Source organism: Triturus cristatus, chromosome 8, assembly GCF_964204655.1.
Source record: "Triturus cristatus chromosome 8, aTriCri1.1, whole genome shotgun sequence".
Classification (NCBI taxonomy): domain Eukaryota; kingdom Metazoa; phylum Chordata; class Amphibia; order Caudata; family Salamandridae; genus Triturus; species Triturus cristatus.
The window spans coordinates 918,865,587-920,019,019 of NC_140591.1; the positions used below are offsets into that span (position 1 = coordinate 918,865,587).

General features: G+C 44.6%; 1 protein-coding gene across 1 annotated transcript; it reads right to left on the bottom strand.

Annotated features, from left to right (window-relative positions):
- Positions 1 to 432,307: 432,307 nt before the first annotated feature.
- Positions 432,308 to 948,966, bottom strand: LOC146805263 (zona pellucida-like domain-containing protein 1). Its single transcript, XM_085622433.1, has 11 exons — positions 948,847 to 948,966; positions 939,648 to 939,759; positions 884,796 to 885,013; positions 854,031 to 854,215; positions 736,276 to 736,348; positions 653,194 to 653,291; positions 644,120 to 644,203; positions 605,739 to 605,907; positions 566,117 to 566,246; positions 480,571 to 480,594; positions 432,308 to 432,669 (listed from the first exon to the last, which is right to left on the bottom strand). The coding sequence occupies exons 1-11, from the start codon at positions 948,847 to 948,849 to the stop codon at positions 432,506 to 432,508; spliced, it is 1,260 nt and encodes a 419-aa protein (XP_085478559.1). The 5' UTR covers positions 948,850 to 948,966; the 3' UTR covers positions 432,308 to 432,505.
- Positions 948,967 to 1,153,433: the final 204,467 nt, after the last annotated feature.

Consider the following 1,153,433-nt stretch of genomic DNA (forward strand, 5'->3'; position numbering starts at 1 on the left):
TAGATCCAGGCTTGGATCTCTTTGGACACTTCTCCTCTTCACGGCAGCAGCAGTTCTTTGCAGGCTTCCATTGAAATCGACGACGCAACCCAACACCAAAAGACACCTATGCACCCCGCTTCCCTGGGTGAGGTAACTTGAGTACTCCAGTACTCTCGTGGGTGCTAGCCCTAGAACTACCTAAGTCCAAGAGGGTTTGGTCCTGACTCGATTAGAAGTGTCCCTAATCTTTAAAATTCCAACCGCGACATTCCCCATAGAAAGTAATAGGAACCCGCGGTTGTGTTTCCACACTGCATACAGTTCCCGTGGGTCCCCTGTGTCACTACCTTGGGTGGTTCCTTGGGGTCTCAGCGATTCTAGAGGCAGTAGGCCTAGTGCCTATTACAGTTGTGGTTCTTATACCACTTTTTTAGTATATGGTTTGGTACACCCCTAGGGCTCAAACGTGTATTTGTGCTTTTACTGATGCTTAATCACTTGTAACTTTAGTACTTCGAACTCCAGTCTCATAAAGAGACTAGAGGGGTGTGTTTAACCTTAAATACATATATTTTGAATATATACCTGGTGTGGTTGTCTTTTCATTTGATCATTCTTGAGATTATAGACTGGTAAAACAAGCTGCGTTACATTTTTTTGAAGACTTAGCCTGAAGGTTGCTCTCCATAGCTACCACTAGGTTTCACGTAAGGTTGCCTTTAACCATTCACCATAAGGGGTTGTTTGGACTGATACAAGGTGCCCACTAAAACTAGTGGACAGCATTTATCAGGCCACCTTCTCACATTGGTGTGCAGCGTGTGGGATTCCAGCTTGCTATTGTTTTACCAGATAATCTCAATTGAATTGATCAACTGAAAACCACTAAAGGTACCTGAGGTACATATAATATCCAGTTTAGCTAAAGTAAGTTCTACTGAACTTAGAGTTGTGTGTTAAGGGATAGCACACCCTTTCTACAATTAAAGAGAGTTTAGTAGGCCACACTAGTGTAGGTAGTGCAATACACCACGCCACATTAGTAATGTCTAACGAGCCAGGAACCACTGAGTCCCTACCTGGAACCAGTGATCTCCTTCCCTATAAGTATGAGGATCTCACCTTTGTTCAGCTTAGGTCCCTGTGTACAATTAGGCAGCTGAAGACAGGCAAAGCCCATCCACCCAGCATCTCATAAAGATACTCAAACTGGATGATATCACAAGTCCTAGTGGGCCTGTAGATGGAGACAGTGTGGGTGGGGCAGCACCTGGGGGTGGGTCCAGGGGTGGAAACTCCCCTGACCCTAACTCTAGTGCTGACCGGACTGGTAACAATGACCAGACTCTGGACACAGACCATCAGAGAATGAGGATGATGACAATAATGTCACTTCCTTCAGTCCTCCTGGTAGGCCTGAACACAGGGCTAGAAGGGATAGATCTCTGTCAATGGGATCTATCCAGTCTAACTCCTCTATTGGAACCATTGTTTCTTCTCACTGAGGGGGGGACACCTCCCAGGAGAGGAGAGAGGGACTGCTGCAGTATGAGCAAGACAAGTTCAACCTCAGAAAGCAGCATATGGCCTTAGATAGGGAAGCCCTGGAGCTCTACAGAGCTAGTAAAAAGGAGGGACTAGAGTCCCTTGGTGGCAGCAATTTCCCTAGAGATAGGGAGAGGTCTTATGACCATAGAAACCTAAGCAAGATTGTCCCTCTCTACCAGAGTGGGGATGACATCCACAAGTGGATAACTGCCTTGGAGAGGGCCTGTAAAGTACAGAAGGTCCCTCAAGGTCAGTGGGCAGCAACCTTATGGCTCTCCTTTGCAGACAAAGGTAGAGACAAGCTCCTCACTGTAAGAGAAGAGGATGCTGATGATTACAAAGTCTTGAAAAGTGCTCTGATTAATGGGTTTGGCCTAACCACTGAACAAGTACTCTGCCTGCTATCGAGGGACGTGCCGCTATCTACTGAGGGAAAACTTTACCGCTAGGGCAAGACCCTTATTGAGGTTACATCAAACCTGCTTGCTAACCGATACCCATATGAGATATGCTCGCCATTTTAATATAGTGACAAAAATTGATCGCTGGACAAGTTCCTTACATCCAAGTGAGATTGGATCATCACCCATAATCATCCACTCTAATAATGTGAGGAAGAAGTTCTACTTTTTATCTGATCAATCTACAACCAATACATCCTGGTTTGATTGATACATAATTAGCAAGGTTATCGTCCCCTTGAAGACATTTTAAATCCACTGAACTACTTTGAAACACAGGAATTGTGGCTCTTTCCTGACGAAGGTGTTCACTACGCTGAAACGCGAGTCGATCAACAAACAGCTTTGCCACAGAATTGTCTGCTTTTTTCATACAAAAATTAATTTTCATGACTGTAGTTATTTTACTATGTATTTGTACTTAGAACAATAATTGTGTTTTAATTGTTTGTTATTCACATTCAATATATGAATAAATGTATATTAAAAAAAAGCATAAATGTTTCTTCACTGTTTATATTCCATTTATTGTTAGTTTTAGTTAATTTTAACTCAGAGACACATATTTTATCAATGTTATCACTCCTCGATTGCCTAGGTTGTTACTTTTCAATGTATATTACCCTGTCCTTGGAACTGGAATTACCAGGGGGTCCTTGTTAATTTCGAATATCTAACCAGTGAACAATACAGGTTAAAGTTCAGAGATACCCAAAAGGCACAGAATCACGACTGGGTTGACTTTGTTGACTGTGCTGCTAAGGCTCTGGAAGGTTGGTTATTGGGCAGTAAAGTGTGTGACTTCATAGGATTGTACAATCTGATAATGAGGGAGCAGATTCTTAATAACTGTCAAAATCAGCTGTTGCACCAGTACCCCGTAGACTCTGATCTGACCTCTCCCCAAGAATTGGGAAAGAAGGCAGACACATGGGTCAGAACCAGGGTGAGGCAGAAAGTACAGAACCAAGGTGGTGACCCTAAGAAGCAAGATTCTAAAAACTCTGATAAGGGTGGGGACAAGGGTAAAGACCATAAGTCTTTCCAAGGGCCCCAAAAATCTTCATCACGTGGGGATTCCCAGTCAGGAAAGGGAAAAGGCCAAAAGAAGCCCCGGTGCAAAATTTGTAAGCAAAAAACTCACTGGACTAGTGACTGCACCAAGGCTAAAGAAAATACTCCAACCACCACCAATACCCCTAAGGCACCTGTTCCCCCTAGTACAGTTATAATTGGTGGTGGAAATACACAGAAAAAGGGTGTAGTAAGGTTGACCCTGGTTTCTGAGATGGACTCTGGCCTAGTCAGAGTACCAACTCAGGCTGTGCTTGTCAGTGATGGGGGCATGGATATATCCCCCTTTGTGAGCCCCAGTAACCTGGGCAAATACAGACAGCAGCCTTTATTTAATGGAGTAGAAGCTTGGGCATTCAGGGACAGAGGAGCAAGTGTCACAATGGTGACAAAAGATCTGTGAATCCTGGGCAGATTATACTTGGTGAAATGTACCAAGTGACCAATGCTAGCAATGCCAGAATAGACCATTCTCTGGCAGTTGTTAACTTTTCCTGGGGAGGGGTAACTGGCCTTAAGAAGGCTGTGGTAAGTACGGACCTACCAGTACAATGCTTGCTTGTTAATGATCTGGAAACTTCAGCTTGGGCTGAAGTGGAGCTCAGGATACATGCAGAAATGTTAGGGATCCCTGCACATGTCTTTGCTGTGACTAGGTCACAGGCTAAAATGTAAAAAGCTGGACAGGCCCTTGATTCTGGAATAATGGACCAGGTGCCTCACAAGAGGAGGAGCAGTAGGGTTAAGGCAGAGCCTTCCCACCTGTCTCAGGAAACTGATCAGTCTCCTCAGGGAGATGATCTTGAGCCTGCAGAAGGAACTGTCCCAGAGGAGCTTGAACCTGATCAGGTTGAGTTCTTGGGGACAGGGGGCCCTTCCAGGTCTGATCTGAGCCAGGGGCAGAAAACCTGCCCCTCTCTTGAAACCCGCAGACAGCAAGCTGCTGATGAGGCTGCTGGGAATGCTAGTGGCAGCCATAAAGTTTATTGGGATGATGGACTACTTTTCTCAGAGAGTAGAGACCTCAAGACTGGTGCATCCAGGAGGTTGGTCATACCTCTGAAGTTTGGGGGTTTGCTATAGACACTAGTCCATGATATTCCTCTAGCAGGACACTTAGGCCAGAACAAGACTTGGGACAGAATTGTTCCTCACTTTCACTGGCCACACATGTCTGAAGAGACAAAGGAGTTTTGTCGCTCCTGTGTAACCTGCTGTAGGAGAGTAGGATCTGCACTTATGTTGCCCCCACTTTTTTTCTGATGTTAACACTGGTTTCTGGCTATAGTCTGGCTGGGTGCCTGCTAATCAGGGCCCAAGTCTCTCTGTTCTCTCTAAACAAATTGGAGTGCATATTAGATGCACTAGTGATTGGATACTGTGGTACCTTATGAGCCCCTAGTATATGGTACCTTAGGTACCAAGGGCATAGGTACTTCACAGGCCTACCAGGGGCTGAAGCATGTATTATGGCACCCCTGGGAAGCAGACTAAATCTGACATCACAGGCCTGCTACTGCAGCCTGGGTGAGGTAGTGTTAGCACTCCTCACTGAGGTATAGGTTTCCTATATCTCACCTTAAACATACATATAAACCTATCAGTCACCCCTCAGGCAGGCCCTATCAATCCTGAGGGCAGGGTGCTTGGTTTTCCATGTGAGGGGGTGCCTCTGCCTGAGCAGGGCCCCTCTGCAGCCCTCAGAGTCTATTCTCTGTGGCTGTTTGTGGATGCGGTTAAACCATATACTCTTAAGTGCATTATAACCTAGCGGTAAATGCTAACTTTGGGATGGCTGCATCAAAACATGTTGTGTTTGGTGTCAAACGCATTGGAATCATACCTCCACACCAGTAACTGGTGTGGGAGTATGATCCCACCCTTCTAGAGGGATAGACATGTACCTACTGTGGAAACACGGTAGAAATCTGAAAGAGCCCTGGCATCACAAAATGGATGCCACCAGCACAGACACTGGGCTGCCCTCCTGCTGCTGACTGAAACTCGCAGTGGAGGAGGCCCAACAATAGGCATCCTGTCACAGGGAGGTGTCTCCACCTTCCAGACAGGATTTAGTGTATTGGGGCTGGGTGGGTGCACTCTTAGAGTGCTTTGAAGTCCTGCACTGGGGGAGCAGTAGGCTCCTCTGTGCATATCACAGCTCAAACCGGTTCAGGGGCTACCTGCCCCTGCTCTGGCATGAAACTGGACAAAGGGAAGTGGGTGTAACCACCCACTCCCCTGACCCTCCCAGAGGAGTGGTCATAGAGCTAGTCCCTCCCTTTTGTTTAGTATAAGATAGGGAACCCTTGCCATTGCAAACTAGATATCCCTGGACGACGCTCTACAAGAAGAATCCTGGACCTTCGATGTTCCACTACCTTTGGAAGACTGAAGAATCTCCCTTGGAGTCAAGGAGTGACTCCACTGCTTGGCAGGCACCAAAACTTTGTATTAACGGTCGCAAACTTTCCCGCTCGCGCTGGAGTCTGAAGTCCCTGCAGCACCAGAAGTGGATTTCCTGACTTCTTCACGGCCATTGTGAGTCCCCAGCAAACCTGAGGCGAGTGGACCCCACGAGTGACGAGGAACAGCAATACCCAAGTACAGTGCACTATTGTCAAGTGCAACCTCTTCAGGACATTCTACGAACTTGTGCATTGGACCACGTGTGGTCCAAGCCTCCAGCAGGATTTCCGTTGAAAATCAGAGGCCTACCTCGTCCCGAGTGACCATGGGCTCCTGTGAAGTGAATCCTCACGAGGCATCTTTGCGATCCCTTGCTGGTTGGCTTGTGGGTCCCCTGAAGACTTTTTCATCAAACCAAAGGGCTCCCCTGGTTGCTCCACATCTGTCCTGACTTACCCTTGCTGGGTGAGTCCCTCAGACCTTGCTGGTCTGCACGTCTGACTTTCTTCACATTCCATGAGACTTGCTGTTGCCAAGGCGTGTTGGCTCCAATCCAGTTGCTGACACCTCAGTAAGCTGCAGACTTTGTGGCCCACTCTGAATCCAGCTTCTGGTCATCGTCGACGCCTCCTGAACCTCTTGACTGAAGAGTCAAAACACCCATGAATCACCTGAAATCACCGACTTCCGTGGGCATCCATCTTCGTGGCCCCGGGTCACTGGCAAGTGACTGTGAACACTGTCCCTTCTGCTTTCAGGTCTTCCTTCTTCTGAATCCAGCCTTGGATTCCACCGGACACTTCTCCAGTCTTCACAAGCAGCAAATCTTCTTCGGCTTCCATTGAAAATGACGCCGCGACCCGACACCTAAAGACACCTATGCACCCGGCTTCCCTGGGTGAGGTAACTCATGCACTCCAGTACTCCTGTGGGTGTTGGCCCTCGAAGTACTTACCTTCTAAGTGGCTTGCTTGTAGACTCTTGCGAAGTACCCTATAACTTTAAAAATCCAAACGCGACTTGCTCCATTGAAATCAATAGGGAACCTTTGGCTGTGTTCTCACACTGCACGCGTCTCCCGTGGGTCCTTTACTTACCTGCCTTGGGTGGATTAGTGAGGCCCCAGCGATTCTAAAGGCCCTAGGCCTTGTCCCCTTGCAAGTCGATATTTCTTAACCTCTTTTTTAGTATATGGTCTGGTACGCCCCTAGAGCCCCAGCCATATAAGTGCTTAATTTGTTGTGAAAGATTGATTTGTGCATATGTTCCTGACTTCTAATCTCATAAAGAGATTAGTAGAGTGTGTCTAGAAATAAACACATATATATTTTATATATATACCTGTGTGGTGTTCTTTCATTTAGTAATTCAAGAGATTATAAGGTAAAACAAGTTGCTTTACATTCCTCTGAGACTTAGCCTGAAGGCTGCTTTCCACAGCTACCACTAGGATAGCTTTCTTTAAAAGGTTATCTTAAACCTATCTACCATAAGAGTCGATTTGGACTGGTGCAAGGTGGCCACTATAACTAGTGACCAGCATATGTAAGGCCAACTTCTCACACCTGCCAAGCCAGTGAGAAAGCAGGTGGCACTACAAATGCCCCCCTGATACCACTACCTGTGGTGTGGGTTCCCTTTGCGAGGGTTGGGATTGACATTGTTGGTCCCATGGATCCTCAAACAGCATCTGGGCACAGGTTTAGGTGGTAGTGGTTCATGCCACCAGGTATCCAGAAGCAATTCCCCTACGGACCACTACAGCACCTGTAGTGGCAAGAGCTCTCTTGAGTGTGTTCTCAAGAGTAGGCTTTCCTAAGGAGATGCAAACTTTGTCAAGTTACTTAACTGCTATGTGGAAGGAGTGTGGAGTGAATTACAAATTCACCACACCCTATCACCCACAATGCAATGGTTTAGTTGAAAGGTTCAACAAAACCTTAAAGGGCATGATCAAAGGCCTCCCAGAGAAGCTTAGGCGAAAATGGGACCTTCTCTTGCCCTGCCTTTTATTTGCATACAGGGAGGTGCCTCAGAAGGGGGTTGGCTACAGCCCATTTGAACTTCTGTTTTGTCACCCTGTCAGGGGTCCATTGTGTTTGGTGGAGGAAGGATGGGAGTTACCTCTCAAGCCCCCAAAGCAAGACATAGTGGACTATGTACTTGGTCTCTGCTCCCGGATGGCTGAGTACTTAAAAAAGGCAAACAAAAACCTTGAGGCTAGCCAGGCACTGCAAAAAGCCTAGCATGACCAAAAGGCTGTACTGACTGTTTATCAGCCAGGACAGAAAGTGTGGGTGTTGGAGCCTGTGGCTCCAGCAGCTCTCCAGGACAAGTGGAGTGGACCGCACGCTATTGTTGAACAGAAAGGGGAGGTTACCTACTTGGTAGACCTTGGAACCCCTAGGAGTCCCCATAGGGTTCTCCATGTCAACAGGCTGAAGCCATATGTGGACAGGGCTGACATGGGCTTGCTCATGGCAACTGATGAGGGACAGGAGAAAGAGAGTGACCCACCCCCTGACCTCCTCTCACAGAACCCTGATGATGGGTCAGTTGATGGTGTAGCCTTGGCAGGCAGCCTCACTGCCCAGCAGCAAACTGATTGCAGACAGGTTCTCAATCAGTAGAGACACATGTTTTCACTGACTCAAAGTCAGACTACCTGATGCACTCATGAAGTGGACACTGGGGACAGTCTGCCTATTAAAAATAAGATTTATAGGCAATCTGACCATGTCAGGACAGAAGTCCAGAAAATGTTGGATCTGGGTGTGATTGAGCCCTCAGATAGCCCTTGGGCTAGTCCAGTGGTCCTTGTGCCAAAACCTCACACCAGTGGTGGAAAAAGAGAGATTAGGTTTTTTGTGGACTACAGAGGCCTCAATGCAGTCACTAGGACTGATGCCCATCCAATACTCAGGGCAGATGAGCTTATAGATACTTTGGCCTCAGCCAAGTACCTTAGCACATTTGACTTGACAGCTGGATACTGGCAGATCAGACTAGCTGATGATGCAAAGCCAAAACAGCATTTTCTATCCCTAGTGGGCACTATCAATTTGTGGTAATGACCTTTGGTTTGAAGAATGCACCTGCCACCTTGTAGGTGGAGGCCAGGTTCAACCATTGCAGAGCAAAATCCAGACCATAATGGAATGGACTGCTCCAACTACCCAGACTCAGGTGAGATCCTTCTTAGGCCTGACTGGGTACAATAGGAGATTTGTCAAAGGGTATGGATCAATAGTGACACCCTTGAATGACTTAACTTCCAAGAAAATGCCCAAACAGGTTCAGTGGACAGCTAGCTGTCAAAAGGCATTTGATGACCTGAAGCAGGCCATGTGTACCTCTCCCATTCTGCAGAGTCCTGACTATTCCAAAAAGTTCATTGTTCAAACTGATGCATCTGAATTGGGGGTTGGGGCTGTACTGTCACAATTGAATGAAGGTCAGGATCAGCCAGTAGCTTTCATAAGCAGAAGGCCGACCCCTAGAGAGAAATGTTGGTCAGCTATTGAGAGGGAGGCCTTTGCTGTGGTTTGGACTCTGAAGAAGTGGAGGCCATACTTGTTTGGTACTCCCTTCCTTGTTCAGACAGACCATAAGCCCCTCTTATGGCTAAAACAAATGAAGGGTGAAATCCCCAAACTGCTTAGGTGGTCCATTTCCCTACAGGGGATGGACTTTACAGTGGAACATCGACCTGGGAGTAACCATGCCAATGCAGATGGACTCTCTAGGTGTTTCCACGTAGAACATGAAGACTCAACTGGTCAAGGTTAGTTTAATGGCCCTACGTTTGGGGGGGGGGTTGTGTAGGAGAGTAGGATCTGCTTCACATGGGTACCCCCACTTTTTGCTGGTGTTTCACTCTTTTTCGACCTTAGTTTGGCTGTGGCTATCACGATGGAAGAGTCTTGACTCACCGGTCAGCCGGGTACAGCAGGAACGATGCTAATAGACCCTCTCCCCACAGGGGTGACACCCCTGCGTGCTCATGAAACACCACATGTATGTCACACCTCTAGGGGGAAGGGTAAAAAGGGAGAAAAGAACCAAAACGAAAATAAACTACTGCTGGCAGGCTCAGGCACAGGAGGTCCTTGCTAGATACTCAATCTCTGGTAAGGTCCACCCCAAGAGGCCCTGCAGGTGGGACAGAAGCACATAACACATCGACGCGCGCTCTGCACCTATCTCCCCTTCTCTGAGCTCCCCTCCCCGCTTATACACTTACTTTGGCCAGTCCTTGCTTTTCTCATAGATCGGCAGGTTAAGAAACACACCTCATAGTTCAGTACTATACGGTAGGAATGTTAATAGCACTTATCTGCGGGAGTTCCTGATGCCGGGAGGGAAGACGGCATCCTTCCTAGGTTACTTCACCAGGAGATGTGGATAACGCGTCTCGGCATGCGCAACTACCGGCTTATCCCGGGTGTCCTTGGGGAGTCGGCTCGGTAGGGAAGTGCGTCCAAGAGAGATTGGGGAAGGGAACAGAGAGCAGCGCTCTCGCGGTATGTTGGGGGCTTGCGGTCGTCACCGCGATGCAAGGGGGAGTAGCTGTTTGTAGTCCGGCAGAGAAGCGCGTGAAACCTTGCAATGCGTAGTGCGCGTCTCCACCAGATAGGCGAGTGCGTACCACGCACCAGCCCTTCACTCAGGGAATGGGAGCAGCGCTCACCACGGATGGTCTCGGGGATTATCAGCTCCTTGCCGCGCTCTGGGAGAGCGGCAGCCGTGAACACGTGCCGGACGCCCGAAAAGTGTCCTGGAAATGGAGAGGTTCGTTCCGGTGCCGAACTCCTCGCTTCGTTAGAGGTAGGCAAGTCAAAGGGATCTCCGTCTGAGACCCGGAAGTACATAAAGTGACAAGCCCCGTGTTACAGGTAGGCGGAGCTTATGTAGGCCACGCGCGACTCACACGAGGAGTCTGGGAATTGTAGTTCTTGCCTCCGTGACCTGGGAGGTGTAGTTCTAGTCTTCTTGTTGGTCCTATGCCTACGCTGCGCCTCAGCTATCTCCTCCGTCCCTGAGTCCTGACAGTACCCCCTCCCCAGGTCCGGCGTCTCGACGGCCTGCCGGGTTTCAGAGGGTGACGGGAATGAAACTGCCGTAACAAAAAGGGGCAGTGGAGATTGGACTTGGGTTCCCATGACCGCTCCTCTGGGCCGTACCCCTTCCAGTCCACTAAGTAGTATACCCGTCCCCTGATGACTTTAGAATCTAGGATACACTGCACTTCGTACTCCTCTTCCCCTTCTACCTCTATGACTGAAGGGCGGACCGGGACCCGTGTGTCTGGGTGACAGGGTTTGAGTAAGGAGACGTGGAACACTGGGTGGATTCGCCACTGCGGTGGCAGTGTGAGTTTCATGGCGACAGGATTAATGATTTTGGCAATCAGATATGGGCCTAGGTATTTGGGCTGTAAGTGGGTGTTGCCCTTGAGTCTTAAATGTTTGGTACTAAGCCATACCCGATCCCCTACTTGATATTCTGGTTCAGGATTTCTCTTTTTATCCGCCTGTTTCTTGTTTCGCTCTTGAGCCTCTTTTAACTGTTTTTTGGCTGCGTCTAAGGTCTGTTTGAGGTGTGCATGGTGTTCTTGTATAGAAGGGTGCGAGGAGGTTCCGGGCTGAGCGAAAGGCAACATGTTGGGATGAAACCCTTGGAGACAGTAAAACGGGGAACATCCTAAGGAGGAATGGGCAGTGTTATTGTATGCAAACTCGGCGGACCACAGTAAGCTGCTCCATTCATCCTGATGTTGAAGGGTGAAGCACCGAAGGTATTGCTCTAGTGTCTGGTTAAGCCTCTCCGTTTTCCCATCAGTCTGGGGATGATAGCTGGAAGAGAGACGGGCATCGATCTTCATGCTGTCACACAGGTGTCTCCAAAATTTAGACGTAAATTGGGTTCCCCTGTCGGTGATGAGGACTGATGGTACTCCGTGCAATTTAACAATGTTCTGTAGGAAGACCATGGCTGTGGTGCTGGAATTCGGTAATTTGGTAAGAGCCAAGAAGTGCCCCATCTTGGTTAAATGGTCGATCACCACCAGAATGGTGTCATACCCCTGACTGAGTGGCATCTCTACTATAAAATCCATTGACACGGTGTGCCACGGTGTTGGAGGAGTGGGTATAGGTCGCAGTAATCCACTGGGTCTTTGGTGTTGTGCCTTAGCTTGTGAACAAATGGAGCATCGGGCCACATATGCGGCTACATCCTTCTGTAGTGATGCCCACCAAAAATATCTGGCTAGTGTCAGTCCCGTTTTCTGTGTTCCAGGATGTCCCCCCAAGGGGGAGTCGTGGATCCACTGTAACGCCTGTTGTTGGAGATTCTTGGTAGGCAACAGGATTTTGTTTTCATGGAACAGGTATCCCTCCTTCATATGTCGTTGGTGGGGGGCTTCTTGGATCCAGGTATTGGGATCGACTGAGGCGGAGTGTTCCTTTAGTTCGGTACAGAAGTCGTGAGACGACAGTATTGCCACTGTCTCTGGTGGAAAGGACGCCCTTTGCATGATCACGGGAGGTTCTTCTTCTTGGGGGGCCAGGGGTTCTGCCGCCGGGGGTCGTGACAAGGCGTCTGCCTTTCCGTTCTGGAGGCCGGGCCGGTACTTAATAATGAAATCAAAGTCCGCAAAAAATAGCGACCATCGGAGTTGTCGAGGTGTCAGGGCTCGGGCACTTTTCAGAAAGAGAAGGTTTCGATGGTCCGTGTATATTTCCACGGTATGTCTGGCTCCCAACAGATGATGACGCCATTCTTCGCAGAATCTTTTCATGGCCAACAGCTCTTTGTCCGAAATAGTATAGTTGATTTCGCACGGAGTCAGCTTCTTTGAATAGAATGCGACTGGATGGAGTTGTCCGGTTGTTGGGTGACGTTGTGACAAAACACCTCCAACGGCGTAATACGAGGCATCCGTTTCGAGAATGAATGGTAGCGCGGCGTCTGGATGTCGCAAAACCGGGGCGCTGACAAAGCGTTGTTTGAGCTCTTGAAAGGCCTTTTCTGCTAAAGGAGACCAATGGAACGCCGCCCCTTTTTTCAAAAGAAGAGTCATGGGCTGAATGATTTTCGAGAAGTCTTGAATAAAGCGCCGGTAAAAGTTGGCAAACCCCAAGAAGCTTTGCAGGGCCTTTACACAAGACGGCGACACCCATTGCCGAATGGCCAAGGTCTTCTTAGTATCCATACAGAGTCCCTTAGGGCCTATGACATACCCCAGAAACTCCACTTCTGGGGAATGAAACAGGCATTTTTCTAGCTTCGCATAGAGAGAATTTTGTTGGAGTCTTTCCAATACCGCAGAAACATGAGTAGCGTGGTCCGTCAAGGCGGTGGAATACACTAAAATATCGTCAATGTAGACGATGCAGAAAACATCCAATATGCCTCTCAACACCTCATCCATGAAATACTGGAAGGCGGCGGGGGCGTTACAGAGACCAAATGGCATCACCTGATATTCATATAGGCCAAATTTGGTTCTGAAGGCCGTCTTCCATTCATCCCCCCGCCGCACTCGTACCAAATGATACGCTCCCCGGAGGTCCAATTTAGTGAACACCGTAGCCCCTTTCAATTGATCTAATAGGACCGGGATCAAGGGGAGAGGATATCTGTTCTTCTTTGTGATGCGGTTGAGGGCTCTATAATCGATACACGCTCTCAAACCTGCCTCACGCTTTGGTATAAAGAAAAGAGGAGATGACGCTGGGGAGGTAGAATGTCTTATAAATCCACTGGCCATGAGGGTTTTGAGATATTGCTGCAGATATTCCGTTTCGGCTTCGGTGAGGGCGTATATGCGACTACAGGGAATGCTGGCTCCCGGTTCAATGTCAATGACACAATCATATTCCCGATGAGGCGGGAGAGTGTTCGCCTCTTGTTCACTGAACACATTTTGGTATTTGAGGTATACGTTGGGTAGAGTTGTCGTACAATTCACGCTGGCGGGTACCTCACTGTTGGCCAGGAACCCCGCGGGGTTGATTGTGAGTGGCGGTGATGGTCCCGTTACTAGGGTGCAATGCTCCTTACAATAGGGAGAGTTCAAAGTAACCGTCCGTGCAGTCGACTGCACTAAGGGGTCGTGGAGCGTGAGCCAAGGCATGCCTAATATCAGGGTAAACTGGGGTGCGTCAATAAAATCAAAGCGGATGGCTTCTTGGTGGTGGGCTCCGATTCTCATCTGAATTGCAGGAGTATGAAATCGTATGGGCCCTGATGTTAGCTCAGACCCGTCCACCGCCTTGACCATCTCTGGTATTTTCTTTTTTACACCTTGTAGACCTATGGCTCTTGCATACGTTTGGTCGATAACGTTGCCTGTTGCTCCGGAGTCCAGCAACGCATGCACCGATCTCAGGCCGATATCAGGAACGTCCAAGGTAACGTAGATGTTGATATGGGCAACAGCGTTCTGGACGGTGTTGACTGCCGCATAGCAGACCTCCTTCTATTGGGGCCTCAAACAAGGGGTCTGAATCGTGTTTGGGCATTCTAGTTTTCCGGTAAATCGGGGGAGTAGGCCATCGCAGGCACTCTCTGTTCTCCCTTGCTGTCTCGGGACGGAAGTCGTGCTCTTGCTTTACATTCTTTTATGAAATGACCAGACTTCCCACAATATAGACAGAGCCGTTGTTTCCTTCTCTTCTCTCTTTCGTCTGGGGTAAGGGGTCCTCTGATCCCGCCTATTTGCATGGGTTCGCTTCCGTCTGTGCCAGAGGTAGTACTCTCGTTGGGAATGCGGGAGCGGGGCGTTGGGAATCGAACCTCTGGGCGCTGCTTATCTCCCATCCCTTGTTGAGTGGGTGGTGGTAGCGTCCACGGTTTGATGTATTGGGACCCCCGCTTGTCGCTAACCCCCTGACGAGATATCCCTGCGACCTCTCTCCTCATTGTGCTCATCTCATTACGGAGTTCTATATTCTCTCCGCGAAAGGCGTCTACTTCCAGCCTTAAAGCTGTTAACGTTTCTAACACCGAACTCAGTACGGTGTTAGTATCCATCGTTCGGGCTGTACGTAAACGTAGGCTTGTCACTCTATCACGATGGAAGAGTCTTGACTCACCGGTCAGCCGGGTACAGCAGGAACGATGCTAATAGACCCTCTCCCCACAGGGGTGACACCCCTGCGTGCTCATGAAACACCACATGTATGTCACACCTCTAGGGGGAAGGGTAAAAAGGGAGAAAAGAACCAAAACGAAAATAAACTACTGCTGGCAGGCTCAGGCACAGGAGGTCCTTGCTAGATACTCAATCTCTGGTAAGGTCCACCCCAAGAGGCCCTGCAGGTGGGACAGAAGCACATAACACATCAGACGCGCACTCTGCACCTATCTCCCCTTCTCTGAGCTCCCCTCCCCGCTTATACACTTACTTTGGCCAGTCCTTGCTTTTCTCATAGATCGGCAGGTTAAGAAACACACCTCATAGTTCAGTACTATACGGTAGGAATGTTAATAGCACTTATCTGCGGGAGTTCCTGATGCCGGGAGGGAAGACGGCATCCTTCCTAGGTTACTTCACCAGGAGATGTGGATAACGTGTCTCGGCATGCGCAACTACCGGCTTATCCCGGGTGTCCTTGGGGAGTCGGCTCGGTAGGGAAGTGCGTCCAAGAGAGATTGGGGAAGGGAACAGAGAGCAGCGCTCTCGCGGTATGTTGGGGGCTTGCGGTCGTCACCGCGATGCAAGGGGGAGTAGCTGTTTGTAGTCCGGTAGAGAAGCGCGTGAAACCTTGCAATGCGTAGTGCGCGTCTCCACCAGATAGGCGAGTGCGTACCACGCACCAGCCCTTCACTCAGGGAATGGGAGCAGCGCTCACCACGGATGGTCTCGGGGATTATCAGCTCCTTGCCGCGCTCTGGGAGAGCGGCAGCCGTGAACACGGGCCGGACGCCCGCGAAGTATCCTGGAAATGGAGAGGTTCGTTCCGGTGCCGAACTCCTCGCTTCGTTAGAGGTAGGCAAGTCAAAGGGATCTCCGTCTGAGACCCGGAAGTACATAAAGTGACAAGCCCCGTGTTACAGGTAGGCGGAGCTTATGTAGGCCACGCGCGACTCACACGAGGAGTCTGGGAATTGTAGTTCTTGCCTCCGTGACCTGGGAGGTGTAGTTCTAGTCTTCTTGTCGGTCCTATGCCTACGCTGCGCCTCAGCTATCTCCTCCGTCCCTGAGTCCTGACAGTGGCCCTGCTAATCAGGACCACAGCCTAGCTGCTTCCTCTCTAAAATGGTTTCCATGTACATTAGGTACATAACTAATTGGATTCTGGAGTGCCTTATAATCCCCTAGTATATGGTGTACTATGTACCTAGGGCATAGGTACCTCAGAGGCCTACCAGGGGCTGCAGCATGTATTATGCCACCCCTGGGAAGCACTCCAAAATGACACCACAGGTCTGCTACTGCAACCTGGGTAAGGGTGTGCTTGCACCCCTTACTGTGGTATAGGCTACCTATATCACAACCTCATACAGACCCATATAAACCTATAAGCCACTCCTATGGCGGGCCTTGACAATCCTGAAGGCAGAGTGCTTGCTTTTATGTGAGAGGGTGCCCAAGCATGAGCAGAGCCCCCCTGCAGCTTTCGGAAATACTTCCTTATGGCTGTCCTGTGATGCAGCCATACCATATACTCTTAAGAGCATTATAACCTCGCGGTAAATGCTAACTTTGGAATGGCTGCATCAAAACATGTTGTGTTTGGTGTCAAACGCTCTGGAATGCTACCCCCCCACCAGTCCTGGCGGCGGGGGTAGCATTCCACCCTTCTAGAGGGAGAGACATGTTCACACTGGCTAAACCCGGTTAAATCTTTCCAAAGCCCTGGCATCACAAAATGGATCGCACAGACACGGGTCTGGCCTCCTGCTGCTGGGGGAAACTCCGGCAGGGGAGGCCTGGACAATAGGTTTCCTGTCTCATGGAGGTGTAACCACCTCCCCAGACAGGCAGATGTGTATTGGGGCAGGGTGGGTGCATTCAGAGAATGCTTTTGAGACACTGCCTGGGGCACACAAGGTGTCCCTGTGCATAGCCCAGTTCAAACCGGTTGCAGGGGCACTCAGCTCCTGCTCTGGTGCGAAACTGGACAAAGGGGAAGGGGTGTAACCAACCCCACCCCAGGTCCACCCATAGGTGGAGCCTTAGAGTTAGTCCATCCCCTAAACTTAGTACAAGTATAGGAATCCAGTCCCTAGGACTTTAGATTACCCTGGATGAACCTCTGAAACATATATCCTGAACCTTCAACTTTCTATCACGACTAGAAGACGGAAGAAATCTCCCTTGGGGTCAAGGAGTGACTCCCCTGCTTGGCAGGCACCAAAGAAGCAACTGACCGGTCTGCAATTCTGAAGTTCCCACCAGACGCCGAAGTCTCTGCATCCCCAGAGATCGATTTTCAGACTTCCCCGAGGCTTCCCTGATTCCACAGCAAAGCTGAGGCCTGTGGATAACGTGGAACCATGACCCCTGGACACCGTGAACTTTTGCAGCAACACTATCTTCCTGGTCATCCTCGAAGTTGTGCTTTGGGCTCCGAGTAGCCCCAACCTTGAGCACCTCCTGCACTGAAGATTGTTGGGCTCCACTCCACGAGTGACCTGTGGGCCAGCTTCCAGTGCGACTGCTCGAGGCTCCTTCACGATCACTAGCCCATTGGCTAGCAGGTCCCCACGAAGGCAACTCCACTTCTGCTGAGGCTTTTCAGGTTGCTCCAGACTTGCCCTTACTTACCCTTGCTGGGTGTGTCCATCAGACCTTATGGTCTGCACCGCAGTCCTTTCTCTGATTTCCTGTGACTTGCCATTGCCAAGGTTTGTTGGGTCCTTCCTGGTCGCCGACACCGCAGCACTCGACAGACTTCATGGGACAGCTCGAATCCGGCTCATGGACTTCGTTGACACCTCCTGGATCTCGTGGCTGAAGAGTCAAGACACCCATCAACTCACCTGAAGCACCCGACATCTGTGTGCATTGGTCCATCCTGCCCTAGGTCACTGGCAAGTGACCCAGACTCTGTCCCCTCTGCTTTCAGGCTTCTTACATCCTAGATCCAGGCTTGGATCTCTTTGGACACTTCTCCTATTCACGGCAGCAGCAGTTCTTTGCAGGCTTCCATTGAAATCGATGACGCGACCCGACACCAAAAGACACCTATGCACCCGGCTTCCCTGGGTGAGGTAACTCGAGTACTCCAGTACTCTCATGGGTGCTAGACCTAGAACTACCTAAGTCCAAGAGGGGTTGGTCCTGACTCGATTCTAAGTGCCCCTAATCCTTAAAATTCCAACTGCGACATTGCCCATAGAAAGTAATAGGAACCCGCGGTTGTGTTTCCACACTGCATACAGTTCCTGTGGGTCCCCTGTGTCACTGCCTTGGGTGGTTCCTTGGGGTCCCAGCGATTCTAGAGGCAATAGGCCTAGTGCCTATTACAGTCGTGGTTCTTATACCATTTCTTTAGTATATGGTTTGGTACGCCCCTAGCTAGGGCTCAAACATGTATTTGTGCTTTTACTGATGCTTAATCACTTGTAACTTTAGTACTTCGAACTCCAGTCTCAAAAAGAGACTAGAGGGGTGTGTTTAACCTTAAATACATATATTTTGAATATATACCTGGTGTGGTTGTCTTTTCATTTGATCATTCAAGAGATTATAGACTGGTAAAACAAGCTGCTTTACATTCCTTCAAGACTTAGCCTGAAGACTGCTCTCCATAGCTACCACTAGGATAGCTTTCACATAAGGTTGTCTTTAATCATTCACCATAAGGGGTTGTTTGAACTGATACAAGGTGCCCACTATAACTAGTGGACAGCATATATCGGGCCAACTTCTCACAGTGAGGTACAGAAAGAGGATAGAGAGGTGCAGATATAAGAGAATAAGGAACAGAAAGTGGCAAGAGTGGTACAGAAAGAGGAGAGTGAGCTGCGTAACGAGGTTAGAGTGGTACAGAAAGAGGCAAGAGAAGTGCAGAAAGAGGCAAGGGAATTTCAGAAATACGAGAGTGATGTGAAGAAAGAGGCAAGAGAGAAGCAGAAAGAATAGAGTGATGTGCAGAAAGACGAGAGTGACGTGCAGAAAGAGGCATAAAAGGTGCAGAAAGAGATAAGAGATGTACAGAAAGTAGAGAGTGGTGTGCAGAAAGAAGTAAGTAAGTTGCAGAAAGAAGAGTGAGGTGCAGTAAGAGGCTAGAGAGGTGTAGAAAGAAGAGAGTTAGGTGCAAATAGAGGCAAGAGAGGTGCAGAAAGAAGAGTGAGGTGCAGAAAGACAATAGAGGTGCAGAAATAGGCAAGCGAGGTGCAGAAAGACGAGAGTGAGTTGCAGAAAGACGAGAGTGAGGTGCAGAAAAGAGTGAGTTGCAGAAAGACGAGAGTGAGGTGCAGAAAGAGGCAAGAGAGGTGCAGATATAAGAGAATAAGGAACAGAAAGTGGCAAGAGTGGTACAGAAGGAGGCAAGGGAATTTCAGAAATACGAGAGTGATGTGAAGAAAGAGGCAAGAGAGAAGCAGAAAGAATAGAGTGATGTGCAGAAAGACGAGAGTGAGGTGCAGAAAGGATAGAGAGGTGCAGAAAGAGATGAGAGATGCGGAAAGCATAGAGTGAGGTGCAGAAAGAGGCATAAAAGGTGCAGAAAGATAAGAGATGTACAGAAAGTAGAGTGGTGTGCAGAAAGAAGTAAGTAAGGTGCAGAAAGAAGAGTGAGGTGCAGTAAGAGGCTAGAGAGGTGTAGAAAGAAGAGAGTTAGGTGCAAATAGAGGCAAGAGAGGTACAGAAAGAAGAGTGAGGTGCAGAAAGACAATAGAGGTGCAGAAATAGGCAAGCGAGGTGCAGAAAGACGAGAGTGAGTTGCAGAAAGACGAGAGTGAGGTGCAGAAAAGAGTGAGTTGCAGAAAGACGAGAGTGAGGTGCAGAAAGAGGCAAGAGAGGTGCAGATATAAGAGAATAAGGAACAGAAAGTGGCAAGAGTGGTACAGAAGGAGGCAAGGGAATTTCAGAAATACGAGAGTGATGTGAAGAAAGAGGCAAGAGAGAAGCAGAAAGAATAGAGTGATGTGCAGAAAGACGAGAGTGAGGTGCAGAAAGGATAGAGAGGTGCAGAAAGAGATGAGAGATGCGGAAAGCATAGAGTGAGGTGCAGAAAGAGGCATAAAAGGTGCAGAAAGATAAGAGATGTACAGAAAGTAGAGTGGTGTGCAGAAAGAAGTAAGTAAGGTGCAGAAAGAAGAGTGAGGTGCAGTAAGAGGCTAGAGAGGTGTAGAAAGAAGAGTTAGGTGCAAATAGAGGCAAGAGAGGTACAGAAAGACAATAGAGGTGCATAAATAGGCAAGCGAGGTGCAGAAAGACGCGAGTGAGTTGCAGAAAGAGGCAAGAGAAGTGCAGATATAAGAGAATAAGGAACAGAAAATGGCAAGAGTGGTACAGAAGGAAGCAAGGGAATTTCAGAAATACGAGAGTGATGTAAAGAAAGAGGCAAGAGAGAAGCAGAATGAAGAGAGCGAGTTGCAGAATGAAGAGAGTGAGGTGCAGAAAGAGGAAAGAGAGGTGCAGAAAGAGCAAAGAGGTGTAGAAGGAAGAGAGTAAGGTGCACAAAGAGGCAAGAGAGGTACAGAAAGAAGATAGTAAGGGGCAGAAAGAGGCAAGAGAGATGCACAAAGAAGAGAGTGAGGTGCAGAAAGAGGCAAGTGAGGTGCAGAAAGAGGCAAGTGAGATGCAAAAAGAAGTGAGTGAGGTACAGAAAGAAGTGAGTGAGGTACAGAAAGAAGTGAGAGAGGTACAGAAAGAAGTGAGTGAGGTACAGAAAGAAGTGAGTGAGGTACAGAAAAGTGAGTGAGGTGCAGAAAGCAGTGAGTGAGGTGCAGAAAGAAGTGAGTGAGGTGCAGAAAGAGGCAAGAGAGGTGCAGAAAGAGGCAAGAGAGGTGCAGAAAGAGGCAAGAGAGGTGCAGAAAGAGGCAATAGAGGTGCAGAAAGAAGACAGTGATGTGCAGAAAGAAGACAGTGAGGTGCAGAAAGAAAAGAGTGAGTTGCAGAAAGGCAAGAGTGATGTACAGAAAGGCAAGAGAGGTGCAGATAGAAGAGAGTAAGGAAAAGGTGCATAAAGAGAAAATAGAGGTGCAGAGAATGGCATGCGAGGTGCAGGATGAAGAGTGTGAGGTGCAGAAAGCAGGGAGTGAGATGCAGAAAGTTAAGAGATGTACAGAAAGTAGAGAGTGGTGTGCAGAAAGAAGTAAGTAAGTTGCAGAAAGAAGAGTGAGGTGCAGTAAGAGGCTAGAGAGGTGTAGAAAGAAGAGAGTTAGGTGCAAATAGAGGCAAGAGAGGTGCAGAAAGAAGAGTGAGGTGCAGAAAGACAATAGAGGTGCAGAAATAGGCAAGCGAGGTGCAGAAAGACGAGAGTGAGTTGCAGAAAGACGAGAGTGAGGTGCAGAAAAGAGTGAGTTGCAGAAAGACGAGAGTGAGGTGCAGAAAGAGGCAAGAGAGGTGCAGATATAAGAGAATAAGGAACAGAAAGTGGCAAGAGTGGTACAGAAGGAGGCAAGGGAATTTCAGAAATACGAGAGTGATGTGAAGAAAGAGGCAAGAGAGAAGCAGAAAGAATAGAGTGATGTGCAGAAAGACGAGAGTGAGGTGCAGAAAGGATAGAGAGGTGCAGAAAGAGATGAGAGATGCGGAAAGCATAGAGTGAGGTGCAGAAAGAGGCATAAAAGGTGCAGAAAGATAAGAGATGTACAGAAAGTAGAGTGGTGTGCAGAAAGAAGTAAGTAAGGTGCAGAAAGAAGAGTGAGGTGCAGTAAGAGGCTAGAGAGGTGTAGAAAGAAGAGTTAGGTGCAAATAGAGGCAAGAGAGGTGCAGAAAGACAATAGAGGTGCAGAAATAGGCAAGCGAGGTGCAGAAAGACGCGGGTGAGTTGCAGAAAGAGGAAAGAGAAGTGCAGATATAAGAGAATAAGGAACAGAAAATGGCAAGAGTGGTACAGAAGGAAGCAAGAGAATTTCAGAAATACGAGAGTGATGTAAAGAAAGAGGCAAGAGAGAAGCAGAATGAAGAGAGCGAGTTGCAGAATGAAGAGAGTGAGGTGCAGAAAGAGGAAAGAGAGGTGCAGAAAGAGCAAAGAGGTGTAGAAGGAAGAGAGTAAGGTGCACAAAGAGGCAAGAGAGGTACAGAAAGAAGATAGTAAGGGGCAGAAAGAGGCAAGAGAGATGCACAAAGAAGAGAGTGAGGTGCAGAAAGAGGCAAGTGAGGTGCAGAAAGAGGCAAGTGAGATGCAGAAAGAAGTGAGTGAGGTACAGAAAGAAGTGAGTGAGGTACAGAAAGAAGTGAGAGAGGTACAGAAAGAAGTGAGTGAGGTACAGAAAAGTGAGTGAGGTGCAGAAAGCAGTGAGTGAGGTGCAGAAAGAAGTGAGTGAGGTGCAGAAAGAGGCAAGAGAGGTGCAGAAAGAGGCAAGAGAGGTGCAGAAAGAGGCAATAGAGGTGCAGAAAGAAGACAGTGATGTGCAGAAAGAAGACAGTGAGGTGCAGAAAGAAAAGAGTGAGTTGCAGAAAGGCAAGAGTGATGTACAGAAAGGCAAGAGAGGTGCAGATAGAAGAGAGTAAGGAAAAGAAAGTGGCAAAAGTGGTGCAGAAAGAAGAGTGAGGTGCAGAATGAGGCAAGAGGTGCATAAAGAGAAAATAGAGGTGCAGAGAATGGCATGCGAGGTGCAGGATGAAGAGTGTGAGGTGCAGAAAGCAGGGAGTGAGATGCAGAAAGTTAAGAGAGGTACAGAAAGTAGAGTGGTGTGCAGAAAGAAGAGAGTAAGGTGCAGAAAGAAGAGTGAGGTGCAGTAAGAGGCTAGAGGAGTAGAAAGAAGAGAGTGAAGTGCAGAAGAGGCAAGAGAGGTGCAGAAAGAAGAAAGTGAGGTGACAAAAGAGGCAATGGATGTGCCAAAATAGGCAAGCAAGGTGCAGAAAGAAGACAGTGAGGTGCAGAAAGAAGACAGTGAGGTACAGAAAGAAGACAGTGAGGTGCAGAAAGAAGACAGTGAGTTGCAGAAAGACGAGAGTGAGGTACAGAAAGAGGCAACAGAGGTGGAGACAGAATAGAGTAAGGAATAGAAAGTGACAAGAGTGGTGCTGAAAGAGGCAAGTGAGTTACAGAACGAATAGAGTGAGGGGCAGAAAGAGGCAAGAGAAGTGCAGAAAGAAGTGAGTAAGGTGCAGAAAGAAAAGAGGTGCAGAAAATGCAGGAGATGTGCAGAAAGAAGACAGGAAGGTGGATAAAGAGGCAAGATAAATGCAGAAAGAGGCAAGCGAGGTACAGAAATTAGAGAGTGAGGTACACAAAGAGGACAGGGAGGTGCTGGAAGAAGATAGTCAGTTTCAGACAGAGGCTTGAGAGGTGCAGAAAGAGGCAATTGAGGTAAAGAAAGAGGCAAGAGAGGTGCAGAAAGAAGAGACTGAGTTGCAGAAAGAAGAGACTGAGTTGCAGAAAGAAGAGAGAGGTGCAGAAATAGAAACGATAGGTGTAGAAAAAAGAGTAAGGTGCACAAAGAGGCAAGAGAGATGCAGAAAGAAGAGAGTAAGATGCAAAAAGAGGTAAGAGATGCAGAAAGAGAGTGAGGTACAGAAAGAGGCAAGTGAGGCACAGAAAGAAGTAAGTGAGGTGCATAAAGAGGCAAGAGAGATACAGAAAGAGGCAATAGAGTTGTACAACGAGGCAAGAGAGGTGTAGAAAGAAGCAACAGCGGTGTAAAAAGAAACAAGAGTGAAACAGAAAAAAGACAGTGAGTTGCAGAAAGAGGCTAGAGAGTTGCAGAAAGAGCGTGAAGTGCAGAAAGAGGCTAGAGAGGTGCTGACTGAAGAGAGTAAGGTGCAGAAAGAGGTAAGATAGATGCAGAAAGAAGAGAGTGACGTGCATAAAGAGGCAAGAGAGGCACAGAAAGAAGATGGTGAGGTGCAGAAAGAGGCTAGAGAGTTGCAGAAAGGAGATTTTTAGGTGCGGAAAGAGGCTAGAGTGGTGCAGAAAGAAGAGACTGATGTGCAGAAAGAAGATAGAGATGTGTAGAAAGAGGCAAGTGAGGGGCAGAAAAAGGCAAGAGATGTGCAGAAAGAAGAGAGTAGAGTATAGAAAAAAGAGACTGAGGTGCAGAAAGAAGATCGAAGGGCAGAAAGATACAAGAGAGGTGCAGAAAGAAGTGAGTAGGGTGCAGAATAAAGATAGGTAGGTTCAGAATGAAGAGAGTATGGTGCAGAAAGGTGGCAAGAGATGACCAGAAAGAAGAGAGTGGGGTGCAGAAAGAAGAGAGTGGGGTGCAGAAAGAAGAGAGTGGGGTACAGTAAGAAGAGTGGGGTGCAGAAAGAAGAGTGGGGTGCAGAAAGAGGCAAGAGAGGTGCAGAAAGAGGCAAGAGGGGTACAGAAAGAGGCAAGAGAGGGGTTGTTTGAACTGATACAAGTTGCCCACTATAACTAGTGGACAGCATATATCAGGCCAACTTCTCACAGTGAGGTACAGAAAGAGGATAGAGAGGTGCAGATATAAGAGAATAAGGAACAGAAAGTGGCAAGAGTGGTACAGAAAGAGGCAAGAGAGGTGCAGAAAGAGGCAAGAGGGGTGCAGAAAGAGGCAAGAGAGGTGCAGAAAGAGGCAAGAGAGGTGCAGAAAGAAGAGAAAAAGGTGCAGAAAGAAGAGAGTTGCAGAAATCAGCAAGCAAGGTGTATAAAGAAGTGAGATGCAGAAAAAAGAGTGAGTTGCAGAAAAAAGAGTGAGTTGCAGAAAAAAGAGTGAGTTTCAGAAATAGGTAAGCGAGATGCAGAAAAAAGAGTGAGGTGCAAAAAGAAGAGAATGAGCTGCTGAAAGAAGAGAGTAAGGTTCAGAAAGAGGCAAGAGATGCAGAAAGAAGAGAGTGAGGTGCAGACAGAGGCAAGAGAGGTGCAGATAGAACGGAGTAAGGAACAGAAAGTGGCAAGAGTGGTGCAGAAAGAGGCAAGGGACTTTCAGAAAGAAGAGTGAGGTGCAGAAAGAGGCAAGAGAGGTGCCGATGAGGCAATAGAAGTGTATAAAGATGCATGGAGGTGCAGATAGAGGCAATAGAGTTATAGAAAGAGGCAAGAAAAGTGCAGAATGAAGAGAGTGAGGTGCAGAAAGAGCCAAGAGAGGTGCAGAATGAACAGAGTGAGGTTTAAAAAGAGGCAAGAGAGGTGCAGAAAGAAGAGAGTATGGAACAGAATGTGGCAAGAGTGGTGCAGAAAGAAGAGAGTGAGGTACAGAAAGAGGCTAGAGAGGTGTAGAAAGAAGAGATTAAGGTACAGAAAGAGGCAAGAGAGGTACAGATCGAAGAGAGTAAGGAACAGAAAGTGGCAAAAGTGGTGCATAAAGAAGAGAGTGAGGTGCAGAATGAGGCAAGAGTGGTGCAGAAAGAGGCAAGAGGTGCAGAAAGGAGAGTGTGAAGTTTAGAAATAGGCAACATAATTGCAGAAAGAGAGTGAGGTACAGAAAGAGGCAAAAGAGGTTCAGAAAGAAGAGAATGACATGCAGAAAGAAGTTAGAGGGGTGAAGAAAGAAGAGGGGTAGGAGCAGAAAGAAGAGAGTGAGGTGCAGAAAGAGGCAATAGAGGAGTAGAAATTGGGCAAGAGAAGTGCAAAAAGAACAGTGAGGTGCAGAAAGAGGCTAGAGAGGTGCAAAAAGGAGAGTGTGAGGTGCAGAGATAGGCAAGAGAGGTGCGTAAAGAAGAGAGTAAATTGTATGAATAGACAAGAGAGGTTCATAAAGAGGCACAAGAGGTGCAAAAATATTCAAGCGAGGTGCAGAAAGAAAGCAGTGAGATACAGAAAGAAGAGAATGATTTGCAGAAAGAAGAGTGGGGTGCAAAAAGAATAGATGGAGGTGAAGAAAGAAGTGAGATGCAGAAATGGGCAAGCAATGTGCAGAAAGAAGAGAGTGAGGTGCAGAAAGAATAGATTGAGGTGGAGATGAAGAGAGTGAGGTGCAGAAAAATGCAACAGAGGTGCATTAAAGATTACAGTAAAATGTATAAAGAGACGAGGGGTGCAGAAAGAGGCAAGCAAGGAACAGGCATAAGAGTGTGAGGTTTAGAAAGAGGGAAGAGGTGCAGAACGGTGAGAGTGAGGTGCATAAAGAGGTTTGAGAGGTTCAGAAAGAAGAGTGATGTGCATAAAGATACTGGAGAGTTTAAGAGAGAGGCAATAGAGTTGTAGAAAGAGGCAAGAAAGTTGCAGAAAGAAGCAATAATGGTGTAAAAAGAGACAAGCGAGGAGCAGAAAGAAGAGAGTGAGGTGCAGACAGAGAAGAGAGAGGTGCAGAAAGAGGTAAGAGAGGTGCAGAAAGAAGAGAGTAGGGTGAAGAAATAGGCAAGAAATATACAGAAAGGTGCAAGACAGGTGCAGAAAGAGGCAAGCGAGGTACAGAAAGAAGACAGTGAGGTGCAGAAAGAAGAGTGAGTTGCAGAAAGAAGAGGGTGAGGTGCAGAAAGAGGCTAGACAGGTGCAGAAAGAAGAGTTTGAGGTGCAGAAAGAGGCAAGAGAGGTGCATATTGAAGAGAGTAAGAAATAGAAGGTGGCAAGAGTGGTGCAGACAGAAGAAAGTGAGGTGCAGAAAGAAGAGAGTGAGGTGCAGTAAGAAGCTAGAGAGGTGTAGAAACAAGAGAGTGAGGTGCAGAAAGAGACATGAGAGGTGCAGAAAGAAGAGAGTGAGGTGCATAAAGAGGCAATAGAGGTGCAGATAGAAGAGAGTAAGGAACAGAAAGTGGCAAGAGACGTGCAGAAGGAAGACAGTGAGGTGCAAAAAGAAGAGAGTGAGTTGTAGAAAGATGAGAGTGAGGTGCAGTAAGAAGAAAGGAAGGTACAGATAGAAGAGAGTGTTATATGGGTTAGCCACTCCCTATTTACAACACTAAGTTAGCATAACCGAGTCAACTGTTAGAAAGCCAGCTTGCCGTTTCTGCTGCTTTGCACGCGACACTGTTGTTATATGTTATTCATTTTAGAAATGCTTACTCGACTTTGCCTTACAGGATAACAGTTTATTATTACACATTCTTAACAGTGTGCTGCGACCTTCGTCTGTCCATCATGTAAAGAACAAGGCTAGGATACTAGACGGTGCAGAGTGTTGTGTTCAGATTGATCGTACCACTTTTTTGACATATCATACATGCAGCTGCCAATATCTGAAGGACAAGTGCCTTTAATATTACAGTACAGAATGTTTTAGAATTCATTCGAACAGAAGAGCTGATGCATGAGAGAGCAAGCTGATCCTTTGATGTGATTCAACTAAGCTGATCTATACGGTATGGGGTCCCCCCTGTTAGCCTATGAGACCTTCTATTAGTCTAATAATAATTTATTAGTTGCTAGAGAAAGGAGTGTGGCTGAAAACCACTTTCATTATTATTATGATTGCTCCTTTTATTCTGTATGGTATTGTAACAATGCCGATGGTTTTGATCTTAACCATTTGTCTGCTAGTGTTAGCCAAAGTACTGCATCTTAGGACGCGAGGTTTATAAAATAAACTCTTTAAACTTTACCGTGTCTGTATTATTCTGTTGTGGACTGATAAATAAGTACAAACTGGTATTTCGGATGCACACCACTCCTGAGAAATATCTAAGTCGCATGTTCTGGTTTGTCTATACATTGGGACCGCCTAGCTAGATCTAGGCTAACGAATGGGAAGCTAGTCGGATATGGGGTTCTTGGTTCTGAGGGGAGTTTCTGGTACACCACAATTCTCTGAGGTCCTGGTTTCCTGCGCATAGTTCTGTGCAAACACAGAATCACTGCAACATGGCGCCCAACGTGGTTAAGTTCTGATACGCCTTAGTAGTGCTTTTATTAGTCCACAACGCCCTCACTCTAGTTTCCGGATAACGGGAGTGACGGCTTAATCTACCTGAGTTTCGACTAGAGGTTCGTTCAAGCTTGACAATTAAAAAGATTAGTTTTTGCTGAACCCAAGTGCTACTGTGAGACTTGTCGTTATTCTTTAGTGTGTCCTAATGGCGGTCAATATAGCCGCATATAGTAGGGTTCCTCTACGTCAGCACTTGCGGACGTATGGGGTGCCTGATGACGGGCTGGCTGTGGTCTTTGTGGTAGCTGCTGACGCAGCACACCCTTATGAGTTGTTTTACTCTTGGGTGACTTTTCCAGAAGTAGATGAAGATGATACGTTCCACGAATATACTGCCACACAAGTACCAGCAGCTTATGCTCCGTATAGGACACTAGAAATACCTATTTCTGCCTGGCAGCATACAATTTGGTTTAATGGCGCCCTTCCCCATACGGTAGCACCGCCAAGACTTGGCCCTTTGTCAATCGCAGGGGGTGATTGGCCGGTGCTGGCTGGTTTTACACCCCATCCAAACTACATGACGGTTGGGGTGGCAGACTTACGAGTACTGCACACTGCCCTGATTACGGTCCATAGAGCTTTAGTGCAGTACGTGTCTCGCAACGTACAGGTGGGGGCACCTGCTGTTGCGGGTCACACGACTGACCACCGAGCTGTGGTCATTAGTCCCGTGATGGTTAATGCGGTTGTAGGCAAGCGCCCCCAAAATAAGGATGAATTTCCTTACTGGCTTGCTGAAAAGTTTGATCAACTGGAAGCCGTGTTTCCCAACACTTCTCCTGTGGATAAACACAGGATACTCACCATTACTTTACCGAAAGATCTGGTACCTGATATTGTCGATTGTAACAATTGGGGCACGGTCTTTGCTGCGACCTATTCGAAGTGCTATGGCACTCCGTCTATGTCTGTACTACCCTCTGTCATCAAGAAAGTTCAGGAAAATCGTGGTGCAGAGGCGGCCATTGAATTGGGAATGTGGCTTGTCGACAGCTTCGATGTGGTTTCTTCCATGGTGATGGGGAACCTAAAAGGAGATGCTGTGCAGTTCCAAGTAGGCAATATGCTGGAACTAGTGGCTCCTGCCGACAAGCCCAGGGAATTTGCAAAAATTATTGCAAAAGCCTACAGAATGGTGGGACGTAGCGCCTTAGGCATGAAACCCACCGTTAAGATTCCTGATGTAGTACAGCAGACTAAGGTGAGTTCGTCTACAAAATACGAAAAGCCCAAGTTTCCGAAGGAAAGTTGGCGTGCCAAAAAACAGGGAAAACAGCAACAGAAGCGTAGGTCACGTTCTGCCTCGCCAGTTCAGTCGACTACTGAACGCAAATATGATTTGCGCGTTCGGGTAAACAGCCAAAATATCGAAAAAAAAATATCGAGTGGACAGAATATCGAGTTTTAAATATAGAATGGACAGAATATCGACATACCAAAATGTAGTGGTGAAGAATATCGAAAATCAGGTAAGAAATATCGATTTGCATAATATCGAAGTAAGTAATATCGACAGTCATAATATAGTTGTTAAAAATATCGATTTTTTTTTTAGTGTTTTAAGTGTTCGTATATGTGTTAAAAGTATGTATTAATTTTGGAATGTACGTTTGAATATTTTTAAAGTAATGAATTTTTTTGTAATTTAATTCCGTAGCGGGTTGTGGGTTTATAGGGGATTAGGGTGGGAAGTAATTTAATTATAGTACAATAAATAATATTTTTTAGGAATTATTAATTATTTGTAATTTAAGTTTGCGTTTTACTTCTGTAGCGGGTTGTGGGTTTATAGGGGAATAGGGTGGGAAGTAATTTAATTATTATTAATTAATTATTAATTGGTAATAACTAATTTATTGTAATTAATTATTAATTGGTAATTAATTTGTAATAATTGGTAATTATTTTGTATTAATGTGTAATTAATTTGTATTAATTGGTTAATTGATAATTATGTTAATTGTACTAATTTATTATTCGGTGCGGGTTGTGGGTTTATAGGGTAATAGGGTGGGAAGTAATTTAATTATAATTAAGTAATTATTGAATATATTTTTGTGTATTAATAATTAATTTACTGTTAATTATTAATTGGTATTTTTTATTATTTATCAGTTTTTGGTATAGAAAATGAATTGGTTGTTGATTAATTATTAATTGGTAATTAATGTGTATTATTTGGTAATTAATTTTTATTAATTGTTTAATTGATAATTATGTTAATTGTATTAATTTATTATTTGTAGTGGGTTGTGGGTTTATAGGGGAATATGGTGGGAAGTTATTTAATTGTAAAGAAATAATTTGTTGAAATTATTTTTGTATATTGATAATTAATTTATTATGAATTAATTATTAATTTGTATTTGTATTTATAATTTTTTTTATTGAACATTAATTGGTTGTTAAATAATTATTAATAGGTAATTAATTAAAAAAAATATTTATTGGTATTTATAAATAATTATTTATTAAAGGTTGTGTGATTGGTAAATAATGTTAATACATTTTTTATTAGTATTAATAATTAGTTTATTTTTAATAAAATATTAAATTATTATTTTTCCTACTATTGCACTATTGAATTGGTTATAATGTTCATAGAATCACTATGCTATCTAGTGCTTTCCCAACTGTTTTACTATCTGGAGTGGGAATATTAATTTTTACCCCTACGCTATCCAGCGCTTTCCCTACTGTTGCACTCTCTGGAGTGGGAATAGTAATTGTTACCCCTACGCTATCCAACGCTTTCCCTACTATTGCACTTACTGGAGTGGGAATAGTAATTTTTACCCCTACGCTATCCAACGCTTTCTCTACTGTTGCACTCTTTGGAGTGGGAATAGTAATTTGTACCGCTATGCTATCCAATGCTTTCCCTACTGTTGCACTCACTGGAGTGGGAATAGTAAATTTTACCCTCCCGCTATCCAATGCTTTTCCTACTGTTGCACTCTCTGGAGTGGGAATAGTAAGTTTTTACCCCTACGCTATCCAACGCTTTCCCTATTCTTGCACTCTTTGTAGTGGGAATAGTAATTTTTACCCCTACGATATCCAACGCTTTCCCTACTGTTGCACTCACTGGAGTGGGAATAGTAAATTTTGCCCTCCCGCTATCCAACGCTTTCCCTACTGTTGCACTCTCTGGAGTGGGAATAGTAAGTTTTTACCCCTACGCTATCCAACGCTTTCCCTATTCTTGCACTCTTTGTAGTGGGAATAGTAATTTTTACCCCTTCGCTATCCAACGCTTTCTCTACTGTCGCACTCTCTGTAGTGGGAATAGTAATTTTTACCCCTACTCTATCCAACGCTTTCCCTACTGTTGCACTCTTTGGAGTGGGAATAGTAATTTTTACCCCTACGCTATCCAATGTTTTCCCTACTGTTGTACTCTCTGGAGTGGGAATAGTAATGTTTACCCTCCCGCTATCCAGCGCTTTCCCTACTGTTGCACTCTCTGGAGTGGGAATAGTAAGTTTTACCATCTCGCTATCCAATGCTTTCCCTACTGTTGGAGTTACTGGAGTGGTAATAGTAAATTTGACCCGCCCGCTATCCAACGCTTTCCCTACTGTTGCACTCTCTGGAGTGGGAATAGTAATTTTTACCCATATGCTATCCAACGATTTCCCTACTGTTGCACTCTGTGGAGTGGGAATAGTAATTTTTACCTCTACGCTATCCAATGTTTTCCCTACTGTTGCACTCTCTGGAGTGGGAATAGTAATTTTTACCCTCCCGCTATCCAGAGATTTCCCTGCTGTTGCACTCACTGGAGTGGGAATAGTAATTTTTACCCCTACGCTATCCAACGCTTTCCCTATTGTTGCACTCTTTGGAGTAGGAATAGTCATTTTTACCCCTACGCTATCCAATGTTTTCCCTACTGTTGCACTCTGTGGAGTGGGAATAGTAATTTTTACCCTTGCGCTATCCAGCGCTTTCCCTACTGTTGCACTCTCTGGAGTGGGAATAGTAATTTTTACCATCCCGCTATCCAATGCTTTCCCTACTGTTGGACTTACTGGAGTGGTAATAGTAAATTTGACCCCCCCGCTATCCTACGCTAAAAATATAGAATATTTTTTATTAATATTACGTTAATATATATAGGTATTACATTTTTTTTTTTTTAAACTTACATTAATTATTTATGAATTTTAAAGTTATTTAAGTATTTGTAAGTATGTTTTAGTTAAATATATTTATTATTTCATTAATTTTACATTACTTTTAATATATTTATAAAATTCGATATTTTGACTAACTATATTTTTTACAACGATATTTTGGAATCGATATTTTAGTACTTACCTGTTTGTAGATAGGCAGTCGATATTTTGGCATTCTATATTTTTTCCTCGATATTTTTGTAGGTCGATATTCTTGTCATCGATATTCTGTCAGTGATCCGCGCGTTCGTTCTAATATTCAGGTGCCGATTACGATCCGGTAAAAAAATTCCCCGTGCGACTCGTATCCGGTCTTTTTACCGTACGAATCGTACAAGTGCCGTACGAACTGGCAATCACGATTCGCATGGTAAAAAGTCCATACGAACCGCATTGGGAATATTTCCCCACACGTCCTCGGGTCGGAAAATGTGTCCGACACGTCCTCGTACGATTTACCGTACAAATGTGAAAGGTGAAGTCCGACCGAGGAATCACGATCCATCCCGTGCGTCCGAGGCTACAACCGTATGGAAAAAACACCGTCCGCACCGAACTCCCATAGCAACCATGGAGACATGTGCCCGCATATGCGCCCAACACTCCCCCCAGCCCCCGTACGTCCGACACGTACCCCCCGTGTATGTACACCCCCACCCGTGTATGTACACCCCTGTACGTTCGAGTCGTACCCTCACCCCTGTACGTGTCATACCACCGTCCATGTACACCCCCCACCCCTGTACGTGTCGTACCACCGTCTATGTACACCCCCCCACCCCTGTACATGTCGTACCACCGTGTACCCACACCCCAGTAAGTTCGAGTCGTACCCCCACCCCTGTACGTGTCGTACCACCGTGTACCCACACCCCAGTACGTTCGAGTCGTACCCCCACCCCTGTACGTGTCATACCACCGTGTACGTACACCCCTGTACGTTCGAGTCGTACCCCCACCACTGTACGTGTCGTACCACCGTCAATGTACACCCCAGTACGTTCGAGTCGTACCCCCACCCCTGTACGTGTCGTACCACCGTGTACCCACACCCCAGTACGTTCGAGTCGTACCCCCACCCCTGTACGTGTCGTACCACCGTCAATGTACACCCCAGTACGTTCGAGTCGTACCCCCACCCCTGTACGTGTCGTACCACCGTGTACCCACACCCCAGTACGTTCCAGTCGTACCCCCACCCCTGTACGTGTCGTACCACCGTGTACCCACACCCCAGTACGTTCGAGTCGTACCCCCACCCCTGTACGTGTCGTACCACCGTCAATGTACACCCCAGTACGTTCGAGTCGTACCCCCACCCCTGTACGTGTCGCACCACCGTGTACCCACACCCCAGTACGTTCCAGTCGTACCCCCACCCCTGTACGTGTCGTACCACCGTGTACCCACACCCCAGTACGTTCCAGTCGTACCCCCAGCCCTGTACGTGTCGTACCACCGTGTACCCACACCCCAGTACGTTCCAGTCGTACCCCCACCCCTGTACGTGTCGTACCACCGTGTACCCACACCCCAGTGCGTTCCAGTCGTACCCCCACCCCTGTACGTGTCGTACCACCGTGTACCCACACCCCAGTACGTTCCAGTCGTACCCCCACCCCTGTACGTGTCGTACCACCGTGTACCCACACCCCAGTACGTTCGAGTCGTACCCCCACCCCTGTACGTGTCGTACCACCGTCAATGTACACCCCAGTACGTTCCAGTCGTACCCCCACCCCTGTACGTGTCGTACCACCGTGTACCCACACTCCAGTACGTTCGAGTCATACCCCCACCCCTGTACGTGTCGTACCACGTGTACCCACACCCCAGTACGTTCGAGTCGTACCCCCACCCCTGTACGTGTCGTACCACCATGTACCCACACCCCAGTACTTTCCAGTCGTACCCCCACCCCTGTACGTGTCGTACCACCGTGTACCCACACCCCAGTACGTTCGAGTCGTACCCCCACCCCTGTACGTGTCGTACCACCGTGTACCCACACCCCAGTACGTTCCAGTCGTACCCCCCGTTCAATGTACACCCCCCCCCTGGATGTACACCCGTGTACGTGTCGAACCCCCACCCGTGTATGTGTCGTTCCACCGTCAATGTACACCCCAGTACGTTCCGGTCCTACCCCCAACACAACCTCCTAAGTACGGAGCGCACCCTAGGCCCCAACATCACAACCGCATGTACGAGTCGTACCAACCCACACACAAGGACAGCACCGTACAACCAAATGGCCCATGTACACACCGTACACACGCTCAAAACGCACGTACACAACCAGGACAAAACAAAACCACACAATAATACACTATACGAATGGCACAAAGCCACTAAACATGGCCAACAAACACTACAAAAACACCTTCACTGACCTGCAACTGCCAAAGACAAACAGAGGCCCAAAACACCACCACTACTTATAACACACCCACCCAAACTTCAAACACAGCCACACCCACCCATGGACCAATAAAAAGGGCCCACACACACAAACCATGAGCCTTTGCAACAGACACACTGCTGCCAGACACCACAGCACCATACTACAAGCTTCATCACACCTTACACTTGCACACCTTCACACAACCACCTTCACAAACACACCCTCATCACATTCACACCCACACACCCACAACCATCCACACACACCCCCCAACATCCACACACCCCCCCCACCATCCACACCCACACCCCTCACCATGCCCACCACCAAGAATCCAAAGTTCAGTAACCGAGAGTTGGAGGTCCTTGTTGATGAAATCCTCAGAGTCGAGCCACAGATCTTTGGAACATTGGTCAGAAACACCAGCATGGCAGCAAAAACAGCCATGTGGCAGACCATCGTCGATGCTGTGAATGCTGTTGCGAACACCAGAAGGACCAGGCAGGAATGCCAGAACAGGTGGTACGATCTGCGGAGGAGGGTCCGAGCGAAGAGGCAGGAGGAACACGACCAGGCCAACGCCACTGGAGGAGGGCCCTCCCGCAGACCCGTACACTACCAGCCCTGAGAGGAGAGGGTGATGGCCATACAGCCGGTGGAGGACTCCGAGACCCGGGTGAGTACACAAACAACGCACCTCACATGGGGGGAACGTCATCCACAATCAAAACCACTAACAGGCACGCAACCACCACAAGCCATCGCATGACTCAACCACACTCCATGAGCACGCACATGCCACTGCTGCCACCATGCCCCATGCACCCAGCTGGACAATGTCAAGTCACAGGCCACAGAAGACACCAACACATGACACGGTAACCCGGATGGCGGGAGGCTGGGCCACAAAAATCACTAAGTGCAACTCAGAAGCAGACAACAATGCCCTCTGCCCATATGGCCTAGGTCACAGCCAGACAAACAGTGTGTCCCAACACAGGAATGACTTGCCAGCAAATGGCGGACGCCTTGCATCAACACATGGGGGTGAAGGCACTGTTTTGCACATGACAGCAGCTGATGAACAGCCAACATTGTAAAAGAGTTGCAGCACACACCACCACAGCAGCAGCGCACAGACACACATCACACCCAACGGGTGCCTGCAGATCAGAAACAAACTCACATCAACAAGCCAAGGGCCACTCAAAGATCTGCTAACAGTGTGTGCCCAGGAAGCTGGGCTGAGGTGACAGAGGGTGACACACAGAGGGAGGGAGAGGGAGGGAGAGAGGGAGGGAGACGGACAGAGGGAGGAGGCTGACACACGGAGGGAGGGAGAGGGGGACACAGAGGGAGGGAGAGGGGGACACAGAGGGAGGGAGAGGGGGACAGAGAGGGAGGGAGAGGGGGACAGAGAGGGAGGGAGACGGACAGAGGGAGGAGGCTGACACACGGAGGGAGGGAGAGGGGGACACAGAGGGAGGGAGAGGGGGACACAGAGGGAGGGAGAGGGGGACAGAGAGGGAGGGAGACGGACAGAGGGAGGAGGCTGACACACGGAGGGAGGGAGAGGGGGACATAGAGGGAGGGAGAGGGGGACACAGAGGGAGGGAGAGGGGGACAGAGAGGGAGGGAGACGGACAGAGGGACGAGGCTGACACACGGAGGGAGGGAGAGGGGGACACAGAGGGAGGGAGAGGGGGACACAGAGGGAGGGAGAGGGGGACAGAGAGGGAGGGAGACGGACAGAGGGAGGAGGCTGACACACGGAGGGAGGGAGAGGGGGACACAGAGGGAGGGAGAGGGGGACATAGAGGGAGGGAGAGGGGGACAGAGAGGGAGGGAGACGGACAGAGGGAGGAGGCTGACACACGGAGGGAGGGAGAGGGGGACACAGAGGGAGCGAGACACAGGGAGAGCAAATCAGCCGTGTGGCGTGTGCGAATGTCTGCTCGTCAGCAGGTAGACTGCGTGCATGTAGACAAGGGTGGCCAGTCCCAGAACCCCCCCTCTTCACCATGGCAAAACACAGGGCCATGTCACAACCTGTTCACGAGCACAACGACAGCTACCTGGATCATATAAGTGTGTGGATCCACTCCATGTGCACATGTACAGTGCTACACGGAAGGCGCCAATGCATGGCTCGCCACACCTGCCCACTCCACTGCTGACTGCAGTCACACTTGACGCAGCAAGTAAGACCGTGCCACACATAGTGAAAAGGGCAAAAGTGGTGCACAAGGGACACACCCATGCACAAGTGCACTGTGAGTGGAATGCAAGACAGATCCCAATTCCAAGAGGAAAAGTGCCAACTTTGACACTGATGAAACATGGATGTTGCATGGACCAAAATTAACATTGTCTCTCTCACACACAGGTCAACGTCGTGGTTCACCCCCCAACACTGGGGGGGAAGCCTCACAGGACCCGGATCTGCAGGAGCCCGATCCCACCGGCAGCGACCACTCTCACCACTCTGTGGACGACCCCGACCGACCTGGCCCCTCTGGTGTCCAACCACCTGCAGCACCTGCGTCAGGTACAACTGTGCCAACCACCACCCCCACTCCTGCCACATCCCAGGAGACACCCAGGATCCCTGCCCCAACACCACAATGCAGCCAGGCTCGCCAGGAGGGACACGGTGTCCCGGGCACCCAGGAGGAGGCAGGCGACAACGCCAATGCCACCCCTCAGGGGTCCCGGAGACCCGATGTGCCCACAAGGGCAGGCCAGGTGCAAGTGGGCAGGGGTTTTGGGAGTGGAGGACGGCGGAGGCGCGAGCCTGACCAGTTGGCTGGGGATCCGGTATTTTCCCATGTACGTAACATCCTGGACTCATACCGGCAGGACACCACGGGCATGGCCCAGGTTGTGTCCGTACTCGAGGGGATCAAGGCCCAGCAGGCCCAGCAACATGCGGAGCTACATGCCTGTCTACTGCAACACCAACGGAGGATGGAGGACAGACAGGCTGAGCAAGTGACGGCATTCCAGGGGATTCACGCTACACTCCGTCGGATGACCGACAACATGGCCGACCCTCCCTGTGCCAGAAGGCGGAGAACATCACCACCCACAGGGAGGGATCAGGAGGAGGAGGAGGAGGAGGAAACATCCGACGGAGCATCCCAGATGTCGTCACGGCCTGCTGCTGAGGGTCCCCGCAGGAGGCCGGGTCGTCCACGGAAAGGACCGTGAGGGTCGGCGCAACATCACCATCTCCCAGGACACCTGGCCTGGCACCTGGCCCACTGGAGCAACAGCATCACAGCATCAAGAGACATTCTCTGCCACATGGCCCTGCTGGTCACTGGCTGACCAATGTTGACAAAGACTGTGGCATGGACTATGAGGATTTCCAATGGCAAGGACACCAACTCCCCTACTGAACTTTGGATTCCAAAATCCCGGAAAGCCCCTCACTTTGTCCCCCCCCCCCAATAATAAATCACACTATGAAGAGTAGATGCCTGCTGGTAGCATTTTTACCTAACATGTGTCTTGTAAAGTCTAAACATGCCTGAGTCATCTTTTGTCTTCAACCATCCACACCCTGGGGCCTGAGTCTGGCACAGGACACATGGGTCACAGTGTATTAGGCAAGACAGAAATGGAGCACCATACACACCCGTGATGGGCCCAACCAGCTGAGGGGGTTGCCGAACAACCGTGCTGACAGACACATTGAGTACAGCAACAGTCATGCGCAGAGGTCAGGGATCCAGTCCAGTGTCCTGGGGGGCACCCAGGTATGTGTAGACAGGTGGCAGAACCATGTCCTGCAAGCTTGAGTCCGGTGGATGCAGAGAATGGGGGCCTGGCCAAAGTTGGATGCATGGGGATGGCACATGTCACAATACCCACACAGTCATGGACATCATGCCCAATACACAGTCTCAGCCCACACACAGCTTGCATCTTGCTACTCGACACATTGACACATAGCCACAATCAGGGAATACCATGCCAGACATGCTGGATGCACCGTGGCAACACACCAGCATTGACTGAGAAGAGGCACCTTGGAGGCATAGGGACACCTTTATTAGTCATGTATTCGGGATTGCAGAGGCAACTCGAAGTACACATGGAGACGTCATGTGGAGTAACATGTGGGTCCAACACTGGCACCCCCCTTCTGCAGCACAAATGCGTGTTCGCCATGGAACTGGCACACAAGCGTCGGCTAACAGCTAAATACCCACAGCTGCACACGGAGAGCCTGCCATACACCATAGATCCGCTGATGTCGAAGTCCCACACCATGTCAAGCCAATGCTAACCGTATGTGGCCGAGGGCAGTGTCACACACATTGATGCCATCATCACAATCCCCTATCCCATCACTGATGACGGTCAACCAGGCAGACCATCTATTCAGGTGTACCCAGCTGCATGTCGTGTCCCATGGGGATGCGACATGGCTGCAGAGGAACCAAACATCGACAGGGGCAGTGTGCATACATCGTGAACAACTGCCACACCCAATACACCCCAGATGCATCCCTTACCCCATGGAGACATCCAAACGTGTCCGTGCCTGTAACGCTGAGTCAGCCCACGGTGTCATGTCCATGAGGAATAGCAGTGCCACAACAATGCAAGCAGCAGACGGCATGCGCAAGTACCTGGGGAAGAGAGACACACAAGAAGTCAGCCACAAAAAGCACAGCCACTTGCATGTGCATTTACTCGACACATGTATGGATGACAACATGCTAGGTCACAATTATGACTGGGGAAGTACAACCATCACTGCCACCATCACTCCAGTGACACACCCACACACACCTCTGACTCACGTGCCATACATGCAGGTGGACACACACATCACAACACATGCCACACGGGGACCAATGCGTGCACACTCAGACACTGGTACTCACCACTAAGCAAAGAAGTCGCGTATGAGCCGAGTCCGGATGTCCTCTTGCGGCTCCACATCCTCCACATCACTAGCCCCATTGCCAAGCCCTTCGTCCTCCACGGGTGGATGGTCCTCGTCATGTTGATTCAGGATGAGTGGCACAGCTCTTTCAACTGCCATGTTGTGCAGCATGCAGCAGACCATGAAGATCTTGCAGACCTTCGCCGGGGCATATGGGAGTGCGCCGCCGGTCTTGTGGAAGAAAGAGCAACAATTCTCAACAGGTATTATTACGCTAGACAATTAAAATTGTATGTCCAAGACATTAGACCGAGGGGAAAAAAGGAAGACTCTTTGAAGAATTTTTGAAGAATGTATTTAAATCAAAACATCATTTGAGCGTCATTCGTGGGAACACGAGAAAGTAATTTTTACAGTTGTATCAGCACTGTAGAAATACATTTTTGAGAAAATAATAAATAGTAACAACCCAAATTGTACTTGGTGCCGGATGTGAAAGTGAAAGTGGCGACACAAGTGACAATTGTGAAAAACAGCGACGGCGGCGCAAGAGAAGTGACAAATAATGTACAGTGAGAACAATTTCATATAAAATATACTGTGGTCGAGGAAATAAATTGATTATTTATGGTAATTCAAGACAATCGTTTTGAAACGAGAAAACCATAAGAGAAATGTTGCGCGATTAATGGCGCTGAACGGTCGACGGCGTTTCGATCCTTCAGGTTAGGATCATCTTCAGGACCGGGTTGTTTGATTTACAAACGGTGCTGTACAGGGGGTAAGAACAGAAGGGCGTAAGGACAGAGAGGGGGAAGGTATGAGGAGAGGGAAAGGACCACAGTGGGCCCGAGTGCAAGGCGAGTTGTATTTGAAAAAGGCAAGGAAAAGGGGAGAAAAAGGGAGAAAGGACGTGGTGGAGTAAGGAAGAAATGAATTAACCTGAGGGTTCGTCGGACAGTCACGAAGGAGGGTCCGCGTCTGAAGGAGAGCGTTGTGTGCTGCAGTAAGGGGGGGGAACAGAGGACAAGGTTTAGGGTGAGAGAAGGACGGAGGGGGGACGAGGTTTCAGGCGAACCGGAGTGCGGGTTACCTGGTGATGTTCGTCAAATTAATCTAGAGACGCGGGGCGCGTCTGAGGTAGAACGTCGCCGGGCGGTGAAAGGATCTTCGGGGCTTAGCCAGGTCCCGTCAGAGGTACTCCTAAATACAAAGGCCAATGAGAAGCGATCCAGGGACATGAAGTGGTGAACTAAATAGGAGGCCATCCACAAGTAGTGAGGTACTTACTGGGAGTGCGGAATGAATCCGGAGCAGATCGGGGGTGCAGCTTGACTTCGTGTGGCAATTCGAGTGGGGAGGCCTTGGCGGGGAAGTGTTGAAGTCAAAGCCGATGGGATCACGTGAGCGCGACTAGGGGGCGGGGCTAGCTGGCTAATTGGGCCCGGGGAAAGACTAGAAAGCGGAAAAGGGAAGAGGTGCGCGCGGGAAGAAGGGTACAACTCAGAGAAGACAGACTAAGGTAGAAAGATAGGTCATGTGTGAAAAGCATTAGAAGATGATAATACATTTGGAGACAACGATTTATAACACAATGCACTACAATAATGAGAGTGATTATACATTGTGATTGGTACAGGGAGGGGACAAAGGAAAAAGGGAGGGAAGAGGGGAAGAAAAAGGGGAATAAGGGGGGGAGGGGGGAATAAAGGCGAAAACACAACAATGAACACATTATCTCAGTTATGGAAGTAAGTCACAAGGGTGCGAAGGGTCAGGACAAGGTTCAGAGTAGAATGGTGCTATTCCATTCATCAAGTGTGTTCAGGCCCGCATGGACTGAGTTACAAGTGGAAATCCATTTACATTCGCATTTATTGAGGAGTGCTTTGATGTCGCCCCCTCTCAGCGGTAGTGTAGGTTGCTCTATTACTTGCCAAATCATATCAGTCTCGCAGTGGTTTTTGAGAATGTAATGAGAAACCAGGGGCGCAGTAAGGACCTTGCAGTGGATTCTACTTTTGTGTTGGATAATCCTTTGCTTGACCATTTGGGTGGTTTGTCCGATATAAATGAGGTTGCAAGGGCAGCGGACAGCATAAATCACATTTTGAGATTTGCAGTTGGTGAATGTTTTGAGTTTGTAGGTAAGATTGTCGGTTTTAAATTCTTTAGTATTGACTGTAAGGTCGCAGACACTGCAAGACGAACATTTATAGTGTCCGATGGCAGGAGGTAGGCCCCACATGGACGTGATAGTGTTTATTTTGGGGTCTGTGGTGGGCCATGTAATGGCATGTACCAGATGGGTAGCCAAATTACTCCCTCGTTGGTATGAAAACAGTGGAGGTTGGTCGAAGGTTTCAAAGGGTTGAAGTAACTTCCAGTTACGCTTGATGATTTTGTTGACTTCGTTGCTGCAGGGACTGAACTTAGAGACAAAAGGAATCCTTGTCATAGATTTTTTGGGTTGTGGCATGAGTAAATGTTCACGGTGGCAGTACCAGGCTCTCTTGCGGGCTCTGGTAACTAGGCGTTTAGGGTAGCCCCTATCAAGAAGTTTCTGGATGAGAATGTCTGATTCTCTGAAGTAATCTTTGCGCCACTTACAGTTCCGGCGGATCCGTAGAAATTGCCCATATGGGAGGCCATCTCGGAGACTGCGTGGATGATAGCTGGAATATTGAAGTAAAGTATTTCTTTCAGTCGGTTTCCTGTATAAACTTGTGCCAATTTTGTCATCTTCCGCGTGTATTAGGACATCCAGGAAGGGCAGGTCATTGGATTTGGACTCATGGGTAAATGTGAGATGGGCCTGAGAATGATTCAGCCATTGAACAAAGTTCTCTAGAGTCTGTGTTGAACCTTTCCAGAGGAGGAGGACATCATCAATGTAGCGACGCCATAGGGTAATTTGGGTGATAAATGGGTTTTTTGTGTTGAGAATGAGGGTCATTTCCAGATTGTGGACGAACAGGATGGCAAAATTGGGAGCAAAGCAAGCGCCCATAGAAACTCCCTTAATTTGGAGGTAGAATGTATCGCGATACAGAAAATAGTTGTTTTCTAACGCCACTTGAAGTAGATCCATGATGAATTCCGTGGGAATTAAGGTGGGTCTCGGTCTGGATTCGAGTAAAGTTTTGATGACCTGTAGTCCCTCTTTGTGGGGAATGTTAGTATAGAGAGATTCAATGTCTAATCCCACCATCAGATCAGTTTTGGTGTCAAAAGGCCGGTCCTCTATAGTACAAATGAGGTCCATGGTGTCTTTAATGTATGTTTCAGTGGATGGAACAAATTCTTTTATAATGGCGTCAATGTATTTACCCAAGGGTTCGAGAATGGAGCCACACCCTGAGACGATGGGACGGCCTGGTGGGTTGATATTGTCTTTATGGATCTTGGGAAGGATGTACAGGACTGGCGTCCTGGGGTTGGGATTGTTGAGAAACAGGTACTCTTTCTGGGAGATAATGTTCTGTGATTTGGCTTGTTCCGTGAGGACATTGATTTTGTTGCGCAGGTCCGGTAAGGGGTCCTTGGTGAGGGGTCGGTAATGAAGGGTATTTGAAAGTTGTCTTTTGATTTCAGTGTCATATTTTTCAGTGTTCATGACAACGATACCTCCACCTTTGTCTGCTGGTTTGATTATAAGGTCGGTTTGTTTCTTTAAGTTGAGAAGAGCTTGTTTTTCTGCCAATGGTAGGTTGTAGGGAACAAATTCGAAGCTACGTTGGAGGGTCATGATTTCACGTAGAACAGCTCGTTCAAATGTCAGGATTTCCGGAGGCATGCAGGAGGAAGGGGGATTGAAGGAGGAAGGAGGGTGAAAGCGGGGTGCGGTGGGAGTAGGAGTTTGTGGTTTATCAGAGAAAAATTGTTTGAGTCTGATTCTTCTGAAGAATAGTAATAGACTGGATTGTAGATCCAAGAAATTGGTGCGTTCGGTAGGCACGAAACTCAGGCCGCGACTTAGAAGGGTGGTCTCTTCATGCGACAGGATGTGATTAGAGAGATTGAAGATGGGTATGGATGTGGGGTCCAAGGAGGCCTGGGCAGGTGTTTGTACAGTAACTTGGTTGTTCACCATTGGTAGTATCTGTTGCGTGTTTGTCTTTCTCCTGAGAATGGAGGTTGGTATCGACGGTTGCCCCGTGGTCGGGAAGGAGGGCGACCCTGACTGCGGCCGCGTCCTAAAAAACCTTGTGGTAAAAGTGGTGGGGGTCTGTTGGTAGTTGTTGAAGAACTGGTGCCCTCACCCGGGTCTGGTTCTTCTAGTGAACTATTGGAGGAGTTAGAAAAGGTAATCTGTTGGTTATTACGGTATCGACCCCAATTGCGAGTCCTGGGAGGGATGTAAGGAGTGTTGAAGAATTCGTCGCGTAGATATGGGTATGTTTTATCAACGTTGTAGAATTTTATATCTTTCTCAATCTTAGTAACTTTTTTGTTGAGTTCAAAGGTGTTGAAAGTCGCGATAGTAAGGTTGATTTTTTCTAGGAGACTTTTTGCATCTGTGAGAGATGAGTCAGCTAGTATTAATTGTTCCAATTCTGCAATTTCTTCTAATTCTTTGCGGCTATGTTCAATGGCGGTATCGATGCCTAGCACCATCCAGTGGCGTGAGCAGGTGGTAGCTAGATGGCTGAAGCCAGTACGGAATTTTGGGTCATTTACAAATATGGCTGGGATATTTCTGATTTGCAGACCAACTGGGATCACACCTGTTTTAAGGTATTCCGTGAGCATACGGGCGTGAAGATCAGTTCTGATTTGTTTTTTCTTAAGTTTTTCAAGTTTGTCTAGCAGGATACGGGAGGAATTGGGAGGGGTGGTTGTGGCTGAGGTAGTGTTCACTGGAGGGCCAGAGAGGAGAGAGGGGCCCCCAAGTAGACGCTCGATGTAGTCTTCTGTGTATGTCAGAGTCTCCCTTGACATTCTAGATGCCAAAAAATTGGCAGAAGAGAAAAGACAAAATGAATTTGTCCGAAAGTAAGATCCAAGTAGGAATCAACTCTCGCAGCTATGCAGCTGCTCACAATCTTGTATATAACAACAGGAGTATAACCCATATACCACGTTGAGAGGTGGGTAGGTATGTAAGAAAGAGCAACAATTCTCAACAGGTATTATTACGCTAGACAATTAAAATTGTATGTCCAAGACATTAGACCGAGGGGAAAAAAGGAAGACTCTTTGAAGAATTTTTGAAGAATGTATTTAAATCAAAACATCATTTGAGCGTCATTCGTGGGAACACGAGAAAGTAATTTTTACAGTTGTATCAGCACTGTAGAAATACATTTTTGAGAAAATAATAAATAGTAACAACCCAAATTGTACTTGGTGCCGGATGTGAAAGTGAAAGTGGCGACACAAGTGACAATTGTGAAAAACAGCGACGGCGGCGCAAGAGAAGTGACAAATAATGTACAGTGAGAACAATTTCATATAAAATATACTGTGGTCGAGGAAATAAATTGATTATTTATGGTAATTCAAGACAATCGTTTTGAAACGAGAAAACCATAAGAGAAATGTTGCGCGATTAATGGCGCTGAACGGTCGACGGCGTTTCGATCCTTCAGGTTAGGATCATCTTCAGGACCGGGTTGTTTGATTTACAAACGGTGCTGTACAGGGGGTAAGAACAGAAGGGCGTAAGGACAGAGAGGGGGAAGGTATGAGGAGAGGGAAAGGACCACAGTGGGCCCGAGTGCAAGGCGAGTTGTATTTGAAAAAGGCAAGGAAAAGGGGAGAAAAAGGGAGAAAGGACGTGGTGGAGTAAGGAAGAAATGAATTAACCTGAGGGTTCGTCGGACAGTCACGAAGGAGGGTCCGCGTCTGAAGGAGAGCGTTGTGTGCTGCAGTAAGGGGGGGGAACAGAGGACAAGGTTTAGGGTGAGAGAAGGACGGAGGGGGGACGAGGTTTCAGGCGAACCGGAGTGCGGGTTACCTGGTGATGTTCGTCAAATTAATCTAGAGACGCGGGGCGCGTCTGAGGTAGAACGTCGCCGGGCGGTGAAAGGATCTTCGGGGCTTAGCCAGGTCCCGTCAGAGGTACTCCTAAATACAAAGGCCAATGAGAAGCGATCCAGGGACATGAAGTGGTGAACTAAATAGGAGGCCATCCACAAGTAGTGAGGTACTTACTGGGAGTGCGGAATGAATCCGGAGCAGATCGGGGGTGCAGCTTGACTTCGTGTGGCAATTCGAGTGGGGAGGCCTTGGCGGGGAAGTGTTGAAGTCAAAGCCGATGGGATCACGTGAGCGCGACTAGGGGGCGGGGCTAGCTGGCTAATTGGGCCCGGGGAAAGACTAGAAAGCGGAAAAGGGAAGAGGTGCGCGCGGGAAGAAGGGTACAACTCAGAGAAGACAGACTAAGGTAGAAAGATAGGTCATGTGTGAAAAGCATTAGAAGATGATAATACATTTGGAGACAACGATTTATAACACAATGCACTACAATAATGAGAGTGATTATACATTGTGATTGGTACAGGGAGGGGACAAAGGAAAAAGGGAGGGAAGAGGGGAAGAAAAAGGGGAATAAGGGGGGGAGGGGGGAATAAAGGCGAAAACACAACAATGAACACATTATCTCAGTTATGGAAGTAAGTCACAAGGGTGCGAAGGGTCAGGACAAGGTTCAGAGTAGAATGGTGCTATTCCATTCATCAAGTGTGTTCAGGCCCGCATGGACTGAGTTACAAGTGGAAATCCATTTACATTCGCATTTATTGAGGAGTGCTTTGATGTCGCCCCCTCTCAGCGGTAGTGTAGGTTGCTCTATTACTTGCCAAATCATATCAGTCTCGCAGTGGTTTTTGAGAATGTAATGAGAAACCAGGGGCGCAGTAAGGACCTTGCAGTGGATTCTACTTTTGTGTTGGATAATCCTTTGCTTGACCATTTGGGTGGTTTGTCCGATATAAATGAGGTTGCAAGGGCAGCGGACAGCATAAATCACATTTTGAGATTTGCAGTTGGTGAATGTTTTGAGTTTGTAGGTAAGATTGTCGGTTTTAAATTCTTTAGTATTGACTGTAAGGTCGCAGACACTGCAAGACGAACATTTATAGTGTCCGATGGCAGGAGGTAGGCCCCACATGGACGTGATAGTGTTTATTTTGGGGTCTGTGGTGGGCCATGTAATGGCATGTACCAGATGGGTAGCCAAATTACTCCCTCGTTGGTATGAAAACAGTGGAGGTTGGTCGAAGGTTTCAAAGGGTTGAAGTAACTTCCAGTTACGCTTGATGATTTTGTTGACTTCGTTGCTGCAGGGACTGAACTTAGAGACAAAAGGAATCCTTGTCATAGATTTTTTGGGTTGTGGCATGAGTAAATGTTCACGGTGGCAGTACCAGGCTCTCTTGCGGGCTCTGGTAACTAGGCGTTTAGGGTAGCCCCTATCAAGAAGTTTCTGGATGAGAATGTCTGATTCTCTGAAGTAATCTTTGCGCCACTTACAGTTCCGGCGGATCCGTAGAAATTGCCCATATGGGAGGCCATCTCGGAGACTGCGTGGATGATAGCTGGAATATTGAAGTAAAGTATTTCTTTCAGTCGGTTTCCTGTATAAACTTGTGCCAATTTTGTCATCTTCCGCGTGTATTAGGACATCCAGGAAGGGCAGGTCATTGGATTTGGACTCATGGGTAAATGTGAGATGGGCCTGAGAATGATTCAGCCATTGAACAAAGTTCTCTAGAGTCTGTGTTGAACCTTTCCAGAGGAGGAGGACATCATCAATGTAGCGACGCCATAGGGTAATTTGGGTGATAAATGGGTTTTTTGTGTTGAGAATGAGGGTCATTTCCAGATTGTGGACGAACAGGATGGCAAAATTGGGAGCAAAGCAAGCGCCCATAGAAACTCCCTTAATTTGGAGGTAGAATGTATCGCGATACAGAAAATAGTTGTTTTCTAACGCCACTTGAAGTAGATCCATGATGAATTCCGTGGGAATTAAGGTGGGTCTCGGTCTGGATTCGAGTAAAGTTTTGATGACCTGTAGTCCCTCTTTGTGGGGAATGTTAGTATAGAGAGATTCAATGTCTAATCCCACCATCAGATCAGTTTTGGTGTCAAAAGGCCGGTCCTCTATAGTACAAATGAGGTCCATGGTGTCTTTAATGTATGTTTCAGTGGATGGAACAAATTCTTTTATAATGGCGTCAATGTATTTACCCAAGGGTTCGAGAATGGAGCCACACCCTGAGACGATGGGACGGCCTGGTGGGTTGATATTGTCTTTATGGATCTTGGGAAGGATGTACAGGACTGGCGTCCTGGGGTTGGGATTGTTGAGAAACAGGTACTCTTTCTGGGAGATAATGTTCTGTGATTTGGCTTGTTCCGTGAGGACATTGATTTTGTTGCGCAGGTCCGGTAAGGGGTCCTTGGTGAGGGGTCGGTAATGAAGGGTATTTGAAAGTTGTCTTTTGATTTCAGTGTCATATTTTTCAGTGTTCATGACAACGATACCTCCACCTTTGTCTGCTGGTTTGATTATAAGGTCGGTTTGTTTCTTTAAGTTGAGAAGAGCTTGTTTTTCTGCCAATGGTAGGTTGTAGGGAACAAATTCGAAGCTACGTTGGAGGGTCATGATTCTGACGCCCGTATGCTCACGGAATACCTTAAAACAGGTGTGATCCCAGTTGGTCTGCAAATCAGAAATATCCCAGCCATATTTGTAAATGACCCAAAATTCCGTACTGGCTTCAGCCATCTAGCTACCACCTGCTCACGCCACTGGATGGTGCTAGGCATCGATACCGCCATTGAACATAGCCGCAAAGAATTAGAAGAAATTGCAGAATTGGAACAATTAATACTAGCTGACTCATCTCTCACAGATGCAAAAAGTCTCCTAGAAAAAATCAACCTTACTATCGCGACTTTCAACACCTTTGAACTCAACAAAAAAGTTACTAAGATTGAGAAAGATATAAAATTCTACAACGTTGATAAAACATACCCATATCTACGCGACGAATTCTTCAACACTCCTTACATCCCTCCCAGGACTCGCAATTGGGGTCGATACCGTAATAACCAACAGATTACCTTTTCTAACTCCTCCAATAGTTCACTAGAAGAACCAGACCCGGGTGAGGGCACCAGTTCTTCAACAACTACCAACAGACCCCCACCACTTTTACCACAAGGTTTTTTAGGACGCGGCCGCAGTCAGGGTCGCCCTCCTTCCCGACCACGGGGCAACCGTCGATACCAACCTCCATTCTCAGGAGAAAGACAAACACGCAACAGATACTACCAATGGTGAACAACCAAGTTACTGTACAAACACCTGCCCAGGCCTCCTTGGACCCCACATCCATACCCATCTTCAATCTCTCTAATCACATCCTGTCGCATGAAGAGACCACCCTTCTAAGTCGCGGCCTGAGTTTCGTGCCTACCGAACGCACCAATTTCTTGGATCTACAATCCAGTCTATTACTATTCTTCAGAAGAATCAGACTCAAACAATTTTTCTCTGATAAACCACAAACTCCTACTCCCACCGCACCCCGCTTTCACCCTCCTTCCTCCTTCAATCCCCCTTCCTCCTGCATGCCTCCGGAAATCCTGACATTTGAACGAGCTGTTCTACGTGAAATCATGACCCTCCAACGTAGCTTCGAATTTGTTCCCTACAACCTACCATTGGCAGAAAAACAAGCTCTTCTCAACTTAAAGAAACAAACCGACCTTATAATCAAACCAGCAGACAAAGGTGGAGGTATCGTTGTCATGAACACTGAAAAATATGACACTGAAATCAAAAGACAACTTTCAAATACCCTTCATTACCGACCCCTCACCAAGGACCCCTTACCGGACCTGCGCAACAAAATCAATGTCCTCACGGAACAAGCCAAATCACAGAACATTATCTCCCAGAAAGAGTACCTGTTTCTCAACAATCCCAACCCCAGGACGCCAGTCCTGTACATCCTTCCCAAGATCCATAAAGACAATATCAACCCACCAGGCCGTCCCATCGTCTCAGGGTGTGGCTCCATTCTCGAACCCTTGGGTAAATACATTGACGCCGTTATAAAAGAATTTGTTCCATCCACTGAAACATACATTAAAGACACCATGGACCTCATTTGTACTATAGAGGACCGGCCTTTTGACACCAAAACTGATCTGATGGTGGGATTAGACATTGAATCTCTCTATACTAACATTCCCCACAAAGAGGGACTACAGGTCATCAAAACTTTACTCGAATCCAGACCGAGACCCACCTTAATTCCCACGGAATTCATCATGGATCTACTTCAAGTGGCGTTAGAAAACAACTATTTTCTGTATCGCGATACATTCTACCTCCAAATTAAGGGAGTTTCTATGGGCGCTTGCTTTGCTCCCAATTTTGCCATCCTGTTCGTCCACAATCTGGAAATGACCCTCATTCTCAACACAAAAAACCCATTTATCACCCAAATTACCCTATGGCGTCGCTACATTGATGATGTCCTCCTCCTCTGGAAAGGTTCAACACAGACTCTAGAGAACTTTGTTCAATGGCTGAATCATTCTCAGGCCCATCTCACATTTACCCATGAGTCCAAATCCAATGACCTGCCCTTCCTGGATGTCCTAATACACGCGGAAGATGACAAAATTGGCACAAGTTTATACAGGAAACCGACTGAAAGAAATACTTTACTTCAATATTCCAGCTATCATCCACGCAGTCTCCGAGATGGCCTCCCATATGGGCAATTTCTACGGATCCGCCGGAACTGTAAGTGGCGCAAAGATTACTTCAGAGAATCAGACATTCTCATCCAGAAACTTCTTGATAGGGGCTACCCTAAACGCCTAGTTACCAGAGCCCGCAAGAGAGCCTGGTACTGCCACCGTGAACATTTACTCATGCCACAACCCAAAAAATCTATGACAAGGATTCCTTTTGTCTCTAAGTTCAGTCCCTGCAGCAACGAAGTCAACAAAATCATCAAGCGTAACTGGAAGTTACTTCAACCCTTTGAAACCTTCGACCAACCTCCACTGTTTTCATACCAACGAGGGAGTAATTTGGCTACCCATCTGGTACATGCCATTACATGGCCCACCACAGACCCCAAAATAAACACTATCACGTCCATGTGGGGCCTACCTCCTGCCATCGGACACTATAAATGTTCGTCTTGCAGTGTCTGCGACCTTACAGTCAATACTAAAGAATTTAAAACCGACAATCTTACCTACAAACTCAAAACATTCACCAACTGCAAATCTCAAAATGTGATTTATGCTGTCCGCTGCCCTTGCAACCTCATTTATATCGGACAAACCACCCAAATGGTCAAGCAAAGGATTATCCAACACAAAAGTAGAATCCACTGCAAGGTCCTTACTGCGCCCCTGGTTTCTCATTACATTCTCAAAAACCACTGCGAGACTGATATGATTTGGCAAGTAATAGAGCAACCTACACTACCGCTGAGAGGGGGCGACATCAAAGCACTCCTCAATAAATGCGAATGTAAATGGATTTCCACTTGTAACTCAGTCCATGCGGGCCTGAACACACTTGATGAATGGAATAGCACCATTCTACTCTGAACCTTGTCCTGACCCTTCGCACCCTTGTGACTTACTTCCATAACTGAGATAATGTGTTCATTGTTGTGTTTTCGCCTTTATTCCCCCCTCCCCCCCTTATTCCCCTTTTTCTTCCCCTCTTCCCTCCCTTTTTCCTTTGTCCCCTCCCTGTACCAATCACAATGTATAATCACTCTCATTATTGTAGTGCATTGTGTTATAAATCGTTGTCTCCAAATGTATTATCATCTTCTAATGCTTTTCACACATGACCTATCTTTCTACCTTAGTCTGTCTTCTCTGAGTTGTACCCTTCTTCCCGCGCGCACCTCTTCCCTTTTCCGCTTTCTAGTCTTTCCCCGGGCCCAATTAGCCAGCTAGCCCCGCCCCCTAGTCGCGCTCACGTGATCCCATCGGCTTTGACTTCAACACTTCCCCGCCAAGGCCTCCCCACTCGAATTGCCACACGAAGTCAAGCTGCACCCCCGATCTGCTCCGGATTCATTCCGCACTCCCAGTAAGTACCTCACTACTTGTGGATGGCCTCCTATTTAGTTCACCACTTCATGTCCCTGGATCGCTTCTCATTGGCCTTTGTATTTAGGAGTACCTCTGACGGGACCTGGCTAAGCCCCGAAGATCCTTTCACCGCCCGGCGACGTTCTACCTCAGACGCGCCCCGCGTCTCTAGATTAATTTGACGAACATCACCAGGTAACCCGCACTCCGGTTCGCCTGAAACCTCGTCCCCCCTCCGTCCTTCTCTCACCCTAAACCTTGTCCTCTGTTCCCCCCCCTTACTGCAGCACACAACGCTCTCCTTCAGACGCGGACCCTCCTTCGTGACTGTCCGACGAACCCTCAGGTTAATTCATTTCTTCCTTACTCCACCACGTCCTTTCTCCCTTTTTCTCCCCTTTTCCTTGCCTTTTTCAAATACAACTCGCCTTGCACTCGGGCCCACTGTGGTCCTTTCCCTCTCCTCATACCTTCCCCCTCTCTGTCCTTACGCCCTTCTGTTCTTACCCCCTGTACAGCACCGTTTGTAAATCAAACAACCCGGTCCTGAAGATGATCCTAACCTGAAGGATCGAAACGCCGTCGACCGTTCAGCGCCATTAATCGCGCAACATTTCTCTTATGGTTTTCTCGTTTCAAAACGATTGTCTTGAATTACCATAAATAATCAATTTATTTCCTCGACCACAGTATATTTTATATGAAATTGTTCTCACTGTACATTATTTGTCACTTCTCTTGCGCCGCCGTCGCTGTTTTTCACAATTGTCACTTGTGTCGCCACTTTCACTTTCACATCCGGCACCAAGTACAATTTGGGTTGTTACTATTTATTATTTTCTCAAAAATGTATTTCTACAGTGCTGATACAACTGTAAAAATTACTTTCTCGTGTTCCCACGAATGACGCTCAAATGATGTTTTGATTTAAATACATTCTTCAAAAATTCTTCAAAGAGTCTTCCTTTTTTCCCCTCGGTCTAATGTCTTGGACATACAATTTTAATTGTCTAGCGTAATAATACCTGTTGAGAATTGTTGCTCTTTCTTACATACCTACCCACCTCTCAACGTGGTATATGGGTTATACTCCTGTTGTTATATACAAGCCGGTCTTGTGGAGGCACCTGAATCGGCTCTTCAGCAGGCCAAACGTCCTCTCGATCACTCGCCTTGTCCGGCCATGGGCGGTGTTGTAGCGGAGCTGGGCCGGCGTGATGTGGTTGCGGAGAGGTGTGAGCAGCCAAGGCATGTTGGGATAGCCAGCGTCCCCTACATGGGAAGCACATGGACATCGTTAGAAGTGGTGAAGCGGTCGTGCTGGTAGGTTATGCAAAATACAGGACAGACAGACTGTACCCACCAACAACACATGCCCGTTCGTTGCGCAGCTGCATCATCATTTCAGGCATCCTGCTACGCCTCATGATGTAGGCATCGTGTGCTGATCCTGGAAAACGAGCACAGACATGTGAAATCACCATGTTCGACAGACACACCACAAGGGCATTAATGGAGTGGTAGTGCTTTCGATTGCGGTACGCCACCTCCCGTGCGTGTGGTGGTACCAAAGCTACATGTGTCCCATCTATGGACCCAATGACATGGGGCATCCCTCCCAGGGCATAGAATCCACGCTTGACCTCAGTCATCTGTTCAGGGGTTGGGAACTTGATGAAGTCATCCAGGTGAATCAACATGGCCTCTAAGAAATCATGCAGCACACGGCAGAACATGCTCTGGGACATGCCACCAACATGAGCTATGGTATTTTGAAAGGTACCCGTGGCAAGAAAATGTAGGGCAGCCATTACCTTCAGCTGGGGTGTCAGTGCCGTAGGATACCTGTGCTGCGGTTGCAGGTGTGGTGCCAGTCTCGCCGTCAACTCCAGAATCAACGGTTGGGTGAAGCGGTAGAGCCGGATGCTGTCATTCTCCTGCATGGCATCCAAGTCCGGAATTGGTCGGGCAAGAGGCGGCGCTCTGCAGTAATTTGGAAGTGACAAGGAAGAGTGAGTGCAGTACGCCAACAAATCATGTGTACTGAGCACATGTTAATCTGTCAATACACACATGCTACATAGGGAGTCAGGTATGTGCTACATGGCCAGGACACGTATGGATGCAAGGTGACACTCCTACCAAGACCCAGCTACACACAGAGATTGAGAACCTCCCCATGCCACGCCATGGGAATAGCTGTGTCCCAGTGCAAGTGAACAGCCAGACGCAAGACAGGAGTGACATACGCCCACACATCAGCAGCCGTAGGATGCCAATTGCAGAGACTGGTAGCGGAACACTGGAGCCACAGGTCACATGACATTACACTAGGACAGCCCACACACCTTGCCATGAAGGTGCACATGTCATGACTCACCACACATTCCTTGTGAGGATGCTGACATGTCCTTGTCACGCTACTCCGTGTCCCATGCATACATGTGCACCTCACATCCGATACCACATGTGGCATGGTGTGCGGAACAGTGTGCACTGACAATCTACACACAGACACATGTTGGTTGCTGCAACGGCTGCAGCTTTTGAGGGTGCTCCAACATCAACCTGATGGGAAGCCCCCACACATACATGACATAGTCACATTGTGCACCGTGGGTAGTGACAAGTCAGGTGTCATGACCCCTGTACCGGGCATCAGGGGACACTTCCGTGTGTTGGTGTCCGTGCCATGCCAGTGCCGCTCACCCCAAGTGTGCAGTACGACATGCACACATGTCAAAGGAGTCAAGGGCATGCCTGGCACACATAGCACCATCACACAGTACATCTGTAGACATCTCATCATACATCTGGTGCCTTCTCGACTCAGGAGTAATGTTCCACATCACAGGCCGTCACACCTGTGCCCCACACATGTAGTGATGCACAGACGATGCCTTGATGTCAATTAATGGACAAGTATGTCCATTCATGGACAAGTATGTCCATCCATGGACAAGTATGTCCGCCCTATCCCTACCTGTGTGCCGCCTGTCACCACTGTGATGTGTGAAAACCGCTGTACTGCTGCGAAGAGGGCCTGTGTACGTTCCCATATCACTATGGGAGTGCTGCCGTATGTGTACCCATCGTGATGGCGAGCGTACAGGCATGTGTACGGCCCGTACCACGAGTACGCATACGTGAGGACACCCATAGTGATAGGGAGCGTACAGGCGTGTGTACGGCCCGTACCACTATGGGTGTCCTCGCGTATGCGTACTCGTAGTGGTACGGGCCGTACACACGCCTGTACGCTCCCTATCACTACGAGTACGCATACGTGAGGACACCCATAGTGGTACGGGCCGTACACACGCCTGTACGCTCCCTATCACTACGAGTACGCATACGTGAGGACACCCATAGTGATTGGGAGCGTACAGGCGTGTGTACGGCCCGTACCACTATGGGTGTCCTCGCGTATGCGTACTCGTCATGATAGGGAGCGTACAGGCGTGTGTAGGGCCCGTACCACTACGAGTACGCATACGCGAGGACACCCATAGTGGTACGGGCCGTACACACGCCTGTACGCTCCCTATCACTACGAGTACGCATACGCGAGGACACCCATAGTGGTACGGGCCGTACACACGCCTGTACGCTCCCTATCACTACGAGTACGCATACGCGAGGACACCCATAGTGATAGTGAACGTAGGCACGCGTGTACGGGCCGTTGCAATGCATTTGGGGTGCCCTAGGGCCCCGGAACGCACCGTACCTGTGTGTGAAGCTCCAAATTACATAGGGGACACATGAGGGACAAGTATTAAGGCCTACATGCATGCTGGTTGTCATGGAGACCAAGTTCAAAAATCGAATTTCTTCTGGAAGGTGCACAGCAGAAGTCAGTTGGAATTAATCTACTTTGTTGCAATGTGTTTGTGGAGCTGACATCATGCAGGAGAATGAAACCGATAGAGTACACACAGACTGCTAGGTTTGAAGGGATTGGTGGAAACATAGGATGCAAATGTGAGTGACCAATCACTCTGTACTCCTGTGCATGAGACAGGGCAGAAAGGCACATATAAGGCAGCCAGGTCCCATGAGGGAGTACTTGCCTGCACATCTTTGAATTCGTCGACCCAGCTGCTGCTACTGATTCCCTGGAACCATGTCAAGGGCTGTGGAGAGGTCACAGCCATTCACCCTGGAGGAGAACATGGCATTGCTGGATGTGATCCTCCCACAGTACCCCATGCTGTATGGGCGACCAGGGTATCAGGTGAGTGCATAGGCCACTGGCACAGACTGTCCCTATGTTGTGACTGTGACTTCTGCCATTGTGTCCTGGTGTGACACACATGCCATGTACTGTAGGGGGGGTGCCAGGGGGGGGATGCCTGATGTCTCCCAGCCAGAGCATGCTGTGGTGCATGTCTGCTCTCCTCACTTGCATTGTGTTTACTGTGACATTCACTGCATGTGGCATTACACATTGTGCCTGTCTAATCCTCCAGGGAATGGGGCTACTACAGTCCTCCTGTGATTCTGTGGTTACCCCAGTGTGACAGTTGACTGTGCCTACAGATGTGTGTTTGTCCACCGTACCTATGCTGAGGGTGTCCACATGATGTGTTTGTCCCCTGGACATCTGTGTGTGTAAGTCCAATGTCATTTGTGTGGGTGCATATGTGTAGTGGACCACCCCAGATGCATGAGGCCTGGATATGCCCTGCACATCTCATGTGAGCAGGGAGCAGTGCTGTGTGTCTGACGTGCAGAGACAGCCCCACACCTGTGAGCCCCCCCGATCTAGTGGCACATGTGCAGTGAGGTTTGTATCTGCATTTGGCAATGGCAGGTGAATGTCCTGTGCCTGTGTGTGTCTGTGTACTCTGCTGAGGTGGCGTCAGTGGCCTGTGGCATGTGACTGCTTTGAGGTGCTGGCCAGACACAGGAGGTGTGTGTGCAGAGTCCTCCCAGCAGTGCCATGAGACAGGAGGGGTGTGTGCCTATCACTACCAGCAGTGCCCTGAGACAGGAGGGGTGGGTGCCTATCACTACCAGCAGTGCCCTGAGACAGGAGGGGTGGGTGCCTATCACTACCAGCAGTGCCCTGAGACAGGAGGGGTGGATGCAGAGTCCTCACAGCAGTGCCCTGAGACAGGAGGGGTGGGTGCCTATCACTACCAGCAGTGCCCTGAGACAGGAGGGGTGGGTGCGGAGTCCTCCCAGCAGTGCCCTGAGACAGGAGGGGTGGGTGTGGAGTCCTCCCAGCAGTGCCCTGAGACAGGAGGTGTGGGTGCAGAGTCCTCCCAGCAGTACCCTGAGACAGGAGGGGTGGGTGTGGAGTCCTCCCAGCAGTGCCCTGAGACAGGAGGGGTGGGTGCCTATCACTACCAGCAGTGCCCTGAGACAGGAGGGGTGGATGCAGAGTCCTCCCAGCAGTGCCCTGAGACAGGAGGGGTGGGTGTGATGCACAGTGTGAGCCTTGATCATTGATTGTGAAATTGCCATCATTCCACCTGTGTACCCACAATGGCACGTACTGCTTTTTCCCTCACCAGAGGATCATGTCCCTATGACAAAGGTGCAATGCGTTGGCTGCATGACATGCCTTGTTGTAACCAGCTAATTTGTTCTCATATGTCTCTCTGTGACATGTGGCTGGTGTATTGATGTGGTGTAACTTGTTGTTCCTCACAGGTAGGCGCCACTGCCAAGGAGCAGATCTGGCTTACCGCCGTCAGTGCCGTGAGGGGTGTGGATGGTCGGAGGCGGAGCCTGTCCCAGGTGAGGAAACGCTGGCAGGATATCCGGTGCTGGACGCGGAGGATTGCACGGGTCCTGCTGGGGGACTCACCTGAGAGCCGCAAGAACCGCGGGCGCCGCCGTCTGAGCCACCTCCACAGGCATGTGCTGCCGGTGGTCTTTCCAGACTTGGAGAGGCGCTTACAGGAGATGCAGCAGTCGGAAGGGGGTAGGTACATGTGTGTTTGTTGTGTGTCACCGGCATTTGTAAGGGCACAGTAGCATGAATTCACTGCCAGGGTTTAAAGGTGCTGTGCAGATCCAGTTTGCCCCAGTATAGCGCTGCGCTCCTGCCACCCTTCCCCTCCTTGCAATGTGTTCCCTGGTCTGTGTGTAGTCACTCCTTCACAAGGTAATGTAGGCTGGCGCTTTGTCCACGAGAACTATGCCTGTGGCATCATGTGTGGGGGTGGTGTGTAACAGGTTTTGGGACCTTGGCTGTGCCCTGTCCAGTTCACTGCATGTGGGTTCCATGTCAGTTGGCACTGATGCTGAGTCCAGACATGGGAGTTAGTCTCTCAAGTGTCATGCCTGACAGCGCGCATGTCCTATGTAGTGGCCTGTGACATGATGTGCTTGAGTGTGCGATACGCCTAGTGCAGGGATGGTGGTGTGTGTTGCAGTCATTACCATTCAGGAGCATGGAGTTGCGTGGCCACTACTGTCCCCTGGGGCACCTTTTCCTCAGTGTTGTATGTGTCATCACAAAACGTGGACACTCTCAGGGCCCGATTCACAGAACTAACTTAAGACAAAATCCTAAACTTACTACTTTTGGTATTCACAGAAGTTAGGATTTTGTCTTAAGTTTGTCTTAAGACAAACTTAAGACTGACTTAAGACAGTCTTAAGACAGACTTAAGACAGTCTTAAGACAGACTTAAGACAGACTTAAGATAGACTTAAGACAGACTTAAGACAGACTTAAGACAGACTTAAGACAGACTTAAGACAGACTTAAGACAAACTTAAGACAAAATACTAACTTAAGTCTGTTTTAACGCTGTCTTAAGTCTGTCTTAAGACTGTCTTAAGTCTGTCTTAAGTCTGTCTTAAGACTGTCTTAAGTCTGTCTTAAGACTGTCTTAAGTCTGTCTTAAGTTTGTCTTAAGACAAACTTAAGACAAAATCCTAACTTCTGTGAATACCAAAAGTAGTAAGTTTAGGATTTTGTCTTAAGTTAATTCTGTGAATCGGGCCCTCAGTGTCTACAGCGTAGGTTGTGCTCTGTGCCATTGTCCCCTGGCACCATGTATATTGACGTGCAATTTTGTACAGGTGTCCACTGTGCAGCCTGACCTGAATGTCCTTCTTCATACTCACAGTTGCCAGTGCCTGTGTGTCTTGTTATACTCATCTGAGGATGGGCACTGGTACCTCATTATTTGTACAGGCGCACCTTGGGTGTTTGGCGTCCAATCTTGCATTTTGCCTGCCCCTGTGTTTATCACCCAGACTATGAGATGTTGGTGCCACCTGTGTCTCAACAATTTGCCTCGTGTAGGGGGTGGTTGGTGCGGGCAAAGCCTATATGTCAAATCCTGATTTCTACTTGCTGGGTCTGGGCAGTGTGTGATGTTTGTCTGGACACACACGCAAGGTGCAGTGACCCAGTCATGTTGGGCATGTTTTCAGCATTACCTATGCAGCATGTGTCTCAAGTTCATGGATATGGTCCCTGGTCATCCCTATTTTCGCCAACGCTGTGTGGTGCAGATGCAGTGCTGGATTGTCCCCAGGGCCTGGGTGCTATGTCAGACTCCGTTTCCTGTATTTTGCTATTGTCTCATGCTCTCCATGGTATTTCAGTGGCATGGTGGCTCAACCAACTGTGTGTTTCATGCCCTACATCGGTACCTTGTTTAGTAGATGTTAGGGATCTTCCTTTTCAGGCTATGCATTGTAACCTATGTAGATTGGACTCATATGACAGATGTGTACAGGTGTCTGATTAATTTCTGTCTCTCCACCCTGCCCACAGCATCGTCGGGGGACACAGAGGGAGACATGGACACAGACCAGGCGGAGGGACCGAGCACCAGTGCCAGCCGTGACATCGGGGCTGGCACATCGAGTGGGACAGAGGCGGAGGAGAGTGCGGCCGAGGACCTGTCGACTGGCACGTCAGAATACGAAGCTGACAGGTCCGAGGAGGATGTCTCCGAGTGGGCGGAGGCTGCACCAGCAGCTGACAGCGGAACAACACCTCGCACCGCCCCCTCAGTTCCCATCAGCCGCCTCCCACTTGCTCGTGTCCCTTCCCAGCGTGCCCGGTCACCGCATGTCTCCTTCATGCCAGGCACCGCACCCCCTGCCCCTGTCTCCACTGCTGCCGCCAATGCCGAGTCAGTGGACATCCAGCGGCAGCTGCAGGTTGGTCAGGCTGCGATCCTTAATGTCCTCCATGCCCACGGCCAAACCCTCACCAACATCGAGGCATACTTGGAGGGCATTCATTCATCGCAGGCTGACCAACGCAACTTGCTGAGGTCCATAGACTCCACACTGACTGCAGCAGTGGGTCTCCTGCAGCGCGACCTCCCCCCACCTACCCCTGCCCCATCCACACTTCCCACTCCCATGCCTGTCCCACGTACACCCAGACGTCGGCATGCACCCACATCAACAGACACAGGCACCACACCAGCAGGGAAGGTCCACCGCACTCCTCCTGACACGCACACACAGGGTGAGGTAGGCACACCCACTGGGTTGGGGGCAAACGTGTGACACGCAGCCATAGTGGGAGTCCACATTCCACCCAGTCCACTCCCTCCAAATCCCCTCCCCTCAGCTCTCCTGGCCACATCTCCCCCAAGGACTCCTTCATGGCCGCTCTGTCCCTGAGCCCCACAGTGACACCACCACGCAAGCGGTCAAGGAAGTCCTCGGTCAGGGTGGTTGATTCTCCCCCCCTGTCTACACCCTCCCCCGGTGGCGCTGCGACCCATCCCTCTGACCCCCCCCCCTCCTTGGGGCCTGTGGATCCTTCGGGTGCAGGGGAATCCCTGGAGGACCTTGCAAAGGTGTGTAGTGCCATCCTGGCCTCCGCCTTTGGCCCTGCCCCACCCCCTGTGGTGGAGTCCTCCATCCCTGCACCCACAACGCCTCCCCTTTGCCCTGATGTCCCTGCAGTGCCTGGTGCTTCTCCCCCCCATGATGCCCTCACCCCTGTGGAAGACGAAGGCATGTAACAGTGCAGGCAAGGTAGGGGACACGCATCCCACTGTGTCCCCCATCCAGCTGAGACTCATTGACTGCCCTATGGGCTTTGTGAATATTGCACTACCTGCGATCCACGGACATTGTGCTCATGCTGAATAAAGCTTCATTATTTTTTTCATTATAACACTACTGCTATGCTGGTATTGGTGTTGGTGGGGCTGCTACATGGTTTTGGGTGGTGTTTATGTGTTGGGTGTGTGGGATATGTAGTAGTGTGCTGCTCATTGGGGGGACCCTGGGATCTGTGTGCCATCACAAGGTGTTAGCTAACTTTCTTTGTTCATGTAAGCAGTTACTGCATGGTGCAATTGTCCCAGGGTGTATTCCTTCCTCTGTGTACCCTGATATCTTCCCTGCAGGGTGTTCCCAATATTTAGCGCAGAGCTGTGTCTACATGAGCTGTGTGTGTGACAGTGCCCTTCTACTTTGGCCATGCATGCAGGGCCATGTCTCCACCTGCAACATTCGTGGCATCCTTGGTGATCACTGTACTTGTGTATGGAGTCTGTTGACATGAGTTCATGGGGACATGTTCCCTTGTAGGCAGTATGCATGTGTGTACTTCCAGCCTCACACACATGTGTTACACCCCTCCTGTCTCAGGGCACTGCTGGGGGGACTCCACACCCACCCCTCCTGTCTCAGGGCACTGCTGGGAGTGATAGGCACACACCCCTCCTGTCTCAGGGCACTGCTGGGAGGACTCCACACCCACCCCTCCTGTCTCAGGGCACTGCTGGGAGTGATAGGCACCCACCCCTCCTGTCTAAGGGCACTGCTGGGAGGACTCTGCACCCACCCCTCCTGTCTCAGGGCACTGCTGGGAGGACTCTGCACACACCCCTCCTGTCTCAGGGCACTGCTGGTAGTGATAGGCACCCACCCCTCCTGTCTCAGGGCACTGCTGGGAGGACTCCACACCCACCCCTCCTGTCTCAGGGCACTGCTGGGAGTGATAGGCACCCACCCCTCCTGTCTCAGGGCACTGCTGGGAGGACTCTGCACCCACCTGTCCAATTTCACAATATGTACGCTCATGACATACACGGATGTGGGTACGCTCCATGCATTCGAGGTGGGGGTACGTGTCATACTTACACTGTTGGGGTGGGGCTACGCTCCATGCATTCGAGGTGAGGGTACGTGTCTTACTTACACTGTTGGGGTGGGGCTACGCTCCATGCATTCGAGGTGGGGGTACGTGTCGTACTTACACTGTTGGGGTGGGGGTACGCTCCATACGTACGCGGGTGGGTACGGGTCGTACTTACACTGTTGGGGTGGGGGTACGCTCCATACGTACGCGGGTGTGGGTACGGGTCGTACTTACACTGTTGGGGTGGGGGTACGCTCCATACGTACGCGGGTGGGTACGGGTCGTACTTACACTGTTGGGGTGGGGGTACGCTCCATACGTACGCGGGTGTGGGTATGGGTCGTACTTACACTGTTGGGGTGGGGGTACGCTCCATACGTATGCGGGTGGGTACGGGTCGTACTTACACTGTTGGGGTGGGGGTACGCTCCATGCATACGGGGTGAGGGTACGAGTCGTACTTACACTGTTGGGGTGGGGGTACGCTCCATGCATACGCGGGTGAGGGTACGAGTCGTACATACACTGGTGGGGTGGGGGTAGGCTCCATGCATACGCGGGTGAAGGTACGAGTCGTACTTACACTGGTGGGGTGGGGGTACGGTCCGTACGTGCGCGGGTGAGGGTACGAGTCGTACTTACACTGTTGGGGTGGGGGTATGCTCCATGCATACGCGGGTGAGGGTACGAGTCGTACATACACTGGTGGGGTGGGGGTAGGCTCCATGCATACGCGGGTGAGGGTACGAGTCGTACTTACACTGGTGGGATGGGGTACGGTCCGTACGTGCACGGGTGAGGGTACGAGTCGTACTTACACTGTTGGGGTGGGGGTACGCTCCATACGTACGCGGGTGGGTACGGGTCGTACTTACACTGTTGGGGTGGGGGTACGCTCCATACGTACGCGGGTGTGGGTACGGGTCGTACTTACACTGTTGGGGTGGGGGTACGCTCCATACGTATGCGGGTGGGTACGGGTCGTACTTACACTGTTGGGGTGGGGGTACGCTCCATGCATACGGGGTGAGGGTACGAGTCGTACTTACACTGTTGGGGTGGGGGTACGCTCCATGCATACGCGGGTGAGGGTACGAGTCGTACATACACTGGTGGGGTGGGGGTACGCTCCATGCATACGCGGGTGAGGGTACGAGTCGTACTTACACTGTTGGGGTGGGGGTACGCTCCATACGTACGCGGGTGGGTACGGGTCGTACTTACACTGTTGGGGTGGGGGTACGCTCCATGCATACGGGGGTGGGGGTACGTGTCGTACTTACACTGGTGGGGGTGGGGGTACGCTCCATACGTACGCGGGTGGGGGTAGGGTCCGTACATATCCGTCCCCACGCTATGTGATGCTTGTGCGGGCCGTACCCAGGCCTTTGCCACGTGGGTACGATCCGTCCCGCCATTGTTGGGGTGACGTGGGTGTGGGCGTGGTACGTCTCGTACCCACGCTCTTCAGGCGTGGGTACGGGACGTACCGGTCTGGTTGTGTTGCCGGTTCGCGTGGTGACGGACTTCCGTTGTGGCGGTCGCTGGCTTAGCTGGACACGTCCCCACCCCCTCGTAGTGACCAGGGCATGGGTGTCAGGTATGTCCTGGGCATGTGTGGTGTGTGACTTTGGTGGGGGTTTTGTGGCCTGCCCTGGTCCTGCCACCCCCACCCCACCCCACTTTCCCCCCTCCCTTAGTTATTCTGACCTTCTGCGGCGTCTGCGTCGGAACCTGTAGAGGAGGTCGACTGCTATGAGGGCCGGGATGACACGTAGGTTCGGGTCCATGTCTGTCCGTCGCGTACGGGTCCTCCTTGTTTGCGTCGTCCTGTGTGTCCGTCGCGTACTGGTCCTCCTTGATCGCGTCGTCCTGTCTGTCCGTCGCGTACTGGTCCTCCTTGTTCGCATCGTCCTGTCGCGTACTGGTCCTCCTTGTTCGCGTCGTCCTGTCTGTCCGTCGCGTACTGGTGGTCCTTGTTCGCGTCGTCCTGCTTTCCCGGCAGTTTTTGGCAGCCGGAAAATATTCACCGTGCGGGATGACGTCGGTGCGAATCGTAATTCCTGGGTCGTGAATGGCTGGCTGCGAGCGTCCCGACGTCAGGTCGGCGCTTTCCCGGATCGCATTTGTAGGTTTATTTTATTCGGTCGGGCTTTTTTACGAATCGTACGGAAATGGTGTTCCCGTGCGATTCGTAATTCCTTGTTTGTAAATTTTGACGACCGGGTACGCGTCGGACGGAGAATATGCTCCGTCCGACGGTTCGTGCCCGGTTTTTACAGGATCGTAATCGGCACCTCAGTCACCTGACAGATTTCAGGTTTCTGAACGCTCTCCTCATTCTTCACAGGAAACATCGGCTTCACAATCCGGTGGCGGAGATCGAGGAAGGGGTGCTCAAGGTCGTGAGCAACCCCGTCAGACTGACGTAAAAGGCAAGCAGGACGACACTGCGCGTCAAGGACCTCCATTTCAGAAAAAGAATGTTGCTGCTCTAACCGCGAGATATGCCTCAGATGGTACGGAAACTGCTTCAGAACCGGACATGGGCTCTTACGGTGTTAGACAGCGCGGCGGAAGTTACAGTAGTGCGGCAAGCACTGCGTTCATATCTGGAGGTGACAACAACTGAGACATATGTGAGTGTTGAAACTGCTGATACTCGCGAAAAACCCCCTGAAAGGATGTTTGACATAATCCTTAAAATAGAGGGTGACATACATCGTAGAATTAGAGTCGTTTTTTGGGATAATTTGTCCTCCACTTATGACATTCTGTTAGCGGAAGAGGATTGGCCTCCGGTTTTCATTTTAGATGCTCCTAGAGGGGAGGTGGTGATCCTCCCCTCCTTTGGGCACACAGTGCCTATGGAACATACTAACAGGCTGGCTGGGGAGTGGGCGCAGGTGCAAGCACCTGCGTTGTATCGCAATCAAGTGGGCTGGGATAAAATTTCTCCAGACCATACGATTCCGTTGCGGTCCGATCCCCAGCCTCAACCCCAATATCCCATGCGTCGCGAGGCTAGATCTCACGTCGCGACTATCCTTGAACAATTGGAATATCAGGGAGTAATTGAGACTTGTGTGTCACCTATGAATAACCCTTTATTCACTGTGTCGAAGCCTGACGGTTCGTACCGCCTAGTTTTGGATTACCGGCACCTAAACTCTCACTGCCGGACGTGCGCGGTACAGAATACTCACAGTTCGGCTCTCCTCGATAGTCTTGTGAGAAAAAGGTTTAAAACCACACTTGACATTTCCAATGGCTTATACAGCCATAACCTGTCCCCTCAGAGTAGTGAGTGGACGGCTTTTACCTCGGGCGGTAAACAAAGAAAGTTCAAAAGGCTACCTATGGGCTATAAGAACAGCCCTGGGGTCTTTGCTGCTCGAGTGGTCTCGCTCCTAGAGTATATTGACCCGGATGCATACTCGTATGTCGATGACATCTATCTAACAGACGACGAGTTGCTCCCACACCTTGCTCGCGTGGATGGCATAATTACTGCGTTTGCTGACTTTGGATACAAATTCAATTTTGCGAAATGCCACATTGCCGAGTTGACAGTGTTGTTCTTGGGGTACGAACTCAATAGTGAGGGTCGCGGCTTGGCTCCGCATTTCCTTGAGAAGTGCGCACGCCTTTGTACTCCTACAACACTGAAAAAATTACAATCATTGCTGGGTTTTCTGAATTTCGGTCGTACCTACATTCCTGATTATGCCCAGCGTATCAAGACGCTTTATGCCTTGGTACAACCTACTTTTACCAAATCATGCTGGCTGCCAGAGCATACAGCTGCATTACAAACTTTGCAGTCTGATCTTCTTGCTTCTAAATACTTAAAAACTCGTGATAACCACACTAACCTGGTCCTTAGAATTGTACCAGGCGCGGTGGGTTTCACGTACTTAACGTTCAATGAGGGCGATACCGTTCCCATTGCTTACAAATCTCATCTGTACACATCAGCTGAGCTGCGCTTTTCCGCTGTCGAGAAAGTACTGACAGCAGTTCAGATGGCGATCTTGAAAGAACGAGCGCTATCACAAGGAAAGCACATGCTGGTGGTAACACCGTACCCTGCCCTCGAGGCAGTTACTAAAGCTAGTGTACCAAATTCTAAGGCTTTGCATCCAAGGTGGATACAATGGGCAACTTCCTTGGCTTCGCATGACGTCACATATATCTTTGACGCGGCGTTGCAGTCTCAGGAGTTCTTGGATTATGAATTCGTTCATCCGACTCCTTCGACATTGCGCCCACTTGAGGAGTACCGTTGTGTCATTTACACTGATGGGTCTGCGCAACCCGCTACTGGATCAAAGCACGCCTAGTCAGCTGCCTGCGCAATTGTTGTGGGTACCTTCGTGAATGGAGAGTTCCAATCTGAAGCTGTGCATACACAGACATTGGGTGATTGTACGGCGCAGTTGGCTGAAGTACGTGCTCTGGTGCTTGCACTGGAGTACGCTGATCTTCGAATCCCTACTCTTGTGGTGTGTGATTCGTTCTATTGTGTTCAATCTTACAATGACAATCTACATTTTTGGATTCAGAATGATTTTCATGATTCCAAAGGTAGCACAATAAAGCATAAAACGCTTTGGGTTCGAGTGGCAGCACTTAAAGAAACTCTACCACTCGTGAATGTAATTCACACTCTTGGTCACCAACGAGTTGGGGTCCATGCTGTCGGTAACAGCTTGGCGGACGAGGCAGCAAACACAGCAGTGGCAACATATCTAGTAGCAGCAGTTACAAGATCCAAAAGTAAGATCGATGATGACATCTTGGCAGCTATTGCTGCTTCCGAGAAAGGGACGACTTTTCCGAAAGGCTTCCCTTCTCGATACCATTATCGCTTAAGTCCTGATAACGTCCCGTTAGTGAGGATTAACAACGTTGGTGACAGGGTGATTCCCAACGCGGACCGTAGATGGGCTTTGATATCAGCAGCTCACGAAGGTGTTGCGTCTGCGCATGCCGGAGTGTCGGCTACTATATCTCTGTTGCAGCAACGTTACTGGTGGTACCGGTTATACAAACAAGCGCGGGCATATGTTCTTACTTGTGACATTTGCCAGCAGATTAAACCTTCCTCTGCAGCGCGTCCGCCACAAACACAGTTGCATATATCTAATCAACCACTAGCGTGCGTTTATTTAGATCACTGCGGTCCTTTTACCTCTGATACTGCATACAAATACATCTTGGTTGCAGCCGATTCGTGCACACGTTTCCTGTGGGTATGGCCACAAAGGAGTGCTGATGCCAGAACTGTCATCAAGGATTTGCGTGTCTTTGTAGGGAGTTTTGCATGTGGTACCCTACATTCTGATCAGGGTCCTGCGTTCGCCTCACGGGCGTACAAGGAGGCCATGAGAGATTTGGGGGTCCAAGTCAAATTTTCGTCTCCATACCGGCCTGAGGGCAACAGTGTTGTGGAGCGGATGAACCATGACCTAAAGCAATCTTTGACAGCGAGGGTATTAGGTACAGGCCGGAACTGTCTCTCCCACTTGTATGACGTACAACGTGCACTTAATAATCTCCCTAGAAGGTCTCTGGGTGGGAGGACCCCGTACATGATGCTCTTTGGAGTAAGAATGTTTGTTCCGGACCTTGATGGTCTAGACATGGCAGCAGCAGCCGCCCCTTTTGACCTAGATGACCACTGTGCTGTATTGCAGAATCTACAAGAAGCCAGAGACACTCTAGCGAAAGGACACGTACCCTCTACATCAGAAGCTGCGCTCCAGATTCCGGTAGTCGGCTGGCTACCTCGAGTTGGTGACCTGGTCCGTGAGAAAGTGGAGAACAAGAAGGAGTTCGGCCCCTCTTATCGTGCACCGGTCCCGGTGCTTGGAGTCCTGGGTACGCGTACAGTTGTTTTACCTCCACTTCCTGGTCGCAAGGATGACAGGTACATCTCGATTGACAATGTCAAGCTACAGCGGGTGGCCGATTCTCCATAGTATGACACCTTCAGTTTCTTGCCCTTCAATGCTGAGAAACTCTGTTGTGGTGCCACCCTCTAACATCTTGCCTGAAGTTTCCATTGAGCTTGCAGATACTGGTCCTTCTGTGCCATCAAATGCTGGTGGTCTACCTGATGATCCTGAGTATGCTTATCCAACAGAAGTACCTTTGCCTCTATTACATTCAACAACAATTGCCCAGTCACATTCTTCCTTTGAAACTGAATCATTGACTTCCACTGCCCCTTCCAAAATTTCTACATTTTTTGCCTGGTTCAAGAGACATTTTTTGGTTGCACCTTGGACTTACATCTGGCTGGTGCTATTAAGTATTTTTTTGTTCATGTTCATTGGCTTTGTGGTAGTGTTTTTTAAATTGATAAATGGACACTACCTGAATGAACGATCTACAATTCGCTTAATTGATGGAACTTTAGCCCCCCATTCCTCATCACACATCATGAAAAGGGACCAGACTTTTGTGAACATCACCGCCTGGCCTGTACGTGATGGAATTGCGTGGGATGCTGTGAACTTTCAAATTCATGGTCCTACCAAAGTGATTAATGTGCCAACTGTTTTTCGTGTTTCTATGGGTGATGTAGTTAAACAGAACATCCGATCAGATGATTGGGATGTGCAAGCGATAGAAACACTATTTTCTGATTTGAAATATTATGCTGCATTTGATGCTGAGGATTTGTATTTAAATACTGCAAATTACGATGAACAATTTTGCTATCAACATTATGGCACACATTTCCTACACAGGGCAAATACCTTTCGGAATTTTGTTAATTTCACTCAGTGGGAACATTGTCCTGTCCCTATGAGTGGCAGTTCTGCCACTTTAGTGAAAAAATTCACTTACTTTTCGGATTTTAGTGTGTCTGACCCTAATTCTTTTTATTTCAAAGTAGTGGTAGAAACAGCTTCTAAGGTTAGACTGACACACACCAAATTATTATATTCCAAATCCTTTATGGATGAATTGGCTATTGGAGGTTATGACCTCTGCAAAGCTACTGTCGATCTTAAATCGGTTTGGGGAACTAAACCGTGGCAGGTACAAGGAACAGAAGCTTTACATCGTGCCTGTCTTATCCCGAATCATATGTTATTTTTAAATTCAACTATTTTTCAAACCACCTGTTTTGGATTGGCCATGTCTAAAAAATTGAATTTCCCCACAATCCCGGATCTGGGTGCTTATCCTAATTGGACGAATCGCACAGATCTGTCCCTTACTATGTTGCAGTCCCTCGTCTCCAACACTACCTTCAATATTTCAGCAATTGATCCTGAGGGATGGTTGGTGTGGCAGACGGGTTCAGATTCCTGTCAACGTCGGTTTCTGAATTTGACACCAGGGTATACACAATTGAGAGTAGACCCTCGTTTTCAATCAACACACACGGTAATTACCTACTCGGTAGGTAAGTTATGCCAGTCATGGTTGCAACATTCCACATTAGCTTCAGTTAAGCTTCATTTATCACGATTAAATGACAAAATAGATTTGAATTATTTTGTTAAGGGTCCTGCGATTGGCAGGTCCAAGAGATGGGTTTATGCTGTTTACAATGAAGTTTGGAAGTTGTCGCAAATTGAAGCTGCTTCCAGGTTACGTGCTATTGACCAGGCCAATATGGAGAAAGTATTGGCTGTTATTGATAATAGTATTAACACCTTGTCTTCTAGAATTTATACATTAGATAATATTGTTTCATCTGTCGTAGACATTGTGCAAGATGAAGTATCTGTGTTGTATCATGGACAAAATCAGTTGCGTTCAATTATGCAGTTTGCATGGACTTTGCAAACGTTAAAAGCAGGGAAAGTTCCTTGGGATTACATGAATACGTCATCGTTATTCCTTCCTTTTAATTTGACCGATAAACAGCAGTTTATGTCCATGAAAGACGCAATTTACGCATTGTTGCACATTGAAAAATTAAAACCATTGCCTTTTTCTGTTGCTGAGTTGAATTCGGCTGTGTGGCTCGTACACGGATTGATCACGTTGCCTTTCAGTAGGTTTAAGTTCAGTTCGTGCATGAAGCATTATGCCATAGGCAGATATGAACAGCTTGGAAATGCCTTCCTGCACGAAGTTTGGTCACTTCCTTTCACATATAGATGCGTGAGAAATGGCAAGGAAGTGTACTTGAAAGGTGAAGAATGTACTTCAGCTCCTTATCATTCTGTGGTTTGTAGACATATACAATTACATGGCGCTTGCAATATATACGCTCCTAATTTAGCTTGCGTCCTGAAAGGCATTCAGGTGCCAGTTATAACGTCTTCTTTTAAGCTGCTTGCAAACGGTAGTTATTTGCTTTTAAATAGTGAAGCTTGCTGTGGGATGCTCGTGGGTATTCCGTACATAGTCACTGTTTCACAAAGGGTGGTTTGCTGTAATAACGTCCTTTTCCCACCCCCGCATGGCAGGCTCGATATATCCATCTGGCCGGCGATTCCAACCTTGAACGCAGAGTTCAACAGGATGAGTAGAATAAGAGCTCTTTTGTCTCAAAGAGAAGTTTCTTTGACTTCGTCCCGTGAAACATTTCTTCTTCACATAGCAAACACACGCACTGAAGTACAAGCTCTTTTAAATACTGACCTCCCCCTACATTTTGGAACATTGATACAGACAATCTTTAATGCTTCGCCTACAACTGGCCTTGTTAATTTTTTTAAAATTGTCGGCTCTGGCCTCGTGACTTCTTTCCAAACTATTTTTGGTGTGATCCCCGCGTTTTTACATTCTATTTTTTCGAGTATCTTCGGAGGGTTTCCCTTGCTACTGGCTCTTGGGGCCGGGATCCTCTTGTTGATCTGCGCTTTTCGTTATGGCTGCACGCCTGGGGTTACAAGACAAAATGCTCCGCATGCTACATCTTCGTAGCCAGATGCTGGATTACTATGGCACTTTACCACTGGCGACCTTAAGCGTCAAGCATGGATTGTCATTCCGGTTTGCTTATTTTACCTGTGTGCAGCCTGTCTTTCATTGCCTAGATTGTCCCTTCCAATGGGCTCTGGACTTGTGTCTGTCAAACTTGATGTCACCTGACCCGGATTTTGATGAACTGATGTGTCCGTTACTGGATCATGAGTTTGCTTGTTCTGGAATTGGGTTCATGGCTTTGGGTGCTACACAAGGAGTCCTTGGTAACTGGGATATCGGAGAGGCTGCTATTGAATTCCTTGAACGAAGTTATCTCGAGGATGCTGACAGTTGTTCTGTTATGGTGCTGGATGCTCCGATAATTGAGGAACACGTGTGTTCTTTTCCACTACTAAATTGGATGGCAGATACTTTTGCGGAACGCTCCAATGATTTCCTCTTGGAAGCTGTTGCAACTTATGGTGCATATACCTTGCTGGATTGACTGTTTCACATAGTCACGAAAGGATGCATCCATAGATGTCAATTTTTTTGTTATCGAAAAAAGAAAATGTGATGTTTTTTTCTATAGTACATCGTTTCTATTTTTAACACGATTTTTTCTTTTTTTCTCGAACTTTACACTTACCTTATATGGACTTATAGTTCATGCTCTTGGTTCTGTTCTATATCACTTGAACTCTGCGTTCTTGCTAAGTGCGCCCCTAGTGGTTAGTGATTCGATCAAGGGGGGGTGTTATATGGGTTAGCCACTCCCTATTTACAACACTAAGTTAGCATAACCGAGTCAGCTGTTAGAAAGCCAGCTTGCCGTTTCTGCTGCTTTGCACGCGACACTGTTGTTATATGTTATTCATTTTAGAAATGCTTACTCGACTTTGCCTTACAGGATAACAGTTTATTATTACACATTCTTAACAGTGTGCTGCGACCTTCGTCTGTACATCATGTAAAGAACAAGGCTAGGACACTAGACGGTGCAGAGTGTTGTGTTCAGATTGATCGTACCACTTTTTAGACATATCATACATGCAGCTGCCAATATCTGAAGGACAAGTGCCTTTAATATTACAGTACAGAATGTTTTAGAATTCATTCGAACAGAAGAGCTGATGCATGAGAGAGCAAGCTGATCCTTTGATGTGATTCAACTAAGCTGATCTATACGGTATGGGGTCCCCCCTGTTACCCTATGAGACCTTCTATTAGTCTAATAATAATTTATTAGTTGCTAGAGAAAGGAGTGTGGCTGAAAACCACTGTCATTATTATTATGATTGCTCCTTTTATTCTGTATGGTATTGTAACAATGCTGATGGTTTTGATCTTAACCATTTGTCTGCTAGTGTTAGCCAAAGTACTGCATCTTAGGAGGTTTATAAAATAAACTCTTTAAACTTTACCGTGTCTGTATTATTCTGTTGTGGACTGATAAATAAGTACAAACTGGTATTTCGGATGCACACCACTCCTGAGAAATATCTAAGTCGCATGTTCTGGTTTGTCTATACATTGGGACCGCCTGTCGCGATCGTCGGCCCACGGCCGCAGTATCGCACTACAATACCCAGAAGCCCCAACACCCCTTCCTACCGGAAACAGGAACACGTCCCAGCCCTCCGGAACTACAAAGGGTCGCCGCGCCCGCAGGAGGGGGCTTGTCAATTACGAAGCTCCGGATCGGAGAGCTGTTCCTTGGAAGCCGCAACTGGTGAGAGCGGCGCTTCTTCAGCCTTCTTTGCGGATTTCCCCCTCGACGAGCCTTTTGGAGAGTAGACATTCCCCTGCGAGACTCGGTCGGCAGAAGGTGTTGTCCCCGCGGGACGACCGAGTCTCAATCACGCCACGAACTCCTGATCCTGGGAAGCGGTTGCAGACGCGTTCCCTCCCTCCTCTGCAGACATCGCGTTCCTTCGGTGAACCAACCGGAAGGAATCGGAATCCCACTCAGCTCGACGGGCAAGCCACGGTCAGGTATCAAAGCAGTCCTGAACCTCCTGGGGCTTGCTCTTTGTTGTCAGCTGATCCTTGCTGATTTTGAGTTAGTTGCTTGTTGTTTTGTTTTGTTTTCAAGTATTCACGGGCCACTGCCACGTGGGTTACTTCTGGCGCCTGCGCTTTGCCTATTGCTGATTTTGAGAGTGTTGACTTCCACATCTTGCCAGTTCATGACTTGGGTACATTACCCGTCCCCGGCGTTACCCTCCCACGACCCCCTGATTGCAGTAGGAATACGGGTCCATTCTCCTAGCACCTGCTCCAGTCCTCGTACACCTTGATAGTCTCGCAGTTTCCCTCGTTGGCCTGGCCGGACTATCAGGAGACCTAGAAGACAGGAGAGACGTGGTGGTGTTTATTGTTAATCCCCCTTATTTCCGTTTCTTCCCGAGAGGGCAGTTCCCATAGAGGAGTTTATTATTATATCCCTGTGTGGTGCTGCGCCCTGGGGAATTTGGGGGTTTGTTCTTCAATCCTCGTTCCCGCTGATGATCTACCGAGGTTAGTGGCTATCCTAGGTTGCAAGCTGCTAGCGCCGTGACACCGCCTAGCTAGATCTAGGCTAACGAATGGGACACTAAGCTAGTCGGATATGGGGTTCTTGGTTCTGAGGGGAGTTTCTGATACACCACAATTCTCCGAGGTCCTGGTTTCCTGCGCATAGTTCTGTGCAAACACAGAATCCCTGCAACAAGAGTGAGGAACAGAAAGTGGTGAGAGTGGTACAGAAAGAGGAGAGTGAGGTGCAGAACAAGGTAAGAGTGGTACAGAAAGAGGCAAGAGAGGTACAGACATAGGCAAAGGAGTTCCAGAAGTAGAGAGTGAGGTTCAGAAAGAGGCAAGAGTTGCAGAAATAGAAACGGCGGTGTAGAAAGAAGAGTGTGAGGTGCAGAGAGAGGCAACACAAAAAGATGATTGACATAGCCATATGCAAATCAGTCTTGACCCTGTGCCTCATGGGAACAGTCCAGACCGAACTGCCAGGCCATGTCTTCCCTGGACAGGAATCGATCATCCTAGGACTGGTTTCGGGCTTTCAGCCCTCATCAGCCAGGATAGCTTGACTCCAGTGGCGTAGTGAGCACGGGACCCACGTCTGGGCATACCCTTCCCACTTAGGCTGAAAATGCAACACAAAAAGATGATGGACGGAATGTTGAACATTGTCAAACACTCACCCCCAGTCACAAATCTGGGTTTAATCCATCGTTATTTTGCTCAGCACGCCACCCCAGTTCTGACCTAGCCATATGTAAATCAGTCTTGACCCTGTGTCTCATGAGAACAGTCCAGACCGAACTGCCAGGCAGAGACAGGCAACAGAGGTAGAGAAAGAGGAAGTAGTTGTGTAGAAAGAGGCAATGGAGGTGCATATAGAGGCAATAAAGGTATAGATGAGGAAAGAAAAGTGAAGAAAAAAGAGTGAGGTACAGATAGAGGCAAGAGAGGTGCAGAAAGAAGAGTGAGGTTTAGAAAGAGGCAAGAGAGGTGCAGAAAGAAGAGTGAAATGGACAAAGAGGAAAGTTAGGTGCAGAAAGAGGCAAGAGAGGTACAGAAAGAAGAGAGTGAGTTGCAGAAAGAGGCAAGAGAGGTGCAGAAAGAAGAGATTGAGGTGCAGAAAGAAGCAAGAGAGCTGCAGATCGAAGAGAGTAGGAAACAGAAAGTGGCAAGAGTGGTGCAGAAAGAAGAGTGAGGAGTAGAACGAGGCAACAGTGGTGCAGAAAGAGGCAAGAGAGGTGCAGACAGAGGCAAGGGAGTTCCAGGAAGTAGAGAGTTTGGTGCAGAAAGAGGCAAGAGAGGTGCAGAAAGAGGCAATAGAGTTGTAGAGATAGGCAACAGAGGTGCAGGCAGAAGAGTGAGATGCAGAAAGAGGAAAGTGAGGTGCATAAAGAAGAGAGTGGTGAAGAAAGAGGCAAGAGAGGTGCAGAAAGAGGCAATAGAGTTGTAGAAAAAAACAAAGGTTCAGAAAGAAGAGCGTGAGGTGCAGAAAGAAGCAAGAGAGGTGCAGAAAGAGGCAATAGATGTGCAGATAGAGGCAAAAGAGGTACATAAAGAGGCAAGAAAAGTGCAGAAAGAAGAGAGTGAGGTTTAGAAAGAGGCAAGTGAGGTGCAGAAAGAAAAGTGAGTTGGACAAAGAGGCAAGTTAGGTGCAGAAAGAGGCAAGAGAGGTACAGAAAGAGGCAAGAGCGGTGCAAAAATAGGCAAGCGAGGTGCAGAAAGAAGAGAGTGAGGTACAAAAAGAAGAGAATGATTTGCATAAGGAAGACAGTGAGGTGCAGAAAGAAGAGATAGATGTGAAAAAAGAAGAGAGTGAGATGCAGAGAGAAGAGAGTGAGGTGCAGAAATGGGCAAGCAAGGTGCAGAAAGAAGAGAGTAAGGTGCAGAAAGGAGAGAGTGAGGTGGAGATGAAGAGAGTAAGGTGCAGAAAGAAGAGTGAGGTGCAGAAAGGGGCAAGAGAGGTGCAGAAATAGGCAACCAAGTCACAGAAACAAGAGAGTGATGTCTGAAAGAGACAAGAGAGGTGCGGAAAGAAGAGAGTGAGGTGCAGAAAAATGCAACAGAGGTGAATAAAGAAGACAGTAAGTTGTATAAAGAGGCAAGAGAGGTGCAGAAAGAGGCAAGAGAGGAACAGACAGAAGATAGTGAGGTTTAGAAAGAGGCAAGAGAGGTGAAGAAAGTGAGGTGCGTAAAGAGGTTAGTGATGTTCAGAAAGAAGAGAGTGATGTGCATAAAGAGGCAGGAGAGGTTCAGAAAGAGGCAATAGAGTTGTAGAAAGAGGCAAGAGGTGCAGAACAAAACAATAGAGGTGTATAAAGAGGCAAGCGAGGTGCAGAAAGAGAGAGTGAGGTGCAGAATGAAGCTAGAGAGGTGCAGAAAGAAGAGAGTGAGGTGCAAAACGAGGCAAGAGGTGCTGAAAGAACAGAGTGAGGTTTAGAAAGAGACAAGTGAGGTGCAGAAAGAAAAGAGTGAGTTGGACAAAGAGGCAAGTTAGGTGCAGAAAGAGGCAAGAGAGGTACAGAAAGAAGAGTGAGGTGCAAAAAGTAGAGAATGAAGCGTCGAAAGAGGCAAAAGAGGTGCAGAAAGACACAAGAGAGGTGCAGAAAGAAGAGCAAGAGGTGCAGAAAGAGGCAAGTGAGGTACAGAAAGAGGCAATAGAGGTGTAGATAGAGGAAATAGAGGTGCAGAAAGAGGCAATAGAGGTATAGAAATATTAGAGTGAGGTTCAAAAAGAGGCAAGAGATGTGCATAAAGAACAGAGTGAGGTTTAGAAAGAAGCAAGAGATGTGCATAAAGAACAGAGTGAGGTTTAGAAAGAAGCAAGAGAGGTGCAGAAAGAAGAGAATGAGTTGGACAAAGAGGCAAGTTAGGTCCAGAAAGAGGCAAGAGAGGTACAGAAAGAAGAGAGCGAGGTACAGAAAGAAAAGAGTGTGGTGCATAAAGAAGAGAGTGAAGTGCAGAAAGAGGCAAGAGAGGTTCGGAAAGAGGCACAAGAGGTGCAAATATAGACAAGTGAGATACAGAAAGAAGAGAATGATTTGCAGAAAGAAGAGACTGGGGTGCAAAAAGAAGAGAGTGAGGTGCATAAATTGGTAAGCAAGGTACGGAAAGAAGAGAGTGAGGTGTGGAAAGAAGAGTGAGGTGGAGATGAAGAGAGTAAGGTGCAGAAAGAATAGAGTTGGGTGCAGAAAGAGGCAAGAGAGGTGCAGAAAGAAGAGAGTGAGTTAGACAAAGAGGTAAGTTAGGTTCAGAAAGAGGCAAGAGAGGTACAGAAAGAAGAGAGCGAGGTACAGAAATAAGAGTGAGGTGCATAAAGAAGAAAGTGAAATGCAGAAAGAGGCAAGAGGTTCATAAAGAGGCACAAGAGGTGCAAAAATATACAAGCGAGGTGCAGAAAGAAAATAGTGAGATACAGAAAGAAGAGAATGATTTGAAGAAAGAAGAGAGTGAGGTGCAGATATGCCTCAGATGGTACGGAAACTGCTTCAGAACCGGACATGGGCTCTAACGGTGTTAGACAGCGCAGCGGAAGTTACAGTAGTGCGGCAAGCACTGCGTCCATATCTGGAGGTGACAGCAACTGATACATATGTGAGTGTTGAAACTGCTGATACTCGCGAAAAAACCCCTGAAAGGATGTTTGACATAATCCTTAAAATAGAGGGTGACATACATCGTAGAATTAGAGTAGTTTTTTGGGATAATTTGTCCTCCACTTATGACATTCTGTTAGCGGAAGAGGATTGGCCTCCGGTTTTCATTTTAGATGCTCCTAGAGGGGAGGTGGTGATCCTCCCCTCCTTTGGGCACACAGTGCCTATGGAACATACTAACAGGCTGGCTGGGGAGTGGGCGCAGGTGCAAGCGCCTGCGTTGTATCGCAATCAAGTGGGCTGGGATAAAATTTCTCCCGACCATACGATTCCGTTGCGTCCGATCCCCAGCCTCAACCCCAATATCCCATGCGTCGCGAGGCTAGATCTCACGTCGCGACTATCCTTGAACAATTGGAATATCAGGGAGTAATTGAGACTTGTGTGTCACCTATGAATAACCCTTTATTCACTGTGACGAAGCCTGACGGTTCGTACCGCCTAGTTTTGGATTACCGGCACCTAAACTCTCCCTGCCGGACGTGCGCGGTACAGAATACTCACAGTTCGGCTCTCGTCGATAGTCTTGTGAGAAAACGGTTTAAAACCACACTTGACATTTCCAATGGCTTTTACAGCCATAACCTGTCCCCTCAGAGTAGTGAGTGGGCGGCTTTTACCTCGGGCGGTAAACAAAGAAAGTTCAAAAGGCTACCTATGGGATATAAGAACAGCCCTGGGGTCTTTGCTGCTCGAGTGGTCTCGCTCCTAGAGTATATTGACCCGGATGCATACTCGTATGTCGATGACATCTATCTAACAGACGACGAGTTGCTCCCACACCTTGCTCGCGTGGATGGCATAATTACTGCGTTTGCTGACTTTGGATACAAATTCAATTTTGCGAAATGCCACATTGCCGAGTTGACAGTGTTGTTCTTGGGGTACGAACTCAATAGTGAGGGTCGCGGCTTGGCTCCGCATTTCCTTGAGAAGTGCGCACGCCTTTGTACTCCTACAACGCTGAAAAAATTACAATCATTGCTGGGTTTTCTGAATTTCGGTCGTACCTACATTCCTGATTATGCCCAGCGTATCAAGACGCTTTATGCCTTGGTACAACCTACTTTTACCAAATCATGCTGGCTGCCAGAGCATACAGCTGCATTACAAACTTTGCAGTCTGATCTTCTTGCTTCTAAATACTTAAAAACTCGTGATAACCACACTAACCTGGTCATTAGAATTGTACCAGGCGCGGTGGGTTTCACGTACTTAACGTTCAATGAGAGTGATACCGTTCCCATTGCTTACAAATCTCATCTGTACACATCAGCTGAGCTGCGCTTTTCCGCTGTCGAGGAAGTACTGACAGCAGTTCAGATGGCGATCTTGAAAGAACGAGCGCTATCACAAGGAAAGCACATGCTGGTGGTAACACCGTACCCTGCCCTCGAGGCAGTTACTAAAGCTAGTGTACCAAATTCTAAGGCTTTGCATCCAAGGTGGATACAATTGGCAACTTCCTTGGCTTCGCATGACGTCACATATATCTTTGACGCGGCGTTGCAGTCTCAAGAGTTCTTGGATTATGAATTCGTTCATCCGTACCGTTGTGTCATTTACACTGATGGGTCTGCGCAATCCGCTACTGGATCAAAGCACGCCTATTCAGCTGCCTGTGCAATTGTTGTGGGTACCTTCGTGAATGGAGAGTTCCAATCTGAAGCTGTGCATACACAGACATTGGGTGATTGTACCGCGCAGTTGGCTGAAGTACGTGCTCTGGTGCTTGCACTGGAGTACGCTGATCTTCGAATCCCTACTCTTGTGGTGTGTGATTCGTTCTATTGTGTTCAATCTTACAATGACAATCTACATTTTTGGATTCAGAATGATTTTCATGATTCCAAAGGTAGCACAATAAAGCATAAAATGCTTTGGGTTCGAGTGGCAGCACTTAAAGAAACTCTACCACTCGTGAATGTAATTCACACTCTTGGTCACCAACGAGTTGGGGTCCATGCTGTCGGTAACAGCTTGGCTGACGAGGCAGCAAAAACAGCAGTGGCAACATATCTAGTAGCAGCAGTTACAAGATCCAAAAGTAAGATCGATGATGACATCTTGGCAGCTATTGCTGCTTCCGAGAAAGGGACGTCTTTTCCGAAAGGCTTCCCTTCTCGATACCATTATCGCTTAAGTCCTGATAACGTCCCGTTAGTGAGGATTAACAACGTTGGTGACAGGGTGATTCCCAACGCGGACCGTAGATGGGCTTTGATATCAGCAGCTCACGAAGGTGTTGCGTCTGCGCATGCCGGAGTATCGGCTACTATATCTCTGTTGCAGCAACGTTACTGGTGGTACCGGTTATACAAACAAGCGCGGGCATATGTTCTTACTTGTGACATTTGCCAGCAGATTAAACCTTCCTCTGCAGCGCGTCCGCCACAAACACAGTTGCATATATCTAATCAACCACTAGCGTGCGTTTATTTAGATCACTGCGGTCCTTTTACCTCTGATGCTGCGTACAAATACATCTTGGTTGCAGTTGATTCGTGCACACGTTTCCTGTGGGTATGGCCACAAAGGAGTGCTGATGCCAGAACTGTCATCAAGGATTTGCGTGTCTTTGTAGGGAGTTTTGCATGTGGTACCCTACATTCTGATCAGGGTCCTGCGTTCGCCTCACGGGCGTACAAGGAGGCCATGAGAGATTTGGGGGTCCAAGTCAAATTTTCGTCTCCATACCGGCCTGAGGGCAACAGTGTTGTGGAGCGGATGAACCGTGACCTAAAGCAATCTTTGACAGCGAGGGTATTAGGTACAGGCCGGAACTGTCTCTCCCACTTGTATGACGTACAACGTGCACTTAATAATCTCCCTAGAAGGTCTCTGGGTGGGAGGACCCCGTACATGATGCTCTTTGGAGTAAGAATGTTTGTTCCGGACCTTGATGGTCTAGACATGGCGGCAGCAGCCGCCCCTTTTGACCTAGATGACCACTGTGCTGTATTGCAGAATCTACAAGAAGCCAGAGACACTCTAGCGAAAGGACACGTACCCTCTACATCAGAAGCTGCGCTCCAGATTCCGGTAGTCGGCTGGCTACCTCGAGTTGGTGACCTGGTCCGTGAGAAAGTGGAGAACAAGAAGGAGTTCGGCCCCTCTTATCGTGCACCGGTCCCGGTGCTTGGAGTCCTGGGTACGCGTACAGTTGTTTTACCTCCACTTCCTGGTCGCAAGGATGACAGGTACATCTCGATTGACAATGTCAAGCTACAGCGGGTGGCCGATTCTCCATAGTATGACACCTTCAGTTTCTTGCCCTTCAATGCTGAGAAACTCTGTTGTGGTGCCACCCTCTAACATCTTGCCTGAAGTTTCCATTGAGCTTGCAGATACTGGTCCTTCTGTGCCATCAAATGCTGGTGGTCTACCTGATGATCCTGAGTATGCTTATCCAACAGAAGTACCTTTGCCTCTATTACATTCAACAACAATTGCCCAGTCACATTCTTCCTTTGAAACTGAATCATTGACTTCCACTGCCCCTTCCAAAATTTCTACATTTTTTGCCTGGTTCAAGAGACATTTTTTGGTTGCACCTTGGACTTACATCTGGCTGGTGCTATTAAGTATTTTTTTGTTCATGTTCATTGGCTTTGTGGTAGTGTTTTTTAAATTGATAAATGGACACTACCTGAATGAACGATCTACAATTCGCTTAATTGATGGAACTTTAGCCCCCCATTCCTCATCACACATCATGAAAAGGGACCAGACTTTTGTGAACATCACCGCCTGGCCTGTACGTGATGGAATTGCGTGGGATGCTGTGAACTTTCAAATTCATGGTCCTACCAAAGTGATTAATGTGCCAACTGTTTTTCGTGTTTCTATGGGTGATGTAGTTAAACAGAACATCCGATCAGATGATTGGGATGTGCAAGCGATAGAAACACTATTTTCTGATTTGAAATATTATGCTGCATTTGATGCTGAGGATTTGTATTTAAATACTGCAAATTACGATGAACAATTTTGCTATCAACATTATGGCACACATTTCCTACACAGGGCAAATACCTTTCGGAATTTTGTTAATTTCACTCAGTGGGAACATTGTCCTGTCCCTATGAGTGGCAGTTCTGCCACTTTAGTGAAAAAATTCACTTACTTTTCGGATTTTAGTGTGTCTGACCCTAATTCTTTTTATTTCAAAGTAGTGGTAGAAACAGCTTCTAAGGTTAGACTGACACACACCAAATTATTATATTCCAAATCCTTTATGGATGAATTGGCTATTGGAGGTTATGACCTCTGGAAAGCTACTGTCGATCTTAAATCGGTTTGGGGAACTAAACCGTGGCAGGTACAAGGAACAGAAGCTTTACATCGTGCCTGTCTTATCCCGAATCATATGTTATTTTTAAATTCAACTATTTTTCAAACCACCTGTTTTGGATTGGCCATGTCTAAAAAATTGAATTTCCCCACAATCCTGGATCTGGGTGCTTATCCTAATTGGACGAATCACACAGATCTGTCCCTTACTATGTTGCAGTCCCTCGTCTCCAACACTACCTTCAATATTTCAGCAATTGATCCTGAGGGATGGTTGGTGTGGCAGACGGGTTCAGATTCCTGTCAACGTCGGTTTCTGAATTTGACACTAGGGTATACACAATTGAGAGTAGACCCTCGTTTTCAATCAACACACACGGTAACTACCTACTCGGTAGGTAAGTTATGCCAGTCATGGTTGCAACATTCCACATTAGCTTCAGTTAAGCTTCATTTATCACGATTAAATGACAAAATAGATTTGAATGTTTTTGTTAAGGGTCCTGCGAGTGGCAGGTCCAAGAGATGGGTTTATGCTGTTTACAATGAAGTTTGGCAGTTGTCGCAAATTGAAGCTGCTTCCAGGTTACATGCTATTGACCAGGCCAATATGGAGAAAGTATTGGCTGTTATTGATAATAGTATTAACACCTTGTCTTCTAGAATTTATACATTAGATAATATTGTTTCATCTGTCGTAGACATTGTGCAAGATGAAGTATCTGTGTTGTATCATGGTCAAAATCAGTTGCGTTCAATTATGCAGTTTGCATGGACTTTGCAAACGTTAAAAGCAGGGAAAGTTCCTTGGGATTACATGAATACGTCATCGTTATTCCTTCCTTTTAATTTGACCGATAAACAGCAGTTTATGTCCATGAAAGACGCAATTTACGCATTGTTGCACTTTGAAAAATTAAAACCATTGCCTTTTTCTGTTGCTGAGTTGAATTCGGCTGTGTGGCTCGTACACGGATTGATCACGTTGCCTTTCAGTAGGTTTAAGTTCAGTTCGTGCATGAAGCATTATGCCATAGGCAGATATGAACAGCTTGGAAATGCCTTCCTGCACGAAGTTTGGTCACTTCCTTTCACATATAGATGCGTGAGAGATGGCAAGGAAGTGTACTTGAAAGGTGAAGAATGTACTTCAGCTCCTGATCATTCTGTGGTTTGTAGACATATACAATTACATGGCGCTTGCAATATATACGCTCCGAATTTAGCTTGCGTCCTGAAAGGCATTCAGGTGCCAGTTATAACGTCTTCTTTTAAGCTGCTTGCAAACGGTAGTTATTTGCTTTTAAATAGTGAAGCTTGCTGTGGGATGCTCGTGGGTATTCCGTACATAGTCACTGTTTCACAAAGGGTGGTTTGCTGTAATAACGTCCTTTTCCCACCCCCGCATGGCAGGCTCGATATATCCATCTGGCCGGCGATTCCAACCTTGAACGCAGAGTTCAACAGGATGAGTAGAATAAGAGCTCTTTTGTCTCAAAGAGAAGTTTCTTTGACTTCGTCCCGTGAAACATTTCTTCTTCACATAGCAAACACACGCACTGAAGTACAAGCTCTTTTAAATACTGACCTCCCCCTACATTTTGGAACATTGATACAGACAATCTTTAATGCTTCGTCTACAACTGGCCTTGTTCATTTTTTAAAAATTGTCGGCTCTGGCCTCGTGACTTCTTTCCAAACTATTTTTGGTGTGATCCCCGCATTTTTACATTCTATTTTTTCGAGTATCTTCGGAGGGTTTCCCTTGCTACTGGCTCTTGGGGCCGGGATCCTCTTGTTGATCTGCGCTTTTCGTTATGGCTGCACGCCTGGGGTTACAAGACAAAATGCTCCGCATGCTACATCTTCGTAGCCAGATGCTGGATTACTATGGCACTTTACCACTGGCGACCTTAAGCGTCAAGTATGGATTGTCATTCCGGTTTGCTTATTTTACCTGTGTGCAGCCTGTCTTTCATTGCCTAGATTGTCCCTTCCAATGGGCTCTGGACTTGTGTCTGTCAAACTTGGTGTCACCTGACCCGGATTTTGATGAACTGATGTGTCCGTTACTGGATCATGAGTTTGCTTGTTCTGGAATTGGGTTCATGGCTTTGGGTGCTACACAAGGAGTCCTTGGTAACTGGGAAATTGGAGAGGCCGCTATTGAATTCCTTGAACGAAGTTATCTCGAGGATGCTGACAGTTGTCCTGTTATGGTGCTGGATGCTCCGATAATTGAGGAACACGTGTGTTCTTTTCCACTACTAAATTGGATGGCAGATACTTTTGCGGAACGCTCCAATGATTTCCTCTTGGAAGCTGTTGCAACTTATGGTGCATATACCTTGCTGGATTGACAGTTTCACATAGTCACGAAAGGATGCATCCATAGATGTCAATTTTTTTGTTATCGAAAAAAAAAAATTGATGTTTTTTTCTATAGTACATCGTTTTTATTTTTAACACGATTTTTTCTTTTTTTCTCGAACTTTACACTTACCTTATATGGACTTATAGTTCATGCTCTTGGTTCTGTTCTATATCACTTGAACTCTGCGTTCTTGCTAAGTGCGCCCCTAGTGGTTAGTGATTCGATCAAGGGGGGGTGTTATATGGGTTAGCCACTCCCTATTTACAACACTAAGTTAGCATAACCGAGTCAACTGTTAGAAAGCCAGCTTGCCGTTTCTGCTGCTTTGCACGCGACACTGTTGTTATATGTTATTCATTTTAGAAATGCTTACTCGACTTTGCCTTACAGGATAACAGTTTATTATTACACATTCTTAACAGTGTGCTGCGACCTTCGTCTGTACATCATGTAAAGAACAAGGCTAGGACACTAGACGGTGCAGAGTGTTGTGTTCAGATTGATCGTACCACTTTTTAGACATATCATACATGCAGCTGCCAATATCTGAAGGACAAGTGCCTTTAATATTACAGTACAGAATGTTTTAGAATTCATTCGAACAGAAGAGCTGATGCATGAGAGAGCAAGCTGATCCTTTGATGTGATTTAACTAAGCTGATCTATACGGTATGGGGTCCCCCCTGTTACCCTATGAGACCTTCTATTAGTCTAATAATAATTTATTAGTTGCTAGAGAAAGGAGTGTGGCTGAAAACCACTGTCATTATTATTATGATTGCTCCTTTTATTCTGTATGGTATTGTAACAATGCTGATGGTTTTGATCTTAACCATTTGTCTGCTAGTGTTAGCCAAAGTACTGCATCTTAGGAGGTTTATAAAATAAACTCTTTAAACTTTACCGTGTCTGTATTATTCTGTTGTGGACTGATAAATAAGTACAAACTGGTATTTCGGATGCACACCACTCCTGAGAAATATCTAAGTCGCATGTTCTGGTTTGTCTATACATTGGGACCGCCTAGCTAGATCTAGGCTAACGAATGGGACACTAAGCTAGTCGGATATGGGGTTCTTGGTTCTGAGGGGAGTTTCTGGTACACCACAATTCTCCGAGGTCCTGGTTTCCTGCGCATAGTTCTGTGCAAACACAGAATCCCTGCAACAAGAGTGAGGAACAGAAAGTGGTGAGAGTGGTACAGAAAGAGGAGAGTGAGGTGCAGAACAAGGTAAGAGTGGTACAGAAAGAGGCAAGAGAGGTACAGACATAGGCAAAGGAGTTCCAGAAGTAGAGAGTGAGGTTCAGAAAGAGGCAAGAGTTGCAGAAATAGAAACGGCGGTGTAGAAAGAAGAGTGTGAGGTGCAGAGAGAGGCAACACAAAAAGATGATTGACATAGCCATATGCAAATCAGTCTTGACCCTGTGCCTCATGGGAACAGTCCAGACCGAACTGCCAGGCCATGTCTTCCCTGGACAGGAATCGATCATCCTAGGACTGGTTTCGGGCTTTCAGCCCTCATCAGCCAGGATAGCTTGACTCCAGTGGCGTAGTGAGCACGGGACCCACATCTGGGCATACCCTTCCCACTTAGGCTGAAAATGCAGCACAAAAAGATGATGGACGGAATGTTGAACATTGTCAAACACTCACCCCCAGTCACAAATCTGGGTTTAATCCATCGTTATTTTGCTCGGCACGCCACCCCAGTTCTGACCTAGCCATATGTAAATCAGTCTTGACCCTGTGCCTCATGAGAGCAGTCCAGACCGAACTGCCAGGCAGAGACAGGCAACAGAGGTAGAGAAAGAGGAAATAGTTGTGTAGAAAGAGGCAATGGAGGTGCATATAGAGGCAATAAAGGTATAGATGAGGAAAGAAAAGTGAAGAAAAAAGAGTGAGGTACAGATAGAGGCAAGAGAGGTGCAGAAAGAAGAGTGAGGTTTAGAAAGAGGCAAGAGAGGTGCAGAAAGAAGAGTGAAATGGACAAAGAGGAAAGTTAGGTGCAGAAAGAGGCAAGAGAGGTACAGAAAGAAGAGAGTGAGTTGCAGAAAGAGGCAAGAGAGGTACAGAAAGAAGAGATTGAGGTGCAGAAAGAAGCAAGAGAGCTGCAGATCGAAGAGAGTAGGAAACAGAAAGTGGCAAGAGTGGTGCAGAAAGAAGAGTGAGGAGTAGAACGAGGCAACAGTGGTGCAGAAAGAGGCAAGAGAGGTGCAGACAGAGGCAAGGGAGTTCCAGGAAGTAGAGAGTTTGGTGCAGAAAGAGGCAAGAGAGGTGCAGAAAGAGGCAATAGAGTTGTAGAGATAGGCAACAGAGGTGCAGGCAGAAGAGTGAGATGCAGAAAGAGGAAAGTGAGGTGCATAAAGAAGAGAGTGGTGAAGAAAGAGGCAAGAGAGGTGCAGAAAGAGGCAATAGAGTTGTAGAAAAAAACAAAGGTTCAGAAAGAAGAGCGTGAGGTGCAGAAAGAAGCAAGAGAGGTGCAGAAAGAGGCAATAGATGTGCAGATAGAGGCAAAAGAGGTACATAAAGAGGCAAGAAAAGTGCAGAAAGAAGAGAGTGAGGTTTAGAAAGAGGCAAGTGAGGTGCAGAAAGAAAAGTGAGTTGGACAAAGAGGCAAGTTAGGTGCAGAAAGAGGCAAGAGAGGTACAGAAAGAGGCAAGAGCGGTGCAAAAATAGGCAAGCGAGGTGCAGAAAGAAGAGAGTGAGGTACAGAAAGAAGAGAATGATTTGCATAAGGAAGACAGTGAGGTGCAGAAAGAAGAGATAGATGTGAAAAAAGAAGAGAGTGAGATGCAGAAAGAAGAGAGTGAGGTGCAGAAATGGGCAAGCAAGGTGCAGAAAGAAGAGAGTAAGGTGCAGAAAGGAGAGAGTGAGGTGGAGATGAAGAGAGTAAGGTGCAGAAAGAAGAGTGAGGTGCAGAAAGGGGCAAGAGAGGTGCAGAAATAGGCAAGCAAGTCACAGAATCAAGAGAGTGATGTCTGAAAGAGACAAGAGAGGTGCGGAAAGAAGAGAGTGAGGTGCAGAAAAATGCAACAGAGGTGAATAAAGAAGACAGTAAGTTGTATAAAGAGGCAAGAGAGGTGCAGAAAGAGGCAAGAGAGGAACAGACAGAAGATAGTGAGGTTTAGAAAGAGGCAAGAGAGGTGAAGAAAGTGAGGTGCGTAAAGAGGTTAGTGATGGTCAGAAAGAAGAGAGTGATGTGCATAAAGAGGCAGGAGAGGTTCAGAAAGAGGCAATAGAGTTGTAGAAAGAGGCAAGAGGTGCAGAAAAAAACAATAGAGGTGTATAAAGAGGCAAGCGAGGTGCAGAAAGAGAGAGTGAGGTGCAGAATGAAGCTAGAGAGGTGCAGAAAGAAGAGAGTGAGGTGCAAAACGAGGCAAGAGGTGCTGAAAGAACAGAGTGAGGTTTAGAAAGAGACAAGTGAGGTGCAGAAAGAAAAGAGTGAGTTGGACAAAGAGGCAAGTTAGGTGCAGAAAGAGGCAAGAGAGGTACAGAAAGAAGAGTGAGGTGCAAAAAGTAGAGAATGAAGTGTAGAAAGAGGCAAAAGAGGTGCAGAAAGACACAAGAGAGGTGCAGAAAGAAGAGCGTGAGGTGCAGAAAGAGGCAAGTGAGTTGTAGAAATAGGCAAAAGAGGTGCAGAAAGAAGAGCAAGAGGTGCAGAAAGAGGCAAGTGAGGTACAGAAAGAGGCTATAGAGGTGTAGATAGAGGAAATAGAGGTGCAGAAAGAGGCAATAGAGGTATAGAAAGATTAGAGTGAGGTTCAAAAAGAGGCAAGAGAGGTGCATAAAGAACAGAGTGAGGTTTAGAAAGAAGCAAGAGAGGTGCAGAAAGAAGAGAATGAGTTGGACAAAGAGGCAAGTTAGGTCCAGAAAGAGGCAAGAGAGGTACAGAAAGAAGAGATCGATGTTAAATGGTAGCGGCAGTTGCAGTCGATAACCTTTTGAGTATTGCCCGGCGGTAATCGCCTCTTATACCATTCGATAATTAACCAACAAAGAGGCAGGCGCCGGAGACTGGAAGGCAGGAAACAAAGTTTTATTCTCTCCGGAGGAGAACACATCAGATCAGACAGCAAGGTATCGTCACGAGGTGCTCTAACTGCATCTCTGAGGCCTGGCCTCTTATACACAGGTTTATTGTTTTATTATCGGTTTACAGCACATGGCACATTCTTGAGATTGTTTTGGTACATGAAAGAGCATCCTCGGAATCCCCGGCTTAGATCCGCTCCCACACATAACTACAGTGAAAGTCCCCACCCCACCCACAGTAGGAGATGGCTATCACACAGCTGGGCATTCCATCTATTCCCGGGGGGTGAGTGCGACTGGTCAGGTCACAGGGGTCAGGGGCCTTGATCTACTGCGATCCCTTAGATGTGAGGTGTTTCCTTTACAGTAGGGGCAATAAACTGTGTCCGCAGGGCTAGGTGATGGCCTGGGATTAGTTCGGACGATGAGGCATGGAGGAAGGGGTTACCGAAAGGATGTATGACCATGTATGGGATGAGAAAAAGGGGGGTGTTGGTCAGGCGCGGGAGGTGGTTCCATGGCAGGGTCGCGCAGAAGGAGAGGGTTTATGGCCCATGTATGAGAGAGCGGGGGTGGCCGACGCGCGGGGGGGGTGTTTGCAGCGCCTAGGGAACGCGCTGGTGATCGGCGAGAGGCAGAGGGGCCATGGCGCTTTCAAAAATGGCTACTGCTTGAGGGAGCATGCGGGTCTGAGAGGGGACAAGATGGCGCCGATTATGTTGACATCGCAAATCAGATTTTAACAGTCCTCCCTTTTCAACATATCTAGCCAGCTTGTCTGGCCGACATTCACCTTCGTTAACCTTTTAGCCATAATATCGTAAATGTTTTCATGCGTTCCTGTTTTAAAAGTACAGAGTCTTAGGACGGGCAGGAGCAATCTGACACAATTGTACATAGTTACATGTGGTTGACGTGGCAGTCGAGGAGGTAGCGTATACAGAATTACATCAGCTGCGTCATATATCAGACACGGAGATAGGTGGAGGGAAACTTGCTTGAACACAAACTCGATACTTGAAAAAGGTTCGGTAAAACAAGGGATAATTACTCTCATTACTTAAGGCCTAGACTTCGCGTGGATCAAGCTAAACAGCATAGTCATGTGTACGGTTGATGCTATACAATTGTCATTTATAATAAGCTAATGTTTCCTCATTTATTTAGTGTGCAGTTGGAAGCGACCGATAAAAGATCTTGGAAACTTGATTGGGAGATAGTCCTTCCAGTACACCGTTGATCCCTCTTAGGCTTGATCTTGGGTTGGTCCCCATAGAGGAGATCATCAGTGCAAAACCTATCCTTTATTGGAAAAGGCTTTGGTCTGTGCCTGAATTGACCTCATTTAAATTAGAGTTTGTTGAGATCTGGCCTGCACTTAAATCAAAAAAGATCCCTTGGCTTTTGTATATTAATAAAGTTTGTACTTCATTAGGACTTCTGGAAATGTGGGAGAATCCGGAGGAAAGTTGCCCTGTGATTTCAAAGAAAGAAATTCTTTCTTTGGTGTCCATGGAAAACTCTTCTTCACACCAGAGCTCTTCAACTACGGGCAGGCTGACCTTGGAATTCCTCTTGGTTAAACAAGACTCTAAACTCGAGGAATTCATGGACCAAATAGAACCCCCACTTGCACGCAAATTGTACATCCAGCTAAGGTATGGTACCTTACCGGTTAGGTCTTTTACCTCTAAGTGGCAGGCACAAAACTTGGAAAGCTGTCCTGCTTGTAACCATAAATCTGAGTCTGTTTTACACGTTCTGTTATTTTGCCCCGCGTATCACTTAATCAGGAAAAGTTGGCTGATCCCTATTTGTAGGAACCTGGGTTTTCGCCATTTTAAGCAGGCCTACAGGATTTTAGTCTATGACACCGACCCAAAAATTGTTTTCGCTGTATCCCGCTATCTCTACAGCATGTGGCGAAGGAGACTAACGTTCTTAACTTAACTTCTTTCATATTGATGACTTCAAGTTTAATCTCTTTTTAAAAAAAGGAAAAATTAGGATTTTTAACTTTGAAATGTTATTTATTGTTTTATTGTGTATATGTATTTGAGGATGTATGTTTGTACGCTTTTATGGTCTTCTGACCGAAATAAAGTTATCAAATGAAATGAAATTAAAAAGTGGTTGGGAGAGGAATACAACTCAACATGAGTTACGGTCAGGGGGGGGGGGGTTTCTTCTTTCCAGTGTCTTATTGCAGTGAGCCATCACTGGTAAGCTCTCTCTTCTTCTTTCGTTGGCACTGTTGAGCACCGGCGGTGGAGCTAAGGTCCAGCTCAAATCCAGATTTTTCGCGTTGCAGGGTGTGATCATCCTTTGCTCTTGGATCACAGTCCAGTTCTGTCCTGTCCCTTGACTGGTCTTATCATAGGTACCTTGAGACGGGGTACCCGCTTCTCATTTTTCTTTTGTAAAGTCAATGTCAAAAATAGGGGTGCTTTGGGAGGCCGAGGGAAGAGGGGGTGGAGTGGGATCGGATCAAAAAGTGGACCAAGGAGAGCAGAATCTTTCAGCACTGGGCCCACCAATTGGGCCCGACGGGTTGGGACTTCAGGCACGAGCTGATCAGCGAGCAGGGGGCTTCGGGATAGCCCTTTGTTCTATTGCTTTCTATGCTGAGAATGGTGCCTCGTCCCGCATCCTTTTGCTTCGTGGCTCCCCCTTGGTCGATGCTATAGATGTTCCATGGTCCGCAGCCAGGCTGTGCGTCACGTCCGACCCCTCTCTTCCGATGACCGCATGTTATCTTTGAATGAGCACAAGAGAAACAAAATCTTAGAGAGTTGGTAGAGAAGACATTTACACACTTCGTTCTCTCTCCCAACCACCGAGTAGTCGGGGAAATGCTTTTATCGGTCGCTGTATGATTGATGTCTATTAACTCTTATGTCGGTGTGTGTTACTAATTTATTAATCATTGCTGTGGTGCAGGTTTCTGTGGGTGTTCCTGTGAATTTCCATCGTCTGGCCTGCTAGGTGTCGATTCCTGTACCCTATAATCGTGGCAGGAAGCCTGACATCTGTCAACTTTCTGGTCTATCAAAATTCGAACTGGCTTCTCCGGTAGAGACTCGTTCTTCTTAACACAAGTTCTGTTAATACACATTTTCCTCCGAGGACTGCTAAGTTTATGAAAAAGTGCGAGGTGCTACTGTCATGGATTCACAGATATCTATTTCGGGGAGGGACACAAGCTAAACATTTTTCTTGCTGGAGACAATAGGTAACCCTCATCAGCTTAGGCGATGTACCTTTAGAAAATAAAGTCATCAGCTGTTTTGTTCGAAATACTCTGGGACGGTTAGTACAGAGCTGGGGTGATTCTGGGAGGACGGGGTGCTTAGACATTCTAGTTCGGAGCAATTGGGCGGGGGCAATTCTGGGCGGTGGAGATGATGTCGTTAGAGCTTTAAAAACGAAAACCACTGACATATAGTCCCCGCGGTGAGGGCCAGATTGGGAGACATCAGTCGTCTTACCTGTCCTTTCTTTCTCAGCCAATTAAGTTCAACATTTTGCAGAAAGGAGAGGTAGTAACGTGGTAAAGTATGATCGTTTTTGTTTCTGTTAATTTGTTCGAACACCGCCGTGTTTTAGGCCAATTATACACATTCTGAGGAGGTATAGGGTCGTTAATTTATTCAAAAAGAGGGCAAGAGAGCCTTCAGCGAGGGGGGAGAGAGAGAGAGAGAGAGAGAGTGAGAGAGAGAGAGAGAGAGAGAGAGAGAGAGAGAGAGAGAGAGAGAGAGAGTGCATCAAGTAGGCTATTTGGTATACGTACGACATAAAACGAGAGAGAGACGTGTACGATAATAGGCTACTTGGTGTACACACAACATGGAGTAGCATGGGTCAGTTCTTCATAAGAAAACACAAGCGGGGAAAAACATTAATTCAGCGTTCACGTACACACAAATACCGGATAGGGCGTAACAGTACATGCAACAAGCGCAGAAACTTAAGACGGAGACACAGGGCTACGTTGAGTAAGGGGACCTCTCCTTTCCTGTCCTCTTTCCTATGCATGCTGCGTATTTTTAGTATTTTCCGTAATTCATTTTGGGGGGGGTGTCGGACTTTTTACTCCCCTCCCTTTGATCAATAGACAAGTACTTCAGTCATACGATGACGTTCTCTTCCAGTGACCCAAGCATGTGTAATGCATACACATTCATACCGTACAATCAGGGCACATACACACAGTCATACCATACAGTTTTTCACGTTCCCAGTGGTGGTCTGTGCTTCACGCACCATCCCACAACGTTTGTCTATGTTTTTCCCTACATTGAGCACGGTGCGGTCCATGTTCACTCCATTCTCCAGTCGGAATTCCGATGTGACCTATAGGGAAGAGAAGAAGGGGGGGGGTGCGCAGCATTCAAAGTACATTAGCGCGCGTAGACACGGAAAAGTTCTACTTACCACCTACCAGGCTAGCCGCAGGAGTGGGTAATACCACAGACCTATTATTCTTCCTTTCGACTATACAAAGATGCTCCATTTCATTCATCTCCTAAATTCGGGTTCCCTGGTCGTGCATTTATTTCTCAATCGGTCGTATATTATGGTGCAAGATACCGTACCTTGCATTCGGCATATACCTTAAGCTACAGTCGACCATTTTCTGACAACTCTTGGAAAAAGACAGGCGTGACGGGTACAAATTCCGTCAATCAAAAAATTCAGGCAAAAAGGGTCTGCATTATCTGCTTTCTATTGCTTGGGAGTAACAATCATTTATTCAAAACCTTTACCAACCTAGATGATCAGTTATGACGCTAATTCCGTAATTCCTTCAAAAACCCCTTTATTGAAAACAATGTCAGTATACAAATACGGGCCTACAACCGTACAGGCCGGCCACAGTGTGAGAGGCGTCGAGTATCATGAGCAACACTACCTTAACACGAAAAAAATAAAAATGATAATAAAAGTGGGAAGGCCAGCATCAATAAAGTTGTTTGTATGCCCGATCAGTACCCTCCCCGTCCCTCCGCCCGTCATGTGCGAAAACATTGCATTGATATCCTTTTAACATAAATGTCAAGTAACCGAGACGCCATAAGGAGTTGCAGGCCTTTCCTACATCGGCGCCATTTTGGGGCGAGGTCGGGCCAGTGTACAGTCTAAGTCTTTCCATGAATTAGCTGTCAGACCAGAATCCCTTTCGGCAGTTCGAGAACTGTCGTTGGCATCAATGGAAAAGAACAGACCGCATAAATCGTGATTCGGGGATGGGGAGGCACAGTTTTTGTTCCTACCGGGTCATGTTGAGGTTCCACCGGAACCGATGCGAGCGGAGAGGCTACAGTGTCTTCTGATAATTCAAACAGGAGCTTGCGTCAGCATGACGTCACCGCGGTCTCGCAGCGATGCCGTGATCCGTCCTCAGGGCGGGACAGCAGGCGGGTCTCGCTGCCGACGTCTTGAATCAGTCTCTTTCATTGCATCAGGCGGAGGCAAGGTGGCTGTCGCCCGGGGCAAAGACAAGTTAATGTGGAATAATTGAACAATAGCGGCGGTTTGCCCACGCCCGAGCAGGCAAGCTTCCGAGGTTCAAAGTAGCCCAGAGCCGTCTTTTTAGTGGGCCAGGCCTGAATCTGAAGTGCCAACCGCCATTTTGAGAGTCCAGTGGCAGCAGCAGCAGCAGCTCTTCGTTACAGCCACCGGGGTGGGTCCCCCGATCACTCGGCTGCGGGGGCCCACTTCTTGCGTCAAACGCTAATGGCAATCTTGGTGAACACGCGCCTGAGTGGTTGTCCGGCAGGCAAGACGTAAATGGCGGTCCTGCTGCAGCTGGCCGGTGAGTGAAACAGCAGGGGTGCCCTCTCAGCTGGCAAGCCTCCACCTGGGGAGGCGGGGGAGGCCCGTCCGCGTCGCCTCCCCCCGCCAGGGCACCCTTCGCTGTCGATCGAAGCAGAGAATGGGAAGACCAGTACAACGTGGTGGACTCCACCTCGGCGCTGCCAAGGCCTCGGCGCTGCGTGCAGCCTCCGGCCCACTCGCACAATCGTCCGCCACTGATGCCGCCTCACAGGCCGATGGACCCTGCAGGTCTTTTATAGCCCAAAGCCAACCAAAAGGACCGCCCAAAACAGGCCAATGTTGCTATTTCGAAGAAGGAGGGGCGATGACTGTCATGTAAATAGTTGTTTAAAAACGTGTTTTAATGTGTTTACCCTGTTGGCGTGTTGTTATACCTATAAGTTATTAAAATGTTATAATTATACTACTTTGTTGGAGTGTTGTACATATTTGCAATCTGGCAACGAGCACGAGGATGTTACTGCGTAACCGGAAAATGATATAGCCCAATTGTGCGCGATCTAGCCCAGTTCGGTGACGTCGATGGTGGGTATCAGCAGGCTTCCGTTTGTGCAGGATTTTGTCGTGTTTACTGGGCGGGGTGGGCAGTAGGGCAGACATGTTTAGACAGTGAGAGCGACGGAGCCGAGCTACCTCGTGGCTACCTCGGCCGGGAGCTTGGCTCCTTCCCCTGGTTTCATATTCCTCGCAAAAGGGCTATTTCCTAACGTTTCTTATTTTTGCAGGGTCAAAAGGATCCCGTCATCGGTCTACTGGTCTCGCTTGATTATTCTTGTTTCTATATAGCGATCTTTATGCCCTAATTTGCTGTAAGCTACGGCGACTAATCCATATTTAGAAAATGTGTCCTTATTAGGGGTGTCTTCCAGTGGAGCCGGATGGTTCACCTCTAATAAGCGGTCCGGGCAGAACCAACTACCAATCAATGGGCAGAAGATAGGCATGACGGGTTACAACGGGGACAAAAGTCAGCACTACCTATCTTTTCACTGCTTGCAAAGACTAGATAGAATATCTCTATTCCACGCTATTTGTAAGCAGAGAATACCTCCAAAGAACCAATATCGAACAACTAGTGTTCGGACAATCAATCAATCAATGGTGAGAAAGAGATAAGCACGACGGGTTACAATGGGGGACAAAAGTCCGCGTTACTTATCCTTCACTGTTCTGCAAAGGAAGAGAGAGTATTTCTACTCCTCCCCGTTTGTAGACAGCGAATATCTCAAAGAGAACAATCAATAAGCAATACTAGTATTTTCAATCAATCAATCAATTATTTAGCGATGTGTCGTATTTCACGACCTTACCCGGACCGCGTGGACAGTTTCTCGTCTTACGCCTCCAGCGCCCGATCGTCCTCTACTCTCCGTTATTGCCGCGGCACTCCTGATGGTTCCCAGTCAGGACCGTAGATCACTCGAGAGAGGTCTGCTCGGAACCAGTGAAGTTCGGATGATCGGCTGCCAGACGAGGGTCTATCGGGCAGGAGCTCTCCCGATCGTTGCAGTCGTTCACTCTGTCATCGGGACCTCTCTCACTGGATCCACGTGTCGCTGATGGGCCCCACGTTTGGGACGCCAATTGTTAAATGGTAGCGGCAGTTGCAGTCGATAACCTTTTGAGTATTGCCCGGCGGTAATCGCCTCTTATACCATTCGATAATTAACCAACAAAGAGGCAGGCGCCGGAGACTGGAAGGCAGGAAACAAAGTTTTATTCTCTCCGGAGGAGAACACATCAGATCAGACAGCAAGGTATCGTCACGAGGTGCTCTAACTGCATCTCTGAGGCCTGGCCTCTTATACACAGGTTTATTGTTTTATTATCGGTTTACAGCACATGGCACATTCTTGAGATTGTTTTGGTACATGAAAGAGCATCCTCGGAATCCCCGGCTTAGATCCGCTCCCACACATAACTACAGTGAAAGTCCCCACCCCACCCACAGTAGGAGATGGCTATCACACAGCTGGGCATTCCATCTATTCCCGGGGGGTGAGTGCGACTGGTCAGGTCACAAGGGTTAGGGGCCTTGATCTACTGCGATCCCTTAGATGTGAGGTGTTTCCTTTACAGTAGGGGCAATAAACTGTGTCCGCAGGGCTAGGTGATGGCCTGGGATTAGTTCGGACGATGAGGCATGGAGGAAGGGGTTACCGAAAGGATGTATGACCATGTATGGGATGAGAAAAAGGGGGGTGTTGGTCAGGCGCGGGAGGTGGTTCCATGGCAGGGTCGCGCAGAAGGAGAGGGTTTATGGCCCATGTATGAGAGAGCGGGGGTGGCCGGCGCGCAGGGGGGTGTTTGCAGCGCCTAGGGAACGCGCTGGTGATCGGAGAGGGGCAGAGGGGCCATGGCGCTTTCAAAAATGGCTACTGCTTGAGGGAGCATGCGGGTCTGAGAGGGGACAAGATGGCGCCGATTATGTTGACATCGCAAATCAGATTTTAACAAGCGAGGTACAGAAAGAAAAGAGTGTGGTGCATAAAGAAGAGAGTGAAGTGCAGAAAGAGGCAAGAGAGGTTCGGAAAGAGGCACAAGAGGTGCAAATATAGACAAGTGAGATACAGAAAGAAGAGAATGATTTGCAGAAAGAAGAGACTGGGGTGCAAAAAGAAGAGAGTGAGGTACATAAATTGGCAAGCAAGGTGCGGAAAGAAGAGAGTGAGGTGTGGAAAGAAGAGTGAGGTGGAGATGAAGAGAGTAAGGTGCAGAAAGAATAGAGTTGGGTGCTGAAAGAGGCAAGAGAGGTGCAGAAAGAAGAGAGTGAGTTAGACAAAGAGGTAAGTTAGGTTCAGAAAGAGGCAAGAGAGGTACAGAAAGAAGAGAGTGAGGTACAGAAATAAGAGTGAGGTGCATAAAGAAGAAAGTGGAATGCAGAAAGAGGCAAGAGGTTCATAAAGAGGCACAAGAGGTGCAAAAATATACAAGCGAGGTGCAGAAAGAAAATAGTGAGATACAGAAAGAAGAGAATGATTTGAAGAAAGAAGAGATTGAGGTGCAGAAAGAGGTTAGGGAGGTATAGAAAGAGCAAAGTAAGGTGCATAAAGAGGCAAGAGAGGTACAGAAAGGGACAAGTGAGGTGTAGAAAGAGGCAAGAGAAGTGCAAAAGGAAGAGAGTGAGATGCAGAAAGAGGCAAGAGAGGTGCAGAAGAAAGGTGAGGTGCAGAAAAAAGAGAGTAAGGTGCAGACTGAAGAGAGTAAGGTGAAGAAAAACGCAAGAGAGGTGCAGAAAGAGGCAAGGGAGATGCAGACACAGGCAGGAGAGGTCCAGAAAGAAGTGAGTGAGGTACAGAAAGAGGCAAGAGGTGAAGAAAAAGGCAAAAGAGGTGCAGAAAGAAGAGAGTGAGGTGCAGAAAGAGGTAAGAGGTACATAAAGAGGCAAGAGCAGTGAAAGAGGAGAGAGTTGCAGAAAGAAGAAAGTGATGTGCAGAAAGAAGAGAGTAAGCAACAGAAAGAGGCAAGAGAGGTGCAGATAGTTGAAATAGAGGTGCAGAAATAGGCCAGGGAGCTGCACAAAGAAGAGAGTGAGGAGCAAAAAGAAGAGAGTGAGGTGCAGAAAAAAGAGAGGTGCAGAAAAATGCAAAAGAGGTGCAGAAAGAAGACAGTATTGTGACAAAAGAGGCAAGAGAAGTGCAGAAAGAGGCAAGAGAGGTACAGAAATAAGAGAGTGAGGTGCAGAAAGAGGCAAGAGAGCTGCAGAAAGATGAGTGTGAGTTGTAGAAAGAGACTTGAGAGGTGCAGAAATAGGCAAGAGACTTCCAGATAGAGGCAAGAGAGCTTGTAGAAAGAGGCATGAGTATTGCAGAAAGAGGACAGAGAGGTGTAAAAAGAAGAGAGTGAGGTACAGAAAGAGGAAAGAGGTGTAGAAAGAAGAGTATACAGTGCAAAAAGAGGCAAGAGAGGTGCAGAAGGAAGAGAGAGATGCAGAAAGAGGCAAGAGGTGTAGAAATGTGTTTTGTGAGGTGCAGAAAAAAGAAAGTAAGGTGCAGACTGAAGAGAGTAAGGTGAAGAAAAAGGCAAAAGAGGTGCAGAAAGAAGAGTGAGGTGCAGAAAGAAGAGTGAGGTGCAGAAAGAAGAGTGAGGTGCGGTAAGAGGTGCATAAAGAAGCAAGAGCGGTGAAGAGAGAGGAAAGAGAGGTGTAAAAAGAAGAGTGTTTTGCAGAAAGAAGAGTGACGTGCAGAAAGAAGAGAGTAAGGTGCGGAAAAAGGCAAGAGTTGCAGAAAGTTAAAATAAAGGTGCAGAAATAGGCCAGCAAGCTGCACAAAGAAGAGTGAGGTGCAGAAAGAAGAGAGTGAGGTGCAGAAAGAAGAGAGTGAGGTGCAGAAAGAAGAGAGTGAGATGCAGAAAAATGCAAAAGAGGTGCAGAAAAACGCAAAAGAGGTGCAGAAAGAAGACACTAATGTGACAAGAGGCAAGAGAAGTGCAAAAAGAGGCAAGAGAGTTACAGTAAGAAGAGAGTGAGGTACAGAAAGAGGCAAGAGAGTGTAAGAGATTAGGATATGCTTCACATGGTTGCCCCCTTTTTTTTCTGGTGTTTCACTGTTTTCCAACTTTAATCTAGCTGGGACCCTGCTATTCATGGCCTCAGCCAAGCTGTTTCCTCACTAAATTGATTCCATGTACACTAGGTACACCACAGATTGAATTCTGAGGTGCCCTTATAAGTCCCTAGTATATGGTATACTATGTACCTAGGGCACAGGTAACCCAGAGGCCTACCAGGGGCTGAAACATGTATTATGCCACCTCTGGAAAACCCTCCAAAATGACACCACAGGTCTGCTACTGCAGCCTGGGTAAGGTGGTGCATTGAGATATAGGTTCACCATATCTCACTTAATACTGCACATAGAAACCTATCAGTCACCCCTATGGCAGGCCTTATCAATCCTGAAGGCAGGGTGCTTGGTTATATGTGAGAGGGTGCCCAAGCATGAGCTGAGCCCCCTGCAGCCTTCGGAATCTCTTCTCCGGGGTTGTCAGCAGTGCAGGCTGACCATATACTCTTAAGTGCATTATATCTAAAACGGTTATTGCTAACTTTGGACTGGCTGCACGGAAACAAGTCGTGTTTGATGTCAAACACCTTGGAATCATACCCCCCACATAAAATCCTGATGTGAGAATATGATCCCACCCTTCTAGAGGGAGAGACATGGCAGTACTGGTATACCCGGTAGAAACTTAACAGACCCTGGCATCAGAAAATGGTTGCTGTAGCCACAGACACGGGTCTGGCCTCCTGCTGCTGACCGAAACTCCGGCAGGGGAGGCCTGAACAATAGGTTTCCTGTCGCAGGGAGGTGTAACCACCTCCCCAGACAGGCAGATGTGTATTGGGGCTGGGAGGGAGCACTCTCTGGTGCTTTGAAGTCCTGCACTTGGGGAACACTTGGTGTCCCTGTGCATAGTCCAGTTCAAACCGGTTGCAGGGGCTACCAGCCCCTGCTCTGGCGCGAAACTGGACAAAGGAAATGGGTGTAACCACCCCTCTTTACAAACACTCCCATAGGTGGGTCCCTAGAGTATGTCCAACCCCCAAACTTAGTATAAGTATGGGAACCCAGTCCTTGCGACTTTAGATTGCCGTGGACGAAACTCTGCAACATATATCCTAGACGTTCAACTTTCTATTTCTACTAGAAGATGGAAGAAATCTCCCTTGGGGTCAAGGAGTGACTCCTGCTTGGCAGGCACCAAATAAGCAACTGTCCGGTCTGCAATTCCGAAACTCCCGTTGGACACTGAAGTCTTTGCATCACCAGAATTGGATGTCCTAACTTCCCCGAGGCTAACCTGAGTCCATAGCAAAGCTGAGGCCCGTGGCTATCGTGGGTGATGAGGAACCGTGACCCCTGGGCACTGCGTACTATTGCTGGTAGATCAACTTCGTGTTTATCCTTGAAGTTCTGCTTTGGGCTCCGAGTAGCCCCAGCCTTGAGCACTGACTGCACCGAAGATCTCCGGCCTCCACTCCACGAGTGACCCGTGGGCCAGGTTCCAGTGCGACCGCTCGAGGCTCCTTCGCGATCGCCAGCCCGTTGGCTAGTGGGTCCCCACGAAGGCAACTCCTCTAATGCTTGGGCTTCCCTGGTTGCTCCAGACGTGGCCTGACTTACCCACAGACTTTGTGGTACAGCTCGAATCCGGCTCGTGGATTTTGTCAACGCCTCCTGGACCTCGTGGCTGAAGAGTCAAGACACCCGTCAACTCACCTGAAGTACCCGACATCTGTGGGCATTGATCCATCCTGCCCTCGGTCACTGGCAAGTGACCCAGACTCTGTCCCCTCTGCTTTCAGGTTCCTTCCATCCTAGATCCAGGCTTGGATCTCTTCAGACACGTCTCCTTTTCACGGCAGCAGCAGTTCTTCACCAGCTTCCATTGTAATCGACGACGCGACCCGACACCAAAAGACACCTATTGTAGGAGAGTAGGATCTGCCTCTTATGTTGCCCCCACTTTTTATCTGATGTTTACTCTGGTTTCTGGCTATAGTCTGTCTGGGACCCTGCTAATCAGGGCCCCAGCCTCTCTGTTCTCTATAAACAACATGGAGTGCATATTAGGTGCACTAGTGATTGGATACTGTGGTGCCTTATGAGTCCCTAGTATATGGTAACTTAGGTACCAAGGGCATAGGTACTTCACAGGCCTACCAGGTGCTGAAGCATGTATTATGCCACCCCTGGGAAGCACAGTAAATCTGACACCACAGGCCTGCTACTGCAGCCTGGGTGAAGTGGTGCTAGCACTCCTCACTGAGATATAGGTTCCCTATATCTCCCCTGCACACACATTTAAACCTATCAGTCACCCCTAAGGCAGGCCCTATCAATCCTGAGGGCAGGGTGCTTGGTTTCCATGTGAGGGGGTGCCTCTGCCTGAGCAGGGCCCCTCTGCAGCTGGCAGAGTCCATTCTCTGGGGCTGTTTGTGAATGCAGGCAAACCATACACTCTTAAGTGCATTATAACCGCGCGGTAAATGCTAACTTTGGAATGGCTTCATCAAAACATGTCATGTTTGGTGTCAAACGCTTTGGAATCATACCCCCACACCAGTTACTGGTGTGGGAGCATGATCCCACCCTTCTAGAGGGATAGACTTGTACCTACTGTGGAAACTCGGTAGAATCCTGCAGAGCCCTGGCATCACAAAATGGATGCCACCAGTCACAGACACTGGGCTGCCCGCCTGCTGATTACTGACACTCACAGTGGAGGAGGCCCAACAATAGGTATACTGTCACAGGGAGGTGTGACCACCTTCCAGACAGGGTTTAGTGTATTGGGGCTGGGTGGGTGCACTCCTAGAGTGCTTTGAAGTCCTGCACTGGGGGAGCAGTAGGCTCCTCTGTGCATACAAGAATTCAAACTGACTCACGGGATACCTGCCCCTGCTCTGGCGTGAAACTGGACAAAGGGAAGTGGGTGCTGCCACCCACTCCCCTGACCCTCCCATAGGTGGGGTCATAGAGCTAGTCCCTCCCTTCCTTCCAGTATAAGTTAGGCAACCCTTGCCATTGCAAACTAGATACCCCTGGATGACGCGCTGAAGAAGAATCCTGGTCCTTCGACGTTCTGCTACCTCTGGAAGACTGAAGAATTTCCCTTGGAGTCGAGTGACTCCCCTCCTTGGCAGGCACCAAAATCTACAAACTATGGTTGCAAACTCCACTGCTCCCGCCGGAGCCCGAAGTCCCTGCAGCCCAAGAAGAGGATTTCCTGACTTCTTCAAGGCCATTGTGAGTCCCCAACGACGCTGAGGCAAGTGGACCCCACGAGTGACGAGGAACCGCAGTCCCTGTGTACCGTGCACTATTTTCTAGTGCAACCCCTTTCATGACGTTCTACGAACCTGTGCATTGGGCCACATGTGGTCCAATCCTCTAACAGGGATCCCTCCAGAGATCAGAGGCCTACCCCATCCTGAGTGACTGTGGTCCCCTGTTGAGTGGATCCTCCTGAAGCATCTTCTCGATCCCTTGTCGGCTGGCTTGTGGGTCCCCTGAAGACTTTCCTACAAATGCAAAGGGCTCCCCTGGTTGCTCAAGGCCTGCCCTGTCCTCCAGACCTTGCTGGTCTGCACCGCTGACTTTTTGTCCTTTCCACGAGACTTGCTGTTACCAAGGCTTGTTGGCTCCAATCTGGTCACCGACACCGCAGTAAGCTGCAGACTTTGTGGGACACGCCGAATCCAGCTCCTGGTCATAGTCAATGCCTCCTTGCCCTCATGGCTGAAGAGTCAAGACACCCATGAACTACCTGAAAACACCCGATGACTGTGGGCATCAAGCTTCCTTGCCCCGGGTCACTGCCAAGTGACTTTGAACATTGTCCCCTCTGCTTTCAGGTCTTCCTTCTTCTGAATCCAGGCTTGGATTCCACCGGACACTTCTTTCTTCACAAGCAGTAAGTCTTCATTGGCTCCTATTGAAAACGACGCTGCGACCTGACGCCAAAAGACACCTATGCACCGGCCTCCCTGGGTGAGGTAACTCCAGCACTACGATGCTCTTGTGGGTGTTGGCTCTAGAACTACTTACCCTGTAAGTGACTTGCTTATAGTCTCCTTCGAAGTGCCCTTAAACTCTGAATTTTCAATCTCGACTTGCACCATTGAAGTCAACGGGGATTCGCGGCTGGGTTAACACACTGCATGCGTCCCCCGTGGGTCCTTTACTTACCTGCCTTGGGTGGTTTCGTGAGGCCCCAACACTTCTGAAGGCCCTAGGCCTTGTCCCATTGCAAGTCGTTATCTCTAAGTCTCTTTTTTAGTATATGGTCTGGTACGCCCCTAGGGCCCCAGCCATATTTTTGCTTAATTTGTTGGGAAACGTTGATTTGTGCGTATGTTCCTGACTTCTAATCTCATAAAGATATTAGTAGAAAGTTGTCTATTAATAAATACATATATATTTGATATATATACCTGTGTGGTGTCCTTTCATTTGGTAATTCAAGAGATTATGTGGTAAAACAAGCTGCTTTACATTCCTCTAAAGACTTAGCCTGAAGGCTGCTCTCCACAGCTACCACTAGGATAGCTTTCTGTAAAGGTTGTCTTAAACCTACTACCATAAGAGTCGAATTGGACTGGTGCAAGGTGGCCACTTTAACTAGTGAACAGCATATACCAGGCCAACTTCTCACATTGGTGGCAGCGTGTGGGATTCCAGCTTGCTATTGTTTTACCTGAAAATCTCTATTTGAATTGCTAACTGAAAACCACTATAGGTACTCAAGGTACATATAAAGTCAATCTTAGTCTCAATAAGTTCTGCTGAACTTAGAGCTGTGTGTCAAGGGATAGCACACCCTTTCTACAGCTCAAGCTAGGATCAGTAGGCCACAAACTAGTGTAGGTAGTACAACACTGCACAACACTAGAATGTCCTTAAGGGTCGGAACCAGTGGGTCCACCCAGCCTCAGTATAAGGACATGACTTTCTCTGACTTGAAAGCCATGTGTGCTGCAAGGCACCTGAAGCTAGGACAGAGTCCCTCAACACTACACCTGATAGATCTGCTGACAGCAGATGATCTGTCTTAGATTAGCTCTATGAGCTAATGGGTCTGAATCAGGGGGTGGGTCAATTACAGTGTCTGGGTCAGATGATGAACATCAAGATGAGCAAGACTCTGTGGTTGAAGGGCCGGATCCCCAAGGGTCTGAAAAGTACAGAGGAATTCTCCCTAAGAGAACTGACAGAGTGGAGGAAAGGCCTAGGTCCCTTTCTAGGGAGTCTGACCACTACTATCAGTCTGGCAGAGAATCTGTCCACCAGAGGAGCTCCTACTTCCCTAGAAGGGAGACCTCCTCTGACAGAATGTACAAACTGCTGCAGTATGAGGAAGCAAGATATGCCCTCAAAACCAAGCAGTTGGCATTAGATAGAGAAGCCTTTGAGCTCCAGAGAGCTTCTAGAAGAGAGGGGTTAGAACCCCCTGGTGGCAGCAAGTGTCCCTAGAGGCAGAAAAATATTCCAGACTATAGGAACCTGAGCAAGGTTGTTCCTTTCTACCAGAGTGGGGATGATATCCACACGTGGATAACTGCTGTGGAAAGGGCCTTTAGAGTACAACAGGTCCCCCAAAAGCAGTGGGCAGCAATCTTGTGGCTCTCTTTTTCAGATAAAGGTAGAGACATGCTCCTCACTGTTAGAGAAGAGGATGCTGATGACTATGAAGTCCTGATGAGTACACAGATAGATGGGTTTGGCTTAACCAATGAGCAGTACAGGTTGAAGTTCAGAGACACCCAAAAGGCACAGACTCGGGACTGGACTGACTTTGTAGATTGTGCAACCAAGGCTCTGAAGGGTTGGCTGGTTGGCAGTAGGGTTACTGTTTTCAAGGGATTGTATAATCTAATGATGAGAGAACAGATCCTTAATAATTGCCAGAACCAGTTGTTGCATCAATACCTGGTGGACTCAGATCTGACCTCTCCCCAAGAATTGGGAAAGAAGGCAGACAAGTGGGTTAGAAACAGGGTGAGGCAGAAAACCCAGATCCAAGGGGGTGACACAAAGAAGCAGGATTCTAAGGGCTCTGAGAAAGGTGGGGATAAGTCAAAAGGCCAGAAGTCTTCACAAGGGACCAGAAATCTGCATCTGGTGGGGAGTCACAATCCAACAAGGGAAGAGGCCAAGAGAAGCCCTGGTGCTAATTCTGTAAACAGAAAGGGCACAGGACTTCTGATTGTAAGAAGTCCAAAGACCAAACCACCACCACTCCTGTCCCTAAGGCAACTGTTCCCCCTAGTTCAGCTCCTGGTGGAGGTGGTACACAAAATAAGGGTTTAGTAGGGTTGACCCTGGGTTCTGAAGTGGACTCTGGCCTAATCAGAGTACCCACTCAGTCATTGCTGGTTTGTGATGGAGACATTGATATGTCCTTCCTAGTGCGCACCAGTAACCTGGGCAAATACAAAACAGCTGCCTGTAATAAATTGCAAACAGGCTTTGGCATTTAGGGACACAGGTAATAGTGTCACCATGGTGGCAGAGGATCTTGTGGACCCTGGACAGATCATCCTGGGCAAAATGTACCAGGTGACCAATGCAAGCAATGTCAGGACCGACCATAGTCTAGCAGTTGTGAATTTCTCCTGGGGAGGGGTAACTGGCCTCAAGAAGGTTGTAGTCAGTGCAGACCTCCCTGTAGAATGTCTATTGGGCAATGATCTTGAGACTTCAGTGTGGGCTGAAGTAGAGTTATGGACTCTTGCTGAGACGTTGGGCATCCCTGCAGAGGTATTTGCTGTGACCAGGTCACAAGCCAAAATGCATAACACTGAACCAGCTCTGGATCCTGAAACAGTGGACCAGATGCTTCCCAAGAAGAGGAGCAGTAGGGTTAAGGCAGTGCCTTCCCCTCTGTCTCAGATCACAGATTCACCTCTTGAGGATGGAGAAGCAGATCCTGAAAAAGGAACTGCCCCAGAGGGACTGGAGCCTGATCAGGTAGAGTTCTTGGGGGCAGGGGGACCTTCTAGGGAAGATCTGAGTAAGGAGCAACAGTGCTGTCCCTCTCTTGAACCCCTGAGACAGCAGGCTGCTGCTGAGGCTGCTGGGAGTGCTAGTGGGTACCATAAAGTTTATTGGGATGAGGGACTCCTATATGCTGAGGGGAGAGATCCAACCCCTGGAGCCACCAGGAGGTTGGTAATACCTCAGATGTTTAGGGGGTTCCTCTTGACCCTAGCACATGATATTCATTTGGCAGGTCACTTGGGCCAAAACAAGACCTGTAACAGGCTTGTTCCACATTTTCATTGGCCTCATATGTCAGAAGACACAAAGGAGTTTTGTCGCTCCTGTGTCACCTGTCAAGCCAGTGGCAAAGCAGGTTGCACAACAAAGACCCCCTGATACCACTATCTGTGGTGGGGGTACCCTTTGAAAGAGTAGGGATTGACATTGTTGATCGCCTTGACCCTCAAACTGCATCTGGGCATAGATTTATCCTGGTGGTAGTGGATCATGCCACCAGGTACCCAGAAGCAATTCCCCCGATGTCCACCACAGCCACTGTGGTGGCAAGAGCCCTCATTGGAGTTTTTTCCATAGTGGGTTTACAAAAGGAGGTAATCTCTGACAGAGCTACCAACTTCATGTCAGGATATTTGAAAGCAATGTGGAAGGAGTGTGGTGTAACTCATAAATTCACACCCTCTATCGCCCACAATGCAATGGATTGATTGAGCGTTTCAACAAAACCCTTAAGGGAATGATTAAAGGACTCTCAGAGAAGCTTAGGCGAAAATGGGACCTTCTTCTTCCCTGCCTTTTGTTTGCATACAGAGAGGTTCCACAGAAGGGGGTTGGCTACAGCCCATTTGAGCTTCTGTTTGGACATCCTGTAAGAGGTCCATTATGTTTGGTAAACGAGGGCTGGGAGTTACCCCTCAAACCCCCCAAACAGGATGTGATGGACTATGTACTTGGTCTCTGCTCCAGGATGGCCGAATACATGAAGAAGGCAACCAAAAACCTGGAGGCCAGCCAAGAATTACAAAAAGCTTGGCATGACCAAAAGGCTGTGCTGACTGTGTACCAGCCAGGACAGAAAGTGTGGTTGTGGGTGCCTGTGGCCCCAGCAGCCCTCCAGGACAAATGGAGTGGCCCCCACACAGTAGTTGAGCAAAAGGGAGAAGTCACTTATCTGGTGAAGCTTGGAACTCACAGGAGCCCCCTGAGGGTGCTCCATGTCAACAGATTGAAACCATATGTTGACAGGGCTGACATGGGCTTGCTCATGGCAACTGATGAGGAACAGGAGGAGGAGAGTGACCCTCTCCCTGACCTGCTCTCACAGAACCCTGATGATGGGTCAGTAGATGGTGTTGCTTTGGCCAGCAGCCTCACTGACCATCAACAAACTGAGTGCAGACAAGTTCTGCAACAGTACAGACATATGTTAGGCTGACCCCTATTCAGACTACCTGGTGCACCCATAAGATGGACACTGAGGACAGTCTGCCTGTCAAGAGTAAAATCTACAGGCAACCTGACCATGTCAGGGACTGTATCAGGACTGAAGTCCAGAAAATGTTGGAGTTAGGTGTGATTGAGCCTTCAGATAGCCCATGGGCTAGCCCAGTAGTCCTAGTACCCAAGCCTTATACCCAGGGTGGTAAGAAAGAAATGAGGTTTTGTGTAGACTACAGAGGCCTTAATGCAGTCACCAGGACTGATGCCTATCCTATACCAAGGGCAGATGAGCTGATTGATACTTTGGCCTCAGCCAAGTATCTGAGTACATTTGACCTAACAGCTGGCTACTGGCAGATCAGGTTAGCTGATGATGCAAAAGCTAAAACAGCATTTCTGACCCCTAGTGGGCACTACCACTTTGTGGTGATGCCTTTTTGACTGAAAAATGCACCTGCCACTTTTCAGAGGTTGGTGAACAAAGTTCTGGCAGGAATGGAAACTTATTGCTCAGAGTATCTAGATGATATTGCTGTCTTTAGTTCCTCCTGGCTGGATCAACTGGTCCACCTCAGAAATGTTTTGGAGGCTCTGCAGAAAGAAGGTCTCACTATTAAGGCCACTAAGTGCCAGATAGGGCACAGTCAGGTTGTGTACCTGGGCCACCTTGTAGGTGGGGGCCAGGTTCAGCCTTTACAGAGCAAACTCCAAACCATCATGGAATGGGTTGCTCCAACCACCCAGACACAGGTGAGAACCTTTTTAGGCCTGACTGGGTACTATAGGAGGTTTGTTAAGGAATATGGATCTATAGTGACCCCCTTGAATGATCTTACCTCAAAGAAATTGACAAAAAAGGTTCAGTGGACAGCTAGCTGTCAAAGGCATTTAAAGACCTAAAGCAGGCCATGTGCACTGCCCCCATCTTACAGAGTCCAGACTACACCAAAAAGTTCATTGTCCAAACAGATGCTTCTGAGCTGGGTGTGGGAGCTGTACTGTCTCAACTGAATGATGGTCAAGACCAGCCAGTAGCTTTTATTAGCAGAAGGCTGACCCCTAGAGAGAAACGATGGTCAGCTAAAGAGAGGGAGGCCTTTGCTGTGGTGTGGGCCCTGAAGAAGCTGAGGCCATACTTGTCTGGCACTCACTTCATAGTTCAGACTGACCACGAGCCCCTCCTATGGCTTAAACAGATGAAAGGTGAAAACCCAAAACTTTTAAGGTGGTCCATTTCCCTACAGGGGATGGACTATACAGTGGAACATAGACCTGGGACCCAACATGCCAATGCAGATGGACTCTCAAGGTATTTCACCTTAGAACACGAAGACTCAACTGGTCAAGGTTAGTTTAGTGTCCCTGCATTTGGGGGGGGGTTTGTGTAGGAGAGTAGGATCTGCCTTTTATGTTGCCCCCCTTTTTTATGATGTGTACACTAGTTTCTGGCTATAGTCTTGCTGGGACCCTGCTGCTAATCAGGGCCCCAGCCTCTCTATTCTCTCTAAACAACATTGAGTGCATTTTAGGTGCACTACTGATTCGCTACTGCGGTGCCTTATGAGTCCCTAGTATATGGTACCTTGGGTACCAAGGGCATATGTACTTCACAGGCCTACCAGGGGCTGAAGCATGTATTATGCCACCCCTGGGAAGCGGACTTAATCTGACACCACAGGCCTGCTACTGCAGCCTGGGTGAGGTGGTGCTAGCACTCCTCACTGAGATATAGGTTCCTTATATCTCCCCTGCACACACATTTAAACCTATCAGTCACCCCTAAGGCAGGCCCTATCAATTCTGAGGGCAGGGTGCTTGGTTTCCATGTGAGGGGGTGCCTCTGCCTGAGCAGGGCCCCTCTGCAGCTCTCAGAGTCCATTCTCTGGGGCTGTTTGTGAATGTGGTCAAGCCATATACTCTTAAGTGCATTATAACCTTGCGGTAAATGCTAACTTTGGAATGGCTGCATCAAAACATGCCTTGTTTGGTGTCAAACGCTTTGGAGTCATACCCCCACACCAGTAACTGGTGTGGGAGTATGATACCACCCTTCTAGAGGGATAGACATGTACCTATTGTGGAAATGCGGTAGAATCCTGCAGAGCCCTGGCATCACAAAATGGATGTATAACACACGAAACACAGGGGGTCTAACAGCCAAATTTGAGAGGCTACACTGTCGATACTGAGTCAACAAGATCTCAAAATATCTTTATCGCACACACATAACGTATTAATAAAGATAAAGAAGGAAAAAAGGCTAACACTACATGCATAGAGGAGACCGGTACATCATCGATTATTCGTAAAATGGCTGATTAATCCACAACAGATTGTAAAGGGTTTCCATCAAATTAGACTCAATGATCAGTCCTATCATTTGGCCAAACCCATGTGCAAATGAGGCTGGTCCCCTGATCAGTGGGACACTCAGCTCCGCACCTTATTATTGTATCAGGATTTGGTCCACCAAATACACAAACCGTCCATGATGACTGATCTTTTGATGGTAAAGTAAGAAGAAATAGTGCAACGAACAAGAAAGTGATTTAAAATAGGATGGAATGTCCTCCTTCTAAATACTTTATTCTACGGACTGGACACGCCTCCTAATTAAAAAATAGAACAGTGCAAAAGAAGACAGTGACAATTATCTGTCTACATAAGGGCCAACATGTTTCTGCCTAACGGGTATTTAATCCCTTGGCATTCGTCAGGGCCTCTGCTCGTATAATAGTTGCACTCCTAATAGTGAAATATAGAATTCACCACCATCACCAAAAACAAATTATAGTAAAACTGGTTAGAAACGGTACAACCTGTAACAACCATGGACATTAACCCTCCGATTCACAATGATTACTGTGAATTCTGTGAAGGAAAACGTTATATCATTAGTACTGTATTCGATGCATCAGTCTCATGTGCATAGTGTGTCACCAAACCAACCAATAATGTGTGTCAGAAAATTAATTTTTATGCTTACCCTTTGTGGTAGGGCAATAGACCTCACCTCACCTGGACACTGCTCAGGTACTAAGAGGCCCCGCACTACAAAGATATAGGGAAAACAAAAGAATGTGGCAAAGTACTGTAAAGAATTTTTTTTGCTTTATACCCTGCCTATGATCATTCCCATAACCAAATGCCCTGTATCTAGAGGCAAAACATGTGAGGTAGATAAACACCCCAAACTCAGTGTACTAAGCCTCAAAATGACCCAGAGACTCGACTAAGACACCAAACTTTAAGGAAGATTAAAACTCCCTTGTATGCTCATTCAGGAATTTTACAACATACTGATCTACAAAACCTGTGATTTGCTAAAGTTTACAACATAGTATAGCTAAAAATATTCTAAAAATATTCTGTGGTAGCTGCTCACCTTTCCGTCAGTACCTCAAGCTCCCATCTGAGACTTGGGGGAGGCACCGATCTGTAGGAGATGCTAGTATAAGTAGTCTAGTGAGGGTTTGTTAGTGAAGTATCCCTCCACCTTTAGGATGTATACTAGATAGTGGCGATCTTATCATGTGTCCCTTCAATTGGTATATATTAGTGGCAAGGACACTATTATCAGACATTTATTGTGAAGTAAGCCTTATTGTCTTTATTTTCAAAAGAAAACTAAGGGCACTACTTTACGCTCGAAATCTCGCGAGATCTCGCGAGAGGAAGTGCTCAGAACTACCATATGATGTCATATCGGCCATCTTTGTAGTTCCTAACACTATGATCTGGTAATCATTAAACAGTCATTATTTCTCACGTGCATATGATGTTAGAATGCCCCCAGTGTTGTGAGTCACTGCCTATTTTTCACCATAATAAGCCTGCTTGAGCTTGTTTTCTTAGGAACAAGAGCGCACTACTTAGCGCTCGAAATCACGCGGGAAGATGCGCTCAGAACTACCCGATGACAACACATCGGCCATCTTTGTAGTTCTGAAGGCTCCAACCTGTATATCATAGAATCACGATTGACCATATGTTGTTTTTGAAAAAGTACCAGTCATTGGGCAATGACAGCTGCCCAATGATGTCATTTCGGACATCTTTGTAGTGCAATGACTGCAACCTATTGGTCCGTGATATTCCAATGTTGTTTTTGGGAACACAAATGCTCTAGGTAGTAAGCCAAGAGTGGCCTCAGAGTGTATTCAATGGGCATAACTATGCAGATGCTCCAAAATCTTAAAATGTGGGAACCATCCTAATGGTTGTGCATAGCTATATGTCACCCTCCAGTGTATGTCAGAAAACTCCCATAATCAAACCTATTTGTGATATTATGAGAAGAGTGTGAGCAAAGTAATTCAGGCATGAATAAATATGTACAACATGTTTATATAGACCCACCCTATTACAGTCAGTATATCCCAGTTATTACTCACTAGTGCCAAGGCTACAGGGAGGTCCAAGGAATATCATCATTTAATCCTTCTGTATCTGTCCGAAGTTTATAAATCCATTTTTGCTCTTTTCTAAAAAGGTAACCCGACACATCACTTATGTGACTGGGTATATATGGCTTCTCCAGGACAGTCCATTGGAAGTCCGTTTCTAGATGTGCACGCTCCAGGAAATGTCTCGTAAGTTTAGTGTTGTTTTTCTTGCAACGAAAAGAACTCTTGTGTTCCAACATCCTGGTGCGGACTTTGCGGGTTGTCATACCCACATATCGTGTGGAGCAAGGACATGTCAGCATATAAATCAGATTGGTACTATTGCAATTGCTATAGTTACTCTGCAACCAAGGTCTCGTAGTGCCTATATCTATCTCCTTCGTATGTTTGGTCTGAGGGCAGACTGAGCAAATGCCGCAAGGGTGATGCCCGACAGCTGGTGGAAAGTTCCACAGTGTTCCACCAAGTTTCCTAGGGAGCTCTTTTGGGCGTGTGTGAACAAGTCGATCCCGAATGCTGCTTGCCCTTTTGAACGCAAACAAGGGTTGCGCAATTTTCTCTCTCCCATGGTTCAGAAGGCGCCAGTGTCTTTTGACAATCTTCTGGATGGCATTGCTTCTAGTATTGAAGGTGCTCACGAAAGTGAGTCTAGTCAGAGGTGGGTTAGGGATTGGAGCTTCCAGGAGGGCCTCCCTATTGTTGTTAACCGCTCTCTTTTTTGATCTTTTTATGAGTGAATTTGGATAGTGTCTGTCCCGTAATTGTCCACAGAGATTCCTAGCATGCACCTCAAAGTCCTCTCTATTGGAGCAGTTCCTGCGAACCCGTAGGAACTGGCCATATGGTAGATTCTGGCGCAGGGACTTCGGGTGATAGCTCTCGTAAAGGAGAAGTGAGTTCCGCGCCATAGGTTTCTTGTACAGTTCACTCTGCAATCCTGCAGTAGTGACATAGATCGACAGATCTAGGAATGCAATTCTTTCCTTATTTGTTTCCATGGTGAATTTAAGAAACTGGTTTCTACTGTTTAGCCATTGGTGGAATTCATTGGCGGAATCCACCGTGCCTCTCCACACCACCAACACGTCGTCAATATAACGCTTCCACCACCTAATAGAGGTGTGGAAGGGGTTGGTGGGTGTCAGTACGTGTTGTTGTTCGAACTGGTGCACGTATAAATTCGCCAGACTCGGCGCGAAAACGCTGCCCATACTCGTACCCGAGATCTGGAGAAACAGCTTGTCCTCATACTTGAAGAAATTCATTTTCATGGCTATAGTTGCCAAAGCCATTATAAATGGTACAGGGGTGATAGTTTCACATATACTATCCCTCAGGATGGATGTTACGACTTTCAAAGTCTCATCCTGAGGGATAGAAGTATACAGTGATTCTACATCGAAAGAGACCAGGAGGTCTCTTTCAATATCATAATCAATTTCTGGAAGGACACGCAAGACATCTTTAGTGTCCTGCAGATATGTAGGCATTTTCTGTACAATTGGCCGCAGAAAATAATCGACAAAAGTTGACAACGGCTCCAGGAGAGACCCTATTCCTGAAATAATAGGCCTACCAGGCGGTGGCCTCTGTGGTTTGTGTACCTTTGGTAAAAGGTAGAAATAAGGAGTGGTTGGGTGTTTAGCAACCAAATAAGTCGCCTCACTTTGAGTGATCCACCCCTCAGATAAAGCTTCTTCAACCATATCCTGTATCTGTTTAGTCACCTCTTCTGTAGGATCTGTAGACAAGGGAGAGTATGCCTGTCTATTGTTTAGTTGTCTGTAGCATTCAGTCTGGTAATCCGTGGTATTTAAAATAACTATAGAGCCGCCCTTATCTGCAGGCTTTATAGTTATTAAATGATCCTCTGAAAGTGATTTCAGTGTCATTTGTTCTGATTTGGTAAGGTTGTTAAATGACCTGACTGTTGTGCTCCACAGTGAAGCAATATCACCCGCAACAGCTTGCTCAAAGGCTAAGACCTGTGGAGGAACCGTGTGAATAGGTGGCTGGAATTTAGATTTTGGTCTCAGACCGGTGTTTGTGTCGCAATCCGCATTAATCTGATCCTTGAAGAGATAGTGTAATCTAAGTTTCCTGAAAAACTGACTCAATTCGCATTGGAAAGTGAATGGGTCCCCATGATTCGTCATGACGAAACCCAAGCCTTTATTCAGTACTTGTTCTTCAAGTGGAGTTAGTATCTTGTTAGATAAGTTGACTACGAGGGATTGTTCGATGGGCCTGCTTTCTGGTTCTTGGCAGTTTGGCTCCGTGTACCTGCATGTGGGCCTGTCTGGTCTTCCCATTGTACAACTGTGTTTTGTGCTGCTCGCCTTTTGCCTCTTGGTCGGCGTGGGCCAAACCCTAAAAAATGTTGAGAATTGTAGGCATTTGGAAACCCTTGGAAATTCGGCGGAGGTGGAGGTACAGGGTAAGGCTGTTGGTTCGGTGGAAAACCCCAAGGGTTGGGTGGCCACCATTGCTGGTATGGATCAATATGTTGATTGCCATATGAGTAGGGTCTGTTCCCCCTACCTCTCCCACGTTGTGGAAAGCTAGGAGCACCCGTGTTGGTGTTGTCTGGATCACTACTGTCAGACCCTGAACTAGAGTAGTTAGACCCATAACGTTTTCCATTGTTTCTGTATACAGGTGGTGTGTACGTATCGCTCGTATAGGGGTACACACGTTCATGCTTCCATTTACTCAAATCTTTTTTGAATTTATCTAATTTTGTTTGCAGAATAGTCTCCTTGAATTCACCTGAGTTTTTGTTTGATTCGTCCTCCTGTTTTTTAAACAGAATCGGTGTTACTGTTGTTCTTATTGCTGCTTCTAAAACCTGTATTTCAACCAAGATGGTATCGGCTATTCTTTTTGCTGTGCTAATAATCAATATTAGCCAGTCTCTAGTACATCTCCATGCTATAAGCGACCAATCCTTCAGGAAGATCTTATCTTGTAAGAATAGTCGAGGAGCATTGGAGACCACTAGACCAGGCGGGGCGCAACTAGCCCTCAGATATTCTGCCATGGTTATTCCATGGACCAAGGTTTGGGCATGTGTCTTTTTTAAAACCATAACTTTGGCCCAATCATCTCCTGTACTAGGAATGGCTGTTAAAGGTATGTTCAAGACGCTGGGCATACTATCCAATATAGAATGATATATGGCATCATCATACGCAATACCACTAATTTCTGCCATTTTAGTGTTGGTAAAACTAGTTTGTGAAAAAACTAGTTTGTGAAAAGGGTGTCAAAGGCGAACAACTGAGAAATCGAGTCTCAATCACCACTAAGGTCGGGGGTGGACCGACTCTCAATGATATGTAACAGTTCTACAGCTGGTAACTGTCAAAGAACCATCTAATCGTATGGTTATATATAGTCGGACCCGCAGCCAGACAGCTGCTCCAGAACAGATTAAACAAAACCATTTAAAATAGGGTCCAAGGGATGTATATTTTAAAGACCCACACCTGATATTATCCCCAGCACCAACTGAATGTATAACACACGAAACACAGGGGGTCTAACAGCCAAATTTGAGAGGCTACACTGTCGATACTGAGTCAACAAGATCTCAAAATATCTTTATCGCACACACATAACGTATTAATAAAGATAAAGAAGGAGAAAAGGCTAACACTACATGCATAGAGGAGACCGGTACATCATCGATTATTCGTAAAATGGCTGATTAATCCACAACAGATTGTAAAGGGTTTCCATCAAATTAGACTCAATGATCAGTCCTATCATTTGGCCAAACCCATGTGCAAATGAGGCTGGTCCCCTGATCAGTGGGACACTCACCTTATTGTTGTATCAGGATTTGGTCCACCAAATACACAAACCGTCCATGATGACTGATCTTTTGATGGTAAAGTAAGAAGAAATAGTGCAACGAACAAGAAAGTGATTTAAAATAGGATGGAATGTCCTCCTTCTAAATACTTTATTCTACGGACTGGACACGCCTCCTAATTAAAAAATAGAACAGTGCAAAAGAAGACAGTGACAATTATCTGTCTACATAAGGGCCAACATGTTTCTACCTAACGGGTATTTAATCCCTTGGCATTCGTCAGGGCCTCTGCTCGTATAATAGTTGCACTCCTAATAGTGAAATATAGAATTCACCACCATCACCAAAAACAAATTATAGTAAAACTGGTTAGAAACGGTACAACCTGTAACAACCATGGACATTAACCCTCCGATTCACAATGATTACTGTGAATTCTGTGAAGGAAAACGTTATATCATTAGTACTGTATTCGATGCATCAGTCTCATGTGCATAGTGTGTCACCAAACCAACCTGTGTTTCGTGTGTTATACATTCAGTTGGTGCTGGGGATAAAATCAGGTGTGGGTCTTTAAAATATACATCCCTTGGACCCTATTTTAAATGGTTTTGTTTAATCGGTTCTGGAGCAGCTGTCTGGCTGCGGGTCCGACTATATATAACCATACGATTAGATGGTTCTTTGACAGTTACCAGCTGTAGAACTGTTACATATCATTGAGAGTCGGTCGACCCCCGACCTTAGTGGTGATTGAGACTCGATTTCTCAGTTGTTCGCCTTTGACACCCTTTTCACAAACTAGTTTTTTCACAAACTAGTTTTACCAACACTAAAATGGCAGAAATTAGTGGTATTGCGTATGATGATGCCATATATCATTCTATATTGGATAGTATGCCCAGCGTCTTGAACATACCTTTAACAGCCATTCCTAGTACAGGAGATGATTGGGCCAAAGTTATGGTTTTAAAAAAGACACATGCCCGAACCTTGGTCCATGGAATAACCATGGCAGAATATCTGAGGGCTAGTTGCGCCCCGCCTGGTCTAGTGGTCTCCAATGCTCCTCGACTATTCTTACAAGATAAGATCTTCCTGAAGGATTGGTCGCTTATAGCATGGAGATGTACTAGAGACTGGCTAATATTGATTATTAGCACAGCAAAAAGAATAGCCGATACCATCTTGGTTGAAATACAGGTTTTAGAAGCAGCAATAAGAACAACAGTAACACCGATTCTGTTTAAAAAACAGCAGGACGAATCGAACAAAAACTCAGGTGAATTCAAGGAGACTATTCTGCAAACAAAATTTGATAAATTCAAAAAAGATTTGAGTAAATGGAAGCATGAACGTGTGTACCCCTATACGAGCGATACGTACACACCACCTGTATACAGAAACAATGGAAAAGGTTATGGGTCTAACTACTCTAGTTCAGGGTCTGACAGTAGTGATCCAGACAACACCAACACGGGCGCTCCTAGCTTTCCACAACGTGGGAGAGGTAGGGGGAACAGACCCTACTCATATGGCAATCAACATATTGATCCATACCAGCAATGGTGGCCACCCACCCCTTGGGGTTTTCCACCGAACCAACAGCCTTACCCTGTACCTCCACCTCCGCCGAATTTCCAAGGGTTTCCAAATGCCTACAATTCTCAACATTTTTTAGGGTTTGGCCCACGCCGACCAAGAGGCAAAAGGCGAGCAGCACAAAACACAGTTGTACAATGGGAAGACCAGACAGGCCCACATACAGGTACACGGAGCCAAACTGCCAAGAACCAGAAAGCAGGCCCATCGAACAATCCCTCGTAGTCAACTTATCTAACAAGATACTAACTCCACTTGAAGAACAAGTACTGAATAAAGGCTTGGGTTTCGTCATGACGAATCATGGGGACCCATTCACTTTCCAATGCGAATTGAGTCAGTTTTTCAGGAAACTTAGATTACACTATCTCTTCAAGGATCAGATTAATGCGGATTGCGACACAAACACCGGTCTTAGACCAAAATCTAAATTCCAGCCACCTATTCACACGGTTCCTCCACAGGTCTTAGCCTTTGAGCAAGCTGTTGCGGGTGATATTGCTTCACTGTGGAGCACAACAGTCAGGTCATTTAACAACCTTACCAAATCAGAACAAATGACACTGAAATCACTTTCAGAGGATCATTTAATAACTATAAAGCCTGCAGATAAGGGCGGCTCTATAGTTATTTTAAATACCACGGATTACCAGACTGAATGCTACAGACAACTAAACAATAGACAGGCATACTCTCCCTTGTCTACAGATCCTACAGAAGAGGTGACTAAACAGATACAGGATATGGTTGAAGAAGCTTTATCTGAGGGGTGGATCACTCAAAGTGAGGCGACTTATTTGGTTGCTAAACACCCAACCACTCCTTATTTCTACCTTTTACCAAAGGTACACAAACCACAGAGGCCACCGCCTGGTAGGCCTATTATTTCAGGAATAGGGTCTCTCCTGGAGCCGTTGTCAACTTTTGTCGATTATTTTCTGCGGCCAATTGTACAGAAAATGCCTACATATCTGCAGGACACTAAAGATGTCTTGCGTGTCCTTCCAGAAATTGATTATGATATTGAAAGAGACCTCCTGGTCTCTTTCGATGTAGAATCACTGTATACTTCTATCCCTCAGGATGAGACTTTGAAAGTCGTAACATCCATCCTGAGGGATAGTATATGTGAAACTATCACCCCTGTACCATTTATAATGGCTTTGGCAACTATAGCCATGAAAATGAATTTCTTCAAGTATGAGGACAAGCTGTTTCTCCAGATCTCGGGTACGAGTATGGGCAGCGTTTTCGCGCCGAGTCTGGCGAATTTATACGTGCACCAGTTCGAACAACAACACGTACTGACACCCACCAACCCCTTCCACACCTCTATTAGGTGGTGGAAGCGTTATATTGACGACGTGTTGGTGGTGTGGAGAGGCACGGTGGATTCCGTCAATGAATTCCACCAATGGCTAAACAGTAGAAACCAGTTTCTTAAATTCACCATGGAAACAAATAAGGAAAGAATTGCATTCCTAGATCTGTTGATCTATGTCACTACTGCAGGATTGCAGAGTGAACTGTACAAGAAACCTATGGCGCGGAACTCACTTCTCCTTTACGAGAGCTATCACCCGAAGTCCCTGCGCCAGAATCTACCATATGGCCAGTTCCTACGGGTTCGCAGGAACTGCTCCAATAGAGAGGACTTTGAGGTGCATGCTAGGAATCTCTGTGGACAATTACGGGACAGACACTATCCAAATACACTCATAAAAAGATAAAAAAAAGAGAGCGGTTAACAACAATAGGGAGGCCCTCCTGGAAGCTCCAATCCCTAAACCACCTCTGACTAGACTCACTTTCGTGAGCACCTTCAATACTAGAAGCAATGCCATCCAGAAGATTGTCAAAAGACACTGGCGCCTTCTGAACCATGGGAGAGAGAAAATTGCGCAACCCTTGTTTGCGTTCAAAAGGGCAAGCAGCATTCGGGATCGACTTGTTCACACACGCCCAAAAGAGCTCCCTAGGAAACTTGGTGGAACACTGTGGAACTTTCCACCAGCTGTCGGGCATCACCCTTGCGGCATTTGCTCAGTCTGCCCTCAGACCAAACATACGAAGGAGATAGATATAGGCACCACGAGACCTTGGTTGCAGAGTAACTATAGCAATTGCAATAGTACCAATCTGATTTATATTCTGACATGTCCTTGCTCCACACGATATGTGGGTATGACGACCCGCAAAGTCCGCACCAGGATGTTGGAACACAAGAGTTCTTTTCGTTGCAAGAAAAACAACACTAAACTTACGAGACATTTCCTGGAGCGTGCACATCTAGAAACGGACTTCCAATGGACTGTCCTGGAGAAGCCATATATACCCAGTCACATAAGTGATGTGTCGGGTTACCTTTTTAGAAAAGAGCAAAAATGGATTTATAAACTTCGGACAGATACAGAAGGATTAAATGATGATATTCCTTGGACCTCCCTGTAGCCTTGGCACTAGTGAGTAATAACTGGGATATACTGACTGTAATAGGGTGGGTCTATATAAACATGTTGTACATATTTATTCATGCCTGAATTACTTTGCTCACACTCTTCTCATAATATCACAAATAGGTTTGATTATGGGAGTTTTCTGACATACACTGGAGGGTGACATATAGCTATGCACAACCATTAGGATGGTTCCCACATTTTAAGATTTTGGAGCATCTGCATAGTTATGCCCATTGAATACACTCTGAGGCCACTCTTGGCTTACTACCTAGAGCATTTGTGTTCCCAAAAACAACATTGGAATATTACGGACCAATAGGTTGCAGTCATTGCACTACAAAGATGTCCGAAATGACATCATTGGGCAGCTGTCATTGCCCAATGACTGGTACTTTTTCAAAAACAACATATGGTCAATCGTGATTCTATGATATACAGGTTGGAGCCTTCAGAACTACAAAGATGGCCGATGTGTTGTCATCGGGTAGTTCTGAGCGCATCTTCCCGCGTGATTTCGAGCGCTAAGTAGTGCGCTCTTGTGCCTAAGAAAACAAGCTCAAGCAGGCTTATTATGGAGAAAAATAGGCAGTGACTCACAACACTGGGGGCATTCTAACATCATATGCACGTGAGAAATAATGACTGTTTAATGATTACCAGATCATAGTGTTAGGAACTACAAAGATGGCCGATATGACATCATATGGTAGTTCTGAGCACTTCCTCTCGCGAGATCTCGCGAGATTTCGAGCGTAAAGTAGTGCCCTTAGTTTTCTTTTGAAAATAAAGACCAATAAGGCTTACTTCACAATAAATGTCTGATAATAGTGTCCTTGCCACTAATATATACCAATTGAAGGGACACATGATAAGATCGCCACTATCTAGTATACATCCTAAAGGTGGAGGGATACTTCACTAACAAACCCTCACTAGACTACTTATACTAGCATCTCCTACAGATCGGTGCCTCCCCCAAGTCTAAGATGGGAGCTTGAGGTACCGACGGAAAGGTGAGCAGCTACCACAGAATATTTTTAGAATATTTTTAGCTATACTATGTTGTAAACTTTAGCAAATCACAGGTTTTGTAGATCAGTATGTTGTAAAATTCCTGAATGAGCATACAAGGGAGTTTTAATCTTCCTTAAAGTTTGGTGTCTTAGTCGAGTCTCTGGGTCATTTTGAGGCTTAGTACACTGAGTTTGGGGTGTTTATCTACCTCACATGTTTTGCCTCTAGATACAGGGCATTTGGTTATGGGAATGATCATAGGCAGGGTATAAAGCAAAAATATTTCTTTACATTACTTTGCCACATTCTTTTGTTTTCCCTATATCTTTGTAGTGCGGGGCCTCTTAGTACCTGTGCAGTGTCCAGGTGAGGTGAGGTCTATTGCCCTACCACAAAGGGTAAGCATAAAAATTAATTTTCTGACACACATTATTGGTTGGTTTGGTGACACACTATGCACATGAGACTGATGCATCGAATACAGTACTAATGATATAACGTTTTCCTTCACAGAATTCACAGTAATCATTGTGAATCGGAGGGTTAATGTCCATGGTTGTTACAGGTTGTACCGTTTCTAACCAGTTTTACTATAATTTGTTTTTGGTGATGGTGGTGAATTCTATATTTCACAATTAGGAGTGCAACTATTATACGAGCAGAGGCCCTGACGAATGCCAAGGGATTAAATACCCGTTAGGCAGAAACATGTTGGCCCTTATGTAGACAGATAATTGTCACTGTCTTCTTTTGCACTGTTCTATTTTTTAATTAGGAGGCGTGTCCAGTCCGCAGAATAAAGTATTTAGAAGGAGGACATTCCATCCTATTTTAAATCACTTTCTTGTTTGTTGCACTATTTCTTCTTACTTTACCATCAAAAGATCAGTCATCATGGACGGTTTGTGTATTTGGTGGACCAAATCCTGATACAACAATAAGGTGCGGAGCTGAGTGTCCCACTGATCAGGGGACCAGCCTCATTTGCACATGGGTTTGGCCAAATGATAGGACTGATCATTGAGTCTAATTTGATGGAAACCCTTTACAATCTGTTGTGGATTAATCAGCCATTTTACGAATAATCGATGATGTACCGGTCTCCTCTATGCATGTAGTGTTAGCCTTTTTTCCTTCTTTATCTTTATTAATACGTTATGTGTGTGCGATAAAGATATTTTGAGATCTTGTTGACTCAGTATCGACAGTGTAGCCTCTCAAATTTGGCTGTTAGACCCCCTGTGTTTCGTGTGTTATACATTCAGTTGGTGCTGGGGATAAAATCAGATGTGGGTCTTTAAAATATACATCCCTTGGACCCTATTTTAAATGGTTTTGTTTAATCTATCACAAAATGGATGCCACCAGTCACAGATACTGGGCTGCCTTCCTGTTGATGACCGAAACTCGCAGTGGAGAAGGCCCAACAATAGGGATCCTGTCACAGGGAGGTGTGACCACCTCCCAGACAGGGTTTAGTGTATTGGGGCTGGGTGGGTGCACTCCTAGAGTGCTTTTAAGTCCTGCACTGGGGAGCAGTACGCTCCTCTGTGCATACACCAGTTTAAACTGGCTCAGGGACTTCCTGCCCCTGCTCTGGTGCGAAACTAGACAAATGGAAGTGGGTGTAGCCACCCACTCCCCTGACCCTCCCATAGGTGGGGTCATAGAGCTAGTCCCTCCCTTCCTTCCAGGATAAGTTAGGGAACCCTTGCCATTGCAAACTAGATACCCCTGGACGACGCTCTGGAGAAGAATCCCACACCTTAGACGTTCCACTACCTCTGGAAGACTGAAGAATCTCCCTTGGAGTCAAGGTGTGACTCCCCTGCTTGGCAGGTATCAAAAATTACAAACTACGGTCACAAACTCCACTGCTCCCGCCGGAGCTCGAAGTCCCTGCAGCCCAGGAAGAGGATTTCCTGACTTCTCCAAGGCCATCGTGAGTCCCCAGCAACGCTGAGGCAAGTGGACCCCACGAGTGATGAGGAACCGCAATCCCTGAGAACCGTGCACCATTTTCGAGTGCAGCCCCTTCATGATGTTCTACGAACCTGTGCATTGGGCCAAATGCGGTCCAAGCCTCTAGCAGGGATCCCTACAGAGATCAGAGGCCTACCCCTTCCCAAGTGACCGTGGGCCCCTGTTGAGTGGATCCTCCTGATGCGTCTTTGCGATCCCTTGCTGGCTGGCTTGTGGGTCCCCTGAAGACTTTCCTACAAATCCAAAGGGCTCCCCTGGTTGCTCCAGGCCTGCCCTGACTTACCCTTGCTGGGTGAGTCCACCAGACCTTGCTGGTCTGCTCCGCTGACTTCTTGTCCTTTCCACAAGACTTGCTGTTACCAAGGCTTGTTGGCTCCAATCTGGTCACCGACACTGCAATAAGCTGCAGACTTTGTGGGTCACGCCGAATCCAGCTCCTGGTCATCGTCTACGCCTCCTGGAACTCACGGCTGAAGAGTCAAGACACCCATGAACTACCTGAAAACACCCGACGACTGTGGGCATCCAGCGTCCTTGCCCCGGGTCACTGCCAAGTGACTTTAAATATTGTCCCCTCTGCTTTCAGGTCTTCCTTCTTCTGAATCCAGGCTTGGATTCCACCGGACACTTCTTCTTTCTTCACAAGCAGCAAGTCTTCATTGGCTCCCATTTACAACTACGCCGCGACCCGACACCAAAAGACACCTATGCACCCGGCTTCCCTGGGTGAGGTAACTCCGGCACTACGGTGCTCCTGTGGGTGTTGGCTCTAGAACTACTTACCCTGTAAGTGACTTGTTTGTAGTCTCCTTCGAAGTGCCCATAAACTCTGAATTTCTAATCGCGACTTGCACCATTGAAGTCAACGGGGATTTGCGGCTGGGTTAACACACGGCATGCGTCCCCTGTGGGTCCTTTACTTACGTGCCTTGGGTGGTTTCATGAGGCCCCAACACTTCTGAAGGCCCTAGACCTTGTCCCATTGCAAGTCGTTATCTCTAAGTCTCTTTTTTAGTATACGGGCCTGGTACACCCCTAGGGCCCCAGCCATATTTGTGCATAATTTATTGTGAAACGTTGATTTGTGCGTATGTTCCTGACTTCTAATCTCAGAAAGAGATTAGTAGAGGGTTGTCTAGTAATAAATACATATATATTTGATATATATACCTGTGTGGTATCCTTTCATTTGGTAATTCAAGAAATTATGTGGTAAAACAAGCTGCTTTACATTCCTCTAAAGACTTAGCCTGAAGGCTGCTCTCCACAGCTACCACTAGGATAGCTTTCTTTAAAGGTTGTTTTAAACCTACTACCATAAGAGTCGAATTGGACTGGTGCAAGGTGTCCACTTTAACTAGTGAACAGCATATACCAGGCTAATTTCTCACACCTATGCACCCGGCTTCCCTGGGTGAGGTAACTCGAGTACTCCGGTGCTCCTGTGGGTGCTAGCCCTAGAACTTCTTAAGTCCAAAAGGGTTTGCTCCTGACTCTATTCTAAGTGTCCCTAATCTTTAAATTTCCAACCGCGACATTGCCCATAGAAGCTAACGGGAACCCGGGGTTGTGTTTATTCACTACACACAGTCCCCGTGGGTCCCCTGTGTCACTACCTTGGGTGGTTCCTTGGGGTCCGAGTGATTCTACAGGCTCTAGGCCTTGTGTCTAGTTCAGTCGTGGTTCTTATACCACTTTTTTGGTATATGGTTTGGTACGCCCCTAGGGCCCAAATGTGTATTTATGCTATTACTGTTGATTGCTAACTTGTAAATTAAGTACTTCAAACTCCAGTCTCATAAAGAGACTAGAGGGGTGTGTACATACATATATTTTGAATATATACCTGGTGTGGTTGTCCTTTCATTTGATCATTCAAGAGATTATAGACTGGTAAAACAAGCTGCTTTACATTCTTTCAAGACTTAGCCTGAAGGCTGCTCTCCATAGCTGATAGAGCTAATGTAAAACAACAGCGTGGGAAAAACCAGACGGATTTTATAGAAGAACCCTCACTCACCAACCTGGTTGGTGACATGCTTCATCATCGGGTTCCCACCAAGGAGGCCGAGTGCCTCCCTGGTGTGCTGCGACTCCTGAGTTACAGCGGAGCTGGTTTTTGATAAATAGGTGGTGATGAACGTGAATTTAAAAGGTGGATGGTTTTAACCGATAATTTTTTTTCAAGGTAAACCAAAGACCGTTAAAAATCAAGTGGGATGGACAAAAACTGGATTGGTTAGGATAACCACAGGTTGTCCGGTTTTGGGTCAGTGAAAAGAAATGGTCGACATGTTTCTGCTTGTAATGCCAATTTGGCTAAGCATTCTTCAGGAACAGTAGAACATTCGGGCCGAGCAGGACAAAGACAGGTCCATCGCGGGAGTGTGCGAGCAGGGAAATACTATAGCTCACTACCCCCCTCTCGGACCCATGATGTTTTTCGTACATTGTATATGAAATTTAGTAGCTCAGGAATAACGAGGAGGCAAATCGGTAGAACCGTAATTTTACCACTACCAAAATTCCACAGGTTAGGATGCGCCTTAGCGTGCGCATACCGCCGTGGAATTTCTACTGGTCCTGAAGAATGCTTAGCCAAATTGGCATTACAAGCAGAAACATGTCGACCATTTCTTTTCACTGACCCAAAACCGGACAACCTGTGGTTATCCTAACCAATCCAGTTTTTGTCCGTCCCACTTGATTTTTAACGGTCTTTGGTTTACCTTGAATAAAAATTGTTATCGGTTAAAACCATCCACCTTTTAAATTCACGTTCATCACCACCTATTCATCAAAAACCAGCTCTGCTGTAACTCAGGCGTTGCAGCACACCAGGGAGGCACTCGGCCTCCTTGGTGGGAACCCGATGATGAAGCATGTCACCAACCTGGTTGGTGAGTGAGGGTTCTTCTATAAAATACGTTTGGTTTTTCCCACGCTGTTGTTTTACATTAGCTCTATCAGTCCTAATTCACTCTTTCGTTGTTTATACAAGTATACTAGGGGGAACAAGAGTGATCCTCTCCCTCTCTTTGTTGTTGTGTTGTGCTCTCCATAGCTACCACTAGGATAGCTTTCAATAAAGGTTGTATTTAACCAATTCACCATAAGGGGTTGTTTGGACTGATACAAGGTGCCCACTAGATCTAGTGGGCAGCATATATCAGGCCACCTTCTCACAAAACTCTCCTATAGGTGGGTCCTTAGAGTTAGTCCAACCCCTTCCTTAGGCATAATTAAGGAACCTCTGTAACCAGACCTTTAGATATCCCTGGATGAAACTCTGAAGCTGAATCCTGGAACGTTGATGCTCTACTAAAGACTAGAGGACTGAAGAAATCTCCCTTGGGTTCAAGGAGTGACTCCCCTGCATGGCAGGCACCAATGAAGCATTTTGCCGGTCTGCATCTCCGAAGCTCCTGCCGGACTCCAAAGTAGTTGCAGCCCAGGAAGAGGATTTCCAGACAACTCAGAGGCCAATCCGAGTCCCCAGCAAAGATGAGACCCGCAGCCCTCGTGAGTAGCGTAGAACTGAAACTCCTGGTCACCGTGCATTTTTGCAAGTGCATTAACTTCTCGACGTCTCTTGAAGTCGTGCTTGGGGTTACTTGTAGCCTCCACCTCGAGCAGAGAATCCACCAAAGGATTTTGGCCTAGTCACCCCGAGTGACCCGTTGGCCACCATTTTGTGTTTCCTCTTGAGGTCCCTTCAGGATACCTGGTCCATCGACTGGTTGGTCCCTGTGAAGGCAACTTTGAATTTTCTTGGGCTTCCCTGGCTGCTGCAGATGAGCCCTGACTCCCTACCAAGTGGTGAGTCCCTCAGACCTTGCTGGTCTGCACCGAAGCATCTTTCTCCTTTCTGCGTGGGTTGCTGTTGCCAAGGCTTGCTGTGTCCAATCTGGGCACCGATGCTGCAGCACTCAACATCCATTGTGGGACAGCTCGAATACAGCTCCTAGTTGTCCTTGACAGCTCCTTGTCCTCGTAGCTGAAGAGTCAAGCTTCACCTTCTTCACCTGAAACCATCCAACATCGGTGGGCATCCGCCTATCATCCTCCTGGTCACTGGCTAGTGTCCCAGACTCTTTCCCCTCTGCTTTCAGGTTCTTCTCGACTTCGATCCAGGTTTGGATCTCTTCAGACACTTCACATCTTCCCGGTAGCAGCACTTCTTTGCCAGCTCCCATTGAAATCGACGACGCGACCTGACACCATTTGACACCTATGCACCCGGCTTCCATGGGTGAGGTAACTCGAGTACTCTGGTGCTCCCGTGGGTGTTGATCCTAGAACTCCCTAAGACTCAAAGGGTTTGGTCCTGACTCATTTCTAAGTGTCCCTTATCTTTAAAAATCTAACTGCGACTTTCCCCATAAAAGCTAACAAGAGCTCGCAGCTGTGTTCTCACACTGCACACGGCCCCCGTGGGTCCCCTGTGTCACTACCTTGGGTGGTTCCTTGGGGTCCCATTGATTCTACAGGCTCTAGTCCTTGTGTCTAGTTGTCGTGGTTCTTATACCACTATTTTAGTATATGGTTTGGCTCGCCCCTAGGGCCTGATGTGTATTTGTGCTTATTACTGTGACATTTGAAGTGTAACTTTTGTGTTTAGACCTCTAGCCTCATAAAGAGACTAGTAGGATGTATTTAGAAATAAAAACATATATTTTAAATATATACCTGGTGTGGTTGTCCTTTCATTTGGTCATTCAAGAGATTATAGACTGGTAAAACAAGCTGCTTTACATTCCTTTAAGACTTAGCCTGAAGGCTGCTCTCCATAGCTACCACTAGTATAGCTTTCAATAAAGGTTGTCTTTAACCTATCATCAATAAGGGGTTGTTTCGACTGGTACAGGGTGCCCACTATAGCTAGTGGACAGTATATATCAGGCCACCTTCTCATATTGGTGTTCAGCGTGTTGGATTCCAGCTTGCTATTGTTTTACCAGATAATCTCAATTGAAGTGACTAACTGAAAACCACTAAAGGTACCCAAGGTACTTATAATACAAGCTTTAGAATACAGTAAGTTCTACTGAACTTAGAGTTGTATGTTAAGGGCTTAGCACACCCTTTCTACAACTCAAGAGAGTTTAGTAGGCCACACTAGAGTAGGTATAGCAGTATACCACACCTCACTAGTAATGTCTTCAAGGCCAGGAACCAGTGGGTCCCTGCCAGTAGCCAATGGACTTCTCATCTCCAAGCATGATAACCTCCCATTCTTGGAATTGAGAGCATTATGCAGTACTAGGAGACTGAGGAGAGGCAAAAGTCCAACCACCCAGAATCTCATAGAGGGACTCATGCTGGATGATCTCAGAAGACCTATAGGGTCTGAAGGGGTAGGCAGAGTGGGTGGTGCAGCAAATGAGGAAGGGCCCAGGGGTGAAATTCCCTACGACCTGACCTCTGATGCTGACCAGGAAGATGACCATGATCTTGACCTGGGAAATCAAGCTCCCCAGGAAGATGGGGGCGAGGGCCACAATGGTCCCCTCTTTGTCCCTCCTGGAAGAGTTGATGGTAGGCAAAGAAGGTCCAGATCTCCCTCAGTGGAGTCTAACCATTCTGGTTCATCTATAGGGACCTCAATGTCTGCTCATAGGGGGGAAACCTCCCAGGAAAGGAGAGAGAGACTGCTGAAATATGAGGAAGCTCAGCTTCACATCAGAAAGCAGCAGATAGCCTTAGAAAAGGAAGCCCTAGCGCTCTACAGAGCTAGAAAAAAGATGGGGCTAGAGTCACATGGTGGCAGCAACATCCCTAGAGATAGGGAGAGGTCTCATGACCATAGAAACCTAAATAAGATAGTCCCTCCCTACCAGAGTGGGGATGACATCCACAAATGGATAACTGCACTGGAAAGGGCCTGCAAAGTTCAAAGGGTCCCCCAGGAGCAGTGGGCAGCAATCTTATGGCTCTCCTTTGCAGACAAAGGTAGAGATAAGCTCCTCACTGTTAGAGAGGAGGAGGCAGATGATTATACCAGTCTAAAAAGTGCATTGATTGAAGGATTTGGCCTAACCATTGAACAAAACAGGTTAAAGTTTAAGATACCCAAAAGGCACAGAATCAAGACTGGGTGGACTTTGTAGATTGTGCTACTAAGGCTCTGGAGGGTTGGTTACTTGGCAGCAAAGTGCATGACTTTCAACGATTGTACAATTTAATTATGAGGGAGCAGATCCTTAATAATTGTCAAAATCAGCTGTTGCCCCAGTACCTAGTGGACTCAGATCTGACCTCTCCCCAAGAATTGGGAAAAAAGGCAGACAAATGGGTCAGAACCGGGTGAGGCAGAAGGTTTAGAACCAAGGTGGTGACCAGAAGAAGCAAGATCCTAAAAACTCTCACAAGGGTGGGGAGAAGGGTAAAGAACAGAAGTCTTCACAGGATCCCCAACAATCTTCTTCAGGTGGGGATTCACAGTCTAACAAGGGAAAAGGCCAAAAGAAACTATGGTGCAAAGTCTCTAAGCAGAAGACTCGACTCACTGGACAAGGGATTGCACCAAGTTCAAAGACTCAACTCCAGCCACCATTGACCCTAAGGCAACTGTTCCCCCTAGTACAGCTACAATTGGTGGTTGTAATTGTAGGAAGGTGGAATCTGACTGCATGGTTACCCCCACATTTTTTCCTGGTGTTATGATGGTTTTTGAGTAGTCTGGCTGGGATCCTGCTATCCAGGACCCCAGTCTATCTGCTTACTCCCTTAAATGACATGGTGTGCATTTTAGGTGCACTAGTGATTGGATACTGTGGTACCTTATGAGCCCCTAGTATATGGTACCTTAGGTACCAAGGGCATAGGTACTTCACAGGCCTACCAGGGGCTGAAGCATGTATTATGCCACCCATGGGAAGCAGACTAAATCTGACACCACAGGCCTGCTACTGCAGCCTGGGTGAGGTAGTGTTAGCACTCCTCACTGAGATATAGGTTCCCTATATCTCACCTTACACACACATATAAACCTATCAGTCACCCCTAAGGCAGGTTCTATCAATCCTGAGGGCAGGGTGCTTGGTTTCCATGTGAGGGGGTGCCTCTGCCTGAGCAGGGCCCCTCTGCAGCTTTGAGTCCATTCTCTGTACCTGTTTGTGGATGCGGTTAAACCATATACTCTTAAGTGCATTATAACATCGCGGTAAATGCTAACTCTGGGATGGCTGCATCAGAACATGTCGTGTTTGGTGTCAAATGTTTTGGAATCATACCCCCACACCAGTAACTGGTGTGGGAGTATGATCCCACCCTTCTAGAGGGGTAGACATGTACCTACTATGGAAACACGGTAGAATCCTGAAAGAGCCCTGGCATCACAAAATGGATGCCACCAGCACAGACACTGGGCTTCCCTCCTGCTGCTGACCAAAACTGACAGTGGAGAAGGCGCAACAATAGGCATCCTGTCACAGGAAGGTGTCGCCACCTTCCAGACAGGATTTAGTGTATTGGAGCTGGGTGGGTGCACTCCTAGAGTGCTTTGAAGTCCTGCACTGGGGGAGCAATAGGCTCCTCTGTGCATATGCCAGCTCAAACCGGTTCAGGATCTACCTGCCCCTGCTCTGGTGTGAAACTGGACAAAGGGAAGTAAGTGTAGCCACCCACTCCCCTGACCCTCCCATTTGAGGGGTCATAGAGCTAGTCCCTCCCTTCCTTCTAGTATAAGTTAGGGAACCCTTGCAAACTAGATATCCCTGGACGATGCTCTGAAGAAGAATCCTGGACCTTCGCTGTTCCACTACCTCTGGAAGACTGAAGAATCTCCCTTGGAGTCAAGGAGTGACTGCCCTGCTTGGCAGGCACCAAAACTTTGAATCAATGGTCGCAAACATTCCTGCTCCCGCCGGAGTCCGAAGTCCGAAGTCCCTATAACCCCAGATGTAGATTTCCTGACTTCCCCAAGGCCATCGTGAGTCCCGAGCAGAGCTGAGGCAAGTGGACCCCACGAGTGATGAGAAACAGCAATACCCGGGAACCATGTACTATTATCGAGTGCAATCCCTTCACGATGATCTACGAACTTGTGCATTAGACCACATGTGGTCCAAGCTTCCAGCAGGATTTCCACCGAAGACCAGAGGCCTACCTCATCCCGAGTGACCGTGGGCTCCTGTGAAGGGGAATCCTCCCAAGGCATCTTTGCGATTCCTTGCCAGCTGGCTTGTGGGACCCCTGAAGACTTTTCTACAGAACCAAAGGGCTCGTCTGGTTGCTCCAGGCCTGCCCTGACATACCCCTGCTGGGTGAGTCCCTCAGACCTTGCTGGTCTGCACCGCTGACTTTTTATACTTTCCACAACACTTGCTGTTACCAAGGCTTGTTGGCTCCAATCTGAGTGCCGACACAGCAGTAAGCTCCAGACTTTGTGGGCACGCCGAATCCAGCTTCTGGTTGTTGTGGACGCCTCTTGGACCTCGTGGCTCAAGAGTCAAGACACCCATGATCACCTGAAATCACCCGAAGACTGTGGGCATCCATCTTCCTAAGCCCGGGTCACTGGCAAGTGACTTTGAACACTGTCTCCTCTGCTTTCAGGTCTTCTTTCTTCTGAATCCAGCCTTGGATTCCACCGGACACTTCTCCTGTCTTCACAAGCAGCAATTCTTCTTTGGCTCCCATTGAAAACGACGCCGCGACCCGACACCAAAAGACACCAATGCACCCGGCTTCCCTGGGTGAGGTAACTCCTGCTCTACAGTGCTCCTGTGTGTGTTGGCTCTAGAACTACTTACCCTGTAAGTGACTTGCTTTTAGACGCTCCCGAAGTATCCTAAAACTTTAAAATTCCAACTGCGACTTGCTCCATTGAAGTCTATTGGGATCCATGGCTGTGTTCTCACACTGCATACGTCTCCTGTGGGTCCTTTACTTACCTGCCTTCTGTGTATTAGTGAGGCCCCAGCGCTTCTGAAGGCTCTAGGCCTTGTCCCTTCTCAAGTCGTTCTTCTTATACCTCTTTTTTAGTATATGGTCTGGTACGCCCCTAGGGCCCCAGCCATATAAGTGCTTAATTTGTTGTGAAACGTTTATTTGTGCATATGCTCCTGACTTCTAATCTCATAAAGAGATTAGTAGAGTGTGTTAGAAATAAATACGTATATATTTTATATATATATACCTGTGTGGTGTCCTTTCATTTAGTGATTCAAGAGATTATTTTTTTTTTTTAGTTCAAAATGTTTTATTAGATTTTCCATAAGAATGAACAAATACAGACAATACAGAAAAAATTTATCACAAGCGAAAATACCTATATAAAATAAAACATTTCTAAAAGCAATTCTAAATACAATAGTTAAAGATGTATATATAATCAATTAGAAGGAGGGAAGATAAACTAAAAAGAAGGGCAGGGAGGGAGCCATGAAGAATTGCATTGTCAACTTATTAGAAAAAAGGAGCTACATTCATCATATAAGGCGTTAAATAGAATGACTGTAAAACGGTGAATCAAGTATAAATATACAATTATAAAGATAAGTATACATCTATGGGTAACCAAAACGAGTGAAACAAACTAGAATTGTGATTGATCCCTTTCAGGGATAATTGAGCACCTCTTCTTGTAAAAATGACCCATGACCACCAAGCATGAACCGATAAAGACGAAATATCCTTCCAGCAAAATGTAATGGACTTTAAAGCAGCTGATATTAGGAAGTTAAACAGTTTACCTTCTAATTCAGTTAAGTTATGCGTAAGATCAACAGCTTTACATATTAATATTTTGTAAGAAATAACATCATGAATATGAAATATTTGTTGAATAATATCCCAAACATCAGACCAAAATTTAAAAATTAATGGACATTCAAAAAGCATATGTCGTAGTGAACCAGGGAGTAATTTACAATGCCAACAAATGTCGTCTTGCATCAGCTTAGCACGAAATAAACGCACTGGGGTCCATAAACAATTAAATAAAATATAAGAATTGGTTTGGTAAAGTGAAACAGGCAGCCATCCTGAAATACTATTAAGCCAAACAGTCGTCCATGTATCGTTGGACAAAGAAAGGGAAAGCTCATCATTCCAAAATGTTGAAATAATATTTAGATTGTTTCCTATAGAATTAGATAATTTTTTATATAAAATAGAGACAGTATGTGATGACGTAGAGATAGTTCGAATATATAGTGCTAAATCTGCTTTAACATTAAATGGGATACCATGAGGGAAGGAGTCTAAAATTGAATTACATAACGATTCATATTTAATAAAATCAGATTGAGGTCAATTAAATTTCATTTGTAAAGCTTCAAAAGAAATAAAAACATTGTCAAAATAGATATCTTTAAGATAAAAGATACCAGCTTTAATCCAAGCATTCCAAAAAGTAACATTTCTATTCAATTTAATCACATTACTATGCCACAATGACATATCTTCAGTATGAGTCATAGGGATCAAAAAGATTGAATCTAGGTCATTAAAAATGAGTTTAGTGGATTTAATAATAACCGATTTATGCACATATATTGACCTATTGGACATTGTTAGCAAGGTGGTCAATGGAAAAGGATCCACAAGAGACTGCTCTATATGAAACCATGTAGGTTGGTTCTTTAAAGAGGAAGGAGAAAACCATATGGAACTTTGTTTCAGTATAAATGCTTTGTGATATAGAAAAAAGTCAGGCAAGCCAAATCCAGCATTGCATTTAGGTACTTTTAATTTTTTATAACCAATACGAGTTGATTTATTATTCCAGAGAAATTTGGAGAGAAGTCTATCAATGTTTTTATAGAATTGTAAAGGAAATTGAATAGGAATCATAGCAAGTGTATAAAAAATTTTAGGAGCAATAGTCATTTTAATGGAGTCCATTCTACCCCACCAAGAGAGGTGAAGTGAAGACCATTTAGACGTTTTATCTTTAATATAATTCAGAATAAAATTACTATTTAATGTTAATGTTGCTTTTACGGAGGACGCAAATAGAATCCCAAGATATTTTAATTTATCTTTTTGCCACACAATATCAGCCATGGGTAACATATCAGGAGTACAAAAAATGTTTAAAGGGAAGAATTCAGTTTTATTAATATTAAGTTTATAACCAGAAACCATGGAATATTTTGTAATAATTTCTAATAGGGCAGGCATTGAGGATAGAGGTTCACTAATAAATAACAGCACATCATCAGCATAGGCTAAAGTTTTGATATTAATCTCCTTAATCTGAATACCTTTGATATTAACACAATTTCTTATATGAGTAAGGAAAGGTTCAATTCCAATGAGAAATAAAAGTGGAGAGAGGGGACAACCTTGTCTTGTGCCTCTAAAAAGAGAAAACTGACTAGATACTTGACCATTAATAAATAAACGAGCAGTAGGGGCATAATACAGAGCAGAAATCATGCGTATAAACGAAGCACCAAAATTAAATGATAATAAGGTTTGAAATAAAAATTGCCAATGGATTTTGTCGAAAGCTTTCTCTGCATCTAAAGCCAAAATTCCTGCGGGGGAACTTAAAGTGGAACTCTGTTCAATAATGTGTAATAAGGTTCTTGTGTTATTTGTAGAATATCTATTCTTCATAAAACCAGATTGATCAAGATGTATAATAGAATCCAATATAGGGGACAGTCTAGAAGCAAGTATTTTAGCATACAATTTACAATCTTGATTAATTAGGGAAATAGGGCGATAATTTGAAACAAGAGTGGGGTCTTTATCTGGTTTAGGAAGTACAATAATTAAAGCATCAGTAAAGGAACCTGAGATCGTTCCTGAAGAACCAAAAAAAGTAAAAAGTTGAAATAAATAAGGCAAAAGTTGGGACTGGAACTCTTTATAAAACTCTGCTGGGATACCATCTGGGCCAGGGGATTTTTTTTTTTTTATGAATTTAATAGCAGCTAAAATTTCCTCAGTAGTAATGGGTAAATCTAGCCTAAGCCTGTCCGAGTGTGAGATTTTGGGCAAATCACATGTATCTAAAAAAGAGTCCAGTATGGAAGGATCATGAGGATCAGGCTTATTATATAAAGTAGAGTAAAAATCCAAAAATTCCTTAACAATATCATTATGAGATATTGCAATGTTACCATTAGGACCATGAATTGAGGTAATTTGCGTTCTATCTTTTTTTATACGTAAATAATTAGCTAAAAGCTTCCCAGATCTGTTGGCATTAAAACGGAACTTAGCCTTAGAATTAGAAATTTGGATGCCCGCTCTAGTACTAAGGATTGAGTTAAATTCATATCGAAGCTTTTGTAGCTTGACTTTAAATTGAGGATCATTTGATGAAATAAAAAGCCTTTCAAATTTCGCAATTTGTTTTTCCAAACACCTGATACGTGCGTTGAATGTTTTATTTTCATAGGCCATAATTGAAATAGTTACACCCCTAATGTAAGCTTTAAAGGCGTCCCATCTATTGACCATGGAAGTGGAACCTTCAGGATTGAGTAAAAAATAGTCCTGAATAGCATTTAAGATTTTAGGCTTATTATGTTCATTAAGAACAATTCCAGTATTCATACGCCATCTAGTTTGGTTTGCAAAAGTTGAAGTTAAATTCAGAACAAAAGAAATCAAGGCATGATCTGAGATATCAATATTACCAATCTTAGGAGTCTTAACAGATTGGACTAATTGTGTGGAGACTAAAAAATAATCAATTCTAGAATGCGAATTATGTGGATTAGAGAAAAATGTAAAACACTTTTCTGTGGGAAAGTGCAAACGCCAAATGTCAACTAATTTGGTGTTATGAATAAATGACTTAAAAGCATGAAAAACCTTAGGAGGGCGAAATTTAGTACTAGATATTCTATCCAATAATGGGTCAGCAATAACATTAAAGTCACCTCCAACAATTAAAGGAACTTTACCCAACTTTAGAACCTCGGTGGTAATATTAGACCAAAAAAGAGGGTCATCCGCAGTAGGACCATAAACATTGAGCAAAAATATGACTGAATCATGAATTTTAATTTTAGCTATAATAAATCTTCCATCTGCATCCGAAATTTTGCTTAAGACTTGGCAATGCAATTTTTTCGCAACAAAAATAGCCACCCCATTTTTTTTACCAATTGCAGGTGATGAAACAATAGTATCTACCCATTTCTTTTTCATATAATTTAAAATGTTGTCATCTATATGAGTCTCTTGAAGAAAACAAATATCTGCCTTACAACTACCTAAATAATCTAAGATTTTTGTACGCTTAACTGGATGACGTAAACCTTTAACATTTAGTGAAACAACTTTAATATTGTGGATATTAGCCATAATGAAGAGAGAAAGAAGAAAAAATCAAGAAGAGGAGAAAAAGAAAAGAAGGAGAACGATAATGAGAGAAAATAGTAGCTCCAGAACAAGTAAAAGGAGGTGAAAAAATTAAAAAAAGGAGAAAATGACAAACAGGGTACAAAAATATCAAAGATGAGACGCACATACGCTCAACAAGCATGACCTAACCGTTGGAGCCCAATGTAGTAATGGTTCATTAACCTGTCAGAAAACAAAAAGGAAATTAGCTATAATCAGGTATTAGAGTCATGAGTATCCATGGATTGCTGTGAACGTTGATCCAAAAACTGACGCAAGTCCTCAGGACGTTGAAAAGATTTTGACAGATTGTCTTTCCAGATACGCATTGTTGAAGGGTCAAAAAGACCATATTTGAATCCAAGACTTCGCAGTTGAGGCCGAAGAGTAGAAAATTCCTTGCGGATTGAGACTGTTTCCTTGGCAAAGTCTTGATGAATAAAAATTTTATTCCCATTGACCATTAAGGAAGGAATCTCTCGTGCTGCCTTTCGAATCAAAACCAAATGATGATGTCTGAGGACTTTGAAAATCATTTGACGAGGTTTGGTATGTTGAGGATTGCGATGTGAAGGGATTCTATGGGCCTTGTCAATCTCAAATTTTTCTGGAAATTTAATTTGTAGAAGCCCAGGAATCAAATTTTCCAAATACAACCTACAGTTGCCACTCTCCACATCCTCTGGTAAATTAAAAATGCGTAAATTGTATTGTCTGTTACGATTTTCCATCTCTAGGAGCCGGGTAGACAAAGGAGATATTTTAGCTACAAGAGGAGTGAAAGTCTCAAGCTTAGCCTTATTATCGTGTATTTTAATTGCATTATCAGATATTTTCATTGACATACTCGCCATTTCCTTTCGAACATTTTTAATCTCTGAGGCAATAGCATCTGTGTTAACACGAAGCGCTTGAATTTCCTCCAAAATTAAGGATAATGAAGGTTCTGTTGACTCTACCGCCTTTGATTTAATTGGCGGAGGTGAAACCTGCTGCTTTCTTTTAGGATGAATATTTTTATTATCCATGTTGATTTGGTAGCAAAAGTAGGATAATAATAATAACAATAAAATAAAATATCAAAATTGCAAAAATAACAGCAACAACGCAGAAAAAATGAAGGAAAAGAATACTGCAGCAGTAAGAATATCCTTATTAAAGCTGGTGCAGCAGCTATAACAGGCTATGGGAGTAGCTAGGCCCAAGCCAGGCCCTTTCCTGAATGCTTGCTCCGCCCCCTGACAGACAAAGCTGGGAATACCTGAAGGGAGAGCTGGAGGCAGAGGCTGGACACTGGAAAACGCCTCAGACAGCGCCCAAATTCCAAGAAAAACTCAGCAATCGACAGGTAAGATGCTCAGCATCCAAGCGACCTCATTTGCGGTAAAAAACTGACAGGAATCGTCGTTTTTAACGAAAAACGGGCGAAAAAACGCCGGAGCTCTCTACACGGCGGCCATCTTGTTTCGCGCGCTCGCGCGTCTCCCGATTCAAGAGATTATAAGGTAAAACAAGCTGCTTTACATTCCGCTAAAGACTGAGCCTGAAGGCTGCTCTCCACAGCTACCACTAGGATAGCTTTCTTTAAAAGGTTGTCTTAAACCTATCTACCATAAGAGTCGAATTGGACTGGTGCAAGGTGGCCACTTTAACTAGTGACCAGCATATGCCAGGCCAACTTCTCACAGAGGATGAATATTACAGAAAGAAGCAAGAGAGGTGGAGAAAGAAGAAAGAGAGGTGCAGAAATAAGAGATTGGGGTACAGAAAGAGGCAAGTGAGGTACAGAAAAAAGCAGGAGAGAGAGAAGGAAGAGGCAAGAGGGGCACAGAAACAGGCAAGAGAGGTGCAAAAAGAGGAAGAAAGGAGCAGAAAGAGACAAGAGAGGTGTAGAAAGAGGAAGAAATGTGAAGAAAGAAGCAAGAGAATTGCAGAAAAAAGAGAAGTACAGAAAGAAGGAAGAGGTGCAGCAAGAGGCAAGAGAGTTGCAAAAAGAGGCAAGAGAAATGCAGAAAGAGTCAAGAGATTTAAAGAAAGAGGCAAGAGAAGTGTAGAAAGATGCAAGAGTAGTGCAGAAATAGGCAAAAGAGGTCAACAAAGAGGCAAAAGAAATACAGAAAGAGGCAAGAGAGGTGCAGAAAGAGGAAGAAAGGTGAAAAAAGAGGCTAGAGAGGTAAAAAAAACAGCAGGAAAATGCAGAAAGACAAGAGGTGCAGAAAGAGGGAAACAATATGCAGAAAGAGACAAGAGGTATAGAAACAGGAAGAAAGGTACAGAAAGAAGCAAGAACATTACAGAAAAAAGAAAATAAGTGCAGAAAGAGGCAAGAGAGTTGCAGCAAGAGTCAAGAGAGTCTCACAAGGAGAAAAGAGAAATGAAGAAAGTGTCAAGAGATTTAAAGAAAGAGGCAAGCAAAGTGTTAAAGAGGCAAGAGTAGTGCAGAAAGAGGCAAAAGAGGTGCAAAAGGTGCCAAGAGAGGTGCAGCAAGAGGCAAAAAGGTCCACAAAGAGGCAAAAGGAATACAGAAAGGGGCAAGAGAGGTGCAGAAAGAGGAATAAACTTAAAGAAAGAGGCAAGAGAGGTACAAAAAAGGCAAGATAGATGCAGTAATAGGCAAGAGAGATGCCAAAAGAGGTTAGAGAGGTATAGAAAGAGCAATAAATGTGCAAAAAGAGGCAAGAGCGGTGCAGAAAGGAAGAAAGGTACAAAAAGAGGCAAAAGAGGTAACGAAAGAAGCAAGGTAGGTGGAGAAAGTGACAAGAGAGGTCCACAAAGAGGCAAAAGAAATACAGAAAGAGGCAAGGGAGGTACAGAAAGAGGAACAAAGGCATAGAAAGATGCAAGAGAATTGCAGAAAGAGGCTAGAGAGGTGCAGAAAGAAGCAAGATAATTGCAGAAAGAGGAAAGAGTTGTGCAAAAAGTGGTAAAAAGGTGCAGAAAGAGGCAAGAGAGCCACAGAAAGAGAAGGAAATGTGCACAAAGAGGAAAAAGGTACAGAACCAAGCAAGGGAGGTGCAGAAAGTGGCAAGAGATGTGCAAAAAGAGGCAAGAGAGTTGCACAAAGAGGCAAGAGAAATGCAAAAAGATGCAAGAGCAGTGCAGAAAGAGACAAGAAAGGTGTAGACCGAAGAGAGTTGCAGAAAGAGGCCAGAAAGATGCAGAAATAGGCAAGAGAGGTGCAGAAAGAGGAAGAAATGTTCAGAAAGAAGCAAGAGAAGTTCAGAAAGAGTCAAGAGTGGTGCAGAAAGAGGAATAAAGGCATAGAAAGAAGCATTAGAATTTCAGATAGAGGCAAGGGAGGTATAGAATGAGGCAAGAGAGGTAGTTAAAGAAGGGATTGAGGTTCAGAAAGAGGAATTAAGGCACAGAAAGAGGAAGAAAGATACAGAAAAAAGCAAGAGCAGTTTAGAAAAAATGAACAAACATGCAGCAAGTAGTAAGATAGGTGGAGAAAGAAGCAAGAGAGGTGCAGAAAGAAGAGAGGGAGGTACAGAAAGAGACAAGTGAGGTACAGAAAGAAGTAAAAAGTATAGAAAGAGGCAAGAGCGGTGCAGAAAGAGGCAAGAGGTGCAGAAAGAGAAAAAAGGTGCAGAAAGAGGCATGAGAGGTATAGAAAGAGGCAAGATAGGTGCAGAAAGAAGCAAGAGAGGTGAAGAAAGGTGCATAAAGAGGCAAGAGAAGTACAGAAAGAAGCAAGAGGTGCAGAAAGAGGCAAGACAGGTGCAGAAAGAGGCAGGAGAGGTGGTAAATGAAGAAGATAGGTGCCAAAATAGGCAACAGGCAAGTGGAAAGAGGAAGAAAGGTACAACAAGAAGCAAGAGAAGTGCAGAAAGAGGCAAGGGAGGTGCAGACAGAGGCAAGAGGGGTGCAGCAAGAGACTTGCACAAAGAGTCAAGAAAAAGGCAGAAAGAGTCAAGAAAGGAAAAGGAAGATACAACAGAAGTGTAGAATGAGGCAAGAGTAGTGCAGAAAGAGGCAAAATGGGTGCCGAAAGAGGCAAGAGAGGTGCATCAAGAGGCAAGAGAAGTCCACAAAGAGGCAATAGAGGTACAGAAAGAGGAATAAAGGCATAGAAAGAAACAAGAGAAGTGCAGAAAGAATCAAGCGAGGTGAAGAAAGAGGCAAGAGAGGTGCAGAAAGAGGTAAGAGAGGTCCAGAAAGAGGCACGAAAGGTGAAAAGAGGCAAGAGAGGTGCAGAAAGAGGAATAATTGCATAGAAAGAAGCAAGAGAATTGCAGAAAGAGGAAAGAGTGGTACCAAAAGAAGAAAAAAGGTACAGAAAGAGGCAAGAGAGCCACAAAAAGAGGAGGAAACGTGCAGAAAGAGGACAAAAGGTACAGAAAAAAGCAAGAGGCACAGAAAGAGGAATGAGAGGTGCCGAAAAAGGAAAGAAGTTGCAGAAAGTGGCAAGAGAGATGCAGAAAGTGGCAAGAGAGGTACAGAAAGGGGCAAGAGAGGAACAGAATAAGCAACAGGGGTGCTGAAAGGCAATAGAAATGCAGAAATGCAAGAGTTGCAGAAGAAGAGAGAGGGTTGTAGAAAGGGGAAAGAATGCACAGAAAGAGGAAGAAAGGTTAAAAAAAAAGCAATAGAAGAGCAGAAAGAAGCAAGCAATGTGCAGAAAGTAGCAAGAGTGGTACAGTAAGAAGAAAGAGAGGTGCAGAAAGAAGCAAGAGAGGTGCTAAAAGAGGCAAAACAGGTGCAGAAAGAGGCAAGAGGTGCAGAAAGAGAAAAAAGGTGCAGAAAGAGGCATGAGAGGTATAGAAAGAGGCAAGATAGGTGCAGAAAGAAGCAAGAGAGGTGAAGAAAGGTGCATAAAGAGGCAAGAGAAGTACAGAAAGAAGCAAGAGGTGCAGAAAGAGGCAAGACAGGTGCAGAAAGAGGCAGGAGAGGTGGTAAATGAAGAAGATAGGTGCCAAAATAGGCAACAGGCAAGTGGAAAGAGGAAGAAAGGTACAACAAGAAGCAAGAGAAGTGCAGAAAGAGGCAAGGGAGGTGCAGACAGAGGCAAGAGGGGTGCAGCAAGAGACTTGCACAAAGAGTCAAGAAAAAGGCAGAAAGAGTCAAGAAAGGAAAAGGAAGATACAACAGAAGTGTAGAATGAGGCAAGAGTAGTGCAGAAAGAGGCAAAATGGGTGCCGAAAGAGGCAAGAGAGGTGCATCAAGAGGCAAGAGAAGTCCACAAAGAGGCAATAGAGGTACAGAAAGAGGAATAAAGGCATAGAAAGAAACAAGAGAAGTGCAGAAAGAATCAAGCGAGGTGAAGAAAGAGGCAAGAGAGGTGCAGAAAGAGGTAAGAGAGGTCCAGAAAGAGGCACGAAAGGTGAAAAGAGGCAAGAGAGGTGCAGAAAGAGGAATAATTGCATAGAAAGAAGCAAGAGAATTGCAGAAAGAGGAAAGAGTGGTACCAAAAGAAGAAAAAAGGTACAGAAAGAGGCAAGAGAGCCACAAAAAGAGGAGGAAACGTGCAGAAAGAGGACAAAAGGTACAGAAAAAAGCAAGAGGCACAGAAAGAGGAATGAGAGGTGCCGAAAAAGGAAAGAAGTTGCAGAAAGTGGCAAGAGAGATGCAGAAAGTGGCAAGAGAGGTACAGAAAGGGGCAAGAGAGGAACAGAATAAGCAACAGGGGTGCTGAAAGGCAATAGAAATGCAGAAATGCAAGAGTTGCAGAAGAAGAGAGAGGGTTGTAGAAAGGGGAAAGAATGCACAGAAAGAGGAAGAAAGGTTAAAAAAAAGCAATAGAAGAGCAGAAAGAAGCAAGCAATGTGCAGAAAGTAGCAAGAGTGGTACAGTAAGAAGAAAGAGAGGTGCAGAAAGAAGCAAGAGAGGTGCTAAAAGAGGCAAAACAGGTGCAGAAAGAGGCTACAGAGGTGCAGAAAGAAGCAATAAATGTGTGGATAGATGCAAGAGATGTGCACAAAGAGACAAGAGAAGTACAGAAAGTGTGAGAAGTTGGCCTGGCATATGCTGGTCACTAGTTATGGTGGCCACCTTGCACCAGTCCAATTCGACTCTTATGGTAGATAGGTTTAAGACAATCTTTTAAAGAAAGCTATCCTAGTGGTAGCTGTGGAGAGCAGCCTTCAGGCTAAGTCTCTGAGGAATGTAAAGCAGCTTGTTTTACCTTATAATCTCTTGAATTACCAAATGGAAGGACACCACACAGGTATATATATAAAATATATATGTATTTATTTCTAGACACACTCTACTAATCTCTTTATGAGATTAGAAGTCAAGAACATATGCACAAATCAATGTTTCACCACAAAATAAGCACTTATATGGCTGGGGCCCTAGGGGCGTACCAGACCATATACTAAAAAAGAGGTATAAGAAGGACGACTTGAGAAGGGAGAAGGCCTATGGTCTTCAGAAGCACTGGGGCCTCACTAATCCACCCAAGACAGATAAGTAAAGGACCCACGGGAGATGCATGCAGTGTGAGAACACAGCCGCGGATACCAATTGACTTCAATGGAGCAAGTCGCGGTTGGAATTTTAGAGTTTTAGGATACTTCGGGAGAGTCTACAAGCAAGTCACTTACAGGGTAAGTTCTAGAGCCAACACACACAGGAGCACCGGAGTGCACGAGTTACCTCACCCAGGGAAGCCGGGTGCATAGGTGTCTTTTGGTGTTGGGTCGCAGCGTCATTTTCCATGGGAGCCAAAGAAGACTTGCTGATTGAGAAGATAGGAGAAGTGTCCGGTGGAATCCAAAGCTGGATTCAGAAGAAGGAAGACCTGAAAGCAGAGGGGACAGTGTTCAAGGTCACTTGGCAGTGACCCTGAGCAAGGAAGATGGATGCCCACAGTCGTCGGGTGATTTCAGGTCATCACGGGTGTCTTGACTTCAGCCGCGAGGTCCAGGAGGTGTCGACGACAACCAGGAGCTGGATTTGGCGTGTCCCACAAAGTCTACAGCGCACTGCGGTGTCGGTGACCAGATTGGAGCCAACAAGCTTTGGTAACAGCAAGTCTCGTGGAAAGGACAAAGTCAGCGGTGTAGACCAGCAAGGTCTGAGTGACTCACCCAGCAAGGGTAAGTCAGGGCAGGCCTGGGGTAACCAGGGGAGCCCTTTGGAACTGTAGAAAAGTCTTCAGGGGACCCACAAGCCAGCCAGCAAGGGATTGCGAAGACGCCTCAGGAGGATTCACTCGACAGGGGCCCACGGTCACTCGGGACAGGGTAGGCCTCTGATCTTTGGTGGAAATCCTGCTGGAGGCTTGGGCCACACGTGGTCCAATGCACAAGTTCATAGAATGTTGTGAAGGGGTTGCACTCAAAAATAGTGTATGGTACCCAGGGATTGCGGTTCCTCCTCACTCGTGGTGTCCATTTGCCTCAGCGTCGCTGGGGACTCACGATGGCCTTTGAGAAGTCAGGAAATCCTCTTTCTGGGCTGCAGGGACTTCGGACTCCGGCGGGAGCGGGAAAGTTTGCGACCGTTGGTTACAAGTTTTGGTGCCTGCCAAGCAGGGAAGTCACTCCTTGACTCCAAGGGAGATTCTGCTGTCTTCCAGAGGTAATGGAACGTCAAAGGTCCAGGATTCTTCTTCAGAGCGTCGTCCAGGGATATCTAGTTTGCAATGGCAAGGGTTCCCTAACTTATACTGAAAGGAAGGGAGTAACTAGCTCTGTGACCTCACCTATGGGAGGGTCAGGGGAGTGGGTGGTTACACCCACTTCCCTTTGTCCACTTTCACACCAGAGCAGTGGCAGGTAGCCCCTGAGCCGGTTTGAACTGGCATATGCATAGAGGAGCCTACTGCTCCCCCAGTGCAGGACTTCAAAGCACTTCTAGGAGTGCACCCACCCAGCCCCAATACACTAAATCCTGTCTGGATACCTATTGTTGGACCTCCTCCACTGTGAGTTTCGGTCATCAGCAGGAGGGCAGCCCAGTGTCTGTGACTGGAGGCATCCATTTTTTGATGCCAGTGCTCTTCAGGATTCTACCGCATTTCCACAGTAGGTACATGTCTATCCCTCTAGAAGGGTGGGATCATACTCCCACACCAGTTACTGGTGTGTGGGTATGATTCCAAAGCGTTTGACACCAAACACAACATGTTTTGATGCAGCAATTCCAAAGTTAGCATTAACTGCGAGGTTATAATGCACTTAAGAGTATATGGTTTGACCGCATTCACAAACAGCCCCAGAGAATAGACTCTGAGGGCTGCAGAGGGGCCCTTCTCATGCATAGGCACCCCCTCACATGGAAACCAAGCACCCTGTTCTCGGGATTGATAAGGCCTGCCTTAGGGGTGACTGATAGGTTTAAATGTGTGTGCAGGGAGAGTTATAGTGAACCTATATCTCAGTTAGGAGTGCTAGCACTACCTCACTCAGACTGCAGTAGCAGGCCTTTGGTTTCAGATTTAGTCTGCTTCCCAGGGGTGGCATAATACATGCTTCAGGCCCTGGAAGTCCTGTGAAGTACCTATGCCCTTGGTACCTAAGGTACCATATACTAGGGGCTCATAAGGTACCACAGTATCCAATCACTAGTGCACCTAATATGCACCCCAAGTTGTTTAGAGAGAACAGAGAGGCTGGGGCCCTGATTAGCAGGGCCCCAGCCAGACTATAGCCAGAAACCAGTGTAAACATCAGAAAAAAAGTGGTGTCAACATAAGGTGCAGATCCTACTCCCCAACACAACCCCCCCAAACGCAGGGACACTAAACTAACCTTGACCAGTTGAGTCTTCGTGTTCTAAGTGGAAATACCGTGAAAGTCCATCTGCATTGGCATGTTGGGTCCCAGGTCTATGTCCCACTGTATAGTCCATCCCCTGTAGGGAAATAGACCACCTTACCAGTTTTGGGTTTTCACCTTTCATCTGTTTAAGCCATACAAGGGGCTTGTGGTCAGTCTGAACTATGAAGTGAGTGCCAAATAAGTATGGCCTCAGCTTCTTCAGGGCCCACACCACAGCAAAGGCCTCCCTCTCTATAGCTGACCAACATTTCTCTCTAGGGGTCAGCTTTCTGCTAATAAAAGCCACTGGCTGGTCTTGACCTTCATCATTCAGTTGAAACAGTACAGCTCCCACACCCAGCTCAGAAGCATCTATTTCAGAGGTCTTCAAACTTTTGGATGCCGAGACCCCCCTGTCAACATTTTGAGGCGTAAGGACCCCCTCTTGACAAAAATGTCTAAACCTGTTGACTAAATTGCGTGGGATGAAAATGTAAATAAGGTTATGTGATGCCGCGTATTTTGGGATAGCATTGCTTCATTATTTTGATATTTGTTACACACAGTAACGCTGAGGAAAGATTTCACCCAATCAGTACCCATTTATAACCAAAATACAGCAATTATCATCAGAAAGATTTCAAGTCAACCTTTGTGAAGGGCCTTCCACTCTGCAGCAATACGTGCTGCCACATTAGAAGCTCACCTGGCCCTGACCGGAAGAAGCAGGGGTCCCTTAAAACCCTGGCGGTTTTGTGTAGAGTTAAGCCTTTTACCCATGCAGCTTTCCTCTCACCCCCTCCCTTCCATCCCTCTCTCCTCTCCTAACCCTGGATCCCTCTCTCACTTTGCAGGTCATTTTCTTTCACCCCTTTTTACAACTTCTGAACTCTCCCCATTCAACCTCTCACTTCACCTTTAATCACCTCTTGCCATTCTGTCCTTTCACTGCCCTCATCTCTAACAGTCTCTCACATTTATCTCATGGCCTCTCTGGCCCTGTCACCTCCCGTGCCCCTCAGCACTTCTCATTCACCTCGTCTCTTCATTCAAATTTTTGTCTATTTGTATCTTACACCTCTCCAGTCCCCCCATTCCTCTTTCACATCTCCCCCTTTGTTCTAACAGAAGCCCTCACCTTTGGCTCACACTCACTTCTTGCGTGTCCACACTTCTCTTTGGCAATTCACATTTCTCCTCATCCCTGACCTCTTCAATCAAATTCTCTCACTCCCTTGCTGTCCTCTCTCATTTTGGGTGCGGATGCAAGTTCAGAATGGGATGAATGAATGTATGATTACTGATGGGCTTGTTTGAGTGAGTTGCATATTGAGTAGTGAGGGGGACAGGTGAGTGAAGTGTCACATGAGTGCAGGATGAGTAGTGTACTCGTGTGACTGCAGGTTGAGGTATAGTGTGAGCAGGACAAGTGCATTTTGAGAGCAGAGTGATCACTGAGTGCAGGGTGAGCGGGTGAATGGTGCAAGTGCATGGTGATCAGTGTGAGTGCATTGTGATCACTGTGAGTGCAGGGTGAGCGGGTGAATGGTGCAAGTGCATGGTGATCAGTGTGAGTGCATTGTGATCGCTGTGAGTGCAAGGTGAGCGGGTGAATGGTGCAAGTGCATGGTGATCAGTGTGAGTGCATTGTGATCACTGTGAGTGCAGGGTGAGCGGGTGAATGGTGCAAGTGCATGGTGATCAGTGTGAGTGCATTGTGATCGCTGTGAGTGCAAGGTGAGCGGGTGAATGGTGCAAGTGCATGGTGATCAGTGTGAGTGCATTGTGATCACTGTGAGTGCAGGGTGAGCGTGACAATGAAGGGCGAGAATGAGGAATGAGTTGTCTGAATGCAGGGTGCATTCCCAGATCCATGAAGTAACTCAGCATGTTATTGACGGGGCGTAGACTTTAAGATCTAAGTTAAACTATTGCGGCATTAATCGGGGAACGAGGGTGAAGGAAATAAATAATGTGCTGATCCTGCAACAAACTTCCAGTCCTATGGTTAGGGTTGCCAGCAGATTATTTTGGTGGCCCAGTCGGTACAAAAACAACCAGTCACCTAAAGCGGTATTTTCAGCGCTTATCTGTGCATACTTCCCAGGGCCGGCTTTAGTGCTGGTGGTGCCCTGTGCGACCATGTTTGTTGGTGCCCCCCACAATGACCACCCCCACCACGGATTCTCTCACTAGCACCCTTTAACAGTGACCAAGTCTCCATAACCCCACACTCTCAGATGCATTGAATTAGTTATATAGTGCCACTCATACCAGTGTAGGGTGTCCGAGCACTTTGCATCACACACACATTACACAGAGACAATCAATCATAAGTGTGTAAATCAGTGTATAGGAAATGATACATAAACCAAAGGACTGAAAGTATATGAGTCACATGTCATCCATACTGGTAGGCAGTATAGTTCAAGAGTGCTTGGTGTGGAGAAGCACAAACTCAGAGTCGAAAAAGAAACAGCATAGTTGGGAGTTTCCTTTAATAATAAGAATTGATTTCTAGCCAAATTAACCCTTTTTGCAACATTAATCAATGGTCTAATAATGTATTCTTTGTAGTGTGCATGCTGTTCTAGGATGAAAGTTAATAGCTCACTATTCTATATTAGGACTTTCGGTTATAAATTGCAAGTAACAAAAGGATGTCTCTTTTCAAATCAGTAACCTGCTGATCTCTTCACATCATACGCACTCTTGGTACACGTTCTTTGCAGCAGGCATATTAACCCTCTGCACTAACATCACCCAAGTCAAAACCTCAACTATACAACATTCTGATCTCTCTTCAGGAAGATAATTAATCACACAAGTTATCTTGACATTTATGTGAGGCCTGGTAATTGCCGGGGAAAGAAACGCTGCAGCAGGTGCTTCAAAAGCACAATAAACTTTCACACACGGCGCCCCCAGGAAGCCAACTTTGTATTCCTTTCCATGAAATGCATTCTCACACTACGGCAGTGAATGTAAAATCCAAATGTAAGGAATAGGCACAGTGGGGACCCAGGGGGTACTGGAACCAGCAAAAAAACCTAAGCCTCTGTAAGCAGTTTACAAAGGCATGTTAAATGGTCTTTAAAGACCTGTGAAAAAACACGGGGGTGCCGGAGATAGGAATCCAGACACTGCCCAGCTGAGCCCCCAGCAGCTCAAGTTTCACTGCAGCAGCCCGGGCTGAGACACAGGACGGGGGAAGGGGGGGGGGGCTGAAGCCCTTGGGCCTGGGCAGAAGTGTGACTGGGAAGGCGCGACCCCCTTTGCATCACTCCACGGCCCCCCTGGGGGTCGCGCCCCACAGTTTGAAGACCCCTGATCTATTTGGACAATGAACTTTTTGGTGTAGTCTGGACTCTGTAAGATGGGGGCAGTGCACATGGCCTGCTTTAGGTCTTCAAATGCCTTCTGACAGCTAGCTGTCCATTGAACCTTTTTTGGCGTTTTCTTTGAGGTAAGATCATTCAAGAGGGTCACTATAGATCCATATCCCTTTACAATCCTCCCATAGTACCCAGTCAGGCCTAAGAAGGCTCTCACCTGTGTCTGGGTGGCCTTGATAGTGAGGACTGCTTTCTGCAGTGCCTCCAAAACATTTCTGTGGTGGACCAGGTGATCCTGCCAGGTGGAACTAAAGACAGCAATATCATCTAGATAATCTGAGCAATAAGTTTCTATCCCTGCCAGAACTTTGTTCACCAACCTGTGAAAAGTGGCCGATGCATTTTTCAATCCAAATGGCATCACCACAAAGTGGTAGTGCCCACCAGGGGTTGAAAATGCTGTTTTGGCTTTTGCATCATCAGCTAATCTGATCTGCCAGTAGCCAACTGTTAGGTCAAATGTACTCAGATACTTGGCCGAGGACAAAGTATCAATCAGCTCATCTGCCCTTGGAATTGGATAGGCATCAGTCCTGGTGACTGCATTGAGGCCTCTGTAGTCTACACAAAACCTAATTTCTTTCTTACCGCCCTGGGTATGAGGCTTGGGCACAAGGACTACAGGGCTAGCCCAAGGGTTATCTGAAGCTCAATCACACCTAACTCCAACATTTTCTAGACTTCAGTCCTCATACAGTCCCTGACATGGTCAGGTTGCCTGTAGATTTTACTCTTGACAGGCAGACTGTCTCCAGTGTCTACCTCATGGGTGCACCAGGTAGTCTGACTAGGGGTCAGTCTAAACATATGTCTGTACTGCTGCAGAACTTGTCTGCACTCAGTTTGCTGATGGTCAGTGAGGCTGCTTGCCAAAGCAACACCATCTACTGACCCATCATCAGGGTTCTGTGAGAGCAGGTCAGGGAGAGGGTCACTCTATGCCTCCTGTTCCTCATCAGTTGCCATGAGCAAGCCCATGTCAGCCCTGTCAACATATGGTTCCAATCTGTTGACATGAAGCTCCCTCAGGGGGCTCCTGGGAGTTCCAAGATTCACCAGATAGGTGACTTCTTCCTTTTGCTCAACAATTGTATGGGGGCCACTCCATTTGTTTTGGAGAGCTGCTGGGGCCACAGGCTCCAACACCCACACTTTCTGTCCTGGCTGGCACACAGTCAGCACAGCCTTTTGGTCATGCCAAGTTTTTTGTAGTTCTTGGCTGCCTTCTTCATGTATTCGGCCATCCTGGAGCAGAGACCAAGTACATAGTCCATCACATCCTGTTTGGGGGGTTTCAAAGGTAACTCCCAGCCCTCCTTCACCAAACATAATGGACCTCTTACAGGATGCCCAAACAGAAGTTCAAATTGGCTGTAGCCAACCCCCTTCTGTGGAACCTCTCTGTGTGCAAGCAGAAGTCAGGGAAGAAGGAGGTCCCATTTTCGCCTAAGCTTTTCTGGGAGTCCTTTAATCATTCCCTTAAGGGTTTTGTTGAAATGTTCAACCAACTCATTGCATTGTGGGTGATAGGGGGTGCTGTATTTGTAAGTTACACCACACTCCTTCCACATTGCTTTCAGATATCCTGACATGAAGTTGGTATCTCTGTCAGATTTGACTTCCTTTGGGAAACCCACTCTGGAGAAAACTCCAATGAGGGCTCTTGCCACCACAGGTGCTGTGGTGGTCCTCAGGGGAATGGCCTCTGGGTACCTGGTGGCATGATCCACTACCACCAGTATAAATCTGTGCCCAGATGCAGTTCGAGGGTCGAGGGGACCAACAATGTCAATCCCTACCTTTTCAAAGGGTACCCGCACCACAGGTAGTGGTATCAGGGGGGCCTTTGTTGTGCCACCTGACTTGCCACTGGCTTGGCAAGTGACACAGGAGCGTAAACACTCCTTGGTATCTTCTGACATATGTGGCCAATGGAAATGTGGAACAAGCCTATCCCAGGTCTTGTTTTGGCCCAAGTGACCTGCCAAAGGGCTGTCATGTGCTAGGGTCAAGAGGAACTCCCTAAACGTCTGAGGTATTACCATCCTCCTGGTGGCTCCCGGGGTTGGATCTCTCCCCTCAGAATATAGGAGTCCCTCATCTCAATAAACTTTATGGGACCCACTAGCACTCCCAGCAGCCTCAGCAGCAGCCTGCTGTCTGAGGGGATCAAGAGAGGGGCAGCACTGTTGCTCCTTACTCAGATCTTCCCTAGAAGGTCCCCCTGCCCCCAAGAACTCAACCTGATCAGGTTCAAGTCCCTCTGGGGTAGTTCCTTCTCCAGGATCTGCTTCTCCTCCCTCAAGAGGTGAGTCTGTGATCTGAGACAGAGGGGAAGGCAGTGCCTTAACCCTACTGCTCCTCTTCTTGGGAAGCATCTGCTACATCGTTTCAGGATCCTGAAGTTGTTCAGTTTGATGCATTTTGGCCTGTGCCCTGGTCACAGCAAATACCTCTACAGGGATGCCCAACATCTCAGCATGAGTCCATAACTCTACTTTAGACCAGGCTGAAGTCTCTAGATCATTGCCCAATAGACATTCTACAGGGAGGTCTACACTGACTACTACCTTCTTGAGGCCAGTTACCCCTCCCCAGGAGAAATTCACAACTGCTAGACTATGGTTGGTCCTGACATTGCTTGCATTGGTCACCTGGTACATTTCACCCAGGATGATCTGCCCAGGGTCCACAAGATCCTCTGCCACCATGGTGACACTAGCCCCTGTGTCCCTGAATGCCAAAGCCTGTTTGCCATTTATTACAGGCTGCTATTTTATTTGCCCAGATTACTGGGGCTCACTAGGAAGGGCATATCAATGTCTCCATCACAAATCAGCAATGCCTGAGTGGGTATTCTGACTAGGCCAGGGTCTACTTCAGAACCCAGGGTCAACCCTACTACACCCTTATTCTGTGTACCACCTCCACCAGTAGCTGAACTAGGGGGAACCATTGCCTTAGGGGCAGGAGTGGTAGTGGTTTGGTCTTTGGACTTTTTACAGTCAGAAGTCCAGTGCACTTTCTGTTTACAGAATTTGCACCAGGGCTTCTTTTGGCCTTTTCCATTGTTGGATTGTGAATCCCCACCAGATGCAGATTTTTGGGGCCCTTGCGAAGACTTCTGGTCTTTTGACTTATCCCCACCTTTCCCAGAGCCCTTAGAATCATGCTTCTTGGTGTCACCCCCTTGGTTCTGGGTTTTCTGCCTCACCCTGGTTCTGACCCATTTGTCTGCCTTCTTTCCCAATTCTTGGGGAGAGGTCAGATCAGAGTCCACCAGGTATTGATGCAACATCTGGTTCTGGCAATTAAGGATCAGTTCTCTCATCATCAGATTATACAATCCCTTGAAATCAGTAACCCTACTGCCAACCAGCCAACCCTCCAGAGCCTTGGTTGCACAATCTACAAAGTCAATCCAGTCTGTGCCTTCTGGGTGTCTCTGAACTTCAACCTGTACTGCTCAGTGGTTAAGCCAAACCCATCAATCAGTGCACTCTTCAGGACTTCATAGTCATCAGCATCCTCTTCTCTAACAGTGAGGAGCTTGTCTCTACCTTTATCTGAAAAGGAGAGCCACAAGATTGCTGCCCACTGTTTTTGGGGCTGTTGTACTCTAAACGCCCTTTCTATAGCAGCTATCTACTTGTGAATATCATCCCCACTCTGGTAGGAACAACCTTGCTCAGGTTCCTATGGTCTGGAATATATTCTCTACCTCTAGGGACACTGATGCTGCCACCAGGGGGTTCTAACCCCTCTCTTCTAGAAGCTCTCTTGAGCTCAAAGGCTTCACTATCTAATGCCAACTGCTTGGTTTTGAGGGCAAATCTTGCTTCCTCATACTGCAGCAGTTTGAACATTCTGTCAGAGGAGGTCTCCCTTCTAGGGAAGTAGGAGTTCCTCTGTTGGACAGATTCTCTGCCAGAGTAATAGGAGTGGCCAGACTCAATAGAAAGGGACCTAGGCCTTTCCACCACTCTGTCAGTTCTCTTAGGGAGAATTCCTCTGTCCTTTTCAGATCCTTGTGGATCTGGCCCTTCAACCACAGAGTCCTGGTCATCTTGGCTTTTATTCATCATCTGACCCAGACACTGTAATTAACCCACCCCCTGATTCAGACCCATTACCTCCTAGAGCTAATCTAAGATCATCTGCTGTCAGCAGATCTATCAGATGTAGTGCGGAGGGACTCTGTCCTAGCTCCAGGTACCTTGCAGCACACATGGCTTTCAAGTCAAAGAAAATCATGTCCTTATACTGAGGCTGGGTGTATCCACTGGTTCCATCCTCTGAGGACATTCTAATGTGCAGTGTTGTACTACCTACACTAGGCCCACTGATCCTAGCTTGAGCTGTAGAAAGGGTGTGCTATCCCTTGACACACAGCTCTAAGTTCAGTAGAACTTATTGATACTAAGCTTGACTTTATATGTACCTTGAGTACCTATAGTGGTTTTCAGTTAGTAATTCAAATAGAGATTTTCTGGTAAAACAATGGCAAGCTGGAATCCCACCGCTGCCACCAATGTGAGAAGTTGGCCTGGCATATGCTGGTCACTAGTTATAGTGGCCACCTTGCACCAGTCCAATTTGACTCTTATGGTAGATAGGTTTAAGACAACCTTTTAAAGAAAGCTATTCTAGTGGTAGCTGTGGAGAGCAGCCTTCAGGCTAAGTCTCTGAGGAATGCAAAGCAGCTTGTTTTACCTTATCTCTTGAATTACCAAATGAAAGGACACCACACAGGTATATATATAAAATATATATGTATTTATTACTAACAACTCTCTTCTAATCTCTTTATGAGATTAGAAGTCAAGGACGTATGCACAAATCAACATTTCACAACAAGTTAAGTACAAATATGGCTGAGGCCCTAGGAGCGTACCAGACCACATAGTAAAAAAGAGACTTAGAGATAACGACTTGCGAGGGGTCAAGGCCTAGAGCCTTCAGAAGCGCTGGGGCCTTACTAATCCACCCAAGGCAGGTAAGTAAAGGACCCATGGGAGACGCATGCAGTGTGAGAACACAGCCGCGGATCCCAATTGACTTCAATGGAGTAAGTCGCGGTTGGAATTTTAGAGTTCTAGGATACTACGGGAGAGTCTGCAAGCAAGTCACTTACAGGGTAAGTAGTTCTAGAGCCAACACACACCGGATCACCGTAGTGCTGGAGTTACCTCACCCAGATAAGCCGGGTGCATTGGTGTCTTATGGTGTCGGGTCGCGGCGTTGTTTTCAATGGGAGCCAAAGAAGACTTGCTGCTTGTGAAGACAGGAGAAGCGTCTGGCGGAATCCAAGGCTGGATTCAGAAGAAGGAAGACCTGAAATCAGAGGGGACAGTGTTCAAAGTCATTTGGCAGTGACCCGGGGCAAGAAAGATGGATGTCCACAGTCGTCAGGTGATTTCAGGTGATCACGGGTGTCTTGACTCTTCAGCCACGAGGTCCAGGAGGTGTCGACGACAACCAGGAGCTGGATTATGCATGTCCCACAAAGTCTGCAGCTTACTGCGGTGTCGGTGACCAGACTGGAGCCAACCAGCCTTGGTAACAGCAAGTTTTGTGGAAAGGACAAAAAGTCAGCGGTGCAGACCAGCAAGGTCTGAGGGACTCACCCAGCAAGGGTAAGTCAGGGCAGGCCTGGAGCAACCAGGGGAGTCCTTTGGAACTGTAGAAAAGTCTTCGGGGGACCCACAAGCCAACTGGCAAGGGATTGCAAAGATGCCTCGGAGGATTCACCCAACAGGGGCCCACGGTCATTTGGGATGGAGTAGGCCTCTGATCTTTGGTGGAAATCCTGCTGGAGGCTTGGGCCACACGTGGTCCAATGCACAAGTTTATAGAATGTCATGAAGGGGTTGCACTTGAAAAGAGTGTACGGTACCCAAGGATTGCGGTTCCTCGTCACTCGTGGGGTCCACTTGCCTCAGCGTCGCACTCACAATGGCCTTCAAGAAGTCAGGAAATCCTCTTCCTGGGCTGCAGGGACTTCGGACTCCGGCGGGGGCGGGAGCAGGAAAGTTTGCGACTGTTGGTTACAAGTTTTGGTGCCTGCCAAGCAGGGGAGTCACTCCTTGACTCGAAGGGAGATTCTTCCATCTTCCAGAGGTAATGGCATGTCGAAGGTCCAGAATTCTTCTTCAGAGCGTCGTCCAGGGATATCTAGTTTGCAATGGTTCCCTAACTTATACTGAAAGGAAGGGAGGGACTAGCTCTATGACCCCACCTATGGGAGGGTCAGGGGAGTGGGTGGTTACACCCTCTTCCCTTTGTCCAGTTTCATGCCAGAGCAGGGGCAGGTAGCCCCTGAGCCGGTTTGAACTGGAATATGCTGCTCCCCCAGTGCAGGACTTCAAAGCACTCTAGGAGTGCACCCACCCAGGCCCAATACACTAAACCCAGTCTGGGAAGTGGTCACACCTCCCTGTGACAGGATACCTATTGTTGGGCCTCCTCCACTGCGAGTTTCAGTCATCAGCAGGAGGGCAGCCCAGTGTCTGTGACTGGTGGCATCCATTTTGTGATGCCAGGGCTCTTCAGGATTCTACCGTGTTTCCACAGTAGGTACATGTCTATCCCTCTAGAAGGGTGGGATCATACTCCCACACCAGTTACTGGTGTGAGGGTATGATTCCAAAGCGTTTGACACCAAACATGACATGTTTTGATGCAGCCATTCCAAAGTTAGCATCAACCGCGAGGTTATAATGCACTTAAGAATATATGGTTTGACCGCATTCACAAACAGCCCCAGAGAATAGACTGAGGGCTGCAGAGCTGCCCTGCTCAGGCAGAGGCACCCCCTCACATGGAAACCAAGCACCCTACCCTCAGGATTGATATGCCCTGCCTTAGGGGTGACTGATAGGTTTAAATGTGTGTGCAGGGAGAGGTATAGTGAACCTATAGCTCAGTGAGGAGTGCTAGCACTACCTCACTCAGGCTGCAGTAGCACGTCTGAGGTGTCAGATTTAGTCTGCTTCCCAGGGGTGGCATAATACATGCTTCAGCCCCTGGTAGGCCTGTGAAGTACCTATGCCCTTGGTACCTAAGGTACCATATACTAGGGGCTCATAAGGCACCACAGTATCCAATCACTAGTGCACCTAATATGCACTCCAAGTTGTTTAGAGAGAACAGAGAGGCTGGGGCCCTGGTTAGCAGGGTACCAGCCAGACTATAGCCAGAAACCAGCGTAAACATCAGAAAAAAAGTGGGGGCAACATAAGGTGCAGATCCTACTCTCCTCAGGGATGTGGAATTCCTATAGCCCGACGCCCGGGACATATTGTTTGGGGTTAAGGGCAACAAGTTTTTCATGTGTATTTTGTCCTTGGGACAAGTAGGCCCAACCACCTACAGGACAACCCCTTTGGCTGCCTGTTTACAGTACCACATTCTGTGTCTGGAAAGGGCAATGTCTGTAGTTAAGGTAATATTTGTGTATATGTGTTAATGCTGTTCAAGCTTGTATTTATAGTTTCATTAATGTAAAGCCTTTATAATTAGGGTGAGCACTAAAAGTAAATGTTGTAAGATCGGCCTGCACAACTGACAGTGGTTCCAGTATAAATGTGTACACACGTTTTCAAAGTTTAGTAATATGAGGCTATGTATAATGCTCCCAGAATGCTCTCTGATTATATGCAAATATTTGCAGAAGCCTGAAAGCAAGAGTGATGATTCTTTGCTTGCAAAATAAAATGTTCACAAAAAAAAATGCAAGTAGGAAAAAAAACATTTTGCTAAACTACTGTAAGATTTTAGGTTCCATATCTTTGCAGCATCATTTAGGAACATGTTGATGAATGCTTGTATTTCCCAAAAATATTCATAATGGATAATCAGTGCAGCCAGTTTAAATACGATTATGGGAAACACAAATAAACAACCATTGGCAAAGCCAGTGGGTCTGAAATTGGTGGTCAGCCTTTTGGTTTTGTCAACGCGTGACTTGCTTAGGCATGGTTTTTGTAAAACCATCGGTGTGGGAGTTGCTGGGCCCTCACCAAATTAACAAGCATTGGTAAAAGCAAAAATAATGGTCTCAAAAAGCAAACATTGCCACAGCAGTTCCGGGCACTGAACAAAACTACATTGTGTGCCAATATGCTCCTTGTAAAAGAGCAGAATACTGTCACTTATGGTGAGGCCAGCTGATAGACCAAGACAAATAGAGAGAGAGAGAGAGAGAGAGAGATTGAGATTGAGATTGAGATTAAACACAAAAGGTCATGGTTAACGCCAGGCCTTTTTAGAGGCCCAGTTATTAAAGAAAGTCTCAAGTGCATCCATGGTATATATCCTTGAATTAAGTGCACATATACAGTTTACGTGAATTTACAAGAATTTACATAAGTCGGCCAAAAAATAGTACTCCTAGAAAATATTTGTGGATTGCATTTTACTATGAGCAAATGTACATGTGTAGATTACCTCATGTGAAAATCTGACTGTTTCAAGTTCACTTTTCCGCCAACCCCTTTTTTCCCAACCCTGGAAGAAGTTTTACGTCTGCCACTATCAGGAGTACATTTCCCAAACTTTTTCAGTATTGGAAAAGATTAGAAAAGGGTTGGTGAAAACCCTTAAAACACATGCAAGTTAGTAGGTTTGCACAGACTCAAAAGGGGATTCCAACCCTTGAACTATTGCTTACCACTACCTTCAGCCCCAGTATGTAGACCTGCAGAAAAGTAGCAACATAAGGGAATTGCTAGTATTCAAACCCTACTATGGTACGAGCCCTGACATAATTAGAGAGGCTATATCAGAACTCTTATATAAGATTGCTGCCGTAATTTGTCGCCGCATTTCATGGCACAAAAGGGACAAGTGGATTTTGTTACAGGACAAGTAGATTTATGAAGCAACTTGCCCCATGGACAAGTAGATATTTTATTAAATTCCACACCCCTGAGTCTCCTACATGCAGCAAAAGGCAAGAGAGTTGCACAAAGAGGCAAGAGAATTGCAGAAAGAGGCAAGAATAGTGCAGAAAGAGGCAAAAGATGTTCACAAATAAGCAAGAGAGGTGCATAAATAGCAATAAAGGCACAGAAAAAGCAAGAGAAGTGCAGAAAGATGCAAGAGAGATGCAGAAAGAGGCAAAAGGGGTACCAAAAGAGCCAAGACAGGTACAGAAAGAGGCAAGAGAGTGCTGGAAGAGGCAAGAAATGTGAAGAAAGAGGCAAGAGAGGTGCAGAAAGAAGGGATGGAGGTTCAGAAAAGAGGAATTGGGCACAGAAAGAGGAACAGAAAAAAGCCAGAGAAAGAATGGTGCAGCAAGAAGCAAGAAAGATGGAGAAAGAAGCAAGAGGTGCAGAAAAAAGAGTGAGGTACATAGACAAGTGATGTACAGAAAGAGAAGAAAGGTGCAGATAGAGGCAACTGAGGTGCAGAAAGAGGCATGAGAGGTATAGAAAGAGGCAAGAGTAGTGTAGAAAGAAGCAAGAGAGGTGCAGCAAGAGGAAGAAAGGTGCATAAAGAGGCAAGAGAGGTACAGAAAGAAGCAAGAGAAGTGCAGAAAAAGGCTAGACAGGTGCAGAAAGAGGCAGGAGAGGTGGAAAAAGAAGATGGGTGCCAAAAGAGGCAAGAGGATGAAAGGTGCAGAAAGAAGCAAAAGAAGTACAGACAGAGGCAAGAGAGGTGCAGAAAGAAGAATACATGCAAAGAAAAAGCAAGAGAAGAGAAGTGCAGAAGGAGGCAAGAGTGGTGCCAAAAGAGGCAAGACAGGTGCAGAAAATGGCAAGAGAGGTGCAGAAAGATGCAAGAAAGGTATAGAAAGAGGCGGGAAAAGTGCAAAAAGAGGCAAGAAAGAGGCATAAATAGGCAAGAGAGGTGCAGAAAGAGGAAGAAATGTGCAGAAAGAAGCAAGAGTAGTTCAGAAAGAGGCAATAGAGGTTCAGAATGAGGAATAAAGGCATATAAAGAAGCATTAGAATTTCAGATAGAGGCAAGAGAGGTGTAGAATGCAGCAAGAGGGGTACAGAAAGAATGGATTGAGGTTCAGAAAGAGGAATTAAGGCACAGAAAGAGGAACAGGAAAAAGCAAGAGCTGTCTAGAAATAATTAAAATTGGTGCAGAAAGAAGCGAAATATATGGAAAAGAAGCAAGAGAGGTGCAGAAAGAGGAAGAATTGTGCATAAAGAGGCTAGAGAGGTACAGAAAGAAGCAAGAGAGGTGCAGAAAGAGGCAAGACAGGTGCAGAGAGAGGCAGGAGAGGTGGAAAAAGAAGATAGGTACAAAAAGAGGCAAGAGGCAAGTGGAAAGAGCAAGAAAGGTGCAGAAAGAAGCAAGAGAGGTGCAGAAAGAAGCAAGAGAGTTACACAAAGAGGGAAGAGAAATGCAGAAAGATTCAAGAGAGGGAAAGAAAGAGGCAAGAGGAGTGTAAAAAGAGTCAGGACTAGTGCAGAAAGAGGCAAAATAGGTGCAGAATGAGGCAGAGATGCATCAAGAGGCAAGAGAAGGGCAGAAAGAGGCAATAGAGGTACAGAAAGAGGAATAAAGGCATATAAAGAAACAAGAGAAGTGCAGAAAGAGGCCAGAGAGGTGCAGAAACAAGCAAGACAGGTGCAGAAAGAGGTAAGAGGTGCAGAAAGTGGCAAAAAAGATGATAAAAGAGGCAAGAGAGGTGCAGAAAGAGGAAGAAAGGTATAGAAACAAACAAGAGAAGTTAGAGGCAAGAGAGATACATAAAGAGGAATACATGCATAGAAAGAAGCAAGAGAATTGTAGAAAGAGGCAAGAGGTGCAGAAAAAGGCAAGAAAAGTGCAGAAAGAGGAAAGAGTGGTGCAAAAAGAGGAAAAAAGGTGCAGAAAGAGGCAAGAGAGGTGCAGAAAAGGCAAGAGAGGTGCAGAATAAGCAAGAGGGGTGCATAAAGAGGCAATAGAAGTGCAGAAAGACGCAAGAGAGGTGCAGATGAATAGAGTGGGTTATAGAAAGGGAAATAATGCACAGAAAGAGGAAGAAAGGTGCAAAAAAGCAATAGAAGAGCAGAAAGAAGCAAGAAATGTGCAGAAAGTAGCAGGAGGGGTACAGTAAGAAGAAAGAGAGATACCGAAAGAAGCAAGAGAGGTGCAGAAAGAAGCAAGAGAAGTGCAGAAAAAAGCAAGAGAGTTGCCAAAAGAAACAAGAGAGGTGTCGAAAGAATAAAGTGAGGTGTAGAAAGAAGAAGAAAGGTACAGAAAGTGGCAAGAGGTGCAGACAGAGGCAAGAGGGGTGCAGAAAGAGGATCAAATGTTTAGAAAGAAACAAGAAAAGTGCAGAAAGAAGCAAGAGAGGTATAGAAAGACAAGAGAGGTGCAACAAGAAGCAAGAACGGTGCGGAAAGAGGCAAGAGTTGTGCAGAAAGAGGAAAAAACACAGAAAGAAGCAAGAGAAGTTCAGAAAGAGGAATAAAGGCATAGAAAGAAGCAAGAAAATTGCATATAGAGGCATGAGAGGTACAGAAAGAGGCAAGATAAGTGCAGAAAGAGGCAATAGAAGCATAGCGTGGCAAGAGATTCAGAAAGAGGCAAGAGAGGTGCAGAATGAGGAAATAAGGTACAGAATGAGGCTAGAGATATTCTGAAAGAAGGAGAAGAGGTGCCGAAAGAGGAACAACTGTACAGAAAGAAGCAAGAGAAGTGCTGAAAGAAGCAAGAGAGGGATAGAAAGAGACAAGAGAGGTGCAGCAAGAGGCAAGAAAGGTGTAGAAAGACGCAAGAGGTGGACAAAGAGGCAGAAAAAAGCCACATAAGCAAGAGAAGTTTAGATAGAGGCAAGAGGGGTGCAGAAAGACGAATAAAGGCATAGAAAGAAGCAAGAACACTGCAGATAGAGGCAAGAGAGGTACAGAAAGAGGCAAGAGAAGTGCAGAAAGACAATAGAGGTATCAAAAAGGCAAGAGAGATGCAGAAAGAGGTGCAGAAAGAGGAAACAAGGTACAGAAAGAGGCAAGAGAGATGCAGAAAGTGGCAAGAGTCACAGAAAGAAAAAGAAAGGTACCGAATGAAGCAAGGGAAGTGCAGAAAGAAGCAAGAGGGTTTCTAAAAGAAGCAAGAAAGGTGCATAAAGAAAAGCGTGAGATACAGAAAGAAGCAAGTGAGGTGCAGAAAGAGGCAAGAGAGGTGCAAAAAAAGCAAGAGATATGCAGGAAGATATAATAGAGGAGCATAAATAGGCAAGAGGGGTCCAGAAAGAGGCAATAGAGGTGCAGAAAGAGAGTGAGGTGCAGAAAGAGAGTGAGGTGCAGAAAGAGAGTGAGGTGCAGAAAGAGAGTGAAAGGTGCAGAAAGAAACAAGAGAAGTGCAGAAAGTGGAGAGAGGTGCATAAAAAACAAGAGAAGTACAGAAAGAAGAGAGTGGGTTGCAGAAAGAGGCAAGTGAGGTGTAAAAAGAAGCAAGAGGGGTACAGAAAGAAGACAGTGAGGTACCTCCAGTAAGTTCCATACAGCATGATTGCTAAGTTCTGTTAGCAGGCCATGCCCCCTTTTCCCACCACTCTGCAAATGTGCTCCCTAGCATGATCTTGGATGGGGATTGAAGTCCCCTTCACTGCCGGGGTATTTAAGGGCCAACTTGCCTACCTGTTACCTTCAGTAATTCCCACACAGTGGATTGCTGAGAGGTGGATGCAGGCCATGCCCCCTTTCTCCACCACTCTGCAAATGTACCTCTTGGCACCCTCTTGGTTGGGATATGAAGTCCTTGCTTCCTGGGGGTCCCTGGAGGCCAACTGCCCTTCTGTAACCATGTCACAATCCCACCCACCTGAAAACCAGGAATCACACAAACGGAGAAAGTCCCCCCTCTCACCTCCAGATCAACCCTCCACACTGACTACAGCAGGCCGGGCAATTGATCCCAAGGGGAAAGGGAAGTGAATAACCCCACAGGTTGTGGGGGGAAATTATGAATGGATGGGTGTCCAGGAGTTCTCTGTTGGGGATGGAGGGGACAGGCGTATGTCTTGTGGGAGTCTTGGGGTTGCGAAAGAGGGCCACTGGCTGGAAGACACAAAAGAAGCAGATTAGAGAAGGAAACAAGGAGGTATACACACAATAGGTAGAAAGAACCCACTCTACTGTTATTAGAAGACCCAGAGAAAATGGTATGCACTCACTAAAACTAAATGAGATGTGAAGATCCTTAGTTAGAAACTTCCATGAGCTGGGTGCATTCCAAGAAAGGAGAAGGGTTCTCAATAGAATTATAGGACAGTGCACTGAAGACCACTTGAAAAGTGTCCAGAAAATAATCACTTCTATGGTTTATATGGAAAAGTCGCTCATCAGTGCCGGAGTGACAATACTTAAGTGAACCAAAAACAAAGAGGAACCGCTCCAGCGGTATCTACTTTAAAACGTTTGTGGTGTTCCCCACAATGACCTGGTGAGAAGTGGAAAAATGCTTGTAATGAAATCTGGGACCCGTGTAGGTAACATAAAAAGGAACCGCTCCTGCGGTCCTTTTTGCCAGAGTTGCGGTGCTCACAAATATGACCGGGCACGGTGTGGGAGAATTAGTAAGGAACTGCTCCTGCAGTCCTTGATGGGTTTTGGGTGGTTAGCGGCGACTGTTGCACATCGGGGAGGGAAACAATGAGAAAGAACCGCTTCTGTGGTTTACCTGTGATCCCACGTTCTAATGCTCACAGCGGCGGCCTTGTACATACAAGTAAGGGAAAAAGGAAATGAACCGCTCCCGCGGTATTTTGATGTTCGGTGCTTGTGGCAGCGGCTGTACACCCAGGAAGCCAGTGAAATTAAAGGAACCGCTCCTGCGGTATCTCGGTGTGTGGTGCTCACGGCGGCAGCCATGCACCCAGGAAACCAGCGAGAGAAAAAGAACCACTCCTGCGGTATCCCAATGTGTGGTGCCCACGGCGGCGGCCATGCACCCAGGAATCCAGGGGAAAGAAAGGAGGTGAGAACAGTGTTCTCACGCAGGAAGGATTCAAGAAAAGAAGTTCAAATAAAGCCAAGCAACTCAAGGAAACTTCAGGTGTCCCATATGTAGTTACTCCCCTTTACACATGGTTTGTCCTGATCCAATGGGGAAGGGGCATGTGCCTTAAAAGGAAAGTAAGAAATGAAGGAGTGAGAGTGTGTTTACACCAACTAGTGAGGGGGACACAGATACGAGTGGTAACAACCTCTAGTAGGCCCCATACAGTTGGATTGATGAGACTGGTCAGAGGCTACTCCCCCTTTTTACACCACTCTGCAAACACGCCTCCTGGCGCACTGTTGCTTGGGGGATGAAATCCACTTTAGTCCTGTAGTCCTCAGAACACAAGGGGACCACATGGCCCATCAGCAGTGTACCAAGAGGGTAATTTCAGACCCGGGAACCCCATCCCCAGGTCCCGGCCTTTTAAATAAAAAAATAGAAAAAGGCCGGAACCTGGCACTGGTGACCCCATTACCCGGGGCCTACCCTCTGTTTATTTTTAAAGTTTGAAGGGGGCTGTGTGGCCCCACTCCTGAGGCCAATATAGAACTGGGGCATGGTCAATCTTTTATTGTTTTTTTTTATGGGTAAGGGGGCCTGCATGGCTCTCCTACCCGGAACATTATGGTCCCTGGGGACCTCATCCCCCTGGGCTTGGCCTCTGGTTGGGGACCATGGAGGGAGCTCCAATGCCCCCGCAGTCCCTTCCAGCTCCCCACCTCCTGCGGGAGCCGGCATTGCTTTGGACAAAGGGAGCTGCTAACATGACTCCTCGGGCCTGAGCCATTTTTTCTCTTTTTTTATTTTAACTCTATTTATGCCATAAAAATAAGACTGAGAGTAAAACAGTTTATACACAACCACTTCAAGTATAATAATTTAGTAACAAAATTACCAAATAAATTGATTAAAATCCAACTACATAAAACAATTAACATCCCAATTGCTAAAATATATTTTCTCAATGACAATTGGATACAACTGTGTCCCCCCCCTAGCAAAACACTGTTGGAGGAACTACAACATAGCTACTACATAATCAAGATAGCCCTTTAAAGATGCACTCTTTCCCTAATCCTCCACATGGCTATCAAAAGTCGTGTTACAACATAGCTCAGACATTGTCTAGCATCACTCTTTTAAATGCAAAGGGCAGTTCTATGTTCCCGAACCCCTAAGATTCTACAAATAGGAATTATCCCCTTTTTCCTACTCTTAACATACACCAGGCAAAAAAATAGGACATGCTCCTCTGTCTCCCTATCTGCTCCGCAAATAACACAGGCGTATCTAGCAGAATCCTGCTTACTTGCCCATTTGCCAATAAAAGAGGCAATCTGTAGTATACTATATATAATCTGCAAGGACAGTTTCCTGGCCAGAGAGGGCTCAATTTCATCTAAGAATTATTCCAAAAAGCATGCATCTTTGAACTGCAGAAAGATGTTAGTCAAAGTGCCATGGTAAGGCAGTACCAGTGCTTGTCCCATTTTGTACTGCCAATATTCCTTTTTAACAATGTTTTGCTAATTACAGGGGCAACCCACGGCTCAGTCCACAGGGTACCACACCCCACCCTTAGTAAAATATCTTTTTTTTAAATCTTTATTTATTTGATTTTGTATTAAGCAAACAGACATAGGAACAAATAATCCTTACAGGATTTCATATGCAGTGTCGACAGAGTTATACACTGTGAGGCTGGGTGTGCAGCGGGCCGGAAAAGCAAGCGAGGAGGCCGTATGTAGTGTGCTATAGTAGGGATTTATTGAAGAGTCACAAAGGTAGAACACAAGGTAAACAAGGAGGAGGTCCGGGGGCTGGATCCACTCGAGGCCGGCGATGCTGGTTGCGGTCTTCGGCGGCTCCAAGGGAGGTTTCGGCGACGTGGAGGATCCACGGAGGGCAGGGAGCAAAAGGAGAAACAAAAGGGACCGTTAGTCCTATCCTTTTCGGAGGATCTTTGCTCCCGTCACCGTCACCCGGGTGCGTGGGGAAGGGGCGGAAAAACGAGACAGTGAGGAAAGGAAGGGACCGGGGCAAGGAATACGGGGCGGGAAGAAGAAAGGGTGTTCGGTCGGGACGTGAAGGAGGAGGCAGGGCACACAGTGCAGTGCTATACAATTATAATACAGTGCAGGGAACGTAATGCTAAAGAGAAGGGGAATGTATACAAGGACTATACAGGGGACTCCTAGTGAGTAAACTAGTGAGGTTAAAGGCACTCACGCGGTCCGCCGTAACTCTCCCGTTGAGTTACGGCCGCTCTACAGCCACCTCCTGTGGACTCCACCACTCTTCGGTCCACACGTCTGTTTCAGTCGTCTGCTCTCCGTCTCTTGCCTCTTCTCCTTCGCGTCCTCCAGTCCGAGGTTCCTGCCACAAATCTCCGACCCTTCGCACTTCCGGGTTCTCCTTTTTATCCGGTGCTGTCGCTGCCATAGGGGCGGAGCTTCCGGAGTCCGCGATATTTGAGGCTGTCTGACCCGATGTTCTGGTTGGTCTCTGTGGGGAAAGGAAGGGTGTGATTTTCCGGTGTTTTGCTGGCGTCTCAGGTCGAGTCCTTATGGGGGCATTATGAAGCCGGGGATACAGCCCCGGGGCTGGCGAAGGAGGTAAGTTCGGGGAAAGACGGTGTTCTGGTCGGGGTTGTCGGGACGCCGTTTCACATCCCCTTCCCCTAGCTGTCCTTCCTGTAGGGGCGGGAGACGTAGGGTATCTCGAAAGGAAATCTGCGTTGCCCTGTTCGGACCCCTTCCTATGTTTGGTGGTGAAGCGGAAGGGCTGTAAGGAGAGAAACCATCGGAGGACTCTGTCGTTCTGGCCTTTGTTCCGGGCCATCCACTCCAGAGGGGCGTGATCTGTGTAGAGGACAAAGTCTCTGCCCTCCAGATAATAGCGGAGATGGTCCACTGCCCACTTGATGGCCAGGGCTTCCTTCTCCACCACGGCGTAGTGTTTTTCACGGGGGAACAATTTGCGGCTGACATACAAAATAGGCCTTTCATTATCTAGGGAATCCTTCTGGGATAGCACCGCCCCTAACCCATGATCAGAGGCGTCTGTTTGTAGGATAAAAGGCCGGCAGAAGTCGGGGGGTACCAAGACAGGACTGGAGGTCAAGGCTTCCTTCAAGTCCGTAAAGGCTTGCCAGGCTTCAGGAGAGGGGTTCCGTAGCTTCTCCTCGGATCGGTTTGATTTTGTTAGCAGGTCCGTCAGGGCTGCTGCTCTTTGGGAAAAGTTTGGTACAAAGCGTCGATAATATCCGAGAAGTCCTAGGAAGGCTCGGAGGTCCTTTTTTGTGTGGGGGAAGGGAAGGGATCGAATAGCGGCTGTTTTGTTTTCTTGGGGTCTTATTAAGCCATCCCCCAGAAGGTACCCCAGGTATTTAACGGTTCTCGCCGCCAGGGTTGTTTTGGCGGGGTTGATGGCGAACCCAAAAGACCCTAGAGAGGAGACGACGTCAAAAAGATGTTTCAAATGTTGGGGCCAGCTGTCACTGAAGATGATGATGTCATCCAAATAGGCCCCAGCATACTGTGCGTGGGGTCTTAAAACCTGATTCATAGCGCGCTGAAAGGTGGCGGGGGCGCCATGTAGACCAAAGGGCATAACCAAAAACTGGTACAACCCCTCAGGGGTGGAAAAGGCGGTCTTCTTTTTATCCTGTTCCCTGAGGGGGATTTGCCAATACCCTTTGCATAGGTCCAAGGTCGATATGTACTTTGCTTTGCCTATCCTTTCAATCATTTCATCCACCCGGGGTAAGGGGTAGCTGTCGAAGGTAGAGACCTTGTTGACCTCTCTAAAGTCAATACAAAAACGGACCGATCCATCTGGTTTTGGCACAAGGACGATTGGAGAATTCCAGTCACTCACTGAGGGTTCTATGATTCCCATTTTCTGCATGTCTGCTATCTCTTGTCGTATGACCTCTCGGCGTGCTTCGGGAAGTCTATAGGGCCTTAAGCGGACTATTTTTCCTGGCATGGTCTCTATCGCATGTTCGGTGATGTTGGTTCGACCAGGAGAGGAGGAGAAGACCGCTTTCAGGGGTGCCAGACACTCCCGTAATTCCTGGGTCTGTACCGGAGCCAGTTCCGGATCTACACAGGAGTCAAAAGAGAGAAGTCGGGGATCGGGGTTTCCGTATAGAACGGGACGGGGTCCTTCCCATTTTTTTAGCAGGTTTACATGGTATATTTGGGAGGTACCACGGGTAGGGTCTATCTCTACCTCATAGGTAACCGGGGTCACCTGTCGGAGGATGGTGTACGGCCCTTGCCACTGTCCAAGAAGTTTTTGGTCTGATGAGGGCATCATGAGGAGTACCAAGTCGTTGACAGCGAAGACGCGGGACCTGGTACCCTTATCATACTGCTTCTTTTGGTTATCTTGAGCGTTCTCGAGGTTCTGTCTCACTATGTCCCGGACCATAGAGAGGTGGGTTTTCAAGTTCTCAAGGTATTCGGGAAGGGGACGGGTGCGATCCGGTTCAGCCTCCCAGGCCTCCTGTGCCATGTCTAGCAGGGTACGCGGGGGACGCCCGTACAGTAACTCATACGGTGAGTAGCCGGTGCTGCTCTGGGGCTTGCAGCGGATGGCGAAGAGGGCCAAGGGCAGCATGTCCTCCCACCTTTTGGCTTCTAGGCCCAAGAGCTTCTTGAGGGTCTGTTTGAGGGTGGCGTTGTAACGCTCCACCAATCCGTCCGTCTGCGGATGATAAGCAGACGTACGGATCTGTTTAATTCCCAGTTCAGCGCACACTCGCTTCATCAAGGCAGAAACGAAAGGTGTGCCCTGATCGGTTAGGATTTCCCGGGGAAACCCTACCCGGGAAAACAGGGAGATCAGGGCTTTGGCTATCGTTTGGGTAGTGGGTTGTCTCAGGGGTATGGCTTCAGGAAAGCGGGTGGCGTAGTCCACTACGACCAGGGCATAGCGACACCCGCTACGGGAGGGCAAGAGTGGTCCTATAATGTCCATCCCTATTCGGCTAAAGGGGACGTCTATGAGAGGGAGGGGTTGCAGTGGCACCCTGGGGGGTCTATGTCGGCTGTTTTTCTGGCATATGATGCATTCCTGACAATAGTTTTTGGTCCTTTGGTACACCCCGGGCCAATAGAATTTCTCTAAAATGGTTTGACTGGTTTTGACGTCGCCAAAATGACCCCCCAGAAGGTGGCTGTGGGCAAGGAAAAGGACTTTGTCCTGGAAGGGACCCGGGATAAGCAACTGGGCGTTCTGTTGGGGCCCACCTTTTCTGTACAGCAGCCCGTTTTTTTTAAAGAAATAGGGACCTACTTGCAAGGGGTCTTCGTGGTCGAGGGCCCTTCCCCAGGCTTCCTGAAGAAGGGGATCCTCCTGTTGGGCTGCTCGGAATTCCCTGTCCGTCTGCCACGGGTGGTCATCAGTAAAGGCGGGATACGCGCTGACGTATTCTTTCCTCTCTTTTCTTTTCTGGCTTCTGGTTTTGTGGGTTTTCGGAACCGTTGCAGGGTAGGTCTGGCCTGGATAAGGAGCGTCCTTCCACCACTGGGACAGGGAGTCGGAGGTGTCCTGGAGAAGCGTAGGCAGTCCTGGATAGTCACTCCCCAGAATGGCTTGTTCGGGGAGAGCGGGGACCAGACCAATAGTGAGGGAGCTCCCGGGGTCGTACCGGTGCTGGATCCGCACCTGGGTAGTGGGGTACTGTTTAGTGTCCCCATGGACACACTGAATGGCAACCACCCCCGTAGGACTGACGGGATGTCCCAGATCTTGAGGTCTCAGGACGCTCTGACGGCAGCCGCTATCGGCAAGGGCCATGACTTGTTGACCATCGATAGAGACCGGACAATGGAAGACTGGTGGTGTGGTGTCCGGATGGGTGCAGAGATAGTTCCGGACAAGCCCGACCTCCATAGGTTCTTCCTTCTGCGGGCACATCCGGGCAATGTGACCGAAACCGCCACAGGCATAGCACTGAGGTCCTGGATTAGGGGGACGGAACACAACCGGGGAGGGATACAGGGGGGTTGGTTCTGGTCTTCGGAGGAGAAGGGGCCGGAGAGGCCGTGATGGTCCAGCGTTCGGGGTACGGTGCGGATGCTCCTCTTTGCCCCGCTGGAGTTCCTGTGCCCGGTTGAAGGCCGAGGCTATCTCAACGGCGGTTTCTAGGGTGAGTCTGGAATGTTGTCTCACCCACCGCTGGGTGGCAGGATGTAAAGAGTTCAGGAACTGTTCCAAATAGATTTTCTCCAGTATCTCGTCTTTTGTAGAGTTTTCCGACCGGAGCCATCGGTTTGCAAGATCCCTAATTCGGAATGAGAGGGCCCTGGGATTCTCTTGTGGCCTCTCTTTCGCCTGGCGTAGCTTTACTCTATACGTGTCATCGTCGATCCCAAGTCGTTCCAACACACACCTTTTAATATCTGCATACGGGGTGGTGCCCTGTATGTTGGCCTGTTGGTATGCGGCTTGTAGATCGCCTGTGAGAAGGGGTCCCAGATATTGCCCCCAACGGTCCGTTGGCCAGTTGGCTGCTTGGGCAAGACGTTCAAAGTTAGTAAAGAAGTAGTCCGGGTCTTCCCCCGGGACATACTTCTGCAGTACCACCGAAGGGAGGGAGGCTAGTGGTCTCTGCAGACCCAGGACCGTTGTTAGCTTCTCCAGGGTCTCTCCGTGGGTGGTCCCTTGACCCTTCAAGACATCGTGAAGTTGGCCCCTGTCGTCTTCAGCCGTTTTTAGGAACTGCTCCATCAGTTTGGCAAATTGTTCCTGAGACTCCGCCATCTTCTTGACAACGGCCTCCATGCTTCCGGCTGATCCCACTTCTGACACCAAATGTGAGGCTGGGTGTGCAGCGGGCCGGAAAAGCAAGCGAGGAGGCCGTATGTAGTGTGCTATAGTAGGGATTTATTGAAGAGTCACAAAGGTAGAACACAAGGTAAACAAGGAGGAGGTCCGGGGGCTGGATCCACTCGAGGCCGGCGATGCTGGTTGCGGTCTTCGGCGGCTCCAAGGGAGGTTTCGGCGACGTGGAGGATCCACGGAGGGCAGGGAGCAAAAGGAGAAACAAAAGGGACCGTTAGTCCTATCCTTTTCGGAGGATCTTTGCTCCCGTCACCGTCACCCGGGTGCGTGGGGAAGGGGCGGAAAAACGAGACAGTGAGGAAAGGAAGGGACCGGGGCAAGGAATACGGGGCGGGAAGAAGAAAGGGTGTTCGGTCGGGACGTGAAGGAGGAGGCAGGGCACACAGTGCAGTGCTATACAATTATAATACAGTGCAGGGAACGTAATGCTAAAGAGAAGGGGAATGTATACAAGGACTATACAGGGGACTCCTAGTGAGTAAACTAGTGAGGTTAAAGGCACTCACGCGGTCCGCCGTAACTCTCCCGTTGAGTTACGGCCGCTCTACAGCCACCTCCTGTGGACTCCACCACTCTTCGGTCCACACGTCTGTTTCAGTCGTCTGCTCTCCGTCTCTTGCCTCTTCTCCTTCGCGTCCTCCAGTCCGAGGTTCCTGCCACAAATCTCCGACCCTTCGCACTTCCGGGTTCTCCTTTTTATCCGGTGCTGTCGCTGCCATAGGGGCGGAGCTTCCGGAGTCCGCGATATTTGAGGCTGTCTGACCCGATGTTCTGGTTGGTCTCTGTGGGGAAAGGAAGGGTGTGATTTTCCGGTGTTTTGCTGGCGTCTCAGGTCGAGTCCTTATGGGGGCATTATGAAGCCGGGGATACAGCCCCGGGGCTGGCGAAGGAGGTAAGTTCGGGGAAAGACGGTGTTCTGGTCGGGGTTGTCGGGACGCCGTTTCACATACACATATCATAAAGGTAGGACCATTGACATTTACTAGGCTGTTACATTATCACCGTTCATTTGCAAGAGGTACATGGAAAGACAATTAACATTACAATTGAGTAAATCTCCTTAAGTAGTCGTGGGATCACACTCCAACATTACATAACTCTACATCGGGTAGGCACATCACCGCGGTCTACTCTCAGGCTGCGGACAATAGGCCATTCGCTTCTTTGGGACCTTGTGTGGTATGTTGCATATTTATCACTCCAGAAAGTGCGCAGCTTTGTGTGACCGTGTCGTCAGTGTCATTCTTGCGAATTCCCAGTTGTGATGTCCTGTGGGTGGGCAAGAAGATATGCTTTCAAAGGGTCCCAGATATCTTTGGGGAGAGATTTCAGGGGAAATAACTCTGTATAGTTAAGCATCTGATCCTGCCAGTATCAAGTCCCTGAACCACTCCTTAAACTTGGAAGCTCTAGCCCACCCCCATCTGCATGCGATATGGTGCTTGGCCATCAACAGTGCTAGCGGAACATATCTACAGGAGGGTTTTTTCACTAGTGCAGTAAGGCTTGAAGTGGGGAAGATTCTAGTCTCAGAGACATCATCTGCTCCAGTGCCTGGAAGACCTGGTGCCAGAAGTCTTCTACACCCGGGCAAGACCACACCAAGTGAAGTAAATCAGCGTTTATTATGTCACATCTGTTGCACCTATCATTATCTCGCAACTTGAACTTATACATTTTGGCGGGTGTATAATACAGGTAGTATAAAAATTTTAAATGAATAATCCTTAATCTACTGCTAGCTGACACCTGCTCTATTTGTAGACAACAATAAGTTCATTGTTCATCCGAAATGGTACTTTCCAACTCCTTTTCCCAGTGCGCACGAGTGGGGCATTGTCCCCACTGCTGTTGAGTGTGTATTGCATGATATAGTGTTGAGACAGCATGCTCGGGGAATGTGGGCTGTAGTAACGTATGAAGTGGGGTGAGTGTGGGAGGTTCTGATGGGTATGCTGGAGTAATGTCTTTGACACCCTGCCGAACCCGCACATAGAGGAACACGTCTAACGGCGTGCTCGCAATATGCCCAAGCAGCTGTTCCAGTGTGCGAAATTTACCATTGTGGTATAATTCTCCCCAGCACTTTATTTTGGCTTTCGTGACGGTTTTTCTGAATCCAGCTTCCTGTAACAATTGCATTTGTGGATGATACAGTAGCGGGAGCAGTGGAGAGTAAAGCATAGGGGCTTGTAAAATTTTAGTGATTCGGCTCCATGCAGCTGCTGTACATGATACTGTCGTGTCTCCTGCCTCGCGAGACTGGGGTGGGCTAAATAACATACCTGCCAATGGTATCGGGTCTGTCAGCCACTGTTCTACTGCTTCTTGTGCCATGTAACTGGGCGGGTGAAACCAGTAGTAGGCATAATGAGCCTGGGCGCATATGTAATATAGTTCCAAATTTGGGACATCGAACCCCCCTTTACTATACGGCCTTGTAATTATATCCCACTGCAGTCTTGGACGCTTACCTCCCCATGTCAGCCTGATCAGTTTAGACCGTAAGGTGGTGAAGAAATGTCGACCTGGATGATATGGTATATTCATAAACAAATACAATAGCTGTGGAGGATTACCATTTTAATAAGAGAGGTCAACCCCCCCCCCCCATTGATAGAGGCAGAGAGACCCAGCGTGTTATACAGCTAGTGATGTTGTCCAGTGCCCTGCCATAGTTAAGGCACATGAGCTCATCCCTATCCTTGGTAAAGCGTATACCTAGATATTTTACCTCCGAGTTGCACCACTCAATGGGAAAATCAAGCAGAAATTGTGTGACTGCTGAGGTAAGCGGGCATACTTGTGACTTCCCCCACTTGATGTGAATCCCTGAAAGCCTGCCAAAAACAATAAGTTCTCGAAGGACAGGGTTTAGGGTTTAGGGTTTGTTGTGGGTCTCTGATGTATAGTGTGATGTCATCTCCATAAAAGTGAGATAAGTATCTGTCGCAGGGGGCAGTGTAATGCTTTATCTTGGTGGTGTTGACATAACTTTGCCGCAAGCGGTTCCACTGCTAATGAGAACAGTAAAGGGGATAGCGGGCACCCCTGGTGATTGGAAAGGCCTGTGATATCTGCCCATTTATCAGGACCTTGGCTGTCGGGAATTGATAGAGGAGGTGTATCCAGGACAAGAACCATACCGGCATTCCCATGCATTGCAATATTTCCAGCAAGTAATCCCATTCAATGGAATGGAACGCTTTTGTGGCGGCTACAAAGACCACCACCAATGCAAGGCTAGAGTCCACGTTTTGCAATATGGAGAATGTACGTAGATTGTGGGAAGTGGTTCACCCAGGTATAAAGCCAATTTGGGATTGCCAATGTGTCCATCAACAGGGTCAGCCTATTGGACAATACTTTAGCCAGAATTTTAGCGTCGCTGTAGATGAGGGAGAGTGGTCTGTAAGAGTCGCACTGATCCGCAGCCTTTCCCGGCTTGAGCAGAGAAGCAATGAGTGCTTCTCTCATGGAGAATGGAAGGGTACCACTTTCTTGGGCTTCTTCGTACACTTCCTTGAGGATAGGAGCAAGTTGGTCTATGTATGCCTTATAGAAGTCGCTAGGAAGCCTGTCTAGGCCTGGGGCTTTCCCTGATGTAATGTGCATGATTGTAGGAGAATAGGATCTGCACTTATGTTGCCCCCACTTTTTTCTGATGTATACACGGGTTTCTGGCTATAGTCTGGCTGGGACCCTGCTAATCAGGGCCCCAGCTTCTCTGTTCTCTCTAAACTTGGAGTGCATATTAGATGCACTAGTGATTGGATACTGTGGCACCTTATGAGCCCCTAGTATATGGTACCTTAGGTACCAAGGGCATAGGTACTTCACAGGCCTACCAGGTGTTGAAGCATGTATTATGCCACCCCTGAGAAGCAGACTAAATCTGACACCACAGTCCTGCTACTGCAGCCTGGGTGAGGTAGTGTTAGCATTCCTCACTGAGATACAGGTTCCCTATATCTCACCTTACACACACATATAAACCTATCAGTCACCCCCAAGGCAGGCCCTATCAATCCTGAGGGCAGAGTGCTTGGTTTCCATGTGAGGGGGTGCCTCTGCCTGAGCAGGGCCCCTCTGCAGCTCTCAGAGTCTATTCTCTGTAGTTGTTTGTGGATGCGGTTAAACCATATACTATTAAGTGCATTATAACCTCGCGGTAAATGCTAACTCTGGGATGGCTGCATTAAAACATGTCATGTTTGGTGCCAAACGCTTTGGAATCATACCCCCACATCAGTAACTGGTGTGGAAGTATGATCCCACCCTTCTAGAGGAATAGACATGTACCTACTGTGGAAACACGGTAGAATCCTGAAGAGCCCAGGCATCACAAAATGGATGCCACCAGCACAGACACTGGGCTGCCCTCCTGCCGCTGAACGAAACTCGCAGTGGAGGAGGCCCAACAATAGGCATCCTGTCACAGGGAGGTGTCACCACCTTCCAAACAGAATTTACTGTATTTGTTACTGGTTGGGTGCACTCCTAGAGTGCTTTGAAGTCCTGCACTGGGGGAGCAGTAGGCTTCTCTGTGCATATGCCAGCTCATACCGGTTCAGGGGCTACCTGCCCCTGCTCTGGCACGAAACTGGACAAAGGGAAGTGGGTGTAATCACCCACTCTCCTGACACTCCCATAGGAGTAGTCATAGAGCTAGTCCCTCCCTTCCTTTTAGTATAAGTTAGGGAACCCTTGCCATTGCAAACTAGATAACCCTGGATGATGCTCTGAAGAAGAATCCTGGACCTTTGGAAGACTGAAGAATCTCCCTTGGAGTCAAGGAGTGACTCCCCTGCTTGGCAGGCACCAAAACTTTGAACCAACGGTCGCAAACTTCCCACTCCCTCCTGAGTCCGAAGTCCCTGCAGCCCTGGAAGTGGATTTCCTGACTTCTCGACGGCCATTGTGAGTCCCCAGCAAAGCTTAGGCGAGTGGACCCCACAAGTGACGAGGAACAGCAATACCCAGGTACCGTCCACTATTTTCGAGTGCAATCCTTACACGATGTTCTATGAACTTGTGCATTGGACCACGTGTGGTCCAAACCTCCAGTAGGATTTCCACTGTAGATCAGAGGCCTACCTTGTCCCAAGTGACCGTGGGCTCCTGTGAAGTGATCCATTGCCAGTTGGCTTGTGGGTCCTCTGAAGACTTTTCTACAGAACCAAACGGCTTCCCTGATTGCTCCAGGCCTGCCCTGACTTACCCTTGTTGGGTGAGTCCCTCAGACCTTGCTGGTCTGCACCGCTGACTTTTTTCACTTTCTAAGAGACTTGCTGTTGCCAAGGCTTGTTGGCTCCAATCCGGTTGCCAACACCTCAGTAAGCTGCAGACTTTGTGGGGCACACAGAATCCAGCTCCTGGTTGTCGTCGACACCTCCTGGACCTCGTGGCTGAAGAGTCAAGACACCCGTGATCATCTGAAATCCCCTGACGACTGTGGGCAACCATCTTCCTGGGCCCGGGTCACTGGCAAGTGACTTTGAACACTGTATCCTCTGCTTTCAGGTCTTCCTTCTTCTGAATCCATCCTTGGATTCCACCGGACACTTCTTCTGTCTTCACAAGCAGCAAGTCTTCTTTGGCTCCCATTGAAAACGATGCCGCGACCCGACACCAATGCACCCGGCTTCCCTGGGTGAGGTAACTCGTGCTCCTGTGTGTGTTGACTCTAGAACTACTTACCCTGTAAGTGACTTGCTTGTAGACTCTCCCGAAGTATCCCAAAACTTTAAAATTCCAACCGCGACTTGCTCCATTGAAGTCAAATGGTATCCGCGACTGTGTTCTCACACTGCATGCGTCTCCCGTGTGTCCTTTACTTACCTGCCTTGGGTGGATTAGTGAGGCCCCAGCGCTTCTGAAGGCTCTAGGCCTTCTCCCTTCTCAAGCCCTTCTTATACCTCTTTTTAAGTATATGGTCTGGTACGCCCCTAGGGCCCCAGCCATATAAGTGCTTAATTTGTTGTGAAACATTGATTTTTGCATATGTTCCTGACTTCTAATCTCATAAAGAGATTAGTAGAGTGTGTCTAGAAATAAATACATATATATTTTATATATATACCTGTGTGGTGTCCTTTCATTTGGTAATTCAAGAGATTATAAGGTAAAACAAGCTGCTTTACATTCCTCTGAGACTTAGCCTGAAGGCTGCTCTCCACAGCTACCACTAGGATAGCTTTTGTTAAAAGGTTGTCTTAAACCTATCTACCATAAGAGTTGAATTGGACTGGTGCAAGGTGGCCACTATAACTAGTGACCAGCATATGCCAGGCCAACTTCTCACAGGTCGCGTCGTCTATTTCAATGGCAGCTGGCAAAGAAGTGCTGCTGCCGTGAAGAGGAGAAGTGTCCGAAGAGATCCAAGCCTGGATCTAGGATGGAAGGAACCTGAAAGCAGAGGGGACAGAGTCTGGGTCACTTGCCAGTAACCAGGTGCACGATGGACCAATGCCCACAGATGTCGGGTGCTTCAGGTGAGTTGACGGGTATCTTGACTCTTCAGCCATGAGTTCTAGGAGGTGCCGATGACAACCAGGAGCTGGATTCAAGCTGTCCCACAAAATCTGTCGAGTGCTGCGGTGTTGGCAACCAGATTGGACCCAACAAGCCTTGGCAACGGCAAGTCTCTTGGAATCAGAGAAAGGACTGCGGTGCAGACCAGCAAGGTCTGAGGAACTCACCCAACAAGGGTAAGTTGGGGCACATCTGGAGCAAACAGGAAAGCCCAATCAGAAGAGGAGTTACCTTCGTGGGACCTACTAGCCAACAGGCTAGCGATTGCGAAGTAGCCTCAAGCGGTCACACTTGAAACTGGCCCACGGGTCACTCATGGAGTGGAGGCCAGCAATCTTCAGTGCAGGAGGTGCTGAAGGCTGGGGCTACTCAGGGCTCAAAGCACAACTTCGAGGAAGACTAGGAAGATGCTGTTGCTGCAAAAGCTCACGGTGTCCAGGGGTCACTGTTCCACGTCACCCATGATAGCCACGGGCCTCAGCTTTGCTGTGGACTCAGGGTAGCCTTGGGGAAGTCTGGAAATCCACCTCTGGTGATGCAAAGACTTTGGCGTCCAGTGGGAGCTTCAGCGATGCAGACCAGTCAGTTGCTTCTTTGGCGCCTGCCTAGCAGGGGAGTCACTCCTTGACCCCAAGGGAGATTTCTTCAGTCTTCTAAGCAAAGTAGAACATCGAAGGTCCAGGATATATGTTGCAGAGTTTCGTCCAGGGTAATTTAAAGTCGCAAGGACTGGGTCCCCATACTTATACAAAGTTTGCGGGTTGGACGTACTCTCGGGAACCACCTATGGGAGGGTTTGGAAAGAGGGGTGGTTACACCCATTTCCTTTGTCCAGTTTCATGCCAGAGCAGGGGCAGGTAGCCCCTGCAACCGGTTTGAACTGGACTATGTACAGTGACACCAAGTGTGCCCCCAGTGCAGGACTTCAAAGCACCAGAGAGTGCTCCCGCCCAGCCCCAATACACATCTGCCTGTCTGGGGAGGTGGTTACACCTTCCTGGGACAGGAAACCTGTTGTCCAGGCCTCCCCTGCCGGAGTGTCAGTCAGCAGCAGGAGGCCAGACCCGTGTCTGTGGCAGAGGCATCCATTTTGTGATGCCAGGGCTTTAGAAAGTCCTACCGGGTTAGACCAGTGTGAACATGTCTCTCCCTCTATAAGGGTGGAATGCTACCCCCGCCACCAGAACTGGTGGGGGGGTAGTCTTCCAAAGCATTTGACACCAAACACAACATGTTTCCGTGCAGCCATCCCAAAATTAGCATTTACTGCAAGGTTATAACGCGCTTAAGAGTATATGGTCAGGCTGCACCACAAACCGCATCGGAGGAGATACTCCGAACGCTGCAGAGGGGCTCTGCTCATGCGGGGCACCCTCTCACATAATAACCAAGCACTCTGCCTTCAGGATTGTTAAGACCTGCCATAGGAGTGACTTATAGGTTTTATGTGTGTGCAGTGGTAGTGATATAGGTAGCCTATACTACCGTAAGGGGTGAAAGCACACCCTTACCCAGGCTGCAGTAGCAGACATGTGGTGCCATTTTGGAGTGCTTCCCAGGGGTGGCATAATACATGCTTCAGCCCCTGGTAGGCCTCTGAGGTACCTATGCCCTAGGTACATAGTATACCATATACTAGGGGCTTATAAGGCAATTAGGAATGCACCTAATGTACATGGAAACCGTTTTAGAGTGGAAGCAGCTAGGCTGGGGTCCTGATTAGCAGGGCCACAGCCAGACCAAGGTCGAAAAACAGTGAAACACCAGCAAAAAGTGGGGGTACCCATGTGAGGCAGATCCTACTCTCCTACAACCCTGATTGGAAGAAATGGTTGATTTGGCCCACAGACACCAATAGTTGTCAGGCGAAATTCATGGGTAAAACCGAAGAGTTCAGTATCCATAGGCCAGATCCACGTTATGTACAGAGAGAACATCCAGGGGTAGTGACATCCTACAGTGTTGGGAAGTTGTGCCTTGATTGGCTAAAAACCTCTACACTTACAAAGGTGAAACACTTATCCTTACTGTCACAGGATGTGGATCTCAGGGATTCTTTACTAGGTCCCAGGAAATCACGTTAGAAATGTTTAATTTATGTTGTCTACAATGAAATATGGAAAATATCTCAATAAGAGGACGCAGAGAGATTACGTGAAATAGACCATTTAAATCTAGAAAAATCTGTAGCTGTGGTAGACAATGGGTTAACTACATTGACCTCCAGGATACATTCCTTAGGCAATATTGTATCTTCTGCGATAGACACACTAGAACAAGATTTGGTCATATTAAAACACGGGCAATCTCAATTACGTTCTATTATGTAGTTAAGCTGGATGCTGCAATCCTTGCGTGCAGGCTATGTTTCTTGGAGTTATATTAACAGCATGTCTCTGTTCTCTGAACACAATATAACAGATAAATAGAAATGGCACAAAGAGGAGCAAAATATACAATGCTGTGTATCGAAAAACTGGATAGATTAGCATTTACAGAGGCAGAATTACCATTCACTGAATGGCCAATCCGTGGCCACATAACTCCACCTGTCGCTACCTTTCAGTTTCAGTATTGCCTTGAACAAAAGCAGGCAGGTAGATATGAAGAAATGGGTAAGGAATACATTAAGGAATCACGGGTATTACCATACAGATTTCAATGCCGTAGTGGGGATCGGGCAGTGTTTCTAAGTGGTACAAACTGTGAGAAAACTTTAAAAGGATCACTCATATGCCAGGATATAATGCTGCACGGGGCTTGTAATGGTTCTGTAGCAAACTTGTCCTGCCATTTGAGGGGTGCCCCACTGCAGTGATTACTCCAGCATTCAGGCTACTTTCAAATGGGAGTTACTTGATGCTGAACAGTCAAGGCTGCTGCGGAATGCTCCCGGGTATCGCATATCTGGTAACCGTGAGCTCCAGGGTTACTTGTTGTAAGCAAGTATTGTTTCCACCGACACATACAGTCAGGGAGGCGCCGTTATGGCCTTCACTGAATGTTTCTTTAATACAGTTTGATACTCTAAGCAGAATGAAAGCCATGCTTTTACAGAAGTCTGTGCCCTTAACCCCCGCTCAAGAGACTTTTGATCTCCAGATCGCAAGGTCTTCGGCAGAGATACAGGCGCTCATCCATACAAACTGCCCTTTCCATTTCACAGAAATGGTAAATCGTATCCTTAACTTGTCTGATAAGACAAGCATAGTCCACCTATTTAAGAACATAGGTTCTGGACTTCTGGGGGTCTTTCAGATGGTACTTGGAGTTATACCAAACTTCAAACACACCGTATTCTGAAGCATCTTTGGAGGACTTCCGCTCATCCTGTTTCTAGTAGCAGGTATCCTGATTGTTTTCCATCTGCTATGCACTGGTCATCCCAGTCACCAAGGAGATGGAAAAAGCACTTCTGGAGCGTAAATACTGTGACCGCATTGTACAACATCTGGGCATGCTTCGCATAAGAGAACTAAGTACATCTTGGTCCATATAATTTCATCCAGTCTGGATGGACTGCATCTTACCTGTCCTCCGATGCCTGTTTTGCAGTGAAGAATGCATGTTACAACTTTGTTTGAAACTCCCATCATGTGCGCAACTGGACGTGAATGCTTTACTGTACCCGATAACGGCCCATGTTCTGCAGTGTCCTCAGCGTATTCCAATGTTGATGGCAGCATTCCTTGAGCCTCCACAGGTAGTAATAGCACCTGTTGGTATGGACACCGGCTCCTTCTCTGGCACCCAGGCTTTGGACGGTGCACAGGCTGCCCCAGCACTGGTTGCAGACAGTGTGACACATCTGTGATCAATTGATGTACTCTGCGAGGTGCTACAGGGGCTGTCTACTGCGGAAGCAAGCAATGAAAATGTTGCGTCTACCAGCCAGGACACATAAACATTTGACTGATTTGGCTCGTCGTATGCTGGAAGAAATTCACCCTTTTTTAAACGAGCTCAGAAGAGGAATGGGTGCCACATTCCATATAGGTACCCTATGTAGGCACAGGTAACATTTCAACCTTTCACCTATAGTCTTCCCTACATTACATTCATGATGGTTCTTATGGACTGACCTTTTACCTAGATGCGACACTGCATTCAGAACGCTGGTTTTTCCCTAGTTCGAATCTCATACATTATGCATGATGCTTCTTGGAAGCACAGCAGGACGAACAGCAGGACTAACATCTCCTGTATGATATCTCTGTATAACGTTCAGGCCTGACTTCATTCTTTAGGCCAACACAGTAACACAGCAAGCTTAGAAGGACAGAAGAGACTGATACTTCCCGGCTGACACACTGACCAGAGATGCTGAGGTTTCTGCATGCAGGCTCTCCAGCTCGCTGTGGTCTAACATCCCTCGTGGGGTGTCCAACTCTAGACCAGGACAGGGTGCCATATTCTCCCATTCTCAGGTAATGTTGTTGACTAGAGCCTAGGGGGATTCTTGGCATAACACCTACACAAATGCTAGGTACATTTAGGTACATCTAGCTATCATTTTTATCATGTGTTTTATGTACTTGTATATATATTCATGATTACTGCAAGATGGTAGCACTTTACCATCCCTTTACTCTCGTAGTACTTCTAATCATATATCTCTGCTACTGTCTATTGGGTGTTGCAGCTCATCTATTCTACACAAGAATAACTGTTCAATAAACTCTTATTGAAAACGCCCAGCCTGTTTATTCTGTGTATCTCTCAGAGACCAACTAAGTGAGCAGGAGTGACTGAGCGAAAGGTAGTATATTGTTTCCACGATTCTGAGGGATCAGATTTATTATGTTCGAAGGTTGCCAAGAGCTATTCTCTCCCCGATAAGAAGAGATTCTAGTGGCACTATGAGGTAGCTGATACAGACAGGTTAACATACCTGGTGGGGGTGCACAGAATCAGTCTGCCACCAGTCCCACAGTTTGTTATCCAAACGCGCAGAACCTATATGGGTATATAGAACAACACAACACCCTTGCATCTTTCTGCACATCTCTTTCCTCATTCTGCATTTCTTTTGTCTAATTCTGCATTTCTCTTGCAACTTTCTGCACTCCTCTTTCTTTTTTCGGCACCTTGATTGCCTCTTTCTGCACCCCACTTGCCTCTTTCTGCACCTTTCTTCCTCTTTTTGTACCTCTTTTGCCTCTTTCTGCATCTTTCTTTTTCTTTCTGTACCTCTCTTGCCCTTTCTGCACCTCTCTTGCCTCCTTCTGAACCTGCCTTGCCTCTTTCTGTAACTCTCTTGCCACTTTCTGTATCTCTTGCCTCTTTATGAGCCTCTCTTGCTTCTTTCTGCAACTTTCTTCCTCTTTCTGCGCCTGTCTTGCCTCTTTCTGCACCTCTGTTTCTTCTTTCTGCACCTCTTGCCACTTTTTGTACCTTTCTTCCTCTTTGTACCTCTCCTTACCCTCTCTGTACATGGCTTGCCTCTTTCTACACCTCTCATGCTCCTTTCTGCACCTCTCTTGCCCCTTTTGTACCTTTCTTCCTCTTTGTACCTCTCTTTACCCTCTCTCTACATGGCTTGCCCCTTTCTTCACCTCTCTTGCCCCTTTCATTACCTCTCTTGCCCCTTTCTTCACCTCTCTTGCCTCGTTTTGCAACTCTCTTGCCTCCTTCTGTAACTCTCTTGCCTTTTTCTGCGCATCTCTTGCCTCTTTCTGAAACTCTTTTGCCTCTTTCTGCACCTCTCTAGCTTCTTTCTGTGCCTCTCATGCCTCTTTCTGCACCTCTCTTGCCTCTTTCTTCACCTCTCTTGCCTCTTTCTGCGTATCTCTTGCCTCTTTCTGCATATCTCTTGCCTCTTTCTGAAGCTCTCTTGCCTCTTTCTGCACCTCTCTAGCCCCTTTCTAGACCTCTCCTGCTGCTTTCTGTACTTTTCTTGCCTTTTGCATCTTTCTGCACCTCATTCCCTTCTTTCTGTGCTTCTCTTGCTTCTTTCTGCACGTCTCTGTACTCTTTCTCTGCCTTTTTTCCTCTTTCTATACCTCTCTTGCCTCTTTCTGCATCTCTTCAGCCTCTTTTTGCACCTCTCCTGCTTCTTTCTGCACCTTTCTTCTTTCTGTGTGTTTTTTCCTTTTTATGCATCTCACTCTCTTCTTTCTGCACATCTCTTGCCTCTTTTTGCACCTCGCTTGCTTCTTTCTGCACCTCACTGTACTCTTTCTCTGTCCTTTTTCCTCTTTCTATACCTCTCTTGCCTCTTTTTGCACCTCTCTTGCCTCTTTATGCACCTCTATTGCCTCTTTATTCACCTCGCTTGTCTCTTTCTTTGGCTTTCTTCCTTTTTCTCTACCTCACTCTCTTCTTTCTGCAACTCTCTTGCTTCTCTGTGCAGCTCTTTCTTCTTTCTACACTTATCTTACCTCTTTCTGCACCTTTCCTTCTTCTTTTTGTAGCTTTCTACCACTTTCTGTACTTTTCTTCCTCTTTCAGCACTACTCTTGCTTCTTTCTGTACTTCTCTTGCCTCTTTCACCACCTCTCTTGCCTCTATTTGCACTCCTCTTCCCTCTTTCTGCAACTCTCTTGTCTTTCTGTACCTCTTGCCTCTTTCTGTACCTTTCTTCCTCTTTCTGTACCTCTCTTGCCTCTTTCTGCACCTTTCTTTCTCTTTCTGTACCTCTTGTCCCCTTATGCACCTGTCTTAACTCTATCAGCACCTCTCTTGCCTTTATTTACACTCCTCTTCAATCTTTCTGCAACCCCCTTGCCTCTTTCGGCACTTTTCTTGCTTCTTTCTGCACCTTTCATTATCTTTCTGTGCCTGTCTTGCCTCTTTCTACACCTCTCTTGCATCTTTCTGCACCTCTCTTGCCTCTTTCTGCACCACTCTTGTCTCAATCTGCACTTTTCTTGCTTCTTTCTGCTCCTTTCTTCCTATTCCTGCAGTTTTATTGCTTCTTCCTGCACTTCTCATGCCTCTTTCTGCACCTCTTGCTTCTTTCATGACTTGTATCGCCCCTTTCTGCACCTCTGTTGCCTCTTTCTGTACCTCGCTTGCTTCTTTCTGAACCCTCATGCCTCTTCCTCAACCTGCACCCTTCTTGCCTCTTTCTGCACCTCTGTTGCTTCTTTCTGCACTCTGCTTCCCTCTTTCTCTACCTCTCTTCCCCCGTTCTGCATGTCTGTTGCTTCTTTCTGTACTTTTCTTGCTTCTTTTGCTTCTTTCTGTACTTCTCTTGCCTCTTTCTGCACCCCTCTTGCCCTTTTCTGCACAGATGTTGCTTCCTTTTGTGCCTCTCTTGCTTCTTTCTACATCCCTCATATCTCTTTCTGCACCTCTTTCTTCTTTTTACACCCCTCTTGCCTTTTTCTCCACCCCTCTTCCCACTTTCTGCATCTTTGTTGCTTTTTTCTACACTTCTCTTGTCTCTTTCTACACTCCTCTTGCATTTTTCTGTACCTCTATTGCTTTTTTCTGCACCCCTTGTGTATCTTTCTGCACCCCCTTGCCTCTTTGTGCATCTCTGTTGCTTGTTACTGCACTTCTCTTGCCTCTTTCTGCACCTCTGTTGCTTCTTTCTGCTCTTCTTTTGTTTCTTTCTGCACCCCTCTTGCTTATTTCTGTATCCCTCTTGCTTCTTTCTCTACCCGTTTCCCTCTTACTGCATCTCTGTTGCTTCTTTCGGCACTTCTATTGTTCCTTTCTGCACCTCTCTTGCTTCTTTCTGCACTCCTCGTGCCTGTTTCTGCACCCCTCGTCCCTCTTTCTGCACCCCTCTAGCCTCTTTCTCTACCTCAATTCTTTCTTTCTGCACTTCTCTTGTTTCTTTCTGCACCTTTCTTCCTTCTTTCTCTACCCCTCTTCCCCCTTCCTGCATCTCTGTTGCTTCTTTCAGGACTTCTCGTGCCTCTTTCTGTACCCATCTTCCCTCTTGCCTCTTTCTACACCTGTCTTGCTTCTTTCAGCACCCCTTTTACCTCTTATTCCACCCTTTTCACCCATTTTGCATCTCTGTTGCTTCTTTCTGCACTTCTCTTGCCTCTTTCCCCACCCTTCTCCCCTCTTTTTGCACTTCTATTGCTTTTTGCATTTTTTTCTTTATGTACACCTCCTGCTTGTTTCTGCACCCCTCATGCCTCCTTATGCACCCCTCTTCCCTCTTTCTGCACTCCTTTTGGCACTTGCCTCTTTCTGCACCTCTGTTCCATCTTTCTGCACCACTCTTGGTCCTTTTTGCGCCCCTCTTGCCTTTTTCTCTACCCCTCATTGCCCTTTTTCATCTCTGTTGATTCTTTCTGCACTTCTCTTGCCTCTTTCTCATCCCTCATCCATCTTTATGCTCATCTGTTGCTTCGACGCTCTACTAAAGACTAGAGAACTGAAGAAATCTCCCTTGGGGTCAAGGAGTGACTCCCCTGCTTGGCAGGCGCCAATGTAACATTTTGCTGGTCTGCATCTCTGAAGCTCCCGCTGGACTCCAAAGTATTTGCAGCCCAGGAAGAGGATTTTCAGACATCTCAGAGGCTGACCCAAGTCCCCAACAAAGCTGAGACCCGCAGCCCTCGTGAGTAGCGTGGAACCAGAACTCCTGGTCACCGTGCACTTTTGCAAGTGCATTGACTTCTCGACACCTCTTGAAGGCATGCTTGGGCTTACTTGTAGCCGCTACCTCAAGCATCAAATCCACCAAAGATTTTTGGCTTAGTCACCCAGAGTGACCCGTGGGCTGCCATTTTGTGTTTCGTCTTGAGGTACCTTCATGATCCCTGGTTCATTGACTGGTGGGTCCCTGAGGGGGTAACTTTGAATTTACTTGGGCTTACCGTGTTGCTCCAGATGTGCTCCAACTCTCTACCAAGTGCTGAGTTCCCCAGACCTTGCTGGTCTGCACCGAAGCATCTTTCTTGTTTCTGCATTGATTGCTGTTGCCAAGGCTTGTTGCGTCCAATCTGGGTACTGATGCTGTAGCACTTGACATCCTTTGTGGGACAGGTAGAATCCAGCTCCTGGTTGTCCTCAACACCTCCTGGTACTCGTGGCTGAAGAGTCAAGCTTCACTTTCTTCACCTGAAATCACCCGACATCGGTGGGAATCTGCCTATCGCCTTCCTGGTCACTGGCTAGTGACCCAGATTCTGTCCCCTCTGCTTTCAGGTTCTTCTCATCTTTTGATCCAGGCTTTAATCTCTTCGGACACTTCGCATCTTCCCGGCGGCAGCACTTCTACGCCAGCTCCCATTGAAATAGACGACGCGACCTTGCACCATTTGATATCTATGCACCCGGCTTCCCTGGGTGAGGTAACATAAGTAATCCTGTGCTCCCGTGGGTGTTGACCCTAGAACTTCCTAAGTCCCAAAGTGTTTGGTCCTGACTCAACTCTAAGTGTCCTTAATCTTTAAAATCTAACCGCGACTTTCCCCATAAAAGCTAATGGGAGCTCGCGGCTGTGTTCACACACTGCACTGCACACAGTGTGTCACTACCTTGGGTGGTTCCTTGGGGTCTCAGTGATTCTACAGGCTCTAGGCCGTGTGTCTAGTTAAGTCGTGGTTCTTATACCACCATATTAGTTTATGGTTTAGCTCTCCCCTAGGGCCTGACGTGTATTTGTGCTATTTTACTGTGATATTTGAAGTGTAACTTATGTGTTTTGACCTCTAGCCTCATAAAGAGCCTAGGATGGTGAGTTTAGTAATAAATACATATGTTTTATATATATATCTGGTGTGGCTGTCTTTCATTTAGACACTCAAGAGATTATAGACAGGTGAAACAAGCTGTTTTACATTCCTTCAAGACTTAGCCTGAAGGCTACTCTCCATAGCTACCACTAGAATAGCTTTCAGTAAAGGTTGTCTTTAACCTATCATCAATAAGGGGTTGTTTGGACTGATACAAGGTGCCCACTAGAACTAGTGGACAGCATATATCAGGCCAACTTCTCACATTGGTGTGAAGCGTGTGGGATTCCAGCTTGCTATTGTTTTACCAGGTAATCTCAATTGAGTAACTAACTGAAAACCACTAAAGGCACCCTAGGTGCATATAATACAAGCTTTAGAATACAGTAAGTTCTACTGAACTTAGAGTTGTGTGTTAAGAGATAGCACGCCCTTTCTACAACTCAAGAGAGTTTAGTAGGCCACACTAGAGTAGGTAGTGCAATACACCACACCACACTAGTAATGTCTTCAAGGCCAGGAACCAGTAGTATGGCATTCTTTCCATGGAAGGGGCATTGGAGTATCTTTAGTCAAAAGAGCCAACAGGGGTTTAACAATATGTGAAAACCCCAATATCCATTGCCTACAAAAAGAAGTAAGACCAATGAATGCACGGACATCTTTCTGAGTACGGGGCACTGGTGTGTCTAAAATAGCTTGAATGCGATCTGGTGTGAGTGCACGTCCCTCCTTAGACAGAAGGTGACCTAAATAAGTCACCTTCGGTCTACAATACTGCAATTTCTTTCGTGATACTTTATGATGGTGTGATCCAAGAAATGAAAGCAAAGACAGTGTACCTTCTTCACACTGTTCAGGCGTATCAGCTGCCAACAAGATGTCATCGACATATTGTATGAGAGCCATTCCCATGGGCGAGGGGAAAGAATCCAGCTGTCTTTTCAATGCTTGGCTGTAAATACTAGGACTCTCTGTGTATCCCTGGGGAACTCTACAGAATCTGTAAGATCGATTATTCAAAGTGAAACCGAACAAATATCGGCTGTTAGGATGAATAGGAATAGAAAAGAAAACGTTCTTTAAATCGACCACAGAAAAGGTGGTCGCTGTTGGAGGAACCGTGGTAAGGAGTGTCGTAATATCAGAAACCACCGGGTATTGTGGTACTACAATCTTGTTAACCTCTCGTAAATCAATGATGAACCTGTAAATCTTAGTATCAGTGTCTTTCTTCAAGATAGGCAGAATAGGACTATTGCAAACATTGTAAGGGACTTCTTCCACAACTCCTACTTTAATCAGATCATGAACAATGCGTACAAGTGCTTCTTCACCTTCTCGAGAAATTTTGTATTGAGGCAATCGTGGCAACAAAGCACCCTCCTTGACACTAATATGCACTGGTGAAATAACCATTTGCCCTACATCAGTGTCCGAAGTGGCCCACAAAGTACTAGGGAGTGAAGCCAATGCAATATCCTCACTAATAAGACAGGTTATCTCAATCACTGGATAGTTATCATTCAAAATAACATGCACACCTTCTGGGGAACAACGTATCGTAGCCCTAAAATACTTACGCATATCAAGACCCACAATATTGTCCGGTGTGTTAGGGGAAAGCAGAAATGGACATGGAGCAGTGAATTTATCAACATGGAATGCAAGTGGTTGTGACAGTGGGCTAAGGGAAGGTGTCCCATCAAAACCTATCGATGTAATGGTTAAGCCAGACAGGGGAGCCCTTGGAACCAATTGTTTAGACAAGGCGCTACGAGTAGCTCCAGTATCAACCAGAAACCGATGAGTAGAACCCAAGACATGTGCGTGGACATAGGGACCCTTCTGATCTACTGGGACTTCAACTGATTCCTTACCCCATCCTAGGCAGTCCTATGCATAAGCGGAGTCCTGCAAATCCGGATTCAAATAGTCAGATATTTGATATTGATTACGCCTATCAAACGTATTTGAAGGAGTCGGAGGTCGCCCACCAGCCTCAAATCTAGCACGATCATCCATTCCTCCCCTACGTCCTGGGGTCCCTGGGCAGCCTCTCATTTGTCCCCGACCACGCTGATACTGTAATTGGACGCCGATGAGGACACTCATAAGCCGAATGCCCAATCTCCCTGCAATAAACGCACTGATCAGCAGACAAAGTAACTCAGGAAAAGGCGGGTACACCAGGGCAGTACATTGCACGGCCGCCTTGACCACTATTATCATAAGAGGGACCATAAACCTGAGCAATCATAACCTTTGTTTTCAGCTCCTTGTCTTTCTTATCCTCATTACCCTTAGCTTCTAATTCCTGCCATTCATAATACTGAGCCATAGTCAGGAGAGAAACAGGGGAGGACGTAGTCCACGAACTTTCGCTGGCCTTTAGGCGACTAGCTATTCCTTGCAACATGTTTGCGACAAATTTGTCAACAAACAGATGCCTGCCCGTGTCATCTGTCAATGACTGGCCACTAAAGTCGTGGAATGCCTCCTCAAAACGTGTAAAGAAATCGGAAACCGATTCATCTGCGTTTTGCTTACAGGATGCTAAAACAGTCCAATCTATATTTTTAGGAGGAATGAGGGTTTTCAATGTAACTACGATGGCTTTTGGAAGATCTAAAATCAGTTTGTGTGGTTTGTGCGCAGGTTCCCTTTCCGCATCAATCCTTTCTAGCTCCTTCCAAACATCCCCAAGAGTTACGTGGTCATCGACTCTACGAATAGTTCTCCACATATCGGGGGTAAAATAAGCCCAAAAATCATGTCAATATCAGCTACGGTCATGATACAAGAACTAATAACTCCTTCAACTTCCTCAGAAAAAGCAGCTGGATTTTTGCACGGATCGCGCAAAGCAGCTTTAAGAGCCATGGCATCTGCTCGACTCCATGGAGTATAAACCCAGTTATAAATAAAGTAACGCTTCGCATCAGTGGAATCTTTCATCACTTGTCCCCGCACCCTTAGGAGGAACATACAAAGGAGCGGCTTCCCGCATGAACTACAACATTCTTATCTGTCCATGAAGCGTCAAACTGCATCATGGTGGTCTGAAGTGTTTGTGAAGTTGCAGCAGCTGCCTTTTGCTCTTCTCGTAAACGGAGTGTCTCAGCACGCTGTTTAACTAAACATCTAATTAAGTCAGCCACCTGAGAGGAGAGAAAAAGACCATCATGCAACTGCTTACAATCCGTTGCTATATCATCAGGCACTAACTCTGGATTGTTTCCTAAACTGTTCAATTACGTCTATGGCAAATACTTCTGCAAAATATACTTGTTCCCTGTCTTGCCATTTTTCTGCATCCTGTAAAATTTCGGGAGCGGAAAGAGTATTACGAGCAACTTTACGGGCAGCAGATCTAAGTTCAGCCGCACGGTCAGCGGTCAACATAGAGCGAGTCTCTGGTGCAGAATCAGATCCTAGCTTATCCTGATCCATAGAAGGATCATCACCATCAGAGTCATAAGGAGCAGAAGGAAAAGGATATGAAGGTGGAGGACGATCCAACAGAATTTAATCATCCTGTGGTTTATTAAGGAGGGGGTAGAGGGGGCGCCGAACAGAGTATTGGCCATTTACCCGCAAATTGCGCTCCCTATTCTCCCTCTCCTTTATTTCCTGCATTTCTTTATTTTTAAGTTCCAGTGCTTTCGCGTGAATGCTTTTGCGTTGTTCTTTTTCTATCAAAGCTTGCTCCCTTCTCACTCTCACGCGCTTCTTTCTCCTACATTCGTACACAGTCAATCATGTCTTGTCTACTTTTACGTTTAAACATACATTGTTCCACATACTGAATCTTTTTATGATCAAATGACCCATGTAAAGGCCATCACAACTCTGGATCCTTACTAGTATATTTATTCCATGACGTGCTGTACATTATAGAAGAAATACCATTTTTAATATACATGTCCCTTTTAGGCGTCCCCTCGGGTGGAGCCAACTGACTCTTCTCTAAACTCACGTCGGTACCATTACAGCAGCAACATATTCTACGAAGTGTGCTTAAAACAGGCATGTCCAAGAGTATTGTAAGATATACAACACTAAATAGCAGTGGCACTTTAACACAAAATGTGCCGTTACATTATAATTCACAAATGAGAGAAAAATCTCCGCATTGCCCGCCTATATAAATTGCAATATATATGTATATATATATATATATGTATATATATATGTATATATATATATTTATCCTTTATATTCTCATATATTGGCCAATTTTCATTTCCATATCACTGTATCTCACTATATCATGTGTCACTTTATATTGCTCTATATCACGTTTTATATCTCACTTTATGACTCAAAATATATCACTTTATATCTCACGTTCTTTCACTTTATATCTCAATGTTATATCACATTATATCTCACTGTTGTATCTCACGTTTATATCTCACGTTTTGCAGCCGGCGCACTTTCCTCACTGTCTCATAAATGACCTTACCGAGCCTAGGTCTCCAGATTCCAACTGCCAAGTTCTGAATTGACCAAATTGTCTCTGCACGGCGAACACCAGAAGAGATCTTAGTCGAGGCCCGGCACCACCGGAGGGTCAGATCAGGAAGAGAGGAAAAAATGCCGTGGTTGCCAAGACGTGGGTCTCCTCTGGCACCGATCGTCCGCAGCGAGATTCCAATCCTCCGTTTTGACCACTCCTTCGGGCATCCGAGTCGCCGATGAGCCCCGCTAAGTTGGGCGCCAATTTGTAGAAGTGGGCCTCAGCCAGACCTACCAGTGCTAGGGGTTCGCTCTTCTCTGCACGCAAGTCCTCAGACAAGTTAATAGAAGTTGGCACGGAAGCTGAAAGGTTAAAGGAAAGATTTATTAAACCTCATGAGGTGGAACTACATTCACACAACACCCTTCGGTAGTGTAGGAAGTAGCACAAGGAGTAGAAGAACCATGGGTCTTTTATACCCACACAGGGGCTCAAAAGAGGGTGGTACAAGCACACATAGGAGAATTACATACATAGATGGTCATACAGAAATGCACAGTCAACAGTAAAGGAGGTAGAAACAACCTGACAGTTACAGACTAAAAACAGATGTATGGACAGTTACAGATTCCTCTGCGCATGTGCAGAGTAGCAGAGTCTAAGTATAGCCAGAGCACAAGAGTAAACAACAGTGAAGAAGGAAACAGCATGTGGTGAGCACATGGCAGACAAAATGGCTGTCGGAAACAAGATGGCTTCAGCTAAATGCTAACACCGATCGCTGTCAATTTTCCACAAGGTAACTCCAGCACTACGGTGCTCCTGTGGGTGTTGGCTCTAGAACTACTTACCCTGTAAGTGACTTGCTTGTAGACTCTCTTGAAGTATCCTTAAACTCTTAATTTCCAATCGCTACTTGTTCCATTGAAGTCAATAGGGATTTGCTGCTGTGTTCTCACACTGGATGCATCTCCCGTGTGTCCTTTACTTAACTACCTTGGGTGGTTTCGTGAGGCACCAGCGCTTCTGAAGGCCCTAGGCCTTGTCCCTTTGCAAGTCATTATTCTTAAGTCTCTTTTTTAGTATATGGTCTGGTACTCCCCTAGGGCCCCAGCCATATTTGTGCTTAACTTATTGTGAAACGTTGATTGTGCAAATGTTCCTGTCTTCTAATCTCATAAAGAGATTAGTAGAGAGTTGTTTAGTAATAAATACATATATATTTGATATATATACCTGTGTGGTGACCTTTCATTTAGTAATTCAAGAGATTATAAGGTGAAACAAGCTGCTTTAGATTCCTCTAAAGACTTAGCCCGAAGGCTGCTCTCCACAGCTACCACTAGGATAGCTTTCTTTAAAGGTTGTCTTAAACCTACTACCATAAGAGTCGAATTGTACTGGTGCAAGGTGTCCACTTTAACTAGTGAACAGCATATACCAGGCCAACTTCTCATAGCCTGCCATAGGAGTGACTGATAGGTTTCTATGTGCAGTGATAGGTGAGCTATAGTGAACCTATATCTCAGTAAGGGGTGCATGCACCACCTTACCCAGGCTGCAGTGGCAGACCTGTGGTGTCGTTTTGGAGGGCTTTCCAGGGGTGACATAATACATGCTTCAGCCCCTGTTAGACCTCTGGGGTACCTATGCCCTGGGTACCTAGAATACCATATACTAGGAACTCACAAGAGTATCCCAGAATCCAATCTGGAGTGTACCAAAAGTACATGGAATCAGTTTAGAGAGGAAGCAGCTAGGCTGGGGTCCTGTATATCAGTGCCCCAGCCAGATTAAAGTCGTAACCATGTGAAGCAGATCCTACTCTCCTATACAACCCCCCCCCCCCCCCCCCAATACAGGGACATTACACTAACCTTGACCAGTTGAGTCTTCATGTTCTAAGTGGAAATATCTGGAGAGTCCATTTGAATTGGCATGGTTACTCCCAGGTCTATCTTCCACTGTATAGTCCATCCCCTGTAGGGAAATGGACCACCTGAGAAGTTTGGTGTTTTCACCCTTCATCTGTTTTAGCCATAAGAGGGGCTTATGGTCTGTCTGAACAAGGAAGTGAGTACCAAACAAGTATGGCCTCAACTTCTTCAGAGCCCAAACCACAGCAAAGGCCTACCTCTCAATGGCTGACCAACATTTCTCTCTGGGGGTCAACCTTCTGCTTATGAAAGCTACTAGTTGATCCTGACCTTCATCATTCAACTGTGACAGTACAGCCCCTACCACCAACTCATATGCATCTGTTTGTACAATGAACTTTTTGGAGTAGTCAGGACTTTGCAGAATGGGAGCTGAGCACATGGCCTGCTTCAGGTCATCAAAGGCCTTTTGACAGCTAACTGTCCACTGAACCTTTTGGGCTTTTTCTTAGAGGTTACATCATTCAGGGGTGTCACTATTGATCCATACCCCTTGACAAATCTTCTATAATACCCAGTCAGGACTAAGAAGGCCCTCACCTGAGTCTGGGTAGTGGGAGCAACCCAGTCCAATATGGTCTGGATTTTGCTCTGCAATGGTTGAACCTGGCCTTCACCTACAAGGTGGCCCAGGTACACATCCTGACTCTGCCCTATCTGGCACTTAGTAGCCTTGATAGTTAGGTCTGCTTTTTAAAGGGACTCCAAAACATTCCTCAGGTGGACCAGGTGATCCTCCCAGGTGAAACTAAAGACAGCAATATCATCTAGATATGCTGCACTATAGTCTTCCAGGCCTGTAAGGATTTGATTCACCAACCTTTGGAAAGTGGCAGGTGCATTCTTCAAACCAAAGGCCATTACCACAAATTGATAGTGCCCACTAGTGGTAGAAAATGCTGTCTTTGGCTTTGCATCATCAGCTAGTCTGATCTGCCAGTAGCCAGCTGTCAAGTCAAATGTGCTTAGAAACTTGGCTGAGGCCAAAGTATCTATTAGCTCATCTGCCCATGGTATGGGATGGGCATCAGTCCTAGTGACTGCATTGAGACCCCTGTAGTCCACACAAAACCTCATCTCTCTCTTGCCATCTTTGGTGTGAGGTTTAGGCACAAGGACTACTGGACTAGCCCAGGGGCTAGCTGGGGGTTCAATGACTCCCAAATCCAACATCTTTTGGACTTCTGTCCTTATACAGTCCCTGACATGATACTGTTGCCTGTAGATCTTATTCTTCACAGGCAGACTGTCCCCAGTGTCCAGTTCATAAGTGCACCAGGTGGTCTGACTTGACTGAAGTTTTCTGCAGTCATTTTGTTGCTGGACAGTGAGGCTGCCTGCCAAAGCTACACCATCAACTGATCCATCATCAGGGTTCTGAGAAAGCATGTCAGGGAGTGGGTGACTCTCTTCCTCCTGCCCTTCATCAGTAGCCATGAGCAAGCGCATATCTGCCCTGTCAACCTATGGTTTTAGTCTGTTGACATGAAGTACCCTGTGGGGATGCCTAGGGGGTTCCAAGGTCTACCAAGTAGATGACCTCTCCTTTCTGTTCAACAATTGTATGGGGGGCACTCCATTTGTCCTGGAGGGCTGCTGGGGCCACAGGCTCCAACACCCACACTTTCTGCCCAGGCTGGTAAACAGTCAGCACAGCCTTTTGGTCATGCCAGGCCTTTTGTTATTCCTGGCTAGCCTCAAGGTTTTTAGGTTCCTTTTTCATGTACTCATATATCCTGGAGTGGAGACCAAGTATATAGTCCACTATGTCCTGTTTAGGGGGTTTGAGAGGTAACTCCCATCCCTCCTTCACCAGACACAAAGGACCCATAACAGGATGGCCAAACAAAAGTTCAAAAGGGCTGTAACCAACCCCCTTTTGTAGCACCTCCCTTTAGGCAAACAAAAGGCAGGGCAAAAGGATGTCCCATCTGCGCCTAAGCTTTTCTTTGAAACCTTTGATGATGCCCTTTAAGGTTTTGTTGAATCTTTCAACTAAACCATTGCATTGTGGGTGATAGGGTGTGGTGAATTTATCATTCACTCCACACTCCTTCCAGATTGCAGTCAAGTAACTTGACATGAAGTTTGTATCCCTGTCATATACTACCTCCTTAGGAAAACCCACTCTTGAATACACCCAAGAGGGCCCTTGCCACTACAGGTGCTGTAGTGGTCCTAAGTGGAATGGCCTCTGGGTACCTAGTGGCATGGTCCACCACCACCAGGATAAATCTGTGCCCAGATGCTGTTTGAGGATCCATGGGACCAACAATGTCAATTCCTACCCTCTCAAAGGGAACCCCCACCACAGGTAGTGGTATCAGGGGGGCCTTTGTGGTTCCACCTGCCTTGCCACTGGCTTGGCAGGTCACACAGGAGCGACAAAACTCCTTAGTGTCTTCAGGCATGTTGGGCCAGTAAAAGTGAGGGACAATTCTGTCCTAAGTCTTTTTCTGGCCCAGGTGTCCTGCTAAGGGAACATCATGGGCTAGTGTCAATAGGAAGCCCCTAAACTTCAGAGGTATAACTAACCTCCTGGAAGCACCAGGCTTGGGGTCTCTACACTCTGAATAAAATAGTCCATCATCCCAATAGATTGTATGGGTGCCACTAGCATTCCCAGCAGCCTCATCAGCAGCTTGCTTTCTGAGGGGTTCAAGAGAGGGGCAGGTTTTCTGCTCCTGGCTCTGATCTGACCTGGAAGGGCCCCCTGTCCACAATAACTCAACATGGTCAGGTTCAAGCTCCTCTGGGACAGTTCCTATTTCAGGTTCAAGATCATCTCCCTCATGAGGCTGATCTGTATTCTGAGTCAGGGGGGAAGGCTCTGCCTTAACCCTACTGCTCCTCCTCTTGGAAGGCACCTGGTCCATTCGTCCAGAATCCAGGACCTGTCCAGTGTTAGGCATTTCGGCCTGTGACCTAATCACAGCAAGGACATGAGCAGGGACCCCTAACATTTCTGCATGTGTCCTGAGCTCCACTTCAGCCCAAGCTGAAGTTTCCAGATCATTGCCAAGCAAGCATTCAACTGGTAGGTCTGCACTTACCACAACCTTCTTAAGGCCAGTTACCCCTCCCCAGGAGAAGTTAACAACTGCCAGAGAATAGTCTGTTCTGAAATTGCTAGCATTGGTCACTTGGTACATTTCACCAAGTATAATATGCCCAGGAGCCACAAGATCTTTTGTCACCATTGTGACACTTGCTCCTGTGTCCCTGAATGCCAAAGCCTCTTTTCCATTAATCAAAGGCTGCTGTATGTATTTGCCCAAGTTACTGGGACTCACAAAGGAGGACATATCCATCACTCCATCACAGACTAGGACAGCCTGAGTTGGAACTCTGACTAGGCCAGAGTCAAACTCAGAGCCCAGGGTTAACCCTACTACACCCTTATTCTGAACATTACCACCACCAATTGCAGCTGTACTAGGAGGAATAGTTGCCGTAGGGGCAATGGTTGCTGGAGTTGAGGCTTTGGACCTCATGCAATCACTTACCCTGTGAGTCTTCTGTTTACAGATTTTGCACCATGGTTTCTTTTGGCCTTTACCTTTATTAGATTGGAATTCGCCTCTGAAGAATATTTTTCGGGACCTTGTGAAGACTTCTAGTCTTTGCCCATCTCCCCACCCTTGTCAGAGTTCTTAGGATCTTGCTTCTTCTGGTCACCAACTTGGTTCTGAACCTTCTGCCTCACCCTGGTTCTGACCCATTTGTCTGCCTTCTTTCCCAATTCTTGGGGAGAGGTCAGATCTGAGTCCACTAGGTACTGGTGCAACAGCTGATTTTGACAATTATGAAGGATCTGCTCCCTCATGATCAAATTGTAAAATCCTTGAAAGTCATGCACTTTGCTGCCAAGTAACCAACCCTCCAGAGCCTTAGTAGCACAATCTACAAAGTCCAACCAGTCTTGATGCTGTGCCTTTCGCGTATCTCTGAACTTTAACCTGTATTGCTCACTGGTTAGGCCAAACCCTTCAATCAATCAATGCACTTTTCAGACTGGTATAATCATCAGTATCCTCCTCTCTAACAGCGAGGAGCTTATCTCCACCTTTTTCTGCAAAGGAGAGCCATAAGATTGCTGCCCACTGCTCATGGGGGACACTTTGAACTTTACAGGCCCTTTCCAGTGCAGTTATCCATTTATGGATATCATTCCCCCTCTGGTAGGGAGGGACAATCTTATTTAGGTTTCTATGGTCATGAGACCTCTTCCTATCACTAGAGGTGTTGATGCCACCATGGGACTCTAGTCCCATCATTTTTCTAGCCCTGTAGAGCTCTAGGGTCTCCCTGTCCAGGCCTACGTGCTGCTTTCTGATTTTAAGCTGGGCTTCCTCATACTTCAGTAGTCTCTCTCTCTCCTCTCATGGGAGGTTTCCCTCCTATGAGCAGAGATAGAAGTCCCTATAGATGAACCAGAATGGTTAGACTCCACTGAGGGAGATTTAGACCTTCTAGGCCCACCACCAACTCTTACAGAGGGGACCATTGTGGCCCTACCCCTAATCTTCCAGGGGAGCTGGATTTCCCAGGTCAAGATCATTGTCATCTTCCTGGTCAGCATTAGAGGTCAGGTCATGGGGAATTTTACCCCTAGTCCCTTCCTCAGTTGCTGCCCCACCCACACTGCCTACCCCTTCAGACCCTATAGGTCTTCTGAGATCATCCAGCCTGAGTGCCTCCATGAGATGCTGTGTGGTTGGGCTTTTGCCTGTCTTCAGTCTCCTAGTACTGCATAATGCTCTCAATTCCAAGAATGGGAGGTTATCATACTTGGAGGGAAGATGCCCATTGGATTCTGGCATTGACCCACTGGTTCCTGGCCTTGAAGACATTACTAGTGAGGTGTGGAGTATTGCACTGCCTACTCTAGTGAGCCTACTAAACTCTCTTGAGTTGTAGAAAGGGTGTGCTAAGCCCTTCACACAGAACTCTAAGTTCAGTAGAACTTACTGTATTCTAAAGCTTCTATTATATGTACCTTGGGTACCTTTAGTGATTTTCAGTTAGTCACTCAATTGAGATTATCTGGTAAAACAGCAAGCTGGAATCCAACACGCTGCACACCAATGTGAGAAGTTGGCCTGGCATATGCTGTCCAATAGTTATAGTGGGCACCTTGCGCCAGTCCAAACAATCCCTTATTGATGGTAGATTAAAGACAACCTTTATTGAAAGCTATCCTAGTGGTAGCTATGGAGAGCAGCCTTAAGGCTAAGTCTTGAGGGAATGTAAAGCAGCTTGTTTTACCAGTCTATAATCTCTTGAATGGCTAAATGAAAATCAACTACACCAGGTATATATATAAAATATATGTATTTATATACACCCTACTAGTCTCTTCATGAAGCTAGAAGTCCAAACACATAAGTTACACTGCAAATATTACAGTAAAATAGCACAAATACACGTCAGGCCCTAGGGGCGAGCCAAACCATATACTAAACTAGTGGTATAAGAAAAATGACTTAACTAGACACAAGGCCTAGAACCTGTAGAATCGCTGGGACCCCAAGTAACCATCCAAGGTAGTGACACAGGGGACCCACGGGGTCGTGTGCAGTGTGAGAACACAGCCTCGAGCTCCTGTTAGCTTCTATGGGGAAAGTCGCGTTAGGTTTTTTAAAGGTTAGAGACACTTAGAGATGAGTCAGAACCAAACCCTTTTGGACTTAGGAAGTTCTAGGGTCAACAGCCACGGGACCACCGGAGTACTCGAGTTACCTCACACAGGGAAGCCGGGTGCATAGGTGTCAAATGGTGTCAGATCGCGTCATCGTTTTCAATGGGAGCTGGCAAAGAAGTGCTGCTGCCGGGAAGATGCAAAGTGTCCGAAGAGATCCAAGCCTGGATTGAGGTTGAGAAGAACCTGAAAGCAGAGGGAACAGAGTCTGGGTCACTAGCCAGTGACCAGGGGCACGATAGTCGAATGCCCACCGATGTCGGGTGAATTCAGGTAAAGAAGGTGAAGCTTGACTCTTCAGCCATGAGGACCAGGAGGTGTTGAGGATGACCAGGAGCTGGATTTGAGCTGTCCAACGAAGGATTTCGAGTGCTGCAGCATCAGTGCCCGGATTGAATACAACAAGCCTTGGCAACAGCAATCCACGCAGAAAGGAGAAAGATGCTTCGGTGCCGACCAGCAAGGTCTGAGGGACTCACTGCTAGGTAGGGAGTCAGAGCACATCTGGAGCAACCATGGAAGACCAAGGAAAATCAAAGTTACCTTCACAGGGACCCACCCATCGATGGACCAGGGATCGCAAAGGGACCTCAAGAGGAATCACAAAATGGTGGCCCAAGTGTCACTCGGGGTAACTAGGCTGACAATCTTTGGTGGATTCTCTGCTCGAGGTGAGGGCTACAAGTAACCCCAAGCATGACTTCAAGAGATGTTGAGAAGTTAATGCACTTGCAAATGTGCACGGTAACCAGGAGTTCCGGTTCCACATTACTCACGAGTGCTGCGGGTCTCAGCTTTGCTGGAGACTAGGGCCGGCCTTTGAGAAGTTTGGAAATCCTCTTCCTCTGTTGCAAAATCTTCGTCGTTCAGTGGGAGCTTCGGAGATGCAGACTGGCAATTGCTTTGTTGGTGCCTTCCAAGCAGGGGAATCACTCCTTGACCCCAAGGGAGATTTCTTCCATCCTCTAGTCTTGATTAGAGAGTCAAGGTTCCAGGATTCAGTTGCAGAGTTTTGTCCAGGGATATCTAAAGTCCTGTTGCCAGGGGTTCCTTACTTATACCTAAGGAAGGGGTTGGACTAACTCGGGGGACCCACCTATAGGAGGGTTTGGAAAGCGGGGTGGCTACACCCATTTCCTTTGTCCAGTTTCATGCCAGAGCAGGGGCTGGAAGCCCCTGAAGCAGTTTGAGCTGGACTATGCACAGGGACACCAAATGAGTCCCCAGTGCAGGACTTCAAAGCACTCTGAGAGTGTTCCCATCCAGCCCCAATAAATATCAGCCTGTCTGGGAGGTGGTTACACCTCCCTGCAACTGGAAACCTATTGTCCAGGCCTCACCTGCCTGATTTTCGGTCAGCAGCAGGAGGCCAGACCCGTGTCTGTGGCTGCAGCATCCATTTTGTTATGCCAGGGCTCTGTTAAGTTGGTACAGGGTATACCGGTGCTGTCATGTCTTTCCCTCTAGAAGGGTGGATCATATTCTCACATCAGGCATTGATGTGGGGGTATGATATCAAGGTGTTTGACACCAAACACGACATGTTTCCGTGCTGCCAGTCCAAAAATGCACTTAAGAGTATATGGTCAGGCTGCACCACTGACAACCCCAGAGGATAGATTCCGAAGGCTGCAAAGGGGCCCAGCTCATGCCTGGGCACCCTCTCACATATAACCAAGCACCCTGCCTTCAGGATTGATAAGGCCTACCATAGGGGGGACGGATAGGTTTCTATGTGCAGTGATAGGTGAGATATAGTGAACCTGTATCTCAGTAAGGTGTCATGCACCACCTTGCCCAGGCTGCAGTGGCAGACCTGTGGTGTCATTTTGGAGGGCTTTCCAGGGGTGGCATAAAACGTGCTTCAACCCCTGGTAGGCCTTTGGGGTACCTATGCCCTGGGTACATAGTATTCCATATACTAGGTACTCACAAGGGTACCCCAGAATCCAATCTGGAGTGTACCTAAAGTTCATGGAATCAATTTAGAGAGGAAGCAGCTAGGCTGGGGTCCTAAATAGAGGGCCCCAGTCAGACTAAAATCGAGAAAGTGTTACAGCAGCAAAAAGTGGGGGTAACCATGTGAAGCAGATCCTACTCTCCTATACCAATCATGGAACCACTAATCCATAACAACAATTTACAAAGGGAGCATTGCACTTTGGCACTGAATAGCAGTGGCAAAATGCCCAAAGTATCTAGACCAGCAAAACAAAGTCCTACACACTGCCAAAACACAGGAGGCAACGGCAAAAAAATGCAGGCGAGACCCACACCAATGGTGCCAGGTCTAACACGTGTCCCCTCCAGCTGAAATGTGGGGAGAACTACCCATCCTCTTGGGAGTTCTCTTCACTGAGGCAGACAAATCTGGACAGCCTATCAGCATTGGCGTGTTCTGTACCAGGGCGGTGTTCCACCGTAAAGTCCATCCCCGTAGGGAAATGGACCACCTCAACAGCTTTGGATTCTAACCCCTCATTTGCATCAACCATCTGAGGAGCATGTGGTCTGTCTGAACCCGGAAGTGAGTCCCAAACAAGTATGGCCTCAGCTTCTTCAGCACCCAGACCACAGCAAATGCAATCACACTCCACCTCTTTTCCCGTGGAAGTAACCTCCAACTAATGAAGGCTCCAGGTTGGTCAAGGCCCTATTCATTCAGCTGTGAGAGCACAGCCCCCAGACCTTACTCTGAAGCATCTGTCTGCACAATTAATTCCCTTCAGAAGTTGGGTGCCCCTAAGCACTGGCGCTGTGCACATGGCAGATTTCAGGGCATCAAAAACTTTCTGGCAGGCGTCAGTCCAGTTCACTTTCTTGGGCTGCTTCCTGGAGGTCAGCTCTGTCAAGGGGACAACCATGGTGCCATACCCCTTCACAAATCTCCTGTAATACCCTGTGAATCCTAAAAGGGCTCCCACCTCTGTCAGGGTCTTGTGGGGTTCCCAAGCCAGAATGGTATCAATCTTAGGCTGAAGGGGCACCACCAGGCCACTCCCCACTTGGTGTCCCACGTACACCACAGAAACCTGCCTGATCTGGCACTTCCTCACCTTGATCATGAGGCCTACCCTCTGCAGAGTCTTCAACACTTCCTAGAGGTGGTACAGATGTTCCTCCCAAGTGACACTGCAATGTCGTCCAGGGAGGCGGCACAGTAATCTTTCAGTCCACTTAACACCTTGTTGACCAACCTCTGAAAGGTGTCAGGGACATTCTTCATCCCAAAGGGCATCACCCGGAATTGGTAGTGCCCATCTGGTATGGGGAATGTTGATCTCTCTCTTGCCCCATCAGTTAAGGTGATCTGCCAGTACCCAGACATTAACTCAAACGTACTGAGGTACCGGGCAGCCCCAAACAGATTGAGGAGCTCATCAGCTCTGGGGATGGGATGCTCGTCAGTCCTGGTGATTTAATTGAGCCCTCGTTAGTCCACACAGAACCAGAGTTCTGGTGTGGCGCCAGCTGCGGCAGCCTTTGGGACCAAGACACTGGGCTGGCCCAAGGGCTGCTCGAGGGCTCAATCACCCCTAGCGCTAACATCTTGGAAACCTCCTCCTTGAGGCAAGCTCTGACCCTGTCAGTGACTCTGTAAATCTTATGTTTTACTGGAGGACTGTCCCCAGTGTCCACATCATGGGCGCACCAATGAGTGGCACAGGGGGTCAGGGAAAACAGATCAGAAAACTGTCCCAACAGTTGGCGGCAGTCACTCTGGTGTTCAGGGGTCAGGGTGGGAGAGAGGTTCACACCTTCCACTGACCCATCTTGCTCCTTTGCATACAGGAGGTCAGGAAGAGGCTCAGTCTCCTCTTCCATCACAGCATCTGTTGCTAGGAGCATGCCCACTTCGGACCTCTCCAAGTGGGGTTTCAGGCAGTTCACATGCAGGTCTGACAAGTAAATCATGAAATCACTAATCCATAACAACAATTTACAAAGGGAGAACTTGCACTTTGGCACTGAACAGCAGTGGCAAAGTGCCCAAAGCATCTAGACAAGCAAAACAAAGCCCAACACACAGTAAATACACAGGAGGCAAAGGCAAAAAAATGCAGGGGAGACCCACGCCAATGGTGCCAGGTCTAACAGTTAGGAATTAGCATTTAAAAAATCTTAGGTATTCACCCAAAAAAACTCAGGTTTCAGGGACGTTATATTCAGGCTGACATTTCACTCATACAAAAACAGAGAAATTCAGCCATTATAGTTAGCTGATCTAACTATAACTCGCGACTCTGCAATGCACTGCCGGTGACGTCACATATTACATCACTCATGACATGGTCAGTGACATTACTGATGACATCTCAAAGGACATCACTGATGACATCACTAATGACATCATCCACTTACTATCTGATTCACCTCCTCACACCCTAATATAACCTTTGATTCACCCACTCTAAAATACAGACTATAATTCTTGTAACCATAGATACACCAATACCAGTTAGTACATATCCACTCACTGTCATAGATCTAGACAAACATTCACTCACTAACCCATACAGTTACTCATACACACAGTCATTCATCAATACATCCACTGATATATGCACTCATACACCCATTCAATCACATACCACCATTCACCCATGGAGATATTCACACACCTAGTCAGTCACCCAAAGAATAAATCACACTGCCATTTACTCACCCATACAGTTGTACACACAGCACCCCACTCATGCATATAGTTTCTAACACACATTCTTATGCAAACACTGACACAAGCACACACTCATCCATACAGCCACTCTCACAATCATTCACTCTCACATATAGTCTCTGAGATACCCCAACACTCACATATACTGCCTTTCACATATATAGTTACTCACACTTATACCACTGAGATATCCATTTACTCACAAACACAGCCATACGCACTCACTCACCCATACAGCCCCTCGCAGATGTACTTATGAATCCATACACCTAGTGAATCACCCACTCACACATCTATTCAGGGTGTCACACACACTCCCACCCACCCACACAGACACTCAGGTACCCATAGAGGTACTCCAACAATCAACCATTAACCCATATAAACACACATGTAGCTACTCCCCAACCCATGAAGCCACTTCCACACCAACTGACAGACTGATACAGACATTCACACAGATTAGTCATTCACCCATGCATTCACTAAGACACATTTAATCACTCACTTATAGTCAGTCACACACCCACTAAATCATCCATTCACACACTCATACATCCACTCATGCTTCAATACACTTTGGCGTATATAAAAATATAACATTCTTAAACTTTTTTTGGTGCTTTTCTTTTTTCAAAACTGAAAATGGCATCAGCATTCCCTGAAGACTAGGAGGTGGAGATGGAAGAGGTGCAGGAGCCAGTACGAAAGAGGACAGAGTGTGGTAAGGCCTTCTTTACTGTGCCAGTAGGTGTAAAAAAAGTAAATGAAAGAAAGGTGACATGTACTATTTGTCACAAAGTGCTGTCAAGAGGCTCAGAGAAGAAGTACTCTTGTGGTGTTTGTTCTATATAGAAACATTTAGAGACCATTCATCCTATTCGCCTGGCATGTGAGGTGGAGCCTCGAAGACAGGAGGAAGCAGCCAACAATGATGGACAACAACCATCAACATATGCAGGGGTTGTTTAGACCACTCCACAATCCCTGATAGTTCTTGAGTTCATGGATGCTGTCCTCCACTGCTGCCACTGCCTTACAACACTGCGTGCCAGAGTTGTCTATTGACGCCATCAAGAAGCTCCTCAAAGGTCACAAATTAATTTTTTTGCTTATGTTTCTGTTAAACAGAAACAGCAGAGTTAAACTCTTTTATTTTTATTTTTTGTTTAAAAAAAAAAAGAAAAACACCCTAAAAATGTTTTTGGGGGGAAATACAAAAAATATCAAACTGTTCTATAAAAAAAGGTTCTAATGGAATCACCTACACTGATAAAAAATAGAAACATTGTGCGTAATGAAAGTGATTCCTTTTATGAATGTGTGTATGATTAATGGTAGAATTGTGTATGAGTAGTGTTTCAGTGAGTGGATGAGTGCATGGGTAGTGTTTGAGGGAATGGATGAGTGCTACAGTAGTGCCTGAGTGATTGCATGAGAGCAGGGGTACTGCCTGGGTGATTGGATGAATCGATGGGTAGTGCCTGTGTGAAAGAAACAATACAAGGGCAATGACTGTCTTCCTATTAGTACAAGGCTTGTGCTTCCGAAAATAGATAAGAACATGGGTGATTGCGTAACTGGAGAAGTAATGCCTGCGTGATTTGCTGACTGCATGGTTAGTGCCTGAGTGAATAGCTGAGTGTATCTGTAGTGCCTAAGTGAATTGATGAGTGCATAGGTAGTGTTTGAGGGAATGGATGATTACAACAGTAGTCCCTGAGTGATTGCATGAGTGCATGGATAGTGCCTGGGTAATAGGATGAGTGTATGAGTACTGTCTGAGTGGTAAGATGGATGCAAGGGTACTGCTTGGGTAATTAAGGAGTGCATAGGTAGTGCCTGAGTTATTGCATGAGAGCAGGGGTAGTGGGTGAGTGCATGGATGAGTGCATGGGTAGTGCCTGAGTGTTTGCATGAGTGCAGGGGTACTTCCTGGGTTATTGCATGAGTGCATAGGTAGTGCCTCGGTCATTTAATGAGTGCATGGGTAGTTCCTGAGAGAATGGATGAGTGCATGGGTTGTTCCTGAGTCAATTGTTAAATTCAACAATAGTGTTTGAGTGATTGCATAAGTGTAAGGGTAGTGCCTGGGTGATTGCATGAGAGCAGGGGTAGTGGGTGAGTGCATGGATGAGTGTATGGATAGTGCCTGAGTGAAAGGTAAGTGCAAGGGTAATTTCTTTGTCATTGGATGAGTACATGGGTAGTGCCTTGGAGAATGGATGAGTGTATGGTTAGTGCCTGAGTGAGTACTTGAGTGCAAGAGTAATGCATGAGTGTTTGCATGACTGCAGGGGTACCGCATTGGTGATTGGATCAGTGCATGGGTAGTGCCTGAGCAAAAGGATGAGATTAAGGTAATCCCTGGGTCATTGCATGAGTGCATAGGTACTGCCCGGAAGAATGGATGAGTGTATGGGTAGTGTTTGAGTGAAGGGTTGAGTGCAAGAGTAGTGCCTTTGCATGAGTGTATGGGTAGTGCTTTAGTGAATGGAGGAGTGCATGGCTAGTGTGTGAGTGAATTTATTAATACAACTCTAGTGCCTGGGTTTGGATGAGTGCATAGGTAGTGCCTTGGAGAATGGATGAGTTCACGGGTAGTATCTGAGTGAATGGGTGAGTGCAAGAGTAGAGCCTGAGTGATTGCATGGGCAGTGCCTGGGTGATTGCAAAAGCGCAGAGGTACTGCCTGAGTGATTGCATGAGTGCATGGGTAGTGCCGGGGTAATTGCATGAATGCAGTGTGTGAGTGAATGAATGAGTGCATGGATACTGCCTGAGTGAATGGTTGAATGCAAAAATAGTGCCTGGTTGATTTGATGACTGTGTGGGTAGTGACTGAGTGAATGCATGAGTGCAGGGGTACTGTCTGGGTGATTGGATGACTTGATAGGTAGTGCATGTGTGAAAGAAACAATACAAGGGTAATGACTGTGTATTCCTATTAGTGCAAGACTTGTGCTTCAGAGGATAGATAAGTACATGGGTAGTGCTGGTAGTGCCTGGGTGATTTCATAACAGGAGAAGTAGTGCCTGTGTGTTTCGATGACTGCATGATTAGTGCCTGAGTGAATAGATGAGTGTATCTGTGGTGCCTGAGTGAATGGATGAATGCATAGGTAGTGTTTGAGGGAATGGATGATTGCAACAGTAGTGCTTGAGTGATTGCATGACTGCATGGATAGTGCCTAGGTGATTGCATGAGTGCAGGGGTAGTGCCTGGGTGTTTGGATGAGTGTATGGGTACTGCCTGAGTAGAAGGATAGATGCAAGTGTACTGCCTGGATAATTGAATGAGTGCATAGGTAGTGCCTGAATGATTACATGAGTGCAGGGGTAGTGTTGCGGGGATTCTGCTCATGCACAGAACTGTGCGCAGGAAACCAGGACCTCAGCGAATTGTGATGTACCAAAAAACTTACCTCAGTACCCAGAACACCTATCCGATTAGCATCAGTGTCTCATTCGTTCTCCGTACTAAAGCGAAGCTACCAATGAATAGACAACCCAGAACAAGAGACTTAGGGCACTCTCAGGAATGGTGGGACTCAAGAACACTCTTTTGTCTTTTTTCTCATACAAGTCCACAACCTGAGTAATCAGAGACACGGAAAAGTTTAAAATGTTTCTTTTTAACTACGTGCTCGAAGATGCAGTATTTCGGCTAACATAAGCGGACAAATGATTAGAAATTAAACCATCAGCATTATTACAATTCCATAAAACACAAAAGGAGAAATCATATATAATGATAGTGGAAACAGGTCTTATAGTGCCTTGTGTAGCACCCTCCCCTGGCTATAAGCTAGTTTTATAATAATAGAAGGTCTCTAGGCTTGAATGGGGAACCCCATACCTCCAAGATCAGCTTAGGTGAATCACATCACTGGATCAGCAACGCTTTCTGTGTCTGGAAAGGTTTTCTCCAAGTGCCTGTATTATGTATGTAATGCAATATTTAAGGCAACCGAGTTTCAGATATTTGCAGCTGTGTGCTTGTTGTGTCTAGAGCATGGGCCGATCAACCTGAATTCAACAGCATACAATGTTATTTGACCTTGATGGCTTCTTCACACAGTGTTCAGACTAAGGTCGCGGTGTAAGTCTAGGGATGTGAAAAAAAGACTGTTCTCATGTGAAGAAAAAGCAAGCAAGCAGTTTTACTTATAATAACAGCTACCTATGGTGTCGTGTGCAAAAGCAGCAAGGTGGCAAGATGGTGTTAACATCTAAAACACTTATGCTAACATAGCAATATGTGCAGGTAAAACCCTGTCTTCACTACACCCCCTTCCTTGATCGGACCACAAACAAAATAGGTAAGCAATGTAGGAACGCAGAGTTCAAGTTCGAGTGAGACAGAACCAAGTTCATATTTTGCGAAACCGGATAATTGGTAGTGAAAAGTTCATAATTGGAAGGTCGAAAAAATGTGAGGTTTTTGCACATTGCCTACAATTCCTTCACATTGTAGGTTTCTAACCTCTTCTCCTCAAAGGCTACTTCCAAGGATGCAGCAAGATGTAATTGATTCAGGCATGTTGTACTGGAAAGTTCAAGACCAATGGAAAGACAAAAATAGACCAAAAAACAGTATGTGGTACGTAATGGTCTGCAATATGGTAACAGTGCACACCAATCACCAAGTCAAGTGCAAACGCAAGTCCAATCCTCACTGCTGACAACCAATGTTAGAAATGGGGGTCTCTAGTTGGCAGAGGTAGGTACCTTTGTCCAAATAGGGACCCTTCTTCCTAGTCAGGATAAGGGAGTTACACTCCTAAAATAACACCTGCTCACCCCCTTGGTAGCTTGGCACAAGCAGTCAGGCTTATCTTAGAGGCAGTGTGTAAAGCACTTGCATATAACCAACGATAATTCAGTGTAAACATACAAAAGGACACAATACCAGTTTTGAAAAATATCCAATAGTTTTGTATACTCAAAACTAAACCAAAAATGATAAAAATCCACGATACAGTACTTAGAAATCTTCGGTTAATAAAATAACCTTGAAATAAAGTTCCTTGAAGTCAATAGCTCCATCCAGGCCTATCATGGCGTCGTGAACAAACAAATCCAAACAGTTTTGGCTGACCGCAGCGTCGCGGGCCAGCTACGGTGTCGGGGAGACCCGAAAAACAGTACCATTAGAAATGCAAGGCGTCGGCGACCTCTTGTTGAGCTTCTGAAAGCACGGCGTCAGCAGGCGTCAGTTCTGGAGGTCGGTGCAGTAGTTGTCATCTGAAATTGTGGAACACACCCGCTACAGGCCACCAAGCCATTGCTGATAATGTCCACCATATAAAGGTCTATGGAAACTGGCAGTCTTTGACACATGGTTGAAATCGACAGCGTCTTTGTGAATACACTCTTTTGACACTTTATGAAGCCCTGAAGAAGTCTCTTTGTGAGACGAAACGCATCAGCTATGATCTTCTGTTCTTATGAAAAAAATGCAATAAAGAGAAAATCCTTTAAGAAATCCACATCAGGGATCTGGACATTTTCTTGCGTGCCCACTGTTTCTTGAATATTAATGTTGATTGTTATAATTCATTGAATAGTGCTGAACCTTCTTGTGTATAAAATCACACACGTTACAGATCAAACTCCTTGTGGTTGAAGTCAGGAGCACTGGCGTCAGCGGGCATCGGGTGCTGCGGTGCAAAGTGCAGCAGTGCGGCGTGTAATAGCCTCAGGTCGCAGTGCGAGCAGCGGCTCGGTATCGGCGTCAGATGGTGTTGTCGGTGAGACCAGGGTCACAGTGCGAAGTGATGCAGTGCTAGTTGCAGTGCTGGCAGGTCACGGTGCAGGCAGCGGCGTCATCATTGCTGAAGTGCTGTTGTGGGCTGACAAACTGGAGTGGATGGTGCCGGCATTGGTAGGCCAAGGCTGCGGTGTGGGATAAGGACAGTGCGACATGTAACTTACAAGCGGTGCCCTCGAACCACGGTGCAAGCAGTGGCGTCCATGTCAGCATGAAGCGGTGTTGTCGGGGATACCAAGGCAGTTGCGTGAAGCGAGGCAGTGCAGAGTGATGTGCCCACAGGTCGCGGTGCGAGCAGTGGCTCATTGGGGGCATCAGATGGCATCATCGAGACCAGGGTCACGGTGCGACATTGTGGCAGTGCCCTCTGTTGTGCCTTGAGGACACAGAGCTGGTAGCAGAATCGTAGAAGACGTCAGGTTGCTTTTTCTTCTGTTGCAGCACAAAACACACAGTCCCCAGTGCTGATGTCAGAAGAACCTGAAGTCTTTACTGTTCCTCAGACTTCTTGAACAGGGGGTAGGCTCTACCTCAAGCCCTTTGGGATACTTAAAGAAAGAAGTTGCAGAGTGTTCAGTCCAGTCCTTTCACTGCCCAAGACAGAAGCAGCCACTGCAGGCCAAAACAGCAAAGCACTCAGCAAAGTGGTAGTTCCTCCTCACAGCTTCTCCAGCTCTTCTTCTTGGCAGTCTTCTTGGTCCAATAAGAGTCCTAAAATTCAAGGGTTTGGGCCCCACATTTTATAGCCCAAAATCCTTTGTCCTCCCTGGCAGAGAGTGTCTGTAACCAGCCAGAACAAGTACTGTCCTCTCTGGTGTAGCTTCCTAGCAGGAGGTGGAGACGGCATTGTCATAGGCAGACCAGGCCCATTCAGGTGAACGGAAATCTCCTCCCCCTACTCTAAATGCTGCCCAGGTCTATTCAGCCCTTCCGTGACCCATCTACACTCTGGAGCCACTGCTCCTCTCCAGCCCCTGCTATCCAAAACCCAGACAGTCAATCCACAAACCCAGCACAGGTCTACTGGATGGCTGAGCAAGAAAATACCTGTTTTCTAAAAGTGGTATTTTCAAACACAGAATGTAAAACTCACATTCACTAAAAGATGCATCTTTAGATTCTGAGTTCAGGCATACTAAACTTTATTTTTCTACCTTGTTCCAGGGGTCAGTTATGTTTATAAGATATTATAAACAAACTCCCCATTCTGTCCTATGGGAACCAGTAGCATTACAATAGTGAAAAATGAGAATAGCAGTAATTCAATAGCAGGACATGCTACACAAACCGGGGCATGTCCTAATTTTCACATACACTGCACCTTGCCCACAGGGGTACCTTGCAAAAACAACAGTTGATGGACAGAATGCAGAACAATGTCATATATTCACCTCAGTACAGAGATCTGGACCTAAATCCATCGTATTTTTGCTCACCATGCCATTCCAGTTTGAACACAGCCATATGCAAATCAGTCTTGAACCTGTGCCACATGGGAACAGTCCAGCCCGAACTGCCAAGCCAGGACCTCCCTGGACTGGAAACAAGTATCCTAGGACCGGTTTCAGGGTTTCACCCCTCTTCGTCCAGGATAGCTTGATTCCAGTGGCATCGAGAGCACGGGACCCACGTCTGGGCATACCCGTTCCACTCGGGGTGATAAACGTGAAAGCAACAGTTGATGGACAGAACGCAGAACAATGTCATACATTCACCCCAGTACAGAGATCTGGGCCTAAATCCTTCGTTTTTTTGTTTACCATGCCATTCCAGTTTGAACCCAGCCATATGCAAATCAGTCTTGACCCAGTGCCCCATGAGAACAGTCCAGCCCGAACTGCCAAGCCAGGTCCTCCCTGGGGTACCTTGGGCCTACCTTATTGTTAACTGACATGTACGAAAAAGGAAGGTTAGGGCTTGGCAAGTGGGTACACTTGCCAAGCCAACATGGCAGTCCCAGACTGCGCACAGACTCTGCAATGGCAGACCAGACTTACATTTACAGGCTGCTTGTGTAGGTGGCATAATCGGGTGCTGTAGCCCTCTAGCAGCATTTGATTTAAAGGCCCTGGCACACCCAGTGACAGGTAAATCAAATATGCTAATCATGGAAACACCAATCCATAATACAATTTACAACAGGAGCACTTGAACTTTAACACTGATCAGTAGTGGGAAAGTGCGCAGAGACACTAAACCAGCAAAAACAAAAAGTCAATACCGGAAGGTCAGAAAGCATAAACTCAAGGGAAACAAGCCAAAAGATGCCAAGTCTAACACTTAGTGATTGGATGACTGTGTGGGTAGTGCCTGATTGATTGCATGAGTGAGGGGGTACTACCTGAGTTATTGCATGAGGGCATAGGTAGTGCCTGAGTGAATGGATGAGTGCATGGTTAGTGCCGGAGTCATTGGATGAGAGCATGGATACTGCCTGAGAGAATGGATGAGTGCATGGGTAGTTCCTGAATCAATGGTTGAATTCAAGAATAGTGCTTGAGTGATTGCATAAGTGCACGGGTAGTGCCTGAGTGATTGCATGTGTGCAGGGATAGTGCCTGGGTGATTGGATGTGTGTATGGGTGGTGCCTGAGTGGTTGCATGAGTGCAGGGGTACTGCCAGGGTGATTGGATGGCTCGATGGGTAGTGCCTGTGTGAAAGAAACAATGAAAGAGTAATGACTGTGTCTTCCTATTAGTGCAAGACTTGTGCTTCAGAGAATGAATATGTACACGGGTAGTGCCTGGGTGATTGCATAACTGGAGAAGTAGTGCCTGGGTGATTTTATGACTGCATGGATAGTGCCTGAGTGAATAGATGAGTGCATGTGTAGTGTTTGAAGGAAAGGATGAATGCAACAGTAGTGCCTGACCATCCAGCAGAGGCAGGCTGGATGGTTAGGCAAGAAAATACCTGCTTTCTAAAAGTGTTATTTTCAAACACAGAATGTTAAAACCAACTTTAGTAAAATATTCTGTCATTCTGAGTTCAGGCATACTAAATTTGTTTTTCTACCATGTTCCCTTTGTCAGTTAGGATCATAACGTGTTATAATCAAACTGCCCATTCTGGCCTATGGGGACAGGTAGGCTTGCAATAGTGAAAAACGAAAGTGGCTGTAATTCACTATCAGGACATGCCACAAACATCAGGGCATGTACTACCTTTTACATAAAGTGCACCCGGCACAAGGGGGTACCTTGGGCCTACCTTAGGGGTGACTAACATGTAGGAAAGGGAAGGTTTAGGGAAGGTAAGGTTTAGGGAAGGTAAGGTTTAGGGGCTGGCAAGTGGGTGCACTTGCCAAGTCGACATGGCAGTCCCAGACTGCACACAGGCTTTGCAATGGCAGGCCTGAGACACAGTTTACAAGCTGCTTCTGTGTGTGGCACAACCAGTGCTGCAAGCCCACCAGCAGTATTTGAATTACAGACCCTGTGCACACATGGTGCACTGGACTAAGGTCTGACAAGTAAATCAAATAAGCAATCAAGGAGTCACTAATCCATTTAATCCATTTACAATAGAGAGCATATGCACTTTAGCACTGATCAGCAATGGTAAAGTGCCCAGAGTTATAAAACAGCCAACAACAGGTCAGAAAAAATACAGGAGGAATGCAAGAAGTTCAGGGATGACCCTGCAAAAAGGACCAAGTCCAACACAACCCCCTTCCAGCCAAAACGTAGGGTAGGCCAATCTCTACCTTTGATGAGCTTCCCTGCTTTAGGCGATAGAACATGGACCCTGGTCCGCAACAGCTGGGGCATATTCCAGTTCTGTGCCATTCTGACCCCATTTAGATCCCTCTTTCCATACTCTCAGGTCCCACCAAGCTAACCCATGGGGAACCCTTCTCCTCACCTGTGGATACCACCTTTTCTGCACCTAACCTTAGCTTGCTCACAGGTGTGTCCCAACAGACAGACAGCAAGCCACAGTGGCCACTAACAGTAGTCAGTGATGAGACCCAGGCCTTATACCTCTCAGGGCTCTCAAACCTCAGTGGCGTCAGAGAGCGAGGGGCAGTAGCCCCAGGTGCTTGTCACCCTTTGTCCACTCTTCCTCCTGTCAGGTCAGGTATGACATCCTGATGCTGACCTACCAGCCCCGGGCCTGTATCCGTCAGCTGGACAGGAGACTGGGGTGGGCTTTCCCACACCTGGTCCTCTTCCTCCTTGGGGCTCTGTACCCTCCCACTTGGAGTGGTACCCCCTTCCAGATCTGTCAGGGTGCCTGTAGCAGGTGTCCTGCACAACTCTCCCACCAGTTCAGGGGTTCTATCCTGCAACTGAGCTTCTAGGTCAGAGGGGACACCCTAAACCTGGCCCTCCAACCCAGGGTCTAAACCCTCCAGTTGAACCAGGGTCAGAGGCAAGGACTTCCTCCCTCTGCACCCCCTTCTAGAGTACTGCACCCTCCCATCAGCAGTGGTACCCCCAGAAGACAACCCGTCAGGACACTGTTTACAGTTGTCCCACCCTCCAAGTCAAACAACACCTCAACCTGGCTTCCCAACCCAGGGACCAACCCCTGCGGTTGAACACTTGCCCGGTGCACCAGGACTTCATTGGGAGCACATATGCCCCCCTCCCGAGGGTGACATACAACTTATGTGTCGTGTGACAGTCTGCCTGGCGCAGATCTCCGACCCCGGTCTACCTGACAGTACGTGAAGATCCCCCAGGACAGACGTGGTGTCACCATGGTCATTCATCGGTGACTCAGCCCTTCTGGCTAGCCCCTGACCCACTGGTTCTTCCACTGGGGAATCTCTCCCCCTCTCACTCCTCACTCTGGACTTCTGCATCCTCCACTTAGGAGTGGCCCTGCCAGACACCAGAACTGATGGAGGCATGCTTACAGACACTCCCAGTTCACTAGACACCAGGTAATCCCCCTCAACGGGTGATCCATCAGGACAGACTAGGCTCCCCACCTGGTGTTCCCTTATACAGCCATCCAGGCTCTGAGACTGAGGTTGGGCACTATCGGCACATAACGCATTCTCACTCCTTCCCCTTAAAGACAGGACATGAGGCCCTACACCCCTCCCCTTTCAATGGGACCTAGCTGGGCTACTCTGAACCACTTCCCCCACTGTGAGTTGCAAAATACCTGAGCCACTCCCCTTAGGGTCACTCTCCAATGCCTCCCCAGACCCTCTGGAATCCACCAAAATATCTGCCTCCAATGTGAGCTCCCTGGGGTCAGAAACTCTCTCCAACAGGTGTTGGCATAGCTCTGGAAAACAGGGACTTACAATATGCTCTCCCACAATTGGATCACACAGTCCCCTACAAAGATTAACCAAACTATCCTTCACCTCACCATCCAGTGCCTTGCACACGTACTCCACACCACTCTCCTAAGATTGGCAAGACAGTATCTGACTGTCTCTGTCATTCAACCCACACTCTTCTGGGCGGTATCCACATTCACACACCAGTACTTCAACCATGGGGAACCCCTCTCCATGCTCCTCTCATCTAGAGTCAGTGGAGTGTCCCGCTCACCACTAGGACTATGAACCCCTGCGTCAGTTTCCCACTTCACCTCAGGTACACTGCACACCACTGGAGCTACCTCACATCCTAGAACCACCTGGTGTATGTTAACCCCCTCCAAGTCAGGCGCCACATCTCTTGGTGTGTGCACTACTCCCTCAGCACTAGGTAACATAATTTTCCTACCACCATCTGAGCCGGATTCCACCTCCAACTCAGACAAGCTCACTTTCTGAGCTACATACATTTCTTGTTGAAGGGCTGAGCCACTCATGGCCTCAAGCCTCTCGAACTCCAGATCAAGCTCACTCATTCTCAACTCATGTTCCAATCTCATTCTCTCTCTCTCCAATGACAACCTACTATTCTCTAGGTCCCTTTGACCCTCCATCTTGAGCCTGGCCATCTCCAGCTTGTGCAACCTATTTCTCACCCTGTCTTCCAGCTCTCCTAGGGACAGGCCTTTGCAAGAGATGCTACTGTCAGGCGGGGGCGGTACCCCTCCCCTGGTGGGAAGCAATGGCCTATCCAGCTGCCCATCTGCATCCCCAACTGGCTCCACCGCCAGTTCAGGGGCATTTCTTGCTTCTACCCTGGCCCTCAGCGCCTTTTGGTAGTCATCCTTTTTGGGAAAAACCTGGGGCAGCAACTTTCAATTTTCTGCAGAGATGCTTGCGCTGTTTCAAATTGTAGGTTTCCATCCTCTCTCCCTCAAAATCTAGATCCATAGATGCAACAGATGCTGGTCTGCTCATGGCAGTAAGAATTGACAGCTGTCAGGGAAAATAACAGTCCAAGGAAAAAGAAATTCTACCAAAAAATGTATGTGGTTGCATTTGGTCTGCACTCACTAGTACTGTACACCAGTTTCTGTGTATGAGTCACAAATGCAAGTCCAGAATCCTAACCACTGCTCACCAATGTTAGAACTGGGGGTCTCTAGTTGGTAGAGCTAGGTACCTTTGACCAAATAGGGACTCTTGCATCTAAGTCAGGAAAAGGGGATTACACTACTGGAACTGGATAACCCCTGCTCACCTCCTTGGTAATTTGGTACGAGCAGACAGGCATATCTCAGAGGCAATGTGTTAAGCATTTGTGAACACATACAGTAATACAGTGAAAACACTACCGATGGATACCACACAGGTCTTATAAAAATAAGTATTCTTTATATAGACTTAAAACGAGCACAAACAACAAAAATCCACAATACTGTACTCAAACTAGACTTAAAGATGGTAGGAGTCACTTAGTTCAAGTTGATGATGAATGCGACAAAGTTCTCACAAAAGTACCTGGATGCGTAATGCAAAACAAACAAAAGGTTCGCAGGAATGGAGATGCGTCAGTTCCTTACTTCGGGGGAGATGATGCGTCGCGCCTCAATGCTTGCACAGAGTAGGGGATGCCTCTTGGTCCTTACCGGGGGGGAGGTGATGCTTTGATTCTCGTACTGCGTTCCGGTTACGATGCGACAAGATGGCGCCTCGATGCGACAATCTGATACGATAAGATGGAGCCCTTGATGTGACAACGTGAAGACGATGCGTGCATGCCCGCCGGCCGTGCGGCGAACTCTGTAACTTTGGAGCCATGGCAGACCCTGCGACACGCTTCTCCAGGATGCGATGGTGACCTCGGCGGTGGCGACACGCTTCCCCGGTGATGCGTCGGGTGACAGCTTTGATAAAGGCATGCTTCTCGGGTGATGCGGCTGCAACCTCTGCGGTGGCCACACACTTCTCCAGCGATGCGACGGCAACAACTGCGACACGCTTATTCTTCGTTGATTCGGGCTTCCAGCTCTCAGCGACATGCAGGCTTCTGCAGACAGAATTCCCAGCAAGGAAATTCAGAGGGGAGCTGGTGGTGAAGTCTTTTGACCCTGAGACTTCAGTAGGAGGGTAGCACAAGTTCAAGCCCGTGGAGTAATATTTAGGCCTGGGTGGTAAATTCCGTTCCACTCGTGGAATTTGGGTGATTTCGCGTCCCGCGGAGAACGCGGAATGTTTTGCTTGTTCGCGTTCTCAAAATGCATGTTCACGAGATATTTACCCCTGAGCACGCAAACAGCGTTCGCAAACAGGAAAAAAGCATCACGAACAAGCAATTCCGCGTGTTCGCGGAATTTCTGCATGCTTGCGGAGATTTTTTACCATTTTGCGGAGCTTTGCGGAGCTTTGCGGCGCGCGACTACGCAAATTCCGCCCACCCCAAGTAATATTCTGCAAGATGATGAAAGTTCTTTGACAGTTCCTTCTCCTCTCCTTGGCACTGAAGACACCACCGTAGGCTAACCCAGCAACACAGCCCAATGGCAGGTGGGCAGTCCAACTCCTACAGCTTCCTTGGTTCTTCTCCTTAGCAGAGGTGCGTCTTGTTGTTCCAGAAGTGATCTGAAGTTCTGGGGTCTGGGTCCCACTTTTCATACACACAAATCATATGTCTCTGAAGGCAGAGAGTGTCTGTACCTAGTCCAAACCAGTTCTGGGTGCATTCTGCCAGTGCACAACTTCTTCCTTTTGTCCGGTTGGGCCAGGGTCATCAGACGCACCACAGGAGGTGGAGCCAGCATTGTGTAAGGCAGGCACAGCCCTATTCAGGCCCAGGTGCTACTCCTCCCACCACTCCCAATGCAGATAGGTCTATTCAGCCAAGTGCTGACTCACCCTGTCTCCTGGAGCCACCCCAGCCCCTGTCACTCACAAACCAGACATGCAATACACAACCTAGCAGAGGCAGGCTGGATGGTTAGGCAAGAAAATACCTACTTTCTAAAAGGGGTATTTTCAAACACAGAATGTTAAAACCAACTTCACTAAAAGATGTATTTTATCATTCTGAGTTCAGGAATACTAAATTCGTTTTTCTGCCATGTTCCCTGGGTCAGTTAGGATTATAAGGTGTTATAATTAAACTGCCCATTCTGGCCTATGGGGACAGGTAGCCTTGCAATAGTGAAAAACGAAAATGGCTGTAATTCACTATCAGGACATGCTACACACATCAGGGCATGTCCTACCTTTTACATACAATGCACCCTCCCCATGACTGACTTTATGAGTACAAGAGTAACATATGGGTGATTGGAGCAGTGCATGAGTACTGTGTGAGTAAAAGGATGACTGCAGGAGTAATGTCTGGATCATTTGAAGAGTGCATGGGTAGAGCCTGAGGGAATGAATGAGTGCATGGGTAGTGCCTGAGTCATTGGATGAGTGCATGGATACTGCCTGAGAGAATGGATGAGTGCTTAGGTAGTTCCGGAGTCAATGGTTGAATTTAATAATAGTGCTTGAGTGATTGCATAAGTGCATGGGTAGTGCCTGGGTGATTTCATGAGTTCAGGGATAGTGCCTGGGTAATTGGATGTGTGTATGGGTGGTACCTGAGTGGTTGCATGAGTGCAGGGGTACTGCCAGGGTGAGTGGATGACTCGATGGGTAGTGCCTGTATGAAAGAAACAATGAAAGAGTAATGACTGTGTCTTCCTATTAGTGCAAGACTTGTGCTTCAGAGAATGGATAAGTACATGGGTAGTGTCTGGTGTAGGAGAGTAGGATCTGCTTCACATGTTCACCCCCACTTGTTGCTGGTGTTTTGCAGTTTTTCGACTTTAGTCTGGCTGGGACCCTGCTGTTCAGGGACCCAGCCTAGCTGCCTCCTCTCTAAATTGATTGCATGTACTTTAGGTACACTCCAGATTGGATTCTGGGGTACCCTTGTGAGTCCCTAGTATGTGGCACACTATGTACCCAGGGCATAGGTACCCCAGAGGCCTACCAGGGGCTGAAGCATGTATTGTGCCACCCCTGGAAAGCCTTGCAAAATGACACCACAGGTCTGCTACTGCAGCCTGGGTAAGGTGATGCATGTACCCCTTACAGAGGTATAGGTTCACTATACCTCACCTATCACTGCACATAGTAACCTATCAGTCACTCCTATGGCAGGCCTTATCAATCCTGAAGGCAGGGTGCTTGATTATCTGTAAGAGGGTGCCTAGGCATGAGCTGAGCCACTCTGCAACCTTCAGAATCTCTTCCCCGGGGTTGTCAGTGGTGCACCCTGACCATATACTCTTAAGTGCATTATATCTAAAACGGTTAATGCTAACTTTAGACTGACTGTACGGAAATATGTTGTGTTTGGTGTGAAACACCTTGGAATCATACCCCCACATCAGTTCTTGATGTGAGGATATGATCCCACCCTTCTAGAGGGAGAGACATGGCAGTACTGGTATACCCGGTAGAAATCTAATAGAGCGCTGTCATCACAAAATGGATGCTGCAGCCACAGACACGGGTCTAGCCTCCTGCTGCTGACCAAAACTCCAGCAGCGGAGGCCTGGACATAAGGTTTCCTGTCACAGGGAGATGTAACCACCTCCCAGACAGGCTTATGTGTATTAGGGCTGGGTGGGAGCACTCTCTGAGTGCTTTGAAGTCCTGCACTGGGGGCACATTTGGTGTCCCTGTGCATAGTCCAGCTCAAACCGGTTCAGGGGCTTCCAGCCCCTGCTCTGGCGTGAAACGGGACAAAGGAAATGGGTGTAGCCACCCCTCTTGCCAAACCCTTCCATAGGTGTGTCTCCAGAGTTTGTCCAACCGCTTCCTTAGGTATAAGTAAGGAACCTCTGTAACCAGAACTTTAGATATCCCTGGAAGAAACTCTGAAGCTGAATCCAGAAACTTCGATCCTATACTAAAGACTAGAGGGCTGAGGAAGTCTCCCTTGGGGTCAAGGAGTGACTCCCCTGCTTGGCAGGCACCAATGAAGCATTTTGCCATTCTGCATCTCCGAAGCTCCCGCTGGACTCCCAAGTATTTGCATCCCAGGAAGAGGATTTTTCAGACATCTCAGAGGCCATCCCATGTCCCCGGCAAAGCTGAGACCCGCAGCCCTTGTGAGTAGCATATAACCGGAACTCCTGGTCACCGTGCACTTTTGCAAGTGTATTGACTTCTCGACGTCTCTTGAAGTCATGCTTGGGGTTACTTGTAGCCCTCACCTCAAGCAGAGAATCCACCAAAGATCGTCAGCCTAGTCAACCTGAGTGACCCGTGGGCCGCCATTTTTTGTTTCTTCTTGAGGTCCCTTTGCGATCCTTGGTCCATCGACTGGTGGGTCCCTGAGGTGGTAACTTTGAATTTCCTTGGGCTTCCCTGGTTGCTCCAGATGTGCCCTGACTCCCTACCAACTGGTGAGTCCCACAGATCTTGCTGGTCTGCACCGAAGCATCTTTTTCCTTTCTGTGTGGGTTGTTGTTACCAAGGCTTGTTGTGTCCAATCCGGGCACCGATGCTGCAGCACTTGACATCCTTTGTGGGACAGCTTGAATCCAGCTCCTGGTTGTCCTCAACATCTCCTGGTCCTCATGGCTGAAGAGTCAAGCTTCACCTTCTTCACCTGAAATCACCCGATATCGGTGGGCATCCACCTATCGCCTTCCTGGTCACAGGCAAGTGACCCAGACTCTGTCCTCTCTGCTTTCAGGTTCTTCTCGAAGTCAATCCAGGCGTGGATCTCTTCGGACACTTCACATCTTCCCGGCAGCAGCACTTCTTTGCCAGCTCCCATTGAAATCGATGATGCTACCCGACCCCATTTGACACCTATGCACCCGGCTTCCCTGGGTGAGGTAACACGAGTACTCTGGTGCTCCCATGGGTGTTGGCGCTAGAACTTCCTACGTCCCAAAGGGTTTGGTCCTGACTCATTTCTAAGTGTCCCTAATTTTAAAAATCTAACCGCTACTTTCCCCATAGAAGCGAACGGGAGCTCGCAGCTGTGTTCTAACACTGCACACGGCCCCGTGGGTCCCCTGTGTCACTACCTTGGGTGGTTTCTTGGGGTCCCAGCAATTCTACAGGCTCTAGGCCTTGTGTCTAGTTAAGTCGTGGTTCTTATACCACTATTTTTGTATATGGTTTGGCTCGCCCCTAGGACCTGACGTGTATTTGTGCTTATTTCTGTGAATATTTGAAGTGCAATTTATGTGTTTTTGACCTCTAGTCTCAGAAAGAGACTAGGAGGGTGTGTTTAGAAATAAATACATATATTTTATATATATACCTGGTGTGGTTGTCTTTCATTTAGGCCCTCAAGAGATTATAGACTGGTAAACAGGCTGCTTTACATTCCTTCAAGACTTAGCCTGAAGGCTGCTCTCCATAGCTATCACTAGGATAGCTTTCAATAAAGGTTGTCTTTAACCTATAACCAATAAGGGGTTGTTTGGACTGGTACAGGGTGCCCACTATAATTAGTGGACAGCATATGCCAGGCCAACTTCTCACATCTGGGTGATTGCATAACTGGAGAAGTAGTGCCTGGGTGATTTGATGACTGCATGGTTAGTGCCTGAGTGAATAGATGAGTGCATGTGTAGTGCCTGAGTGAATGAATAAGTCCATAGGTAGTGTTCGAGGGAATGGGTGATTGCAACTGTAGTGCCTGAGTGATTGCATGAATGCATGGATAGTGCCTGGGTGATTGCATGAGTGCAGGGGTAGTGCCTGGGTGATTGGATGAGTGTATGGGTACTGCCTGAGTGAAGAATGGATGCACCGGTAATGCCTGGGTAATTGGATGAGTGCTTAGGTAGTACCTGAGTGATTGCATGAGTACAGGGGTTGTTTCTGGGTGATTGGATGCGTGCATGAGTAGTGCCTGAGTGAAAGGACAAGTGCAAGGGTAATGCCTGGGTCATTGGATGAGTACATGGGTAGTGCCTTGGAGAATGGATGAATGCATGGGTACTGCCTAAGTGAATGGTTGAGTGGAAGACTAGTGTGTGAGTGATTACATGAGTGCAGGGGTTATGTCTGGTTAATTGGATCTGTGCATGGGCAGTGCCTGAGTAAAAGGATGAGTGCAAGGGTTATACCTGGGTCATTGGATGACTGCCTTGGAGAATGGATGAGTGCATGGGTAGCGCCTGAGCAAATGGTTGAGTGCAAGATTATTGCCTGAGTGATTGCATGAGTGCATAGGTAGTGCCTGGGTAATTGCATGAGTGCAAAAATACTGCCTGGGTGATTGCAAGAATGCTGGGGTACTGCCTGGGTGATTGCTTAAGTACAAAGGTAGTGCCTCAGTGAATGGATGAGTGTATGGGTAGTGCTTTAGTGAATGGATGAGTCCATGGGTAGTGTGTGACTGAATGGATTAATCCAACTCTAGTTCCTGGGTCATTGGATGAGTGCCTGGGTAGTGCCTTGGAGAATGGATGAGTGCATGAGTAGTGCCTGAGCAAATTGTTGAGTGCAAGAGTAGTACCTAAGTGATTGCATGAGTACATGGGCGGTGCCTGGGTGATTGCAAAAGTGATGGCAAAAGTGCAGAGGTCCTGCCTGAGTGATTGCATGAGTGCATGGGTAGCGTCTGAGTGACTTTATGAGTGCAAGAGTAACATCTGGGTGGTTGGAGGAGTGCATGGGTACTGTGTAAGTAAAAGGATGACTGCAGGAATAATGTCTGGATCATTTGAAGAGTGCATGGGTATTGCCTGAGGGAATGGATGAGTGCATGGGTACTGCCTGAGTGAATGGTTGAATGCACAAATAGTATCTGGCTGATTGGATGATTGCCTGGGTAGTGCCTGAGTGATTGCATGAGTGCAGGGGTACTGCCTGGGTGATTGGATGAGTGCATTGGTAGTACCTGTGTGAAAAAAGATGCAGTGGTAATTACTGTATCTTCCTAGTAGTGCAAGACTTATGATACTGTGAATGGATAAGTGCCTGGGTGATTCAAAGAGTGTTTGAGTAGTGCCTGGGTAGAAGAATGCATGCAAGGGTAATGCCTGGGACATTGGATGAGTGTATAGGTATTGCCTGAGTGAATGTATTAGTGAATGGTTAGTGCCTGAGGGAATGGTTGAGTGGTGCAAGAATGGTGCCTAAGTGATTTCATGAGTGCATGTACAGTACCTGAGTGATTACATGAGTGCAGGAGTACTGCCTCGGTGATTGCATGAGTGCAGGGATAGTGTCTGGGTGATTTGATGAGTGTATGAAAAGTACCTGAGTGAAAGTATGAGTGCAAGGTTCATTCCTGGGTCATTGGATGAGTGTATGGGTAGTGCCTCAGTGAATAGTTAAGTGGAAGAGTGCTGCTTGGGTGATTGCATAAGTGCATTGGTAGTGCCTGGATGATTGCATTAGTGCAGCGGTATGCCCTGGGATAATGGATGACTGCATGGGTAGTGTCCGTGTAAAAGAAAGAATGCAAGGGTAATGACTGTGTTTTGCTATAGTTCAAAACTTGTGCTTCAGAGAATGGATAAGTGCATGGGTAGTGTCTATGTGAAAGGACTACTGCCTGCCTGATTACATGAGCAACATAATGATAACTTTCAAGTAGTCTAAAGGATCAACATTATTTATATTAGAAATAAATGACATGTATAAAGTCTTCTTAAAGGATTATACTCTTTTACACAATTTCTCATCAAAATCTAGCAAATGCAAACCAGATAATGTTCTTACTCGAGATAATGCAACTTATGCCATTCCCTCTTTGAACACTGTACTTATTTAATTATTTTTTTTGTTGGTGTTTTATACGGGTATTTGCCGCGCTATACAAAAATTCAATAACATATAGCGCGAACATGACCCTGAATAGGGTATCAGAGCGCTTTACATTTACATAGCTTTAAATTTAGAACAGCATGTTTGACGTCCAATTTTAGTAAGATTAATCAGCGTATAGCAATTTGCTAGAAACAGTTGTGCTACAGTGGCGAGGAGTTGGCCTAACGGCTATGGCGGTTAACCTTGAATCTGGGGAACTGGGTTTGAGTCTCGGCAATGACGCTGAACATCCAGTGATTCTGGACAAATCACTTAATCTCCCCGTGCCTTTAAAAAAAAAACAGTTGTGCTACAAGATCCTAAGTAATTATGCATTGATTTGGCAAAAAAACATTTGTGCTTTTACACTCATATATACAAGTCCAAAACGATTGTTAGGGGTTGATTTTTGTTAGCATGTATGTGAACAAGAAGGCAATCGGACAGTGTCTAGTCTGCTGAAATTATGGAAGGAACTTGCTCATAAAAAAGGACTTGGCTTCATTTTTGAAAGCAGAAAGGAAAGACATTCTTCTAATGTTCGGGGAGAGAGCGTTCTAAATTCTTGGTGCTGCACCAGAGAAAGCTTGATTATAATTTATTTTCTTTCGGAAGAGGGCCGGTTTCAGTAATAGATCTCCATGACTCTGGGAAACTCTGCATCCTCCTGATAGTGTGATTTTCTGGGCTAGGTACATTGAGGTTTTGTGAGTGATACATGCCATCTTTAGTTGGAATCTTGGTTTGTAAGGAAGCCAGTTGAACGCTTTCAGATGAGGGATGATGTGGTCAAATTTTCTGGAGCCAGTTTTAAGTCTTGTGGACTCATTGAGACAAGCTTTTAGTGGTGGTGTTGAAATCTTGGGTAGACCAGCTAGAGTTGTGCAACCGTACTTGATCCGCAATATGACTAATTCCTGGACTGCTGTTTTAAGGTCTGAGTTAGTTATGAAAGGTTTCAGTTTTCTGAGGTAGCTTAAATAGAAACAGGCTTTTTTTGCCATCGTTTTATTGTGTCAGCATGTTCAGGTTTTTGTCTAGCATAATTTCAAGAGATTTGGTGTAGTCTACAAGCCTTGGAGTACAGTTTAGAGCCGTGATCAGCTTGGTCCATTCCAAGAAGTTTGTGGCGCTTTTCTGGGGGTAAAACAGAAGGAATTCAGTTTTATGCAAGTTAAGCTTGAGGTGATTACTAGTTAGCCAATGGACGGTCCTCTTTAATGTCTGATTCATGATACCGATCTCTTTTATCAATATGATTTTGATATAAAGCTATGTATTGTCTGCATACATGTGGAAGGAGATGTTTGCTTGTCGTAAGATTTCTATTAGTGGCTCTACGTAAAGATTGAATAGGGCAGGGGATAGTGTTGAGCCCTGTGGTACTCCAATACGATTTCTGGATGATGCAAATAGTGTTTAGTTCACTATGAATTTTAGCGATCTGTTCTCTAGAAGGAACTAAACCACTTTAGGACTGTACCATCTAAGCCCGTCCTTTCTTTCAGGCGTTCTAGTATTTTGGCATGGTTTACAGTGTTGAATGCCGATGAGAGGTCGAGCAGGATTAGGAGACAGGTTTCATTGCAGTCAAGGGCAAGTAGAGCGCAGAAATCCTTCTTCGGTACTGTGGTTTGGTCTAAACCCTGATTGGAAGTCATTCAGCAGTTTGAATTCAGAGATGTGTTGGCTCATTTATTGTACACATTTTTACAATACTTTGGCTAGCATGGGAATGTTTGTTACTGGTCTAACGTTTTTAAGGTCTGAGGGGTTCTCTGACGATTTTTTAAGATTGGAATGACTTGCCCTGTTTTTAGGAAGTCAGGTAGTGAGCCTTGTGATAGTGAAGCATTAATAATCTTTGTCCATGAGGGAATAAACAAATGGTTTATTGTAGACCAACATTTTGCAGGTAGAGGATCGTTGAAGTGATTGTTTGGTTTTATGGTTGAAATATTTTCTTCAATATCTATGTCAACATAAGGCTTGAATTCTGACCATAAAGCATTATTTGAAGGCATTTGCAGGGTTGGTTGATATTGAGGCTTAGATGGGGTGCTGTTTTTGATTGAAGGGCTCTCTGCTGCCTTTTTGAGCTCCACCTCCATGGATTTGGCTTTGGCTGTAAAGATGAAGGATAATTATTTACTGCTTATGTTTGATTTTTTAGCTATTGGTGGGGATTTGGCCGTTTTGTTGGATTGATCTATTAGCAGTTCGAAGAGTTTCCTCCGTCTGTTTTTTGCATTATCCAGATCTTTCCTAAAGAAGTCTTTTTTTGAATTTAGAATACTTTTCTTGTAGGCATTTCTGGCCTGTCTTAGTTGGATTAAATGGGGTGAGAATGGGTGTTGTCTACATTTCCGCTCTGTGAGTCTGAGTGATCGTCTTTCTTCATTGAGGGATACGTTAAACCAGGGGTTTTTATCTTTATCAGGGACCCTTTTAAGTTTTAGAGGGGCTATGTCCTCAATTATGCTTGTCATCGTATTGTTGTAGTATTCCATGAGGTCAGTGACCTCTACTAGATTATTAGGAGGTCGCAGTTCTGTCTCATAGCGTGCTGCAAGATTTTCCAGATTTAGCCCTCTGGTGTCACAAACCCATCTTTTGGGTTTTATTGATTGTGAGGAGGTTTTCGTTTTTAGGTCTCGCTGAGCCCAGCGCATGCGCTGGCTTGGAGCGACATTTTGTATGTGAGTTTTCAAAGTGCTGCTGGCTGGCCTAGCGCTTGCGTTCACGCGACCGTGCACGCGCGAATCGCTAGCCTTCAGCAGCACTTTGAAAACTCATGCATCATCGCGATCACTTTTGCTTTCAGAGCGATCGCGATGACGCACGCTTTCAATGCTTGTTTTTTATCTCAGACAGGTTCTGCTTGTGGCGCACAGGCGCTGTATTCCGACTGCTGCTTGCTCTCTTCCCTCACAGCTTTTAAGCGAAACCAGCGATGGTCCTGTGCCTTCAACCAGGACAGAGGCATTGTGACGTCACGCCTCGCTTGTTATGCGTTATTACAAGATAAGACGCCAATTGTGCTATTTTTGCCTTGCATTTGTGTCTTCTAAATTAAATTCTTTGCGAATTTCTTTACACATTCAAATATAGCTCTGTCTTCTTAGGCGCTATAACGCCCACTTTGCTGTGACATACTATAATGTCTTCGCTTTTTGGTGAGACACTATAGCAACCATGCATTTTGGATAAACTAATATGACAACTTTTTTTTGTAAGACGCAATACCATCCATCCTTTTATTACCTGCGTTTGCTCTTAAGCAGTGGCAATCACGCGATTTTCTGAGATGTGATTGTGTAAAAGGTTATTTATTTTGTGACACATTACAGTGAGCACGCTTTTCAGACGCTAGTGTCAACACGTTTTTTAAACTATAATTCTCACATACTTATGTTAGATGTTATTGTGATCACGACGTATTATGCGACTCTGTGCTATCAACACTTTTTAGAGAGGCTCTGTATTGACCTCGCGCTCATTGTAGTGAGCACGTCTTTTTATGAGACTCTAAACTGTCAGCACTTTTTTGTGAGGCGCTATAGCTTTCACGCACTTCTGTGATATCCTATAGGAATCACGGCTTCCTATAAGAGTCTCTATGCGGTCAACACTATTGGTTAGACACTGTAGTGGCCACGCACTTCTATCAGACGGCAAAGTGACCACACCTATGTAAGTGGATACCGTCAAAAGTTATTTTTGTCTGGGCTATAGTGTCAGGGCTTTTTGGAGGCGTTGGAGAGCTTTCTGTGAAACATTAAGAGTGACACAATTTTGTGTGTCACTACATTGTTAACTAATATGTGACACGCTATAGCGTGACTCGGATATTTTTAATGAGGCGCTATTTTATCCACGTCGTTGATGCAGACCGGATTCACTATAAAAGAAACATCGCAGAAATGCGCTCCTCAGTCTATACATTACCAGACTATCCTGTTGGCCCCATTTTATGTGTGAGTAGCGTCTCTGGTGCATAGACTCTACTTGCACTGAGGAACGTAACGTTTTGCTTCTCCTTCTGTAAAAGTAGGGTTTTGAGTAGGAAATGCACAGATTAAACCTGTGTTGGAAAGGGGTTTCACGCGATCCTCACAACGCATAATTGGAGATTACTGCTACTAGTCAGCTGAACTAGGGTTTCGAGGCGCCATTCTGTCTCTGACCATAGTCACTGCTCTAGTACTTTGGAAGTATGTCTGTCCCTAACTGACTCTGTCCTTTGCCTTAGGTGCAGCGGTTCGGGTAAAGAGCCAATAGGTCTTGCCTTTGGGACCTTATAAGTTTTTAGCCATGCAACAGTTGATGGATATTGTGCTGCATAACTAAATACCTATAAGGTCCCAAAAGCGAGACCTATTGGCTAGGCCAGTGCTTGTTATGTGGGGTATTTGGAAGGTAATGATGTGATGATCAGACCAGTCACAAGGGATGATCTTGATTGTATCAACAGCTTTTTCTTTAAAGATGATCCAGTCTAAGGTAGATCCTTTAGAATGGGTTTGTAGATGGCATTCTTGAACCAGCGATTGATCTTCAAGGAAGGCTTTGAGCAGATTGATCTGATTGGCATTATGATCCTCCCAGTGAAGATTGAAGTCTCCTAGGAAAATATCATTGGAATGGGGAGTAAAGTTTGCTGTGATGATTTCTATCAGCTTGTCTATGGACATGGTGTTTTTGCCTGGGGGTGGTAAAACGCGTGAAGTTTGCAAATTTGGTTCTCTAAGGATCTTAAGGACAAACCGAGGTATTCACATGACTCTAGGGGGTCTGATTGTACTTTCATAATGGCAATGTCAGATCTATGTATACAGGCGATGCCTCTGTCCTTTTTGTTCAGCCTGTCTAGTCTCACGATGCTGTAGTTCAGGGGGACTAGTAGATCAAGGCATGGGGAGGCTGAATCAGATAGCCATGATTCTGTTAGGATAGCTACGTCAATTTCCTGGTTTAAGATGAGTTTGGCTATGTCTGTGGCATGTTTCTTTGCTGACCAACAGGACAGTCGTAGACACAGAATAGGTTTCTGTGGTTTGATCCTTACAGAGTCTTGCTTTTTGGGAATGAAAATCACTTTTTTTAGGTTGTTGAAGTTTGTCATTCTGTGGCTAGTCTTTGCAGTTTCGCTTGCGTTAATTGGGATGACTGAATGGTGTGTTCGTCCACCTTAATGGGAGGATTGGGGGAAGATTCATATGATAGCAAAAGGGTTTGTATCTCATTGCCTGTCAAATATCTGAGTTGATTGTGAGGACGGTATAGTCTGTTTGTCAATGACATTGGGATAGTATTTAGTTTCTTATGGGTTTCATGAGCCGAATTCTGAAGGAGCTCCAATTTTCTGATAGGACTAGCAAGTTCTTCATATCTCTGAAAACAAATTGCATGGCCTTGTAAGTCTTGTTCGATTGAGAGCTGAGATTTTCAAACTTCATACCGGGATGAAGAGATATGGTCAGTTGTATGGGTGACCCTGTTGGTATGCTAGGAGAAGCTGTCTCTGAGAGATTGAGGCTACTGTTAGGTTTTTTCCGTACATATTTTCTAATATCTTACTGTGGTTCTTAATAACAGCCATAAGAGTACATCTCCAATTTTCCTGGTCAATGCCTGTTCCAATATTTACAAAAGCAGTGTCTATACTTGAACCTTGAGATTAATGAATAGTTACTGCACAAGCTAAAGACAGAGGAAACTTTTTTCTCCGATCATACACATTTTTTACAAGCAAAAAACGTACAACACAATGCCCGATCTGTCTTAACTCTTTAATGTGATCATATTTTATAATCAAAATTTCTATTCCATCTCTGTTCTAAAATTACAACATAAACAACTTTTCCCATTGCTCCATTTACAGAACCTTCTTCTACATTCAATTTACGCCATAAAATCACCCAACAGTGTATACATACGTGTAAAGTCTTTTCTAAGCCTGCAGTTTTAGATACAGACTTTTCCAAAGAATGAAATTTAGCCTGTAGTTTCTCTGTGAGAAGAATAGCCACTCCCTGGTGATCAATTTTATCAAAAGCTTCAATTATAACTATTTGTTGTTTTTCCAGTTTCAAAAGTTCTTGATTAAATGTAGAACACTCTTGCAGTTTAGGCATTAGACAAACTATAGACTTATTTCCTCCAAGCTAATTGTACATTGTTTCAGCCGCTGTGTTTCCAGTTGTAAACCAGTTCCTTAGTAGCCGACATTCTAAAACTTGTTTATCATGTTTGATCAAAACACCAATCTTATATCATGAAGAATATTTCCATAATCTTTATCACTTGCTTGTCGCATATTCTTAATAAGTTCTTTATATTCAAAATATAACCAAATGTTCACATCTCCAATACTTCAAAGATTTCCTAGTGTATTCATAGACAAGTGTTTTAAAACAGGTTATTCTTTTACAGGAGTAAGTTGTAGTAGATCTCCAAATACAATTAAATGTTTTACTCCAAACATAACATCGTAATCTGTTTTTAAAATCTCTCGCAATCTTAAATGTACAAAGGCAAGCATTAAGTTTGAGATCATGCTCACCTCATCAATTATTAAATGTTTAATTTTCTTAGGAACGCTGGAGACTTCATAACAAGCTTCTCCAGACGGCTTCTGATATTCCAATGTATTATCATGTTCAACTGGTATCATAAGTAATCGGTGTAAAGTAATCCCTTTAATGTTGTTTGCAGCTAATCCAGTTGGGGCTGTTACAACACAATATAAATGTGATTCTGTAATTTTGTGTAGATAACTGGTCAAAACTTTAATTAAGAAACGTTTTCCTGTTCCAGCTCGACCGCTGATGTACATTAGAATAGGTTCAAATGATTAACATTGGCATTCTTTTGTTTTTGTAGCAAACCATGTTGCATATGTTCTTCACTTGTAGATATATTTATTTGTGTTCAATATTTAGTTGTTCTTCTAACTTTCCAAACTGACTAATATCCTGTTGTGCATGTTGCATTGCAGTTTCTACCTTATTCATGGCTATTGCTGCTTCATTTTCAATAATTGGTTGTCCCAGTGACTCTTGACTTAGTGGACCAGACCTTTGACTATCTTGAGAACTTTTTCTAGCTATTGCCACTGAAATAGTACTTTCTTGTTCAATCTCATTATTTAACATTTGTAGATATATGGGAAAAATTGTGCACTGAATATTATCTTTACTTGCATTAAAAGAATATTCATAGCAGTTGAAATCTCCAAGTAATTCCGTTTTACCACGCCAAGGCTTAAACAGTTGCAGAAGTGCTAAATAAAAAAATTCCCTCTTATCTGGACTTTCGCAAATCAGTTTTCTGTGGTTAATAAGATTTCACTTGGCATGTTTTACCAAACATCCGTCACATCCAATTACTGTATATTTTTCTTCTTTTACATTTTCTGTAACTTTTCTTTTAAAGCTGTAATGTTGAAGTATTTCATATAGACATAGATTTTCGAGATGTGGACTCCTTTTTGGATAGTATATATCCAACATATTAGTTTTAACAATATATGTACTTTCTGGTTCATTGAGTGCTAAGTATTCAATTTCTTGTAATGCTTTCAATACTTTGGTGCCGATCACGATCCGGTAAAAATATTGCCCGTCCGACTCGTATCCGGTCTTTTTACCGTACGAATCGTACAAGTGCCGTACAAACTGGCAATCACGATTCACATGGTAAAAAGCCCATACGAGTCGCATTGGGAATGATTCCCCACACGTCCTTGGGTCGGAAAATGTGTCCGACACCTCCCCGGACGATTTACCGTACAAACGTGAAAAGTGAAGTCCGACCGCGGAATTACGATCCATCCCGTGCGTCCGATGTCACAACCGTATGGAAAAAACACCGTTCGCACCGAACTCCCATTGCAACCATGGAGACATGTGCCCGCATATGCGCCGTACCCCCCCAGCCCCCGTGAGTACGCGCCGAACCCCCCGTGTATGTACGGTGCGTAACCCCGTGTATGTACACCCCTGTACGGTGCGAACCCCCGTGTATGTACGGTGCGTACCCCCCCGTGTATGTACACCCCTGTACGTGTCGAACCCCCCGTGTATGTACGGTGCATACCCCCGTGTATGTACACCCCTGTACGTGTCGAACCCCCCTGTGTATGTACGGTGCGAACCCCCAGCGCGTAGCGCTGGGGGTTCGCACCGTACATACACGGGGGGTACGCACCGTACATACATGGGGTGGTACGCACCGTACATACATGGGGGTACGCACCGTACATACACGGGGGTACGCACCGCACATACACGGGGGGTACGCACCGTACATACATGGGGGGTACGCACCGTACATACACGGGGGGGTACGCACTGTACATACACGGGGGGGTACGCACCGTACATACACGGGGGTACGACTCGTACGTACACGGGGGTACGCTCCATGCATACACGGGGGGGTCGGTGCGTACATACACGGGGGGGGTCGGCGCGTACATACACAGGGGCTGGGGGGGTACGGCGCGTACTCACGGGGGCTGGGGGGGTACGGCGCGTACTCACGGGGGCTGGGGGGGTGTTCAGCGCGTACCGGGCCCCCAATTCCACTCGCATCGCGGCGTACTTCGCTTTTGCGGCACTTTTCGGGTGCCGTAAAAATATTGCCGTCCGGAGCGCTGTCGGTTCGAATCGTACTTCCTGGTTCGTGAAACGCGGCCTGAGAGCTTCCCGACGTCACGTTGGCGCTTTCCCCGGATCCCATTTGTATGTATCTTTCCGTCGGTCGGTGTTTTGTACGACTCGTACGGAAATGGTGTTTCCGTGCGAATCGTACTTGCATGTTTGTAAAGTTTTACAACCGGGTACGAGTCGGACGGAAAAAAGCCTCCGTCCGACGGTTCGTACCCGGTTTTTCCAGGATCGTAATCGGCACCTTTATTTCATGTAGAGGCAAGACCTAAACTTACCCAAAGAATTCCTCTTGACTTTGCATATAAACTGGCAGAGCTCAAGTGATCCGAACAATCATAGGATCCAATCTCTCGATGGGAAAGCATCTTCAAGCTAAAGCTGTACAATGTCTTGCTCAGACTCTTGTGAAATTTCTTCACACATTTCTTTCATCTTTGTCTTTTCAGCAATTTGGTTATATATGATGTAACAAAGCGAATAACAGCAATTTTTTTATCTGCAACATATAAATATCCATGTTTGCTTTCCACATTTTTCAAAATCACTGGATTGTAGTCATTAATATATTTTGAATCTTTGTTTTTTAAGTTGTATTTATTCTTCAGAGATTTCCAAGTTAGTGTATGCCTTACTGCTGACATAAAACTATTTACAGTTCAGTTTTAACGTCTTTATTTCGATTTTTCATCATAAAAGACACACATATACACAAAATTACATTAAATACAATTAGTGCGCCGAAGTCATAAAATCATAAATAAATATTTAAATACACATGCTAAACAAATCAAAAAGAAACAAGACAAAAAAAGTTAAGGCAAGGCAAATCTAGTTAAAAATCTCAATTAAACATGCTTGTAAAGACGTCAAGGGGAATTGTAAAAACATTTGAGCATATATAAAAAATAGCAGATCGTCAATACTAATAAAATCATAGGCCAAAAAATCAGTGGGATAACACAGTATACAAATTATTTGGGTCATGATACTATGAGCTGACTGACTTAATCCTTATCAGCCAAGCCCACCCAAGGAATTTGGCCAATCCTATGGTTAGCCATTCAGAAGTGTTGGTTCTCAAGATGTACAATGCTTCACTACTCACTCGGGTGTTTAGTCTAGTACATATAGGTTTCAGCCACTTATTACGTGGTTCACAATAAGCAGTACAGACAAATAAAAAATGACCTAGTGTTTCTTTGCAAACGGTACAACAGGGACAAAAACTTGACTCCAATCTCTGCCAGCCACTAGTAAAAGCCCTCAGAGGCAGTGTACCTACACGGAACTGATGGTATAGTTTCCTATCTAATGTTTTAAGGATAACATCCCAGTATACTTCTTTGTTAGGTACTGTTTTGTGGAGCAAAAACTGGCCTGTCAAATTCATTTTCTCAGAAAGTGCCACATGTTCCGTTTTTACCATAGACCAAAAGAGAAGTTTAAATTCATTCTTGGTAGGGAAGGTTTGAGAACCCGGCTCCGACCAAAGCAAGGGAAGACCCATTTCGGTAAGAGTGTTCTTAATTAGCTTTAGCCACGGTATGTCACCTGCCCCTTGTTGCATTCTCACATCCTGTAATTCACGGGCAAACATGGCCGACTCCGGGGTGGACCATATGCGTCTCCATAACGCCACCATCCTACCACGCCTGGTGTTTAATGGTATGCATGCCCATGTCCATCAAAAGTGGAAGGACTGGTGTTGAGGGGGGGAGACTAACTAAGTTTCGAAGAAATTTATTCTGTATCCTATCCAGGACAGCCAGGTCCACACATCCCCAAATATCGGCCCCATATAATATGGCTGAGCTGATTTTAGCACTATAAATTTTAAGTGCGGGCAGTACTCTTTTAGTCAGGGAACACCGCTGTACTTTTACTAGACAACCAGTCAGGCAGGCAAATTTCAAACAGAGTGCCGCTACTTGATCTTTCCATTGTAGCCTATAATCCAAGGTAACACCAAGATAAGTCATTACATCAACCTGCTCCAGTCTAGACCCATTCATTAAAACATGGCCCCTCAATGGCTTTTTCTTAGTCAGGACCATGAACTTGGTTTTATTAATATTGATCTCAAGATCATTCATATTGCAAAAGTCCATGAATTTATTTATTGCTGCCTGTAAACCCTTCTGTGTTTTGGCCAATATGAGAGTATCATCTGCAAAAATTAAAAGAGGGAATTTGGTCCCACCCAGTGAAGGAGCATCAGTGGGGGTATCTGAGAGGAACTTAACCACCTGATTAATGAAGAGTACAAATAGGGTGGGGGCCAGGACACAACCCTGCCTCACACCGCGAGTTACGGGGAAGGAATCGGTAACCTGGCCCTGGCGACCCCATCTGACTCTTGCAAAGTTACCCTCATGCATCCTGATGGTAAGTTCTAATAGTGCACTAGGGACCCCCATCCTTCTCAATGCTGCCCACATCTTCCCTCTGGGGACCAGATCAAACGCTGATTTGAGGTCCACAAATGCAGCGAAGATCTTCCCGTCTCTCAATAACACAGTTTTCCAATAGATCATGACAAATCTTAATATCTGATCAACTGTGCTAAAGTGTGCTCTAAAACCCGCCTGCATTGGAGACAGAATATCTACTTCTGACATCCACGAATGGATTTTCCCTAACAGCATTCTGGCTATTACTTTTTGTAGGGCATCGATGAGGCTGATGGGGCGATAATTTCCCGCATCAGATCTATCCCCTTTTTTGTGCACTGGCAAAATCTCAGCCCCTTTCCAGGAGTTTGGGATCCTAGTCCCTCTAGCTATAGCATTTGCTAAGATTAATATGTACGGGACCCAGTGTGTTTGATCGTATTTGAAGAGGTCCGCAGGGATGCAGTCCATGCCGGGGGCTTTGCCATTCTGCACTTGTTTAAGAGCAGAAATAGCTTCAGTTTCAGTGAAAACAATGTGATCAAGTGAGGACACCTCAGACTGCACACTGGCATCTTCCCTAATAGTAGTACGGGAGATCCGTTCCGTGTGGCTGAACTGTGCCTCGTAATGCTTGACCCATTGCTCTGCAGGGACGTGGTTTACTGGAGTATGTAATTCCCCCGCCCCTCCCCATTTCACAACCTCCCAAAATTTTTGTTGGTTAGATGAGGTACTTGCCTGGTATAAATCTAACCAACGCTGATCATCCCATTTGATTTTTGCCTCTTTTAATGCTTTCTTATAATTCACCCTGGCTATCCTTATATCCGGACATGATTTGGATTTAATAGCCCTTAACAGAGAGCTGTGGGCAATACTACAGGTCTTATCATACCATTTCAACCTAGATTGTGCTGGGACATTAATTCCTCCTTTTACGGGTTTGATAAAAAAAGACTTAATTTTACTAAAAAGAGACTCATGAATTGTCCCGATTTGGTCAAGTGGGGTTCCAGCCTCAAGTATGGGTACCATCTGTTTTGTAGCCGCTAGGACCTCCATGGCAATCCTGCTAATAGTAGCAGTATTGTCTTGGAGCCCAGCCCATCTTACCCTTCTGCAATCATTTGTGAGACCAGCGTCTGCTGTATCAATATTTGTTGCAGGGTTCATGCGGAGACCCTCATCCACTGATAATTTTATTACCAGGGGGTTATGATCACTCTCGGATCTAGTGACTATTTCCATGTCCACCAATATTTCCCAAAACTCTATCTTTAACAAAAAATAATCAATGCGGCTCGAGTTTAGGGAGTTATCAAATGTAACTTTTCCCATCTGGTCTGATTTGGTCCTTCCATTCGCTGCACGCAAATCCCATTCAAGGCAAAGACCCAACCACTGCATAACTGCCTCCGTGACTTTTTTAATTGGAGGAATAGACAAAGGGGGAATATTCCAAATCTGATCAATTTCCCCATATCCCCCGCTATCAAGATTAGGAAACGGTTCGAAACAACAGTTGAAATCACCTGCCACCATGACACATTTGTCACTACTAATGTTATTCAGTAGGGAGTCAAGTTCAACTACCACTCCCGCAGGCTTCCCACCTGGTAACCCTCTAGCATATATGTTGAACAAACAAAGGTCCTGGTTATTTTTACCGGTTAATTTCAACGCTAGGATGTCATTACTCAGAGTAGGGAGTTCCGTGATAGTAATAGCTAAGGATTGTCTAATCCAAATAACTAGACCTCCTGAAGGGCGACCCTTCGGTCCTTTACTAGCTGGTTTGTAGTAATTAAGGTAGCCAACCCGATAAATAGCGTCGGTTGACCAACTTTCCTGCAGGATAATAACATCATGTAAATCCACAAAGGAGCCCCAATCAGCCTCTGACGCTTTCCCCCTTAAGCCCGCTATATTCCAAGACAAGACTGCGAGGGTGTAAGTTGTTTTCTCTGCCATCTTGGCGGTTGGGTTGGCGACAGCCTTAGTGATCGTCTGTCTAGGGGTACCTGACAAGAATGTTTCCCTTATTTCCACCCTCTGTGAATTTGCGCTAGACACAGGGACAGTCTCTACCCCAGGGACACTCACATTATTTAAAGAGCAAGTTACTACAGCACTAGAACGCCCGGTAATCGATTGTTCTACATCATGTCAATCCACACCTTCCAGGCCGGAAAGGGGAGCAAACCGGTTCGCAAGGTGGGGATAGAACATTGGATAGAGCGGAGTGTCAAAATGGAATCTCCCTCTAGACCTGTCCCTTCTTGAGTGATGAAACGGGGTGTGGGATCTATTTGCATATAAAGCTGGATAAAAATAATGCAATAGTAAAGTTTGTACATCCCCAACTCTACCGAATCTTGGTTCCCTGCAAATGTATTCGGCAACCCAAGGCTCTCTAAAGCTAACCACCACACAATCCCCCTCAAGATCTTTCTTACCAAAACCTATCCAATCCACCCTCCTTACATTAAGTATTTCAGGATTTAGGTTAGGAGGGAGTGGCCGGTTTTTATTAAGCCAGAATGTAACCTTATTGTAAAGATCCTTGTGTGTTTCCCTCTTGCCATCTACAAGCGGAGCCACGCCAGTTAAAACAATTATATAAGGCACTGACTCCGGTGGGAGGTTCACACACTGTTTCTTTGGGATGGGTTTGGTGATGGGCTGATGACTAATATTTTTGCCCCTAACGGAAGTTGAGTTTTTCTGAACCTGCTGGTTTTTTACAGGCTTTGGCCTTGCAGGGTTCTCTGTAGAAACTGCTTTCTTAGGAGCGGGTACAGTTTTTTGCGGGGCCTTGGGTATAGAGGGTCCCACTTGTGAACTATTACCCCCCGCTTTATTGTTCATCATAATGGTGGGCTTCGGAATGGTCGGGACAGGAGGGGTCAGACCAGCAATTGCTAAGCTGGCGAGGATTCTGTCAGAGGTCGCTATATTATCCTTCACTAGCAGATCTAAGGAATCCATTTTTGTATTTAGTAACCTAGTCCTTTCAAAAAGAGGTAAAAGTAGAGATTTGAATAGCAGCTCAATTTTAGCCAAAAATATCTCTTCTGTAATGCTAATCATAGTCTCACCTCCCCCTTGCTGGGCAGTAGCGTTAGTATTGGGTAGCTGTGGGGGGGATGGTGAGGCATTTCCCAACCCCTCAGCTTGTTCCTCCATGTCCGGTGAGTCTACCCTCTTGCGTTTCCCAGGGTTATGAGTGGGTGTTTGTTGTGGATGGGAAAGGGAATCCATTAGTTCAGTACTAATATTGAAATTTGGTGAGTCTGAAAGACCAGAATTATCCCTGGACTGATCTAGGCAAGTGGTCCCGCTATTTGGTAAGTTAACGTACGCAGTATTAAAAGCATTTTCCTGGTTAGAATCCACTATCTCCACAGTATGAATCTCAGGAGCAGTTACCAACATTACTTCTACATTACTGTCCGAGTTCAACGTGGAAAGTGGGACAGGGGAGACAGCCTCATTGATTTTACCTAGTGAAGACCGCTTGCCAGTAATAATATCAAGCGAAAGGCGTTTTTCAACCAGGGCGATCTCCTTCTCTAATATAGCAGTAGAACGTTTAAAAAACTGATCAATTGTACCAGTGAAAGTACCATTAGAGGTTGAGACCTGAACTTGCCTCTCCTTACCAGACCTTAAGGGCATTTTTGTTATTCTTATTAAGATACAGCGGGCGGGGATATAACCAACCTCAATACTCAATCAGCGATGCCACTCAGGCCACAGTATTTATCCTTCCAAATATGAGGACTTTAACATCACTTTAGACACAAACAGTAACAATAAGAATTATACCAGTTAATAAGGTTCAAAAATACGTAATTAGGAAGAAAATGTTAATAATAGGGCCCAGCCCGGCCTCCTCCGGCCCCGGACGGCCACAGACGGTCCCGCCCTTGTCCCGGGCTTCTCCCGGCGCGCTCCCGCGCGCTCCCGCGCAGCGGCAGATGCAGACTCCTTTGTGGATGTTGCAGAGGTGGGAGGATTGTTGGGGGCGGGGCGATGAGGGAGAGCGGCCCAGGTGGAGCGGGCGGGGGATGACCAGAGACTCCTGGGAGATGGAGTCCTATCCCTTGTGCTCGCAGCCCTCAGCCCCAGGTACGCCCCAGACAGCTGCTCCCAGGTGTTGGAAAGTGCCTCGCAGCGAAGCGGGACCCGCGCAGCGGGTACCGCGAGGCGTGGAATGGAAAACCGGCAAATGTCTTCTGAAATGCAGGGTCAGCACAAACAAACAGCAATAAGGTCCCACGTAGCAATAAGCACTCCTCGCTTAAATCCGTGCTCAGATCTGTTGGGGGCGGGGCGATGAGGGAGAGCGGCCCAGGTGGAGCGGGCGGGGGATGACCAGAGACTCCTGGGAGATGGAGTCCTATCCCTTGTGCTCGCAGCCCTCAGCCCCAGGTACGCCCCAGACAGCTGCTCCCAGGTGTTGGAAAGTGCCTCGCAGCGAAGCGGGACCCGCGCAGCGGGTACCGCGAGGCGTGGAATGGAAAACCGGCAAATGTCTTCTGAAATGCAGGGTCAGCACAAACAAACAGCAATAAGGTCCCACGTAGCAATAAGCACTCCTCGCTTAAATCCGTGCTCAGATCTGTTGGGGGCGGGGCGATGAGGGAGAGCGGCCCAGGTGGAGCGGGCGGGGGATGACCAGAGACTCCTGGGAGATGGAGTCCTATCCCTTGTGCTCGCAGCCCTCAGCCCCAGGTACGCCCCAGACAGCTGCTCCCAGGTGTTGGAAAGTGCCTCGCAGCGAAGCGGGACCCGCGCAGCGGGTACCGCGAGGCGTGGAATGGAAAACCGGCAAATGTCTTCTGAAATGCAGGGTCAGCACAAACAAACAGCAATAAGGTCAAAAAAACTATTTACTCTTCCTTTAGAAATTATTGAACGTGGGAATCCAAAATGACATTTTGCATAAAATTTCCCTTTAGACTTGTATTTTCGTCAACAGTATTTTCCACATTGATGTCTTTGAAACCGTAAAACTTGTTGTCTCAAGCTGTTTTTTCCTCCTTCTTTGGAATGGCACAGGTAACATACTGTTCAATGAAAGACAAAACCCTTTCATCAGCATTCTTGATCCATGACAGCATGTGTATATAAGGAGCATCTCTGGCTTGGTACTCTTTTTACCAAAAGGAATCAGTAACTTCTCCAAGAGGAGGAATATTTTTATTGCAGATAAATTATATCATAGTTTGAAACCTATGGTGAAAATACCTGCAGACATTTACAGGATCCAAGGAACAGAGTTCTCCAGGTGTCTTTAATTCAATGTTTTTTACATTTGAAATTGTGTCTCATAGAAATTCAAGGAAATCGTCCCACGCATTTTCAGCACAGTGTTACAAACCATGTAGGGGTACCTAAGTTTCTTAACATACATTTAAGTTCACCGTGACAACAAAACCAATATTCATTGGTACCACATTGACATGCCATCAAATTAATTAACAGTGATTCAAAATTTTCATCGCTTTGTTGAACTTTGTCCATGAATTATTTTGCAGAAACATGTTGAAGATGAACTCCTGTTTTTAATATGTGGTTCACTGCATATGAAAGTGCAGCCACATCACTTTCAACCAAAAAATGAAATATATATGGAATGCACTGTCAAAATCTTGCATCTTCTGAGTACAATCTTGTCGAGCGGTATTCCGAAGCTGGAATCTGTACAGCTCACTCATCAAATCGTCCACCTTTTCCAGTGGGGAACAGCTGTGGAAAACAGCAAGCTTCTAAACTTTTTTCCAATATACTCATGGGAGTTCCCTTTGCTTCCTTCATTTGAAATAATTCAATACTGTTTCCTATCACTTCTTTTGAATGTAGAGGATGTATAGTGTAATGTTCAAAGATCTCTTCAGTCCTAGACTTGTACATTTTTTCTATTTGGCCACTTGAAATTTCTGTTTCATTTTCCAAGCATATTACCTGTTCATCAACATTAACATTCTTATAATAAATATTATTCTGTACCAGCTATAATGTAGCCTTTTAAAGATTTTAATATCTACAAACTCTTCCCAAATTTTTCAACTCTTTGTTGGTACACCATTACCTAGAATAACTACTGACTCATTTTTCTCCCTGTCTATACCAACAATTTCAATATTTTTCTTAAAATCTAAAGGTAAGTACACAACTCTCCCTATCAGACCTCTTTTTAAATCTGTTGGAGGCAGCTTACCTGTTATAGGCTCCATACGATCTATAGCCTGAAATGGGTGCACAGATTGAATAAGAATGGACTCATATTCATCAAATCTGCCAGTTACGGAGGAATAGCTACCAACTCTAAGTTGTTATGTACTGCTCTAGCTGGCATTTTGTTCTCTTCTAATTTGTTGTAACAATATTTACAAATATGATGATAAGTAGCCAACTCAAACCGACCTTCTACCAACAAATAGGCACCAAATTGCTGCCACTTATCATTATTTTCCTTTTCACTTTTTAAATATAAATCAACATTCCTAGTTTGACTTCTATAGTGAGTATATTGACAACAAATACAAACACAGTTTGGTTTTTCAGATGAAATTGTCTTAAACTTTGTAATTTCTTGTGCAAACTCGTCAATACTAATATCTCCCACCTCTTCTTCAACACCTACACGTATCAAGCTCTCACTTTCTCTACACTCCTCTTGTGAACCAAAACATCGAAACTATATATCACAAACTTTGTCTTACATTTGATACTGAACAGTGCAAAAGAGCTGTGTTCATTTCACTAAAACATAATACAGAACTTTTTACATAGTAGAGTATCCTTACCAACTTTGCATTTCTGAGTGGTGTACTGCTAACATTCTTAAATGATGGAAAGTACTTTGACACACTTTTCATGAAAGACAAGCCAGAGAATGACCCTGCAATTTGATATATTTACTTACTATACATGTATCTAGTCCTTGTAACATCTTAATCGTCTGTTTAAAACTTTTTTGGGCATATCCTTGTATTAAAATGTGTAATATGTCAATAGATTCCTATCAAATACTGCAAAAACTACTACAATCCCACTTATATACCGGAGCTTGTGTACGCCTCCCTTGAACTTCTTTAGCTATTACTTCTTCTACATTCCTAGGAAGAACGTTCTACAAAAGATACTTCTATTATTCTGTCTTTTTCTTTTGCTTTTGTCCTTCATAAACAGCATTGTTTTATCCAATGTTCTCATTCGCTTTAATACTAATATAAATAATTTTAGTTTCAATTCTAAAGCAGTGTCTACTACACTTTCAATATGTTGCTTCTTCTTATACGCTGCTAATCTTCTTTTATACTTTTTACAATCTTTTAATACATTTTGAATTACTCTACTTCGAAACATGTGTACACGTATCTATTTAAACTGTTTTTGTTTTTTGTGACGTGTTCTTTTTCCAAAAATGATTTTTTTTTTCCATTACATCTCTTTATGTGCTTGTGCTTTGTTTTAAACACTTCCTATTTGCTTTCAGTACTAGTGTTTTAATAAATTGTTTAGTACTCTTACCAGAACAGACTTTATCCTCAGTAACGTTTTAGTCTTTTTCAAGTGCACTCTTTTTATTTTGTTCTCTTCTCTTTTCATTGTTTCTTCCCATCTTCAATTTATAATCCAAATTAAATAATTTTCTAAAACACAAAGAATAGTTAGTTACATCAATTAACCATTTTAAATTAATTACATCTCAATATTGATAACAACTAGTAAGCAATTAATTACAATTACATTGCTATTGTATTTATAACAAATAAAAAAAGAAAAGTGCAGAAACAAGCAAGACGACTGCAGAGAGAGAAGAAAAGGTGCTCACAGAGCAAGAAAGGGACAGAAAGAAAGAAAGGTTTAGTAACAGCGAAACGAAAGTAGGATCTGCTTCTTATGGTTACCCCCACTTTTTGGTAACTGTGATACTGTTTTTTACTAGTCTGCTTTCTCCCCAAACTGTTATGTCCACATACCTAGCGCTTCTCCTTGTAGACTTTGAGAAGGCCTTCGACTCGGTGGACTGGGGCTTCCTTCAAGATGTTCTTGACATGATGGGACTTGGTCCCCGCTTTCGGGCTATGGTCAGGGTTCTGTATGCCCTCCCGAGGGCTCGTGTTCTAGTAAACGGAGTCCTGTCAGAGCCCTTCTCGGTCTGTAGAGGGACGAGGCAGGGCTGTCCCCTTTCTCCCCTGCTTTTTGCTTTAGTGATGGAGCCCTTGGTGGCCTTGATGCGGTCTTGCGGTCGGGTGCGGGGATGGGACTGACCCAGCGATGAACCGGATAAAATCACCCTCTACGCGGACAACATCCTCCTCTACTTGGCAGATCCTGCCTGGTCCGGCCCCCACTGTCTACTTATCTTGCAGTCCTTCAAACAGGCCTCAGGCCTCCGTTTGAATCCCAACAAATTGGTCCTGGTTCCTCTTCACCTCTCACGGGAATGCTTTGACTGGCAGTCCGAAATACCTTTACGTCCTCAATCATTCAAATACCTGGGGATCTGGGTGACCTTGCTGCCTGAGCTCAGCTGGGCCCTCAACGTCACTCCACTGGTGAAGTGGGCCAAGGCGGACCTCCAGCGGTGGCAGTCGCTGCTCCTCAACCCCATGGGGAGGGTGGCCCTTTTTAAGATGATGGTACTTCCCCGCTTTCTTTATATGCTTCAGAACACCCGCATGTGCTTTCCCAGGGCCTGGTTCCGTGAACTTGACGGCTTAGCCAGCAAGTTCTTATGGGGAAAGGGTAGGTCCAGGCTAGCGCTCAGTACTTGCAGGATCCCCTCATTCGACGGGGGTTTGGGGATGACTCACCTTTACCTATACTATTTAGCCACACGACTTCTTACCAAACATTACTGGTTTAACGAGGGGTGTTCTGATCCGGCCTATAGGCTTGAACTAGGGGAGCTGGGCCTCGACAGAATCCAATCCTTTCTATATGGGACCCCGACTCCCTCCCATCTTCCGAAGGTGACGCGCTCGGTGTTACTGGCCTGGTGGGCAGCATTGCGACACACCAACTGGACACACACACAGACCCACTGTACACCCTTGAGGCACAGGACCTGGCTCAAGGAAGTGACCAGGCTTCAGGGCTTCGAAGCTTGGGGCCTCATAGTCATTACGCAGCTTGGGGACGTTTGGGTGGGGGTTCATATGTGCTCTTTCGAAGATCTCCAAACCAAGTACTCACTGCAACACTCGCAATTTTTTCACTACCTCCAGCTGTGACATGCCCTACGCTCACACCTCACAACAGGCACGCGGTTGCCAGATCATAGCCCGCCTGAAGCCCAGATTATGTTTGGGGATCTGGGGAAAGGTGGCATTTCCCCCATTTACTGTACACTGATTAACAATACCCCGACTTCCTTGGAGTGACTGTGGGCACAATGGGTGGACTGGGTGGGCCCCTTGAAGGAAGAAGACTGGCGTGATGCCCTTATGGCCCCTAGAACGGTCACCGCCTCCACTAGGCTGCGCTTGGTGCAGCTCTATTATCTGCATGCCGCATATCTCACCCCTGCACGCCTTCATCGTGCAGGGCTTAGTCCGTCCTCAGCCTGTACCCTGTGTGGATATGACCCTGCTGACTTCCTCCACATGGTCTGGGCCTGTCCCCTATTGGTGGGATTTTGGCAGGGCATCGAAGAAGAACTCTGAGGTTCTGGAGTGAGGGGTTCCACACAACCCTAAACACACGCTCCTGGGCATCACTGATGGGCTGGATGGGTCACGCAACAAAAAACTGTTCTTTACTACAGCTATGGTGGTAGCTGAAAGAGACATTGCGGCCTCTTGGAAATGCCCCAAACCCCCAATTGTGGGGCGTTGGTGGAATAGGGTGCACTGGGGCGCCAAACAGGAAAAGGTTATGTATGCAGCACTAGGTTGCCCCAAGAAATACCGCAGAATTTGGGGGAAATGGTTGGGAGGGGGGTCTAACTGTGAGGGGTTCGAATGTTTACATCTCACTTTTGCCTTATTAATGTCTATACGTTGGGTATTGAGAAATTGTGATTGTAATCCTCGATCATTGCAATACGGTGCGGTTTGGCTGGTGCATTCCTTTTGTAAAATGAATAAAAATTTGTTTATCAAAAAACTGTTATGTCATGTACTTAGGTACACTCCAGATTGGATAATGGGGTACCCTTGTTAGTGCCTAGAATATGATACCCATGTACCCAGGGCATAGGTACCCCAGAGGCCCCCCATCGGCTAAAGCATGTATTATGCCTCATTTGAGAGGCCATGCAAAATGGAACTACAGGACTTCTAATTGCAGCCTGTGTAAGTTGGTGCATGCATTGCTTACTAAAGATATAGATTTACTATATCTTTGGGTCACTACACTTAAAACATCGGTCACCCCTATGGCAGGCCTTAACAATGCTGAAGGCAGGGTGCTTGGTTCTAAGTGAGAGGGTGCCACTGTATGAGCAGGACACCCCTGCAGCCTACGGAGTCCATTCTTCCGGGTTGTTAGTGCAGCAGCCATTTACGACATATACAGTTGCATTATGCGACTGCGTGATGACCAACTCTAAAACAGCAGAACGCAACCCTATCGTGTTTGGTGGCAAACATTGTGGAATCATACCCCCACACTGGTAACCAGTGTGGAAGGTATGATTCCACAGCTCAGAAGTAGGCTTTGTTGGGTCCCTGGTGTTTCCGGTACCAGTCTTCTAGTCCCGGGCAGCACAAAATGGTTGCTGCTGACCAGAGACACATTTCTGCCCTCCTGCCGCTGAGCCAAGCTCGAGCAGTGGAAGGCAGAGCAATAGGCATCCCAACACAGGGTGGTGTGACCACCTCCCCGACAGGATTTAGTGTATTAAGGCTGTGTGGGTGCACTTGCCAGCAACCGAAAGTCTGGATGAAGGGCACATTTGGTGTCCTTGTGCGTAGTCCAGTTTAAACCATTCCTTGGAGCCGTTGGCTCCTGCTCTGGCAGGAAACTGGACAAAGGACATGGGAGTACCCTCCCCACTGTCTAGACTCTCCCCTGGGAGGGTCCCTTGAATCTGTCTGACCCTCTCCCATGGGTGAAAAAGGGCTTACCTGGTTGTAGGACCCTAGCTTTGACATGGACAAGATTCTGAACCAGAAACCACTGAACTTCGACCATCTGGACACTCTGGACTTTGCTGGACTTTGTTTGGGCCCGACTTCATCCCCCGCTCAGTCTGAAGCACTGTCCGTGCCCATGCACCATACAGGATCCATGTAGGACTTTTGGAGCATCACGAACAACTGAAGATATCTCCCTTGGAGTGAAGGAGTCACTCACCAGCAGTTGCAGGCACCACAACACTGCTGTCCGGTCTTCTGACCCTGAGCTCCTATAGACTACCAAGGCTTCAGAAAGACAGGAGGTGGGTTTCTACATACCTTGAGATCTGAGCTGCCCTCTCACCAAGTTTAAGGTCAGAACCCCTTGTGGGGGCTGCAATACCTGAACCCCTGTGCACTGCATATATTTGCAAGTGCATATGCTTGTTGGCATTTCCTGAACAAGTGCACTGGACTCCGCCCAAACCTCTGGCATCATTTCCTACCAAGAACTCCAGCTTCCACACACCAAGTGCTCCGTGGGCTGCTGCTTTGTGAAATCGCTTGAGGTCCCCTTGCAACTTCTGTGCCTCCGGCCTGTGGGTCCTCTTGATGGTCAACTTTGCTTTTCTTGGGCTCCCATTGTTTGTCCAGGCCTGCCCTGCCTCCCCTGTGTATGGTGAGCCTTCTGGACCTTGCTGGTCGAAACCGTAACCTTCTTTGACCTTCTACGTCGGTTGCCATTGCCAAGGCTTGTTGGTGTTCCCGCCAGACACCGTCCCCTCACCACTCAACATCCTTCATGGGACAGCTCGTATCCAGCTCCTGGTCATACTCAACATCTTCTGGTCCCCGTGGCTGCAGAGTCAAGAACTCCATCAATGTACCTGAAGCACCCGGCATCGGTGGGCATTTGTCTACGGAGCCCCTGGTCACGCTTAAGTGACCCAGACTCTGTCCCCTATGCTTTCAGGTACACTTCAACAAGAACCCACCTTTGGATTCCAATGGGTGCTTTTCTACCTTCCAGCAGCCGGAGCTGAAGTCCTCCATTGGGTTCAACAGTGGTTTCCGACACCACTTAAGAACTATACACCCAGCTTCCCTGGGATAGGTAACTGTGGTACTTCGGTATTCACAGGTATTCAAAGGTGGGGTGGTTCGCCAACCTCCTAACTTCCACGGAGTTTCTTCAAAGTCTACTGGGAAGGGTCCTTAAACATCAAAAGTCCAACCGCGACTCACCCATAGAATTGTACAGAGCACGCTGTCGTGTTCCCACACTGCACCCATCATCCATGGGATTACTATGTACTCACCTTGGGGTCCCAGTGATTCTACATCCTCTAGACACTGTCTTGACTCGAGTCGTGGTTCTTATACCACTATTTTAGTATATGGTTTGGTCTCCCCCTGGAGCCCACTGTTTATTAGTGCTATTTACTATTCTTTCTGTGCCACAGTATTGTGTACTTCTTGATAATCTTCGTATAGAAGATACTTTGTTATACTAGCGAGTGTTATATTAATAAATACATATTTTTATAATTACTGTGTGGTTCTCCTTTCATTTAACCAATACTATACGGTTGCATTCTGGTAAAACAAGCTGCTTAACGTTCCTTCAAGACTAAGCCTGAATGCTGCTCTCCACAGCTACCACTTGGATAGCTTTCTGGTATCTGGTACAGGGTGCCCACTTTAATTGGTGGACAGCATATACCAGGCCGAATTCTCACAGCAGGGTTAGTGCCTGAGTGATTGGATGAGTATATGAGAAGCACCTGAGTGTAAGAGTAATACCTGGGTCATTGCATGAGTGCACGAGTAATACCTGAGTGAATAGATAAGTACAAGTGTAGTGCCTGAGTGAATGTTTGAATGAAATAGTAGTGCCTGGGTGATTGCTTAAATGGATGGTTAATGCCTGAGTCATTAGATGTGTGTATAGGTAGTGCCTCCTTTATGGCATAACTGCATGAGAGCGCCTGAGTGAATTCATGATTCCAAAATTCATATCTGCCTCCTTAGATCAGTGCATGGCTAGTGATTGAGAACAGAGATGTAACTGTCACTATATACCTGAAAACAAGCATGCATGTGTCTGTACCTTTTCCTAGTGGCATCATATATTAAAGAAACATACAAATAAATGTATACCAGCAATGTTTACCTCTACCGTCTTTATAGGCATACCACGTGTTAGAATACATGTGCAAGTAGAGACATACCTCAATCATAAGACCAAAAAGTCCCTTAAACTTGACAGACTGCACTTCCCATTTCAAGAAGACACCTAAATTTATGTGGCGTATTTGAAGTGTACATTTCTATACACTGATATGAGTTAACCTAATCACTGATCCCGCTACAAACATATCTTAAACCTCACTTTGTGCTGCAGCTTCACTATTCAGCAACTACTGAGAGTATTAGACCTAGCTAAATACAAAGCAGCAATTTTTTCAATGTGTCTGTTGTAAGTCTCTCTATATTCATAAAAGCATGCATGCATGTGTCGGTACCTTTTCCTAGTGGCATCATATTTAAAAGAAACGTTCAAATAGATGTATATCTGAGTACTGCCTGAGCGAGTTTATGTCTCCAAGGGTAATGTCTGCATGATTACATCAGTGCATGGGTAGTACCTGAGTAAAAGGATGACTGTAACTGTAACACCTAGGTTATTTGATGAGTGCATGGGTACTGCCTAAGAGAATGGTTTACTGCAAGAGTAGTGCTTGGGTGATTGCATAAGTGCATTGGTAGTGCTTGCAGGAGTATATGGGTAGTATGTCTGTGATTGCATGAGGACAGGAGTACTTCCTGGGTGGTTGCATGAGTGCGGGGATACTGCCTTTCTGATTGGATAAGTGCATTGGTAGTGCCTGAGTGAATTCATAACTGTCAGAGTAATATCTGCCTCCTTAGAAGAGTGCATGGCTAATGCTTGAGTACAAGGATTACTGCAAGTGTAATCCATGGGTCATTGTATGAGTGCATCAGTAGTACCTGAAGGAATGGATGAAAACATGGGTATTGTCCGAGTGAATCATTGAGTGAAATAGTAGTGCTCGGTGATTGAAAAATTGCATAGGTAATACCTGATTGATTGGATTTGTGTATAGTAGGTCCTCCTTAACTTTATGAGTGCATTGGTAATGCCTGAGTAAAAGGATGACTGTAAGAGTAATGGCTGGGTCATTGGATGTGTGCATTGGTAGTGCCCGAGAGAATCGTTCAGTGCAAGAGTAGTGCCTAGGTAATTGAATGAGTGCAGGGGTAGTGCCTGGGTGATTGTATGAGTGTATGGGAAATACCTGAGAGAAACTAGGAGTGCAAGGCTAATGCATGGGACATTGCATGAGTGTATGGCTAGTGCGTGAGAGAATAGATGAATGCATGAGTAGTACCTGAGCGAAGGGATTAGTTCAACTCTAGTGCCTGAGTCATTGCACGAGTGCATGCGTACCACCTGAGAGAATGGATAAGTGCATGGGTACTGCCTGAGAGAATGGATGAGAGCATGAGTAGTGCCTTAATGAATGGAGTACAAGACTAATTTTCTCTGTGATTCCATGAGTGCATGGGTACTGCCTGAGTGATTATATGACTGCAGGGGTAGCGCCTGGGTGATTGTATGAGTGTATGGAAAATACCGGAGAGAAAGTATGAATGCAAGGCTAATGCCTGAGTCATTGCATGACAGAATGGGTAGTGTTTCTGTGAATGGATGAATCCATAGGTAGTGTCCGAGTGAATGGATTAGTCCAGCTCTAATGCCTGGGTCATTGAATGAGTGCATGGGTACTGCCTGGAAGAATGAATCAGTGCATGAGTAATGCCTGAGTGAATGGATGAGTGCAAGAGTAGTTTTCTGTGTGATTCCATGAGTGCATGGGTACTATCTGGGTGATTCCATGAGTGCAGGGGTTGTGCCTGAGTGATTGGATGAGTGTATGATAAGTACCCGAGTAAAAGTATGAGTGTAAGAGTAATACCTTGGTCATTACATGAGTGCATGGGTTTTGCCTGGGTGAATAGATGAGTACCTGGGTAGTGCCTGAGTGAATGTTTCAGTGGAATAGTAGTGCCTGGGTGATTGCATGAATGTATGGTTAATGCATGAGTGATTAGATGTATGTATAGGTTGTGCCTCCTTGATGGCATAACTGCATGGGAGTGCCTGAGTGAATTCATGAGTCCAAGAGTATTATCTACCTCCTTATATCAGTGTGTGGCTAGTGCTTGAGAACAGAGATGTAACTGTCACTATATTCCAGAAAACAAGCATGCATATGTATGTACCTTTTACTAGTGGCATCATATATAAAAGAAACATACAAATAGATGTATACCTGTGTTTTATACCTCTGCCATTGTTATAGGCATAACACATATGGGAATACATTTGGAAGTAGAGACAAACCTCAATCATAAGACCATAAAGTCCCTTAAACTTGACAGACTACACTTCCCATTTCTGAAGTGTACATTTCTATACACTGATATGAGTTAACCTAACCACTAATCCCTCTACCAATATATCTTAAACCTCACTTTTGTGCTGCAGCTTCACTATTCAACAACTACTGAGATTGTGGGGCCTTTCCAAATACAGAGCATCAACGTTTTCAATCTGTGAGTTGTAAGTCTCTCTATATTCATAAATGCATGCATGCATGTGTCTGTACCTTTTACTAGTGACATCATATATAAAAGAAACATACAAATCCATTTATCCCTGTGTTTTATACCTCTACCATCCATCTTCATAGTCATAATACGTGTGAGAACACATGTGCAAGTAGAGATATACCTCAGTCATAAGGCCATAAAGTCCCTTAAACTTGACAAACTGCACTTCCCATTTCAAGGAGGCACCTAGTTTTACAAGGCATACTTGGAGTGTTCCTTTGCATAGACTGATACGAGGTAACCTAATCACTAATCCTTCTACCAACATGTCTTAAACCACACATTTGTGCTACAGCTTCACTATTCAGCAACTGCTGAGAGTGTTGGCCTAGCTAAATACAAAGCAGCAACTTTTTCAATGTGTCTTTTGTAGGTCTTTCTATATTTATAAAAACATGCATACATGTGTCTGTACCTTGACCTAGTGACATCATGTAAAAAAGAAACATACACATACATGTATACCTGTGTTTTATACCTCTACCATTTTCATATTCATAACACGTGTGATAACACATGTACAAGTAGAGATATACCTCAGTCCCAAGACCATAAAGACATTTAAACTTGTCAGACTTCACTTCCCATTTGAAAGAGACACCTAAATTTAAGCTGTTTTTCAAGTGTACTTTTTCACAGACTCATACAAGGTTGCCTAATCATTAATCCCTCTGCCAACATATCTTAAACCTCACTTTTGTGCTGCAGCATCAATATTAAGCAACTACTGAGAGTGCTGGGCCTAGCCAAATATAAAGCAGCAACTCTTTGCATGTGTGTATTGTAACCCTCACTTTATTCTAGAAAGCAAGCATGCATGTGTCTGTAGCTTTCCCAAGTGGCATCATATATAAAAGAAACATGAAAATAGATGTATACCTTTTTTTATACCTCTACTATCTTCATGGGCATAACTACTAAGAATACATGTGCAAGTAGAAACATACCCCAGTCATTAAACCATGAAGGACTTTCAACTTGTCAGACTCCATTTCTCATTTGAAAGAGACATTTACATTTAAGCAGCATTTTTCAAGTGTACTTTTGCACAGGCTCAAACAACATTGTCTAATCAACATTCCCTCTGCCAACCTATCTTAAACCTCACTTTTATGCTGCAATATCAGTATTCAGTGACTACTGAGAGTGTTGGGCCTAGCCATATTCCTAAAAGCATGCATGCATATGTCTATACCTTTTGCTACTGTCATTTTCAGATGCATAACACATGTAAGAATACATGTGCAAGTACAGACATACCTCAGTCAGAAAACCATGCAGATATTAAAACTTGACATACTGAAGTTCTCATTTCAAGAAGACTCCTACAATTATGTGGCGTACTTCAGCTGTACCATTCACCAGACTCATACAAAATTTCCTAATCAGTAATTCGTGTGCCAACATGTTTCTAACTTCACTTTTCTCTTGCAGCTTCACTACTCTGCGATTGCTCAGAGTCTTGGTTCTAGCAAATATAAACAACCCAACCTTTATATATCTCTTTTATATGTCTCACCATATTATCGAAAGTATGCATGCTTGTGTCTGTACCTTTTGCTTCTATTATTATATATAAAAGAAACATACAAATAGATGTATAGCTCTTTTTTATACATCTAATATGTTCGAATGCATAACACATATGACAAATATATGTGCAAATAGACACCTAAAATTATGCGGTGTACTTCATCTGCACCTTTCCACAGACACATACAAACTACCATAATCACTAATCCATCTACCAATGTACACATGTTACTATGCATAAACTATATCATTAAAATAAAGCAAACTACAATACACATCTGTACATTTTATAACATATTTCAAACATCACACTTCTCTAATAATTTCCAAACTTTGAAAATTATTATTTTCAAATCAAAAAATATCACTACAAAGAGTGAAGCACTTCTGCATAATACATAACATACCTTACACATTTGGAACTCACCTTTGAAATAGTATTGCAGAATATCAAATATCAGAATCTCATTAAAGATTAAAGAAAATGAAGCACTCTCAACAAGGTAAATCCAGTAATGGCAAACTTTCCATCTCTTTCTGCACACAAATAAATGTAAGTAACAAATCTCATTGCTTCCTACATTATTTCAAATTCAAATTGTGAAACACATTTTTTTTGTTAAGACATATTAACCCTTTCTAACTGTCTTTTAAAATGCCCAAATTAGTTCTGTAAGTTGCTACTCCAACGCGGGGCCACAGTTAAGCGTCGCAATGTAACCGCGAATCCTTACCGGAGATTAAAAACCTATTTCTAATAATACTAGTATTTGTTTTAACAACACACTACTTCTACACATACTACTGACTTAGAAAAACTTAATTTAGTAACATATCACTTATATTTAAGTTTCCAATTCACATTTTAAATCCACAGTTAAATTTCAACCCTTTTGCCATTCTGTTTATTCTGTTTATTTCCAGTTTATATAGTAACAGTTGCAGCAACATTCAACTGTACTGGCAGGTCACAAGTTGATCAAATTTTCCGGTTCTGCACACTAGCTAACAAATGCAAATATCAGGTGTGGTCGACTTTTGGAAAATATCAGATTATCCTATCTACTGCACTTTTCAAACATTTTTTTATTAACCCAATCAGAAACATGATTCCTCAGCAAAGTAACATGCATCCAATTTTTGAGTGCACAATCTTGATGAACAGCCAATCACCTATTGGCTTTTTCAAACATAGCATCTTCTCCACCATTTTAGATACCTGGCAATTTACAAACTGACTACCTCGGCTATAGACATCTTTTCATTCCTTCCAGACATCCCTTCAAGATGCTTACAGTGTGGATTGCAGGGCACAGCTATGTTTTCTTGTGGAAAAAGTATGCTGAACACAGAGGTATTAACAAAGACCCAGGTTTGCAAAATGTGGATATTAAATGGATTATACAAAGAGGATTCAAGTGGCACCAATTGTTGCCTTTGGTTAAAACCTTTTTGTATTTCCAACCCTCTGACCTCATGATTGTGCACTGTGGTGGCAATGACCTAGGCACATTGACTGAGGTAGGTCTGGAAATGCTAATGAAGGATACCTTTGCACAAATGATGTTGCTTTTCCCTCAAACTGTCTTTGTATACTCTAATATATACCGAAGACAGAAATGGAAGTGGTCAAATCAATTCTGTCTACAGTTTGAGAAAGCCAGGAAGAATGTCAATAAAGCTGTTTCTGCTTACCTCAGAGACCATAGGTTGGGTTCTATCTATAACAACAATCTATGTTTTGATATGGATGACATCTACAGAAGTGATAGAGTTCTCTTCACAGATGAGGGAAACCGAGTATTCCTCAACAACCTTAAGCTGTGCGTCCGCACTTACATGTAGCTCCTACAAAGCCATAATGAAACAAGGGCTCTTTTGAGAGCCACCATAACCCAACAATGAAACTTTTTTTTTAAAAGCCATACATACTCCTTTATTTTTGTGGGGATTTGTGAACCCGTTGCTAATCTGCAATACAAGCTCACAAATTCAATGCACTACAACACAATACACTCTTCAAGTTTAACTTTTAATATTTTTTATATTATTAATAACTCTATCAAATTTAATGTGATTAATAACTTCAACCTCACTAACTTTATATGAAAAAAGGTCACAAATGTAACACTACCTTCTAAATTATATACTATTAAATTATTTATTTGAGGTGGATCCATGAATCCACTGCGACGTTACACGGGGGGCCATGCTGAGAGCTGCGATGAGGTCATGACTCCAAACACGAGAGAAAGAAAATGCCCCACAGTCCAATTACTCTATGCCTGCCCTGGGGACACCATCCCCTGGGCATGCCCTCACGTTGGGGACCACGGGGGAGCCCCAATGCCCCCACGGTCCCTGCCGACTCCCAGCCTCCTGCGGGAGCCAGCATTGCTTTTGGGCAAACGGAGCTGTTAACATGCAGCTCCCTTTGCCCAAAAGCAATTCTGCTGCGCTTCATGGAAGGGAGAGCAATTTTCCTGCTCTCGCTTCCATTAAGCGAAACAGATGTTTGCTATGGCAGGAGCAAACTGCAATGTCCTGGGGGTGGGCACCCTGAGACATTGCTGGAGCCAGCCCTGGAGGGTGGCAGTATCCAGGGCCAAGGAGGGCCCTAACAGTTAATTGATGTATGCCCCAAAGAAGTGGTGGTTCCTGGGGCAGTGTGGGGGGCTCGACCCCTCCACACTTTATTTTTTAATAGTAGCCCCAGGGAGGTAGATGTCCCCAGGGCCCCCGTGGGCTCCCGCATGTAATCAACCATTGCCCCCAGGACCTGGCCCCACCCGGGGGCTTAAAAGAAACACAGCACTGTCTCATTTTCTTTTTTTTTGGTGGGTTTCCCGGACCCTACACGAAGCCGGACTATTTTTTATTTTAAATGCATTTTTTGGCCCTCAGGGACCCCTGAGCTGGCTTTAGGGGGTCAGGGTGTTTCTACCCTGCCTCCTTCTTCTTTTTTCACCTTTTTTCTTGTGACTCAGATCAACCGAGTCACAATATGGCAGCCAACACTTCCTACTTTGAAGTGTTGGCAGCCAATCAGAAATCAACTCGTGATCTAGAGGGTTCGCGGATCCACCGTGGTCACGAGATACTAACATTTCTCAGGAACTACTGAACAGATTTACACCATTTAAAGCAAATAGTGCACTCTGGACCAAGAGCTATCTCTCTACAAAATGAGGTGTAATTCGGTTCAGCAGTTCTAGCTGTAGCTGAGACAACATTTTCCTATTTAAATTAACATGGAGAAAATGATTTTTCTGGCCTCCCTTTTTACTTGGCCCCCTGCATGACAAATCACCCCGAAAGATTCAAAACAGGAGCTGACCTGAGCAGGGCATTGGTTTTGAAAATTTCGCGAAGATTCATCAAACGGCGCTAAAGATATTGACAAAAGAAAAAACGCTTTTTGAATAGAAACAAGGTCCTAACTATAACTACCCACTGGTGACTGCCAGAAGGTAACACATATATATATATATATAAATATTACCTACTGGTGGTCACCAGTAGGTAGTTTTAGTTAGGACCAAGTTTCCATAGGAAGAGCATTTTTTGTTTTGCTTACAACTTTGGCGTCATTTGATGAATCTTCATGAAATCTTCCAAACTAATTCTTTGTTCATATCAGCTCCTATGTTGAAAGTTTGGGGGTGATTCGTCAAGGGGGACGAGAAAAAAGGGTCGTTCCAAAACGTGTTTTCTCCATGCAATTTCCATAGGAAAATTTAGACAAGGCTACAGGTCGAACGGGTAAACGGTATTACCCCAAATTTGGCAGGGAGAAGGGTCTTGGTCTAGAAAGCACGCTTTTGTTTATTTGGTGTAAATCCGTTCAGTAGTTTTGGAGAAATATCAAAATTTGCAGATATCGATATTTGGGAATTCTGCCATCTGATTGGCTGAGGCGTTACGAGCACGAGCTTGCTGCTTATTGGCTGCGAGCTGTTGCAACTAGGAAGTGTTGGAAGCCATTTTGTGATTAAGTTGAAACGAGTAAGGGGAAAAAAGGGCAAGAAGAGTAGGAAATAGGAGGATAGGAGCACTGTGACCTCTGTGGGGGAGTGTGAAGCGAAGTAGTCACTCCTACCGGTCTTAAAGTGCGGTGTTGCTCAGAGTGACAGTGCTGAGATGATATGCTGCTATACTCGGGTATGAAACCGAGAGCCTAAACCGTGAGCTCATTGTTGTAAAGTGATGTGCTCTGGTCTTTGTAGCATACCTGTGCAAATAGTGTTAGTAGGCATTTATACCATACAGGGAGTGGGAAGCAAACTACTGACCTTTACCAGGCGTTTATACTATACTGGAAGTGGGAAGCGAAGTACTCACGCCTACCGGTGTGAAGACTCGGGGATCAAACCGAGCTGATTGCTGTAAAGTGATGGGCTCTGGGCGCTGTAGCATACTGGCCGCTGTAGTAGCACTTTGTAAGTAGTGTTAGTATGCGTTTATACTATACAGGGAATGGGAAGCAAACTACTCACCCCTACTGGTCTGAAGACTCGGGGATTAAACCGGGAGCTCATTGCTGTAAAGTGATATGCTCTGGGCTCTGTAGCATACCTGTGGAAGTAGTGTTAGATTGCGTTTATCTAATACAGAGAGTGGGAAGAGAACTACTCACCCCTACCGGTCTCAAGACTCTTGGATGAAACCATGAGCTCATTGCTGTAACGTCATGTGCTCTGTGTAGTATTCCAATGTAAGTCATAGTACAATGTTAGTATGTAATGCTACTAGAATGTAAGTATGTAATGTTAGAATGTAGGGCTGTCATGAGGGGAATCTTGGGGAGTTTGTACACAGTGCTGGAGAAGATGGTTGCCTTGCTGTCTGCTCCTGGTGGTGGCTGTTTAAGCTGTCTTCTTTTCCTGCAATAAATCTATTTATCGGATCCACTGCTGTTTTCCTCTTCACTACATAAATTTGGCGACGAGCGGGAGAAGGTAAAAAGAAGGCAGCACTCACCAATATTTTGAGCTTCATTGCGTTCTGCTGAAGACCCATTTTCTTGGTGAAGCTGTTTCTACTCATCCCAGGGTCGTCAGCTCATCAAACTGTCATCCGACCTCTGGTAGGATTTACATTTTTGGATTTTGGGCTTCCTCTGCCTCTTCACTACACTCTGGTCGCTGTACAACACGTGTGCAAGTAGTGTTAGTATGCGTTTATACTAATTCTGTAGTTATGCAGTAACCAATGTATCATGGCCCTATGGAGTGCCACCTCCCAGGCACAGCTCATACAATGTCCCGGGGTGTGCATCCGCGGGACATTTATGTTTGCTATTACAGGGCGGGAGCATGGCTTCCACCCTGTGATAGCAAATCCTTGTTTGCCTCATTGAAGCGAGAGGAGGAAAACCTCGTATCGCTTCAATAAAGCGGATCCGGATGGTAAAAATGGGGAAATAAAATGAAGCAGGGTCTCACCCGTTCATTTAAATGATCTCCCTGATGGGTAATGTTCCGGGGCCTATCCTATTATTATATTGCGGGGCCTCTGCAGCACTGGGGACCTTACTCTTACATGTAAATTAGGCGCGGGAGGGCACAGATGTTTCGCAGCCTAGGGGATCGCCACCTCCCCGGGTATTGTTTAGTAATTGTTCAGGAGGCTTCGAGGCCAACTTAAGTCCGATGATCGCCACCCTCTGGGACTTCACTAAAATATGCAGGGTGGGCCTCCCCAGTCCCTGAAGCCTCAGTGGCCCTAGGCAGTGCCTTATTGGTTCTGTAATCACACGGGCAGTACTCATGGTGTTATAAAGTCAAACACTCATAGAACCCTTGCAGTTGTAGAATTACCTAGGCTTCATTTATGTAAAAGTCTGTTGGTTTATATTTGGTAGGTGCACCGCAAAATTAAAAATGTTTTCCCTCATAACCTCCTATCAACCGCAGATTTTCACAATAAACTTCAGACAAGTGTTGTCAGAAAAAGAAGACCCATACACTCACTTATTTATTGGTAAAAAAAATAACTTTTATTAAAACAACACAAATAAATGGAAAAGCAACTTTAATCGAACAAACAACAGTAAAACATGAAATAAGTGGGTGGGACTCCTCCGGAATCAGCATACAAAACCTGCAAGACAAAAAAGAAACATAAGTATGTGTGCCATGTCCAAGAGAAAAAGAAAGGTAGTCAGAATGAAAGGAAGAAAGTGAGAATGGGACAGAGAGCGAGTGGGTGGAAGGGAGAAGGGGAGGGAGAATCAAAAGAACAGAGGGAGGAGGAGACAGAGCGTCAGCCTACTGCACCCAGCCCTCACTCGTTCACCTCCCGTCACCCGTGTGTCTGGGACGCTGGGGTCTGCGAGAAATAGTGCGGTCCAGCAAGTCTTTAAAATGAAACAGATATGAATGAGGCCAGAGATTACATTATTATCTACAGCAACATCACTTGCCTGCACTTGTGCACCCAGGCTGCTGCACCCCAGCCCCTTCCCCTGCACTGTGCTCAACTGCAGCTCCTGTGCACCGAGGCTTCACTGCTCACCTGCCACAACCAGTGTGTCCAACGACGTGCCGGTGCGAGCTCCAACACCGGGTTGCCGCTCTCAGGGTGACACAGCAGGTCTCCGGTCGGGGACGGTGTCTTGATACCACGTTAGAAGGCGTCAGAATGCCCAGGGCTTCATCACGGGCTGAACATCCGCTCCGCCGATTATGGTTCCACTAACTCAATGTCTGAAAAGGGAGAAACAATATAATGCTGGAAACGTATTGAGGTAAATGAAGGTTTATTTCAAGCTTAATAGAGAACACCAGTTGAGTGCATCCTTCCTTCTTGAAGTACGATCTACCAACTGTTAGTGGTAATCATGGTTCAAAGAGGAGTTGGAGTGCACGAGAAAACACAAGGTTAAATAATGTTATGCCAACGTTCACATACAAAGGAACAGAGCGCATGCTAGAAGCATAATGTGCGCGTGCAATGCAATAGCGGAAGCCTGTGTGCATGTACACTTAATAATCAGCTCACTACAGTGCCCCAAAAGCCAACGTCATGTGTCTGTAGGGCAGCGCTGCCCGCTGGCTCAGGCCTACAGTACAGTCCAGCAGGTCCTTAAAATGAGACAGAGATGTGACTGAATGAGGTCAGAGGTCACATCATTACACACGGCAACATCGCTTGTTTGCACCTGTACACCCAGGCTGATGCACCTCACCCCTCCCGCCACACCGCGCTCAATTGCAGCCCCTTTGCACCCAGGCCCCACTGCTTACCTGCTGTCATTGGTGAGTGTCCAAACACGACAGCCAGCAGGGTTCACAATTCAGATCTAGTTTTGATTGCGAGGATGGAGTACACTTCATGGATCCCTTTTTTTTAATTGTGCATTGTGACATGCAAGGTGGATGCGGCCATATCACCTGAGGCAGTGTGGAAGAACTGGGACATGTGGCTTCATCGTTATTCTATTTATACGTACGCAAAGTGGGCTGGGCTTGCGTATGCCAGGCCAGCGTAGGGGTGTGAATAATTATTCCGGGGACCTGGGCGTTGTTCAGTTCCTGCCTGGGCGGGAAGTGTACTTATGTGTGTGTCCTTTTTGTAGTTTTGACATCGCACAATCCGCAATTTACATTAATGTAGCATGTACCGGGAGGGCGGCAACTATCGCTAATGAGATGCTGTCCGAAAACATTGAATGAACAATATCACATGTCGTTGTCAAGCTTGTGGATATGCGCAGACACGCATGTCAATGGTGTGCGGTATTATTGAAAGTGTTGCTATCGCGAAGCACACACATGTGAATGTGCTCAGATGGAGGGGGATCAGCAGTGAGGCTACGTCATACACAGTGATAACGCCCATTACAGTCAAGCAATGCAAGTCAAACATGAATCTGAAAGTCTCACATATGACATACTACTATACTGGTAAAGCCTGACAACAGAGCATACTACAACACAAATCTACACATTACTCTTTACTGTTTGTCACATGTGATCTAGGATGTGCACTCTGCCCGTGGCTGATAATATCCCTTCGAGTCACCAATACCCAGGCCGAAAGGCAGCACAATAATGCGCGCACACACACACACACACCAAGGGCATCGTGCAACACACATTTGTTTTTTTGATCGAATGTTTCAGATGCATGGCCATCACACGTGGAAGGCTACTGTACATAGCATGAATATTGATCAAGATGATCGTTGCATGTTGTGTGTACTATAAGATATGTGTACACAGCAAAAAACTTTTCAAAAAAGTTCTCTAAGCAGAAGAGGTGTCTCTCCTCAAACGTTGTAGAGAGAATGACTAAAATGGGTGGGGTCCTCCAACTGTTACAATGGGAAATGTTATGAACCAATCAAATGATTTTTTTTTAAGGTCACATGGCAATCACGCACCGAGCGCGCAAGGAGGCTGCACTCGACGTGATTTTGAGAAAATATATTTATCATAATATAAATGTATTACAGTTAGAAATATATATAAATATTTAAAATATTTTAGATTATCGCTTGCTCTCATATACACTTTAAACTTTTGAGACATAAACAAAAAATGAGGGAATGGCGTACCCGGCGCGATACCATACGTCTATGATGTAACAAAGGGCCTGGCAGCGTGCACTCGTCTCCTATGGAACATGTAGCCGGCACAACCCCATATGTATATGACGTAATGCGCGGCTTGGTACCGCGCACCCGTCGCATACCAAAGTGGCAACTGGCGTGACCTTATACATATATGATGTTAGGCGGGACATGGTGCTACGAAGCCGGCGGATACGAAATGCACATCCTTTACGAGATTAGCAATATGGCGGATAGGATTTGCGTGCTGATGGAGCTTGGTACACTTGCGGTACGGGAGTCCAGTTTTCTCAAAAAATGTACATACTTTTTTTTGAAGATATAAAAAATTACATATTTTCCCCCCAAAAAAAGGATAATAGAGTTCCAAAATATTATTAAAAAAATAGAAAAAATATAGGTTTAATAAATATTAAAATATGAAATTAACATTTAAAAAACCTTCGAAATTCACTGAAAAATCGTAGGTTTTACAGACGTTATAGTTAGGAATTAGCATTTAAAAAACCTTAGAAATTCACTGAGAAAACTATAGGTTTCAGGGACGTTATAGTTAGTTGGACATTTGACTCATATAAAACCAGAGAAATTCGCCTGTTATAGTTAGTTTAGCTAACTAAAACTCGCGCGCCCGCAATGTACTGGTGATGACGTCACATATTACATCACTCATGACATGGTCAGTGACATCACTGATGACATCTCAAATGATATCACTGATGACCTCATCCACGTGATAATCTGATGCACATACTGATGCCCTAATATAAACTTTGATACACGCACTCTAAAATACAGACTACTATTTTTGAAACCATACACACAACAATGCCAGATACTACATACCACCCACTATTTCCTAGGTCTACACACAAATCCAGTCACTTATACATGCAGTTACTCATCAATGCAGTACTATAATATGCACTCATACACCTATACATGCAGTCACACTCAACCACTCATCCATAGAGTTACTCACACACCTAGTCATGCAAAGAATCTGTCACATACCCATTTACTCATGTATACAGTTATACACACCAACTCCGTTATTTATACACACACCACATCACTTATTTATGCAGATACTAACAGATACTTACTGCCTTATACAATCACTGATACAAGCAGACACTCATTCATACACCCACTCTTCAAATAACTTACTCTCATGTATAATCATTTATATACTCCAACACTCACATATACTGCCTTAAAACATATGTAGTTACTCACACATATACCACGGAGACATTCATTCACTCACCAACCCACCCATACACACTCTAACTCACCCATACAGCCCTTCCCAGATGCACTTTTGAATCCATACAACCAGTGAATCACCCACTCAGACATCTATGCACATAGTCACGGACCCCCCCACCTACCCACACAAACAATCAGGCACCCATACAGATACTCAGACAACAAATCAATAACCCATATAGACACTCATGTAGCTACTCACCAACCCATGCAGCCGCTTATATACCAACTGAGACACTAATACAGACTTTCACACAGTTTAGTCATTAACCCATGCATTTAGTAACACATGTTCAATCACTCACTTATGCAGTCAGTCACGCACCTACTAAATAATCCATTCAGGCACTTGTAAATCCACTCATTCTTCAATACACCTTGGCATAGATATATATGAAAAATATTTAAACTTTACAGAAACACACATTCACTGGATGATGTCATCAGTGATGTCATTTGAGGATCAGTGATGTTATCAGTGATGTCACTGACCATGTCATGAGTGATGTAATATGTGACGTCATCACCAGGGCATTGCGGGCGCACGAGTTATAGTTAGCTCAAATGTCCAACTAACTATAACGTCCCAGAAACCTATGGTTTTTCAGTGAAAAAAAAAGTGTGTAGTGTAGTGTGTGAGTGTCTATACATGTGTATAAATGAATATGATAGTCTTGTACGGAGTGACTGTAAGTATGAGTGACTGTACAGGTGAGTGAGTGGAGATGTATGTAGACCTAAGAGTCAATGAGTGGGTATGTAGTTATTGGTATTGGAGTATCTATTGTTTTCAAAATGGCCGTCTGTAATTTTGTGTTGGTGTATCAAAATTTATATTAGGGTGGGAGAAGGTGTACTGATTTATCACATATATGACGTCATCAGTGATGTCATCAGTGATGTCATTTGAGATGTCATCAGTGATGTCATTTGAGATGTCATCAGTGATGTCATCAGTGATGTCACTGACCATGTCATGAGTGATGTAATATGTGACGTCATCAGCAGTGGATTGCGGGTGCGCGAGTTATAGTTAGCTGAAATAACTATAACGGGGGAATTTCAATGGTTTTGTATGAGTGAAAAGTCCAGCTAACTATAACATGTGTGAAACCTATGGTTTTTTCAGTGAATTTGCAAGTTTTTTAAATGCTAATTCCTAACTATAACGTGTGTGAAACCTATGGTTTTTTCAGTGAATTTGCAAGGTTTTTTAAATGCTAATTGCTAACTATAACATGTGTGAAACCTATGGTTTTTTCATTGAATTTGCAAGGTTTTTTAAATGCAATTTTTTTTATTTATTATTTTTTTTGAGTTTTTTTTTCAAACAATATGCTACCTATGTATATAATCATAGATTTACTGTATCCTGCAATATGGGATGGTTCACCTTTTTTAAATAAATGTTTAGATATAGTTGAACAACATAGTTAATATCTTCTACAAACCTTTAAACTTCCTTTTTAAAAAAAAAATGTTAAGGAATTTTTACCGTGCGCGTACGGTACACGCTCCGTATGTTATAAGTACGGTGCGCGTACGTAAAATGTATGGTCCGTGTGCGCATGCGTACGTGATTTACTTACGCATGCGTACTTCATCTGCGACGCGTACGCGCTGGCTTCCTACGCGCATGCGCGCGTTTTATTTTTGCGCATGCGTGCGTGCTCTTTACGCGGAGCCACCGTACGCGCATGCGCGCGTGCCTCTAATGCGCATGCGCGCGTGCGTCGTACGTGCGTGCTCCGTACGCGCATGCGCACGTCTTACGTTCGCGCATGCGCACTTTTACCGTGCGCGTACGGTAAGCTTACGGAGCGCGCACGGTAGGTCATGTGATCTAGAAACAACACTTTTCATTGGTTTAAACTTCTTTCATTTCCAGAAACTTCCAACACCACACCCATTCCCCTCATTATTGCTTGTGATTCCCTAGGAGAAGGACCTGAACTGCTTTTGTGATACAATGGCAGAGCAGCAATCCACTTCTGGGAGTGAGCAGGACAGCATTATTAGACAGAGAAAGAGGAAACAGAAGGATTCTTTTGTCTGGCAATATTTTACATTTCCAGAGGGGCAGAAAAAAGTCAATGCTCCAAAAGTCACCTGCAAACTTTGTGGGCATGTCTTGTCTAGAGGAGATCCTAAGAAAAAGTACTCTTTTGGAATCTTCTCTATGTTCAGGCACATTAGGGATGTACATCCTGCGACTTTTGCTCGAGCTACTGAAGCAACCCCTCCAGCAGCTCAGCCGAGCCCATCCGCAGAAGCTCAGCCGAGTACATCATCGGCAGCTCAGCCGAGCCCTTCCTCTGCGGTGGGAGCGTCACCCTCTTCTGCTCCTCTGGACATTTACCCTCGATTTCAGAGGGTACATATAAGGTGCAATACTTGCTATGCTCTTATTGCTTTTGGGGAGTCCAGTATTTCTCTAATAGACAATAAGATAGAGCAGCACAAGTGCGGTACCTTCTAATATTGCCATTCTTTCCTTCCTCTGTCCCTGAATTAACACAACAGCTCTTTTAAGAGCCAATCTTACCTCACAACTTTTTTTAATTTTTTTAATCACTTTTTTTTTGTTTTTAAATTCCCACCGTGCGCGCACGGTTTAAATAAAAAATGTTTTTTTCACCCTTCAAGGTCCTTGAGGACTACAACGGAAATCAGAAAAGCAGAGTGAGGAGAAGTGAAAAAAAGGGAGCATGAAAGTAAATGTGTGATAAATACAGATATTTCAAACTTACCTGACCAACAAAATAACTTAATTATCAATAAATGTTTTTTTTAATTGCTAGAAAAAAGGATTAATTTTCCTAAATTTTGTTTCTCAATCTGAAAAAAAGAAAAAAGTATTAATATTTAACAATACATTTTAGAATACAGTACACATATTTTCATATTTAACAAAACAATATTTTGCCCTTTTTTTGCTGTTTTCAGAATATATTGCATTTCACTGTAAATCGTGAAACCAATTGCATTCATCACTTAACAGCGGGCAAAAAAATTAACAATCTAAAAGATTGTTTAAAAAAAGCCCTGAATCTCTTCTCAGTAAAACATACCTTTATAGAAATGTAACATATTTAATAAAAATAACATCTAAGAACAATAACTATTTGCAATAAATATCGTCTGTAAATCTTGTTGTTTAAGCAGATACACCAAAATAATATCTGTCAAAGAAGTCCACAATAGAAATTGTTACCTTTCCATGAGGCCAAATGGTAATTTTTAAATTCTTTTTTGATGAAATAGCCAATGGTAATCCAATAAAATCGCAAAAATGATTTGTTCAGATGTTGCAATTTGTATCAAAAATTTTGGTTTCAGAAAAATTAAATAGGAATTTGGTAATTCTGCAGGCAAACGTTGCTTGAAAATCAATTGAGAATCATTACACAGTGTCCAGCCTTTTTCACATTTAAGATAAACTGTGTAATGACCAGAAGTTACAGAAGGTCCATCATGGAAAATTATTGCAACTGCAACAAAAGTTTTTCCAGATATTGATAATTGATGTCCTGTAAACTTCTTTATTAAAGTGTCCAATTTTGTTCCATCAGCTCTACAACGTTGCATCATTAAAATTACATACTGTCCATATTTCTTTAAAAATAACGTTGAAAACATGTCTGATTTACATCTACAACATTCCATGTAGTGATTGGCATCTTTAACTAATTTACTAAAAGTCACTGATTTACTCTCTGGTAATGTTAAATATATAAACCTTTCTGAATCAACATTAGAGCTGCATGAGTTGAAACAGTTTTCACAACTATGTTCCCATTTATAAGAGAGACCAAACATATTTTCTATTTCTACCCCTTCATCTTCCAGTACCATAAGGATATACATCAAGAATTCCTGTGCATCTTGCTGGACATTTTGAGTAAACTGTGTACATCCTGAACATACATCTAAAAGTTTTCTAACATCAGAAGCACTTTCTATTTTAGTTTTATCAATACTCAGCTTCTCAAAAAGAAAACTCAGCAGAGAACAGAATTTTTTTTCATGATTTACTATTATCTGCTCTTGCAAACTTTCAAGATAAATTACAACATTCAGCACTACATTAGCGTAGCAGTTGACACCAGAGCTATTTTCAAAATGACAACCAATAACCTCTTCAACATTGTCCTTTTTCTTTTTGCTTGCAGTCACATCACTCTCCTTTTGTTTTGTCTTCTCTACATCCTCATTACAGATATTCTCAATTCTCCTTTTCCGAGAAACAACACGTTTTTCAAACACAGGATACTGACCTAAATGAGGAGCATAGGTTCTTCTTAATCTATTATACTCCTTTACACAATTTGCATCAGCACTAACTTTTGAGTCATTAAAGTCCATCATGAATAAACCAGATAATGTTTTCACTCGTGACAAAGCAACATATGCCATACCTTCTTTGAACACAGTAGAACCAATGTTTACAAAACCACTATCTACAGTTAATCCTTGAGATTTGTGAATAGTTACAGCATATGCTAGAGAAAACGGATACTGCTTCCTACGTACATATAAGTCTTTCACAAGCAAAAAACGAACTGAACAACGACTAATGTCTTTTACCTCTTCAATCTGATCAAATTTTATTTTTAAAAATTCAATCCCATCTTTTTTCTGGTACTCCACAAAACCCACAACTTTACCCATAGCTCCATTCACTAAACCTTTTTCTACATCCAAATTTCTTCTTAAAAATACTCGACAGTTCATACAAACATAAAGATTTTTTTGTAATCCAGCTGTTTTCAAAATGTTCTTCTCTAGAGAATCCAATTTATTTTTTAGTTTACCTGTTAATGTAATAGTAATTCCTTCATGCTGAATTTTGTCCACTGCTTCCATTTTCTTAATCTCTTCCTTTTCCAATTTCAAAAGTTCCTCATTGAATATTGAGCATTCACGTAGTGTTGGCATTAAGCAGATTACAGTATTTTTTTCAGCAATGTTCTTGTATATTTTCTCTGCAACTATTTCTTCATTTGGAAATAAATTATGTAGCAACCGACTCTGTAATGCTTTTCTGCCAACTTCTGTGAGTAGTCCAATTCTGATATCTTTCAGAATACTTGCATAATCTTCATCATTTGCTTGCCTCATATTGGTAGTGAGTTCTTTGTACTCAAAAAATGATCAAATATTCGCATTACCCATACTTCCTAATGACTTCTTCGTGTCTTCATGTGTCACAGTATTAAACACTGGTTGTCCTTTAACTGGAGTGAGCTGCAGAAGATCCCCAAAAACTATAACATGTTTTCCACCAAATAACACGTCATAGTCTCTCTTTAGAATTTGCTGCATTCTTAAATGCACAAAGGCAAGCATTAAGTTTGATACCATGCTTACCTCATCAATAATGAGAACTTGCATCTTCTTTAACACTCTTGAAACTTCAAAGCATGCTTCTCCTGTTAGCTTATGATATTCTATTTTGTTCTCATGCTCCACTGGTAACATTAGCAAGCGATGTAAGGTAACTCCTTTTAGGTTATACGCTGCTAACCCAGTTGGAGCAGTAACAACACAAGACAAAGTTGAATCTGTTTTTTGCTGTAGGTAGCTTCTGATGACTTTAATTAAGCAACTTTTTCCAGTTCCAGCTTGTCCACTCACATACATCCTGATTGGTTCAAATGATGTGCATGAGCACTCTTTATTTTCATGTAGTAATCCATGATCAATTTGTTTTGTGACTTCTTCATAAATTTGTTGTTGTTCTTCATTCAGTTGTTGTTCCAAATTTGGTAAGTCTATTAAATCTTCCTGAGCTTGATTCATAGCCGTTTCCACTTCAGTCATGGTTACTGCAGCTTCATTTTCTACAATTGGTTGTCCTAGAGGATCTTGACTGAGCGTTCCAGAACTTTGGCTGTCAAGAGAACTGTCTCTAGCTACTTCAGCTGCAATTGTAGCTTCCTGTTCAATTTCTTCATTTAACATTTGTACATAATTTGTGAAAGTACTGCATTCAATCGTATCTTTACATGCATTAAAGGAATCTTCATAGCTCTGAAAATCTCCAAGTAATTCATCCTCTGAACGTCATGATTTAAACAGCTGTAAAAGTGCCAAGTAGTAAAATTCCTTTTTGTCAGTAGTGTCGCAACTCAGCTTCCTGTGATTAATCAAACTTCCTTTTGTTTGCTTCACCAAACATCCTTCCTCACCAATGACTTTATATTTTCCATTGTTGATGTCTTCTGTGGCTTTCCGTGTAAAAATGTAGTTCTGCAGCACTTCATAGAGACACATGTTCTCAAGATGACGACTTCTTTTTGGGTAATATGTGTCCAACATGTTTGATTTCAAAATATCTGTACTTTCCGGGTTGTTCTCTGCCAAATATTCAATTTCTCCAACAGATTTCAGTACCCGATTTCGCTTTCCTGCAAGGCCTAAACTTACCCAAATTATTCTTCTTGATTTCGAGTACAGACTTGCAGATGATAACCTATCTGAGCATTCGTAGGATCCAATTTCTCGATGCGATAACATCTTTAAACTGAAACTGTATAAGTTTTTACTGACAGTCTTCTCGTGAGAAATCTCTTCCCACATTTCTTTCAATTCCGTTTTCTCAGATTTTGTGATGTAAGATGTGACATACCGAGCAACAGCAATAGAATTGTCAGCTACATTTTGAATATCCATGTTAGCATTCCACATGGATAAAATGACTGGGTTGTAGTCATTTATGTATTTCGACTCTTCTTTTCTTCTCAGGTTGTAGGTATTTTTCGGCGATTTTCTTGTAATAGTATGTCGCACAGCTGACATAAAACTGTTTACTCTTCCGTTTGAAAGAACAGGTCGTGGAAATCCAAATCGACATTTAGTGTAGAATATATCTTTACTCTTGTACTTTAGTCGACAGTACTTTCTTTCCACACCGATGACTTTGGAAACGTAAAACTTGCTCTTTTAAGTTTTTTTCTTCTGTGCTTTTAGGTATAGCACATGTTGCATATTCTTCAATGAAAGATAAAACTGCTTCATCAGCATCTGTTCCAAATTTTGGAGCATCCTTGATCCACAACAGCATATGAATATGAGGAGCACCTCTTGCTTGGTACTCTTTTCTCCAAAAGAAATCCACAACTTCTCCAAGAGGTGGATTTTTTTTATTGCAGATGAAGGACATCATAGCCTCAAATCTATGATTGAATTATCTGCAAACATTAACTGGATCCAATGAGCACAATTCTCCTGCTGTCTTGTATTGGATGTTTTCAATATTTGAATTTGCCTCTCGAAGAAAATCCAGAAGATCATCCCAAGCGTACTCAGCACAGCTTAGGGTGAGAAACCATGTAGGAGTTCCTATATTCCGTAACATACATTTCAATTCTCCATGGCGTCGGTACCAATATTCATTAGTTCCACACTGACAAGCCATCAGATTCATCAATTGTGATTCCAAATGATCATCTCGCTGTTGCACTTTGTTCATAAAATCCTTTCCTGACACATTATGTAGATGTACTCCACTTTTTAAAATGTGATTTACTGCATAAGATAGTGCAGACAAGTCACTTTCAAATAAAAGATGGAACAAATAAGGAATACTTTGACGAAATCTTGGATCTTCTGCATATAATCTTGTAGTCCGATACTCAGAAGCAGGAATCTGTACTGGGCGTTCATCATATCGTCCACCTTTTCCTGTAGGAAACAGCTGGGGAAAACATCGAGCTTCCAAGCTCTCCTCCCATACACTCACGGGAGTTCCTTTTGCTTTTTTCATCTGAAACAGATCAATAGTGTTTGCCATAACTTCTATTGAATGAAGAGGATGTATGCTGAAATGTTCATACATTTCTTCTTCTTTTGACTTGTCCACTTTTTCAATTTGCCCAGTTGGTATTTCCGTGTCTCCTAGTAAAACTTCTTCATCTTCATCCATATAAATTGATTCATACCATTTATTATTCCTTTTCAAATATAAATTTGCTCTTTGTACTTTTCGTACATCTACTAGCTCCTGCCAAATTTTCTTATTCTTTGTAGGTACACCATTAACCAGAATAACTAATGGTTCAGATTCCAAACTATCTGCATCAATCGTTTCAATATTTTTTTTCAAATCTAACGGCAAATAGACAACTCTTCCTTTTAAACCTCTCTGTAAATCTGAAGGAGGTAATTTACCGGTTTTGGGCTCCATACGTACTATAGTCTGGAACGGATGAACACATTGAATGAGTATAGACTCATACGTATTTAAATCAGAAAGTTCTGCAGGAATATCAACCAATTCTAAATTATTATGTACAGCTCTAGCTGGCATTTTATTTTCTTCTAACTTGCTGTAACAATATTTACAAATACGCTGATCTTTACCCAAATCAAAACAATTTTCCAGAAACAAATATGTAGCAAAATCCTTCCACTTATAATTATCTTCTTCTTCACTTTTTTTTATAGAGATCAACATTCCTTGTTTGACTTTTATAATGGCTTCTCCGGCAACAAATACAAGTAATATTTGGTCTTTCATTAGAGATGATAGTAAATTTTGTCATTTGATCTTCAAAATTTTTACTAACAGTGGGTTCTACATTCTCTTCCACATTTTCTTCAATAACTGTGTCATTACCTGCACTTTCTTGTTCTGGACCAAAATAACAAAACTGAATTTCATTAGTAACCTTCTCTACATCTGATACAGATCCACGAAACAGAGCCCTATTCAACTCATTTAATTTTAGTGCTGGGCTTTTAGCAGAATACAATCTTCTCACAAATTTTCTTATTTCAGTATGATGTACTGCCAGCATCCTAAAATGGTGAAAAACACTTTGACAAACTTTCCTAGAAAGACAAGCCAGAGAATGTCCTTGCAAACCAGTATTCTCTCTCACTCTGCATGGATCTAGTCTCTTTGAAGCACCTTAATCTTCTGTTTCACACTTTTTTTACTATATTCTCTTAGAAACTCACGTAATTTATCAATAGACTCTTGTCGTACAGTACAAATACTACTACAATTCCAAGTGTACACTGGGGCTTTAGGACGTCTCCCCATAACCTCATCAGCTATCACTTCTTCCTCATTTCTTGGAACCATTTTCTCCTTCTCCATTACACAACCATCTTTCACTTCATAAGCACGACCTCTGGTGTCAACTGCATGCAGCAAACTATTACTTTGAAGATAACTCTCTTCATTAAAAAATGGTTCAGTACTTGAACTATGCATCCATTCTCCTAAAAGCACTTTACAAAAGTTATTTCTTTTCACTACTCTTTTCGTTTTGCTTTGTGACTTCATTACATTGACCATTTTATCTAATGTACGGATCCTGTTTAAAATTAAAATGAATAGTTTTCTTTTTAATTCTAAAGCCTTAGCTACAATTGATTCTATATCTTTTTTTCTCTTATAAAATTTCGCTTTCTTCTTATATTTTTTCACATCCTTTAGCAAATTGGACATCACTCTTCTCTGAAACATTTTTCTACGAATGTCTTTAAATGCTGTTTTTCTTTTTAAGTCAATCTTTATTGCTTCTGATTGTACATTAGCATTTAGTAATTTCTCACTTTTGTCCTGTTGTTTTCTACTTGAAACACTATTTCCAGTGGGGACATTTTTAAAAAAAAATCTTTTTTTGAAGATATTTTTTAAAAAATCCTTAGTCTGCATACCAGAAGACTTTTTCTTTTTTCCAACATGAGGATCTTCAACTAATTTGGGTCCTCCAGTTCTCTTCAAATATAGATGTTTTTTCTGCTCTTTTCTCTTTCTTGATTTTATAGGCATCTTTAATTTATTTCACTGTTCTTCAGCAATACCTGAAAGAAACTAAAAAAAAATACCTTTATGTAATTTAAATATATTACTATATTTTTTTGAGCTTTTCAAATCTTATAATACTATTTACCCCTTTTCTACGAGTGAAAAACACAATAAAACCAACACAAATTAAATCTCTGAGAACAATTCCTGTGTGCACAGAGACTCATGGTGTGATTCGAGGCAGAAAACGAAATTTGATTGTCAATTTGAAAGCACACTTACTACTGTGGTAGAGCAAGTGATAATTACTCTAACAGTCTGACACATTTTAATTATAGTTTTCAGAAACCAGAAAAGAGCACATGTCCATACAGCTTTTTGAGACCATGAACATGTGTAACCTGGGTGACTGACTACACTCCAGCAAAGGTAATGAACATGTGGGAACTACATGACCCATTGCACGAGTGGAAGGAAAATCTACCATGTTGATTTCAAATATGTTAGCATTGGCCTCTCATTTGTGAGATATTGATTTGGGCTGAACGCTAACCAACACAGTTCATGAAAACAAGCTTCCCCTTTCCTATGAATGCAATTCTAAAAGAACCAGAGTAACACAAATTAAATCTCTGAAAACAATTCCTGTGTGCACACAGACTCATGGTGTGATTCTAGGCAGAAAACGAAATTTGATGGGCAATTTGAAAGCACACTTACTACTGTGGTAGAGCAAGTGATAATTACTCTAACAGTCTGACACATTTTCATTATAGTTTTCAGAAACAGAAAAGAGCACATGTCCAAACAGCTTTTTGAGACCATGAACATGTGTAACCTGGGTGACTGACTACACTCCAGCAAAGGTAATGAGCCTTGGTGATGTTGAATGTATTAGCGTTACTCACTCCTATCTGAAACACCACACACTGCTAAATAGTAAACATGACTGTACAGGATAAACAGCTTGCTCTCTGCTAAGAGTGTGCTTCTGGAGACTGTCTACTGTCAGGTGCAAGAGAGATCTGCATGGACGCTTGCACACCTGCATAAACACTGGAGACATGTATGTAAGACTACATGTGTGGTAAGGGTTAATAGGAGATTTGAACATGTAGGAACTACCTCACCCATTGCAGGAGTGGAAGGAAAATCTACCATGTTGATTTCAAATATGTTAGCATTGGTCTCTCATTTGTGAGATATTGATTTGGGCTGAACGCTAACCAACACAGTTCATGAAAACAAACTTCCCCTTTCCTACGAATGCAATTCTAAAAGAACCAGAGTAACACAAATTAAATCTCTGACAACAATTCCTGTGTGCACACAGACTCATGGTGTGATTCTAGGCAGAAAACGAAATTTGATTTGCAATTTGAAAGCACACTTACTACTGTGGTAGAGCAAGTGATAATTGCTCTAACAGTCTGACACATTTTCATTATAGTTTTCAGAAACAGAAAAGAGCACATGTCCAAACAGCTTTGTGAGACCATGAACATGTGTAACCTGGGTGACAGACTACACTCCAGCAAAGGAAATGAGCCTTGGTGATGTTGAATGTATTAGCGTTACTCACTGCTACCTGAAACACCACACAGTTGTGAATACTAAGCATGATAGTACTGGTGTGTGCTAAGAGTCTGCTTCTGCAGACTGTGTATTTTCAGTTACAAGAGACATATGCATGGATGCTTCCACAACAGCATAAACATTGGAGTGATGTATGTAAAAGTATATGTGTGGTAAGGGTTAAATGGAGTTTTGTATATGTAGGAACAACCTCACCCATTACATGATTGGAAGTACAATCTACCATATCAATTTCAAATGTGTTAGCATTTGCCTCCCTTTTGTGAGATACTGATTTATGCTGAATGCAAACCATCACAGTTCAAAAAAACAAGCTGCCCCTTTCCTACGAATGCCATTCTTACAGAACCAGACCAACACAAATATAATCTCTGACAACAATTCCTGTGTGCACACAGACTCATGGTTTGATTCTAGGCACAAAACAGTATTCCTCAGTAATACCAGTACACCTTAACTTATGGTGAAGACATACTCCATAATATCTTACAAGTTCAAGACAGTTAAATATCTCCCAAAACACAAAATGTAAAACACAACTTTAAAAGAAGAATCACAATTCTAATATTTATATCAAAATTCACCACATACATCCCCTCTCAAACTCATAACTCACCTTTAAAATTAGTTAGTTGAGAAAGAAATGTGGCACTCAAACAGCAGATTATCAGAGCCAGAATCTCTGAGCTGTACACCTCTCTCCTCTCACCAGAACCAGTAAATGGCAATGTTTCCCTCTCTTTTTTCACACATATACATGTTAACTCCAAATCACAGTGCTTCCCACATTTTTTCAAATGGAATCACACATTTCTATTGGTTGCAAATCTCAACCCTTTTGCAAATGATCCCTTCCCCCAACATGACTTCTGCCTCCTACCACAGCAACTAGTCATGGAACACTGGTGTGAGCAGAGAGGTCAGAAGTTCAGCACACAATGTTTCTAATCCAAAGAGCAAGAGTGCTTGACCTTTCAAACCTAACAGCAAATCCAAATTAATCTTCTGTGGGAACACATTTTTCTGAACCAATACAAAACATGCTTTTATAAATGTAAACATACAGCCTAGTTTTAACTGTAAAATGGTTTGAATCAGCCAATGAGTTCTTTTTATTAAAAAAAAAGTATGTATGCCTCCATTTTACAACTATCTTTCTTTTCATATTGCCATTCTACTGAAAGACACCTTCTGAGTGCATCCAGATCTCCTTGGAAGATGTTCACAGTGTGGATTGTAGGTCATAGCTATGTCTTCTGGAGTGAAAAGTATGCAGAAAAAAGAGGTATTGTGAAAGACCTTGCTTTGCCAAATGTAGACATTAAATGGATTGGTCAGAGAGGGTTAAAGTGGCACCAATTAATGCCCTTGGTGAAATCCTTTCTACATCTCCAACAGCCTGACCTTATTATTGTGCACTGTGGTGAAAATGACCTAGGCACCTTAACTGGGGTAGGTCTGGAAATGCTTGTTAAGGACACCTTTGTGCAATTGATGTCGCTTTTTCCACAAACTACATTTGTATATTCTAATATATGCCAAAGGCAAAAGTGGAACTGGTCCAACCAATTTTGTCCAGAGATTGACAAAGCAAGAAAGCACGTCAATAAGTCTGTTTCTGCTTTCCTCAGAGACTATGGTATGGGTTCTATATACCACAACAACTTGCGTTACAACATGCAAGGCATTTATAGAGGAGACGGTGTACATTTCACTGATGAAGGGAACAGAGTCTTCCTCTTGAACTTTAGACTCTGCATCGGTACTTACTTGTAGGTACCAAAAAACACTCAATGAACACAATGGCTCTTTTTAGAGCCAACCAACATCTAAACACTTGAATTTGATTTGTAATTCTTTTTTTTAATGAATTTTTCCCGCCGTGCGCGTACCGTACGCGCACGGAGCAAGTACCCACGATTTTTTGTTTTTTTTAAATAAAATGTATTTTTCACACTTCTGGGTCCTTCTTGGACCCCCTGACAAACGCTAGGGGGTCTGCAACTCTATACCTTGCCCCCTTTTCACGTTCTCCACCTTTTTTTTTCAGTGCGAGACACACAAAATGGCGGCCGACACTTCCTGATTTCGACCGACTGGAATGTTTACTGTCATGTAACCACCAATCAGATTTACGCTCGCGCACGGCAGCGTGCGCGTACGGTATGCATACCGTACACGCACGGTGCGCGGCTATAGATATGTATGTACTTTTAACTGCAATTTTCTCAGGAACTAATGAACAGATTGACACCAGATATGCAAAAGGCACATCCCTGACCTGAGGACTACCTCTTTGCCAAATTTCAAGTAATTCTGTTCAGCCGTTTGGGCTGTACCTTGGACTAAAGGTCCCTATGGAAAATTGCATGGGAAAAACGTGTTTTGGGATCCCCCTTTTTTCTCAGCCCCCGCTTGACAAATCCCCCCAAGACATTCAGGGTACAACCGGAGCGGAGCGCCCCACCTATTTTGAACATTTCGCGACGATTCGTCAATCGGCGCCAAAGTTATTCCAAATAGAATGTTGCGGATTTCCTATGGAAACACGGTCCTAACTATAACTATCTACTGGCGACCGCCAGTAGATAATATATAATCTACTGGCGGTCGCCAGTAGATAGTTATAGTTAGGACCTATTTTCCATAGGAAATCCGCAACATTCTATTGGGAATAATGTTGGCGCCGATTGACGAACCTTCGCTAAATTTTCCAAACTTTTGGCCAGCTCCGCTCCGCTCCTACCCTGAAAGTTTCGCGGTGATTCGTCAAGCGGGGGCCGAGAAAAAAGGGGGGTCCCAAAACGCGTTTTCCCCATGCATTTTCCCATAGGACCTGTTGTCGCAGCTACAGCCCGAACTGCTGAACGTAATTACACCAAATTTGGCAAAGAGGTAGTCCTCAGTTCAGACTCGTGCCTTTTGCTTAAATGGTGTAAATCCGTTCAGTAGTTCCTGAGAAAATTAGAGTTAAAAGTTAGTGATATCAATGGCCGGGGAGGATCCGTGGATCCTCCCCGCACCCTCCCCGAATCCTCCCGAGCACGAGCTGAATGCTAATTGGCTGCCAACACTCTGAATCAGGAAGTGTTGGCAGCCATCTTGTGCCTCGGTAGAACCGAGGCACAAGACAGCACAAAAACAAAGGCGCAAAACGCGACAAGGGGGCAGGGTAGAATCACCCTGACCCCCTAGGCCTGCTCAGGGGGTCCCACAAGCGTGTAGGGTCCCCGAATCCCACTAATTTAAAAAAAAATGAAGCACGGGCAGCCGCGCTTTGTTTTTATTTAGCCCCCGGGGGGGCCAAGTCCCGGGGGCATTATGTTTATGATAATGGGGGGCTTGTTTTAAAAAAAAAATACCTGTGTGGGGGGGCACTAAATATTTAAATAGGGGGTCTGTTACGGACTCCCAAGCCCCGGGGACCACCACCCCCCTCTGGGCTTTAAATTCAGTGGGAGGGGGGCCGCGTGGCCCCCCCTCCTGGAGGTACTGATGGCCCTGGGGACCGCCACCCCCCTGGGCCGGTTCCTGCAGTGTTACGGGGTGCCCACCCCCGGGACACTGCTGTTTGCTATGGCAGGGTGGGAGCCTCGCGGCTCCCATCCTGCCATAGCAAACTGCTTTGGTATTTGGAAGAGAGAGCAGGAAACCTGCTCTCTCTTCCAAATACCAAAGACGATTGCTTTTCCACACGTGGAGCAGCATGTTAGCTGCTCCCCATGTAGAAAAGCAATGCCGGCTCCTGCAGGATGCGGGAAGCCGGCAGGGTCGTGGGGGGATTGAGGACCCCCCCACAGCCCCCAACGGAGGACAGGCCCCGGGGGATGGGGTCCCCGGGGCCATAAGTGGCCCGGGAGGGGGGCCACACGGCCCCCCTCCCCAAAATTACAAAAAAATTTAAAAATGGCCCTGGGGGATGTCATGTGATGTCATTTGAGCTGTTATCAGTGATGTCATGAGTGATGTCACTGACCATGTCATGAGTGATGTAATATGTGACATCATCAGCAGTGCATTGCGGGGGCGCGAGTTATAGTTAGCTGAACTAACTATAACAGGGGAATTTCTAGGGTTTTGTACGAGGGAAATGTCTAGCTAACCATAACACCCCTGAAACCTATGGTTTTTTTCAGTGAATTTCTAAGGTTTTTTAAATGCCAATTCCTAACTATAACTCCCCTGAAACCTTCGGTTTTTTCAGTGAATGTATATATATATATATTCACTGAAAAAAACCATAGGTTTCACACATGTTATAGTTAGGAATTAGCATTTAAAAAACCTTGCAAATTCAGTGAAAAAACCATAGGTTTCACACACGTTATAGTTAGCTGGACATTTCACTCGTAAAAAACCAATGAAATTTTCCCGTTATAGTTAGTTAAGCTAACTATAACTCGCGCGCCCGCAATGCACTGCTGATGACATCACATATTACATCACTCATGACATGGTCAGTGACATCACTCATGACATCACTGATGACATCTCAAATGACATCACTGATGACATCACTGATGACATCATCCAGTGAATGTGTGTTTTTCTGAAAATTAAATATGTTTTATATATGTATATCTCAAGGTCGATGGAAGAATAAATGGGTATATAAGTGTCTAAATGGATGATTTGTTTTTGAAAAATTGATTGTGTAACTGACTGATTAAGTGTATCTTAGTGAATACATGGCTTAGTGAGTAATGTTTAAATATGTAAATATCTGTATCAGTCTCTCACTTTGTGTATAAGTGGCTGCATGTGTTGGTGAGTAGCTACATGAGTGTCTATATAGGTTATTAGTTGGTTTTTTGAGTATCAGTGTCTATATGGTTCGGTGGGGGGTATTACGTAGTGCATAGGTGCATGAATGAGTGACTCACTGTTTGTATGTGTTGAAGACAGCATATGTGCAGGACTGTATGGGTGGAAGAGTGTGTGTATGGGTGTGTTAGTGAGTGAATGGCTGTCTCAATAGTGTCTTTATGAGTAACTACATATGTTTTAAACTAGTATATGTGACTATTGGTGTATATAAGTGAGTATATGTGAGAGTGAGAGATTGAAAGAGTTCTTGTATGAATAAGTATGTGTTTCTATAAGTGATTGTTTAAAAGACTAAGTATGTGTAAGTTTCTGTAGAAGTAAGTGTGGTGGTGTGTGTATAACTGTATATGCAAGTAAATGTATGTTTCTTTCTTTTTTTCATGAGTGACTATGTGTGTCAGTAACTCTGTGGATGAGTGGCATTGTGTAACAGGATGTATTGGTGTATGAGTACATATGATGTGTGAGTACACGAATGAGTGACTGTACAGGACTGTTGGTGAATGAGTGGATGTTTATGTGGTTCTTAGAATTATTGAAGAGGTTGTTGTAATTGGTATTGGTATGTCCATTTTTTTGAAAATTTCAGTCTCTATTTTTGAATGTGTGTATCAAAGGTTATATTAGGGTGAGAGGACATCTGCCACTCCATCACATGGATGATGTCATCAGTGATGTCATCAGTGATGTCATGAGTGATGTCACTGACCATGTCATGAGTGATGTAATATGTGACGTCATCAGCAGTGCATTGCGGGCGCGCGAGTTATAGTTAGCTTAACTAACTATAACGGGAAAATTTCATTGGTTTTTTACGAGTGAAATGTCCAGCTAACTATAACGTGTGTGAAACCTATGGTTTTTTCACTGAATTTGCAAGGTTTTTTAAATGCTAATTCCTAACTATAACATGTGTGAAACCTATGGTTTTTTCAGTGAATTTGCAAGGTTTTTTAAATGCTAATCCCTAACTATAACATGTGTGAAACCTATGGTTTTTTCAGTGAATTTGCAAGGTTTTTTAAATGCTAATTTCTAACTATAACGTGTGTGAAACCCATGGTTTTTTCAGTGAATTTGTATGGTTTTTTAAATGCTAATTCTTACCTATAACATATGTGATTCCCATATATTTTTTTATTGATTTTGTATGATTTTTTTATTATAAATTCTTATCTTAAATGTGTTTCTTTTTAAAAAAAACAAGTTTTTTTTAAACTTTTTATTCTCTTAAAACACTATGTTTTTTTAAAAAAAAATATGCAATATATCAAGTTTTCTCTTTTTTTTTTTACCAAACAGGTAAGATATATTAGTATAACATAGAAAATATTTTTTTTTTTTTTTTTTTAGTGCGCGTACGGTAAGCGTACGGTAAGCGTACGGTTTACGCAATGTTTGTAATTTATCTACTCTGTTTGCGTATAGTTACGCAATTTGCGTAGCCGCGCGTACTGTGCGTGGGCGCGTAGGCTTGTACGCTACACGCGCACGTTACGCGGAAGTGTTGTAGAGTGACTGTTTTGCGCATGCGCGCGAGCGCGTGTCTTTTTTACGCGCATGCGCACTTTTACCGTAAGCGCACCGTAAGCGCACCGTAAGCGTAACGTAAGCGTAACGTACGCGCACGGTGGGTCATGTGATCATGAAACACAACTTTTGATTGGTTGAAACTACTTTCAGTTCTAGAACTCTCCTACACCACACCCATTCCCCTCATTTCTGCTTGTGATCCCTTAGGAGAAGGAGCTGACTTGTCTTTGTGATACGATGGCAGAACAGTTTTCCAGAGGGTGAGAAAAAAGTCAATGCTGCCTTGGTGACTTGCAAGCTGTGCCAGCGTGTACTTTCGCGAGGTAATCCCAACAAGAAGTATTCCTTTGGGAATCACACTATGTTGAGACACCTTGAGGATGTGCATCCTAGGACACATGCACGACATACTAGGGGCAACCCTTCAGTAAGTCGAGCAAGCACATCCACAGCAGCTCAGCCGAGTCCTTCTTCGGAAGCTCAGCAGAGCCCTTCATCTGTGGGGGCACATTCACCTTTTTCTGAACCTCTGGAAATGAACCCTCGGTTTGGTAGGGTTACTATGCGGTGTTCATTTTGCCATGATCTAATTGTTCATAGGGAGACCAGTGTTTCCCTCATTAACAACAGAATAGATCCGCACAAATGTCCAACCAGCTAATGTTCCCATACTTCCTTTCCTCTGTCCCTGCATGAACACATCGGCTCTTTTAAGAGCCAACCTTACCTCTCAACTTTTTTTTATTTTTTCTTTAAAACTTTTTTTTTTTTTTTACTGTCCGCGTATTTTTTTTTTTTTTTTTTTTTTAAACACTAAAAATCAATTACCACATCTCAAGATCCTTGAGGAATTATTAACTAAATACTAAAAATCTGTTTGAGGAAAAGTGGAAGAAAGGGACCTTCTAATTTCTCAGTTACCTGTCCCACCCAACAATTTAATTTTTAATTAAAATGTAATTGAAATTACTTGAAAAAATGGTTGGTTTTTTTTGAAAATTTTCTTTCACAATCTGAAAAAAAAGAAAAAAGTATTAATATTTAATACATTAATATATTACACAGTACACGTATTTACATGTTTTTCCCCAAAAATGTTTTGCCTTTTTTTTGCTGTTTTCAGAATATATTGCATTTCACTATAAATTGTGAAAGCAATTGCATTCATCATTTAACAGCGGGCAAAAAAAAAATAACAATCTCAAAGATTGTATAAAAAAAGCCCAGAATCTCTTTTAACTTAAACATAACATTATAGAAATGCATAATATTCTAAAAAAATATCAACTAATATCAATACTTATTTCTTTAAAATACCGTCTGACATTTTTGTTTCAGAAGTATAATCACAAAAATATATCTCAAATAACTCCACAATACATCTGGTTCCATTTCCTTTAGGCCAAATAGTCATTTTAAAATTCTTTTTTGATTAAATTTCCAATGGTAATACAATAAAATTCTAAAGTTTAAATTGTACAGATCTCACCGATTCTCTGTAACATTTTGATTTCCGAAAGATTAATTAATAATTAAATAAGTCCACAATACAATTGTTTACCTTTCCTCATGGCCAAATAGTAATTTTAAAAATCTTTTTTGAATACATTTCCAATGGCAATCCAATAACATTCCAAAATTTAAATTGTGCAGATGTTACCGATTTTGTCTAAATTTTGGTCCAATCATTTCTGTCCACAGATTGACAAAGCAAGAAAGCACGTCAACAAATCTGTTTCTGCTTTCCTCCGAGACTATGGTATGGGTTCCATTTACCACAACAACTTGCGTTACGACATGCAAGACATTTATAGAGGAGATGGTGTGCACTTCAATGATGAAGGGAACAGAGTCTTCCTCTTGAACCTTAGACTCTGCATCGGTACTTACTTGTAGGTACCACTAAAAAATCACTTCATAAACACAACGGCTCTTTTTAGAGCTCCCTAATATCTAAACACTTAAATCTGAATTTTATTTCTCTTTTTATTTATTTTTTCTACCGTACGCGTACGGTAAGCTTACCGTAAGCTTACCGTACGCGTACCCCGCGATTTTTTTTTTAAATTAATAAATGTTTTTTTTTTACTTTTCTGTCCTTCTTTGACCCCCTTTCAAATGTTAGGGGGTTTGTAACTCTCCTCCTTGCCCCCTTTTCAAGTTATCACCCTTTTTTTTTCTGTGTGAAACACACAAAATGGCGGCTGCCGCTTCCTGGTTTCGACCGATTCGAATGTTTACTAAGATCTAACAGCCAATCAGAATCGCGCTCGCGCACGTCACCGTACGCGTACGGTAAGCTTACCGTAAGCGCGCGGTAAGCGCACCGTAAGCTGTCACAGATATATATATATTGATTTAAATGCTATTTTCTCAGAATCTACTGAACAGATTTACACCAAACCTACAAAAGGCACTTCCTTGACCTGAGGACTACCTCTCTGCCAAATTTCAAGTAATTCTGTTCAGCCGTTCGGGCTGTAGCTGTGTCTAAAGGTCCTATGGAAAAATGCATGGGAAAAACGTGTTTTGGGACCCCCCTTTTATCTCAGCCCCTGCTTGACGAATCCCCCCGAGACTTTCAGGGTAGGAGCGGAGCGTAGCGCCCCACCTATTTTGAAAATTTCGCGAGGATCCGTCGACCGGCGCCAAAGTTATTCCAAATAGAATGTTGCAGATTTCCTATGGAAACAGGGTCCTAACTATAACTACCTACTGGCGACCGCCAGTAGGTAATATATATATATATATATATATATTTATATATATATATATATATATATATATATATATATATATATATATATATATATATATATATATATATATATATATATATGAAAAACATCCTCCTCCAAACGAAGAAGCAGAGACCTCACAGGGGAACGTTAGGAAGACCTTTAATATAGCAGATAATTAGGCATAATGCATTTCGGCTTACGAGCCTTCTTCAGATGCCGCCATGTTTAGGGTACTGCTCCACCCCACATTTAAATAGTACATGCCTCTCCCATAGGCGGTAGTCCGCTTGACCACAGGTCACATGGTAACAGCTTCGCCGGAGACTACAGTTCCCAGAAGGGAGCTGGATCAGGTAAGTGTTGCCTGGGGAGAGCTTTTCACGATGTTAACTCCTGTGGGCGTTGATGTCAACACAAAATGCGGAGTGTTCGTTTAAAAGTCCCTGATGAAATATCAGCTGTCAGGCTTCCTCTGCTCCCCAAACGCTCAAGCCCCATATACAAAGTCCAGCCGGGCCGTAAATCAAAATTTAAGTAAACTTGATTACCCGTGAAGTCACGCGCTGCACAAGACAGCCACCCATGGCTTGGTCTGAGTTGCGAGGCGGGCCGGAATCCTTCCGATCCCTCGGACAAAGCAAGAACTGCAGCAGCAGGTACCAGCATTGATCCGGCCTCAAGTTGAACGGGGTCTCCCACGCGCCACTGGTAAGCGCGAAACTATGAAAAACATCCTCCTCCAAACGAAGAAGCAGAGACCTCACAGGGGAACGTTAGGAAGACCTTTAATATAGCAGATAATTAGGCATAATGCATTTCGGCTTACGAGCCTTCTTCAGATGCCGCCATGTTTAGGGTACTGCTCCACCCCACATTTAAATAGTACATGCCTCTCCCATAGGCGGTAGTCCGCTTGACCACAGGCACATGGTAACAGCTTCGCCGGAGACTACAGTTCCCAGAAGGGAGCTGGATCAGGTAAGTGTTGCCTGGGGAGAGCTTTTCACGATGTTAACTCCTGTGGGCGTTGATGTCAACACAAAATGCGGAGTGTTCGTTTAAAAGTCCCTGATGAAATATCAGCTGTCAGGCTTCCTCTGCTCCCCAAACGCTCAAGCCCCATATACAAAGTCCAGCCGGGCCGTAAATCAAAATTTAAGTAAACTTGATTACCCGTGAAGTCACGCGCTGCACAAGACAGCCACCCATGGCTTGGTCTGAGTTGCGGGGCGGGCCGGAATCCTTCCGATCCCTCGGACAAAGCAAGAACTGCAGCAGCAGGTACCAGCATTGATCCGGCCTCAAGTTGAACGGGGTCTCCCACGCACCACTGGTAAGCGCGAAACTATTAAAAACATCCTCCTCCAAACGAAGAAGCAGAGAACTCACAGGGGAACGTTAGGAAGACCTTTAATATAGCAGATAATTAGGCATAATGCATTTCGGCTTACGAGCCTTCTTCAGATGCCGCCATGTATAGGGTACTGCTCCACCCCACATTTAAATAGTACATGCCTCTCCCATATATATATGTATATCGAGTGTACTCCACCCACCACTCGTTGATTTGCACAAGGACTGGAGCACGGACCACCAATTCAGTGCTGGTAAAGTTTCTTTATTTTCCTTTCATCAAACAGCAGCCATTACGCGTTTCAACCCAGAAGGGCCTTGATCACAATGATGAAATAGAATACAAATATATATATATTCACTAGAAAATAATAAGGGCATCAAGGACATTATAGTTAGGGATTAGCATGTAAAAAACCTTAGAAATTCACAGAAAAAAATAAAGGTTGCAGGGACGTTATTGTTAGGCTGACAATTCACTCGTACAAAACCAGAGAAATTCTGCCGTTATAGTATGCTGAGCTAACTATAACTCACACCCCTACAATGCACTGCTTATGACTCACATATTACATCACTCAACATGGTCAGTGACATCGCTGATGACATCACTCATGACATCCGTGATGACACCATCCAGTGACTGTGAGTGTTTTTTTAAAGTTTATAAGTGTTAAATATATATACCAAGGTGTATTGGTGAATCAGTGGTTGTATGAGTTGAGTGACTGTATGGATTACTCAGTGGGTGGGTGACTGCCTGGAAAATAATGATTAGGTGTCTCAGTGAATGTATGGGTGAGTGACTGGTTGTGTGAATGTGTGTATCTGTCTGTCAGCTGATGTCTAAGTGGGTGTATGAGTGTGTTAGTGGGTACGTGAATGGCTACATGGGTGATTGATTGGTTGTCTGACTATGTCTATGGTTGTCTGGGTGTCTGTGTTTGTGGCTGAGGAAGTGTGTGACAGCCTGTATGGATCTGTGAGTGTGTGAGTCAGTGGCTGTATAGGGTACTGTTACATGTGTGCGAAGTTGTATGGGTGAGTGAGTGTATGGCTGTGTCGGTGATTGAGTGTATGTGTCAGTATGAGTAACTGAGTATGTGAAAGGCAGTATACATGAGTGACAGGGTATATGAATGACTGTATGCATGAGTGAGTGAATGTAAGAGTGGTTATTTAAATGAGTGCATGCTTCTGTCAGTGACTGTATAGCTGAGTGTGTATGTGTTATTATTTGTATGAGTAAGTGGGTGGGTATGTAACTGTTTGGGTAAGTAAGTGGCTGTATGATTGACTGTATGGGTGAGTGTCAAGGTGTGTGAGCAGTTCTATGAGTGACTCACTCAGTGTGTGAGCACCTGTATGGCTATATGAGTGAATATGTCAATAGCTGTATTAGTGAGGGAGTGTGTCTATGAGTGGCAGTATGGGTGAGCGAGTGGATGGGCGTATAGATCATTGAATCAGTGAGTGGGTGTGTAAGTACTGGTATTGCTCGGTGAATAGGTTTTTGAAAGGTTGTGTGGGTGTGTAAAAGATTCCCAAGGGGTATGAGTTGGTATGTCAGAGATGAGGTAGATGATGTTATCATTTGAGATATCATCAGTGATGTCACTGACCATTTCATGAATCTAATATGTGAGATCATAAGCAGTGCATTGCAGGGGCACAGGTTATAGTTAGCTCAGCTAACTATAACAGCTGAATTTCTCTGGTGTCATATGAGTGAAATGTCAGCCTAAATATAACGTCATTGTAATGTTTGTTTTTTCCGTGAATTTGTAAGGTTTTTTAAATGCTAATTTCTAACTATAACATCCATGAAACCTGAGGTTTTTTTCAATGAATTTCTAAAAAATTTAAATGCTAATTTTTAACTATAACGTCCCTGGAACCTGTGGCTTTTTCAATGAATTTCTATTGTTTTGTAACTAGCAGTCGCATTTGCAGTGTGGTGGAGAAAGGTTGCTGGGCCTCCAATCAGTCCTCAGGAATTCCGCTGCATATGGCTTACAGGAGGTACCAGGAGGGCTTCTTCATCCCCAAGGTCCCTCAGGAGTAAAGTGGACTTCATCCCCCAACAAGTAGTACAGAGTGGTGGAAAAAGGGGGCGCGTGGCCTCTGAAGACCTCTTAGCAATCCCACTGTGTGGACTTACTGGAGATAACAGGAGGGGCAATTGGCAGCCAAGGATGTCCTTAAAACCAACTACCCTTCCTATTACCTCCAGTAAGTCCCACACAGCAGGATTGCTGAGCTCTAATAGCAGGCCATGCCCCCTTTGTCCACCACTCTGCAAACACGCCTCCTGGTGTGCTCTTGGTGGAGGATGAAGTCCCCTTGCCTCTTGAGGGTCCCTGGGAGTCAACTCGCCATCCTGTTACCTCCAGTAAGCCCCACACAGCTGGATTGCTGTGAGGTGGTCTGAGTCCATGCCTCCTTTCTCCACCACTATTTAAACATGCCTCCTGGTTCACTGCTGATTGGGGGATGATATCTAATTTAGTCCTGATGTTCTCAGGACACAAGGGAACCTCATCGCCCCAACAGCAGTGCACCAAGAAGCACATTTGCAGAGTGGTATAAAAAGGGGCATGGTCTCTGACCACCTCTCAGCAATCCCACTGTGTGGGGATTACTGGAGGTAACAGGTGGGCTAATTGGCCCCTAAGGGCCATCAGCTTTGAAGGGGGCTTCGTCCCCAACCAAGAGTGCACCAGGAGGTGCATTTACAGAGTAGTGCAGAGAGGGGGCGGGGCCTCTGGAAAGTTGCCATTTTTTTGTGGTTATTTTTAGGAATAGGGCAATGTGGCCCCTCCTTCCCTTGATCGTTTTGGGCCGTGGGGACCTAATCCCCCAGGCCCTGACCAATTTATAAAAAATGTTTAGTAAAAAAGGAGGGGGTTGACGTGGCCCCCCTCCTGAGGCTGTTTGCTGCCCCGGGGACCCCATCCTCCGGGGCTAGGCCTTTCTTTTTTATTTCATTCAAAAAAGGGAAGGGGGTTGTGCGTCCCCCCTTCCCAAGCCGATTTTGACCCCAGATACTCCATACTCCAGGCCATGGCAATTTTTAAAATCATTTTCAAGGGAGGGGTCCCAGCACCATTTTCAGCCCCAGGGTATGGCCAGCTGTTTGCGGACCATGGGGTGAGCATGAAGGCCACAGCGGTCTGGCAGGCTCCTACCGCTTGCAGGAGCTGGCATGACTTTTTACTCCCAGGGAGCTGCTGACATGCCGCTCCCTGGGGTGAAAAGTGGAGTGTGCTTGCTTTGAACAAGCAAGAACAAAGTGCTCTCGCTTGTTCAAAGTGAGCACACTGTTTGCTATGGGATTGCGGGAGCAGTGCTCCTGCCATCCCATAGCAACTGTAATGTCCCAGAGGTGGGCCCCCTGTGACATTGCTGGAGCTGGCACTAGGGGGGGTGGCGGTCCCTAGGGCCATTTACTGCTCCACGAGGGGGCGTGGTCCCCCTCCAACAATATTAAAGCCCCGGGGAGGGGCTGCTCCATGGGGCTGTGTTGGGGGCTCTAACCCCCCACACTTGATTTTTTAATGTAGCTTCAGGGTGGTGGCAGTCCTAGGGGCTGCAGGGTTTCCACATGATCCCCCTTCATTTACTATACATATCTCTGGGGAGGTGGTGGTCCCTGCGGCAGCGGGGGCCCACGCAGGCCTCCAAATCTATTGGTATCATTGCCTCCAGGACATCGCCCACCCGGGGGCTTAAAGAAAACGAAGCTGTGCTTAGTTTTTAAAAAAGATTTTCAGCCAAATTCACGGATCTAACACGAATCCCGCTGAAAATAAATGAAAGTATGCTTTTTTTTGGCTGAGTAGGCCTAGGGGGTGAGGGTGTTTCTACCCTCTCCCCTTTTCTTGATTGTTCATGTTTTTTTTTTCCATTTTTCTTGTGACTCGGTGCAACCGAGTCACAAGATTGCTGATAACACTTCCTGGTTAGAAGTGTTGGCAGCCAATCAGATCACAAGCTCGAGTTCAGGAGGATTCGCGGATCCTTGTCTGCCATATTTGTATATCTGAGAAATCTTTAAATTTCTCGGGAACCACTAAACTAATTTACATCATTTAACAAAAAGAGTATACTCTAGCCCAAGAGCTAAATTTCTGCCAAGTTTGGAATAATTCTGTTCAGCAGTTTGGTCTGTACCTGTGTCAACAGTTTCCTATGGAAATTAATATGGAGAAAAAGCATTGTTGGACCCCCTTTTTCTAGGCCCCTGCTTGATGAATCACCCTGAAACTTCCAACACAACAGCTGACCTGACCGCCCCATTAGTTTTGAAAAGTTAGCAAAGATTCATCAAACGACACAAAACATATTGGCAAATCAAAAAAAGCTTTTGCTATGAAAACTAGGTCCTAACTATAACTGCCTACTGGCAACCCTAGCGTTTATTAGTCTAATAGCCAGACTGAAAATGTAAAGAACAGAGATCAGATGTACAGATTGGACTTTTATTCTGGATAAGATGCAAATAAACATGCCATTTTCATCCGTGAGTTCAACTGTAACATGGTTGGTTGCCTTGTCCAGATGAGCTACTGCACATTGAGTGAGGAATATTCTTGAAGGAAAGGGAGAAAAAACTTCTTGAAATGGCAAAAAAAAACAGAAATGTCTCAATGAATCAGATTCAAATGAGAAAAAAGTGTGTGCACTTGGATATTAAAGAAAAGCGCACAAGAACTTTACAAACATATCAAGATAGATGGTGACTCTTTGGGTTGCACATTACACATGCTAAGTGTGCTGTAAATGATTTAGTGAAATTGCCAAATAGTAACTTAGAGACAGGGTATTTTGTTTTTCATCATATTAGCAAATAAAATGTAATAGAATGTACATGGAAAACATTCCAAAGGCATAATTGAAGATACTTTTATGCTCAATTTATTCATAAGCAAGGTTAGGATTCTAAAAAGACAGATACATAGATAAGCATAGCGTCATACCCAGCCAGGGTACCCGCCAATGACTACGTCACACATGAAGCTTAGTTTTACAAGTCTTTATCCATCTACGTGTAACTGTGAACTTATCTTCTAAACCAGCCTTAGGAGCCAAAAGGGTTCTATCATTTCTATCTTGCAAGACAGTGCAACTCCCCCTTTATAAAATATAAAATTACATTTTATTATACAATTACCTACTGGCGATTACCAGTAGGTAGTTATAGTTAGGACCTAGTTTCCATAGGAAAATCATTTTTTGTTTTGCTTATAACTTTGGTGTTTGAAGAATCTTCTCGAAATTTTCTAAATCAGTACAGCAGTTAGTTAAGCTTCGTGTTCTGAAAGTTTCAGGATGAAACGTCAAGTAGGGGCCGATGAAAAGTGGGGTCTCAAAATGCATTTTCCCCATGCCATTTTTCATAGAGATTTTAGATTACAGACTGGTGGACAGAATTATACCAAATTTGCCAGGAAGATAGCTTTTGGTCCAAAAAAACCTTTTTGTGCATTGGTGTAATCCCATTCAGTAATTTATGAGATATTAATGAAAATCCAAAATTTGTATATTTAGGGACGCAAACCTTTGTGAACTCTCCCGATTTCATGCTGAGATCTGATAGGCTACCAATACTTCAACCAGGAAGGGTTGGCACCCATCTTGGGACTTGGCTTCAGCCGAGGCCCACAAAAAATGTTTTAAAAAAAGAATAGATGGCTGAGTATAACCATCCTAACCCCTTAGCTCAGGTCATGCCACAAAAATGCGACAAAGCCATGAATTGGTGGCAATTTTCTTTAAAAAAACAAGCACAGGATGTTTGAATACAGCCCCGGGTGAGCCAGGTCCCGGGGACATTTATTTTAAAAGGTGGGGGGCACACAAGGCCTCTATTCAGCCCCAGAGACTACCACCTATAAAGAAAGACTAATGGGGGGCCATGAGGATCCCTGCGCTCCGGTGACTACCATCACCCTGGGACTAAATAAAACCCACAAGTCCCCCATAGAGGGATTACCCATACTTCATCATAGGCCTGCCCCCTTTCTCAACCACTCTGAAAAGGGACCTCTAGAGCACTACTGGTTGGGGGATGAAATCCCCTTGGCTGCTGATGGTCGTTGGGGGCCAAGAACTCCCATTGTTGCCACAAGTAAGTCCCCCACAGTGAGATTGCTGGGACCTTGTCAGAGGCCCCTCCCCATTTCTCAACTTCTCTGCAAATGGGCCTCAGGGAGCACTGCTGGTTGGGGATTGAAGTCACCTTGGGTGCTGATGGTCTTTGGGGGCCAAGAACCTTTATTGCTGCCACAAGTAAATCCCCCACAACGGAATTGATGAGACCTTGTTGGAGGCCCTGTCCCCTTTCTCAACTACTCTGCAAAGGTGCCTACTAGTGCTCTACTGATTGGGGGATGAAGTCCCCTTGGCTGCTGAGGGTTTATGGGTGCCAAGAACCCCTATTATTGCCACATGCAAGTCTCCCACAGTAGGATAGCGCAGACCTTATCAGAGGCCCTGCCCACTTTTTCAACCACTCTTGAAAGGGGCCTCCTGGCGCACTACAGGTTGGGGATGAAGTTTAGGAGTGAGTGTGCTAGTAAACTCAGCTCTACTGGAGGTTGGCAGAGTTTTTGTTGAACTCCGTCTTCTAAGCAAAGCACGAAGTGGCAATACTCTGCAAACTCCACTGGCCGAGCAGAGCTTACCACCCACCCCTGTCAGAGACTCACACACCCACTCAGACACTCATATACCCACTTTCAGCACCACTCATACTCTCACACTGATTAACAAACCTACTCAGGCACTCACTCACAAACCTAAAGGTTAATATTGAGTTTAAGAGTCCAACTGCCCTTGAAGCGTATCCGCATCATCCACCACATCACTGCACCGTCGATCTACCACCCATTGTATTATAAGTTGTGCTGTCTGAAATGCCAGCCACAGCAGTATACGAAGAGGGATCAGGGCAGTCTGTAATGTCAGCAGTGCATCCGCCGACACCACCAGGTCCGCGGTCTGACCGCCAACAGTATTACGACTACATAGTTGTACTCACAGTCTCCCAGCAGTGGTCAGCAAACAGCGTTTATCCAGCGGTGGTTGACCATTGTGGTATGCACCAAAAAACAACACAATAGGGATCATCGGATGGATTTAAAAACTACACACCTGATGTGCTGTGCCAAGTTAACATGCCTGCAAATCACACTATAATAAACTCCCCATTCCTGACCAGCACCCTTTGCTTTCAAACTGCAGCCCACAAGACAGGCATCAGCATTTTCAGCATTTTAAGATAAGGCACCCCTTTTTCATCTTTCCATTTAGCACTCTCCGATATCTGTAATATTTAATTGTGCACCTTGTTACCTCTATCACTTTTTTGTTCATCATTCATATATTCACTCATATTATATTTTTTTCACCATGCATGGAAAAAAAGCTTCACTGAGCAAGAGTTGACAGTCATGATGGATGAAATCATTAGCATATAGCCGCACTTTTTTAGAGCCCAAGTCCAGCAGACTATTCTCAGTAGGAAAACCAAAATGTGAGATAGGATAGTCAACAGAGTAAATGCTTTCGGAACCACCATGCATACACAGGGCAATATTAGGAAGATGTGGAACGACCTCAAGCTGAGTGTAAGTACCAAGATGCTAGACTGCTTTGCCTCTTCTCACTTGTCTGCCATGTCACTACTGATGTTCACTACAAGCCTACAATTTGCCGAGTAATGCTAAAGCGAGATTGAAGTGACTGCAACTACCATGAAGCCTTGTGACTGTAACTCTGACCAAGATGCTACACTCCTATTACCCCTTCTCACTTGTCTGCCATGTTACAACTGATCTACACTCATTGCAGACTGTGCAATGTACAAACAATGCTCCACTCAGATACACTTGTGAATACTTTGCTTGATGGTGTCCTGGACCCATCAACTCAAAATATTGAAGTTTTGAGTGACAAAATAACAAATGTGCACCCCATATATATATCAGCTATGAAGGAAACCCAGCTCATTAGCAGTGCCAGGTGACCCCTTGACTCTGAACTTCTCACATGATGATCAATGCTAAATATTAAGTTCAATTCAATAAATCTTTGTTTCAGCACGTAGCCATAAAAGAATAAATAAGAACATGATACAATATATACAAAAATAAAACAATTTACACTGCATTTAATTTCTAAAGTTAATCTAGCCAAATTTTTCCAAAGCATTATACGTAACAATTTTACACTGCCCATGATCAAATATACATAAAATACAACATACAGATTAGGATCAATAACCTCTTAAAAACCTTGCAAACACCAAGCTTTTTACAATTAAAACAAAGGCACCCACTATCTAGAAAGATGTTTTTGCCTGTACCTTCACATATGCATTAAATATTGTGAGACAGAAAACACAATGCATTGACTGGTATGACTTCTTAAAAACCTAAATGCACTACTGAAATTCCTCATCCCCAGGTTATGACAAACCAGTAAAATTCACTTGTTTCTAAATACTTGGTAACCTGGGCAAAACAATGACATGCTCAGTTATCTTCTCAACCTGGAGGCAAAATGGACAAGAGCTATCACCATCACTTATATAGTGGTTCCATTTGGCTCTTAAAGCTTGAAGAGGAAGAGTCCCTAGGCATAATTTAACATATAGGGTATTTGCCAGTGGAGGTTTGAGCTCATCCAGATATGTTTCCTTATAATACTCAGTTTTGAAAACCTAAAAAGGAATCAGTAAACGATCCTGCTCTTACAAAAGATAAAACTTGGTTATCAATATATTGCCAGTAAGCACTTTTTAACTCAGATTTGGAGACTAATCCAACATCACCAGTGGATGACCACGATTTGGAATACACAATCCATCCCAAACAAACCTTCATAGACCAAGGCCAGGAAGCTTTGCATGTCCCAGGTTGCCTCATAACATATTCAACAGCCATGCAAAAAGAGGAAAGTTCAGGGGTGACCCGCAACCTTTGCCTATACAAAAGTGGCCTTAAAATCAGTACATCATTGATCCATTTGAGACCATAGTGAAGATGTAGAGGGACTAGCGGGTAGCTCACTGGCAAACCACAAAACTCCTTGCAAATTGATTTTCTATTATTTCTAGTGAACAAGAATCTGGGAACCCCCAAAGTTCTTCCCCATACAGGGAGGCCCCTAATGCTTGCTTGTCAATTTCAAGGGTGGGATTCACTGGTCAAAAAGAGGAAGCTTTAAATGCCATAAAAATACTCCAACAGAGCTGTTCTAGCTTAAGGCCACACATCCGGATATGGGACGTCCAACCAAAACTCTAAGAAAGCTCACCTCCAGGTATCCGAACACCTGGACTCTTTCCAGACTCACTCCATTAATTGTCGGATTGGCACAAGTGAATGCATAAGGGTTAAAAAATATTAACTTTGTCTTGCTGAGGTTGATCTTAAGCCCTTGCTACCTACAGAAGAACCCAAAGCAATCCAAAAGATTCTATGTCCTCTTAGGGGATTTGGATAACAAAAGGGTATTATCTGCAAACAGGGGGGCTAGAATTTTGACCCTGGCAAGCCGTGGGTCAGCTCCCTCGCATAGCTCCAATTGTGATACCAAATCATTAATATATCAAAGAAAAAGGGTTGGAGTTAACAATCACCCCTGAATAACTCCTCGACATACTGGAATGAGGTCTGTCAGTTCACCGTGTAGTCCACACCTGACCTGAGCATATTTATTCAAGTATAATCTGTTGAGGATATCTAGAAGGTACCCCGACACCCCTATCTCCTCAAAGACCTTTCACAGAAAGTATCTAGGGACTAGGTCAAAGGCAGACTAAATAAAGGTCCACAAAAATTACATACAGCCTGCCTCCACCCAAAAACATCTTTCCAATACAATAATTGCAGGTGAAACTCCTGACCCATAGTTCCTGCACTGTCTCTAAAACCCACCTTTAATGGAGTTAAAATGTTGCAGTTGGATATCCACTCACTCAATCGATTCAGAATGACCCAACTAAACAGCTTCTGTGCCCTCTCCATAAGTCTGATCCGCCTATAGTTTGAAGGTAGGGACCTGTAAACCCTTTTTAAAAATTGGGATAATCTCAGTGCCTGTTCAGGTGGGGGGCATAGGTGCCCCCTTCATTATGGCATTAAAATAAACAGAAAAGTAAGGACATCAACCCCCCCTATAAGACTTTAAAAGATCTTCAGGTACTGTGTCTAACACAGGGACTTTATTGAGTATAATCCACTCCATAGCTCTTAAAATGTTAGTGGCAAAAACACTGGGAACTACTTGCAATACTGGCACAATGCTAGACTATGTTACATAACCGAGAGTTGGAGTAGAACTCAGCTATCTAGAAGCCAGGGCACTGGGGATTGGCTGATTTGATCCCAGTGTCCCAACTGCCAAGTATAACTGGGAAAAATTATCTACCCATGCCGAGGCAGAGATGTTACTATCTAAGGGAGCCAGAGTACCGAGGTCCCTGTTGGCAACAATGTGCCAGAAAGTCTGATAATCCTTACTAATAATGGAGCTCAACAAGGACTCCCAGTTAGATAGCTCCCATTTTCTTTTAGCATTAGAGATCAAACCCTTGGACACAATCCTAGTCATCCTAATGTTGGCTCTATTCCCAGACTTAACTGCGCGAAATAGGGCACTTCCAGCTAGCCAACAAGATCTTGAATAGCAATGGGCTTCTTTTATCCAAGTGATGAAAACCTATGACTATGGATTTCACCCAAGCTAGAAAACTGGTCTACTTTAACTGGACTCTCCATTGCAGAGACTACAGCATCCAGACCCGTACTCACAAATCTTAAACACCTTAGCCAAGGCCACAGCGTTGTGATCACTATCCTGCCTTGGAACTACAGCCATATCTACTAATGCTAAATATATAACCAAGATGGGTGTGTGCCCGTATTTGACACAGCTAGGCCTTGGAATGGACAAATGCACGTGTTCTGAGTACATTGTGTTTGTAGCAGAGTTTTAGAGATGTCATTTCTATTGCTAAAGCCAAAATGCCACATATTTGTACATCTGAAGAGCTGATGAAATCTACTACATCTGTTGAATGTCATATGTCTAATAACCAACTTCAACTTCACGCAAATAGATGACAATACTAAACTTTATCTATTTGGTTCAATGCTAGGTCCCCATTTACCTTGACACAAACAATGTGGATGTAGATACCTCATTTCCACTACTCACGAAGCTCTGTATTTCTCAACAGGTCCATCCATCACTGCACCTGCACAGAGGTTGGAAACCAAACAGAGTTCCTCTTCGTCCCAAGAAGAAGCCCTCAGCGATGACAATGCTCCTGAAGTGGTAGACGTGGAGGACTTTACCGGCCCATTTGGTCAGCCTGGGAAGATGCCAACACTGAGGCTCACTGTGCCCTCTACAGCATCCCCTACCACCGCTGCAACATCACAGCCAACCACCACCGCCGAACAAGTGTCCCTAGCAAGTCAGTCATCCTGTGGCCTCCGGATCTAGATTCTAAGACGGCTAACACCACCTATGTCAGGGAAGAACCAGGACCCAGTGGGAGAGTGCAGTCTGTGCAAAGGGCACAGGGCCATGGGGGTAGGGCTTATGGTAGGGTAACAATGGACCTGAAGAGAGAGTCCACTGAGGCTACAGACACCCAGGCTGCCATCACCCAAATTCTGGGAGTCTGCCAGGACTCTCAAAGTGTAATGGGCCAGGTATCATTTTAAATCTGTGAAATGAAGGAGCTGCAGAGAGACACATACTGGGAGGTTGCTGCCATCTGCACTGAGGTGTAGGTGTTCACACCTAGGTGACCAGGGTTGGCACTGAGTTGCCTCCCTTGTTGGGATGCTGCAGGACATAAACACCACTCTCTGGAGAGCTTTTCCACCTGCATCTACCCCTTCCGGTGATCCAAGCACATCCACAACATCAACATCTGCCACAGCCACAGGAAGGGAGGCCCTGCCAGAGGTCGACACACTTGCACGCATCCCTGTCTCAGCAGCTCCAGATCCCCCGTCTGTCAGAGAGAGGGGACTTCCACACAAAAACCCAGAAGCTCAGGATCACAAGACAACCACCACTGCCAGTAAGAGACCTTGACCCTAATGTCCTCCTGTGTGTGCCACACATTCACTTTGTTGGACTTTTCCTACCCATTTTTCCACATCCGATAGGAGCAGTATGTTGGACATTTTTGAGTCCTGAGCATTTGGACTCTACCACAATGGTTTCATCCACCATGACTAAAAACCTCACTTTTTGTTTTCCCTTTGAATTAAAAGTTAATTTCTTGATATTATCCCTGTTCATTTAATTAAAAACACACATCTCCAAAGCATTGGTCCTGTTGTAATTTTCAAATAAAACAATTTGAATGTACTACTAGGTGAACTTCGCAATGTCGAAACTAGGGGCTTCTAGAAGCATGTTTACGTTGTATGTAAACACTGTTCAACTCAGGATCACATACCATGTCTCAACAACACATACATACAAGTGTTTGGGCTGACAACATCTTTATTCCATTGTTCAAATCATAGACTGGCATGATGTCAGACATATAGCAAATGAGACATGACTCACATAATCGCTTGCAGACTTTCACAACATGGAAGGAGGGGATACATCTGACAATCTACCTCACAATAGGCAACAATAAGTCAGGTCTACATAATCAGCTGGAGCCATATTGCCTACCTCACATAAGGAATCTTACATCAATTATACAAATAAAAATAGACATATGTCAGTACAACAATTTCTGACCACTTGGTGACTTCAATCCACTATTGCTTGCGTCTGGTGGAATGTCACAAACAAATGTCAGTGATGTCCTACAAACACTTTAGTCTACACATCAACAGCTACCTACAGTTCATACACAATGAGGAATTAGCCAATGTCAAGGCAGAATAGCATGAATTGGGCACAACACAACATTGTGTTGGATCCCATGATGGCACACATATTGCATTAGAACCAGCGCATTACAAGGAACAAGTCCAATGGAAGCCAGGTAACTATTGCTGTGCAAGCTGCATTGGTACTGGTTTTGTACATCCAAACATCTGTGACAGACATTCCCAGTACCAATATATGCTCAATTTGTACATCTGAACAGCATCATCTACATGCTAATGTCACAACTCATCAATGTCTAAATGAAGATGACATGGTGAAGGTAAGTAAAACAGACCAACATAGAGAGATTGGCTAATAAAACATACATATGACACACATTCCATTGTCAGCTTCTAGAAAAACCAGTCCAAAACAACATTTACAACTGAACAAAACTACACTTACAATACAAACATCTTTACCCAGATATTTTTTTACTCATATATTCCTAGTATGGAACATTAACATCCTCCTCACAACATCAGTACAAGAGTTGCAATAATAGTCAACGTCATCACATCTCACACCATACTTATACTCAGGAGAAGTAATTCTGGATCCTGACACAACTCAGCTCCTTCCACTTCACCACTATCATCATCTTCATTTGGCATCTCAGGGTCCCCACCCAGTGGCTCTTCATGGCCTGTATCCTCAGGGATGTAAGATATGTTCAGTGGCAGGGCAATGTTGTGGAGTATGCAGCAGGCCACTGTGATCTTGCACCCTTTCACAGGTGAGTAGAGGAGGGCTCCCCCAGTCCGGTCTAGACATCTGAATCTTGCTTTCGGGAACCCAAAAGCCTGCTCAACTACTCGCCATGTTCTTCCATGGGCCTGTTTTAAGCAGATTTTCTCTGGCGTTATGGGATTCCTCAGTGGTGCCAACAACCATGGCCGGTTGGGATACGTGGAGTCTCCTAGATGGAAGATAAACAGAAGGGCAACATTTAGTTACACGTTTTCAGATCATACTACCACACATAGACTGGCCCTCCCTGGTAGTAGCTGGGACATCAGCTGGGGTATGGTGCTGTTCCGCAGTAAAAGGCACCATGTGCAGATGATGGGTACTGTGCACATATATTTGAGATGTATAATCCGACAAGTAGACAACTTGCACGTAGATAGAATGGAAGTGCTTCCTATTCCGGTAGACTTGCTCCCTGTCGTGTGGTGGTACTAAGGCAACATGGGTGCCATAAATAGATCCAATTACATGTGACATTTGACCAAATCCTAAGAAGTCCGCCTTCAGAGTGGCTAAATCCTCACATCTGGGGAACTGGATGTAGCTGGTCACGTGTCTTAAAAGTGCTAGCACCGATGTGAGTACCAGACTGAACATAGGTTGTCACATTTCACCTGAAAAACTCACAGTGAATTGAAATGATCCTGTGGCCAAAAAATGCAAAACTGACATGAGTTGAACAAGTGGTGGGATTGATGTAGGATTATTGGTGTGACGTTTCAAACAGAACTTCTGGATTATATGTTGCTCTGGAAATGGGTGGCACACTGGAGCCTGACATCTCATCCCTCTCCTAGGGTACCTATGTGAGGAGTAACACAAAAATTTATATTGGTCACAGTGTGCAGAGTAATATATGTGAAGGGTAAGGCAAAAGTCATGTGTCTGAACATGACTGCATCATGAAGCACTACACATTTTACATCATCAATGTCAAATCTTAAACATCCATCATTTATCCCCAAGATAGCCTTCACGGTCTGTTACAGAACTTTGCACATCATCAATTCTGAAAAGGTAAATTGCCACTATGGTGAGGGTAGCCCAACTTTCCATGTGAAATACTGATGCAAGGCTGCAAGCACAGTGCACTTTAGCCCAAGTTCCTGATCCCTGACCTGGAGGCGGGGCAACACCGTGATGACACGCAGGAGCGCGATAAAATCACTGGAGGCATACGGGCGAAGACCAGGCCAAGACGGGCCCGTCTTAGCCCGTCAGAGACCGGAGGAGGCCGGGCTTGGCCAAGTTCCTTGGCTTTATGATTCTGGTTGTGAAAAGACAAGGTACTGTTTTTTGATTAATTCTTATACTCCCATCGAGCTACAGATTACATACTGTGCCAAACCATTAAATCATGGTGAAAAGAAAAGCAACAGCAGGAGGCAAGGGGGGCACGGGGGAAATGTAACAACTATTGACTCTTTTGTTAACAAGGGCGGCCAGTGTTATCTCCAAAGAGAGAGATTTTACTGAAAGAAGGCTATCTCTGGAAATAGAAAAATCTACCCCCGCCCAAACATCATTGACGGGGGCTGGAGCAGATGGAGTCGATCCCGGGCCTATGTCTGCCCCTGAGCCTAACACAAACATAATAGATTTGACCCTAGAGACAGCTACGAGATTGGCAGAGGGTAACTTATCCAGCCCCCCCTACAAAAAGGAATAAAATAGGGGGTAAAAGAGCTGCTCGTAATCCTATGCATGAAAGATCTGCAATACTAACTGAGACCAACCCCAAACATATTATTGACCTACTATTACCTAAACTGGAATCCTTATTTGAAAACCTTTTAAGGCCTATAAAGGAAAAGCCGGAGGGGTTGGACGCAAGACTTAACGTTGCGCTACTATCTATATCCTCTCATCCCTGAACTGGAGGCAGTGGAAGGTGGTCATACTACATCTGTCGGGAACACCAAATTGCAGGTAACTGATAGGGGGATAGAAGGCATAGACATAGTGGAAGACCCAGTAGTCTAAGGTTGTGCAACTCTGATGCCCCCGACCAACAATACCGTGAAAAGACTAAAAAAAAATGGGTCTCAGAATCAAGGGGTGACCAAAAAAGCCAGGTTACTGAGTACCACTTACAAGTCATCCTGTGAATCCTCCGCTGTGATGCAGTTAGGGAAGGCGGCCCAACCAGTTCCATCTCGAGGGGTGCAATTTACAAGGGGGCATGCACCCAACGTGCCTGTTACCAATTACCCTGACAAACCCTTGGCCAATAGACCATAGATCTGCCTCCAGAGGCTGTGCCTTTGGCAGTAGTTTGGTGGGGGTGCCTCCAACCACACAGGGGACTAAAGAAACCTCTGTGGATTTAATACACAAAGTCACACATTGGTGCAACACGAACATTGTGAAAGGGCAACGAATATCTCCGGACATTAGTATGGCTAGGAGAGTGGGCTGGGTGGGTTATAGGGTGGAGAAATATATTGGGGGTGAGTGTGTGATAGTCAATATGAGACATTCCACAAACGTTGATGTATTAATAGATTGTGAGCTCAAGGGTGACTTTAAAACATTGATTAGTATAGCTCCCCTCCAGTAATTTTACCCGCCCGCTAATTTTCTTCCATCAAAAAGCCCTTGTTTACAGGCTACCATGAGGACCAAACCAAGTCAAACTGTTAGCGTAGGCCGGCCCCTAACTCTGTCGAACAGGTTTGAACCACTGCGAAGACTACAGGGACTGGAAGCTGTAGATTGACAACCATAATTTGGGATTGAACTACAGGGGCCAAGATCTCCTGACTTGAGTGTTAATATTATCCCTTCATCTGATCATACCCCTTCTGCCAATAAAATTATTGGCTTAGAAACAGGTAGTCATCTGCCCCCTAGGTTGTCCCTCATGGGAGTTGGATATATGAGGCCACCTGAGAAGCCCGATGCTGTTCCCCCGCTCAGCATAACACCTTCTTTGACAGGCCCTGCCGGGTTGAGAGTCCTTACGTGGAATGCACAAGGTATTGGAACCAAGGGGGATGATGATCTTTGGCGCAGGACATTCCAGGGTTGCCAAATAATTGCACTACAAGAGACCTGGGATACAGGTGAAGGCTTTCAATTGGATGGTTGTACCTCATATGCTAGGCACGCATTCCCCTCCATGTCAGGATGTGCAAGGGGAGGTCTTCTTTTATTGGTTTCTCTTGACTTAGCCTATAAAGAAAGTCGTTTATAGTGTAATCCTCCCCATATTTTGGCAATAGAGTTGACTTTTAAGGATCACTGTCCTTTATTAGTAATACATTTTTATAATTCTTTTACTAGATCATTTGCCAATCAACATTTAGATGCCTTGGAAGATTTTGTTGAAACAAATAAAAACACAAACATACTTATTTCGAGATCTTAATCTTGGGTGATTTTAACACACACCTGTGCAAGTTGAACTGTATTATGTACAAATCCTCTGGGGACTGTTTAGCCTCAAATATACACTTTGAACACATAGAGGCAGGCACACTTTTAGAGGAGTTTCTTGCTGCAAATAATGTGTACTGTCTAGAGCAAATGGGGGTGAATACTCCCATCCCCACCTTTACCGGTAGGGGATGTCTCAGCATCATTGATTTTATAATGATTTCTGCATCCCTAGCTCCTGCGGTCTGCATTTTGAATGTTTCTAGGAGCACTCATAGTGATCATAATCCCCTCACACATGATTTATTATATTCATCTGCATTTTATAATGTAGGCGGTAGGGGTGTCACAAATACAGACATCAGTACTAAGGACCAGTCACGCAGATTGAAATGGACAAAAGTGGTCCCTGAAATGCTTTTAGATAAGTTGTATGCGGAGTGCATAGCCAAGGTTTCAGTATGCATGGACAGCACTGGGGTGGATTGTGCGGTATTAGATGCCTTTGGAATACTAACCAATAAGATAGCGAGCAACTTAACTATTCGATGCAAGGGTAACTGTATTAAACTAAAGAGATGGTTTGATGGCACCTGCTCTAGTACACATAAGAAGTTAGCATTGGCTGTCAAATAAAAACCTAGAAATGAGAGTGACATCAGGGCATGTAGGGCAGATTATAAGAAGGCCATCCAGGAGAGGAAGAAAGCTATCAGGGAAAGGGCCTGGGAGGAGCTTGGGCAAACAGGTATATGTTCGGATAGCAAGATGTTCTGGGCGGTGGTGAACAGCCTGTTTTTTTCTGACACTGGAAATGCCAACACAGATTGTACGGTAGCCCCTGAATGGTGGGTAGAGTTTTGGGCGAATGTATAGTGACTGTGAGTTGGAGAGGTAGGAGCCACAGCGGGAGCCTACCTTGCCGCTAGAATCACTTCATTTTAATGCTGCTGAGGTCCAGGCAGCTGTTCTTGCCAGAGCAGGGAAAAGGCCCCAGGCCAGGATGGGGTACCAGCTGATCTGTATAAGGCAGGGCTGTAATACTGGCGCGGGTTTTTAATGCTGCTAGTACTTGTGGTTTTCCCCCATCATGGGCAAAGACCATTATCATCCCAATTTTTAAAAAGGGCGCTAGGGGTGATCCTGCTTGTTACCAACCTATCTCACTTTTGGACTCTGCTGCCAAAATAATGGAAAGGTAATTCTGATGCGGCTTTCATCATGATTAGAAAATGTTAATGTCATTAGTGACCTGCAGTATGGGTTTAGGCAAGGGAGAGGCATACTAGACCAATGTATACATTTGAGCCTGGTGATCGGGATGTATACCATAGCAAAGAGGGGCACATTGCACAAGGGATTTATGGATCTAACGTCAGCTTTTGATCAAGTAAATCGTTCAAAACTGTGGCAGATACTGGTGGATTTGGGCATGGAACCGAGTCTGGTATCCCTTTTATACTATGCCCACAACAACACAACGGCAGCAGTAAGATTTAAGTATGACGGTAGTTTAATGGACCCCTGGGAGGTCAAGCAAGGGGTACAACAAGGGTGCCTTATGGCACCCCTACTGTTTACACTTTACATAAATAAACTGGGGAATCATCTTATAGGTAGTACTCAAGATATCCCAAGAGTTGGTTCCAAGTGGGTGCTAGCATTACTGTACGCAGATGATGCTGTCTTCTGCGCTAGGACCACCATAGGTCTCCAAAATCTTTTAAATGTTTTTATTGATTTTATGGAATCATTAGATCTAGCTACTAATTTTACAAAGTCACATACAATGACAATGGGCAGCAAGTAGACTGCCAGGACAACGTTTTTCTGCAAGGGGATGGAATTGTCAAAAGTGTCTTCTTTTCCGTATTTGGTGGTTTTATTCGACAATAAAGGGTCCTGGGCTGTACAAAGTCAACTAAAAAAGAACACTTTAGCTAGAGCAGTTGGGGCTGTATGAAAGTTTGCCAAAAGATTGGGATAGAAGCCAATACCTGCCATACTGAAGATTTATAAAGAGAAATGTATTCCTATGGCGACATATGGGTGTGATGTATGGGGATTATAAGGATGTGAGTGATATCCAGGAGGTAGAGAATAAATTCATGCGCGGTCTTCTAGCTCTCCCGTTTAGTACCCTCTGCCTTTATTTTACATGAGGAACTCGGCCTGGGCTACATCTCGGACTATATTGCTGCTGTCCCGCTGATGTGTTAGATAAGAATCTGGTCAAGTATTGCTCCCACCTTGAATTAGATGGTCATCAGAGATTGCATTGCCCTTGACGGGGCCCTACAAATCCCGTGGTTAAAATGCATCAGGGAGCTATTGACGTTGCTATGTTGCCCCGGATATGTATAGTAAACCAACATCATTAGGACCGGCAGCGATCGAGAAGATAAAGATACCGTTTTTAGGCAGGCGGCAGGTAACCAAGGAGGGCCTTGAATTAGCCAAGCCTTTGGTAAGAAGGTATGTCATTCTTACCTCTGCCCCAAAACTACAGCCCTATCTGTCACTAGTAACAAACATACAACATTGTTTTGTTTTAACTAGATTCCGGCTGAATCAGGTACCCTGGTTCTTAGCCTTTCCAAAGGGTTTCTCGCGGGCAGGTACTTTTAAACCGAGCCCCTGTGACAATTTTTCGGAACAGGACACTTTGCATTTTATCTTTTTTTGTGAAATCTATACCTTCCTTCATAAGAAATGAATAATATCGCTATTGAGAGAGGCAAACTTTGTTGAAGTAAGGCCTGCTTTGCTATTTTTACATATGCTACCCTCCCCTGTAACGTGCTTTGGGGTCGCAAGCTTTCTGCTAGGAGCAAGGAGGTTGAGGAAGAAGATGCCCCTGCAGTAGCTGCAAAATAAGCCTCTTAAAACGTGTCTATAATATTTTATATATTTTAAACACCTCTTTTACTCTATCATGGGGATATTTGTCAAGCACCTTTTACCATGGTATTTTATTTGTTGAAAGTTCTTAAATGTATTGATATTTGGATGATATTATATAATGTGTTCTATTATAACGGGATCCAGGTTATTCATTAATGTATATGTAATATGTGTATGATGAGGACCCTTTTAACGGACATTTATCTTACCTTTTTCTTTTTTAAATAGTTTGTCTATTGAAATGTGTGTACATGTTTGAACGGTGTGCTTTTATGGCTCTCATCAGCCAAATAAAGTATTTTCGACTCAACTCGACTGCATCATGAAGCACTTCACAATTTACATCATCAATGTCAAATCTTACTTTGCTCATCATCAATTCAGAAAAGGTAAATTGCCACTATGGTGAGGGTAGCCTAACTTTCAATGTGAAATACGGCCAACAGCGATGTACAGTGCGCTGCGCACATTTTAACTATGTGAATAGTAATGCACTTCAAAGGTGAAGTTTTGGACTGGACATGCCATGGGGATGAAGCATTTCAAACGTAAACATGTTTGCCCTTATTTGTAGTGGTTGACACTTTTCTAATAGTGCTGTTCACAATCTACATGCCAATTGCACATATGAGAAATGTGTAGATAGTGTGTTACTTTTGAATAGATGTAGAAATGCAAATCATCTGATTGGCTACAGGATTCCCTATCACACTACACATACAATGGTATTTTGAGTATCATTCCAATTACAGTGCCACATATTGCAAAAGGGGTGCCCTGTGAACAACACAAACTCTTTATGATTTACTAGGATATTCATATGAGTAGTCCATATGTCCATTGTCCATACAGCCCCCAAAGAGGTAGCTCTGAGTGTCACACATGCCAGCCCTTACAGAGTGGCCTTAGTCTTAGGTTGTTGTGTATACTATGGTACTTGCCTCTATGCACCAAATGCATTATTGCAATGGGCCTGGCAGTAAAGATATATGGATAGTCATGCACAGGTAATTTACCCTTCAGAAGGTCCAAATGGTGTGCTGTGTGTCATGGGACCTGACATCACATTCAATGTAGGATGGGCCTGGCCTACATGACTTTAGAGGGCTAGCTCAGTCAGTGTAGGTCATGATCAGGGTTGAGATTGGTCCTCAAATGACTGCAAAAATGTGTATTCATGCTTTAGGTGGGATTAGCATGTGACATGGAAACATGTATTGTGTTGACTCTTGATGAATGTTTGTGCTAGATGAAAAAAAATGTGTATTAACCATGCAGATACCCTTACAGTTCCAGTTACAATCTAGATGTCAACGTAATGTGGATCAAACTGACAGTTAACCTCAAACTTCCAGTTACAATCTGTTTTTACCAACTCTGAGTGTTACAGACAGGCATTTCACCAACCACATTGGTGGTAGCCCATGTTCCACACACAAGATGAGTCATTGTCAGTGTAAGTTTGGTAGTAGGTGCATGCTGCTGTGCTGTGCCTATTGTCTTTCTGACCTGGAAGACAGCAGAGTCCTGTCCACATCCAAACCTCTTCTTTGGAGCATACACCTGGCTAAGTGAAGTGAGTAATCATCTAAAGTTCTCAGTAAATCTGGGTGACACATGTGCCATACAGGCCTTGCTTGTATGAGTAGTGATGTACCCACTACTTTCTCTCATGTGAAGGTGGCCCTATTGCATGTGACTTGACATGTTACTTGTGTTTGCTTTTTATTTATTTATTTTTGGGGATTTATAAAGTGCCGGAATTGTCCCCGAAGGGGTATCTCTGCACTGAAGGAGAGGAGTACGCCAGGTCACAGCAATCAGTTACAGAAAAGATCTGCCTTTAGGAGTTTCCTAAAGAGGAGGAGATTGGAGCACTTACATATCTTACCAAGTAGTGAGTTCCAATACTTAGGAGCAAGATAAGCAAAAGTTTTGCCCCAGCCCGGAGTTTTCTGTAGCGGGGGACAATGAGCAGGCCTTTCCCCCCTGAACGAAGAGATCTGCCCAGTAGATACAGTTTAGGTTTTTCCGCCAGGTATCTTGGGCCTCTGCCATGAAGTGCTTTGTGGACTAGACTGCAGATTTTGAACTTGATTCTCTGTTGGATGGGAATCCAGTGAAGATGCCTTAGCAATGGCCAGGGTGAGGTTCTGGGGGCATAATAAGAGCCAGGCGAGCTGCTGAATTCTGAATCACCTGCAGTCTATTTAGAAGGGATTTGTTGGCCCTAAGTTGGCAGGGTATACCCAGATGTGGGTCCCTCGCTCACTTTAACACTGGGTTCAAGCTAGACTGGCTGATGAGGGGTGTTACCCTGAAACCGGTCCCAATATGCTTGTTTCTGTTCCAGGGAAGACCTGGATTGGCAGTTCGAGCTGGACTGTTCCTTGAGCAACAATGTCAAGACTGATTTGCATATGGCTGGGTCTAAACTCAGGTGGCAAAGTGCGCTAACGAACGATGATGGACTCAACACAGATCTGTGACTGGGGGTGAGTCTCTGAAAAGTTTCAGCACTCCGTCCATCCTCTCCTTGCGTTTGCTTTGTTCACCCTAAGTTGGCAGGGTATGCCAAGACATGGGTTCATTGCTCACTTTGCCACTGGATTCAAGCTAGCTTGGCTGATGAGGGGTGTTACCCTGAAACCCATCCCAGTATGCTTGTTTCCAGTCCAGGGAAGACATGGCTTGGCAGTTCTGGCTAAACTGTTCCCTTGAGGAACAGGGTCAAGACTGATTTGCATATGGCTGGGTCTGAACTGGGGTGGTGAGGTGAGTTAATGAATGATGATTGATTAAACACAGATCTGTTATTGGGGGTGAGTGTCTGAAAAGTTTCTGCGCTCCGTCCATCATTTCCTTGCGTTTGCTTTGTTCGCCCTAAGTTGGCAGGGTATGCCCAGATGTGGGTCCCTTGCTCACTTTGTCACTGGATTCAAGCTAGACTGGCTGATGAGGGGTGTTACCCGAAACCGGACCAGTGTGCTCGTTTCCGCTCCAGGGAAGACCTGGATTGGCAGTTCGGGCTGGACTGTTCCTTGAAGAACAATGTCAAGACTGATTTGCATATAGCTGGGTCTAGACTCAGGTGGCAAAGTGCACTAAAGAATGATGATGGATTCAACCAAGATCTGTAACTGGGGGTGAGTCTCTGAAAAGTTTCAGCACTCCCTCCATCCCCTTTTGTTTGCTTTTTCGCCCTAAATTGGCAGGGTATACCAAGACATGGGTTCATTGCTCACTTTGCCACTGGATTCAAGCTAGCCTGGCTGATGAGGGGTATTAGACTGGCCATTGGCCTTTGTTTTTCATCCATGGAATAAAACCTTTCCTAGTTTTGAAGACATTGGTTCTACCATTACTTTTCTAACTATTTGATGTTATTGTATAGTTAGTGATATGAGAGCACAGTTGTGTTAGTTTCATCTCTGATTGCTGATCCAGTTGAAGTGGTTAGTATGATGTGCCTTTAGAGTCAGTGCTGAAGTTAAACAGGACAAGAGAAAATGTTGGATGGATTTCTATGTGGGATGACAAATAAATGGGACAGACATTGCATTGGGTGACATGTTATTGGGTAAGTATTTCAGCTTGACCTGGCCACTGTCAACATATTTAGATTGTACTTCTCCCTATGATGTGGGTTGGGTATGTTTTTGATATGTTGAAGTTAGATATTTGTGTAGCCACACATGGAAGGTGTCAACTTGTCATACCTTTGGGGCGTGTCACATGGACATGTCCATTTTACTGTGTGTACCGTACAGTTACTTCATCTAGATGTGTGCCACAAGATGTTAATGTTGTGTTTGCTTTCATACATGGCCCTTACCCATACCTACACATGCATGCATGGCACTTGATTCTGCTATTGGTTGTCCCTGATATGCTTCAGTTCTCTGGTCCAGTGCTCATGGAGTTTGTGAGACATGTGCAGAATTTACTATGCTGCAGTGCCCGGTCTTTCACAGTTCCTCCTAATAGAGGGATAGCTATCCTGCAGAGAGTCTTTTCATTGTGCCATTAGAATGGTTCTCACACTGATCATATGTCATCCCATTGGCTTATATTGGCTTTTCATGTTTGTGATGTGTGAGAGTGCAATACGAAGTTGTAGCAGAGATGGTGTGTTTCAATTTAATGATACATCCATACAGATGTTTCTTTGACATCAAAACGTGACCTGGGATATATGTAATGTGAGTGTGTCACATTCACTATAACATCTTGGTTAGAGTCAAAGGGACAAGGCCTCAAGGTAGTTGTAGTCACTTCAATTTCACTTTCCCAATACTTGAAAAATGTTATCCTGCATGAAAAGAGATCAGTAGTAACATGGCAGACAAGTGAGAAGGGGCAAAAGCAGTTTAGAATCTTGGTTAGAGTTGCAGTGACAGGGCCTCATGGTACTTGTAGTCACTTCAATCTCACTTTACCAAGACTTGACAAATGGTAGCCTGCATTATGAGTGAACTTCAGTAGTGACATGGAAGACAAGTGAGAAGAGGCAAAAGGAGTGTAGCATCCTAGTTAGAGTTGGAGTGACAAGACCTCATGATTTTTGTAGTGACTTCAAACTCACTTTCCCAACACTTGACAAATGGTAACCTGCATGACAAGTGAATACCAAGAGTGACATGGGAGACAAGTGAGAAAGGGCAAAAGATGAGTGTAAGACATTCATTGGTGTGATATTGTTGAGGCGGCGCTGTTGTGGGAATACAAAATAATGCAAACATCACTATCACTGTATAGAATTTGCAAACACATGTCCATTTGTGTACAGTGTGCCTGTGCAGTACTAATGTTTTGTTTTGGCCTAGAAAGGCTTCCTACAGATGTATGTTTGATGATTGTTTCAAAACAATCCCAGACAGGGTCCCTGTATATGTGCAAATTACTTTAGGACCCCAACTCCCTCGCCTGGTCCATGTCAGGGCATTGTTTTGCAGAGGAACCTATGGCAACAGGTAGTTGTATGACTTAGCACTGATTTAATCCTTGATGACTGGGTTTTGAACGTAGTCAAACATGTAGAGCAGTGGCAGGATGTGTCCAATTGGCTCCATGATAGTATAAGACGAGTAGAGGTAATTAGAGGTGAGTTTTGGCCTATCCCTCCCTTTCCACAGTCTCGGATATGGTGGTTGGACTGCCATGATCACACCAGCTGTAAAGCAACTCGTAATTGGGCGGGCAGTTTCACTGGTGGTTCGAGCCTCCCACAGCCTCATAGGTCGGAGCTGGCTGGAGGTGTCATCAGTTTGGCAGCGGTCTTCGCAAATCCAATCCGCCCAACCCGTAATACGGTAGATAGTTAGGAAATAGAATTTAAAAAACATAGAAATTCACTTAAAAAAACAAAGGTTGCAGGAATGTTATAGTTAGGCTCAGATTTCCCTCATATAAAACCAGTAACATTTAGCAATTATAGTTACCTGAGCTAACTATAATTCACCCATCCTGTTATGCACTGCTTATGACTTCACATATATCACTCATGAAATAGTCAGTGACATCACTGATGGCATCTCAAATGACATCAATGATGACATCAATCACAGAACCACTCATATACCCACACAACCTCTCATACGCCTACTAACACGCCCACACAACCTTTCACATACCCATTCACATACCCATACAAGAACTTACACAACTACTCACATTCATAGAGCCATTCACAAACCCACTCACTCATAGAGCCTGATCATACAACCAGCCACTTACCCATACACTCACATAGTCACACACTCACCCATATAGCTACTGACACACATAGTTATTAACCTGTACAGCCACTCACATACCCACTCACTCACCCATACAGCCTCTCAACAAAGCCACTCACTCACCCATACAACCATTTACTCACACTCTGACTAACACACCCACACAGCCACTTACATAACCATTCACCCATCCATACAACCATTCACACTGCCACTCATTCATCCATACAGCCACTCACACACCAACTTACTTAACCAAACACTCACTCAAACAACCCCTCACTCACCCATACAGCCACTTACATACCCAGTCACTCACTCATACGGGGAACAGTCACTACAACACAGCTGTTTCCATGAATAACCTTAACTATGCATGTGTTACATCACATGCATGGTTACCATGCAAAGCCTTTACCATGCATAACTTTACAACAAACAGGAACCAGTTATGGGACTTGGGATAGGGGTCTGAGATTACCTTTAGCATGAATATGCCCTTACCATGCATGGTTTTACAGCAAAATTAATTGTAAAGGTCTGCGTCGTAAAGGCATATTCATGGTAAAGGTTATGTGTTGTAATGACATTTGCATTGTAACGCATGTGTGGTAAAGGTTTCTGTTGCAACGGAATGCATTGTTAAGTCATACAACTACTGATTTACAGCCAGTCAGCCACCCACTTACATACCCATACAGTCACATGGGCACCCACTTACCGAACCATACAGCCACTCACTCAGCCACTCATCCACACATACAGCCACTGACATACCGACTCATTCACTAATACAGCCACTCACACAGCTATTACGTCACCAACACAACTACTCAGACACCCAATTATACATCCACACACCCCTTCAAACACCTGTACAGACACTCAAACACCCACTCACACACAGATAGACAAAGTCACCCATCGATCCACAAACTATGTTAAGAAAAGGAATCACTCATTAGCAGTACACAAAGTATACTAATTTAACATTTGTGATACCTTAGTGTATACAAACAAAAACCTTTAGAAGACACTCATGATCACTAGATGATGTCATCAGTGATGTCATCAGTAATGTGACTGACCATCTCATGAATGATGTAAAATGTGAGATGTATAGTTAGCTAAGGTAACTATAACTGTTGAATTTTACTGGTTTTATAAGAGTGAACCATAACGTTCCCATAACCTTTTTTTTTTCTGTGAATTTCTAAGTTTTAAAAAAAAATTATTTCCTAGCTATAACGTCTCTATAACCTTTGGTTCTTTCAGTGAATTTACAGATAAATAGAAATATACAATTAAATCCCTTCAATTAATCTTTTTTGGTGCTTTAATTGTTCAACCTGATTTTGTTCTCGGAAACTTTAAACTGTTTTTACCACTGTTCAGGATCTGCGTCAGTGGTATAGAGGTAACAGCAGTTACTGATGATTCAGACCCAGTCTCTTCTTCAACGGTTAGATCTGATGAACACGTTCCTAAAGGCCTAAAGTGAAAAGAGACTCTGGTAATCGACTTCACAGAGTGCTGGGCAATCACCATGTGTCCCTTGGTAGACATCACTTGAAAAAGTCCTGCATTGAATGGAGCATCAGATTTTCTTCTCTGCATCTGTTGCGTGAACAATCAATCTCCTTTCCTAAAGATAATGTCTTTCCACGTCTCGTTTGGTCAGCATATCTTTTCATCTTTTGTTTGTTCACCAAGTCTTTCTCATGAGTTGCTTTCTCATCTTTCTCTCTCTGATTGGTCCATAGAGGCAACTTGGTATTCATTGCTCTCCCGAACATCAATGTTGCAGCACTTTACCTGTGGTTGAGTAGAGTGTTGAACGATAAGCTCTCAAGGTAGACTTCAACACAGTTTTCAAATTGAGCTTCTCAGGAGTAGCACATTGCACTACTTTCTTTAGAGTACTCCTAAAATGTCCAAGAAGTCTTTTGGCCTGCAGCCACAAAGGTGTGCTCTTCTGATGCCTTATATTCAAATGCTCCAAGAAATCATTAAATTCTCAACTAATGAAAGGCGGTTGTTACGATGTGTTTTCCAAGTCATGCCATGTTACTGACCAATATATGTACCAATGGTATGTCCCTAATCACCCCTACTGTAAATGGTTTGTCCCAAGTCCCTGAAGGGGGCATTAGAATGTTGGTGAGGAGATGTATGCTGGTGGAGAGAGGAGTCAGGAATAAAGGACAGTACTCTTACCTTTCTGGAGTCTTCACTATTTGTATCACTGGCGACGATCTGTGTAAGGGGACAGATGTGGCCTGCTCCTCCCCTTTTGCCTGTTGCTCCATCAGCTGTTCATCAGGAAGGACTTTTATTGTTCTGGTGAGGTATTCCACACCTTCGGTTGGATTTTGACTGTACCGGGGCCGGTGTACCTGTGACTGCATTGATGGTGGGAGTGGCATCCACTACTACACGTAGTTTCATCTGTGATGTGTTCTACAGTAGGCAGCACAAGCAGTGAAGTACATTGTTGGCAATGTCTGACAGAAGGTGGTGATCTGGCTCCGGGCTTAGTAAAGATCCAGGGTCGTGTCAGTACTCATCCTATGCTTGCCGACAGTCAAACCCTCACTGGAACGCTTCTGTGGCACAGCCTATTGGAACTGCATCGAACGCAAGAGAAGTCAGCGCAATATCCTTTTGTTGCACCTCAGCTGTCCTGTGGGTACTGAACATCGTGTTATCGCTACCTGGTGATTTCTGTTCCTGTCACGCTTCCGAGGAATCGTCACCTCAGCGAGAGATTTGTGCGTCAGCTGCCAGCTACTCGACGCCTCCGGAGTCCGCTCGTAGCTGGGTTTCACCTCAGTGTTTCCGACGCATCACGCTCCTGTCAGCTGCCGCCTTCGACGCTTCTATCGTCGCCCAGGGAACACTTCCTGCGCACCAGCTACTGTGGCCGGAAGATCGAGAGGTGTTTCTTCATTTTCTACAGAGACACGCACTCCATAGCGTGTCAAGGTAATCTTCGCCCAGGGAACGCCTCCTGCGCACCGGCTGCTGTGGCACGGAGATTGACAAGGTATTACTTCATTTTTATACGGAGACACGCACTCCATGGCGTGTCCAAGTAAATCCTTCTAAGACATCATATAAATAGTATAGGAGATTGTGACGACATCTGAGGTAACTCGCCTCTCAGTGGGGTAAATTTCTACTATAAGTTCCGTTCTAGAAGGAATTAAGCACACCAGCAGAGGGGACATAGGTAGTGGGTAATTCTACGTCTGTTGTGCAGATCGCACACTTCTCAGCGTGTCAGTCATTGTTCATTGGTGACACGCACACCTCAAATCAATTACATAACTCATGTTGTTAATCGTAAGGCGTTCCACTCCACATATCCTCTGGGTTCATAGAGAGCGAGATTATCTGCAAGGCTCAGCATCATCCTTGTGGTTGTTTTCAAGGTAAACCAAAGTGTTTCGCAAAGTTGTACATCTTCCCAGCGTGTCAGTCAAGGTTAATCGGTGACACGCACACCTCAAGTTAAGGCCACGTAATGCTCTAATTCACGATAACACGTAAGGCCTTATCCCACGTATCCTTTAACTTTACAAGAGCAATATATTGGAATGCTACAGCATACACTCTTGTGTTTATTTCGCCTTGTGTTTATTTCGCCATTATCTGTTCTATTGTTCTACATCATTAATACTGTATGCGTTTAGATTGTGTGCTGTTTTATTATAACCATACATATGCGCAGAATTGTTATGCTTGCTTAGAAGTCTGTTAAGTGTGGTTTACAATAATATTTCGTAGCTCATCATTTAATTGTCATACCTTGCGTTGCGTTGTGCTCATCGCTTAGGTTTCAACATAGATTCTCCTTCTCTTCCACGATGGCAGCAGCAAGCATGTTGCAACCAACGCCATTCTTGAATGAAATGGGGGAACCGACTATTCCATGGGAAGATTGGGAGAAAGTATTCGAATCTTATCTAGTGGCAATAGGAGGGGAAAAGTTCAGTGCTTTCAGGAAACAGCACATATTACTACATAATTTGGGTTCAAGGGGTAGGAAAATTTTTGAATCACTACCTGAGCCTGAGGGAGAAGAGGAGGATGAAGATGCTTATGACACAACGTTGTTTAAGTTGCGGAATCATTTTGGGGACAAAATTAATATAGTCTTGGAAAGACACAAATTTTTCAGTCGGGTACAGGGTAAGCAAGAGAATGTATCCACTTACATCGCAGTTCTCAGAGGTTTGAGCAGACTTTGTGCTTTCAATGAGCTCAATGATTCACTGATCAGAGATCAATTGGTACGCTGTACTAACAACAAGGAAATACAAAGGAAGTTGTTGGAGAAGCAACCGGATCTTCTGGAAGCGATTAAAGTTGCAAAGTCGATTGAGCATACAGCAATCTGTATAAAAGAAATAAATTCAACGGAGTCCAGTGAGAACATTTCGGAGATAGTCAATTCGGAGGAGGAATCCGATGTGTACAAAATCAAGCATGATTCTACAAAGAAAAATGATAATTGGCGTGGCCAGACAGGGAACTCGGAGAATTGCAAATTCAAATGCTACCGTTGTGGAAGCAACAACCATTTGGCAAATGATCTCAATTGTCAAGCCAGGCATGCTTGGTGTAGGAAGTGCAACAAGAAAGGGCATCTTGCAAGAGTTTGTGGGTGCTTCCCGAAGAAGTCGGGGGGAAGCCAAGTCACTGCAACGCTAACACAAGTTAAGAAAATTGTCCTACAAGTTAATGAGGTTGCGGTTCAAGAGCAGCAGAGCTACCTGGTATGTGAGGTGTCTTTTGATGGGAAAAGCGTCAATATGTTCGCTGATTCGTGCTCGCCTTTCACACTGGTGAACTTTGTGGATTTTCAAGCTGTCCTACAGAAAGGACAGGACAAGCTGGATAAAGCTGATATAGCTCCTAGCGGCTATAATAGAGATCCCATACCTATGAAGGGGATGTTTAAATCACTTATTTCTTTCAAAGGCCGACGAACGGTAGGAAAGGTTTACATCGTAGAGAATGCGTCAAACCTACTGGGGTGGCAACATCAAAGAGAGCTAGGGATCAAATTGGACCCGAATAACCCAGAACAAGTAGTGGTAATAGATCCTTCAGGTCAGAGCGGAAACATTGCAAATGAGTTTCCAGAGGTGTTTTCAGAGAACTTAGGATTGCTTAGAGACTACCAGCACAAAATTCAACTGAAACAGAATGCCAAACCGGTGATCCATAAAACAAGGCCCATTCCACACCTGATGTGGGAACCGCTGAGGAAAGAACTAGAAAGGTTGGAGAAACTTAATGTCATTCAACCGGTGGATTGTTCTGAATGGGTTGCCCCGATTGTCATCGCTAAGAAAGGTCATAGTCAGGACATTCGCATGTGCATTGATCTTCGAGATCTAAATAATAGCATATTAGTGGAGAGACATCCTTTACCCCGCATCCACGAGATGTTAAGCACCATGGGTGAGGCAAATTATTTCAGTGTTCTGGATCTCTCCATGGCATACCACCAAGTGGAGTTACATCCAGACTCAAAAAAGCTCACTGCTTTCACCACACCCATGGGCACCTTCATGTTCTGTCGCATGCCGTTTGGATTGGCCTCTGCGGCAGGGGTCTTCCAAAGAATTATGCAACACATTTTGAAAGGGGTGCCAAAAACGCTTTGTTTCCAAGATGATGTCCTGATCTATGGTGCAAGTGTAGAAGAACATGACAACGTTTTAAGACAAGTCCTATCTAGGTTTAGAGATGCAGGGCTTACACTCAAAAGAGAGAAATGTCAGTTTGGGGTAGAATCTGTGGAGAACTTAGGACATTGTATTTCAAAGGAGGGTTTCAAACCCAAACACTGCCTAGTGGAAGCTGTAAGAGACGCGCCTGCACCTACAAATAAAGACGAGCTTAAGTCGTTTTTAGAGTTGGCCGAATATATGGCAAAATATGTAGACCACTTCTCGGATCTAACGGCCAACCTGAGGGACCTCACAAAGAACAACACGCAATTCAAATGGGCAGAGGAACATGAAACATCGTTTTCGAGAGTGAAAGAAGGCATACTGTCTGCTCCGTTTTTGTGCAACTTTGAGCACAACCGCAAGACTTTTCTTACAACGGATGCTAGTGGGAAAGGGTTAGGAGCAACGATTTCGCAAATTATTAAGGGCAAAGAGAGAATTGTTGCGTTTGCATCAAGGTCACTTACCAAAGCGGAAAATAACTATTCTGTTGGTGGAGAGAGAAGCATTGGCTTGTTTTTGGGGGGTGAAACATTTCAATTTTTTTCTGTGGGGCATTCAATTTTGTTTGCGTACTGATCATAAACCCCTGATTTTCATGTTTAATCCGAAGAATAATTCATGTAACACTCCCCGCATAGCAAGGTGGTTGCTAGGCTTAGAGGGTTTCTGTTTCACAATCAGGTATGTCCCGGGTATCCAAAATTCAGCAGCTGATTTCTTGTCTAGAAGTCCCATTGACAAAGAGGAACAATTTGAAACTTCTGAATACCCAGTCTTCCAGCTCAGCTTAGACACCATCACCACACAAGAGTGGCTAGAGTGCATGAACTCAGATAACAACATGACACAGATCATTGATTACACGGTACAGGGTTGGCTAGATTCTTCAGATCAGGTTAGTGCAGAATTAAAAACGTTCTGGGAGATACGTTTTGAGCTTAATGTGGATCAAGGTGTCCTGTTCAGAAATGACAAAATAGTTCCACCAGAGTCTATGAGGGGCAAGATAATCGACCTTGTACATGAGGGCCACTTGGGCAGAAGCTTGACGAAGGCAAGGTTACGAGAGAGGTATTGGTTCCCCAAGATGGACTCGTTAGTAGAGGCGAAAGTGAGAAATTGTGTCACATGTTCTAATAGTGACAAGTCTAGTGTAACCAGGAAGTCACCCTTATCACCCATAGCTGTACCTGATAAACCGTGGGAGAAAATCGAATTAGACATCATTGGTCCCCTCAACTTCAAGGGGGTGGGGAAACAGTTTGCACTGGTTCTAATTGACTTCCACTCCCACTGGACTGTGGTCAAGATGGTCCACCAGATAACAACAGTGTCAGTGATTCAGTTTCTAAAGGACACATTTGCACAAGAGGGCATACCATCCTCCATGGTAACTGATAATGGGGTACAATTCACGTCCCATGCCATGACAGAATTCTTAGGTAACCTTAACATAGCACACTTGAGAACAGCACTATACTGTCCTAGGGCGAATGGATTAGTGGAAAGGATGAACCGCCTGGTTAAAGGGTGCATACAATTGGCGGTGGTAAATAGAGTGCCAGTTGAACAAGCGATACAGGAAATGTTGTGGGCGTATCACACCACTCCCAGTTCTGTCACGGGGGTTTCTCCTTTTTCAGCACTAAGAGGTAGGAAACCGGGTACAAAATTCTTCCCGTATTGGTTAGGAGGGGGATCCCACATCACAATAGACGAACACGCTTTCAGGGACAAAGTTGATGCACATCAAAGCAAGTACAAAGCTCAGTATGACACCAAACATGGAACCAAAGTTCCGCAATGGAAAGTAGGAGACTGGGTATGTGTAAGGGTGCCAAGGAGGTGCGAGGGTGAAACCAAGTTTTCAAGACCTATGCGCATCAAAGTTGTGAGGAACAACACAGCCATATTAGACAATGACCAAATGTGGAGCATGGACAGGTTAGTGAAACCGCAAGGCTCACACAGCCGGTCCGACAACCAAGCAGCGATGCCACAAAACCCAGACACCAATGGGCTACCTGTCACACGCAGAACATGCAGAGCTCCTGGGTGGCATAAAGACTTTATTAAGTATAAGTAGAGAATTGTAGCTAGTCATGTTTTGTTTACTTTGTTTATTTACATTAAGGGGGAAGATGTGTTACGATGTGTTTTCCAAGTCATGCCATGTTACTGACCAATATATGTACCAATGGTATGTCCCTAATCACCCCTACTGTAAATGGTTTGTCCCAAGTCCCTGAAGGGGACATTAGAATGTTGGTGAGGAGATGTATGCTGGTGGAGAGAGGAGTCAGGAATAAAGGACAGTACTCTTACCTTTCTGGAGTCTTCACTATTTGTATCAGCGGTCTATTGTCATACTTCACTATCACTGGAACAACCTATGTCACAAAGATGGCATCTAATCTTTCAATGACTTGTTCTTGTGTAGTAGATGAAAGCTTTTCATTCAATGGAAATCATGAAAACTCTTCCAGGTGATGTCCATTGACCTGAGGACCAAAAAAGTCAATGTCTATTCTCTCCTATTCATACTTTAGGAGTACTCACATGCTGAAGGTGCGGTGAGTGGTTTTCATACAAAGGCATAGATGACAGGACCTTAATTCCTTGTCAACCCTGTCATCAAGATACGGAAAGCAGACTCGGTCTCAATGCTGTGATTGAACCCATTCATGACAGGCTGTATGATACATTAAAAAACATCATGCAACAGTTCAGCAGCAGATGGCAACCCAAAATCTAGGGGCATATGTACAATGAACTGGCGGAGTGCAGGTTAGCTCCAAAATTGCTAACACCACGCTCCCTCAGTTCACAAACAAAGGGATGAGCTGTATTTACAATGATAAAGATCACCCCTGCGTTCTCCCTAGCACTGGCTCTAAATTAAGCTGCCTAGCACCAACGTAGGTACACTTGCACCGTAGTGAAAGGGTGCCTGCATTGGGGTGAATGATTGTTTATGTGCAGGAAGGTGTCCCCTCTTGCACAAAAACATTCCAGGATGGCGATTTGTAACTCATATGTTTGCAGCATTGTGCAGCACACATAGAAGTTGCAAATCATATTTTTTTTAATGATTGTTTATGTGGAGGAAGGCACACCTTCTGCACATAAAAATTAATTCATGGAGATTTGCTGTTTCTATGTGTGCTGCACAATGTAGCACACATAGAAACAGCAAAAACAAGGAGAAATTAGACATTTCTCCTCATTTTGCCATATTAAGACCAGGGTTTTCTGGGCTTAATTTTGGTGCTGCCCCATATATAAGCCACTCTTGTAAATAAGGGACAGCATTAATATAGATGGATGTTACAGCGGAACACCCACGGCAACACACATTGCCCGCCCCTTTCACGCTAAGTGTAGCATGTAAGGGGGCCTTATTTACAAGGTGGTATTAAGCAACGTTAAGTGGCTTAACACTACCTTGTAAATAAGGCGATGGAGTTAACGGAATCAGAACATCTGAAAAAAGTGATCTTCTGGTGGCGTTAAGTACTTGTACATATGCCCCTTCGGGGTATATATTTACAACAATTGCCACTAAGCAAAAATGATATTGCTTACCTGCAATTTTTTCAACGCTGTCCATCGCTGAAAGGCGATCGCCATGTTTGCGACGTATTTACAAAACAACACCACATGGCGATAGGATCAGCTCGCTGCGGCAAAAGTTGCTGCTAACCTGAGCATCATGGTAATAAAAATCTTGACGCTAACCAGAAAAAAAGTGACGGTTGGCAATTAGCGGCAAGAAAACTCATGTTAGCCAGCCGGATGTCACTTTTTTTGCATCTGGCGTGAAACAAACAGTGAACAAAAACGCCTCAAACATAAAAAAAAATAAGCCTCAATGCAAAATGGAGCAGCCTGGAACCAGTGCAGCACCAGACAACAACCCCCCCTAACTCCTCCAACAGCCGAGATGATTAGCCAGAGTCCATGGAGAAGAGGAAAAGGAAAACCAGATTCAGGAGGAAAATGAGATACTGATTGCGGAGGTGATGGAAAATCAACACCAGCTCTTCGTCAGCTCCAAGGTGTTATAGGGGACCAAAAATGCAATTTTCGCAGCCCATTGTCAGCAAGGTGAACGCTGTAGCAGAAGTCAAGAGGACAGTGACTGACTGCAAGAAGCGCTGGCATGATGCCAAGTGCAAGATTAAGCAGAAACTGGCCAGAAATCGACAGACAGCACTGCAGACCGGAGGTGGGAGGACAACACCACAGGAGGAGCTTGATGCTTGGAGGAACAGGTGTCCGCAGCCATCTTTGAGGAGTCGGTGTTTGAAGTCAAGGGACAGTATAGTGCTGCATGTGACCAGTTACATCAGCAACAGGGTAAGTAACAACCGGGGCAAGGGGTGGTGGTAGGGAGTAATTATTTTTTACCATTCATCTACCTATGTCGAGTGCGCACTCATACTGTCTGTTGATCAAATGCCGGTTACATATGTACTTGGGGGTACATTCATATGTCCCCCGGGCTACTCATTTCCTTAAAAATATATTGAAAGTCATATATTGGTGGGGCAAGGGACTTGTAATCATGCACACATGCATACGCACAATGTCAACTGACCAACTTTGTGTCCCATAACTCAGGGGTAGAATAACAATAAAAGATAGTGCAGTGTCAGTTCCCTTGGCATAACATAGTGTTCCACCACTCCTGAAATTCAGGACTGTGCTGTATGTCCAAAAATACGGGCCAGTCCTGTGTGCCACCATGCACTCCTGAGAAATGTAGCTCCCAGCGCCAATGCTGGCACTCTCTCACAATGGTGCAAGAGTGTCTGGATTAACCCTAGACAGGTACATTTCTTTGCAGCGCTGGGTGATATGCAATGCTGCACTATATTGATGTAAACACGGTTCTGACCAGTTTGCTAGATTTTGCTGAGCATGGCGTCAAGCCAAAAAGGCTAACACTGTGGTCTGTCATAGTCTTGTACATATAGCCACAAGTAAAGTGTGAAAATGTGCCACAAATATAAGGTGTCATAAAAAGACACATCAGGTGCATCAACACTTCCTAGTAAAGATTGTGAAGCACCGTTTCACACAGTAAAATCCAAAAGAGTGATAGTCCTGTTGTGACAGTGACTTGGAAATATGCCACAGTTTACACTAATGCCTCATATGCTGTTCTGATGTGTGCAGGTGAATGCAGCACACAAAACCACTTTTCAAAATGTAGGATACAACTATTTGAAGGTGACTCATCCTTGTCGTTCACATGAAAAGCTGCACAACTTATGCAAGCACCTTCCGTTGCGGATGGGCACAGTCCATAATGATTACACATTACATACTGGAGGTGCAAGGTTCTTTCACTGTTTGCCCATGTGTCCTGCTTATCTTAGAATTGTTTACTGCCCCAGTATTGTAGGTATGGTTTCATCAGACAAATCAACATGGCTGTTGTTTATTTATTTATAAAGTTTTGTATAGCGCGAACATGACCCCGAAGGGTATCAGAGCGCTTCACATTTTGGAAGGGTAGGATATAGTAATAGGAAATGGCAAAGGGGGTAACAAAGAATATCATATTTAGCTAATACCAGCGTGTACTAGGAGGAGAACACAAATTACTTAATAGGGTATATCAGACAACCCTGAGCTTCACAGTTGTTAGACCAATAAAGAACGTAGTCAGAGGCACATTGAGAAAACAGACGAGCCACAACCATTTAAGGCAAGAACTTGTTCATTAGGATTATTTTTACTTCATGTTTGAAGGCAGTTGTGGAGGAGATTCTGCGGACTTCTGGGGGGAGAGAGTTCCAGATCTTCGGGGCCGAGCTAGAGAAAGCTCTGTGCCTCATTCTCATTTTGCGAAAAGTCTGAGGTTTCAAGAGGAGAGAGTTTACACTTCTTGATGGTATATCCCCTCCAGATAATTCTAGCTTTTGAGACAGGTAACGAGGGGTTTTGAAATGGAGGGCTTTGTGCGTCAAGCAGGCAATCTTTAGCTGTATTCTGGCTTCATAGGGCAAACAATTTAGAGATATAAGGGCTGGGGATATGTGAGCATTTCATTTGGTACCTGTAATCAATCTGGCAGCGGCATTCAAGGAAGCCCTAAGGGGGCCAAGGTATATTTGGGAAGGTCACAGAGCATAGCGCTGCCATAGTCCAGCCTCGGCAAGACAAGCGCTTGAACCATCTGCTTGAAGTCATCTTGTGGAAGAAATGTGTATGCAATGCTCATTTAACTACACTTTCCACATTCCTATCATGGTAAGTGAAGGGTAAGAAGGAGCCTCATTCACAATTTTGCAATTATGTACAATACTTGCTAAACACTGTCTTGCTATTATTACTCAAAATACATTTATCTACACGAAAGTTGCTTAAAGTGATATTCTGTTGGCAGTATGTCATTGTATACATGGTTCTGGGTTTGGTGGTCAATGAAACATATAAATATGTGTGGAACATGGGTCTTATCTAAAGTCAAATGTGACAGGGAGAAAATGCATTGCTACTGATGTCTCTCATCATTCAGCCAGTAACAAATGGATCAAAGGACTATGTACTCTAAAGTACGTATCATCCATGTACACACCTCTGTGCTGTCCATTAAAGGTTTGCTGTGCAACAATGCATCAATCCCTGTAACATGTCCTCCTGCTTGCATCAAGTCAACATTGTCACTGCTGTGGGAAACACAAGGAGAGGCCATGAACCTCTTCACTCTGGCCCAGTCCTGTGTCTGTAGATAAATGTTGGAGTGAGTACTTTAACAATCTACTGCGCCATGTACAATCAAACTCTGATCTAAGGAGTATATGTAGTGAAATGACAACATTAACACAAATAATGCATCCATGAGTGTGCTGAATAAAATATGTTACTCTCTAACAGATTGCAAAATTTCCCTACAGTGTTAAGCCACAAAATACGCAAGAGTAGTTGCCACATTATCAAAAAAATACCCAGTAACATGGTCACATAACTGTGTGACAGTCAGTTGTCTGTATTGAGCTCAGTTTCAAATACTCAAAGGGAGCAATGGACACATGCCTATGTTCAGAAGACATACCCATGTTGATTTACATTTTGCTAAACACCTACATTCAAAGCAATGAGATACAAAGGACGGCTGTGATTACTATTTGAAACACAGGTTAGGATGTAGCCACTTTGTATTAGCCCAAACACAGAAAGGCAAAGACTGTGTTTAAGTTCAATTAATTTACTAACAATATGCTTCACCATCATGATAAATGTGGGTTGTGTAGATTACCACTTCAAGCCTCACCCCTGTGCTCGTAATTGAATCTGTGTGCATAGAAGCTACCTTACATTAACCAAGGCACTCTTAGACTAAAGGGCTAAGGGGTCTGGGAAGAGGGTATGACTTTCAATGAACATAAAGGTGTTCCTTCCTGCACACAAATATCCCTTAATAGGATTGACCTGTGTCAGCGTGTGCTGCACACATAAAAACACATAGATACATCTCAAGTCATGAGAATTGGAACAAATCACCTTGTCTCAACAACCTTGAAATTGTTGCATGCCACACTTGTAAAAAGGTGGCCATGGCAACATCAATGAGGGGTTTAGTGGAATGTCCACATCAAAACTCCAGGCATCATTCATATGTAGTTAGCCATAGGGCAGTACTGCAGGCCTTGCTGCCGTTCTGTCCTACGGCAAAAGCGAAGGCCATGAATTGGCTGTATCCATTACATACAGTGCTGTGTAGGTCCTATAAATCTATATAGGATCTGTGCATTTAGACTGCATAAACTAAGGGATTGGTGTCCAGAATGGTTCCAAACACCCCCAAAGGATATGTCAGTCTGTAGACCAGCTAGGTCACAGTACCACTATAAGCCCCACAACCTGACCAAGGAGCGAATAGTTTCTGGCAACTATCGAACATGACAACCCTGACCCCTCAGGGATTGTGGAAACAGTATAGTATTCTTTTGCTCAGTCACTTATGTTCACTTTGTCTCAGAGAGATATACAGAATAAACGGTGGGGACATTTACAACAAGTATTTATTGAACCAACATCATTCTAGTATAAAATACATGTGCTGCAACAACAATGAGACAGAAACAAATATAGACGATTACTAGCACCATTAGAGTACATAAAAGGTATAATTCTACCATAGTGCTAAAATAGTGAATATATGCAGGCATATGAATGCCTGACAGCAATAATGCGTACACCTACTATACTAACCCTAACTAAATGTACCTTAGTGTACCTAGCATGTATGTAGGTTTATAGCCAAGAATCCCTTTAGGACAGCGCCAAACCCATTACCTGATGTGAGAGACCTCATCTTTGTCTTGAGTTGGTCGACTCCATAGACAGCTCATCTCCGGAAGTGGGGAGATCCAGCAGCGTTGTGGCATCTTCACAGGCCTGCCAAACATCCAACAGGCACCACCTACTACCACAGCCACAAACATGGACTCTGAGGACCCATGATACAATTTCAATATAATGCGGTAGGAATCCAGTGTGACAAATGGCAGACCGGGTGGGGTTGGACAGCCTGACAGCCAAACTTAAGGGGATCCGTGGGTGTGTCAGTCACAGTAGGGAACACTCCGCTGCCATCAGAGGCAACTACAGTCCCCTCTGTGCCCTCCAGCAGTTCCTGGAGACATCACAGGTGTCATGACGCAGGGGCAACAACAACAACTGTCCTGCCAAAGTGGCAGAAGCGATATGGCCAAAGAGTTGGGGGCAATGAAGAAGATCCTGGAGAACATGGAGCAGAAGCAGGATTCGCACTTGTGTGCAATGGCTGCCTACTACTGTGGCGTTGCTGGAGTACTTCAAGCCCTGCAGCTCATCCTCACTACAGTGATGCCTCATCTATTGGCGCAGATAAAGGCTTCAGCATTTACCTCTTCTGCCCCTGATGTGTCTGTGTCTCTCTGGGTTGCCGCAAATCCAATATCACCCTCACAGCAGGCACCTGACGCATCAGAGGAGGAAGATGTGGATGAAGCATCAGTCATATGGAGAAGCAGTGGTAGCCTTCAATATGTGTCATATGGCTAGTTTCTGCTTAGAGCTGTGGTTGCCATCATGCCTCGGAACATCACCAGTCACTGTCCTCCAAATGACAATGCTACGGTCACCTTGGACATTTCATGGACTATCAATGTGGCCATTGATCCTCAATGACACTGCAATTATCCTACTGACTGAAGTTTTCAGATTCCCCAACATGTCTTATGACATGTCCCCACACAAAGCACTCTATCTGGCCATAACCTGGCTATGTACACATATTGGGGGTTGTTGTCTAAAGAACTGGTTCAGTTTGACGATTTCAAATTAATACATGTCAATAAAAGCACTCAAATTTCCCAAGTGTGTGTTGTCTGTGACCATCAAACTTGAGAGGTGTCAACAATATGTAGACAGTGTAGCTAGCAGAACCAATCTGGTGGACTTTACTCAAAATATGGTCTGCAGAGTCTGTCTTCTTGATAGGCAGTGAAATGACAGGACATGTGTGAATGATACAATGGGTCAAATCTCCAAGGGTACCTTGTCATTGGTACGTCATTTGTATCAACATTCATGTGGGGATAGGTCCTTGGCTCACTAAACAAGACAGTGTGAAGCCACTTGAATTGGCTTAACCTTGTCGAGCCAACGAGGCATACTTTGAACCTATACTCAGTGTCAATGTTGAGTACATTGGGTGTTGTGTTGGCTGTTCTGCAAAACACAGTTTCAGATAGATCCTTCACCATATTCACAAAGATGATGCACTAATGTTGCTGTAAGAGGAGAAATGGGGTGAAAATAAAACATTGGTTTATATAAATAGCTTTTTGAAGGAAACACTTCCAGGCAGCAAAACAACGGGCCCGATTCACAGAACTAACTTAAGACAAAATCCTAAACTTACTACTTTTGGTATCCACTTAAGTTAGGATTTTGTCTTAAGTTTGTCTTAAGACAATCTTAAGACAGACTTAAGACAGACTTAAGACAGACTTAAGTTAGGATTTTGTCTTAAGACAAACTTAAGACAGACTTAAGACAGACTTAAGACAAACTTAAGACAGACTTAAGACAGACTTAAGACAGCCTTAAGTTAGGATTTTGTCTTAAGTTTGTCTCAAGTCTGTCTTAAGTCTGTCTTAAGTCTGTCTTAAGTTTGTCTTAAGTCTGTCTTAAGTTTGTCTTAAAACAAACTTATGACAAAATCCTAACTTCTGTGAATACCAATAGTAGTACGTTTAGGATTTTGTCGTAAGTTAGTTCTGTGAATCGGCCCCAACATTACTGTCAGTGTATGTGCAGGAGGGGGCATATTTTAGCGCCTGATCCAACATTTTCCCAAAGCAGGAACCCTTGCACTCTAGTGTAAGGGTTACTGCATTTGTAGATGAGGTAATTCTCATGTGCAGAAAGGTGTCCCTTCCTGCACAAAAAATATATTTTTGCAGGTTACATGGGCTCTCTCCAAAGCAGCACACATGGAAACAGCAAAATCATTGAGAAAATGAACATTCATACTCGTTGCACCCGGCTAAGACCAGGTTTACCCTGCTCATAATTTAGGCACTGGCCCATATGTACATCACTTGTGTAACTATGTGGCAGTGTAAACATCCATGGGTTTAGCGTTGGAACGGCCACTGCAACACCCATTGCCCTCTCCTTGCATGCTAAGTATAGTGTGAATTGGTGCTTTATGTACAAGGCAGCGTTAAGCAAGGTTAAGTGGCTCAACGCTGTCTTGTAAATAATGCAAATACCATATAGCCAGCACAGCGTTGTTAAAAGTAACGCTGAGTTGAGGCTAGGGGATAGTAAATATACCCCTACTTACCACCCAACATACCTACATCATGGAACCATCATGATGTGAGCTCAATGCCTCCATTGCCTAATATTATTTTTTTACTTTGCGAGTTTTCTTCAAGATAATAATTTATTTAGCACACTATCCCTATGCAATGTCTAAAATCAACTTTGAAAGCCTACATATCATGCATGTTTGTAAATCACAATCTAACAGCAGTATGACAGTAGCCTGTCCATAGAAGATGATGTCACTCCATTTTTAGATATTCAATTTAGTTTTTGGGGAATGAATTGGATGTATCCAAATTCTAAATCATGCTTTCATTGATTCACATTAAACAACAGTGACAAATCATTAACCGCTATAACCTTATTAATAAAAAGTATAAAACCTAACCTAATGCAAATAAGCTATCCTAACCTATACTAATCTAAATAATGCTAATTAAAATGAACCCTAAACAAACTACCTTGATGTGAGACAGATGAGGTTCCGCTCCCGCTCCCTGAAACTAACCCGTTAACCCTAAGAAATCAGAACACTATAATAAGAACCAATCTTCACCTACCTCTTTTGCTCCAGCACGACGGACAGGACTGACAACGCTAGCAACTCCTTCTCTGTGGACAAAAATAAACAGCGGAAGGGTCAATGTTGACAGCAAGAAGCCGCTGATGAAAGAAGGGGGCAGAGCTTCTGACACCGAGACCAATCACAGAGGAAAGCGGGGAGCCCGTGGTGAATAAAAGGGTTGGCCGAAGAGAAAAGGAGGAGGCACCCGAAAGACGCGAAGAAGAGGAGCAGCATGGAGTCGGACAGCGTTGAGAGGGAGAGTAACCAGAGTGGTGGAAGACATTAAAGGTGCCAAGAAAAAGGAGATCAACCACCAAAGACGACGACACGCCAGAAACCTGGAGTGAAAAGTGGTGGTCGCCCTGGGAAGCCTGACTCCCTGCCACAACTCATGCCCTGATACGTGTGGGTACGGGGAGGGAAAGACTGGGGGGTGCAATCTGGGAAGGAAAAGGGGACGGATTGAGAAGGGTGGGAAACAAAAGGCCCGATTAAGATGTTAAACAAATTACGAGCGCGGGGGGATTGAAAAATAATCGAGCATATCCTGTAATTCTTCAACATTTTTGCTTTCCTTGTTTTATTTTCTCATTGGTTCTGATGAAATGTTTTTTTGGGGGGTTTGAAAGAGGCATCAGGACAAAAAAAACAGCTCTAGTGAAGAACCTATAAAAGGACAATATAAAATGCTTAAAGGGCCCTGAGAAAGAGGGGTATAGTTGATGTCACAACTTAAAGAGATGTTGTTGAATAAAGCACGTATTCACTTGATCTTCTTGTGCACTTCCCCATCCTCAGAAACCAGTAAAAGCGAGAGTACCAGAGTAGGACCCACAAGGAAGGGGGGGGTGAGGATTTATAATTCACACTAGAAGACAGATTAATTCCCAATACCCAAGAGTGTGGTAATGGCCTCTATCCCTCCGATGGCTCTATCCCTCCCAAATGAAATCCTCCAGAACTTTACTTACCATAATCTCCCTATATTTTTTCTGGAGCAAACTGGGACAACCAACCATCGAAGTCTGCGCCTAAAGGAAAAGGAAAAACAGAGAAGAAGGTTACCATTGAAAAGGATGAACCCAGAGACCTTAACGAGGACCCTTGGACTATCTTGCTTTCCTCCTAAGAGATACTACTTGTGAGAAGTTGGCCTGGTATATGTTGTCCACTACTTATAGTGGGCACATTGCACCAGTCCAAACAACCCCTTATTGATGATAGGTTAAAGGCAACCTTTATTGAAAGCTATCCTAGTGGTAGCTATGGAGAGCAGTCTTCAGGCTAAGTCTTGAAGGAATGTAAAGCAGCTTGTTTTACCAGTCTATAATCTCCTGAATGAAAAAATGAAAGGCAACCACACCAGGTATATATATAAAATATATGTATTTATTTCCAAACACACCCTACTAGGCCCTTTATGAGGCTAGAGGTCCAAACACATAAGTTACACTTCAAATAGTACAGTAAAATAGCACAAATACACGTCAGGCCCTAGGGCGAGCCAAACCATATACTAAAATAGTGGTATAGGAACCACAACTTAACTAGACACAAGGCCTAGAGCCTGTGGAATCACAGGGACCCCAAGGAACCACCCAAGGTAGTGACACAGGGGACCCACGGGGCCGTGTGCAGTGTGAAAACACAGCCGCCAGCTCCCGTTAGCTTCTATGGGGAAAGTCGTGGTTGAATTTTAAAGATTAGGGACACTTAGAAATGAGTCAGGACCAAACCCTTTTGGACTTAGGAAGTTCTAGGGGCAACACCCATGGGAGCCCCGGAGTACTTGAGATACCTCACCCAGGGAAGCCAGGTGCATAGGTGTCAAATGGTGTCAGGTCGCATCGTCGTTTTCAATGGGAGCTGGCAAAGAAGTGCTGCTGCCGGGAAGATGCGAAGTGTCTGGAGAGATCCAAGCCTGGATCGAAGTCGAGAAGAACCTGAAAGCAGAGGGGACAGAGTCTGGGTCACTAGCCAGTGACCAGGAGCACGGTAGGTGAATGCTCACCTATGTCGGGTGATTTCAGGTGAAGAAGGTGAAGCTTGACTCTTCAGGCACGAGGACCAGGAGCTGGATTCTAGCTGTCCCCCAAAGGATGTCAAGTGCTGCAGCGTCTGTGCCCGGATTGGACATAACAAGCCTTAGCAACAGCAACCCATGCAGAAGTAACAAATATGCTTCGGTGAAGACCAGCAAGGTCTGAGGTACTCACCACTTGGTAGGGAGTCAGGGCACGTCTGAAGCAACCAGTGAAACCCAAGGAAAATCAAAGTTACTGTTAGAAAAGGTAGACGGACCGGGAGGGTCGGCCGGGGTCAGGAGGAGAGGTCTCCGGGGAGAGCCGTCTCCAGCGATCGTACAGACAAGTAACTTCCCCCCCACAGACAGATATCACACACGGATAAGGTTCAGTGATCTTTATCGACACTTATTTAAGGTACGGTAAAATGGTACAAGGAGGTCTGGACTCAGGGGTCCCCTCGATTAGAGTCTCGTAAGGTAGGGAAGGGGGTAGCGGGACAGTCTATTTACCAATCAGGTAATTCGGATGAGATGGTGATGAGCTCACACTCCTCGAGCTTGGTGGTTAGGTGGTATGGGCCGCGGCAGCGCCAGCAGGTCCCGGTGCGGATGGTCGATACAACGGGCCGCGGCAGCGCCAGCAGGTCCCAGGAAGATGAAGGTTGCAGAGGGCCGCGGCAGCGCCAGCAGGTCCCGGGGAGGATGGTCGTTACAACGGGCCGCGGCAGCGCCAGCAGGTCCCAGGAAGATGAAGGTTGCAGAGGGCCGCGGCAGCGCCAGCAGGTCCCGGTGAGGATGGTCGGTACAACGGGCCGCGGCAGCGCCAGCAGGTCCCAGGAAGATGAAGGTTGCAGAAGGCCGCGGCAGCGCCAGCAGGCAGGACGATGGTTCACAAGAGCGGGCTACGGCAGCGCCAGTAGACCGTCAGGGTTGAGTTCACTCGGTGTCTCTCGACTCCAGGATACAACTGCCTTCCTGCTCCGGAGCTGTCTTAGTTATAGGGCTGGTGCCCTTTGATGTCCGGACCCTCGCACTTGGAGGTCGGAGGGTCCGGGATGAAGGTGTCCAGACACCCAGCAGGGGGTGGAGCCAGCGCCTGGGGGCTGCTGGAGGCGATCGGCACCTGGCGGGGGAAGAGCTCTTGACGCTTCGTTCTCCCATTGACCTGCCAAGTGGTCCGCTCACCTCCTGGGTGGATGGTGGTGCCGGGATGTCGGGGCCGGCCAGGCCCGGGGTTAGGGTCGAGGTGAGGCCACGCGGCCGCGTGGTGCAGGGCCCAAGATGGCGGCTTGACCTGGCCGGGGAAGCCGGTGGGGCTGGACCCCGTGATGAGTAGGGGTCCGAGGGCAGAGGGTCCGTCGGGAGACGGAGTACAGGGGCTTGTCACGGGGGTATGCTGGGTGGGCCGGAGCTCGGGCCCTGTCGTGCGGGGGGGGGAGCCAGCCCTCTGTGTGGCCTGTCCAACATGCGTCCCCCCCAGCTGAAGGCGGGGAGAGTCACCCATCTCCTTGGGGACTCTCTTCGTCGAGGCGGAAAAAGCGGGACAGGCCGTCCGCGTTGGCGTGGTCTTGGCCTGGCCGGTGCTCCACAGTGAAGTCCATTCCCTGCAGGGAAATGGACCAGCGCAAGAGTTTTGGGTTCTCCCCCCGCATCTGCATCAGCCATTGCAGGGGTCGATGGTCGGTTTGTACCCGGAAGTGGGTACCGAAGAGATAGGGCCGGAGCTTTTTGAGGGCCCACACTACTGCAAATGCCTCCCTCTCGATTGTGCTCCAACGCTGTTCTCGGGCCAGGAGACGTCGACTGATGAAGGCCACCGGCTGGTCATGACCTTCGGGGTTCAGCTGAGAGAGGACGGCCCCGATGCCGTGGTCGGAGGCGTCGGTCTGTACTACAAATTCCCGACTGTAATCGGGGGCCTGGAGCACCGGGGCGGTGCACAGGGCGGCCTTCAGCTCTTCGAAGGCCGCTTGACAATCAGGAGTCCAGTGGATCCGCTTCGGTTGATTCTTGGATGTGAGTCCCGTGAGGGGCCCCACGATGCTGCCGTAGTCCTTCACGAACCGCCGGTAGTAGCCGGTGAGCCCTAAGAAGGCTCGGACCTCGGTCTGGGTGACGGGGGGCTGCCAGGACTGGATGGCAGCAATCTTAAGTTGTAGTGGGGCCACCAGCCCGCTTCCCACTTGGTGCCCCAGGTAGGTCACAGACCCTTGGCCAATTTGGCACTTGCCGGCTTTAATGGTGAGGCCGGCCCGCTGGAGGGCTTGGAGGACCTCTTGGAGGTGACGGAGGTGGTCGGACCAGTGGCGGCTGTATACAGCGATATCGTCCAGGTAGGCAGCGCTGAATTCTTCGAGCCCTGCCAAGACCTGGTTCACAAGACGTTGGAATGTGGCGGGGGCATTCTTCATGCCAAAGGGCATGACCTTAAATTGATAGTGGCCATCGGGGGTGGAGAAGGCTGACCGTTCCTGAGCCCTGGGTGTGAGGCCGATCTGCCAGTAGCCCGCCGTCAGGTCGAAGATACTAAGGTAGCGGGCGGCCCCCAGCCGGTCGATCAGCTCGTCTGCTCGGGGGATGGGATGAGCGTCGGTCCGGGTGACAGCGTTCAAGCCCCGGTAGTCGACGCAGAATCTCAGTTCAGGGGCGGTGCCGGGGGCAGCGGCCTTGGGAACTAATACAACCGGACTGGCCCAGGGACTGTCCGAGGGCTCGATGACCCCGATCGTGAGCATCTTGGCCACTTCCTCCTGTATGCAGGTCCGTACCCGATCTGGTACGCGGTAGGCCCGGTGCCGGACAGGGGGACTGTCCCCGGTGTCTACGTCGTGCAAACACCAAGGGGTGACCCCGGGGGTGAGTGAGAACAGGGCAGCGAACTGCAGCAGGAGGTCCCGGCAGTCCTGGCGTTGCTCCGAAGTGAGGGCGTCGGAGAGCCGGACCCCATCCACGGAGCCGTCCTTCTCCTGAGTCTTTAAGAGATCCGGGAGGGGCTCGGAGTCTTCTTCTGTACCACTGTCGGTCGCCATCAGGAGGCTTAGTTCGGAGCGCACAAAGTGTGGTTTGAGCCGGTTGGTGTGGAGGACCCGCAGGGGGTTCCGGGTGGACCCCATGTCGACGAGGTAAGTGACGGGGCTTTTACGCTCGACCACTTTGAAGGGCCCCGTCCACTTGTCTTGCAGGGCACATGGTTCGGTGGGGGACATCACCCATACTTGCTGCCCAGGCTCGAACTCAACGGAGGAGGCATTGTGATCATACCACCTTTTCATGTCCTCCTGACTGGCCTCGAGGTTCGCCTTGGCCATCTCCCTGAAGCGCCGGGTCTGGTTTCGTAGGGCCAGGAGGTATTTGAAGACGTCTGGAGGGGTCGTTAGGGGGGCCCACTCCCAGCCCTCCTTCACGAGGCTGAGGGGCCCTCGCACAGGGTGTCCGTATAGGAGTTCAAAGGGGCTAAAGCCGAGGGACTTCTGGGGTACTTCTCGGTAGGCGAAGAGGAGGCACGGGAGCAGTACATCCCACTGGCGACGGAGAGGCTCTTCCAATCCCCCAATCATCCCTTTGAGAGTGCGGTTGAACCGCTCCACTAGTCCGTTTCCTTGGGGGTGATAGGGGGTCGTGAATCTGTATGTGACCCCGCATTGTTGCCAGAGGGACTTCATGTACTTCGATATGAAGTTCGTACCTCGGTCGCTGACGACTTCTCGGGGGAAGCCTACCCGGGAGAAGATCCCCATCAGGGCCCGGCCAACCACTGGAGCGGTCACGGTCCGTAGGGGCACCGCCTCGGGATAGCGGGTGGCATGGTCCACTAGTACCAAGATGAACCTGTGTCCTTGTGCCGTGCGAGGGTCCAGCGGCCCCACAATGTCTATCCCCACCCTCTCGAACGGGGTGGTGACCACCGGGAAGGGTTGTAGAGGAGCCTTAAGCTTCCGGCCACTCTTCCCGCTTGCTTGGCATGTGGGGCACGATCGGCAGTGGTTCAGGACGTCATTCCTCATTTTTGGCCAGAAAAAGTGGGTCACCAGTCGACTGTACGTTTTATCTTGGCCCAGGTGCCCAGCCAGGGGGACATCGTGGGCTAGGTTGAGTAGAAAGTCTCGGAAGCGGAGCGGTACCACCAGAACTCGACTGGCCCCCAGCTCGGCGATTCTTTGCTCGCTGTAGAGCAGGTCGTTATCCCAGTAGACCCAGTGGGTTCCGGTGGTGTCCCCGGCGGCTTGGGTGCTGGCTTGTTGGCGAAGCCCCTCGAGGGAGGGACAGGTCTTTTGCTCCCGGCGGAACTGTTCTTGGGTGGGCCCCCCTTCTTGCCGCCACTGAGCCAGATCCGGAAGGTCCTGGGGTTGCGCGTTTTCTTCGGGGGCCGGGTCTGGGAGGTCGGCCTCGCCGTTGTCCTCTACGGGGGCAACCGGGGGCGGAGGTGCCGGCCATTCGGTTTCTTCTGATCGGGGGGCGGCCCGGCCGGCCATGGATCGGGTGGTTATGCAGGCCCAGTCCGGGAGGCCCAGCATCCCCAAGTGCTCTCTTCTCTCGACGGTGGCCCACGGGGAACTCTCGAGGTCATTCCCCAGGAGGCAGTCCACGGGGGCATCGTCCCGGACCGTCACTTTCAGTAGGCCGGAGACCCCTCCCCATTCAAACGGGACGCAGGCCATCTTGCACATGCTTTCAGAGTTATCTGCCGAGCGGACGGGGCAGAGAATGTTCGGCAAGATCTGCTCGGGCTTCACCAGGTGACAGCGGACGGCCGTCACGCTGGCGCCGGTGTCGCGCAAGGCCTCAGCTCTCTGTCCATTAATGGTCACCCACTGACCGTATTTCCTGGTGTTGGCGGGTAGGGGAGCCCGCGGAACCATGTCTCTTCCCCCTAAGCATGCCAGGACCATGGCGGCCGGTTCCCACCCTTGCTGGTCCGGCTCACACTCCTCGGGACCCTCCAACGACTGCTCCTCCCCCAGGGCAGCGGCAGCTACCTGGCGGGGTTTGGGCGTTTGGTTCAGCGGGCAGTTCGGATCGTTGGCGTAGTGGCCTAGTCGCTGGCATCTGTGGCACGTGACGTTGGCTCGGTACCCAGGCCGCAACGGGGGGTTGCCCCGGCCGGTCGGCGGCGGGGTGCTGGCCACGGTTGTTGCTGGCAAGGCGTCTCTCCCCCGCCCCTGGCCTCCTCCTCCTCCCCGAGGACGGTGCTGGCCTTGGTTGCTTCTGTTCTGGTCGTGTGGCCCTTTCCGGCCCACTCGGGTGCTCTCCCACCGGTCAGCTTCGGCGGCGAGCTGCCGGGGGTCAGTCAGCTTACTGTCGAGTAGATGCTGCCGGAGCTCGACGAAGCAGTTGTTTGACAGGTGTTCCCATACCATGAGGTTGAAGAGCTGTTCGTAGGTGGTGACCTGACTTCCCTTGATCCAACCCTCGAAGGCCCGGCTGAAATAGTTCACGTATTCCACCCAAGTGGTACCTGGGATCCGGGTGCAATCCCTGAACCTCTGGCGGTACATCTCGGGCGTGAGGCCGTAGCGGGTGAGGAGGGCAGCCTTCATGTGGTCGTAGGACGACATTTGGTGATCGGGGAGCTGCAGCAGGGCATCGCGACCCTCGTTGATAAATCTCCCCCAAAGTCCGGCTCCCCAATCACTCCGGTCGATCCGGTGGGAGGTCATTGCGAACTCATAGGCCTTAAACCATTGTTGTATGTCGTCTTCTCGGACATACTCGCGGACCACATCCTTGGGGATGTGAACTTTTTTCTCAGTTGGTCCCGGGGTGTGTGGTCTTTCAGGCACCCCCAAGTCCTTATGCTGTTTGCGCAGTTCTATCTCTGCCAATTGGCGCTCGTGCTCGAGCGTTATCTTTTTCTCTTCCAGCTCTCTCTGTCTCTGTTTTTCTTCTCGCTCCTCTCGAATCCGCATCTGCTCGAGGTTGAGTTTCTGTTCAGCTAACTTGAGCTCCCCATCCATCTTGAGTCGTGCCATCTCTAATTCGTGCAGTCTGACTCTGTCTCTTTCTCGTATCTCCTCCGGTGATAGGCCCGTTCCCCGTTCCTCGGGAGTCGTGGCGTTCCCCTCTGGTGTGACGCTGTTTTGGTCGGAGGGTCTTGCGACCCCCGTTTCTGTCCACGACTCAAGGGCGTGCTTTAGGTCATCCTTGGTACTCAGGCCAGTGGTAGCAATGCCAAGTTCTATGCAAAATTGTCTCAGTTCGCGGTGGTTGTACTCCTCTAGTTTCTCCATTTGGAACTTCTCGGTGGAGCTGCTATCTTTGGTCGACATCGTGCTTTGTCGTGGGGTGAGCTACTCTCTGTACGATTACGCGTTGATTCGGATCGCGCCGCTGGCCACCAATGTTAGAAAAGGTAGACGGACCGGGAGGGTCGGCCGGGGTCAGGAGGAGAGGTCTCCGGGGAGAGCCGTCTCCAGCGATCGTACAGACAAGTAACTTCCCCCCCACAGACAGATATCACACACGGATAAGGTTCAGTGATCTTTATCGACACTTATTTAAGGTACGGTAAAATGGTACAAGGAGGTCTGGACTCAGGGGTCCCCTCGATTAGAGTCTCGTAAGGTAGGGAAGGGGGTAGCGGGACAGTCTATTTACCAATCAGGTAATTCGGATGAGATGGTGATGAGCTCACACTCCTCGAGCTTGGTGGTTAGGTGGTATGGGCCGCGGCAGCGCCAGCAGGTCCCGGTGCGGATGGTCGATACAACGGGCCGCGGCAGCGCCAGCAGGTCCCAGGAAGATGAAGGTTGCAGAGGGCCGCGGCAGCGCCAGCAGGTCCCGGGGAGGATGGTCGTTACAACGGGCCGCGGCAGCGCCAGCAGGTCCCAGGAAGATGAAGGTTGCAGAGGGCCGCGGCAGCGCCAGCAGGTCCCGGTGAGGATGGTCGGTACAACGGGCCGCGGCAGCGCCAGCAGGTCCCAGGAAGATGAAGGTTGCAGAAGGCCGCGGCAGCGCCAGCAGGCAGGACGATGGTTCACAAGAGCGGGCTACGGCAGCGCCAGTAGACCGTCAGGGTTGAGTTCACTCGGTGTCTCTCGACTCCAGGATACAACTGCCTTCCTGCTCCGGAGCTGTCTTAGTTATAGGGCTGGTGCCCTTTGATGTCCGGACCCTCGCACTTGGAGGTCGGAGGGTCCGGGATGAAGGTGTCCAGACACCCAGCAGGGGGTGGAGCCAGCGCCTGGGGGCTGCTGGAGGCGATCGGCACCTGGCGGGGGAAGAGCTCTTGACGCTTCGTTCTCCCATTGACCTGCCAAGTGGTCCGCTCACCTCCTGGGTGGATGGTGGTGCCGGGATGTCGGGGCCGGCCAGGCCCGGGGTTAGGGTCGAGGTGAGGCCACGCGGCCGCGTGGTGCAGGGCCCAAGATGGCGGCTTGACCTGGCCGGGGAAGCCGGTGGGGCTGGACCCCGTGATGAGTAGGGGTCCGAGGGCAGAGGGTCCGTCGGGAGACGGAGTACAGGGGCTTGTCACGGGGGTATGCTGGGTGGGCCGGAGCTCGGGCCCTGTCGTGCGGGGGGGGGAGCCAGCCCTCTGTGTGGCCTGTCCAACAGTTACCTTCACAGGGACCAACCAGTGGACGGACCAGGGATTGTGAAGGGACCTTGAGAGGAATCACAAAATGGCGGCTCACAGGTCACTCGGGGTGACTAGGCTGACAATCTTCAGTGGATTCTCTGCTCGAGGTGGGGGCTACAAGTAACCCCAAGCACGACTCCAAGAGATGTCGAGAAGTCAATGCACTTGCAAAAGTGCACGGTAACCAGGAGTTCCGGTTCCACGTTACTCACAAGGGCTGTGGGTCCCAGCTTTGCTGGGGACTCAGGTCAGCCTCTGAGAAGTCTGGAAATCCTCTTCCTGTGTTGCAAAGTCTTCGGCGTCCGGCGTGTGCTTCGGAGATGCAGACCGGCAATTGCTTCGTTGGTGCCTGCCAAGCAGGTGAGTCACTCCTTGACCCCAAGGGAGATTTCTTCAGTCCTCTAGTCGTTAGTAGAGCGTTGAAGTTCCAGGATTCAGTTGCAGAGTTTCGTCCAGGGATATCTAAAGTCCTGTTGCCAGGGGTTCATTACTTACACCTAAGGAAGGGGATGGACTAACTCTAGGCACCCACCTAGGGGAGGGTTTGGAAAGAGGGGTGGCTACACCCATTTCCTTTGTCCAGATTTGCGCCAGAGCAGGGGCTGGCAGCCCCTGAACCGGTTTGAGCTGGACTATGCACAGGGACACCAAATGAGCCCCCAGTGCAGGACTTCAAAGCACTCTGAGAGTGATCCCACCCAGCCCCAATACACATCAGCCTGTCTGGGAGCTGGTTACACCTCCCTGTGACAGGAAACCTATTGTCCAGGCCTCCCCTGCCAGAGTTTCGGTCAGCAGCAGGAGGCCAGACCCGTGTCTGTGGCTGCAGAATCCATTTTGTGATGCCAGGGCTCTGTTAAATTGGTACCGGGTATACCGGTGCTGCCATGTCTCTCCCTCTAGAAGGGTGGGATCATATTCTCACATCAGGAATTGATGTGGGGGTATGATTCCAAGGTATTTGACATGAAACACAACATGTTTCCGTGCAGCCAGTCCAAAGTTAGCATTAACCATTTTAGATATAATGCACTTAAGAGTATATGGCCAGGCTGCACTACTGACAACCCCGGAGAAGAGATTCCGAAGTCTGCAGAGGGGCTCAGCTCATGCCTGGGCACCCTCTCACATATAACCAAGCACCCTGCATTCAGGATTGATAAGGCCTGCCATAGGGGTGACTGATAGGTTTCTATGTGCAGTGATAGGCGAGATATAGAGAACCTATTTCTCAGTAAAGGGTGCATGCACCACCTTACTCATGCTGCAGTAGCAGACCTGTGGTGTCATTTTGAAGGGCTTTCCAGGGGTGGCATAATACATGCTTCAGCCCCTGGTAGGCCTTTGGGGTACCTATGCCATGGGTACATAGTATACCATATACTAGGGACTTATAAGGGCACCTCAGAATCCAATCTGTGATGTACCTAAGGTACAGGGAATCAATTTATAAGAGAAAGCAGATAGGCTGGGGACCTGAATAGCAGGTTCCCAGCCAAAATAAGTCAAAAACCATCAAAACACCAGGAAAAAAGTGGGGCAACCATGTAGTCAGATTCCACCTTCCTACATAACCCCCCCAAATGAAAGGAGATAAGGCTAACCTTGGCCAGTTGAGCCTTTATTGACTAAGTGGCCATATAAGGAAGTACCTGCAATAGCATGGTTACCCCCTGTCTTATGGTCCACTAAGCTAGCCCTCACCCTAAGGGAATGAGAGGGTCTCCACCATGGGGAATTACTACCTGTCGTGTGTTTTGGTAAAGACAAAGGCTGGTGAGGTGTCTGAGTAGGGAAGTGAGGCCCTAATAAAGTTGGTCTCAGCTTCCTCAGATCACTGGTCACCATGTATGCCTCTCTTTCCATGACTGAGTTGCACTTTGCTCTAAGGGTCAACCTTTGGTTGCCTACAGCTGGGGGTTGAGTCCCTTTGGGTGGAACACCGGAGGGACAGGGCAGGTTTAGATCCTTTTGGTTCCAGGTTTGCCCTTGCCCAGCAGAGTCCTTCTGGGGGAGGTCCTTTCACAAAGGTATGGGAGATCCCACAGTATATTGAGGATGTTTTACCTGGCTAGGGCTACTAGACTGGGTGCCCCTAATCTGCTGATGGGGGGTTCCTCTGGACAGGGGGCCCAGTGGGGTCCACTGACCTCCCTGACCTCTGCAGCCCTGGGCTGACTGAGGCAGGGTAGAGAGGGGCAGGTTACCTGTTCGAGACTGGGTACCACCTTGGATGGGTCTCCTGCCATCAGAGGTGTTGCCAGGACAGGCCTGACTACCTCTGGGGAAGTTCCTTCACTAGGGGTAGGATCAGTTCCCTGAGGAGGCTCACCCTTACCTAAAGTCTGGGGGGGATGAAGACTTTTCTTCACCCCTTGTGCTCTCTTGTGGAGGAGAGTGAGCCCTTCTTTCAGGCTCCATCACTCCAAAATTTCCCTGGGGTTGGGCTGTGACCACCTTCTAAGGGAGGCCCATTCTTAAATGGGCCTGTATCTCAACTTTAGCCCAGGCTGGGGTAATTCAATTCTTTAAAATCTTGGACATCTGTCTCTGTTATTTCTCCAAAAGATAGTCCGTCCTCTTGCGGTTTCTAATAGATCTTGCAACATTTGATCCGGCCACCTACGGGGTAACCTACGCCTCCGTAGAAAGTAACAATCCTCACATACGTGTCTGCAAGATGTCAATGAGAATCTCGTCCAAGGGCAGCATTTAAAATATCAGGGCAATGGCTAATAGGGGCCTGTAATGGAGCTGGGGAGTGGTGACTTGTGTGAGAATCCACACTCATCGACTCGCTAATGTTGGTAGGGGCGCTGCTCGTACCTGCTTCTACTAGGGGATTATCTACCCTTGGGTGAGACAATTTCTGACGATCCTCAATACTAGGGATGCTATCTACAGGGGTAAATGGAGTACTACATAACCCAGTATCCTGATGGCCTTCCACTGGGAGTCAATCATTAACTTCCAAATTAGAGCCGCTAGCTAATTGGTCAAGTGGTTGGGGTACAAATAGCTTGCTCTGATCATGTTGTGTAAAGCGCTTAAACTTGATGGAGGAGGCATCAGGGGAACAGGTTCAATATTCCAGGGCAAGAAGGTTTTCAGCCAAATCTGTCCCTTTTAGGGTGAGTTCAATACAATCAAATGGTGCAGCATGGAAAAGGCACCTCCGAGCCCTAATGATGTTGTCTCGAATTACTGAGCGACAGCCCCTGACCTAACACCACCTTCCTCAGGACAAGAAATAATATCTCCTAAATGAAAAATACGGATCTGTTGTGTTATCAGGGGACACACCCAATCTTGGCTGCAATATATATTCCTTGCAGACAAGCACCTTACTATCTATCCTGTGAGCAATGTACCTCTGACCCACACAAGGAAGATCTACCCCGCAAATAGCAACAGATCCTTTAAATCAGAAGGTAGCTTTGCAAGATCATAGGTATTCGGCATGACCTGGCAGTAGGTACACTTGAGCTCCAGGCTGTGGTCACTAGCTGAAGTGGGTTGGCCGATGTAGCTATGGTTCATTCTTGTACCTTTGACTGACTAAATTATTATTTTTTTGGCTCCCAGGTTAGACCGTAAGTCCAGTATGCCATTAAGAGGGGCCCACTAGTGGTACACAAAAGATTGTAGACGCGAGCGATCACTCCTAGCTGCAGCAATCAAAGATAAGAATTGCCCCTTGTTCAAAACTGCCAGGAAGTTCTACAAGGTTGCTTTGCATTCTCCAAAATTAGCATGGGATGAATCCTTCTGGCAGCAACTCAAGAAAGCAAGTGCAGCAAAGGATGTGAAGTCATTTTGGTCCCTAGTCACCTGGAGTAGTAAGTTAGGAGCACACTCGCCTCCTAACCATGTTAGTGGCCACGAATGGTACGACCAATTCCATAAGCTCTACTCCACTTCTGAGGACACGCCCCCAGCGGAGCTGGCCGAGTTCTACAGGCTTCCCTCGGATGACAATTTTTTTACCTTGGGTGAAATAGAGGCTGCCATAGGCAGAATAGTGCCGTCTAAAGCAGCAGGACCTGACAGCATCCCAGGAGATTTATTCCTAGCAGATATTTTGAGATGGGCACGCTATATTTTTCTTTTGGTAAATGCAATAGCTAATACTGCCCCAGGCCCCGGGTCTTGGAAAGGAGCAGAAGTGGTCCCGATTTTCAAAAAAGGACCTAGCGATGATCCCTCAAACTATAGGCCCTTAAGCCTGATCGACGCCCTGCAGAAGGTCTTCAGCAGAGCCCTTTTGCAGTGGATTCAGTTATGGGCAGACAATACTGCCATTTTTGTGTTCAAAATATTTTATTGAATTTTTGTTCAAATACAACTAAAAGATAGACAGAACATAAAATATTATGATTAAGCAATAATACCTAAATAACATTGTATATCATAAGCAAAAATATAGAAAAAATTATCTTAGGTAATGAGAAAATACATAATCAAAAAATACCAAAAGGGAGGATAGAAGGAGGGGGAGGGAAGGAACCAATATACCAATTGACGTAGAAAATGCAAACAAAGCTACTATATGCCATTATAAAACGAAACATATTAAGTACAAATCTGAATAAAAAATTTTCATACAGCATTAAATGGATAAATATGCATCAACAGGTAACCAAAAAGATTGATAAGAGAAAAAATTATGATAATACTGCCATTTTATCACAGTGTCAGGCTGGCTTCAGGGTGAGGACGGGAACAATCAAAAAGGCATTTTGGCTCCTACTTATCTATTGGAAAGTGGTGGTGATCGGCAAGGGCAGTCTTTATTTAGCATTCATTGACCTAAAGACTGCCTTTGATTTAGTCCCTAGAAGCAAATTATGGCTGGCACTCAAAGATATGGGCATCACCTCATTTATTATTAATTTGGTGGTTCGGCTACACGAAGAGAACTATGCTCAGATTAGGTGGGGGATGCAAGGACAACTGACCGATCGTATTTCTGTTAGCAGGGGAGTTCGACAGGGTTGTGTTTTGGCTCCCACTCTATCCTCCCTTTATATGAATGGAGTGGCCAGCTTCCTGCAAGAAGATCCAACAGAAGCACCAATCCTGGGGGGTGGCAAGGTACCGACCCTTTTGTTCGCAGATGACACCCTGCTGGTGTCAAAGACCCCAGCGGGGTGGCAGTGGCTACTTAACAGGTTCCAACGTTTCTGTGATAACAGGGGGTTGGTTATTAACACCTCAAAAACCAAATTAATGGCCTTTAACCCCCATAAATCCTATAAAGAGAGACCTTGCTAGGGTGGCACTTTCGATTATCTTGGTGTCCGACTCTCAGATAGAATGTCATGGAAGCCCCACCTAACAAAGATGATGATGGGCCATAAGCGAGTAGTGGGATCACTTGGGAAGGAACATCGTTCTTCATATAGCAGACAGGTAGCCCCAGCTCTCCAGGTTTATGACGCAAAAGAAGTCAGCACAGCACTGTATGGAGCAGAGCTGTGGGGATTTGACAAGGCTCATGATCTTTGCAGATCTCACCATAAGTTTGTAAGGGACTTAGGGGCATATGTATCAAGCCCTTTTCCCGTTTGCAAACGGGCCGATTCTCAGAATCGGGCCGTTTGCGAATGGGAAAAGGCCTTTTGGGATGTATCATCCCAAAAGGGGATCGCAAATTAGAGAATAGCAAAATTTGCGATTCACTATTTTGCGATTGCATTTAAGGAACCGCAAATTGCGATTCCTTAAATGCAATGTATGAAGCACAGAAAAAGTGCGATTTGGCCTTAAGGAACAACAAATTACCACCAACTTCAAGTAGGTGGTAATTTGCGATTTCTTTAAAAAATGCACTTTTTTTTGCATTTTTCAAAGTGCTATGTGGTGCACATACATGCCCTTAGGGGATGCATGTGTGCCACATGTACACACATACATATTTCAGGGGTGCAACAGGGTGTCCTTTTGACATCCTGGCACCCTTGAAATTGCATTCTCATTTTGCAATTCTGTAATTGCAACTCGCAAATTGAGAATGTCTTTCCATTAATTCCTATGGGCCTCCTAGCCCATAGGAATGAATGGGGAGGTATTCCTTAATTGTGATTTGCAATTTGCTAATCGCAATTAAGGAATGCCTAGGGATCGCAAAATATTTGCGAATTTTTTATTACATCCCGTTTTGCGATTCTCAAATAGCGATTCTCTAAAAATCGCTATTTGAGAATCGCAATAACGGTATTTGATACATATGCCCATTAGTGATTATGCCTCAAAACATTCCCCTCACTCCTCTTATGCTTGACATGGGTATTCAATCCATTCGCGATATAGCAAGGCTTCGCCCGCTGCTCTTTTGGGCCCATATTAGGCGGACCCCAGAGCTCTTACCCTATGCGGAAACCCTATCTGAGGTTATCCTGCTAGACACAAGTAGCAAAGTCGGTTGGGTTGCCAACGTTAGGAAAATGATGTCAGCATTAGGGCTCCAAGCACACTGAGACAAGCAGGACCCACCTAGAAAAGATGAGCTTAAACGTCTCTACTGGGAATGGGTGGAACAACAACAATCCAGCAAACCAAACTTGGGGTGACTAACCAAAGAATTTTATCTTCATAAATAGACCAGACATTTAGAGCCCTTTTTATATATAATTCAGGTCCCTCAGGACAGGATGTTATACATCCATTTTAGGCTTGGCACACATCCTGTCTGTGAGACAATATCTAATTGGTACCCATGCAATTGAACACCAAAGGACTGCCCATGTTGCAGGGCTCCGGTAGAACAGTATGTAGGAACAATGGTCCCAGAAAGCTATTTATCAACACACAAAATATACATCAATCAGATGCAAGAATTTCATTGAAATCACGAAAAATAATAATTGTACACAGTGTTATTTAATCACACTGGACCAAAATCAATTTGTATCATCACTTAGACACTAATACATATAAAGTGCCCCTAGGAAGGAAAGGGAAAGGGATTGAAGTGAAGTGATTGTGATTCAAGTGAAGGTAAGATAGTGAATAAAGGGTCAAGTGTAAATCACAACAGTATGTCACTTAGAAAGCATATAGCTCATTACTCGAGCCTATTGTTCACAATGTAACAAAAACAGTCAATAGCCATGGTTTAAGGTAATAACACAGTGCTTAATCTCTGTTGTTCCAGCTAGCTAACAAGATAGATGTTGGCGTTTTGACCCAAAAAGAAGTGTAGGCTGTTAAGTCTCTTATGCTGGGGTCTTCCTCAGGACAGAGGTGGGCGGAGGGGTAAGGGAAGTTGCCTAGGGATTGAACATATAACATCTTGAAACTGAGATCATCTAAAAGGGGGTTATGTCCAAAATGGTCCTTAGCCGCAAAGGGTTGTTGCCATGAAAATCCTTTCACTGAAGGCTGGGAAAGAAGGGCGTGTGGGCTCCTAGAAGATGAGAGCGAGGGCTGACACCTGCAAAATCAAGGTGCAGTTTAAGGACAAATCCCATAAATGGATTAGAAAAACATAGGACCGAAAATGGTCACTTACTTGCGTAGAGATGAAATTTGGCTGGCCCAAGCCAGGTTAATCAGCTGGGCCTGACATTGTCTAGAAATCTAGAGATAAAAAATGGAAAGGAGGCTAATCAGGACCCATAATGTGACAACACCACTCACTGTATTTCAACTCATGCTGTAAAAGGAGTGAAATACCTGAAATACTATGAAAAGTCGGGCAAAAAAGGCTCCTGGTCCCGTGGGGATCTGTAAAAAAATTAAGATAAGGTTTCAGTTAAAGAACCAAACATTCTGAACGAAAAACGCATTGAAAGCACACGAGCGAGCTGTGTGCATGATTAACGTGTGGGAAAGGAATTCAAGTACCTGTGGATGTTCTGAAAATGCGGGCCAAAATAACAATTCACAATTCATTCCAACCCTAGTGAAATTGACTTCTTGGACATCACTATTAGGAGCGAGGAGAACCAACTTTACACTACTCTATACCGTAAGCCAGCTGAGAGGAATTCCCTCCTAAGGTACAACAGCCATCACCCAAGAGGACTCAGAGATAATCTCCCCTTTGGGCAATTCCTGCGGATCCACAGGAACTGTTCCAAGAAGACGGACTATCTAGCTCAATCGGATGTTCTAGTTGATCTACTGATGGAAAGAGGTTATCCCAAGAAACTAACCAAAAGGGCACAGAAAAGGGCTTGGTACAGCCCCCGCAAAAATCTGCTCACACCCAAGGAGAAGGATGATCGGTCTATGGAGAGGATGATATGCGTCACTTTTGCGACGCAGAGTAACGCTATCAAAAAGGCCATCAATAGACACTGGGCACTGATATCAGACGACATAAAGCAAAACAGTCTCCCCATGCACTCCTTTAGGAAAGCGAAAAGCATCAAAGACCATGTAGTGTGTTCTTTCTTAGAGACTCCGGATGCACCATCGATTCAAACAATGTGGAATCTACCACCAATACTGGGCCACTTTAAGTGCGGCAAATGCAAGGCTTGTCAGACAACCATCCAAACCAAAGAGTTCACTTACAATCATCATGTGATCCCTTTGAAATCCTTTACCAATTGCAACATTAAGAATGTGATTTATGGCATTGTATGCCCATGCGATCTCATTTATATAGGCCAAACCCAACAGCAAATCAAGGTTCGCATCCTCCAGCACTATAGTCGTGTAAGATGTGGTGTGCAGGGGCACCTCTGGTTGAACTTTTGACCACTATGGGACATAATCCAGATGAATTGCGGTGGTTGGTGCTTGAGAAAGCCTCCCTGGGTCCCAGGGGAGGGAACATCGGAGCAATTCTTAATGTGAGGGAATGCAAATGGATTTCTCTCCTAGATTCCATACAAAATGGTCTCAATTAATCTGAGGTTAGCCATGCCCAATTTGCCTGCCTAACGCTTGAACAGTGTATTCTGAAGATGTACTGTGCACACCATAATCATGTAACTGTCTTATTATTAATATGTGTATTATGAACTTTTTGACGGCCTTTTGATTTCCATACTGGTATTTCTTTCAAACTGACAATCTATGAATGTGTGTTATCTATTGCTCTTTTGGTGCCCTAAACAGAGCATGCACTGACCGCTATCACTGCCCAATGTATTCATTATCTTCTGAATTGCTCATTATAACCAGGATCTATTATCTACGAACACATCATTTGTTTGTATGATGAACTGTTTTTTAGAACACAGACCAGTGCCATTTCTGGATCCGTTAGACGGAGTACCGTTCTTCAAATGCAGCACACACTTACTTGAATAGATGCAGACACAGTGGTTGTGACGTCTTGTCCATTTGCGAAACACACCCTCTGTGGGCCCTAAACCTATGACAACTGACATTTCCTCTTGGGGACTACATCATGCCTAGGGCATTCCCTAGTGAGACTCCATGCATTCATTTGTATAAATAGTTTAGGACGCCTAAAATGTCCGCAGTTTATATTTTCCCTTGTGGATTTTATCATGCTCACCAAATTTTCTATTTAAGCCACTATATCATAAATAACCTCGAGTTCATTTTCATAACATCATCTTTAACTTTGGCGGGTCGGGCCAGGCATTTAATACTTAATTAGTCATCCCATTATTTCTTCTCCAGACATGCTACATCGCGAGTCTGTCTTCACTGACTTTCCCTTTTTCCATAGCTGCCCAGCATTGAGCGTCTGCACAGTGATTTCACACTCGTGGCTGACGGCTCTATTTAAACAGCTGGGACCTTTGCTCCTCCAGTTCGCCAGTCCCGCACGAAGAGGTCAGAGATGAGCTACGGTATGTAATTACGAAGCGTTTAGCTTCTATCTACTTTATGCGCACATCCATAGTGCGAGGTTTGGGTTTATTAACCAAAACTCTCCCCTTTTTTTCCTCTACAGACTTTAATGGAACGAGGATTATTTTGGCCTGCATTTTCAGAACGTCCACAGGTACTTGAATTCCTTTCCCACACGTTCGTTAATCATGCACACAGCTCGCTCGTGTGCTTTCAATGCGTTTTGGTTTAGAATGTTTGGTTCTTTAACTGAAACCTTATCTTAATGTATTTACAGATCCCCACGGGACCAGGAGCTTTTTTTGCCCGACTTTTCCTAGTATTTCAGGTATTTACAGCATGAGTTGAAATACAGTGAGTGGTGTTGTCACATTATGGGTCCTGATTAGCGTCCATTCCATTTTTTATCTCTAGATTTCTAGACAATGTCAGGCCCAGCTGATTAACCTGGCTTGGGCCAGCCAAATTTCATCTCTACGCAAGTAAGTGACCATTTTTGGTCCTATGTTTTTCAAATCCTTTTATGGGATTTGTCCTTAAACTGCACCTTGATTTTACAGGTGTCATCCCTCGCTCTCGTCTTCTAGGAGCCCACGCGCTCTTCTTTCCCAGCCTTCAGTGAAAGGCTTTTCATGGTAACAACCCTTTGCGGCTAAGGCCCATTTTAGACATAACCCCCTTTTTGATGATCCCAGTTTCAAGATATTTTATGTTTAATCCCTAGGTAACTTCCCTTTCCCCTCTGCCCACTTCTGTCCTGAGGAAGACCCTGGCGTAAGGGACATAACAGGCTACACTTACTTTGGGGTCGAAACGTCTACATCTATTTTGTTAGCCAGCTGGAACAACAGAGATTAAGCACTGCGTTATTACCTTAAACCACGGCTATTGACTGTTTTTGTTACATTTTGAACAATAGGCTCCAGTAATGAGCCATATGCTTTCTAAGTGACGTACTGTTGTGATTTACACTTGACCCTTTATTCACTATCTTACCATCACTTGAATCACAATCACTTCACTTCAACCCCCTTCCCTTCCTAGGAGCACTTTATATGTATTAATGTCTAAGTGATGATACAAATTGATCTTGGTCCAGTGTGCTTAAATAACACTGTGTACAATTATTATTGTTCGTGTTTTCAATGAAATTCTTGCCTCTGATTGATGTATATTTTGTGTGTTGATAAATTGCTTTCTGGGACCATTGTTCCTACATACTGTCCTACACCCAGATCCCAGGGACTGTGTTTGGGTTTACCCTTTTTAGGTAACGGGCTCCGGTAGAAAGCATTGCCCACGTTATGTTTGCTTGCCAAGCATATACTACGCAGAGGGGAAAATGGTTAAAACCGATCTGCCAGCAGCTGGGCACACGGGACTATCGGTTCCACCTGCGCATCCTTAGATCAGATTCTAGACCACTCTTTGCCTGCAGCGTGGCCAAGATCCTAAGCCATGCTTGGCTTATCAGACGAAACACCCAAGCAGGAATGTTACAGCACTTGGCAGTATGATGATTAGACTCAACTGCTATAGGCATCATAGGCTGGCAACTTATGTCTTATATATATGTTATGCATGTGCACTCTATTGTTTTTAGCTTCTCTACGATGTTACCCCAAAGAGGGTTGTAAATTTTATGGAGGCTTGCCGGGGATTGCAATTTGGGTCCAACAGAAGGGGCACCGCACTAGGAATCATTGTAATGCTTCTTCCCCCTTATTTACAATGTGTTTATTGTATGTTTCTATTGCTCTATGCGTATTAACTGCTTTCTTATTGACTTGTCAAACAGCATATTGTACCCTGGCTGCAGTTGGTTATCAGGATGGATCGCTTATATATACTTATTTGTAATATGCTGCTTTATGAATTGTTCACTTTTTTATTTAAAATTGAGTATTTATAGCTGTTATGACACGAGCTGTCAAAATAAAGCTTATACAACAATATTGTAACTACAACTTCAGGGACACATTCACATGGCACTATTGCCTCCACAACATCACTTATTTTGACACTGTGTTGGCAATATGGACTTAGCATTTTTGACAAGGCTATGTTAAGACACATGACGTAGTTTAAGCCCGCCTTGTGTATGAGGCAGCCTTTCACACTCAACTTAGTTTGAAGTGTTCTTTGGTGAATGGGTGTTACTATGGTTGTTCCACCACAACACCCATAGTATATTTCACTGGACCCTATTTAAAAGGCTGGCGTACATATGGTCTGTGAGAAGTTGGCCCGGTATATGTTGTCCACTAATTATAGTGGGCACCCTGTACCAGTCCAAACAACCCCTTATAGGTTAAAGACAACCTTTATTGAAAGCTATCCAGGTAGCTATGGAGAGCAGCCTTCAGGCTAAGTCTTGAAGGAATGTAAAGCAGCTTGTTTTACCAGTCTATAATCTCGGGTATGGCTAAATGAAAGACAACCACACCAGCTATATATATAAAATATATTTATTTATTTTTAAACACACCCTCCTAGTCTCTTTATGAGGCTAGAGGTCAAAACACATAAGTTACACTTCAAATATTACAGTAATAAGCACAAATACACGTCAGGCCCTAGGGGCGAGCCAAACCATATATTAAAATAGTGGTATAAGAACCACGACTTAACTATACCCAAGGCCTAGAGCCTGTAGAATCGATGGGACCCCAAGGAACCACCCAAGGTAGTGACACAGGGGACCCTCGGGGGCCCTGTGCAGTGTGTGAACACAGCCGTGAGCTCCCGTTAGCTTCTATGGGGAAAGTCGCGGTTAGATTTTTAAAGATTAGGGATACTTAGAATTGAGTCAGGACCAAACCCTATTGGACTTAGGAAGTTCTAGGGTCAACACCTACGGGAGCACCGGAGTACTCGAGTTACCTCACCCAGGGAAGCCGGGTGCATAGGTGTCAAATAGTGTCGGGTCGCGTCGTCGATTTCAATAGGAGCTGGCAAAGAAGTGCTGCTGCCGGGAAGATGCGAAGTGTCCGAAGAGATCCAAGCCTGGATTAAAGTCGAGAAGAACCTGAAAGCAGAGGGGACAGAGTCTGGGTCACTAGCTTGTGACCAGGAGGACGACAGGCAGATGCCCACCGATGTCGGGTGATTTCAGATGAAGAAGGTGAAGCTTGACTCTTCAGTCACGAGGACAAGGAGGCGTCGAGGATGAACAGGAGCTGGATTCGAGCTGTCCCACAAAGGATGTCGAGTGCTGCAACATCGGTGCCCGGATTGGACACAACAAGCCTTGGCAACAGCAACCCACGCAGAAAGGAGAAAGATGGTTCGGTACAGACCAGCAAGGTCTGAGGGACTCACCATTTGGTAGGGAGTCAGGGCACGTCTGGAGCAACCAGGAAAGCCCAAGGAAAATCAAAGTTACCTTCACAGGGACCCACCAGTCGTCGGACCAGGGATCGCGAACAGACCTCAAGAGGAAACACAAAATGGCATCCCATGGGTCACTTGGGGTGACTAGGCTGACAATCTTCAGTGGATTCTCTGCTCGAGGTGGGGGCTACAAGTAACCCCACGCGCAACTTCAAGAGACGTTGAGAAGTCAATGCACTTGCAAAAGTGCACAGTGACCAGAAGTTCCGGTTCCACACTACTCACGAGGGCTTGGGTCTCAGCTTTGCTGGGGACTCGGGTCAGCCTCTGAGATGTCTGAAAATCCTCTTCCTGGGCTGAACTTACTTCAGAGTCCAGCGGGAGCTTTGCAGATGCAGACAGGCAAAATGCTTCGTTGGTGCCTGCCAAGCAGGGGAGTCACTCCTTGACCCCAGTCCTCTAGTCTTTAGTATAGCATCGAAGTTCCAGGATTCAGCTTAAGAGTTTTATCCAGGGATATCTAAAGTTCTGGTTACAGAGGTTCCTTACTTATACCTAAGGAAGGGGTTGGGCTAGCTCTAGGGACCCACCTATGGGAGGGGTTTGGAAAGCGGGGTGGCTACATGCATTTTCTTTGTCCAGTTTCGTGCCAGAGCAGGGGCTGGAAGCCCCTGAACCAGTTTGAGCTGGACTATGCACAGGGACACAAAATGAGCCCCCAGTGCAGGACTTCAAAGCACTCTGAGAGTGATCCCACCCAGCCCCAATACACATAAGCCTGTCTGGGAGGTTGTTACACCTCCCTGTGACAGGAAACCTATTGTCCAGGCCTCCTCTGCCAGAGTTTCGGTCAGCAGCAGGAGGCCAGACCTGTGTCTGTGGCTGCAGCATCCATTTTGTGATGCCAGGGCGCTGTTAAGTTTCTACTGGGTATACCAGTACTGCCATGTCTCTCCCTCTAGAAGGGTGGGATCATATTCTCACATCAGGAGTTGATGTGGGGGTATGATTCCAAGGTGTTTGACAACAAACACGACATGTTTCCGTGCAGCCAGTCCAAAGTTAGCATTAACCATTTTAGATATAATGCACTTAAGAGTATATGGTTAGGCTGCACCACTGACAACCCCGGAGAAGAGATTCCGAAGGCTGCAGAGGGGCTCAGCTCATGCCTGGGCACCCTCTCACATATAACCAAGCACCCTGCCTTCAGGATTGATAAGGCCAGCCATAGGGGTGACTGATAGTTTACTATGTGCAGTGATAGGTGAGGTATAGTGAACCTATACTTCAGTAAGGGGTGCATGCACCACCTCACCCAGGCTGCAGTAGCAGACCTGTGGTGTCATTTTGAAGGGCTTTCCAGGGGTGGCACAATACATGCTTCAGCCCCTGGTAGTCCTCTGGGGTGCATATGCCCTGGGTACATAGTATACCATATACTAGGGACTCACAAGGGTACTCCAGAATCCAATCTGGAGTGTACCTAAAGTACATACAATCAATTTAGAGAGGAAGCAGCTAGGCTGGGGCCCTGAATAGCAGGGTCCCCGCCAGACTAAAGTCAAAATACAGTGAAACACCAGCAAAAAGTGAGGGTAACCATGTGAAGCAGATCCTACTCTCCTACACCCCCCCAAACGTAGGGACATTAAACTAACCTTGACCAGTTGAGTCTTCATGTTCTAAGTGGAAATATCTCAAGAGTCCATCTGCATTGACATGGTTACTCCCTGGTCTATGTTCCTCTGTATAGTCCATCCCCTGTAGGGAAATGGAGCACCTGAGAAGTTTGGGGGTTTCACCCTTCATCTGTTTTAGCCATAAGAGGGGCTTATGGTCTGTCTGAACAATGAAGTGAGTACCAAACAAGTATGGCCTCAACTTCTTCAGAGCGCAAACCACAGCAAAGGCCTCCCTCTCAATGGCTGACCAACATTTCTCTCTGGGGGTCAACCTTCTGCTTATGAAAGCTACAGGCTGATCCTTACCTTCATCATTCAACTGTGACAGTCCAGCCCCTACCCCCAAATCAGATGCATCTGTTTGCACAATGAACCTTTTGGAGTAATCAGGACTTTGCAGAATGAGAGCAGTGCACATGGTCTGCTTCTGGTCATCAAATGTCTTTTGACAGCTAACTGTCCACTGAACCATTTTGGGCATTTTCTTAGAGGTTAAGTCATTCAGGGGTGTCACTATTGATCCATACCCCTTGACAAATCTTCTGTAATACCCAGTCAGGCCTAAGAAGGCTCTCACCTGAGTCTGGGTAATGGGAGCAACCCTGTCCATTATGGTCTGGATTTTGCTCTGCAATGGTTGAACCTGGCCTCCACCTACAAGGTGGCCCAGGTACACAACCTGACTCTGCCCTAGCTAGTAGCCTTGATAGTTAGGCCTGTTTTTTGCAGGGCCTCCAAAACATTCCTCAGGTGGACTAGGTGATCCTCCCAGGTGGAGCTAAAGACAGCAATATCATCTAGATATGCTGCACTATAGTCTTCCAGGCCTGTAAGGACTTGATTCACCAACCTTTGGAAAGTGGCAGGTGCATTCTTCAAACCAAAGGGCATTACCACAAATTGATAGTGCCCACTAGGGGTAGAAAATGCTGTCTTTGGCTTTGCATCATCAGCTAGTCTGATCTGCCAGTAGCCAGCTGTCAAATCAAATGTGCTGAGAAACTTGGCTGAGGCCAAAGTATCACTTAGCTCATCTGCCCTTGGGATGGGATGAAAAGGAAAAATTGGTTCTGTTGGGAGTGAACTTGATTTAAGGGACACTGAATGTGTACAAAAGATTATTACAGAAAAGTGTACCTAATCACAAGAAAACACACACACATAACAAACATTACTCTAACCAACGCAAAGTGATTTTCATTCTCAATATATTTAAATATACATGATTGTTATTGCAATATAAGACTGACCCAAAAGACAATACATAAACACATTTAGTGAGCAATAGTGTACAATCACATAAACAATCAACATAAAATTGACATCATGAACATATACTTAGACAAAAAACACTTTAAAAGAATGATGATCCGAGGTTCGTAGCATATAACACCACAATATGTATTATTCAATATTCCAATGGTGGAATTGCATGGATCAATCAAATAGATAACGTCGACGTTTCGACCCTAGGAATACGTGTAGATTTATACGCATCAAAGACGGGTCTTCATCAGGACAACAACAACCGGTCAGTCTGTAATTACAGAACATATAATCAAAAACTCAAAGTTATGTGTGTGTCTTAGTAATTATTCTACAGAGATTACGTGGCTACTGCTCACCTGAGGACTAAGAATCGATTTGTTTGAATATATATCCTTGTGTCGCATACGGTAAAAGCAATCAAAAATATCACTGCGACATGGCAAAATTTCCTGCAATAAATAACGCAAATTAACTATCATGTATGATATACTATATAATCATAGTCCGTAAGGTGACTTATCGCCGACACATACCTTACGAAGCTCCTGCGCAGGGCAGACAAATACCGTCAAGGCGATCAACAATTTCTACAAACAAACGTATTTTAGATTTCGTTAGTGGCATAGTAAACAAAGGAATTAAATTAAATAGCCATCTATTCATAAACTTAAATGCACTATCAAGGTCTGAGCCTGAATCTAAGATACCATCCTTAGATTGGTATCAGCACTAAATGGTAACTCCCAGAGTGATGACAAAAACCTATGCGGGCTGATGCATATGTCTACAGTGCCCCATGAACGTAAATTAAGTAAATTTAGTAACGTCATGATAAAAGGCATACTCAAGCTAACAATACGCAACCAAAGTATTCGAGTTTGCGTGGCCTCTATATTCTGAAGCTATGAAATTGAACAAACCGAAACGATTCGGTTGAGAAACTTGTATTTACGCCCTACAGCAACCCGTTACAATCGAAAACTCTGAAATTGACTAAAACAGGGACAAAAGCAGCACAGAGTGAATAATGCCCGCCGCTGAAAAACGTGCACCTCTGACCTACATGTAAATGCTCCCAAACTTACTTTGAGCAGAATGAATCCGCTTCCAATCTCTCACAGTCCGGACAAACAAAGCGCCGAACCTGGAGATACAGTCAGCTGTTTAAGTAAACGCGCGCGAAAAATCTGAGTCAGCCAAATCGAAAACACGACATGGAACGTGGGCTAAGGCTGAGGCAGGTATTATTCGAAAAACGTGAACTGGATGCGGAATCTCCAAGGCCCTGGAATGGGAGTCCCAGAATGACCTGCTAGAAGTGTAATCTCCAACTAGGAAATCAGAGTAGTACATCAAAAAAGGGGGGGGGGGGGGCGCCTGGGTGGAATAGGGATTAGAAAGTTATTCTCATGTATGTTTATACATCGCTTCCGCATAAAAATATATATCAGCGCCCGATTAATTGTGAGCTGATTCACAAACGATATTTCCCTAGAGAATATATTCAATAAAGACATAGATGTTAACATATAATGTTTGATAAACAGTATTTATACTGCATGAGGAATTCACACAATTACCCGTGGAACACATTAGTGAAAACTCGGCGCAAGGAAGCATTAAATCTTCCATGAGCGGGGAATCGAAGGCGTTATCCATCCAGATCCATCCAAGTTCACATATTTACATTAATGTAGTTTGTCTGGAAAACAAGCCAAATTGGGAAACGATAGGATACAGCTTTGATCACATGTTAAGCTCAACGTTGAAAGACAGTTGAATTTATGCAAAACAAAAATGTGGGGGTAAGTTCACAGTATACAGTCGAAACTTACAATCTATTCATTTGAATGTAGGTCTCCTCATGCTCATTGAGCCCATGATCAACAGCCTCAAGGGTATGTATCCAACGACATTCCTTGTAGTTGAGGGAACTAGCCACATTACCGCCCCTCTGATGGATAATAATTTTTTCAATAACCCACCATTCAATTTGTTCATGAGTGTGACCCATAGTGGTATAATGTTCCACAAGGGGAGCACCTTGTGTCTTGCATTTTATTCTACTTGTGTGTTGTTGGATTCTGTTCTTCACTTTTTGGGTCGTTTGTCCTACATAAATCATGGAACATGGGCATCTGATTGCATAGATGACATTTTGGGTATTACAGTTCGTGAATTGATCAAGGCTGTATGTTTTACCCCGGTGTGTAAAATTATTTCCAGGCACAGTGTATCGACATACTTTACATTTACTACATCTATGATGACCAGTTACGGGTGGTAAACTGAGTAATGATCTGGTGTCAGGGTGTCTAGGTGGTTCTAAATAGGAAGACACCACATGGTCTTTGATATTCTTAGCACGCTTAAAAGCAAATAAAGGGGGTGCGGGCATGTTAATCTCCGAACCAACTAAATTCCAATATTTCTTGATCACCCTCTTTATCTCATTGCTGCGGGTGTTAAACGTGGTAACACATACCAACTTATCCATCTCTTGATTCTTGGGTTGTATCTCCAGCAGGGATTCCCTGGGTCTATACCAGGCTCTCTTTCTGGCTCTGTTGAGGAGTCCCTTTGGGTAACCTCTCTCCCTTAATTTGACAATGAGGATATCAGACTCCTTAAAATAGTCCTTCCTTCTGCTACAATTACGGCGTAGGCGCAGGAATTGTCCGTAAGGGAGATTATCCCTGAGGTTCCTAGGGTGGTGTGAATGATATTGTAACAAGGTGTTTCTGTCAGTTGGTTTTTTGTAAAGATTCATTATTATTCTACCATTCTCCTCCTCTAATGTTAAATCCAAGAACGGAATGGAATCTTTATTGTGAGTCAGGGTAAATTGGATGTCCGTACTGCAAGAGTTAAGCCAAGACAAGAAAGACATCAGTTGATTCTCAGTTCCAGTCCACAGCATAATGATGTCGTCAATATATCGCTTCCAAGCTGATATATTGTCAATGTATGGGTTGTGATCTGAGTAGATGTTTTTATCCTCGAAATCATCCATAAACAGATATATTGACGACATCATTATGCTGTGGACTGGAACTGAGAATCAACTGATGTCTTTCTTGTCTTGGCTTAACTCTTGCAGTACGGACATCCAATTTACCCTGACTCACAATAAAGATTCCATTCCGTTCTTGGATTTAACATTAGAGGAGGAGAATGGTAGAATAATAATGAATCTTTACAAAAAACCAACTGACAGAAACACCTTGTTACAATATCATTCACACCACCCTAGGAACCTCAGGGATAATCTCCCTTACGGACAATTCCTGCGCCTACGCCGTAATTGTAGCAGAAGGAAGGACTATTTTAAGGAGTCTGATATCCTCATTGTCAAATTAAGGGAGAGAGGTTACCCAAAGGGACTCCTCAACAGAGCCAGAAAGAGAGCCTGGTATAGACCCAGGGAATCCCTGCTGGAGATACCAACTTATCCATCTCTTGATTCTTGGGTTGTATGTGTTACCACGTTTAACACCCGCAGCAATGAGATAAAGAGGGTGATCAAGAAATATTGGAATTTAGTTGGTTCGGAGATTAACATGCCCGCACCCCCTTTATTTGCTTTTAAGCGTGCTAAGAATATCAAAGACCATGTGGTGTCTTCCTATTTAGAACCACCTAGACACCCTGACACCAGATCATTACTCAGTTTACCACCCGTAACTGGTCATCATAGATGTAGTAAATGTAAAGTATGTCGATACTCTGTGCCTGGAAATAATTTTACACACCGGGGTAAAACATACAGCCTTGATCAATTCACGAACTGTAATACCCAAAATGTCATCTATGCAATCAGATGCCCATGTTCCATGATTTATGTAGGACAAACGACCCAAAAAGTGAAGAACAGAATCCAACAACACACAAGTAGAATAAAATGCAAGACACAAGGTGCTCCCCTTGTGGAACATTATACCACTATGGGTCACACTCATGAACAAATTGAATGGTGGGTTATTGAAAAAATTATTATCCATCAGAGGGGCGGTAATGTGGCTAGTTCCCTCAACTACAAGGAATGTCGTTGGATACATACCCTTGAGGCTGTTGATCATGGGCTCAATGAGCATGAGGAGACCTACATTCAAATGAATAGATTGTAAGTTTCGACTGTATACTGTGAACTTACCCCCACATTTTTGTTTTGCATAAATTCAACTGTCTTTCAACGTTGAGCTTAACATGTGATCAAAGCTGTATCCTATCGTTTCCCAATTTGGCTTGTTTTCCAGACAAACTACATTAATGTAAATATGTGAACTTGGATGGATCTGGATGGATAACGCCTTCGATTCCCCGCTCATGGAAGATTTAATGCTTCCTTGCGCCGAGTTTTCACTAATGTGTTCCACGGGTAATTGTGTGAATTCCTCATGCAGTATAAATACTGTTTATCAAACATTATATGTTAACATCTATGTCTTTATTGAATATATTCTCTAGGGAAATATCGTTTGTGAATCAGCTCACAATTAATCGGGCGCTGATATATATTTTTATGCGGAAGCGATGTATAAACATACATGAGAATAACTTTCTAATCCCTATTCCACCCAGGCGCCCCCCCCCCTTTTTTGATGTACTACTCTGATTTCCTAGTTGGAGATTACACTTCTAGCAGGTCATTCTGGGACTCCCATTCCAGGGCCTTGGAGATTCCGCATCCAGTTCACGTTTTTCGAATAATACCTGCCTCAGCCTTAGCCCACGTTCCATGTCGTGTTTTCGATTTGGCTGACTCAGATTTTTCGCGCGCGTTTACTTAAACAGCTGACTGTATCTCCAGGTTCGGCGCTTTGTTTGTCCGGACTGTGAGAGATTGGAAGCGGATTCATTCTGCTCAAAGTAAGTTTGGGAGCATTTACATGTAGGTCAGAGGTGCACGTTTTTCAGCGGCGGGCATTATTCACTCTGTGCTGCTTTTGTCCCTGTTTTAGTCAATTTCAGAGTTTTCGATTGTAACGGGTTGCTGTAGGGCGTAAATACAAGTTTCTCAACCGAATCGTTTCGGTTTGTTCAATTTCATAGCTTCAGAATATAGAGGCCACGCAAACTCGAATACTTTGGTTGCGTATTGTTAGCTTGAGTATGCCTTTTATCATGACGTTACTAAATTTACTTAATTTACGTTCATGGGGCACTGTAGACATATGCATCAGCCCGCATAGGATCTTGTCATCACTCTGGGAGTTACCATTTAGTGCTGATACCAATCTAAGGATGGTATCTTAGATTCAGGCTCAGACCTTGATAGTGCATTTAAGTTTATGAATAGGTGGCTATTTAATTTAATTCCTTTGTTTACTATGCCACTAACGAAATCTAAAATACGTTTGTTTGTAGAAATTGTTGATCGCCTTGACGGTATTTGTCTGCCCTGCGCAGGAGCTTCGTAAGGTATGTGTCGGCGATAAGTCACCTTACGGACTATGATTATATAGTATATCATACATGATAGTTAATTTGCGTTATTTATTGCAGGAAATTTTGCCATGTCGCAGTGATATTTTTGATTGCTTTTACCGTATGCGACACAAGGATATATATTCAAACAAATCGATTCTTAGTCCTCAGGTGAGCAGTAGCCACGTAATCTCTGTAGAATAATTACTAAGACACACACATAACTTTGAGTTTTTGATTATATGTTCTGTAATTACAGACTGACCGGTTGTTGTTGTCCTGATGAAGACCCGTCTTTGATGCGTATAAATCTACACGTATTCCTAGGGTCGAAACGTCGACGTTATCTATTTGATTGATCCATGCAATTCCACCATTGGAATATTGAATAATACATATTGTGGTGTTATATGCTACGAACCTCGGATCATCATTCTTTTAAAGTGTTTTTTGTCTAAGTATATGTTCATGATGTCAATTTTATGTTGATTGTTTATGTGATTGTACACTATTGCTCACTAAATGTGTTTATGTATTGTCTTTTGGGTCAGTCTTATATTGCAATAACAATCATGTATATTTAAATATATTGAGAATGAAAATCACTTTGCGTTGGTTAGAGTAATGTTTGTTATGTGTGTGTGTTTTCTTGTGATTAGGTACACTTTTCTGTAATAATCTTTTGTACACATTCAGTGTCCCTTAAATCAAGTTCACTCCCAACAGAACCAATTTTTCCTTTTCATATACGTACCCAGGTTCTGAGGGTTACTGGGTTACCCCATTAAATCTAATGGTTATCTTGGGATGGGATGGGCATCAGTCCTAGTGACTGCATTGAGACCCATGTAGTCCACACAAAACCTCATCTCTCTTGCCATCTTTGGTGTGGGGATTAGGCACAAGGATTACTGGACTAGCCCAAGGGCTATCTGAGGGTTCAATGACTCCAAATCCAACATCTTTTGGACTTCTGTCCTTATACAGTCCCTGACATGGTCAGGTTGCCTGTAGATCTTATTCTTCACAGGCAGACTGTCCCCAGTGTCCACTTCATGAGTACACCAGGTGGTCTGACTTGGAGTCAGAGAAAACATATGTCAGAACTTGCTGAGAAGTTGTCTGCAGTCAGTTTGTTGCTGGACAGTGAGGCTGCCCGCCAAGGCTACACCATCTACTGATCCATCATCAGGGTTCTGAGAAAGCAGGTCAGGGAGTGGGTCACTCTCTTCCTCCTGTCCTTCATCAGTAGCCATGAGCAAGCCCATGTCTGCCCTGTCAACATATGGTTTAAGTCTGTTCACATGAAGTACCCTGTGGGGACTCCTAGGGATTCCAAGTTCTACCAAGTAGGTGAACAGGGTCTGCTGTGTGGTTGATCTGACTGGTATATGTCTAGTGTGTATCAGGATTTCTTTGAGGTTGCGTGTCCGTTTGTATGCAGACCTAGGCCTAGAAATGCTCAAGTCACCTGTACCCAGGATAACCCAATGTTTTAAGATGATTTTCTTAATGCGGGCTGAATCGGGGGTGAACGATGTGACGCACGTGAGAGTGTCTGATATGGGTTTGGAGTGTACCTCAAGGAGGGCCTCCCTGGGGTTGTTCATCGCTTGTTTCATGGAGTCTCTGATCTTACGTTCAGGGTAGCCTCTTGACCTGAGGTTGATAGCCAGGGCCCTGGCTTCTGTTTTATAGTCTGATGTCTGGGTACAGTTGCGCCTGATGTGTAAAATTGCCCAAAGGGGAGATTATACCTAAGCGCTTTGGGGTGGTGGCTGTTGTATAGCAATAAATTATTGCGGTCAGTTGGTTTTTTATACAATGTGGTACTCAGTGACCCACCGGACAGTAGGATTCTAAGGTCTAGGAAGGGAATATCAGTTTCCGAGATGGTGTGAGTGAATGTCAAGAACTCGTTTTGGTCATTAATCCAAGTAACAAACTCCTCACAGGTAGAACGATCTCCTCTCCAAAGGATGAGGATGTTGTCTATGTAGCGCTTCCAGAGTTTCAAGTTGGTGAGGTATGGGTTGCGGATGTTTGGATAATGTCTTTCTCAATGGCTGCCATGTAGAGGCAGGCTAGACTAGAGGCAAAAGTACTGCCCATTGAAGTACCCTGGCTCTGATGATATAACTGTTTCTTGTATTGGAAGAAATTCTCCGTCAAAGCCAGGGTTGCGCATTCCATAATGAATGGTACGGGGTGGGTGAGGTCCATTCCTGTTCGTTAAGTGCAGTCTCTATGACTGTTAGTGTGGTTCTCTGGGGTATGTTAGTATAAAGAGCCTCCACGTCAAGAGTGACTAGCAGGTCAATTTCGTCACTGATCTAATTAAGGCCACACCACGTACTGTTGATTGGAACACATCCCCTGGTGTGACTTTCCTCAAGGCTAGATCCATTCCCCCCTTTGAAATTCACTCACCAGATAAATAACTACCAGAAAAAAGAGAATATGTCTATACATCTGATGAGTGTTCACCAGCCTGCCACCCTTGTGACATATACCTGTTGATTCCTCTGTCCCCTTACCACTGGGTTAGCTTGGTAATATCCTAAACATCACCACATCCTTGCAACGCCCTTGTTGCTATAGACTCACCAAGGTATCCATTAGCTTCTCTGACGGGTGCTGCCACACTGTGAGCACACACGGTGACATAATCCGCCATTAGGGCCTCACTTTTTCGCCTGTCTCCCGTGACGTACAGTCGTTTCAGCCAGCCTTCTTGCATTGCTGTTTTAGCTTGGGAGTAATTAATAATTTTAATACAGCGTGACACCTTACGCACTTAAAGACTTAACTGACTTACTTAACTATGATCTCGCAGATATACTTTATCTATGAGAGGTCGATACATTTATTATTATTTGGGCTGCCTCTTTTACTAGGGTTCGCTATGCCATAGGTTGGAACTTTTATCACACTAGTCCTCTCTAAGATGGCGGCTCCTTTTACTCGTACCACAGTAGTCCTACTACCATGATTCTGAGATCGCGCAGTATGTCACATGACCCGCGGGTAGTCTCGCGAGCCTACGCTCACCCACGGATATTTAGAGTATACTGAACCGGTGTTCTCCACCATCCTGGTTCCGGCGGCAGGGTAGGTCAGGGACAACACCTTCATTGAGCGTAGGTAAGTGGGCGCTTTCCGTTTCCTTTCTTACAGTCTCTATGCCCTAACGCTCATCAGGCGCTTGACTCGAATTGGAGGCGCCGAGTGTTGACATCTCCATTACTTCCACCACTGCTTTGGGGCGGCCCAGTGCATCCTTCCACCCCTGATTGGCGGCATGTCGTGGGGACGGCTCGATCTGGTAATGCCAGCGCGCATCTCCCCGCGAGTGTCCCATCTCCATGGGCTGTTTACCACCAGGGTCCCCATGGTCATCACTGTCACAACCTTTGGCTATTTGGGGAACCGGGAGTGCACCACTGGCGCTCCCCCACAGTTTGTTGCCCCATGTTTGTTTCTGACACCAGAGCCGCCCTGATCCTGATTCTGATAGAGGTGATTTTGCTTTTAACCACATCCAGACTCCCATCTTCCCTTTCTTACTCCCTAGGACACACATTGGTGTCCACATAGACCGCCGGACTCCGTTGCGAGCCCTCATAGGCAGCAATTGTGGTGAGCCTTTTCCAGTTTGCCTGCCCCGTTTAACTATTCGTCTACAATAGTTTTTTATTATGAGTGTCTTACAGCCTTAAGTTTTTTCGCTGATGTGCCTGCCATGTATACCTGAATTCCACTACATGACTGACGCATGAATTTGATTACACCACAAACACGGTGTTGAGCATGGGTGTACAAACACTTTTCCACAATTGCACCCCCTTCTGAGTAAATTGTACGCAAAGCTGAGGTTTTATTTACAATGTTCTTCTGTTCTCACGTTTAGGTTACCATCCTGAATACATGGTATGTAGGTTTTCCACTTATCATGTTGTGTAGATACTTATGTTTGGTCCTGATGAAGTGCTTTGATCTTCCTGACGCTTGGAGCACGAAACATGTTGACCTCTAGAGAGTAGAGCATACACAGCTAGAAACCTTAGATCTAGTTTACTGCCACTCTTTCTGTTTTTACTCAGGCAGTTTACCTTCCAGAATAAAATTTCACTAGGACTAACTGACCTGTTTTAATTCACCCACCCACATCGACACATACTAGGCCCCTCACCCCCACTGCACCCATTGGCAGGAACAAAAGATCCCCACCAAACCGCCCCGTACTGGGTGCCTGTCAGGTATTGCAGCGCCGACTTGACGAGGGGCAGGCTCATATGATTAAGCATGACACCTAGCTTGCTAGGTGTGTGAGAGCCCTAGTTCCGACAAGGCAAATTTCCCCTCCCTTTATTTGCCTCCTAGGTGGACCGACCACCGTGTGGTGTTAAATCCCCAACCTACACTTTCTCTTTATTTATTCAGACCTTGAGGAACTTCATACCCTCTTTGTACACTGTCTCTGCGGGGCATGGATGCTGGACCTCATTAAACTTGACCCCTCGTCCCTCCCATTTGTTTAATTTCAAACAGTCAGCACAGCCTTTTGGTCATGCCAGGCCGTTTGTAATTCCTGGCTAGCCTCAAGGTTTTTAGTTGCCTTTTTCATGTATTCGGCCATCCTGGAGCGGAGACCAAGTACATAGTCCAGTATGTCCTGTTTAGGGGGTTTGAGAGGTGACTCCCATCCCTCCTTCACCAGACAAAAAGGACCCCTAACAGGATGGCCAAACAAAAGTTCAAAAGGGCTGTAACCAACCGCCTTTTTTTGGCACCTCCCTGTAGGCAACAAAAGTCAGGGCAAAAGGATTTCCCATCTGTGCCTAAGCTTTTCTGGGAGACCTTTGATCATGCCCTTTAAGGTTTTGTTGAATCTTTCAACTAAACCATTGCATTGTGGGTGAGAGGGTGTGGTGAATTTGTAATTCACTCCACACTCCTTCCACATAGCAGTTAAGTAACTTGACATCAAGTTTGCATCTGTCAGATACTACCTCCTTAGGAAAGCCCACTCTTGAGAATACACCCAAGAGGGCTCTTGCCACCACAGGTGCTGTAGTGGTCCTAAGTGGGATTGCCTCTGGGTACCTAGTGGCATGGTCCACCACCACCAGAATAAATCTGTGCCCAGATGCAGTTTGAGGATCCATGGGACCAACAATGACAATCCCAACCCTCTCAAAGGGAATCCCCACCACAGGTAGAGGTATCAGGGGGGCCTTTGTGGTTCCACCTGCCTTGCCACTGGCTTGGCAGGTCACGCAGGAGCGACAAAACTCCTTAGTGTTTTCAGACATGTGGGGCCAGTGAAAGTTAGGGACAATTCTGTCCCACGTCTTGTTCTGGCCCAGGTGTCCTGCTAGGGGAATATCATGGGCTTGTGTCAATAGGAAGCCCCTAAACTTCAGAGGTATGACCAACCTCCTGGATGCACCAGGCTTGGGGTCTCTACACTCTGAATAAAGGAGTCCATCATCCCAATACATTTTATGGGTGCCACTAGCATTCCCAGCAGCCTCATCAACAGCTTGCTTTCTGAGGGGTTCAAGAGAGGGGCAGGTTTTCTGCCCCTGGCTCAGATCTGACCTGGAAGGGCCCCCTGTCCCCAAGAACTCAACCTGGTCAGGTTCAAGCTCCTCTGGAACAGTTTCTTCTTCAGGCTCAAGATCATCTCCCTCAGGAGGCTGACCTGTATTCTGAGTAAGGGGGGAAGGCAGTGCCTTAACCCTACTGCTCCTCCTCTTGGGAGGCACCTGGTCCATTCTTCTAGAATCCAGAGCCTCTCCAGTGTTAGACATGTTGGCCTGTCACAGCAAAGACATGAGCAGGGATCCCTAATATTTCTGCATGTGTCCTGAGCTCTACTTCAGCCCAAGCTGAAGTTTCCAGATCATTGCCAAGCAAGCATTCAAATGGTAGGTCTGCACTTACCACAACCTTCTTAAGGTCAGTTACCCCTCCCAGGAGAAGTTAACAACTGCCAGAGAATGGTCTGTTCTGACATTGCTAGCATTGGTCACTTGGTACATTTCACCAAGTATAATCTGCCCAGGATCCACAAGTTCTTTTGTCACCATTGTGACACTTGCTCCTGTGTCCCTGAATGCCAAAGCCTCTTTTCCATTTATCAAAGGCTGCTGTGTATATTTGCCCAAGTTACTGGGACTCACAAAGGAGGACATATCCATGCCTCCATCACAGATCAGGACAGCCTGAGTTGGAACCATGACTAGGCCAGAGTCTATCTCAGAACCCAGGGTTAACCCTACTACACCCTTATTCTGAACATTACCACCACCATTTGTAGCTGTACTAGGGGGAACAGTTGCCTTAGGGGCAATGGTGGCTGGACTTGAATCTTTGGACTTGGTGCAATCACTTGTCCATTGAGTCTTTTGTTTACAGATTTTGCACCATGGTTTCTTTTGGCCTTTTCCCTTGTTAGACTGTGAATCCCCACCTGATAAATATTTTTGGGGACCTTGTGAAGACTTCTGGTCTTTACCTTTCTCCCCACCCTTGTCAGAGTTTTTAGGATCTTGCTTCTTTGGTTCACCACCTTGGTTCTGTACCTTCTGCCTCACCCTCATAATCAAATTGTTCAATCCTTGGAAGTCATGCACTTTGCTGCCAAGTAACCAACCCTCCAGAGCCTTAGTAGCACAATCTACAAAGTCCACCCAGTCTTGATTCTGTGCCTTTTGGGTATCTCTGAACTTTAACCTGTATTGCTCAGTGGTTAGGCCAAACCCTTCAATCAATGCACTTTTCAAACTGCTATAATCATCTCCCCCCTCCTCTCTAACAGTGAGGAGCTTATCTACCTTTGTCTACAAAGGAGAGACATAAGATTGCTTTCCACTGCTCCAGGGGGACCCTTTGAACTTTACAGGCCCTTTCCAGTGCAGTTATGCACTTGTGGATGTCATCTCCACTCTGGTAGGGAGGGACAATCTTATTTAGGTTTTTATGGTCATGAGACCTTTCCCTATCTCTACGGAAGTTGCTGCCACCATGGAACTCTAGTCCCATCTTTTTGTTTAGCTCTGTAGCGCTCTAGGGCCTCCTTATCTAGGGCTACCTGCTGCTTTCTGATTTTGAGCTGTGCTTCCTCATACTTCAGTAGTCTTCGCCTCCTCTCCTGTGAGGTTTCCCTCCTATGAGAAGAAATAGAGGTCCCTATAGATGAACCAGAATTGTTAGACTCCACTGAGGGACATCTAGACTGCCTAGGCACACCACCAACTCTTCCTGGATGGACAAAGAGGGGGCCAGTGTGGCCCTTCCCCTCATCTTCCAGGGGAGCTGGATTTTCCAGGTCAAGATCATTGTCATCTTCCTGGTCAGCATTAGAGGTCAGGTCATGGGGAATTTCACCCCTAGGCCCTTCCTCATATGCTGTCCCACCCACTCTGCCTGCCCCTTCAGACCCTATAGGTCTTCTGAGATCATCCAGCCTGAGTACCTCTATGAGATGTTGGGTGTTTGGACTTTTGCCTGTCCTCAGTTTCCTAGTAGTGCATAATGCTCTCAGTTCCATGAATGGGAGGTTATCATACTTGGAGACAAGAAGCCCATTGGCTTCTGGCAGGGACCCACTGGTTCCTGGCCTTGAAGACATTACTAGTGAGGTGTGGTGTATTTCACTACCTACTCTAGTGTGGCCTACTAAACTCTCTTGAGTTGTAGAAAGGGTGTGCTAAGCCCTTAACACACAACTTCTAAAGCTTGCATTATATGTACCCAGGGTACCTTTAGTGGTTTTCAGTTAGTCACTCAATTGAGATTATCTGGTAAAACAATCGCAAGCTGGAATCCCACCCGCTGCACACCAATGTGAGAAGTTGGCCTGGTATATGCTGTCCACTAATTATAGTGGACACCCTGTACCAGTCCAAACAACCCCTTATTGATGATAGGTTAAAGACCACCTTTATTGAAAGCTATCCTAGTGGTAGCTATGGAGAGCAGCCTTCAGGCTAAGTCTTGAAGGAATGTAAAGCAGCTTGTTTTACGAGTCTATAATCTCTTGAATAGCTAAATGAAAGACAACCACACCAGGCATATATATAAAATATATGTATTTATTTCTAAACCTACCCTCCTAGTCTCTTTATGAGGCTAGAGGACAAAACACATAAGTTACACTTCAAATATCACAGTAATAAGCACAAATACACGTCCAGCCCTAGGGGCGAGCCAAACCATATACTAAAATAGTGGTATAAGAACCACAAATTAACTAGACAGAAGGCCTAAAGCCTGTAGAATCGCTGGGACCCCAAGTAACCACCCAAGGTAGTGACACAGGGGACCCACGGGGGCCGTGTGCAGTGTGAGAACACAGCCACGAGCTCCTGTTAGCTTCTATGGGGAAAGTCGCGGATAGGTTTTTCAAGATTAGGGACACTTAGAAATGAGTCAGGACCAAACCCATTGGGACTTAGGAAGTCCTAGGGTAAACACCCACAGGAGCACCGGAGTACTTGAGTTACCTCACCCAGGGAAGCCGGGTGCATAGGTGTCAAATGGTGTTGGGTCGCGTCGTCTATTTTAATGTGAGCTGGCAAAGAAGTGCTGCTGCCGGGAAGATGCGAAGTGTCCGAAGAGATCTAAGCCTGGATCGAAGTCGAGAAGAACCTGAAAGCAGAGGGGACAGAGTCTGGGTCACTAGCCAGTGACCAGGAGGACGATAGACTGATGCTCACCGATGTCGGGTGATTTCAGATGAAGAAGGTGAAGCTTGACTCTTCAGCCACGAGGACCAGGAGGCTTCGAGGACAACCAGGAGCTGGATTCGAGCTGCCCACATAGGATGTCAAGTGCTGCAGAGTCGGTGCCCGGATTGGACACAACAAGCTTTGGCAACAGCAACCCACGCAGAAAGGAGAAAGATGCTTCGATGCAGACCAGCAAGGTCTGAGGGACTCACCACTTGGTAGGTAGTCAGGGCATGTCTGGAGCAAACAGGGAAGCCCAAGGAAAATCAAAGTTACCTTCACAGGGACCCACCAGTTGACAGACCAGGGATCGCAAAGGGACCTCAAGAGGAAACACAAAATGGTGGCCCACGGGTCACTTGGGGTGACTAGGCCGACAATCTTCAGTGGATTCTCTGCTCGAGGTGGGGACTACAAGTAACCCCAAGCACGACTTCAAGAGACGTCGAGAAGTCAATGTACTTGCAAACGTGCATGGTGACCAGGAGTTCCGGTTCCACTCTACTCACGAGGGCTGCGGGTCTCAGCTTTGCTGGGGACTGGGGTCGGCCTCTGTGATGTCTAGAAATCCTATTCCTGAGCTGCAATTACTTCGGAGTCCGGCGGGAGCTTCGTAGATGCAGACCGGCAAAATGCTTCGTTGGTGCCTTCCAAGCAGGAGAGTCACTCCTTGACCCCAAGGGAGATTTCTTCAGTCCCCTAGTCTTTAGTAGAGCATCAAAGTTCCAGGATTCAGCTTCAGAGTTTCGTCCAGGGATATCTAAAGTTCTGGTTACAGATGTTCCTTACTTATACCTAAGTTGGACTAGCTCTAGGGACCCACCTATGGGAGGGTTTGGGAAGAAGGGTGGCTACACACATTTCCTATGTCCAGTTTCACACCAGAGCAGGGGCTGGAAGCCCCTGAACCGGTTTGAGCTGGACTATGCACACGGACACCAAATGTGCCCCCAGTGCAGGACTTCAAAGCACTCTGAAAGTGCACTCACCCAGCTCCAATACACATAAGCCTGTCTGGCAGGTGGTTACACCTCCCTGTGACAGGAAACCTATTGTCCAGGAGTTCCGGTCAGCATCAGGAGGCCAGACCTGTGTCTGTGGCTGGCGGATCCATTTTGTGATGCCAGGGCTCTATTAAGTTTCTACCGAGTATTCCAGTACTGCCATGTCTCTCCCTCTAGAAGGGTGGGATCATATTCTCACATCAGGATTTGATGTGGGGTAAGATTCTAAGGTGTTTGACACCAAACACGACATGTTTCCGTGCAACCAGTCCACAGTTAGCATTAACCGTTTTAGATATAATGCACTTAAGAGTATATGGTCAGGCTGCACCACTGACAACCCTGGAGAAGAGATTCCCAAGGCTGCAGAGGGGCTCAGCTCATGCCTGGGCACCATCTCACATATAACCAAGCACCCTGTCTTCAGGATTGATAAGGCCAGCCATAGGGGTGACTGATAGGTTACTATGTGCAGTGATAGGTGAGGTATAGTGAACCTATACTTTAGTAAGGGGTGCATGGACCACCTTACCCAGGCTGCATTAGCAGTCCTGTGGTGTCATTTGGAAGGGCTTTCCAGGGGTGGCATAATACATGCTTCAGCCCCTGGTAGGCCTCTGGGGTACCTATGCCCTGGGTACATAGTATATCATATAATAGGGAGTCACAAGGGTACCCCAGAATCCAATCTGGAGTGTACCAAAAGTACATGCAATCAATTTAGAGAGGAAGCAGCTAGGCTGAGGCCCTGAATAGCAGGGTCCCAGCCAGACTAAAGTCAAAATACAGTGAAACACCAGCAAAAAGTGGGGATAACCATGTGAAGCAGATCCTACTCTCCTACACGGTCCTGCCCCTACATTGAGAACAGTCAAAAACTTGTTAGACACTTGCACAATGAGGATAGGTGATTGATTTCATCATGTTTTGCATCTTTCCATTTGTGCTGCATTGTGCAGCTCACATAGGCCCAGCCAAGCATCATTGATTGCTCATGGTGTCCCTTCCTGCACATTGACAAACCTCATAGATGAATCATGTTGTCGAATATCTATGCATGTTGCATTGCACAGCACACATAGAAATGTGATAACGCACTTTCATATTGTTTTATGTGCAGGAAGGAACACATTCCTACACATGGCCAATCATTCACCTCAGTGCAGGCACACTTGCACAATAGCGCAAGTGTGGCTGTGTTGGAGTTAGGCACTTTCTGTTTTCACAGAGTTGATGTCATCATCCTGTTGACTATATTACATTGTGTCACAGACTACAATTGTTAACATTTCAATCCCACTGCGATATCATACAACTTTTGTTATGTACTTACCACCTTGCCTGCCAACAATGATCCCCAGGTGATCCAAACGGTATCCCTCATGTCCAACACAATCCTCCCATCAGTGTTTCCACTGGTGGACAGTCCTGTTCATCCCGAATATGTGCATCATGTGGTGGCAGATGTGCTTCCACCTCAACTTCCAGACCTTCGCATCGTATCCCAGCAGGACACGTCCCCACTCTCCACCATCCTTGTAAAAAAAAATGGTACCAGCCAGAGGAAGGTCCCCAATCCCCCCTCTGACAAAAGGCCCTCCCTACCCTCAACCAACATCTCCCCCAACACAACTAACACCACTATTCAACAAGTATACCCCTCAGACAAACACCCAATCAAGATGATCCCAAATACGCAAAAAACATGGAAAGACAGCAACACACAACCTCTCTCTCACACCACAAAACCAGCAAACACCTCAAAACATCTCCACAAATCCCCACAGACACTAACAGTGTGGCTAAAAATGAAAGTGAAAGTGTACACTACATCTCTATGAAAAAGGATGCATGCTGACATCACTTCCAGAGCGTTTGCGGCCCGTTTTTAGACTCTGTGTGAAAACATTTGCTGCTAAGGGGTAGTCGACAAGCTAACACTTACGTGAAACACGGCAAATAAATTGCCACTAAGTGCTAGTTTATCAGCAAATGTACCATATTGCAGGATATTGCATGCCTTACAACACCCTATGGCTGTAAAATGTGATCTGTGTTGTGTCAGTGACTTTAGTCATTCTGATATGTCTTGATATCAGTAATCGTGAGCTGTCAACATGCACTCGTCTTTCACATAAATGTATATGCAGATATTGTAATGTGTGATAGATATTGCATGCATCAGTGATAGTCATACTGATTGCCATTAATTGTATGTGTGGCTGCAAATGAGGCTGTTACATGACACATTGCTGCGATGTCTGTAACAACGTACTGGGCTTGCAACATAAAACAACTTAAACAACATGTATTCACTAGTTGTATTGTAGAATTACAAAAATGTATACAATGCAAATGTTGACAACAGATTCTCATTTGAGTATTTGCTTAGGTGGAGGGAAAGCTGTGTACATTTACACTTGTTTGTGCAAAGGCACTCATAGGCATACTTAGAAGAATTACAGCTACGCAGTTCTGATGTTGCTTAGCAGCAAAAATTTTAAAGGGTGGCTATCTCCCAGCATCCAGTGTCATGTTAGCGCCGTATGTACAATACGCCATTGCATGGCGTTAGGATCAGCTTGCAGCGGCCAAAATTGACCGTCACAGCAATACAAATCTGGAAGCTAATGTGAAAAGTGACGGCTGGCCAATTAGTGAGCAAATTGCTTTTCTGCCTCTATAGGCAAAAGGAGTCACAAATACACTTCTGAGGAAATATTCGAAAATGAATGCACCAAAATAAAGAATGGAGCTGCCATGACCAAGTTCAGCACAGGTCAACAACTACCCCAAACCGAGCTACAGCCAGAATGTCCACCCAGAGTCCCAGGGGAATAGGAAATGCAGAATCAGGGCCACATGTCTGAAAAGTGGTGCATTGTTTGGGAAAAACAGCTAAGCAGTACTTTACATAGCCCCACCCGTGCGAAACCATGGCGGGCAATGCCTGGAAGCGTAGACAGTCCCCAGGGCCTGAAGACCACTCTTGGCCTTTGTCTGAGACCCTGAGTCGAAGGCACAGGTGCTGTGGTGTTACTGCAGACTGACGGTGGAGGTGGGGTGCGTCAGACATGAGGCATCAGCGATTGACCAGGTGGCAAAGTCTGGTAGGTCACATGGGGACACATTGCTTCAGCTGGTGCCCCTTTGAGCTGTGATCGGTATAGGAGCTCCTCCGCAACAAAGTAGGGAAGTCTGAATTGCATGACACACACCAACACTACACTGGGGTGACAGAGGAGATTGCAGATGTTAGACTTCACCTCTCAGCCTCATCAGTCCGGAGTTGGCTGTGCTGGCCGGACGTTGTGGAGGGTGAGATCCCTGAGCTGAGTGAAACTTGTGTTGTGGGCAAACCGCAAATATGCACCTAAGTGGGCCCAGTTGCATCACCTGCATCAGGAGGTTCCCCTGCAGACTTGGAGGACACTGCTGTACCCCGGCTTGTAAAACCCGGCCTGGCTGAGGATCCTGCTGGCTGAGTCACAGATTCAGCGAAAGTGTGGTGGTTTGAGGCGTGGTGTTGATGTCCAGGTATGGAGAAGGTTGGATAAGGAGCAGAGAAGGGCCAGGGGTCATGTCTGGCCAAGAGCTGTGGGTGCGCTGCTTGTACTGCCATGAATTCCTGGTGCACTGGGTAACATGAAATCTGGTTGCCACAGTTAGATCGGCGGAGGCGACCGGGTGTTGCAGCCTTTCCTCGCTCCATGGTAGTGAGCCTGTGTGTATCCGGGGGATTTCCCTTGGTGCCACCTGCATGAAGAATTCTGGCTAACATGCACCTGACTGTAGGAGAGGGGCCAGCTGGCCATACTGGACTACAACACGTCATACATAGTGCCTGGCCATCTGGCTCTACGATGGGCCACCTGCACACATGTGTGGCGTTGACACCTGGCCACTCCTCTGTATCTGTGAACTGAGTGGCTGGGGTAGCTGGCCTCTGGTGCAGGTGACAGCAGACAACCTGGACTCAAAAGTAGACTCAGTACTTGTGGCAAGTAGCTCCATCGACCAAACGTGTACTTCCCTGGAGGGGCACATCAATATAATCACAGTTGACTTCACTCTGGAGGGTGCAGCTGGCTGACAAGGTGCATGACATTAAGCACAAACTAGCCAAAGTCCACCATATGACTCTGACTGCAGCGTTGTAGGTACAGCAGCTAATTGGCACATGTGAAGCCACAATTAAGAAGAGCGGAGGGAAGCTTCCGGCATCGCAACGTGAGGGTGGTGGCTCTGCCCAAAGGAGAAGAAGGGGCTGATGCAGTGTTATATACTGATACATGGTTGCGGGATCTACTGCCAGCATGTGCACTTTCCCCATTCTTTGTTATGGAGCGGCCCCAATGGGTGCCTCTGAGCCGTCCGCCTCCAGGGACTGGTGCGAGACACTGTTTCTTCTGCAACCTACAGGATTAAAACAAAGTCCTGAGGGAGGTTCGCAAGCTGGTGGAGGTGAAAGGGGATGACACCACAGTCCCTGACTACACTAGGAAGGCAGAGGCAGAGGGTCTTGTCTCTAATGGTTAAGTGACACCTCTGAGAGTTGGGCATCAATTGCTCCCTCCTCGTCCCATCAAGGCTGTGAGTGGTCTCAGATGGTGGTACGCAATTAATTCATGCCACTGAATAGGTTTGGACCTTGATGGAATCTACTGGTTGCCAGGTGCTGCAGACGGGGAGTGCAGGGTCTGCACAACAAGATGCCATTAGTGGAGCCAGTCATAGTGGTAGTAGAAGGAACAGGTGTTCTCCACCACAACTACATGCCAACACCATTCTGAAACATGTAATACAAGAGAGGCGGAATGCTCAGCATGCTGCGGCGACGATGCTCAATCAGTCTATGAGACAATATTCTGACACTTCCCCCGAACGCTCCCCCAGCAACAATGGCTCCACTGGGACGTGGACATTCAGTGCGGAGTACGGCCGGCCACCAAATGTGACTCCTCAGATGACAGATGAACAAATAAAAAGGTTGGGTGGTTATGCATCTCTCCTTCTTCCACGGTTCTAGATGGCGCAGGAGAGTCTCTGGCTTTCTAATGTTTCCGGTCTCCAGCTTCCTGTTGCTGACGTTCCGGTCTATAAAGGTCAGCACTTAGAGGGGATCAGGTCCAGTCATCACTCAAAAGGAATGGAGCAACTGTTTCAACCCTCAAGTTGATCCAGTGCCCCATTGTCATGTATCTTTGTGACATTTCTCAGTAAACATTTTTCGAGTGGCACAGATTACAAAGAGAGATGTTTGTCTAAACTTTTGAATGGATTTGAGGTGTGTGGCTCTAGCTACATTGTTGCACCATACACACATTGTCTTGACTCCTACCCTCTTGTGTGAAGACAGACCAGTTTATACATGGGGCACCACACAATAAGCACATTTTATTTCACAATGATGGAGCATATACATTTTGCAGTTCCGATGCACAAAACATTTCCCCATTCCCGGTCAAACTTTATTTACTGTCATGTACCCTGCTAGGTGATTGATCTATGTGACACTATTGTTTTAAACACCCAACTGTCATAATTTTTACCTCCTGAAATCACTAACCAAGCCTCCAAGATCTGGGTGAAGTTATGTTTAATAAACAACAGCATCATCTGAACATATAGGTGGCACGGTATGCATGTGAAATGTGACAGTGAGATGACATTAGGTAAATAAGTTATTGATGATGGCATCTCTCCTTAATGTTACAGCTGCAGAAGTTGAAGGTTGTCTTGAATAAAGTTCTTCCTGCAGACAATTGTGAGAAGTTGGCCTGGCATATGCTGGTCACTAGTTATAGTGGCCACCTTGCACCAGTCCAATTCGACTCTTATGGTAGATAGGTTTAAGACAACCTTTTTAAAGAAAGCTATCCTAGTGGTAGCTGTGGAGAGCAGCCTTCAGGCTAAATCTCTGAGGAATGTAAAGCAGCTTATTTTACCTTATAATCTCTTGAATTACCAAATGAAAGGACACCACACAGGTATATATATCAAATATATATGTATTTATTACTAGACACACTCTACTAATCTCTTTATGAGATTAGAAGCCAGGAACACATTCAAATATCAACGTTTCTCAATAAGTTAAGCACAAATATGGCTTCAGCCCTAATGGCGTACCAGACCATATACTAAAAAAATGGGTTAAGAAGGTCGACTTGCAAAATGACAAGGCCTAGGGCCTGGGGAATCGCTGGGGCTTCACTACTGCAGTGAAAGCAGGTAAGTAACAGGCCCACGGGAGACGCGTTCAGTGTGTGAACACAGCCGAGGGTTCCCTATTGATTACAATGGAGCAAGTCGCGGTTTGGTTTTTTAAAGTTTTAGGGTACTTCGAGGAAGTCTACAAGCAAGCCACTTACAAGGTAAGTAATTCGAGGTCCAACACACAATAGGGCACCGGAGTGCACGAGTTACCTCACCCAGGGAAGCCGGGTGCATAGGTGTCTTTTGGTGTCAGGTCGCATTGCTGTTTTCTATGGAGACCAAAGAAGACTTGCCACAAATGGTCCAATGCAGAAGTTCGTAGAACATCGTGAAGGGGTTGCACTTGACAATTGTGCACGGTACCAGGGTATTGCTGTTCCTCGTCACTCGTGGGGTCTACTCGCCACAGCTTTGCTGGGGACTCACAATGGCCGTCGAAGTCAGGAAATCCACTTCCGGGGCTGCAGAGACTTCGAACTCCGGCGGGAGCGGGAAAGTTTGCGACCGTTGATTAAGGTTTTTGGTGCCTGCCAAGCAGGAGAGTCACTCCTTGACTCCAAGGGAGATTCTTCTGTCTTCCAAAGGTACTGGAACGTCGAAGGGCCAGGATTCGTCTTTGTAGAGCGTCGTCCAGGGTTATCTACTTTGCAATGGCAAGGTTGGCTATCTTATACTGAAGATAGGGGAGGGACTAGCTCTATGACCAGTCCTCTGGGAGGGTCAGGGTAGGGGGTGGTTACACCCACTTCCCTTTGTCCAGTTTCACGCCAGAGCAAGGACAGGTAGCCCCTGAACTGGTTTGAGCTGGCATATGCACAGAGGAGCCTACTGCTCCCCCCGTGCAGGACTTCAAAGCACTCTAGAAGTGCACCCACCCAGCTCCAATACACTAAATCCTGTCTGGAAGGTGGTGACACCTCCCTGTGACAGGATGCCTATTGTTGGGCTTCCTCCACTGTGAGTTTCAGTCAGCAGCAGGAGGGCAGCCCAGTGTCTGTGCTGGTGGCATCCATTTTGTGATGCCAAGGCTCTTTCAGATTTCTACCGCGTAACCACAGTAGGTACATGTCGTCCCCTCTAGAAGGGTGGGATCATACTCCCACACCAGTTACTGGTGTGGGGGGTATGATTCCAAGTTGTTTGACACCAAACATGGCATGTTTTGATGCTGTCATTCCAAAGTTAGCATTTACTGTTGGGTTATAATGCACTTAAGAGTATGTGGTTTAACCGCATTCACAAACAGCCACAGAAAATAGACTCTGCCAGCTGCAGAGGGGTCCTGCTCATGCAGAGGCACCCCCTCACATTGTAAACCAAGCACCCTGCCCTCAGGATTGATAGGGCCTGCCATAGGGGTGGCTGATAGGTTGATATGTGTGTGTATGGTGAGATATAGAAACCTATACCTCTGTCAGGAGTGCTAACACTACATCACCCAGGCTGCAGTAGCAGGCCTGTGGTGTCAGATTGAGTCTGCTTCCCAGGGGTGGCATAATACATGCTGCAGCCCCTGGTAGGCCTGTGAAGTGCCTATGCCCTAGGTACCTAAGGTACCATATACTTGGGGCTCATAAGGTACCAGAGTATCCAATCACTAATGCATCTAATATGCACACCAAGTCGTTTAGAGAGAATAGAGAGACTGGGGCCCTGATTAGCAGGGACCCAGTCAGACTATGGCCAGAAACCAGTGTATACATCAGAAAAAAAGTGGGGGCAACATAAGTGCAGATCCTACTCTCCTACACAACCCCCCCCCCCCCAAACGCAGGGACATTAAACTAACCTTGACCAGTTGAGTCTTCATGTTCTAAGTGGAAATGCCTTGAGAGTCCATCTGCATTGGCATGTTGGGTCCCAGGTCTATGTTCCACTGTATAGTCCATCCCCTGTAGGGAAATGGACAACCTGAGCAATTTAGGATTTTCACCTTTCATCTGTTTGAGCCATAGGAGGGGTTTGTGGTCAGTCTGAAGTATGAAGTGAGTACCAAACAAGTATGGCCTCAACTTTCTCAGGGCCCACACCACAGCAAAGGCCTCCCTCTCTATAGCTGACCAACGTTTCTCTCTAGGGGCCAGCCTTCTGCTTATGAAAGCTACTGGCTGGTCTTGAACTTCATCATTAAGTTGAGACAGTACAGCTCCCACACCCAGCTCTGAAGCATCTGTTTGGACAATGAACTTCTTTTTGTAGTCTGGACTCTGCAAGATGGGAGCAGTGCACATTGCCTGCTTGAGGTCATCAAATGGCTTTTGACAGCTAGCTGTCCACTGAAACTTTTTTGGCATTTTCTTAGAGGTCAGATCATTTAAGGGGGTCACTATTGATCCATATCCCTTAACAAACCTCCTATAGTACCCAATCAGTCCTAAAAAGGCTCTAACCTGTGTCTGGGTTGTTGGAGCTACCCATTCCATTATGGTCTGGATTTTGTTCTGCAATGGTTGAACCTGGCCTCCACTTACAAGGTGGTCCAGATACATAACCTGACTCTGGCCTATCTGGCACTTAGTGGCCTTGATAGTGAGGTCTACTTTTTGCAGGGCCTCCAAAACATTCCTGAGGTGGACCAGGTGATCCTGCCAGGTGGAACTAAAGACAGCAATATCATCCAGATAAGCTGAGCAATAAGTTTCCATACCAGTCAGAACTTTATTCACCAACCTCTGAAAAGTGGCAGGTGCATTTTTCAAACCAAAGGGCATCACCACAAAGTGGAAGTGCCCACCAGGGGTTGAAAATGCTGTTTTGGCCTGGGCATCATCAGCTAACTTGATTTGCCAGTAGCCAGCTGTTAGGTCAAATGTACTAAGATACTTGGCTGAGGCCAAAGTGTCTATAAGTTCATCTGCCCTGGGAATTGGATAGGCATCAGTCCTGGTGACTGCATTGAGGCCTCTGTAGTCAACACAAAACCTAATTTCTTTCTTACCACCCTGGGTATGAGGTTTATGCACAAGGACTACTGGGCTAGCCCAAGGGCTATCTGAAGGCTCAATAACACCTAGTTCCAACATTTTCTGGACTTCAGTCCTGATACAATCCCTGACATGGTCAGGTCGCCTGTAGATTTTACTCTTTACAGGCAGACTGTCTCCAGTGTCCACCTCATGAGTGCACCAGGAAGTCTGACTTGGGTTCAGGCTAAACATATGTCTAAACTGTTGCAGAACTTGTCTGCATTCAGTTTGCTGATGCTCAGTGAGGCTGCTTGCCAAAGCAACACCATCAACTGACCCATCATCAGGGTTCTGTGAGAGCAGGTCAGAGAGAGGGTCACTCTCCTCCTCCTGGTCCTCATCAGTTGCCATGAGCAAGTCCATGTCAGCCCTGTCCACATATGGCTTAAGTCTGTTGACATGGAGCACCCTAAGGGGGCTCCTGGGAGTTCCAAGATCCACCAAGTAGGTGACTTCTCCCTTTTTCTCAACAATTGTATGGGGGCCACTCCATTTATCCTGGAGAGCTGCTGGGGCCACAGGCTCCAACACCCACACTTTCGTACCTAGCTGATAAACAGTTAGGACAGCCTTTTGGTCATGCCAACCTTTTTGTAATTCTTGGCTAGCCTCAAGGTTTTTAGTTGCCTTCTTCATGTACTCTGCCATCCGGGAGCGGAGACCAAGTACATAGTCCATCACATCCTATTTGGGAGGTTTGAGAGGTAACTCCCATCCCTCCTTCACCAAACATAATGGGCCTCTGACAGGGTGCCCAAACAGAAGTTCAAAATGGTTGTAGCCAACCCCCTTCTGTGGGACCTCGCTGTATGCAAACAGAAGGCAGAGAAGTAAAAGGTCCCATTTTCGTCTAAGCTTTTCTGGGAGGCCTTTGATCATTCCCTTTAGGGTTTTGTTGAACCTTTCAACTAACCCATTGCATTGTGGGTGATAGGGAGTAGTGAACTTGTAGTTTAACCCACACTCCTTCCACATTGCTTTTAGATACCCTGACATGAAGTTGGTACCTCTGTCAGATATAACCTCCTTAGGGAAACCCACTCTGGAGAAGACTCCAATGAGGGCTCTTGCCACTACAGGGGCTGAAGTGGTTCTAATGGTAATTGCTTCTGGATACCTGGTGGCATGATCCACTACCACCAGGATAAACCTGTGCCCAGATGCTGTTGGAGGGTCAAGGGGACCAACAATGCCAATCCCTACCCTTTCAATGGGAACCCCCACCACAGGTAGTGGTATCAGGGGGGCCTTTGTTGTGCCACCTGACTTGCCACTGGCTTGGCAAGTGACACAGGAGCGACAAAACTCCTTTGTTTTCTTCTGACATGTGTGGCCAATGAAAATGCGGGACAAGCCTGTCCCAGGTATTGTTTTGGCCCAAGTGTCCTGCTAATGGGATATCATGTGCTAGGGTCAAGAGGAACCCCCTAAACTTCTGAGGTATTACCAACCTCCTGGTGGCTCCAGGGGTAGGATCTCTAGCCTCACAATATAGGAGTCCCTCATCCCAATAAACTTTATGGGACCCACTAGCACTCCCAGCAGCCTCAGCAGCAGCTTGCTGTCTGAGGGGTTCAAGAGAGTGGCAGCACTGTTGCTCCTTACTCAGATCTTCTCTGGAAGGTCCCCCTGCCCCCAAGAACTCAACCTGACCAGGCTCAAGTTCCTCTGGGGCAGTTCCTTCTTCAGGCTCTGCTTCTCCTCCCTCAGGAAGGGAATCTGAGATCTGAGACAGAGGGGAAGGCACAGCCTTAACCCTACTGCTCCTCCTCTTGGGTAGCATCTGGTCCATAGTTTCAGGATCCAGAGCTGGTTCAGCTTTATGCATTTTGGCCTGTGACCTGGTCACAGCAAATACCTCTGCAGGTATGCCTAATATCTCAGCATGAGTCCATAACTCTACCTCAGACCAGGCTGAAGTTTCCAGATCATTGCCCAACAAACATTCGACAGGGAGGTCTGCACTGACTACTACCTTTTTTAGGTCAGTTACCCCTCCCCAGGAGAAATTCACAACTGCCAGACTATGGTTGGTCCTGACATTGCTTGCATTGGTAATCTGGTACATTTCACCCAGGATGATCTGTGCAGGGTCCACTAGATCCTCTGCCACCATGGTGACACTAGCACCTGTGTCCCTGAATGCCAAAGCCTGTTTGCCATTTATTATAGGCTGCTGTTTGTACTTGCCTAGATTACTGGGGCTCACTAGGAAGGACATATCAAGGTCTCCCTCACATACTAGCAATGCCTGTGTTGGTACTCTGACTAGGCCAGAGTCCACATCAGAACCCAGGGTCAACCCTACTACACCCTTATTCTGAATACCACCTCCACCAATGACTGCACTGGGGGAACAGTTGCCTTAGGGGCTGGAGTGGTGGTGGTTTGGTCTTTGGACTTGGTACAATCAGAAGTCCAGTGCCCTTTCTGTTTACAGAATTTGCACCAGGGCTTCTTTTGGCCTTTTCCCCTTTGTAGACTGTGAATCCCCACCAGATGCAGATTTTTGGGGCCCTTGTGAAGACTTCTGGTCTTTTGACTTATCCCCACCTTTATGTGAGCCTTTAGGATCCTGCTTCTTAGTGTCACCCCCTTGGTTCTGGGTTTTCTGCCTCACCCTGGTTCTGACCCATTTGTCTGCCTTCTTTCCCAATTCTTGGGGAGAGGTTAGATCAGAGTCCACCAGGTACTGATGCAACAACTGTTTTTGGCAATTATTAAGGATCTGTTCTCTCATGATAAGATTATACAATCCCTTAAAATCGGTAACTCTACTACCAACCACCCAACCTTCTAGAGCCTTGTTTGCACAATCAACAAAGTCAGTCCAATCCTGAGTCTGTGCTTTCTGGGTATCTCTGAACTTCAACCTGTACTGTTCAGTGGTTAAGCCAAACCCATCTATCAAAGCACTCTTCGGGGCTTCATAATCATTAACATCCTCTTCTCTAACAGTGAGGAGCTTGTCTCTACCTTTATCAGAAAAGGAGATCCACAAGATTGCTGCCCACTGTTTCTCGGGGACCTGTTGAACTTTACAGGCCCTCTCCATAGCAGTTATCCATTTGTGGGTATCATCCCCACTCTGGTAGGGAGAAACAATCTTGGACAGGTTCCTATGGTCTGGAATGTAATCTCTGTCTCTAGGGACACTGTTGCTGCCACCAGGGGTATCTAACCCCTCTTTTCTAGAAGCTCTCTGTAGCTCAAAGGCTTCTCTATCTAAGGCCAATTGCTTGGTTCTGAGGGCAAGCCTAGCTTCCTCATACTGGAGCATATTGTTCCTTCTTTCAGAGGAGGTCTCTCTATGTAAGTATGAGTTCTTCTGATGGACAGAATCCTTGTCAGAGTGATATGAGAGGTTAGATTCCCTTGAAGGGGACCTATGCCTTTCTTCCACTCTTTCAACTCTCTTAGGGAGAATTCCTCTGTCCTGTTCAGACCTTTCTGGGTCTGGCCTTTCAATCACAGACTCCAGGTCAACTTGATTTTCATCATCAGACCCAGAGACTATGGCTGACCCACCCCCGATCCAGATCTACCAGCTTCTAGAGCCAGTCTAAGATCATCTGCTACAAGTAGATTTATCAGGTGTAGTGTGGAGGGACTGTGTCCTAATCCCAGGTGTCTTGCAACACACATGGCCTTCAAGTCAAAGAAGGTCATGTCCTTATACTGGGGTTGGGTGGACCCACTGGCTCCATCCCTTAAGGACATTCTAGTGTTATGCAGTGTTGCACTACCTACACTAGTTTGTGGCCTACTGATCCTAGCTTGAGATAGCTGTAGCAAGGGTGTGCTATCCCTTCACAAACAACTCTAAGTTCAATAGAACTTATTGATACTAAGCTTGACTTTTATATGTACCTTGAGTACCTTTAGTGGTTTTCAGTTAGTAATTCAAATAGAGATTTTCTGGTAAAACAATGGCAAGCTGGAATCCCACACGCTGCCCACCAATGTGAGAAGTTGTCCTGGCATATGCTGGTCACTAGTTATAGTGGCCACCTTGCACCAGTCCAATTCGACTCTTATGGTAGATAGGTTTAAGACAACCTTTTTAAAGAAAGCTATCCTAGTGGTAGCTGTGGAGAGCAGCCTTCAGGCTAAGTCTCTGAGGAATGTAAAGCAGCTTGTTTTACCTTATAATCTCTTGAATTACCAAATGAAAGGACACCACACAGGTATATATATCAAATATATATGTATTTATTACTATACACACTCTACTAATCTCTTTATGAGATTAGAAGCCAGGAACACATTCAAATATCAATGTTTCTCAATAAGTCAAGCACAAATATGGCTGGAGCTCTAGGGGCGTACCAGACCATATACTAAAAAAATTGGGTTAAGAAGGTCGACTTGCAAAATGACAAGGCCTAGGGCCTGGGGAATGGCTGGGGCTTCACTTCTGCAGTGAAAGCAGGTAAGTAACAGGCCCACGGGAGACGCGTGCAGTGTGTGAACACAGCCGCGGGTTCCCTATTGATTACAATGGAGCAAGTCGCGGTTTGATTTTTTAAAGTTTTAGGGTACTTCGTGGAAGTCTACAAGCAAGCCACTTCCAAGGTAAGTAATTCGAGGCCAACACACACTAGGGCACCGGAGTGCACGAGTTACCTTACCCAGGGAAGCCGGGTGCATAGGTGACTTTTGGTGTCCGGTTGCGTCGCTGTTTTCTATGGAGACCAAAGAAGACTTGCTACTTGCGTCGACTGAAGAAGTGTCCGGTGGAATCCAAGGGTGGATTCAAGATGGAGATGACCTGAAAATTGAAGGGACAGTGTTCAAAGTCACTTGCCAGTGACCGGTGGCCAGGAAGATGGCTGACCACGGATGTTGGGTGATTTCAGGTCATCGATGATGTTTTGACTCTTCGCTCACGAGGTCCAGGAGAGATCCATGATGACCAGCAGCTGGATTTGGAGTGTCCGATGACGTCTGCAGCTGACTGAGGTGTCAGCAATCAGATTGGAGCCAACAAGCCTTGGCAACAGCAAGTCTTGTGGAAATCAAAGAAGGTCAGCGTTGCAGACCAGCAAGGTCTGAGGGACTCACCCAGTGAGGGTGAGTGAGAGTAGGCCTGGAGCAACCAGGGGAGCCTTTTTAGTTGATAAGAAAGTCTTCGGGGGACCCACACGCCAATGAGCAAGGGATTGCGAAGATGCCTCTTGAGGAAATGCTTCACAGGAGCCCACAGTCACTCGGACAGGGTAGGCCTCTGATTTTCACTGCAAAACCTGCTGGAAGCTTGGGCCACAAATGGTCCAATGCACAAGTTCGTAGAACATCGGGAAGGGCTTGCACTCGACAATAGTGCACGGTACCTGGGTATTACTGTTCCTCATCACTCGTGGGGTCCACTCACCACAGCTTTGCTGGAGACTCACAATGGCCGTCAAAGTCAGGAAATCCACTTCCGGGGCTGCAGGGACTTCGAACTCCGGCGGGAGCGGGAAAGTTTGTGACCGTTGATTAAGGTTTTTGGTGCCTGCCAAGCAGGGGAGTCACTCCTTGACTCCAAGGGAGATTCTTCTGTCTTCCAAAGGTAGTGGAACGTCGAAGGGCCAGGATTCTTCTTTGTAGAGCGTCGTCCAGGGTTATCTGCTTTGCAATGGCAATGCTTGCTATCTTATACTGAAGATAGGGGAGGGACTAGCTCTATGACCAGTCCTCTGGGAGGGTCAGGGTAGGGGGTGGTTACACCCACTTCCCTTTGTCCAGTTTCACGCCAGAGCAGGGATAGGTAGCCCCTGAACCGGTTTGAGCTGGCATATGCACAGAGGAGCCTACTGCTCCCCCAGTGCAGGACTTCAAAGCACTCTAGAAGTGCACCCACCCAGCTCCAATACACTAAATCCTGTCTAGAAGGTGGTGACACCTCCCTGTGACAGGATGTCTATTGTTGGGCTTCCTCCACTGCGAGTTTCAGTCAGCAGCAGGAGGGCAGCCCAGTGTCTGTGCTGGTGGCATCCATTTTGTGATGCCAAGGCTCTTTCAGATTTCTACCGTGTAACCACAGTAGGTACATGTCGTCCCCTCTAGAAGGGTGGGATCATACTCGTTACTGGTGTGGGGGTGTGATTCCAAGTTGTTTGACACCAAACACGACATGTTTTGATGCAGTCATTCCAAAGTTAGCATTTACCGTTGGGTTATAATGCACTTACGAGTATATGGTTTAACCGCATTCACAAACAGCCACAGAAAATAGACTCTGCCAGCTGCAGAGGGGTCCTGCTCATGCAGAGGCACCCCCTCACATTGTAAACCAAGCACCCTGCCCTCAGGATTGATAGGGCCTGCCATAGGGGTGGCTTATATATGTGTGTGTATGGTGAGATATAGAAACCTATACCTCTGTGAGGAGTGCTAACACTACCTCACCCAGGCTGCAGTAGCAGGCCTGTGGTGTCAGATTGAGTCTGCTTCCCAGGGGTGGCATAATACATGCTGCAGCCCCTGGTAGGCCTGTTAATTGCCTATGCCCTAGGTACCTAAGGTACCATATACTAGGGGCTCATAAGGTACCACAGTATCCAATCACTAGTGCATCTAATATGCACACCAAGTCGTTTAGAGAGAATAGAGAGACAGGGGCCCTGATTAGCAGGGACCCAGCCAGACTATGGCCAGAAACCATTGTATACATCAGAAAAAAAGTGGGGGCAACATAAGTGCAGATCCTACTCTCCTACAACCATCATAAGGATTGTCCATCTCTTACTGCTCTTCCGGCAGAGGTTTATTTGTCCTCACACAAATGTTATGCAAGATACAATAAACTAGTATGATCTTGCATATGTATGTATGTTCCACAATGGCCCAATGCCACATTGTACTCTCACTGTGCCTGTGTGTGGGGCACTATGATGGGGGTCATCACCCATGGCAATAGTGCACATTCTTGATCAGCTGAAACATAAAATGGAGAAAAGGGTACATTAGTTCGCAATCCTGAAGTGTTAGCAGTGTAGATTTTTTGACTTTGTGTTCATTGTGTGGCTTTCTACATTCTCCTTCTGTAGTGTAGTTCCTATAGTTCCCTTCATTGAGGACCTGCGCTGTTTTTGGATACCATATACTGTGGGTCTAATGTCAGACTGACTCTGTACACCCCCGCCGAGTATGTTAGCCTATTTTTGCATTAGCTAGCTCACAGTGCCACTAGAATCTCCTTTTATCAGAGAGATTAGTTTTTGGCAAACTCAGAACACAACAAACCCTGATTCCTCAGACTTGTGGAAACAATATACTACTTTTCACCCAGCCACTCGTGCTTGCTCATTTTCTCTCAGAGAGATACACAGAAGAAACAGTCGGGCGTGTTTACAATAAGAATTTATTGTTCCGTTTTTCTTCTCATGTAAAATATATGCGCTACTACAACTGTTACACAGTAGCAGAGATATTGGATCAGCAGTACAGTCATGAACATATACATGAATATAAAATGTATTTATAAAATATTGCGCATACTCCTAAGATGCCTGTCTAGATGTACCTAAGTGTACCTAGCATGTGAGTAGGTGCCAAGAGCTAATAAGCCTAAGAGCCTAAGAGTCATGAATCCCACTAGGCTTTAGTCTAACCCCATTACCTGAATAGTGAGAGTGTGGGACTTCGACCTGAACTTGAGTTGGACACCCCGCAAGGGATAGTCAGACCACTGTCAGCTGGAGTGATTGCATGTCAGAGCTGCAGCGTTTCTGGTCAGTGTGTTGGTCTTGAAGTCTCGGTTCCCTCCTGCCTACTGATAGCAAGAGGTGCTGTATTTAAACAGTCCATGTACGTGTGTTAGCCATTGTTCAGTATGAGGATGACGTTGGGGATTAAACCTTGTGCAATGATAGGAAAGGTGAAGTATACCCCCTGGAGAGTGTTCTCATAAATTATTCATATGTGCTAAGGATGACGTCTTAGCAATATCGATTGGGGAAAAACCCACCCTCGGCACGGAACTAGGTGAAAGGTTTAGTCCTTAAAAGGCATCAGTCCTTATAAGGCTCTATGTCCCTATAAGGCATTCTGTCCTTATTTGGAAATATGTCGTTATAAGGCTCGTTCATATGAAATGAAGGGGAGATGATGTAGAGAAAGTGTACGATGTTCATTAGATCTATATTAGGGTACCAATATGAAATATAACACCCACTCCACCTAATACTTAACAATAATAATACACAATTGAGATACACATTTATAACGATGTCAGTGCATAAAATTATCAATAAGTCATTTAAAACGTTTCTAAAAAATTTTAAAAATCATTTAAAAATAGTTTAAAAAATGAGGAAGAAAATTTTCTTTGTTAAAGTTTGACTTTTGTTGTAAAGTTCAGCAAATCACAGTTCTAAATGAGTTTGTTCGCACACGTTGAACTACTGCAAGTGTACTTAGAAGGCCATGCTTAGTTATGGAAAGTGTCAATTTGAAAAAGTTATTTTGAGAAAAAGGGGAAAGAAAAAGCTGACTCGTTCCCAGCACACGGTGAGCCAGATTCAGATTAAATGTCCTGGCTGGGAGACATAACATTATCGCTGCCTGCTACCGTAGGGGACAAACATTGTAATACCTTGCGTAGCACGTCAGGGGTGCATAGATGAAATTTTGCGCAGCCAACAACTGTTGGAGAGGCAGCCGGTGCTGAATTCGATACCTCGGTGGCAATGCTGGAGCTGAAATCCAATTCAGTTGAAAAGGGCACCTGCAGATTCTCGAGGAATGCATTTGTCAAGATGGGAATATGCTGAGGACAGACTCTAGCATGGGACCACAATGGTTCCAGCCTGGAGTCTAAGTCTGCTGGCGTCTCCATTAGAGGTGTCAGACAGATGTCCAACTTGCATTCTTCTCTGCAAAACAGGCATGGGAAAACAGGTACGATGCAGTCTTCAAAGACTGGTCTGAATGATAAGAACCAAGCAGCACTTAGTTCTAGAAGGTGAGGTGCACCCAGATGTTGGACCATGCGCTCATGGTAATATCTCTATAGGAGAGCTTTTGCAATCTCGCTGGTGGATGGTCCGACCATTGCGTAGCAGGGAAACGAAAATCAGGATCCCAGCTACTGCGAGCAGGATCAGAGGTAGACCCCTGAAAATGCTTCCAAATACGGAGTGTATAAAGTTAGGAATAACTCCGAGGATTGTTTGGAAGGTGCTAAGGAATCCTGACCCTATGGTCTTAAATAGGTGTATAATGCCTCTCATATCTGACATATTGAGGATATGACCCACCATTTCTATGAAATGTAGAAGGCAGTTAGTACGTATTAGCGCCTGTATCTCTGTCGAGGTCCTTGCAACTTGAAGTTCAAAGGTTTCTCGAGCGGAGGTTATCGGCACGGTCTGCTGTAAAAGCATGACTTTCATTCTGCTCAAAGCATCAAACTGTATAAAAGAAACATTCAGTTAAGGCCATAGCGGTGCCTCCCTGACTGTATTTGTCGGAGGAAACAATACTTGCATACAGCAAGTAACCCTGGTGTTCACGGTGACCAGATAGGCAATGCCCGGGAGCATCCCACAACAACCCTGATCGTTCAGCATCAAGTAACTCCCATTCGAAAGGACCTCAAACACTGGCGTGATCACGGCAGCTGGAGTTTCTTTCATGTGGCAAGACAGATTCACTACTGAACCATTACAGGCTCCGTGCAAAATGATATCTTGGCACCTGAGAAAACCGCTTAAAGCGTTCTTGCAGTTAGTACCGCTAAGAAACATTTCTCGATCCCCACTCCGGCATCGAAATCTATATGGTAAATCCCAGGATTTCTTAATGTATTCTTTACCCAATTTTTCATATCTGCCTACCTGCCTTTGCTCAAGGCAATAGAGAAACTGAAAGGTTGTGACTGTGAGAGTGATTTGGCCATGAATTAGCCACTCTGTTGATGGTAATTCAGCCACTGTGAATGGTAGCCTATCCAGTTTTTCAATTTGCAGAATTGTATATTTAGCTCCCCTTTGTGCCATTTCTGTCTGTGTATCAGTTAGATTGTATTCTGAAAACAGACGTACTGTTTATAAAACACCAAGGCACAAGGCCTGCAGGCAAAGATTGCAGCGTCCAGCTCAATGACATAATAGAACGTAACTGTGATTGGCCGTGTTGTAATATGGCTAAATACTGTTCCAGTATGTCAATAGCAGAAGATACAACGTTGCCCAATGAATATATTCTGGAGGTCAAAGTTGTTAACCCATTATCCACCACAGCTAAAGTTGTTTCTAAGTTTAGACGGTCTATTTCCCATATTCTCTCTGCGGCTTCTTGTTGGGAAATCTTCCAAATATCATTATAGGCAGCATAAATGCCTGCATATATGAAACGTTTTTGACGGTTTCCTAGGTCCTAGTAAAAAGTCCCTAAGATCCATGTCTTGTGAGAGTAAAAATAAGTGTTTCTCTTCTGCAAGTGTTGAGGTTTCTAGCCAAGCTAAGCACAACTTCCTAATACTGTAGGATGTCACTACCCCTGGATGTTCTCTCTGTACATAACGTGGGTCCGGCTATTGATACTGAGTCCCTCAGTGATGTTCAGGAACCGTTTATGACATGTGTCTGTGTCTAAGGGCCAAACCACCCACTCCTTCCAATTTGGGTCTGATCTATTGTACTTTAGTATGTCATCAACTGTTGCCCCTTCCTGTATAGAAGAACTCTGCCACCCACGTGTTGGTGTAGGAAACCTTGGAGTGTTCAGATCCTTTATCATGGCTATTCCAATACAGGATGTCTGTTGCACAGTCTCATTTAAAAAGATGATCTGCTGTGGAATGAGACATGCTCTAAATAGTGCCTCTGTACCCTGGACTTGCCATTCCTTCAAACCCCAAATTTATTTTGAGTCAATTTCGTCTTTCCATATGTTGAAACCCTGTTTAGACAATTGGGCCAAAAGGAAGCAGAGTAAATCTGTTATAGTGTTTATCAACATTATTTTCAGTGCTGATGTTGGTGCAACCTTATAGTAATATGAGGCTGCATCTTTGTGTTAAACCCTGAAAAGTATGCAAATTTCCGTGCAAACGCTAGCGAACTAATTTTCGGTGGTGTTGGGCAATGTTCCCAACATTCAAAAACATTCCTAGCTGAAATGGATTTGTGCAGGAAATAATGACCATAATGTTGGTAACAGTACAATTTGTCATAGTCTGATGAACCCTCTAACATTTCATTATTATAAAATGCAGCAGTTTTCTATAAATCAGACAACATGTTATTTACCGTTTCAGTGTCCCAATCATCAGAAAATGTACTGGAGGTAATGAAATCACTTAATTAGATTTTAAATACATGATTAATTTTTAAAAGTTTGGTCGGGCTGAATATGTTAAAATCAACCTTGTCCCATAATATATCATCCGATATAGGAACTGCTGTAATGTTCACTGATGTGATGATGTATGTGGCTTCAGTAGGATGTTGACCTTTTGGGCTGTGGAACTTTATTGAAGCTAGTGTCCATTGATAAGCATACTCAAAGTCAATACTAAGCCTAGCCAGAAAAAAAAACAGTATCCCAGAAATTACCCAGAGTTCAATCCAAGGTGATACCAGGTATGTCTTTTAAAGAAAGAGAAGAAGGTTTTTTAATTCTTGCTTGAATGGTGTTGTGGCTGGCGTCATTTCCGGCTCTCATGGATCCACAAATCAAAATTAATGAAATAGCCAGAGGCAGTTCGATCAGTTGTAGGAATTGCATCGGGAATAGTTAAAATGTTATTTTCCTCTCGACGAGGCATGGTGATGCAGACATCTGTATTAGGTCTAATTGCAACTTGGGAATTATTCTGATTTTAATTTTGAATTTGAATGTCTGGTTCAAGTGGAACAAGTTCCATAGCATTGTTGCTTAGTCCTTCATTCCTTACAGGTGGCTCTTCAAACGTGATGAGTCTTTCTGTTTGAACTTCTTGGATTGTAGCTAGAGGAGGGCGTCTGCTACAGCAGAGTCCACTAGGCCTACTGTTTAGTATCGGCCACATAGTGTGGTTTGGTTAAGTTGATTGAGACAAATCTTCTCTCCTTTTTTCTGGCAAGAGGCAGGAGCAGCACAGTTCTTGTTCCGTGTACTGCAAGGACTGGTACAGGTTTTCTGTATGAAGGTCCAAATTTGTTTTTGTCCGGAATTTTCTCTCTGACCATATCCCCGACCTTTGTGATCCAGACAGGTCTTGCCTCGACTACCTTGCCTTCCTCAGTGGTTGTCTGCTTTAGATGGACATTGCTTTGTTTTGTCCTGGATTCATTTAGATCCTGTAAAACAGCCAAACGATCATAGATATCAAACGGTTTTTCATCCGCCACTGTGCCTTCACAATAAAGATCAGGTACCAACATTTGTGGCCCAAAGAGGACTTCATATGGAGTGGCACTCCTTTGAGAGTTTCTTGGCTGGTTGTTTAATGCCCGTTGTACCCCATAAAGGTGTGTGACCCAACTACCGCCCTTGCCTTATACCCTAGCTGTTAAAGATTGCTTTAAGTCCGTTTTTTTCTCTCCACAACCGAATTTCCCTCGGGATGGTACGGAGATGAGAACCACAATGCTACGCCCATTCCTTCCATGGCCTCTTTGTAAGCCCGAGAGCTAAACGCAGGGCCGCGGTCAGAATGTAACGTGCTAACTGCGTATGTGCCGATAAAGACGCACAAATCTTTGATAACAGTTCGAGCGTCAGCCGAGTGCTAAGGCCATACCCATAGGAATCTCAAGCAGGAATCCACTGCAACCATGATATATCCACATGGTGTGGTGCATACAAATGAGCTGCATCTATGACATTGAATTGCCTATAGTTTGTAGCCTGCACATCACTAACATGCCTTTGGTCCGGTACTGTGCAATATCTCTGTGTTGTAACAGTCATGGTGGGGTCCCTTTACATAAATTTCACACTCATCATCCTCAAGCTCACACGACACATGGCAATGGCTTTAGGGGTTACTTCGATTATTGCAACATTTGTTGTTGACTTTGGGACTCTTCATGTTAAACTTGCATTAGATCAGGCATGGACATGAAAGCAGATAATTTTGAACCTGTGAGTTTTGATCACATGATTTTTTTTCTTCTTTTTTTTATTGATCATTTCTCAATAAAGAAAAACAAACAAACATTGCAATGAAGTACATTACACAGTGCAAAGGCGGCATCTACACAGTACACAAAGAGAATAAAAAATCCTTTGGGAGCAGGTCAGGAGCACGCATACAATCATAGAACGGACATTGCTGTCGGAACATAAGGGATAAGGGGGTACAGTGCAGCACAGTCATATAACAGATCTGTCCATCACGTGATCCAAAAGAACAGGAGATTAAATAGTGGGCACTGATAGTAAGTAGGTCGTGAGGGGTGACCCAATGTCCCGTGGCCGTGATGGGGCAGGCAGTTCCTCAGCATAGCATACCAATTGATCTCTACAGTATGTCAAGTCCTGCAACTATAGCTTGGTAGTGGGGGCCAACCTGCTCTCCCAACACATGGAGACCCTCCGTTTGGCCACCAGCAGCGCAATAGCCACAAATCGTCTACAGGAGGCCTTGACATCAGCAATAAGACCGAGAAGACATAACTGAGGGGTACAGTCCAAAGGAAGCTCAACCATTAGGCGCATAATCTTTATAACATCTCCCCAATATGAAAATACCTTGGGACAGAACCATGCTAGGTGATAGAAATCAGCATCAGGAGCCCCACAGCGTTTACAGGTGGCAGAGTCACGCAGACCATATTTATGCAAATGAGCAGGTCTATAATACAGCTGATGGATATATTTAAAGTGAACCATCCGCAGATTCCCGTTCGACGTTAAGCGCCCAGTGAGGCGACAACAACTCACCCACTCATCCTCAGTCAAAGCACGCGGCAAAACAACATTCCATTTATTCAGTGCCACCACATCGGAGGTAGCAGCTTCCCTGTGTGATATCTGATAGAGCCTAGTGACCAGTTTCACCCTGGAAGGAGTAATTTATAACAATTGCAGTGCCTCCAGCTCTACAGCAAGCGCCGGGACACCCTAGGGTAGCTGCGCGCTATATAAGTTTGCCTAACATAACATAACATAACATAGGTGGTTCAGCAGGAAATTGCGGGTACAGCCCGCGCATGGCCGACCTCAATCCGGTGTAGGTGAAGAGGTGCATAGCGGTGAGAGGACCGTCAGCAGCCAAGGATGCTGAAGTGATGAATTGGCCCCCGGGGTATACATCTTTCATGGTCACCAAGTTCATGTCTTTGAGGATCCGCAGAGCGCCCACCTCAGTGGTAACCGAGAGACATGTATGATGAAGCAGGGGCATTCCGGGCGCATAAAGTGGCAAGTTTTGATCACATGTTAGTGCATACTGGCCATATTTGGGACACTATACCTTTTCCTATGTGCTTATGGAGTTTGGACATTGACATTGTCACAAGTATGCTGCATGCAATGCAGGTCAAGACACCTTGGCACAAGTGTATATCAGATTTAGGACACTGTTATCGATTCATTGTATGTTGGCGCTGGCACATGCAGTTCTGTTTACCACTGTGACACACACAAAATTACCTTGTAGTCGTTTTTAGTTGTGATTAGATAAGATGTGTTCTGAATAAGCAATGTGTACTTGCTGCACAGTCTGTTTCCTTGGATGAATGCTAGGGTGATAAAGGTTCTCACCAAATTGTCTAGTGATTTTCACTGTCTGCTATTTATTTAATTAGTTGTTTTATGTTAAGCAGTATTGTCTAGCATGACTAGTGCAGTACAGGTGTCTGTGACTCATTACCTTATTCAGGTGAGTGTCATCTCTCCTCTTGCCCATGGGAAAAGCTTAGGGGCCACGGAGTTCCCCTCAGGGAGGATTTGCTTTTCATATTGCCTAGCTGTAGCTGTTCAACATGAATTGTGCTAACATACATGTCCCAGACAATATCTGGATGTGCAGACGTTTGATCATGATATTCGGTGTGTCATTGTACATCAATTATTGTGTAAAGAGCTGAGCTAACCTGAATGCAGAGCAAAGTGTAGCTCTGTGCTTTTATTTGACATATACAACATCCATGTTGTTCATACGGAAACATAATTACAGATTGATGCATTTGCATGACTGATCTGACTCTGTTGGCACATTGTGGACATGTTATCTTGTGTAGTTGACATTAGGTAATATGATACATATGTCACAAATCTTGCTATGTGAGCTGAGTTACTTCTTCATACATTATGTGATACAAGTTTCAAGGACTAATCATGGTGTATATGAGGAAGACCTGTTGTTTCTGTATCCTAATTTGGGATTCAGGAGGGTGGCCCAACACTTGAAGCCAGTTAAATATATGTGCTGCATTTGCGGGGTATGTTGCGTTGTGGTTATAGTTTCACGATGTCTTGAATGTTGCGGAATGACTGATTATGCATGTACGCCAATGTTGTCATTTGTGTGATGTCCTTCCTAGTGGGTTGCCTTAAATGACTACCTATTGTTATATTTTAAGCTCAGCATTACTTCTGCACATGAGTAGGTAGTGGGAGAATGTCCATGTCCTTCACCATGGCAGCATGCTAGATGACAATATCCCATCCCATGAGATTAATTTCGGTGGCCCAAAATTTCTTGTTGAATGTCCCCATGACCAACTTCTGGGCATAGGTTAGCACCCTCTAGGGATTATTGAGCATGGTAGATTGTGACAAATGTGTTTGACATCCCATTCTTGGATGTCATCTGTGGTAGGACTGGCATTCTATGGACAAAGAAGCAAATTGACAACAGTGTTATCATTTTCTGTTCGGCTTTAATTGTGAATCTGAAGGTTTATGGACTGTCCCACAATACATGAATTATGGACACTTTGATGGATAAACTATTGTTACTTATGAAAGCATGGCAACAGCAAGACAGAATGATGACAGACTGAAAATAGAGTGTGAAAGGTAAGCTATTTTGAGATGGATGGACCTTGAGTGCACATGCATCATAGATCATAGTTCGATGATATGAGTGTGGGGGATGTAAACAGTCAACCTCAAAAAATGGATTGGGTGGTACACATTTATTTGAAATTGGGATTTGATAAAAAACTAGATTTGTCGGAGTAATTTGGAAAGCAGACCAATCAGATTTCACATGGAACTGAGTGATGGGTGGAAGGGCAATGGAATGGACGTAGGCACAGTAAGATTGGATGTAGGGCAAACCAAAGTTGATGAATGAAGGTAAGAAGGGAAGGGCTGGAGGTGAATCATCCAAATGGACAAGCCAACATGTTAATAAATGATTCATTGTGAGGCAGATCAGATTATTTGAACATGGGCAATGAGCAATGCCAAAAACCAGGAGGAATACACTATGTTGAGGGACTGGACCAAGGTGAAGTGTGATTTTAAAAGACATTCTGCTGCACATGGGATTGGAGGTAATGATTCAAATGTTTTTGTGACGTCCATATTTGGAATGGGTGAGGTATGCACTTTTAGCACATTACTATGAATGTGCATCTGTAATATCCATTGTTGTGAGGTCTTGGACTAAGGGTAGCAGACACCAGAGGCACTTTAATGCTAAGCGTTGAACTCAATGGGGTGTAATTAAAAGCCCCTTGCTCCACAGGTGGGTCACTGTTTGTGACGCACTCGCTGCCCTCTACTTACTGGAACATGTAAAGCCAAGCTGCATGTCTTTTCATGTCCTTGAGAATATGGCACCTTTAAACCTGATACTTTGCATGTTAGGGGCATGCCATGGGTATTGATGTGGGTGTTTCCACACAACACCCCTGAAGTTTGAAACATTTCCAGCTTTGAAAAAAACTTAAAGCTTTAAATACATCTGAATGATACGCCTGACCAGGGAAGGTGTAGAGATTTGCAACATGGAGATATGTGTAAATTTCTCTTTGTTTTTTTGCTCTTTCTATGCATGCTGCATTCTGCAACAACACATAGGAAGAGAAAATCACATTTTGTGATTTTTTTGTGTGCAATAATGTGTCCCTTCATGCACAAAATCTTTCCTCCCCATGTCGTAGGCACCCTTGCACCATGGTGCAAGGGGGCCTGCTTTGGTGCATGTCAGCTAATAGTTTGCCAACGCAGGGGAGAGCAGAGTTATCCATCATCTCGTTGTACATATGATGCAACCTTTTGCTTCAGAATTAACGCAGCACAGGCAGGTGGCTTGTGGCAACCACTGCCAACCACTGCATTAATTCCTTGCAAATTTTGGCTGATGAGATCAGGATGATCTGTATTCCTTTAGTGACTAAATGGGTTATGAGTCCATTTCTACCCTTCTCCCTTGTCGGAAATAAGTACATATATGTTGCTCTTTGCCATTCTGTGTTTGTGTATGGCAGTTGGCCCAGTAACAATTTATGCACAATGCAATTTGCTACATGTGCATTCTCACATAGTTGACCTCCATGAATGAGTGCCTTGAGGTGTGTGGTGTGTTCAGTTTGTACTTACCAAGAAGTAGTCCATTTCCATAGATGCCATTCTGAAACTGCTGGTTAATGACCGATTGGCGGAAGATAAATGAATCATGGACACTGCCTGGGTACTTGGCCACACAATCAGGAACACACCAGGATGGTTGACTATTGCCTGCACATTCATGGAGTATGTGTGCTTCCTGTTCCTTTAGATGTGTGCATGGTCCGCATGAGGCACAAGCTGCACATGGGTGCAGTCCATTGCCTCCAACACATGCAGAAAACCTTCAATGGCATAAAAGCCTTGCTTGTTGGGAAGTTGTTCTTGTACAGTGTTGGACAAGTGTAGATACTGCTGCGTCAGGCTGATGAGGGCATCCAGGACAGTGGGGAGAAACCTGGAGAAGGATGCCTGGAAAACTTCGCCCACTCTGGCAGTTGTCGGTTGGAAAGTCCCTGAGGGCAACATGTGCAGCACAGCAAGAAGAGTTGTCGGTGGAGGGATGTTTGTGCTGCACTGGGATGTGGCCTGCAGCCTTGGTGCCATCTGGTTAACAAGCCATAGAATGGATGACCTTTTTAGCCTGAAATGGGCTATGACCTCATCAGAATGGAGGTGTATGAGGGTGATCCTCGGGCAGTAGACCCGCTCTCATTGGCGGAGCTGCACGGTGGTGGTGGTGGTCTCCTTGGTGCAGAAGCTCCATGGAGTTGTAGAGGTTGCGAATGATGCTCTTGGATTCTCTTCCTTATATGCAGGTTTGCTTACACCATTTTTAAGACCAGGTAAGTAATGACATTAGAAAACTACCGCTACTTTGACTTAGCAGCAGTTTTATGGTTTTATTGTCGTACTGGGATTTCCTTGTAAATGTTGTGTTGTGTGTTTTATGGCAGTTTATTCACGGGAGCGCCAACCATGCATCTCATTTTCGTTGAGTCGCGCTATCAGAAGTGGTGAGCTTGAAAACTCCTATTTACATGAGAAAATTGCTACTAACTTAAGTTAGCAGCAATTTGTAAATACGGAGATAAAAAAAAACGCAATAATGTCAAAAAACTGACACTACGGCAGCGTTCATTTCTTATACTTACACCCTGGAGTCTTTTGTATGGAAATAGCCCAATATGTGTAGAAAAGTTTGTAATATACCTGCAATTTTCTTCAAGTTCTAACTGATGATAACCTTTATTTAAATCAAGGTGAGAGAAGACCTTCACACCACTTAATTGCGTTTATCATGTCAGCAATATGTGGACCTGGATGCTGTTCTCGTTCAAGTGCCTTGTTTGCCTGACGTATGTCAATTCATATAATAGCTGCTTTTTGGAAACTTCGCTGTATCTGCCTTTAGCGTTTGCGCTCTGGATTACCTATGACTGTATATTGTTGTAGCAGCTCAGTACAGTCATGTACGGTCTGACCTGAAGGTTCTCAGTCACTTATATGTAGATTTCTTTGAACTACTTTCATTATTTTCAACTTCTTTACAGCGACTGGAGTTGCGCTTTGACTCCACATGTGTTAAGCATCTATACTGTACTTTGACAACAAAAAATGTAGCACTCATGAGCAGTTTGCTTGGACCAAAGCAAACACTCTAGGAGAGCACTGTCGACCTTTGGGTTACTTATCCCCTAACTTGTCACCAGTTGTAGCATCTTCCCCAACCATGGTACCTGCCAATAACTGCGCCACAAACAGAGCTTAGTTTTACATGTCTTTGTTCATCTGTGAATAACTGCAAACAACATTCTAAACGAACTTTCAGTGCATTCCACTCTAACACTTACATCACAGTTCTACGGAGTCTATTGGGAGCCAAAAGGGTTCCATCTTAACTCGCAGCACACTACAATAAGCATGTATGATGGCTCTTTTTATTGACCTGGTTCACAAAATGTTATAGTTTACAAAATGTTATTGGATTGAATCCAAATACATAGATGATGCCTGACTATACTGAAATACTACGAGATGTGATATTCATATTTAAATTGTGGATTGTGTTTTGTATGGAACATTAGAAGAATAGCTTTGAGGACCAGTTGGGATTTTTTTTTTTTTAAAGGTAAAAAAATAATAAAAAACCTGATTTCCTCAGAGATCAAAATCCCTCACTTATGATAAAAACAGGGTCAACTGGCAACAAGGAAGGAGAGAAACAGGATTTTAGAGCAGTGTGGCTTGCGTGGAGCCCACCACTTTTCCTTACTCAGAATGTCCTTTAAACACAAAAAGAATGTTCTTACACTTAAGTAATGAAAAAATGTAACATTTGTGGTCAACAGAAAAAAGTTGTATTTTTCAGCATTCCAACATTTCTGATAATACAGGTGAAATTAGCAACTGCCAAGGAATGGTCCATCCTGAATTTCTACACTGCACTCCGCAACTCGCGGGACTTCCCGGAGTTTTTTAGTAACTTCGCGGAGTTCCGCATAGCAAAACTCCACAAACTATGCCCAGGCTTAGTCACTTGGTACATCTCATCAAGTATGATCTGGTCAGGGTGCACAAGATTATTTGTCACCATGGTGACACTTGCTCCTGTGTCCCTGTATGCCATGGCCTCCTTACCATTTATTAAAGGCTGTTGTCTGTATTTGCCCAGGTTACTGGGACTAACAAATAAGTAGGCAGTACCCATGCCTCCATCACAGACTAGAACAGCCTGAGCTGGAGTTCTGACTAGGCCAGAACCCATCTCAGAGTCCAAGGTTAACCCTACTAATCCCTTATTCTGTGTACCACCACTTGAAACTGTACAAGGGGGAGCAGTTGCCTTAGGGGGAGTGGTGGTAGGAGTAGATTCCTTGGTCCTTGGACAAATGGCATCTTTTGTCCAATGGGTATTTCCTTTACATGTGACACCAAGGTTTCCTTTAGCCTTTTCCCTTGTTGGATAGTGACACTCCCCCCAGATGCAGGTTTTTGGGGCCTTGATGAAGACTTTTGATCTTTATTTTTTGTCCAAAACCTTATTTGAGTTCTTAGGTTCTGGTGTCTTTTGATCACCTCCATTAGTCTGAGTTTTCTGATTCACCCTGGTTCTGACCCATTTATCTGCCTTCTTTCCCAATTCTTGGGGAGAAGTCAGATCAGAGTCACCCAGGTACTGATGCAACAACTGGTTTTGGAAATTATTAAGGATTTTCTCCCTCATAATCAAGTTGTACAATCCTTTAAAATCATTCACCTTGCTACCAAGTAACCCGAGTTCCAGAGCCTTAATGGCACAATCAACAAAGTATACCCAGTCCTGAGTCTGTGTCTTATGGGTGTCTCTGAACTTAATCCTGTACTGTTCAGTGGTTAAGCCAAACCCTTCAATGAGAGCACTCTTCAGGACCGAATAATTGTCAGCATCCTCTTCTTTAACAGTGAGGAGCTTATCTCTACCTTTGTCAGCAAAGGAGAGCCACAAGATAGCTGCCCACTTCTCTTGGGGGACCTTCTGTACTTTACAGGCCCTCTCCAAAGCAGTTATCCATTTCTGGATGTCATCTCCTACATGGAAGGGAGGGACAATCTTGCTCAGGTTCCTATGATCAAAGGTCTGTTTCCTACCCATAGGGACACTATAGCTGCCACCATGGGACTCTAGTCCCAATTTTTTCCAGCCTTCTGGACTTCTAGGGACTCTTTATCCAGGGCCACCTGCAGTTGCCTGAGCCTAAACTTAGCTTTCTCAAGCTCTAGAGGTTGGCACTCCCTGTCATAAGAGTTGTCCCTCTTGCTAAAAACAGAGGTCCATATAGAATGTTTAGAATGATCTGACTCAGCAGAGGGAGACCTAGATCTCCTTGGTAAACTCTGCACTCTCCCTGGAGGAATAAAGTGATGGTCCTCTTCACCCTCTTCTTCATCTTCCTCTTGGGGATCTGAGTTGTTAAGGGGTGGATCATTTTGATCCTCCTGTCCAGGGTTTGATTCCAGGCCATAGAAGGTGTACCCTCCTGACCTATCTTCTTCCCCTGTACCACCCACTCTATCCTGCTCATCTGACCCAGGAGTCTTCCTAATTTCATCTAGCAGTAATGCATCTATGAGACGTTGAGTGTTGGCATTTTTCCCTGTCTTCAGCTTCCTAGATATACACATGGCTTTTAATTCAGTGAATGTAAAGCCATCATATTTAGTAGACAGGATGCCCCCCGTGGCATTCCCATTAGAAGAAATAACTAAGTGAGGTGTGGTGTAGGCACCTACCGAACCTAGATGGAACTAAACTCTCTTAGGTTGGAGAAAGGGTGTGCTAGAACCTTGACTTACCCAACCCTAAGTTCAGTAGAACTTACTATCTTAAGCTAGTATTATATGTTCCTTGATACTAGTGGTTTTTCAGTTAATCAATAGAAAAGATTTATCTGATAAAACAATGCAGGCTTGAATCCCAACCGCTGCACACCAATGGCCTGGTATATGCTGCCCACTAATTAAAGTGGGCATCTTGTACCTGTCCAAACAACCCCTATGGTGATTAGGTCAAATATAACCTTTATTGAAAGCTATCCTAGTGGTAGCTATGGAGAGCAACCTTCAGGCTATGTCTTGAAGGAATGTTAAGCACCTTGTTTAACCAGAATGCAACCTTATAGTATTATTTAAAAGAAAGGGAAAACGCACAGTAGTTATAAAAATATGTATTTATTATCTATAACACTCTCTAGTATCCTCTACATGAGGATAGAACACAATTCGAATAATACAGTTGCAAAGAATCAAACGTAAGTAGCACAGTACACAGTGGGCTACCGGGGGAGACCAAACCATATACTAAATAAGTGGTATAATAACCACGACTCGGGACTAGACCTAGTCTAGAAGGTGTAGAATCGCTGGGACCCCAAGGAACCACCCAAGGTGAGTGAGTAGGGACTCCATGGAGGACAGGTGCAGAGTGAGACCACTACCGTGTGCTCCATACAATTCAATGGGAAAGTTGCGGTTGGAAAATCGGAGATAAAGGACCCTTTTCATCAGATTATGAAGACAACCCTTGATCTAGGTCCACTCACTCCCCGCAGCTTCGCTGTGCCGTCTCTTGCCTCAAGACCCGACCTCCTCCTTGGGAGGTTCGAGGCTGCTGCCCGCTCCTGCACCTGCTGCCAGCTCCAACTGGAACCAGACTGCCTGCAACCACTGTAACCTTTCTCAGCCGCTTTATTTCTTAATTCTTCCCTGTTGTGCCACTGTTATTGTGCCCATCTATGTCTTGCTTAAATTCCTCCACTGTTTTTATTTTCGAGTGTCTGCCTGTTCCTTTTGCCGCTGCTGCCCCTGCGGCCCCTCCCCCATGGAATTCCCCCACGGAACTCCCCCACGGAAATCCCCCGCTCCCGCCTCCCAGTCCCTCCTCCCTCCCACCTCCCCTACTTAATGGCGGTCGCTGCGCGGTCGCTCAGTGGACATGCGCAGTGGGCGTGCCACAGGCAAGCCCGTCTGCACCCATCCGCAACCCGACCGTGACCAGCGCCAGGAACCCTGGACCTCCCTCTACCCTTCACTACGACACCACCACCCTCATCGCACTAATCCCTGGAAGACTTAGAGAATGCCAACAGGCCTCGCCGAACATGACCCACGGACAGTTCTCTTGCCTCCACTGCTGCCAGACCCTCACCGCCACCCCGGCCTCCAAAACCGCCGATGCCAGCACCGGCGCCACCCTAAAATGCATCCTCCTCAACGTACGCTCCGTATACAAACACGCCATGGAAATCTGGAACCTACTAAACGCTCTCTTGCCCGACATCGCCTTCTTCTCAGAGACCTGGACCAACGCATCCTCCGTCCCCGACATCAGCACTGCCATCCTAGACGAATACAAGATTCAGATGAAAGACCGCCCCAATCACCCAGGTAGGGGCCTTGCCATTGTCCACAAGAGCACCCTCTGCCTCACCACCTCCAGCAAAACCTTTGCCTCCGCCGAACACCTGCACTTCCAGATCCAGACCTCACCCAAAGTCACACTCCAAGGAACCCTTGTCTACAGACCCCCGGCCCCTGAACACCCTTCGCCACCACCATCACCTACTTCATCACACCCCACGCCATCACCTAAACAAACTACATACTCTTTGGAGACCTGAACTTCCACCTCGATAATCCCAGCGACCCCAACTTCGTGACAACCTCGCCAGCAACAGACTTAAACAACTCATCAATACACTGACCCACAGAGCAGGACAAACCCTCGACCCCATCTTCGCGCCAGTAGATAGCGTCCAATTCAGCCATACAACTCAGCCGCCATGGATCAACCACCACTGCGTACACTTCACCATCAACAAACCCAAGGCACCCAAACCAGCCCCACGCCCACCACAAAGGAACTGGAGCAAGGTTACCGACAAGCAACTTAACTCCACCCTCACCCGAGACAACCAAACCTGGGCACCCGGCACAAATGATGCAAACGATGCAGCCAGAGAACTCCACATCTGGATCTCCAACTGCGCAGATGAGCTCGCCCCGCTACGCAACACCGACAGACAACGCCCCAGGAAAGTCGCCTGGTTCACCACCACTCTCAAAGAAGCCAGACGTACCTGCAGACGCCTGGAGAACTGGAGAAACACCAAGACAACCGAAAACCACAACACCTCCAAGGACGCCATGACGGACTACCACAACCAGATCAGACCCACCAAGAGGAACTTCATCCACAACAAAATCCTGGCCAACTCCACCAACTCCACGGAACTTTTCAGTGTCATTCAAGAATTCACCAACCCACACAGAGGAGCCAGACATAACCCCATCCCAAGACCTCTGCGACAAGCTTGGAATATATTTCCACCTCAAGATCAGGAACCTCTATGACAACTTCATCGACCATCCACAAGGCGCCACAGACAACCCTCCGCCCCCCCCAGAAGCAGCAGCCAGCCCACCATCTCCAACTGGACACCAAAATAGCATCCACTCGGGGGACCCCACGGACCCCTGCCCCCCTCACACCTACACGCAGCCCCGGTCGCCATCGCACCCGAACTACAATGCACCATCAACACCACCTTCAAAACAGGCACCTTCCCAGACGACTGGAAGCGCGCAGAAGTCAGACCCCTGCTCAAGAAGCCCACAGCTGACCTCACGACCTCAAGAACTATCAGCCCATCTCGCTCCTCCCCTTCACTGCCAAAGTTGCAGAGAAAACAGTCAACAGGAAACTGACACAATTCATTGAAGAGAACGCCGTCCTCAACCCGTCCCAATACGGATTCTGAAGCAACCACAGCACCGAGACCGCCCTACTTGCCGCAACAGATGACATCCGCACCCTCCTGAACCAAGGCCACTCCGCAGCCCTCATCCTGCCTGACCTATCAGCAGCCTTCAACACCGTTTCCAATTGCACACTATTCGCCAGACTACACGACGCAGGCATACAAGGAACAGCCCTGGACTGGATATGTTCATTGCTCACCGGAAGAAGCCAAAAGATCACCCTTCCTCTCCGACCCCACGAAAATCACCTGCGGAGTCCCACAGGGTTCATCAATGAGGTCCACCATCTTCAACATCTACATGGCCTCTTAATCTGGTCAGAAACCCAAATTTGGACAGGTCTGGAGGCCCGATGCGGAGGCCCACTCCTGCGGCGAGAGCACTTGAGAGCACACTGGTGTGCATGGGTCGTTGTGACGTGTGGCGCTCCCGACACCTGTGCAAGGGCGGTTACACGCACTACTCTGCCTATTATAATTTACACAGTCTTATAGATTACTGGTTAGCCTCTTCGTCGCTTATGGGGCTCATTCGGGAATGCTTGGTACTTCCGCGTACTCTGTCGGATCATTCACCCCTTCTATTGGTTCTTGCCTTGCCTCGGAAGTTTATTCCGCTGTTTACTTGGCGATTTCCCCCGTATTCACTATTAGACCCTCTCTTTAAAGAAGAATTAGCAGAGGCTATAGAAACTGTTTTTGCAATCAACGTAGGGTCAGTGGACAGTTTTCAAGTAGTATGGGAAACATTCAAAGTTTATATCCTGGGTGTGGCTATGACCAAACACTCGGGGGTCCTCCACTCGATTCGTAAGAGGTTATCTGACCTGGAAAGGAGGTTGGACGCGTTGGAACGTCGTCAATTAGCAAGTACTGATGAGGCAATATCGCATGAGATAAAGGATCTGCTGGGTGAGTATCAGGAAGCAGCAGACAGCGAACTTAAACATTTAGGCAAATATGCTACAGCACGTACCTACGGGGAGGGTGACAGGCCTGGCTCTGTATTGGCGCAGCTACTGAAAGCTTAGGGCAGCAGAACTCTGATCACTGAGCTCAAATCAGCGGAGGGTGAGCTGTTGTCTGAAGAAGCGGACATAGCAGACAGGTTTAAACAATTTTACGGGGAATTGTACACCTCCCAGTCTCCTGGTACGGAGGAGCAAATTCTCGACTATCTTGAGCATATTAAATTGCCATTTCTTTCAAACACCCACCGTGAGTTTCTCATGCGACCCATAGAAAAAGAGGACATTTCACTTGCCCTGTCAGGAATGAGAGCATCTAGCGCCCCAGGGGCGGATGGTCTAACCGTCGGCTTCTATAAGGCCTTCTCGGACTTACTACTCCCACACCTCTCCATAATTTTTGACGATATGTGCGGATCTGGCACAATGCCGCCAACGATGAGAGAGGAGGTGATCGTCGCTATCCCTAAACCTGGCAAGCCGCTGGATGAGTGTGGGTCTTATCGCCCACTCTCTTTGTTGAATGTGGACACCAAGCTCTTCGCAAAGATACTTGCTAATCATCTCTCCCCCCTGTCACCGGTACTAGTAGCTCCTGAGCAGGCGGGGTTCATTCCAGATAGGAACCTTACCTATAACCTCCGCACTGTGTTTGGTACCATCCAGCATGTTAGGCTGGACTCTAGGGCTGTGGCGGTCTTCCTTGACATGGAAAAGGCCTTTGCTTCCGTTGAATGGTCCTTCATGCGTCAAGTTTTGACCAGGATGGGGCTTGCCCAGTCTTTCTTCAGCTGATCGGGATTCTGTATGACTCACCCTTGGCACGCATAAAAATCGGTAACTTGGTTACGGATCCCATTACTATTTCCAGAGGGACGAGACAGGGATGCCCGCTATCCCCATTTTATACTCCCTGGTCACAGAGCCACTGGCGTGCGCACTAAGGGAATATCATAGTCATAAAGGTGTCAGTTTCCCGACTTATAAGATTATAGTGTCTACATACACGGATGACACGTTGTTGTACGTTCGAGATCCAGAAAATAATCTCTCCTCTGTCCTTAGGGAAGTTGTGCATTTTGGGGCGCTGTCGGGCTTGCGGGTCAATTGGTCCAAAGCAATAGTCTTCCCACTCACCGCGGTTACGATGCGTTTTGAACTGGTCCACTGGCATGATTCGCTACCTGGGCATACGTCTCCATACCGATTCGGAAATCGTGTTTAGGGAGAACTACGGGCCTGCAGTCAACCGACAGGAGGATGATGTGGAGACCTGGATTAGGTTGCCGTTATCACTGCTTGGCAGGGTCTCCATCATGAAGATGGTGATTCTGCCCTGATTTTTGTTTCTATTCACTAACATACCCATTGTTTTGCCTGCTTCTTTTTTTCACAGAGTCAACAAAATACTCATAAAACTGGCTTGGGCGGGCAAATAGGCGAGAGTGCGATGGCAGATACTTACTCTACCATATCATATGGGTGGATTGGGCGCGCCAGATTTAAATTTGTACTATAGAGCGGCTCAAAGCGCTCAACCTTATTATTGGATGCATGGCTCGCCAGACATTCCGTTTCTCCGTATGGAAAAACTCTTTGCCGATCTGCTCCCCCTTCCAGCCACGATATTTGAACCCGTAGACTGCAGGAAGAGGATCCTGGACTCCATTAATTCGACGTGCCATGCTTTGCATAATCTATTGCAACTACAGGCGGGAGCGCTGCTCTACTCACCGGTTATGCCTGTTGAGTGGACTCTTTGGCTGAGCCCCGTGTAGAGATAAAGGGGTTATCTGAGCATTACAAACATTGAACATACTAATGGCGGGAGATTTGTTTCAGGACGGCTCGGTTAGAACTTGGGATGAAGTGGAGGGTCCCGCAATAGTCTGCACCCAATTGCAGAGATTTCAATTTCACAGAGTGAGAAGGGCCCTGTGGGACGTCCTGGGTGATGACCCACAGGAACCACCTGAGATGCTGGAGCTATCTTACATCATTAAAGCCAGGTAACCTCGTAACATTGTTTCTAACATATATAAATTGGCAATGTCCCACAGAGCGAATCACTATACAACGGCCAGGCTGGCCTGGCAGCGGGATTTACAACTCACTATAGATGACTCGATGTGGACCTATTGTTGTATTAGTACAAGACGTATATCATTACATGGCAGACATGTACTACACCCCAGAAAGATTATATAGGTACGGTTTGCGGGACAGCCCGGCTTGTGTAAGATGTAATGCACCAACTGCGGATTTTATTCATCTAGCGTGGTATTGTCCGGGGGTGTATAAATATTGGGAATCGATCTTTCTGGAACTGGGGAAAATTGTGGATGCAGTACTGGCTCCGGACCCGACACTGGCCCTTATAGGGTACTCGAAAAGCTATCTAAGGCAGTCCGTAGGCTGATTGACATGGGTCTCCTAGTGGCTAAAAGACGGGTTGCAATGTGCTGGTCTAGGGGACCCACACCTACCTTGGCACAATGGTCGCACAACATGCTCTACTGCAGCACACAAACTGAGCATTTCAGTGAATTACTCCCCACCCCCCCGGAACAGACCTATGTACTTCTGGGGGTTATATACCACATATTTGCTTACCAGTGATGCGGATCCTACTGGGGTAGACCCCACTACTATTGGGGACGACAACTGAACAATTGCCACTTGACTTGCTGTTTACTGGTTACACTACGTGATTCTTCTCTGGGTGCCTGACGGGTGGGAGGCCCATACTCCTGGAATATAGGGTAGGACAGACGGGAGAGTAGCTTGGTTAGATATCAATTGACAAGAAGGGTACCCCACCTTATCGTTATCTGCAGTTACTAATGACCTTAGGAAGCTTCCCATGGGCCTTGTATTTCATGGAACATGGGAAGTTAAGTATGATTGTTCATTAGATGTATTATGGCACACTAAGACCAATATGCACATATAATCTCTTGACATCCGCGGTTCCTGAACGCTGCCTGCCCCCTGGGTAGTTGGCATTATAGCTGTGTATTCTATTGTGCAATGATATGCCGCCGGCCCACAGGGTTGAAGGCGAACGGCTGTGTTGGAATGAGAATTTTCTTTAATAAAAAGTTTAAGAAAACAAAAAATCTACATGGGCTCCCTCACAGCTATTGTCCAACAACACGGCCTCAACATCGTATCCTACGCCAACAACACCCAGCTCATCCTTTCCCTCAAAAAGACCCCACCACTGCCAAACTCAACTTCCAGAAAGGAATGCAAGATGTCACAGTCTGGATGACCAACAGCTGCCTGAAGCTCAACGTCGAGAAGACAGAAGTCCTTGTCCTTGGCACCACCCCTTCTGCATGGGACAGCACCTGGTGGCCGACCGCCCTCAGAATCCCACCTATCACCTCAGACCACACCAAGAAACTCGGCATCGTACTCTACTCATCACTCACCATGAACCGACAAGTCAACGACGTCACCTCCAGCTGCTTCAACACCCTCTACATCCTCAGCAAGACCTTCAAGTGGATCCCCCCTGAGTCAAGAAATACAGTCACCCATGCACTCATCACCAACAGACTGGGCTATGGAAATGCACTCTATGCTGGAATCAACAAGTCCCTACTCCGCAAACTCCAGACAATACAGAACACCGCTGCCAGACTTGTCCTCTGCATCCCTCGACACGAACACATCAGCCAACACCTACGAAGTCTTTACTAGCTCCCCGTGGAGCAAAGAGTCACTTTCAAACTCCTCACTCATGCCTACAAATGCCTACACAACAACAGACCCAAATCCCTCAATGACAGAATCAATTTCCACGTACCCAAAAGAAGCCTTCGATCTTCCAACCTCACACTGGCCGAAACCCCGCAAATCCACAGAGCCAGAGCAGGCGGAAGATCCTTCTCTCACATTGCAGTCAAGACCGGGAATGAACTACTGGCAGACATCAGACGCGAACACCTTCAGGAAGACCCTCAAGACCTGGCTCTTCCGCTAAACAGATCTGCGGACCTACCCCCCCCTCAGTGCCTTGAGGCCCTCTATGGGTGAGCAGCGCTCTTACAATTACCTGATTGATTGATTGATTGAACTTAAGAGTTTGGAGAGCCACCCCACCCGTGTCTACCTTTGTACCAGAATTACCTATCCCAGAGGAGCCGGGTGCATAGGCACGAAGTGGTGTCAGAAACCCTTGTCGTTCTCTATGGATGTCGACAAAGAAATGCTGCTGCTGTAAGTACGAAAAATGTCCGGTGGAATCCAAACATGGATTCTAGATGAGAAGAAACTGAAAGTGGAGGGGACAGAGTCTGGATCACTTTGGAGTAACCAGGGGCTCGGTAGACGAATGCTCACCGATGTCGGGTGCTTCAGATGTGTTGACGGTGATCTTGACTCTTCAGCTGCGAGGACCCAGAGATGTCTAGGACAACCAGGAGCTGGAGGCGTGCTGTCCCACAGATGATGTTGAGTGCTGAGTGTAGGAGAGTAGGATCTGCTTCACATGTTTACCCCCACTTTTTGCTGGTGTTTCACTGTTTTTCGACTTTAATCTGGCTGGATCCCTGCTATTCAGGGCCCCAGCCTAGCTGCTTCCTCTCTAAATTGATTGTATGTACTTTAGGTACACTCCATATTTAATTCTGGGGTACCCTTGTGAGTCCCTAGTATATGGTATACTATCTACCCAGGGCATAGGTACCCCAGAGGCCTACCAGGGGCTGAAGCATGTATTATGCCACCCCTGGAAAGCCATGCAAAACGATATCACAGGTCTGCTACTGCAGCCTGGGTAAGGTGGTGCATGCACCCCTTACTGAGGTATAGATTCACTATACCTCACCTATCACTACACATAGTAACCTATCAGACACCCCTATGGCAGGCCTTATCAATCCTGAAGGTAGGGTGCTTGGTTATATGTGGGAGGGTGCCCAGGCATGAGCTGAGCCCCTCTGCAGCCTTCGGAATCTCTTCTCTGGGGTTGTCATTGGTGCAGTCTGACCATGTACTCTTAAGTGCATTATAACCCAACGGTAAATGCTAACTTTGGACTGGCTGCACGGAAACATGTTGTGTTTGGTGTCAAACACCTTGGAATCATACCCCCACACCAGTAACTGGTGTAGGAGTACGATCCCACCCTTCTAGAGGGAGAGACATGACAGTACTGGTATACCCGGTAGAAATCTAATAGAGCCCTGGCATCACAAAATGGATGCTGCAGCCACAGACACGGGTCTGGCCTCCTGCAGCTGACCGAAACTCCGGAAGGGGAGGCCTGGACAATAGGTTTCCTGTCACAGGGAGGTGTAACCACCTCCCAGACAGGCTTATGTGTATTGGGGCTGGGCGGGAGCACTCTCAGAGTGCTTTGAAGTCCTGCACTGGGGGCACATTTGGTGTCCCTGTGCAAAGTCCAGCTCAAACCGGAACAGGGGCTTCCAGCCCCTGCTCTGGCACGAAACTGGACAAAGCAATTGGGTGTAGCCACCCCTCTTTCCAAACCCTCCCATAGGTGGGTCCCCAGAGCCAGTCCAACCCCTTCCTTAGGTATAAGTAAGGAACCTCTGTAATCAGAACTTTAGATATCCCTGAACGAAACTCTGAAGCTGAATCCTGGACCTTCAATGCTCTACTAAAGACTAGAGGACTGAAGAAATCTCCCTTGGGGTCAAGGAGTGACTCCCCTGCTTGGCAGGCACCAATGAAGCATTTTGTCGGTCTGCATTTCCGAAGCTCCCGCCGGACTCCGAAGTATTTGCAGCCCAGGAAGAGGGTTTCCAGACATCTCAGAAGCCGACCCGAGTCCCCAGCAAAGCTGAGACCCGCAGCCCTCGTGAGCAGCGTGGAACCAGAACTCCTGGTCACTGTGCACTTTTGCAAGTGCATTGACTTCTCGACGTCTCTTGAAGTCGTGCTTGGGCTTACTTGTAGCCCCCACCTCGAGCAGAGAATCCACGAAGATTGTCTGACTAGTCACCCCGAGTGATCCGTGGGCCGCCATTTTGTGTTTCATCTTGAGGTCCCTTCTCGATCCCTGGTCCGTCGACTGGTGGTTCCCTGAGGGGGGTAACTTTGAATTTCCTTGGGATTCCCTGATTGCTCCAGATGTGCCCTGACTCCCAACCAAGTGGTGAGTCCCTCAGACCTTGCTGGTCTGCACCGAAGCATCTTTCTCCTTTCTGCATGGGTTGCTGTTGCCAAGGCTTATTGTGTCCAATCTGGGCACCGACACTGCAGCACTCAACATCCTTCGTGGGACAGCTCGAATCCAGCTCTTGGTCATCCTCAACACCTCGTGGTCCTCGTGGCTGAAGAGTCAAGCTTCACCTCTTTCAGCTGAAATCCCCCAACATCGGTGGGCATCCGCCTATCGCCTTCCTGGTCACTGGCTAGTGACCCAGACTCTGTCCCCTCTGCTTTCAGGTTCTTCTCGACTTCGTTCCAGGCTTGGATCTCTTTGGACACTTCGCATCTTCCCGGCAGCAGCACTTCTTTGCCAGCTCCCATTGAAATCGACGACGCGACCCGACACCATGTGACACCTATGCACCCGGCTTCCCTGGGTGAGGTAACACAAGTTCTCCAGCGCTCCCGTGGATGTTGACCCTAGAACTTCCTAAGTCCCAAAGGGTTTGGTCCTGACTCATTTCTAAGTGGCCCTAATCCTTAAAAATCTAACCGCGACTTTCCCCATAGAAGCTAACGGGAGCTCGCTGTTGTGTTCTCACACTGCACAAAGCCCCCGTGGGTCCCCTGTGTCACTAGCTTGGGTGGTTCCTTTAGATCCCAAAGATTTTACAGGCTCTAGGCCTTGTGTCTAGTTAAGTTGTGGTTCTTATACCACTATTTTAGTATATGGTTTGGCTCGCCCCTTGGGCCTGACGTGTATTTGTGCTTATTACTGTGATATTTGAAGTGTAACTTTTGTGTTTTGACCTCTAGTCTCATAAAGAGTCTAGGAGGGTGTGTTTAGTAATAAATACATATATTTTATATATATATACCTGGTGTGGTTGTCTTTCATTTAGGCACTAAAGAGATTATAGACTGGTAAAACAAGCTGCTTTACATTCCTTCAAGACTTAGCCTGAAGTCTGCTCTCCATAGCTACCACTAGGATAGCTTTCAATAAAGGTTGTCTTTAACCTATAACCAATAAGGGGTTGTTTAGACTGGTACAGGGTGCCCATTATAACTAGTGGACAGCATATACCAGGCCAACTTCTCACACTGAGGGGGCGGGAGCACCAATAAGCCTTGGCAGTGGCAAACAACGTAGATGGTCAAATTCGGTGTCAATCTGGCCCAGCAAGGACCAGGAGACTCACCACAGCAAGGGGTGTCAGGGCAGGCCTGGAGCAACCAGGGGAGCCCAATTAAAGCAAATGTGACCCTCAAGTGGACCCACAGGCCGGAGTCACAGGAGTCACAAGGGGACCTCAGGCGGTTTCACAGGATACTAGCTAGCAGGGCACAGTGTGCAAGGATACCAGAGTCCTTCTCAGGAAAGATGCAATGGGGTCAGGGCTACAAATGGCCCAATGCACGGAATTGTTGCATGACAACAAGCATGTGCAGCTGCAGATAAACGTGGTGCACAGGGGTACGGGTTATACGGTCCCCACAAGGGATATCTGCCTCAAACTTGGTGACAGGGCAGCTCAATCTCGGAGACTTTCATAAACCCACCTCCTGTGTTGCTGGAGCCTTCAGAGACCCCAGGAGCTCAGGATCAGCAAACTGGTCAGATGCGTTAAGGTGCCTGCGTTTGCAGGGGAGTGACTCCTTCACTTCAAGGGAGATTCTTCTGTTGTCTTGGAGGTCCACAGGGTCCTGCACGGAGCCTGTATGGATCATGGAGAGTGGCGAGACTGGGGACGGCAAGGGAAGATAAAGTCGAGCCCAAGGGAAGTCCAGCGTGTGCAGATGGTCGAAGTGTAGTGGTATCTTCTTGCAGAATCTTGTCCACGTAAAATCTAATATCCTGTAGCCAGGTTAATGCTTAATTGTGCTCCCAAATTCCTTCGGTTGCATCCCCATGGGCACACCTATTGTCCTATGATAAGGATGTTAGCAATTTCTTTTCATCAGTAATCACTTGCACTTATGAATGGTTCTCAATACAGTTCTTTATTTATGTTTGTTTTCTTTTCATTTGAAATTATTTTCATTTCAATTCAATTCATAGAGCTTTTTAATTGTAACATCACTCGTTATAGCTCCAATGCATTTCGGGCTACTCGTCCTTTTTCAGGGAGCATCTCTGCAACAAAAATCATAGCACACATATTGTTCAAATTATCTGTGGGTGGATCCATGTCCCTGTCCCTCCCCTTTTTTTCCGTAATTAACCAAAACTAATATACATCATTCAGTACCATGCATTTCAGATATAGTTCTAAATTTGTGTGTCTTTAAAAGTGAAATCCAAAAGTACATTCAAAGGTACACCCGTGAATAGTACATGCTACACTGTTATGCTGATATATTGCAATTATCATGTGCCGCTTGTGCCGAGACACCATTGATTAAACCAAGGCGCCTTTAAATAAACCAAAGTGTTTACTCACGATACTGTAAGAATTTACTCACGATGCTATAAAAGTTACACGATTCTTAGTCCTAAAAATAAACAAAGAGGTTATAATAAACGGAATTTTCAAAACTGAATGGTTATGAATCGTGAACATTAACATCGCTGAAATCAGCTTACTAGAATTAAGTTCACGAGTCTTCCGTGCGGCTTTTCTTCACGGCGATAAGGCGTCTACTAGCTCTCATTATTCGGCGTTTCCGTGAGTGGACAATCCGTGTACCCGATGGGCTATTTCAACTTCCGCTGTTTAAAACGTAGATCTCGGTTACCAAGGTTCCCGTAGGACTTGGTGGATAGTAAAAGGGGACTATTCATAATGCTTAGAGGCCATATTAAGGTAGGTTACCAAGAAGCTTGATAACAATAGAAATGGGACTATTATAGATACTTGGCGGCCATCTTAAATGTCAGTTGCGAATGTGTATAAAGTTGTGAGGCTAACCCTAGTAGGAATGTCAGTGAACAAATATATCTCTATCTCTTTACATTAAATTATATCAGTACCAAAAAACAGAACTTGAATAACAATAAAAGTCCATAATAAGCTATTAAAGGTAACATGCATATTCTATGCGTTCGTTCAATCCATATGGCTTGCATGTTTGGAGCTTCATTATCCAGAAATGTTCTTGTCTCAGAATATGTTTGTTGTTATCTCTTCCTTATTTTTTTTAATGGTCTCAAGGATTAAGAATTTCAGTTGCGATATATTATGCTGTTGTTCCAAAAAGTGTGTGGTAATAGTTGACATGTTCTTGGTTCTTATGTTGGATTTGTGTTCATTAATTCGTGTTTTGATATTGCGCTCTGTTTTTCCCACATACGCTTTCCCACATGGGAATTTTAGAAGATATATTACATTAGTTGTATCACATGTGGCTGTGGTGCGTAATTTGATATTGTATCCTTTCATGGGATGAGATATGTTTATTCCTTTGATAATGTTGTTGCAGTTGCTGCAATTCATACATGGTCTAGTTCCTTTTGCTTCTTGTTGGTCGGTTTGACGTTGGTTGAGGATTTCCCCCAAAGTTCTGCTTCTAGTATAGGCAAACAGAGGCGGTTGTGAAAACATGGTTTTAAAATCTGATACTAATGCCAACATCGACCAATGCTGGTTGGTGATTCTTTTGAAAGTGCTACTCAAATTCGATAATTTGGATACTACCACCATTCTGGTGTTTGTAGGTTTAAAAATGTTTCTAGAAGTTGAGTAACAGCGCTGTTTTGCCCGCTCTAAAGTATGTTCTGGGTATCTTCTTTCAGCAAACCTTTTTGTCATATCTTCAATTCTTTCATTCAGCTTTTCCGGGTTTGATGTGATCCTTTTCACCCTCAACATTTGTGAAGTCGGTAAATGTTCTTTTAAAGATGCTTGGTGGAAACTTCTATAGTGTATATTGTTTTTGACTGTTTTCTTATGAAATATATCAGTCTCCAATCCTTCACTTGTCCTTGTAATTTCCACATCTAAAAAAGTGATCCTGGTTTCTGATATTTCAGAAGTGAATTGTATTCGTTCATCTACACTATTCAAGGTTGATAATGCCATTGTCAGTTCTTCTTGGGTCCCTTTCCATAGAATAAAAATGGTGTCTATATATCGCAAAAACAGTTTAGTATTTCTTTGCCATTGTGGTTGTGATAGTATATGATCCTCCTCAAATTTCTGCATAAAGAGATTCGCGTATGCCGGCGCAGTACAGTTGCCCATGGAAGTACCAGTTAGTTGAAGGTACCATTCATCTTTCCATTGAAAATAGCTCTGGTATAGAGTAAAGTAAATTAATTCCATTAGGAATACTTGCATGGGTAGTTCTAAGTCCATCTGTGTTAAAGCATGTTCTATAGCTTCAATGCCTTGAAGGTGCGGAATCGAGATGTATAAAGATTTTACATCCGCTGTACATAGCAAAATCTTCTCTTCTTTAGTGATTGTGGTGTTTTGCAGTTTCAGTAAGAAATCAGCAGTGTCTTTTACATAAGTTTTCATGTTCCTCACACTAGGTTGTAAATATTTGTCCAGAAGATGACCTACGGGCTCATGCAGGCTTCCTCGTGTAGACACGATTGGTCTGAATGGTGGATCTTTTAAGTCTTTATGGATCTTAGGAACCAGGTACATTAATGGGCTTATGGGATTTTGTTTCAAGAGAAAGGTCTTAGTTTTTTCCTTGATCACTCCTGTGTCATATGCTTTTTTGACAATATTCTTCAGTATGTTGGCAAATTGTGTGGTAGGATTCTCATCTAATTTCATATATGTTGTATTATCTGAAATGTGTTCCATGGCTCGTGTCTCATATAATGATGTGTTCATTATAATCAAAGCTCCCCCTTTGTCAGCTTTTGAGCATTTGATCTAGTCATTATTGGCTATTTTTCTCAGTGTGTCCTGATCTTTCTGTGTGATATTTCTGGTGACTCTTTTGTTGTAGTTCAATTTGGATAAGTCTTGTTTGATGAGGTTCTCAAAAAGATCTAGGGACAGATTTACAACTTCTGGCGCATCTCTGCAAATCAGCGGGGATGCGCCAGAACAGATGCGTCACGTAATCCCCCCCTTGCGCCACCACGGATGCGTTGCATTTACAATGCGGCGCACCATGGTGCAAGGATGGGAAGATGCGTGATGCATCTTGTGGCGTAAGGGTGGCGCATTGCTGGAGTTGCGTCGCAAGTGCGATGCAACTCCTACAATGCACAGGTGCCACCTAAGGCGTAAGGATTTGATGCAGCAGCGTCGTAAAACTGACTCAGTGAAATCTTGTAGATTTCACTGCGTCAGTTTTACGGGGCTTTCCTGTGAGGGAGTGCCCACATGAAACCTGACGCAAGTTTCATGTGGCGCAGGGCTTTACAACGTGACACATCTGCCTAGATGCGTCATGTTGTAAATAAGTCGCAACGTGGCGCATGGTTTACGCCGCCGCTGCGTCACAAAAGTGACGCAACGGCATCGTAAAAGTGTCGCAAGGGGCTTGTAAATCTGCCCCCCAGAGTTTTGTGGCTGGTTGGTGCTTGATATGTGCTCTTACTTTTTAGCCCTCGTAGTTGGTCCGGTTCTTTTTGTGCTTGATCTGGTACTATGTTTTCAAAAAAGTGTCTCAAATGCAATTTCCTTATCAGCTTGAAGAGACTTACTTCAAGTTCCAATTGATCTGTCTGAGTAGTTGGAACAAATTATGTGCCTTTCTGTAGTAATTTGAGTTCCTGTGGAGTCAAATCATAGTCAGAAATGTTTAGAACTAAGTTTCCTTCGGTGTTGTCTTCTTCTTGTCTTTTTTTGGCATTGTAGTGCTCCTTGTGTTTGGATGATCCTTTTCTTTTTCCCCTCCTGGGTCGCCTCTTTCTTCGTGGCCTTGTTCTAAAAAAGGACCCGTTGTTGAAGATGATTGTCCTGAAGTGTTCGCTGTTGTCATATGTTGCCCATTCGGAGCTGGTATTGGTGTTTTTTGTAGTTTGCTGATGTAATCTGTCAGTTGTATCACTTCCCGATGAGGAGGTATCTGTTTGTTGGGTATATGGTCGATTTCGACGGCGTTGGGCATACACTTCTGCCCATGTATAAACTTCTCCGAGTTTATAGTCCAAAGTATTCTAATTTTTCTCTCGTTGATTTCTTGTGAGTGTCTAGCTATTTGTTCATTTATGTCTTCTAACGTTTTCGTCCAATCTTCAGCTGACATCATATTAGTAAGTTCACTAGTTACTTCTACTATTTCTTTTGATAGATCCTCGAGGATGCTCGATAATTGCTCTATGATCAATAAGATTTGATCCAGGGAGCACTTATTAAGAATTGCATACCAACGTTCTTGGAATTTCTTAGAGTTTTTACACAATGATGGTTTAAGTGATATCCTTAATCCACGGGGTATGCGTTGCGCCCGGTGATATTTAATAAGCGTGCTTGCATGCAGCCTTTGGTTTATTTCTCTCTTTGATAGGTACAGTAGTTGTTTTATGTTCTGTTCTTTGGTACGATTGGTGGTTGATTGAGTAGTTTCTTCGTGTATGAGTGCATAGATTCTAGATGTTTCTTCGTTTGCAAAAGCAAAGGTTTCAGCTATTAGGTCCGTTGTCATTGTAATCTCTTCATATGCCATTTTGGAAAAAGTTATTGATCCGAATGTGTTGCTGGCTATTGGACGGATTCTTGTGACAAATGTTATAGTGTAGTCTGCGCCCAACCTCTCTAAATTATTCTATTTTTTTATATATAGTTTTAAACTTTACATCTAATTTTTAATTTTTAAGGGTGCTCCCTGGGAGGCGTCCTCCGGCCTTAGGACGTCGCTGTAATCAGGGCTTAATTGTGCTCCCAAATTCCTTTGGTTGCATCCCCATGGGCACACCTATTGTCCTATGATAAGGATGTTAGCAATTTCTTTTCATCAGTAATCACTTGCACTTATGAATGGTTCTTAATGCAGTTCTTTATTCATTTATGTTTGTTAGACCTGGCACCTTGGCGTGAGTCTCCCTTCCTCTTTTTGTCACTGTGCCTCATGTGCTTTTATGGTGTTGGCCGCTCAGCGCGCTGTGCCACTGCCAACCAGTGTCGCGGTGCGAGTGCTCCCTATGTAAATTGTATATGTTGGTTGGATTCCATGATTGGATTGTTTGGTTTACTGTCAGACCCCAGTAAAGTGCGCCAGGAGCGCCAGGGCATGTAAATGCAAACACCGCTGGTGGGCTTGCAGCACTGGTTGTGCCACCCACAGAAGCGGACGGTAAAATATGTCTAAGGTCTGCCATCGCAGAACCTGCGTGCAGTCTGGTACTGACATGCTGACTGGCAAGTGCCCACACTTGCCGGTCCCTAAACCTTCCCGTAACTTCATGTTAGTCACCCCTCTGGTAGGCCCACGGGCAGGGTGTGTTGTAAGCATAAGGTAGGACAAGCCTGGATGCGTGGCATGTCCTAGTAGTGAATTACCGCCATCTTGTTGTTCACTACTGTAAGGCTACCCTGTTCTCATAGGCCAGCATGGGCGGCTAGGATTGTTACATCCTATGATCCTAACCGACCCAGGGAACATGGTAGAAGATCGAGTTTAGTATGCCTGAACTCAGAATAATAAGGTACATCTTTTCCCAAGGTTTATTTTAATATTCCGCGTTTGCAAATGCCGCTTTTAGAAAGCTGGCCTTTGCTTGCCTAAAAATTTCAGCCCGCCTCTGCGTGATGTGTATCTGATGTCTGGCTGGTGTGAGTGACAGGGCTAGGGGAACCCAGATGGGCAGGGCTAGGCAGCCTGGTGGTGAATAGGACGATCGACAGGTAGCTGGGTGGGAGGAGTACTCCTAGGCTCTGAATAGGACAGTGCTCTGCCACCACAATGCCGGCTCCGCCCCCTGTGGAGCGTCTGATGACTCTGCCCTGCACTCTGAAAGAAGAAGCCTGCATCGCGTAAACAGAGTGCTCAGAAACCGGACTGGACTAGGCAAGGGCCCCCCTGGCCTGGGAGAACAAAAGATTTGCTGTATAAATGTAGGAGCCCTGCTCCTAAGAAACTAGATCCGCTTTTGACCAAGAAGAATCTCTGCCTGAGGAGGAGGCACCGGGAAAGCTGTAAGGAGGAAGACTGTCCCTATCCTGGGGGACTGGCCTGCAGTGGTGACCTTGCTGCCTAAGGAGAGAAGAGAAACCTTTGCTGAAGACTTTGCTTTATTTTTACATTCAAGACTTGTGCTTTTAAAAACGATCTCCAAGGGCCTGAAACAAGCTTGCCCCCTGAACTGAGCCCCAGGACCATTGGGCTCTACCTGATCTTTACTCGCCTGCCGCTGGACTGTGGTGTCCTTTCCCTCGCCAGAGCTGTGATCCTCGTGCCCCAGTCCCTCCTTGAGCCGTGACCAGGATTGCTTAGCCGCCCCCGCCTTGGGAAGAGCCTCGCTCGATCGGAGCCGCTCCCCCTACGCTGTGCTGGGCTGCCCCTGTCACCTCGCTCGCCGGAGGCTCGCTGCGCACCTGCACCCTCCCGCCGGAATCGGCGTTGTGAGCATCTCCAAGCCTCGGACGGCCCGGACGTAACCTGCGTGCCCGGCTGCCCCGCTGTGTTCACTCGCCACCTGCAAACACCCCGCTCTTGTCGTGAGCCTGAAGATCAGACCCCCATCGTGAAGTGTGAGAGCCCTGGACGCCGCCTCGCCCTTCTGTCGAAGAGCCGCTGAAATCCCGCACCCGCCTTCGCGTCAAGAAACAAGGTACTATACTTACGAACTCGACCGCGAGCTCGCATCGGATCCAGGGTCCGCAACGTTCTGATTTCCCTGTCATCTGCCGCGTGCTTCCCGATCGCTGCCTCAGCACGAAGTGCGATGAGGCCCACAGTTACCTTGTGCCCGCCTAAGAACTTTCCGTACCAAAGAGAACTTTACCGTATTCCTAAGAGTTGTGGCCCCATCAATTTAACGTTACTGGGCCTTGTATTGAATCTGCTGAATCTACATAAAAGCTTATTTTTATATACTTCCTGATTGGTGTCCGTTTGTGGTGCATGCAAGGGGTTTACTGTATGTATAATTGCACTTGCTTAACCGTGTACGCCTGAGACTTAGCCTAGACTGCTCGCGCCACGCACCTAGAGGGTGAGCAGGGGATATTCTGGGGAGTCATCCTTCGCCCTGACAAGAAGTAAAGGGTCCCTGCTTGTTGTGGGTACACACCTGCGCCAACCAGAGCCCCCTCATTTCTAACAATGTTTTCTTTTCATTTGAAATTATTTTCATTTCAATTCATAGAGCTTTTTAATTGTAACATCACTCGTTATAGCTCCTATGCATTTCGGGCTACACGCCCTTCTTCCGGGAGCATCTCTGCAACAAAAATCATAGCACACATATTATTCAAATTATCTGTGGGTGGATCCATGTCCCTGTCCCGCCCCTTTTCTTTCATAATTAACCAAAACTATTATACATCATTCAGTACCATGCATGTCTGATATAGTTCTAAATTTGTGTATCTTTAAAAGTGAAATCCAAAAGTACATTCCAAGGTACACCTGTGAATAGTGCATGCTACACTGTTATGGTGATATATTGCAATTATCATGTGCCGCTTGTGCCAAGACGCCATTGATTAAACCAAGACGCCTTTAAATAAACCAAAGTGTTTACTCACGATACTGTAAGAATTTACTCACGATGCTATAAAAGTTACGCCATTCTTAGTCCTAAAAATAAACGAAGTGGTTAAAATAAACAGAATTTTCAAAATGGAATGGTTATGAATCGTGAATATCAACATCGCTGAAATTAGCTTACTAGAATTAAGTTCACGAGTCTTCCGTGCTGCTTTTCTTCGCGGCGATAAGCCGTCTACTAGCTCTCAATATTCTGCGTTTCCGTGAGTGGACAATCCGTGTACCCGATGGGCTATTTCAACTTCCGCTGTTTAAAACGTAGATCTTGGTTACCAAGGTTCCCGTAGGACTTGGTAGATTGTGAAAGGGGACTATTCATAATGTTTAGTGGCCATATTAAGGTAGGTTACCAAGAAGCTTGATAACAATAGAAATGGGACTATTATAGATACTTGGCGGCCATCTTAAATGTCGGTTGCGAATGTGTTTAAAGTTGTGAGGCTAACCTTAGTAGGAATGTCAGATAACAAAAATATCTCTATATCTTTACATTACATTACATTATATCAGTATGGACTCTTGGGGTGGCATAATACATGCTTCAGCCCATGGGAGGCTTCTGGGGTACCTATGCCCTTGGTACATGTGTACCGTATACTAGAGACTGGTAAGTCTACCCCAGTATCCAATCTGGAGTTGTACCAAAGTACTTACATGTCAATTTAAGGGAGAAAGCAGATAGGCTGGGGTCCTGAATAGCAAGATCCCAGCCAGACTAGTCGAAACAGTGGGTGCAACTATAAGAAGCAGATCCTACTTCCTTACACATGGTTAGAGCGTGGGGTACCCACGCATCCACCCATGCTTTTGGGTGCATTCAGTGCTTAATTTGAGCAGGTGCTTTCCGGTGCTCAGCACCTGCACTTAATCATCAGCACCGGCGCTTGAGCACTAGTTAAGGACAAATTCAATTTTGGTGAGCACAGGGACATTAAGTGATTTGTCCAGAATCAGAGAAGGTTGAGCCCATCGCGAGGTTCGAACTTGGTTGCCCAGTTCTGAGGTCGGCAGCTTGGCCATTACGCTACATCTCCTACCCTCTTGTAGTGTTTGTTGGTTCTATGTTAGCCAGTGACAACAGGGGAAATGGGCTGGTCAAAGCTGGCTCGTGATGGGAGTCCCGGCACTTCTTATTTTACAAATTAACCACTGGGTGCATTCCCAGATTTACCAAGACAAGTAAAACTGGGAATGAGTCCAAATTGTACGCCTTCCTGGTAGAGGTGAAACAAGGAGAAATATCTTTAATTCTCCTCGTTGTTTCTTCTTTTTAAATGTGCTGCATTCTACAGCACACCTAGAAAAAGGAAACCACCTCCAAGGATTGTTTCTGTGTGAAGGTGTCCCTTCCTGCACAAAAACAATCCTGTCTGGAGTGCAGGCACCCTTGCACCATGGCACAAGGGTGTCTACATTGGCGCTAGGCAACACACAGTCTGCCAGTGCATACAGAGAGAAGGAATGCAACATATGTTAGTAAATATGGTGCATTCCTGCTCTCTTCATTTTTACGCAGCACAGCGCAACAAGTTGCCTTGCTGTGTTGTGCTGTGCCAAACGTTCAGTAACCAGACAGTAGATAAACACAAAAATAATTTTGGCATCCTGTTTCCTACCTATGAAGTGTGCCCCATTTGATATATGTAAACGCAGCAGACCAGTCAAACAGGCTCTGAAGTGTAATGTTAAAATGACGACCACTGTGATTGGGGCCTGTCTCGCGGTGGGTGGGGGTGATAAAAGAAAGGCCTGCACAGGTGTCAGCTGACAGGTGCCTGCGACAGGGGTTGCCTATTTGAAGTACGCCCCAAATATGCCCCAAGTATCATAAGAAAAACCTTAGCAGACCTGTCAAGCCAGGTGGCATTCAAGGAGGAATTGACACTTAAATGTTAAAAAATATCCTCAGAGCCCCACCCTGCATATTCTGTCAGGTTCAGATTGGTCATCTCTGCCCATTCAGGACAGCCTATTATTTGCTCCTGGGAACAAGTTCAAACCTCATTCATGCCTGTTGAAATACTAATTACAGGATGACAGAAGAGGGAGAGCAAAATGCAGATTTAGCTTCTACGGACTTCAGGCAGGACAAAGGTAACTTTCTAAAAGTCTTCTTTACAAAATATTGATTACAAGTCCAACTTCAACAGTTAATTGGGCTTGTACTAAATATTTAAAAAGTCCAAAAATGAAATTTGTAGCTGTTTCCTGACTGAAGATAACATTTAGTAAAGTTAATATTGTTCCCCAATGCTTCCCTATGGAACAGCCAACCGAGCTATAGTGAAAATAGCTTTAAGAGCCTTTTCACATATTCTACTTTTTAATGCCATCTACCTTGCCTTATGGGCAGTAAGGCGTTCTTTGGGTTACCTATTAGTATTTTAAATTGATGTTTAGCCCTGTCAAAAGTTTTTGTATTTGATAGGTCGAATTTACATCTCTAGAACTGCACAGTCAGGCTTCAATGGTACACCTAGAGACAGTTTTACTGTGCTACTGCAGTGATTCAGTGAGTGATACAATGAGTATTTTAGATCCCTTGAAGCATTTAATTTACCGGCCCTGTGTATACTTGATAACATATACTAGGATCATCTGAGTAGATTAAATGTGGCAATCTGAAATGTATCAATCTTACTATGTTGAAAGGAGTAGCACAAGCCATTTCCAAGTAGATAGCAGGGTTAAAGGGTTCAGCAAAAAAGGCACAAAAAATCAGGATGACACTGCTGAAAGGAAAAGTTTCCAACACATTCCCCTTCCCTGTTTAGGTGATAGAATGTGGGCAATTTGCCTTTTCTACATGTGGTACTTCTCTGTGATATACCCCTCTGAACCATCATCCTAGGCCATTGGACTGGCCCATGGGGAAGCCTTCTTTTATTCTGCTTACCCATTCTGAGGCTCCTAACCTTAACTTGCTCACAGACGTATTCTAGTACGCAGATTGTAACAGCATGACCAACACATGAATGTGGCCCATTCTTACCCTAAGCTAGATTTCTGTCCCCAAACTTGGAACATCTCTGCTCACAAGGACAGCAACCAACAGAGGCCACTGACAGATGTAAGTGTCAAGATCCAAGCCCCTGGTCATCCACTGCCAGGTGGAGGTTATGTCTGGAGCCTTGAGCAGGCCTCTCCTTCAGCCGTTGGGCTGGCAAGAAGTCCCTCCCTTGCTTCTATGAGTTCTCTGGCCTCAGGTTTCTCAGAGTGAGGCACTACACAATCAGGCGGTCGACACTCACCATACACTATCACTTCTGCCATCTTAGGGGTGGTCTCCTGAGACTGACTTCTCAGCCCAGGGACTCTACCCTTTGATTAAACAGGTGCCTGGTAATCCAGGACTTCCAAGGGGGATCAACAGCCCCTCTCAAAGGTGACACACTGTGTCATGCAGCATTCTGTCTGGGGCAAGTTTTCCGTCTTTGATCTCATTGACACCAGAGACAGCACCTCAGGTCAGAAGTGTCAGCCTTGGGGTGCTCTTCTCTCAGAGCAGGTATCCCTTGACCTACTGGTCCTTCCTCTGTGGACTGCTCCCATTTTCTACCCTCTACTGTTGATCTGGTCCTCCTTACGAGTAAGACCCCTGGCCCTCGGTCGAGGTCTACTCTCTTCCCAGCAGCTCCGCTTGCTCGGCTGCCTGCTCTCAAACCTCTTACCTGTGCCAGGCAGGTTTGAGGCTGCTGCCCGCCCGCTAGTGCCCACGCCGCTCATGATCCACTTGCTTCAGCTCGGCCATTGCAGCCCCCTTAGCTTAGCCTCTTTATCTAATTCTCTTAATTTAATTTCTTTTACCGCCTCTGCTTTCCTTCCCTGTTTTATTTTTTCTCCCCTCCTGGTCCAGCCCCCGTTTCTGCCACTGCTGCCCGTGCAGCCCCTCCGCCCAGTCAGCCCCTCTCCCACCTCCCAGGTTCTTGTCCCTCCCCTTTTTATTGGCGGCAGCTGCGGGAGAGCGCGATTAAGACCCCTGACCCTCGGTCGAGGTCTACTCTCCCCCCCAGCAGCTCCACTTGCTCTGCCACCTGCTCTCAGACCTCTGACCTGCCTCCAGGCAGGTTTGAGGTTGCTACCTGCCGCTCAGGATCTGCCTGCTTCAGCCATCCCATCTCAGCCCCCTTAGCTTTAGCTTAGCCTCTTTATCTAATTCTCTTACTTTAATTTATTTTACCGACTCAGCTTCCCATCCCTGTTTTAATTTTCCTTCCCTCCCAGTCCAGCCCCCGTTTGTGCCACTGATGCCCTTGCGGCCTCTGTCACCATTTGGCCCCTCTCCCGCCTCCCAGATTCTCATCCCTCCCCCCACCCCTTTTTAATGGCGGCCACTGCATGTTCACACAGCAGACGCTCACAGTGGACGCGCGCAGTGGGCGCACTGCTGGCACACTGAAGACAAGCCCATCCATGCCCGTCCACGACCCGTCCGTGGCCAGCGCCAGAGACCCTGGCCCTCGAACCATCCACTGCTACAACACAGCCGCCCTCCTTGCACTCAATCCAGGAAGGCACAGAGACTGCCAACAGGCCACACCGAGCACGACACACGGCCAGTTCTACTGCCGCCACTGCCGCCAGACCTTCACCACCACTCCGGTCACCGACACCACCAATGACCTAAGATGCATCCTACTCAACATGCGCTCCGCGCACAGACACGCCATGGAGATCTGGAACCTGCTGGGCCCTCTCTCGCCTGATGTCGCTTTTTCATGGAAACCTGGAACAACGCCTCCTCCGCCCCTGAGATCGCCATCCCGGACGGATACCAGATCCTGAGGAAAGACCGCCCCAACCACCCGGGAGGGGGTCTCGCCATCATTCACAAGAACTCCCTCCGCCACACCACCTCCAGCGAGACCTTCCCGCCTGCTGAACACCTGCACTTCTAGATCCAGACCAACTCCAACTCCACACTCCGTGGCACTCTCGCCTACAGACCCCCTGGCCCCCCTTCTCTGCCACCATCACCAACCCCATCGCTTCCCACACCATTGCCTCGATGAACTACATACTAATCGGAGACCTGAACTTCCACCTCGACAACCCCAGCGACCCCCAACTCCACCACCCTCAGTGACAACCTCACCAACATCGGACTCAAACAACTCGTTACCACACTGACCCACAGGGCAGGACACACCCTCGACCCATCTTCGCAGGAGGAAACAGCATCCGCTTCAGCCACACAACGCAACCCCCTTGGACCGAACACCACTGCGTACACTTCCTCGTCGACAAACCCAAGTCACCCAAACCAGCCCCACACCCACCTCAAAGGAAATGGAGTAAAGTCCCCGATGAGCAACTCAACTCCACCATCATCCGAGACAACCACTCCGAGGCACCCAACGCCAACCTCGCAGCCAGGGAGTTCCACACTTGGATCGCCAACTGCGCGGACAAGCTCGCACCGCCATGAAACACCGACAAACAGCGTCCCAGGAAAGCCACCTGGTTTACCACTGATCTCCAAGAAGCCAGGCGGACCTGCTGACGCCTGGAGTAGAACTGGAGAAACTGTAAGACATCCGGAAACTACACCAACTACAAGGACGCCATGACCGACTACCACCAACGAATCAGAACTACCAAAAGGACCTTCATTCACAACAAAATCCTACCCAACTCTAGCAACTCCAAGGAACTCTTCTCTGTCATCCAGGAATTTACCAATCCCGCAGCGAAGCCACGGACATCACCCCCTCCCAGGACCTCTGCATTAAGCTTTGATCCTACTTCCGCCTGAAGATCAAAAACCTCTACAACAACTTCGTCAACTATACGCCTGACTCTGCAGCCGGCCCTCCCTCCAGCCAGCCCACCATCTCCACCTGGACACCGATCACAGCCGAAGAGACTGCCTCAACCATAAAAGGCATCCACTCAGGGGCCCCCACCGACCTCTGCCCACCACACATCTACCACAGTCGCCACCGCCATTGTGCCCGAACTACAACGCACTATTAACACCACCTTCGAAACCGGCGCCTTCCCAAATGACTTGAAGCTCGCAGAAGTCAGGCCCCTGCTCAAGAAGCCATCAGCAGACCCCATGGACCTCAAACTGCCAACTCATCTCGCTTCTCCCCTTTGCTGCTAAAGTCTCAGAGAAAACAGTCAACACAGAACCAACGAGAATCATAGAAAACAACGCTGTCCTCGACCCGTCTCAATCCGGATTCCAACAAAACCACAGCACCGAGACCATCCTACTCGCCGCCACAGACGACATCCGCGCCCTCCTCAAACAAGGCCACACCGCAGCCTTGATCCTACTCGACCTATCAGCAGCATTCAATACAGTCTCCCATAGCACACTCGTCGCTAGACTACATGACACCCGCATACAAGGACCCGCCCTCGACTGGATCTGATCATTCCTCACCGGCAGAAGCCAAAGGATCAGACTTCTGCCCTTCCTCTCTGACCCCATGGAAATCACCTGCGGGGTCCCCCAGGGGTCATCACTCAGCCTGACCCTCTTCAACATCTACATGGCCCCACTCGCCGCCATTATCTGACAGCACAGCCTCAGCATTTTATCCTACGCCGATGACACCCAGCTCATCCTCTCCCTCACCCAGGACCCCACCACTGCCAGACTCAACTATCCAGAAAGTAATGCAGGACGTCACGGCCTGGATGACTAACAGCTGCCTAAAGCTTAACTCTGAGAAAACGGAAGTCCTCGTCCTCGGCACCACCCCTTCAGCATGGGATGACACCTGGTGGCCCACCGCACTCAGCAGCCCACCGACCCCCACAGACCATGCCAGAAACCTCGGCATCCTACTCTACTCATCCTTCTCCATGAACCGACAGGTCAATGCCGTAGCGTCCAGCTGCTTCAACATCCTCTGTAAGATATTCAAATGGATCCCCCCCCCCCCGAGGCATGGAAGACAGTCACGCACGCACTCATCACCAGCTGGCAGGACTATGGAAACGCACTCTATACCGGCATAAACAAGTCCCTACTCCGCAAACTCCAGATGATACAGAACACCGCTGCAAGACTCTTCCACGGCATCCCTCGACACGAGCACATCAGCCAACACCTACTGAAGGTCCACTGGCTCCCCGTGGAGAAGAGAGTCACTTTCAAGATCCTTACCCAAGCCTACAAATGCCTACACAACACCGGACCCAAATACCTCAATGACAGTCACCCTCCACATACCCCAAAGAAACCTCCAATCTGCCAAACTCGTCCTCGCCAAAACCCTATGCATCCACAGAGCTAAAGCAGGTGGAAGATCCTTCTCTTACATCGCGGTCAAGACCTGGAACCAGCTACCGACAGACATTAAATGTTCCCCCTCCCTGAACACCTTCAGGAAGACCCTCATGACCTGGCTCTTCGGCTGAAAAGCACTGCTGACCCCCGCCCATAGCGCCTTGAGACCCTCACGGGTGAGTAACACGCTTACAAACCCCTGATTGATTGATTGATTGATTGATTGATAAAATCCACCTGTAGACAGCACCCCAAAAATCTAAAGGGTAGGGGCACTCAATGAGATAGCCTCACCCAGCTCTTCTCTCACCATTTTCAAGGAGGCAATCATTGGGCACCTTGAGACCCTGGCTTACACTCAGCATATTCTCTCAGGTTCAAATGAGTTATCTCTGCTAATTCAGCTGTCTATTATTTGCTAATGGGAGCAAGTTCAAACCTCAGTCACACCTATTCAAATGATAAGTACTGGCTGATAGAAGAGAGAGGGTAAAATGCAGTTTTAGCTTCTAGTGACTTCAGGCAGTGCAAAGGTAAAGTTCTAAAAGTCTTCTGTGCAAAATATTTATTACCAATCCAACTACAACAGTGTATTGGTCATGTACTAAATAATTTCAAAAGTCAAAAAATAAGATTTGTGCCCGTTTCCTGGATGGATATAACTGTAGTAAACTTAATATTGTTCCGCAATGCTTTTATATGGAACAGCCAACCCAACTACACTGAAAATAGCTTTAAGAGCCGTTTCACATGCTCTACATTTAAATACCATTGACCCTGCTAATGGGCAATAAGGCCTTCTTAGGGGGAACTTATTAATATTTAAAATGAATGTATAGTCCTTTCAAAAGAGGTTATTTTGATAGGTCAATTTGAAATTTTATAACTACACAGCCAGGCTGCAATGGTAGACCTAGAGCCAGTTTTTACAGTGCTAGTGCAGTGAGCCAATGATAGGCACAATGAGGGCTCAGGCCGACTGGTAGTATTTAATTTCCACACCGGGGTACACTTGATAACTTACTGGAAACTACTAAGTAAATTAAATGTGTCATTCAAGAGTATACCAATCTTACTTTGGTGATAGTAGTAGTACAAGCAATTTCCCAGTAGATAGCAAGGATAAAGTACAAAGATTTCTTTAGCCAACATAAATAGGGTTGAGCAGAAATGTAAAACAAATTCAAGGTGATGCTGCTGAAAGGGAAAATTTCCAACACATCCACCTTCTATGCTTAGGTGATAGAATGTGGACAATTTGCCTCTTCTGCAGTGGCACTTGTCTAAGCTATGCCCCCCTCAACCATTCTCTACCCCTCTGTTACCATCCTCCTGGTCCACTGGACTGGAGGATGGGAAACCCTTCTTTTCTTCTCCAGACCTGTTCTCTGGGGCTTCTAACCATAGCTTCTTCACAGATGCACTGTAGTACGCAGATTGCACCACCATGGCCAACACAGTGATATGGCCTATTGTTCCTGCTAAGTCATATTTCTGTCACCCAAACAAAGAAAATTCCTCCCCACAAGGACAGCGACCAACATAGGCCACTGACTGCTGCTAGTTTCAAGAGCCATGCCCCTGGCCATCCACTGCCAGGTGGAGGTTCTGACTGCGGCCATGAGCAGGCTTCTCCTCAAGCCGTAAGGCTGGCAAGAAGTCCCTCCTTTGTTCCTAATTGTTCTCTGGCCACTCAGGGTGAGGGGCTACACCCTCAGGTGGTAGACACTGTCCTTCCACTATCACTCCTGCCGTCTTAGGGGTGGTATCCTGGGACTGTCTTTTCAGCCAAGGGTCTGTATCCTGAGACTGAGCAGGTGCCTGGGGTCCAGGACTTCCAAGAGGATCCACACCCCTTTCAGAGGTGACACACACTGTCTGTGTCATGCAAGGTTCTGCTTGGGGCAAGCCTCCTGTCATTGGTCTCAGAAACAGCACAGACAGCATATCAGGTCAGAAGTTTCCTCACAAGGGTCAGTCTTCGGATTCTCTTCTCTCAGAGCAGGTAATCACTTACCATATACCATATAAGCTTTATTTGGACAAAGTATTTAGTTAATTATAAAAATACTAACACAATCTCAGTAGTAAAGGGGAGCTATCAAAATATTTCAACAGTTAAAGTATACAAAAACAATCTACATGCCCATATCCTGTTGAACCCTCCCATTACAAGTGCTGGTAAAATAGTTATATTGTAATACAGTGCTTGTGCATTGTGTCTGGGGAAATAGGGATGAATGGAAATGCAAAAGACCCATGGACAGATAGTTTTGAAGGCTAACCTACTGCCAACTGTGATTCTCTTGCTCGGGCCTTCCTCCTTATGCACCACATGCTACTTAAAAAACTTGGCCATTGCACAGGCAAAGAGAGGTCTGGTGTCCGATTGGTGAGTTGCCCCTGATCAGGCTTAGTGGACTCTTGATACTCGATCCATTACCAGTAGAGTTGCTTTACTGGAGCAAGGAAGGGTCTGGTCTGGTGCATCTGCAGGTTCTTGCAACAAAACTCTAAACACTCTGTTCATATACAGAGAGAATAAGGTGAGTGTCAGAACCCATCCTTGGTTAACTCCCCTACTAACTGGGATGCACTCTGTAAATTGCCCCTATATAATCTGAGTGTAATTACAATCAATCAATCAATCATAGGCATTTATAGAGCGCTCTACTTACCCGGAGGGTCTCAAGGCGCTGGGGGGGGGGGGGGGCTGCTACTACCCGAATAGCCAGGTCTTGAGCTTCTTCCTGAAGGCGAGGTGGTCTTGGGTCAGGCGCAGGTCGGTCGGGAGGGAGTTCCAGGTCTTGGCGGCCTGGTAGGAGAAGGACCTTCCTCCTGTTGTCGTTCTTCGGATGCGGGGGACGGCGGCGAGGGCGTGACTGGATGATCGGAGGTGTCGTTTGGGAGCGTAGAAGTTGATGCGGTTTTTGAGGTAGCTCGGGCCTTGGTCGTGAAGAGCTTTGTGTGCGTGGGTGAGGAGACGGAAGGTGATTCTCTTGTTGACCGGGAGCCAGTGCAGGTCTCTTAGGTGTCCGGAGATGTGGCTGTGTCGTGGGATGTCGAGGATGAGTCTGGCTGAGGCGTTCTGGATCCGTTAGAGTCTCTTCTGGAGCTTGGCGGTGGTTCCGGCGTAGAGGGCGTTGCCGTAGTCCAGTCGGCTGGTGACGAGTGCCTGGGTGACATTCTTCCTGGTCTCGGTGGGGATCCACCGGAAGATCTTCCGTAGCATGCGCAGGGTGTTGAAGCATGACGAGGAGACGGCGTTGACTTGCTTGGTCATGGAGAGGGAGGAGTCCAGGATGAAGCCCAGGTTGCGTGCGTGGTCTGTCGGTTTGGGTGCGGTGCCCAGGGCGGGGGGCCACCAGGAGTCGTCCCAGGCGGAGGGCGAGGATCCCAGGATGAGGACTTCCGTCTTGTCCGAGTTCAGCTTCAGGCGGCTGGTCGACATCCACTCGGCTACCTCTTTCATTCCTTCGTGAAGGTTGGCTCTGGCGGCGGCGGGGTCGTTGGTCAGGGAGAGGATCAGCTGGGTATCGTCGGCGTAGGAGATGATGTTGAGGTTGTGTTGGCGTGCGATGGCCGCGAGGGGGCTCATGTAAACGTTGAAGAGGGTTGGGCTCAGCGAGGATCCTTGAGGGACGCCGCAGATGACTTTGGTGGCCTCTGACTTGTACGGCGGTAGACGGACTCTCTGTGTTCTTCCGTCGAGGAAGGAGATGATCCATTCCAGTGCCTTCTCCTGGATTCCGACGTTGCTGAGGCGCTGCACTAGGGTGCGGTGGCAGACGGTGTCGAAGGCCGCGGAGAGGTCTAGTAGGATGAGGGCCGCTGTTTCTCCGTTGTCCATCAGGGTTCGGATGTCATCGGTGGCAGCGATGAGGGCGGTCTCGGTGCTGTGGTTGGCTCGGAAGCCAGACTGTGAGGGGTCGAGGGATCCATTCGTCTCGAGGAAGGCGGCCAGTTGCTTGTTGACGGTCTTCTCGATGACTTTGGCTGGGAACGGGAGCAGCGAGATGGGGCGGTAATTCTTGAGTTCGGTGGGGTCCGCTGTTGGTTTCTTGAGTAGAGCGCTGAGTTCGGCATGCTTCCAGCTCTCAGGGAAGGTAATCAAACTACCAAGCTAAGGATAGATGATGGAATACCTTTGAGCACGTACCATAATTTATGCCTGGGGACTAAATCAAAGGCAATCTTCAAATCAGTAAAAGCGAAGTAAAGACTGTCTTGGACAATCACTACACTTACCTACTGGTCCTCCCTCTGTGGACTCCTTCCATTTCCTACCCCTTACTTTCTATCTGGTTGTGAGAAGTTGGCCTGATATATGCTGTCCACTAGTTATAGTGGGCACCTTGTATCAGTCCAAACAACCCCTTATGGTGAATAGTTTAAAGACAACCTTTATTGAAAGCTATCCTAGTGGTAGCTATCGAGAACAGCCTTCAGGCTAAGTCTTGAAGGAATGTTAAGCAGCTTGTTTTACCAGTCTATAATCTCCTGAATGACTAAAAAAGGACAACCACACCAGGTATATATTTAAAATATATGTATTCAAGATAAAACACACCCCTCTAGTCTCTTTATGAGACTGGAGTTCGAAGTACTTAATTTACAAGTTAGAAATCAACAGTAAAAGCACAAATACACATTTGGGCCCTAGGGGCGTACCAAACCATATACCAATAAAGTGGTATAAGAACCACGACTGAACTAGACACAAGGCCTAGAGCCTGTAGAATCGCTGGGACCCCAAGAAACCACCCATGGGGTAGTGACACAGGGGACCCACAGGGGCCATGTGCAGTGTGTAAACACAACCGCGGGTTCCCATTAGCTACTATGGGCAATGTCGCGGTTAGAAAATTAAAGATTAGGGACACTTAGAATCGAGTCAGGACCAAACCCTTTTGGACTTAGGAAGTTCTAGGGCTAGCACCCATGGGAGCACCGGAGTACTCGTGTTACCTCACCCAGGGAAGCCGGGTGTATAGGTGTCTTTTGGTGTCGGGTCGCGCCGCCGATTTCAATGGAAGCTGGCGAAGAAGCGCTGCTGCCGTGAAGAGGAGAAGTGTCCGAAGTGATCCAAGCCTGGATCTAGGATAGAAGGAACCTGAAAGCAGAGGGGACAGAGTCTGGGTCACTTACCAGTGACCAAGGGCAGGATGGACCAATGGCCACTGATGTCGGGTGCTTCAGGTGAGTTGACGGGTGTCTTGACTCTTAAGCCACAAGGTCCAGGAGCTGCCGATGATGACCAGGAGCTGGATTCGAGCTGTCCCACAAAGTCTGTCGAGTGCTGTGGTGTCGGCGACCAGATTGGACCCAACAAGCCTTGGCAACGGCAAGTTACTGGAAATCAGAGAAAGGACTGCGGTGCAGACCAGCAAGGTCTGTGGGACTCACCCAGCAAGAGTAAGTCGGGGCACGTCTGGAGCAACCAGAAAAGCCCAAACAGAAGAGGAGTTGCCTTCGTGGGGACCTACTAGCCAACGGGCTAGTGATCGCGAAGGAGCCTTGATCAGTCGCACTTGAAACTGGAGGAGTGGAGGCCAGCAATCTTCGGTGCTGGAGGTGCTCTAGGCTGGGGCTACTCAGAGCCCAAAGCACATCTTTGAGGAAGACCCGGAAGATAGTGTTGCTGCAAAAGTTCATAGTGTCCAGGGGTCACGGTTCCACGTCACCCACGAAAGCCACGGGCCTCAGCTTTGCTGTGGACTCAGGGTAGCCTCGGAAGTCTGCAAATCCACCTTTGGTGATGCAAAGACTTCGGCATCCGTCGGGAGCTTCAGTGATGCGGACCGGTCAGTTGCTACTTTGGTGGGGAGTCACTCCTTGACCCCAAGGTAGATTTCTTCAGTCTTCTAGGCAAAGTAGAACGTCGAAGGTCCAGGATATATGTTGCAGAGTTTTGTCCAGGTTAATCTAAAGTGGCAAGGACTGGGTTCCCAAGTTTGGGGGTTGGACATACTCTAGGGACCCACCTATGGGAGGGTTTGGAAAGAGGGGTGGTTACACCCATTTCCTTTGTCCAGTTTCACACCAGAGCAGGGGCAGGTAGTCCCTGCAAACGGTTTGAACTGGACTATGCACAGGGACACCACGTGTGCCCCCAGTGCAGGACTTCAAAGCACCAGAGTGCTCCCGCCCAGCCCCAATACACATCTGCCTATTGTCCAGGCCTCCCCTGCCGGAGTTTCGGTCCGCAGCAGGAGGCCAGACCCGTGTCTGTGGCAGAGGCATCCATATTGTGATGCTGGGTCTGTAGAAAGTCCAACTGGGTTAGACCAGTGTGAACATGTCTCTCCCTCTAGAAGGGTGGAATGCTACCCCGGCCGCCAGAACTTGTGGGGAGGGGGTAGTATTCCAAAGCATTTGACACCAAACACAACATGTTTCCTTGCAGCCAGTCCAAAGTTAGCATTTACCGCGAGGTTATAATGCACTTAAGAGTATATGGTCAAGCTGCACCACAAACGGCATCAGAGGAGGTACTGCTCATGCAGGGGCACCCTCTCACATAAAAACCAAGCACTCTCCTTCAGGATTGTTAAGGCCTGCCATAGGAGTGACTTATAGGTTTTATATGTGTGTGCAATGTAGTGATATAGGTAGCCTATACCACTGTAAGGGGTGCAAGCACACCCTTACCCAGGCTGCAGTAGCAGACCTGTGGTGCCATTTTGGAGGTCTTCCCAGGGGTGGCATAATACATGCTTCAGCCCCTGGTAGGCCTCTGAGGTACCTATGCCCTAGGTAAATAGTATACCATATACTAGGGGCTTATAAGGCACTCCAGAATCCAATTAGAAAATTACCTAATGTACATGGAAACCATTTTACAGAGAAAGCAGATAGACTGGGGCGCTGAATAGCAGGATCCCAGTCCAACTAAGTCATAAACCAGCAAAACACCAGGCAAAAAGTGGGGGCAACCATATAGTCAGATTCCACCTTCCTACACTGGTCCTCTGTACAATCCATCTAGAGACAGCATGCTCTAGAAATCTGCAGGATTGGGGTACCCGGCTAGATCACCCCAACCAGCTCTTCTCTCACCATTGCCCAGGAGGCAGTCAATGGGCATCTGGGGACTCTGCACCACTGCCTCTTGCATTCCAGGGATTCTAGGGCTATAGGACAGAAAGGTCCTGCCTATGAACCTCGGTTACCCTACATATTTGTCCTGGCAGATATTGTTCTGGGTAACCAGCTTTTCCACCACCATGGTCTGTCTGGCCCAGGTATCCCTCAGAGCAGTGACTGGGACTCCATTCACTGTGATCTGGTAAAAATGATGACTCCAGCCCCTCAAGGACCATCAGCGTATCTTTTGAGTCCACCTCCCAGCTAAGGGACACTAGGCCATGCTCTACCCGCTCCTCCTGGGGACAACCTCCCACCAATTCCACATTACCAACACCTTTGGAGTGCCAACTTGTGGGTGGTTTCATGGGACAGCTAGAGTCCCCCTTTTTGTGCAGTGACTGGTGATAGTCATCACACATTTGTGGGTAAAAGGGCGACCTTAGTTTCTGCCCTTCAGAACTTCCCTCACTGCACTCAGAAGAGGTATGGGAATCCTTTCCCTCCAAACTCTTTTCTGACTATTTGGGAAGCTTCCCTGGTGTGTCCTGGTCCTCCCCTCCCTCTGCTGGGGGAACCTGAACCCCCTTTCCTGTTGTCACTCCCAGGTACTTTCTTAAACATTCTTGTGCTGTTCAGAGGTCAGCTTTCTTCGTAGAGAGCTTGAAATCGATAAGGTGTTTACTTAATTCTGTAAAACAATTACTCAATATGTCCTCCATCATCAAATTATAAAGCCTAACATTCATTTACTTTTCTGCCCTTCACCCAATCATCCAGTGCCTTCCTTGATGATTTGAAACGTCTGCTTATGACTGTGCGACTGCCTTTAGTTATCCCTGAAATGGAGGTGATACTTCTTAGGAGCCAGGCCAAACTTGGTGAGAAAGGGGCATGCCTTCATGGGGGCATACTGAATATAGTCAGCTACCTCCATTGCCAATTGCATATCCCTCACAGCAATTGGCATGTGCGACCAAAGGCTAGCCACTCAGTCCTCTTCTGGGACTCTATGCATATGAAGGTCTCTACATATGCACATATGCTGCAAACCACTTATCTATGTCATCCCAATAATTAGGTTAGGCAACAGGTCTTGTAGATGTGGACTATTTTACATCTCCTAGGCACTTCACAGACACTTCTACCATCTTCACTGGTCTCAGAAGCCTTCCTGTCTGTAAGGACCAGCTCTCATTGGCCTCTCTCATGTGCCATCAGAGCCTTCTACTCAAACACCAAGGCTGAACTTTTCTCATCCAGTGCAATCTCTGCAGCTGCTTCTTCTCTTCTGCAGCCAGGTTCTTTTCCTTTACGACAAGGGCTGACAGATGCACCTGCAGGGCCCTCTCTGCTTGCCTGTCCTCGATCGCTGCTTGGGTCAAGTTCTGAGAAGACTCATTGCTCCTTGCTCTGGGCAATGCAGGCGACCTCACTCCTGTGGGCACCTCGCTCCTTCTCATCTGGCTCTCAGTCCACTGTAGGGCAATTATCTTCCTCTTTTTTAACATCACCTCCTCTTCCTATTCCTCATGCTCTTGCTCCCTTGTGGTAGACTGTAGCCTGCAGACTTCCTCCCATGCTCTGAGGAATATCTGGTAGTCTTCCCTCTTGGACCCCTTTGTCAGATTCAGCCCTTTCTTCTTAGACAGGTTCCTCAGATCTGCCATGCTGAGGCTCCTAATACTGCTCAGCACCACTTAAATTCTTTCAAAAAATCAAGTTGCAAAATAGGAGGGTAAGAATGAAACTTAGGAAAAATAAAAAATGGACAATTAAAAATCAAAAGTCACATTTAAAAAAGATGATTATGATTTTAGATTATAAAAGGGATTTTTTGATTTTAACTTAAATCACTAATTGGTAGTTCAAAACACAAATCCTGGATCGGGGTACACTTCTAAACCCCCAAGACCTCTTAGAGACTCACAGTGTGTCAGGAAGAGTCAAAGTCCAGATCTAGTTTTCACTGATCAGCTGGACAGTTGCAGAGAAAGCCTCTTGTAGCTTGTTGTCTCCCAGTACTTTGAACAGGAGGTATTCTTATGCCCTATGGAATCCATTTCTTTGTCCTGGGTACAAGAGGGAGGGCAAGTCCAGTCTCCTCTGCTCTTCACAGGTCTCAGACAGCAGTTTCAGTTCTCTACTGATCTTTCTCAAGTTCAGGATTGTTATGAAGTGGGTGCCTGGGGATGCCACATTTATGCTTGGCACAAGCTATTGGGTGGGAATGAACCCTAGATATGCCCATACTAGTAGGTTACATTTTCTCGGGGCTATCACTACCAACTCTGAGCATTTTCAAGATGGCCAAAGTCTTCTGAAATACTGACTATGGGATCTGGGGGCGTACTTGGGGAATGTACTTTGGTAATCCAAGTGCCCTTCCATACCTAATTCTAAACTCCAGAGTGAAATAGGCTCTGTGCCCACACAACCTCAGAGGAGAGGTAGAAGTCTCAGCAGCCAGACAGTGGATGGACACAAATTGTTTTGGTGTCCTGTTTCCTTTTTTTGAAGTGCGTCCCAGAAGTTATATGTAGACCCATAAGACTTGCCAAACAGTCTTTGATACTATAATGCCAAAAAGAAGCCTACTGTAATTGGAGCCTGTCTATCTGAGAGCATAAAAGAAGGGGCCTATCCAAGTGTTAGCTAACGTTTGCCTATAACAGGGAAGGCCTCTTTAAAGTGAGCCCCAAGTGTCATGTAAAAAAAACAGCAGACTGGCAGGCAGGGTATGAAATTCATGCAGGATTTGACACTAATGTGAAATAGGTTCCTCAAATACCCACCCTGCATATTCTATCAGGGTCGGTAGGGTCATTTCTGCCTATTCAGGTCAGCCTATTGTTTGCTCCAGCCACACCTCTTTCACATCTATTAAAATGCTAATTAATGGCTGGAAGAAGTGGAAGACCAAACTGTATATTTATATACCAGGGACTTCAGGCAGGGCAACGGTAACTTTCTAAAAGTAATTTTTACTAAATATTTAGTCCAAAAATGAAATTTGAAGCTGCTTCTTAGCTGGAGATTACATGTATTAAACATAATTTTATATCCCAACGCTTTCCTATAGAATAGTCAATTGTGCTACAGCAAAGAATTGCTTTTAGGGCCTTTTCACTGTAAGGACTAATTTAACATGTTCCACTTTTAAATACCATGCACCCTTCCTTATCAGAAATAAGGCCTTCATAGGGGTGACTTGTTAATATTTGAAAGGAAGGTTTTTGCCTGTCAAAAGGGGTTGAGAGGCAGACTGAGGGCAAATTTGCAATTTTAAATCTCCACAGCCAGTCATAAAGGGTGGGCCTGTATACAGGTTTTATGGTGCTACTACAGTGGGCGGCACAATGAGTGCTGTAGCCCACTAGTTTAATTGATATTACAGGCCCCCTGGTACACTTTGTACCATTACATAGGGACTTAAGAGTAAATGAAATGTGCCAATTAGGAGTATACCGATCTTAAAATGTTGAAAGGAGGAACACTAGTACTTGACCACTGGTTAGCAGGGGTAAACTGCACAGGATTCTACATGCAACACAAATAGGGTTTAGCAAAAAGGCACAAAAAAAAAATCAGTTGGGGGGCTGTAAAAGGGCACATTTCCAATGCAAGGCAAATAGACTTTAGAGATAGCACTGCGTCAATGACGGTATTCAGAAATTTGATGACTAAATAAAAAAATACATTCATTTCAGATATTGTTGATAGGTAATAATAAATGGCAAGTGTTATTCAAAACAAATAATTATACATCTATAGCAGATTCTTGTAGAAAGTTTATTATGCTATGTTTTTATTTTGGAAATTGTACATGGACAAAATACAAGTTCTACACTTAATTCGTGACCATACATTCTTAGCTTTCTAAGTAGCAGTCTTTATTGTTGATTAGCTACTATTATAAATGGTTGTCATCCATTATATGAATTCGTTTCCTGGGGCAAAAACAATTAATTCTCCTTTATTGAAAATTATTTTTTTCAGGATAGATCCGTTGGTGAAGCTTTCGATGCATAAGTAGAGCAACACCACCAACTAAGACGCAGAGCAGAGCCAGAAATCCAACTGTGATTCCCAATCCAACAGCTGTGCTGACAACCTCTTGCGAGCTCACTGCAGCCATCGCTAGACAGGTAAAGAAAGACAGCATTTTAGAAACAGCATTTTTGATTAATAGCATGATTTTAAAACAAATGAGTTTTTAACAACCATCTACGCAAAACATGTGCCAAGTAGTTTTTACCGTATGTTTGCCATGTAGACAGAAGACGTGTATAATTTATCACACACTACACTACACAATCCACTTAAGTATTTTTGGGGGGGTTTTGTAAGAAAATAAAGCAACCAATAAACTTGCTTTGATGTAAAAATGCTTGGAGAGTCTGCTACATTTCAGTAGACACAAAATATATGTAAAAATAAAAAAATACAGACGAAGAACACACCCTTCTAGACAATCTTACCACTCCAGCTACCAGTAGCGGTCCGTGGAGGGTGTTCGGTAGGGCAGTGAGGCGGGGCGGGGAAGGGGCAGAGTGGGGAAATGTAAACACCGGAATATGGATGAACGGAGGTAATTACACATTTACATAAATAAAACCTATTCTGTTGCGCGCGCTGCATCGCATTTTGCGATGCAGTGCGCGCAAAGGAATTCGTTTTATTTATTTAAATGTGTACTTACCTCCGTTCATCCATATTCCGGTGTTTACATTTCCCCACCCTGCCCCTCCCCCGCCCCGCCTCACTGCCCCACCGAACTCCCTCCACGGACCGCTACTGCCAGCTACTATGGTCAGCCTGCTACACCTTACTTTTCTCTACCTTGAAAAACCTGCCGTGGTCCTTTAAAAAAGTAATTGTTGTTACACAACTATTTTGGATTTTCCCAAAATGATTAAATATTTCACGAAAGTAGCAAAGGTACTGAACTTGAAAATACTATGGACTTTGACGAAGAATCCACATTGCTTCCTCCACTGGCTACCAGTCGCACAAAGGACAAGTGTTGTCCAAATTTAAAATGGTCTACAGGTAATAAGCTGAAGGCTTAAAATTCAAATTCAGAAGCATGCTCAATTATCTTGCATGCAAAGTCAAGTTTTCCTTCTTAAAAACAAAAACGATACAGAGAGCAAGAAAACACCCCTATAACTCTTTGCCATTTTAAAGCAACAATTTTCTACTCCCGTCTATAAATTAGATGAATGGAGTTTGCAAATTACTTCCCCAACAGGGTTCTAATGCCCGGGAAATTAACTGACACTCCCTATAATACCACTGAAGAAACACTGACCTACACCAAAAGGTACAACTTTGCTACTATTTCCCAACCAAACATTAAAAAATAGTAACTGAGAATAAACGTTTTCATGATTCCTATGGTCCCATCTCGACATGCTTAGCCAAACAGCAGGGAGATATCCTCACACCACTATGGCTACACTGCATGCATGGCTCACCAAACAGCTGTGTGGTCCCCAACAGGACATAAACTGGAAATTTACGGCTCTTTACTTAAATAAAATCTGGTCCTGAACCCAACCAGTAAGAGAAGATCACCTATCGATTCTGACAAAGACCAAAAATGCTTTGCCATCTAACAAAAAAAGGTTCTCAACACACCCCAACTACCTGGGTCCATTCAAACAGGTTTCAGTTCCAGGCAGACTGCAGAAACGAGCCTTGTCAAGATTGGAGATGACTCACTTCAACTCCTCAACAAAGGAAACTGTTACAATAAGAAGACGAAGCATAGCAAGGTGAAGAGTCTTCCTTATTCGTTCCTTTCACCATCACAGGTTCCAGTCAGCTGTGGAATGTTCATAACACACAAGGTGGGCATATACCAAGAGGTGCAGCGGAAGGGGGTGGTGGGGCATACCAAGTGTATATTATAACACATGTCCTTACATAGGGAAGGGAAGGGAAGGAAGGGTGAATGTACAATTCAATAGATGGGCATAGAACAATGCAAGGCAGTAACAATGTAAAAAAATGTAGTGCAAAAGTCTCTTATCCACCCTGGCGTGGAGTAGGTTCTTTGGGAGGAAAAATACATAACACTAGATGAGCAAAAACAATACAAGGCACAACTGAACAACTTTTAGGTAGTGCTATAGTCTCTTATCCACCCTGGTGCGGGTTTGGTGCTTTGGGATCTCCTGGGAGCAACACTTCCCATCTCACCCCCTTGATCAGGAACATTGTCATTCTTATTGGGGACAATCTTATCCATGATCCAGGTTTGCCCATTTGCAAGGTGAACCACACTTCTGCCCACTTTAGTTACTTGATAAGTTCTGGTAGCGTCCCTCCTACGTGGTTTAGGAAGGTCCACCTGAACCCAATCCCCTTCTTTGAACATGCACTATTTAACATGTTTAGTTACATCATACCAGTTTTTATACTTGGATTGGTAATCAACCACTCTTTTATTAATCTCTTCTCGATCCACTACACATGTACTTTTCTAGTCAGCCCTGGAGGTGAGAGACTGGTTTTAGGGACTCTACCTTTCAAGGAGGCAAAAGGGGAAACCCCTGTGACTATGTTGGGGATTGAGCGATAGGCCCAAAAGGTATCCTGTTAAGCATCTTTAGCTGGGATTCCCAATATCTCTGCTCGCTGTAAACATTCCTTGACTAAACGGTTCATACGTTGGACTAACCCATTGGCACGGGGTCAATATAGAGCGGTTTTGTGATGAGTAATGCTCATTTCAGACAAGAAATCTGTCATGTTTTCTGATGTAAATTGTACTCCATTATCTGTAACAAGGATATATGGGATTCCTTCATCAAAAAACACATCTCTCAAGAAATTGATGAGTACACCCATGTTAATTTGGTGCCCACACTTGAAAACCACCCAACGAGTGTGATAGTCCACCATAACCAAGATGTAGCGTTCATTCAAAGTTTTGAGGTTGCGGGGACCAATGATATCGAGGGCTAGCTTTGACCACGGACAATCTGGGAGTTCAACAGGGGACAAGGGGGGCTTCCGGGCCTGATGTATTTTGTGTGATCAGCTACACTCCAGACAGTCCCTTACCTTGTGCTCTGCCATAGTATTCATTCCTGGCCACCAGTAGTCCAGTCTGATTTAGTTTTTGGTGAGACCATGCCCTAAGTGGCCAATATGGGCAAGATCTACAATTCTTTATCTCAGTTTAACTGGTGGAACGATTTTCTCGCCCCTACCAACAGTTCCCTCTTGAATGTTTAAGTCCAGTCTCATATCCCGGGATCTACTCAATGGTGTCGGGACCTCACTTTTCTCATTAGGCCATCCATTAATTATGTATTCTTTAAGGGCCTTCATTTCTTCATCCATCCGTAAGCAACTGTTCCATTCCTCTTTATTAAGGCATAACAGTTTAAGTATGACCGCCTCAGATTCAACCAGGTCAGCACAATCATCAACCTCAGGTGGTGAGCGAGATAAAAAGTTGGCTACAACATTTTGGGTCCCCGTTGCATATTTGACTGTAAAATTGTACCCCTGCAGTCCCAGCATCCATCTAGCAATCCTCAGTGTGGTTCTCGCTGACCCTTTTGTGGTGAACGCATACATGAGGGGCTTATGGTCAATCTTCACAGTGAAGGGTATACCCCACAAGAACAAGCGGAAATGTTTAATGGCCGAGGCACAATTGAGTGCCACTTTCTCCACAACAGAGTAATTTGCTTCCGCACTTTTAAGTGCACGAGAAGCAAAGGCAACCACCTGCTCCTTGCCATTGACGAATTGGGTGAGACTAGCCCGCAACCCTTTGTTAATGGCGTCAGTGCAAAGAACAGTAGGTTTTGTGGGATCGAATCTGCCCAACGACGGGGCGGATACAATGCTCTCCTTCACTGTGATAAAAGCAGCCTGACAGTCCTATTTCAACACAAAAGGGGTCCTAGCTTTAAGTAAGTTTCTCAATGGTTCCGCAATACTGGCATAGTTGCGAACAAACTTAGCATAGTACTCAGATAAACCCAAGAATGATTTAAGGTCTTCAACACAAGTTGGGGCAGCAGTATTCTGGATAGCGTCAACCAGATCTACCTTGGGCTTGATTTCATCTTGAGAAATTGTGTGTCCTAAGTATTCAACAGATCCAACACCAATACGACCTTTTTCCTTCTTTAAGGTCAGACCTGCTGCCTTGAGTTTAACCAACACACTCCTCAGTATGGTATTGGGTTCTTCCAAATCTTTCCCATAAATGAGAATATCGTCCTTAAAAAAAAAAGGGTACTTGGGAGGTCCTTCAGTACATGTTGCATAATCCTTTGGAAGGCAGCGGCTGCTGAAGCCAACCCAAAGGGCATGCAAATGTACTGGAATGCCCCAGGAGGGGTTACAAATGAGGTAAGGTGGCGGGAGTCAGGGTGAAGCTCAACCTGGTGGTATGCGGAAGAGAGGTCAAGAACACTAAAACAGCTCACACCTTTGATAAGGGTGAGGACCTCATGTATGCGCGGAAGGGGATGCCTGTCCACCCAGATGTTCTTTTTTAAATCATGCAGGTCAACACACAATCTGATATGCTTGCTGGACGCTTTGGTGGTCAGGACAATGGGCGCCAACCACTGAGAGCTTTCTATTGTTTCAATGACACCCAGTGACAAAAGTCTTATCTAGCTCGGCTTGAAGAAGTGTTTGCATCATGTGTGGTATTGGCCTGACTTTGTGAGCCACCAGTTTAGCATTGGATTTGAGTTTTATGGAGTGTTGGTCATTTTTAAGCAGACCCATATCCTCTGAAAAACTTTTGGGAAATCATTGCAAACCTCTGTACCTCCCACTGACGGATCCACCAAAAGAACTTGATCAGGACTGTTGGGATCTAACTTGATACCCAGTTCTCGTTGGTGTTTCCACCCCAACAAATTAGATCCTTTTTGTGTGATGTAAACTTTCCCTACTGTGCTCCTCCCTTTGAATCCTATGTTCATGGTGGCCATTCCTATCAAGGGTATGGGGTCACCATTATAGCCACCAGGATGAATATTAGGAAGCTGCATGTCTTGTTGCCATGAAGGAAACAGTTTAGTAAACATCTCAGCTTCCACCAATGTATAGGGGGAGCAAGAGTCTGCAAAGACGGTCACCGGTCTTCTATACAAGATGATCGTGCATGAGGGGAAATCAGTGGTTTTGTTAAGAGTTTTGTAGTTGGAACACCAATTTAATATCTTAGGGAGAAACATGTTCGATGGACAACACAGATGTGGAACGTTGATCTCTACAGACCCTGGCCAAATGACCCCTTTCACCACATTTGTGACATGTGACTGATCTGGCTTGGCATGCTACATTATTTGCTAGATGACTAGGACTGCTGCATCTGTAACATTTTAGTTGGGTGCCTAATGGAAGAGCATTTGTTATCTTACTTTTGCTCTCTTTACCCACATCTTGTTTATTTATCACATTGACATCAGCATGTTCGTCCCCATCCTCTTTCATTGCCACCATGCAATCTGCAGTATGTTCGATCCCAACTGCTATGTCTTATGCCGGTTTGAGATCTGGGTTGACCACTAAAAGTCTCTCTTGAATTTTTGGGTTGTTGGTGCATCTGACCAACTGATCCCTAATGAGGGAATCCTGAAATGCTTAGAATTCCCAAGAATTGGCCAGACCTTTTAATGCCGCTACAAAGGATTTTACTTTCTTGCTCTTGCCCTGAATTCTAGAAAATAACTTATGTCTTTCTAATACCACACTAATTGTTTTTCCAAAATGTTTTTCTAGCTTGCTAACTGCGACTAAGTACACATTCTTCTCATCGTCACTATCATCATCTTCTCCTGGTGATGCCGAAATATTATCATATGTTTTGCGGCCTTCAATCTCTAAGTTATGAAGTATAGTATGTAGTTTGCGTAAGGATGAAAACTTCTCCCCTCCAATGGCAATTAGATATGATTCCATTAGACCAAACCATTGTTTCCATGGTAAAAGGCGTTCACTAACTTCATTGAGGAAAAGGGGGTGATTGAGAAATATTTGTTGTGGCCATATTACCTCTGTTTTCACAGGAAAACAGAGCCAGTAAGTCTGATGTAGGAGGATTTAAGAAGAATCACCAAAAAGGTCCACGTAAAAGTTTAATGCAGAAGGCCAGATAAATAACTGCTATGCCCAAAGCGAGTACTTGGCCGGGGGTGGGGAACAAAGAGTAGATAGGTGAGTTCAGAAAAAAAACAGGCCAAATGATCAAAGGTAGATCACTGCGGGGTCTGGCTCCCACACAGTGATATATAGTACAAGCACCAGCTGTGCACGTCAGCGTGAAGTAGGCAGCAGAACTGTAAAGTAAAAGAGTACCAAAAAGCTGGAGGTATGACACCACGCAGTTCGGCTCTCCCTTAGTGAAAGGATACAAGCAAAGCTGTGCCTATCAGCATGAGGCAGGCGGTATGGAGGCTGTGTGTTAACTGAACGGGGGCTAGATGAGGAAGGAGAGAAAAATATGAATATTTGCACTTAAGCGAAAAACCGGGTGATAAGGCTCTAAAAATGAACTGCAAGCATCAGCTGTGCCTGTCAGCGTGGTGTGGGCAGTGACCCAGTGATAGAACATGAAGATGAAGGGAAATTGACGGGGAAGCCCTCTACAGCGAAGTACAGCATGACAGGACTGCACACGCCCCCTCACCAAAGAAAGCATCCCGAGGCCGTCCCTGCGGTGCCCCCGCCTCAGGAAGGAGACACCACAGGAGCTTGAGAACAGCGGAGAGAGGAAGGACGGTGTGTCAAAGGTAGCCGACAGTGAACACTGTGGTGAAAGTTCCTAGGCGGAGACTCACTCCCAGGACGCGGTGGAGACAGTGTAGGCAATGTAGGCCCTCCCATAGGGCACCACTCGTGAATTCTGTGGTGAAGCTACTAGGTGGAGACTTGCTCTCACGCCATGCCACTATGTAGACAGCGAAGGTAAATGGCCTTCTCAGCGGAGACTCGCTCCCAAGCCTGACGACTCTGAAGGAAGGTATGCCTCGGCAGAAAGCCGCACCGGGCGGAGACTCGCTCCCACACCGCAACAGGGGCACGCCGTTGGCACACCAGGAGGATTGTTCCCTCCACAGATTGCTGCCCGAGACGTGAGAGAGAGACCCCACAGAGCCACAGCCACCAAATGGAAATCAGTTGGAGAAACACCGGCGTTACAAACGCAGGCTGCCACTCCAGGCAACTAGGAGACAGGTTCCAATTGAGACGGCAATAACAGCAATGGAACAGTGAGCTGTGGCCACTGCAGTTAGGCACGGATGAACAAGGAGGAAATGCCCCCACAGATGGTGAATCCCCGAGAAAGAAGGACACTGAGCCAAGGGCAGCAGGGAGCGCAAGGGCAGCACGATTGGTAGCAGTAAAACGTGAGGTAAGGAGTACTCACTTAGACAGTCTGTATTAAAGTTGGAAGTATCAGCTGGCACTAAAGAACGTATTGGGGGTGTTGGTGAACCGTCCCCACACGGGTGATCGTCGCCAGTGTTACAATAAGAAGACGAAGCGTAGCGAGGTGAAGAGTTTTCTTTATTCGTTCCTATCACCATCACAGATTCCAGTCAGCTGGAATCACCTGTGGAATGTTCATAACACACAAGGTGGGCATATACCAAGAGGTGCAGGGGAAGGGGGTGGTGGGGCATACCAAGTGTATATTATAACAGAAACATTAACTCTGCATATCTTCGGTGTTCAGCACCATTGACATCCTTTCTCATCTGAGAGCAACTCATCATCAAAACGTACCCATTCACCATTTGGTGTGCCACAAGACTCAATCCTGGCACTCCTTCTCTTGAATTCTTACATTAGATCAGCTCCTGTAGAAACATAGTGTCTCTTTTCCCTAATATGCAAAGGACATGCAGTTATAGGTGAACATGGATTGTCCACACAGCCTTCACACCCTAACCACATGCACATTAGAAATCCAGTCCTGGATAAAAACATCAGGCTCAAAGTGTTCTTGCATTAGACCTGGTTCCTTGTTATATCTCCCAGACAAAACATTTGTTTTGCAAGTAAACGGACTGAACACGTGAACAGAGTAAGTAGGATATATATAGCAGATAGGTATTGTACCGAGACTGTAATAATTACAAAGATCTGCAGATCTGTATAAATCACGTTATAATTTGTGCCGCACTACTCGCATTTATAATCAAATCTGCGACCATGCACGGCATCCCTAAGTCATGGTAAGAGCCTGCATTTGTGCCTGTATTTAAAAAAGGAAATAAAGATGATCCTTGCTGCAGGCCAATTTTCTAAATTGATTCTGTGGCAAAGGTTTTTGGGCTTATAGTTCTAAACAGGTTGATGACATGGGTTGTGGAAAACCATATAATCTCATCTCTTCAGTATGGTTTTAGATCCGGATTAGGGACTATCGATCAATGTGCAAATCTTTATATGATCATTAATAAATACTCAGTGGCCAAGCAAGGCATACAGTTTTTTTGGACATTAACTTGGCCTTTGATAAAGGTGAATAGAGATAAACTGTGGAGAATCATGATCTCTTTGAGAGCTGACCCTTATATTGTTTTTCTTTTACGTGACCTCCATAAGAACTTGTCTGCCTCAATTAGGTACAGTTTAACTGGAGAATGTTCTGAGTCTTTCAAAGTAGATCGAGAAGTACAACTAGGGTGTACCTTTCCACCCTTTTTATTTACCTTGTATAAAAACCATCTAGAAAGCCCCAGTCATGGGAGGACAGGACATGCCTCATGTGGGAAGCCATCTGATTCCATCATTACTCTATGCTGATAAACCTGCCCTTCTCGCGAGTGTGGTGTTAAGCCTGATTATCAGAATCATTTGCTGCGTTCATGGATTCTTTGGGCCTGATTCACAAAGGGCACGTGTGGCGGAGGCACCGCAGACAAGGGGGGTGGGGTGACTGCACTTGTTTCTGGACCTCTGCATTGCTTTTTCTTGTTGCAGAGGTCCTGCCATGATTGCGGGCCCCCACTACGACTGTAGGGCCTCCGCCACGAGTGCTGAGGCCCTTTGTGAATTGGGCCCTTTGGTTCTTAGTACCAATTTTTTTGAATCCCATGTAATGCTGACAGGCCACAGAACAACTAAATCAAGAGTGTTCAAAGTAAAGGAGAGTATAATTAGCAGAGTTAACTACTTCCCTTACGTAGGGATGCTGTTTGACTCCTTGAACACCTGGGTGTCACTAATAACATCAAGAAGTCACTGTTTTTCCTGGTCCATCTCCTCTGTTTTTGATTTTGCTAGTATGCTTAAGTGCAGGCCCATATAGGCTATGTTGAAGAGCTACTATTTGAGCGTATACAAACCTATTGCCATTGCAAACAACGGAAAATCAGTGCTGGAGGAGACTATTATCTCTTAGCTCATGAAATTCTTTCCTTTATTTTAGCTTTACAAAGTCAAGCCACAATGTAAAATATTTCGTTTTCAACCATTCATTAAATAATACAAAGTTAGCATAAAATACACACTAAAAATAAATACAAGTTTCATCTCAGCCTCGTGTAAATATGCAATTCATAACAGTCACAAAACTAGCATAAAGGATAATTTTAAAAACAAACATTGGTAATGCATCTGTTTCACCCATGTAATGAATAAAGAGCTTTTTTCATCAATCCTCATCCGGGAGAGAGAAAGAGCTCCCTGAGGGATAATACAAGAGAGGAAAGGATGTGGCCCAGTGGCCAGAGCTGCTGCCTTGAGAGCAGGGGATCCAGGTTCAAGCCTTGGCGGCACCACTGAACCTCTTGGGATTGTATGCAAATCATTAAATCTCTCTGGGTGATAAATTGTTATATAAATATGGTGCAACAGTAAAAGGCAAAACTTTATGAAAATATAGTTCTGCCAAAGCAGATGTTAAAAGTGCTTTGGCTGTGGGAAACTGATAAGAGAGGCAGATGAGGAACAAGCATTGGTAAATGCAGGAAAATATGCGACAGCCAATAGAAATGGAGGAAAGGTAAGTGGCACGCACAAAAACCAATAAAAAGCCTTTAAAGAGAGGAGACTGGATGTAAGTACCTTTTATCTTTATATTAAAAACAATAGATTTCTCAAGCACAGTGCAAGTGCTGTGCAGGCGAAACCTAATGAAAGCGTTTTACTTTTTTCATATGGTTACAGATGAGGCCAAGAGTTTACAGTATTGCTTTAAACGCCTTCAAAAATGCAATTAAGTGACAGACTGAGTAAATTGGTATTGAATACTCGTACTATAAATACTGTTGTGCAAAGAAGCTAACATGGTAATCGCCTGTCAGACATTAAAAACGCATTATGAATATTCCCCTCACCAGACTGGGTGAGGTTAGCTTTCAGGAGCTATTCTTATTACTACTCGCTCATTTCACCGATACTGCTGACAGAAGGTGAGATGTGCAAATGTGCAAATATAGTGTGCTTCTATCAAGCATTATAATTAACGTCCCTTCGAGGCTACTCAGTTGCTCTGTCTAAGTTCTCTTGTCTCATTTTCTATTGTCGGAGTGCGAATAGGCTAACAAAGTGCATTTTATCATATACTAAAAAATATTTTAAGGTATTGTCCCTTCTCAGTTAGATCGGTGAGATCTTCTATGCTTGGTCAGCTTATTCGATTCCCTCTACGGGGGCTAGAGTAATCCCTAAAAGTGCAATATGTGACTTCTGTGACCAAGATCACAGAGACACTTGGATCATATGAAAAGGCGCACATCGGGAGAGCCTATTCTAGTAGTTTACGGGCAGCATAGATGTAAGAGGACACCAAGATAAACCATGTATCAGAATCAAATTGGAGACAGCAAGATAGTGCAGCTTTACAATGTCTTATGTTATATCTAATAAAAACGAGCTTGTAAATATAACCTCCTTGCTTGCAAGGACGTAGTGCAAAGTAGCATAAAGTGCAATGTAGTTTTATCACCTCCTTGCTTGCAATTACAGGTGGATGAAATCTAAGGGACAGATTCACAGAACTAATCTGAGACAAAATCCTAAACTTACTACTTTTGGTATTCACAGAAGGCATTTAGTAGTAGTAAAGTTAGGATTTTGTCTTAAGTTTGACTCAAGTTTGACTCAAGTTTGACTCAAGTTTGACTCAAGTTTGACTCAAGTTTGACTCAAGTTTGACTCAAGTTTGACTCAAGTTTGACTCAAGTTTGACTCAAGTTTGACTCAGGACAGACTTAAGACAACATCCTAACTTTACTACTACTAAATGCCTTCTGTGAATACCAAAAGCAGTAAGTTTAGGATTTTGTCTCAGATTATTTCTGTGAATCGGGCCCTAAGTTTTCATGGATCAATTTGTGGCATGGGTCTTGACCGGCAGTGTGCCCAACCTAAACCTTATGTACAATGACCCTTTTAGTTTTGTAAATAGCCAGTCCATATACTGCTGAAAGGGGGCAGAGAGTGAAAAATCCAGTAATTGTGTCATGAGTTTGTCCGCCTGCTTTGCCTTCACGTAGGTTTAATATTTGCCCCTGGTAGGTTGCACACTTGACGGGGCCATTGCCTTTGGCTTAGACAGGAATTCCTCACAGCTAAGAGCTGATGGATACTTGCAACATGGCTAAACCAGTACAGAAATGGTTTAAATGCTAGCGTGTAGTCAATGGTCTTCATGTCAAGGTCTGTAATAAATGCGGTCTTTGGGGTCCTGGGTCCTAGATGAAGTAGACTACGTAAACATCTATTTTCAGCCTTTCCTAATATCCTTGCAGTTTTGAACCCCCAAAGTTCAGTCCAATATGAGCTTGCAGGTGAAGCTTTCATTTGGTAGACTTGTATGGCAGGAGTAATCATTGGCTGCACATAGTGGAAAATATAAGGAAGGTATTGGCATACTGGCTCAAGGTGGCTTCACTTATTATTGACTGCTTAGCCCACCACACACCCTCATTGAACCTGATTCCCAGATCGTCATAATGGTTGGCCCTGGATATGCTCTGAGTGTTAGACCTGTTAGCCTTAGGTTGGTTTCCCCCCAAACTTTTTGCCTTCACTCCACCTATATTGCTGAGCTAATTTTTGTTGGCCTCAGGACTCTGCACAATTTACCACTGTTAGCAAGTGATACATTGCTTGTTTGTTTGATAAACTTTATTCGATTCACATATTGTATCATAAAAGCATACATTATAAAGTACAATACACTAAAATTTATAAAAATATAAATAAAAAACAGAGATAAAAATACAGATACAATTTGAGATAATGCAGCAATAATCTGCTCACCCGATAACAACTTCCTTAGAAAAATGGAAGCCCATAAAAATAGTGCTAAAACCACACATGTATACAGATTTTGAAGTATTTGTAAGTGTAAAAAAGCCGGTCTACATTGCTTAAAATTTAGAGATTTAATTAATGGCTTAAAAGAATTTCTCAAATCTGCAAAAAAAATTTACAAAAGAACAATATATGCATGGTCAATTGTTTTGACACTCTGTCACAGAGGCAGTGCATTAGTTCACATGACCAGTTATTGGTACTGGGAAAGCTGGTCAATCAGTGAATAATATTAAGCCTAATACAAGTCAAAACAAATCTGTGCTGGGCATTGAGAACGTTAACTAGGGAGGGTTGCATAGAAAAGGTAGTCAAAATCATTTGGTTATGAAAGACAGTAGGTTTAACCAATTCAGCAGACAACTTCAGTTCCTCAAGTAAAGTTAAACATTCCAGATTTAGTGATTTCCTCATGATGTTTCTCAAGGTTTCTGGATGATCATAGTATTTGGGGTGTCCGACGTCAGACGTAAATTGCTTAATGAATTTTAGCCATGGAATTTTTAGAGCATACTCCGAACCACAACAATCCTTTGCAATGACACAATTGAGTTCCACATAGTCAGATGACCAAATGTTGTGCCATAGCAAAACTGGTTGAACCTTTATCAAATGTGCTAAATATGAAGCACCCAACTCAGAATGGCATTCACAAGTGGAATAGCTGTTAGGAAGCGCAGAAAGATTTTAAATAAAGGCACTTTCTAACTGCTGTAGACTCTCCACATTTAGATATCCCCACAACTCAGAACCATACATCGCAATAGATCAACATTTGGCATTGTAAATAGTCAGCATTTCTTCTGGACATTTAATACCCCTTTTCATTGAAAAATTGGACAGGGCCATGATTGATTTAACGAATTAGAGTCTTCTATAATTTACAGCGCTTCTCCAATTCCCTTCACAGTCAAATACGATCCCTAGGTACGAGAAATAGGTAGTTTGCGGTATAATGGCTTTGGCAATTTTAATGTTACGCCATTTTGTTGTTATTTGGCGTGCTTTCATAACAAAGGTTTTGCTTGAATTCATTTGTAACCTCAGATTCTTCAAATAGTGTACAAATTAATTGAGGAGGCCCTGCAGGGCCTGCGGGGTGTGAGCCATGAGCACATCGTCATCTGCATAAAGCAGGACCTGTATGGGCCAGTGGCCAACTTGCGGCAAATCAGAGCATTTATTAGCAAGAGTGCTACCCAAGCTGTTAATATACAAATTAAACAAAAACGAAGCGAGTACGCACCCTTGTCAAACCCCTTTTTGGATACTGAAAGATCAAGAACATTTGCCAGTCAGACCTTAGCGGACTCTTGCAGTGCTAGTTGAATATAGATATCTAAGAAAGTTGACTATAGTGATATCTACTCCCATTGAAAGCATGACAGACCAAAGTTTGTTATGAACTACACAGTCGAAGGCAGAGGATAGATCGACGAAAGCCATAAACAAATTACCACGCTTAGTGTGTACATATTTGCCTATCAGCTGGTTCAAATTAATAGCCTGCTCTGTTGTCTCAATAACCTGGCCGAAATCTGTACTGCAAGTCCGAAATCAGCCCACTCCTGTAGACTACATAAAAGCATGCTACCAACCACTAGTGAGTGTAACAGGGAGATGGGTCTGTAATGGGTGGTCCAATTACAGTCACCTTTCTTAAATATTGGCACAATGTGAGACTCATACCGGGAATTTGGAAATCCAACACTCTGCTTGGATCTAAGGACGAGAGTCAGGAAGGGGCCCCAGAAGTCAATATTAGCCCTAAAAAGATCAATTGGGATGCCGTTTGGGCCCAGCGCTTTACCTCCATTACTCGACTTTAGAGTCAAGTTGACCTCATCCAAGGTGAAGTTGAGGGCAAACTGGTAGTGAGGGAGAGTGGACGAAGAGGAGTCGACCACAGGCGCTAATGTATTGTAGTTACTACCTCACTTAGTTGTACTGGCATATAAATTAGAGTAATAGGCTAGCCAGTCTTCTTCAGTAACTGCGATCTCAACTCTGGGCTTGTTGTCATCACTTAAAAAAGGAGAATTTAAAACATGCCAAAATGCTGTGTTATCATTGTTACGACAGGCCTTGTGCAATTTTTCCCAGGCTTCCATTTTCAATCCTTTTTGATGGTGGTTTAGGGCAAGCATGTACGCCTGTCTACAGGTTTATACTTCAGTAAGGAGCCTGAGTACAGGCGTAATCAAACCAGCCCTTTGTTTTTACAGCTGCTCCCTTCTGATGGGAGGTTAGCCCTGCTTTAATTATCTTGGTGAGTAAATGAAATGCTTCTATGGCAGTAGTAGCCACTGCTGCCTCCTCAAGGCAGATGTGAAAAGCCCTTCTCTGATGCTGGATTAATTGTTCTGAAAATTTGGTGGGATCAACCATAGACCAACGCAAAGTAAAACCATTTAAACAAGAGAGTTCAATACTTTCAACTGATGAGGTGTGATGGCAGACCCCTTGATTTTTAACAAAGTTAGTATCCAACCCTATAGTCTGAGGGAAGTGGTCGCTCATTGCAAAGTCATGTAGAGTACATGTATTAACTAAGGCAAAATAGCCGTTAGGGAACAATAGGTAGTCAATAATGCTGTTACCCACACTACCATTAAATGTACAGGTTACGTCAACTGGGCTATGTCCAAATTCATTACTAAAGCCCAAGTCATATTTAAAAATAACTCATTGAGTTTCTCTCCTTACTCTGTCTGTATAAAATGGGTTATGTCATAATTTGTGGGGGTAACCATGCCACAGTCTTTATTAGATAGCAGCTGGCATAGTGGAATGTTAAAATCTCCCCCATAAAAGTATTTTGTCTGTAGGCTCCTTAAGAGTTAGTGATTCCAAGTCAAAGTCCAGTTGACATAAAACATTTAATATTTCTAGGTCACGGGCCTTATTATAGAAGTTTACTAAAACCAGTAAAAATAAGCCTGAGAGTTTTATGGAAACAATATGGTAAAATGAATTAGTAGACTTAACAGCTTTATTGGAAGAGACCAGTCAATTGGCAACGTAAATGCAAAGACCACCTTTAGTCCCACCAAATCTGGAAGGAGTGGCTGGAGGGTGGAATGCTTTAAAGCCATTGAGATGAATTGGCATGACAGCCCAAGTTTCTAGTAAGCACATAAATTTAAACCCTGTTGTGATTCTAACCATTCTGACAAATTATGCTTACTGCAAAGCTCTGCTACATTCCAGCATAAAACAGTGATGGCACATGCACTTTGGGTAGTGGGCACTAAATTTGCCTCACTACTCAGGGAAACCGGCTTGGGATTTATTTGAGGATTTAATGAACAATCATCTCTTGGTGGACTAATAACAAAGGTGGGAATTGTAGGGTGTGTTACACATAGATTTTCTCCATTCTGTGTAGCTACCCTCAGTCAGTCCACACCAGAAAGGGAGGATAGGCAGTCACACCTGTTGGAAATCGAAATGGGGTACATAGGAGGTCAGAAATAATTCAGGTTGGATAAGGATGGCTGCAATAAGGGTTATAATTTGAGTTATGTTTGTGTCATCGAATGGAATTGTGTAGAGGGTTGTAAAGGGGTTGATAGAAAAACCCAAGTGGTAGAACAGTAATTTAATCTGGGTTCAGAAACACTGTCCTTGCTCTGCCTAGTATGATTTTAACCAGTTCTGGAGTTTTAAAATAGACCACCATGCAATCTCCTTGGAGGAGTATGGGACCTCTGCCAACCCACTTAACCCGTCTAGCCATCTTAATGTCTTCATAAAGGGCTCCCCTTACCCCGCTCTTGCATTTAGCCAATTGAGACATTTGTTTCTTAAAGGTTCCCAGGTCTCTTGAGTAGTAAAGGGAAGATTCTGCATATTGGCCAACAGAACAGCCTACGGAGTCGCGGCTAGGGGAAGATGGCTGCCAAAGTGTGGCTTGATCATACCGAGTAGGTCTACACAGGTTAATACAGTACTTTTAATGGCTTTAAGTCCATCAGTAAGAGCACTTGAAGAAGCCTTGACAAAGTCTGTCAGAACCTGAATTGATTCCCCCAATGAGGGAAGATTCAAGAGTGCAATTGGTAGTATATTATTTCTGGTTCTGAGTGGCTTGGTAATAGCTGCCTGTTTCCGAGTAAGTGCCTTCTTTTTAGCCCATAACATTGCACCCCGTAGGGCCTCAGTTGAGTCATCAATGCAGCTATTAGGTAATTTTAGCCGTTTAGTTGGCGTGTGATAATTCGAGGTGCAGTGTGAGGTGGGATTTAAGGTACTCTCATCTTTGTCTAGTGCCTTACGTTTACATTGTGGGCATTGTAGTGTCCCAGCGGCTGCGTCAGGCAGCAGCACACACACACCCCCGCAGGAACTGGCACCCAGGGAGCAAGTAGAGCACCGAAAGAGCACACCAGCAGCACAACAGTTTCTTAATGGCATTGCAGGCCCAGGAAAAAGTCCCCCGTGGTGTGGGAGTCAGCCGCCCTTAAATAGCGCTAATCCAGTTCAGGTGAGACTCACACAGGGGGTTGTGGGTGTTGTAGTACCCTTGCGGGTGCGTCTCGCAGCAGCATGCTCCCCGCTGGAACTGGCACCCAGGGAGCAAGTAGAGCGCAGAAAGAGCACACCCGCAGCGCAGCAGTTGCTTAATGGCATTGCAGGTCCAGGAAAAAGTCTCCCGTGCTTGTTCTCTCTTCTTTAAGCATGGTAAAATTACCTTACACTCAATTGACTTATTTAATTTATTTAAGTCCCTAGTAACGTGGTACTACAGGTACCCAGGGCCTGTACATAATATGCTACTAATTGACCTGCAGCACTGAGTGTGCCACCCACTTAAGTAGCCTTTCGAACATGTCCCTTACCTGCCATTGCAGCCTGTGAATGCAGTTTTAAACTGCCATTTCAACCAAATTTGAAACCCTCTTTAATTGGCTTGCTACTTAATCTGGCTGCAAAGCCTAGGACCTTGTCGATACTCCTAGCTAGAGCGGTTGCCCTGCCTAATTTCAGAATGCCCCAAGGCAGTCTTTCAACAAATGTTATTTCCAAGTAAGGATGTAAAGAGACCTTACTAATTTTCATACTGGTAACAAAGAAAGCCTTACTCTCCTTATCTCTGGATTCAAAGACCATTATGTGAGTTTTTGTTTGATTTACCATCATGTCTAAACTATTAATAAAGGCCCAGAACTGATCTAGTAACCGCTGCAAGCCAATTGCAAACATGACCAATAAGACCACATCATCGGCATGAATCAGGGCAGGTACTCTACGTTTTCTGACCATGGGACAGTCAACACTGAGGTTCAATCAATATTTCTCCAGACTGTTGATGTACAAAAGAAAAGAAAGGGGGCCAGTATGCAACCCTGGTACACACCACAATTAAGTTTAAAACTTTCTGTTATTTACCCAGCTGGACCATACATCACACTGGCAGTTACCTCTAAGTCAGTGGTTCCCAAACTTTTTCAACTGGCGGCTCCTTTGACCTATTGTCCGTGGCTCCCCACTATGTTACTTTTTTTGGAGGAGGGATTTAATCCCGGCCTCGGGAGTACTTCAATTTTTGTCCCTGAAAATAATTGGGATGAAGGTATTATCATATACACAGGGTGTTTTGTATCACTAAGGCGGCACCTCTAATAAAATATTCCTAGTTACACTTCTTTGCCCATGCCTTTTTTAGTGAACCCTCTCAAACGTTTTATCCCACTTACAGTACTAGATAGCACTCCTATGCATGTAGGCCTCATTGCCAAAGTGTTTCTACCCTTGAAGAATATCAGCATGCGTTTTCCATTTCTACCCATGTTATACGTACAAAAACACCTGTGTCAGCAGGTTGACTCACGTTTTTTTAAACCAAATACAGCTATATTTTAGCTGCCTCCTCCTTAAATTTGCTCCCAGTTTAATGCATGCCAAATACATTCCTTCGATTGTTTTTGTTAAACGTCCCTTTTTCTTGCTTCCAAATGTTGGCATTATGCTGTATATGTTTATTTTTTTTTACCTGTGCTCATGGATAGAGCAGGCCTGTCTGGAAATGTGTGTGTACTGTAAGTACCTATGGCTCAAGTACACATGCTTTTACTTAGTAACACTAAGCGCCTGATTATGATGTCGATGGGAAAGCCTCCGACTGCAGGTCGGAGGCTTTCCAACCGACATCAACGGTTTCAATTCCAAACGTCTAATTTCAATCTAGGCGGTCGGAATTGAAACCGGCTGGTCATTCCCGCTATCTTCCAGTGAGGGCACGTAATCCTTATACAATGCGTTTCTGCCATCTGGATTATGATGTCTGTTTCCCACAGGCTTTCCATTTCGGGGATTCCGACATGGGAAGCCTGTTGAAAAGAGACTTTGGGAGCCCCTAGCAGGGCCCCTTTCTCCCTTTGGACTCCAGTTGGGGGCCCAGTCAATCCCTGCACTGTGTGGCAGGCAGCTTGCCTGTCACGCAGTGCAGGGGTTAACAGAATCTCCCATTTCTCTATGGGAGCTTGTGCTATGGCTGATTTACGGCCGCAGCACAAGCGCCAATTGAGAAATGGGAGTATGCGACCGCACCATGTGCGGTTGCATTGTAATTAAGGCTCTCTGTTTTCCGTTTTTATGGATTTTTACAGATAAATAGTGACAGAAAACAATGTGTTTTCGGTCTGCATTTATTTTTAAACATGGATAAATACAGAAATGTGTGCTGCTTTTAAGTGACTCTCCGTGCTGTCTTTAATGAGTTATAGCCCAATAGCTGAGCAGATGGACAGCATGGGAAATTAAAAAACAGGATGAAATTTCTTTAAATAATAGCATGTATCAATATACATTTGTGGTATATTGCTGGTATTTACCAGTGGATGTATTGTTATGCAATATTTGGCAGCTTAAATAGCTAAAACACAGACACCAAAGTATGAGTGCACGTCTATCAGTTAAATAAAAATGGAAGTGTACAGTTTTACATCTTTATTTATACAAAATAAATATGGATCAATACAGATAAAATGGTCAAAAAATAAATCTAGATAAATACAGACGGAAATGTAAAAAAATTAAATACCATAAAACCGGTAGCCCTAAGTGTAATACTGCGGCCGGACCGCCACCCGCAGGTCAGTTGGTCCTGAATCCGCATTGATGTCTGTCAGAGGCAACGCCGACCAACATCATAATCAGGGCCATAGTGTGTTTGAGAGACAATTTTACTTTCCTGATAACGTGCATTGATGTAAAATGCATTTTGAAAAAACCCTAAACTATCAACGAGTCTAATAAAAATCAGGCGTCTGCCTCCTACTTTGGGAGTGTTGGAATGTGAGGATCCAGTGAAATGTGGAGGTACTCTCCCTCAACATGCCATCAATTAAGCACTGTGTTTCCAGCTTTAGGCATGTCACTTACAAACCATCTATACTCACAAAAGGTAGCCGGATGGTATATACGAAGACTCAACCAAAAGTAAATGAGAGGAAGGGACAGAAGCACTCAGGTGTTGAGACGAGATCCCTCACTTTATATTATTAGATTATATGGAGTGGTACCGTACATGGTAATAATTCCTCCTTCTAGAACCCCTATAGTGAGATTATATACTTACAAATCATCAACATTGTGTGTTTAAGTCTAATTAGTTTAACTCAAGCCAACAAACCCTTCAACATTAAATGCATCAAAGTATTTGGTGTGCGGCTCAGTTGGCTAGTTTTGATGGCACATCAGGGAGCCACAGAGCACAGATTGGGAACCACTGGGTTAAGGCATTGCTCTACGGTCCGAGGCCAACATGGAAACAAAACTGAAAATCTGAGAGCACGTTGTTGTGATTTGCCCAAGTTTGCAGCTGTTGCAGCAAGATCCTGCCCATTATTTTGGCAGGAGAATTTATTAAAGAGATGGGGTGATAGCACTTTGGGTCAACATTGAATCCTTTCTTAAAGATTGAGACTATTGTCGCATGTGACCAAGCCTTGGAAGACCCCGAGAGTAAGGAAGCCTTAAGAACATAAGTCAGGAGAGGGGCCTAAAGTGGTACATTTTCCCTGAAAACATCTACTGGTATCCCATCTGGGCCTGGAGATTTCCCAGTAGGGCACCGGTTGATGGCCTCTGTCACATTATTCATATCAATCTCAAGGCTACAGAGTGGTTGAGACTGGGACTGCAGATTTTTTTGTCTCAGTCTTTCTCGAAGCATGGCCCTCTTGAGGGATTGGATCAGAGTATAATTGCAAACAAATGCCTGATCCAGTCCTCCAGGAGTATCCCTGTATCAAGCCAGGCTTCATGAGCTTTCTCCAGATAGTTACAGTTTACCATTATCCAGAAATGTTTACTACCTTCAAGATCACTGGCCTTTATTAAGTTATAGGCTTCTTCTCTTATATCCTTTTCTGAGCCAGTAAGGAAGCCTTACACCTCTCTTTCTACAGATGCGGACCCATCAAAAGCAAATATCAGGTTGAACCTTATTATTAGCAAATTGATTTCACCCCCTTATGGGTGACCGAAATGTGTAGTAGGCTCCCCTTCGATGTTCAACAGGCCACACAAAATTTCTGGGGACACTTATGCCCACAATCACATAGCTACAATTCATTTATGGTCTGACTTTGCGCTATATCCTCCTGCAAGGCTTTCACTGTGGCAGTGTTACTGGCATCAAAAACATTGTTATAAAAATTAACCAGTAGCATATGTTCTCTTTCACATTTTATGAATCTTTTCTGATAATGGGGAGTCGCCAGGCTTACCCACGTAATCCAACCTGTGAAGGTGAGGGCCACCACTGTAATTAAGCTTCCTTTGGCAGCACATAGGGCCTGCTATCACAGAAGTAAAATAGTCCACAAGCCCATCAATAAAAATGTGTTCTAGAAGCCAAGTTTCATGAAAACAAAGAACTGCGTAGGGTTTGATGAAGTTAAACCAGTCCAAGTTCACCAGTTTTGCACTCAATCCTGCCACATTCCATGATGCAAAACTCATTCCTCCACCTCCGTTGTTTCCAATACACATAGTAGCAGGACTTTCCGTCACTGGAATGGAAGGACCGACTGTCCTCACTAGGGATACAGGCATATTACCATGTATATATTTGTCTATGAATTCCTTGGGGTCAGCAGACTTGTTTGCAAGTCAGTCTAGTTGATCTAGCTGTGTTAGGGGTAGAACTCTGTTCATGGTAGCAGCAAAGTTAGTAATACTCTATGCCAGATGGGATTGTAAGCTGATCTGTAGAAGTAGCCCAGTGGAAGTACATCGATAGCTGAATGACTATGCGTTAGAAAATTAAGTCTGCCAAAAATGTACTTGACAATGGCTCTATACCTAAAATTAACAACAATGCAACCGTTGGTATCCGATTTTGGGAGATTACCTGCCCAGGAGCCACTCTGCACTTAGTTGATCTGACTGTGTTGTTGCCCTAGGCCATTAACCCTCATATTTAAACAGTGCAATCCTTGTTTAACAACTGGTCATGATTTCATGAGTGCCTGGCTTCAGTGGGGGAGCACCTTTGAGTAGCAACACAAAATGAGTGGATCGTGGAGGCAGTTGGAGAGTTTGAAGGCCTGATGGACAGGGTATTGAAGGCTTATCCTCTCTCATCACATGCATTCGAGCAATGTTATCACCTGAATCCACCATGTGAGTCCCCCCTGTGCCATGGTTCTCCTGAGCTGCATGAGGGCTTTGAGTCACCTGGATTTACAAGGAGGTTGTGAAAGAAGCTGAAAAGCTCAGGGCCCTATTGTAGGAGATGCAGCCCCTTTGGCTATCAAGCGGGCATCCTGGGTGGCCTTTCCTTTTCTGCACTAGGGTGGTAAAATGTTGCTGGAGGCAATGAACCGTATGAATCAGGTGCATTTGGTGCAACAGGCACATCAAGCTCAGCATCTAGAGCAATTAATTCATCAGGAATGTTCACTGTGCACTGATTTTTATCTCCCTTATGCCTAACTGCTGCAAAGGAGCTCTGGAGCTACAGCTCATCTCAGTTAGGTCTCTGGGCTCTGCCCTACTGCCTTTCTCAGAAGCAGACTTCATGGCAGTATAAAACTGCTCTTCTACAGAGCCAATCTCCTGTTCAAGTGCTCCCATGGCATTTGTATGGGAGGATACTATGTTGCCCGCCTGTGGATTCTCCCTTACACAGGTAGACTTTCTTTTAAGCATGCCAGAAAGCCCACAATCTGATTAAGCTAGATCAAAGAAACAAAAAAAACAGATGGTCAACCAAGGAATTCACTGTGAAGTGATCTCAGGTCTCAGTTTTCAAAGGGGTGGCAAAGCCCAGCCTCTTTTGGCTGCTGACGGGCAAAGAAGGATGCACTCTTGGCCTGGGTCATGCTTGTGCGCATCCGGGCTGCAGCGAAAATACGTAGCTTATATAGCGCCACCTGTACGGTGTTGTCAGGCCCCAACTCACATTTGCTGGGGACTGTGAAAATTGTAGTCCTGCCCTTCTGGTCACCTCCAATGCATCTCACGCTGCGAGGAAAATATGCGGCTTATACAGCGCCCACTGGCACAGTGTTGTCAAGCCCCGCCTCACAGGAACAGGGCACTTTGGAAATTGTAGTCCTGCACCACTGGTCATGTCCAATGCATTCCCACCAACATTTATTTCAAAGCTGGGTGTAGTTTTTAGGTCGAGCCCAGACAGCGCGTGCGCTGTCTGAAAGATCTGTTGTATGTACTTTGTGGGATCTGGTGATTAGCCCTAGGCTTTGTCTGCTTCCGCCTTTGCTTAAGAACTTTTTTTCTGTTCTACTGCCTCTATTTAACTGTCTTGATAGAAAACGACCAGTAGAGGTCAGTAAAATACCAGAGTTGCTTTCTGCTTAGGGACTTTCTTTTTTTCATTTTTCTGGCAACTGCCTCTAGTAAACTTTCTTGATAGAAAACGACCAGCAGAGGTCAGTAAAATACTACAATGACTTTAGCTTTTCCTAGATTCCAGGCCATAGAAACTTGTCTTCCACGAGCACCCATAGACAATGTTTTTTTCAAATCTTGTATTTTCACTAATATTACCACCGAAGGGGCTGATTTTATATTAAACTTATAGCTTTGACCAATACAATTTCCCTCTTTCTCTCCATGTGTTCCCATACCCCGCGTGTTCCGCAGTTTGGTGCGTACTTTTCCTCCATGTTAAAGAACAGTAGATGTTTCAGCACCCAGGCTAATGTGCTGCATAGCTAAATACATATAAGGTCCCAAAGGCGAGACCAATTGCATTGCAAATGCTTGTTTCTTTAAGGTCATATATAACTACAGCTGCATTACCATGGCACAGATGGTTTAAAACAGACACAAACTTATCTGAAAGACCAAGATCGAGCGGAGTCTGCCAAAGATGGCTCTGTCAACCGAGTCAAAGACCGTTTTCAGATCAATAAAAATCATTAACGGGGTCGAATTCTTTATGTGTGCACCTTTTAGGCATATGTTGTACAGCATGATGGCTTCGTCACTTGTGCCTTGAGCTTGTAGGGGCGATAGAATCCTCTTCTCTTCAGCACAAGGTTCAAGCCGAGTGAGTAGCGGTTTCCCATAAATCTTGCCCTTTCCATCTAATAAAGAGATTTGCCGGGTGGTTACGAGAACACTTATGGTGGCGGGGAACGATAATTACAGTTGTCCATGATGCAGGCACCACCTCATTATGCCAAGGTACATTATACATCATTGTTATAATCGGTACCCTAGTTGGCAAATCCTCTTGATACACACCGCTTTGCACCCTGTTTGGGCCAGGAGCTTTCTTTTGCGTTTAGCTGAAGATGGGCAGTCAGATTTCTCCTTCAGTGAACTCAAGGTGGACTCAAGTGTTGGGTCAGGGTACATCACGGGTGTGTTAGGTCTGCGATTCTTGCTATTATGGATCTCAGATTAGCTCAAGCCAGAAACCCAACTTAATAATCCATTACTTAAGACTGTTTAAGCCTAAAGTGTGCTGACAGAATCCCATGGTTATCTTTTGTCAAGACTTCTTTGATAGAGTTGGTCCTCCTGAAATCGTTGACAGTTCAGACAAGATTGCAAAAGCTGATATGGCCTAGACCAAACACAGTTTTAGGTTCACTTCAAAGAATATAGAAAGTCCCTAGAACTGACTAATCCCTCTGAAAGATTTCATGCACTATTAAAAACGACGCCCCTGCTAGAACCATATTTATCGTTGGTTACATCAAATAACCATTGATTTTTGATTACGTGGTTTAAGCTTAATATGCTTCACCATCTACTTGTGGTCCCAAGAGGTTTGCACAAGGACTGTAATTTAGAACCCTGCAGCTGTTGTGTTCGAACAGGACACTTTGTAAAATTGTGCCCGTTTTGTAAGCAATTTTGGAAGGACTTTATTAGGGACACACTTTACCCAGGTAAAACCTGCTTTGTTACATTTACAATTACTCCCTTATCAATACACTTGCTTTTATGGAGCAGTCAAAACAAGAAATTTGTTTGACTATACATGATGAATTGTATATTTAATGATTTGTAATTAGCACACTGAGCACTTTATAATGTTTTTCATGGTTATAAACAATTTCAGAAGAGAGTTTATTATTCCCTTTCTTGCATGGAATTATTTTATTCAGGTGACACCTGTTCTGATACATGTATACTCACTCCTTGACGTATGTTCTTGAATTTATGCTGCATGCTTTCTAGATGAAGTGGTTACAAAAAAGTTTGTTACATTTTAAATTATGACTATTATTGTTGTTCTTTATGGTTTTAATAAATCAAAATGAATAAACAAAGAAAGATTTGAAGGTAGGACAGCTAAATTAGTCTCTGAAGCAAAAGCCTCAGATGTCATCATTAATTTGAGTCTCAACATTGACACACACATAAAAGCAGTAGCCAAGATTGCTGATCCCTGTCTACCAATCCTACACTTCATCCTGATGTACAATCTCAAAACCCTGGTCCAACCAAAGTTCATAGGCTGACATGCCTCTATAAAAGCTCTTTTAACTGGTTTCCAAAAATCAAAACTTGAATCTCTCAAAGCTTTTTCCACTCAGCTGTGTGAAGCAGCTTTGAGAGTGGCAACCAGTTTAGGCGTGCAGTATTTTCAAGACCGCATGTATCACAGGCAAGCATCCTCATTTAAATATCCCTAAATATCTCCTAAATAAACTTTCATATCGGAAAGAATCCTAGATGTAAATGGAATGGCACCCTTTCCTCTTGACATGCCAATCTTCAAGTGAACTCTCAGCTTGAAAAGCACCTTCTTAGGTGTTGGACTGTCCCTTTTTGCAAGTTCACCACCAGATTTTTGCCTCGTGGAGCTGAACCCATTTTTGTGGGTGTTGGGACTCTGTAATCCTTTGCGCTGCTAACCAGTGGTAAACGGCTTGCTCTCTCCCTAAAACATGTTGCAATAGGCATATATCTGATTGGTACATTCAATTTACTTGAACGTTCCTGTAGGAAAGTAGGATCTGCTTCTTATGGTTCCCCCCCAATTTTTGCTTGATGTTGCACTGTTTTGACTAGTCTGACAGGGTTGCTGCTAATCAGGACTCCAGCCTATCTGCTTTCTCCTCTAAATTGTTATGCATGTACTTTGGTACACTCCAGAGTAGATACTGGGGTACCCTTATAAGTCCTTAGTATATGGTACCCATGTACCCTGGGCATAGGTACCCCAGAGGCCTCACCTGGGCTGACGCATGTAATATGCCACCCATGAGAGGCCATGCAAAATGGAACTACAGGTCTGCTACTACATCCTGTGTAAGCTGGTGCTAGCACCACTTACTTTAGATATAGGTTCACTATATCTATAGGTCACTACACTTAAATTATAAGTCCCCCCTATAGGAGGCCTTTACAATCCTGAAGGCAGGGTGCTGGGTTTTATGTGAGAGGGTGCCCCTTTATGAGCAGAGACCTTCTGCAGCCTTTGGAGACCATTCTACCGGGTTGTCTGTGACTAAGCCAGACATATAGGTAGAGGTGCATTATAACCTCACGGTAAATACTATCTCGAAAATGGCTGCATAGAAACATATTGTGTTTGGTATCAAACACCTTGGAATCATACCTCCACACTGATAACCGGTGTGGGAGGTATCATTCCACCCTTCTGAAGAGAGCTTCGTGGGGTCACGGGTCTATCTGGTGCCAGCCTTCTCGACCCGGTCAGCACAAAAAGGATGCTGCCGACCAGATACACATTTCTGCCCTCCTGCTGCTAAGCCAAGCTCGAGCAGAGGAAGGCAGCACAATAGGCATCCTATTACAGGGAAGTGTGACCACCTCCCAGACACAATCTGTGTATTGGGGCTAGGTGGGTGCACTCTGAGTGCCTGAAAGTCTGCACCAGGGGCACATTTGGTGTCCCTGTGCATAGTCCAGCTAAAACCAGTTCTGGGAGCCATTGGCTCCTGCTCTGGGGCGAAACTGGACAAAGGACATGGGTGTAACCACCCCTCTGTCCTGACCCTCCCCTAGGAAGGTCCACTGAATCTGTCCAACCCTCTCCTGTGGGCACAAAAGGGCTTACCTGACTGTAGCTCTTTAGATTTTATGTGGACAAGATTCTACAAGAAGAAACCACTGACCTCCGACCGTCTGGACACTCTGGACTTCACTGGACCTTGACTAGGCCCGACTTCGTCTCCCTCTCTGTCCAAAGCTTTGTCTGTGCTCTTGTTCCATACAGGCTCCGTTCAGGACCTGTGGTGTGCTAATAATGACTGAAGAATCTCCCTTGGGGTGAAGGAGTCACTCCCCTGCATTCGCAGGCACCTCAATGCAACTGACTGGTCGGCTGCTCCCAAGCTCCTGTGGACTCTGAAGACTCCAGCAACACAGAAGGCGGGTTTTTCAAAGGTCCCTGAGGTTGATCAGCCCTCTCAGCAAGTTTGAGGCCAGTATCCCTCGTGGGGACTGCATAATAATAATCCACATTTATATAGCGCGAACAATCACCCGTAAGGGTCTCTAGGCGCCGGGGGCCGTCAGGAAGATTAAGCAAGCTATTGCCCAGTGTCACATGGTGCTGGGCTAATCTGCCACCGGTGATCGAACCGTGATCCCCAGATTCCGGAGTCAGTCACCCTGGCCGCGGCGCGACACCTCTTCCCTTGCATAACCCGAACCCCTGTGCACCATGTCTATTTGCAAGTGCATATGCTTGTTGGCAATTCCTGAGCTTATGCATTGGACTTCGAGTAGTCCTGACCCTGAGCAGAATTTCCACCAAAGAACTCCGGCCTTCTTGCACCGAGTGCTCCGTGGGCTGGTACTTTGTGATCTTGCTTGAGGTCCCCTTGCGACTCCTGGTCATTTGGCATCTGGGTCCTCCTGAGGTTCAACTTGAATTCTGTTGGGCTTTCCTGATTGCTCCAGATGTACCCTGACTACCCACTGCTTGGTGAGTCCCCTGGACCTTGCTGGTCCACACCGTAACCTGCTTGACCTTCCTGCATGGGTTGCTTTTGCCAAGGCTTGTTGGTGCTCCAGCTGGACACCGACCCTTCAGCACTCGACATCCTTCGCGGGACAGCTGGTATCCGGCTCCTGGTTGTCGTCAACATCTCCTGGTCCTCGTGACTGCAGAGTCAAGCATGCCTCCTTCACACCTGAAGCGCCCGACATCATTGGGCATTCGTCGACCGAGCCCCTGGTCACTCTGAAGTGATCCAGACTCTGTCCCCTCTGCTTTTAGGTTCCTTTCTTCCAGAATCCTGGCTGGGATTCCATCGGACCCTTTTCACCTTCACGGCAGCAGCACTTCTTCGCAGCCCTCCATTGAGAACGACGGCGGTTTCCGACACCTCTCCAGACCAATGCACCTGGCTCCTCTGGAATAGGTAACTCTGGTACTACAGTATCCACGGGGGGTGACTCTCCAACCTCCTAAGTTCCAAAGGGTTTCCTCTGAGTCCTCCTAGAAGGGTCCATAATTGGTAAAATTACAACCGCAACTTCCCCATAGAATTGTACAGAGCCGGCGGTCGTGTTTGCACACTGCACCCGTCCTCTGTGTGGTCCCTATCTACTCACCTTGGGGGATTTCTTGGGGTCCCAGCGATTCTACTTGCTCCAGACCTTGTCTTGACCCGAGTAGTAGTTGTTATACAACTATTTTAGTATATGGTTTGGTCTCCCCCTGGAGCCCACTGTGTATTGTGCAACTTACAACTGTTCTATTGATCTCGTATTGTGTGATTTGTGTTTTATTCTTCTGTAGAGGATACTAGAGAGTGGTGTAATAATAAATACATATTTTAATATAACTACTGTGTTGTTCTCCTTTCTTTTAGTTAATACAGGAGGTGATATTCTGGTAAAACAAGCTGCTTTACATTCCTTCAAGATTAAGCCTGAAGGCTGCTCTCCATAGCTACCACTAAGATAGCTTTCTAAAGGTTATCTTTGACCTCATACATCATAAGGGTCGTTTGGACTGGTGCAAGGTGACCACTTTAATTAGTGGACAGCATATACCAGGCCAACGTCTCACAGTTCCTAGTACATGTAAATACATTTAACATTTAAATACTACTAGTGGGCATCATCACTCATTGTGCCACCCACTAAAGTAGCCTTTGAAAACTTGTCTCGGGCCTGCCACTGCAGCCTATAGTTTAGTTTTAAACTGCCATATCGACCTGGCAAAATAAACCTTTTGTGAGGCCTAAACTTTCCTATTTAATAATTATACATAGCCTCTAAGGTAGGCACTAAAAGCTTATAGGGCAGGGTGAATGGCATTTCAAAAGGAAGGACGTGTGTTAATGTTTAACATGTCCAGACAATGAAAAACTCCTAAAGTTTTTTTACACTTTTGAAAGGTCTATCTCTCCCATAGGCTAACACTGAGTTACCTTATTACATTTATCAAGTGCTAAATTTAGATTAGGAACAGATAGAGAAATCATGTTTACACTCAAATTAATTGTAATTTAAAATCCTCTGTAATAGTAAAGCCATATTTAAAATTGTAGTTTTGAAAATGCCAGGTTTGGAAAGTTGGCAATTTTGTGCCTAAACCAACAATGCCTTTCTGCCAGTAAAAAGGGTCACATGACTGGTTGCCTCTCTTGTGAAGGGTTGTTGACTCCTTCCAGATATAAGGACAAAATGGGGCTAGGTGTGGACAGGATAGGCCATCCTGGCACGATGGCTGGGAAGGGGCTGTACCCAGCCCCACTTACACTTCAAAGCTCTTTGCCCACAGCACACACAAAGGAACCTGACCCAGGCCTACCCTGCCATTTGTCACAGTAGACAGAGAGGGACCAAACCCAGGAAGGACAAGAGAACTTGATCAAACTAGTTTGGGCAGGAGCTAGTGGTAGCCCCTCTCACAAAGGCTGGCACTGGGGATAAAAGGTGGCAGTCTCAGACCCTACATCAGAACACTCTTGGACATTTTGAAGATTCAGAAGGACTGACCTGATGCCATATGCACTGGCCTGCTTCCTAGCTGTCTGAAGAAGGAAAATTGGACCTTCTTGCTGACATCCCGGGCTACCCAGAGAGACTCCAAGGTTCAGTTGATTGACTTCCTATGTAAGGTAAAAGGAAACAACAAGCTTCCATAGGCCTCCCTCCAACTGACCAGATGCAACTCGATCTGCTTGAGCCCTGCTACTGACCTCTGCTGAAGTGGGTCTTGATCCCTAAGCAGGGCCTCCGTGGTCCTGGACTCTTGGCTGACATTAGTGAGAGCTCCTCCTAAAGAAAAAGGTGAAAATCCTGAGGTTTAGCATCCCTGCAACTGCAATCTGACCTCAATGCACCGTGACTGTACCTGCGATCACTGCCATTGTGAAATTCCAGCGAGACCTGCTCTTTATGATGACCGGCAATGTGAGGCCTGCATTTCATGACCACAGCGACAATCCACCACCACAAAGCTCCAGCAACTACTATATCTTTGCGCTACAAGGATGACTGTCCGTGACGCTCGCCCTGCTCTTTTCACTGAAAGCCTTCTCCTCTCTACCTCCTCCAATGTAAATGAACTCTTCCTGCCAGACTTGAAAAGTTAATTCTTCATTGGTGCTAACCTAGCCCCTATATCCAACCCGTGCTCCATTGCAATCTGCTTAAACTTGGGACTTTACCTCAGCCTAGTGCAACCAGATAACCACAAGGGGAGCTTTCTGCTTACCTTGAAACTCAATATCTCCGGTATTTAACATGCACTCCATTTTCTAAATTGGTTTGGGATTTTTCATAGGTGGTTTTTACTTTATTGTGTGCTGCATAAATACTTTACATATTGCCTCTAAATGAAGTGTGACTACTTAGTCCCAAGCTATCAGAGGGTCAAGCACAGGTTAATTTATTGACTTTTTGTGGTGAACCCTTATAAGTGCGGTGGCAGTGGTCTCAGTCTGGCTTCCATCCCCCATCAACCAATCACCCAGTTTCTTACATTAGGTAACAGTCCTTCCTGCTAAGATCTTTATCACGCCTTCCTTTAACTTGTTCAAGTATAAATTGATCCTTGAAACATATGTTCACAGGGAGCTCATTCTGAAACACAATTATGGTTATCACAGACATTACTGTAGGGACTCAATTCTAAATAATACTGTAGGTAAACATGTTTAAAACAAAAACAGATAAAGAAGCCAGTGCATAACAAGATTAATCCGAACCAAGTTTTAATGGAACAAATATGCAGCAATTAGCAAAGAATTTTTTTACGACAGTGTGTTTAGAGAATATAGTAGCAAAAGACCCCAGATGTGTACACAAACCAAAACTAAAAGATAAGAAACAGTGACGTAAATCAAGAGCAAAAACGGGTAATTGGTGAAACAGTTGTGAGACAGCAGTTTATATCAAGGACAACTCATGGATACAAAAATACATTCATTGTAACAGCAAACAGTGGAAACATGGAAACATTGTCTGTCTCTATAATCTTGTCGATTGCGTTTCGACCCCTAAGGGATAACGAGATCTCATCAGGACGTGGGACACCTGGAGTTGGCTGAATTGTAGAGCAGAAGTCAATACAGAATGTCAGTGCACCTTTGGCTTTGAGGGCAACGGTCCCCTTGATTTTCAGGTAAGGATAGCTGAAGTGCTAAAGGATAACATCTCTATGTAGATGGGCTGAGAACAAGGCACAGTCCCTTGGTCAGCATAAGACCCTCCTCACAGCGTGCACACTCCCACAGGTCAGGATGCTGTGCCTATCCTTACCTGAAAATGAGAGGGTCTGTTGCCCCAAAGCCATCTTCCTTTTCAATTAGGTGCACTGACATTACAGAATTTACTTCTGCTCTACAAATCAGCCAACCCCAGGTATCCCGTGTCCTGATGAGATCCCGTTATCCCATAGGGGTCAAAATGCCATTGACAATAATATAGAGACAGACAATGTTTCCACTGTTTGATGATACAATGAATGTATTGTTGTATCCATGAGTTGTCCGTAATAAGAAACTGCTGTCTCACAACTATATCAACCGATATACTGTTTTTGCTCTTGATTTACTTCACTGTTTCTTATCTTTTGGTTTGTGTACACATCTGGGGTCTTTTGCTGCAATATTCTCTCAACACACTGTCGTAAAACAATTCTTGCTAATTGCTGCATATTTGTTCAAATAAAACTCGATTCGGCTGCACCATGTTACGCACTGGCTTCTTTATCAGTTTTTGGTTTAAATGTGTTTAATTACAATATCACATAGGATTGAGTCCGTACAGTAATATCTGTGATAACCCTAATTGTGTTTCAGAATGAGTTCCATGTGAGCGTATGTTTCAAGGATCACCTGATGCACCTGTTCGCATGGATATAAGGGCTGCTCATGTTGTTGTTTATATAATAATAAATTGAAGCCGTATTTCCAGTCTACCTACTTTTAATAAACTATTCCATTCTATTCAAACAAATGTCTCAACTACAAAAAATATAAATATAGATGCAACCATCATTTGTTTTTCTGAAAAATATCAACATTATTACGATTCTGCTCAGCTTGCTTAGCATTGAGTTTAGTCAATACCTGGAAGGAGAAGTATCTTGCAACATTCTTGGTCAGACTGGAATATATTTAGCCACCTATAGTAAATAGACATATTTTTGTAACTATCCCTGCTAATGGGCCTGCCTCGTGCTTACAACCTGGAGGAGATGGGAGGGTGCACACTGTAGTGTCAGCTTTCCTGCGGCATTCTCTTGATGACGTCTATAATACAGTGGCAGTGTTTGAAATCCCAGCAGTTGTCTTATAAGGTCAGTGTCAAAACAGTTCATCATAATTACTTTAAGCAGCTTAAAGTAATTATTAAGCTTCAATCTTGTGCTCTGCCCTTTGACCTCCCGGACATCCAACTGGTCTGGCCTTATACCTTAACGCCCGTGAATTCCTGCACTGAGGCACCCTGCTGCACGCGTTCAGTTTTTAGAGTACGTCTCCTGTGCCCAGGGTGAATTAAAAGATCTTTTAACGTGCACGGTGCCGGGGCAGCGATTCCTAAATCACTAATTTCTTCTCTCTATAGTCGTGCGCCTCAAGCTGACTGTATTTGATGGCCGTGGTCCGTGGAGACTGACATTATAAGGTTGTATATTTCAATTACTGCCGCCAAGCAACACTGCTTCCTAACCTCGATGTCTGTGGAAGATGTCATCTTAGTGGAGTGTGACAAACGAGGAGAGCCGAGAGCGGGCTGTGAACAGAAAAACACTCGTACAAGAGAAACGGAGAATTAGAATTCGGATTTTAAAAAAAATGTCATTCATTGGAGTTCTCGAACCCATTCTCTTTTACCTTCACCGACTTTTTTTGGCTACTGTTTGTATCACCGACGCCGTGTCACTCTGTCTTCAGGAATGACGACGGAGTAAGAGTTAGCATCTTAATAAAGCCTTACAACATGCAGTACATCTCAATCAGGTAAAGTAAAGAGCAATATTTTTCTCGTGGAGAGGCTGGACAGTAGAGAACTGGGAAATAAAAATTTGCCTGCAAATAAGTCATTTGAACTTGCAGTAGCGATCACGTCACACGCTGATGACCATTAATATACTATTTTCCTTTCACCCGCGCCACCAAGCTGATTGCTGTAAGTAATCTAAAATGTACTTACAACAATCAGCTTGGTGGCGCGGGTAAAAGGAAAATAGTATATTATGCAGACCCTCCAGAATTTCGCGAAAAAATCGCGAAATCGGCCAACTAGCGCGATAGCCGCGATATTTACAATTATCGCCGCGATATTTGCCAAAACGTGTTTTCAAAACAAACCAATGCCCGTTTATTGACTGCGCGCGCGCACGTCACTACGTGCTGCCGTCCAATACCAGCTTCGACTCTCCACTAGACTTTCAGCGTTGGTATCCAACCCTGATGCTCTGCAGGTGGGCCTGTATGTCCATATTAGAGTGGCCAGGCTTCATTAATGAAATACCGGAAACATCGGGAAAGACTTACGCACGGCTGGCTTTGACATGGATGCAGAAGGTACGAGCGTCCGGGCCAGATGGGTCTCGTCTGCCATTGAACAGGCCTTCTCCAGCCTCCCAGGTGCTCTGTGGAAGCGCCAGGGTCATTAATCACGGGATAAAGGCCAGGCGCTTCTCGGAGCTTCCATTCCTCATTCGTAGGGAGGGGTCTTTAGAATGACGTGTCAGGGTAGACTGTAAAAGTTCAGCGTCCGTCCGCAGTGAGGCGTCAAACCCATCATCTCACCTGCTTTTGGGGGAGTGCTTTTTTACAGGTGGTCTCAGAGGAATACAAGACACTTGGTCCCCCGGAATGAATGAAGTTTTCGTAGGGTTAAGTGGCTTCGGGCACTAAATCAGAAAGCTCTCACTTTTAAAGACAACGTGGGAGCACTAAAATATGTACTTGGACGTTTTATCTGCTGTAGTAAGAGTTGGCGCAGTGTCTCTCCTCCGTTCTTAAAATAAGTTATGTTTTAACATGTAAAACAAACTTCCTAGCTCATCATGGTCACTGAGTTTACTTTCATGGATTGTGAAACCACAGTCGGCTCAGAGGTAGGCGAGAGAAGCAAAAACGTCTTCATCCTTTTTGTCCTGGATCAAAATACAATATCTTTAAAACATTTTAAGAATATACTTGTTTCCCCTTCAACCTAGGATGATACACCTGCCACCAGAGGCGCAACTAGAGCCAATTTTCGGGGGGGGGCTAAGCAAAAATTTCGGGGGGGGGGGCTGAATCATTAAACAGTAGGCACAGACAGTGGCGCTGATTTCGGGGGTGGGGGGGCTGAATCTAGGCAGAGTGGAGCTGCAGGGGCTCTTAGAAGGGGTGAAACAACAGCGATGCCTCATTAACATGCAAAAGGTCTTTTTAAAGACCTGTGAAGTGCCCGGGCGCGGCTTTGTGGCTGCCCGGGAAGCGGTCTCATCCCGGGCTGCCACACACGACGGGGGGGGGGGGGGGAAGGGGGGGCTGAAGCCCTTTGAGTTCAATGGGTGTTGCGCGCCTGCCTGCCACTGACTATAGTTCTCAGTTATACTACATAAATATAATACCTTCAGTTATGCTTTTCCAGATTTACCAGTGGAATACCCTGTTAAATCAGTTTACATTGATTTAAGGCTGAAAAGGAATGATTACGAATAAAATAAGGTGCCGCAATAATGCCGCTAAATTTGCACTTTTGTGCCGCTAAATTTCCATTTTTGTGCCGCTAAATTTGCAAATCTATGCCGCAATATCCTGGGGGGTCTGATTATGGTCATCAGCGTAATCACTGACTTTGACTAATTTACATGACGTCTATCCAGTCGATGATCAGGATCTTCCTTACCCAAGCACGAGCCACCCACGACGAGCAGTAGTAGCAGGCACCAGAGCACAAGATGTGTTGTGTCCATGGGCGTCCGCAGAAATTTTTCCAGGGGGGGGGCGAACCTGGCAAATGAAGGGGCGTGGCTAATGTTAATCAATGGGGGCGGGGCTAAACTGGCAGACAATCAGGATCGGGTAATGTTCAGGCCAACCTGAGAAAAACAAGCATTGGCATAGCCAATAGGTCTCGCCTTTGGGACCTTATGACTGACTCACTGACTGAAGAACTTATATAGCTCACTTTTGCCGAGGCGTCTTGGCGCTGGGTAAGTATGATGCCGGCAGTATAAGTATTTAGTTCTGCAGCAGGTCCCAAAGGCGAGACCAATTGGCTATGCCAATGCTTGTTGTTGTATCTGGGCATGTTGAGAGGCTAGGGGACTGGGTCTCGATGTCTGGTTGGGAGCACAGCAATGACCTACTCAATTTGAATGCATAGGTAATACAACCGGAGGGGTGAAATGAAAGGTTCGCTACCAGGAATAACAGGAAGGTAGAAAGTTAGGCTGGTTAGAAAGATAAGGAGGGGTAGAGACAGGCATGGTGGTGAGGGGAGAAACAGATGCATGCTAGGAGAGCGCTGTGAGGGAGTGAGGCGAAATGGGAAGAGGCACTGAAAGGTGGGTCGGGTAAAGACCGTAGTAAGGCAAACAGAAGGGTAGCGAGGGGTGAAGGGTAGACAAAGAAGTGAGGTGTAGAAGAAAAAGATTCAGGAGCAGCGACAGGTAAATCAAAGCTGGAGAGGGGAGAATAACGCAGTCGTAGAACGTGAGGGGGCCAGGTAGAGAGAGGGAGAGGTGTGTCATAGATATGTAGAGACAGCTGAGGAAGAGGGAATAATAAAGACTGAGGTAGACAGGTGAGGTAGAGGGGTGCGTTGATATAATGGAAGTGCAGAGATGTGCCACAGATGTTACTGAAGAGGAAAAGAAGTAGAGATATTGAGAAAGATGTAAGGCACTAAAAGAAGTAAGGGGGTGAACAGAGGTAGAACGAGTGGAAGGGGAGAGAACACGTAGAAGATGAATGGCAGGGTAAAATGAGTGATCAGGCAGTGAGTGTGAGGAGTGGGATACAGAGGCATATGTGGCAGTGAGCGTGATGTGCGGGGTACAGAGGGATATGTTGTGGCAGTGTGCACAAGGTGCGGGGTACAGAGGGATATGTTGTGGCAGTGCGCACAAGGTGCGGGGTACAGAGGGATATGTTGTGGCAGTTAGCGCAAGGTGTGGGGTACAGAGGGATATGTTGTGGCAGTTAGCGCGAGGTGTGGGGTACAGAGGGATATAAGGCAGTAAGCGCGGGCAGGGCCGGGTTAAGCGCTCGTGGCGCCCAGTGCGACAATGCTTTTTGGCACCCCCAATGACCACCTCCACTACAGGTTCTTCATAACCATCCTTTCACAGCGCCCCTCAAGCCTCCGTAACCATTCAGTCTCAGGTGCATTTAATTCGTGTAAGGTGTCAGAACACTTTACATTACACAGATTACATAGAGACAAACAATCATAAGTGTGTAAACAGTGCATAGGAAATGTTACATAAGAGAGAGGACAAGAAGGTGTAGGAGTCACAGGTCATCCGTACAGGTAGGCAGGATAGTTTAAGAGGGCTTGGCCAGGAGAATCAGAAACCTAGAATTTAAAACCTAGCACCATGGATGGGGGGTTCCCTTTATTAATAAGAATTGATTTCTACCCAAATTAACCCATTTTGCCACATTAGGATAATGAAAAGCTGGGGGGAAATCATAACGCTCTAGCCCATACCCTACAGTTTGCATGCATCTTTCATAACAGTTACTTGCTCACTGTTCCACATTAGGATTTTAACTCATAAAGAGTTATCAACAATATGGTCTCTCTGACAAAAGTGTGACCCACTGACCTATTTACATTACATTATACGCACTTTGTGAGCTGCAGGTTCTTTGCAGCAAGCATAGTAACCCTCTGCGCTACCTTAGGATGAGTAGAAACTTCCATTACACAAAACTTCGATTTCTCCCTCTCTAAGAAGTGCATTAATCACTGCAGTCATTTAGACATTTTTATTGGTGGCTGAAAATTTCTAGGAGTCCAGGAAAGAAGCAGGTGCTTTTAAAATCATATTAGCGCCCCCTACACAAAGTCAGCACGGTGGCACCGGTCGCACCGCCCTAGAGCCGGCCCTGAGCGCGTGGAGTGGGGTACAGGGGGATATGAGGGAGTGGGGTGCAGGGGGATAGGAGGCAGTGAAACACAGGGTCAGCATGTCCTGCCAGACATGATAGGGTGCATACTGGCAGATAGATGTGTTATTGACACGAGTCTGTGTACGTTTTGGTGGGATCTGAAATCTGGGCTATGGCGCAACCTAAATTTTTGACTTGGGAGAATAATGCATCGACCCCCCCAGAACTTCATTCAGAAGACCTCTTGCTCTCAAGCTACACTGTGTTAAAAGCAGTGCTTAATTTGAGCCGGTGCTTTCCGGTGCTCAGCACCGGAACTTATTTCACAGGGCCGGGGCTATGATTTCTGAACCTGCAGGTGGTCGTCTCAATATTAATTATTCCATTCCAAAATATAAAGTATAACATACCTTGCCATGGTGACTGGCTGGTATGTGTTCACAGGCAGGCATACACCGGTTCAGGCAGGCATGATTGTGTATCACCACGTTAGTGATGATGTCATCACACCTGTCACGAATTCAAGAAGTCATCGTCAAAAAATGGCTTGCGTTCGATTCCCCGAGTCTGTTGCACCCTGCCATTGCCTGAGCCTCCCATTGGCTAATTGTAGGTGGGGGCTAGCTCATGACGGATTTCAGGCAAGGAAGCTCCGAGAGCTCATTTGGAACTTGGGAGTGAGGTCGCGAGGAAGAATAAACTAAATTAAGTGTGCATTTTCAAATTGCTTCGTGACCAGAGTGGTATAGATGGCAGCCCTACATTGCTGCTATCCGCAATGTGCTCAATACGGCTGTGGCCGAGCACAACTTTTGTGCGCCATGGAGTCACCTGTTTGTGCGCTGCCCCCCAGCATGCTAATTGTTCAGCGCGTGAGTCCAGCAGGCGCCACAGCCATACACACCGGCATTGGCAGCATTACGGTCGGGGACAATGCTTGTGCTGTAGCAGTCAGGGTCACAGCAAGCTCAGCATTGGATGCCGATGCCGTTGTCACCCCTGGACCTACTAATTGCAGGAGGCACTAGCAGTGACCTAACCTGCTGTGCTGGAGCAGCCGCCTGTTCCGTAATGCACTGATTAATATGTGCAAAAAAGCATTTTATTTTGGTGTGCATTTCTTTTTTTTGCACTCGTGTCGGTTTAGATAAAGAATTAAAATACATGTCACCTTGCCCTTCTTTAGGAATGACAAAATAGCAGGGACATGTACAGGCTAGAGACAGGGCTGAGAGCACTAGTAAAGATGAGAGAGAGCAAGAGCAAAGAGGGGAAAGAAACAAGGAGAAGAGAGGGATAAAACACAGCAGAGTAGAAGAAAAGGAGGAGAGCAAATCAGATACAGAGAGAAAGAGAAGGCAGACATGGTGCGCAGCAGACAGTGATAGAAGGGAGAAGATAGATTGAAAGGATGTAGAGGACAGGACATGACAGAGAAAAAAAGAGCAGAGAAAGGATAAAACGGAGATACAGCTAATCACTGCTAGAAGAGTGAAAGTAAAGAGCCAAGATCGAGGGGAGAGAAAGCAGAATATGGATAAAAAGGAAGATGAAAACGGGCATGGGTAGAATGCATAAGGAATAGAGGGCAAATCAGAAATACAGGGAAGTAGGTAACACACCAGGTGTGACAAAGACGATAGAAAATGATTAGAGAGGTGAGAGGATAGACTCTTAGAGAAAAGACCTATGGGACAAACATCAGAGCAAGGTTAGAAGATAGACTGAGGCAGTGCTAGTGTTGAAGGTGGGGCACACCAGAGATAGAAGTGGGCTATGGCCTCCTTGGAAACATTTTCTGCACCGGCACATCTGCTTTTGCAAATTAAGCACTGGTTAAAAGGAGGTCTTTGTGTCCAGACCTAACCACTCGTGCTTGTGGCGCGCAGCTCAAACTGGCCATTGTCATTCTGTTTGTGATAATCAGCCACAGACAGCATGACAATGGGCGGGAGGGGCTGCGAGGAGGAGTGCGAGGCGCCCGATCAGGGAGTTGAGGCCTCTGGCAGGGAACAGCTCTGCTCCCTGCAGGGCCCGTAATTACGGACAAAAGGCGTCCGTAAAAGCATAGATGGCCGCAAGGGGGGCAAGGAGGAGCACTCCAGGGGGGGGGCAAGCGCCCCTCCTTGCCCCCCCTGCGGACGCCCATGGTTGTGTCGTGTGTGTGGCGCGGTCTGCTGCGTGAACGCGTCGCGTGCCTCCCTCTGACTCTGAGCCAATACAGACGCTGCTCTAGCATTGATCACAAAATGCACATGATGTAAATAGGCCAGTAAGTCACTGCTTTTGTCAGAGAGATCCTTTTGTTACTTGCAGTTTGTAAGTTAAAATCCTAACATAGAACATTGAGCTATTAACTGTCATCTAAGAGCTGCATGCAAACTGCAAGGTAAAAATTAAAGTGCTATGTTTTTACCCCCATTCTTTGTTTGATAATCCTAATGTTTCAAAAATGATTTGTTATATTTTTATTTTCAGCACCTGGTAAAGCCTGACAAGCATCACCTAATTATTGGGCCATTTTTGGGCGAAGAACAAGAGGACCCAACCTCCTTTGCTGCTCTTACACCCCGGCTACAACCCAGCAGACAGCAGTGTTAAAGGTAAGGAAACTGATGCTATATTTTTTTTTACATTGGAGTTAGGGCTATGTATGTGGTCACTCTACGTGGTGGTTGGGGTGGGTGCACATTTTGAACATTGTACCCTCAGTGGATGGAATTTACTAATAGCCTTAGCCCTGTGCTTTGGACAATAATGGTTGTTAAAGGCACTATCTATCCCTTGCCTTGCTAAAGGCCCTCAAGCAGTTTCTGTTTCAGTGCCTTCAGCAACCAGTATGGCACACAGAGGCAGCAGGCAGTACGGCTGTATTTTTAGCAGTCGTGTTGTGCAAAGGGGAGCTGTTGGAGATCTATTGCGATAATGCACAAGATATATGTATTTATACTAAAATTTGATATAATTGCACCAAACCTTATACGATGCACTTTGATTATTGACAGGTTTCTTTAATATTGGTAAGGCCAGCATCAACATGAATACAGTAGAACAGCTACTTGCAAGGTCATTCTTTGGACGCACACGTGAAGTGAAACTAAATATAAAGCAATTAGGACCTGATCGGCCTGACCTGAAACTACAACAAATTACCCAGGACAGAGGAAAGACTTACAAACGTACATTCTCAAACACCTGGTACACAAAAGTTGATTGGCTTACAGGGTGCGCATCAAAACATTATCTGTTCTGCTTCCCCTGTATGCTGTTTGGTGGTGACATGCCTTGGACAAAACAAGGAGTGACAGACTTGAAGCATTTGTCTGACAAAATCAAGAAGCATGCACACTCAAGAATCCATATGGAAAACCTGACGAGACTGGGAATGTTGGGAGACACACTGATTGAACACCACATAAATGACGCATACCGGAAAACAGTACAGTAACACAATGAAGCAGTTGATAGGAATAGACCTATACTATCAAAATAATTTTATTCGTTTCTGTGGTGCTTTTGAACTGGCATTGCAAAGCCATAATGAATCGGAAAGTTCCTCAAATCCTGGAATATTCAGAGGCCTTGCGGATTTAATAGCAAGCATAGACCATGACATGGAAGCACATTTAGCAAGTGCTCCAGTCTTTAAGGGCACCTCTAAAACAATAAAAAGTGAACTCCTTGAGTGTATGCTAGAAATATTGAGAAGCCATATTGTCCAAGAGGTGCAAAACACAGACTTTGTGGCTATTCAGGCTGATGACACCACTGATGTGGCCACAAAGACACAGTCCGTATTAGACTTTCGGTACCTTGACAACGACAGTAAAGTTGTAGAGAGGTTCTATGGTTACACACATTTTAGAGACTCTAGTGCAGAAACCATTACTTCAGCTATACTGTGTGAACTGAACCTCATTTTTCCAGAGCTGCCTAAAAAAAAAAAAACTTATCGCACAAAGCTATGATGGTGCGTCCGGAATGCGTGGAAGCCTTGGTGGAGTACAGAAAAGAATTGGAGATGTGTACCCTAATGCTCATTATGTGCATTGTTAAGCCCACCAACTTAATCTTATTATGCAGCAGGCAGTATCAAAGATCTCCGAGACATGAATTTTCTTTCAGGATGTAGGAGGCATGGCAGCATTCTTCTCACGTTCCCCCAAAAGAATGGAAGCACTTCAGGAGATTGTGGACAAAAGGCTTCCAAGGGGACCCTCAACTTGTTGGAACTTTAACATACGTACAGTCAATCTAATATATAAACAAAGGGAGGACCTTCAGAAATGTTTTGACGCTATAGAAGCCAATGAAGACTTTGATTACAAGAGTCAGAATGAAGCCCGTGGCTTTGCTAGAACACTACAAGACAGTGAGTTTCAGTTCTTTCTGTTTTTATTTCATGACATAATGTTTTTTGTGGACATATTATACAACCAGTTACAAGCACGAGCCATAGATACTGTCTCTGTGCAAAGGGATACCAGTATGTATGTCACCAACATGAGCAAAGGGAGAGATGGGGTTGACTATTTAGACAGCACACTGCCAGAGGATTCTACTTTTTCAAACTGCAGGAAAAACATCAGCAGTCTGGTCCAAATTACAAAGGATATATGTGACATTATAATTGTGCATGCAAAAGAACGTTTTTCTTTCACACAACATTTGGTGAGTGCCGCATTATTGCAAAGTGAACAATTAGCAAAGTATGATCAATCCTTCCCTTAGCAAGCTCTGAACGAGGCTGTGGAAGCTTATCCTACACTCAACAAAGAGGACCTGAAAACTGGGTTCACTGTACTGTACGGAATGAGTGTATACCGGAAGGCCACTGGTCCCATTTCTTTGCTGGCTTTAATTAAGAAACTCAATATGGAAAAGTCACTTACAGAGACAGTGGCTTTACTAAATGTTGTCATTACCACTCCTATGACAACAGCAGAGTCGGAGCAGAGTCGGAACAATGTTTCTCCACCTTAAAAAGAATTAAGACATTCCTGAGGAACACAATGAAGCAGGAAAGACTGAATACTTTATCAATGCTCTCTATAGAGAGTGACCTAGTTAAAAGAATCCCAGAGTTTAACGTTCAAGTTATTGAAAAGTTTGCTGCCCTTAAAGACAGACGTGCTGATTTTATCTACAAAAAGTGAACAATATGTTGAATGCTGCTAGTTTCTGACCCGTTTGGTTGCTTGTTAAATAAAAAACACTGTAAGGTACTCGGAAATTTATTGGATCTCGAAGTCTGTTATGAAGCTCTGTGGTTATACTGAATAAGCAGCTACCTATGTTATATGACATCTCTTTATTAATGTAATAACTGCACTTTCACAATTGCTTTATTAACCTTCCTGCTTTCTCAAATTTGCTTGAATATACACCATTTGTCCACTCTTTTTTCAAAATTTTCTCGGGGGGGATAACCCCCCCAGGACTCCCATTAGGTTGATCAGGCTCGCTCGCTACGCTCGCTCGCTACGGTGCAGTATGGCAATCAGTCAGTCAAGAATAGCTTTATTCGGTTAAAAATTTTAAAACCATCAAAGCATACGACGAATTTCATGTTGCAAATAGTTACTGTTACAATAATCTGAAAGGTCCATTAATACAACACCAAAAAAACACAATTAACAATATTTCATAAATAGTAAATAAAACAATATAATTTGGCACATAATCACAATAAAAAGTATGTCATCCAAATGATTCTACAATTTTTACATATCCCATAAAATAAAAACTAATTCATTAATCCACGTTCTCCATCTATCAAAAAACAAAAAATATGGGAGGTTACCAAGAGAACTACACCCTATTTCTACACCTGATGGCCCCTGTGATGTAGCTGGCTACCCCGAAACATACCAGCGGTGACCCTAGCATTTGCAGATAAACCAATGCGGGCCTCACTTGCTCAAAATTATGGTTCTTAAAAATAGGAAAGATACATTTCTTACGCTGCAAAATATAAAATTTACAAAAGAAAACCAAGTGCAGCGTATTTTGTTCTGAGGTGTTATCACAAGGACAGGGTCCCAGGGTTCCCTCTTTGAAAAAACCCTTAGGGTAAGCTAACAGCCAGGGAAGCATGCCATGCTTGAACCTTATTAACAAGAATAGATGAAATGGTTTGCTTATATAGGTCAGGTATGGCTGAATCTCTCTACCTGTACTTAGCGTGACAAATCTCCTGACTGCCGGCTTTCCCAGTTCCCGTCCTTCCCTCAGCGACAATGCTCTACTCAAGAACTGAGTCTTGAAGGCTTTTATTTCTATTTTACTCAACGCACTTGGTTTATCAAATAATTCGAGGCAGCCGAGTGACTCCAAATTAGTTTTAATATATCGGAACCATGGGATACACATGGCTTTATCAAGGGACAAACAGTCTTGGATAATGAGTTGATTTAGGTTTGGAGGATGCTGTGCCCAAACTCTCAACCATCCTAATAAAGGAGCCACAGAAATTTGATCAATATGGTAACCTGCCCCCAAGTCTTCATGAATATTAAAAATAGGAGCAGATGTGGGGAGTGACAGCAATTTCCGGAAAAAGGCATTTTCTACTGATTGGATCTCTGTCGAGGCCTTATAACCCCATACCTCACTACCATATAGGGCCATAGGAACACACTTGGCACTATATATCTTCATAAGAGCGGGCAGGGGTTTACAGCCCAAACGTTTTGCAAAGCCCAACAGTGCTCCTGTTGCCCTAGCTAAAATATCCTTTTTCTGGGCGCATTGCATAACCCAGGTTCTCCTGTCATCGAAGACAATCCCCAAATATGGGAAGGTCTGCACTTTTGTGAGCTCCTGCCCTTTGCAGTAGAATTTAGCCTTTTTTGCCCCCCCCCACAACCAATTGACATGGAATGTGATTTTTTTAAAATTTATTAATAAGTCTAAAGAGACCATAAAATCATTGAATCCGTTTAAAAGGGCTTGTAGACCTCTCGCGGTTCTTGCCAACAGAACCGTGTCGTCCGCATACAATAATACGGGGATCAATTTTAAGCCGGCTCTGGGGATATCCTTACTGGTCGAAGTTAAAACCTCACCCAGATTATTAATGTAAAGCGAGAAAAGCAGGGGAGCAAGGATGCACCCCTGTCTTACCCCTCGCTTCACCTGCCAAGCTTCTGACAGACTCCCGTCATCACTGTAGCGGACGACTGCGGTGGTATCCTCATGAATAAGCGCCAGGAAGGATATCAACACCGGGTCAAGCCCCAATACCACTAGGGAAGCCCATAGTTTTTAACGATTTACAAGGTCGAAAGCAGTGGACAAATCCATGAATGCTAAATGTAAGTCCCCCTGCTTAGCGACCGTGTACTTCCCAATGATAAGATGTAAGTTGAGGCATTGACCAACAGTGCCCTTTCCTTGTCTAAAACCATATTGTAAACCAGAAATTATGGATTTATCCTCCAACCAATTGGTTAATCTAGCGAGAACTACTTTACCCATTATTTTCATGGCAGAATCCAAGAGAGAAATAGGCCGATAACATGCCGGATCTTCTCTTGAGCCTTTTTTAAATAATGGTACAATGACAGCTTTACCCCATGAGCTAGGAGGACCCGCCTTGGATACTGCATTAAAAACAGAAGTTAAAAGCTTCGCCCAATACCTTGAATCTGCCCTGTAAAGGTCCGCGGGAACACCATCCGGACCTGGTGCTTTACCTTTTGCCATTGACTCAATGGCCTCCTGGACTTCGTCTTCCTTAAAATGAATTTTCGAAGCCTGATTAATATCCCCATAATTTACTGGATTAAGTTGAGGAATTTCAGAATAGAGACCACTAAAATGAGCCACCCATTTATCTGGAGGGATAAGACAGTCTCTATTTGTGTTCTCCAGCTCGTTAAAAAGTGGACTATTAATCACTTTCCAGAATTGGGTGCTATTTTTTTTAGAACACTTGCTTCTGACAATTCATCCCATGCCATATTCTTTAACTGAATTTTCCTTGCCTTTATTACTTTTTTGTAAGACCTTCTTGCCTCCTCAATCTTACTTGCATCTTTCCCACTTTCTTTTAATGCCGACAAGAGTGCAGAATGCACACTAGAGCACGCATGATCAAACCAGTTTTTAAATTTGTTAGGCCTTGGTCTCCCGTGGAGGGTTAAATTGCCCACTACCTGTTTTGTTATTCTCTCGAAAGCACCAAGGATTTTCACTGGTTGTGACTGTTGACAAACAAATACTTAAATCCATGATATTACTATTGTACAAATTCTTAAGGAAATCAGCCGGAGTGATGACATCCCATCTCAAACGTCTACCCTGATTTATAGAAACTATGTTTAAATTAGCTATCGTAGGCAGAGGGTTTACCCTCGTCACTGCCTTAATATTAATTTCCGTAGTGAGAGGATTGTGATCACTGAAGGCATTTTGGGTGACACAAAAAGAACCTATAAGGTCCTTCAAAAGACAAGAAACAAAAATATAATCAATCGTGCTATAATGGCCCTGTCCAGTGAACGTAGGGACAGGAGATAAGGAATCTTGTACAGGAGCAAATAAATGAAGGGCAGATGCAATACTCTCTAGGTACATCCCACCCTTGGAATGTTCAAAGTGAGTTACCTCCTGAGGGCAGTAATCATAATTAATATTTTCAAAACAATTGAGATGACATACATGAATATTAAAATCGCCAAAAACTAAAAGAGAATAAGGTGTAACATTACTTGCATCAAACTCGTCCCAGAATGTAAACAGTGCTTTTAGGTGCTCCAATTCATCAGACCTAGTAAATGAGTTATAGAAATTCACCACTAATAATGATGGGAAATTGGCGCCTTCAAGTTTAACCGCCAATATATTTGGAGAACTAGTCGCTAATAGTTCTATACTATACAGTAACTTGAGGCTAAATAATAACGAAAGACCCCCCCCGAGATCTCCCCATAGAGGACGGCACAGAATTTTTATTAAAGGACTGATACCCATCCAAATAATAAAGATCTTTAGCCTCCCAAGTCTCTTGAAGGGCAATTATATGGTGGGTAGTAAGAAAAGCCTTCCAGTTTGTATCGCCCCTTTTAGTTCGCAGGCCAGCAATATTCCATGACAAAGTCATAATTTTATTTGTTGTTGGGATTACCCCCCCCCCCCCGCCCCCTCTCTTGTGGCACAAAATTCACCGGATTCGATGAACGTAGTTGAAAGTCACCAGCCTCACTATTTACAGGAACAGTGACAGGAACAGTGACAATCACGTTACCAGTTATACCAGGAGGAACTATTTCACTCTCGTCCACCTGGGCCACCTCGGAGGTAATATGACTAGTTCCTTCACCATAAACTGCCTTTAGGGGTAAAATTCTATCACCAGAGCCATTAAGTATGGCAATCATTTTACGCCTCACCACTTTCAAATGTCAACAGCCGCCCCTGATTGTTGATATACTGTGTTTATAGTTTACAAAGTACCATATTGTACAACATTAAAGTACCATATTTTATAATAACAATAACGGTGTTCACGCTCCTCTCCTCTGTGTCAACACAGCTATATGTTTCTCCAATACGCCAATAAATGTGCCACTCTTATCCAGTTTCACTATTAAAAAAATACGCAAAATTAAATACATAAATAAATACAGTTATATTACGTTTGATAATTGTCTGCAAGCCTTTGGAGACCTTTGAGGGAGTTGACATTGCATCTTGCAGTAAGGATCATGCCAGCAGTGTTACTCTATTAAATACAAAATGATTGATGGGGATGTTTGTTGTTTTATTGGCTGCTCTCTATATATCAGAATGTATGTTGGCTGGGATTTTCCACACTAGATAACTATTTATATTTAATGGGGTAATTGCCACAAGTGCCTGACTCAGAAACTGGCTCACAAACTTCGTAGGTTTAAAGTTGGAAATGTAATCACATAGGCTCTCGTCTACACTTTGAGTACATGTCTACCTTTCATAGAATTCACAAAATTCCAAGATTACACTTGGGAAATACAGCTGTAAGTTCTCCGAAGGATTAACATACATATCAATTTTCCTAACTATACAGAAGCTCACAGGTATGTATTGCCATGTGGAACTAGAATGCTAAAGTGCACTTACACTGTGTAAAGTTTCATATGATTTTGCCAATGTTGAAAACACTCCCAAACAGGGGTTTATCCCTGCCTTTGACTGGAGTAAACCTCAAGATGGAAATCGTGTGCAGAAATTGTGACTACTTACGAACTTGCAAGTTTATGAGTGTTCACTAACTTTTGTATGTGGGCCCTTCTTGGATTGCCTACAAACTTGCCCTGTGAGGAGATGTGCTGTCATCAAAAAATCTACAGTTCTGATGTATTTCTGTGTGATAAAATACAATTTACATTCAAAACCTGTTAATCACTAATATTTTTTTCCAGTGTTTATTTATATAAAGAGATTTTACAGGTACGTAAAGACTTCTCATCAAGGATGGGATTATAAACGTATATTTCAGCCACCAGGTTTCACCTATGCGTGCAAAGAGCTTTATGAATCGGACCAGTCGTCTTTAGATGGCGTAGAAGTCTCCTTTTGCATTCAACTTTAACGTGGACTACTTTCATGTTGCATCCCCTCCGACTTTTACACTGTTTAATTAATAAGTCCTACTGGCATTATTTTCCATGTTTTACACTCTGGAGAAAACACAGCACGCACCATATATTTGTGAAACTTATCAAATCAATGTGTTACTGACCTGTTTCTTTACTTGCTGGAATAGCTGGAAAGATAAAAAAGAATACATCACATGAAAATTAATTAAAACGAAATATTTTAAGATAATCTCAATATAACATATTGTTTTAGGATAGGGTTATATTGCAATCATACTAAGGCCTGGGCAGTCCCAAATAAACGTTGCCCACATTCCTGAATCATGCTGTTTCATGAAACATCATTTGGTTAGTTTCATTTGTTTAATTTTTACAGAAATGTTTGGTAACTTCAGAATTTGAAAGCTTATAGAACCAGTAACATTGGTGACAACTAGAAGGAGCGGGGAGATTAGGTGATTTGCCCAGGAGCAAATTTTGTTAAATCGACACTCAGACTGAAGCCTGGTTTCTCTTGTTGCAAATTCGGAAGCTTTGGCGCTAACTTCACATCCTCTCAATTGTTTTCACTGGGCAAGGTGGCCTCACATCAAGGCTTATGCGAACAAGCACCCCCTCCACCAAGACCCGAAGACATTGGGAACGAGTTACCTGCACCTGGCCCCAAGCCAGGCCACTTCTCTTACTCAGCACCCTCCCCAGAGCACCATAATTTCAGGGTGACGGCTTGGCAGGGGAGGGGTCAAGACAAGCACATTGCTGCTGCTCCAGGAGGGCTGAGGTAAAGTGGCCTAATGGCTACAAGCTCACCTGGCCACCACAGCGAAGCCCCTGAGTACCCGCACCCTCTGCCTCTGAACATGACCTGAATGTGATTGCACTGGCGGGTTGGGGTCTGGGAAAAGACACTGCTTTTGCCTGCCCCACGGGGTACTGAGGTAGGAATGGCCCAACAGCAGGGACATCTTGAAGATTTTCAGGGACCTGGGATAAATGTACTTTGGGGGCCCCTTCAGATCAGCTTTGAATTTATGAGCCAATTTTAGCTCTCTCATGCCTTCTTTAGCCAGGTTACTGACAGTGCACAGACACACTCTCAAAATGCTAAATGTTTTTACATCCAATAGTCATGGACGTGTTTTCAATACTGTAACACAGCAGCAGCTCACTAACATTACTAACACCTCCCATTTCTCATATGTGTGGTTCTGTTTTGATCTAAAAGAAACTTTTTCTGTAGATGTTACTTGAAACATAAACACACCATTTCCCTGCAAAATGTCTGTAAAAGACTCTCAAATATCACCCACATTAAAAATAAAATTAAAGGAAAGTGGTATTTAAAAAATCTATTTAAGAATCATTCAAGGTCATTACGTCAATCTCTGCAAAACAGAGCTGACTCTTTCAAGTGTGGGGGGGGCTGAAAGGCTGGAGCCCTGGGCCAGAGCCCACTTTGCCCATGCCTTAAAACGTCTCTGCGCCAACAGCCAGAGTAACACCTGACCCACGGCGAGGCTGATTCTCAAACTCACTCCCTTCCCTGCCCACCATAGCATAGACTCACATCTGCTCAACGCCAGGACTCCCTCCCGGGTGATTGTGCACTCTACAAATCCACAGAACATAACAACATAGCCGCAGTGGGATAGCAGAGGCAGTGATAAAAATCAGCTAAAATATCACCCTTAGGCACCAGCCCATTGCCCAATACTCGAGTGCCAGCCTTCCCAATCCGAACCTTATGTTGGATGATCACAATATAACATGAGACATATTTGAAATGAACGTTCTCATCCATGTCCTGCTCTTTACATCGCACTGTAAAGGAGTATTTGTCAATGTCCTGTGTATGGACAGGACAGGCCAATCCAAATAACGAAGTGCAGGCATTGGATGTCTCTTGATGTAAAGGTGCCAAAAATTGTTTAGTGCGAACGAATCCGACAACCAAGACAATATGGTTGATGGGGACAAACGTTTGTAGCTTTATGGCCCTTATGTTGAAAATACTAAGACATGTGTCTCAAAAACAAATTTGTGTCAGCTGTATTTGAATGTGATCAGAGGTAAAGGCCATATCATGAAATCAATTGAGTTGCCGGTCAGTGATATCAAGGGGGTTGGTTTATTTGTCAGTAGTAATATGCACAGTGGTAGTGGTAGTAGTGGTAATTGAATAAATGTATTTTTTCACAACATGAAAATACCGCCAACAGCTTCAACCGCAGGCAGATTCAAATACCACTGACACGATGTGCTAACTTGATACAACCTTGCACCAACTAAAACAGACACCTCTGAAACAAAACTGGTTACATAGTACATTCTGATGACTGCTAATATGATACATTCAACAGAAATTGAAAAGACTAATGGGAAGCATTCACCATTTGAGTGTTCCACAATAAAATAAAACGGGAAACAACCTTTACAACGCAGTCATTACATCGCACTACCTTTACATAGCAGTCATTACATCGCAACATCCTTCACATCGCATGTCATTACAACACAGCCATTACATCGCATGTCACTACAACGCATGTAATTACAACGCATGTCACTACAACGCAGACATTACATTGCAAGTCATTACAATGCATACCATTACAACGCATAGTACCCTTACACTATCCAACACTTACCCTACTGTTGCACTCACTGGAGTTAGAATAGTAATGTTTACCCCTACACTATCCAACACTTACCCTATTGTTGCACTCACTGGAGTTAGAATAGTAATTTTTACGCCTACACTATCCAACACTTACCCTACTGTTGCACTCACTGGAGTTAGAATAGTAATTATTACCCCTATACTATCCAATACTTACCTTAAATGCGATGTAATGGTATGCATTTTAATGGTATGCGTTGTAAAGGTATAATGTGATGTAATGGAATGCATTGTAAAGGTAGTTTCTGAAAATGCGATGTAATGGCATGCGATGTAAAAGAATGCGTTGTAAAGGATTTTGCGATGTAAAAATTGCGTTGTAAAGGCATGCATTGTAAATGTATGCGTTGTAACATCATACATTCAAATAAAACCATTCCAAACAAGTAGAATCTGTTGTTTCACAAAAATGTATTTACCTACGAACCCCCATAATCTAGCCAACACAATAAAGAAACACAAAACATGGATACTAGCAGTAGTAATAAAACTTTATTTCGGCCAAAAGGCCATTAAAGTACAATGTGAAAAAAGGCACGTATTCATAGCAGTGATAGAGCACGATGGTCCTCTTTAATTTGTACGGCTGCATTATAATCACGAGTAGTTCGCACCTGCATATATTCCTTAGTTGTCTTAACATTTGGTTATTAGAGTGTGTAATGTAATAACGTGTAAAGTGAAGTTATAGAGATATTTCTGACTACGTGGAGTGATTGACATTGTAATTGTGATCTATTTGATGAAGCTTCAATGTTTTGATCTCATAAGTAACTAATGAAAAATTAGTTGTTGCTACGTAATTCATTGATTTAAACGTGTTCATGTATACATTTGATTAATAAAGTTTCATATTGATTCTTATGTTAGCTGAATTTGTAGGCCTCATGTGTATTTTCCCTGGCTCTCCAGACTCATTGTTCGTAATGTTCATGTGTATGCAGAATCTTTTCATTCTCACGTTTCTGCTGCAGGTGGAGAAATTCATGTTTGTTAGTTAGAATAACGCTTTGTTTTATGAGCTAGGTTTAGGGATGCGAGGATACATTTGAACAAGCGATGCTGATAATGTGGGTGGTGTTCTTTCTCACTGGAGAAGGCCTGGGAATCAAGGTAATCGAGCCAGCGCTGGGAGCATCGCAACTGCCTGGAAAGTTACCTACGAGGAGGTGTCTACCTGGATGGGACAAGCACGTGATGTGGCGATGGGTGTGTCCTATGATTTTGGTGTTGGGATTAGGGACAGAGTTCGGGAAGTCTTCTCAGGAGATCTGCAGAGAGAAAGGAGCATCTTAGAACGAGCTCTGTAGCTTTCTACTACTTGACCCATTCAACGTGAGTGCACTTTATAGGAAGTCATCTCGCGCAGACAACATATCCCTAAACTTGCCTGGGAAATGCTAAGTAGGGATGTCACATTAGTGGTAGTATAGGGACAGACTAATGCTTTTTACTTACGAACCTCCAATGAAGAAGACTCTCGATGTAGGCACAGTTATATTCTGCGTCTTGATTTTGGAAGTGGTCATTCTTTGTATACTTCATAGACTCAACTTTGCCCATAGGTTTGCTTTGTATTAGTTCCAATGTATTTCTACACCCTCATTTTGAGGTGTTTGTATGTCCAATTTTTCTTGGCTTTGTAATAAACTAACTAAACCTAGCACTGGGAGTGGGTGATTCTTCGGAGTCATAGTCCATTGAAATCGTGATATATGACTGGTGCACAATATTTCCCCCCTCTACACTTTTAAGCAGGAACCAACAATCCATCGACCAGGGGTTCCAGAGTAAGTTTAGAACGTGGAACCCAAACCCATCAGCAGCAATTGTATAATCGAGCAGCAAACACAGTAGCTCAGTACAACAGATTGTACGTATAAAGCGCATTAATAGAGAGGGCAATTAACAGTAAGGTAAAGTGCATAATGATGTACCATCAAGAAACAGTAAAATGCACACACAAAAATGATTCAGTAAAGTGAATATGGGTAAAACACAAGAGTACATTTTTTTAAAGCATTTTTTGCAAGAAATCAGAGTACCAGATGGCATAAGTCTAGAATGTATAAACCAGGCCACAAGTAAATATCTACCAAAAACTATGGTCCGAGAGAAATCGGTAGTAAAAAGGGCAAGCAAGAATCTGTCAAGGCCCTGGTTAAAGCAAAAGGGTGAATCCAATTAAGCCTAGGGCCAATGCATTGAGGACAGAAAACAGAAAATGGTCAATATCATCGGATTTCTACCCACATAGGTTACACTCAGTCTTAAGGAGAGAACCTGGAGACCATTTGCTAGTGAAAGCCTGTAAAGGTAAAATGGCAAAAGGAAATTTAGTCCCTCATTTGCAAGATTTTGGAGTAGGACAGCGCAGCAAGACACCTTGATGTGCTGCCGTACACCAAAGTGAAAAGGCAGGTTTGCACTGTATCTATGCAATTTGGTGCATTCCTGCCCTTTCTCCCTGCAATGGTGCCATTTCGGCAGCTTAGCACCAATGTAGGCACCCTTGCACCATAGTGCAAGGGTGCCTCTGTTGCATGCAATATTGTTTTTGTGCAGGAAGGGGCACCTTCTTGCACAAAAACAATCCTAAGATACGTTTTCCTATGTGTGTAGCAGAATTCAGTTCTAAAGTATTTTTCTCCTCATTACGCCTCACCTCAGAGGTGTAAGGATTTGATGCTTCCCCAGGTGTACATGATTTTGTAAATCTGTAGCAGAATCAAAATCCATCAGTGTTGTTGGAGAAAACCCACTCCAACGCCCATGGAACGCTCCCTGGTGCACAGTAAGGTGACATTGCCTTACTCAAGATTAATGAGCTACTCAAAGCCAGCGCAGGGTGGCTTTGCGTGGCTTCATATATCGGATGCAGAGCCCTGAGTCATGGATGTACAACTTTTTGTGGTGCAAATGTAACTCAGAGCTCTCATAAATAGGCCCCTTAGTATATAATCTTTTTACAAGGGGCAGGTAGATCTCATCATGGTAAGCCTCAAATTTAGGGAGTGGTTTATAGATCCTTTATTTGGGAAGATGAGGAACACAGGTTAGTTGATTTATGCCATTGGGCCACCAGGAAGTCCAAGTATGCTTTTTACATATAGCCCTAGAGTTGGAATTAATGCACTTGGAGAAAGTATAGAAGGACTGCTACCCTAATTTACTGAACCAGTCTTTCAAGTGAGTAAGCCACTTGAATTTATTACCAGAGTCTCAGTTCTTAATTTCTAAAACATCCCTTCTATATATGTCTAATTCACAGTTGTTCCATAATTTGATCCAATAAAGAAGAGGTCTTAGAAGGCACAGATGTTCAATCAGGGGCAACTCCTTTGTTATGGCTGAGGAGCGTCGCCCCACTAGGTGGCAGCAGATGTAAACATATGAAAAATAAAATGATCATTAACCAGTTTTATTATCATTTTATTTTTCTTCTTACCTTCTGCAGGCTGCTAGCGAGTAGTGTCATCGGGTGGGGCAAGGCCATGCAAAGCATGACAGCAGTGGGGAGGAGGGGTGATGGGCACTACTAAGTGCGCATAACGGTTTGGCCGTCCGTCTTAGGTGGACCAAACTGTCATGCGCACTTAGCATTTCTCCACCTGGCTGTGTTGTACCGCCGGGTGGAGAAAAGCCAGAGGCTCTCAGGCATTGTCTGAGTGGCAAACCAGGCCGCTCAAGCCAATCCCAGTACTGCTCTCATGCTGGGAATAACATTCCTAGCATGACAGCAGCGTTTGGATTGGCAACTGGAACTCTGCGCAGTGGGCCCCTGTTGAGGATCGGGAGAGGAGCAAGACGGAGCGGACATAGCGTCAGGTAAGTAAAATGTTATATTTTTATGTTTATGCCTGTGCTTATGTTTTTTATCTCCTGCCCTATCTCTTCGGATCCCGAGGAGCCACCACTGCACCACTGTGTTCAATACCTTTGTGGTCAGTTTCTAGAGTTATAAGTATAGTAGGGGCAGACTGAGGCAATTTGAGCAAGGACTTAAGAAACTTAAGCTCCTTTGTCTTTAGCAAATTAAGGTTAGTGTTCCACATAAATCGGCACCATAGTGTACAGCAGTCTGGAATTTAGCTCTATAAATCTTCAGTGCTGGCGAGATGGACCACAACTGAGAGCCATTGTACAGTTTTAAAATACCAACTGAGGCATGCAGAATAATTAAGCTGCTCTTGAGGATGTGGGCCGACCATCAAAGAGAATGTCGAGTCTCCAATTAATATGCAGAGAGAATCTTGATTTCATTAAAGACAACGGAGGCTAACATTATGCAAAGGCTTTTATTGACGCTTTCAACTGCAGCCCCTTTAAAGAACGTTTAACACATCATAACAATAGGAATGTTCGTTCATAAGAGAATACAAGTATCTGGTGCAAGCTGTCATCTTCCTCTTTTAGCTGCTAACAAAAGAAGACGACGATCCAACCTGGAAACCTGAGTATCATCCTACAAGGTAGATGATGATCCAACTTGGGAACTTGGGTATCATTCTACACAGTGTTTTCCAGAAGGAAAAAAAGAAAGCGGGAGAGAGTCACAAGTAAAAGGACATTTTAAACATTTTGTTAAGACAATCTATACAGCTTACCCAAGATAAACCAAATAAATAAACGTATACCACTCCTCAAGGGAGAGGAAGGTGGGATAATGTTAGCCTCCGTTGTCTTTAATGAAATCAAGATTCTCTTTGCATATTAATTGGAGAATCGACATTTCTTTACAAGAATGGTGGCTACCATTATGCATGTTCAAAGCCCCTCAAGGCTACTTTACTAACAGGCTGTATTGGTTTTAGGTAGAATTTAACAAATGTGGTTGCGTTTGACCAGTCGGCTGTTTTGAGAATCTCTGGTAAGGAACCACCTGACCAAAAGACCTTACTAGACATTGCTCCTATAGAAGAATGAGCACCAAACCTTGAAAGGTCCACACCTGCTTCACTCATAACCACACATATCCACCTGGCAAGACTTGTTGATGAAGCTGGTTCATGAGGTTTCACATAAGATAAAAGAAGCTGGTCAACCCTATGTGCTCTGAACCCTGAAATCTTACTTTCATTTTCTTTCATGCATCTTACCACACATAATTTTTCACAATCATGAAAGAAAGGGTAGAAGGCGGAATCAGACATTGTCTTGGTTCTTTTCCAGACATCAAAGTGTACACCTTCACAAGAATAGAATCTGTTGGCTATTTCTAATGCTATGATGTCGGATACTCTTTCAAAGGATATCAAACAAAGTAGAGTAGCACGTTTCATAGAAATTTGTTTAAGGGAGAGATAGGTGTTTGGCCAAGAACTAAAAAGTTTCAAAATCAAGTTGACATCCCACATGGATTCGTAACGAGTCATAGGTGGTCTCTTAAGTCTCACACCTTTCATAACTCTTTTGATCAAAGCATTACTCCTGTTCGCTCAATTATTAACTAAGGCAAGACCAGAGGAGATAGTCGATCTATAACAGTTGATAGTTTTATGAGAAGGTCCAGGATCAAAAAGACTTACTAAAATGTTTACTATGAACTGAACAGGGGTTTCCATGAGATCCACATCCCTTTCCAGGCAGCAACTGCAACACTTACTCCACACCCATTTATATCTTTTTCTTGTCACTGGGGCCCTAGATTCGTCCAAAAGGCTTTTAGCTTTTGATGAAAGAATTTTGATCTCCTGAAATCTTCCAAACAAGAAGGTTCAGTTTCCCCTCTTGTACCAAAGAGTGTTCCTCTCTGTCTGGGCCTTGTAGGAGGCCCAAGGACACTGGGACAAGGCGTGGGATATCTATGGCTAGTTCCATCACCCCGGGAAACATCCTTTGTTCTTGCCCCGTGATTGAAGAAAGGCATCTACAGCCGTTGCTTTTAGATCTGGTCTCCAACTGAAGTATGTTGGAATTTGAAAGGTTAGTCTGTTCGCAAATAAATCTATCTGGAATGGACCTCATGATTCTTGTATCCGTGAGAAAAAATCCGGATGCAACTTCCAATCGCTGGAATCCCTCAGATATCTGGAGTTCCAATCTCCCCTTGTGTTCTGAAGCCCTGGAATGAAATCTGCCCGTAACACTATTTTGTGATCCCAGCAGAAATACCAAATTTGCTTCGTTAGACTCAAGAGCATGTGTGATTTGGTACCCCCCAGTCGATTTACATATGAAACAGCCAAAAAACTGTCTAGCCGAATCAGAGTGTTGGAGTTCTGTAAGATCGCCTTGAAGCTCATAAGGGCGTTCAGGCCTGCTAGCATTTCCAAACAGTTTATGTGGAGTGTGTGTGCCATCTAAGGACCATCTTCCCCCTGTTTCTTGATTGTCTAACCGGGCTCCCCAACCTCGGTTGCTCGTGTCTGAATCTAGGATGAAGTCTGGTACATTTCCAAATATGGCCTTGCCATTCCATGCGTCTAGATTTTTTAGCCATCAGTTTAGGTCTTCCCGAGCCTCTTGAGTAAGGGTAATAGAATCTCCATATCACAGGCCCTTCCTTAAGCTTAAGGCTTTTAGTCTCTGTACACCTCTGTAATGGCGGGGTCCTATGAAAATGTGCCGCATGCCCTGCTCCTGGCTCGTCTTCAAAAGCTTAGATTACAGGCTCTACATGGAAGTGGCTGAAATCCTTCCTGGAGGGTAGAACTCAGCAAGTCTGGATCCCCCCTTTGCGTCTAACACTAATAATCTGATGACCAGGGTTCCACAGTGGTCAGTTTTGAGCCCCCTGCTGTTCAACATCTATATGTCACCCCTCATCTGGGTGGCAATAGGCTTGGGCGCTAAAGTCATCGCATACGCTGATGACACTCAGCTTTTTTTCAACTGGAAAAAACATGAGACATCCTCTTCTCATGTTAAAATCATCTGTCTTACAGCAGTGTTTGATTGGCTTACCACATCCCAGCATAAATGCACCACGGATAAAAACGAGATTTTATTCTTCAGTAACTTTTCTCCTCAGTTCTGGCACACTTTCTGGCCAGAAGAGTCTCACAGTCTTACCCCATGGGGCCAACCCGTCAAGAACCTAGGGATCTGGTTTGATGGAAAGTTAAGTTTCAGTACTCAGATTAATAAACTGACTGGAATGTGCTTAGGCATATTGAAATCACAAAAAAAGTTCCTGACTTTACTCCCTTTACCTGCAATGGAAACGGTCACTTGAGCGCTCATCACCTCTCTTATTGACTATGCCAATGCACTGTATGCCAGTCTGCCCGGTTTTCTACTAGATAAATTGTAGGTTGTCAAAAACGCCATAGCCAGAAATCTTCTCAACCTCCCTAAGTGGATCAGAGTTAGGCAGCACCTACGGAACCTGCACTGGCTACCTGTGAAAGTTCCGGTTAAATTGAAATCCCTGGTAATGGCACATGCCGCTCTTTATGAGCGTGGTCCGGTGTACTTAAGGAAACGCTTTCAGTTCTATAGCCCCATCAGGCAACACACTTTCTACAATGCTGAGGGCGTGCACCCCCGATTTCACCTTAAAAGGACAGATGGCAGCTCCCTGGCCTATATGGCGGCGGCCTGGAACACACTCCCGTTTGACTTACGCAGTCTTCAGGATCACAGAAATTTTAGCAAGAGACTTAAAACTTTCTTTCAAATTAAGCCTTCTCCCCTTCCTGTGCTGGTTTTTTCTCCCTCTTGCTATTTCCATTTGGGCTCATGCCAGGACACTCTTTGAGTGTCTGTGCGTGTTATAAAACTACATAACATACTAGGAGACACACTGCCCTAGGTGTACGTGCTATGAGCACTGCATCATCCACATACAAGAGGGCGGGAGTGGGTTACCCCTAATTACTGGGAGGACCTGAGTTGTGTCCAAGAGTATTAGATAGAGATCACTTATATACAAAATGAATAAAAAAGGAGCTAACACACATCCCTGCCTGACGCCACGCTGAATTTATATTTCTCCTGTGATTTCTTCCTATTGACTAATGCGGACTCTAGCCTTCGTTTCGTCATGTAAATGGGCCAAAAGAAAGACCAAAACAGTGTCAAACCCGTAAGAAATAAGAATGTGCCATAATTTCCCCCTGTTTAGACAGTCGAATGCTTAAGCCAGATCCATGAATGCTAGGTAAAGCAGAGATCTTTTAGCCACTGTTATTTAGATAGCACCAGGTTGCGATTACGGCATTGCTAGATGGCCCCTAGTTTACGCCTGAAGCCGGACTGACAGCTATGGAGTATAGATTTGGTGTCCATCCACTCAGTAATTTTATTATATATATATATATATATATATATATATATATATCCAGAGCACTCCTACGCCACCGCTTTGGAAAGCGCCCGCAAGTTCACAGAAAGGAGCACGGACCACAGTTTGATGCTCGTAATGATAGTTTATTTCATTCGAGGTAAGCCAGCCATGACGCGTTTCGACTCCGTGGAGCCTTGATCACATGATATATATATATACATATATATATATATATATATATATACCCCGGCCCAGTATTTTAACTGTGCTGTCCAGGAGGGAAATTGGCCGGTTGCATGCAGGGGATGAGTGGTCCCCCTTTTTCAATAAGGGGACGATTCCAGAGGAGCTCCATGAGGCGGGTAGGGTAGTATGCACAAGACCATTGAAAATAATTGTGAAGAGCGTGGCCCAAAAGGAGGATTATGTTTGATTAAATCGATGGGGACACCTACAGGACCCAGTGCCTTGTCACCTGAGCTCTGATGGATCGCAGCTTCAACCTCTGGCAGAGCTGTGTAAAAACGTGCCACTGCCATTTGGTCACCTTGAAAAGTGCTTCCTAGATGAGGAGCAGCATAAATTCCCTTAAAATGTTCCTCCCAATTGCTACTGGTGATATGGCAAGAAATCGTGGTGGACGACCTGAAGCTAGATTTGACTTTGGTAGCAGTAGCCCAAAATGTCTTACTGCAGCCCTGTTTGGATGTGCAAGAGCGTACAAGTTCCTGACAACATGTTTTTAGAGCTTTTTCTTGCACAGATTACAAACCAAATATTGATCCCTAGGTTTGGTAGTTAATGTTAAGCGAAGATCCTTATTAGCTTTAGAGCAGCGGTGTTAAACTGCCACATCCTGGAAATAAAACTTGTTATTCAATGCTGGGCCCTAAAGACCAGTTTCCTGTGAGTCAATAGCGTCCTGAATTTTTTTTTATATAATTATCAACATCCCTTTTTTTCTGAAGAACAGTGAAGCCTAAAGTCAATTGGGTAATTTCTTGATCAAAAAATAATTTCCTACATCACTATGCTTTGACATAATCTAGTGCCAAACCAAGTAAAGTGGTCTCCCTTCCAGTTACTCCAGAGGGATTTGTACATAAATAAGAATAATCTAAACAGGCTCCATTTTGTTTGGAGAATTTATCAAAATAATGATGTATGTTTCTCACTAGACTAATCGGGGAATGATTATCTAGCTGTGTGTTATCTTAACACCTATTTGCACTACTACCAATAAAAAAAATACCTGGAGAGTAGATCTGGTCAAAATTCTTCTAATTAAGCAAGCAGAATTCATTCTTTTCCCTAGTCTTACATTCCAAAAAGTTAAACTTTCTGGAAATTTCACTTAATGAAAGGTCACACATATATTTTGAGAGATCTTATGTCTCACATCAAAAAGTCTTAAAAGACACTAGCTGGAAACTGGTTGAAGCAACAAATGTCTCCCTGAAAAACATTTTCAGCTTAAACCTGTATTCTGTAGGTATTTTTTTTATTTATTTTAAAGTCCGTACTTGATTAAAAGAAAATCAGGAAATCTACATTTTGCTCAGTAAGTGTAATTTAATTAAATATCCGCGAAATGTTGTGCTGTTTTACAGAAATGATTTTCTAAACCCAACTCTGTAATAAACACTCATATGATACTCGACTTGCCATGCCTTTAGATTATGTGCATTTCCTAGATAAATCTGGAATTTGAATGGCTTATAAAAGATCCAGGCATGTAACAGAATCTTCCCCTGGTTTACTAATCTTTCAAATTACCGTATCTAAGATCTAACAGATTCCATCCCAGTACTACTAGTCTTTCAGAAGAAGCCCAATAGAATCCAACTTGTGTTGTCTTTTCTGTCAGGCCTTTACCCTCATGGACAAAATATGCGAAGGTTCACTAACCAATTAAAAGACCAGTATAAACAGGAACTGGCAAAGTCAGTAGTGGTGGTTGTAATGTACCAATGAGTGAAAACAGACAGTGCACAAAGCTCTTGTGCTTTAGGAATACACAACACAACAACATAAAAAATATTTATACACATATAAAACAGCAAATGAACATGCAAACCTATAAAAACCACACAATACAGGAATACTTCACCAATTCAGATTATTATAACACTACAAACCACAACATCAATCCAACAAAAACTACACAACACAATAACAAGACAACCACAAAACCTCAGTACAATACATCAGCAAGAAAATAAAGGTCAACAAAACTACATCACAACACAACAAAAACAACCTGACACCCACATTAGCACACCAGCAAAAAATAAAAAACAGAGCAATACAACATACATACACAACATTCCAACACATCACTTATCTAGCCATTATGCAATCATCCATTAGTTAACCATGCACTCAGTCACTCTTCATTCATCTATATCACAGATTCATATTCATCCACTCCCCCAACAACAAACTCTCAAATGCATGATGAATCACTTTTACTTTATACATTTGGGGGCTTTTTGGCTTTACAAGCACTTATTCAGGTTGAAATCACCTTGTTCTTTAAAAGAATGCCCTAGTCTTTAAACACTCAACCCCAAGCATGTACATGTTTCCTCCGATACTATTTGTTGCATCTGTTTAATCTATAAGTTTCAAAATGCACTTGAAAAGACTGTCAGTATATTTTTAAGGATTTCAAAATGCAAACTGCTTGCGTAGATGAGGCTTTGCTTTTGCCATCCAAGTGGAAGGCAGCATTAAGACTACCAAATGGGACCCTATTGTCAGGCTGTATCTTTTTATGATGGAAGTCTGCATAGCTGGAATCCTTTAACATGCTCAGCCGTCTGTGTTCAAATAAACGTCTTCACTCTTTGGGGTTGATACGGTCCATTCTTTCTATTTGTTCCACCAGTGAAACTTTTTTTGACTGTCTTTGTTGAAGACAATTTGTTTGCCTGTTTTATTTAATTTTTTTCACAGGATTTTATGATCACGCTCTACATTTTCATAAATGATTCTATCCTTTACCCTGTCTTCTCAAGCTCACCTGTTCTTCCCCTCTTATGTATAGTGTTTTTTTAATAGGACTATTTACCAAAAATATCAGTCGCTTTCACCTTGAATTGATTGAATTCCAGAGGCACTCTGGGTGAAGTGTAACGTCTTTCCCAATACTGCAAAGAACTGTTGCCTAGTAACATAAAGTTGAGAGGTTAATTTATTTATTGACTTTCCTATTGCATGGGTCTATCTAGTTCTTGAGGTTCCAAACAGATAATGTGTTTTTTTGCACTCTTGATATGTCCCAATGCAATGCCTCTTCCTCTTGAGAATCACATATCACTTTCAGGGATAAGTTCACTCTTTCTTTATCTTGTTCTTAAGTTGAAGAAAAGTGACTTGAAATAAATTGTGGGCTTTGAGATATCTAGTATGAAGCTTTTGAGGAGCTTACTTTCATGGACAACGTTGTCAGGATTAATGTTCCCTTTCATTCCAATGGAGGCCTCCCAAGGACTGTCATTCCCTGTGTGGTTAGTTTTTTCTTTGTTTAGGAGATGTGAGGTTTCTTTGCTGCTTGCCTTCCTTGATCTGTCTGGCATTGGGAACAGTTTCATTTCTTCCCCACTGTTAGAAATGGGGTTTCTGGTTGTCAGAGTATGCACCCTGTGCTAGCAGGAACCACCACTCTAGTCTGGGTAAGATAGATACACATTAAAAAATAACCTGTGCTCACTCTCTTGTAGCTTGGCACAGAGAAGTCAGGCTTATCTAAAGAGGCAATGTGTAAAGTGTGTATGCAACACACACACACAGTAACACAATAAAAACACCTAAAAATACTCCATTCAGTGCCTATTCAGGCGTGTCAGCTCCCTCCTCTCTTCCTGCCCAGGAAGAGCTATCAGAATGTAGATGTCTTTGTCACACCTACACTTCCTGTGTTTGTGGCTGTTTAGGGGAAATGTACAAAGTGTACAAAGTGTATCTGTCACCCACCCCAGACGTGTATTGGAGACAGGCTGCAGGCACACAGAGCAGTAAGAGTATAGAAATGCCCACTTTCTAAAAGTGGCATTCCTAAAAGAGTAATGTTAAATCCAACTTTACCATTAAAGGGGATTTATCATTACTATTCAAAAGATATAAAACATGATGCAGCCACTTCTTTCTGATCAGAAATTACAGCTTAAAAGTGTCTTAAGGAATACGCAATGTTAGCCTACGTGAGGAGTAGGCCTCACATTAGTGAAAAAATGCATTTAGCTGTTGGTCACTACCAGGACATGCAAACCCTAAAAGTACATGTCATAAATTTTACTTACAGAACACCCTGCTCTAAGGGCTACCTAGGGCTTACGTTAGCGGTGACCTATGTGCAATAAAAGGGGAGTTCAAGGCCTGTCCAGTAGCTTTAAATGCCAAGTCCAATTGGAAGTAAACTACACATGCAGGTCCTGCAATGGCAGGCCTGAGGCAGTTTTGAAAGGCTACTTCAATCAATCAATCATGGCTACGTGTGTGGGCAGCACAATCTGTACTACAGGACCAATAGTAACATTTAATTTACAGCCCCTGGCTGTATGGTATACCACTTTACAAGGGACTTACAAGTAAACTAAATATGTCAATTGTGTATGCAACAATGTTACCATGATTTGGGGAGAAGCACATGCATTTTAGCACTGATCAGCAGTGGTAAAGTGCTCAGAGTTCCTAGGCCAACAAAAAGAATCTGCAAAAAGAGGAGGTAAGCAAGCAAAATGTTTGGGAGAAGAACACCCTAAGGATGACAGGTCTAACATGTGTCCCCCTCAGCTGAAAGTGGGGAGATCTACCCAACCTCTAGGGAGTTCAAATCACTAAAGTGGAGCAACCTGGATAGACCATCTGCATTGGCGAGGTCTACCACCCGTCTGTGTTCCACCCTGAAGTCCATACCCTATAGGGAAATGGACCACCACAACAGAATTTGATTCTCACCCCTCGTTTGCATGAGCCATCTGAGGGACCTGTGGTCAGTCTGAATCAGGAAGTGAGTACCAAACAGGTATGGTCTCAACTTCTTCAGTGCCCAGACCACAGCAAAATGTTGTCTATCTTTGGCATTCCACCTTTGTTCCCTGGGAAGTTACGTCCTGGAGATGAAGGCTATCCATATCCCATGACAAACCTCCGGTAGTATCCAGTGAGGAACAAGAATTCTTGTTCCTAGGCCATGACAGTCTCTATTGTGGCCTGGAGGAGCTGTATCTTACCCCTGCCTATCAGATGTATCAAGTACACCACAGACCTCTGCCCTATCTGGCACTTATTGACCTTGATGGTCAGGTCTGCCTGATGCAGATCCTGAAGCACTTCCTGGAGGTGAAAAGGTGGTCCTTCCAGCTGCTACTGTAGATAGCTATGTCATCCATGTAGGCAGCTGAGAAGGCCTCCATAGCAGTAAGGACCTGGCTCACCAACCTCTGGAAGGTGGCTGGGGCATTTTTTAGTCCGAAGGGCATCACACACCATTGGTAGTTGCCCACCTGCTCAGGGAAGACTGCCCTCTCCTTGGTACCTTCTGTTAGGGTGATCTGCCAGTACCCTGAAATTAGATCAAAGGTACTTAAGTATTGGGAAACCTCTAACCGGTCAAACATCTCATCAGCCTAGGGAATGGGATGAACATCTGTCTTGGTGACTGAGTTTATGCCCTATATATTCCACACAGAACCTGAGTTTGGGTGTGGTGCAATGTTTGGTACCATAACCACAAGACTGGACCAGGCGCTATTGGAGGTTTCTTTTACCCCCAATTGCAATATTTTAGAGACTTCACTCCTAGTGCTGGCCCTCACCTTGTCAGACAACCTGTAATACTTATTCTTAGGAGGGAAGTTGTCTCCTGTGTCCACGTCATGGATACATAGGTAGGTAGTCCCAGGGATGAGGTAAGACAGAGAGGAGTACTGTCCCAACACTTGGTGGCAGTCCCTCTGCTGTGCAGGAGTCAGACTGGGGGACAGGATTACTCCCTCCACAGAACAATCTTTCTCCTTAGAGTGTAAGAGGTCCATGAGATGTTCACTTTCCTCCTTTTCTACGCCATCTGTCACCAGCAGCATGGTGAGCTTAATCCACTCAAAGTGGGGTTTCAGGTGATTGATAGGGCTTCACTGATTCCATCCCCACACTTTGTCTAGGAGTCAGTCCTACAGTGGTGGAAGTTTGGTCATACCACTGCTTAATGACCTCCTGACTGGCTTCTAAGTTGTCAGAGACTTGCTTCCACGGCTTAGCCATTTGGCTTCTGAGGGCCAGCATGTAGCTCACTACATCATGGGGAGTTTACTGGAAGCTTGCTCACACCCCTCCTTTACTTTACTCAGAGGTCCTCTGACAGGGTGCCCATACAGAAGCTCAAAGGGGCTGATTCCTACTCCCTTCTGTAGTACCTCCCTGTAGTCAAACACCATGCATGGCAATAGGATATCCAACTCACTCGTCAAGGCCTCAGGTAGGCCTCTAATCATACCCTTTTGGGTCTGGTTGAATCTCTCAACAAACCCCTTTGTTTGTAGATGGTAAGGAATGGAGAACGTGTAGGTTACCCCATACTCCTTCCACATTGACTAAATATAACCAGGCATGCAGTCGGTGCCCCTGTCAGACATCACTTCCTTGGGGAAACCCACTTCTAAAAATCTCCATCAAGGCCTTTGCCACTGATGGTGCAGTTGTGTCCTCAGAGGGACTGCCTCTGGGTATCTAATGCCATGGTCTACCAGAACCATTATAAACCTGTTGCCTGAAGCAGTCTGTGGATCCATAGGCCCAACAATGCTGATGCCCCTTCACTCAAAGGGGGTACAGATGACAGGCAAGTGATTAAGCGGCTTTAAGCCTCAGCCCTGTCTTCCCACTGGCCTGGCAGGTTACACAAGTCCAATGCCCTGTAGCATTGGGGGGCCACCAGGGCCCTTGTTGCCCCATGCACAGGAGTCTTAGGCTCACTGTAAAGGAGGTTGTCCTCCCTGTAAATGTGATGAGTCCCAAATGCATCACCTGCTGCTTGGGCTACAGCCAGTTGCCGCAAGTCTCACAAGGGTTGGACACTTCCGTTGTGCCCTACAGAACTCCTCCTTGGTGGGTCCTCCTTCCACATGCCATTCAGCAAGCTCAGGCAAGTCACCAAGGGTAGCAGTTGCAGGTTCCCCTCCACCTCACTGGGAAGACACTCACAGGATGGGTTTCCACGTCCTATGCTTTTCCCCTTCTTAGCAGTTCACTGGGCCATTGTTCCTGGCTCCAGCTCTTTTTGACTTCCATCCTAGGCAGCCATGGACCTGATTGGATCTGTGCTACCACATGTAGCACAGATCCAATCAGGTAACCCCAACGTGGAAGACCACTCTAAGGATGTCCGGTCCACCACCACATTTCCTTTTTAATCTGCTTTGCCTTTCACCTAGTGGCCTTGTTCAGCAATCATCACTAGCATATTTGTAAAGAATCTTGTCTCTATATCATTTTTCTTGTAGCAGAACTGCTAGATGAGGAACACACAGGTGCTTCCATCTTCTTTCTGTGTGATTTCCATTATCCCCCAAGCTATACAATGTACAACTACAGAGTTATATTGAATTCAAGGGCTAAGTAAACCATGAAGCAAAGCTTGCTTTGGAGTTCTCAGCTCACCTCTTGTATTATCTAGGGTACTCTCTTAACCTGCTTTGTGTAATTGAGAATGCTTAGAAAAAAAGACACTCTGATAATTGTCAGTTTTACTGACAATGAGACAACCATGTGCAGGAGATTCATTGTCTGTTGTTTCTATTTTACTCCCCCAAGAAGTTCTTTCAGACTCAGCAAAATCCTTTAGCATCGAGAACTTCACTGTTTTTCCAACCATTCATAACTCCTATGCCTGTAAACCGGAGCTAATTACAAGCTTAGATGCATTCATGGAAACTTTAGCAATATGTTGCTCGGTCTAGATCCACTCTCTCCCCACAGCTCTGCTGTGCCGTTTCTTGCCTCCAGACCCCGACCTCCTCCTTGGGAGGTTCAAGGCTGCTGTCCGCTCCTGCGCCTGCTGCCTGCTCCAACTGGGACCAGACTACCTGCAACCACCGTAACCTTTCTCAGTCGTTTATTTTCCTTAATCTTTCCCTGTTGTGCCACTGTTATTGTGCCCATCTGTGTCTTGCTATAATTCCACCACTGTTTTTATTTTCTCGTGCCTGCCTGTTCCTTCGCCTTTTGCTGCTGCTGCCCCTGCGGCCCCCCCCCTGGAATTCCCCCGGGGAATTTCCCCCCGCACTCGCCTCCCAGCCTCTCCTCCCTCCCACCTCCCCTACTTAATGGCAACCGCTGCGCAGACGCGCAGCAGACGCGCGCAGCGGGTCCGGCTCTGGCACACCAAAAGCAAGCCTATCTGCACCCGTCGTCGCGACCCGACCACGGCCAGCGCCAGGAACCCTGGACCTCCCACTACCCAGCGCTATGACACGACCACTCTCCTCGCACTCAACCCTGGAAGACTTAGAGAATGCCAACGGGCCTCGCCGAACAAGAACCACGGCCAGTTCTCTGGCCTCCACTGCCGCCAGACCCTTACCGCCACCCCTGCCTTCAACACCAGCAGCGGTGACACCCTAAAATGCATCCTCCTCAACGTATGCTCCGTACACAAACACGCCATGAAAATCTGGAACCTACTTGACTCTCTCGTCCGACATCGCCTTCTTCACAGAGACCTGGACCAACGCATCCTTCGCCTCCGACATCAGCACTGCCATCCCAGACGGATACAAGATCCAGAGGAAAGACTTCCCCAAACACCCAGGAGGGGGCCTCCCCATCGCCCACGAGAGCACTCTCCGCCTTTCAACCTCCAGCGAAACTTTCCTCTCTGCCAAATACCTGCACTTCCAGATCCAGACCACCCCCAAAGCCACACTTCGAGGAACCCTCGTCTACAGACCAGCCGGCCCCCGAACACCCGTCGCCATCACCATCACAACTTTATCGCAACCCACGCCATCGCCTCAACAAACTACATACTCATTGGAGACCTGAACTTCCATCTCGACAACCCCAGCGACCCAACTCCACTATCCATTGTGACAACCTCGCCAGCGTCGGACTTAAACGACTCATCAACACACCGACCCAAAGAGCAGGACACACCCTCGACCCCAACTTCGTGGCAGGAAACAGCGTCCAATTCAGACGCACAATGCAGCCACCATGGTCCGACCCCCACTGAGTACACTTCACCATCAACAAATCCAAGGCACCAAAACCAGCCCCAAGCCTACCACGAAGGAACTGGAGCAAGGTTAACAACAAGCAACTTAACTCCACCCTCACCCGAGACAACCACACCTGGGCACCCAAAGCAAATGACGCAGCCAGAGAACTCCACACCTGGATCTCCGACTGCGCAGACAAGCTCGCCCACTTCGCAACCCTGACAGACAATGCCCCAGGAAAGCAGACTGGTTCACCACCATTCTCGAAGAAGCCAGACGCACCTGCAGACACCTGGAGAAGAACTGGAGAATTACCAAGACAACCGAAAACCACGCCACCTACAAGGACCCCATAACAGACTATCACAACCAGATCAGAGCCACCAAGAGGAACTTCATCCACAACAAAATCCTGGCCAACTCCACCAAATCCAAGGAACTTTTCAGTGTCATTCAAGAATTCACCAACCCACGCAGCGAAGCCACAGACATCACCCCATCCCAAGACCTCTGCGACAAGCTTGGAACCTATTTCCACCGCAAGATCAAAAACCTCTACGACAACTTCATCGACCATCCACCAGGCGCCACAGATGGCCATCTGCCCCCCAGAAACACCAGCCAGCCCACCATCTCCAATTGGACACCGATCATGGCCGAAGACACCGCCTCAACCATGAAAAGCATCCACTCGGGGGCCCCCACGGACCCCTGCCCCCTCACATCTACCACAGAGCCGCGGCAGCCATCGCACCCGAACTACAACGCACCATTAACATCACCTTCAAAACAGGCACCTTCCCAGATGACTGGAAGCGCGCAGAAGTCAGACCTCTCTTCAAGAAGCCCACAGCTGACCCCACCAACCTCAAGAACTATCGGTCCATCTCTCTCCTCCCCTTCACAGCCAAAGTTGCAGAGAAAACAATCAACAGGAAACTGACACGATTCATTGAAGAGAGCGCAGTTCTCGACCCGTCCCAATCCAGATTCTGAAGCAACCACAGCACCGATACCACCCTACTCGCCGCCATAGATGACATCCGCACCCTCGTGGACGAAGGCAACTCCGCAGCCCTCATCCTACTCGACCTATCAGCAGCCTTCGACACCATCTCCCACCGCACACTAGTCGCTAGACTACATGACGCAGGCATACAAGGAACAGCTTTGGACTGGATACGATCATTCCTTACCGGAAGAAGCCAAAGGATCAGACTCCCACCCTTCCTCTCCGACCCCATGAAAATCACCTGCGGAGTCCCACAGGTGATCACCAGAGGTATCGCCAGCTGCCTGGGCCTTGGCCTGCTGCCATGGGCCCTCGAGAGAAGGGTACTCCCTCTGCCCTTTGTAGAACTCTGTCTGGGATGGCCCCTCTTTTGATTGCCACCTGGCTAACTCACGTAGATCTACCATGTCAATAATGTCTTCCCCTGTAGCTTCTGGGGCATTGCCCTCAGGATCTGCCTCCTCCTGGACAGTGGGAGCTTCTGGAGCGGGTTTCCCACTCCCCTTGTCCTTCCTCTTATTGGCAGGCACCTGGGCATTTTCTCCAAGCTCAATGGTTTTCTGACTCTCCCATCGGGCTGCCATGGATCATGTGGTCGGGCATATTCACGCAGGCAATCCCAATTTCTTCAAGTGAGATCTGGGCTTCACCTCTTTACAGATGGTGTGTTCAAGATAATTACCCAACAGAGCATATGTGGACTCACAGCTACTATAAATATCCTAAGTCCCCTCCCATTCAAAGGGAATGAGAGCCCCTGGATAGTGGCTCACCTGGTTGTCTAAAGTCACAACCTGGTGATCTACAATAGAGTTTAGCTGCTCTGAGAATATCAGGGGCCAGATATACTAAGCCCTTACATTGGCCTTGCATCACGCAAGGCGAAGCAAGGCAACACAAGGGCTTAAGTAAGATTTACTAAGTCATTCAAAGCCAATTTGTGTGGCTCTGCATGGCTTAGTAAATCCAGAGTAGTGCAAGGTAGCACAAATCACTGCCTTGTGTTACTCTGCATTGGGAAAGCCTTTCATGTGTAGAATATGGACGCTCCCCATGCATCCACCCATAATTTGACATAATCCCAGATTTTCTAGAGGTAGTAAATCTGGGATTTCATCAAAATGGTACATCATCCCAACAAGGAGAAATATCCTAATTTCTTCTTGATATTGCCCCTTTCTATGTATGCTGCATTCTGGAGCATACATAGAAAGAGGAAAAGGCCTCTAAGGATTGCTTTTGTACGGGAAGGGGTCCCTTCCTGCATAAAAACAATCCTGTCTGTAATATAGGCACCTTTGCACCATGGTGCTAGGGTGCTTGCATTGGCGATAAATGCAAAAACAACAGTTGATGGACAGAATGCAGAATCATGTCATACATTCACTCCAGTACAGAGATCTGGGCCTCAATCCATCTTTTTTTGCTCACCATGCCATTCCAGTTTGAACCCAGCCATATGCATATCGGTCTTGACCCTGTGCCTCATGGGAACAGTCCAACCCGAACTGCCAAGCCAGGTCCTCCCTGGACAGGAACCAAGCATCCTAGGACCGGTTTCGGGGATTCACCCCTCTTCAGCCAGGATAGCTTGATTCCAGTGGCATGGAGAGCACGGGACTCGCGTCTGAGCATACTCATCCCACTCGGGGTGACAAATGCAAAAACAACAGTTGATGGACAGAATGCAGAACAATGTCATACATTAACCCCAGTACAGAGATCTGGGCCTAAATCCATCTTTTTTTGCTCACCATGCCATTCCAGTTTGAAACCAGTCCTAGGATGCTTGATTCCGGTCCAGGTAAGACATGGCTTGGCAGTTCGGGCTGGACTGTTCCCATGAGGCACAGGGTTAAGACTGATTTGCATATGGCCATGTCTGAACTGGGGTGGCGTGGTGAGCAAAATAACGATGGATTAAACCCAGATCTGTGACTGGGGGTGAATGTTTTGCCAATGTGCAACATTCTGCCCATCATCTTGTGTGTTTTGCTGTTCGCCCTATGTGGGAAGGGTACGCCCAGACGTGAGTCCCGTGCTTACAACGCCACTGCAGTCAAGCTATCCTGGCTGAAGAGGGGTGAAACCCCGAAACCGGTCCTAGGATGTTTGGTTCCGGTCCAGGTAAGACATGGCTTGGCAGTTCGGGCTGGACTGTTCCCATGAGGCACAGGGTCAAGTCTGATTTGCATATGGCCATGTCTGAACTGGGGTGGCGTGGTGAGCAAAATAACGATGGATTAAACCCAGATCTATGACTGGGGGTGAATGTTTTGCCAATGTGCAACATTCCGTCCATCATCTTGTGTGTTTTGCTGTTTGCCCTATGTGGGAAGGGTATGCCCAGACGTGGGTCCCGTGCTCACTACGCCACTGGAGTCAAGCTATCCTGGCTGAAGAGGGGTGAAACACCGAAACCGGTCCTTGTGATAGGTGCAGTTTATCGTACACGATAAATAACGTATCCCGTGGTATTGTTTTTTATCATGTGTGATAAATAACACTTGAACTCATAATCAGGACCTATGTCTAGTACACGGGGGGCTTCACAGTGATGCTATCAAACTTTCACAGAGACATCAACAATGACTCAGGGGCACGGACACTGATATAGGGACAGTAACATGGGTGAAGTGAGCAGTGACACTAGGACACTGACAAGGGGACTCTAACACAGGGCATTGGCAAAAGGGTCTTTTTCACAAAAGAGAGTGAGAGGAATACAAGGCAGTTGCAACCTCCTGTCTACAGTCTTAAAACAAATAAGCAACTGCTTCTCTCAGAATTTTCCAACAAAACTCTGTTTTTCAATAAAAACGGCGACTCTGATTTGAAAGAGAAGATCTCCCCTAGCTTTATCTGCGACGGTCAGGGTATCCAAAGGTATTGGAGTAGACGCCTTACTCGTGACCTGCTTTATCATCGTCGCCTATCGACACCCGGGTAAGATGATACTACCCAGGCGGACTCAACCATAGATGAAATGGGAGTTCTTAGATAAAGCAGTACTGGACATGCAGGGATCCAGAATAGTGATGTTAAAAATACCTCCAGGTATACCCGGTTGCGCTCTGAATCCACGTGGGTCTGGGGCCTTCGTCAGGGTTAATTATTGTGCTTACCACCTTCTTTCTTGGCAGACGGAGTGGCAACATTTAGGTAATCCCATGGTGTGAAAGCCTTTGACAAAAGTTTGACTATATGGTAGCACCTCCCACCGGATCCACATGTCCCCTAAAGAAATACAACAGTGGAAAATCCACTGTGGACAAGAAAGAAGACAGGTGAGCGCATTAGGCCTCACGATAGTGCATGGAATGCGTGCGCATTGAAAAGTAGGGACAATAAAATAAATATTTAGCCCAGACGAAGGCCCCAGACCCAAGTGGGCTCAGAGCAAGGGGCGGAACATGTTGGCACTACAAAACGGGTACAACTGAATGAGTGTATTCAGTAGAACCCCCAAACTTCACGTTTTACACATACCCTAGGTATCCTCCAAATAAACAGAACATTTGGGTATACCTGGATGTATTTTTAACAACACTATTCTGGATCCCTGCATGTCCAGTACTGCTTTATCTAAGAACTCCCATTCCATCCATGGTTGAGTCCGCCCGGCAGTATCATCTTACCCGGGTGTGGATAGGCACCAATGATGAAGCATGTCACGATAAGTGAGTGAGGCATATATTCCAATATCTTTGGATACCCTGACCGTTGCAGTTAAAGCTAGGGGAGATCTTCTCTTTCAAGTCACATTCGTCCTTTTTATTGAAAAACTCTGAGAGAAGCAGTTGTTTATTTGTGTTAACACTGGCAAAAGGGCACTGCCATTTGGATACTGACACAGTCAAACCATCACTGACATTAAGGTACTGGGGACACTGAAATCAGAGCTTCAGTACTGGCATGGAACGCTGACGCCTCAAGCAATAATGCGGGGACACTGGCACAGACCATTTAACTGGGCCATTGACATGGGGATAATTGGACTCACAAATACTGTAACTAAGATAGTTACACTAGGACACAGTAACAGAACAGTGACACAACAGAGTGACAATGATTAGGAAGGATGTAATATTAGTGTGCTGACATGTGAATACTACCAAAGGGTGCTAAGACAAGGGTGCTGCCATGAAGATACTGCCACTGGGAAAATGACACACACAAAACTGACACAGGGACACCACAAACAACATGTGCATGTTGACATGGAGATAGTGACACTGGAATATTGATATGAAACAAAAAATGTACAATAGGTCACTAATACTGGGTTATTGACATTAGGATACTAACAACTGCAACAACAATCACACAATGAAGACAGAGATACTGGGTCACTGACACAAGCTTCAACATTGACATGAGGATACTGGCATGGAGACAATGACACTGGAACACTGATAGAGGGAACAAACACAGATTCCAGGACAATTACATGGGGACGTGACACTGGGAGATCAACAAAGGGATGCTATGATACTGACACTAAATTACTGACCTTGTGACACAACACCACAACAGGGATACAACAATGGGACACAAACATAACGGCAGTAACAGGGAGGACTCAACACCTGGCAATGACATATATGCACTAACAATATATGTGTTGGACTTGGCCCTTTTTGCAGGGTCATCCCTGAATTTCTTGCCTTCCTCCTAGCCTTTTTTCTGGCACGGTGATAGTGGTTTTAGGACTCTGGGCACTTTAGCACTGCTGTCCAGTGTAAAATGTGGGTGCTCTCTGTGGTAAACATGGTAAGATTGGTCTACACCTGTTTGGCGTATTTAATGTACCTGTCAGTCCCTTGTAAAGTGGAATCTCAGATACCCAGGGCCAGTAAATTAAATGCTACTGGCGGGCTTGCAGCGCTGATTGCGCCACCCACCCAAGTAGCCTTTCAAACCTGTCTCAGGCCTCTGCCATTGCAGGGCCTGTGCACACAGTGTTACTGCCCCCGTGACATGGCACCTAAAGTGTGTGCCACATCTGTGACCCCCCTTTTACTGCATGTCAGTCACCCCTAAGGTAGGCCCTAGCTAGCCCTAAGGGCAGGGTGCATTGTAGGTTAAAAGTAGGACATGCACCTTAAGTGCGTGACATGTCCTGGTAGTGGCAAACAGCCATTTTGGTTTCTCACTGCTGTGAGGCTGCCCTCCCATAGGAATGCATTGGGTATTCCCTAATAAGTGTTTCAGTGGTAATTCCTGATATGAGAGGAGAAGCGTGGTCAAGTTTGGTATGTTTGGAATAATAATAATAATAAATGCTGCGCAATGGTGTGGGCAGATTTATTATCACTATTTTATAAATGCCACTTTTAGAAGTTCATTACAGGAAGTGGTCCCAATAAACAATTTGTCAACAACAAAAATTGCAATAATCAAAAACAGATACTAAAAGAAACGCGTGATATATTCAGTGAACAGTGTTATTTAATCACACTGAATGTACATCAGTTTGTAACATTATTTCAACAATGACAAAAGGTAGTGCCCGAAGGGGGGAGAAAGACGGGAGATATGGGTAATACGGGGAGTATTGTGATTGGAGTGAGGATAGGAGGGTGAGTAGAAAAGATATAGTGCAAATCACATATTTTGTTACATAGAAAACACACGGCTCATATTTTAAGCCACCAAATATAAAATGATTTTCAAAAGATAAATAGCCAGGATTGAAAACAATGTCACAGTGATTAATCACTGCTGATCAAGCTGGCAAATTAAACAAATGTCGACGTTTCGACCCCTGGAATGCTGTAGGTTATTTATCCCTTACGAGGGGGTCTTCCTCAGGAGAGGAGAGAAAGGGAAAGGGGGTAGAATGGACATCCCTTCACTGAGAGTCATTTTGTGGGCGTGGGTACGTGGGCTCCAAAATAGAGCGAGCGAAGGACAATCACTTGGATGTATGTCAAATTGCATGACAGGAAAAGAACCATGCCGGATTACACTACTCAGCAGGGCCTTGCTACTCCACAATTCTGATGGATTTACTTAGGCCAGGCACAATTGCTCCGTGCTTGTCACAATCGCTATCTGTTGAAAACGTCTCAGTTCATCGAGGAACACAGACGTTTTCATGACTGGTTCCCCAAGCCCTGTGCCAGGGCAGAACAAAGGGAAAATGTACTATAAGTGCTGGGGCTGTGGCCCCATGAAGGGGGGCTTCCTTGTACTGCTTTGGGGTACTTGCTGCTGCTGGACCCCAGGAGGAACCGCCACGAGGGGCTGCCTCTCTGCTGGAGGGCCCTGTGTGCTGGCCTCCCTGGGCCCAGCTTTGCCCAAACTCTGACTCTCTGTATGGAGACCTAGCACCTCGTAAGCGCTACATCTTACTTGCCTGGTGCCAGGATGGGAGGGGCACTGCAGGCTCCTGTACCCTTGAGGTTCTGGTATGGGCTTGTGTGGGAGCTGCTCAGCCCTGGACCGAGAAGCGCTGCAGGACTCCTGTGCCCCTGAGCCCCTGGTGTGGGCTCGTGTCGTAGCAGACCGGTGCGGGCGCTGTTCATAGTGCCTGGAGGGGGACCTCAAAGTTGTGCCCAGCGGAGACTGCAATCCGCATTTTCCCGATCCGCGAGAACCGGAATTTAGGCTGCTGCACGGAAGAGAACGCAACGGGAGGAATTCAGGCGATCCTGCTGCCTGGAGTTAGGCGGGGCTCCCGTGCTGGTGAGAGCCCCGCGAATGGCCGAGAACTGTTAGGAAGCCCCCGGACGACTCAGTGCGTACCGCAGCACTGACGGAGACAGTGCAAGGAAGGAAGAGGACCCCGTGTGCCGGTGGGAACCCTGCGTGTGGCTACCAGAGGAGTCGGAGCCTCAACGGGGCTCCATTCCTGCCTCCCTCGTCTAGTGGAGAGAGAGTCGAGTCCCCAGGGATCGATGGCCCCAGCAAGGAGACCAGAGGAGTTTCTGAACAGCCCCGGGGAGTGGGGCTGAAGCCTGGTTATTGTTGGTGCCAAAAGATGGCACAAGGAGGAGCCCGGAGAACAGGGCTCCGTAGGCACTGTTATTGCCAGCACTTGGTCTGCCACAGCTGCACCGCACAAGCGTGGGCAGCTGCAACGTTGGGCAATTTTGCTTCAGTGCCGGAGTGGGGCTTCAAACGCACAGTGGTGCCGAGTTGTGGACACAGCTGCACCGCGAGAGTGCGGGCAGCTGCAACGTGGGGCAATATTGTTTTTTTTAGAGTCCTGGAGTGGAACTCAGGAGGCACTGTGGTGCCAAGGCTATTTTCCACAGCTGTCCCACCGGACAGCGGGCAGCTGCTTCATGTGGGCATTTTTCTTCTGATGAGGAAGGGGTGAGTTGCACCCCCCTGCCCCACTGCGCTACGCACATTGCTTTTGCTGCATTGGCAGCCAAAGGGCCAGTGGAAGGCCCCAGTTAGAGCCCTGACATTTGGGACAAAGGGCATTTGGCCCCAGAGGAAGGCCAGTTGGCCTGGGGTCATGTTTGGTCATTTTTGTGTTCTGATGGGAGTGCAGAGGATGAATGCACTGTGTTAGGGTACTGTGGTGCATTACTAATGTGATATTGCATAATGTGTTTATGCTTACAGAGATTGCATAATGTGTTTATGCTTATGATGTTTATGCATAATGTGTTTTATGCCTAAGGTGATGCAGACAGGTGTTTATGTTGCTAGTGCTAATGCTGAGTACAGTATTTTGCCAGTAGTTACTGGTTGTGTCTTATATTTGCTACTTGTGCTTTGTAATGGTTCTGACAGTGGTCTGATTGGCCCTGTCATGTATATAAGTCCCTGTAAATTATAACCTGGTGCCAGTTGGCACAGTGTATATGTGTGATTATGATTCTAATGTGTTTTGGATAATACAAAGGCTATTTTTTATATAACCTTGTGTGGAGTTTCTTTTGTGGTGTGCCTAGTGTGTTGCTGCTGTGTGTGTGTGTTGCACATACGCTTTACACATTGCCTCTGGGATAAGCCTGACTGCTTGTGCCAAGCTACCAAGGGGGTGAGCAGGGGTTATCTTCAGCGTGAAACTCCCTTGCCCCGGATAGCGTGGTGGTTTCTGCCTGGCTATGGCGCAAGCCCTAAACAAACCAGAAATCCTATTTCTAACAATATGCACTAACATTGACATGGGGACACTCACCCAGGAACATTTTCAAGTTTACATAGCTTAACAATGAGACACTGACACAAGGGTGTAAGCATTGGGACATTGACAGAGAGATGCTACAACACACAGATACTGACACTAACACTAACACTAGGAAGTGACACAAGAGTGCCAATATTGAGGCTCTTACACTGGGTGGCTGGCACGAGAGCACCAACAATGACACAGGGAAACTATCAGGGGGACCTAGACACTGGGGCACCAACACTTGCAAATACATAATGTTAATGGGACACTGCTCAAGGGACACTAAGACATTGAAAGAAGAGCAGGGACATGAATGCATAGATACAGGAACACAAGGATACTACTAATGCCACTGGAACACTAGCATGGGCATAAAGAAGTCCATTGCTGCCTGTGAAGTAAAGCTACACATATCGGGGGCCACTTTCACAGGGACCATTAAATGTACATGGGAACACTGACATTGGAATGGAAACACTGGGGCAATGACACACACAGATAGGGATATTGGTACTAGGACACTGAAACTGGCAAAAGCATTCATGTGGATATGGGAGACTCCAACAGTAACACAGAGATATTGACAAATGGACACTGGTATGGGGACACAGATAGATGGACATTGTCACTGACACTGACACTCGGAGATTGACACTGCAACACTGACACTGCGGAAATCACATGCGATGTGCCTAAATAGGGACCAACATGGCAAGCTTGACATCAGTTTCTTTTGTGACTATTTCTGCAACAAAAACACAGAACCACATCAGAATTATTATTTGACTGGTGTGCAGAACCTAACAGGATGTTTTCCGAGCACTGGGGCCCCAATTGATGTAGCAGGCCATCCTCACCTACCCACAGAGGAAAAAAATTCTAACTCCAGCGCCGTCAGTAGTAGACTCTTGGTTCCTGCTTGCCTGGCTGAGCCCTTGTTTAAATCACACGATAAGCCCTGTCCCAGTCAGATTGATAAAAGGGGGCCAAAACCTAGAAGGGCATTGTCTACAGATCACAATTTATATGTTGTTACAGGGACGGCTTCTCGAGTAGGGAATTATGGTGTGCCAGACGCCACCTGGTCCCCGCGTCCCACAAGCTTCTTTTATGGAATCTCACTGGATTGGGCTCTAAAATTGATTGTGTTGATTTGGGTCTCTTCTTAGGTCCCCATGACCTTTGTCTGTTTCAAAGAGACCATGTTAACCACCCTGACCTAACGAATTGGATATGCAAATTTCAATAAAGAAGCAATAAAAAAGGGAAGAGCAGACTATCAGGGGGACTCAGGATCTGGGTTATTTCTACCCTGGGGTATGTTGTCAATGAGATCACAGTTGCCTCTGACAACATCTTATGTGTTAGCCTTTCATTTTCCTTCAATACAGTTATCTAGGCATACGGGGCCCGGTTCACAAATGTAAACTGAGACTAAATTCTAACTTTCCAACTTTCGGCATTTACAAAGGGCATTTACAAGTAAATAACTTTATGACTTTCGGTATTCACAAAGGGCATTTACGAGTAGTAAAGTTAGACTTTTGTCTCCGTTTTGGTCTCAGTTAAACTTAAGACCAAAACTTAAGTTTAACTGAGACAAACGTCTAACTTATCTACTCGTAAATGCCCTTTGTGAATACAAAAAGTTGTAAAGTTAGACTTTTGTCTCAGTTTACCTTTGTGAACTGGGCCCACAGTGTTTCTCTTAGACCGGTGGGGAACAAACAGGAATCTGCTATTGTTGAGATATTGTCTTCACAGCTTGCCTCTATTCCTAATTGTGTATTTGAAATCATGGGGAGACTTAAATTATACATTTCAGCCCTGGACAGCAAATCAATTGATCTATCACAGGAGGAAGATGAGTATGGCTTCGTCCTGATTTAGGAATATCCATGATCAGAAAATGCCCCAGGCTCTCCAACTGAATGCCTTAGTTTTAAAACTGTTTATTCGGACATGTAACATTAGAATCCCTTCTGACAAGATGGGAAGCACACTTTTAGCCTCATAGATTATGTACTGTTTGATGTAAGGCTTTGGGATTTTCTTACTGACATGACAGTTACACTCAGTCACAACAGCGACCACAGCGCTCTAGTTCTCACAAAAGCTTTACCAGGAATACAATACAGATGAATGAGATTTTGATCTAGTACAAACCATCCTGGAGTCAGGAGGAAAATCCCAAATGATACTAGTGGTCGACTTCAAGACAAAAATCTCAAATATTGTAATAAAAGCTCATAAAAACATGGAACAGAAAGAAGCTTGGTCCATTTCTGATCCAGTCTTTCCATTGAAGATAAAGGCAGATAAATGCATAAGAATGTTACTGGAATCATTGCACAGAATAAACAGTGTGATATTAAATGGGAGAACTGATGAGGAAGTACCGGCTGCCTTTCCAGAAAAGTGGTCACTGTTTCCTCTATTATTGACTACATCATAAGCAGTTATGACCTATATCAGATATAATGGCTCTTTAAAACTGAGTTTGTTCCAGGTTGTGACCATACCATATTGTATTCTAAACTTGAACTACAAGTACAACTCGCCTCGTCTTGGTCCCTAACAGAAGGAAAAGGTGATGCTTTTATGACGTGTAAGCAAGGCAGAATAATTTGGAACACCAATAACATATCCAAGATAAATGCACTTGTCATGTCACCTAGTTTTCACCATTCTTTTGAAGAAAGTAATCCCATCTTGACCTACGAAGGGATAATCATAGATGCTGTCCATGAGATGCAAAGGAGGAGTGCAACTCGTAATGATCTGATACACCCAAAAAAGAAGCTAAAGGAAGTAGAACTTTCTCAGAAGTTGAATAAGCTCATTAGCCAACAATTTATTTCCCCCTCAGTCATAAGCTTTAAAGCAATTCAAGCTCTGTGAAGGGAAAAAAGGATGATTCGCTTGGAAAATTGCAAAAATTCCATTATATGAACTGTCCAAAGAATCAGTTTTTCTGGGTAGAGGCTGGTCTTTGAAAGGGTTAACTGAGAGAGTTTGAAGCTCAATGACCCTCCTGGCAGATGTAATGGCAACTAAGAGACCCATCTTAAGAGTCAGGAGTCATAGTCGATAGCTATGTACAGGCTTGAATGGGGAACCCATGAGAAATGTTAGGGTCAATTTAAGATCCCATTCGCATGCTGAAAGGGGTCGGAGGGAATAAATGTTGCAAACCCTTGAGAAAACATGACTTAACAGTGCAAGCTGATCCAGCAACTGCAAAGAAGCCAATATGGCTGAAATATAACCTTTAACGGTGCCCAAGACAAGACCTTACCGGACTAATGATGGCACAAATAATAATACCTCTGCCGGGGGCAAACAATCGGTGAACATGATGGGCGGAGAACCAAGCCACACATTTTTCATAACGGCCGGCATATATAGTCTTAGTTGGCCTGGCTGCAAAATCACATCATAGATCTGGGGAGGAAGATCAAAGGCATTTAACTATCACCACTCAATATCCATGCATGAAGGTGGAGTGTGTGCAGTGGAGTGTGTGCAGATTCAGGTAGAGCAATCTGCCCTGATGTTGCAACAGGAGATACTCATAAAGAGAAGCCGGATCAGAGGACAGATACTCAGGCTCAGGACTTTGGAATATCAAACTCTCCTTGCCTAGTCCACAGCCACTAAGATGACTTAGGCAGGATTGGCCCTCATCTTTTTGTGCACTCGGGGCAGGAGCAGCATAAGCGGAAGGTTCGACCGGAATGCATCTCCAAGTGAGAACAGCTGATGGCGCAGGGTTTTGAGAAAATAAAACCAGTTCGGATTAAGTCCTCCGTAACATTTACTAACAGAGTACTGTGGAAATAACGTGCAAAAACACGAAAAACATGGGGAAATGCTGTGCGCATACGTGCGCTAATGTATGAAAGACTAGGCTGCATTTACGTTCTGATTTTGATATAAAATAAAATAATGCCGCTTTTGCACATTAATGCTTTTGCTAGGAATATAACGTGGGATAGTGCAATGGTGGGTGGTAAACGGTGAGAAATATACTTCATGAAATTAAATATGTCTGTGTTTCATTCATCATAGTGAAGCAAGCATGGGCCTACATCTTTGCATGTCAAACGAGGGTTAAAGAAAAATAAACACAAATAAATACGCTGAAAATCGAGCTCTGAGAGAGAATGGAGAAAGCAAAGGCTAATAACCTTCAAGGATTAATGTGTGTCTGCCTAGTAATGGAAGGATGGCCATAGGATCAAGTGCAAACTTCTTCCGCGGAAACTGCAGTGGCGAACAATGGAAGTGTAGAGACTTGCAACATGTTACTTGTTGGAGAAAATGTGTATTCATGAGACGTGGCTAACGTAATGCAGCAAAGAAAGCAGTGAAAATTATGAATGTGACTATGGTGGTGTGATAGAACACCCCCTAAATTAGTCAATGAGAGACCGAGTTTCTGAAAATGTTTCAATAAATGTGGGTTGGACATGTAAGTTTGTAAGGTGTAATTGAGGTGTCCTGGGGGGGGTTTCTTGGCTTAAGCTGGGTGGTGATGCCCAGAGTTAGATGGAGATCATTGCTGTCCCTCGGTTTGCTGATAGAGACCTACCAGTCTCCTGCTTCCTGACCTGAATGCTGTATCCTGATCTATTCTTTGTTCCCTGAATCCTTACTAGGGGAATCCCCTCTATCCCTATGGCCGGAGGGGTAGTTTTCCTCAGATTTCCTTTGGTTAGTATAGCTAAAAGACCCGTACTTTGCATAATCATGTGCAAATGTATTTGTCTCTAAAACTTTTGTCTATTCGCCTATCCACTCCTTCATTTGCATTTTGTTCATTTGATGTGAGTTTGACACTATTTGTATTAATAATGTTCTCTCTCTCTGTGGTTGATTCTTTGTTTGCCTTGTAAACCTGTACATGATGAGCATTTACCTTCACAATATTTTGCGATAAACTCTGTTAACCTTATACTGAGTTTGTGATCATTTAAGTAGATGCAGATAGATAGATAGTACTAATTATTGCCACCAACTTCTCAACTTTAGGTTCATTAACCAGACGAAAGGAGTTGATATACAGGCTCAGTAATGTATTTAGTTTATTAGATACAACTCTGTATTATGAACAACTGAATTTGTCAAACTTGATAACAGCGCAACAGGGATTTATAGAGATGGGTGTATGAGTATGGGCCTATGTTCTTGTTATTACTGATTTATTGAGCCCTGATTAGCGCTGGATCACAGTCTTGGGAACGCCAGAACTTAGAATTGCTGACATCGTGCATTCTTGGGAGTGGCAAATAGATCAGGCCAAGGTTCTCCGCAGTTTTGGAAGAGACCTTGCACCACCTCCATAAGTAGATACCATTTGTGATCCACAAGGCATCGATGGGTGAGTCTGTCTCCCCTGGCATTCAGAGATCCAGCCAGGTGATGCACAACCAGGAAGATATCTTGTTGCTCCAGCCAAGTTCAGAGACGCAGGGCCTCATGGAACAAAGTTGAAGATCCCGCTCTGCCTGGTTGTTGCAATACTACATGGTGGTGGTGGTGGTGGTGTTGTCTGTGTACACCTTAACCAACCTTCCTTTGATGGATGGGAGGAAGGCTTCCAATGCCAAGCGAATCACCCTCCACTCTGGGAGGTTAGTGTGGAACTGGGATCCACCAGGGACCTCTGGCCTTCATCTCTCCCAGATGGCCGCCCCAACCCAGAAGCAATGCATTGGTCACCAGTGTTAGTTCCAAGTGGGGAAGAGAGAGGGGTCTGCTTCTGGTCCAATCATGGTTTGTCAACTACCGCTGCAGATCCTTTGTAGTCTTCCCTGAAATCTGGACCAGGTTGGAGAGATTCCCCTGCAGTTTTGCCCACTGGGACTTTCTATCCCACTGCAGAGCCCACATATAACATTAAGTGTGTTTCACCAGCAAGATGCAGTAGGCCATCAATCCCACAGCCTCGGAGTCAGTCTCATCGAAATCCAGGACTGTGGTTGAAACATCAAGATCATAGCCCAAATATCCTGGACTCTCTGCTCTAGAGGGTAGTCATGGAACTGTACCATTTCCGAAATGACTCCAATGAAAGGGCGCACCTTAAAGGGAGTCAGGTGTGACTGGAGGAGTGGACGGGGAGTGACAGGGTGATTACTGGACTGCATGGTTACTACCTGTGGAATTGAAGGAGCGAATGAGAAGTGTGTAAGTGGTTAGAGGACTGCATGAGTAGTGCATAGGTGATTGCAGCAGTGCATGTGTTAGTGCCTAGGTCATTGCATGAGCACATGGGTAGTGACTGGATGATTAGAGTACTGCAAGGAGAGTGTCTGAGTGAATTTATAAGTGCTTGGGTATTGGTAGAGTGATTGGATTAGTACATGGTACTGGCTGGGTGACTCGAGGAGTGCACGGAGTGTTACAGTGTCATTGCTGGAGTGCATGGGTAGTACCTGGGAAAATGAAGGTGCGAATGAGCAGTGTGTAGGTGGTTAGAGAACTGCATAATTAGTGCACATGTGATTGTAGCACTGCATGTGTCAGTGCCTGGGTCATTGCATGAGTACATGGGTAGTGACTAGATGATTAGAGTACTGCAAGGAGAGTGCATGGTGAATTTATAAGTGCTTAGGTATTGGCGGAGTGATTGCATTAGTACATGGTACTGGCTGGATGACTGTAGGAGGGCACGGGGAGTGACAGTGTGATTGGTGGACCGCATAGGTAGTGCTCAAGGGATTGTAGCACTGCATGTGTTAGTGCCTGGGTCATTGCATGAGTACATGGGTAGTGACTGGATGATTAGAGAACTGCAAGGAGAGTGCATGGTGAATTTATAAGTACGTGGGTATTGACAGAGTGATTAGATTAGTACATGGTAGTAGCTGGACCTGAATTTCCATCTGGAGAACAATAACGACAGCAACTCCTCCACCCTGATAGACAACCTCGCCAACCTCGGGCTGAAACAGCTCGTCACGACGCCGACCCACATTGCCGGACCCACACTCGACGCCATCTTCTCCTCAAGCCCACACGTCTCCTTCAGCCACGTCTCCGAACCCACCTGGACCGACCACCACTGCATCCACTTCACCTTCCGGAAACCCGTCGCACATCACAGCACCCTACAGACCCCCCGTCGCTGCTGGGGCAAAATCACCGAAGTACAACTACAGACAAACCTCGCACTCAACCCACCGACCAACCCCTCTAACCCCGACGATGGTACGCGCACCCTCATACGATGGATGGACGACTGCGCCAACACCTTAGCCCCGCTGAAAAAACAAACGCTCAAAGACACCAGCAAGAGAGCCAACTGGTTCACCCCGGAACTCCTAGTGTCAAAGCGCACCTGCCGGAAGTTGGTACAGCGAGAAGTCGCCGGGCAGCCGCGCAGCCCACAAAGATGCCATCCGCAACCACCACCACCTCATCAGGACCGCCAAGAGGACCTCCTTCTAAGACCGCCTCGACAACAACGCACACAACATCAAGGAGCTCTTCAACGTCGTGAAGGAACTCTCCAACCCCAGCTCCAACGCCAACGACATACCGCCGTCGCAAGCCCTATGCGACTCCCTCGCCACCTTCTTCCACCGCAAGATCGCCAACATCCACGATAGCTTCAACCCCCGGACGACCCTAACAGTCCCCAACACGCCGGAACCACCACACCCCACTGACTACGACCCCGCGACAACCTGGGCCAACGTGAGCATCAAAGACACAATCAAGACCATGGGCACAATCCACTCCGGCTCGCCGTCTGACCGTTTTCCACACCACATCTTCAACAAAGCCGGCAGCTCCATCGCACCCCACCTACGCAACATCATCAACCTCTCCTTCGAGACTGAGGCCTTCCCTGAGAGCTGGAAACACGCTGAGATCAACGCCCTACTGAAGAAACCCAAGGCGGATCCGAGCGAACGGAAAAACTTCCGGCCCATCTCCCTGCTTCTGTTCCCAGCTAAGGACATCGAGAAGATAGTCAACATCCAGCTCACCCACTACCTCGAAGACAACAGCATCCTGGACCCCTCCCAGTCAGGATTCCGCAGCAACCACAGCACCGAGACCGCCCTCATCGCCGCCACAGATGACATCAGGATCCTACTGGACAACGGCGAGACGGCGGCCCTCATCCTCCTGGACCTCTCCGCCGCCTTCGACACCGTCTGCCACCGCACACTATGCACACGACTCCACGATCCAGGGATCCGTGACAAGGACCTGGACTGGACCTCCTCCTTCCTCTCCGGTAGAACCCAGAGAGTCCGACTCCCCCTGTTCCGATCTGAAGCCTCCGAGATCATCTGCGGCGTCCCACAGGGATCCTCCCTCAGCCTGACACTGTTAAACGTCTACATGGTGCCTCTCGCACGCTTCGCCCGACAGCACGACCTCAACATAATCTCCTACGCCAACGACACGCAACTGATCCTCTCCCTCACCAAGGACCCCCTCACCGCCAAATCCAACCTCCACCAGGGAATGAATGCCGTCGCCGACTGGATGGTGGATAGCCGCCTTAAGCTGAACACAGACAAGATGGAGATCCTCATCCTCGGGCCCAACCCCTCTGCATGGGATGACTCCTGACCAAACAAGTTAACGCTGTCTCCTCCACCTGCTTCAACACCCTCCGTATGCTCCGCAAGATCTACAGATGGATCCCGACAGACACAAGGAAAACAGTCACCCAGGCCCTAGTCAGCAGCAGACTCGACTACGGAAACACCCTCTACGCCGGAGCCCCGACCAAGCTCATCAACAGACTGCAAAGAATCCAGAATGCCTCTGCATGCCTGATCCTCGACGTCCCTCGCCGCGACCGCAACACCCCCCACCTGAGGAACCTGCACTGGCTCCCTGTCGACAAAAGAATCTCCTTCAAGCTCCTGATCCACGCACACAAGGCACTCCACAAGACCGGCCTTCTACGTACCCAACAGGAAACTCCGCTCTGCAGTCCTCTCCCTGGCTACCGTCCCACGCATCCGTAGAACCACAGCCGGAGGCAAATCCTTCTCCCACCTCGCCGCCAAGACCTGGAACACCCTCCCCCTTATCCTACGACAAACCGAAGACCTTCTAACCTTCAGTAGACAACTCAAGACCTGGCTGTTCGACCAGTAGCAACAGCACCCCCCGCCCACCCTCAGCGCCTTGAAAACCTTGTGGGTATGTAGTGCGCTTCACAAATTATTTGATTGATTGATTGATTGAGCTGGGTGACTGGAGGAGCGCATGGGGAGTGACAGGGTGATTGCTGGACTGCATGAGTACTACCTGGGGAATTGAAGGTGTGAATGAGTAGTGTGTAGGTGGTTAGAGGACTGCATGGGTAGTGCACATGTGATTGTAGCACTGCATGTGTTAGTGCCTGGGTCATTGCATGAGTACATTGGTAGTGACTGGATGATTACTGTACTGCAAGGAGAGTGCATGGTGAATTTATAAGTGCTTGGGTATTGGTGGAGTGTTTGGATAAGTACATGGTACAGGCTGAGTGATTGGAGGAGTGCACGGGGAGTAACGGTGATTACAGCACTGCATGGGTAGTGCCTGGGGAATTGAAGGAGAGAATGAGAAGTGTGTAAGTGGTTAGAGGACTGCATGGGTTGTGCATAGGGGATTGCAGCAGTGCATGTTTAGTGCCTGGGTCATTGCATGAGTACATGGGTAGTCACTGGATGATTAGAGTACTGCAAGGAGAGTGCCTGAGTGAATTTATAAGTGTTTGGGTATTGGCGGAGTAATCGGATAAGGACATGGGGCTGGCTATGTGATTAGAGGAGTGCATAGGTAGTAACAGGGAGATTACTGAACTGCATAGGTAGTGCTCAAGGGAATGTAGAAGTGCATGAGTTAGTGCCTGGGTCATTGCATGAGTACATTGGTAGTAACTGGATGACCAGAATACTGCAAGGAGAGTGCATGGTGAATTTATAAATGCTTGGATTTTAGCGCAGTGATCGGATAAGGACATGGTGCTGGCTGGATGATTGGAGGAGTGCATGGGGAGTGACACAGTGATTTCTGGACTGTATGGGTCCTACATGGGTAATTAAAGGTGTGAATGAGCAGTGTCTAGGTGGTAAGAGGACTGTAAGGGAGTGCAGAGGTGAATGTAGTAGTGCATGGGTAGTGTTTGGGTTACTTAATCTTACCTTTTCGATAGTAGATATGAAAGTCTTTGAAACAATTTTTTCAGTTGTTTTTTATAATCTAAATTTTAAAAACTTTCAAACTTTAGAATTTAGCTCTGTAAAAGAAAAGAAAACATAAAGTTATAACATATAATATTATAGTTTAAAGCACACAACATAATTTTACAATTACATAACATATTCAGTTTGCCTTTTTTGCTGTTCTCAGAATCTATTGAATTTCACCATGGACAGTGATTTCAATGTTGCTCATCATGTAACAGCGGGCAAAAAAATACAATCAATAAGACTGTAAAACCTAACCCATATCTGTGCTCAAAATATTTAGAACAAACTCAACTATCTGTTAACATTTCCTAACATAAACATCCTCAATAACATTGCATACAATACAATGAAATATATGAAATGCTTCTTTCTAAAACAATTTTCTAAATACAATATCAACGAACAGAAACGAAAATTAATTGAAACAGTAATTCTTCACATCTTCCCTATAGGCCGAATGAAGTTTACAAAATCATTTGCATTGAGAATATCCAAAATAAACTTCTTAATTCATATCGATATCTTCCCACTAGGCGTAATGATATTTTTTAAATCATTTGTATTGAAAATTACCAAAATAAACTCATTAATTCATGTTCACACCTTCCCAATAGGCCGAATAATGTTCTCAGAACTTTGACATCAAACATATTAGATATGAATTTGGTAATTCATTAGGCACCGATAATTGTAAAGCAAATGGGCATCATTACAATGTGTCCATCCTTTATTGCACTTTAAATACACAGTGTAGTGTCCAGATGTTGTAGATGGTCCATCGTTGAAAATAATTGCTACTGCTTTGTAAGTTCTTCCTGATATTGATAGTTGACTTGCCACAAAATTTGTAATGAAAGTTTCCAATTTTCTTCCATCTGCTCTACAATGTTGTATCATTAAAATGATATAGTCTCCAAATCTTTCTATAAATAATGCTGATAACATTTCTGATTTGCACTGACTACACTCCATAATTTGATTAGCTGATTTAACTAATTTGGTAAAAGACACTGTTTTACAATCTGGTATTGTCAAATATATGAATCTTTCAGTGTCTATGTTAGTGGTAAAAGTAAATGTACAATATTCACATTCATGTTCCCATCTGTAATGAAGTCCAAACAGATTTTCAATTTGTATTCCTTCATCTTCCAATACTGCAAGCAGAAACATAAGAAATTCCTGAGCATCTTGCTGTGCATTCTGGGCAAATTGTGAAGAACCAGAACATATATCCAGAAGATTCCGAATGCCAGAAACACCTTGGATTTTAGTTTTATGAGTTCTCAAGTTTTGAAAAATAGAATGCAACAAGGAAGAAAACCTTTTTTCTCGATTCTCCATCATTTGTTGTTGGAGATGAACAATACAACGTTCACAATTACATTAGCATAGCAGTTGATACCTGAACTTTAATGGTGTCCTTTTTCTTTTTGTTTGGAATCTCAACATTCTCTTGATTTTTTTTCTTCTTTCCAACCTAATTACACAGTTTCTCATATGTTCATTTTTGACATACTACACGCTTTTCATAATCAGGATATTCACCTAAGTTGGGAGCATACAGTATTCTTAACCGATTATACTCTCTTACACAATTTGCATCTGCACTAATCTTTCTCTCATCAAAATCAATCAAATACAATCCAGATAAAGTTCTGGCTCGGGACAATGCAACGTATGCCATTCCCTCTTCAAACGCGGTACTTCCGATGTTTACCAAAGCACTGTCTACACTTAAACCTATAGATTTATAAATGGTCACCGCATATGCTAAAGAAAGAGGAAACTGTTTTCTACTAACATACAAGTCTTTAACAAGCAAAAAGCGAACAGAACATCCAATCTGTTTTACTTCTTTAATCTGATCAAATTTAATCTTCAAAAATTAAATTCCATCTCTATTTGGATAATCAACAACTTTTCCCATTGCTCCATTTACTAATCCTTTTTCCACATCCAAATTACGCCGTAAAAGTACCCAACAGTTTTCACATACACATATTATTTTCTAAACCAGCAATATTAGATACAGATTTTTCCAAAGAATCCAATTTTGTTTTTAATTTTTCTGACAAAATAGTAATTCCTTTGTGCTCTATTTTATCAATGGCTTCCATTTTTATTATTTGTTGGTTTCCCAACTTTAAAGGTTCGTCATTGAATGTAGAAGACTCTCGCAGTGTTGGCATTAGGCAGATTATGGATTTCTTTTCTCCAATTTTTTTGTATATTCTTTCCGGAGCAACACTTTCATTTGGATACAAGTTTGTAAGTAGACGACTTTGCAAAGCTTCTTTACCATATTCTGTCAATTCACCAATTCTTATATCTTGAAGAATGCTTTCAAAATGTTCATTACTTGCCTGTCACATATTTTTAATAAGTTCTTTGTATTCAAAATAAGACCAAATGTTGACATTTCCAATATTTTCCAAAGATTTTCTGGTGTCTTCATGCACAAGTGTTTTAAAAACTGGTTGCCCATTTACAGGAGTAAGTTGCAGTAGATTGCCAAAAACTATCACATGTTTTCCTCCAAATAGCACATCATATTCTGTTTTTAAAATGTGCTGCATTCTTAAATGTACAAAGGCAAGCATTAAGTTTGAGACCATGCTCACCTCATCAATAATCAGAAGTTTCATTTTCTTTATTACTCTTGAAACTTCATAACAAGCTTCTCCAGAAAGCTTGTGATATTCCAATGTGTTTTCGTGTTCAACAGGTAACATTAGTAAACGATGTAAGGTAATGCCTTTAATGTTGTGTGCTACTAACCCAGTTGGAGCGGTTACAACACAAAATAAATGTGATTCAGTGGTTTTCTGTAAATAACTGGTCAAAACTTTAATTAATAAACGTTTTCCTGTACCAGCCTGACCACTGATATACATTTGAATAGGTTTAAAAGATGTGAAGTTGCATTATTATTTTTCATGAAGTAAACCATGGTCGATCTGTTGTGTCACTTGCTTATATATTTCTTTCTGTTCAATATTCAGTTGCTCTTCCAAATTTCATAATATCGTGTTGAGCTTGATGCATTGCTTTTTCCACTTCACTCATGGGGATTGCTGCTTCATTTTCAAGAATTGGTTGTCCTAGTGGATCTTGACTCAGTGGAGCAGTACTTTGACTATCTTGAGAACTGTCTCTAGCAATCTCAGCTGCAATACTAGCTTCCTGTTCAATTTCTTCATTCAACATTTGGAGATAATTTGAAAAAACTGTGCATTCAATGCTATCTTTACATGCATTAAAAGAATCTTCATAGCACTGAAGATCTCCAAGTAATTTCAGTTCACTACACCAAGGCTTGAAGAGTTGCAGAAGTGCTAAATAGTAAAATTCCCTTTTATCAGGAGTATCGCAACTCAGTTTCCTGTGATTAATCAGATTTCCTTTACTATGTTTCACCAAACATCCTTCTGAACCAATCACTGCATATTTTTCTTCATTTATGTTCGCTGTAATATTTCTCTTAAAACTGTAATATTGCAGCACTTCATAGAGACATATGTTTTCAAGATGGGGACTTCTATTTGGATAGTATGTATCCAACATGTTTGTTTTAACAATATCTATGCTTTCCGGTTCATTTAATACTAAATATTCAATTTCTTGTATAGATTGAAATACTCGATTTCGTGTTGCAGCAAGACCTAGACTAACCCAAATGATTCATCTTGACTTTGAATATAAACTTGCAGAGGACAACCGATCCGAACATTCGTAGGATCCAATCTCTCTATGGGACAGCATCTTCAAACTAAAGCTGTACAATTTCTTACGAAGAGTCTTGTCTTGGGAAATTTCTTCCCATATTTCTTTCAATTCCATCTTTTCAGATTTTGTTATGTATGACGTTACATACCGAGCAACAGCAATAGAATTATCAGCATCATACTGGATATCCATAATAGCATTCCACATCGACAAAATAACTGGATTATAATCATTAATATACTTTAATTGTTCACTTCTTTTTAAATTGTAAGTATTTTTGGAGATTTTCTAGTGATAGTATGCCTCACTGCTGACATGAAACTGTTGACTCTTCCTTTGGATATTACTGGACGTGGAAATCCAAATCATCCGAATCAGTTCCAAATTTGGGTGCATCCTTGATCCATAAAAGCATATGTATATGAGGAGCATCTCTAGCTTGATACTCCTTTCTCCAAAATAAATCAATAACTTCAAGAGGAGGATTTTTTTATTGCAGATAAAAGACATCATACCTTCAAACCTATGATTAAAATATCTGCACACATTTACAGGATCCAAGGAACACAGTTTTCCAGGTGTCCTGAATTCAATGTTTTTAATATTTGAATTTGCTTCTCGAAGAAATTCAAGTAAATCGTCCCATGCGTATTCAGCACAGCTTAGCATAACAAACCACCTAGGAGTTCCTAAGTTCCTTAACATACATTTAAGTTCTTAATGACAACGATACCAATACTCATTTGTTCCACATTGGCACGCCATCAAATTAATCAATTGAGGTTCCAAATGATCAGCACTCTGATGTACTTTGTCCATGAGTTTCTTTGCAGAAACATTTTGAAGATGAACTCCTGTTTTTTAATATGTGGGTGACTGCATATGAAAGTCCAGAAAAGTCACTTTCAAACAAAAGATGAAATATATATGGGATACATTGTCAAAATCTTGGATCTTCTGAGTACAATCTTGTTGTCCGATATTCTGATGCGGGAATCTGTACTGGTCGTTCGTCATCTCATCCACCTTTTCCAGTGGGGAAGAGCTGTGGAAAACAACGAGTTTCCAAACTTTTTTCCCCAAACACTCATGGGAGTCCCCTTCCTTTTTTCATTTTTAATAATTTAATAGTATTTTCCATCACTTCTTTGGAATGTAAAGGATGTACACTATAATGTTAATAAATTTCTTCACTTTTGGACATGTCCAATTTCTCATTTTGGCCACTTGAAATTTCGCTATCATCTCCTAAAACTATTTCTTCTTTTTTCCACATGCACATTTTTGTAGTAATCATGGTTTTTTATGAGATTTAACGTAGCCTTTTGCACTTTGCTCACATCTACTAATTCTTGCCATATTTTCCGACTCTCCGTAGGAACACCATTAACTAGAATAACTACCGGTTCAGTTTCCTCTTTCTCTACACCAATAGTTTCAATATTTTTCTTTACATCTAAAGGTAAATACACAACTCTTCCTTTTAATCCTCTCTGTAAATCTGTGGGAGTCAACTTACCTGTTTTAGGCTCCATACGAACAATAGCCTGAAACGGGTGCACAGATTGAATCTGAGGGGAAGGGACTTGGACTGATCCTATATAATGTTTCCAACCCAGGAGATGGCAGGGAGGAAAATTACACCCTGGGGGTATTAGACTCTAGATTGAGCAAGGAATACCCATACATAAATGGGGCAATGCACCAATTTAATATAATCATCGGTGATTTAAATACCCACTTATGCCCTTTTTTTCTCCCAATTAATTCAGACTGGTCCAGTTGTCCTACTAAAAATGGCCCTCATTTTGCCCATACATTAGAAGGAAGGGACCTGAGCAAGATCTTGATTAACCACGATATGGAACATACAATAGATATGATGGCCCTGGAGAGTGATGGCACCCTCCCCCCGTCTTTTAAAGGGAGAGGGTGTTCGTCAATCATTGATTATATTTTAGTCTCTAGGCCCCTCAAGCATAGGATTGTAGCAGTTGGGATCGAGTGGAGCCCATTTAGTGATCATAATCCCCTAATAATGGAACCCCAGTATCAGGTCTCACCTAGGACAGGTATAGTGGGGGCATTGTTGAGAGGGCGACAGATCAAGGGAGGCGACTCAAGTGGGCTAAAATTGAGAGTGCCGCATTTTATAGAGCCCTGATGGAGCAAGGGAAGCAGCCCATCGAAGAATGTCTAGACCTTGGAACTGATGGGCCACAACTGTTAAACGCATTCGGGAGGATAACTAGTTTGGTTGAAGGGTTTTTGACAACACGTACCCCAAAAAAAAACCCTCAACCAACCAAGATGGTTCGATAGGGATTGTTCACGGGCCCTTAGGGAGTTAAAAAGTTGCCTTAAGCAGAAGCCCCGGGACCCAAATAGGGTAACCCAGTGCAGAGCAAACTACAAGGCCGAGGTTAAAAGGAGAAAATTAGCACTACAGGGGGAAGTGTGGGCGGACTTAAGGGAGGCAGCAGAAAGAAGGGATTTTACCACATTTTGGAGTATAATTAATAAACCCTGCTTTCATGATAGCCGCACCCCGGAGGTTGGCGCAAACATCCTACCGGAGCAGTGGGTCTCCCACTTTAAGAGTCTGTATAATCATGGAAATGAGACCACTGCCCCGGAGGAAGGTGCTGTCTCACAGGAGCAGTTGGTTGAGTTCACCCTAGCAGAAATAACTGAGGGCATTGAGGGATAATCTAAAAACAAGGCACCCGGCCCAGACGGGTCTCCACCCGACCTGTTCATTAGTAATGTGGAGTTATGGGCCCCGATCATGACTAGGGTGATAAAGGCAGCAATTATGTTTGGTTTGCCACGATCTTGGTCAACTGCCATTATTGTTACCATCTTTAAGAAGGGCAACAGGGACAACCCCCAGTTTTATCGGCCCATTGCTGATTGATGTCTCTGTTAAGATTTTGGGAAGGGTAATCCTCAATAGACTAATTGAATTGACCGAGGAAAAAACACATCATATCGAACATTCAATATGGTTTCAGATCAGGGAGGTCAACTAGTGATCAATGTTTGAATCTCTACATGTTAGTCGCCAAGTACACTAAAACAACTAACGAAACCATTCATTTAGGGTTCATGGACTTGGCGGCTGCCTTTGACCACGTAAATAGGGACAAGCTGTGGCTAATGATGAGTCAGCTTGGTATTTACCAGGGCCTGATCACCATACTTAGGGAATTGCACAGGGACACTACAGCCAGGGTACGTTATAACACTGAAGGGGGACTTACTGATCCCTTCGTATGTACTAGTGGGGTGAGACAGGGGTGCATCCTTGCGCCCTTCTTATTCTCACTATACATTAATAATCTAGAGCAGACCCTGATTAATTTAAACACTGATTGCCCAAAAGTTGGTACGCATCATATTCCAGTCCTGCTTTATGCAGATGATGAGGTTCTGTTAGCCCGCACTCCGAAAAGCTTACAGACCCTAATCAATGGTTTTGTGAAGTTTATGGGAACTTTAGATCTCTCCGTTAATCTTGGCAAATCATTTGTTATGATGGCAGGTAATAAATCCCGGACCAAGTTTACATACAGAATTGGGACTCACATATTGGAAAAGGTGCAGACCTTCTCCTATTTGGGCATACTGTTTGATGAGATGTTAAAATTCACCCCTTTGGTAGAAGAGAGATGTGGGAAATTAATATCATCAAATGGTGCAATAACTAGTTACGGGCGGAGGTTAGGGCGATGGTCTCCAGAACAAGCAATGAATCTTTACAGCTCCATTTGTTGTTCTAAAGCTTTGTACGGTGCCGAAGTCTGGGGCTTTGTAGATATGGAACAACTGCAGCGGGAGGAAAATAAAATTATGCGATCAGTACTAAAAATTCCCCAGAGTACTCCAGCTGTTATTGTCCACAGAGAGCTAGGGAGGCCATATATCATAGATACGGCCAAGTACAGACCCATTTTATCGTGGCTCAATATATGGACAAACCCAGAAGCTGCGATAAGTAGGCAAATATTGAGAGATTGTTTAGGGAGAGAAAGATGCATGAGCATACCTTGGCTTAAGTATGTTAAGACCAATCTGGAGAACCTGGGCCACATAGATCTTTTTGTTAACCCATCAGTAATTAGAGTTCAGGATGAACTCAAGTTAAAAAGATTTTTCCTGGCCCAAAGAAATACAAGTAGAATGATAGAAGAAGGGATTAAGGGATCAGTGAATGCGCATAGTTCCATCAAGACTACCTAGGGAATGGAACCTTATCTTTACCTCATGCATAATGCTCAGGACAGATTTTTAATATCTCGGTTTAGGCTCAATCTTTTACCACACTTATTAGCTGACCCATTAGGCTATACTGTTTCGATTGAGCAGAAGGGTGCCTGCGGCTGCGACAACATGTCTCCGCAGGACACCCTTCATTTTGTATTTTTTTGTTCTTTTTATTCAATGCCGAGGCGGAGATTCCTAATTGACATCATGAAAAGGGCCAATTTGACTCAAATTAAACCTGCGCTACTTTTCTTACAACGGGCGGCCGATCCACTGACTTTGTGTTGTATATTGAATTCTATTAAAGTCGCACTGAGATTAAGAGCAACTAGAGGACAGGTGTACATTGTGATTGCTATGAATTTATGTACCTCTTTTGTGAATATGTATTCATCTTCTTATCAGAGTTCTTATGATGCTGATTTAATTGTTTTTTAAATAATGAATTTTGTATATATATCCTTTTATGGTGTTTTTAACAACCGAATAAAGAACTACTGAACTGAACTGAATCAGAATGGACTCATAAGTATTTAAATCTACCAGCTCTGGAGGAATACCTACCAACTCTAGGTTATTATGTAAAGCTCTAGCTGGCATTTCGTTATCCTCTAATTTAGTAGAACAATATTTACATATACGTTGATCACTACCCAAATCAAAGCAACCTTCTATCAACAAATCAGTTGCAAATTCCTTCCACTTATTATTGTTTTCTTTTTCACTTTTTAAATACAGATCAACATTCCTAGTTTGATTTTTATAGTGAGTTTGTCGACAAGTACAACCATAATTTGGTCTTTCACATCAAATTATCTTAAACTTCGTAATTTCTTCTTCAAACTTCTCAGTACTACTATCTTCCACCCCTTTTTTAACACCTACTTCTCTCAATGTCTCACTTTCTCTACACTCTTGTTCAGGACCAAAGTAATGAAACTCTATTTCATCACAAACTTTTTTTACATCTGATACTGACCCATGCAAAAGAGCACTATTTAAATCACTTAAAATTCTTGCCAGACTTTTTGCTTAGTACAATCTTCTTACTAACTTTCGCATTTGAGAGTAATGTACTGCTAACATTCTGAAATGATGAAAAACACTTTTACACACTTTTCTAGAAAGACAAGCCAAAGAATGACCTTGCAAACCAGTATTTTTTCTCACTTTGCAAGGATGTTGTCCTTGCAGCATCTTAATCTTTTGTTTAACACTTTTGTTACTTTACAGTGGTAAGAAATTTCATAAAATATCAATAGACTCCTGTCGTATACTACAAATACTACTACAATCCCAAGTATACACTGGGGCTTTAGTACCTCTCCCTAGAACTTCATTAGCTATCACTTCTTCTAAATTTCTAGGAACCATCTTTTCTTTTTCAAATGCACAACCATTCTTCACTTCATAAGCACAACCACTGGTCTCAACTGCGTGAACTAATGTATTGCTTTAAAAATAGCTCTCTCCATTAAAAACTTTCTGAACTTGAAGTGTGCTTCCATTCACCCCAAAAAAGATCACAAAAGTTAGTTCTGTTAATTAGTCTCTTCTTTTTACTTTTGGCCTTCATAAACGCATTAACTTATCTAATGATGCCTATCTGTTTAAAACTGAAATAAATAATTTCCTTTTTAATTGAAAAGCCTTTTCAACAATAGTTTCAATCTGTTTTTTCTTTTTATAAAATGCTGATTTTTTTTGTATTTCTTGACATCTTTTAATACGTTTTGTAGTACTCCATTGTGAAACATTTGTTTCCTTATTTCATCAAATTGATTCTTTCTTCTTTTACCATAGATTGTTTTTTCAGAATGTGATTTACCAGTAATTTGTCCTTTTTTCATTACATTCTTCTTTGTTCTTGAGGTATTTTTTCTACTTTCTACATTGAGCAAACTTTTTCTAGTCCTTGAAAGTCTTTTAATAAATTATTTTGTTCTCTTACCGCAAGACCTTTTCTTTTTTCCCACATGTTGTAGTTCATCTAATTGTTGCTTTTGTCTTTTCTTTAAATAGTATTCTTTTCTTTATTCTTTTCTCTTTTGTGTTTTTTTGTCATGGTAAGCCTTTCTTAATAATAATGAAGACTATCTGGGAAAAAAATGTAAAATAAATGTATTATTATTGATATAACTATATAGAAATATACCATTCTATTACTAAAGAAACACGTTCTACATAAAAACAAATGAAATGCTTTCTTTTGAAATCACATTGGGTTTGCTGCACTACATAGGTACTATCTGGGTAATTGGAGTGAATGAGTAGTGTTTAGGTGATGAGAGGACTGCATAGATAGTGCTCAGGGGATTGTAGCACTCCATGAGTTAGTGCCTGGGTCATTGCATGACTACGTGGGTAGTGACTGGATGAATAGAGTGCTGCCAGGAAAGTGCATGGTGAATTTATAAGTGCTTGGGTTTTGGCACTGTGATTGCATAAGAACATGGTGAGGGCTGGGTGATTGGAAGAGTGCACAGGGAGTGACAGGGGTATTGCTAGACTGCATGGGTAGTGCTCTAGCGATTGTAGCACTGCATGAGAAACTGCCTGGGTCATTGCATGACTACATGGGTAGTGACTGGATGATTAGAATGCTGAAATGATAAGTGCTTGGGTTTTGGCGAAGTGATTAGATAAGTATATGGTGCTGGCGTGGTGATTGGAAGATTGCACAGGGAGTGACAGGGGGATTGCTGGACTGCATGGGTAGTGCTCTGGGGATTGTACCACTGCATGAGTTGGTGCCTCTGTCATTGTATGACTACATGGGTAGTGACTAGATGATTAGAGGGCTGCAAGGAGAGTGCATGGTGAATTTATAAGTGCTTGGGTTTTGGCGAAGTGATTAGATAAGTATATGGTGCTGACCGGGGTGATTGGAAGAGTACCCAGGGAATGAAAGGGGAATTGCTAGACTGCATGGGTAGTGCTCTGGAAATTGTAGCACTGCATGAGTTAATACATGGGTCATTGCATGACTACATGGGTGGTGACTGGCTGACTAGAGTGCTGCAAGGAGAGTGCATGGTGAATTAATAAGTGCTTGGGTTTTAGCGAAGTGATTAGATAAGTATATGGTGCTTGCGGGGTGATTGAAAGAGTGCACAGGGAGTGACAGGGGAATTGCTGGGGTGCATAGGTAGTGCTCCAGGGATTGTAGCACTGCATAAGTTACTGCATAGATCATTGCATGACTACATGGGTAGTGACTGGATGATTAGAGTGCTAAAAGGAGAGTGCATAGTGAATGTATAAGTCCTTGGGTTTTGGCGAAGTGATTAAATAAGTATATGGTGCTGGCAGGGTGATTGAAAGAGTGCACAGGGAATGAAATGGGGATTGCTGGACTGAATGGGTAGTGCTCTGAAAATTATAGCACTGCATAAGTTACTGCCTGGATCATTGCATGACTACATGGGTTGTGACTGGATGATTAGAGTGCTGAAAGGAGAGTGCATGGTGAATTTTTAAGGGCTTAGGTTTTGGCGAAGTGATTAGATAAGTATATGGTGCTGGCGGGGTGATTGGAAGAGTGCACAGGGAGTGACAGAGGGATTGCTGGACTGCATGGTTAGTTCACTGGGGATTGTAGCAGTGCATAAGTTACTGCCTGGGTCATTGCATGACTACATGGGTAGTGACTGGATGATTAGAGTGGTGAAAGGAGAGTGCATGGTGAATGTATAAGTCCTTGGGTTTTGGCGAAGTGATTAGATAAGTATATGGTGCTGGCGGGGTGATTGGAAGAGTGCACAGGGAGCAACAGAGGGATTGCTGGACTGCATGGGTAGTGCTCTGGGGATTGTAGCACTGCAAGAGTTAGTGCCTGGGTCATTGCATGATTACATGGGTAGTGACTGGATGATTAGAGTGCTGCAAGGAGAGTGCATGGTGAATTTATAAGTGTTTGGGTTTTGGCAAAGTGATTAGATAAGTATATGGTGCTGGCGGGGTGAATGGAAGAGTGCACAGGGAGTGACAGGGGTATTGCTGGACTGCATGGGTAGTGCTCTGGGAATTGTAGCACTGCATAAGTTACTGACTGGATAATTGCATGACTACATGGGTTGCGACTGGATGATTAGAGTGCTGCAAGGAGAGTGCATGGTGAATTTATAAGTGTTTGGGTTTTGGTGGAGTGATTGGATAAGTACATGGTGCTGGCTGGGTTATTGAAAGAGTGTACAGGGAGTGACTGGGGAATTGCTGGACTGCATGGGTAGTGCTCAGGCGATTGTAGCAGTGCATGAGTTAGTGCATAGGTCATCATTGTATGTGTACATGGGTACTAACTGGATGATTGGGAGAGAGCATGGGTTGTGCCTGGATGATTTTAAAAGTGTTTGGGTAGTGGCGGAGTGATTTCATGAATGCTTGAATAGTAATTTGGTGATTGCAGATTATGGAATGAGTCAGTCATTACTGATGTAGCTTTAAAATCACCTAGTCAGTACCTTTGCACTCCTGTAATCCATCACCCACCTCTCAATAGTTCACTAAGCATACATACAACTGTATAAATTCAATCTGAACACAAGGATGATTGATTACATATTACCTAGTTAAGTAGATAAGTACAACATGACTGCAATGGTAATATGTGGTGGTTTACTTTTGAGCTATATCTTGACCATTCTATCTACAAATATGGGACATCATAAAATTATACCTCTAACCAGACCTAAGGAAGAAGGCTAATTAACAACACCTTTTATGAGCATTTTTAAAACCACACTTTTATTCTACATCTTCACCTTTGTATCTAAAATTAAGTGGCATCATTCAACTATACTTTTGTTCAGTCTGCAAAAAGAAGCCTAATTAACAGCACCTTATTGTACCATTCTATCTTAAAATATGTGGCATCATTTAACTTTACCTTTGTGGAAACTAATAATAGAAACCTAATTATTAACACCTTATATACTCATCTTTCAAACAGCACAGTTGTGCTGCATCTTTACCAAACTATCTATAATTATGCAGTATCATTCAAGAATACCTTTTTAGAGACAAAAATAAATGAAGCCTAATAAACTGCACATTATTTAAACATCTTTCAAACTACACATTTGTACTGCATTTTCAAACAACTATGTAAACATATACTGCTTCATTTAACTATACCTTTGTATAGACTTAAAAAACAAGCATAATTAATAACATCAGTAATAATTTTAAAAAATACACATATTACTGTACATACTCTTTTTTAAACAACATTTAACTACAATAAAACAAACTCCAATATACATCTCTACTTTCATTAGTATATTTCAAACAACACAGTTTTAGAATAATGACATTTAAAAAAAAATAAACCTCACAAATGTATAACTCACCTTGCACATAAATATGTTGAATGAAAAACCTCTACTACCCAGACAGGATTTTCTTTTACACACAGTCAATGTAATGCACCAGACTCAGCAACAGAAAACCAGTAATGGCAAGGTTTCCCTCTCTTTCTCCACACAAATACACATTCATTCATTCCAAAACTTTATTCGATTGTTTAAAAACAGTCATAAAAGCACATGGCATCAGTAATACAATACAATACATAAAATGATAAAATAACAATACATTCGGTTAACGATAAGAAAAATGGAGCAGGAAGGGGGGGGGGGGGGGTAAGCCAGATGGACAACATCTACGAGTATCATTTCACATGTAATTTCAGTAAATCATACTTTTCCTGACGGACACAGATTGCAAAATAAAGGTCGCTGCAAAAAAGCATACATCCGGTTTGTCAAGTGCAAAAAGAAGGCTCATCGCAGATCCGACATTAGACGTTGAATATTTTTTAAAAAGTGGTTTGAGGTAGGCAATTCGGAGATATAAATACAGAGGGCAAAGAAGCAAAAAGTGCTCGGTACTCTGCTTCGAAGTCCCATCACAGGGATAGGGCATTGCCGTGTAATTATTAATCAACGGAAAGGCCACTAAAATGTGGGCAATACCTAGACGTAGTCTGGTGAGGACAAACTGATGAGATTGTTTGGTGACCACTTTTAGGTACTTGGCGAAACCTAAACTTGCCTACACATAAGTAACAACTCACATTGCTTCCCAGATTTTTTCAAATTGTCAAACACATTTCTATTGGTCGCACATAATAACCTTTATCAACTGACTTCCAAAAGTGTCCAAACTGTTCCTACATTTATTTTGAAGTCACGATGGAGTCGCGAATTTGGACGGGAGTTCAAAATCATATTGCGAATAAATTTAACACTATTTTTTAATAACACACCACTTCTAAAGATAGAATTGGCTTAGGAAAAATCATCGAAAAAAATATTACTTACATACATATATTAAAATGTATTATTTAAAAAGAACAGTTAACTTTTAACCCTACCCCCATTCTGCTTAATGCCAGTTTCCATAGCAACAGTTCATGGAACTTTCAACTGAACTCAAAGGTCACAAATTCACCACATTTTCAAGTTCACCACACAATGTTGTAAATACAAAAAGCAGGTGTGGTTGACTTGGCAAAATATGATCTAATCCTTTCTGTTTTACCTGTCAAATATGTTTTACTAACCAATAAGAAAAATGTTTTTTTTAAAAAGAAGACTGCACCCTATTTTTAAATATAGAATGTTCTTAAACAGCCAATCAATTCTCTTCTTTTAAAAAAACTGCATCTTGTCCACCATTTTACATAACTCTCATTCTATCAACTGAGTACATCAGCTACAGACATCTTTTCATTACATCCAGACTTCCCTTCAAGATTAGAGTGTGGCTTGTGAGACACAGCTATGTTTTCTGGTGCAAAAGGTATGCTGAAAACAGAGGTATTGACAAAGACCTAGCTTTGCAAAATGTAGACATTAAATGGATTGGACAGAGAGGATTAAAGTGGCACCAATTGATGCCTTTGGTTAAAACCTTTTCGCATCTCCAACCCCCTGACCTCATGATTGTGCACTGTGGTGGCAATGACCTAGGCACATTGACTGGGGTAGGTCTGGAAATGCTAATGAAGGACACCTTTTCAGAATTGATGTTGCTTTTTCCCCAAACTGCCTTTGTCTACTCTAACATATGCCAAAGACAGAAATGGAAGTGGTCCAATCAATTTTTCCTCAGATTGAGAAAGCTAGAAAAAATATCAATAAAGCTGTTTCTGCTTACCTCAGAGACCCATAGAATGGGCTCCATATATAACAACAATCTACGTTTCGATATGGAGGGCATCTACAGGAGTGACGGAGTACACTTTACAGAAGATGGAAACAGAGTCTTTCACAACAACCTAAAGTTCTGCATCCGCACTTACATGTTGCTATAACAAACTCATTATAAACACAAAGACTCTTTTTATAGCCACCCAATAACCCAGCATATAACCTAGGTTTATATAAAAAAAATCTTAATTATATTTCCTTGGAGTCACACACCCAGCGTGACTGAAAAAAACGCGTATCCATCGCGTTCACACCAGGGGCCGCGCTGAGAGCCACTCAACCATTGCTTTCACACGAGGGGCCACGCTGGGAGCCATGCACCCATCGCGTTCACACCCGGGGCTGCTCTGGGAGCCGCGCACCCATCGCGTCCACACCAGGGGCCGTGCTGAGCGCCGCGCTAGGGTCATGACTCCAAACTTTGGTGAAATGAAAAACCTCCACTTCCATTAATTTATAATCCCCCCAAGGACCCCATTCCACAGGGCGGCCCCCCTCCCGGACCATTTTTGGTCCTGGGAACCTCATCCCCCGCAGTCGGCCTCTCCGTTTTATTTTAAATTATTATAATTAGAGGTGAGGGGTCCACGTGGCCCCCCTCCCAGGCAATTTGTGGCCCGGGAACCCCATATCCTGGGGCCTGGCCTCACTGTTGGGGACTGTGGGGGAGCCCCAGTGCCCACACGGGCCTGCCGGCTCCCCGCTACCTGCGGTAGCGGACATTGCTTTTCCACACGGGAAGCTGCTGACATGCAGCTCCCCTTGTGGAAAAGCAATCTGATTTGGATTTTGGAAGCAAGAGCAGGAAACCTGCTCTCGCTTCCAAAATCCAAAGCAGTGTTTTCTACGGTAGGGCGGGAGACGCACAGCTCCCATCCTGCCATACCATACAGCAGTGTCCTGGGGTGGGCACCCCAGGACACTGCAGGAGCCGGCCCTGGGGAAAGGTGGTCCCCAGCGCCATGAAGAGCTCCAGGAGGGGGCCCACGTGGCTCCCTCCCTAACATTGCCTAGACCCGGAGAGGTGGTGGTCCCCGGGGCTCGGGAGTTCGTAATGGATCCCCGCATTTACATATTTAGTGCCCTGGGGAGGTGGTGGTCCCCGGTGCATGTGGGGGGGCTCAATGCCCCCACACAGGTTTTAATTTGAAAAAACAGGGCATGTTGTGGTCTCTGGGGCAGCGTGGGGGAGATTGGGACCCCCGTGGCTCTGGGGGTCTGCCCCCCACGCTTGTTTGTTGAAGCCCCAGGGAGATGACTGTCCCCAGGGCAGCATGGGGGAGATTGGGACCCCATGTTTTTTTTTCACAGCCCCGGCGAGGTGGCAGTCCCCGGGGCTGCTGGAGACCCCTACGGGCCCCCACTAATAAATTGACTGTGCCCCCAGGACTTGGCCCACCCCATCGCGATATCCGCCTAAATTATTTTTAAAAAAAAGCTTTTTTTGGCCCTGGGGGTCCTTGTGGGACCCCCTGAGCAGACCTAGGGAGTCAGAGTGTTTCCACCCTGCCCCCTTTTCTTGTTTTTCAATGTTTTTTCTACTGTTAGAACCGAGTCACAAGATGGCTGCCAACACTTCCTGGTTTGGAGTGTTGGCAGCCAATTTGAATGAAGCTCCTGGTCGGGAGGGTCCGCGAATCCATCGCAGCCATAGATATCGAAAACTTTTCTTTTTTTAAATTTCTCACCAACTACTGAATGGATTTACACCATTTAGGAAAAGATCGCTTTCTGAACCACAAGCTACCTTTTTGCCAAATTTGGTGTAATTACGTTCAGCAGTTCGGGCTTTGGCTTTGTCTAAAGTTTCCTATGGAAAATTACATGGGGAAAACGTGTTTTGGTACACCCCTTTTTTCTCGCCCCCCGCTTGACGCATCACCCCAAAACGTTTAAGACAGGAGCTGACCGGAGCAGATCACTAGTTTTGAAAATTTCGCGAAGATTCGTCCACCAGCGCCAAAGTTATTGGGAAAACAAAAAACACTTTTCCTATGGAAACTAGGTCCTAACTATAACTACCTACTGGTGACCGTCAGTAGGTAATATATATATATATATATATATATATATATATATATATATATATAATATATATATATATTACCTACTGGCGGTTGCCAGTAGGTAGTTATAGTTAGGACTAAGTTTCCATAGGAAGAGCATTTTTTGTTTTGCTTAAAACTTTGGCGTCGTTTGATGAATCTTCATGAAATTTTCCAAACAAATTCTTTGTTTATATCAGCTTCTATGTTGAAAGTTTGGGGGTGATTCATCAAGAGGGTTGAGAAAAAAGGGGGTCCCAAAACGTGTTTTCTCCATGCAATTTCCATAGGAAACTTTAGACAAGGCTACAGGTTGAACGGATGAATGGAATTACCCCAAATGTGGCAGGGAGAAGGGTCTTGGTCTAGAAAGCACACTTTTGTTTATTTGGTGTAAATCCGTTCAGTAGTTTTTGAGAAATATTGAAATTTTCAGATATCGATAATTCTGCCATCTGATTGGCTGAGGCGTTACGAGCACGAGCTTGCTGCTTATTTGCTGCGAGCAATGCGAGCGGTTGCAACTAGGAAGTGTTGGCAGCCATTTTGTGATTCTGTTGAAGCGAGTGAGGGGAAAAAAGGCCAAAAAAAGTAGGAAAGTGGAGGGTAGGAACACTGTAACCTATGTGGGGTGTTTAGGGAGTGCTATACAGGGGGTGCGAAGCGAACTACTCATCCCTACCGGTCTGAAAGTACTGGGCTACGGAAATTAAGTGAGGTATTGCCTAGAGTCTGATGCTGCTAAGGTGAGCTGCTGCAGGACTCGGGGATTAAAGCGTGAGCCCAAACTGTGTGTCTTATGCTGTGACTGAAGTCATGTGCCCCGGCCGCTGCACCACACTTGTGGAAGTAGTGTCAGCATGTGTTTATACCTACTAGACAAACTACTGACCCCTACTGGTCTGAAAGTGCTGGGGTATGGAAAATATGTGAGGTATTGTCTAGAGTCTCATGCTGCTAAGCTGAGCTGCTGCCGGACTCGGGGATGAAAGCGTGAGTCCAAAGTGTGTGTCATATGCTGTGAAGTCATGTGCTCTGGCCGCTGTGCCACATCTTTCCAAGTAGTCTCAGCATGTAGTTATACCTACTCGGAGGAACTTTTGTCTCTAACATTGTAACTTGTGTATGGTGCTTAGGGGGTGTTATACAGGGAGTGTGCAGGTAAATGTGCGCGTATCAAATCAATTTGGTGTTTGTAAAGTGCAAACTACTCACTCCGATGGGTCTGATGGTGCTGGGGGCATAAGCTGAGCTGCTGCCGGACTCGGGGAAAAAGCTGCTGAACTACTGACCCCTACGGACCTGAAAGTGCGGGGTATGGAAATTAAGTGAGGTATTGCCTAGAGTGTCATGCTGCTAAATTGAGTTTCTGCTGGACTCGGGGATGAAACCGTGAGCCCAAACTGTGTGTCCTATGCTGTGAAGTCATGTGCTCTGGGCACTGTGCCACACCTGTGCAAGTAGTGTCAGCAATATGTTTAACGTAGTAGGAGTACGTTTTGTTTAGAACACAGTAACATGTATATGGTGCTTAGGTGGTGTTATACAGGGAGTGCGAAGGTAACTCAATATGGTATTTGTAAATGCAAACTACTCACCCCTATGGGTCTGAAGGCCCTGGAGGCCGGCGTGGAAATTATGTGAGCTATTAAGTGAGCTATTGCTCAGAGTCACATGGTGCTGAGCTGAGCTGCTGCCGGAGCAGGGGATTAAACCGTGAGCCCTGTGTTCTGAACTCATGTTTTTTGGCCGCTGCGGCACACCTGTCCAAGTAGTGTCAGCATGTGTTCATACGTACTAGGAGGAACTTTTGTTTTAAACAGTGTGACGTCTGTAGGGGGATTGGGGGGTGCTACAGAGGGAGTGTGAAGTTCAATTGTGCAGTTTTTAATCAATCCGGTATTTGTAAAGTGCAAACTACTCACTCGTACGGGTCTGCAGGCGCTGGGGGCCGGCGTGGAAATTAAGTGAGCTATTGCTCAGAGTCACATGGTGCTATCCTGAGCTCTTGCTAGAGCCAGTGATCAAAGCGAGAGCTCTGTGCTCCAAAGTCAGATGGTCTGGCCGTTGCGCCACAGCTGTGTGGAGAATACATTTTGGCGAGAGTCCGGGAGTTGCCGTTACCTGGCCCTAAAATAGCTGGCCTAAGTTGTCAGTTATAAGGCGGCTCTAAAAAGAGCCCTTGTGTTTATTAGTTGGAGCTACATATAAGTGTGGATGCATAGCTATGTCCTACGATCCACACTAGCATTTTGAAGGTATGGAAAGATGTCTGTAGCTCATGCAGTTCCTTCGTAGAGTAAGAGATATGTTTAAAGATGGGGAAAAATCTTTTTTTCCCCACAGAAAACGATAATCGATTGGAAGATAAGAAGCATTGGGTACTAAAAACTAGGGTGCATATTAGTTGCGTGAAGAAGCATGTTTGTCATTGGTTAATAAGGAGCAGTCTAAACGTGGAGTACATACGATAGGATGAAATGTGCTCAGCTCAACCAGACGTGCTACTTGCATTTGGAAGGTACATTTGGAACTTAAAACAATGGTGAAATTTTAACCCGCAGGTGCTGTTAAATGTTTGAGAATATGCTGAAAATTTTTTTTTTACGCTTAATAAAATCATGAACATTTAACCTGCAGGTGTCGTAGAATGTTCCAGAAAGTGTGGTGATAAAATAGGTTGAACTTCTGACCTGTATGTGGCGCGGAATATTAAGTAGCCTTTCATATGGAAAATTCAAAAATAACCAATGGCGATAAGTTTTGGAATGTCGATGAAGGAATAAAGTATTCTGATTTGTTCTTTACATGTATTTATATGTGGAGCGATAGAGAAATTGTGCCATTACTGGTTCCATTCTTGATGAAAGCGGTGCATTACATGTACTGTGTGACAAAGAAAGAATTGTATGCGTACGTGACATTTGAAATCTTCATACCAACTACAAAGGTGGGGTAGAAATGAACAAGGTGTGTTATGTGTTCTGTAGTAGTGATTAAGTATTTGAGGTGATATTTTTAAGTTTGAAAGTATTTTTTATTTCAAAATAATATACTGTTAGTAAAGTGTGGTGTTTCATATTGGTTATGAAATATGCATAAAGTGTGACCTGTTGTTAAATAAGTGCTTTATATATGTTTAGGAATTTTTCACAAATAAGAAGTGTAATTTGTCATCTTTAAAGGACTGTATGGTTTTGAAAATGAGGTACAGCGTTAATTTGGGTTTGCTAATGTATTCAGGCGAGATAAATAAAATGTCCCACGTTTGCAAATTATACTTTTTGTGGAAATAGTGGGGAAGGGGGGGTAGGAGATGTATGTGTTTTTAAGTTAAAAGTGATAAAACCAAACCCAGAAATGTTATGTGGATAGGTTGTGGTCTCATTTTTGACACTGAGAGGTAGATTTGAATATAAGTTGAGGTAGGTTGTTGTACTGTGAGGCTGTCTACAGTGTTTGGAGATTACATGGAGAGGAGATGGAGATAGTAAAAGTGATACGTTCCTTTTATATGTATGCATAGTTTGAATCATTTGATCATAGGTTGAGATATAATATGAACATGGTTTCTGGTTTGCATTTGGGTATAGTTAATAGTTTTAGTAGTTTCTAACTAGTGAATAATAGAAAGGTAGATCTACTGAAATATATGGTAGTAAACGTATTAATGATTGTCTGTTATGAAATAGAAGTGGTTGGGGAGTGTTTTTTTAGAAGAGATGTTTTATAAATGTGTGAGAGATAAAAAAAGAAATGAAAATGTTCAGTATATTTTCTGTATGACTTTCTTGACATTAGTAAACTACATGTGATTATAAGTGATACTAATTGTCAGGCTGTGCCCCTGTGCTGAATATACGTAGGTGTTTAAGTGGTCCGGGTTTTACCGGTGCTCAGCTTCACTATCCCTTTTGAGTCACTCATCAATTTTTTCATTCCATTTAATGTCGTTAATATACATACAGTAAAGGGATGGTATATCAAAAGTTTGGGAATTACAACTTTGTTTACTCTCCCCATCCCCTGTTATACACTCTACAGAGTGTTTAAACGACTTTAGTAACATACAGATGTCTAGCTAGTAAAGGTGGTGTAGTGCCACTGGGCCCATTTAAAAACCGTGCTATGGGATGGTTTATGTTTTACCCGCCAATTTGCATGTTTGAATACTTTTTGCTGATAAGCGTTCCTGCAGACACCTGTTAAAATTAAGCCCGTATATGGGTATAGTGGCGCTACTCGGAATGGTGGGTGTTTGTTTGATTTCGTATGGTCAAGCAAGGGTGGGGGTGGGGGTGGGTGAGGTAGTTATGTTGGTGATTAAAACAGAGACTTTAGTAACGTGCAGATGTCTAGCTACTTAAGGTGATGTAGTACCACTGGGACCATTTATAGAGCGCCCTATGGCATGGTATATGTTTTACCTGCAAATTTGCATGTTTTAATATGTTTTGCTGATGTGCGTTTCGGGAGACATCTGTTGAATTAAGCCTCTGTTTGGCTATAGTGGCGCTTTCAGGTTTTCTGGGGCTCTTTGTTTTATTGCGTAAAGTTAAGCAAGGGCGGGTGTGGAGGTGGTGTAGTGGTACTGGGACTATTTAAAAACCGCCTTATGGTATGATGTATGTTTTACTTGCAAAATTGCAGGTTTTAATACCTTTTGCTGATGAGCGTTCCGGCAGACACCTGTTGAAATTAAGTCTATGTGTGGCTATAGTGGCGCTAACGGGAGTGCTGGGGCTCGTTGTTTGATTTTGTAAGGTTAAGCAAGGGCGGGTGGGGGAGGTGGGTATGTTGCTTATTATAACACAGACATTTGTAACATACACATGTGTAGCTAGTAAAGGTGATGTAGTGCCACTGGGTCCATTTATAAAGCGCTCTATGGTATGGTATATGTTTTATCCGGAAATTTTCATGTTTTAATACCTTTTGTTGTTGAGCGTTCTGGCAGACACTTGTTGAAATTAAGTCCCTGTACTGTTATAGTGGCTGTACCAGGTTTGCTGGGGCTCTTTCTTTGATTTCCTAAGGTTAAGCAAGGATGGGGTTGAGGGTGGTGTAGTGGCACTGGGCCTTTTTATGAACCGCTTTATGGTATGGTATATGTTTTACTCGCAAATTTGCATGTTTTAATACCTTTTGGTGATGAGTGTTCCAGCAGACAGCTACGCAAATCACACAACATTTCTACGGATAACAAATCTTCGTGCTAAAAGACACTCTTGCACTATGGTAGAAGGCTGCCAGTGTTGATGGCAAACTATGAAACTTGGTGCCATTGTAGATTTAAATGGAAGCTTGAACCATTTCTTTGTTACTATGGTGCAGTTAGGGCTTTAAGTGGGAAAAAAAACTGGGGGTGCTCTAAAAGGGGCGGGGCAAACATCTTAAAGGGGTGTGGGCTATCCAAGTAGAGGCCTGATCTAAATCAAGATAACTAGCATTGTGTGCTTAAGAAAATGCCCTCCAGTTATCCTACCTTCGGAAAACACACTCTTTAAAGGATTTCCCTTCCTCCTACAACGTGGCTCACCTAGCATTATGTGTTCACTTCTCCGTAGTGAGCAAAATGAGCATGCGCACATCAATGTGTATGCTCTCACTGCAGTCCAATAAAAAAAAAAGAGAAAACTGACAACCTTTGCGAGGGCCGAAAATAGAGCCCGATAGAGACCCATTTCGAGGCCCCCTGAAAATAACTGCCGGTGCCCACTTAAAGCCCTGCATCCATCCGTCCTAAGCACTGTGCCATCCATCCTGCCATACGCCCATATATCCATACATACATCTGTCCCAGAACCAATACTAAGCATCTATCAGCCCACCCGTCTATCCTAAGTACTGGGCCATGCATCCATTCATCCTTCCATCCATCCATCCATACATCCATCCATCTAGCTATCCATTCATCCATCTGACCATCTATCCACTCGCCCTTTATTCAACTATCCGTCCTTATTTCCGTGCACCCTGCGCCCCTCGATTCTAAATACCGCGTATTATACTCATCCACCCAGCCTCTTAAGAGTCCGAAAAGGCTGGCGATAAGCATTGACAGGCAGATGTTTCTGATAAAGAACAAGAAAGCTTTGAGTTGCTCTTTGTGAACCATAGTTCACCACCCTTCTCTGGTGGTGTTTTAAACAAAGGTTGATCCAGCGAAAGAAATGTAAAGCAGCTTTTCAGTGTAAGACGTTAATTTAGAAACATAACGTTTTGTTCATTTCTATATAGGAACACTGCTTTAAACTGGCCGTGACTGACAGATACTGAATACCGGCAGTTCTTACATTTGAGAGAGTATATCAGACAGCTAATTTGGGGTGCTGAGAACCTGCACTTCTATATTTCCATGTGAAGTACAATATAGGAATGTAAAGGTAATTCCAAAGCTACTATCTTCATATTAAAGAGTGGGTGTGAGAACTAAGTGAGCCATGCAAAGCGTGTGTTTTCGTAGCACTAAAACAAGACACAGTGAAAGGTCAGAGCAGGGTCGTGCTGGAGTTAGGTGCCTGTGGTCATCTCCAGGGGGGCAACCAGAGCGAAATTTCGGGGGAGGCTAATTGTTTCTGCAATAGGCAGAGTGGGGATGTAAGGGCTCTAAAAAGGGGTGAAAAAGAACAGAGCCTCATTTATAAGCAAATGGTCCTTTCAAGACCTGTGAAGTACCCGGGTGCGGCTCTGTGTGTGCACCCAGGAAGCTGTCTCAGGGAGTCCGGGGCAATGGGCGTTGCACGCCTGGTGGTCTCTCTGCTAATCACCCCACTATGATGTTGCTCCTGCGCTGCAAAAAGAGAAGAGAAATCCTGAGAGAATATGACTCTCTTTAAAGGATTTCCCTTCTCCTACAACACGACTCACCTGGCATGATGTCCCCACTTCTCAGTAGTGAGCAATGTGCATGCTCTCACAGTCTCACTGCAGTCCAATAAAAAACAAATTTAGAAAACGGACTACCTTTGCGAGGCCTGCAAATAGAGCCCCATAGAGACCCGTTTCAAGGCCCCTAAAAATAAACTGCCGGTGCTCAGACCCCCACAGACCCCCCCCCTACTTAAAGCCCTGGGTGCAGTGTTCTGTTTGTGAAGTTGTACGTAAAATTGTTAGGCTAATAACGGTAATTTGTGTGCGCGCCGTTTGGTTGATAACATCATCCTTAGTACATAGTTTGCAATTTTTAAAAATACTATCTATAACGTTGTCTGCGGTGGGTTGCAGAGGGAGTGCTGTGGGGTGGTAGGGTGCGGCAGAGAGGTGAAAAGTATGAGGTAGTGCAGTTACATATAAATTGTAAAGGTGTATGTAAATAATTAAATAAATACTTGCTGTATGTTCTATGGCACTACCCGTCATCCTACTGCTCCCCTACCCTGTTCCATCAGGTTGCAGCACTGCCTTTGGAAGCCGTCAGTAGAACTTATGTAATTGTATGTTATTATTTTAATATATTGAACAGATGTAAAAAGTAATTGAATCTATTTTTTCTTTTTCAGAAACTTATTTTGTTTGGATTAAAATTTGAAAATGCCTAGAAGAACTGAAAAAAAAGGAAAGAGAAAATAAATGTATATTTGAACAAAAGGAAAGACATTCAATTAGAAAAAAATGAGACTACTACACAAACAGTTTCTTCTGAAAAAACACTAGACAATTTCTGAAAAAAATATTATGAACATTTAATGAAAATAACATGACACAAAGCAAAAAGAAGAATTGTTCAAGTAAGGAGAAGCAGACTTCAATTTCAAATACCAAGAAAAGGAAACAGTATCTGTTACCCGGAGACAAAAACAATTTCAAGAAATTCGTCAGAGACTTTTTCGAAGTAGAGTGATTCAGAATTTAATGAAAACATGTTGCAAATATAATAAGAAAGTGCCGCAATTCAAACAGAAGCAGCGTATTGAAAGTATAGTGGATACTGCTTTCAATTTAAAACAGAAGTTATTCATTGTGATTTTGAAGAGGATGAAAGTGTTAGATAAAATAATGAAAGTGTTGAAAGTAGAAGAAAAAGACTTGTGAACAGAACCAACTTTTGCAAAAATTTTAGTGGACATTGGAAACATACTTCTACTAGTGAGCCTTTTTTTAATGAGGAAAGTTACTTTCAGGAAAGTAGTTTACCATTTGCAGTTGGTACTGGAGGTCGTTGCTACGAAGTTCAGGATGGTTGTCCCCTTCCAAAAGAGGAAATGGTTGGTAAAAGCGCAGAAGAGTTAGTAGCTGAAGAAGTGCAAGGGAAATGTACACAAGCTCCTGTGTATAAGTGGGGTTGTAGCAGTATTTTTAGTATTCGATAGGAATCTATTGAAATAATGCGGAATTTGCTACGAGAAAATACACAGAAAAGTATTAAACAGAAGATTAAGTTGTTACAAGGACTAGATCCATGTAATGTAATAAAATATACTGAGAAGCATGGGCATTCTCTGGCTTGTCTTTCAAGAAAAGTGTGTAAAAGTGTTTTTCATCACTTAAGGATGTTAGCAGTACAACATTCTGAAATGCGTAAGTTTGTAAGGAAACTGTACTATGTAAAAAGTCCTGCATTATGTTTAAGTGAACTGAATACAGGTTTTTTAAGATGGTTCTTTATCAGATGTTCAAAAAAAGTGTGATGATATTGAAATGCGATATTTTGGTTCAGAAGAGCAGTCCATAGAAAGTGAACATTTGACAATTACAGATGTTGAAGGAGATGGGAAAGTGATTAGCACTGATCAGTTTGAAGAAGAAATTGGAAAGTTTAATGTAGTGTGCTCTGAAATACCAAACTATGTTTGTGTTTGTTGTCGACGTACTCATTATAAAAGTCAAACTAGGAATGTTGATTTGTATTTGAAAAGTGAAAAGGAGAACAATGGTAAGTGGGAAGAATTTGCAACTTACTTGTTGGTGGAAGGTCCATTTGAGTTAGGTAGTGATCAACGTATATGTAAATATTGTTACAACAAATTAGAAGATAACAAAATGCCTGCTAGAGCAGTACATAATAACTTAGAATTAGTAGCTATTCCGAAGGAACTGGCAGAATTGAATACATATGAGTCGGTTCTAATTCAATCTGTTCATCCTTTTCAAACTATAATTCGGATGGAGCCTAAAACAGCTAAACTGCCACCAGCAGACTTTCGAAGAGGGCTAAAAGGAAGAGTGGTGTACTTTCCTTTGGATTTTAAGAAAAATATTGAAACTATTGCTGGAGAGTAAGAGGAAAATGAGGCAGTAGTCATTCTAGTAAATGGTGTACCAACAAAGAGTCAGAAAATATGGCAAGAATTTGTGGATGTTAATAAAGTTGAAAAGGCTACCGTGGCTGTTTGAAAACCTTTCATCTCTTGTCAGCAGCTTTTCACAGCCGGTGCTGCCCTTCTTTTGTTGTTGGAGTCGGAGAGCTGTGTGGAAGCAGTGCCTTGCAGCTGCCGTGGCCGCAATTGGAATGCACTTGTTTTTGGCATCTCAGCCCGGCTGCGAATGTGACTGGAGCGAGGCAGGTTTTTGCCATGTGGTGAGGGAAGCCTCGAAGGCCCGATAAGGGAAGCCCCCCCCCCCGCCCCGCAGTGATAGTTATGGTGGCAGCGGTGGTTTGTGGTTGCCTGAATTAGCGGCCCATTAGCCTCTAGTTCTCCGGGCCCCAGCCGCCTCACGACTCATTGGGCTTTGGGCAAGAGCTGCAGGAGAACGCAGTGAATTCCCCACACACCCCACCGGCTTGATTGGATTGGAGCTGCCTGTTACCTACTGTCCTGCCAGGAGGAGCCTGCAGTAGTCATATTTTCTTGTGAAAAAAAAGGAAGCAAAGAGGACAAAAAAAATGCAAAGGACCGGCTCTGCTTCATGAAATGGTGCTGCAACATTTTACACAGCTTACGGCCATCCAGTTACAGAAATCCTCCTGGCACGTGACTTCACGTGACTGAATGTTGAAGTTGCGAACTCTCTGCGTGCCTACATATGCATTTGAATATGACGCCGATTTCTTTGCCTTTTATCGGGGACTGCCTGTCCCACAAGCCATCTGCACTTTCAGCGCTCCCCCCAGGAGGGAGCAGCTTGCCCGCTGGGCTGGGCAGGGGCTCTTGGTCTTGTTTCCAGGGGGGAGATTGTGATTGTCCGACTGGTAACAGTTGTTCAGCGGCTGGGTGAGTCGCTTGATTGCCCTTATCTTGTATTTGCGTCTGCATCTGCGCTGGAACATTTTCTCTCTTTTTTTTTCTTTCTTTTTTAGTTTCTTTTCTATTTGAGAGTCGTAGTGAAGGACACATTACCGTGCTGTTACCTATTAACTATTTGATGGACTTGGAAACTCTCTGAGAAGACTTCACTTCGTATAGGGGCAGAGACTAAGAAGTGGTGATTAGTAATAGCATGGGACTTTGAAAAATATCTATCCCACAAGGCTGACTATGGGGAAAAGGAAAACAATGGATGGCAACAGTGGAGCTGTGGGCGGGGGGGACAGTGGCAGAGAATCAAAGGGGAAAAGGGTCAAGAAATCGCTGAAGCAGAAGGCAACTGCTAATAATTGCACCTTGAATAGAATAGACCTGCTGATCAGCGAATGCGAGGACATTTTAAGCAGCGATACATCTATTCAAGCCCCAAGCATTGAACCAACTCCAGGCCCTCCACATTTGGCTAAATCTACTACAGGCCAGCAGATAATAATCCCCGCAATGTTTCATAAAACTAGCAGGGGAGACATCATACAGCCACAAAAAGAGGGACTTGTAGTTAAGAGTCCAGCTTTAGGAGGGAGTAAGGCTGACAGCCCTGCAGCAGAGGAAATATCGGTTGTTTGTACAAATAGGTTTGCACCCCTTATAGACCTACAAGAGCAAGAAAGGGTGGATGTTCATTCGAAAAATCCTCTGTTGTCGCCACGTAGCTTTCCTCCTGTATCTTTCCCAGATAACATTAATGATCCCCAGGGACTACCTTCCCTTATTAGTGAATTAAAAGTAGAGGTAGCATTATTGCTAACAAAGTTGGTAGAATTGACCGCGAAGGTTGATTTTCTGATACAAAGGATTCCTCATCTTACAGAAAGCTCAAACCATAGGGTAAAGCAGCCTGAACAATCCAAGTTGACAACTAGACAGGAATGTTGTCCAGATATAATATCTAAGGGTGATCGGAGTGAGACCAATACTCTACACTGTCACAATATGGGAGAAGAAAATAGATCTATCTCAGAACTGGGTGGCCCCACTTATGCAAGTGTATTAAAACCAGACATACCACAGATGCAAATTAGGTGTCCAGCCAATTTAGGCATAGGGATCCCTCTAAATAAACAATGTACTACACCGACGGGTATCGATTTACATCAGGTGCCAAAAATGTATATGGTTAATGTTCCTAAATATGATAGTAGGAATAATAGAGAAAGCACAGACTCCCTCACAAATAAGGCAATCCACTGGATCCGTCATGTCAGGGGTTGTCGTTCGATTATCAGGGAAGATATTTCGAGAGCCCGTAGACTTTCTTCCAGGACAAACCCTCTGGATTGCATAGAGTTAATATTAAGGGATAATGACCTGGTTGAAAACTTGTTAGCCCTGGAGTTTTGTACATCTTCCCCAGATCATTCTTTAATACAGTTCAGACGTTTCCCATTTGTAATTGGCCAGGTTTGCTCCATGGGGTTAGGTGACCGCCCACTAGATGGACCTTCAACTCTAAATTCTAATGACTGACTGACAAATGTGTTGCAGAAGGTCATACATCCCTGTAGGGACCGTTTTAACAGCATCCATAATTCTAACGAGGAGGAATGTATAATGAGCTTCCCATCCCTTGATAATAGTGTACTATCATTTAAGGGAGCTATTGAGTTACCTAATCATCATGGTATCTCACCGTGTACTGTACCCCCCATTAATAGCATATTGATAACAAATAGAGCTATTGAGTTAGCTAATTGCCATGGTAACCCACCGAACAATGTGAATCCTTTGTGTCCAGGTAGAATCCCAATGACAAGATTATCCGTGATATCATGGAATATAGCTGGACTAAATTCCAAGATTATATCTCCAGAGTGGCAATCATTTGTCGACCAACATGATGTTTGCCTGTTTCAGGAAACCTGGGCAATGGATCCAATTCATTGCGTAGGTTTTCTGAATTACTATGTTCCCGCAATTACTGATGGAAAAGGCAGACCTTCAGGGGGCTTAACAACTTGGGTGCGCCAAGAGATTGGCTTTGTGGTCCAGGTCCTTCAGTCCTATAATAAGGACATACTAGTGATTAGGCTGATGTGGGTGAAAAGCTTGATGTTTATAACATCTATGCAAGGCGGACCAAGGGAAGGAAATCCGGGTTGGTAGTAGCTTTGGGCACACTTCTTGATCAACATTCTAGGGGCACTGATGTAATATTTGCTGGTGATTTTAATATGACCTTCGAACCCCTTCTAAATGGGAACTCTAATTTTCATGATACTGAAGATGATCTTTGGAGAATTCCGAAATTAGATCTAATACCGGTAAAGAAATGGACGGATGCGGTAGTGCAGATGAATTCTCTCTGTATGGAGAAAGGACTAAGGGCCATAAATGGTAGAACTCAGTCAGATAGAGTTGGAGCATGTACTTTTAATAATGGCTCCAGTCATAGCCGCATTGATTACATATTAATCAATTGCCAGTTTTGGTATGCGTTAAAGGATATGAAGGTAGTCGAATGGGTTGAGAGTAATCACAACCCATTATCCGTAGTTTTTGAGACAGTGGTTGAAAAAGACACTTTCCAGTCTAGTAGGGAACTGATAACTCTAGACTTAGTTCCCACAAATGACACGAGATTACTGAAATGGGCAAATCTATTAACAAAGCCTGAAGTCCTAGATAGGATTTCATTAGATGTAGATAAAGCAGTAGTAGATCTGTAGGATCTTTTGGTTAGCTTGGCACCTCCAGAAATGGTTATCAGATTTCATGCTGAGTTCTTTAATCATCTTCGCTCCTATTTCTATAAAACTATTAAAAATAAGGGTACCCACCAAAAGAGGGGAAGAAAATGGTTTAATAAGGATTGTAAGGAGGCTCGTAGTTCCCTGGGGATAGCCATTAAGGAAGGTGACATGCTTAAGGTTCGGCTTGCCAGGCAGAAATATAAGAAAGCCCAGGACTTGGCAAAGAAATGCTGGGATGATAATAGATTGCAGGATCTAAAAAGGGCATGTGAAAATAAAAACCAAAAAGTATTTTGGTATGTAGTAAAATGGGGCAGAGAGGGTTGTCCTTTAGTGCCGATAAACCATGTAAGCCAAGACCAATGGGTAACGCACTTCCAATCCCAGATGCCTGAGCTTTCATATACTTATTATGATGGACTGGCTTTTAATAAAGATGATGTCAATATTGCTCTGGGTACCCTGTTGGGAGGTAAAGCGTCAGGCCCTGACGGAATCCCAACTGATATATTCCTTTCCAATAAAACTAAATGGAACCAATATATCCTGATTTTAATGAACGAAATTGCTAAAGGTCTGTCGGTACCAGAATCAAGGAAAGGAGCTGAGATAGTTCCAATACACAAAAAGGGGGATAAGTCATTGCCTGGGAACTATAGGCCCCTAAGTCTAATGGACTCATCTCAAAAGATCATGGGACGCCTGGTGCTAAATAAAATCCAGGATTGGATTAGCGAACAAGATATTTTATATCCTTCCAGGCAGGTTTACAGGCATGTACAAGCACTATTGATCAAACCTTTCGCTTTACACTACTTTACTGGAAAACGGTGGTTTTGGAAAAAGGCAGCTTGTATGCTGCCTTTGTAGACTTAAAGTCAGCTTTTGACTTCGTCTCCCGCAATAGATTGTGGAGAGTATTGCAAGACCTGAAGATGCCCCATGCATTATTATCTCTCATAGCCAGACTCCATGAGGATACTTATGCAAAATCAGGTGGGGAAGCCAGGGCCAGGTTACCCCCCCCCCCATTTGAGTGGAAAGAGGGGTAAGACAAGGCTGTGTGATGGCCCCAACTTTGTTTTCCATCTTTATTAATGGGGTTGTAAAATACCTGGAGGATATCCCAATGGACGCTCCTAAATTGGCAGGTGTAAGAATTCCAATTCTTATGTTCGCCGATGATACGCTGCTAATTGCAAAAACACCGAGCGGCTTACAGCGAGCCCTAACACTTTTTGAGGAATTCTGCCAACTGCGGGGTTTAGCGATAAATGTCTCTTAAACAAAATATGACATTTAACCCCCATAGATCCTTTAGTGGAACGATGCTGCTGAATAAGCGTCCGTTAGAGCAGGTAAAAGAATACACATACCTTGGGGTCATTATACTGGGGGACATGAAATGGGGTAAGCAACTGGACATGGCCACATTGAAACATCGCCAGTTAGCTGGTACCTTATTAGCCGAGTTCAACGCATCTTTCACAAAACCAGTTAGCCCAGTCCTGACCATTTACAATATGAAGGTGGTTAGCGCAGTGCTTTATGGGGCAGAGTTATGGGGTTTTAAAAATCTCTCAAAATTACTTATCTTCCCCAAAGCACCCCAACGCAGCCATTACTTAGTGACTTAGGTAGGAAGGCATTGGCTGACAGTGCCAGACTATGCCCCTTGTTGAACTGGAGGAGAATTTGGACAACCCCAGAATTGTCACCGTATGCTGAGGGCCTTAAAGATCTAATAAGAGCTGACCAATTTAAGAAAATCAAATGGTTACAGAATGTTAGATCAATGCTAGTAAATATTGGCATGGAGAACCCAGAAAATATGCGGTTTCCAGTGAAAGTACAACTGAAGGAAAGATACTGGGGATGGGTTGAAGTCAACACTTTCAGGAATAGTGATCCATTGACACTGACAGGTCAATTTCTTATGGCTAAACCCATACAAAGGCTAGAAGCTTATTGGGACACTATTACGAAGCCTCTTGATAGAAAGCTTTTGTTTCAACTGAGAGTAGGCACACTACCTGTTAAGTCTTTCACTGGAAGTTGGGGGACAATAGATGATACTTCCTGCCCCATTTGCCATGTATCCTCAGAGTCTTTGGCTCATTTGTTATTTGTGTGTCCTGCCTACACAGTTCCGTGGCGCACATGGTTGGCTCCATTTGTCGTGCCCTGGGCACTCGAAAATGTGAGGTTGCACTCAGATTAATTCGTACCGAAACATGGTTACCACTTCTTATAGCTATAGCTAAATTTTTAGGTTGGGTATGGATCATAAGATCGAAAGCGATTGCGGCATCATAACCCATGTATATTGCATTGTCTACTTCCCTCTTTTAATCTTTGCATATAGGTATATATTTGAGATGAGAAGTGACTGCGGCATTATAATGAATGAAAATTGTACGCTACATCTTTTATTATTTGTACATAGGTATATAGTCATGAGGAGTTTATGAATTTTATCATTGCTCTTTTTATCTTTTTATAGTTTTTATACTTGAGGGATAATTTCCCGTTTTTAACAATCTCATATATTTGGTCATTTATTGTGTAATGGACTTTGCTTTTATGACAAACTGTCGAATAAAGCATTTTATGACTGACTGAAAAGGCTGGGGAACAACCATTACAATGCAACTTTTACAACGCACTGCCATTACAACGAAACTGTTACAACGCAAATGCTGTGACAACGCATGCCATTACAACGCAAGTCTTTACATCGACTTGCACTAGAAGGCGTGCTAACATTAAAAATAGTGTAGTTTACTATCCAAACACCTTCCCTACTGCAACGTGGACTGGAGTTAGAATAGTAAATTACCCTTTTTTAATGTTAGCACGCCATCTACTGCAAGTCGATGTAAAGACTTGCGTTGTAAAGACTTGCGTTGTCACAGCATTTGCATTGTAAAAAATTTGTTGTAACAGCATGCGTTGTAAAAGCATGCGTTGTAACATCATACATCCGAAAAGGCTACCATATATCTTATAGAGAACAATATTTATTACAAAACTGTAAATGTGGATGAACAGGTAATAAGTTTAGAAGATGAATCTGAAATTTCAAGTGGTCAAATAGAGAAAGAGGACAAGTCAAGGACTGAAGAGATTTATGAACATTACACAATGTGTCCTTTGCATTCAAAAGAAGTAATAGGAAGCAGCATTGAGTTATTGCAAATGAAAAAAGCACCGGGAACTCCAATGAGTGTATGGGAGAAAAGCTTGGAAGCTCATTGTTTTCCACAGCTGTTTCCTACTGGAGAAGGTGGACGATATGATGACCAACCTGTACGGATTCCAGCTTCAGAATATCGGTCAACAAGATAATATTCTGAAGATCCTAGATTTCGACAGTGCATCCCATACATATTTCACCTTTTGTTTGAAAGTGATCTGTCTTCTCTGTCGTATGCAGCGAACCACATACTTAAAACAGGAGTTCATCAATCACTTCTTTCTGCGAAAGAATTTGTGGAGAAATTCAAGAAATAGATGAAAATTTAGAAGCACAGTTAATCAATTTGATGGCATGTCAACGTGGAACAATTGAGTATTGGTATCGTCGTCATGGAGAACTCAAGTGTATGTTACGGAACTTAGGTACACCAACATGGTTTGTCACACTTAGCTGTGCAGAGTATGCATAAGAAGATTTGCTTTAGATTCTAAGAGAAGCGAATTCCAATATAAAAAATGTTGAAATAAAGACTCCAGGTGAACTGTGTTCATTGGATCCTGTAAATGTGTGCAGATATTTTAATCATAGGTTTCAAGCTATGATGTCTTTTATCTGCAATAAAAAGAATCCACCTCTGGGAGAAGTTACCGATTTCTTTTGGAAAAAGGAGTACCAAGCAAGAGGTGCAACTCATATACATATGCTACTATGGATCAAGGATGCACCTAAATTTGGAACTGATTCTGATGAAACAGTATTGTCTTTCATCGAACAGTATGTGACATGTGGGATTCCAAGAGAAGAAGGAGATAGAAGCTTGAGACAGCAAGTTTTACGTTTCCACACTCACCGTTGTGGAAAGTACAGCAGAAGAAAATACAAGTCTAAAGGAAAATTTTACACCAAATGTCGGTTTGGTTTTCCACGTCCAGTCATTTGTAAAGAAAGAGTATTTTTTTTTTCTTCTGTAATGCACACAATAACTCGGAAATCTCCAAAGAATACCTACAGCTTAAAAAGAACAGAAGTGTCAAAGTACATCAATGACTACAATCCAGTCATTTAAAAAATGTGGAATGCGAACATGGACATCCAGTATGTTGCAGATAACTCAATTGCTGTTGCACGTTATGTTACATCGTACATAACAAAATCAGAAAAAACAGAGATGAAACAAATGTGGGAAGAAATTGTACAAGAGAAAAGTCTGAGCAAAAAATTGTACAGCTTTACTTTGAAAATGCTTTCCCACCGAGAAATTGGGTCCTATGAATGTTCAGACCGCTTGTGCTCTTCAAGTTTATATTCAAAGTCACGAGGAATTATTTGGGTACGTTTAGGTCTTGCCTGCAAACGAAATAGAGTGTTGAAATAATTTGAAGAAATTGAAGAATTAGCAGCAAATGAACCAGACAGTACCGACATTTTTAAAACAAATATGTTGGACGCATACTATACGAAAAGGAGTCGACATCTGGAACAGCTATGTCTGCATGAAGTACTTCAACATTACAGCTTCAAAAGAAATGTTAAACAGAATTTAAAAGAAGGAAAATATGCAGTAGGTGGATGTCATGGTTGTTTAGTAAAACATGCAAAGGGTAATCTTATAAACCACAAGAAACTCAGTTGTGAAACTCCAGATCAGCAAGAATTTTAATATTTAGCACTTCTCCAACTCTTTAAACCATGGCGTAGTGAAAGTGAATTACTTGGAGACTTTGACTGCTATGAAGATTCTTTTAATGCATGTAAATATAGCATCGCATGTACAACTTTCCCTACATATTTAAAAATGTTGAATGATGTAGTTGAACAGGAAAAGACTATTACAGCTGAAATAGCTAATGAAAGTTCTCAAGATAGTCAAAGTAGTGGTCCTTGTAGTCAAGATCCTCTTGGACAACCAATAATGGAAAATGAAGCACCGATTGCTATGCATGAAGTCGAAATTGCAATGCACCAAGCACACGAGGAGAATATTACATTGGAAAACTTAGAAGAACAAGTAAATGTTGAACAGAAAGAAATATATGTAAAAGTGAGAGAACAGATAGAACATGGTTTGTTGCATGAAAAAAGAATGTATGTGTTCATCTTTTAAACCTCTTCTGATGTACATCAGTGGTCAAGCTGGGACAGGTAAAAGTTTTTTAATTAAAGTTTTGACCAGTTATCTTCAACAAACTACTGGTTCACATTTATGTTGTGTGGTAACAGCTCCAACTGGATTAGCTGCAAACAATGTTACAGGAGTTACTTTGCATAGATTACTGATGTTACCAGTTGAGCATGATAATAAATTAGAATATCAGAAGTTGTCTGGAGAAACTTTTTATGAAGTGTCAAGTGTGCTGAAGAAAATGAAACTTTTAATTATTGATGAGGTGAGCATGGTCTCAAAATTAATGCATGCTTTTGTACACTTAAGAATGAAACAGGTATTAAAAACAGATTACGACGTTCTCTTTGGAGGAAAACATTTAATTGTATTTGGAGATCTGCTACAACTAACCCCTGTAAAAGGAGAACCAGTGCTTAAAACTCTTCTACATGAAGACACTAAGAAATCTTTGGGAGGTATTGGAAATGTGAATCTGTGGTTACATTTTGAATATAAAGATCTCACTCAGAATATGCGACAAGCAAGAGATGAAGATTATGCAAATATTCTAAAAGATGTAAGAATTGGAATTTTAATCAAACATGTATTAAATAAGCTTTTCAAAGTTGTCTACTAAAGAACTTGTTTACAAATGAAAACACACCAGCAGAAGTAATGTACAAGAAAATGAAAGAAAAAAATTCTATAGTGTGCTTAATGCCTACAGTGGAAGAGTGTTATACATTTAATAGAGAGTTTATGAAATTGGAAAATAAAGAAATAGTTCACATTGAAGCTATTGATAAAAGGAATAACAATTCTTCTTTCAGAAAAACTACAGACTAAATTGGATTCTTTGGAAAAGTCTGAATCAAAAACTGCTGGCTTAGAATTTTTTTTAGAGGTGTGTTTAAACTGTCAGGTAATTTTGAGGCATAATCTGGATGTAGAAAAAGGTTTAGTGAATGGAGCAATGGGGAAAGTTGTTGATTTTATGAAATATCAAAATAGAAATGGAATTGAATTCTTAAAAGTTAAATTTGATCGGATTACAGAGGTAAGACAGATTGCGCATTCTGCTGCACGTTTTTTGCTTGTAAAAGACTTGTATGTTTGTAGAAAACAGTTTCCCTTCTGTTTAGCATATGCAATAACAATTCATAAATCTCAACGTTTAAGTGTAGATAATGCTTTGGTAAATGTAGGAAGAACTGTGTTTAAAGAGGGAATGGTATATGTTGCATTATCTCGAGTTAGAACGTTGTGTGGTTTGTATTTAATTGATTTTGATGAGAACAAGGTTAGTGCTGATGTTAATTGTGTAAGAGAATATAATCGTTTGAGAAGGCTTTATGCTCCAAGTTTAGGTGAATATCCTATTTATGAGAAACGTGTTGTGTGTTCAAAATGCAGACATGTTGAAGAATTAACTATGGTTGAAAAGCAGAAACAAAATCAAGAGAAAAGAAAAGATTTAAAGAAGCAGAAAATACAAACAAGTGATGATGTTGTCGAATACCAATTAAAAAAAGCTTCTGGTGTCAACTGCTATGGTAATGTTATTCTAAACGTTATATTTTATCTTGAAGACGTTTATGGTGAAATTATGGAAAGTCAGGAGAAAAGATTATGTTCGGCACTTTATACTTTATTTCAAGAATTGAGAACTGATAGAAGAAAGATCCATTCTGCTTCTGGTATTCGCCAACTGTTCCATACATATACTGTATCTTTAACGTTCAGTGCTAATATACAACAAGAATTTCTGATGGTTATGCTTGGAGTACTAGAAGATGAAGGAATTCAGATTGAGAGTTTATTTGGACTCAGTTACAAATGGGAACATAAATGTGAACAGAGTTCATTAGCTTCAAGCACTATAGTTGACAGAGAACGATTTCTATATTTAACAATACCTGACTGCAAATCTATACCATTTTCCAAATGAGTAAAAGAAGCTGATCTCGAGATGATCTGTTCTCGTTGTAAATCAACAATGCTATCTACATTATGCCTACAAAGATATGGAAAATATTTGATTATAATGCTGCAACGCTGTAGACCAAATGGGAGAAAAGTGGAAACCAAAATTAAAAATGTTGTTGCTAGTCAAGTATCTATTTCTGGAAGAACTTTTGCCTTATCATTTACCCAACTCATACTTGATATTTCTGAAACAAAGATTTTAGATACATCATTCGGCCCAGTGGGAAGGTGTAAAGATACTTTAAGGAATTCATACTGGATGATTTCAAAGCAAAGTTTTTGATACATTATTTGGCGTATTGGGAAAATGTGAACAGAAACTACAAAGTTAAGGTAAGATTTGAAGATTAGAAATAGTATTGGATGTGTTATTTGTGTTGATTTTGTATTATATTTGCGAGAATTAGGGATTTTGTTTTTTCTAACAATCTAGTTGATTTTTTTCCCCTGCTGATTATGATGAAACTACACTGACATCACTGTGAATAGTGAAGTTAAGTAGAAGCTGATGACAGCAAAAAAAAAGGGAGAAAAATTGTTTTCTGAACATTCAATTATTTTGTATTATTTAAAAACTCACTGTAATTTGTGAAATATATTACATAGCAGTTTTGCAGTTTATTTTATGTAGTTGAAAAGTTAGAAAAAACAGTACTAATGACAAATAGCATAATAGTAGTTCGATATTTAAAAAACCTTTGAAATTCACTGCAAAAACCATAGGTTTCAGGGACGTTATAGTTAGAAATTAGCATTTAAAAAACCTTAGAAATTCCCTGAAAAAACCATAGGTTTCAAGGATGTTATAGTTAGAAATTAGCATTTAAAACACCTGAGAAATGTACTGAAAAAAACCAAAGGTTTCAGGGACGTTATAGTTAGATATTAGCATTTAAAAAACCTTGGAAGTTCACTGAAAAAACCATAGGTTTCAGAGAAGTTATAGTTACTTGAACATTTGACTCATATAAAACCAGAGAAATCAGCCTGTTATAGTTAGTTGAGCTAACTATTACTTGTGCGCCCGCAATGCACTGCTGATGACGTCACATATTACATCACTTATGACATGGTCAGTTACATCACTGATGACATCACTGATGACATATCAAATGACATCACTGATGATATCATCCATGTGATAATCTGATGCACATACTGTTGCCCTATTATAAACTTTGATACACCTAGTTTAAAATACAGAGTACTATTTTTGAAACCATACACTCAACAATGCCAGATACTACATACCACCGACTATTTCCTAGGTCTACACACACATCCAGTCACTTATACATGCAGTAACTCCTCAATACAGTACTATAATATGCACTCATACACCTATACATACAGTCACACTCCGCCACTCATCCATAGAGTTACTCACACTCCTAGTCAGTCATGCAAAGAATCAATCACATACCCATTTACTCATGTATACAGTTATACACACCGACTCCGTTATTATACATACACCGCATCACTTATTTATGGAGATACTAACACATACTTACTGTGTTATACAATCACTGATACAAGCAGACACTCATTTATACACCCACTCTTCAAATAACTTACTCTCACGTATAGTCATTTATATACTGCAACACTCACATATACTGCCTTAAAACATATGTAGTTAGTCACATATGTACCACTGAGACATTCATTCACTCACCATCACACCCATACACACACTAACTCACCCATACAGCCCTTCCCAGATGCACCTTTGAATCCATACAACCAGTGAATCACCCACTCAGACATCTATGCACAGAGTCACACACCCCCCACCCACTCACACAGACACTCAGGCACCCATAGAGATACTCAGACAACAAATCAATAACCCATATAGACACTCATGTAGCTACTCACCAACCCATGCAGTTGCTTACACACCAACTGATAGACTAATACAGACTTTCACACAGTTTAGTCACTAACCCATGCATTCAGTAAGACACGTTCAATCACTCACTTATATAGTCAGTCATGCACCTACTAAATAATCCCTTCAGGCACTTGTAAATCCACTCATTCTTCAATACACCTTGGCATAGATATATATGAAAAATATTTAAACTTTACAGAAACACACATTCACTGGATGATGTCATCAGTGATGTCATCAGTGGTCATTTGAGATGTCATCAGTGATGTCACTGGCCATGTCATGAGTGATGTAATATGTAACGTCATCAGCAGTGCATTGCGGGCGGGAGAGTTATAGTTAGCTCAACTAACTATAACAGGCAAATTTCTCTGCTTTTATATGAGTCAAATGTCCAAGTAACTATAACGTCTCTGAAACCTATGGTTTTTTCAGTGAATATATCAATATATATATTCACTGAAAAAACCATAGGTTTTATAGACGTTTTAGTTAGAAATTAGCATTTAAAAAAACCTTAGAAATTCACTGAAAAAAACATAGCTTCCAGGGACGTTATAGTTAGCTGGCCATTTCACTTGTACAAAACCAGAGAAATTCCACTGTTATAGCTACTTCAGCTAACTATAACTCGCGCACCCGCAATGCACTGCTCATGACATCACATATTACATCATTCATGACATGGTCAGTGACATCACTGATGACATCTCATCCTTTACTGGCTCCTTTGAGCTCATATAGTGTGATTTTCTATATTATATCTTCTATATTATACTTGACCACAGATGTGTTGGTGATCTGTTCTAACTTTGTTTCCCCCCCGGGATAATATAGTGTGGGTATGTATATTCTAATATTCACAGTCATTTTGATCTCAGAGGATTTCATGACCAGTCGGTGCAAGGACGAAAGATTTCGAAGTCCCGGAGAAAAGAAGCTTTGAATATATTCACAGCTGGAAAATATTTTGTTATTCTTCTTCTCCTTATAGAATATATTGGAATAGTAGTGTATATTATACTATTATCCTATATATTCTTAAAGGAGTACCTGATCTATCAGCGGAGCAGTCAGCGACCTCTAAGCACTACGACAAAACTTTCCCGCATTCTACAGAATAGAAATTGTAAAAATGTTGTATTTTTTGTAGGGACCCTTATTCTTCTTCTCCTGTGGAATACTATAAATTCACCCTGTATATTCATATACTGTGTGTTTATAGTACTTCAAAGGGGCTAGACATACTATAGTTATTTCCGTAGATAACTTAGTACCTCAAAGTTTGTTACACTGCTAATGTTTCATAAAAAAGTAGTTGCAAAAAAAAAATTGTATACATAGTGCTTCATGTAATGTTTTGATGAAGCGTACATTTCTATGTAATATCAAGTCATTTGTGGTTAACAGTTTTTTACTGGTAATTGTTGTGACCTCAGATGATGTAGTGTGGGAGTGTTTCTTGTAGCACTTCTTTTCTACTTTATCTAAAAGTAACTGATGCTCTTGTATATTAACAAGAATATGGGGCAACACTTTTACAAACTATAGCCAACAAAAAAAGGGAGTGTGTGGCCACACCTAAGGGATATTTTATGAATTGCGTTTTTATTTGTCACCCCTCTGATATATACAGCTTCACTTTCCTAAGAAAGTATATTAGTGATTGCTTAATAAAAACTGTTTCAAACCTAGACAGAACACCTCCCCATCAGAAAAATAACCACCACATTCTAAGTAAATAGTGCTTCTGGGAAGTATCCTACCCGCAGACTTAATAAAGAGAAGTTCGCAACGCACTCTGTTATTTTCCCAACTTGATTTGTAAGGCCCACGCAAATTATATAAATGGCCCTTAAAATATATAAAAAGCAATTTTTCCCTTTACAGTCCATATAAACCACCTTGCGAGCACTGTACAGTGTTAATAGTGTTCCTACCCTCCCCTACTTTTTTTTCCCATAGCCCTTTGAGCTGCGACACATAATGGCTGACAACAGTGAACCGTTCCCAGCCAATAAGGAGCAATCTTGTACTCGTAACACTTTAGCCAATAAAATGTCCATGGTGTTCCACCGAGGAGAAGGGAATGGCTGCCAACACTTCTACTTTTAATGCTTGAGAGCCAATGAACATTAAGCTTGGGAAGGTACTGCTTAGAACACGTCACCTAATCAGATGTACCTGATGCTCCGCGGAGGGGGAGGAAATGGCTGCCAACACTTCTACTTTCAATGTTTCGCAGCCAATGAACATTAAGCTTGGGAAGCTCCTGCTTGGAACACGTTACCCAATCAGATGACCATGATAGTCCGCGGAGGGGGAGGGAATGGCTGACAACACTGCTACTTTCAATGGTTTACAGTCAATGAATGTTAAGTTTGGGAAGGTCCTGCTTAGAACACGTCACCCAATCAGATGTCCCTGTTGCTCCGCAAAGAGGGAGGAAATGGCTGCCAACACTTCTACTTTCAATGGTTCGCAGCCAATGAACACTAAGCTTGGGAAGCTCCTGCTTGGAACACGTCAGCCAATCAGATGTCCCTGCTACTCTGCGGAAGGAGAGGAAATGGCTGACAACACTTCTACTTTCAATGGTCCCATATAATATTAAATTTCGTCTAAGAAAGTGACACTCTGTGATAAAAGTGAACACCACATTATAAGTAAACATTACTGCGCATTATATTCACCGTACAGGCTGCTTAAACTAAGACCACACTGTTCCTACTATACCCTATTATACAATTATTCTCTTTTTTTCCTCACTGCACATTCACACTACCTGTGTGTGCACCGTTACACAGCCTACTGAACATTGCCGCAATACCGCACATTTACACTACCAGTGTGTGCACCCTACACACTGTTGGCCGCAATACGGCGCATTATTTTCCCAATGGGTTTTCCAGACCCTACGCAACCTTGCCGCAATACCGAGCACCGTTGTTCTGCGAACGTAATTTCCATGGCCTATGCAACATTCAAACTCCCTGCCTCTGCACTGTGCAGACTGCTTAAACTAAGACCACAGTGTTCCTACTATACCCTCTTATACAATTATTCTCTTTTTTCCGCCCTACGCCTATCAGCTCAGTCACAAAATGGCTGTCAACACTTCCTAGTTTCATCAGTTCGCAGCCAATCAGCCGCACGCTCATGCTCGTACCGCCTCAGCCAATCAGATTTCAGAATTCTCAAATATCGACATTTGTAAATTTGGATATTTCTCTGAAACTACTGAACGGATTTACCCCATTTCAACAAAAGCGTGCTTTCTGGACCAAGACCTTTCTCCCTGTCAAATTTGGCGTAATTCCGTTCAGCAGTTTGACCTGTAGCCTTGTCTAAAGTTTCCTATGGAAATTGCATTGAGAAAACACGTTTTGGGACCCCCCTTTTTTCTCAGCCCCCCTTGACGAATCACCCCCAAACTTTCAAGGTAGGAGCTGATCAAAAAAGAAAAATGTTTGGAAAAATTTCGTAAAGATTCGTCAAACGACGCCAAAGTTATTAGCAAATCAAAAAATGCTTTTCCTATGGAAACATGGTTCTAACTATAACTGTCTACTGGCGACCGCCAGTAGATAATATATATATATTCCGTCTTTGGCACGAAGCTGCAGAGGGACGGTGTATTTTGATATATATATATATATATATATATATATATATATATTATAAACAAATTTGGGTCCTTCCGGGATCCGTCCCGTTGTCAGGTGGTGCATCGGCCGGCAGGAGCCCCAAGCCGGTTCGTAATTATTCCAACCATATCCAGAGTAAGATGCACACTCAGAAGTCAGTAGTGAATCACCAGGTTTAATCCTTTACAGGACTAAACCTGGTGATTAACTACTGACTTCTGAGTGTGCATTTTACTCTGGATATGGTTGGAATATATATATAGATGTAGATGTAGATGTAGATGTAGATGTAGATATATAGTTGCTGCCAGTGAACCTGGGTATACAAGTGGCATCTGAGGAAGACGGCAAGCCGAAATGCATTATGCCCAGCTGTTACCTGTAAATAAAGGCTTCCCGACAAGGACCCCGTGATCGTTTTGGTGATATATATATATATATATATATATATATATAGAGAGAGAGAGACAGAGACAGAGACAGAGACAAAATTATATCTTGCATACATCAAGCAAGCTCAATATGTAGAATACCCTTTAGAGAATTCTAGAGAATTAAAATAAATTTCGCATTAAGGAGTGTGTTGGATAAATATGCAAAAGAAATAAAAAGAGAAATTGACAATTGAGTATATCTTCTTGTAGTTATAATGATAAACAGTCGTCTACAGAAAGCGAAATCATGGAACCGGTCACTTCTTCTAGTAACAAAACATCAGATTTAGGAATTACAGAAACAAGAAAATCAACGGAATCAATTTTGAATAACAATGACACTTAGAAAGGAGTCCCATAATTTTCCAAAAATACTGAAATCTTATAAAAGAGGGCCCTGAATCTTGGACAGTTAGAAAGGGGTTTCAAATCCACCAGAAAAGCACATCGGTGTATAATGTATTATCACTGCATAAAAAAAGTGGTATGATGTTCTTAACTCTTGTTATTCCCAGAAGTATGCAAATTTGCTGAATTACAGATTAGAACAAATCGAAAGTCTGAATGTTTTCATTTGCAAGTGAAGTGGATTATCATTCAATCATGCATCTCTAGCTTCTCCTGGCATTTGCAGAGCATCTGTTACCAGTTCAAACACAATTCACGCAGAGCACTGGTGTAAGAAAAACAGGAGCACTTTATCGCATAAATACGGGAAACAATCACACTGAAAAAATTAACAAGAGACGAATGCCAATGATGTCACTGTCTGCACTGAAAATGGCTATTTTAGCGCAATGCTAAATGCTGCACTACTCCATGAAGGTGACCTAGTGATGTCTTTCATGAGATTTATACTCAAGTACAAATTACAATGTGACGACAAACCCCCCTCCCCAAGATGAGCCGGCAAAATATGCAATTTTACGTTAATTACATATTTTTTTTGATAAACAAGTTTTTATTGTTAAGAATATCACATGACATTCCACTGCCACATTTGTTTTCACCTAGTTTTTTTGGGCAATTAGAATGTCACTCAAACTCGGATCGTGCCATTTTAGTAGAGTTGGCCATGAGAAAAACCCATGGTTTACGCTGTTCCCACCTCATTATGCTCCTTTAACCGCTTCAGTGCCCATGACGAGATGGTCTCGTCATGGAGCGCGGTTGCGCTGTGCCCATGACGAGACTATCTCGTCATGAACCCCGCCCGCTAATGCAACGCCCGGCACAGGGCGGGGAAAGGGCGTGGCACTGAAGGGGTTAACACAGATGACAAGAGAGACTCCCCCAAATTTACAAAGGTTTTGCATCAGGTTTGTGTAATGTTTTAAACACAGACCCAACACAATTTTTTTTTCCGGATTTATAAACCAACATAAATTGATATTTGCGTTGGTTTGTAAGAAAAAGTCATGTAAACCAGCGTGAATCACTGCTTTGCTTTACTCTGCTTCAAAGGGGCATTTCACGGGTGGTACCTTGGCTGTCCCATGCAACCCCCTATGGTTTTTGACTCGAAACACTATCTAATAATATTTGTAGACAGGGTTTTGTGCCAAGCAATAATGCCACTTGAAAGCAGGTGTTAAAAATGAGAAATGCTTTTAATTCTCCTAAAGTGTCCAACTTTGCATGTGTGCTGCACTGTAAAGCACACATCCAAAGTGGAAAGATTTTTAAAATTAGTATGAGAATAGTATTTTGTACTAGAAAGGTACCTTTCCAGTGTAAAACGTTTGCTAGACTCACACAGAATATGTGCTGCATTGTGTGACAGGTTTGTAAATCTGAGCCTTAGTGCTCTACATCACCAGGTAACTTTGGTGATGCACTTGTTCAACATCTGCTGCAGAATAGTTTCTGCAGGCAAGAGTTGACCAGTGCTACACTTTGCACTAGTTTCCACCACAATGCACTGCCATGTGTTATGTGAGCACCTGCGTAAACATATAGAGGCATATTTATGAGACCCTTGTGTCATGTCTGCACCATGCAAAGTGGGAGATACGTGACACAAAGCTCTGAGTCAGATTTATGAACCCATGCAAGGCCATACTGAGCGGCCTCATAAATCTTGAGTAAGGCAATGCAGCGAAAATCGCTGCATCGCCTTACACTGAGCAAGAGAGGCGTTCCATGGGTGTTCCCATGCAACTCCCATTGTTTTTGATGCATTCCCAGATTTACAAGGACTTGTAAACCTGAAAATGCATCAAAATCTTACGCCTCCCCAGGGCAAGCATAAAGAGGAGAAATAACTTTATTCCTCCTCGTTTTTTCCTCTTTAATTAGGTGTTGCATTCATAGAAGGAAGAACCCGCCTCTATGGATTGTTTTTATGCAAGAAGGAGAATTTTCCTGCACTTAATCCTGCTGACAACACCTGCACCCTTGCTGCAAGGGTACCTACGTTGGTGCTAGGCTGCTGAAATGGCACCAGCGAAGGGGAAAGGACAGTAAAGCACTGTACTGAATAAATACGGTACATTCCTGCCCTTTCGCTTTGAAGTAGAGCAGTGCAGCCAGTTGTCTTGCTGTGCTGCCCAATGCCAAATGCCAATAAATGAGGCCCTTAGTAACTAGAGAGTTTACCTAAAACAAGAAACCCTTGAAAACATTACAGAGCGAAAATATACAGACTATAAGTGTGCTTTTAAGATCAACTCATCCGCCATTATTTCAAATCAGTAACCTGTACATAATTAATGTTAACCCAAAAAATAATAATTACCATTGTCACTGTTAGTTAAAATCCCAGTTGACGTAACTGTAGAAGGTGACGAAATCTCATCTGGGGATGTGGCAGCCCGAACATCCCGAATATCCCTCTTTCGTCTGAATGATGATGTACAGTTCCCTTGCTAAAATGCCAAACAACAGGGTCTATACTTAGTAATGTATACACAACATATAATTAACTGGTGATGTAAACTACACATAGCTGTTTTCAACTGGGTTTTGATATAGTACAGTCATAGAGCGAGGGAGAATTGGTACGCTTTAAAGAACATATTTTATCTTCTGAGACACTTATTGAACATAAAGTGCTGAGCACAGACCATAATCTTACAAAATATCCAGTTGGGGATAGGTAACAGCAAATCAAATGCAATGGGGCAGGAGGTGGGAGCATGCACTTTGCATAGTACTAGACTGCACACCGTTCAATCATAATTTCATCTTAAATGATACTTCCTCCTCATTCAGAGGCAAATAAAGACAGAGACAATAAACTATTTGGAGAACTGTCATAGAGCAACCGGAACTTAAGATTGACAAGGCAACAATCCCATCCTGGACTCAAGTGGACATATTCTTAAGAACGTTTCTTTTTACTAGGTTCTCAAAACATGTGTTTCGACGTGTACAATACAATGAAGAAAAATAAATGAAGCTTAAAAATGCAAAATCTATTTCAGGAAGATAGTTTCCTAAGATGGGTACAAAGTTGACAAAAATCCTAAAAACAGCAACAAAAAATAAAATGAAGAGATCTAATCACATTAAAATTTATTCATTTAAAAATAAGATTGGCAGACAGCAAAGTGGTACCAATGTTTTTCTCTACATTAAAAACAAGCACTGGCAAAGCCAACAGGTCTGGCCTAAGCAATAATGTTTTTTGGCAAACATATGCAATACGTTTTAAAAGTGTAAGGGTAATAATACACTGTATCATAAAGTGGTAGCTGGGCCTACTGTGAAACCTTTTAATCTACTGAAGCCCTAGGATATAATGGGAAGCTGAAAAAAGTACTGAAACAGGAAAAGGACACAGCCCACTTGAACAACTACCGGTCAATTGACTTGGCTAGTACTATGAAGTGAATGCTTGGCAGGTTAACATTAAGAGAACACTATGAATTCAATACCTCATAACAATGGCATAAGGTTCATTTCTGAAAAGAAAAATTAAATAGGCATGCTCCTTAGTGAAAGATTTATTTTTAAAGTGAGATATACTACTACCTGGAGAAATGAGTCGGTTGTGCTTAATTTGTGATATAAAAGTTCTGGTGCCCAAAGTTTTGTTTAGAAGCCTGTGCCTGTGCTATTGAAGGTCAGTATTCCGAATACCAAGGCCACATAGGCTTGATTCCATTCCCTACTTCTTTAATCCACCACTAGTAGCTCCCTCGCTGTTTGTCTCACTCTTTAAGGTTTCTTTTCAGCCCTTCTTTTTTTCCTGATCACTGATTTTCTGTCCTTCTTCCTTCTTCCCCCCCCCCCCCCCCCTTGTGTGTTTTTCTCTCTCTTGCTCTGGGTGAAAGTCTGCTCAAGAAAAATAAGTGCAGGTCCCAAAAATAAGTGTTGATGGGCTCCATTTGCAACCACTTACTCAAATTAAGCACTGAATGCAGGTCTGCTTTTGTCATTACGTTGACTTTTTTCAGAGTTCATTTCAGGTGTTGTTTCAAGACATTCAGTAATTCTATGTCAGGACTGGAGGCGAGGATTATGCCTTCTCCCTTCACTTTTATTACCAGCAGCCAATTTAAAACAACAAGACAACATTTCCCATGAACCCTAGGGAAATGTGTAGTAAAAGAAAAGTGTCCAATTAGGAACAATCCTGGATCCTCCAATCAGGTCACTCGAACATCCACATAGTCTGTCCTCACTGGCCCTTCATCCTCTTTCTTAGCTGCTGCGCAGCCGAGATAAGTGTTTTTCCCTACTCTGTGGGATTTTCACTTTGGGGCCGATTCACAGAACTAATCTGAGACAAAATCCTAAACTTACTACTTTTGGTATTCACAGAAGGCATTTAGTAGTAGTAAAGTTAGGATTTTGTCTTAAATTTAACTCAAGATAGACTTAAGACAGACTTAAGAAAAACGTAGGACAGACTTAAGACAGATTTAAGACAGACTTAAGACAAAATCCTAACTTTACTACTACTAAATGCCTTCTGTGAATACCAAAAGTAGTAAGTTTAGGATTTTGTCTCAGATTACTTCTGTGAATCGGGCCCTTTGTTAGCTGCGCTTTGTTTTACTCTTTAATTGTGTTAATTGAATGTCCCACTCGTGTAGTTCGATGTGTGCTAATGCGGCTGGTATTGCTTGGTGGTTAATGGATGTTTAATTACTGTTGTGATTTTCTGATGACATCCTTTGAGGATATGTTTTGAGGTAATTGCTGCCGTTTTTCTTCGTACATTGCCTTTTATCTTTATTCATTTGGGGGCTTCGCCGCCTCCTTTGTGCGCTTTGAATTCCCCAGTTCCCCAATTCACCCTGGCTGACCTCCCGACGATGAGTTCTACGAAGCTGTGGATGCTTCAATTTCTAAAGCAGTGGTCGAAGCCATGTCGCCCCTACAAGAGAGGTTATCTCGCGAAATTGATCAGGCGCTAGCACGACTGGTTAACCTCCCTATGGCTCCTGTCCCTCAAATTGGGCCTCCAGTGACTTCCCTTATGGCAGACCCTGCTCCCCCCTGCCAAACACGCACGGGACACTGGGGTGGATCTCAGTGCCTTTGACAGGCTTAAACAAGCTATCCTACCCACACAAGTAAATTTGCAATGCAAATTAGGAAGCCCTTACAGAAAGAGGCACATAACTGCCTCAGAGCAGAATGTCCTCGACCTTCCCTAAAAGGTAAAGTCACCCTCACCCCAGAGATTGATGTCTGCATGGCGACATTTTTGCAGAAATTTATGAGGGATCCCAAAAAAGGGATTGATAGGTCCTGGCGTGCGTGCCAGGACAAACTCCTGGACATTTTAAGGCCCCTCACCAAGATTTTGGACATGACCGAGGAGGCCAAGACGTCTCCTGAGTCCCTTTCTGGGTGGGCCCAGAGGGCTATTGTGTTTTTGGGCAACGCTAATTGTGCCCTTTCCACGGAGCACCGTCGGTCTTCGCTTATAAAAATAGACCCACTCGAATGAGGTCCCTGATCATTGATAAAGCCCAATTTGCCAAACGCAGACATGCTTGGGAAACAATGACATCGTATGGTCGGTTATCCCCCGCATCCTACCTATCTTGCACTTACTCCTTGCACCTAAAAACCAGCTTTATGGCTGCCAGACTGGGCGATTGGCAATTTCTAAAAGATATGCCCGTCTGGCGCCGTTTATCAGAGGATGTAATGTGCAGAGGGTGCGGTATGTCTCCTGAAACCCTGGAGCATATAGTATGTCTTTGTCCATCTTTTATGTCACAACGTAGACGCAAATTGAAAATTGAGTGGAATAGGCTGGGAATCCGAACGTGTAGACAAGCAATTATTGCAGCTTTAACGCCAGAAAATACAGGTCTAAATATTGCTTTTACAACTTTTTTACGATATGCTTACCGCACTCTTAAGCAGTAATGGTTTGGTATGCTTTCTTTAAGGGCTATTTCATTTCATCGTGTAATTTTTCAAATGCTGCTAACACTAATTTTATCTGACTGACGCTTTGCACAATCGGTTGTCATTTTATGAAATATTGGATTGCATTTACGGTTGTTGTCAAACACTTGAAATCAAATGTATTTTAAACGTTATGCTTGTCATTGCATTTTGCACACTAACTCCTTTTACCATTGATATATCAGTGAAGCTTTTATTGCAATTTGAAGTTTTTAACAACCACTGCTCTCATGCCAAGGTTCTGTTTTTAAAAATGTGTATTGCTGTTGTAATTTTGAGGTGTTCTTTTAAGGATATTTTTATATCTAAATAAAGTATATACTACCTACCTAAAAGTAGACCCCAAACTTGGGGATCTGACGGATTCAGAAGCGGGGGCAGTGGCACAAGGAGGCCTCTTTGGGGAACCTTTCGTCAAGGAGTTGGGTACATTTGTTAACACCTTTTCCTCCTTTGACAAGGCACAGTCCTCCATTAAAAAGGTTTTCCCCTGGGTTTTCCGAGGGGCCAGTCGAGGTAGGGGCCGCTCGTCCGTCTGCAATTCCAACCCACACCCAAGAGGGCAAGGCTCCAGACAGGGCCAGTTCCAGGACCAGTCCCTCTTTGGCATGTTCTACCGTGCAAGAGGTCGACGTGGCAAGGGCAGAGGATACAGAGGAGCTGCAGCCTCATCCAATGCCGGTGAGTGTTCTCCCTTCTTCCCGATTAAAAGTGGGGGGAGGCTGGGGAATTTTTTCCAGGCCTGGACTTTTATCACAGGGGACCCAAGGGTATTGCAGACGGTTTGGGGCTTCCACACAGGGTATGTGGGCGAACCCGTTCAACAGCACCGACCCCATCCTATTCAGTTCTCCCAACAGGAGGCCACCTTAGTAGACGCAGAGGTCGAATCTCTTCTGGCCAAAGGGGCAATAGTTCCCTCTACTCCTCACCCCAGGGTATTCATCAGCAACAACTTTTTGATGGACAAAACAGATGGGGGCAAGCGACCCGTCATCAATCTCAGAGGTTTCAACAAGTGGCTGGTCTCGCGCCACTTCAAGATGGAAGGAATCCATCTTCTCAGAGATGTTTTGCGTCCCTCAGACTGGATCGTGGGGCCGGACCTAAAGGACACCTACCTGGTTATTGCGGTCTTTTCTCCCCACCAACGGTTCCTCAAGTTCGTCTGGCAAGGGCAGACTTACGGGTTTGCATCCCTCCCGTTCTGCCTATCTTCGGCCCTTTGGTGTTCCACCAAGGTCCTCAAACCAGTAGTGGAGTGTTTAAGAGCTTGTGGCATAGGAATGATCATCTACCTGGATGAACTACTCCTGATGGATGCGTGCCCTCTGCAACTCCTATATCATCTTCGGATGGCGGTGGATCTTCTCCAAAGTCTGGGCTGTGTTGTCAACAAAACGAAGTCGATTCTCACCCCCTCACAAACCTCTTACATTTCTTGGCTTCGTGATAGACTCCACGTCCTCCACACTCAGCCTACCGGCCAGGAAGGTCTCACAGATTCGACACAAATTGAGATGGGCCCTCACCAAGCGTCAGGTCTTTCTCAGGGATCTGGCCCAAATATTAGTTCTGCTTTCAGCTTCCATCCAGGCCATCTTCACAGGACGCTCCACTACCGCACCCTGCACCGCATTAAGCGCATTAAAGCGGTGTATTTGCGCAGAGGGTGTCCCTACTCACACAAGGTGACCCTTTCTGAGGAAGCCCAGGAAGAAATCAAATGGTGGTTACAACACATGGAGGCCTGGAACGGCCATGCAATCTTTGGATCCGTGCCACATTTAGTAAGAGAGTCCGACGCCAGCACAATAGGCTGGGGAGCAAGGTGCGGCAAATTTTCTACAGGAGGGTTGTGGTCTCCAGAAGAATGGAGATTACATATCAGCTGGCTAGAACTCCTGGCAAGCTCCTTCACCATTCGCTGTTGGACGAGAGAGTCCATTCAGTCATGTGTTCTTCTAAAGATGGACAACAAATCTGCGGTCCGTTATATCAACCATTTAGAGGGCATGAGGTCCAAAGCCCCTCCGACCTGGCCGCCAGTTTTTGGCAGTACTGTTTGGATCATTAAGTGTCAGTCACGGCGGAGTGTCTTCCCAGGCGGATGAACTTGGTGGCAGATTTTTAATCCTGCAACTTCGGGGATTCTAGTCTGTGGAAGCTGGACCTGGACATTTTTCGGAGGTAGAAGGACCTTTGGGGTCCTTTTTCAATAGACCTATTTGCCTCAAGGCTCGACCACCAACTCCCATGGTTTTTCAGCTGAAGACCGGATCCATTGGCAGTGCCCACGGACGCATTCCTCCAAGATTGGAGTCAGGAGAAGGGGTACACCTTTCCCCGCTTCGCGATGATCACAAGAGTGACGGCTCAGATCAGGAGGCAGAGAGCGGAGGTGGTAATACTCACCCCCTTTTGAAGATCTCAAGTCTGGTTTCCGGTTCTTCTGGAACTTTCTCGGGACTCTCCAATCCTACCCCCCACTTTCCGAATCTTCTTCTGGACCCCGACCGAGTTCCCCACCTACTGGTTCTGGGGAACTAATTGTGGCTCATGGCGTGGAGGATTGCCGTGGATGATGGGATGTCCCGGGCCTTTCGATAAAGGCTTAGGAGTTCATGTCTAAGTCATGGGCAGACAGTACAGTCAAACGCTACAGGTCCGCTTGGGGCAGATGGTCCCGCTGGTGTGTGCGACGGGGTCTCAATCCCTTGGATGCAGATGTAGTTTACATCCTGAATTTTCTAGCTCACCTATCCTCTATTGGTTTGGCTTACAGGTCTATAAACACCTTCCGTTCAGCCATTTCAGCATGTGACCTGCCGCTTAATAATGCTGCAGTCAGGGAGCACCCCCTTGTGTGCAAACTTCTCTGGGGCATTAGACTATCTCTGCCTTCAGAACCTCGGTATTCAGCCCTATGGGATGTGAACCAGGTTCTTAACTTGTTTTTATCTTGGCAACCTAACCGGTTTTTGTCACAGAAAGAGCTGTCGGCCAACCTGGCTATGCTGCTCTGCCTTATTTATGGTCGATGTGTGTCTGATGTGAGAGCCCTGGATGTCACATCCAGGATTTTTACTCCGAATGGAGTGACTTTTACTTTGCATAGAAGGACTAGGTGTCACACAAGAGTAATCTCATATCCGGAATTCCCAGACTCACATAAGTTGTGCATGGTTCGCTGCCTGAAGGCCTATGAAGAAATGACAGCGGAGTTGCGACCGCCAGGAGAACGTCAACTCCTTATGCTCCGCAAAAACCATTTAAGTCGGTGTCCTCTCCCACCATAGCCAGATAGGTTAGGTGGGTTATGCAAGAGGCAGGTATACATCTCAAGGACTTCGGAGTTCACTCAGCTCGAGGAGCAATGGCCCCAAAAGCACTTGGCTTGGGTGCCCGTTTAGAGGATATCCTCAAGGCGGCGGATTGGTCTTTGGACTCTACCTTTAAAAGGTTCTACTTCAAGCCAGTGCTGGACATGGCTCACCTCGTGGTGAGCAAGCTTTAAACTAGCATAATCTTTGCCTCCAGTCCTGACATAGAATGAAAAATTTCCAAGCTATCGTAAAGGAAAGTTTCAATTCTATTAAGGACTCGGAGGCGAGGATTATCCCGCACTACGGTTTTGGACGAAGATTTCCCACCCCCTATTGGAGTAAGTAACTGAGTTTGATTCTAAACTGTTGATAATATTGATTCATTGTCATTTTGAGAAAATCTGCCTCACTGTTTTGGTTTACAGGCTTAACATATACCTGTTAGTTGAATGACGATGTACCTTTGTCCTCGTAGGTTTAGATGCGAATAAACAGGATGCATGAGTATGATCAAATGGCTGAATTTCCACGATGAAAGAGGATGAAGGGCCAGTGAGGACAGACTATGTGGATGTTAGAGTGACCTAATTGGAGAATCCAGGACTGCTCCTAATTGGACACTTTTCTGTTACAACAAGTTTCCCTAGGGTTCATGGGAAATGTAGTCTTGTTGTTTTAAGTTGGCTGCTGTTAATAAAAGTGAAGAGAGAATCCCCAGCATTGCCATTGCGTCATGAAGGCTGCGCAAGGTAATGCAAGGGTCTATGTGAGATTTACTAAGCCACACAAAACCAACTTGCATGACTCTGCCTGGCTTAGTAAACCTGGAGTTACGCAAGGTAGTGCAAGTCGCTGCCTTGCATTACTCTTCCCCGGGAAGGCGTTCCATGGGTAGTGTGTGAGTGTTCCCATGCATCCACGCATGGTTTTAGGTGCATTCTCCAATTTACTAACACTAGTAAACCTGGGAATGTGGCAAAATGCTACGCCTTCCCAGGTGAAGCGTAACTAGGAGAAATATCTTGATTTCTCTTTATTTTTCCCTCTTTCTATGTGTGCTGCAGAAAGAGGAAAAAGACTCAGAGGTTTGTTTTTGTGCAGGAAGGCATCCCTTCCTGCACAAAACAATTCTGTTTGTAATGCAGGCACCCTTGCACCATGAAGTAAGGATGCCTGTGTTAGTGTTAGGCTGCATTCAGTGCGCACGCGCAGGGCGAGAGCAGTAGTGCAGCATTTCTTAGTAGATATGTTGCATCCTGCTCGCTCCCTGTCACGCACCGCAGCAAGTTGCCTTGCTTGTCGTGACTAAAAAGTAAACCTGCCCCATGCCTTTGTTTAGGGCACCTGTCGCCAATGTACACATAACACTTGCAAACTTCAGTCAGGGAAACAATCGTAGACTATTATTTCAAGCATGACGCCAAACACTTTCCTTATGTTATTAGTCCATAGTGTGCATTCCTGCACATATTTGAATGAATCTGTGTATTTTTCTTGGTATGCTGCAGAACGAGCAGCAAATTGTATTACTTCGCTCTAGTACCAGGGTCCCTATTTGGCCCACATTTGATGAGGAGTAAGACTCACCAATTGCACCAGCCGTCAAACCCATGCATCAGCAACTGACTGCATGACCAAGTTACTGGTTTGCGTCCTAATTCAGCTGTGTACAAATTCTTAACTCACTGGAACAAGTGATGAGTCAGAAGCCCTATCAAGAACCGCTACGCTGGCTCAGCCAGAGCGAGGGCCAGTTTTTTTTTGCGCTTGCATTTTCTAAACTATCCCCATTTAACCCAATATTTTACGAGTTATAGCATGATTTTCAGACACCACAGCATGAAAATAGAGATCGGGTTTTGCCTCCGTTTCTGAGTAGTGCTTTTTCTAAGTCATGTAGTAACTGGAGAAATATCTAGTTAAGTGAATGCACTTTAGACATTGCAGGTGCAAGCTCTGCTCTGTTCTGTTCTCGGGCACTCTGTTCATGATGCGAACCCAGGGGCTGTATCATGATGGGCAGCACTGGCTCAGCTCTGAGAATAGTGTTTGTTTTCATTTAATGTGATAATTCTTAGAGTTTGTGCATTTTATACAGCACAGCCCAGAAACTGAAAAAGGTAAACTTTGCTCACTGTCTCCGACCTATAGTGCCTGACAATAAAGCTCTAACCTGGAGGAATTTCAGGTTTAATTAACTGACCTCATGTACTGCAGGTGCATGAAAACAGATGTTGGGCTCTGCACTGAGGCAGCAGAGCCCATCATAATACGGGCCTAGAGGCCTCATTTGTAGGGTTTTGGTGTAGGGCAGTGGACTTACTGAGCTGACCTAAGTCAAAAGGCAGGAATGAACCGTATTTATATAATACCTGTCCCTTCAGCCTAGTGCCAATGCAGGCACTCTTGCACCATGGTGCAAGAGTGCCTGTGTTGTCTGCAGGATTGTTTTTATGCAGGAAGGGGCAAATTCCTGCACAAAAACAATCCTGAGAGGCGTTTTCCTCTGAATAAACGAGGAGATATAAAGTAGTCTGTCCTTGTTATGCCTCACCTCGGGAGGCATAAGGTTTTGGCACTTCCTCAGGTTTACATGCTTTTGTAAATCTGGGGAAGTGTTAAAACCCATGGCTGTTGCGTTGGAAAACCCACCACAAAGCTCATGGAACGCCTCCCGAGTGCAGAGTAGACCAACACAGCGAATTACGTTGCCTTGCCTTACTCCATATCTATTCGGCTATTCAGAGCCACGCACAGTGGCTTTGCGTGACCTCAGAGATATGACTCTGTAATTTGTGCTGCCGGAGCAGTTCAAAAAGTGACACTCCTGCGACGCAAGGGGCTCGTAAATGTGGCCCTAGGTGAATTGCAGCAGTTTGCTTCCATGCCATCATGGACTCATCTTGGCTCTCCAACATACATTTGTCACCGACGTCCCAGTATGTGTTTCATTCTGTTCTAAATTGCAAAGGTTTTCCGACAAACACTTTGACAATAAGACACTTCTGAGTGGTGTATCCGGGTTGTGGATGTAAAGAAACATATGTAAGTCGAATAAGCGTAAAGGTGCAAATTAGCCAAGGTAGCCAAACCTGGATTCAGATATGCTCATGGGCCTTCTAATGCCACAGTTGTACATCGTAGAAACACGTTCTTGCAAGCGCAATATAAAGAAAGACACTAGAAAAGATTTTCTTATGTAATCATCTATTAACTTCTATGTCGTTAGGTAAAGAAAATGTGAACAAACACTCACCAAACATATTATTTATGTGTATTTGTATTTTAAAAAACGTACTAGAACAGCCGCGTTGCACTACTGTAAAATAATGCAGCTATTTATTTGATAAATGCACCTATTTGAAAATGTATGCTTCCTGTGTGTAAAGAGTAGATCTAGAATCGAGCATAATAGTGAAGATAAATTCACGAATGTCGAGGTGGATGCATATATTATAAATGTATTCATTCAAGCAATTAACCTGCTGTGCACTAACCACATATTAAGCAGCACATGTATTTCAAATGTGTCACATATTGTAGTTGGCCAGAATGTGGAAACATGTTAATCAAGGCCCAAACGAAGCCCAGTCTCATGAGAAACCGTCGGAATGCCTTCCTTATTAATATAAAGTTTAACTTTTGTTAAATGTAGCTGTCGTCTGCGAAATTCAACAGAAAGGGTGGTACTTGTGTGGTACTTGTGTGGATGCTTCATGTCGATGTTGTCAATTTGTCTGTAGAATCTTTCTAGCTGCTCAGTGAACGAGTCTCTCGAAAAAACATTTCATTTGCATTTACGAATCAATTCAATTCAAAATGCTTTATTCGGTATGTACAAGTACAACCATATAGCCACATACATCAAAACAGTAAAAAATCAAATTTTATGCAAATTAAATACAAAAACATTTAAAATTACATCACTATCCATGCCAATATTGTTAAATCAATAAAGTATATCACTTGGTGTGCAGAGTTAAATTTAATCATTAAATACATTTTAATAATAGTTGTTAAGGGGGGAGTTAATTCAGTTTATACATTTTAGCAGCAATTTGTTTGTAATAAAGGTTTGTGCAAATGCCAGTACAAAATAAATATACAACAAACAATGTAACTTAACAGTAAATCACCAATAGTCATAGCCAACGGGTGAGCGGGGATAACGGAACGAGGGGATCATATAATAATTGATTTCCTGTGCCAGGTGCACTTTAAAATGTAGGTGGCCACGCGATAGCACACATTCGGGGAAGCCAAATCAAACAACAATTGTATTGCGGCTCTTGTATTGTATATCTTATATTCTAAAAATAGTTGCTTCAAATAAAACTTCCTAAAACCAGTATAAAAATTACAAAAAAGTAAAAAGTGGCAGATGCTCTGTTTTGATTTCCCGTCGCATGGGCACAGACATGACCCGGGTTTTTTTACGGTTGGGAAAGCCACCAGATGGTGGACTATTCCCAACCTCAGGCGTGCTAGAACAAAGCGATGAGAATTAATACTAACAAATGTAAGATAAGGTGGGAATCTTGTACTAAGATTGTACTCCAAATATAATTTGAACGTACTTTGCATTGCATACTCCTTCGTTCTGGTCCCTTTTGCATGGTCCAAGTAAATGGTTTTAAGGTTACGCTTTGTTAAAACCGATGTTGTTAAAATATCTTTAAAAATATCCTGGCCAAAGAGAATCTTATACCAGGAGTAAATATGTTCTAACCAGGGAATTTTCGAATGACGATCTAGTTGGATACAGTCCAAAATTACTTCCTGGGTAAACCTAGTTTCTTCTTTGGCCCATATGGACCGCCATAGGGACAAGGGACGCAATGCAATCAGATCTGCGGCATGATTTATGCCTAGCTCTCTGTGGGTAATCTCATTTGAGGCAGAAGCGGGGAGGCATAATAGTCGTTTCAGGTACTTGTTTTCCTCTTGCTGGATGGACAGAGCAATCTGACGATTATATCCCCATATCCCTGCTCCATACAAAGCAGAGGACATGCACCTTGAATTATAGATAGAAATCATCTCACGGATTCTACGACCCCCCAATTTCGAGGCGAATCTGAAGATGCAATTTGTATTTCTGGTCATCTTCATACCAACACAGGATTGCTCGTTTACCCATCTTCCATCACCTGAAAAGGTGATACCTAAATAGCAAAAATGTCGGACTGCCTCAAGTTTATCCCCATCTAAAAAGAATGACTTGTTTTTCTTTATTTTCTTACCACAAGTCATAGTCATAGTCTTACCCTTGTTAATTTTAAGCTTTCTGCCCTGAATAAAAATATGAAATTTCTCAATTAACTTTTGCAACCCATTCGCGGTCCTGGAGATCAGGACCGCGTCGTCCGCATATAGTAGGACGGGTATTTGCTTTCCATTGATGATGGGAGCATCAGCATAAGATTCTTGTAAAAATTGATCAACCTGATTTATAAAAAGGGAGAATAAAAGGGGAGCAAGCACACACCCTTGTCGGATCCCTCTACCAATTTTAAAAAGGGGGGTGCATTCACCATTTGTTCCGAATCTAACCTTACTTGAAAGATTACCATACATTCTAGCCAAGAGGTGGATGATTTCAGGTGGTGCGCCCATGTCAAGTAGTACTGGCCAGAGCAGTGCGTGTTCCACTAAATCAAAAGCAGAACTTAAATCGGCAAAGCACATAAACAAATTCCCCTCCTTGGCTTTAGTGTACTTGCCGATGATAAGTTCAAGGTTCACGCACTGCTCCATAGTTCCTAAACCCCTTCGGAACCCAAACTGAATAGGCGAAAGAACATTATTGTCCTCAGCCCAGGTCTCTAGTCTCACCAGAAGTATACGACTCAAAATCTTTAACGACGAGTCTAAAAGTGAAATTGGGCGATAATTTCGTGCTTCAGCCCTGGAACCCTTTTTAAAAAGTGGTACTAAGATGGATTGACCCCATGAGGTTGGTAACTCGTCCTCGATTGCAGCATTAAAATAACGGGTTAAGATGGGGGCCCATAAAACAATCTCAGATTTAAAAAAGTCCACGGGGACCCCATCTGGGCCCGGGGCTTTCCCCCCCTTACTCTTTTCAATTGCCACAATCACCTCGCTTAGTGTCACCGAGAACAATAGTTTCTCCCATTTAAAACAGGTTGGAGTATCAGTTAAAACATTAGAATTAGAAGCGGTAGTAAAATCAGAATTAAAAATCCCAGTAAAGTGAGCTATCCAGGCCTGACAACTGACATGCGAGGTTAGTTCAGGGACATTGTCATTCTTCAAGAATGGGCTATTTATGGTGTCCCAAAAAAGTTTATGATCTTTAGTATCTGCAGCCTGGTCTAATTTTTCCCATGCCGCATCCTGCAATTCCTTCTTCCTAATGGAAAGTGCAGTTTTATAATTATGACGCTCTTCCCTGATCTTACAAACGTCTCTGGGTATTGCATCAAGTGAAGTTTTTAACCTTTTTAAAGACTGCGCACAATGGTCATCAAACCACACCGCCTTAACTTTCCTTGATTTCCGAGGTTTGTGTGTCAGGGATTTCTCAATGGTTTTGGTAATGGTTAGGAATTTGGATAACAGAATTTGTGGGCATGGGTCCAGCAATAAGCAATATTCGACCTCCCCACAACAGTTTGTGATCACATTAGCAACAAGTTTAATGGGGTCAACTTTTGTCCATTTCACTCTCATCCCATTCGGTCTTACTGCAACAATGTCCTGAATTGGTTGACCAAAGGTATTCCTTTTGATTCCCCAACCCAATAGTTCAATGGTTACACTGTTGTGATCACTGACCGTTTGTTCAATCACCCAAACATTAATATAAGCTACAGAGCAAGATATCATAATATGATCAATAAATGTTTGACTGTTCCTCCCATGAAATGTTGGACATCTAACGTTGTTTTTGTTCTTATTACATTCAAGGAGGTCCAGGTCATATTTGGCCAATAGGTTATTCAGAGCACTACCATAGTTGTTATGCGGGAAATGATTACGAATCAAAAGGCTTTAGAAAAACACAGAAGGTTGGCGATGAGGAGAGAGATAAGGTGGAAGTTTGCTCTAGTCAAAACAGAGAGAGGAAATTGCAGAATGAGTGGAATGGTTATTCAAGTGTCGCACCCCCCACCCCCTCTAAAATAATTGTAGGTAGGCACAAAAGGGAAGAACAGGGTTGGGGAGGGAAAATGGCTTGATTTAGGGACAGACAGATGGGGCGTGTTCGATCACAATACAAAATCAGAGAGAAAGAATGACGAGACTCAAGTGAGTCTCTAACGCCATATAAGAGATAGGACCAATCCATTTGTCAAAAGGGGCGTGCATCCGTTTTCATTTGCCAACCTAGACAATGCACTTTAAAGAGAAATTTAGAAGAGGTGGATTCGTAAATTATTTTTCATCGGATGGGGCATCATCATCTTACGCATTCTTCTAGATCACACAGAATTTACCGCAAGAAGAAAGTTTAATAAAGACCAGTGGGTATGGAGCAGCTGACACACGACGGCGCACTTGCACCTGCACTAAAGTAAGATATATTTTTGCATTAGAAGAGGAAAGTGTCTCCTGTTGGCATATATAATGCAGTTCTCAACCCCCTGAGCCAAGCGTGAAACTTAATATTGGTAACCTGTTCGTTCAGAACAGCAGGCAGAATAGGAAATTCTCTACATAAATGACGTATCACAAAACTTCTAGATATGACGGGGTGGGGGTGGGGGGGGAGGCGAGGAGATCAGACAGCACTCTCCTTTTGGCCACATGCAACTGAGGGAGGCATTGTGGGCAATCCCACCGTATTATTTGGTATTTATTTATTGTACCAGATTATACATGCTATAGAATTACAATGGAATATGCATAGCTACTGTACACTTGTGAATAGCCAGACATGACCAAGTCAAGAGGGTCTCTTTTAAGATCTCGGGTGGGCTCCAGTGCTTTGCTTGACACACAGGCCCATAACTGAGGGATCATGATTTACCTGTAATGGTTTATGAACTGAATATTAATTGATCAAGTCAACAATTTATAATGAAGAATTTACAGACAAGACCTGTATTCAGTGGAGGTTCTTACTGGATGGATTTTAATGCCATGGCCTTACGGTTCCTGCTGATTTAAACTTTCTGTGGAGGCAACACCCTTAATATGTGGATACCTGTCCTAATTTCTGGCCAGGCCCCCTGATACTGATGATGATTATTATCTTCCTTGGCTTCCATCATCACTGATAAACCCAACTAAAATGGGCCTCCATGTCACATGATGGTTGTGACAGGAATGGGGTAGCTGTCTTGAGGGTCTCTGTAGGAAATTGGGTAATTGATTAAGGGTGGTGGAATCCCCACTCAGGCAACAACTACAATCATTGTCAAGGTGAACCACAAAACTCAATAAATTAACAAGTGCTTAACACTCTGTTAGTTTGGACAAAAGCAGTCCGGCTTAAGTTCTGAAGCAACGTGGAAAATATTTTTGCAGCACACAAACAGTAATAAAGTAAAAAAAAAAAAAAATCCCATACAAATTTAAAATAATAGACTTCATTTTAATTAGTAAAACAGCAGACATCCAATCAATAGAACCAGAGATATTAAATTTCACATTTTTAAGGAGCAATAGCGCCATCTGGTTCTGCTACACCAGGGGACAGGCACAAGTTCAGGCCACCTGTGAATGGAGCACGGGCCGTATACAGGGACCAGGTTAGTCCAGCTGAAAAGTTACCTTCTCAAAGTCCCTCGCAAAGAGTTCCATTGGCAGTGGAGGAGGCTGCGAAGAGTGGGAAGAATGTTGTTAATGGTTGGTGCTGTACTGCGAAGAGCAAGCCAGATGGTGTGTGCTGCCATTGCTGTAGCATGGGCATTGCAGATGGTCATTGCTGGAGTTTTGCGCTGGTGGTTACCACCCATTGTCATTTCTGTAGAGCGAAATGCAGATCTCACTTTTCCCGTTGTTACTGTCTGTCATGTAGCACAAAGAATTGGGTTCATCGTAGCTTCACTTTGGCAATCATCATGGGCAGCAGAGTCTTGGTGCAAACAGTGCATTCAGACAAGTCATCTCACGCCTTCATGCTTCTTCATCCTTAAAACGCTGAAGAAAATTCTCCCCTTCTTTTCTTATCCCTTGTGCTGCAGAAAACAGTAACCACTTCCTTTGTGCTATCACTGCTATACAACTGCAATGCCTTATATGCTGGTGTGCAGCCTTCAGAGACTACAAAAGGGAGCAGTCTGGTTCCTAAGGAATATCAGGAAATACGAACCAGTCTTGAAAGACATGGAAGAACTACACTGGCTCCCTATTAAAAAGAGTAGCTTGTAAGGGGCTCTGCACAGTACATAAAGCTTTCAATCACACAAGCCCTGTTTTTCTTAAGAACACAATTTCACAGTACACACCAAAAAAAGGCCTTAGAACAGCCACAGTCATGAAAGTGTAAGTCCCAAAAACCCATTAAGCCACTTGGGGAGGCAAAGCTTCACCTATGTTACTTCTGTTCCCTGAAATCAAATGCTGTGGCATTTGAGAAGTCAGCCTAATCTGCAGATTTTTAGAAAACATCTCCAAACTTAGTGATTTGCTCTTCCCATGTAGAAGGCAGCGCCAAGACCAGTAGCGGCCCGTGCAGGAAAGCGCAGTGGGGCGGAACGGCGGGGGGTGAAAGTGACAAATGACGAAATAGTGAAAATAAAAGAAATAAAACCCCTAAACTTGTGTTCACCACATCGTCGACTCGGCGATGCAGCGAGCAAAAGTTAAGTGGTTTTCGGTACCAATTTATCTGTCATTTTTCACTTTCACCCCCCTGCACCCCTGCCCTCCCACGCCTCACCCCTCAGCCCCACTTTGATTACCTGCACAGGCCGCCTCTGTCCAAGACGCCTACGGGCTTATGCTGCACTTTATAAAATTAAATCAATCAATTAATTCAGAGTCACGAAGAGTCTAAAACATCAGGATTTCATCTTTCTCCACAGGAGGAGCTCAACCTTTGCTAGCCAATGGTCCGGGACCAGAGGGCACCTCTTGGGGGGGTCAGAAATCCACTCCAGAAGAGGCCAGAAATGTTCAGGCAGGCCCAGTTGGAGGTCTAGGCATCAGGTCTGCTGGGCAGTTGCAGTAATCATCTGAAGCTTGGTATGTCTCTGTCACTCAAAACAGGGGGTCAGCTGGCTGACCCTTGGGGTCACTTTAGCCTGCAACGAAGGGTGCAGATACAGTCTTCTTTCTTAGCAAACAGAGTGGAGTGCAGCAGAGTAGCAGGGCAGCAGAGTGGCAGTGCTTCTGGCAGCAAAGCAGCTTCTTCTGTAATATCCACAGGTCCAGGGGTGTACTCAAGAGTTAGGACTGAGGGCCCAAAATTTGTATCTGGTGCCCACTTTGAAGTAGGAGAAGTTTCTATAGGATTTCTTTAGAAGTCCTTGAAGTTTCCTGCTCACCTGTCCTTGTCTCCAAGCAGGCAGCATGAACAATGCAGTAGTGACAAGTCCACTGTGTGAAGGCATGTTACAGCCTGTTCAGTTCCCATCCTGACAATTGATGGCCCCTTCAGGCACACATAATCCCTGTATTGAGTGGCTGTCTGGGAAGAATACTCAAAGTCCAACTTCAACTATACCCAGTCTGTGACCCAGGAACAGGCTGCAGGCACAAAATAGTTATGGCATGAAAACGCCAACTTTCTAAAAGTGGCATTTTTAAAACTGTAACTTAAAATCTGACTTTACCATTAAAGAGGATATTTACAATTCCTCGGACACCAAACATGAAAGGTTTACTTTCACTTATTAAGTGCAACATAATGTTAACCTATATGAGAGGTAGACTTTCCAGTAGTGAACACTGAATTTAAGAGTTTTTCACTACAGAGACATGTAAAGGTATGAAGTCCATGTCCAACGTTTTAAATACACTGCACCCTTCCCAATAGGCTTTTTAGGGTCAACTCTCGGGGTGATGTATACGTTTGAAAAAGGAAGGTTTAGGCTTGATAAAAGGGTTATTTTGCCAGGTCAAAAATGCCAGTTTAAAACTGCACACACCAACAGGTGTGACAGGCCTGAGACATGTTTAAAGGGCCAATTAAGTGGGTAGCAGAATGATTGCTGCAGGCCCACTAGTATCACTTAATTTACAGGCCCTCTGTACATGTAATGCCAATTTACGAAGAGCTTACAAGTACATAATATGCCAATTGGGTGTAAGCCAATGTTACTATGTTTAAAGATGAGAGCACAAGCACTTTAGCACTGGTTAGCAGTAGAGAAGTTTACAGAGTCCTAAGGCCAGTAGAAATTACATCAGCAAAAACAGTATACAGGAAGGCAAAACATTGTCGAAAAACCACGTCAAGGATGTCAAGTACAACAAATGACTTATATGTATTAATAAAGGAATTTTTAGGCCTGCCAAAAGGTACATTTTTCCAGGTTGAAAATGGAAGTTTAAAACTGCACTACACGCTGTAGTGGCTGGCCTGAGACATGTTTTAAAAGGCTGCTTCAGGTGGTGGAGCAATGAGTGCTGCAGGACCTCTACTAGCATTTAATTTACAGGCACTGGGTACATGTAGTACCATTTACTAGGGACTTACAAGTAAATTAAATGTACCAATTAGGTATAAGCCACTTTTACCATGTTTGAAGGAGAGAGCACAGAGAACTTTATCATTGGGTAGCAGTGGTAAAGTGAGCAGAGTCTTCATGCCAATAAACAAATTCATAAAACAGGGGGGGGGGGGAGGCAAAAAGGTTATGGGATGACCATGTAGAGGAGGCCAGGTCCAACAGTGCCCATTTGCTGAGTGATTATTTTCCAATAATTGAACATTTATCATCAATGTTTGGAGTTTTTTTATTCAACGGATGAGCTGATGAAGTTTATGATCTTGCATTCTCCAAGTGGTATATATTTCCACTGTTTGGGTAACTGCTATAGACCGTGGAGTTTTCATATGCCAAAGTATGTATATTACTCCTTAGAGCACGTATTCTCTTTGGAATATGACCACTGAAACTGATCATGTGTTTTGTGTGTGACTGTCCAGCTAGGCTACTGTAGCATCCTGCTTAGAGTTTATTCTTGTTATCTCATATGTTAACTCACTTAATAATTCTCTTTTCCAATTGTTGTATATCATTGTTTTTTTATTTATTTTTATTGTATAAAGGGGGAAGGTGTGTAGCATCCTGCTTAGTGTTTATTCTTAAGCAGCGCCATAGTGATGGAACATGGGCACAGAGAATGTTGGGAAGTCCAGATCAGTTTACCAGACTGAGGCTTGCTTGATGGGTGGGATTTTTATTACTTGGATTAAACCTTCTTCTTCACCTTATCCTGGACTCCTCATTATTTGGATTATTACTATTTTACAGTTACATGTTGGTGGTGATTTATTTACCATGTTTTCCTTTTATATCTTCGGTGTTGAATATTTAAGTGGCATATGTTAATACCTTTATTTTGCCAGGAACTATAAGCATTAAGTCAGCTTGATCCAGCAGATAATTACATGTAAAATGCCTAATGAACTTGCAAGTGGCCTGAAATCTTAATGATCTCTGTGCATGTGGATTGGTGCTCCTAAGACTACATTCTTCTAATTTCCTAGTTTTAATTCCCAATTACCATTTATATGGTTCTCATTCCTTCCAGTCTCCAGTTCTTGTGATAACTGTTTTTGGTGTGTTCAATGATCGACCTTTTCCTCCTCTTGTGTTTTTACGTCATTATACATTTCTTTGAACTATTTCAGGTTTCTGCTGCTCGTTTTGAATGTAATTATGCCCTTCCCTTAGATACCAAAAATGATTTCTTGTGGAAGGTCATAGCTGCTGATACAGAGTTTGCACCAACCTTTAACTCTATCTGCCCCATACCTACAAAGGACTTCTATGTTTCATCACCATCATTAGAAGATGGTATTTAAAACAATAGAACAGTTTGTGTTGTCCCCCTTGGTGCTCTAGTGTCTACAAGAGGGATGCATGTAGCCGAGTCTGGTGGCTAGTGCATCTACTCCAGGGATCTGTGTTTCACTTCATGACCATATATTTGAATCCTGCTAACTCTACAAAGCATTTATTCGTTTCGAGGTTGATAAAATGCCTGTCACTGAATTAAGTTAAAATAAACATCTGCTATTCAGGGCCAAAGTGCTCCCAGTGGTGAACATATGCTTTACAAATACGTGTTGTTAAGAAGACTGTGCATTGGAATCATTTCTTGATACTACTTGATGCTGTGATGCTTGTGGGATCAGGTGATCTTTTTCGAACAGGCTACCTCTGCAGGAGAGTAGGTTCTGCTTCAAATGATTACCCCCACTTTTTGCTGCTGTAACACTGTTTTTAGACTTTAGTCTGGCTGGGGCCCTGCCATTCAGGACCCCAGTCTACCTGCTTCCTCTCTAAATTGATTTCATGTACCTTAGGTACATCACAGATTGGATTTTAAGGTGCCCTGATAAGTCCCTAGTATATGGTATACTATGTACCCAGGGCATAGGTACCCCAGAGGCCTACCAGGCGCTGAAGCATGTATTATGCCACCCCTGGAAAGCCCTCCAAAATGACACCACAGGTCTGCTACTGCAGCCTGGGTAAGGTGATGCATGCACCCCTTACTGAGATATAGGTTCACTATATCTCACCTATCACTGCACATAGAAACCTAGCAGTCACCCCTAAGCGAGGCCTTATCCATCCTGAAGGCAGGGTGCTTGGTTATATGTGAGAGGGTGCCCAAGCATGAGCTGAGCCCCTCTGCAGTCTTCAGAATCTATCCTCCGGGGTTGTTAGTGGTGCAGCCTGACCATATACTCAACAAGCAATTGGGAGTCAGGGCACATCTGGAGCAACCAGGAAATCCCAGGAACAATCAAGATGACCCTCAGGGGGACCCACAGGTCAACGGACCAGGAGTCGCAAGTGGATCTCAAGCAAGATTGCAAAGCACCAGCCCACGGAGCACACGTTGCAAGGAGGCCAGAGTTATTTGTTGCAAATACTGCGCAGGATCAGGACTACACAAAATCCAATGCACAAGCTCAGGAATCGCCAGCAAGCATATGCACTTGCAAATGGACACGGTGCACAGGGGTTCAAGTTATGCAGCCCCCACAAGGGATACTGGCCTCAAACTCGGTGAGAGGGCAGATCTACCTTAGGGGCCTTCACAAATCCACCTCCCGTGTTGGTAAGATCTTTGGAGTCAGCAGGAGCTCAGGAGCAGACGACCGGTCAGTTGCGCTTTAGGTGCCTGCGAAGCAGGGGAGTGACTCCTTCACTCCAAGGGAGATTCTTTGGTTGTCTCAAGTGAACCACAGATCCTGTACAGAGTCTGTATGGAGCGAAGGAACAAACTAAGCTTCGGACGGAAAGGAGGACGAAGTTGAGCCCAGTCGAGGTCCTGCGAAGTCCTAGTGTCCAGACGGCCGAAGGTCAGTTGTTTCTTCTTTGTAGAATATTGTCCACGTAAAGTCCAATGTCCTGTAGCCAGGTAACCCATTTTATACCCATGTGAGAGGGTTGGACAGATTCAGGGCACCCTCCTAGGGGAGGGGCAGTACAGAGGGGTGGCTACACTAATGTCCTTTGTCCAGTTTTGCGCCAGAGCAGGAGCCAATGGCTCCCAGAACTTGTTTGAACTGGACTATGGACAGGGACACCAAATGTGGCCCAAGTGCAGACTTTAAGGCACTCTCAGAGTGCACCGACCCAGCCCCAGTACACTAAATCCTATCTGGAAGGTGGTCATACCTCCCTGTGACAGCATGCCTATTGTGCTGCCTTCCTCTGCTCGAGCTTGGCTCAGCAGCAGGTGGGCAGAAATGTGTCTCTGGTCGGCAGCATCCATTTTGTGCTGTCTGGGTCGAGAAGGCTGGCACCAGTAAGACCAGTGACCCCACGAAGCTCGCTTCAGAAGGGTGGAATCATACCTCCCACACCAGTTACTGGTGTGGAGATATGATTCCAAGATGTTTGATACCAAACTCGATATGTTTCTATGCAGTCGTTTTCGAGATAACATTTACCATGAGGTGAGAGTGCATCTTTATCTATATGTCCAGCTGAGTCACAGACAACCCGGGAGAATGGTCTTCGAAGGCTGCAGAGAGGCTCTGCTCATGCACGAGCACCCTCTCACATAAAACCCAGGCCCTTGCCTTCAGGATTGTTAAGGTCTGCTGTAGGGGTGACTTATTAGCTATAGTGAACCTATATCTAATGTAAGTGATGCAAGCAACATCTTACACAGGCTACAGTAGCAGACCTTGAGTTCCATTTTGCATGGCCTCTCATGGGTGGCATAATACATGCTCCAGCCCATGGGAGGCCTCAGGGGTACCTATGCCCCCTTGGTACATGTGTACCATATACTAGAGACCGATAAGGGCACCCCAGTATCCAATCTGGAGTGTACCAAAGTACATGCATGACAATTTAAGGGAGAAAGCAGATAGACTGGGCTCCTGATTAGCAGGATCCCAGTCAGACTAGTCAAAAACAGTGAGACATCAAGCAAAATGTGGGGGTAACAAAAAGAAGCAGATCCTGCTTTCCTATACCAAATACCCTGCCTTCGGGAGTGTCAAGGCCTGCTATAAGGGTGACTTATAGGTTTTAAGTGTAGTAACCCTTAGATATAGTAAACATATGTTTAAAGTAAGTGGTGCATGCACCATCTTACACAGGCTGCAATGGCAGGCCTGTAATCCATTTTGCATGACCTCTCATGGGTGACATAATACATGCTTTAGTCCATGGGAGGCCTCTGGGGTACCTATGCCCTGGGTACATGGGCGTCATATACTAGGGACCGATAAGGGTACCCTGGAATCCAATCAGGAGTGTTCCTAAGTACATGACATAGCAGTTTAAGGAGAAAGCAGATAGACTGGGGTCCTGATTAGCAGGATCTCAGTCAGGCTAGTCAAAAACAGTAGTAAAAAGTGGGTGTAACCATAAGAAGCAGATGCTACTTTCCTACACAGGACTTGAAGAACGAGCATATATTTTTGTTCATGGTGAGCCCATGCTCGTTGAACTATTACAGCGTTGCTTTAAGGTGTCGGTGATCATCATCGATGGTTGTCAAGCAAATTAGTATGGCATCACTAATATTCAGGACCCTCTCTAGCCAGAGAGTTTCTCCTTGATGGTGTTCTGGGACACCTCGGCATCAGAGGAAATCTCAAACTTCAGTGTTTTGACACAAGTGAGCTGAGAATGTTATGATGTATCGAATTTCTGTGTGGAGAATTAGTTGATGATATTCCAAGTTGAGATCCAACTTAGAAAACCACAGCGCTCCATTCAAGTCCACCACAATATCATCCTTGGTGGGCGTGATATGCCTGTCTCACTTTACCTCTTGGTTGGGCAGACACATTTTGATGCTTATTCTTATGGTGCCTGGCTGTTTCAGATTTTTCAGCAATGACCATGGGCGACACCCACAGCATCATGCCCGACACCCGTTCTATGACATCCATCTTGTCCAATTATTGAAGCTCTCACTAAACCAGTTGTCTCAGTTGGAACAACACCATCTTGAGCCAAAGTACCATTGGCTTGATGGGGTTATCTATATGCAGTTCAAAGGGTGCCCTTGGAGACACCCAAAGCCCTGGAACAGTGGGGGGAATTGATCCACGTGTAGATCATGAACTTCTCCTGCGAAAATCAGCCCATGGTCCTCAGTGGTTTTACAGCCTCTAAGCTTACCTTCTCCTTCTGGGGTTACATGGAACTCGGTATGCATGCTCACCCTGTCATGGCATATTGAATTTTTTTATCACACCCACTAGGGGTAACCGTTGGTGTTCCTCATAAGCATATACCTGGTCTTCATTGGCATTAGGGTGGGCCTTGGCTTCAGCATTTTATATTGGTCCACATTCATAACATTTACAGATGGCCCTGTGTATAGGAGAGCTTTCGCTGGTGTGCCGGTGACTGATACTTCACACACTGGTTGAGGCCACGGCCTTTCCTTCCCTGGTGCAGCAAACAGGATGACAAATGCCTCGTCATCCATATTTCTTTGTGGTTGATTCTTCTCTCTGCCCATGGTGTGGTGTCTCTTGCCTGAGACCAACCTCCTCATCCTCCATGGTAAGTTTCCATACAGTTGACCTCAGGATTCTTTTTCCTCTTGATCTGCTTCATTCCCCACTGCTTCTGCACTTGTTTTGCCACAGGCTGAATGAGACTTGCCTTAAGCCAGACACTTGTCCACACAATGGGTCTTCAGACTGTGTTTGGGTAGCATCAACGCAGCCCACGGTTGCTTATCCCTAGAAATACTGCGCTTGACAGGCTCTGTATGGCATCGATCATCTCTGCCTTGATAACTGGCCCTCTTCAACCTGGCTGGGGCTTGGAACTTATCAGAGCCCACTCCATTTCTTCCATTCCGGAGCTGTAAAGTACATAGGACTGGATGAGGATTAACCTATCCTGTAGCTTGATGCTTGACAAGTGTAAAATCAGGCATCTCAGTGTGAGTTACTGGCACTATAGTATTAGTTGTGCCTGGTCTTCCTTCTGCTAATCATCGTCCATGAACATGCTTGCGAGCTCTAGCAGACGAGTGTAGAAGTTGTTGATGGACTCCATTTTCTGTTGCCTAGCCGGCTTCAGTTTGAATCATTCAAACTTTCGAAGTGTGCATTCAGTGCAGCAATTGTGGCATTATAGTAATTTCACATGGTGGGAAGGTGTACACATAATTTGTAAATCTCTTCACTTGCAAAATACAGCAGTAGAGACTGCTTCATAGTCTCATCGATTTCTCTAGTTGTCCTGAAGTAATTATTAAGGTGGCCGATCATGTTTTCTACATTTGTTTTGCTGTTGCGGGGTCAATTACCTGCCTGAAGTGTAGAAGCACTGCCATGGCCATGTGTTTGCTGGCTCCCCCTACAATTTGTGCTGCTGGTGCTGGGGCCTGTCTTGATGCCCTTGTATCTCGTCAGCCATGGATTCCTTCTTTCAAACTCACCATTGGGGTGTGCTCACCTTGGCCTCTCCCTTACGGCTGACCCGGCACCAAAAGTGCTGGATTGGGATTTTGGTCATTGTGCCAGTGACTTGTGGCTAATGGGGAGGATATGCATTCTTTCTTTTGTATTTTGTTTTGTACGTGCATTATTATAGTCCTCTCCATTATTCCTCAGTTTTGATTTTGGTTTCTTATGCTTTTTTTAGAGTGTGTCTCTTTTCAGTAGATTTCCTTTCCTTCCAGGTTCTCCCCATTTTCACTGGGCATGGTCTGGCTGACCACCTGCAAAGCAGCTCTACTTGTGGGAGGTGAAGGACTAGAGTAGTCGCACACCTGTGGTGTATTCACAAGGCACCGCTAGAGGGTCTGCCAGTCTCACAGTCTCTCTGGCTAGCTCATGGAATGGGAGACGAGTGTGCAGCTAACCTACCTCTGCGGCTGTGGTGGCATGGAGATTTGCTGCCAATGACTGCAGTCCCATGGGCTCTTCCTGCTAGGGTGTGTTTAGGCGCTTCTTTCTCCACTCTGGTGGTAGCCCACTTCAGTGTGATGGACACATGGCAGTCAGCAAGGCAGGGCAGTGATCTACCGGGTGCAGAGTTGTCTAACCTCTGTACTTCCATCCTAGTCACCAAATTTTGTGATCGGTGGCTTAAGGCCCAGTAAGCACTGCAGGGCAAGGGAAGAATACAAATAGCAGCGCACACACACACACACACACACACACTGACATGTTATGTATACCCTTTCTGCTTTGCTTGTTTTGGTACAATAATCATATACATTTTCCCGTTGGGAGATGTATTTGATGGCTCTTGACGTGCATCCAAATCGCTAATTAACTTTCTTGGTGTTGACCCCAGCCACTGGTTACAGCTTGTCTTGGTAGATTTGCCCCTAGGATCATGGTGGAACTTTCTTTAGAAGGGCTCCTAGCATGTTCCCATTAAACCATGCCCTTTATGGCGTTAGAAGGCTCGGTTCTTGTATGAACAGAGGGGGTCCTTCTACACTTAGGGGGAGAAAGTGTGTTCTATGAACCTTTAGTATGTTGGCTGGCCTTAATTGGTGGGACCTCGCTGTATGTGGTGGAACTATGGCTGCTCGCCAATAGCTGGCTCATTAGACCTTTCAAATCGCCTATCATAGACCTTAGGGCCCCCACTTTAGCCCTGAGGTCGCTGATAAGCCGCTGGCCGCTAATGTCGAGAGGCTGGAGGTCTGTTGCTAATGTTTCTGGGGCTGCTATTTTTGGTGGCATAGTTCCCTCCTGGGAGGCATCGGTCAGATCAAGGAGGAGAGGAAATCTATTACTGCAAGAAATCCAGGGGTCAGAGGGGCTCGATGGATCTTGCTCGAATGGTGGAAATGATGCTCCCTCTTTCTGACTTTCAGCTATGTGGGTGCGTGTTGCAGGAGCTGTAATTTAAAAAAAACATTTTTGGAGTAACAGGAATAGTGCTACGATTTGTGCCTTTGGGCGGTATGGGGCGGTTAGGGGTGGGGGGCAGCCACACTTTGTGTGTCTAAAATGCCTTCACATTCCACCAGGAGGCGATCAATGCGATCTAGCACACAATTGCTGCCGGCATGTGTAAGAGTTTTTTTGGCTTTTTTCCTTTCCGTACTTCCCCTCCACCTCCCCCTTCCACCGCTTTTCATTTGCCCATCCTGTGTTGTTTAGCAGTAGAGTTTATCCATACTCCAATAGATACAATATGGCAGAATGGCCTGGAACGGGCTGTTTCTTTCTGCAAATCACACAATAAAATTGGGCAGTACCTCAATGTCTCGGATAAAAGAACTTAGGGGGTCGGCCCAGCCCAGCCTCTTCCAGATTCTGGTGGACCCACGTTTGGCCTGGGCTTTGCCCGAGCGTGCCTGCGCTTGGCCTGTGCTGCGGGAATGACCAGGCGACTTTACAGCTTTTCAGGATGGAGGTCCAGCCCCCTTCCTCATTGGTGTGCTGGCAGCCCTGGGGGACCGCGTCCCACCCCAGCCGTGCAGCAGCAGGGAGCAACACCCACGGCCTCAGGTGGCCCGGTAGGAGAGTCCTGTGCTGCAGGAGTGGCCAGGTACCTTAACTGCGTTTTCAGGACGGCATGTCCACCACCTTCATCGTTGGCGTGCCAGTAGCGCTGGAAGACCATGTCCCACCCCAGCCGTGCAGCAGCAGGAAGCAACATCTGTGGCCTCGGGCAGCCAGCTAGAGAGAATCCCATGCTGCAGGAGTTACCAGGCCCCTTTACGCCGTTTTCAGGATGGCAGCCCTCCCCCTTCCTTGGTAGCATGTCGGTATCGTTGGGAGACACCTCCAACCTCAGCCGTGCAGCAGCAGGGAGCAAAGTCCGCTGCCTTGGGCAGCCAGGTAGGGTATATAATATAAATGTTTATCTTTGTGAATTCTGCAAACTGTACGTGTGAGTATATTAAGACTTTTCAACAATAATAGTTTCTTGTTTCCGGTAATATTCTTTTTATTTACAAAGTTTTATAAAGCGCGAACATGACCCTTGCGGGTATCAGAGTGCTGTACACACGGCGAGTAAATGAATAAACTCTGTACTTTTTTTGTCACCGACCTGGATTATTCTGATAAACTTGGCCACATCAGTTGTAGTAAGTTAACTAAAGTGATTTGAATGTTAGCATAAACATAGCAGTAATAGCAACATTGCACTATTGAAATAGATTTTCAATAATCACCAGAAACATATGGAGGAAAAATCGAGCTATTTTCAGTATTACAAGTTAGGGACTGCAAAAGAAAGGGAGAAAGATTACTGTGTAGATTTTTATATGAAATTTCTACCGGATGCATGTCATGAAATTGAGTGTCCCCGTTACTTCTAATAATTTTTGGACTACTAGTATTATGATATAGCGTTGTAACCTAATTTGTAAAGTATTTAAGATGATTCATCATGTGTAGATGAGTGAGGTGACCAAATCGCTTCTTACAGTTTAAGGATACAAGGTATCCATTTTGGCAGATCTACAACAGTGAATCCCACGGAAGTGCATGCAAAGTGTATGAAATTTTATGTTGGAAATATGCTGGTAAGCGTTTTTGTGGTAAATATTTTTCTTTAGAGGCAAATTATTCTACGATGTTGTAAAATAAAAAAAGGTGTCGTTAACAGATTGTTGTTTGGTTAAAATGTAACTTCCGTCTGTAATTTTGTTCACCTTAGGATGGTAAAGATTGTCCCGAAATTTATCATTTCGAATCTTTAACTTTTTAATATCTTTCGATAGACCACACGGAATGATTAATACTAAAGACCTGTATAGGTATAAATGAAGAATAAATAAAATATACGAAGAAAGCTTTTTTGCATGTGCCCTTTTATATGGTGAGAGATCATGACATGACATTAAATGCTAAGGGCCATATTTATCCTGGGTTTGCATAGCCCTTGCGCCATGCAAGGTGATGCAAAACCTAGAATATTTACCAAGCCAAGCAAGGCCCCCTTGCGTGGCCCTGTGTGGCTTGGTAAATGTAGAAAAACGCAAGGCAGCACCAGTCACTGCCTTGCATTACTCTGACCCAGGGAGGGGTTACATGGGCGGAGTGTGGGTGTTCCCACACATCTACCCATGTATTTTGGTGCATTCCCTGATTTATCATTAGTGGTAAATCTGAGAATGCATCAAAATGCTAATCCTTATCTTGAGGAGAAATATGTTTATTACTCATCTTCTCGGGTTTTCCTCTTTGTGAGCTGCATTCTGCAGCACACAAGGAAAGAAGAAAATGCCATGAGGATTGGTTTTGTGCAGGAAAGTGTTCCTTACTGCACAAACTCAACCATGCCTACAATGCAGGTAGTCTTGCACCATGGTGCAAGGATACCTGCTTTGGTGCTATGCAGCACATTGTGCGCCAGGACAGGCAGAGAGCAGGAGTGTGCTGTATAATGTTAAATATGGTGCATCCCTTTCATGTTGTGCAACACAGCAAGGTGGATTCCTGCATTGTACATTTGATAAATACCCCCCTAATGTTGAATTAGGAGTGTTAGAGATGCATGTATTTTTTGTTAATCCACCCTTTGCTCATCTGAAGACAGCATAGACTGTTCAGTTAATATATATGCCATGTTATAGCTTTTACTTTAAAAAAAACTATCCAGGCAAAGAAAATACAAACAAAAGTTATTATTGTGCCATATTTCTATTGTTGAAACACCCTTTCATCACCACTAGGGTCAATTATGTTTGGTCTTAAGAAGCGTAGTTGTGTGCATTGTCTTCAGAATATTGACCCATAATTAACAGCTCGATTTAGAGTTTAGCAGATGGAGTGAAGGCAGTCAGGGTGGTGGAGAACTTTACATCCACCACCCTGCCTTTACTCTGGCCACCAGATTTAGACTTCACCGTAGTGAACTCTCAGGAATTGTATGAACCACCATCATGGTTGTTCATACAAAACCATTTAAACGTTTAGCGTGTGTCCGTCATTGGTGACAGACGCTTACACCAAACCTTGGAAGTTTTTTATTTTCCATATATAAACTTTCAAATAGGGAGTTTTCTGCTGGAAAAGAAATAACTAATGTCCAAACTACTTACGAGTTTTCTCCCACAGCATAGGGTAATTTTTTTATTTTTACTGTCCTAGACAGCCAGAGTATTTCTGGTGGCAACAGACAGTTAGAAAAAGCCATCTAGCTGCCCACTTTAAATAGAAAGGATGGCCAGATGACCAACCTCCAATGGCCCATACTCCCTTGGGCTGTTGGATGGAGGTTTACACCAATGAAGTACATTTGACTCAATTGCTGTAAACCTGATTGTCAATCAGACTCTAATTCAGGTAGGCAAACTGAGCTTTTCGCTGACAGTGTACCTCGTTGCCATTGCCACAGAGTACCTGGTCCACCAAACTCTAAATCAAGCTCACAGTGCTTTGTGGGACACAGCTTTCCAGTCATATCGCCACATTTTGTGTTCAATGCATGTAAGTTGGCCATACTCTGCTATCTAGTGTTGGTCAATTTCAGGACTGACTTAATGAGGAGAGCAGTTTTACATCTAGGGATCTCAGAGGTATGTCAACATATTCTCAAGGTGATATCGCCGCGTTATCGGCACTTTTCTGCCGCTAATGCGGCGATATTTTTATCGCCGTATTCTCAAGCTGTCGCTAACAGCTGTTAGTGACAGTTTTTAGGCAAAAACGTCCAAAATAAAGATTGCTAATTCTGTTAGCGTTAATTATATGCAGGAGAGACGTTCCCGTGCAAAAGCAGCTGCAAAGCCCACTACTCCATATTCACAAGGGGATCCTTGAAGTCCTGAAGCCCAACAAAAACTGTCTCTAAGTGCAGTTAGAGCCAGTTACTTAGGACCAGAAAATAGCTGGTCTTAAATATGGGGATAACACTTGGGGCCTCATCTCAGCAGGTTTTGGTGCTGGACAGCGCTGCAAGCAATGTTGCAGCTCTGCCCTGCAACAAACTTAAGTGCAGGAATGCGCACCATCAATAAGATAGTGTGCATTCGTGGGCCCCAGTCATGAAAAGTGTTGCAGCGCTGCGACAAGATAGCGTTGCAACACTACTCACTACGCCCCTCTTGCGACAGCATGGATGGCTGCACTCACTAGACAGCGCTACATGATGCAAGTAATGACAGATACGTCTGGAATCCTGACGTATCTGTCTGCACTAAAGTCATGCATTGCTGCAGTCGTGTCACAACCATGACGCAACTCGATCAATACATGGGGCCAGCCTATCCCTGTTGCACTGTGTCACCCTCATGCCTGCCATCAGGCAGGCGGAAGGTACTGATGCAGTGCGGCTCATGAGGGTTGCCCAAATGTCAGCGCTGTTGGAGATCCATCGGTGGTGGTTGCGCGCTGCTATGTCATCATTTGAAAGCATTGGTTGAGTGTTGGTGTGGAGGGCGTTGATGAGACATTCTTCAGTGGCCTTGATCCAGCTGCGAATGGGTGCGATGATGGTGGTGGCGTCCGGTGGGCAAGGTGAAGACGTGATGTTACCAATGATGGTTGCACCATGAGAGTCTGGTGTTGTGGCAGTAGTCAGGGCCGTTTCTACCATTAGGCAAGACTAGGCGGCTGCCTAGTGCGGCAAAAGGGCTAGGGCGGCAAAAGGGTGAAACATTTTACCCATACCTGGCGGGGGGCTACTTTTTGGGTGGATTTAAGCCCACAGTGCGCACGGGCATCTGCCTTCTAAAACACACCACCATACAAAGGTGAACAACAGCCACACGTTTTCATCATTTTGAAGACGCAGTAGTCCCTGGCCTCTGGATATGGTGCTAGTCTGCTCTGCAGACACCTTTCTAGATCATAGTCTCCAAATTGTATTCCCAGAATTTACAGTTGCAATAAAGTGAAAACTTCCTAATCTTCAAAGAGCCTGTTATTTGAGCGTCACTCGGCAGATGTCGCTCTGCCAAGCCTTTGACGCCCTACAGAATTTGTATTGCTCACCCTTCAGAAAATGACGTTTAAATATAATTACCATTTCAAAACTTGTTTTTTATCAACTAACAAATATCACTTTAACATAACCGAGATTACTGGTGCTCATTTCATCGAACCTGAGAGGATGAAAGGATGAGTTAAAGCCGAGATTACTGGTACTCATTTCATCAGGCCTGAGAGGATGAAAGGTTGAGTGAATTTGACCAAACCAGGCTTCAAACCTACGACCTCTTGCTGTCTGTAGGGAAGCTCTTCTTCATATCCTTCTGCAACATGTGCAGAGACCCATCAAGCTATTTAGAGTTTTTTTAAAACACTTTCACATTCATGCCATGCAGCATAAGTCAGTTCTTAGGATAAACACGCTTAGTACAGGGGAAGGACATCCCAATCAGAATATTTTGACATAAATACGAAGCTAAATATCCATAACGTTTTGAAATACTTTGTGTAGACTGGTCGATTGCTGATTTAACGCGGTGACAAAAATAACATCAATCGAATCGTTATTTCGATTTACAATAGCCTTTGTTTATTGTCTGAGGGCTGTTACTGGCTGCTCTAAAATACAGCAACAATCATTTCTGCTGTGAAGTTCGAAATAACTGCAACAACCAATGTACTTACGAACCAGCTCTCGGTAGCAAAACCTGTGGCCTGAGGCACTTGAGTGTTGCATTTGCCATACTTGTGTTGGGATTAATGGAATCGTGCCAGGCGTGACACCTTCATCCAATCATTACTTTATTTGGGGGGGGGGGGGGCAAAAAACACTTTCTGGTTGTAGATTCGTAGTCCGTGTTTACGCGGGTAAAAACAAAAGCGCAAGTTACCGAATGCATCGGGCAGTGGCTGAACAGACTGTATTAGCTGAAGGTGTCACGCGTGGCATTGGCCACCTGTATGACGTTTTATGTAACAGCAAGTTTTACAAACGCTTGAATTACTTCCATGGCAGCTCTGCGTTATGCGGATGTAAATTAAAGCCTAAACAGTATTGTATTATACCTTCTTTTATATCTAATGCATTAATTCGTCTAGCGTGGATGACAGGGGGAGAGAGTGATGGTAGTAAAAGGGAGGGGCGGCATTTTACAATTCTCGCCTAGGGCGGCAAAACACCTAGAAACGGTCCTGGCAGTAGTTGAAGTTCCCGCTGGCGGAGGTGATGTGCTCGACCGTGTGTCCTGCTATGTGGCTTGTTGAGGTGACTTGCTGCTTACGTCTGATGTGGGGGAACTTCCAGAGGAGGGGGTGGTGCCCTGGTCACTGGGGTTGTACAGGTGGAACTTGAGTTCACCGAGTAGGATGTTGTTGGTGGATGGGAGACCCTGGGGTGCAATGAGGTCTACAATGGTATTCGAGAATTGGGGGCCATGACCCGGGGAGCCTGCACAGGAGGGTGCTGCAGAGGATGTGCTTGGGCTTGGTCCGGATCTGGGAGTTGAGGTGGTCCATGGTCACCCTTGGGTCATTAGAGTGCGTGGTCACTTGGAGTGTGCTTCTATAGGTGATGGCAATGCCTCCTCCTTGATGGTCAGGGTGCTCCATGTGGGTGATACTGCAGCCGTCAGTGATGGCGATGGCGATGTCCGGACCGGAGCAGAGGTTGGTCCTGGCAGGCGAGTTGGCATCCAGGGTTGAAGGCGAGGAGTGTGCTGGCGTCATAGCGGTGGAGTGTCCAAGAGAAAGGCTTCTTGGTGATGAGCGCGGTGCAGGGGCAGACGGACGCAAACGGCATAGTCTATGGGTTGCCTTTGGAACGGGAGACGACAATTACAATGCAGGCAGTACATCGTTAACAACGCTACTTCGACAACACAGGTGCCTTTACATCGCATTTGATTACAAAGCATTGTGAGGTCAGTAATGGGGTTATTTAAAGTTTTTCTGGTGGGTATGAGTTTCGGATGTAAAATATGAAAATTGGGGTGTGTTTTGCGGTAAAATGAAAATTGGGGTGTGTTTTGGGGTAAAATATGAAAATTGGGGTGTGCATTTGGGTCAAATATGAAAATTGGGGTGTACATTTGGGTCAAATTAGAATTTTGGGTGTGTTATGGGGACTCAAAAAGGAATTCCAGGGTTCACGTTGGGTTTGGGGTGCAAAGGTTAGTTTTGGGTTGCACTCAGTGAAGTGGGAATAGTGATATTAATGTCTCCGCTATGCAACACCTACTTTACTGTTGCAATGTGCCTAGTATTAGTATGCATTGGAATGGAATGCGATGTTATGGCATGCGTCGCAACCACGTATGTGCCTTTGGCACACGAGTGGTACACCCGCTGTGGATGGGCGCATAGCGACCGCCATTGAGAAGTGCTGGGGGGGCTGGACAGCTGTGATGTGGTAAACGCTGGAAAGGACACTGGATGTGGCGTGGATGCGGGGATGTGTGTGTGAGCGGGTGTTGTACATATTTTGATAAGGGGAATCTTGCCTCGAAGCCTGGTCCAGTGTCTTCGTTGCTCCTGCTCTCCTGCGTCTGCTTACAGGAACAGGAAATAGGCAGCCAGGCTCCCTCCCCTGAGCCAATCACAACGCTGCGATGCGGCGGTGGGATTGTTAATTGACAACGGGATAAGGCATGCAGCCAGGGGCTGGAGGGGTGGGCATGTTTTCCATGCAGGCTGTAAAGCAGCCTGCATTACGAACAGGGAAGTGCATATCACTGGTTTGGGCGGCCTGAGTGGGCCAACCAAACAGTCATTGGGCACTTGAGTGGGCATGCCAATCCGCCCATGCCTTGCCCCTTGCTTGGAGCAGTCCTACCCACCCTCCCACCCACAAAGAAAACATAGCACGGTTACATCAGTTTGGTATCATCATGTTGTGATTGTTCTTCCCCTACACTGCTTGAAAGCAGTGGGGCGACGCTCTTCCACCATAGCAGATGAGCCGCCACTGGGGGTGCGTCATCTACGTATGCTAGGCCTGGGCGACTAGACCCCCAGACGTCCTGCGCTACGCGTCCTACCTTCTTATAATCATGGGCCTTACTGAAATCACAATGAACCTCGCCACACTCCGAAAGCCCAATCAAAGCTCTCACCAGACTCACACCTGCCCCAGCACCACACAACAAAAGCCTTCCAAGACTCGGTGCCCTAGCTGGATCTCAACCCCCACTTGTGAACCAGACACAAAGACCCCTAAGAACAAAAGCTGCAATGTCCGCAAGCGAAGTGTCGGTTCTTGCCTACACATACGACAATTCCGTCACCGGCACCCCAAACTCCAAAATACAAGTGATCACGGGACTCAGAAGAGACCACCCCCCACCGAGTTCCTTAAGACTCCCTGCCATCCTCACCAACATCCCCAGGGCCCCCCTAATGATGAAACCCAAAAAAGGAGCTACCTCCATCAACTGCATGTTCATTAACTGCAGGTCAGCTACCAAACATGCAACAGAGCTAGCAGAATCAATCCTCATCCATAACATAGACATCGCGTTCATCACTGAGACATGGCTAAACGATTTCTCTTCCCCAATCTTGGATATGCTGGTGCCCCCAGCTTCTCCATTACGGAAACCGACACCTTCAACACCTTCGAATGCCTAACTGCCAACATCAAGACAAGTGACAAAAAAACACTACACTGTCATCTCCTCTACCATCCACCAGGCAATGACACCACATTCTGAGACCACATGTCAGACCTGATTTCACACTGCTCACTCAGAGACTCAATCAACTTAATTCTAGGTGACATCAACCTACACTGGAACGAAGAAAACAATACGCTAATCCAAACCCTGAATGAGCTCCTTCGCACCAATAACCTTACCCAACACTGCTCAGAGGAAACTCATAAAAGAGGAGCCATCCTAGATGCTATTATTGTCCAACAAGACACGGTCACGATAAACCACATCCTGCCCGTTGACTGGTCCGACCACCACATCATCCTATTCCACATCAACCAAATGGGCCGATACCAACCCCCCACGCATGACACCCCCAAATGGGCGAGAAATCTAAATCAGATTCCCTTGGCTGACCTCGAGGAAAAGGTAAGCTCTCTCCTTCCCATCCCCACTGAGGATCTCTCCACAACAAAACTCACCTCCCACTACAACACAACTATGACTTCCATTGTGGACCAACTAGCCCCCCTGAAACTCAAAAGAGCAAGGAAGACTATCTAGATCCTGGTTCAACACAGACATTAACGGTGAATGAAGACAACTAAGAGTCTCAGAAAGACGCTGGGGGAACAACCCGTCCAAATCCTCCACGAGCAACTCAAATCAGTTTGCAGGAAGTACAACACACACATAAAGAACGAAAAGACAACGCTAAAAATAGGCCCAAAGAACTTTTCAACCTCATCAGGCAGCAAACCTCCAAGCCCTCTACATCCTCAGGTCAGGCCTCCAAAGTTCAGTGCGCCAACTTCGCCAACTTCTTCAACGACAAAATCAACAAGATCGAGCTCTCGCTGGATAACAACCACAGCCCCCCCGCAAGATCCCATCACCAAGGACGGATAATTTCACACCCAAGCACCCCCCAAAACCCTGGAAGTCGTTCAACCCCATTCCGGAATCGGAGATAGTCAAACTAATCTCCACCGCCAAACCTTCATCCCCCGTCCTAGATCCTGTACCCGCCCAACTGACCAAAAAGCTTAAACTCTCCCTAGCTCCGCTCTGGAGCAAGATCATAAATAGCTCTCTAAAAACAGGAGACATACCAGACTGCCTGAAAGTCGGCCAAGTCACACCATTACTGAAAAAAACGGGCCTGGACACCAACGATCTGAATAACTTCAGACCTGTCTCCAATCTCCCCCTGCTATCAAAAATCCTAGAATGGTGTAACCTCTTACAACTGATTCAACACATGGACAACATCAACCTACTAGACCCCCACCAATCGGGCTTCAGAAAAGGCTGCAGCACTGAGATCGCGATCCTCAACGTCATAGATGATATCCACAAGTCACTAGAAACAGACCAATGTTGCCTCCTCATTCTCCTAGACTTATCGGCAGCCTTTGACACAGTTGACCATAATCGACTCATCAATGTCCTCCAAGGTAGGTGTATATGAGGTGGTTCTACTCTGGTTCTCCTCCTTCCTCCACAACCTCATCCAAAGAATAAAAATCAAAAACTTCTCGTCCGACTTGCACCCCATCAGCAGGGATGTCCCTCAAGGATTGGTACTTTCCCCACAACTTTTCAACATCTACATGGAACCCCTCACCAACATACTAAAAAAAGCCAACATCCTCTTCCACCACTATGCAAACAACACTCAGATCTATCTCGAAACCTCCTCCATCGAGGACATTCAGAGACTCAACGACACTATTAGAGAAGTTCAACACTTGCTATCAATAAATCATCTAAAACTCAACCAAGACAAAACTGAAATCCTCCTCATCTCCAACAAGGAATAGAACCCCCAAATCCTCGAATGGCTAAAAGCTCTTGATGCTCTCAACAGCAATCTCACCCTAACTGACTCAGTTAAATCGTTGGGAATCACCCTAGACCCAAAACTTGACACTGCAAAGCACATCAAGATCTCCGCAAAGAACGCCTTCCTTAACTTGAAACTACTCTGCAAAATAAAACCGTTCATCCCACCCAAGGACCTCAAGCAAGCAACTCAATCGCTGGTGGTATCTAGACTTGACTACGGGAATGCAGTCCTCATAGGCACAGCAAAATCCCGCTTAGCTCCCCTCAGAACAACCTTCAACGCAGCAGCCAGGATGGTCCCCGGAATTAAGAAATATGATCACATCTCACCCGCACTCTGATGAACTAAAATGGCTCCAGGTTGAAATTCATGCCAGCTTCAGAACTGCCTGCCTCACGCACAAAGCCCTGCACACAGGGAAACCAGACTACCTGGCCTCCAAACTCAAAAAAGAAGGCCAGACAAGGAACCTCAAGAGCACCAAAACTCTACTCCTCATCCCTCTGAAATCACGCAAACAAAAAAACGCAGCCCGGTCCTTCACTGGAAATGCACCCAAAATCTGGAACTCCATTCCTGTTCATATCAAGACTACCCCCTCCTTTGTAAAATTCAAAAGACAGCTCAAAGACCTCTTCCCCAATCGTTCTCTCCCATACCAATAGCGATCGTCCTCAAGCCAAAGCACACCGCAGTGCACTATTAGTGGGTCATTAAGTCTTCTACCTCCTATGCCTCCACGACCCCTGACTTTATCCCGCCTCCCCGCAGGAGGCCAAGTCAAAGTCAACTGGCACATAATAGGAATACTACCAGACGTCCATGCATTAAGGATCTACCTCGCGCTGAGGCTATTTTTTGCATTAGAGACAAAATAAACTCACGTTGGGCTGGCTAACTTGAGTTTTTTTGCCGCTAATGGGCCTCTCTGTAGTTTTTGCCCGCTAACGCCGGATTTCCTATCGCCTTCATGCTGATGTTAGTGGCAGTTTTCACCGCCGCTCCCTGAAACTATCGCCTGTTGCGGAGTGTTGTAAATACGCAGCTAACACAGCGATAATTTCACGCGGTACACGGCGTTATGAAAATTCACGCTGAGTTTAGCAATAGTTTTCGTCGATTGTTGAGAATACTAGCTATCATCATGCACAAACATGAAAAGACCATTTGAGAGGTTTACTTATTGTAAAGCATGTGTATGTTTAACCCTGGTAAGAGTGGAAAATAGCATCAACTGCAGCCATACAAGGCCACATTACGAATAATTCAGAATTCGATGAGGAAATTCCAGGTGACCGACATTTTTACTGGCCAGTATTTCCTTATAGAATTTCTACAATTATGAGTTACTCCCTATAGAACGGGGACTAACTGTGCAGAACTGGTTTTACTGTGCAGAATTCCACACTTGCAGCCGCGGTCGGTAGTAGGAGTAACTGCAGGGCGGTGACATGGGGAGGGGGAGGGGCAGGGTGGGGGGTAGTAAACTATGGATTATGGAGGTTTACAGGTAAATTAACATATAAATTAATAAAACGAATTTAGTTGCGTGCACTGCATCGCATTTGGGGATGCAGTGCATGCAACGAATTTCGTTTTATTAATTTATATGTTAACTTACCTGTAAACCTCCATAATCCATAGTTTACTACCCCCCACCCTGCCCCTCCCCCTCCCCACGTCACCGCCCTGCAGTTACTCCTACTACCGACCGCGGCTGCACACTTGTTTTACTGTTCTGTAAAGGTAAATGCTCACATTTACTGCCTGCACAGAGCAAGTGGTAAATGTGAGCTAGGGGTGGGGTGCAGGTGATGAGGAGAGGGGGCTGGCAAGAGTAGGGTAGGGAAAGGGAGACTATCACTGGGAAGAGGTAAGCAGTGCATTTCCCCCATGCCACTGCTGAGGGCCAGGTAGGGGCTGGAAAATGGGTTGGGCTGCAATACAACCCTTTTACCATGGTGATTTTACTAGGCAGAATTACCAGCCAGTAAAACTGGGCCCAGTGTTACCAGACCAAATAAATCTGGATATGGGAACACTGACCCACTTGTGATCGAGCACAGCGAAAGTCCATATGAGAATTCTGTACCGGTTAACTCATTTATCTAGACCATGGTGTCTCCTCTGCAGTCCATAGCTTTTCAACAGCGGATAAAATTAATTCCTTGTTTCTTCTTTAGCTGTCCAATCACTCCTATTGGCTCACATTACAGGACACCTCTCAGTGCCCCTCATGTTTAGGCAACTGTGGGCCAGGATTTAACAATCATAACCAGTTATTTTAAAAATGGAGTACAAGAACGTTTTTTACAAAATAGAAAACAATATGTATATTGTTCCAACAATTTGTATTTACTACCACATCTGTGCATGATTTCCTTCTCCTCACACTCTTAGTGCATTTGCACATATCATTATGTAATATTGTTTTATAATTTATAGAGGTTATCAAAAAAGATATGTAAACACTAAATCAGCTTCATGAGTTTGGCTCCATGTGTTTCGCTCTATAAGGAGATGATAACAAGGTACATGTGAGACAGAAATATGTGATTTCTCAAGAGATAATTTATAATGTAGTAGTAACAGATTATGAGTTTTTCGTTGTAGTAATAAATGTGTGAGTGTTTGAAAATGAGCACACTTGTCCAAATAACAGATATTATTAGACCACTGGTAATTTCACTTACAAGGCATAAATTGCTTTAGATGTAATATACCTTAAAATTTGCACATGATGTTGTCAAACAGAGACGAGTGATACAGTGAAGATAATATGTTGATACTGGCATCCCTGAGTGCTCAGTGAACCGGAAAGCTGAAAAGGAAAATCTGGCATTTTGAGCATCTCCATTCAGATTGATCACAGTTAATGGATCCTTATTGCATCTGAAATAAATAACACATTAAATTGTTAGGTGTGGTAACAATTTTTCGCTTGCAATTGTAGGGATATTGTGATGTGAGGATTACCTACTGATCGCATTCTAGACATTATTATTTTATCTAGGTCTATGATGAAACAACATATAAACTTTACTGTTAATATTTGAAGCACAAGCTACGTGAAGCGACCAAACAAAGGCGGCAAGAAAAGTCTAAATGAAGTAATTTATTGCGGTAATAAGCATACGAGAAGACTGGATGGGCAGCCTAAAAAGACGGTGACCAGTGGCCCTACTAACAACTGCCTCAGTCCCCTTCGGTGTGCTCCAATATCACTGTGTTCTAAATTCCAAAACGCAGCGGGAGATGAGCGCCCTCCAAAATAGAAGTAAATAAAGTCACTACACATACCCCCCTTTATATAACCATTTCTTTTAAATGAGTAAAAGAAACAAATGAGAGATTAAAGTATCAATGCCAATATTAGCAATTCAACTTTGAGGGAGGTCCACATGTGTGTCTGTCTGAGTCTCTCTAGAACATCGGCAGGCAATTGCTCCAGTTCTTCAGTAGACAAATTAGGTGTAGCTTCTCCCTTCCCCTGTCTGCAATTGGCCCCATGTGAAATGTAAACATCCTCAGAGTATGAAATGCTTTGATTCCTTTCTACAACGCAACTCTTATCTTGAACACGTCTTTCGCAAAAGGCAATTTTGGATACATTCCATATACTCCTGTCCTCATATACTACCTATGTCCAGTGAACTTCCTTGACCTTCGTTGGTGATCCATACTTGTTTAAATCTTGTTTATGCACACTTTGTAGTAATACTCTCAGCAGATCACCTTTTTTAAAATAGTAGGTTTGTTCTTTTACGGTTGGTTTTTTTCTTGATCTTGTTTTCAGTTTTTTGTATTTCCAGTGAGAGCTTGTTCTTTTACTTCATTTGCCCGCCAAGCAAAGGGCAAAATGTGCTTCATTATCACTCTTGAATGGTGTTACTTTTGAATTCCCTATGTTTGTTGGCCTTTGGGCTTTCAAAGGTTCCGATACTGTTGCTCCTACACCTACGTTGTTTGACACTGCCAGTTGTATAACGGCTCTTCTAATGCAATTCATCCTTTTGACTAATCTGTTGCTTTGGGGATAGTAAGGAGTTGTTTTTAAATGTGCTAAATTATTTTTCTTCAGATAGCTTCTGATTTCATGTGATGTAAATTGGACACCATTGTCAGTTACCATTGTCCACCACCCCCGCACGACCCCCTACGCTGCCCGAACACCATTGAACTGCCCTAAACCCTGAAACACCACCCCCGCACGACCCCCTACGCTGCCCGAACACCACTGCACTGCCCTAAACCCTGAAACACCACCCCCAGCACAACCCACTACACTGCCCGAACACCACTGCACTGCCCTAAACCCTGAAACGCCACCCCCGCACAACCCCCTATGCTGCCCGAACACCATTGAACTGCCCTAAACCCTGAAACACCACCCCCGCATGACCCCCTACGCTGCCCGAACACCACTGCACTGCCCTAAACCCTGAAACACCACCCCCAGCACAACCCACTACACTGCCCGAACACCACTGCACTGCCCTAAACCCTGAAACACCACCCCCCAGCACGACCCCCTACACTGCCCGAACACCACTGCACGACCCTAAACCCTGAAACACCTTCCCCGCACGACCCCCTACGCTGTCCGAACACCACTGCACTGCCCTAAACCCTGGAACACCACCCCCACACGACCCCCTACGCTGCCCGAACACCACTGCACTGCCCTAAAACCTGAAACACCACCCCCAGCACAATCCACTACACTGCGCGAACACGACTGCACTGCCCTAAACCCTGAAACACCACCCTCCACACGACCCCCTACACTGCCCGAACACCACTGCACTGCCCTAAACCCTGAAACACCAACCCCAGCAAGACCCCCTACACTGCCCAAACACCACTGCACTGCCCTAAAGCCTGATACACCACCCCCAGCAAGACCCCCTACACTGCCCGAACACCACTGCACTGCCCTAAACCCTGAAACACCACCCCTGCACGACCCCCTACACTGCCCGAAGACCCACTGCACTGCCCTAAACCCTGAAACACCACCCCCAGCAAGACCCCCTACACTGCCCGAACAGCACCGCACTGCCCTAAGCCCTGAACCACCACCCCCAGCAAGGCCCCCTACACTGCCCGAACACCACTGCACTGCCCTAAACACTGAAACACCACCCTCAGCAAGACCCCCTACACTGCCCTAACACCACTGCACTGCCCTAAACCCTGAAACCCCACCCCCTGCATGACGCCCTACACTGCCCGAACACCACTGCACTGCCCTAAACCCTGAAACACCACCCCTACATGACCCCCTACACTGCCCGAACACCACTGCACTGTCCTAAACCCTAAAACGCCACCCCCAGCATGATCCTTTACACTGCCCGAACAACACTGCACTGCCCTGAATCCTAAAACACCACCCCCAGCATGACCCCCTACACTACCCAAACACCACTGCACTGTCCTAAACCCTAAAACACCACCCCCAGCACGACCCCCTACTCTACCCGAACACCACTGCCCTAAACCCTAAAACACCATCCACAGCACGACCCCCTACACTACCCAAACACCACTGCACTACCCTAATCCATAAAACACTACCCCCAGCCCAACCCCCTACACTACCTAAATACCACTGCACTGCCCTAAACCCTAAAACCCTACCCCAGCACAATCCCCTACACTACACAAACACCACTGAACAACCCTAAACCCTAAATCTACCCCAAGCTTGATCCCCTACACTACACAAACATCACTGCACTACCCTAAACCCTAAAACACAACCCCCAGCACAACCCCCTACACTACACCAACACCACTGCCCAACCTAAACACTAAAACACTATCCCAGCATGACCCCCTACCCTACCCAAACACCACTGCACTACCCTAAACCGCAAAACACTACCTCCAGCACGACCCCCTACACTACCCAAACATCACTGCACTGCCCTAAACCCTAAAACACTGCCCCCAGCATGAGCCCCTACACTACCCAAACACCACTGCACTACCCTAATCCCTAAAACACTACCCCCAGCACGACCCCCTACACTACCCAAACACCACTGCACTGCCCTAAACCCTAAAACACAACCCCAGCACGACCCCCTACACTACACAAACACCACTGCACTACCCTAAACCCTAAAACACTATCCTCAGTACGACCCCCTACACTACTCAAACACCACTGCACTACCCTAAACCCAAGAAAAGTAACCACCACCCCATTCCCAATCCCCCTTACCTCTCACTCCTCATGGTTCCTCTCTCCTCATGGTTCCTGCTTCATGTCGTCTCTGAGGGGCAGTGGACGTCGTTGTGAGGAAACGGCCTCTGTTTCCTTACAACGAAGTGGATCGTCTACATTTTTTTTAGAACTCATGGTCATTTACCATACATACCTTTACATCAAAATTCGTTGTAAAGGCATGCGTGGTAAATGACCATGCATTCTAAAAAAATGCGTAGTAATGACTTTGCGATGTACAACGCATGCGTGGTAATGCATGCATTGTAATGGTATCTTGAAGTAAAAAATTTGTTGTAACCGCTGTTTACCGATCAAAGCTGGCCCCTGTTCTTCAGCGAGTCGTTTTTTTGATAAATTAGGTGGAAGGAATGTGTTTTTTTTACCGAAAAGTAAATTCCCAGCTGTTGTATTGTGAAAGTGTCAGCGTGGCCTGGTTTCACTTCTGGGGAGAGATTGGAAGAGTCTGTTTGGATCTAAAGGGGTTCTGCTGTTGGACGGGGCCAGCACGACACGTCATCAGAAAACACAGCTAATGGAAAGCCTTGTTCCTGTAGTGTGGAGCAGTGCCATGAGAGGTCAACGAGTGTGCGTCTCACCGCAGTATGACCGTACCGCATGACCCATGTGCCGCCTCTAGTGTACGGAAGGCAGAAACGGCATCCATCGCAGGTCCTCTTGAAGACTGTTGTAGCACTAATTCTACATTTTGGAACTAGGGCATTTTATCCTTGTTGTTCCTGCCAGATACAAAGAGAAGATCCTGTGTTATTCAGTGCCCTCATTACCTTTTCTGTGGGTAGTGGTGCTTGTCACTTCGCTGCTCCGCTGGTGCACATGACTGGCCTCCCCACCTCGTGTGCCATCTGCAGGGCCTCTGCCATCGGATCACTGGTTTTGGTTTCTAGAGTGGTAACAAACAGTTGCTCCCAAAGGCCTAGCCTGAACACTTAGGTGAATATCACCTGAGCGAGCACTCCACGGATATTCTTTCCTAGCTCTCCCACGCTGACGACGATGTCATAATAGCACGGCTCCGCTCGCGACACTGTATGACGTCATAGGAGCCATAAGAGGACCTCGTCGGCGTGCTGACGTCAGTTCCACGCATTTTTTCCGTGCCACCGAGGTAAACAGATGGACCGACACATTTTCACATGTCTACATAGTATACTAAATATATATCTATATTCACTGAAAAAACCATAGGTTTCAGGGGCGTTATAGTTAGCTGGACTTTTCACTCGTACAAAACCATTGAAATTCCCCCGTTATAGTTAGTTCAGCTAACTATAACTCGCTCCCGCAATGCACTGCTGATGAATCCATGGACTAGCCTCCTCCCTCCTACCATGCATGGTCTGATGTGTTGCCACTGCCCTCAATTTTGTATGATGTACCAGTCCACTCCTCCTGCCCTCCATTGCCCAATTCTATGCCCCATCATTGACCTCCTGCTTAGCCTCTGTGCTTAGCTTGCTGCCCCTATTCTCCTTCCCCCTGTCCTCCGATGTCTTTGTGCATGCCCCTGCTCCATCCTTTTTGCCCACCATGTTCCATGGACCTGCCACTCCTATCTACTCTGAGTGTTCTGTTGAGCTGCCACTCCCCTCCCACCTGCCTAGCATTGTCAGATGACTATAACCTGTCCCTGCCACCTCCACCTTGCCTGTCCACATGCCATGCATCTATTCCCTTCCTCCTGTCCTCCATGGTCCATTTTACTGCCACACCCTTCTGCCCTCCCTGCTCTGTTGCGCTGCAACTGCTCCTCCTGCCTGCCCCGTGTGGTCTACTGTGAGGCCCCTTCCCCTGAACTCTCTTGTCTGTGCACAGGTCCTGACCCTCACTTCTATCCTCCATCGTCCTTTGTGCATGCCCCAGCACCCTCCTACTTGCCCATCATAGCCATTGTGCTGCCACTAACCCTCCCACTTGCCATGCATGGTCTTCTCTGCTGCCATGGCCCCTCACACCTTCCCTGTGTGGTCAGTTAGCTGCCCCTGACCCCCTCCCACCTTCCGTCCATGGTGTGTGTGTATGCCATCACAGTCTCACTGTTGCTCTTCATGGTGTGTCTTGCTTCTAGTGCCCATCCTGCCTGACCTCCATGGTTATCTTGCTGCTCCTGCCTGCCCCCTTGCCCTCAGCCTTCTGTTTCCATGTGCAGACCCCTATTCCCTCCCTCCTGGCTTGTCTGTTCCATTGTAATGCCCCTGAGCCGTCCCTCCTGCCCTTTATGGTCGTATGTTATGCTGCAGCTTTCTCGCCTGTGTGTCCATTATGGTCAGCTAGCTACCGTTGCCTCTTGACCCTCTGTTCTCTGTTGTCCATGTGCATGGTCCTGTCCCCTCCCTCTTGCTTTCTCTGGATTGTTGTGCTGCACTCCCGTCCCGCATGCCCTGTGTGGTGTATTGTGCTGCTGCAAACCCTGATGCCTGCCCTGTAGGGTCAGTTTGGTGCACCTCTCCATGTCCCTCCTGTCCTCTGTTATCCAAGTCCATGTCCCTACCCCATTTCTTTCCATGAGCCAATGTACCATACTTGCGAACATTTTGAACTTGGTAAGAGGGAGGTTTTGAAAAAAAACTGGGGTATTGATTTTCCCCTTTGAGTTACATTGAAAAAGAGGAGATTGTAAACAGGAGACAGATCAAATAAAGCCCATTTGAGCTTAAAAACATTGGACGTTTCCTGGCTGAATCGGGTCTGTTGGCATGTATGGTTGTACTACCACTGCCTCTTCCTTCTGCCCACAATGGTCTATTACATTGCCACAGCCTCTCTTGCCAGTCCTGTATTGTTGGTTTGTTGCCCCTGCCCCCCTTTCCACTGCCCTCCATAGTCTGTTGTGCTGCCACGGCCCTTCCTGCCTGCTCAGTGTGGTCAAATTTTTGCCTCTGCACCCTCCTACCTGCCTTCAATTTTCAGAGTCCGCGCCCCTGGCCTCTGCCTCTCAACAGTATCCTAATGAACAACTAGATTGCTAACATTCTATATTTATTACAAAAGTGTGGAATGCCTGACGTCATCTTGATGTATGCAAAACTGTACTACCTAGAGCATTTCCTTTAGAAATTACATATATGAGAGGGTCTTATTTGCATCAAAATTATGGTTAGTGCTCTAAAAGACTAAAATAAGGACATATTTTCTGAGTTGTCAAATAGCGACAAAGCACTTTTAAATTATTTGTTATCTTTATGTTTTTTTATCCAGTTGACCACTTGATTAAATGTTGCACTGAGGGGAGAGGGTGTGATGTTACTTCCAGAGCTGCAGACTTTGCAACTGGGGAACCAGGTTGGAGTTTCTGCTTCAGCTCGACATTCTGTGATTCTGGTCAAATCACTTAATCTCCCCATGTCTACAACCAAAATGAATTTGTTCTTGTGCGATGTAACCAATGCTCATGTAAAGTACTCCAATACCTGACAAGTCTGCACTATAGAAAACTGCAAAAACACAAAAAAAAAAGTGTTTTGCACACTTCTTTCATTGGGCTATACTTGGGCTACATCTGGGTGATATTTGGGCTACATTTGGGCTCTTTTGTCTCCGGTGGCCATCTTGGGAGATTTATTTGTTATGAAGTTTCCTAATTTTCTCATGTACTGCAGTCTCCTCAGTAGGAAATGCTTTCAGTTTTTTACTTTGATTCCATCAAGAAGGTATTCAGATATGTCACACATTTACGATAAATTCTGAATGTTAGCACTCTAGTTGCTCATTAGATCACTGTAGTAAAGCTACTGTTCACCATGGAAGTCTGCTGCTGGTATTAAAAGTGCATGTTTCAGTCTGCATGTCAGAATTTTTTAATGAAATAGAAGAGGATTTGAGAATTCACTCAAAATGTGCCCTCATTTTTCTTTCTTCAGCACTAATCATAATTTCTATGGCAAAATGAACCCCCTCATTGTGTTCCTTTTTAAATTAAATGTTTTAAGTGTTACCAGTTTATTCCAATCAAGATGGCTTCAGGTGTGCCATACTTTTGTCATAATGAAGACAGTAAGCGCTCTAGTTGTTCTTAAGAACACTCTGGGACATTCTGTCATTGGGCTATACTTGGGCTACATCTGGGTGATATTTGGGCTACATTTGGGCTCTTTTGTCTCTGGTGGCCATCTTGGGAGACTTATTTGTTATGAAGTTTCCTAATTTCCTCATTTACTGCAGTCTCCTCAGTAGGAAATACTTTCAGTTTTTTACTTTGGTTCCATCAAGAAGGCATTCAGACGTGTAACACATTTGCCATAAATTCTGAATGGTAGCACTCTAGTTGCTCATTAGATCACTGTAGTAAAGCTACTGCTCACCAGGGAAGTCTGCTGCTGGTATTTAAAGTGCATGTTTCAGTCTGCATGTCAGAATTTTTTAATGAAATAGAAGAGGATTTGAGAAGTCAAAATGTGCCCTAATTTTTCTTTCTGCAGCACTAATCATAATTTCTATGGCAAAATGAACCCCCTCATTGTGTTCCTTTTCAAATTAAATGTTGTAAGTGTTACCACTTTATTCCAATCAAGATGGCTTCAGGTGTGCCATACTTTTGTCATAAGTAAGACTGTTAGCGCTCTAGTTGTTCTTTAAAACACTATGGGACCTTCTGTCATTGGGCTATACTTGGGCTACATCTGGGTGATATTTGGGCTAAATTTGGGCTCTTTTGTCTCTGGTGGCCATCTTGGGAGACTTATTTGTTATGAAGTTTCCTAATTTCCTCATTTACTACAGTCTCCTCAGTAGGAATACTTTCAGTTTTTTACTTTGGTTCCATCAAGAAGGCATTCAGATGTGTCACACATTTGCCATAAATTCAAAATGTTAGCACTCCAGTTGCTCATTAGATCACTGTAGTAAAGCTACTGCTCACCAGGGAAGTCTGCTGCTGGTATTGAAAGTGCATGTTTCAGTCTGCATGTCAGAATCTTTTAATGAAATAGAAGAGGATTTGAGAAGTCACTCAAAATGTGCCCTAATTTTTCTTTCTGCAGCACTAATCATACTTTCTATGGCAAAATGAACCCCCTCATTTTGTCCTTTTTAAATTAAATGTTGTAAGTGTTACCACTTTATTCCAATCAAGATGGCTTCAGGTGTGCCATACTTTTGTCATAAGTAAGACTGTTAGCGCTATTGTTGTTCTTTAAAACACTCAGGGAAGCTGCAGTAGAACACAAAGGAATCAACTGCCAGTCTCTGCCCTTGTTGGATGTACATGTTTTACTGAGAATGTCAGACTTCATTCTCACATGACTGAGAAAGATAATGTGAATTTACAGAAAATAAGCTCTCAGTTTAGCTTATGGATCACCTTCCAAACCTTTGCGGGAAAAGCATGAGAAAATATTTTTCTCTCAATCATGATTCATGATATCCCAGCAGAAGGCTTTTTCACATGGTAAAATCACCTAAGAACATACCACAATTCCTAAAATGAGTATGGTACCATCAACAAATGATTTATAATGTAACTAAAGTCTTAAAACCATCTATTAACTGCAATGCTTTTTAATGAGGTGCTATCATGTATATTGGTCCCAAGATGGCTGTCAACACTTCTTGGATGAAGTGCTGACAGCCAATCAGATCTCACGATGAGATGTGTGTTTAGGCTCCGCCCAGATATATATGTGATTTTACTTTTGATTTTCTCAGGAACTACTGAATGGATTTACACCATTTAAGCAAAAGGCATGACTCTGAACTGAGGACTACCTCTTTGCCAAATTTGGTGTCATTCCGTTCAGCGGTTCGGGCTGTAGCTGCGACAACAGATCCTATGGGAAATTGCATGGGGAAAACGCGATTTGGGACCCCCCTTTTTTCTCGGCCCCCGCTTGACGAATCACCACGAAACTTTCAGTGTTGGAGCGGAGCGGAGCTGGCCAAAAGTTTGGAAAATTTCGCGAAGAATCGGCGCCATACATATTGGGAATTGAATGTTGCGGATTTCCTATGGAAAATAGGTCCTAACTATAACTATCTTCTGGCGACCGCCAGTAGATAATATATATGTATATATGTATATATATATATATATATATATATATATATATATATATACAAATGCATAACCAATAAAGGCATAAAGAAATAGCAACAGATCAACCATTTCTCACTATTAAAACATAAGCATGATTAAGCCATATTAAAAACATTCATGCCAAACAGTAAAAGCATATTTTTGGTAGAAACAGGCGGACAACGGGGAGGCAGGTGGGACAGTGAGGCATCCACAGGCAGATACTGTATCCACCAGAAAAAGCATTACCGAAGATAAGTAACTTGCTCTGCTGATGGATACATCTGCCTGTTGATTCCTCATCTTTTGAAAAGAATCCTCAAGCCGTACCTCACCCGGAGGAGGGTGTCAACCTGACTAGACCAATAAATCTTGCAAAACAGATCGAGCAAAATGGCCATCCCTCCTATCCTCCGAATCCAATAATAATCTAATAATTTTTAGTCGAAATTATATTGAAAATAATACTTTAAAAATACTTTTATGAATAAATTTAGACAAACACTTGAAGGAAAAGTTTTATTTATAATTATTTTAAAGATATTTCATACTTTACAAATTACGCCGAAGTCGCAACCCCAGCGCAACTTTTCAAAATGGCTACCAAAATTTGCATTTGTCACTGAGTGGGCAGGGTGTGCCCAGATGTGGTTCCCTTGCTCTCCATGCCACTAGAATCAAGCTATCCTGGCTGAAGAGGGGTGAAACCCCGAAACCGGTCCTAGGATGCTTGTTTCCAGTCCAGGGAGGGCCTGGCTTGGCAGTTCGGGCTGGACTGTTCCCATGAGGCACAGAGTCAAGACTGATTTGCATATGGCTGGGTTCAAACTGGAACGTCATGGTGAGCAAAAAAACTATGGATTTAGGCCCAGATCTTTGTACTGGGGTGAATGTATGACATTGTTCTGCATTCTGTCCATCAACTGTTTTTTTGCATTTGTCACCCCGAGTGGGAAGGGTATGCTCAGACGTGGGTCCCTTGCTCTCCATGCCACTGGAATCAAGCTATCCTGGCTAAAGAGGGGTGAAGCCCCGAAATCGGTCCTAGGATGCTTGTTTCCAGTCCAGGGAGGACCTGGCTTGGCAGTTCGGGCTGGACTGTTCCCATGAGGCACAGGGTCAAGACTGATTTGCATATGGCTGGGTTCAAACTGGAACGGCATGGTGAGCAAAAAAACAATGGATTGAGGCCCAGATCTCTGTACTAGGGTGAATGTATGACATTGTTCTGCATTCTGTCCATCAACTGTTTTTTTGCATTTGTCACCGAAATGCACGCAGCTATCGTGTAGGGTGCGCGAAGGGTGCGCGACATCTGTATAATATTTAACAAAAAAAAGAATGAAAATAGTTTTCCTTACTAAAAATTATTCACAATTTTTTTAGATATATATATGTGTATATATATATATATATATATATATATATACATATATATTAGCATTTAGAAAACCATAGACATTAACTGAAAAACCCATAGGTTTCAGGAACGTTATAGTTAGTTGGACATTTCACTCATACAAAACCATAGAAATTCTGGTGTTATAGTTAGTTCAGCTAACTATAACTCGCGCCCCCGCAATGCACTGCTGATGACGTCACATATTACATAATTCATGACATGGTCACTGACATCACTGATGACATCACTGGTGACATCTCAAATGACATCACTGATGACATCACTGACAATTCCCTAGTAAAGGCCTCTAAATTCCCTCTAGTAAAGGGCCTGTAAATCATATGCTGCTAGTGGGCTTGCAGCACTGATTGTGCCACCCACGCAAGCAGCCTTTCAAAGGGTTCTCGGACCTGTCACTGTGGTGTCTGCGCACAGTTTTTACTGCCATGTTGACTTGGCAAGTGCACCCACTTGCCAAGCCCTAATCTTCCCTTTTATTACGGGTGAGTCACCCCTAAGGTAGGCCAAAGGTACTCCTGTGGGCAGGGTGCAGTGTATGTGAGAGGCAGGACATGTACTGGTGTGTGTAACATATCCTGATAGTGAAATATAGTGTAATTCATTTTTCACTATTGAAAGGCTATCTGTACCATAGGATAGAATGAAAAATACTTTGTAACATCTTACAAATATATCTTCACATTGGGACAAGATAGTGAAATGGAGTTTAGTATGCCTGAACTCAGACTGTAGAAATGCAACTTTTATTAAAGATGATTTTTACATTCTGTGTTTGAAAATACCACTTTTTGAAAGTCAGTATTTTCTTGCTCAGCCATCCTGTGCGCCTCTACTGGGTTGTGGATTAACTGTCTGGCTTTTGAGTGACAGGGGCTGGGGATGCACATTCTCTACATACAGCCACTGGGGGTGTGGGTCGAGGTGTGTCCTGCCTTTCCTGGATGAGTCAGGGCTGGGCTGAATAGAACTGGGCTGCATTTAGAGTATTGGGAGGGGTTTCCTTGCACCTGGATGGGCCTGATGTGCCATGTACAATGTTGTCTCCACCTCCTGCCAGGAAGCTGGGCCAGAGAGAACCAAACTGGTTCGGACTAAACACAGACACTCTCTGCCCCAGAGAACAAAGAGAAATGCTGTATAAATATTGGGGCCCAGAACTTTAGAACTCGCTTGGATCAATGAACCTGCATAAAAGAAGAGCTGGAAGAACTGCAAGAAAGAGTACTGCCCCTTTACTGTGTTGTTGCTTTGCTGGGTTGGCCTACAGTTGCTGCTTCTGCCTTGGCCAGTAAAAGGACTGGACTGAACTTTCTTTACTTGTTGCTGAGTATCTCCAAGGGCTTGAAATGAAGCTTGCCTCTTATTCACAAAGTCTCAGGGACAGCAAAGACATCACTTACCTCTGGTTACCACCTCTGAAACCATGGTTTCAGTTTCCACAGAGGAGGAAAGCAGCTGACACCTTCACCGACACCCTTGCGTGCTATGCGTCTTGAAGGCACCGCGCCCTTCACACCGCAACCCTGGTCTCATCGATGCGACGACCGCCGCTGCCGCCATCAAGCCACTGCTTACACTGCGATCTGTGGGCACCGCACTTCGCACCACCTTGGTTCACTCTACCATCCTGGTTTCACTGGCAACGTTGCTGCCTGCTGACTGTGACACCCGTGACTGCATCGTGGTTTGGGGGCACTGCTCGTAAGTTACACGATGCACTGCCACATCCCACACCGCAGTCTGAGCCGACCAATGCCAGCTCTCATCAGCCTGTACCGTCGCATGTGCTGTGACTGGTCAGCACCGCAGCAAGCACCGTGTCACTCTGCACCCCAGCCCTGGTCTTACCGACACCGCTGGACAACTGTCACCGAGCCACTGCCTGCACCTCGACTTGAAGGCACCACACGCCACACCGCTACACTTCACATCGCAGCCACGGCGGTTGCCATGATCGGCCCGCAGCAACATGCTCAGCCAGAACCAAAGGTTCTGTTTTATAGTCTGCTGACACCAAAACCGGTCTGCACCAACGCGGGCGGTCAGAACTGTTGGATTCTGTTGTTTTCAGCACTGCTGTAGCTCCGGACGGAGCTACCGGCCTCAAGGAATGGTATTTCTAAGTCATACTTGCGAAGTGCCTATTTTTGATTACTGTATGTTGGTCTTTTATTATTTTGGTCATGTTTGCACAGATACATATTAGTTATCATTCTAAAACTGGCGTGGTGCCCTTTTGTAGTGTTTTCACAGTATTACTGTTGGGTATGTGCAAATGCTTTTCACACTGCCTCAGAAATAAGCTGGATTGCTCGTGCCAAGCTACCAAGGGGGTGAGCAGGGGTTATTTTAGGAGTGTATCTCACTTATGCTGACTAGAACGAAGGGCTCCTATTTGGACAAAGGTCTTTTGCCAACTATAGACCCCCATTTCTAACACTCAAAATATACATCTACCCAAACATCTCTCAAAAACACTCACTTTTATAAGGCTCTGAAGTAAGACTTATCTGGAGGTATTTTGGTTTATACATGATGACTGGAACATACAATTCATGACTGATACTGAAGATACAGATACAGTCAATTTACAAAACCAAACTGTAAAACTCAAGTTGGAATGAAGATGAAGAGGCTCCAAGTAGTAAAACTGTCGAATAAGTTTATTCCAGTACAATACATCCCATCCATCCAGCAGCCAGGGTCAGGTGCAACTGACAGCTATGAACCATACCATCAGGACACCAGGTTCTATCACCATAGTGCCCCTTTAAACATAAGCAAGAAGACTTCAGTGTTATGTAAAAGTAATGAACAAGTAAATGCATAATATTACATACCTTCCCCCTATATACAAGACTAAAACAAAGCTAAGAAACCCTACAATAAAACAGGATAAAGTAATACAAATACGTTACATCTGATAATCATGAAACTTTCAAAGGTAGTTTGGTCTCTTGTCTCTTGAAGTGCTATGATTTTTACTATCCTCTGCAGAACGGGATTGAGAAGCATGTGAGGAAGATTCACCTTCATTGGCCTTCAATTTACTGTTCTTAATAATAACCACTCTATTTAGATTCCATATAGGTGAATCCTCGGTTTTGATAGCATTCGTCAACACTTTTATTACCCTATGCGGTTTTTGAAACACATTGGAACTTTTCCTACTAACCGGAGCTCTAATCATAACCAAATCACCCACTTTTTCTGCAGATAACTTTCACAGCTTTTCTTTGATCATAGTTAGTTTTACGTGCTTTTATTCTTTGACTTTCTTTGAGTCTCCAATCATTACCAGAGACTTTCACACCTTTTTTAGATTCAGTGACATTGATCCAGAAAGGAGCAACCAATGTATTGGCTCTTCTTCCTTTTAGTAATTCAAATGGGGTGCGACCTGTAGTAGAATGGTGAGACACCCTGTAAGTTTCAACCTTCCTGATAACTTCCTCTTTCCAATCTAAACCTTTCTGTTTGGCTAAGTGAATGGTTTCTTTTAACACACGGTTGAAGCATTTCATCATACCATTGCTCTCGGGATGATATACAGCACACTTCTTATGTTTGATGGAACACTTTAATAAGAACTCCTCCATTTCATTGGAAACCAATTGCGTCCCATTATCAGTTAATATGACTCCAGGTAGACCTTCTCTCCCAAATACGTCCCTGAGAGACTCTATCACATGCTTTGTATCAATGCACCTTGTGATTTTAATTTCAGGCCATCTAGAATGCAGATCAATCAACACAAAGACATAATTCTCACAACCATTCCCACGAATAGGCCCAATATGTCAAACGCCAATTCTTCCCATGGCTTCTTAGGCCGTTCCCTAATGACCATGGGTTGAACTCTGGGCTTCTGACACTTCTCACTCATACAACAAGGTATGCAATCCCTCACAAGTCGTTCCACTTGCAAGTCCATGCCCGGCCACCAATATGTGAGTCTTAATCTCTCCTTGGTTTTGGACATCCCTTGATGACCTTCATGTGCCATCTCAAGAAGTTTCTCACGAAGAGCACTTGGTGAAACTAACCTAGTGCCCCTAAAAATAAGACCTGCACTCTCAGATAATTCATCCTTTACTAACCAATATTTTTCACAGATCCCTAATTCCCTTTCACAATCATCCGACCAGATAAAATCAACACCTTTGCACAGGAATCTCAGCATATTCACACACATTCCAGCAAAATTCTTCATGAACTTACTATAATATTCTGACATCCCAAGAAATTTCATAAGTTCTTTGTTGGAAGGGGAGGTTAGATTTTGAATGGTATCAACAAGTTCTGCCTTGGGTTGTACACCTTGACCAGAAATGGTGTGCCCAAGATAGTATATAGATAACCTTTTACATTTGCATTTGACTATTCTCACAGTTAAATTGTACTCCTGAAATTTCTTAAAATCTTCTCTAAGTATGGCATCATGTTCATCTTCATTCTTCCCATAGACAAGCACATCATCCTGATATGTTTTCACTCCCACAACTCCTTTCAATACTCTTTCTAATGCTCCCTGAAATACAGAAGCTGCGGACACCAGTCCAAATGAACCTGTAAGTGCCAAAGGGCGTGATAAATGCAGTTAGGTCTTTGGCACCCTGTAAGATCTACAGTAGAGAAAACATTGGCACCCTGTAAGAGCATCGACATATCAGAAATTTTTGGAAGAGGATGACCTGTTTGTTTAGCTCTCTCAAATCGATGCATAGACGAAGACTTTCATTGGATTTTCGAGCGGCTAGCACTGGCGCCAACCACCTAGTCCCTTCTACTTGGTCAATTATGCCATCTTTTTTTAGCTTCTCTAGTTCCACTTTCATTTCGTCCCTCACAGATAATGGCACACTGCGTACTTTACCAGCTATGGGTATGGCACCAGGAATCAACCTAATATTATGAGAGTATCCACATAAGCAGCCCAACTCTTCCTTATAAAACATTGTTGAACTCTCTCTTAACCCCTTCAGTGCCCGCCCCTTTCCCCGCCCTGTGCCGGCCGTTGAATTAGCGGGCGGGGTTTATGACGAGCTGGTCTCGTCATGGGCACAGCGCGACCGCGGCCCATGACGAGACCAGCTCGTCACGGGCATTGAAGAGGTTAAGAAGAGTGGTAAAGTCAGAATCACAGTTCTGAGCTGACACATTGCTAAATTGAAAATCTTCCTTCAAGATAATGGGAGGGTCACTGTTTGGGTCTAACATCACTCCCAAATCTTTCTGGTGAAACCAACTGAGAATGCTGTCACCTTTATGTGAGACATATATTTTTCCTGAAACATATCTGCCTCTATACTCTATCAAACCTGAAAAATAACCCAACAATTTTATGGGTTCTCCCCCATAGGCACTAGGTTGTATGTCAGATTTAAGCAATTTCACAGCTTTGGCAAGTTTATTCACAACAAATTGTTTTGATATTATAGTGATTTTCGCTCCTGAATCAAACAAGACTCTAGTAGACTCACCTTCAACATTTATATTGTCCAAAGGACCCTTTTTATGGTTATCAGAGACTTGGGAAATAATTTGACCACAGTAACATTCAGACTCATTATCACTCTCACTATTGCTATTATCTGCAATAGCAAGAACTTTCCCTTTGTTTTTCTTGATTTTGCATACTGAGGTAAAATGTCCTACCTTTTTACAATTCAAAAATGTCGACTTAAGTCCTGGACATTTTTTATCATTCGCCAAAGGATTCTCGCTTCCACATCTGTAACACTTAAGTCTTTCATCTTTCGCAGTTTTCTTCAGTGCCTTGGTTAAAGTATTTTTTTTAAAATCCTTTTCCTTTGTACTACTTTTCACAGAATGAACAGTATTATCTTTATTTTCTCATTTTGTAATTATATCTACACATTTCAAAGAGTGCTCAATTTGTTTAGCAATTGACAAAACCTTCTCAAGAGCGGGTTCATCCTTTTGCCATAAATCACTTCTAACCTTCTCCGCATTGCACCCTAACATAAATTGGTCCCTAATTCTTTCCTCAAGAAGGGCCCCAAACTTACATGAGGATGCCAACTTTCTAAGAGGGGCGATATAATTCTTAACAGACTCCCCTTCATTTTGTGTCCTCCTACCAAAATGATATCGTTCGAGGATGGTACTGACCTTAGTTAAATAGTGCTTATCAAGTTTCAAAATGCACGCCTCATATTCATTCAATGATTGATCATCGACATCAGGCAAGTGGTCAAACACCTCTTGTCCCTCAGAGCCGAGGCAGTGAAGGAGAAGGGCAGTCCTCCTTTCAGCACTAAGATTAGTGCCACACACTTTGGCATACCTCTCAAAAACCTTCTTCCACTTCTGCCATTTGAGGAAAGACTTCAGTGTTATGTAAAAGTAATGAACAAGAAAATGCATAATATTACACAAACCTTGTTCATTCCACCCCCACGTAAGATCATTAAGAAGACTCTTGTCAAGTCTTTATCAGAATCATTCATTCTGCTAACCTGAGAGTTCTCAGCAGTCGGTTCAAAGCTGATCAGCCGCCTTCTTCCACACGCATTGTCTTCACCTTATTCTCAAGCAAGTCTAAATATGTTTAATGTAATAACCAATTTTAATACCAATGAACGCACAGAGAGTGCTCGCCTCCCACATATAATTACCTTTGAACTGTGTATCAATTTAAATCTGAGGGAATATAGTGTTGACCCAGCTTTTTTCATTGAACTTTAAAAGGCTAAAATTGACCATATTAAGCAAATCAGCCAACTGTCAACCATGTCACTCTGCTCTTGGTCCTCGTGCAATTTCAAACTAGCATTTTCTTGCTACATTTTTCAAAGGACAGAATTCACAACCAAATTTAATAGCTACATTACCAAATTCATTTAGCAAGAGTTAGGCAACCATTAAAAACATATTGGTTTACTAAATCTTTTGCACAGGAAAAAAAGAAAATAAACAGAGAACTCTGGATTCTAAAAAAATCTACACCAATGTTACAACTAGCACAATATCTAATAGCGCAAGACCTGAGACTCTCTTATAAAAATCAAAAAGCTGTATGGCAAGCAAACAACCAAAATCAATAATCCATTCTTCTGCATTAAATCTGTAAATCCAATGACTCCAAGGGGCATATTAACACGACCCTAGCACAATCGGAGCATCACTTTTCTTGATGCTCCAGTGGAGCTGTCTGCTGGCCCTATTTACAAAGCCACAGAAAGCCACTTTGCAAGGCTTTACACTGCCTTGTGAATATGTCCCTCTTTCACGCAGTACTCTGTGTCACAGGGGCATGTCATGGGTGTTTCTGTGGGTGTTCCTAAGCAACACCCATGGCTTTTTGACATTGCCCCAGATTTACAAAGATTCGCAAATTTGAGGCAGAGGGAAAACCTTTTGCCTTTCCAGGGGAGGCATTAAAGTGGTGCAACAAGGAGAAGTACCTCTATTCCTCCTAGTTTTTTCTCATTCTATGTGTGCTGCATTCAGCACACATAAAAGGAGCAAAACACCATTAATGATTGTTTTTGTGCAGAAAGATGTCCTTTCCTGCACAAATAAAATCATCCCAGCAATACAGGCACTCTTTCACCATAGTGCAAGGGTGTCTGCGTTGGTGCACTGTTGCTGTTTTTGTGCCGGCGCTGGGGAGATCACAGGATTGACCATGTTCATGTAAATACGGCGCATCCCTGTGTTTTTTAAATGATGCAGCATGGTGCGGAAAATTCAGCCCCATTTCATTGTAAATATGCCCCCCAATGGCATGCTTTCAATCAAACAACATAAACACCAGTGCCTCAGCTTGGATTGAACATATTAATAAGCTATACACCACCATTCTTGAATTTGAGCAGCAGTAATATTGAACTCTCTCACCCATTGAATTCACCAGTTGTATTATATCAGTAAACAACTGCATACAATATCTAAGTTCGAGGGTGCCCCTTGCATGAATAGTATTTGTAGGAAAGTAGGATGTGCTTCTTATGGTTAACCCCACTTTTTGCTTGATGTGATACTGTTTTTGACTAGTCTGACTGGGATCCTACTTTCTCCTAAAACTGTTCTGTATTTACTAGGTACACCCCAGATTGGATACTGGGGAACCCTTGTCAGTCCCTAGTATATGGTACCCATGTACCCAGGGCATAGGTACCCCAGAGGTCTCCCATGGGCTGCAGCATGTATTATGCCACCCATGAGAGACCATTCAAAATGAAACTACAAGCCTGACATTGCAGCCTGTTTAAGTTGGTGTATGCACCACATACAACAGATATAGGTTTACCATATCTAAAGGTCACTGCACTTAAAACCTATAAGGCACACCTTTAGCAGGCCTTTACAATCCTGAGGAGAGGGTGCTTGGTTCTAAGTGAGAGGGTACCCCAGCATGAGCAGGACACCCCTGCAGCCCACGAAGTCCATTCTCCCGGGTTGTCAGTGAAGCAGCCATATACTAATATAGAGAGGCATTACGTGACCATGCGATGACCATCTTGAAAACAGCTGCAACTAACCTTATCGTGTTTAGTGTCAAACATGTTGGAATCATACCCCCACATCGTTACTGGTGTGGGAGGTATGATTCCACCCACCGGGAGAGCCCTCCGTTAGGCTCTCAGGGTTCCAAGTACCAGCCTTCTAGCCCCTGACAGCACAAAATGGTTGCTAGCAACTAGAGACACATTTCTGCCCACCTGCTGCTGAGCAAAGCTCGAGCAGGGGAAGGCAGAACAATAGGCAGCCTGTCACTTGGAAGTGTGACCACCTCCCAGACAGGATTTAGTGTATTAGGGCTGGGGGGGTGCCCTTTCCCTCACCTAAAAGTCTGCTTGAGGGGCACATTTGGTGTCCCTGTGCATAGTCCAGTTCAAACCAGTCCTGGGAGCCGTTGGCTCCTGCTCTGGCACGAAACTGGACAAAGGACATGGGAGTTACCTCCCCCTGTCCAGACCCTCCCCTGGGAGAGTACCCAGAATCTTCCCAAATATCTCCTTAGGGTACTTAAGGGCTTACCTGGGTGTAGGTCCCGAGATTCATTGTGGACAAGAATCAGAACTGAAACCACTGCCCTTCTACCGTCTGGGTACTTTGGACTTCGCTAGACTTCATTTGGGCCTGACTTCGTCTCCCTTTCAATCTGCTGCATCGTCTGTGCCTATGCACCATACAAGACCCGTGCAGGACCTGTGAAGCATCCAAAACACTTGAAGATAATATCCCTTCAAGTGAAGGAGTCTCTTCCCTGCATTTGCAGGCACCTCAAAAATGCTGACCGGTCTGCTGAACCCGAGCTCCTGCGGACTCCGAAGGGTTCAACAACACAGGTGGTGGTTATCTATGTCTCGAGAGGCCCGAGCTGCCCTCTCACCAAGTCTGAGGTCAGAATCCATTGTGGGGGTTGCATTAACTGAACCCCTGTGCACCACATACTTTTACAAGTGCATATGCTTGTTGGCAACTCTACGACAAGTGTATTGGGTTCCAAGTAGCCCCAACCTCCTGCAACTTCTTGCATCAAGATCTTCAGCCACACCACCTCAAGGGCACAGTTGCCTGCTCCGTTTGGTGAGCTGCTTGAGGTCCCCTTGCAATCTCTGTGCCTCTGACCTGTGGGTCCAATTGAGGGTCATCTTTGTTTTCCTTGGGCTCCCCTGATTGCCCAGGGAGTGCCCTGACTCTCTTGCTTCTGGTGAGTCTCCTGGACTTTGCTGGTCCCAACCGTGCACCTTCTTGATTTCCTGTGTGGGTTGCATTTGCCAAGGCTTTTTGGTGGTCCCGCCTGACACTGACCTCTCAGCACTCGACATACTTCATGAGGCAGCTCACATCAGAGTCCTGGTCATCCTTAGCATCGCCTGGTCCTCGTAGCTGCAGAGTCAAGGTCACTGTCATCCTTCCTGAAGTACCCGACATCGGAGGACGTCCGTCTTCCAAGTTTCCTTTCTCTTCTTCCAGCAGCTGCACTTTCCTGAAGGCCTCCATTGAGTTTGACGGCGGTTTCTGACACCATTTCACACCTATGCGCCCAGCTTCCCGGGGATAGGTAATTTGGGTACCATGGTATGCACAGGTGGGGTGGCTCTACAACCTTCTGTCTTCCATGAGGTTTCTTCAGGGTCCACTGAGAAGGGTCCCTAATCTCTAAAATTCCAACCGCGACTTGCACATAGACTTGCACGGAGCATGCGTTTGTGTTCGCATACTGCACATGCTTTACATTGGGTCCCTATCTACTCACCTTGGGTAGTTCCTTGGGGTCCCAGCAATTCTACGTCCTCTCAACATTGTCCTGACTCGAGTTGTGGTTCTTATACCACTTTTTTAGTATATGGTTTGGTCCCCCACTGGGCCCACTGTGTATTAGTGCTATTTACTGTGATTTCTTTGCTTTTATATTGTGTGCTTTGTGCCTATCTCCATGTAGGAGATAATGTAACATACTATTTTATACATACTTAGTGTGGTTCCTTTTCATTTAATCTATACTATAAGATTGCAATCTAGTAAACAAGATGCATTACACTGCTTCAAGACTAAGCCTGAAGGCTGCTCTCCACAGCTACCACTAGGATAGCTTTCTAAGGTTGTATGAGACCTCTTACTTCACCATAAGGGTTGTCTGGACTGGTGCAAGGTGCCCACTTACATTAGTGGACATCATATACCAGGCCAGCTTCTCACAGTATTCCTACTGGCCTATTTATTTATAATTTTGACTTCTGATCCAAGATATAAATACCACTCTTCAGTAATTGCCTGAGTTCAAATTGCATCCCTAAAGCCTAGAGGGGTGCAATTCAGCAGCAAATGTTTAAAAATGACTCTGTCAGAGACCAAGCAGATTAAAGGTTAATAGTATTAATAGACATAGAAACAAAGTTCCTTTCAAGTCTCTTCTGACAAGTTCAATAGACCTGGGCAGATAAGCTTAGGCTACTTCCACCTAACCACACGAGCTTCCACCCTTGAAGTGGTACTATCACTAATCACAAAGTGGAAGTTCCAAACTAAAGGCTTTGCGATTTAATAATTGAGTAACTGACTAGACTTCTCCTGGTCTCAATGAAGAGGGTGAGAGGCCTAATGACCTTTCACTTTCTATTGAAATCCTTGCACCAGAGTTGGACAGCACTCATTTTTATTTACACAATTTGTCTAGGCAAGAGTTGCTTTTTGCTCTCTACATGCCCCATAAAGTAGTAGCATAGCAGGGTTATAGTATAGAGAGAGTCCTCCATCAGTCCCAGGGTGTTATAAGCAACCCAAAGGCGTTTTGGGCCCACAAGGTAGTGTCAGAGCCCCAGAAGACAAAAGGGAGGAATGTGAAGGCCTGTGGGTGGTACCGTACAGACCTTGAGCGGATGATCCTGCAGATACTCGGGATTCCCAGGGGGCTGAATCACATGATCTTAGATCTACTAACAATCCTGGTCAACTGGAAGAGAGAACTGACACCTTAAATCTACCATTGGAGTCAGTTCATCTAGTAGCCGTTTTAGTGGGTGTGCCACCAATTAAGCGGAATGCTAAGGAGGCAACAATAGATCTGACACACAAGGTGACCCACTGGTTGGACAGATCATTGGTAAATGGCCGCACCATAGCAACTCACGGTATCATGGCCAGAAGAGTGGGGTGGGTGGGGGAAGCCACAAACAAAAACAGGTAGGATGATTGCATTGTGGTGAATCTTACACACCCGTCTCACGCTCAAGCTATGACTTGTATCCAGTATAAATCAGACCCCAATACGGGAATACAGGTCCTTCTGCTCTCTTTCTTCTATCCCAAAGGGGCACAATGTGGGAGTACACAGGGGAAAGCCCGCAGTCTGTCACAGGGTAAGTTGAGGCAGGGTCCAAAAATGTGTCCAAATACGCCTAGGATTATCCCCCTTGTAAATAAATATGCGCATTGAGTGACTTAGATAGTATTGGCTGACCATTAGCCCCAAGTGTTGGTATGTCAGGTATCAATCACTCTTTATTAGTTAGCTTGGTCAATAAGTCTAAGTTGAACTTAGTTGCAGCAGAGAATGTTTCATCTTCGAGTAAATTCCTGTCTATGAACATCGCAGGGCTGAGGGCGAAAAAAGATGATGAGTACTCATTAGCTATAATAAAAACTGGCCACATTGTCGCGTTTCAAGAAACTTGGAACACCTCAGACTCTTTTTTCCTGCATAGTTTTGCATCTTTTGCAAAGGCCGCTTCTCCTTCTGCTACAGGACGAGCAAAAAGGCCTGCTTATCTTAATCTCACTGAAACTATCATGTACCATTAACAGTATGACTAGCTCATCCCCACACCTGCTAGCAGTGGAATTAACTTTCCCCAGGAACCCAACTTTGGTAGTTATTAATATTTATAACTCCTTTCGCAGGAACCATGATAGTGAGCATTTAGCTTTCCTCTAAACCTTTATGGAGCACGCTGCACAGGATAATCGTACCCAGTATATTTATCATAATGGGGACTTTAATTTACACTGTTGCTCTTTAAACTGCATCCTGGGGAGGGAACATTGGATGATTTGGCTCCCATTGGCTCACTTTGAACACACTCTCCAAGGTATCCTGTGAGAGAGTATATTAGCTGACAACAATCTACATTGTTTAGAGCACAGGAGCGAGTCAGTGGCAGTGCCATCCTTCTATGGGAGAGGGAGTTGTTCAACCATAGATTACATTGCGGTGTCTTCCCTGCTGTCCCAAAACATAATGAAAGTAAGCTCATCTTGGACAGGCTATAGTGACCACAACCAAATCATTGTTGAATTTAAGGGTTTGATGGTCCTTCAGGGAACGGAGCCTACGGCTCTCGTGAATAGTGAATTTTATCCAACTAACCAGGCCCATAAAATGCGGTGGGGGAAGATTATACAGGAGGATTTTTTAAACCAGCTGTACATTGAAGGTAGGAAAGACATTAAGCAGTGCCTCGATACTAATACTGAATCGGATGCGGTACTAGAGGCATTTGATAACTTGACTAAGCGGATTGCAACAAATCTAACTGTTAAAGGCACACCTAGTGACAATAAGGAGGTTGAATGGTTTAACTCAGATTGCTCCAAAACCCATAAAGCCCTAATTGTCGCTCTAAAAAATAAGCCAAGGGATCATGAAGCAATTAAAGTGCATAGAAAAGCGTACAATACATACTTAAAAGTAAGAAAAGATCAAATAAAGGAACAGGCTTGGGAGGATTTAGATCAGGCTAGCATTATGAGCAACAGTTCCAAACTCTGGAAGATTGTAAAAAGCCCTTTTTTTTTCAGAAATAATGATATGCCAAAAACAGAGTGCGTTATTCCTGCTGATAAATGGGTCAGACATTTTGAGCAGAAGTACACTGAGGTGGCCGTAGTACATACAGATATCCAACAAAAAAAAAAAGCCTGAACAGCACACCCTAATTTAGTAAATATTTTCAATCCCGCATTAATATAGGTTGAACACTGCATCCAAGTCACAAATGTTTGTCAAAAGAAAGTGGAAAAGATCAGTTCCATCAATCAATGGTCATCCTTGATAATGAATCCAAACCCCTTCAATTTCAGTTGGTTGTCATCTTTATTTTTTAAGACAGAAATCCCAGCACACAAACCAGCCGACACGTGTTTCATCTTACAAATACTTTTTCAAGGTTGGAAAAGTAAATGTATCTACTAAATACATCTTAATAAAAAATACACAAATATACAAAAATGTATAAATTTCCATTATAAAAACTTAATGCACACCCACACTGGTGGTAATCATTATAAATTAATTGATATTCTAACATTCATGTTCAGTTAAGTTTATACACACAAATGAACATAAACATAGTCCAATAGCTTAGTCCCTTGATACACATAAAACAATACATTTGCATGTGTGTCATATGAGGAGCAATATGCCGATAGAAACCCAATCACCAGTGCTCAATATAGTCATAAAAAATCCATATTAAATAATCATACAACCGATTGCAAAAGAGGATGAAATCATTCAATAGACCAGATAAGCCCACCACTGTGACGAACTGTATTGTATTGTGTCCAGTAATTGGACTCAGAATAGCGAGACAAGAAAAAGAAGACTTCATGCACAGCATTAAGATGCAGGCCTGTTAGGCAAGACCAGCCAGAAGTAGAGATGAATAGAAACCCACCAATTGCTGCATAACAATCATCTCCGTTGGTATTGGTCAAAGACCACAGAAAAAACGTCCAGTCAGTCCAAAGTCCCATTCAATTAAGAAAGATCATCAATCTAGTAATAGGAGAGATCAATAGCTTATGTCTATATGATCCAAAGTTGTGCTTTCCTCACATTATATCACATGAAATTAAAATGCGGTTACATAAATTTGAGAAAACTAACGAGTTAACAGATAATCCATAATTGTGACTACCCCAAAGAGAACTGTCTGATAATGTTTGGGCCAGTCAATATAAATTCAAAATGGCACTCCCAGTATAATGTATCTTGATCTTGTCATATTATCATGCCACAGTTGTAGAAATCGCCACATCCGTACAATAAAACATTTCCTACTCTTAATAGATACTTATCTTAATTTACTCTACAAAATAATATCCCTAATGGGCCTAAACAAACTCTCATAATTAGAGAATACAACTCTGTTATGTGCAGACCCACCTCGATCTAAATAAAGTTTGAAAGCATCTCAAAAAGTATAAAAAAACGCAGTATCACGTTCCCCATTACAGTCTCAAAACATACTTTCAGCTAAAACGTGGTGTCAAATCAATGTATAAATTGAGTAATGAAGAATGAGCTACAATCCCGCTCAAACGGTGTTCCGTAACACTCCTTGATACGAGTGTACGCACTACCTGCATATATATAAAAAAAGGGGAAAAACAAACAACCCCATAAGTATATAATAAACTGAATCCGGCCGGTCAAAAATTGCATCCCACTCCCACACTCACCTGTCCCGGAGCGGAAATGTAGATGTCCGCAATCAACACGATCCCGCAAGCAAATAGAAAACGCAAAAGGGGGCTGGCATGTCACAAATATATTCTCGAACACCCAAATCATGTGATTCTTAATTCCGATCACGTGATCGTGGCGTGATAGAAACTACAGCAGTAACATCGGAAAAATGGGTCCACCATGTTGGAAAAGGTTACTACATTCCATTTAGTACAGGAAAACTTCTATAGAGAGAACCCTCTAAGAATTAGTTATTTGGCTCTTAAACAAACCACCATTAATCAAAAACACGAGAATAATACGCAAAAAACTTTGTTGTTCAATGTATGTCTACTCAGTATACGAATCTACATTGGAAGTTCCCTATGTATGTCGACCGATAAACCAGTGTAAATTCTCACAACTGACTATTTCATCACAAAGCATTATTAATTTTTACACTGTCTAGCAATGTGGTGGCATGTTAAAACGTATGTCATAGTATCATTCAGTATTAGTGAAACACCCCAGCTTGTACGGTGTGCATATGATTAAATTAGTCCACTACCTGTATAAAGCACATGGTGTCGCTTTCCCTATTTATCAATAATCCCATGAAACAAACCCAGAGAGAATTACCTCTGGTTTATACAATAACCAACGTGGCTAGTAGAAGGTAAACCCAGAGAGAATTACCTCTGCTTTATACAATAACCAAAGTGGCTAGTAGAAGGTAAAGGCATCTAGCTCATAATACCCCTTACATAAAAGTATCTGAGGAAAAAGAAAGAATAACCAGTAAAAGTAGTGAAGTAAAAACGAGTAGGTTAAAGGCATGTTAGCATTAATGAGTTGTTTTCATGCTGAAACAGTGAAGTGCTCTTGAGGCATGCAGCACAGTGGAAAATAAGCAATGACATTACAAATCTGTCCACATAATGAATCCCATGGTATTGGACACTTCATGAAGATTTATATCCACATTTCCTAATATGCACGATTAAGTTCCTCCTTCCTACAATGCAGAGCACGATCGAATTTGGTTGGCATGTTTTTCAGTACACAAGTATCATAATGAGATGCATCAGCTTACCACACTGAACATATGGCCCAATAAGAAAAAAACAGGACACAATGAAATTGAATACAAGCGTCCGATTGTCTCTAACTAAGAGACAAGTTGTACAGGAACATATCACAAAAAAGCATCATTAGACAAAATTGGCAAAAGTCAATCTTTCAAAAATACATGAAGCTCTCTATTAATGTTAAGACTTGCTTGTCAGTGTAAAAATTGATACTGCTTTGTGATAAAATAGTCAGTTGTGAGAATTTACACTGGTTTATCGGTCGACATACGTAGGGAACTTCCAATGTAGATTCGTATACTGAGTAGACATACATTGAACAACAAAGTTTTTTGCGTATTATTCTCGTGTTTTTGATTAATGGTGGTTTGTTTAAGAGCCAAATAACTAATTCTTAGAGGGCTCTCTCTATAGAAGTTTTCCTGTTCTAAATGGAATGTAGTAACCTTTTCCAACATGGTGGACCCATTTTTCCGATGTTACTGCTGTAGTTTCCATCACACCACGATCACGTGATCGGAATTAAGAATTACGTGATTTGGGTGTTCGAGAATATATTTGTGACATGCCAGCCCCCTTTTGCGTTTTCTATTTGCTTGCGGGATCGTGTTGAGTGCGGACATCTACATTTCCGCTCCGGGACAGGTGAGTGTGGGAGTGGGATGCAATTTTTGACCGGCCGGATTCAGTTTATTATATACTTATGGGTTTTTTTGTTTTTCCCCTTTTTTTTATATATGCAGGTAGTGCGTACACTCGTATCAAGGAGTGTTACGGAATACCGTTTGAGCGGGATTGTAGCTCATTCTTCATTACTCAATTTATACATTGATTTGACACCACGTTTTAGCTGAAGGTATGTTTTGAGACTGTAATGGGGGAACGTGATACTGCGTTTTTTGATATTTTTTTTAGATGCTTTCAAACTTTATTTAGATCGAGTTGGGTCTGCACATAACAGAGTTGTATTCTCTAATTATGAGAGTTTGTTTAGGCCCATTAGGGATATTATTTTGTAGAGTAAACTAAGATAAGTATCTATTAAGAGTAAGAAATGTTTTATTGACCGGATGTGGCGATTTCTATAACTGTGGCATGATAATATGACAAGGTCAAGATACATTATACTGGGAGTGCCATTTTGAATTTATATTGACTGGGCCGAACATTATCAGACAGTTCTCTTTGCAGTAGTCACAATTATGGATTATCTGTTAACTCGTTAGTTTTCTCAAACTTATGTAACCGCATTTTAATTTCATGTGATATAATGTGAGGACAGCACAACTTTGGATCATATAGACAGAAGATATCGATCTCTCCTATTACTAGATTGATGATCTTTCTTAATTGAATGGGACTTTGGACTGACTGGACGCTTTTTCTGTGGTCTTCGACCAATACCAACGGAGATGATTGTTATGCAGCAATCGGTGGGTTTCTATTCATCTGTACTTCTGGCTGGTCTTGCCTAACAGGCGTGCATCTTATGCTGTGCATGAAGTCCAATTACTGGACACAATACAATATAGTTTGTCACAGTGGTGGGCTTATCTGGTCTATCAAATGATTTCATCGTCTTTTGCAATCAGTTGTATAATTATTTGATATGGATTTTTTATGACAATATTGAGCACTGGTGATTGGGTTTCTATCGGCATATTGCTCCTTCTATGACACACATGCAAATGTATTGTTTTATGTGTATCAAGGAACTAAGGTTCCCGAGCTATTGGACTATGTTTATGTTCATTTGTGTGTATAAACTTAACTGAACATGAATGTTAGAATATCAATTAATTTATAATGATTACCACCAGTGTGGGTGTGCATTAAGTTTTTATAATGGAAATGTATACATTTTTGCATATTTGTGTATTTTGTATTAAGATGTATTTAGTAGATAAATTTACTTTTCCAGCCTTGAAAAAGTCTTTGTAAGACGAAACACGTGTCGGCTGGTTCGTGTGCTGGGATTTCTGTCTCAAAAAATAAAGATGACAACCAACTGAAATTGAAGGGGTTTGGATTCATTATCAAGGATGACCATTGATTGATGGAACTGATCTTTTCCACTTTCTTTTGACAAACATTTGTGACTTGGATGCAGTGTTCAACCTATATTAATGCGGGATTGAAAATATTTACTAAATTAGGGTGTGCTGTTCAGGCTCTTTTTTGTGTTAGATTTTGCATGTTTTATACATGCTGGCGATGTCTCTAGGTAGTAGACGTCATTAATTGCCTTGAGCACCCCGATTTAACTTTGAATTGTTGAAATTATACGCCTTGACAAAATGTGCTTTACTTAACAATTGTGTATTATATTTTGGTGTGCGGTTTTTCACTACTACCTATGCTTTGTTTTATATACATACAAATATCCCTTGGGAACCTAATACTGAATCACTTTCTCTATGATTTAAGATGGATGAATTACTGAAAGCTATTGCGGCTGCCTCAGCGTGTTAAGCCCCAGGTCCCGATGGGATACCGGTGGATCTTTATAAATCAGACCCAGGCACTTGGGCAAAGATCTTAACACGGGTTTTTAATGCTGCTACAGTGGCTAGCCTGCACTCATGGACCACGACACTGATCTTACCTAATAAGGGCACTAGAGACGACCCAGCATGCTACCTCACGATCTCGCTATTAGATTCAGCAGCAAAAATAATGGGTAAGGAAATTTTAGATCGTTTAAGTAATTGGTTGGTGGAAAAGAATGTGCTATCGGACCTGAAATTTGGTTTTAGGAATGGCATGGGAACAGTGGACCAATGCATGAATCTACTTATGTTGACTAGTAAATACATCCTTGCTAAGAAAGGTTGCATGTTCATGGCATTTATGGACTTAACGTCCACCTTCGATAGAGTGAACAGATCAAAATGATGGCTAGAGATAGGCATGGATGTAGATTTGGTAGCCTTCTTGCACCGGTCTCATTTAAATGTAACTGCCGCAGCTCGATATAATGAAAATAGGTCCCTAACCAAACCATGGTAGGTTAGGAATTGAGTGAGGCAGGGTTGTATCCTGGCTCCGGTGTTATTTACACTTTATATCAATAACCTATAACGAAGCAAGTAAGGACACTCTGAGAATTGGTTCAAAGCCTATCCCTGCCCTTTTACATGCTGATGATGCAGTGTTACTTGCCAGGACACCAATTGGGTTAAAACGACTTGTAAATACTTTTATCAATGTTATGGTCTCATTGGACCTTTTCTATTAATTTGACAAAATCTCATATAATGTCATCGGGTAAGACCAGGTGGGAGAAGTGGGCTATTTTATGCAAAGGTGGGGAGTTCTCCAACGTTATTACATTCCATATTTTTGTGTACTATTTAATGAAAAGGCATCTTGGGTGGCTCAGCGAGCATTGAAGAAAAACACCCTAGCGAGAGCCACAGGGGCAAAACTGGACTTCACTAGAAGATTAGGGAGTAAACCCTAATTGCCTTTATTGAAAGTTTACAATGAGAAATGCATCCCTATGGGAACATATGGCAGTAAGGTTTGAGGCTATAAGGAGGTAAATGATCTGAAAAGGGCAAAAAATCAATTTTTCAGGGAACTTCTAGCTGCTCCCCCGAGTACCCCTGTGTTAGAACTGGGGGTCTCTTGTTGGCAGAGGTAGGTACCTTTGACCAAATAGGGACCCTTGCTTCTAAGTCAGGGAAAGGGGATTACACTACTGGATAACCCCTGCTCACCCCTCTTGATAGCTTGGCACGAACAGACAGGCTTATTTCAGAGGCAGTGTGTTAAGCATTTGTGAACACGTACAGTAATACAGTAAAAACACTACAGATGGACACCACACAGGTTTCATAAAAATAAGTATTCTTTATATAGGCTTAACAAAGACCACAAACGACAAAAATCCATAATACTGTACTCAAAATTGACTTAAAGATGGTAGAAGTAACTTAGTTCAAGTTGATAGTAAATGCGACACAGTTCTCACAAAAGTACCTAGACGCGTAACGCAAAATAAACAAAATGCTTGCAGCGTTGGAGATGCGTCGGTTCCTTGCTTCGGGGGAGACGATGCGTCACGCCTCGATGCTTGCGCAGAGTAGTGGAAGTGTCTTGATCATTACCGGAGAGGAGGTGATGCGTAGATTCCCGTGATGCTTTCCGGTTGCAATGCGACAAAATGGCGCTTCGATGCGATGCGACAATCCGGTGCGATGCGATAAGATGGCACCCTTGATGTGACGATGTGAAGACGATGCGTGCACGCCCTAGCAGCCGTGCTGCGAACTCTGTACTTTGGAGCCACAACAGGCCCTGCGACACGCTTCTCCGGTGATGCGACGGCGACCCTCACGTTGGCGACATGCTTCTCCAGTGATGCGACATCAAACAGCTGAGACGAAGACACGCTTCTCTGGAGATGCAGCGGCGGCATGCTTCTCCGGCGATGCGACGACAACAGCTGTGGCAGCGACACGTTTCTTCTCGTTGAGTCACGCTTCCAGCTCCCAGCAACACGCAGGCTTCTGCAGATAGAATTCCCAGCAAGGAAATTTAGAGGGGAGCTGGTGGTGAAGTCTTGTAGCCCTGAGACTTAAGCAGGAGGCAAGCACAAGTTCAAGCCAGTGGAGAAATATTCTGCAAGATGATGAAAGTTCTCTAAAAAGTTCCTTCTCCTCTCCTTGGCAATAAAGACATCACTGCAGGCCAACCCAACAACACAGCACACTGACAGGGGGGCAGTCCAACTCCTACAGATTCCTTGGTTCTTCTCCTTGGCAGAGGTTTGTCTTGTTGTTCCAGAAGTGATCTAAAGTCTTGGGGTCTGGGTCCCCATATTTATACTACTTTTCTCTTATTTCTCTGAAGGCAGAGAGGCCTGGGCCTAGTCCAAACCAGTTCTGGTCAGTCCTTGAGCACTTTGTTGACAAGACTCCTTCTTTCCTTTCACAGTGTAGGCCAGGGACATCAGACGCCCCACAGGAGGTGGAGCCAGCATTGTGGAGAGAAGGCACAGCCCTATTCAGGTCCCAGGTGCTACTCCTACCACCCATCTACATGCAGATCTTTCTATTCAGCCCTGTGCAGACTCACCCTCTCTCCTGCAATCCCCCAGCCCCTGTCACTCACAAAACCAGACACACAATACACAACCTAGCAGAGACAGGCTTGGACAGTTAAGCAAGAAAATACCTACTTTCTAAAAGTGGTATTTTCAAACACAGAATGTTAAAACCAACATCACTAAAAGATGTATTTTATCATTCTCAGTTCAGGCATACTAAACTCGAATTTCTACCTAGTTCCCTGGGTCAGTTATGATGATAGGATGTTATAATCAAACTGCCCATTCTGGCCTATGGGGAACAGGTAGCTTTGCAATAGTGAAAAACTAAAATGGCTGTAATTCACTATTAGGACATGCCACACACCAGGGCATGTCCTACCTTATACTTACAATGCACCCTGCCCTTGGGCCTACCTTAAGGGTGTCTGATATGAAGATAAGAGAAGGTTTAGGGACTGGCTGCTTCTGTGGGTGGCACAACCAGTGCTGCAGGTCCACCAGCAGCATTTGCTTTACAAGCCCTGGGCACACATGGTGCACTCTACTAGGGTCTGACAAGTAAATCAAATAACCCAATCATGGAGTCACTAATCAATACATCACTTTAACATAGGGAGCACTTGCACTTGCACTGTGGCACTGAATAGCAGTGACACAGTACCCAATGCATCTAAACCAGCAAAACATATCAAACACAGAGGAGGCAATCCGAAAAAATGGAAGGGAGACTCATGCCAATGGGACCAGGTCTAATACCCTGCATTTATTGTGTATGAAGATTTAAAGCAGGGTCATTTTACAGATTATATCACAGTTATTATGGTGGCTAAAAATCTGGTCTAGGCCCAAGCCCTGCTTAAATCAAACTATTTAGAGGACTGTATGAAGTTAGATAGATTTGCAGATATTCCCTGGCTAAGTTATGATTTACAACAGCTCACATCAATGGGGCGCCCAGAGCTTTTTAACCAACCAAAACAACTGCATATCGGGGAGGTGAAAGCAATTAAAAGTCAATTTTTAACTAAGAGAAGGCTGGAAAGGGAAACAACTGAACTCACCAAATCCACAGTTAGACTGTACATGATAATAAGCCCTGGGATTTTATACGAACCTTTTTGAACTTTTATCAATAATCTGCCACAACGTTTTCTTTTATCAAGATTCAGGTTCAATTGCATTTACCGGCTCCTTACACAGGGATTTGCGAAGGTAGGATCTTTAAAACCTGTTCTTGTGACGATTTTTCAGACCAAGACTTGATGCATTTTATTTTTTTTGTGGTTTTTATAATGATTTATGGTCTAAGCACATTTTACCTCTTTTGAAAGAGTGCCAATTTGCACAAGTAAGACCAGCCCTGAAATACTTCAAATGCTTTCATTCCCTCTAATATGTTATGGGGTTGCTAGCTTTTTAGCAGGCACGGTTTGTAGAAGGAAAAATGGACCACAAGTAGACATGACCTGGGCTTTGTGGAGTTGAATGTTGAAATGTCCTCCAACCTATTTGATGACTTTTTAATTCCTGTAGTGATATTATAATGTTCGCATTGTTTTAATATTGAATAGGTTGACTGTACAGGTCGTATTGCACTATGGCATATGTACTTAAGGGCTACTAACAGCTTTTTATATTTCCTGCTTTTTACAATGTATTTGCACTGGCTACTACTTGTGTATATGTACTTTTATGGTCATAATGTGGCCGAATAAAGTTTTATTGACTTGCATCAAATGTTTAAAAATGACTCTGTCAGAGACCCAGCCAATTATAGGTTAATAGTATTAATAGACATAGAAACAAAGTTCTTCTCAAGTCTCTTCTGGCAATTCCATGAGACCTGGGCAGGTAAGCTTAGGCTACTTCCACCTAACCACACAAGCTTCCGCCCTTGAAGTGGTACCATCACTAATCACAAAGTGGAAGTTCCAAACTAAAGGCGTTGCAATTTAATAATTGAGTAACTAACTTGACTTCTCCTGGCCTCACTCAAGAGAGTGAGAGGCCGAATGACCTTTCACTTTGTATCAAAATGCTTGCACCAGAGTTGGGCAGCACTCATTTTTATTTACACAATTTGTCTAGGCAAGAGTTGCTTCTTGCTCTCTACAGGCCTCAGAAAGTAGAAGCTTAGCAGGGTTAAATGTATAGGCTATAATGCTGGTGCAAATGTAATTGCCAACACTACCAATGTTGGCCATAGGCTATCATGTGATTTACCAATTCTTGTGGCTCACAGCTAAATTCAAGAAACTTATGCAAGAGGAGAGGGACTGTCTTAATTGTAGCTGCCAAGCGATACGTGTCATGTATGACATATCATCCTATCTTGACCAATTGCGCTTTGCATTCTGTGACATGTTAATTTTCCGTTTCCCATTATAAATGTGTCTCTAAAGTCCCAACATCATCAAAGACAGCACATAGGGATTGAAAATACAACAGTGGCTCCTCCACATCCTCCTTTTTCCACCTCACACTTTTCCTTACCATGCCCTCCTTTCTTGCCTTTTCACTTCCCTCACTACCCCTACCCTTGCCTTCTCTTTCATTGACCTGTATCTCCTCCCTCTCAAGTCTTCACCTCATCTTTTTATTTTCACCTCACATGTTTCCAACTCATCCTCTACTCCTCACTCTTTCTTTCGATCTCACTGGCCTCCTTATTCTCCCCTCATATCACAGACCAACAGACATTAACATCAGATTTTGAAACTTGCAGTGCTAACTGTACATGTGTTACATATTCTTGTCGAGGAATCATGCACTGCTGCTTTTTTTGCTGCATTGCAACTATATATGTGGGGGATGCTGTCATTCCCCTGTATTTTTGTATTAGAGAAATTTGCACAGCTTCTGCTCCTTGCTTTATATGTGTTGTTTGTTAGTGGAATATGGTAAAAACATTAGTAGTTCAGTTCGGAGCCAAAATGATTGGCATTGGAATGCTTGTCTGGTTTGATTACCTCCAGCCCTGCCAAGTACCACACATCAGGTGTTAGACTAACACATTCTAGTGCTGGTGTCTGCAGCACCACACTAAAATGCTTAGTCACACATGCAGATCTCTCTTACATCTTTGTTGATCGCAATGCACTCCAAAAAAGCAGCCTCTCACACAGCGATTAATCTGCACATTGCCGCACTGCCGGTAAAGCAATCTAGCTTGTCTGCAGACCTGGTAACTCGATGGCATGGTTACTAGGGGTGGGCGGAATTTGTGAAATTCACTTTCGCAAATTATCCCGAAAATGTTAAAAATCTCCGAAAAACGCGGAAATATCGCGAAGATGCAGAAGTTTTTTTCCCGCCCGTTCGCGGAATTTTCTGCGTGGTCGCGGCTCGCCAACTTACCCATGCGGTTGCTCACGAACGCGGCCATCTTGTTTTCACTTGTCTCGCGGTGCATGATCGCGAGAAGAAAGACGTGATCGTGCAACGAATGACGTTACTGCGGGCGTGAACTGTCGCGAGACAGCGCAAATGGCTACCAACAATCCAACATCTCGTGGAGAACACGACCGGATCAGGAAAACTTGTCGGCGAACGCGGGGATTGAGGTAAGGCGATCGCGCGCACGCGAGAATGTATTATTTTACAGCACGAGCAAGCAAATAAAAATTCCGGTAAAATGCGGATTGCGGAAATTTTGACATTTTCGCGCTCTCTGCGGAACGTGAAAATGTCAAATTATCGCAATTTCCGCGAGCGGAACGGAATTTTAGGCCAGGCCTAATGGTTACCTAGCCAAGTCAAAATTGTTTCAGCCAAAATCAAATTGTACACCCTCTGGTTGCCCCTCTGGCCTCTCTGAGACACGTGTAGACAGTCTGGCATGGGTGAAGCTGGTAAATTTTGAGTTTATAAGGCGTGGCTCTGACTTTGTCGGACGGACGCACAGTAATGCAAACTGATTTCTAACTCTTGCATACTTGCAGGAGGCCTTTAAGCACAGTAAACATCAGTTGTCGCCTTCCAGTCAATAAGACACCCCAATGCAAAGAGAAGATGGCCTCCAGTGACTCCATTGCCTGACATTCAAGATATCACTGTTTGGGAAACCTGTGTTTAGTGGATGCTAATGAGAATGCTCAACATCTGGGGACGTGACCTGTGGATTGCTGTAAATGTGTTTTTTTTAAATCCATGCACATGTGTTGCAATCAGACAGCAGATGCTCACTCTGTGAGGGCTTCTGCTGTTCTTGGCTTCCCATTCCACTCGTGGAAGTGCCCGTTGGATACAGTTCACTCCCTACTCTCTGTGTCGTGCTTCAGTGCACAGGTCTGATGCAACTGCCTCCACAATTTTGTCCCACCCGCAAGCTTCTGGTTACACACTCTGCAGCCCTATAAAATCACTTCTCCTTTTCATATCAAGCACCAGAAGACAGATGGGTTAACTGTCCTCTTTTGCTAACTCATGTTTTCATGTTTCGAAAGAACAATTCTGTTCATGCTCTACACGCTTCTGAATTCATACAAATGCTCAATAAAACCGAGAGGAGAATTTGATTTTGATCATATAATCTATCTATAGCATTTTAAGTGACATGTTTTTGTTTTGGCCAAATATGTAACCTTTAATCGCAGCTCCTTGTTATCATAAAAGCTGTAGTTAAAACTGGCTTGAGTAATGTCAAACAAATTACAGTCTATTTCATTGAGACCATCGTTATTACAAAAGTCTATCACTGGAGCAAATATGAGTGTACTCTGGTAATATGTGAGATCCTAGGTAACAAAACAATAACTCTCTGTGGGCTTTAATGCAGTGTAATATCAATCCACCCATATTATATCCCTAGTCACTTCTAACATTTGCTTTTCACAAAAATCCATCCACCCTCGTGTTTTTGCATAGCTTTTCTTCATAAACTGCCCATGTCTATTGCCTACATAAAATTGATTTTAATTATTTTAGAGAACTAGCAGCTGAGCTAACGACTTTTGAAAAAATTACAGCCTTTGTGCCTCAGCCTCCCACTCTCTTGTGGCTTGCCCGGTGGTGTGGTGGGCTGGACAACGCTCCGAGTCTGCAAGCCAACTGACTGTAGTGACTGAGTAATTATGATAATTTATTAGCAGGCAGCTGAGAACATCCGCACTGGGGTCTATCACATCCTCTTTGGTATAGTTGGGTCCACAGTGCCCTTCCATTTCTGGTGCTTTGCAGCAGTTTTAAGATCTTCTTAGCGTTTCTTGTTGCGTAAATAGATGTAATTACTGATATATATATGTTTCCCTCAACTTTATTGCTCGAGTTTGCCCGTGAAGAAGTGTCACTCATAGTCGTTAAATATCACTCATAATTACACTGAAGTTATGAAAATATCACACAAGCAATCTGAAACCTTGGTATGCTGGTTGCTTCTAGCTAAGAAAGTAATTTCACATACAGCATATAGCAACTCAGTTTCACCCATGTTCTCAAAAGGAAACATGGCTGCCCAAAGTGCCTGAAAGTGACATGATCATAAGTTGAAAAACAGAGAAATAAATGTATATTATTTTACAAATGGTAAACAGATGGGTGGCAGAGTGATATCTTGATCCAAACAGAAACTAAACAAAATTGAATTAATTTTGTCAATACACAGGGCACTGGTTCAATACAGAGCACTCACATTTTTTCTATGTATTTACATTGTCTAAAACACACACATTGAACTGAATTTCTTCACATAAGTCAGTGCCTAATTTGCGAAGAATATGTGCTGGTGCCCAAAACTCATCTCAAGAGGCCTGCAGCTCGCACCAACATGCCAAATATCTAGGCTGGGTAGACTGGAATCCACCTCATGCCTCTCTGATCGACTACCAGACACACCCTGTCTCTTTATCTCTTTCTTGTAGGTTTCTTCATACTCCCTTTGAGACTTTTCTCCATCTTTCATATTTCCCCCTTTCTCCTTTGTGCGTTTTTGCTTCTCTTACTCTTGGGAAATGCCAGATCAGGAACCCAAAAAATAAGTGTTGGTGAGCCGCAAAAGCAACCACTGGTTCAAATTAAGACCTTGTATAAGTGTACACATTTCTGACTGAACAACTCGTAAACAGGAAACAGTGGTTGTCTAAATATCATGCACTAACTTGGAGAAATTTAGTTACACGTTAGAACTTTTTAAAGAACAAATACATAAAAAGAAGCACTCAATTCTGCACTGAGCCCGAGTAACTATTCATAAAATTGACCCATGAGTTTGTGTTAGAATCATAAGTGTAATATTATGTACAGTAGTTTTGTAAAAACATGCAGAATTGGTTTATCAGTTGTGTTTGTTTTGGTAAAAAGTTCATTCGAAGAAGTTTACTTCAAATTGAGCATAGGAAAATAACTTACCCAACAAAAATGTCATAGATACTGGAAGAAACAGCTGGGAAAGGAGAAGTGGAAGCATAGCAACGATCCAGCAAAACATTAAATCTAAAAGTAAAAGGTATTGTAGGAAGTTAATTACCTTTACAACCACGACACGGATGCTAATATTTACAAAATTAATTTCAAAATGTAAGAGGATATAGATATCTCAGGTGCATACATAGCTCCATTGTTAATAATTGAACAGTGCTGTATTCACCATCTTCAATTAATTCACCCTCCAAAAACCTGAGCCACACAATAAGGTAAGAGAGTGAAATAAAAAAGCACAACATACCAAGGCGAAATTGCAAATCGAAACTTTTTTGCAACTCCCTTCGCAGATTCACAATACTTAACTTGAGCGGCTCATGACGGAGCTGCAAGGTGTTGCCCATGGCATTGGTGTTTTCATGGAATGTCGATGCCTTGGGAGCAATGGCAGAGAATGGTTTGAGCTGTGCTGAGCCATTGGTGTTGGCTCAGCATCACTTTTGGTGGTCTGTGATGCACTCAAGGCTTCGTGTCATAGACATACTCTTTGGTTTGCTTCTTGGAAACAAACAGGGCCTTGTTGGATTCTTAATACTCTAGAATCTAATCTGGGATATAGCATCATCGCCAGGAACTGGCTCCAGGCTGAGTTTTTTTATGAGCAGTATATTGCCATACGGGCCAAAAGCGAATCTGGGATCAGGAGGTCAAAAATGGTTTTGTTGGGCAAATGTCCAGCTTTGAAAATAGAGAAGAAATGGAGCGGTTTATCTCCTTTAGAGTAATGGATAGTTATAGCTTCAATACCATTCAGCGGATCAGGAGTGAGAATGGAGAGCTTGTGGTCGACCCAGCTGCTATTAGAGAAGTCTCTTGATTGCTCTATCATGAGCTCCATTGAGGCGATTGATTCTCCGCGACCAAAGTTATTCTCCGTTTTGTTGGACGGTATTTCCATCATAAACTGAGACATATCCAGTGTTCTAAAGTAGAAGCACCTATAACTTTCTTCAAGGTGGAAAATGCATTGGCTCCCTGGCCAAAGGGAAGTGCTCCGGTCCTGATCAGATCCCTGGACTTTACGCCACCTTTTCGCAGATTTTTACCCCAGTGCTTAGAGATCTGCTTAACTCCTCTAATTTGTCTGGGCGGGTTCCTGAGTATTGGGGTGAGGTTAATATAATTTTTCTGAAAAAGGGAAGGATCCCACACTTCATCATATCTCCCTAAATCTCTAATCAATGCTAATCGAATGTCCAGAATTATCTTGGGGTTGATTATCCAAGTCAGCATTGCTTTATTCCGGGTTCTGATACAACAACTCATGTCAATACGGCAATTAGGCCCTTGGAGACGGCCTCTTTCAGCAAAGGGCCCATGGGCATTGCTCTTCTAGACGCTGAGAAGGCATTGACCGGGTTTCCTGGCCCTTCGTTTGGGGGGCAAAGGAGATCACAGGATTAGGCTCTGCCTTTGTCTACAGAAACTGTCATCTCTATACCAGTCTTTAAGAAAGAATTTGTTGCTCGGGCTCCTTCTCAAATTCTTTTTCTAGCTCTTGTGGTATCAGGCAGGGGTGCTCGCCCTCCTCTATTATTTGCTCTATATATAGAGCAGAGCCATTTATTCAGTGACAGCTGGCACGGGTAAAAGCGGTAGGGCGGGTGAAATGGGGTGAAGTCAACAGTCGATGGGAGAGATAAAATTAAAGAAAAAAAAAAAACTTACCTTGTGCTCGCCGCATCGCTGATGTGGCGAGCGCAAGGTAATTGGTTTTATTTTTATTTAATTTAATTTTATCTCTCCCATCGACTGATGACTCCCCCCACCCAGCCCCGCTCCCACCCCTCCGCTCTTACATGTGCCAGCCACCACTGCTTTTATTCATCCCTCAAATTATCTGAAAAGATCTAGCCCCTTAGAATACACCAGTGCGAAGTCAAAGTTCTAGTTTATGCGGACAATGTGGCAGTTCTAACCCTAACGTCGATCAGTGGTTTAAGTGCAGTGGTAGCAGTTGCTCAACCATTCGGAGAAGTCTCTGGTTATAAGCTGAATTCAGACAAGACTCGGGTCTTAACTAATGTCACTCTCTCTGGTCAGGATAAAAAATGGGTAAAGTGGGTGGTGTATTTAGGGGTAACTTTATCTGTCCATATGTCGGCTATTGTTGAGAACAACTATGGAAAGCTCCACCAATATACCAATATATTGTACCAATATATGGTATGTCTTTACCAAATGGAACTGTCTTCACCTGGACCTAAGTGGACGCTATAATCTTATTAAAATAATCATCTTTCTGTGGTAGCTCTACCTTTCTTCCAGTGGCCTTTTTCACAAGATTGAGGCTTCATGGCAGAGGTTTATATGGTGGTATAGGATGCCTCCCTGTAAAATCCAGGTCCTTCAACAGCCTAAATAAGATGGTGGGGTTTCGCTTCCGGTTTTGTGGTTTTACTATCTGTCCTCTTTTTTCTCACAACTTTGTCTGGTTTTGGGGTGAGGAACATTGGTACAAGGGCGTATTTTTACTAACATCGGCTATTCTTTCCTTGCTTCTGGGGGCATTTTGCTCTACTCCTGCAACTACCTGCTACTGTGGGGAATGTCTTCTGTTCTATTGAAGCTGTTTGCCCCATCTTAAGGAAGGGGGTGCGCTGCCACAATTCCTGTTGCTGCTCATAGAAAGGCTCTGTGACTTTTACTCAAGCAACATGCCTTGATTTAAACTATTCTGTGTCTGAGTTTTACTTTTCTACATTCGCTTGGCAATTGTGTTTTACTATGTCATGTTATTAGCACATTTTATGATCCATCTATATTCCTTTGAGTTATTTAGTTTATTTATTTATTATCGGTAATGACTGATTGATCTTTTGTTTTATTGTTGCTCATTTTGAGTAAAAATTATCCAGGCCAGGGTGATTTCACTAGGGGAATGTGTGAGAGCGAAAAGCACTGACTCAGGTTCAGGGCACAGACAAATAATCCAAACACCAAACTAATTCAAATACTAATACCCTTGATGAAAAATCTGATTGAAGAGGTGGAACAGTTGATAGGCCCTGATTTCCCCGTTGCTGCTAAATGAAGCTAATCCCAAACATAAATCCTCTTCTAAATTATTATCTCTCCAGGGAGCTATTCTCAAAAAGAAGCTTGGTGGTGCACAACAGTCAGGCAAATCTCCAATAGATAAATAGGGTGTTAAACCTGCCAACATTGCTAGATTTCTATTAGGACAGGTTGGAACTAAAAATAACCCCTTTCCCGTTGCAGCCACCGTTATTGAACAGAGCAATTTGACTCTTGGTATCCCTCCCTCCACTTTCCAAATCCCTTGCAGTAATAATTTTTTTCCCCTTACTGAGCCACCACAACCCACTTCATCTGTTAAGTCAGCTACTGAACACACATCTGATTCCCTTTCTACTAAGCCTTTATTAGCCTCATTATGCTGTCACATTGACGCACTTAGGGAGGAGATTGGTGGCTTGAAAGCTATTGTTTTTAGCTTATCTAGCCTTTCTTTGCCCTCTTGCACAAGACTACTCAGGTAGAGAAACCAAGAACGGACGGGGAGGTTAGGTTTCACCACCTCTTTTGGGCTCATTCAAAACCGTACCCCATCTATTTCTAGCTCTGGTAATCTTTGTGTGTTCTTGGGGGTGGGTAGGGTACCCACCCAAACCCCAGTCTATCACTAGACACTATCCTCCAAGTCATTCTGAGCTAGCAATTTCCAGGTGTAGTCATTCCATATTTCAGAAAAATGTGTCTAAGCTTTCGAGGACTCATTTACTCAAAGAAGGAGAAGAGTTTCTAATTAACAAAAACTTTCATTGTATAAGAAGTGTGAGGGGTTGTCATTCAGAAATTAGAGAGGACATACTGGCTGCCCAAAGACACTTTCCCCACAGCTCTTAATCCAATAGCATTGAACTAACAGTTGGCACAAGGGACATAGTTGACAACTTAGTGGACACTACATCTCCCCATGTATTCAAATCAAATATTAGTTTCAAATATAGCCATCCAGTGACCGGTCTCCAAGTGTCCCAGGCAATAGACAATTTGGGTTAATGTACCCGAGTGATTGATTGACAACCATCATTGTCCTCCTCACCTAAGCCACCACCCTTTGCCAGTAGTAAACGTTTGTCTTCTCTCTCTTCTAACTACATTACATCTGACACCTGGATGGCTCGCAATGAAGGAAAATGTGCTGCATGTGTAATGTGGCCACAGATAAAAATTATGGCTCAGAAGTTTAGCCAAATCTCTGGAGTCCTATTGAAAGAATTCAACTGCTCTTTCTCCAATCCCAGTAGCTCAGTCCTACAAATCTATGATGCTAAAGTTTTGGGGTCAGTTCTTTACAGCTCCGAACTATGGGGTTCTTCCAATGTATCCACTCTAGCAGCCTCTGATAACAAGTTCCTGAGGAGTGTAGGAGAGTAGGATCTGCTTCACATGTTTACCCCCACTTTTTGCTGGTGTTTCACTGTTTTTCGACTTTAGTCTGGCTAGGACCCTGCTATTCAGAGCCCCAGCCTAGCTGCTTCCTCTCTAAATTGATTTCATGTACTTTAGGTACACTTCAGATTGGATTCTGGGGTACCCTTGTGAGTCCCTAGTATATGGTACACTATGTTCCCAGGGAATCGGTACCCCGGGGCCTACCAGGGGCTGAAGCATGTATTGTGCCACCCCTGGAAAGCCCTCCAAAATGACACCACAGGTCTTCTACTGCAACCTGGGTAAGGTGGTGCATGCACCCCTTACTGAGGTATAGGTTCACTATACCTCACCTATCACTGCACATAGTAACCTATCAGTCACCCCTATGGCAGGCCTTATCAATCCTGAAGGCAGGGTGTTTGGTTATATGTGAGAGGGTGACCAGGCATGATCTGAGCCCCTCTGCAGCCTTCGGAATTTCTTCTCCGGGGTTGTCAGTGATGCAGCCTGACCATATACTCTTAAGTGTATTATATCTTAAATGGTTAATGCTAACTTTGCACTGGCTGCACGGAAACATGTCGTGTTTGGTGTCAAACACCTTGGAATCATACCCTATCTAAACACCTTACAGGGTTTGTCACACTAAGTGGTGTTTACCAATTTTGTAGGATGCCATGTGGACTTGCACCCACTGCTGCAGTGTTTCAAAGGGTAATGTGTGAGGTAGTGAAAGGACTGAAAGGACTGGAGGTCTTGTCTTTCAGATGACATTTTGTTGTATGGCAAAGTTCATGAGGTGTATATAGCTAGATTGGATGTGGTTTTGTCTTCTTTGGAAGAGAAAGGGTTGCAACTCCGGAGAGACAAATTTAGTTTTGGCGTACATGAGACAGAGTATTTGGGCTACGTTTCAGGTAAGGGCATTGGTCCACATCCGGGGTTATTGAGAGCCATTGGAAAGTGTTAGTTCCAAGTGACAAGAAACATTTTAAAGCTTTTATAAGTATGTGTGAATTTTACAATAAATTCGTAGATAATTTTGCAACAAAAGCTGAACCGCTTCTTGTTTTGTTGAAGAAAAACATTACGTTTGTGTGGAGTGAAGCACAAGAGCTGGCTTTTAAAAAGACTAAGGAAAGTTTGTCGAAGGCACTTCTTCTCAGTTCATACACACCCGGTGAATGTCTAACAGTGTCAGTTGATGCAAGTGGTTTGGGACTGGGAGCTGTACTATCCCATGGCAGAGGGGGGCATGAGCGTACCATTGCTTTTACCTCTCATACCATTAGACCAATGGAAAGACAGTATTCTGTCATTGAGCATAACATACTTGCATATGTCTGGACAGTGGAGCACTTTAGAGCCTATGTTTGGATTACAAGGTTTATATTAAGGTCAGACCACATACCCATCCATTTTGAGTGGGAGCAATGTCAATTCTACCAATGCCACAGCTAGACTTGTGAGGCTAAGTGTGAAGTTGCTGGGATATGATTTCTCTGTAGACTATATACCTGGTGGGAGTAATAAGAAAGTTGACTTCTTGTCCAGTATGCCAGTGTCTGGGAAGACAATAATGAGGGGGTTGATTACCAGTGTTTAGTGGCCAAAGTGTTTTGGTTAGATAACAAGTATGTCAGTGAGGAGTAATGGAAGGGTGCATTCGACCAGGATTTGGTGTTGGGGAAATGTGTGGTGTATGTAAATAAAGGGTGGCCAAGAGAAGAAAATATTTCTGTTGAACTTAAAGCATAGAGCAAGGTTTAATCTGAGTTATCTAATGAATCAAGGTTATTGTTCCAGACTGACCAATTGATCCTCCAAGGGAAATTAGAGACAGACTTTTTAATATTAGTCACAAGTGCCATTTAGGCATGACCTTGACAAAAAACGATAGAGAAATATTGTCTAGTGGCCATGTATGGCTAGGGATGTTGAGGATTGATTGGGTTGGGCAGTGCGTGAATTTGATAAGCAATGACAAAGGGCTGAATTGTGCAACCCCACCTATGGTCATCCCTGAGTGTCCACAGAATGTATAGGAAAGAGTCAGGATTGATTTCCTTGGACGCTTTTATGTTTTGCCTCATGCTCAATGGTTTGCCATTGTTCTAGTTGATCATTTGACAAAGTGGTTTGAGGTGAAATTCATTAGGATGCCAAATAGCAGAATTGTTATCACATTTCTCATGGATGTGTTTCCTCCTGAGTTACTGTCTGATAATGGTGTGCAATTATTTTAGTCAGAAATGGGTGAGTTCTTGAACGGAACAGGTATCAGACACAAAAAGTGCAGTCTATATCATCCGCAGGGCAATGGTAAAATTGAGAGGGCCAAAAGAATGGTCAGTGATGGCATCAGAGGGGCAGTTATTGATGGCGTTGATGTGGTGGATGTTCTTCATGCTATATTATGGTCATATCTTAACACGCCTCACAGTGTAACAGGAATTTATCCTTTTGTGGGTTTGAGGAGTAGGGTCACACAGGATCTTTTGAGGCCAGCATGGTTGAACAATTTATCGAAGGTCAAATCTAGCAGTAGATTGGGTCATGACGTTGGAGAAATCAGGAGCAAAATGTGAGAAATTCATAGAAAAGCAAGGAGAGGTATGATGTAATTAAAGGAAACAAACGTGTAGTTGGAAAAGATGATTGGGTGCGTGTGAAAGTGCCTGAATCAAGGTGTGCAAAAGGAAGAGTAAGATTTAGCCTTCCTTGTCAGGTGGAGGAGGTGAGGAGAGATTGATGTGCGGTGAAATTGCTGAATGGGCAATGAGGGGATGGTGCACATTGGTGAAAGTCAGCGATCCTGAAAGTACACATGGTGAACCTCGAGGGAGAAAAGACCACTGAAATTCTTTCCTCGGGAAAACGTGTTTGTAAGATTCTATGATTTTGTTCTCTTTCGAATCTGGACTGTTTTACTTTTAAAAATTATTTGTGAAAGCTTTTCATTGTCTATATTGAGTTCACTAGCTACCCCTTTGGGAGCTTGCATTGTTATTATCTATTTTGTAGGATGTTATTTTCCATTTTTTTCTTGTTTCTGGTTTTTATGTATGTTTGCGGATTACTCCAATGTTTATGGTATTTTCTTATAATGAGTTAGAAAAAGGGGAGGCGTGTTGCAACTTAACATTCCCTGCTCATGGCGGAACTACAAGGTGTTGCTCGTGGCACCGGTGCTTTCATGGAATGTTAATGCCAGCATTCCATGGGTGCAACAGAGCAACGGCAGAGGACGGTTTGAGCTGTGCTGAACCGTTGGTGTGCGCTCACGGCTGCCTGTATTGATTACTACGAAGTAAGAATACATCTTTCTAACTTTTCCTGGGTTGCCGGTGTCTATTTTTAACATATATGTACCAATGTATCATTGGTGTGTGATTTTCCTTCAATCAAATTGAATTGAAAATGTATCAACTTTTTGTCCGCAAGGAAACATCGACAAACAAAAGCTGTCTGTGAGGAATAGGTTCCGCTTTGTGAGTGGTAGCTGTGGGCATCAGAGGGAGCAGAAAATCATCTTGACCCCTCCCGTGATGTCGCATAAACAATACAACACTTTATTTTGGTGTTGCGGCTCATGTCCCTTTAAGAGGAAGGTATCCCAGCTCTTTGAGAGTGAAAATACACAGATGGACATGTTGTGTCACTTGCATTACTCCAGAGATGCATTCACAGTGGATCAAAGGCATTCACTGGATACATACTGCCTCATAAATGTTATTGTCAAACAAACTGTTGCAAGGTCTTGGGAATGGGCATTTTGCGCTGTGCCTGAGGGATAGCTCCAATAGAGAGCAAGGATTTGGCTAGGTCGAGTTTGACCTAGCAATAATAATCTCTTCCAATAAGCGCCAGTGAGAAGAAATAGTTTAGCTAAGATTCGCAAAGCAGATTCCTAAAACGCACCCCAAAGATTTTCAGTCTGGCTACTTTGACAAGCTTTTAGTTTGTGTTTTGTGAAATGTGTTTACATGGAACTCTAAATGTGCAGCTTAAATTCATTACTCAAGGTTAGCAATTATTAATTATAATTGTTATTATATAAAAAAAATGCATGTTTTTTCTTGCTTTTTAACTTACAATTGATATTTCTTATACTGTACATTGATTGATAGAGAAGCTCTTTAAATAAATGTCAGTGTATTATTTTATCATTTGTTTAAATTCGAAATAACATTTTTTAGCACTTAGGTTTGACCCTTACTTAGAAATATGTTACGTTAATAAAAAATGAATATCTCCCCCCGCCCCTCCTCCCCTGATGCTGCTGTTAGAAAACGAAACCAGGCAGCCTTATGATTCATGTACAAATTACATACATATAGCTTCTATAAAAAGACACAAAATATATGTGTAAAACACAAAGACAGGTAGATAGGCAGAATTCAGTACTACATTTGCATTGGTGAACGTACTCTCTACATTTCTGGCCTGACAGTCCCTTACACAGTTCTCACATCAAGATGCATTTGTGATTTGCAATAATGGAAGAATAATACAGATAGTGATATACATGTTGCTTGTTGTATGACACATCTATATTGAATTCACAAATATATTAATTACCAACTCATATAACATACTTATTTGTGAGATTTGTGGCCTTCACTTCAACAAAAACTCTTGTTTTCAAGTAGATTCCTGTTTGAGGCACTGTAAGAATCCTTGAGTAGTTGGAATCCTACAAAGAAAGTGAATGATTCCGTCATTAAAAGGTACATTTTATGTTTTCCTTAGTGACCTTTTTGCTCAGGCCTAAAGACAGCATTAGCTGTCCTGCCAGCCTCATGTTTTCCAAAAGATATCATATAAACATACATACTTTATAGAGGTTCCGAACCAACATTCTTTAACCCTTAGTCTGTTGACATGTCACACAAATAATACACCCCCCCCCCACCAGCAGATGGTATAGATCAACAGACCAGTCCACTGCAGCCATTGGATTTTTTCACTTTGAGTGTCTGCAGTTTACCCTTGCACATGCACACATACACCTAAAAAATAGTTTCCGAAGAATAGAACTTGTTAGGCACTTGCACTTCCCAATGAATGAGAGCACATATGGATGATAGGGTTTCATCATTTATTTCCATAACTCTCAGGAAATGTATTGTAAATTGCAATGTTGATTCCTCGCTATAAACCAGCTTTGGTATATTTATTTATCCTACAGAAAATAAGCACAAGCCATTGGAGTAGCTGAAGTATATATGCACATTTCTTGGATGAAGCCAAACGCCCCCCCCCCCCCTCCCCAGCCACTCGTATCTGACTGGAGAGAGACCTGTTTTAACTACTTGTGATACTGCAGCTTTTCGAACAAATTTTTCACCCCGTATTGGAGGACTACTTGTTTCACCATTTTCGGAGAATTACTATTCAGCTTGTCAGGCAAAAGTCCACTACCTGGCTACTGATACAAAGTATTCGGGCAAAACACTTATCCTCCTTTCTTACCACTGTAAGAAAGAACAACCACTGTACTTAAAAAACACACTTTCATGCATACACTTTCACCAACCGAAAATGAAACAGCCAAAATGAATTATCTAAATACCCTCGTACTTACCAGTGAACAAAAGTTCCTATATATAGCAGGGTGTGATTACTGACTTTGATAAAAAAAAAAATCAAGAAATGTATTGAAATCTGTATTTTTTACTCATTCATTAATTTATTTGAAGCGGCTATGGCACTTAATAAAACAAATGAAAAACAAATGCAAATGATTAAAATAGCAAAAGTGTGTATGCAAAGTTATATATTCAAGCCACTCCTGCTCAGCTTGGTGCATGTCATTTGAAGCAATTGTATCAGACTTGAGTGAGACCTCTATTAACAACAGGTGGAACTACAGCTTCATGAAAGTGCATCAGTCCCAGATTGACTAAGGACATGCATTACTCTGTGTGACGCAAGTCATCGCAAGGTAACACTAGTGCTTAAAAGGGATGTACTAAATCGAACAAGGGACCATTTGTGCCACCTTGTGTGAATTTGTAAATAAATGCAATACAGAATAGTGGCTAGTGGAGTATATACTGGGCAACCATAACAGGAATGCGACCAGTACTATACGATCCATGCCACTAGGGTACTTCTATCCCAGAAACTGTGTTACCTATCCTTTAAATCATACACAAGTAAGAAGGGATAGAGGACCGGATGGGTTTCAGGCAAGAAATTATGAATTCAGCGGCCCATCAATATTAAATCAGGGTGGTCCACAGTGGACAAATAGATTTAGTCCCCTACAGTCCCTGGATGAGAATGACTGACTACCCCAACTAGAGACACATCAGGAGGGGACAGGAAGAAGGATGCTCACTGATAACAGTGAACTAGTATCCCGAGGAAGTTACCAGCGGAAGGGGTCGGCAGTAACCCCGCTAAACCAAGATCGGCAGAAACAGGAGCTTACCCCAGTAAGGAGGGATGTAGTCAGGCTAAACGACCAGGGATTAAAGGCTACGAGGGTGAAAGGGGGAAGGATCAATATAATATCATGGAATATAGCAGGTCTAGCCGGAAAGTTTGATAATATAGATTGGAGAAACCAGTTATGTGGTTTTCACATATTAGCTTTTCAGGAGACCTGGGCGGTTAAGCCCGACCTCTATCATCTTGAGGGCTATAAGTGTTTCTTTGTCCCAGCCCAAGAGAGTAGTATAGGAAGGGCGCGGGGAGGGCTAGCATTGTATGTGGACATTAATCTAAAGGGAAGTTGGATTTTACCACCCTGGACATCATATACTCTTCAAGCAGCAACATTTCAAGGGCAAGGGCTGAGGGTACAGTTATTTAACATTTATAACTCAGGTTCTTCAAATGGTAGGAATGCTGCCCTGCAGGAATTAGATGTCAGACTGACCCAAGAAGCTGATCAAAGGAAGGGGGGGGGGCGAACCAATTGTGTTATTAATGGGGGATTTAAATTGTCACCTCTGCCCAAACCTGCTACCGGTAACTGCAGACTGGGCTGCTTGCCCGGTCACGAAGGGGCCACACCTTGAGCATAGCACTGAGGGGTCAATATTAACTAAATTAATTGGCACACATACGTTAGCACATACTATTGATTTAATAGTTCCAGGCCCAGAGGGCACCTTGGTGCCAACCTTCAAAGGCAGAGGATGCTCCACTATTATAGATTTTATGTTGATATCCCCCTTTGCAAAACATCGGATTATAGAGGTCAGTACCAAATGGAGCACTTTTAGTGACCACAATCCCTTGGTTTTAGAATTACTTTATAATGGTCACTCGGAAATAAATAAACAATTGCACATTAGCTTAAGGCTGACAGACCGGGGAAGGCGCTTAAGGTGGGCAAATATAAACTCTCAGGAATTTTATACAACACTGCTTGTAAAAGGCAAAAAATATGTTGAAGACTGCCTAGACCCTAAGATAGAGAGAGTCGATCTAGTTGTGTCTTTCGGGGAATTGACAACACTGGCTGATAAATTGCTAGAAGCAAAAGGTCCTAGTAAGATATATACACAGCCAAGATGATTTGATACTAACTGTTCCCGAGCATTAAGAAACCTAAAAACAAGCCTCAAAGCTAACCCTAGAGATAAAGCTGAAGTGGCCAAGTGCAGACAAATCTATAAAATCAAGATAAAAGACAGACAGGCTACCCTACAAGCAGAAGTCTGGGCTGACTTAAGAGAGGCAGGAGAAAATAGGGACTTCACGGAATTCTGGAGGATTATTAATAGGCCCTGTTTCCAGGATAGTAGCGCACCGGTCCTTAGCACAAATATCCTCCCCCAACAATGGGTGACTCATTTTGAGGGTATTTATAACCACTCTAAAGACATAAAACAAGAAGGGGGCTGGGATGGGGCACGGAGTCTGGAAATAGATCTTACACTAACTGAGGTCATTAAGGCAATCCAAGGGTTGACACCGAATAAAGCTCCAGGGCCCGACGGTACACCCCCAGATCAATATCGAAGTAACATCGACCTGTGGGCGCCAATTTTGACGAGGGTGTTAAATTCGGCAATTAGATCAGGACTCCCGCGATCTTGGTCTACTGCACTAATTGTCCCTATCTTTAAGAAAGGGAATAGGGACAACCCCCAATGCTATAGACCGATATCGCTGATTGATGTCTCAGCCAAAATACTTGGGCGGGTGGTTTTAAACCGTCTTATGACTTGGTCAGAGGAGCATTCTATAATAGCGGATACACAGTATGGGTTTAGAGCGGGAAAATCGACTAGCGATCAATGTTTAAATCTATATTTATGGATTGCTAAATACACTAAAGCTAGCAGCGGCTCCATTTATATGGGATTTATGGATCTGGCTGCGGCCTTTGATAACGTAAACAGGAACAAACTGTGGATAATGATGAACAATTTGGGAATAGACCCGGGCCTCATAAATATTTTGAGAGAGTTACATTGGAATACTACTGCCAGGGTCCGCCTTAGTGCGGAGGGGGGGCGAACTGACCCATTTCCGTGTACTAGTGGAGTAAGGCAAGGGTGTATTCTCGCTCCATTTTTGTTCTCATTGTATATCAATGATCTTGAGACAAGCCTTATTGCCCAGTCTGTAGATTGTCCCAAAGTAGGGAAGCGTCAAATTCCGGTACTGTTGTACGCGGATGACGCGGTCCTGCTCGCACGAACTCCACAAAGTCTACAATCGCTCATCGATGGATTTGTAAAGTTCATGGACAATTTAGATCTGTCAGTGAACTTGAGCAAATCATTTGCGATGATTGCAGGCAAAAGGCCTACTAAGAAATGTGTATTCAGAATAGGGACCCACGAGATGGGCACTATTAGTACTTTTCCCTATTTAGGCCTTCTATTTGATGGTAAGATCCAGTTTAACTCATTGATTGAGGAACGTTGTACTAAACTGGTCTCCTCAAATGGTGCAATATTAAATTTTGCTCGCAGGTTGGGACGTTGGTCCCCGGAACAAGTAATGAGCCTAAATAGCTCAATAAGCACCGCAAAGGCATTGTATGGAGCGGAGGTGTGGGGCTTTAGGGATGCTAAACATTTACAGCAAGAAGAAGATATATTTCTCCGTAGAATCCTAAAGATCCCACAGTCTACACCCGCGGAAATTGCACATTCAGAACTTGGGATTCCATACATTACTGACCAGGTGAAGATTAGGCCGGTTATGGCATGGCTCAGAATTTGGGCCAACCCTGAGGTGGAACTGAGTAGGGAAATTGTCACAGATTGTTTGCAAAGGGATAAGGGGATGCAAATCCCCTGGCTGAAATATGTCAAAACAACACTAGAGTCTATAGACCAGCATATTCTCTTTAGCAATCCGTGTACAATGTCTACGACTCGGAATCCACAAATTAAAAAACTTCTGTTGGAAAAACTGGAAACTGACAGAGCAGCCCCCGCATTACTAAAGCGCTCAGTAGCGGCTCATTGTTTGCTCAAAAATGGGGAGGGGATGGAACCATATTTATTTCTGATGTATAATCAACAGGACAGGTTTTTAATGTGTCGTTTTAGGCTCAATTTGTTACCCTATATTTTATCTTATCCATCTGGTTTTACTGTAACTATTGAGCAGAAGGGTGCCTGCGGCTGCGACAGTATGTCTCCGCAGGACACCCTTCATTTTGTATTATTGTGTCCTTTTTATCGTATCCCCCGGCACACATTCTTGGTTGATATCTTAAGAGAGGGAAAATTCCGTCATGCTAAATCCGCATTACTGTTTCTTCAAAGAGCAAATGATATGCGCACTTTATGTTCAGTGATAAGCTTTTTGAAAGTAGCAGTAAGGTTAAGGAACACAAGGGATTAAGCAATGATGTATATAATATTTTTACCCCTTTGTACGAATTGTATCAATCTGGTCTGGTGTTGCTTTTATTCGAATGGAGTTCAGAAATGTAAATTATATGAATTTTATACCAAATGTATTTTTATGATGATTTTTAATCATCGAAATAAAGATTTACTGAACTGAACTAGTGGCTTGCACTGTGTTGCTGTAAGAAAAGGCCTCTTTTCGTATGTTCACTCCCAAGTTCTTGGACTCATGCTGCTGGTTTTTAGACTCTGAGAGGGCAGTGAGGCCTGCTAACCAGTCTTCAGTGTCAGTGCAATAACCATAAAATGTGTATCATCAATCAGTTTATACCAGATTGGGATAAGCTAACTTACTTGTAAGCCCCCAGTGCATGGTACCCAGGGCATGTATTTTAGAGGGTCACAACAGTGATTGCAGCACCAGTTGTGCCACCGTGAGTGTAAACCCTATCTCCCAGTCCACTGTTGCAGACTGGAAAAGCAGTTTTGAACTGCTAACCCTACTTTGACATTTAAAGCAATGGCAAAGCGTAGTGCTCTTCTGCAATATGTGTAACTCATCCTTATGATAGACCCACAGAGCCCTAAGGCACAGTTTATTATATTTCAAATGTATTTTACGTGTCCTGACAGTAAAAATATGCAACTGTACTTTTTACTGGGAAAAGTCTTGGTCGCCCCCCTGGCGAGTACAATGTTACACGCTGACCCCTCAGCTGTGCTAACTCCTCAACCATGCAACCAAAGTTGATACTCCAATGTATCAAACAAATTCTTACATTAAGTACGACTAGATTCTTCAGTCGATAATAATGTAACAGATTGTGGTGTGCAATTGTTACAAATTTGCCTCTTTGTTGCTTTTAATCTTATTTGCCCTTATGTTTGCACAAAGATCCTGTCCCTGAGACAGCTTTCAGCCCTCCTGGAGATATGTGCTAATGACTTCCAGGAAAGGAGAAAATAGAACCCTGCACCGGAGAGAGGTTTTACCTCCCTCCATGCAAGAAGCCACACAGGTGTTGGGTCAAAAAGCAAACTTCAAAGAAGAAGCTGACTTTGAAGGGCAAATGGATAACACTTGCAAGAAGGACTGCTCCATTGTCAAGGTATACAGGCTGGCACACGGAAAAAGAAAGGGGAAACCAGTTGCCAAACTTGTTTTTGAGGAAAGTGTAGAACCCTTGGTAACCACACCTCTGGGTTGTGCAAGGAAGCTCTGGACACCAAAAGAGGGGTTCAGCCATGTTGGGAGTGGGCAGAATCTGCAATTTGGTATAGCCAAATGCCAGACTTCTCAGGAATTGTTCATTAGGAGGGAGGGAAACTAGTGGCCCATTGGGTACTGACCACATCTACCCTGAGGACACTTTCTAAGCATAAAATTGGCACCCCTGAAACCTAGAACTGAGATCTCATCTGGACTAGAAGAAGAACAATAGTAAAACCGCCCTGCTGCACCATGGATCCTGAAAAGAGAGGCTACACAGCATGGATACACCTGCTGAACCTGGAGGCTAGCAAAGGAGTGGGTCTGGATCTTGCTCGTGGAGAAGTCATTTCCAGGACTTAGGCGAGGCAAGAATCTTCAGGAGTCAGTTGGCTGAACTCCTGTTCGCAACACAGAGTCACAACAGCTGAAGATGCCTACTGGGGCAATTTGAAAACCCAAATCTTTAAACCGCCACTCCTCTTTGACTTGCAATACCAGATGCCAGGACCCAATCCTCAACGTTGCATCTGAGTCTGCTGGACCCAGGAGACTTGTTGGAGAGCAGCTTAATCACCCAGAACATGATTTATAATCCAGGTAAGGATTTGGCTGTAATTGTGATACAGGGCAACAGGTAGTCCAGTGGCGATTGGAATTCTGCCAGAACCAAGAGGACTTCGAGGGACATTGGCATGTGTCCAGGACCACATCACCCCTTCTGCGGACCGAGAAGCAGCCTCAGGGAAACCCCCATTGACCTCATTGCATCCACAGCCTCCTTGAGCATCTCCAGCATCTTGTATCCCTTGAACCAGGATCACTTCTATGGGATAGGATTAACGTGCCTGGAACTGACCGAACACTTCTTTACCTGTTGAGGTAACTGTCTCTGAGGTCCTATTTGATCCCCCTGACTGGCTTCCTGTCAGAGCTGATCACCAAAAGTAACTCTAAATGTCTGCAATACAACTTGCCAAAGTTTCTGCTCAAAACAAAAAGTTTCTAAATATCACATTTGTTGATTTTGCAAATGTTTGTTCACGGTTGAGTAAAGAGTTCATATTAACTGTACCTTATAAAATCTATATCTATTTTTTTAAGTGTCTTGTTTCTTTTTCAATTGTTTTGGTGCTGTTTAAATGCTTTACACTTGTTGAGTTGTGTAAGGCTTGCTGTTCAGAGCCACAGCTAACCAGGGTTGAGCTAGAGATTTTAACAAATGAAACCTGCTGGTCCTAAGGGAGTCGGTAAGTATATTAGATGATGAGGTCAGACATTCATACCATATAATTAGGGGTGGGCGATGAGCTCCACTGCGCCGACAGAGTTCACAGAGTTTTTGTCACCCCCAGCCCTGTTTGGAGCGTGACGTTTGGCAAAAAAACTATGCCGGCGGAGCGGAGTTTATTTACCGGCACTCACTCAACCCTACATAATGATTAATAAATGCCCACCCTGTATGTACTTCAAAGAACGGTGAACATTTATGGGTACTAGGGGTGCTCTTATGCACATGTGGACTTTGAATCATCCTCTTTTACCCAGGTATATGCAGAACAGTGAGCTTCCAAATAAATACCCATTCATCAGGGCTGCTCGGAGGTAAATGGGTTAAATAAACTAAGCTCAGTGGCCCCGTCCACTAAATCCTTCTACCCCTCTTGGTGCTCTGGGCTGGCAAGAGACCAATGATGGAGGGAAGATGCAGCTCCAGTGCTAAGGAGTGGGCCAGCGCTGACTCCAGTCTCGACAGAAGCAAAGCACTCTCCCCTTCATCATGCTAGAGGTGTGAATGGAGTCCGCAGCACTCGCAGGTGGACAGGAGCTGTGAGAAGGCGAGAGGTGTTGTTGACATTCCAATGGCATGAGAGTGTCTGGGCAGCGCGGCTCAAGTCACTGGAGGGATGTGCAAGACTAGCCCAGTCAGCAGTAGAGAGGAGGAGGAAAGATAGTCTCTGCCAGCCGACTGTATCTGGAGCTGCGGAGGAACTGGAGCGCCACTGGTTCCTGCTGCCAGAAGAAGGACCTCTAGATGGCAATGGAAGGACCCTTGGCATCTCTGCAGCAGCTTGGCTTACCCTTGACCTAGAGAGTCTGTGGTGTTGCAGTCATAAGTGGTGGATTGCATTTGATTACATTCTGCACAGAGGCACTTCCCTTTCAATCGCTACCACATTCTGAATAAAGTTGTTCAGTTTGAAGGGCACACAAAGGTTATTTCTGAGTTTCTGCCTCAGGGCTCCTGCAGCTGCCCCTCTGTTGAATGTAGCACCTGGAAGGTGAGCGTGGGAGAGCTGGCAGTCTTGGTAGTTGACTACACCTCCGGGGATGAGCCATGAGGTTGCAGCACCTGCCAGCAAACAAAAGCTAATCTTACACCTAAACAATTCAAGCTTAAAATGCACAGTAAGCTTTATCTCCAGACCTTGTCCATGGGGGGATAAACAACAGGCATGCCTGATGAAAACAAAGCAATGTGGCACTATTGCCTGCTGATAGCAACCCTTAAAGTACAGTAGAGCCATTAATGCCCCCATGAAGCTAAAGAGGGTCAATAAGTTAGCATAAACACAATACCCCTACCATCATACACTTCGGCGGGGGCATTTCCAGCGCATCGAAACAGTGCTACTCATTCAGACTCCCACAGAGCAAGGGTTAACGACACCAATGCGCAACAACCACACTAGCCCCTGTTTTGATCCACAGTAGGAAGCTATAAGCTGGTAAACAAATGTACATTTTACCACGATTGAAGAGAAATAGTTCTTACCACACATGCCTGGACCACACTCATACACTGCCAACACACACACAACCCCACCGAAGCACACACCAACTTAAGTACCATGACAAGAGCTCCACCATACTAGTCAGCACACAAAACACCACACTACGCACCCACAAGCTTTCAACCAAACACAGTCCATCGAGCATTGTACCTTAATAGGCTGTGATGTACTACCACTACGCAGTGCAAAAAGACATAAAACAGTGAGCATCCCGGGAGATGTGCACAATTTGGCTGGCCATATGTTTATAATTGCCCACAGCTATATGTAGGGGCTGATCTAGAGGCAAGAGAGGTCGACAGGCACTGGGTACACCACACGCTGCCAACTTAGAATTAACACCTCACTTTAACACAGCAAAGCTCACCTGCTCTAAACATTCAAATCAAATACAACAGCCATGTGAAGGTCTCAGAGAGAGCACCATACAAGCAGATGACAGGCCATTAACAATTTGCAGCATGCGCTCCATGCAGAGGCCATATCAATTGTCAAAGTGACTGTGGGTAACAAAGATGTTGTCAGGGATGACTAAGTTATGTGTCCCTGATGAATCCTCGCTAGCATTTGGTTATATACTATAAATCATAAATAATTTGGGACTGTCAGGATTCCAGATTAAGCCCAGTTTGCCCCTGAGAGATCCTCTGTCAGCCGTAATGAGTGCTGCAAAGACCTCTCCGCAATATAATGAGCGTTTACTTAGGCCATGCTGGTGATCAGTCAGTAAAAAACATCAATAGCAGGCTGGCTGCACCCTAGGGCCCAGCATCACTGACTGCGAGGAGAGGTAATATTACTTGTACCGGAGGCCTTGTCTCACCTAGTGCTCACTTAACAGTGCACATTCAGAGCTCTGCACTTTTCCTTCATGTAAGGCACCTCTTCCCCCCGCAGATGAAACTGTGTCCTGCCTTACATGCGCCACTTACAGGAAACCCCACAAGGATCCTTACACTATATCTGGCTTCAAATTATAGGCCCTCTGTGCATAAACCTAAAACCTACTCCCTGGGGAGCACATATAAGGGGAGAGAACATTGCGGGACACACACTGCCACTAAGATGGCAGAACCTTGAACGGAGGTTAGCGTTATAGGTCCTTTTCGCAGCCCAAATGCTGTGGCCCCTCTTCTATGTTTGATGATTATGACTGCTACTCTTTGATCTCCTTATCCACCCCCCTCTCCTCTCATTGGGTAAAACAAAAAAAATAGCATAACCTGGCCCCTTGTTCTGATTGATGCAGCGCAATCGCAAATGAAATCACTTACGAGGTAGCAGTTGTATGACATGCGCGTGCATAGCAGAGACGGCTGCTTTCGGGCACTTGGAGTTTGCGAGGCCGTGGGGAAACAAAAGAAACATGGACCAAGGAAACGTGGATGAGTGTTTTCTGCGATGGGAGGAGGAAACCAGAACCTTTGTGAATGGAGGTGACTTGCATATACTACTGACTGAGTTGCTGTGCCTTAAGCACCCCTGAGTGGATGAAACCCTGTACAGCTAGTATTGTGATTATTGGAACCTGCCCCCATCGCTCATCAATGCCTGATGATGATGATGGCGGTACCCTGATTCAATTGCGAACTAGGCATGCTACCATTGTCACTCATCCTTTACAAACTGAGAGCCATTGATAAAGATCAGAAAATAACTTTGTCTGGGGTGCCATAAATCCCCAAATGTGAATGTCCACATTGTTGGTACATAGCAGTCAAGGTGTTCTCAGCCTCCCATCAGTGGAACATTGCTCCTTGGTCCTACTGCTGTCCCAAATGGCTGTGCTGCACTCAAATGCTATGATTGCCCCCCTGTAGATCATCATTAAGCAACATCGTACATCCAGTGGACCAGGTCTACAGCTTCTTTATGTGCACAAAACTCCCTCTTCGCTGACACTGAACCCAGTGATGTGCTCCACTTTACGCTCCTGGTTCTATGCCCATAAATTGTTACAGGGGAAAGCTCGATTACTCTCCCACACACCCAACAACTCTGCCATATGCTTGATATATAAGTGAGGGGCGTCCCATATTCTGGGAAGGGTGGCGGACGGTAGGACGGCAAGTATCTGTATCGTGGAACAGCTTTTATCGCAAGGGGATCTTAAACCCTTTGCATTGCTTCAGGAGGAATTTCATCTGCGCGCTACTCAGAAATGGAGGTATATTCAACTGCAGCGATCTCTATGGAGTAGACTTGGGAAGCCACCTTGGAACATTCGACATTTCCCTGTAGAATGATACATACACAATAGGGACCTCTTCAGAGGCATTATGGCTGGCTTCTACAATCTCTTGACACACCTTTTGCATGCCCTACCCGTCATGTCACTGTTATGTGTCAAATGTCAGGATACTCTACATGTTGACTACACTGATTCTAATTGGAAAGAGCTGCTTGTTGATCTGGAGAAGGGAGTTATGGAGTTCTGAACAAACTTCTATGTATTTAAGACTATTGAGGACTGGTATTGGATGCCCCACAAATCGCAGATAGCAGGCTTGCTTCCCCACTCGAACAGCTGGAGCTGTGACCAGGCACAATGTGACATCTTACATGTTCTGCATGATTACCCACCTTTACTTGAACTGTGGTGACGGATAGGACACGCTCTTAGTCAGACCCTAGACATACCTTACCCTTTGTGAGGAGCCTGACCATTCAACACAACACAGCTGCCCTTTCCACTCTGATGACTCACCCATGAGAAATGCCTTCTCTCTAAATCAGTGGTTTTAAATTGTTTTTTACTTTGGCTCCCTTGATCCATTGGCCATTGCCAGTGGCTCCCCACTGTCAATTTTTTGGGAGGGTGGGGGGTTGTTAGCCCAGCCTCTGGAGTAATTGCATTTTTCTTCCTGAAAAAATAATTTGGATAAATCTGATGAAGGTATTATAATCATATACACAGGGTGTTTCGTATTATTAAGGTGGCGCCTCTAATAAAATATTCCTAGTTACACTTCTTTGCCCATGCCTTTTTTAGAGTACCCTCTCAAACCTGTTTATCCCACTTACAGTGCTAGATAGCACCCCTATGCATGTAGGCTCTACTGCCAAAGGGTTTCTGCTCTTGAAGAATATTTACATGCACTTCCATTTCTACCCATGCCATACGTGGCAACACACCTGTATCAGCAGGGGGACTCATGATTTTTAAATAACATACAGCTTTATTTTTGCTGTCGCCTCCCGAAAATTGCCTCCAAAATCAATGCAAGTTAAATAAATTCCTCTAAGTTTTTTTATTTTTAAACGCCCCTCTTTCTTGCTTTCAAATGTTGGATTATACCGTATATGGTGTATTACTTCCTTGTGCTCAAGGCGAGAGCAGGCCTGCTTGGAAATGTGTGTGTACTGAAAGAAATGTCTACTGGAAGAACCTATGATTAAAGTACAAATGTCAATACTTAATAATAGTGTGTTTACTAGACAGGACAACTGTGCTTTCCTAATAACTTGCATTTGTGTAAAATGCATTTGGAAAAAAAATCTAAACTATTAACGAGTCTAACAAAACAAATCAGGCATCTGCCGCTTACTTTGGTAGGGTTGGAACATGGAGTTCCAGTGAAATATGGAGGACATCTCCCTCAACATGCCATCAATCAAGCACTACGTTTACAGCTTTAGGCATGTCACTTACAAATCATCGCCATCATGCGCTTAAGTCTAATTAGTTTAACTGAAGCCAACAGACCCTTCAACATTAAATGCATTAAAGTGCTGGGTGCCCGGCTCCCCTGGCTAGGTTTGATGGCTCGCCAGGGAGCCACAGTGCACAGTTTGGGACCACTGCTCTACAGTTTTGACTACGCCATGTTTAATATATTTCAGTCCAGTGTTTTACACCCCCCCCCCCTTAGTTCCCATTTCACTTTCCCTACCTCTTTTCCATACAATGTTCTCACCCACAACGTTCAGTGTTCTCCCCCCTCTTATACCGTCCCCTGTTGGTGCATGCATGGGGTACCAGTGCCTAGGGAGTACTAAGTACATGATGCCTCCTCTAGTCCTCTAGCTCATTGCAATCTTTCATACTCCCCTTCTAGCGTGTTCGCCAAACTCAAGTACTGATCTTTGGGAGTATTCTGCACGTTTTATGTACTTCGTTTTCTCCGTCCTTGATTTCCAAGTTATCTCCAGGGTTGTCTGTTGCATTGTATTCTTTCACATTGCTGCACTTCCCATGTCATTGACGATGGTTAGAGAGACTGCCTTTGCCAACTTTGTTTATTGTCTGATGAAATACCCAATAGCAAGTCTTGCATCATTTGAAAGTTTGAATAAAGACATAAAAAAAGAGACACCAGGGGCGCTTGTGCTAAGACCGTTTAGGTGCTTTGAGTGGAAGGCACAATGAAAAGGTATAGGTGCAAACAGTCTAGATGCAGTGAAATTCTCTATAGTTTGCTCTGCATAGATGAAGTAATAGATAAAGAGATAAAGGAGCCCGGGTCCACTCTGAACAGAGGTTCTTGAAAGGCTCACCACATTCTATAATACTATCTATTTCTAAAGGAAATAACATTAATTTGAAGGCAGTGCTTAATTTGAGCCAGTGATTGCAGATGCGGGCAACCAGCAATAACTTCTGTGGCACAGCAGTTATTTTTCCTCATCAAAATTTCACCTAGAGCAAGAACGAGAAAAACATAAAAGGGTGTAACATTTTTTTGCATCCCCAGTGTAGGAGAGTAGGATCTGCTTCACATGTTTCTCCCCACTTTTTGCTGGTGTTTCACTGTTTTTCGACTTTAGTCTGGCTGGGACCCTGCTATTCAGAGCCCCAGCATAGCTGCTTCCTCTCTAAATTGATTTCATGTACTTTAGGTACACTTCAGATTGGATACTGGGGTACCCTTGTGAGTCCCTAGTATATGGTACACTATGTACCCACGGAATCGGTACCCCAGAGGCCTACCAGGGGCTGAAGCATGTATTGTGCCACCCCTGGAAACCCTCCAAAATGACACCACAGGTCTTCTACTGCAGCCTGGGTAAGGTGGTGCATGCACTCCTTACTGAGGTATAGGTTCACTATACCTCACCTATCACTGCACATAGTAACCTATCAGTCACCCCTATGGCAGGCCTTATCAATCCTGAAGGCAGGGTGCTTGGTTATATGTGAGAGGGTTCCCAGGCATGAGCTGAGCCCCTCTGCAGCCTTTGGAATCTCTTTTTTCCGGAGTTTTCAGTGGTGCAGCCTGACCATATACTCTTAAGTGTATTATATCTAAAACGGATAATGCTAACTTTGGACTGGCTGCACAGAAACATGTCGTGTTTGGTGTCAAACACCTTGGAATCCTACCCCCACATCAGTTTTTGATGTGAGGATATGATCGCACCCTTCTAGAGGGAGAGACATGGCAGTACTGGTATACCCAATAGAAAAAATGGATGCTGCAGCCACAGACACGGGTCTAGCCTCCTGCTGCTGACCAAAACTCCGGCAGCGGAGGCCTGGACAGTAGGTTTCCTGTCACAGGGAGGTGTAACCACCTCCCAGACAGGCTTATGTGTATTGGGGCTGGGTGGGAGCACTCTCTGAGTGCTTTGAAGTCCTGCACTGGGGGCACATTTGGTGTCCCTGTGCATAGTCCAACTCAAACCGGTTCAGGGGCTTCCAGCCTCTGCTCTGGCGTGAAACTGGACAAAGGAAATGGGTGTAGCCACCCCTCTTTCCAAACCCTCCCATGGGTGGTTCCCCAGAGTTAGTCCAACCCCTTCCTTAGGTATAAGTAAGGAACCTCTGTAACCAGAACTTTAGATATCCCTCGACGAAACTCTGAAGCTGAATTCTGGAACTTCGACGCTCTACTAAAGACTAGAGGACTGAAGAAATCTTTTGCAAGTGCATTGACTTCTCGACGTCTCTTGAAGTCGTGCTTGGGGTTACTTGTAGACCCCACCTCGAGCAGAGAATCCACCGAAGATTGTCAGCCTAGTCACCCCGAGTGACCGGTGGGCCGCCATTTTGTGTTTCTTTTTGAGGTCCCTTCGCAATCCCTGGTCCGTTGACTGGTGGGTCCCTGAGAGGATAACTTTGAGTTTCCTTGGGCTTCTCTGGTTGTTCCAGATGTGCCCTGACTCCAATCCAAGTACTGGACTGTTCGGACCAGACAGCACTGTACACAGCTCGATCCGATGGCAATTTTGCATTTCCAGTGCCCCAGCACTCCCACTCCTTGTCCAGCCACAAGGCCTACAACACTGAACTTCGGCTGTATGTGTTTCAGAAGGAAGCACCAGCTCACAGCAGCGGGTGCAATACTTTCAATCAATCAATCAATTAGCTTTATTCGGCAATTAAGTCATAAAAGCACATTTACAGACATTACATATAAATACACATAAATTACCTAAAAAAGTTAAAATTACAATTAAATTTATAAATGGCCGACGAGCTTGAATTAAAAATAAAAATTAAAAAGATAAACATGTCGAATTGTTATATACAGAAGGTAGCTAGACGTTACATTCACGCCCCAACTCTCCAGCTCTCAACTTCAAGATATTTCTCCGTGGGGAATTTGCAAGATCAATGCTAACTCAAAAAAAAGGAGCTGGCAGGTAACCTCAGGGCTTTTGATCTTATACTCCAGGCCCACCCTAGGAATTTGGCCACTGCTATACATGTTGGGGGAGTAGGATCGGTGCACAGAATGCGAAGAGCTATGGCATATCTTCTGGTACCCAGAAGCTTGCAGATTGGTTGTATCCATCTTTTACGAGGTACCACATACATAGGACAGAAAAATAGAACATGTCCGATATTTTCACATAAATCAGCACATCTGTAACACTTATCATTTTTACTGCCTTGCTTCTCCCATCTAGAGGTGAATTCTGCTATGGGTAATGTGCCCACCCGTAACTGAAAATATAACTTACGATCAGAGGTTTTTTCAATAATATCCCAATAATCCTCTAAGTGGGGAAGAACTTTTAGATCAAGAAAACGGGCTGTTAAATGGGTAGAAAGGCCTTGGGTAAATTCCAACTTGTAAACCCATTCCCAATACATATTTTTCAGATTTTCTTTAGATGGGAAAACAGAGTTTGCTGGGTTTTTCCAAAGATCTAACAGGCCTAAACTTCCCAGAGTAGATTTTATTCCTAACAGCCATGGTATTTTTTGGGACCTGTCAGATTCTATAGTGTCCATAAAGCCACTCCTATAATGAGTTAGTTCATCAGTGCACCAGAGACGACGCCAGTATAGTATTGGACGTAACCTCGCCAGGTGCTCCAGGGGTTTCTTGCCCAAGTCCAATAATAGCGGCCGCAGTGGTGTACTTGAAGGAAGGTTTGTGACTTTACGCAAAAAAGCGTTTTCTAGAACTTTCAGGCTATTCAGGTTGTTAAAGCCCCAGAGCTCAGCCCCATATAGGCATGAGCCCAGGACCTTAGTTCCATAAATTTCTAAAATTGGGGAGATTGGCTTGGTAAGTGAGGTTTTAAATCTAGCCAGAAGTGCCCCTGCTTTTTGTTTATGTTGTAAGCCAGCACGATCTAATTGACAACCCCATCGCATATCTTTTTGCAATGTTATCCCTAGAGATGTGAATGATGACACTTCCTCCAAGGGAAGCTTGTTCATGTATATTTTCCCTCTAAAGGTTTTTGATCCGTTAAAGGACATGAACTTCGTCTTCCCCGTATTTACCTCCAGGCCCCTCTCAATGCAAAATTCTTCAAAACGCCCAACAGCCTTCTGCAGACCGCTAGGGGTCTTAGAGATTATCAGCGTGTCATCCGCAAACATGAGGATAGGGATACGCACTCCTGCCAAAATCGGCGCATCAGTGGGGGTCCGGGAGAGCCAACCGGCCACCCCGTTGACGAAGAGCGAGAACAGGGTTGGCGCCAGAACGCACTCCTGCCTCACTCCCCTGTCAACCGGGAAGTCGACAGTCACCTCACCCGGACCACCCCAGCGCACCCTGGCAACGTTTCCCTCATGCAAGCGGATAATCACGGTGAGAAGTTCGGGTGCAATTCCCAATTCCTTCAGGACCTGCCAAAGCTTGCTTCTTGGGACCAAGTCAAATGCAGCTTTTAGGTCCACAAAGACCGCATAGAGGGCGCCTTTCCCCAAGACCACCGTCTTCCAGTATAGATTAACAAAACGGAAGACTTGGTCGATTGTACTCGTCCGGGAGCGGAACCCTGCCTGGATTGGACTTAAGATGTCATGGTCATCCATCCAGGTTTGAATTATGTAAAGAAGCATGCGGCCTACGATCTTTTGGACCGAATCAATCAAACTGATTGGTCTGTAGTTACTTGGGATTGATTTGTCTCCTTTTTTAAATACAGGGACAATTTCAGCGCCCTTCCATGAGGGCGGAATTTCTGCTCCCTGGACAATTGCATTTGCAAGTCGCAAGATATAGATGGACCAGAGGCTTCTGTCATCAGTAAACACGTCAGCAGGGATGCCATCCATTCCGGGGGCCTTACCCCGGACAACTCCGTCTAGTGCTCTATTCACATCCTTCAGTGTAAATATGGCCTTTTTGTAAAATACATAAGGAAAGGTGTAAGCAGGGATTTTTTGAGTGGGCGCGGCATATTGGGGTTTAAAGTGCTCTAACCAGGCGTTCTGTGGTACGCTATTTTGTGGTTTCTCTGCTATACCACCCCTATCCCATTTATATGTGTCCCAGAAAACTTTGCTATTCTTGCTTTTTGAGGCCTCAAGGAGATCCTTCCAAAATTCGTTTTCCCAAGTTACCTTTGCCTCTTTAAGAGTTTTCCCATATATGGATCTGGCAAGTCTTACAGATGTTGGGTCTTTCTGTTTTAGTGCACTACCTAGTTCTTCCCGGGCTTTCCTACACTTGTCATTATACCAGCCCACTTTTCTTTGGGGCTTGGAACTCCTTCTGGGGGCAGATTTGAGGAAATATTGCCGCAGGCCCGCAAATAGCCTTACGTGAATTTCCACTATACATTGGTGGGAGTCCTGACCCTCGGCCAATAATCCCGGTTCTTCTAGTGCAATAGCGACTTCTTCTTTTATCGCTAGTACAACCTCTGGGTCGTCAGCAACCCGTTCCCATTTTAGATGGCGCGTATCGTTAGACAGGTGGTGCTCTGGCTCGTGTATAGTTTGTAGCTTTTCAATAGCGCCAAGTAAAGATGAGTTAAATGATGAGACTAGCGGGTGGTGGTCACTCTCGATTCTATGAACTACCTCCATATCTATAAAATAGGGCCAGAGTTTAGCGTGGATCAGTAAATAATCAATTCTGCTTGCCCTGCGACCGTTATCAAAGGTATTTGAGCCACATTTGTCAGACGGGCTCCTGACGTTGACTGCTCTCAGATGGCTCCCTAGACATAATCCACTTAGCTGGATTGCTGCCTCGGACCACCTTTTTACCGGAGCAATCTCAAGGGGTGGAATTCCCCAGCTTGCGTCTTCTTCAGCAGTAAGCTGGGATATTTCGTGGTCCAGGGGCTCAAATGAGGCATTAAAGTCGCCTGCTATGATAGGTAAGTGGTTTGAGGGCAAAGATTCGATTAATTCTTCCAGTAGTTGTACTACTGGAGACTTTTTCCCCCCCCGGCTGACCTCGTGCATAAACATTAAAAATATCGAGGTTTACCCTGCCCTTTGAAGCAATCTTTACAGATAGGATGTCTTCGCTAATAATAGAACTTTGGGTGACTCGACATCCTAGGTTTTGTTTAATCCATATAGTTAGTCCTCCTGATGGACGACCTCTGCCTCTTTTTAAGGCTGGGATATAATAATTTAGAAAACCACTGCAAAACAGGGGGTCTGTCAGCCAAGTCTCTTGAAAGAGACACATATCAAATTTTGATATGAAGCCCAGCCATTCAGGATCTACTATTTTTTGGCCTAGGCCTGCTATGTTCCAGGACATTATTAACAGTTGTCCATTTGCTGACTGTCCGTCCATATGAGGTCTTGGGATCCCTTGTGATTGGCTAGAGCTATCCTTTGCTAGAGAAATATCGACCTCGACCTCGACATTACCAGTCGTACCAGCTGCCGCTGTAGCAGAACTCATTGGGGCTATAAGTCCAATCCCAGGTGGTAGCCGGTATGTTTCCACCAGCTGGCACAGGGCCGGTAATGTTTGATTAATGATGTCTGTGCCAGCATTGTCGTCCTCAGTTGAAATAGGACTGGCTGTCCGTTTTTCTACAAGAGTTACATCTACGATGCATGGGTGTTTCCTCGGCCTAGAAGAGTTTGATCGTCAATCACAGTCTTCCAGGCCAGAGGACCTAATACCATCGGACTGTGCATTTGGGCATCTGTTATTCCTAGACCATGTACCAATATCTCTGTCGCCTGAATCTACTATGTTGGGCTGATGTTGGTTGCCATAAAAGAAGGACAAATGCAGGGAGAGAATAGGAGAACAGAGGTTTGAGTTCGGCCAGTGGCAAATATGCTCAACTGCCCTTCGCTCTCTGAAGTTGATAATTACACAATCTCCTTCTATATTTTTCTTTTTTGGGCCCACCCAGTTGACTCGGCGTACAAAGAGGATTTCTGTTGATACATTCTGGGGTAAGGGGCGATTGCGATTTAACCAATACACACACTTGTTCTTCAAATCCCTGTGGTCTTCCCTAGTGTGTAAGCCCAAGGGTTTAACTCCTGCCAATATTACCACGTAGGGACTTGACTCAGGGGGGAGGTGTATGTTTGGGTGTTTCCTTGTTGCTACAAGGCTATGAGCTTCCCTTTCTACTTCTTTCGTCACCTGACTACTAGTAGTTATCGCTTGTGGATTTCCCCCGCTCTCCGGGTTACCTACATAGGGGATGTGCATTGTGTTCCCAGTTACCTTTTCAGACGGGTTAATTTTAGCAATGGTTGGGTTAAGAATGGGTGCAGTATCAGTAGTTGGGACATTTATGGTTGGAGGATTCACAGTAGGTTTTTCGCACCCCCGGCAGTTGGTGACATATTTCTGCCGGGACTGTGATGAAGAACACATCAGGTCCAAGCAAGTCAGTCTATTTTCTATACTATCCAACCTATCGTAAATCGGTTGGCCAGTTTTAAAGAAAATTGTCTCCAATTTCCCCCAAAAATCTTCACCCGGGTTTTGCAGGTCCTTAGGCGGGGTCAAGGAAGGCAACATTGAGACACTCTCCATCCCACTGACTGAAGTTACTCCTTTGGGATCAGGAATGTTCGCATGTGTGGCCCCAAGGCTAATTCTTCTAGACTTCGCTATGTGTCCAGAATTTGGCGGTTCATTCCGCTTTCTCTTGGGTTTCAGAGTTTTCGAGCCTTCTTTACTTGTTGAAATGGGTACTTTAGCCTTTGAGTTCGTGGCAGACCTAGTCTTTACACTTTCCGACACACCAATGGTTTGTGTTAGATTTGAGGAGCCCTTCTTGGATCTGGTATTAAGATTAGCTCCCTCAGAAACTGGGATGCAGTACACTGGTGAATCGTTACAGGGGGAGTTAATTCCAGGGGCATCCAACACAAGGCATACGTCGCCGGTATCAGCTCCTGGTTCCATATTACGAACAGGGGAACGTATTTGTGACAAATAGCCCAGCGAGGAGCGTTTGTTATTAAGAGAACCCAGCGACAAGCACTTCTCAGTGAGGTCAATTTCCCTGTCCAAAATGGAGGAAGCTCTTACCAAAAATTGGTCAAGTGTACCGACAAGGGACTTCCGGCCTGTTACTGGGGCAGTAGTCATCATTCAGGGGGGTTAATTAACTCCTTGCATACAGACACAGTTGGCCAACAAGTACTCTGAGCACCAAATCCGTTTTATAAAATTGTATAGTACATTGGGGGGGCTCAGCCCGCTAAATTCTGGGAAAATGTCAGCAAACACCTTGCAAATATCAAACAGTATCTAACAGTAACAGACCTTGTGATGAGGTTCGACGAGGGAGGGCCCGGCCCGGCCTTACACGGTCTCCAACGGGCACAAACGGGCCCGCCCTTGGCCCGGGCTTTGCCCGGGCGCCGCCTGCGCGCGTCCCGCGCTGCGGGGGCACCTGCCAGGCTTTATGCCGGTTCTGCGGCAGCCGCGTAGCGTCACTAGCGTGCGCGGCCGCCAAGGATGATGTGATTTGTAGGCCGTTCCCCTCACGGCGGCGTTTGAACTACAATGGCCCCGATGGTTTCCTCCTCCACTGCGAGCACCAACAAGCCGTTCCCCTCACGGCTGGAAATGAAGCAGAAGTTCCGGTCAGGTAAGGCGTCCCCTTTATAATAGCTCCTTACTGCCCGGGTCCATATTTAAGTTTGGCCAGTTAGCAACTGACGCACACGGGTTGCCCAAGGCATCCAGCAGATTGCTGCACTCATGTACTTAACATAGATTATCTATATATACAAAACTGTGGTGTGGGAAGGGTGCAGAGTTGCTCCGTTCTCATCCTCAGGCCCTCTTTCTCTTGCGGTTATTACCCTGTCTTCTTGGTTTTGATAATTTGCATGTGTATAAACAGAAGCGATGTTGAAACGCATAAGGAATGCTTATATTTGCTTGTTTACGTATTACAGCGGAGCCTTCACGTTTCTCAACTCAATATGTGAGGCGCTCATCTGGACGAAGATTTTTCTTCACTTTCTGGGACTTATTTTTCACTGTGGTCCTGTCTCACGCCACATTTCATGTTGCTCAACACTCTCTGTGTCCTTATTTATCATCACACCCTAGCGCCATCAGTGGCGCACTAGTGCCACGCCAACATACTTACTTAAGACGCAGGGATTTGACACAGAACCAAGAGATACTTAAAGCACGGGAGACACTATGAAGACATGAGTGGATTAGCTATTTTCTGAGCTTTAGGAAAGTCCCAAGCATATCAGCCCTAGGGGGCGAAACACGTGTCAGCTGTCTGCACACATCATACTGTACATAAACGAAATATTTCACCCCTACTTGAACATGGAATTACTCAACTCTAAATATAGAAGCAACTGTCAATGGATGTAATCTTGATTCATTTTGAAAGGGAGGACACCCCTATTCTGGTTTGAAATACTTCATGATTGGGGTAAATAGGTTCCAAGCCCTATTGAAGCGTTCTCCCACAACAAACATTGGGTATTTTGATCAACAGAAAGAGGGTGCAGGACCCTACATATTACCTTCGTCAATGCTTTCCATCATGACCATTTACATTTGCTTGCTCGGTAAGCATGAGGCTGTTCGGTGGGTGGCTGCATTAGTACAACATAGCACATTGAAAGTGAAATTCCTCATTAGCTTCGATCCACAAGCAACCAGAGAAAGCTGCTCAGCCCTATGGCTGAAGGATCGCAAGATGATGGCTGTCTTTATTGTCTTCCTGGAAGTACCAACTGCAGGCATAGATATGACAAGTACAGAATATTTATAGCCCCTCTGACACATACATTTCATTTGTTTTCGAACACTGGGAAAGCCTGGTTTTAATAATCCACTCAGCTATCATCAAAAATGCAGATCTGTTCTTTGCAGTAGGCATATTAACCCTCTGTGCAACTTTATGCTGAGTCAAAACTGCCATTGGACAAATATAAATTTCTATCACTCTAGCAGGAACAATAATCACAAGAGCTAACATGACTTTTTTATTACTGCCTGAAAGCCGGGCCGCACATGGAACTCTGCAGCAAGTGCCTTTCAATCGTAAGTTATTGCTCAGCACAGTGCACCCCTCTAGGTCAGCGCCCCGAGCAGCCGCACCAGTCACACTGCCCTAAAGCCAGCCCTGCAGACAGGGATGTGTTGACATAGGGGTTTGACTCTGCATCCAGCGGCATGTGCCACATCTCTAGAGGCGCTTTGTCCCACTGTTCCCAGAGTACTTCAAATACTAATTAGCCGCTCTTGTGATAGTTTTCAAAAGCCCCTCACGCTAATATATTAAAGTAACTGGATTTAACCGCACACTTGGACTTTGATGCTGCAGTTTTGTTGCGCCATTTTACATAAATGTAAGTCTACTTCTCTTAACCTTTCGAGGTTCTCTCTGGTCGGGCCCACGGGCAGTAGCACAGGGTCATGCGAGGTGAACTGGGACAGAACTGTGAACAGGAGGCAAAGAAAGGAAGGAAGAAAGGGGCGAGAAACGACGGAGAAAAGCGTTCAAAGGGAGAAGGAAGACGCACTCGTTTGGGTGAGATGGGAGGAGAAAGAACAAGCATTGAAAATGCAATAGGTCTCGCCTTTGATTAAGTTAAAGCCATTTGCTTTGCTAATTGTATTGTATAACAAAGCAAATGGCTTTAACTTAAAGAAAGGCGAGACCTATTGCATTTTTAATGCTTGGTTATCTTCCTTTACAATAAACAACGGCTTTTTATTCCGGCAATAACCCCGTTATAATTTCTGGTTACATCCACAGGTCCGTATTTCTAATTTCAATAAATGTGGCTTGTATTCCTTGTTCACATGACATCACCCATGAGATCAAAGCCGGCTAGCCTGCGATCCAAGATTACAAGAGAGGATGCGACAGGCACCAATGAGAGGTCTGCTATTTTGCCCGATTTTTGGTGGGTAAGTAGGCCTCTTATACAACACCGCAGTGAGTGCCGACCCCTTGTCATTCTACAGGAGGAGACAGACTCTTTTTTACCTACGCGTAGCTGACGCACGCAGTTGTGTTTTCATTCCTGTGAGTCATCATCACTCTAATAAACGGTAAGAGTGCTTGTGACACTATCAGCCCCAATATATTTTTCCACTAATTCATTGAAACCGCTTTTCTTACACAACATTATTTAACATTTTTTGCAGAACTACGATTATCCGACACGCATTGTCATGTTATCTCTACACACGGAATGCCGTGTTCTTTTGAAAGCGCATGCATTTTATTGAATATACCACATTATAAGACTGTCCTCCCCCTTACTGGGGTGAGTCTTTTTGGAATATATGTCGTTACAACGAATTCCGTTGCAACGCATGCCTTTACCACGCATGTGTTACAACGGAATGATTTTTCCTCGCATAATCTTTACCACTAATATTCCTTTACCACGCATACTTGCATGGTAATGGAATACTCTTGGTAAAGGTTATACCCCTCCCCTATACCCTTACGTGATCCCCCTTCCCCCAATACTTTTTTAATTATCCCTTCCCGTTACCCTCAATATATATATATATATATATATATATATGTATTTTAAATTTATATTTCCCTTACCTCTTCACGTCGTCTCTTCGTTCTTACTTCCTGATTTACGTTGTACGTCTTAAATTTGAATGGTCATTTCCTTTCTCATAAAACGACGTCGATTTCCTGTCCTTCCCCACGTTATTTTTATTTATTTGGGGGGGGGGGGGACCCCCCCACCCCCCTTTTTTTTCTTATTTTTTACTTTTTATTTTTGGGGGGGAGACCCCCCAAGCTCCCTTTTTTTTCTAATTCTTTCCTTTAACTCGCGTCTTCAACACCTTAGACAGTAAAAAAGGACTACACTAATGACGTAGGACGTAGCAGACTATGAAGGCGGAAGAAGACTTGCGTGGTAAAGATGTCCGTTGAAGAAGAACGCGTGGTGAAGACGTCTACGAGGTAAGTGTTGCGTGGTAAACGTTCCTCGTTGTAACGCCATCGTGGTAAAGGATGTTTCCCGTCTTTTTGCTTTATGAATTACTCTTCTACCTTGGTTGTTTGGATATGAGGCCTCATTGCCCCCTCTCTCTTATTTTTGCTAGTGTCCGGCTGGGTCCCACGTGAGCACCATTCCAATAATTTCACTTCCTTGTGGTGCACTTTTGTCACTTGGACAGCTTATTCCTTCTTTCAGGTACCCATTTGCTTGTTCATTAGCATATTAACAGCCGAGTGGTCGCTTTTGGCCCCCCCCTTGATTCACTCTATTTTATCATCATTTTACAGATGTCCATGCATTGCTAGGTCCTGAAAAGACCCCTACTGGTAACTGGGTCAGAGCACCATTGACAATACCTAAAGCGAACTATTCACCAGTCTCTATTATCATATTAGAAGGCTGTGTTCAATGTATACTAATTTGATGGTCGACTTTGTTATTATGGAAACCATTTCTTTATGTCACTAAATGTCATGCACTGTTTTATAGGTTCCATGTTCACTTGGGGACATAATGCACTTGTTTGTATATAACTGTGATGATTTATGTATATAAACATTCTGAATTTACAAGTATCCGGTTATGTATGGTCTTACATCTCTCTTGGACAGCCTCCTTACCCCTGTTTATTGCCATTGTGCATATCAATATTTCAATATTTCTTATTGCTTACATTTGCCTACCATCTTGCTTGCATGAAAAACTGAGGGGAAAGCACTTTATTGCTGCAACAAATTCAGGACTTTCTTTAGTTGGTCGCAAGGATGGGACATTCTCAATGTCAGTGAAGGGCAGGTTTTTCTGTGTCAAGACTTTAATCTGTAAACTACAAATGGAAACGGTTTTCCCTTTTCTTTTAGGAAAAATGCAGTAACTTTTCCTTTAAGGGGATTCTGGAATGACCCTCAGCTGGTGCCAGCAAATAATGTGTAAAATGCTCTGCATTATTTTTCAATTTAGCATTTCTCCCTGTTTGGTTTAAAGATCGCTTAGGAATAGTATAGACAACTGTAAAGCTCTTTTGAAGTTTTTTATTTTTGTGTGTGATGTTTTAACTTTGTAATGCAATAAAAAAAATATACTGTCCATTTTCATTTTCCCATTTGCTTTCCCAGCCTAGACAGGAAAATGCATGCTAGGCTGTTAAAATACTGGCAAGGTGGCAACCTACCCTTTGATGGTCAATGATGATTAATGTCTCTGTAAGTTTGATATGGCTGGTTCTGAGTCAATGGTCTGCCCGCCGGATTTAGATGCAGGCAGATCACAGGTTTGGCTATGGTGGTGATTAGTCCATCACTGCTATAGCTAAAAGTCTCCAACGGAATAAGGGCAGTTGGAGAAGTGGCTATATATCTGCCCACCTAATCAGGATTTACTTCATCTCCCTGGTGGAATGACGGGAATTCTGCCAACTTATAAATGAGGCCCTAAGTCTCTTTTTTGGAGCCCTGAATCCTCTAATGGGTCAAGGCAACAGGCTGTATCAGACTGGGGGCTCAATGAGATCTGATACCTTTTCACAAAGGGCTTGCTGAATCGGATTTGGTCCTGCAGAGAAACTCTGAGTGGGAGAAATCAGATTTCCTAGCCTAGCAAGGTTGCGCCTTGGGCGGATATGCTGGGATGGTGTATCCTGGGGTTCTAGAAATGTCTTGAAGTCCAAAAATATGCTAAGCCCCAGGTTTCAGGGTTTTAGGCAAACTTCAAGAAGACACAACCAAGGGTCAAGACTCTGTTCAATGGAGGCCGCCATCAGCGTCCAGTTAAGGTTTAGTTTTTACTATTCATCCTGATACTACAAGGCAAAAGCCTCTTGCAGCTTTTTGTGTCCCTGTAGCTACACAGGAGGTCAGCCAATTGACCCCTGGAGTCCACATCTTTGTCCTGAGTGCAAGAGAAAGAAAGCTCAGTCCTTCAGATCTCCTCTGAGGTCACACACAGCAGGTCAATCATATTCTGTTCTTGTAGAGGTCCAGAAAGTGTTCTGAAGAGGGTTCAGCATGTGTACCTGGGACTAGCTAGTGGGTAGGGATAATGGCCGATCCTCCCTAGCCAATGTGGTAAACATTCCAGAGGGTAACTCACTTTTGCAACAGTTCCTGTTTGCTATACTGCAAACAATCCCACAGTGTACCTCACACTTTAAATCCAAGATGGGGGAAACCCTTCCCCCTTGTACAGAGCTTGTGTGTCCATGCAGAGGTGTGCCCAAGGTAATTAGCCGCCATCTCCTTTGTGGTCTCCCTTAATCAGTTCTCGGGGCAGATGCTCCCACACTGGCTTTGGTGCCTGCCAGGCAGGGAATGTTAACTTCCTAAAAGTTACATTTCCTTTTGATTGATTAAAAATCCGACTTTACCATTAAATTGAGCTTTTAATAAATATTAAAAATAGATGTGTAATCATTTTTCAAGTCAGCCCTGACCTGGAGATAGCAGCATTAATATGTAATATCACTTCCTAGTGTTTCTCTATGATGCTAATCACTGAAGAGACATGTTGACTTTACATTTTTAAATGTCCTACTTTTAAATACTACACACCCTGCCTTGTGGGGAACAAATCTGAAAAAGAAATAGACTTAATATTTACAAGGAACGTTTTCTTCTGTCAAAAAGGGTTATTTTGACAGGTCACACTGCAGGGTTTGCACTTTTGTGGGCAAGCTTAACTGGGTAGACCTGAAGCCATGTTTGCACTGCCACTGTAGTGGACGACACATTAGGTGTTGCTCTCTACAAATGGCATTTATCTTCTAGGCTCTAGCTGCTCTTTGTACACCATATACAAGGGGCTTATGTAGAAGTTAAATGTTCCAATTAGGAATGAGCCAATTTGACCATGTTTGCAGGCGGCGTGGGCACCTTCCTACGGGTTAGCAGGGGTAGAGTGTACAGAGTTCTAAATCCAGCAAATCAGATAGAGCTAAAATCTGGAAGACATCACATACAATATAGTTATTTCCTATAATCACGTAGACAGTTTCCCAGCTCCTCCACATTGCTTCCTAACTAGGTTTGAGCTATACAAATATCAATATGTACATACATACAAGGGGTCCTAGTGGGATCACCATGAAGAAAGGTACACAAATTATGTAAAAAAGCTCTAGTGATGTTTTACCACCATAAGAGACTTGTCTTTATTGGTGTCAGCGGAGAGAGACAAGAAGAAGGGCAGGGCCTTCAAGTCTGAGAGGTGGTAATTTGATCAACTATGCACAGAAGCAGTACTTTTATGCCCAATAAAGACAGAAAAGGGTAAGCAGTAAGATCATAAATTAATCTTATAGATTAAGTAGTGCAATTCCATTAAATTATAGATATATAAGCTTGTGAGCAATAAATATATTTGTTCTAATCAAAACACATTCAGTTATAATTTTAAAAGTGTGACAGTACCTGGGCTCACTAAAGAAGCTAAAATGAAATTTTAGTCATGGGTGTCCTGTTGTACATATTAAATAACAATATTCTTCAACTCGATGGGCTTCCATTTCCATCCTGTATTTCAATATGGCCAAAGTAAATTTGCCAAAACCACTAGTTAGTTGACTGTCTTGCCCACCGAAGCATGGTATTATTGCATGCACAGTTTGTATTTCCAGTCTAGTAAAGGAAAATTTTAGATACTTTTCTTATTCGTTTTGTCGCTTGGCAAAACAATAAATTACATCCATAGGAAACTCTTTGATGTAATTGCAGTATCTACAGCAGCCTCTGGGGTTTGGGTTCATGTATACTTGGCATTGTTCCTCCAATATGAAAATAAAGATATTTCTCCTCGTTGTGCCTCAGATTTATGATTTCTCCTAAATCTGGGGCAGTGTCAAAAAGCCATGGATGTTGCTGGGAACGCCCCCAGCAACACCCATTGCACGCCCCTTTAACTAAGAAAACTGTGTTAAAGGGACCCATATTTATCAGGCAACAATAATCCAGAAAAAGTGGCTTAATGCTGCCTGATAAGTATCAGGCAGGCTTCTGTGCCAGGGAACGTCACAAAAAGTGACGTTCTGGCGGTGCAAGGGGCCTCATAAAGGAGGCCCGAAATCTGTCTGGATATGAACCACGAGGATATATTGATCTGTGTTCATGACATCAAACTAAAGAACGAAATAAAGGAACATGTCAAAGCTAAACAATACTGTTTGAAGTAAATAAACTATCATCATTCCAAGACATGTCCACTTGTTACACTCCAAAACCGATAAGACATCAGCCTAATTATAGACTGAGGGAGTTAAAAGTGGGGTCATCTTTTCCTCTTGAATTTCCATTTGGGAGGGTCAACAGCTCAACTTTGCTGCATGATTGAAGCAAACCACCTCCTATGCATTTTTGTGTTGCAAATGCACAAACAGACTAATTTCACCCACCACAAATAGAATACAAAAGGCCCTAAGAAGTGGTCGCTGGAGAAGGACACCACATCAGGGAAAAACAAAGAAGCTTAGAGCTGAAGAAGACACTGAAGAGAAGTCAACAAAGAGCATTGAGTGCCTCTGTACATGAAGAATTTAGGTTCTGATATCTTGGGGGAATCGATATTCTTGCATCAGAGGGGAGTTGTATGGGTATCCTATTTTCATGATTGGTCAAGATCAGGGACAGTCAGGACTTTATTTAGAGTTTCCTCAACTACTGTGTGCCCCAATTCAGAGTTAGGCCCTTTGGAGGTCTGCTTGTTGTTTTTTCTAAGTGAAGATTTTGGAATAGTTGGAGTTATTGAGATTCTATATTAAGCAGGGGCTCATGGAAAGTGGATCACGAAGACATATTTGTGGGAAAGATTTTACTTTCAGGCATACTACTAACACTTTCGCTGCAGAGTAGAGTGTAAGAAGAGAGTGATTGAAGTGGAGCAAGAGAAGTTAGGTGGCATTTCTAACAAGGTAGAGTCCAGTTCACTTTAAAAATCATTAGCTTTAGAAGGGAGGATCCATAATGACTTAGAGTTCAGAGCTGTTGCACACTGATCCGTTTGAGCCCTAGGGAGGTTGGAGCATTCCCAGCCTTCCCTAGCATTCACTTTGGCATGAGATTTGGCTCCTACCGAGTAGGGAGCACAAACTGAAATAAGACTGGGATGGCAGCCAGCTGTCACCTAAGTCCGAGAGGGACAGCAGACCGTGGATGCCACACCCAAGATGGAAAGTGGCATGGAGGAGAAAGACATAGCCATGTGGCACTGACTCAATTTGGCTGCTACCACAGATTTGAAAGGTGCCAAAGACCCACAGTGCTACATCGACTACAGGAAAGCTGGCAGTGTCCACGATAAAGGAGTTGGTTTGTACTGCCATTAAGAGAAAGATGACAAAGGGGAGATGCACTAGGTGGCTGCAGGTGTTGGAGGGGAGCCCCCAAAGGTGTAGGTGGACTGGGGAACTTGTCCCAGTCACCAGGGTCCCCCAATGAACAGAGCAGAGGACAGGCCCCTGTGTTAATGCCAAGTGCCCATAAAAGAGAAGACTACATACACATTTCGCACCACACAGCCACAAGGCAACATTTGAAAGAGGGATTGGTGGGGGGCTGGACTAGGCAAAACATGACCCACAAGCGCAGTCAGAGGTACAAAGAAGCAAAGAGAGAACCAGAAGGCTATTAGGCGAAAGAGAAGGCCCCAATACAAGAACAGAATCTGGACAGCTTCAGACATGTGGTTTCCCCTGCTGGGGCCTAGGGTTAGCCCAGTAAACTATGACGGGCATGGCAACTGGTTAAGGCAAGAAGGAAGATACCCTCAGGGAGATGTTGTCCAGAACAGGGGCACAATGGCACAATGCACCCACCAAAATATACCACAGCTCCCCACCCAGAGAAAATCAATCTCAACAGCAGAATCCCTAAATGGCACCCCCTCTCTCATGCTCATTCATATAAGAACTCTTCTGATTGCAGGAGAAACTCTTGGCCCTAAGAGAAGAGAATAAAAGAGACACTGAGAGCCTCAAGCAGAATACAAGTGAAGCGGGAAATAGGGTCTCAGTCCTGGAGAACTTAAGAGATGCTACCGAAAAGGAAGTAGAGGACCTATGACAGATGTTTCTCTCTGTGAGGGAGTAAGAGGTGGATCTGAAGGCATGCCTGGAAGACATTGAAAAACACTCAAGAATGCAAAGCGTAAGGATCAACCCTGGGCTAATGAAATGCAGAGAGAGAGGCCATAGTAGCATAGTAGAGGCTCTTCAGACACATCCTCCCATGTTTCAAGGATGAAGATATTTTGTAGGACTTCATGCAACATGTGGGCCAGGGGTCAGGGAGAGAGAACCAGGCCCCAAACATCCTGGCCTGTCTCCACTACTTCAAACTCTAAGCGGACATTATAGTTGTGATCAGGGAAATGGGATATATCAACACTGAGGGAAATTAGATCATGATCTTCCAGGATCTCTCAGCCACCACACTGTAAAACTGTCATGAATTGAGAGCTGTTGCACATTTTTTAAGAAGCGGGGAGATCAGATAGATAAGGGGTCACTGATTCTGCATTATCTTCACATGGGAGGAGGTGCTGTTCCAGATGAGGTGCATGATGGAGGCCTGCCACATTCTAGGACTTGGAGACTCAGAGGGCGTGAACCAGGCCCCCATTGGAATGGCACAAACAAACAGTAACAGACCATACCCATAAAGTGAAAGAAAGTTCAGAGTTCCAAAAACAATATGAAACTTCAAGTGGAGATAATGGTGGTAGAAGGGCAGATGCCCCGGTCTCAGCTTAAGAACTCAAGTGATGAGGCTAATCAGTAAGGCATTTATCTGAGCAGTGCCCATCAGTAGCAGATGTAAAAACTGGGGGGGTAGTCAGACACAGGGAAGATGGGGAGGCCTCTGAAGCAAGAGCATAGCAGGTGGTGTCTGACAGAGAGGGTGCCTAGGTGAGAAGGCTACTCCAATAACAGTTGGAAGAATTCCACAACTTTGTTTGGTGGGATTTGTCTCTTATACCCAGAGGTGCCTGCTAGGGGGGAGAATACTGATATTTGCTTAGTTATTCAGGGTTCTGTTGAAGTTGGGGAGGTATTCATAAGGGAGGGTAGGAAGGGTTCCACCCTGCAGTTTTGAGAGTGTTTACCATGCTACGCTTCTCACAAAAATCAAGGGATACAGGCACACAGGGATCAACACCAGCAGGGAAAAGCTACAAACCCTCCAAAGTAGCACTAAATGGGTGCATCATGGGGGGAGGCAAAAATATTGAGTCAGAATGTTAACAGGCTAAATTCCCCAGTGAAACAAAGGGACTCCAACTTCGACATATGCCTCCTACAGGATACCCATTCGGTCAAAAAAGATTTGCATAGATGTAATCAAAGTGGTTTCCCAGACAATTTTCTCAGCTGACCCCAAGAAAAGGGAAGGAATGGCTATGTTGCTAGTGAGTTCCTTTAGGGGTGAGATGAAAGAGCCAGTAACAGATGTTAGAGGCAGAGCAGGGGCTATTAGGCTAACGTGGGAGAAGTATGCCTTTACGGTGGGGACCACAACCACCGCTAAATGCAGCTCAAGAAAATCTCCTAAAATCAGTCATCCCAAATATCACATAAATGTCAAAGATATAACTGGAGGGGACCTTAATCTTGTAATGAGTAATGATTTGGACAGATCATCACAAGGACTGGGTCCGATAGGGGTGATGTCTCCAGAGGGGAGGGGATGTGGTCTGTCGGCTAGACTGCCAACTTTGGTGCTGGAAACCAGGATTCGAACCTCGGGGTCGCGTCCACATCCTGTGATTCTGGGCAAATCACGTAATCTCCACGTGTCTGAATGTGTAATGTAAATACGATGCTCGTGTAAAGCGCTCCAATACCTTCGGGTCGAGTTCGCGCTATATAAATATGCAACAAAAAAGACAACAACAAAACAAAAAGGGCATTGAGTGGCTGAGGGACTTAGGCCTGGTAAACATTTGGCATACTAAGCATCCTGATACGAAAGGCTACTCACACTTCTCAGTCACCACTAAAACATATGGCAGATTAGACTATTTCCTTGGGTTGCTCTTACTAAAGGCCAGATAGAGACTTCTAAATAGAAGTGCAATCCTTATTGAAGTATGCGTCAATTCAAGTCAGAATACAAGCCCCATATGTGCATAAACTCCTCAATAGCAGGTATCTTAGAGATAATTTGCTCTACAGTGAGCATAATGGAGATTTGTGTTTTGAATACATTTAGGGGAGTTGGATTGCACACTCTAAGGACACATTAAAGACATCCTATGGGCCACACCTACGTTGTTAACTTCAAGATCAATAATGCTAGAAAAGCGGCAACAACTGGAAGATCCATAAAATAGAAGGGACACACAAAAGGATGGGGGGTGCAAAAGATCTAGCGTAAGCTAGAGCTAAACTCAGGGCACTTGATACCGACAAATTAGAATATGCTTTACTGAGGCTGAAACAAAGATACCATAAAGATGATAATAGGGCAGGAAAGGAATTAATAAAACTCAGGGTCAAAGTGTCAAGAGATCATGTCCCTTCCATTCTGGCCAGCTCAGGTACTCAGGGGTGTTAGTCACATCAGACATAGGCATCAAACAAACCATTAAAGAATTTTTACAAAACTTTTTATAAAGTGGAGAAAACCTTAAAAAGGCACTTTCAGGAAACTCCTGAGAAATGTCGCTCTATCCGGACTGCCCAATTCACCGGTACATAGTCTAGAAGCCCCATTCACAAAGGTAGAGATAATATCTGTTTTTGCAGGTTAAAAGTGGCAAGAAGGGGGTGTGGCTTCATCACCACCTAAAATGGCTGCCTAGCAGGGAAGCTCCGGCGCACAGCGGAAGAATTAATGGCATTTCAGCATTCATAACGCCGATTTTTCGGGAGGTTTCTGGCTGTGGGGGCAAAATAAAGTAAAGGAATGCTGCTGTGCTGTTTTTGATGAAGGTGCAGAGCATTTGCTTTAATATTTTACTGATGCAGAGTCTTCCTCAGATAACAGCTGCCATTTTATAGCTGGGTCCAAGCTGTCACAATTTTACTGCTTATAATACGCTATGAGGAGCGCTTGGAGTACTAATGTTTTCAGCTGTTTTTTACATTCATGTGACACTGGAAGTTTTGAGAGGATTGGCTTTCTGGAACGTCAGTGGAGTTTCCCTTTATTTTTTATAGGGGGCATTTTACGCTGCAGTGCTTTATGAAGTCCGTATACAATATTTCCTTACTTTTCCTTTATAATAGAGCTCTAAGGTTATAAATGTCTGTAATGTGGCTATATTTTGGCACCTGAGTGACTTTTTATTTCTGCCTGCAGGTGAACATTTGGAGTTGCACTCTATTGAACCTTCCTCATATGAATAAGTGCAATCATATTACTTCTGTGAGGAACTCTGGCATTCTATAGATTCTGTCCGAGAGTCTCTTCCTTGTGGATAACATAGTTCTTTAAACATAGGATGTTAGATATGATTTGGGATTAGGTTGACTTGACCCCAGACTTCTCGTCTCCACATGTAGAGTTAAATGTCAAGTCCCCTTCACCCCCTAGTTGCACGTCAATTACACGTCATGCTGCCGCGCGCGCATCTATGCCAAGTATTATCTTATAGATCCACCTATGTCTGATAATTCTAACCAATCATGTTTCTTTTATTCCTTATTACGCCTAGTTTCGATTATGTCACTGTTTTGTCACTTTTCTTATCAAATGTTACGCCTTCTACATTCGTTTCATTGTAATGTACTTATTATAAAAATACATGTCTGTTAATGAATTATTGTACTTCACTTCCTGAACCTTCGTGGTGACGGAACCTGAGGGCCGCGACTCGAGTCGGCCATTTTGAATGGAATAAAGCCCATTAGAAAACCTCTTATACCACGGATTCTGCCTCTTGTTATTTTGAGCTATTTTACTTTATTTTAAGATTCCGCATGAAATTCAGTCCGGTAATATTTATTTTATTTACCACATTTCTATGGGAAAATTTTGGAAGCTGCAGTTTGTTTTTACTCCTAAGGCTAAATCATTTTTTGGATTAAGTGCTGAATCTTGCTGTTTCTGCACCAAAGGTATTATCAACTGCTTCTTTTGATTCTCCTTGTGAAATTGCTCATGCTAAGGTACCTCATACTGTATCTATGCAATCCTCCCACCGTAAGAATCGTTCTCCTTCTTCAGTATCTAAACGACTAAAACAAGATCCTCCCTCAACTGAGAAGTCCATGTCTCCTATTTCTCTAGAAATATTGCTGGAGGGGATTCTGCACTATGTCCTTTCATGGAGGAGACTAATCACAGGATGCTCTGCTTGGATGACAAATGGTCAAAGACGGAGGGGTGTGTATCCTTAGTAGATCAACAGATTGTAGACCTTCATGAGGAAACTAATGAAATCAACAGTCTGGAAAGGGAGGTTTTTTGACTTAAACAACACACAGAGGATTTGAAAGACAAGAACAGGTGAAATAATCTCTGCATTTATGGCCTTCCGGAGGCATTGGAAGGGAATGATCCTGTCTCCTTCTTCACCTCCTTCCTTCCAAAATTGTTAGATATGCCTTCCTCCACTACACTGAGTATTCAGAGAGCACACATTGCAGTGTCATCATCTCCAGTCAACCAAGGGCAGTCATTATTATTTTTTTGAAGTTTACTGACTTGTTGACGGTTCTTTCTGCAGCTAAAGCTAAACATCACTTGGTTGGGACATAGAGTGTTCCTCTCTTAGGATGTTTCTAATGCAACTGCAGCCTGAAGGAAGGAATTACACAATCTTTGCACTCCTCTATACTCTCTGGCCACCAGATATGGTGTTTTTCATCCCTGTATATTTAAGGTGACATTACAGAATAACACTACAACGTTTGAAGATCCATGTGAACTTCAAAAATTTCGTACAGACTCACACCTTGGTTACTTTGGATACATCTGGTCACCCTAATGGTCGATGTTTTCTTTTTGTACTTTGCAGGTTTTTTCTTTTCTGTGAGGTCAATGAGATTTCCTTGAAGTTTGTATAAGTCTTATGAGTCAATTTTCCGAAATGCTCTATTAAGTTATATTATGTGTTCAATGTTGTTTCCTTGTCTTTTTTCTTTTACAGATTCATCGTGTATGTTTACTTTGTGCAGTGCTGTCTCATAAGTATGTATAGTCCGGGTGCGGCATGGATTCCTTCCCTTCTGGGTGTGTCATGGTTACATGTGCCATCACCACCCCGTTTATCTTCTATTGTTATTTATTCTGGTATGTCCTCACAGTCATCCTTTTTGGCTATTGCTGTCTTTTCTTTCTGCTTCTCATCTCATCCTCTCCTGGTTTACTTCATTCTTTTTCTTTCACTTTTGTCTTTTATTTTCTCTTCTCTTCTCTCCTCTTCATGTTTTCATTTTTATCTCTTGATATTGATGGTGTTAGTCTTTAGTAGTCTTAGCATTCTCAATTTTTTTGCCCCGGATTCACTTTATACAATTCCGAGTAGTATAATGGAATATTAAGGGGTCTCTCCACCCGGATAAACGACAGAGAATATTGTCGCATTTAGGTAAATCTAATCCTGACCTAGTTCTCCTTCTAGAAACCCATCATACTCCTTCTGAAGCACTGAAATTAAAAAAAAACTGAGTTAGTTTTGTGTTTGTTTTTTCCTCTGTGACTAAAAAGAATAAGTTTGTGATATTGTGTAATAAGTCTCTTAATGTGGTTTCACAAGAAGCAGATGGTGCTCGTAGGTGGGTTATTATTAATATTTTTCTAGATAATATACTGCTAACTATATTGAATGTTTATGCTCCTACAGAACCTGATCATACGTTTTGGCCTTCCATTGCAAGAAAATGTGCGCAATATTATGATGCATTCTTTATCTTAGGAGAGGATTGTAACCAAATCTTAGATCCTTTTTTGGATAGAAAGTCGTCAGTTCAATTTGTGTCACATAAAATGTATAAGCATTTTCTTTCTGCCATTTCTAAAAGTGTGTTAGTAGACTCATGGAGATTGTCTAACCCTACAGTTAAAGATGATACCTTTTTCTCTGCCACTCATAGTACACTTTCACGATTAGACCACCTTTTTCTCTCTAAATCTCTCTCACATTGTCTTGTGTAATCCTACATTACTCCAATTGTACTTCTGATCATGCCATGTTTATCACTGACTTGGATTTGGTTTCCCCTAGATCTCCGCCTCATAGGTGAAGATTCAATAATTATTTACTCTAAGATGCCCATTTTGTAGTTCTTTTATTTCTTTTGCTTCAGAATTTTAAATTATGTCTCCAAGAAAAAGAAAAATAGAATACCAGAACATAATGCATTACTCTCCGCAATCAAAACTGCAGAGCAGCGGTACTTCTCTTCAAAATCTTCTTTAGATTTACATCTTTTGTTGCAGGCTAAATTGTGGTTCAATACTACCTCTACTGAGGACGTCAATCACATACTACTGAGTGATAATGCTCGTAATTACAGTGGGGAAAAATAAAGTGGGTAGAGTGTTAGCAAATTATTCAAAGGTTAAAAAAGAGATTGATTCTATATCCTCTTCACAGGGGCAGTCTATCACTAACCATCAAGCTATTTTAGAGGATTTTGTAAACTTTTATAAGTACTTATATACTCCAGAAGTAGCACCTCCTTCTTCCAAAACTACAGAATATTTAAGTCAGGCCTCTCATATTACTCCCCCTGACCTCGATTTTGACTCGTTGGAAGGTGTTCTTACTACTGATGAATTGTCTGGAACATTACAGTCATTAAAAGTAAGGAAAACACCAGGTCCTGACGGATTCCCAGTGGAATTTTATCTACATTTCTCTCATCTTCTTCTCTGTTTATATCAGCTATTTAAACATTTTATTGCTTTCTTCACTACTTCAGGTTCTTTTCAGGAAGCAATTATTTGTTTCATACATAAGGATGGTAAAGATCCCCATGATTGTAAAAATTCTAGACCAATTTCTTTATTAAATGTGGATTATAAAAATGTTGCTAAACGTTTAGCTCTTCAATTGGAATCGTTTCTCTCTCATCTTATTGGGGAAGAACAATCTGGCTTTAATAAAGGGAGATTGATATTGGATAGTGCTCGTTTGTTCTCAGTAAATTCCCTACTTTTAAAGCTTCTCTTGCAGCCATAACCATTGATGCAGAGAAAGTGTTTGACAGAATAAGCTGGAAGTTTATGCTTCAATCATTACAATGGCATAGATTTGGTCCTACATTTATAGCTCTTATTTCTCTTTTATATTGTGCTCCTCGTGTGTCAGTGTTAGTTAATGAACAGTTTCTTCTTATTTTTCTTTTCACAGAGGAGGTAGACAAGGGTGTCCACTTTTCCCTCTATTATTTGCCCTGGTGCTTGAACCTTTTCTGTCTCATATTCGTAATGATACTTTTTTTTGCTGGTTTCTCTTACTGTGAGCGTCATTTAAAATGTTCTGCTTATGCAGATGATATTCTTCTATTTAGTTCCTCTCCTGATAGTTATTTGCCCCCGCTTCTGCAGGAAATTACTTCATTGTCGCAGGTATAAGGATATAAAATAAAGAAAGTAAAACGGAAATCCTTCATCTCAATAATTATACTTTTATCCAATCTTATAGTATCACAGGGTATAAATGGTCTGCTTCTGCCAAGATTAAGTATTAAGGGCACTACAAGGGCTGTTCTAGCCTAACGTTGATTCCTGCTGCCATTACCTGCAGACCGGAGTGGGGAATCCAAATACGGGCCATCCGTGGCCCCCTGTCCAGCTCCAAGGCGGCGTCCAGCACCCTCGACTCGCGCATTGCTGGGGTGGGACTTGGTCCCCCACCACTCCCGCAGGGCACTACAAGGCCTGTTCTAGCCCCAACGCTGATTCCTGCTGCCATTACCTGCAGTCCTGAGCGGGGATTCCGAATGTGGGCAATCCGCGACCCCCTGTCCAGCTGCAAGGCGGCATCCAGCACCCTCAACTCACGCATTGCTGGGGTGGGACTCGGACCCTCAGGAGACCTTGGGCACGGCACGGGAGGTGACGTTTTTCCTCCCGGCGCATAAATCATCAGTGCACTCCCGCAGCGCGGGGCGGGAGCCTGTCAGAGCCCGCAGGAGGCTGGGCTGGGTCCCCCCTCTAACTTGTGTGGCTAAAGCAGTTCAACAGACTTAGGTTTTGTCTACAAGATGGGGAAACGGAAATTGACAATTTCAACTAATGGAGGTGAGCCCACGAACACCTAGAATCTTTTCTGTTAAGAGCCACCGATGCATTGGATAAAGAGATTCTATTTGTTGAACGTAGGTTATCCATGGGGGAAATGGGTGTACCTGCTCATCAGACTGACCCTTTAACTAAGGAGGTTTCTGTTGTGACGGTATCAGATCCCTTATTTCCAAACCCAGAGCCATCCATCAATCAGTCCAAACGTTTGATTTCTTGTACAGCCAATGTTTTAATCTCCCCCCTGGGTCCATCAGAACCCCCATTAAAGAAGAAAATAGGAGGAGGAAGGCTAACAAAAGAAAAAACTGTCGTACCTCAAGATTCTAATGCACTTTCCTCATCTTTTTAAGATTCTTTGATTTTAAAGATAGAGCAGTCATTTACAGTTTTACCCAAACCACTGATAGACAGGCTCTCCAGAATTGAGGCTAAGGCGCTGATGGATAGTCATGATAGACCGACTCATGCAAAGTGACTAACTTGGTGTTCCACAGAAAATATAGGACCTTAGTATAGAATAAAAAGCCAGGTTTTCAATGCCTTTCTGAAGAGAGTATGGATGTTCAGGGAGGTCAGGTGATGGGGGAGAGAGTTCCAGAGCTTAGCTAACACCATCGAAAAAGCTGTGCCTCCCTATTTAGTTTTCTGGGGACTACAACCAAGTTATGGTCCGCCGAGCAAAGTTTCCTACTAGGAACATACAATTGAAACATGTTTCTAATTCCTTCCAGACCTGAGTTGTATAAGGCTTTGCAAACAATGAATAGCACCTTAAACAGAATACACTTATTGACTGGTAGCCAGTGGAGTTTGATTAATCCTCTTGAGACTGACTGATGTTTTGGGATGTCTAAGGTCAGTCTCGCTGCTGCATTCTGTTTCATTTGCAGCTTTGTCTGTGCTATCTTGTTAATACTAAAGCATGTTGCAGTAGCCTTTACGAGACCAACAGTATGGCTACTTATTTGTGGTAGAGGGATGAAAGGAAAGACCTTCCACAGCATTATGATGATACAGAAGCAGGTCACAACAGTGCGGTTGACCAGACGGTTCAGCGCCAGTTCAATGTCCAGGATCACTCCCAAAGGTTTGCCTGCTTGAATGGGAGAGGGAAATGTACCCAACATTTCTGGCCACCAGTTGTGATTACTTAAGGGCGAGTTTACTTCAAAAGGCAGGACCTCTTTCTTTTCACTGTTATGTTTAAGACAGTTCTTTCACATCCAGGTGGTCAGTGCCTTTATGCAGTTGTTAAAGTTAGCCGCAATGGCCAGGTGTGTCTTCTGTGATGGATTCAATTATTTGCATGTCATCCGCGTACGACACAACCTGTAGATCAAAGGAGCGTATCAACTTGGCCAAAGGGAAGCGGTATAGATTGAACAATGTTTGGCTCAGGGACAAGCCCTGAGGAACCCCACAAGGCAAGGTGAATGGTTCACTATCACGGTCTGTGACCTGTCATTTTTTGTTTAAACAGATTTCATTGGTCATTTATGATATCATCACAACAGGTCAACAGTTGAAATACATTCAATACATAGATTCTGTGGACATGTCTTCTGCTGATGTTACTATTACTGTCTAAAAACTCCATATTTACCAATTGTAACTTTAGCGTCCCCCGTCCCTCCCTCCTCCCCTGCGAGTCCACATCCTTAAGTATAGAACTAGTATCTACTACATGGTGCTTCATGTGTATCAGCTAATGAAAGTTTCGTATGGGGGTTCATGAGGTTTTAGGTTAGGGTGCAAATCTGTTAAGATCACATCATCTCCTGATTATAGTGTTTCCTCATTTGTGACCAGTGGTGTTATGTATCGAGGCCTTATTCTATTGTGTCTCATCTTCTCCTTCCGATCCCTCCACCTCCGTCTGTGTTCGGTCGTGCAATAAGGTTTCCCATGATCTGGCCATTTCCATATTCCGTATTCCTCTCTTAGCCTCCCTCATCAGGACCTGCCCCTCTCATCCCGCCCACTGAAGGAGCTCTGTTTTCCAGGTGGTTATCTTGGGACCTCCTGGCGACTTCCAGTGCTTAGTAATTTCCTTTTTAGCTAATATAAGCCCCAGATCTTGGAACCTGCTAGTGTCCTTGTTTTTAGGTGTGTGGGGGAACAACCCTAGGAGACAGTGGTCTGGGGAGCAGGGAATCTCTTTGTCAATGGTTTCTTCTAGTATTCGCATTACCCCCTCCCAGTATTCCCGTGGGCCAGGACAGGACCAGAACATGTGCAGGATATGTGCCTGTTCTTCCCCGCACCATGGGCAAACTTCTCTTTCTGTTTCTGTCTGAAAGTATCTGTGTGTGCGTTCAGGGGTTAAATAGGCTCTATGGATTACATAATCGTTTATTAGTTTAAAGTGTCCATTTCAGGAAACTATAGGTGTTCTCTTCAGTATATTGTCCCAGTCTTTTGTCGGCAATGGGGAGCCCAGATCTTCCTCCCATTGTATGCTCGGTGCCTCAAGTGGCCATATTTAATCCGCCTGTAGTGCCTTATATAAGCAGGAGATTGTTTTAAAGGTTCCTGCCGATAAGGCTATGTAGTATGAGCTCTGCTGGGAGGTAGGTTCTGTAGATCCTGTGTTCCAGTGTTTACCTATTGCTGTCGTGAGTGCTTTATGGAACAAGAAATGTCCATGTGGTAGCCCAAATTCAGCGCACAGCTCCCCAAACGGCAGCAATTCCGTTTCCCTATAGACTCTCCCATTTTTGTCACCCCAGCCTCTATCCAGATCTCCAAGGTCCTCCAATTGTCTCCATGCTTGAGTGCTCTTAACATGTCTAAATGGATGTCTGGCGAGTACGGGGTCTTCACTCCTATTCTCTGCAATTCTTCTATTCTCTGAAGCAGCATCTGTTCTGTAATTTAAGTGCTTGAGAGTCATCCCCAGCTGACCTATATACCCTGAGAAATATCTGTAGCTCACGTAGGGCTGAGCCAGTTGCCCCTGGATTGTCCGTCTGCTGTCGCCTTTGCGCTATACTTTGCACCAACCACTGCATTTGTGCCACTATGTAATAATTCTCGAAGTCTGGGATCGCCATACCACCTGCCCCCATCAGTCGCTGCATTGTGCGTAGGGCTACTCTCCGGCGACCCGAGCTCCAAAGAGAGGTTTGAATCTGAGCATTCAGCTTTCTGAAAAAGCCATGGTGATCCACACTGGGAGAGTTTTAAAAAGTATAGTAAGTGGGGGAGTGCTATCATTTTGGGTAGCGCGATCCTGCCAGCTACTGAGAGCGGCAAGGTGCACCAGAAATCCAGGGCTGCTTTCAGTCCTCTCCTTGTTCTTCCTATGTTACCCACGTATATATATATCTGTCTAGTCATTGTAAATATGGACTCCCAGGTATGGTAAGTTGAGGGGCTCCCATCGTAGGTGTCCAAGGTCCCAGGGAGGCCAGCTCGTCCATACCACCGGAAAGAGTTGAGACTTTTTCCAACTCACTCTAAGTCCTGAATTGTGGTTGAATGTCTCCAGTAGGGCCTGGGCCTTCACCAAGTCCTGATCCCCTCTGTCCAAGAACAATAGCAGGTCGTCCACATGGAGTGCTATATAGTGGCAAGCCTGGGCAACCCTCATCCCTCTGTAGTGGCCCCCTGTTCTGGCTGCGAGCGCGAGGGGCTTCATGGCCAAGGCAAACCACAGAGGGGAGAGAGGACATCCCTGCCTGGCACCACTCTTTACTGGCCATCCCCTGGATATCGTTCGCCCCGTGCACATTTAAACCGTGGGCTCAGTATAAAGGAGTCTAGTTCACTTTATAAATCTCTCCCCTAGTCCCATACTCCTCATCACCTCATACAGGCAGTTCCATTCTAGGCTGTCAAATGTTTCTCTATAGCGACCACAAATATCGCAGCTGTTTCGTAGCCTTCCATATTCGCCCCTAGTATATCGAGTCTGATATGTCCAGCCGTGTTATGGGCTGGGGTGAACCCTCATGTACTAGCGTGGTCATATTGGACATTTTCATGAGCCTTCTTATTGGGTTTCAGGATAGGGACTATTGTAGCTTCCCTGGTGGTTGTCGGGAGGGAGCCCATGTCGTTGGCTACTTTGTAGAGCCTCACCAGTTGGGGAATCAATTCAGCAGTGCATGTGGAGTAAAACTCCACAGGGAGCCCGTCAGTGCCTGGGGTCTTATTGCGCGCCATATGTTTAATAGAAAAAGAAACAATTGATGGACGGAATTCTGGACAATGCAAACATTCACCCCAGTCACAAGGATATGAGTTAAATAAATCATTCTTTTGCTCACCACATCACTCCAGTTTGGACCCAGCCAAATGCAAATCAGTCTTGACCCTGTTCCTTGTGGGAACAATCCAGCCCAAACTGCCAAGCCAGGTCCTCCCTGGACCGGAAACAAGCATCCAGGGACTGGTTTCAGGGCATCACCCTTCATCAGGGAAGGCTAGCTTGAATCAAATGGTGTAGTGAGAATGATGGATTTAACCCAGATCTCTTGACTGGGGGTGAATGGTTTGATTTGTTCTGCATTCCGTCCATCAACTGTGTGTCTTTTGATATGTTTAAAGCAGAGGCTGTTTCGCAGGATGTTATGTCCCCTCCCAATAGGTCTGTGGTTTCCTCCATGACGCTCAATACCTCAATGTTTGTTATGTACCCTTGTATCGCCTATGGTTCTCTAGGGAATGCGCTAGTGTATAAGGTTGAATAATAGTCAGCTAATATCTCATTGATCCCTTCTTGGGTATAGATCCATTCGCCTTCCGCATTCTCAGCTTCCAGAGTGGGTGAACCTCTTTTGGCAGCGTTAGCTAGCCACGCCAACAAGGTACCCAATTTGTCCCTCTCTCCATGTGTTTTATCCATGTAGCTTTTATGATCAAAACATCGGAGGCGCTCCACTTGCACTGTTACTTCCTCTTTGGCCGTTAGGATGTCTACCTAGATCTCAGGGTGGTTCGGTCATCTGAGCTCTGTTTCCCGAAAATTTGGTTCTAACTGTTTCACGGAAGACCTGGTCCTCCAACACCTCAGGATTACGTCTCCAAGTCAGTACAGAGGATCTGGGATGTGCCCATTTTAGTTGTAGTAGCACATGGTTGTGGTCTGAGATAGTACAGGAAAAATATTCGATTCCCCCAATCTGGCTGTGCACGTCTGGGAATGAAAGGAACAAATCTAGTCTAGTATGGCCCTCATAAATATTTAAGAAAAATGAATAATCCCTATCCTGCTGGTGTAGGTGCCTCTATGAGTCCTAATAGGTTTCATTGCCCCAGCCAGTCCACAAAGATTTTGGCCGTGTGAGTTACCTGAGAGTCCCGTAAAGGAGGGTGTGAGCGATAGAGTAGGATATCGGCAGTACAATTAAAACCCTGCCCCGATCAATATTGTTTTCGTCAGCAATGGGGCTAGTCGTTGCGACAAGGTCGGGAAAAAGGCGCTATGCTCCGTGTTTGGAGCATATACATTCACCAATGCTATCTCTCTGCCCTCTAGTTGACCTCTCACTAGCACATATCTACCCTCAGCATCCATTATAGTGTCCATTAATTGGAATGGGACCCCTGCTCGAATCTATATCAACACCCCCCTTGCATATGCTGAATAGGTGGTGAAATATATCTGGCCCCTCCACCATTTCCTTAACGCCTGCCCTTCTTTGTCAGTGAGATGCGTCTCTTGGAGCAATGCAATGTGTGTCCCTCTCCTTTGCAGGTAAGAGAAGACTTTGCATCGTTTTTACCATAGTATGCATACCCCTGACATTCCATGTTAGGCATTTGTATGTCGGAGCGTTAGTCATGTGTCTGCAGAGTTTTGGGGGAGGAATCCCCTCAGCTTTGGCCTGCAATCTCCCCCCATCTCTCATAACGTATTCCAATAGTGCTTATGTGTAGTGCTGTGTGGCTCGCTAATCCTCATCCCAACAAATAAGAGGTACACACGGTCTGTGACCTGTCGTTAAAAAAGGAAGTGAGCCATTACAATGCTGAACCTTCGAGTCACAATTCCTGAAGTTGCTTAGTAAGCAGTATAGGGGAGATGGTGTTGAAGGATGCAGACAGAATCAAGAGGATCAGTGCTGCAGCCTGTCCTATGTTGACCAGATGTCTCATACTGTCAGTTGCTGATACCAGGGAAGTTTCAGTTCCATGGCTGCTTCCAAAGCCAAATTGTGACGTGCCCAGCAGTCCTTGTCCCTCCACTAGGGCCATCAGTTGGAGGTTAAGATGTTTCTTCAGAATATTTGCTGAACTGGGAAGCAAGGAAATTGTCTGGCAATTTCTCAGGTCATTAGGGTCTAGACTGGGGTTTTTAAATAATGGCTTGAAGGTGGCCTCTTTCCACACATGTGGGTAAAATCTTGAGGTGATGGCTTTGTTGGTAATGGATGTTAGCGGAGGAGCTAGTATTTTAGGGAATCTTGTTCAAAGGGCTATCCTGATTTTATACTCAGAAGATGTGATTCCAATTGGTCATGTGTTACCTGTGGGAAGCATGAGAGTGTCGCTGGGGGTTTCACCCAGGTCAAAGTTGTCTCTGAGAGGCTCAATTGGGACTGAGCATGCAGATGTAAGAAATTATAGACTTCCCTATTTAAAGATTCAAATTCTGTATAAATATTGAGGATTTTAGATGGAAAGAATTCTGCACGTTTGTTGCAGAATTCTTGGGAGCCCTTTATGTCCACTGGGACAAGGGGAGCCGAGAGTAGATATATTACTTTAATAAGTTCTCTTAAGGAGCTGGTGGCGTCAATTTTCTTAGTACAAAAATGTACTTATTCTTCCCCAATGGCTATTTTGTATTCTTTCATACCTGCTTTGAAGGAAAATAAATTCTGCTCACCATAATCTTTCGGCCAGGTGCTTTCATGGCGTCTTCAAGCCTGCTTTAGCAGTCTTAGCCTCTCCATGTACCACAGAACTGTGGGCAGCTTCCTCTGATTTCTATATTCTTTAGTGACTGTGACCTCATCTACAGCCAGACTCAGCCAGGCTGAGAGAGAACTCAGCCCACCCAAGCCCACGTCCTAACGGTCGGCAAGTTGACTGCCTTTTTGGACCTTGGAAAGGGATTTTTCTGATGTACCTTTCTAATATCGTTTAGATGACATGGTATTATCAGAGATATCCTTGTTCTGGGTGTGTGACAGGATAAGTTAAAATTCAACTGAATGATGATGAGACGAGCTAAGTGGAACCACCTCAAGCAACTTTAGCTGGGAGTCATTTGAGAAGATGCCACCTAATGTATGTCATGCTGTGTGCTTTGGGGCCTTAACCAGCTGCAAGAGCCCAAAGCATGCCATTGTGTCTCCAAGTGCCCTGAAATCTCTACACATCTCATCCTTTAAATGAAAGTTAAAATCACCCAAAAGATTGATTTTGTTTTTTCCTAAGTGCTGACCAATGATGTGTGCTAGGTCAGACGAAAAAGCTGACCTGGGCCCTGAGGGTCTGTACACTAGGACAATCGCAAACAAGTTAGTTGCTGACATTTTCATTGAGAACTGGAGATCCTCACAAGGAGTGGGACACTGAATTGACCTCATGTGGCAATGATGCTTTGTTTTGTATCAAATGGCATGGCCTCCCACTGGTCTGCCTATCCTGTCATGTATCAAGACAGTGTAACCTGGAGGAATTGCATCCATCATATTTGGGCCAGATAATCCATTTCTCCAGGTCTCAGTGATAAACACCCAGTCTGGGTCCTGTGCTATTGTGATCTTTACAACCACAAAGGTATAAAGTCCTTTGAACAAATTAACATTTACTATGGTGTACCTGAGGGAGAGCGGCACAGATTTGGGTGATCCAAAACAGTTAGACTTGTGGCCAGCAGCCCGCTGCTGCCCTTTGAAAAGCAGCAGACCACAAAATCAGTGGATATGTGCATACTCTCTGATATTGATATATTCACAATGCTCAACCCAGTCACTGAGAACCATCCGTGGCAGAAGAGGTGGGAAGCAGAGTTCGAAAGAACATTGTATCCAAAAGATTGGAGATCAATATACCAGAGGGTAACGGTGCTTCTCTTCAAGTACAGCCCTTAATGAAACACTGATAAAAATAGCTGCTTATTTGTACTACACTCCCAAGAGAGTTCACGTATGGGACAACTCCAGGTCCAAAGGAGGTGGTGTGGAGGGAACGGAAAATGCATTCATCTGCTGTGGCACTTCCCTAAACTCAAAATATACTAGACAATATAGACTGCATGCTTAAGAACATTCATTCTTAGACTCCAAGCATACATAATGTTAAGAGGAGCATACAGGCTTGTGTATCCCTACGGGGGAATATGATCACAATGATGTGATGTGAAGCAGGTCATAAGGGCAGCCTACCTAACAGACAGAATATCATAGAACATGATTATACAAATTCTGGGAGATAATTGGAAAGGAGAAGATATCTGTGACCATAGAGCAGAAAGGGGAAAGAAGGTGAATAGCAGTGGGAAACATGTCTATCATTCATGTCAGTGGAATTCAAAGAGGTTACCTCACTTGCTGTAAATACCTTAGAGCATTTCAATGGTAGACCCTAATATCAAGGGCACCTATGGATGATCAATATTGGTGTGATTAATCAGGGCATGTAAATTCACTCATGCCTTAAAACCTGTGATCCAAAGGCACATGATACAAATGACTAAGACTAAAATGGTGAGGTGAATTTGGGGGAGGGGGGGGTAATTAATGTTAAACTGTTTTTCTTTCCCAGTTACCTGCTGGACAGTTGTTGTATGCAGGTGCATGTGAGGTTGAACATTTGCAACAAAGAGAAATGTTTAATAAAAATCACTAGCTTTAATGTCCTGGGCCTATATGCTTTGGCAAATAATTGGCAGTTTTGTTTACGCTTCACAACCTCAGGTTCCGACATTTGCCTGCTACAAGAAACACGCCCACTGGAAAGGGACTTGTTAAATCTGAAATCCAATTTTTGCTGTTTCAGTTTCTGTTCTCAGCCCTGATAAATAGGGTGGAAGGTTATTCTCTTGGCAAGCACCTTTCCAGGTACAATTCAGGAGACACATGGCTTATATCAGCATTATCACTCAAATGGGGCACATTTGGATTCACAATAGTTAACATCTATGCACCCAAAGAAGCCATGAAAAGTATTGAGACAAACAATAACAAAGACTTACCAAATACACAGCAACCTGATCCTTATATGAAGGGACCAAACTATTTATAACTTTATAAATAGGTCAGCACAATGATCAGGTCAGACCAGGGCCATCTGTGGCAATGGAAAAGAGTGGCTGAGGGAGGTAGACCTGGAGGACATTTGGTGGGACCAACACCCAGATATGCAAGCCTTTGCATATTACTAGGCATCCCACTGCACTTTTGCCAGACTGAACCAATTTCTCATCACACTTCAGCTGACTACCACAATTATCATTGCAGATACAGGACCTATAGCTAGCTCAGATCAAGTCAAGATCAAAGTCACATTACATGGTCCTAAACATAAGAGGTTTTTAAATAGGTAGAGATTGAGGGATACCATTTTCCAAAATCCAGAAGCCAGGAACTCAATTCATGAGGCGATTACCTGGCTGTAAATGTTATGTTAAGGCAGATGTTAGTATTAACACACGTCTGGTAGACCCTAAAAACGGCCACCAGGAGCACATTGATTCCTATAGCATCCAGGATAAATATGGAGAGAAAGGAGAAGAGTGAATAACTTGAAGAAAAACTGAGACACTTAGAAGTGACTCATAAAAGGATAGAGGCAATCAATGCATGACATAAATTTTAGATTAAACTACTTGACATGGACAAGTCAATGTATGTGTTACTCTAGGCAAAGCAATTGTTTATGCAGGGGAAATCAAGCGGACAGATTGCTTGCATGTAAATTGAGAGAAAAGGTAGCTAAAGAGAGGACTACCACAGTGGAAGAGAAACACACAAGGGTCATGGGATACAAGATCAGCATTCTGCATGATTCAAGACACTCCAATGCTGGCTTCCTAGAACAACCTATAAAGCCTGACAAGCTCACTGCAAGAATAAGTAGACTCTAGCCCAACACATCTTCAGACCCTAATGGCTTTATGGTATCCTTTTACAATACCTGTGGCTATGCAATACCCCACTCTTAACTCTATTATTCAACTCTTTTTCAGATTCTTTCACATTTACAGATTCCAAGCAAGAGGCCTTTAACATTGCAATTCTGAAACCAAGGATGTGTCATTTTTAGTGCACTTCTTATTACTCAATATCACTGTGGAGACAAACATAAATTACATAAGTATCCTGGATCATATGCTGAACCCACTCATATATGACTGATAGACCCCAACTAATCCAGGTTATCCCATTTGGAAGACCTAGTGATAACACTTAAATATTCCTTCATGTTGAAGGCAATGGTAAACGAATCAAGAAGAATGCCCAACTCCTCACAATTGGCCCTGGCAGATGGAACCATTGAGGCGTTCACCTCTAGACCTAAATTTTGCAAATCGCTCTTTAGTGGATACACTAACCCAAGGACAAGTGTTAGGATTACTAGCACCTCAGCAGATGCTTGTGATACTCAGAGCGGCATAAGCTAAAGCTGTCCTTTTTCTCCCCTTCTTTACACCCTATGTGTGAGGCTACAGTGGATAGGGTTCAGAACAATGAGAATATTTTGGGGACACCAAACACAAAATGTCCATGTACACAGACAATGTCACTCAATCCAGTGAACTCGCTTCCAATTTTTGTATAAGAAATTAGCCAGTTCCAAGAGGCATAAGTGTTCAATCTAAATTTTCAAAATCCTGAAATTATGACTATATCAGTTCCTCAGGCCGAACAAATTAAACAGTTCCCCATCTCCCGGTCACATATCTGGAGGTCTAAGTAACAGCATCTGCATAAGTGTCATGTTGGTCTTTTGAACTGCTCTCTCCTCTTCTGGAACACTGCTATCTGAGTTTTTCCAGAGAGTGGCGGTTGGGTCTCACTTGTGGCCTGAAGCCGCCGGGGGTACTCGTACTACCTTGTGATTAAAGAGTTTTTGCCCACTTACTGTTGTCTGCCACTTTCTTCACGTGGCGATGAGTTAGACTTCCGTTCCCCTGGAAAGAATCCTTTGTGCAAGCACAGTCTGAAACAAGTGCTTTCACTGATGTCAGATTTTGATCGAACATTCCCGCAGCTCTGCAGTTCCTGTTGGCTGTGATAGCCACTGTTTGTGTCCCCGTGTAGAAACAAAGGGAAAAACCGGCGGCCATCTTATGCAATTAGATTGAAGTTCCTGCTTTCAAATTAATCTACGCTTCAGGCATTTTGCAGGTACAGGTGGCAAAGTGTTTCAAGGTATCTCAGTGACATTACCAATGCAAGTATATTTCTACATATAAAGGATATAGATATATTTATTTATTTTCTAAGAAAGGAAATTGTGCATTTGTATTGGAGCTACATTACTGCGTGTGGTGCTTCAAAATACAATGCAGTCTGTGAATCCTCCACCACCTTTTTTGGAGACACCAGGGGACCCACCTATTAAATGGAGGCAGTGGCATGACCCCTTCGAAACCTACTTGGTGGCGATTGGGGCCTCAAGATTCAGACCTCAAAAGAAGATACCTACTGTTGCACTCTTTGGGTTTTGAGGGTAGATTCACGTTTAAACATCTGCCTGATGTTCAAATCGGTGAAGGGGAGGCTGAACTAGACGTTTATGAAGAGGCCGAGAAGAAGTTGGTTCAAAGATTTGATGTCGCTCCAAGTCTGGTGGTGTCAAGACACACATTTTTCAAGAGGGAGCAAAAACCAACAGAGGACATTGACATATACATCTCTGCTCTGCGCAAGCTTGCTGCGGAATGCCAATTTGAAACTTTTGGTGAGCAGTTCATTTGTGATCAATTTATCCGCCATTGTACCAACAAGTCCATTAAGCAGAAATTGCTTTCTTTGGGAAACCCTTCATTAAATGAAACCATCAGGATTGCCAAGAGCATAGAGACATCAATCAAATCAGCAAGAGATCTTGAGGACAAATGTACCATACAGGCCAATGCTGTCCTTTCCAAATCTGACAAGGAAAGGGTGTTTAAAGCGTCTTCCTCCTCATTCTCATCACCGGCCAACCAGATGGAACAGTCCCCTTTTTCCAAACAGTCTAACATATGTTTTAAGTGCGGGTATTCCCCTCACCAAAGGGGGTGTGGGCTTGCCTGGCTAAAAATGTTCAATGTAGACTGTGTGGAAAGTTTTGGCATTTTGCTAAGGTGTGTCAAAGCACCAGATGCAAGGGAACCAGAGTATCAGCTGTGGGTGATGATTGTAAATCTGACTTGGAGAATCTATTGAGTGAGGTCCATGATCTGATCTTGGTTGTGGGCGATGACAGGCTCTCCAGGGCTGAGCAAGAAGGGTGCATCGACCCATACGTACACATTCAGGTGGGTGATAGACAGCTGTACCTTTTGGTAGATTCAGGGGCCAGAATCGCTATGTTCAACCAAGAGCTCTTCCAACAGAATTAGCTTGGGCGAACATTGTCCCCACCTGACAAATCTCTAATTTCATATGCGGGCAGGAAGATGAACCTCCAAGGATTCTTTGAGGAAACTATGGTTTTTAAAGGGAGACGTAAATATAGTAATATTTATGTTGCAGTTAAAGGGTTGAACATCTTGGGGTGGTTCCACCACGGGCTTTTCAGGATGATTCTTCGTCCTAGTACGAAAGAACAAGTATCTTTTATTAGAGATTCCGATGACATTGAGCATGTGTTGAATGAGTTTCCCAGGGTATTCTCAGGTGAGCTTGGAAGGATTTTGGGTTTCCAACACAACATAAAGATGAAGGCCAATGCCATTCCTGTGAAACATAAGTTGAGGGGGGGTTCCTTTCAAAGTGTGCAGTGAATTGGGAAAGGAGTTGGAAGGTTTAGGGATGAAAGGTGTAATTGAACCAGTTGAGTCCTTATTGTGGCTTTCTCCCTTGGTTGTTGCCAAGAAAAAGAATGGTAAATTGAGGGTTTGCATTGATCTCAGAGCCCTCAACAAAGAGATGTGAAAGATTCTCATCCTCTCCCCAGGATTAGTGAATTGCTGTCTGCGATCTCTGGAGCCACGTTTTTCATGAAACTTGACTTAGCTTCTGCCTACCATGAGGTAGAATTGGCCCAGGAGTCATATCATCTCACGGCATTTGTTTCCCCTTTAGGGACATTCCAGTACTGCTGCATGCCATGTGGCTTGACATCTGCGGCTTCTGTCTTCTAGAGACTTCTGTCTGAATTGCTAAGGGGTATCTCAAATATTTCCGTTTTCCATGATGATGTGTTGATTCATGCCAGTTCTCATTCTGAACATGACCTTATTTTGAAGCAAGTGCTGACTGCTTTTGACAAGGCTGGAGTGATCCTCAAGAGGGTAAAATGTCAGTTCATGAAATACTCTGTAGAATATCTTGGCCACGTTGTGTCTGAAGAGGGTGCACGCCCCAAGACTGGGTTAATTGAAGCCATTTTGGATGTTCCTCCCCCTGTAGATAAAGAAGGGGTACATATTTCTGGAGGTAAAAATGTCAGGGCCGATTAATTGTGCAGAAATTCTATTGTCAAGAAGGGTGAATTGGCGGGTCAGTGCAAAGATGTTTTATTGCTGCTATGGAAGTGGAGAATTCCAGTCAATTCAAAGAAGATGGGTGGAGGAAAAGTTTGGGTGATGATCTTTTGATGAAAAGGGTAATGCTAAATATGAGGTCTGGCTGGCGCAGGGAGAATTCATCTGAGTTAAATTTGCAACCCTACTTTAAGGTGTCAGAGGAGTTCACTATTAAGGATGGTGTACTTTTGAGAGGTGATAAACGTATTCCTCCCATTGAGCTGAGGTGCAGTATTTTGTCTAAAGCTCATGAAGGCCACCTGGGATCTCGTTGACCAAACGCAGGGTGCGCGAGTTATTTTGGTGGCCTCAGATGGCTGCTAATAGTGACTACTTGGTCAAGAGTTGTGTTGTGTGTTCCATCTCTGATAAAACCTTTAGGACATCCACCCCACCTTTGATGCCTATTGACTGTCCTTCTGGACCGTGGAAGAAACTAGGCATTGACCTGGTAGGACCATTTAATGTTTTGTCACACAATTGTTGTTTTGCATCAGTCCTCATGGACTACTATTCTAAATGGCCTTTTGTCAAATGTATTGGTGAACCTGACTCCAAAGCTATGATTGTCTTCCTCAAAGACATTTTAATGAGTGAGGCTCTCCCTGAGGAGATCATCTTAGACAATGGGGTGCAATTTGTCTCTTGTGAGGTGGAGAAATTTCTGTTTGAGAGTTCCGTTCGCCATCTGAGGAGTTCGCTTTACCAACCACAAACCAATGGCCTGGTGGAACATTTCAACAGGGTCCTCGGTGAGTGTGTGCGGTGGGCGTTAGCTAACAAGTGTGATGTTCAAAATGCTGTTCAATCCATGTTAGGGTTTTATAGAACCTTCTCCACATTTGTCCACTGGTTTTTCCCCATTTGAGGCTCTTAAAGGAAGGAAACTTGCAACCCACTTTAGGCTCGCATGGATTAGTAAGTTCCTAAAAAAGGAATTGTCTTTTCATTTCCGTAATGAGTTCATCCAACACTGTGTTGAATGTGCACAACACAAACAGAAAATGCACTATGATGCCAAGAAGAATGTGAAAATGTATCCTTTTAGGGTAGGTGTACCTTAACGCACCAAAACACCCGGGTTTGTGAAGAATGGTGAGCCCAAGCTCTCTGATCCTTTGGTTATTGATAAAGTGTGTGGGAATGCTGTTAGAGTCCAAGGTCGTAATTGGTGGAACACTGGCAAACTTGTGAAATTCAGGCCTGGTTTAGGTTTGTCTCCTTCGTCTTCATTCTTTGACGAGTCTTGTGGGGTTTCGTCTGCCAATGCGGAAGATCATTTGGCTCCTTCTGAGTCTCTACAGAAGAGCCTCAGGGCTCGGACGATTCGCAGTAGGTATCATTAGTACCTGTGGTGTTGATTAAGAGTTATGCTGTTTTCTTATATTTGTTTTGTCTTCTCTCTCTTTTCCCGGATTTCCCTCCATTTCCCCATGTGGTCCTTTCTTCCCTCCCTCACTTTATTTTAGTTGCTTGTCTGTGTTTTTTTTGCTTCGCAGGTGTTCAGCCCAGTCTTTGATAAGCTCTAGATTTGTGACTGCACAAAAAGGGAAAACTCAATGTTTTATTTTCTTTTTTATCTGTATTTATATGGGTTGTAATAGACATATCTGTATTTTTGGTGTTTTAGGCAAATGTTTAATCCAAAAGAAAAGGGAAAACTCAATGTAGTAGGTCTCTTAAACCGCTCTCTCCTCTTCTGGAACACTGCTATCTGAGTGTTCTAGAGAGTGGCGGTTGGGTCACACTTGTCACCTGAAGCCGCTCGGGTGACTCGTACTACCTTGCGATTAAAGAGATTTTGCCCACTTACCATTGTCTGCCATTTTCTTCAGTAAGCCACTTTCAAATCAATTAGGCAAGCCTTTTTCACTCAACACAGCACAAATTACTGACAGGGCACATGCAGGGGTCATCACGACTTGGGAGAATAGCAGCTACAAAATGATTACTATCAAAGACTTTATTTGCTGTCAAATCACTTACTTTAAGCTCCCTCACAGCACTTAAGAAGCTACAAGGTAAAATAAATAACTTCATGTGTGCAGGGCAGACTAGCGAGAAAAATATCATATTGATACCAAAAGAAAGGGCTTGGAATCCACTGGCTATTACCAAGTGGCACAATTGCAGTACATGGCTGAGTGGAGTCAACCCGAATCCAAAAAACACTGTTCCTTTTTATATGAAATCACTGCTGGCACTGATACTTTGAGGGTTTCAAAGAGTCCAGGGCCTTAATCCTTCTCTGGTGACAAAAGCTATGCTGGTGATATTGGTCAGAGTGGCAGACAGGAGTGCGCTCACATCTTTCCCCTCACTACTCACGCTATTAATGGACAGCCGGCATTTTACACCAGCAAACAAGTTTGACTCATTTCGTAGATGGAGGATAGCAGGTGGTAAGAGAAAAGAGGGCCTCTTTAATCAAATGGGGATTATCCCTTTCGATCAGCTCAAAAAAGATTATAGCTAGCCTGAATCTGGGATACTGTGATACTTCCAAATTTGACATTGAGTCACCATAAATCTACCAAACCATATGCCAGTAGGCCCTTAACAGCATTTGAAAAATGCCTCATAGCTTAGGGGATAAATGTCTTCTCTCTGTCATTTACAAATTGCTGATGAGTTTGCCCGTCAGATAAAGCCTCTAGTCAGAAGTTATGCGAAGAAGAATTATCGAGAGCCAGCTCTAGCAAAGAATGGGGGTAGATAGTTATGCAGCCATGGCCCCCTTCAGATATGCTTCCAGTAGAGAAACCACAGTTGTCAAGAGCAGGTCTTCTTGACACTGGAAGTAGTATCTTTTTGGTGTTTAGGAATGGCCTACTATCTCTGGAAACAAACCCAGATACCAGGATGTGACTGGAAGACTAGAAAGTAATTTCCAGCTGAAAGGAAAATAATTGGAGACCAGAAAAACTTTTCAGCTGTCAGGCCAAGCAGCAAGGCAAAAAGAAAGAAGAACAAAGCAGGAACTGGAGAAAGGCGAAGAATCCACGAATCAAGTTTATAGAGCAAAACAGAATGGGGCAACTGAAACAAACATAGGACTAGGTTGTTTGAACATTGCTGGACACAATAATAGGACTATCTTTGCCACAGCGGGCCCTCTAAGTCTGTGAGCATTGGTGGCAGCCATCTTGGAAAGGGGTCAGCTTCCCATATTTTTTTTCCCTTTCTCTTGCTCACTGGTTGCACACTTGCGCGCCCTGGGTTGTTTCAGTGATGCCTCCATGGTTTTGATTATTCCGCTCCTGTGTTATTACTAATTCCTAAATCAACTGTTATCACACAGACAATTATTTGATAACTTCGAGTCCGCCCCTCTACACACACCAGAGTGCTCTCTTCTGCAATTAGCATTACACTCTACCAATAATCGATCATCTTCAGACAACTTCAACCCCTCTCTACCTGAACTCTCTCTACTTGAACTTTCTCGTCTACCTTATCTGTGCCCTGCCATCATAATGCCGCAACACACCTCTAGCGCCGCTGACCTCCTTTTGAATGCTTGTAAGATCATCTACTCCGCCAATAAATCGTTGAAAGCAAAAAAGACTTTCAAACACAATCTTCTCAAACGATGGCTGGAAACACTTATCTTGGACACATTTACTTCCTCCAAGGGCTCTGTGGTGACCGTCCTCATATTCTACACTAACAGAAGAACCCACTGGAGAAAGACTCTTACCTTTATGCTGAGAACCAAGCTACTGACCAAAATTCCGCATGGATACCCTCCCCTGCTCTCAAGGCAGATTTGACCATGTCTCTATATAATAATGGGAACATCCTTATTCAAGCCACTGACAGGAATCTCAAACGCTTTGACAATATCCTTATGGGGATCAAAAGCACACTTAATAACTTGACATCGCCTTATATCCATCACAACAGTTCCCCCTCTATATCTTCCCACTCTGCACCTTACACCTCTACTTCCTTCAATTCTGTATCCCAAGCCCTACCTATGGGCCTACCCACCTCATTGACACCTTCGCTACCCTGCGCCTCTTCCTCCCCCACTTCCGAGCCTGTTCATTTACCTGTTTACTGTTCTGCTCTCTTCGACAGCAAGAGGGACATACCGGTTATTCCTCCTTTTGGACCTGGTAATACTGATCTGATAACCTCCGACCTAGGGACTGCACCCAGAAATTCTCCTTGTCTCTCCCTCTTGACGTCTAATTGCCGTCACTTGCCTTACCCACTGGCTGCTCTGTCAGCTCCATCAATACGAGGATTGTGCATCACACCCCCCACACTAACCTTGACTACTCTGGTAATCTACCCTCAGGGGCAGGCACTCCTTTCTCAACAGCGCTGGACCCTGCTACTGACCCCAGTCCTTCTCCACATAACCCTTTCTCACCTTCCTCTGCCTCCTGCGCTTCTCCTAATGCCGGTTTTTGACATCAATTTGCCTGCTACCAAGCCCTCCCTTGGTGCGGCGCAGCTCCCTCCTGTATCGTATCTGACTCCAACTCATGCAGATAATCTACCCTTGGCTGACAACAAAATCACACACAAGCGGAACTCCATCTCCCCTTGTAAATGTGGTAAGGGACATACTGTCCCTTCCAATTCGTTCCACACGTCGGAATCCTTGCCCCTCATCTATTACTAGGGTGGCTGAGGAGTGCTCTAACGGGCTTTACCTTGAGGAGAAGTCCGCTGACCTCAAGCAAAATCTCTGGGCTGTCAAAGAGATCATGCAGTCCCTACTACAATTCTCCATGAAGATGGAGAAGGTATGGAATATACTCCCTCCACTGGGGAATGTGCAACGCAATCCTCCTGGAGTCTTCGAGGATGGAGACGAACAAACCTTTACCCGATTCCCACCTAGTTCCGGCTGCAATTCCAGGCAACTCCTAACCATCAATCCAGACCTCGTAGGTTTCAGCCTCAGCTCTCGGATGAGGACCCCTTCGCTCTTGTACTCTCATACAATGGCACAGGGCTAGGCGCCTCCTCTAACTCCGCTATTACCATCCCCGCTATTTCCCCGGACCCTGACAGGGAACCCAGGGTCAACTCCTAATCAGTTAATAAGGAAAACCTACTCCAAATTACTACCACTCATCAGGAAGAGATTAACACCTCCCCCTACAGTAATTCGATGCTGATCAACTGCAGATCAGCCATGAAACATGCTGCGGACATCTCTGCACTCATATTAGCTCAATACTTGGACTTACTGATTCTCACAGAAACCTGGCTCAACAAGGCCTCCTCCCCTATTCTTGACATCTTAGTCCCGCCTGATCATGCCATTATATGATATGATCGTCTGGGGAAAATCGTGGGGGGGGTTGCTTTTATTCATCGCTCCAGCTTAACTATAAAACAATCCCAGGCTATCTTCCTGTTTACTACTAGTAGCGGAAATGTGGAATAAGGGCAAGGTTGTCTGTGTGCTTCACACGATTTACCATCCAGCGGGTGACAATTTGCTTTTTATAGAGCAAATCATGGAAGTTATCAGCTCTTGTTCGGATCAACTATACCATATCTTCCTTGGAGACTTCAACCTCCATTGGGATGACACCAATGATCTTTTAGTCAACTCCCTTAAGTCTTTTATCTCGGATCTCAACTTATCTCAGGTTTGTAAGGGACCTACCCACAACAAAGGCGCAACCCTCAACATCATTATTGCTAGAGACAATATCACCCAACTGCATGACATCCTACCTTGTGACTGGTCGGATCATCATCAAATTGCCTTCCACATACTGGAAAAGACTACACGCAGAAAGGGACAACTTCTTAAAGTTAAACAATTTTCTCGCAACATGAGAGACATCAACATTAATGATCTTACTTCCATCACTTCGGCCTCCCCCTGACATGACCAACCTTGATGATTTTTCTGAGCACTACATTAGCACTGTGGCAAATATCTTTGACACCATTGCGCCAAAACAACTTAAATGGATCCCTCTCAAACAATCCAAACCTTCGTTTAATGGTACCCTAAATGACGAACGCTGTAAACTTAGGCTTTCAGAGAGGCTCTGGAAAAATGAGTCTTCCACTACTAGCCTCTATCAGCTTAGGAAAATGAGAAGCGCCTACAACAAAAACATCTGCATTGCTAAAACGGACCATTTCAGGGAGCAGCTTGACGGTGCTAAAAATAGACCCAAGATGCTATTTGAAATCATCAAACAGCACTTCCAACCCCATCCTGTCTTCCTTGACTCCGCTTCCTAGCGGGGAGGACTTCACAGTGCACTTCTCTGAAAAAACTAAGAAAATTGAACAGGAGATGCAACCTAACACTCCCAGGGTGCCGCCTCTAATCTACACCACATTATCAGGGGAGCTCGGGGTTACCTCTGCACTCTCCCTACCTTTGGATTGTTCTCCCAAAAATGATGCCTCTTGGAATTCCTTTATCCTGCCAGTTTGCACAGAACTACTACACGCTTTGACAACTCTAAAACCGGCCAACCACTTCAATGATCCTCTGCCGGCAAAAATCTTTAAAGACCTAATCTCGGCCATTCTACAGTTTTGGTCGAGGATCATTCATGAATCTCTCCTGCAGGGAAGCATCCCTGATTGTCTCAAAATTGGGCAAGTAACTCCCATCCCTAAGAAGCCCAACTCGGATTTATCTGATCCTAACAATTTCCGACCAATCACCAACATCATGACACTAGCCAAACTCCTCGAGAAATGCGTCCACAAGCAGCTCTGCAACCATATAGAGAAATTTCAACTGCTTGATCTTTATCAATCCGGTTTCAGAACAAGGCATAGTACTGAAACTGCTCCTACTCACATTGTGGATGACGTCCTGAAATCCCCAGATCAAAATGTCCCCTGTCTTCTGATCCTTCTGGAATTGTCTTCTGCATTCAATACCTTCAAACATGAAAACTTGATTAATCTTCTTCAACTTAGGATGGGTCTCTCGGGGGCCGGTCCTAATGTGGTTTGCCTCTTTCTTACATAACCGCACTCAAAGGATTAAACTCAACCAGTCCCTTGCATTCAGTACCCCGGTCAGGATTGGAGTGCCGCAAGGATCCGCACTCTTGTCCACACTCTTCAGCCTCTATATGGAACCTCTCACTGTCATTCTGAACAATTCTCAAATTCATTACCACATGTACATGGATGACACGCAACTGTACCTGAAGATCTCCTCTCTGGAGGACATTAAAACCTTAAATGAGGCTCTCTCGCAAACTCAACAATGGTTAGCCCAGAACCATCTTTTGTTGAATACCCTCAAAACTGAATTCCTGCTGATTGCCCCACACAACCACTCTGCACCGACCCGCGAATGGCTAGAACATCTCACAGCCCTTAACTGCACTTCTCACGTGGTTGATTCCGCGAAATCACTGGGCATTACCTTGGACAAATACCTTAATATGCAAACTCACATCAGTACCACTATTAGGGGTGCCAACTTTCATCTTAACATACTTAAGAAAATCAAGCCTTTCCTTCCACCAGAAGACTTACAGCCTACAGTACAATCCCTGGTGATATCACGACTGGAATATGGCCTGGTGACCCTTGTGGGGCTTCCTAAAGTGAGCTTGGCCCCCCTCAGAGCCACGCTCAATGCATCGGCCAAGCTCATCACAGGCTCCAAAAAACATGATCGCATCACACCTAACCTTTTGCAGCTCAACTGGTTGTCTATTGAAGCCAGGATCCGTTTCAAAATAGCTTGCCTCACGCATAAAGCCTTGCATTTCAACACTCCAGCCTATCTGGCGAACAAGCTTGTTCTTTCTGGCTCCGGTCGGAACTTAAGAAGTACGTCCACACTACTCTTTAAACCTCGTAAATTCAAAAAGAAAAGTATGTACAAACATGCTTTCTCCAGCCTTGCGCCCAGAATTTGGAACGCTTTTCCTACGGAGAGGAGAACCAATCCCTCCACTGCCTATTTCAAGAAACAGGCCAAATGGTTTTTCCTGAGTGGACATTAACTGCATCATCATTTACTCTTTCTCTAGTCCCCTTGTTGACAGATTTGACATTTATTCCAACTTATCTTTCGCTATGTATCTTTGATTGGATGTTAAACTGTTATTTTACTCTAGGGCCCTTCCGGAACTATAATAATAGAAGAAAACTTCTTGGGCCGATTACAGATTTGTCATTTACTCTACTATGCTGTGACGAGCCACTCTATGATTGTTTTACTGAATGTTACAGGAAATATATTGCACTATATGAGAAACTGAACTAGCAGGGCCCTCTGCCCGGTACCTGATTTTGATTGTTTACTCCTTTTTGTTTTACAATATTGACCTCAACTTTTCTGAGTTCATGCATGCTTCTGCTTCTGTGTACAGCGCTCTGATACCCGCAAGGGTCATGTTCGCACTTTATAAAACTTTTCAAATAAATAAATAGGAATGTGACGCAATCCAGGAAGAAGTTTCAGTCATCTTGGATTGGGAATAAATATTTAATGAAAGACAGGAAAAATAACCAGCAGTCAAAATTTAGAAGCTCCATAAATTTCAGGATTTATCCACAGATCAAAACCTTTCTCCATGAAGCATTACCGACATGTCAGCATGCAGAGAGGAATCATGCCAGGATCCCCGCATGGCTGACTTGAACCGAAGCCGGCAGGGAAAATAAATTGATGGCCCCCACTGAGGACACTGCCACATTCAACATTAGAACCACTGAAGGGGTGGAAGGAGGCAGTAGCAGGAAGCGGAAGAGGAGCCCGAAGAGCCAGTGCCTGACTGTGGCGTGGGCAAGGAAAAAGGAGTACCTTACAGCAGTGAAAATATCAATTTATTGGCATTGGCTCCCAGTGCAATGACATAAATGGGGCTGGGAAATGTGATAGTCCATGCACATTCCATCCAAAACCCTGGCATTGCTCCAAATTGATATGATACCGGTATGCAGTATTGAACAATGAGTATATAATTTTTGATACTCAAATTCCTAGGCTTCCAGCTTCTATTATTTTAGACATTTCTAATAAGCAAACTTATCCCCTACACTCACCAAAAGGCAGAATTGTGGTCCTGATACTACGTGTAGCAAACCGGGGCATCACCTCACTCTGGGTAATAGATAGATTCAGAGAAGGAGAAACTCTCCATGGCTAATGAGCACCATAGCAACCATTTTAAAAATGCTCCTTTTATCAAGTTTGCGATATTGGAATATAATGAGCTTTCCTGCCCAAAATTCTTATGACCCATTATCAATATTTATTTCAGAATTTATAAAAAATCCATAAAAGATTATACAATAAAAACATCAATGCAAACAGTTATCTATCAAAAGGCGGTACAATGTTAACAGCAGCAGTTAAAAAACAGGCTACAAAACCATCATTCAGCAGTTGTAAAAACATCGAAGCAGGACGCATTTGGTGAAAAGATCCATTTTTAAAACGTTGTCAAATAAATGCTCTTTGAGGCTGGACCTAAAAAACACACAACATGATAAAATGAAGTGGTTCTTGTGGAGACACCAGTTTGCAGCCACATGGACCTTGCTTGACCCCTTCACTCCACTCTTTAGAAAATGCTGGAACGGGTTGGCAAAAATTGATGATTTCAAATTTTACAGAGAAGATAGGCACTGTTGCATCATACTAACAGTTTTACTGGAGTGTACACACGGAGGGAAGATTTATGCAATTAATGACCTTCTTTCTTAGACTGACGAACAATCAAAGATGTTATGGGCAAGAGACGAAAATAAGTTTTTAATACATTTCAACCCAAGTATTTTACATGTATTATTGAGGGATAGACAATCCCACAACATTTCCCAATTTAATTTCTTCTCTGACTTTAGCCAAATTGAAAAACCATCTTAAAAGTGGTTGGAGAGCAAGGGTATCCGATAGGTATTAACTCAGAGTTCTTCATGAACAATATACCAAGGAGTGCACTGTGATAGCTCAAAAAAGTCAGAAATATTTATTTTATTTTATTTGCAGAGGTATCAATATATTCCCATATATTGCTTCCGTTAGTGACTACAGATGTGCAATTTGCATAATAAATCTTGACAAGAGCCAGCAGCAGTTTCTTCCCCACTCTGGATGCAAAATTAGAAATTGAGGCAATTTCTCTCATAAATATATTTCTCTTGGTGTTAACCAAAGGAAGCCAGAAATGTGCAGAATCAAATTTGACTCCTAGGTGAGAGAAAATGTTAATTTACCCCACCTAGGCCTCACTACCATCAGTAACGTCATTTGGAAGTAGTCAGGGGTTGTAGCTGTGACCTCTAGCATTTTCCCTGCTACTGCAGGCACTTTCATATGGATGGAACCGGCTTTGGCCACTCTGTATTTGATAATGAATAAATACGGGCTCAGATATTGATCAATGCCACTCTTGCCTGACCTGTACCCGCATTGGAAATAGTCTGGTGTGCTATGGTTCTCCTCAACCAATGTTTGCAGCCAATTTCGGACTACTCTCCCAATCACTTTCAACCTTTTAAAAAAGTTGGACTATGATGGAAGTTGACCACAAGGGTAAAGGTCCTTCTTTTATGGCTGCATTTAGTACTTTAGAAAGTAGAAGTGCCCATATCTCAGGCTAATTACGATACAGGTCAGGAGGAATCCCATCAGGGCCTGTGGCTTTCTTTGTGGACAGCCCTAAAATGCCACACTTAACATCCACTAATGAAAAGACTAATTGGAGTCACCCATTGTGTGGGGGATATCGTCCCACAGGAAGCATTGTTAAGCATCGCTGTGAAATTTCTCACCCAACTATCAGATGTAATGTGTGAACAGACAGTTCCTCTATCAGATTTGGAGAACAAAAGACTGTTAACAATCTCCTACAATAAACTACACCTAGCTAGACAGCTGGCATCTAATAATTGATCCCAAGCAACCTCTCTGAGCTGATTCTTAGACCTTTTTACCTCTTGCTTATATTTTGAGTGAAAAGATACTATCAACACAATGTCCCTGGGAGAGGACTTTAGCACCTTTTGCAAGCTTCTATGGGATCTGGAGCAAGATCACCAACCCAGTTGATGATTTTTCTGCCGGGAGTAGAAGCTAATCTGGTCAAAGAGACACACATTTTCCCACCTTTTGAGGCAAATGATCTTAAAATATCTTTACCCTTTGATTCCACATCTGATCGTACTGTAAAAGCTGAAGCACAACCACTGAGCAACTTATCTTGACAATCCATGAGAACTACTGTAGACCATTTTATTCTTTTCCATTGATACACAGGAGTCCCTTTATTGCTTATAATATCCTGGACCCTCCTACTTGATCGATCCCAACTGAAGGAGAGAACAATTGGGTTATGATCACTAAATACTTAGAAAGAGAATGAGGTAGCTTAGAAAGAGGAAACAAACAAGGAGAACTAAAGATATTTCTCCTTGTTGCACCTCTGTCGGGAAGGCATGGCATTTTGATACATTCCCAGGTTTACCAGTCTTGGTAAATCTGGAAATGTGCCAAAATCCACGGGTGGATGCATGGGAACAGCCATGCTCCACCCATTGAATGCCATCTCAGGATAGAGTACGCAAGGCAGCAACTTGCGCTGCCTTGCAGCACTCCAGATTTACCAAGCAACGCAGGACCACGCAAGATGGCCTTGTGTTACTTGGTAAACCTGACTTAAGGATTGCATTGCCCTTGCCATGCCATGCATGTCTTAACGGTAACACAATCCAATGATAAATCTGGCCCATAGTGTCTGGAAACCTTAAAGGAAACCTTAAACCAGAAACCAATCTAAACAGTGAGGAGAAAACAAAAATAAAATCAATCATACGTGATCAGCCACAACCTCTAAAAGTAGAGCGTATAGTAGTATGGCCATGGTTGATAAATTTCTTTAACAAGAAAACCAGATCAACTTGGTGGAATACAGAATTTAAAATATGCCCCTGCTGAGTGTGTTCCATATGTAGAGTGCCAGGAATAATGGGGCAGATTGAAAATCAAATAGGGCCGAATGAGGTCCCCTCACAAAAATGGATATTACATCACCCAATACCAAGTAATAGAATTGACCACGTTCCTGCTCCTCAAAACCATCCATATAGGATTGTAAGGCTTTCAAGTTATGCACTAACAAGTTAACATTGAAAAATGTATCAATAACAAAGTAAAATATTTAGAAAGGACGATCTGCACCTCCTGGATATTTGCGGAACCTGTGTCATGCTCACTTAGGCCATCCTGACGTGAAAATGGACCGCCCGCCATAAGTGCGGCAGTCCCGTGGGGGTGATTAGGATGCGCCCGCCACACTGGCAGGCGCATCCTGCATTTTTAACATTGCGGCTGGCGGTGCTTTCAGCATCACCCGTCGCAATGCCAAAAATGCATGTTGTGCATTTGCATGCACAACGTGGCAGGCACCTCGCGGTGCCTGCCATGTTGTGCATGCAAATGCAGGGGGGTACCATAGGTACCCCCCATGTGCCCCCCCAACATCCTAAAATACGCATGCCTTTCCGTGGTGGTGTTGTCGCCACGGAAAGGCTGCCCCCGCATCTTGATATGGATGGCGGTGTCTAGCCGCCACCATATTAAACCCTTTTCTGCCCGGTCGACTCGTCGACTGGGAGGAAAAGAGGCGGACAGTCTTCCCGTCCGCCATGGTACCCCCGCCATACTGATATGGCGGGGGGTAATGTGCATGCGGGCATTGTTTTAAGGCGGGCGGATCGCCACCGCCGTTTGGGCAGTGGCGATCCGCCCGCCATACTAATAGGCCCCTTAGTTTAAAGTTGAGCAAGAATGAGATAAATGTATAGGGTAACATTTGGCTTTTTTCGCATGAGATGGCGCAGGCACATGAAAATATGTATACTCATTTGGACAGAAGGTGGTTGAGGTCCCCCAGGTTTCTTGCAGGCAGATTATCTTGAGCTGCTTAATAAATACAGCCAGATATGATCAGATATCCTATTCTGAAAACCCGCTATGTTCCAAGTCAGTAACTCACTATACTCAACATCAGAGCCTCTCTCTGAGGAATTGTCCCTCATTGAATAAAATAAGGGTGGGTTTTACAAAGTGTACAGCTACTCAACCGAATGTCTCAGTGCTAGGTCTAGCAGAAAGGCCCAATACCAAAATGTTGTCAGAAAAAGGCCCAATAACTTGAGGAGAATAGCCAAGTTTGTAGCTTTCTATGGACGACTTCCTCCGGAGAAAGGAAATGGAGGTCCAAAGGGAGCAAGTTCCAGGTTTTAGCAGCTAAAAACAAGAATGCCTTACCTCCCTTCTTCATAGAAAATCAATAAAACCAATTATAATTTTTGTTTAGAAATGTATAGTTTACAGGTAGCCTGAGGAACTGTGTAATCCTGTGAGCTGTACACAGTCAATCACAGTTTGCCAAAGATTTCAAAGGCTCAAACTTGTTGCATAGAGTAATTAAATGGCTATTATTGACCCCCATTATTGCCTTGTAACCTCATAATGAGAGGTTGAGGGGAATTAGCAAAAACGATGTGAGGTTTATAAGAAAATCTTGGTGACAACACAGTAATAACAGAGCCAGACCTCTTATTAATGGCAGATTGAGCCAATATACGAGCAGCAACACCAGAGTTATTGTAGTTGATCAACACACAGTCACCATTACAACATTTTTGATCTAGCCCAATCCAGCCCACCCTCCTAGCCACAATTATATGTTGAGTTAACTGGATTCCACTATTAACATTTCTACTCAACCAGTGCATAACTTTATTTTTTAGCTGGACATAGTTTTCCCATGCCTTCTATAAGGAGGGACTATTACTCAAGATCACTACATAGGATATTGTGTTGGTGGGAGATAAATAATAACATTTGCGGAAGCCATATCTGGGGTGCAAGCACTATGGGGTATCATATTTGCTTGTCTATCATTTGGAGTGCCCACTTCGAGAGAGTATTGTGATCCATCACACAATCATTCACAGCCCTTCCCTAGTCAAAGGAACTCATCTGGGCTGCTTTAATTGCAATGGTCTCATCCACCAAGACATGATCTCAAGGGTCCTGTCTACTTGTCCAAGATACCACACCACTACCTCCGATCGAGAGAGCCATACAAGGAGAACCCAAATTATTATATGCTCCTTCAAGTTTGTCCATTAGAGATGAGTGACTCAACTTCTGAGGCTAGGTGTCTAAAACACCCTAAATGGCTCCTAGACTTTAAAGCATTCATCAAATGATTTTTCTACCAAACGTTCCACTCTAGCATGTCAAATGGTCCAATAGTTGTCCTGATGAGTCCCCAGCATATCTCTTTCGTCTCCCCTTAGCATGGGCATAGCTTCGTCATTCAGATTGGGGGGGTGAACTAAAGATTTTCCAACAATCATGCTGGCATATAATGTTAAAATACTTTATACAACAATCAGGGGGCATGAAAGGGAATTAAGGGGCAGTGGAAAGGGAAAGGAACGCAGATTGATATTGGTACTAAGGGAGAAAAAGTGCATTATTTTGTAAAATAAACAATAGTTTTGAAGACTTTCAAAACAAAGAGAGTGAAGGTGTGTGTGCTTTTTTTGTCTGTGCCTGTGTAAAAATTCCTGGTAAACTCTGGCAGACACCTCTCCATACCTGACTGAAAGCACGTGTATCCAACCATTTACCAGAAAATATATTTATTGTAGAGGTGTAACACCCCAAACACTCCCCGTGAAGCTACGCTCCTAACCCTTAGTTGACCCAGAAGGAGGTTTGTCACACATTGAATTAGAAGGAGCTGTGCATTCTTAGTTTTTTTACTGGCTGTGGTTCAAATGAGTTAACATCAGGAGGGGCATGGTGCACTTCAGCAAAAACTGTTACAGTATTAGGCTCAGCTGATAAGCCACTCTTGCTAGGTTTTAAAGCAGTCGTAGTTTATTGTGACAGGTGGGAGTTGGAACTACCTTCCTCTTTGGCTCCATACACAACAAGGCCCTAAGAGTACAATCCAAGTTCTTTCTCAACCATAGTGATTTTCTCATGTAAGCAGCCCCGCAGATGTCAAGAAAGACATAATTGTAGATTTTGAGCAACTGCAGCTTTTTAGCCTGTTAACAATAAGGTTTGAGGTCACTGACTTGCATTTCCCCCTGGCATCAAGATGTCCTGAGGCAGAGGGCAGAGGAGTCGCCTTGCCCAGTCACTTTTGGGTGTAGAAGGGTATAGATAGGCCCATCTTGGCCCAGGCATCATGGGTGACGTCCGCGCTGCAGGAAGAAACACCTGCTTTCGAGGAGCCTCTTGGAACCTCATCTGCAGACAACAGCCTTAGGACCTGGTTGTCCCCACGAGCTGATGTCACAGGGGTCAGGTAGATAAGCATCCCACTCTGTGAGAAAAAACACCTGCTTTTGTGGAGCCTCCTCTGCCTGCATTTGCTTCTGGAGCTTGTGGTCCCCATGAGCTGGCGTCACAGGATGCAGTTAGGTGAGCGTCCCGTGCTGCAGAAAGAAAGCCTACTTTTGAGTTGCCTCCTGACCCCTCCTATGCTCGCAATGGACTCTGGACCTTGTGGTCTCCATGACCTGGCATCACAGGATGCAGGTAGGTCAGCATCTCACAACTCATCCTCCAAAAGTAGGCCTTGAAACAGAAGTACAAACAGGGATTTGACGTTCATGGGGCCTGGCCTAATTTTCCACTCAGTAGGCATCAACTGCTTTGGTTACAAATCTCCGTGGAAGAAAAGTCTCCAGGGTTGGAGAGTTTTTATATTGATGTTTTGTTCCCCTTGGAAGAAAATGCATTTTGTGCCTTCCCCTCCAGCCTATGGTGGTATAGTGGAGTATGTTTAATTCACCCACTTTAATAAAAAGTAATTGATCTCTATAAAAAGCCACAAATAATTGCCAAACACTTTGGGGAGAGGTAGTAGAAGCAATGTATGAGCTTGAGGACTCACAAAGAATGCAGATGGGATGTGAGGGGGAAGTAGCACAAAGAAGCAGGGTGCAAGAAAACACATGCACTCCTATGACATACTGAAAGACAAAGAAAGAAGTAGTTCAATGATATGGAGCTGCGGAAGGATACTTGGCATCCAATCAAAACAATGCTAAAGAAGCTATACTCCATGTCAGGGACAATCACATTAAGAGGAATGAAAGCCGTGGAATAAGAAGCAAATGTAAGACTGACAAGAAAGCCATTGGGTGGTAAGCAATAGGCTGATTCATACCCACACTAAGATTTGGTGTTGAACACAAAAGTTATTTGACAACAGACTGCTAAACGCTGTTTGCAAGTGAGAGCTAAAAAGGAAATTAAAACTTGAGCACTACCAATTACAAAGTACATCCTAATACATTGGGTCCAAAGGACTGTATTAAGACTTTTGCAAATTCTCAAAAATAGAGAATTTTAAGGCATTAGAAACCCATTGCCCTTTCAACCTATGTACTCAGATATAAGTCGTATATGGTATTTAGACAGAATATCGAGTTGGAAATGTCAACTTACACAAATATCCTGAGACAGAAATATCGACAACAAGAATATCGTGGTCAAGAATATCGAATTTAAGGTAAGAAATATCAATAAAAAAAAAATAGAAGTCAATAATATCGTTTGAAAAAATGAGTTGTTTAAAAATCGATTTAAAAATTAGTGTTATGTATTTTAGTATATATATTAAATATAAGTGATGTATTTTTTTGTATAAGTATTGTTTATGCTCATTGTTATATGTGTTACATTTCTTGTAGTTATTAATTTTATTTAATGACATTTTGCATTTTTTTGTTGGGGGTTTATAGGGGAATAGGGTGGGAAGTAATTTAATTATACTAAATTAATGATTATTTTTTATTTATTAATATTTATTTAATTTAGATTTTATAATATTAATTGTGTTTTTAATTTTTTTGTACATTTGTATGTGTGGATTTTGGGGCTTACAGGGGTATATGGTGGGAAGTCATTTATTTTTAATCAATTATTAATTGGTTGTTAATGAATAGTAATTAATTAATTGGTAATTCATTTTGGTTATTGTGTAATTTGTTTTTAGATGTGGGTTATTGGGTTTATAGGAGTAAAGGGTGTAAAGTAATTTAGTAATAATTAGTTGATAATTCAAAATAAATAATTGATAATACATGTAGTTTAATTAGTTAATTGACAATTAAATATGGAAATTGTGTAATTCATTGTAGGTGCAGGGTGTGGGGTTTATAGTTATATAGAGTGGGAAGTAATTTATTTTTAATTAGTTATTAATTAGTTGATAGTTGGTAATTAATATTAGTTCATTAATTGATAATTAATTAGGGTAATTGTGTAATTTGTTTGTGTGTGTTTTGTGTTAATAGGGATAAAATGTGGGAATTAAATACATTTTACCTACTTTATAATTAGTTGTCAAATACCATTAGTTGTTTAATTGAAATACAATTTGATGTGTAATTTTACAATTTAATTTTAGGTGTGGGTTACAAGGATTCCCTACTGTTGCACTCATTGGAGTGGGAATACTCATTATTTCCCCTTCACTATCCAACTCTTTCCCTACTGTTGCACTCACTGGAGTAGGAATAGTAAGTTTTACCCCTTCGCTATCCATCACTTTCCCCACTGTTGCCCTGACTGGAGTGGGAATAGTAATGTTTACCCCCGTTGCTATCCATCACTTTCCCTACTGTTGCCCTGACTGGAGTGGCAATATTACATTTCACCCCTCTGCTCTTTAATAGTTTCCTTGGAGTTGTATTTGCTGGAAATGAAGCTGTAAATATTTTCCTGACTGGAGTGGGAATAGTAAATTTAATTTCACCACTATCCAACACTTTCCCTACTGTTGCAATCACAAACACAGTTGCCTGCTTTGTTGGATATGAGGCACGCGCCTGGGCCGCGGAGTGAGCCCCGGTGCTGGTTCAGCACTCCTGCAACGACGCCACCGGCGCCGCTGCGATTGGGGCAGGAGCCGGTTATTGAGGGAAGATTGTGTCAGCGGGGACCCAAGCTATGCCCCACTGCCCACTGTGGTGTTTTATAGAACAATTTTGGGGGCCAACGCACGGCATCTCACTGGAGCAATACTGGGCACTACGAAGACCATTGGGCCACGGGAGAGGCCACGCCCACTGAGGCGGAGTTTTGTAATTCAATGTGGTGCTTTAAAAACTGCTGTGTTGCCGCCTCTTCAGTCCCTTTGCCTTTGAAGAAGTGGTGTAGACCACGAAACGCGTCAGGCTGGACATTCATTTGGTGAGGCATGGCTGCTGTTTCCTCGCTGTAACCCCCCCAATAAAGAATGTTGGCAATAGAACATCCTGTTGTGAGGCTCCTCCATTGCAGGCAACTGTGTTTGTTGGAGATATATATATTATCTACTGGCGGTCGCCAGTAGATAGTTATAGTTAGGACCGTGTTTCCATAGGAAATCCGCAACATTCTATTTGGAATAACTTTTGCGTCGATTGACAAATCCTCGCAAAATTTTCAAAATAGGTGGGGCGCTCTGCTCCGCTCCTTCCCTGAAAGTCTCGGGGGGATTCGTCAAGCGGGGGCTGAGAAAAAGGGGGGGTCCCAAAACGCGTTTTCCCCATGCATTTTCCCATAGGACCTTTAGTTCGCGCTACAGCCCGAACGGCTGAACAGAAAACCTTGAAATTTGGCAGAGAGGTAGTCCTCAGGTCAGGGATGTGCCTTTTGCAGGTCTGGTGTAAATCTGTTCAGTATTTTCTGAGAAAATAGCATTTAAAAGCATATATATATCTATAGGCGCGCACCGTGCGCGTACGGTAAGCGCACCCTGCCGTGCACGAGCGCAATTCTGATTGGTTGTTAGATCTTAGTAAACATTCGAATCGGTCTAAACCAGGAAGTGTCGGCCGCCATTTTGTCTCTCGCAGTACAAGGGAGGTGAAAAATAAAGGTGGAGAACATGAAAAGGGGGCAGGGTGGACAGTTCCTGACACCCTAGCCATTGTCAGGGGGTCCCCAAAGGACCCCCAAGGGCCATAAATGTTTTTAATATTTTTACGAAAAATCGCGGAGTGCGCTTACCGTGCGCGCACGGTAGAAACGTGAAAATTACGCGAACGGTGTAACGTAGGCGCGTGGTGCGTGAAGCGCACCGCTGCGCCCACAGAGCGTGCACGGTGCGCGAAGCGCACCGTGCGCGCACGATACGCGCACGGTGAAAAACCATTAAAAAATAAATAAATAAATAATAATTACATAAATTAGCATTTAAAAAACCGTACAAATTCACTGAAAAAACCATAGGTTTCACACACGTTATAGTTAGGAATTAGCATTTAAAAAACCTTGCAAATTCACTTAAAAAACCATAGGTTTCACACATGTTATAGTTAGCTGGACATTTCCCTCGTAAAAAACCAATGAAATTCCCTCGTTATAGTTAGTAAAGGGAACTATAACTCACGCGACCGCAATCCACTGCTGATGACGTCAGATATTACATCACTGATGACATATGTGTCTTTCTGTAAAATAAATATTTATTAAATATGTATAGATAAAGGTTAAAGGAAAGAAAAATGGGTAAATAAGTGAATAAATACAGTGATGTAATATCTGACGTCATCAGCAGTGGATTGCGGTCGCGTGAGTTATAGTTCCCTTTACTAACTATAACGGGGGAATTTCATTGGTTTTTTACGAGGGAAATGTCCAGCTAACTATAACATGTGTGAAACCTATGGTTTGTTAAGTGAATATATATATATATATATATATATATATATATATATATATATATATACATGTATATATATATATGATCAATATGACTTGCTTCTACTGCCCTTCTCTCGCCCGAGGCAGTTCGACTTCAAAATTTCAATAGTTTTTCAATTAGGCGCTCACTCAAGATCTCTGTTTCATCACCTTAGATTTTATTTCACCAGGTTACGTGTTTTGAGGAACCTCGTCCCCTTGTTCACACCTGTGAACAAGGGGACAAGGTTCCTTAAAACGCATAACCTGGTACAATCAAATCTGAGCTGATGAAACTGAGATCCTGAGTGAGCGCCTAATTGAAAAACTATTGATATACATATATATATATATTTTATCTACTGGCGGTCGCCAGTAGATAGTTATAGTTAGGACCGTGTTTCCATAGGAAATCTGAAAATTCTATTTTGAATAACTTTGGCACCGGTTGACGAATCCTCGCGAAATTTTCAAAACTAATGGGGCGGTCCGCTCAGCTCCTACCCTGAAAGTCTTGGGGTGATTCGTCAAGCGGGGGCTGAGAAAAAAGGGGGGTCCCAAAACGCGTTTTCCCCATGCATTTTCCCATAGGACCTTTAGTCGAAGGTACAGCCCGAACGGCTGAACAGAATTACTTGAAATTTGGCAGAGAGGTAGTCCTCAGGTCAGGCATGTGCATTTTGCATGTATGGAGTCAATCTGTTCAGTATTTCCTGAGAAAATTGCAGTTAAAAGTACATAAATATCTATAGGCGCGCACAGTGCGCGCACGGTGCGCGCACCCTATCGTGCGCGAGCGTAATTCTGATTGGTGGTTACATGTCAGTCAACGTTCGAATCGGTCGAAATCAGGAAGTGTCGGCCGCCATTTTGTTTGTTTTGGGTGTGAGAGTGAAAAAGAGAGGTGGCGAACTTGAAAAGGGGGCAGGGTAGAGAGTTCCTGACCCCCTAGCCTTTGTCAGGGGGTCCCTAAAGGACCCCGAAGGGTGAAAAAACATTATTTATTTTTTTAAATCGCGGGGAGCGCGCACGGTGCGCGCACGGTGAAAAACCTTAAAAAAAATAAATAAATTATACATACATAACTTAGCATTTAAAAAAACGTACAAATTCACTTAAAAAACCATAGGTTTCACACACGTTATAGTTAGGAATTAGCATTTAAAAAACCTTGCAAATTCACTTAAAAAACCATAGGTTTCACACATGTTATAGTTAGGTGGACATATCACTCGTAAAAAACCAATGAAATTCCCCCGTTATAGTTAGTTCAGATAACTATAACTCGCGCGACCGCCACTCTATCACAAGGATGATGTCATCAGTGATGTCATGAGTGATGCCACTGACCATGTCATGAGTGATGAAATATGTGACGTCATGAGCAGTGGATTGCGGGCGCGCGAGTTATAGTTATCTGAACTAACTATAACGGGGGAATTTCATTGGTTTTTTACGAGTGAAATGTCCACCTAACTATAACATGTGTGAAACCTATGGTTTTTTAAGTGAATTTGCAAGGTGTTTTAAATGCTAATTCCTAACTATAACGTGTGTGAAACCTATGGTTTTTTAAGTGAATATATATATATATATATATATACATATACATACATATATATATTTATACTCACTGAAAAAAACATAGTTTTCAGGGACGTTATAGTTAGCTGGACATTTCACTCTTACAAAACCATAGAAATTCCACCGTCAAGTTAGTTCAGCTAACTATAACTTGAGCACCCGCAATGCACTGCTCATGACGTCACCTATTACATCATTCATGACATGGTCAGTGACATCACTGATTACATCACCAATGACATCTCAAATGACATCACTGATGACATCACTGATGACATCATCCAGTGACTGTGTGTTTCTGTAAAGTTTAAATATGTAAAGTTTAAAATATGTTTTATATTTATATATATGCCAAGGTGTATTGAAGAATGAGAATGAGTGGGGGTATAAGTGTTTGAATGGATGATTTAGTAAGTGCATGACTGTATAAGTGAGTAATTAAACGTGTCTTAGTGAATGAATGAGTTAGTTACTAAACTATGTAAATGTCTGTATCAGTCTGTCAGTTGGTGTGTAAGCGGTTGCATGGGTTGGTGAGTAGCTAAATGAGTGTCTATATGGGTTATTGATTGGTTGTCTGAGTATCTGTATGGGTGCCAGAGGGTCTGTGTGGGTGGGTGGGGGGTAAGTGACTCCATGCATGGATATATAAGTGGGTGATTTAGTGGGTGTATGGGTTGAAGAGTGCATCTGTGAAGGGTGGTATGGATGGGTGAGCGTGTGTATGGTTGTGTTTGTGAGTGAATGGATGTCTCAGCGGTACATGTGTGAGTAATTACATATGTGAAAGGCAGTATATGTGAGTGACCGAGTATATATATGAACTATATGTGAGAGTGAGTGATTGTGAGAGTGGCTGTATGGATGAGTGTGTGGTTGTATCAGTGATTGTATAAGAGAGTAAGTATGTGTTTGTCTCTGTATAAGTGAGCTTGTTTTGGAATAACTGTATAGGTGTGTGAATGGAACTGTGATTGATCGTTTGCATGACTGACTAGGTGTGTGAGTAACGGTATGGATGAGTGGCAGTGTGTGAGTGTCTGTATAGGTGTATGAGTACATATGATAGTGCTGTATTAATGAGTGACTGCATGTATGAGTGACTGTATGGGTGAATGAGTGGATGTGTGTGAAGACCTAGGAATCAGTGAGTGGGTATGTAGTAACTGATATTGGTGTGTCAAGGGTTTCGAAAATGGTAGTCAGTATTTTAGAGTAGGTGTATCAAAGGTTATATTAGGGTGTGAGGAGGTGCTTCAGATTATCACGTTGATGAAGAGAGTGAAATGTCCAGCTAACTATAACGTCCCTGAAACCTATGTTTTTTCTGTGAATTTCTAAGGTTTTTTAAATGCTAATTTCTAACTATAACGTACCTGAAACCTATGGTTTTTCAGTGAATTTCAATGGTTTTTTTAAATGCTAATTTCTAACTATGACATCCCTATTAAGTCCCCTTGAATCCTGAAGGTCCCTGGTAGCCCTGTAGCCCACCAGGTACATCCAGTAAATGCCACAGAGCTGTGTTTCAGAGAGGTGTTCTGAGGCCAAGCAACTTTTTACACCATGCTGCAAATACGGCTTCTGGCGCACTGCTGCTCAGAAGATGAAGTCCACTTGTGTCTTGAGGTCCTCAGGACACAAGAGGACCTCATCGTACCACCAGCAGTGCACCAGAAGCTGCGTTTGCAGAGTGGTTAACAAAGGGGCATGGCCTCGGAGCACCTCTCTGCAACGCAGCCCTGTGGCGTTTACAAGAGGAACCTGGTGGACTAGTTGGCCCCCAGGGACCCTCAGGATTGAAGGGGAATTATTCACCCAACTTAAAACGTGACACAGGGCACATTTGCACTGTGGTGCAGGGAGGGGGGTGAGGCCTGATGTGACAAGTGTGCAAACGCGCCCTGTGGCGCCTTTTAAGTTGAGTGAATAAGTCCCCTTTAATCCTGAGGGTCCCTGAGGGCCAACTAGCCCACCAGCTACCACCAGTAAGCATCACAGAGCTGTGTTGCAGAGTGGTGTAAAAAGGGGCATGGCCTCGGACCACCACTCTGCAACGCAGCTCCCTGGCACTTACTGGAGGTACCTGGTGAGCTAGTTGGCCCCCAGGGACCCTTAGGATTGAAGGGAACTTAATACTCCAACACAAAACACGCCACAGGGCGCGTTTGCACACTTGTCAAATCAGGCCACGCCCCCTCCCTGCACCACTGTGCAAACGTGCCCCCTGGTGCATTGTAAATTGGGGGATTAAATCCCCTTGAGTCCTAAGGGTCCCTGGGGTCCAACTAACCCACCAGGTGCCTCCAGTAAGAGCCACAGAGCTGCGTTGCAGAGAGGTGTAAAATGGGGCATGGCCTCTGACCACCTCTCTGCAAGGCAGCCCTGTGGCGCATACTGGAGGTACCTGGTGGGCTAGTTGGCCCTCAGGGACCACCAGTATTGAAGGGGAATTAATTCTCCAACTTAAAACGCGCCGCAGGGTGTGTTTGCAGAGTGTTGCTGGGAGGGGGTGGGGCCTCCGGCACGATGCCGGTCTTTTTTTTTTTTAGAAGGGTGGCTGTGTGCCCCCCCTTCTTTTTCCTTTTTTTGGGACCTGGGGACCCCATTCCCCAGGGCCTGACCCCTCCCATTGCAAACTTAGGCCCCTGGGACCCCATACCCCGGGGCATGGCCACATATATTATTTTTTTTAAGGAGGGGGATGCATGGCCCACCTCCTGAGGCCTCTATTGGCCCCGGGGATTCCATCCCCCAGGCCAGCCTTTACTTTTTTTTGGGGGGGGCCGCGTTAGAAGCAGCCCCAGGGAGGTGGCAGTCCCCGGGGCTGCGGGGGGCCCCCACTGGCCTCCAAACTAAATGGATAATGCCCCCGGGACCTGGCCCACCCGGGGGCTTTTAGAAAACGTAGCGCGGGAGCCTGCGCTTTGTTTTTTTTAAAATAATTTCAGCGGGATTTGCGACCCCAATGTGATTTCCGCTGAAATTATAAAGAAAAAATGCTTTTTTGGCCCTGGAGGTCCGTGTGGGACCCTCTGAGCAGGCCTGGGGGATCAGGGTGTTTCTACCCTGCCCCTTTTTCTTGTTTTTCACCTTTGTTTTTACTGTTTTCGTGTGACTCGGTTCTACAGAGTCACAAGATGGTTACCAACACTTCCTGGTTTGGAATGTTGGCAGCCAATCACAGTGAAGCTTGTGGTCGCGAATCCACCGCGTCCCTAGATATCGAAACTTTTATTTTTTTAATTTCCCAGCAACTACTGAACGGATTTACACCATTTAAAAAAATGCTTTCTGAGCCAAGCACTAACTTTTTGCCAAATTTGGTGTAATTCCGTTCAGCAGTTCGGGCTGTAGCCATGTCTAAAATTTCCTATGGGAAATTGATTTTCCGACCTCTATGTTTTGAATTTCTTAGGAAATACTGAACAGATTTACACCATTTAACAAAAAGGACTCTTTCTGAACCAAGGGCTACCTTTTTGCCAAATTTGGTATAATTCCGTTCAACAGTTTGGCCTGTAGCAGTGTCTAAAGTTTCTCATGGAAAATAACATGTGGAAAACACGTTTTGGGACCCCCCTTTTTTCTCGACCCTTACTTCACAAACCACCCCGAAACTTTCAAGACAGGAGCTGACCGGAGCCCCTCACTAGTTTTGAAAATTGCGCAGAGATTCATCAAACGAAGCGAAAGTTGTTAGGATAACAAAAAATGCTTTTCCTATGGAAAATAGGTCCTAACTATAACTACCTCGCCAGTAGGTAATATATATCCTGTCATTATATTTGAATATACTGCATAGGGTATTTATCGATGAAACGTGCTTGCAAGTATTTCTTCCATGTCTACTCTAACCCATTGTGGGAAGGACTATATATATCTGCCTTGTAATAGCGCCTCTCAGATTGACAAAGACTCCTGCGGAGTCGAAACGCGTCTCTCGTTATTCTGGAAGCCTTTTAACCTACACTCTTGGGTCCGTGCCTACTTCGTTGGATTTCTGTCTGAGGAAGCTGGATTGTTGTTGTGTATATATATATATATATATATATATATATATATATATATTTATTTATTTATAGATTTTTTTTCTTTATTTTTTACAATTTTACATTTATGAAATAAATTATATTTATTAGTTTAATAATTGTTTTAAATATGTGTTTAACTTTTTTAAGTTAAGTTTATTTGTTACATTTGTTAAAATGGATATTAAATCTATTATTTCTTTTCAAAATTAATTTGATTATTTAATATATTAAATATGTATTATTGCATTTTATATTTGTATATATATATATATATACAAATATAGAAATGATATTTTGTACAACTGTATTAATGATATCGATTTTTTTTCTCAATAATTTTGTATATAGAATGTCGATATTTGTTACAGCAATATTTATAACTCGATATTGTGGTATGGGGATATTTTGGGGGTGAATATTCTATCAGTGAACCGTCTTATATATGCGGATTGTTAAAATGTGTTAATGGATGTAGCAAATAGCTGTTGTTTATGTTTTTTGCCTGTGCATGTGCTGTAAGGTGACTCTAGTACAGGATTCTCCAATGAGCAATTCGCAGTGGCGGCTGCCATGGAACAGGGATGGTGAGGTGTGTCGAAAAAACAAAGAAGATCACTTACTTATGAACGGCCACTGCCTCTCCTTCGTCCTCTTACTTCTCTTACTGACTACTGGCAGCATGGAAGCACACAGGCTCCCAGACTTCCCTAAGCCATTCAAGATGCTGCTGTCACCAGCATGACAGCAGCGTTGTGATTGATCTGAGTGGCCTGTTTGGCCACTCAGGCAGTGCCTAGGACAGTTCTCCACCCGGGTGTGCAATACGGCCAGTTGGAGAAATGCTAAATGTGTATGTCTGTTTGGCAGACCCAAGACGGCTTGCCAAACTGTCATGGCACTTATGGTGCACCAACCACTCACTCCTCCTGCCCGTGAGCCCAGCCCAGCCCCGCCCCACACTAACCTTGCCCCATAGCCCATGCTAAAAAAATAAAATGATAATAACGTGTTATTATAATTGTATTTATTCTTTTTCACCCTGCTCAGAGAGCAGTGGAGCGACGCTCCTCCGCCTTAGCGGAGGAGCAGCCACTGATAGCTCGTGAGCAAATGGTGGCTCTCCAGCTACCTGTAAATAGATCTCCAGTGTGCAGCCCAGTATACTAAATTAGAAATTTTAGCTTGGTTCAAATAATGGCTATATCCCATAAATAACAAGGTGATATTTTATTGGTCAACAACGCGTCATTGGGGAGATTTATTACTATTATAATTACATTGATGCCAGGAGCATTGCAGCTATGGCTGTCATGTATTGACCATAGATAGGCATTCCAAACTAATTAAGCTTTTTCATAATTACTCCTGGCAACCCTGCCTGATGCAATGAGGTGATAACTTCTGATAATCATGCTTGGAGTGGCCACTAATCTAATCTTGATTGAAGTGGTAACGTTACTACACAGATAGTATTAGTAACTCGGGAAGATTTGTATTTACTATAAGTAGCTCTTATTACAGAAAAGGTTGGAGACGCCTGCTCTAGTAGTAGGTGGAAACCCTAAGTTATGCTTCATGCCTTAAAACAAGGGTTGAACCCGTCATTCCCCAGCAACTCACACTAGATATGAACTCGATGATGTATCGTTTTCAAAGACCATGCAAAGATCATCGAAGGTGGTAGAGAGACAGATATGAACTCGATGATGTATCGTTTTCAAAGACCATGCAAAGATCATCGAAGGTGGTAGAGAGACATTGCCGTGTGACAGTCACAATATTAAATTCCATGGTGCTACATAATTGAAGTTGAAACAATAGCTTTCCTACAACCACAGACCACCATGTCATACTGATTGTCATCTGTAGCTACAACTGCTACATCATTCATAAGTGACACAAACTAAACTTAAGTATGTTTTTACTCGTGCATGTTGTACGTATTTGTATCCAAGTTGATCGGGTTTTTATGAAAGAAACACCCTTGTTATCTAGGTAAATATTTTGAAACAGTATTTTACAGACCAAAGATTTTTTTTTCTGCTTTATACAGCTAGAATTACAGATTTTTACTACTTAAAACTTGCAATTTGCAAGTAATCTTTATTTCTTCATTGAAAAGAAAGTTATTGAACTTCTGACCCAATCAATCGATTGATATTTTTTGCAGTTTTAAAACAATCTGGGTTTTTTTCAGCAAGAACTATCCGAAATAATAGGAGAATTATGATTTGTTACCAGCAAAAACACACTGAAAATATCCAGCCGTAAACCAACAATTGTATAGTTTGATATGAAAGATGGAATAACTATGTTTAAAAAATGTCATACATTGAAAGCTGTGAGAAGGTACGTTATCAAATGCAGAGTCTCCTCTCTTTGGATAGGAATGCCTTTTCTTCATTTAGAGGAGTTACCGATATTCACCTCTCGATCTGGCTAAGGTACCACAAAGTTAGGGACAGCGTTAAATAATGTTGTACGTTCCCCTACTGATCATCATCTCTTCAAAATACTAATGGAGTTTGTTATAATGTATTTTCATATACTTTTCATATATTTTCCATAGCTCAGATGTTCATTGGAAAACAGATCAGCCCCTCTGAATGGATCACTACATTTACATTTAAATGAGGTGACAAGCTGGGTCAGTGAGTTGAAAGGTTGTTATTGTAAATCTGATCTGCGGGCAGGTCATAAGCTTGCATCCCGGAAAGATCGACGCTGCCATCTACCTTACGAAGTCAGTAACTTGATTACCATTAATTTGGGTATTCGAAACAACTGACATTTACAACTCTTAAAAAAACAGAACTGCTAATTTTCCATTGTGTTGTAATCTCCTCCCCCTCCCCTTTGCACTGGGTGGTATGCTGAACCCCACCGCACTTCAAAGGGACACTCGGTGACAATCACAAACTACCCACCTAATTAATACTAATTTGGTGGGAAACTTGCAACTGCGAATTTAGGCACAGAGGTTTAATTTCCATGCTGGCCTGCATCCTAACATTTGTACTTTTTTACAACAAGCTGCAAATTAATTCTCACCCACTTGATATTGATTAGGTAGGCAATTTGTTACTTTTTGCTTTAGCCACTTTGGATGGCAAGGGATTTTTGCATCCTTCACAATGCAAAGTGTCAGACTGGTTTCAGTGAAATGCAAAACAATGCACTGTGACAAGTCTTTTTGTGCATATGTAAAGTAAGAAGAACCTCCTTTATTAGTTTGTATCTTTTGCTCCTAGGTAGCCTTGTGAAGCGTTTTCTGTTGATACCAATTTTCGTTAACTTTGAATGTTTTGCATACTTCAGTAGAGATTTCCAAAATGTTTTATCAGAACTATTGACTATTCAAACCTGATTGGATCAGGGAGATTTTTTCTCTTAGCTGCCAATTTCTGGTCCATGAATACAGTTGCACAAGCTCAAAACTGGGCCAGACCAAAAGCTTTCTGATTGGCTGAGAGTTATGGGCACAATCTGAATCCAAAAAGCCCCTAAAAGTCGCCAGTTGTGGTTAGCTATGCAAACCACACCTTGCACAATAAGCATGCGAACTATAACTCGCACATCAAATGCAATCCGTAGACCAGAAGCTTCCTGACTGGATGTCCACCTCGTGAGAAGAATGTTGCTGATGCCATTGCAAGAGTTGGAAATGTGTCTCCTGAGTCCTGAAAAAAAATCAAAAGAGCCAAAAGGGGGAAGGGGTAGAATCCTCGATCCCCTAACTTTTCCAGGTCCCAAAGGGCCCGCACCCTCAAGTCAAATTTGATTTTAGTATGGGGTTTGCGGACCCCAGGGCAAACTTTGTGGTTCTTAGCAGGGCTCTTGAGATTCATCAACCCTGGGGAAGGGATTGAAAACCAACGGCAAGTATCTTAGAGTTAAACTGGACCTCCTGCTACATCCATGGAACTGGAACAGGTCTACAGACCTAGTGGTACATCGAGCATGGGCCTGCACACCCTTAAACAAAAAAAGGTACATAGCCTAAGGCTGTGCACAGTGGGGGATGGCCTCCCATAGCAGACTGAGCCAGGCCAGGCTTTGCAGGCACCACCATTTGGAAGTGGCTGAATGCTTTGTGAAGCACTGGTTGGCGGCCCAAGTTCAGGTGGGAGCAGGGCCTGGACAAAGGCCAAATTATACAGCCAACAATGCAAATTATGAAGCACATTCTCTGACAATATCATTTTTACCCATTTGAGACAGAAACAACAATTACTTTTACAGCAGCAAATTATGCAGATTATGCAGTCAATTATGTGGCAAATTAGGTCAATCCATGATTATGCAGTAACCGCTACTGCCACAGAAAGACATAAATCAACTAGCCCTCACCATTGTCAATTATTTTCATAATATTTGCTTTCATGAAAGGTAGAGAAAACCTAATTATTCTATTTGTAATTGGTGCCCAGTGTTAGCTGCGCTTTGACGATTTCTTTTTTCAATTTAACTACTTCTAACGAAATATATAAATAAATAATACATAACAGATGACATGTAAAATTGCCCTATGTTCTCACTGTGGGGTTCCACTAACATTATCAAACCAATTAGCCTTCTGCCTCACGGTTTATGATGTCACTAGAACTTCCCAGTGGCAATATTGGGCCATATTTCATGGTTACTGTTATGTGTCCTATGAAACTATGAAAAAGAGGGATAAGCATTTAAATATTTCATTTTTAGATTATACATCAAACAAGGATTTGCTCACAAAAAAAAAAAGATTGAGCTTTTAGCTTTTTATTGTAGCTTCTGGCTTCACCAACTGTATGTCTCTATAACATGCTGTGAAGAATGAATCCCAAGGATTGAAATGGAAGCACTTAAGATCAAAGCCCTTGAATGCAATGAAAGCACTTCTTAGGACGTGGTATGATACACCAAGAAGCAAACAGCATGAGATACTAAAGGTGAGAGAGGTTTATACATAGAGTCCAACCTAGGAATATTTACAAAAGATTAATGACAAACACATGCAGCTGCTCAGTCAAACCAAGGCTAAAAAGTGATTCAAATGTTTCTCATTCCCTTCTCATAAGAGTAATCTAAACATTTTCAATAAATCATGGGTTGAAATGCACTATGTTGAAACAATGACTTACCACATAAAGAAGCATTGACAGAGTACTGATAAAACTGCCATTATTAGTATTGATGGCTATTGAATTTCCAAATCTGTAGAGAAAAAGATAGTGAATTAATATGTGTATCGGTGTCATTGGCTCCATATATGATCTATATATTGATAGGATATGTTACGATAACACCACACATTTTAAAACGTTCTTGTCTTTTGATGTCTCCAAGGAGGAAACCAACTGCTCATCCTCACTATGACAGCAACCAGACCAGGCAAAGAATTGCAAATCAACGAAAATGGCACACACAAATGCCAAGCACTATAGTTTGAGAAAAGAAGGAGCTGCAGCCTTTCTCGTATAATGTCCATACACCTCTTGACTCTCCTAAGTATGTAATGATAATGTTTCATGCATGAAATCTATCGAAGTGCTTAAGTGCTGACCAGTTAATAGTAAGGTTGTGAACCTATAAATGGAATTATAGATGGGTAACAGTGATACACGAGTAGGGGAGTAATTGGGGAACCATGCATAAAATGGCCTCTCCTCCCTCTCCCAAATAAGAACAAGCATTGGCATAGTCAATAGGTCTCGCCTTTGGGACCTTATAAGAGTTTAACCATGCAACAGTTAATGTTGTTGCACCAAAGATATCGTGCTGCATAACTAAATACTTATAAGGTCCCAAAGGCGAGACCTATTGGCAATGCTTGTTTTTGTTAGGTACAGGAAGATTAGGTGATTTACCCAGAATCACAGGATGTTCAGCGTCATTGCCGAGACTCGAACCCAGTTCCCCAGAATCGAGCTCGAACGCCATAGCCGTTAGGCTGACTCCTCTCCCAAAAATATTTTCCACAGGAGTTTCCTACTCTAGCCCACAGTACTCACACGCTGCAACACGTAGCTTCATCCTTGAATATTGTATTTTGAGGACATCCCACAGAACACTGATGTACGCACTGTAACCAAACCAGGGGAATATATCTACAACAACTGTGCCTGCCGCAAACTGGGGTTTAGGGCAGGCTCTAACAGCAATCTATGGAGTGGCATTTAAGTAACACTTGGGACTCAAAACTCACTTCACATCAGTAGTGTCATGCAAAGCCACCATTAATGTAAGCACTGTCATGTGTGCGATCATGAGCAGCTAAAAACAACGGCACCGGACATAGCTTTGTGCCATGCCTTGTACCCAGTGCCCCTAGTCTGAGTCCCCTCCTCAAGTCATGTTTTATGGGACACTGGTAACCACCTAACATGGTTGATGTGCACTAAAAGGTCCCTTGCTATCAACACAGTGAATCCAGTATAATTTTCTGCTGGGAGCCCATAAAACTTGGTGAAATGGCAAGTGCAACTTTGTATAAACTGCAGCGAGACAGGAAATATAATTTGGGACTGGTGGACCCCCCTGGTTTGCCGTGAAGCAAGAATTCCCTGTTGGGCTACGTGAGCAGCAGTGTGACCTGAGGTGATGTCCTTGAGCTTGCGTTGAGATGGAGAGCGGCCTGCACACTAAAGTGAGGGGCCTGACCTCCCATCCCTTCTCCAGGCCCCTGGTTCCTTTAATGGCGGCTGGAACAACATGGAGATTAGGGCTGGAAATTACATAGCGCTGCCCCGCTGAAGTACGAATCTCCAACAAGGTGAAAGTAAGTGGGCTATCCCAGAGTCATCAATGCCCTATGAAAGTGAGGGCAACACAACGTACAATTTATTAGCCCAGGAGTCAAGTGCAGCGGACTTAAAACATAGCGGCATACATTATTACCAGGCATCAGAATAGCATTAAGTATAATGTCAAGAAAACTTAAGTGCTGCATCCTTCTACCGCCTCCTTAACTTTAAGTGTTTAGCCCAGACTTGGTCACTGCAGGTATCTTTGATACCAGCACAGAGTACGCTAAAAGGAGCCCACCTCAGTATAATTTTATAACAAGAGAAGAGTACTAGGCTTATGTAGAGAGCAACAGACATTTGCTCGTACCGGTCCTGGCAGAAGCCTGGAGGGGACCCCCCCATGGAGTTTGGTGGGCTGTCTGTCTTTATCAGAGAATAAAGACAGTAGCATGCCACTGCCTCTATTAGTGCAGGACGGCCCACAGCATTATACGGTCTCAAGATGGGCAGGGCCAGAGCCGGTACAGTGACGTCACAGGCTATGAAAGCAATGGAAGAGACTGTGATTATTTATGAGCCGACTCACACTGCCCAGGCCGCATACTCGAATCCGACTAAGCATGTTATAGCACTTGATAAATGGGACCAAATCCTAGCGACAATAAGAGTCACAAGGGCTGCGCTGGAAGAGAAGATAGTAGCTATAGACCTCAACCTGCTGACAGATGACCCATGTAAACTTGAAGACAGGGTCCGACACAAAGAGGCTTTGCTAACACAGACCAACGATAGGAAAAAGCAGGTACAAGAACTCACAGATAGAATACGCTACTCAGAGGGTCGAGCGGAGGGCTGAGAAAGGTGAAAAAACGTGCACATACTTAACATGCCTGAGAACCCGGAAGCCTCGGCAAAAGTGAAAGCGTTTCCCCTGCGGGAGCGAGCAGCACCAGGAGCGATAATTGCTACCATATGGCGCCGCTCGCTCCCGCAAGTGAATCGCCAGACGTGCACTCGTTGCCATTGAAAGGCAATGGAACGCGTGCACGTTTTTGGCTGAAGAGCCGAAGCGATTGCTAAAGGTCTTTTTGTCTCAGCAGCGCATGCGCGCTGCGTAGGCGAGACCTAAAAAGGTACCTGGCTGTCTGCCAACCACCGGCAGGATACGAACTGCAGGAAGTACTGGGCAACGGCTGAGTCTGCAGCGCCAGGAGGCAAGAGCGAGGGAGAGAAGCTGGGAGAAGGAAAGCAGCTGGGCAGGATAAAAACTGCAGGAAGTGCTGAGCAACAGCTGAGTCTGCAGCGCCAGGAGGCAAGAGTGAGGGAGAGGATCAGGTCAGCATGGAGGTTTCAAGGGTGGGTCTGAAAAGCAAGCAGGGTTGGGTAGAGTCTGTCATGTGTTACGAGGGTTAATGGAGCAGCTGTGTCTTTTAATGGGTTAGTTTGAAGATGACTCCCTGTGAAATGTGAAGGCCAAGACACAGAGAGCTAGGATGTAAGGTTTGTAGACGAGTGAGTGGTTTGCTTCACTGATGGAGTAAACGCAAGAGTGCTGTTTAGTAGCTTGAACTGCCCCCTATGCTGTGCCTGCTCTTCAGTGGAGGAACCTTCCCTTGTTGTTGTGTGCACTTCTATTCTGTGTGTGATGAACGCAGGCACAGCCCTGCCTGTTTAGTAACTTTTTGGTATGTATGAGGAGCGCTTGCCCTGCCCCCTGTTCATAATCTACCTTTTCTGTGCAGGTGTGAGTTAATTGTGCACTGCTGCCACTTGTGCAGTTGTTGCTCATAATTTCAACCACTGGATTATGCGATTTAGTGGCCTCTGCGTTTTCCACATAATTATGGATTTGACACATAATCCATCTGCTGCAAAATTTGAAGATTTTTAACAAAAAACGCTTCTAGCTCAAACGGAACACAAGTTACTATAAATGCAGCGAGACGTGTTGCTGAGCAGGGGGAGGCCCCTCATAAAGGTTGACTGGTCTCATTTCAGTTGCCTATTGCTGTACTTTGGTGCTAATCTGGTACAAATGAGGTAACACTTTGCCAAGAGAGTGTTAACATGTAAAATGACCAAGTAATGAAGTAATACTACCACAAAAGTGGCTGCATTACGCTGCATAATTTGGCTTATCTTGCTACATTTTTAAGTCAAACCTGCCACATAATTTGGTCCTTCTCTACACACAGTTCCAGTGGCCCTGCCTATACTGTAAAAGTGTGCGAGTTCAGCTTGCACTGCTGCCACTTGTGCAGCGTCTGTTTCGAGTGTGGAGAAAGCTGGCACCAATTCTTTGCATGTTGTGAGGTACACTTGCATTGCTGTACTTGTGCACAAGAAATGATTGCATTATGTCTGCCTGTGGTGTAGATTATGTGTGTCTCTCACATCGCTTCTACCTGTGCTGTACATTCTGCTGTACATTCTGTGTGTTTTGCTTCTGCCAGCGCTCTATATTCGGTGAGTGTGTCTGTCCCATTACTGCTGTTTGTGCTGTACATTGTGTCACATTGCTCCCATCTGTGCTGTACCTGTTACTCTGCAGTGCTGCAACTTATGCTGTTACGCCATTAATTAATGAATTTGTGCAGGAGTCGGGACGCTTTTAATGCTGTTGCTTAAGTTCTCTTTCTGAGAGATGTGTGTAGTTGGGACCGCTAGAACTATTTTGTGTAGGGGAGACTTGCACTATAGCGGCCTGAGCTGGAACTGGTCTGTGTGAAGAACGATTGCACCACTTGTGTTTGAAACTTACTGAAAGGTTTCCTGGAGGGTGTGTCTGACTGCTCTGTCGAAGTCTGCTCTCCCCCCACAGCATCAGAGGCAGCAAATAGCAGATTAGGGCCTGGCAAAAGGAAGGTCAAACTGTGGACAAGTGATCTGCTTTACAGCTCACATGTGCAACATAGTGGGCAAAAACCATTGGTTGTTCAGGTAGTTCCCGAATGTTTCATTATGTCCTGGTCTGGTACAGCATCAAGGAGCATCATTTCTCCGCAGCAGCAAATCATATGGGCGTCTATTTTCAACGTGGAGTCGGAATTACCATTTTCACTCCTAGCGCTACAGCACCATTGCAGGTGTACTACATAACAATAAATTTCAACAGAGTCCTTTATTTTATTAAGGTGGGAGAGCATATTTATTGCATAGGTAAAAACCATTGGCATTTATAATGTCAATAGCCCCAACTCCAGCAATTGCGAGACCTATTGCATTTCCAATGCTTGTTGTTCTTGGGGCTCTCTACCAGTTTGGAAGAGCACAATGGGCAGACCAGAACGTAGGGCCTAATTTGTTACCAAGTAAATCGGGCTTTGGTTCTAAACAGGTTTTTTCATAATGCATAGGAACTTGATGAAGGAATACTTTTTTTTGTGTTAACATTTTTTATTAGCATTTCAGAATCATTAAACAAAAACAAGAAAACTCAAATACAAGTAATAAGGGTAAGGATCATATGATAGAAATTAAAAAGTAAATCCATATATAGAACAATATTTAATATTATGCTATCTAGGACAATAAATATATATAACAATATATAAAGGAAAGAGTGAAAAAGCATATACAATCAAGTTTTAAAAACTAAATGATAACAAATACAAACATGTTAAGAAAGTAAAAAAGGATTCCATATCTGTGAAAATAACTCTAGTTGATCTTGAATATTATATATAATCCTTTCATGCGAAGCATTTTGAATCATAGCAGACAACCAGGACTCTTGAGATGGTGGAGTGGAAGATTTCCATTGTCTTAATATACAGATTTTAGCAGTTGCAAGCGCGGTATGTAGGAAACGAGATTGTGGTTTAGAAAGAGTGGGAACATTTCTGAAATCATGTAATATAATATTAGCTGTGGAAAGGGGTAAATGCAGTGAGATAGACTTATGTAAGGTCTGACCTATGTAAGACCAATAATGTTTAACCAATGGACACGTGCAAAGAATATGAACAATATCACATCCAGAAGCATTACATCTCCAACAATTGGAATGCGGTAACAAGCCTTTCTTATATAACCTAACCGGGACCAATGCCAGTCATGTAGAATTTTAAATAAGCAAAACTTTAAACGAGCTTCTCAAGCTCCCTTATCCAAACCATCTAGTATATTCATCCATTCCATATCTGAAAAAGAAGTCTGTAAACGTGTTTGCCATTTATGTCGGGGATCGCAGGATAATGGGTGTGAAAATAATTGTGATGTAATTGTTTTGTAGAGACCTGAAATGACACCTTTCTGTTTGCACCAAATTTTTAAATAAAACACTATTGGTGAGATAGATAATTACCAAGGTGTCGAACCAAGAGCTTTGAGAAGAGATTTTCTAAGTTGATCGTATTTGGCATGCTGCAGCGGGGATAAGTTGAATTCATCCATTAACTGTGATAGAGGTTTAAGATCCCCGTCATGGAGAATTTGGTCCAGTGTGAGAATGCCTGCCGATTTCCATTGAGGCCATAGAAAGCTTCTACCTTTAATGCGTATTCTGGAGTTGTTCCATATAGGAGCCTTTACATGTAATCGAGAATTAATGCCCAAGATACGATGCGCTCTTTGCCATATCTTACGCATTGCAGACAATAGGGGGTTACGTGGATCTATTTGGCTTGAACCAGATCCATATAAAACTGCAAGACCATTTGTTGTAGAGAGAAGATGACGCTCAACATGGACCCAATGTGGTGTATTTAAATTATCTTGGAGCATGTATGAGAGCTGAGATAAATGCAAGGCAATGGTATAATGTTCAATGGAGGGAAGACTGAGACCACCATAGGAATGATGAGCATTTAATTTATGTATAGCCAGGCGAGGTTTAATAGAACCCCATATGAAAGATTTAATTTTGGAATCTATAAGGCGCAATGTGGATAAGGGAACATGAAGAGGAAGCATACCAAGAATATAAAGAAAGCGCGGTAACGTAACCATCTTCACCTTTTGAACTCTACCCCATAAAGACAGACCCAGCGCTTCCCATTTATCCAAATCTCGTTGCATCTGAATGATTAAAGGCCCTAAATTATCTGATACCATGGCATCCAATCCCTTATTTACCAAGATACCTAAATATTTTAACCGAGAAGGTTGCCAATGAAATGGATATCCCTGTATCACATCCCTTGAGGTGCCATCTGAAATGGGAAGTGCTTCACTCTTATCCCAATTTATTTTATACCCAGAAAAAGAAGAAAATTCCTCTATAATTTGAAGTAATGATGGTAAAGATCTGTTTAAATCAGTAAATCATCCGCATATAGATAAAGTTTAGATTCACCCACCGGTAAGGAAATACCAACCACATTGGAAGATTGCCGAATAGCGGCCGCTAAAGGTTCAATGGCTAATAAAAATAAAAGCGGGGAGAGCGGGCATCCCTGGTGGGTGCCTCGCTGTATAGTAAAAGTATCGGAAGTAAATCCTCCACAGTTGACCAGTGCAGTGGGTTGTTCATATAACAATTTAATCTTTCTTATAAATTGTTCTCCCAAACCAAATTTTTCTAAGATTAGGAATTAAAAATCCCACTCCACTCTATCAAATGCCTTTTCGGTGTCTAATGATAATGCCAAAGCATCATCCTGTAAACATTTAGCAGTATGCGGAGTGTGAGCTAGGGAGCGTAAATGATTTCTGGAAGATCGACCAGGTACAAAGCCCACCTGAGTATTATGAATGACAGAGGGAATAACTCTGCGCAGACGAGAAGCAAGAATACTAGCTAAAATTTTAATGTCACAATTAAGAAATGAAATGGGACGATAACTGCTACAAAGAAGTGGATCTTTTCCTGGTTTTGGTAAAACTGCTATTACTGCTTTATTAGATCTATAATATAACCTAAGGTGGAAGTGCGTTCGGCTTCTTGAAATGCCGCATGAAAACAGTCTATAATTTTATCTCCGGACCAGCGATAAAATTCTGCTGGAAAACCATCCTCTCCTGGTGCTTTGTGATAAGGAAGTTTAAGGATAGCGTGAGAAATCTCTTCTTTACTAATGTCTTCATTCAGTATGGATCTATCTTCATCAGAAAGAGATGGTAATTCTAATCCATTTAAAAAAGACAACATTTTACCCTGATCTATATGGGCGTCTGGAGTGTATAAAGATTTATAATATGTGGCAAATTCATTAGCAATATCCTGAGGACATGTTAACATGGAACCCTTAGAGGATTGTAAAGCAGGGATAGCCATAGCAACCTCTCTTTGCTTCAATTGTGCTGCTAGAAGTCCACCCGCTTTTTCACCCTGTTCATAATGCCTCCCTTTCATTTTTTGTAAGGCATATTCCGCCTTAGAGGTGAAAAGAGAATTTAATGCCATGCGTGATTGTTCCAGTAATTTTCGATTTTGTAAAGTAGGGCTTTTAGTATATAAACGTGTGAAATTGGTAATGTCCTGTTCCAATTGATTTTGTTTAGCAATATTTTGTTTGTTGAACTGGGCTGCATCTCGCATAAGTCTACCACGAATATCAGCTTTAGCAGCAGCCCATATGACCCTGTGAGAATCTACTGAATTTTGATTAAATGTGAGATAATCATGAAGATGTTCTTGTAATTGTTTTTTACCAAGGGGTGTTTTATGACGTTGGATGTTCATTCTCCAGGGTTTACAACCTGGTTTGGGTGTCCCAGTCTGTAGACACAAGAGGACCGGAGAATGATCAGAGATGGAAGCCTCCAAAATACAAGAATCTTGAATCGTTGGACCGTTCTCTGAGAAATTAAAAAGTAATCCAATCTCGATAAGGTGCCATGGGAGGGAGATGTGAATGTATATTCAACATCAGTTGGGTGTGATAAGCACCAATGATCTATAAGGCCGTTGTCTGCAATGATATCATTCATAAGGGCTCTGTCCGCTGCATTATTCTTATCAAGAGGTCCAGTTTTGTCCAAAACTGAATCTCTCACCAGTATCCAATCGCCTCCGATGATGTTTTGTGAGGCATCAATCTCCGACAGCAAACGATTCAAACGTAGAAAGAAATCTTTTTTAGCACCAGTAGAAGCATAAACTAAACCCACACATATATGAATATTACCAATGCACATTTTTGCAAAAACATATCTGCCTTGTGAGTCTTCCCATGTTTTAAGTACACAAACTGGTAATGTTTTTCTGATAAGGATTGCTACCCCACATTTTCGAGTAGAGCCTGCTTCTGAAGAAGTCCCATTGCTGATACTACTGTGGATAACTTTACCCACCCAATCTCTACGAAGTTTTTCAGACTCGAGTGTATTAAGATGAGTCTCTTGAAGAAGAGCCACATCCACCTTTTTAGATTGTAAATAGGAAAGAACCTTCTTCCGTTTGATATAGCGTGTTAATCCATTGACATTCCAGGATATAGCAAATAATTCATTAGCATGGACCATGTTAGAAATAAAAAAATAAAAATAAAAAAAATAATAAAAACAAAATAAATAAAAAGAGAGACTTGCAAAAAGATGTGATGGAAATGGGTATAGGAGAGGAAAGGAAAAACCCACCAATAAGAAAGATAAATAAAGATAAAGTATAGAAAGCAAATAAAGAAAGATTTATAGACTACAAAAGAATAATAGAAAGAGTATAATAGAATAACAATAGACTTTTAACCGCGGGTCTGGGCGCACTAGAGCACCGCTCTGGGCTGGGACTCCATTAATAAGGAAAATCCAGGGCTAGAACATTTAAAGAGAGAAAAAAGAAAAAAAAAAGCAATTTAAAGTGGCCAATAACATTGATATGAGAAGCTAGGAAAGAAAAACCCTGAAAGAATAAAATAAAGTAAAAATAGAAAATATGAACTAAGCTGGTAAGGAATATGAAGGGATATAAAATCTGCCCTTGAAAGGATAGCATATTAAGAGAGCATAACATTTATAATATAACATTTTGGAAATGTATTAGAAGATTTAAGTCATAGTAAATTAAATATTGATAAAGATATAGGATTTTAAATATATAAATATCTAAGAATAGGTCAAATAGTCAACATCAAAGATAAAATAACGATATTGCATGTGATAGAAAAATCATGCACTAATAACCTATAAAGGACATCATCAAGAAATATAATAGTAGTGAATAATCAAAATCCATAACCTAAATAATAGCCCTAATAAAAGATAAGCATGAAAAGTTAATACTGAGACATTTTGATGACTAATATATGCAAAATGCTACAGAGTTGTGACTATCTATTCATGAATACAGGAAAATAAATAGAACATTCCAAAAGGACAAGAGAATTTAACCAGTAAAACAGCACAGAGTTCATCTATACCTGTCAATTAGAGAGACATAAGCAAAGGTAGCTGCAACCTATGACTTAATAAGTTATATAGGAGCCATGACATCAAAATTATTTCTCATTAGAGGCAGACTTTAGAGGAGAACGGGACTTATCTTGACGTTGTTCCTGAGTTAAGATGGAGACAGTATTTCAGGCGGAAGATATATCATCTTGACAGTGAAGAGACCGTTCAAATTCTCTGCCTCTTTGACGGGATTCATGTAGATTGCGACGCATGTCCTCCACAGATGTGGGAATAGCTTGAGGATTCCGAGAAGGAGCAGGGGTAGGAGCAGACTGCGTGTCCATGTCTTGAGATGTCATGTCAACCAAGAAACGTTATAAGTCATCTGGATTGTAGAAGTCTCTGGTGTCCCCATTCTTAGAGACTCGAAAGCATGCTGGATCAAACAAACCACACTTAATGTCCAATTTCCTCAATTGAGGTCTCAGGGAGAGAAACGCTTTCCTTCTTTCATCGGTGTCACGGGAAAAATCAGCTGCCAATCGTATTTCATATCCGTCATAAGAGTAGGAACCCTGAGTACGTGCTGCTATCAGTAGTTGTCGAACTTGCTTATGCCTTAGGAAACAAGCAATAAGGGGTCTTGGACGTGTGTCTTTACCGTGCCGTGGAGGACCTAATCGATGTGCTCTTTGGATCTCAAGCGGTGGATCGAACTGAATGGCAACTAATTTAGGGAGTACATCACACAAAAAGGCTCTGGTATTCTGGCCTTCAATTTTTTCTGGAAATCCAAAAAACCGAATATTGTCTATTCTGCTGCGGTCTTCTAAATCCACTAACTTACTACCAGAAAAAGAAGATCTTCATCTCTAGACTGTGTTGAAGCGATTTTATTTTCAACAATTGTCAAACTTTGATCAAGACCCTCGGTTTTAGCATGGAATAGTGCTATGTCAGCTCGTATTGATTTAGTTTCTGGTGTAAGAGATGAAATGTTTATATCCATGTCTGTTAGCCGACAGCTGATTGTTGAAATTTCTTGGAAAAGACGATCCATGGCAGCATTGGATGCCGCCGAGGAAGTATTATGTGCCTTATTAGAAGTTGATGCAGTGGAGTTTTTCCCAGACATCTTGCGTGGTTGTTTTAATACATCAGCAAATAAAAGTGAATGAGAAGGTTTGTTTCCACTCTTGTTATTAGACATTCACTTCTAACTTCAAATGTCGGGGAATATTTAAAACTGCAGACAAACAACCCTTCAAGTAGAGCGAATGTAAGGCACCAAGATGAGTAATCTTCAGTTGTGAATAAATAAATAATTATCAGAATATTAAATGAATTAGCACTTAAATGACATATGAGCCAGATTCCACAAAGCAAGATATAATCAAGTGCTATTGGAGTCAAAAAGCATTGAGGAAAATATTGCAGCACTTTTATGTAGATTAGTAGAGTAAGCAACCAGTAAACCTGCAGCTGAAAAATCTCCTTATTTTAATGAAAATTATCATTAGAGAAATAGGTTGCGTATAAATATTGATGATACCATTTGAATATTGTGGTAGAGCATGAAAAGCATGACCAACAAAAATGAGCTCTTAAGCTGATAGACATATGTGTAAATGGAATATTGTAAAGACTTAAGTTGTGAGGAGAAAAAGAAATGAGGAGTTTGCGCTATATGAATAGCATTGATGCATATTGATGTACATGCAGACAGCATTTAACCTTTCAGGGGATGCTGGAAAAATCACTGCAACAATGATTTCCCTCACTTTCTTTCAGTAACAATCCTCATGTGAGAGAAAAAATGCAGATTGCGCAGTTCTGCACTTTGATTATGTTAAGCCGAAAGTGGAGTCGTCATTCATCATATATAAAATATGAGACCGGGAATATTACATCTGGACTGAGGCCTGCAACACTTGTAACCCAATTAGCAGGTAAGCATTGAATATAATGTGCTATCAACTCACTTCCTTTTTTAACACATGTCTGTACATCGATTACTTTTAGCAAAAAGTAAAGCTGCCTTTTTTCATAAATAAAGATGGTTTCTTATATCCAGGTTCACATTGTTCCATTCTTAGTCCATTTAGCAGAGGAGGCAGCAGGAATACAAGTCACACATGCTCCAGGGAACATAAATTATTACTGGGCCCGGCAGCCTGTGTTGAAGCAATGTTTCTTATTTCACTGAAGCAGTTGAAAAAAGCTTAACCTTAACCCAGAGAACATAAATTACTGCTGGGCCTGGCAGAAGTGTATTGAAACAATGTTTCTTGCTTGAAAAGGACCTGTGGAAAATTGCTTAAAAAGGCAACTTAATAAGGAGGAGCAGCAGTGAGGTCATCGGGAGTTCAGGTTACGCAAGCACCAGTGATCCTAGGATTCTGCTAGGCCCGGCAAGCCACAATGTATCCACACCTCAGAAAAGCCAGTTACAGATGGTCTAGCAGGACGGAATTTTCACAGCTGACAGCTTCAATGTTCCGATTACTCAGAAATGCCAAAATAACATCCTTAGACACCTGCAAATAGATGTTCAATCCATTTGAGTGCCGACCCAGAGCAGAGCCTCACAGTTAGGCGGCCATCTTCCTACGTGGCCAGACCACGCCCCAAAAGGAATACTTCTTAATCGAATGCCAATGTAGTCCTTTGAAAGATGTAGCAGGAATATCTAGGATTAGGCGAGCTGCAGAGTCCTGGCTAAACTGCTGTTGTTTTAACATATAATCAGGAAGTCCATTGTAGACAGAGTTCCCAAAGTCAAGGAGAAAAATAAACAGTGAGGGGCGTAATTATGAGAGCCCTGCTTCACTTTTGCAGCAGGTAAAGTGGTGCATGTGTGATACTGGGCTCTGAATCAGATTTATGAAGCCACGCAAACTCACCTTGTGTGACTTTTAGTGGTTGAGTAAATCTTGAGTAAGGCAACACAGTGCAAATCGCTGCACCACCTTACTCTGAGCCCAGCAGGCGTTGCATGGGCATTGCGGTAAGCTTTTCCCCATGCTTCACTTTTGGATTTTGATGCTATGTCAGATTTACAAAATCGCGTGAACCTGGGGAAACGCCAAATCCTCACGCCTCCCGAGGTGAGGTTTTATTTCTCTCAGTTTTTTACCTCTTTCTGTGAGTGCTGCATTCTGCAGCACTCATAGAAAGAAGAAAACACCTCATGGGATTGTTTTTGTGCAGGAACGTGCAACTTGCTGCACAAAAACAATCCTTCCTGACAACTAAGGTACTTTTGCACATTGGCGCAAAGATGCCTGTATTGAAGGCAGGATTGTTTTTGAGCAGTAAAAGCACTTTCCTGCACAAAAACAATCCATAGAGGCATTTTCCTCTTTCTACCTGGGAGTGCTCCAAAATCGTCCACCTCCCCAGGTGAGGAGGAACGAGGAGAATTATCTTTGTTTTTTCTCCTTTATTCCTCTTTCTATGTGTGCTGCATCACACATAGAAAGAGGAAAGAGCCTCTGAGGATTGTTTTTGTGCTGGAAGTTGCCCCTTCCTTCAGCTAAACAATCCTGCAAGCAACAGAGACATCCTTGCACCATGGTGCAAGGGTGCCTGTGTTGGCGCTAGGCTGCCAAAACGACACAAGGGGAAAGGACAGGAATGCATTGTATTGGATAAATATGGAGCATACCTGCCCTTTCCCAGTCACGCAGGGCAGCGCAGCAAGGTGACTTGCTGAGATGCCCTGTACCACTAATTTCACAAATATACCCCTCAAGGTCCTACTCATTTTACCAATCTTCCTTGTATTGTTCTCACCAGCTATACCGACGGGAGCAGTTCTTGGATCGAGAAGGCTATGCTCATGTTGGTCCCGGTCTGTGAACTGTCTACGGGTGGACCTTTGTTATTGAATTGCCATCTAAGAGTTTCCTATTTACTGAGTGTATTTTTACGAATCACAGTTGTTTGATTGCATTTACCTGGCAGCCGTTTTTTGTGGGGAGGAGTCCGGCTACAGGCTGGACTACTACAGGTTGTTAAGGCCTTCTACTGTTCGTGTTCTGGTGTATATTGGTCGCTTAGACTATTGCCCTTGACGTGTTACAGAGAGAGCTTTCCCATTGTTTGCCAATTGACAATGCTAACTAAAGGAACATATCTCTGTCACAGAAATACATTTTACAAGATTTCTTGTTTTCTGTGCGTTATCACATGGAGCCCAGTACTTGAAAGGAATTCCTGCTTATTATTTTGCCTTTCATTCTTTCGTTCTTTCTCACCTTGAAAAAGTCCATAGGATGAAATACGTGTCGGCTGCCAGCTTATTGCATCACACTGATAAGAAGGAAATCAGAAAATAAAAAGAAAGGAAAATTTGGAATGGACTACATCTGATTACTTTTGTGGTCATTAGACCCACATACTCTATGGACTGCTTTTGTGTGCCTCTGAATTTGTGTAACTATATATATCTCTCTAGAGAGTTCTCTTTCTAGATTGTGTATCCTCCCAGGTGGCAGGATTATTGTTACCTTGAGAGCACCACAGCACACTGTTTATTAAATACATTACTCTCCGGTTTACATTTCAGGTAGATATGCATTCGCAAAGGGCATTGCCACCTGTTGCTTTTTTGTGTCAATATCAATTAGTATTGTGTTTAACGTTTTCAACAAATCAGGTGTGTCTTCTGTATTTGCTTCCACACAATTGAGGAATATTTGTTAAAAGATTGCGCAATTCAGGGCAGCAAGCAAAGTTTCTGCACTGCGTAATGTGAATGAGAGAGAACTGAACAGAGCAATATCAGTGACAGATTCCAAGGGCCATTAAATGGCTCGGGGGAGAGACACACAGTAGTACCATGGTACCATTAAAAAAAATCTGGTTTTGGTTCCTTGGGACCCCCACAAGGCCTAGGGGGTCAGGGTATCCCTACAATGACGTTTATATATTTTCTTAATTGTTTTAGGAAATGGGGACTAAACGACTCTTTCCCCGAGTCCTAAGGGATGAAATCTAATGGTCTTTTTACGATCTTGGCAGTAAGGGTTACTCCATCACAAATGTGACAGATATCCCATCCACCAAATTACAAATATATTATATCCTATGGAAGTTGTAATATGGCGGATGGGATATACATCACGTTTGTGACAGAGTATGCCATCTGCCAAGATTTTAGTTAGGCCCTTAGTGATATATTGGGCCATGGTACACTGCGGTTATTTTGTGATATACTACAGTACATGGTGAGAACAAAACACAATAGCATTGGAATGCACAACCCCACTCCACTAAACAAGATGGCACTTCACTCTACAACACACCACTTCACTCTACAACACACCTCTTCACTCTACCACACTCCACTGCACTCTACGTCATTCCACGCAACTCCAGTATACGCTATGCTACTGCATAGAGTGGAGTGGTGTACAATTGAGTGTTGTACACTGTTGTGTCCTAGAGAGATGTGGTGTAGAGCGGCGTACCATAGTGTTGAGGCATAGAGTGTGTGGCTTAGAGTGAAGTCACATACAGTGGAGTGGTGTAGAGTGTCATAGAGTATCTTAGAGTGCAGGGGTATAAAGTGGAGTGCCCTAAAGTAGAGTGGCATGTTGTAGAGTGGAGTGGTGTGGAGTGTCAGAGTGGAGTGTGGTACAGTGCTGTGGCATGCTGTAGAGTGGAGTGGCATATCATACAATGGAGTACAGTGTAGTGGCATGGACTGATGCAGATTAGAATGCTGCACAGTGTTGTGTTGTACAGTGTTTGGGCATAGAGTGCCATGGCGTACAGTGTTGTGGTGTAGAGTAGGGAGGAGTACAGTGGAGTGGTATAGGGTGGAGTGGCATGTTGTATTGTAGAGTGGAGACATTTCCACACTTTTCTGGTGCTAAGAAAGGAGGTCCTGACCACCTGGCAGCCCTATGACAAGAGGAGGCCATAGAACAGGCAAATAAACGCTCTAAGTGCAGCAAGAGGACTACAATACCGAGAAGTCCTGTGGTGGTTGAAGGTGCTAGGTATTTCCACTCTCCACTTATCAGTGTTTATAAGCAAACTTGAATCTCAACTGTACGGGACTTATTTTCTCTTTCCTGGGGTCAAGGAAGGGGCCCTGAACACCTAGCAGCCCCGTGGCAGGAGGAGTCTGTCAGATAGGCAACTAAACTCTCTCCGGGCAGCAGGAGAACTACAATACCCAGCAACCCCGTGGTGGAGGAGGTTGCTGGGCATTACTACACCTCCCTTATTTGCGCTTATTAAGCAAACTTGTATCCCTGCTGTGTCGACATATATACACTTTTCTGGGGTTAAGGAAGGAGGCCCTGACAACCCGACAGTCCCATGACAGGAGGAGGTCACCAGATTCGCAACTAAGCACTCTTTGGGCAGCATGAGAAATTTATAAAATTCTCACTGATATTTTTCAGACTACCAAACTGTATTCCACTCAGGCAGAGGCACATAATCTGCCCTCATCACCATCTGCGATGCCCTTAAAAATACATTGGACTAGAACAGGTTTGCTGCACGACTTCTCTTGGACCTCTCAGTTGCCTTTGACACAGTTAACCATAACCCTACTACAAAGACTCCATGAAGCCAGCATAGAGGGTGCTGTTCTTCGACTGGATCACATCCTATCTTCAAAACAGAACAAATGTCATCTATACATCCTCTTTCACATCCAAACCGTACTTCACAAAAGCAGGGATCCCTCAAAGCTTTATCATCTCACCCATGCTTTTCAACATCTACATGAAGTAATTACTGGCAATGCTCAATAAATTTCACCTCAAAAGACAAAACTATGCAGATGACACACAAATACTCCTTAAACTGGAAAGCCCCAAAGACATTAAAAACTAAAAAATCTCCAGTTGCCATAGCGTCATTGATTAGTGGATGACATGGAGCCATCTCAAATTGAATGCTTTCAAAATTGAAATACTCGCAATTGGAAAAATTATGACCCACTCTGCACCTGGCCTGACGATCTGGGACCACCTCCTAAAGTATCTGCCTTGAAGGCCCTACATTGGTTACCAGTTGCCAGAAGATCCACTTTCAAGGTACCTTGTATTACCCACAAAGCAATACATGGAAAAGGATCACTTTCATCAAGAATAAAGTCACCAAATATATTCCACAAAGGAACCTCTGCTCAAGATTGGCACCTCTACTCAAACCCGCCCATACAAAAAAAGACCATAGTTGGTAGATCTTTCTCTGTTCAAGCAGCCAAACTATGGGATTCATTCCCCCAAATATAAGATCCACAGATAACTGACTTATCTGCAGAAGACTACTCAAGATTTGGCTCTTTCCTATATAACCACAATAAATCCACATAATAAAACCTTCCTGAACACAAATCCATGACTTCATTAGAGCAATGGGACTGGCCGACATGTGGCGAGTCCGCCACCCTACGGATACCCAGTTCACACACCACTCCGGGGCTCACAAGTGCCTTTCCAGACTAGACTATATAATTTTACCAGCAGACCAGGTGGGTCAAATTAAGGTAGTGTGCCACTTGGCGAGGGGTATATCTGACCACTCCCCAATATGGGCCCAGGTAGAGACTGGAGTGCAACAGTCAGGGAGAGTAGCACCAATGAATCCTTTGTTCTTGAAGAACCGGTTAATTAAAAATCTGTGATAAAAGAAATAGGTCTGTACTTTCAAAAAAACGAGGGATCAGTTGAGTCAGCGCAGTCGCTCTGGGAGGCCTTCAAAACACTGATCAGGGTTCATGCAGTCTCCCAGATAGCCGGGATCCGTAAAGAGAAAACCGCTAAGCTAACCAGGTTGGAAAAGGAAATCTTACATCTGGAGGTGAGCGCATGAGGAGATGAAGTGCCAGAAGTCAAACACCTGCAGGAGATTAAAATAAAAGAATACAGAGACTTCGCCACAGATGCGGCACAGGCACAACATAGGGCCACGCTGTGTCGAATATATGAAGCCGGGGACAAAGCAGGGAAACTATTGGCGTGGCTCGATAGAAGAGAAAAGTCCAATAGAGTGGTGGCTGAATTGAGGACCAAGTCAGAGTTAGAATTGACAGAGCCACAAGAAATAGCAGACAGATTTGCTGACCACTTTCAGAAAATATATAAATCCCACTCTGTCTCCACAGGTGAGGAAGCAGACGCCCTATTGTCAGACATGTCTCTTCTCACCCTCTCTGAGTAAGACTCTCTTAGTTTAGATGGCGAGCTTACACCCACGGAGGTGAAACGAGTGATCGGTGAACTACAGTTCGGGAAGGCAATGGGTCCCAATGGTTTACCCATTGAATTATGCAAACTAGCCCCAGTAAGATAGCACCAAACCTCGCTAAGATGTTTGTAGAGAGTCAGGAGCGGGGGATGCATCCAATTGATCAAAGACTAGCCACTATAGTGATCATACACAAAAGTGACAAGCCCAAAAACAATTGCTCCTCATACAGACCGATATCCTTGCTCAACGCTGAGGTTAAGATCTTGGCCAAATTATAGGCCACCCGACTCCTTGAGGTTATAACGGAACTTGTACACTCCGATCAGTCTGGCTTTATGCCATCCAGAAATACATGACTTAACCTTCGACATTTGCATGGCGTAATGAGTAGAACTGAGACATTCGGAGAGGATGCAGTGGTGATATCCTTAGATGCCTCTGCGGCGTTTTGACACGAAAAAGTGGCCCTATATGTAGGCAGTCCTAAGAAGAATGTGTTTCGGCCCAAACTTTATCAGCTGGGTCAAACTTCTATATAGTGCACCACTGGCGCAGGTGGTCGTTAACAACAGGAAATCAAGAGTGTTTACCTTAGAAAGAGGGACTAGACAGGGCTGCCCTCTTTCCCCACTGCTCTTCGCCCAGATGCTGAAACCTCTGGCATAGTGGATAAGGAAAGACCCAGTTATGAGTGGGTAACAATGGGCAGAAGCATGGAAGGACCATATCTCCCTGTATGCAGATGACATACTGCTCTGACTGGCGTCACCGAGAGCCTCCATTAATAGAGCACTCCATAATTTTAAAAACTTTGGCAAATATTCAGGTTATGCCATAAATTGGTCCAAATCAGTCATTTATGTTTTGAAGGGTAAATGTCCTCTGCTGCCTCGAGGGTATGTATTAATGGAGGAGAAAGAAGGTTTTAAGTACCTTGGCATTTATGTCACCAAAGATCCAGTCCAATACTATGAACAGAACCTCTTGCCCCCACTGCTGACACTGCTGAGAGCGATGTTCGTCACTGGTGGTCTCTCCCACTGTCAATAATGGGGCGCGCTGCACTATTCAAAATGATGGCAATGCCATGATTCTTATACATATTGAAAAACTCACCGTGACCAGTCCACGCAGACTATTTCAGGAGTATTGAGGGCGCACAGAGGGAACTGTTGTGGGAGGGGAAACCACCACGGATAACGACTCAGTAACTAATAAGGGGATGGCGGTATAGGACTCCCTGACATCAAGAGTTATTACTGGACGGCACACTTAGCACCATTCAATCATGCCAGTCAGTCACACAGCTTTATTCGATCTTTTTAAACAGACCATAAAAGCACAAAGATACATGTAAAAATGTCCAAGTCAATAAATATACATATATACATTGGTTAAGATGAGTATTAAACAAGTTTGCTGTGATCCAAATAAGAGCTTTAAAATCATTTAAAAAGGAAGAACAAGTCATGATTAAAATTACACAATACTACTAAAATGTGGGCCAGCCTTTTTCCTCTTCCTGAAACAGGTCCATAGAAATGAAGCAACACAGAAACATACAAATGGGTCCAGTAAAGCTTTTAGAAAATATATGGCGACACAACATTGCCTAAATTTATGGGGCCTCAGAATTGGGAATATAAATATTTTCCTTTCCTCTGAGTAATTTTTGCGAAATAATAAGATATGCAGATCTGACTGCACGGCATGGTTATTACAAGGGCAGGGAGCAATATCTGCTAATCTATAAATATTTTGGGGGTATCCCAGGAGTAACCGGATCATATTCAGTCTGAAGCGCAGTAATATAAATCCGTGCTGTGCATTGCTTATATGAGCTAAAAAATGGAAACCTTCTCCTGATATTGGTGGGACCAGGTCGTATGCAATGGAAGATTGATGGATCCGTTTTTTTTCCATACGGGCGTGTTCTGCTCTTTGAAAATATAAATCCGTTAACCATTTCTTCTTGACCTCATTACAGGAATCAGGATCCTGAAAACATTTTAACATCCCTAGAGCTTTCAGTACAGTTTCTACATAATTTAGCCACCCAATCCCTTTGTAGTGATCTAGATTACAGCATTCTCTTATAATGGTTTGTGTCAAGTCAGCCGTAGTTCTCTGCCATATTGATAGCCACAAGAGGACCGGGGCCAACCTTATGGTGTCACTCAAATAAGGAAGCCCCAGTTCAAGATGTAAAATGTGGTTTGGGCCCGATTGAGGTAGAGACACTCGATTTTTAAAAAGGAGTCTTCCATTTGCTGTAACGAACCAGCCTTGACCATCCCCCAGACACCTGCTCCATACATTGCGGCTGATTTTATATTAGCTAGGTAAATGTTTTTAGTTACATCCAATGGGCTTCCACCCAACTTTTTAGCGAATCTCTTAACGGCATTGAGCCTCATTTGCATACCCTGGCCTCTTGTTTTTACTTATTTGGACCAGGAGTGATCCTTATCAAAGAGCACCCCTAGGTATGATAAGGAGTCAACCACCTTGATTTCCTTGCCAGTCATCTGAAAGTGTGGATGTTTCTCACCTCTAGTCTCTCCGGCCACAATTATAAATTATTTTGTTTCATTGACCTTTAGGTCGAGGGAGGCCATGATGATGGAATAAGCTTTAATTAATTTTTGTAAGGCGAACCCTGTTCTTGCCATCAGTACCACGTCATCAGTGTATGCCAAGATCGGAAGGGGGTTTTGATCGAATTTGGGCACGTCCAATGAGAGAGCAGACAGGGAGGACTTGACTCCGTTCGTGTAGATTGAAAAAGGAAACGGGGCAAACACATACCCCTGTCTTACTCTCTTTCTGATTTTAAAATGATGAGTGCACTCCCCCTTCCTGCCATACCTTACGCAGGCAGTGGCATTGGCATATAGCTGGCAGATAAACCCAATGATCGGCAGGTCTATGCCCATACCCTCCATCATGGACCATAGCCTGGAATGTGACACGCAATCAAAGGCTGATGTTAAGTTCATGAAGGCCATGTAAAGCTTCCTGTTTCTAGCCTTCAAGTATTTCCCTATGGTTAGGGAGAGGTTTAGACACTGGTCAACTGTCCCCATAACTCCACGGAACCCATACTGTGCCTTCATGATTATGTTATGCGATTCTGCCCAATCCTCCAATCTGGCCAGTAGAACCCACCCCATTAGTTTGGTGGTGGTATCAAGGAGAGATATAGGGCGGTAATTCTTCCGAGAGCCCCTATCCCTTTTTTTATAAATCGGGACAATTACGCTCTGGTTCCATGATGGCGATGGACCTACTATCAGAATGCTGTTAAAGATGTTTGCAAGTATGGGGGCCCACATGTCATAATCATATTGGAAGAGGTCAATTGGTACGCCGTCCAGCCCCGGAGCCTTACTGGGGGTACAGGATTCTACCGCCTTTCGTACCTCAAATACAGTAAAAATTAGACCTTCCTGAGGTGAATTTTCTGGAGGGCATACTGATGTAGTTGAAGGAGTTCATAGCCCAAAAATTGCTTCAAAATGTCTCACCCATGCCTCTTCATCTACGTGGACATCTAATATGGGGTCACTATGTCTTTAAAATAAGGGGCATTTACAACTTCCCAGAAATCTTTGCTGCTGCCAGAGCTGGCTGCTTGCTCAAGGTCTTCCCACGCCTGTGCCTTTAGATCATTGTCTCTCACCCTCCTGGCTAATTTATACTCATTGCGTAATGAACGGATCTTGAGATAATCTCTGGGGGGAGTTTTAAGGCATTTACGAGGTCTGTTTTCGCTTTGGTACAGGTTGAGTCAAACCACCCTTTTTTTGCTGTAGAGTTTGATGACTTCACCCGCGTGATTGCTATTTATTTTTTCTTACCAAAAGGGCGATGAATCTAGTGACCGGGTCTGTGGGCAATACCTTTTCTCCCAAGCATTCTATGATATCTTTCTTTACCTGCGAAAGGATTTCGGTGACCAAATTTGATTTTATTACCACTGTCCATTTCAATTGATAACCCTTTTTCCTAGACAGGTTCAGATCCTCAACAGCCTGATTATGTTCATTAGGTGTGGGTAGGATATTTAAATGAGTCAATAGCATGGCATGATCACTATAGGGGGAAAACCGGATGCACTTAAGGGCCACTTTCCGAAGTAGATGACCGGACACTAAAACAAAATCAATAGTGGACTCCTGAGTGCCCCTTCTGAAAGATGTCCCTTGCCCTCTCTCATTCGACACACCTAACATAGACAGGTTCCACTGAAATAACAGGCTATTTAGAGTCTCTCCATAACCATTATGTGAAAAATGCGGGAGGAGATTACCATGAGTATCTTCTACACCACAAACCCTGGTCCCGTTAAGCTTAGAAGGGTGGGTGTTAAAGTCCCCCCGCCCATATAAGGTTCACATGTCCCCCTTTTTCCCTTTGTACAATTTCTCGATCTCCACCACTAAAGCATCCACCATAGCCCTCGAGTTCCTCCCAAACTCATTGTTATAAAATTTAACAAGGGTGCAGATGGTCTGTTTCCTGATGGCCATCTCTAAAATCTGGAAATGGGTATGTGGGGGCCCAACTTGTCTGACTTGGAGTGGAGTAGTATTTGAAATTAAAATAAGTAAACCCCCCTTTGCCCTTCCAGAGGCTGAGGGAACAGCTGGAGAGTGGAAGGTGTGAAACCCCGTAAAAAAGGGAGGGTCTATTGCCCAGGTTTTCTGGAATAAAACTATCTCTATGTTTAGCCACTCATTTAGCCAGTGTGGGTTTACTATTTTGGAGGCTAAGCCTGCTACATTCCATGATACCATGTTCGCTCTGGTGTCCTCAGTTTTACTTGCAGCGGGTGGTGAAATCTGCCCATGTCCCTGTGTACCTTGCACTAAAGTTACAGCTACTGGGACCACCTAAGAGGGTAATATACTGGGTGAAGGTATCAGTGGACTACACTCTACTGGGGCCACAGTGGATAGCCTGATGGATAGTTGAGGTGGTGACCGGGTTAGTCAGTCACAATCCTCCAGATTCGACAAGGCAGCAAATCTATTGTGTAGACTAATCCCAGAATTTATAATGGCACCCCCATTCCGTTCGATAAATGAAATCGTATTTCTGTCCGTGAGAACCCTCCCCATGGAAACATCCTTGCCAGTATAAAAGAATTCCATCGCTAAAGGTATTATCTGGGTGTTCCTTAAAGTGGGACTGTGAAGGTTAGCCAAAAGGGAAGCACTTGCATACGCATTATTAAAATTGATTACCACGCAATCACCACCAAACGTTTTTTTTTGTCCCCTCACCCAACCCACTCTCCTGGCCATAATTAATTTGTGTGCCAGCAGCCTCCTCCTCCGGTCGGTCACATTAACATTATACAATAGCCAATGCAGGCATTTGTCCATTAACTGTCCAGTAGATTCACTCTGATTTTCACAAAGTGTGGGGGGGGGGGGGGGGGGGACATTTGCCAGAACCAGAACTAGTGGAGCAGCTACGGGTGGAAGATGAAGAGTTTGTTTTGGGAAATACTCTTGCGCTCCATTTCTGTTATCTTGGCGTGTTGCCTTATGTGCTACTCCTGTTGGTCCCTTCTGGGGTAGAGGCGGCTGGGAGGTAGAATCTCCTTCATTCGGACCTGAGAGACATTGTGTGGCCTGTGTCAAATTGGGATTAGAGGGAATGTTGACAGGCTGTGTAGCGTGACTAACTGGGCCACCGGGTGGTAAAAGTAATGCTGATGGCTGCGTCGTTTTTGCTGCTGAGAGTGGCCCCCGTATTTCTCTTGATGGTACTTGGATTATAGATGTTATCGGGTGGGGATCATGCATAGCAGGCGTTCTGGCAAGTAGGGTCTGATTCTGTGATTCTAACTCCGCCAAACGTAACTCTATTTGGGACAATTTGACAAGAATGGGAGCCATTATTTCATTCAGCTTTACTATGATCTCCAACTCGATCTCTGACCCAATGGGAGCCGGTTGGAGTACCTGAGGCGACAAGGTGTTTACTAGCCCCGGTGATGCTATCACTTTAGAATTCATGGAGTACACCCTTATTCGGGCAGTTTTAGGTTTAGGAGCACAAATGTTTTTAGGTTTTTGGGGTATTGCGCCTTTAGTAGCCCCCCCTGCTCTAGTTCGTTTGGCAGGTGGCAGCGGTGAGGAGGAATCCAGTAGGGAGACATTCTGGAAGGAACAGTCTAAACCCCTTCCTGAAACGCACTCTGTAATCTGGTTTGAAGGAGAGAAGCCGCTTTTATCTGGTGAAAGGGCTGCTGGGGTTACAGGTGCTGGGATCGTAGTGAGTGGTAAAGTAACTATCTCAGGAGCTAGGGCCGGGAGCAGGCCCAGTATTAATGAGGTAGGGTCGAGGGAGAGGCGACTTTTGGTCAGCTCTATCTCGTGCGAAAGAACGCTTGCTGCTCTGACTAAAAAAAGAGTCCCTGCTCTGACTAAAAAAAAGAGTCCAGCATTGATCCAACCCTCCCTCCAGACTTCTCTTTTGATCCCTTTACTTTTGACATGTTAACAAACAGGGAAAGTAAGGGATAAACAGTACCTTAGTCAAAACGCAGGTGAAAGGGAATGGGCCCAGCCTCCTCTGGGCTCCGACGGGCATGGACAGGCCCAGCCTTGGCCCGGGCTTAGCCCAGGCACGCCCGCACGCGTCCCGCGCTGCGGAAGAGCTCCAAGGATTATGTAGGCGCCTCCGGGCGTGTAGGATCAGCTGTGCTGTGCTGGCAAAGGAGCCTGGGATGCGTAGTCCGGTCCTGCTCCCGACAGAGTACCGAGGGCAGTGATGGCAACGTCCTGATGAGCTTCTGCTGGGAGGGCTCCAAGGATTATATAGGCACCTCCAGGCGTGTAGGATCAGCTGTGCTGTGCTGGCAAAGGAGCCTGGGACCAATGTTCCCTCTAATTTTTTTCCTCTGTGTGCGGCAGTGTAAGGTCTCTGTGCACTGAAACCAAGGCTATGTGCACCAGGAACCAGACCCCATGTGTGGGTGCAGTGCCAAATATCACTTCAAACTTTTGCTTAGCGGTAGTGTGCAGTGGTCAATTTTTAAAAACCTGGGCTGTTAAACTCTGTTACAACATTTAAGACTACATATAGATCCAAAGAGATAAGATGTATGCCTCTCCCATGGGTTTCTTCTACCGACATTCTGCTTCGTCAACCCCCCAGCCAAGGGAAGCACCATGCTTACTTCTAGTCTGAAATTAATCACAGCCCTATTGCCACTCTCACCTTGCAAAATCGTTTTGCACCCCTGTATGGGATGTCAGACATAGAATGACTGAGCCCCACATCAGCCCATAGCCAAAAACTCTACAATTCCTATCTGAACACCTGAAAGTAATGCGTTGTTTTGTCCAGTGTGCTGACACTAGAGTATCTCATTGCATTTTAGCCATCCCAAGGGTAATGCAGATCATGAAATTAGAACATTCATCTGCACAACATTAATGGAACAATCCTCCCTCGAGTCAAGCATTTATACCAGTGTCTGTGAAATTTAAAAATGATGATAGACAAACCTGTTCAATCATAATATAAATTTGCTATCTGCTGGAGATCTCGCTGAATCCGATACAATTTTTTGAAGTGATAATTACCATGGTTTGTGTTCTCCTTGCACCACGCATGGGGGTACAAAGGTCACACAAAACCTAGTATGACATTCACCAAGCCATGCAACCTTGCATGGCCTTGCGTGGCTTGGTAAATATGGAGTAATGCAAGGCGGTACAAGTCGCTGCCTTGTGTTACCCTGCCCCAGTCCTATGGGTGGAGAGCGGGTGTTCCCAGAGGAGTAATAACAAAAAGAAAAATTCTTATTTCTCCTCGTTATTTCCTCTTTCTATGCATTCTGCAGCACACATAGAAAGAGGAAAAAGCCTCAGGGGATCGTTTTTGTTCAGGAAGGTGCCCCTTCCTGCACACAAACAATTGTACCTCCAACTCAAGCACTCTTGTACTATGGTGCAATAGTGCTTGTGTTGGCACTAGGCAGCAGTATGTGCGCTAGCACAGACAAAGAGCAGGAATGCCCTGTATAATGTTAAATATGGTGCATTCTTGCCATCTCCATTCTACGCAGCACAGCAAGGTGGCTTGCTGCGTTGCGTGAATATTTGTATGCTCCTGGGTATGCACTAACCTAATGAGTTTGACTTTGAGCCCAAGACTTCTATTAATTGGTAAACTGGCCTTTTTGATAAACTCAATTCCACCTTACCATTCTTACACATTCTTAGTCCGTTGTAGCATTTAAAGGAAACATTAGACTTCTGAATTGCATTCCTCTTAATCCTTATGATGAAAGGCTATTAAAACAGCAATCCTCTTTATCAAACATCCTCTAACAACATCCTTTGTAAAAATAAAATAATAATAAATAAAGTAATAGCCTGTTTTTTAAAAAGATTTTTAACAAGCAATTTAAATAAAACAGCTTGGCAACTTGCAATTTTAAATCAAGTGACGTTTTGAGCTTGTCATAATGTGTGAGTACTTGGCCAAAACACCCAACCAGCACATTCTGCGGCAAATGTACTAAACACTTGTGCAACTCACCGCAGCAATCAAAGTTGCTAAGCTGCTGAGGAATCAGACTCCGACCGAACGTGCACTGTACAAATACACATGCTATGTTCTATGATAATGTGTTTTGTTATTTATGGACATTTCTGAGACCGTGTAACCTTTGATATGTTCTTTTTTTGTTCTCACCCTTTCAAAGAAGGTAATTTAAAGTGAACATGGATGGTTAGTGTCTGTGTGTTTCGTCTCTGGTTAGAATTTCTAGTTTTTCGTTAGAATACCATGTTTTTTACACTTCCTTCTTGCACTTAGGGATTTAATTACTCCCTGTTACCTGGCAGATACACCTCCTTGTCATTTCTTTAAGACCGTTTTTCTCGAGCTCACAGAGTGCCACAGAAAGGACTACAAATGTTACTATGCAAACAGGCACCCCCTCAAAAGTAATAACACACACATTTAAAATAAAGCACACATGATACATCTGCAAACCCACAAACACATAGCTAAGCACATTCACATTAACAATGCCAAAAGCTCAGAGTTTGGCCGGTGCATAGACCTATTGGCTTTGCCCATGCTTGTTCCACTTGTTTCCCTTGGCAGTCTGCAGCTGCCTTTCCTTGAAGCGTGCTTTGGTGAAAACTAGAGACAAGATTTAGATAAAGTATGCAGCGTGGTCCTGCACGGGACCGCGCTTGACCTTCTATGTACAACCTGAATAGGGAACCAAACTGTGCGACTTCAACTGGTAGAATCCCATCTGTAGACTTTACGGGGCACATGCATCAAACCATTTTGCGATCGCAAACAGTGCAAATCGCAAAAATTGTCTGTTTGCGATCGCAAAATGGCCTTTTCAGATCCATGTAAATTTTTTGCAATTTGCAATTAAGGAAATCGAAAATTTTTGTGATTCCCTTAATTGCGAATGCAGGTAGGGAATCACAAATTGCGATTCCCTAAATGCAATGCATCATGCATTCGCAAATTGCTATTTTGCGATTTGGAATCGCAAATTACCATCAACTTGAAGTTGATGTAATTTTCAATTCCTTTGAAAAATTCACAAAAAAAAAACATTTTTAAAAGTGGATTGTGGTGCAAACACATGCCTTTAGAGCATGTGTGTGCACCACATGTGCATACTTACCTATTTTTGGGGGTGCATCAGGATGGCCTTTTAGCCCCCTTGCACCCTCGAAATTGCATGCGCAATTTGCGATTACCTATTTGGTACTCGCAAATTGCGATTGCTATACCATTCATCCCTACTGGCCTCTAGGCCCATAGGAATGAATGGTAAACCATTCATTGATTCGCTATTAAGGAACATGTAGGAATCGCAATTTGTATTGCAAAACCTACATGCATAGGTAATTGCGGCTCCTTAATAGTGATTCCTTAATAATCGCTATTAAGGACTCGCAGTTCCTAGCTTTGATGCATGTGCCCCTACATTCTCTATCCCTCAGTGAGAATTCAGGTTTGATATCTGGGGGCATATTTACTAGAAATTGGCATAGGGCAGCACCACAAGGCTTCTTGCAGGGATGTCCTACTCCAGTTTGTAAGGACAGGAATGCACCGTATTCACAAGAGATGGTGCATTCCTGTCCTCGTAGCCTGTGCTGGTGCACATTTTGCTGGCCTGCACCAATGCAGACACCCTTGCACCATGGTGTAAGGGTGTCTGTGTTGTTGGCACGATTGTTTTTGTGCAGGCAGGGACACCTTCCTGCAAAAAATCAATCACAAGAGGCATTTTCCTCTTTCTATGTCTACAGCAGAATGCAGCACATGTGGAAAGAGGAAAAAACTAGGATAAATGTAAACATGTTTTTACAACTGCTCTAGAGGGTGCACGGTTTTAGCGCTGCTCCAGATTTACCACTTGGCGTAAATCGGGGCAGCATCAAATTCCATGGGTGTTGAGTGGTAACACCTAAAGCAACACCCATGGATCGCCTCTTTCATGCAGAGTAAGGCAAGGCAGCGACTTCGCCTTACTCCATGTCTACAAGGCCATTTAACGCCACGCCTGGTGGCCTTACGTGGCCTCGTAGATATGGGCCTGCACTGTGAGCCACCGGAGCGTTAAAAAAATTTATGCTGCGGTGACGCAAGGGTCTTGTAAATATGCCCCTTGAAATTTACATGTGCATTCTGATGATTGTTCCTTGCAATGTAACATGACTTTGCCACTGAATCTCCCACTGCAATAGGGCTGGCCCCTCCAAACTGGCAGAGGAGCATCGCACAACTGCCTGGCTCAGAGCCTGCAAATGAAAAATAAGATAATGTTCTAGCATTGTTTTATTTTTTATTTGCCGTCTCTGAGCTAGCTTGTGCAGGAAGGGGTGGGGCACAGGAGGAGGAGTGTTATGTGCACTCCCTAAGTACGCATGTGTGTTTGGTCGGCCGTCTCAGGCTGACCAAAACACACATGCGCACTGTATTGAACAGGCAGGCTGGAGAAACCCCCATAGCCTCCCTGGCCTGAGTGGAGCGTCTTTTCAGCCCGCTCAGGGAGTCTGTCCCAGAGGCTCCCGGGAAGAGAAGAGGAAGCGCAACGCAACATGGTAGGTGGCCGTCGGCTTCAGGTATGTTTTAAAATATATATATTTTTTAACCCCCCCGAGCGCTCCCCTGTGCTCCCCCTCCCACGTTCCCTCCACCCGCCCCACCTCCTGTTTGTGGCGGCCGCCATTGCACTGCATCAATTCGTGTAAAGAGACAGCTATTGCATATACTCACAGATGTTCATGATTATTTTATATTTTGGTTCACCCGATACTTAACGTCTTTGTATAAAGTTACATTCACCACATTTTTGTGTACCTGCTTTGTTGTGTTTTGAAACAATGCCATTTTACACAGTAACTGCAATACCTAGTGTAGTGTAAAAATGAATGTTCCAAGATTTCCTGAAGACATGATTATTTGGGTTGATGCATGTGCTACATGAACTAAGCTTTCAAAGGGCACTATCCATGCGTAAACTCTGACGGTTCAATCCTGCTAACCCTGAATGTAAAAGCACAGAGGGGGGGTATTTGGGAATTTCAGTATGCTCAAAATATACCTTGTTCTTGTGGATACAAAGGTAACAACAATACAAGGATTACCTAATTGCTTTTAATTCGCACAGACCCTGAGGAAATGAAACTGGTTTGCCGCAGAGTAAACCTTTATAACATGGTCTTGTATTATTACATTAGTATTCGTTGATCATGAGCAGATTCTCATCTGTATATAAATTGGTCAAAGGAAATTTAAGACAGAGTTAAGACACACCTAGAGCTGTTCAAGGTGCTGCACATCTAGCGATTTCCATTGACCTCTGAAGGTATACTTAAATGATTTAGAGAATGATAATCATCAGCAACGCCAATGGAACAGCAAATATCACTATGTTCAGTTCAGGACAATTGCGGGGGTTGGTTTACACTAAAAGTGACTTTTCGATTTCCAATCGATCAAGAGGAGTAGGTGTCGATGAAAACGAGTTTGCCCTTTGACAAAATTACTGATATACTTTAGAGAGTAAGAGATGGTCAGTCAGCAAATATATTTATATCCCTCTAAAATTGTTTGATTCTTTTCTTTAACAAACACGTATTAGTTCTGTAAGAATTGTTGAACAATATGTCAGGAGTACAGGAAACCATCCGGGGATGGGTGTCTGTACTAAAAAATAAAAAATAGACCCAATTAGAAAAAGAACTGCGGTGCAGAACTTTAGTGTGGCAGTAGTGGTTCTGCCTTCACAAAGTGAGGAATGTGTGTATCCTTTTGCTCTAAAGAAATAAGAGCAAGTGCTTCGCATATCTACCCTTTCCTGCAGTTTTGTAGAATGCAGTTGCAAATTTTTGGTATTAAATCATGAGGTAGTTTTTTGACATTTAATAAAGGCGTCTTGGTGAGAATTATCTCTTCAATTTTTTGTTAAGGTATGATGTCATACATTGCAATTTTAGGTTTCACAGCTGACCTATTATTTAGAATATGGGAGTCCAATGTGGCTCAAGGTTTGATGGATCTATTACAGATTCCAGGATGGACACGTAATAAATTAAAATGTAAAAATTATTGATCTAATGGAACTCATTTACATAGTCAGTGGCCATCCTGACAATCTGGTATAGTATGGCCCTTTTGGAACCTATGCTGAGCATCCCATGTGGAGTAGTTAGCACTCAGGATAATTATTCATCTGTCGCTGCACGTTACAGGTCAATTTATGTTCTATTTTCAGGCTGGATTACAAACAGATTTAGCTGTCTGGCAAGGTCTCCTGTAAACCCCACACATTTCACACACATACACTTATGGAAAGGGGATTACGTGAGATCTTGCTCGGTTGCCCTTCACGTTTCGTGAAAAGCTTGAGGCAATGTGTGAATGAATTTCTTGTGATGAGATGAACATATTTTTTTCTTTAATTTAGTTTTGGCGACATGATTGTTGAATGAGCCTGCATCTCTCTTCTATTCCCGCAGATGCTGGGACAGGATGTGGGCCAAAAGGAGTGAGTAGATAGAGAAAGGTGGATACAGAGCGTCGGAGAGACAGAGCAGCAGAGAAGGACAGATTCACGGAGAGGGGAAGTGACAAAGAGAATAACAGTGAAAGAAATGACAGCAGGTACATAGAATTAGATGTGACAGAATCAGATAGAGAAATATAAAGGCAAACAGAAATAGTGAGATAAATACAGTAGGCCTGATTTACGAAGGTAAACGTAAACTTTTGTGTAAGCTTACAGTTTTTTTCCTATTTACAAAGGCTTTTTACAAGTAGCATCTTTACGACTGCAGAGTCTCCGCACTCGGGACGGAGACTCCACACATAAAAAGATAGATATTTCCCATTTTCCCAGTCTGCGCAGTCCTAAAGATACGACTTGTAAAAAACCTTTTGAATAGGAAAAAAAATGTAAAATGTAAACTTGCACAGAAGTGTGAATTGAGCCCAGAGAAAGAGAGTTAAGCAAACAGACAGACACATATATTCTTAAAATCAGCTTGCTGAACAATTTTCCCACAAGATAAAACACCTGCTGGTCCAAGCTGTTCAATGAATTGCCTTAGTCAAATGGCCGGAGGCTGTGATCTACGCTCCTTGAATCAGCTTTGAGAGTTGTTTTCACACCATTTGACATGCTATAAAAAGTAACACTATGGTACATATTGTCAAGGAAATGGCGGAGCGCGGAGCAGCAGCAAATTGTCCAGTGCCGCTCTCCACCATTTCCAAAACGCAGGGATGTGCTGTATTTTCAACAATACGGCAGGCCCCTGTGTTTTCCCTAGCACTGGTGCTAAAAATAGCACCAACACAGACACCCTGGCGCCATAGTGCAAGGGTGCCTGCATTGCAGGGAAAGATTGTTTATGTGCAGGAGGGTGTCCCTTCCTGCACATATGCAACCAATAATGGTGATTTGCTACTTCTGTGTGTGCTACATTCTGCAGTACACATAGAAGTAGCAAATCAATAATATTTAATGATTCTTTGATTGTTTATGTGCAGGAAGGGACAACTTCCTGCACATAAACAATAATTAGTGGCGTTTTTCTCTTTCTAAATGTGCTACAAAGCAAAAACAAGGAGAAATAAAAGTATTTCTCCTTGTTGCGCCATCCTAACATGGTACTATTGCTTGACATTAGTTTTTGGCACTACCTCAGATTTACAGATCCTTGTACATCTGGGGGAGCTTCATAAAGCAATGGGTTTTGTGGTGGAACTCCCTGAGCAACACCAATTGCACGCCCCTTTCATGCAGATACATGCGCAAAAGGGTACCATATTTACAAAGTGGCATTTTTGTGGCTTAATGCCACTTTGTAAATATCATGCAGGGCATTGAGCTACCGGAACTTTGATGAAACTGATGTTCCCGTGGTACAATCACCTTGTAAATATGCCCCTTAGAAGCCATAAAAGCTTGCATAGGGGGTGATAGGTAGATCGATTGCACTAGCGTGGCCAAAAGAAGGCACTTTTCACACACGTAACATGATTTGCTGCTTCGGGCCGCCATAACTTCAGTGGCCTTGCAGAGCTGGTCCTCAGCTCAGGTACCAAAAAACACTAGCGTACATCAGCAGCTATCATGCGGCACACATTCCATGCCATTACGGCTCACCCCAGCTTCAGTCAAGCATGCAGAGCTGTTTCTCCACGCTTTTGGAGTGAAAATCATTTTATATGCAATTGTACATCATTGATAACAGTTAACAAGGGCAGGGTTGACTCCTAGTTAGGCCTGAATGGCCAGGAAAGGACACAGGATCCCATCCTGAAGCTCACTACTCCCATACCCCCTCATCACCACATTCATGTCCATAATCACAACCACTTACAACACTTTATATATTGCATATCTCATTCATGTATACAATGTACCACCACCGCCACAATCACACAATGTCTATGCTGCCTAGCTGGACATTTTTGCCATCTGTTTTTTTCCCCTACTATTTTTCAAGAGGAGACATTTCTTGATTCACATTTCGTGCAGGACCTTTCTTTAATCAGACTGGGGGGCTGAGCTCCTGCAGAACACCAAGCTGGGGTGCCATGCCCAATAAGATGAATCTTACAGGATTGATGTTTGCTGTACAGATGTAACCTGGCTGTATGCTGACTTTCAATTCTGACATATGCCTCACTGTGACTTGGTGGGTAAGTCAGTTTGTGCACAGTGTCTTACCAAGGTTTCCAGAAGCTCTAATGCCTAAACTTGATTCCACTTCATGCCTCTCCCTCCCGTTACCTTCTACTTATTGTCTCTTTTTTGAAACCTTGCTTGTTCTTTTTCATTCCTGCTTTGTATAATTTTCACTGTTTCCCGTTCTCTTCCCCCTTATTACCTTTTTAACATACCTCAGCGCCTGAATACCCCCAGGCAATGAGCTGAACTATATAAATTCCGTTTAATTGATTTACCTTTTTTGCCTTGATCCAAGTCTGATGATAAAAAATAAGTCCCAGTCCCCCAAAATGAATGCAGATGCCCACCTACAACAACCTCCTGCATAAATTGAGCACTGCCAATCACAGACATTGATTGAGGTAAAATTCCAATGCTGTGCTGTGTCCCTACAGGCCACCCCCAGGTCTAAGTCCAGGAACCTGCTACCAGCTTTCCTCTCAGCTTCTCTGCTATAGAGGCCAAGCAGGCAGATCTCCGCTGTATGCAGCCGGGGTCTGTTTTGAGCTCTTTCTAAGTCTACTGTGACCTGAAGTGGGCTACCACTAGTCAGCCCTATTCCATGTGAAAAAGTCTGCGTGTAAAAGGGGCAGCTAGCGCAGCCCAGGTTGCTAGAATGAAGCATTACAATCAGTCTATGCGGTGTATGGTATGTAGGGTGCGGTGCAGCCGATTAAACTGCATGAATTTAAATCATGTATTGTTCATGAGAGTGTATGAATGTTCTAGGGTCTGTTCCCACCCCTTTTTCTCACGTGTCTGCCAACGATAGTCTTCAATCTATCCCAGAGGGCTGGCAGGCCATCCAATGCATGGCAATTATCATTCTATAGAGCCAGGCTATCAAGCGGGGCCTGTGCCCGAATGTTAATAGGATCTGCAAAAGGTCATGTTTAGAGGGCTATTGGTCTAGAGCTCCCATTAGTTGTTCTCCACAACCACAGACTCCAGGGTTCAAAAGGAGCCCTGAGAATACCAGTCACTTATGTAGGAAGGTAGGATCTGACTGCTTGGTTACCCCCACTTTTCTTCTGGTGTTTTGCTGGTTTTTGACTAGTCTGACTGGGATCCTGCTAATTAGGATCCCAGCCTATCTGCTTTCTCCCTTAAATTGACATACATGTACTTTGGTACACTCCAGATTGGATACTGGGGTACTCTTATCAGTCCCTAGTATATGTACACCATGTACCGAGGGCATAGGTACCCCAGAGGCCTGCCATGGGCTGAAGCATGTATTATGCCACCCATGAGAGGCCCTACAAAATGGAACTCTAGGTCTGCTACTGCAGCCAGTGTAAGATGGTGCTTGCATCACTTACTTTAGATATAGGTTCACTATATCTAATGGTCACTACACTTAACACTTATAAGTCACCCCTATAGCAGGCCTTAACAATCCTGAAGGCAGGGTGCTGGGTTTTATGTGAGAGGGTGCCCCTGCATGAGCAGAGCTTCTCTGCAGCCTTCGGAGACCATTCTCCTGGGTTGTCTGTGACTCAGCCAGACATATAGGTAGAGGTGCATTATAACCTCGCTGTAAATGCTATCTCGAAATTGGCTGCATAGAAACATATCGAGTTTGGTATCAAATACCTTGGAATCATAACTCCACACCAATAACTGGTGTGGGTGGTATGATTCCACCCTTCTGAAGTGAGCTTCGTGGGGTCACTGGTCTTACTGGTGCAAGCCTTCTCGACCTGGAAAGCACACAATGAATGCTGTCGACCAGAGACACTTTTCTGCCCTCCTGCTGCTGAGCCAAGCTCGAGCAGAGGAAGGCAGTACAATATGTATCCTGTCCCAGGGAGGTGTGACCACCTCCCAGACAGGATTTAGTGTATTGGGGCTGGGTGGGTGCACTCTGAGAGTGCCTGAAAGTCTGCACTTGGGCCACATTTGGTGTCCCTGTTGTGAGGAGGTGGCCTGGTATATGCTGTCCACTAATTAAAGTGGGCACCTTGTACCAGTCCAAACAACCCCTATTGATGATTAGGTTACAGACAACCTTTATAGAAAGCTATCCTAGTGGTAGCTGTGGAGAGCAGCCTAGAGGTTAAGTCTTGAAGGAATGTGAATCAGCTTGTTTTACCAGATCAGAACCTCCTGAATGACCAAATGAAGGGAGAACCACACAAGAGATATATAAAATATATGTATTTATTACTAAACACTCTCTTTCTGAGATTAGAGCACAAAGCACACAATATTAAATCACTAGAATGACAGTAAATAGCACAATACACAGAGGGCTCCAGGGGGAGACCGAACCATATACTAATAAAGTGGTATAACAACCACAACTTAACTAGACACAGTGCCTAGAGCACATAGAATTGCTGGGACCACAAGGAACCACCCAAAGTAGTGACACAGGGGACCCACGGAGGACGGGTGCAGTGTGAGAACACAGGCGTGAGCTCCGTACAACCATATGGGAAAGTCGCAGTTGGAAAATTACAGTTTAAGGACACTTCGGAGAGGACTTCAAGCAAACCCTTTGGAACATAGAAGGTTCTAAGTCCAGCACCCTTGTGAGTACCGAGGTATCCGTGTTACCTATTCCAGAGGAGGCGGGTGCATAGGGGTCAAGTGGTGTTGGAAACCCTCATTGTTTTCAATGGCGTGATGCGAAGAAGTGCTGCTGCCGGGAAGATGAAAAGTGTCCGGTGGAATCCAAGCCTGGATCCATGGTGAGAAGAACCTGAAAGCAGAGGGGACAGTCTGGGTCACTTCAGGGTGACCAGGGGCTCAGTAGACGAATGCCCACTGATATCGGGTGCTTCAGGTGAGAAGATAGGATGCTTGACTCTGCAGCCATGGGGACCAGGAGAGGTCGACGACAACCAAAGTCCGGATGTGATCTGTCCTGAAGGATGTCGAGTGCTGGGGGGTCAGTGTCCGGATCGAACACCAACAACCCTTGGCAACTGCAACCCACGCGGGCAGAGGAAACAATCTACAGTGAGGACCAGCAAGGTCCTGGGACTCTCCAAGCAATGGAGAGTCAGGGCACATCTGGAGCAACCAGGAAAGCCCAAGGAAAGTCAAAGTTACCTTCACAGGGACCCACAGGCCAACGAAAGAGGGATAGCAAAGGGACATCGAGCTGAATCACGAAATACCAGCCCGCGGAACACTCGTGGAGTGTAGGCCTGAAATCTTCAGTGGAAATACTGCTCAGGGTCAGGACTACATATAGCCCAAAGCACAGCCTCAGGGATCGCCAAAAAGCATTAGCTGCTGCAAAAGTACACAGTGCACAGGGGTTCGGGTTGCATGGTCCCCACGAAGAATACTGGTCTCAGAATTGCAGAGAGAGCACATCGACCTCAGAGACACTCGGAAACCCACCTTCTGTGTTGCAGAAATCTTCAAAGTCCTCAGGAGCTCGGGAGATGCAAACCTGTCAGATGCGTTATGGTGCCTGCTGCTGCAGGGAAGTAACTCCTTTACTCCAAGGGAGATTCTTCAGTCATCCAGCGAAGTGTAGATCGTCAAAGTACTTGATTTCTGTAGCAGAGTTTAGTCCAGGTAAAATCTAAAGTCCTGTAGTCAGGGTTCCTACTTGATACCCAAGGAAAGGGTGGGACAAACTCTGAGGACCCACCTATTGGAGGGTCAGGACAGAGGGGTGGCTACACCCATGTCCTTTGTCCAGTCTCGCGCCAGAGCAGGAGCAAATGGCTCCTGCAACCGGTTTGAACTGGTCAATGCACAGGGACACCAAATGTGCCCCCAGTGCGGACTTTCAAACACTCTCAGAGTACAACCACCCAGCCTAAATACACTAAATCCTGTCTGGGAGGTGGTCACACCTCCCTGTGGCAGGAAACCTATTGTAAAGCCTTCCCCTGCCCGAGCTTGGCTCAGCAGCAGGAGGGCAGACTCGTGTCTGTGGCTGGTAGCATCCGTTTTGTGATGCCCAGGTCGATTAAGCTGGTACCGGGTGTACTGGTGTTTCACATAAGTGCCTCTCGAAGGGTGGAATCATACCTCCCCCGCCAGTTACTGTTGGGGAGGTATAATTCCAAAGTGTTTGACACCAAACACAACATGTTTCTAAGCAGCCGTTTTAAAGTTAGCATTTACCGCGAGGTTATAATACACTTAACTATATATGGTTGGCTGCATCACAAACAACCCCGAGAAAATAGGTTCCAAAGGCTGCAGAGGGGCTCTGCTCATGCAGGGGCACCCTCTCACATAAAACCCAGCACCCTGCCTTCAGGATTGATAAGGTCTGCCATAGGAGTGACTGTTTATAGGTGCAGTGATTTAGAATAGATATAGTGAACCTATATCTAAGTAAGGGGTGCATGCACCACCTTACACAGGCTGCAGTAGCAGACCTGTGGTGTCAGTTTGAATGGTCTCTCAGGGGTGGCATAATACATGCTGCAGCCCCTAGGAGGCCTCTGGGGTACCTATGCCCTTGGTACATGGTGTACCATACACTAGGGACTGATAAGGGTACCCCAGTATCCAATCTAGTGTGTACCTAAAGTACATGCAATTAATTTAGAGGAGAAAGCAGCTAGACTGGCGTCCTGGATAGCAGGATCCCAGTCAGTGTAAGTCAAAAACAGTGATACATCAGCAAAAAGTGGGGGTAACTATAAGAAGCAGATCATACTCTCCTACACAACCCCCCCCCCCCAAACGTAAGGACATTAAACTAACCTTGACCAGTTGAATCTTCATGTTCTAAGTGTAAATATCTGGAGAGCCCATCTGCATTGTCATGGTTACTCCCAGGTCTATGTTCCACTGCATAGTCCATCCCCTATAGGGAAATGGACCACCTCAAAAGTTTGGGGTTTTCACCCTTCATCTGTGTTAGCCATAAGAGGGGCTTATGGTCTGTCTGAACTATGCAGTGAGTGCCAAACAAGTATGGCCTCAGCTTCTTCAAGGCCCAAACCACAGCAAAGGCTTCCCTCTCAATAGCTGACCAACGTTTCTCTCTGGGGGTCAGCCTTCTGTTAAAAAAAGCTACTGCCCGATCCTGACCCTCTTTATTCAGTTTTGAGAACACAGCCCCTACCTCCAAATCAGATGCATAAGTTTGAACAATGAATTGTCTGGAATAGTCAGGACTTTGCAGAATGGGAGCAGTGCGCATGGCCTGCTTCAGGTCATCAAATGCCTTTTAACAGTAACTGTCCACTGAACTTTCTTAGGCATTCTTTTGGAAGTTAAGTCATTCAAAGGGGTCACTATGGATCCATATCCTTTGACAAACCTCCTGTAGTACCCAGTCAGGCCCAAGAAAGCTCTGACCAGAGTCTGGGTGGTTGAAGCAACCCAGTCCATGATGGTCTGGATTTTGCTCTGCAAAGGTTGAACCTGACCTCCACCCACAAGGTGGCCCAGGTATACAACCTGACTCTGCCTTATCTGGCACTTGGTGGCCTTGATAGTGAGGCCTGCTTTCTGCAGGGCCTCCAAAACATTTGGACCAGGTGATCCTCTCAGGTGGAGCTAAAGACAGCAATATCATCTAGATAAGCTGCACTATAGGCTTCCAGGCCTGTAAGGACTTTGTTCACCAACCTTTGAAAAGTGGCAGGTGCATTCTTCAACCCAAAGGGCATCACCACAAATTGGTAGTGCCCACTAGGGGTTGAGAATGCTGTCTCTGGCTTTGCATCCTCAGCTAATCTGATCTGCCAGTAGCCAGCTGTCAGGTCAAATGTACTCAGAAACTTGGCTGAGGCCAAAGTATCTATAAGCTCATCTGCCCTGGGTATTGGATGGGCATCAGTCCTAGTGACTGCATTGAGACCCCTGTAGTCAACATAGAATCTCATCTTTCTCTTGCCATTCTGGGTGTGAGGTTTTGGTACTAAGACTACTGGACTAGCCCAAGGGCTATCTGAGGGCTCAATTACTCCCAGGCCCAACAGTTTCTGAACTTCAGTCCTGATGCAGTCACTGGCATGGCCAGGTTGCCCTATAAATCTTATATTTAACACGCAGACTGTCACCTGTGTCCACTTCATGAGTGCACCAGGTAGTCTGACTTGAGTCAGTGAGAACATATGTCTGAACTGATTCAAGACTCTCCTGCAATCAGTTTGCTGCTGGTCAGTGAGGCTGCCTGCCAAGGTCACACCATCAACTGACCCATCACCAGGGTTCTGTGGGAGCAGGTCAGAGAGTGGATCACTCTTTTCCTCCTGTCCCTCATCAGTAGCCATGAGCAAGCCCATGTCTGCCCTGTCAACATATGGTTTGAGCCTGTTCACTCGGAGCACCCTATGGGGGCTCCTAGGAGTTCCAGGGTCCACCAGGTAGGTAACCTCTCCCTTTTGCTCAATGATTGTATAAGGACCACTACACTTGTCTTGGAGGGCTGCTGGGGCCACAGGCTCCAACACCCATACTTTCTGTCCTGGCTGATAAACAGTCAACACAGCCTTTTGGTCATGCCAGGCCTTTTGCAATTCCTGGCTAGCCTCAAGGATTTTGGATGCCTTCTCCGTGTACTCAGCTATCCAGGAGCGGAGACCAAGTACATAGTCCACAATATCCTGTTTAGGGGGTTAAGAGGTAAGTCCCATCCCTCCTTCACTAGACATAAAGGACCCCTAACTGGATGTCCGAACAGCGGTTCAAAAGGGCTGTAACCAACCCCCTTCTGAGGAACCTCTCTGTAGGCAAAGAGAAGGCAGGGCAAAAGTATGTCCCATCTACGCCTGAGCTTTTCAGGGAGACCTTTAATCATACCCTTGAGGGTTTTGTTGAACCTTTCAATCAACCCATTGCATTGTGGGTGATAAGGGGTGGTAAATTTGTAATTTACTCCACACTCCTTCCACATAGCAGTCAAGTAACTTGACATGAAGTTTGAGCCTCTGTATGATACTACCTCCTTAGGAAAACACACCCTGGAAAAGATTCCCAGAAGGGCTCTAGCTACAACAGGAGCTGTGGTAGTCCTAAGTGGAATGGCTTCTGGATACTTAGTGGCATGGTCCACCACCACTAGTATAAATCTCTGCCGAGTTACAGTTTGAGGATCCATGGGACCAACTATATCAATCCCAACCCTCTCAGAGGGAACCCCCACCACAGGTAGTGGTATCAGGGTGGCCTTGGTAGTACCACCTGCCTTACCACTAGCTTGACAGGTGATACAGGAGCGACAAAACTCCTTTGTGTCCTCTGACATATGTGGCCAATGAAAATGAGGAACAAGTCTGTCCCAGGTCTTGTTTTGGCCGAAGTGTCCTGCTAATGGGATGTCATTTGCCAGTGTCAATAAGAAGCCCCTAAACTTCAGAGGTATAACCAACCTCCTGGTGGCACCAGGTTTGAGGTCTCTACCCTCTGAGTATAAGAGTCCATCATCTCAGTAGATCCTATGGGACTCACTGGCCAACTACCCTTATAGCGACACAGGCGTGAAACATGTTGACCTACGATACCTGGACATAGAGTGCCTCCAGGGGATTTTATAATTTTTATTTAGCAGACATAGTCTGCTCAGGGTACATTTTTTGACATTTGCTGCATGATGACCCTTTATTGAATTGTTCACAATATTGCACGCACCTTTTTTACCCTCCCTAGAGGAACCACTCTCCACACACCCGAATGCATCATCCGCCAGTCCTCTAAAGATCTCCGATAAAGTGACCCTTCAGGGGGCCCGTAGGGAATTGCAGCGCCGGCCCTACGAGGAGCAACTGCCCAATGATGAAGCATGACATCCTTCGGGGTGTGTGAGGGCATCAGAGGACAAAGAGTGGTCTTCCATTTCCTGAGTGGGTCTCTTACCTAGGTTTCTATTTCGCTCTTTTTTCTTTTTTAACATATCTTTTAAGGGCATGGGTGACTTTTTGCACCAAGCCATAGGAACAGTGTCCTCTGGGTGAATGATACATAGTTAAAGGGAGCATGGACACTGGACCTTTATTAGCTCCTTGGTCCCCCCTTCTTGTTTGATAGAGATATAGTACGGCGGCTAGCCGTGGGACCTTATTCTATCACTTTATTTCCAATTTTCTCTTTCTCAGGTACACGAGCCATTTGTAACACTGATGTTAATGCTTAATACGAAATGGTGCCTTAATGCACATGTTACGGCAAAATTCTTGTTTATCTGACCCCTCTTCTACTTTACGTGGCACAGAGAGCCTTAGGGGGATAGTGTTTATAGGGTTGTCGAGGTTCATGAAATTTTGGTTACCTCCCCAGCCCCCTCCTTCTTCTTTTTTCTCAATGGTTTCTTAGATAACCAAACATTGTGTATATTGCTTTTTATTATAAGATTTCTTTAAATTTTAGCACGAGTATCTGTTCTGGGATGGTTTTGTATGAGAATATGCCGCCCTACTGACTATAATTATCAAGACTGCAGCGTGTGTGATGTGTTTTAATTATGTGTGAGATCGATGTGACGTGCAAAATAGTTTATCCTCTGTTCGGTAGTTTCAAGCTTGATAAATGCGAGTGTTAGCATTCCAGGCGATAGCCATTTTTTTAACTACCGTCTTTTACGGGGTATATAAACAGGATGCCCACATTGAGGCAGAGGGGATCAGTGTATCTTTCTTACGCATGCGCACTAACGATCTCCATTTGCGCACGCGCATTGGGTCCCAGTTAGAGCTGCTATCCCGGAAAGGGAAACCGCCCCGATACCTGTCCCCGCAACTATTTTAGTTTCGCGCGCTGCCATAATCAGGTTTTTTCTGGCAGTCGCATGGAAGGGGCAGGTATACAGGAGCTATCGCCCAGGCAGAACCGTGAGTAGATGACTAGGAGAGGAACTTGATTACTGAATATAGACCATTGAGAACTTGGAGTTTTGTGTATTTTCATCAACGGTATTCTAAACCATATCATTGTTGTTTCAGCCCGATAATTTGCGGGCGACCCATGGTTCTAGCTAATGGAGCGACCGTCTTCTAAATACTAGGTAAGGATGACAGAGCACTGATTACCCTCATTATTATCCATTTTGCTTTGAACATTAGGGCCCATGTTCTCTTTTAGAGACATTTACTTCAGGGCTAATCTGTAAATGGATAAGGTGACTTTTGTTTGTCCTGTCTCCTGCCACTTATAACGCAATAACATGCCACAAATATGTTTTATTGTTCATGGGGAGGAATTTCTATTTGTTATTAAACAGAGCTTTGGGTCTACCAAGTGTAATGTTTGTATTTACATGACTCGTGTACCTGCTTTCTTAATGTGGTTGATGTGCACACAGCTGTGGCACACTATTGATGCATCAAGTTTTACTGATGCACATACCCGTTGTGTTTCCTTTTTTCTCTTTCTTAGGAACTGATCAGGAGCGATTTCCAACATTAAGCTGTAACCACATTGAGGGAGTATAGGTTATTGCCCTGATCGATATAGAGGGTATTTGATTGGATTTCACTTTGCATCACGTGCACTTTATTTACTAACTATTACCCTGGTCCTGCAGCAGCGCCAACGACCCTTATGGCGTCACAAGAGTGAAACATGTTGACCTATGACACCTGGACATAGAGCGCCTCCAGGGGATTTTATAATTTTTATTTAGCAGACATAGTCTGCTCAGGGTAAATTTTTTGACATTTGCTGCATGATGACCCTTTATTCAATCAATTAAAACTTTATTCGGATACAAAATTTGTAACCATAAAAGTATACAAGAATTAAAAACAAAGTTTTGAGATTAAAAATATTCAAGTAAATCATGAAAAAGTTAATATGCATTGATTGTAAATACAACAGGTATATAACACATAATTACTTTTAATTCATTACAATCTGGCGAATTAAGAAAGGTCATAGTTTTCACGATATTTAACGCAAGCTTTTAGAAAACTGGATATTAAAAAGATGCTATGCTCAGTGTCCAAACGTTGTAATGCAAGAAGGGCCGGACGACACTGGCGTAAGCCTATGACTTTTAGTAAAGGTAAAATCCACTTATGCCGTGGAAAATCATAATAACTACAAAATAGGACTACATGCAATAATGATTGTTCAGATTGGCCATCACAGGGACACGGAATTAATTTTCTGGACCAATCTTTTGTCTTCGGGAAGGTAATCAACCGATAGAAAGTGTTAAACCGGAATCGTGTTAAAAGATATTTTTCATAATGGGTGGCACTGGTTAGTAAATATGGCTGAATTCCTAATGAGACTTGTACAGCGGCAAGATGGAAATTTGTGGGCTTTGAGATCTCTGATGTTAGGCGCAGCTCACGTAGATGAGATAAGCACGCGGTTTTCAAATTTTTGCGTGAAATGTCCGCTGAGGACTCAGGAAGTATGAAAAGAGATTCCAGGTTTACATCTTTCAGAAATTTATAAACATACAGCAGCCACGAGATATTTTTCCAACCTTCTAAGGTGAGACAGTCAGAGATGAGCTGCCGAGTCAGTTTGCATTCTGGAGTAACCCAAAGACGATGCCATAAAAGAATTGGTTGGATTGCAATAAGATCCGAAATGTAATCTTCCCCCAACTCCATGTGGCAACCGTAAATTGGTGAACTTTTGGGGGCGGCCAAAAGGTACCGCAAGAAAGCATTTTCTATTTTTTGGATAGGTTCCGTGTCGATGTAACCCCAGACCCCTGCCCCATACATTGCCACTGGACGGCACTTGGCCCCATAAATCTGAATCAACTCCCGGGAAGGGCGCTGGCCTAGTTTTTGTGCGAATGTGACCAAAGCTGTTGTAGTCCTGAGGAGCCCCAACTTTCTGGCCTGGAGGGTGGGACCCCAACTAGAGGTATTGTCTATCAGAATACCTAAGTAGGGGTATGCAGTAACAGTCTCCAGGGTGGTATTGTTTATCTGGATACAGCCGGAATGTCTAAGGCGTTTCCCCATGTGCATGGCAAACGTTTTCTTTATGTTTACTTTTAAGTCGAGGGCTGCCATGAAGTCACAATATCTATCGAGGAGAAGTTGGAGTTGGCGTGGAGTCCTGGCCATGATCACCGCGTCATCCGCGTAAAGCAACGCGGGTATCGAACGGTGACCAATCGCTGGTAGGTCCTGGCTTCCTGCCAACATCGCAGCTTCTAAACCGTTTGTATATAGATTAAAAAGAAAGGGGGCCAAAACGCATCCCTGTCTGACACCCTTAAGTACTGGAAATGATGCTGTGACTTCCCCCCCCAGACCGTACCGTACTTTAGCTGAGGCCCCTGAATAGAGATTCCGAATAAAATTCACCAGAAGAGGATCTATCCCCATAGCCAAAAGGAGTTTCCATAACTTACTATGGGAAACGCAATCGAATGCCGCCGATAAGTCGACGTATGCTAAATGCAACCTCCCCTTTTTAGCCCCAACGTATTTACCTATCAGTAGGGAAAGGTTTAGTGCCTGCTCCACTGTCCCAAGTCCCTCTCGAAAGCCGTACTGTAGGTCGGAAACCACTTGATTGCTTTCAGCCCAATCCTGGAGTCTTTTAAGAAGCAGCCGACCCATCACCTTGCCGGTAGAATCCAAGAGGGAAATGGGTCGGTAACAGGCAGGACTATTACGGTCGCCCTTCTTAAAGATAGGAAGAAGAATAGAAGTTGTCCAGGACTCTGGTGGGCCGATTTTAGTGGCTGCTTCGAAGACCCTGGTGAGAATTGGGGACCATAGTTCTAAGTTGTTTTTGAATAGGTCCACAGGGACCCCATCAGGACCTGGGGCTTTGCCACATTTAGAGGCCTGCAACGCCATAAGTACCTCATCGTGGCCAAAATGAAGGTTAGAATTAGGGGTGGGAGGAGACCTACTGTAGTTTTGGGTAAGCCGTATCCCTGCACTATCTGGGGGGGGCTCTGGCATAGAATCATCCGAGAGACCAAAGATCCTTGAGAAATGGTCAACCCATGCTGCCTCACCCACTGCTACCTCGATCCTTGGAGTCTCTTGTTGATCAGTCAAAAAGGGAGTTCTAACTATTTTCCAGAAAGTGGCCGAGTCCTTAAGAGAGCTACTCTGATGCAGCATGGCCCATAATTCCTTCTTGATATCAACCTTGCAGGATTTTAGTGCTTGCTTATAACATTTTCTCAATCTTCTCACTTCCTCGCTATCCCTGACAGTTTTAGTAAGAGCTTTCTTCAATAGTTGATGTGAGCGCCTTGTTGCAGAATTAAACCAACCCTTTTTTGTTTGATTTGTGCCCGTCGTTTTACGGAACAGCTCTCTCTTAATTTCAGATGTAATGAGAGAGAAACTTTCCAGTACCTGACCGGGAAGCGACTGTAAATTTAAGCACGTTTCTATGTGCGGGAGTATGCGGCTCAAGACTGCTGAAGTAGTCTTTTCGGCATCAACTTTACACCATTTGATCGCATACCCGTTCAGCTTATTTACCCTTAAAGTGTCTTGTATTAAGAGAGTTTGCTTACTGGGTGGAACTAACATTTCCGGGATAGCGATGGCGAGAATATTAGGGAAGTGGTCGCTGCTGGGGTCGATCCCAGTTCGAACGCTATGTAGCTGATCTTTGGAAGCTTGGGAAACCAGAACAAAGTCGATCAGACTAGTTAGTCCCCTGCCATTGAAGGTAGGAGTAAAAGGGACTGGGGGGGAAACAAGATCGTTAGTAAATCCGAGATCTAAATTGAATATTATCTCGGTCAGATAATTCCCTAGTTTAGTATGAGGGAAATGCGTTACATTGTTACCTAGGTCATCCTCAATACCACAGATGTTGGAATCACCTCCCTTACAGAGGTTAAGATTAAAGTCTCCACCCCAGACTATGGAAATACTGCAATTAGAATGATTGAGACGCTCTTCAAATAAGAGTCGATAGATGTTTTCCAGGACTGGAAGTATATCCTTGGGGGTCAAATTATTATAAAAATTAACTATATAAAACACCTGTGTTTTGTCAAGTGTTATCAAAATAATCTGGGAATAGGGATTGGTATTAATAACTTTGATGTCTGTGGTTAAAAGTTCATTCGAGAGATAAATTACCAGGCCACCTTTCGCTCGCCCACATGTAGATGGTTCAGCAAATGAGTTAAAGGTTTTGTAACCTTGCAGGTGAATAGGTGCTGTCAGCCAGGTTTCCTGCAGGCAAACGATGTTATGCTCCCTGATGACGGAGAGCCAGGATGGATTGTCTGCCTTAGTGCGTAGTCCTGCAATGTTCCAGAAAATAAATTTGAGAGCGAGGTTGGTGTTCACTGGACCCCCCCCAGAAGGAAGATCATCGACTGGAAATTTGGTTTTGGGGGAGAGGGCGGAGTTAACCGAACCCACCACAGTTAAAGTAACTCCACCAGGGGGTTTTGTCAAAACCTTTGAGGAATCTAGGTCTAATTGGAAATCCAGTGTACTCTGGGATGTGGAGTGATGGACCTCCATAGGCCTACAAGCAGAGTGGAGCTGAGGTACTTCGTTTTCATTTTCAGGAAGTGAACGGGACGGACAGACTGGGGACTGCGTGAATTGAACCAGTCAGTCATTTATGTCAAGTCCTGATGGATAATCAAACCTATAGGGAGCTAAAAAAGGTTTATGACCGTAAAATGGGTTGAGACCAATAAAGGAATTCATGTTAAACAAACCATTATTACGGCTATACCTAAAACGCTCATTAGGGTAGCTAGTTAAAAGTCCCAGATTAGGTATGGAATCTACAACCGATCTTGGATAGAAGAATAGCAGATCGCGTGTCATGATGCCCCCTGACCCAATTTCCTGGAATTCATCTAAAATATATCTTACAGTTCCTCGATCTGAAAAATTAACAATAATAATGTCACCGAATAGGTTTTTCGTTCTACAGCCCAGCCAGGGCAAACGCCTGACGTGAATGATTGCGCCGTTCAGGTACGGGGGAAGCGGTCGATTTTGGCTTATCCAGAAGAGGACTTTATTTTTTAGTTGGTAAAAATCTTCCGTCTTGCCTTCCTCTAAGGGCGGGACACCTGTCAAAATGACTACATATGGAGCCACTTCCGGGGGGAGGTCAACTAACCTAGTGCTATGCTCTCGCCTTGCCTCTGGTTTTAGATGGTTACCTGGGACAGGGGCCGGATTTAGATTTGTACAATTCCCACCCACCTGTGTATTTACCCTGGATTTAGAGAATGGGCGTAATGAACATGACGTGTTTAACTGGGACGATTTTGAGATGGAGGTATTGAAGTTTTTTACCTCACCCTTTTGAGGAGGGCGGGGTCGATCTTTATTTGTGGCACAACTTTTTCCCACGGGGGCAGAAGGAAGCTTTGATGGAACAGATATCAAAGAGGGTAATAAACCTTTTTCCAGGATAGCAGGAGGGGGGCTCGGTAATACCGTTACCGGGGGAAGAGATGATGGAGCACTATTAGGGTAAGTCTTCTTTGCTACTAAATTCTCTCTGACTAGCTCTCCTAAGGACCCCAACTGGAGAGTAATGGTGTTCGATCTCTCTATTACTGGGAGAATAAGGGATCGCACTATTTGCTCGATAGACCTAGTTATATTAATGGTGGGGGTATCCTTAGTTGGAATGGATTGAGAGATAGACAGGGGAGATGGCATGTGCAATTGCGGGGTAGATAAAGCTGGGATGTCAACAGGATCGATATTTTGCTTTGGATTTTGGATATGCCTACCCGATTTACCCTTAGAAGTTCTACCTCCTAACTTTCTCCTTCTTTTTGTTGGCGGGGGACCTTGGGGAGGATCAGGCTTAAGTTTCCGAGAATGAATCTTTTTTTGGGGTAACACTACCACAGGTGATGGGGTAGACACCCTGGTCTTAGCGGGTGAAACAAGGACACAGGGAGAGGTAGAAATAATTACACTTAGTTCGTTAATAGAGTCAACAATGTGATCGGTGATAGAAGTTATCAGATTAGATCTGTCCCGTAAAAGCAATGGAGTGCTTTCACTGCTAGAACGATCACATGTTGTTGAAATTACGAAGGAACCGTCATGGGCTGATGTGCTTGGTTGAGGAGACATACGCATGTTCTTAATATGCTCAATCGAGCGGCGTCTGTCAGCTCGCCGCGCTGCTAGAGAGTCCTCCCGATCTGGATCCGGTATTGTCCTGATAACAAAGTGATCCAATGTTCCATTGGTGGACTTTTTTACCGAAGGTGTTTTATCCATTGTAGGCAATAGATGACAGGCTTGAACGAAGGGTCTGGGACAGAACAGAATGTAGGAACAAACACGTACTTTTAAGGGGTCACTTACTTGGGGTGACCAGGTCACAGATGTCAGAGGGGGGGCCCAGCCCAGCCTTTTCCGGCCGTAGACGGCCCGCCCTTTGCCCGGGCTTAGCCCGCGACGCGGGGGTCACGATGGCCCTTTAAACGCCTCCTGGCGCCAAAACTGTATCGGCGGCTCTCCAGCCGCTGAAGATCGTGGGGGATGTAGTCTCGTCCCCGCTCTGCGGCCGCTGATGGTTGTTGCGGCGGCGGGGGACGGAAGGGCAGCAGGAAGGAGATGTTGGCGAAATAGCCGTGTAAACGGAGAAAGCCCAGCAAATCCACTGTAAAAGGTAGAGCCCCAGAGTCAAAGTAGCAGTGTGGGGTAAGAAGTTTGGCCCTGGGACCTTCGTCCCTCCAGGGGTTCCTCCGGATAGTAGTTTGTGGTGTCTCGTGCAGCCGGTGAACAACAAGGCAGCTAAAGTCTCAATGTCATCGATTCTCAGCCGGGTCTCGACTTGACTCTCGGCCCGAGCAGCTCGTCTGCAGCTCCCCTAACCTCCACCTACGCCCTGCTCACAGCTCCGCCTGCAGCTGCAACTGGGGTCTGAGGGTGCAGGGCGAAGAGAAGGGGTGGTCTGACTGCCACCGCGGCCCCCAGCCACAGGAGAATCGCGGGAGTCACTGCGGGAATCACCACGGCCACCGCGCACTGCTGCCACCGCAATTCGCCACAGCCACCCCCCGCCGACCGCTAATGAAAGCGGGGGGGGGCAAAAGCGGAGGCTGAAAACAATGCTGAAACAATGCTGGAACAATGCCCGCCGGGGGGAACAGAGGCGGGAGCGGGAGCCGCGTCTTCTTCGGCTTCTTCGACCTCAAACAGCCGATCGTTTTTTGCGGGTTCAGCGAAAACACGAACTGGACTGGGCTGTCAGTAAACGGAGGAGTCTTTCTCACTCTGTTTTCTCCATACAATAGAGAGGTGCCTCTCCCTTTTCAATCAAAAAAGCTCTCACTTGGCAAGACGGAGGGCTATCAATATATCTCTTTCTCCCAGGAAAGATTTTTAGTTCCCGCTTACCTTCAGGTAAGTTAATTGAGGCAATCTTACTATTACAGGCGCCTCCGTGAAGAGCTGGTCGCTGGAACCCCCCAACTGCTCAACGTCTGCCTCACAAGATTCCCAAGTCCGGAGACCTGGGTATACACCAAAACTGGTGCTGACCCTGCCTCCGATGAACCGGAGCAGCAAACAGGTGGTGTCCCGGCGTCTCCTCTCGTACTCGGCTTCTCCCCACCTCCAACGCCGATCTCCGGTCTCCGCGCTGCTGCTGCAAACACCCGGGGCCACCGGACTGATTTCTGTGATGCAGGAGAAACAGTTCAGCAAGGTGCAAACTTCCGTTCTGGACGGTTTCGAAGTTCAGCGAAGTCTCCCCGAGTAACGGTCCCGTCCTTGCGAACAAGCACTCCGGCGGGGAACACCATCCGCCCTCAAAACAGGTAACTGTTCAACTGAGCCTGACTGGTTCCTAAGACTGGAGTCCGCCCGACCCTTTATTAAATTGTTCACAATATTGCACGCACCTTTTTTACCCTCCCTAGAGGATCCACTCTCCACACACCCGAATGCATCATTCGGCAGTCCTCTAAAGATCTCCGATAAAGTGACCCTTCGGGGGGCCCGTAGGGAATTGCAGCGCTGGCCCTACGAGGAGCAACTGCCCAATGATGAAGCATGACATCCTTCGGGTGTGTGAGGGCATCAGAGGATAAAGAGTGGTCTTCCATTTCCTGAGTGGATCCCTTACCTAGGTTTATATTTCACTCTTTTTTCTTTTTTAACATATCTTTTAAGGGCATGGGTGACTTTTTGCACCAAGCCATAGGAACAATGTCCTCTGGGTGATTGATACATAGTTAAAGGGAGCATGGACACTGGACCTTTATTAGCTCCTTGGTCCCCCCTTCTTGTTTGATAGAAACTGTGTACTCTCCCTGGTGGAGTAAAGAGAGGGCCACTGGGGCCTTCTCCCCCACCTGAAAAAGAGTTGGATTTTCCAAGTTAGAATCATCTTGATCCTCCTGGCCAGGGTCTGAGTCCAGATCAAAGATGTGTTCACTTCCTGCTCTGTCCTCATTTCCTGTCCCACCCAACTTGCCTGCCTCATCAGACCCTGGAGTCTTTCTGAGTTCATCCAAGAGCAACGTCTCTATGAGACGTTGGGTGCTTGCATTTCTCCCTGTCCTCAGCTTCCTAGATGCACACATATTTCTCAATTCCTGAAATGAGAGATGGTCATACTTAGTTGGCAGGGAACCACTGGCTTCTGCCCTAGAAGACATACTAGGCATAGGCACCTACCTAACCTAGTTGTAACTAAACTCTCTTGAGTTGGAAAAAGGGTGTGCTAGACCCTTGACTACCCAACTCCAAGTTCAGTAGAACTTACTTATTCTAGTCTTGATTTATATGTACCTAATCCATTTAGTGGTTTTCAGTTAATCACTCAATGAGATTCATCTGGTAAAACAATAGGAAGCTTGAATCCCAACCTCTGCACACCAATGTAAGAATTTGGCCTGGTATATGCTGTCCACTAATTAAAGTGAGCACCTTGCACCAGTCCAAACAACCCTTATTGATGATTACGTTAAATACAATGTTTATAGAAAGCTATCCTAGTGGTAGCTGTGGAGAGCAGCCATCAGGCTAAGTCTCAAAGGAATGTAAGCAGCTTGTTTTGCCAGACCAGAACCTCCTGAATGACCAAATGAAAGGAGAACTAAAACAAGAGATATATAAAATATATGCATTTATTACTAAACACTCTATACTGACCTCTTTATGAGATTAGATCACAAGGCACACAATATTAAATCACTAGAACGACAGTAAATAGCACAATAAACAGCGGGCTCTAGGGGGGAGACCGAACCATATATTAAGAAAGTGGTATAACAACCACGACTTAACTAGACAAAGTGCCTAGAGCATGTAGAATCACTGGGACCCCAAGGAACCACCCAAAGTAGTAACACAGGGGACCCACGGAGGACGGATGCAGTGTGAGAACACAGGCGCGAGCTCCGTACAACCCTATGGGAAAGTCGCGGTTGGAAAATTACAGTTTAAGGACACTTCGGAGAGGACTTCAAGCAAACCCTTTGGAACATAGAAGGTTCTAAGTCCAGTACCCTTGTGAGTACCGAGGTACCTGTGTTACCTATTCCAGTGGAGCCGGGTGCCTAGGGGTTAAGTGGTGTTGGGAACCCTCATTGTTTTCAATGGCGTGATGCGAAGAAGTTCTGCTGCCGGGAAGATGAAAAGTGTCCGGTGGAATCCAAGCCTGGATCCAATGTGAGAAGAACCTGAAAGCAGAGAGGACAGAGTCTGGGGCACTTCATGGTGACCAGGGGCTCAGCAGACGAATGCCCACCGATGTCTGGTGCTTCAGGTGAGAAGATAGGATGCTTGACTCTGCAGCCACGGGGCCCAGGAGCCGTCGACAATGATCAAAGTCTGGAGGTGAGCTGTCCTATGAAGGATGTCGAGTGCTGGGGGGGTCAGTGTCCGGATCGAACACCAACAAGCCATTGCAACTGCAACCCACGGGGGCAGAGGAAACAAGTTACGGTGAGGACCAGCAAGGTCCTGGGGACTCTCCAAGCAATGGAGAGTCAGGGCACATCTGGAGGAACCAGGAAAGCCCAAGGAAAGTCAAAGTTACCTTTACAGGGACCCACAGGCCAACTGACCAGTTATCGTGAAGGGACCTTGAGCTGAATCACGAAATACCAGCCAACGGAACACTCGTGGAGTGTAGGACGGAAATCTTCAGTGGAAATATTGCTCGGGTTTAGGACTACACACAGCCCAAAGCACAGCCTCAGGGATTGCCAAAAAGCATATTTTGCTGCAAAAGTACACGTGCACAGGGGTTCGGGTTGCACGGTCCCACGAGGGATACTGGTCTCAGAGTTGCTGAGAGAGTAGATCAACCTCAGAGACACTCCGGAACCCACCTCCTGTGTTACAGAAATCTTCGGAGTCCTCAGGAGCTTGGGAGATGCAAATCGGTCAGATGCATTAAGGTGCCTTCTGCTGCAGGGGAGTAACTCCTTCTAATTCTTCAGTCGTCCAGCGAAGTGTAGTTTGTCGAAGTACTTGGTTTCTGTAGCAGAGTTTAGTCCAGGTAAAATCTAAAGTCCTGTAGTCAGGGTTCCTACTTCATACCCAAGGAAGGGGAGGGACAAACTCTGGGGACCCACCTATGGGAGGGTCAGGACAGAGGGGTGGCTACACCCATGTCCTTTGTCCAGTTTCACACCAGAGCAGGAGCAAATGGCTCCTGGAGCCGGTTTGAACTAGACTATGCACAGGGACACCAAATGTGCCCCCAGTGCACCCACCCAGCCCTAATACACTAAATCCTGTCTGGGGGGTGGTCACATCTCCCTGTGACAGGAAACCTACTGTCAAGCCTTCCCCTGCCCAAGCTTGGCTCAGCAGCAGGAGGGCAGACTCGTGTCTGTGGCTGACAGCATCCATTTTGTGATGCCTAGGATGTACCAGTGTTTCACATAAGTCCCTCTAGAGGGTGAAATCATACCTCCCTCACCTGTTACTGGCAGGGAGGTATGATTCCAAGGTGTTTGACACCAAACACAACATGTTTCTAAAAAGCCGCTTAAAGTTAGCATTTACTGCGGGGTTATAATGCACTTAAATATATATGGTTGGCTGCATCACAAACAACCCCGGAAAATAGGTTCTGAAGACTGCAGAGGGGCTCTGCTCATGCAGGAGCAACCTCTCTCATAAAACCCAGCACCCTTTCAGGATTGATATGGCCTGCCATAGGGGTGACTGATAGGTGTATATGTGCAGTGATTTAGAATAGATGTAGTGAACCTATATCTAAGTAAAGGATGCATGCACCACCTTACACAAGCTGCAGTAGCAGACCTGTGGTGTCAGTTTGAATGGTCTCTCAGTGGTGGCATAATAGCTGCTGCAGCCCCTGAGAGGCATGTGGGGTACCTATGCCCTGGGCACATGGTGTACCATATACTAGGGACAGATAAGGGTACCTCAGTATCCAATCTGGAGTGTACCTAAAGTACATGCAATCAATTTAGAGGAGAAAGCAGCTAGACTGGGGTCCTGGATAGCAAAATCCCAGTCAGTCTAAGTCGAAAACAGTGATACATCAGCAAAATGTGTGGGTAACTATAAGAAGCAGATCCTACTCTCCTACACCTGTGCATAGTACCAACCACACCAGTTCTGGGAGCGATTGACTCCTGCTCTGGCACAACACTGGACAAAGGACATGGGTGTAGCTACCCCTCTGTCCTGCCCCTTCCCTAGGAGGGCCCCCTGAATCTGTCCAACACTCTCTAGTGGGTATAAAATGGGTTACCTGGCTACAGGACAGAGGATTTTACGTGGACAAGATTCTACAAAGAAGAAACCACTGGCCTTCGACCGCCTTGACACTTGGACTTCGCTGGACCTCGACTGGGCTGACTTCATCCCCCTTTCCGTCCGAGCTTAGTTTGTGTCATTACTCCATACAGGATCTGTGCAGGACCTGTGGGGCACTTAAGACAAATGAAGAATCTCCCTTGGAGTGAAGGATATTGATCTGCCCCCTCACTGAGTTTGAGGCCAGTATCCCTCGTGGGGGCTGCGTAATCTGAACCCCTGTGCACAGTGTCCATTTGAAAGTGCATATGCGTGTTGGCGATTCCTGAGCTTGTGCATTGGACCCGGTGTGGTCCTGACCCTGAGCAGTATTTGCACCATTGAACTCCGGCCTCCTTGCACCATGTGCTCCGTCGGCTGGTACTTTGCAGACTTTCTCAAGGTCCCCTTGTGACTCCTGGTCGTTCAGCCTATGGGTCCCCCTGAGGGTCATCTTGATTGTTCTTGGGATTTCCTGGTTGCTCCAGACATGCCCTGACTCTCCATTGCTTGGAGAGTTCCCTGGACCTTGCTGATCCACACCGTAACCTGTTTGTCCTTCCTGCGTAGGTTGCTTTGCCAAAGCTTGTTGGTGCTCCCGCCAGACACCGACCCTTCAGCACTCGACATCCTTTTTGGGACAGCTCACCTCCGGCTCCTGGTTGTCCTCGACGTCTCCTGGTCCTCGTGGCTGCAGAGTCAAGCATCCCTTCTTCACACCTGAAGCACCGGCATCGGTGGGCATTCGTCACCCGAGCCTCGGGTCACTCTGAAGTGACCCAGACTCTGTCGCCTCTGCTTTCATGTGTCTTCCATCCAGAACCCAGGCTTGGATTCCACCGGACCCTTTTCACCTTCACTGCAGCAGTGCTTCTTCACTTCCTTCCATAGAGACCGGCGAGAGTTTCCAACACCACTTCAGACCTATGCACCCGGCTTCCCTGGGTTAGGTAACTCTGGTACTACAGTTCCCACGGGTGGGGTGGCTCTTTAAACTCTTAAGTCCCAAAGGACTTGTTCGAAGTCCTCCTAGAAGGGTCCTTAAACATTTACTTTGCAACCGCGACTTTCCCTTAGAGTTGTACGGAGCACGCAGTCGTGTTTCCTCACTGCACCTGTCCTCCGTGGGTCTCCTGTGTCATCACCTTGGGTGGTTCCTTGGGGTCCCAGCGATTCTACTTGCTCTAGGCGCTGTGTCTAGGCAAATCGTGATTGTTATACCACTATTTTAGCATATGGTTCGGTCTCCCCTTCGAACCCGCTGTGTATTGTGCTACTTACAACTGTTCTATTGATCCGGTATTGTGTGCTTTGTGTTCTAACCTCATGTAGAGAATAGTAGAGAGTAAAATATTACTAAATACATATTTTTATATAACTACTGTGTGGGTCTCTTTCATTTAGTCATTCAGGAGGTGAAATTCTGGTAAAACAAGCTGCTTTACATTCCTTCAAGATTAAGCCTGAAGGCTGCTCTCCATAGCTACCACTAGGATAGCTTTCATAAAGGTTATCTTTGACCTCATACATCATAAGGGTCGTGTGGATTGGTACAAGGTGCCCAATTTAACTAGTGGACAGCATATACCAAGACACCTTCTCACAACTATGTCACACCCCTCCATGCCCTCAGTCAGTGAGCAGTAAAGAAGCCCCCCCCCCCCGGAGATAGACCCACTAGTGGAATTACAGGTGCATACAGTGAGACTGGTTCCACATTGCGAAGTTCCCCTCGCCAAAATCAGAGGGCAATGTTAGGAAGTTTTGGTATCCACATAGGTGCAAGACTCAACACCAGTACCATCACCAGAAACGCCCACTCCCTGTGTGCTTCTCCAAACTCCCTTATTTCAGCTAGACCAATTCCCACCAATGAGTGGGAAGGCCACAGTTGTCGTGGGGCAGCAAAATAATGCAGTTCAAAGTCAGGAACTCACAAGTCTCCTTCATGTGTGGGCCTTTGGAGTGTGTGCAGTGACACACCATTTCACTGCCTATCCCATATCAGTTCCTGGAACAGCATATTTAGAGATTTAAACCAGACCCTCAGTATCCAGATGAGAGATTTGCAAAGTAGTTAAGAACTTTGGGTAGTATAATCATCCTCGCCTATTCAAGCAATAATGGGAATTTAGTCATCCACTAAAAAGCTGTTACTCCTTAAGGTGCACTGGGCGCACCCCAGGTTGCCCTCCCTTGTTTCAGTGTCAGAATGATCAATCCATCAATCAATCAATAATTTGTAAAGCGCACTACATACCCGTGAGGGTTTCAAGGCGCTGGGGGGAGGGATGCTGCTGCTATTGGTCGAAGAGCCAGGTCTTGAGTTGTCTCCTGAAGGTCAGCAAGTCTTTGGTCTGTCGCAGGTAGAGGGGGAGGGTGTTCCAGGTCCTGGCGGCTTGGTGGGAGAAGGATCTGCCTCCGGACGTAGTTCTCCGGATGCGTGGGACCGTGGCCAGGGCGTGGTCATCGGAGCGGAGTTTTCTGTTGGGTACGTAGAAGGAGAGCTGACTGTTGAGATAGGCTGGGCCGGTTTTGTGGAGAGCCTTGTGTGCGTGGATCAGGAGCTTGAAGGAGATTCTTTTGTCGACTGGGAGCCAGTGCAGGTTCCTCCGGTGGGGGGTGATGTGGTCGCGGCGCGGGACGTCGAGGATCAGGTGTGCGGAGGCATTCTGGAATCTCTGTAGTCTGTTGATGAGCTTGGATGAGGCTCCGGCGTAGAGGGCGTTTCCGTAGTCGAGTCTGCTGCTGACTAGGGCCAGGGTGACTGTTTTCCTCGTGTTTGTCAGGATCCATCTGTAGATCTTGCGGAGCATGCGGAGGGTGTTGAAGCAGGTGGAGGAGACTGCGTTGACTTGTTTGGTCATGGAGAGTTTCGAGTCGAGGATGACTCCCAGGTTGCGTGCGTAGTCGGTGGGTGCCGGGGGGATCCCAGTGACGTGGGCCACCAGGAGTCATCCCAAGCGGAGGGGTTGGACCCGAGGATGAGGATTTCCGTCTTGTCTGTGTTCAGTTTGAGGCAGCTGTCCTCCATCCAGTCTGCAACGGCCATCATTCCCAGGTGGAGGTTGGATTTGGCGGTGAGTGGGTCCTTGGTGAGGGAGAGGATCAGCTGAGTGTCGTCGGCATAGGAGATTATGTTGAGGTCATGTTGTCGCGCGATGCGTGCTAGTGGGGCCATGTAGACGTTGAACAGCGTTGGGCTGAGGGAGGATCCTTGAGGGACGCCGCAGATGATCTTGGAGGCATTGGATCGGAACGGGGGGAGGCGGACTCTCTGAGTTCTGCCGGAGAGGAAGGAGGAGGTCCAGTCCAGGGCCTTCTCTTGGATCCCGGCGTCGTGGAGGCGTGTGCGTAGAGTGCGGTGGCAGACGGTGTTAAAGGCAGCGGAGCGGTCCAGGAGGATGAGGGCTGCCGTCTCGCCGTTGTCTAGCAGGATCCTGATGTCATCTGTGGCGGCGATGAGGGCGGTCTCGGTGCTGTGGTTGCTGCGGAATCCCGATTGGGAGGGTTCCAGAATGTTGTTGTTTTCGAGGTGACGGGTGAGCTGGGTGTTTACTATCTTCTCGATGACCTATACTGGGAACGGAAGCAGGGAGATGGGCTGGAAGTTTTTGAGGTCGTTCGGATCCGCCTTGGGTTTCTTCAGTAGAGCGTTGATCTCTGCATGCTTCCAGTTCTCAGGGAAGGTGGCGGTCTCGAAGGAGAGGTTGATGATTTTGTTCAGGTGGGGTGCGATGAAATTGCTGGCTTTGTTGAGAATGTGGTGCGGGAGAGGGTTGGATGGGGATCCGGAGTGGATTGTTCCCATGGTCTTGATTGTGTGCTCGATGCTCACGTTGGCCCAGGTTGTCAGGGTGTCGTGGACGGTGGGGTGCGGTGGGTTCGGTGCGGTGTGGTCGGCAGGGGCCGTCCGGGATCTGAAGCTGTCATGGATGTCGGTGATTTTCCGGTGGAAGAAGGTGGCGAGGGAGTCGCACAGGGCTTGCGAGGGTGGGATGTCGTTGGCGTTGGAGCTGGGGTTGGAGAGTTCCTTCACGATGTTGAAGAGCTCCCTGCTGTTGTGTGCGTTGTTGTCAAGGCGGTCTGAGAAGGAGATCCTTTTGGCGGTCCTGATGAGGTGGTGGTGGTTGCGGATGGCGTCTTTGTGGGCAGCGCGGCTGTCTGGCGTCTTGTCGCTGTGCCATATGTTTTCCAGTTTACGGCAGGTGCGTTTTGAGTCGAGGAGTTCCAGGGTGAACCAGCTGACTCTTCTGCTGGTGTCTCTGCTGGTGGGGTTTTTTAGTGGGGCGACGGTGTTGGCGCAGTCGTTCATCCAGCGTTCGAAGGTGAGTGCACCTTCATCGGGGTTGTTGGGGTTCGTCGGAGGGTTGAGTGCGAGATTTGTCTGTAGTTGTTCTTGGGAGACTTTGCTCCAGCAGCGGCGGGGGGGCTGTAGGGTACGGTGGTGTGTGAGAGGTTTCCGGAAGGAGAAGTGGATACAGTGGTGGTCTGTCCAGGTGAGTTTGGTAGCGTGGCTGTAGGTGACGTGAGGGCTTGAGGAGAAGATGGCATCTAGCGTGTGGCCGGCGATGTGGGTCGGCGTCGTGACGAGCTGTTTTAGTCCGAGGTTGGCGGATTGTCGATCAGGGTGGAGGAGTTGCTGTTGTTGTTGTTCTCCAGGTGATGGTTCAGGTCTCCGAGGAGGATGTAGTCGGTGGAGGTCAGCGCGTGCGTGCTGATGAGGTCGGCGATGGAGTCGCAGAATTGAGGCCGGGGTCCTGGCGGTCTGTAGACGAGGGTGCCTCTTAGGGTGGTTTTGGGGTCCGTGTGGTTGATACAACTTAACACATTGGCACCTAAAGACTCTGAGCTTCCACTGGATCCCGAGGCGCTGTACAGGTCCCCGGGGCTTCAACATGTCCGAGGACGCTGGTAATGCACCTGCCTTCCTCCAGTTGATGCACAACCCTAACACCCATCCAAGGACCACCAATAAGGTCACCATAGAATTCCTGTTTGGACCTCTATCAAAAATAGGAGCATGTCATCTGTATAGAGCGAGACCACGTGCTTTCTGCGGTGCAGCGGGATCCCCTGCTGCACTGCTCTATGTGTAGTGTGGGAGCTGATCTCCTTCCACCTTAAATGCATCGCTAATTGGGGCTTGAGCTAACTTAAATTATGTTTACAATGTCCTCCATCTTGTACCGACATCACCAATATCATTTATTATTATTTTCTTTCGTTCCAAAGAAAAGAGTTGCAGAACTCACACTAATAAACTGATAACTGTTCACAGAGACCTATTTTCTAAGTACCAAGAAAGCTTCAACTGTCCCAGACTATGGATATACAGTATATCCATTAGGCTACTAAACTAACTGTGAGAATGTCTGTATATTTCATGTAGTACTGCCATGAAAGAATCTCCGAATGAAATATGTAGTAAAATGTTTTATATTGCTTGTTCCAAATTGGTGCAGATCCTAGAAACGCATCCATGTAGAATGTATGATTGTCTCTGTCTAAAGTTCTATAAAAGGACGTAGATTTCTATGGGGAAAATGCTCCTCTTTCCCTGCTCTTACAAGGTGAATCTATGCCGGATTTCACTAAGAGCAGTTCCGAGTTCTTTGTGGTTATGGCTTATTTGCTTTGCTGCTAATTCTCATCATCATCATCATCATTTACTTTATTTCGACCACAAGATCATAAAAGTAAACACAGCATGATAAAAGTACACTTAAAAAATGGTCAATACCAGATAATCCTTTAGAAAGATACAGATAAAATACAAAAATAAAAATGATAATCAATAAAATCAAGAAGAGACGAGCGGGCCATCAAATAGTCCGAATTGGGTGATCATATGTGGCTTCCGTACTCTAAAGTTAATTTACCCACCACTTTACAGTATCATTCAGGGCAGATATTTGGACCTTTTCAGCCACAGCGCATACCAATATCTTGATAAACCAAAAACCACAACCCTGCTTGTATCCGTGCTCAAAAGTCTAAGCACCTCCAAATAATGTCCGGTACCAACAATTTTACAAAGTGGAAAAATCCACTTGGCCCTCAATGATTTATACATTGGGCAGAAAAATAGGAGGTGGGTAATGGACTCAGCGCTTTCATTGCAAGCGGGGCATTGATCATTGTTTTCTGTATCCTTCCTCCATTTTTTACAAAATGTTTTAAGCAGGAGTGTTTTATAGCGGAACTGAAAAAACAGCTTCCGAGCCAAGGGAGGGAACATTTCATCCAGTGTATCCTCAAAACGAGGTACACATTTGAAATTTAGAAAACAAGTAGTCAAACTACCCTCAGCATCAAGTGCAGTTTGTAAGAGCGCTGTTTCCCAAAACCTTTCCTTCAGCACGGATCTTGATATGGAATTCATACTTCCTGGGTCAAACCAAAACCCCATAATTCCTAGCCTCCCTAGGAGCTTCTTAAGAGCTCTAAACCAAGGAATTGATTTAGAGGAGGGTATTTTCATAAGCTCATAGAGTAGCTCCCGATAGGGGCAGAGTTCGTCCATGGTCCACAATCTGTACCAGAACATCAGGAGCTTATAGCTGATTTTGTAGGCCAGCTGTCTGTGTGCCAAATCATAACAAAGGGGCACTAATGGTGTGCTTACAGGCAGATCTGTCAGGGATCTAAGAAAGCGATTTTCTACGAGTGAGAGAGGGTTAGTCGCCGCTAATTCTCTTAATGGTTCTTTTCTTGTATGCTACCTATAACGCTTTATATAAAGCTTTAAAACTACGACCCTTGTCTGTCATTCTTTTAAGAATGTTGATCACTTCCTACCAACCTTAATTTAATTATCGTAAGTGATGCTCCAGTCAGGGAGTACCAAAGTCCCTGACAGGACTACACCACTCCTGATCCTAGGTGATGGTGCACCCTGTGTATGGGGTTTAAAGTAAAGTGTTCTGCGCCGATAGTAGTATGCTAGTGAATGGCTGAACTGCCAGCGCAAAGAACATGGGTGATGGGGGCAGCTCTTCTGGGAGCTAAGAGAAAGGACCTGACCTTGCATGGAAGGAAGAGACATATCTTTCCTGGTTTCAGTTGCATCTCCCTGTTACGGCAGATGGATATACAGAACAGAAACGAAGAAATGGTCCAGCAGACTGGAGTCTTTGATGTGGTACCTCATCAGATTGAGACTAACAATGGATTGAAAGTCCTTTGTGTTGACAAAGCCAGCAACAGGGCTAGAATATTTAAAAAGACAGAGATATGGTGGAAAACCAGTTGCTAAGAAGACGGCACCTTGAATATACCTCAGCCCTGGTCATTAGTGGTTTTCATATCTAGTTATGTCAGGTGGTTTAACAGATTAGGCCTGGAAGATTTCCTTTGGTCTTGGGTGGGTTTCAACGTGTTTATACATGTTATAGTGGCAGGATTGGTGGTAGTCTCGCCCTGCCTTCTGTCCCCTTTTACCTGTGTCTGAGGGAGAGGTTTTCGCATTTAGCTACTGGAGAGGAAAAAATGGAAACTGTTATAATATATTTGTTTCAACCCCAATTGTCATAGCTAGCCTGTAGTAGGGTTATAGTAAAGCTGGTCAATAATGACACAAGTGGCATGAATGTCAGATGCAGTATGTCTGCCACAGTATAGATGTGCACAACTCACATGTGGAGGATATGTTGCCTAGAGGCTAGAGCTGCTAACTTTAACCCCTTTGGTGCGGCCGGAATTTCCCCATTGTGTGGGAAAATTCCATACGTCTGTAAATTGGACGGCTCCCGACCGTCCGACGCACACGCCCCCTGTTACGCCAGACGGCCGGGGGCCGTTCGACGCATGCATGGGGTTAAAATATAGGGACCCAGGTTCAAATCACAGCCTCAGTGCTTGATTCAACATTCTATGATTCTGGACAAATCACTTAATTTTTCTGTACCAGGAAATATGTGAATTATATTCGTGTAATCCCCACTTGATGTACACAATTTTGTAGATTCCCTCCTATTCTCTCAAGTAATGTACATTGTTCTCCTGCTTCAAAACAAGGCTGGCCCTATATAAATTCCAAAACATACATGGGAAACTATTACAACTTGGCATTAGGGCTATAACTGATGGAGCAAGGTTTCGTATTAAAAGAAACTTGCTCGTATGCAATCCTCTCGAATAACCTGTAACATTATAACCAACCTGTTTGTGAGTACTAACTTTGCATCACATTTTACATATTGTATCTAGGGGAAGCCTTTCTATGTGCTTTACTAATGAGTAACCAGAGTGCCCTTAATATGGCCGCCAAAAACGCGGGAACTCTTCTGCGCATGCGTCTACTACATCTCCATAGTATGACTTCTCCTGTAGCTTGGTGGGAAATCTTTGCAGCTGCGCAAAATGCTTTTAATATGGCTGTTTGAATACCTCGCATTAATGCACATGCTGTGCTGAAACTAACCTATGCAAGTTTTACTAAGCCATTAATGCAAAAGAAATATTAAGTAAATGGGGTTAGATTAGAAGTAAGTGGTATACAGTGAATTTATTTAATTTTGTATTCTAACATGTTCTTCTCTGACTTTATTAATAGCTCATATTTGGGCCGTAGAGTGTGACCAACGTCCCTGTTCCCTTGCAGCAACTACACATACATGATATCTCCTTGTTCAGAGGCCAATAAATACATTGAATGGCTGCCACCCCATGGGCCCAGCAAGGACATGGGAAGATCAACTTCTGACCCTACGACAGCAAGAAGACGAAACATTGTATTACAGATTTATCGATCCACATATGAATTGCTTGTGGGAATAAAGCTTGTGGGTATTAAAATTAAGGGGCGGGGAATTAGACAGTAGAACTAAAGAAAGTTATTGCACTTAGTATGGTGTGATGTCCTCACCCCACTGCCTGGCCCAATCGAATTGAGGGGTGTACATAAAATTGCAAAATTTGGGGGTGGATCATACATTTTGAATTGGTATAACAGAGGTAAGTTCTAGTTAGTTAGACACACTTGACCCACTTGATGCCAATGCTATGCTGAGATGCTGCCCGATTTTGCTGCAATCTGATTGAAGAATCGAACACTAGGGAAAGATCGCGGAACAACCGAGGAGGCATATCTAGGAAGGGGTCTGGACGAGCTCAAGCCGGAGAGAGTAGCACCAGAGAGGGGTGTAACGCTAGCGTTACACTAGAAGAGATCACCTTCCCGGTCCTGAACCTGTTCTGAATCCTTGATACTCTGATGTCTAGGTCCTCACACCATTCTAGGTAAATAGAGCTCTGTGGGGTTATGTTACGTATTCGCTCTCTATTCTTTCTCTCCTCAGGTACTGTCATCACAAGAATGTAATTAATGTGAATTGAATTATAAGATAACTGTACTACTTTTACCTGATGGAGGAATGTGGTGTATCTACTTGTATTTTGATTTGACTCACAAAATTATTAATTTAGATAAGTCTTTGAAACTCCTTCTGAGTCTGTGGTCCTTTGAATAAAATTAAATGTATTGCTATTACTATTATCATTTCCTCCCTATTCTATTCTTATCTACTACTAGATCTTTCGACAACGTACATTTACTTAGGAGACAGGATTGGTAAGAATACTGGTGTAAAGGTTCCCTAAGGTAAATCAAAATTGATGTCCAGCGAATATTTGCTAGCTCATTGAGTGTATGAATGTATATGGGCCCAAATGAGTGTTGGGTGTATGTACGTGTAGAGCTGGTAAACTCCGATGCATCATAACGGCAACACCGAAATACTGTAAGCCAAAAACAATTGCAAGCATGTGCTGAATTTAGGGGTGTGTGAAATCACAAACACTTTTTCCCACAATTACACAAAACTATGTGTAAATTAAACAAACAGCACCTTGCAGTATCTGAAGTGAAACTTACACATGAGAGCATACCTCACATTCAAAAGTCACTCAAGATTGGGGGTGGGCGGGAAACTCCGATATGCCGGTGGAGTTTGTGGAGTTTTGCTCACCCCTCCTAAATTTTGGGATGTGTGGAACTCCGTGGAATCTCGTGCAGTTTTTAGGTACTCCACAGAATTATGCGGAGCAAAACTCAGCGGGTTCCCCCAACCATTCTCAAGATACTGGCAAGAACACTGGTTTGTAAAGAAAATGTCGCTTTCACTCATTTTTCATTCGAACCTACAAATGTGAGTATAGTAACCCCCGGGAATTTTTTCCCCATTGTTTAGAGAGGAGCCAGGACTCACCCCCACCCACAAGCTGGTGCCAGGAATAAATGTAACATCCCCAGTACCCTCCTCAGTACACTACAGAACCTGAGGAAGATCAGAAGCTTACTGAACATGCTGTCTGTGACCCGAGTAGAGCAGTGAAGGACTGGACCTGCTCTCTCTTGTACCAAGGACACAGAGGTGGGGTCCAAGGATAAAAATGCTCACCTCCTAATCAAGCTACAGGGACACAATAAACTACAAGAGGCCTTTTCTGTAACTGCCTACCTGATCAGTTCCAACTGGACCTGACTTGGACCTTGCTGTTGACCTCTGCTGGAGTGAATCCTAACTCCTAAGTGCTGTTTGAGTGGTCTTCGAACCCTTGGATTTGCCCTTCAAAAACAAAGGCAAACCTGCCAAGCCAATCCAACCAAGGTGCATTGCTGCTGGCCTGGGGATTCAGATTTCTCCCACTCAGAGTTTTTTCACTTTGGCAAATCCTCTGCAAAAGGACCACATGGGGATGGTATCAGGTCTTATGAAGCCCTCTTCTGCTAAAACCTACAGTCTTACCCTACCGAAGGAGGAATCCAGGGTAAAAAAGTCAGTAAGGGCCAGATTTATCAATATTTGATGCAGCAACAATACAGCATGGCAAGTTGTTGCACTGCGTGAAGTGGAGAGGGCAGGAATGCACCATATTTGCTAACATATGGCGCATTCCTTCTTTCTCACTGCGCTGGTTCTCTATATACTGCCGAGTGCCAACGCAGGCACCCTTTCTCCATGGTGCAAGGGTGCCTGCGTTGCAGACCGGATTGTTTTTGTGCAGGAAGAGACACGCATTCGCAGGTTTACTACACTTAGTAAATCTGGGTATGCGGAAAAAAGAAGGGTGCGTGCATGGGAACACACATTCTCCAGCCATGTAATGCTTTCCCAGTGCAGAGTAGCACAAGGCAACAGCTTGTGTTGCCTTGTGTTACTCCAGAAGTACCAAGGCAAGCAGAGCCATGTAAGTGAAGTTGCTTGGCTTGGTAAATCTGACTTAAGGATTGGGTTGCCCTTGAGTCACCTTTCCTGGCGTAGTGCATTGCAGTCCTTTGATAAATATGGGTTTAAGTGCAAATGAAGAAATCTTGACTGAGCAAAGGCACCAAAAGTATCCGCTAGACAAGGGATCCTTCCTGGGTATAAAATTCAAATTTTTCCCACCATGAGATTTCACCCAAAAAAAACAACACCTTCAGTAAGACCTGGTCCAACAGCTATCTCGCTTTGTGGAGCCCTCTTCAGGTACAGCCTGCTGCTTTACCCTGAATAATTCAATTTTTGATGTCCCAAGGAAATACTTCTGACCAGGTCAAACCAGTTTGCTGTATCCGACTCGCACTCCATCACAGTTGGCCTCAACCCTAGCATAGGCCCCCGTCTACTGCAACCAGTTGACCGCAGGTTGATAATTAAAGATTTTTGGTACTATTTTTCATTTCAACTTTAATAATTTATATCCCCGGCTCTCCTTATTGGATTTTTGTCGTTTTGGTCTCAATATTTTAATTAATGTTTACTATATTTTTCTGAATTGGTTTGGGATTTTTATTGTTTTGTGTGTTGACTTTATTACAGTTTGGGTACTGCATAAATACTGTTGATGTTTGAGGTGAGTAGTTACCCCCTTAACTAATAACCTAATTTCTTCCACTCCCTGTTTATCAATCTTTGTCTTTGATGTCTGTGTCTCTGCTGTCTCACTGCTGTCTCACTCTTGCTCCTCAGCTGTCTCACTGCTGTCTCACTCTTGCTCCTCAGTTTCTCTATGTTTTTTAGTTTTTCCCTGTCTCTTCTTCTCTTTCTTTATCGTTTCTATCGTTCTCTCTATCTTTCCATGGAAAGGTAGATAGACCTATTCAGAGTGCACCCATCTCTTCCTTTCTGTCTCCCTTTCTTGACTGTGTCCATGCCTACATCTTTCTATGTCTCCTTGACTTCCCCTCTCCCTATCTTTCTTTGTCTCTTCCTGCCTTTCTGTCTCTGTCGTGATCGCTTCCTAATTCTCCACCTCTTCCTAGCTCTAGCTGGCCTTGGCGGGCATCGGGCATTTGTCCAGGAGGTTGGAAGGGTGGGAACTGGTTTTGGAGCAGTGGGGGCCGTTTTGGGGGGACGGTTTTCAGCAATGCTGCAATATCGGCCCCAGTAACACGAGCAGCAGTGCTGGGGCAGCTTTTGTTAAGCAGAAGTGCTTGTACTTCCTCCCCCAGGAGGTGGAGGCCAGTCTGATAAAATTGCCAGGGCTGTTTTGGGTTCCCAGTCCGGCCCAGGATCTTTCACCCCATCTTTCCATCTTTTTCCCTTACTTTGTCTTCTTCAGTCTCTTTCATTTTCTTTAGTTACTTCTCTCTCTCTCATTCTGTTCTCATTTACTGTCTTGTCCCGTCTTTCTCACTCTATCCACATTTTTGTCTCTCTCGCTGTCTCTCTCTGCCCTTCTCTCCCCATCTTTGCTTGTCTCTCCTGGTCTTTCTTTTCCTATCTCTCAAACTCGCTCTCTCTTCCTGTCTTTCCACGTGTCTCCCTGTCTTTGTCTTGTTGGTCTTCCCTGCTTTTCCATTTCTGTCTCTCTCTCACTACTATAAACTCCTTTTCTTTTGCCTCCATGTCTATCCTGTCTCTCTCTCCACAGTCTCTTCCTACGGTTGTCTTTCACTGTCTTCCCCTCTATTTCTAGGCCTGTCCCTGCCTCCCTCTCCCTTTCGTGCTCTGACTTTTTCTGTGTCTCCCTGTCTTCTTTCCCTATATTACCTTGGCAGTTAATATCTCAAAAGAGGGGGCGTGGCCACGCAGCATGGCCGACAGGACGTGAGCTCCACCGGCTCCCGATGCCTTGACTCCAATATCCTGTAAACGAGATCCTACCAGAGCCCCTGTGCCGACAGTTGCAGGGCGCCTCACCCCCTGGGGTCCGGGGGCACTCCCGGAGCGCTGTGGAGCGGTTACCTTGCGGTGGCGCCGAGCTACAGCCCCTGCCTTCCCAAGCCCGGACATTGGATTGCGCGAGGCCGGGGTCTGGGGCCTACTCCCGGCTGCTGGTGAGGGCCGGAGCGCGGAAAATAGCAGAGGATCGGAGGTGGGGAGGCCGCCGCCTTGGCCGAAAGGACGCCCGTCCTCTGCCCGGCACGGGAGGCCGAGACGGGTGCAGTGGGGGCATCCGATCATTCAGAGGCCTCGTCGGAGTGTGGCGGTGCAGCTGGCGGATCTGACCCGGCCTACCTCCCTTGATGACTGCGACATCCTGGTGCGGGGAGGGGACGGAGGGCTCGCGGACGGGAGCCTGTCTGAGTGACTGGAGGGGGAGCCGGAGAACAGTCCCAACGAGCCCCAGCCTGGAGGCTGATTCCTGAACGCCGGAGACGGCGGGACTGCGAACTACGGCGGATGCCCAGGGGTGACAGGTAGGCTGCCTTGGCCGGAGGGCGGCTCCTCCTCGGAACGCTGCGGGAGCCCGGGCCGGGCACATAGGGGACCGCCGGCAGGTCTGAGGCCGTGGTGGAGGGCAGTGAGGAGGCTGGAGTGTCGGGTCCGGCCCGCCGTCATCGTGGGGACAGTAGCCCGGCAAGGAGTGCGGAGAGAGGGCCGGTGGCTCGGATCCTGAGGCTGCGGCAGGAGACGGCGAGGAGGGGCTGACGGGCCCGACCGGAGCAGAAGGGAGGACGGCTCCGTTGCGGTGGGGGAGTACATGGCGCCTGCACTTGGAGGTGGGGGCCCGGACCTGTGAGCCCCGGGGAGTCCTGCGGTGCGGAGCTGTGACGGCAACTGGGGACGGCCCCGCTGTGAGGATACTGGGGGTTCCCCTGGGCCGGGCTCTCGCCGGGATATACTGAACACTCCTACATCTGCCCCAGCGCTGGGAGGCCCTGTGGGGACTGGCCAGCGATGCCTGGACCGGCTGCGAGGACATTGACGCTTCTGGTGAGAGACCTGGCCATTGCGAGGGGAGAGGGGCCTCACAGTGAGCGGCGGAGCACGTAGCGTGGTGCCGGTAGAGGGACTGCTCCGGATACTTAGCCTGCCACCGAGGTGCCACCGCAGAGGGGACGGACGAGGGAGCGGCCGCTGGACACGGGCAGTGACGCCCGGGAGTGGAGGCGGGAGGAGTCAGTGCAACCCTCGGGGGACCTTCGCCATCGACCTCACCGGGGCGCCCCGCCCGGTTGGGAGTGCGTGGCGACCTCGGACCCCGGCTGGGCCTCGTAGTGGCATTGGGCGCTATAGGTGGCATTGGGGATGACGAAGGGTAAGATGTCTCGCTCAACGCAGCCGAATACGATAACGCAATATGCCACACTGCGGCAGCCATCTCAGCGGCTCACACGGCAGACGGGCCTCAGCGGGGCTGAGGACGTCCCTGGGGAGCCCTCCCGAGCGGAGCTACTAAAGGCAATACAGGGATCCCACTCGGCGCTGGAGCGACAAATTGAAACGGTCTCCATCGATGCGAATTTACTCAGGACAGACCCTCGGAAAGTAGCGGATAAGGTGACAGATGCAGAAGGGAACATAGAGCAACTACAAGGGGAGGTCATGACCCTCAAACAGACAGTCGCACAACTCAAGGCAACGACTGGTGCCCTGGAACGGAGGGCGGAAGATGCGGAAGGGAGGGCACGCCGCAGTAACATCAGGGTCGTTGGTGTGCCGGAACGGGCGGAGGATGGGAACGCAGAGCAGTTCATAGAACACTGGATTCAAACGTGCCTGTGCCCCAGGGGGCTGTCAGAGGTTTTTGTGATAGAAAGGGCACACAGGGCGCTGGTGCCGCCGCCAAGACCGGGAGCCCCCCACGGGCCATCATCGCCAAAATCCTTAATTACCGCGACAGGGACTGTATTCTAAAGGCGGCACGGGAGGTGGCGAATCTTACGTACGAGAACAGTAGGATCTCCATATACCCGGACTATACACAGCAGGTGCAGGAGCAACGAAAGTCATTTCTGGGGGTTAAACAGAAACTGAGGGTGATGAATCTGCAATATATGCTGCTCTATCCCGCCAAGTTGAAGGTCCTGTGTCAGGGGAAGGCTCACTTCTTTGAGACCCCGGGAGCGGTCTGGGAATGGTTGGAGGCCCGGGGAGAAGATGTCCCATCGGGAGCGGGGAGAGGCCCCCGTGGAGCGTGGGGAATGCGGCCACCGCGGAAACGTTCCAACAGAAGCAGGTATTTCTCGGGGCCGGTGACCAGCCAGGCTGGGGACAGAGTGACAGTGGGAGCTGACGGGGCCCTGCAGTTGGGGCGAGCGGGAGCAGCGGAGGGGCCGGAGCCCTCAACAGTGAGCCCGACTGGCCCCGATGACATTTTAGTCCCGGACACGCTGCTGGCCTCGGACGGAGAGATAGTGGCCGCCACTTTGGTGATCCCGGAAACTGTGGGGGTTGGGATTCCTGGCCGGGGGGAGCCCTCTTGATGCGACAGGTGGTCCCGGCGTGGAGAGTCTGGGAGGGGATGGGACACAAGCGGTGGTTGCGGTGCCTGGAATAGGAGGTGAGGGGCTGTGACATGAACCTGGGAGGGATTGGCCGGTCAGGTGGACCTGGAGCAGTGGGGTGGGAGGGAACTGTGGTGGGGGATTGGGTGCATGGAGGAGATTCGGGCAGGTTGTGCTTGGTATGCATGATTGGCAATGGGGTCAGAACGGGGGTCGGGGTGGGGGGGGAGTGGTGGTCGAGTGAGGGGGACTAGTTTGGGTGTGTGAATGGGGTGGCTGTGTACGTCCTGGCACCAGCGGGAAAGGGCATATGGGCATGTTTGGTTGTTGCTGACATAGTGCTCGTGGGTGGGGGGAGGGGGGAATTGTTGGGGGGGAAGTTGATGGGGAATGTTGTTGACATCAGTTGTATTGCAGGTCAGGTACCGGAGTGGGGCTCTGTCGGGATAGGATGGGCGAGGCAGGGTAGGGTAACTAAAGGAGCATGGGATATAAGTTTTTGAGCTGGAATGTGAGGGGACTTGGTACATGCACAAAGAGATACAGGGTCCTCTCCCTCCTTCGACGGCACAAAGTATCGATAGCGTGCCTACAAGAGACACATTTAGTGGATGAGGGGGCGCAGAAGTTAGGGAAAAAATGGCGGGGACAGCTGTTCCATGCGTCATTTTCTACATACGCCAGGGGGGTCCTAATTTGGGTGGCGCCGGGGGTGCCATTCGCCATCCAGTATATGGAGGCGGACATCGAAGGTCGATACCTGCTCCTCCGGGCGCAATTAGATGGCAGGGAAATAGTTATTTTGAACTCCTATGCGCCCAACATAGATGACCCAGCATTTTTTAGGGCCTTGCAGGACGTCTTGACTTATGATCTGGGGACCCCGATACTCTGGTGCGGAGATTTTAATTGTGTCCTGGATCCGGTACTGGACAGGGCCCCCCCCCGCGAGGGGACGAAACCGCGTATGACGGACCAGCTCCGAAAGGTGATGGCCAATATAGGGGTGGTGGATGTTTGGCATCACGCAGAGGGTGTTCACCTGCTTTTCTCCCACGCACAACACCTATAGTCGGCTGGATCGAATCTTGGTGGCAGATGAGAGGCGGGGTATGTCAGTAGAGGTCACGCACCTGGCTCGTTTTTTATCGGATCACTCGCCTGTGGCTTGCGTGGTCCAGTGGGGACCTTCGGTAGTCCGTCTGCGCACTTGGAGGACGGACCTCCTCCGAGACCAGGTGGGGAGGGAGCACGTGGCGGCCTCCATAGGGGACTATGTCGCTCTCAACTGGGGAGCGGGAGACCTGGCTGTGGGCACTAAGTGGGAAGCACTGAAGGCCGTGGTGAGGGGGGCATGTATGGGGCTCACCTACGGGGTCCGGAGACAGCTCCTCCGGGATCTACACACGGAGGAGGAGTCTCTCCAACAGATCCAGAAGGTGGAGGACCCTGATGTGGCGCAACAACAGGAGGAAAGGGAGGCTCGGGCTCGGGTGCAGGACACCTTGGATAGATTGGACAAATTTACTCTAGGCCAATATAGGCAGCGCCTCCATAGAGAGGGGGATAAATCGGGACGCCTGCTGGCATGGATCCTGCGGAGAGAGCAGGCTCCGGCGCGTATTGTGGCCCTGCGGGACACCACCGGACGCGTGGTCTACTCGGAGCAGGAAATACTGGGAGTACTCCAAACTCATTTGAGGAAGGTGTATGAGGCGGCCCCGGACATCTCGGAGGCCCAATACTTGCCGTATTTACAAGGGCTGAGTCTGCCGACTCTGGCGGACTCGGATCGGGAAGGATTGGAGGAGGGCTTGTCATTGGCGGAGGTCCGCGGGGCTTTGGCCCGCCTGCCGCGAGCTAAATCGCCCGGCAGTGATGGGTTTCCATCAGAGTTTTATCAAGAGTTCACGGATGAGTTGGCCCCGCTTCTGCTGCAAGTGTTCCATGCGGCGTGGGAGGAGGGTGACCTCCCACGCACCATGGCCCATGGTGAAATCTGTATGATCCTCAAACCAGGGGGGGGATACGTATGACCCGGCGTCCTACCGCCCGATCACCATGCTGAATACGGACGTCAAAATTCTAACAAAATTGTTGGCCGCCAGGCTGGCTCCCCATTTGACGCATCTAGTGCACCAGGACCAATGTGGGTTCATCCCGGGGAGGAATACGGTGATGAATCTTAGACGCCTGAACCACATTCAGCATGAAGTGCGCCACCGCGAGGAGCGGACGGTGTTGGTCTCCATCGATCTGGCTAAGGCGTTTGACTCCGTGGATTGGGCGTACTTACAGGAGGTCCTTCGGAGGGTGGGCCTAGGGCCCAACTTTCGCCGGTGGATACAGATCTTATATAGCGCACCGAGGGCGAGGGTGCGCCTGGGTGCTGCGAGATCGGAGGAGTGGCGGCTGGGACAGGGCACGAGACAGGGGTGCCCCCTCTCGCCGCTCCTCTTCGCACTGGCGATTGAGCCGTTTGCCGTCACGATTCGGGCGGAAATGGAGCAATGGGGAATTCAGGTGGGGGATACGCATAATGTCATATCGCTCTATGCAGATGATGCCTTGTTTTATTTGAGGGCGCCGACGGAGGCGCTTCCGGTCTTGCTGCACCACCTGGATCGTTTTGGGGAGGCCTCGGGTCTGAGAATTAACCGCAGCAAATCTCTTATCTTCCCGCTCTCGGGCTTTGATGCAGCGCCCTCTGCGGACCTGCCGGAGCTCGGGTTGCGCTGGGAACAAACAAGTTTCCGGTATTTGGGTATTCAGGTGGCCGCCACGGAGGAATTGGTGCTCGCACGGAATATTGATCGAGTGATCTCTTCACTTCGGCAGTCTGTGACGTTTTGGAACGCCCTGCCGCTTTCCCTAATGGGACGCCTGGCTGTGGCCAAGATGGTAATGCTGCCACGGACGTTGTACGTCCTCAAGAACACACTGTGCCCTCTCCCTCCTAGGGTGTTCCGGGCCCTCAATTCTCTGTTGACCTCCCTGCTTTGGGCGGGGGGCAGCAGTAGGGTGGCCCTCAGGACGGTCATGCGCGCTTATGAGGAGGGGGGATTGGAAGCCCCACGCTTCGATTTGTATTATTATGCAGCGCAGCTCCTACCAGCAGCCCGATGGTTTGCAGACACGGACATGTGGGAGACGCGATTATTGGCGGGAAGGGCTACGGCAAAGGACCTTCAATTGGCTTTGATGCGGGGCTCGGGGGCGGATGCTGCGTTGCCCTATGTGGTGACACATACGGCTCGGGTATGGCAGCGGTTTATCGAGCGGGTCTTAGGTGTGGCACCCTTTCATAGGGAATTGCCAATTTGGATACTGGCCCCCATGGTGGACCTGGAACGCCGGGTGTCCTACCGGGATTGGAAGGAGGGGGGTTGCGAAGTGTTGGCAGACCTGTACCCCTCGGACACCTTCCTGTCCTTCGAGCAAGCGGAGGAATTTTATGGCCTTCGTGGGGGACAATACCTACATTATCAAGGGCTGTGTGCGGTTGTTCGTTCGGTCTGGCCGCAGTGCCCGGAGATGCCCTCAATGACTCAGACCCTTCATGTCATCTTGACGTGCGGCCGGGGCCGCAGATTGATTGCCCTGTTATATGCGGCGATGAAACGGGACTCGGCTCCGCCGGAGCCTCCGGCGTGGGCGGCCTGGGAAGCGGACTTGGGAGAGCCATTGGATCAAGGGCAACGTGCGCGCATCGGAGCATTGACGAGGCGAGTGTCCTGTAATGCGCGGTTTAAGCTCACCCATTTTAACTTTATGCACCGCACCTACCTTACTCCGAAGGCGCTGAGTAGATTTGGTACGGGCAGGGGCGACGACTGCCCTCGGTGTTGCACAGCAGGGGCGGGGTTTTTACACTTGGCCTGGGACTGCCCGCTGGTCGAGCGGTTCTGGGTAGGAGTGGTGGGCCGCATCGCGGCTGCCACTGGCCTCCGAATCCAATGGTCACCCCTACACTGCCTGTTGGCCCTGGTTCCCAAACCACGGAAACGGAAATTAGCTTACAAATTGCTGCAGTTGATGTTGGTGTTGGCGAGGCGCAGGGTCGCAATTATCTGGATGGGACGGAAAGCCCCGGAGCTTAATACGTGGCTCAGGGATGTGAGGGAATGGACACTGGCGGAAGAAACACACATGCAGTGGTCTAGGAGGGATGAAAAACTACAAGAGGACCTTCTGGCATGGCGAGTTCTGTGTATGGAGGGATTGGCGGTGGAGGGGCAAGGATCGCAGAGTGAGTCAGAGGGAACGAGTGGAGAGTTGTATTCCCCGCTGCCTTCTGAGGTGGAGGGGGGGGGGCGATGAAGGCGAGGTGGCTCCTGTACGATAATGAATGGGGCTGGACCAGTCACTCCCATGCTATGGCCTGAGCCATGTCTCACTTTGAGCTACCACAGAAGTAGGCGTGCTTTTTCATTTCTGGATTGTATCTGTATGTACTGTCGTACTCTGATGTCGGGGGGGGTGGGGGGTGTATTGCGCTTGTTTGTTGGAAAACGAAAAATAAAGTTTTTTAAAAAAAAATATCTCAAAAGAACTTCAAATGTTCAGTTGGTCAGTTTTTAAATGTTGTTAATGGGCTGTCCAGAGAACTTCCAAAGCTTAAATTCTCCAAGCTTTATAGTAGAATTGCAAGCAAATTGTACATTTTCACCTGTAAAATTATGTGAATGGCCTCAGCTGTTGTTAATGATGCCTGTTGTGTCAAGCGATTGGATCTGGGGTGCAGGATATTTTTGGGGCACTTTTTTGCAAGCAGAACCTTTGCTTGTAATACTGTAGTGCCGACTGCTTGAGGAAATGAGCTGTAACCACTGGATGTTCCTCTATTTTGCAATGATTACGGAATGCTGGCATGCCTGAGTGATGTATTATCCTATAAAGTAAGGCTAGTAGTTTCTGTGGTTGGTGCCATGGTGAGAGTGCTGCTATGTGTTGGGTATCCGCTGTGCAAAGTGCCGAACTGGAGAACCTAAAGCAGCCCAGGCAAAAATGCTCATACTAGCCTCACTTCCTTTGTCTCCTTGTGCAATATCCATCCATCCATCCATCCATTCTTTCTCTCCTCTCAAGCTCTGATCACTTTCTCTTCTCTCTCTCTTGAAGCCTCCCTGTTCCTACTGCAATTACCATCGGGGAGCTGGGAAAGTGACAGAGGCACCATGAGTGGCCCTGGGATTTTTAAACCGGCCTTCAAGGGCTCCAGTTAAGCAGAGGAAATGCCTGGTGGAATTTATCCGGCCGTGACTGCAAAGTCCAAGCTGCGGAGTCACATACAGTGGCTTTGCTTGCGTATCTGCAGACAGCTGTGTCAGGATTAGGGCTTAGGGGCTGTTCTTCTGTAGTGAGTAGCCCAGTGAAAGGGGGCGACATGAGCAAATAGTCAGGGAAGCAGTGCTCACAGGGGCATAGCTTCAGGGGAGTGTTTGCTGTGGAACACCCCCCAAATAAATATTTTCTTGGCTTCATAGTTGCGTCTGGGGGCCCTGAGTCTGGTTTCCTATCTCCATGTCGGTTTTTCCTTGAGTTGAGCTAAAAAATGAAAGACAAAACAGTGAACTTTGATGTAAACTGGCGAGAGGGGGAGAGAGAGAGACCCCCATCTTGTGGCTGAATTTCAATATCTGAAGCCAGATATCTGGAATCAATACAGACTTCCTTGCCAATCTAAATTGTGTGATCCTAGACACATAATTTATTGCACAGAGCCTCCTTTTCCTTTACACCACTGGAAGTCGGCTTAGATAAATACCTACTTCTATGGGGTCAATTACAACTTCCTAATGACTGTTTCATGCACATTTAATAACTGGCAACTTTTTAAGTTTCGCCTAAACAAATCTATTGTTTTTAATATAAACTTAAAAAGGCCTCCTCTCTTTGCTGGCTTTTCATTGGTTCCTGTGCGTGCCACTTACCTGTCCTCCATTTCTATTGGCTGTAGCATTTTTGCCTGCATTTACCAATGCTTGTTCCTCGTCTGCTTCTCTTTTCTGTTTCCTGACACAGAAATACTCTTAACATCCACTTTGATGGAACTATATTTTCATAAAGTTTTGCCTTTTACTATTGGAGCATATTTATATAACAATGTATCACCTGGTGAGAATACGTGATTTGCATAGAATCACAGGATGTTACCTAGCACTGCTGAGATTAACTGGGATCCCCAGCTCTGGAGTCAGCACCTCTGGCCACTGCACCACATCCTCTTCACGCCTGTGTTATCTGTCAGGGAGCTCTTTCCTTCGAGGATGATTGATGAAAACAGCTCTTTGTCCATTACATAGGCGAAACCGATGCATTACCAATGCTTATTAACAATGCAGCGCGTGGTTCTCATTGCACTATTACTATTATAACGAATGTAAGGAATCTTTTACGCTTGTAAAATACTAGTTTTTTAGCCGTTTTAATTCCTGTAACTTTGTTCCTAACTTTGCTCTGACCTGCTTTTAAACTGGGTGCATGTTTGTGTTGCTCTCTTAAAACTACTGCTGCTACGCTCGCCCAGGCCTTTTAACTGTCAGTGTGCTTAGAATCCTCACCTGCCTGTGTTTTCATGATCCCCGGTCCGCCACCGTGATTACCAATTGAGCCGAGGGACGTGACTCCTCCCCCTGACTCTCCCAGCCTGCGTGATCAGCTGACACAGCCACACTACTTAAGTGGCATGTGTGAGCGGACGCGCAGCGGACGCGGGCAGCCGGCGCACCAAAGGCAAGCCCGTCTGTGCCCGTCTACACCCGTCCGCGGCTGTACAGGGCCTGTGGTCAACCACTATCCCCGTTTAAAACCGTCCCAGCACCGGCGTTACACGTGCAGCGTCCTGCGGTCTCTGGATAAGCCACTGGCTGAAGCCTGTTTCCACCAATTAGAGGCAGGGGAAGGGACCACACGCTGTTCCAGCTACCCTTTCAGTTTCAAACCATGCAATACTGCACCCCAACAAGCCCATACGAAACTCACCCTCATTAATTGCAGATCCCTGGTCAAACACAAAACAGAAATTCATGATTACCTCACTGATCACCAACCTGAGGCTATGTTCCTCACAGAAACCTGGCTCAGTGAAGACTCAGCCCCCGACATACTTGAGGCACTCCCTAACAACTACGGTACACTCAGACAAGACCGTACAAAAAAACGTGGAGGTGGAATAGCCATAATTTCCCACTTATCCCTCAATTGCACGTTCGAAAAAGCTCAAATTGGTAACTCAAAGCCAGCTTTTTTCAGCCTAAGAAGAGGTAATGAGACCGCAACACATGGTCTCTTAATTACCCGCCCACCCTAGCCAATCAATGACTTTATAATCAGTCTTACGGATCTGGTGACCCAGCTGGCTCTTAAATATAACAATCTCATAGTCCTGGGAGAGCTTAATCTCCACATGGAAGACCACCTCAAAACCGAGGCACAATTTCTATGCAAAGAACTTGCCAGTATACAGCTCGAACATAAATCCCTAGCACCATTGCACCGCGCAGGCCACCTGCTAGACCCCATTTTCTCTAACCTCTCGGGCTGGTGGTGGACCGACCTAGTCCTGTTCCATGGTCTGATCTCCACCTCATAGAATTTTGTATACCCCCACCTAAACAACCCCCTGTGAAAAACATTGATCCAATCCGACCACGCAGAAATTGGTCCAAGTTCAACCATGAAAGTTTTTCCAATGCGCTTAAAAAACTCCACCTCTGCTGAATAACGATGTCAATCTGGCGAACCTGTCAATAAATAAGTGGATAGCAGAGGCACTTGACGAAGCAGCCTCCTGGACCACAAAGACCCCTAAGCGTGGGTCTAAATCGGCACCCTGGTTTAACGATGAGCTCAGAATAGCCAAACAGGGATGTAAGCGCCTAGAATGAAATTGGAGGATAGCTTTCTCCAAAGATTCGAAAGAAGCTTACAGAGCAGCACAGAACAAAAACCACTCCCTCCTCAAAAAGAGGTGCTCCATGTACTATAAAGAAAGAATCAACATGGCAGAGAATTCCTCTAAGGAACTGTACGCCACGCTGAAAGAGCTCTCATCCCTGGAGAGAACACTCACGACACCTAGCAGCTCTGAACATCTGCTGAATGTTGCAACATAATTGCAGACTACTTTCTCCAAAAAGTGTCCGCTATCTATAACTCCTTCCCTGAGGAAGCCCGCAACTACCTCAGGGATCCTAATGGGGAATTCAATGAGATCTGCCTGACACCCTTGCGCAAGTTCCTCTCCCCACCTGTACTGGTGCTCAAGGAAATGACTCTACAAATCAAATCGGGCTCCCCCGATGACCCAGTGGCACCGAACAGATTAAAGGAGGGCATTGAATTTATAATACCCAAAATATATGAACTAATAAACACATCCTTCAAATGTGGAGAGGTTCAGATGGCATGGAAGCACGCGATTGTTATACCTCTAAAGAAAAAGCCCTCAGCCAACCCCGAGCTACTGGAGAACCTACGTCCCATCTCCTTGCTCCCCTACATATCTAAACTCACTGAAAAGGTTGTGAACAAGCAATTGTTGGAGCATATCAACACACACAACCTTCTTCATCCGACGCAGTCTGGCTTTAGAACATCCTTCTCTACTGAATCTGCTCTCCTTTTCGCAACAGAGACCCTACGGAGGCGAGCGGATGCTGGTCAGACGGTGGCCTTGGACCTGCTGGACCTAAGTGCCGCCTTCGACACGGTATCCCACAAGCTCCCCATCCAACGCTTAAAGGTGTGCGGTCTGTATGGGGTAGCGTTACAGTGGATGCGGTCCTTCTTGGAAGATCGCAGTTTCCAAATTGTACAAAACCCCCATCGCTCCAAAACCCGACCACTTCACCAAGGGATCCTACAGGGATCTATTCTGAGTCCCTCCCTTTATAATCTATACATTGGACCCCTGGCCAAGATTATGGACAACTACAAGATCTCCATGGTGTCGTACGCTGACGACACTCAGCTTGAGGTGACCCTGGCACAAGATTCTGGCGAATCTGCACTACAATTCTCCTCCTGTCTCAATGACCTGGCCTCCTGGATGTCCAACAACTGCCTTAAATTGAATGGTAGTAAGACGGAGATCATGATCGTTGGGATATCACCTTCCATCTAGGACACAGGCTGGTGGCCTCAAACACTTGGGTCTATCCCGGAGCCCAAAGACGAGGTTAAAAACCTAGGAATATGGCTCGACCCCAAACTCTCTTTTGAGTCCCAAACCAGGAAAGCAGCAGGGAGATGTTTCAGCACCTTGAAGATGCTGAAAAAAAACCTTTGACTTCCTCCCTGTATCAGCTAGGAAAACCTTAGTTCACACTCTGGTGACTTCCCAACTTGATTACGGGAATGTCCTCTCTTTAGGGGCGCCAAAAGACTGCATGATGCACCTCCAATGCCTTGTTCTCAATCTTCCTAGCCGCGCTTCCACGACAAAAGCTCTAGACTCCTACACTGGCTGCCTATCGAGAAAAGAGTCCTCTTTAAAGCCATGTGATTCTGTCTTAAGAGCCTACAAGGGAAAGGCCCCAGCTACCTGCATGACTTTCTCACTCCATATAACCCCAGCCGCCAGCTAAGATCGACAGGAGCATACCTGCTTAAGGTCCCCAGGATAAGAATAGCTAGGATGGGCACCCGATCCTTTGGCTACCTAGCAGCCAAGAATTGAAATACACTTCTTCTATGGCTACCCGCAGAGAAATCTGAACCTACCTTCCGCAGAGAACTGAAAACCAGGCAGTACAAATATTAGCCCAGCAGTCTCTCCTTGCTGATATGCTTCTAGCGCGGGGACACACCTTTTGGGGTAGCCAGGCGCTCTACAAATGAACTATTATTATTATTATCCATCGTTTCATTGCTCTTCTGATAGGAAATACAATCTTAAAATCTGTTTGGGGTCTGTTTTTCCATTGGTGAATATACAATTAAAATATTTTTCAATACAAAACTGTGATACTCATGTATTGTCAATGTTGATGCCCAGACATCATTATAGTACTAATCAAACTTACACAAGTATGTTATTGCTTAACAGTTCTGCTGCTGTACTAAATCAATGATAAAAACAGCAATCATTTATTGCATTTATTGCAGAGGAGCCTCCATTGTGATATAATACCACTTGGATCCCAAATAAGTATGTTAAATGGAGTCAGAAGATGAAATGTGCGGGCGTGGTAATGATCCAAGATGGTATGACCGACCGAGGCTCTGGCAGATCAGGAAATCTACGATTTAAGACTGTTCTGGCGTTCGACGAAGGGACGAGATTCACGGCGTCTCTCCCTCTATCAATGGTGAGTCGCTGGAACCCTTAAAAAACCAATGTTGCTGCGATTTTAGGGCCGGGGGATTTTACCTCACAGTGAGGTTGCGCCCATCATTTTGGAAGGCGTGCGCGGCCCCTCCTATACTAAAGCAGTCTTTCCACTCAATATCGTGCCCCTGCTTCCTTAAACAGCTCTATTGGATAATTTTTTCACCTCTATGCAGTGAAATTGTTTTTTCTTCGTCTTCTATTTATGCTGTTGGCTGCTCACAAGGGGCATTACCCATTTGGATAACGAATTCGACCCTGCGATTTCCTGATCCATCCCTGTGTGCTTCATCCTTTCGCAGCTGTGGTCTTCCTCCTCTCACTTTGTGACTGAACTTAGTTGCATTTTTTGAAGGTTTTACCTCATGCTTGTACTTACACTGTGCTGTACAAAATCTTCTTCTCTTTTATATGGGGAGATTAAAAAACCTTAAACTTTCAATTCCTACCAAAAATTCTGCACACTCTGATTCAGATTCTACTTGCAACGACTTGGAAGAAAATTCTTCTCCAAACCTGACCTCATACCAGGCGCCATTCAAAAATCGCAGCTTTCAAGCAAATTACCTGTGGTTTCCACCATGCGTTCAAAAAAGGATCCTCTGTCCTCAGTTCACTCTTCCTCTGCATCCATGGATGTAATTCTTGCAGAAATTCGTGCCTTGAAACCCTTCAATGGAGGAAACTATTAAAACTCTGCAACATTTGGACGATAAATGGTCTTCATTGGAATCACGAGTACTAGTTGTGGAACAAAAAACGGAAGCTCTACAATCTACTTGCTTACGTATCTCTGCTCTATAATCAGAAATAACTCTCCTTAAAAAACACACTGAAGATTTGAAAAATCAAAATCGCAGGAATACCCTTTGCATTTATGGTCTCCCTGAAAATATAGAGGGTTCTAATCCAACTGTTTATTTTCAGACTATTTTGAACAAGCTTCTGGATATGCCTGCCTCTACTTCATTCAACATCCAACGGACATATAGACTTGGTCCCAAGGTCTCAGCAAAACAACGTGGAGTCATCATGTTGTTCCTACAATATACCAACCTCCTTCAAGTCTTGTCAGTTTTTCAAGTCCAAAAAATAATTTTTTGGGAGGTCTATTGACTATATTTTTCTAAGGACATAGCTAAAGTCACTGCTGACCATCGGAAAAAATTCCTTGATCTACGTCCTCAGCTAAAATCTATAAATGCCAGATCTGGACTAATCCATCTGTGTCTTTTCAAGGTTACCTTCAAGGAGAAGACTACCACTTTTGAGGATCCAGCTGCACTACTGGAATTTATTTAGCTTCATGGAGCAGATGTCATGGACACCTCAAAGTCTACCTAAATGTAATTTTGTTCTGTCTTACAGGGCTGTTTCCTTATCAGTGTAATTCATTGAATGTTGTTTCGATTTGATTTGTAGGATGTCATGCACTAGTCCGTTGTTTCTTCTCTCTCTTTCCCCTCTTTTATTAAAGTATCTTATTCATATTGTCCCCTTTTCTTCCTAATACAAGTGTTTTTTACTCTGCCCCCACTTTATGTGTTAACTCCTTCCCATTCCCATGGACAAAAAATTCTGATAAACTGCTTTTATATCATGAAGAATACATTATATTTGGCAGAGACTGTAATCAAATTCATGATCCCATACTACACAGACACTCAACAGTGAAATTTGTTCCCTCTAAAATGCACTCACAATTTACTTCCACAATATAACGCAAGTCTTTAATTGATATATGGCGGCTCTGCCACCCAGAGGTTCGAGAATATAGTTTCCATTCAGCTCCACGCCACTTACAATCCCGAATAGAGTACCTTTTTCTAAGCAAGTCAATGGCATGCTATTCACTCAGATCATGCCCCAGTATAAGTTGATATAGACCTTATCCTCTTTCCCCCACATTCAGGTAGAGGGGCTTCTGATAACCCACTACTTTTAGACCCTAATTTCAGTCAACAATTTAGTTCCTTTGCCTCCGAATATTTTGCTATCAATCCAACCCCTGATTCCTCTTTTGTAATGGTTTGAGATTCATTTAAAGCAGCCACCAAGGGTTTTATAATAAATTTCATATCACAAAAAAAAAATCCCTAGAGGCCCAGTCTACTGAATTATTCAATAAAATTAAAAAGCTAGAGTACACCTACTATCAATCCAATGACGAGTCGTACCTGATAAATCTTATTGACGTTAAACTTACTTTTAATAGACTATCTACAAACGCTGTCTCCTCTTTTTTATTGAAAAGTAGTACTCGCTATTACGGGGGTCAAACAAAATGGGGAAATTGCTGGCTAATTATTTGAAAGTAAGAAAATACAGACCTAAAATAGAATCTGTACAGGATCTCTTGGGAACTTCTCTTTTTAAGGATAATGATATTTTAAATTAATTTGTTTCCTTTTATAAAAATCTCTACTCTCCTGAAGAACAACTAGTACAGCCTGATCTCTTTCCTTATTTCCATTCCTTTGCTTCCCCTCTCTCCCATTACTTTGACTGTGATTCCTCGGGAACCGATATATCCTTATCAGAACTTTCCCATGCAGTCTCGGTATTGAGAAGAGGAAAGGCTCATGGAACTGATGGCTTCACTATTGAATTTTATGATCACTTTGCAAAACTCCTTTTACCCAATCTTTTAATTGTATTTAAATCTTTTACTGATATAGGTATCACACAGGGCACATTCAAAGAAACCTTGATTTGCTTAATCCTTAAAGATGGTAAAGACCTCTTTCTCTGCAAGAACTATTGTCCTATCTCTTTAGTCAACACTGACTACAAGATTTTTGCTAAGATTTTGGCACTACGTATCGGCCCTGTTCTACCTGGTCTGATAGGCCCTGAACAGTCTGGCTTTGTTAAGGGAAGATTAGCCTTTGACAACTCTCAAGTCTTTTTTAACATAGTCAGCAAGGCTTTTTCAACGTTGCTGAAACCTGTGTTTTTTTCTGTGAATTTCTAAGGTTTTTTAAATGCAAATTCCTAACTATAATGTCCCTGAAAGCTGTGGTTTGTTCAGTGAATTTCTAGTTTTTTTTTAACTAGCAGTCATGTTTTCAGAGTGGTGGAGAAAGGGTTCTGGGCATCCGATCACCTCTCAGTAATTCCGTTGCGTAGGACTTACAGGAGGTACCAGGTGGGCATCTTGGCCCTCAAGGTCCCTGTGCAGTAAAGTGGACTTTATCTCCCAACCAGTAGTGCACCAGTAGGCGCGTTTGCAGAGTAGTGGACAAAGGGGGCGTGGCCTCCGAAGACCTCCAAGCAATCCCGCTGTATGGAACTAACTGGAGGTAAAAAGAGGGGTAGTTGGCCCCCAAGGACGTCCTTGGGGGCCAACTACCCCTCCTATTATCTCCAGTAAGTCCCACACAGCAGGATTGATGAGTTCTGATAGCAAGCCATGCCCCCTTTGTCCACCACTCTGCAAGCATACTTCCTGGCATGCTCTTGGTTGGGGGATGAAGTCGCCTTCGCTGCTAGGGGTCCTTAGGGGACGGCTAGCCTACCTGTTACTTCCAGTAAGCCCCACACAGTGGGATTTCCGAGAGGTGGTCCCGGGCCAGGCTCCCTTTCTCCCACTCTCCACAAACTTGCCTCCTGGCACGCTCTTGGTTGGGAGATGAAGTCCCCTTGCCTCTTGAGGGTCCCTGGGTGCCAACTAGCTCTCCTGTTACCTCCAGTAAGCCCCACACAGCTGGATTGCTTAGAGCTCTCTCTCTCCACCACTCTGTAAACATGCCTCCAGGTGCACTGCTGCTTGGGGGATGAAGTCCACTTTGGTCCTGAGACCCTCAGGACACAAGGGGACCTCATCCCCCACCAGCAGTGCACCAAGAGGCACGTTTGCAGACTGGTGTAAAAAGGGGCGTGGCCTCCGACCACCTCTTAGCAATCCCACTGTGTAGGGCTTACTGGAGGTACCTTGTGGGCTAGTTGGCCCCTAAGGACCCTCAGCAGTGGTGGGGACTTCATCCCCCAAGCAAGAGCGCGCCAGGAGGAGAGTTTGCAGTGTAGTGGAGAAAGGGGGCCCGGCCTCCGGAGAGTTGCCAGTTCATGTATTTATTTTATTATTTAACAAAGGGGGCTGTGTGGCCCCCCTTCCCATGGTGCTTTTGGGTCCCAGGGACCCCATCTCCCAGGCCAGACCCATTTTTTAAATCTTTATTCAATTAAAAAAGAGGGGTCTACGCAGCCCCCATCCCAAGACCGATTTCAACCACGGGGACCCCATCCCCTGGGGCTACACCAATGTTTTAATTATGATTCATTGTGGGAGGGGTGCCAGGCACCTCCCCTCCCCAGGCTGATTTAGGCCCCGGGGACCCCATCCCACGAGGTCCGGCCAATTTTGTTTTTTATTTTCTAAGGGAGGGGGGCCGAGCCGCCCCCCTCCCCAGGCCATTTTTGGCCCCGGGGACCCCATATTCGGGTCTTGGCCATTTAATTTTCTTTTATTTAAGTTAAAGGAGAGGGCTGCACGTCCCCCCTCCCCAGGCCTATTTCAACTCCGGGGACCCCCTCCCCGAGGCCTGGCCATTTAAAAAACAAACAAAAAGAAAACAAGGGAGGGGGCCGAGTGGTTCCCCTCTTGGGCCATTTTCAGCCCCTGAGACCCCCTCCCCAGGGCTTGGCTTCTGGTTGGGGACCATGGGGGAGCTTCAAGGCCCCTGCAGTCCCCCTCCAACAATACTAAAGTCCAGGGGAGGGGCTTGAACCCCCCACACATTATTTGAGCATAGCCCCAGGAAGGTGGCAGTCCCTGGGACTGTGTGGGTGGCAGGAGCCCTCCCACCTAATTAGTATATAGCCCTAGGTAGGTGGCGGTCCCCAGGCCTGCATGGGGGGTAGGAGCCCCCCTCACACATTTATGTTTTTTTGAAAAACCTAGGGGAGTTGGAGGTCCCCGGGGCTGAGGGAGGCCCACATGGCTTCCCTGCACTTAATAAACATAGTCCCGGTGAGGTGGCGGTCCCTAGGGCTGTGGGAGCCCCCGTCAGGCCCTGCATATCTAATTAAACTGTCCCCGGGACCTGCCCCATCCGAGGGCTTAAAAGAAATGAAGTACGGGAGACGGTGCTTCATTTTTAAAAATGTTTTCATCGGGATTCATGGACCCTACATGACTCCCACCAAATTCTTTTTTTTATTTATTATTCTATTTGGGCCCTGGGCAGGCCTAGGGGGTCAGACTGTTCTACCCTGGCCCCTTTCTGTGTTTTTTTATAGTTTTTTTACCTTTTTTCTTGTGACTCAGTTTAACCGAGTCACAAGATGGCTGCCAACACTTCCTGGTTTGGCAGCCAATCAGATCGCAGGCACCAGATATATGGATATCTGAGAAATGTTCAAAATTTTCAGGAACTACTGAACAGATTTACACCATTTTATTATAAGCATGCATTTTGAATCAAGAGCTACCTTTTTGTCAAATTTGGTGTAATTCCGTCCACCAATTCTGTATCTAAAGTTTCCTATGGAAATTAACATGGAGAAAACGTGTTTTGGGACCCCTTTTTCTCAATCCCTGCTTGATCAATCACCCCGAAACTTTCAACACAACAGCTGAAGTGAGTGGGCCATTAGTTTTAAAAATTTTGGGCCATATGTAGGTAGCATCACATTTACCGATTCATAAATACCGAATTTTACCGATTCGGTATTTATGAATCGGTAAATGTGATGTAGGTAATGATTCGGTAAAGTTTACCGAATCGGAAAAATTCGGTAATTATGAATCGGTATTTACCGATTCGGTAATGAGGCATACCTTCCCAATGATTCCTATGGGCCTGGAGGCCCATAGGAATCAATGGGAAGGTATGCCTCATTAACGATTCGGTAAATACCGATTCGGTAATGGGGGGGAGCATATACAAGGGTGGCAGGGTGTCACATTGACACCCTGTTGCACCCCTGAATCTTGCATGTGTGCACATGTGGCGCACATACATGCCCTAAGGGCATGTATGTCTGCCACATGGCACTCTTAAATCTGCAAAATATCACTTTTTGCAAGGTATTCGTTATTTATCACCAACCTGTATTTGGTGGTAAATAACGACTTCTTAATACTAATTTTCACTCTTTAGAGTGCTCCCTACATTGCATTTCTGGATTCGGTATTTACCGAATCGGTATTTTACCGATTTCTTAATTTCCGATTCGGTAAATACCGAATCCAGAAAATCAGCCCCCTACATCGCAAATGCCTAAATACCGGTCGGTAACAGGATATTTACCGAATTTCGGCCGTTACCGACCGGTATTTGGCTTCCTACATGAGGCCCTTTGTGAAGATTCATCAAAGGGCGCCAAAGATATAGGCAAAAGAAAAAAACGTTTTTTTGAATAAAAACAAGGTCCTAAATATCACTACCTACCGGCGACCACCAGTATATACATATATGTATATATATATATATATATTACCTACTGGCGGTCGCCAGTAGGTAGTTATAGTTAGGACCACGTTTCCATAGGAAAACCTCAACATTCTATTTTGAATAACTTTGGCGCCGGTCGACGAATCCTCGCGAATTTCTCAAAATAGGTGGGGCGCTACGCTCCGCTCCTACCCTGAAAGTCTCGGGGGGATCCGTCAAGCGGGGGCTGAGATAAAAGGGGGGTCCCAAAACGCGTTTTTCCCATGCATTTTTCCATAGGACCTTTAGAACGAGCTACAGCCCGAACGGCTGAACAGAATTACTCAAAATTTGGCAGAGAGGTAGTCCCTAGGTCAAGGAAGTGCCTTTTGTAGGTTTGGTGTAAATCTGTTCAGTAGATTCTGAGAAAATAGCCTTTAAATCAATATATATATCTGAGCCAGCTTACGGTACGCTTACCGTACGCTTACGGTAAGCGTACGGTGGCGTGCGCGAGCGCGATTCTGATTGGCTCTTAGATCTTAGTAAACATTCGAATCGGCCGAAACCAGGAAGCGGCGGCCGCCATTTTGTGTATTTCACTCTGAAAAAAAAGAGTGAAAACAAGGAAAGGGGGCAATGAGGAGAGTTACAGACCCCCTAACAATTGTAAGGGGGTCAAAGATGGACAGAAAAGTACAAAAAAAATATTTATTGATTTTAAAAAAAATCACGGGGTACGCGTACGGTAAGCTTACGGTAAGCGTACGGTAAAAAAAATAAAAATAAATAAATGAAAAGCAGATTTAAGAGTTTAGAAATTAGGGAGCTCTAAAAAGAGCTGTTGTGTTTATGGAGTCATTTTTTTAGTGGTACCTACAAGTAAGTACCGATGCAGAGTCTAAGGTTCAAGAGGAAGACTCTGTTCCCTTCATCATTGAAGTGCACACCATCTCCTCTATAAATGTCTTGCATGTCGTAACGCAAGTTGTTGTGGTAAATGGCACCCATACCATAGTCACGGAGGAAAGCAGAAACAGATTTGTTGACGTGCTTTCTTGCTTTGTCAATCTGTGGACAGAAATGATTGGACCAGTTCCATTTTTGCCTTTGGCATATGTTGGAAAACACAAAGGCAGTTTTAGGGAAAAGTGAAAACAGTTGTGCAAAGGTGTCCTTCATAAGCATTTCCAGACCTACCCCAGTCAAAGTGCCTAGGTCATTGCCACCACAGTGCACTATTATGAGGTCAGGGTGTTGGATTTGCATGAAGGATTTCACCAATGGCATCAATTGGTGCCACTTTAACCCTCTCTGACCAATCCATTTAATGTCTACATTTGGCAAAGCAAGGTCTCTCACCATATCTGTTTTCTCTGCAAACTTTTCACTCCAGAAGACATAGCTGTGCCCTACAATCCACACTGTGAACATCTTCAAAGGAGATCTGGATGCACTCAGGAGGTGTCTTTCAGTAGAATGGCAATATGAAAAGAAAGACAGTTTGGAAATGGAGGCATACATATTTTTTTCAAAACAAAAAGAACTGATTGGCTGTTTCATACCATTCTAGAATAAAAACTAGGCTGTATGTGTAAATTAATAGAAGCATGTTTTGTATTAGTACAAAAAAATGTGTAACCAAAGAACAGTACTATGGATTTGCTGTTAGGTTTGAAAAGTCAAGCACTCTTGCTCTGTGGAATTGAAACATTGTGTGTCGAACTTCTGACCTAACTGCACACAGCAGTGTTCCATGAGCTGTTGCTATGGTAGCAGGCAGAAGTCAAGTTGGGGGAAGGGTACTAGGCAGAAGTCAAGGTGGGGGAAGGGTACTTTTGGAAAAGGGTTCGTTTTCAACCAATAGCAATGTGTGATTACATGTGAAAAAAAGGGGGAAGCACTGAGATTTGAAACTTACATGTATATGTGTGGAAAAATAGAGGGAAAGTTTGCCATTATCTGGTTCTGCTGAGAGGAGAGAGGTGAACACAACAGAGATCCTGGCTCTGATAATCTGCTGTTTGAGTGTCACATTTCTTTCACAACTAACTAATTTTAAAGGTGAGTTTACAGTTTGAGAGGGTATGTATGTGGTAACTTAAGAAATGAATAATAGAAATGGGAATTGTTTTTGTTGTAGTTACACATGGTGGTTTCATAATGTGTCAGTGTGTAAAAGTGATTTACACTTGCCCCTGAAAAAAAAAAGAGCAGTAAGTGTGCTTTCAAATTGGCAAAGAAATTTCGTTTTGGGACTAATGTGAAAATATGACTCTGTGTGCATAGAAGAATTATAGGCAGAGATTTATTGCGTCTTGCTCTGGTGATTTCACAGTTGCATTAGATGGAAAGGGGGAGCGAATTTTTGGGGGAATAAGCAGAGGGTTAGCACACACCCATGTCCTTGCCGTGTATAGTCATGCACAGTATTTACAAGCCAGTGGGGTTTTCAGGTTTAAGTCTGTAATGCAAATACATTCAGCATCACTAAGGCTGGTTGCCCTTGGTGGAGTGTAGGCAGTCACAGAGAATGCACATGGTGGTGGTCTGAAAAAAAAACAGCTTGGACACGTGCAATTAAATAAATCAAAAATAGTGGTTTCATAATGTGTCAGTCTGTAAAAGTGATTTCCAATTGTTAAAAGAGGCAAAAATATTTTTGGGAAAAAAATGTAAATATGTGTACTGTATTATAAATTGTTATAAAAATATTAATACTTTTTTCTTTTTTTTCAGATCGATATAGAAAATTTTCGAAAACTACAACCATTTTAAAAACTATTTTTAAAAAAAACAAATGAATAAATATTTTTTTGAGTGAGTATGGTAAGTCAATGTAATGTGATAAATGATTTTTAGTGTTTTTTTTAAAAAAAATAAAAAAGGTACGCTTACCGTACGCGTACGGTAAAAAAAAAATAAAAAAAAGTTTTTAAAAACATATGTAAAAAAAAGATGAAAGATAAGGTTGGCTCTTAAAAGAGCCGTTGTGTTCATGCAGGGACAGAGGAAAGAAAGATTGGGAATATTAGACGGTACGACAAGTGTGCTGATCTATTTTATTGTTCACTAGGGAAATACTGGTCTCCCTATAAGTAATTAGATCGTGACAAGTGGCGCACCGTACTTCAACCCTCGCAAACCGAGGGTTAATTTCCAGAGGGCCAGCAAAAGGAGATTCTCCCCCCACAGATGAAGGGCTCACCTGACCTGCAGAAGAAGGAGTCTGCCCTGCAGATGATGGTCCAGGCTGAGCTGCTGTGGATGTACTGGCTCGTCTTTCTGAAGAGTTACCTCCAAAAAGATGACCATGTGTCCTTTTGTGTACATCCTTGAGGTGTCTGATCATGGTATGATTCCCAAAGGAATACTTCCTGTCAGGATTACCTCTAGAAAGTACACGCTGACACAGCCTGCAAGTAACTAAGGGTGCATTCACCTTTTGCTGGCCTTCTGGAAAAGTAAAATAATCCCAAACATAAGAAGGCTTTACTTTCCTCGCTCTCTGCCTCAAGACAGTGCTGCTGGTGCTAGCCTCACTCTCAGAAGGGCTCTGCTGTTCTGCCATCGTATCCCAAAGACAAACCAGCTCCTTCTTCCAAGGGATCACAAGCAGAAATGAGGGGAATGGGTGTGGTGTAGGAGAGTTCTAGAACTGAAAGTAGTTTCCACCAATCAAAAGTTGTGTTTCATGATCACATGACCTACCGTACGCTTACGGTACGCTTACGGAGCGCTTACGGCAAAAAGTACGCGTGCGCGTAAAAAAGACACGCGCTTGCGCGCATGCGCATAACAGTCATTTCCCGGCACTTCCGCGTAACGTGCGCGTGTTGCGTAAGCGCGCACGCGTCCCACGCGCAGTACGCGCGGCTATGCAAAGTACGTAACTATGCGCAAGCAGCGTAGATAGATTACGGACGTTGCGTAAACCGTACGCTTACCGTGAGCTTACGGTACGCGTACTATAAAAAAAAAAAAAAAAAAAAAAATCTGGAAATAAATTTTACATGTTTATTTTAAAAAATATATATAAAAAAAATATTTAAGGATTTTAAAAATTTAAGCATAGTCTTTATAAAAGATAAGAAAATTAAATTAAAAATATGTTTGAAAAAAATGAAGAATAAAAAAAAAAATAGCATTTAAAAAACCTTGCAAATTCACTGAAAAAACCATGGGTTTCACACACGTTATAGTTAGGAATTAGCATTTAAAAAACCTTGCAAATTCACTGAAAAAACCATGGGTTTCACACACGTTATAGTTAGGAATTAGCATTTAAAAAACCTTAGAAATTCACTGAAAAAACCATAGGTTTCACACACGTTATAGATCTTAGAATTACTGAATAGGTTGTTGTAACTGGTATTGGTATGTCCATTGTTTTTAAAATTTTAATTTCTATTTTTGAATGTGTGTATCAAAGGGTATATTAGGGGCAGAGGTGGTCTGCCACTCTATCACAAGGATGATGTCATCAGTGATGTCATCAGTGATGTCATTTGAGATGTCATCAGTGATGTCATGAGTGATGTCACTGACCATGTCATGAGTGATGTAATATGTGACGTCATCAGCAGTGCATTGCGGGCGCGCGAGTTATAGTTAGCTGAACTAACTATAACGGGGGAATTTCATTGGTTTTTTACGAGTGAAATGTCCAGCTAACTATATCATGTGTGAAACCTTTGGTTTTTTCATTGAATTTCTAAGGTTTTTTAAATGCTAATTCCTAACTATAACGTGTGTGAAACCCATGGTTTTTTCAGTGAATATATATATATATATATATATATATATTACCTACTGGCAGTCGCCAGTAGGTAGTTATAATTAGCACCCTGTTTCCATAGGAAAACCGCAACATTCTATTTTGAATAACTTTGGCGCCGGTCGACGAATCCTCGCGAAATTTTCAAAATAGGTGGGGCGCTATGCTCCACTCCTACCCTGAAAGTCTCGGGGGGATTCGTCAAGCGGGGGCTGAGATAAAAGGGAGGTCCCAAAACGCGTTTTTCCCATGCATTTTTCCATAGGACCTTTAGACACAGCTACAGCCCGAACGGCTGATCAGAGTTCCTTGAAATTTGGCAGAGAGGTAGTCTACAGGTCAAGGAAGTGCCTTTTGTAGGTTTGGTGTAAATCTGTTCAGTAGATTCTGAGAAAATAGCCTTTAAATCAATATATATATCTGAGCCAGCTTACGGTGCGCTTACGGTGCGCTTACCGTACGCGTACGGTGACGAGCGCGATTCTGATTGGCTGTTAGATCTTAGTAAACATTCGAATCGGTCGAAACCAGGAAGCGGCGGCCGCCATTTTCTCTCTCGCACTCTGAGTGGGGATTAAAAAACAAAGGACAAAAACATGTAAAGGGGCTGTTTAGACAGCCCCTAAGCACCTAGCCATGTTGGGGGAGTCCCCAAAGATCCCCCAAGGCCAAAAACGGAATTTCAATTTTTTTCGATAATTTCGCCGATTACGCTTACCGTACGCGTACGGTAAAAAGTTAAAAAAAAAAAAAATCCTCCATACTCTCCCCACCCCATGTGCAAATGGTGCCCGAAGGGCACCATTCGTGCATGGCATATCACAGATGTGAAAAATTAAAATATTACCTTTCACAACGAAGCGCATCATATGTCCTCCATGTGCGCACGGTGCGCGATGCGCATCGTGCGTACATGGCCCATCTAGCGTAACGTGGGCACGCGGTGCCCACCGTGCGTGCACGGCACTAACTGGGTAAAGTGGGCGCGCGGTGCGCGAAGCGCACCGCGTGCTCACTGTGCGCGCACGGTGCGCGATGCGCACCGTGCGCACACGGAACGAACTGCGTTAAGTTGGCGCGCACGCCACGAATGGCGTAAAGTAACTTAGCATTTAAAAAAACGTACAAATTCACTGAAAAAACCATAGGTTTCACACACGTTATAGTTAGGAATTAGCATTTAAAAAACCTTGCAAATTCACTGAAAAAACCATAGGTTTCACACATGTTATAGTTAGCGGAAATTTTACTGATAAAAAACCAATGAAATTCCCCCGTTTTAGTTAGTGCAGGCAACTATAACTCACGCGACCGCAATCTTCTGCTGATGACATATGTGTCTTTATGAAAAAAAAATATTTGTAATATATGTATAGCTAAAAATTTATGGAAGAAGACATGGGCAAATAAGTGTCTAAATACAGTATTAGCATCAGCAGAGGATTGCGGTCGCGTGAGTTATAGTTGCCTGCACTAACTATAACGGGGGAATTTCATTGGTTTTTTTATCAGTAAAATTTCCGCTAACTATAACATGTGTGAAACCTATGGTTTTTTCAGTGAATATATATATATATATATGTATATATATATACTGGCGGTCGCCAGTAGGTAGTTATAGTTTCTATTCAAATAGCGTTTTTTCCTTTGCCAATATCTTTGGCGCCGTTTGACAAATCTTCACTATATTTTCAAAACTAATGGCCCGCTCAGGTCAGCTCCTTTCTTGAAAGTTTCATGGTGATTAGTCAAGCGGGGGCTGAGAAAAAAGGGGGGGTCCAAAAACACATTTTCCCCATTTTAATTTCCAAAAGCCCAAACTGCTAAACGGAATTACACCAATTTTGGCAAAAAGGTAGCCCTTGTATCAGAAAGAGACCTTTTTTTTGAATGGTGTAAATCTGTTCAGTAGTTCCTGAGAAATTAGAAAAAGAAAAAATATCGATATCTGAGCACCGGGGAGGTTTCGCGAACCTTCCCGGGCACGAGCTTCACTCTGATTGGCTGCCAACACTGCAAACCAGGAAGTGTTGGCAGCCATCTTGTGAAAAAGAGGTTAAAAAACAAGAAAATGGGGCAAGGTAGAAACACCCTGACCACCTAGGCCTGCTCAGGGGGTCTCACAAGGACCTCCAGCGCCCAAAAAAGCATTTTTCTTTTTTTTTAAATGGCAGAATTCGCGTTGGGGTCACGAATCCTGCTGGGAAATTTTTTGCAAAATGAAGCGCAGGCTACTGCGCTTCGCTTTAAAAAAAACTCCGGGTGGGCCAGGTCCTGGGGGCAATTGACAATTAATTTGTGGGGTCCGCAGGGGCCCCAGCAGCCCCGGGACCGCCACCTCACTGGGGCTCATTTAATTATATGTGGGGGGCACTGCGGCTACCCGCAGCCCCGGGGACCGCCATCTCAAAAAATGTGCCGTTTATGGCCCTGGGGACCACCACCCCCCAGGGCCGCCTCCTGCAATGTCCCAGGGTGCCCACCCCCGGGACATTGCTGTTTGCAATGACAGGGCAGGAGCACAGCTCCCGCCCTGCCATAGTAAACTCTGCTTTGCTTTATTGAAGCGAGAGCAGGAAAACCTGCTCTTGCTTCAACGAAGCAAAGCAGAATTGCTTTTGAGCAAGGGGAGCTGCATGTCAGCAGCTCCCCTTGCTCAAAAGCAATGTCAGCTCCCGCAGGAGGAGGGGAGCCGGCGAGACCATGGGGGCATTAGGGCTACCCCCACGGTCCCCAACGGAAAAGAGGATGAAGTCCCCAGGGCCAGGTGGCCCAGGAGGGGGGGCCAATTCATCAATAAAATATATATATATTTTTTTAAACAGTGGTACAGCCCCGGGGGATGGGGTCCCCGGGGCCAATAGAGGCCTCAGGAGGGGGGCCACGCAGCCACCTCATAAAAAAATTATTAAATAAAAACAAATAAATATGTGGCCATGCCCCGGGGGATAGGGTCCCCGGGGCCGAAATTGGCTTCTGGAGGGAGGCCACGCAGTCCCATTCCTGTTTTTTTTTAATTATCAAAAGTGGCAGTCCCTTGGGGATGGGGTCCCCAGGGCAATAAAAATGGGAGAAGAAGGGGGGGCACACAGCCCCCCTTCTAAAAAAAAAAAAGCCGCCATCTCACTGCAGCACTCTGCAAACACGCCCCTGGTGAGTTGTAAGTTGGGGAATTAAATACTGAGGGTCCCTGGGGGCCAGCTAGCCCACCAGGTACCTCTAGTAGGAGCCACATAGCTGCGTTGCAGAGAGGTGGTCTGAGGCCATGCCCCTTTTTACACCACTCAGCAATAAGCGCCTCCTGGCGCACTGGTGGTGAGGCGATGGGGTCCTCTTGTGTTTCTTAGGACCTCAGGACACAAGTGGAGTTTATCGTCCGAGTTTTCAGTGGGATTCGCACACCCTACGTGACTCCCACCAAATTCTTTTTTTTTAATTATTCTTTTTGGGCCCTTGTGACTCGGTTCAACCAAGTCACAAGATGGCTGCCAACACTTCCTGGTTTGAGGTGTTGGCAGCCAATCAGATTACAGGCTCCAGATATATGGCTATCTGAGAAATGTTCAAATTTTTCAGGATCTACTGAATAGATTTACACCATTTTATTATAAGCATGCCTTTTGAACCAAGAGCTACCTTTTTGCCAAATTTGATGCAATTCCGTTCACCAATTCGGGCTGTAGTCGTGTCTAAAGTATCCTATGAAAATGAACATGGAGAAAAGGCATTTTGGGACCCCCCCTTTTTCTAAATTCCTGCTTGATGAATCACCCTGAAACTTTCAACACAATAGCTGAAGTGAGTGGGCCATTAATTTTAAACATTTTGTGAAGATTCATCAAACGGCCCGAAAGATATTGGCAAAAGAAAAAACGCTTTTTGAATAGAAACAAGGTCCTAACTATAACTACCAGTATGGTAGTTATAGTTAGGACCTAGTTTCCATAGGAAAAGCGTTTTTTGTTTTCCCAATAACTTTAGCGCCGGATGACGTATCTTTGCAAAATTTTCAAAACTCGTGGGGTGCTCCGGTCAGCTCCTATCCTGAAAGTTTTGGGGTGATTCGTTAAGCGCGAGCCGAGATAAAAGGGGGGTCCCAAAACATGTTTTCTCCATGTTATTTTCCATAGGAAACTTTAGACACAGCTACAGCCCGAACTGCTGAACGGAATTACACCAAATTTGGCAAAAAGGTAGCCCTTTGTTCAGAAAGAGCCCTTTTTGTTAAATGGTGTAAATCCGTTAATAAAAGTTTCGATATCTATGGCCGCGGTGGATCGGCGGACCCTCCCGACCCCAAGCTTTATTCTAATTGGCTGTCATCACTCCAAACCAGGAAGTGTTGGCAGCCATCTTGTGACTTGGTAGAACCGAGTCACAAGAAAAGAGAAAAATAAATGCGAAAAACAAGAAAAGGGCCCAGAAAAGCATTTTTATAATAAAATAAAATCAGCCGAATTCGTGCTGGGTGCGCGAATCCGGCTGAGAAAATTAAAACAAAATGAAGCGCGGGTTCCCGCGCTTCGTAGGATTGAAGCCCCCGGGTGGGCCAGGTCCCGGGCGCATTCCCTATTAATGACTCAACAAGCTTTCACATTGATTCACGAGACCCCAAGCTTTCACACGGCTGGACAGGATTCCGCACACTTTCACACGGCTGCATGGGACCCCAAATTTTCACATGGCTACACGGACTCACCAAGCTTTTACATGGCTACAGGAGACTTAACAAGCTTCAGTATGCTACAGGGGCCTCAACAAGCATTCACATGGCTGCCTTGGCTGCACGGGGGCTGCACAGTTACACTGTGCTGCACTTTACCTCACAAGGCTGCCCAGTGCTGTAGAGGGCAGTGGGGAACTTTAAGGGGTTCAGGCCTATGTGTGCCTGAACAGCGGTGCACAGAGCGGCGCAGGACTGCACAGCGCTGCACATAACCACACTGCACAGGCCGGGACCCGATTGACTGCTGCATAGGTTCATCGAAGCTAGCCAGGGCTGGTCGCGGATATACAGGCATTTTTATCGCCACACGGGCCTGTTCCAGAGCACACAGGGTTACACACTATTGCACAGGGACAGCCAGATGGGCACAGGGCCTCAAGTGGCTACATTTACGGTGCAGGCTAGCTCCATTTATACGAGACTGGTGGGTCTTGTACGTGCGGGGGAGTCTCACTCTATCCGTCCTTTTAAACATGAAAGTCCGCTACACAGTACGGAGAGACACCGGGCCGTCTCCGAGTTCAAAGACCTCGCCCTGGTACACGGCACTTCTGGAGGCGGCTTTATTTCTGACTAACTGAGATCTAAATCCAGAGTTAGCGCTTTCCGTGTAAATTCACGGCCTATATTGGTGCAGCCGTGTCTAATAAACCCCGGCCTCGGGGTGAGGCCGCCGTGGAAGATTAACCCCCGTAAAATGGATCGGGTTCCTTTTAAGTGCCGACTGTATTACAGTACAAGGAGAGCTCGCAGCTTGCTCCTTGTCAGAGCTGTCATTTTCTGTGCAGGGTAGTATTTTCAGTGTCAGGGTTGAGACTCCGCAGCCCTCATAATATTCCGGACACCCAGGGGCGGCTGGTGGAATTTGAAACTGGTGGGGCATATGCAGAGCGAATCAACACATGCGAGCGAGAGCAGCGAGCGAGGCCAACGGTAATAAGGGGAGTTCAGGGGGGCATCTTTTTGGTGCGATTTTCAGCACTTTATCTGTGATAAATGGACCAAAAATTCAGTAGCCTTAGGCATTTATAAAGGAAAACTCATAGATTATTTCAGAGAATTTCTGGGTTGCCAAGAAAGTCTGACTTCTGAAGAGGGCTAGGGTACTAAGCAAGACTGCTTTGGCTCTACCCTTTCCCATAGAAAACACTAGTTAGCGATGTGAACAAGTTCAATGGACAAACCTGGGGTCTAGGGAGAGTCCCTCTCCTGAGAAAGAAATTTAAAAAGATTGGCAAATGGTGCATTTTAAAGCAAATGAATGCAGCGATAAAGCAAGGCTTATTAAGCAGTGGGAACGTATAGTCTTGAAATAGTAAAACATTAAAAACTGCCCTGTATCTTCTTGCATTAATTTGTTCAATAGTTACTGTAATATGTAAATTGTACAGCATGACAACTTTAGCCCTTTAAAATGTATGCTTAGCTTGCCCAGTGTCTTGCACTGCATGCAGCATTAACTTTGGAAAGTGCTTGCTCAGATCCACCACTCCACAGAGCCAGAGCCAACGGCTGCAGCTTCTCCCACCTCACACCCAGGACTGGAACAAGCTTCCAATGCACAACACAGCCACCTCCTCAGTCCTTGAATTCCGCAAGAAACTGAAGACATGGTCCTTTACTAGACCTCAGACTCAATCAGCTCAGCTCCCTTCTTAGCTAGCACCTAGATACCCTTAAGGGTGAGGTGTGCGCTCTACAAATAGTCGTAACAACATAGCAAAGGAGTCTGCGAAGGTCGCTTTCGGTGGAGCACCGCTAGTCATAGTGAGGGAAAAGTGTCTTCGTGCACAGGCTTTGCTACGGACAGTTTTTAGCTTAGCTGCTAATAGGCCTCAAGCGTTTCCCCATCTGACGTCCATAACACTGTCTGATATGAGGCTAGGTGTTTTTTCGCTGCAATCTTGTAAAGTACTGCTCAATTTATAAAGGTATGAGACCTTGGTGGTAGGCCCATATGTAACCTGTAATGTCACATTCAGCCATCTGTTGTTTTTTTTTTGTTGCATATTTATATAGCACAAACTCGACCCTAAGGTATTGGAGCGTTTTACATGAGCACCGTATTTACATTACACATTCAGGCACAGGGAGATTAAGTGATTTGCCCAGAATCACAGGATGTGGACGCGACCTCGAGGCTCGAACTCTGCTTTCCAGCACCAAAGTCGGCAGTTTAAGCCGACGGACCACATCCTCTCCCCAAATCTGTTGATGTGCTCGCGCATGATCAGCTTACTCAGCGTGAACTACCACTTTACAAGGTAGAACACAGGCATGCAGCTGAAATTACTTACTGAATCAGCCATACATGTGTGGGCTGCCTCACTGATAAAATGTTGTGCCTAACCAGCCGGTAAAAACGATAGCTGTGTCCACGCTCTGTGAGAACCTTTGAAGAGCTGCAAAAGCAGACATGTGCTGTATTCAGATTTGTGACCATCCTCTGTAGCTGCAAAAAAGTGATGTGTAGTACATTCCACCCCGGGTGTAAATTAGACAGCCATCTAACCTAGATTGCACAGACTGCACCGACTTTTATCTGCAGCGCTTTCTCCTGTGATCCTTCATTCTTCCCGCAAAACAGTACACACTGCATTTCCGGAGTGGAGCACGCGCACAGTGTAATGGACCAGCACAATGTCCAATTGAAGATCCAGAATGCTGACAACGCTGAATGGGCCATCCTGTGTGGTGATATGCAGCTCTACAAAGCAGAAGTTTGTTTTACCCGCAGTGGCACCGAGCCGCATGTGCTTCTGAAGCCTATCTGGCATGCCTTCACTTCATGATTAGACATCGACAAAACAGGAAATGTTTCCAAGTCTCAGTTGAAGGTAACCGGCAGTGCTGTTTCTTGGTGACCTCTGGACTTTCACTTTTTACTGTGTTCTCGTACACTTCACAAGTTGCCTGCTCACTCCCTCCTCTTCCCCGCACTCACCTTGCCTGCTCACTCCCTCCTGTCCCCTCACCTTACCTGCTCACTCCCTCCTCTTACGTTGCTGTTCCTGTCACCTCCCCCTTCGTTGTGCACTCACATGCCTGCTCCAGTCGCAGCTCGTGGGGGGGAGGGGGGATGTCACGCGGGGGGGATGTTGCGCGGAGGTGGGGGCCGGGGGGAGTGTTAAAATAACATTTTTAAAAATCCTTATCCTACCTGAGGTCCTGAGCCCGTCCGCGCCGCCTCGGGTCCGTCCGTTGGCACCTACAGCCCCTCTCAAGCTCTCACCCAATCCTGGCGCTGCCAGCAGCGCCAGGATTGGCTTAGGGCACGGTTACTGCTTGCCCGCCTGCCCATTAGGAGACCGAGGTTTGAGCCTTTGCTCAACCTTCGGTATCCTAATGGGCATACGCCAGCCAGAGCAGACACTAGTGCGCATGACTGGGCATGGAGCGAAAATTCGCTCACCTTCCCCAATCATGCGCACTTGTGCTGCTGCCTGTTGCCCATGCCTGGTCCATCTGACAATCATGTCAGTCAACATGACGCCGAACCGCCCACCCCCTTCAGACTCTGAAGGGGGTGGGCGGTCCGACGTCATGCTGACTGACATGATTGTCAGTTCTCCCTCTGCTTCTTTGAACTTAAGTAAACTGATTCAGTTTACTTAAGTTCAAAGATGCCGACGCTGCGGGCGGGGGGGCTACACCGCAACGCCCTAATGGACGCACCGCTACTGAGAACACCTCCATGCATAATCCGCCATTGCAGGAGTCCCTGTAAGGACAGTGTGCACAGGAGAACAGCCTTCCTCTTTAGGTTAAACACACACACAAAACTAGCTCCTTTCTCCTAATGTACACATGCAGCACCCCCTTTCTATATAATAAACAACATATTACACCCCTACCTCGATACCCTGCTCTGTATAGGGAAAACAATCTATATCTGACACTCACAGATATGGGAAAATGTGGTGACCCATATTTAACCGAAATCAGTGATGTATGGAAGATATTTAATGAGTCCCTATGAAATGTGGACATTTTACAATTCTCATGAAATTAGGATTTTGTTATGATAATGATAGTTCAAACACTCTGCAAAGGTTTACCACTGCTTATTGTTTTTTCCATATTTTATTAAGGAAAGGTAAACAAAACCTGAACGTTAAAAAGTTAGTGCATATTGGTGACAGCAGTAAATTGCAGAAAACAGCGCACTCAACCACTCCCATCAAGACAAAGAATGCTTTTTTTGCAGCAGAAGAAAAAGTGTTTTCCAAAATTCTAGATTCAAAATTGCATAATTACTCTTGTCTTTCTACAGACAACCAACAGTAAAATCCAATATTTCACCTACTGCCGTCAATAAACATTTCAATGTGTGAAACAGCATTTTTCCCCAAAAATGTAACATACAAAAAAATACACTATGAGTAGTATGTTTAATATGGTCCTATCCCGCCATCTTTTGTTTTTTGTGATATTTACAAAACCCTAGACCTTTGGCAGTCTAGGAGCACGTTACTTGGATATATGTTACTATCCTCTCTCCACCGATGTGTGTGTGTGTGTATGTGTGTGTGTGTGCTCTTATATCTGTATCACTCACTCACAGTACAACTATGCAACCATTTTATATATGATCTGCACATATTTTATATATAATCTGCAGATACTGCAGCAAGATTATTAATAGCACAACTATTTTATATATAACCTGAATATTATCTACTGGCGGTCGCCAGTAGATAGTTATAGTTAGGACCGAGTTTCCATAGGAGATCTGAAAATTCTATTTTGAATAACTTTGGCGCCGGTTGACGAGTCCTCGAAAATTTTTCAAAACTAATGGGGTGCTCCGCTCAGCTCCTACCCTGAAAGTCTTGGGGTGATTCGTCAAGCGGGGGCTGAGAAAAAGGGGGGTCCCAAAACGCGTTTCCCCCATGCATTTTCCCATAGGACCTTTAGTCGAAGGTACAGCCCGAACGGCTGAACAGAATTACTTGAAATTTGGCAAAGAGGTAGTCCTCAGGTCAGGGATGTGCCTTTTGCATATATGGAGTCAATCTGTTCAGTAGTTCCTGAGAAAATTGCAGTTAAAAGTACATAAATATCTATAGGCGCGCACCGTGCGCGCACCGTGCCGTGCACAAGCGTAATTCTGATTGGTGGTTAGATGTCAGTCAACATTCGAATCGGTCGAAATCAGGAAGTGTCGACCACCATTTTGTGTGTTTTGTGTGTGACAGTGAAAAAAGAAAGGTGGAGAACGTGAAAAGGGGGCAGGGTAGAGAGTTCCTGACCCTCTAGCCTTTGTCAGGGGGTCCCTGAAGGACCCCGAAGGGTGAAAAAAACATTTATTTTTTTTCAAAAAATAGCGGGGTGCGCACACCGTGCGGTGCACCTTGCGTGCACGGTGAAAAACCTTTAAAAAAAAAACAACATTTTAACCGAGCCATTCCATATTACAGGATACAGTCAATCTATAACTATATACATAGGTAGCTTATTGTAAAATGAATATATAAAAAATATAATAAAACATACATAACTTAGCATTTAAAAAACCTTACAAATTCACTTAAAAAACCATAGGTTTCACACATATTATAGTTAGGAATTAGCATTTAAAAAACCTCGCAAATTCACTTAAAAAACCATAGGTTTCACACATGTTATAGTTAGCTGGACATTTCACTCGTAAAAAACAATTGAAATTCCCCCGTTATAGTTAGTTCAGATAACTATAACTCGCGCGACCTCCACTCTATCACAAGGATGATCTCATCAGTGATGTCATGAGTGATGCCACTGACCATGTCATGAGTGATGTAATATGTGACGTCATGAGCAGTGGATTGCGGGCGCGGGAGTTATAGTTATCTGAACTAACTATAACGTGGGACTTTCAATGGTTTTTTACGAGTGAAATGTCCAGCTAACTATAACATGTGTGAAACTTATGGTTTTTTAAGTGAATATTATATATAATCTGCGCATAGCGCAGCAGGACCATTAATATGACAGACGGTACAACAACCATTTTATATAAAATCTGCACATACTTTATATATAATTTGCACACAGTGCAGCAGGACCTTTAATATCACACACACTGCAACAACCATATTATATATAATCTGCACAACATGCAGCAGGACCGTTACCACAGTGCACAGTACATTCACAAGACCATTGTATATATAATCTGCACACAGGCTAGCTTGAGTAATATATATAGAACAAATAAAACAGCGCAGGAGGGCCATTAAGTATGTTGCACACACACATCACAGATATTGGGGTTGTGTCTCTGAGCTGGTGCAGTACAACTGGCCTCTCCTGAACAAAATACATCTAGTCCCGTACATATAGTAAACACATCACAACTGTTCTAAGTAACAAAAACAAAGCGCTGCAGTCCTGTTATGCAAACTGCACAGTGCAACAATGCTACCACCATGTGTGCACTAAAGCAATAGTGACCCTTCTGCACAATGTACACACTGTGCAGAATATACATGTCTGTATCACGCATAGAACAGCAGATATGTGCATACATTGAGATAGACAGTTGCAGACGGAGTATTCCTCCTTATAATTTACAGATCATCAAGCAGATCCTTCACAATATTACACACAGCACATACGTGCTTGTATGTGCAACCACCAGAATAAACATACTGTTGCGCCGATCCTTGTATATAATAAAGATTAAAGACATGGCGTACCAGGTAATTTTTATATCATGTGCACATATCACAGAAGCCTCGATGTATTTAGTACAAACACAGCAAAGTAGCCTCCTATATATATATAAATAATATATAATATAGACACACATTCCAGCAGCCCTTTACACATGATATATGCAGAGTGGACCAGAGGCTTTTTAATATTACATACCCACCGTTTCGCAGGCTCTTGCATATAATATACTTGGAGCAAAGCTGTGACTTGCATATGATAAACACACAGTACAAAAGCACCGTCGTTTACAATATACACAAACCACAGTAGTTCATAACATGTAATAACCATATATTACAGCCGACCCTTGTCTATACCATGTGCAAGTACACACACGGTATACTTTTGTCATGTATGTGTGTATGTGTTTATATCAAGCTAGATAAACAGGTATTATACACAGTACATCAGTCTCATATACCTACTATGCACAGTTAAAGTCCACTCATCTGTAATACATATATTCACACACTTGCAGACTGCATAACGCTCTTACATGATGCACACTCTTACACATGCGGACACACAAACACACACACTACAGCGTCCCTTTGTATGGATTGTATAGCATTTAGTATAGTGCCTCGTGCATAATATGCGCACACGGTACTTGAGTTCCATATATGCTATACAAACATGCTGTAAGGTTGCTTCTTCTGCATAATGTGCATAGATAGGTACTGCAGCCCCTGGCTGCTAATACGCACATGGCGGATTTCCTCCTTACACACAATGCACTCTCAGTACAGCTTCCTCATTTATACTGTATGCACACACAGTACAGCTGCTTCCTCCTATACACAGTAAAGTTGTCCCATACATAATATTATATGTACACTTAGTACGCTGGGGTCATATGATATACCCATATATAGTACAATTCATCATATATAAATATATATATATATATATTATCTACTGGTGGTCGCCAGTAGATAGTTATAGTTAGGACCGTGTTTCCATAGGAAATCTGCAACATTCTATTTGGAATAACTTTGGTGCCGGTCGACGAATCCTCGCGAAATTTTCAAAACTAATGGGGCGCTACGCTCCGCTCCTACCCTGAAAGTCTCGGGGGGATTCGTTAAGCGGGGGCTGAGAAAAAAGGGGGGTCCTAAAACGCGTTTTCCCCATGCATTTTTCCATAGGACCTTTAGACACAGCTACAGCCCGAACGTCTGAACAGAATTACTTGAAATTTGGCAGAGAGGTAGTCCTCAGGTCAAGGATGTGCCTTTTGTAGGTCTGGTGTAAATCTGTTCAGTAGGTCCTGAGAAAATAGCATTTAAATCAATATATATATCTGTAAGCGCGCTCCGTGCGCTTACCGTAAGCTTACCGTACGCGTACGGTGCCGTGCGCGAGCTCAATTCTGATTGGTGGTTACATGACTGTAAACATTCAAATCGGTCAAAATCAGGAAGTGTCGGCCGCCATTTTCTGTCTCTCGCACTGAGAAACAAAGGTGGGGAACGTGAAACTTGTATAACTTGCGCGACCGCAATCCACAATGTGTAATTTCAGATGTCATCATTGATGTCATGAGTGATGTCACTGACCATGTCATGGGTGATGTACTATGTGACGTCATCAGCAGTTTATTGTGGGCGCGCAAGTTATAGTTACCTGATCTAACTATAACGTGGAATTTCATTGGTTTTTTACGAGTGAAATGTACAGCTAACTATAACATGTGTGAAACCTATGGTTTTTTAAGTGAATTTGCAAGGTTTTGTAAATGATAATTCCTAACTATAACGTGTGTGAAACCTATGGTTTTTTCAGTGAATATATATATATAGATAGATATATAGATATATATATATATTTCTACCAACTTTGCCCAGAGATGAAGCCGCACTCCGCATCAGGTAAGTGACACACTTTATTTGTTAAAAGCATACAGCTTCTCATTCCGTTTTCCGTCTTTGGCCCTACGCGTTTCAAAGTCTCTTTGGTTCTTCGTCAGGGGCCATGTCAGAGGTCCATCTTCAATGCTGCTGCATTTTCCCTCGTGTGCCTTTTAAAATCTATGGCTTCCGGTGCACCCTTTGAGAAAATCTCCATTTACTACTGCACCTTGGGACATGCAGTCCATCGCATACTCTTTACCCTCCAGTGGGCTGGGACTCTGGCACATACTTAGAGACAAATTAACCCTCCATTTGGCTCCCGGATGGGATTCTGTACGCTTGAATTATTCTCCTGTTGCACCCATATTCAAGTGATAATTAACTTTCGCGGACCCTTTGGCTGGTGTGTGGGCGGTGCGCCGCTTCCGCGGTCCGGAGCCGCCGCAATTTTATTTCTACCAACTTTGCCCAGAGATGAAGCCGCACTCCTCATCAGGTAAGTGACACACTTTATTTGTTAAAAGCATACAGCTTCTCATCTGGTTCTACGGCTCTAGAGCAGCTCTGCTGACCTGGTTCACTGGCTCTAAAGCAGCTCAGCTGCCTGGTTCTCTCCCTCTTAATCGGCTCTGCTGACCTGGTACTCTGCCTGTAGAGCAGCTCTGCTGACCTGGTTCTATGGCTCTAAAGCAGCTCTGCTGACCTGGTTCTCTCCCTCTAAATCAGCTCTGCTGACCAGGTTCTCTGGCTCTAGAGCAGCTCTGCTGACCTGGTTCTCTGGCTCTAAAGCAGCTCTGCTGACCTGGTTCTATGGCACTAGAGCAGCTCTGCTGACCTGGTTCTCTGGCTCTAGAGCAGCTCCGCTGACCTGGTTCTCTGGCTCTAAAGCAGCTCTGCTGACCTGGTTCTCTCCCTCTAAAGAGCTCTGCTGACCTGGTTCTCTGGCTCTAAAGCAGTTCTGCTGACCTGGTTCTCTGCCTCTAGAGCAGCTCTGCTGACCTGGTTCTCTGGCTCTAAAGCAGCTCTGCTGACCGGGTTCTCTGGCTCTAGAGCAGCTCTGCTGACCTGGCTCTCTGGCTCTAAAGCAGTTCTGCTGACCTGGTTCTCGGCCTCTAGAGCAGCTCTGCTGACCTGGGTCTCTGGCTCTAGAGCAGCTCTGCTGACCTGGGTCTCTGGTTCTAGAGCAGCTCTGCTGACCTGCTTCTTAGGCTCTAGAGCAGCTCTGCTGACCTGGTTCTCTGGCTCTACAACGGCTCTGCTGACCTGGTTTCTCTGGCTCTACAGCAGCTCTGCTGACCTGGTTCTCTGCACTCACGATGCACACACCCGACTTCGCGAAAATATATTTTAAAATAATATAAGTTTATTATAAATACAAATATATTATTTTTATGCATATCTTAGATAATCTCTTGCCCTAATATGTATATTAAAGACACATACATATCATTTTGAAACAGCGTGCCCCAGCACGTATATGACGTCACGTGGGACCCGCAACCGCGCAAGCATCTCGTACCGTAATGCGCATGTGTCGCGAATGCGCGGGAGCAGGATTCGCGGACTGGTTGCATACCAATCGCGCACATCACGTAATATTAAATGTATATGATGTAACTGAAAAACATGCAGCCGTCGCACACCGTACGCGGATCCTTCTAGACTTTTCTAAAATGGCGGCTAGAATGCGTGCACCCACAGTGATGTGTACGCTTTGAGTGCACGACCCCCGAAAAAAAATTCGATTTTTTTTTTAAAGAAAATAATATAAATATATTCAAATAAAAAATGAAAACAAGAAAATTAATCAATATTTCAGTTTGAATTCTTTTTGTGTGTGCAATTTTCAGAAAAATATATAATGTTATTTAATGAATAAAATATTTATAAATAAACAGTTAAAAAACTGTCGAAAATCAGTACAAAAAAATAGGTATAACTACTATCACACTTAAAAATTAGCATTTAAAAAACCTTTGAAATTCACTGAAAAAAACCATAGGTTTTAGAGACGTTATAGTTAGAAATTAGCATTTAAAAAAGCTTTGAAATTCACTGAAAAAACCATAGGTTTCAGGGGTGTTATAGTTAGCTGGCCATTTCACTCGTACAAAACCATAGAAATTCCTACGTTATAGTTAGTTCTGCTAACTATAAGTCGCGTGCCCGCAATGCACTGCTGATGATGTCACATATTGCATCATTCATGACATGGTCAGTGACATCACTGATGACATCACTGATGACATCTCAAATGACATCACTGATGACATCATCCACGTGACAATCTGATACACCTCATCATACACTAGTATAACCTTTCATCACTCACTGTAAAATACAAGGTACCTTATTTGAAACCATTGACACACCAATACCAGTTACTACATACCCACTCACTGATTCCTAAGTCTACACACACAACTACCCATTCAACAACAGAATCATTTATACATGCAGTCACTAATTAATAGAACACTATCAAATGCACGTATACACATATATAGACATTGACACATCAGCAGTCATCTTAGTCGGTTATGCAGTCATCCTACTCACTCATGAAAAAAATTAATCACACTTACATTTACTCACTTACACAATTATCCAACACCTCATTTATTCAAACACATAGTAACTCATAGTTGATATGTTAAAAAATCACCATTACAATTATACACTCATTCATATAGTTACTCTCACAATCACTGACTCTTACACATACTTATTTATATACACCAACTCTCACATACAATGCCTTTTATTTTTTTACTTTGTTGAAGATATACAACTAAAACATGTATTCGCTCACCAACACACAAATAAATACACTCAGTCACCCAAACAACTGTTTCCACATGGACTCTTAAACCTATACACCTAGTCAATCAACCATTTACACATCTATGCATAGAGTTACACACACCCCATCCAACCACACACAAACTCAGTGTCCCATACAAATACTCACCCAACTAATCAATAACTAATATACACACTCATGTAGTTAGTGACCACCTGATGCTGCATGTTATACAACAGAGACAGTGCTGCACACATTCACATAGTTTAGTTACTAATCCATGTATTAAGTGAGACACTTTTAATTAATCACTTAAACAGACAGTCAGACAGCTACTAAATCCTCCATCCAGACAGTTATATATCCACTCAATCTTAAATACAGATTGGTATATATATATACTACATATTTAAATTTCAAACTAAACCACATTCACTGGATGATTTCATCAGTGATGTCATCAGTGATGTCATTTGAGATGTCATCAGTGATGTCACAGACCATGTCATGAATGATGCAATATGTGACATCATCAGCAGTGCATTGCGGGCGCGCGAGTTACAGTTAGCAGAACTAACTATAACGGAGGAATTTCTATGGTTTTGTACGAGTGAAATGGCCAGCTAACTATAACACCCCTGAAACCTATGTTTTTTTTGTGACTTTCTAAGGTTTTTTAAATGCTAATTTCTAACTATAACGTCTCTGAAACCTATGGTTTTTTCAGTGAATATACATATATCTACACACAATTTCCTCATTTTAAAGAGCCCCAGACCCTGGCAGGGCGGCTTAATCGAAAGATTTCATTTAACTGCATTCTTGTTAGTTTGTTTTGGATATTTTTAAACTGCAGTTCATAATGTCATTAATTATGTGAGAAAATGTGCAAAATATATCAGTGCTGTAATCTTGCCTCGTGCAATTTCATTCTCCAAGTGCATGCTTTAATGTGTGTATATATATATATATATATGTGTTACCACAACGGTGAACAATTCAAGTCAGTCTGAAAAGAGGACAGCACTCACGGGAATTCTTGTGTGATTTATTTGTGCAAAACCCTCCCCCGCCCCAACAGACGCGTTTCGGTGTTGCCGCCTTCCTCAATGTCGGTAAGAAGCTATACAAGCCACCATTTTAAAGTGCACAGTGCTTACGTTAAAACCAAGTCATGAACAGCGAAGATGGCAAAATCAACTCTTTGCACCCAAATGCGGTGTCCATCAGAGAGGCCATCTTTTAACATGTCTCTGGCAGTGTTTAAATATATGCAAGTCTATTTACAAAACGGTTATTATACAGAAAAAAGGCAGGTATTTCCCAAAAGTCAATACATCCGAAAAATGCTAATATTTTTCATAGAGGATAAAAAACGACAAATATTGCAAAATGTTACACATTTCTTTGAGAGCTAATGCTCATTTCATCCTCTAAATAATTGCAAAATACCGAACCTGTTTAGATGTTCAAAACAAAACAATCAAGCCCTGAATTCCCTGAATCAAGCCAAATTATATGCCTTGCAGACTAGAGGACAAGGGCTGCAGAAAAACATAATAATAAATCGGTCCCACTAGTTGTTTGGGCAGAAAATTCATATTTGTAAATACATCTCTGGAACCAAATTCAATTCTAAACAATTTCATTTAAACATGGAATACGTCCCTGTGCCTAACTGGGATAGATCACACAGGAAAGAAAGGTTGAGCGAATGTCATACAGGTAACCCTTAGTGCTGGAAATGTTACTCTAAATGGGTCCAAAGTTCTTCTGTTATGTTCAGACCTGTTGGTGCCATGGTATCAAGGTCAATGATGTATTTAGACTCCATTCTCCAGAGAATCCTGACCCTGTCTCCTCCTCTTTCCTGTTTGGGTGCCTGATCTATGCAAAAGAATATTAGCTGATCATGATTACTGTTATGTGCTCTAAAACGAGCTTTTTTGCAGGATGTATAGTGCTCCGCACATATCATTTACGGCATGGACATTCTAAACAGTATATTGTGAAGTCTGAGTTACAATTCAACAGACACCTGATTTTTTTCTTTACTGTGGGTTCCTCAATGGTAACGTAACTGTTGACTTTCTGACTAAATTTGCAGGCCTTGCATTGCATATACGGATAAAATCCGGTAATGCTGTCTTTCCTGTGTGTGGGTGCGCGATAGTGGCTCGAGACCAAGTAGTCACTAAGCGATTTGCAGCGTTTATAAGTGACCAGGGGTTGAACTGGAATGGCATCCTTCATTATATAATCAGTTTTAGGATTATGGCAATTCTGTTTAAAGATCCTAACTAATTGTGAAGATCTAGAGTTATAGCGAGTAATCATTCTGGCGGGTTGAATTTTACTGCTAGATGTTGAGGCATGTGTTGTCTTGGGTATCAGTAGTTCTGTTCTCGTGACTGTGTCTACTCTTTTGTCTGTTGCACTCAGAACCTGATGTGAGTCGCCCCTGACCTTGAAGCGCCTGAAAGCTTTATTTTTAGCTATTTGATATTCCTGAGATGTTGTGCAATTTAATTTTAATCGCAGTAGTTCCCCATAAGGGATGTTGTTAATCATACTTTTGGGGTGAAAGCTGCGTGCATGTAAGACAGAATTGCCCGCTGTTGGCTTTCGATAGAGCCTGGTCAGAATCTGCCTATTTGCTACATGAATTTCTAGGTCTAGGTACACTAAACAGTTTTTTCTGATCTGTCCACTGAATTTTAGATTGAGGTCCTTTGAATTAAGGAAAGTTACGTACTCCTCCGCTGAGGAGCGACTGCCCCGCCACACTCAATGAAAAGCATTTTGTTGTGCAGACAGAATTTCAAGGGACGTTTGTCTAAGAAACATTGTACCACTCTTATGCCTTGTTGGTGATTGATACAGGTGTACAAACTGGTAATATCAAGAGTTATGAGCAGCATATCTTCCTCCCACATTAGGCCCTCAATCTATCTCAGAAAATCATGAGTGTCTTTAATATACAAGCTAAGGGTCTTCCCCCATGGAGCGAAGAAGGAGTCTATATAGATAGAGCAATTTTCCAGTAAGCTGTTAATTGATGCCACAATTTGCCTCGTCCTTATGCACCTTGGGGAGGTGATAGAAGGACGGAAGTACTGGATACTCGCAGAGCAGAAACCTAAACTCATCTAAGTATACATACATATGTACAAAATTCTGCGTGCGCCGCCACGCTCACAAAGATGCCCGCACTCCAGGGTAAATCCAAATTATTTATTTGTGCTGACGCATTTCGACCACACTGGTCTTTGTCAAAGCATTGGAAACATTGTAACAGTGTGCCCTATTTACCTTAGCGAAACACAGTTACCAAGTGCATAAACATAGAAAAAAGACTTTCACAATACAATGCATGCATGCATTTCATTGAATATTTGACGTCACAACGCATGCAATTACAAAGCAGTCTTTACATCACAACTACCATTACATTGCATGATTTTACAACACATGCCATTGTAACGCATTTTTAAAAACTACCATTACAACGCATTCCAATCCAACGCATACCATTACAACGCATAATACTTTTAATGCAACATTAGGGTAAGTGTTGGATAGTGTAGGGGTAAAAATTACTATTCCCACTCCAGTGAGTGCAACAGTAAGGTAAATGTTTGGATAGTGTAGGGGTAAAAATTATTATTTATCCCAGTGAGTGCAACAGTAGGGTAAGTGTTGGATAGTGTAGGGGTAAAAATTACTATTTCCATGTACCCCAAAACCCATACCCACCCTAATACTAAAAAAATCTCCATTACTTAACTTATAATGCGTTGTAATGGCATGCGTTGTAATGGTATGCTTTGTAATGGCATGCGTTGTAGTGACATGCGTTGTAATGGCATGCATTGTAATGGCATGCAATGTAAAGGCAGTTGCGTTGTAACAGTTGTGTTTTAAAGGTAGGTCGTTATAATGACTGCGTTGTAATGGATGTTTCCCAATTCAGTTTAAAAAAAGACTTCCAAAAAATTTAATCAATTTTGTGTAAAATTAAAAGTAAATGATAATACATTATAAAGTAAAAAGGACATTTTCAAAAACATTTCCAACAGGTAATGAATATACACATTTTGTGATGTACTTTTCACAATGCCCTTATAAGTGCAACACATGCTAGTCAAGTAACTAATTCAGGTACAGTCTGGCACTGGCAACTTTGAAAGTTTTATCCTAGTCAACGAGTGGACACTGGATTTTTACAGGTAGAGTGTGATACCCTGTAGGCCCTTAGTTGCACATACAAAGAAGCAAGCCCATAGAACAACTGTAATTTCTGCTTGGTACTTGTCACCATCATATGGTGGATGGTAAACGGTCTCCCTCCTCAGGAGACAATGTCCATTAGCATACACATAAGTTCAGAATTTTTGTGTCAAAGAGGACTCAGATCATTACTGTTTCCACTATCAGGACTGTGGTGAAGACCCGCTTTTGTACCTGAAATATTTTAGTTATTGTCTCTCTTTTCTACCCTTTTCCTCTCCCATTTGTGTCTCAGCATGCCACACTTTTTGCTCCCTGGCTAAACTATGAAAATGCAATCAGTCTAGGCCTTCCTGAATATGCAATTTCACATATTCAGAACATCAGTAGGGTGCTTAAGATGGGAAAATGTGATCATGTCTCATCTTTGGAGAATTGAATTCAGCTAAAATCTCTCTTTTTTTAAAGATTAAATTCTTAGTATAGGCTTCCAAACAATGACTAAAACAAAGTACATTCACTATACAGTGGCATCAGAAGTAAGGCAATGTTACATGCTATATTATCTTCAAACTCACATCATATACATAGGAACCAGCAACTCAATCCCTGTTTCTCCATGACCTTTAGGTATTAGTGTAATAACACAAATCCAGCAGCAACATTATCATAACAGTTTCAACCTTCAGCACAGGTGTCAGTAGAGATAGACATTAAATAGGCTGTCAACGGACCGCAGATGTCCCTAGGGTGTGAGGCCGCCATCAGTTTCTCAGCATGTAGCTCCAGGTGCTCCATACAACATACCATATCTTTAAACCATTGCAGCAGTTTCGGCGGGTGCTCCCTCCCCCAGTGCAGAGACACTCTGCGTTTGGCGAGTAGTAACACTACCTCCACAAACCTCCTATGCGCTGGATGCAACTGCTTTACATATGCCAGAAAGCATATTTGAAGGGCTACCTAGAACCTCTTTGGATATCATATTCGTGAGGACCCAAGTGAACTTTCAACCAGGATTGGTTAATTTTGGAAAAACTCCATTACAGGTGTAAGAAGTCCGACTCCCCCATACCACATCTCTCACAATTTGCATCAGGCCTTGGGCAATATCTAGATAGTTTAGCTGGGGTGTAATATGTCTGCTGGAGGTATTTAAAATGTATGATCTGAAGCTGCAATTGGAGGTAAACATCCCAGTAAGCGTGCAACAGAACCCACATTCTTCATGCATTAGTGGGGGATCCAAAACCCTATTCCACTTGTGGAGTAGGGCAGTCTGCCCTACTCCACGTCCCTCTAGCAGGGCAACTTTATATAGTGTGGTGATTAGGTGTCTATGTGTTGATGCAGTGAGTAGAGCCTGAAGGGAGGCCAGGGTTGCGCATACATTAAAAACTGCGACTGGGGTCTCTGGTTGCTGTGTAGCAAAGTCTGGTAAAGAGAGGAAGGATTGATCAGGAAAAAAATCTCCCATGGTCGTGTACCAAGCGTCTCTTAAGAGTGCCAGTGCCCCAGCAGCATGCGTGACCGATAGATCTGGGTGACAAGTGAGTGGAAGTGCTGGTACATATGGTGGCATTTTCTTAGCCCATATGGCAAGTGTATGCCAGGTCTCCTTAGTGCAATTTACTGTATTAATCTCAGGGCGGGGGCTCCCGCTCTCCACTGAGTCAAGAGCGCTGATAGAGGAAGGGGGTGCGCATTATGGGCCTCTCTTGCAAAAAGTAATATATATTCATGAGGGTGATACCAATAGTGTGCGAAATGTACTTGGGCACAGAGTTAGTATAGATGAGTATTTGGGGCTCCAAACCCTCTCTGTGCATAGGACAGGGTTAGTACCCACCCGCACCTGACCATAGGTTGTTTACCGGCCCATACTAGTTTGATCATGTGCGAGTGTATGGTATTCAGCAATTGTAAGGGCAACACAATTGGGATGTTAATGAAAAGGCAAAGGAACCTCGGGAGGATGATCATTTTTAAAAGGGCAATCCTATTGGCCAGCAACAAAAGGAGAAAAAAGGCAGGGATTTCCAATGGCAATTGCACTGGAGTGTGGTCAGAGAGCATTTTGGGCATGTGGCACACATCTTCTGTCCATGCATTGATTTCGGGGGTGACCAGCCAGTCATACAGCTAGGACCACATGCTGTGTACTGATGATGTGTTAGTTCCTTTCCATCCCCAAGGGTTGTGCACTCTCCACAGGTCCAGCAGTCTGCTCTCAGCCATACTGTCTCAGACTATACAGGCTGCCCTTTCCATGGGTCTATCAGAATTTCCCAATCTGTCCATTGTGGGTTATAGGTAGATGTTCAAATCCCCTCCCATACAATGGCCGATGGGGGTAGTGAGCGTAATTTGACCCACATCTGAGTAGAAAAAACTCGGAATCATCTGTGTTAGGGCCATATGTGTTTACTATGGTCAGTGAAGTGTCGTTGAATCTGCCCTGCACAATAATGCTCCTGCCCTGCATGTCTACCTCAGAATGGGTAAGCACAGAGGGTGTACCTCGTTTTATCAACAATAGCACTCCACAAGAGTAGGATGAGTAAGAAGAGGCCACCTTTATCGACGTCCATCTCATGCCCACAATGGTCTCAATGTGTGTAGTTAAATGTGTGTCTTGTAAAAGCACTACCTGTATAGTATGCCTGTCTAAATAGGCCAGCACTTGGCAAATCTTATGAGGGTTATTTAGGCCTCTCACATTCCATGTTATAAGCGACAGTTGTTTACATGTCATATTTTTCGCTGGTTTGATAAAAATATGTAGATACCTTTAGATGTACCATGAACATTTTGGTGCTGGTGTCATATAGTGCCGCTGTATGCTCAGTACTCAAACCCATTAACAACAAATCCTCTCCCACCACCCACCTCAGAATCCCAACCAAGGGAGTTTGTATGTTTATCAATGTCTATGAAAAGTCTAATAACAATTTGTAGGCGCCGGACGAGAGCCCCACTCCTGGCTCCGTCGGCTCACAAGTCAGTGTACCCTTATTGTCCAAATGCAGCCACACCCAGTCTTTTACACTCCTGCTAATCTTACCATAATACTATAGTCTTCTCTGTTGCAGGGGTCCCCATCAAACCCCCAACAGTGCCCTCCACCTACTCCCAAGTATCCCTCCCGGAAGCAGTTCAGGCAAGTCTGCGTCCGTTGCACAGGCCCAACTAGAGCCCCTATCCCTAAACATGACAGGTGCCATCATTTTGCAGGGGACTCCTCATCCAGGTCCTTCTGGTCCTGCTGTTGAGATGTTATCTTCTTGACAAATTTCGCAGCTGCCCTGGAAGTCGTGAAGATTCTAGATCCGCCACGATGCTCTATATGCAGCCAAGTCCGATACCGCATGGCATATGGATTTTTGCCAGGTGTAGCTTATTCTTCACTCAGAGGTACTCCTCGCTCGCCCTTGGAAGTCAGCAGTAAAATCTGGGAAGAAGGATATTGTATTCCCCTGATAGGTGATCTTGTTTTTTTTCACTGGCCATTTTGAGGATTGCATTGGAGTCTCCGTAATTCAGTAATTGTCCCACTATAGGATGAGGGGTACCTGGCAGCGGTCTTGCCACAAGTGTTCTATGTGTTCTATGTGTCCTCTACACCACCAGCAGGTAGGAGAAATTTTCATTTTCCTTATTCATGGACTCTGGGATCTCTGTAATGTACAAATTGTTGCTGCGGAAGCAGGCTTCCAAGTCCTCATTTTTAGCCTGTATTACAGCCAATGCTTTTTCCATATTAAGGCATTTGGGACTCACGGTGCGGACATTATCTTCCGTGGCGGAAATACATTGTTCTGCTTCGTTGAGGCATGTTGTATGTTTCTCTTGTTTTGTGGTAAGGTAATCCATCCGGATATTTAAGGTGTCCATTTTCCGATCATTTGACTGTAGGCTTTGCTGCATAGCCTCCAATGATGGTGCGTCAGCCAGGGAAGCAGCAGCTCCGCTATCCTCAGACAGGTTCCACCTGTTCTCCCCATTTTTGTTTTTGAAGGTTAGTCTGGGCTGGGTTCTGTCTGCCTTCCCCTTTTTGTTGCTGGTGGCACCACTTATTCGGAATGTCACTTTTGATGTTTTGAAGGCCAATCGCAATACACGCGCAGTGGTTCCAGTCTGCAACCTCAATTCCCTGTCACAGGCTGTGCATGCTGTTCTCCTGCCTTCAGGCCCCTCTCAGCTGTCTGTCACAAGTTTACTGGGCCCGGGACATGCCCCACAGGTAAAGGATCAGTGCAGCCGACCACCCCCTCGGCTGTCCTACGCACCACACTTGTTGCAGGGCTCTAGGTGCCCTTAGGTTCTCCGACCGCCATTATCTCAAAGGGGGTGTCCCCCTAATTGGCCAGTAGGGCTCCGCTCCATCCAACGCAGTCCTCCCCTTCACTGTGTTCCTGTGGGGAACACCCACCTCGGCCCATGCCAGAGAAGAAGTATGTTCTATTACGCAAGCACTATCTTCAGCTTCTTATAGCACTGCTATCCTCATGCTCTGAGGCCCCGCACTGCTGCTCCAGCCGAGCTCCTGGTTTACAACCCACCGCTCCCTCCTCAGGCCTCAGCTGTCCGTCAGTACCTTTGCAGCAGTTCTCCTCCGCAGGCCATGGCCCCGGCACTCCGCATGTTTATATTCATCAAGGATCATCTTCCCACTGTCCCTTTTCCCGGTGCCCTCCCTCACCTCTCCGCTCCGGTAGTGCTACTGTTGCCAGCAATGTCCTCAGGGAAGGATGTGTGGGCTATAGCTCTGGCCTCCAAACCCCAGAGCTAAAGCCACGCACCACGCCAGTCGCTCACAGTCTCTGGTAGTCTCCAGTGCCTTCCCGCTGCTCTCGTTTGATCAGCGAGGTCTGGCACAGCTCTGATATAGTTTACCTCCTACCACTTGTATTTGTTGTAGTATCTGTGGCTACAGGCCGAGTTACTTTCAGTGCCCCACTCCACCGTCCGAGGGACCTCTTCCAGCTCCTGCCCCCACGTGGTCTCAGTCACCAGCTGCAGTCGCAGCAATTTCCGTCGCCTCAGGAGCACAAAAACGGCCTCCTACGTCTTCTGCATATTCTCCTTATCTCGCAACATTTAATTCAGGACAGGATGAGCATCGATAATAAGGATTAAGCTGGATATTTGAACTTGGCTGGTAGAGCTGCACTACAGTGGGGCTATCTTGCCGCTGGCTCTCTAGCGCCCCGCGGATTCAGCGCAAATATCTATCCAAAGTCCAGAGACATTTTCTTAATAGCAGATCCTAACTCTTATAAGCCAAAATTAAATTCCCTAACTACGACCACTAGAGCACAATCTCTTGGTGATTCACTTAATTTAATGTTCAAGACTTTTGTAAGGACTTCACAGTAGATCTTGTCCAATTCTTACATTTGCTTCCTCCTGCTCTTCCATCAGGGGAAAATCATTTTAAATTCATCAAGAGCCCTAAAATGTGGGTATTTCGTCATTTTTGCCTCTTTAATTTTCGAGAAGTACTTTGAAATCTGTCCATGCACTGTTCGGGGACCTAGGCGGCTTGAGACAAGTAGTGATCCGAATACAACCAATAGACAATTGAAGTTGATACGGCTCTGATTGTGTCTCCTATCCATAATAATTGCAAATCAAGAAAAGTATCAAGTACACTGTGGGATATTTATGCTTCCATTTTGGCATGACTCTTTCCTCTATCTTTTTTACCCTTTTGCTTCATTTCTTTGTGAATGCCTTATCCTGATGTTCTTAATTTCAATCTCCAAGAATCACTATAATATACCAACCCCAACCTCTCCTCTATCCACCCAAAACCATGTAGAAAATAAGGCAGCTACATGGATCAAGACCTATGGCCAACTACCCTGTCAGGAAATATCTGAAAAGAAATGTACTGTTTAATGTATTACTTTCTATTTTACACGGGCTTGGTATTTAAATGTAACACATTCATTATTTGAAAAACATATTTCTGCGCATCTGAGCTATAATATTTAAGTACTATTTAAGTACACAGCATTATGATGCCACGCAGTCCTTGTTGGCCCAATAAAAACTTTTAAAATAATAAATAAAATAGAGCAAACTCTCAGCAAATATTCTTGAACTATAAACAGAAAATATGTTATAGAGACAAATAGCAAAATTAGAGGCTCTTTGCACGCAGGTAATAGCCAAACTGCACTGTATTGTCAGTGGTTCTTATCCAAGGGCAATTCCGAAGTCTTTATGTTAAATCTAGCAATCCAACTCATGTATACAATTGGGTACAGCAGTAGAAAATCATCAGTAAGCAATGAGGCACAAGGAAATATAAATGATGTAGCTCAACTTACACATCCATCCTTGTGTTATTCAAAAAGTATTGCATCGGGTAAACACAAGAATACAAATACGTAAGGTCTGGGTTGTATGTTACTATGCCCAAAGTGAAGTCTTTAGATCGGACCACTCCACTGATGTTAACACTTTGAATGTTGGAAAAATCCTTGAAAATACCATCTCCAATGGTACTGTTGATCTATAGTTTGGGACACAAATAAAACATGTTTGAGTAAAAACATTGAAGTATAAAATGTAGGCTCTTGTTTCATACATTACGATTTCAGAGACTATTTCAAGAGAAAAGAATATATGTACGTATATAATGGGTTGAAATACCTTAATAAAGGTTTCATAGCAATACAAACATTCACAATATGATCGAAAATGCATCAAGCAGTATATATAAAATATTCTCAGTAAAATAATCATCAATCTTTGGATAAAACAATGTAAACCGGTCACTAAGCATTCCATTACATCCACCCCAATGTGTACACTTTTTAAAACTGACTAAAACTTCATATGGTACAATTAAAATAGCTGGTTGTTTTGTTCAGATCAAAGTACTTTCCCAATTATGAATGCTTTGTTCATTGCAACATCACAGCTTTAGCCCCATTTTGCTTCTTATTAGTCCTACTACAAACAAGTATTGGGATAAGGCAAATATTACGTGCAGTGCGGTGCTAGCTGTCAGCACCTTCAGTGCCTCTTGGTGCTTCCTAAATCCCAGTGTATTGCACAACGGTCGGATCCATTTCCTCCTTGCCCGGACATATACTGGGCAGAAGAATAGGATATGTGCTGTATTTTCAGTGGACCCTAAAGTGCATGTAGTGCATAAAGTGCAGGAACGGTCTCCCCCCCCCAGTTTACTGCATGGTGTTGTACCTTAACTTCAGATACAGAGTTCTTGCTAAGTACAGTTGTACATTATCAAGAAATTCTTCACAACTCGGGTTCGGTTTAAAAGTAAGGAATTGAGTTGTTAGCCTTCCTGATCTTGGATTGCAATGGAGTGAGTGCGTTCAGGATATGTAGCCAATACGTTCTCTTTAGTACGTCTTTGCAACTAGATGTTAAGCTATGTCCAATATAAACTGAGGCCTAACTCTATGAACCATTTCTTTACAAATCTTAGCCAGGGAAAAGTGAAACATATGTCAATGGCTAAGAGTTCTCTTACAGCTTCTCTGTATGCCACTAATTCTGGTGTTGTCCATAAGTGTATCCAATAAAGCAGTTGTCGCAATATTGCAATTTGCTCTATGCACTTCATGTTTAGATCATGGAATATTGGGATAAATGGTGTTGATGATATTTATGTATATATTCTGCATGCGCATCAATCAGAAAATAGTAATTGCCTTTCTAATGTGTAGTGAAATTCCATGTTGCTAATGTTTAGACCTTGTCTACTGCAGTAGCTGTTCATAGGAGAGACCTCATGTTACACTAATGTCATGTATGTACACATACACACATAAATACATACAAAAGAAGAGGGGATTTTAGATAAACCCACTTCGGCCATTGGCTAATGAAGGTTTTTAAAGGTCGCCATTGGCTGGGTGGGCTTTCTTAGCCGTGGCAGATCATAGAGTTTACATCTGACTTAAAGTAGATGCCGGATGTAATCCCTTCGCTGTGAATCCATTCCCTATTGCTTTCCCCTTGCCCCACCCAACCTCCTTACACCACTCACCCAGTGCGGGATGTGCCTCCTGCTTCCACACACTGCCACTTGCTCTGTCTAGCAATTATTTTTGCTTCGCCAATACTTGTTAAATTGCTTCACATCATTGGCAAAATCAAATAAATCCAAAATATTTCTGTACATGGGTGCTTACTTATTATGGCAATCACTGTATTCATGTTCTGGCTCATATTTTTAGAGATATTTCTATTTTTTCTGGTTTTAAAAATAACTTAAAAGATCTAAATTGTAACACTGTTCAGTCATGGGTGGCAAAGAGTATCAAACACCCTGTAATGATTCACAATGTACCCCAATATACGCCTGGGTAGTCTCCTAACCTCTCACCTACATTTACCCTGCCATTGTACTACATAACGGGTTTGGTGCTGACTTTTTACCTAGATTAGGTGCTGCATAAATGTCGTGTGGTTTTCTTCCGAAACTAGCCTCATTTATAGTGCATGAGGATTCTCAGAATCACAGCAGGATCACCATCTTCTGCATAATAACTATGTATAAGGTTCATCACTATTGTCATCCTCTGCCGACATGACACAGCAAGGTAGAACCCCTGAGATTACCTTTTGGGTGTAGAAGCACCATATCTTTGCTGGAGCAGACAGAGGAGAAAGACTTCCATGCTGACACACTGATGCGAGACGCTGAGGTTCCTGCACGCAGCCACTTCAGCACGCAGTGGTCTGACATCCCCACGGGGTGTCCATCTGTAGACCAAGACGGGGTCCTGCATTCTCTCACACCAGGTAATGGGGATGGTTTTATCCTAGGGATATTCTTGGCTATACACCTACATACATACTAGGTACATTTAGGTAAGTCTAGCTAGGGTTAGCATTGAAGGAGTACACATTATTGCTGTCATGTATTTATATGCTTGCATATATTCATTGTTTTAGCACCATGGAAGAAATCTACAATCCATTTACTCTTCTGGTGCTTAGAATCATTTATATTTGTTTATTTCTTATGGTTGTTGCAGCACACATATTTTACACTAGAATGACACTGGTTCAATAAATACTTATTGAAAAAGTCCCCACCGTTTATCCTGTGTTTCTCTCTGAGACAAAGTGAGCACGAGTGACTGAGCGAAAAGTAAGGTACTGTTTCTACAATCCCTGAGGGGACAGGGTTGTCGTGTTCGATAGTTGCCCGAAACTATTTGCTCCTTGGCAAGAGGAGTTCATAGTGGCACTGTAAGCTAGCTGGTATCCAGGCGAACATATCCGGTAGGGGTGTCTGGAATCAGTCTGGACACCAATCCCACAGTTTATGTTATCTAAACGTGCAGATCCGATATAGATTTATAAGAACTACACGACAGCCATATATGTGAGTAGATAAACAACAAACACTGCGCCACCACGGCAGGACCTAATACAATAAATTCAGTTCCCTGTGATTTATGAGAGATGTAAAAGTTATTGTGTATTATTTCAAGATTACTGTTGCCACCTTTCTTAGAGCCAAATAAGAGACTTGTGCATGGTTTAACATTCTCCAAAGGCTAAGATTTAGTCACTAAGTCAGATTTTGAATTAAATCAAATTGTTAATATTTTAATATGCCCTTTCTCCCTCAGCTGGCTTCATTAACCAGTTAGAGAAAATTTACAGAACTCTAAAATACTTGTGATTTTCTTTTTAAATGCTGTGTTAAGTTTATTTTTCAGAATAACAAAACACCGGCTTTTGCCAATCTTCTCATTTTAGTTTCTGGCGACAGCTTCAACTGGTTTTCCGGCCTCATGTAATAAAATTAAATCATAAAAATACATACATGTATACATCTATAGAGTGGCTTTGGTCAGCCCTCTTCCTCCATTGGTGTGTTTATATGTCATTAACATTTTGCTACCTCCCACCACATTGTAAAACATAGGTCAGCCACTTCTATCATTGGCTTCCTTGCAATTTGAGTGATGTTATTTTGCATGTTTACATGTGCACATACGCCTTAAAGAGCGCACTATGGCGCCAGAGCTGGTGGACAATGTGGGTTGTGTCAACATGAAGACTGTCTCCTTGCCCCACATGCTCCTGTGAGCTCACAAAAGTAACAGAGGCTGAAACCTTCCGATACTTTGTTTATTTTGAAGAACACTCACAGGTTCATGCTCAGTACATTATTCCTGCTAGGGAGTGAACCTAGTTTCTACTGGGAACATCAGTGTGATGCACATATGCACAGCATACATTATGCATTTCACTGTAAGCGCATTAGGAGACTGAAGTTGAAGAGCCGGACTTCTCTATTGGGTTAGTGCAGTGGTGTTGAAATCTTGGCCATAGAGCGGCCATTATGAATATTTCTGCCAAATTGCCTTTGTTTTGTGCTTCTCTATTCCACGTAAACAATTGCTAACTGCCACTGAAACTCAGAAAGATGGTGGGACAACCCTCTATTTTCCTAGCCCTCTGAACCTTTGCTGCTATCAGTGTTGTTGTTATGTTCAAGGTCCCATTTTGCTCATACCCTTTCTTCCCTTTACAGACATTCAAGGGTCACTGGAGTGCTGTCTAACCTTTAAAATATTTATTTTGTTCCCTTGGAAAACCTGCCAATGTATATTTGCTTCTGGTGAGTGACTGAGTTTGCAGTGTACCCAGGAAGCCTGCCTTATAGAATGTGGATGTGTGTTTTGCACTGCAGAGGGTGGGAGCTGTTCACTGTCAAACTTCTCACTCACACACATGCATGAGCTGTCCGGTCAATTCTATCAGAAAAAACACATCAGCTCACAAACTGGAGCTGTTTTTGCGGTCTGGCAGCTGTCACTAGACAATTGTGTGAGCATCACGAAAGATGGTCTTTGGCTCAGCCCACATGTGGGCACCCAGGAGTATATGTTTTGATTGGGCAGATGTGTGCTTCCATACAAATGTGATTGCACCCTACACAGCTATAATACTTTTGTTTACTTATCCAGCTTCCTAAACGAACTTTTAGAGGCACACACTTGATATTGGAATGTTTTTGAAGTTTCTTAGAAAACTAGATTATTTATGATGTTTTTCTCTGGCAGCAGCACAGATGTGGGGCAGGCCAGATGTTAATCTACATTGATTTTTAGGTCAGGGCTGACAGTGCAACTGTCACCTGACCATTTAACCTACACCCAATATTATTCTCAATTATTCTACAGTTCTTTGCTTCCACCCAAATACACATCTATTCCCATGCTATTTACTTGGAAATCTTTGCAGTACCATACAATATTCCTTTAAAGCCTGAACTATTGGCATTGCCACTGCTTGTTTAGTGTAGGGAAAATGTTGGAAGAGTTTGAGTCGGGGTTGTGATAATGCTTCCTTCTCAGTCATTTCACATATGCTATGTCGTTAGAAGAACAACTCTGAAATGACGAGGGCTACACACCTGCCCTGCCGGAAATAGGTGTGTGGAGTTTCTGTTCCTTCATTATCTTTGGTGCAGCTTCATAGCAGGAGGGTAAAATTGACTATTCCCACTCCAGTGAGTGCAACAGTAGGGAAAGCGTTGGATAGCGTAGGGGTAAAAATTACTATTCCCAATCCAAAGAGTGCAACAATAGGGAAAGTGTTGGCTAGCGTAGGGGTAAAAATTACTATTCCCACTCCAGTGAGTGCAATAGTAGGGAAAATAATAATGTAATATTTTATTAAAAATAAATTAATTCTTAATACCAATAAAAAAAGTATTAAAATTAATTACCCATCACAAAATATGTAATAATTAATTAATTATAAATACCAATATTTTTTTTAATTAATTACCTATTAATAATTACCAACCAATTAATTTTCAATACCAAAAATTAATAAATACAAATAATACCAATTAATAATTAATTAATAATACATTAATTATCAATATACAAAAATAATTTCAATAATTAATTATTTACAATTAAATTACTTCCCACCATATTCCCCTATAAACCCACAACCCGCTACAAATAATACATTAATACAATTAACATAATTATCAATTAAACAATTAATACACATTAATTAGCAATTAATACAAATTAATTACCAATTAATAATTAATCAACAACCAGTCAATTTTCAATAGCAAAAATTGATAAATAATACAAAAATACCAATTAATAATTAACAATAAACTAATTATCAATACACAAAAATATTTTCAATAATTACTTAATTATAATTAAATTACTTTCCACCCTATTACCCTATGAACCCACAACCCGCTACGAATAATACATTAATACAATTAATATAATTATCAATGAATCAATTAATACAAATTAATTACCAATTAATAAACAATAATTACCAATTATTAAAAATTAATTACCAATTAATGATTACTTAACAACAATTAAATTACTTCCCACACTATTCCCCCATAAACCCAAAATCCGTAACAAAGGGACTACACTGAAACCTGAAGGAGCGAGAGAAATTGGTAGCAAGTGTCTGGCAGTGGGTTAAGGAGGAATGAGACAGATTTAAGACTTCCAGCCTTGGTATTTGGTGCACTAATATTTTGTTGTGCTGGCCACAGGTTTCTGAGTGGAGATTTGGGCAGCAGCACTCTTTCTTTCATAAATCAAGCACTGCATACCACAATTGCTGTTTCTCAGGGAGATGGGACTCAGCTTTGCATTAAAAGCACTCAACATATCAGAAATCATCTGGCAACGTCCTTCCCTCCAATGGTAGAAGCAGAGACCATCCAATGCTGATGCAAAATCCTCATTGAGGTGTATAGGTGTATGGGGCGATGGGTAAGTCACTAGGTTTATTGCCACAAACCAGGAGGAGTAAGCACAGGAGTGTTATGCGTTACGTGGCCTTTGTTTTTTTATCTAACCGTATTATGGCACAAAGCAGGTGCCGGTCTGTGGCATGATCCATCTGCCTCGAATTCTTTTTGGATTCCAACATGGACCATCTTACTTTAATCCTCAGTTGTGCTGCAGCATAGTAATGGGAAATACTGGGAAATACTGGCCCCTCCTCCCGTCTCCCTGGGCTGCACTAAACAGGTTCATGGATTCCCTAGGTGTTTTACCTCTCCTTATGAACTCTCATTAAGCGTTGCATCTAACCACACTGGCAGAGCCTGGGTCAGATATAGGAGACATGGAAGAGCATTCATTTTAACAGTGCCATCCCAGGTGTAAACACATTTTTCCTATGTCTGCAAATCACATTTTAGATTTGCTATTAACGATGGGTAATTAACGTCAAACAGCTCCCTGACACTTCTAGTAATGTACACTCTTAGGTTTCTGATGGATTTGGGAGTCCAACAAAGTGGCACCATACACTTTAGTTCATTCACCTCCTCCTTTCTGAGAGTCAAGTTCAGGGCATTTGATTTGTCATAGTTAATTTTGTAATCTAACACTGGCTCAAAGGTCTGAAGAAGGATCATAACAGACATTACGGAGGACTGGGACACCCAATGTAAGCCAAACAATCCGCCTACAAGAAAATCAGTGAGTTGGATGACAAGGGTTCAATAAAGAGGGAAAAAGGAGGGGCAAGAGCGGGCAAACCTCCGGGCGCCCCTGCTCGGTGAAAAAGCATGAGAAGTAAGAGCATTCAGTGTCACTCTGGCTGACGAAACAGCATAGAAGAACTTTAACATATTCCTTGTCATGCTTAGCGCACAACATCCTCGCTAATTGTGTGCCTACCTTGTCTCTATCTACTTAGGTCCACTTTTTAGTTGAAGAAGGGCCAGCTCAGTCTTATTGCCATAATGCTGTCTGAGTTGACCACTGGTAGTGACTAGATTACGTGTTAACTGGAGAGGCGGTGCGCTGAGCCTTTCTGCTCTGTCTCTTGATGTCTTGCTCTAGCTTTTGTAGCTCAAATAAATGGAGGCCGAGGCACTCAGCCATAGCTTCTCCCACCACACCTCCAACAGGTTGGCCTCCTATTTAGCCACTTGGAGAATGCTCCCACTAATCCCACCAGACCCCTCCCTCTATCCAGCTGAGGATTCCACAGTGCTTTAAGGTCTGCTCTCTTTGAGCTATTTCTCCCAGTATCTCCAAGAAATGTAAAAGATAAGTGTCCTGGGCAGTGTTGGATCATACAGAGTGGTGACTGTAATGAGGCACCCCTGCAGGTTGCCAACCAGGGAGTGATATCTGCCCTCCTTATTTATTTTCCTTCCTAGAACTAAGAAGCAAAACTTTTGTTGAAGGGTACTGCCACCCCTGTTCCTTGGTGAGTGCAGATGAATGCTATACTGTGAGGTAGTTTCTATGTCACACTTTTCCCCTTATCCTTTCTCAAGAGATGGATCTCCTTCAGACATAAAATACCAGGCTGTTTATATCATTAACACTTTCCAGATAGACCCTCTTTGTGGGAAGTGTTGAGGCCCTTAATGTTCGGAGCATGTATGCTAATTATTGCGAGAAATAAAGCAGCCTGTGGAGTGCAAGCAAATAATGTAGGTGTTGTGTTCTGTGGTATGGACCTCTCACCACTAAAACGTAAACAGACCTAAGAAATTACAAAATGGATAATCATCAAAGCAAAAAGAACAAGTAAGAATATGTATCCCTTAAATATATATAGCATGTGAGCACCTAAATCTCCCCTCATTATTGGTTGCCATGGAGAATGAGGCCCTCACCTCACCATCCCAACCCTGTACCAGGTAGGCCACTGCTTTGATGAAGCCAGCTAGTGGGGTCATAGGAGGGATATTAAGGTCTCCCCCCACTCCTGACCTGGCCAAGGCACAATCACTGAAGATTGACTTCGTTCACCCATCACATGGCAGCACTTTTTCAGAAAGAAGCAGCAGCGTGTGATTATTTGAAGCAGTTAAGAGTAATCCACAAAGTGTGCCACCAAGCTCACTTAAGTCCTACCTAGAGAGGTTCTTGATCCCCCTAGTTACGCTAGGACCTGTGGAGATTCATCGAGTAGCTCTAGCCAATTGAATCAAGCCCCAAACCTTGAGCATGTCTTCTGTTCCTCCCCAGGGATGCCTCTGGGAAGTCGTCAGGCCCAAGAGCTGGGAGTCTGAAGGAAGTCAGTGACCAGGTGAGATTTGTCATTGATTTTAAAAGAAAGGCTGAAGTGAAATGTCCATTTCTAACTGATTCCCTCGTCACATAGTTTTTGGGTGATTGGTTTTAAATGTGGCATGCGGCTGGAGCCTTATCTGAGCAACATCTTGTTATATGATGCATGAGTGGCCCTTAAATGAGGCTGTGTCAAGTTTATGTGCCTTCCGTAGGACAGCCTCCTTCTCAGAGAAGTAATGGCACTTAACTAGGACTTTGCAAGCTGCTGCATAGGAAAAAGATCTCATCTGGCCCACTCAGTGTACCCTATCCAAAGGGACCTCTGTGCATTCATCCCCGAAAAACTGACATCAGCAGGCCTGTAGCAAATGTGGTCAGTTCAGCCTCGTCACCTCCTCTCACAGGACACAGAGTTTTATGTTTTCCTCTGTGTGCTGTTCTCTAAGTCCCCCAACTTACTCAACAGTTACTGTTCCATTGTCATGCCATGGGATGAGGCAGCCACCTGGCCGAACTCATGGGCTTCCAGTTAAGCCTTTTCATCCAGCATCCTTTGACTCACCTAATCAATAACTTATCTAAGCTCTTGGAATTTAGCTCCTAAATCTGATCTCATATCTGCAAGTTCCTTTTCAAAATCTTGGTGAAGTTCATCACGGAGTTCTGTCTTTAAAGTAAGGAGGCTCTCTAGTAGGTTCTCTTTGGTCGGGTCCATGTTTCTGAGGGACTGCTGAGGTGTGCACATGTCTGCCAATCTAGGTTGCATCTTATTTATATATGGTAGCACACTGCCTCTCATGGATTTCTTCTTGGGAAGCATAGAGGTTGTCTCTCCAGTCTCCCCAGGACTTTGAATTTCACCCCAGCTCCAGATGTTAGTTGAGGCGTTTCCACCCCTGTACATCAGGGTGAGGGTCTCATTGGTCCATCCGGAACAGTAGCTGTGTTGCTTTCTCCCATCCTACCCTACCTTGTCAGTCATTCTTCAGTGGGTCATATCTTTAATGAGTGTAGCTTTCGCGGCTACTTACCATGTGTTGTAGCATAGACAGAGGGGCTATGGAGCTACATGAGTCCCGTTTCTCTAATCCGGCATCATAGATTTCAAGGGACACCATCTTGTAGCCCCGAGCAGCTGATCAGCCCCTGGCCTGGAACCAGATGTCCACCAGTAGGTCTAAATGTCCATAACATGCTGGACTCTCACTTGCACCTTACTTGTACGGTGCCCGGATTCAGAACCACCTGCACCTGCAGGGAAGTCAGAAGGAAGTCTCTCTGATGGTCACTGATGCAGGCCAATCGCAAGAGGAAAGGGCAACTCCAGCTGCCGAGCAGCCTGCACGGTCTCCCTTCAGGCTCTTACTCCCAGCACATGTCTGCACACTGCAGGAGCCATAGTTTCAGTTCTCCCCGGCATTATAGCCATCTCAGGGGAGCTTCGGAGTTTCTCTCAGGTCCCTTGTGCAGGGCCTATGCCATCAGTGTCCCCGACAACAGGCCCGGCCCAATACTTACATTGGGTTGGGGGCCCAGCTAGACCCCCAACATAGGTGTGGAAATGTGGATTTTCCTGATCAGTTATGTCCCCTATCTTGGACCCCAACGGTTCTATATGCATGTTACAAGTACATGTATGTTCCCTCCAGTTCCAGTTCCTAAGACGCAAACATATGTGTGTCTACCGTCAACATGTTCTCTGTCAGATCCGCCATCTATGGGCTGGATATTCGATTCCTAAGCATGACAGGCCACCGACTTTATATGGCTAAGTTACTCCATTTTTACAGTTCAGGCGAGTAGGCCCGATTCTGTTCTCAAAGCCTTTCCCTGCTCTCTGTCTCTGACAGCTTCAGCTTGAGCTCGCATCTGTATCCATGAACTTTGTCCTACTCCCTGTGCAGCTAACGGTGCCTGCCTCGGCCAGTTTTCGCATGCCTGCCAAGAAGCTGTATTTCACCTTCGAATTATCTATTTTCCCCCTCAGCCGATGCATTCCTGCCTAGTAGTTTAAGTAAACATTCTTCCAGTTACCAAGCAAAAGGCCAGGCTTCTCTGTCTTCATGCAAATGATTCATAGCCCTGCTGCCATGGAAAGTTTTCTGCCCCTCGCATCTCATATAGACACTTAGATGCTTGTACACGCACACAGTCAGTATAGAATAGATTCTGTCCGAGTGTCCTTCCTTGTGGATAACATAGTTCTTTAAACATAGGATGTTAGATATGATTTGGGATTAGGTTGACTTGACCCCCAGACTTCTCGTCTCCACATGTAGAGTTAAATGTCAAGTCCCCTTCACCCCCTAGTTGCACGTCAATCACACGTCATGCTGCCGCGCGCGCATCTATGCCAAGTATTATCTTATAGATCCACCTATGTCTGATAATCCTAACCAATTATGTTTCTTTTATTCCTTATTACGCCTAGTTTCGATTATGTCACTGTCACGTCATTTTTCTTATCAAATGTTACGCCTTCTACATTCGTTTCATTGTAATGCACTTATTATAAAAATGTATGTCTATCAACAAATTATTGTACTTCACTTCCTGAACCCTCGTGGTGACGGAACCTGAAGGCCGCCACTCGAGTCGGCCATTTTGAATGGAATAAAGCCCATTAGAGAACCTCTTATACCACGGATTCTGCCTCTTGTTATTTTGAGCTATTTTACTTTATTTTAAGACTCCGTACGAAATTCAGTCAGGTAATATTTATTTTATTTACCACATAATGGCGCCCGAATAGGGACACTTTCTCATCTCACGCGCCGGCGGTGCGTTGCAGGCCCGGTCTCCTGCCACAGCTGGACGGACCATAAACGCGTACCAGCAGGATTTCCTGTAAGCTCCCTCCGGTCAAGCGGGGGCGACTGAGGCTGCGATCAACCCAGACGAGGCGGTGAGAAGTGCGAAGTATCCCGACCAGAGCCTAGCTGAGAGAGCAAGATCCGAGGTATACAGAGGCCCACCAGGTTTTCCGAAATCCCGATGTGCAGAGGGTCCGATGTCCGCAGTCGTCGAGTCCTGTCCATTCTCTGAGGCCTTCCGTTTCAAGGAGCTACTCGGTGAGTACCATCGCCGGGGAGGCGTGTTGACGCGCACATAGGTTGTGCCGGTCAAGACGGATTTGGGTACACAAATCCGGTCTGCACTGTTTAGCAGTGTATATGTACTGTTTAGCAGTATATCAAGTATTCCGAAGTATTCAGTTATTGTCAAGAATTCAGCGTGGTGATTAGTTAAGCAGACTGTCATCATTGGCGACCATTATTAAATGTTTAATGTTTAATGTTTAAAGTATTCAGGAAATGTCTTGCATATTGTGGTATGAATGACTGTTCATTGTTCACTGTTCATTATTGTTTTTCTCGTATTAAGTAAGTTCAAGAGTAAGTATCAGATTAGTTGTTAATATGCCGCTCTTCTCGAAGTTAAGACAGATTACTACCAGAAAAGGGGTGCTTGAAGAAGCAGTTCCTATTCCTCCTAGAGACACTCCAGGACATTTCATGTACCATAAACATGGCATAGATGCCATATTGTTTCTTGATCTATGGGTAGATTATACCAAGGGATTACCGGAAAGTCAAAGGTGGCCCGCAGCGGGAACCTGGGATGCAGAGTGCATCATGAAAGTGGAGGAAGAGTTATGGAAAAGAAAGGTCAGACAGTCACAGAAAGACGCTGTCGAGTTATGGCGTAAAGAATCTCATAGACGAACAGAAAAAGCACGTAGACAAGAAGAGAGGAGTAAAGAAAGTTCAAATAAAGTTCAAGAAAATCTATTAATTGAGGAAGGTATCCGAGTGAAATCAGAACAAGTAAATAGACAAAGTAATGCTCTTATGAATGGTATGTATCCCCTTCTAGCCGAAGGACTACCTAAGGCTGCTCCAGAAATACCAAAAGACTTGCCACCCCCATTATTTCCAATTAAGGTACATCCAAAAGGACATCCCAGAACCGCAGAAGATGTTTTTCTTTCCTCATATCTAGATGACGCAGCTCCCGAGTATGCTAACGCCACACCACATAGACCGTCTGGCGGAGGGGTTCAACGTCAGGATCAGGTATCTGTTCCCGTGCAACAGCAAGTCCCGACACAAGCTTCGGCAAGCACATCTGTTTCCGCATCTGTCTCCGCAGTCGACTCTACAGAGGTATCGACACCCATAGTTGCGGTGTCACGTTCGACGAACCCTTTCACACCCGACGCCCCAGATGGGGCCACGGGAGGTGCTAGCAGTACTTTCACACCACCTAGAATAAATAAACTTGTCTTTCAAGAGTCAGCACATTCACGTACACCAAAATTCGTAAATGAACGTACGCTTAAGGAACTCCTTGTAAATTGTAGATATGACCCAGTGGTTGGTAAAGAGGACGAAATGGTCCTGGCATCATTACGTATTAGGCGAGCCGCAGAGTATTTAGCGAGGTTACCAGGGATGACTACGCATCTGGATAACATATATCATTTCGTTCAAACAGGACGAGATCCAGGATGTATTAACAGAGCTATGGAATTCCAGAAAGTAGAAATACAGGGGGAACTGTTACGTTTCCTCATAAACTGTGTGATCAGAAATCAAGATCGTCCGGGGGTAGACCCGAATGCAATGCTTACTCTTACAAGATGGAGTCAGAATATATCAGAAGGGAGACACGATAAGCAAAATTGTATAATAGCCATGTGCCGAAAAATCCGTAAAGAAATAGAACGTATTCATGAAGAGAGATTGGGAACAGACGAGTTTGAGCAAGATGAAGTGTCCGAATCAGGGAATTCCTCAGGACAGCCAGAGACCATAGCCTATGTAGGCAGAGGAAGATCCTGTGAAAATACTAGATGTTTTTCTGATCCCATACACTCTGTATGTCCAAATAATAGCAGAACGTATCCGACGCCTGTAATAAATCTGAAATCTCCTGAACATTCGTTTCAAGCCGCAGATAAAATACTACGAGAACGAAGGGGTTATCACCTCCTCGATTCCATGGATGAGCAAGAATTAGCCAGATCAGCCGTGCACTGGATTGTTAGTCCTGAAAAATACGGTGATGAGACCGTAGCACACACGTTTCTCAACCTCAGTACAGATGAACAACGTTTAGCTGGAATCTATATGATTCAGCAACTCCTCATATTTTATAAGAGCCAACATGCTGACCCTGGTCCTTTACCTGATATATTAACGGAACTAATCACGTACAGATGGAGAGGTTCTAGTAACAAGCTAATTAAAGAGATATTAGTGTCACGTAAGCAGTACGTCCTTTTTGTAAGTCCGGATTCTCTCTCCCTGCCCCCCAGAGAAAGAGCACCGTACTATATGGATAGACAAAATCCTTTACGGGAAGTGCACCCAATAAAAGGCGAAGACAATGAGTTTCACCGTGTATTTGTTTACACACCCATATCAAAAATGGAATTATTAGAAATGAAAAAAATAGTACCTAGTCATGACAAAGACCCAGCGGGTTTCCACCGAGAAATTAAAGATATGTTACTGATGGGAGAGTACACCTTTCCTGATATTATGACGATATTAAAGGTGCTTTTGCCTGCTGGCATTTATGAAAAACTGAAAGAAAAAGAGTGGGAAGTGGGAGACCAAAGGATAGACTGGACAGCATTAGCAGAGGAAGAAAGGGGCCGAACTGCAGGTTCAGGGCTCGGGGATAAAGTTAAACTGTTACCAGGTTTACTAGTACAGGTACTGCCACGCTTATTAACTACAAAAAAGGAAGATTGGGGTGCAATCACAGCCTGCAAACAAAAACAAGATGAAGACAGAAGCGATTATTATGCCCGATTTGAAAAATGTTTTGGTATAAATAGTGGTATAAGAGCAAGTAGTGATTCATATCCACATTTATTTGTGACAAAATTAGTGGAAAATGCATTGCCCCCAGTAAAGAATAGAATATTGAAATTCGAGAGTACCTGGCAAAGTAACACTCCGTCGCAAATGCTACAAATGTTACAGTATCATCACAATAGAATTAGGGATGAACAAGAACACGAGCATAGACGCATGAAGGATACAAAAATGAAAATGCTAGTTTCTCAGACAGTACCAGCAGATGGTCACAAAAAGGGTGTGACACACTCTGGTGATTCTGCTGTTCCTGTAAAGGGAACCTGCAATTATTGTAAACAACTGGGCCATCATGTACACGATTGTCCAGTCCTGAAACGTAATATAGCTACAGGTATTGCAAAAGAGAGACCACGATTAGTTAGACAAGATCAGAATGAACAAGGAGCTATGCAGCATGGACAGTCCATGCCAGTTCAGCAACAGTCCATGCCAGCCTCACAGCAACCCATACAGTTTGTGCCAGCTGCACCACCGTTGCCTGCTACTGCCACACAAACCACAACACAACAAATGTATCAGACTGCACAGTATGAATACCCTGAGTATCAGCGGTACGCATGAACCAGCCTAGAGAGGGAAGTTGACTTACCGCTTATCGAGATTCCGGTAGATCAAGAAGGACCTTATGTACATAGTGAATTGTTAGGTCAAGATAGAAAATTCTTACTCGATACAGGGGCAAGTCGAACAACCATAAAACGTAGTGAAGTTCCAGGGGCACCCCTCTCAGGCTCTCAAAATGTTTCCCTTGGTTTTTCGGGAAAACCTATTGTTAATGAAGTATCACAGCCTCTACCACTTACGATAGGACCTTTGACACGAACTACAGATTTATTGCTTACTAAATCATGCCCAGAAAATCTGTTAGGAATTAAAACTCTGAAAGCACTAGGAGCCATAATATGTTGTTCTCCGGAAGGAGTAAGGTTGTTTTTGCGTGATTTTAAAGGTCACTATGTGTCTAGAGACATGGATCCCCGACTACAGACTTTACCAGTACATCTATGGGCACAAGGCCCTACGGATGTTGGCTGCATGAACATTACACCCTATCGAGTTACATTGAAAGCAGGAGTGGTACTACCACGAATGCGACAATACAAGTTACCGCATGATGCTGTAGTGGCTTTGCTGAAAATCATTGATGAGCTAATTGCCCAGGGAGTAGTTGTAGAAACAGACTCCAATGTATGTAATTCACCGATAATTCCGATTCTTAAACGAACTGATCCTACTGCCCCACCAGTGTACCGATTGGTTATTGATTTGCGTGAACTAAACAAGTGTATTGTACCACAATTCCCTGTGGTCCCTGATATATCATCATTGTTAACAGCAATTGATTCCGAAGCAACATTTTTTACTGTAATTGATCTCAAGAATGCCTTTTTCAGCGTCCCAATAGATCCGGAAAGCCAATACTTGTTCGGATTCAGTTTAAATGGGCGCAGCTTTAAATTCTCACGCGCTCCCCAAGGATTCACAGAAAGCCCCAGCATCTACAGCCAAGCACTGAAACGAGAACTTGACAGTATTCACATGCCAGTCAATACAGCACTGCTTCAATATGTCGATGATCTGCTGATCACCGCGAGAAGCGAGCCAGAATGTGAAAAAGCTTCTCTGACAGTTTTACATTTCCTAGCCGACAAGGGGCACAAGGTGTCCCCTTCTAAGCTGCAATTCTGTGTTCAGCGAGTTATTTATCTTGGTCACTCGCTGTCCAAGGAGGGAAGGCAGCTTACACCAGATCGCATCCAGTTAATTGCTAATATGTCAATACCCCAGACACAGAAGGAGGTGCGAGCTTTCATAGGCCTCACTTCCTATTGTAGGCAGTGGATCCCTCAGTACGCATTTCTAGCAAAACCACTCATTCAGTTAACCACACAGGAGGCAGCCACATCGACTGTTCTCCCTTGGACTCAGGAACATACACAAGCTTTTGAAAACTTAAAGGAAGCTTTATGTCAAGCACCTGTTTTAGCAACACCATGTTATAGCAAACATTTTACACTCTTTGTTACAGAACGCGAAGGTACTGCCTTGTCAGTACTCACTCAGGATCAAGCAGGATCACGCAAGCCATGTGCTTATTTTTCCAGTACATTAGATCCCGTAGCTCAGGCTTTGCCTGCATGCCTGAAATCAGTGGCAGCGACAGCTTTAGCAATCAGACAAAGCGATGCCATAGTATTAGGACACCCATTGACAGTACAAGTACCACATGCAGTAGAGGTTCTTGTGAACCGAACACAAACACAACACTTGACCATAGCAAGACTTACCGGTTATGAACTGACATTGTTTCAACCACACATAGAGATCCGACGGTGTAATACATTGAATCCTGCTACACTATTACATGTAATTGGAACAGACCCACTAGCTCATGATTGTGTTGAAATCATTGAAATAAAGACGAAACCTAGACAAGACTTGACAGACGTTCCATTGTTAGATCCAGACCTGACGTTGTATGTAGACGGATCGTGCATGAGAACAAATACAGGAGATTTAGTGGCCGCGTATGCAGTCACAACAGACACTGAAGTTATTGAGACACATTGTATAGATACTTTGTCAGCCCAAGCAGCAGAACTTATTGCTCTAACACAAGCCTGTATTCAAGCCACAAATAAGAAAGTTAATGTATACACTGATTCACGTTATGCATTCGGAGTTGTACACGACTTCGGCGTGCTATGGCGAGAGAGAGGTTATTTAACGTCCCATGGTGCCCACATTCAGCACGGACCCCTCATTCATGCTTTGTTAGACGCAATACATCTACCCACTGCTATATCGATTATGAAATGTAAAGCACACACGAAGGTTACTGATACCATTTCTCAAGGCAATGATTTAGCTGACAGAACAGCTAAACAGACTGCTCAGAATCGCACATTAGACATGACAAAGCCAATAGTTCAGACACCAACACAGTGTATGACAATTAAGGATCCCGCACTTGACGTAATTGACATACAGACACATGCCACAGCAGAAGAAATAAAGAAGTGGACTGAACTAGGAGGGATCCAGACAGATCAAGGATGGATGACGAAGGAGAAATCTGTATGGTTTCTCCCTGATTCCATGGTTCAAGCCATTATAGCTACAGTTCACAGTCCAGCACATTTAGGAGAGAAGGCTATGCTAGACAGCATTCAGCACATTTGGTTCAACAAACATTTACGAGCAGCAGCTAAACAAAAAGTTCGTACCTGTATGATATGTTGTCAGTTTAATCCAGGAAAGAGTGTTCCCGTAGAGCAGGGTGGATTTCAGCCTCCTGACCATCCTTTTGAAGTCCTCCAGATGGATTATATTCAGATGGAACGTTGTCGAGGATTCAAATATGTCCTCGTAGTTGTCTGCGCTCTCTCCCGTTGGACAGAGGCGTATCCCGTATCAGATTACACTGCCCCGACTACTGCCAAGCAGTTAGTTCGAGAATTCTTCCCACGGTACGGTTTACCACGTGTTGTATATTCAGATAACGGCCAGCCTTTCTCATCCGAATTAATGAAACATGTCTCACTTTTGTTGGGATATCAGTGGAAATTCCACTGTGTCCGACACCCCGAGGCAGCAGGTCTCGTAGAAAGACATAACCAGACACTGAAAATCAGACTGTCCAAAATATGTAGAGAGAAAGGTGTCGACTGGATAGTAGCATTACCAGTTGCACTCTTTTACATGAGAATGGTAGCACACTCTAGAACAGGGCTATCCCCGTATGAGGTGATCTTTGGTAGACCACCGAATATGTGGGGGACGCCTATACCACGCAAAATAACTGACATTGACTGTAATATGCTGACAGATTACTTGGCTTCCTTGATGTCTGCACTACAATCTTCTCGTTCACAGGTAGCTGCAGCCTTTCCCGACAACACTGAGGCGAAACCCCATGACGTTGTTCCGGGTAATCTTGTCTTTGTGAGAAATTTCGACAGGAAAAGTCAATTGGAGCCCAGGTGGAAAGCACCCAAGTTGGTCCTGTTGACCACAAGAACAGCCGTGAAGATCGAGGGACGCAAAGGGTGGATTCATTCAAGTCACGTCAAAAAATTTCATGGACTACCTTCAGATATAGACACTGTGCCCTGCACTCCCTCACAGACTGATTCAAAACTTCCTTTTGTTGAACAGAATGACTCTCAGTGCTATAAATTAAAGCTTAGGCCCAAACAGTCGAGCAATTTGATTGTTTAAGTCCTCTCCAAGGTGAAGCGGTTGAATTGTCTCCGACATGTATCCCTTGGACCTGAGTAGAGAAAATACCCGAGAAATGTTGAAACGACAGGCGTATTGTAAATTACTGCGTAGCCACTGTATTGTGACTTTATTAATTTTGTTTTCCTTGAGTTTTTTAATAGTTACTGCAAGTATATTGTTGCATATGTATTATCCTGTTTCTAAACGTACTTTCAATATAACTGATGAACATTCTTTTAGTGAATTACCCCCACATGAGTTGTCCTATAGACTTGCGCTGCGCAATAACACATTCATTAGTATGTTACATCATTCCCATCAGACTAGTAATGCCACCAATTGTTGGGTGTGTGGCCGACTTCCTCCCTATCAGAATAACAAAGGAGTTCTGCCTTTCTTTCCACATCCGTTCACACACAATGGCTCCTGTGGAGCATGGTTTAGTTTATTAAATTCCATAGACCCAGACACAGCAGTTTATCAACAACATTGGATATGGGGAAATCTGAATCTAGTTTTATTCAAAGTCTGTCACCCTAATAAGGAGGGTCACCTCAGTAGAACAGGAACTGATTTAGAAAATGAAGTGTATAAATTAGGTAATTTTACGCCTAATCTTATGATTTTGAATGTCAAATCCGAAGTTGAACTAATTCTGCCCACCATGTCAGTATTTCCAGTTAAGGGTGAATTATGTGTGAGAAAAGTTGGTTCCATACATATGGGCCATAGCCAATGCGTTACTACAGTAGAATATAGTGATCAAGGTAAATCTTCATTTAGAGCTTCTCGCCATTCTTACTTTATATGTGGTCAGACGGCATATATGCGTCTGCCTCTAGATTGGGATGGTACCTGTTACATCGCATTCCTTTTGCCACCTGTATTTCTAGCTCCCCCTGATTATTATCGAAATGTTCATTTAGTACACAATAGAGAGCGAAGAGATCTCCCGGTTGTCGATTATACTGAGACGGCATGGGACAAGTATGTAGATTTCAATAAAGGTATCTTTCCCTATATAGGTACAATATCAAATAGTAAGCTGATACGCAGACTCACCAAGACTCTTGAAGCCGTAGTAAACGAGACTATAGCCGCCCTAGGCAATCTGACAGAGGAACAATCAGTGATGAGAATTGTTGTTCTCCAGAATCGTCTTGTCCTTGACGTCATCCTGGCCGATAGGGGCGGAGCTTGCAGGGTCATCGGATCCAGCTGCTGCATATTCATACCAGAAAATTCGCCATCTGTATATAAAGCTATAACACGCCTTCATAAGATTGTAAGCCAGATACACGAGAATCCAGGCACTTGGACGTGGTCCGGGTGGTTTTGGAGTGTGATATCAGCCTGGGGATGGAGAGTTCTATCCTTCCTAGGTATTGGCCTTCTTATGCTCTTCAGTTGTTGTTTATGCCTGCAATGTGGACCAGCGATTTGTGGTCTGTGTGCCACATCGTGTATTCCACATCAAAGTTCTCGTTCAAGATCCCGGAAGAAGAAGGAAGAAGAAATGATGCTCCATGAGCAAATCGATGGAATAATGAAGATTGATATCTCTTGAAGGGCAAGAAGGGGACAAGGAGGGAATGTGGAAATGTGGATTTTCCTGATCAGTTATGTCCCCTATCTTGGACCCCAACGGTTCTATATGCATGTTACAAGTACATGTATGTTCCCTCCAGTTCCAGTTCCTAAGACGCAAACATATGTGTGTCTACCGTCAACATGTTCTCTGTCAGATCCGCCATCTATGGGCTGGATATTCGATTCCTAAGCATGACAGGCCACCGACTTTATATGGCTAAGTTACTCCATTTTTACAGTTCAGGCGAGTAGGCCCGATTCTGTTCTCAAAGCCTTTCCCTGCTCTCTGTCTCTGACAGCTTCAGCTTGAGCTCGCATCTGTATCCATGAACTTTGTCCTACTCCCTGTGCAGCTAACGGTGCCTGCCTCGGCCAGTTTTCGCATGCCTGCCAAGAAGCTGTATTTCACCTTCGAATTATCTATTTTCCCCCTCAGCCGATGCATTCCTGCCTAGTAGTTTAAGTAAACATTCTTCCAGTTACCAAGCAAAAGGCCAGGCTTCTCTGTCTTCATGCAAATGATTCATAGCCCTGCTGCCATGGAAAGTTTTCTGCCCCTCGCATCTCATATAGACACTTAGATGCTTGTACACGCACACAGTCAGTATAGAATAGATTCTGTCCGAGTGTCCTTCCTTGTGGATAACATAGTTCTTTAAACATAGGATGTTAGATATGATTTGGGATTAGGTTGACTTGACCCCCAGACTTCTCGTCTCCACATGTAGAGTTAAATGTCAAGTCCCCTTCACCCCCTAGTTGCACGTCAATCACACGTCATGCTGCCGCGCGCGCATCTATGCCAAGTATTATCTTATAGATCCACCTATGTCTGATAATCCTAACCAATTATGTTTCTTTTATTCCTTATTACGCCTAGTTTCGATTATGTCACTGTCACGTCATTTTTCTTATCAAATGTTACGCCTTCTACATTCGTTTCATTGTAATGCACTTATTATAAAAATGTATGTCTATCAACAAATTATTGTACTTCACTTCCTGAACCCTCGTGGTGACGGAACCTGAAGGCCGCCACTCGAGTCGGCCATTTTGAATGGAATAAAGCCCATTAGAGAACCTCTTATACCACGGATTCTGCCTCTTGTTATTTTGAGCTATTTTACTTTATTTTAAGACTCCGTACGAAATTCAGTCAGGTAATATTTATTTTATTTACCACATAGGCTCGTCCCCTCACTGTCTTGATGCACGGCTAGTGTCCTTGAATTCAGTGCTCAGGATGGGAGGATTATTAAAAAAGCCTGACCAAGACAGGAGCTCCACTAGAGTGTGTTTGACTACTCCACCATGTTGGCCACATCCACTGCAGTTTTAGTTTTGAGTTCTAACATTCAAGTGAAATACTATGCCAAGGGTGTACACAATGGAGCTGGCTTCACAGGCTGCATTACTCCATAGTGGTGGAAGGATGACTCATCCTTAGTCTCCTGCTCAGTCCATTGAGCTGATATTTTAGGACATGGCCAGGTTGTGTAGTCTTTTTCAAGAACATGGATTCTTGTTGAACTGGAAAGATCCCAGCTTACCCTGCCGCAGGTCCTTCAGTATAGATATACCCAATTGGACTAGGGCAAAGTGTTCTTAACACTGGCCGGGTGCTCAAAGTGCACCTTCATCTCTCCTAGGCTCTGGATTGGGAACAGAGGTGGGTGGTACTTGCGGACTTTTACTCTGTGGAATTCCACAAAGTCACATTAAAAAAATCTGTTAGATTCAGTGGAGTTCAGCGAGCGGGCGGAATTCGGCACATCTCTTTACCCAGGGTGATTTTTAGCGCTGGACTCTTGTTCCGTGCTGTGAAATCAGCACCAACGGTAATACGGGGCACACCAGAAGGCATTGCTTCTTTTTTCCATTTAAGTAGATGTTCCACTCAAGTGGCAGCTTTCTGAACGTGAACGGTCGTGACCTGCCACGACCACCCGTGTTGCAAAATATCACCAGGATGCCTCATAGGGCCCAAAAACCATGCTAGGGGATGCAAATTCTCGCTCATGTTCACCAACATAATGTTGGTGATCCATGCACAAGAAAAAACTCATGCAGCAGTTGCCAGATTTTGCCGTAACTCTGCATTGCGGGCAGAACACGGAGTGGGCAAAACTTCTTGAACTCCGTCGGCAGAGCGGAATTCTTCACCCACATCTAATTGAGATGATACCTTGACCCTGACGTGGATCAGGCTTCTCGAGGGCATTTCAGCTTCCCTCCTGTCGGTGTCATAGGTCCACTTCGACCTGGCATTCCTATCCAAACACATCTTCAGGTTCTGTCCCTGTGCAGAACAACCTCTCTCACCAATTCCCTTTATTGCTCTCCATCAAGTTAGAGCTTGCATGATAGGTGCCACTAAGCTGCTCATGCTGTAGCAAGTATCTCAGAGGCCCTAATGCAAGTATAGAAAACGTCTCTGTGCTTCAACTGGTTTGGTAGTAAAAGATAGCCATAATTTGCATGCAGTTGGTCACTTTCAACCATGGTCCAGATAGTCATTGCACCTTATTGACAGCTATGCCCCGACGTTGCGTGCCTTACAATGCCGACTTTCTCCAGCCTGCTCCTGTTGTTGTCATGTCCGGTGTCATGTCCGGTGCTTACAGTATTGGATGAAGGGTAACTTGGGGTTCATTGGTTGCTGTGGTTGAGTGGGTATGAAGTGCTTCTCCAACTGAAGGCGTTTGGTTTGTGTCGGTGCTTGAAATGAGAATTTAAAAGTGTCGGTACTTACAATCCTAGAGTACCTGCCCGCCCTTCTAAGAAATGCAGGTAATATCCTATTCACATGAAAGAAGTGCAGACTACTTGTTCAAACCTGCCCATTCAAAACACTGCATGGTATATTGAGATGTAAAGCACGCCGTTTATAACGCAGGTTCTCAAATGCCCCTATAACGTGTGACAAATTCTAACTCCTTCCGTTTTAGTATATAGTACCTTGCATGTACAGGCTTTGTGTCCCGTAACTAATAGGAGGTGAGGGCAAAACTACAAGTCCCAGAATATAAAGCGCTATTTTAATGATTACAGCTGCATGAAGAAGCCACCTATCTCGCACACTTTACAAAGCAGCTCTTGGCTGCTACGTACGGAGTGGTATGAAATGCAAGTACGGTTGAAGTAATGCTGAAGGCTCTGCGTTACGGTGAGGTATTAGTAATCTCTCCTGGGTGAGTACTGGGATGGAGTTGCACAACAGGAGTACTACTAAGGTGAAACCCAGGCTTTACCTTTGGGAAGCAAAATCTGCTAGGCTCTGTCCTTTTTGCTCTCCGATGAGCGCTGTAGGGGTTAAACTGCGTGCACCAGTCTCGAACGAAAGCCCAGCACCTTGGGCGCGCCACTGCGAGGCATATGTTTTCAATTATCGCGCCTGTGTCTGGGCACGATAATTGAAAACATATGGGCTTTGGTGCGCGTAACAGACACCAATAGGCCGTGGGCGGAGCAATGCACCTGCCTTTGGCCTATTGCGTGCTCTGTTGAAACAAAACACGCACTCAAATCCCAATTACAGACCCCAAAACAGAAAACACACGCACGAGCGTGTGCGATTCCAGGGTCCATTTCTGAACCCTGGACAAAAGGACTCTCGCCTACGCGAGCACTGCTACGCTGTGCAACGCAGGTCGCGAGACCTCAAAATGGACTCCATACTTTCTGAAATGAAGCTTCTGAATTGGTCAAGGTGGCCGAAATTCTTTCTATCCCTAGGATGTGCCAGATCCTGTGTAACCAAGCTAGATGCGTGGGTGAATTGGAGGACCCCCATTCTGCAGAGTTGCCCCCAGTGCCAGCCCAATCTGCAGACCTCTTATGCTTTTAAGCGGAAATGTAATTGTGTTAGGGAGGCCCAGGATTACATATACAGGAAGCCGCGGAATCTCCGTATCAAATAGTTCATCCACGACATCCAATATTGCAGTCCAGTAATTTGTAAGTAACGGGCAAACCCATAACAAGTGCAGTAGTGTTCCCTCACTATCATAGCCTCTCCAGCAATTAGGGCTTCTATTTGGATTGCCCCTATGGAGGCGCGCTGGCATGAGGTACCAGTAAGTAGCTATTTTCATAGCTGTTTCAATACTGGCCACATTGCGAGCAGTGTGCTTCGCTCTGTAATTAATCCCTTCCCAGTCTTTTTGTGTAAGATCTCCTCCCAGTTCTCTCCCCCACCTCTTTTGACTTGGTGTGGCATGTGGGTGTGAGCCGTCCCTAATCATGTCATATATTTCTGAAATCAACCCTTTGTCGGTGTGTTTAGTGATGAGCCATTTTTCGTATTGGGACAGTCACCGACTCGCCTGTTCTCTCACCACCGGCTGAAGTACCCAGTGCCTGAGTTGCATGTAGCGTAATCTGTCTGTCTCTGGGATCCCGCAGTCTAATTTTAGTTGAGAGAATGGGATGATTCCTGATAGGTCAAAGAGATGACCCACCGAATGACAGGGGCCATCCCACCACGCCGCAAATGCCTTGTCCTCCAAACCCGGTGTGCACTCACTATTTCCAAACAGGGGAGTTAAAGGGGACGGAAAAGTTGTGAGATTCCTGGCTGTCGCCACCCCATCCCAGGCTTTCATCACCAACTTGGTGATCGGCGAATGCATTAGACTGTGGACACTGTGATTTTTCAGGAAGGGGACCTTCCATAGAGGCATGCCCGCAAGTGCTCTGTCCTGGAAGAGTCACCTTTTCTCGGATTTGGGCCTAGCCCATTCCACTAAGTATCACAATTGGGCCGCTTTATAGTAGCTTAGGAGGTCCGGTATCCCCAAGCCTCCATCTTCTGGCCACATGTACCCTATTCTCCTGCTCATCCATGGTCTTGCCCCTGCCCACACAAAATGGTTAACGGCACGTTGCAGAGTAACAATCACTCCGTCCTGTGGTAGCGCCGGTAGAGTCTGAAACAAATACAGTGCCTTCGGTAAAAGGGACATTTTGACCGCTGCTATTCTCCCCAATATAGAGAGGCAATGATTCCTCCAGTTGCCCAGATCTTTTTTCACTTGTCGTCCAAGTTTCGCATAATTCAATTTAACCATGTGCTGGACTGTTGCCGCTAACTCCAGCCCCAAGTAAGGAATAGTGTCAACCCTCTGTATCGCCGACGACCGATCTTCTCTAGATCAGAGTGTGGGGTTGGGGGATTTAAATCTAGGATCAGAGATTTATCCACGTTAACCCGGAAGCCCGAGAACTGGCCAAATATTTCTAGTTCCTATAAAAATGCGAGAAGTGAGTCCCTTGGTTCCGTCAATGCAGCTATCACATCGTCAGCATATAAACTGATTGGATGTGTTTCTACTCTGAATGGGATCCCTTTAACATTGGGGTTGTCTTGTATTCTTTGTGCCACGAGGTTCTATGTATAAAGCGAACAATAATGGGGAAAGTGGGCAGCCTTGCCTGGTTCCCCTCTGAATATCGAAGGGTCGGGAAGCCGTTGACTCTAATGGAGGCCGTAGTCCTCCCATAGCAGCAGCCCACCCACTCCCGGAATTTCTCCCCCAGCCCAAATTGTGAAAACCTGTGTCCCAAAAATCTCCAGTCGACCGCTTTTTCAGCGTCGACCATCAACAAAAGCGCATCCATTTGTGTTTGGTGAGCCTTGTTATTATCCCCACACTGTCGGGTTTGGATAAACCCCGCCTGGTCTGGTTCTATTAGATTAGGCATATGAGTGCCCAGCCGTTCGGCTGGTATCCCCATAAATATTTTAAAATCTACGTTAAGGAGGGACACCGGACGGTACGAGCTACATTTCTGCCTATCTTTTCCAGGTTTCGGCAGAACCACTATCGCTGCCGCCAGCATCGTTGCCAGAATTTGGTCAGTGTTTCTGAAGGAGTTAAACAGCCGTGTTAAGATCGGCGCTAAGACATGACAGAACTTTTTACACAAAAAGAGCGGGGAACCCGTCTGGGCCCGGGGACTTGAGCACTTTAAGCCGTGAGATGGCTGTGACTACTTCCTCAATGCGGATGGGGGCGTCCAGAGATTTTGCCTGATCTGGTGACAGTGTGGTCACATTGACAGACTGCAAGTAAGCTTGTATGTCGTGGTCATACGGTGTGTCTGCTGTGTAGAGCTTCTCATAGAACTCTCTAAAGGTTTGGGCTATCTCTTGATCCCCCATGGCCTCCCTCTGTCCGCTCCTCTGTAGCGAGAGCACCATTGTCCGTTATCATTGGGCCCGCAGCCTATTTGCTAATAACTGGCCCGTGCGATCTCCCCCAATGTAATAAGAGTGTCTTAGTATGACCGCAGCATACTCCACTCTATCTAAGTTAATGCCTGCTAGCTGGGCTCTGGCTGCTTTCAGTTGTCTCCATCACCTGGGCACCCTGTTCGACTGTGTATCCTCTCAAGCTCCTGCACCTGCGCAGACAAGGTCGCTAGCATTTCCTTACGTTCTCTGTTATCCGCTGCCGATAAGGCTATGAACTCCCCCCTCATTACTGCTTTCATTGCTTCACACAGTGTTGTGACAGATATGTCTGGGGTATCGTTTAGGGCGAAGTACTCCTGAATACACTTAGTGACTTGCTTTTTTACCGTTTTCCTGTGGAGCATGGTTTCTTTGAGCCTCAAGCTTCCGGATTGTCGGGATCCTTGTGGCAGCAGTAACTGTACTGTCACTGCGTCATGGTCCAAAAGGGCCGCAGGTTCAATACCTACGTCTGTGACCGCTGTATTAAGCTCCAGCATACCCAGGAAATAATCTAGACGGGCATAAGACTTATGCGCGTGGTAATAGAATGTGTACTGTGTCGCAGTGGGATGAGCTTCCCTCCAGATTTCAACTAGGCCCATTTCCTTCAGCCATTTTTTCCCGTACCCGGACATCTTCCCCCGTTGGTGGTAAATAGATTTTGATCTGTCCTTGACCGAATCCATAACCATATTCAGGTCTCCCCCTACTAATGTTGTGCGGTTTTATGAGGCCACAGTGTCAGCCAAGGCTGTTTTGAGGAACCCCTCCTGTCTCGAATTGGGGGCATATACAGAACCCATCACCATGGATCAGGTACCGAATTGTATAGTGTATGCCAATAGCCTCCCTTTTATTTCAACCACCTTCTCTTTCACTTCCCCCTACAATGTTTGGCAATGAGGATGGCCACCCCTGCCTTCTTTTCCCCATAGAAGAGAAATTCTGCTGGGGAAACATCTTCGAGTGTAAACGATGACAATCTCTGGGGAGGAGATGTGTATCCTGTAGGAGACAAAAATTTGCCTTTGCCTGTTCCAGGTATGATAGGATTGCTCTCCTTTTAATGGGGTTGTTGAGCCCTTTTACGTTAAGCTTGAGTACTTTCACTACGTCCTTAGCCATCCTGTGTGGTCATGAACTAAGATGTTTCAGACGCCAGGCTAACCCCATTCCTTCCACCCTGTACGACTTCTCTTCACCCTGGTCAGAGCTATGTTTACCTGTGGAATCACTCTCATGTAAACGTGTTCCGAACCCCAAGAGCTGGTTGCTTATGAATGCTGTGAACACCGGACCCTCCCTCCCCCCACCCTAGCCCCAACTAGTAACAAAATAAGTACCCCCCTAAAGAGTCCAGGAGCAGCGATACATGACCGCGTCCCCTTGGTGAAACAGTTTGTAGGGTGCATCGCGTGGCCATCAGATCCCCCCCGCAGCCCCACCCGCCATCCCCCGGCACAGCTTGTTACAACTTATCAGACCCCTGAGCCCTTTCAGTCGCTATCACTGGATCCGGCTTAGGCAGACAAGGAAGCTAACACGGCTTGACGTTCCTGTGCTATAGTCTCTAAGTTCGGCTTTGACGATGCTTCCGGCCTCATCCGTCCTCCGACTCCACGCCATCTCTCCCGTTGTCCCTTGTTATCTCCCTTGTCAGGTTCGACTTGCTGAGGGTGTTCGATGTCCAAGACCCGGCATGCCTCCCACAATGATCTGATTTGCTGCAATTTACCGTCCCATCTGAAGACAATGCGGAAAGGATGCTCCCAGGAGTAGGAGATACCTTGTTTGCATAGATGTGCCGTTACCGGGCGGATTTCCCGGCGCTTCTGCAGAGTTATCGCTGCCAGGTCTTGGTATAGGGCAATTGCGTGCCCCTGGTATGTTAGAGGTTGTGCGTCCCATGCTCGTCTCAAGATGAGTTCCTTGAGTTGAAAGTCCGGTATGTATGCCAAGATATCTGGGGGAGGCGCTGGCGCCTTTCCCTGCAGACCAACCCTATGGGCCTTATCAAATTTAATAACAAATTCCTCTGACTCCTGCCATATGTGACGGAAGAGGCCTTGAAGATACTGGGTGACATCCGTACCTTCTTCTTTGGGAGGTACGCCTTTCACTCGGATATTGTTTCTACGAGAGCGATTTTCTAAATCTTCTGCATGGGCCTGGAGCTATATTTGCCGTTCCTGATGGCAGAGCACTTCCTGAAGTAGCTGCTCCATTTCTTCGTCTCGAGTCTGTTCATGATCCTCCAATATGGCCACTCTTTCACCCATGGTGCCGATATCCTGCCTCACTTCTTTTATCTCAGTGGAAAAGTCTTTGCGGAGGGTGTGTATATCGTCCTGCAGTGTTGAGAATAATTGTGTTAGGAATGCGTGCGTCACCGGATCCTCTGAGCTCTCCATTTCCTGCCCTCCTAGCGTAACCGGTGAGGCGCGGTCGTCTCCTCTGCCCAACCCAGCCGTCTTGGTGAACATATATTTGACCTTTCTATCCTTCTTCCGCCTGGTTATCGACATTTCCAGGCTATATGGGAGAATATGAAGGTGCAGCTAAAAGTCCCAGGTCCTCCCACTAGGCGTGCGTAATGATCCCTGGCCCGTCCGCTTCGTGCCTTAAGGATAGAAATAAGCGGCCCTCCCCTTCTGTCCTCCAAGGTCGTGCCGTGCCTTCTTCACAGTATGCCCTCATGCGCCATGCCCTGCACGATGGCCTGAGTCTATGTCTTGCGTTATCCGTTTGCGCTCCAGTAGTGCTCACACGGCAAGCTGCGAACCTTACAGACCCTCTTCTGCTGTGGTGGGTCTCTGAAGGAGCTCCACTGCCTCCTGGTGCTTTCCCTCCTGTGAGCACCCTCCTTCAGTGTTCAGGCCCCTGCCCCCGTGAGATTGGTTCTGTTTTTCTGAGAGGCCCCCTCTTGTTATTACAGTCCCAGTCCCCTCACTTACGTCTTCATTCGGTGTGCGGGCTCAACGCCGGGTGGCACTGGCTGTGAAGCTGGGCCTCGGTCCGTCCCCTCCTGCGCCCTAGTGATGCCAGATACCAAAGTGCGAGATGCTGTGTATCCCAAGGCGGCAGGCCTGATGCGGGCCCGTCAATGTTCTCGGACGCCGGGCCCTTACCTTTGTCTGCAGTTGTCCCAGCGTGGGTATTCCACTGTGCGTGTGCAGCAGCCGGGCGAGCCTTCAGTCCGGGTTCTCCTTTGTACCCCTGGCGGCATTAGGTCCTACTGCTCTGGACACGGCTGCTAGCAGGACGTAGCCCTGGAATTGGGCCTTCCCGGTTCCTCAGTCGCCCAAAGGACCGCCGGACCCCGCACCTCTGTCTGTGCCGGTCCTGGGGCCCTCCGGTCATGGTGTCTCCGGATATGCGATCTGAGCTTCCTGTGCCGCTCACAGCGGGATGTGGCCTACGCTCCGCACCTCTCCCTGTTCCGCCCGGTGCCAGGACCTCTACCTTCTTCCTCAGACCCATAGGGAGAAAGCTCATCAAAGCTGCCCGTGCAGTTCAGGCCACTGTTGGGGACGATGCAAGATCCCGCATTCCCTCGCTGACAATCTCGTTCTGGGTCCGCGCCCTGCCCTCAGTTCTCCGGCGCTGCCCGGGCCGTCATTTTGTTCTGCGGGGCACCGTTGCGAGTTCTGGCCGATTCGAGCAGCGCCTGTTTTCGGTTTCTGTTGCCGGACACCCTCCTGGATTCCTGCACCTTTGCCCCGTCACGTTCAGGGGTCTACTGCTGTAACAGTGCCGGGAAACCACACGACAGGCGAACAGGAGCGGGAAAACAAACGAGTCACGTTCTACTCGCTCGCCATCTTGGCCACGCCCCCACAAAATTGTCTTTTGAAGCTGACATTGTCATATTTATTCTTTTAATGTGACGTTGGTATACCTTAGAATACTGTGTTTGTAGACAGATATTCACATTTATAATTGTGTTTTATAAAATAAAATGATATAGTGAAGCGATAGGCAGCAGGAGGAGGTAGGTACACACAGTTATTTTCAGACAAGAAGGATTTTAAGCAGAAGCACCAACTTCACTTTATGGTAACATTTTGCAAATATATATAATATGGGAATAAGCATAATGTTTCATACCGTAAATAGGCTCTGACAAGTCGAAGTATCATTGGTGGGAAAGGAAAATTTGGCAAATGGTGTGCCGGTGCTATTATCAAATCTTCCTGTACATGCACTCGATGAGACGCCATTCATTAGGAGGTTTGTTTCATTGTAACCAGAAAAGAAAACTGGGCATAAGTAAATTGACAAGTCAATGGTTTGTGGCCCACATGAAACTAAGATGTCGGTGTATGCTGAAAAGAGAAAAAAAATATTTGAAGAACATGGTGGACTTTCAATGTTTGCAATGCTAGATAGAAATTTCGAATTCTGCTACCATACATACAAAGATACTTATGTATACACAATTCAGGAACGTGTTACTTAAAGGTAAGTACATTTACTCAATATTAATGAGATGAGAGAAATCATTGCAATTTCTATGTTGACAAATCACATTTTTGAACGCAGAAGTAACTATTTCTCCCAGGCACTTTAGGAGTTGCAGTTGCTTCAGCTTTTTATTTGGATGACCACCCACTTTATCAGCATTTTATATCATACAACAGCAAACCATGTATTGAAGCCTGGAGTAGCTCTGGGTGGAGAGTATCCGAAATGTCTTTTCCTGGCTACTCATTACATGTAAAAGATCAAACGTTTTTATGAGCGTCAAAAACAAAGCACCAAGCAGCTTGTGATAAAACCCGCATCATGTCCCTTTAAAATATGATACAATAACATATTTTAACACACACACACACATTGAGACTACAAAAAGGATGTCGAGACATCTGCAAATTTAAGCATTTTAAAATAAAGAAAAAAACTTTGCCAGATATCATCAATTGTACGCTCTGTCTAGCCATCGGCAATGCAAGGACTATGACTTCTACCGTTCTGCATGTTGCACAGACAGTCCCCATGAATGGGCCGTCACATCTGGAATCTTCAATGGCCAATCGATCTACCAATTTGACTGCAGTAGTTTTGTCTAATTGCCATACCCTATTAACTGGCCTGGACGAAGAAATGGAACGGCAGGTGACGTCTGTTTAGGCACCTAATACCTCATGTCTGGGCGATGTCAAAGCTATTGTTGGAAGTTTGAGGGACTAATTTATTATTGTAAAGGATGCTATTTCTGTTTCGAATATGAAGTTGATTTTTTTTTTAACTCAACGTTAGCTTAATTGATAAATCACTCTCATGTCAGATTTGTAATCTCCCGGTTCGCCAAACAGAACATCCTGTCTGCCCATCTAGCTTTCCCAACGCTGTTACTGTTAGAGCATCCCATGGCAATTTCGTCACAGGGAGCAGTCATGTGATGCCCACTCCCGCCCTCCCTTTACCCAGAGATATCACGGATCATTATGGCTTGGGCTTTGAGGGTGCTGGTGCAGCAAGACTGATACACCTGTTAATATACAGACAGTAGCAAAAGACGACTTGCTCCTCACACGTTTCTCTGCTTCGGACTTGCCGGGGCAAACATCTGCCCCACATATTTGAAGCACAGGCCACTCAGTGCGCTCTCATCAAGGGGGTCAACTGGAGCACCTTTGTCCAACACTGATCAATTGGATCTTCCACTTGATTGCAGTCCCTATGTGGTTGTTTGGGCACTGGTGCAGGTTCTGACGTGAACATTTTTGCCCAAATCAACATGGTACGCAGAGTAGGGTGGGTGGGGCATATTTATATAGCGCGAACTCGACCCGAAGGTATTGGAGCGCTTTACATGAGCATCGTATTTACAATTTAAAAAATGTATGATGATTGTATAGTGAGTAATTAGTCCCGCTGCGGGTAGAATGCTTGCCTCTTTTGAGGGTAAGGAAGATCCAATTGTGAGCATTAGGGTGTGGCCACTAGGATTTTTTTTACAGACCCGGCAATGTGCATAATTTGAATACCTCTAGGCATATCCCATCTTTGCTGAGGCATGGACATCATAGGCTCCATTCTAGGCCCCGAAGGCAAGTGTTACTTCCCTCTCACTTTCAACAGATTCAATGCTATTAACTTGAGGAGGTGGATTGACAGCCCTCTATTTGTTGCAATGTTGCAAATGTCTTGCAGGGGGAGGGAATTTTTAGCATTGGGGTGCTGCCATTGTTTTTTTTACAGACCCGGCAATGTGCATAAAGTGAGTACCTCTAGGAATATCCCATCTTTGCTGAGGCATGGACATCATGGGACCCTTCCTAGGCCCACTAAGGCAACTGTTACTCCCCTCCTACTCTGGAATATATTTGATGCTCTTAACACACTTGAGGAGGTGGATTGACAAGCCTCTATTTGCTGCAATGTTGCAAATGTCTTGCAGGGGGAGGGAATTGATCCTCCCCTTGTATAGACTGATGCTGTTGATTAGCTTAGTCATTTGTCATGGACAGTTGCTGAGATTGAGTCGAAGGTCAGTGATCAGAACTGGCTAGATTGTATTAGGCAATACAACATACTGGCCCTTCAAGAAACCTGGTCAATCAGAAACACACCCTTCATAGATGGCTTTGTTTAACTTTTTTTGCCCAGCTTCACCATCATCCTCAAGGTGGGCCAAGGGGGAGGGGGTGCATTTTAATATCGCTGACTTTGAATGGTCTAATGAAAGAGTTAGAGACAAATGTTTCTGAATTAGGAGCAGTCTTTTGTACTTCTCCTGGCAAAGCAAATCTTTTGGTTTTAAAGATTTATAACTCAAATGGCCAATCTGCCCACTCCGTTATTGCCTCTACGGGCAAGGTGATTGAAAAATCTAAGACATGTTCCACAGAGTGCGCCTCAGGTTCCATCTGTTTTGCTCCAATAGTGGTTATGCATGAGTTCAATATTCATCCTTGTTAAAAAGCTTGCCCGATTTTTAAGGATTTCCCCTCAGGGGATGAACTTTCAAGTGTTCATTTTGAGCACACCAACCAAGGGGAAAAGGCAAACTTTTTAGTTCAATCCCTGAATATGGCCATACCAGGTTCCTCGGGGATCCTACCTATGTTGGCAGGGGCTGTGAAACAATAGTGGATTATATTTTTATCTCTTCATCCTTATTATAATTTTTGATCGATTATAGGGTGTTATGGTCTGGATGGAATGACCATAATCCTCTGGTTGTACTGTGAAAGCACTCTCATGAGGATCTGTCCATCCCAGCCCGTGCTACTAAACACTTTGCATTTACAGATCAGGGTAGGTGTCTAAAATGGACAAAAAGTGATACTAGTGGAATTTTTCGGAAACCTGTTTTTGTAAGAGGATTAGCAAGATTGAATGCTGCCTAAACCCCAACTCTGATCCTAAAGATGTCTTGAATGCTTCCTCTGCTCTTTGCTTAAATGTGAGGGATACCCTCACTGTCCCAACTGAGGCCATGCTTTTACCTGGTGGGAAGGCTGGTTTGCTGTAAGGCCTATTGTGAGTTAATGAAGGCCCAAAAATGTTCACCCATGCATAAAGGTGAAATTATTTTGCAGCCTTTAAAACAAAAAAAGCCAATAAGGAAAGAAAAGAGTGCCACTAGGATGATGCCTGGGACTAGTTATTGAGTGCCAGAGATATCTGTGATAGTGCCACATTTTGTAGGGTCCTCAATAGTCCAATCCTAGCGGCTGAGGATGTGTACATTTTGACCTTATTGATAAAAGAAGATAGTTGGTTTGACCATTTCTCTCATATATATTCCTTTGAATCAGGGATAGACTCTCTACCTCAATCCACCACAGTAGTACAGTCGGGAAATAAAAAACTGTCATTTTTTTATCTCAGATGTTGCGGGTGCCATTACGAGATTAGCAGGAAATAAGGCCCAGGATCCTGATGGGAAGCCAGCAGATATTTTTAAGAGTGATTTCCTTATCTGGGCCCCTTGTTATCCAAGGTATTAAATACTGCTGTGTAATCTGGTCCCCCAAGCTAATGGCCTCAATCCATCACTGTACCTTTTTTTAAAAAGGGTGGTTGAGCCGATTCAAGATGTTACCGACCCAGCTCCTTGATTGGTACAATTGTCAAGGTCTTGGGCCAGGTGATCTTGGAAAGACTATCTCTGTAGGCCAAGGAGAATAACATCATATCTGACCTGCAGTATGGGTTCAGGCCTGGGTTAAGTACCATCGACCAGTGTCTGAACCTTTATTTATTCATTCAGAAGTATACTGTGGCTGAAAAAGGCACCCTTTTCTTGAGTTTCATGGACCTTACTGCAGCATTCTACTGGGTAAATCGCACAAAGATTTGGGCCATCCTGTTGTCAGTGGGGGTACACCCGGCATTTATGTGCCTCTTGGGGGACATGCATAGGGACATGTCCCCACATCCATGAGATTTGAGCAGGATGGCAGTCGTACAAGATATTTTCCAATAACCTGTGGCATTCGGCAGGGGTGCATTTTAGCCCCATTCTTGTTTACTATCTATATTGATCGCCTGGATGCTGTGCTAAAAGACAAGAAATACGATGTTCCTCATGTGGCCCCCTGTCCGTTAGCAGTACTGTTTTATGCAGACGATGCAGTCCTCATATCGAGGATGGCCACGGGTATGCAATTACCTTTCAACGCTTTTGCAGATTTTATGGATCTCTTAGATCTCTTCATAAAACATATGAAATCATATGTAATGGTTGTTGGAGCTACACCGACTATATCCAATGTTCTCTTTTGTAACAAAACTAACATTGCTCACGTGCATACTTTCAACTATCTGGGCATTCTGTTTGATAACTGGAGTACAGGGGGTCCCCTGTTTACATCTAAAATGCTTGCCTAATAAATGGGGGATAGTCATGGAATTTGGTGCAAGGCTGTCAGGAAACCTATTGAGCCTCTTCTTCAGGTATATAAAGCTAAATGTGTGTCTTCCACATCTTATGGTAGTGATATTTAGGGGCTTAAGGATTGCAGTATCACCCAGGTTGAGGAAAACAGATTTGCCAGACGCTTATTGGCTGTCCCACAGAGCACTTCAACCTTTTTCGTCCATGATGGGCTAGGTCTCAAATATATCTCCGATATCATTGGTTTAATACCATTGTTATGGTTGATATCAGTGTGGTAGAAGAGCAAGCCCATCCTAAATTGGATGATCATTAGGGACTGTTTCACCCTGGACAATGTAAGAGCAATTTCATGGCTCAGTTACATAAAAGCTGAATTTACTATTCTGGGTCATCCGAGCTTGTATCTATTCCCCGATAAGATCACTAAAGCTGATTACGAGTTGGTTAAACATAACTTTACCGTGCTTGCTGCTGCTTTAAGGTAAAGTAATGAATCACAGATACCTACCGCCCATCCCCACTATTTAATAAGAACTGTACCCTCATCTGATTATATCTGACCTGGGTGACTAACGTCTATCACTGTCAGTTATTGACAAGGTTCAGGCTAAACCTTTTTGTACAACTGATTAGTTTTCCCAAGGGTTGGTCTACTCAGGGCGCTCTTGGTCCATGTGAAGGCGATAATTTATTGGTTCAGACTATTGTATATTTTGCATTGTTTTGCACATTTTTTACTTGGCCTAGAAAAAGAGTTTTAATACCTCTTTTAAAAGACTTAAAATTTGAACAAGTGAGGTCAGCCATGCTATGCCTCCAGATGCTCAAGGAGTTTATATTTGTGTGTGTGTAGGCAACTTTTTGAGTAGTGTAATTTTGCTCCAGAAGGCGCAGACTTAACTTTTTGTGGGCTTGAGACAGTGCTGTAATGGTCTAAATGCAGGCCGGACTTTACACTATTTGCCCAACTAAGCAAAGGAGTAGCCAGAAAATTAAAATACCCCTCACATTGATCCATTCCTCAAATGTGTTCAGGTGAGCAGAGCGAGAACATTTTAACCACTCTAGATGAGGTCCCTTAATCCAGCCTTCTATCCACCTATTTCTCCATCCTTTAAGCCTGCCATGCATCCATCCATCTAGCCATGTTTTCATGTTTCCACCTATCCATCCATACTATCACCATTCCATCCATCTACCCTCTCATCATTACAGTCTTGCATCCATCTTACTACTCACACTTCCATCCATCCCTCCATACCTTTACTAATTAATCTATCCATTCATTTTCATCCATCAACCAATTCACCCTCCTTTTATCAATCCACCAATTCATCCTTTCACCCTTCCATCCAGCCGTCTATTCATCCATCCACCCATTCATCTAGCCTTTCATCATTACAAACACTTTCTTTTACCTACCCATGTAAATCTTGTTTTCCCCTTCAATCCATCAGTCCTTTTATCCTTGCATTCATTCTTTCATCCACAGTTCCTTTCTTATTTTTATATTCCTTCCTTTTGCTCTTCCTTCTAAACCTCTCTCCCACTCTCTCTTTCATTCCCTCTCTATTTCTCTTAATTTCTTTGCTGTGGATAACTCCTGATCATGGTGTTGTTTATCGTTTGCCTTTACTTTGGATGTTTTAATAGCATTTGTCTTCAGAACTGCAGCCAAGACAGGGTCATAAATAACTATAATTGTCAGCACCAACCCCGCTTAAGCTGTGAAAGCCAGGGGTTCACAATGCCACTGCAATTAAGTCATTCTGTATATCTGTTTCCATATATGTGTCTATGTTCTCATGATCTTTTTAATTTATTTTAACTTTTTTCTTATGTATTGTATTTAGTATTATGGTTTTAAATTGATAATATGCATCTTTTATGGTTATATTTTAAACAAATAAAATGTTGTACTACTTGTCAGACAGGATTCGAGTGATTCGCATTTCATGTAGGCCAAATGCTTCTTCAAATTCCAAGACAAGACTGTATCTAATAAGCTACAGTGCTTAGGGTTCATTTAGTCATGCATTGTCCAGGTGCCACATGGAGGCTAGTCAGACTCCTGCAAGGCTGGTGGTACTAATGTTGAGTCAACCACAAGTCAGAACCAAACATCTAGAAAGCGTCTAGGTAAAGTCAGATGTTGAGGAAGAGTGAGGATGTGGAGAAGATGGTGGGTATTCCAGACTTGGATGTCAACAATTCTGCATCTTTACTAGCAGATGTGAAAGTTGAAACTTATCAGTCAGGAATGTCTCAAATAGCGTAATGCTTGAGTAAATCACCTGACGATGTACTATTAATGATTTGCACATAAAACCTTCTCCGGCTTAAAGTAACATTTGAGTCATACAGGCCTTGGATTTCATGATTGGGACTAATTAAATGTTAGTTCATTGTGAGTTTGGGCTTTTGAAACTGTGATGTTTGAGATTATTGTTTGTGTATTTTTGGCTGATTTCTCCAAAAAAGTAGCCTGGCTATAGCATTTCGCACCCATTGTTTAATATGCTATGTTGTTGGAGGTGCATGTTTATTTTTTAGTCCTGTCCAGAGCACAGTTTCTTGCTTGTATGTAAAGTATAGATGTGTCAGGTTGTTAGAAACATCTTATTTTGCATAGTAAAACAAATAATGTGGCAAACCACAGAAGAAGTAGAAAGCCTTTACTACTAAGGCAAAGAAAACATGTGAACAAAAATAGAGCTCAAAAACCTTTCAGTGGTTTAAACAAGTACCTGTATACTTAGATGCATACACCTGTGCAAGCTTCAGGTATCTGTTTGAATAAACATATTCATAGAGAAATTGTACATACAGATTTGGTGAGTAGTGCCGGTTAGTGAGCAATAATGTGCAGTGTTATTGTAAAAACAATAAATTGACTTTATAAATGCTTGAGTTTTACATCAGTAAACCCTGGTTCCCAATGACTCAATGGGTTCTTCTTCTAGCAAGTGTTAGTTTAAAGTCTACACTTGTTTATCAGCATTTCGAACCCTAAGCATCTTTTGTTTTTGATTCATCATCAGGACCCAAAAAGGTAGACATCTACACAAAAAATAATAGCAAAGTAAACATGCTTTGTATAACCCAAGGCAACATTTCTTATTACCACTTGAAAAGACTGACACGATTGATCGTCTGATATGCCCAAACACTTTTGGTACAGACAGTATTGCAGTTAAGACTATTGTACACAAACACTGGAATGTGGTCAAACTCCATATGCCTCAACCAAACAAACCCATGTTTTCATTTAAGAGGGGAGCCAGCATTAAAGGCTTATTATCAGTAAGGGCAGGACTCCCTAACCCTAGAACACCCACACTGACTTCACGATGGGGATTAACTCACGCAACATGCCACTACAAGTGTTGGCACTGCACAGCCTGTAAATTTTGGAAAGTAAAGAATTTGTACAAGGTAAAATAAGGTAAAATAACATTTGTTTGCAGATCGTTGACCAACTTCAATTCTTCCAATGAGGTCTATGCCATTTGATGCTTATTATTTCTTTGTAGGTGTATACCTTTTTGGGTCCTGATGATGACTCTACAACAAATGTATGTTTATGGGTTGAAACGTCAAAGTACATGTGCTGCTTTATATGAACACTTGCTAGAAGAAGAACCATTTCGGTCATTTGGGGCCAGGGTTTCCTGCTGTAAAACTCAAGCATTTTGAAACGCAACCTATTGTTTTTATAAAAACACAGCTCACTATTGCTGACTATCCTGCACTACTCACCTAACACTGCACTGTTCACAAGGAGCACCTACTGTTATTTTGTTGAAGTCTATATGTACAATTTCTCCATTTACATGTTTATGCAATTCATACACCTGCAGTTTGGACTGGCCGGTGCATCTGAATTTACAGGTACTTGCTTAAATCATTGAAGGGTTTTTTACTTCTATTTTTGTTTACACTTTTTCGTTGCCTTAGAAGTAGAGACTTTCCACTCCTCCCGAGGGAACCAGTACTTGTTTCTTCTTATTTTGCATGGCTTAATTTCCTTGTTAATGATATATATATATATATATATTACCTACTGGCGGTCGCCAGTAGGTAGTTATAGTTAGGACCACGTTTCCATAGGAAATCCGCAACATTCTATTTTGAATAACTTTGGCGCCGGTCGACGAATCCTCGCGAATTTTTCAAAATAGGTGGGGCGCTACGCTCCGCTCCTACCCTGAAAGTCTCGGGGGGATTCGTCAAGCGGGGGCTGAGATAAAAGGGGGGTCCCAAAACGCGTGTTTCCCATGCATTTTTCCATAGGACCTTTAGACAGGGCTACAGCCCGAACGGCTGAACAGAATTACTAGAAATTTAGCAGAGAGGTAGTCCTCAGGTCAAGGAAGTGCCTTTTGTAGGTTTGGTGTAAATCTGTTCAGTAGATTCAGAGAAAATAGCCTTTAAATCAATATATATATCTGAGCCAGCTTACGGTGCGCTTACGGTACGCTTACCGTACGCGTACGGTGGCGTGCGCGAGCGCGATTCTGATTGGCTCTTAGATCTTAGTAAACATTCGAATTGGCCGAAACCAGGAAGCGGCGGCCGCCATTTTCTCTCTCGCACTGAGAGTGATTTCTAAAATATAAAGCCCAAAAACATGTAAAGGGGCTGTTTAGACAGCTCCCACACACATAGCCATGTTGAGGGAGTCCCCAAAGATCCCCCAAGGCCAAAAACGGAATTTTTATTATTTCGGTTATTTCGCCGATTACGCTTACCGTACGCGTACGGTAAAAAATTAAAAAAAAAAAAAATTATCCACACTCTCTCCACCCCGTGTGCAATTGGTGCCCGAAGGGCACCATTTGTGCATGGCTTTTAAAATATACGAAAAATTAAAATATTACCTTTCAAAACGAAGTGCATCATATGTCCTCCATGTGCGCATCGTGCGTACATGGCCCATCTAGCGTAACGTGGGCACGCGGTGCGCGTAGCGCACCGCGTGCCCACCGTGCGTGCACGGCACTAACTGCGTAAAGTGGGCGCGCGGTGCGCGAAGCGCACCGCGTGCTCACTGTGCGCGCACGGTGCGCGAAGCGCACAGTGCGCGCACGGAACGAACTGCGTTAAGTGGGCGCGCACGCCACGAATGGCGTAAAGTAACTTAGCATTTAAAAAACCGTACAAATTCACTGAAAAAACCATAGGTTTCACACACGTTATAGTTAGGAATTAGCATTTAAAAAACCTTGCAAATTCACTGAAAAAACCATAGGTTTCACACATGTTATAGTTAGCGGAAATTTTACTGATAAAAAACCAATGAAATTCCCCCGTTATAGTTAGTGCAGGCAACTATAACTCACGCGACCGCAATCTTCTGCTGATGACATATGTGTCTTTATGAAAAAAAATATATTTGTAATATATGTATAGCTAAAAATGTATGGAAGAAGACATGGGCAAATAAGTGTCTAAATACAGTATTAGCATCAGCAGAGGATTGCGGTCGCGTGAGTTATAGTTGCCTGCACTAACTATAACGGGGGAATTTCATTGGTTTTTTATCAGTAAAATTTCCGCTAACTATAACATGTGTGAAACCTATGGTTTTTTCAGTGAATATATATATATATGCCCCCACTTTGTATTCTTAACTTTAAATAGGTAGGTAGTTCGAGCAATCAATATTTATTCCTGGAGTTGTAGCTGGCTTCGAACTCGGCCACTGTAAGGCAAAATGATCCCACACAATAAATGGAAAGTCCACTCAGAGCTAGTACAACTAAAATGATTCGTCTTGATTTACATACAGGAGAGCAGGGCAGTTAAACCGATAAATAAAATAAAAAAACTGAAAGTTTGTCAGACTTCTGTGAGGGATTACACCTTGGACACAGATTATGTTCAGTGCGGTGATTCACCCTTCATGAATCTTTCTGTCGACAACCCCATGGACTACTTGCACGGTATCAGTTAATAGTTATAAACAAGCATTGGCATAGCCAATAGGTCTCGCTTTTGGGACCTTATAAGTATTTAGTTATGCAACTGTTGCATGGCTAAACACTTGTAAGGTCCCAAAGGCGAGACCTATTGGCTATGAAGAGGACATAAAGAGAGGGCGAGCCACAATGGATGCAGAGTAGAGGAATAATACAAAGGAAAGGGGACAAACAGTACAGTAGAATGAAAAGATAGAGGAAGCAATAGGTAAATGCAGGAGAGCAAGAGAGCCAGGATGAAAACAGAGATTAGAAGATATGTAGGGAAATTGAGGACAGCAAGAGCGCAACAAAACAGAGTACAATATAAAGGAAAGGAAGGAAGCCAGTCAGAATGTAAGGAGAGAGGAACTGGAAGGCAAGAGGAGGGTGCGCAGGAATACGAAGGAAAGTACACCGGGAGGCGGAGAGGACCGAACCGATCAAACATCAAAGCGAAAGTGAAAGTGATCGCGATCAAGCGCGGCGCGCGCCCACGCACATGCACTGTAGCTCTAGGCCTGCCATGGTAGCATTTTTTTACGCCCTCTCAAAAAGTCTCGCCAGACCAGCGCATGCGCTGGGTCAGGCGAGACCTAAAAAAGGGTGCTATGGATACTTGCACTTTGTCCTGATTCCACCCGAGACCAGCAGCTCTGTGGGTCTGAGCCAGTGTTGCAGAATTCCTGTCAATATTTCTACAGTTCTCAACCTACCCACTTTTCATCCCTAAACAGATTTTTTTAAAAGGCATTAAGTATTCAAGGGGAATACTTAAACGTTATCAAGATATGAACCCTTAGCCGGATCAGGCGAAATTCAATGCAGTGAATGTTATCCTAGATGGCACTATTATTGATGCCCTTGAAGATCCTGCTAGAAATGTTTAAAGCCAAAATAAAACTGATAAACTTAATAAAGATGATAGTGCCCCCAATGATGTTTAAATTAGTCTAGGTTTGAAAGTCTCATACCTATCTCTACATTTGGGTGCTGGAAACAACACTAGTAGCAGCTATGCCCTTGGCCACAGTCTTTGTCAAGGTGTTGCAAATTACAGGTCATAATTAGGGTTGGTCAAACTGGTGCAGTCCAGTGAGGTGAATACAATGGGCCTTCTCTCTGCTCCAGAGAGAAGATGTAAGTTGGGTCCAGGGACACAGCCATCTAGTTAAAATAACCTCTACGGGAAGGCTCAACATAGAGACATACAAGCAAAAAAACAGGGGAGGCCTCTACTTGGAAGGCCTGCAGCTGTATCAGTTCTAACGCCCATACAAGGCAACTCTCAGCCTGGGTTACCGCAATCCCTCATGTATTCACAAATAGTCACAGATATACTTTGTAAAACGAGGAGGAAGTGAGAGTCTCAAAAATGGGGGCATTAGAAATAGGTGTAACAAATCAGCAATAGGCAAAACAGCCCTTTTATAATTGTAATTGTTAAGGATACACAGGGACATCAATCAGCTGTGATTCAGCTGCTCCTCTTCCCAGTCTCTTAGCAGCAGCTGATACCAGTCCTAAAGACATCAGTTTGATGTTTTGAGGGGTAGGGTGGTAGTTCCTTCTCAACCTTTGAAAAAATTAGCCGGAGGTTAGAAAGAGAGGGACTGACAAATACCTCCACAGCCTTTAGGTAATGTTGGAGAGGTCCCCTGTGGGTATTATGAGAGGAAAATGCGTGTTCAGATCTGCAATGTTCCTGTATGGCCACTAAGCAAGCTCCATGGGAAGGGTTTTTAAATGGAGCTTGCTACCTATTCACCAAAGGTCTGCAAGCTAAGAAGAAGGTAGTACAGGCTCCTCACTCCTTCTACAAGTCCAGTAAGGATTCTGCATAATTATACCACTCCCCTCTGCTATTCTGCTGCGCTATTTTAAGCCCAACCTACTCCTGGGAAGACCAAGGAGGTTGTTGGTGAGACTTTTTTCACAAACCACAGGTCTTTAGTGTTTGCACTTTTGCACAACTCAGCAGTCACCAGCCATCAGTCCTGCATCTCATTTTTCTACCTCCAGATGTGAGCAATCTTTAGGATTTTTTTATTTTAAAAAAAGTGCTATTTGATGTCTAGCATGCTAAAATGTATTTCCATGTTCATTTCAGGGGAAAACAGCACAGTTCCTTAATGTATCTTCCGAATATGTTCATGATCAAGATTCAACGTGAAGGGAAACAAGATGGATGCCCTTTTTCTTAGTGGCTTCAAGCCAATAATATTATTAATCTTTTCTGGCCAATCACGATCTGTTTCAGAGGGCAGACATCAGAAAATGTAGAGGCAAATTTATCAAAGGGATGCGTTGCCTTTGCTCCATGCAGCAGAGCGCAATAGCGACGCAACTCTTAAGTTAGATTTCTCAAGCCATGCAAGGCCACTTTGTGTGGCTCTGCACAGCTTGATAAATCTAAAGTAATGAAACGTTGTGCAGATCGTTGCGTTGCTCTGCTCTGCCCCAGGGAGGCATTTCATGGGTGGAGCGTGGATGCTAGCACTCATCCACCCATGGATTATGGCGCATTCCCAGATTTATCATCAGTGGTAAACCTGGGAATGTGTCAAAATGCTATGCCTCCCCAGGTGAGGCATAACGAGGAGAAATATATTTATTTTTCCTCGTTACTTCCTCTTTCTATGTGTGCCACATTGAAAGAAGAAAAGGCATCAGGATTGTTTTTTTGCAGGAAGGTGCTCCTTCCTGCACAAAAATAATCCTGTTTACAACACATGCACCCTTGCACCATGGTGCAAGGATGCATGTGTTGGTGCTAGGCAGCACATTGTGTGCCAGCGCTGGGAAATGACAGATATGCGCTGTATATTTTAAAGTACGGCCAGTACTGCCCTTTCCCTATCGCACAGCAAGGTGTGTTTCTGCACTGCGTGATCATTTGATAAATATGCCCCATAGCATTCAGAGGACTTGTTTACTTGTTATTTTTTGTTTTAAATTTTTTTTTTCTGCAGTAAAACAACAAAAAACATAACAATTCAAAACAGCTCAATGCCACCCCCCCCCCCAGTAGTTCAATCCGATGATAACTACAATTGCCACTTATTGAAGATAGTCCATGTGCACCATAAGCACGTTTGTGATCTTTAGGCTGCCGTCTGTTCCACAATTTTAAATAATTAAATAAAACTCAAGCCTAAAAGCAGAAAGATACATAAAGTGCCAGTACATAAAATGGAAAGCCGCAGACATGGTACACACTGTCTCTGAAGGCAAAAATACACCAATAAAATAACCTGTGCTCAATGTAGGGCAAAGTGCAAAATAAGCAAAATAGTACAGCCATCTAATGTTAGCGTTGGAATAGAAAAGGATTTACCGGTTACAGCCAAAAAAGGAGGAGACTAGAACAATCCTTAGCTCAAAGTTCATTTCAGTATTAAAGTGTTCAGTACAAAGAGAGCAAGAATGTACAAAGTAGGTTTGTAGTATATATAAAACACCCAACCAAAGTTAACATTGACGAAAAGGAACATTGGCCGGTTACGGCCTGGTAACAGATATTACAATATCTAAAATACAGTTCAACAATCTTCAATAAAAACAATATGGCACTTCCGTCCAATATCAGCATGAGAAGAAAGAGACATTGACAGGTTACAGCCAATCGCCAGATACCAGATATAACAATTCAAAAAATAAAATTCATCAATCTTCAGTACAATAGAGCCATAATCCCGTAAAATAAAGAGGGATAAAACAGTCCCCGGCTTGACATTCAAAGGTAATTCATTTTCAACCCAGCAGTTCATTAGTCGTTCTTCTGACTAAGCCACCTGGAGAAGGGCTCCCAAATGATTACACCTTTATTTTTGGCCCGTATGCTTTTTTGGCGTAAATAGCTTTTTTGAGATTACAGGTGGCAACAAATCTAGCTAGCCATTGAGAGAATGAAGGAGGATTTGGGCCTATCCATGCTAATGCAATACATAACCTGTAGATTGTCATGGCAACAAAAATCAGAGCCCCGCCGTTCTTCCTATCTACAGTATCCTGGACACCCAGCAAGATGGTGGCGGGTGATAACAAAATATCTAGTTTTAAGACTTTTTTAAAAAAAATCCTGAATTTGATTAAGCAAAGGCCCCAGATGTACGCAAGAAGCGAACATGTGGATGGAATCTGCTCCAAATTCCGCACATCTGGGGCACAGCGTTCCCCTGCCTGTCCCCCACTTAGCGATTCTGCTGGGTGTGAAGTAAAGAAAGAAGCCTAGTTTTATAAAACTGTGCCTGAAGCTTAGCTGACAACAGGTCACTCTGAGCAGCACGTAGTGCACAACTAAAAACATCAGTAGTGTCTCATTTTTGCTGCCATTTACATGAAACTCTAGCTAGATCATCTGGCATAAGATCGTTCAGGGTTGAATAAATGTGCCCGATACGAGGCATGGCAGACCCGCATAGTTTACTGATTAAATCATTTGGGGCAAACCCCGAGGGCCCACCAGCCTTTCGAGTCAGAAAATCGCTAATCACTAAGTATTTAAACGCGTCGTTGTGACTCAGGTTATACTGGGTCTTAAGGGCATCAAAAGTCAAAATACCTTCAGTTGAGAAAAAGGCCCCTAACTTTTAGGAATACCAGAATTGAACCAATTTTGTAGGTACGATCTCCCAAAGATAGCTGGCAGATTAGCATTACGGTTAATGGGAATATAGTGATTCAGTCTGCCTAGCCCCAAAAGTTTCCGAACTGAGGTAAAGATCTTAAAAGTACCCATCAGGGACTTAAATCTAACCTTTTTATAGTACCTGTATTCCACCTGACACCACAAACAGCCCCAGTAATAATTCGAAGGGAGACGGGAGTGCAGTTGTTATAATTGTAGGTTGTTCTTGTAGCAGTATGGAGCAGTTTAGCAAAACTGTAGCCCAGCAATATAATCTTATATTAGGGAGCGCCCAGCCCCCTCTATCTCGAGGAAAAGAAATACATTTGAACGCTCTTCTTGGTTGGGAGTATGCCCAAACAAATTGAGAGTAAAGTCGTTCAAATTTCAGCAGTAATACACTTGGAAACTCCAGGGGAATAGCTCTGAAAAAGTAGAGTAACTTGGGAAAGAATATCATTTTCAGTACGTTGCATCATCCCACTATCGTCAAATATAGGTTGTTAATTCTACTCAATGCTCTTTTCGTCTCTGCAGCCAGGGGGATCAAGTTTTGGGAGACAATTGAATCGGTGTCAGCAACGATGCTTACTCCCAGATATTTTGCCCTAGCGACGACTCTCGTGTCTGTCCACTTAATTTTCTCGTTAACAATAATCTGAGTTTTATCTTTATTTAGGGCATACCCAGAAATCTTTCCAAATGCTTGAGCTTCTAGTTCAATGGCCGTTATAGCTTTTTCCGGGTCCGACGTCGCCAGGGCTAAATCATCAGCGTAAGCCATGATTTTTGTTTCAAAGCCGAATCTATTGATAGCCCTGATATCTAAGTTGTTTTAGAGCCTTTTTATTAGGGAATCTATATATAGGGCGAAGAGCAGCGGGGAGCAGGGACAGCCTTGCCGCGTCCCACGTGAGATTACAATCTGCTCAGTGAGTTGCCCATTTATCGACACCCTGACTGTAGGACTACAGTATAGGGCTTTGATAGCTTGAATAGCCTTAGACCCAAAGCGCATCTTTCCCATGACCCTTCACAAAAACTGCCAGGAGACCCGATCAAATGCTTTTTCAGCATCAAGAAGTATCAACGCGATCGGGTCCCCTGTAGTTTGAGCCCGAATGTGATCGATGGTATCCTTCTCGGGGATAAACCTGTGTTGCCAGTTGGAAGCCAAATGTTCGATGATGGAAGATAATCTAGTCGCGAAAATTTTGGCATAAATTTTAGAGTCCCCATTAATAAGAGTAATTGGGCGATAGGAGCCCATCTGTAAAGGTGGTCTATCCTTCTTAGGGAAAATAACAATTTTCGTTGTTGCCCATGACACAGGTGGTGAAGCGCCCCTAAAAATAGACTCTATTAGGGTCATAAAAAAGTCTTTTAATTGTTGGAAAAAGATCTTATAAAATTCCACCGGAATATAGTCAGACCCGGCCGCTTTACCGTCAGGCAGATTTAATAAAGCCACAGTAACTTCTTCTCGAGAATGGGGTATTCCAACATATCATAATCCTCAGGACTAAGTTGTGTTAAAGAAATCCCATTTTGATAATTATCCATTGTAGGAGAGTAGGATCTGCACTTATGTTGCCCCCACTTTTTTTCTGATGTTAACACTGGTTTCTGGCTATAGTCAGACTGGGTCCCTGCTAATCAGGGCCCCAGTCTCTCTGTTCTCTCTAAACGACTTGGAGTTCATATTAGATGCACTAGTGATTGGATACTGTTGTACCTTATGAGCCCCTAGTATATGGTACCTTAGGTACCAAGGGCATAGGTACTTCACAGGCCTACCAGGGGCTGAAGCATGTATTATGCTACCCCTGGGAAGCAGACTAAATCTGACACCTCAGGCCTGCTACTGCAGCCTGGGTGAGGTAGTGTTAGCACTCCTCACAGAGGTATAGGTTCCTATATCACACCATACATACACATAAAAACCTATCAGCCACCCCAAAGGCAGGCCCTATCAATCCTGAGGGCAGAGTGTGTGGTTTACAATGTGAGGGGGTGCCTCTGCCTGAGCAGGGCCCTTCTGCAGCTGGCAGGGTCTATTCCCTGTAGCTGTTTGTGGATGCGGTTAAACCATATACTCTTAAGTGCATTATAACCTCCTGGTTAATGCTAACTTTGGAATGACTGCATCAAAACATGTTGTGTTTGGTGTCAAACATCTTGGAATCATACCCCCACACCAGTAACTGGTGTGGGAGTATGATCCCATCCTTCTAGAGGGGATGACATGTACCTACTGTGGTAACACGGTAGAACTCTGAAAAAGCCCTGGCATCACAAAATGGATGCCACCAGCACAGACACTGGGATGCCCTCCTGCTGCTGACTGAAACTTGCAGTGGAGGAGGCCCAACAAAAGGCATCCTGTCACAGGGAGGTGTCACCACCTTCCAGACAAGATTTAGTGTATTGGAGCTGGGTGGGTGCACTCTTAGAGTGCTTTGAAGTCCTGCACTGGGGGAACAGTAGGCTCCTCTGTGCATATGCCAGCTCAAACCGGTTCAGGGGCTACCAGCCCCTGCTCTTGCACAAAACTGGACAAAGGGAAGTGGGTGTAACCACCCACCCCCATGACCCTCCTAGAGGAGTGGTCATAGAGCTAGTCCGAACCCTTTCTTTCACTATAAGATAGGTACACCTTGCCATTGCAAGTTAGATAACCCCTGGATGACGCTTTACAAGAAGAATCCTGGTCCTTCGACGTTCCACTACCTTTGGAAGACGGAAGAATCTCCCTTGGAGTCAAGGAGTGACTCCCCTGCTTGGCAGGCACCAAAACTTGAAACAACATTTGCAAACTTTCCCGCTCCTGCCAAAGTCCGAAGTCCCTGCAGCCCCAAAAGTGGATTTCCTGACCTCTCGTCGGCCATTTTGAGTCCCTAGTGAAGCTGTGGCATCTGGACCCCACGAGTGACGAGGAACTGCAATACCTGGGAACCGTGCACTATTGTCAAGTGCAACCACTTCACGACATTCTACGAACTTGTGCTTTGGACCATCTGTGGCCCAAGCCTCCAGCAGGTACTGCAGCAAAAATCAGAGGCCTACCCTGTCCTGAGTGACCGTGGGCTTCTGTGAAACATTTCCTCAAGAGGTGGCTTTGCGATCCCTTGCTTGTTGGCTAGTGGGTCCCTCAAAGACTTTCTTATCAACTCAAAGGGCTCCCCTGGTTGCTCCAGGCCTGCCCTCACTTACCTTTGTTGGGTAAGTCCCTCAGACCTTGCTGTTCTGCACCATCGACTTTCTTCACTCCACACAAGACTTGCTTTTGCCAAGGCTTGTTGGCTCCAATCTGGTTGCCGACACCGCCATCAGCTGCAGACATTGTGGGACCCTCCGATTACAGCTGCTGGTCATCGTCGATCTCTTCTGGACCTCGTGAGCGAAGAGTCAAAACACCATCGATGACCTGAAATCACCCGACTTCCGTGGGCATCCATCTTCCTGGCCCCGGGTCACTGGCAAGTGACTGTGAACACTGTCCCTTCAATTTTCAGGTCTTCTACATCTAGAATCCAGCCTTGGATTCCACCGGACACTTCTTCGGTCGCCGCAAGCAGCAAGTCTTCTTTGGTCCCCATAGAAAACAGCGACGCGACCCGACACCAAAAGACACCTATGCACCCGGCTTCCCTGGGTGAGGTAACTCGTGCACTCTAGTGCCCTAGTGTGTGTTGGCCCTCAAATTACTTACCTTGTAAGTGGCTTGCTTGTAGACTTCCTCGAAGTACCCTAAAACTTTAAATATCAAACCGCGACTTGCTCCATTGTAATCAATAGGGAACCCGCGTCTGTGTTCTCACACTGCACGCGTCTCCCGTGGGTCTGTTACTTACCTGCTATCATTGCAGTCGTGAAGCCCCAGCGATTCTACAGGCCCTAGGCCTTGTCATTCTGCAAGTCGACTTTCCTAAACCTCTTTTTTAGTATATGGTCTGGTACGCCCCTAGGGACCCAGCCATATTTGTGCTTAACTTATTGTGAAACGTTGATATTTGAATGTGTTCCTGGCTTCTAATCTCATAAAGAGATTAGTAGAGTGTGTCTAGAAATAAATACATATATATTTGATATATATACCTGTGTGGTGTCCTTTCATTTGGTAATTCAAGAGATTATAAGGTAAAACAAGCTGCTTTACATTCCTCTGAGACTTAGCCTGAAGGCTGCTCTCCACAGCTACCACTAGGATAGCTTTCTTTAAAAGGTTGTCTTAAAACTATCTACCATAAGAGTCGAATTGGACTGGTGCAAGGTGGCCACTATAACTAGTGACCAGCATATGCCAGGCCAACTTCTCACATCCATCTCTTCACAGCTCAGCTCCTGGGGACCAGTTTCCTCTTCGGAATATAATTTTTGATAGAATTCATGAAAGGCTGATCGAATTTTATTGGGATCGCCCATGATTTTCCCTAAGGAAGTCTGTATTTACAGTATTTCATTCAGTGTTACTTGTTGCCTTGTTCTAACGGCCAACTGATGACCAATAAGTTCACTAAATTTGTGAATTTTTTCCCTTGAGGCAGCCCATTTAGCTGCAGTTTTCTCGGCCAATATTATCTCAATTTTAGCCCTTATAACTGAAGCGGCTAGTTGTGCGGGTTCTATTTCAGCACCTTTTTGAACTGCTCCAGTTTCTCTTCTGCTTTTGCTAGCTCGCTCTGGAGCTTTAAAATATGTGTTTTTTCCTGTTTATTTTTCCTTAAAGAGAATTGTAAGGTTTCCCCTCTGACACCTGCTTTTAAGAGTCCCAGATGGCCATTACGGAGGCAGACCCAATATTATCGGCCAGAAATTCCTGGATCCATTTCCTCATGTGGATCTGATACCTGTTATCATAGAGGAGCGCTCTCTCAAAGCTCCAGGGCGAGACTTCTTTGTGAGAGGCTAAGCCAGTTATGTTTAGTATGAGTGGATTATAGTCTGATAAAAAGAGGGGAGCAATATCAATATCACAATTACAGATCAAAGAGGATGAAACAAAGAAATAATCCAACCTTGCTAAAGAAAGATGGGGGGCAGAATAATAAGTAAAACCTGACTGGCTCGGTTTTAAATTGGCCCAGACATCAATGAGCCTGTGTGTATCCATTAAATTCCTTATTGCTTGAAATACCTTAGGTTTTCGGCCTCTGTATCTCCACTGGTTAGCCCCCCCAAACACTAGGTAAATTAATGTTAAAATCTCCATTTAGGATTACGGGAAGAGGCCAGTGTGCTAATTCACCATTAACCCAGTTGATTACCCCAGGATCCTCAACTGTGCACCCATAGATAGAGGATAGGGTAAATGAAGAGCCTGATGTTAGCTGACATTCTGCCAAAACCCATCTTCCAAGGGGGCCAGCCTTGGAGCGGATGAGCTGTAGTGAAAGTCTTTTCTGCACTAAAATCCCCACTCCTTTCACCCGTGCCCTTTGGGATGTCCCCACTATTGACTTATATCCAAGTGTATCTAAGAGGCAAAGCTGTGAATGCTCGATATGTGTCTCCAGGAGGCAGACTACGTCAGCCCCCAGTTAATGCAGCCCCTGGACAACCTTCTGCCTCTTTCGGGCATTGTTTAAGCCGCAGATGTTGACACTGACAAATCTAAGGTTAGTTGCCATAATCGAGCAGAGTTATTATACAGAGCCGAGAATAGGGGGCAAGAAAAAGTGATCTCCCTAACATACATAGTTTTCTGTGCCAAACTACGTTAGCATGCCACTGCCCAGAGTTAACTTTGACATTGTCCACATTTAAACAATCAAAAAAATATATATATTTTTAAAAAACTTTTCTTTGATCCTTATTGTCTTCTTTTCTTTTTTTTCATTCACCTCAGCACACAATTAATGCAGGAAAATACAAGTGGCTAAATAAGTACCGGTAACCCTCCCCCCTCTGTCTCACAACCCTCCCTGGCACCTCGTCCCGACCCCCCCTCCACCTCCATGTCTTAGAGCAATCAGGAATGACCTGAGTGATGGCTGCCCGTGATAAATCCCAGCCACCCGACCCCACCGTATTTACACAAACCTGAATTAAAAAAAAAAAAATCTTTAGGCCCAGATAATAGCCTACAAGCAACACAAAAAGTGAAAGAGAAGGAGAAGAGAAAAAAAAAGTGTGGGACCTATACTACGACACTACTTGGTTCAACCCTAGTGAGCCAGTACCCTCCCCAGCCAAGATAGGCGTCATCTTAAAAAGAGCCATTTCTATCAAGGCAACTGAAGGGGCCTTAGGGTTTTAAACACCGACTTGTGTTGCAGTTAATCTGGCTTAATTTCCCTTTTCTAGATTTTATTTCTTCAAGATACTCTTGGGCTTTGATTCCAAAGGTAAAAGTACGAATTGACCCATTTACAATTATTTTCAATCTAGCAGGGTTCATTAAAAAAACTTGGGCCCCCAGCTGCTGAAAGAGTGTAAAGAGCTGACGGAGGCACCACCTCCGCTCCACCGTGGAGTGGCAAAAATCAGGCTTTGCAAAACAAAACACCCCTTGAAAACCTTTGTGAGAGTTAGGTCGGGCCTGATCATTGACTAACTGTCTTAGAAGAAAATGTCAAAAAAATATAAGGAAGGCCCTGGGTTTTTCTCCACTGCTGTTGCTGCCCTCAAACCGCTTTTTCAGGTTAAGGGGAAAACGATGGGAGCGCTGCACTTCGTGGTCCCAGTTCCATTCAGGGTGATCCGAGAAGCCCCCCGGATGAATTTCACTATATAGCGCCATGGGTCTTCACCTTCTACCCCTTCAGGAATCCCAAGGAGGCGGAGGTTGTTCTGGTGCTGGCGATTTTCCTGGTCTCCCAGCTTCCACATCACGTCCGTCATGAGGGTGCTTTGGGACGAACCAAGCTCTTTCAGGGCTATGACCTCCGTTTCCAAATTCTCTGTACAGCTTTCGACCAGAGTGACCCGGTCCCCTATATCAGAGCAGATTTATTCAGCTTCCTCATGCCCCCTTGTGGCTTCTTGGCAACACCTTTAGCAAACTGGGTATCTGATCTAATCTCCTCCTGAAATTGTTTTATTGAGGCTAGTATGGCCGACAACGAGGGTTCTTCAGTGGAACCGACTATGGGTCCCGCAGAGGCTCCTGTTTGCTTGGGATTATAGCAGGCTCTTTACCAAAAGGTAGCATTATATGAGACTCAGAATAGTCCCATTTAAGCTGTCTGCACCGCTTCTCTTTACTACGCCCACTCTTCAGGCGCTGCACGGTCCCGGTTTCTTTAGGAGGGCTTTTACCTTTGTAGTCCGAGACTGCACCATCCTCTGAGCTGGACGAGCATTCTTCATCCACTGAGTCAGAACCATCCAAGACTGAAAACAAATGTTCCCCAATGGATTCAGGAGAGTGGGGGGTAAAACCACAGGAATACTATTAAAGCCAGAAGCCGGAGAAGTCAAACCGGTAATACCCCCCGTGAATTTCCAAGGGCAGAGTCTGCTGTCATTATGGGTGTAGTGGATGTTAGGTCAGTGCGAACCCCCCCCATGGGGGCTTGTGAGGAGGCTTCAAATTTGGTGAGGTCTGTAACACTAATTGGACCCTCGGTTCCTAGAGGCTGCCCACAAGGAATAAACCCTTGAGTCTCTTGAACAAGTTATTGCGCCAGATTATCGGTATCAACACAGCATGTTTCCACTATCAGCGTAATAGGTGGGGTTTCACCTTTGGGGACCGGGGGTTTAGCAGTGGAAAACAGTTTGGCAATTGAGGGTTGGTGATTCAAGCTCTCCTTAGGAGCTCCCCTTCCTCCCAATCTCCCCGTTGTTTTTTTAATCACACCAGCCTCCCTTTTAACTTTCTGGACCAGCTCCTGTGCTGTCCCTTCCGCATCTCCGTGTCCGGCGATAAGGGGAGTACTGGCGTTGACAGGCGTAGCTTTCGGTTTTAGTCCTCGAGCTCCACGGGAGGCCATAGTCTGTTTGAGACGGAGCCGGGTCTCTGCCTCCGCAGGATCCAGAGCGATTTTAGCCAGAGGTAAAATCCGCACAAAAAAAGCGGCCGCAGTCAGAAGCACTAGTGTATCACAGTCTGTCCACGTAGATGAGCCGGACCGAAACCAGACCGTGAGGTTGTAGGCAGCAGTAGCGACATCCTCCAGCCGACTTCAGAGCCGAGTGAAGCTGCACACGTAACCCAGGCGGCATAGTCGAAGGCAGATTTACCTTTACGGCGTGGGCTTCGGTGCGGCCGAGAGTTATATGAGCACCATCTTGCTCTCCAACTTGTTTACTTTTTAAATGTTCTTGGTCTTCACACACAGTTTAACACATATATATATAACAGATTTAACAGCAACATTTCAAGAGATTTCTCAAAAATGGTTAAATCCCTAATCTCCAACATGGAAAAGATGTGCAACTAAACTTAATCTAGCGAATTTCATTACAACGAAAAAGCACTTAGGCCATAGGTATGTGGACCATGTTAAGACCACATGTAGGTACTGACCGTGAATAACCTAAATCTGAGCCCTTTTTATAGTTCACATTCGCACCAAACATTGTCTGCGGTTGAATAGTGAAGTCCTGTTAAATCTGAGTGATACTCGTTCTTAAATTGTGTTTTTTCTGTTGTTTAAAACATTACCATCAATATTCAATTGTGAGATGTGTGCTGTGCTGTGCTTGTCACTGGTAAACACATACAAAGCCTGAGACTTGAATATACCACTCATATGGTTTTTAACAAACGCTGGCCAAAGGCTAGACACCTTGCACAATTGTGCATCCTTGCATGGCAATTCACAAGACATGCAGTCAAATGATTTATGTTTGTGAACGTGGTGTGATTAGTACAGTACATAGCCTACAACGGGACACTATGTGAACTATTTAGTTGTTCCTTGGCTATCTGGTAACATTTCACAAGCAATGTTTGGTGAATGCAAGCATGCTCAAGGACTCCTATAATTTAACCTGATACATTTTCCTATACATAGATACTGCACATGCTCACAAATTACCAATTCAGATGCCAAGGAGCAGCTATCATGTCCTAATGCTGATGAAGTAAGATTTTTAAAATCATAATACACAACACTTTTACTGAATCAAGACTTGAAAAGCTGAAAGTACACTTTGCAGACGTTGGACACAGTGACACATGAAACCAAGACAAGTGTAGTAGAAGCAACGTAAAAGTGCTTTAAAATGTAAGATGAAGAAAAAATACATACAAAGTAATACTAATACAGATAAACGAGTTGCAGTAGTGAGAATTACTTATGAACGTGTTGTTTATTAACGTTTACTCATGAAAATGTTGCTATTAATAAAGTGCCCTCATATTTCCAATGCCTTCTGTTAGAACGTACAATTTTGTGGTGTGATTTTAGAAAGTGATATACTTATCTGAATATTGAGAAAAAATTTAGGAGTAGGGTATTTCTAATGTTAGCTATTTCCATGTAATAATGTCTGGAGAAAGCTTTACAATATTACTTATTTTAATTGGTTTTAATGCATTATATTTGATATTGATTTAGAGTTTATGTAATTTCAAATGTATAATGCCAACTTAAAGGCTTTTTCAAAAATGCTTTTTCTCTAATACTGACCTTTCCCATCACCAAATACAATGGTCCTTTTACAACTAGTAAAATGTAGCTTTTGGTTGTTGTCTGCATGTGTAACTTTCGACATTCCTAAATGTTTCTTCAATGTTCACAGTCAATTATTCCTGTGGGAAGAGGATTTCATCAGTCGCTTTAGATGGTCATTTTATATATTTTTTCACTGATGTTAGGCCGATGTGGAGTTTTAAATATTTTGTTTCTCGTGACTAGGATGGGAAACCACCTTACTGTTACAAGTTTCCTAGGTGACATTATGTCAATCTAAGCATGTGACAATCTTTCGATGGTGGTGTGATGCTACATCACTGGAACTTTGTTTAAGACTTTATTAAAGAAGATACCCAAAAGGAGGGGCAACGCCATTCTGAATTTTCCTACTTGTGAGGCATCACCATACTTTCGCTTTGCGAGAGGACGCTATGCTGATAGATTTTTGGCGATTACTAAGAACTAATATTTTACTTTTGGACTGCTTTGCTGATGCTACAGTTAGTAGCTGATAGACTGAAACCTTCTTTCAATTTAATTTCCTTTATTTCTTTTGTTCTATGTTAATGAGCTCTCCCTTAATGGAATTTAAAGCTGAACCCTTTCTGCTTCTTCTTTAGGATTTGAGCTGTGAGACAAACAAACTATCCTTCTACCTTAATGGTGGGAGGACTCGGTAACTCTGTAAACTGATTTTTATAATAACAATCCGATAAAGCCTTGCCTAAATGTTTGGCACCTTAATGCAAGCTGTGCTATTCTTAACTGAAATTCTAAAATGATTGCTTATTGCTATGAATTTTCAATCTTTAATACAATAACCAAATTAATCTAATATCTGTCTGAGTCCATTATTGAGCCATGTTGGTTCTTCAATTTAAACTCTGATATTTTACAAATAATTTAAATGCATTGTAGAGAGACTCAGCGAGCTCTGGCAGAACATCAAACATTACTTGTTTTGTTCTGTGTTGCTGTTGCAGAGCTTTCTGGTCAGCATTATTCTATTCCAGCTTAACTTCTTCAGAAGCTTGAGTCTTCCTGTTGCTATTCTTTGTTTCTACTGCATGGTCTTAAGAGTGGTGCACCTATATCTGATTTCAAATTTTTGAGTTAGCTGGCAATTAATGATGCTCATTGGACAGCTAACACGGTGTTTTGGCCACCCTAATTTCCACCACTCCTTCCAGCAGAGAAAGATGGAAATTACCTCTGTGGCAAATGGAAAAGGTGCAGATTGTCTAATCGCAAAGGGCCAAGTATGGTTAAAGTAGTAAGGAGAGTTCGTGTATAATAAAATCTTACCACACTTGTGCTGCAACAAAACTTTGGTAGCAGAGCTATGGTTCAGCCTTGTGAAGCGAGATTTTAAAGAGCCAAAAATAATCTTTTGCCCAAGTCGAAAGATTCCAGAATTTTTGGTCTGGCAAAAAGAAGGATTGATGGAGTGTTGATGCAGTATCGCTCTGGATAAAGTTGAGTAGCAGCAATGGAGTGTGAGTATTAAAAGCTATTGCTTTTGTTTAAGATTGTGTTTCCTTAAATGGCTGTGTGTTGTTGAGTGGAGTGACGTGGTCAAAGTCCTCATGGTTAAAGTCCCTGTATGATTGTGGGGCTTTGTGCAAAGGTGAAGTTGTAAATGGGTCCATTGTGGCCTAAGATCTCGAGATATTTACGCACAGATTGTCTCAGTGTAGAAGACCCTGAGTAAGTTGTCTGCTGTTTTGCGTTGTTGGTTGTGACACGTCATCAACAATACCTTGGTAAGGGTTCTCTTTGTATGTTAGTGGTAAATGGTTGGTATGGTTGATCTCTGGTGCACAAGAAATAACTATATCAATTAAGAGTGATATTCCGCTGGTCAAGGTCGAAGCGAATGAGTATAGAAAAGTTTAGTTACCTTGTGGGACTGAATATTCTTTAGTGGAGCAGCCAGTTTTATTTGTTGTTTGCATTGTATTGTCACTTTGCTTGAACAAAGCCGCGCAGGAGAAGATTGTGAAGGTGTGTGAGCTGCTGTGATGAGTGAGTTTGACGTCTCAGTGTGCCGTGCTGTGATTGGTTAGTTGGTGTAAAGCTGTGCTGAGATTGGTTGGCTACATCTTAAGAGTTACGCTGTCATTATTTGGTTACCTAATAGGTGATTGTGGGAGAAGAACATTTCCTGGATTTACGGAAATAATTTGTGCATACAGAATTGAATAAAAAGGAAATTTTTCAAATCATTGCAGAAATTAGTATAGAAAGATAAGACCATATCTTTCAAAGCAAAGCTAGAAGCACCGCCTGAGGGTAGGCCAGGATACACTGTCATGGTGGACAAAGGATTACATCCATGTCTGCGGCTCAAGTTTTAGCATTCACTTACTGAGAAAGATGACACTTCCTTCGTTATGCAACATTCATTTTGAGGATTTTAGAAAATTTAAGGAAAAGAATGTACAATATAAAAGATCCTGTTAGAGCAATTGTAATTGAAGATTTAAATAGCTTGGAGTGTATTTCTCATCAGTAGACTAAGAGAAATACCAAGGGAGGTGTAAGAGAATTGTGGGCCATTATATGGGATGCTCAACAGAAAATGTGGAAAGCAGATGTAATATATGGAACACAATTGTATACAGTGTTAGAGGGTGAGGAAGATGCTAAGGAAAAAGAGTAAATGAAGCATTTAGTGACAGGCAAAATTGATTCGGGAAAAGAGCGAGATAGACGATTAACTTTTGAATGATGTATTGATGAATTATCCTCCACCTTACAATAAGATACAGAGTAGAGACTTGACACATACTAGTACAGCTGAGAAATCTAATGCTCCTATAATCCCTGAGGTGCCAAAGGAATCAAAACTAAACGGTGCGAAAACTGAACTGATGTTTTTGGGAAAACCCATTAACATCAATCCTTGTGCTTTCTAGCCTAAATGCTTAGGTGTTCTGCCCACACCCAAAGAACACATAAAAAGTCTTGGGCTATGGTTCGATGACAAATTGGAGTTTAAGGAGCAGGCACATAGGGTGGCAGCCACCTGCTTTGGAATCCTCAAAATGATTAGGAAAATCCTACCCTTGCTACCTTTTAGTGCAGGGAAATTGCTGGTACAGGCCCTGATTTTGTCACGGCTTGACTACGCTAATGTGCTCTATCTTGGATTCTTGTGTGCCACCATTAAAAAGCTTCAAATGGTGCAAAACTGCGCTGCACGCTCTCTTATGCAGGCTCCATATCGGGCATCGGCCAAGCCCTTGCTTATCTCTCTGCACTGGTTGCCAGTGGCAGAGAGAATTCAGTTTAAGGCCCTGTGCATTGCCCACAAGGTACTGTCCTCCTGGGCACCCCCGATTCTAAGAACTATCATCACCCCCTACCTCCCAAAAAGAACACGCTCAGGCAAGAAACGTTTCATAGCAGTCCTGAGAGTTAATCGAGCACAAAGCGGTGGAAGGATGTGCTCCACCATATTGTCAAAAAGTTGGAATGAACTTCCAGATCATATTCGGATCGAGACTAATCACCTCTCTTTTCGTAAATCTCTGAAGACCCTGCTGTTCCCTTGATGCTCCTTTTGTCGGTAATTGGCTTTGTCGTTAGTGCTGGGAGGCCTTTGGGAGCCATGCGTTTTACAAGTACTCATTCATTCATTTATTCAATGCTTATTTTTTCCTGTGAGTGGTAGGACAGAAATTTCAGCTCCTATGAAGCTGACTGATTCAAGCACTCCAGACACTTTGAGTGTTCCCATTACTATTGAATTTATTGTGTCCCTTCACAAGTCTGGATTACAGGTAAATACTGTCCACAATTTGATTGTACCCACTGGAGTAAATACAGTAGGTGAGAGTTCTTCAGACCTCACAGCAAGATCTCTGTTTCATACACCCATGGTTCCAATTCAAACTAATAATGCTGCAGCTATGCATATTATCTCAAAACAGACACAAAGAATGGTGCAGAGGTTTCCAACTTTTTATTGCCCCAAACCGAGTGAACCTCCTGAAATGAGTTGTCATGCTTCTGACATGACTGTGCCTGTGGGTATTTCAATTCCAGATACATCTGTACTAAAGATTTAGCCTGTAATGAGTTTAAATTTGAATGATGGAAGCTTAAGTTTAAATAGTGCAAGAGAGCAATCAGAGTTTACTACCCATGAATTGAAGAATGGCTTAAAGGATATAGTACCCCGAATAATCAGAATCCAGCAATAGTTCCAGCTTCTGTTCCAGTTTCAGCTATAAATTCAGTTCCACTTCAAACTTAATTTTCTAGTTTAGCACCAACTTCAGATTTGGTTACAGGTTCAAGTTTGGTAAAAAATTCAATTCAGGGAAATAGAGCACCCATGGATGTGATCGGATTAAATGATTCAAGGAACACTAGTCCTTCAAAATTAGAGATCTTCCATGTAGTGATATTAAGAATGATATATTGACCATTGGCTCCTTTGGCATAATTGACTCCATTTTCTGTGTTGACTCCATCTTGTGCAACAGACTCCGTTTTCTGTGCTCACACGTAGCTGCAAAGTGGGGAGGGGATGTTTTCACTCTTCACTTGTTTTTGCTCCTCATCGATCAGAGTGAACTGGAACATGTTGTGAGGTATGCATGCTTGGTACTTTTCAGGGACTGTGCAGAATGTACAGCTCTGTCTCTGAGTCAAAATACAGGAGCCTGGCCAGCTTCTGTGTTGACCTAGACTCAGACCAGTACGGCCAGCTCGGTTTTTCGCAACAGAAGAAAGGGGGCGAGGTTTCTAGAATCTATGCCTCACAGTGAGTAAAATGTATTAAAGCCAGAGAATGTCGACAGGTGAATTGGAGCTCACTTACAGAGTAAACGTACTGCCGTAAGACAAACTGAACCTGAGTCCCTGTCGAGAGTCCAAGCCCAGCTGTCAACGGGCTCCCCAGCTTCAGTTGGCAAGGATGTCGAGTGAACGATCGGTGAGGTTTTACTTACTTTGTGTATATAATTCCTAATTTTTCCTTGCTCTTTGCTTCATGTATATATCCTACATTTTATTTTGGTTTTGTGCTTGAGTTACTTGATATTTGGGAGTCTGCATCAACCAATATATTTTGCCTTCCTTACCAAAATATTGAATTAATAAACATGTGAGTGTCACTTTAAATGCACCTGAATTTGTTCTCTTGCCTTGTCTTAAGAGAGTGCTGGGTCTTGTTTTATCGCCTCGCCTTTTAGGAGTGCTGTTTCACGTGTATTATTTAAAGCTGCAGCAGTGCATTTGCCTCCTCTTGGGGGTGCAGGGTTTAGGTGTGTCCTATTGTGAACAATTACAAGCGCTGCATTTTTGGCATAGTCGGCAGGATACGAAATAAAATTCAAAGGGGAAAGAAAAATATTTTTTGAAAAACGAAGGCAGATTCCCAGATACCAATTGAAATACCTGGATGGGAGGTAGTCCCATATGGTATGCTTGTCCACGAGTAGGCTCATTGCGCTGGGCTGAGTGAAAATTGGAATGTGTGTTTAGCTGATGCTGAGCTAGCACATGTGGTTGCATGTTTGTAATAAGTGCCTGTTGAGAAACAGAAAGAGCTTAGCACGTTAGGGCAAAGAGGCTGGATCCTCTTATGTGCTTATCGTAAAATGCATAAAAAAGTGTTCAGCTGCAGCAAGAATATGAAAAAATAGAGAAAAAGTTTGTTGAAGCCAAAAATACCTCTACAATGTTAACTTGTCAAAATAAGTTATTACAAGATAAGTTGGAAACTAACCAGACTGTGGCGGAAAAGGCTGCAGTACGTCTCGCACAATACAAGTACAAGAAAAGGAGGGGAAGTGTTAACAAGAAAAAATTGCATTTAGCTATTGCAAAGGTAGGAATCGACTGGGACTCAGAAACGTAGGATGGTAATATTTGGGATTCTTCAGAGTTTTCAGACTCTGGAGGAGAGTGTGATCAAGCCAGTTGTCAGGGTGAGTCGGAAGAACGCAAAGTGGTTCAGGCGCAGCCCATTCATTGTAGGAAAATACAGAGTGGTCCACATTTTCCACAGGGGGTTGCAATGGATTCTATGGAGGATTTTACTCAGCAGGAGATTAATGACATTTTAGACAGATTCTGACAAAAACCTGGAGAATCTCTACTTACATGGATGTGCAGTTATTTGAAATGGGCGCATCTGGGATAATGTTGGATCACAGAGATGCAGTGAAGTTCTGCACACTCAGTACTGATCCTACAGTGCAGGAGCAGTTTAGGAATTACAGGGGCAATAAACAAACCATACTGTTACAATTGGCAGTGGTTGGATGGAATCAGAAATACCCGACAGAGTCAGACTGGCCAGTAAATGTTAAACCTTAGTATACATTGAGAGATTCTATACAGAGACTTAAGGAGGAAGTGATGAAAACTGCTATTTTTCTGGATAATGCGCATAAGTTGATGGATGGGATTTTAACTGTGTCAGTGTGAAATAAAATTATCTGTTTGGCTCCCCCTGCTTACAAACAGGTGATGATGACTTTGCTAATAAACCCAGACTGGTAATCATTTGGCGCAGGTGATTGAGAAAGTCCGTGAATTAGGAGAGCTGGGGGACTGGTTAAAGACTGAAAGAGCCTCCATGTCTGGGACTCATACAGACAATAACAGGCTGTATAGAAGAGACTTGTTTTTGGCTTTGTAGAATGATGGAGTGAAGAACCAGCAGATAGATGGAATAAAGACTAAAAGTCCGTGGGAGTTCTATCGGAAAAGAGGGTTGGACAAAAAGGAAGGAAGCAGGAGAGTGACTAAACAAAATAAATTGCGAAGAAAGCCAGAGGTGGATGAAGAGGAAAAAGAGGGTGAGAGAGCTGCCTATTTGAGTAGAAGGGAAGGGAAAGATTCATAAAGTGAATGGCTCAATGAGAACAGAGTATGATAGGTTGTACCTGGATTTGACCTGGGCAAGGGTTGACAGATTGAAAGCAGATTAGTAAATCGGTCAAGTTCCAGGTACAAAGATGGGCTCGAAAGACGATATTGGAAACATGGTAATGTTCAGAGGGCCCGAGCCCTAGAAGACACCGGAGCGGAGGCCACTTTGATATATGGAAATCCCAGAAAGTTTAAAGGGCAGTATTTCACAACCACAGGCTTTGGCGGAAAAGGGACGCCAGCTGTGCAGACAAAGGTCCAAAAGAAAAAAGGGAGAATACTAAAAAGAGAGCACACTGTATTGACTGTGCCCCTCTCTGAATATATTATTGGAATTGATATCTTGAAGGGAATGACTTTGTATTTGGAGAATGGGTACTATCAATTTGGATCAAAAAGGTACATTTCAATTGGCTCCGTAAGGGTGGGTCACTTGAAGACTCCTCCAGTGAAGGTGACTCAGGCTACTAGAGTGATTCATTTGAAACAGTACAGAATTCCAGGAGGGCATGAGGAGATCAGTGCAACCATATAGGACTTGATAGAGGCAGGGGTGGTGACTCCAAACACTACCGCCTGGAATAACCCTGTGTGGCCTGTGTGCAAAAGTGACAATAGCTGGCGCATGACAGTTGATTATCGCAAATTGAACAAGCACACACCTCCTTTGACTGCAGCTGTCCCAGGTACTGTTACCTTAATTGAGAAAATACAGAAGCATCCTGAGACTTGGTATGTGACTATTGACATTGCCAATGCTTTCTTTTCTATACCAATAGCCCCTGAGTGCCAAGAGCAATTTGTGTTCTCATGGAATGGTAGGCAGTTTACATAAAAAAAACTTCCAATGGGGTACTTGCACAGTCCCACTATCTGTCACCGGCTGGTGGCGGAGCATTTAGGTATATATTGATTGATTTAGATGAGGTACCAGTTATTCCTGAAGTACAACTTTGCCATTACATTGATGACGTGATAATACAGGGAGAGACACAGGAGCAAGTGCAGATTCAGTTGGACAGGATTGTGGAGCATTTACAGAGTAAAGGGTGGAAGATAAATCCTGCAAAGGTACAAGGACCCTCTCAAAATGTGATGTTTTTGGGCATTCAATGGCATCAGGGACACAGAGAGGTGGTGCCGCAGGTGAAACAAAAGATCAAAGAGTTTGCTGTGCCATAAAATAGGAAGGAAGTCTAGAGGTTCATTGGATTGTTTGGTTTTTGGAGACAGCACATCCCTCAATTGAGTCCGATTTTTTCCCCTTTGAACAAAGTTACGCGGAAAAAAATGCATGAAAGGGGTGAGCAACAAGAAAATTGTATTTGAATCAGCAAAACAGGCTGTACAGCATGCTTGGGATTTGTGGCCAGTGCGGGAGGGGTATGTTGAGCTGAATGTGACAGTGCAAGGACTGTATGCTAATTGGAGTCTGTGGCAGAAGCAAGGAAAAACGAGGGTGCCTCTAGGATTTTGAACAAAGAAATTGCCAGATGATGGAGAGCGGTACACTTTATTTGAAAAACAGTTGCTTGCATGTTATTGGGACCTGGTGGATACTGAGCAATTTACCTTAGGCCACAATGTGATTTGGGACCTGAGATTTCAATAATGCAATGGGTGATGAGTTTTCCAAAGACTCACAGAATAGGACATGCGCAAGACGCCAGCATAACCTAGTGGAAGTGATACATACTGGACAGGGCCCGGGTAGGTCCCAAAGGTACTGCAGTGTTGCATGAGCAGGTGGCACAAGCCCCAATGGGAGATACAGAGGTGTTGCATGATGTACCTGAGATACAGGAATCTCCTGTGAAGTGGGGTAGGCCATTTGAAGAATTGTCCTTAGAGAACAGGAAGCATGTGTGGTTTACTGATGATTCAGCCAGGTATGTAGGGGTTAAAAGGCACTGGAAAGCGGTGTCATACAATCCTGTGACCAAATAATTGTTGACCACCACTGGAGAAGGAAAAAGTGGCCAGTTCGCAGAACTATATGCTGTGTATCAAGCTTTGAAACAAGAATTGCCAGGAAAATGTCATATATACACTGACTCCTGGTCCACTGCTAATGGGTTAGCCACTTGGCTTCCCAAATGGCATGCCCATAATTGGATGATATATTCAAAGGAAGTGTGGGGTAAGGAACTATGGAAAGAGATCTGGACCATGTTTCAACAAAGCACAGTTACCGCCTATCATCTAGATGTTCACTGTTCCACCAACTCACTCGACCGCTGGTTTAATTCTCTCACAGATGAAAAAGCTAAGATTTCAGAGTCCGAAGTGGCAATGCAAGATTCTAACCTGGTTGGGATTGCGAAATAGGCACATCAGAAGTGCGTACACTTTGGAGAAAAAATTGCTAGCAGGTGGCAAGAGAATAGAGGGATACACATTCCCCTAGATCTGATTAAAAGTACGAACTCACAATGTCCTATTAGTCAGCATACCCAACATAGACCAGTCCCACAAATAGTGAGAGGCCAGCTAGGCAGGGGAAAATTACCAGCTCAGACCTGGCAGATTGATTACATTGGGTCCCTGCCAACTAGTCGAGGATGTCAATATGTGTGCACGGCTGTAGACATACTCTGGATATTTGATAGCATTCCCATGTAAACGTGCTACTCAGTTTAACACATTGAAAATGTTAGACTTGTTGATTTTGTATTATGGAATGCCATTACAGATTCAAAGTGACAATTGGTCTCATTTCAAAGCCAAATTGGTGCAGGATTAGTCTGCACAACACAACATTGAGTGGGTCTTTCATATTCCGAATTACCCGCAGGCTGCGGGTCTGATTGAGCGCATGAATGGATTGTTGAAAGAGCAATTGAGAAAGTTGTCTGATGGGTCATTGAAAAATTGGAGAGATCGTTTGAACGAGGCATTACAAGTACTGAACAATAGACCCTTAGCAAATGCAGAAACCCCTCTGATGTGAATGCTAACCCCAGCCTTGCAGATTCAGCCTCATGTAGCCACCAATACAAACCTCTACTAGGAGAAGCTCCTGGAGCTTTGGCTCCGTATTGGGCGTCACCAGAGGCTGCAGGTCTTGATTTACATTATTTGAAACTGCACAGACTCAAACCAAGAGATATAGCACTCATTGAGACAGGAGTGCGAATCCAGATTCTCCCGGAGCACTTTGGCTTGATTGCCCCTCGATCTGGATTGGCTCTAAAAGGCATTCAAGGGCTGGGAGGGGTCATTGATGTAGACTATCAAGGTGAAATCAAGGTCATTCTACTGAATAGTGGAGATGCTGATTTGATTATACAACCTGGAGACAGAGTTGCTCGAATAGAGATCATGCCACTATACGGGGGGATAGTCAAGAAGGGGACTGCCCCAGCCCTTCTCCCCGTGCGTGCGGAAGGTGTCAGGAATTGCGTGGTTCCGCGCCTGCCTAGCTGAAAGACTACATTTCCCGTTCTTGGTGAACTATGGGTACTGTGCAAAGACCTTGCCCATCGCCTTACTAGCGGATTTGGGAAATCAGCCTTCTGTGCAGGCGCATATTAAGTCCCTACGCTCCTACCATAAGGAAGCTAGACGATGGCTGTTAGTAGCTAAAAAGTAGTACAAACGATGGGCAGATTGACACAGGACCGACGGTCCTCAGTATCAGGTTGGGGACTGAGTATGGTTGTCCACCAGAAACATCAAGTTCAAACTATGCAACGTGTTCCACCCCAGGTTCATGGGTCCTTACGCAGTGGTGAAACAAGTCAATCCTGTGGCCTACAAGCTGAAGTTACCGGGCAGTCTCCGCATTCATCCAGTATTCCATTGCAGTCTCCTGAAGCCAGCATTGGGAGCACGTTGGCGAAAGCCCCCTCCGATCTCTTGCGACGGGGGTTTGGAATACGAGGTGAAGAGAATTGTGGATTCTCAGTTTCGGAAGGGCAAGCTGTGGTACCTCATCTCATGGAAGGGATATACCGCGGAAGACGATTCTTGGGAGCCGTGTTCCAACGTGCATGCCCCAGCGGCTGTGAGATCTTTTTACCGCAGGCATCCCTCCAAGCCTGGCTCTAGGAGGCGCTAGGCAGAGGGGCCTACTGTCAGGAATTGTGTGGTTCCGCGTCTGCCTAGCCAAAAGACTACATTTCCCAGAGGCAGGAGGTGCGGAACCAGCGTCTACAAGTAGACGCGACGCACATTCAGCTAACGTGCATAATACTGTATTGTTTCCGCATATTTTCTCGGCTTGACAGGACGCCGGAGCCCAATCTTGGAGAATCGCGTGAAAGGTATCTCAACGGCATTGAGGATTACGCCGTTAGAAGGCTGGCTGGAGGTCTAATAAGGAGTGGTGAAGTAACCGTGACATTTCGGCAGTGCGCAGCCAAACACTGCAGATTTGGGTTCGGCGGCGGTGATTTAACCACCAAGCGCGGCTGTTTGCCATTGGAACATGTGTTTTGGTTTGAGACCACGGTGAGTTAACCATGAGGACTCCTTTCAAAGAGGAGCAGTGCATTGCTGGACTAAGGCTATTGCAGATCAGGAGTTAGTTGAACGACTTTATTTCTAGACTATAAACCTTGTGGTGATCATAGCGTGGGTAAGGTTTCTATGTACTTTTCTAGCGAGACTTTATGAGAGTAGCATATTGTATATGTGTATTTACTCTGTGTTGTCTTTGTATTACAGGTTCTCCTCCCTGCTGTTCCCATCATTTCCTTTCCCTCACTTGATCGCGCTACAACTCTGTAACTTTCAGTTGGAGTTTGGGGATGTCAAGGGGTGGACCCCTTATTGCATCAACCGGACCCCGAGGAGAACACAGATCTAACAGAATTACGCACCCACGATAGGTTGCTCCTCCCGATCCGGGTGTGGCAATACATGGTGTCCATGGACGATGTGGTTCAAGCATTGGCTGCAGTTCAACAGGAGCTGGCGGCCTCTAGGCTTGAAACCGCGGCTTTGCGTGAAAGGGTAGACAGGTTGGCAAGAAATCCTTTTGATGCATCAGTCTCCAGCACCCCTCAAATACAGGTCACGGTCCCTCCTCCTATACCGTTAGCTAGCCCAGAGAGGTATACGGGTGACCCCTCAAAGATTCAAGTGTTTTAAACCCAAATCATGCTTCACTTCTCCTGTAAACCCTTGTCCTTTCCAAACAATCACTCCCGGGTGGCTTTTGCGATTTCATATCTGATAGGTGATGCAGCCAATTGGGCAGTTTCGTTGGTTAGGAACAATGACCCCGTGTTGTCTGATTGGGATGCTTTTCGGGCCACGTTTGAGAGAGTGTTCGATAGGAGGACCATTACCTTTAGTGCCAACAGAGAACTGCTAGAACTAAGACAAGGGAGACAGGAACTAGTAACATACCTCACTAAGTTGAATCTGCTGGTCAAAGTCAAAAAGATACTTTATTCGGTTCGTTTACAAAAACCATAAAAGTGTACACACATCAAGAATGGTCCCCAAAAAATACATTCTTTGCTTTAAAAGAGAATATAAATACAAACATTATAAAAAAGCATTCTAAAATTTATCTGACTGCTCTCTTCCAATTTATTCTTTTACTCAGTCTCATGACTATGGTCAGAAAATTCGCAATATTGAAAATTTCCCAAGTATTTGACAACAATTGCAGGTACAGAAGGGCCGGCTTTACCTGTCTGAAGCCTTTATCTTTAATTAGGGGTAATATGAACTTTTTCCTTATTGGGATAAAATATGTGCAAAAGAACAAGAAGTGCGTGGTGTCCTTGATGGAATATCCATCACAAGGACAAATTTCTAAATCTTTCACATTTGTCCAACCCGGACAACCAGTGATGAGGAGATGCATTTTGTTTAACCTGAATCTGGTCAACAAGAATCTATGATTAGAATTGTTGACCACTCTCAAATACAATTCCATCTCACCAGAATTTGTTAGCAACTGATGTGCTCTTACAGTAGGTTTAGACAATTCTTTACCTTCCCTTTCTAGTCCCATGATGAGCCTATATGTATGTTTTACCCATTTCACATCCCCCTTAACTAATTTGGATGGCTGACTATACAATTCAGGACGACCTAAAGTGTCCGCTATCTTTTTAATATAGTTCAGCCAAGGAATGGAGTTGCATCGCTCAAGGGCTAGGCAGTCCCTTAATACCTCGTGATTTAATTCTAGGTCTGCATTCAACCACACTGTAATCCATTTTAAGAGTGGTGCAATTGCAATTTGGTCCACCAGGTAATCCAACCCACATTCTTGGTGTACAATAAACCCCGGTGTGGATTGCGGTACCGATAAAATGCTCTTTAGGAACTTGTCTTCCACACACTGCAGCAATTTTGCATCTTTAAAACCCCATATGTCTGCTCCATACAAGGCCAAAGAGACACATTTAGCGTCATACACCTTTAAAACAGCCTGCAGTGCTTTCACGCCTAATTTCCGCGCAAATCCTAGAACTGACAGGATTGCCCTAGACAGGACATTTCGCTTGGCTGCCAATTGGGGCATCCATGAAGAAGTATCATCGAAGATAACCCCCAAGTATGGAAGTCTAGAGACTTTAGACAGGACATTTCCATTACAATGCAAATTCTTCATTTGTTTGCCCTTCGGTCCCACAGTCATTACATGGGATTTGGAATAATTAACACTTAAATCTAAAATTTTCATAAAATCATAAAATGAGTTTAAAAGCAGCTGTAATCCTACCAAAGTGCGTGCCAAAAGAGCGGCATCATCTGCATAGAGTAATGCCGGTATCATATACTTACCCGCCCTCGGTATGTCCTTACATGCTCTCCCAAGGACCACACCAAGGTCGTTAACATAAAGGGTAAAAAGAAGGGGGGCTAAAATACAGCCTTGTCTAACCCCGCTCAAGATCTCGATCTTACCCGTACAGTTCCCCTGGCGATCGTACCTGACTGTAGCAGTAAGGTCCCTGTGGAGATCTGCCAGGAAGTACACAATATTTTCATCAATACCTAGGTTTAGGAGTATGGCCCACAACTTTGATCTGTTTACTCGATCAAAGGCCGATGAAAGGTCCATAAATGCTATATGTAGTGAACCCTTTTTGGCGATTGTGTACTTCCCAATTAAAAGTTGGAGATTAAGACATTGGTCTATAGTACCACGAACCTTCCTGAATCCAAATTGGAGAACCGAAAGGGTGTTTGTCTCATCCAATTTGTCACAGAGTTTACTCAGGACGACCCGTCCTAAGACCTTTACTGCAGAATCAATGAGCGAGATCGGGCGATAGTTGCTGGGGTCCCCTCTATTGCCTTTTTTAAATATCGGCACAATAACTGATTCCGACCAAGTAGTTGGAATACCGGATTTACAGACTCTATTAAAAACATTGGCTAAAACTTTGGACCATAACATAACATCTGATTTGAAGAGGTCAGCAGGAACGCCGTCTGGGCCCGGGGCCTTGTTGCTAGTCATTTTCCCTATGGCGTCTGCCACCTCTTCCACCGTAACCGAAAAAGTATATGGATACGAAGTGACAACAGGAGAGCCCTCCTCACCAGAATTTGTCACCTCATAGACTGATTTAAAATGCGCAAGCCATGACTGTTCCTGTATATTACAATCTAACACATGATTACAAACATCATTAAAAAAAGGGTTTGTTAACAACGGACCAGAATTTAGCACTATTCTTCAACACATCAATGGAGGTCAGGTCATCCCAAGCTGTTTCCCTAATCTCGCGCTTTCTGGTCTCAACTGCCCTTTTATATAATTTTCTTAGGGAGGCCACAAGTGGCCTATCAACTGGGTTACCCCTTAGGGCTATTCGTAGTTTTTGGTTGGCATGTGTACATTTATGGTCAAACCAGCCAACCCCCTTCGGGTCTATAGCTTGACCAGGACTTGTAAGATCAGCCCCTATTTGAGTACAAACTATTTGGTACGCATCTAGAACCTCCTGGTCCCCTGCCTCCAAATCTCTACATATGTCCAACTCCCTACCTACATTAGCCCTGAGATTAGTGGAAAATTCTTCAGGGACAACCTTACCCCATCTTAATCTTCTACCCTGATCCGTTGGGGCTAAATCTTTCTTACCAGCCCTGTTCTGACCTTTCTCAGGGACACAAATAAAATCTGCCACTCTAAGGGTTACTGGGTTGTGGTCGCTAAAATGAGACCACTCCGCACTATAACTCTTAATAATATTCCCTAATGAAAGACTGATAAAAATATAATCGATATTTGAACCATTTCCTCTACCTTTAAAGGTTGGTATGTTTTCGTCTTCCCTTTGTGGGAGCATCAAACCATGATCAGCCAACATTTTTTCTAGGGATGCCCCCTGTGCTGAATGCTCAAAATGGAGTTCCCCTTGTTCTAGGGGTCCCAACCGGTCCAAAGATAAGCAATTTTCTGGGCACCCATGAATGTTAAAATCACCCAGAAGAATAATTGAGCAATGATGCTGATTTACCTCCCTGTATTCGTCCAGGAAATAGTCAAGAGAAGCCAGATGGTCAGTCAGGCCTGATCTATCGTAGGAATTTTAAAAATTCACAATTAAAATATTGCATGCCCCGACACAAGCAATTTGTACAGCTAAACAATAAGGGAGACCCGTTTCTATCTGTGTATGTATCCCTGGGATGGTGGCCACGATTAGCGTCACTAACCCCCCCTTTGCCCTCCCCATGACCGAAGCTATTGCTGGGAGAAAGTAAGTAGAATAGCCATCTAAACTTAAGTTATTTTCCAGGTCCCAAGTTTCTTGTAGCCCAATGAATCGGTTGGTAGCGGAAGTGGCATGGCCCGAGGAAAAAAGGATGCCTCTGTTTTATCAGGGTTTGTGCGATGAGTTGAAGGATGTGATAGCTCAGATCGATCCGCAACCTGTTACCTGCTCTGATTTAATTAGTCTGACGTTGAGACTAGATGGTCGCATGTCTGAGAGGGGCGGAGATAAGCATAAAGGTGATAGGTCTTTCTATAAGTCGGACAAGATTGCCAGGAAAGAGACAGAGTCAAACAACACGAGGGTGAACCCATGGAGGTAGGGGCCATTAGGGCATGACTCTCGCGAGTTGAGAGAGAGAGAGCCGACGTACACAAGGTCTGTGTATGTACTGTGGTAAGCGAGGACATTTCGTACGTGATTGTCCATCGAAACCCAAGTCACAAGGTTATTCCTACAGGAATAAAAAGGCTGCAGTGTCAGTGGTGGGTACAGATTCTGGGACTTCAGGTACCACTCCTTCGGCACTAGTGGGAGAGAAAGAGTGGAAGATCCCCTCCTTGTCTACCAACAGGGTAAAAAAAAACACACATAGTGTTGGCAGTGGGGTTGGAGTACAAACAACAGGTGCATCAAGTACTAGCCATGTTGAATTCCGGGGCAACGGGGAATTTCATTGATAGTGGGTTGATAAGACAGTTAGCAATCGGTAGTGTACCTCGAGACACCCCCGAAGAGGTTCTGGCTGTGGATGGTAAACCCTTAAAATCAGGTCTCATCACTGAGCAAATGGAATACACCAGGCTGTCAATTGAGGATGGGACAAAACAGCATCTGGAAGAGATAGCCTTGAACATAATAGATGCCCCACAGTATGAGGTGATACTGGGAATGCCATGGTTCTGGCACCACAATCCCACCAACGACTGGAAGACCAAGACCGTACGGTTTCTATCCAAAGAATGCGAAGAACACTGTATGCAGGACCATATGTCACAAGCTACAGCTCTCGCTTCCCCTTTTTGTGTGGCAACGGCAGCAGAGAAGGAGGTAGTGTTGCCGGAGATGTATGCTCAATTTCAGGATTTATTCAGCAAGGTACAGGCAGAACAGCTTCCGCCTCATAGGGTGTACGATTGCCAGATTGACTTGATTGAGGGAGCGAAAATTCCAGTTTGTAGGGTTTACGCCTTGTCAGATCTTGAGACTCGTCATCTCAGGGAGTATCTGAATCATTTTCTGGAAATCGGTTTCATCAGGCCCTCACGTTCCCCTGCAGCCTCTCCTCTTTTCTTTATTGCTAAGGTTAGTGGTGAGCTTAGAGCGTGTTGTGATTACAGAATGTTAAACAATACAGTGAGGAATCGAATTTTCTTTGCCACTTATCTCAGTCTTGTTGGATCAGGTGTGGGAAGCCACGATTTACACCAGATTAGGCTTGAGAGGGGCATATCATTTGGTCGGCATCCGAGAGGGGGATGAGTGGAAAACGGCCTTTAAGACATGCTACGGGTTGTACGAATGTACTGTGATGCCGTTCGGGCTGTGCAACGCCCCGGCAGCCTTTCGGTATTTTCTGAACGATGTTTTGAAAGACTATGTAGACCGTTTTGTTGTCATATATAAAGATGATATATTGGTTTATTCAGTGTCAACGGAGAAACATAACAACCATGTCATCTTAGTGTTGGAGAAACTGAGAGAGTACCATTTGTTTTGCAAAGTGAGCAAATGTGAATTGGGGATGAAAGAAGTTGAATTTCTAAGGGTAATGCTATGTCCTGAAGGTTTGAACATGGCTGAACACAAGGTTAAGGCAGTGCAGAACTGGCCCATTCCCAAGAACACAAGAGATGTTCAATGCTTTTTGGGATTTGCGAATTACTACCGCAGGTTCATCCTGAATTTCTCTCAGATAGCAGTCCCCATCACCAGACTGCTCCGAAAGGGGGTTCCTTTTCTATGGACCAAGGAGGCATCCAAGGCTTTTGCCTGCTTGAAACAAGTGTTCACCACTGCTCCAGTGCTCAGACACCCCCAGTTGGAGGTGCCTTTCATCGTGGAAGCCAACGCTTCGGATGAGGCTATTGGAGCAATTCTCTCCCAGAGAGACAAAGATACCGGACAATTGCATCCTGTAGGTTACCTCTCCAAATAATTGAATACGGCAGAAAGGAACTACACAATTGCAGAGAAGGAACTGTTGTCTATCAAAAAGGCAATCCAGGAATGGCGATATTACTTACGTTCTACTGTCACCCCGTATTCCGATCACTGAAATCTGCAATACATGAAGAAGGCGTGGCATCTCACCCAGAGGCAGATGAGGTGGATATTGTTCTTTGCTGAATACGATTTTATCATCAATTTTCGACCAGTGTTGGAGATTCGCAAAGCTGATTTGTTATCCAGGCAGGAAACAGCAGTAGAAACCCTCACTCAAGCTCCTGCGGCCATTATAGATCCGGCTAAAGTCATAATGGTATTACAGGCTAAAAGAAGTGATTAGGAATAAATCAGTCAGTCAGTGGGAGACCTGGGCAAAAGAGGAGGTAAGTCGCCACCTCAAACAAGGTCTGCCATTTCAGAATGATAAGCTGTATCTTCCGACAGAAGAATTACGGAAAAAGGCATACGGCTGGTGTCATGCTTCTCCTTTGGCCGGTCATACTATATTTTAAGATTGTTAATTCAGTAGGGTACTGGGTTAATGCTGTTGTGTTGACTTTCTTTTGGACTGGTGGTATTAAAATGCAATACAAGAGACTAATCCACAGATGAGGCTGCAACACAGCACATATGTCTTTTCCCAATGCTCTTTCTCTTTGTGTCCTCCGGTGCTTCTTATAACTAGTCTCTCCAGAAACCAAGGCGAGTGAGGCAGACCAGCATAGAAGTCCTAGAATCCCAGCAGTGTAAACATGAGTATCATCCCTAGACTACTCTCGTATAGTGGAAGACTACCTACCAAATTAGAGATCCCAATCTGCCTGGCAGAGATACTATGCTGAAAATTAATTCTCTGGAGTAACATATGCGCTTTCATCACTGCTGAATGCCAAGCAGGTGTCTAATGTTTTACCCATTTACCATTCGTTTTAGCCTTTCAGAACCCAACCCCACAAAAGTGGGTTTATTGGTAAAAGCAAAAAACTCAATGGCCCTGGAATGAGAGTTTGTTACGTGCTGCACATTAGATATTGATTGTTCTCCTTGCCCAGGTTCACCTTGCCTTGCATGGAAGAAATCAGTGACCATCACCTGCCGAACATATGTCAGGGTAAACATGATAGTGACCTGGCAGACCATCCTCAAAGCTGTGTTTTCTGAAAACCAAAAAAATTAAAAGTTCTGCCGTGCAGTGTGAGAGACTGAACTTTTTGCTGTGTACCTCCACTTTTTGCCACCCGTTTGACTACTAAATGCTGGTTATCTGACTCTGAGGGTGCCCTGGTCTCTGCTAACCAGACCCAGGGCCGGTGCTCTGATTAAAAGTATATGGTATTTAGATAGAGTTACAATTGGTACTGACAACCTACCAGTAAGTCCCTAGTATATGATAGGGCATGTAGGATTAGAGGCCCAGTAGATTTAATAGAGTTAGGTGTGCCCTGCTGTGGTACCTGCTGTCATTTTAAAAGCCAGCCCGCAGGCTGCTTTTAAATTGGAATTACATGCAAATTCAACTTTGGAAATTAAGGTGCTTCCGAAGTAGTAAATTACCTTATATTTACAAATAGGTCACCCCTATGGTGTCCCCTAGGTGCCCTGGGAGTAGGGTGCCTTGTAGCTATAAGAAAGGACATTATAAAATATGTTTTATATGCCCTGGTGAGGGAAAAACTGCCAATTTAGTTTTTCCCTATTGTATTGCATTGGTTCCATAGGCTAACATGGAAATATTTTAATAAAGTATAACTGTTGATAGGAGTGGGCCACAAATGTAATTAAAGGACTTAAAGGAATAGTTATGATCATTCAACAACTTCCCATTGTTAGATTTACTGTAACTATCACAGAAAAGAAGTTATAGAACTTTCTTTTTAGTGAGCCACAATCCAGACTTTCTGAAGCTCTTCTCTGATTGGCCAGCCTCTGCCAGGCTGGGTCAAGCTGTCATAATGAGGTGTGAAGTGGCCTGCCCTGAGACAATGGATTTCCCGTGGGAGGAGAACTGTGAGCTGCAGAGCAAACGTCAGGAAGAGGGAGGAGGGGCCAAACTGGTCTTCAAAGAGGGAAGGACAGTTTAGAATGGACACAATTTCACCCCTACATCCTAGACACCCAGCCAGACAGGAGCTCCAGTAATTAGATACATAAGGGTGCTGGAAGGGGGGTGTTAGGGGAAACTTAGCCACACCAGTGGGAAAGCTTAGCCTGATATAACTCTTCAGGAGAAAGATTTTCTGTCTTGGATTTTGAAAGAATAGTGCTTTCTGGGGAAAGGATATGCCACACTTTGGAGGAAATGGTCATACACCTGGGTGGTACTCTGCACCACATGGGTCAGACTTGCACCCCTGATTGACGCCCAGGAACACTGAATACATATGGAAGAGTTGCCATGCAACTTAGATCCCTGCCTGGAAAAATCAAGAGAAGGACTGACCTGCTTTAAACCCTGGTCTGCACCCCAAGAGGACTGCACTCATAAGGACTACACCTACTGTACACTTTGGAATTACAACCCTAAGGACTTTGCCTTGCCTCAAAAGTATTGGGGAGGGGCTTCCTGAAAGCAACAAGTACAAAAGAGCTGCAAGACATCCCTTCCTGAAACTACAGGAAGAAGAAGGACTGCCCTGCTGGAACCCTGGCTTGCACCAAGAGGACTGTACTCTGAATGACTGCACCTGCTGCACACTTTGGAACTCCAGTCCTTAGGACTTTGCCTTACTTCAGAAAGTGGAAGGAGTGGACTCCGTGAAAGCAGGAGAATAAAAGAGCTCCACCTGCATCATCTCCACCAGGAAGAACTCAGCTGGACTGCATCAGAGAACTTTAAAGGATTTGGTCAGGTGCATTGTGGGAAACGTAGTCCCTACATCCCAATGGCCATCGGAGAGCTTCTAGACCCTTGGATTGGTGTTTTGAACACTTTCAACCCACAAGAAGAACTTCAGAAAGAAGTTCCAGAAGTTTGGAAAAGTTTGGAGCAACTTTTGTAAAAATCTCCATAAGCTGACCAAGTGCACTGTGGGAGTTGTAGTCCCAGACGACCCCACAAGGCAAATCAGAGCATCTGAACACTCAGTTGGTGCTGTGGGCCAATTTACTGCTTCAAGAAACACTTCTGGAAATGCAAAGCAATCTTGAATTTGTCCAGGTCAGCATGACCTTTATTCAACTCTTTGAGAGCAATGTTCTTCCAAGCACTAGTTTTACTTTTAATCTGCATATCTCTGGTTTCCTACACTGGAATTTTGTCATTTTCGTGTCTACTTCTTCATAAAAATATAATCTATTTTTATAAATCTGTGAGGGGTTTTTATTGTGTGTTGCATCTTAGTTATCTAATGTATTGGTATTTTTGAATGCTTGGCACACCTGTCTCTTAAAATAAGGCTGCCTGCTCGCAGCTAGCAACAGAGAGTTGAGCAAGTGAATAATTTGAGACCCTTTATTGTGTTGATGGTCTTATTACTAGTGGTAGGTCTCTAATTATCACTACTAATAAACCACTTTCCAACATTTGGGGCTAGATTCACAAAGTTAAACTGAGATGAAAGTCTAACTTTATGACTTTCAGTATTCACAAGGGCATTTACGAGTAGTAAAATTAGGCTTTTCTCTCAGTTTTGGTCACAGTTAAACTTAAGACCAAAACTTATGTTTAGCTGAGACAAAAGTCTAACTTTACTATTTATAAATGCCCTTTGTGAATAGCGAAAGTTGAAAAGTTAGACTTTCGTCACAGTTTAACTTTGTGAATCAGGACCCTTGGGATTTACAGGTGAGGATATATCTTGGTGTTTAAACTACACCATGCAGTAAATCAATGTAAGATCTTTAAAAACCCTCTAAGTTGACTTAGAAAACAACTTTTGATTTTTGAAATTTTGAAATTTTGACTAAACTGATTTTTTATTTAAATAATTTTTATTGAGTAAAAGACAAAGTACCAAGAGTACATAATACATAAGGAAATAGAAATAAAATGAAATATAATGGATAAGATACAACCTTATGTACAGGATAAAAAGAAAAAGGATTGGGGAACCGATTAGTTAATAATTATTTATAAATTCTAGAATTTAGGAAAGAGAGTAAGAAAGGAAAGATAGGAAGAAGAGAGGAGTAGAGAGGGAAATAGACGAGAGGAGAGAAAGGGAAAGGGGATAGTCAAATCGTTATTAGTATATAGATCAGTGTGCAGATAAAAAAGTAGTAAAAGGTAACCATAGTAAATCAGATTTGATTTTTTGAGACAGTGATGAAGATGAGACAATAGAGATTCTTTGTTCATTACAAATAAAATTCCCCCATGTTAACATACATATTTTAGAATTATCTTTGAAATAAGTACGAATAACTTTAAATGCAAGAGCAATAAAGAGCTCAAATAATTTTAACTTCAACGTCGAGTCATGGAAATCAGCAGACATGGATCCCAGAAAAACATTATGAATTGATAGTGGAATACAAAAAAGAAATATCTTAGAACATTTAGGTCATATGGAATTCCAGAACTTGAGAGCATTAGGGCAATAATTTAACAAATGAAGCAATATACCAGTGGAGGAAAGATATGACCAACAAAGATGTGATGAAGACTGGTTGATTTTGTGTATAAATATGGGTGTCAGAACTGCTCTATTATATAAGAAAAATAGTGATTGAGTAATATTAGCAGCTTTAGAAGTAGTAAGAACTTTGTGCCAAAATGTGTCCCATTTTTTAATTGAAAGATTAAAGAAACTGATTTGTAATCCAATTTTTTATGTTTCTAAATGTTTTCTATCTCTGATCTTTAAAGTTGTTTGTGACCCAAAACTAGGAACACCATGGAGCTAGATATGGCTAACCTGAGCTCACAGTGGCTGAGCTTAGGGTTCAGTGTTGGTCCAGGGGGCTATCTAATTGCAACAAGATCAGGAAGACAGAGTTGATTAGATCCCTAAGGCCTGGGCTCAGGCAGATCTAGAGAGTGTAGAGGAGGATGAACCTTTCAGCAAACTCCTAGAGGAGATAGATGAAGATAACATATCCATTACTTACTGTATTAGGTTTGTGTTTGCAACTAGGGGAGGGAGGGGATGCTCCCTCCCATCAGAACCAAAGCTGCCTTTGAGGAGAGACAGATATAGGCTCAGTTGGCTTTCATAGCTCTAGAAGTGAGCAAGTTGGCACCAGCTAAGAAGAAGTGGGCAAGGGAAGAAGAGAGAAGAAATGGTGGCAGCAACAATGAAGAAGAAGCTAAGATGCCTAGAGGTGGTGGGTGTCTGTTCGCAGGCTTCCCAAGGAAATAGTTGCCATGTATGTAGAGGGGGACAACATTGACAAATGGCTGACTGCATTTGAAAAGGCCCTTAAGATGAGAAGGGTCCACTTTAAGTATTATGGTTCACTAGTGTAGGAATTGATTCCAGTAGCTGGGAGGGATAGGCTCTTGACTCTACAGGAGGATGAGGCAGAATCCAACCCGCACATGAGGAAATGTCTAGTCAAGATGTTTGGTGTGACACCAGAGCTGTACAGGGTGAAGTTCAGGGACACATCTCACTGAAGGACTAGATTAATGGTAATCAGGTAAGTACCTATGAGGGGATCTACAATTTGATAAAATGGAGTACATATTGTCTAGTTGCCTCTCAGAAGATTTACACCAGCATCTAGTGAACTCAAAGCTTTCTAGACCAAGAGAGCTGGCTCTGAAGAAGGATGAGTGGGTACAAACCCAAGTAATCAAGCAGTCCCAGGGGGAGACTCCAAAAAGGGGGGATTAGGTAGCAGCAGCTGGTGCCGGTAAGTGCGGTGGGCGGTGGGGCGAAGGGATGTCAATGGAATAGGTAAAGTTAAATAAATAAATACTATTCCGTTGTCTGTCATCATCTCTTCCGCCCCGTACCGCTGCACTTACCTGCACCGGCCGCTTTTGGGGTTAGGCCCACAAAAAACCTAAGGTGGGAGGTGGTAAGCGCACAACAGAGGCTCCCTCAGTACTTCAGAGCCCTAGAAGTGAGGAGAGTAGATCTGACCCCACCTCTGACAAGCAGAGGAAGGGGGACTCAGGACTGAAAAAGTTCTTGGACAACAGGCTGTGCTTTGACTGACAGCAGTCAGGCCACTTCAGGGGTGACCCTGCCTGTTCAAAGAAGGTGGATAGCACAGGACTGTCCAGTGTAGCCGTAGAGGAGGACTCATAAGATGAGGAGGTCCTCTTATCATTTTGTTGGGAGACAGGTTCAGATGATAAGCTGGTGACCCCTGAGGGTAGGATTATGCCCTTCCACTCCATTCTGGTGAATGGCATCCCCACCATTTGCCTGCGAGACACATGTGCCAGTCACACTTTAGTGAGTGACAGGTTGATGTCCCCAAACATGTATGTGCCAGGATATACATGAAGAGTAAGGGTAGCCCCAGGTGAGTTCCCAACCCAACCTGTAGTAATAGTGTCCCTAGGGTGGGAGGGTACTCTTAGCTAGTATAAGATAGTAGTCAATACAGACCTCCCCTAAGATTGTCTCCTGGACAATGACCCAGTGGCGTAACAAAATTTGGGAGGGACCCCCTGAAAAGTGCATTGAGGGGCCCCTTCTTTGGAGTCAGGCAGGTGCTCTCAGGGCAGTTTACTGTGCTGAGGAGGCTCCCGGGAACTCAGCACCCCCTCGCACTGCAGGGGCTGCGGGGGCATATGTTATGCAATGACCTCCCAGAGATTGGTCTGATCCTAAGTGGGGTAGTCTCCCAGGACGCCCCACAACCCAAAGTTCCTGGGGAACCAGTCCCTACAGTTAGGAAACAGGGGTCCCAAAAGAAAAGGAAAAATAAGGTAAGTCACTCTTAAAGAGAGTTCCAGTGAACCACGGGTCTTCTGACCTAGTAAGGGAGAAACCCAAAGTTGGCACTGGTGAGGCTTCCCCTGACCACAGGAAAGTCCTGAGCAGTCAGGCAGCTATCAAACACCAGGGTGCAGTCCCTGCACTGAAAGAAGAAAGAGAGGAATAAGGATGACTGCCACAGGATGTTGTAGCTCCCCAGTCTTAACAGCAAGAGATGTTCCAGGATCCCACAGGGGGCCCTCGAAACAGCTCAGCCACCTGTCATTGGAGAACTTAGGGTGTAGTTCTGAATTCTGTTAGTAGTGTCTGCTGGATGCTGGCCTTACTGGCAGCACTGTACTTGGTATGGAAGGCAGACCCTATGGCCAGACGTAAGCAGGGCCCACTGACTCTGTTGGTCATGGTGGGTTTACTCAAGTGTTGGGTATGCTCTGTGGGTAAGCTAGGAGTTGGCCTACCAGTGTTAGTGATAGAGGAGGTAGGCACCTCACTATCCAAACTTAAAAGGGAGGAAGAAAAGGAAACAGCTTGGATTAAGTTTCAGTTTAAAATGGGTGCTGTTACTGTAGAGCACAGATCTTCAAATTGTGGGGCGCGCCCCCCTGGGGGTCAGTGACTGCATTCCCAGGGGGGCGTGACTGCATCTGCAAGGAAGGACTTCAAAATGAAAAGGGCCTGGAAGAGGCGAAGTTTATCTGGCGCGTTCTCAGGATGTCTTATTTTATATGCAGGAGTTAAACTGCATAAAATATGTGTAACTGTAATCCTGAGTGTACCGGGGCACAGACAGTGAGTATGGTGACGGAGTTCAAGGCTAAAAACAATATACTGAGTAACTCTCCCATTTTTCACCTTCAGATAATTGCATATAAAAAAACCACGCACACAATAAATGAAAAAAACAAAGCAAATTAAACACATTTTTGGAACATATACTCTCTTACATTATAAGCCTCCATAAGCTAAAGCAATCACTGCAGATTTTTGTGTCTGACCAGAGAGTCACCAAATTGAATCCTGGTTTTCACAGTGGGGAATAGTATCTTGAGTATTTATAGAGCTAAATGTTCCAAGCCTGTGGTAAATATCACTCTGACTCCATTTGTCAAAGCATAACTCAGCAGCTTTTACAATTGTTGCTTAACAAGTTGCACGGGGTTCAGCATTATGAGTGGCAAACTAAAGCCAGGGTCACTGGAATTAGGCATCAGGGGAGGACCAAATCATGTGGCAGGGTTGATTAAATTATGTGGCAAGAAACTGAAAATTATGTGGTGCTATACAGCACATTTTGTGATACATTTACTTTGTTATTATTTTTGTACTGGGTAACACTATCTGGGCATAGGTTTCACCTCATTAATACCGGTTTAATACCCCAGCTATCATATCATTATTGCAGTAGGCGCAGTTGAATTGGGGCCCAGGAGTGCGAGGGGCTCACAATAACCAAACTATGGAGAGAACAGTTTTTTTTGTCAATTACTGTTATTGTTTGTTGATTTTGTTCCATTATATTTTTCACATTTATTGCAGATTATGAACTACAAAAAAAGTATCTATGCTATGATCTCAAAAGCTCCGCCTCTGCGCTCAGCCCTGCCTCTCCTGCTTCCCGATCTTTGCCATAAAGTTTAGCAGGGGGGGCCCTGACTTCAAAACATTTTGCTTTGGGGGAATCAGAGGAAAAAAGTTTGAAGACCTCTGCTGTAGAGATTGATCAGCTTCCCGGAGGAAGTGACCTTGCCAGGAGGATGTAAGGCAGAGTAGGCCCTACAATTGTACAGCCTGGTCTCTTCACTTTCTTCCTCGCTTGACAGACCAGCGAAACTCTCCCAGGGGTAGGCTGAGTCTCCTGTAATTTTAGCTGGGGGGTGTGTGAGATACCAGGGCTTTTTGCAGTGTACCACCACTTTTTGCCCCCATTTTGACTACTAAATGTTGGTTTTCTGACTCTGATTGTGGCCTGTGCTCTGCTAACCAGTCCCAGGGACTGTGCTCTGATTTAACGTGCATGGTAATTAGGTATAATTACAATTGGTATTCACAACCTACCTGCAAGTTCCTTGTATATGATAGGGCATGTAGGTTTAGAGGCCCAGAAGATTTAATGTTCTTAGGCGTGCACTGCTGTGGGGCCTGCTGTCATTTTAAAAGCCAGCTCTTCCCTGCAGGCTGCTTTTAGATTAGAATTATATGCAAATTCGACTTTGTAATGAAAGTACTTCCAAAGTAGTAAATTACCTTATATTTACATATAAGTCACCCTGAATGTCTCCCCTAGGTGTCCCAGGAATAGGGAGCCTTGTAACTATAAGCAGGGACATTATAAAATATATTTTGCATGCCCTGGTGAGGGACAAACTAGAAATTTCATTATTTACCATAGGCTAACTAGGGAATACTTCAATAAAGTATAACTATTGATAGGAGTAGGATCTCTTGTGGGAGGAGAACTGCAAGCAGCAGAGCAAAAGGTGGGAAGAGGGTGTAGGTGGTCAAACGTTTGAACAGGACACAACCTCACCCCCAGCCGGACAGAAGCCCCAGTAATTTGATTAGTGAGGGGGCTGGACATCAGTGGGCTGGCTTAGCCTGATCTAACTCTTCAGGAAAAAGTTTCTCCATCTTCGATTTTGGGAGAATAGTGCTTTCTGGGGCACGAACATGCCACACTTTGGCACCCTGCACCCCATTTGTCAGCAGCACCCCCCTGCTTTATAGCCAGGAACGCTGAATAAATATGGAAGAGTTGGCCAGCCACTCAGATCCCTGCCTAGAAAATTAAGAGAAGAAGGACTTCCCTGCTGGAACCCCTGGTCTGCACCCCAAGAGGACTGCATTCACAGGGACTGCACCTGCTGCACACTTTGAAAATAGAGCACTAATGACTTAGCCTTGCTTCAAAAGGATTAAGGAGGGACATCTTGAAAGCAACAGGTAAAAAAGAGCTACAAGAGATCCCTGCCTGAAACTACAAGAAGAAGGACTGCCCTGCTGGAACCCTCGCCTGCACCAAGAGAATTGCACTCTGACTGACTGCACTTGCTGCACACTTTGGAACTACAGCCCTAAGGAATTTGCCTTGCTTCAGAAGTAATAAGAAGTGGACTCCCTGAATGCAACAGGTGAAAAGAGCTCCACCTGCATCATCTCCACCAAGAAAAACCCCGCTAGACTGCGCCTCGGAACTTTAAAGGTTGTGGTCAGGTGCATTGTGGGAAAATAGTTCAAACATCCCAAGGGCCATCTCAGTGCTTCTAGACCCTTGGATTCGTGTTTTGGACACTTTAAACTCACAAGAGGAACTTTCAGGAAGAAGTTCCAGAAGTTTGGAGCAACTTTAGTAAAAAGCTCCAGAAGTTGGCTAGGTGCATCGTGGGGGTTGTAGTCTCAGACCCCAAGAGGCAAACCAGAGCATCGGAAGCCTTGTCTGGTGCTGTGGACCACTTTCCTGCATCAAGAAACACTTCTGGAAGTAAGTGTAAAGAACTCTTGACTTTGTCCAGGTCAGCGTGATTTTTTTTAACCCTTTGGGTGCTATTTGCTTCTAAGCACTAGTTTTAGTCTGTAAAAATTCATATTTCTGGTTCCCTACATTGGATTTTTGCCGTATTGATGTCTATTTGTTCATAACAATATCATCTATTTTTATGAATTGGTGTTAAAATGTTATTGTGTGCTGTGTCATACTTATTTAATGTATTGGCACTTTTGAATGCTTTACACACCTGTCTCCTAAGTTAAGTCTGTCTACTCGTAGACAGCTACCGAGTGTTGAGCAAATAAATAATTTATTGAGACCATGACTAAACCTTTTATTTTGTTTGTCGCATTATTACTAGTGGTAGGTCCCTACTCATCACTACTAATAACTCACTTTCCAACATGTGGGGAATCGTATATATATGATTGGGCCTATTGATTATTTTCCCATGCCAGGTCAGCCATGCTTCGCATTGCAAAATTAGTGACAGTCACCTGCTCTAAATGGGGTTGGGTGACCATCACTGTGACCAGGCAGTAATTTAGTGGACAGGCTGCCAGATTATTTGTTTCTGATCGTAGAATTTGCTAAAGCTCCACCAGTGGAAACATAGTTGTTCATACACCTGTAAATGGGGCAAAGGACCTTAGATATTTGCCGGGCGGGAGAACCACTGATTCATAGTCGCTCTCACATTCTGTCTAACCCTAAATTATTGTTAATTAGAATGTACCCCAAGTTGGAATAGCAACTGATTTGCAAAGAGAATGCTGTCCCCATGGGATGGCTTCCCCTTTGGAAATCGTGCTCCAAGGACCGCTCCCTGCGTCCCCGATGATTTCCCAAATGGGAGACATTCTTTAAGCAGCACCTATCCTTTTATAGGAAACAACCTGCTTTGAAAAAGACATATTTCCCTATTTGGAAAGCAACTGGAGTAGCAGAGATCTGCTTCATCATTGCATTCACAGCCTATCACAGAGAGTCGCAATTTGGGACCGTCTAATCATTAACAATTTGGCAGGTAATTTTGCAACTCCCTGCGCATGGACGACTTGCATTGTGAGCTATTAGAACATAGGTTACATCACCAATTGCATCCCCATTTGCAAATCATTAAGCCTGCCAATCGAATGGTAATATTACCTCTACTGCATTGTGACGCTAACTTCTTTTTAAACCATGAGTCGAACAATTAATGTTTTTGCATACTCTCAAAATTGCATTGATTGTCTATTGTCTTTAGACTATCCACAGAGCAGACAATCCACAAACGTATGTTTAGCATAACTGTGCAACTCTACTTTTTCCCATGGAATATATGCAGCCGCGGTCGGTAGTAGGAGTAACTGCAGGGCGGTGACGTGGGGAGGGGGAGGGGCAGGGTGGGGGGTAGTAAACTATGGATTATGGAGGTTTACAGGTAAGTTAACATATAAATTAATAAAACGAATTTCGTTGCGTGCACAACATCGCATTTGGGGATGCAGTGCACGCAACGAAATTCGTTTTATTAATTTATATGTTAATTTACCTGTAAACCTCCGTAATCTATAGTTTACTACCCCCCACCCTGCCCCCCACCCCTCCCCACATCACCGCCCTGCAGTTACTCCTACTACCGACCGCGGCTGCTGTGATGTGAACAATTCCTTTTCTGTACACTCCTTGAAAAAATGAAGGTAATAGTGGATCTATCCAACGCTTTTTCCACCACTTGACCGATGGAAACAGGTAGTGGAAATTAGCAAAAAGTACTCCTCACTTACAATATCCAGCACGATCCCAGCATACAATACGTGTCATCAGCAAACGTAATTTAGGAGAGCACCATCTAAAAACATGCGCATACCTGGGGTCCGATAGGTTCCATTGCAAGTAGAGTTGTCCACACATAGAGATCCTCGTAAGAAAGAGAGAAGGATGATGATACAGAACATATCCATTGCTTTGTTTCTCAGGGTCTTGAATAGGAAGAAGAGGTGCCAAGTTTACAAATCAGAGAGAACCATGCATTTTCAATTTTATCCAAATTAATTTTTCACAGCACCATATATGATATGGAGACCACATAATACGATACATCATCCTCTTTGACGTTCATCTGTAAATTAAATTTCTTATGAAATTTAACAAATTGCACAATATATAGAAAGTGTTTTCAATTCAAAATAAACACACAGACAGGCAGCAGCCCTGAGTAGGCAAATGTTCATTGTGGTGCATGAAATGCTCTTCCCCAGTGATGAAAGACATGTCACAACAAAAAACTAATTGCGTCTTTCTCAGCCAAGGACTGATTTCTCTCGACATTCTTTGAAGATACCAGACATAATGTAAAACTCAAAGGCTGGGTGGCTCTTTTAAATATAGACGAGTGGTCTGATAACGTCGCAAATTGGAGGGGGCCCTGGGTTCACTTGCCATATTTAGTGATCCCCGCCTGCCAGTTGTGAATCTCAGTGATGTAATTCATCCGCCAGTGCAGAGGGTGCATTTTATGGTAGACCCATGGAGGATGGGCCACCAGCTGAAGTTCAACTGGAAGAAACTCTGCAGTTGTGCTACATCTGGACGGAGTGGGGGAATTGAAAGTGTGGTGAGCGGGAGTCCTGCCACTATATGGTGGTGCTCCAGTTCCACCAAACTCAGGGGAATATTTATGAGCCCCTTGTGCCGCCGGAGCATCACTTTTTGTGACGCTCCAGCAGCACAAACTACAAATTTATGGGATTTGGTATAGGGCAGCGCAGCACGTCATCTTGCTGCACTGCCCTAAGCCAAATTAAAAGGGCAGGAATGCATCATCTTTATTCAATTCGGTGCATTCCTGTCCTTTACCCATGCACACCTAGCACCAGTGCAGGCACCCTTGCACCATGACGCAAGGTTGCCTGTGTTGTTGGCAGGATTGTTTTTATGCTGGAAGGGGCGCCTTCCTGCACAGAAACAATCCTTAGAGGTGTTTTCCTCTTTATCAGCACACATAAAAAGAGGAAAAAATGTGGAGAAATAAAGATATTTCTCCTTGTTATGCCTCAGCTGGAAAGATGTAGTAAAGTGCCTCTTTTTACATGGTTAGCCCCTAATTTTTGCCTGGTGTATGATGCGATTTTGAATTGAAAGTGCACTGGGTCCCTGCCGGCCAGATTCCCAGTGTCAGATTTCTTCCCTGAAACTGTAGCATGATTGGCACAGCTTGAGCTCCCCCTGTAAGTCCCTAGTAAATGATATCCTTGGTATCTATTTTTTTTATTTTTTTTATTCTACAGAGTTTTATATAGCGCGAACTTGACCCGAATCAGGTATCAGAGCGCTTTACATAGCACCAGCTGCGTTACATGAGGACCCATTCATTGTTGTTAGGCACAGGGAGATGAAGTGATTTGCCCAGAATCACAGGATGTTCAGCATCATTGCTGAGACTCGAATCCAGTTCCCCAGGTTCGAGGTCGAGCGCCCTAGCCGTTAAGCCAACTCCTCTCCCAATGGCACTGGGACTACAAAGGGTCCACTGGGGTTACAGAACAAATTGTGCCAACCCAGAAGCTTTTCACCAGCATCATGCAAACTGCCATTGCAGTCTGCGTGTCTTGGTGCTGAGAGAACTGAAGAGCCAACATGGCACACAGCCTTGTGTTCCATGCCCCCCTACACTGCATGAGGTATAGGTAAGTTACCCCTTATGCAGGCCTTACAGCCCTAAGGCAGGGTTGCTTCCCGTGTGTGGACATATCTGCGTAAGCAGATTTGACCCTACAATATCAAGTCCGTTCTTGGACATTGTAAGTGCACAGGGAAGCCATTGAGAGTACATGGGCTGGATACTTGTAGTTACAAAGCTCCATGATGGCTTCACTGTACTCTAAGATGTTTGGTACCAAACATCTTGTCTTGATGGTATTGTTGAATTTATTAATAAATGCACACAGGAGACCCTTTAGAGGGTCTCCTGAAAACCTACCATGCACTGGTGTGTTCTCTGACTAGTATTAACCAGCCACGAGCCATGATTCTGACCTCATCTGGTAAGGGCCTGTGCTCTCAGAGGCCAGGAACAATACCTGCTCTGGGTAGAGGTGCTTCACACTTCCCCAGGACATTCCAAGGTGGGAAGCTTTAAAGTTGATGCTGCCTTTGAAATGCAACCAAGTCGGATCCAACTACTGGAGTATGACAACCCACCATTCCTGCTCTACATTTGGTGGAAGGAGAGGTAGGAAAATTTGGTGAATTAGGAGGTGGGTCCCCATTCAGCCAGCACCACCCCTAAGGTGGGGCAGGCGATGTGGAGCCCACTTTTAATTTCCCTCCATCTTGGTTTGTGGGGGAATTAGCCAATTAGGGTCAGGGCAGTTCACCATTCTACAGGAAGTGGTCACTTAGAGGTTGTAGATACCCTAAAGGTTGGTATCCTATTGACTACTACCTGTCACCGCCTTTAACACCCCTAAATTGAGTATTTGGGTGGCATCCCTAGACCCTAAATTTTAGATTTGATGGACACAGAGAAGAAAAGGACAAAGAAAAGCTGCTGGCCCGAGGACTGAAGCCCTGCTGCAGTAAATTGGCACCAAACCATGCCTGCTAACTGAAGGACTCGACAATCATGGTGTGCTGTCTTGTCCTGTAACTGTGAGGCCTCCAAGAACCCTGGAGTTCCTCAAGACTTCTACAAATTGCCAAAAAACTTCCTTGGAGTAGAGGTGCTGCTCCCTTGCAGTCCACCGGTACCGAACCACAGAATCCAGTTGTAACAACTTGCATCACCCAAACTAAAAGTGGTACACCAGCTCTGGATGGTCAGATCTGTCTCCCCATCAAGTTTGGAGACACCAGGTCCTACCAGAGCCATGCCGCACCAATAATCGGGGTTCCGGACCCTCTGCTGAATTCACCAAGACAAAGAGTCCAATCTGGACTCCACTGTCCATGGAGAAAGCACCCATCGAGGGATAAAGAGACCTCTGAGACCCACTTCGTGCTTGGCCCAGCTGTCCTGAAATCGCCTCTCCAAGCTGCCTGCTCCTGACCACGAGGACATCTTGACGTGCGCCACCTGGCTGACCTATGTGCTCTGCACCCAGCCCCCCCCGGCATGGGTACTGACGAAACACCTGTCCTCCTGTGGTCCTGAGGCCCTTGCAATCTGCTCCCTCGAGTGGAACCCCTTGGGCTTATCTTTAGGTCCCCTTGTGCAGTGTATTTTCAGGTGGCCCCCTTCTTCTTAGCACAGCAACTACCAATTACCTCAGCATCCTGCTCTCAGCTGAATACGGTATGCTCCTGAGAATCCGCTGGTGGAACACTGGGCCTGGCCTTGCTACTTACTTAAAACCTGAAGGGGAACCTTGAAATCCAACTGTATGATTTTATATTATTTTTCTTGTTTTGTTTCATTGACTTCAATGGTGTGTAATTGTGCACAAAGGTAATTCATTTTGCGAACTTTGAAAATTCATATCCTAAAAAGTACTTACTGTAGAACAAAGTTCTTGGTCTGAAAAATTGCATAAAAATTGGTGTTATTTTTATAAATTGGTCTTGTATTTATTCCTGAGTGTGTGTTTATTGCCTCTGTGAGTACACCAAATGCTTTGCACTACCCTCTGATAAGCAGAACTGCTTGCCCAGACTACCACAAATAGAGCGTTAGTATTATTTACTTTTACGTCTGTATATCGATCTGGGTCTCACTGGACTCTCTGCACACTATACTTCATTTTAGTGCACTCTATAGAGTGCCAGTTCCCTACAGGGTGCGTAAGGATTTGAAACTTCCCCAGGTTTCCATGATCTTGTAAATCTGGCGCAGTATCAGAATCCATGAGTGTTGCATGGGAAAACCCACCACAACGCCCATGGATTGCCTACTGGGTGCAGAGTAAGGCAACACAGCAACTTGTGCTGCCTTGCCTTACTCCATATCTATGAGACCATTCAAAGCAACGCATGGTGGTTTTGCATGGCCACAGATGTCTGAATTTGTATTTTGCCCCGCCCGAGAGTCACAAAAAGTGACGCTCCGCCTACACAAGGGGCTCGTAAATATGTCCATTGGCTTTCTGTTAAACAAAAGGTGAAGGATGGAAACGGGTCTGTCAGTGCTTTCTAACCGCTTTCAATTCTGATGTGTACCATTCCATTTCATGCCAGCAAGGTGGCACAGTGAGTTGACCACTTGCACCCGTTTTTTGCAGTCTAAGACACTTGCATGTTATAGAAGGTGCTCCAGATGCCTTCAGCCCTCTCTGTTGTTACGATAATGTGGGTGTAGATTTTCCTCTGTGAAATGACAGTGGGGATTTAGAGAAGACTCTACCCACCAACTTTTGCTCCACTGACGAAAACCTGAATATGTAAATATTTGGGCAAACAATTTTTGGTTTTTTCTCACTTATCTTTATGAAATATAGGGCACACCCGGTCTTTCAAACTCTCTGCATCCCAACAGTTTTGATAGACACTGAACGTTTTCTAAATATATATATATGAGGAACAACTGATAGACATGTCGAAATTTTACATGCATAACTGAATGATTATTGTATTATGTATGATTGCCAAATAAAATATGAATATATGTCGTTACTACGCATTCCGTTGCAACGCATGCCTTTACCACGCATGCGTTACAATGGAATGATTTTTCTACGCATATCCTTTACCTCGATTATTCCTTTACCACGCATTTTTTTTGGGGGGGGGGGAAGCCCCCCCCCAAGCCCCCTTTTTTCTTTTTTTTTTGCCTTTTTCTCACGTCTTCGCCGACACTAAAAAATGTATGAATCTGATGAGAAAGAAGACGGTCCGTGAAGACGTTGCTTGCGTGGTAAAGACGGTCGTGGAAGCAATACGCGTTGTAAAGACGTTTACGAGGTAAGTGTACCGTTGTAAACGTATAGTGTAGAAAAGCCTTCATGGTAAAGGCTGTTTCCCATAAAATATACCATCACCTCCGTGGATTCTTAACTTTTGTTTCTAAATCAACATGACATTTAACAAGTTTTTCTATGGAATAAAAAATAATCATCTTCCATTACATAGGTTATATGGCCTAAATGTTCAGGCTGGTATGTTGCATCCAGGTACGTTCAAGTCTGATTTGTGCTTAAAGTATCCACTTGTAATGACGCAGATAAGCTAAACAAGCGTGCAGTGCTATCCTGAGTAATCTCTAGTTGGCCAGAAGTATTAGTTTAATCATTTCCAAGTGGCAGATTTTTTGGCTCTGAGGATTTCTAAGTCTTAGGGGAAGCCCATCATTTTGTGACTGGTAATTAAAGCTGCATCTAAACCATGAGATCTGATAGGCCAACATGCTTTCTCGTGTCGAATGTGCTCCCATGCAGAGGGATGTGAATCTGTAGTTAATGATGGTCTGCTCGTTTGCAAGAGGCCAAGACTGATATTCATCTGGCGTGCCCCTCCTGCAACCACATAACACATCAAAAAGGAAAGAAAGCAAAGCTACCCGAGAAATTCCTAATTAGTAGGACGGGTCGGTACTGTTGTCTGCTTCTTGACTTTAAAAACAGCAAAGCCATTTGATAGTATTTTCCCACATCTGGGAACACGATTTTAAATGGTAGACGCATGCCACCCTACCTGGACAACTCATAACATTTCTTACATTTTGATAGACTTACTGGTCGCTTTTTTTCTGCACGACTGATGAATCCTGCCAAGCCCCCCCTAGATTTCAATCTTCGGGAGCAGATTAAATGAGTACCATTGAGCCTGTCAATATGAATGGCCTCTTAATTTCAATTGAGTTAATAAAGTATTAACTATCCCTATCGAGTTATGAGATCTGTGGTTACTCTGGTGTCACCCAGAGAGTCCACAAGTGAAATAACGTGGGGGAAATGATGGATAACCGGGGAAACCGAGCACCCTATTATTTCCTCGCTTCCAAGGGCATTCTCAGGTTCTCACTTATTATACTGGGTACATTTTTCTCCCAGAGTTAGCAATATCCCATTTAGGGGATTGGAGTTAGGGGCCAACATTCAGTGACTTCAATATGAGGTCCTCAGTTATGTAATAATACTTAATATAATAACACCTGTTACTACAGCACTTTGATGGTTTTAGGATCAAGTGTTATTTAACAAAGAGTTATTACTGTGGCCAAACTAAGAAAACTATTGTACTTGAAATTGGTCTGGAAAGCTAGGGCTATAAAGCTGGAGAGGAAGATGTACTCTCTTTCATTAGTAGCCATTGACGACTAAACAGAGACGAGACAATCATCTGTGCTGTGCAAAGGATTGCAGATTGAATTTCTTTAACTGAACATGCAAGTGATTCTGTCGAGATTATCACATAATCGCCGTCCAAGAATATATTTTTTTCTCAGAGGCCAAACAGATGCTGGCATTTTGATATAGGTCAGCGCCCCAAGGCGCTTTGCAGCTCTTTCCTAGCCAGAGTAGAGCAGGAATGCACCATATTTAAGCACTGCATTCCTGTCCTTGGTGCCTCGCTGGTGCCGTTTCAACAGCCTAGCACCAATGTAGACACTCTTGCGCCATTGTGCAAGGATGCCTCTTGGTGCAGGCACGATTGGTTTTGAGCAGAAAGGGTCACCTTCCTGCTCAAAAACAATCCTAAGAGGCGTTTCCCTCTTTCTAGGTGTGCTGCATAATGCAGCACGCATAGAAAGAGGAATAAACAAGCTGAAATAAAGATATTTCTCCTTGCTTCGCCTCACCTCGGGAGGCGTAAGGATTGGGCGCTTCCTCGGGCTTGCATGATTTTGTAAAGAGGTGTTTTCCTCTTTTTTATGTGTGCCGCAGAATGCACACAAGGAAAAACGAAAAAAGGAAAAAACAAGGAGAAATTAAGTTATTTCTCTTCGTTGCGCCTCACCTCGGGAGGCATACAGATTTGGCACTTTCCCAAGTTCACATGCTTTTTTAAATCAGGGGCAGCATCAACCCACCGCAACACCCATCAAGCGCTGCGTAGCCTTACTCATGATTTATGAGGCCACTCAAAGCCACTAGGTGGCTTTTCATGGCTTCATACATCTTAATGAGAACCCTGAGCCACGCATGTACCACTTTACGTTGTGCACAAGGGATGCAGGGCTCTCATAAATAAGCTCCTTATAAAGGAGCGCGTTTGCGAACCAGATTGGTAGCTCCATTGTTCTAAAAATACTCTGTGTGTAATTGTTAGGATGTACTTCACAAGTCGTATATTTTTCCATTGTAGGAAGAAAATACACAATAATGCCCTCAAATCAATGTACCTGTCCTTTATGGCTCTTTCCTCAATCTTTCCCATTTTCCCTTCTTCCAACTCTACATCTTGAGGACTGTTAAAAGTATTGTTTAAAGTCATGGCACTCATCTTATATCTTATGCATATTGTTAACTGTATTGTGTCTGTGGACATTTACAATGCAACTAGATTAGAATAAGATGCCTGAAAAGCTTGACGACATAAACCTTAGCCACATAGTGGTGCAGGCGGACGTGGTGGCTCCAGGACTCAGAGATGTTGGGGCTCACTTCAAGTTGCCTGCTCTGGATGGTTTAAACACAGCATGCCTCGATCCTGGCACTGTTTACTCGTAGGGAACAGGGCCGGACTGGCCGTAGCGGGCACCGGGCAATCCCCCGGTGCGCCGCACGGGTGGGGGCCGGTTTCGGGCCCCTGGGGGCCGTTTTTGTACAGGGCGGTTTTTGCAGCAAAATCGGCCCTGGCAAAGAGCTCGATGGCACATCCCCCCCCCCCCCTCCCTTCCGGGGGGAGGGGTCCGGCCGAGCACGTTGCCAGGGCCGGTTGTGGTTCCTAGTCCGGCCCTGGTAGGGAAGGGGTAAGCAGGGTGGAGGATTACCTGGGAGTGGAATGAGAATAACAGAAAAGAGAGGAAAGGATTTAAAAGAAAGGAAAGGGTGAAAGAAGAAAGAAAAAGTGAAAGGGAGGAGATAACGACAAGGCAAAATTGACAGGAAAGAGCAAGAAAAAGGAACCAGAAATAAGAATAAAACAGGTAGAATAAGGGGAGGTTGCGGTAGGCTATAGATAGTAGAGAAATGATACGCTGGATAGAGGGAGAGAGCGAAGGGGAAAATAAAGAGAGGAGCAATTAAGAAGAGTGAGAAGAAAAACATGGAGGAAAGGGAGGAACGCGATAAGATTGAGTGAGCGCCAGAAGGGGAAAAGACAGAGGAAGTCATAAGGAGGAGGAAGGGTGATGGGAGAGGGAAAGGCAAGTGGAAATGGAACATGGAAACCTGCAGCTATCATTAGTGGAAGAAGTGCACTGACACCCTGGTCCAGGGATGCGAGGGCTACAGCGCGCCACTTATGGCCATATTTTATTCAAGAGCTGAAGGCCCCAGTTTCCGTTCTTGCATTAGGGCCCATCGAACCTTTGCTGCTCCACTGCGCACAGACGCCCATTTGTGAAAGAACCTTTGTTCATGTAAAAGAAAGAGAGCGGCTGAACCTTCCAGTTGGACAGGCAAAGGAAGATGAAGAGAAACACAGCTGTGCCAAAATCAACGCTGATTGGGGACCCAAGACAACACTTTGGACTCCATTCATTATATAATCAAAGGATAAAATATATCTTAACAGTTCGTGTACCAGTTGATAATTAACAAGGGGAATAATTTCGACACAAACTCATGCGAGTCGTTTCAGAAAAGACACTGCTACCTCGAAACGAGCTTTAACAACCACATGAGTATTTTAAAAAAACCACAAAAAAGCCGAATGATCAAATGTGTGTTTCCAGGCAGTCCATTCATACGGCAATTGTTATGAGCCTTAACCTATGGTCGCATGAAAACCTTTCTATTCCGCTTGCTTCACTTTAATCAAATGACATATTGCATTAATTGAGGTTATTCTTCAGAATATGAAGCATACTTCAACTTTACAGTGTAGGCGATCTAGTTGTCTAAAGCTAACATTTGATTAATTTACGTTTTGTTTTGATTCTATGATACCACAATACTCATTTTTTAAACCTGCATGACATTATTCTAATATACATCATTTCAAAATAAAACAAGAATTGTGAAACTTACCATTAGCAAAAGTATGTCAAAGGCCGTGTTTATACGAGGATCCGCTTTTCTGCGTTGACAGTTCCTTATGTACTTGTACCCTTTGTCTGGACAGTTTGAAGCTTATATACAGCTCTGCAGTTACACGATTGGAGAAAATGTAGGTCAAAGTTTTACCAGTATCTGGTAAAAAACACATCCTAAGACTAACAAGTGGAGTAATTGTCAAGTAAATAGAAGCTACATACCTGAGGCAAGAACAGTAAAGTTATACAATAACAGGGCTATAAGGTAACACGGTTATACATCTGCTAAGTATACAGAGAATATAAGTATGACGTGAACACTGAAAACGGAGCTCTACATATTCACAAGCCTATTTTAGATGATTTAAAACGCGAAATGTGATCCAAGGGAGTTCCCAGACTATATTTCCAAAGATGTATTGGCTGTGCCAGAAAGCACAAAATAGACTATCAAAAATTCAGAAAGGTTTCATGTTTATTAGCATAATGGGATATTCTTCTTTTGAGCCTGGAAAATAGACCATCAAGTATTATTGCACATGACAAGAAATAATTCAAAAACATGTAAGTGCAGCTGTAGTAATGTTAGATATGAATACACCGGAAGTTGCATTGTGGTGTGAGTTCAAATAGATTTTCTCCACTTGTCAGGTAGGAATGGCCTTCAGTTTATTTAATTCATACTTTGACCCTAGTCATAAACAATCGCCTCTTTGTCTACCATCAGCAGACATTTTCTTGGTTGAGTAATTGCCATTTGTTGAAACCTATATTTATATTTTTTTAGCACGGAATGGTAAGGAGGCAACTTTGAAATTAGACATTTGCTAGCAGTTTATGTGCGCATTAAAAATAATGCACCTCGACGTGGATCAAACGTTAAAGCTTGGACCTGAGTTTATCATTTCAATTGTATTACAAAATAGAATGCGTGAAAAATAAAAAGGAATTTCAGATTGAACATTCTTTGGGGAAATACTAAGGTTGGAGGCTGGCTACAAGTATTACAAGTAAAGAGTGCATTAAGAAATCGACACAGATGGCCTTAGTAGAAGAAAAATCTGGTCTATGGCTTGTTCAAGATATCAAATTAAATTGATTTTGATGAATCGGACACCTCTGGCGTTATTGCTTGCTGCATGCTGCTGAAGTACCTGTGTTGGATCGATCTAAAGATTAGAAAGCAGGAGACCACACAGAAAGCAGAGTTAAAAAGCCCGCGATATTTTGATTGACTATATTTGTACTGGGCACTCTGCAATCTTACCAGTCAAAACATTTCGGATTTTTTTTTTTCAAATGAGAACCCATTTTTTACTTACCTTTATATGCAGGAAGGGCGAGCTAACTGTGTGCTGCTGAATACAATTCGTTCAAGCTTAAATGACCTATATATCACTTGCTCTAATATGACCTATATTTGCGTATTGTTCATCGGTTACTGGTAGGAATTGCTTCTTCTTTTTTACTTAGTTTATATTTTTTAGGTTTACATGATATTTTAGAATAATAAAACAACGTTGCTCCTGTACGTCACTTTGGTCTGGCTAGAGATAGATTTAGATGTTTGCCAATAGTCATTTACAGTGCTTGAAATGGAAAAATAGAAGTGCGGGTACTCTGTACTAGAGTACCTGCTTGGTTCTGAGAAGTGCCGGTACTCTCCAATTAAATGTATAGCATTTCTCTTGAGAAGTGCCGGTACTCACCCTCTCAAAATAAAAAAGTGCCGGTACTCTGTACCGGACAGTACCGGCCCATTTAAAGCACTGGTCATTTAAACACAAAAATAATTCAAAAACAGTGGAGAGTGAACAGCTTTTGCTCTGCCCATTTGTTGATCATCTTCACTGTCAATTGGTTGGGCAGCAGTTGTGCTAGCCCATCTATGGAGAAGTTCGTTTGCTCTCAATTGATAGGTAAGTAACACAAACATGTATCAAAAACACTAGAAAGTGACTTTGGGGCATCCAAATGCAATAGGAAGGGATTTTACATTGTGAACACTCTGACAAATACAATAGAAAGGAGATTTACAATGTTACTTGTGTAACAAATAAATACAAAGGGGAGTTATATTATGAACTTTATGACAAACAGCTTAGCAGGGGCTCTCATTGTTTAATACACAGATCATCTTTACATAGATCTCTAGTTCAGGAGTCACTAAAAGAGTCATGTTATCATTATGCACATCTGAAATATTATGTTTGGTATTTAGCTATGTGTGAATTCAAATGCCTCATCTTTTTTAAAATAAAATCACTGGTATGACATTGATTTAAAAAATAATATTTTTTTGTTGAGTCCTGAGGTTCTAACCCACACCACCTCCCCACCTCATACATATGCACTGGACTGCTCTTCCATGTTACCCAGGCGTCAATTGTAAAAGGAGTGTACGTAGTTGCTCTGTTAGGGACCAATAGAAAGGTGACTCAGAAAAACAGAGGTTAAAGACTTCAATTGCCACAATTGTTGTCTATAATCCCTGATTATCCTGGGACCCTACCAGATACATTTCCCACATTCTAATATGTACTACAAAGGAGGGTTATTGTTATTAGTCATTTCACCTGTGCGTAGAGTCAGCTAGGCCTTATGGGAACTGTAGTCCCTGAGGATAGTGCTCTACCATGTGTGGGGCTGAGCATTGGAAGAGCAGTAAAGAAATCATGTAAACAGTATTTGATTGCTCTGGTTTTGTCCTCTCTATTTTTTAATGTGTCAGTGCTGCTTTGCTAGTCTCTGTTGACAAGTCCGTATTTATACAATACTGTATTGTGGGTGGATCACATATCCTGTGCTTTTTTTGGTTCCCACGCCCATACGTCACAGTTGCTAAAAACATGTACAAGAAACCTATTGATTCATCATAGAGATCCTGCTAGTTTCAAAGGAAGGTACCAGGTCAATTCATATTATAAAACACGCCAGTGTGTAGGGACTTGCATTCTGCTGTAAATCGATGTCTCATTATAAGAGAAGCATTCTGGTCATATTACAAGATTTTCAAGTCAGACCAAGGTATTTAATCATTCAGTCCTATTAGATGGGTGCGTAATCTTTACACCCACCATTGCTCTTTGTCCAATAGTACTTTGGTCATGTTTGGTTTCGTATATATTTTTTTAATGACCGTCTAGTGGAAGTCATTGTTGGAATGTTTTCTTTCAAGGAAATGTCCTGTTAGACATATAGGGGTATATTCACAAGAACGTGTGCAAAACATCACCAAAAAATATTAACGCGACTTTAAACATCGCAGCCTATTGCAGGAAAATAACCCTGTGTCAATGTGGAATTCACAACAAGGCGGCCCCATATGATAGTATGCCGAAACCGCGGCCAATGCCCGCGATACAACCACCTCGACGGAGATAAAAAAACACAAACCCCAACGCAAAAAAACCTGCGATGGGCCAAAGCGCTAAGCCTGCAACACACACCTGGCAGGCGGAAAAAATCATCATAAAAGTAGAAAAAACACCCAAACACAAACTGACCAACACCCAAGGACCATGGAGTCAGCCGGAGCAGGCGCAGAGGACAAGCGCAACCCCACAAGCACCCCGGACGACCAGCCCGGGACCTCGGGACAGGGCAGGGCAAGGACAAGAAGAAGAGGAAGACGAAGTTCAGTTCACAGGCGAACAGGATCATAGTCACGGAGGTGATGGAACATCATCAACAACAGTTCATCACCTCCAACGTGTCATTGGGCACGAAGAATGGAATATGGTGGGAAATCATGGACAAGGTGAATGCCAACGGAGAGCACAAGAGGACAATGGACGAGGTATGACATCAAGTGAAAGACAAAGGAGAAACTCGCAGCCAACCAGAAGGCAGCAATGCAGACTGGAGGTGGGGGCCCAGCAACACAGCTTGTGCTGGATGACATGGAGGAGCTGGTGTCGACAGTCATCATTGTGGATACTGTGGCCGGAGTCGGGGGACCGGACACTGCTCAACAGGACACAACACAACTCCAACAGGGTGAGGGACCACCAGGTACAGGGGGGACGGGTGGAGATGGCCATGATGGCACACATGCACAATCAAGCAGAGCACAGTGCACACCCTCAATGACTCTGGGTCCTCGCCCAGATCTATAGACTGTCACAATGTACAATGCCATGCTGTCTGAATGTCAACATGTACCATGCGGCTTCATACATGTGGACACATTGCAATACACCATCCCCCCTTCACATTCCAGAGCCACCGTCAACACCCCCTGCAGAGCAGTCCCAGCCACTCTTCACTGATGACGAGGAGGACAACCCCAGCATCAACGCACAAGCCCTCCTAGACATCATTGACATCATCTGTGACTCAACTCCAGGATCAGGGTTTCCCAGCTGCTTCGAGGAGACCCCACCTACCACCCAAACCACCCAGCAGGAGGCACCCACGGCCCCGACAGTCTCCCAAGGCCCCAGGAACAACACACGGCCTTCCAACACCATGTGCTTGAGGGCCAGAGGGAGACAGCTGAGCAAGTGCAGGTGGGGTTCGATCTCATGGCAACCAAACTGGAAGCGATCCTTGGGTGTCTAGGCCCGCTCCATTGTCCCTAACGAGCCCTGACTGAAATCGCTGAAGTCATGACTCGGAGAGAAGAACACCTGTCCACTCAGAGGGGCTCTAGCGATACCAGCCGTGAGCTGGCACACATGCAGAGGCTCATGGAGGACATGGAGCGGATGGAGGTGGAAAGGATGGCAGCCACCACTGCACACCAGCGAAATGTAGCTGGGATCTACCATGCCCTGTAGATCCTCATCATGGCATGGCTGCCACAAGGCGTGGCGCTGATGAATGCTGCTGCCCCCACACCATCCACATCTCCACCCCCTGGTGTGTCAGTGCCTCACAGTGTACTTGTCCTCCCCGGATGGACTCTGGCTGGCCCTCCACGGGCACATATTGTGTGGTGTGCTTGGCATGCAAAACTCCACTGGATGTGCAATAACAATCCAGTAACGCACTGCTGTGTTATGTCTTTCATCATTCATGTATGAATGTGTGGATGAATGTAGGGACTGTGATTTCCCTTGCGTCAATGATGCTCATCCTGTGTGATGCCAGCCAGAGAGTGCTACATTGCCTATTGTGTTCCGGGTGCCGTGGACACTACAACAGGGATGCACGCAACAGTCACTTCCATGTCCGGACATGGACTGAACCACGCCCAGAGCCCACGAGTCATTGTTGCAAGCCCTGCGCTGGTCCGGCGTACGGCAGGCCAGACGACTCCGCTTACACTCCGAGGGGGGGCCCTCACTGCTACCCGTCGCAGGCGTACTTGCTGGTAGTGTGCAGGTCACTGGTCTAGTTGTCAGCATGTCACAGCCACTCCCTGATGCCAGGTTTGCACACACACCATACCCATCTGGCACAGGCTTCACAGGACATGTGACTCGGCCAACATAAGGGGCCGACGACGTCACATTCTCCTCTGCCCGTGGTGACTGGATGATGGACGCTCCACGGTTCTCAATCATAAAGGACCCATGAGTTGTTGCGCACAAGGTTAGTGGCACCTGAGGCCTTGCGGCCATCATGGGCCTACCACCACGGGGCGCTGACTGGGGTTGCACAGGGTTAGTGGCACCTGAAGCTTTGCGGCTGGCACAGGCACCCTGCCACGGGACGGTGACTTTGGGTGCACTGAGGTAGGGGCACCTTAAGTGCTGAGCAGGTGTGCAGCCTGGGATGATGCCCCGTCCCGGCGGTCCAGACAGCTTAGGTTTGTGTGCCCTGCTGGACCGCAGTGTAGGCCAGAGTCAGCGGGCAGCGCGGGCCTACGGCCTCGTGGCGTCGCTTCCGGGATCACAGAGTTAGTGGCACCTATTGGGCTGAGCGGGTGTGCAGTCTGCGATGAGGCTGGGTGCACTGTTATGTCCTCTGCCATGGAGTAATTAAGACCCAGCACCAAACATGAGACCTGGTGGCCTGCGGAGCGGGGCTGCATGATGTGGAGGGTGCCATGTCCGCGGGCCCCGGGCTTGTGGCTTGCAGCGGCACGTGGTGGGACCTCTTGACTGCATGCCAGTGGCGGAAGGTGAGCAGTGGGGCCTGGGTGTGCATGGACGGGCATGATCTGATGGGCAGCGGAAGGGGCTGGGGCGCCTCTGCCTGGGTGTGCATGGGCGGGCATGCTCCGATGGGTGGCGGGAGGGGCTGGGGTGCCTCTGCCTGGGTGTGCATGGGCAGGCAGGCGATGTTGTCTTGTGCAATATTGTGTATTGTGCCAATCATGTATGTGGACTCAGTTTCAGATGACGGGTCTGTCTCAGATGTGTGACCTGGTGAACTGCAATACATACCGGCAAGTGGTTGGCGACACACCGGTGGCAGCAGGTGAGCAGTGTGGCCTGGGTGGGCAGAGGCAGCACTTTCTCTCTCTCCCCCTCTCTTCTTCTCTCTCTCTCTCCCTCTCTCTTCTTATCTCTCTCTCCCCCCCTCTTCTTATATCTCTCCCCCTCTCTTCTTCTCTCTCTCTCTCTCTCTCTCTCTCTCTCTCTCTCTCTCCCCCTCTCTTCTTCTCTCTCTCTCTCTCTCTCCTCCTCTCTTCTTATCTCTCTCTCCCCCTCTCTTCTCTCTCTCTCTCTCTCCCCCTCTCTTCTTATCTCTCTCTCTCTCCCCCTCTCTTCTTATCTCTCTTTCTCCCTCTCTTCCTCTCTCTCCCCTTCGCTCTCTCTCTGTCCTTTGATGTGCGCAGGACACACCTTCTCATCATGATTTTTGTCTTGCAGGCTGTGACCCACGGATTGTCCCGAGGGGAGCCGCTATGTGTTTTCATTCCAGTTCAGTGTTCATTTTAATAAAGTTTCATTTGATGCGTCGAAAGTGAATGTGTGATGCTCATTTTTGTGACGACACATGCATGTCACCAGTTGTGATTGTACGACATCATGCAGATTATTTTGCACATGTTTAGGCGTAGCTGATGTGGCATGTCTTTTGTCGGGGGGTGCCGGGGAGGGGGGGTCCTGGGGGTGGTGGCTGCGGGTGTTGTTGCCCTTTCGGCCCTCCGAGCTGCATGTTCAGTTGCCCGGGTGCATCTGTTGTTCTTCAGGTGTTGCTCTGGGCTGGGCTCACTTTTGTGGTGCAGGCTGTCGTCCGACTTTGCACCAGGTCAGAGCAGGTGTTAGTTTACTGATGCTAGCGCACCTTATCACCTGTTTTGTGTTCTTATCGCAGATCTGGCTGGTCATTGAGAATATTGTGGAGTGGTGTTGTTGCTGCTTTTGGCACAGGAATGCCTACTCTGCATCTCATTAGTGATAGTTGCGGGGGTCATCTGTGGCGATGTTTTTTGCGGCTGCTATCGTGGGTAAACCGGTGCTGTGGGATGTTAACACCAGCTGTCATTGGGGCGATAAATTTATCGCTACTTTGCCTGCGATAAAGTGCAGTTAACTCGGCGATAGATCCTTGTAAATATGCCCCTTAGTTGTGCTCTGGCACCGGATATCGCTGCAATGTTCACCTATGCAGATCTTATATTTCCTAGAAATCATGCCTATATTTGTTTTGCCACATGGGCGCTTTATGACATATATTGCATTTATGGAGATACAGTTGGTTTGGTTCCTCTGTTCCCATGGTGTCTAAAGGTCTAAATCAATTATTTTAGTTGTAGTTGTGAATTTGCATACCGAACACCCTCCACAGAAATGCCCTGTCTCTCTTAGGAAATCTCACAGGGTACATTGTTCTCGATCATTCTGTTTCTTGGTGATGACAATAAGCACAAACAGTTGTGTACATGATATGGAAGTCAGTGATCCATGTGGCGATTCGGGTACCTGACAACTCAACCGGTGCCACCGCGTGTCACATGATATCAGCTATTTCACATGGTCACCCGGTGAAGAGTCAATATCACAACCTGGAAGCCCCTGCGCTGAGTAGGTTTCTAGCTCATCTTTAGACAATGTAATCAAACGATGTATCATTAAGGGCTGAAAACCCCCTAGGACATTGGTGGCAGACTTTTGAAATTTTTGGAGAAGGTGGATTGGTGGAGGGAGAGGAAGTGCCTCTCAGGCAGCTTTTTGCAAGAAGCCCCACCCCCTTCAAGAGCCCACCTCCTTCTCACACTGTGAACATTTTAAAGAAGTTGCCAGTTCTGGAGTTGGCCCGTGGGGGCAGTGTGTCAGTGCTGACTGAGCAAGGGTTCTCAAAAGTAAATAAATCAACATGATGGGTCATAAATGCTTCACCCCATCCTCGAACAGTATCATAATGAAAAACAGACCATCAAGGCTCACCAGAAGAGGAAAAATACTGGATTTAGGAATAATTGCTGCAGGATTGTTTCAAGAGTAAAACTCATTCATATGTAATCAAGTACGCATTGTGACTTTAGCAAAGGCATCTAACTTGAGGTTAATTGTTAAAGCCCTTAGACAGAAAAAGCAAAACAGTTAAATCCCAACAGTGCTCTTAAACTACTTGTCACACACAACTGAAATCAGTCTCATGCTCCTGACCATACACAACTTGAAGCATTATTACATCCCTGTCACGAAGTGACCGGAACAATCGAAGGGGAAGAAAAAGAAGACCCGCTCCCCTCTTACATCTCTCCCCTCCTCTATTTGCAGCCCCCACCACATAGCACATACCAGGACACCAGCCAGCTGGAAAGTGAAGAGAGCCTAGCGGAGGACGGTCGCTTTAAGAAATCAGGTTTACGAAGCACCGCGCGTACTGACGTTGGGAAGTCAAGCACACATACCAGCTCACCCTCAATATGCGCCGCCGAAAAGTTCTCAATACCCGGAGGAAGGAGGGGCCGTTTTCAGCATTTGGCAGGAGGAAAAGACCCCGAAAGAGGAATCCCCGGGAGAAGGATAAACTTTGCCGGAGGCCAGGAAGCTGACTGACGCAGAACCTGATAGGACCATGGCCCATGCATCACTGGGTGTGGAATAGAGGAGAGACCGAGAATAAGAGAATCACTGTGCAGTGACCTGCCACGTCCCCGGAGGGTGTAAAGTTGCTTCCCACAGTAGGAGTGCAGGTGCTACCCAAGGACACACTGGAGACAGGTGGTAAGGTTGTGGAAACCTTTATTCATCTAATTATACACATTCCCGAGAGAGCGCTGGGCTAGACGCTCCGTTCGCTGCTCTCGCGCCGCGCTGACTGCCGCGCATGCGCAGTAGCGTCCGATCTGGCCGCTACGCGGGTTCCTATCCCCTGACGTAGTGCGCGTCAACTAGACCGCGACACTACATATCTCCCCCTTTTATACCACACAACACTCTAAGCCTACTCTGGTGGTCAGTCCATTTCATAGTCTCTGAACTTGGCTGGTCTCACCACAGCACGCCCAACCCGGGTGTGTCTTACCGGGGTGGCATGTCCATCTTGACCTCCTTCTGCGACCGGGCTCCCTCTTCTACCTTCCGGAGTGCCCTGGCCCTCTCTTTCTCCTTCCTCCTCGTCTTCCCGGGCTCTTTCCTCTGGGGCCCATCCATCCTGTATGTCTCTCTCTCCGCCTTGGTCTTCTCTCCTGTTCTCTCCACCTTCTCCCTTAGGAGCTCCTGCTTCCCTTGTCGTGCCTTCTGATGGTGTCACCTCTTCCACGTCCTCCCGGGGCCATTGTAAGATTTTGTTGCACTTAGCCATGCGGTTATGGGACCACACGTTTCCGTCACTGAGCAACGCTGCTCGGTCGTACACTTCTTCCACTCTTAGGGGTGAGGAGTACTTGCTTTCTCCTTTTCGCTTTAGGGTTGCCAGCTTCACTCTGACCCACTCCCCTTTTTCCAACTTTGCCTCCTTCACCTTCCGGTTGCGGTTGTAATGTTCCGTGTAAATGCGTTGTGCCTGTTCCAGATTGTGTTGTACAACCGCTGGAGACCACTTACTGGTGATTGTCTTCTCTTGCCAAGCAACATTGTCTCTGGTGAATGGTTGCCTTCCTCGTAGGATTTGGAAGGGGCTGTACCCTGTGCCAGTGGGGGTGATGCGGTATGCCCAGATGGTGCTTTGTACTTCCTTTTCCCAGTCTTTGCCCCTCGTGATGGCGGCCTGTATAGAGCCCATGAGTACCCTATTGAACCTCTCCACTTGTCCGTTGCTGGCCGGATGATAAATCGACGTGTGCCTGAGTATTATGCCGTTCTTTTCAGCAAATTTGGACCATTTGTCCGAGGTGAATTGGGGTCCATTGTCACTGATTATCGTTCTGGGGATGCCTTCCCTGAGGAACACCTCCTTGAGGAAGCGCAAGATTGTGTCTGTGTCCATGACCTCTTGGGTGTGTACCTCTGGCCACTTTGAGTACTTGTCCACCAATACGCATAGGTATTTCGGTATCCCTTGCTCATCCAGTATTGGTCCTAAGATGTCCACTGCCACCTCTTCCCATGGGTTGCTGGGAATCGCAAATTTCCCTAGTGCCGGCCTCATCGGCTTTAGTATTTTGTCCGCTCCTTGGCACTGCGCGCAGTCTCTCACATGCCTTTCTATTTGCATGTCCATCCCCGGCCACCAATACGTTTGTTTGGTCCTGGCCTTCGTCTTCACGATTCCCAGGTGACCTTCGTGTAATATGGATAGCAGGTCCGGTATTATATTCTCCGGTGGTACTACTCTGTTCCCTCTGTACACGAACACTCCGTCGTTCCCCACCGACAGCTCCTCTCTAACCTCATAGAACTGCCTGACCTTGGGCTTCTGTCGTCTTCTCTCCGGCCACCCTTGTATAATGTACTCCTTGATGTCGCCCAGATCACCGTCTGCTGCATACGCGTCTGTCCACTCCTGTTTACTGATGGTCTTTTCCGGGTCGTCCATCAGGGCTACCATCTCGTCTTCTTCCTCCATGCCGCTGGTGGCCCTTTCCATTGCTGATGCCCTGCTGAGGTAATCCGCTATCTTGTTCCTCGAGCCCGGGATATACTCCACGTCGTACCTGTACTCAAGGAGTTTCAGCGTCATCTTTGCAATCCGGGGTGTGGCGCTAGCATGGCCGCAGGACGTCAAAACCTTCACTAGGGGTTTGTGGTCCGTCTTCACTTGAAAACGTGTGCCCCACAGGAACTGGCGGTACTTTCCCATGGCCCAGACCACGGCTAGCATCTCTTTTTCGATTACGCTGAACTTTTGTTCGGAAGACGTCAATGTTCTGGACGCGAAGCTGATCGTCTCCGTTCCACCTTCAGGCCTTTCCTGCATGAGTACCGCTCCTAGCCCTTTTTCGCTTGCGTCCGTCATCAGTATAGATCTTCCCCGGGGGTCGTATCCATGCAGCGGGATCGCCTGGCTGATTTCGCGTTTCACTGTGTCAAATTCTTCTTGCTCCTCTTCTGTCCATGCAAACACCGTCTTGTCCTTCGTGAGTTGTCTCATATTGTGTGTTTTCGTGGCGAAATGGTGGACAAACTTGCTGTAGTATTCCGCCATTCCCAGAAAGGACCTTACTTCTTCCTTGGACGTGGGCGGGGGCGCGTCACAGATGGCCTTCACGTTCCCTTTTTTTGGTGTTATCCCCTGTTCTCCTATCTCATGCCCAAGGTATGTGACCGATGTCATTCCGAAATGACACTTCGCCCATTCCGCCGTCAGTCCGTGTTCCTCCAAGATCTTTAACACCACTTCCAACTTCTCGTCGTGGTCTTCTAGCTCCTTCCCCATTACTAGGATATCGTCCTGGAAGTATTGTACTGCCTCTACACCCTTGAATAGGCGGGCCATCAGCTTTTGGAACACTGCTGCTGCAGACGCTAGTCCGAAGGGCATGCGACAGAATTGATAGCATCCGAACGGCGTTATGAATGACGTCAGTTTCTTGCTCGCGGGATGCAGCACCACCTGGTGGTATGCCGATTGCAGGTCGATGGTGGAGAACCATTTCACGCCTTTCGTGCGGGCCAACATTTCCTCTATGAGCGGCAAAGGGAATTTTTCTACCACGATGCATTTGTTTAGTTCGCGGAGGTCCACACATAAGCGCACCTTGCCTGACGGTTTCATGGCCACCACCAGTGGCGCCAACCACTCCGCGCTGTCGATCGGTTCGATGATTCCCCCGTCTTCCAGTCGGTGTAGTTCCTGTCGTACCGCCTCTCTCACTGCAATCGGTATGTTCCTTACTCTATGCGCCACCGGGCTGGCATTCTCCTTGAGGACGATCTTGTGGGTAAACTTCTCAAGTTTACCAATCTTGCCGCCGAACACTTTCGGGTGTCCGCTCCGCCATTTCGCTGCTGTCAACTCTTCTCCGTCCAAAGTCACCAGCACTTGGATGTCCCCTCCTGGGTTCAGCTGTATCCCCAACTCTCCTTGGTCCATCCACCCTAGGACTGATGGTCCCTTCTCCGCGACATATAGTTTACAGTGGGCGCTGCGTTCTTTGAACTGGAATGGCAGTTTCCTGAATCCCACCATCGGGATGGGCTCCCCTGTGTAGGTGACTGGTCGTATGTCGGGTGGATCCAGGCGTGGGCCCAGTGTGGGTTCGAACTTCTCGTTCCATACCGATCTTTGGACGATCGTGTAAGGGGACCCCGAATCCTCCACAATGGTGATTCCTACCCCTCCGATGAGCATGTCGCACTGGGGCTTGCGCGCTCTTTTACTCTCGATGCCCAGTACCTGGTCTTCCACGCACAGGACTTCATCGTCTTCCTCCTGGCCGTCTTCTTCTTCACCTATGTCCTGTGCTACGAATTTCACCGCACGTTGTTTCTCTTTCCTTCTGCACACCTTCTCATAGTGGCCGACCAGGCCGCAAAATGCGCATTTGGCTCTGAAGGCAGGGCACCGTTTGTCATGTGCTGCGTGGCTCGGGCTCCCGCATCTGTTGCATCTTGCCGTTTCTCCTTTGTCTGGTTTCCACTGCTGTCCCGGTTTTCCTTTCGCCTTGTATGCTCCAGGCGCCGGTTTTCCTCTTCTATACTGGTCCGCGTCGTCCACCTTGTTTACCGTGAGTCTTGGGGCTTGGTCTCTCTTTGCTGCTTCTTCGCAGCGCTTGGTCAGCTCTGCCCTCTTCACTATGGCGATCACGTCTTTCAGCGTCGCGTCACCACTCGCCCACAATTTATCTTGCACTGATTTGCTTGTCGTATGCATCACGATTTGGTCCTTGATGAATTCGTCTTGTAGAACTCCGTATTTGCATGTTATTGCAAGTTTCCTCAGTGCCGCCACGTAATCATCTATTGTTTCTCCCGCTTCTTGCTTCCTCTGCTGGAAGTTGTAGCGGTCGATGGAGGTACAAACTGCAGGACGATAGTGGTTGTCCAAATCTTCCAGGGCGTGTTTGAACACGTCGGTGTCCGCTGCCGGCCTGGCGACTGGTGTTAGGTTTTGGAATACCCGTATGCCTTCTGGTCCCAGGTTGTGACACTACAGAGGGACGTAGCTCTCCCAGGTAAGTGAGCATCACGGGGCTTCCTGGCAGAAAGGAATAACTGAAAATCTCTTAAGTTTGAAGGGGTGGGGAAAAGAAAACTGTTTCAAAGAGTACCTCTTTCTTTTTTCTTCATTTCATTGTCAATGGTGAAGGACCATTCACGTGACGTTGTCTGTTCCCCCAATCCCCTTTGTCAAATAAGAAGGAACAAAAATGAATAAAAATACTTCTAAGAGCCTTTCTTCTGTCCGAGGGTCAACGGTGGCCAGGAAAACTCCGGAAGAGGATCATAGAGAAGATCCTAGGAGGGAGAAGAAAGTGAAAGAGAGAACAATTAATACGGACTGCGAGTCTTCTTTGTAAATGAAGAACCCCAAAAAATGGAAAAGCAAAACGCGTATTGCTGGGTCATTTCCATAAAGTGCCACAATCCCTTCACTGCTAACAGTCTTATGCTAGAGATAACACTCCCATGCCGATCAAAGCAGGGGGTATACACTACCACCGCCCTTCTAGATTAGTAGTCACACTACTACTGACAGCACTGAGATCTTCTCACCGCTGCAGGTCGGCAATACCTGCAGCACCCTCATCCCCATCATACACTAACAGTTGCATACTTCTCCTTAACCCCGCTCACAGAGTACTAGACTCCTGCTACTGGCAGTACTGTCCCACCTCTCACTGAAAAGAAGTCATGCAGTAGAGACAGCATTCCCTCACCCCAATAAACTAAGAATCACACACTACCGGAAGCATAGAGACACCACTTACAAATCCAGTAGGGCTAGCTGATTACTGATAGTGCCTCTTCATTGATTTGTGAGTTTATGTGTGTGATACTGTGTGATACGGTGGATAGGCAAGTGAGTGAAGTCAAGAATGAGTCATTGGGTAGGTGTATAGATGTATGAGGCCAAATATGAGTGACTGCATGCCATCCTGATGAACTACTGAGAGGTTAAATGTATGGATGAGTGACTGAATGAATGGAAGCATATCGGCTTTCATTTATAAGCCAGACTTATTTTCTTTTTTTTCCAGTACTTGTTATGAATGGTGTACTCAGGAAATTTAAGTGAGACAATAGTATTGGAATATTTTTAAAACACTGAGGCGTGGCGTTAAGCAGTCATTGCTAACGCCATGCTCCTCCATTCTGGAAACGCAAGAATGCTCCGTATTCCCAAGACTGCGGCGCAGCCCTGCTTTTCCCCTAGCGCGGACGCTGAGTTCAGCAGCCTAGCGCCAATGCAGGCACTCTTGCACCCTAATGATAAGATTGTTTATGTGTAGAAAGGTCCCTCTTCTGGCACATAAACAACCTTAAAATTCTGTTTTGTAACTTCTATGTGTGCTGCTTAATGCAGTACACATAGAAGTTGCAAAACAGCAATTTTTTAAAATGATTGTTTATGTGCGGGAAGGGGGACCTTCCTGCACATAAACAATCATAGGAAATTTGCTGTTTCTATGTGTGTTGCACAAGGCAGCACACATGGAAACAGCAAAAATGAGGAGAAATACAGCATTTCTCCTTGTTTCGCCTGTTTAAGACCAGGTTTTCTCTGGTCTTAATTTTGCCACTGCCTCCTATTTACGCTGCCCTTGTGAATAGGGGGCAGTGTCAAAATCAGTGGGTGTTGCGGTGGAACGTCCACCGCAACACCCATTGCCCTCCCCTTTTACTCTACACAGCGTGAAAGGGTGCCTTATTTACAAGGCAGCATTAAGCCACCTTAGGTGGCTTAACGCTGCCTTATAATAAGGCGAAGCCCCTATCACCATCGCTGTGGTGGCGATAGGGGCTTGTAAATATGCCCCTGAATCTTAATTTACAGTTCACGAGTCACAGTTGACCTGAAAGAAACTCTTTGATGCCCTTGTGGAGTGCACTTATGTTGTTGTCAATTTCACAGAGCAAAAGTAGTGCAGGGTTTATCTTAAACTAAGTGGTAGTCTACTGGAACAGCACAGAAAAGTGCACAGTGGATCAGATAAGAACATGGTTGCAAAATCCCTTTTATTTTTTCTGTTTTTGATCATTACTTTTAATCTGTGGGGAAGTTGTTCTATGTATTAAATGTTTACATTAATACAAAATAAATACATAGTCATGCTAATGCTATTTGTAGAGAAAAATTGTGTTTATTCATGTTTAGCTTTTATTATAGCGATTGTAGGCCTCCATTTTAAAATGAGTTCCATCCGGTTTGTGACACATGAACATTTTATTTCTGGAGGTCTAATGTTATTGAATGCGATCATCTTTTTCTTTCTTTCACATGTGAAGAATGTTTTCTTTTTTGGAGTACTGTGGAATGCTGTTAAAATGAACAGCACTTTTAGGAGACACCTTCAGCATGCAAATTATCCTATGTTTCTTAGCTTGTTACAGGTTGTGTAAGTTTGAAGTATGTAAAAAGAAGCTTGTACCATGACAGAACCTTTAGAAACTATTGAGTATGCTATTGTATCATTTCCCTGTAACCTGATTGAACAGTCTTTTGAGAACTGTCTGGTACTATGTCAAAATGTTGGCGTAGTGTGTCTTTAGAGCAGAGTAGACTACAACAGAATATTTTAGAGTACTCATAGAGAGGACTGACTTTTCTTTTGTCCTTCCCTTTGAGGCGATCACATGCTGTCTCTCTTTATGATTTATACGTCTTTGACTGCATTTGACTTACATATTAATTGAAGCATATGCATTCTGATTATTTGCTGCTTACCTGATTTTGCATTCTGTAAACCATTAACATTTAAATAACGTTTTGGAAATTGCTTGGCAATGAACATGTGATGTTGTCTTTGCTTCACTTCTCTTTCATTGCGTCCTTAATCGTTAAATGGTCTTTACTGCTGTGTGAATAATAAAAAAAGAGAACATAAGGTGAAATCTACTGCTACTACTTCTAAACTGTATTTCTGTATTGCCTGATGCCCAATGCTCGCTAACTGCTAGTCAGAAATCGTAAGACTGTCCTGGTATGACAACACAGTCAAATGGAATTAGAATAGGACAGGTTTTAGTTACTTTTTAAATCTATCAGTTTTTCTCTACCTCATTAAATCAACCCCCCTTTGTGGTGTGCGTACAAAGGGCAGTGATAAAGTTGACAGGCACAAGGATGTGCATTAATTTAAATTTAAGCAGCAGAGTTTAAAAGGAAAATGTTGTTTCATGGGAACCCAATCTGTAGGTTGTGAGGTGCTCATGTTTCCTGATATCAAAAATTTGCTGTATAACAACATTTAGCATTCACTGTAGCCCGTGAATTGTAGTAGCTGACAGTTGTATGCATTGCAATAGTTCAGGCACTACTTTATGTAACCGCCTATTGTGAGCTCACTATGGTGTAGGGAAACTTGTAGCTTAGAGTGAAATATCATAATGGAATTGCAAGTATAGGTCTGAAAATCAGACTGACCCTTGTGTTTTTAACTCGTCTTTGACATTATTTTTTCCCAGGTTAATATTTCATATTTGCCTTAGAGTTTAAACCATGCATTTTTGCTCCACCACTCTTGTGCATGTAATTCTTAGCTATATTATTGCTCCCATACCCTTTGGAATGCTATAACTATTCCCATAAGAACACAAGCTGCCAAGTGGTCCTGCGTCAGGTGTGAGAATAAGCCATTTCTCACATATTAGCAAATAACCTATTGCATTATCTGACTTGAAGGTAGGGAAAAGGAGAAGGCTGGCCTGCTCAGCACTGGGCATAAAGAGTGCATTTGTTACCTGCAGCACGGGACACATTGGAAAACAGATCCAGGACTTAACTACCTGGCCCTCAATCTTCCATTGGTGCCGCTGACAGAAGGAGAAAACAAATAAACAACAAAGGGTCTTGGCTCCAATCAGTAAGACTGAGCCCTTATAACCAAACCAAACAACAATGCCAATACTGATAATCAATTAGTTATTATTTAGAAGGCCCATAGAAATGAATCTACGACAGCCTAAAGTCATAATTGAACTCTTCAATTTATTTCAAAATTCTTTTTTCTTTGACTTAGTGAAACTTTTTTTTCAATTCAGGCCAAACATTTAAATAAATGCAATATAAAAAATCTCAATCAACTTTCAATCTAAAGACACCATACTCTCACTTCATCATCTACTTCTCACATTCAATAGCCTCCATTCACAACCATTTATAACCCACACTACATTCCAGCGATACACAACAACCCTTTCCTGGATCAACAGACCTATTTGATATTTTGAAAACCAGAGGGAACAACCAAACAACGGAAATGATTCTACACCAGTCTTTCTAGTGCACTATAGAACAAAATTTACAAAAAATTCACAAAGTGGCAAAATATTTACAATGCACAAAAGCGAAATTCTTGCTAAACGTTTGTTTGGCACAAAAACCTAAGGTCGACGCGTTTCGAACCCGCTTCTTTTGGTTCTCTTCAGGACCACAACAGCTTTACTTATCGTAGTAGAGCCTACTGCTCTCTGTGTCTTTAAGGTCAAGGTCAAGTAGTTATGATTGAGGTGTCCAAGTCTTTGACTGTCCTGTATGAACTCTGTGTCTTTGCAAGCTGGGGTTTAAAATGTTCAGACGAGGCAAGAGTGACTGCTTTTTTGTGAATAGCGACTCCTCTGTAATTATTTTTCCTTTTAAATAGTGGGAAGAGGCAACAGTGGTTGCTAATTTAACGTCTGGCTCTTCTTTGATTGTACATTAAATAGTGGGAAGAGGCAACAGTGGTTGCTAATTTAACGTCTGGCTCTTCTTTGATTGTACATTCCTTTTACAATCACAATACTTGTTTGGATTGAAGGCATGCCGGCGTCGAATGCATGTCTCTTCGGGCTATCCTCGCCGTGTCTAACGATTTTAGTCTCCTGGCGGAAGTCAGCCCTTCATCCGTAGTACGTCTGTATGTAGTGTGGGTTATAAATGGTTTTGAATGGAGGCGATTGAATGTGAGAAGTAGATGATGAAGTGAGAGTATGGTGTCTGTAGATTGAAAGTTGATTGAGATTTTTTATATTGCATTTATTTAAAAGTTTGTCCTGAATTAAAGAAAAGTTTTCACTAAGTCAAAGAAAAAAGAATTTTGAAATACATTGAAGAGTTCAATTATGACTTTAGGCTGTCGTAGATTCATTTCCATGAGCCTTCTAAATAATAACTAATTGATTATCAGTATTGGCATTGTTGTTTGGTTTGGACAGAAGGAGAAGGCAGTACTGTTGAGCACTGTGCATAAAGCATGCCTTTGTTCCCTGGGGCACGTAATACGCTGAAGGCAGATCAGGGGCTGATACTACCTTACCCACAGTTCTGCTATGCTGCTGCCCGGAGAAGGAAAAGACAGGACTGTTGAGCATTGGGCACAAAGTTTGCCTTTGTTGCCCACAGCATGGGATGCATGCAGGGCATGCCTTGGTGTGGCCCGGGCAAAGAAAGGGCTAACAGCAGGCCCGTCTGCGCCCATCAGAGCCTGAATCAGGCCAGTCCAACCCTCCTGGTGGTTGAGTCTGATTTCCTAATATTTCATTGTCACTAGATTTATCCTTCTTTATTTCCACCATGAGGAAGAGGAAATCTTGAGCACAAGCAACCAAAACAAAATTTAATGATGGCAGCTGTATTGCCAGTTTGTTTTTTAACTAATGCTGTGGAGGCTATCAACAACAAAATAAATAATGTGGAAGAAAGATTTGAGGTGACATTAAAAGCTTTATCAGATACTATTGCTTCTGATCTGAACCCCTCATGCCCCAATATGACTGAATTTGGAATCAGGGGGTCCTCAGCTAAATAGGGCCGCTCATTTGATTAAAGCCCTAACCCATGAGTACTCACAAAAGATTTGGTCATCACCTTGGATATATGTGCATCAATTTCCCCTACCAAATCTTCCCCCACAAAGAAAAAGACTGCCCCTAGTATAAAAAAGCCCAAAGTGAGCTCTGTTCTCTTGGTTAAAGCCACTTAAGGCTGCTTCTGTGGGAAAGGGAGGTCTACGGAGATCTGAAACCTCACAGAATTTAATCAGCCTATGTTTGTTGCAGTTATTAACTACCAAAAGTCATGGGAAGAGTCTCTTCAATCAGTAGTCAAGTCACTCTCCGAAAAGATAAGTGGGGTGGAGGCATCCCTTTTCCAATTGGCAGACTCCATAGATTGAGTTAGATGGTTTGTTGCTTTAATGCACCCCTCACTTTAATGGCTCAGCTGCTTCTAGGCAATGTTCTATGCTGCCCTGTGTGTAGAGACCACAAGCCTGGTACCACCAGGAGGTTGGTTATACCTCTGAAGTTCAGGGGCTTCCTATTGACCCTAGTCTATGATATCCCTTTAGCAGGTCACTTGGGCCAGAACAAGACTTGGGACAGACTTGTCCCTCACTTTCACTGGCCCCACATGTCTGAAGACACAAAGGAGTTTTGTCGCTCCTGTGTAACCTGCCAAGCCAGTGGCAAAGCAGGTGGTACTACAAAGGCCCCCTTGATACCACTACCTGTGGTGGGGGTGCCCTTTGAAAGGGTAGGGATTGACATTGTTGGTCCCATGGATCCCCAAACAGCATCTGGGCACAGATGTATCCTGTTGGTAGTGGATCTTGCTACCAGGTACCCAGAAGCTATTCCCATTAGGACCACTACAGCACCTGTGGTGGCAAGGGCCCTGTTGGGAGTTTTCTCAAGAGTGGGTTTTCCTAAGGAGGTGGTATCAGACAAAGGTACCAACTTCATGTCTGGTTACTTAAGGGCAATGTGGAAGGAGTGTGGAGTGACTTACAAATTCACCACACCCTATCACCCATAATGCAATGGTTTAGTTGAAAAGTTCAACAAAACCTTAAAGGGCTCCCAGAAAAGCTTAGGCGAAGATGGGACATTCTCTTGCCCTGCCTTTTGTTTGCATACAGGGAGGTGCCACAAAAGGGGGTTGGCTACAGCCCCTTTGAACTTCTGTTTGGTCACCCTGTCAGGGGTCCAATGTGTTTGGTGAAGGAAGGATGGGAGTTACCTTTCAAGCCCCCAAAGCAAGACATAGTGGACGATGTACTTCAGGATGGCTGAGTACACAAAAAAAGGCAACTAAAATCCTTGAGGCTAGCCAGGAACTGCAAAAAGCCTGGCATGACCAAAAGGCTGTACTGACTGTTTACCAGCCAGGACAGAAAGTGTGGGTATTGGAGCCTGTGGCCCCAGCAGCTCTCCAAGACAAATGGAGTGGACTCCACACTATTTTTATTTTTTTTTAAATCTGTTTTTATTAGTTTTGTTATTTTGTCAAACACCAATACAGACATTCGGTACAGTAGCATACGAGCTCCCTGAGTAGAACATTAGTGCATAGCGTACTGAAAGGATACATAATTAGGTCGCAGCTGGATGAGCTCCGCCCCACTGCATTGAACCCCTAATAAGGCAGAAATCTCAAATATTGATATATGCAGTCCCGCCTCCCCCCGCGTGGGCTCATCAGGATATCTCGGTGAGTCCCGCAGCCGAGTCCGCAGCCACTGTCCAGAAACGATAAGAAAACAAACAGAAAGAACCGCAACCACCTCAACAGTAGACCAGCTCCAGTGTGCCTATCGCTATCCCTGCCCCCCGTGTAGTCCCCCCCCTCCCCCGAGTGCATTGAGTGACTAAGCTGCAGCGCACCATCACGCATCCGGATGCATTGTCCCCTCTCACCCAGTGCGGGTGCGTGTTGTGTGTGGAACCCTACGGGGTCACTCCAGCGGAGTGTCCGCTGCCCGGCTTGACGTCGCCTCCACCCCCCTGCTCACCCCTCCCATCCCCCACCTCAGCATGTCTGAGCGCCTGAAGCATCTCCTCCCATTGCGCGGCTATGGGCATCTTCCTCAACCCTAGTGTCTCCTCCCGCCTAATAGCAGTCCCCTCCGCTCCGGCCCATGCAACGAGTGAGTGCCCCCACGCCCGCGGGTGGGGCGGGTCCTGTGCCTTCCACCGCCTGGTTATGAGGCGCTTGGCAACCGCGAGCCCTAAATCCAGGAACCGAGATGTCACCTTAGTCGTGCTCGTCCTGCGAAAATGATGCAGTAGGTAGACCACCCAGTCAAAGGATATGTCCCTCCCCGTGATAGTGTGCAGGGAGTCGTGAACTTCGCGCCAGTAGGAGTGTAATTTGCAGCAGCCCCATAGCATATGTATGATGTCGGCCCCCGGTGTAGCGCATCTAGGACACTTTGCGTGTGCGTGACAGTAGTAACTATTAAGGACCGCAGGAGTGAGATATGCCCTATGGACGATGAATAATTGTATCTGTCTGAGGCGCATGTTTCTGGGGATGCGCACCGGGCTTTTCAGTATGTGTTCCCATTCTTTGTCCGTCAACTGCCTCCCTAGGTCCACATCCCATTTGTGCCTAAGCGGTTCCAGGGAAATCGCCGCGTGCGTCCGCAACGATGCCGCGAAACACCTAATCAGGTGGCAGCCCCTTCCCAGGACGTGCAAGTACTGTATAGTTAGGTGCTGGCCAGGCTCCACAGCCATATCTCCCCACCGGGCGCCCAAGGTCCGTACTAAGGAGTGATAGGTCAGGAACTGTCCGGGCGGTAGGCCCCCTTCTTCCACCAGCGAGTCGCACGAGAGGAGCTGTCCGTCTCGATACAGATCTCCTAGGGTCTGGATGGCCGCCTCTCGCCACTGTGTAAGCGCAAGGGCAGTAAGCGGTCCCCCTCCACTGGGGGTACCTTCCAATGGCAGCGCTGGCGCATACGGGAGGACGTGCCGAGTAAGGAATAGGCTCCTGCGGAAACAGCGATACGCCACCGCAAGGAGGAGCGGGGCTGGGGCTGCACTCCTGGAGGCCGGGTGGAATAGCACCAACAACTGCTCAAGTGTATACGGTGGGCCCATAGACGCAGTGTCCTCGCGACCCCTATCCGCCAACCAGCGCGCTATCCACTGCAGTTGGGCCGCTAGGTAGTAATGCTCGAAACAGGGTGCCGCCAACCCTCCCTGATCTGTCGGGAGGTAGAGTTTCCTGAGGGACATCCTGTGTCGGCTATTCCCCCAGATGAAGTCCCTATGGGTTTACGACAGCTTGGAGAAGAAGGCCGCCGGGATGTAATAAGGCAGGTTGGCGAAATAGTACAGGAGCTGCGGGAGGACCACCTTTTTGGACAGCGCCACTCTGCCCGTGACCGTGAGCGGAAGCGTATTCCAGAAGCGCACTTGGGATTTGATGGCCGTGAAGGCCCTGCCCAGGTTACCGTCAATTAGGTCCGCCGGCTGACGATATATGCGGAGTCCCAGGTACCGGAAGGTGTCACCCCTCTACTGTACTCTGGTGCCGTTTAGGACATAACCAGGGTCCTGCCGCCCCTCGCCGAACGCGTAAAGGTAGGATTTGCTGGCGTTCACCCGGAGCCCCGAAAGGGCGGCAAAATCTCGCAGGACGTGGGCCAGCTGAGGTGGAATGTCATCGACGTCCCGCACATACACCAACAGATCGTCGGCATAAAGCGACACCCGATGTATAGTGTCCCCCAGGGGTATTCCAGCCACCGTCCGCTCGCGTATAGCCGCTGGCAGGGGCTCCATCGCCGCACCTTAGGGTCTTTGTAAAGGAGGCCCACCAGCTGCAGAAACTCCAAGCCAAGGTCAAAACGCAGCAGAAGTGCCGACAGGTCACGCCATTCCAGGCAATCAAATGCCTGTTCCAGGTCTAAAATGAGGCAGCCTGCCCTGGGCCACTCCCGCGTACTGTCTGCCGCCACCCTGAAAAATCTCCTCAGGTTGAAGGACGTACTGCGTTTCGGCACAAACCCATTCTGGTCGGCATGGACTAAGTGTGCAATCACCGGCGCCAAGCGCTCCGCCAGCACCTTAGCCAGGATCTTGCAGTCGGTGTTGAGAAGCGCCAGCGGGCGGTAGGAGCCCAGGTCTGTGGGGTCCCGGTCCGGCTTGGGCAGGGACACCAAATAGGCCTCACTCATCGAGGGAGGCAGTGCGCCCGCCTCAACCGCCGCCCTATATACCCCGAGGAGGTGCGGCACCAGATGCTCACGGTAGGCTTTATAAAACTCCGTGGGCAACCCATCGGGGCCCGGAGTTTTCCCAGATGCCATTGAGGAGGTGGCGTCTCCTATCTCTTCCAGTGTAAGAGGACAGTTGAGGGCCTCCATATGCTCAGCCGTGACCGTAGGCAGTCGCGCCTGCCCTATGAACCGCTCGAGATCCTCCCCCGAGCAGTGCCCTCGCGCACGGTACAGCTGTGCATAATGGTCTGTCATGACTCTATGAATGTCCCGATGGGTGCACACGAGCTCTCCCCCTGGTGTACGTATCGCCGCCACCGGGGCGCGGGTCGTCTCCTGCTTCAAGAGCCAGGCAAGCAATCGACCTGCCCTGTCGGCCGATGCATGTGTGCGGGCCGTGTGTGCCGCATAGTTCAGACACCTCAGGCGTTCTAGGAGCTCAGCATGTTCGGCGCGCAGGTCCGCCAACTGTTGTGCTCGTGCACCGCCCCCCTCTCCCTCCCACTCGTGCTGAAGCAGCCGGGATTCAAGGCGGGTGAGCGACCCCGCTATCTGCCTCCGCATATTCCATGTGGTCCCCAAGCAATGACCGCGGATCACTACTTTGAGCGCATCCCATTCCACCCGTGCGTCGCTCGCTGTGCCCTCATTGAGCTCATAATAGGAGAGGAGCGCGGTTTCCACCGACGAGCGGAAGTCCGGGTCCTCCAGCGCCGTGGGCTGGAGTCGCCAAGTGGGTATGGGAGGACGACCCGCCTCCCAGCTAAGTCGGAGCCTCAGGGGGTTATGGTCAGAGTGCGTGCGCCCCAGATATTCTGCGCTCTCCACCAGTGGCAGCAGCGCCGGGGATCCTACCATCCTATCCAACCGCACATGCAGATCATGCGTAGAGGAATAATGAGAGTAGATTCGATCCGTGGGGCACCGAGTACGCCAAATATCCAGCACCCCCCCTGTGAAAGCCAGTCAACCAACGCACGGGCCGTGGAGGCAGCGGCCGTCGCGCGGAGCGGAGGGAACGACCTGTCCAGGTGCACATCTAAGACAGAATTAAAGTCCCCTCCAAGCAGTCAGGGGACACCGGCGTACGGCGCCACCGGGAGTGCACTCCACACTATTGTTGAACGGAAGGGAGAGGTTACTGACTTAGTAGACCTAGGAACTCCCAGGAGTCCCCACAGGGTTCTCCATGTCAACAGGCTAAAGCCATATGTAGACAGGGCTGACATGGGCCTGCTCATGGCTACTGATAAGTGACAGGAGGAAGAGAGTGACCCACTCCCTGACCTCCTCTGACAGAACCCTGATGATGGGTCAGTTGATGGTGTGGCCTTGGCAGACAGCCCCACTGCTGAGCAGCAAACTGATTGCAGACAGGTGCTCAATCAGTTCAGAAACATGTTTTCTCTGACTCCAAGTCAGACTACCTGGTGCACTCATAAAGTGGACACTGGGGACAGTCTGCCTATTAAAATAAGATTTATAGGCAACCTGCCCATGTCAGGGACTGTATCAGGACAGAAGTCCAGAAAATGTTGGATTTGGGAGTTATTGAAACCTCAGATAGCCCTTGGGCTAGTCCAGTGGTCCTTGTGCCAAAACCTCACACCAGTGGTGGGAAAAGAGAGATGAGGTTTTGTGTGGACTACAGGGGTCTCAATGCAGTCACTAGGACTGATGCCCATCCAATTCCAAGGGCAGATGAGCTTATAGATACTTTGGCCTCAGCCAAGTACCTTAGCACATTTGACTTGACAGCTGGCTACTGGCAGACCAGACTAGCTGATGATGCAAAGCCAAAAACTGCATTTTAGACCCCCAGTGGGCACTACCAATTTGTGGTGGTGCCCTTTGATTTGAAGAATGCACCTGCCACTTTCCAAAGGTTGGTGAATACAGTTCTCACAGGTCTGGAAGCCTACAGTGCAGCTTATCTAGATGATATTGCTGTCTTTAGCTCCACCTGGGAGGATCACCTGCTCCACCTAAGGAATGTTTTGGAGGCCCTGCAAAAGACAGGGCTCACTATCAAGGCCACCAAGTGCCAGATAGGGCAGAGTCAGGTTGTGTACCTGGGCCACCTTGTAAGTGGAGGCCAGGTTCAACAACTGCAGAGCAAAATCCAGACCATCATGGACTGGGTTGCTCCAACCACCCAGATTCAGGTGAGAGCCTTCTTAGGCCTGACTGGATACTATAGGAGATTTGTCAAGGGGTATGGACCAATAGTGACACCCCTGAATGACTTAACTTCTAAGAAAATGCCCAAAAAGGTTCAGTGGACAGCTAGCTGTCAAAAGGGATTTGAGGACCTGAAGCAGGCCATGTGCACTGCTCCCATTCTACAGAGTCCTGATTACTCCAAGAAGTTCATTGTCCAAACAGATGCATCTGAATTGGGGGTAGGGGCTGTACTGTCACAATTGAATGATGAAGGTCAGGATTAGCCAGTAGCTTTCATAAGCAGAAGGCTGACCCCTAGAGAGAAACGTTGGTCAGCCATTGAGAGGGAGGCCTTTGCTGTGGTTTGGGCTCTGAAGAAGTTGAGGCCATACTTGTTTGGTGCTCACTTCCTTTTTTAGACAGATCATAAGCCCCTCTTATGGCTAACATAAATGAAGGGTGAAAACCCCAAACTGCTTAGGTGGTCCATTTCCCTACAGGGGATGGACTTTACAGTGGAACATAGACCTGGGAGTAACCATGCCAATGCAGATGGACTCTCTAGGTATTTCCACTTAGAACATGAAGACTCAACTGGTCAAGGTTAGTTTAATGTCCCTGCGTTTGGGGGGGGGGGGGGGTGTAGGAGAGTAGGATCTGCTTCACATGGGTACCCCCACTTTTTGCTGGTGTTTCACTGTTTTTCGACCTTATTCTGGCTGTGGCCCTGCTAATCAGGACCGCAGCCTAGCTGCTTCTTTTCTAAAATGGTTTCCATGTACCTTAGGTACATTTCTAATTGGATTCTGGAGTGCCTTATAAACCCCTAGAATATGGTATACTATGTACCTAGGGCATTGGTACCTCAGAGGCCTACCAGGGGCTGAAGCATGTATTATGCCACCCCTGGGAAGCACTCCAAAATATCACCACAGGTCTGTTACTGCAGCCTGGGTAAGGTGGTGCCTGCACCCCTTACTGTGGTATAGGCTACCTATATCACTACCATTGCACACACATATAAAACCTATAAGTCACTCCTATGGCAGGCCTTAACAATCCTGAAGGCAGAGTGCTTGGTTTTTATGTGAGAGGGTGCCCCTGCATAAGCAGAGCCCCTCTGCAGCGTTCTAAGTACCTCCTCTAATGCTGTTTGTGGTGCAGCCTGACCATATACTCTTAAGTGCATTATAACCTCGCGGTAAATGCTAACTTTGGACTGGCTGCACAGAAACATGTCGTGTTTGGTGTCAAACGCTTTGGAATACAGCCCCCCCCCACCAGTTCTGGCGGTGGGGGTAGCATTCCACCCTTCTAGAGGGCGAGACATGTTCACACTGGCCTACCCGGTAAAGACTTTCTACAGCCCTGGCATCACAAAATGGATGCCACTGCCAAAGACACGGGTCTGGCCTCCTGCTGCTAACCGAAACTCCAGCAGGGGAGGCTTGGACAATAGGTTTCCTGTCCCAGGGAGGTGTAACCACCTCCCCAGACAGGCAGATGTTTATTGGGGCTGGGCGGGAGCACTCTCTGGTGCTTTGAAGTCCTGCACTGGAGGCACACTTGGTGTCCCTGTGCATAGTCCAGTTCAAACCAGTTGCAGGGGCTCCATGCCCCTGCTCTGGCGTGAAACTGGACAAAGGAAATGGGTGTAACCACCCCTCTTTCCAAACCCTCCCATAGGTGGGTCCCTAGAGTATGTCCAACCCCCAAACTTTGTATAAGTATGGGAACCCAGTCCTTGTGACTTTAGATTACCCTGGACGAAACTCTGCAACATATATCCTGGACCTTCGACGCTCTATTCCAACTAGAAGAAATCTCCCTTGGGGTGAAGGAGTGACTCCCCTCCTTGGCAGGCATCAAAGAAGCAACTGTCCAATCTGCAATTCTGAAGCTCCCGCCAGACGCCGAAGTCTCTGCATCCCCAGAGGTGGATTTCCAGACTTCCCCGAGGCTACCCTGAGTCCACAGCAAAGCTGAGGCCCATGGCTATGGTGGGTGACGTGGAACCGTGACCCCTGGACACCATGATCTTTTGCTGATCCATTCATCTTTCTGGTCTTCCTTGAAGTTGTGCTTTGGGCTCCGAGTAGCCCCAGCCTTGAGCACCTCCTACACCGAGGATCTCTGGTCTCCACTCCACGAGTGACCCGTGGGCCAGTTTCCAGTGCGAGGCTCCTTCACGATCGCTAACCCGTTGGCTAGTAGGTCCCCACGAAGGCAACTCCTCTTCTGATTGGGCTTTCCTGGTTGCTCCAGACATGCCCCGACTTACCCTCGCTGGGTGAGCCCCCCAGACCTTGCTGGTCTTCACGACGTCCTTTTTCTATTTCCAAGTGACTTGCTGTTGCCAAGGCTTGTTGGGTCCAATCTGGTCGCCGACACCCCAGCACTCGACATACTTTGTGGGGCAGCTCGAATCCAGCTCCTGTTTGTCGTCAACACCTCCTGGACCTCGTGGCTGAAGAATCAAGACACCCATCAACTCACCTAAAGCACCCGACATCTGTGGGCATTGGACTATCGTGCCCCTGGTCATTGGTAAGTGACCCAGACTCTGTCCCCTCTGCTTTCAGGTTCCTTCCATCCTCGATCCAGGCTTGTATCTCTCCGGACACTTCTGCTCTTCACGGCAGCAGCACTTCCTGAGCAGCTTCCATTGAAAACAGCGACGTGACCCAACACCGTTTGACACTTATGCACCCGGCTTCCCTCGGTGAGGTAACTCGAGTACTCCGGTGCTCCCGTGGGTGTTGGCCCTAGACACCTCTAAGTCCAAAAGGGTTCGCTCATAGACATCCTCTAAGTGTCCTTAAACTCTTCATTTCCAACCGCGACTTTCCCCATAGAAGTTAACAGCGATTCGCGGCTGTGTTCTCACACTGCACGCATCCCCCGTGGGTCCCCTGTGTCACTACCTTGAGTGGTTCCTTGTGGTCCAAGCACTTCTACAGGCTCTAAGCCTTGTGTCTAGTTCAGTCGTGGTTCTTATACCACTTTATTGGTATATGGTTTGGTACGCCCCTAGCGTCCAAACGTGTATTTGTGCTTTTACTGTTGAATACTGACTTGTAAATTAAGTACTTCGAACTCCAGCCTCATAAAGAGACTAGAGGTGTGTGTTTTATCTTAAATACATATATTTTAAATATATATCTGGTGTGGGTGTCCTTTCATTTGGTCATTCAAGAGATTATAGACTGGTAAAACAAGCTGCTTTACATTCCTTCAAGACTTAGCCTGAAGGCTGCTTTCCATAGCTACCACTAGGATAGCTTTCAATAAAGGTTGTCTTTAACCTATCACCATAAGGGGTTGTTTGGACTGATACAAGGTGCCCACAATAACTAGTGGACAGCATATATCAGGCCAACTTCTCACAGGGGTAGCTTAGCAGTAATCTACCATAATCCCTTAACAGCATCATTTAAGCCCTCATCGAATGAGGAATTCGAAGCTTTGGATTTTAGCTTTTATTTCTCTTGTCACCACATATTTAAAGGCACTCTCATTTACAGACCACCTGGCCCCAGAAGTCAGTTTATTACAAAAGCTGCCTCTATGTTTGAAAATGGCTTACGTGCCAGTTCTTACACTATTTTGGGAGATTTTAACTTCTATTTAGAAGCACAAGCTGACCCAGAAACCTCAAATTTGATAGATCTGATGAGTACCCTTGTTTACAATAACCTTACCCGATCGACATATATGAAACCAATATCCAAACACATATTTAGCAGAGCATGGAACAGGGTAGTCGCAGACGAACTACAAGATACTGCCCCTGCTCAAAAAGCTGAGTCTGTGTGAGAAGTTGGCCTGGCATATGCTGTTCCTAGTTATAGGAACACCTTGCACCAGTCCAATTCGACTCTTATTGATGATAGGTTTAAGACAACCTTTAAAGAAAGCTATCCTAGTGGTAGCTGTGGAGAGCAGCCTTCAGGCTAAGTCTTGAAGGAGTGTAAAGCTTATTGTTTTACCATAATAACCTCTTGAATAACCAACTGAAAGAGTAGTCCACACAGGTATATATATAAAATATATGTATTTATTCTAGACAGAATCCCACAGTCACTTTATGTGACTAGTGGCAAAGTTACACTTCAAACAAGCATTTATAAACACAATAAATAGCACAGAAATCAATGGGCCCCAGGGGGGGGACCCAACCATATACTAAAATAGTGGTATAAGAACCACGACAATTCTACAGGCAACGCCTAGGGCATTCAGGATTGCTTGCCCCTTCAGAATCCACCCACAGTTATGAGGAAGGGGACCCACGGGAGACGCGTGCAGTGCAAAGAGCTGCTATCGGGATCGCAATGTTAGCCTATGGAGAATGTCGCGGTTGAATATTTAAAGATTAAAGACACTTCTAGCAGTAGTACAAAGTTAAGGCTTGAGACTTAAGGCTTTGGAGAGCCCACCACCACGGGAGTACCGAAGTACCACTGTTACCTGCCCCAGGGAAGCCGGGTGCATAGGTCGATTCTGGTGTCGGGTCGCGGGCTGATTTTCAATGGAAAAGTAGTCCAAACTGCTGCTAGCTGAAAGTGTCGATGAAGTCGTGAAGATCTAAGATGTAGAAAACGTAGAGAAGAACCTGAAAGCAGAGGGGACAGAGTCTAGGTCACGGCACAGTGACCAGGGGGCTCAAAGCAAGGAGCCCTTCGATGTCGGGTGCTTCAGGTGAGGAAGATGCAGCTTGGCTCTGCAGTCACGGGCTCCGGGAGGCTTCAAGGAAAGCCATCTTCTGGAGGGCCACTATCCCACGTCGGATGAGGGTCGCTGCGGTGTTAGTGTCCCGATTGGATCCACTAAGCCTTGGCAACCGCAACCCACGCAAGATGAACAAAGCAGCTGCTGGTGCAGACCCACGAGGTCTGAGGGTAGTCTCCTTTGGAGAGAGCGCAGAGCAGGCCTGGAGCAACCAGGGGAACTCTTGGATGTGAAGATTGTCCTCCGCCAGGGCCCACAAGTCGAGAGACAAGGGACCGTGGAAGGCAGCAAAATGGAGTGCGTAAAAGGGCTCCCACGGGCCACCGGAGCGGGCTAGGGAGCTGAGATTTGGCACGGATGCTGCTTGAAGGTTGGCCCAGAAATGGGCCAAAGCACAACCTCCCCACTGGTTGGGGTCGGGTGCTATGCAAGAGGTGGCCGGTGTCTCGAGGTATGCAGGGATCTCGGCACCCACGTGGTCCACGGTGCTCAGACTTGCAGGGCACGCTCACAGGACTCTGGGATGCTCTAGAGACCCACCTCAAGGTTGCTGGAAGACGTCAAAGTTTGTGAGAGCAGCGAAGTTCCAACCGGGTATCTTGCAGTCTTTCAGGTGCCTGCCAAGCAGGGGGATAACTCCTTTATCCCAAGGGAGATTTCTTCAGTCAGCTGGGCAGCAGCTCGTCGAAGGTCAGTTCTGTAAAGTTCTGGATTAATCTGAGGCTCTGGGGCCACGTTATTCACATATATCCCCAAGATTAGGGGATGGTCCCAACCAGAGCCTACCAATCAGAGTAGAGGCGGGAAAGGGTGGCTACACCCACTCCCTTTGTGTGTTTCCCGCCTGGGCAAGGGGCAGGATGCCCCTGAACTGGTTCCAGGCGGTGTATGCAGAATTGGGGCTCTGCAGCTGCCTACGTGCAACTCTGAAAGGACATTTGGTGCACCCACCCTGTTCCAATCCACATATTCTGTCTGGGGAGGTGCTGGCACCTCCCTGCCACAGGAGCCCTATTGTCCAGATGGCGAGGCTGGGGTTTTCCCCAGCAACAGCCAGCCAGAGTCGTGTAGGTGGCGGACAGTAGCCATTTTGTGGTACATGTGCACTTTTAAATTGGTGTCTAAATTCTACCGCTTTTCCCATATCGCCCTTCTAGCAAGGGGGAATCGTACCCTCATGCCCATGGCTGGACTGGGGGTATGATTCCTTCATGTTTGACACCAAACACGATATGGTTCTGTGTAGCCATTCTCAAGTTATTGCGATGACGGACGCGATTCACTTATAATGCGGTTAAGAGTATATGGTATGGCTACACTACAAACAACCCAGTAACGATCTTACGAAGGTTGCAGAGAGGCCCTACTCATGTAGAGGTCCCCCCTCACACATACCTCAGCACCCAGCCCTGTAGGATTACCAGGGCTTGCCATAGGGGTGACCTATGAGAGTATATGTGTTGTAATGGTGTGGGATATAGGGTACCTACATCCCTGTAAGGGGTGCTAGCACCACCTTACCCAGACTACAGTAGTGGTCTGGTGGTGTCAGTTTGTGTGGCTGTCCCAGGGTGGCACAATAAGTGCTGCAGCCCTGGTAGGCCTACTGGGGGACCCATGCCCTGGGAACCTAGGGTACCATCTACAAGGGACTGGTAGGGTATGCCCAGCATCCAATTGGTTGGTACCTAGGGTACTCACATCGTTTAACAGAGGAAGCAGATAGGCTGGGGTCCTGGATAGCAGGGCCACAGCCTGGCTAAAGTCATAAAAACAGTCAAAACATCAGCAAAAAGTTGGGGGCAACTATGCAGTCGATGACACTCTCCTACATAACCCCCCCCCCCATACGCAGGGACATTAAACTAACCTTGACCAGTTGAGTCTTCATGTTCTAAGTGGAAATATCTGGAGAGGCCATCTGCATTGGCATGGTTGCTCCCAGGTCTATGTTCCACTGTATAGTCCATCCCCTGTAGGGAAATGGACCACCTGAGTAGTTTAGGGTTTTCACCCTTCATCTGTTTTAGCCATAAGAGGGGCTTATGGTCTGTCTGAACAATGAAGTGAGTGCCAAACAAGTATGGCCTCAGCTTCTTCGGTGCCCAGACCACAGCAAAGGCCTCCCTCTCTATGGCTGACCAACGTTTCTCTCTGGGGGTCAACCTTCTGCTAATAAAATCTACTGGTTGATCCTGGCCCTCCTCATTCAGTTGTGATAACACAGCACCTACCCCCACCTCTGAAGCATCAGTTTGAACTATGAATTCTTTGGAGTAGTTGGGGCTTTGGAGCACTGGAGCAGAGCACATTGCCTGTTTAAGGTCATCAAAAGCTTTCTGACAGCTGACAGTCCACTGAACCTTTTTGGGCATCCTCTTGGAGGTGAGATCATTCAAGGGGGTCACTATGGATCCATATCCCTTTACAAATCTCCTATAATAACCAGTCAGGCCCAAGAAAGCTCGAACCTGAGTCTGGGTGGTTGGAGCAACCCAGTCCATGATGGTCTGGATTTTGCTCTGTAATGGCTGAACCTGGCCTCCACCTACAAGGTGTCCCAGGTATACAACCTGACTCTGCCCTATCTGGCACTTAGTAGCCTTGATAGTGAGCCCAGCCTTCTGCAGGGCTTCTAAAACTTTCCTCAGGTGGATCAGGTGATCTTCCCAGGTGGAGCTAAAGACAGCAATCTCATCTAGATATGCTGCACTAAAGTCTTCCAGGCCTGAGAGGACTTGGTTCACCAACCTTTGAAAAGTGAAAGGGCATCACAATAAATTGATAATGCCCACTAGGGGTAGAAAATGCTGTTTTGGCTTTTGCAGACTCAGATAACCTTATCTGCCAGTAGCCAGCTGTCAGATCAAATGTGCTCAGATATTTGGCCGAGGCCAACCTATCTATGAGCTCATCTGCTCTGGGAATTGGATGAGCATCAGTCTTAGTGACTGCATTGAGTCCCCTGTAGTCTACACAGAACCTCATCTCGTGAGGTTTTGGTACCAGGACTACTGGGCTAGCCCAAGGGCTATCTGAGGGATCAATCACTCCCAACTCCAACATCTTTTGGACTTCAGTCCTTATGCAGTCCCTGACATGGTCAGGTTGCCTGTAGATTTTATTCTTGACAGGCAGACTGTCCCCAGTGTCCACTTCGTGAGTGCACCAGGTGGTCTGACTAGGAGTCAGAGAAAACATATGTCTGTAAGCTTGTAGAACCTGTCTACAGTCTGCTTGCTGCTGGTCAGTGAGGCTGCCTGCCAAGGCTACTCCATCAACTGACCCATCGTCAGGGTTCTGAGAGAGCAGGTCTGGGAGAGGGTCACTCTCCTCCTCCTGTCCCTCATCTGTTGCCATGAGAAAGCCCATGTCAGCCCTGTCCACATATGCTTTCAACCTATTCACATGAAGTACCCTGTGGGGACTTCTGGGAGTGCCAAGGTCTACCAGGTAGGTAACCTCTCCCTTTTTCTCCAAAATGGTATGGGGTCCACTCCACTTATCCTGGAGAGCTGCTGGGGCCACTGGCTCCAACACCCATACCTTCTGTCCTGGCTGGTACACCACCAGGACAGCCTTTTGGTCATGCCAGGCTTTCTGTAATTCCTGACTTGCCTCCAGGTTTTTAGTTGCCTTCTTCATATACTCAGCCATCCGGGAGCGGAGACCAAGTACATAGTCCACTATATCCTGTTTAGGGGGTTTGAGAGGTTGCTCCCATCCCTCCTTCACTAGACAAAGTGGCCCTCTAACAGGATGGCCAAACAAAAGTTCAAAGGGGCTATAACCAACCCCCTTTTGTGGCACCTCTCTGTATGCAAAGAGAAGGCAGGGCAGAAGAACATCCCATTTTCGCCTAAGCTTTTCTGGGAGTCCTTTGATCATACCCTTTAAGGTCTTGTTGAACCTTTCAACAAGACCATTGCATTGTGGGTGGTAAGGGGTGGTGAACTTATAGTTAACCCCACACACCTTCCACATTGCCTTCAGGTAACTACTCATAAAGTTTGTACCTCTGTCAGACAATACCTCCTTAGGAAACCCCACCCTGGAGAAGACTCCAAGGAGGGCCCTTGCCACCACAGGTGCTGTGAGGGTCCTAAGGGGAATAGCCTCTGGGTATCTAGTGGCATGATCCACTACCACTAGAATGAACCTGTGCCCAGATGCTGTTGGTGGGTCCAGGGGACCAACAATGTCAATCCCCACCCGCTCAAAGGGCACCCCCACCACAGGCAATGGTATCAGGGGGGCCTTTGTGGATTTACCTGCCTTGCCACTTGCCTGGCAGGTAATGCAAGAGCTGCAAAAGCTCTTACAGTCTTCACTCATCTGGGGCCAATGAAAGTGAGGGACAATTCTGTCCCAAGTTTTGTTTTGGCCCAGGTGTCCTGCTAAGGGAATATCATGGGCCAGTGTGAGCAGGAAGCCCCTAAACTTCTGAGGTATGACCAACCTCCTGGCTGCACCAGGCTTGGGGTCTCGACCCTCAGAGTAAAGGAGCCCTTCATCCCAATAAATCTTATGGGTCCCACTGGCATTCCCTGCAGCCTCAGCAGCAGCTTGCTGTCTGAGGGGTTCAAGAGTGGGGCAGCTCTGCTGCTCCAGGCTCAAGTCTGCCCTAGAAGGTCCCCCTGCCCCCATGAACTCAACCTGATCAGGTTCCAGTTCCTCTGGGGCAGTTCCTTCTTCAGAAGCTAGATCCTCTTCTGCTAAAAGAGTCTCTACAGACTGATCCTGGGGGGGAGGCTCTGCCTTACCCCTGCTAGTCCTCCTCTTGGAAGGTCCTTGGTCCATTTTTCCAGGATCCAAGGCCTGTTCAGTTCCTGTCAGCTTTGCTTTTGACCTTGCCAGGGCAAATACTTCTGCTGGTATACCCAACATTGCTGCATGGGTACTTAGCTCCACCTCAGCCCATGCTGAGGTCTCCAAATCATTCCCTAGTAAACATTCAACAGGTAGGTCTGCACTCACCACAACTTTCTTGAGGCCAGTTACCCCTCCCCAGGAGAAGTTCACAACAGCTAGAGCATGGTCTGTACTAACGTTGCTAGCATTGGTCACTTGGTATATCTCTCCAAGTATGATCTGGCTAGGGTCTACAAGGTCCTTAGTCACCATAGTGACACTAGCCCCTGTATCCCTGTAAGCTAGTGACTCCCTTCCATTTATGGTTGGCTGTTGTCTGTATTTGCCCAGACCACTGGGGCTCACAAACAGGGACAAGTCCCCATCACAAACTAGAACAGCCTGAGTAGGAGTTCTGACTAGGCCAGAGTCCTCTCCAGATCCCAGGGTCAACCCTACTATGCCCTTGTTCTGTGCACCAACACCTATAACTGTACTAGGGGGAACATGAGCCTTAGGGGCAGGTGTGGTGCTTTTGGAGTCTTTGGCCTTATTACAATCTGAAGTCCAATGGGTTTTCTGTTTACAGTTTTTACACCATGGCTTCCTTGGTTGTTTGGGTTTGTTGTTTTGGGTATTCTCAGATGCGGCTTTTTGGGGGCCTGTTGAAGACTGCTGGTCTTTTCCCTTTTCCCCACCCTTGTCAGAGTTCTTGGCATCTTCCTTTTTAATTGCACCTCCCAAGGTCTGGACCTTCTGCTTAATCCTGGTTCTGACCCATTGGTCTGCCTTCTTTCCCAATTCTTGGGGAGAGGTCAGATCAGAGTCAACCAGGTGCTGATGTAAGAGCTGATTCTGACAATTATTAAGGATCTGCTCCCTCATTATGAGATTGTATAATCCTGTATAATCATTTACTTTACTGCCAGTTAACCAACCTTCCAGTGCCTTGGTTGCACAATTCACAAAGACTACCCAATCTTGATTTTGTGCTTTCTGGGTGTCTCTGAACTTAAGTCTGTATTGATCAGTGGTTAAGCCAAACCCATCTATTAAAGCAGCTTTCAAAATATAGTAATCATCTGCATCCTCTTCTCTTACAGAGAGGAGCTTGTCTCTACCTTTATCTGAAAAGGAGAGCCACAGGATTGCTGCCCACTGCTCTACTGGGACCCTCTGTGCTCTACAGACCCTCTCAAGAGCAGATATCCATTTGTGGATGTCATCCCCATTCTGATAGGGGGGCACAATCTTGTGGAGGTTCCTATTGTCAGGGACTTTCTCTCTAACTCTAGGGGTTTCCTTACTGCCACCAGGGGTCTCTAGACCCCACTTCATTGAAGCTTTCTGAAGCTCCAGGGCTTCCCTGTCCAATGCTAACGGTTCTCTTTTAAGCTGAAGGTTAGCCTGCTCAAATTTGATCAGTCTGCATTTCCTCTCATGAGAGGATTCTCTTCTCTGAGAAGAGGCAGAGAACCCTTTGGATCTCCCAGAATGGTTGGATCCCACTGAGGGGGATCTGTTCCTTCTTGGATCCACCACTCTCCCTTTAGGGATGGAGGGAGTGCCTCTTGGGCCATCACCTCCATATTGTGAGTGGTTTGTTTCTTCCAGGTCAGGACTTTCATCTTCTTCCTGGTCCTCATCAGAGTCCCCTACTGGAGGGTCCTCTTCTGATGGACGCCCACCCAACCTGTCTACCCCACCAGACCCTATGGTCTCCATAAAGTCTGCTATGAGCAGGATTTCCCTGAGGCGTTGGGTGTTGGCATCTTTGTTTGTCTTAAGTTTCCTAAGGGTGCACATCTCCCTGAGCTCAGCAAAGGAGAGATGATCATACTTGTCGACTGGGACCCTTTGGGGTCCTTCCAGAGCCTTATGGGCACCTGAACCTAAAGACATTTTCTAGTGTAGTGATAGTGGTGTATCTACCTACACTAAGTGTGGCCTACTGAACGCTCTCTTGAGTTGTAGTCAAGGTGTGCTAAACCCTCTACACACAACTCTAAGTTCAGTAGAACTTATTGTATTCTAGCTTGAATTTATATGTATCTTTGGTACCAAGTGGCTTTCACTTTAGAAATTCAATTTGTTATCTGGTAAAACAATGGCAAGCTTGAATCCAACCGCTGCACACCAATGTGAGAAGTTGGCCTGGCATATGCTGTTCCTAGTTATAGGAACACCTTGCACCAGTCCAATTCGACTCTTATTGATGATAGGTTTAAGACAACCTTTAAAGAAAGCTATCCTAGTGGTAGCTGTGGAGAGCAGCCTTCAGGCTAAGTCTTGAAGGAGTGTTAAGCTTATTGTTTTACCATAATAACCTCTTGAATAACCAACTGAAAGAGTAGTCCACACATGTATATATATAAAATATATGTATTTATTCTAGACAGAATCCCACAGTCACTTTATGTGACTAGTGGCAAAGTTACACTTCAAACAAGCATTTATAAACACAATAAATAGCACAGAAATCAATGGGCCCCAGGATGGGACCCAACCATATACTAAAATAGTGGTATAAGAACCACGACAATTCTACAGGCAATGCCTAGGGCATTCAGGATCGCTTGCCCCTTCAGAATTCGCCCACAGTTATGAGAAAGGGGACCCACGGGAGACGCGTGCAGTGCATAGAGCTGCTATCGGGATCGCAATGTTAGCCTATGGAGAATGTCGCGGTTGAACATTTAAAGATTAAAGACACTTCTAGCAGTAGTACAAAGGTAAGGCTTGAGACTTAAGGCTTTGGAGAGCCCACCACCACGGGAGTACCGAAGTACCACTGTTACCTGCCCCAGGGAAGCCGGGTGCATAGGTCGATTCTGGTGTCGGGTCGCGGGCTGATTTTCAATGGAAAAGTAGTCCAAACTGCTGCTAGCTGAAAGCGTCGATGAAGTCGTGAAGATCTAAGATGTAGAAAACGTAGAGAAGAACCTGAAAGCAGAGGGGACAGAGTCTAGGTCACGGCACAGTGACCAGGGGGCTCAAAGCAAGGAGCCCTTCGATGTCGGGTGCTTCAGGTGAGGAAGATGCAGCTTGGCTCTGCAGTCACGGGCTCCGGGAGGCTTCAAGGAAGGCCAGCTTCTGGAGGGCGACTGTCCCACGTCGGATGAGGGTCGCTGCAGTGTTAGTGTCCCGATTGGATCCACTAAGCCTTGGCAACCGCAACCCATGCAAGATGAACAAAGCAGCTGCTGGTGCAGACCCACGAGGTCTGAGGGTGCTCTCCTTTGGAGAGAACGCAGAGCAGGCCTGGAGCAATCAGGAGAACTCTTGGATGTGAAGATTGTCCTCCGCCAGGGCCCACAAGTCGAGAGACAAGGGACCGCGGAAGGCAGCAAAATGGAGTGCGTAAAAGGGCTCCCATGGGCCACCGGAGCGGGCTAGGGAGCTGAGATTTGGCACGGATGCTGCTTGAAGGTTGGCTCAGAAATGGGCCAAAGCACAACCTCCCCACTGGTCGGGGTAGGGTGCTATGCAAGAGGTGGCTGGTGTCTCGGGGTATGCTGGGATCTCGGCACCCACGTGGTCCACGGTGCTCAGACTTGCTAGGCACGCTCACAGGACTCTGGGATGCTCTAGAGATCCCCCTCAAGGTTGCTGGAAGACGTCAAAGTTCGTGAGAGCAGCGAAGTTCCAACCGGGTATCTTGCAGTCTTTCAGGTGCCTGCCAAGCAGGGGGATAACTCCTTTATCCCAAGGGAGAATACTTCAGTCAGCTGGGCAGCAGCTCGTTGAAGGTCAGTTCTGTAAAGTTCTGGATTAATCTGAGGCTCTGGGGCCACGTTATTCACATATATCCCCAAGATTAGGAGATGGTCCCAACCAGAGCCTACCAATCGGAGTAGAGGCGGGAAAGGGTGGCTACACCAACTCCCCTTTGTGTGTTTCCCACCTGGGCGAGGGGCAGGATGCCCCTGAACCGGTTCCAGGCGGTGTATGCAGAATTGGGGCTCTGCAGCTGCCTACGTGCAACTCTGAAAGGACATTTGGTGCACCCACCCTGTTCCAATCCACATATCCTGTCTGGGGAGGTGTCCAGATGGCGAGGCTGGGGTTTTCCCCAGCAACAGCCAGCCAGAGTCGTGTAGGTGGCGGACAGTAGCCATTTTGTGGTACATGTGCACTTTTAAATTGGTGTCTAAATTCTACCGCTTTTCCCATATCGCCCTTCTAGCAAGGGGGAATCGTACCCTCATGCCCATGGCTGGACTGGGGGTATGATTCCTTCATGTTTGACACCAAACACGATATGGTTCTGTGTAGCCATTCTCAAGTTATTGCGATGACGCGATTCACTTATAATGCGGTTAAGAGTATATGGTATGGCTACACTACAAACAACCCAGTAACGATCTTACGAAGGTTGCAGAGAGGCCCTACTCACGTAGAGGTCCCCCCTCACACATACCTCAGCACCCAGCCCTGTAGGATTACCAGGGCCTGCCATAGGGGTGACCTATGAGAGTATATGTGTTGTAATGGTGTGGGATATAGGGTACCTACATCCCTGTAAGGGGTGCTAGCACCACCTTACCCAGACTACAGTAGTGGTCTGGTGATGTCAGTTTGTGTGGCTGTCCCAGGGTGGCACAATAAGTGCTGCAGCCCTGGTAGGCCTACTGGGGGACCCATGCCCTGGGTACCTAGGGTACCATCTACAAGGGACTGGTAGGGTATGCCCAGCATCCAATTGGTTGGTACCTAGGGTACTCGCATCGTTTAACAGAGGAAGCAGATAGGCTGGGGTCCTGGATAGCAGGGCCACAGCCTGGCTAAAGTCATAAAAACAGTCAAAACATCAGCAAAAAGTTGGGGGCAACTATGCAGTCGATGCCACTCTCCTACAGTCTGGATCCTAAAAACGTGAACAAATTGCAGACCTATATCCAGACCCCCTCTTCCTGAAGAAATTGCAGAGAAGAGTATAAATTACCAACTTAGTTCCTTCATGGAAGAATCTCAGGTATTAGACCCTACACAATATTGCTTTTGTAGTGGCCATAGTACGGAAACTGCGCTTCTCAAATCGACCAAGGAGATCAGGGAGGAAAAGCAGCTATGATTATGCTGGATCGCTCCGCGGCCTTTGATACGGTCCATCATGCATTGCTGATGTACCGGCTGCGAGAGATCGGAGTACAGGGTCTGGCCTGGAGACTACTTAAATCATTTCTGTCAGACAGACGACAGAAAGTCACCCTAGGCGAATTTTCAACCAAACCATACTCTCTGCCTTGTGGAGTCCCTCAGGGGTCATCATTAAGCCCGACACTTTTTAACATCTATGTGTCACTTCTGGCCCCCCTGATTGAATCATTTGGTTTCAATTTGACCTCATATGCAGACAACACCCAAATTGTGGTGTCACTAAGGCGAGGGAAATTGCAGGGAACAGCATCCAGATTTCATGATTGCATGATAGCAGTGGGTAAATGGATGGCCCAAAACTGTCTCAAACTGAATTCTAGTAAGACGGAGGTGGTTTTATTCAGTAATGATGTCAACTTCTGGACCCCGGAAGGGTGGTCAGACACACTAGGTCCCCTTCCCACTCCTGTCAAAAAGGCAACATTTTGGGAGTCTGGATAGACAACAAACTTAGCCTCAAGGATCAGGTGAATGCAGTGGTCTCTTCCACCTCCTACATTCTAAAAGCCTGTAAGAAAATCTTGCCAGTGCTGCCCGAAGAGAGTCATCAGTTAGTCATCGAGGCTCTAGTGATGTCCAGACTGGATTATTGCAACAGTTTATATGTCAACATCCAGGAAGGACTAATGAACAAATTGCAACTCCTGCAGAACGCAGCAACCAGATTGCTGACTGGCACCCCCAAACACGCCTCCATCTCAGCAGAGATCAGAAGGCTCCACTGGTTGCCAGTGCGAAAACGGGTGGAGTTTAAGGCTCTGTGCATAGTACACAAGGTACTTTATAGAACTGGGCCCAACCATCTCAAAATGCAATTCCAATGGTACACACCAACTAGATGTTTACGCTCTTCAGATGCTAAACTGGTGGTGGTACCTTTTGCAAAAAAAGCCAACTGGGGGGAAAGAAGCTTTGTGGTTGAGGCTGCCAAGGCATGGAATGGCCTCCCGATGCATCTTGGAGCCTTGCCAAGCCTACTGGTCTTTAGAAAGGCTTTGAAAACTTGGCTCTTTACTGGCTAGGCTCAGGTTCTGGTTTATCACCCCTTTCTCGCTTTAAGACACAGGTAGGATTTCATGTAGCGCCAGGACACCTGCTTGTAGCAGTTCGTGCTTTAGAAATGTCAATAACATTAACATTACAATGCTTATTTGATCACAGCTGTGGTTGTGAACAAAGGCTTCAGGGAGCCTGAGGGAATTTCAATCCCCTTGCGCTCCCTAAAGCCTTTGTTTTATTTGTTAGAACATTCTGCCTTCTAGTGGCAGAATGTTCTGATAGCCTTAAAGCTCTTTGTAGCTGGGCTATACCTGCTATTAAAGTCCTGCTCCCCTTTAACACTGGAGCGGGCCTTTAATAGCCGGTATAGCCCGCTACGGCAGGCTATAAGGCTATAGTGAAGGCCATGTTCTTATTAGCAATTTTAGTGTCATTTGTCTCTTAAAACCTGGGCCACAGATCTATTTTATTTAAATAGGTATACAACTTTCCACACTAGGGCCCTCTCTTCTCGAGCTGGTAGAAGTGAGGGTGGTCTTGCAGCCCTAGTTTCAACTTCTTTCAAGGAGAAAGTTGTTTAGTCAGAATTGAGATCCCAACACTTCCAGTATCTATGGCTGGCCCTAAATGGTGGCTTTATTTTTTAGGGATTATTTAATATAATCACCTCTTCTCCTCTAAGAGTGCTGCCGTTGCAAAGAATATCTTTACCTTGGTATGACACGCGACTCAAAACTGTTATGCAATCCACATATAAACAAGACCAAGACAAAACGATCACAAAATAGCATCCCAATTGTCAAGAAACACCAAGCCACTGAGTCCAAGGCAATTTCACCGGCACTGGAGGTCTATAGATGCAAAGCCCAAACAGCAGCTCCTTATGGGTCTGAACGATGGGGTGGGGCAAATTTGAACCTATTAATACTAGGGGCAAATAAAGCGATGCAGACGTTTACATCCCTTTCTCAAAATACTCCTTTGATCCCTTTGTCTTACGACATTGGCATTAAGAGACTGGAAATCTTAGCCACACTGAGACCTTTACTCTATTGGACTAGAATCTGGACTTCGAAAGAACTAAAACCATATAGACAGGGTTTGAGAGTGCTATTAGCATTGGATGGCCAACTTACATTTCCCTGATTTAACCACATGTGAAATTGTTTTTTTAAACTGGGTCTGAATAGTTTCTGGACAGGCCCTAGTTTACTGACCACAGATTTGAAAATAGAAATAAAGTCCATTTACTGGAATTTTATCTTGAATAAGGTCACACTAGATTGCACAATGGGAAGACTTACCACACAATTTTTATCTTTTAAGCCGATTCCAAGTTTCGAACCATTTTTGCATGAAATTAAACCCCAGTTAGCTAAACCCTCTTTCTGAAATTCCGATCGAGACTCTCCAAATCAACTCATTCACAGCTAAGTGGTCATCTCACCAAGCAGCAAGAAAGGAATCCAAATGTACATTATGCTAGTTAGATGCAGAGGAAGACATTGCACACATTTTATTTTTTTGTCCAGAATATGACCGCTTTAGAAGGAAATGGAAAAAGCCGCTGTGCTTGAGGTCGATGACCAGGAAAGTTCTGGAAGCCCTAAGAATATTAACAAGCAGTGGCATAGACAATAGGTCTCGCTTTTGGGACCTTATCAGTATTGAGTTATGCAGCACAATATCCTTAGTGCAACAACATCAACTGTTGCATGGCTAAACACTTATAAGGTCCCAAAGGCGAGACCTATTGGCTATGCCACAACGAAGGACCAGCATTCAAATGCATGACCATCCACCAACCGACCAGTAACATTCAATTCGCATTCTTCCTCACAGACACTCTCCGCAGCCTCCGAGCCAACAGCGGCGGACGCTCTTTCTCACACCTGGAAGACAAAGCTTGGAACAACCTTTCCCCGCACCTCAGGACCTGGCAGTTCGAATGAACAGATCACCACGCAGCAGCTACCAATTGCAGCACCTTAAGACCCTCATGGGTGATTTGCCACACTTTATAAATGATTGATTGATTGAATACAGGCTAGAAAGGAGTTAAAACAGTATTGGCTGCGGATTCAATCTTCTCTCTCCATAAATTGCCAGAAATTACATGCTGCATTCTCCGCTATAAAGAATTTTGTCAGAGAAAAGTCCAAATACAGCATCTCCACCATGCACTACATTAACAGACTAGGAAGCAACAGTTAAAGCAACCTTGTCAGTCTTTGGACCTTTAAAATATCTGCTTTCAGAAAAACCTCAAAATCGAAAGTGAAGTAACTTACCAGTGATTCCCTTTGGTGATCTTCTGTGACTGAAAGCTAGACTATTGGGTTTACTGCCAATTCAGAAGCTGTGGATTCATCAGAAGCAGATTGGTAAGTTTCTGAGTTAGAAATCAGACCCTGAAATATAAACAATGGACACCCTTCTCTAGGACAGAAGCCCTCTTCTCAGGTATGCTCCCACATTTTCGTAATTAGACGATATAGTGAGAACAGAAAATGATGACCGATAAAGAACCGGGAAATAAAGCACTGGCAAAGTGAATTATTGGCCTACCATGTCAGGCATGCTGTGATGGGCAGAAGCAAAATGGGAACGACACTTGAACAGAACAATAAATGAAGAGGGCTGACGCAAAGCTTCTCGATATATCTATGACTCTATGGATTTTTTTATTGCATAGACTCGCTTAGCAGCTTACGCAGACTCTTGGCCAAGCCTAAAAAGTGAGGCCCTTGGCATCTATGTGTCTTCCCTCCCAGCAGGATCTGGTTTGTGCACTTACAAGGACAGCAGCATCATTTGTTACAAGAATTGCCTATCTTCCAATACATTGTGCAGGCCACAGAGAACTGACAACCCTGAGGTGAAACCCATGCCTTAATGATCTTGAGTACTCAGCTAATGCACAAAATGCTGGTTTCATATACCTCTTCGAGTGCTGACATGGGAGCATACTGAAATAAAGAATGTGTGGATCATATTCACGACTTTATTACTCTGCTTCACTTGCCTGTATAATTCCAGACGTGAACTCTGGTCCTACATCCAGTGGATAATTCTCAATTAAGTAGAAGGCAGCTGCACACATCACCAGAACATGCTGCTGATTATGAACGTTCACGCAGCTGCAAACAAAGAAATTAAAACAATTACAGAACAGATCAGTCTAGCTTATACTGCAATCATATAAGCAATAGAGGTTTATGGGATGCTGCACACTTTGTGGTAACAGGAATGTTAAACCTATGTGTAAAGGGACAGAACAGCCTCTGCTATGAGAGAACCGAGGAGAATTTTTCAAAAGTTAGGACAAATAACCTAACTATCTATGTACAGGCAGATTAGGGGCGATTTTATTTATTTGAATGGAAAGTGCTTTCTTTTTTAATGTTTTTGCTTATGATGAAGATAGTTTCATTAGGTACTGTTTCTGCCACCTGCATGAAGTCAACGTCTCCAGAGTCTACTCTGACATATACGTTGTTTACAAACAGCCTACCATGCACCTAGAGCCCATTAACAAACGATTTTGTTTTTTCGTGTGTGACTAGCGCTCGGCTGTCGTTAACAAGGCTTCTTGGCACTGGTTCACAAATGGGTTACACAACAATCATACACAGATAATGGACTTGAAAAAAGTTTCAGCAATGTGAGGATTGGGTTGCAGGATGTAATGGGAGTACCCAAGCTCTTGCACAGAGTTAGTGCTTGAACATACACCAGTTGTGGCTCACTGAAGGGACCTTGCATTGCTCCTTTAAATACCCCCTTCTACATTGGGGAGGACACATTATGAGGCGGTGGGATCCAAGTGTGGGAGCTTCGAACTGATGCATCTCTGTGTTACCACACAAACATGAGACCACACAGAGAAACAAAGGCGCACAGCGATGGGCACATGCGAATACACGAAGGTGCATATATTCAAACATACATGAAGAGTCAGACATGTGACCATAAATCCATGCGGACATATATATCAACACAGAGGCACAGCCCGTACAGGCCTGCACACCCGTAGCATATATACACAGCTATACCCTCACACATGTGCAGCTGAGCACTCAATATATCCATTACCAGCTGCAAAAAAAATATTTGTATACACCACATACACACAATGGCACACCTATAAAAACATATCACCAAATGCACAGTGAAAAATAAATCTAGAAATAAGAGCCCGCCGACACAGTCGCAGAAGGGGAGTAAGGTTACGATGTAAAGATGTCTAAAATCGTAGGCAGTCTTAGAGCGGGAGTCTAGGTAGAGACAGGCGGGGGCAGCCAGGTCTGCAGCAGCAATATTGAGGGCAGGGCATGGCGGCCAAACCACCAGCAAGGAAAGCCGAGGCACAACCGATAATGAGATTCACTTCCAATGGTCCGCCTTGGCAGTCAGTGACAACACGGTTTAATTTTGCTTCGTCAAAGTAAAACTTCTCTTCAACACGATTACATATCTGCTGTTTGAACACTAGGTGCATCGCTGTCCAAGCGAAATGCTCAAGCCAGACATGAGCGATCTGAGCAGAAAAGAAGAAATATGACTTCGTATCCTATAAAACGTACCAGATTTTAAGTACGTGTGTGCTTTTTTTGGGTGGCTCACACGGTACATGGTACAAATGCATTTGAAACATCAGCGCACGCCTTGCGCTGAAAGTAAAAAGCAGCAGGGGGAGGGGATAGAGGAGGGAGCCTGGGCCTGTTTCCCTTGCGGGAGTGAGCAGGAACCATGTGTTAATTACAAACATATGGTTTTAAAGCTCGCTCCCGCAAGGGAATTGCCAAACGTGCACTTGTTGCCATTGAAAGCAAAGGCGATTGCTAAAGGTCTTTTTCCTACGCAGCGCATGTGCGCTGCGTAGGCGAGACCTAAAAACAGATCACTCACGTCTAATTGTATTTGGTGTTGATAGATGCCTACTCGCCACAAACTAGTTACAGTTTGGGAGGGGGGTAAAATGTTAATGTTTGCAGATTATACCATGTTTTATCCTTTTTACAGAGCCACACAAACATTATACTATGTTAAAAATTGGATTTTAATATTGACTACGATTTATTTTAACTTGCGTTATGTGGTAATGCGTTTTTAGGACAAATCAATCATATATTCTTGATTGCTTTATTTTATTATGCACCATGCACTTTATGTAGATAACCTGTGAACAAGTCTGATTTAACACACATTACTAGGTATGATAGCCGACATAGTGGACTTCTCACTGTTACCCACAAAATGCATATAGTGAAGTGATACTATTGGCTAATATGAAATTACTCCACCATGGAAATGTACTTTGAACTTTATATTCGTATATACTTTGCTTTATTTTTAAAGTAATATATACGTAACAAGTGTCTTTTTACTGTAATACTACTAGTATGCTCTTTTATGGTTCTTTGTACCGCAATAAAGCTGATTGATTGATTGTGTAGGCCAATACCATGTCTGTTCTTAGTAATGATGGAGGTCGCAGTTGTTAGAGAGGTGTTAGCAATAAATTGTTGTTAAAAACTGTGCTTATGCTAAAATCATCTGATTTTAAGATTTGTCTATATGTCAACACCGAACCTGAGAAGGTTTTTACTGTTTTCATTGTGATCTCTAATGCTATTAGAAACCCTTTGTCTGGTCCGAATCGTACGTATTCCCTTAACTAACAGAAAGGGTTATTTGATCTTGGGTCTTCGCAAGCAAATAAAACCCTTTGAACTGAATTGGCTTCTGTTCTGAGAGACCTGGAGGCGATTCATAGCGCACAATGCTTTTATAAAAGGGCAGTAGAGAAGAGGAAAATGGAGATCCAATCAGAGGCCTGGAACTGCCTCTGAGAGGAAAGCAATAGGAAGGACTCTGTAGCCTTTGGTTTGGTGATTAATATTTATTTTTTAAAGAACTCTGCTGCACCATCAATTGAGGTTAACATTCACCCGAGTGCTGGGTCAACCATTTTAGCCCGGCTCACAAAGTTAAACTTACACTTTTGTGTAAGTTAAAAATTTTTTTGGGGGTTATTCACAAACAGTTAAAAGTAAGTTTACAACTCGGGAGACTTTGCAGTTGGGGCAGAAACCTCTGCACATAAAAAGATAGGACAGGAGTCTCTGCAGTTGTAAACTTACTATTAACTCGTAGTTTGTGAATACCAAACAAAACATAAACTTACACAAAAGTGCAAATTTTCCCTTTTGAATCAGGCACTTTAAATCAATCTTTTACTCGCATTGCCAGGAAACAACCACGCTTAGGAACTCTGGGCAACTTCTATCTTCCAGACAGAGTTTGTGTTTTGACCTTAATGAGCTACAGGTAGCATTGGAATCTAGCTATTGTGCCAAGGCCCTGGGCCTAGATGAAATCTCCTTAAATGTATTGATAGGTAATATTAATTTTTAGGCACCTATTTTAACTATGGTATTTAACTCAGTACTTAAAAGTGACACACCAACTTGTTTGTCTGTATCCATTAATGTCCCTATTTTTACAAAGGGTTGTAGAGTGGATCCAAAATGTTAAAAAAACGATTTTTGATTCAGCTCTTTATTTTGGAACTATCAGCATAGGCCATAAAAGAACAATTGTTCAAAATACAATGCATCATAAAAAAAGAATGAAATCTTTTAAATATATATCAAAGGCTCAATACCCAGCCATATGCAAATCAGTCTTGACCCTGCGCCCAATGGGAACTGTCCAGCCCGAACTGCCAGGCCGGGTCCTCCCTGGACTGGAAACAAGCATCCTAGGACCAGTGGGTGTTGGGCTTTCAGCCCTCATCAGCCAGGATAGCTTGACTACAGTGGCATGGAGAGCACGGGACCCACATCTGGGTATACCCGTCCCACTCGGGGTGACAAATGCAAAAAGAACTATTGATGGACAGAATGCTGAACAATGTCATACATTCACCCTGGTACAGAGAACTGGGCCCAAATACATCGTTTTATTGCTCTCCATGCCATTCCAGTTTAGACCCAGCAATATGCAAATCAGTCTTGACCCTGCACCCAATGGGAACATTCCAGACCGAACTGCCAGGCCAGGTTCTCCCTGGACTGGAAACAAGGATCCTAGGACCGCTGAGTTTCGGGCGTTCAACCCCCATCAGCCAGGATAGCTTGACTCCAGTGGCATGGAGAGCACGGCACTCATGTCTGGGCATACCTGTCCCACTCTGGGTGGCAAATGCAAAATGAAAGATTGATGGACAGAATGCAGAGAAATGTCATACATTTACCCCAGTACAGAGATCTGTGCCTAAATCTATCATTTTTTTGGCGACCATGCCGTTCCAGTTTGGACCCAGTCATATGGAAATCAGTCTTGACCCTGCACCCAATGGGAACAGTCCAGCCCGAACTGCCAGGCCAGGTCCTCCCTGGACTCGAAACAAGCATCCTAGGACCAGTGAGTTTCGGGCTTTCAGCCCTCATCAGCCAGGACAGCTTGACTCCAGTGGCATGCACAGCATGGGACTCACGTCTGGGCATACCTGTCCCACTCGTGGTGACAAATGCAAAAAGAAAAATTGATGTACAGAATGCAGAACAATGTCATACATTCACCCACTACAGATATCTGGGCCTATATCCATTGCTTTTTTGCTCACCATGCCATTCCAGTTTAGACCCAGCCATATGCAAATCAGTCTTGACCCTGCGCCCAATGGGAACAGTTCAGCCTGAACTGCCAGGCCAGGTCCTCCCTGGACTGGAAACAAGCATCCTAGGACCGGTTTCGGGCTTTCAACCCTCTTCAGCTAGGATAGCTTGACTCCAGTGGCATGGAGAGCACGGGACCTACGTCTGGGCATACATGTACCACTCGGGGTGACAAATGCAAAAAGAAAAATTGATGTTCAGAATGAAGAACAATGTCATACATTCACCCACTACAGAGATCTGGGCCTAAATCCATTGTTTTTTTACTCACCATGCCATTCCAATTTAGACCCAGCCATAAGTAAATCAGTCTTGACCCTGCGCCCAATGGGAACAGTCCAGCCTGAACTGCCAGGGCAGGTCCTCCCTGGGCTAGAAACAAGCATCCTAGGACCGGTTTCGGGCTTTCAACCCTCTTCAGCTAGGATAGCTTGACTCCAGTGGCATGGAGAGCACAGGACCTACGTCTGGGCATACATGTACCACTCGGGGTGACAAATGCAAAAAGAAAAATTGATGTTCAGAATGAAGAACAATGTCATACATTCACCCACTACAGAGATCTGGGCCTAAATCCATTGTTTTTTTACTCACCATGCCATTCCAATTTAGACCCAGCCATAAGTAAATCAGTCTTGACCCTGCGCCCAATGGGAACAGTCCAGCCTGAACTGCCAGGGCAGGTCCTCCCTGGGCTAGAAACAAGCATCCTAGGACTGGTTTCGGGCTTTCAGCCCTCATTTGCCAGGATTGTTTGACCCAAGTGGCATGGAGAGCACGGGATCCACGTCTGGGCATGCCTGTTACACTCGGGGTGACAAATGCAAAAAGAACAATAGATAGACAGAATGCAGAACAATTTCATACTTTCACCTCAGAACAGAGATCTGGGCCTAAATCCATTGTATGTTTGCTCACCATGCCATTCCAATTTGGACCCAGCCATATGCAAATCAGTCTTCCCCCTGCGCCCAAGAGGAACCGTCCAGCCCGAACTCCCAGACCAGGTCCTCCCTGGACTGGAAACGAGCATCCTAGGACCGGTTTTGGGCTTTCAGCCCTCATCGGCCAGGATAGCTTGACTCCAGTGGCATGGAGAGCACAGGACCCATGTCTGGGCATACCCGTCCCACTCGGAGTGACAAATGCAAAAAGAAAAATTGATTGATAGAATGCAGGACAATGTCATACATTCACCCCGGTACAGAGATCTGTTCCTAAATCTATCATTTTTTTGCTCACCATGCCATTCCAGTTTGGACCCAGCCATATGCAAATCATTCTTGACCCTTTGCCCAATGGGAACCGTCCAGCCCGAACTGTCAGGCCAGGTCCTCCCTGGGCTAGAAACAAGCATCCTTGGACCGGATTCGGTCTTTCGCCCTCATCAGCCAGGATAGCTTGACTCCAGTGGCATGGAGAGCACGGGACCCATGTCTGGGCATACCCGTCTCACTCGGGGTGACAAATGCAAAAAGAAAAATTGATTGATAGAATGCAGGACAATGTCATACATTCACCCCAGTACAGAGATCTGTGCCTAAATCTATCAATTTTATGGTCACCATGCCATTCCAGTTTGTACGCAGCCATATGGAAATCAGTCTTGACCCTGCACCCAATGGGAACAGTCCAGCCCGAACTGCCAGGCCAGGTCCTCCCTGGACTCGAAACAAGCATCCTAGGACCAGTTTCGGGCTTTCAGCCCTCATCAGCCAGGATAGCTCGACTCCAGTGGCATGGATCGCACAGGACCTACGTCTGGGCATACCCGTCCCACTTGGGGTGACAAATGGAAAAAGAAAAATTGATTGATAGAATGCCGAACAATGTCATACATTCACCCCAGTACAGAGATCTCTGCCTAAATCTATCATTTCTGTGGTCACCATGCCATTCCAATTTGGACCCAGCTAAATGCAAATCAGTCATGACCCTGCGCCCAATGGGAACATTCCAGTCTGAACTGCCAGGCCATGTCCTCCCTGGACTGGAAACAAGCATCCTAGGACCGGTTTCGAGCTTTCAACCCTCTTCAGCTAGGATAGCTTGACTCCAGTGACATGGAGAGCACGGAACCTACGTCTGGGCATACCTGTCCCACTCGGGGTGTCAAATGCAAAAAGAAAAATTGATGTACAGAATGCAGAACAATGTCATACATTCACCCTAGTACGGATATCTGGGGCTAAATCCATCGTTTTCTTGCTAACCATGCCATTCCAGTTTGGACACAGCCATCTGCAAATCAGTCTTGACCCTACCTCCAATGGGAACAGTCCAGACCAAACTGCCAGGCCAGGTCCTCTATGGACTAGAAAACAAGCATTCTAGGACCAGTTTCGGGCTTTCAGCCCTCATCAGCCAAGATAGCTTGAATCCAGTGGCATGGAGAGCACGGGACCCACGTACGAGCAAATTCGTTCTATTCGGGGTGACAAATGCAAAAAGAAAAATTGATGCACAGCATGCAAAACAATGTCATAAATTCACCCAGTACAGAGATCTGGGCCTAAATCCATCATTTTTTTGCTCACCATGCCTTTCCAGCTTGGACCCAACCATATGCAAATCAGTCTTGACCCTGCGCCCAATGGGAACAGTCCAGCCCGAATTGCCAGGCCAGGTCCCCCATAGACTAGAAACAAGAATCCTAAAATCGGTTTTGGGCTTTCAGCTCTCATCAGCAAGGATAGCTTGACCCCAGGGGCATGGAGAGCACGGGACCCTCGTCTGGGCATACCCATCCCGCTTGGAGTGACAAATGCAAAAAGAACAATTGATGGACAGAATAAAGAACAATGTCATACAGTCACCCCGGTACAGAGATCTGGGCCTCAATCCATCTGTTTTTTGCTCACAATGGCTTTCCAATTAGGACCCAGCCATATGCAAATCTGTCTTGATCCTGTGACCAATGGGAACAGTCCAGCCCGAACTGCTAGGCCAGGTCCTCCCTCACGGGATCCACATCTGAGCATACCCGTCCCACTCGGGGGTGATGAATGCAAAAAAACACTTGATTGATAGAATGCAGAACAATGTCATACATTCACCCCAGTACAGAGATCTGTGCCTAAATCTATCATTTTTGTGGTCACCATGCCATTCCAGTTTGGACCCAGCTATATGTAAATGAGTCTTGACCCTGCGACCAATGGAAACAGTCCATCCTGAACTGCCAGGCCAGGTCCTCCCTGGACTGGAAACAAGCATCCTAGGATCGGTTTCGGGCTTTCAACCCTCTTCAGCTAGGATAGCTTGACTCCAGTGGCACGGAGAGCACGGGACCTACGTCTGGGCATACCTGTCCCACTCAGGGTGACAAATGCAAAAAGAAAAATTGATGTTCAGAATGAAGAACAATGTCATACATTCACCCACTACAGAGATCTGGGCCTAAATCCATTGTTTTTTTACTCACCATGCCATTCCAGTTTGGACCCAGCCATATGCAAATCAGTCTTGACCCTGTGCCCAATGGGAACAGTCCAGCCCGAACTGCCAGACCAGGTTCTCCTTGGACTGGAAACAAGCATCCTAGGACTGCTGAGTTTTGGGCTTTCAACCCCAATCAACCAGGATAGCTTGACTCCAGTGGCATGGAGAGCACGGGACTCATGTCTGGGCATACCTGTCCCACTCTGGGTGACAAATGCAAAATGAAAGATTGATGGACAGAATGCAGAGCAATGTCATACATTCACCCCAGTACAGAGATCTGTGCCTAAATCTATCATTTTTTGGCGACCATGCCGTTCCAGTTTGGACCCAGTCATATGGAAATCAGTCTTGACCCTGCACCCAATGGGAACAGTCCAGCCCGAACTGCCAGGCCAGGTCCTCCCTGTACTCGAAACAAGCATCCTAAGACCAGTGAGTTTCGGGCTTTCAGCCCTCATCAGCCAGGACAGCTTGACTCCAGTGGCATGGAGAACACGGGACTCACGTCTGGGCATACCTGTCCCACTCGTGGTGACAAATGCAAAAAGAAAAATTGATGTACAGAATGCAGAACAATGTTATACATTCACCCACTACAGATATCTGGGCCTATATCCATTGCTTTTTTGCTCACCATGCCATTCCAGTTTAGACCCAGCCATATGCAAATCAGTCTTGACCCTGCGCCCAATGGGAACAGTTCAGCCTGAAATGCCAGGCCAGGTCCTTCCTGGACTGGAAACAAGCAACCTAGGACCGGTTTCGGGCTTTTAACCCTCTTCAGCTACGATAGCTTGACTCCAGTGACATGGAGAGCACGGGACCCACGTCTGAGCATACCTGTCTCACTCGGGGTGACAAATGCAAAAATAAAAATTGATGTACAGAATGCAGAACAATGTCATACATTCACCCACTACAGAGATCTGGGTCTAGATCCATTGTTTTTTTGCTCACCATGCCATTCCAGTTTAGACCATGCATATGCAAATCAGTCTTGACCCTTTGCTCAATGGGAACCGTCCAGCCAGAACTGTCAGGCCAGGTCCTCCCTGGACTGGAAACAAGCATCCTAGGACCGGATTCGGGCTTTCAGCCCTCATCAGCCAGGATAGCTCGACTCCAGTGGCATGGATCGCACAGGACCTACGTCTGGGCATACCCGTCTCACTCGGGGTGACAAATGCAAAAAGAAAAATTGATTGATAGAATGCAGGACAATGTCATACATTCACCCCAGTACAGAGATCTGTGCCTAAATATATCAATTTTATGGTCACCATGCCATTCCAGTTTGTACGCAGCCATATGGAAATCAGTCTTGACCCTGCACCCAATGAGAACAGTCCAGCCCGAACTGCCAGGCCAGGTCCTCCCTGGACTCGAAACAAGCATCCTAGGACCAGTTTCGGGCTTTCAGCCCTCATCAGCCAGGATAGCTCGACTCCAGTGGCATGGATCGCACAGGACCTACGTCTGGGCATACCCGTCCCACTTAGGGTGACAAATGCAACTAGAAAAATTGATTGATAGAATGCCGACCAATGTCATACATTCACCCAGGTACAGAGATCTCTGCCTAAATCTATCATTTCTGTGGTCATCATGCCATTCCAATTTGGACCCAGCTAAATGCAAATCAGTCATGACCCTGCGCCCAATGGGAACATTCCAGTCTGAACTGCCAGGCCATGTCCGCCCTGGACTGGAAACAAGCATCCTAGGACCGGTTTCGAGCTTTCAACCCTCTTCAGCTAGGATAGCTTGACTCCAGTGGCATGGAGAGCACGGGACTCACGTCTGGGCATACCTGTCCCACTCGTGGTGACAAATGCAAAAAGAAAAATTGATGTACAGAATGCAGAACAATGTCATACATTCACCCACTACAGATATCTGGGCCTATATCCATTGCTTTTTTGCTCACCATGCCATTCCAGTTTAGACCCAGCCATATGCAAATCAGTCTTGACCCTGCGCCCAATGGGAACAGTTCAGCCTGAAATGCCAGGCCAGGTCCTTCCTGGACTGGAAACAAGCAACCTAGGACCGGTTTCGGGCTTTTAACCCTCTTCAGCTACGATAGCTTGACTCCAGTGACATGGAGAGCACGGGACCCATGTCTGAGCATACCTGTCTCACTCGGGGTGACAAATGCAAAAATAAAAATTGATGTACAGAATGCAGAACAATGTCATACCTTCACCCACTACAGAGATCTGGGTCTAGATCCATTGTTTTTTTGCTCACCATGCCATTCCAGTTTAGACCATGCATATGCAAATCAGTCTTGACCCTTTGCCCAATGGGAACCGTCCAGCCCGAACTGTCAGGCCAGGTCCTCCCTGGACTGGAAACAAGCATCCTAGGACCAGATTCGGTCTCTCGCCCTCATCAGCCAGGATAGCTTGACTCCAGTGGCATGGAGAGCACGGGACCCACGTCTGGGCATACCCGTCTCACTCGGGGTGACAAATGCAAAAAGAAAAATTGATTGATAGAATGTAGGACAATGTCATACATTCACCCCAGTACAGAGATCTGTGCCTAAATATATCAATTTTATGGTCACCATGCCATTCCAGTTTGTACGCAGCCATATGGAAATCAGTCTTGACCCTGCACCCAATGAGAACAGTCCAGCCCGAACTGCCAGGCCAGGTCCTCCCTGGACTCGAAACAAGCATCCTAGGACCAGTTTCGGGCTTTCAGCCCTCATCAGCCAGGATAGCTCGACTCCAGTGGCATGGATCGCACAGGACCTACGTCTGGGCATACCCGTCCCACTTAGGGTGACAAATGCAACTAGAAAAATTGATTGATAGAATGCCGACCAATGTCATACATTCACCCAGGTACAGAGATCTCTGCCTAAATCTATCATTTCTGTGGTCATCATGCCATTCCAATTTGGACCCAGCTAAATGCAAATCAGTCATGACCCTGCGCCCAATGGGAACATTCCAGTCTGAACTGCCAGGCCATGTCCGCCCTGGACTGGAAACAAGCATCCTAGGACCGGTTTCGAGCTTTCAACCCTCTTCAGCTAGGATAGCTTGACTCCAGTGGCATGGAGAGCACGGGACTCACGTCTGGGCATACCTGTCCCACTCGTGGTGACAAATGCAAAAAGAAAAATTGATGTACAGAATGCAGAACAATGTCATACATTCACCCACTACAGATATCTGGGCCTATATCCATTGCTTTTTTGCTCACCATGCCATTCCAGTTTAGACCCAGCCATATGCAAATCAGTCTTGACCCTGCGCCCAATGGGAACAGTTCAGCCTGAAATGCCAGGCCAGGTCCTTCCTGGACTGGAAACAAGCAACCTAGGACCGGTTTCGGGCTTTTAACCCTCTTCAGCTACGATAGCTTGACTCCAGTGACATGGAGAGCACGGGACCCATGTCTGAGCATACCTGTCTCACTCGGGGTGACAAATGCAAAAATAAAAATTGATGTACAGAATGCAGAACAATGTCATACATTCACCCACTACAGAGATCTGGGTCTAGATCCATTGTTTTTTTGCTCACCATGCCATTCCAGTTTAGACCATGCATATGCAAATCAGTCTTGACCCTTTGCCCAATGGGAACCGTCCAGCCCGAACTGTCAGGCCAGGTCCTCCCTGGACTGGAAACAAGCATCCTAGGACCAGATTCGGTCTCTCGCCCTCATCAGCCAGGATAGCTTGACTCCAGTGGCATGGAGAGCACGGGACCCACGTCTGGGCATACCCGTCTCACTCGGGGTGACAAATGCAAAAAGAAAAATTGATTGATAGAATGTAGGACAATGTCATACATTCACCCCAGTACAGAGATCTGTGCCTAAATATATCAATTTTATGGTCACCATGCCATTCCAGTTTGTACGCAGCCATATGGAAATCAGTCTTGACCCTGCACCCAATGAGAACAGTCCAGCCCGAACTGCCAGGCCAGGTCCTCCCTGGACTCGAAACAAGCATCCTAGGACCAGTTTCGGGCTTTCAGCCCTCATCAGCCAGGATAGCTCGACTCCAGTGGCATGGATCGCACAGGACCTACGTCTGGGCATACCCGTCCCACTTGGGGTGACAAATGCAACAAGAAAAATTGATTGATAGAATGCCGACCAATGTCATACATTCACCCCAGTACAGAGATCTCTGCCTAAATCTATCATTTCTGTGGTCATCATGCCATTCCAATTTGGACCCAGCTAAATGCAAATCAGTCATGACCCTGCGCCCAATGGGAACATTCCCGTCTGAACTGCCAGGCCATGTCCTCCCTGGACTGGAAACAAGCATCCTAGGACCGGTTTCGAGCTTTCAACCCTCTTCAGCTAGGATAGCTTGACTCCAGTGACATGGAGAGCACGGGACCTATGTCTGGGCATACCTGTCCCACTCGGGGTGTCAAATGCAAAAAGAAAAATTGATTTACAGAATGCAGAACAATGTCATACATTCACCCACTATAGAGATCTGGGCCTAAATCCATTGTTTTTTTGCTCACCATGCCATTCCAGTTTAGACCCAGCCATATGCAAATCAGTCTTGACCCTGTGTCCAATGGGAACAGTCCAGCCCGAACTGCCAAGGCAGGTCCTTCCTGGACTGGAAACCAGCATCCTAGGTCCGGTTTCGGGCTTTCAGCCCTCATTCGCCAGGATTGTTTGACCCCACTGGCATGGAGAGCACAAGATCCACGTCTGGGCATGCCTGTCACACTCGGGTTGACAAATGCAAAAAGAAAAATTGATTTACAGAATGCAGAACAATGTCATACATTCACCCACTATAGAGATCTGGGCCTAAATCCATTGTTTTTTTGCTCACCATGCCATTCCAGTTTGGACACAGCCATCTGCAAATCAGTCTTGACTCTACCTCCAATGGGAACAGTCCAGACCAAACTGCCAGGCCAGGTCCTCTATGGACTAGAAAACAAGCATTCTAGGACCAGTTTCGGGCTTTCAGCCCTCATCAGCCAAGATAGCTAGAATCCAGTGGCATGGAGAGCACGGGACCCAAGTCCGAGCAAATTAGTTCTATTCGGGGTGACAAATGCAAAAAGAAAAATTGATGGACAGCATGCAAAACAATGTCATAAATTCACCCAGTACAGAGATCTGGGCCTAAATCCATCGTTTTTTTGCTCACCATACCTTTCCAGTTTGGACCCAACCATATGCAAATCAGTCTTGACCCTGCGCCCAATGGGAACAGTCCAGCCCGAACTGCCAGGCCAGGTCCTCCATAGACTAGAAACAAGAATCCTAAAATCGGTTTCGAGCTTTCAGCCCTCATCAGCAAGGATTGCTTGACCCCAGGGGCATGGAGAGCACGGGACCCTCGTCTGGGCATACCCATCCCACTTGGAGTAACAAATGCAAAAAGAAAAATTGATGGACAGAATAAAGAACAATGTCATACAGTCACCCCGGTATAGAGATCTGGGCCTAAATCCATCTGTTTTTTGCTCACAATGGCTTTCCAATTAGGACCCAGCCATATGCAAATCTGTCTTGACCCTGTGACCAATGGGAACAGTCCAGTCCGAACTGCTTGGCCAGGTCCTCCCTCACGGGATCCACGTCTGAGCATACCCGTCTGTGGCGGTTGTCGGTGGTCACAGGGACGAAGGAGTGCCCAGAAATGTGAACAATAAGGTTTTGTGGCTTTATTAGTTTGATATAGGGGAACCTGGTTCAAGTGTCTTATAAACAGCAAAACAAAAGGCGGTCAGTGGGAAAACAATACAAGAGCAGTTTGTTCCTCCAGCTCGGGGTGGTCCTCTGGGGTTTTTATCTGTCTTCCTCTTCTGAGATTCGTATAACCGGGAGGCGGGGAGGGGAAGAGAAAAAGACAAAACAAATAGGCGGTCAAGTTCTGGTCTGGTTTCTCAAAGTATAGTGCTACAATCACCAAAAGAAGTGTGCCATAGATAGGAGAAGTGCCAGAAATTATTCAATCAAATACACTCCTGTGCCTTATTGTCCTGCGCCTCCCCACCACCCCCACCAAAACGATCCCTTGAGTGTCACTCGCCTGAGACCACGACCCCTCTCCTGGGCCGTGGTATGAGGACCCGGGGCATCTTCTCCCTCCTCCTGCCCGCCGGGTATGTTCGTGGTGTATCGTGCTTTCCCTGTCTCCGGATCGGCCGGTCCTTTCGCCTCCTTTTCTTCCTCCTCCTTGCCCCGACGCCGCTCTGTGTCTTCGGTCCGTCCCGCTCCGCTGTTCTCTCGTCCTTCTTTCTTCCTCTGCTCGATGCTCGTCTCCCGATCCTCCTCTCCGCTACCGTCTCTCTCTCGCTGTTCTCCCGGCGTCCCATTTAGGCCCCTGACTTCCGCATACGTCAGCAGCCCCTCCTTCACGTTCTGTTCGGACGCTAGACTGTTGCCCGCCTCCGATGAGGATAGAGTCAGCACAGTCTGCTCTATCCACTTGCGGTACGCCCCGTCGTCCTCGTTCAGGTCTTCCCCCTCACACCGTCCCACTCGGGGGTGACGAATGCAAAAAAACAATTGATTGATAGAATGCAGAACAATGTCATACATTCACCCCAGTACAGAGATCTGTGCCTAAATCTATCATTTTTGTGGTCACCATGCCATTCCAGTTTGGACCCAGCTATAGGTAAATGAGTCTTGACCCTGTGACCAATGGAAACGGTCCAGCCTGAACTGCCAGGCCAGGTCCTCCCTGGACTGGAAACAAGCATCCTAGGACCGGTTTCGGGCTTTCAACCCTCTTCAGCTAGGATAGCTTGACTCCAGTGGCATGGAGAGCAGGGGACCCACGTCTGGGCATACCTGTCCCACTCGGGGTGACAAATGCAAAAAGCAAAATAGATGTTCAGAATGAAGAACAATATCATACATTCACCCACTACAGAGATCTGGGCCTAAATCCATTGTTTTTTTACTCACCATGCCATTCCAGTTTAGACCCAGCCATAAGTAAATCAGTCTTGACCCTGCGCCCAATGGGAACAGTCCAGCCCAAACTGCCAGGGCAGGTCCTCCCTGGACTGGAAACAAGCATCCTAGGACTGGTTTCGGGCTTTCAGCCCAAGTGACCCAAGTGGCATGGAGAGCACGGGATCCACGTCTGGGCATGCCTGTCACACTCGGGGTGACAAATGCAAAAAGAACAATTGATAGATAGAATGCAGAACAATGTCATACTTTCACCTCAGAACAGAGATCTGGGCCTAAATCCATTGTATGTTTGCTCACCATGCCATTCCAATTTGGACCCAGCCATATTCAAATCAGTCTTCCCCCGGCGCCCAATAGGAATCATCCAGCCCGAACTCCCAGAACAGGTCCTCCCTGGACTGGAAACAAGCATCCTAGGACCGTTTTTGGGCTTTCAGCCCTCATCAGCCAGGATAGCTTGACTCCAGTGGCATGGAGAGCACAGGACCCATGTCTGGACATACCCGTCCCACTCGGGGTGACAAATGCAAAAAGAACAATTGATGGACAGAATGCAGAACAATATCTTACATTCACCCCAGTATAGAGATCTGGGCCTAAATCCATCTTTTTTGCTGACCATGACTTTCCAGTTAGAACCCAGCCATATGCAAATCAGTCTTGACCCTGTGCCCAATGGGAACAGTCCAGCCCTAACTGCCAGGCCAGGTCCTCCCTGGACTCGAAACAAGCATCCTAGGACCATTGTGTTTCGGGCTTTCAGCCCTCATCAGCCAGAATGGCTTGACTCCAATGGCATGGAGAGCACAGGACCTATGTCTGGACATACCCGTCCCACTCGGGGTGACAAATGCAAAAAGAACAATTGATGGACAGAATGCAGAACAATATCATACATTCACCCCAGTACAGAGATCTGGGCCTAAATCCATCTTTTTTGCTTACCATGACTTTCCAGTTAGGACCCAGCCATATGCAAATCAGTCTTGACCCTGTGCCCAATGGGAACAGTCCAGCCCTAACTCCCAGACCAGGTCCTTCCTGGACTGGAAACAAGTATCCTAGGACTGGATTCGGTCTTTCAGCCCTCATCAGCCAGGATAGCTTGACTCCAGTGGCATGGAGAGCACGGGACCCACGTCTGGGCATACCCGTCTCACTCGGGGTGACACATGCAAAAAGAAAAATTGATTGATAGAATGCAGAACAATGTCATACATTCACACACTTCAGAGATCTGGGCCTAAATCCATTGCTTTTTTGCTCACCATACCATTCCAGTTTAGACACAGCCATATGCAAATCAGTATTGACCCTGCGCCCAATGGGAATAGTCCAGCCCAAACTGTCAGACCAGGTCCTCCCTGGTCTGAAAAGAAGCATTCTAGGACCGGTAGGTCTCGGGATTTCAGCCCTCATCAGCCAGGATAGCTTGACTACAGTGGCATGGAGACCACTGGACCCACGTCTGGCCATACCTGTCACACTCGGGGTGACAAATGCAAAAAGAACAATTGATGGACAGAATACAGAAACCATGATTCACCCCAGTACAGAGATCTGGGCCTAAATCCATTGTTATTTTTCTCACCATGTCAATCCAGTTTGGACACAGCCATATGCAAATCAGTCTTCTACCTGCGCCCAATAGGAACCGTCCAGCCCGAACTGCCAGACCAGGTCCTCCCTGGACTGGAAGCAAGCATCCTAGGGCCGGTTTTGGGCTTTCAGCCCTCATTAGCCAGAATAGCTTGACTCCAGTGGCATGGAGAGCCTGTCTAAGAGGATGTCTGGGCATACCCATCCCACTCGTGGTGACAAATGCAAAAAGAACAATTGATTAACAGAATGCAGCACAATATCATACATTCACCCCAATACAGAGATTGGGCCTAAATCCATCTTTTTTTGCTCGCCATGACTTTCCAGTTAGGACCCAGCCATATGCAAATCAGTCTTGACCCTGTGCCCAATGGGAACAGTCCAGCCCTAACTGCCAGACCAGGTCCTCCCTGGACTGGAAACAAGCATCCTAGGACCTGTGAGTTTCGGGCTTTTAGCCCTCATCAGCCAGGATAGCTTGCCTCCTGTGGCATGGACAGCACGGGACCCATGTCTGGGCATACCCGTCCCCCTCGGGGTGACAAATGCAATAAGAACAATTGATGGACAGAATGCCAGACAATATCATACATTCACCCCAGTACAGAGATCTGGGCCTAAATCCTTTGTTTTTTTTATTACCATGCCATTCCAGTATGGACCCAGCCATCTCCAAATCAGTCGTGACCAAGCGCCCAATGGGAACAGTCCAGCCCGAACTGCAAGGCCAGATCCTCCCTGGACTGGAAACAAGCATCCTTGGACCAGTTTCGGGCTTTCAGCCCTCATTCGCCAGGATAGCTTGACCCCAGTGGCATGGAGAGCACGAGACCCACGTCTCGGCATGCCTGTCACACTCTGGGTGACAAATGAAAAAAGAACAATTGAAGGACAGAATGCAAAACACTGTCATACTTTCACCTCAGTACAGAGTGCTGGGCCTAAATCCGTTATTATTTTTCTCACCATGCCATTCCAGTTTGGACCCAGCCATATGCAAATCAGTCTTCTACCTGTGCCCAATAGGAACCGTCCAGCCCGAACAGCCAGACCAGGTCCTCCCTGGACTGGAAACAAGCATCCTAGGACCGGTTTTGGGCTTTCAGCCCTCATCAGCCAGGATAACTTGACTAGAGTGGCATGGAGAGCACGGGACCCATGTCTGGGCATACCCGTCTCACTCGAGGTGTCAAATGCAAAAAGAACAATTGATGGAAAGAATGCAAAACACTGTCATACATTCACCCCAGTACAGAGATCTGTTCCTAAATCTATCATTTGTTTGCTCACCATGCCATTCCAGTTTGGACCCAGCCATATGCAAATCACTCTTCACCCTTTGCCCAGTGGGAACAGTACTGCCTGAACTGCCAGGCCAGGTCCTCCCTGGACTGGAAACAAGCATCCTAGGACCGGTTTCGGGCTTTCAGCCCTCATCAGCCAGGATAACTTGACTAGAGTGGCATGGAGAGCACGGGACCCACGTCTGGGCATACCCGTCTCACTCGGTGTGACAAATGCAAAAAGATCAATTGATGGATAGAATACAGAACCATGTCATACATTCACCCTAGTACAGAGATCTGGGCCTAAATCTATCATTTTTGTGGTCACCATGCGATTACAATTTGGACCCAGCTATATGCAAATAAGTCTTTACCCTGCGCCCAATGGGAACAGTCCTGCCTGAACTGCCAGGCCAGGTCCTCCCTGGACTGGAAACAAGCATCCTAGGACCGGATTCGGGCTTTCAGCCCTCATCAGCCAGGATAGTTTGACTACAGTGGCATGGAGAGCACTGGACCCACGTCTGGGCATACCTGTCAGACTCGGGGTGACAAATGCAAAAGGAACAATTGATGGATAGAATACAGAACCATGTCATACATTCACCCTAGTACAGAGAGCTGGGCCTAAATCCATTGTTATTTTTCTCACCATGCCATTCCAGTTTGGACCCAGACATATGCAAATCAGTCTTCCCCCTGCTCCCAATGGGAACAGTCCTGCCTGAACTGCCAGACCAGGTTCTCCCTGGACTGGTAACAAGCATCCTAGGACCGGTGAGTTTTGGGCTTGCTGCCCTCATCAGCCAGGATAGCTTAACTCCAGTGGCATGGAGAGCACCGGACCCACATCTGGGCATACCTGTCCCACTCAGGGTGACAAATGCAAAAATGAACAATTGATGGACAGAATGCAGAACAATGTCATACATTCACCCCAGTACATAGATCTGGGCCTAAATCCTTGTTTTTTTTTTTTATCCCCATGCCATTCCAGTTTGGACCCAGCCATATGCAAATTATTCTTGACCCTGTGCCCAATGGGAACAGTCCAGCCCGGACTTCCAGGCCAGGTCCTCCCTGGACTGAAAACAAGCATACTAGGACCGGTTTCGGGCTTTCAGACGTCATCAGCCAGGATAGCTTGACTCCAGTGGCATGGAGAGCACGGGACCTACATCTGGGCATACCTGTCCCACTCAGGGTGACAAATGCAAAAAAGAACAATTGATGGACAGAATGCAGAACAATGTCATACATTCACCCCAGTACATAGATCTGGCCCTAAATCCATCGTTTTTTGCTCACCATGCAATTCCTACATAGGCGCAAGAATTAACCATAGGGTAGGTTCTCACATAGAGCTTTGGAATGACGGGAGGGGGTCGGGTGAAGTAGCGGAGGCGGAATGTTGATTACGCGGACCCCGAGCTTGAGACGGGGTGCGACGGGGATTTCCCTGCCTCTCTCTCTCGGGCTGGGTTAATTCCCCCTCCCCACTTTGATTTTCTTTTCCTGTCTTTGTTTTGTCTTGTTTTATGCCCCTCCCTGCACTACCCTCCCTTGGTGGAGGGGATCCACATTGAGAGTAATGCATGTCTCTAGAGGATTATAGGATAGGGGTAGGCCCCTGGCGGGATTTAGTTTTTGTTTGACGGTTTGATTACCCTATAAAGGGATTGAGTTACACAAGGAACGATTTGAACATATACGGAGGGTTTGGCCTTATTGAACTTGTCGTGTGGAGAAGTGAGTTAGGGAAGCACCTGGACCTCGTCGACTCCCCTTGAAAGTGTGAATGGGGGGATTTCTGACGCAGTTCCCTACACAAAAAATATGAGGCAAAGGAATACTGGGGTTTTTGGGGGTTTTTTTCCTTTTGAAATTGGACTTAAGGTAATGGGGATTCCCTGTGTTTCCTTCTCCTTCCTAACCCCGGGTACACTGCAGAATGTACTGTATTATGAAAATCCTCTCTTTTTGGTGTTGTCTGATAACATGTGTAAATGCCAATAAAAAGAAGTTTAAAAAAAAATAGAGCTTTGGAATGACATTCTCAAATGGGTGTATATTGTTACAGTCGCTATTTTTCTTATAGGTTTTCGTGTAGAGTTGTCCTTGATTGAGGGAGAACAATAGATCCAGAAATGGTAATTCCTTGTCAGAGTAGGACTTAATGAAGTTCAAGAAGGGGTCAGAGAGTTGATCCATTCGCCGAATTTGTGACAGATGTTCTCATCACCTTTCCAGAAGATGAGGCTATCATCTATGTAATGCTTAAACCATGTGATGATGTTCGACTGGTGGAGGTAGGAAGGTGAGAATATGTGCTGTGTTTCAAAATAGGAAATGTACAAACAGCCCAGACTTGGAGCAAAGGTACTGCCTATTGAGGTTTCTTGTATGAGATTTGTACCTAAAGAGTTGTTTTTCAAGACCTACGTAGCACATTCCATGATGAAGTCAGCAGGTGTTGCAGTCATGAGGGTGGCTGCTCTGAGACATATGTCTATAACTTCAATTGTGAATCCTGGGGAATGTTCCTGTACTGTGGGCCATTGGTAGCTCACAACAATTTTCACTGATCAGAAGTAGCTCTCACTACAGAAAAGGTTGTAGACCTATGTGCTAAAACCTTTTAGCAGAAAGTTTATGAAGAAAGCCAACAGATTAGCAAACTTTTGGGTTGGCTTACTAGATGGAAAACCAGTAACAACAACGTTCATGCTAAGATTCAGATAACCAGTAAAGAAGAGCTAGCAAGGCTATTTTACAAACACTTTCATATTTTTTATCAAAGAGTAGATCAATCAGCTGACTACGAATGTGACGGTATGGCGGCAGGACCGCCCGCCGCCACACCACCAAACGCGTCTGAGAACCACTTATGATTTTTTTTGTCATTGGCAGACAATTCTTTGGCATTCATATACATGTACCTATAAAATAGACACAGCAGTGATAACGTCAAAGGAATTTTCAGCACGGCATGGACTTTGAAGTCCATGCTGTACTAGAACTAGGGGTGCATTCTCACATGGGGACACATGTTGTGCCCCCATGTGTGCATCAACATGGAGTGGAGGAAAGACCTTCATGAAATCAGTGGCGGTGAGGAAAGTCGTAATATGCTTGGCAAGACGGTGTAAGTCCTGCCAAGGATATTACTGCCTTAGGACTGCCGCACAACAGCCAAGGTATGGCGGTTCCATTGCGGTGGTCCCTGGGTGGCACGACTGCCAGGGTAGTAATGTGGCTGCCAGAAAACCATCATGACCACCCCACCTTTAGTCCAGCAGTCCGAGGACCACAAGACTCGTATTAAGGCCCCAAGTGTCCCCCCGATATAGCTCAAACAATATCTTAGCTCCTTCGAGCTTCCTACATTATCGCAGTAAGATCAGCATAGTCTTATTGAAAAAAGATCACTGTCCGAGGTTAAGACAGTTTTAAAGACAATTTCAAATAGGAAAACATGTGGGAGCGCAGGCATCCCCATAGAAGTCTATAATAAATTTGCTCTACAACTACTACCTTTTTCTCTGAGTTGTTTAATTACATTTTGGAGGGCGTAGAGGTTCCTAAGTCCTGTACTCAGGCGCTGATAGTTTTCCAAATATAGATAAATCATCTCTTGATGTTAACTCCTATAGACCAATCAGCTGATTAAAGTCTGACTATAAGCTTGGTACTAAAGTGATGGCAACACGCCTAATGCCGGTGGCACAAAAAGTAATTGGGAAAGATCAAATTGGGTTTATACCAGGCAGCTCAATGACGGCAAATACAAGCTATCGGATTCAGGCAATTGATTATTTTTCTATCAACAATTTAAAAGTGACTGCAATTTTAATTGATGCTGAGGAAGCCTTCGATCTAGTTAATTGGGAAGCATTATTTGCTATTTTAGCTAAATATAATTTCCCCAAGAAATTTGTAATAAAGCTTCAGAATATTAACCAAAATGCTGAGGCAAAGATTATGATTAACACTAAAGACATTGGCATAGTCTCTATTAGGAGGGGTACCGCCAGGTTTGTCCAAATCCTTTGCTTTTGTTGTTTGTATTTATTGAGCCCCTGGTGGTTAAGTTACAAAGTGTGCCTCTGATTAATACCATAGTAGAATGGATGTTGAAAATTAAACTCTTTGCAAATGATATTATTCTATATGTTAAGCCAGAAAATAATTATATTCAAAGAGTGCTTGATACAAATCAAGAATATGCTGCAGTGGGTGGCTACAAAATCAACCAGTCAAAATCAGACGTTCTGCTATTTCGTGCAGAGATATTCCTCAATTTTTACAGCGACAGCCGACTTTGAAGCATCTAGTACACTATTTGGGAATCTTAGACACCTCAACATTTACAGACCTGTTTCATTAAAACTATTTCTCTATGTTAAGAGAAGTTAAGGATTTGCTAAATAGATTGGACTTACTTCCTCTATCAATAATAGGTTGAATTTTCCTGATTAAAATGTCTATTTTACTTTATTTTTATTTATTTTTTGCTAATGTTCCAATTAAAGTGAATAGTTTAAATTTTCAAGCAATAGACTCTTTTACTAAGCTTATTTGGAAAATCTAAATGGCCAAGAGTTCTTTTGGCAGTACTACAACTCAAAAAGGAACAGGGTGACTATCCTTACCTCCATAGCAGGATAATTATCTTCATTCCCTTTCAGATAGTATAGTCTGAATAATCTATCCCAACAGGCTTTTAGATAATTGTTTTCTGATCCAAATGAGCCAATTCAACAAATACTTTATCCGACTAACTAAAACCATAAAAGTAACATTATAAAAGATACAAAATAAAACCATTAGACATTATTAAAATACCTAAAATACATCCTAAAACATCATACAAAATCCTCCCGTGGTAAATTAATCACAATACACATTAAAACAAACAATGGTAACAAATATAACCAGCATTTCATCTATGACACAGGCCTTTTTTCCATAAATACATAAAATCTAAAATCAGTCGTAAGCTTTTTTCTACTTTTCAGTGCACCCGCCAAAAAACTTGCTACTCCATAACATGCCAATGGGCTCGAAAGCATCTGCAGATGCATTATTTTACTTGAACAAACATTTTCCCTTTTACTAAGGGGATGATATACTACTGTCTTAAAATGGAGTAATGATCGCAAAAAAAGACAAAGGGGGTGATCATGATGTCGGGCGGACTCACGTCTCCCGGACACTGACTCGCAAAGGGACCGACCGACCTCAGGTCAGCGGTCCCGACCACATAATCACGATGCAAATGAACACTGTTCGGTTGCATACTCCCATTCCACTATGGGAGCTCGTGTTACAGCCATAACACAAGCTCCCATAGAGGAATTGGAGTCTGTGTTCATCCCTGCATGGTGTGGCAAGCCCCTCAGGGTGCCTGCCACACAGTACAGGAATGGACATAGGTGCCCCCTCTGCCTCCAGCTGAAGGCCACAGAGGCACGGGGGCCCCGCTAGGGACCCCCATAATCACTCTCCGATAGGTTTTACATGTCGGAAAGCCCAACATGAAAAGCCTAATGGAGACCGAGTATCGTAATCCCAAGGGCGGAAAGGCCGCCCTTTTGGATTACGGGCCGGCCTCTGACTGGTTTACGGGCTCCTTGAACCGTTGGAAGCCAGCCGTAATGACCAGCCGATTTAATTTCCACCCACCAGCATTGTAATGCGACGCTCAGATATTAAAACGAGATGCAGCCTGGAAAGGCTCTTACCAACGGTTGGAGCCTTTCCGGGCTGCATCATAATAAGGCCCAAAATGTAAACTATCCTGTGGCGAAAAACTGTCACATGAGCACGGACCCCTCTCCTCTACTCTTAATTGACCATGTGACACTGCCAAAAGCCAGTGTGTGAGGTTACACGTGTACCTTAACAAGAGGAATCGATGGAGCGGATTAGGAGACATCACTAGATAAGGCTCTAATGTTGTACATGTTCTTATTAGCATATGAACCCGCACTGAGGGTTTTACACTTTCAAACGTTTCTCTCTCCACCATTCTGGATTTGAGGAAGTGTTTTTTTATCCCCTTAACATCTTCTTTAACAATAGATTTCTTGTTTTCGAAGAGTTCTGTGCGTCTCAAAGCGCTTACTATATTCTTAATATGGTTAAACCAAGGAATACGGGTAACACCCTCCAAAGAACAGCAGTCCTCAATCATTGCCTGATTGAATTCCAACTCAGGGTTCACCCACATCCTGATTCAAATGATTAAGGATTCGGGAAATAGGTTTACCAGCCAGACTGAAAAAAACCATATATAAATTGGTTCTTTATATGATCATTCATAGTAAACTGTTTTATAAGGAATGGAACATTCTTTCATGCCACGCATTCATAACATTAAAGGAGTGTAGTTACATGAGATTAAAGATTTCTGGCACACCTGAGGGTTTTGTCTAATTGAAGATTTCTTTGTTAATCAGAGGCTAAAATCTTGGGCTGAGATTGAACTGCAGCTACAGCTCAGACAGAATACTCAATCAGTTTTCTATATATTTTTACAAGTGAATAGTTTTCTGAAAAACAAATATGCATTAATAAATGAGGGCCCTTTTACGTTCGTGAAATTAGTAGTTAGGAACAGACTGCTGGGAGTTAGGACTTGGTATAGAGCTTTATGATAGAATTCAAAAGAATCCCTGATTCCCAACATCCTTAATAAAATCTCCAAAAGCACTGGATGTAATGTTACATTGGAGGAATGGCGAGCCGTAGCAGAAATGGGGCATAAAACTCTTCGAGCAGCGAACTTTGATAGAATGTCTTTTCTGTTTGGATGGCATGCATATTGGTTTTTTAACATTCTCCACAAGATCAATCGGTATCGGGATAGTGTTTTAGGTGTCAGAGCAATGATCTAGGGGATTGGCTCCATGTGTTCTTTACCTGTACAATACTCTACTACTTCTGGCATCAGAGTTTTCACAAATTAAGCAAATAGAAGTGAATATTCAGCCTGATACCAATCTTTCCCTGTTCAGTGTGTTGAGACAAACTAAAACATTAATTAGGGCAGGTCAGTGTTTTATTTTTATAGCCATAACCATGCATGCTTTCTGGTACTGCAAGGCAGGAAGTCAACAATATCTCCTACAATGAATTATTGGGTCAATAAAATGTCTGGGACTGGTAGCAGCGAGATGGGCCAATAGTTTTTAGGTTCTGAAGGGTCCAGGTAAGGCTTAACCACTGCTGTTTTCCAGTTGAGTGGAAAATGCCAGATGAAATGGCCAGATAAAGCATGGACGTTAGGTGAGGGACAATCATCTACCTTCCTAATTTCATAATCTTCAGGGGGCAGGGTTGATGGAAGGCATGCGCCAGTATTTTTTTATTTTGTATCTTTATTGGTAGGTGGCCTGGAGTTTGCAAAATAACTGTTTTTAACAGAAACGATTTGCAATATTTTATGGTGGAGGCCTGGAGTTAAATATACCTTTTCTCCATTTTCTTCTGCGTTTTTTTGTGACTTTTTGTACTGATTTATGTATTTTTTCATTGTCATGTTGTTGTAACCTTTGGGGCTTGGTCTGCACTGCACTAGGCCATGAGTGTATATTTTTATATAGTTTCTTATTATCTCTGCTGCTGTGCTAAATGTTTAAAAAAAAGACATAATTTAGGGGGTTGTGGAAAGATTAAATTAAAAATGTATGTTATTTTTTCTCTAAATGTACCTGTTGTTGGCTAGGGTTGGGGTTGCTCCCAGAGTTCTGGCCCATGTAGCCAGGCATCTTCTTCTGTTCTCAGCTAACTTCTTCTTTCCCATTTGCTTGTGTACCATTTTCTTGTGAGTTTGTTTATGTGTGACATGGTTGATACTGTGTTTTAGGTATTCTTAAACCTAATTTAGTTTCCGTTTTTGGCTTTGCTGATTTAATAGTGGTGGGTAAAGGGCAGGTATATGTATGTGGGCCCAGTTACATTGGGTAAATAAATACTATCCTTGCCATCCTTTTCCTGCAATGCTACATGATGCTTTTCACAGGTGGGGGAGGCAGGGCACGGCAACTGTATTCTTTGTTGTGTATACCTCCTTTATTGCTGGCCATGCAGTGATAGCCATTTTTGTTTAGCCAGAGTGTATGTTTGCCATAGGCCACCATTTTGTTTGTGCACGCTATGTCTTCATATGTGCTAGCAATGCAGCAGTGGTGTGAGAAGTTGCCCTGGTATATGCTATCTACTAATTAAAGTGGGCACCTTGTACCAGTCCAAACAAACCTTATGGTGATTAGGTCAAGGATAACCTTTATTGAAAGCTATCCTAGTGGTAGCTATGGAGAGCAGCCTTCAAGCTAAGTTTTGAAGGAATGTTAAGCACTTTGCTTTACCAGAATGCAACCTTATAGTATAGGTTAAATGAAAGGGCAATCACACAGGAGTTATAAAAATATGTACTTATTAACTATAACACTCTCTAGTATCCTCTACACAAGGATAGAACACAAATCAAATGATACAGTTGCAAAGAACCAAATGTAAGTAGCACAATACACAGCGGGCTCCTGGGGCAGACCAAACCATATACTAAATAAGTGGTATAAGAACCACGACTCGGGACTAGACCTAGACCAGAAGGAGTAGAATCGTTGGGACCCCAAGGAACCACCCAAGGTGAGTGAGTAGAGACCCCACGGAGGACGGGTGCAGTGTGAGAACACGACCACGTGCTCCGTACAATTCAATGGGAAAGTCGTGGTTGGAAATTTAGACATTAAGGACCCTTCCCAGAAGATTATGAAGACAATCCTTGGAACTTAAGAGTTGGAAGAACCACCCCACCCGTGGATACCTTTGTACCAGAGTTAGCTATCCCAGAGGAGCCGGGTGCATAGGCACGAAGTGGCGTCGAAAACTCTTGTCGTTCTCTCCGGATGTCGACAAAGAAATGCTGCTGCTGGAAGAACGAAAAGTGTCCGGTGAAATCCAAATGTGGGTTCTAGATAAGAAGAACCTGAAAGCAAAGGGGACAGAGTCTGGGTCACTTTGGAGTGACCAGGGGTTCGGTAGACAAATGCCCACCGATGTCGGGTGTTTCAGGTGTGTTGACGGTGATCTTGACTCTTCAGCTGCGAGGACCCAGAGACATCTAGAACAACCAGGAGCCAGAGGCGAGCTTTCCCACGAAGGGTGTCGAGTGCTGAGGGGTCAGTGTCTGTCGGGAGCACCAACAAGCCTTGGCAGCGGCAAACAATGTAGATGGTCATATTCAGTGTCGATCTGGACCAGCAAGGACCAGGAGACTCACCACAGCAAGGGGAGTCAGGGCAGGCCTGGAGCAACCTGGGGAGCCCAAGTAAAGTAAAGTTAACCCTCATGTGGACCCACAGGCCGAAAGCACAGGAGTCGCGAGGGGACCTCAGGCAGTTTCACAGGATACCAGCTAGCAGGGCACAGAGTGTGAGGATGCCAGAGTCCTTACAGAAAAGATGCACTGGGGACAGGGCTACAAATGGCCCAATGCATGAAACTGTTTCATGACAACAAGCATGTGCAGCTTCAAATGAACGTGGTGCACAGGGGTAAGGGTATACGGTCCCCACGAGGGATATCCGCCTCAAACTCAGTGAGATGGCAGCTCAACTGCGGAGACCTTCAGAAACCCACCTCCTGTGTTGCTGGAGCCTTCGGAGTCTGCATGAGCTCAAGATCATCAAACCAGTCAGATGCATTACGGTGCATGCGTTTGCACGGGAGTGACTCCATCACCCCAAGGGAGATTCTACTGTTGTCTTGGAGGTCCACAGGGTCCAGCACAGAGCCTGTATGGATCACGGACAGTGGCGAGACTGGGGAGTGCAAAGCAAGACAAAGTCGAGCCCAAGGGAGGTCCAACGAAGTTCAGCGTGTCCAGACAGTTGAAGTTTAGTGGTATCTTCCTGCAGAATCTTGTCCACATAAAATCTAATGTCCTGTAGCCAGGTAACCTGTTTTATACCCAGAGGAAAGGGTTGTACAGATTCTAGTGACCCTCCTAGGGGAGGGACATGACAGAGGGGTGGCTACACCGATGTCCTTTGCCCAGTTTCGTGCCAGAACAGTACAAATGGCTCCCAGAACTAGTTTGAGCTGGACTATGCAAAGGGACACCAAATGTGCCCCTCATGCAGACTTTCTGGCACGGAGATCATGCACCCACCCAGCCCCAATACACTAAATCCTGTCTGGGAGGTGGTCACACCTCCCTGTGACAGGATACCTATTGTCCGACCTTCCTCTGCTTGAGATTGGCTCAGCAGCAGGAGGGCAGACTCATGTCTGTGGCTGCCAGCATCTATTTTGTGCTGTAAGGCTCGAGAAAGTAGGTACCGGTAGACTTAGGTACCCCAGAACCTCGGTTCTGAGGGGAGGAATCATGCCTTCCACAGCAGTTACTGGAGTGGAGGTATGATTCCAAGGTGTTTGACACCAAACACGACATACTTTGTTGCAGTCATTTTCGAGATAGCATTTACCGCGAGGTTATAATGCACCTCTACCTATATGTCTGGCAGTATCACGTACAGTCTGGGAGACTGGTCTCCGAGACTGCAGAGGGGCTCTGCTCATGCAGGAGCACCCTCTCATGTAACACCCTGCACCCTGCCTTCAGGATTGTTAAGTATTGCAGGAAACAGTGGTCCCTGAAACCAAACGATAGAGCAAAAAATGAATATAGTCAAAATTGGAACTATATTATAGCCAATGTCCAGCCGGGCATGGCAACTTTAATAAGTAGAAATTCTTGACAGTAAACAAGGAAATGTAAGTAGAAATTCGGTGGGACACAAGCCTGTATCCTCTGACTTACATACCAAGTAGACAGAAAATGACAAAACACATTCAGGCAATTACAGTGATGTTTCTTTGAGAAATAATGAATAGCGAAACATCTGATATTCAGATTGCCACCTTCACACTATATTACATACAGACGATGCCGGATCAACTGTTTGACAGTTGATCCGGCATCGTCCGTACACACTGCATGGCCACGGAACCCATTTCTGCAAGTTGATTGAGACCTATCCGTGTCCTTCCTCCCGGAAGAATTGTGCGTAGGCATTGTCCTACCGTAAACCTTAACTCAACGTTACCTTTCGTGAATCGGCATCTTTTCCGTTGCCTCCATGGCAACATGAGGCATTCAAAATAAGGGCAATTTAACTAAATTAGTCCTGATGATGATCCTGTATCTTTCTCATAAGGATCGAAACGCCGTCGACTCTGTTGCCCACCCTACACCTTAAATATTGCTGTATGTAATATAGTGTGAAGGTGGCAATCTGAATATCAGATGTTTCGCTATTCATTATTTCTCAAAGAAACATCACTGTAATTGCCTGAATGTGTTTTGTCATTTTCTGTCTACTTGGTATGTAAGTCAGAGGATACAGGCTTGTGTCCCACCGAATTTCTACTTACATTTCCTTGTTTACTGTCAAGAATTTCTACTTATTAAAGTTGCCATGCCCGGCTGGACATTGGCTATAATATAGTTCCAATTTTGACTATATTCATTTTTTGCTCTATCGTTTGGTTTCAGGGACCACTGTTTCCTGCAATACGTATCTACCCAAGGTCCCTGTCTAATTCCTTTGGGTGCCCTTGTTCCTCCTTTGATTCAGGATTGTTAAGGCCTGCTATAGAGTTTTAAGTGTAGTGATATATATATATATAGATATAGTGAACCTATATCCCTCATAAGTGGTGCAAACATCAGCTTACACAGGCTTCAGTAGGGAACCCGAGGTTCCATTTTGCATGGCCTCGCATGGGTGCCATAATACATGATTCAGCCCATGGGAGGCCTCTGGGGTACCTATGCCCTGGGTACATGGGCACCATATACTAGGGACTGATAAGTGTACCCCAGTATCCAAACTGGAGTTGTCCCAAAGTACATACATGCCAATTTAAGGGGGAAAGCAGATAGGCTGGGGTCCTGAGTAGCAGTATCCCAGCCAGACTAGTCAAAACAGTGGGTGCCAAAAGCAAAAAGTGGGGGTAACCATAAGAAGCAGATCGTACTTTCTTACACAACTCCCCCAAACGAAAGGAGATTAGACTAACCTTGACAGTGAGTCTTCATGTTCTAAGTGGAAATATCTGGAGAGTCCATCTGCATTGGCATGGTTACTCCCAGGTCTATGTTCCACTGTATAGTCCATCCCCTGTAGGGAAATGGACCACCTCAAAAGTTTGGGGTTTTCACCCTTCATCTGTTTTAGCTACAAGAGGGGCTTGCAGTCAGTCTGAACAATGAAGTGAGTTCCAAACAAGTATGGCCTCAACTTCTTCAGATCCCAAACCACAGCGAAGGATTCCCTCTCAATAGCTGACCAATGTTTCTCTCTGGGGGTCAGCCTTCTGCTAATAAGAGCTACTGGCTGATCCTGACCCTCTACATTCTATTGTGATAACACAGCCCCTACCCCCAACTCAGATTCATCAGTTTGAACAGCGAATTGTTTGGAATAGTCAGGACTTTGCAGGATGGGAGCAGTGCACATGGCCTGCTTGAGGTCATCAAATGCCTTTTGACAGCTAACTGTCCACTGAACCTTCTTTGGTATTCTCTTTGATGTAAGATCATTCAAGGGAGTCACTATGGACCCATAATCCTTGACAAATTTTCTGTAGTACCCAGTCAGGCCCAAGAAAGCTCTGACCAGAGTCTGGGTAGTTGGATCAACCCAGTCCATGATGGTCTGGATTTTGCTCTGCAATGGTTGAACCTGGCCCCAGGTACACAACCCGACTCTGCCCTATCTGGCACTTAGTAGCCTTGATAGTGAGGCCTGCCTTTTGCATGGCCTCCAAAACATTTCTCAGGTGGACCAGGTGATCCTCCCAGGTGGAGGTAAAGACAGCAATATCATCTAGATAAGCAGAACTATAGTCTTCCAGGCCTGTGAGAACTTTGTTCACCAGCCTCTGAAATGTGGCAGATGCATTCTTCAAGCCAAAACCGCATCACCAAAAATTGGTAATGCCAACTAGGGGTTGAAACGCTGTCTTTGGCTTGGCATCCTCAGCTAGTCTGATTTGCCAGGAGCCAGCTGTAAGGTCAAACGTATACAGAAACATGGCTGAGGCAAAAGTATCTATAAGTTCATCTGCCCTTGGAATAGAATGATCATCTGTCCTAGTGACTGCATTGAGTCCTCTGTAATCAACACAACACCTAATTTCTCTCGTACCATCTTTGGTGTGAGGTTCAGGTACCAAGACCACTGGACTAGCCCAAGGACTATTTGAAGGCTCAATGATTCCCAATTCCAACATCTTTTGGACCTCAGTTCTGATGCAGTCCCTGACATGGTCAGGTTGCCTGTAAATGTTGTTCTTCACATGTAGGTTTTCACCTGTGTCCACTTCATGGGTACACCAGGTGGTCTGACTTGGAGTCCGTGAGAACATGTGCCTAAACTGATTGAGGACCTTCCTGCAATCAGACTGTTGCTGCTCAGTGAGGCTGCTTGCCAAAGCTACACCATCTACGAGCCATCATCCGGGTTCTGTGAGACGAGGTAAGGGAGTGGGTCACTCTCTTTCTCCTGTCCCTCATCAGTAGCCATGAGCAAGCCCATATCTGCCCTGTCAACATAAGGCTTGAGCCTGTTCACATGGAGCACCCTATGAGGGCTCCTGGGAGTTCCAAGGTCCACCAAGTAAGTGACTTCTCCCTTTTGCTCAAGTATGTTGTGGGGTCCACTCCATCTGTCTTTAAGAGCTGCTGGGGCCACAGGCTCTAACACCCACACCTTCTGTCCTGGCTGGTAAACAGTCAAAACAGCCTTTTGGTCATGCCAGGCCTTTTGCAATTCCTGGCTAGCCTCAAGGTTTTTGGATGCCTTCTTCATATACTCAGCCATCCTGGAGCAGAGACCAAGTACACAGTCCTCACTATCTTGTTTGGGAGGATTGAGAGGTAACTCCCATCCCTCCTTCACCAAACACAGTGGGCCCTTAACTGGGTGACCAAACACAAGTTCAAAAGGGCTGTAGCCAACCCCCTTCTGTGGCACCTCTCTGTAGGCAAAGAGAAGGCAGGGCAACAGAACATTCAATTTTTGCCTGAGCTTCTCTGGGAGCCCCATTATCATGCCCTTTAGGGTTTTGTTGAACCTTTCAACTAACCCATTGCATTGAGGATGATAGGGTGTGGTAAACTTGTAGCTTACTCCACACTCTTTCCACATTGCAGTTATGTAACTAGACATAAAGTGTGTATCTGTGTCTATTAAGACCTCCTTAGGAAAGCCCACTCTGGAGAGAACCCTCAGGAGGGCCCTGGTCACCACAGGTCCTGTGGTGGTCCTAAGGGGAATAGCTTCTGGATACCTGGTAGCATGGTCCACCACCACCAGGATGTTAGAATGTCCAGATGCTGTTAGAGGGTTCATGGGACCAATTATGTCAATCCCACCCCTCGCAAAGGGAATCCCCACAACAGGTAGTGATATCAGGGGGGCCTTTGTAGTACCACCTGCCTTACAACTGGCTTGGCAAGTGATACAGGAGCGACAAAACTCCTTTGTATCTTCTGACATGTTAGGCCAGTGAAAGTGAGGTACCAGCCTGTCCCAAGTCTTGCTTAGGCCTAATGTCCTGCTAGGAGAATGTCATGTGCTAGGGTGAGTAGAAAGCCCCTAAAATTCAGAGGTATAACCAACCTCCTGGTGGCATCAGGCTTCGGGTCTCTACCCTCTGAATATAGGAGTCCCTCATCCCAATAGATCTTGTGAGATCCACTAACATTCCCTGCAGCCTCAGCAGCAGCTTGCTGTCGGAGGGGTTCAAGAGAGGGGACAGGTTTGCTGCTCCTGGCTCAGATCTGCCCCAGAAGGTCCCTCTGTCCCCAAAAACTCAACCTGATCAGGTTCAAGTACATCTGAGACAGTTCCTTACACAGGACTGGAGTCGTCTTCATCAAAAGACTGACCCTCACTCTGATCCTGGGGGGAAGACCCAGCCTTACCCCTCCTGCTCATCTTCTTGGAAGGCACCAAGTCCATTATTTTAGGATCCAGGGCCTTTTCAGTGGCTCTCTGTTTGGCCTGTGACCTAGTGAGGGTAACCTTAAGAAGCAGATCCTACTTTCCTACACATGGTGGCAGTGGTGGAATCCAAACGTGGATTCTAGATGAGAAGAACCTGACAGCAGAAAGGACAAAGTCTGGGTCACTTTGGAGTGACCAGGGGCTCGGTAGATGAATACCCACCGATGTTGGGTGCTTAAGGTGTGTTGATGGTGATCTTGACTCTTCAGGTGCGAGGACCTGGAGACATCTAGGACAACCAGGAGCTGGAGGGGAGCTGTCCCATGAAGGATGTCGAGTGCTGAGGGGGGTCAGTGTCCGGCGGGAGCACCAACAAGCCTTGGCAGCGGCAAACACCATAGATGGTCAGATTCGGTGTCGATCTGGCCCAGCAAGGACAAGGAGACTCACCACAGCAAGGGGAGTCAGGGCAGGCCTGGAGCAACCAGGGGAGCCCAAGTAAAGTAGGGCATCGAGTGCTAGGATGCCAGAGACCTTTTCAGAAAAGATGCGCTGGGGTCAGGCTACAAATGGCCCAATGCACGGAATTGTTGTCCGACAACAAGCATGTGCAGCTGCAAATGAACGCGGTGCACAGGGGTAAAGGTACACGGTCCCCACGAGGGATATTCGCCTCAAACTCAGTAAGAGAGCAGCTTAACCTTGGAGACCTTCAGAAACCCACCTCCTGTGTGGCTGGAGCCTTCGGAGTTCGCAGGAGCTCAAGATCAGCAAACCGGTCAGATGCGTTACAGTGCCTGTGTTTGAAGGGGAGTGACTCCTTCACCCAAGGGCGATTCTTCTGTTGTCTGGGAGGTTCACAGGGTCCACCACGAAGCCTGTATGGATCACAGAGAGTGGTGAGACTGGGGACGGCAAGGGAAGATGAAGTCGAGCCCAAGAGAGGTCCAGCGAAGTCCAGCGAAGTCCAGATTGTCCAGACGGTCGAAGTGCAGAATTTTGTCCACGTGAAATCTAATGTCCTGTAGCCAGGTAACCCATTTTATACCCACGGGAAAGGGTTGGACAGATTCTAGGGACCCTCCTAGGGGATGGACAGGACAGAGGGGTGGCTACACTCATGTCCTTTGTCCAGTTTCGTGCCAGAGCAGGAGCAAATGGGTCCCAGAACTGGTTTGAGCTGAACTATGCACAGGGACACCAAATGTGCCCCTCATGCAGACTTTCTGGCACGGAGACCGTGCACCCACCCAGCCCCAATCCATTAAATCATGTCTGGGAGGTGGTCACACCTCCCTGTGACAGGATACCTATTGTCCGACCTTCCTCTGCTCGAGCTTGGCTCAGCAGCAGCAGGGCAGACTGTGGCTGGCAGCATCTATTTTGTGCTGTAAGGCTCAAGAAAGGTGTTACCAGTAGGCTTAGGCACCCCCAGAACCTTGGTTCTGAGGGGAGGAATCATGCCTCCCACACCAGTTACTGGTGTGGAGGTATGATTCCAAGGTGTTTGACACCAAACACAACATACTTCGTTGCAGTCATTTTCGAAATAGCACAAGGTTATAATGCACCTCTGCCTATATGTCTGCAGTATCACGTACAGCCCGGGAGAATGGTCTCCGAGACTGCAGAGGAGCTCTGCTTTTGCAGGAGCACCCTCTCATGTAAATCCCAGCACCCTGCCTTCAGGATTGTTAAGGCCTGCTATAGGGGTGACATATAGAGTTTTAAGTGTAGTCATATACATAGATATAGTAAACCTATATCTCTCGTAAGTGGTGCAAGCACCAGCTTACCCATGCTGCAGTAGCAGACCTGAGGTTCCATTTTGCATGGCCTCTCATGAGTGGCATAATACATGCTTCAGCCCATGGGAGGCCTTTGGGGTATCTATGCCCTGGGTACATGGGTACCATATACCAGGGACTGATAAGGGTACCCCAGTATCCAAACTGGAGTTGTACCAAAGTACATACATGTCAATTTAAGGGAGAATGCAGATAGGCCGGGGTCCTGAATAGCAGGATCCCAGCCAGACTAGTCAAAACAGTGGGTGCAAAAAGCAAAAAGTGGGGGTAACCATAAGAAGCAGATCCTACTTTCCTACAAGCAGCCATTTTGTGTAGCCAATGTATATTGTATTTTTCATAGGCCACCATTTGTCCTTTGTTCTCTATGCCTCCCTCCTTGCTGACCACCATCTTGGTGAGTCAGATGGATGTATGTTTGGTGGCCATTTTGTCTTTGTTTTCCATGCCTCCTTCTTCAGTGGCCATGTGGTGGATGAACTATCTACCACTGTTTTGTATAGCTAGTACGTGTTTTAATCGTTTCTTCCTCTTTTAAAAGCCAATTTCTAGGAACATTGATAGAAGAGGCCTATGACATTTTTGTTAATTTCTTATTTTTTCTGATATATTTATTTGTGTTTGTGGCTCATTGTAGTAGAGTGTTGTTATTTTGTATTTATTTATTTGCTTTTTGCCTCCCTGTCGCTCCTTCTATATGATCCCTATGGGCCCTGGAGGGGCACCAAGAAATATTAAAAGTATTTATTGAATGTTTGCCTGTCTCGCTCTGCTTTTAATTGAGGCCCATGAACCCTGTAGGGGCACAAGCAATTATTTAATTAATTTATTCAACTTTTGCCTGCTTCCTCTTGACTCCTATCGAGTCCCCATGGACCCAGGGGGCACCAATAAATATTTAAGTTATTGATGCAATTTTTGCCCTTCTCCCTTTGCCTCCCATGGGCAGTGGGTGGGTACTAGCAATTATTTAATTAATGTATTTGACTTTTGCCTGTCTCCCATTAAGTCCCCATGGGCCCTGTGAGAGGGGAGTACCAGCAATTACTTAATTCATTTTTTTTCCTGCACCCCTTTGCCTCCCTTAGTGGTTTCATGGCCCTGAATGAATTCCTGCAATTCATTAATTTGTGTTTTTTTTTTTATTTTTGCCCTGTGCTCCCTGCCTACCATAGGGGTCCCATGGGCCTGGAGGGACATCGGCTAACCCATGATGTCACAAGAAAGATATTTAGACCCATATTTTTAATTTTTTCACATAGCGCAATGCAGCAAGCCACTTTGAATATGCTGCTCTGTGTGAAAGGACAGAAATATGCCATATTTAACATTATATGGCACATTCATGCCGTTTCCTAGTGCTGGCACACTTTGACTGCCTAGCACCCTTGGTATAATTGTTTCTGTCAATCTTTGGCCCCATTTGACGAATCTCCACAAAACCTTCCAAAGAGGTGCTACTTTTTGACTAGTTTGTGCATGGAAAGTTTCAGGGTGATCCATGATGTGGGGGCCCTAAAAAAGGGGGTCCCAAAACTCAAAATCCCTATGCATTTTCCATAGACTTCTATAAGAAGGGTGACAGCACAAACTGGTGAACTGAATTACACCAAATTTGGCAGGTAGGTGGATCTTGGTCTGCAAATTATGCTTTTTATGATTTGGTGTAAATCTGTTCAGTAGTTATTGAGAAATTAAGGTTAAAAACTATAAATATCTGGATGGTTGGGTCCACCAGATGATAACGAGAGGTCCACAAGAGCACAAACCTCCAAAATGGAGCACTGTGATTGGTTGAGAGGCATGTTTTCCCCCTGAGCTTCACATTCCCACGAGAGCAAGATACTCCTGTGAGTTCTGCAAGAGCGAACTCTCTGATTGGCTGACTGTTGGCGGTTAAGAAATGAAATAGCAGCCGTTACTGTTTACTGAGAAAAATTGCAGGTGTTTTGGAAATGAAGTAAAAAAGGTATTTACAGGGGCAGGAGAAAGGCATCCTGTCCCCCTATGTCTAAGGTATAACTACTGTGATGAAAGTGTATGTATAAGGCTTTTAAAAGAAATTTACAATTTTGTGGTACTCTCTCAGGATCGTGAAAGGTAAAAAAGAAGTAGGTGAGTTCTTTGCATTCTACTAGGAGAAATGCATATTGTCACCCTAGTTGTCAAGAGGAGGTGTGTAAGACATAAGTCCTGTGATGAATAAAATATTATTTCTTTTTTAAATAATGTTGCAATCTTGCTAGACTCTTTATGTATTGTGAAAAATAGAAAAGAGTGGGCTATTTCTAAATACACTCTAGTATTACACTTGTTGCTGTATAAAGCAGTCTTACTGGAGATGTAAGTTGTTTATTAAAACTTAATTGTCACGTTTTTTACCTTGGGAAGGTGTGTGGGCAACATCCTTCTACATACACTTGATGTTCTGGGGATAATATCAGTAGAGAAGACGATGCCTCCCGTAAGCTATTATGCACATTTGTCATTCCAGAGAGAGGTCTCAGCGGAAAGGCTCATCTCTCTCCACACAATATACTACGCACACCCGTGATCCTACAGAAAGGTTTTCGCAGAATGTCCAGTACTTCCCTTCAGCCTACTATGCACACCAGTCATCCCAGAGCGAGGTCTCAGCAGAGAGACTGGATCCTTCCCAAACACAACTATACACTCCTGTCATCCAAGAGAGTGGTCTCACTGAATAGGCCAGTCTCTTCTCACACCCTATTATACACACCTCTCATCCAAGAGAGGGTCTCAGCATAGAAGCCTGTCCTTCCACGCACCCTACTATACACAGCCACTATCCAAGGCAGAGGTCTCGACAGAGACGCCAGTCCCTCCCCTCACCCTACTATGCATACAGATCATCCAAGAGAGAGGTCTCAGCGGAGAGACCAGTCCCTCCCCACACCCTACTACAGACCCGTCATCTAAGAGAGAGGACTAAAATAAAAGGCCACTCCCTCCGTACACCCTAATATGCACACCTGGGAAAGAGGTGTCAGTGGAGAAGCCAGTCTCATCCCACACCCTACCAAGCATACACATTATCCAAGAGAGGGGCTTCAGTGGAGGGGTAAGTCCCTCCCCTAAATCATAGCACACAATGTATTTGTCCAAGGTAGCATCCTCAGCATAGAGGCCAGTCCATTCACACACCCTACTATGTACACCTATCATCCAAGTTAAGTGTCTCATCATAGAGGCCAGTCCCTCACTGTACCCTACTATGCACACCTATCATCTGAGACAGAGGTCTCACCAGAGAGGCTAGTCCCTCTCCACATCTTACTATGCACAGCTGTCATCCAAGAGAGAGATTTCATGGAAGAGAGCAGGCAGTCCTCATATTTTAGTACACACACTTGTCATCAAAGAGAGGCTTCTCAGCAGAGAGGCCAGTCCCTCCACATATCCTACTATGCACACCTGTCATCCCAGAGAGATATCTCAGCAGAGAAATGAGTCTCTCTCCACATCCTATCACGCACACCCACCATCCAAGGGAGGTGTACCAGCAGAGAGGCCAGTCTCTTCCACCACTCTGCTACGCACACCAATCCTAGAGAGCTGTCAGCAGAGAGGCCAGTCCCTCCCCACACCCAACTACCCACTCCTGTCATTTCATTTAAATCTTTATTTCGACGCATTAGCATCATAAAAGATACAATAAAAAACATTTGTTATTCTAACAATTTAACATTTACTAGCTCAAAAAAGAGTAAGAGGGTCAATTAAGCTAACCTATTCATATGTATCCATTGCATCCGAGTACACAATATCTAATTACATAATTCTTTATCAAACACATTTTGGCCGTGCGAAAATTTTACAATAGTTAAAAATACAGTTAATAATAAATATAATTTAAAAACTATTAAAATAGTATTAAATCACTAACCGCTAGGGCATTTTTATGAAAAGTTCATAAAAACAACAACAACAACCTCATGGTTGGGTAATTAAACATACGATTTAGATATTTGATTGTCGTGGTCATTTTGGAGATATCTAATGAACAATAGTTGTGCATTTATATATATGTTTTCCCTTTTTTTTTTAAAATGTAGGCCCAACTTTGTTCTAATAAAATTAGCAGCGAGAAGAAATCTACTAACTCCAAAAACTATCACCTGGCTAGTATCGGTTTTTAAAATTCTGCCAGCCACCTTATAGGATCTTGAACCAATTTTAAGACAAAGCGGCACTATCCACTTTTTCCTTGGTATTGCATAGCTGGAGCAAAATAGAAGTATATGTAGATCATCTTCCTTAGTACCATGAGTACATGAAATACAAAGATCACTTCCTGATTTCGCCCAGCTTTTTTCAAGCGCCTTCGTTCTAAGTGTACCATATCTAAATTTTAGGTACAAAGTTTTTGATAATGGCGGATGAATCTCGTCTAGAAAGGGTTCAAAAGATGCTACATCCTTAAACAATAAAAAAAATTCAGTTAGTGGTCCATGGATTCTTACATACACTGACTCGTAGCTCACATATGACCAAAAGGATAATTTAACAATTTTCCTAGAGCACAAGTTCATAGCCTCAGGATCATTCCAAAAATGGGCTAATCCGATCATGCCTAACCAATTTCTAACATGCTTGAACCAATAAACTTTGTTACAACTATCGAGATCCATAACTTCTTTCAGGCCTTTCTTGTAGTCAAGTAATTCTGGAGTCGTCCACAGTCTAACCCACAGCAATAATGGTCTTAATATTGCATGTTGATCTGTTCGTTTCAAGTTTAGATCCAGAAGGAGGGGTGTCAATGGGGTATTAATAGATATTTTTAGCAACCCCCTAAGGAACTTGTTCTCAAGGCTTTCAAATGTATTTCTACATGCGGGTCCCCATAGTTCTGCCCCATATAATACCGCTAGTTGAACTTTATACTTGAAAATCTCTAGGGCAGGGGTCACTGCCTTGTTCAAGCATTTTTTATGTCTCTTGAGAATTGGGAGACAGTTTTGTTTGAAGACTATCTTATTCTTTTCTAGCTGTGATCTCCATGCTAAAGAAGAGTCTATAGAGACACCTAAATAAATAAAATTCTGCACATAATCAAGCTTCTGTCCATTTAACATTACATTTTTCTTAAAATTTCTATGTGGGCTCAGTGCCATATATTTCGTTTTTTTAGTATTAATTTCTAAGCCCTTCGAGGAACAATACGACTGAAACCTATTTAATACATTTTGAAGGCCCCGTGGTGTTTGGGAAATAAGAATGGTATCATCTGCGAACAGAAGGGACGAAACCCGTTCGCCCCCTAGTCTTGGTGAATCATTGTTACTGCACTCCATATAAGACGGAATATCGTTAACAAACAGGGAGAATAAGGTCGGTGCCAGTACACACCCCTGGCGTACTCCCCTTTTTATTGGAATAGCTTTTGTAAGTTCCCCAGTAGGACCCCACCTAACCTTGGCATAATTGTCCCTATGTAATCCAATAACCAATTTTAATAGATCTAGTGGGAGTCCCTGAGATTTCAGTGATTCCCACAAAAGTTCTCGCGGAATAAGGTCAAATGCGGCCCGTAAATCAACAAATGCCACATACAAGTGGCCTTTGCGGAGGGTGACATATTTCCAATACAAGCAACAGAGCCTTAGGACTTGATCAGTGGTTCCTGTTTTTACTCTGAACCCAGCTTGATATTTCGTTAAAATTAATTCTTCTTCCAACCATGTATTAATACGATTTAATATATGCCTAGCATAGATTTTTTGGGTAATGTCTAAAAGGCTTATAGGGCGATAGTTAGCAGGATTGCTTCTATCGCCCTTTTTAAAAACAGTAATAATTTCCGCTCCGTTCCATGTGTCCGGAATTGCTTCCCCAGCTGCAACAGTGTTGCACAAATGATTAAGGTATGGTACCCAGACATCTAATTCATGCTTGAATAGGTCACCTGGTACTTTGTCCAGCCCAGGAGCTTTCCCGTATTTGACAGAATTAATAGCTAATTCTGTTTCCTCTAGGTCAAAAACTATATGTGTGAGTTCGGCCTCTACGGGCAACAAAGCATGCTCTTCCTGCACTGCACTATCAGCCCCTTGAGCGGCATATAAATTCGTAAAATGGTCTATCCAAGTTGCTTCATCAAGGAACACCTCTCTTGAGCCTTTCTCCCTTTGGTTACCCTTGGCCACTGTTTCCCAAAATAACTTTTGGTCCTTCATTTTAGCTGCCGTCAACATACAGGACCATAATTCCTCGTCCCATGAACACTTTGCGTTGGCCAGCACCTTGTTGTATAATTTCCTACTTTCTTTAACTGCCAGAGAATTTTTGGTTTTAACCGAATCAATCAAAGCTGATTTTGCTGTTCGGCATTCTTTATTAAACCATGGTTTACCTATAGGCTGTAAATTCACAGCACCCTTTCCTTTTTTTGGTCTTTTAGTCATAAGTTCTAATAATTCTTTAAAGAACTCTTTATGTAGTTTAAGAAATTGACCAGGTTCGCTTTTAGAGGGATTATAGGTATCAAATGTATTAGTAAGGCAGTTATAGATATTTACCACTAAATCTTCTTGTTCCAGGATATATGCCCATTTAACAGACCGACGATTATTACTTAATATGACATTATCTGGTGCTGGTTGATATCCTCCCTCTTTAGCTTCCACCCCCATTATTAAGCTCTTTACAAAACTAATTTCGAGGGAATGGTGATCACTATCAGATCTTGCTTTGACCATCAGGTCTTTTGTATATGGCCACAAGTCCACGGAAACAATAACATAGTCAATTATACTTTGACAATTACGTCTCTTAAAAGTAGGTGCCTTGGGACTATCAGATGGGAGACGCCCATTGCATGCCCTCAGTCCATGGCTTACCAGTACCCTTGTGATTCGAAAAGCTAGGGTAGTACCAGCAACTGCCCCATTACTAGATAAGGATGGTATACCATTAACATTATCTTCATCCTCATACAAGTTATTCATTTCGACATTGGGCTCAAAATTACAGTTCATGTCCCCACATATAATCGTGCTTGTTTCCGGGTCCAGAGTATCCAGTATTGACTCTAGTTTGTCAATACATAGTGACTCTTTGTATGATGGGCATGGTCGATTATATACGTTAAAAAGATGGATCACCCGTTTATCAACGGTAACCATTTCCAGACCAAGTATATCTAAAGAATCAATTCTTAGTTGCTGGATGGCTATATTAATAGACACACTAACCCATATTATTAACCCTCCTGATGGGCGGCCTCTTACTGATGGAACTGCGTCCAACTGATAAGTTCTATATCCAACTCTATGCATGGATTTCGTAGCCCATGTTTCTTGTAAAACACAAATATCAAAGGAGTTTATGTAATGGTTCCATTCGGGATCACTTATTTTTGAGCCCACTCCTGCGACATTCCATGACACAATCTTGGCCATAGAGAGGCCTTGATTTAAGCTACAACTAATGGCCGATGAGGTTTTGCTTAGTCTCTTAGGTACTCCTGACCTGGTACTGTTCTGTTCATTTGACTCTCGATGCTCTATTCGATCAACTTCAAGTATTGGTCCTGGGGCTTCCTTGAGTTTTTTTTTTATAGATATGATATTTTCCCCCTGTGTACCGATTGATAACAATCGAGACAAGCCATTTAGTCGATCAGATGACTTATGTGGACTAGTAGCAGACGCGACAGAAATGACAGGTGAGACGGATGGACAGAGTGTAGATTTGTGTTCTTCCCCGTGTACTGGGAGTCAATCAATGGCCTCCAGTCCACTGAACCTGTTGTAACAGGGGATTAAGGGTTGAGCGAACTGTGGGCCCATCCATTCTCCACAATACTGCATATTAGCGTGTTGAGGCCTCCCTGCCCTACGTTGTATTATAGTCCAGCCATCATCCCCCTCCCTTTCCCATCTGTTAGGATTTGGGTTCCTTAACAACTCGCACCCAATTCCACCCCTAACTTGATTTATGTCCCTTGTCCAGCTCCATGCGTTGTCAGGATATTCCGTTGGCGTATAGAAATAAGCCAGGGGTCTTGCCACAATCAATGAACCGTTTTTTCTAGGTACTCCCGAACAAATATGTCCTACTGACCGAGGGTCTTCAAATGATACAACCACACAGTCCCCTTGCATTCTTTTTCTATTATAACCTACCCAGGGGACCCTCTCTACCGTTAAGATATTACTTCTTATTGTAGGTGGTAATGGATGATTAATATTTAGCCAATGTGACACTTTGTTTTTAAGCGCCTCGTACGGTTCTAGAATTGATGGGCCTAATTCCGGGACCCCAGTTAAGATGACTACATAATCACATGCTTCTGGAGGTAGATTAATATTCCTGCGCTTTCCTGTGTGCGTTTTATCATCATTATGTGTAGGTGTACTGCAGAGAGCCGGTTTTTTAACTGTTGTTCCACGTGTCAGAGTAGACTTTGCACTATTTTTACCTACATCAATAATGGTAAAATTAGAATTAGAGAGCTTAGGGGCTGAATTACTTCCTTTTTCCATGTCATTATCAAGTGTTTTTGACTCCTGTACTTTACTAATAGGGGCTGGTACCTGAATTACCTTTTTTTGCTGGCTAGCGTAATCATCTTTTTTCTCTTTCTTCAATTCTATGAGTTGTTTTTCTATCCCAGCTAATCTTGCTTCTATAGGAATAAGTAGGGTCTTAAGTATTTTTGTCAAGGTCGGTATAAGTAGATCTTCATTCCCTATACTTATACCTGTACTATCAGCTGATAGATTAACTGAAAGAATATCAGCTAGGGAGTTGTCTAAAAAACTATCATCTACAATATTCAAAGGTAATGTTTTAGGGACAACCCCTCCTTTCCCAAGTTCGTGGTCCTGACTTTCCCTTGTCGCTCTTACATTGGCTGTATTGTTTTCATTACACTTTCCTATCTTTACAGCTTTGGTGGTTTTGGTAGCGGGATATTTTTTGTAGAATCGCTTACTTGTTCTTTTTTTGGGGATAGCTCCCTCCCTTTTCCCTTTTCTTAAGATATTGTTGTTAGCTGTCTGGCTATCTAACTGTGGGGCTAGCAAGGTGCTTTCTATGGTTGCCAAACCCTGTGAGTCAAGAACACTACGATCTTGAAAATCAGAATGTGCACTGGTAGTACCATGAACCTCTGCATTAATATGTAATGTGTTAGAATTAATTAAAGTGTTCTCAGGGGTTCGTACTGGGGTTCGAGCTATAGCAATATGGCCCATAGAGGACCTTTTAGCTAAGGCAAGATCTTGAGAAACCCTTCTCTCCATAAGGACAATACCCTGGTCTATTAGTGTGTTGGTACGAACTATGAAATCATCTAATGTTCCAGTTAATTTTGAGCTACCTGCCACAGCTTTACTACTTCTTGTTTCGCGTGAAGTCATATCAGTATGATCTAAGTAACAAAACACGAATAAATAAAAATAAATGAATTTTTAGATCTTTTGAACTAATAGCTATGGCAATAATAATAATAGCAATGGAATCCCTTTTAAATGGATGAAAGTAGAACTCCAATAACTATTAACTTCCAAGAATTCTTTCCACATCTAAATATGGCACTATTGTATGACAATCCTGGAATAAACACTATTAACATTAACGTGCTTACGGTGTCCGATGTTTATAAGATGAACCGACCAAAGTCCCTGGCCCAGTCCAGTCTCTTCAGGCCTCTGAGGGCCTAAGAGGGCCCGCCCTTTGCCCGGGCTTAGCCCGCGCGCGGTCCCGCGACGCGGGGGGCAGGTTCAATTAAATAGCGCCTCCGGGCGCGCAAACAGCTCCGTTTCCGGTTTTGCCTCGCTGGGGACCCTGGGTATTGTAGTCCCCTCTGGCGCTCCTCCCCACACAGCGGTCGCGATGGTGTGCGACGGCGGGAGAGAGGCGCGGGACACAGCAGAGAAGCAGGACCCTCCACGGAACACCGAGGACACAGGTAGGCGGCACCCTTCAGCAGCAAGGATCTTGACAGTCAGCACTCAGCCCCTCTGAGAAAAGGGTCTGAGTGGAGAAACCATTCCCTCCCCAAACTGTGCTATGCACATCTATCATACAAGTGAGTGAGCTTAGTGGAGAGGTGAGTCCCTACAGACACCCTACTAAGCTCATCTTTCATCTAAGACAAAGATTTCACTGGAGAGGCCAGTCCCTCTCCATACCCTACCACAAACATCTGTCATCCAAGAGAGTGGTCTCAGCAAAGATGTCTGCTTCCCCCCACACCCTACCACTCATAACCATCTTCCAAGTGATACATGTCAGTGGAGAGGCAAGTCTTTCTCCACACCCTACTCGGCACACCTGTCATCCATGAGAGAGATCTCAGTGAAGAGGCCAGCCTCTCCGTCACTCTACTAAACACAACATTCATCTGAGACAGAGGCTAGTCTCTCCTCTCACACTGTACTATGTAAATCTATCATCCAAGAAAGAGGTCTTATGACACAGGCCATTCTGTCTGTACCCTAGTAGTCTGAGTGAATAATCCAATTTCTTCAGTTTTCAGTCTTTTTTCTATATATATTAGGTTTATTAGGCTAGCGGGAGTCAGATAAATATATGAGTGGAGTCAGATGTTTGGTTGCTGCCACTCTTGTGAGAGTCCTGTGGATTTCAATATCCCAATAAAAAGGGAGATATTATATGAAAGAAAGATTGGCTAAAGAGAATCAGTTTTGTAACAGAGTGTGGGATTCGACGAGTATGCAATTCTGCATTAATTCAAACACTCTTGCAAAATTCACTAGGGTGCAAGGGTGTGTGAATTAATGCAAAGCAACCTACAATGCACCAGCGCAGGTGGAGACAAACACAGTGCTATATATTAATGCGCTCTTCTGCTCTCTCCCTTTTAGCCAGTGCAGCATAGCAATTTCTAATGCTGCACTGTATTGCGGGAATTCTTTATAAATTTGGCGCAGACAGTATAGAATTTACACAGCAGATATAAGAACGTTTTTATGACGGATGTGGGATTATGATAACCAGTAAAAACAATATGCAAAACAATTTTCATTGTATGAGATAAATGATTTGAAATGTGTTATAAGGCGCTATAGTAAAAACAAAATGTCAATAAAATAGAGTTTATTAAAAGATTTTACTTTTTGTGCAACATTTATTTTTGTTATATATATTGGATAAAGCATACACATTAAAATGTTTGCACATAGGAAGATACAATTAATTTACAAAAAATACAAACCATTACAGTAGTCAACCGATTCATTTACATAACAAGTGAAGTTTCATGATTTCTTTCAGGGATCATAAGAAAAAACGGGCAATGTACTAACAGTTTTATAGTGCATTTTCTTGACCTTTGCCACTGTTTCGACAGACTGCAGGGATTCTATGCTTTATTGAGGCAGATGTACTTAAATCGTTGGGTTCAGGCTTCACAGCTAATTTCATGTTTAATTTGTAAAATGCAAAACCACAAAATGCCGAAGGGTCTATATCGTGATGAATCACTGTTATTGTTTATTGAGCAGTAAGTAACTTTTAATTCTTTCTTTTTTTTGTTGGAGGAAAATGAAAACCAAAGGTTGTCAACAAGAAAATTACCATGTGAGAAAATATATGAAGGAGAAACATCTAACTTATTTACTTTAGAAGAAGCAGCAAACAATATTTGTAAAATCCAGACAAAATTATTAATGGTGGAGCATTTATATTCCTGGGAATCCTATCCTGGAAGGTGTAGTTGTTTCACACGAACAAATATTTTGCTTACAGAAGGAGAAAATACAGCCATTGTTAAAAACGTTGGATTGGTAGCAGCCTGTGAAGCAGGGTCTTGTTTTGACCATATAATGCCCCAGGCCCATCCTGCCCCACACCTGAAGCATGAGAACCCCATATGGCTCCACCAGCCAGCATGAAGGGATTTGTTAAATTGACCAAAGTATTGTAAACTCTTTTTCTGAACACAGTAGGATCTGTACAGCAGGCCCTGTGCCTCTCTGACTAAAATCATAAGACATCTCAGCAAAGCCCCAGCTCCCCCAAGCCCTCACTCTCCCGTTGCATCCAACGTGCACTTCTGTTCTCACATCCATTGAAATAAATCAAAACCACAAGAACACGGAACATCTCATGCTAAGAGGAACTCTCATAACCTTATAAAAATTTCCCTGAAGTGACGCAAATCCTGTTCGATAGATGTTCATTTTATTATGATTTACGGTCAAACATCAATTGACCTTTTGGGAACCTTTTGTAATGTAGTTGTCACTTCTGTGTTCCTAAATATTTCTGGGAAGTGACCAAAGTGCGCCATGTTCTGCGGTCAAAAGCACCTGTTAATGTCGTGATTTTGTGGTCAATAGTTTGTCATTCAAAAGGGTATAAAAGATCTGCTCCTCTGTCCATTTACCGAACTACCTCACACAAATGACCCCTTGGGTCATGATGCATGTGTGGTTCCCCTCAGCCATCTATCTAGGATCCTTGGCTGAGGCTATAATGCTTATTGTACTTTGAAACTGTCTCTTTCTCTCTCCTCTGCATTACCATTGATTTAGAAATATATTTGCATTGCAAGAGTTTGTTCTTCATTCCAGAAATGTGTCTTTACATGCCCAGTCTTTGCTAAGACTCCTAGGCTCATTATTGAATCTTAAAGTGTTTCTTTACACTACACATTGTATTAAAGTACAGGCAAACTCTTGAGTCAGTTCCTACGCCTCACACGTTTGTTTCGTCATTTTAGAGTGAGCATCCCTGAGCGCCCCGGCTCAAGTTAAGATGCCCAAAATCCCCCCTTCAACACCTGACTGGATAGTTGTTAGAAATGGGATTTCTGGTTGGCTAGGGCTTGCGCCTAAGCTAGGTAGAAACCACCACTCTAGTCAGGGCAAGGTAGTTACACGTTGAAGATAACCCCTGCTCACCCCCTTGGTAACTTGGCACAAGCAGCCAGGCTTATCCCAGAGGCAATGTGTAAAGCGTTTACGCAACACACACACAGCAGCAACACACTAGGCACACCACAAAAGGAACTCCAAACAAGGTTATATATAAAAATAGTCTTTGTATTTTACAAACCACATTAGAATAGTAATCACACAATATACACTGTGCCAACTGGCACTAGGCAATATTTACAGGGGATTATATACACATGACAGGGCCAATTGGGCCACTGTCAGAACCATCACAAAGCACAATAGTAAATGTAGAACACAACCAGTAATTGCTGACAAAACACTGTACTCAGCATTATATCCTGCAACATAAATCATATTATGCAATCAGTATCACATCAGGCGTAAAACACATTCTGCGCCAACCTCATAAGCATAAATACATTATGCAATAAACCTCACCAGTAAAACACAATATGCAATAACCTCATAAGCATGAACCTCAGATTAGGGAATAACCCCTCTGGGCCCCTCTCCGGGGCTCCTATCCCATAAATTGCCCCCAAAAACGAACTGAGCACTGGCACTAATAGTGCCTTGGGAAGCCCCGTTCACCGGGCTCCTCCGGGTGCCATGAATAAAGAAAATGCCCCCTTCGTTAGAGCGGCCTGCTCTCTGGCGGGTCCGTTCAGAAACTAGGCACTGGCAATGTGCCAACATGCAGCCCCACTCACCGGGGCTACTCGAGGACTCGGGTCCTCTCCTTGGCTCTCGCACTCTGGTCCCCTCCAGGCACCACACGCAGGGCTCACACCGCAGCTCCTTTAATGCTTCTCTCGGAGAGCTTCCTGCCAGCCGCTCTGCATCAGAAGAGCCCCCACTCCTTGAGGACTCTCTCTTCTTCTCAGGTGATGTACGAGGGGTTTCCCTCAGCTCACAGGAGCCACGCCTACTCACAAAGTCTCACTGGGCCATTCCTCTGGCCGGTCATGCTGCGATTGGCGGCCCCGGTGGCCTCTTCCTGTTTTGGGCCCCGCCCAGAGTCAGGCAAGGCCGCCTGGCTTCCTGGTTGGGCCGGCGGCTCTGTTCTCAGCCGCAATGCGGGGTGGGCACCCACGTTTGAAATTAGAGCATAAAGCGGGGTGGGCAACCACTCGAAAAGGCCCCATAATGCGGGGTGGGTACCCGCTGATAAAATATTCAAAAAGCGGGATAGGCTCCCGCTCAGAACCACAATGTGGGGTGGGCACCCGCTCCTCACTAGTAGCACGCGGAAGCCTTACGTCAGGGATTCCCTCTTCCACGAGGCAACTCCGCGCTGCGAAGCTAGGCAATAAGAAATGCTTCTCTTCTAAAGATAATGAGTCAGCGCTCTCCAGGCACTATAGTCCTCAAGGTCCTGGAAAGCACAAGGCAAAGTTCTAGGGGCACAGCTGGGCCCTGGGAGGCCAGCACACAGGGCCCTCCAGCAGGGAGGCAAGCCCTCGAGGCGGTTCCTCCTGGGCCCCCAGCAGCAGCGAGCCCCCAGCAAGTCCAGGAACAGCACCAAAAGCACCACTTCATGGGGTCACAGCCCCTATTATATGTCACATTTCTTTGTCTGCGGTACAGGGCTTGGGGAAACCAGCACAAACTGGTTCAGGGGGGAATTGGAGCACTGTGTTTACCAGGCTCCTCTTCCCCTTTGTCAGGTGGGGGCTAGGTGATCAGGCACACCACAGGGGGTGGAGCCAGCATTGTACAGGGCAAGCACAATCCTATTGAGGGTCAGAGGACTACTCCTCCCACTACTCCAAATATAGATGTCCTATTTAGCCTAGTGCTGACTCACCCTGCCCCGCCTGGAGCCACACACACCTCCCCAGCCCCTGTCACTCAAAAGTCATTCACATCAGGCAGGCAGACACATAGCACACAGAAATGCCTACTTCTAAAAGTATCAGGTAAAGTGAGTCTCACTTGGGGGACTGCTGCCCGTTGTTTTTTTTTGCAAGATTGGAACATTGGCTGATACAAATAACAAATAGGAAGATTAATTCATATGTTACATGAAAATTACGACATTCCTCTGTCAACCAATATAACAGAGTGAGGAAAGGAGCGCCAGTGTTCTCGTATTTTGCTTCATTGTTACTAAAGTTTGCAATGACTGGCTTGTTTATCAAAAGGGTCATTGCTATATGCAGTTTCTTTTGTCCTGAAGATGGTCTGAGGGAATTACATCACAGAAGACCGAAACGTCGAATTTACTGTCCATTCCCTTAAAAAATTGATGTTGTCCAAGTGACGGTTTTATCTATTAGGATATCTCTCACTTCTCTGAGTGAATAAGGAATGGATGTTTTTACCCATGAAGTATAGGTTAAACTGAACCATACCTTTCTCATGTGTATGCATTGAAGTAATTTCATTTTTGATTGTACCCTGCTAAATTGGATTTGCAATTGAAAATATATTCATAAATTGTTTATAAGATATACCCATGTTTGTTCTGCTTTGTTGTTTTAATCTCTTTTTTGCATTTATTGTATGATTTAATCTATACATTTGATTGTTGGTTCATAATTCTAATAATAGTAAACTTTTAAACAACCGTCTAAAAAACAATAGGTGGAAAATTAAATCTTCTTGAGTAAAATCCCTTGTTGGCACACTTTACCTGATACTCCTACTATTGCCCAAGCCTGCAAGGGTATACTGGGTTGTCCTACTCTACTATTACAACTTCTAAAAGTGGCATTTCTAAAATAACTATAATAAATCTCCGCACACCATTCCGCAGCATATTATTACCATTCCAAATATACTAAACGTGGCCAGGCTGCTCCTCTCATATCAGGAATTACCACTGAAACACTTATCAGGGAATCCCCAATGCATTCCTATGGGAGGGCAGCCCCACAGTAGTGAGAAACCAAAATGGCTGTTTGTCACTACCAGGACATGTCACACACTTAGGGGTGACTGACATGCAGGAAAAGGGGGATCACAGACATGGCACACACTTTAGGTGCCATATCACAGCGGCAGTAACACTGTGCGCAAAGGCCCTGCAATGGCAGAGGCCTGAGATAGGTTTGAAAGGCTACTTTGGTGGGTGGCGCAATCAGCGCTTCAACCCCACCAATAGCATTTAATTTACCAGCCCTGGGTATATGAGATACCACTTTACAAGGGACTGGCAGGTAACTTAAATAGGCCAAACAGGTGTAGACCAATCTTACCAAAATTAACATAGAGAACACACACACTTGACACTTGACAGCAGTGCTAAAGTGCCCAGAGTCCTAAAACCACCAACACCATGTCACAGAAAAGGCTAGGAGAAAGACAAAAAGTTTAGGGATGACCCTGCAAAAAGGGCCAAGTCCAACAATAGTACTTGAGGTGGTAGTGTATGTGCAGGTGGACAAGATGTAGAAGCTTTTGAAGTGTTGGCTGTTTCAGAACAGGAAGTCATTTGAATAATGAAAACGTCTGTGGACGTGTAGCTCTTACATGTAGCTACATATTAGTAGTGGTCATGCTGTACTGTTTCTTTGTCACTCTGCTAAATTCTTCATTTCAAAGTTTGCAAGTTACAAACTTGACTGATACATTTTTTTGTTCAGGGTTTCTATACTGTTCGTGTCTACTGATCAGACGTAGAAGAAAATAATTTAAATGGCTGAAGTTGGTTATATTATTTGTTTTTCAATTGTTTATATAGTTTGCTGATCTAGTTTTTGTAGTTTCGTATTGTTGTTAGATTATTTTATTGTAATATAAAATATTTAAATTTGCTAAAGATTTTTTTTGCTTGCTAGTTTTTTTAGATTTCAATATTATGACAGTATTGGAATGTTGATAAAACTGGCAGTTCCATCCTCAGGGACTGCACAAGTGCTTCTGCATCTATATGTATCTATACAGTACTATGCCGAACTTTATGCCAAAGACACTTATTAATGGAGAAGCCAATTATTTAAATACCCTGATGGCCCACAATCACTTTTACATGGTTTTAACATTTGAATGCAAGATCTGAAGATCATGGTAAACCATGAGAAATCTTATATAATGACTTGCGGCTCAAAGAATACCAGCTTGAAGAAATGTTTCATATGGAGAACAGAAATTTTAAAAACTAAAGTTTTTAATTATTTAGGCCTTGTGTTTAACAAGAACTTGCCCTGGGATAGATTAATTACTCAGAGGAAACAGGAGATAGAGGGTTCTTGCGCAAATATTTCTAGTTTCGCCAGAAAGCTAGGACATAAGCCTATTGCAGAAATGGTCATGCTGTATCAAAAGTAATACTCTTAGTGAAGACAGATATGGAGCCGGAGTCTCGGGAAATACTGAAACTAAGGAGAGTACAGAACACATTTTTGAACAGATTACTAGGGACACCAAAAGCTACCCCGAGTTTCATTATTCATAATGAACACGGTGTAGGGTTCTTGAAAGACAGGGCAGGCCTTGCCCCCATCAAACTAGTGACAAAGATCTGGTCTACTGAAGAATTAGGTTGTACTCAAAGTATAGTTAAGGATTGCCTGGTGCAGAATAACATGCTAGCGATTCCCTGGCTCAGATATATTAAACATATCCTGTGTGCCATATGATTGACTGATTACTTTATGGACCCTGCAAGGTCCCCCTCTATCGAAGAACCAAGTAAAGGTGAGGTTTATGGCACACAAGGAGGAGGCTAGACTCGTAAATATGCTAGACTGTTAAGTTCAATCATATGTTCCTTTATTAACTACAGATGGGTTGTAGCGCTACCTGACACGGGTAAAGGAATCTGAGTTCGGATTTTATCTCACTCTGCTCCGAATGAATAAGGGCCACTTTTTAGTGCCCTTTTCTGTGACTGGTACCTCGTTTCCAAGATTACCATGCTCTCCTTGTGATGGGAGATCCCATCAGTTTACCATGCATTTTATGCTGTTTTGCTCTCTGAATTCTGTTTTAGGTCACGGTTTCCCTGCCCCATTCTAAGTCGGAGATCTTTTAATAATCACCAGGAGGGCTTACTTTTCCTATAACCTATGCAAAATGGAGCGCCCTTGTCAATAATTGAGATTATTAACAAGGGCGCTCTTTTTTGCATAGGTTGTAGTTTGATTATAAGTGCCCCACTGGCGGTAGTACCACTAAAGGTAGAGCGTGGTTGATGCACAGTGACAAATTAACAGTATTATACACCAGTGCACACATCTCTGAGTCCTCACCGCCTTTGAGTTGTGTGATTGGCTTACTTTTCCTTCAGTGCCTTGAGTCTCTGGCCGTGTGTTATTAAGTTCAAAATTGTATCACACAAGCGCTGAAAATTAGAAGAAAATATGCAGTGCAATTTGAGTGATGTTAGTGTTTTAATATTGAAGTATACTTTGGGATAGCGCCTTTTATGATGAAATGTTCTTTATTGATTGATCATAACTTTTTATTCTCTGCATCTTGTAATGTCGGAGTAGGGTAATTTTGTGATTGATGTGATATAGCTTTACTGTGATGCTCCGTTGATGCTGTTGTTATTGTGAATTTTTTGTGGTTTTATGGCCGATTGCCCGAATAAAGTTGTTTTACTGACTGAAAATCCTTCTATGCTTCTTATCATGCAAGAGTGATGTCTCAGTAGAGAGATCAGTCCTTGTCCACACTTTAGTATGGAGATTTCTCATACAAGAGAGAGATCCTGGCACAGAGGCCAGTGCATCTCCATACTCTACTACAGCACTGCTGTCAGCTGGTGGAGATGTGGTAGTGTGGGTGGCAGTTCTTTTGCACAGGTTACTATATATGCTTGTTACTCTGGAAAGAAGTTTCAGTGGAGAGATCTGTCCCTGTGCAAACTCTACTACGCATACCTGTCCCCATTGAGAGAGGTCTGAGGGAGAGGTCAATGTGTCTCCACACCAGTCAACCAGAACACAGTTCTCAACAGAGCAGATACTCCATTTCTATACCTTACTATGCATATTCATCACGATGAAGAGAGATATGAGCAAAGAGAGCAGTTTCTACCCACATCCTACCATGCATGTGTTACACTGGGGAGCAGTTCGAGTTGATAGAGCTGTCTCACTCCATACCTTAGTATCTATGCTTGTCATCCAAGGCAGACTTTTCAGCATAGAGGTCATTTCCTCCCCGCACTCTACTTGTACATCTGTTACTGTGGGGAGAGCTGTGAGCAGAGACGTAAGCCCCATTTCACACCCATTATCCAAATGACAGGTCACAGGAGAAGAGCCAGTTTCTCCCCCCATTCTACTGCATATGGTCATCGTCTAAGACAGATGTTGCACCAGAAAGGATAAGTTGCTCCCCACAGCCTACTATACATACACATCAGCATGGGAAGAAGTATGAGCAGAGGTCAGTTTTCCTCCCATAGCCTACGCAGACAGGTCACTCTTTCCACACACTACTGCACATCCCTATTGCTCTATGAAGAGATCTCAGCAGAGAGCCCACACCTTACCCACACTATACTGCACATCCATGTCATCCAGGAAATAGGTTTTAGTGGAGAGAACAATCTTTCCCTACACCCTATTATATATGTGTGCCATCCTGGGGACAGGTGTCAGTGTACAGGCAAATTCCTTCTAATGCTCTAATATATATGGTTATTGCCCTGAGGAGAGGTCTCAGTGGAGAGTCCAGTACCTTTCATACTTGCTATGCAATATAGAGGCTTCAGCTATGAGGTCAGTCCCTCCCAACATCCTACTATGCATACTGCCCACCCTGGAGAAGGGTGTCAGTGCAGAGGCAGTCTCTGTTTGTATCCTACTATGCACACAGGTCAGTCACCTTGCTGCCAGGTCTCAGTGGGGAGGCCAGTCCCTCCTCAGACTCTACTAAACACAGTTGTTGCCCTGGGGAGAAATATCAGTGAAGAACCAAGTCTTGCTTCCCACCCTACCTTGCACTCCTGTCATACTATGGAAGGTGCCAATGGAGAGGCCACTTTCACACCATAAGCTACTAGTGGGGACTATAAAGCATAGAACAGTAATGAAGGAGAGTGTAAATTCTTTAAAAAATCATTTTCCCCCAAGAATCTTTCAGGATAGTAGGAAAGTAGGAAGAGGTGGAGAACATCTCTCTCAAGAGAGAGGTCTCCACAGAGAGGCTTGTGTGTTTGCACACTCTACTACACCCATCCTACTACGCACAGGTGTCATCCATGAGATATATGTTAAATATTTGAGCTTGTGAGAGTCACACCAGAGAAGGATCAATATATAGGTGGAGGCAGGTGTTTAGGTCTCGTAGGTGCCAGTATCCCAAAAAGGGAGTTATAACATGAAAAAAATCATATAATGTAGGAATAGGATTGCTCCAACACCAGCCTTTGTGTTTATAGTGTGTAGAGTACAGTTCCACATAGAACTGGTTGCATTCCTTAATGTTATTAAAGAAGATCCTGTTTCCTTCTACAGTGAAGTGCACTCTAGCCCATAGACTCCTGGCATATCAAAACAGATATTGTTATGATAAATTGAACAATAGCACTCCCCGCCAACAAAAGGACATGAATAGCGTTCTCCAAAGACACCTATGAGAGGCTACCAGAGAACAGCAGGCGGGAAGGTCTGGGGTCTGCTGAGGGACAGAAAAGGGTGTGTGACTGGGAACTGCAAATTGTGGACAATAGAAGGGGTGGTCTGCGGACAGTGGACGGAGGAAGCCGCCGGCTGAGCAACAGATACAGGACTGGAGCGGCAGCACAAAATTTAAAACAACAGCCCCTATAATTAGGAGGTTGTTGTGGGCGGTGGCGGGCCGCTTTCACTTACCCGTGTGTTAGCGTGACCTCGACGTTCTCAAGCCGGGCTTCGGCACAGTGAGCTTCAGCTCGATCAACTGTGCGCCCGTCCTTTGACCGAGGGAGCCGCCATGAAAACAGAACCAAAGCACTCCCCACCAACAAAAGGACACATATAGCGTTCTCCAAAGCCACCTATTTTTTTGTGTGCATATTTATATAGCGCGAACTCGACCCAAAGGATCAACAAGCGCAGCCTTCGGTAGCCGAGACCTAATAAACACGAGAAGGTCCCTGTAAAAAAAAAACAAAAAAAAAACACGCCCACCAGTGTAAAAGGGACGGGCTTAAAAAAGAGAAAGAAGCGAAAAAACACACCCCGGAATCCGAAAAAAACAGGGATTGGTTCGACAGACAAAGCTCTTCTCCAATGGCTGACCAGCATTTAAGAGGCCAGCCAATGGAGAAGAGGGGCGGGTTCAAGCCCCACTACTGTAAAACGTTAAATCTCGCAAGCGAGACTGCGCAAGCGCAGCCTTCGCTAGCCGAGACCTAAAAACGGCTTTATTTAAAAAGCTGTAACATACATGGTGGTCTGCTGACCGCAGCAGACCACCATCCATAGGAGTGCTAGCCATTTCTAATGGGGTCACAAATAGCACCTGCCTCATGAATATTAATGAGGCAGGCAATTTGCGACCCCATTGTCTATGACATTGTTGTACATGCCATTTTGCCAAAAGTAAATTGCAAGTCTCAAAGCGTCACAATTTGAGAGTCGCAAATTGTAAGGGTCATTCATCTTGCCCATAGTGTAATTAAAGTATGAAGTCTGTGACTAAATACTTAAATATTAAAATATATTCAGAAACTAGTCAATATGTTTGTTCATTATGAGAGTTCTAATAACTTGAATGGTTAAAATGTGATTTCCAAACTGTTTGCGACTGAAACTTTTCGAACACATGAAAAGAAATTAATATTGTACATTTTGTAGTAATATTGTTGTTCTGGTAATAATTGCACTTTTCTTTTTTTTTTAAAATTAACTGTGATATCAAAAGTAAGAGTGCTTCCTATTGAAACTTAAGTGATTCTATCTTTGATATGCTGTTGAGTTCGCAGGTGGCTATTGACATAATTTGAATTTAAGTCTAGATATTTGTTAAGAGTACTTGATGTATATTCTAAGTATTGTACTTAGCATACATTACTTTGGACAGTAAATGCCCAAAACACAGGTAATAAAGCGTGTTGAGTAATAAAGAAGGTGTTTGAAGGGGAGAGAATTTCTCAATAAAACCTATAGAACTTAGGTATCACTCAGTAGACAAGTCTTAGTTAAGAGAATAAGTTGTCATACAATAAGGTATTGAGCATATACTAAGATAAGATAAAATGTACTATAGACATTGTATACTATGTTATCTTGGCAAAACAGGGTATAGTGCTTCTGTTATAACATCTATATCGTTTTTACTTTGTAGTGATGTGTTACTGTAGAGGCTGTTTTTTCCTAACCTTATTAATAACCCTGTTTACCTAAACCAAAGGGGCTTATTTGTGAGAAGCTGCGTCACTTTTGCACCACGTAAAGTGGTACATGCATGACACAGATTAATGAAGACATGCAATGCCACCCTGTGTGTATGGCAATGCAGCACTAATCGTTGTGTTGCCTTACTCTGTGCCCTGGGGGCATTCAATGGGCGTTGCAGTGAGTTTTCACACACAACACCCATGGATTTTGAAGATGCCCTAGATTTACAAAATCATGTAGCCTGGGGAATCGCCCAATCCTTAATCCTCCCAAGGTGAGGCGTAACAAGGAGAAATATCTTTATTTCTCCTTTATTTTCCTCTTTCTATGTGTGCTGCATTATGCAGCACATAGAAAAAGAGGAAAATGCCTCTTAGGATTGTTTTTGTGCAGGAAGGTGCACCTCCCTGCACAAAAAACAATGTTGCATACAAAAGAGGCACCCTTGCAATTAGGTGCAAGGGTGCCTATGTTGGCGCTAGGCAGCCGAAAAGGAGCAGACACAGGGAGAAATAATAGGAATGCTTTGTGCTGCATAAATATGGTGCATTCCTGCTCCTTCATTTTGCGTAGGTTAGTGCAGTACAGTGCCTTGCTGTGCTTCCCTATGCCAAAATCCCGCAAATAAGGGCCAAAGTGTCTGCAGAGAGCGTAGCTTCTTATTAAATCTGTTACACCCATTCTTTCATTGGTAAAGAGCTATTAGTAGAGAGGAATTGTTTTATAAAACGTGGTCAGACAGAATGTATAACATATTTAAATGCACTAGCACATGGCCCGGTTTTTATCATAATCCTTCTACACAGAGGGCCCAATTCACAAACGTAAACTTAGACCAAAAGTCTGAGTTATGACTTTCAGTATTCACAAAGGTAAGTTATGAGTAGTATCTTTACATCCGTAGTCGGAGCGGAGTGTCCACACTTAGGGCATAGTTTCCACACTCTGGGCAGAATCTTCAGAGTCGGGTGGAATCTCTGCACTCGGGGTGGAATCTCTGCACTCGGGATGGAGGAAGTAATAACATTCACCTGCAGACAGTTTATACCACCTGCAACCCCTGCACTACAAACCTCATAAAAGCACCACACATTCAAGCCTCTGCTTGTTCCAAGCCGACACTGTGCCTGCCAGCTCTGCACCTTGAAACCATGCTTCCACTGCAAAAGAAGAGGAACTGCACAGAGGAGGAGACACAATTAATTGTGTCTTTTGTAGTGAGAATCAACAAAAAGTTGCACGGTCTACCACCATACTACACCACTGCAAAACAGAAGGTAGCCCTATGGCAGCAGTTCGTGACTGCAGTCACTGCATTGGGGGAGAAGGACTCGTCCATAATAGACTTAAAAAAGAAGTGGCAGGATGAGAAGAGGGGAGTGAAAGAGAAGTTCACCAGGATAGAGGTGGCCAGAGTTCTCCCTGCTGGACAAACTGAACCCCATCTCACTGAACTTGAGAGGGACGTCCTTTTGTCAGGATCCCTAACGTGAGTTCCAAAACGAAGCGCAAGGGATTAAGTTCAAGAGGCGCTTCGGTGTGGATTAAGCTTCAATGGTCGAGTTGGTGGCATGCCCGCAATTCCAAGATGGCCGCTAAGGCGCTGGGGTCTGCGGTCTAGTTGTTAGGAAATTCAGAGAGACTGTGTGACGCGCGCACGCCTGAAGTATTGCGCACTTCACTAAGACATTTCCTCAGAGAAGTCAGGTTCCGCGAGTGTTCCCAGTTTGAAGTGAATTCTTTTAGAGTAGAAGTTTTTCTTGAGAGCAACCCTTGGTGAACCATTCTTAGACAAGAATCCGATACTTACCGAAGAAGAGAGGAAGACGCTTGGAATCCGAGAAGGACTACTTACGGGAGTCGAGTACGGAGTCACCTCGTCTCTTCAGAAAACGAGTGAAGACTTCAGTCGCGCCTGAAAAAGAACAAGTAGAAAGCTAAGTGAATTAAAGGAAGAATTTACAGGCACATTAATGTCAAATAATGTTTAGTGATGAAGAACCGCTAATAATAATTAAAGACTTACTGTCGTTAGCAGCGATAAGCGTTCAGAGTCCTGTAAGAGAAAAAGAGAACATTTATGAATATTGTGAAAAGGCCTAGAGAGATGAAAAGACAACAAACAGTCAAAGGAAAGTAAACTAGAGAAGAAACGAGATAGACTCACCTGAGTTAATCCAGCACAGTGATAACCTGAGGAGAGAAAACACCGGAAGAGATTATCAAAAAGACGACAGCTTAGAATATAAAAGAAAACGCAGAATAAAGAAAAACTACTGGTAGGTTTTAAAAAGAGAAAGAGTAGAAGCATAACACATCAAAGATTGAAAAGGTTTGACTAATAGATACATGTTTTACAGATAAGTAGCAACAGCAATAACAAGAAAAGAAGAAGACAGAGTCTGACAGGAAGAGCAGCACAGAGTTCAGGATTCTGGGTAGGTAGCGAACACAAGAGAAAAGAAAGGAAAAAGATACGATAGAGTAGAGAGGGAGAAATAATAAATTGTTATGTGTTTAGTTACCTTTAGGAGTCTTCAGTAGCAGACCGAAAGCAGAAGAAGAATTCCAGATAGGAAACCAGAAGGTCCAGAACCAGTCTCTTCTTATTGTTTATTATTTTATCCACTTTCCCCCTTCCCCCTCACTAATCAGTTGGCGCCAAAGCATATCTTGGGGCCGAGTGGTTGGTAGGTGGAGTTGAGAAGCTAGCGACTTCTGTTCCTGTGCAAGACAACAGTAATCAGCAAGAAGCTGAAGGTGAGCTCTGACAGAGTGAAGTGCCCACGTCCTAAATCTTGCACCCGAACAGAAAAGAAATGGTTGAAGGAATACATTTACAGACCTTAGGGTCGGTCCTAGAGGCGATACAAAAGGAACTGGTAGGAGTTAAAGAAGAGAATCAAAGCCTAAGGCAGGAGGTCATGAATTCTAGGAAAGAGACGGCAGAGTTAGCACAGAGAATAAGGCAACCGTATTCAGCCGGAAGGGAGGGTCCCACCACATCTATGGGAGACACAAATAAGCTGGCAACACAAGTAATACATTCCTTATCGCCAGTGATACCGTTGGCAGCGCCCGAGAGATTTAGTGGGGACCCACAAAAGGCGCAGGTGTTTATTACACAGTGCTCACTTCATTTCCTGTGTCGCCCTTCTATTTTTCCTGATGCGCAATCTAAGGTAGCCTTCATTTTGTCATATCTAAGTGGAGATGCCGCGGCATGGTCGATGCCGATAGTTTCGCGAGATGATCCATTATTGCAGAATTTTGATGAGTTCAAAAAAGAATTTCTGAGAATTTTTGACCGAAGACGGATTTCTCAAGCTGTAGATAACGAACTATTGGAGCTGAAGCAGGGAAATAGAGACTTAGTGGCTTATCTTGCTCAGTTCAACAAACTAGTAATGGAAACAGATTGGCCGGAGAACAAGAGAACAGCAATATTCTATCGAGGCCTGCGAGATGAACTAAAAGATGGGTTGGCTCAAATACCGAACTGTCCAACTGAAATTTCCGCCTTAATAGACCTGGTACTAGAACTGGATTTCCGGCATGGGGAGCGAAGGGGAGAGAGAAGACGAGAATACAGAAGTACGGTTCCGCGTTTCGACGGAGCGAAAGCTGAAGCAGGAAGGGGCACAGAAGGAATCTCAGGATCTGAACCTATGCAAATAGGAACCATACGGGGGCCGCTTACTAAAGAAGAAAAGGAGAAAAGGCGAGTCAGCAATTTATGTATGTACTGTGGATCTAGTGGGCATTTTGTGCGGAATTGTCCAAAAAAGCCAAAGAGTTCATTTAAGCCGAAGGAAAACTCGCAGCACCACCTGTAGAAGGAGTTGTGCAGGTGGATGCGAATCTAAAATCAACTCCCCAGGAACATCGGTTGGCAAATACTTTACAGTCGTCTTCCCCCCATTTGATTCTATCTGTGACAATCCGGTTCAGACAAGAAACTATGAAAGGAGTAACGGTGATGGTGGACTCAGGAGCCACAGGTAATTTCTGCGATCTGAAATTCGCGGCAAAAATTGGGCTGCAAGCAATCGCCAAGGATAGAAGTGAACCAGTTAGAGCGATTGATTCACAAGTCACACAGAATTAGTGGAGCTGATTCAAGAGAATGGGCATAGAGAAGCTATACACTTTAATTTAATTGATGCCCCTCAATTTCAACTTATATTGGGGCTTCCATGGCTCACGGAGCACAATCCTTCAATTAATTGGAATGACAGAACAATTGAAATGTTTTGGAGCTTTCAAGGAAACAAGTAAACTGAACCCGGCTCTCGCCTTATGCTCAGCAGACGTTTCTGTGTGCGTAATAAAGACGCAATCAATACCACCAGAATATCAAGATTTCGAGGTCGTTTTCAACGAACAGGAAGCGGAGCAACTGCCGCCTCATCGTGTTTACGATTGCAAGATAGACCTAGAGCCAGGGGCGAATTTGCCTTGCAGTCGAGTGTACGCCTTAACCGAACGAGAGAATCATCACCTGAGAGAATATATCGACAAGTACCTGGCCAATGGATTTATACGTCCATCCCAATCTCCAGTGTCCTCGCCACTATTTTTTGTGCCTAAAAAGGAGCAGGGTGAGTTGAGAACGTGTATTGACTATAGAGCCATCAACCGAATAACAAAGAAGAACAGGTATCCTCTTCCTCTGATCTCCGTCTTATTGGACCAGATCAAAGGAGCACAGATATTCACGAAGTTGGATTTAAGAGGAGCGTATCACCTTATTCGAGTTAGAGAGGGAGACGAGTGGAAGACGGCCTTCAGGACTCGCTTGGGGCTATTTGAATACCAGGTTATGCCCTATGGGTTGTGTAATGCACCTGCAGCGTTTCAACACTTTATAAATGATGTACTCAGTGAATTTATTGATCAATGTGCAATTGTGTATATTGACGACATACTGATTTATTCAAAGGATACGCAGGAGCATCAAACACAAGTTCGAGGAGTTTTACAAAAACTGCGAGAGAACAAATTATTTGTCAAGTTGGAGAAATGTGCCTTTGGAGTTCCACAAGTAGAATTTTTGGGCTTTGTGATTTCGCCAACAGGAATTCATATGGACAAACGGAAAATTCAAGCAGTACAGGAATGGAAGTCACCCACTAGTGTCAAGGAAGTCCAAGCGTTTATTGGGTTTGCAAATTTTTATCGGAGATTTATTGGAGAATTCTCTCGACGAATACTACCTTTGACTCGACTACTGAAGAAAGGGGCACGATTCGAATGGTCGGAAGAAGCAGAGCAAGCCTTTAAGGATTTGAAGATTGAGTTCACCACAGCACCCATTCTCCTTCATGCCGATCCGATGGAGCCCTTTTATGTTGAGACTGATGCCTCGGACCTAGCGATTGGAGGGGTTCTCTCTCAAAGGAATAAGGAAACTGGCCAATTACACCCGGTGGCTTATCATTCTAGGAAGTTGACACCAGCTGAAATTAATTATACGATTACAGAAAAAGAGTTGTTGGCAATAAAAGACGCCTTCAAGGAGTGGAGACATTATCTAATGGGAGCCCACCATGTGGTAACAGTTTACACAGATCATCGTAACTTAAAATTCCTGAAGTCAGCCAGAACCTTGACACCGCGCCAACTTCGTTGGTCACTGTATTTTGCTGATTATGATTTTGTGATAACTTATCGGCCGGGTGCACAGAATGGAAAGGCGGATGCCTTTTCCAGGTTGGAAACTGGAGAAGAAAGAAGACCACAAAATGCTCAAGTGATAATTCCGGAAGCCAAGATTGTCGGCGCCGCAGACATACTGAACTTTAAAGAAAAAGTAAAGCAAGCTCTAACCCCAGAAGAAATGCAGAAGTGGGCGCAACTAGAGCCTGGAAGAGAAGTTCGAGATGAATTACCATTTAAAGAAGGTGCTTTGTATTTGCCGACTACTGCGTTGCAGAAACAAGCCCTACAGGAATGTCATGATCACTTGTTGGCTGGGCACAAGGGAGAGTTCAAGACAGCAGATTTAATCAAAAGAAAATATTGGTGGCCACTGATGAGTAAAGACATTGAACAATATGTAAAGACTTGTGAGATATGCGCTCAGGGAAAATCAGAACGGCACGCTCCCCAGGGGCTATTGCAACCTCTGCCCATTCCTCCTCATCCTTGGCATACAATCACCCTAGACTTAATTACAGACTTACCATCCTGTCATGGGACAAATACAATACTAGTAATAGTAGATGCATACAAGAAGATGACACATTTCTTGGCCTTAAAAGGAATCCCTACAGCGAAACAGTTAGCAAGTCATTTTAGTACACAGATTGTCAGGTTACACGGAATACCCAAGGTCATAATATCTGACCGGGGAACCCAATTTGTCTCACATTTCTGGAAGGCCTTTATGAAAGGTTTAGGAGTAGAAACCCGTTTCTCCACCAGTTTCCATCCGGAGACGGATGGACAAACAGAAAGAGTGAACCAGGAATTGGAGCAATATTTACGGTTGTTCTCGCTGAAACAGGATGGAGAATGGCCGGACTACTTGTGGACAGCAGAATTCGCTCATAATAACGCGAAGAATGTGTCCACTGGGTATTCTCCGTTCTACTTAAACTATGGTAGACATCCAAATTCTGTAGTACAAGATGTGGAGCTTTCAGTCCCAGCAGTCAAGGATTTGGTGACTCATTTAAATTCAGTACATGAATTAGCATCAAAGAATCTCGAACAGGCTAAGGAGAAATTTAAGAAGTACGCAGATAAGAAAAGAAAGATACCTCCTCCACTAGAAATTGGAGATAAAGTCTGGTTGAATACAAAAAATTTACGACTAAAAGGGAACCGAAAATTCCAGCCACGATTTATTGGTCCTTACCCTATTGCAGAGCAGATTAATCCAGTGACTTATAAATTGACCCTGCCCTCCAAATTCAAGATACACCCTGTGTTTCATGTTTCCCTTTTGAAGAAGGCAGTTCCTGATTTGAGAAAGGAATTAGTTCCAAACCCAATTCAGCTAGATACAGGAGTGGAGTTCGAGGTAAAAGAAATTCTGGACTCAAAATTAGTTAGAGGAAAACTGTATTATTTGGTTGACTGGAAAGGCTACGGTCCTGAGGAGCGGTCTTGGGAATTAGATTCAGATGTTCATGCTCCTAGACTAATAAGACTTTTCTATCAGCGCAATCCAACCAAGCCCAGAGTGGGAGGACCCTCCTTGGTGGGGGGGTACTGTCAGGATCCCTAACGTGAGTTACAAAACGAAGCGCAAGGGATTAAGTTCAAGAGGCGCTTCGGTGTGGAATAAGCTTCAATGGTCCAGTTGGTGGCATGCCCGCAATTCCAAGATGGCCGCTAAGGCGCTGGGGTCTGCGGTCTAGTTGTTAGGAAATTCAGAGAGACTGTGTGACGCACGCACGCCTGAAGTATTGCGCACTTCACTAAGACATTTCCTCAGAGAAGTCAGGTTCCGCGAGTGTTCCCAGTTTGAAGTGAATTCTTTTAGAGTAGAAGTTTTTCTTGAGAGCAACCCTTGGTGAACCATTCTTAGACAAGAATCCGATACTTACCGAAGAAGAGAGGAAGACGCTTGGAATCCGAGAAGGACTACTTACGGGAGTCGAGTACGGAGTCACCTCGTCTCTTCAGAAAACGAGTGAAGACTTCAGTCGCGCCTGAAAAAGAACAAGTAGAAAGCTAAGTGAATTAAAGGAAGAATTTACAGGCACATTAATGTCAAATAATGTTTAGTGATGAAGAACCGCTAATAATAATTAAAGACTTACTGTCGTTAGCAGCGATAAGCGTTCAGAGTCCTGTAAGAGAAAAAGAGAACATTTATGAATATTGTGAAAAGGCCTAGAGAGATGAAAAGACAACAAACAGTCAAAGAAAAGTAAACTAGAGAAGAAACGAGATAGACTCACCTGAGTTAATCCAACACAGTGATAACCTGAGGAGAGAAAACACCGGAAGAGATTATCAAAAAGACGACAGCTTAGAATATAAAAGAAAACGCAGAATAAAGAAAAACTACTGGTAGGTTTTAAAAAGAGAAAGAGTAGAAGCATAACACATCAAAGATTGAAAAGGTTTGACTAATAGATACATGTTTTACAGATAAGTAGCAACAGCAATAACAAGAAAAGAAGAAGACAGAGTCTAACAGGAAGAGCAGCACAGAGCATCACAGAGTTCAGGATTCTGGGTAGGTAGCGAACACAAGAGAAAAGAAAGGAAAAATATACGATAGAGTAGAGAGGGAGAAATAATAAATTGTTGTGTGTTTAGTTACCTTTAGGAGTCTTCAGTAGCAGACCGAAAGCAGAAGAAGAATTCCAGATAGGAAACCAGAAGGTCCAGAACCAGTCTCTTCTTATTGTTTATTATTTTATCCACTTTCCCCCTTCCCCCTCACTAATCAGTTGGCGCCAAAGCATATCTTGGGGCCGAGTGGTTGGTAGGTGGAGTTGGGAAGCTAGCGACTTCTGTTCCTGTGCAAGACAACAGTAATCAGCAAGAAGCTGAAGGTGAGCTCTGACACCTTTCCCCCATTCACCCCTAAACATTTCTGAGGCTGCTTGTGAAAGAGAACCTTAAAGTGGTACCAGGTAAAATATAATGATTTAAACAATGACTTAACATGTTAAATGTGTACTATAGACTACAAAATTGACTATGGAAGTCACTTCAAGTTTGTTCAAACATTCATGGTGAGTTAGACTCTCATGTATTTCATTTTGTCTATTGCACTACACATCACATTCTTTGTGATGGAAATGGTACATTCCAATTTCTCATTCACAAACAGTGGCCCATCTCTGCTGATGATTTCATTTTACAAAGGTAATTGCCACTACAAAATGTGTCTGATCGAGCAAACATCACTATTGTCATGAAAATGCCATTGGGTAAATATGTGACAAGTTAATCATGTTAATAATTTGTTGGTATTGTCTGATGACTTCTCCTTTTAGTGCCATATACATCCAGAGTACATTCTCCCACTGGAGCAGAGATCCCTGCACTTGCAGGGAGGCAACATCATGGGGCACATCAATCCACACCACCAGCACACACAGGTACGTAATTATGTCCAGAAGAGGTCCCATGCACTACATTGTGATCAGACAACCCATAGAGATTTTACATAGAATTCATCAATAGTCTCAAGCATGTGAAATGAACTGGTGATGTGGTTTATTACATGTGTTAAGTAGAATGTAAACTAAATACACTTATATAATTTTAGGCCCTGTAATGTTGACCAGAAAGACACAGCACACAGCGATCTCTGGTCCACGTACGGGTGTGACATCTGGTTAGGCATTAAACACTGAGCAGATGACTGACCCTGGTAAGTATACTTAATAAAGCTCTCACAAAATGCTCATGCTCCTAAACATTTGATGAAATGTCTGCAGTATGTGGTGTGTGTCTAATATCCCTGTTGTCACACATCTCCTTATGCTTAGATATGCCTCATAAGAGTATACTACTTCATATAAATTTAGGCTAATAAAAAGGATGGCTCTAAATGAACATTAAGTGAATACAGTAAATACCAAATTGCATATTGTCACTTCTAAAGAGGAGTAGCCACAGCTGGGTTGAAAGACTCACAAACAAATTTCCAAGGGCCGATATTCATGTTCATTGATGTGGCTGAGGGCCGTACTGATGTTAGCAGGGTGGCGGTTGGGGATGGGGGGCTGGTAAGCTGGGTATAGAGGAAGCAAAGCATAAACTGTCCAGTATGACACCAGTAAACTTGGGATTAATCCAAGCTTATTCACTTGACCAAAGTGACTGATCTTAGCCAATTGTTCATTTTTCATGTTCCCTCTTCTCGCTCCATAATCACATATAAATGAACCTTGAAATGGCTTCAGGATGTGGCTGTACAACATTTCCTCCAGTATTATTTATAAAAAAACTATAATGTTGTTTATGTCTAATAGGAACACAGGCCATCCAAAGAGTGCAAATAAACCTACAAAATATGATTTGCCCCTGACTTCACTATGGGCCTTGTTGTCTAGGGGGGTTGGGGGGTAAGATGAGTATTACCAAAATCTGGTATGAAAAAAATCACTCTACAATGAGCTGACTTATCTCATGTACAAAGGTGAAACAGTTCTGCATGTTGATGAACACATGTTTAGAATTTTTAAGAGACTTCATCATACTGTTTCACTTATGCTGCAAGATAGTTCTAAAAATGAAGGTGATTACAAAATTAAGTGGTGCAGGGCACCCTAGTTACTTCCTTTCTTTAACTTTCATCTACCTTCATATACACTATGCCAATTAATTAAATTTCTCTTTAATGTCAGTGCTGTGTTGAGTGAACAGCTGCTCAGTGCTGCTATTGACCAGGGGGCTGCATGTAAAGGTCAGGATGGACACATGCGGCACCTACATTGATCATCACTGGTCAATACCGAAGACATACTCATGTTAAATCATTACCATCATCCATTGTATTAAAATATAGATATGTATGTTACATAACAGCTGCTGTCAGGTCTTACTCATTGTACCAGACAACACCATCCAGGGAGTTGACATTCTGGCTGCAGCAGTCAGACCCACTACCATCCATCTGCCATATTGGGTTGTAAACTATTGATCCCAAATCATGCACAATAATCACATCCTTGTGAAAGGACATTAGCAGATATTGCCACTTTACTGTAGCATCTGAAGTTGGTGTGTAATATGTTCCTAACATAATCAGTTAAGTCTGTATAAACTTTGCATGTTGACATGTGAATCATGCTGAACATTAATTATGTTGTCATTTCTGAAGCTGCAGATCAGAACCACATCTCCTGCAGCATACACAAGTAGCCAGGTTCAGCTGCTAACATCACTGGGGATCTCAATACCACACAGAGCTGTGGTTGGAGCTGATGAGTTTGAATTGTCCTGGCACATCTGCATTGGCAGCCTCAGTGCTACAGTGTACGCTGTCAAATATAGGTGTACACAAACCGGGTCACATGTGGAGCATCATTTGCTGCAAAGATTATTAGGTACAACCCTTGTGTTATACCACATTATATTCTAAGGCAAATACTTATCCTGTTGCAATCTATATCTTACAGGTGCTGAGGACGATGATTCACTTGAGGAAGCTGGACCATCCACCAATGAAGGGCGACTGGGAATCCAAAGAGAAAACCCACTCTTTCTCCAAGCAGCTATGTCAGATGACAGAAATACAATGAGGAGGGGGAAGAGGAGGATGAGGAGGAAGAAGAGTAGGATGAGGAGGAACCAGATAAGGATAAAGACATTCTGGTGCTGCTTACAGAGGATGATGAGTCTGATCCCCTGGCCTCCATTGTTAGCCCACTGGGCCAAACATCTAATACCACACCAGCTCCAGCCAGCATAGTATCTCCCATTACACCTCCTAAGATTGCCCATTCCCAGCAGTCAGCCTACCAGCCACAACATTCACATACCCCAACACAACCATCAACTCCTCACAATCCGTACGCCCAGGTTAGACGTGTTGGGTCTCCTATATACTCTCTCAAACATCTGAGGGACCTAATACCCCTGGTGAGAAGCAGGTACACCTAGGCACAAATCTCATCCCCAGAGCCTCCCACCTGCCACACCCACTGGTAGACCTGACAGTAATATAAGAGGCCGTCCCATGCGGAGGGGGCTGGCAGATGGTAATGGTGGGCAGTGGGTGGAGGATTCTTTCCAACAGCAGGCTGATGTGAGGCATGACATTCATGCCATAGGGGCTAGTCAATCTGATATTTCAGACCCACTACAGGACATGCGCGTAATCGCTCAGATGATTGATAGACAGACCAGTGTCTTGGATAGGATTAAGAAATCTGACCAAAACATGACAAGGAGGCATAATGATATCATAGCTATTTATAGGAAATAGAGTGTAAGACAAAATGCCTTGGCCATAAAGATGATGGAGGGCATGTAGAAATTGTGCCAGAGTCTACCATCCATTATGGTCTACACATTGAGGGGACCTAACACACCTACCTGCACCATGCCCCCTCACCCACCTGTACCACAACCTGCACAGCACCTACGTACACAGGCTCCACCCCATGCACATGCCGCTGCAGCAGTCTTATCCCTCTTGCCCAGTCATATTCCCCACTTGTACAGTCACACTCACCCCCCTGTCCAGGCACTTCCCCCCCTGTCCAGGCATGCTCACCCCCTATCTAAGCACCCTCAACCCCTATACAGGTACCTCCCCCAGATGTACAGCACACTGATCCCCTGTACAGGCACCTATCCCATCTGTCCAGGAACACTCTTTCCCTGTACAGGCACGTCCCCCAGCAGTACAGGCACCCTCTTTCCCATGACAGGCCCACCCATCAGCTGAACAGGCAGATGCACTAAACCCACCCACACATCGGCACCAACACCGTAAACACATTTACTCACAGATAACTTTCCTACCACAATTACAAAGTTGCAAGAGATATCCTCCATGATCACTGTGAAATATGTATACCCCCATTATATGTGAATAAACATATATCATTCCCAAGTCAATACTGAGTTGTGTCATAGTTGATGATAGTCAATTGGTTACTCTGGTCATTGTCTATATATTTGCCGATAAAGGTCTATGAATAAGACATGTAGAATAGTAGGACCATCTGTGTAACAAGGTCTCATGTTGCAAGCATGGCTACATCTACCAATTTTGACTTCCACACTTTGAATCTAGCATGTGTAATGAACAAGACAAGACAGAGATGTTGTGATAAAAATATATGCATATACCAATCACCAATCATGAAATGAATGAGGGAGTGAAAATTTGTCCATTTGAAAGGGAGAAAGGAAATCAAATAATGGTCTTCAGCCAAAATGGGCAAGGAAACTTGGAGGGGGTTGGGCAAAATAAATACAACACACCAGAAAGCATATGGGTAACCAGTCTATGTACAGGTGAAAAAAAAAGTCCACAGTCTAAACATAGTCCCAGTCACCGGTCATCTGTATCCTCCCTGTTCTTCTCCACAATGTTTAGATTCTCACCTCCTGTGGACTCTTACTGACAGGCCAGTGTAGGACCAGACACCCCACGAGAGCAGCAAACATGAAGGGTACATGCGGTAGCGGGGGAAACACTGAGGGAAGACGGACAGAGAGACACATGGACAGTGGTCTGGGTTGAAAGCTGGGCTAATGCATACAATATGGCTCCACCCAAGGAAGTAACGGAGGCAATGAGGAAGGCCATGTCTCTCGACAGTGCCTTCCAGAGTCTACAGAGTTCAACACAGATCTTCTGTAGGAACCCAGAGGATACATTCACATTCATCTCACCATCAAATGCCATCATCACTTCCTGGGATGCAGCCACAGAAGTGGTGACACATGGGGGAGTTTGAATTTGACATAAGGGGTTCGGGGTGTCGGGGTCAGAGCTATTCCTCAGTTCTTCCGGGCAGATACTTGGAGAGGGAGTAGTGGCAGGGGGTGCAGCTGGAGGCCCTATGGAATTGGGGCATCAATTGTCAGGGAAGAAACAGTGGCAGGCCCAGATGGTGATATGGCCTGCTCTGGATAAACATCAGCAATGCCCAGTTCTTGTTTATCAGAGGGAGAGTACCTTTTCTCCCCCCACCCGATGTGTCCTGTTCGGTGTCCCCCCTACTGTTTTGTCAACTTCCATCCCGGGCTGTTGCTATTGCAGTACACTCATCCAGGTGGGTGTAATACCCCTGCCTTTGTGTCCTGTCCCTCCTCCTTGCTGGTGGACTCAAGAGGACATTCACGCTGATGAGCCAAGGATGTCCCGTTCTGCCCCAGGCCCTGTACAGTATGTACTTGGCCAGCCTGGTCCACTGAAATGCAAGGCAAAACATTATGTAGATGGTGCACACTGCATAAAAAAGCATGTGACTACATAAAGCATGTGCAGAATTTGTACTTCTTGGATCTCACTGACCAATTATACTTTTCTTGGACCCAAATGTATGTGCACTTTCACTGTGATGTCCAGAATTTACTCACACATTGACATTCTTCACAATTTAGGTAAGTATACTCTTCTGTACATACTAACCCTCACATTCAGCTTTAGTGCAATGTGTGTTTCCTGACATTGGAATATAGTTATCATACCCTGTACAAGCACATCCATCAGCTGAAGCGTTATATGTACCAAACCCACCCACACATCGGCACCAACACATTAAACACATTTACTCACAGAGATCTTCCCCACCACATTTGCAAAGTTGCAAGAGATATCCCCCATGGTCACTGTGAAATATGTATACCCCCATTATATGTGAATAAGCATATATCGTTCACAAGTCAATATATAGTTGTGTCATATATGGTGATGGTCAATTGGTTACTCTTGTCATTGTCTATATATGTGACGATAAATGCCTGTGAATGAGACTTGTAGAATAATAGGATCATCTGTGTAACAAGGTCTCATGTTGCAAGCATAGCTAGACATCTACCAATTTTGACTTCTATACTTTGAATCCAGCATGTGTAATGAACAACACAAGACAGAGATGTTGTGATCAAAAATATGTATATATCAATCATGAAATGAATGAGTTAGTGAAAGATTGTCCATTGGAAAGGGAGAAAGGAAATCAAATAATGAGCTTCAGCCAATATGGGCAAGGGGACTTGGAGGGGGTTGGGTAAAATAAATACAACTTGTTAGGAAGTGTATGGGGAACCTGTCTATGTTCAGGGCGAAAACAAAAAGTCCACAGTCCAAACATAGTCCCAGTCACTGGTCATCCTTATCCTCACTGTTCTTCTCCACAATGTTCAGATCCTCGCCTCCTGTGGACTCATCCTGGCTGGCCGGTGTAGGACCAGATCCCCCATGGGAGCAGCAAACATGAGGGGTACATGTGGTAGCAGGGGAAACACAGAGGGAAGATGGACAGAGAGACACATGGACAGTGGTCTGAGTTGAAAGCTTGGCTAATGCATACAATTTGGCTCCACCCAAGGAAGTAAAGGAGGCAGTGATGAAGGCCAGGTCCGTGGACAGTGCCTCCCAGAGCCCACAGAGTTCAGCACAGATCTCCTGTAGGATCTGAGAGGATACATTCATCTCACCATCAGATGCCACCATCACTTCCTGGGACGCAGCCACAGAAGTGATGATACATGGAGGAGTTCGGGTTTGACATGAGCGGTTTGGGGTGTCGGGCAGAGCTATCCTTTAGCTCTTCCCAGCAGACACTTGGAGGGGGACTAGTCGCAGTGGATGCAGCTGGAGGCCCAATGGAATTGGTGTGTCAAGAGTCAGGGAGGAATCAGTGGCAAGCCCAGATGGTAATATGGCCTGCTCTGGGGACACATCAGTAATGCCCAGTTCTTATTTGTCAGAGGGAGCGCACATTTCCACCACCCGAGGTGTCCTGCTCAGTGTCCCCCCTACTATGTTGTCACCCTCTGACCGGGCTGTTCCTGTTGTAGTACACTCATCCAGGTGGGCGCACTACCCTTGCCTGATATGTCCTGTCCCTCCTCCTCTTTGGTGGACTCAAGAGGGCGTGCCCGCTGACGAGCCGTGGATGTAACATTCTGCCCCTGGTCCTGTATAGTGTGTTCTTGGCGAGCCTGGTACACAGAAATGCAAGGCAAAACATTATGCAGTTGGTTTACACTACATAGCAAAGTATGTGACTACAATAAAGCAAGTGCAAACTTTGTACTTCTTGGATCTCACTGACCAATTATACTTTTCTTGGACCCAAAGGTATGTGTACATTCACTGTGATGTCCAGTATTTACTCACACATTGACATTCTTCACAATTTAGGTAAGTATAATCATCTGTACACACTAACACTCAAATTCAGCTTTAGTGCAATGTGTGTTTCCTGGCATTGGAATATAGTTATCTTCCAATGAAAGTCCACACGTGGAGATGGAACACAGTCTGGATGCATATATCCACACCTAAACGTGGCTCTAGATTCATCCTGTAATGTGCAGTCTCAACAGTCTTATACTTTTTATCAAATGTAATATGTTGTGTAGCATTGTGCAATACAACATCAATGCTAAACTGGGTGTACATACTCAAACAAGGCTTTGCATATGACCTTTGTACAGACAAGATTATAAGTAATGGAATGTCCATTGACAACATTAGACACTCTACATGACAAGTGCCACATATTGCATCTCAAAGCTGCTTCGTTTGTGATGTACATTGGTAAGCGCATTTGCATAGTCAGTACAGCTACCTAGACATTACAAATGACATAAGTGCCACTGCTCAGAAGATGTGTGTATTTCGGCCCCCTTGGATATATTTGTATCATTTTGAGTGAGACAAGTATCACAAAGCCATCCTTTACTTTAAGGCACATAAAATATTATTTTATACAGACAAATTATACACACAAAAGGCATGCTTGATACAGCATCCAACAGCCAAAGCCCTCCAATCCCCACACTAGACATTGTCTCTGCCATTCTGTCACCATTTCTACAACAGTTATAAGGCCCCTGGTTCTGCTGTCATGATGATTTAAGTGCATTTATTCTTTTAAATGCAACTGTAAGAGTTATTTCCCCAGTTGGGTTTAGTACAGTACAAGTTACAGAATGCAATTTGGAAACGGCATTCAATGTGCTTCTGTGATGCATTGGCCTTATAAGTTGTGCATCAATTACTCTGATTACGTCAACGGTGACAAATGACACACACAAACGGCTGGCATAATAGAGGTTCACACCCGACTGCAGAGTACCTGCCCTGAGTGCGGAGTTTTCCCATCTGAGGTGGAGACTCCACACCAGGTGTGGCGTTTACTCAATCAGGCTGGAAAACATCGATTTAAGACAGAAAATTACAAACAGGGGGAAAAGAAGGCAGGAAGTTCAATACTGGAAGTTGCAGACAGCCATCATCTGGCCATTCTGAGTCATCCTCACCTCCAAGCAATATCATCTACCATCCTGCTGCCCTGTTAAACTCACCTGCCACCAACATTGCCAAGAGACTCGAGGACAAGTCAACGCCACATACTGTGACAAGGATTTGAAAATACTAACTGAGGGCGTGCTTGATAGGCACCCTCTGATTTGTAGGGGTTGAGAGGAACAGCTGAGTAATGCAGCACACAGTGAATACTGGAGTCACCTTGCTGCATGCTGCAGAACAGTGTGTCTATGGACCTGCAATGGTTCTAGATGTGCCATAAGCGCTGGGGGTTGTTAGTATAACATTAATAGCTCAGACAGTGGCAGCTACACTGTGTCATATTTCACACAAAATATGCCTAGCCTTTTTGAATAGGGCTAGTAGTCGGTTGTTGTATGCATGAAGGAAACTGCTTCTAGGTACACAGCCCAGCCAAGTTCCCCTGGTCCCTTCATGATGTGCTGATCTCGTCCAGGTTTTCACTTTGAATTCTGGGAATTGTAGTCTTTTTCATTCTATAGTAAAACTAATCTCCGTTTCCACAAAATAACCAACTGGCCTGGAGTGCCACATCATGCATCGTGCAGAAAAAAATAGCAGCTGTGAGCACGGACTATTGATATCATTACATAAGTCTACTGGAACTATGGTGTATATATGACAGACACATAGCCACACTGCCACATGAGTTGCAACACACACAAATACATGGAACCTGATTCACAACGAGTTTCTGCTCTTGTGTTAGAGGCACACAGTTGTGGGGATTCTCTGCACTCTTGGCGGGATATCCGCAATGAGAATTCCCATTGCAGAGATTACAGAGACTCCCCCACAACTGCGGAACCACCACCATGAGGGCAGAGGCCCATTGTGAATGAGGCCCCTATTGTTATACTGTCCAGGGAGGTCTCACACACACACTGACATTAAATCCCCTAGGTCAATGGAGTCCTTTGAGACTTGTCCACATTCATGACTGACAAGCCCCTAATGTTTTGCATGGCCAATCTTTTCACTATTGACAACAGCTGTTGTTTACATACATTATGAATGTCTTACAAAGTTGTCTCAGGGTGGAATTTATGGACAGAGTGTTAAATGCCCACCAATCATCAGTGACAGCAGACTGCAAACCATATAAAGGTCTTAACATAACAGGTTGCTCAGGAGAAAAAAGTGTCAACCAGCTGTTCTTGCACCTGCATACCCTGTCCTCTATTTTGTACAGCGGCCTGGTTACCCTGGTTCAGACCTTTGTTAGAGTTCAGAGGTATTTGTAAGCTATGATTTACTGTTATGTTGTGCTAGACACAAGAGGCTACTTTTATCTTGCACACAACTTCAGGGGAGTACAGCAGCACCCCCGTAAGGTCAAAGCATCTGAATCATGACTTCAGGGGGCCAAAGGGTATTCCATGATGGCTTGTGTACGTATGTGGCCCTAATGTACTGACGCTGATGTAAAGTAGTTGCATGTCTGTGAGGTGTGAGAAAATGAGTGGAGAGTGCATATGCAGCATCATCTGAGGAGGAAAATGAGGAAATATTTGTACATGTCACTCTTGCATCAGTACTGTACATTATGTATGAAATGGTACATGCAGTGTCTGTTGGGGCCATGTATGCAGCCTAAGGATTAGTGTTTTGAACTGGTTGTGTATATTAAACAAACATTTATATATAATATATATATAATGCTTCAGTTGTGACATCAGCATTATATGGAGTCTAGATCTGGGGCTATGTTGACACTGAAAGGTTAACAAAGGTTGAAACTAGATTTATCAAATCTTTATTTAAACTTCCTCAAAGTTCTCCCCTGACCCCCCTACGTCTTGATTTGTCTCTTAATCCTACTCACCTAACAGCTGTTTTAAAACCCTTACTATATTGGATCAGGTTATGGACTATGCATGAATTAACATCTTACAGAGAGTGTGTGAAAGACCTTTGGGCTTTGTATAGAAATTCGAAAACACCCTGGCTGAAACATATCCATGAAACAACACTCGAATTAGGCATCCACGAGTTTTGGACAGACCCGAAATCAATGGTAAAGGCTGATGCTCTAAGGACTAAACAGTTGGTCTGTGAGTTAGTGTTAGCTCAGACATGGGTTGCATATCAATCTAATACCCTCACAGGCAAGTTCCTGAATCATAAGTGCATACCAGAGCTTTCATCATATATGAACAGGATGTACCCATATGAATCAACATGTCTGTACGTCCAATACAGGTGCGGGGTTTTGCCCTTGAGATCTTACACTTCTAAATGGCTTAACACCTCTCCCAAGATTAGCTCTTTTCCAAATTGCCCAAATATAGAAGAAACGTAGACCCATTTTCTTTTATTCTGTCCTCTTTATAGGAAGGCCCGAAAAAAGTGGTTGGTGGCCGCCTGTAATCTTATGGGTGTGAGACATTATTGGGAAGCGGTGAGGCTATTTAGGAGTGACACCAGAGAGCTTTTAGCCCTTGCGGTCTCACAGTACCTGCACATTGCCTGGGCCCTAAGAAGGAAGGCTACTATCAATTCCAAAATTTGATAGAGAGTCGATAAAACTCTTATTGGTCATTGCATTCTCTCTGTTTACTGGTATTGTCTCAAAATTCCTACTGAGTGCATCTATTTTTACCATTCCCTTGCGTTTTCTGGCTATGTGGAAAATTGTGCATACGTATATAAATTGTTGCACTTTGTTTTCCCTTCTAACCTTGTCTAGACTTCTAACGATTGCCTTTTTGCACACTTTCTCTGTTGTAAATATATGAATTTCCTTGAAGTAGCACTAGCACTGTCAAAAGTAACTTAACTGTGTAATGTTTGTATCCATAGCCTTTTAACTCAGCTGTTTAGATGATGACTTTCCCCTTTTTATTGATATATTAATGTTTAATCTGTTTTCATAGTATGACATTTCGACCTATGATTATTTGCACAAAGTATTTTAGAGCATTCATGCTGTACACTGTATTGATTGATCATGTTTCATGGGTAGTGCCCGAAATAAACGGTTTTTTATATATATATATATATATATATATATATATATATATATATATATATATATATAGATATATATATATATATATATATATATATATATATATTATCTACTGGCGGTCGCCAGTAGATAGTTATAGTTAGGACAGTGTTTCCATAGGAAATCCGCAAAATTCTATTTGGAATAACTTTGGCGCCGATTGACGAATCCTTGCGAAATTTTCAAAATAGGTGGGGCGCTCCGCTCCGCTCCTTCCCTGGAAGTCTCGGGGGGATTCGTCAAGCGGGGGCTGAGAAAAAGGAGGGGTCCCAAAACGCGTTTTCCCCATGCATTTTTCCATAGGACCTTTAGTCCTAGCTACAGCCCGAACGGCTGAACAGAATTACTTGAAATTTGGCAGAGAGGTAGTCCTCAGTTCAGGGATGTGCCTTTTGCAGGTCTGGTGTAAATCTGTTCATTAGTTCCTGAGAAAATTGCAGTTAAAAGCATATATATATCTATAGGCGCGCACCGTGCGCGTACGGTAAGCATACCGTACGCGCACGGTGACGTGCGCGAGCGCAATTCTGATTGGTTGTTAGATGTCAGTAAACATTCGAATCGGTCGAAATCAGGAAGTGTCGGGCGCCATTTTGTCTCTCGCAGTCTGAGGCAATGAAAAACAAAGGGGGGAAACGTGAGAAGGGGGCAGGATGGACAGGTCCTGACCCCCTAGCCTTTGTCAGGGGGTCACTGAAGGACCCCCAAGGGTAAAAAAATTTTTTTTTTTTTTTGCGAAAAATCGCGGGGTGCGCGCACCGTACGCGCACGGCACGAACAACGCATCGTGGGCGCTTGGTGCGCGAAGCGCACCAAGTGCCCACAGCGCGCGCACGGTGCGCGAAGCGCACCTTGCGCGCAAGGTGAAAAAACTTAAAAAAAAAAAAATACATAACTTAGCATTTTAAAAAACGTACAAATTCACTGAAAAAAACATAGGTTTCACACACGTTATAGTTAGGAATTAGCATTTAAAAAACCTTGCAAATTCACTTAAAAAACCATAGGTTTCACACATGTTATAGTTAGCTGGACATTTCACTCGTGAAAAACCATTGAAATTCCCCCGTTATAGTTAGTGCAGGCAACGATAACTCACGCGACCGCAATCCTCTGCTGATGATGTCAGATATTAAATCACTGTATTTAGACACTTATTTACCCATGTCTTCTTCCATTAATTTTTAGCTATACATATATTACAAATATTTTTTTTTCAGAAAGACATATATATCATCAGTGATGTAATATCTGACATCATCAGCAGAGGATTGCGGTCGCGTGAGTTATAGTTGCCTGCCCTAACTATAACGGGGGAATTTCAGTGGTTTTTCACGAGTGAAATGTCCAGCTAACTATAACATGTGTGAAACCTATGGTTTTTTAAGTGAATTTATATATATATATATATATATATATATATATATATATATATATATAATTCCAAACAGCCTCCTACCGAAGTTCAAGCCCTTTGAGGGGTGGTGCGAAGCCGGTGGAGAAAACCGGTAATCCAATATTCCACAAAACGGAGTTCCATTCGCGCTCGTAGATACAAAACACACCAAGATTGTCAGAGTAAAGTAACCATGAGGGGGTTTATTAGCTCCATAAACCCGCCGTGACGCGTTTCACCCGCAATACGGGCTTGTTCACACAGCGTTTGTCAAAACATTAAAGCATTACATACTTTTTCATGAGGTCATGGACAGAGTTGACGGACTGCCAGTACTATGTTAAAAATTCATTGTTTAGTGCCGCCATCTTGTGATGTCAAAAGTGTATAAGCTAGACTGTTTATATATATAATAGTGCACGATAAACCATATCCATTAACTATGTCCATTAGTTCATTATCGGTAACGCTGTGTGAACAAGCCCGTATTGCGGGTGAAACGCGTCTCGGCGGGTTTATGGAGCTAATAAACCCCCTCATGGTTACTTTACTCTGATAATCTTGGTGTGTTTTGTATCTACGAGCGCGAATGGAACTCCGTTTTGTGGAATATTGGATTACCGGTTTTCTCCACCGGCTTCGCACCACCCCTCAAAGGGCTTGAACTTCGGTAGGAGGCTGTTTGGAATTATAATTATTGAGAAGTTCGCCGCCAGCTGGAAAAGGAAATAACGGTCCTCGACGAGAGCCCGAACTACAAGGAAGGAAGATCGACCGCACGCTATCCCCGGACGGGTTACACCGTGCAGGTAAGAAGAATTTTCTTTCTTCATTTGTAACGTGGTATGGGCATAGACCATTGAATACCAAGGACATACGAGGCATTGCGGAACACTTGTTTATTATTTTAAACAACCGCAGGAGTACTTTACAAACAATTCCCGTGCACAAAGCGGTTTGTTTACACGAGTAATAAGTCGATTACAGCGGCAAGGGGGAACTCTTTATGTTAAAGAGGGAATCACTAACACCCAAACATCAGAAGTATCGTAACCGGGATTTCTTCCCAAGACACTAATGGAAGAGGAAAATGAGAGAAGAGAGGCAGCACTTACTCTGTTTGCCAGGGCACCAGGTACTGGAAGCTCGGCAAGAGCGGCAACACCGATTGAAAAAACAGTGATGGACACACTACGCAGATTTGAGAAATTACACAAACAAGAAATTTCCAAATGGTGGGAAGCGACATCACTTCAAGATTACATTGATAAGGCGATGGTACCGAGAGGCCTAAGAATTTATATTACTCCATCCTATGAATCACCAGACCCACGGATGTTAGAAGACTGGTCAGCCAATTCGGCAAACAGCTCAAGAAACATGTTAGCTATTTTGGTCAAGTACGCCTGGTCGGACAGGGAAAACATCAAAAAAGAAATTAAAGAAATAAGGGATAACCTTAATACTCATGCTGAACAAGAACTAATCATCAAATACTTAGAAGAAATGAAAAAACGTCTCAAATTAATGGAGGATGACATTAAAAGAAGAAAACAACGTAAACTACACAGAGATTGTAGCGACTATGAGTCTGGCAGGATTTTGACGTACAGCAAGAAGTACGATCATTTATATGATACCAACAACAAACTTGCAAAATCAAAGCCAGTAGACCCACAGGAACAACTAGAAGAAGAAACGGTATATACCAGTGACACGAACACGGATGCCTCAGCCACAACTCCATCATCAGAAAGCTCGTATTCAGGAGGGGACAATGCAACACGTCCCAAAACAACTTTTTTAGACGAGTATCGGCTAATGAAAAAGAGCCGAGAGACAACAAGATCAACATCCAGATCAAACCAAAGAGAGGACTCCCCTATGTCGAGGGAGAGAGGGAGAGGAAGAGGAAGAGGTACCAGAGGAAGAGGCGGAAGAGGGACAAACAGAGGAAACAAGAAAGACAATGCAACGGAGTATATGGGAAGAAGACAAACACGCTCCAAGAAGAACTATTAATGGAGGATGAAATGGTAAATCACACAATAGTTAATCTTACGCCCAAAATATTGAGCAATAAGGATAAACGTACATTGTGCTTAGGGCTATCTTTCTGTCCAGCAGTTCCCATGATCTATGTAGACAGTAAGATTGATGTTTTTAAGTTTTGTAGAAATCTAAAACTAAAGAAGTGGCACAAACTGAAACCCACACAAAATCGAGATCATCCACCTCTGGAACGTTCTGTATATGATGAAGATCTCACAATTGGAGACATTGACGCTATGGTCACTCTTCATGAACTACAGAACAATCCAGATGGCGACTTATTGAGCACAGACTCCTTGCTGATTTTGGAGGTACTAGAAATCAGACATGATAAAGCAGCATGCAGTCAATTCAAACCCAAGTCCACCTTCTTACCCAAGATGAACCACGATAACATTGATACTTTTCAAGAACTTGTGGGCAATGATTTACTTAAATATAGACAAAGAAATTGGTCTAAGAAATTAAAAAACTTTAAGTATAATTTAACAAATGCCCAAAGGTTGGCTATGAAAGAATTAGCAACAGATGATAACATCATTGTGAGACTCGCTGATAAAGGGGGGAATATTGTAATCATGACAAAAGAAATGTATATAAATGAAGCCACACGCCAACTTAATGACAACACTACATACACACACTCGACTAGAACAGAATACAACAAGAGTATCATGAACATCTGGGAGAAATTGAATGAATGGAAGGGCTAATTGAATGGGAAGAATATTGTTTTCTCAAAAAAGATAACCCCATCCTGCCGGTCATGTACCTTCTGCCCAAGATACATAAGAGTAGAGAAAACCCACCGGGTAGACCCATAATCTCTTCTAGAGGATGTGTTTTGGAGAATATCTCACGATATGTGGATCATTACTTGAGGGATTTTGTATCCAAGCTACCTTCATATGTAAGAGACACAAAGGATTTTCTTAGTAAAATCGACAATTTCATGTGGATGGAGAATTGTATATTAGTGACTTTAGATGTAAATTCACTATATACAGTAATCGATCATGAACAGGGAGTACAGGCATGTGCACGGTTCCTTAAACAGAGAAATATCAGGTTTTTGGGACATACCAATATGATTCTGGATATGATGAGATTCTGCCTGAATAACAATTTTTTCCTATTCAATGATAACATGTACAAACAAGAACTAGGAACAGCAATGGGTACATGTTTTGCGCCCAGTTTCGCAAATCTTTTCATGGGAGCATGGGAAGAAGATAACAACCACAATGCCAACCTTCATGATACCTTCATGAAAGTTAAGTTATGGCTCAGGTATATTGATGACATTTTTGTTATCTGGCAGGGAGAGGAAGATGATCTTCGCCACTTCATTGATTCCCTGAACCAGAATGACAAGAATCTCACATTTACCAGTACCATCAGCAGAAATGAGGTGGACTACTTAGACATCAAAGTACTGGTGGTAGGAAACGGAATCCAGACTATTCTTCACCGCAAAATCACTGCAGGTAACACTCTCCTTCATGCCCTGAGCAGCCACCCGGATAATCTTAAATGGAGCATACCATACGGAGAACTGCTCAGGGCGAAAAGAAACTGCAGTACTCTGAATGATTATTTGAAGGAAGAGAATGTGATGATCAAAAGGTTCAGAGAGAGAGGCTATCCTCCTTGGGTACTTAAAAGGGCAACAGAAAGGATATCCAAGACCGAGAGAGGCAGATTATTGGAAGCAACATCTGAGATGCCAATGGAAAAGGAAGAATCCAATGAAACACGCATGATTCTCACTTATAATGGCAATTCCGATCAAGTACGCAAAATCATCGTACAAAATTGGAAAATACTAAAAAATGACCCTATAATAGGAGGGGGACTACCAGATAGACCCAGTATAACCTACAGAAGGGGACGCAATCTCAGAGACATGTTAGTGCAGAGTGACGTATCATCCAGTACAAACACTAGAGGCATTAATCTCAAGGGCTTTTTTCCATGCGGCCATTGCAAGGCATGTGCCAATAGCCAGATGATAAAGGAATTTTGGAATACCAGCACCAATACGATGATCAGTATAGAGCAATTTTTAACATGTAACAGTACTTTTGTCATCTATGTATTGGAATGTCCTTGCAAATTAAGGTATGTGGGCAGTACGACACACATGGTGAAAAAACGCATTTTAGAGCATCTGAGGGCGATCACAAATAAGGATAAATAATATCCTATCGCCAGACACTTTGAAAAATACCATTTCTCAGACTGCACCAAACTCTCCTATTATGGCATAGAACAGGTCATACCGAAAAAGCGGGGAGGTAACCGTACCCTGAGACTCAGACAACGAGAATCCAGACACATTATAGGCATGTGCACAAGATTTCCAAATGGGCATAACTTGGACGAAGAGATGGCAATCCATTTACAAACGGAATAAGAAATCTAGCCCTAGGCCTTGTTAGTCCTTTTGAGTATAATCGTATGTTTTTTAACTCTGTTTTTTAACTTCACTTTGATTGCAAGTTTAACAATGTTATACCTACAAACACACACATGTCATTGACAATGGCATCCTCTCTTTTGTCTCTCCAACAGGAGGAAAGGAAGGGAACATGTCTTCACCCTATGACAACGGTATCCCTACCCTTTTCTTCATATACCTTCCAGATATTCTGCGTGATACAGATAAGAATTTGAGATATTATTTGATCTATTGTGATAATTTTGTTGATCAATTTTCACATTCACTTTTGTATTGTAATTTGCATCGTAGATAACAGATTGGGGATGGGAGACACATAATTTACAATGAGTCACAGGGGGAAAGCAAAATTTACAATTAAGACAGACTATGACAAGCACACATTGAATTCTCGGGCACTATGCCTGTTATTGTACGAAGAAAGTATTGCAATGTGAATACAGTACTGCAGATGTTAACTAATGTGCCAATTTTGAAACGTAATCGATGCAACTACCATGATTCTTTACACACCATTGTCTGTTAGCATGAGTTACCCAGTGATACTTATCGTTGGTAAACATGACGAGAAAATTGGTACTAAACCGATCTTTACGCACAATTTGCTACTCTCAGAGAATGCATGTAGACGAGTTGATAACACGTAACAGGCACTATTTGCATCACATTGCCACTTGTTAGGAAACATAATATATGATTTGCCATTACAATCAACTTGTTACCGATAATGAACTAATGGACATGGTTTATCGTGCACTATTTATATATATAAACAGTCTAGCTTATACACTTTTGACATCACAAGATGGCGGCACTAAACAATGAATTTTTAACATAGTACTGGCAGTCCGTCAACTCTGTCCATGACCTCATGAAAAAGTATGTAATGCTTTAATGTTTTGACAAACGCTGTGTGAACAAGCCCGTATTGCGGGTGAAATGCGTCACGGCGGGTTTATGGAGCTAATAAACCCCCTCATGGTTACTTTACTCTGATAATCTTGGTGTGTTTTGTATCTACGCGCGCGAATGGAACTCCGTTTTGTGGAATATATATATATATATATATATATATTCACTGAAAAAACCATAGGTTTCAGAGACGTTATAGTTAGAAATTAGCATTTAAAAAACCTTAGAAATTCACAGAAAAAACCATAGGTTTCAGGGGTGTTATAGTTAGCTGGCCATTTCACTTGTACAAAGCCATAGAAATTCCTCCGTTATAGTTAGTTCTGCTAACTATAACTCACGTGCCCGCAATGCACTGCTGATGATGTCACATATTGCATCATTCATGACATGGTCAGTGACATCACTGATGACATCACTGATGACATCTCAAATGACATCACTGATGACATCACTGATGACATCATCCAGTGAATGTGGATTAGTTTGAAATTTAAATATGTATTATATATATACCAATCTGTATTGAAGATTGAGTGGATATATAACTGTCTGGATGGAGTATTTAGTAGCTGTCTGACTGTCTGTTTAAGTGAGTAATTAAAAGTGTCTCACTTAATACATGGATTAGTAACTAAACTATGTGAATGTGAGCTCGGCACGAGGGAAGTTTCTGCTTGCTTAGGGAGAGGTTGGGCTCCTGTATCTTATTGTCGAGGGAGGGGGGGGCGCATCGACGGAGGGGTAGGGGGCGGGGGCACACTGACACGGGGTGGGGGAGGGGGGGGTAGGGGACTGGGTGGGCAGGTTGTTCCGTCTCCTGGAGAGTCGGGTTGCTGCTACGGGTGTGGTGCTTCCTGGATGGGTGGGGGGAGTGAGATGTTTGTTGACTTGCTGATTTGGAAAACAATAAAAAATGTTTCAACAAAAAAAAAACTAAACTATGTGAATGTGTGCATCACTGTCTCTGTTGTTGTATAGCATGCTGCATCAGTTGGTCACTGACTACATGAGTGTGTATATTAGTTATTGATTAGTTGGGTGAGTATTTGTATGGGACACTGAGTTTGTGTGTGGTTGGATGGGGTGTGTGTAACTCTATGCATAGATGTGTGAATGGTTGATTGACTAGGTGTATAGGTTTAAGAGTGCATGTGGAAACAGTTGTTTGGGTGACTGAGTGTATTTATTTGTGTGTTGGTGAGCGAATATATGTTTTAGTTGTACATCTTCAACAAAGTAAAAAAATAAAAGGCATTGTATGTGAGAGTTGGTGTATATAAATAAGTATGTGTAAGAGTCAGTGATTGTGAGAGTAACTATATGAATGAGTGCATAATTGTAATGGTGACTTTTTAACATATTAACTATGAGTTACTATGTGTTTGAATAAATTAGGTGTTGTTATATAATTGTGTAAGTGAGTAAATGTAAGTGATTAATTTTTTTCATGAGTGAGTAGGATGACTGCATAACCGACTAAGATGACTGCTGATGTTTCAATGTCTATATATGTGTATAAGTGCATTTGATAGTGTTCTATTAATTAGTAACTGCATGTATAAATTATTCTGTTGTTGAATGGGGAGTTGTGTGTGTAGACTTAGGAATCAGTGAGTGGGTATGTAGTAACTGGTATTGGTGTGTCAATGGTTTCAAATATGGTACTCTGTATTTTACAGTGAGTGATGAAAGGTTATACCAGTGTAAGATGAGGTGTATCAGATTGTCACATGGATGATGTCATCAGGGATGTCATCAGTGATGTCATTTGAGATGTCATCAGTGATGTCACTGACCATGTCATGAATGATGCAAGATGTGACATCATCAGCAGTGCATTGCGGGTGCGCGAGTTATAGTTAGCAGAACTAATTTATATGGTTTTGTACGAGTGAAATGGCCAGCTATCTATAACACCCCTGAAACCTATGGTTTTTTCTGTGAATTTCTAAGTTTTTTTAAAATGCTAATTTCTAACTATAACGTCTATGAAACCTATGTTTTTTTCAGTGAATTTAAAAGCTTTTTTAAATGCTAATTTTTAACTATAACGTCTCTGAAACCTATGTATTTTTTCAGTGGATTTCAAAGGATTTTTAAATGCTAATTTTTAAGTGTGATAGTAGTTGTACCTATTTTTTTGTACTTATTTTCTACACATTTTTAACTGTTTATTTATAAATATTTTATTGATTAAATAACATTATATATTTTTCTGAAATATTAATGTTTTTGTTTTCATTTTTTATTTTAATATATTTATAATATATATATATTTTTTTTAAAAACAAATTTTTTTCGGAGTCCCACACTCAAAGCTTACACAACACGGTGGGTGCGCAGATTCTAGCCGCCATTTTAGAAAAGTTGTGAAGGATCCGCGTACTGTGTGCGACGGCTGCGTGTTTTTCAGTTACATCATATACATTTTATATTACGTGATGTGCGCGATTGGTATGCGACCAGTCCGCGACTCCTGCTCCCGCGCATTCACGACACATGCGCAGTACGGTACGAGATGCTTGCGCGGTGGCGGGTCCCGCGTGACGTCATATACATGCTAGGGCCCGCTGGGTGCGCGACTCCCGCAAAAAAAATTATGTTCCAAAATGATATGTATGTGTCTTTAATATACACATTAGGGCAAGAGATTATCTTAGATATTCATAAAAATAATATATTTGTACTTATAATAAACTTATAATATTTTTAAATATATTATCGCGAAGTTGGTGTGTGCATCATGAGCGCAGAGAACCAGGTCAGCAGAGCCGTTGTAGAGCCAGAGAACCAGGTCAGCAGAGCTGCTCTAGAGCCTAAGAAGCAGGTCAGCAGAGCTGCTCTAGAACCAGAGACCCAGGTCAGCAGAGCTGCTCTAGAGCCAAAGACCCGTGTCAGCAGAGCTTCTGTAGAGCCAGAGAAACCAGGTCAGCAGAGCTGCTTTAGAGGGAGAGAACCAGGTCAGCAGAACTGCTTTAGAGCCAGAGAACGAGGTCAGCAGAGTTGCTCTAGAGGCAGAGAACCAGGTCAGCAGAGCTGCTTTAGAGGGAGAGAACCAGGTCAGCAGAGCTGCTTTAGAGCCAGATAACCAGGTCAGCAGAGCTGCTCTAGAGCCAGAGAAACCAGGTCAGCAGAACTGCTTTAGAGGGAGAGAACCAGGTCAGCAGAGCTGCTTTAGAGCCAGAGAACCAGGTCAGCAGAGCTGCTCTAGAGCCAGAAAACCAGGTCAGCAGAGCTGCTTTGGAGTAATAGAACCAGGTCAGCAGAGCTGCTCTAGAGGCAGAGAACCAGGTCAGCAGAGCTGATTTAGAGGGAGATAACCAGGTCAGCAGAGCTGCTGTAGAGCCAGAGAACCAGGTCAGCAGAGCTGCTCTAGAGCCTAAGAACCAGGTCAGCAGAGCTGCTCTAGAGCCATAGAACCAGGTCAGCAGAGCTTCTGTAGAGCCAGAGAACCAGGTCAGCAGAGCTGTTGTAGAGCCAGAGAACCAGGTCAGCAGAGCTGCTCTAGAGCCTAAGAACTAGGTCAGCAGAGCTGCTCTAGAGCCAGAGAACCAGGACAGCAGAGCTGCTGTAGAGCCATAGAACCAGGTCAGCAGAGCTGCTTTAGAGCCAGAGAACCAGGTCGGCAGAGCTGTTGTAGAGCCAGAGAACCAGGTCAGCAGAGCTGCTCTAGAGCCTAAGAACTAGGTCAGCAGAGCTGCTCTAGAGCCAGAGAACCAGGACAGCAGAGCTGCTGTAGAGCCATAGAACCGGGTCAGCAGAGCTGCTTTAGAGCCAGAGAACCAGGTCGGCAGAGCTGTTGTAGAGCCAGAGAACCAGGTCAGCAGAGCTGCTCTAGAGCCTAAGAACTAGGTCAGCAGAGCTGCTGTAGAGCCAGAGAAACCAGGTGAGCAGAGCTGCTTTACAGGGAGAGAACCAGGTCAGCAGAGCTGCTCTAGAGCCAGAGAACCAAGTCAGCAGAGCTGCTTTAGAGCCATAGAACCAGGTCAGCAGAGCTGCTCTAGAGCATAAGGACCAGGTCAGCAGAACTGCTCTAAAGCCAGAGAACCAGGTCAGCAGAGCTACTGTAGAGCCAGAGAAACCAGGTCAGTGGAGCTGCTTTAGAGGGAGAGAACCAGGTCAGCAGAGCTGCTCTAGAGGGAGAGATCCAGGTCAGCAGAGCTGCTCTAGAGCTAGAAAACCATGTCAGCAGAACTGCTTTAGAGCCATAGAACCGGGTCAGCGGAGCTGTTTTAGAGCCAGAGAACCAGGTCAGCAGAGCTGTTGTAGAGCCAGAGAACCAGATCAGCAGAGCTGCTCTGTAGCCTAAGAACAAGGTCAGCGGAGCAGCTCTAGAGCCAGAGAACCAGGTCAGCAGACCTGCTGTAGAGCCAAAGAAACCAGGTCAGCAGAGCTGCTTTAGAGGGAGAGAACCAGGTCAGCAGAGTTAGCTGATACTGACTGACTGACACTGACTGATTGACACTGACTGACACTGATTGATTGACACTGACTGACTGACACTGACTGACACTGATTGACTGACACTGATTGACTGACACTGACACACTGATTGACTCACACTGACTGACACTGATTGACTGACACTGACTGACTGACTGACACTGAAAGACTGACACTGACACTGACTGACTCACACTGACTGACTCACACTGACTGACTCACACTGACTGACTGATTGACTCACACTGACTGACACAGACTGACACTGACGGACTACTCTCTACTACTCTACTAGTCACTCTCTACTACTCTCTCTCTACTACTCTCTCTACTACTCACTCTCTACTACTCACTCTCTACTACTCTCCACTACTCACTCTCTACTTGCACATATATGCACATATATATGACTGACTGACTGACACTGACTAACACTGACTGACACAGACTGACACTGACTGACTACTCTCTACTACTCTACTACTCACTCTCTACTACTCACTCTCTACTACTCTACTACTCACTCTCTACTACTCTCTACTACTCACTCTCTACTACTCTCTACTACTCACTCTCTACTACTCACTCTCTACTACTCTCTACTACTCACTCTCTACTACTCTCTACTACTCACTCTCTACTACTCACTCGCTACTCATTCTCTACTACTCACTCTCTACTACCCTCTACTACGCTCTACTGCTACTCTCTACTACTCTCTACTACTCACTCTACTACTCTCTACTACTCTCTACTACTCACTCTCTACTACTCTCTACTACTCACTCTCTACTACTCACTCTCCACTACTCTCTACTACTCTCTCTCTACTACTCACTCTCTACTACTCACTCGCTACTCACTCTCTACTACTCACTCTCTACTACTCTCTACTAATCTCTCTCTACTACTCACTCTCTACTACTCACTCTACTGCTCTCTACTACTCACTCTACTACTCTCTCTACTACTCACTCTTTACTACTCGCTCTCTACTACTCACTCTCTAGTACTCACTCTCTACTACTCACTCTCTACTACTCTACTACTCTCTCTCTACTACTCACTTTCTACTACTCACTCTCTACTATTCACTCTACTACTCCCTCTCTCTACTACTCACTCTCTACTACTCACTCTCTACTACTCACTACTACTCTACTACTCTCTACTACTCACTCTCTACTACTCTCTACTACTCACTCTCTACTACTCTCTATTACTCTCTTCTACTCTCTCTCTACTACTCTCTACTACTCACTATCTACTACTCTCTACTACTGACTGACACTGATTGACTGACACTGACTGACTGACACTGACTGACTGACTGACACTGACTGACACAGACTGACACTGACTGACTACTCTCTACTACTCTACTACTCACTCTCTACTACTCACTCTCTACTACTCTACTACTCACTCTCTACTACTCTCTACTACTCACTCTCTACTACTCTCTACTACTCATTCTCTACTACTCACTCTCTACTACCCTCTACTACGCTCTACTGCTACTCTCTACTACTCTCTACTACTCACTCTACTACTCTCTACTACTCTCTACTACTCACTCTCTACTACTCTCTACTACTCACTCTCTACTACTCACTCTCCACTACTCTCTACTACTCTCTCTCTACTACTCACTCTCTACTACTCACTCGCTACTCACTCTCTACTACTCACTCTCTACTACTCTCTACTAATCTCTCTCTACTACTCACTCTCTACTACTCACTCTACTGCTCTCTACTACTCACTCTACTACTCTCTCTACTACTCACTCTTTACTACTCGCTCTCTACTACTCACTCTCTAGTACTCACTCTCTACTACTCACTCTCTACTACTCTACTACTCTCTCTCTACTACTCACTTTCTACTACTCACTCTCTACTACTCACTCTATAGTACTCTCTACTACTCACTCTCTACTACTCACTCTCTGCTACTCTCTCAACTACTCTCTACTACTCACTCTCTACTACTCACTCTACTACTCACTCTCTACTACTCACTCTCTACTACTCACTCTCTACTACTCTCTTCTACTCTATCTCTGCTACTCACTCTCTACTACTCACTCTCTACTACTCACTCTACTACTCTCTACTACTCACTCTCTGATACTCTCTCTACTACTCTCTACTACTCTCTACTACTCACTCTCTACTCTCTACCTCTTTACCTATCTCTACCTCTCTCTCTATTACTCTTTACCTCTCTACACCTCTACCTCTCTACCTCTACCTCTCTACCTCTACACCTCTACCTCTCTACCTCTACACCTCTACCCCTCTCTACCTCTCTCTACACGCACACATATGCACATATATATATGCATATGCATTTATATATATGTATGTGTATATATAAATACATATATAGACATATATATAATCTGCATATCTATATAAATACAAATATAAATGAATGCATACATATACATATACATATACATATACATATATGCATACATATGCATGTTATGTATATGAAAGTTTGAAAAACACTAATAAAAGCAAAGCTAAAAAGCCACCTAATTACAAACAGAATTGCTTTAACTTGAACGAGGGTGAGACCTATTGCATTTTCAATGCTTGTTTACTTTGGTTCCATCAAGAAGGCATTCAGATGTGTCACACATTTGCCATAAATTCTGAATGTTAGCACTCTAGTTGCTGATTAGATCACTGTAGTAAAGCTACTGCTCACCAGGGAAGTCTGCTGCTGGTATTTAAAGTGCATGTTTCAGTCTGCATGTCAGAATTGTTTAATGAAATAGAAGAGGATTTGAGAAGTCAAAATGTGCCCTAATTTTTCTTTCTGCAGCACTAATCTTAATTTCTGTTCCTTTGCAAATTAAATGTTTTAAGTGTTGCCACTTTATTCCAATCAAGATGGCTTCAGGTGTTCCATACTTTTGTCATAACTAAGACTGTTAGCGCTCTAGTTGTTCTTTAGAACACTCTGGGACATTCTGTCATTGGGCTATACTTGGGCTACATCTGGGTGATAGTTGTGCTACATTTGGGCTCTTTTGTCTCTGGTGGCCATCTTGGGAGACGTATTATATGAAGTTTCCTAATTTCCTCATTTGCTACAGTCTCCTCACTAGGAAATACTTTCAGTTTTTTACTTTGATTCCATCAAGAAGGCATTCAGATGTGTCACACATTTGCCATAAATTCAGAATCTTAGCACTCTAGTTGCTCATTAGATCACTGTAGTAAAGCTACTGCTCACCAGGGAAGTCTTCTGCTGGTATTGAAAGTGCATGTTTCAGTCTGCATGCCAGAATGTTTTAATGAAATAGAAGAGGATTTGAGAAGTCACTCAAAATGTGCCCTCATTTTTCTTTCTGCAGCATTATTCATACTTTCTATGGCAAAATGAACCCCCTCATTTTTTTCCTTTTTAAATTAAATGTTTTAAGAGTTACCACTTTATTCCAATCAAGATGGCTTCAGGTGTGCCATACATTTGTCATAAGTAGGACTGTTAGCGCTCTAGTTGTTCTTTAGAACACTCTGGAAAGCTGCAGTAGAAAACAAAGGAATCAACTGACAGTCTCTGCCCTTGTTGGATGTACATGTTTTACTGAGAATGTCAGACTTCATTCTCACATGACTGAGAAAGATAATGTGAATATACAAAAAATATGCTCTCAGTTTAGCTTATAGATCACCTTCCAAACATCTGTGGGAAAAGCATGAGAAAATAGTTTTCTCTCAAACATGATTCATGATATCCCAGCAGAAGGCTTTTTCACATGGAAAAATCACCTTAGAACATACCACAATTCCTAAAATGAGTATGGTACCATCAACAAATGATTTATAATGTAACTAAAGTCTTAAAACCTTCTATTAACTGCAATGCTTTTTAATGAGGTGCTATCATGTATATTGGTCCCAAGATGGCTGCCAACACTTCTTGGATGAAGTGCTGACAGCCAATCAGATCTCACGATGAAATGTGTGGTTCCGCTCCGCACAGATATATCTATGATTTTACTTTTGATTTTCTCAGGAACTACTGAACAGATTGACTCCATATATGCAAAAGGCAAATCCCTGAGCTGAGGACTACCTTTTCTCAGCAACTACTGAACAGATATATACCATTTAACCAAAAGGCACAAGTGTGAACCTAGGGCTACCTCTTTGCCAAATTTCGTGTAATTCCGTTCAGCAGTTCGGGCTGCAGCTGCGATTAACGGTTCCTATGGAAAATTGCATGGGGAAAACACGTTTTGGGACCACCCTTTTTACCAGCCCCCACTTGACGAATCACCCTGAGACTTTCAGGATAGGAGCGGGCTGGAACGCCCCACCAGTTTTGAAAAGTTCGCGAAGATTCGTCAACCGGCGCCAAAGTTATTCCAAATAGAATGTTGCGGATTTCCTATGGATAATAGGTCCTAACCAGAACTACCTACTGACGACCGCCAGTAGGTTATATATATATATATATATATATCCTTTCACCTACGCCCCGTTTTTTTGACACCCTGCCCATTAAAATATGTTGGAAGGACTAAATGCGAACTAAAAAACGAATCTTAGAGCATGTACGTGCGACAGTTAACAATGATAGAAGCAATGCAGTAGCAAAGCACATGGAACAAAAGCATGGGGGAGACTGGAAGAAATTATCCTTTTATGCAGTGGAATCAGTAGCAAAACATATAAGAGGCGGCAACAGAGAAAAGATCCTTCATCAGAAGGAATCAAGACACATCCTTAACTTTCGAACTCTGACTCCGAACGGATTGAATCAAGATGAAGAGATGTACTCGCACCTGTAAAGTCAATGATCTGTTAGACTTTTTCTGTGCCTCCGTTGTAAATTTGTAAATACATTGTTGGATGATTTTAATTCAAGTAGATAGAAAAGGTATGATAAGTAGTATGATAGTGGATCGTAAAAAACACATGGGTAAAATATGAAAAAGGAAAATGAAGGAACTTCTAAGGCATTCCACAAAGCATCCAATGGGAAAGTTAGAAAAAGTAGGTCGCAATCGCAAACCCACTGGAGGGTAGTAAAGTTTGAAATTGTATGGATTAATCCTGAGGAAAATGTACGCTTTGATAATATGCGAATAGACCCTAATTTAAAATTATGGTGAATGGTAATAATAGACACTGTGTGGTTTAATTAAAATAAAATTCCCTTGTATATAAAGTAATAGAATGAAATGCCTAAATGAGAAGGAAGAAAATGAGTGGTTAATAATTAAACACCGGGGTGATTTAGCACATAGCAAATGAGTAGTAAAAATGATGGCACTACAATAACCAGAATGCAAAAAGCAGGAAGTGATGTAACGACATAGGAGGAAATGAGCTTAAATAACGTAAAAAGTATGTCAGAATTGTAACAACTGATCCTCGTGAACAAGATCTTTGTTAAGATTGAAACGCGTAGAGGAAAGCTTACTGGAATGCTGAATTAAATTGCAACCTTGCCAAGAATAATAGAGATTCGGCTGTGATTATTTCTGAGTGCGAGCGAACCTGTTTCTAATTGGAGACGCTGTTTGTGGATATATATATATATATATTTATATATATATATTCACTGAAAAAAACATAGGTTTCAGGCCTGATATAGTTAGGAATTAGCATTTAAAAAAACCTTTGGAAAATTCACTGAAAAAACCATAGGTTTCAGGCCTGATATAGTTAGGAATTAGCATTTAAAAAAAACCTTAGAACACCTCTAAAAACATAGGTTTTAGGGGTGTTATAGTTAGCTGGACATTTCACTCAAACAAAACCATTGAAATTCCTCCGATATAGTTAGTTGTACATCTTTTTTTTTTTTTAAAGGGGGGCCCCCCTTCCTTTTACTTTTTTGTGGCCCTGGGGACTCCATCCCCCAGGGCCTCACCCCCAAATTAACATTTTTTTAAAAAAATTACGGGAAGGGGGCCGCGTGGCCCCCCCGTGGCCAATTCTGTGCCCCGGGGACCCCATCCCCCAGGGCATGGCCAACTTTTAAGATATTTTTATGGAGGGGGGCTGCGTGGCCCCCCTCCCAGGCCACTTATGGCCCTGGGGACCCCATTCCCCGGGGCCTGGCCTCTCGTTGGGGTCCGTGGGGGGCCGGCATTGCTTTTCCACATGGGGAGCAGCTAACATGCTGCAATCTGCTTTGCTTCATTGAAGCAAGAGCAGGTTTCCCTGCTCTCGCTTCAATGAAGCAAAGCAGTTTGCAATGGCAGGGTGGGAGCCGCAAACAGCAGTGTCCCGGGGTGGGCACCCCGGGACACTGCAGGAGCCGGCCCTGGGGGGTGGCGGTCCCGAGGGCCACAACAAGGCTCCGGGAGGGGGGCCGCGTGGCCTCCCTCCCACATCTGTTAGCAGCCCCAGGGGGTGGCAGTCCCCGGGCTGGGGGGCCTCAGAGCCCCCCACACCCAATTTTTTGTAGACCCGGGGGTTGGCGGTCCCCTTGGCTGGGGGGGCCTCAGAGTCCCCCAACCCAATATTAAAAAGCCCCGGGGTGGCGCTTACTGGAGGTACATGGTGGATTAGTTTGCCCCAAGGGACCCTCAGGATTGAAGAGGAATTAATTCACCAACTTAAAACGTGCTACAGGGCGTGTTTGTACACATGTCACCTCAGGCCCCGCCCCCTACCTTCACCACTGTGCAAACGCGCCCTGTGACATGTTTTAAGTTGGGGGATTAAGTTCCCTTGAATCCTGAGGGATCCTGGGGTCCAACTAGCCCATGAGGTACCTCCAGTAAGCACCACAGGGCTACGTTGCAGAGAGGTGTAAAAAGGGGTGTGGCCTGGACCACCTCTCTGCAACGCAGCCCTGGGATGCTTACTGGAGGTACCTGGTGGGCTAGTTGGCCCCCAGGGACCCCCAGTATTGAAGGGGAATTAATTCCCCAATTTAAAACATGCCACAGGGCGCGTTTGCAGAGTGTTTTTGTGAGGGGGCGGGGCCTAGGCACGATCGTGTGTCTTTTAAAAAACATTTTTTTTTAAAGGGGCGCTGTGTGGCCCCCCTTCCTTTTACTTTTTGGGGGCCCTGGGGATCCCATCCCCCAGGGCTTGACCCCCAAATTAAAAAAATAATAATTTATTAACGGGAAGGGGGCCGCATGGGCCCCTCTCCCGTGGCCAATTCTAGGCCCCGGGGACCCCATACTCAGGGCATGGCCAATTTTATTTATATTATTATGGAGTGGGGCTGCGTGGCCCCCCTCGTCAGGTCATTTAGGGTCCCGGGGACCCCATCCCCCGGGGCCGGGCTTTGCGCATTTTTTTTTCTTTTTTCAAAATTATTATTATGGAGGGGGGCCGCGTGGCCCCCCTCCCTGGCCACTTCTGGCCCTGGGGACCCCATGCCCTGTGGCCTGGCCACCTCGTTGGGGACCGCGGGGGGAGCCCCAATGCCCCGACGGTCTCTGCTAGCTCCCCGCGTCCTGCGGGAGCCGGCATTGCTTTTCCACATGGGGAGCTGATAACATGCAGCTCTCTGTGTGGAAAAGCAATCTACTTGGCTTCATTGAAGCGAGAGCAGGCTTCCCTGCTCTCGCTTCAATGCAGCAAAGCAGTTTGCAATGACAGGGCGGGAGCCGCAAGGCTTCAGCCCTGTCATTGCAAACAACAGTGTCCCGGGATGGGCACCCCGGGACACTGCAGGTGCCGGCCCTGGGGGGGTGGCAGTCCCCAGGGCCATCACTGGCTCCAGGAGGGGGGCCACCTTCCAATTAATGCAAAGCCCCGGGGTGGCGGTCCCCGGGGCATGTGGAGGGGCTCAAGCCCCCCGCAATCAATTAATGAAAGCCCCAGGGGTGGCAGTCCTTAGAGGCCCTCCACATATTTAAAAATTTGCCTCGGGGTTGGCGGTCTCTGGAGCTGCGGGGGGCTGCGTGCCCCCTGCAAATCATTAACCAAGCCCCGGGGAGAAGGCGGTCCCCCCACACTTTTTTTTCTCTGCCTCTGGGACCTGGCCCACCCGGGGGCTAAATATTAACGAAGCGCGGGATCCCGCAATTTTTTTTTTTTTAAATTTCGGCCGAAATTCGCGCTGGGTGCGCGTATCTCGCTGATTTTTTAAAAAAAAGAAAACATGCTTTTTTGGGCCCTGGGGGTCCTTGTGGGACCCCCTGAGCAGGCCTAGGGGGTCAGGGTGTTTCTACCCTGCCCCCTTTTCTTGTTTTTCGCGTTTCTTTTTCTGTTTTCTTGTGCCTCGGTTCTACCGAGGCACAAGATGGCTGCCAACACTTCCTGGTTTGGAGTGTTGACAGCCAATTAGCATGAAGCTCGGATCCTCCATGGCCATAGATATCACTATCTTTATTTCTTAATTTCTCAAAAACCACAGAACGAATTCACACCATTTTTTAAAAGGTCGCTTTCTGAGCCAAGCAGTACCTTTTTGCCACATTTGGTGTAATTCCGTTCAGCAATTTTTGCTATAAACATGTCTAAAGTTTCCTGAGGGAAATTGATTTTTTGACCTCTACTTTTTGAATTTCTCAGGAACTACTGAACGGATTTACACCATTTAAAAAAAAAGGTTTCTTTCTGAACCAAGGGCTACCTTTTTGCAAAATTTGGTGTAATTCCATTCAGCAGTTCAGACTGTAGCCTGTTCCAAAATTTCCTATGGGAAATAACATGGAGAAAATGCGTTTTGGGACCCCCTTTTTTCTCGGCCCCCGCTTGATCGAATCACCCCGAAACTTTCAGGATAGAAGCTGACCGGAGCGCCCCACCAGTTTTAAAAATTTCACGAAGATTCGTCATCCGGAGCCAAAGTTATTCGGAAAAGAATGTTATGATTTTCCTATGGTAACTAGGTCCTAACTATAACTACCTACTGGCGACTGCTAGTAGGTAATATATACATATACATATACAGTTAGTTGAACGCTAACTATAACTCCCGCCTCTGCAATGCACTGCTGATGACATCACAAATTACATCACTCATGACATGGTCAGTGACATCTGAAATGACATCCTTGATGACATCACTGATGACATCATCCAGTGACTATGTGTTTCTTTTAAGTTTAAATATGTTTTTATATATTTATTCACTGAAAAAAACATAGGTTTCAGGGGCGTTATAGTTAGCTGGACATTTCCCTCGTACAAAACCCTAGAAATCCCCTTGTTATAGTTAGTTCAGCTAACTATAACTCGCGCCCCCGCAATGCACTGCTGATGACGTCACATATTACATCACTCATGACATGGTCAGTGACATCACTGATGACATCACTGATGACATCACTGATAACATCATCCATTGAGTATGTGTTTCTGAACAGTTTTAATATGTTTAATATATATAGGGAAAGGCCTGTTGAAAAATAATTGGATGTACAAGTGTGTGAATGGATGATTTTCTAGGTGTGTAACTGACTCTATAAGTGAGTCATTAAATGTATCTTACTGCAGACTAGTGACTAAACTGTGTGAATGTCTGTATGTGTCTGTGTGTTGGTGTATAAGTGGCTGCATGGTTTTGTGAATAGCTATATGAGTGTCTATATGGGTTATTGATTGGTTGTCTGAGTATCTGTATGGGTGCCTGAGTGTTTGTGTGGGTAGGGTGTGTGTGACTCTGTGACTAGATGTGTGAGTGGGTGATTCAGTGGGTGCATGGTTTTAAGAGTGCATCTGTGATGGACTGTATGGTTGGGTGAGTGTATGTATGGGTGTGTTAGTGATTGAATGTATATCTCAGTTGTACATGTGTCAGTAACTACATATGTGAAACGCAGTGTATATGTGTGTAAGAGTATATAACTATCTATATGTGAGAGTGTGTGATTTTGGGAGTGGCTGTATGCGCCATAGTGCAAGGATATCTGTGTCATGTGCTGTTTTTTTTTCTGCAGGAAGACACAAAATTTGTTAGTATTTTTATGAGTAAGTGAACGTGAGTGTTTTTAACTGTATAGGTGAGTAAATTTTACTGTGATTAATTATTTGCATGAGTGACTAGATGTGTCAGTACCTCAATGGATGATTGGTGGTGTGTGAGTGTCTATATAGGTGTATAAATGCACAGAGTGACTGTAAGTATGAGTGACTGTACAGGTGAGTGAGTGGAGATGCATGTAGATCTAAGAGTCAATGAGTGGGTCTGCCATCTGAGAGGTCTGTGAGATGCAAGATGGCCGCCTAGTACGAGCCTCCTGAGGAGCTCCCGGTTTGGGGATTACCAATTAGGTAGTTATCCCTGTAAAAACCACCTCACTGGAACTCCACCCGCCTGCCCCCTGGACCTGGACTGGACCTGGACTGCGCACCCTTCCGAAAACACCACTGAAACGGATCTTAGCAGTCAACTCACCTGACTGACGCTGATGAGTTGGCTGGTCCACGAGGGTAACGCAGTGGGGTCGGAGGAGTCTTCGGAGAGACTTCGGGAGGCGGAGGTGGAGGTGGACCTGAGGCCGGACTGCGGTGCAGGCGGTATGGGCAACCAAGCAGCTATACAAGCAACACAAGCAAGCGGTTAGGTGCGCTGAAGCACTGGTGGGTTACTGGTGGGTCTCAAGTGTGACTCCCGCAGGCGGACTTACCCCTGAAGCTCTGTCCTTTGGAGCTTGTCCTGTTCCGCCAGCGCTTTGCAGCTTTGCGGCTTCGCGGGTGCTGTTCCGTGGAACCGGGACATTCCCGGTGGTGTTTGGGGCGGAAAAAACAAACTCAGCAAGTGCAGCAGGGGTGGAGCGCCGCTGGGACTCGCTAGTCCAGGAGCCCCTGCGAGATCTGTCTGACCCGGCCTGCGCACCCTGCTAGCCACGCCTCTGCTCGTCACACGTTCTATAATTTTGGAGCGCATTTGGACTCTTAGACTCTGCCGTTTGCCTGAACATTGGTCATACTCCCGGTAAAAAACAGTATCCCTAGCCTAGTTCCCAATCTAGGGGTATGATATTGGTTGTCGTTTATTTTATAATTGTGTTTTTAAGTCATTGCATATTAAGTGCTATTCGGATTTAATATTTATATATATATATATTTTTCTTTTCTCATTTGGTAATATCTGTGCTGGTTATTTTGTACCTTTGTACCTTTGTACCTTTGTACCTTTCTCCAAGGCAACATGCCCAAGTCAGTCGGGAATTCCCGCCCCATTGTCTCTACACTTGACAACTACTTAGTTAAAGTAGTAGACAAGATTAATAAGGAACGAAGACTGTTCCTGGGTCTAGGAAGTGTCCCTGACCCCACGATCCAACTAGTCTTTACTGAGATCCCTGTCCCTTTGCCTACCCCCTTGTTGATTCCCACCATTGATGACAGTTGTGTAATGGTCTCTCCGGATTGTCCAACCAGGGAGGGAACCAACGAAATAGAGCCATCACAGGATATCCTTGACGTTGACGTTGAGGACCCTCACAAGGAATCTGATGCAGAGGAATCCGATGCAAACGAGTCCCATAATGACTCTGACGCCCCGGGTTCCGTGGCCCCCAAAACTCATAGTGTGTTGAGGTCAGGGAGACATCTAAATAGACCTGTACTGTCTAAAAAGGGGTGTCATAAAAGTAAAAAGAACACTGTCTCTGTATCAAATGGGGGCCCCATTGAGACAAATTGTTTACATAAGGACGTTTATTCCACCCACTTGAAACTAGCTCCGGATCAGCTTGAGCTGCTTATTGGTATGATTGATGCCAAGTTAGACAAAATTGTCTTTCCACTCCTGGATAAACTCGAGGCTGTTTCTAGGGAAGTGATTAGATTGGGTGTGTTGGTGCAATCCGGCTTGAAACTAAACAACAGTCCACAACCAGCTGCTGTGGCTGCTGTGGCTGGGGGCAGGACTAGTAAGCCCGTGCAATCCAACAAAGGCACATCCAGTGTTGGAGCGGCCTGTGCAGGCTCTAGCATTCCTGCACAGCCAAACAGTAGTCCCATAACAGTTATCGAGCAGCAGGGCGTAACTGGCAAACCAAATCTACCGTCTATAGGGGACACTATTAATGTCATTGCAGTAACACCTTTATGCTCTAGTGATGTCCCTTTGAACCCCCCCCCCACTACCCGTGTTCCGGGGAATCAGTTGAGGACTATCGAAAGGGGGAAGTCTGGTAATTGTGGCCTCTCTCAACCGAACCTCCCACCGGACTGCGCACCCTATGTAGCAGTCCTGACTAACGTTACACCAATCAGGGAGGATGGGCTTCACCGCTCTATGGAATCACATGACTCCCTTAAATATAAAACTGTGGCATGGCTCAATCGGGAGTGTGGCTTTCCAGTGGCCCTGGCGGACCAAGTCTTGGCCACAACTAGAACCAACTGGATTGGCACGTCCCCTAAGAACATCTCTGGGGATTGCGTTATCATTAATTTTAGTAAGCCACACCTTGCCACGACAGCTCTGATTCAAGCCACTTCTCGCCCCTGTAACGAGCAGGGCATTTCACTCCGTCCTTTGGGCTTTTTCTATAGACAACACACTAGCCATCATCCTAGTAACCACGGGGGGGGGAGAGAACGAGGGGAGAAGCTTTGCATAGCTTTCCAAATAGTTTCCAGGTGAACACCGTTAATCGTTTCCAATGCTTTAGTGGGCTGGATCAAAACGATTGACTGGAGTTGTGTACGGTATCCCCTGAAACCCTGGAGAGACAGGCTCTGTCTGATATGGGACAAAGTGTTTGTATATCAGGGCCTATGGTTAACATTTCTGGGATAATTGTAGATTGTACGCCTATGGGCAAGGAGGGTGATCCAGTAGGTTGCCCGGAGTTATTATCAGATACGTCTAACATCGCTTTTTTCCAGCAGGGTAGTAACTGTTCTCCTATGGGGTCAGGTGTCTCCGGTTTTTCCAGCTGTTATATTGCCAGTTGGAATATTGCGGGTATTAGGTCCAAATCAGACTGTCTGGGTTGGATTGAATTTTTAGCTCTCTTTGATATTATCTGTTTACAGGAAACCTGGTGTAGGGACTTTAAAGGATATAATGGTTTTGTCTCTTACCAGCTACCTGCTACCGGTTCCCTATCAGGTAGAGCTAAGGGGGGCCTTTTGATTTTGATTTCTGTCCAAACTGGTCAAAAAATACGTACAAGTTGGGGTTCATTCCCAGATTATATGGCTGCACAAAACAGGAGGTAGGAATATTCTCTTAATACATTTTTATAACAATGTTTTTGATGATACTAGGGATCAGGTGGTTAGAGCATTATCAAGTGCATTGGATGACATCCTTAAGGATTCCAATGTAATCTTTGATTTGTTCATGGCAGGGGACTTTAACGCCACTACCTGCCCACTTTCAGATGTCAATGTATGTGGGGCGGTGGACTGTCATGGAGATGGAGTCCCCCATTTTCAACATAACTATTATGGAGATGCCTTAAACAGTCTCCTTGACTCTCATAACATGTATATTATGGTTAACGAGAAAAATGAACAGGAGGAGATTTGCCCAACTTTCACAGGCCGGGGAGCGAATTCTGTTATTGACTTTATTTGTATCTCCTCGAGTCTTGAGGCCTGTACTATGGCACCTAAAGTTATAGACATCCAGCTTAGCGACCACAATTGCCTCATAGTAGAGGCCATGCTATGGGAAAACAAAGGGACCCGCATTCCGGGGTGTATTGTTAACAACATTGAGGCTGTGCGCCCTAATGGCACCAGACTCAGGTGGAAGGGGGATAAGGCTGAAATCATGTCTGATTCAATCATCACTAGTTGCCTGGCAGGTATTACAGGGATCTTAGAAGACAATCAAGGTATTTTATTGGTATTAATGCGGTCATTGACTCTAAGCTTACTAGTACACTCAAGTACAAGGAGGAACGCCTGCGGGGGTGGTTCAATTCAGCTTGTACCCTGGCCCTAAAGGAACTAAAGTTAGCTTTATCAGCTACGCCAAGAGATAAGGGTTTGGTTGTAGATCTTAGAGCCAGATACAAAGAAACCCTTAAATGGAGGAAATTGGAACTCCAACAGGAGGCATGGGACAATTTGACCCTGGCTACTGAATTGAATAATTGTACCCTGTTTTGGAAAACAGTTAATTCCCCATTCCTCAAAGATGATAAAATCCCTGAATTAACTTCCAACGTTATGAAGGAAGAGTGGGTCTCTCATTTTTCTAAAATCTTTGATTCGGACAGTGCATCCAGAGATATAGGGGATAGGTGGCCGCATACGCCACTGAATATCACCGTCCAAGAGGTTTTAGATAGTATAAGGGTCAGTAAAGGAGGAAAAGCACAGGGTCCAGACGGGGTACCAATCGATGTTTATAAATTGGTCCCTGAAGTATGGGGGCCTTTGTTAACTAATATTTTCAACGCAGCAGTCCGTAATGAGGTGCCCCCTACCTGGGAAGAATCCATCCTAATTCCAATATTTAAGAAAGGAAACCGAGGGGACGTTAAGAACTATCGTCCAATCTCCTTGTTGGATTCTTCCGTAAAAGTAATGAGTAGAGTGCTTCTAGTAAGGTTGGAAGAATGGGCGGAGGATAATAGCATTCTAGCAGAGAGCCAGTTTGGGTTCAGGAAGGGTCGTGGTACGATTGAGCAGTGTCTAAATTTAGACCTGCTCATCGGTAAATATACCTTGGCAAAGACCGGCACTATTTATCTCTGCTTTGCGGATTTGAGTAGTGCCTTCGACCTGGTGGACCATGGCATTCTCTGGGCAAAGCTAATTGAAATTGGGGCACCCGAGGGCATTGTGTTCTTTCTAGCACGTCTTTATGCCAAACTACGTGCTTGTGTCCGTTACGGTTCCAACGGGGAATGTACAACTAAGTTTGAGATCGGGCGTGGAATTAGACAGGGATGTGTGTTGGCCCCACTGCTTTTCACCCTTTTCATCAATGAGATCGATTCTTTTCTCAAATCTCTGGCAGTGGATGCTCCCAAAATCAATGAGGATAACGTCCCTGTGTTACTTTACGCGGATGACGTGGTCCTAATTTCACGCACCTCAAACGGCCTTCAACGGCTGATGGACGGCTTTTCGCAATTCATTAAAAGCAGAAAGTTAGTGTTAAATAAATCTAAAACCTATGTTATGGAATGTGGGTGAAGGAACAGAAAGAAACAGTTCTCATTTTTTATAGAGGGACAGAAGGTCCAGGCCGTTGACAATTTTTCGTACTTGGGGGTCACTTTTTCAAATAATAACATTTGGGCCAATGAACATAAGAATGTCTGGGCTAACATGGCGAGGAGTGCTCATGGAATTTTCACAATGGCTACGAAACTGGGAGACAGGCGGGTCCATGACATGCTTAAAATTTTCGAGTACCGTTGTGTCTCGATCGCCTTGTACGGAGCGGGCATTCGGGGCCACGCCCCGGCAGGGTCTCTTCAGGTTGAGGAGAATGTATTCTTGAAGAGACTTTTGTGCCTGCCAAGCTCTGTTTCTAATGCTTTAGTGCACAATGAGCTGGGTATTCACCATCTTGCCGACTTGATCCTCCTTAGGCCACTGATGCTATGGCGTTCCATTTGGATAAAAGAAGAGACCTCATTGTGCAGAGCCATTATTTCTGATTGCCTCTCTTTGGACCATCATTTAAAGATCCCATGGTTAAAGTATATTGTGGATAATTTTCATGAGATCTTTAACGTTAACATCATTGCGGATCGATGTGGGGCTACTGAGCTGTCTAAAATCGAACTTAAGCACTGTTTTTTACAACAGCTTTCCACCAGGAGGCATCAAAATAGCTCTGAACTCTCATCCTGTGTTCTTCATCACAATTTAAATGAATTTGTGGGTTTCCAACCGTATTTGTCACAAGTTATGTTATGTTATGTTATGTTATGCACTTTTGTATTGCGCACAGCTGCCCCAGCTAAGGGGCGTCCTGGCGCATGGCAGGCAATGTGACCTGGAAGGCACATCGGTTTGTGTTGGCTAGACTTAGAACCGGAGTAGTCCACAACCTTGTTGCTTTCCCCTCTCAGCATTTACATCCTGCTGGCCCTTGTCCGTGTGACAATACCACCCCCCAAAGCACTGTGCACTTTCTTTTGCTCTGTCAGTTGTACAAATACCTGCGGATTGCTTACTTGAAACCCCTGTTTGCTAAATTTGGAGTCAGGACAATACGAGACTGCATGAGCTTGCTTTTTAGCTTACATCACCCCGACGTTTGTTTTTATACGGCCACCTTTCTCCTTAAATCAATTAATGCAAGGAAAAGTATGCTTTTTTAACCTTTTTAAACTGTTGTATCTCCTGCATTTGACTGTTGTTTTATATTGTTGTCTTTTTATGCTGTGCTTTTATGGACTTGTCTTTTGCTCCGAATAAAGCCTTATGAAATGAAATGAATGAGTGGGTATGTAGTTATTGGTATTGGAGTATCTATGGTCTTCAAAATGGCCGTCTGAAATTTTGAGTTGGTGTATCAAAAGTTATATTAGGGTGTGAAAAGGTGTACTAATTTATCACATAGATGATGTCATCAGTGATGTCATCAGTGATGTCATTTGAGATGTCATCAGTGATGTCATCAGTGATGTCACTGACCATGTCATGAGTGATGTAATATGTGACGTCATCAGCAGTGCATTGCGGGGGCGCGAGTTATAGTTAGCTGAACTAAATGTAACAGGGGAATTTCTAGGGTTTTGTATGAGGGAAATGTTCAGCTAACTATAACGCCCCTGAAACCTATGGTTTTTTCAGTGAATTTCTAAGGTTTTTTAAATGCCAATTCCTAACTATAACATGCATGAAACCTATGGTTTTTTCAGTGAATTTCAAAGGTTTTTTAAATGCCAATTCCTAACTATAACGCCCCTGAAACCTTTGGTTTTTTAAGAGAATTTCAAAGGTTTTTTAAATGCCAATTCCTAACTATAACGTGCATGAAACCTATGGTTTTTTCAGTGAATTTCAAAGGTTTTTTAAATGCTAATTCCTATCTATAACTTATCTCTAAAGATATCATGTTTAATGATTTTGATTGGATTTCTATATTTTTCAAATTCAGTGTGTCAATTTCATTAATCATTTTTTTTAAATACTTTTTTATCACCATTTTCTAAACTTATTTTTTCAATTAATTCTTTTAAAAATTAAAAAATATTATTTGAACTTAATGGGTTTTTCAAACATATTTTTTTTATATTTTTCAAAATATTTTTTTAACTATAAGTGCAAAACTTTATTTTGAGATATTTTTTTTCAATGTTTTTAGATCCGCGCACCCTAAGCGCACCGTTCACGATCCGTACGCGATAGCATCTGCGCATGGTATGCGTTGGGTACGTGTTTAGTGCGCGATCGCTATGCGACCGGTACGCGACTCCAAGCCTATACGCGTTATGTTTGATGTACGTAACGCGACGTCTACTGGCTTCCGCGATGCGTCATATCCGCCCGTGACGTGGTAGGTGCGTGGATCCCGCGAAGTATTTAACATTTAAAAAAACATATTTATGTATTTCATGTGAATATTAATTGAAGACAAACTCTAAACTAGTCTTAAAAGTAATATATTTTTACATCTAATCCTATAATTTTTTTTTATTCAATTTTGCTGATGCGCGCTGGGTACGTGCTGCGTAAGCGCACGGTGCGCGGATCCCATGTGACCTGCAAAAAAAGAGATTTGATTGGTTCATTACACTTCTTGTTCTAACTACTGAAAGACCCCACCCATTTCAATCATTCTTCTTTGAGCTTCTTTGGAGAACCATCTCTTTGGAGAGAAGAAGATTTTTTTAGACTAAGTATACACTTAGTTCTAACTTTTTGCAACCAAAAATGGCTTCAGGGCAGCAGGCATCACCTGCATCACCTCAAACCTCTGAGGATTAATTTTTGCCGGAGGAACCACACAAAAAACGTTTTGCTTCAGTGGTGTGGAAATTTTTTACTTTTCCCGAAGGACAGAATAAGACCAATGCCACATTGGTCACATGTAAGATTTGCAAAAGAGTCTTATCGAGAGGGGATCCTACCAAGAAATACTCTTGCGGAACGGCAAGTATGATGAAGCACATGAGGAGCCTTCATCCAAACAATCTTGCACGGAAGAGTGCCGACGGATGAGAGACACTCCTGCTCCTGCGCCATCCACCTCATCACAGCCGAGCACGTCAAGAGTGCATCCCTCAGACCAAACCTTGGACATCCGTCCTCAATTTCAATTTTTAAGTGCAATAAGACTTTGTGCTATGGCGAGCAGTCAATCGACCTCATCTGCCGCCGGCAGGAAAGTCATATTTGCTAGTTTTTTTTTGTTGTTTTTTTTTACTGTTACCTGAAGTTCATTGTTTGGTTTCTCCTGGTTTTTTTTTGGTTTTTTTTTCAGAAAAGCCAAAAAAATCACAAAATTGTTCAGAAAACCCCCAAAAAAACATAAAAGAAGAAAGAAGAAAAAAAAAGTTCTTGTAAGAACTAACTTTCCTGGTTTAAAAAAAGAGCTACATTTCTTTGTTAGTGTGTGAAAGTTTAGATGAATGTATGTGTAGTACGTAATTGACTGAATGAATGCATTAGTAGCGTATGGTGAAAGTATAAGTGCAGAACTATAAGGAAGTGCTGCAGCATCACACAGTAACCTCTTTAATTGTAGTGTGCTGTAGTACTTCCGAAGCACAGGGATGCAACATATGTACATAAATATGTTGCAAATCTATGCTTCTCTCTGCACGGCTGCTTAAACTGCAGCCATGTGGTGACACAGGCGCCCTTGCACAATAGTGCAAGGATATCTGTGTCATGTGCTGTTTGTTTTTCTACAGGAAGACACACCTTCCTGTACAAAAACAATGAGAAAATGCATTTTTCTCCTTCAATGTATGCTGAACATTTCAGCATGCATTGAAGATATACAAATGTGGAGAAATTAAAACAACTCTCTTTGTTGTGCTTTCCTACACCAATTGTAGAATGGTGCACCATTCACACACATATCGAGATTTACAATTTCTACTAAATCTAGACATGTGTCTTGTTCTATGAGTATTAAGTGCAATCATGCACAACAACAATTATAGAACACCCTTTCAACCGAAAGTGGTCTGCATGATGAGGTTATATTTTCATGGAGTATAAAAAGTGCACAGAGTGCCTTTTCCTCTCTTTGAAAATATGAAAGAGTATCTTACAAAATAACTATGTTACAAAAAGTGACATATTTCCATTTTTAAATTTCCTTGCGAATGATAGAAGGTAAGCACAGAATTTTGACTGCAAAGATGTTCAAAGAAGAATGATTGAAATGATTGCGGTCCTTCAACAGCTAAAAAGATGAAATATTATGAACCCCTCAAATCTCTTTTTTTGCAGGTCACTTGAGATATGATTATGGTCAGATTTCAAAACTACATAAACAAAGTGTTTTAAGAAACGTGTTTCAACTTTGTAGATTCTTGCAGGCCTCTTCATTCTGCATATTGGGACTTAGTTAAAGTTACCTTCACAGTAATAGGAATAAAAAATTGTATTAATTTTTGCCTATTTTTCATTAAAATATAAATTCTTAAAAATAGCTCATTTTAAAATTTGGATCTGTGAAAGAAAATAAAATAAAAATTATAACATATAATAATACATTTTTTACAACACAACATAATTTCCACAAAGTAATTTTTTCGCCTTTTTTGCTGTTCTCAGAATATATTGAATTTCACTCGAAATAGTGATTTCAATGGTACTCATCACTTAACAGCGGGCAAAAAAAAACAATCAGAAAAATTGTTAAAAAAAAAACAACATACTATTCTCAGTAAAATACCATAAAATATAAATCATACATATATGAAATGCTTACAGATTACAAAATTTTATAACTTTAACTTATAAAAACTGTAAATGTTGCCACATTAAAATAATCACCGAATAAATGACCACCAAAAAGTCCATAATTCAAAAATATACCTTTCCTTGAGGCCAAATGATATTTTTGCACTTCTTCTTTATGTAAACTGTCCAATGGTAGTTCTATTAAATTATAATAATAAATTCCTCAGAGAGTGAATTAGCTTCCTAAAACTTTGGCTTCAAAAATATTAGGTAGGAATTTTGTAATTCCTAGGCAAACGTTGTTTGAAAACCAACTGGGCATCATTACAAAGTGTCCAGCCTTTGTCACATTTTAGATAGGCAGTGTAATGTCCAGATGTGGTGGAAGGACCATCATGGAAAATTATTGCAATTGCTACAAAATTCCTTCCTAATATTGATATTTGTGCTGCTACAAATTGTTTTATTAAAGTATCCAATTTTCTACTATCAGCTGTACAACGTTGCATCATTAAAATTATGTATTTTCCATATTTTGTTAACAATAATGTGGATAACATTTCTGATTTACATTGGCTACACTCCATGTTTTGAATTGCACCTTTCACTAATTTATTGAAAGCCACTGATTTGCAGTCTGGTAATGTTAAATACAGAAATCTCTCAGTGTCTACATTGGTGCTACATGTATACGTGCAATTTTCACAATGATGTTCCCATTTGTAAGAAAGGCCAAAAATATTTTCTATTTCTACACCTTCATTTTCAAAAATGGTAAGCATATACAATAAAAATTCCTGAGCATCTTGTTGGATATTTTGTGTAAATTGTGTAGAACCAGAACACACATCCAAAAGACTACGAACATCTGAAACACATTGTAATTTACTTCTATCTGTTGTCAATTTTTCATAAACAGAGTGCAACAGAGAACAAAATCTTTTTTGCCGATTCTCCATAATTTGCTCTTACAAATCTTCAAGATAAAAAACAACATTGAACACTACATTAGCATAGCAGTTGACACAGAACTATTTTCAAACTGATAACCAACAATCTCTTCAACAGTGTCCAATTTCTTTTTACCTGCAATCACAACATTATCTTGTTCTTTTCTTTTCTTGATACCTTCAGAACAGATATTCTCTAACCTTCTTTTTCGACTAACCACACGCTTTTCAAATACAGGATATTGACCTAAATTTGGAGCATACACCCTTCTTAACCTATTATACTCTTTTACACAGTTTGCATCTGCAGTAACCTTTGTCTCATCAAAATCAATCAAAAACAAACCAGATAATGTTCTGACTCGCGACAAAGCAACATATGCCATACCCTCTTTCAATACAGTAGATCCAATGTTCACCAATGCACTGTCTACACTTAATCCTTGAGATTTATGAATAGTCACTGCATATGCCAGAGAAAATGGAAATTGTTTCCTACGGACATATAAATCTTTAACAAGCAACAAACGAACTGAACAACGACCAATTTCTTTAACTTTATCAATCTGATCAAATTTAATTTTAAAAAATTCAATTCCTTCTTTTTTCTGATAATTCACAAAATCCACCACTTTGCCCATTGCACCATTAACTAAACCTTTCTCTACATCCAAATTACGCCTTAAAATTACCCGACAGTTTACACACACATACAGTGTCTTTTCCAAACCAGCAGTTTTAGATATTTTTTTTTCTAAACAATCTAGTTTTGATCTCAACTTACCCGTTAAAATAATAGTGATTCCTTCATGTAGTATTTTATCGATGGCTTCCATTTTGACAATTTCTTCATTTTCCAATTTTAATAATTCTTCGTTGAATATTGAACACTCACGCAGTGTTGGCATTAAGCAAATCACTGACTTATTTTTAGCAATTTCTACGTACACTTTTGCAGCAACTGCATTTTCATTTGGAAAGACATTGCAATGTAATCGACTCCCCAAACTTTCTTTCTCTTTTTTTGAAAGAATTCCAATTCTTATATCTTGAAGAATACTTCCATATTCAGCATCATTTACCTGTCGCATATTTGTTGTCAGTTCTTTGTATTCAAAATTACTCCAAATGTTCACATTACCAACACTGCCAAGAGACTTTCTAGTATCTTCATGGGCAAGTGTTTTAAGTACCGGTTGTCCTTTTACCGGTGTCAGTTGCAGTAGATCTCCAAAAACTATGACGTGTTTTCCTCCAAATAACAAGTCATACTCTGTTTTAAGAATTCTTAAATGCACAAAGGCAAGCATCAAGTTTGAAACCATGCTCACCTCATCAATAATGAGAAGTTTCATTTTCTTCAGCACTCTTGAAACTTCACAACAAGCTTCACCAGATAGCTTGTGGTATTCCAATTTGGTCTCATGCTCTACAGGCAGCATTAGTAAATGATGTAAAGTAATTCCTTTAATGTTATGTGCTGCCAACCCAGTTGGAGCAGTGATAACACAAGACAAATGCGACTCAGTTGTTTTTTGCAGATAACTTGTAATTACTTTAATTAAGAAACTCTTTCCTGTTCCAGCTTGACCACTCACATACATTCGGATAGGTTGAAATGATGTACATGAGCAATCTTTCTTTTCATGAAGTAATCCATGGTCAATCTGCTCTTTCACTTGCTGATATATTTGTTTCTGTTCAACATTTAGTTGTTTTTGCAAGTTTCCTAACTGTATTGCATCTTCTTGTGCTTGATACATTGCTGTTTCCACCTCATTCATGGCAATCGCTGCTTCATTTTCAACAATTGGTTGTCCAAGTGGATCTTGACTCAGTGCAGCAGAACTTTGACTGTCTTGAGAACTGTCTCTAGCAATCTCAGCTGCAATTGTAGCTTCTTGATTAATTTCATCATTCAACATTTTAACATAATTTGAGAAAGCACTGCATTGTATGCTATCTTTACAAGCATTAAATGAATCTTCATAGCTGGGAAAATCTCCAAGTAATTCCAGTTCAGAACGCCATGGTTTGAACATTTGTAAAAGGGCTAAATAGTAAAATTCCCTTTTGTCAGCAGTGTCGCAACTCAGTTTTCTGTGATTAATTAAATTTCCTTTCCTTTGTTTCACCAGACATCCTTCAGAACCAATCACTCCATATTTTCCATCGTTGATGTTCTCTGTAATATTCCGTTTAAAAGTGTAGTTTTGCAACACTTCATAGAGACACATGTTCTCAAGATGATGACTTCTCTTTGGATAGTATGTGTCTAACATATTGGTTTTCAAAATATCTGTTCTTTCAGGGTCATTTTCTGCTAAATATTCAATTTCTTGAACAGATTTCAGTACCCGATTTCGCATTCCTGCAAGACCTAGACTCACCCAAATGATTCTTCTACTTTTGGAATATAGACTTGCAGATGATAACCGATCTGAACATTCATATGCCCCAATTTCACGATGCGATAACATTTTCAAACTGAAACTGTATAATTTCTTACTTAGACTCTTCTCATGAGAAATCTCTTCCCACATTTCTTTCAATTCAGTCTTTTCTGATTTAGTAATGTAAGACGTTACATATCGAGCAACAGCAATAGAGTTGTCCGCAACATACAGAATATCCATGTTAGCGTTCCACATGGATAAAATAACTGGGTTGTAGTCATTTATGTATTTTGATTCTTCGCTTCTTCTTAAGTTGTAGGTGTTTTTCGGAGACTTTCTTGTGATGGTATGTCATACAGCTGACATGAAACTGTTCACTCTTCCTTTGGCTAATACAGGACGTGGAAATCCAAAACGACATTTGGTATAGAACTTATCCTTTGACTTGTACTTTCGTCGACAGTATTTTCCACACCTATGGCTTTGAAATCGTAAGACTTGTTCTTTTAAGTTTTGTCTTTTCTGTTATTTGGTACAGTACATGTAGCAAAATCTTCAATGAAAGACAAAACACTTTCATCTGAATCTGTTCCAAATTTGGGGGCATCCTTGACCCATAACAACATATGTATGTGAGGAGCACCTCTTGCTTGATACTCCTTTCTCCAAAAGAAATCCACAACTTCTCCAAGAGGAGGATTCTTTTTATTGCAGATGAAAGACATCATAGCTTCAAATCTATGATTGAAATATCTGCATACATTGACAGGATCCAAAGAGCACAATTCTCCAGGTGTCTTGTATTCAATATTATTTATATTGGAATTTGCCTCTCAAAGAAATTCAAGTAAATCATCCCAAGCATACTCAGCACAGCTTAGTGTAACAAACCATGTAGGAGTTCCCAAGTTCCGTAGCATGCATTTCAGTTCTCCATGTCGACGGTACCAATATTCATTAGTCCCACGCTGACATGCCATCAGATTAATCAACTGAGATTCTAAATGATCATCTCTCTGATGCACTTTATCCATAAAATCCTTTGCAGTTACATTTTGCAGATGCATTCCAGTTTTTAAAATGTGATTTACTGCATATGAAAGTCCAGACAAGTCACTTTCAAACAGAAGATGAAACGTATAAAGGATACATTGTCGAAATCTTGGATCTTCTGCATATAATCTTGTTGTCCGATATTCAGATGCAGGAATCTGCACAGGACGTTCATCATATCGTCCACCTTTTCCTGTTGGAAACAACTGCGGGAAACAACGAGCTTCAAAACTCTCTTCCCATACACTCATGGGACTTCCTGTTGCTTTTTTCATTTGAAACAACTCAATTGTATTCCCCATCACCTCTTTGGAAGGAAGTGGATGTACACTGTAATGTTCATAGATCTCTTCACATCTGGACATGTCACTTTTTCAATTTGTCCACTTAATGTTTCACTATCTTCTGCTAAATCTATTTCTTCTTCTCCAACAAACACATTTCTATAGTACTCATTATTTTTTATCAGATACAATGATGCCTTTTTCACTTTTCTAACATCCAGCTCTGGAGGAATAGCAACCAACTCTAGATTATTATAAACAGCTCTAGCAGGCATTTTATTCTCATCTAATTTGTCATAACAATATTTGCAAATACGCTGCTCACATCCCAAATCAAAACAATCCTCTACCAACAAATAAGTTGCAAATTCCATCCACTTATCATTATCTTCTATTTCACTTTTTAAATACAGATTGACACCCCTAGTCTGATTTTTATAGTGACTTCGCTGACAACAAATACAAGAAACATTTGGTCTTTCACCTGAAATTACCTTAAACTTTGTTATTTCATCCTCAAATTTTTCTGTAATTATAGGTTCTACATTGTCTTCAACATTTTGTTCTACTAATGTGTCAGTTTCTTCACTCTCTTGCTGAGGCCCAAAGAAACAAAACTCAATATCCTCACAGACCTGCTTCACATCTGAAACTGACCCACGCAAAAGAGCACTGTTCAACTCACTTAACTTTAGTGCTGGACTTTTTGCATAATACAACCTTCTCACTAACTTCCGCATTTGAGTATGATGTACTGCCAGCATTCTGAAATGGTGAAAAACACTTTCACAAACTTTCCTAGAAAGACAAGCCAGAGAATGACCTTGCAAACCAGTATGTTTTCTCACTCTGCAAGGGTCTAGTCCTTGCAACAGCTTAATCTTTTGTTTTACACTTTTTTTAGTATAGACTCGTAAAAAACTACATAATTTTTCAATAGATTCCTGTCGTACACTACAAACACTACTGCAATCCCAAGTGTACACAGGGTTTTTAGCACGTCACCCTAAAACTTCATCAGCTATCACTTCTTCTGCATTTCTTTCAACCATTTTCTCTTTCTCCATTGGACAACCATCACTAACCTCATAACCTCTACCACTGGTGTCAACTGCATACAATAATTTTTCACTTAGTGAATAACTCTCTTCATTAAAAAAAGGCTCTGAACTAGAACTGTGTTTCCATTCTCCCAAAAAATCACAATTTTTTTTTTATTAATATCTCTTTACCTCCTACTTTTGGCCTTCATTACATATATTGATTTATCTAGTGATCGAATTCTGTTTAACACTAAAATAAACAGTTTCCTTTTTACTTCAAAAGCCTTTTCCACAATGCTTTCAATATGCTTCTTCTTTTTATAAAATAAAGCTCTCTTTTTATATTTCTTTACATCTTTCAGCAAATTATGCACTACTCTCTTGTAAAATATTTTTTTGCGTAATTCCTTATACTGATTTTGTCTTCTTTTACCATACTTTATCTCCTTTGACTGAATATTTGCTTTTTTACTTTTCCTCTTATTTTTATTTTTTTTCTTACTTAAAAAATTATTTGAAGTTGCAGCATTCTCTACATTCTGTTTGCTCCTACAAACATTTTTAATAAATTGCTTTGTGATCTTACCAGAAGATTTTTTCCTCTTAGCCACATTATCTTTTTCATTCAATACTTGTGGTTGATGTTTCTTCAAATAATCCTCCTGTCTCTGTTCTTTTCTTTTTCTTTTTTTTTCTTGCATACTTTCTCGATTTTAACGTTGAAAAACAGTATCTGCAAAAAAGAGTCACAAATAAATGTATATTAATAACTTTCAAATTTACAATATTCCATTACTGTACAAACACATTTTATATCAAAACAGACTAAAAAACTATAGCCCTGAACCACAAGTGTGACGATGATTAAAACACTACATACATAATGCATACTACTTAGAAGCAGTTCATGCCCTAAAGCCTACCTCACTAAAAGACTTCATGCTAACTAACTGAATGATTACAGTACTAAAAAGAGACACACTGGGTGAGTAACAGGGTGTTTGCTAGAAGTGTATGAATACTAACTGGGGAATTGAAGCTGCGAAAGACAACTGTGTAGCTCATTAGAGAACTGAATGCATACTGGATAGGCATTTAAAGCAGTCCATGTGCTAAGGCCCGGCTCACTGCCTGAGTACTTGGGTACTGACTGAATGATTAGACTACAGCAAGGAGACTGCCTGGATGAATTTATAACTGGTAGACTTTTCGCACAGGGAATGAATTAGTACTTGGTACTAAAAAGGTCACTAAAAGACTGCAAAGGGAGTGACAAGATGTTTGCTGGACTATATGGATATTGACTAGGGAATTGAAAGTATAAAAGACAAATCTCTAGGTGGTTAAAAGACTGCATGCATAGTGCATAGGGGTTTGAAGCAGTCCATGTGCTAAGTCCTGGCTCAGTGCATGAATACTTAGACAGTAACTGAATCATTAGAGTACTGGAAAGAGTGTCTTGGTGAATTTATAAATGTTTGGGTTTTGGCACAGTGAAGGAATTACTACATGGTGCTGAATGGGTCACTAGAAGACTACAAAGAGAGTGATAGGGTGTTTCCTGGAAGTGTATGGAAACAGTCTAGAGAATTGAAGGTGTGAAAAACAACTGTGTAGGTGGTTAGAGAACTACATGCATACTGCATGGACATTTGAAGCAGTCTATTTGGTAATGAATGGTTCACAACATAAGTACTTAGAAACTGACTAAATCATCAGAGTACTTCTAGGGCAGTGCCTGGGTAAAAATATTAAATTTTCAGTTCTGGGGCAGTAAAGACAATACTACATGGTACTGTACTTTAGTGTCAAAGCATGACTCATTTTATCAACGCATAATGCAAAGACTGGCTTCTAATGCTACTAAAACTTGACAACATGACAGGTTTCAAAACAGTTTTCTGTCAGCAAATGCACAATGTTACCAAACGCTTCTCTGACAGTGGTTCCCAAATGCACACAGACTCACAGTGTGATTCTAGACAAGCACCACTATCACTAGGAGTTTACCAAAACTCATTCACTACAGTGGAAGTGATAAGGGAACTGCACACAATCTACATATTTCACGACTACACTTTAGTGTCAATGCCTGACTCATTTAATCAACACATAAGCAAAGACTGGCTTCTAATGCTGCTAAAACTTGACAACATGACAGGTTTCAAAACAGTTTTCTATCAGCAAATGCACGATGTTACCAAACGCTTCTCTGACAGTGGTTCCCAAATGCACACAGACTCACAGTGTGATTCTAGACAAGCACCACTATCCCTAGGAGTTTACCAAAACTCATTCACTACACTGGAACTGGTAAAGGAACTGCACACAATCTACATATTTCACGACTACACTTTAGTGTCAATGCCTGACTCATTTAATCAACACATAAGCAAAGACTGGCTTCTAATGCTACTAAAACTTGACAACATGACAGGTTTTAAAACAGTTATCTGTCAGTAAATAAACAATGTTACCAAATGCTTCTCTCACAATCCTTACACAAATGCACACAGACTCACAGTGTGCTTTTAGACAAGCAACACTATCCTAGGAGTTTACCAAAACTCATTCACTACTCTGGAAGAGTTAATGGTACTGCACACAATCTACATATTTAAGTACACCACATCAGTGTCAAAGCATGACTCATTTAATCAACGCATAAGCAAAGACTGGATTCTAATGCTACTAAAACTTGACAACATGACAGGTTTTAAAACAGTTATCTGTCAGCAAATACATGATGTTAACAAACGCTTCTCTGACAGTGGTTCCCAAATGCACACAGACTCACAGTGTGATTCTAGACAAGCACCACCATCCCTAGGAGTTTACCAAAACTCATTCACTACAGTGGAAGTGGTAAGGGAACTGCAAACAATCTACATATGTCACGACTGCACTTTAGTGTCAATGCCTCACTGATTTAATCAACACATAAGCAAAGACTGGCTTCTAATGCTACTAAAACTTGACAACATGACAGGTTTCAAAACAGTTTTCTGTCAGCAAATTCACGATGTTACCAAACACTTCTCTGATAGTGGTTCCCAAATGTACACAGACTCACAGTGTGATTCTAGACAAGCACCAGTATTCCTAGGAGTTTACCAAAACTCATTCACTACACTGGAAGTGGTAAGGGAACTGCACACAATCTACATATTTCACGACTACACTTTACTGTCAATACCTAACTCATTTAATGAAAGCATAATCCATAACTGTCTTCTAATGCTACTAAAACTTGACAACATGACAGGTTTCAAAACAGTTATCTGTCAGCAAATGCACGATGTTACCAAACGCTTCTCCACAATGGTTCCCAAATGCACACAGGCTCTCTGTGTGATTCTAGACAAACAACACTATCCCTTACACTATACCAAAACACATTTCTTCATCTACAAGGAGTACTACATTTTACTGCAGAAACATAACTCATTTCACAAATTCATAAACAATAAGTGGTTTCTAAATCTACCAAAATATAAGACCTGCATAGTTATCTGTCTACCAACACATGAAAAAGCACAAATCCTTATCACAAAATGGTTTCTACAGGCACACACACTGTCAATAAGATTGTAGAGAAAAAAAAATACTCCCTACACTTTAGCAGAAAAAATACATTAGTCTGATTAAAATAAAAATAGTCTACATACATCCCCTCACAATTAAATAACTCACCTTTCAAGATGTTTTGTAGCTTAAGAAGTATATCAGTCACACACCAGATATCAGTCACACACCAGATTTTCTTATACAGAATCTCTGCACTGTGCACCTGTCAGCAAAACCAAAGATTTGCAAAGTTTCCCTCTCATTTTCCACACATATACATGTAAACATCAAATCACATTCCCTCCCACATACATTCAAAAGCAAACACACATTTCTATTGGTTAAACATTTCAACCTTTTCCAAATGACATAAACTTTAACCCTTCCCCCAATCTGCCTTCTGTCCGTTACCATAGAAACAGGTCATGGAACACTGTACTGAGCACACAGGTCACAAGTTCAGCACACACAATGTTGCTAATCAAAACACCAAGTGTGCTTGACTTCTCAACATATCAGCTTATCATATATAATGTTCCTTACAATCTGTTTTTGTTAACCAATAAGAATCAAGCGTTTAAAAAACAGAAATATGCACCCTACCTTTCAGTGTAGAAGGTTTTCAAACAACCAATGATTTCTTGTCTTTTTTCAAAATTGCATCTTAGCCACCATTTTAGAAACATCTTACTTTCCAAACTGCCATTTCATTTACAGAGACCATCTGAGTGCATCCAGACCTCCTTACAAGATGCTTACAGTGTGGATTGTGGGACACAGCTACATTTTCTGGAGCCAAAGGTATGCAGAAAACAAAGGCATTCACAAAGACCTAGGTTTGCCAAATGTAGACATTAAATGGATTGGACAGAGAGGGTTAAAGTGGCACCAATTGATGCCATTGGTGAAATCCTTCATGCAAATCCAACACCCTGACCTCATAATAGTGCACTGTTGTGGCAATGACTAGGCACTTTGACTGGGGTAGGTCTGGAAATGCTTATGAAGGACACCTTTGCACAACTGATTTCACTTTTCCCTAAAACTGCCTTTGTGTATTCTAACATATGCAAAAGGCAGAAATGGAACTGGTCCGATCATTTTTGTCCACAGATTGAGAAAGCTAGGAAACATGTGAATAAATCTGTTTCTGCTTTTCTCCGAGACTACAGAATGGGGTCCATTTACAATAACAATCTGCGCTTTCATATGCAAGAGATGTATAGGAGAGATGGAGTACACTTTACTGATGAAGGAAACAGAGTCTTCCTCAACAACTTTAGACTCTGTATAGGTATTTACTTATAAGTACCAAAAACTCTCAATGAACACAACGGCTCTTTTTAGAGCCACTCAAGAACAAAACTCTTAAGCTTAATCTTTATCTCCCAACAATTTCATTTTTTTTCCCTTGGATCCTCGAACCCACCGCGAGAGGATCCGTGCATCCAACGCGATAGGATGCGTGCACCGTGCGTGCATTTCGCTGCTTTTTTTTTTACAAAAAAGGGGGTCCCCAGGGGTTCCTTCTGGGACCCCCTAAGCACCTCTAGAGGGTCAGAGTATTTCCACTCTGCCCCCTTTATATGTTTTACGCACTTATTTGCTTGCTTCTTCAGCCTCGCTTCTACCGAGGCAGAAAATGGCCGCCAACAGTTCCTGGTTTCGAATGTAGAGAGACGCTCGACAGCCAATTAGCATTCAGCGCGCGATCAGGAGGGTGCGCGCTCGGTTCGGGGAGGGTTCGCGTACGGTGCGAGTAGGGTCCGCGGATCCTCCGCGGCCATAGATATCACTAACTTTTTTACCCTAATTTTCTCAGGAACTACTGAACAGACTCACACCAAATATGCAAAAGGCACGAGTCCGAACTGAGGACTACCTCTGCCAAATTTGGTGTCATTCCATTTAGCGGTTCGGGCTGTAGCTGCGACAACAGATCCTATGGGAAATTGCATGGGGAAAACGCGTTTTGGGGCCCCCCTTTTTTCTCGGCCCCCGCTCGACGAATCACCACGAAACTTTCAGGGTAGGAGCGGAGCGGAGCTGGCCAAAAGTTTGAAGAATTTCGTGAGGATTCGTCAACCGGCGCCAAAGATATTCCCAATATATATATATATATATTACCTACTGGCGGCCGCCAGTAGGTAGTTATAGTTAGGACCTATTATCCATAGGAAATCCGCAACATTCTATTTGGAATAACTTTGGCGCCGGTTGATGAATCTTCACGAAATTTTCAAAACTCGGGGCCCGCTCTGGTCCGCTCCTATCCTAAAAGTCTCAGGGTGATTCATCAAGCGGGGGCCGAGAAAAAAGGGGGGTCCCAAAACGTGTTTTCCCCATGCAATTTTCCATAGGGATCTTTAGTCGCAGCTGCAGCCCGAACTGCTAAACAGAATTACACCAAATTTGGCAGAAAGGTAGACCTTGGTTTAGAGTCGTGCCTTTTGCTTCAATGGTGTAAATCCGTAGTTCCTAAGAAAATCTAAATCAAAATCACATATATATCTGGGCAGAGCCTAACCACACATCTCATCGTGAGATCTGATTGGCTGTCAGCACTTCATCCTAGAAATGTTGGCAGCCATCTTGGGACCAATATACATGATAGCACCTCATTAAAAAGCATTGCAGTTAATAGAAGGTTTTAAGACTTTAGTTACATTATAAATCATTTGTCGATGGTACCATACTCATTTTAGGAATTGTGGTGTGTTCTAAGGTGATTTTACCATGTGAAAATGCCTTCTGCTGGGATATCATGAATCATGTTTGAGAGAAAAATATTTTCTCATGCTTTTCCCACAGAGGTTTGGAAGGTGATCTATAAGCTAAACCGAGAGCATATTTTCTGTAAATTCACATTATCTTTCTCAGTCATGTGAGAATGAAGTCTGGCATTCTCAGTAAAACATGTACATCTAACAAGGGCAGAGACTGTCAGTTGATTCCTTTGTGTTCTACTGCAGCTTCCCAGAGTGTTCTAAAGAACAACTAGAGCGCTAACAGTCCTACTTATGACAAACGTATGGCACACCTGAAGCCATCTTGATTGGAATAAAGTGGTAACTTTTAAAACATTTAATTTAAAAAGGAACAACATGAGGGGGTTCATTTTGCTGACTGAAACATGCACTTTGAATACCAGCAGCAGACTTCCCTGTTGAGCAGTAGCTTTACTACAGTGATCTAATGAGCAACTAGAGGGCTATCATTCAGAATTTATGGCAAATGTGTATTACATCTGAATGTCTTCTTGATGGAACCAAAGTAAACAAGCATTGAAAATGCAATAGGTCTCGCCCTCGTTTAAGTTAAAGCAATTCTGTTTGTAATTAGGTGGCTTTTTAGCTTTGCTTGTATTAGTGTTTTTCAAACTTTCATGTACATAACATGCATATGTATGCATATATGTATATGAATATGTATGCATGCATTTATATTTGTATTTATATAGATATGCAGATTATATATATGTTTATATATGTACATATATATATATATACACACATACATATATATAAATGCATATGTATATATATGCATATATATATGTGCCTGTGTGTGTGTAGAGAGAGGTAGAGCGGTAGAGGTGTAGAGGTAGAGGTGGAGAGGTAGAGAGGTAGAGGTAGAGAGGTAGAGGTAGAGAGTTAGAGAGTAGTAGAGAGAGAGGTACAGTGAGGTAGAGAGTGAGTAATAGAGAGTAGAGAGTGAGTAGTAGAGAGTAGTAGAGAGTAGTAGGGAGTCGTAGAGAGAGTAGCAGAGTGAGTAGTAGAGAGTAGTAGAGTGAGTAGTAGAGAGTGAGTAGTAGAGTGTGAGTAGTAGAGAGTGAGTAGTAGAGAGTGAGTAGTAGAGTGAGTAGGAGAGAGTGAGTAGTAGAGAGTGAGTAGTAGAGAGTAGTAGAGAGTGAGAAGTAGAGAGTGAGTAGCAGAGAGAGAGTAGTAGAGAGTAGTGGAGAGTGAGTAGTAGAGAGTAGTAGAGAGTGAGTAGTAGAGTGATTAGTAGAGTGAGTAGTAGAGAGTGAGTAGTAGAGAGTAATAGAGAGTAGTAGTAGAGAGAGTAGTAGAGAGTGAGTAGTAGAGAGAGAGTAGTAGAGAGTGAATAGTAGAGAGTGAGTAGTAGAGAGTGAGTAGTAGAGAGAGAGTAGTAGAGAGTGAATAGTAGAGAGTGAGTAGTAGAGAGTAAGTAGTAGAGAGAGTAGTAGAGAGTGAGTAGTAGAGATTGAGTAGTAGAGAGTAGTAGAAAGTGAGTAGTAGAGAGTAGTAGAGAGCGAGTAGTAGAGAGCACGTAGTAGAGAGTGTGTAGTAGAGAGTGAGCATTAGAGAGTAGTAGAGAGTGAGTAGTAGAGAGAGTAGTAGAGAGTGAGAAGTTGAGAGAGTCGTAGAGAGTAGTAGAGAGTGAGTAATAGACTGAGTAGTAGAGAGTAGTTGAGAGCGAATAGTAGAGAGTGAGTAGTGGAGAGTGAGCTGTAGAGAGTAGTAGAGAGGGAGTAGTAGAGAGTGAGTAGTAGAGAGGGAGTAGTAGAGAGTAGTAGAAAGTGAGTAGTAGAGAAAGAGTAGTAGAGAGTGAGTAGTAGAGAATAGTAGAGTGAGTACTAAAGAGTGAGTAGTAGAGTAGTAGAGAGTGAGTAGTAGAGAGTAGTAGAGAGTGAGTAGTAGAGAGTGAGTAGTAGAGAGTAGTAGAGTGAGTAATAGAGTAAGTAGTAGATATAGAGTAGTAGAGAGTAGTAGATAGTGAGTAGTAGAGTAGTAGAGAGTAGTAGATTGAGTAGTAGAGAATAGTAGTGAGTGAGTAGTAGAGAGAGAGTAGTAGAGAGTAGTAGAGAGTGAGTAGTAGAGAGTTGAATAGTAGAGAGTAGTAGAGAGTAGTAGAGTAGTAGAGAGTGAGTAGTAAAGAGTAGTAGAGTGAGTAGTAGAGAGTGAGTAGTAGAGAGTAGTAGAGAGTGAGTAGTAGAGTAGTAGAGAGTAGTCAGTCAGTGTCAGTCAGTGTCAGTCAGTCAGTGTCAATCAATCAGTGTCAGTGTCAGTCAGTCAGTGTCAGTCAATCAGTGGCAGTCAGTGTCAGTGTCAGTCAATCAGTGTCAGTCAGTGTCAATCTGTCCATGTCAGTCAGTCAGTGTCAGTCAGTCAGTGTCAGCTAGAGCAGCTCTGCTGACCTGGTTCTCTGGCTCTAAAGCAGCTCTGCTGACCCGGTTCTATGGCTCTAAAGCAGTTCTGCTGACCTGGTTCTCTGGCTCTAGAGCAGCTCTGCTGACCTGGTTCCTTGGCTCTAAAGCAGCTCTGCTGACCTGGTTCTCTCCCTCTAAAGCAGCTCTGCTGACCTGGTTCTCTTGCTGTAAAGCAGCTCTGCTGACCTGGTTTCTCTGAATATACAGCAGCTCTGCTAACCTGGTTCTTGGCCTCTAGAGCAGCTCTGCTGACCTGGGTCTCTGGCTCTAAAGCAGCTCTGCTGAACTGGTTATCTGGCTCTAGAGCAGCTCTACTGACCTGGTTTCTCTGGTTCTACAGCAGCTCTGCTGACCTGGTTCTCTGGCTCTAGAGCAGCTCTGCTGACCTGGTTCTTAGGCTCTAGAGCAGCTCTGCTGACCTGGTTCTCTGGCTCTAAAGCAGCTCTGCTGACCTGGTTCTATGGCTCTAAAGCAGCTCTGCTGACTTGGTTCTCTGGCTCAAGAGCAGCTCTGCTTACCTGGTTGTCTGGCTCTTAAGCAGCTCTGCTGGCCTGGTTCTCTGGCTCTAAAGCAGATCTGCTGACCTGTTTCTCTCCCTCTAAAGCAGCTCTGCTGATCTGGTTTCTCTGGCTCTACAGCAGCTCTGCTGACCTGGTTCTCTGGCTCTAGAGCAGCTCTGCCGACCTAGTTCTTAGGCTCTAGAGCAGCTCTGCTGACCTGGTTCTCTGGCTCTACAACAGCTCTGCTGACCTGGTTCTCTGGCTCTAAAGCAGCTCTGCTGACCCAGTTCTATGGCTCTAAAGCAGTTCTGCTGACCTGGTTGTCTGGCTCTAGAGCAGCTCTGCTGACCTGGTCCCTTGGCTCTAAAGCAGCTCTGCTGACCTGGTTCTCTCCCTCTAAAGCAGCTCTGCTGACCTGGTTCTCTGGCTCTAGAGCAACTCTGCTGACCTGTTTTCTCTGGCTCTACAGCAGCTCTGCTGGCCTGGTTCTCTGCCTCTAGAGCAGCTCTGCTGACCTGGGTCTCTGGCTCTAAAGCAGCTCTGCTGACCTGGTTATCTGGCTCTCGAGCAGCTCTGCTGACCTGGTTCTCTGGCTCTAAAGCAGCTCTGCTGACCTGGTTCTCTCCCTCTAAATCAGCTCTGCTGACCTGGTTCTCTGCCTCTAGAGCAGCTCTGCTGACCTGGTTCTATGGCTCTAAAGCAGCCCTGCTGACCTGGTTCTCTGGCTCTAAAGCAGTTCTGCTGACCACTAGAGCAGCTCTGCTGACCTGGTTCCTTGTCTCTAAAGCAGCTCGGCTGACCCGGTTCTCTGGCTCTAGAGCAGCTCTGCTGACCTGGTTGTCTGGCTCTAAAGCAGTTCTGCTGACCTGGTTCTCTCCCTCTAAAGCAGCTCTGCTGACCTGGTTTCTCTGTCTCTACAGCAGCTCTGCTGACCTCGTTCTCGGCCTCTACAGCAGCTCTGCTGACCTTGGTCTCTGGTTCTAGAGCAGCTCTGCTGACCTGCTTCTTAGGCTCTAGAGCAGCTCTGCTGACCAGGTTCTCAGGCTCTACAACGGCTCTGCTCACCTGGTTTCTCTGGCTCTACAGCACCTCTGCTGACCGTGTTCTCTGCATTCACGATGCACGCACCCGACTTCGTGAAAATATATTTAAAAATAATATAAGTTTATTATATGTACAAATATGTTATTTTTATAACTATCTTAGATAATCTCTTGCCCTAATATGTATATTAAAGACACATACATATCATTTTGGAACATAACATTTTTTTTGCGGGAGTCGCGCACCCAGCACGCCCCAGCATGTATATGACGTTGCGCGGGACCCGCCACCGCGCAAGCATCTCGTACCGTAATGTGCATGTGTCGCGAATGCGCGGGAGCAGGAGTCGTGGACTGGTCGCATACCAATCGCGCACATCACATAATATTAAATATATATGATGTAACTGAAAAACACGTAGCCATCGCACACCGTACGCGGATCCTTCATGACTTTTCTAAAATAAAGGCTAGAATCCGCGCACCCACCGTGATGTGTACGCTTTGAGTGCGCGACTCCGAAAAAGAATTGCAAGATTTTTTGTTCTTAAAGAAAATAATATAAATATATTAAATAAAAAATGAACACAAAAAAATGTATCAATATTTCTGTTTGAATTTTTTTTTTTTTTGCAATTTTCAGAAAAATATATAATGTTATTTAATGAATAAAATATTTATAAATAAACAGTTAAAAAACTAGAAAATCAGTACAAAAAACCTTTGAAATTCACTGAAAAAAACCATAGGTTTCAGAGACGTTATAGTTAGAAATTAGCATTTCAAAAAGCTTTGAAATTCACTGAAAAAACCATAGGTTTCAGAGACGTTATAGTTAGAAATTAGCATTTAAAAAACCTTAGAAATTCACCGAAAAAAAATAGGTTTCAGGGGAGTTATAGTTAGCTGGCTATTTCATTCCTCCGTTATAGTTAGTTCTGCTAACTAAAACTCGCTCGCCCGCAATGCACTGCTGCAATATATTCATGTATGCATGGCTCTGTAATTGTTTTTGAAACTGTGTGACTAACTCTATGGGTGAGTGGCGGTGTGTAAGTGTCTGTATAGGTGTATGAGTGCATATGATAGTGCTGTATTGATGAGTGACTGCATGTATGAGTGACTGTATGAGTGAATAAGTGGATGTAGGAGAGTAGGATCTGCTCTTATGTTGCTCCCACTTTTTTTCTGATGTTAACACTGGTTTCTGGCTATAGTCTGGCTGGGTCCCTGCTAATCAGGGCCAAGTCTCTCTGTTGTCTCTAAACAACTTGGGGTGCATATTAGATGCACTAGTGATTGGATACTGTGGTACCTTATGAGCCCCTAGTATATGGTACCTTAGGTACCAAGGGCATAGGTACTTCACAGGCCTACCAGGGGCTGAAGCATGTATTATGCCACCCCTGGGAAGCAGACTAAATCTGACACCACAGGCCTGCTACTGCAGCCTTGGTGAGGTAGTGTTAGCACTCCTCACTGAGGTATAGGTTCCCTATATCTCACCATACACACACATATAAACCTATCAGTCACCCATATCAGGGCCCTATCAATCCTGAGGGCAGGGTGCTTGGTTTACAGTGTGAGGGGGTGCCTCTGCATGAGCAGGGCCCCTCTGAAGCTGGCAGAGTCTATTCTATGTGGCTGTTTGTGGATGTGGTTAAACCATATACTCTTAAGTGCATTATAACCTAGCAGTAAATGCTAACTTTGGAATGACTGCATCAAATATGTTGTGTTTGGTGTCAAACAACTTGGAATCATACCCCCACACCAGTAACTGGTGTGGGAGTATGATCCCACACTTCTAGAGGGAAAGACATGTACCTACTGTGGAAACACGGTAGAAATCTGAAAGAGCCCTGGCATCACAAAATGGATGCCACCAGCACAAACACTGGGCTGCCCTCCTGCTGGTGACTGAAACTCGCAGTGGAGGAGGCCCAACATTAGGCATCCTGTCACAGGGAGGTGTCACCACCTTCCAGATAGGATTTAGTGTATTGGGGTTGGGTGGGTGCACTCTTAGAGTGCTTTGAAGTCCTGCACTGGTGGAGCAGTAGGCTCCTCTGTGCATATGCCAGCTCAAACCGGTTCAGGGGCTACCAGCCCCTGCTCTGGCATGAAACTGGACAAAGGGAAGTGGGTATAAACACCCACTCCCCTGATCCTCCCCTAGGAGTGGTCATAGAGCTAGTCCCTCCCTTTCCTTTAGTATTAGTTAGGGAACCCTTGCCATTGCAAGTTAGATATCCCTGGACGACGCTTTACAAGAAGAATCCTGGACCTTTAACATTCCACTACCTTTGGAAGACTGAAGAATCTCCCTTGGAGTCAAGGAGTGACTCCCCTGCTTGATAGGCACCAAAAACTTGAATCAATGGTTAGAAACTTTCCCGCTCCCGCTGGAGTCCAAAGTCCCTGCAACCCCAGAAGTAGATTTCCTGACTTCTCGACAGCCATTGTGAGTTCCCATCAGAGCTGAGGCGAGTGGCCCCACGAGTGACGAGGAACAGCAATACCTGGGTACCGCACACTATTGTCAAGTGCAACCCCTTCACAATGTTCTACAGATTTGTGCATTGGACCACATGTGGTCCAAGCTTCTAGCAGGATTTCCCTCGAAAATCAGAGGCCTACCTTGTCCCGAGTGACCGTGGGCTCCTGGGAAGCGAATCCTCACAAGGTGTCTTTGCAATCCCTTGCCTGTTGGCTTGTGGGTCCCCTCAAGACTTTCTCATCAAACCAAAGAGCTCCCCTGATTGCTCCAGGCCTGCCCTGACTTACCTTTGCTGGGTGAGTCCCTCAGACCTTGCTGGTCTGCACCGCTGACTTTCTTCAATTTCCACAAGACTTGCTGTTGCCAAGGCTTGATGGCTCCAATCTGGTTGCCAACACCTCAGTAAGCTGCAGACTTTGTGGAACACTCTGAATCCAGCTCCTGGTCATCGTCGATGCCTCCTGGAACTCGTGGCTGAAGAGTCAAAACACCCTTGATCACCTGAAATCACCCGACTTCCGTGGGCATCCATCTTCCTGGCCCTGGGTCACTGGCAAGTGACTGTGAACACTGTCCCTTCTGCTTTCAGGTCTTCTTCATCTTGAATCCAGCCTTGGATTCCACCGGGCACTTCTCCAGTCTTCGCAAGCAGCAAAACTTCTTCGGCTTCCATAGAAAACGACGACGCGACCCGACACCAAAAGACACCTATGCACCCGGCTTCCCTGGGTGAGGTAACTCGTGCACTCCAGTGCTCCTGTGGGTGTTGGCACTCGAACTACTTACCTTGTAAGTGGCTTGCTTGTAGACTCTCTAGAAGTACCCTTAAACTTTAAAAATCCAACCGCGACTTGCTCCATTGAAATCAATAGGGAACCCGCGGCTGTGTTCTCATACTGCACGCGTCCTTTACTTACCTGCCTTGGGTGGATAAGTGAGGCCCCAGCGATTCTACAGGCCCTAGGCCTTGTCCCCTTGCAATTCGACTTTCCTAAACCTCTTTTTTAGTATATGGTCTGGTACGCCCCTAGGACCCCAGCCATATTTGTGCTTAGTTTATTGTGAAACGTTGATATTTGCATATGTTCCTGACTTCTAATCTCATAAAGAGATTAGTAGAATGTGTCTAGAAATAAATACATATATATTTTATATATATACCTGTGTGGTGTCCTTTCATTTGGTAATTCAAGAGATTATAAGGTAAAACTAGCTGCTTTACATTCCTCTGAGACTTAGCCTGAAGGCTGTTCTCCACAGCTACCACTAGGATAGCTTTTTTTAAAAGGTTGTCTTAAACCTATCTACCATAAGAGTCGAATTGGACTGGTGCAAGGTGGCCACTATAACTAGTGACCAGCATATGCCAGGCCAACTTTTCACAGTGGATGTGTGTGTAGACCTAGGAATCAGTGAGTGGGTATGTAGTAACTAGTATTGGTGTGTCTATGGTTTTGAAAATGGTAGTCTGTATTTTAGAGTGGGTGTATGAAAGGTCAAATTAGGGTGTGATGAGGTGCATCAGATTATCACGTGGATGATGTCATCAGTGATGTCATTTGAGATGTCATCAGTGATGTCATCAGTGATATCACTGACCAAGTCATGAATGATGAAATATGTGACGTCATCCGCAGTGCATTGCGGGAGCGCGAGTTATATTTAGCTCAACTAACTATAACAGCCGAATTTCTCTGGTTTTGTACCAGTAAAATGTCCAACTAACTATAACGTCCCTGAAATCTGTGTTTTTTTTGTGAATTTCTAAGGTTTTTAAATGCTAATTTCCAACTATAACGTCCCTGAAACCTGTGTTTTTTTCAGTGAATTTCAAAGGTTTTTTAAATGCTAATTTCTAACTATAACGTCCCTGAAACATATGTTTTTCAGCGAATTTCAAAGGTTTCTTTAATGCTCTTATTTAACTATAACATCCCTGAAACCTATGGTGCTTGACTAATTGAAGGAGTGCATGCATAATGGCTGAGTGATTGTATAACTGCAATGGTGGTGTCTGGGTGATTGGAGAAGTCCATGGATAGTGCCTGGCTGATTTTGTAAGTTCTTAGTTACTACCTGGGTGAATGCATGAGTGCACAGGTAATGTACGGGTGATTGAAGAGTGCATGGGTAATGCTTGACTGATTACATTAGTTTATGGGTAATGTCTGGATGATTGCATGAGTCCATGGTAGTTCCTGGGTGATTGTAAGAGTGCAAGGGTACTGTGGAGTAATTTTATGAGTGCTTGGGTATTGGTAGAGTGACTGGATAAGTGCATATGTACTGGCTGGGTGATAGGAGGAGTGCATGTGTAGTGCACGGGTGATTGGAGCAGTGCATGGGTAGTGCCTGGGTGATTGGAGGAGTGCATCGGTAGTGCCTGGGTAATTTTTATAAGGGATAGGTATTGTTTGGATGATATTATAAATACATGAGTTTTGCATGAGTGATTGCATGAGTTTATGGGTAATGTCTGGATGATTGCATGAGTGCAAGGGTATAGCCTGGATGATTGCATGAGTGCATGGGTACTGCCTGCGTGATTGGAGGAGTGCAAGATTAGAGCATGGTGATTTTATACGGTCATGGGTAAAGACTGGGTGATTGGAGAAGTGCATGGCTAATGGCTGGGTAATCGTAGGGGTGCATAGGTACTGGCTGGGTGATTGGAGGAGTGCATGGGTAGTACAAGGGCGATTGAAGCAGTGCATGGATAGTGGCTGGGTTATTGCATGAGTAGATGAGTATTGCCTGGGTGGTTACAGAAGTGAATTGGTAGTGCCTGGTTGATTTTGTAAGTGGATAGGTATTGTTTGGATGATTTTGTGAGTGCATAGGTAATGCCTGGGTGATTGCATGAGTGCATGGTTACTGCTTGGGTGATTCTATAAGTGGAAGAGTAATGTCTGGATGATTGAAGGAGTGCATAGGTAATACTTGAGTGATTGCAAGACTGTAGACGTAATGCCTGGATGATTGCATGAGTGCATCTGTAGTACATAGGTGATCGTAAGATTGCAAGAGTAGTGCGTGGTAATTTTATAAGTGATTGGGTGTTGGTAGAGTGATTGGATAAGTGCATTGGTACTGGGTGGGTGATTGGAGGACTGCATGGGTAGTGCATGGGTGATTGGAGCAGTGCATGGGTAGTGCCTGGGTTATTGCATGACTGGATGAGTAGTGCCTGGGTGATTGGAGGAGTGCATCATTATTGCCTGGGTGATTTTGTAAGTGGATAGGTAAGGTTTGGATGATTTTGTAAGTGCATAGGTTTTGCCTGAGTGATTGCATGAGTTTATGGGTAATGCCTGGATGATTGCATGAGTGCAAGGGTAGTGCCTGGATGAATGCATGAGTGCATGGGTACTGCCTGCATGATTGGAGGAGCACAAATATAGTGCATGGTGATTTTATAAGGTTATGGGTAGTGACTGGGTGATTGGAGGAGTGCATGGCTACTGGGTGGGTAATCGAAGGGGTGCAGAGGTACTGGCTGGGTGATTGGAAGAGTGCATGGGTAGTACATGGGTGATTGGAGCAGTGCATGGTTAGTGCCGGGTTATTGCATGAGTGGATGAGTATTGCCTGGGTAATTGCAGAAGTGAATCGGTAGTGCCTGGGTGATTTTGTAAGTGGATAGGTATTGTTTGGATGATTTTGTAAGTGCGTAGGTAATGCCTGGGTGATTGCATGAGTGCATGGTTACTGCTTGGGTGATTCTATCAGTGGAAAAGAAATGTCTGGATGATTGAAGGAGTGCATAGGTAATACTTGAGTGATTGCAAGACTGTAGAAGTGATGTCTGGGTGATTGCAGGAGTGTGTGGGTACTGCCAAACTGATTAAAGGTGTGGATTAGTAATGCCTGGGTTATTTTGTAAGTACATAGTTTATGCTTCAGTGATTGAAGGAGTGCATGAGTACTGCTGAGGTGATTTGAGGAGTGAGATTATTGAGTTTGAAAAAATGAATAACTGCAATAAGAGTGACTGTAATCATTAATTCATATTATTATGCGTATTACATAATTTCATCTTACCTTCTGTATTGAAGTTTATATCAAACTCATTGAAAGTATTTTACAGTTGTTTCATTGTAAAGTAAATTTAAAATATTTTCAAACTTTAGTTTTACTTTCTGCAAAAGAGAAGAAAAAATACTGTTATTGCAAATAATATTATAGGTTTAAGAACACAACATAATTTTAGAATTCTATAACATATTCAGGTTCTATTTTTTGCTGTTTTCAGATTCTATTGAATTTCACCATACACAGTGATTTCAATGTTGATTATCATATAACAGTGGTCAAAACAATACAATCAATAAGATTGTAAAAAAAACTAATCTCTTTCTCAAAATATTTCCAAGTTCAACTATCTGTTTACATTTTCAAAATAAACACTCTCATTTACATTGCATGTAATACAAAGATGAAATATATGAACTACTTCTTTCAAACACAATTTTCCAAATGCAATATCAAAGAACAGAAACAATAATTCAAACACTAATTGTTCACATCTTCCCAATAGGCTGAATGATGTTTCAGAAATCCTTTGCATTGAAAATATCCAAAATAAACTCGTTAATTCATGTTTACATCTTCCCAATAGGCCAAATGATGTTTTCAAAACTTTGGCATCAAAAATATCAGATATGAATTTGGTAATTCGTAAGGCAACCGACATTTGAATTCCAAATGGGCATCATTACAATGTGTCCATCCTATCTTGCATCTTAAATACACAGTATAGTGTCCAGATGTTGTACTAGGTCCATCATGGAAAATAATAGCCACTGCTTTAAAAGTTCTTCCTGAAATTGACACTTGACTTGCCACAAATATTTTTATTTTGGTTTCCAATTTTCTTCCATCTGTGGTTCAACATTGTAGCATTAAAATGACATATGATCCAAATCTTTCTATAAATAATGACTACATTTCTGATTTGCAGTGAGTAGATTTCATATCTTGATTAGCGGATTTTACTAATTTGTTAAAAGACACTGTTTTGCAATCTGGTATTGTCAAATAAATGAATCGTTCAGTGTCTATTTCAGTGGTAGAAGAAAATGAGCAGTCTTCACATTTATAATGTCATCTGCAACATAGTCCAAACAGATTGTAGCATTAAAATGACATATGATCCAAATCTTTCTATAAATAATGACTACATTTCTGATTTGCAGTGAGTAAATTTCATATCTTGATTAGCTGATTTTACTAATTTGTTAAAAGACACAGTTTTGCAATCTGGTATTGTCAAATAAATGAATCGTTCAGTGTCTATTTCAGTGGTAGAAGAAGTCTTCATATTTATAATGCCATCTGCAACGTAGTCCAAACAGATTTTCAGTTTGTATTCCTTCATCTTACAATGTTGCAAGCATAAACATAAGAAATTCTTGAGCATCTTGTTGTACATTGTGTAAATTGTGAAGAACTAGAACATATATCCAAAATATTCCGAATGCCAGAAGCAGTATGGATTTTAGTTTTATCAGTTTTCAACTTTTCAAAAATATAATGTGACAAAGAAAATAATCTTTTTTCTCGATTCTCCATAAATTTGATGATGAAGATTTTCTAGAAAAACATAACGTTCACAATTACATTAGCATAGCAGTTGATACCTGAACTATTTTCTAAGTGGCATCCTACAACATCATCAACAGTGTTCATTTTCATTTTCTTTACAGCCTGAACATGCTCTTGAATTGTTTTCTTATTTCTAAACTCACTAGAGTGTTTCCCATATTTTCGTTTTGGACATACTACACGTTTTTCATATATGGGATATTCACCTAAGTTAGGAGCATTTTGTCTTCATAAACGATTTCTCTCTCTTACACAATTTGCATCTGCACTAACCTTTTTCTCATCAAAATCAATCAAATACAATCCAGAGAATGTTCTTACTTGAGACAATGTAACATGTCATACTCTCTTAAAAAACTGTACTTCCAATATTTACCAAAGCACTGTCTACACTTAAACCTTGAGATTTATAAATGGTCACCACATATGCTAAAGAAAGAGGAAACTGTTTCCTACGAACATACAAATCTTTAACAAGCAAAAAATGAACAGCACAACATCCAATCTGTTTTACCTCTTCAATCTGATCAAATTTAATCTTCAAAAAATCCATTCCATCTCTGTTCTGAAAATTTACATAATCAACAACTTTTCCCATTGCTCCATTCGCTAAACCTTTTTCAACATCAAAATTAACCCGTAATATTACTCGACAATATACACATACATATAAAGTCTTTTCCAAACCAGCAGTCTTAGATACAGATTTTTCCAAAGAATCTTATTTTGACTGTAATTTCTCTGACAGAAGAATAGTAACTCCATTGTTTTCCATTTTATCAATGGCTTCCATTTTCACTATTGGTTGTTTCTCCAGTTTCAAAAGTTCTTGATTGAATGTAGAGCACTATTGCAGTGTTGGCATTAGACAAACCATAGACTGCTTTTCTCTAATTTTTTTGCATATTATTTCAGGTGCATTATTTTCATTTGGAAACAAGTTTGTTAGTAATCGACTTTGTAAAGCTTCTTTACCATCTTTTGTCAAGACACCAATTCTAATATCTTGAAGAATGTTTCAATAATGTTCATCACTTGCTTGTTGCATATTCTTAATAAGTTCTTTATATTCAAAAAGAGACCAAATGTTCAAATTTCTAATACTTCTCAAAGATTTCCTAGTGTCTTCATCGACAAGTGTTTTTAAAACTGGTTGCCCTTTCACAGGAGTAAGTTGTAATAGATCACCAAATACAATTACATGTTTTCCTCCAAATAAAACATCATAATCTGTTTTTAAAATCTGTTGCATTCTTAAATGTACAAAGGCAAGCATTACGTTTGAGACCATGCTCACCTCATCAATTATTGGAAGTTTAATTTTCTTTAGTACTCTTGAAACTTCATAACAAGCTTCTCCAGATAGCTTGTGATATTCCAACTTATTTTCATGTTCAACTGGTAGCATCAGTAAACGATGTAATGTAATCCCTTTAATGTTGTGTGCTGCTAACCCAAGCTTCTTTGATTCTCTGCAAGATGTACGGGGCACTAAGAGCTCAGCGGGTATGAGTGAAGCATACTGAATACCAATTTCACGTAATCCTTGGCTTTGATGCATAAATGTATTACATACAGTCATAGGTATATGATTAATCACAAAGGCGATCATGTGCTGTAATCTTTTTGCCAATCTTTTAATTAATTACATTCCACTTCAAAACATTTTTTGGGTGTATGCAATGTAATTACGAATTCGTTTCGGGCTGGATCCCCTAAAGGAATAAATGTTTTAATCAAATTCCTAGGACGCTCAGTTAATTATTACTTTGTCCTGATGACGACCATGTATTTTCATAATGGTCAAAACGTCATTGACGCACATTTGTGGCCGTAACTGAAGAAGGACGCATTGTTTTTCTTTGTTTTGTTTCAATTTTGTTCTGAATTCCCTATGCTTGTATAATTCCTTCCCTCAGCCACCTGTCTGGTTACCAGTGGTGGCTCGCCGAGGGAGTGCTACGGGGCAGAGGGGTGGAGGAGGGGCAGGGTGGGGGTAGTAAACTTCGGCATATGGAGGGACAGAGTTAAATAAATAAAACAATGTACATTGCGCGCGTTGCATCGCTGAGTTGCGCTCAATGTAAATTGTTTTATTTATTTATTTATTTACATAACTATGTACCTCCATATGCCGGAGTTTACTACCTTCCACCCTGCCCCTATCCCCCGCCCCACGCTACCACCTCACAGCACTCCCTCAGCGAGCCGCCACTGCTGGTTACACATTGTATTGTCTATTTCTTTTTGTTGCTAATGTACTGTCTTGAGCGCCATTGTCTTACATGTTTTAGTATTTAATAAAACTAATAAAAAAATGTTCACAATTTGTAATTATCTGTACATGGGTTTCTGCTTTTTTTTCTCTCCCTCTTTTTTCTTCTTTTTCTTTTTCACTGATGTTTTCAATTGACAAATGTTGTTGCTTGCAATTATGTTTGTTGTATGTATTGATATATTGAACCCTTCTTAGGATTCTAGGCTAACCCAGTTGGAGCGGTTACAGCACAAGATAAATGTGATGCAGTGGTTTTCTGTAGATAACTGGTGAGAACTTTAATTAAGAAATGTTTTCGTGTACCAGCTTGATCACTGACATACATTCAAATAGGTTTAAATGATGTGCAGTTGCATTCTTTTTTTCATGAAGTAAACCATGCTCTATCTGTTGTGTAACTTGCTGATATATTTATTTCTGTTCAATATTTAATTGTTCTTCCAAGCTTCCCAACTCCATAATATCCTGTTGTACTTGTTGCATTGCCATTTCTACTTCACTCATGGCTATCGCTGCTTCATTTTCAAGAATTGGTTATCCTAGTGGATCTTGACTTAGTGGAGTAGAACTTTGACTATCTTGAGAACTGTCTCGAGCAATTTCAGCTGCAATACTAGTTTCTTGTTCAATCTCTTCATTCATTTATAGATAATTTGGAAACACTGTGCATTCACTGCTATCTTTACATGCATTAAAAGAATCTTCATAGCACTAAAAATCTCCAAGTAATTCCATTTCAGTACGCTAAGGTTTGAAGAGTTGCAGAAGTGCTAAATAGAAAAATTCCCTTTTATCTGCACAATCACAAATCAGTTTCCTGTGATTAATAAGATTTCCTTTGGTATGTTTTACCAAACATCCATCACATCCAATTACTGTATATTTTTATTCATTTATATATTCTGTAAAATTTCTCTTAAAGCTGTAATATTGCAGTACTTCATAAAGACATATGTTTTCCAGATGTGGACTTCTTTTAGGATAGTACGTATCCAACATGTTTGTTTTAACAATATCTGTACTTTCCGGTTAATTTAATGCTAAGTATTCAATTTCTTGTACAGATTTCAATACTCGATTTCGTCTTGCAGCAAGACCTAGACTTACCCAAATGATTCCTCTTGACTTTGAATATAAACTTGCAGATGTCAACCGATCCAAACATTCGCACAATCCAATCTCTCAATGGGAAAGCATCTTCAAACTAAAGCTGTACAATTTGTTACTAAGAGTCTTCTCTTGTGAAATTTCTTCCCACATTTCTTTCAACTCTATCCTTTCAGATTGTGTTATATATATGATGTAACATAGCGATCAACAGCAGTTGAATTATCTGCAACATACTGGATATCCATATTTGCATTCCACATCATCAAAATCACTGGATTGTAATCATTAATATACTTTAAATCTTCACTTATTTTTATATTGTAAGTATTCTTTGGAGATTTTCGAGTTATAGTATGCCTCACTGCTGACATGAAATTGTTGACTCTTCTTTTGGAAATTACTAGACTTGGGAATATAAAACCACATTTTGTATGAAATCTATCCTTTGGCTTCTATTTCCGTCGACAATATTTCTCACATCGATGACTTTGAAACCGTAAAACTTGTTGTCTTAAGGTATTTTATCCTCCTGCTTTTGGAATAGCACAGGTAACATAGTCTTCAATGAAAGATAAAACAGCCTCATCAGAATCGGTTTCAAATTTAGGTGCATACTTGAGCCATAATAGTATATGTATATGAGGAGTACCTTTGGCTTGGTACTCCTTTCTCCAAAAGAAATCAATAACTTCTCCAAGAGGTGGGTTATTTTTATTGCAGTTAAAATACATCATAGCTTGAAACCTATGATTAAAATATCTGCACACATTTACAGGATCCAAGGAACACAGTTCTCCAGCTGGCTTCAATTTAATGTTTTTAATATTTGAATTTGCTTCTCGTAGAAATTCAAGTAAATCATCCCATGCGTATTCAGCACAGCTTAGCGTAACAAACCACGTATGGGTTTCTAAGTTCCTTAACATACATTTATGTTATGATGATACCAATACTCATTAGTACCACGTTGACACGCCATCATAATAATCAACTGAGATGCTAAATGATCGTCTCTTTGTTGTTCTTTGTCCATGAATTCCTGTGCAGAAACATGTGTAAGATGAACTCCTGTTTTTAATATGTGGTTCACTGCATATGAAAGTCCAGACAAGTCACTTTCAAACAGAAGATGAAATATATATGAAATACATTGTCTAAATCTTGGATCTTCTGAGTACAATCTTGTTGTACGATATTCTGAAGCTGGACTCTGCATGGGTCGTTCATCATATCGTCCACCTTTTCCAGTGGGGAAGAGCTGCGGAAAACAACGGGCTTCTAAACTTCTTTACCAAACACTCATAGGAGTTCCCTTCGCTTTCTTCATTTGGAATTATTCAGTAGTATTTCCAATCACTTCTTTTGAATGTAAAGGATGTATACTATACTGTTCATAAATTTCATCACTCCTGGAGACATCCACTGTTTCGATTTGGCCAGTTGAATTTTCTCTATCATCTCCTAAAGATATTTCTTCTTCGTCCACATGTATATTTTTATAATAAATATTGTTTTGTATAAGATATAATGTAGCTTTTTGAAGTTTGGTGACATCAACTAACTCTTCATAAACACAAGAGAGCCCCACGTTGATGTGTGGGGAGGGGAAATAGAGGCGCGGGATTCTAGGAGCTAGCAGCCTCCAACAACAAATGTTAACCACAATAAGAGCTGCTCCTAGTGTAGTGGCCACTGTGAAGTTATGATTGAATTGTGACTGTAGGCATCTCACAAAATGTGACGGACTGGTCTCAAACACCACCAGGTGTCATGCTTCATCATAGACCAGTCCTCGCCCTCTAAAAACTTGGTTTGATAGAGGGCGGGCATACACCTGACGAGAGAGATGCACTTCTAAACTAAAGGGCGAGGACTGGTCTATGATGAAGCATGACACCTTGTGGTGTCTGAGACCAGTCCGTCACATTTTGTGAGATGCCTATACTCACAATTCAATCATAACTTCACAGTGGTCACTACACTAGGAGCAGCTCTTATTGTGGTTAACATCTACTAACTCTTGCCATATTTTCCGACTCTTTGTTGATACACCATTAACTAGAATAACTACAGGTTCACTTTCCTCTCTCTACACCAACAGTTTTAATATTTTTCTCTATATCTAAAGGTAAATACACAACACTTCCTTTTAAACCTCTTTGTAAATCCGTTGGAGGCAGCTTACCTGTTTTAGGCTCCATACAAACAATAGCATGAAACGGGAACATAGATTGAATAAGAAGAGATTCATATGTATTTAAATTTACTAGTTCTGAAGGGATACCTACCAACTCTAAGTTATTATGTACAGCTCTAGCTGGCATTTTATTCTCTTCTAGTTTGCTGTAATAATATTTACAAATACGTTGATTACTACCCAACTCAAAACGACCTTCCACCAACAAATAAGCACCAAATTGCTCCCACTTATCATTATTTTCCTTTTACTTTTAAATACACATCAACATTCCTAGATTGACTTCTATAGTGAGTACATCGACAACAGATACAAACATAGTTTGGTTTGTCACAACAAACTGCCTTAAACTTTGTAATTTCTTTTGCAAACTTCTGAGTACTACTATCTTCCTTCTCTTCTTTAACACCTACACTTATGAAACTCTCCCTTTCTCTACACTCCTCTTCAGGACCAACAAAACGAAACTGTATATCATCACAAACTTTTTTTACATCCAAAACTGAACCATGCAAAAGAGCAGTGTTTATTTCACTTAAATATAATGCAGGACTTTTTACATAGTACAATCTTCTTACTAACTTCCGCATTTCTGAGTGATGTACTACTAACATTCTCAAATGATGAAAAGTACTTTGTCACACTTTTCTAGAAAGACAAGCCAGAGAATGACCCTGCAAGCCAGTATATTTTCTCACTTTACAAGGATCTCGTCCTTGCAACATCTTAATCTTCTGTTTAACACTTTGTTTACCATACTCTCATAAGAAAGTTTGTAAAAAATCAAGATTCCTGTTGTATACTACAAATACTACTACGATCCCACCTATACACTGGAGCTTGTGAACGTCTCCCTTGAACTTCTTCAGCTATTACTTCTTCTACATTTCTAGGAACCATCTTTTCTTTTTCAATTGGACAACCATTTTTAACCTCATAAGAAGGATCATTGGTATCAACTGCGTGAACTAAAGTATTTTGTTGAAAATAGCTTTCTTCATAAAAAAAAGGTTCAGTACTAGAAGTGTGCTGTCATTCACCCAAAACCTTTTTGAAAAAGTTAGTTCTATTGACCAGTCTTTTTCTTTAACTTTTCTCCTTCATGAAATGCATTGTTTTATTCAATGTTGTCATTCTTTTCAGAACTAATATAAACAAACTTCTTTTCAATTCAAAAGCGTTTTCAACTACACTTTCAATCTGTTGCTTTTTTTTAAAAAATGCATATCTTCTTTTATATTTCTTGCAATCTTTCATTAATTTTTGTAGCACTCTACTTTTAAACAATTGCTTCCTAATATCTTTAAACTGTTTTATCCTTCTTTCATCATAGATTATTTTCCTTCTGAATGGTTGTACTACTTTTCTTTTTCTTTTCTCCATTTTCTAAATTCGTAATCTTCTTTAAAACTTTTTAACAAATTCTTTAGTTCTCTTACCAGAATCCTTTTTCTTCAATGTCACATGTTGTACTTTGTCTGATTTCTCCTTTTCCGTTTCTTTTAAATATTACTCTTTTCTTTCTTTTCTTTTGATCTTTTCTTGCCATGCTCAATCTTTAATAATAATAATGTGGAGTATCTGAAAAGAAAGAAAAGTTTGAATACTTTCATTAAATCATTTAACCCCTTCAGCGCGGCGCGGATTACCGCGCCGTGCTGAAGGTTCCGCACGCGGGCGGGGCCTTGACGGAGCGGTTCCGTCATGCGCACAGCGCGACCGACGCGCATGACGGAACCGCTCCGTCACACGCATCGAAGGGGTTAATATTAATGAAATCATTATATACACATATTCTCATATATAAATAAAACACATTTTTTAAATTGAATTCCAAAAGTATGTCAGACACTGCAGACAAAGGTCCAGAAAGCGGCAAGAGGGGTGCAGAAAGACCAAAGACGGTGTGAAAGATACATAAGGGGTGCAAAAAGAAGCAACAGCGGTGTACAAAGAAGCGAGAGGAATGCAGAAAGAAGCAACAGAGGTGTAGAAAGAGGCAAGAGGGGTGCAAAAAGAGAGGAGAGGTGCAGAAAGAGGCATAAAAGGCACAGAAAGAAGCAAGACAGGTGTAGAAAAAAAACAAAAAAAGTGCAGAAAGAATGAACAGGGGTGTAAAAAGAAGTAACACGGATGCAGAAAGAGGAAACAGGGCTGCAGAAAGACCTGAAAGGAGTACAAAAAGAAGCAACACAAGCAGAAAGACACACAAGAAGTGCAGAATGAAAGAACAGAGGTACAGAGTCCATGTGTTCTGTCTAAGTAATTGAAAGAGTGCATGGGTAATGCCAGGGTGATTGCATAAGTGCAGGGGTAATGTCTAGGAGATTGGCATAGTGCATAAGTAAAGTATGGGTGATTGCATGAGTGCAGGAGTAATGTGTGTGAGGTTGTATAAGTGTAGTCATAGTGCCTGGGTGTTTGGCGGAGTGCAGAGATAGTGCATGACTGATTTCATGAGCGCATAGATTCTGGTTGGGTGATTCAAATAGTAATTTACATAAGTGCATATGTACTAGCTGGATGATTTAAGATGTGATTTTGTAATGCCTGTGTAATTGTATACTAGAGCAATAATGCCTAGTGATTCCATGACTACAGGAATAATGCCTGGGTAACTGTATGAGTGCAACAGTAGTGGCTGGGTGATTATATAAATGCATGAGTAGTGGATACATGATTGAAAGACTGCATAGTTAATACCTTGGTGATTGCATGAGTACAGCAGTAATGCCTGAGCGATTACAATAGTTCACATGTGGTGTCTACATCATTGGAAGATTGCATGGATAGTAGTTGGGCGTTTTCATAGGTGCACACGTTCTGGCTGAATGATTACATAAGTACAAGAGTAGTGCCTGCATGATTGAAAGAGTGGAAAGATAGTAGCTGGCTGAATGAAGCACTGTATACCTAATGCATTGGTGATTGCATGAGTACAGGGGTGACATCTGGGGGATTAAAGAAGTACATAGGTAACGCCTGGGTGATTGCATGACTACAGGAGTAATATCTGGGGATTTATATGACTACATCGGAAGTGACTGGGTGAGTTTATAAGTGCATGGGTACTTATTGAGTGATTGCAGGACTACTGAGGTACTGCCTAAGTGAATAGAGCAGTGCAAAGGTAGTGTCTGGGTGATTTCATAACACCATGACTACTGGCTGAGTGAATACATGAGTAGTGCCTCCGTGATTGAAGGACTGCAACAGTAGTCCCTGAGTGGTTACATAAGTGTATGAGTAGTGATTGAAAGAGTGCATGGGTAATACCTTGGTGAGTGCATAGATAGTGACTAGATGATTGCATCAGTGCAGCAGTATTGCCTGAGTGATTACAACTCTGAATATGTAGTGCCTGCATGATTGGAAGACTGCATTGTGAGTTCTTGGCTTGGCTGTTTTTAAAACTGCATGAGAGTTTTGCCTAGCCAAATATAAAGCAGCAGACTATTACATGACTCAACTATAAGTCTCTCCATATTGTTACAAGCACACATACATATGTCTCTACATTATCAAACCATCATGATATCTAAAACAAATATGTATACAATATTTCTGGAATATAGTGAAACCTAGAAACTGAGACATGTAATAGATCTGCTTCAGTAATTGCATAACTCCATTGGTAGCGCTTGGGTGATTGTATGAGTGCAAAGGTAGCCACTGGGTAATTGCAGTAGAAGATGAAAAGTGACTGGCTAATTGCATGAGTGCAGACATAGACGTTGAGTGCACAGATAAGTGGATAAATACCACCTGAAGGCATAGATGAGTCATTAAGTAGTGTCTAGGTGAATAGATGAGTGCAACAGTAGTGCTTGAATGATTCCATAAGAAGAGTAGTGTGTGGGTTATTACATGAGTGCATAGATACACCCTACATGATTCCATATCTAGGTAGTACATAACTAGTGCCTAGGTGATGGCATGACTACAGGGGTAATATCTGGTAGATTACTGGAGTACATAGCAAGTGAATGGGTGATTTTATAAGTTTATGAGTACCGCCCGAGTGATTAATGAACTGCTAAGATACTGCCTGAGTGATTACAGGAGTGCAAAGGTAGTGCCTGGTTGATTTTTATAAGTGCGTGAGTACTTCTTGGCTGATTGCACTACTACTGAGTTAGTGCCTGAGTGGATAAAGGAGTGTTAACATACTGCCTGGGTGAATTCTTATCAACATAGGTACAGCCTGCATGATTGCATGACTGCAGGGCCAGTACATAAGTAGTGCCTGGATGATTGCATAACTGCAGGGGTAATATCTGAGGGATTAATGGAATAAACAGAAAGTGAATGGGTAACTTTATAAGTCCATGAGTACTGCTTGGGTGTTTACAAAAGTACTAAGGTACTACATGAGTGATTACAGGAGTGCAAAGGTAGTGCCTGCATGATTGAAAGAGTGGAAAGATAGTGGCTGGCTGAATGAAGCACTGTATAGTTAATGCATTGGTCATTGCATGAGTACTGAGGTAACGTCTAGGGGATTAACGAAGTACACAGGTAACACCTGGGTGATTGCATGACTACAGGGGTAATATCTGGGGATTTACATGACTACATAGGAAGTGACTGGGTGATTTTATAACTGCATGGGTACTCCTTGGATGATTGCGGAACTACTCAGGTACTGCCTGAGAGAATAAAGAAGTGCAAAGGTAGTGCCTGAGTGATTTCTTAACAGCATGACTATTGGCTGAGTGATTACATAAGTACAAGGGTAGTACCTCCGTGATTGAAATAGAGACACAGTAGTAGCTGGATGATTATATAAGTGGCTACATGATCAAAAGAGTGCATGGGTAATACCTTGGCGATTGCATGAGTGCATAGGTAGTGCCTAGGTGATTGCGTGAGTGTAGCACTAATGCCTGAGTGATTACAACAGTGCATATATACTGCCTGGATCATTAGAAGACTGCATGGGTAGTATTTGGCTGTTTTTATAACTGCATAAGTGTTGGACCCAGCAAAATATAAAACAGCAGACTATTACATCACTGAAATACAAGTCTCTCCATATTCTTAGAAGCATGCAACCATATGTCTCTATGTTTTCAAACCAACATCATATCTTAAAGTAATATGTATACAATATTTTATAACTGTATGAGTACTGCCTGGGTGATTACAGAAGTACTAAAGTACTACCTGAGTAATTACAGGAGTGCAAAGGTAGTGCCTGGGTGATTTTGAAAGGGCATAGGTGCTTCTTGGCTGATTGCACGACTACTGAGTTAGTGCCTGAGTGAATAAAGGAGTGTTAACATACTGCCTGGGTAAATTCTTATCAACGTAGGTACAGCCTGCATGATTGCATGTCTGAAGAGATAGTACATACGTAATACCTGGGTGATTGCATAACTGTAGGGGTAATATCTGAGGGATTACTGTTATTCATAGAAAGTGAATGGGCGACTTTATAAATCCATTAGTCCTGCCTGAGTGATTACAAAAGTACTACCTGAGTGATTACAGGAGTGCAAAGGTAGTGCCTGGGTGATTTTATAAGTGCATGAGTACTGGCTGAGTGATTACATAAGTACAAGAGTGGTGCCTGCATGATTGAAAGAGTGGAAAGATAGTGGCTAGCTGAATGAATTGCATTGGTGATTGCAAGAGTACAGAGGAAACGTCTAGGGGATTAAGGAAGTACATAGGTAACGCCTGGGTGATTGCATGACTATAGGGGTAATATCTTGGGATTTACATGACTACATAAGAAGTGACTGGGTGATTTTATAACTGCATGGGCACTTCTTAGATGATTGCAGAACTACTCAGGTGGTGCCTGAGAGAATAAAGGAGTGAAAAGGTAGTGCCTGAGTGATTTCTTAACAGCATGACTACTGGCTGAATACATAAGTACAAGGGTAGTACCTCTGTAATTGAAATACTTGAGCACTGGTAGTGGCTGGATGATTATATAAGTGCATGAGTAGTGGCTACATGATTGAAAGAGTGCATGGGTAATAACTTGGCGATTGCATGAGTGAATAGGTAGTGCATAGATGATTGTGTGAGTGGAGCAGTAATGCCTAAGTGATTATAACAGTACATATGTACTGCCTGGATCATTGGAAGACTGAATGGGTAGTACTTGGCTGTTTTATACCTGCATAAGCGTTGGACCTAGCTAAATATAAAGCAGCAGACCATTACATCACTGAAATACAAGTATCTCCATATTCTTAGAAGCATGCATACATATGTCTCTACGTTTTCAAACCAACATCATATCTAAAAAAAATATGTATACAATATTTTATAACTCTATTAGTACTGCCTAGGTGATTACAGAAGTACTAATGTACTACCTGAGTGATTACAGGAGTGCAAAGGAAGTGCCTGGGTGATTTTATAAGGGCATGAGTACTTCTTGGGTGATTGCACGACTACTGAGTTAGTGCCTGAGTGAATAAAGGAATGTTAACATACTGCCTGGGTGAATTCTTATCAACATAGGTACAGCCAGCATGATTGCATGACTGCAGGGATAGTGCATAAGTAATGCCTGGGTGATTGCATAACTGCAGGGGTAATATCTCAAGGATTACTGGACTACATAGAAAGTGAATGGATGACTTTATAAGTCTATGAGTAGTGCCTGGGTGATTACAAAAGTCCTAAGGTACTATCTAAGTGAATACAGGAGTGCAAAGGTAGTACCTGGGTAGTTTTATAAGTGCATGAGTACTGGCTGAGTGATTACATAAGTACAAGAGTAGTGCCTGCGTGATTGAAAGAGTGGAAAGATAGTGACTGGCTGAATGAAGCACTGTATACCTAATGCACTGGTGATTGCATGAGTACGGAGGTAACATCTGGGGGATTAAAGAAGTACATAGGTAACGCCTGGGTGATTGCATGACTACAGGGGTAATATCTGGGGATTTACATTGCGAGAAGTTGGCCTGGTATATACTGTCCACTATTTATAGTGGTTACCCTGTGCCAGTCCAAACAATCCCTTATTGGTTATACATTAAAGACAACCTTTATTGAAAGCTATCCTAGTGGTAGCTATGGAGAGCAGCCTTCAGGCTAAGTCTTGAAGGAATGTAAAGCAGCTTGTTTTACCAGTCTATAATCTCTTTAATGGCTAAATGAAAGAAAACCACACCAGGTATATATATAAAATATATGTATTTATTTCTAAACACACCCTCCTAGTCTCTTTATGAGACTAGATGTCAAAACACATAAGTTACACTTCAAATTTGACAGTAAAATAGCAAAAATACACATCAGGCCCTAGGGGCGAGCCCAACCATATACTAAAATAGTGGTATAAAGAACCACAAATTAACTAGACACAAGGCCTAGAGCCTGTAGAATCGCTGGTACCCCAAGGAACCACCCAAGGTAGTGACACAGGGGACCCACGGGGTCCGTGTGCACTGTGAGAACACAGCTGCGAGCTCCCGTTAGCTTCTATGGGGAAAGTCGCGGTTAGATTTTTAAAGTTTAGGGACACTTAGAAACGAGTCAGGACCAAACCCTTTGGGACTTAGGAAGTTCTAGGGCCAACACCCACAGGAGCACCAGAGTACTCGTGTTACCTCACGCAGGGAAGCCGGGTGCATAGGTGTCAAATGGCGTCGGGTCGCGTCATCAATTTCAATGGGTGCTGGCAAAGAAGTGCTGCTGCCTGGAAGGTGTGAAGTGTTTGAAGAGATCCAAGCCTGGATCAAAGTCGAGAAGAACCTGAAAGCAGAGGGGACAGAGTCTGGGTCACTTGCCAGTGACCAGGGGGACGATAGGCAGATGCCCACTGATGTCGGGTGATTTCAGGTGAAGGAGGTGAAGCTTGACTCTTCAGCCACGTGGACCAGGAGACATAGAGGACAACTAGGAGCTGGATTCGAGCTGTCACATGAAGGATGTGAAGTGCTGCAGTGTCGGTGCCCAGATTGGACACAACAAGCCTTGGCAACAGCAACCCATGCAGAAAGAAGAAAAATGCTTCAGTGCAGACCAGCAAGGTCTGAGGGACTCACCACTTGGTTGGAAGTCAGGGCACAAACAAAGCAATCAGAGAATCCTAAGGAAATTCATAGTTACCCTCTCAGGGACTCACCAGTCGACAGACCAGGGATCGAAAGGGACCTCAAGAAGAAACACAAAATGGCAGCCCATGGGTCACTCGGGGTGAGTAGGCTGACAATCTTCAGTGGATTCTCTGCTCGAGCTACACGTAACCCCAAGCACGACTTCAAGAGATGTCGAGAAGTCAATACACTTGCAAAAGTGCACTGTGACCAGGAGTTCTGGTTCCACGCTACTCACGAGGGCTGTGGGTCTTAGCTTTGCTGGGGACTCGGACCGGCCTCTGAGATGTCTGGAAATCCTCTTGTTGGGCTGCAAATACTTCGGAGTCCGGCGGGAGCTTCGGAGATGCACACCGGCAAAATGCTTCATTGGTACCTGTCAAGCAGGGGAGTCACTCCTTGACCCCAAGGGAGATTTCTTCAGTCCTCTAATCTTTAGTAGAGCATCGAAGTTTCAGGATTCAGCTTCAGAGTTTCATCCAGGGATATCTAAAGTTTTGGTTACAGAGGTTCCTAACTTATACCTAAGGAAGGTGTTGGACTAACTCTGGGGACCCACCTATGGGAGGGTTTGGAAAGAGGGGTGGCTACGCCCATTTCCTTTGTCCAGTTTTGCACCAGAGCAGGGGCTGGAAGCTCCTGAACCGGTTTAAGCTGGGCTATGCACAGGGACACCAAATGTGCCCCCAGTGCAGGAATTCAAAGCACTCTGAGAGTGCTCCCACCCAGCCCCAAAACACATAAGCCTGTCTGGGAGGTGGTTACACCTCCCTGTGACAGGAAACCTATTGTTCAAGCCTCCCCTGCCGGAGTTTCGGTCAGCAGCAGGGGGCCAGACCCGTGTCTGTGGCTGCAGCATCCATTTTGTGATTCCAGGGCTCTATTAGATTTCTACCGGGTATACCAGTACTGCCATGTCTCTCCCTCTAGAAGGGTGGGATCATATCCTCACATCAAGAACTGATGTGGGGGTATGATTCCAAGGTGTTTGACACCAAACACGGCCTGTTTCCGTGCAGCCAGTGCAAAGTTAGCATTAACCGTTTTAGATATAATGCACTTAAGAGTATATGGTTAGGCTGCACCCCTGACAACCCTGGAGAAGAGATTCTGAAGGCTGAAGAGGGGCTCATATAATGCCTGGGCACCCTCTCACATATAACCAAGCACCCTGCCTTCAGGATTGACAAGGCCTGCCATAGGGGTGACTGATAGGCTACTATGTGCAGTGATAGGTGAGGTATAGTGAACCTATACCTCCGTAAGGGGTGCATGCACCACCTTACCCAGGCTGCAGTAGCGGTACCTTTGCCCTGGGTACATAGTATACCATATACTAGGGACTCACAAGGGTACCCCAGAATCCAATCTGGAGTGTACCTGAAGTACATGCAATCAGTTTAGAGAGGAAGCAGCTAGGCTGGGGCCCTGAATAGCAGGGTCCCAGCCAGACTAAAGTCGAAAAACAGTGAAACACTGGCAAAAAGTGGAAGCAGATCCTACTCTCCTACACAACCCCCCCAAACGCAGGGACATTAAACTAACCGTGACCAGTTAAGTCTTCATGTTCTAAGTTGAAGTATCTGGAGAGTCTATCTGCATTGGCATGGCTACTCCCATGTCTATGTTCCACTGTATAATCCATCCCCTGTAGGGAAATGGACCACCTGAGAAATTTGGGGTTTTCAACCTTCATCTGTTTTAGCCATGAGAGGGGCTTATGGTCTGTCTGACCAATGAAGTGAGTACCAAACAAGTATGGCCTCAACTTCTTCAGAGCCCAAATCACAGCAAAGACCTCCCTCTCAATGGGTAACCAAAATTTCTCTCTGGGGGTCAACCTTCTGCTTATGAAAGCTACTGGTTTCTCCTGACCTTCATCATTCAACTGTGACAGCACAGCCCCTACCCCCAACTCAGATGCATCTGTTTGGACAATTAACTTTTTGGGGTAGTCAGGACTTTGCAGAATGGGAGCAGTACACATGGCCTGCTTCAGGTCATCAAATGCCTTTTGACAGCTAACTGCCCACTTTTTGGGCATTTTCTTAGAGGTTAAGTCATTCAGGGGTGTCACTATTGATCCATACCCCTTGACAAATCTTCTATAATACCCAGTCAGGCCTAAGAAGGCTCTCACCTGAGTCTGGGTAGTGGGAGCAACCCAGTCCATTATGGTCTGGATTTTGCTCTGCAATGGTTGAACCTGGCCTCCACCTACAGGGTGGTCCAGGTACTCAACCTGACTCTGCCCTATCTGGCACTTAGTAGCCTTGATAGTTAGGCCTGCTTTTTGCAGGGCCTCCAAAACATTCCTCAGGTGGACCAGGTGATCCTTGCAGGTGGAGCTAAATAAATCAATAGCATCCAGATATGCTGCCCTATAGTCTTCCAGGCCTGTAAGGACTTGATTCACCAGCCTTTGGAAATTGGCAGGTGCATTATTCAAACCAAAGGGCATTACCACAAATTGACAGTGCCCACTAGGGATAGAAAATGCTGTATTTGGCTTTGCATCATCAGGCAGTCTGATCTGCCAGTAGCCAGCTGTCAGGTCAAATGTGCTTAGAAACTTGGCTTACGCCAAAGTATCTATCAGCTCATCTGCCCTAAGGATAGGATGGGCATCAGTCCTTGTGACTGCATTAAGACCTCTGTAATCCACACAAAACCTCATCTCTCTCTTGCCATCTTTGGTGTGAGGTTTAGGTACCAGGACTACTGGACTAGCCCAAGGGCTATCTGAGGGTTCAATGACTCCCAAATCCAACATCTTTTGGACTTCTGTCCTTATACAATCCCTGACATGGCCAGGTTGCCTGTAGATCTTATTCTTCACAGGCAGACTGTCCCCAGTGTCCACTTCATGAGTGCACCAGGTAGTCTGACTTGGAGTTAGAGAAAACATATGTCTGAACTGGCTGACACGTTTTCTGCAGTCAGTTTGTTGCTGGACAGTGAGGCTGCCTGCCAAGGCTACACCATCAACTGATCCATCATCAGGGTTCTGAGAAAGCAGGTCAGGGGGTGGGTCACTCTCTTCCTACTGTCCTTCATCAGTAGCCATGAGCAAGCCCATGTCTGCCCTGTCAACATATGGTTTAAGTCTGGTGACATGAAGTACCCTGTGGGGACTCCTAGGGGTTCCAAGGTCTACCAAGTAGTTGACCTCCCCTTTCTGTTCAACAATTGTATGTGGGCCACTACATTTGTCCTAGAGGGCTGCTGGGACCACAAGCTCCAACACCCACACTTTCTGCCCTGGCTGTTAAACAGTCAGCACAGCCTTTCGGTCATGCCAGGCCTTTTGTAATTCCTGGCTAGCCTCAAGGTTTTTAGTAGCCTTTTTCATGTATTCAGCCATCCTGGAGCGGAGACCAAGTAGATAGTTCACTATGTCCTGTTTAGGGGGTTTGAGAGTTAACTTCCATCCCTCCTTCACCAGACACAAAGGACCCCTAACAGGATGGCCAAACAAAAGTTCAAAAGGGCTGTAACCAACCCCCTTTTGTGGCACCTCACTGTAGGCAAACAAAAGGCAGGGCAAAAGGATGTCCCATCTGCGCCTAAGCTTCTCTGGGAGACCTTTGATCATGCCCTTTACGGTTTTGTTGAATCTTTCAACTAAACCATTGCATTGTGGGTGATAGGGTGTGGTGAACTTGTAGTTCATTCCACACTCCTTCCACATAGCAGTTAAGTAACTTGACATAAAGTTTGTTTCGCTGTCAGATACTACCTCCTTAGGAAAGCCCACTCTTGAGAATACACCCAAGAGGGCTTTTGCCACCACAGGTGCTGTAGTGGTCCTGAGGGGAATGGCTTCTGGGTACCTAGTGGCATGTTCCACCACCACCAGGATAAATCTGTGCCCAGAGGCAGATTGAGGAACCATGGGACCAACAATGTTAATCCCAACCCTCTCAAAGGGAACCCCCACCACAGGTAGTGGTATCAGGGAGACCTTTGTGGTTCCACCTGCCTTGCCACTGGCTTGGCAGGTCACACATGAGCGACAAAACTCCTTAGTGTCTTCAGACATGTGGGGCCAGTGAAAATGAGGGACAATTCTGTCCCAAGTCTTGTTCTGGCCCAGGTGTCCTGATAGGGGAATATCATGGGCTAGTGTCAATAGGAAGCCCCTAAACTTCAGAGGTATAACCAACCTCCTGGATGCACCAGGCTTGGGGTCTCTACTCTCTGAGTAAAGGAGTCCATCATCCCAATACATTTTATGGGTGCCACTAGCATTCCCAGCAGCCTCATCAGCAGCTTGCTTTCTGAGGGGTTCAAGAGAGGGGCAGGTTTTCTGCTCCTGGCTCAGATCAGACCTGGAAGGGCCCCCTGTCCCCAAGAATTCAACCTGGCCAGGTTCAAGCTCCTCTGCGACTGTTCCTTCCTCAGGCTCAAGATCATCTCCCTCAGGAGGCTGATCTGTATTCTGAGTCAGGTGGGAAGGCACTGCCTTAACCCTACTGCTCCTCCTCTTGGGAGGCACCTGGTCCATTATTCCAGAATCCAGAGCCTGTCTAGTGTTAGACATTTTGGCCTGTGACCTAGTCACAGGAAAAACATGAGCAGGGATCCCTAACATTTCTGCATGTGTCCTGAGCTCTACTTCAGCCCAAGCTGAAGTTTCTAGATCATTGCCAAGCAAGCATTCAACTGGTAGGTCTGCACTTACCACAACCTTCTTAAGGCCAGTTACCCCTCGCCAGGAGACGTTAACAATTGCCAGAGAATGGTCTGCTCTGACATTGCTAGCATTGGTCACTTGGTACATTTCATCAAATATAATCTGCCCAGGATCCACAAAATCTTTTGTCACCATTGTGACACTGTTCCTGAATGCCAAAGCCTCTTTTCCATTTACCAAAGGCTGCTGTCTGTATTTGCCCAAATTACTGGGACTCACAAAGGAGGACATATCCATGCCTCCATCACAGATCAGGACAGTCTGAGTTGGAACACTGACTAGGCCAGAGTCCATCTCAGAACCCAGGGTCAACCCTACTACACCTTTATTCTGAACATTACCACCACCAATTGTAGCTGTACTAGGGGGGAACAGTTGTCTTAGGGGCAATTGAGGCTGGACTTGAGTCTTTGGACTTGGTGCAATCACTTGTCCAGTGAGTCTTCTGTTTACAGATTTTGCACCATGGTTTCTTTTGGCCTTTTCCCTTGTTAGACTGTGAATCCCCACCTGAAGAAGATTTTTGGGGACCTTGTGAAGACTTCTGGTCTTTACCCTTCTCCCCACCCTTGTCAGAGTCTTTAGGATCTTGCTTCTTGTACCTTCTGCCTCACCCTGGTTCTGACCCACTTGTCTGCCTTCTTTCCCAATTCTTGGGGAGAGGTCAGATCTGAGTCCACCAGGTACTGGTGCAACAGCTGATTTTGACAGTTATTATCTGCTCCCTCATAATCAAATTGTACAATCCTTGGAAGTCATGCACTTTGCTGCCAAGTAACCAACCCCCCAGAGCCTTAGTAGCACAATCTACAAAGTCTACCCAGTCTTGATTCTGTGCCTTTTGGGTATCACTGAACTTTAACCTGTATTGTTCAGTGGTTAGGCCAAACCAATCAATGCTCTTTTCAGACTGCTATAATCATCTGCCTCCTCCTCTCTAACAGTGAGGAGCTTATCTTTACCTTTGTCTACAAAGGAGAGCCATAAGATTGCTACGCACTGCTCCTGGGGGACCCTTTGAACTTTAAAGGCCCTTTCCAGTACAGTTATCTATTTGTGGATGTCATCCCCACTCTGGTAGGGAGGGAAAATCTTATTCAGGTTTCTATTGTCATGCATTAGACCTCTCCCTATCTCTAGGGATGTTGCTGCCACCATGGGACTTTAGTCCCAACTTTTTTCTAGCTCTGTAGAGCTCTAGGGCCTCCTTATCTAGGGCTACCTGCTTTCTTCTGATTTCAAGCTGAGCTTCCTCATACTTAAGCAGTCTCCCTCTCCTCTCCTGAGAGGTTTCCCTCCTATGAGAAGAGATAGAGGTCCCTATAGATGAACCAGAATGGTTAGACTCCACTGAGGGAGATCTAGACCTTCTAGGGCCACCACCAACTCTTCCAGGAGGGACAAAGAGGGGGCCAGTGTGGCCCTCCCCCTCATCTTCCATGGGAGCTGGATTTTCCATGTCAAGATCATTGTCATCTTCCTGGTCAGCACTAGAGGCCAGGTCATGGGGAATTTCACCCCTAGGCCCTTCCTCATGTGCTGTCCCACTCACTCTGCCTGCCCCTTCAGACCCTATGGGTCTTCTGAGATCATCCAGCCTGAGTACCTCTATGAGATGCTGGGTGGTTGGACTTTTGCCTGTCCTCAGTTTCCTAGTAGTGCATAATGCCTTATCATACTTGGAGACAAGAAGCCCATTGGCTTCTGGCAGGGACCCACCGGTTCCTTGCCTTGAAGATATTACTAGCGAGGTGTGGTGTATTGCACTACCTACTCTAGTGTGATTTACTAAACTCTCTTGAGTTGTAGAAAGGGTGTGCTAAGCCCTTAACACACAACTCTAAGCTCAGTAGAACTTACTGTATTCTAAAGCTTGTATTATATGTACCTATGGTACCTTTAGTGGTTTTCAGTTAGTCACTCAATTGAGATTATCTGGTAAAACAATAGCAAGCTGGAATCCCACCGCTACCACCAATGAGAGAAGTTGGCCTGGTATATGCTATCCACTATTTATAGTGGGCACCCTGTACCAGTCCAAACATCCCCTTATTGGTTATAGGTTAAAGACAACCTTTATTGAAAACTATCCTAGTGGTAGCTATGGAGAACAGTCTTCAGGCTAAGCCTTGAATGAATGTAAAGTAGCTTGTTTTACCAGTCTATAACCTCTTGAATGGCTAAATAAAAGACAACCACACCAGGTATATATATGTAAAATACATGTATGTATTTCTAAACACACCCTCCTAGTCTCTTTATGAGACTAGAGGTCAAAACACATAAATTACACTTCAAATATGACAGTAAAATACACAAATACACGTCAGGCCCTAGGGGCGAGCCAAACCAGATGCTAAAATAGTGGTATAAGAACCACGACTTAACTAGACACAAGGCCTAGAGCCTGTAGAATCACTGGGACCCCAAGGAACCACCCAAGGTAGTGACACAGGAGACCCACGGAGGCCGTTTGAAGTGTGCGAACACAGCCGCTAGCTCCCTTTAGCTTCTATGGGGAAAGTCGCGGTTAGATTTTTAAAGTTTAGGGAAACTTAGAAATGAGTCAGGACCAAAACCTTTGGGACTTTTGAAGTTCTAGGGCCAACACCCATGGGAGCACCGGAGTACTCGTGTTACCTCACCCAGGGAAGCCGGGTGCATAGGTGTCAAATGGTGTCGGGTCGCGTCGTCGATTTCAATGGGCGCTTTCAAAGAAGTGCTGCTGCCGGGAAGATGCGAAGTGTCCGAAGAGATCCAAGCCTGGATCAGAGTCAAAAAGAACCTGAAAGCAGAGGGGACAGAGTCTGGGTCAGTTGCTAGTGACCAGGAGGCCGATAGGCGGATGCCTACCGATGTCGGGTGATTTCAGGTGAAGGAGGTGAAGCTTGACTCTTCAGCCATGAGGATCAGGAGGTGTCGAGGACAAGCAGGAGCTGGATTCGAGCTGTCCCATAAAGGATGTTATGTGCTGCAGTGTCGGTGCCCGGATTGGACACAACAAGCCTTGGCAACAGCAACCCATGCAGAAAGGAGAAATATGATTCAGTGCAGACCAGCAAGGTCTGAGGGACTCACCACTTGGTTGGGATTCAGGGCACATCTGGAGCAACCAGGAAAGCCCAAGGAAATTCAAAGTTACACTCTCAGGGACCAACCAGTCGACAGACCAGGAATCGTGAAGGGACCTCGAGAAGAAACACAAAATGGCGACCCACAGGTCACTTGGGGTGACTAGGCTGACAATATTCAGTGTATTCTCTGCTCGAGGTGGGGGCTAAAAGTAACCCCAGGCACTAACTTCAAGAGATGTTGAGAAGTCAATGCACTTGCAAAAGTGCACGGTGACGAGGAGTTCTGGTTCCACACTACTCACGAGGGCTACGGGTCTCAGCTTTGCTGGGGACTCGGGTCGGCCTCTGAGATGTCTGGAAATCCTCTTCCTGTGCTACATATACTTCGGAGTATGGTGGGAGCTTCGGAGATGCAGACCGGCAAAATGCTTCATTGGGGCCTGCCAAGCAGGGGAGTCACTCCTTGACCCCAAGAGAGATTTATTCAGTCCTCTAGTGTTTAGTAAAGCATCGAAGTTCCAGGATTCAGCTTCAGAGTTTCGTCCAGGGATATCTAAAGTTCTGGTTACAGAGGTTCCTTGCTTATACCTAAGGAAGGGGTTGGACTAACTCTGGGGACCAATCTATGGGAGGGTTTGTAAAGAGGGTTGGCTACACCCATTTCCTATGTCCAGTTTTGCACCACAGCAGGGGCTGGAAGCCCCTGAACCGGTTTGAGCTGGGCTATGCACAGGGACTCCAAATGTGCCCCCAGTGCAGGACTTCAAAGCACTCTGAGAGTGCTCCCACCCAGCCCCAATACACATAAGCCTGTCTGGGAGGTGGTTACACCTCCCTGTGACAGGAAACCTATTGTAGTAATATAACTTTATTCGATAAAACATTTTTTCATCATAAAAGTAAACAATAAACATGACATATAAAAATATCACAATGCAAGAAAATGCAGTTAAAACTCATCAGACTTAATATACAATATACATCATAAATTACACACTTCCCAATTTATTCTATATACCTGTAGCAACAATCATAGCCATAAGAACTTCCTTCTTGAGGGCCCTCTGACCTATAAGGTAAGTTGGGGCTTGAGTCTCCTCATACGTATCTTCCAAGCACTTCCAATATATTTGGCTACGCCACATACCATCGAGGAAGAAGATGTGTCGGTACAAAGGACCCGCAGGGCCATTACATGGCATCTAAGGCCCAATCCCTTACATAAAGGCTTTAGCCATATCCTCCGAGCCACCCTATAGGATGGGCAGGCAAACATGAGGTGCGCCACAGATTCTAAAGGGGCTGCACAACACGGACAGGCCTTTGATAAGCCACGTTGGTTATTCCACCCGGAGGTAAAATCATTTACAGGGAGAATCCCAAACCTAACTTTTAAGTACAGTGATCTGTCAAAGGGTTTCTCAATAAAATCAAGAAGTGGTTCGAATAACCTGGACCATTTAAACTCTAAGAATCGCTCAGTGAGAGAACCTCCTGCTCCTCTGCTTAAGGCCTCCCGCTGGACCCAATCCCAATACAGCTTCTTAATAACTAGCTTAGGTGGCGGGGATTGACTCTTCCAGAGGTCACTCAAGCCTATGTGTCCAACCAGCTGCCTCAGATTACACAGCCACTTAATCCTATTACCTCTATCAAGCAAGATAAGTTCATCTAAGGCAGCTGCGTAGTTTTTAAGCTCTTCAGTCCTTCTCAATCGAACCCAGAAGAGTAGGGGGCGAAGGCGCACTGTTTCTTTCAGAGGGCGCCTGCCCATATCTAGACGTAATGGAATTAGTTGGGTGGAAACTGGTAAGGCAACCAAATCCCTCAAGAACTTGTTTTCTGAAGTGATTAGCTCCGGGATGTTCTCGAACCCCCAGAGTTCAGAACCATATAGGGCTGTTGGTAATACTTGGCCTTCATAAATTGCGAGAGTAGGTGCCACAGGTTTACTCGTAGACGCCCTATGCTCTCGCAAGACCGCCCCAGCAACTCTTTTGAAGTTTAATAGCATTTTGGCCAGATGGTCATTCCAGCTCATCCGACTGTTCACCCTAACACCCAGATAGTCAAAAGAATCCACCATCTCCAAGGACTCACCATTTAGCATGAAGTTGTTCTTAAATCTTTTGGAAGGTGAAAGGGCCATAAGCTTAGTTTTAGAGGTGTTGATTGTGAGTCCCCTGTCATTGCAAAACTCGCTAAAGCGGTGCAGAAGCTTTTGAAGGCCTGCTGGAGTTTTCGAGATCAGAATGGTATCGTCCGCGAAGAGTAGGGTTGGAGTTTTTTCCCCTGCCAGGGATGGCGCATCCGCCGGTTCTTCCCTCAGATGGTCCACCACACCATTCATAAATAGGGAGAATAGGGTCGGCGCCATAACACATCCCTGGCGAACTCCCCTCCTCACGGGCACCTTCTCAGTCAATTGTCCCTGGGTGCTCCATCTGATCCTCGCATAGTTTCCCTCGTGGAGTTTCACAATGAAATCCAACAGTGGACCTGGGAAGTCCATCTTCTCCAGGATATCCCACAGCCATCTTCTCCAGGATATCCCTATTGTTCAAGCCTCCCCTGCCGGAGTTTCAGTCAGCAGCAGGGGGCCAGACCCGTGTCTGTGGCTGCAGCATCCATTTTGTGATGCCAGGGCTCTATTAGATTTCTACCGGGTATACCAGTACTGCCATGTCTCTCCCTCTAGAAGGGTGGGATCATATCCTCAAATCAAGAACTGATGTGGGGGTATGATTCCAAGGTGTTTGACACCAAACACAACATGTTTCTGTGCAGCCAGTCCAAAGTTAGCATTAACCGTTTTAGATATAATGCACTTAAGAGTATATGGTCAGGTTGCACCCCTGACAACCCCGGAGAAGAGATTCCGAAGGCTGCAGAGGGGCTCAGCTCATGCCTGGGCACCCTCTCACATATAACCAAGCACCCTGCCTTCAGGATTGAAGGGGTGACTGATAGGTTACTATGTGCAGTGATAGGTGAGGTATAGTAAACCTATAACTCCGTAACGGGTGCATGCACCACCTTACCCAGGCTGCAGTAGCAGACCTGAGGTGTCATATTGGAGGGCTTTCCAGGGGTGGCACAATACATGCTTCAGCCCCTGGTAGTCCTGTGGGGTACCTATGTCCTGGGTACATAGTATACCATATACTAGGGACTCACAAGGGTACCCCAGAATCCAATCTGGAGTGGACCTAAAGTACATGCAATCAATTTAGAGAGGAAGCAGCTAGGCCAGGGCCCTGAATAGCAGGGTCCCAGCCAGACTAAAGTAGAAAAACAGTGAAACTCCAGCAAAAAGTGAGGGTAAACATGTGAAGCAGATCCTACTCTCCTACATACATGACTACATAGGAAGTGTCTGGGTGATATTATAAGTGCATGGGTACTTATTGGGTGATTGCAGGACTACTGAGGTACAACCTAAGTGAATAGAGGAGTGCAAAGGTAGTGCCTGGGTGATTTCATAACACCATGACTACTGGCTGACTGAATACATGAGTAGTGCCTCCGTGATTGAAGGACTGCAACGATAGTGCCTCGGTGATTATATAAGTGCATGAGTAGTAGCTACATGTTTGAAAGAGTGCATGGGTAATACCTTGCTGATTGCATGAGTGCACAGATAGTGCCTAGATGATTGCATCAGTGCAGCAGTTATGCCTGAGTGATTACAGCACTGCATATGTAGTGCATTCATCATTGGAAGACTGCATGGCACGTACTTGGATGTTTTTATAACTGCAGGAGTGTTGGGCCAAGCTAAATATAAAGTAGCAGACTATTACAAGACTCAACTATAAGGCTCTCCATATTGCTACAAGCAAACATACAAATGACTCTACCTTTTCAAATCATCATCATAGCAAAAAGAAATATGAATACAATATTTCTGGAATATAGTGAAACCTAGAAACTGAGACATGTAAAAGATCTGCTTGAGTGTTTGCATAACTCCATGGGTAGTGCTTGGGTGATTATATGAGTGCAAGGGTAGTCACTAAGTTATTGCAAGAGAATATGAAAAGTAACTGACTAATTGCATGAGTGCAGCTATAGACGTTGAAAGTACGGATACATGTATGAATAGCAACTGAAGGCATAGATGAGTCATTATGTACTGTGTATGTGGATAGATGAGTGTAACAGTAGAGCCTGTATGATTCTATGACTGCAAGAGTAGTGTGTGGGTTATTACATGAGTGCATAGATACACACTGCATGATTACATGACTTCAGAGGTAGTACATAACTAGTGCCTGGGTGATTACATGACTACAGGGGTAATATCTGGAGGATTACTGGTATACATAAGAAATTAGTGGGTGATTTCATAGGTTCATGAGTACTATCTGGGTGATTACAGAAGTACTAAGATATTGCCTGAGTGATTACAGGAGTGCAAAGGTAGTGGCTGGGTGATTTCAAAAGTACATGAGTACTGGTTGAGTGATTACATAAGTACAAGAGTAGTGTGTGCATGATTGAAAGACTGCAAGGATAGTGCCTGGGTGTTATGAAACACTGTATAGCTAATGCGTGGTGATTGCAAGAGTAAAGCAGTAATGTCTGGGGGATTGAAGGAGTACATAGGTAACACGTGGGCGATTGCATGACTACAGGGATTATATCTGGGAATGTACATGACTACAGAGGAAGTGACTGGGTGATTTTATAACTGCATGGGTACTTCTTGGATGGTTGCAAGACTACTGAGGTAGAGCCTGAGTGAATAAAGTAGTGCAAAGGTAGTGCCTGGGTGATTTCATAACAGCATGATTACTGGCTGAGTGATTACATAAGTGCAAGGGTTGTGCCTCAGTGATTAAAGGAGTGCAATGGAAGCATCTGGGTGATTATATAATTACATAAGTAGTGGTTGGGTGATTAAAATAGTGCATGAGTAATACCTGGTTGATTGCATGAGTGCATAGGTAGTGCCTAGAGAATTGCATGAGTGCAGCAGTAATGCCTGAGTGATTACAGAAGAGCAAATGTATTGCCTGGATCATTCGCACACTGCATGAGTAGTACTTGAGTGTTTTTATAACTGCATGAGTGTTGGGCCTAGCTAAATATAAAGCAGCACACTGTTACATGATTCAACCATAAATCTCTCCATATTGTTAAAAGCGTGCATAAAAAAGTCTCTACCTTTTCAAATCTAAAACAAATAGGTATACAATATTTCTGGAATATAGTAACACCCAGAAACTGAGACATGTAAAAGATCTGCCAGAGTGATTCCAAAACTCCATGGGTAGTGATTAGGTGAATGAAAGAGTTGAAGGGTTAGTCACTGGATAATTGCAGGAAAAGATGGATAGTGACTGGCTAATTGCATAAGTACAAACATACACGTTGAGTGCATAGATAAAAGTATAAATAGCACCTGAAGGCATAGAGGAGTTTTTGAGTAATAGCTAGGTGAATAGATGAATGCAACAGAAGGGCCTGGGTGAGTCTATGACTGCAAGGATAGTGTGTGGGTTATTATATGACTACACAGGTACAGCCTGCATGATTGCATAACTGTAGGGGTAGTACATAACTAGTGCCTAGGTGATTGCATGACTGCAGGGGTAATATCTGGGGGGATTACTGGAATACATAGAAAGTGAGTGGGTGATTTAAAAGTGCATGAGTACTGCCTGGATGATTACAGAAGTACTAAGTTACTGCCTGGGTGATTCCAGGAGTGCAAAGGTAGTGCCTGGGTGATTCTATAAGTGTATGAGCAAGTATGAACATATCTCAGTCACAACACCATGCACAGCTCAAACCTTCACAGAGTACACTACAATTTTCAAACTTACACTGAAAATGATGCAGTGTATATGAAATATAAATTTTTTCACATCATACAAATTACTCTAATAAATAACATCTCTATAAACATCTCAAACCTCACTTTTAGACTACTGCTTAACCATTCTACAACTACTTATAATGTTACACCTACCCAAATAGAAAGTAGGAACCCTTCACATATCTTTAGTAAAAGTCTCACCATATTACTAAAACCATACATGAATATGTCTGTACCATAACACTATCCAAACCTAAAAAACACACTGAACAAACTGCAAATTTCAAGCAAACATAAAAAATTATGAGGCATACTTCAACTCTACCTCTCTAGAAACTTTAAAAAAGAAGCCTAATTAATAACATCTTATGTCACTATCTTTAACACCACACTTATGTGCTGCATCCTCACCATTCTACTAGTACTCACAGTCTTGAGCCTACCACATAAAAAGCAACAACACCTCTTTGCTATACATCATGCACCTCCAAATGTATAAGACATACGAAAACACATATACAAGTAGAAACATACTTGAGACAGAATTCCATGCACACCTTAAAATTTGACAGACTCCACCTCCAAATTTAAAGCAACAGCTACAATTATGCAGTATATTACAAATACACATATCCACACACTAAAACAAATTATCATAATCACTAATCCATATTCCAATATACACATAATACTATACAGAATCTATTTCAAACAACATTTAACTACAATAAAACAAACTACAATAAACATCTCTATATTTAATAATATATTTCAAACATCAAAGTTCTTGATTAATTATTTAACTTGAAAAATAAAGCTTACACATAATATACATCACAAATTTATAACTCACCTTCCAAATTGATATGTAGAATATAAAATATCAGAAACTCAGAAAAGATGTATTTATGCACACAATAATGTAATGCACTGCTCTCAGCAAGGCAAAACCAGTAATGGTAAAGCTTCCCTCTCTTTCTCCACACAAATA

Coding starts and splice junctions, on each gene's coding strand:
- LOC146805263 (XM_085622433.1), bottom strand. Junction 736,349..854,030: donor AATAACACAAGGATGGATGT/GTAAGTTGAGCT, acceptor TTTTCTCTACAG/ATTTGGAAATTCAATAGCCA. Junction 644,204..653,193: donor GCCACAAATCTCACAAATAA/GTATGTTATATG, acceptor TTTTACTTTTAG/ATTTAATGTTTTGCTGGATC.